Below are 908,674 nucleotides of genomic sequence, written 5' to 3'. Positions count from 1 at the left end.
CCAAACCAGATAATTCTGTGTGAACTTCGATTGCTTAATATACTTGAAAATATTCGTCACTATTCCCTCCAATTTTCATTACGCTGGTGACAGTTGGTATGGTTACTTTTAATGATGTCCTTAACATGGCGTGCAAGTAGTTCGGATTCAGGCTACATGCGAGCAAAAATCCTCTGTGTTGCTGCTTTTGCTTGGACAACACTTTTATAACTGAAGAGCATATGACAAAATATAAAAATTGGCACGCAGGCAAATGAGGGTTTTTCAAATTTGTTGAATATCGTGCAAAGAAATGCACGTCTACCGTTTAAGTCGACCAAATTTTAATCGTAAAAACTTTTAAATATCGAAACTTTTAGTGGCTTTGAAAGTAGCCGATTTATTAATAATTTCATATTTATTTATTTTTGTGAGTTGTTCATTTATATATTTGGTACTATATTATTGAAAAACCCTTGATTAAACCCCTAAACAAATTGTTAATATAGTAGCCAAATAGAAGGGTAATAAATCTAAAAGGACAAAAGAAACATTCAATAGAGGTAGAATTTGAAGAGAGAAAAACAAAAAAGGAACAAACCAGGAAAAACAAATAAATAGATAAAATGATACAAAACGAGAAAGCTAAAACATGACATATAAAATAATGGCAAAAGATTAATAACATGCAAATAGTCAAAAATCAACCAATATCCTAAAATAAAATAAAATTGAAGCGGAGAAACTACAGTATATAGACAAAATAAAGACAATAAAAAAGTTAAAATTTGAAAGAATGTAAACAATTTGAAGAAATGGCAAAATAGAACAGATTGAACAATTGAAACAATCAAATTAAGCGCAGGTAATGAAAAAAGAAATTATACAAAAAATTAAGAAATAGAAAATTAGTGAAAAACGCGTAAACATCAGAATGATAACAAATTTAAAACACACGACAAGAAAAATGATACAACAAAAAATATTAAAACGAGACTACAAAAAAGTAAACAAATAGGTAAAGGAACGAAATGGATCCACTGAGCTAGACGTAAAAATAACAATAATATAACATGTTTGAAATATAAAAATTAGCAACGAAATAAAAAAGGCATGGAAACAGGAGAATGGGAACATATTAAAAATATTTCCAAATAGATGAAATGATAAAGAGCAAGGATGGAATAAATATATATAAAAATAAAATAACTGAAAAATGAAAAAGTGGAAAATTTATTATTTTTAAATGAACTCGTTTAGAATTGAATATGTGCAATAGGATAATAGAAATAGAAAAAAATGGGAACAATTTGACGGAATAGATTAAGGAAAAATTAGACAACAGGAACAAGTGGAAATAGCCCAAAAACAGACAAAAGGTGAAATCACAGAAAACATGTAAAATCGATATAGTTTAAATTTGTAAAAAAGAAAATTGTAGAAGAAATGGAAAACAGTAGGAATGTTAGGTTACAGAAAAATAAGATAATATTTAAAAAATAAATGGGGTTAATAATAAACAAATCTATATAAAAATTAAAGTGTAAAAAATATAAAATTTGATGGAAAACAGCAAACATTACCAAGAGGCAAAAAGGTCAAAATAAAATAATAAAAATATTAGCTAAATAGAGAACATGGAATTCAATATTGTTTAAATGAGTAAAAAAGTAAAATGTTAAAGGTAATGGAACATAAAATAAAGAAAAATAGGAAAACATTGAAAAAATCCACACAAAAGAAGAGCATAAATTTCAAAATTGATAAATGAAGAACAGTAATTCACAACATGAAAAAAGTAAAACGAAGCAAAAAGAAAAATGATTTTTTTAAGCAAATGAGAAAAAAGGTGGTTAGAAAAATACTGAAAGAGGTTTATATAAAAATACAAAAAATAATAGAAAACAAAAGTTTAGTGAAATAAACTAAATAAATTCAATAAAATCAATTGAACGAATGCATGAAAAGTTAAAAAAACGAAAGATATGAAAAAACATGAAAATATGAACATAATTGAGAAAATGGCACTAACACAAATTTTAACAAGAAGCAAATATGGTAAATATAGAAAAAGAAAATATGAGGCAAAATATACCAAAAATGTAAAATAAGATTAAATGGAGAAGGTTGAACGTATGACAAATCTGGATGAAATGGAAAAAGGTACAAAAAAGTAACTATGAAACAATGAAAATAGAAAGATATTAAAAACAATAGAAATTAAAGTATTGTGAAAATTTGAATTAATTTGTTCCTTGTCGCTCCCATACGGCATTTGGAGTGTTAACATAATGCCCCCTCTTCTCCTGTGGCCTTATCAATTCTATTCCTCAAATCTAAAGCACACTGAGCAGGCAAGAATTAAAAGAATATGTTTGAATATTTAGCATTGTCCGGAACTATATTCAAATCTGTTATTAGTAAGTACTAAAAAACAAATATGGGTCATTCCACGCGAAGTGATCAAGGCACGTGTAATCGACCTTCTCGGATTTGAACCAAATGTGGAGGAATTGTTCATCTAGAGCCAATATATGAAAACCCAAATTTTTTTGTCAATTGAATCACCCCTCGGGCCATGGAAGCACCCCCCGTTTTGACGAAGTTCAAAAACCCTTGATTTTCTTTTGATAATATCTCCGGTACTATTTACACTAGAGTCAAGCCATAAGATGGTTTTTGAAGAAAATTGTTCAAGGAGTCTAGATACAATATTAATTTTTGGCGGCAGTGCGGCCAACTATGCGATTTTTTCAGTTAAATATTAAAAGTTAATTTTTTTTTCAAAGTACATATATTTTAATTTTAAAAGTTCTAATGCCATCGTGTTCCTTAGACATTTTTACTAAAAACACTCATAACCTCAATATAATTGGAACCTATCCAGAGATACTTTGTTTGAACCAAATAAATTAGGATTTCCCACATAAAATCGCAAGCGTGCAACAATGAAAAACCAATTTGAATATTCTAAGTTCACACCAGAGATGCCAGATTTGCAGACAAGTCTGCAAATTCGCAGACTTTTAATTTAAGCTGCAGATTTTTTCGATGACGCAGACATTTGCAGATTTTTTAGTTTGGTTGCAGATATTTACAGATTTTTGAATATAAAGGCTTTTGGTTACACTAGCTTTCCTGACATATTTTGTTCTTCCCAGACTTTTAAAATTATTATTGCAGACATTTGAAAAAAGTACCTGGCATCTCTGGTTCACACATACTTTATCGTGAAGTAGACGAGAAATGATGAAAAACTACGTTTTTGGTTTGCTTCTAGCAGATCAGGATCGATTTTTAGAACCGTTTGAAGATTTTCTCAATTTTGGCCAATAATAATGGATTTCTATATCGGAAAATGCGAGTTTTTCTCTTCAAAACGGTGTATCTTAGGATGAGCTCAAATTATATTGAGATTATTAGTGATTTTAATGTAAAAATGTCTGAGGAACACGATGGCATTAGAATTTTCAAATTTAAAATACATGTATTGAGAGAAAAATAAACTTTTAATATTTAACTGAGAAAATCGCATAGTTGGCAGCACTGCCGCCAAAAAATAATATTTTATCTAGCCTCCTTGAACAATTTTCTTAAAAAATCATTGTGTGGCTTGATTCTACAGTAAATAGAACTGGAGATATGACCAAAAGAAAATCAAGGGTTTTGGCAATTTGTTAAAACGGGGGTGCTTCCATGGCCAGAGGGGTGGTTCAATTGACACAAAAATTTGAATTTTTATATATTGGCCCTAGATGAACAATTTCTCTAAATTTGGTTCAATTCCGTGAAGGCCGATTTGAAGTTTGCATCTTTGTTTGATCACTTCGCGTGGAATGACCCATATTTAATTGCAATTACGTAAAAATACTGCATTCGAATGAACGGTCTGAAGCGTATTCTGCTTCTGTTCGATTATGCTTCTGGCATTACTACTTATTCTTTTAAGCAGCATCGATCGGAGTAGATATCCAAGTGTCCGTGCAATACATTTATCATCCCACTTCTTGGAGGTTCAAGTAAAAATCGAAATAATCGGGTTGGCATATGTTGTACTTGCGTAATTTCATTTGCACAAAACCAATTGTTAACCAAGCTTTAAAAATGCCTTTCAATAGCTCTTGAGAAGTATACAATTAAACACATATTGAATTAATTTAAAAATCAGTTAGTTTTATTTTATCCACTTTTTGTAGTCTGAAGCGACACTGTGCGGCTGCTTGGTTTACTTTCATTTCAGTAACGCTGCTTGGTGTATTGTTATTGCATAGGCAATAGGCGTTTCACCGATTTTGTGTAACGTTGTATACTTGGGCGTTTATTTTAATTTTGAGTTGATTCTACTAGAATTGAATAAGGAAATGCGGAATTAATCTCATAAATATTCTTTGGAATCGAAAGGCTAGATCATTGACGAACATAAAAATTTATTCAGTCTTATGCTGCATTACCGCGGATCGTTTTTTGAATGAATGTTATTCGCATTCTCAATAACGACAGCAAAATAAATCAGGAGTCCAATTCGATCGAAACAAATTCCTTCAGAAAATGCGATCTGTCGTAATGCAAAATGTGGCTGAATAACTAATCTGAGGTGACAAATGGGAAACACTTTGTTGAATCCAACCATCATCATCATCAGTATCATCTTTGTTGTCGAACAATGCACAATATGTCATGACCGAATATATTGTAGATTTCCAGGTTACTCGATAGAGGGTCGCCTTTCTCCAGTCTCCGTGAACGCCCACGTACATATGCACAAAATCGAACGCAGCCAGAGAGGGAGAGGTAGGCCCCGATGTCGACGGCCTATTCCAGATTTTCCGCTCAGCATAACTTATGTTAGTCTCTTTTCCGGCATTAACGCTACATGTCCACTGCAGTCTTCAACCATTTAAGCCCAGGACATTGTTCTCGCAATTTTTACACAAATACGTGGGATACCATAATGGTAGGTATATGCACCGATAGTACATATACCTACCATCAAACAATTTTTTCGTTTGATTTTGTAAACTTCCACAAAATAGGACAAATTTTTCGGAAGTTCTATGTGTTTCTGCATACTTTAGAGAACTACTCAGACTAGTTTTGTAAAGTCCAGCAAACTATTTCAAACTTTAAGTAAGTAATAAATTCATTATGGAAATCTAACAATTATAAAAAATTTCCGCAAGCTATAGGGACGCCCTGCAACTTTCAGGAAAGTCTTTTATATTTCAGGAGATTGCTAACTTACAAGGAGATCCTTAAGACTTCAGATGTTTTGTGCGACACTCAAGTTAGTTTCAATTTGTTTTTGTCAAACTTCCGCATATTTCAATGAACTTTAAGGATGATCTTCAAAGGTCGTATGGAATTTAGGAAATATTTTAGACTTTAGAGACTTTCTATACTAACAAATTCTATGGAAAGCAGAGAGTTCACGATTTTCACACATATTTTATCAACATCGGGTACTTCTGTGAATTGAACATTTAGAAATATTATTACAGTTCCGGTAGATTTTGTTAACGGCTATCGGTGGTTCAGTCAAGAACTTCAACAGTCAACTTCAAGAAAATCCTGCGATATTAAGTAAAATTGTAAGAATCTCTGGAAAGTTCGTGAAGTTTTAAGAATATTCTAAGGATTTATGGAAAATCTTTTAAACATGAGGGAGCGTCTTCAAATTTTATAAAATTCAATCAAACTTACAAAAAGATCAAATGCATTTCATGAAACTCACAATTAACTTTAACAAAGCATTTCGTGAAAAACTTACAAAATTATAAAAGTGACGCTTTAGGTACGGCATGTCCACAAGCTTCTGAGAAGTCTTACTAACTTTAAGGAAAATTGTAAAATTTTGAGACAATTTTCGAACATCAAAGAAGATTTTAGGCATTTTTGAAGGTTAACATCTAGAGCGATTATAAAACGATTTTTGATGAACGATCTTCAAATATTAAGTACATAAAATTTGAGGGCTCAGTCCCATACATTCTAGGAGATACAATGTTTGGAACGGAATGGGCGAGATTTGCACGACTAGCGACTTCGATGGAGGCTGCTTGTGTTCATAGAGCTAAAAAAACGCTTCTTAAGGGGATCCTCTTATATAATTGTGGCAAAAAGTACCTAATGTTTAATCATTTTTGTGAAGCAGTAAAATGATTTAGACATGTGCGTTATTCTGTAAAATGTTTATTAAGGTTTCATCTATAAAATAAAAATTTTCGAGTGTAAGGTATCAACAATGGCGTCCAAAATGGCGGTTTTCTCGAAACAAGATTTTTCGAATCTGCGGGCATTTGTCCGCCTAAAAGAAAACAACATTTTTGGGCGCTGTAACATACAAAATCGCAATATTTTTATTATTAACGATTTATTACAGCCGGGCAAAGTGGAAAAATCATGCAGAAAAACGATACTTTATTTTCAAGGCGCCATTTCCAAAAAATGTTATCGAGCGACTTGAACTCCGGACAGCCGGCCATTGGGAATGTTGCTTCTTATTTATACTTCAACGATGAATCTAACTAATCCGCATTCAAGGTTATTTTGCCAGTTCGGTTCGGTCCTCAGTCTTTTGTTCGCGTGTGAGGGTTAAACAATAGCCAGCTGTATAAGCTGAATCGGTTCGTCGTTGGACACCAGATTAAAGCTAACTGGTTTTTGTCTTTTGTGACACATTTATTGCTTTCTTCCGTCTGCGCGGGCGCTGATCCCGTGCGTTGACGTTTTCTATGGTTCCCTCTCCGGATGTTCAAATGGATGATGAATCGGGTTCAACTTCTAAGGCCCCCCTCCTCGGCCCAAATGCTATCCAGAACTCTCAACTGGTCCATTTGTGGTCTTAAAAACGCTACGCCACCATCCTCAACAAACATCTATGCTCACTTGCCTCCTGACGAGGGCGAGGCTGTAAACCCACAAGAGGGAACATCTACTAGGGTGCCTAAAGTTCCTTGTAAAGACCAGAAGGTGTCTCTTGACGGGGCTCCGAAAGTAACATCTATTGGAAGTGTTGAAACCAAGCCGAAGCAAGTATCTCCTGGTCTCGGATGATTAAGCTCAGAGAAGGAGTTCCCAGCACTTCCAGGAACATCGAAAATCCCAAGTGTTCCTTTGTTTCAGTTTGAGAATAATCACAGCACTGAAATTAAAAAACTCTCGGACATAGTGGACTGGATAATAAAAACTTTCAATATTACTGATCCTATTAAAAGTTTTATGTTAGCTTTTCTCCCTACAGTGAGAACATTTTTGTAGCAGTTGACTGCTAAATGCCCCTCCTCTCAGCGATTGTATCCTTCGATGGCTAACTCATCGAACGAGGTCACGGATTTGATCACTGTTCTACAGTGGAATTGCAGAAGTATCATCCCGAAAAACGATTCCTTCAAAATTTTAATAAATAATTTGAGTTGCGATGCATTTGCATTATGTGAAACTTGGTTAACTTCCGACATAGATCTCAACTTCCACGACTTTAATATTATTCGCCTGGATCGAGACACCCCCTATGGAGGAATGCTTTTGGGGATCAAAAAGTGCTATTCCTTCTGCAGAATTAACCTTCCCTCGATAACAGGTATTGAAGTTGTCGCTTGTCAAGTAACAACCAAAGGCAAAGGCCTTTGCATTGCTTCCATATATATTCCCCCCAACACCGCGGTTGGGCACCGACGGTTGCCTATATGATGATAACCGGTCTTCCTTAATTCAGGATCTTTGCGATAACTTCAATTTGACAACTTTAAACACGGGTGAAATGACACGGATTCCTGCTCCTCCAGCGCGCCCGAGCGCCTTAGACTTGTCCCTTTGCTCAACATCGCGACGGTTAAATTGCACGTGGAAGGTAATTTCTGATCCCCACGGCAGCGACCATCTGCCGATCGTAGTCTCAATCAATACCGGTTCAAGGCCACTGTAATCAATCAATATTTCGTATGACCTCACACGAAATATCGATTGGACGAGCTATGCTGCCGCGATATCCGTCAACATCGAATCTACCCAAGAACTTCCTCCGGAGGAAGAGTACAGCTTTTTGGCTGGCTTGATTCTCGACAGCGCGAATCAAGCTCAGACTAAATCAGTACCCGGCGCGAACATACAAAAACGCTCTCCTAATCCGTGGTGGGACAAAGAGTGCTCAGACGTGTACGCGGAGAAGGCCGCCGCGTATAAGACCTTCCGGGACGACGGGTTACCCGCTAGCTATCGACAATATGCGACGTTAGAAACGCGAGTTTGATGAAAGCCAAGCAACGTAGTTACTGGCGCCGGTTCGTTGACGGACTAACGAGAGAAACATCGATGAGCAATCTTTGGGGCACGGCCCGGCGTTTGCGAAACCGAAACAGTACTAACGAGAGTGCAGAATGTTCAAACCGTTGGATAATCGATTTCGCCAAGAAGGTTTGTCCGGATTCCGCCCCGGCACAGAAGATCTACCGCGCCGCGTCCCGTCGCGATAACGCGAACGAAACACCTTTTTCGATGGTGGAGTTCTCACTTGCTCTCTTGTCGTGTAACAATAAAGCTCCAGGGCCAGACAGAATCAAATTCAACTTGTTGAAGAATCTGCCAGACTCTGCCAAGAGACGCTTGTTGAACTTATTTAATAAGTTTCTTGAGGCTAACATTGTCCCACACGATTGGAGGCAAGTGAAGGTCATCGCCATCCAAAAACCAGGAAAACCAGCCTCCGACCACAATTCGTATCGTCCGATTGCAATGCTATCCTGTATCCGGAAGTTGTTCGAGAAAATGATCCTATTCCGCCTCGACAATTGGGTCGAAGCAAATGGCTTACTGTCAGATACACAATTTGGCTTTCGCAAAGGCAAAGGGACGAACGATTGTCTTGCGTTGCTCTCAACCGAAATTCAAATGGCCTATGCTAGCAAAGAGCAGATGACATCAGTGTTCCTAGATATAAAGGGGGCTTTTGATTCAGTTTCGATCAAAATTCTTTCAGAGAAGCTGCACCAGCATGGTCTTTCAGCGACTTTAAATAACTTTTTACTAAACTTGTTGTCGGAAAAGCACATGCATTTTTCGAATGGTGACTTATCGACATCACGATTTAGCTTCATGGGCCTTCCCCAGGGCTCATGTCTAAGCCCCCTGTTATACAATTTCTACGTCAATGACATTGATGTCTTGACAATTCCTGCACGTTAAGGCAACTTGCAGACGATGGCGTGGTGTCTGTTACGGGACCCAAAGCTGTCGATCTACAAGGACCATTACAGAATACCTTGGACAATTTGTCTGCTTGGGCTATTAAGCTGGGTATCGAATTCTCCACGGAGAAAACTGAGCTAGTTGTATTTTCAAGGAAGCGTGAACCAGCACAACTACAGCTTCTATTAATGGGTCAAACTATAGCTCAGGTCTTCACAGTAAAATATCTAGGGGTCTGGTTCGACTCGAAAGGTACTTGGGGATGCCATATTTGGTATCTGAAACAGAAATGCCAGCAAAGGATCAACTTTCTTCGTACAATAACCGGAACATGGTGGGGTGCCCACCCAGGAGACCTAATTAGGTTGTATCAAACAACGATACTGTCGGTAATGGAATACGGATGCTTCTGCTTTCGCTCCGCCGCGAACATACATTTCATCAAACTCGAAAGAATTCAGTATCGTTGTTTGCGTATCGCCTTAGGGTGCATGCAGTCGACCCATACGATGAGTCTCGAAGTGCTGCCGGGCGTTCTCCCGTTGAAAAATCGATTTTGGGAACTCTCATATCGATTGCTCATTCGATGCGATATCTTGAACCCGGTCGTGATTGAAAATTTCGAAAGGCTTGTTGAGCTCAATTCTCAGACCCGTTTCATGTCCCTGTACTTTGACTACATGGCGCAGAATATTAACCCTTCTTCTTACAATCCCAACCGTATGCATTTCATAAATACTTCTGAATCTACTGTTTTCTTCGACACATCCATGAAAGACGAGATTAGTGGAATTCCGGACCACAGACCACATACGCCCACAAGTGGTTCCAAACATTTTTTATAATAAATTCCGAGAAGTCGACTGTTCTAAGATGTTTTATACTGACGGATCAAACCTCGAAGGGTCCACTAGCTTCGGTATTTTCAATCAAAATCTCACCGCCTCCTACAAACTCAGTGACCCTGCTTCAGTTTACGCCGCAGAACTAGCTGCCATTCAGTATACCCTTGGAGTCATTGAAACATTACCCGCAGGCCATTACTTCATCGTTTCGGATAGCCTCAGTTCCATTGACGCTATTCGCTCGATGAAACATGGAAAAACACGCATTTTTTGGGGAAAATACGGGAGCTACTGAGTGCTTTATCTGATCACTGATCACCCCCCAAATATCTTCACGAAGCATTTAGCTCTTCCTGTCTCTTCTAGTTTTAACTATTATATTATATAATCTCGTTGAAAATCCCCAACTCTACTACCCACAAAAATAACTCTAATTACGAATCTTTACAAAATTCAATTATGCCCTCTAGTTATTCCTACTTTTAAGATAGTCGTAAAAAATTGTCCCCCTTAGTTAAACATTATTTGCTCCAATAATCTCACTGATAAAAATGTCAAACCATATTGCCATAAAAACTAAATGACCCTCCTAATCTTACGAAAATAATATTATCCCCTTGTGTAGATATATAAGATAGCTATAAAATCGCATTAGTTTCATTTAAAAAAATCAATATGTAATCCCCTAGTTTTAAGTAATTTAAAATGTAAAACAAAACAAAATTGCACCTTTAAGCTAACGCAACGTGCCTTATCAAATAAACGAATTGTATAAAAAAAAGTGTGTACATGGATATGACACTTCCAGCGACCCTCCTTCTAAGCTTAACGCCCTCGGCGAAGGCCAACCACACGCTACGAACCTGCTCGCAGGGAGAAAAATCTCTTTCGGGTGAATAGAGCTGAATAATTCCAAGAACAAGAACTTCACTGGAATCACTTTCCACAGATCGTTCAAAATAAATAACACACACAACATTGTACGATCGGACCATATCGAATTAAAAACACGAACAAGATCTATCGTTCCTGATGCAATTTTCGCAGAAAAATCATTTCCCTTCCGCCTGATACCGTGGCTTATTTCGATTTTTTCTTAATATATTCCTCTCGAGTTTTGATAAATTGAAAAATTTTATGTATATGTATAAGAAAGGCAAAACCCAGCCTTTCATAAAAGAGAAAAGTACACTAAAAAGTTCTATTTTTAAAGCACCAGAACATTCCATTTTTATGTTTCACATGGCCAATTTGTGATATTTATTGTAGGAGAATCCGAGAAAATATTTGATATCGCAATTAGCGAGAGAAATATTCAAGTTCAAGAAATGTGATTATGTTATGTATTCAAACTTTCCAGGATTATATTGGTTTTAAAGTAAATAAATGTTTTGCCCTCTAGTAATTCGATTAAATTCAATTGAGTCGTAATCGATTATAAGGAGTTGTAGATCCACGAAACAAGGTCAATTATTTCAACCAATACACTTGTTAATTAGGATCAACAAAACTAAACAACTACCCGATGCTCCGATCCTCCCTATTCGGGCAACCTTCGGAGCTTGCAAATAATCGGTATGATTTCCGTCAACAAACAATTATATCGATCACAAGTTTTAAGAGAAATCACTATCCCCGCGGAGAGAGGAATACCTGATCAACCACAGCAATGGATCGAATACCGAGAAAAAAAACAGGTTTGATATTTACGATGCTACAGCGTCGCTTCCAATAAGGAAAAGTGACAGACCGAATCACCTACATTTATATGTTTGTATACAGGAAAGTGTTGTCGGATGCTTCCTCACTCGGGGGAATGATGGCGCGGGAGGAGGCATACAGTTGTACGCCATTGCCATTGCCTTTCCACGGTCGGTCATTGACACAGTTTATGCTGCTCTCGGTGGCACGCGACAGGCAGGAGGTTGGTAACTCACGCGGACAGCTGGTTCATTCAGCCAGTCAGGTGAGAAACGATAACAGACTTTGGATAGTGGGTAGATGGCAGATGTCTGAGATGTCTAGCAAAGCTTGTAATCTTAATGTCATTTTAGTCACGGTCTATATCGTATATATTAAATTTGGGTGTAGATTATGGACAAAAATAGACCAGCAGAACATTTTTTCGCAAAATGTTATTCCTTTTGTTAAACAACGGATTTTATGAACATCATTTGACGAGAAGAAATTTGGCAGCTCTCGAAGAGATCTTCTTCGAACGCAGAACATTTATACAAAGCAGACTACGTATCTTCGGCACTGCAAACCTTGAGATTTTCGTTATTTGGAATCCCAAGTAGGTAATAAGTTCCATACGAACTGTAGCGAGACTATTGTTTATCTCTGCACCCACTCGTCAAATTAGAGATATATCATGGCATATACACCTAGATTGAAAAAAGAGGACAGCGCCATAGATTTACGACCATATTTTCAAATTATTAATATCACAATTTATGCGAAGAACTTACGAATAATTTAGCTCGATTTCCATAGCGCATGCGAAAAAATGAGTTAAAATCCATAATCAATTTTTTCCCTGGCATTTAAGCTTTCATAAAATTTAAATAAAAACTTCTCGATCGAACAGACACCGATTCACGCTGAGGCAACTTTCCACCAGAAGCCCCGCTCACTATCAGGTTAGAAAGTGGCTCTGATTCTCAACCAGTCGCTTCCCTCAGACAGCCTCCTTTCTCTAGGTCATGGACGTTTCTTTCAGATCAGTGACCCGTACAGTTTTGTCCATCCACGTACGGATACCGGCCGCACTAGTGATAGCATCTCTCGTTAACCCGCTGCTAGTTCGTTTCCTCTTCCCAATACACCCAATCGACGTGCGATGATTAATCAATCCAAGCCACTAGATCCTACTCCGTTAGGCACTCACTCTCTATTTCTCTCTCCCGATTACCAACTCTTCTGAAGATCACTCTTCAGCAGCGCCGATCGCGAACAGTACGTACAAGGTTGAGGTTGCGCTTCTCCATCAACTATAGCAGCTACTTCCGAAGATCGCACCATAAACGGCGCCGCGGTTGCCTCGAACCAACCGCTGCCAGTTCAGTCATCAACGAGACTCGAACGGAATCGCAAGTGTTTTTTCGTAATCGCCCGTCTGCCTCCGTCGCACCATGTGAACTTCCTCCCGCGGGGTTGAAGCAGTGAAAAAGAGTTGAACGCGTGCAAAGCGAGGAAATTGTGGCCTGAAGGTGAAATATCGTTCGGAACAAGTGATCGATTAATGACCGTTAATGTGAACTGCTTAATTTTGAGAAAGTGGCCGTGTGACGATTTTTTTTTCTGTTTCTCTCAACGAAATATTGGGACAAACATGCCGTTTCAGAAGAAAGCGCCCGTGTTCATATAAATATTTTATTGTTTTATCGTGGGATTTTGGATCCCAAGGCGAGACTCGGTGAGAAAGCTTGTGATGCAGTGGGTAGTGCGCAGGAAACGGAATGGAATCGAAACTATGCCAAAAAATAGTGTGGAGCCTTCCCCTCAGATTTTATCCATTTGAAATTCGGTGTCGAACCAGTAGTGAAAATGTGTCAATTGGAGGTGAAATGTTCGATCGCTGCTGGCAAGCTGGTTCGCGAATTAATTTGCCCTGGTTGAGCTGGCTGCCAAGTACAATTGATGGATGGTACAAAACTGCGGGCACTGCCTATCATAACTAATCTGTAATAATCTGCGAGGTACATCTCGATTTTTCTTTTGTTGCTGCTGCTGCTGCTGCACCGATGTGGATTTGTGTTACAACCATAACAATAATGAAGGTGCGCTACCCGTCGATTCGTGGCGGATGAGCTCGAACGTGGAGAAATGATTGGATACGTCTGCGCCTGCACCTTCACCGTTGCTTTCGTCGGCTAGCTGCGAAGGAAGGCGGATGATGGTGGTCCGGGTGTTGTTTATACATGTGCATACGCATCGGTTTATCGGAAAGAAAAAATCTACTTTCCACGATTGGACAGCTTACATTGAACTGTTTACGAGATATAGGCGAAAATGTTTTTCATTGTAGAAAATGATTTCATTTTCACTGGCGACGAACGTTTGGTTGATAAATGCGAAATGCATTTATCAACCTCTTCGAAATGAATTTTAAAGAGGATTTTGGAAAGCACAGGGGTGTTATTTAAGGTTAATTTGCTGACCTAGGAGCTCCATGGAATTTGTTATGGGCTCGATAGTCGAACCAGATTATGCCAACCTGCACAGTTGGCAGGTAGGCTACCGCCATAAGCACCCAAAGATAAAGGATAGGGCCTCCAGAGAAAAGTTATTCTTATCCACGATTTGCTTAATTATTTTTCGAATATTTGTCTTTCTTGAAATAGCTAGAGAGTCCGCAGTATTTGGTTAATGACTCAGTTTTAGAATTTTACTTTATTTGGTGCTAATTCATCGTATGAAACAGATCCGAGATGCCTACTATCTCTAAAAAACAAATCGAATGCTTTTCGGTTTTAAGTATATTTACAAAGATTTTACTACTGCTCCCCCCCAAGCCAAATTTTTTTTGGATGCCGAATAAAAATCGAAAAAACCGTAGACTTTGGGCTTCCCAAAACCAGTGGTGAAACGTAGTTTCACAGTTTTGAACCGATGTTTAGGTGGACGTGTTTCTTCACTACGGTTAATAACTAGAAACCCTAAACCCCTGGTAATTGTTTGTGTTCAACGCCGCTGTTTAGTTCATTTGGAAAATTCGATGGTTAAAGAAATCTTCAAAGATCTAAGGATGTTTTTTTCCACAAGAAAATTTTATTTTTCAAGACTTATTTATCACTAGCAATGTAACAAGATTTTTTTTCATTGTGATAAAATTGAAAACACTTTAGAATGCTGAAATTTTTTATTGATAATAAAATCAGTATTCATTTGACGTTTGCTGGAGAAAATCAAACAAAACAAATATCTTCTAAGAAACGCAACGAGTGTAATGATAGTTAAACGAGATCAGATTTCATTTTTTAAAATAAAACGTGAACTGAAACCAAAAAAAAAAAATTTATAATTGATGCTAAAATAAAAACATGATACCTTCTTGCTTTAATTTCAATTCGAATGCTCGGGTAACGGGATTCTATTCATCCAAAGGCGGTTACGAGGATTCTCATATATTTGTCAACTTTGTCAAATATTCAATTTTATTGCTTTTGTTCATTTAATCTATTTTATCAATTCATTTCATTTTATTAAACGTCTGCGTTTTTATTGTTATTATTCATATGACTTTTTCTCATTTTTTTCTTCTTATTATTTATTTTTTATTTATTTTTTTTTTTGTAAATTATTTATGGGATGGGATTTGCGTTTCGACTTCGTCTCATCAGAATCAGACACTAACTTACCTGACGGACTAATCTGGAATTCCATAACTAATTTAGTTATAGGTTTTGTGCTATGAAATCCCATGTATACTCTAAACTGAATACTCCAGCTGAATACGCTGTGCAGTAAATCCGTCTCCAAGAAGGTTATAAAAGTAAGCCAGTAAACCTGTCAGAACCCGAAATGAATCGACGATGAAACTTCGGCGAAAGCCGTTTTCAAATAAATTTCGGGGCTCTAATTTTACAAGGCTACGCGGTTTCTAAAAGATTAAAGTTTGTTTCCAAGAACAAATTCTCGAAAAAAAATGATTCGGCAATGGAATTGTTCTTGTGGCAAGAAAATCACAATTTTTGTAATGTATAAGACCAAGCATTCGGAAGTATATAAAAGGGTGTATAAAACGGATTTGACTTTTAATTAAGCCCCTTAGTGGTCAATTTGCGTTACGGTCAGATCTACCCAGCATCCATAACTGAAGGACTTGCTTCAATAATAGATTGAGAATGGAGTCCAATTCATCCAAAAAGAGCTGAATTCACAGAATTGTACCTAGTTCCGTCCACTAGACGCATATCGGACGAAAATAATAGAATCAGATAGCCAAGATCGTGACCGAAAGAGTTGTGTGCCAGCTTGATAGGCGGCAAATGCGAGAATTAATGCAAAAGAGCTATGAATTAAATATTAAAATTATTGTTTTTGACGAAGGACTACGTCTTTGTTTTCGATATGGGGGTGCACTTTGCAAATTCTACAAAAATGGTATGTCACAAAAAGTGGTCCAAATTTAAACGCTTATTATTCAGCCATCTCAGGATAAATTTTTGACTTTTTTTGCGCATATCGCCCCGAAATACTTCTAAGAATAGATCCCAATGGATAAACCCAAAGATTTTTAATATCATGGCATCAAAAATTTAAATAATGTACAACCTAGTCAAAATATTCACATGACAGATTTGTGTACCTAGCACGCTACGCTTCTATGAATGACGTCATTATCGACTATTTAAAGAACAGATTTGGCAGGACAAGATCAGTTGCTTGTTGAACGGCAGACGAAGCAGATCACTGCGCTGTGTGTTTTTACAGTCAGTGTAGCTAAGGTAGAATTCCGTTACACTGGCTGTGGAGGTACGCTACCCAGTGCCGTACAATACGCGACTGACTTTGTCCGTTCAAACACTATGCTTTCTTTCGTGTTGTGCTCGTTTCCAGCACACTTTTATGTACAATCTCTAACACAATTATTCGTACACAAAATCGCTTGTACATTCGAGCTCCATTTGCAAACACTGTTAACATAGTGTCGTGGTACTAGTTGTCTCTTTCGCTCTACCCATCATCTACAGCGTTGACTCATTTTGCTTTACGCGCTTGGGTTCAATGTTTGAGGCGAATGTGTAGGAAGGTATATCTAACTTGTTGGCAGGGTTACCATATTCACAGATTTTTCTGTAAAGTCTCAGATTTTTTTTCATAATTTTTGAAATTTATCACCGATTTTTTCCTGTTTCAGTAATCGCACATGGTAAAGAGATATTTTTGACCGAAACACAGATTTCAATGTGGCACCCCTTTTTGTTAGAGTTTTCAAAGCCTATTTATGAATGAATGTTACAATACATGATTAAGACCACTGCATTTACTACCTTTGTATGCGTACTTTAGGAAAGTTACAATAACGGTAAAATATAACTACACACCTAGAAAAAAATAGTGTAAATTTACGTCTTCTGACCCTGACATATACGAGCATCAAAAATGACTTAGTTTTACGTTTGATTTTAATTTTACATGACGTTTAATTTCGTAAATCATGTAATTTTACTCCATATACAGCGTTTGTTCTCAATGGTAGGAAGTGTAATTTTATGTCATCGCGCATGTAAAGTATATGTTTCATGTAAAATTAAATAGAACACGGTAATGTTCCATCATTTCGTAAATTACGGTTTGTTGAATTGTTTCATGTTTGCAATTACGTCAACGATAAAATTCAGATTTTTTTGGTGTGTAGAAAGCTTGGTCTATACATGAAATGGTATTATATTGTCTAATATTTGATTTATTGACTTCACCGGTCCGGGTTTTTTACCACACACAATCGAATTTTTTTTTACAATTTTTAAAAGCTGATCTTGTGCTATAAAGATTTAATTCCAGATATTAGTTCGGTCACGATTTTCTGTCTTCTTTCTTCAGATCTTCTCAAATAAGTTAAATCGGATTCGATCTTTTTCTACAAATCAAATGACCTGATAACCAAGAATGTTTGGTTCAATATGTAATATTCGATGTTGATTGGTTGTGCTTTAAATATACGTAAGAAATATATTTGTTTTATTATAACTCTAAATGTACTAAAAAATAAATATTTTACATAAAGTAATATAGTCCTACGTCTACAGTTCGTGTAACCCCATAGGGCTGCACCTTGTCGTTTTTTACGGCTACTTAGAATCGTTCTGAAACATCACTTGGGGATTGCGATAATATCCCTGACGTATGAGAACTTTTTAATAGAAAAACCCAACTTTTGCTATGGTTCCTGAAATTTTAATTTATGCTATTAATTTCGCACTCAATTGCAGAGGTTAAAATATTCGCTCATTCTCACGACAAGCAGTTTATCGCACAGCTTTTTCAACCTTAGTAGGCACGGACCCAACTTTTCACCTTTCAAGAAATTGTGATAATTTCGCAGCTTCGGACCTAGTGATAAATTAAGTTGAAGAAAAACCATTAATATATTATATTATAGAATTTATTTCCCCACATTATTGCGGTATTTTCATTCTAAGAATCTGTATCTACTCATTTTTGTGAATTTTTGCGAAACCATTAGTTATTCGGCAGTTTTACATTAGGCGCGAAAATATCATCGCATATTATACCGCGAAAAGATGAGATCCAACGCTGTCTTGTCGAGAAAAGTTGGAGAGCAAACAATGTTAGGGGAACTGTGGGTAAGACGGACAGGTGGGGTAAGACGGACACATGGTTATTTTAGGGATATAACATTAAAACTTCAATTGCATTGTATGTGTGTGTACCCTATCATTATGGGTAACCTTGAATTATGAAACACTTAGTAGGCCTTGAATACTGCTAAACGTGTATAATTTAAGCAAATATTGATAATCAGTAGTGCGGTTTCGTGCGGATGTAAATTTCATGTTTCCGATTTTAAGGTTTAGCGATGAAAAAATCAATTCTTTCGCGGATTTTTTCCTTTATTTCGATAAAGTAACTCTTAAGTGACACCTACGTGGAAAATAACAAGTAAGTTTATTTATGCGTGAATAAGTACAAACGTTTAAAAAATATGTGTGCTGGTGGGGCAAGACGGACAGTCTTGATTAATTCTATTGATTCATCCTTTTTATGAATGTCTCGCCCGTAGAAACGAAATTAAAGCAGTCAAACGTGAAGAACCATCAAGTTAGCTGAAGTCTCACATGCAGTAGACTGCAGGATGTACGTTAATGTGCCCGAGGCTCAATACGGAATTCCTAGATCCTGGTAGACGATTTTGTGCAGGTCCCATACTCTGGCTGTGTGTAATCGAGAAACTAATGTTACCAATTACGCGTTTAATATATAACTTTCCAGTTTTGTATAAGTGATTGTGACAGATCATTGGGACTGATTGTCTAGCTCTCTTTATGGCAACGGCAAAAACGATATTAGAAAATACATCATTTGCTTCAACTCTAAATCGAACCTCAAAACGTCATTTTTCACCTCGAATTGAACATATATATTAAGAAGAACCACAATCCATTCTAAACATCCGCAAGAAACAGTAAATTTTAATATTTTGCATTGTGATCATCCTTTCTGCAACATGTCCGTCTTACCCCCACCATATGTCCGTTTCACCCGCAGTCTGGAAAAAGTGCAGATATTTCTTGGTTTTCCTGTTCTTTAAAAAAATGCTATTTATTGATTTTTGTAATATAATTCCTCTGGGCACTCGAAAGCCAACATATGGAGCTACAACATAGAGTATTACATGTTGACAAAAACATGCTCTTACTATGTTATATTTCAGTATATGCTTAATATGTCCGTCTTACCCCCAGTTCCCCTACATCGTACGGTTGCTTTTTTATTGCTGAACAAAGTAGGTGAAATATCACCTTATTCTGACGAATGTCAAATGTCAATTGGAAATGATAATGAAATGGAGTGTTTCAGGAACTGTAACATGAACTACGAATTAAATTTAAGGATATAAAACAAAAGTTTGCGTCTAATAATTAAGCGTATAGTAGAATGTTGGTAAATTATTTAAGAAACTTCCACATAATTTCAAGTTATTTTGCCCAGAGTTTTTATAAAAATACGCAAATATTCTTAAAATTGCTCCTAGTTAAAAAGCTTTTCTATGTTCGATCAGTTTAGGATAATTATTAGTTTAGTACATAGAATCATCTAAATCACTGTTATTTTTCTAGACATTTGCCCCAAAATGAGTACTACAGCTGGTTGATTAGCACTCCATTGATTGCAACGAATCATGTTTCGTGAAATAGCTCTCTCGTTAAAATCAGTGATCCAGTCTGCTTTTACTCGGCAGGATACGGATACTAAAAGCGCGCAAAACAACAGATTTTAGATTTTTGATTACTTGTACATTAGAGTGACAAAAAAAAAATAACCCCTATCGGCCTACCTCTGAGTCGATTCATAGTCCCACCAGGAGTACTTGTTCCAAATTTGAAGCAAATCGGACAAGTCTAGCTACCGGACCAACGTGCATGAAGTTTGTATGGGTTTTTTTTGACAATTTACATGGAGGTAACCCATTAGCTCGCATTTTCGCCGCTAAGTGGCACTGTATGCATCGTATTATCACTGTAAGTGAAAATAACAAAAGATAATTTAACTGTCTAAAACATTGTCGAAGATTGCTAGTCAAACCGGCTTTGTTAAAAGACGTTATTAGTTATTATTATTATATTTTTTTAACATGTCGCACTAAAGAGAGGTGATTTGAGATTTGAAAGAACTTTTTCCCAGATGTTCAACCAATAATTTACTACCACACACTTGCCGAAATCAAAATATAACTTCTTGTTATTGCTCAGACCAAGCTACATACGCCAGATCACGAATCAGTACAGTAGACAGATGGCATATCAAGAGAACCCTGAGCATGTGGTTCTAAAAATCGGTATAAAATTTTTAACAACAATTGTTTCTCGACCAGTGTGCCCGTAGTACCTAAAAGACGGACTTTTGAGGAAATTAAAATAGCTTGAAAAGATCATCAATTCGATATTCATGTGCACTTTTTAGGATATCATAGCCCAGAGATGGCTTAGGAGTTTTTACGGTGAAAACCATAATTTTATTGATCAGATGCTGTATGGTTAGCAAGTATTCTGATAAACAAAGAATGTTTAATGTGTCACTTACTTTATAAAGATAGCTCACATTTTACCAGAAGATTTTTGTCTAGCGGCATTTTTTTAAACCGTGCATTTTGATTCAATTACTTTTAGCAGCTCTACTTTCTTCGAATTCGAAGCTGGTGGATACTAGAAACCTTATTTCCCACCTCAACATTCAAAGCGATTCGTGCGGATACCCTGTAAATAATTGCGTACTAAATATCGGTGTACGTTATTTTAAAGATTAAAATTAAACAGTAATCCAAAACCAGACGTGACGCCACAAACTAATTATGTCGGCACACAGCGAATAATGGAAGCCAATCAGAACCTTGCTTATGAAACATTGTCAAAACAGCATGTTTTCAATGCATTGTAAATACTTCGAAGTTTATTACAAGATCGTTGTAATTATTTTTGACCCATTAGTTGAAATATTCCGTTCAGTACGACGGAAGTTTCACAAACCATTAATTATAGAATACCATATTGCTGAACGATATTTTGCACTAGGTTCTTATGTTGAAAGGTTTGATCGGAGGTCAAATATGACCCCACCAAAAAGTAAAACTCCGGAGAAAAGTTAGTTTCTAGTTTGAAACGTACGAGTTTTCAATTACACTCTACGGAGCCATGTACACATATATATATATATATATATATATATATATATATATATATATATATATATATATATATATATATATATATATATATATATATATATATATATATATATATATATATATATATATATATATATATATATATATATATATATATATATATATATATATATATATATATATATATATATATATATATATATATATATATATATATATATATATATATAGTAGACCGGCAACAATTTGGACTTTTTTTCGAAACACTGCTAATTTAAATGGTAATTGCATACACAAATCATATGTAGAATATAAGCTTTGTCCGATAGCTCTAGTTCCCCCACAAGAGGTTTAAAGTTTCTATAGTAATATATATGGAAACTCGGAAATAATAACTTAAAATCCAATCAAAAATTCCACAGTAACTTTGTGCACCTCAAAACTTATGGTCACGTAGCTTATTTTATAACGTACAACTTTGTTGAAGATTGCAAATTAATGGGAGATTCCACGACAAAGTAATTTAACTTTGAAGACCAACCGATTTTTTTGAAATTTCCTATTCTAAGCATGAGCGAAAAAGAGAGGCAACACATAAATTTATATTACAATATCTTTTTACTGGAAAATCGGATCAATATGCAATTTTCGGCGATGTTTATTCTAACACTTTAAACTATATATCTGCAGATTTTGGAATGCACAAGATAATACTGGCATTTTGTACTGAATTTAGTGTTTCTCTTGCATATTTTTCATACATTTTACCATATAAACTTGTTTGTTTGTTTGTTTATTATTAGATTTAACCCTAAGGGTCATTCGCCTAACATATAAACTTGAAAACTCTTGTGAGTGAGCTAGAGTTTTCGGAAAAAGCTCATATTTGATAAAAGGTATGTGAAGCCAATTACCGTTTGATTTAACAGTGTTCCGAAAAAAAGCAAAATTGTTGCCGGTCTAATATATAGTCTTATAGCATACATAACTGAACAAACAATTCTCACTCCCTCTCTACTCAAATTATCACAGTTTCTCAAAGGTGAAGTACGTGAGTTTGTTATTCCTTCAAATCTGCGCTCTGATTGCCTAGTCTACAAATACTTTTGAGTGTTCAGTGTGGTTTGAAGACAAATAACAACTTCACTGTCACGATTTGTGTTTACTGATACTGCGTAATAATGCTGTTGAGCAGAGCTCAGAAAAATTGACATCCCAGCGTGAACTTGAAAGAAAACGAAATTCCATTCATGCCCGGCGCGATGAATGAAATGTTTGGTTCGTTTCCCTCGTCATTCGTTCTACCGACAAAGCGCATTCAGGTTCGGATATGGCCGGTTTCAGAAGCAAACCGAATTTTGTTTCTATGCCAGTTCTGAGGGGGATTATTGAGCAAAAGTGCACCAGATATAGATTAAGCAGTTCACATTTGCTCGAAAATGTAGAAGATGCAAACTTCAAACTGTCCACATAATAACAAATTAATGCTTCGGTTGATGGAGGAATTTATGTTTTCTCTGCACTCAAGCATTAGATTCTGCTTCAAATTTCAGTCAGTTGGAAAGTTAGAGAGGCAGTGAATCTGAACGTTGGTTTCGGTAAATACAAGCAGAAATATTTGAATTTTCACAGCACTGCAGTTGAGTGTGTCATTTGACTTCCGTTATTACCGGATAGATTTTTGGAGGCAATGGCATTTTGATTCTCGTCAAGTGCTAGCTCTATGTTAGTTATATCAAATAGATGTAAATTTATCAAATGATTTACATGGTACGGAAAATACCGGAACTCATGGGTCTTATGGGCCGATATTCCCTGGTTTTTCGATACAGGTATTATTGGAAACAATACGTTGCTTATTGTAAACATTCAAAATTGCTTTTGTTACAAAATCTAACTAATTACCTTAAATTGATTAAATAAAGTGTTACAAAAAACAAACTGATTACTTTGTTGATCACGTCTAAAATATTAGCTTATCGAAATAGGGAAATGTTAATATCGTTTAACCAAAACATATTCTGATCGAATAGGGAGGGGGGTGCACCAGTGGGTTGACGAAAACTTCGTCAACCCCCTGGACCCAAATATGTCGGCGCGAAGTTATAATTTGCCGTTCCACAGCATGCCCAAAAGAAGAAAACGTCGAAAATTTCCAAAAAAAAATCTGCTCTGGCAGGAGTTTGGTGGATGTGCTGAAACAAGCACTCCTTGAATAACTTCTAGATCAACAAATCGTCGCTGTTGTGCTATCTTATGACAAGCGCCATTTAGCACATTTCGAGAAAAACGATTTTTAAAGTTTGAGATTGAATATCTTGAAACTTATAAATGGTATAAACAATCCAAAGAAGACAATTGATGCTTCTATCTATTCTGCATTAATCTCTCAAATATTACGAAGATCGATTGACTATGTTGCGAGTTTTTACTATGAATGTAAACAAAAGTCGCACTCACACGTGTCATAGGCGTTGATGACAAAATTTGTATGGCGTGTCATAATCGTGCATGGAAAATTTTCCATAGAAAAAAATAATAAATTTTTAACTTTTATTCATATCTTTGCGTTCATATGGTCTAGAAAAATTGTCGGTGAAATGCATTTTGAAGGAAATGAGTCAGGGAATTTAGAAAAAATTGTTATTTTTGGTTACAGTGTTGCCAAATATCCTTTATTTTCAGTTTAAAACTAAAACTGTGTTTTTCTCACAACTCGTGTAATTTTCTTTTGAAAATATTTATGCCATTGTGTTCCTCAGACATTTTCACACATAAAAACATCTAAAACTTCAATATAAATTCAACAAATCCCTAGAAACAGTGATTTGAAGCAAAAAACTCACAATTTCTTATCATCTTTCTCGCTATATCTACGTAACCAAGTAGAATTTCAAAATTCTGAAAACGCCACTTTGTAGAGATTTTTCAAACCAGTAATGTGGCATATTTAACTCGGTTTATCCCAAAATGGCGTTTGTCATAAGATAGCACAACAGCAACGAAATGAGGTAATAAAGGGTGTATGGAATCAAATTGCATGCAAATTGCTGTAACTTTTTTTTCTTCGGAGGGGGGGGGGCAGTTTAATGTTTATTGTTTACATTGTGTAAGTAAATAAATTTTGCGCACGAACTACTCTCACTCTGCTATTAGCCAGAAGCTATGAAAGGTCCAGTCTACGATAAGTCGTGTCCTAAAACGGAACCACGAACGCTTGACCGTAGATAGAAAGGAAAAGATGGATCTCCTTGTACTGTGACGGATCACAAACGGGACGTCGAAGCTATCAAGAGAAATCCCAATAGTTCAGCGAGAGACGTGACGTGGTTCATTTAAATAAAGCTTTTGTGCAATATGAAAAAAAAACATAACAAGGACTACACACGTACATAGCCTAGAACGCGCCGAATCGCAATGAACGGGAGAATACTGTACTGTAACTTATGCACGAAAGCACTACACTCAGCATTTGATAAAAATGCATTTTCTCGCTATGAATGACGAGATTTATGAGAAAGTAGGTTCCCGGCAGCTTCCTGAGCTCCATTTCTTCACTGCTCGAAATAAGTTCGAAATCGCTGAGGAAGTACCCCGTTTGTGACAGCCGGAATGGTCAATGGATATGTGTACTTTTAGGAATATATAAAAAAGCGTGAGGTCTCTTGATGGGTCTACGCTTTTCTGGCCGAATATAGTCTCGTGCATTACTTGAAATACGTTCAGGAGTGGTACAAGGACGAGGAGTACTGAGAGAATATATTCGTAAAATTGTTACGAATAGGTTTCGTACAAATAACTGTCGTAAAATAAATGAATTGTTTGTATGTTTTGTTTTTCGTATATTGAAATGTTATGTCGCTCTGAAAATCGTTAACCTAATCTCGTGTGTACGACCAACAAATGCACATCGGTTACTCGGAGATGTCCCAACCGATTTTCTCCGACATAGTCTTCAATGAAAGGTACAATGAAAGGTACTGCTATAGAATTTCATTTAATTCCGACTTCTGGTTCCGGAGTTACCGTTTGAAGAGTGCGGACACACAGCAAATCCACATTTTTGCATTTCTCATATAGAAAGGGTATGCAATCACTCTAAACATCGTCAACCTAATCCCGGCCAATTTGTTTTGACTAATATAGGTTAGAAATTTCCTTAGCCATGAAATCGTAAGTTGAGCAAATGAGAAAGGCATAAATGCACCACTAGGTGGATTACAACAGGTTTCAAGTTGTTTGTTTAAACTAGTTGCTCACGAATTCAACTTTCATGAAATTATTTTTAATCTACTTCCTAAATCGTACAAAGTATTTGACGAAAAAAATGTAATTTTGCGTCGATTTTTCACACATTTTCAGTTTTCTTTCTATTAAAAACCTATTTTAATCCACCTAGCGGTGCAATTGTGCCTTTCTCAATCATGAGACACGAGAATGTGTGCGTTGTTTATATTCATTAAAAACTTTTAAATGCATATATTACATTTTATTATTATACATCACATGACAACTATATACAGGAAAATATCATTATTCGAGTTCTAAAATTTTGAAAAAGAAAAAAGAGCCACGGTAATATTGAACTGAAAAAAGGTGCGAAATCGGCCAAGTCCCAAAAAGTCGATTTTTATAAAAAAAATTTTTTTCGAGATAACATAAAATCTCGACGTTTCATGCATTTTAAAGATGTTTGGCATCAAAAATACGAATTCGATTTCTGAAATTTCATGAGGTCCCCCATTTGAAAAAAAATTTGAGTTCCGGCTTATATGGGAATTTCATATGTGACCGGACGATTTAGTCTATATTTCCGGACCCATATAAGCGATCCGTGCGAAATTTTATTGACATCTATGGGGATATTATAGCTATCATTTGGGACTAAGTTTGTGAAAATCGGCCCAACCATTTTCGGGAAACTGATGTGAGTTCGTAAATTTTGAAAGATGGCCGCTTTTCCCGGGCACTTCCGGAACCGTCTATAGTGGTCAATGTAGTCAACGAAAGTTTGGTTGGCCGTCGGTGACCTAGAACAGCAAATTTAAGTTGTTTGAGAGACATTTTAGCGAAATTTTTACCTTTTTTGCTTTCATCGGAGTATCGGTTTGAATCACAATTTGCTATGTGATCGCACGCCACAACCTGTAACTCCGGAACCGGAAGTCGGATCGGGATGAAATTAAATAGCCATTTACGGGGACGCTATACCTTTCATTTGAGGCCAAGTTTAGTCGAATTGGTCTAGCCATCTCCGAGAAACCGATGTGACTGTTATTCTGAATTTAGATACTTCCGCCGGGGCTTCCGGAACCGATGATGGTGGCCAATGTGGCCAAATAGACTTTGAATGGATGTTAGTGACCTAATACTACAAATCGAAGCAGTTGTGGTCATATTTTGGAAAATTTTTCACCTTTATACATTCATTGCAGAATTTATTAAAATCGACATTTTCTGCGTGTTCGTGCTTATCACCCTGTAATTCCGGAACCGGAAGTCGGATCCATTAGAAATTCAATAGCAGCCTATGGGAACGTTGCACCTTTCATTTGAGACTAAGTTTGTCAAAATCGGTTCAGCCATCTCTGAGAAAAATGAGTGACATTTTTGGTCACATACACACACACATACACACACACACATACACACATACATACACACACAGACATTTACCGAACTCGACGAACTGAATCGAATGGTATATGTCACTCGGCCCTCCGGGCCTCCGTTAAAAAGTCGGGTTTCAGAGCAATTGCAATACCTTTCTATTGAGAAAGGCAAAAATGTGCATTTCGCAAAAAAAAAAACAAAGTAACGCAAACATCCGTTTGTTATCATTCTAAAAAATCGAAAAAACTTTGGGTTTTGGCTCCAGATCAAAAATTGCCCTTTCAATAATTCAAAACATTACTTTTTGAACTTGTTAACTACACACTAAATAAATCTGAATATTAATAATGACTCAATTGTAAATATGATGTAATTGCATATGACGCAACTTTAAATGCGATCTATTTTTATGTCATAATCGACGCATTCATAATATTTTATTAATAAATTCAATACTCCGTCATTTTAAACAAAAACAATTGTCACACGCACTATTTTTAAGCGCAGGAAATAAAATTTGAACTCGATGACTAAGTTTTCAGTGTAAAATGCAATAAAATTACACGTCCTGAATCAAAAACGCATCAAACGAAGGTCCGTCGGCTGTGCAAAAATCGTTAAGATAACAATACAATTATATTGCAAGTTCTGCAGATTAGCCGCTGAAAACGTCGAGTTTTTTATCAAACATGTTCAGTTACCCAAAAAAGAAAAGAAGTTCGAGTGCCCTTTCAACCATTGTGGTGTCATTTTTAAATCGTTCAACTTGTTCAGCATATTCTTGACTTATAATTCCACGAAGCTTCGACCCAGTAAATGGTGAACCTATTCTGAATTTTGGTGAAAATATGCGTTATTGAATTTTATTTGTGTCTTCCGTTTTCACTATAATAGATAATGGGTAGATTATTTGTTGGTAAGAAGCGCGTGACGAACTGCAGTAAGGTTAATTTTATTTTAAGATTGAAAATGAATTTTTGCTTCAATTTTACTAGACAAATGTAATTTCACAGCGTTCTTGTAAATTTACATGTCGCCAGGGCCGTCGAGAGCCGCGTCGGGCCCCAAGGTTTGTATTACTGCTGGGCCCTTTTAAACCTAAGCCGTCTAGCTCAGCATGGGTTGGTACCTCTTCTGCCATGGGAAATTCGTGAGTCCGTGATTTCTATTAGTCTCCGGTTGACTCATATATCCACATCCACAGATAGCGTGCCAGACAGGTTGAATTTCGACAGTTTCTTATTCCGTGGTATCCAAATCGGGTAAAATTTCCATAGTAACGATTTTTTCAACTTGCGGGTACTCGGGTCTAAATAACGATTATCGACGTAATTAGAGGCGCACGGTGCTAATTCGTGTATTCGTACCTCGTTTGTGTCATCGCCTATATATACGGAGGTTCTGACTTCATGTTGCCACATTCAACGATATATTTCGTTTCGCAAAACAAACGCTTCTACTTGATTGATGTTCTGAAACATAATCAGCACGGTATGTCTAACATGGTGAAATTGTAGAGTGTAAACATTGGCCATCTTTAGCTCCATTTGTCCTTCTAACATAACATCTTAAGGAAGCCTCGAAAAGTAAACAGGAATACAGTTCGACCACAATAAACCTTATGATCTGCTTATAATCATCACTCATTTTTTCGACATACTGAATTGGAACACGATACATTACTTCTACTGTGCAGACAAAGCAGGAACACGGATTGCGTTATTTGCTGGTAACGATGGAGCAGTTTGTAGCTTTTGTTGTAAGCAAGATGAGAAGGTAGCAGATGCAGCTCGAAATTCTCGTTCAAAATTATTAAATCAAAAAGATTTTTAATTTACATAAGTTTAAACCGTTTCCAATTGTAGATATTATGCAGGTTTTGTAAATAAACAATGTGCTATGTCTCACGTAGGAGCCGGTTTTTATATGCTGTGAGAATATGCAGAACCCGACAACAATATAGAGTAATCATCGCAGTAATCAGACGCAAATTAAACAACTGCTAGTACAGCGGGCAACCGAGTACTGCTGCTGTTGGCTGAACTGAACTGTTTGATTGCTTTAGTTTGCACATTATAATTGGGTTCTTATAGACATCACATGCATCTTTGGCGAGGCCCAAAATTACCGTTCTATCTCAACACAATTCTTTGCTAGGGATATTTTGCTAGAGGGAACAATCCTTGAACGTGCAATTAAAAATACAAAAATTATCCTTTTTTATCACCGGTTAAATAAGGTCAGTCTACCTTCTCATCTCGCATAGAGTAGAAGCTAAAAATCGTTCCACTAAAGATACACGGCAAAAACGATTGCAGACGAATTGTCTTGCTATTGATTTTTGGAAATGTGTTGCAAGACTAGCTACTCGGGTAGTAAAACAATTACTAAACGTACAGATTGTGCTCAATCCGGTAAAAGTTAATGCCCTGTAAATGCACCATATCAAACATTAAGAAGCACAGTCGTGTGTTTCGCGGAACAATGTGCAGCACACCAACGAAATCTGCCACGTTAGCAACAATATCCTCGTATATAAAGGCCTCCCGAGATATGTGCTTACATGACTTATCTTCACACACCATCGTGATTAATAAAATCATGCCAAGAAACGGAGAAGTGGTTTCATAACAGCTGAATATTCCCATTTTCCCGGGTGCCCCTAGCATTGTTCTTATGGTGAGAATGCTTCCGTACAAACCAACTCCTTCATACGTAACTTTTTATGCTTATCAAGCGAAAATGGGACGTTTCACCAGAAAAACACTGGTTATGCACCCATGGTAGATTCCTATGCCTATTTCTGCAAAAATATCCACGAATTTGACAAGAACAAATCTTCACTCAACAACAATCGCGCACAGTATCTCCAAGCCAACAACCGGCACCACCATTAAGAATCGAACGTAGAAGAGAACGGATGCGTTTGTCCTCGCGCTCGCATTTCTGTTTGACGCTCTATTGCTTTCTTCGAACATGTTTTGAATTGGCTTCTCAATAATTTATAGTGTATACTCCTTCGTTTGTTTTTTAACATGTACACAAAGTGGAAAACTCGCTTAAGAACGTTTGTTTTAACAAAAGACAACTATCAAATAAAGTTTTCATTTTTTACACTTTCATCATATGACAATTTAATAAGGCGAATGATTATAAAGAAATTACTATTACCATTTTTATCGGAACGTGTTCGACCATCTTCCGGGTTAAAGCGCGGGCCCCTAAATGCGACCGGGCCCCAGGGTAATTGCCCTGGCTGACCCCCCCCCCTCTCATCGGGCCTGCATGTCGCACGTAATTTTACTGTTGGCATAATGTAAAATTACGTTTTTGAATAATTTGGTGTCCTGTAAAAATAAGAATGAACGCAATAATCGGTCATTTTGTTCGCTGGCATATGTCGGCGCAAAATGACGTAAAATTGCAAGAGTTTTTTCGACGTGTGTAGTATTATAAATGCCATTTTAGAGGATCTCGATTCCTATCTTCTTCTTGTCAAGAAAAATTTCCGAAATATGCCTATTTTTCGTGCTCTCTAACCCTTTAAAATGGCGTCAGGCATCGATTCCCGACATCTACTCGTAATGCCTGTAAAAACCAATTTTTGTCAAAAATCTTTTCGGGGTTACATTACTTCCAGAGTTACCGACATGAAAAAGTTTGTAATATCCTCCGCTACTATATGGATTGTGAGCCCTCAACTTTTAAATCTTATAGCTGACTTGTATTCAACCCATACGACTAAAAGCAGACTGTGTGGTTCATGAGCTTGCATCCATTAATATTTCGTTGATAAACAAGTTCATCGTTATCGCCATTCAGTTAGTGTTATTTAGCTGCATTTTATACCACCACAAGGGATCCATTTTTCCATTTCGTTCATGGCGTTATGCAGAAAGTTTTTTTTTTATCTACCAGCCTGAAGTCAAGCACCGAGCCGAGTGGAGCATTTAAATCGCACACAAATGGTGAAAAATCCCGCTTTTCACCTTATTTTCCTTGCCTCTCTCTTTAATTAAAGCTCGTTTGTGCGAGATCGCGATCGGTCATATGTATATTGCTGCCTTCCTGATTACACTTTTTTGCTCTCTATTTAACTACACTGTTCCTGCGTTGATCTTCTTTTGTTGCTACTACTTTTGCCATTCTTCGTTGATTAATTCCGCCTCGCTCGCTTCCTGACTAGGTTAAGGTTCCAAAGTACAATTATGAAGTGATCTTCAGCCTCTACTCCACTTTTTCCGATTTGCTGATTGCGTGTTATTTTTTTCTTTCAGTAAAATATTTGTATAACCATTCAAGTACTCTGTAGCTCTTTAGCCTTCGCACCGTTAAGGTCGTGCACAGCGTCATTTTGAAAAGGAAGAGATAAGTGCGGTAAATATTGAAGTAGGTATGCCCCGCCTCAGCTCGGCATCTTCAACCAGGCTAGTGAGATGTTGTGTTGGTTCAAAATTGCTGCTGTTCTGAAACCGAATGTTTGTTAACAAGGTGGGAGAGGGGTGCACTGCGCCACCCAAAATATTCGCATAGTCTGATGTAGAAACCTCTCGATTAAACCACATTGCAGATGCGATGTTGACACAGAAAGAAAGAAGAAGGGAGTGCACATCTAATTTCCAATAGACGGTTGCCTCCGACGACCGCTCAAAACCTGTTACCCCTACTTTTTACTGTCTAGCTTTCCTCCGGTTTTACAGGGAGCATTTACACTCAACTACAGCGTGTCAAGTGATGTTTGTACCGACAGGCTTATCCACTGCTGATCTTGGCTTGCCTATCCGGTGTGGGTCTCTCACCGACAGAGAAATGTTAGAAAGGCAAGTCCGCTGGGTGCAATGAACTGGACAATTTAAAACCTACGACATGGGTTGGGCTGTTAGGTGCAGCGACCGAGTCAAGCAGGAAGTATCAAGTGTATGCAATTGTTGTAACACGTTTTTTTGTTCAATGGTTAAAACTATTCAACGATCCAAAAAATCTAATTAAATTTTCTCCACCATACAATTATCGAATTGAACACGTGCGAAATTCGATTACCCCTTTATGATTGCCGCTATTAAACTCAACAAAAACATAACTAAGGCCGCCTAACGCACCGTCTTCGACCGGTGGATCGCTATCCTCAGGAATTCCCTTCAAGAATTCCGCTTCCACTTGCTGCAGTTTGTTAAACTGTTTTACACGATGCATTTTATGCTCGATTAAGTCGTAAAGTACCAACAATCACCTTCACCGATATCGATTTATGCGGGGTGCAATGTTGTTTAGCATGCGTACCTTGTTATTTGTTTATGTGGCGAAGAACTTTCTACTCGGTACGAGCCGACAAGTGAAGTGCATTTTTTCAGCCCTACCCAGTGTTTGCAGGTTGTTAGATTTCCTGGCGAAATGCGTGCCCGGGCATACAATTTCTCCACTTATCGATCGGATCGGATCGGATCGGAAGCAAAAACAGGCAAAAGATCGTTCACTTTCCATCCCCGGAGAGAGAGAGAGAGAGAGAGAGAGAGAGAGAGAGAGAGAGAGAGAGAGAGATGGCGTGGCGACCACCCACGGCAACAGCAGCAGCTGCCACCCGACACACTGAGCCACCCACTTGATTTGGCGGCCGCACCGTCCGCCAAGGAACGGATCGCCGAAATAGGAAAAACCCACCGTCGATATCGTTTGAACCGTCAGCTGCAGACGGATTCCACAACGGACACTAATTTTCCTAACCGATCTTTTTGTGTTCGGTCGGAGATCGCTTTCTGTGCCGTCTACTTCTATGCAGACATGCATGCATGTATGTATTCTCCTAGCGGGTTCAGCGCTGATATCGGGGGTGTTGATCTATCAATCTATCGGCGTGGCGGTAAACATTGACGATACTGATTCTAAGCTTTGTTCGTCTTGAAATGGTGTTTAACAGCGAATGAAAAAATCCAGTTTTCGTTGTTCTAGCGTTATGATGATATCAGAACGAAGTGTTCTAATATGCATTTTCATGTATCGTTGCAATATGCGCCTCATTTGCTATTTAATTTTAGGCAGTGCTGTAGTTCCGGTTAGTCACGGTTAGCCGGCGACTAACCAGTAGGGTGTCCCAAAATGACATCATGTTAAAAAAGTCATCGGGCTCACTTCTTAAATGAAAGGTTAGGGTATTGGGACCACTTTCTTCTTCGGAGTGAGTTTGCTAAAACGCTTCCTACTGGTGGCGACTTTTGATTTTTTGAAAATTGGCCGATTTTGGATAAAATTTCAAATTTATGCCTGTTGAAGTGGTCCTGAACTGCCTTAGATTTTTTTTTCAGCGTTTTTTATTTTTCTGGAGATCCAAACGGAGAAGTTTGGGTAGTTAGTTTGTACAAATTAAGAATTATAAGAGCGGCAGGGCCATTAAAACTTAGTAAAAAGTGAAATTTTTGGTGTTTTTCAGTATTTTTTCTTCAAAACTGGGTATCTACAAAATTTTAAAAGTACAGAAAACACTTTATATAGTTGAGCCGAATTCAGGGGCGTAATTTTGCTGAAGAAAGTGTATAGCTACGGCCAATGGGGTATAAGTTATTTACGTTTTTGTTAAATAACCTTTTGGCATTTTATGATATTCATAAAAAATAACACTGTTCTACAAAATAAAACAACTTAAGTGGGCTTAGTCCGCATATTATTTTTCGGAAAATAAAAGGAAAATGATGAAAAATGGAGTTTTTCGCTTGTCTCTAGTACATCAGAATCGGTTTTTATGAGCATTTGACGATTTTTTTTTAAATATTTTCTATACTAATAGCCACCTACGGGTTTGAAAATCACTAAAATTAAACAAATATGTCGAGTTAATGGCAAGTTATGGCGTATATTTGAAGGCTGAATTGATTAACGTACTTACATTTTATATATAAAGTCTTATTTTCATGTTAGGAACTTTGAAGTGGAGAAAAATGCAGAATAGTGAGGTGAGTGTTGAAAAACTGATATTTACTGTTTAGATCACATAATTCCGAAATAGTCAAATTTGGGGCAAATATCCTCGAAAAAGTTTTACAACAGAATACAGCGCATCTTCTGACACAATTGTTTTGTTGAAGATGCCTCCTAGAAGTAATTATGGAGAATTAACTCTTCAAAAAATAATTAGAGACTTGGCGTCATTAGCAAAGTTATTATTTTTATAATTTAAGTTACAAAAAAAATCATCAGATGCTCATTAAACCTCGTCCTGACATACTAAAGACGTACAGAAAACGAAACAATGTGTGGTCAAAGCACATTTGAACTGATTTACTTTTTGGAACAGCATTATTTTTGATAAATTGCTAAAAATGTCAAAGGTTATCTAACAAAAACTTAAATAACTCATACCGCATTAGCCATAGCTATACACTTTTTTCAGCAAAATTACGCCCCTGAATTCGGCTCAACTATATAAAGTGTTTTCTGTACTTTTAAAATTTTGTAGATACCCAGTTTTGAAGAAAAAATACTGAAAAACACCAAAAATTTCACTTTTTACTAAGTTTTAATGGCCCTGCCGCTCTTATAATTCTTAATTTGTACAAACTAACTACCCAAACTTCTCCGTTTGGATCTCCAGAAAAATAAAAAATGCTGAAAAAAAATCTAAGACAGTTCAGGACCACTTCAACAGGCATAAATTTGAAATTTTATCCAAAATCGGCCCATTTTTCAATAAAATCAAAAGTCGCCACCAGTAGGAAGCGTTTTAGCAAACTCACTCCGAAGAAGAAAGTGGTCCCAATACCCTAGCCTTTCATTTAAGAAGTGAGCCCGATGACTTTTTTAACATGATGTCATTTTGGGACACCCTACTAACCAGCTCCTGGAATCGAAAAAAAAAAATTCGAGCCAAAAAAAATCCATTGGCCTTATTATTCTGGAAGGTAAACTTAACCCTCTAGTGCCCAAATTTTTTTTTGGCTTGAAGAAACTTTTGGAGGTGGGCCTCGTGATGAGAAAAACGAAATTAATGTTGAAAATTCTTGGAAGTAATGGGTTTTTCATTAAGACCTTAAAATAAGTAGGCCGCCTAGAGGCGGTGTTGGGCACCTGGGCGAATAAAAAACAAAAACTTCTTTTTCTTCTAGTTTCTTCAACATAAGCGAATACAGATAGTTTCTTATATTTTGGACTCCATCAGAACGCAAAATACCTAAACTGTAAGGAGTATTTCTCTAGTGATTTGGTTGTTTAATTATTGGCTTCTAATTTATAGTAGGGGAGTCCAGGGTCTGCTGGCGATGGTTTCACTTATCATGTTTTATGTTTTTAATTTAAGAAGATCGTGTAAAAGTGAATGCGTTGCATAAATGAGCGGACTGTTGTCTGCATTACAGAATTTTAAATATGTGACGCGGAAATCTCGCCATTTTACGACTATACGCACAATGATGCCACCTGGCTACTTTTGATGATAAAGTATGGATCGCGTGAGATGTTTTTTGAATAAAACTGCAAATCAATGATACTTGTTATTATTTTTCAGCCTCAATGCTCGTGCATTTTAATTTCGGCGCACAATTTGTATTCAAAAGCTAAATTTTCGAAATTTTTCAGGTGAAATTCCGAAGTAAACAAACAAAAAAAAACAAATTTTACTTGTGGTTACGTATATTACATATACGACCGAGGAAAGTTCCTTTCGCGCGCTATCGAAAAATCTAGTCATTCGTGGAATAGCTTTGAACTCGCCCTAAATAACAAAAATGCTGAAATTTAAGAACGTTACTTAGGGTAATGAGTTAGAGCGGCGTTAGCCATCTTTGTTCAACGTATTGGTTCAAATGGCGATTTTTGATATCATAATGGTTCATAAGAAGAAAGCAAATATATTGATGCCAATTCATACGCATTACATCAATTGTATTCCGAGTAATTAATGAAATTGTGAGGCACCCTTCCTAATACGAGTAAAGTAGGCTCTTCACTCTAATACGCTCGAAAACTCAATATCGCTTACAACGTGTACGAAACAGAATTTAATGCAACATAAACACATTGGAGAATGGATCAAACAGTACTTGAAGTGCAGAACTAGAGACAGCGCCATATATCTAATACAAAAGGAGAAAAAAAGATTCTGTCAACTAGCCCCAGACTCCCCTAAATATTATTAAATGATAAGAATATCCATATTCTAACTGCAACATTCACCCAAAGTTTTCAAAACATGAGTTTTTTCAGCTAAAATTGCACATAAGACTGGTTTCGGTACGATAAGTAATCACTAAAGACTAAAAAAAATTTCGCTCGGATGCCCAACACCGCCTCTAGGTGGGCAAAGTATTTTACCAAAAAATCTAAACTTCCGAATTATTCCACTAAACCAATTCACATCTACAGTGAAATGCTAGTAACAGGCTACTCAAAAATATTTTTTTTAGTTATTGAAATTTCCAAAAACAGTTAAAATTTGTTTAATGAAGATTACCACTAAACACAAAATAGGTTTTTTCCACGTTTTCCTCGAATTTTCAACTTTGAGCTTCAAATGCCTTAGACAGAAAGCTACGAATATTAAAATAATGTGTGTGTATGAAGGGTGTGAGCGTTGGGAAAAAATGTTAGTGCGGATGAGACCGCCTAGAGGCGGTGTTGGGAACTAGAGGGTTAATGATCCCTATGCTCGTAAAAAACATCCAGATAATTGGAATTTTGTGAATCTATTCAAATTTGTAGGGTATTGTCAAATTCCCTGCCGCGCTTGTATGATATTTTCATAACCCACATGGCAATCCCATACTTTATGGGGCACTGGTATGCTATGCTCATAGCAGCATAGGATACTCTCAGATACTTAAAAGCGCTAGTATGATATTCCCATACCTCGCAGAGCGTTTCAACATTAGTTTGACACTTACAAGGCGCTCGCAGATTCTCTCAGACAATAGTCTGACGTTCCCATCGCTCGCAGGGCGCTTCCACACTCTCTGGGGCGCTAATATGATATTTGCAAAACTCGCATGACGCTAGTATGATATTCCTATAGCTCGCAGGGTGCTCTCAGACTCGCAGGGGCACCAGTTTGACATTTTCAAAGCTCGCAGGGCGCTCCGAGACCCTATGGGGTGCTAATGTGATATCCACACAGCTCGGAGAGCGCTTCCACACTCGCTGGGGTGCTATTATGATATTCTCATCGCTCGCAGGGCGCTCTCAGATTCTCTCTGGCGACAGTATGATATTCCCATAGCTCGCAGGGCACTCTCAAAACTCACTAGGGCTCTATCCTGATATTTTCATAGCTCGTAGGGCGCTCTCCAGCTCTCCTGGGCGCTAGTATGACTCTATGTGGCGCTAGTATGGCGTTCACATTACTCGTAGGGCGCTCTCAGATTCTCTCGACGGCCAGCACAATATTCCCTTAGCTCGAATGACGCTCCACAAACTCTTTAGGGCGCTAGTCAGATATTCCCTTTGTTTGCAAGGCGCTCGCAAATTTTCTGGAGCGATAGCATAATATTTCCATAGTTTGCATGGCACTCTCAGATTCTCTTGTGTACCGGTACGATATTCCCATAGCTCGCAGGGCATTCTAAAACTCACTAGGGCGCTAGATTGATATTCTCATATCTCGCAGTGCGCTCTCAAGCCCTCTAGGGCACTAATATGACTCTATGAGGTGCTAGTATGATATTTACATAGCTCGCAGCCAGCATATCATGCTGGGGCTCTCAGATTCTCTCTAGCGCCAGCGTGATATTCCCATGGCTCGCAGGTACTCTCGAACTCACTTGATATTCTCATTGTTCGTAGGATGCTTTTGGACTCTCTGGGGCGCTAGTATGATATACCCATAGCTCGGAGAGCACTTCCTTGCTCGCTGGGCGCTAGTATAATATTCACATAGCTCGCAGGGCGATCTCAAGCTTTCTAGGGCGCTAGTATGACTATGGGGCGCTAATATGATATTAACACAGCTTGCGAGGCGCTCTCAGATTCGCTCGAGCGCCAGCATGATATTCCCATTGCTCGCAGGACGCTGTCGAACTTTCTTGGGCGCTAGTTCGATATTCTCTTAGTTTGCAGGGCACTCACGAATTCGCTGGAGCGCTAGCATAATATTCCCATAATTTGCAGGGCACTGTCAGATTCTCTCGTGGGCCAGTACGATATTCCCATAGCTCGCAGGGTACTCTCAAACTCATTAGGGTGCTAGTTCATTATTCTCATAGCTCTCTAGGGCGCTAGTATAACTGTATGGGGTTCTAGTATGGTACTCCCATAGCTCGCAGGGCGCTGTCAGATTCTCTCGAGCGCCAGTATGATATTCCCATAGCTCGCAGGGTGCTCCCAAACTCTTTAGGCGGTAGTCCGATATTTTCATAGTTCGTAGGGCGCTCTCGGATTCTCTGGGGTGCCAGTATCATATTCCCATAGTTCGAAGAGTGCTTCCATACTCGCTAGGGCCCCAGTATGATATATAGTATCATAGCTCACAGGGCGCTCTCAAGCTCTTCAGGGCGCTAGTATGATATTCACAAAACTCTCTAGGTTACTAGTCTGATGTTCTCTTAGTTTACAGGGCGCTTACAAATTCTCTGGGGCGCTAGTCTAATATTCTCATAGTACGTAGGGCGCTCTAAGATTTTCTGGAGCGCTATTATGATATTCCCATAGCTCGGAGAGCGCTTCCGCACTCGCTGGGATGGTTCTCATAGCTCACAGGGCGCTCTCAAGCTCCCTATTGCGCTAATATGAGCCTATGGGGCGTCAGTATGATATTCACATTGCTCGCAGGGCGTTCTCAGAGTCTTTCGGGCACCAGTTCAATATTCGTATAGGTCGCAGGGCTCTCTTAAACTCCCTAGGGCGCAAGTGCGATATTCTCATAGTTCGCACGGCGTTCAGGGACTTTATGGAGCGCTAGAATGATATTCACATAGCTCGCAGCCAGCATATCATGGCGCTCTCAGATTCTCTCGAGCGCCAGCATGATATTCCTCGCAGGGCGCTCTCAAACTCTCGAGGATATTTTGAAACTATCATCGTTCGCAGGGCGCCATCAGATTCTCTCTGGCGCCAGTACGATATTCCCATAGCTCGCAAACTCTCTAGGACGCTAGTGTGATGTTCTCTTAGTTTTTAGGGCGCCAAAAAATTATCTGGAGTGCTAGCATAATATTTTCGTAGTTTGCAGGGCACCCTCAGATTCTCTCGTGCGCCAGTACCATATTCCCGTAACTCGCAGGGCACTCTAAAACTCACTAGGGCGCTAATTTGATATTCTCATAGCTCGTAGGGCGCTCTTAAGCTCTCTAGGGCGTTAGTATGGCTCTATGGGGCGCTAGTATGATATTCAAATTGCGCGCAGGGCGCTCTCACATTTTTTCTGGCGCAAGTATTTTGTTCCCATAGCTCGTAGGATGATCTCAAACTCTTGAGGGCGCTAGTCTGATATTCTCATTGTTCGTTGGGCGCTTTCGCTCTCCCTAGAACGCCAGTATGATATTCCCATAGCTCGGAGAGCGCTTCCACAGTCGCTGGTGCTCTAGTATGGTATTCTCATAGCTCGCAGGGCGCTAGTTTGGCTGTATGGGGCGTTATAATGATATTCACATGGTTCGCTGGGCGCTCTCAGACTTTCGAGCCATTGCTCACAGGGCAATCTGAAACTCTCTAGGGGACTAGTCTTATATTCTCATCGTTCGCAGGGCGCTCTTAGAATCTCTCAAACGCTTTCAACGATATTCACATTGCTCGCAGAGCGCTCTCATAGTCTCTCGGGCACCAGTTTAATATTCGCATAGGTCGCAGGGCTCTATTTAACTACCTAGGGCGCAAGTCCGATATTCTCATAGTTCGCACGGCACTCCTAGACTCTATGAGGCACCAGTTTAATATTCACATATCTCGCAGGGCGCTCTTCGATTCTATGGTACGCTAGTATGATATTCCCATAGCTCGCAGGGGGCTCTTAAACTCTATAGGTTACTACTCTAATGTTCTCTTAGTTTACAGGGTGCTTACAAATTCTTTGGGGCGATAGTCTTATATTCTCATAGATGGCAGGGCGCTCTTGGATTCTCTCGAGTGCTTTTACAATATTAACAGAGTTCGTAGGGCGCTCTGAAACTGGCTAGGGCGCTAGTCTAATATTCTTATAGTTCGTAGGGCGCTCTTAGATTCTCTGGAGCGATATTTACATTGCTCGCAGGGCACTCTCAGAGTCTCTCGAGCACCAGTTTAATATTCGTATAAGTCGCAGGGCTCTCTTAAACTCCCTAGGGCGCAAGTCCGATATTCTCATAGTTCGCACGGCGCTCCTAGACTCTATAGGGCGCTAGTATGATATTCTCTTATCTTGCAGAGCGCTTCCCCATTCGCTGGAGAGCTAATATGATATTCCCATAGCTCGCCTGGAAATTAGGTAGGTAGGCAATACACTTTCCTAACTTACAAGGCGCTTTTAGCCGGTTTTAGTATCTTTGGGGCGCATATAAATGAGTATTTGAGTTTATGAGGCGGTAATAGTCTAGCCTAACCCAAGTAACAATTGAAGTTTTATAGCACACTACAAGTGCAATATAAGTTTGTGAGTGGCTATAAAACTACCATAAAACCTCAATTGTTACTAGGGAAGTGCAGCGCGTTTTCAGGCTCTATGGGTCGGTAGTATGAGTATGTTGGGCTAACGGCTAGCTAGTATGCTCATGGGGCGTTATGCGAATAGTCTATCCTAACTTGCCGGGCGCTTTCAGATTTTCTGGGGCGCATATACTGTATCTCTCTGGGTCGTTGGTATAAGTATTTGAGCTCATGAGATGGTAGTGCATAGTCTATCCCAACTCGTAGGACGCTTCCAAGCTCTCTAAGGTGCATATGGCGTATTTCTGTGGGAAGCTAGTATATCTTCTAGCTCAGGCGCAATGGAAAATCAAACTGATTAAATAGAATTCTTGTTAGGTGCTTTTATGGTGTTCACAGTGAATAGTTTGAATGTGAATGTGGGGGCAGTAGATGATATGCTAGCCAAACTCGCAGGGTACAAATAAACTGATTCAATCATCATGTAGGTATGTCGTGCGTCATTTTTTCCTAACCTAAAAAACAAACGAAATCTCTAACGAAAACCTTGCGATTATTTTTATATTTTTGTGAATTATGCCTATCGTCCATTATGCTTAACGTTTACTATGCCAATCGTCCATTATGCCTAACGTACTTATGCCTAACGTATTTATGACAAACGTCGCGCACCCCCTTCCGGCAGTCGCGCTAGTGCACTGAGTGCACGCTGCTCTGAAAATCTAGCGAAATCGTCTTAGGGCACCAGCGGCTGCTCGTTCAATGAGCCATAAGTGCGACTTCCGGAGAGTTTGAACATCATTATTTTTCATATCAACATCCTGCTCGTATATTGTCCTGACAGGGTAAATAGTTTTGATGGGCTAAAATGCATTTGCTGGTAGAAGTTGCAGCATTCCCGTGGCCGAGATCTAATAGTTTTCAACGTGCGTCAGACGCGCTTTGAATAATATTCAATAAACGTTTTCAACTCTTTTGGTCAAACAAAAGCATTGTTTCCCGACAACTAAACATGTCGATCAGCTGTTCAAATTCCCGTAACCATATTACCGAACTCGGTGATGTTTCTGTTTAGGCATGTGTCTATAAATAGAAAACCAATCAAGCTTCCATTCACGAGCAGAAATTGAACCAATGCTAGATCATTAACACCGTTCAACAGTACCGAAGCAGTTACGGCAGAAATTGAAGTTTCATTGGCATGTACTTTCCATAAACGCTTCAATCTATCAACGTTGTGAAGAGCACTTCAGGGTTCCATTTACTCTGTGCACATCACATCGCAAACAAAAATCATACTCTGGATAATTGAGCAAACTCAAAACAGCAGCTGAGCAGGTTTGGTCCGCGCGCACCCGGCTTTGCCGCATCCGGACCGCGTCGATCATTTCGGAACAATTATAAAACAATTGCGAAGCGAACAAAACAAACGAACGTTTCCACCCAGTGACACATTTTCTAAACCCTCTGCCCCGAACAGAGGATGGCTCCACCGGGCCACAGACAGGCGAAAGTGATCGTGACACTGACTGAATGACAAGGTTACAGAGGTTCCTTCAAATATGAAATTTGTTTTCCACTGATCGTAGTGTTTACCTTCCAAAGGTTCATCTAGGTGCAGAATCTGGAGATTTAAACAACTGGCAACAGAAGAAGAAAGTGACGAAACTGGTTTTTCTTCGGAACAGTGAATGTGTGTGCGATAAAAAAGTGTTATAAAAAAGAGAGAATCAAGCTGAACGGAGCCACCGCCGCCGCCGCAGGAGTTTGGTGTGAATAGGGTTGGAAGAATAGAAGCAAAATGCGGCTGGGCGCTGTTTGGAGCGTCGTCACGCTGCTGGTCACGCTACTTGCCACCACCACCACCACCAGCTCCGTCGAGCTGGTGAAATCCGACTCGGACCTACCGGATTTCGATTTCGATAGCCCGAAGGGTGACACCGACGATGACTACTATTACGTGAGTGAGGGAGAAGATCAGCAGATGCAGCCATCGCACAAGATCCTCAACTATAACCGCACGGCGGATGCGGAAGACGCGAGCGGTGGAAGTAGCGCCGCCGGCTCGGATGGTTTCCTGATGGAAGACGACGATACCAGCTTCGAGCTGATGGACGATGTGGACTTTGTGGATGACATCGAGGTCAGTAATTTCCAGCGGAAGCAGGCGGCTATGCGGCAGATTATGACGCGGGCTTTCGCCAACCGCGAAATGCAGAGAAAGTTCGCCGAGGTGCTACCGCTGCTGAAGGTGATGACCAAGCAGCAGAAGACAACGCTGGCAGCGCTGATCTCGGCGCAGGTTAACTCCCGGGAGGGATACACGATGTCGCTGGAACAGGTGAGTCGAATATATAATATAAGGTAGATTGTTTTGGAATTGAATTTATTAAAATTGATGCGAACCTACTTCGACTCGGATCCTAAAGCGAAATTTGCATTGCAGAAACTCTGAGGATTTTAGGAAAAATTAAATTGTTGATTCAGGGTTCTGTTTTTTAAAATAACGGGAGACTGTCGGTTAACTAAGAAAAAGAAACGGAGAGCTGCAGCTTGGTAGCTACACTAAAGACACGAACGGGAAAATGAGAGACGAACCTAAGGCAATTGATACAAATGTTTCGGTTATCTCAACAGTCTGACACATTCCTTACCGTTATGACTGTTGAGTTGGATTGCATCATCAGATAATTGAATGGTCTCTAGACATGCCATACAGCTACGACGATGCATTTTCGAACCACAAGCATCATCCAGCTGACGATGAGGCAAACGGAACTGAAGATTTTCTCGTCATTTTTGGTTTTCATTGCCTCTTAAATCACTAAAACTATTGCGTACATGCATTACCGCTAGCGCTTTGAACGGTCAAGACCCTCCTAACTTTTTGCCTTTTGGATGCACGCTTAACTAGGAAAGCCATTAATTTGAGAGATACTTACGCCATCTATGGGTGGTCTTACGACGATACCTCAAAAATTCCAATTCGCTGCACCTCCTTCCACGAGATGCGAGCTGCAAAATTGCCATGCGGATTAATTAGTCAGCATGAACCGTATCGTGTCGCCAGTGACGAAAACGAACCGTGTGCTAGCCAGCTAGTAGTGAAATTGCGCTAAGTGGCGGCTAACGACCTGTCTACGTTAGTGAGGCGAAGCAGGAAATTGCGGATGCTGAAATGTAAGATTTTTATTGCACTGCATTTAGTTCCAAGGTATACAAACCTAGGTCATAAAGCGGGCACTGATGCGGGCCGTATGTGACCAATTTAATTGGATGCGAGAAAGATTTCAATGTGGATTATCATATTTATTCAATTAACGCAACCGTAGCTGTGGGAATTTGTACTAATATATGTCTACATGATCCGTTAGATACTACGCCTATCAATTCTGGCTGAAATGGAGATTTAATTATGTTTACTTCCCGATTCGTGCCAAATGAGACATACAATGTTTAAGCTCGATAAATTTAGTTTATATTCTGCGGATGATGTGTAGAAGGAATTAATATGCCTTATTTCATATTGTGAGCTGAATGGGCGTGCTCAATTCAAACACATGAAGAACGTGATCGGAATATATTTGACTGATGCTTTGCTGTTAGGTATAGGATAACTAATTTGAACGAAGTATTGATCATGTTCAGGAAACGAGATCACACGACGTGACTTGAATCTAGCATCGTGATTTGTTGTGACCGCAATTTGACATATTTTTGTTGAAGTGATTCATTTACTTTCTGTATGCCTGAACTTTTAATACGAATACTGAGAAAATACAAATTGCTATGAATAGGAATCGTAAAACTCACCTTTGAATATACGATGATTTGCCTACATTTATGTTTCATATTTATTTTTATTGTGAGTTCTTAAAAGTCTTTCGTGAGCTCTATTTCATTAATTGAAAATGGAATAATTTGTTTGATAAAACACGAAAAACTGCGTTAGGAAATATTTTGGATAATATTACTTTAACTTATGCATGTATGTTTTATTTTTATAGTAAGGTTCAAAAGCCTGGCCTGTAGTGTATTGGCCCTGTGTGGGACTCACGACTCACGTTCGTGCCTAACCACTAAAAACAATCCTTACTTTTTACGCCCTTCTTCCCCACGGAACTACGACAAGGTATTACTTCGTCGCACTTCTTGCTTCTGCTCTATCTGGGAGGCTCACTTGGTTTATGAAATGGCTCGATCTTTGAGCTTTGATTTAACTTGTGAACAGTTTAGCTACTCATTCCTTGAGCCATTTACGATCTACTTGGATAGTCCCCAATTCCCCCTTCTCCGACCGATAGTTCCCCGACGGAGGAATTTCCCACAAAACCGATACCCGCTTCCTTGAGCCATTTAGCTCCCAGCTTTAACGAGATCAACTCGGATATTATCGGGCAACGGGATTTCTCTCGGTACCGATGTTTGTTTCGTGAACCAATTAGTTCCCCTTTTCGTCACGATTCGGCCAATCTACCCTACCCTGTATACCCAGGCGGTAGATACCTCCCGATACCGATGTATTCCATTTGTGAGCCATTTAGCTTCCCGCTCCGTCTACTCGGGCTAGTCCCTGAAGGTGGACCTAGTCTACTCAACGGGCCAGCCAGTAGGTGCTGAGGTTCGTCCAGAGATTCCGAGTGGAGCGTAGCTTCCGGTTCGACCCATTGCTAGCTATTCGACATGGTCTACTCGGTCTAATCCCCGGCAGTGGATCTAGCCTACTCACGAGCTACCCGGTAGGGTGTCGAAGTCGATCCGACGATTCCGGTGAAGCCTAAAGTCCGGTTCACTGGCGCCCCGACGACCCAACCCCGGTGCTATGTCGCGTACTACTCAACTGGTTCCCGGCCATGGATCTAGTATACACCACCGGAGAGTTCCCCGGCGGCGGAATTTCTCCTGAAACCCGATTGGTGGTTTCCCAGCGTCGTGTTTACCAATGGTAGCGACTTTGTTGGTCCCTTCGCCACTTCCTCTGCAGCTCGGAGAATACACTTGTAACCACGCTGTTGACAGCTTCCCAGATATTCAGGGCCGGCGAAACACTTTTCTCCCGAGAGGGTAGTAAGATTCGGAGTTATTTCTACTCGTAGTGACGAAAGTTCAGACATGGTGTATATCAGTGAAAGTAAAAATTTGCGGATTATACCTTGCGGTTATTTGGAATATAGTGTTGACTATTGGGAAGGTATCTCCAACAACAGACAATCCCTCTGGCTCTGGCTGGAGGTCGGTTTACATATTTCTCCGATGGCAAAATATTGCCGATAAATTTCCTTTTCGATATAAATTATATTCATCTAATACAACAGGCCCTTGGAAGGACTACTTCCGGATACAAAGATAACCCATTTAACAGCATAGATATAACGCTTAAACTACCTACACATAAATCGGTCGTGAACGAAGAAGTATCATGTCTACGTACCAGCTTGGGAAGTAGAGATAGAAGGTGAAGTCTCCGACGGGGGCCCTAATTGCGAAATATGGAGTTGGCTCCTTCCAGAACCCTTTGCTTCAATCAGTGAAAATTTTGGTTTGCAAGCAATTGCTTTCAGCAAAAATCGAAGAGTATAAGAACTTATTTTCAATCAGTCTCATGTCGAGCCTTTCGCTGGATTCACTCTTCCAAACTTTGTTCTTTTGAACGGGATTCGTCTACCTGTTCACCTTTTTGTACTTCAGGACATGCCAGCATTGCGATCAATTGGGTCATACAGCTACCTAATGTAGGAACGTCCCTTGTCCACTAAAGAGCGAGAGTCTGAAAATCCCATCGAGGGAACATGTTCTAATGTGCATATAACTTTTCGAAAAAAGAAAATCATTTCCTCTCCTAAGCTCCCTTGTAAAGGCCTGAAAGTGCCCTTTGATGGGTGCTATTACAAAACGGAAGTAAGTGGATCCTCGTCTCGGAAATCTTAGAAACTAACAGGAATTTCCTCATGGGACACCAAAAACCCCGAGTGTCCCTATATTTCATTCCCATGAATTTCCTAGGTTTAACACAATGTATTTGGATTCCGATGTAAATCTTCCACAATTTTAACACTATTCGCCAGGGGGCGAGTTAATCCTCGGTACCAGATATTGAAGTTGTCGGTTGTCAAGTCCAAATCAAAGGCAGACATTGTTCCCCTATACATCGCACCTCAGCTGGTTCAAGAAGACTTCAAGACATGATCAAGACTACTCCACCACCGCGGCCAAGCGCGTTGAAATTATAATCAAAGTATTGATTGGAACAGCTACGCGTCCACTATATCCGAAAAAAACCGAAGCAAAACAAGAAAATTCTCTGGTAGAAGCACACAAGGTTTTAACAGGCTTGATTATCGACACTGCGATTAAAGGTCAGACGAAACGCGAGCCGGCGCGAACAGCAGTGAACGGTCTCCCACTTCGTGGTGGGTACACAGCACTCAGAATTGTACGCGAAAAGGTCCTATCAAAACTTTTTGAATGTCGGATCGCCCGATCCTTTCCGAATATACGCAACGTTAGAAACGCAAACGAAAAACTTAATGAATGCTGAAAACGCGGTTATTGGCACCGGTTTGTCGACGGATTAACGAGATAAATAATGTTTCATCTGGTGGCTAGGTCCTACGTTGTGTATTCTATTCAACCGTTGATCGGAATACATGAAACCAAGAATCTTTTTTCGGCGACAACTGTATTCCATATAGATCTAAAATTGATGTTTCGCGATGAAATGAGACTACTTTATTTAAACTTAATGATTGCTCTTTGATCACACAAATTTAGCTGACAGCAAAGATGCTCGCTAAGCATTGTAATGCGCATATTGCTGTAGCGTTTATTAGATGATGACAGCTATGCATCGCTTCTATGCTAATTATTATGACATGTAGTAATGAGTGCGATCATAAAAGTGGCTGTGCCTCATAAAACTGATGGTTTTTTTTTTATTAATTTTTCAACGACTATTTCCACATCGTTACTGTTTCAAGGATGCTCTCCATTCGATGGAGCACTCCTTGCATTTTCGGGGGCAAACATGGGAGTTCCTTAGTTCTTTATCTGAAAAAATCATACCAGATTATCTTAGTTTGAATTCTTTTGCATTAGTCCACTCCGGGTAATGAGAAGGCGGGCACTTAGATTAGAATGGTAATGAGAAAAGGCGTACAGTTAGGCATTAGTAAGTGATATTCATGAAAGATCGTTGAACTTCAACGAGTTTTTCAGTATTTCTTGTCGCTCGAAATTGGCAAATTTCGTTGAACAATGGAAGTTTAGGAATCCCAAAGGCACAAACAAGCCCTGGTTCAAGGGTACGGATAAAGTTCGTGACTTCATTCGGATGATATCTCGGATTATGCCCAGTCATTACACCTTGGATGAGCATCTCCGGTGTAGTGGGTTCGTGGAGAGCGATCTCTGCGCTTATGGTGACGATTATCGCGACATTAAACATGTTGTCTGGTCGTGCACCTACTGCCCTTGTGCCAGATTTCTGTTAAACGAATCCTTACGTTCGAGTTGGGCTAGCTATCCTCGATCAACCTATATATCTCCCATATACATATTTTAAACACGATAGATAGCCATATTTAGTTATCTCTTCTTTTTTTATTGATATGCTAACAGCTACCTGGAAATATGGTCCCAAAAGAGTTCCTAGGGGATCCAAGGAGGGCTGTTGGCGATCCGGTTCAGGGTGTTCTGCAGTATTCTTCCGTTTGCCAAAAAGCTGCAAGTTTAATTTTTTCTTTTCCCTATCATTGCTGCTCGCCCTCTTTTCACTTTCCCTGATACGGTCTCTGCTACTCAGATGTTGAAATCAATTCCTCTTGTGTATATCTTTTGCCTTCCTTATAATAAGCCTAATAGTGTCTCTTCTTGATTCAATTGTAAATCAAATAATAGTTCGAGTTTTTTTTAAATATCTGGTCTTTGAAAATATTTTTAACTGCATCCTTTAGTCTGAATAAAAATACACTAATTTTTTTCTACATATCGATCTGAATTCCTTGTTTTAAGATATAGATGTGTCAAAATATATTCCCCTTAGTATCACTAAAAAAATAAGTTTAAATTTTGAATAAATCCTAATTATTATACACTATTTTCAAGAAATTTTAATTGTAAGCCAAAAGAAATTTGCATCTGAATAAAAAAAAAATTAAAATTATTGTGCATCGAGAATTTCAGAAGCATGCATTTTGGGCGTAAGACAAATATGCGGTCAATGTCAGGTTTTAGTTTGTTCAAAACTTTCGAGTGGGTATTTCTTCTCTTGGTTATTTTCGAGTGTGTAGTACTACCCATACTACCCACGGTATCCGCCGGCCCTGCAGATATGCTCGTCGTGGCACCTCTCTTCGACGATATTGGCCAATATCACACCAGGCATACTCCTACGAACTTCTTCGAACCTAGGGCATTCAAATGCCACGTGTTCCAGTGTCTCTTGCACGTCCACACAGAAAGCGGTGAAGAACCATGCCCAAACCGATGCAGGTACTTCCGGAAGCATCCGTGCCCGGACAAAAACTGCGTCAAATAGAAGTTCACCTCTCCATGTTTCCTATGTACCCAAGCCGACACATTTGAGATGAGTCGATGGGTACACCTTCCTTTCTCCGCGTTGTCCCACTCTTGCTGCCACTTAACCAACGAGATCGGTCTGACCAGTCTTCTTACATTTCGTGTATTCCTCCGCTGGTAGCATTCCACGTCCTCAGCCAGAGTGATGCAGATGGGAATTATCTCGGCAATTACGCATACCGCCTCCGATGATATTGTTCTGTACGCGCACGCGACACGAACAGCCATTGGGTGAAGCATGCTTGTTAACTTCGTCCGGTTCCGCTTTGAGTAACAGTGCAACAGCCCAGCCCGGTACGCCATACCTCAGTATTGAGGATGAGACACCCGCTAAGAGACGTCTCGTGCTGCCTCTTGCTCCTCTGTGATTCGGCATGATCCTTGCCAGTTCCTCAACGGTCGTTATCTCCTTGCAGCCTTTTCACATACATAGTCGACATGGATCGTCGCCCATCACACCCAGATGCTTCAGCGCACGCATCGATGGGATGGATTGTCCCCCGACACTGATCTCGAAACGCTGGATTCCACGATGCAAAATGTCTCTGCCGTCGACATCTCCACCTCCTCAAAGGTCTCGCCGGTTATCGTTAGGACAACATCATCTACAAAGCCGTCGATCTCAACTCCCCTGGACTGTTCTAGTGTTAACACTCAGGTGTACATTATATTCCAGAGCGTTGGGCCGAGTATGGAGCCCTGAGGTACTCCCGTCGTGACCCTAATCGACCTCTGCCCCATGTTCGTTTTGTAGACCAGTACTCGGTTCTGGAAGTAACTTTTCAGAACCTTACATAGATAGTACGGAACCCGCATTCTGTGCAGCGCTACGGCGATGACCCTCAAGCTAGCACTGTTGAACGCGTTCTTCACGTCTATCGTTACCACGGCGCAGTAGCGATTACCCCTTCTCTTTTGCTTCAATGCTTTCACCGCGCTCGCGATGACTGTGTGGATGACGTACTCCGTTGATATAACTTTCCGGAACCAGAACTGCCTCTGCAATAGTTCGTTCTCACTTTCAACGTAGGTCGTCAGCCTGTTGAAGATGACCTTTTCCAAGAGCTTATCAAGGGCATCCAGCAGGCATATAGACCGATAAGATGCTGGATCTCCTGGTGGATTCTATGGTTTTGGCAGCAACACCAGCTTCTGGATCTTTCATCTATACGGGAAATAGCCATCGTCCAGGCATTCTGTAGGACCATCCTGAACATTTCCGGTAACGCCAGGATTGCTGACTTCAGTGCCACGTTGGGGATACCATCCGATCCGGGAGCTTTCTTCGCTTACAGCTCTTTTGCCGCAATAAGGAGCTCATCGTTGGAAACTCGATTGTCACCAGCATTCCACCATCTGCATCAACGTACGGTGTAGGTGGCGGCCTTGCGGTTGAGTCGTGCTTCGGTTTGTCGGCGCACATTTCGACTGGCGTTATTGGACCCTTGATACTGGCCATAACGACACGGTAAGCATAGCCTCAGAGGTCGGCGTCTACTTCTCCGCGCAGCTTTTTGTAGCAGATGGACTTGCTTAGCGCGTTTAAAATCGGCCCTGGCCGCCTGGAATGTCACCTTACACTCTTCTCTGACTGCCTCAGACCTTGCTCTCTGAACGCGTCTTCTGGGTTTTGGGCAGGCAGTCCGGAGGATGTTTAGCCTTTCGTACCACCAGTACGCCGGACGCCGGTAGTTCCTCGGTTCCATTTTTCTCGTCATTTTTACATCACATGCCCTCGCTACTGTTTCCGACAGCTCTTCAGTACTCGGAATTGGAGTGACGAAGTGCTTCCACAAAAAACCAAAGTAACAATTGAAGTTTTATAGCACGCTACAAGTGCAATCTAAGTTTTATGAGTGGCTATAAAACTACCTTAAAACCTCAATTGTTACTAGGGAAGTCCTTGTCGAAGTCTTTTATTTTCCACTGGTGGTCACTATGTGTGTACTGCTCACTAACTCGCCAATTCATGTTCTGGTGTCCATTTTGGGGGAATAGCTACAGACGAATACATCATTGATCCTGGCGATCACGAAACCTTCGTGTGTGTTATCAATCACCTTTTGGATAGTGAAACCGCCCATTACTTGTATTGCAGCCATCCCTGCACTATCCACCACCCAGTTACCGTTATCGGGAGGAACACGCTACGGCTCTGCAATAATTGCAACGTCGCACTTCTGTTGTCAACTGCCACAACAGTTACTGTGCAATGTCGCCATGTTTGAGATTAGGCTGGGTTATCTCCATCAGCCTTCACCTTTATGTACGCAGGGCATTTGAAGCCATTTGAGTTTCCAAATCCGGATAGCCGCCGGTACATCCAGTTTGCACTGCTCGATCAGTGCATTGTTCAGTTCCTCAACGGTCGTTATCTCATCTAGACCCTTGCACTCGACTACGGCTTCCTGCGACAGGACTCTCACGCTCGCTTCGCATCCCAACGATTTAGCAACGAGCTCGCGGTACGTTGAACTCTTGACCGAAGGATCCTTCATTAGGTCGAAGATCATCTCGCACTTCTGAGTGCGTCTCGTTCTAACAACGTTCTCTCCCAACTCCATTAGCTCTGGGTCCTCTCTCACTTTCTTGAGAAGAGCTGCGTAGGACGTCGTATCTTTCGCTTCGACGATCAGTGCATCTCCTTTTGGCGCCTTCTGACGAGCCGAAGATTTTGTTTCCTTCTTCTGCTCCCTTTTTCGCTCTTCCTTCTTCTTCTTCTGTTTGCCGTGTTTCTTCTTCCGACCTACAACGGTACTCCAGTTTTCTTCCTGTTGGGTGTCGTCTTTTTCTTCGGCATCAGACACAGCATCCTCGAGCGTCTGCTTTTTGGGTCCATCTGGTGCTCCGTCTCCTGGCGAGGATCTTGTCCTCGTTGGTGTCACCGGAACTGGCGTGTTCTCCACACTAATCTGCCTCTCTTTACCCTGCTTCGGAGGGGCTAGGAAGATAGTAGCCTTAGCTGACGCCAATGCCCGCTCAGCTATATCAGCCCTCCGCGTTGCCGTGTCGTACTCATTCACGGAAGGCAGTAGCGCCTTCTGGATTTTAATGACCATCTCCTTAATGTCCTTGTGGACATTGTTTCTCACGTCCACAAACTTGTGCAGCTCCTCCAGCAAGCCCTTCGCTACCACTACTTCTGACGTCTGTAGTCTGTAACTCATCCCGCTCTGCTGTAGCTGTTGTTGCCGCTGCTGCTTCTGTTGCTGTTGTTTCCCCTCCCTCTCCGGCTCTTGCTGAATGACTTCAGCTACTATTGGTGGTGGTGACCTCACCAAACCACCTCTGGCGAACGGATTCGCCGCGCCTGCTCCGTTTGGGTTGGTTGCTTTATTTTGCTCCATTTTATTTGGTCCCAACTCCGGACCGCTATCTCCACTCGTCGCACATAGTCGACTCTTGTGATCCCATGATTATTTATGCTAATAAAATTTTAGCAGCAGGGAGGTCATGTTAGGGTTGACACTATTCTTCATGGGGAGCAGCGTTCAGAGCCAAATCGGGAATGCTCCAACCGAACCTAGTACCACCAACTAAATGGTGACGAGTTTTGAACGTACCCGGAGACCTCACAGGGTTTTGTCGAGGTTTGAGCATTCCAATGTAGATTAATAAAATTCTGTCATGCCACCATTAAGATTATTTTCGATGCTCTACACGACAACACTGATATTTTCGATAACAGAGGGGCGTCGGGTTTACCCACACGGTTGGATTTTCCCCACCTCACCCTACGACCATTTCATTATATGTAGGTTTAGCACTGCCGGGTGTTTGTTTCAAGCTCTTACGGATTACGAAATTTTGTTCCTTTTCTTAGCTTTTTCGTTGGTGGTGCTGGCTGTTGATTTTGAGGTATTGGACGGAGTTCTCAGTCAATATATATTGGTTGGGCATCAGATGATCAAATGAGTTCAGTTTGTTCTTGAGTAGAAGAAATGCTGGGCTATTGGGGTTTTTCAGTCCTAAAATCTGCTGCTTTGTAAGAAATAAATATTGGAACTTTAATTTCAACCAAAACAATACCAACTTGCTCTATGTTTGTATTGCTCCGTTTCCCTTTTCTATATTTTTTTAAGTTTTCGGTTTTGAGCAAAAGTTTGACTAATCAATCTTTTGCGTATCTCTTAAAATAAGATGGTTTCAAATACTTTGAGTGTGGTGACTAAATTTTTGATATAGAAGTGTTTTGAAATTTGATGTTGAACATTGCTGTTCATTAGGGTGGTTCAATAATAAATAATTCATTGAAACGATCCAAATTTGATACTTTTGCAGTTCTGGTACGCTGAAGTAATTTTGGATACAAAAAAATAACAATAGATGTTTTATTTTTCACCTAGGATGGTTCGAAAATGATTACTTCAAATTAGATTTTTCTTTCTTTTTATGAAACCGAAGCTCTTAAGATATTCTTCGTTACTCCTTAGATATAGCCTCATATCACTTTCTGATTATTTAGTTTAAATTTCCCTTAAGCATTTACTCAAAATAAACTTGCTTCGTCTGCTAGAACTCATCAAACTACTAACTATCAATTTTCATATGAGGCTGACAAAACCGTGCCAAAAAGCTTACAATATCCGGGGGTGATAAAATCGGGTCTTCACTGTATTACTCTGTATGAATATGTATTTCGGGTTAAATTTTCACCTTCAAAAAATTCGCAAATTTTAGAACTTTCTAGTCCCAAAACCCTAGCAACAGTTATTTTGGTTAAAATAGACCAGAATCATTGGATTCCTTAGACTGTTTTCAATTTAGAAGAATTTGTTTAGGATTAATTTCTTCAGTGAGCATTAGTAAACAGACGATTGACACTGTATGCCCCGCAAACCATCAATCGTATAACAATGTACAAAAAGACTCGTAAAGATGTCTACAAAAGAGTCAGTTATGATAGTCCATTTTAGTCTGCAGAAATTGATTTGTAATCGCATATTACTAAAAACATGATTTAAATACGACCTTTCATTCAAAATCGCATTGATGTTCTAGTTAAATCGTGTTCGATCGGAGTTGGTCGTAGAGCACTGACAACTTATATTCATATAGCTATAAATATTGAAATCAGTGATTCTCAACCAGGGGTCCGCGGACTCCTAGGGGACCGCGAAGTCATTGCTGGGGGTCCGCGATGAAAAATATATTTTCCTAGTGCAGATTGGAATTTCAAATCTTGTTTCCTAACAAACTGAAAATATCATATTGATAGCATACAAAATCGATGTTTATCCGTGGGGGTCCGCACTTCATTTGTATTCTTCAGGATTTTTTATTTTGTATTGGGCCCATGTATGAATAAATTTTCCTTAAAAGATTCAGATGGTGGCAAAATTGATGTCGAACAAGATACGTCATCAGACTTCAATATAAAATCATGCACATTGAACTCGGTTGGACCATATTTGATCTTTGAGATCAATGCTAATTATTCTAAAGATTCTGAAAAAATTGGCGCAGAAATATTCAGCCGTGATAGATATCTTTACAGTTCGCCCAGATAAGCTCAGAATTGTGTTATTCTGACTAATGCCATCAACAAGTCGAATCCACCGCATTCTTACCACAAGAACACCGTTGAGAACAGAACAGTTCTATTTTTCCATCGTGTGTGCCCGGGGATATTGATCGAAACATTGACATATTCAGCGACGAGTAATTCAATAATGCACACGTATATTTCTAATTTTTAAACATGTCTTAAGGACATTATACATACGAGCCACAACATAGCTCCTACGCCGGACACACCCCTCTCCCCTGCCTAACCATGTATCTGACATGAGCAAATATAAAAATACGTTTTTCAACACACTAACCTTGCTGGTGTGCCACGAAACTGCTACTTAAGGAAGCTAGAACATTTTCCTATACAATCAATCCGAGTTTTTGACGGAATGCCATCTGTATCTCCTATTTTGTGCGAAAATATCACCCCTCTTCACTTGGGGTTTCTTTTCGAAACACTCTTATTTTTCTTCTTCTCGTTTTCATTGCACTTTTTCAAATGCACTTTATTCACACACCACTGCAAAAACACTCGCGAAACTTTAATCGTTTACTAACAAAACTTCAAATTTTCTGCCAATGTACAGATGACCAAAGGAAAATGTTTGGAAACTCTCATTTGTGCGTTTGAATTTTCACTTCAGATTTCAGTTTTCTCAATGTAAACAAGCGAGCCGGTGCCTAGAAACGTGGCTTCCACATATCTTCACCTTAATAAAATTCAATAAAGCGCTCTTGTAAACCGAACTGTATTTTGAAGTGTTAGAATTTGTTTTCCTCTTAATTTTAATATGAAAAATATTTTCAACGTGCAGACACCTAGTTTTATGTCGTTTCAAATGCAAAACAAACATACTGGCTTTGTTAAGCTAACGTACCGTGTTATACCAAATAAACGAACTGAATACAATACCATATGAGAACCAGTACATTTCAAGCAGGCGTATTTTTCAAAGAAGCTTCGTTTTGGTTGCTTTAAAAGTTACCATGGCAGAACCAAATGATCATCAGTTTGTGTGATTAACTGCAAAAAGATCCACTTAATTTAGGCCTAGCCTAGAAAAATAGGCAACTTGTGATCCAATTCGCAATCACCCCAAACCAACATTACTAAACAGATCATTAATCACTTTATTTCAAACGGTACGGGAACAATTGCTAGTTAAACCAAATTAGCGTGCATTATTTATAGCTCCATCATTCAAAAACCGTTTAAGAAAAAAAAATCACAACCCGACAATGATCTGCGGAAAAGAAGGCACGCAAATCGGGTTGGAAACTCCTCCATCGAATTAGGTTATTGAAGCAACAACCTTCAGCAAACCACCAAACACTCTAATCCATTCTTGCGGTTTTGTGCTCTTCTCATTCCAATTTTATCCCGAAGCCGGTTTAGACGTGAGGTGGAAAATTAAATTTACCACATCCCCCTCGTTCCCACTTTCCTCCGGTGCTGGCTGGATTAAATCACTCTATTCCCGACCTTCCCCAACAAGATCCCACCGCCGCCGGCTCCTCTATCTATCGTCACTCCTTCGTATGTACCTACATATGTAGGCAAGTGGGACCTGAGCTAAGCCACCGCACGCCATTCGCATTTTTTTTGTAGCAACTCTTTGAGTTAATGATCATTATTAGGCGCCTGTTTCTAATGCACGCTCGTGTGCTCCGTGCCGACGACGATAATGATCATGATCGATACATGCATGACCAACCACACCCAGTCTTACAGTTTTTCAATGGGAGGCGGAGGTAATCTAACGGGCTCTGAACGCCCCTCCATTTTACAGTTGTTTGTTTTCCAATTATTGGAACTCCACTTTTCTCATCGTGCGATCCCTAACACCCCTCCCGTCGTTTAGAAGCTATTATTAAAACGATTATATCTATATCTATTCTGCTTTCTTCTTCAGGTCAAACAGATGTTCGGCAACCGGCAAGAGTTAATCCTTCCGCTGGTCTATGATATAGCGAACATGATCCGGACGGTGGCCAAGAAGGAGAGTCTTTTGAACGAACGATACCCGACCAAGGAGGAGGAGCACATTCCGGCGAATCAATTGCTGCGGCGAAGCTTCTCCGTTCGTTCAGAACCATCTGGGTTCAAAGTAAATACGGTCGAGTCGGCCGATGCTAACCTCAAAGACGACCGGTTGGTTGTTGATATCAAAGAAATTGAACCGAAAGTGATTGACAGTTACAAACGTGAGGAGAAACCGGAAGGTCGATCGATGACAAGCAATTTGCCGATGTTTGAAGCGTTGGTCCAATCCTTCCCTCGATTCAACCAGCAACTGACGAGATCCAGAGACAAGGAAGAAAGCCGGATGTCCTACCACGAACGCAAGCTAAATATGACTGCCTTCAATTCCACCCGAACGCAAAAGGATCAACTTGCGATGCCTTCGGATGGTCCGATTCCTGTTACGCTGCCGAAAGCCTCAGCGGCGAATAGTAAAAAGAAGATGAGACTTTCGACGACACCGGAACCGGAAACAACCACCCTTACCATGGAGGAAATCGAAGACTTGGCTCTGTCCGGACTCAACGGTACGGAGCTGAGTGCGGTTGAGGCAAACCAGTCAAATGGAAATGGCTCCGGCCCTGTGGCGGAAATGTTAGTCGGAGGATTCCGGAATCGACCGTTCGATTTCAACAAGATTCATATGCTGCTGCCGGACGAAAAATGTGACCACTTTTCAACCGGTGTGTGCATCCGGGTGGAGAACTATCCGACGTAAGTAGTACTTTGGTTTGAAATTTGTATAATCATATGAAATATAACTCTTGTACTGCGTAAGTTGTAAGCCGAAGCGAGAAACATTTCACTCGATTTGAATTTCACACATCCGGGAGTGGAAACGGAGTATGCCGGAGGAAAGTGCGAAAAACACATGTTGCACCTTCTATTTCATCACCGTGCGAGGAAATGTAGCAGCCCTGGTCGAAACAAACAACCACTGACTGGTTTTGGAGCTTCGAGATACTGCTCTTTACTTACAATTTATACAGCAACCAGTAGATCAAACATCTTACGCACGTTCTACATGGTTTGCCTTGAATGCGGAAAAGTTTTTTGTTGTTCTCATCTTTTTACTTTGATTCGTTCCTATCTTAAATAAAGAGACGCTATGCAATCATCCTAACAAATATTCCAATACCTTCAATTAACCCATTATTGCCCAACCTACTATATATGGTAGGTGCTAAGAATAACTCCTATTACTTAAGGAATAACGCAGAACAGGCATTATCAATGAGTTAATATTGTTCATATACTCTTACAGAATACGTTTAGAGAAGTTAGAGTGGTTAAACCGGTGTTTATGTTTTGTTTTTATTCAATTTTCCCTTAAGGGGTTACACATTTTTGTGACGATGAAAAAAAATCGAATTTTTGTAAATTAGATATTCTCAAACTACATACGCTGAGGAAAATTTTCTCAAAATTTCATTAAGATCGGTATACTAAAACTTCAGTTACAGCGATTCATAGACCGCTACCCATTGACAACTCGTAGGCGGTGCGTAGTGTTTGATACGCTAGACCGTTGACTCGCTGCAGCGACAGTAAAACTCGATTATCTCGGAATTGTATTTTGTTGAAAAATTCATTCGCAGCGACCACAATATCTCAGGAATTAATTAATCGATCAATCTGAAATTTTCACTGGTTGTTCCTTATTATATCAGCTACTCTTAGTAGGAAATTAATTTCACTGGAATGACCACATCATTTTTTCCAATCGGAAAACTCAATTTGAGCTGCGTGTGAAAAATAAGTTGGGCAATAACGGGTTAAAAAAAAAAACAAAACTTTTTGAGCAACTTAGTCAACTGTCGCAATTAACCCTCTTAAGACATCCGTTTAATGTGATAGTCGAATTAAACGGAAGACATCTGTCTTATTGGGGTTAATTTCCAATACCATTTGACTCAGTCTGTCGAGATCGCAGAATTTCTATGTGTGTGTTTTTATAGATGTTGAAGAATCCTTATGGGCTAACCCACGTTTTGCTGTGTTGACTACGCTTGGGTTGTATAGACCTCCGTACCTAGAAGGATTCAGTAGCAGAGAACAGGAAGAAAAACGGGAGGAATCTAGGACCAGGTAGAGGATAAGGAAAAGGAGAGCCAAACGTAGTTGGAAATTTGTTTACCCAACCACAAAATATTTACATTGACGGAATACTTTCAAGTTCATTAAGCCGGACGGTGAGAAGGGATCAAACTAGGGTAAAACCACAAATCGTTAGTCAAGCGTACCGTTAAGTCGCTAGTCGCCGTGCGTGCTCCATTCACCGTGCAGTCTCAAAACCACGAAACCGACGGAGCTAATTCCCTGAAACCACAAGTCCTCTCATTCCATAGTTTTAATAAAGCATTCTAAATAGATTTGAATCAAAATTTTAAATATGCGGAAAAAGGACCCGTCATGTACAGTTAATGGTGTCATATAACGGTGACTGGCGACTATGGCATGTTCCAAACAAATGTCCTCAACCCCTTATTCTCGTTTTGTTGCTAATAGTTTTATATTATTTCTAAATTGTGACGTAATATGAGGATATTTTTGCGGTGACAATGAGAGCAGTTATCATTTTGATAAAAAAACACGGCTTGAAGTCGCACGGTGACTGGTGGCTTGACGGTATTTAAGTTAAAAATTTTTGTTGTCTTTTTTAAATTACATTCACAGTTTGAGCTGCTGACAATAAGCTACTACATAAAGGGTTTTAGTTCTATCCGAACAATCTCAAAAATTTGTGAGCTGGATTTGACGCTGACTCCGTGCGCTGACTGTAGGCAAACTTCCACCGAAAATGAAGTGATGGTAGGCTGCGACGGCTGCAATCGTTGGTTATACTACTGATGCGTCGGGGTGGCCTCAGAGGTGAAAAAGAAGAAGAGGTGGTACTACACTGATGGTCTTTGTCAAGCACTTGCTTACGAGTACCTGAAGAATAAAAACACTCTGTCGACGAAGGCATCGTAGTCGTCGGAAGCTTCCGTCTCATAGTCAGGTACGCTCACTCTAGGACAGAGACGGAAGGTTTTGAAGGAAAAGCAAAGGCGTCTTGAGCAGGAGCGCGAAGATGAGATGTTGCTGAAAGAGGAAGAGAGCAAGATGGAGCGTGCGTTGGAGAAAAAGCGAATGCTTTTCGAGCAGAAAACGCGCGAAAAAGAGCTGGAGGATAGGAGCATCCTTTATGCGGAAGCGTTGCAGAAGTATCAGAACCATATAATGCGAATGAAGTCCAATCAGAATGGCTGCTCTGGATGAAGAGCTGAAAGAACTCAAAGTTGAGAACGTTAAAGTGTTAGAAGTTTTCAACTTTGGAGTGAAGCCGAGCGAAATCCATCGAAGCAAACAGCAAACTCTTCTGTGGAACCCCGACGTTCTGAATCTTGCGAAGAACAACGTTGAGCAGTTGGAGAAAGCGGCCAGTGAAAGCGATTCTGCTTCGGAAAGCGACGAAGATGACGACGACCAAGAAGACAAAGAATACCAACCTCGTTGGGTAATTTCGGAGATTCAGTCAGCGAAAAGGGTCCAGCGTACTCGGAAACGACCGATAGTAGCCAATACGGGCTGGGGCAACATCGGACCGGACCGACGAAAGCTCAGTTTGCTGCTAGAAATGGGATCACCAAAAAGCTTCCCTGCTTTTCCAAGAAACCAGAAGAGTGTTTTTTTCGGTACGTATCAAGCCTCGAACGAAGCCTGTAGCTACACCATTGCAATGTAGAGAACCTTCTACGATTGCAGAAGTGCCTTAAAGGACCGGGCCTAGAATGGGTCTTCGGCCAAATAATGCTTCCGCAGACCGTTCCGAGAGTAATTATCAAGCTGTAACAGCTTTGCGGTCGCTCGGAACAATCGCTACCACCTGGAGAAACTCCGCAAACTAGAGTCTCCGAGAGCTGATAAGCAGGCCAGTTTAATTCCTTTCGGGAACGCTGTGGAGCAACTGTGCGAACATCTGAAAGCAGTAAATCTCAAGAAGCACCTCGTAAATCCGCTGCTTATCCAGCATCTCGCCGACAAGCTCTTTGACGGTAAGAAACGACAGTGGGTTTGCTTCAAGCGGTGCGCTAATGAAGTAACACTGAGATCGTTCACAGAGTTTCTGTCCGAAATAGTGGCAGACGCTTGCGAAGCGAATGTAAGCACGGAGTACAAGCTCGTGACTGGCGAGCGGTGGCCGGTCCGGGAGAGATCACGCAAAAGGGATAGGAGCAATGTACTACCCCAGTGAAGAACCAGGATGCTACCTCGAACGTCGAGCGAACAAGCTTTCGAGAAAAAGCTGTCAGATCGTCTTGGACTTATGGGGGTCCCGGAGAAGCTGCCCATGATGTGGACAGCAGATATCACGTGAGTGGAGAAGGATTCCAGTCGGATGAATATGTGGACATCGGCAGTCGGAAGCAAGGACAAGGTGCTGCTGCACACGGTTCGAACTGTAGATAAGCTGATGTTGCCGCATCAAAAATTGGACTCCAAGGAGATTGCTAACCCAATTCAAGCACATGCGGGGGTTACCGATCGTGTCGTGCTACGGACAATCCGGAATACTTATAGGGCTCAACAGTATGCATTCATCCGAGACCATTGCGAACTTGGGTGGACTGTGTACGGCCCGAGGCAGTCGAACATTGCTTTCGATGGTGGGTATATGGGTTACCACCACGAAGTAAGCAACGAGGACCTGCATGACCAGCTGACAAGATACTACGCTCTGAAGGAATGCGGGAGATAATGGGGCCACAAAAAGGGTGGGAAATTGCTTCGAAACCAGACTACTGTAGAGGACAGATGATCCACGATTTCTGGACAGTTTTCCGATGTCCCTGCGTTGGATGAAGCAGCAGGAGAAAAAACTTTGTCGGCAGATAGAAGAGTTTCAGCAGAAAGGATACGCACACCTGGCAACTGCAGAAGAATTGATCCGTATGGAAACAGATAAGGTGTGGTATTTACCGTTGAATGTGGGGACAAATCTCAGAAAGCCTGGTAAAATGCGCTTGGTATGGGACGCCGCAGGATCGGTGCAAGGCATATCACTCAACACGCAGCTGCTGATTCCACTAGTGCAAGTGATAGTAGGTTTCCGAGAGCGACGGATTGCATTCGGTGGTGACCTTCGAGAAATGTACCACCAGGTGAAGATCGTCGAACGCGAACGACAAGTTCAACGCTTCATGTTCCTGAAGAAGTTCAGGGAGTTCGGAACAGTGCGTCAAAAACAAGAACGCAGAAGAACACGCTGTTCAATATCCAGAGGCGGCTGCGGCCATAATCCATCTTTATTACGTCGAGATTATTTCGACAGTGTCGACACCGTCGAAGAGGCTGTTAACCGGGTGACCACAAAAATGGTCGGTTTTGATATCCGGAACTGGGTTTCCAATGTACTTGAAGTTCTCCGAAGGCTGGGGGAAGAAACGCAGGTTGCATCAGTACACTTTGGTCGGGACAAGCAGAGTTGCAGTGAACGAGTTCTTGGCATCATTTGGGATCCAAATATGGATGAGCTTGCCTTCTCTACGCTGCACCGTCCGGAGATGATGGCGTACCTATACAATGACCCACGAAGCAGATTGCATTAGGTTGCGTGATGGGTTTCTTTGACCCGATGGGACTGCTGTCTCCGTTCACAATCCACGGCAAAATAATCATCCAGAACCTCTGGTGATTGGGCTGTGATTGAAAGGAAGGGATCGATGACGAGAGCTGGCGCCTATTGCAGCGATGGACTGGCCTGCTGCCAGAGATGGAGGTAATTCGGATCACACGCTGCTACCTCAAAAATGCTGCGTCTTCAGCCGTTGAGTCGCTGGAACTTCGCATCTTTACTGACGTCAGTGAATACGCATACAGATGTGTAGCGCACTTGCGAGCGCTGATCAACGGAAACGGACAATGCAGTTTAGTGATGTGACGAGCGAAAGTGGCTCCGCTGAACCGTCAGTCAATTCCACGATTGGAATTAATGGCTGCAGTCCTCGGTGCTAGACTGAGTCGAACGGTTCTAGGGATACACTCTCTGGAAATTACACGTTGCATTTTATGGACGGATTCTCGTACGGTGTGTAGCTGGCTGCAATCGGATCAGTACACGTTTAAGCCGTTCATAGCCTTCAGGGTCGGCGAAATTTTTGAACTGGTAAAAGTAATCGGCGCTGGTTGCCGACGAAGCTGAATACAGGTATATCTCGATTTAACATATATTTTTCGATTCAATCATGTACGTTAAATCAAATTTTATGTAAAATCGAAACACAAAAGAAATATTTGTTTTCGAAAAGAATTATTTTTTTATTCGTCACACGAAATATTCACGAGGATATTACAGTGACATAGAAGCCACATATTCACAAGTAAACAATTAGATTGCTTTTCTGTATTCGCCAATTCTAACAGATATTCATTTCATAAAGCTCGTCGCAAAATTTTCTCAGAATTCAGGATAACTCATAAGAATAGTGTTATTAGCAGTACAGTATTAGTTAATTTTGTTCACGAGATTCTTTCTAACATCAACAAAGTTGGATTAACCATTGTGTGCATGAAGAGCAAGTAAGTAAGTAAGTAAGTAAGAAAATTTGTGGTTCTATTTTGTGTCATCTTTATCTTGGTTGACCAGACTGTCTGTCAGATTATCGCAGAATTCAAAAAGAAAACACTACTTGAGTTCACGAGCAAACAACTAGTCACGAAGTTTTGTAAGCACAGGAGTTCTACTTGCAGAAAAAACAACCAAATCGAGCCATTGTAGCGCTATAGTTCTCCTTAAGGAAAAAGTTGGATTAAATCATTTTGTGCACGACAAATACAATGCCTCATTTTAAAAGTAGAACTCATCAGAATGAATAAGACATTTTAATTACAAAACAAAAAATATTTTAAAAAATTTGTTTAATCCTTATGTACGACGAGGAGGTGGAATTCACTAGAATGTTGATGTCACTATTATCGATCTCCAAAGTAACCGCATTTTCATTTTTTGGATCTTTCTCCTATTTGCCTTTCTCATATAAAGAAAGGCTATGCAATCACTGTAAAAATCGACTTTTTAACAGAGGCCCGGAGGGCCGACTGTCATACACCATTCGATTCAGTTCGTCGAGATCGACAAATGTCTGTGTGTGTATGTATGTGTGTATGTGTGTGTGTCATTTAAACTCACACAATTTTCTCAGGGATGGCTGAACCGATTTTCGTAAACTTAGTTTCATCTGAAAGGTATAACGCTCCCATAAGCTACTATTGAATTTTTAGTTGATGCGACTTCCAGTTCCGGAGTTACGGGTTGAAGAGTGCGGTCACACAGCAAATTCCCATATAAACTGGTACCACCATGATGTTCAAATGATGTAAAACATATTAAAATTGATGTAACATTACTCTAGTTTGCGGGTCTGGATCACTAATGATCAATCAAAGCAGCTTTGACCACATTGGCCACCTATGACGGTTCATGACGCCCCCGGGGAACCCGCCAAGTTCCTAAGCTAATAACACACCCATTCCCCAACGAATTCTCTACCGATTTTTACAAACTTGATTTCAAATGAAAGATACAGTAATACCATTGACTGCTGCTGAATTTCATTCGGTTTTGACTCTTGCTTCCGGAGTTACGGCGGTGTTAGTAAGGATACACTGGAATTTCCCATATAAATCGGTACAATCGTAATACCTCAGAGGCTAAAAACTATTGAAATGGTCACCAAATTACTTCTAATCGCAGATCTAGATCACTGATTGCCAATCAAACATTCTTTGAATATATTGTCCACTATCGACGATTCCGGAAGTCCGGAATTCCGGGTATATTCCACAATTAAAGTCACATCGGTTCTTCGGTGATGACTGAACCGATTTTCTCAAACCAAGTCTCAAATGGAAGGCAAAATATGCAGTTGAGTATTGCGTCGCCGCACCTCAACATTCATCCCATATGACATATGACTCAGTTCACCGAGATCGCAAGATATCTGTGTGTATGTATGTGTGTATGTATGTTTTTTTTATAGTAAGGTTAAAAAAGCTTCAAAAGCCTGGCCTGTAGTGAATTGGCACTGTGTGGGACTCACGACTCACGTTCGTGCCTAACCACTAAAAACATTCCTTACTTTTTACGCCCTTCTTCCCCACGGAACTACGTCATCGTATTACTTGGGGGATGGGGGGTTCGTTGCGCTTTCGTCGTACCTCTTTCTGTTGCTCTATCTCGGAGCCTCGCTTGGTTCATGGAGTGACACGACCTACACCGAGCAAAATTTACATTGAATTTCCATAAAAACGTCTTATGACTTTCAGACATAAGGATTTTAAATGGATTTTATAAATCTGTCTTATGATTTGGAGGGGAAATTTTCCAAATCCATCTCTTATTATTTTCATAAGACAGTCTTATGAAATTTATGAAAATGTCCGAATGAACGCCATAGGTGCCCATTTATGAAAATTGCTGACATTTATAAGTAGAAAACATAGTAGAAATAACGATTTCCATAGAACAGTCTTATGAAATTCATTACAATGTTCGAATGAAGTTTTTTATTTATGGATATTATTGTGCATTTATATAAAAAAAGAACATGGCTGACATTTCTAGAGCATTTTTAGTAGACTAAAAATCAACAGTAAAAATCAACCTTGAGAGGATATTAGGTTTTACACCAACCGACATAACCCCACAGAATGAGCCGGATGAACTTCGTTTAACAATTCTCGGTGGTTTGTTTACATGGGAGTTACGTGAGTTTGAATGTAACAGATGGGCACCCGTTGCACTCCAACTCACGCAACTGACAAATTAAACAAATCGCTGAGAATTGTCAAACATGAACGTCATTCCTCATGAGTTCATTCGTGTGGTCATCTTGTGGAACTCAATTCGGGACAAATTAACCGCCAAGTATAGATCCCTTCAGAAGATTGAAGAGAAAACTCTCATTAAATATTAAAATTTGTACATAATGAGCAACGCTTCGTCAATATTTTTTGGGAAACTGGGCTTAGACAACTGGGAAACTGGACTTGGCAACTGAATGATAATGATTGTTACTTCTCAAATGATTTTGATAATTATAAAATATGCGCCAGACACTAATTATATGCACAACTTATTTCATTTCAAATAATCGGATATCTTCTGCAGAAATCATAACCATGTAAACAGATTTAATGCTCACAGTAATTTATTCAATAACATAAAAACAATTTAAAATTTTGTTGCAATTTGACTGAAAATCTCACTTCTTTTGTTTCAAACAGCGGTAATCAAAAAGTGCTGAAACTATTAACTCCTGGTTGGCCGTCCAGGCCAGTACTGAATTCATAAGAAACAATTATGAACTTTTCACAAAAGTGACGTTTATGAAAAACAAAATACAATTTTATAGAATCAATAACAGATCTCTTATGGGTTTCATGAGAAAAACTTATGAAATTCTTAAAGGCATATATTGGAGCGAAGTCATAAGACTATTTTATGAAATACATTATTTGTACGTCTATGGAGTGCATGAATAAAGATAAATGAATTCATAAGCCTGCCTATGACATTCTATAGCGTTCAATGACATCGTCAGAAGGTTGGTTCATATGCCGAGACTTATGAAATTCTCAGATGCTTTTTGCTCAGTGTATGAGCTTTGATTTAACTCTCGGTTCCTCTCCTGCTTCTTGTCTCCATCCATTACGTCGCCGTTTATTTCTCGTCCCTGTGGTGAGCCGTTTAGGTGCTGATTCCCTGAGCCATTCAGCTCATGTTTCCGTGAGTCATTCAGCTCCCGGCCTTATTACGATCCGCTTGGATAATGCTCAACGGTGAACTCATCCTACTCCGACCTATGGTTCCCCGACGGAGGAATTTCCCCCGACACCTATACCTGCTTTCTTGAGCCATTTAGCTCTACTAAAATCTTCCAGCTTTACCGCTTATCCTACTCCGATTGAGAGTTCCCCGACAACGGAATTTTTTTCGCTACCGGTGTTTGTTTCGTGAGCCAATTAGATCCCCTTTTCGTCACGATTCTGTCGGGTAGTCCACGGCGCCGAATCAGCCCTATCGTGAATTCCCCGGCGGCAGACCGCTCCCGATACCGATGTACGTTTCTGTGAGCCATTAAGCTCCCCGTCTCGTCTACTCGGTCTAGTCCCCGGCGGTGGACCTAGCCTACTCAACGGCCAGCCAGCAGATGCTGAGGTCCATCCAGTGATTCCGGGTAGAGCGTAGCTTCCGGTTCACTGGCGCCCCAACGACCCACTTCTGGCTATTCGACGCGGTCTACTCGGTATAATCCCCGACGGTGGATCTAGCCTACTCACGAGCTACCCGGTAGAGTGTCGAGGTCGGTCCGGCGATTCCGGTGGAGCCTGACGTCCGGTTCGCTGGCGCCCCGACGACCCGAGCCCGGTGCTACATCGCGTACTACTCAACTGGTCCCCGGCGGTGGACCCAGTCTACACCGTCGGTGAGTTTCCCGGCGGCGGAATTTCTCCCGAAACCCTATTTGTGGTTCTACTGCGGCGCGCCGTTCTAACCAATGTCGTTACTTTGTTGGTCCCTTCGCCACTTCCTTTGCAGCTCGGAGAGTATACTCGTAACAGCTATGTTGACAGCGTCCCAGATATGCTCGTCGCGGCACATCTCTTCGACGATATTATCCATGTATGTATGTATGTATGTATGTATGTATGTGTGTGTATGTGCGGATTTTCATTTTCAACCGACATCTTGTTCCGGATTACGAGATGAAGAGTATGGTTACAAAACAAAATTTGTTGATTTGTCCACATCGGTTTCTCGGAATTTTCCGAACCGATTTTGACAAACTTGATTTTAAATGAAAGGTCCATCAGCTGCTGTTGAATTCTGTGTGGATCCGAGTTCTGGTTCCTGAATTACAGGGTGATACGTACGATCAAGCAGCAAATCCCGATTCTAACGAATTCTGCGATGAATGTAAAAAGGTGAAATTTTTCCAAAATGTAAACACAACTGTTGAATTTGTAGATCTAGGTCACCAACAGTCATTCAAAGTCTCTTTGGCCACACTGGTCACCATCGACGGATCCGAAGCATCCAAATTCAGAATAACGGTTATATTGGTTTCTCGAAAATGGCTAGACCGATTTGGTCAACTTAGTCTCAAATAAAAGGTGTTGCGTCCCTGGAAACTGATATTAAATTCCATCTCCATCCGACTTCCGGCTCCGGAGTTACGGGTTGTGGAGTGCGATCACATAGAAAACTCCGATTCAAACCGATACCGCGATGAATGTAAAAAGGTGCTCTTATATATACTTACCAAGTGTAATAAGAATGAAAGACATTTCCATAATGTTATATTGTACGAACCAGCTATTAAATCATAGTTTGGAGAAATGAGAAAGGCACAATTGCACCTCTAGGTGGATTAAAACAGGTTTTTAAATTCATTTTTGAAAAATTTCGGGAGGGGCTTTAGCCCCCTAACCACCCCCCCCCCCCCCCTCTGGCTACGTGCCTACGTCAGACCTCTCCACAAGGCGAATGCACGATCTGATTCGAATAAGCGGCAAGGTTGTAAACGCCGATCGACTCCAATGTTGACGGATTCCCCAATAAAAGCAGCATTGGAGGAGGAGAAAAATGAATTCAAACGTACGCAGGTGGAGGAAAAACAGCATCGAGAGCTGGTAAAAAGTTCACTAATGCTGTCGAAACTAAGTTCAAAAAGGTTAAAAAGACTAAAAAGTGAAGAGTGGGTTTTATTTTCTTTACCTATAATGTTTTTTAATCAATAAAGGTTTTCCACAGCTACATTTGACGTGTTTAACTTATTTTACCAAACTCGGCCAACCTACCCCAGCCTTGGGGTTGGGATTTTTGCGAAAATTGACTATTTTAAACTTTGGCACATTTTTTGTCTTTCTAATATGAAAAGGTGAAGCAATCACTCTAAAAATCGTTGACCTAATCCCGGCCAAATACTGGTTTCAAGAGTTTCAGCGTCAAAACATAGCATCTTAAGTTCGTGGCTTTCGATCCATTGTATGTGTGTTCAAATCGTACTGAATATTTAAGAGGGTCTTCTACTCGCGGGGCCTAAAATTCAGCACTTTTTGGGAATAAATTGTAAAGCATCTACTCAATGGATTTAGAAACATTTTTTTATTTCCTGGATACAGGTTTTGACTTTTCAATTTTATTTTTGAAGACGAAAAGAAAAATCTCTCGCGGCCTTGATCTTTTATTGATGACATTGATGTTGAAACTGCATGGGTCCCGCTTAAGTAAAGTTGTGGTAAATTGGGCAATCTGTAATCAGAAAACTAATATTTTTTATAATCATAGTCACGTTGGTTATGTTTAGACGAGAGGGATTTCTTTCACTTTATAATTTGTGAAAGTTATGTGACGATTTGTGAAAATTTCCAATGTTTATGTTATTTTTTTGGCCTATTAGGGGCCATAAAAATGGAACAAATTGACACTTTGCAAATCCCTCTCGACCAAACATAGCGGTATTTTTTGTGTACAATTGGAGATTTTTTTTTTTTGAAATCGGACCAGTACTTCTAGGAAAAGTCTTACTTGAGCGCTTAAAAAACACTACTTTCGGGAAAACGGGCCTGTTTTGCCGCTACACCCACTTTGCGTTCAGAACAAGTTATACGTTCACTGTCGAGTCGAGTAGCACGTCTCGCAGCTTCAGTCCCCAAGGTAATTCCCATCACCTCCATAGCTTCTAAGATCGATGAAATCCTTGGTTGAAGACACTGACTGCCAATAAATTCACAACATTGACCACCAGCCTGCCAGAATTTGTGCATATGTTTTGGCGCTAAGGCACAGATTCCACCATTCAGAGACGCATTGATGTTTTGGGTGTGAGCTCCTAATAAATCATTAGCTGATAGACTTTCGTAGATCCTGACATGTTCGAAAGTTTCTAAAGTTCCTTTTACTTCAACCTGACGTCACTTGCACCAACTGTCCTCGTCGGGTAAACATTTTGAGTGTTGGGGATTTTTGTTTGATGACGAGCAGTGCTCGAGAGAAGCCCCGATTACATACAGAATTTGAGTTTCTCCAAATAGTCAGCCCAAAAAATTTTGTTAGCTGGCCGATCGATTTATCCCTTTCCTTTCCCACAGATACCTTTGTTTTCTTTCTTCAGTTTTCGTAATCTCGTTCCCATACGCTTCTCAACATGTCCGACGCATTCTTTCTTCCGTACGATAATCTCGTCCCAAAAAAACAAGAAACAATTCACAGACACTCATATATACATAAACCGTCAAGAATGGACCGATGAATTCTTTAAACAATGATTTTTCCATAAACAAGCGCAATCGTGGTGCGCCGCGCTTAGTATCTCAGAAATGGCCGGAGATGGGTATCTTTCAGTTCCGAGAAACATGCCAAGAAATATAATTTCCATCAAATCCTTTCTGTGGCGTATTCTCAGTTACATATAGATTGAAATTAAACAAAGAAAAAAATCAATTTTTTGAAACCATGAGAGTAGAAGTCCCCCTTGATATACATTTCCACTATTATATTGAACATGCCAGCCATGGAATCGTAGTTTGAGCAAATGAGAAAGGCACAATTCTCGCGTGTTTTTGGTTAACGGCCAATAAGCGTACTATCAAAATTCACTTTGAGAGAAAATTCCAGACAAACCGTAACTCGTCGAGACTGGATGTTAACGTTTTATGAAACAGAAAAGTTTTCTCTTTCGTGTACTGCTGTGATTTATGGTCGGTGATTATTCGTTTTTTCTAGAATTTCCTCCCAAACTGGATTTTGACAGCATGCTTATTGGTCCTTTTAAAAAAAAACAGGTTTTTGCTTTTTAAATCCAAGAGATCACAATTTTTCCTGCAGTATGCACTAACTAAACAAAAGTATAGTGACGCTAGAATATCTCTGAACAAAGTTATAGCTGTTCAAAGTTGGATGGTTCGAATTAAATGGCAAAAATACTTTATTTTAACGACATTGACGATATACTATTGGAAGTCATACTTCAAGCTGAAATAACTTCGTAGTTTTTTGTTTTACTGAATTCAGTGGCGTAGCCAGGGGGGGTTTTAGGGGTTAAACCCCCCCCCCCCCCAAACCAAAATTAATTGGATTGAAAAAAAATTGATGCTGACGAATTTAATTTAATATTCCACAAAATATTTTTGGAAAAATATTCTCTGATCACTACATTGAGAACTGTGTTTAAAGCGTCATGAGAACTTTTGGAAAATTGTGGGAAGGGTAACTTATCTCTTAGCCAAAATCCCATAGTTGTCAAATTACTTCAATGTAAAATAAAATAACTGTCTGAATTATTATGAGCTCATTTTTGGAAAGATGCTTCAAAATATGGATTAGAGACAATTTTTCGAATGGGAATCTAAATTTGAATAGGTTGATTGCATATAAAGCATAAGCTTGTTTACCGAAAACTTACATACATTTCAACATTTGCTGAAAATGTATTTTTTTAGATTGTGTAGAGTTAAGACAACAATTCAATATGGTTAACAACAAGAATAACATTTCAGAAACTAGTTGAAAGCTGATGTAATTTTGTCTCTAGCAGGTCAGGATCGGTTTTATGAGCATTGGATTTTTATTGTATTATCAACTATATGAATAGCCTCTTAGCAGGATGCAATGAATGGCGTACTAAAATTTTGTGTGCTAGGTACTAGTACTGCAAGTTGTGAAGTTGACTAATGAAGAAAAGTAAAATTAATGCTCGACAATTTTTTAACGGTCACGATCACATTCATTCGAAACTGCCAAATTTCGATGTTAAGTAACATTGAAGAATTTCTAAACGTAAAACTGTTGATCTGCTGATAGAATAATTTTGACGGTTAATCCTCCTAGAAGTAATTATAGACAAGAATTACTCTTCAACCAAATTTGGGTCGAGACTTAATGTCTCCAGCAAAGTTTTCGAAAGTGCTATTTCAAACAACTTTGTCAAAGACATAAATATCCCACATCTTCTGCGGTAATTGAATAATAAATTCACATTGCGTTCAAGGTGCCTTTGAAGCTTACAAAAAAATAAGGGAACTGGATTTAAAACAAATAATTCCCAGATATTAAAAGGACTCAAAAACACAAAGAGTGATTCCATTTTCTGGAGCAAGCATCAATTCGGCACTAGCTTAGTCCGCCCACCAAGTTAGTGTCAGATTCTGATGAGATGAAGTCGAAACGCAAGTTTCAGTTCCATCCATCCATCATTTAGTTATAGGTTTTGTGTTCTCAACTCGCAATGATTGTTTCAAACCATTTTATCCGTGGCGCAGAAAAAAATAGTTTTCACCTAAATTTTTCTTCACTAAGAAGAAATATAGCAGGCCCAGTCCATTTAAATCCCTATATGTTGAATTCATGTAGCCTTCATATTTTCAACAAAATTGTTTGAAATGACATTATCAAAAACTTTACTGAAGGCACCATGTCTCTTAATATTTTTGAAAAATTAATTCACCATAATCACCTCTATGAGAGTTAATCACTAAAATTTCTATATCAAAGCAGGCGCTGTTTTATGTTGATAACTTCCCGAAGTTGTCAAACCTTCAAAGTCAAGGATTATTATATTAGGTGATCTTGAACGTTGAAAATTTTTTAGATCATTTATCCCACTTTAAAAGATCGCAATTTTTGACTTCATTGACATATTATACAAGAAAATAATCTATAGAGGTTTGAAAACTGTTCCATGTTGATCCTTCTTGTTTGTAGACTGGAATGACATCTGTTAGACTACTTATGTTTTTGAGTTTTCAATAATTTATCAAACTCATATTAAATTTTAGCATTTCTTCAAAAAATTGCGATTTTCATCAAAACCCCCTCCAAACCAAATTTCTGGCTACGCCACTGTCTGAATTGGAATGTTTTGATAAATGGTTCAAAAGCATTTACCCAATTTAAAATACGTTGTTAGGTGATGAAAGGGGCGGAAGGAGAGTTGCTGGGATATTTTATTCATAAGCAGAAGTAGAGTTTTGAACTGCAATAACTGAAATAGTGTCGAGCTAGTTCGTTCAGGTGAATAATTCAAACACGTTTGCTCAATCTCATATGCGTGGTACAAAAGAAGAATAGCAGCATAATGTATATCATCTGATCTCACATAGATCAATGGTAGTAAAGTCAATAATGATGTCGAAGTCTAGGATGCTTCTTTAATTTGTTGTGGCTAAAAGAGGTGAGAAACTAAATTCCAACTTCAACAAGAAATACACAAAGAACCAAATCCTAAAAAAAATTGTTTCGGTTGTTCGAACAGCATAAAAAAGATCATCCTATCAAATCATAATAGCAAACGTTTTTGGATAATTCACCTGGACATACCAACTAGGCAATATTTCATAGGAAACTGTACCTTTCGCTATGTGTATGAACCCCGCACCCCTCCTCCCCCACCTACACTTTGGTCATCTACGTTCGTCTTTGAAATTGGGCAAATGCTTCAGAATAAATCATCTGAACGTACAAATTCAGTAAAACAAAATTAATAGCGTCAAATAGTCACGTTAGAATTTTGGTTTGAAATTAGTTTTGGTAGGATCGGTTCATCCTTTGCAGAGATAATTGCATGATATTAGTGTAGATACATATAGACGCCCACATACAGACATTCTACCATTTTATCGAGCTGAACCGATATAAGACTCGGCCCTCTGGGCATCGGAAAAAGTTTTCAAAGTTTAAACGAATCCTATACATATCTTTTGTAAGAAATGTTAAAAGTTTAGCAAAATTTTCGTGCGACCTTCCTGCCCGAGCTATCTATTACTTCAGCGAGTACCTTGTCGTAGTACTGTAAACCGGGGTGACATTGATCACTTTTCGAAGTAATCATTGCATATTTTTAGACGCAACACATTTTTTTCAAGTTAAATATTTTTAAACCATGTACTGATGTAAGGAGAACAAGATTGGATGGTTTTACCTAAAATTGTCCGCTTACAGCTATTTTTCCAAAAATGATTTCAAGTTGATGTCCGTTTTCGTATTCCGGGGTCACTTTGATAACCTGCATGTTCACCCACATTAAGTTATTGATGTCAATGTTTTTCATTCAAATGTTTGTTTAAACTAATTCTGGAAAGATACTCATTGTTAAATAGATGTTAATTGGTATTATACAAAGTATTCAATGTACTGTAAAATTCGAGTAACCAAAATTCGTATAATTTGTGTCCAATTAGAATAAAAGACTCTGAAAACCTTTAAAACTGCTAAAATTGTTTTATTTCAGTGCTTTATCAATGTACCAAATGTTTCATCCATTTTAACACGTTGGAATATTGAACAATAAAAAAAATTGCGAGTTTTAGCTTAAAAAATTTGAAATAATTGCCAACTAGTTTCACAAAAAATTATATTTAAAATAAACAAACTATTAAAAGTAAATTTGGTACATCCCACTCTGAAGGAAAATAAAATCTCGCTTGTAATTTATTACTCTTGCTCAAATCTGAGATTTATTTGTTTTATAAAAAATAGTTTTATAAAAAATAGCTTCGTAATAATAAGGTAAAGTCAAATTTCGGTTTTTTGTAGTTTGTGTACCCAAAAACCGAACAATATACACAAAAAGTATAACAAATCAGTATTTCATAAGTTTAGAGTCAAAATCATTTCAAACTAAAATGATTCGGTAGACTATTCTGGTTTAATAAGCGATCTACGAAAAAAGTTTCGTGTGATCAAAGTCACCCCGGTTTACGGTACCCACGTTGCTTACGCTGATAAAATTTTTGGTTTTGGATAACACACAGAATTTTTTTTAGTAGTATCCTAAAGTCTCGTGGAATGCAAGATATTGAAACACTTGCTAGGAACAATGCAGAAAAGTATCCTTGTCCATTTTGTAATCATCTGTTAACAGCCACCGCGCGAGTGAACGAATTCCCCCTACCGTTTCCAACTCATTAAAAAAACCAGGATACAATGTAAGTAACTTCTTCCAACATAACGCTTGTTTTCATTTTACATGTTTAGCTAATCGAAACAAAAAATGCGTGTTTTGACTAGCTCAGTCCAGTGCCCAAGTGGTGAAAGTATAGACGGACACCTTTTCTTCACTGTTTAATGCCACTTTTACCACCGCATTGATCATAGATTTGCTATTGTGCAAGAGTTACAACGAAAAAGCCGCAAGACGCGGACCCATCGAGACGAAGTAGTTGAAGTTTACTCATTTCCATTCAAGTTTTCAAAATTAAGGAACGAGCGTCGGGTGCAGTCTTTCGAACGATGTGCGGTGAGGATCGACAATCGATCCGATTGTCTGCTGACTTCGACAACCAACAGTGGCTGTGGTCGCTGCGGCGCAAAGGTCAACGATCCGACAATTGGATTTAAACTTTTTTTTGAGCAGCTTGCTTATGAGGTGAACGTAATTACGTACAAAATGAAAGTTTGGTTCAGTGTCAATAGCACAGATAGGTGAAAGTGAGAAGCTAGCGAACTTCACTAGATGACCTTCGACTTTTTTTTTTCTCAAGTTGAATTTTAGACGGTGCTTGACCAATCGGCAATGAACTGAGCATTGCGCAACTGTACCTAAGCCCTTTTCTAAGCCTTTCTCGAATAAATAAAGGAAATTATGCTGCGTGTTCTGATATTTATTCACTAATTTAACTATCGAAAATCAATCTTTTCCACTCCATATGCGCATCGATTAGCAGCGCATGTTGTTATGCAACTCGAACTGATTGCCTCTAATTCCAACTGCGAAGCTCTGAAAAGAAATGCTATGAAATTGGTGCTTCCAAGTTGCACTATTCCGCGCATTTGAAAACCCATTTGTGCGATGTGCCGTCACTGCTTTAAATACAATCATTCCGCAATTTTTCACGCTGCCGTTCGCAGTAATAACTGAAATTCGCGCACATCACACATATACCTGTCGAATAGATGGAGCTGCTTCCGTTTAATGATAGTGCGGTACAAATCAATTGGATTATCTCCGCAGTCCTATGATGATGAAGCCTCAGCTTGTTCCCCTCGCCGATCTCGGTATCTGAGGCATCTGTAATGACGGAAATCACTGGCTGTGAGTGCGTAATGAGGCGCTTCTAATAGCCACGTGAGGAAAACTTTTCGCTCTCGATAATTGCCGACTTGCTCATGGATACAAAGCGGGAATCACCGGCGAGATGAAAATCAGAATTTTGCATTTGCCCCAGTTTATCAATTTTCCGATTTTGTTGCTTCTAATAACGCAAACTGTGCCCTAAAATGGGGCTCTGAATCAATTGATAAGTAGACCGAAATAACAGTGTTTGTGTTTTTTTTTCTTTTCCCACCCCCCATCAGGTCCCAGATCATGAACAGCATCACCCGGCACAAGAACGCGATGGGAGCTCTGCTGGCGGAGTACATTGACAGAACAAACGAGCTGGATCGGAATGCCTTTGAGCCGGAGGAAATCGAAAGTGGCATCAACACAAAGCTGACGTAATTATGTTCACCATTGAATTGGGAAGATGCGATCTTCCCTCCCTCAGCTTGCGACCTTAAAACCGATTTCGTAATTTTTTCAAACTTTATTTTAGGAAACGCTCGGATGACCCTTCGAAATCGGGCGGCGGTATGTGTCCGAGCATAATCCGCTATGCGCGGCCCCAGAAGGCACGCTCGGCAACAGGCGAGTGGAAGTATATCGTGAACACGGGAGAACACACGCAAACATTGCGGTTGGAAAAGTGCACGTAAGTAGTGGGTTGCTGTGATGGGTGGTGCGCGGTGCACCGGTACTGGTATACATAGTAGGGTTCGTGGTGAAGTGAAACGTGTGAATGCATTATGATTTGACGAGGTTCGCTGTGCTGTTGCAATGCTTCGTTAGTAAGTTGCCTCATTAGTGTTGATAATATTTTAATCGACATTTAATTAATCATCAATGTCAAATGTGACAAGGAAGTGGTCTAGCCAAGGAAAGGTTTGTGGATATGACCATTCTAAAATGTGCATCTTAAAAATTACTGATATAATTGACTTTTTATAGTTTTATTAACTTTCGATAATTAGTTAAATAATGCTATAATTATTTACAGTGGTTTAGACAACTCTCCAAACAAATAATTTGATTTGGTTTATTATTTAAGGAAATTTTTTGTCCGTGGTTCAAAATGAGTAAATTCTGAAATTGTGCTTTATTGTTATATGTTCTGACATTGAACAAATTATCAGATACCATAGACAGGTGTGCAAGACTACGCATATAATCAACCCCCAAATGAGGGGCTCAGCTCAAGACCGGTCCAATTCAAGACATGCATGTGCTAAAGATTACACTGTTAAACACTAAATTGTGGAGCAAACCAAACCAAAAATCACCTGAAGGTTGGGTTTTCTAAAAACCCGCGGTGAAGGAATTTCTTAAAAATATAAGAACTGGGCATCGCAGTCCAACAACAAAGTATGTATGAAGAACTATAGCTGTTCAATAGAGAAGGTGCCAATGAGAATGCCCATCCTTGATTTTCCCACCAAACCAGTGCAACGTGTTTATAGCCTCGAAAAGGGAACATTTAGCTTAATCGGCGTCTATTAAGAAGCGCTGCTTTCGAAATTCGAATTTCCTTTATTTAAAAAAAAAATCGAAAACCTGACGTCAGGATTGGTGGATGATGTAGGTAGTATGGGTTATACTATCCACTTGAAAATATCCGAGTGTCCAAGTATTTTTGAACAAAATTATCATTTGAAAACTGCCATGCATGTATCTCGCGCACATTAAGGGTGAACGGAATCAAATAGCATCACTTTCAAATTGCTATAACTGTATTTTCTGTTAAAATTTTGGAAGAAATTAGTTAAATGTCGAACTCTGAGCGCGTCGTATCCTCCACTGCTGATTCCTTTGTCGCTATCGGAGAAGATTTCTTCATCCAAGAAAGTACCGTCTTTACAAATAGGGCTGCACTAGGGCAAGAAGCCCCGGAATCTAGTGAGTCCCACACTCATAATAGACAAAAAAAAACATCTAAAATGGATTCAGCCGTCTGTTAACGAAATTTACTGTTTATTGAGAAACAAAACATGACTAGAAGTCAATTTTTCCAGTTTCTTCACATCAGGAACATTACACTGCTTACGTTCGTATTCATAACACTCCAATAACACTTTTGTAAGTTTGGTGGCCTTAAAAATCTCGTATGATTCTTGTGAAATACAATTTAGGACGTTCAAAGGTTTACTTTTCCTTAACATAGTTTAACTTGATTTTGTGAGATTCTCACCCCAAATTTTGATATACAAGGTGGGAAAGAATATTTTTATGACAAAAACAAAGCTATCTTAACCCTTTCATGCCCAACTTTTTTCTAGTACATGTAGGGTTTCAAAACTATTTTTCCTTGAAAACGGTGAGGTCAAGAAACACGAAAAGTCTATTTTCATAAAGATAAGTGCATCCCGTACAGTGCTAGAAGCTGCTCAATTTTTACTTTCCAATGCTCAGTACAATTCTCCGAGAATATTTACCATAATCTAATTGCAGGGAAAACGTACCTGAAGACAGTCGAAATTGATAAGTTTTATCAGTTTTCAATAATATTGCACCATAACGGAGATATATGGGAAAGTCATTTTCCGATGTCAAAGTAAACTGTGCCTGGCAGCACTGCTCCATCGGAATCCAATCAGACTAATTGCAATAACTTCGCTTCTAGAGCTGATCCTTGTAACTGATATTACTCAAATGAAAGGCAATAGTCACATTCATTAGCCTTACTTATTTTTGTGAGCAAATCTTGCCTCCATCAAAAGTTATTCCTGTCTAAAAACGTTGTTGTCCACAAACAACATGGGCATGAATGGGTTAAAACTAGGAATACAGAATGCAAATGTGGTTGATTTCCATCATCGGTGTTGCAGCAGTTATATCAAGGACAGAAGAGAGTAGGCGGATATAGGGAAAGGTAAGAAGACCAAACTTGCCACTTTCAGGCAAACGAGAAATCAACGATATGATTTAGAGCCTCGGACTACCCAGACGTTAAGACCCGGATTGATGGGTGGGATTCATCGGACCTGCGGAGAATCGGGTCGCTCTCGCTTCAAATTGCGTGGTAAAGGCGACGGCGGTCACATAATGTCACTCTGGTGCTGATCGGCTCCACAAGGCTCTTCTAAAAACGGGAAATAAAAGCGGGGGGCTAAATTGGGATTTTTATCGTTTTTATGAAAATATAAATAAGGGACATATAGGGGAGATCGCGATTTGCCAGCATATCCCGAACTGGGACATTGGGTGGTGTAATCTTTTAACTGAGACCTGGCGTCACAATACGCGGCGCATACCCAGACAACGTGCTCGATGTCGTGATAGCTCTCGTCACAAGCGCACAGACTACTCTCCGCAAGTCTAATACGCCGCAAATGCGCATACAAGGTGTAGTGGTTGGACATAAGTCGGGACATTACACGAATAAAATCCCGACCCACATCCATCCCCCTGAACCAAGGCTTCGTTGATACCTTTGGGATAATCGAATGTAGCCATCGTCCAAGTTCACTATTGCTCCACGAGATTTGCCAACTGTTGAGTGTCCTCTGACGACAAATACTAAAAAATTCGTTGAAGCAGATTGGTCTTTCGTATATATCACCATCTAATGTGCCCACCTTTGCTAATGAGTCTGCCTGTTCATTGCCCGAGATAGAACAATGAGAGGGGACCCAAACAAAGGTAATCTGATAAGATTTTCGTACACAAGGACTCCCGTATCTTCCCCAGAAAATACGGGAATTGTTTTTTGGGCTTCATCGCACGAAAAGCCTCGATATACCTGAGGCTTTTCGAAATGATGAAGTAGTGATCTGTGGGCAGAGTGTCGATGATCCCAAAGGTGTACTGAATTGCAGCTAACTCTGTGACGTAAACTGAAGCGGGATCATTGAGCTTGAATGGAGCGGTGACAGTATTATTGAAGATACCGAAGCCAGTGTACTCGTTTGAACGTTTTGTCACAGTCGAGTTCTCGGAATTTATTATAAAATATATTGGGGATCACTTGCGGGCGTATATGGTCCGGGATTCCACGAATCTCTTCCTTCATGGATCTGTCGTAGAATACAGTAGAATCAGAAGTATCTAGGAGCCGGCCGCGGTTGGGATTATACGAAGAAGGATTGATGCTATGTGCCATATAGTCGAAGGACAAGGACATAAAACGGGTTTGAGAATTAAGCTCGACGAGCCGCTCGAAGTTTTGAATCACCAACGGGTGCAGAATGTCGCATCGGATGAGCAATCGATATGAGAGTTTCCAAAATCAATTTTTTGGCAGGAGAACGCCCGTCAGCACTTCGAGATCCTTTGTTGGCATTTCTGTTCCAGATACCTAATGTGATATCCCCAGGTACCTCTAGAGTCGAACCAGACCCCGAGATATTTAAATGTGAAGATCTGATTGATAGTTACACCCATTAATGGAAGCAGGAGCTGCGCCGGCTCACGCTTCCTAGAAAATAACAACCAACTCAGTTTTCTTCGTAGAGAACTCGATACCCAACTAAAGAGCCCAAGCAGACAAATTGTCCAAGGTATCTTGCAATGGTCCTTGCAAGTCGGCAGCTTTGGGCCCTGTAACAGAGACCACCCCGTCGTCTGCAAGTTGCCTTAGCGTGCATGAATTGGCAAGACAATCGTCAATGTCATTCACGTAGAAATTGTAAAGCAGAGGACTTGAACATGACCCATGTAGCTAAATCGCGATGTTGTTAAATCGCCATGCGAAAAGTTCATGTGCTTTTCAAACAACAGGTTTTACAAAAAGTTATTTAAAATCGGTGAAAGACCATGCTGGTGCAGCTTCTCTGAAAGAATGTTGATAGAAACTGAATCAAAAGTCCCCTTAATATCTAGGAAAACTGTTGCCATCTGCTCTTTGCTAGCATAGGCTATTAGAATTACGGTTCAGAGCAACGCAATACAATCGACGTCCCTTTGCCTTTGCGAAAGCCAAATTGTGTATCTGACAGTAAGCCATTTTCTTCAACCCAATTTTCCTGGCGAAACAAGATCATTTTCTCGAACATCTTCCGGATTCAGGGCAGCGCTGCGATCGGACGATACGAATTGTGGTCGGAGGCTGGTTTTCCTGGTTTTTGGATGGCGATGACCTTCACTTGTCTCCAATCGTGTGGGACAATGTTAGCCTCACGAAACTTGTTAAATAAGTTCAACAAGCGTCTCTTGGCAGAGTCTGGCAGCTTTTGCAACAAGTTGAATTTGATTCTGTCCGGCCCTGGACCTTTACTGTTACACGACAAGAGAGCAAGTGAGAACTCGACCATCGAAAAAGGTGTTTCGTTCGCGTTATCGTGAGGGGACGCAACGCGGTAGATCTTCTGTACCGGGGCGGAATCCGGAGAAACCTTCTTGGCAAAATCGAATTTCGCAAACGCCGGGCCGTGCCCCAAAGAGTGCTCATCGATGTTTCTCTCGTTAGTCCGTCAACGAACCGGCGCCAGTAACTACGTTTTTTGGCATTCATTTGCGTTTCTAACGTCGCATATTGTCGATAGCTAGCGGGTAACCCGTCGTCCCGGAAGGTCTTATACGCGGCGGCCTTCTTCGCGTACACGTCTGAGCATTCTTTGTCCCACCGCGGATTACGAGAACGTTTTTTTATGTTCGCGCCGGGTACTGGCTTAGGCTTAGCTTGATTCGCGCTGTCGAGAATCAAGCCAGCTAAAAGGCTGCACTCTTCCTCCGGATGAAGTTCTTGGGTAGATTCGATGTTGTCGGATATCGCGGCCGCATAGCTCGCATCGATATTTCGTGTGAGGAAATATTTATAGATTCCAATGGTTTTGAGCTGTTGGTGATCGAGACTACGATCGGCAGATGGTCGCTACCATGGGGATTAGTGATTACCTTCCACGCGCAATCCAACTGTAGCGAGGTTGAGCAAAGGGATAAATCTAATGTACTTGGGCGCGCTGGTGGGGGAGGAATCCGTGTTATTTCACCCGTGTTTAGAATTGTCATATTGAAGTTGTCGCAAATATTGTGAATTAAAGAGGAACGGTTATCATCATAAAGGCAACCCCCCGCGGTGCAGGCAGGGATTCTATGATGTCATGTAGCCGGCGGAGCCCAATCGCGGTGTCGGAGGGAATATAGATGGAAGCTATGCAAAGATCTTTGCCTTTGGTTGTTACTTGACAAGCGACAATTTCAATGCCTGGTATCAAAGGAAGGTTAATTCTGTAGAAGGAATAGCACTTTTTGTTCCTCAAAAATACTCCTCCGTATGGGGTATCACGATCCAAGCGAATAATATTAAAATCATGGAATTTTGTATTTATATCGGAAGTTAACAGAGTTTCATATAAAGCAAATGCATCGTATCGCAAGCTATTTATTTAAAATTTGAAAGTATATTTTTTACTGTATCGATTTTGTTGGCTATTTTCGGCAAATTTGAGACTAAGAGAAACGAAAGCAATGAAATTGAAAGACGGATAGGTATTCTAGAGCGAATCAGTTATAAACTTAGAACGGAAAACTAGAACTAGGCAGGCTCATATGGGCATGATCGAAAGGAAATGTGAAGAATTCTTTGCCTTATGCAGAGTAGGAGTTGGGCGTTGCACCCAAGTCTACCGCATGGTCTATGGTAGAACATAACTCATCATCATGTTTTACCGCCGACGCCGGCGATCATGCCCATATGAGCCTGCCTAGTTCTAGTTTTCCGTTCTAAGTTTATAACTGATTCGCTCTAGAATACCTATCCGTCTTTCAATTTCATTGCTTTCGTTTCTCTTAGTCTCAAATTTGCCGAAAATAACCAACAAAATCGATACAGTAGAATCTTGCGGCAATTAAAACATAGTAACAAGTATATTTTTTGGGATGATACTTCTGCAATTCCACTGTAGAACAGTGATCAAATCCGTAATCTCGTTCTATGAGTTAGCCATCGAAGGATACAATCGCTGAAAGGAGGGGCCATTTCGTAGTCAACTGACTAAAATAAAAATGTTCTTACTGTAGGTAGAACAACTAACAAGAGACTTTTAATAGGATCAGTTCTTATTATCCAGTCTACTATGTCCGAGAGTTTGATAATTCCAGGGCTGTGATTATTTTCGAACTGAAACAGAGGAACACTTGGGGTTTTTGATGTCCGAGAAGTGCTGTGAACTCCTTCTCAGAGTTTAATCCTCCGAAACCAAATACTTGCTTCGGTTTGGTTGCAACACTTCCAAGAGATGTGACTTTCGGAGCCCCATCAAGGGATACCTTCTGGCCTTTACAAGGAACTTTAGGAGAGGAAATGTTCATCCTCTTCCTATAACTTCTAGGCACCCTAGTAGATGTACCCTCTTGTGGGTCAACAGCCTCGCCCTCGTCAGGAGGAAAGTGAACAGAGATGTTTGTTGAGGATGGTGGCGTAGCTTTTTTAGTATTTCTGCGAAAGAAGGTTCAGATCGTCCCGCAAGGGAACGTTTTAGTTCATCCCCGCGTAGTTTGTACGCGGGACATGCCGAGATATCATGCAGAATCTCTGCACAGTAAGGACACTTCGCAGCATTCTTACTGCACGAATCATTCATATGATTGTCACCGCATTTTCCATAGCGGCCATTATTGCTACAATGTTTACATTTTGTGCAATTCATGACCCGCGGTACTAATATACGCACAGGCAGACGAACCTTGTGCAAGAGGATGTAGTTCGGCAAAGCGGTACCAGCGAAGACCACCCGATAAGAGTTTGATTGGGGGTACGTTTGGAATCATCCCCCGAAACTAGTAATGAGTGCAAATGCTTGCACTCAAGCATATTCACTGGATGAAGTAAGTGGTCTTTAAAACGGTCAATCCTGTACTGCAGCAGATACTCGCACGTCAAATTATCATCGTTGACCACGCCCTCCGTCTCTACCCTTACGGCTGGAATATACACGTTATAATCCCGCGTAAAATGCTTGAGGCAAGCAATATCGTTTGCCTGCTTTGAGTTGGCTAGCAACACCCTTATTTTGTCCGAGCGGACCTTTGAAATTTCGGTCACAGCCGAGAACCGTTCTGTCAGGTCTTTAGAAATCTGAAGAAGATGCAGCGATTTAGTCTTGGGCCGAAATAAGACCACGAATCGACCAGTTGAGAGTTCTGGGTAGCATTAGGGCGCCTTAAGAGTTGAACCCGATTTAACCTCCATTTGACCATCCGGAGAGGTGGGGTGGCCATATTAGGCGAGTAAAAAATCAGGACAGTCGAAAGGGGCTGCTTCTTCCCGTTACCGCTCAATCGACTGTGCCTTCTCCACAGGTTTTCGGCGGTTACAAAGTTCGTGGGACTGGCAGGCAGAGCTTCGGCAGTAACAAAGTTTTGTGGGTCTGGGGGGAAGAGCTCTACCAGAAAATTTTTCGTGGGAATTCGATCACTGTGCTTTTTCGGATTTACACACACACACGCAGTTCTTGCTACACCACCACCAGCGAAAGTTCCATGCTGTTGTCGGAGAAATCGGAAATCCTGAATTAAGCAAATGAGACGAAATATTATGAGATCGTCTGTGCAAGAACAAGCGAGAAGTTTTCAGTACTAAATACACGTCATTGAAGTAAAGTAGAAACATCAACGGTCCCAAGTAGCTTCCCTGCGCTATATCTGGTTATCTCCAATGACAACGATTTTCTCTCGATCTGAGAGCTATGATATCGAAAGAGTTGCAAAACCTACCGCTGCTTCCAAATTTCTCCATTTTATCGATTGCTATATCAAAACCAGCGGACAGGTTGGTGTTGGTAGTATCAGTATGAGCGCGACTTCCCATACTCCATGTTATTTATAATAATAATAATAATAATAATAATAATAATAATAATAATAATAATAATAATAATAATAATAATAATAATAATAATAATATTAATAATAATAATAATAATAATAATAATAATAATAATAATAATAATAATAATAATAATTATTATTATTATTATTATTATTATTTATTATTTATTATTTATTCTTATTTTTCATCTGACCTATGTTGGTCTACATGAAATGTAGTTGAATGGGAAAAGCCCATTTCAGGATATACTTCAGAAGCAATCCTCAAATGGGCGTAAAAGCCCATTATCTTTTCATATATTCACACCTGATTACAATGGATTCACACTACAATAAAATATAATAACATAGTACACAGCATTACATAAATAAAAAATACAAATATTACAAAAAAAAGATGGGTGGGTAATGTCTGCGACATAACCGGAGAGATGTAGAATACATAAGGAACACGTTCTTCAAATATGTTGATATTCATTGGAATTTTCGGACAAAAGGTGATTTGGGCGAGGAATATTTCAAATTATTCTTTACAAAAATGATGGTGGTCCTGACAAGGACCGTTTTTGTTGGCGTTGTTGGCCTTGGTGGGGAGATGCGCTGGCTTCGATTTTCGTTGGATGCTTCTGACTTCTTACTATTTCCGGGCTTAGCTGTTGTCCAGGAGGTGATTCTGACATGATTGGTGTAGGTGTAGGTCGTCAACCGGTTATAATTTTTCAAGCGTTGTTTACATTTGAAATTAAACCACTGGATCAATTAAAAAAAGTATTGGTCTGTGATATGAAAAGTACGAAATATATCTTCGGGTTTCTGCATTGACGTTTTTGACAAATACAAGATCAATGCATGTGCCTGCAAGTGTAGTTGCTTGTGATGGATCAGAGATCAAACGAAGCTTGAAACATTCATTCATAAAATAAACAAATTTCAAATTCTCTTGTTTTGAAACATCTATGTTGAAGTCGCCTGAAACGACCATTGGAACATTCTGATTTCTAGACTAAATATTCTACATTAAAAGATGGGTGGGTAATGTCTGCGACATAACTGGAGTGTCGTAACTACACTTGTGACGTTAATCCAAATCTAATGATATGCAACGAAATTACGTTTGCATGTGAAATTTTCAAATGATTCGTTATAATTATGGTTAAAAATTCTAATTGGGAATTCTTTTCTATCACCAACTATTTTTCTTTTTTTCGAATCTACAGCATTCTTTGAAAATATTGTTGAAATGTTATTGATGAAAAACTGAAAATGCGTTTGGCAACACTGCTCACTAAATGGATGGTGGGAAGACGCACATTCGTTTTGATTATGCTAGTATTAGTAGCAGGAAAGAATGAAAAGGAACATAGCCCGAAAACGAGCAAGCGAGAGAGCGATAGTAATTCGTATTCGCTCTACTAAACTAAAAAAAGATGGGTGGGTAATGTCTGTGACATAACCGGAGCATCGTGACTTCACTTCGAGACGTTAATTTAAATCTAATGATTTATGCAGTTAATCAAAGGAGGCTGCCAAAAAGTTCGAATAAAAGCACGCGACTAGTGTACTTTGCACGTTCTATATTTTATCAACACTAGAGAGAATCGAAAAAATAATTCAAAGTGTAATAGCAACATGCAATTGTGGCAACACTGGCCATGGGATGGTGGGGAACACGCACATTCGTTTAATTTATGATGTATTAGCGGCAGAAAGGAATGGAAAAGCAGTGCGCGAAAACGAGCGAGGATAATTTAAATTCTCTTTCTATCCACATATCGTATTTCTAACCTACTTGCTGAAAATTGTTAAACACCTCAAATGGATATTTCAGTTTAACTCTTATTAGAACACAATTAATTGGTCCTGAAAAGAACCGTTTATTGTTTTATTGCGGGAGCATAATTCAGACGCACTCCCCGCGACACGGTGAGCCAGTTTAATATATTTGGCCTGAAAGTTATGCGTTTGGTGCAGTATTTTGCATTCTCGAACAAACCAGGCGCACTATTTTGCATTCTCGAACCAGTAGGCATCGTTGGCTTCTCGGGGCATCATTACGACTGAGGTTTGTAAGCGTAGCTCGACTTTGCAGTCCTGTACAATCTCACGAACCAGACGCTGGAACGATAGCCTACAGATTAGTTGCCCTTTAGTTGGGGCGAAATTCTTGCAGGGCGACAGTTCCGATGAGTCACCAGTAGCTGGGGCACTGTTTCCGTCCATCGCCATTGCCAACTGCTTTCCTTCGGTGGACTGGCTGCTTGCTAGTGCTTGAATGAATACGAATGATGAGAAAAACCGACTGACCAATATTCATATATAAACACACGAGAAAGCACTACTATCGCTCTCTCGCTCGTTTTCGTTCCATTCCTGCGCCTTTCCTTTCCGTTCGGCTACCAATACTAGCATAACCAAAACGAATATTCTGTCTTTCCATCGCCTTCAATGTAGTGGCCAGTGCTAGCAAACTTGCATGTTCAGTTTTTCAATAACAACATTCAAACAATATTTTCAAAGAATGTTACAGATTTGAAAAGAAGGAAGGAAAATATTTTCACAAATTTAAATTCTTTTGTGTTATTTGTTAGCGCTGATAAAGGCTATTTAGTTTGCTACTAGCAAGGAGCTGCACAAACAAATCGATTTATGCAGTTAATCAACGGAGGCTGCCAAAAAGTTCGAATAAAAGCATGCGACTAGTGTACTTTGCACGTTCTATATTTTATCAATACTATAGAGGATCGATAAAATAATTCAAAGTGTAATAGCAACATGCAATTGTGGCAACACTGGCCATGAGATGGTGGGGGAACATGCACATTCGTTTAAGTTATGATGGTATTAGCAGCAGAAAGGAATGGAAAAGCAGTGCACGAAAACGAGCGAGAGAGGATAATTTAAATTCTCTTTCTTTCGTTCCACACATCGTATTTCTTATATAGACGCTGGAACGATAGCCTACAGATTAGTTGCCCTTTAGTTGGGGCGAAATTCTTGCAGGGCGACAGTTCCGATGAGTCACCAGTAGCTGGGGCACTTTTTCGGACCGTCGTCATTGCCAACTGCTTTACTTCGGTGGACTGGCTGCTTGCTAGTACTTGAACGAATACGAATGAGAAAAACCGACCGACAGATATTTATATAATCGCGCTAATATGCACTACTATCGCTTTCTCGCTCGTTCTCGTGCCGTGCGTGAGCCTTTCCTTTCCGTCCGGCTTCTAATGGCCTAACCAAAGGAGTATGCCGTCTTTCCCCCACTAACTGCTCTCGTCAAGCAACCAAATACGAATAATCATAAAACAAACATGTAGTGGACCTATATATAAACTTTTCATTATTTTATTGTTCGGTTGGTCCACCATTTTGACGGCTCTGTGCGGGATGGGCTGAAAATTTTCACTTTTCCGAGTCGTTTTCGAAAGATTTTTCAAAACACAATTTTTTGTTATTAGTGCATGTTATACATACTTAAAAATTTAATACAGCATAGAGGAACATATTTTCAACAAATTGGCCTAAAAATCAAATCATTCTGTTAAGTATGATAAAAGTTATTAACGTTCAAAATCTGACGCGGTGCCGCAGCCGATATTTTGAAACGGGACCCCTATATTGAAAGCTTAAATGTATTCTACATTAAAATGAATCTTAAAATCTAAGTCAACCTTCTTAGTCTATTTTTGAAAACATCACAAGATACAGAAAAGTCAAAATGGCCATAAACACTATTAAAAACATTACACATCGCCCTAATGGGTTCGATTTGACCGTACTCGGTGCGTTGAAACTCGAGTCTTAAAAAGTAATACGAGTTGAGACTTCTCGGGGGCACATTGACATTTATTTGTGAGAGAATATCTGGAGCATCTATTTGGCCAGTTAATATCTTCCCAACAAATACTGCTCTAAATGTGTTCCGCCTTTTGGCTAGGGTTTCCATATCGAGCAGACGACAGCGATCGATGTACGGTGGTAGCTCTGTTGGGTTACGCCACGGCAGAATTCTAAGAGCAAAACGGAGGAATCTTGCCTGCACTGCTTCTATTCGGTTGATCCAAATGCTTGTGTAAGGACACCAAATGGGTGCTGAAGCTTCCAAGACAGATCGCACAAGTGAAAAGTAGAGTGCCCGCAAACAATATGGATCAGTGAACTCTTTGGCGATTCTTATAATGAAACCGAGATTTCTACACAGAAGTACACCGAGGTCTCTGACAACTGTCATTCTCTCTAGCGATTCCCCGGAAATGGTGTAGTTCCACAGTATTGGATTTTTTCTACGTGTAAAAGATATTATGGAGCATTTGGACACGCTGAGAGCCAGCAAGTTGCGATTACACCAACTACAAAAAGCATCTAAGTGTTGCTGTAGTTCCTTGCAATCTTCTATTGACCTCACAATAGGTAGTATACTTGGCTTTGTTGGTCGCTCTTCACCGTTCATCCATGAATACATGCCCATGCGCGTTTGTGTTTGAGTTATTTGTGGGACCAACGGGACACGTGTATCTGTATTTTTTGCCATTTACTTTATTGTCGGGGGTGCTGGCAGTTGATTGGTTCAGTATTCGTTGGTGGCTTAGCTGCAACTCCGGTTGTTGGTGATTTAGTTGATATTGTTGGGTCTGCTCGCATTTGATGTTGTTTCATTAGAGGTTTTCGCACATGGTTTGGCACGTAGGGATCTGTCCTTCATATGTGCACAGCGTGATTTGAGATTTGCTTTACCCCCCTGTTTCATATCGAATGTTCAGGTATGAAGGAATAGGTTTCGTAACTCGCATTCTCACGGTACGAACACCATTGGATAAAGTTTCTCCAGGTTTCAAACTTTCACCGTTACGTACTCCGACATGATGGTTGTAGTGAATTTATTGGTAGTACGCGGGGATAGATCGTGCAGACGCCCATCATTCTTATCATCGTCAATCTAAACGGGTATTTTGATTCTAACATTATCATGCGCAACGACGTGTTGCGTGTTGTTTGTGATTAGGAACTGACATTGATCCTAAAGGGGTTCCATAATTACCAGCTCGAGAGAGCAGTCAATGAAGTTATTCCACGATAGTTATTGATGTTTCACCATTTTCCTTTTTATGAAATGGATTTCCAGTAAAACGAAAAACTGCCACTAACAAGAGAATTCTATAAGAAGCAGATAGCGATCGTGAAATCGCAGGGCCGGTGGATGACGCAGAACTACAGCGAGACGTCGTTCGTGATGGACGACGAAAGTTACTTTCTGCTCTCGAAGACCCACATTCTGGGAAATGAGAGCTACTATTCCAGCGACAAGTCGGCCACACCCCCAGAAGTAACATATGCGTGCACTGAGTGCACGCTGCTCTGAATAGTTAGCGAAATCGCCTTAGAGCATCAGCGGCTGCTCGTTCAGTGGGCCATATGCGCGACTTCCGGAGGGTTAAGCAAAAAAAGTTATGCTGCATATCGCCATATCGGACAGAGGGATTTCAAAGCCGAGGTTCAAGCCGAGCGGTCTAGCCATCAATCAACATATGTACCAGACAGGTTGTTATTTGCTCACACATGTACACAAAGAGCGAAATACATCGATGAAAAATAGAGCAGCGCAAAACACCGCGATGTGCAGAGCGACCGCACAAAGAGAAACTTGAAAAGGAGAAAGATCTGTGCACCAAGAGCTGCACAATTTCGTTCAAAGAGTCACCTTGAAGAGTCACGTTTTGTGCCTCCCCTCACTGGCAAGCAGGTAGGAAGGCGAATCAAACTACAATTCAGATAAAGTTTGATCGGAAGAACGTTTCACACTAAAGAGCCTCTTTATTTCTACTCTTTGAGGTGTGCAGTCATGTAGTAGAATGCACGTATGGGAGCAACACACATCGGAGTGAAGAGGTTTATTGTGAAAGAAAAGAGCGGTGGTTCGCATGAAAAGTGCAAATTGCGTTTTTTTATTTTTCTCTTTATTTGCTCTGATGTGCTTTACATCGCTGGAGATAAGTCGTAAGTTCAGTCAGACCTACAATCGAGCCAAGTGAGCAACAGGTCTCTCGATCTAGTGTGCATCGTCTCGAGAATTAAGGAACCATTGGATTATTATTGCCATCATGAGTAAAGTTGTCAAAAAAGCTCTACTTTACGACTTTACATTTTGTTCAATACGAAAGAGTTTTTGTGAAGTGAAGATAAAGATGAAAATGCAGCTAAGGCTTGCGGAAGTTGCATACCTTCAGTATCATCATCTTTGCAATGCAGTGTTTATATCATATAACACGTAAGCCCAAGCCGACCGTGTCGTTCTGCGGACCAACTTAAAACACGTGGTTCAAAGTTGAACGTTGGAATTATGATTCCCGTGTATATCGAAAATGACTATACAGATATAATGCTTCATAACCTATCACCTCGTACTCCTCCTGAGCCAATTCCAAAATGCATGTCGCAATATAGAGAAGTAGAATCCGTTACATCTGATACTTGAAGAAACTTTTTCCTGGGTACTCATAACGGCGTTTTCGTAGTGAGGATGCGGGTCCAAAGACCTATTCCCTCCTACATGACTATAAGCATAAGCATAAGCATAAGCATAAGCATAAGAGATCGCCCGTAGTTGCTACTCCGTTATTGACCAGAACCAAATTAGGTAGCAAAATGTTCATTGGAACAACATGCTTGGGAATAACATGATGAGCCACATAGTACAATCTATTCTGATCCCTGCATGCTGATCAATACCGACGCCGGCCACATCCGAATGCAGATCTTCTGGGAAAGGAAGGAATGTTAGTCCGATACATGTTGCTACTAGAGACCGAGGAATCCTCTGCATCTCCACATGTATCACGGGAATGGGAGAGTTGTTAGTAAGTGTGCCAATAGCGTTATCATGTAATAATTGCTACCCGGCGATCGCTTGAATAAAATGAGGAATCTTATACAGAAGGTTCATCAGACTCTTTCATAGGTGTCGCGAAGTTGGTGTTCTAGGATTCGCTCCATGCAAGCGATGCGACCTGTACATGGTTTATTAGGTAGCAGTTTAGTAAGTTTTCGAGAACACGATCGCTCGAAAAAGAAGATCTTGTATAGTTTTGGTTCTTTTTAAACTCTGGGTTGCCGGCTACCGAGAGTATCCTATGTTTCCTAAACAAAAGCAATTTGAACTCCACACAGCCGACCGTGGGAGTATTGCCTAGAAAAGCTAATCTTATCTGCGTAATGGGCCGGATCACTATTCATTGCGACATTATTTAGACTAATTTCGCTATACCTTCTCCACGATACATTTTTGGGTTGCAAACTACCGAGTGATAACACGTTATACAGACAAAGAGTTATGATAGCTCGAGATGTTATAAATCAACGAAAGTATTTCCTATTTCTAATATCGGATTGTTTGTGAAATACACGTATACGAACGATTATATCGAACATTAAAGGAAAATACAGAGGATCGTTAACCTGATGCACGGGCTTGTTACCAATAACGGAACTTGAAATTAGATTCATTAAAACAGACGATTTTCAGTACGTATTGACCCGCGATCATCGATACTAGTCAAATTAAAGTCTTATTGGAGCTGATTTCCCAACAACTATTCATTTTTACGGTATTGTTTTCTCCGCTAGATCTGTTCGCACCCTCTCATTCTGCTACTATTGGCAGAAGGCTGATAGCACCCAGTCGTCGCCAGTCTAAGGACCAAATGCCATCAATAGACTTAGACTCGCGTGGAGGCATGAGATAGAATTAAAAGCTAACCAAGGAACATGACAGCAAAACACTTATTCTTCGTGCTGACATAACTGAAAGTAATTGTTTACCGGTCCCCGATCCCTCTCGCGAATTGTCAATTCTCAAACCTTATACATGATTGAAGTCATCATTACACTCAAATAAGGCCATGTTTTTTCCGTAAGCACATTGAATGCTCTTTGGATCAGTTCCCCCGTTGGTAAAACAAAACCTAAACAAATATAGAAATTAGTTTTCTCAGTCCAAAGAAAAGTTTGCCGACCGGCAGATACGTGTTCCCTTACAGTGCCATCACATCAACGAACACCCAAAATTTACATGCGACAAAATATCTGCAATCCCGAATATTAAAGAATCAAAACCTCTACTCATTCGCAAAAAATAAGAATGTAAAAAACAGTTGAATATCCAAGGCGGCTCATTTCCAAAGATAGCACCGCCTATGAAACACCCAATAAAAAATAGGTGACAAGGGACGCGGACGAAATTAGCTGACCCCCCCCCCTGATGCAGGGCACCAGCAGGCAAATGTTTCTGCCCCGCGAAAGAAGGTCTCCGCTCGCAATAAAAAATTTGCGCGCGCGAGATCCAATAATTGTACAAGAATATTTCTATGTATTATAAACCGTTTCAAATAAACGAAAAATAAATAAAAATTATACATCGGAATAAAAAATCATTGCTTTGCTGGTTTTTTGTTAAAGTTGAAATTTTTTTTGCATTCTAAATTTCATTTAATCCTAGAAAATTGCTTGCCTCAAGCTTATTGAAATTTTGACAATTATTCAAATAAACCCTCCGCCTTGTTGATCTTTGATTTTGTATTAATTTGGCCATAATTTAATATCCATTATTCAATTGACTCAGGAGCCTTTCGGTTATAATGAGCAGGACAATATATTTATTTAAGTATTGAATGAAAACCAACAAAGTGGGTAGCTGGGGTGACTCGCGGTTTAAAACAGTGCTATAGTTGTGTTACAGTTGCTAAAAACTTGAATTCACCTCTACATGATTAGTTTTTTAATCACGAAAACTTTATTCGAGCAAATCATAAACACTTCTACTAAACCACTTTCTGACTACCCTCGTACCCCTGCCACGAGTGCTTCCATCATGCCGTTTTGTGCTGAGTCATTCAATGAATTAAAAATATTGGTAGAGGTGTTCATTTTATCGACGCACCAATCCATACGATAGTACCAACTAACAAATATAAAATGACCCAATAAGTCGTTAGCAACTAGATATTAATAAATGAAGTTTAATTTAGTGACACAAAAGTTGCATTTTGAGTACTACAATGTCGTTTGGATTTAAAAGGCTATTTGGAAACTTCTATCCATTGAAACACGAATACTTTTATGCGATTAAGTACGTACTAATTCAATATCTCTTCCAGGACCCCGCAAGACAGTTGCACCTACCTGACGGATAACTTCCGCTCGCGCTGCGTCCAGATCTACAACTATCACCGGCTGCTCAGTTGGGATACCGCCCGAGGTCTTCACGTGGACATTTTCAAGGTCCCGACATGCTGTTCGTGTCACATCGACGGATATCGAGAATCCTTCCCCCCACTGAGCAACTACAACGAGTACGATGCGAAGAGTGAATCGTTTGAAGATCCCTCACTGGCTGCCAGTAACTTCGTGAAAAATACACAATACAGTACCTTGAAATTCGATCACGATGAACCGGAGAATGTTCAGGAAAATATTGCCTACCATTTCGCCAACGGATTCCAACGGATGAAACCTCCAAAGTTCGAAAGTAACGCTGTGCTGATACCGCCGAGTCCACCACCACACTACCACAAAAATCGCTTCGAACGACCCCCCAAACTGCACCCAAAGAAGCAAATCCATCCACACTACATGCCGTCACAAATGTTGGACACCTATCTGAGTCCTCCGCCGAATGACGTCAGTTTTCATACCCCCTTCAAGAGGGGACCCCATTTCACCAACGACAATTCTCTCAAACGTACGGCCCAAGTGCAACCGAACAGAAACCGGCTTCCCTTGCGGAAACAAATCAACGTCAACGATCAGAACATCGCTGAAACGGACATGCGAATCAACCAGGTGCAAGTGATGGCTCCGACGAAAGCCGACCGTCTACCACCTACCCAGGCAACGGAACAAAAGCATCGGAAACGATATACAACCCAAACGCCACCCATCCACAAGAAGGAAAAACCACATCCCTTTCGAATATCGCATCAACAACCGACCGTCCACCCGACCTCGGTTACGCCATTCGTCCCGGTAACAACGACGACCACAACCACAACAACGACGGCCGCCACCACCAACGGCCACCAGCGCATCAACTACAACTATCATCCCATCATCGACTTTTTTGGGGAGGACGACATGCCCGAAATACCACAGGAGCAAATCGATCGAATCGGTCTAAATAGTGCTTCCTCATCCTCGTCTTCTTTGAATAGTTGGAAACCTGTTCTGCACGGTCCAATGTCACGACCGATGCGGATACCAGTGTGAACGATTCGAACCGGATGATGAATTAACTTCCACTAAGCAGCTTAAAAATTTGTTGTTCGCCACGTATCCTGTAGCTGCAACGAAAACCAGAACGGGACGGTGGCGATTTCAACGAATGCACAAGCGAGAAACGCTTTCTTTCTTTTCTTCTGCAAAGAAAAATGAAGCTTTTGTTTGAAATCTTTCTTGCTACGCTTTTCCAACAGGCAAGCTTTCTGTGCGAAACATTTCATGTTGGCTGGCTGATGTTGGCGTAGTTTTCCTCGGTCTACTCGTTACAAGGGGAGGCCGGAGAATAGCCTTAATTTATACTTTTTTCTGATGCTGTTTGCATGTGTTGTACATTATTTCTGTTATTTATATTTGACGCGTTGACGAAAGAAAATGGATTGTTGCTCAAACGAATGCTCAGAACATTCCTTTTCTCTCTCTTTCTAGCTGGTAAGTAAATAGGCGATTAGTGTAAATTTTTAATATTATTTATGGAATAAAACAAAAAACACCGTTGAGTGGAATCGAGTGTCGACATCTCTTTCGTTTTATGACAGATGAATAAAGATCGCTGTGATTCTACTTAGTTGCTTTTTAATTGCTTATTCGAACTCCCCTACGACTGTCGTAATGAAGCAGAATAATACGCGTTTCGACTTCGTCTGATCAGAAGCCGATACCAACTTAGTGACAGGACTAATCTAGTGCCGGATTGACGCTAGCTCGAATAAAAAAAGACAACACTATTTGTGTTTCTGAGCAAACCACTAGTCCTGTCACTAAGTTAATGTCGGATTCTGATGAGACAAAAATTCCACATCTGATTTAGGTTATAGGTGTGCTCTTCACGTGCAAAGATTTGTTTAAAACTAATTTTCTCCTTAGTGGAGGCGCGTTAACCTATTTTTTTCTTTTACCTAGAAGCTTTTACCTAAATTTTTATTCATTAATGAGAAATATAGCATAGTGCAGAATAATAAGATAAATAAAAATAAAAATAAGCGATTGACTGTATCACACCTCTTCTACGTATTCCTCCAATTGTACCATTATCACGTAGCTCAAACGACCATTGGCCACCCGCACCCACCCCCAGCAATTGGCAGACAGACATTCCGCGATGACATTTTCGCAGTTTGCTGTTTTGTATATAGCCGACCGAATTTCAACAGCCAAGTGCAATTTGGTTATAGATCAAAATACCGCGCCTCTTTAAATTGGCCCCAATTTATTTGCATAACATCATTTTCGAATCAAATTCAAAAGATCCCCCTCCCCAACAGCTCTTCCGACGCCGTTAGCTTAGCTCAGTGCGACTCGCGATCGAGTGTAGAAAAGCAAAACGAACTACCACTGTGCATTATGGGAGGAAATGGAGTGAAAAAAAGATTTGCTTTTGTACAATTAGCCCGTTTAAAAGGTCGATTCAAAGATCACTCGACTCGGATCTGTTGAGGTTAAAATTAGTCGTTAGTAGGCTCTTTGTTAATTTATAGCTTCCGACCGGCGTCGCTCGTGGTAATGCAACGCATCCCTGCAATTTGGGTTCGATTTAATTTAAGATTTAATTCGGCACGGATCGCGCATTCAGTCGCAAATTTGGGAGGCTGAAAAGGCGTTGAAAGCGCACGCCTCCTTTATTGATCGTATCGAAAACTTTTGTGCAATTTATTCGCCCGAAGAAAATATTTATTTGGAGCAAATCCGCTTTAGGCTTCAAAGTTGAATCTGTTCAAAAAATGGATATAATTTTAATAAAGCGGGCATGGCCCTATTTGAAATTGAAATAATTTTGGAATCGGTAAGTATTGTCCTATCCTATAATCATGTTGCGTAAGAAAATAAATAGGTAAGTTCTTGGATGATTTTATCTGTTTCTATCATATTTCAATTTTCCACGAAAAATTGCTCCAGTTCAACACTCAACCAAAGCAACAGTAGAGCCGAAAACAAACAAGCTCAATCAAATATATTATTCGGTCAATGCCGTTGATACAATGTGGAACTTCAAAATATATTAAAGTGATTCGACCATGCGCCAAAAGAATTGCCGTTTGTTAATTGAACCGAGCGTGGGAGAAAGCCAAATAAAAACTGCAGATCGATTTCATCGATCGTGGATTTTGTTTGCTTTGAAACGATACAGCGAGCGAGTTATATCGAGAACGTGTTATTAAAGTCAAATTAAAATGCAGAAAAAAATTGGAGGTCTTCAATGTACGTAACTGTTTACCCATTTATTGACCCATTCTTCGCATATTATGCCATTCGGCATCACCAGATATGATGCGTGCAGTATTACCATAATAGATAGATTCGGCTGTTTTTAATTCTTTCAACTGCCATGACGTTGATATGAAAATGCTCCAAAAGAAATACTCTTTTTTGATCGTCTCTCGTAATGAATAGGTTAAAAGAAACCGAAATTGAAAATATTTTCAGACAGCGATCGAGAATTGGTATACTAAAAAATCGAGACGAAAAAAGAGAATGAAACTAAAATTAAATGCGAAAATAAATGAATTTGTTTAAGACTTTTTGGTGGTGTCCAGCGGGGAAATCAGATCAAAATGGTGAGTTAAGCGAAAGCAATTGTGTGAAAACAAATCCTCCAGAAGCAGGATTCGAACCTGCAGCCCTTGAGACTCTGGGCCAATTCACGAACTCCTATGCTATCCCTGGAATACGATAATGTCCCAGAAAGAACACATGAATATCGCATTAACGACAGTGATCGTATTCTGCCTCTAAAGCGAGAACACACACACACAACCGCAGCTGCCTTCCAACACATTTGATCTATTTAATTTCCCCGCTAGATACCAAGGCCCGGGTTTATATTATCGTCTGGGGTCCTTCGATGAGTGACCGAGCTAATGAAGACTGTCACTTTCTGGTTCCTTGCCCAATTAACACAGGGAGCTTTTTTAATTTCGAATAATATGTAGTTACATTTTCTTTTCTACTTTTTAACGACATACAATTAGCTAGAGATTACTTAGTAGGGAAAGCTATGAAAAGCATTATTACAAAGCACTCAAGTCTACCAACATATCTCACGGCAAAGACGGACTTGTCCCTTTTTACCATGAAAACCGTTCTCATGGTAAAGGTACGAATAATTTGCCGACGCACGTGAATCATCCATTCCTAGACAGCACAGTAGGACAAATTCCTAATTGTATGCAATTGACTTTAAGGTTCAACTGAGAAAGCTTGGAAAAATGGCCATCTTGGAAAACGAAAAAAGTAGTATTTTCTCACACCGTTGCAAAGATCTTCACAAAAATCAATCAATAGTACTCTACTAATGCCCCGAATACAATGATTCATTTACATGAAAAAATTTCCAGCGGTTTGGGAAAAAACTGCTTTTTTTGTTTTGCAAAATGGCCGCTTTTTGAGGCGTTCTCAGTTCAACCTTAATGGTAAATAAATATGACTGGCAGGTATTCAGACGGGCTCAAGTAGTTCGATTGCATGTTCCATGCGTTTTTTTCTTCTACTTCATCTGTCTGCTTTTGGTGTACTTCTATTAGTTTGCTTTTCCACTACTCATGTATGCCAAAAATAATATTGATCAATTTATAATAAGCTTCTACTTAATCTCCTTGCATCTTTTCTATCTTTTTTTTGGCATGTTATTTTTCCTTTTTTACTGTATCTTAAATTAGATTCTTACTAACATTCACTAACACAATCAGTTGCATATTCTCTCATATAAACTCACAACCTCTCTCATTCCAAACGTACAAACGCTCGTGACCTTCACGATAACACAAACCTGCTCAAAAACGCGCCTGCATGCTCGCTAACATTAAAACACTCCGGTAGTTAAGTGAACGTTTTAGCACATTAATTTACAAACGCGGTCCCAAGAGCGAACCTATAAACGCCAGTGTTCGTGCGATCATGAATTGGTTATGTTTGGAAGTCCCTACTCTCGGTCCATGCAGCCTAATCTATACTTTCAGTTGGAAGAATAAGAAAAAAATACGCTTATATCCTCTAGACAACATGTTCCATGGCGATATGACCGGAAACTATGGTGATATGAGAAAACTCACTCTCTTCGAGCATCTGAACCGTACACTTAAAATTCAGTATCAGATTCTCGGCTCGCGCGAATATGCGAACGGTCACACGGCTATCAAATCGAATTTATACACGGGAAGTTACATGCAGGCTATCACACGCGACATTCAAACGCCCACGCGATCGAATACGTTAACTTACAAACGCCCTAGCACTACGCGATGACACACAAAGACGAACATGCAATCGCAATCATCCACGTACAACTACGCCCAAAATTTCACAAACGAAAGAACGCCTCTATGATTTAGTGAACGTTATAGGACTTATAATCTGATTAACGTGGTCGCCACCGCGTACCAATAAACACTCATTCTCACGCGATCGTAAAGTCCGTACGCCCATACATCTGAACTGATTACATCACAATCCCAATCAGAATCATGGCCCGCTGGCAGTTGACCTTAAGCAGTGTTTTAGTTGGTCGCATGTTCCGTCGCGTCTGCAATTGTAGTGAGTGATTCTGGCGGAGGATCTTTCCGAGAACCCAGCTCTACAGCTCCAGTAGGATAACTCTTGAAAAAAGCGTTCGATTTAATCGTAAAAATGTTCTCACCACATTCTTAACAAAAATGACCGGAGCGAACCCTCCGTTCAAACTAAACTAATAATTCACTTTTTTGGTTTCTGGTAATACCTTATTTAAGACTTTTTGTTGGCATCCAAATAAATAGATCAAATGTGGTTTTGTATGTGATCTCACTTTAGGGTAGGGTACGATCATTGTCGCGAATATTGTAATTATGCGTTCTTTCTGGGACGTCTTCATATCCCAGAGATAGCATAAGGGTTTGTGCATTGAACCGTAGTCCCACGGGTTGCAGGTTCGAATCCATACCCTTGGGGATTTTTTTCACTTAATTGCTTTCGCTGAACTCACCATTTCGGTGTGTTTTCCCTGTTGTATACCACCAAAATGTCTTAAATCAGGTATTGGCACTTACGCCAAAAAAAAAAAATTTTGGATCAATTTGTCGCAAAAATAAATAATAATAAATAGTAATATATAATTATAAATAATAATTAATAATAATTAATAATAAAATTAAGTAAAAAATGCAAAATGAAGAAAGTTTAGCTTATAAAGTGGATAGATAAAAAATTAAAAACGAATAAATTGAATAAAAATTATAATCGACAAACAAGAGCAAGTTGAGAGAAAAATAGAAACAAAATATTTGATCAGATCGGCCAAATGAAATCAGTAATTTTATGATAGTTTCAAGGAAAACACTAATTAAAAACAAATATCATTTATACAAAAGGGAAAAAATCATTTAACTGAAAATATAAAACAAGTTGAAAGGCAAACAATTGTTTGAACTGAAAAATGGGAATGACAAATGAAACAAGAACAACACACTTAAAAAGAAGAAAACAATAAGTTTCTTCTTTTTGCGCGGAAAAAATGGGGTCAAGGTAGAATATTAAACCCAGGTGCATGGCGTACAAGGTCGTGTTACTTGAGAAGAGGCAAAGAGCGTTGAACCGATCAGTCTAACCTTCTTCCTTTCCAAATCAGTGAAACGTTTATTATATCATCACATTCGGGATGTTAGCTTGAGCGAGCACATGCTGCATGCAATGCAACCTGCATATCAGCGGGGGAAGTCCACTACAACCCTGTTGCACAAAGCTGTCTACAGTATTGAAAAAGTTTTTTTTGCAAAATAAATCAAGCTTAAGGGTTTTTCTTCATATTGAAGGTGCTTTTGAAAACATAACGGAGCAAAGAACTGTGAACTGCATCTGGAAGATCCGCATTCGGACGTGGCTTGCGTCGGTATTGATCAGCATGCAAGAATGAAGGCAGATTGCACTATGTTGCTCAGTATGTTATTCCCAAGCATGTTGTTCTAATTGACATTTTGCAATCTCATTTGGGTCTGGTCAATAACGGAGTAGCAACACACGGGCGATCTCTTATGCTTATACTTATATCGAAGGTGCTTTTGAAAACGCGTCTTTCGAATTCTTTTTGGAAGCAGCACGAGGTTATAGAGTACCTTCATATATCACGAACGGGATACACGTAATGCTTAGCAACCGATATTTGTGCTCCTCGTTAAGACAAGTAGAGATAAGAAAACTGAGTGTCTGCGGATGTCCTCAAGGTGGTGTGCTGTCACCACTTCTATGGACCATTGTCGCCGATGGCTTGTTGAAGAAATTTGGTGAGCTTGGGTTTCCCGAAATATAGCTTCGCTTGGATTTGATGGAGCAAACTTTATGTGTTGTTGAGCAATGGTGTCTTCATGTTAGACTATCAGTTAAACAAAATATAACATAAAATTGTGCTTTTTACGCAACGAAGGAGCTCGTCAGTTGCAGTTTGTTGACTCTGTACTTATTGTCATAGATCACGTTAAGTACTTTAGGGTAATGCTTTACTCAAAACTTAATTGGTCTGCTCACATCAATTGCAATATCATCGGCCAATGTAGACAGGCTTTCGGCAAATCTTGGGGACTCAAACCCAAGTACATTTATTGGATTTACACAACAATTTTAGGTCAACTCTGACATACGAGTGCCATGTGGGGTAGCCAGACTTCCCATGAACATCGACAAGTTTGTACCTGTGTACAAAATTTCGCGCACGCGTTTAACCTCAAACATGTTTCGTCTCGATATACAGATTCGCCTCGAACATCGAACCCAAGCGAACGATGTGTAAACTCTAGTTCAAACATCCGTGTACGTACACCGGGTGCGTACACGAGAACGATTCGCACAAGGCAAAAAGAGTCAACGCTAGCGATGATGAGAGTGAGAAAGAAAAAACTAGTGCCTAGAACCTACGTGTACGCACACCGTGTACGTACCTGGGGTTCGGTTGTGCAGGCGAACATGTGCACGTGTTTAGGTACGAAATAGCGTGTTTCAGTTCGTACATGAAGTGTGGGTTCAATATGAGCACAGAATCAGAGTGAACCTTGCGTGTGATGTGCATATGGGAAGACTGGTGGTAGCAGAAGTGTGAAGTCACGGCAATTCAATCAAAGTTAAACCATCTTCAAAGGGGGCGTTGATGGAAATGACTGGTGCGTACTGCTCTAGAGGCACTCTTGAACATAAAACCACTATGTGTGGTAAAGTACAATACCCTTTATCAGTAGGGTTGATTATCCCGTCGAGCATGAATAATCCCGGCTATTTATTGCATTGTGTTGTAATTGTCCGTGTGTCTACCTTTTTCCTTCACCTCCCTTTCGCATCTTATAATGAAAGTGATGATACGACATGACAAAGCACTAATCTCCGAATAACATGGGAAACGTGCCAGTCGAATTAATATATTCTGATTCTTTATTACTGATACCAACCATACCGTGTCCGGCTCCAAACAAATAACAAATAGTTAAATGATATGGAAAACAAAAATAATAAAGATTTTAAAAAGAAATTTGAACGGATTAAAAAATAAATAAATGTAAAGGAAAAGAAAAACATCATCCATTAAAAGAACGTGCAACAGGTAAAATAATTCTCCAAAATAATATCAAAATTAATTATCGTGAGCAAAAATGAAATAAGTCGAAAAAAATGAAAAGAAAATTTTACATCATTTAAAAAAAATCAGATTAAAGAGCGAAAGAATCAAAATAAATAAAGGCACTATATAAATTTTGTACAGTCGAAAGTATAGCAAATATACAGAAGTAAAAAACCTTTACATAAAAAATGGCAAACGGTAAAAAGTACTTTGATTTTATCGTCATCCTTTTATAAACATATCATTGCCTTAACGATGAAATATTCGACACCGTGTTACACGTTGCATAGACTAAACTTTAAAATGTTTTCAGAACACAATTACGGACGTGATGTTGCTGTAGCTATATAGGTCACTTCCTTGGGAGTAAGCTCCACGTCTAGTAACTGTTCGACCTCGTGTACTATATGTCTAAAGCGAGTTTGTTTAAAGTTCATCAAAGTGACGTTTTCCCGTAGTGCCAGCACTTTTATTTAAAGGCGTTTCGGTGTATTAGATTTTTCCTTTCTTCTCCCTATAGCTAAGTTAGATTCATACTAATATTCATTAACACAATTAGCCCTTTTTTCTCTACTTGCGGTTTTGTGCCATCGAGATCATACGATGGCCTAAACGACCGAGCCAACGTGATGTAGACCTCCAGGCTACTCGATCTTGGGCCGTCCTCTGGTAATGGATGAGTATTGAGTAAGTCATGGTTGCAAAAAGAGTCTTAAAAACCTGACGGATTTTTTTTATTCATGTAGGTTGTTCATTTTAGAAATTTTTCTAGTCTAGTCTACACATACAATACATGTAGGGATCCTGGAAAATTGCAAACGTTCGTCCACAATTTTTCTTGTCATTATTAATGTTTGTGGCACATATTGAATATGACACAAGCATTAATGCGGCCAGGCCAACTGTGAAGCGTACAAAATAAAGATGATTCAAAATTATACGGCAATCAAATTATTCATTCAATGAATAATTTAATCATCGGATTATTTTGAACCTTGAATAAGGAAGAAACGTGGACAACCGTACACAACCGTTTCAATTTTATGGGGGTTTGATAAATCGTTGGGAGTGACTTTGCTAAGAGGGTTAATGTCACTTCTTTAGTCCTAGGTTCCTGGGATGGGACAGAAGTATTTAGCTCTGCTCTGGCTAATGATCCAGGGTTATAGCGCCCTTACTCGCTCTCTGAATCAATAGAGAAAATTGGCGAAATCGGTTAATTAGTAGTAATATAAACAAAAAGCGCATAAAAATACAAACCAACAGACAACTCACCTTCGACAAAAATCCATAGGGGACTTCTATGTCCTATTAGGCAGTACAGGATCATGAAAACAGAAACCTTCCGCGTTCGATGAGCGTTAACGGAAAACACAAATAACTGTACCGTATATTTCACAATAGGCCAAACCGATATTAAAAATCGACTGAGAAGTCATTGCTATTTCTATTTGGCTCAAAACAACAATAGTGATACCTCAAACAAACACACAAACACGAAAGATAAAAACGATAAGAAACCATAACTAGTAACATTAGGAAAATTCTCCGGAACTTCCCAAATCCGTGGCGAACGACTTGGGACTGTGTACCACATTGAATATCCATTCATAATTATCACTTATAAACTCTACGATATCCGATGTCTCGTCTTCACTATCCGATGTCTCATTCTTATCGAGTTGTAAACTTTATGTCATCACTAACAACAACGATGGACCCCTATTCGCCTAGAAATCATACGATACAGTTTTTTTGTTAGGGGAAACTTTACCACTGCGCCCACTATTCAGGTTATCTTTTGTGGCAATAGGATATAGTGCAATAAGTTTTTAGAACCCAAAAAATCTTAAAGTGTTTCGATTTTGTTTTCGTGAATTATTTCATCTTACAGCATTATTTTTTTGTGAAATTGCCATAATTTGTTTATTCATAGTGTTTGGGCGCATTTAGAAAATATTTTATGATAACATACCCTAAGAAAATTGCTTTTAATATCACATTTCTAATGTCGTCTTCGTTTTTGACTGTTCACTACACCGGTGTAGTCGGTGCTACACTCACTCAAACTTGGGTGTAATCAGTCTGTCTCTTTTTCTGCACTACACCGGCGTAGCACCAGGAAAAAAACGAAAACACCATAAGAAAAATTACATTTCGCGGCTACAGTACTAATGACTTAAAATTGGGCAGATATATTAGAAAATAAGTAATAAATTCGTAAGATCAGAACACCAACTCAATACAATAATAAAATCACAATTATAGGTCATCACAAAAGAGCTAGTAAATTAAGGCGAAATTACCGAATTAACCTTAGTTTTCATAAAGAAACTGGTTACTGATGAAACCTGCAATCGAGCAGGTAACCAATTAAGGGTTAAAAAAATAATATGAAAAGTTATTGTGACAACATCGCCTGTTTCGGTACGAAGATCAATTCATGGTTTAGTAGACTTTTAAACTCCTTGACACTCCATCAGACACACACTGACCAATGCGACACACAAACGTATGGTCATAAACTGACTTAAATAAACATCTGAATGGTGCGATAATAGTGAAACATTCAAACTTGTGATACTTAGCTGATTTCGTTAAACCTCATATGCCACGCTAGTAGAACACATCCAAGGGTGAGCCGAAATTCCGGTCGCTTCGTCTCATAGGTAATCTTGACGAAATATTCTGCTTTCAGTCTCAAATTCTCTTTCCAAATCTTCTATTTTCTCTTTTAATGTATCACAAAGAACTTCTTCCAGCGGTTTCGTTTCTGGTCTGAATACCGCAATGAGGCGTACACAAATTACCAATATCCGATAAAAGCAGGTACTAATTCCACACCAATCTGTACAACTTAAACGGTTGCTGGTTTAGAAAAAATTTAATTAATTTTAACTTTTAATTGTATTCATGAGAATTTGTTTAACGCAGATGGAAGCGTGTCAAAAAATTTCACGTCTTCCGTTGTTCACTGTCTACTTTGATCTCCGGTTGCTCATTTTAGAAATTTTTATAATAAAACACACGTACTATGCATCACACGCATACAAACGCATACTCTCTCATATACACACACACTCACTCTCACTACTCTCATACATACACACGTATACGAAAACGTTCAAAAGCCCACTCGAATATGCATGCAATTACACGTTGTTATGGACGAATTTATACACGCTAAGTTGCATACATATTGGCAACCGAATCATGAATCTGCCAAGCGATTAAACGCATTGCATACAAATGCTCATTCTCTTCACCATAATACAAACCGGATCACAAAGGCGAACATGCAATCGCGATTATCCAAGCACAATTACGTTCGAGATTGCGCAAAAACAAAAACGGCTCGATGGTTAAGTGAACGTTTAACGCTTATAAATTTATAAACCCGATCTCTAAATTAAGCATCGGATTCACCACACGGTTATGTATTCGGAATCATACATGCGAAGTTATACACATGCTAGCACACGAGACATACAGACGCTCACGTGATCGAAGATGTTAACATACAAACCCTCGAGTCTTTCGTGATGACATACAACGGTGAACATGCAATACAAATAAACACACCTTTCCACGCGACCGTGAAATTCCCACGGCCGCACATCAGAACAATTCACTCAATATCATAATTAGAATCACGGGCCGCTGCAACTGGCCTTAGGCACGGTTTTTAGTGGGTGACGTTTCCCATATCGTCTAATTGTAGTGAGTGGTTGGATGACCGGGAGCCCTTTCGGGATCTAAGCTCTACAGCTCCAGTATGATCACTCTTAAAACAAACCTGTTTTAATCCACCTAGTGGTGCAATTGTGCCTTTCTCATTTATCCAAACTATGATTTAATGGCTGGTTATGATCAATATAACATTGTGGAAATGTCTATTTCATTCTTATTAAACGACTGTTACGAACCTAATAAGCAACATGTCGCTACTGACTTGAAACTTGAAACAAACAAAGATATAACATTTATATAGCTTAATCAGCGTGAGTTAAATGTTGTCTTCATGTTAACTTCATGGTGGAGAAGGGACGGGTTATAATTAGTAGGAGGGGGAGGATGTGTCGGAAATCATCTAACTTATTTTCGATAATGGGGTGGATGAAGGGGATGCATGTGTGAGGTTGGTCTGAGAGGGTGGGGGGGTGACACAGAGGGGTCGGGTTGAGAGGTAAGAGGTGGAAGGGCAGATGGAGGGTTCAACACCGAACTTCATATTATACCTTCCATTTGAGACCAGGTTAGTGAAATTTGGTTCAGTCGTCACCGAAGTGGCTGTAGATGTGGAATTTGCCTGGAACCCCGGGACTACCGGAATTATCGATAGTGGACAATACATTCCAATAATTTTTGACTCTCCGTCAGTAATCTAGGCGATACGATTGTACCGGTTTATATAAGAAATTCCTATGAGACTGCAATAGCCAACCTGTAATTCCGGAACCAAAAGTCAGAAATGAATGAAATTCAATTGCATTCAATGAGAGTATTATATCTTTCATTTGAAATCAAGTTTGTAAACATCGGTTAGGGGTTTGCTGGAAAATAGGTGAGACATTATCTCGAGAACTTGGCGAGTTCCCAGGGGGCATCAAGAATCGTCACAGGATGTGGTCAAAACTGCTTTGATTGGTCATTAGTCATCTAGACCCGCAAATCCAGCAGCTTATGGAATCCATTTGTAACTAAGTTTGTCCAAATCGGTTCAGCCATCTTTGAGAAAATTGAGTGACATTATTGGACACTCACATATACACATACATACATTCTCTCATACACATAGTCATTTTGAGATCTCGACGATTTGAATCGAATTGTTTATGATACATCCGGGCCTCAATTGGAAAATCGATTTTTGAAATGATTGCATAGCCTTTCTTTATATGAGAAAGCCAAAAACAGTGATTTATAGTTTTTTGCAATCGTGCACAGAATTTTGAAAAACAGTGTTTTCATAAAAATAAAATTGAAAACAACAAAAAAACATTTTTTTGAAGCTAACACATGAGGACCATGAGGAGACGCCCTTAAGAGAATTTAGCAAAATTGACGAAAAAGAGAAGGAAAAGGAATCCAAAAAAATGCTCCGAAGCGCAAACGTGATCGTCGCACAGCTAAGCAACCACGTTTTTCGGAATGCACAACTTCAATTCTCACTCTGGCGACGACGAGGATGCCGAAGAAGTCATTTGCAAGTACATAACCTGACACAGCTGTTGAAATAACATGTTTTTTTCTACAATTCCTACCGCGGTTTTATGGGTTTTCATATCATTTGCCACTTCCTCATTTTCTTACTTGAATGACGTCAATGGGTTGCATTTATTATTTGTGTTATTTTTAAATAATCTGCAGTATTCATATCTCTTCAAATAAAAATTGAACTGCTGATTTTCTAGGTGTGTACATTGTATTACTTAACCTCGAATACAGTGACCTGTGGTAACCCCAGATTTAATTTATTTTAGCATCGAAAAAGTCCCTTCGCTTAATTGGATTTAGCTTAAAAAATCTTTAGCCATGCATAAAATCATAATTGCCAGTCATATAAGCTTTCCAACGAGTGCTTGTTTGTCAAAATCAGTGCTAAAATACCATCACAGGAGCTCGCCAAAAAAAACTGACCTACTGAGCCTACTCTACTCTACTAACTACTAGCCCGTTAAAAAGTTATATTTTTCATGCCACCAAAAAAGTCTAAAACGTCGAAATGGTAAAAAACATCTGAAAAATTGATTGAATATCGAAATTTAGCAAATTCAGCAATATTGTGAAACTCGAAAACTATTTGAAAATCGAGAAAAAATAGTACATTTTGAAGTATAGCGTTGAATTATTTGCAAGAATTGAGAAATAAGAATTAATTCAATTCAACAAACGGAAGCCTTTCTGACGTCAAACTCGTCATGAAAATTGACTTACTGCCAGAAATGTGAAAAAATACCTCACAAGCAGACAGGCAAAAATACTGTGAAGAATTTGAAAAAAGAATAATCGATTTTTTCTCGCATTCTCCCAAACGGGTCATAAAACTGCTCCGTAATTATAGGGCCCCAAGCGACTGATCGAAGAACTTGCGTTTTCGCAGTGCATTTAAGTCAAAATCACTTTAGATCAACGCCAAACGTAAGGCGTCTCAGCAGGTTCGGTCAAAGAAGTGAGCAGCGAAATCTTTTTTTTTTGTGTTTTGTGTACCGTTTATGCAAAATTGGTGATTGAAATTTTAATGACCGTTTTTAGGAGCAAATATTTGCGATGCCGTGGCTTGATTAGAATATTTCGCTCCGGGATGTAGTTGATCCTGGGAATTGTGTGGTTCTTTGAATTCAGAAAATTGGAAGATGAAGGTTCAAATGTGTCCATTTACCAAACACTGTTTCGTTAGAGGACTGAATCTAAAATGAGGCAAATTGTTTGAAAACTCGAAACACTATCTTCAGCACCTTTTAAAATGCAACATAATTTCATAAGGTGTTTACCTTATTTCCAAATTTTATTGGGCACTAAGCAGATGCTCATAAGCTTTCAGTAAACATATAATTATTTTATTCATCTCACCGGCCCCTGTACCTACCGATGGTTGGTGAAGAAAAGCAGCGATCGAAGATTTCGATATACCTTGTTACGCCTAGCCAAATCACAACATCTCTAATTAGAGAGACGACTATAATTAAAAATTACGTTCCCCGCGGTGGTAGCCACACCCTGCCACCAATACCCAATGCTCAACGAAGCCTATTGCTGCCCTATTCTTTGGAAATCGACGCCCGAAATTAAAATGCCACTGATGCCAATAGCGATAGACAGACGGGTCTTTACAGCTTCGTCCCCGATTATGCAAATAGGATTCGAACAGCGAATGTCATGTTCAACCCAGACTCTTGTGACGGTGACATAATTTTCGGGGGTAGGTTCTCCACCATCCGAGGTTGACGAATAAGTGTTCAACTTGATGGCAAATATTTACCACAGTCATCCGAATGGGACTGCTTTTGTGCATGTGTTGATGCTGATTCCATCCAGTCCAGTGCTTAGGTGTTTGGTGAATCGAAAAGAAATATGCGCTTACTCTTGAAGCTGCAAAAATCCATCCATTCACCGAAGGTTATGAATGAACCGGTTGGTGCTACTCTCAGCCTATCGATGTGCTACTTGTCGTCGTCGTCGTCGTCATCGTCGGTTGTTGGGCATTGAATAATAGTGTGGAAGTCACCTTCGGGTGTGAGAATAGCAGTTTTGATGTTTATATTGAAGAAAGTTATCGATAAATAGTTACCGGGGATGTTTAGGGGCAATTTCAAATAGTCTCTTCCTACGTTATTATTTTCTATCTAGAATAACAGATCAGAAAAGAAGCCGTCTCAAATCAAGTGACTTGACCAAATTTTTTAAAAATATTTCATTTTCCTGCAAGAACACAGAAATGGAAGGTAGCTCTTTTGAAATAGTTTTTTATTCGCTTAAAGCCTGGCTTAAATTATTTTAGGAAAAAATATACTAATAGGGGAACCCGGGGCTATTAAGACAGTGGGGGTAATTCGGACCCCCTCGATTTCTCAGAAAATAGCAAGACTTACTGACTATCGTATATATTCGTGGAACCGCTATTCTGAAACATTAATTTTGAAAGTTGAATTTGATTCTTTGTTCTTTGTAGAAAGGAGATACAACGTGTTTCGTTTTTTGTCATTCTCGAAACAAAAATCATTATAATGAAAAAACCGTGATTAAAGCAACAAATAAAAGTGAAAAAATATAAGGTAAGTATTTTGGAAAGCTTGAGGCTCCTATTTTATGGAATGATTTTTGTTTAGGTGAAAACACAAATATTTTCGAGACGCTCGCCACATTTGTGCGAAAAGAGCGAACGGGGCTATTCGGACCCCCTATTCCGTCAACCAACGTTCAGCGGCTTGCGGCAGCGCACACCATTGCACTCGCCACAGCAAAGAAAATACATGGGTTGCCAATCGACAGCTGTGACATACCAGATTAAGTTTTTGTAAAGGAATTTTTTTGTGCTTCTTCAGGAGTACCTCTTATAAATATTTTATAGGTAAACATAATTCCATTGTAAAAAAATTAATGAAAAATCACGATCTGAATTGCCCCATAGGGAGGTCGGAATTACCCCTACGTTGTAAAAGGATGGAAAAACGTAGAGGTTTGCAAATCGTCGCCTAGCGCTGCCATTGAGTGGTGAAAATGAACCTTTTACGGCATCAAAATGTGGCTGAGGTTTCAAACTAACAATTAGAACCTTTGACCGGTAAATTTTCTTACATCTATCCACCTAAAAGAGCGATTTGCTTAAGTAGGTCCCCTATACAAACAGAGGGGCTATACAAACAGGCTTCGAGAAACCCAAAAAATAGAAGCTAGAAGTTTGTCAGATCTACACGGAGTGTGACTACAATATTCCCACAAAGGCTCCTCTAAAGAATGTCTCTCATAGGGGGGCGTACTTGGTAAATCGATTGCCTTGTACGCAGCTCATCTGGGTTCGAGTCCCAACCCCGCTCATAGGGTTATATTTTTCCAAAAGAGATTTCTCTAACCCGAAAAGAGGCGAATGATCCTAAAGTTAAAGCCTCAATAATCAAAATAAAAAAATTAAAAAAATATCTCTCATGTATAAATTATTAAAAAATGTCTACTCTAGCTAGCTCAAGTTATTTTTAGTGAGTTGCTGCTAGCGAGCTAAGTCGGTCTGTTAGCTACTGTTGACAAGAATGCGAGCACACAAAATCAGACCTATTCAACAACTACTCGTCAATTCTATTCAGAAAATATATATGTTTTTGTGTTATATAGATTTCCTCTTGGCCAAATTGGTGGATTTAAAAATGGCGCCAGGCATCGAATTTCGTCATCTACTCATTAATTTTAACCCTTTATAAGGCCCAGAGTTTGGGGCTATTAATGAATGTTATATTAATAGAAACACGGTTCTCTCGTTTAGCTTAGAATATATCTACATTTATTTCGTAATAAAAACAGTTTTGAAAATATACTTGCTACCGCCCGTTAGAAAACGTCAGTCTATGTAATGCTTGATGTTTTTTTTCCGACGAGATTGCAAATATAAAGATTTATCGAGCTGGATCAGAAATTCAAAAAAAAAATAAAGTGGTTCACTGATTTTTACCTGATTAACAGTAAATAACCCCTGGATTCTGAGGATAAGTTCAAAAATGGGACCACAGATTACAGACGTTCATTTATTCATTTTATTTTTTTCTTTGCAATTTTTACCACCCATAAACAAAATTTTCGGGTTAAAAATAGTTGTTCTTACAAATTTGTATCACCAACTTATAGGTTCTAGAGTATCTTTTTCAAAGTTGAGCTAATTTTATTGTCCAAAAGGAATTCGCCGTATTTTTTTTTTTCAAAAAACTCTTCACCAATCTGACACTTTTCACTGCATCTCAATAAAAAATAATAAGAAGAGTAGAAGCAATATAGTTGCCACTGCCTTGCAAAGGGTCAAGGGCTTTACAAAAATGATTGATTTCCGCTTTTGAGCGTAACCGGTGATCTCTCCCAAAATCTTTAGAGGCGGTACACATTCAATGAAGTTTCGAGTAATCAATACCTCACGTATCTCAGTTCTTTAAGACATGATGGCGCATTTACAAACTTGAACTAACTCACAGGTTACTTATGTAGTTTTCCAGGCCTGCAATGAAGGACTTATTTGGTGAACTATAAAATCATATTAATACGAGGGTGGTTTAGAGTTCCTGGATAACGTAGAACCGCAGGTATATTCAATACTTCAATGCAATTCTCGAACTGTCTGCGCGATAATTTTAGCATCATTAACGGGGAGGCACGCAAAGGCGAAACTTGCAATCAAGCAGACCATGTCCTGGTAGACGGCCGACACTTCTCGGATGTTATAGATGTGAGGACCTTCAGAGGACCAAACATCGACTTTGACCACTATCTCGTTATCAGTAAGATTCAAGCACGTGGCGAACTCATGAACTCAGTGACCGTTGCGTTTCAATATACAGCGCTTCTCAGCAGAAGGTGTGACAGACGAGTACCGCCAGAAGCTTGATGAGCGGATAAGGGGAATCAACGTAGACGACAACCTCAACAATCTGTGGGAGTCGATCTACGGAGCGGTGAGCACAGCAGCGCTAGAAGTAATGGGTACTGCTTAGAGACGACCCAGAAACGATTGGGTGGATGAGGAGTACCAGAGAGTGACGGATGAGAAAAATGCTGCCAGAAAACAGCGTCGTCTCCCGTCATGTGCAATGACCGTGAAGGTAACTTGCTGACAGATAAAATTGTGGTAGCAGCCAGGTGGAGAGAGCACTTCGAGGCATTGTTGAATGGAGAGAATGTTAGCGCGTCAACGAACAGAATAAGGATAAGTGACGATGGACAAGCTGTGGAGCTAGAAGAGACGAAAAAGGCAATCAAAGAGCTGAAAACTGTAAGGCTGCTGGAAAGGACATGCTCCCGGCCGAACTTTTCAAACAAGGTAGTGAGCAGCTGCAAGAAATACTTCACCGTACTCTTTTGAAGGTATGGGAAGAAGAAGAACTACCTGCTGAGTGGCTTGAGGGCTTCATTTGTCCTTTATACAAAAAGAGACACAGACTGGAGTGCGCCAATTATCGAGGAATATCGCTCCTCAATTCGGCGTACGAAATTATGTCACGTATTCTGTTCAACAGATTGAGGCCGTTGGAGGAGTCTTTCGTCGACGAACACCAAGGTGGTTTTCGTGAAGGCCGATCAACAACGGATCAAATGTTTACCCTGCGACAGATCCTAGATAATTTCCGGGAATACAACTTGCAGACATACCATCTGTTTATTGATTTCAAAACGGGGTACGATTCAGTGAAAAGAAACGAGTTATGGCAGATAATGGTAGAACATGGTTTTCCGACGAAACTGATTAGGCTGATTCGTGCAACGCTGGATGGATCCAAATCAAGTGTTCGGGTTGCGGATGAAATTTCGACGTCCTTCGTAACCTTTAACGGATTGAAGCAGGGTGATGCGCTGTCAAACTTGCTGTTCAACATTGCTCTTGGAGGTGCCATGAGGAGAGCAAGCGTGCAAAGGAACAGCACCATCGTCACTCGGTCGCATATGCTCCTAGGATTTGCGGACGATATTGATATCATTGGAATCGACCGCCGAGCCGTGGAAGAGGCACTCGTGCCTTTTAAAAGGGAGACAGCAAGAATTGGTCTCACAATCAACACCAGCAAGACGAAGTACATGATAGCTGGAAGAATACGTGTGTCCAACAGTGATGTTGGTAGTGAAATTGTGTTAGGTGGTGACAAATTTGAAGTAGTGGAAGAATTTGTGTACCTTGGAACTCTAGTGACGTGCGATAATGATGTTACCCGCGAGGTGAAAAAGCGTCTTGCAGCTGAAAATAGGGCTTTTTACGGACTTCGTAGCCAGCTAAAGTCCCGTAGTTTGCAGACGAAGACAAAATTCGCGTTGTACAAGACATTGATAGTTCCGGTTGCCTTGCACGGCCAGGAAACGTGGACGTTAAAGGAAGTTGGTCGCAGAGCGTTCGGTGTCTTCGAACGTAAGGTGCTGCGAACAATACTCGGCGGTAAAGAATAAAATGATATCTGGCGGCGTCTCATGAATCACGAGTTATACCAAGTATATAAAGGAGTGGATATTGTCAAGCTAATAAAAAACGGCAGGCTGCGGTGGGCTGGTCATGTGGCACGAATGCCGGAAGAACGACAGGCGAAGATAATATTCAGTAGAGAACCGGGAAGAGGCCGACGACTCCGTGGCAGGCCGCGTACACGATGGCTGTTTGCAGTGGAAGAGGACCTAAAAGCACTCAATGTCCAGGGTGACTGGAAGAGATTGGCCCAGGACCGGGTCCAGTGGAGGAGAATTCTTCACTCGGTGTTGATTCACCGAAGCGAATTGTTGCCCATCAAGTATCAAGTAAGTAACGGGGAGGGAGGGTTACGTAAGGTGTTTTCTTTGAAAATTCATCATTTTCAGAAAAAATTCTGGCGATAAAGAAAGTTTTAGTCTCTTCAGTCAATTTCCATACAATTATTGAACATTGGAACAACATTTACTTGAATAAAAAATGCAAAATTTTGAGAATGGGTGAGTGACAGTGAATCATCAGAAGGCAGTTCGAAAAAAATACGGTGTACATTATAACTCAAAATCTCCTGGACCTATCGTTCTGAAATTTTGCCCAATTTTGCTTCAAATCATTGACCAGGTAACTACGGGAACCTTTTATAAATTCTTCAGAACAATTATATTTGCAACAGCATGTTAATCGATTTTTAGTAAAAATGGTCTTTTGACTTCAAATACTACGAAAAATTCAAAATCTGTGCAAAATATGAAATTATCTGTAGTTTTTTGGGGAATTATGTGAAAAAGCCCTGTGCAAAATTTTACATACAATGGTTAGTCTAGTACATTTTGAATTATGATGTACCCCGAAAAACATGTTTTCAAAGAGGCGCCACCGGAGATTCGCTGCCACCAGTCAGTATTCAAGTTTCGAAATAATATTGTTTAATTGTGGAATTTTAACATGGAAATTGAAAGAATGTACTAACGCTCTCTGCATCGCCTCAATAAATTTTTCAAAAAAAAATTTTAGTTGGAAATGAAAACATAATTAAAAGAATAATTAGTTTTCAATAAAGCGTTCATTTTAGAGATTTTTTTTAAAAACCACATCGCTTCGACTAGAGTGCTGTCCGACATCGCTTCACTCCATCGGACCTAAACCAGTCCATACCCCCTACGTTAGAATAATCTGGGCAAACCAATTGGCCACAGGTTAGCTTGTCAGAGGCCGCCACCCGTAAGATATTCGTCTAATTGAGCTACGTAAATTTATCTCAAGTCGAGAAGAGCTGGAAGCTTCACAGGATAAACTTCAACTTCTTTATTAAACGTCCGGTTTATTTGCCATCGGCCTAATATCTATTTAGCCTACTGTCCTAGTCACTTTCGGCTGGACACTGTCGATACCGTGTCTGACGCTAGCTGTGCATAAACCGGGCAAAGCCAGCAATCACCGTTAGGTGAAAATTGAAAAAAGATAGCTCATGATTTAAAGAAGGAAACATACTCAATAAAATTTTTCAGTCTCTCAATACACAATCTATTACAGTTTCGACCCGTTTTTATGTACCCCCGATTTTATTCACTTTTTGTACCCGATTTTATCAACCTCCCGTTGACTCATTCTTTTATACCAGCAATTCGGGCCTACAATCTTACCATTGTATTCAATCCAGGTAATGGGTTCTGCATTGTTAGGTAGCAGTCAAAATGTAGGTTACTTTACCCAATTTCGGTCCTACTTAAGGTAATTGATGAACTAGAATCACATTTCACTTGAATTCTCAAAAAAATCAAAAAAAAAATCATGGAAGAGATGCCGTATGTAGTAAGTATTGTATATTTAGTAATATTGTTTATGTTTATATTATGTTCAAGCTTATGCCAAACTTCAAACAAAAATTAACCAAAGACTATTTTGGCGGACTGTCTGTGAACACCGATCCGGAGGATACAATTTGGCGCATATTTGTCTCAGAGACTGTGATGTCTGTTCTCTCTAGTTTATCTACTTCTATAAAACGATCTTCCACCAGCGCACTTGAGTCATCGCTAAACTTCCTTCGAATTGAATCAGCTATTGTCTTGTTCCTGTTCTCTTTTGTTATCTCCTATGTCATCCAAACGGATTGATCTATTCACTTGTAAGTAGGAACACACCAACCAGTCCGAACCAACGAGAATGGGTCCCACCAGTCGAAAGCCACAGACCCAAGCTCAAATCGCCCATCTGCATAAAAAACGTGTGCCGGTTCCAAACACTTTGGTACCCGATACGGAATATTGTTTGATGACCCTAAAAAATATCAAAACGGTTTGTTCCCTTGTTGAAATTCTACGCATAACTGTCCCACTAATAAAATAATAAGTAAAGATTAAGTTTGTGGAAAGAGAAAGTTTTATTAACCAAGAGATGGGTACGATATTAATAACTACAATAGTGAGATTGATCCTGTAAAACTATTGATCACTGTCGTCGCTTCCGAAAACTTAAAATATAGCGAACTAAAACTTGAAGGCCGCTTAAAAAAAGTTCTCAGCGCACACTTTCGTAATCCAAATGAATAGACAACATCATTTGTGTGGATGGCGGCTGGACCAATATGCTCAGAGTTTTCCGATTTCTATCAGATTTTCCCACTGAGCATTTTCCATAAAAACTGGACCAATTACACTAGAAACGTTGAATATGAAGGTAATTTTAGACTGTAAAGCTTTATTTAATCCATCGTTTCTTTCCAGATTGCTAATTTAATTTTCATTTCAGATCGCGTTTTTTTAGTTGTCAGTTTTGTAACATGGGCAATGAATGGCAGTGAACTACCAACGTTCTGTGTCTAATTAAGCAAAAAATCGCGCTTTTAAGGAGATTAACTGTTAAATTTCGTTGCCAGAATACATTGTCATTCATAATGAGTCTATCTGTAAAATTTCAGATCGATCCTATGCTTGGAAGTTGAATTAGCCAACTGTCGGACGGCTCGGTTAAATACGAGTTTTTGCACTGATAGGGCATTACGTTTAATTTATCTGCAAACTAACGACTTGAGATAATTCAGAGGTTGCTGCTAATTTTGTAGGATGGAAAAGGGAAGTTAATAAAATTCCGCTTTCATCATTTTCCCCGTTTTATTAACCAAATTATTTCGGTTGGTTGATACTAACGGGTCATTGCTGTATGAGAAGCATTAAAATGCGTCAAGGCACGAAATGGGTTCTACTAATGTTGTTAACAGCTAAGGGCCGCTATATCGGAGGGCTAATTAAGTCAAATAATACTTTCGTTCTCGGAGTCTAACTAACTCATATGTATCAATTCTCAATTCTTTTCTACCTAATGACCCATTCTAGTAAAATACCCATTCGAGCTAATGACCCACTCGGCCTGAGGACTCATTCGGCCAAACGACCCATTCGGCCAAATGACCCAAGTGCCATGAATTTTATTTATTTCTCATTTTTCATCTGACCCCTGTTGGTCTACATGAAATTAAATGTTGTAGTATGGGAAAAGCCCATTTCAAGGTTCACTTCAGAAGCAAACCTAGAATGCGCGTAAAAATCCATAATCTTTTCGTACGATTTTTCAACAATTACAATGATCTCACTCAACAAAAATGATGTGTTTTTTTTAATTATGTTCCATGTTGTTAATTAGTGGAGATATTTGATTTTTCTTTGTGAACTTTAGTCACGGTTTTCGCCATACCATTGCCAAATCGATTTTCTGTACATGAATTAGTGCACAACTTAATGAATATTTCTCATAGAACCAAAGGTTGTATCGTGATTTTATTCATACCTTTTGGAGCATTATTCAGATTCCAATTAAGCGACATTAACTGATTCATGATTTGTTGCATCTTAAATATGGCTGGTTTTCGAGTATTAGTTCACAAAAACAAAACATATTTCCTCGTAAACTATTTCACGAAATCCGTGAGCCGGTTCATGATTAGTAGCAAATTAGTCACAACTCAGCATTCATGCTCGCTAAATAGTTCACAAAAACAATGAAATAATTTTCACGTATTCGTGAACTAATTCATGATCCCTAGTATAATAAGCACAACTAACCATTCGAATTCGTGAAATAGTGAAAGATCGAAAAATGTTACTCATGTACATGTGAACTGATCCATGATTCCTAGCTACTAATTATTCGTGGTCGTGAAATAGTTCACCAAATTATGATACCTTATTCATGGAAACGTGAACGTCTGAGCATGCGTGCCTGTTGAATAGTTCACAAAATAATGAAATCACGTGGGACCCTGGTTAGCCGTACGACGCAACTTAGTCGCGATGCTATCACAGGAGCGCTGGGCGGCACTGATGTCCATCTTCCGTATACAATTCCGGATCCTGGTGATCAACTGCTTCGTATCCTTGGCCCGCCAATTATTGTTGTACACTAGGGTACAGGGGGAGCCGAAAAAATCCTCAATGGGACGGCACTGGAGCAAGCTGGTCGGGGTCCTTTCTTTCGGCACGTACGGTATCTTTTTTCTGCTCAAGACACTCCAGCCGTCTTCATGGCGTAATGGGAAGACGCCTTTTCCGGCCAGAAGACGTACTTCCCATCCACATGATGCTCCTTTAAGAACGGCAGAAGAATTTTCTCAAGACACTCCTCCTAGTACACTTGTTGAGTGATGGACAGACCACTCGGTTTAAACCACGGCCGTGCACGGCTTTGAATTCCCTCTGCCCGATATGGCGATGTACAGCATAACTTTTTTTTTCAAATTTATGCTTAAACTTATATTTTACTTTGGGGGTGTGGCCGACTTGTCGCTGGAATAGTAGCTGTCATTTCCTGGAATGTGGGTCTTCGAAAGCGGAAAGTAACTTTCGTCGTCCAGCACGAACGACGTCCCGCGGTAGTTCTTCGTCATCCACTGGCACTGCGATTTCACGATCGCTATCTGCTCGTCCGTGTACTCGAGAGACCGAGTCTTCTTCCGGCAGATGCTGGTTCTTGAGGGTTCGGTGAATCATGGTATGGGAGCATTGATATTTTCAGCCAGCGTCACGTAAACTCGTGCCATCCTTGTTGTCGAACAGCTTTTTAACGCTTCCTTCTTCTTCTTCTTCTTCTTCTTCTTCTTCTTCTTCTTCTTCTTCTTCTTCTTCTTCTTCTTCTTCATCATCATCATCATTATCTTCGCCGGACGGCCGGTACCGGCCTTCCGCTCCACGCTCAGGGATGCCAGGATCCGGTAAACTGTACTCATGGGCACGTTTTCGTCTCTAAAGTGGTCTACCGTAAACTTTTTTCCACAATGACCACTAGGGCATTGCAAAAAAAAATTTTTTTTTGATTTCTCGAAGGCCCTCCCTCTCATATTGTGACAAATGTCAAAGTAAGCTCAGATGCCAAATTTCACATCATTTGGACAATTCTAGATCCCCGCCCACTTTGCTTGAAATTTTTGTAATTGGTGCTATGGGAAAAAGTAGAGGAAAAATATATTAAATGCTATAACTTTTGAAGTAGCAATCAGAATATATCTCTTTTTAAAGGAAATAACGTTAGTACTGGAATGGAGATATTCATTTTTCTATAAAAATACGGGAAAGTGGGGTACTGGGTCATTTTGACCCCAAAATCACCTATTTTTTGAATTTTTCTGCTCCGTTGTGCAAACCATACATATTTTGCAGTTTTTCTAATGTAACAAAATCTCAGATATCGAACGGAACCTTTTAGACCTTTGGCCGAATACGAGAAGTTTGGGTTATAGGGCCTTTAGTCATTTATATTAAATTTTATCATTTTCTCGTGCATATATCTCTATTATTCTTCATTCAATTTTAATAAATTGTACCTTGTTCAACGTGGAAAATCCTTAGGAACAAAATAAAAATAGATTCGTTAACGGTAAAATTCAGAAACATCAAATTATCTGACAAATAGCCTCGATTTCACATTTTTATCATAAAATCGCACATATTAGCTCCATTTAACAACAAAATTCTTATTTAATTTACTATTTATAGTGAAAAATGCGCTTAGAAATCACATGAGAAAAGTTTCATACCTGGAAAAATAGGTGAAGTTGAGGTATTAGGGCATTTAATGAAAAAAATGTGGTTTGTAGAGTTAATGTCAAAAAATTTGATGTTTTTGAATTTTAACGCAAACGAATCTATTTCTGTTGTATTCCTAAGAATTTTCCACGTTCAACAAGGTACAATTTATTAAAATTGAATGAAGAATAATAGAGATATATGATATACGATATACGAGAAAATGATAAAATTTAACATAAATGACAAAAGGTCCTATAACCCCAACTCTCGTATTCGGACAAAGGTCTAAAAGGTTCCGTTCGATTTCTGAGATTTGTTTCGCATTAGAAAAACTGCAAAATATGTATGGTTTGCACCACGGAGCAGAAAAATAAAAAAATAGGGGATTTTGGGGCCAATATGACCCAATATCCCACAATCCCGTATTTTTCTAGGAACAGGAATATCTTCATTCCAATACTATGGTTATTTCCTTTAAAAAGAGGTATAAATTGTAATTTTCTAATTGCTGTTTCAAAAGTTTCAAAAGTTTAATAGCATTTAATATATTTTTCCTCCACATTTTCCCATAGCACCAATTTCAAAAATTTCAAGCGCAGTGGGCGGGGGTCTAGAATTGTCCAAATGATGTGAAATTTGGCATCTGAGTTTACTTTGACATTTGTCACAATATGAGAGGAGGGGCCTTTGAGAATTAAAAAAAAAATTTTTTTGCAATGCCCTAATGACCACGCGTTTCGTAAAACCGTACAACACGCTCGCGGAGTGCTTGCTGTTTCGACGCCATCTTCGATTGAACTGACAGCACCTGAGCGAAAAGAAACATCCCTAGTAACAATTGAGGTTTTATTGTAGTTTTATAGCTACTGATAAAACCTAGATTGCACTTGTAGCGTGCTTTAAAACTGCAATTGTTACTTGGGATGCCACCCGTTTCTGGGCAGTATAGAGAGCAATTCATTAACATAAATTACACTACTTGTGACTAAAATATCATGACTATAATCCTGCAATCATATACACAAATAACTCTACTGTTGACTAAATTATCAGGATAACCTGAATAGAAATTATGAAAATCGTGACTAACACCCAAAAATAATGATTTTAGGTCACACTACTCTACCAGAAAAATCCAACACGAAACTTGTTATTAAAATATCACGAAAACGGGGATATAAATTACGAATATCTTGGATAAGGCCCTGAAATCATGAACATAAAGCGTGCTACTCTTTATTGACCATCCGGGGGTCGCGCTAGTGCACTAAGTGCACGCTGCTCGGAAAATCTAGCGAAATCGTCTTAGCGCACCAGCGGCTGCTCGTTCAGTGGGCCATTTGCGCAACTTTCGGAGGGTTAACCAGAAAAATCCGATAGTACATAAACTCATGAATAAAGTATCACGGTAACGAAATAAGAAATTACGAAAATTTCGACAAAGCTGCTGAGATCATGAACATCGTTTAAATGTCGGTTCTTTTCGTTAATATACTATACACAATTCCGTATATCCCCAATTAATGAACAAGAATCATAACAAAAGCATGCATGTCCAGGGATCGAACACAGTAGCAGGGTTACCATGGTCACAGATTTGTCTGTAATGTGACAGATTTTTTTTTCACAATTTTTCATCGCAGATTTTTTTATTTTAAGAAATACTAAATCAAATTCGACCATCTCCAATGATGACTATCCTGAATATGTTTAATGTAGTTCCCATGCTATAACATAATTTTTATTATTATAAAATTAATAATTGAATGATGAATATAACGAATATTATCCCCATGAAACATCTACAAATATTAAGTAATTATTCCACTCAGACGAAAAATGCGTGTTTCTTCGCATATTCAACGTCCCTTTACCTAGTTATCCAAATAAACACTGAATGAATAAAGCAGTATTAACTGATACTTACGACTTTGTCGTCGAACCCTCTTAAGGCAGATGACTTCCATTTAACCATTATGCGTCCGACGCGGTACCTGGGTAGCTTTCTAGGTTTCAATTATTGAAACTCCCATGTTTTATCCACAGCTGGAAATTGAAACTTTGTGAAATTCACTAAGTCAAACTTTTGGGTTAATAATATGTTTGATATGGTAAGGGGGAGTGAGGAGGGGCTCCTGATTTTTTTGCTACGTAACAGGCCGACGTGGGTACCCGGGTACCCACAAAACTTAAATGCCAATAACTAAGGTAATTTCCAACCGATTTTGATACTTTTTGGTGTTTTGGAAACTCATCCCCTTTTAGACTTGGTAAAAATGAATCGGGTTACTTCATTCGGTCTCCTGGAAATCCGGATTTCCGGAAGCATGTTCCAGTACTGGGATACTATTTGTGAATTTCAATGGAATACTAGCAATATGCGTATCAAAATTCTTGGAATTGCATCAGTAGGCTATATCTCGTGGTTTGGGAACCATTTGAGGGCAGGTTCCCGTGGGGCCGTGAGTGGCCGTTCCATTCCAATTCCATTTTTCAAACTGCCATAGGGTCCAGTAACAACAAATAACAGACTTCCAAGACAATTTGAAGAGAGAATTTGCACTATAATAATAATGAAAAGCAGTTGCTTTTATACAGAAAACAGGCAGGTACCTAGATGCGTAAGAAAATGTTTCTCATCCATAAATCTATCAAAACATGTCAACTCCCGTTCGCCCTAGTCAGTAGAAACTTTAGAAATCCTGACCAATCCAATACGCCTCAAAGGTCCATCAATCAAAAATACCACCTAGCCAGCCGCAAGTGATTGATCACTTTGCGCGGTCAGTTGGCAAAATCGTCATAATTCATGTCAGCAGCCGATAATAATCGTCAACAACCTGACCGGCCGCTAGTTGCTACTGTTAGCTTATCTTTCCCCCATCGCCAACCGTAAGCCAACCGTAACGGATCCTAACATTTCTATTACAATGCCAAATAAGAGGGCTCAAATTGTTTCCAGTTAGTCTGCGCCTATCTGAGAGAGTGAGCTCCCGCCACGCGGTTTCAACCAATTCATTCGAATCATCCTCCCGCTTCGCAGCCAACGAAGAAGTTCATTCCACAGTCGACTAAACTGAACGTTTGTCGATCAACCACGTGAACCGTTTTGACTAGGCCGGTTGTAGTACAGCACTGCGGCTGAGTGTACAATTGTTTTTTATTTAGAGTAGTAGTACAGTTGGTTGGTCGGTCCGTATAGTACAAGCCAAAGCCGAGAGTGAGAGTGAGAGGCGCCCAATGCTTTTGTGGCTTACCGCGGCATCGGCCCACCAGACTTTATTCCGCTGTCGAACGCGCGCGAAGTGTGCCGCGAGGTTAGTGTCGAGTAGAGCAAGTGCGCCTTTCTGTGTCTTCTTTTGTTCGGTGGTTTTGTTTCGTTCGTCGGGATACTAGCTGCCGTGTTCGGGCCGAATGGGATCTACTTCTGCTTGGTGGGTGGAAAGTGTTGTTCTTTGTGAAGTTCCTAGCAGATAGAAGTTGATGCTTCCGCTTCTTCTTTTCGGTACTTGTGTGATATATCGGCACACGGTAGTGGATCTGCTTCAGTGACCATTATCAGCTATTTCGAGTGTCAAGGTTGATCATTGCCGTGCAAGTCTGATTACTATCGGAAAGTTGAATCAGTTCAACAGGAAGGACGACGCGTTTTTTGTTCGCTGCGCTGCGGTGGTTGGTTGTTAACTAGTGTGAACACGAGCGTTTAAAAAAAGTGAAAAAGGAATGACCGATCATCGGTGGATCACCTGAAAGTCAAAGTGGAAAGGAGGAGTGCACTTCTTCGTTCTGCTCGGTGACGTTCGATTGAATCGAAAACCGGCTTTGAAAGGCGTTCGATGAATCATTTTAAAAAATAAAACTCTGCCATTAAACACGCGAAAACTTGATCGGGGTTGCTACTTTCGGGGGCAGCAATAAAAATTGGTGCTTCCTTGCGACGATTCGCCGTTTGGAAGGTGGCTTAATCGGGTCAAGGACAGCCGGTGAGACTGGTGAGGTCGAGTAGGAAGCGCAGTTTTATTGCAGCCAATCGAAACGATTCGTGTGAATTTTTGAGGTAAGGTTGAAGCTCTTTATTCTGTCGTTTTAGTATTACGTTTATAAAGCTATTGAAATAAATTTATGCTACGTTCAATTTAAACTCATCTTATTCATCCTACCCATAATAGCCGATTTGTTCAGCGATTGCATACTATTTTCCTTAGGGGCTATCCACATACCAAGTGAGCTGAGGGAAAGGACTACGAAAAAGTCAATAGGCTTGTCAATGGAGCGAGGATTGCCTAGCATGCGTAATGTGAATACTTTTTTATAAAATGATATTATCGTTGGTTACTGTCATGTCAAAATCAGTCTAAGTTAACTCCAATCAAAATTTTGTTCCCGGAACCACCAGATTTAATCGCCTGAATCGTCAGATCTTACTATTTTAGATTTTGAAAGCATGTTGATGCCACTGCACAGTGGGAAAAAGTATCAAAAAAGACGATTTTATTCAATAGCGTGATACACAGTGGTGTAGCTGAAGCAACAAGTCAGTGTAATTAACAATGACAATAATATTTTGGAAATCAGAAGGAAAATGATGACAAATGACGTTATATTAATATATATTAATATACCAGCTCTTCCACGCCACGGTATAACTTTCAAAGGTTTGGTTTATAAAAAGAAAACCATTAAGTTGGATTTTTTTTTCGAATTGGCCTAATATGAAGCTGTCCAATTGCATAACAAGATTTTTGCTTGGCAAGCGATCTGTAGAGGTGTCAAAATAAGCCAGTTTTTTTTTATTAAATCTGGTACCGTCTACTGACAAATTTACGAATACCTTCAAAGGTGACTTCTTGTGGTTTCATGAAGGTCTGACACTAGCTTTGTACTACTTTTGCTTTCCTAAACAGTGGTAAACATTTCAACACACCAGAACTCCACTAGGGCCATCGGAAGCTAAAACTTCGTAAAACCGCACTCCTGGTCCTTTCTTCAAAATCATCCAGTTCAGTACTCTGGGTTACTTTTTCGAGTTTGAACCGCTCATATGGTAGTCGGTCTTTGCCAGTATGTATTGCTCTTCTCCCATCCATTCTTCTTCTGGGACGCCGATGGATCAAAAGACCTTTTCGTTGTGCTTGTTATATTTGTAACGCATAATAATCATGTCGTTTGCAATTTGGCATTTAACCCAATTATGGAAACGTGTCTGATAGGAAGAGTGGAGATGCCAACTTGTCATTAACATTTCGCCGTGAATTTCTTCACATTCCTTTTGAATATCTTTAATGCTGTTTGTGCGCTTGCTTTGTACTGCGAACTTTGGAAATGATCATTGAAGTGTTAAAAAGAAGCAATACCTCCGATGGCCGGCTGATCGGAGGTCAAATTGCTTGTTTCGAATTATCGGAAATTGTTCGCGAGCGACTTTCTTACATATTGATGAATCAATAGATGAATTCCGAAGTAACAATTGAACTTGAAGGATTTACCATTGTCGATGCTCGTATTATGATTTTTTGCGTCGTAGTTACTCTATAAAACTTTGTTATGACTTCAATAATATAGCTTGAACTCTTAATTTTTACTTGTGGTTGCAAAAAGATTCTGTGCACTATTTTTAAACCTAGAATAAAACTAACATAAAACAAGCAATCAAGTCATAAGACAGTTTTATTTTAAACTATTGCAAACCTTGAGGTTGTACGATTTCTTTAATAAAACCCATTAAAACTATTGTTCTTGCCCAAGGTATAAGATGCTCTACAGAGTTATCATGATTGTCAAGATAAAATCAATAAATGGCGAGAGATTCTACACCGATGCGGTTGTCAAACTTGAGGAGCAAAATAGAATGGAATTTAGCAGGCATTGCGTTTATCGCTCATCTTGTAAATGCGTCCGGATAATGTGCTCACATTTTCACACGAAAAGTTATTGACACTCACACAACTTCTCCGGATAAATACAACGTGTTTTTTCTCCAGATAAATAAAACCGCTGGAGGATGAGTCAATGAGTTTATCACGTATCCTTTTTGCGCTCGCTGTCTTGCTGTCGCTATTCCAAAACATGGAAAAACAAGTCTATCGTACATCTTTGCCGCTTTTCTTTGAAATTAGGTGTATATTTTGACGCTTTCATTGATTTTCAATTTTTACGGTGATTGCACAGCCTTTCTTTATATGAGAGAGGCAAAAGTTTTGCTTTGTTATATATCTAGATTTTTAGGGTATATTCAATTGATCAAACGTGCTTTTATGCTGTATTTGACCAGAAGTACTGGAAACGCCTTGTTTAACCTCAAATTTCTAAGACCAGAAGCTGTTTTCTTCGGTTTTGTGTCAGAGCTTCCTCAAGCTGACATATTTGGCGGCTCCTCAAGAGCAAAATTTAAGCTTTTACAAGGAATTTCATCTGCCTATAATTTTTTAGAGTAGTAAAAGATATTGCTATAATCATTAGAAATCATTAGAGTCACACTCTTGCTGAGCTAAGAAAGCATATTGATTTTTTGTGAGTAGCGGGGCTCTTTTTAGAATATCCACAAAAGAGTACATAGAGCGCTGTTTGACAGAAGGCTGCAGATTCCTCGGGAGATGTTTGTATGCGGGGCATGGTAATAGACTCACCCTACAATATGCTCACTTTTCAGTATTCCCTATGCTTGCAGTCATCCTGATGATTCTCTGCGCAATTTTCATAAGCACCCTTTTTTCTACACTAGTCTACTGGTGCAAACAGCCGAACAGACAGACGATCCTTTTCGAAGAAGTTGTAATTAAACACAAAGCAGTGCCGCCAAAGATTAGCCAACACGAGTTTGAAGAAACACACTATTTTGTCCCGTCCAGTGCGATTGCCATTCGAAATCTTTGCTCGCTAGAAAAGCAAGTCGTCCTTGAAACAGCCAACTCAATGCTGCAGTGGCTCCCAGCATGATAAACCCGAATCGGTTAATACACCGTCGGTCTCAACATTATGAGCGGGTATGTAGACGTGGTAGTCCCAAATAGTAGGTTTGTCGCCAGTAACGTGATTTGCTTGCTTTCGATAGAATATCACAATTCTGAGCTCCTCGATGTTCTCACACTCCGGAAACAACGGTGACATTGCGTGCCCGATCCGATGAAGATACTTTCTGATACATTCGTGGCCCAACAGGAGCTGTGTCAGGTATAGGCTTTACCTATACTTGCCGTCTACTGAACTACGTCAACAGGTTTAGGATGAGTCACTAGGTCCACCTTTTTTTCCGTATTGTCCCATTCCTGCAGCCACCTCGCCATCAAATCGATTCTCAACATCTTCCACGCGTTTCTGATATTTCTCCGATCGTAGCACTCGATATCCTCCGCCAGGGTGATGCAGATGGGGATCATCCCGGCGATAACGCCTACTTTTCCAACGATATTGTTCTGTACGCGCCAGCGACTCGTACGGCTATTAGCCGTAACGTCTTCTATAGCTTTTCGCGGCTCCGCGTGGTTTTCAGCGCTGCACTCCAGGCCCACAGCATCGATGACGAAACACTAGCTAGAAGACGTCTCGTGCTGCTTCTCGGACGCCAATGTTTGGAATGATCCTCGCTATCCCGTTCGTTGCCTTTGCCGACCTTTCGCAGGCGTAGTCGGCGTGGTTGTTGAAGCTCAACCGGTCGCTGATTAGTTTCAGAGTTTTCTGAATGCATCCAGCGGGCATGTAAGCATGTACTAGGTGGATCACCCAGTAACTTCCCGAGCAAATTCTCATGGGTTCAAAGACCATAGAACCCCATATAAATACCATGAACATGGTCCACGCCAAATTTTACAACCATCAAAACACCATGAAATGGTCTCAAAAAACCATAATTGTACTAGAATATGGTTTTTAAATGGGATCATCCGGACCATGGTGATGGTGTTTTCATGGGTTGAACCCATTTCCAACACTATCAAAACACCATGCAGGGATGAATTTGGACCATGATCATGGGTGCATTATGGGCTTTTCGTTTGCTCGGGTTCTCTGGCTTCAGCAACATCACCAGCTTCTATATCTTCCACATTTTGTAGAAGTTGCCATCTGAGCATTGCAGCAGCACCATCATGTACATGTCCGGATATACCAGGATCACAGCTTTCAGGGCCACGTTTGGTATCCAATCCGGATCGGGGCTGGACGCTGTCTACTGCATGGCTCCAGTTTTTGCGGTATTGTGGCGTGACAGGCCAACCCAATCCTTTTTGCTAGCTCAGCCGCATCAACATTCTCGGTCTCGCTGTCCGGCCGAAGTGCCTCAACGAAGAGGTTTGCCACTTTCACTCGCTGGCAGAATGTGATGTCGATGATAAACTCTCTCCCGTCTTTCCGAAATATGCTAACGGAACCTTCATTGCACAATCGTAACTTTTCTAGAGCGTCCTGCAGGATACATCCTTTTATGTTGGTTACTCTACTGCCCACTCCACAACCCAGGCATTGAAGTCACCATCAATGACTACCGGATTTCGGTTGATCAACTGCTCGATTAACTGTTCCAAAATTAGGCTGAACTACAACAGTATCTGCTTTGCAGATGCCGTTGAGTCTTTTCTGGAGTTCTCACTAGATCCATTGCATGGCTCGACACTTCATCCATTAAATGCCTTGCTTTCCGTCATTTTTTCCATCTATTACGTTATATAGAACCTCTACGTACTTCACTCCACTCTCCACTAGGATATTACCCAACGGGAAGTTTAAGCATTTCTGTGAGCCTTATAGCTCCCATTTTTGTGATCTATATGGCTTTCATCTCAGTGATCCATTTAGCTCCTGATACCATGACCTATTTTGCTCCGGTTTCCTTGAGCCATTTAGTTCCTAACTTTATAGCGATCCAGTTGGATAGCAACCGGCATTAAACTCAGCTTAATCCGACTGAGAGTTCCCCGGTAGCGGAATTTCTCTCGAAACTTTTACCCGTTTCTTGAGCCCAGGCGATGATACTACCCTGCTCCGACTGAGAGTTTCCTGGCAGCGGAATTTCTCTCGGTACCGATATCCGTTTCGTGAACCATTTAGCTGCTAGTTTCGTAGCGATACAAATTAGCCATTTAACTCTTCGCTTCGTCGCGATCTACTCGATGTTGTCCTCGACGGTAGACCTAGTCTCCACAACGAGCCAAACAGTAGAAGCCGAAATCTGTCGCCAATTTTCACTACCAGAAAATATTTTTTATAAGATAACTGGCCAATGAAACTTAGAGAATTCCATTTAAAATATTAGGCACATTTTTGTATAACATATTCAATTTTTCATATTTAAATAAAATGTTTCCAGCATTTCCACGGTCTTCCAGGGAAGAGGTGTTAGATGTAATTTTTGCTCCGACAGTATTACGTATGGGCAAACTGGCTTACCACCACTACGAAGAGTGATTGACGGCTTGGTTTTACTGTTGAAACTCCAAGTGACTTGGATGGATAAAGCAAACTTATTGTAGCAGCATACCAAGAGGCTTGTGCGCTTCGAGTTATGGCTGCTTCTAGAGAAACCCTTTGGTAAAATACCGACATTACTACACTCAAAAAACTATGTTAATACTAGTTTAACGAAGATGAAGTACTCGACTATCTTGTTGATACACATTTTCCAGGCTGTTCGAAGCCACCATCGACGACTGCTCCTGAGTTCTTTTCAGATAGGTCAGTTTTCTTGGGCTTTTCTCATAGAGTTATGATAACCAAATCGTTTGAATGGGTGCTTGAAATTATTGCTGCGTATAAAGCTTCGGAAAATGTGGATAATGCACAAGATTTGCTCTTGGACTACCATCGAAATTGCCAATTATTAGCAGAGCTGCTAATTTTTATCTTGTTTGTTTGAACTTGAAGGAGGAACAAATCTCAAATCATGCCATACTGTTTTCAAAAGGGTGTTGTTCGACGCATCATTCATTCAAACAGCCCAATCACTCAATCATTTTCTATTCATTTTCCATTTCATTAACCCTGTCTATGCTGGGGTACTGACTAATAGAGATGGTCGGATTCGGGTTTTTGGACCGGAAGCCCGGACCGGACCCGAACCCGACGGGTTTCGGGTCGGATTCGGGTTTTGTAAATTTAAACTTCTCGGATTCAGGTCGGATTCCGGGTTTTCAAATTTCAATTTCTCGGGTTCGGGTCGGGTCCGGGTTTTTGAAATTTAAAACTTTCGGGTTCGGGTTGGGTTCGGGTTATTCGAATTTGAAATTTTCGAATTCGGGTTTTTGTACAGATCACACCCAACCATTTTTTGACACTGTTTGCGTCTACACACAACACCCAGTCTCTGTTTGTAGTATTAACTTTATTTACTTTACTTTACTTCGTGATACGAATAGATGACACATATAACCGTACTAAATTTTTCCAGCTTTAAATCGCTAGAATTCGTTATATTTTCTGATGCTCAACTATTGTATTTTTTATTCATGCACAGACAAAAATATTTTGTAATTTTAAATTTATTTTCATGCACATATTTGGAGCATGAATATAAATGTAAAATTAAATTCCACCACAAATACACACAACTTGTCGTGCTTTCTTCAACGAATTTTATTATTATTTTACACGTGGATTGAAAATTACAGTTTCTTTAAACGGAAAACCAATGCACTTCAATGTATTTTTACTCGAATACTACTGTAAAATGAATGACATGTAATATTACACGAATGGAAGTGTAAAATTGTATGCTGTTTGATGCTCCAATTGCTTTTAACGTAATTTTCAATGAAATTTTCGATTCAATCTTTGAATGTTTACATTCGTATTGATTTACATGTCGTTTAAATTTCATTATTTTTTGGTGTATGTATAAAGTTTCTTCTCTTCAAATTCGCAAACTGTCCGAATTATTTTCGAGTACCACAGTGTGCTAATGGTTTGGTCGTTGTTTCGTATAAGTAAGGTGTCAAGGAAGGGAAGTTTACTGTATGATTCAAGTTCAATTGTGAATTGAATGTTTTCGTTATAGCTGTTAAAGATGTGCAGTGTCTGTTGAACTTGGTTCTTTGGCACTGCCAGCACTAGATCGTCGACATATTTCCGCAGAACTGGTATCTTGAACGGAAGACTTCTTATAACTGTGCTTATCAGATTTTCAATTACAATGTCAGCTAAAATAGGTGATAGGGGACGGCCCATAGCAGTTCCGAACGTTTGCAGGTAAAATTTATCTCTGAATCGGAAATAGCTATTGTTCAAGCAAAACTCGACGATCTCTACGAGCAAATCCAGCTTGATGTTGGTAGCTGTTTGGATGTCGGGCCACTGCATGATTATTTGATGAATGACAAGGTCCTTCGGGATGTTTGTGAATAACGAGACAACATCAAAGGACACCAGTATGTAATCCTCCGGTAACGTTACCTTATTGATGTACTCGGCAAATTTGAAACTGTCCGCGATGTTGTACTTGCTGGTGAAGCTGTCTTTCAGAATGTTGGCTATGTATTTGGCAGTGTTGTACGTTGGTGCAGTCACGTTAAGGACGACTGGGCGGAGTGGGAGGATTGATTTATGGGCTTTGGGTTGACCGTAGATTGGTTGGTTATTAGTTTGTACGCTGTTCTTTGATCTATGAGTTTTAGGTTGAGAAGTCTTGTAACTATTTCGTTGTTTTTCCAATTAAAAATATTGTGTGATCTGTTCTAGCCATGAGCCGGATTTGTAGAAGTTTGGAGTCGTTCCGAGAACTCCATTGGAGATCTCTACTGGCGCGCATACTGTACTAGCTAATGATGTGACATTAAGAACGCGACAGAGAATCTTGATTGACACCTTTCGACACAAGTTTAAGTTTGACCGTACCAACCAGTAACGCGGGTGACGTCGTGTAAACTGTCGAATACGACTTGCCAAATACATGTAATAAATTATACAAAACTACTCTTGCAGGAATGGTTTTCGATAAAAAAAAACTAGAAATTTTGGTTAAGTACGACAGGTAAGGTTGTTTGAATCTGTCATCATTATGCCTCTTGTATCCCCATGCGTTAGCCGTTAACCGATTTATCCTACTTTCTGATTAAGATATCAACGATTTATAAGTGTCTCAGAACATTACAAATGCGACGTTTAATAATTCTAAATATAAATGCCAAATTCCCTCGCCAGTAATTCGTTTTGCCATAAGTAGATATTTCTGAACGCGTATGGTGCTACTTCAGGTTCAAGTGATTCTATAATTATTTTGGATGAGCTTTGGATGATACTTTTGGATGATCCTTGGATCCAGCTCGGATGCCTAAATTTTAAAATCTTCGGGATCTTTAGTTGATTGTCAGTATTAACAAGTCCGGTTCAGATCGGGTTTTTCGAATTATAAATTTACTGGTTCGGGTCGGGTTCGGGTTTTTAAATTTTGAAAAGATCGATTTCGGGTCGGGCTCGGGTTTTACAAAATTTTTATCTTTGGGTTCGGGTTTTTCAATTTTCAAGCTTTCGGGTTCGGGTCGGGTTCGGGTTCGAAAAAATTGAAACCCGACCATTTCTACGTGACTAGGTTTTTAAGCAAAACTACCTACAATATTCATTACATTTTTCATGTATGTTAACATTTAATCTAAACTGGTCACTACAGAGCAGATGACAGCATTAATTTGAAGTGAAGGTGCTCGATTTAATCATGAAAATGCCGCCAAAGTGAAGCTTGATTGCGGTAGATTGAACTGAAATTTGGCATTTGAAAATGAAAATTCGCAGGGCAATGACTGGACATTACAAACTCAATTATCGCATTGCTACTATTCAGCATGCTGAGTATAATTCCAGTGATCTTTCTGAAACCAGTTACGAAATATCACATTTTTTGCTATGTGACTATCCTGCAATAATGCAATTAAGTTTCTGTATTTTTAGTTCACCATTCATAGACGGACTTAGGTACAGGAAGCTAAAGCTCAATGATACCTAATTATTTCTGTGGTAAAGAGCTATTGGCTGTATCAGTAAGCTTCATTATTCCTTCGGGAGTTAAGGATCCAGACTGCTTAGCGAAAGAGTATTTTGTTTACAAAACAAGCAAAAAACAAACACGAAAACGAATTTTGTGTTGTGGTTGTATTATGTTGTAATGTTTCATTTTCCTACCTTATTCTGTCACCTCCCTTTCCCTTCCGATCAGAAAAATCATGAGATGTCAGGGCAAATCAAAAATTCTAATAATCGCATCATTCATCCCCATCTCAATCCTAATTCTAACATCTAACATTGATAAAGTTGAATTTTGGTGTTTCAAATTTATCTCGTCAATAATTGGCACCGAGAGTAACAGGTCCCAAGTTGTTACTAACGAGATGAATACGAAATCAATTTTATCTGTTTGATTTGCAAAAATATCAGTGATTTGACCTCCGCTGAAACATCTCAATTCACGTTTACTTGAAAAATGGCCATTTTTCATGATTGTACTGGTAACAACCTTGGCTTCAAATGTTTAAAGTTCAAAACTTGTCCTTGGGTCGACCCAACATTCTCGAGTTCCGAGCACGAAATGCAGTGCCCCTGCCGCAACTGCTTCAGTTGAAGTCTTCCGAATGGCACCCGTTAACCGGCCAGCATTTCGCTAATAAGTGGCCACGGTTCATTGCCAATATGTATCACACAATTTACAAACAAATTAAGTATAATTAAAAGAGCAACTCATTAGCCCGCCCCGCCAATAAGTCAACGCTGCACTGGTCCACATATGTCGACGATCGTCGGCGGCGGTGTACTGTGGTGCATTTTTTCCTTCTCCGCAGTTGATTGACCACCCCTGTCTCTCTCTCGCGCGTTAGTGTTTCGATATATGTATGTAGGTATTGCACAGCGAGCTCATTCAGAGCCCATCCGTTCAAACATATTTTGCATCAGAATAAATTAGAAGTCCAACAGTTTCTTCACCATTTTTTTTGTCGAACCGCTCTATCGACCGCACGCCAAATCGGAGCGGAATTCGACGGTAAGTGAGAGTTTCAATGGGGTTATTTACGGTTAAACCGTTCGAAGATAGGGCGTAGCCAACTAGCGCTGGCGGGTTTGCTATTACATGATGAGTTGGACCTCGGTTTAAAATTGTATTCGAGTATGGGCTGGAATGGAACAGCTGACAAAATCAAATAACAACCATTTTAATTGACTGAAAAATGGTGTGATTTTACCGCGCGCCGCAACTAAACGATCTGAAAAGTCCGACAAAAATCGATAATCACACTCAACTAAATTATTGAGAGATCTTGACTCGACCAAGGCGCGAGACGCGACTGCCAGCAGCAGTGGCTCGATCTGAGCCGAGCTTTGTCCTTCGAAAACGTACCCCGTATTAATGACCATCGTTCAAACGACGACGTTGACTGTTTGTGGCAGCGAGCCTCAACCAATTCGCTGCGGGCAATTATTTGTATCACATATTATCAAAGCACACTTTTTTCCTCTTCTCACGTCGCCATCAAAACGGACGTCTTAAGCTTTGGCTGGAAAGGAAAGAGGGGTGTTTCTGTTTCTGCTCCCGCCGCTCGCCCGCTGAGATGGTGTGTTGTATTTGAAAGCTCACTGCCCAAAGAAGCGCGCTCTGTTTACTGGCCTTAGGGAAAGGTCTTACCACGGGCGGTGGCTGCGGCTGGGAATGACGGTGCGGTTAGTAAAATTGCAAAACCAACAAGTTTTGTTTTTTTGTTGTTATTGCGATTTTTGTGGTGACTGATCGAAGCTGGTTCTGGGCAATTGAAAGCAGCAAACAAGCCAAGCCGGTCGTCGGTGGCCGATGATGGTCGACCACTTGTCGCTCCAGATGTTTTGCTAGGTGCAGAATAATGAGTGATTTGTACAAGGTTTCGAATGGTCGCTGCCTTGGTCCATGGTAGGTCGTGTAAAGTCCGGTGGAAGAAATGGTGATGAGGTGGGTGGCGTTTGCAAGAAATTAGGAAAGTGCTGCGACAAGACATTGTCTGTTCTTCTTAAGGCTTCCCTGCGACTGGAATTTTTTAATTTGTTGTTTGAAGTATCGTGAGGACTTCTGAGTAATTGCGAGAGCATATATTTCCTGATTATACATCATATTAACATAATTTAATCTGTTCCACAATATTCCGTCACGTCACTCGGTCAGTTGCTACTTGTCTCCAACCTCTCAGGTGCCCGATACTCACCAGGTTCTGTTCCACTTGGTCCAGCCATCGGGAACGCTGCGGTGCTCTCCGTCTTGTATCACCTGCCGGGTTGAAGGTGAAAATCAACTTGGTGAGGTTGTTGTCCGGCATCCTCACAACATGTCCCGCCCACCGTACCCTTCCAGCTTGAGCTGCTTTCCGGATACTTGGCTCACCATAGAGTCGCGCAAGTTGGTGGTTCATCCTTCTCTTCCACACGCCATCCTCCTACACACCACCGAAGATCGTTCTCAGCACTCTTCTTTCGAAGACTTCGAGTGCTTGCAGATCCTCCTCGAGCATTGTCCACGTTTCGTGTCCGTAGAGAACCATCGGTCTAATCAGTGTGTTGTACATGGCGCATTTTGTGCTGTGGTGAAGCTTCCTGGATCTCAAAGTTTTTTGGTGCCCATAGTAAGCACGACTTCCAGAGATAATACACCTTCTGATCTCCCGGCTGGTGTTATTGTCCGCAGTCACCAATGAGCCTAGATAGATGAACTCATCAACCACCTCGAACTCGACGCCGTCGATCGTAATGCTACTGCCCAAGCGTTCCCTATCGCGATCGGTTCCGCCAGCCAGCATGTACTTCGTCTTAGACACATTTATCTTCAGTCCTACTCGTGCTGCTTCGCGCTTCAGTCCGGTATACAGATCTGCTACCGTCTCCTTGTTTATACCGATTATGTCCACGTCCGGACCTCGTGAAAATCGTGCCCCGCATGTTGTACCCCGCTCTTCGCGTTACACCTTCCAGCGCTATATTGAACAGCAGGCAGGACAACCCATCACCTTGTCTTAGTCCCCTGCGTGTTTCAAATGGACCCGATTGGCCGCCCGAAATTTTGACTCAACACCTTACCTTACACCATCCATCGTAGCCTTAATCAGTCTTGTCAGCTTCCCGGAAAAGCTGTTCTCGTTCATCATTTTCCGTAGCTCTACACGGTCCACCGTGCCATATGCAGCTTTAAAGTCGATGAATAGGTGATGTGTCGGGACCTGGTATTCACGGCATTTTTGGAGGATTTGCCGGATAGTAAAGATTTTGCCGTTTGTTGATCTGCCGTTGATGAAACCGGCCTGATAACTGATTTGTCACTGTGATCGCTCTGTAGTTTTCACAGTCCAATTTGTCACCTTTCTTGTATATCGGGGTGATGACCCCTTCCTTCCACTCCTCCGGTAGCTGTTCTCTGTCTCAGATTCTTTCGATTATTCGGTGCATGCTTTCCGTCAGTTTCTCTGGACCTACCTTGAAGAGTTCCGCTCCTAGACCATCCTTACCAGCCTTGTTGTTCTTGAGCTGTTGAATAGCCTAGTTAACCTCATTCATTGTGTGCGCCGGTACACCCCCGTCGGCTGCGACACTGACATAATCGTCCTCCTTGAACGCCCGATTGTCCGCCTGCGCACCATTCAGATGTTCATTGTAGTACTGTCTCCACCTTTCGACCACCTTACGTTCGTCCGTCAAGATGCCACTTTCCTTGTCTCTGCACGTTTCGGCCCGCGGCACAAAACCGTTGCGAGAGTCATTCAGCTTCTTGAAGAACGCCCGTGTTTCTTGAGAGCGATACAACATCTCCATCTCCTCTCTCTCAAACTCTTCCAGACGGCGTTTTTTGTCCTGAAAAAGACGAGTCTGCTGTTTTTGCTTCCGTTAATATGACTCCACGTTCTGACGAGTGGCTTGAAGCAACATCGCTACGCGTGCTGCATTCTGCTCGTCCAATATCTCTTGGCACTCGCCATCGAACCAATCGTTCCGTCGACTTCTCCGTACGTATCCCAGGACGCTCTCCGCAGTGCTGCTTATGGCTGCTTTAGTCCTGGTCCAGCAGTCCTCAAAGGGAGCATCGATGAGCTCCTCCTCCGGTAGCAGCGCTGCCTCAAGATGCTGCGCGTACGTTGTCGCGACGTTGGTTTCCCTCAGTCGGTCCAGGTTACACCGCGGCGGGCGCCGGTATCTTACACTGTTCACTACGGATAGTTTTGGACGCAGTTTAACCATCACCAGATAGTGGTCAATCAGATCAGATCATTCAGAACATGATCAATTTGCGTCTCTGTTTGTCGCGGGGATCTCCAGGTGTATCGGTGCAAGAGGCGGTGCTGGAAGAAGGTGCTCCTTATGGCCATGTTCTTGGTGGTGGCGAAATCGATTAGTCTTAGGCTGTTCTCGTTTGTCTGCTGATGGGCGTTGAACCTTCCAATTATCGGTCTGTATTCCACCTCCTGGCCAACCTGAGCATTAAGGTCGCCGATGACGCTCCAGCTGCGCGTAGAATTCGTCCTTGTCGTCATCGTTACTTCCGAGGTGGGGACTATGCACGTTAATTATGCTGATGTTGAAGAACCGGCCCTTGATCCTTAACCTGCACATTCTGTCGCTGACCGGCCACCATCCGATCACACGCTTTTACATCTCCCCCACTACCATAAAAGCTGTTCCCAGCTCGTGTGTATTGCCGCAGCTCTGGTAGATGGTGTGGTTCCCGCGAAAGACCCGCACCGTAGACCCTTTCCAACACACCACCTGCACTGCCACTAGAAGCATAACTGTTCCATGTGCTATGGGAATCCCTATACACATGGGACAATTATGTTTCTAGCGGCAGTGCAGCGCCACGATGTTTAACTTGCGGTATTTCACTATATCGGCAAGTATGCGAGTGCTCCCGATAAAGTTAAGCGACCTGCAGTTCCATGTCCCAAGTTTCCAGTCTCTTGTCCGTTTCCGTTGCGTACGTCTGTGCCAATTTTGTCCATCCGAAATTTCTTGTTGAACTTCCTGAGCATGCTATTTTTATGGGCAGCTAGCTAGGCCTGCGCCAAACTTGCAGTAACGCTGAAGGATCACGGGAGGAGAGAGATTTGGGCTAAGCGCTTATTTAAAGGCGGCGCTGGCTTACCTTGTCAGGGTTGCTTTAGGGCATGTGGTATTTAGGCCTAGAACGTGTAGAGCCCGCTACCTCGCCTACCACAACCGCAGTCAGCCCCCGCTACTGGTTCGGGTCGCGAATCACAAGTCGTTGCTATCGCCACTAAGCATTATTCACCACCTATGACCCGCCGGTTGCTTGCAGCTCAGTTTCCCACATAGCGTTCCTCCACCACCACGGGGCCCGGGAATGCGAGAGCATATTGATCTAAAAATTAAAGTAAGGTAAGGTTTTTCGTATTTCGTATTCTCCTCATCAAAAGCTAACAGCTGACTGGGCCGCTAGCAGCTGGAACCATTTTTAGACGGGGAAATCTAAAACCAAGTCCTCTCCGCAAACCGAAGTTAGAGCCACGATAACACAATTTATTCTGTTCTATGAGTCGAAAGCGACTGATGCTAAAATGATTGTAATCGCCCATATTCATAGATTCGAATACTTTGGTGTTGTTGATCATTTAATCTGTTTTACGTAAATTACAAGATGTCAGCAATCACTTCTTGGCTGGTAAATGGCGGGTAACGCGATTACAGACCTCTCTAATGGTCCTTAGCCTCTGCCCTGCAACTCCTATCCCTACCTCTTCGTGGAGCCGGATGGGATATGAGCAGCCTTAGGGAAGATCGGGTAACCAACCTCGGTGGGAACTTTAGTCATACACTGACAGGGAAGGAGGGGTTTGCATCTGCATCTGGTTTGCAGGCTAGGAGCGGCCCACAACAGCGTCTGTTCCTGGATGCAAGGCGTCTTAGTGAAGGTACCCAAAAAGGGTGACCTGACTGTATGCGATAATTGGCGGGGCATCATGTTACTGTGCATTAAAGTTCTCTGCAAAGTGAACCTGAACCTGAACCGGATACAGGAGAAGATTGACGCAACTCTCCGACGGCAGCAGGCAGGATTCCGTGCCGGACGATTCTGTGCGGACCATATTGTCACGCTCCGTATCATCCTGGAGCAAGTCAATAAAGTCCAAGAGTCTCTCTACTTAGTGTTCATCGACTACGAAAAAGCTTTCGACCGTCTCAATCACGAAAATATGTGGGGAGCCCTGAGATGCAAGGGAGTCCCTGAGATAACCATCGGTCTAATTGAAACACAGTACGAGGCATTTCTGTGCAGAATATTGCACGATGGTGTCTTATCTGACCCCATCCGGGTCGTGGCTGGAGTTAGGCAAGGATGTATTCTATCACCGCTACTGCTCCTCATCGTAATCGACGAGATCCTGGTAGGAGCGATTGAACCAAATCGTGAGTGGCTGTGGCAACCTATTACTATGGAGCATCTGAATGACTTCGAATTGGCTGATGACGTTGCTCTCCTAGCACAATGGTGCTCTGACATGCAGAGTAAGCTTGATGATCTTACCGATCGCTCCTCAGCGGCAGGTCTTAAAATTAACGTCAACAAGACCAAAACGTTGGATATAAACAGGGTCAACTCTTCCAGATTTACGGTAGCTGGGCAAGCAGTAGAGAATGTCGAAAGCTTCCAATATCTTGGTAGCCAAATGGCGTCTGATGGAGGCACCAAGATCGACATAGGAGCACGGATCAAAAAGGCGAGGGCTGCTTTTGCGAGTTTAAGAAATATTTGGAAAAACAATCAGATTAGTCGTCGCACCAAAACCCAAATATTCAACTCGAACGTGAAATCTGTACTACCATATGCCAGTGAAACTGGAGAACACGCAACGGCTGCAGGATTTCATCAATAGATGCCTGGGGTACATAATTCGTGCATGGTGGCCTCACAACTGGATCTCTAATGCTGAGCTCCATCGTCGATGTCATCCGAAGCCGATAGCGACAGAAATTCGGGAACGAAAGTGGCGGTGGGTCGACCACACTCTGCGCAGGGGCGGAAACGAAATCTGCAAGCAAGCGTTAGACTGGAACCCAGCAAGACATCGCAGCAGAGGCAGACCCAGAGGCTCATGGCGGAAAAAAGAAGCCGACGAAAGTTTGACCTGGCAGCAGGTCAAGGCGATATGGCGGGCAATCGTCCAGGATGTCGATTTTTCACAACGGCCCTTTGCACCACCAGGTGTGCGCAGGAATAAAAGTAAGTAGTAAGTAGCAATCACTTCGTAAACAAAAAAATAGGTCAATTTTTTACCTGAACGTTAGTGAATCGCCAAGACCTGGGTAAACAGAAGGTTACAATTATACAAGTTAAACGTTTCACTATTCCTAATCCTTTGAAATGTATATTTTGCATTGTCCAAAACTTTCTGAATCCTGAAATATCATTTTTTGCCGTGAAATAATCCGCAGAGTTTGGAAGATTATTTTGTTTAGACTTACCTTACCTTACCGTTCAGACCAGAGCCTTGTTGTCTCTTGCTGTATGCAGAAGCAGTCTTCACTCCACTCGGTCCATTGCTGGTTGTCGTCAGCCTCGCAGTCTTCGAAGGGTCCGCAGGTCGTCCTCTAACTGGTCGATCCACCGTGCTCGCTGTGCGCCCCGTCTTCTTGTTCCTGTAGGGTTGCCCTCAAGAACCATCTTCACCGGGTCGTTGTCCGACATTCTTAAGACGTGTCCAGCCCACCGTAAATGTCCCATTTTTGCGACGGATGGTTCTTCCAGTAGCTGATGCAACTCGTGGTTCATTCGCCTGCGCCACGTTCCATCTTCCATCTGCACGCCACCATAGATGGTACGCAACACCTTTCGTTCGAAAACTCCAAGGGCACGTTGGTCCTCCACGAGCATAGTCCAGGTCTCGTGGCCGTCGAGGACCACCGGTCTAATCAGCGTCTTGTAGATAATCAACTTCATGCGGCGACGAATTTTGTTCGACCGGAACGTCCTCCGGTGTCCAAAGTAGGCACGATTTCCCGCCAAGATCCGACTTTGAATTTCTCTGCTGGTATCATTGTCGGCGGTTACCAGAGAGCCCAAATACACGAATTCATTGACCATCTCGATTTCGTCACCGTCAATCCGAACTCGGGATGGGAGGTCCACATTGTCGTCTGTAGAACCTCCTCCTCTCATGTATTTTGTCTTCGAAACGTTGATAGCAAGTCCAATCCTGCTGTATTCAGCCTTCAGTCTGATGTACGAAAACAAGATGTACGAAACCAAGAAGCTGGACGAACTTCCTGAAGATCGTGTCGCTCGTGTCTTTCCCCGCTCTTCTTATGACACCTTTTAACTCAACGTTGAGCAGCAGGCACGATAGACCATCACCTTGCCGTAACCCTCTTTCCAGATTCAAAGGGACTCGAGATTGTCCATGATACTCGAACAACGCACATCACCTGATCCATCGTCGCTTTGATTAATCATGTAGGCTTATCCGGGAAACCGTACACGTGCATTATCTGCCATAGCTGATCTCGATGGATTGTGTCATACGCCGATTTGAAATCGATGAACAAATGATTGTTGTATTCGCGGCACTTCTGCAGAACCTGCCGAATCGCGAATATTTGGTCCGTGGTGGCGCGGGAACCCATGAATCCCGCCTGGTAGTGCCCCACGAACTCCCTTGCAAATGGTGACAATCGGCGGCAAAGAATTTGGGAGAGGACCTTGTAGGCGGCGCTAAGTAGTGTGATCGCGCGGTAGTTTCAGCAATCCATCTTGTCACCCTTTTTGTAGATTGGGCAAACGACACCCTCCATCCACTCCTCCGGAAGAGTCTTCTCCTCCCAAATTTTGGCGATTACCCAGTGCAGCGCTCTAGCCAGTGTTTCACCACTGTATTTTAATAACTCGCTGGGTAGTTGATCTACACCTGACAGCTTTGTTGATTTTCAGCCGACCGATCTCCTCCTTGACTTCTTGGAGATCAGGAGCCGGCAGCCTATCGTCTTCTGCGCATGCTCCAAGATCCGTTGCCATACCGTCTTCGTCCTCTGCTGCTTCACCGTTGAGGTGCTCGTCATAGTACTGCTTTCACCTCTCAATCACCTCACACTCGTTCGTAAGAAGGTTGTCGTCTAAGTCTCTGCACATATCGGCTTGCGTAATGTATCCTTTTCGCGAACTGCTTCTCGTAGAACTTCCGTGTGTCGCTTACGCGGTACAGTTGTTCCATCGCTACGCTATCTCGTTCCTCCTGTTGACGCTTCTTTCTCCGGAGGACCAAGGTTTGCCTGTTCCGTGCTTGTTTGTATCGCTCCATATTATGTCTCGTTCCGTGCTGCAACATCCTCGCCCGTGCTGCATACTTCTCCTCTATTAACTGCTTACATTCGTCATCGAACCAGTCGTTTCCTCGATTCGAATTCGCTGTACCTAGTGTCGCTATAGCAGTACTTCCTATGGCGGAACGGATCTTTCTCCAGCCATCTTCAAGAGTAGCTGCGCCAAGCTGTTCTTCCATGGGTAGTGCTGCTTCCAGCCGCTGTGCGTAGTCTTGGGCAACCCCGGCGTCACGAAGTTGCGCGATTTTGGGCCTAGGCGTCCGACTACGACGAGTGTGGTACACCATCGAGAGTTTTGAGCGCATGCATACTGCAACTAGGCAATGGTCCGAATTTATATTCGCACAACGGTTGGTACGAATGTTGGTGATATCAGAGAAGAATCGCCGATCGATTTGGTTTTCGGTGCGTTGATCAGGTGATCTCCAGGTGGCTTTGTGGATATCTTTGCGGGGGAAGAAGGTACTTCGGACTACCATGCTTTGGGAGGCTGCGAAGTTCACGTATCGTTGGTCGTTGTTATTCGATACGGTGTGCAAGCTGTTTGGCTCGATTACCGGTCTAAACATGACCTCCCGTCCTACCTGAGCGTTCATATCACCGATGACAATTTTAACGTCCCGTTACGAACAGCCGTTCAGCTTCGCATAGAACGCTTATTTCTCGTCGTCGAGTCTCCTATTGTGTGGGCAGTGTACGTTGATGATGCTGTAGTTGAAGAAACGGCCTTTGATCCTCAACCTACACATCCTTGCGTTGATCGGAGTCCATCCAATCACGCGTTGACGCATCCTACTCAGCACTACAAAGCCAGTTCCCAGCTCGTTGGTGGTGCCACAGCTCTGGTAGAAAGTAGCCGCCCGATTCCCGCTTTTCCATACCATTTGTCCTGTCAAGCAAAGTTCCTGCAGTGCTACGACTTCAAAGCTGCGTGGTTGTAGTTCGTGGTAGATTATCCTGTCGAAAGCTGGAAAGCAGAGTGACCTGCAGTTCAATGTTCCGAATTTCTTTCCAAGCGTAATCCTTATTTCGTCGCGTAGGTCCCTACCGATTGTTCCGATTCGTATTTTCTTCTGCATACCACGTTCCATCTTTTGTTAATCTTTGCAAAAATACACATCACGCCGAGACAACGCTAGTAACATACCAAAACCGGATTGGTTCTTGAGCGTAATGGTGGATCACAGCCACTTATCTTAGATTATTTCAGAAACATTAGAGTTGCTATGTAAATAAGTAGTTCTAACAACATTTCAAGAATACTTTTAATTATACCCTTAAAGTCTGCTAACTAGATCGTTTTCTGCTCGTCAAGTGTAAACGCCTTCGAACGCTTGTCCGACAAAATGTACGCTGCATGCATCCATTCTTTACATGTTTTACAAAATAAAGCACCGTATTGGCAGCCTTGCTCACAGCGACGAATTGAGTTGTTCCAGTAAAGTAAAAACCTAGAGCGGATTATTACAAATCAAACCCAGCCGACACACATATCGAAAAAAAAAAATTATTAATGTTGTACCGCTGAAATCCGCTCCAGTCAACCGTGGCAACCGATGGATGGCGTCTGGGTGGTGTGGGCGTCTGCATTTTTTTCCATTGGCCCACACGCCGCCCGCCGGTCACATACACATATATTTATATTGTAATGTTCTGATGATAGATTTCACCGTTCGTTCACGCGTGCAAAATATATATGAAACAACCGGTCGGTCGGTCGGTCGGTCAGTCAGACGAGCGGATTTCGTCAATGGGGGTGCTGCATATTGCACCCGGCATACATCAATCCATTAGCTCAACATACCGAGAGAGCCATATTTGTTTGAGCGCGCAATACCTACCGAGGGAAGCCTACATACGTATGTGCATCAAATCGAATCGAATCGAATTGAATGATGAAGAAGGAAAGGATTTGAGCAGCAACCGGCAAGCGACGACGAACCTCGCCTTGTTTGGTTTTAGGAAATTGATCGAATTCGACTCGATTCGTTTGGTAGTTCTCGTGTTGTAATCGGCAGTGCAGAAGAAACAATAGGTGGAAAATTCATTTCACAGTTGCTTCGGTACAGAAGTACCGTTAGGGAGGGGCATAGCATTAGGCTCGTTTGTCAAATAACATCAACCGACGATGGTTGAAGAGTCAGCGTATCACACGAAAGATATAGATCTTATTTGTTTGTGACAGTTCAATGGTTTAAATTAACAATTTCGTATCATCAAAATTAGTGGTTGAGGGGGTTTTCCACATTATTCGAATCAGTTGCTGTAGTAGACAACTAAATTATTTTGAGCTTAGTGAGCAAATCTAGAAACGGAACTCCTGTTTTAATAAATAGAATCGATACTAGTTATGTTAATGTAAGTTTGTAAATATCGTTTCCAACATAATATCCATCGGCCACATTACGTTGGGTTTCATCAACAACAACTTTAAAAAATTTGAAACAACGTTAACAAATAAAAAGCCCGAAAATTCATCCATAGTCGATCCGCTCATTTACTCGACATCAGAACGCCTCGGGTCAAAGGTTTCCAATACTCCAACCGGTTGGCGCTAAATCATACTGGATCTGTAGCTTTGACGCGCTACCTGTCGCAATTTATGGCAAGTCGTTATGCAGCCGCCAGCCACAAACAACAAACTAAAAACAAGTCTCGGAATCCGGAGCGGAAGTATAAAGCTTGCGGGTCTCCGGACTCGAGTCGATAGCCGATGGGTATGACCTTGCGCGTGCCTTGGTGATAAAGGAAGAAGACAATAATTTACTGGTGGCTCTCATGAGCAGAGCATGCAGCTTTGGAACCGGTTGCTGACGCGGGGAAACATTTAATTTACGATCGAGGCTGTCGGAGTTAACCTTTGACAGACGGTATGTCAGCATGCATTTTTATTACGGACGGTGATGGTGCGAACAAGTTTTGATTGCCCTCCGGGTGTGTTCTGGTTTTAGCAATAGCTGTGTCAACAATTCCTATGACGAACCTAGATTGAAATTGTTTAATTTTAATTTATAAATGCAATATAAGCAAAATAAGACAAGTTTTGTGAATCTAGGATGTGAAAGTAAAATGCTTTGTAGATAAAAACTACTGGAAATGGTTCACGTTTTCAACCATGCGCACAAAACGTAACAGTAATGTCGAACTTCAACCTGCTTTTGGGGATCTTTTTCCTCCATTTGTTTGACATGGTACTTAACTGAGCCGTGAGTCTTTTAATACATTTACAAGATGAACAATACATATACTAACTAAATTTTCGACTATCCAAACTTTGTTCGCACTAAATGTTTGCTTTTTTGAGAATATTCATAAACATTTATTAGAACAACATGTCGATCCAAACACAAGATACGCAAAACAAATTTCCCAAAAAAACAACACAAAACTCCTTTTCTTCTCACCTCCTTTTCTAATCTCGCCTCCTTCCATGACTCCAATCATCGAGAGTACTACAGGAACTCCTTGTAACCTCAAGAAATTCTTCAACTCTACTGCCAGTTGGTGATATCTAGCAATTTGGCGCCCTGAGCATCTACCAAACCACTGTATAACGGCGAGGTCGGCAATGGTGACCGTCGATCTTAGTCATATACCGTAAACCGGGGTGACTTTGATCATCGGGGTGACTTTGATCACTCGAAACTTTTTTCGTAGATCACTTATTAAACCAGAATAGTCTACCGAATCATTTTAATTTGAAATGATTTTTACTCTAAACTTATAAAATACTGATTTGTTATACTTTTTGAGTATATTGTTCGGTTTTTGGGTACAAAAACTGCATAACACCGAAATTTGACTTTACCTTATTTTTACGAAGCTTCGTAATGTGTCTATTTTTTATAAAACAAATAAATCTCAGATTTGAGCGAGAGTAATAAATTACAAGCGAGTTTTTATTTTCCTTTAGATTGGGATGTGTCAAATTTAGAGTTTGTTTATTTTAAATACATTTTTGTGAAACTAGTTGAGAATTATTTCAAATTATTTTAAGCCAAAATTCGCAACATCTTTTTAGTATACAATATTCCAACGTGTTAAAATGGATGGAACTTTTTGTACATTGATAAAGCATTGAAATAAATCCAGCAGTTTTAAAGGTTTTCAGAATATTTTATTCTACTTAGACACAAATTATACGAATTTAGGTTACTCGAATTTTACAGTACATTGAAATACTTTGTAAAATACTAATTAACATCTATTTAACAAAGAGTATCTTTCCAAAATTAGTTTAAACAAACATTTGAATGAAAAACATTGACATCAATAACTTAATGTGGGTGAACATGCAGGTTATCAAAATCACCCCGGAATACGAAAACGGACATCAACTTGAAATTATTTTTGGAAAAATAGCTATAAGCGGACAATTTTAGGTAAAACCATCCAATCTTATTCTCCAAACATCAGTACATGGTTTAAAAATATTAAACTTGAAAAAATTGTTGCGTCTAAAAATATGTAATGATTACTTAGAAAAGTGATCAATGTCACCCCGGTTTACGGTACTAATATATCTGGACGATTATGGTGTAGAAATACAGAATTCTAATTTTCACTCCTGGATAACAAGTTGGTTACGTCTGATGATATAGATGATTCTATATCATATAATTATATATTATAATTCTATAATTAAATGTACCATTCATCTTAGTAATGACATATAACTAAAACAGTAAAAAAAGACTCTATATGGCATTTAATATGTGTGGGAAATATGCATGGTCTTGTCGGAGTGCAATGATGGCTGTTTAATCACCTAAGAGAGTTTGGCAATTCGTGAAAGGGGTCAAAAATAATTATATCGTAAAAACTTGAATTACATAGGTATTAGCACATCTATTTCAACAAAGGTCTCGAGACAGCAGAGGTACCGTCAAACGAGGTTACTTGCAACACTTTTCAACTTCAAAGCGGTATAACTAAAAATTCTGTAACATTAGAATAATTTTCAATATGTACAAGCGCTAATGGGAGTATAAAGACTACTAAAAGGTATTTATCAAATCAATGCATCATTCCTTATTTTCACCCCCTCCGAAATTTTTTCTGGATCCGCTCCTGAGTTGAGTATAAGAAGATAGAAAGTGAGCATTTTCTAGTATTGCTAGAGAAAAGTTCACGTAAAGACGACTTCCTGGTACTGTTCTGTATTTAAGGAGCATTTTCATATTCTAGTTGCAAGTCATACTTTTAAAATTTGATTCAAAATTCTATAAGACTGTTATTTGAAACGCTCAATCAGCCAGATGGCATAATAGTAATAAGACAAAATACTGTTGCATGTTACCCCACATGGGTAGTTAATATAGTTAAATCGTTATCTTGTACATATTTGAGAGGGTAAACAAACATGTATCAAACAGTAACGTTTGCTGTTCTGTACTCGATCTGTACGTAAGAGATACAAATGAAATGCTCTTATCATTGAAGTGGACCAAAGCACGACATTTCAGTTTCTTTTTGATTGAAATATCTCGAAATACAGAAGACTACCCTGTCGCGCTAAAGAAACCGAAAATAATGACTGGTAGTACATGATTATCTTTTAACATATGCTGGCTTTTGACAGCTATAGTGCTTAATTGCAAACACTATTATTAGCGTTGTTAAATTAATCTGAATAGAAACATGTTGAAGTGTTGCAAGTTACCCCGCTGTTGCAAGTTACCCCGTTTGACGGTAATTGCTTTTCGTTGACTTGTATTTTATGAAATGACATTGTTAACCGGAACAAAGAAATAATCACAACAATTGATTCAATTAAACATAAGTAACTATCCTGGCAGCCGGCTCTCCGGAGTTGAAGTTGCATTTTTTACATACAGAACATTTACAAATCAAATGTATCATATATTCTTGGCAGTCGGCTGCCTAGCACAATAAGCTGATGATAAAACTTCTGAAAGTTGCATAGTTCGTATTACTTATCAGGGTAAATCTAGATTTGTGTAACTCTTAACCTCATCCCACTAGCGAAAGTCCGTTAATTCCGTACGTATCAGAAATGAAATATTTTACGTGATATTGCAATTTTAACAAGCCTATTACATGGCATGTACTATAAAAATACCTTGCATTAGTTGTTATAATTTAAATATCTTGCAAAGTATTTCGAGATTTACTCGGAAATTGTTGCACTCTCACCAACATGTTTTATTACTATTGGTCCAAGTTTAAAAACAATCAATTTGATTATAACAATTGCAGAACCCATATTTTAAAGTACAAAAATAACTACCTCAAAAAAAAATTCGAGCGAGCTCATATGCAAAAAACTACCTTTATTTGGAAGAAGTTTTCATACATCGAATATGTCAATCATTCGTCGAGTTGTGAATTTGACATATTTTCACACCCATTCATATGGTCGAGAGGCGGAACATTTATGGAGGGTGAAAATTGAATTCAGACTTCCGGTTACCTTTATTCAGTTCCACCATACAATGAATGCAGTAATATGGTTGATACTTTTTGCCAAAAAACGAAAAGCTTCGCATTGTGTATTCTGGTTCGAGTATCATGACAACTACTGTAGAGAAGGGATCCGTTTCGTTTGGCTTGGCTAGGCTAGGAGGCACTTCTTTGAAGGTTATCTTTACAGTGTTGGAGCGATGAGAGTGTGTGACAAGTCTGACGAATAACCGTTCGACTTAATTCCACGACAGCACTCCTGTCATTGCTCAGACCACACTGCAAACGGATTAGGAGCCATATCGATTACAAACAGAGACATATCACGAGAACTGCCATTGGCAGAACTGCTCAAACTCATGGAGTATACTCAACACGAGTATATAATTTTAAACATCGTCTGCTAAACCACCAACGGTTTCCCAACTTGTGACCATGTTGAATAATACCGGGCAAAGCAGCAAATGATATCCACGATTAGCATCAGTGAAATGCTGCTGTTCATCTTCCAACAGAAGACAAAAGATTAGCCTTTAGAATTTTAAGCCTTTTTCTAATGAGCCTGCTACTTCTTGTTTTCCGATCCGTTTACTTCACATCTTCGCTCTCACTTGAGTACCATGGCTCTAAATTTAAATAACTTTCCCTAGCTAGTAATCTCTAGCTAATTGAAGGTAGTTAAAAATTAAAATAAATTAATTAATAGTTAAGCAATAGACGAATTTCGCGCTAAATCGCTAAATCGAGTTGGCATCGCCCTCTCAGATTTTAATAAAAACTTTCTGTACATGAAGACTTTGTCACAAAAACCCACTTTGCATACTTCGGTTTTCTAAAAATGATCTAGGCAGTCTTTTGGAAAGGGTCCAACTTTTTTACCAATTTTTTTTTCAAATGGCTATAGTCTAAAAATGACAAATCCTACAGAAAATTTAGTAGGAGTGATTTTCACAAAATTAGTTAAATTTTTGAATAAAAGTATTGAAAAAATTCTTCATCGACTTGTATACTGAAAAAATTCGATTTTAAAAATTTAAAGTCGATTTACAAAAAAATTGATATGGATGCAATTTTGTTCCAAGATAGGTAATTATATTCCCTACCTACCGTCAAAAATTCATGTTGGGCATTTTCAAGGAAAAAAAGTTATTTGAAGAAACTTTTCCTTACCCAAACTGAATTTTTGTTCAGTGTATTTCTATTCAGGGTCCATAGCCCAGAGACCAGAACCGAGAATCCCGAGGAGAGAACCCAGACTCCAGATTCCATAGCCCAGAAACAAGAGTCCCAAGGAGAGAATTCAAAATCCATAGTCGCGAGACCTTAACCCAAAACATTGAGCCGAGTCTAGAGTGCAGAATCGAGAGTTCCGAGTGCAGAGTTCAGAATTCAGATGCCAGAGTCCAGAGTCCAAAACCTAGAGTCCAGAGCCCAGAGACCAGAAAACAGAGTCTAGATTTCTTATTCCAAAATACTGAGCCCACAGTCCTTGTTATTTGCTCACACAAAGAGCGAAATACACCGATTAAAAATAGAGCAGGACCAAAACACTGCGATGTGCAGAACGACCGCACAAAGAGAAACTTGAAAACGAAAAAGAGTAAGATCTATGTACCAAGAGCTGCACAATTTCGTTCAAAGAGTCACCTTGAAGAGCCACTTTTTTGTGCCTCCCCTCACTGGAAAGCAGGTAGAAGGGCGAATCAAACTACAATCCAGATAAAGTTTGATCGGAAAAACGTTTAAAAAATGTTTTTGTGCCTTCTCTACTTACGTGCGCGTGGGACCAAGATGCACACTAAAGAGCCTCTTTGTTTCTACTCTTTGTGGTGTGCAGCCATGGAGTAGAATACACGTATGGGAGCAACACACCTCGGAGTGAAAAGGTTTATGGTGAAAGAGAAGAGCGGTGGTTCGCATGAAATGTGCAAAGAGCGTTTGTTATTCTTCTCTTTATTTGCTCTGAGATGCATAATATCCCTGCTCAGCACATAATCCAGTGCCCAGAGCCCCTAACCTAAAATAGTGAGACCAGAGTTTAGAGTCCAGATTCCAGAGCTCAGAGTCCAGAATCCAGAGTTAAGATACGATAATCCAGAGTTTAGATTCCATAGCCCATCGACCAGAGCCCAGAGTCACGAGAAGAGAGCCCAGAGTCAGGAGTCTAGAATCCAGAGTCCCGAGTGCATAGTCCAGAGTTTAGAGTCCAGAGTTCAATGTCCTGATTCAAGACCCAGAGCCCTTGGCTCAGAGACCACAGTCTACAGTCCAGGTTCCATAGCACAGAATCTCGAGGCGAGAGCTCAGAATCCAGAGTTCAGAGTGCAGAGAACAGAGTCGGGAGTCCTTGGTCCAGAGTCCAGAGCCCAGAGTCCTCAACCCAAATTACTGCAGTCAGAGTCCAGAGCTCTTAGACCAGAACCTAGAGCCGGAAGTACTTAACCCAAAATATTGAGGTAAGAGTTCAGACACCAGAGCACAGAGCCCAGAGCCCGGAGGCCAGAATCCAGAGTCCATAACAAAGCATCTCGAGGCGAGTGTCCAGAACCCAGCATGAAGAGTGCAGCATCCAGAGTTCAAAGTCCAGAATATAGAGCTCAGAGTACAGAGACGAGAATCCTGAGAACAAAGTTCAGAGTCCAGAGATCAGAGTCCTCAACCCAAAATACTGAGCCCAGTGTCCCGAGTTCAGAGCCCAGAGTCCAGAGCATAGAGCACAGCACAGAGCCCAGAGACCAGAATCCAGAGGAGAGAGCCCACAGTCCAGAATCCAGAGGTCCGAGTACAGAGTCTAATGTTTAGAGTTTCCGATTCCAGAGTGATGGATCAAGACCCCAGATACCAGAGCCCATGGTTCAGAGTCCAGAGTGCATAGTACACAAATTCTAGACCACCGTCAAGAGTCCATCATACAGCGGTGAGAGTGAAAAGTTCAGAATCGAAACTTCTGTGTTCATAGTCCTGAGACCAGATCCCAGAACCCAGAGTCCCGAGGGGAGATCCAAGAGTCCAGAATCCAGAGTCCCGAGTGCAGATTCCAGAGTTCAGAGTGCAGACTTCAGAGTCTACAGTCTAGAGTTCGGATTCCAGAGTCCAGAACCAAGACCCCAGAGACCATAGTTCAGAGTCCAGAGTCCATAGCACAGAATATCGAGGCCAGAACCCGTTGTCCAGAATCCAGCGTGAGGAGTGCAGAGTCCAGAGTTCACAGTCTAGACTCTAGACTGACTAGGTATTTTCGGAATGGTCTTGATGAGTAGGTGCCAGAGATTTATGTCTGACGCAATGTTGAAATCCAAGATGGCGACTTCCGGACATAAATTATGACGATTACAATTCGGATTGTTTATCTTGTTGCACTCTGTTCAACTTTGATTTATACAATTGATCTATAATGATAATTTTACTAGATTATTACTGCTCTTCACAACTGTTGTTACTAGACTGCTTTAAGGCCTTAGTTGTATAGTAAGTTGTTTGAATAAGTATTGATGAAGGTAACGTACAGGTAACTACAATAATATGCCAAACGAATTCCTAATTCGCTACTAAATATATATAAATACACTGAAAAAAAATTCAGTTTGGACAAGGAAAAGTTTTTTTCAAATAACTTTTTTTCCTTGAAAGTGCCCAACTTGAATTTTTGACGGTAGGTAGGGAACATAATTACCTATCTTGGAACAACAGATGCTTTTTTTGTAAATCGATTTTAAAATTTTAAAATCGATTTTCTTTAGTGTAGGAATCGACGAAGAATTTTTTCAATATTTTTAATCAAAAATTTGACTAATTTTGGGAAAATGACTCCTACAATTTTTTTTGTAGGATTTGTCATTTTTAGACAATAGCCATTCGAAAAAAATTGGTGAAAAAATTTGACCCTTTTCAAAAGACAGTCTAGATCATGTTTGGAAAAAAACAAAGTATGCATAGTGGATTTTTGTGACAAAGTTCTCGTGAACAGAAAGTTTCATTAAAATCTGATAGGGTGCTGCCAACATTTGTTCTAGTTGGCGCGAAATTCGTCAATATGTATTCTGGAAAGGGAAAATATTGGATTAAATCAATTTGTGCACTAACCCTCCAGAGGTCGTCACTGAACGAGCATCCGCTGGTACCCCAAGACGATTTCGATAGATTTACAGAGCAATATGCACTAAGTGCACTTGCGCGAGTGACGAAAGGTTAAGGGCACTTGGTTGTTGCTTTAGGCGTCATCTATGTCATGTGTCAGTTTCAATATAGTGTCTAAATAGTGCTAATTTGGGTATTAGTTTTAATATATCGTCTAACTTGGCCCCAAGTTGGTGCTAGTTACTGATTCTAAACACAAAACTTAATTTAATTATATAGTTACTATACACAATTATTGTGTATAATTGTTTGATGGTGACGTGGTCATCGGAGTAGATGAATTACGATGAATACTTTAATGATCATTCTAATATTTTTGCATTTTTTGGCTCTAAAATACCAACACCGTCATGAAAGCAATCCTACCTAAAACTTGCTTACTTAATAATATGTTTCTCTCTTTCTTTTTCAGACATTTAACATACTCCTCAATTTTACGATACTGAGACTACCACGTAATATCAATCAAGCATTTCTTCTCGGAACACAGCCATTTTACTTCAGAAACTTACCGCGAAATTCTACCACAGCGTACGCGGATGAAATATTTCCTCGACCGAAAAGTACCGCTAACCAGGCTACCAACGCATGGAACGTGTGGCAAAAATTTTCCCTACGCCCGTCAAATAGTTGGACTTTCCCTCGAGTTTCGAAACGTGTGCTGAACCAATTTTTTGAACACTTTTGAATAGTGAGTTTACCGCCAGCAAGTTACAAGTTCGTCACGAACGTTTGCTACAGTGCCCGATGGCGCAACGAGACGGATGATAGTGGCGCGCGCGAGGAAGAAAAATTAAAATTTCCACAAAATTGCCAACATATCACCGGTTGGCAGTACAGGTACTACTACTTCGGACGGCTCTTAGCCGGTGTGTGTGTGCATAACTAAGTACTGGGGGGTGGCGAAGAAAGAGCGAAAAAACTCACCCACCTGCGATAAATTGCACTTTCGTCGGTTGCTATCTTTAAGCTGACGGGCTGCATGCACGTAGATATTTGGAAGGAAATCACGTGGCTGCACGTGCCACAGTCGATTTGATAGGAGAGGAAAAAATGCTGGAAACGATGGCAATGAGTGCGATCGATGCGTGACGAAAATGAACAGCTATTAAGTGATTGTTCATGGTTAGAATAGATTTAAACTTTTATTCTTTTTTTTCAGTGAAAGTGAAAGTGTGATCGATTTTTTTTTCTGTGTGCAAAAGAAAGAAAGGAAATAATAATTGAGATTCAATAAATAGTGTTCTTGAAGGCAAAGTGAAATCCTCTCCAAGTGTGTTCCGGCCGGTCTTCAACTGTTGATCGCAGCGAAGCGAAAGATTGATTGAGGGGTGTAGCAGTTGGTTCTTCTTCTTCTTTCTACGGGAATCTTCTCTAACGACTTCAACCGACACCATGGTGATGTCACTGTACCGGACTATTAAAGGCCACACCGGGACCTACAAGCGCAGGAAGACTCGGGTGCTGGATCGAAGGTAAGTAGTGCCACACGATGAGTAGTGGTTAGTTGTTTTTTTGTTTCTTTTACGATATGTTCAGCTTTTGTGGCGTCGGAAACGGTACCGGTGTGGTACGGTTTATAATTGATTTTTGTCGATGACCCTGTTGGGATGGGAAAGCGATTGACGACTGGTGGCAATGGAGTGAAAGTAATGACGGTGCGGTGTTCCGTTAAAGGTTAGGTAGTTGGACTTTTTTGCATACTCTGACAGAAATTAAGTTAGGACTGATTTACGATAAATCCAAAAAAGAGATTGTTTTGAGGGGGTCGTCTGAAGCGATCTGTGTTAAAACATTTTGCTTTCTTGTAAAGGACTACACAGACATAATAGCTGAAAATACTGGATTCAGTGTAATAGAAGCAACTCCTCAAAGTCGGCTATCCAGAGATTAGGTTGCATATTTCATATTAAAACAAACAATAAATCTCAACTGTTCTCGGCAGTTTGCCATAGGCGGCTTCAGCCAACTGGCAAAATGGGTAAAAAAAGACTATTCAAAGCTTCAGGGAGTTGATTTCTCAATTGATTGTATTTACCACAAATACTGCGTGGTGAAAGCTTTTATTTCGTTTCAATTGGTCGATTTGGTGATTATAATATATCGCACGAATCTTAGTGCGATATCAGTCAACGAACTTAAACAGAAGCTACAGATATACAAATTATCAATGTAAAACAGTTTACTTGGTACTTTACCAGGCAGCAATGTAACACCTTGAAGTACAGTGTGAACAGCAATGTTCCCATATTACCTCCTTGCGGAACTGTTTATTTGTTGCTAAACTGTAGAGAAACGTGAAGACTAAGCTGCTTTCGTAGAACTCTAGCACACATATAAAAACTCAGTCAGTCCGTAAATTTTCTAACCACTAAGGGTTGTGTCATTGCATTTAACAGAGTTAGTGATTAAGTTCTTTGCTTAGATATTGCGCTCAGGGACGACAGCAACCAACACCCAGTCGTGGCGTGGCGGAGGATCCGCTGATTGATGGTGGTAGGTAGGTTGTTTGAGGCTCACACTGGCTTTTAAAAATTAGGAGTAGGTGCTCTACCGTGAGTGGTGTGTTGCAAATCGGGCACATTGGATGGTCGACGCGGCTGATGCACAGTGGTCGGAAACGCCAAAAACGTGAACTTAATTAACTAGAGGCCAAACCATCGAATATATTCACAGGGTGTCTTTGGAGGAATTGTTCGTATGAATATTCCCCACAATCTGATAACAATTGAAATTAGGCATGGCTTACTATGATCGAACTAAAAAAATTAACTTTTTATGCTGACGAGGTAAAAAGTTGGTGTCTTCGACAGGCTTTTATAAATGAAGAATTTTGTTGAAGAACTTGAGCTTGTAGGACTAAAAGATATCGATTTATAAGGCGTTTTCTATGGCAACCCCGTTAAGTCAAGTTTTTTTAATATAACTTTTTTCATTGTGACTTTTCGTGCAAACGATGAACCTGACAAATGTGTAGGTATTAAAACTACATAATATTGTCGAAAACTGCATGTAAAAATACTCATTCGTTTCAAAGATATTGAAGATCGATGACCATTAATATCATTTGGAATACAGAGCGCGTGAATGACGGCCGGTCACAGCCAAACGGTCCGCCTCCTCGTTACCGGGTGTTCCACTGCGACCGGGACAGTACCGTCTTTACGCATGGGCACACTGGGCCAGGGCCAGGGGCCCCGAGGTTTTAGGGGCCCGCGATGAGGATAGATATAAAATCATGCTAGCTATCTCTATTTCTGGCGCCATGAAATGTTCATACGAGAAGAGCTATCCAATCTTTATTTATTTTGCAGAATATTTTTTTTATAAGCTCTTTTGGATTATTTTGCGATCACAAGTAGAACTTTCTTGAGCTCATGATTTCAGCTTTGGGTAAATCCAAAACCTTAGTGTACGAATAAATGTCAAATGGAAAGACAAATTACGATTCACGGCCACTCGACCAACCAAAGAATCGTTATTCCTTATCCTGCAACAAGAGATGTGATGCTTGAAATTAAGTAAATCTGAAGGGGATTCACCAACGCAATATAGATTAAATGCAAAGCTCTCTGTTTGCGAAGTTGAATGTTCATTGAAAAATAAAATTTTCCAAATTGCTCAGTTTCTGATGTGACGAAACTGAACACAATTGACCGCACACGGCCAAAATTTTGAGAATTGCGAACCCCGCAGTTTAAAAGATGAAGGTTACGTTTATGAATGTTGATTGCTAACTGACGTTTCGGCCTTTGGTGTTGGACTTTTTCAAGGGAAATATGGTCGGTGTTAACTCAGACCGGACTAAGTCGCAAAATATTAAAAAGTGAGAAAATCATTTCCTCAGCTACATTGGACTTTTGCGAGTATTGAAATATGTTTTAATTAGCATGAGTTATGGCAAAAATGAATTTCGAATTATAATTTGAAGGATGCTGCGATTGAAACTGTGAACTCGTTTTTCTCGAAATTCAATCGATGTCACTTTGTTCGGTCTGACTTAACACCGACCATATGGTATTTCGTTTTTTTTCAGTTGTCACAATGTCGGGCAGCGACCATAAACTGTCACATAGTAGTATGTGTACACCGATAAAATAAATTCGTAAACAGAACGAAAATATTATACAATACACGAGTTAATTCGTCGTTTCACGAGCTAAAACCACGACGATTTGATGAACGAAAATTTTTGTGATGTTAAATATTTAGTGCACACTGCACAAAATTCATCGTAAAAAACGCTTTTAATCCACCTAACAGTGTGATGAGACATTTCTTATAGCTCTTATCACTCTCTTCGGATATTATATCGTTTGAGAACATTTAGAACTTGATGCTTCGCGATGTTTTTGATAACACATACTACATGGGATAGTGGCAGGACTCAGAGAATCGCTCAAATCAGCATAGGACAACATCAGTGCTAGAAATCTCAAACCAAATCAATGGGGAAGCGAAAAAATGGCCCATAAAATAGACACACCAACGAATTATTGTTAAAGCTCTGTTAATAAAAGTCAGTTGTGTGTATTCCCTCCGACCGGTTGTTTGTCAGCTGAGCTGCTTTCGCTTTTTCGTGGAAAATAGTCGCGTATTTTGCTGCCCGCTTTTATCAGTTATAGTGCACTGTTTTCGGATCGTACATTTTACATCGCTGGTGATATTATAGATAAAAAGCCGATTTTTCACCCGATTAAAGGAACTATCCGTTTGTTCTATCTTTCGGTGCTACCGCTTCTATACAGTCGAAAACAAAAGAACGTTATTCTTCATCATACCAGCTGTATCGAACAAGAGAAAGTCGTGCTGATTGAAGATGTTTTGCTGCGAATGTGCCTTGCCTATCATGCCTGGAGGGGTAACCATTTCTTGTGATGGATTTTGTCAGTATAATTATCATGCAGAATGTGCTGTGCTGTCTACTGCAGAGGTCACCTGCTGCAACAGGTACAAGAATATCTGGTGGATGTGTACCCCGTGTACGACGATCATGGACGGCGTTCGCAAGATGCAGGCTTTTCGAGATAAACGCGAGGCGATCACCGATGCTACTTCATTTACCCCTGCTCATGCGGCTACTGTTGCTGTCGATGTGAATACTGAGTGAATCAATTACCGAAATGGCTGTATCTCGTTTTTCTTTGGCGGAAACAAGTTCACCTCTAGCTCAATCAATCCCGCAAATGTCGTCCACTCGATTGAAACAAGGGTGTAGGGTTGCTGGTTCTTTGGAGTCAAGTAATTCTACAAATCTTTGTTGGCTATTCTTTACGCGTGTCAAGAACACAGTGAGTGAGAAAGATATTGCTACTCTGGTCGCAGAATCACTCGGAACTAATGCTGCAATTGTGAAGAAGCTCGTACCTGAATGGAAGGACGAGTCATTAATGCCGTTCATTTCATTCAAAGTAGGAATTGACGCAAGGCTAAGAAAAATAGCACTATCTCCATCAACATGGCCATTAGGACTCTGTTTCCGACAATTTCACGAAAAGTTTGACATTTGGGAGCCCCCACAGCGCTGAATTTGTAATTAAATTTTGTTTGGAATACTGTATTGTTACCTTTGCTTGTTGCTCGATTGTCTGTGTTGTTATATATTGTTACTGTACATGTTAAATAATTTTAAGTAACAGTCTGTATGGCAGAATTAGCCAAAGACGAAGGAATAAATATATAATATATCTAAATTGTGGTGGGAAAACTGAATTTTCCTTAAGGGGTTATATATTGTACTGAGCCAAAAAAAATCGAATTTTTTTTTTGAATCGATTTGAAGTTTATACTTTACTCAAATTTCCAACGCGACTGAGAACTAAGAAATCAACGCTTTTTCTTGAAAAAAGCGATACTAGTAGTGACACCATTCAAATAAAATCAATAGTGAATATTTCCAGTCTTGGTTTTATTTCCCATTTAAGAACTATTGTGTTTTTTACAACTTAGATTGCATGATGCAGTGATCGAAATCCAAAACTTCATGAAGTATTTGAAATTATTAAAATAAAATTTGTGTTTGCTATTGAAATTGACAAAATGATAGTATCGCCCCTTTGGCGATTGTTTACTTTTTCGGTCCCACCTATCAGCATTAAAGTATCGCCCTTACGTTTTTTTACAATACCAATTTTACAATTGGTGGGGGTTTGGTAAAAATCGATCTTACTGCCCAAACGGCATAATTCCGAAACCGTAATTTTTTAAGTTTTAAAATTATGCAGAATTAATTTTTCAGAAAATAGTAACAGAGTTCGTGTCTTTAGCGAATTTGTTGAGACTTTATTGTAGTCATGAATATTAACCTGAGAAAATTCACCATAAATACTTCTTGGACGATATACCGTCAAAATTATTTTGTCAAATGATGCGCTGTTTAACGTTTGTAAAACTCATTGAAGATACTAAACCTCTGAAATTGGCGGTTTCAAAATGATGCTATCTTGACCTTAAATTACTGTTTTTAAACATTTGACTTATACATATAATTGGTCATACAACAAAAATCAAATGCTCATCAAAATCGATCAGAACCTTTTTCATAAATTTCTCTCTACATTTGGAAAGTGTTATCCTCGTTATTAATCATATTACGTTTTCGTCTCAACTCGACGCATTCCCAAAATAAAAACCTGTTTTAATCCACCTAGTGGTGCAATTGAGCTTTTCTCATTTGTCCAGACTACGATTCCATGGCTGGTTATGTTCAATACAATGGTGGAAATGAATATTACATGTTCAGTACGATTTGCACATACATACAATGGATCGACAGCCACGATCTTGAGATACTATGTAATACTGAACCATCGCTTGAAACCAGCGGCGGATCATGGAGAAAGATCCGGGAGGTCCAGGTCCTGCCGAAAAATTTTCAACTAAGAAATTTTAAACTAGTTTTAATTTTAAAATAGCAACCCCTCACTGCATACTCCCTCCGGGCCAGTATGATTGACGATTTTTAGAGTGATTGCATAACCTTTCTATATGAGAAAGGCAAAAATGTACCAAAGTCCAAAAAAGTCAATTTTTGTCAAACATCTCAATGTTTCATGCATTTTAAAGTCATTTGGCATTAAAAATACAAATTTGATTTTGAAAATTTTTCATTTCAGTTTATATGGGAATTTGCTGTGTGATTGCACTCTTCAACTCGTAGCTCCGGAACCGGAAGTCCAATCAATAAAAAATTCAATAGCAGCCGATGGGAAGGTTGTACCTTTCATTTGAGACTAACTTTGTGCAAATCGGTCCAGCCATCTCTGAGAAACAGAGGTCACATTTTTTCCACATTCACACATACACACACAGACATTTTCCGATCACGACGAACTCAGTCGATTGGCATATGACACTCGGCCCTCCGGGTCGGGATTAGATTGACGAATTTTAGAGTGAATGAGAAAGGCAAAAACATTTTTAGCCAATGTTGAAAGTTATGCATTTTTTTGGTGAGCAGTTCTATGTTTCATAGACATTAAATCAATTTTAACTTCGCTTCCTATTAAATAAAGACCCTTATTACAGTATATCTCTACAAAAACGAGATCAATTTGAAAATAAATCTGAGGATTATGATTGATTACAGAACTCTGGAATTTTCTATTGGAATGTTTTCAGGCAGGAATTTGATATTGATGCAAATAGACAACTGTGAAATCAAGACCAATAGATCAGTTACATATCAGGAATTATTCCGACAATTTATCAAAAGTCCTCATGATCTGCATCAATAAATTTTCAACTTCAATCAATTTTTTTTGGGTGTGGTGGTGGGGGGGGGGGGGTTGTATTGTGTTAAACCCCAAAACCTTCTCTTAGCTACGCCGTTGCTCGGAATTATTTATTTCGCTTTTTATTTTCCGATATGTTTCAGATCGAATTGCAGTCAGAAGGTTCGCACAAATGAACATTTTTGTACTGATAAGTTAACAAGTTCCGTCCAGACAACTTGGAAGTGTTCGGTGATTATTTCTAGCGGTTGTAGATAGTAAAATGAAATACAAAATTCGTTTTATCGAAATAATGTTTAGCTTATTTCAATGGATTATTACTATATTGAACAATAAATAGGCGACAAAGAGTAATCAACAAACAACAAGCCATAACTTTTAAAGTATTCAAAATAGATATTTAAAGTCTTTAGTAAAGTTATTCGCAAAAGTAAGAGCTACAAATTTGCTGAAGACATCATTTCGATATAATCACTTCCAAGAAAATTTGTGAAAATATCTCACTCATAGGGGGATTAATCAGCAAAAGCGCAATACCAAAACAAAGGGCATATTACCTCCATTAAATTCTCCAAAGATACTATTGACCTAAAATAAGCCGTTTTGGCGTTAATAATAGATTACATGTTTTTGGTCATATTTCTGGCAATGGGAAATGATAAAAATCTTTCGTCCGAATTTAATGTTAAATATCTCTTATGATAATAGTCCGATTTCAACAATCTATAGCTTGTTCGAAAGGTATTCGTTAAAGCTGTCTAAAAACATATAAATTGTTAATCTATGTTGTCAATTTCGGCAGATAATCCAAAAAAACTGCAAAAAACGCCATTTTTACACATTCAAACATTCATATCTTGGAAACTAAACATCAGAATCAAAAACAAATTAATAGCGTTCATACTGTTTTTTAGTTCTTTCATTTAAAATTGGTTTGGATAAGATCGGTTCAGCCATTGCTGAGAAACACGAATGAGAATTTGTCCGTTACATACACACACAGACACACACACACAGACATTGTCCCAAATCGTCGAGCTGAGTCGATTGGTATATAAGACTCGGCCCTCCGGGCCTCGGAAAAAATCTTGAAAGTTTGAGCGAATTCTATACATTTCTTTTATAAGAAATGTAAAACGAAACTATTTTTCGTGATCCAAACATAATGTTCCGTCATTTTACAAAATGTTTGTATGGCAGGAATATTTCGTTAGTCGCAAGAATTCATTTTCGTTCACCGAACAAAATTTTCGCACATTTTTTCTTCCGATCTTTTAGGACCGATGTTTGACAACATTTATTTTTTATATGAAAGAGATCGATCTAGCAAAATCGATTTAATTTCAAAGTGCTCAGCGCTATTGAGTACTCGAATGATTGTTATTTTTTGTTTTTGACGGAAAATGTTCAGAAAAATTATATGCACTCTCGTAGCAATTTTTTTATTAATATTATGAAGGTTTTTAGCAAAAACTGTGATTAGTGTAAAATAAATTTCTTAGATTGATTACGAATCTAATTCGTTAGCAGCAAGAAGTTGTTATAAACATCTTTCGTAGTGATGAGCATTTTGAAAAAAAAAGAATCTCTTTTGCCATCCATCAATCCTAAAGGATCGGATGAAAAAATGTACGACAATTTTGTTCAGTGAACGAAAATAAAATCGTGCGAAAAAGTTCAACTATTTGCCATGCACGAAAATGTACGGATCCGCCGATGAACCTATTTTCAGCAATTGCACGAATAAATTCGTGCATAATTATTTTGGGGATTCTTCGGAAAAAATCGTTTATATTGCGGAAGATGCTCCTAAATATTAGAAAAAACTTTTGTGTATTTTTCTCAAACAATTCGTTTGATTATTGAAACAGTTTCGTAATAAGCCGTAGGCAACCTATTCGTAGCTAATTTACGAATATATTCTCTCAGTGTAATTTTTCTCCTAGATTTTTTTCTTTTTTAGCTGCTGCTTCAAAATTTCCATAAATTTAGCATATTATGGTCTTTGGGCACAAAACGCTGTAGAATCATAGTCTTGTCTAAAAAGACGTTTTTGAATGTACTTTTTGTGGTAAGTTTCCTTATTCATAATTCCGGTTGTGACATAAATCTGACTTCGTTTGCTGCAACTGCCGATTGCTTGACAGACCAAAAATTTCGTGGCCAATTTTGAATTGGTGCTAATGTTCACGATAGAATAATTTCGGATTCTTGTGATGTGTCTTCAGTTTTGGTCACTGTTCGGTTCAGTTTACAGGTTTAGGTTGACGTTGTTCAGTGAAAAAATATAATAAAAATATTTCTATTGTTTACGATTCAGGCTACTTATTCTTCAGCAATCCTCAGAAATTTAGACCCGTTGAGTAGGCTGAAATGTAAAGAACAGAAATAGTTTGATTATATTTTTTCACCGAACAACCTCAACCTAAACCTGTGAACCTTCTTGTAATGTTCGAACTGAGTTTTCGTACGTTTGCTTGGCTGATTTTTCTGGTTATGTTCAGATCAATACAAAATATTGTCAACAAATTTACAGCAAATGAACATTACAAGTTAAACTGTATTTCAACTAATGTAGTTATTCTGCGTCGTTCGGAGAAGAGCTTGTGGTGCATATTTGTCGTGGTAGGGATCAATAGTTAAAAACCTTAAAATATTGATGATATAATTAACTACTCAGAATCTAAATAAACAATTACGAATATTTACCGTATGTTATGCGTAGTTAGAGTAGCAAGAAGTGCGAAATTTCGGCATTGGACTATTAAACTAGTAAAGTTCGTTAATCTACCAATAAAGATTGGCATCTAATGTCAATAGACATATAATAGATGTTGTAATATTTAAGAAGTTATGCAATGCCGAGCGCATTGATTAGGATAACAGCCTTAAGTATGAAGAATTCATTGCTGTTCTGGACAAGGGAGTTCGAATATTAAATTTGCGCTAAATCTGCTCAATACCATCATTTCTTCTTCTTGGGCAACTTTTCAACCTTCAACAACGCAACATAACTACGGAGATCAAATTATTAGTGTCAATTGTGCCAGTATACTGGTAACTGAACATTCAATGCTGTTAAGGGAAACTCAACGCATATTTTTAAACTTCAAATATTCTCTTACCTTTTCTAGGATATCACGCTTCATCGAATGCTACCCTTGATTTGTTTGCGTCTGTTCAACTGTAGGGCCCCTTAGTTCAATTGTGCCCAGGGGCCCCGAGTGGTCTTAAGACGGCTCTGGTCCGGGAACCCAACATATAGTGCTCAACAGTCTACTTTCTACCTCTGCCGCTGTCAGACGTACAATCGAGCCAAGTGAACAACAGGCCTCTCGATCTAGTGTACATTGTCTCGAGAACAAAGGAAACATCGGATTATTCTTGTTACCATGAGTAAAGTTGACGAAAAACGTCTACCCAACGCCGAGTCGTTGACTCGAAATTTTGTTCAACTCGCCCGAGTTTTTGTGAAGTGGAATACCTTTTGCAGGTAAAAATGCACCTTAGACTTACGGAAGTGTTGTACCTTCAGTATCATCATCTTCGCAGTACAGTGTTAACATCATTCAACACGTTAGCACAAGCAGAGCGTTTCGTTTTGCAGAACAACTTAAAATACGTGGTTGAAAGTGACAACGTTGGAATTAAGTTTCCCGTTCATATTGAAAATTATTATATAGATGTAAAGATATATGACCCATCACCTCATACCCCTCCTGAGTCAATTGCAAAATGCATGTCGCAATACGGAGAAGTAGAATCCGTTACACCTGATACTTGGAGAAACTTCTTCCCAGGTACTCCTAACGGCGTTTTTGTAGGCCCGTACCCTCCTACTTGACAATAAAACTCAAAACTCACGGAGCTACAATTATGTAAACTACACTATGCACCCATGAGGAACAAACTCCTACGTGCAAGTATTGTAATCAGACAGCTCATCATGACCTTGCGCGGAAGATGCAGAGGAAGACTCATCTCAACCGATTGCCAACTCATTTACGGCAAACCAGCCTAAAACAGAGTTTTCAATACCAATGCTGAACCACAAACGGTGGCAAAATTTGTGGCAGCAGTTGCTCAGACCATAATGACAACCACAAAAGAAGCATCCAGCCCCGCAAAAATCAACTGTAAGCAACATCGGCAAGGAAGGAAATAACAATGACGGATTTACACTGGTCAACAATAAGTACAAGAAACATCTGATCGCGGACACCAAACCGGATTCGACCGGGGCGTTAAAAGCAAAAAAGGATTAAATGGCCCCCCAGATGCAGTATGCCAGCAGACCCCGCGAAAGAAGGTCTCCGCTCGCAATAAAAAGATGCGCGCATGAGATCCAATATTAGAATAATATTTGTTTATATTTTTATTTTTACATTTGTGAACATATAAAAGATCCACGGCTCCGTTAAGCCACCGCTATGAGCCGTGTCAAATAAACGAATCATAAAAAAATAAAGTGCTCAACGTGACGAAGGTTTGCTCTATGGCTTGAACGTAGGAGTGCTTGGACTCCCCTGATTCCTGTGCTTTGATGACCGAAAGCGAATCGGAAATCATCGACGGAGTATCTTCAGTTTTCTTGAGGATGGCAATAGTATCAGCGGCTGTTTTTGCGGAAAAAACTGAACAGAGGGTAGTCGACGACACTATCTAATTCCGCTCACACCTGCCTCCTCGCCTTTCGCTATGGTTCAAGCCGTTCGTGTAAATAAGCAGATGATTAGGCGTTCGACCATTTGGAGGAATTTAGCTCCGACAGTACTAGGATGGTTACCTGCTCTGGCGGATACAGCCACGCTGCTGTCTAAGTTTTGGGTCACACTCATGCCAGGCGCGATTGCGGACTCGATGCAGCTGTGCGATTGTAGGGAGATGCGTATTGGCAAATGTGGTACGGATGTCCAAGGCTATCCAGTCCTTACCAGATTTTTTTTATAAGAAGCCCACGGCTCGCTTCAAGACGGCTATCGGCAGGGAAGTACGCCGGTCTCAACCCAGGCGGCTTTAGAGAAGGTGCTGAGCAGTAGATTCGAAGACAGTCTGGCTGCTCCGTGATACAGCGGTGCCAGAATTCGCCTATTCCACTCCGGGTGTCACGAGCTGATGGTGCGGATAGTTCCTTTTCTACTTTCGCAGTCTCTTTTAACCTGTCGGAAGTGCGAAAGAAATGTCATCTTCTGGTCGACAGTGACGCCAAGGATTTTAGGCTCCTTCCGGAACGAAATTTGCGGTTCCAGCAAGTTTGACTGGCTTGCCAGTGACTACATGATGGATATTGCAACAGTGCACGATGACGCATTTTGGCGTTGGCCCACCGGCCGACAGGATTGACGGTTGGTCGGCTGTCGGTAGCTTCAGTCTTGTGCGACCAATCGGTTTTCCGAGATCTTTAAGTAGTATATCGATGACGTAGACAAACACGTAACACTCTCATATCTTTCAGTTAATTAGTTTTAATTTCCTTTTAGTTGTAAAGTAGTTAAAATTTAGTGTTCTTGATGAAGTTTTTGTAAATTTTCTCAAAATAATGAATTATGATTATAGCAATATCTATTATTCAAAAGTTGGGTTTGAGGACGATTCATAATTTGTTTTTCAACATAATATTCCTATCTCTTCTCGTTTCCTTGTAATTTCACTTCTAAACTTATCCTGTAATCGACTTGCAAGTTCTTAAAAGACTCAAATCTAAATAAATATGCTTTATATCGCTATTATCAGAGCTTCATTGGGATGCTGAGAAAATATCCTTTCGATGTATGTACAGATATCTTTTAGTTAAGTGTACTAAATGACTTTATACTAGTAAAATAACTCAAAATCAGCGCTTTTGGAGAGTTTTGTAATTATTCTAATTATTAATCAACTAAATTTATCGTCACTATTGTTGTTTAATATTCTCTACAACTTGTTATTTAACACTTTATCCCTATTTCATTTCGCTGCAATTTAATAGTAAACATAGCATGACCTCATCACAAATGTAATGAAACGAGGAGATAAAAATGATTTTGCTTCGAAACTAAAGGAGATAATTGAATGGAGTCAAAGAAAGAATTGTAGAACTTATGGCGATGTTTATTATTTACTATTTAAATAAAATAACGAAAATGCTAATAATTACATCAACTAATTAACTTCTAAAAGAACACTAAATTCACTTAACTGAAAGGTATTGTTACATTTTTCTCTGCAAAATTTTCCTGACTTTCGAATAAAAATAAGGAAATGTATATTAAGTGCAATACTTTATCAATAAGAGCTAGTATTAGTGAATGTGAGATAAAAATATCCAAGTTCAATAACCCAAACACATGAAAACAAGACAAGATAAGTGTATCCGTTACACCTGATACTTGGAGAAACTTCTTCCCAGGTACTCCTAACGGCGTTTTTGTAGGCCCGTACCCTCCTACTTGACAATAAAACTCAAAACTCACGGAGCTACAATTATGTAAACTACACTATGCACCCATGAGGAACAAACTCCTACGTGCAAGTATTGTAATCAGACAGCTCATCATGACCTTGCGCGGAAGATGCAGAGGAAGACTCATCTCAACCGATTGCCAACTCATTTACGGCAAACCAGCCTAAAACAGAGTTTTCAATACCAATGCTGAACCACAAACGGTGGCAAAATTTGTGGCAGCAGTTGCTCAGACCATAATGACAACCACAAAAGAAGCATCCAGCCCCGCAAAAATCAACTGTAAGCAACATCGGCAAGGAAGGAAATAACAATGACGGATTTACACTGGTCAACAATAAGTACAAGAAACATCTGATCGCGGACACCAAACCGGATTCGACCGGGGCGTTAAAAGCAAAAAAGGATTAAATGGCCCCCCAGATGCAGTATGCCAGCAGACCCCGCGAAAGAAGGTCTCCGCTCGCAATAAAAAGATGCGCGCATGAGATCCAATATTAGAATAATATTTGTTTATATTTTTATTTTTACATTTGTGAACATATAAAAGATCCACGGCTCCGTTAAGCCACCGCTATGAGCCGTGTCAAATAAACGAATCATAAAAAAATAAAGTGCTCAACGTGACGAAGGTTTGCTCTATGGCTTGAACGTAGGAGTGCTTGGACTCCCCTGATTCCTGTGCTTTGATGACCGAAAGCGAATCGGAAATCATCGACGGAGTATCTTCAGTTTTCTTGAGGATGGCAATAGTATCAGCGGCTGTTTTTGCGGAAAAAACTGAACAGAGGGTAGTCGACGACACTATCTAATTCCGCTCACACCTGCCTCCTCGCCTTTCGCTATGGTTCAAGCCGTTCGTGTAAATAAGCAGATGATTAGGCGTTCGACCATTTGGAGGAATTTAGCTCCGACAGTACTAGGATGGTTACCTGCTCTGGCGGATACAGCCACGCTGCTGTCTAAGTTTTGGGTCACACTCATGCCAGGCGCGATTGCGGACTCGATGCAGCTGTGCGATTGTAGGGAGATGCGTATTGGCAAATGTGGTACGGATGTCCAAGGCTATCCAGTCCTTACCAGATTTTTTTTATAAGAAGCCCACGGCTCGCTTCAAGACGGCTATCGGCAGGGAAGTACGCCGGTCTCAACCCAGGCGGCTTTAGAGAAGGTGCTGAGCAGTAGATTCGAAGACAGTCTGGCTGCTCCGTGATACAGCGGTGCCAGAATTCGCCTATTCCACTCCGGGTGTCACGAGCTGATGGTGCGGATAGTTCCTTTTCTACTTTCGCAGTCTCTTTTAACCTGTCGGAAGTGCGAAAGAAATGTCATCTTCTGGTCGACAGTGACGCCAAGGATTTTAGGCTCCTTCCGGAACGAAATTTGCGGTTCCAGCAAGTTTGACTGGCTTGCCAGTGACTACATGATGGATATTGCAACAGTGCACGATGACGCATTTTGGCGTTGGCCCACCGGCCGACAGGATTGACGGTTGGTCGGCTGTCGGTAGCTTCAGTCTTGTGCGACCAATCGGTTTTCCGAGATCTTTAAGTAGTATATCGATGACGTAGACAAACACGTAACACTCTCATATCTTTCAGTTAATTAGTTTTAATTTCCTTTTAGTTGTAAAGTAGTTAAAATTTAGTGTTCTTGATGAAGTTTTTGTAAATTTTCTCAAAATAATGAATTATGATTATAGCAATATCTATTATTCAAAAGTTGGGTTTGAGGACGATTCATAATTTGTTTTTCAACATAATATTCCTATCTCTTCTCGTTTCCTTGTAATTTCACTTCTAAACTTATCCTGTAATCGACTTGCAAGTTCTTAAAAGACTCAAATCTAAATAAATATGCTTTATATCGCTATTATCAGAGCTTCATTGGGATGCTGAGAAAATATCCTTTCGATGTATGTACAGATATCTTTTAGTTAAGTGTACTAAATGACTTTATACTAGTAAAATAACTCAAAATCAGCGCTTTTGGAGAGTTTTGTAATTATTCTAATTATTAATCAACTAAATTTATCGTCACTATTGTTGTTTAATATTCTCTACAACTTGTTATTTAACACTTTATCCCTATTTCATTTCGCTGCAATTTAATAGTAAACATAGCATGACCTCATCACAAATGTAATGAAACGAGGAGATAAAAATGATTTTGCTTCGAAACTAAAGGAGATAATTGAATGGAGTCAAAGAAAGAATTGTAGAACTTATGGCGATGTTTATTATTTACTATTTAAATAAAATAACGAAAATGCTAATAATTACATCAACTAATTAACTTCTAAAAGAACACTAAATTCACTTAACTGAAAGGTATTGTTACATTTTTCTCTGCAAAATTTTCCTGACTTTCGAATAAAAATAAGGAAATGTATATTAAGTGCAATACTTTATCAATAAGAGCTAGTATTAGTGAATGTGAGATAAAAATATCCAAGTTCAATAACCCAAACACATGAAAACAAGACAAGATAAGTGTATCATGTCAAACAACAAATTATGCAACTCTTCAAGACTAACAATTTGAATTATTAAAATGGTGATGTTAACTATTAAGATTTTCGCGAAATGAAGGAAAAATCGATTAAAATTGTTAAATTTTAATTGAATTACTGTGAAAAGGTTACTTAACCTCATTAGCTGAAACATTTGAGGACATTTTTCTATGAGAAATTTTCTCACCTATCCAATGGATATAAAAGATTTGAAATACAAAGTATATTTTTTGAGTTAGTGCTATTTTAAGACAACCAAGCTTTCAACACAAAAAGTTCAATAACTTAGTAACGGTTGAGATTTGATGGTATGTGTAGAACGATTTTATTCTCCAAATATGTCAGTCAATCATCCCTCGAGAGATTCTTAACCATGAACCAAACACCCTGTATATTCAATACATTATTTATTGTTTATTTGTATATTCAGTGTAAAATATTCATAAATAAACCTTTTTAAGAGTGACCACACAATACAATGCCTACCAGGTTTTTGGGTTAACGAGTTTCAGATCAATAACGTATAATTCTAGGCTTTCTGCAAGCGTACTGGAAACTTAATCTATGTCAAGACGCTGCTACGGTCTGTGGTGCTGTGCTAACATCTTATGATAATTGCAACCAGGGCCGGCGGATCACTTTTTTCCCGAGTGGGTAGTAAGATTCGAAATGATTTCTACCCGTACCCGTGAAAATGAAAATTCCCTGATAATCGCTGATGGCCATTTGAAAACACCATTTGTTAAGGAGCTGTGTGGCCGACTGCTCAGCGAAAACGTGTTTGTTGATTACTGATACTCCATGGATTATTTGTACAGTTAAGTCCCAACTACTTCTTGCTTTCAAATTTCGTTGCATTAATTTTCCATTTCCTGCATTAGATTTCTTTGGTGGGTACTGAAAGCCGCATGATAGTGTGTGGACTAATGCGAAAGTAGCCCCGACGATCAACATCCTTTCAAGCTTAATGGGCTTTAGATACCGATGGCAAAAAGAATCCTTTTCAATACAAACCGTATTAATTTAACACAACCGGCTTCTGGATGGTCTACTTCCGGAACAAAAATAAGCCATTTAGCATCGATATATCGCGTGATCTAACTAAACAACACTATACCGTCTACGTACCCACCCGGGAAGTAGATATTAATGGTGTAGTCTACAACAGGAGCCTTAATTGCGAAATATGGTGTTGGCTCCTTCCAGAAGCCTTCGCTTTAGTCAGTGAAAATTCTGTTATGCAAGCGATTGCGTTCAGTCTTTCGCCAGATCTGTTCTTCCAAACTTAGTTTTTTTTTTAACGGGGCTGGTCTACCTGTTCGCCCTTTTGTGCCGCGGATCATGAACTACCGGCGTTGCAAACGATGGGGCCATAAAGTTATCCATTGTAGAAACAAGGCAGAATAATGAAAAGTTTTGCTTCTGTGGAAACACTCCGTATGAGCTGTCGACATATCCCACATATAAATTATACGGGAAAAACTGAAGCATACTTCTGAGGAATGCTGCAAGAAGAAGTGCTAAAGATGGCTACACCACCAAACACAACTAAGAGCGAGATTCTGACAATCCCATTGAGGGAACATCTTCTAATGCACCTATAAATTTTCGAAAGAGGAGAATCATTTCTTCGTAAAGGCCTGAGAGTGTGCCTTGATGGGTGCTGTTACAAAACGGACGTAAGTGCGCCAGTTCTATCATTTTCCTAGGTCTTACGCATTATGTAAAACCTTTTAAAGTGCCGACGTAGATCTTCCACAATTTTAACATTATTTGCCAGGGTTCACAAAGCTTATGGTTTTATATTACCCTATCAGCGACCATGCCCACATCATTACAATTCCAAGGAGGGTCTCTATTTGATGGAGCATGGAAAGTATTTCTTGTTTTACTGGGGAATCGTGGAGTTCCTGAGTGCTTTTTCTGAACAATAGGACCAAATTACCAGATAAAATATTAGTTTGAGTTCTTTCACATTGCTCCATTCCGGGTAATGAGAAAGTCATCATTTAGATTAGAATGGTAATTCGAAGGCGGACACTTAAGCATTAGAAGGTGATATGTGTGAAAGATCACGAGCTTTTCAGTATTTCTTGTCAAAGGACGCTCGAAACTTGGCAAATTTCGTAGGGAAGTTTAGGAAACCCAAAGGTTGGTTTAAAGGGGATGGATGAAGGTCGTGACTTCCTTCGGGTAATCTCGAGTCATGTCCAATCATTGTACGTTGAATACGCTTATCCTGCACATTGGGGTCGAGAAGAGGGGTCTCTGCGCTTGTGGTGACGGTTATCGCAACATTAAACATGTTGTCTGGTCGTGCGCCTAGTATTTTAGCGCCAGATCTCCGTTAAACGAATCCCTGCAACAGGCCCGTGCACAAGGGGTAGGGTTTTAGGGGTTCCAACCCCTCCCATGAGGGTTTCGAATTACTTTTAAAAGTTTATTAACTTCCTATTCGGGAAAAAATTATACTGCGTGCCGTTTGGACACATAAAATGTCATGTGAGTTCGATCACTCTACAAACTAGACTCGATTGAAAAACCAAGGAAAAAAACCTTGTGAGGGTGGTTGTAAAAGAATGTAAGCCAAGTTTTTCCGCTTCTCTAGATCGGTTCACCTTTCGACATGTCTCGATATTGACAACAATTTTAGGTAGACTAGTAGACAGCAAAGATTCATCAGCGGGAACTAAGGAGTAATAACACAACGTCGGAGAACATCGGTATATCGTAGCCAGGAGACATTGCGCTATCGGCGATCTCTCCGTCGGAGTGACTGACAGCCAAGTGGCTCGCGAAAATTGCCATTGGTATCGGGAGAAATTCCGCCGTCGAGGAACTCTCAGCACCAGTTAGCAGATAAACAGGAACGTGAGGCGCCAAGAAGAAGAAGAAACTCTGCGAAGGTGGTTAAAAAGAGACGTACATCATTTTGGTCGAAACCTCCGGATTGGTTTGTGTCTCAACAGGTGATTACAGAAGATCTGAGTAGGTAAGGTATCGCGAAGGTTGGACAGAAGAAAAAAACTCTAACCATCAGACTCCTAGATTAAAGCCAACAAACATTTATTCGCTAAAAACTCCTCTTTACTAACCGTGCTATACCGATACACATTAGTTGAGTTGTAAAATGGTATATATAAGCTTCACACTCATGATTACTGCGATGAATTCGATTCTCTCGCCGCCGTCGGCATCGTCATTGACGCATTTTGGTTTGTGCCATTTTCATTCTCACTGTTATAAATATCTTGTTTACATGCATGTGAAAAAAAACTGCCAGATAGAATTAGTACTAAAACCGACAAACGTCTATTCGTTAAAAACGCCTTTTTGTACTCTAGGCCATAACGACACATGATTACCGAATGAGCTACATAAACTTGTCATCATTGCAGCAGCGATCACAAGTGAGACGCCATAGACACGTTAGTATGTCGTCGCTGTTGTGCTATCTTATGACAAACGCCATTTTGGGGTAAACTGAGTTAGATATGCAACATTACTAATCTGAAAATTCTCTACAAAATGGCGTTCTCAGAATTTTGAAATTTTGCTTGGTTACTGAGTTATAGCGAAAAAAGTGATGAGAAATTGTCAGTTTTTTGCTTTAAATCACTGTATCTTGGGATTAGCTTAAGTAATGTAGAAGTTTTAGATGTTTTTATAAGTAAAAATGTCTGAGGAACAGAATGGCATAATAATTTTTAAAATAAAAATACATGTATTGCGAGAAATATGCAGTTTTACTTTTAAATTGGCAATATTTCATGTTTGGCAACACTGTACTTAAAAATTACTATTTTTTCTAGATTGCTTGCTCAATTTCCTTCAAAATGCATCTCATCGATTGTTTCTAGGCCAAATAAAGCCGAAGATATTAATAAAAGTTAATAATTAATGCTTTTTTTCTATGGAAAATTTTCCATGCACAATTATGACACGCCATACAAATTTTGCCATCAATACACACCTACGACACGTGTGAGTGCGACTTTTGTTTACATTTATAGTGAAAACTCGCAACATAGTCAACCGAACTTCATGATATTTGAGAGTTTAATACAGAATAGATTGAAGCATTAATTGTCTTCTTTGAATTGTTTTTACCATTTATAAGTTTCAAGATATTCAATCTCAAACTTTAAAAATCGTTTTTCTCGAAATGTGCTAAATGGCGCTTGTCATAAGATAGCACAACAGCGACGATGTGTTATTCATGTTATCTCTGCACTGGATAGCCAAGGACGTATAGCAATGAGGTTCGATATTGAATTATGCAAGTATGAGGTCAGTTGAACACTAATAAACCATTTGGGAGTTTTTGCTCACAGTTCGAGAGTAGAAAAACAGACGCATTAACGCTCCCATGGATTTGGTTCGGTTCTCCAGGCCTTGGCAAAAATCTTCAAAGTTTGAAGGGTTCTATACCTTTCTCTTATAAGAAGTGTAAAAAATCAAAACCCTCCCTTTGAGAATTTTCTGCGCACGGGCCTGCCTTGCAGCCTTGTTCCAGTTTGAGATGTGCTGGCTATCCTCGATGTTAATCACATACATATTTTAAAATACGATATATACCAAAATTAATTATCAAGACATTAACCGAAACTTACAGGCCGCACCCTTTACTTCCTAAATGCCGCTGTAAGTTTTTGGTGTAACTACTACTTGTATTTGCTATTTGCGCTTGAAATTAAGTAATAAGCCTTCTATTTTGGTTTGAACGCAAGGACAATTTTTAAAACAGAATTTAACTCATTTTACCAATTTTATCAATTCTGTAATCTAAAAATAATTTTTGAATTTTACTGAACGTGATAAAGATGGCATCACTTGCACCTGGTCTATCCAATCTGCACAAAACGTTTTGAGACGCAAAGCTGATTTTTGGAACAACATGTGTTGTCATTCAGCCCTTCGTTATGCAAATTCGCGATACCATGACAGATGGGCTTAGCGCGGTGTTTTATGGAGCGCATTCGTTCGTTTCAATCGGGAAAGGTCACGTGGAATTTTGGGTAAATGCGCTAATATTTCTTCTCTTTTGGTTGACATGCTAACAGCTACCTGGAAGTATGATCCCACGAGTTCCCGACTGGCCTCCTTGGATCCACTTCCAAGGAGGCCAGTCGGCGATGCTGTTCTTGATGTCCTGAAAGTGATCCTCCGTTTGCCAAAAAACTGCAAGTTTAATTCTCGACAAACATATGATTACGGCCCAAAAGCCAACTGTCAAAATTCGCTTTTAATGGAAATTCTGGACAAATCGTTACTAGCTGAACACATTTCACAACATTATGAAAGAGAAAACTTTTCTCTTTCGTTTACTACCAACATCTGTGATTGGCATGTAACGGTTTGTCCGGTATTTCCATTCAAAGTGAATTTTGACAGGTGGCTTTTAGGCCGTAATCATATGTTTGTCGAGAATTTATTAGTTATTTATTTATTTGGGTTTTAACCTACTGGTCATTCGTCCATGAGATCAAAAAAAAAATAAATAAAGACGTAAGGATTCTTGGTGCGGACTGGTCGTGATTAGGCGCAGTGGGTTGCGGGGGACCTCCCCACAGCTCCTGGGAGTGTGGCGGGGCACCCGCGCTTGCTTGTTCGTGCTATGTTTATATTCGGTCGAACAGGCGTCCTTCAAGAATAGGATGAGTGCCTCTTCCCAAGCCAGGTCGTTGGACAGGATATCTCGTATTGACCCGGTTAGGTCGTGCTGTTGCCGTAGGTCATCCCGCTCACGGCAGTTGCAGAGCAGGTGCTCGACGGTGAGCCGGGTGTTACAGGAAGCGCATTCTGGTGGAGGTACGTTGGACACGATGTGGGCATGGGTTACACGGGTGTGCCCCACGCGAAGTCGGGAAAGTGTTTTCTGTTCTCTTTGGCTGTCTCGGTCGGTCCAGATGTCAGTTGAGTCCTTGACCTTTTGCGTATGGCCTCGGGATCTTCTCCAGTGGTTGGTGAATCCGTGCTTTAGACTAGTGTTAAATTCCCTTAATATGTCCACTGTTGGGGTATCGGCTGAGAGACGGGTTCGGGCTCGTCTGCCGGAGAGAGCTAAACGATCGGCGTCTGTGTTGCCCCTGATACCGCTGTGGCCCGGGACCCAGCAGATTGTGACCAGTGGGTCTCGATGAATCTCGTTGGCCTGAACGAACGGGTGCTTGGAGTTTCCGCTTTCGACGTCTCTCAGGACCGAGAGCGAGTATGACCGTCGGAGGTTCTTTTGGCCATAGCCACTGCAATGGCGGCCGCTTCCACTGAGAATATTGAGCAGGAGTCGGGTAAGCGGAAGGAGAGCCTGCTCCCCAAACCACTAATTCTCGCGCCTACTCCGTCGTCAGCCTTGGAGCCGTCGGTGAAGATTTGGTTGTGCTGTGCGTACCGTCGGTGTACTAGTTGTCGGTACTTTATCATTATACTGCCCGGGTGGTCGCCAACCTTTATTATACGAGCAAGGCTGTCGTCAACAGGGCCGCCGAGAGGGGGGGGGGGACCGGGGTGTTTCCCCCCGGGCCCGGAATTTTGAAGGGGGTCCGGATTTTTAATAGAAACTAAAATTTTGACAAATACTTTTTCGACAAAAATTTATTTGAGAATACAATTAAAAATTCAATATCTTGTGTATGAGATAACTAGAATAGCGAAAATTCTAAACTACTGCATATTTGATATCAACTATGTTTATACTAACCTAATTCTCGTATCGAAACAAGATCAGACTCGAGCGGGCATAGCGGAATTTGTACATTGAATGTCATGTACGCAGCTCACCTGGGTTCGAATCCCAACCCCGCACACAGGAATAGAGATTTGTTATAGGAAAATTCTTAACCTGAATGAAGAAGCGAATGACCTTAAGGTTAAAATGTCTATAATCGAAACAAAAATATGATCAGACTTGTAAGGGTTAAACAATTAAATGGTTTGAATAGAAGTCATGAGGTTGTCTTCAAATTTCGCCAATCTGAAATCGATTTTTTTGATTTATTAAATTTCCAATCTTCGAAAGCGCTAAATTAGTATCGAAGGTAATTATTGAAAGAAAAAAAACCCTGCTTAGGGTTGCCACGCCGGTTTTCGGAGGCGAATTCCTTCGTTCAGGTAAATCCGAATTCGTCCGGAAGAATCCATTGGATTATTTTGCAATTTTGCGTGTAGGCCCTAATTGTTAAGGAGGGCCCCTTTTGGCGTTGACAAATATTTTAAAAGAGCCATTTGGGTTTACTTTACCCCATTAAACTTTCGCTTCAATGGATTAATGTTCCTCACAAAGATTCTCGAAAGAAACTGAAGTGTGATTTCACACCCCGTGTTTGTTTATTGAGGAACAGAGCAAAGCTCGGGTTATCCTTCACAGCGAGAGTGGCTGGTGCTTTTGGATTCTTTGTGAATATCCGAGAAAACCAATCACTACATCCAACTAAATCAACAAAACTATAAACAAATGCAAAAACATGCAACTAAATGTGAACGGCACAGAAAGAGGGAGTGCTTTACCAAAACATTACACTCTACGGTGAATGTGAAGAAAATAAGATATTTTTCCTCCTAGTGCTACGAGCTACATAAGAAATAAAACAGTGCATATTTAATTGTTTTTAAGCGTTTCATACAATAAAAAGCAATAGAAGCGCTCCAAAATTCTGTCGAGTGATCACTTTAATTCGAAATTCTAATTGATTTCAACGCATACCCATGTGTCTCTTGAAGTCTATCCCCTGCTCAGTAAAATTCCGCTGGTCAAAGTACCGCTAGAGGCGGTAACCCTACCTCTATTTGAGAGCTCAATTGGTCAAATGAGTCATCGCAAACTCTTGATATACCAAAAGAATTCGAAATTAATCCAAAAATTTTAATTTAAAAATTTAATATATTTGGTTTGCCATTCATTGATACACAATCTATAAAAATCATATTCCGATACGAGATTATACCGAAACATTTTTGTAAAAGGGTCATACTCAAATGACGTAGCTTTTTTCGGCGTGTGCCGTTCATCAAGCACCATTCCTCTATATTGGCTATATCATGTTGGAGCACAGTAAAATCGAGTCCTGAGGAAATTGAACGAAAGATATTCAGATCATCAGCGTAGAGTAGTTTTCCGGATCTTTTGCGGATGCAGAGATCATTGATAAACAAGAGAAAGATAAGTTGCCCTAAGTGACTTCCTTGAGGTACACCGGTTGGCGTTTCGAAGGCGCTTGAGTATGTGGTACCAATTCTAAAGAAAGCGGATCGTTGTAAGAATGCAGAGAGCTGGATATCCATCCAGGAAAACCTAGTCCCTGCAGTTTCAAAACAGTAATGTTGTGGGAGAATGAAAGTAAAATATATTACCGCCACATATTGATGCTTCTCGACAGTTGGAATTAGAAGACTTATGCACGTCATCATGTTCGAAGTGGCGAAACGTTTCTTTGACAAATCCCTGCTGACATACGTCAATTATGTTAGAAGAAGCAACGTACAAACCTTTCCAGAACTTTAGCCAGGCAGTTTACTAGCGACTTTCATATGTAGTTTTCAACATTGTGAGTGTTTCCAGCACCAATTCCCCCTAGCAGAGGCCAGGGATGGAAAAAATAAATACGTTTTGCAATTCTTTCAAATACGGCCTTTTATCGACATTTTCATTATAACAGCAAATTGCGTACACAACAAGCCCCTTTCGTGACGAGTATAGTGTTAATAGTTTTGTTTTGAATTTTATATGTCATGGAGCATGAAGAGAAGATCTCTCAGTTCACAATCCTGCAGCTGCCAATGATTCTAAGAAGCATACGTTCAACTAAATAGCTAAATTGTGTTTGATTGATTTCGAAGAGATAATTTAACTCTGTTATTAAACTAAATCTACTACAGGATTAGCTAACTACTGTAGAAAGTTAAATCCGCATACAAATTCTTTTCGTTTTGGAGGAGTGAGCGTGAGATTTTGAACGTCGCTTCCTGAACGTAACGATTTTATTTTTATTTTTGAACTATTTCTAGAAAACATTCTTGTAAAATATTTTAAGGAGTGCTAACACACCAACACAAATAAAAGAATAATTCATGTTTTTGTAGGATTGTGAATGTTTTCGGAACCAGCATTGAGTAAAATCCAACCACAACCCTTATTTGAAATTTGATCCATGTTACTGATTTTTTTTCATTTTTTTCCTACATTTTCATTTTTATTTTGTTAAAATTTCATTGATCTATTTTTTCAAGTTGTGGATTGTATTTGTATTTCTACAATTGTAAGATTCTGCCTTTTTTATCTATTTACATACTTTTATTTTATCCATCTTTTAACGTTCCTTACTTTTGCTTTTTTTTCTATTGCTATCACTATCACTTACTTTAATTTATAGTTTTTTCTCTGTTATTTAACTTTATTCGCAATTTTCCGAGAAAATTCTGCATTCTTTATTTTTTTCTTATTGTTTCATATTTTAATATTCTGCTTTTTTAATTATTTCTCTTGTCACTTCATCTAATTTTTAGAATTTGTTTATTTACTATATTTATTGTTGCCATAGCCTTTTTCTATTTTCTATTTTCTCATATTTTTTGCATTTCCAAAAGCAATTTTACTTATTCAAATTTATTCCAATTTGTCTTATTGTTTAATTTTTTACATTTCTCCTATTTTCCTTCTCATTTTCTAATTTTTAGCTTTCCGTTTATCGTAGTTTTATTTTTTCCCATTGTTCATTTAATATAATTTTATTTATTTTTTATACCTTTTTCTTAAGATTTAATTCGTTATTGTTATTGTTTTCCATTTAACCTACTTGGAAAGTACTTCTTCTATTGACATCTTCCTATACGTTAACATTGGATTTTTCTTTATTTTCCTAAAAAACCATTTGATTTATTTTCTTATCACTATGCTCATTTTTTCTTAATTTTACATTTAGTTCGTTGTTTGAATTTATTTCAAATTTCATTTCTAATGGTTTTTCTATTCTTTAAATAATATCCATTTTATTAATTTTTTTCGTGTTAATATCTTCATTTTTGTGTTTCTATAGTATACCACGTTGGCTTTTTTCTACTATTTTTTGTTTTCCATTTTGTCTGTTTGCTCCGTTTTTGTTCAATACTTCCAATTTCCTTTACTTTTTCGTCTTTTTATCATTTCAATTTTCCAGTTTTTCAAAATTTTCTAGTTCGTCCATTTTTTTTTAAATTTCTCTATAGTTATTTTATTCTTGTCTTTTATTTATAGAGGGACCCGGGGTTATTAAGACAGTGGGGGTAATTCGGACCCCCTCGATTTCTCAGAAAATAGCAAGACTATCAGACTATCGTATATATTCGTGGCACCGCTGTTCTGAAACATTAATTTTGACAGTTGAAGTTGATTCTTTGCTCGTTGTAGAAAGGAGATGCAACGTGTTTCGTTGTTTTGTCATTCTCAAAACAAAAATCATTATAATGGAAGAACCGTGATTAAAGCTACAAATAAAAGTGAAAAAATAAAAAATAAAAATAAGTGTTTTGGAAAGCTTGAGGCTCCTATTTTATGGAATAATTTTTGTTTGGGTGAAAACACAGATATTTTCGAGACGCTCACCACTTTTGTGCGACATGAATGTACGGGGCTATTAGGACTCCCTATTCCGACAATCACCGTTCAGCGGCTTGCGGCTGCGCATACCATTGCACACGCCACAGCAAAGAAATACATGGGCTGCCAATAGACAGTTATGACATACCAGATTAAGTTTTTGTAAAGCAATTTTTTTTTGCTTCTTAAGGAGTGTCTCTTGTATCTAATTCACAGGTAAACTTAATTCCATTGTAAAAAAAATAAAGAAAAATGATGGTCTGAATTGCCCCGTAGGGAGGTCCGAATTACCCCTACATTGTAAAAGGATGAAAAAACGTAGAGGTTTGCAAATCGTCGACTAGCGCTGCCATTGAGTGGTGAAAATGAACCTTTTATGGCACCAAAATGTAGCTGAGGTTTCAAACTAACAATTAGAACTTTTGACCGGTAACTTTTTTCACATCTATCCACCGAAAAGGGCGATTTGCTTAAGTAGGTCCGAATAGCCCCGTGTTCCCCTACTCCTCTAGTTTTATGCATTCTTAGCGTTTTATTTATTTTTTCTATTGCTTTAAATATGTTTTGTTTTTAATGTTAAATAAATTTTATTATTCTTGATTTATCGAGTTTTTCAGTTTTATGCATTTTTTATATTAATGTTTTCTATATTATTATTCTTTTTAGTAGTTTTTATTCATTTTCATTGATTCTAAAAAAAATTCCAACATTCTTATCGATTTTTTTACTATTTTCACCATTTGGTCAATAATGTTCGACTTTTTTAATCTTCGCCATTTGTTTTTCTAGTTTCCTGCTTTCAATTGATAAAGCAAAGCAGGAAACTAGAAAAACAAATGGCGAAGATTAAAAAAGTCGAACATTATTGAACAAATGGTGAAATTTTATAGTTTGTTTTGGTTTTTCTCGATTAAACATTTTTTACAATTGACATTAATTTGTTTATTTGGTTGATTTTGTTGTTTTTAGCTCTTTTGTACATTCTTTTAATATTTAGTTTTCCTATTGTTTTTTACCTTTTGCCGTTGATCGCCGTTTAGATATTTTTAATTTTTGTGATAACTACATCTTTAATCTTGCCATTTCCTTACTTTTATAAATACTATTAACAAAAATAGCGCTTTTAAAAGTCACCAAAACTGTTGAAGAAGTATTAAAAACTCCCAAAGTATAAAAAACTCTACGTTTTTTTCCTTCATTGGCACTACAAACAACTAGAGCAAAAAAATGGTACATAAATATAAAATTTCAGTGTACTATACATAATATCAGTGAACTCCAATGGATTTCAAACATTGACTTTTTTGTACTCAGGCAATACACATTGGTGGGGGCCCGTACGTTGGACCCCCCGGGCCCGTATTTTCTCTCTGCGGCCCTGGTCGTCAACATTTGGTCCGAAATCGTACCAGGCCCGTGGTCTCACTTGGTGCAGCCGGGAGATGAGTGGGAGGGGGTTGCCGGTGAATTCATGGTGTATGTTGCTTGCGATGGTAAGCAAGAGGCATTCGTCGCCCGATGTCTTCTCCAGGAAAGTAAGTGCACGTTTGAGAGCCACCCGGGCTACTTCCCAGCGGCAGGGTAGTACTCCGGCCTGCACACAGGCTGCTTCGGCAGGGGTACTCGATAATAGCCCGAAGGCTAACCGCATCGCTCCGTGGTATAGGGGCCCAAGGATGTTGGAGAGTCCGTCCAGGTTTCGGCATATCATTTCGATCCCGTAAAATATTCTACTATGTATTAGGGATCTTGCGACGTTCAGTGCTGCTCGACGGTTGTTCTTAGGGTGGCGGGAGCAGATCGTGCGGACAAGCCGCTTTCTGCTCTCGCAGTCTTTTTTTAATCGTCGGAAATGTGGCATCATGGTTAGTTACCGATCGAGCGTGATCCCGAGAACTACTGGTTCCTTTCGGAACGGAACTACGATGTTGTTAAGGCGTATTGGTCGGGCGTTGGCTGGGTGATATGTGCTGCAGCAATGTTTTATGGCGCACTTTTCTGCTTCGATGTTGAAGCCGGTCGCGAGTGCCCATCGGCCAACCGCGTTGACGGCCGTCTGGAGGGATAATATTGCGGCACTCCGTTGGTCTCGCGGAACTCGACGGATTCATGGTTTAATTTCTTTTCTCCCTGTCATTCTTGTCCACCCTCTCTTCACTCTCTCTGATATGATCTGTGCTGCTGATGTTTCAATTCCTCGTGTATCTTTTCTCTTCCTTATAAAGAAAGTTTCTCCTTGTTTCGATTTTTAATCAAATAATTGTTGTTAAAATATGACAAATTGTATATCTAGTCTTTAAAAATATTTCTTACTACAAGCTTCAGTCTGAATAAAATTGCATTCATATTTTGGGTATATCGATATGAACTCCTTGTTTCATGATGAAGAAGGGTCAAACATAAATATAAAAAATATTTTAACATAACACCTTATATATGTATATATAAAAATATTTTCAAATTTCAAACAAATCCAAATTATTTTCCCATTTTTTCAAGAAAATTTCTAATTGTAGAGCAAGGAAATTTGTATCTGAATAAAAAAGTGAAATTATTGTACATCGAGAATTTCACACGCATCCATTTTGTGTGCGAGACACATTCGTGGTTAATCTCAGGTATTGGTTTGTTCCAAACTTTCCAGTGGATAATTCTACTACCCATACTAACCACGTGTTCCGCTGGCCCTGATTGCAACCGTAAGAACGACAAATAAATGAGAATTTTGAAAAGGTGTATATTTGGAAATACACCCAAATATAGAAGTACAGGAAACCCTTCGGAGATATCGTTTCGTATTTCATTTCTTTCCTATCTAAACCAATGCAATTTCTTAAGCTCATAGAGCTGATTTTGGAGCGAAAATACGGCCAGAGTGAAAACACAAATCACACGCCTACAGAGGGCGTCATCGTCCAACAACCGTCACGTCAGTCCCTACTCGCTCAACTTTCCGTCGACAACCGCAGGCAGCCGCAATCGTAATCGGTGAAATCGAGAAACGAAAGTGATGTAGGTAAATTGAAAACGAATTAAAATTGTTCATTTAAAACCAATTCCGTCCATTACCATTGGTCATGGTGGAAGTACAAACTATTGCCGCACCTATACCCATTTCAAAGTACACATTGACAGCAGAATTGGGTACTAACTATCAAAATACGATCAGCGTCCGAAGCCGATCATGTGAAACATGTGTCAATTCCCTTAGAAAAACCACGTTACTTCTGCACTTCCAGAACCCTCACTCCAAGTGAAACGGAAAGCTGATCTGAATTCTTCAACACGCTGGTGGCGCTTCCCTAATGAGGACTTCCACGCTCGAAGCCGTAGCGTCCGTCACGCATGTTGAACCTGTTATCAGCCCCTGCGGCCTGTCGGATCAGTCGCAGATTACTACTGCGCTGTACCTGGTGGCAAAGCGGCGAACCGCAAGCTCCATTGAAAATTAATTGCCGTGCGCGGCCCATGCGCCTTCTTTTTACACGCCGCACTTACTGCACGAAAGAGAAGCAAACTGGCAATGTTCTGACAGCCAGCCGTGAAGATAAGAACCGCTCTGCTACCGAACACATGCAACTGTCATAGCGTACTAATTGGATTAGTTAGTTCGAAACCGAACCGAACCGAACCCCTTCTGGCAGGCAGGACTTGTCGGAATGTTGATAATCCTGCTGATGGCTGCCAGAAGCTGTGCGCGGACTGTTTTCGGCTCGATTATGCTGTCAATCAATTGTCGATCGAAGCGAAATGGATGCCACCGGATCGGATTTGCTGATGGAGCTGCGACTTACCGGGGGGACTGGTTCGGAGGTTACTTTTTGAAACTTTACAAACTGGCGTTAGGACTTTTTCACAACGGCTCGAGTTTGATTGACATTCCGAGGTGTGAAGTCATTTAGATCTCGTAGAAATCCGAAATTGAGAACAGTTTATTGAACGTTGTGTTTGTTTGAACATTGAACTATTTGGGAAAATCTTAGTGAATTTTTTCATTGATATAGTTTCTATTAAACTCGAGCCTATCAGAGTGTCTTGAGTTATTTATGAATCATTTTTCAGAACTGTCAGGATTTCTTATCTTTTCAGGACGATATGGTTAGAAGAAAGTAGTAGAAAGAAAAAGTAAACTCAGCAACCTTCTTTTAGAGTGCTCAATTGGTCAAATAGGTCTTGAGAAATGATTTCTGAATAACTTCACAAATCAAGAAAGAACATAAAAATCCACGATGAAAATGTTCCATAATAATAATTCGTGTTCACTAGAAAAATGTTATTCACATACAAGAACAAGAAGGTCTTTAACAAAATTCTCAATTTAAATAAATTTTTCCTGTTTTTGACATTTCGTCGGAGAAATTCTATCCTCATCATATAATAATACAGTTGAACACAATTTTGTTAACATTTTTTTCTCTTTTACCTTTACTTCATATTTGCTTTTTTGGTTCCTTTTTCCATTTTATTCGGGTTTTCCATTCTTTCTATTTTCTCTATCTACTCTTAATTTCCTTTTTTGGTTTTGCTCTTTGTTTCCCTTTTTCTATTTCTACCATTATTGCTTCTTTTAAATTTGTCCCATTTTTTGCAATTCGTTTCATTTAGATTTTTTTTTAATTTTTTTTGTATTTTATCTATTGTTCTACTTGTTTCTTTTTCATCTGTTTGTTGAATTGATTTCATTAAATTTATTTAATTTATTTCACTAAACCTTTATTCCCTAATATTTTTAGTTTTTTCCTAGTTTCCAGTAAACCTATTGCAGTATTTCTGTATCCGCTCTTTTGCCATATTTTTCAATTTAGATTTCTCTCATTTGCTTTAAAAATCTCCTTTTTCTATTTTTTCGTTTTAAGTTTTTTCGTGTTGTGATTTATTCTGTTCTCCATCTATTAGCTTTGAAATTTATGCTTTTCTTTTGCATGGGCTTTTTTAGCTTTCTCTAGTTTCCTTTGTTGTTATCTTCTATTACCCTTAGAATTTTTCTTTTTTTTCCATTTAAACAATTTTGAATGCCTTCTGTTTTTCGTTTCAAATTTTTTTTTCTTCACTTTTGCTTTATATGGATTTATTTATTTAACACATTTATTTTTAAAATTTTCTGTTATTTTTCAATATGGTAATACTACTATTTTTTCCCATTTAATATTGCATTTTCATTTTTAACCATTTAAACCATTTTGATTTTACATGTTTTCAATGATATCAATTTTGTCTGTTTTTGGGCTATTTCCACTTATTTCTGTATTCTATTTTTTCTTCAATCTGTTTCGTCCAATTGTTCCCATTTATTTTTATTTCTATTACTCCATTGCACTTATTCAAATCTAAATGAGTTCATTTAAAAAATATAACTTGCCCACTTTTTGATTTTTCATATTTTTTTATTTTTATCTAATTATTCCATTCTTGATCTTGATCATTTCTACTACTTCGTTTTTTTTACATTTTCCTATTTTAATGCATCCCATTTTTATTTTGTTATATATATATTTTTATTTTTCAAACATTTCTCATAATTGAATTTTTTACGTCTAACTTAGTGAATCAATTTCGTTCATTTCTATATTTGTTTAGTTTTTTGTAGTGTTATTTTCATATTTTTGGTTGTATTCACTTTTATTTCTTTTGTCGTTTTTCCTGTTTTCTATGCTCTTGATATTTTTTTTGCATTTTGTTGTTCACCAGTTTTCACCATTTTTTTAACCATTTTGAAATATTTTTCTATTTCTTTAATTTTTGTCTAATTTCCTTTTAGATTTCATTCGTTTAGTTTGATTGTTTCGATTATTCAATCTGTTTTATTTTGTTATTTGTTCAATTTTTTTACATAGTTTCAAATTTAAATTTAATTGTCTCAATTTTGTCCATTTTCCACTGTTTCTCCACTTTGGATTTATTTTTCTATTTTTGATATTGGTAGATTTTTAAGAATTTTTTTCCATTGTTTTAAATGTTATTTTTGCAGTTTTCTCGTTCTGTTCCATTTTATCTATTTATAAATTTTTCCTAGTTTGTTCCTTTTGTTTTCCTCTCTTCAAGTTTTAGCTCCATTGGATGTGTTTTTGTATTTTTTTTTTTATTTATTCCGATTTTGCTACTATTTTCGCAATTTGTACATGTTTTTCAATAATGGATTTTTTAATAAATATTGTGCTAAATATATAAATGAAGAACTTGAGAAAATCACCTGAATCAGATTTCTCCGAAACCAACAACAGTCAATTACACTAGCGAACAAATGAAATGTAATATTTGACTTGATCCGAATCAATCCATGCAATACCGACATCTGGATAAATACGAAAATATTGCTAAATCTACTTTCAAAGCCACTAAAAATTTCGTAAAGATATTTGAAAAGTTTTACAATGGGCACGGTATTCAACACATCAGGAAAACCCTTACTTTTCTGCATGCAAAAAGATTCCTCTTTTTATTTTGATATTTGCTCTTCAAGTGTCGCCCAAGCAAAAGGAGCAACACATAGAAATTTTGTGAATCCAAACTAGTTGCAGGCCAACTTAGCGCAATAACCCGAGCATACTATTTTTTGGTATTCATACCAAAACTTGGTATTGATTGATTATTATACTTCATTGAGGTATTAAGCAGGTATTGAAGAAATATTGTTCAATACCAGCTTAATACCTTAATGGGGCATAATACTTTATTTTAGTATTATTTATGTATTCCAGCGATTTTTACAAATACCAAATCAATACCATATTGAGTGCCTCCATGGAGTAAATGTTGTTACTGGAAGGTTGAAAAATGTTTTATTGTTCTTCAGGTATTATAATAACTCGTTTCATTATCAAATAGTTAATTGTTGAACATGCCTGTGTTATTTTTTTGTATTTTACCACTTATGTAGAGCTCATTAATAGCATATTGTGGTAAACAGTCGTTGGAATTGATACCGAAATTTAGGGGACCTTCTCCTGAATTCGGCGGAAGATCAAAGTTACATTTGAGATTTTTTTGTGAAAAATGAAAAGACATACGAACTTCTTTCTTATTCGTTATTTATCGTTAATTTGAGAATGATTTTTTTTCGAAAATTCAAAATGGCGGCTTCAAAACGGTGTTTTTTTTCTCGAAACCAAGTTTTTTCTTCTAACGTCAAGAATACGTCTTTTATTGATCTGATTTCATTAATCCAAAAAATGTTTGGAATTATGTATTTTTTTCTTACTTATACCATTGGCATAAAAAATTAATTATTCATTTATTTATAATATAATACAATATATTTATTAAATTTAAACGAGATTGCATCAAAAAGAAAGAGACAAATTTCACTTTTTTCTTCCACGTCTATAAAATTGGATTTTTTTCATCAAAGTTTATTAAAATTAGACATAAATCATAGGAAAATTTATCTATTTCAATAAATTATATCAATTTCACATTTTGGTTAATTACGAGTGGCCCTACATTTGGCGAAGTAGAATCCCCCATTTTGAATTTCCGAAAAGAAAATCTTTTTCTTATTATTGATAAATAACGAATAAACGGTCAAAAGCAGAAGTTCGTATGTCTTATCATTTTTCCATAAAAAATTCTCAAATATTGCTTGATTCTCCGCCGAATCCGAGAGAAGGTCCCCTTAAGTAAGATGGCTGTCACGAAAAAAATGGACGAAGTGGCTACACAGAATTTGATGGCAGTAATTAAAAGACGCTTAACCGAAGCCTTAGCTGAATGTTTCTCTTTATTTTATACTAATTGAACTTATGAAAAAAAATATTATTTAAAAACAAAATCATCATTGATGTTTGATCAAATTTTGATCATAGACGCCTCCGGAGGTTGAGTAGTAAGCGTGACCGCCGCTCAGCCCAGTGAGTCTGGGTTCAATCCCAGCCGAGGTCGTTGAGATTATCTGAGGTGAAAACTCTGTCATGTCTTCCTTCATAAGGGAAGTAGAGTCGTTGGTCCCGGTCCATGTGTTGATGAATTGATATCTGTTTGTGGAGTCACCTCTAAGGCGTCGGTGATAGACACTCAGTGCGTACAGAGACCGATGGAAAATAAACGAAAAAATGACCGTAACCCTTTGACACCCTTTGAAATGAAAAAAGTCATTGAAATTAACAGCACCAAGTGTATTCTCATATGGTTCATATAGTTCTCCACAGTGGATTACGAGCTTAACCGTTTCTGTATTCGAAAAATTTACAATGATGGAGGGAACCCTGATGCTGGACCCCCCGGGCCCGTAATTTCTCTCTACATCCCTGTTTTTATATAATTATTATTGTCGTACTTAGTGTTATGATTTCACTGACGCTAAAACACTTTTGGACCGTTTCGCACTCATTTACACATGCACGAATATGCACATACACGCTGAATGCTGAGGAAGTTTCCTAGATTCTTTCTGCCTTGCTCAAACCAAATGGGACATATTTGCTGACATGGTGGACGTAAAGCCCTCTATCGACTTGTTATTTGAGTTTTTTTCTGTCAGTTTTTGTCTCCGCTTTGAAAGTAGCTGCACGAGCTTGGAAAATTCGATTTTTGATGCGAACAATAGATCTTCACGGTTTGTTATACTTTTATTGTGAGAATCAAATATGTGATGATTTTGAGACATCTCAACTGACCGGAAAAGGTTAATCGAAAAACGCTAGAAATCTTGAAACACATTGCAACATTTCAAAATCCGACGAATTTGATGAATTGCACAATCCATTAATCATTTAATTTTCCAATGATATAACCCGATCGATGATGAAGACGAAGAAGCCAAAGATCCATCGACCCGCATTCAAAGCGTTCATTAGGAAAACCATCCCCGCAGTAGATTTTCGCGCAGCATTTGAAGCGGATAATTACCGGTTGTTAGACATGGTTGCGGCCTTGCCTGTAAGAGCATTTCCCTTTATATCTGCCTCGCACAGACACACACGCACGCACGCACCACATCTGAACATCTTCATCGAAAAAGAAAAGAAAAACACACTGACAGCGCTGCTGGCTGACCTGATATTCTCTCCAGCCGGCAGGGAGCGAAGAAAAATGTTCGAAACACGGTGCTTTTTGTTTTGTCGAAGAAAGCGAAGACCGCAACCGGGCTCCGCGCTCGAAAGAAAACTGTTGCAGAACTTGACGAATCACGTGCACGTATCTAGGCTGCTCGAGGAAGGTGCAACCAACCGAAAAATGATCCCCCGTTGATTATCCACCACCGATCTCTATAGTTAGTCAGTTTGTTGGTAACTACTACAGTAATACTTCGATAGTTTTTAGCTCGATTTTGAATGGTCGGGAATCGATAGTTTTTTTTTTTCAAATCAGCGCTTAAGTTTCTTTTGCTCGATCGTTCACTCGCGAGTTTTTCTTCATTCGGATGATCTAAGTTGAACTGTATAGTATGTCTGCTCTGTACGATGATTCGCTAGTTGCTGGCCGGCATTCGGTTTCCGCAAACAATGTACGCAACTAGGCACACAGTGCAATTGCTGCAACTACTGCGGGCGATGAGTTCAGTGGCTCAATTGAACATCGGGGAAAGGGGGCATTGGCTTGGTAGAAAGGAAAACAAACTGTTTGGTTTGCTTTACTTTTAATTGATGATGCCATTCGGCTCGAGGGTCTCGTGGAGTATTTCAAATTAATTTTCTTTTCATAATAAATGAAAATATTCGACGTGTCCACGATATTAGGTAAAATTATTAGACTAGGACATTCCTTCACAGTCCCTATATGGACCATAACTTTTGGAGTAGATAAGAGAGTACGAGATTTGTTCAGCTTGTTCTCGTATCAGCAGATATCCCGGAATTGGAAAACCACAGGAATGGATCGCACTATTTAATGCAGTTCACGATGCCAAGGAAAGTATTTATCCAAGATCGATTAGTTATAAATATATAAAGATTAAAAAAAAACAAGCTAAAGCGCCTCAGAAAAGAATTATAGAAAACCTATGAGATATTGATTTTTTTATATAATTCTGCTGCGCTTAACAAAATCGTGATTCGTGCAGTTTAAACATACTGATAAGAATTTTTTTGGCGAAATCGAATATCCAACGACTTGAATATTCCATGCTCTCGTTAGTACTGGTTCGGTTTCCTAAGCGCCAGGCTGTGCACCAAAGAGTGCTCATCGATATTTCTCTTGTTAGTTTGTCAACTAATTGACGCCAGTAGTTACGTTTCTTGGCTTTCATCAAACTCTTCATTCGCGTGTCTATCGTCACGTATTATCGATAGCTAGCGGGTAGTCTATCAACCCGGAAGACCTTATACGCGGCGGCATTCTCCGCGTACACGTCTGAGCACTCTTTGTCCCACCATGCGTTAGCAGAACGGAAGAGTCTTCTCGATCCAAACGCATAATATTTAAATCGTGAAAGTGGAGATCTAATTCTGAAGTAAGCCATGTTTCGCATAATTTAAATGCATCGCTTTTCATGTTATTTAGTAATATTTTTAAAGAATCAAATTTCGGGATAATGCTTCTGCATTTCCACTGTAGAACAGTGATCGATTCCGTGACTTCGTTCAATGTATTAGCCATCGAAAGATACAATCGCTGAAAGGAGGGGCCATTTTGCAGTCAACCGCATCATTAATGTTTTTGGTGGGAAAATATTACTCCTTTTTCTATTGTTTCTAGGCACAGCAGAAGATGTTCCCTCCTGGGGTTCATCACAGTCGCCTTCGTCAGTAGAAAAGTTACTATAGATGTTCGTAGAGGCCGGTGGCATAGCTACTTTTAGCATTTCTGCAAAAGATCATTTAGAATGCCCTTAAGGGAACGCTTAAGATTCACTTCGTGCTGTTCATGACCCACGACAGAAAAGGCGAACAGGTAGGCGAACCTTGTCAAAGAGGAGATAGTTAGGTTGAGTAGATCCGGTGAAGGTCACCCGATTAGAGTTGTCCTCTTTCCGTCAGCTGCGACTGATGCTGTATGCAAACGTTCAGACTCGAGTCGGAAATGATCCCGCAGACTTCAACCCTGTTAGCTGGAATACAAACTATTTACCACCACCCGAAGCTTATCAGGGCGAATTTTCAATATTTCTGTCACGGTCGAACATTGCTCTATCAGAACTGGTGAAATATGCAATAGATTCAAACACTTTTTGTGTTTGGCCCGGAAGAAGATTAATGCACGTAAGGCCCAGTGGCCGAGCATGGGTATACCTTGAGCCGGGGAGTCGGTTTTGTTTCGATCTTCATCTCTCCTTGATGCGAACCATTGTTAGAAGAAGTAATTTTTGCATCGGCCAATTGCCAAGAACCAAGAAAGGGAAACGTAAAATGATAGCGATACTTATCTTGGATAACAGTATCCATGCAGCTCACGAAACGAAACACTGCTACTGCTCTGCTGGACTAACGGTTAACACACAAAAGAAGAAAACCAACGAAGAGGCGGAGAATGAGTAAGATAACCTTGAACGCGGATTTGCATTATACTTTGTTGCTATACACTGCACGGACTGGAAAGATCGACTGATCGCTTCGAGAGTGACCGTACGAATGATGTTTCAACATTTTTAAAATTATTTTAATTTCGAAAGTCTTGTTCATACAGCGGAACTATAAATTATCATATGTAGAAATATCAATTATCTATTAGATAAATCGTTCAGGGTATGATCATCATCATCAGAATCATAAATAGTAAACAGGAGATTCTGATAAATATGAAACTCGGTCAAAAACTAAATTAGCGCAAAACCCGCGCGTTGCGTCAAATTGAGAACATAGAACGCGCCAAATCCAAGAAATTCGCGAAATCGTGCGACTGTTACAAACCTGAAACTACCATCAATACGGGCGTCATATGAAAGGTGGCAATCCGCAGATGATGAAAATTTATGATTGCCGCCATTTTGAAAGAATTAGAATTTTAACGTTGCCGGTTGTCCTCATCAATGGGACCAAATCGTCAACGCTAAATCCACGTTTTACAATAATTGGCTGGTTTTGGGTGATGTCTCGGGTAGTCTCTGTGTGGCCGGCGTTTGTTGCTTGAACCAAAAAACATGTTTGAAACATGAACTTCTGTTCTTGGCTACCCAAGACATCTCTCGAAACCAGCTAGTCGTTTAGAAGTTAGACAATACGTATGGCCTTTGGATTTAGCTTCTATCTAGTCTAAATGTTAAAGAAACGAAAGCAATTATGTGAAAAAAATCCTCCCGAGGCACGATTCGAACCTGCAACCTTTGGGACTCTGGCCCAATGCCGTTTCGATTTGTTCCTTTTTTACATAACCGTTTTGAGAACCAAACTTCCGATTACTTTAAAACTCTGAAAACCTTCATCAATATGGATGACATTTGAAAAGAAGTTGTCAGTAGATGACGGAAATAGATGACTCCATTTTGAGATCCAAGATGGCTTCCATAAAAAATAAAATTATCATCAACGTTATTTGAAATATGGTAGTCAGTATATGGTGGAAATGCATGATATGCTCTACTTTGAAATTCAACAGGAGGGCTTACGATAATCAGATATTGGTAAGTAGATAAAGAAAATTGGAAATAAAGACTACTTTGAAATTCAATATGGTGGCTTCCGGTATGGTAACACCGCAATCTTGAAGAAAATCCTCAATAGCACTCTTTATTTAAAATTTATCGTACTTCATGGATGACCCACATAAAACCCAGAACTACTTTTTGGAATCCAAACAACAGTCATATTCCCACCAATTTTAAAAATTTGATGAATTTTGATGCTTTCTGAACATCAAATTTGGTCGAATTCAGTAGTATAATATAATCGGACTAAAAGTCTACCAAAATCAGGGTTAATCACTGTATTCATGTGGGTCATTGTGGGTGTTTTTTGAAAGGTGATATTAAGTAGATGTCGGGAAATTATGAGTCCGGCCATTATGAGCAAGTTTTTGTTTTATAGACAATCCCTCCATTCTTATGCTTATCTTCTCTTTCAAAAGTTGTCCCTAATCCATATTTTGGAACAGATCCCATTCTTACAGCTTTTCAAAGGCGCTCACGATTCTTAAAACAATAGTAACTCAATGTAGTGATCAGACTATATCCTTCGAAGATTATTTTGTACAATTTGTAATAAAATTAGTCAGTATATTTTTTTTCAATTAAATTAGTGTTCGTTTAGTGGTAGGTAGTGGTGACGGATCGCGGAGTCTTACCTCGATGAAATCATCATCCATATTTATGGGAATGCTGACTTTCGACGGCGTGCTACATGTTGTTACATTTAATGACGACTCTGCTTGAGTAATGGTTATGAGCATAATCAATACATCATGTTTGATACGGTTAAATTGCGTTTGGGCAGCTATTTGCTCAAGATCGACAGTCATCGCACCTTAATAGGTCCCTTGCAGACGCCCAAGATTATTTTTCCCGTACCCAATGTTCTCAAAGGGCAAAACAAATCCATGTAAAATTGAGCAGTATTAACACATTGGTCGGAGAAATTTTAATCAATTTTAATTTAATTTCAAAGTAGATATTAACAACAATTTTAAAAAGACGGAAACTAATTTTTCAGAAAATCTTTCGCAAGCTATTCGGAAAACTGAAATTTCCTATCTAGTTTCGGGTAAAACCATCAATATAGAGTACTAAGAGTACACAAAAGTCACAGTGCTCTGTATTTGTGATTTATTTGTGTATCATCATTGCGGTGTTTGAAAGCGACGGACGTAAAATTCTTCCGGAAGCTAGTAAGTGCAGATCGCAGACAATCGTTATCGAAGAGTCTGGCTTCTAGTGCAAAATAATATACATTGAACTCCATCGGATCAAACATCTTCCTCTGAGTAGCAGATATCTCGGAAGTACGTAGAAAAGTAGATATTCTCAGCTTTGTGATAGCCTATCTAATGAAAGAAATTCGCATTGCTGGTGACAAGTACTTTATGAAGGGTTATCGCGCCTCCATGCCTACCCACAAAGTTGAGCTCGACGGTGTTGTTACCGATTTTAATTTTTCATATGTGGATCTACTAATGCGCGGGATTGGCTGTTTCAAGGATCTCTTGCTTCAGTGAGCGAACATTTTGAATGGCAATCTCATAGGATGGAGTATGTTATTCTAAACTCGTATCGGGCGACCCTTAATGGGACTGCTTTGCCGATTTACGACGTCAATCTCCATTTGAAAGGCTTAGAGTTTTCCTACGCCGATGGTTTTAAATTATAGTTAAGAATTTGTAATCAAAATGATACCCACTTTCTGCAAAAGCAGCTCAATATCTTCGCTAATTGGTTTCAATTGAACAAAATGGTGCTGAACGCCTCAAAGTGCTCTACTTTCACCTTCAGTCGTAAATGGAACCCTATTATATTCCATTATTCACAGCTAGGATCCAACTTGAAACGGGAAACCTGCAGCAAAGATCTCTGATAGTCAATTGTCCCTCTGTGATCACTTATCATACATCGTTTCCAAGGCATCCAAACAGCTCGGCTTTATATTCCGGGTGACTAAATCCTCAAAAACCTCCATTACACAATGATGCAGAATGCAAATTTAGCAGAAATATTGAGATTTTACTAAAAATAAACAACTTAGCCTTATTGAGACTTTGGAGAATTTTTTCTTAAAACAACAGTTAGAATGGTTCTAATTTTATCTAGATCAAAAAATTTACATTTTAATCATTCTAGCCAGAGCCAAACGACCTTCAGCGACGTTATAAAACGACAAATTTTGGAAAAGTTTCCTGAAGACATGTAAACTCTATCATCATAATTTTCATTTTACAAATATTCGTCTTCAAGAATTTTTAAAAACATCTTAAGGATAGGTTGAAAAAAATGAAAACTGAAGTTATACTAAAATTTGATGTTTCATGAATTGACCCTTTGTAATATGTTTAAATTACTTTGACAGTGAACAATATAAAAAATTCAGTTTCGTTTCCACGATAAAATATTACACTTTACAATACTTTTCTATTATTTTAAATAGTGAGTAGAGTGGTTCTAATGTTTTTAAAATTAGAAAATTAACTTTTTAATGGTTCGTGATAGTGTTTCCAAAAAATTGAAGAAAATATAATTTGGAAAAACTTTGTCGAAGACAACGGAATGATGTTTTTTATATAACTTTTGCTGTTTTGATTTTTCATTAAGATCACTTTAAAAATACTTTGAAATATGTTGAAGAAGGACAATTTGTCTCAATATAGCGATCATTTAGCTTCTATTGTTAGAAAGTTATATATGCGTTTTACTAAAAATAAGAAAATTTTTGAATACATGTTGCTAGATATAAAAAATATCGTATTTGTCATTTTTTGGCGATCTATACTACAAAGCATTTCATATCACAGCAACGAACTTAATCTTAAGTGCCCTAATCAAAGATTATGCTATTTGAAAAAGTTGTAGTTTTTATATAAAAGTTCTCATAACTTTGAAACGAAAAAAGTTTAGTAGTTGGTGTTTTAAAGCATATGATGTCCCTTAAAATAATCTTCAAGTTGTCCAAAGGGTACTTTAGTGCAAAATGAAAACGTACAAAGGTTATGGAAATAAAACCGTTTTTAAAGAACACCTTAAGCTTATATTTACATTTCTCGTGCAATGGAAAGTATGAAAACTAGAGCTTGCATGTTTTCAGCAAATTTGACTAAAATATGTTGCTCTACAACTTCATTGAAGAGAGCCCAAGCAACACGGTATGTTGATAAGCTGTTTTTACAACACCAATGTCACACATTAATTTGTGAAAATATTACTGCAGCAAGCGTTATTCAACTGTTATGCAATTAAAAAAGAGCAAGAGGTGGAGCTTATAGGCAACATGTTTATTTGTTCCGAATGATGTACCAAGAATCATAATAACAACAAAGATTGTTGCAATAATGCTAGCGATTGCTTTGAAAACAACTTGTGTTTCATGAAATTGTTATGCAAACAAAGTATAAATATTATGTTCACATTCAAATATGACAATATCATTAATGTGGGTGAAAATGCTTAACCAACAAAATTGAATCGAGTAATTTTTGAAAATACTTTCATATTTTTAAAGGGTCTTAAAACAACATTGATATAAACTCAATAAATTTTGTACTTATTTTGTGAATTATTTATCGTACGCAAAGAACTGTGCTCAAATATGTTTTTTTCGAGAGTAATAAAAATTTGAAGCATATTAATGATGAAAATTTTAGGTTCCGATCAAAAAATCTATGCATATTAACTGTTCGTCAGCAACTTTTATCGAGAAAGAATTTATTCTATCAATAAATATGGCGGTTGTTTTTATTTGTACTATGTTACAAACTGAAGTTGAGTAAAAGTTTTATAAGTGTATCTGGAATCAAATTTGCTGACAAGTTGAATAATAATGTCATCTCCAGTTTACGTGATGATGCTTGCAACAAAACTGTTTTAGCTGTGCAGTAGAGTCGCAAACACGTTGCAAAAAACATCAATAATATGTGTCAAAGTTGATTGTTTCAGAAAACATAAGCACCACAAATAAATAACTAAGATGTAACGTGCAGCAGCTGTGTTTCACACATGCAACAGTCATGTTTTTTGCAATTCTGTTGTCATTGTAATGCAACATATAACTTTTGTTGTTTTTCTAGAACATGTGGCAAGTGCTGCTTGGGAGCCAAGCTCTATCTCGAACCGTTAAAAAGTTCAATTTTAAATATTGTTAAAATTAGAACCACGCTAGCTTCTGTTTAAACAAAAAGAAGAGCCTTGCACAGTACAACAACTTTGCCCAACATCTTGTAAGGCTAAGTCATTTAATCTTAGCAAAAAGTTAAAATTCCTGCCAAATTCACATTCTGGACCACTGTGCATTGCTTAAAGGCGTTCTTCGCTTTTTACTAGAGTATTCTTCAGTCGTTTGGTCGCCTGGTTACCACAACGAAGTGTAGCGCATTGAGGCAGTGCAACGTAATTTTTTTGCTTAGCTCTTGTCACGGGGATATTAAATTTTCATTCATTCTAATATTAGCCGATTTTCAACTTTGTGGCATCTAAACATATCTAAAAAACTTTGCGTCTACCATGAGTGATATAATTTTTAGGATCTGTTGCAGAGCAGTTTGATTTAAAGAAATTCAAATTAGCGTTACGCTTAATTTTAAGTCCTGGTGCTTCGCGTAACTTTTTTGGGCTTGATGCTAGGAGTGTTAAAATCTATATGTTCCAGAGCTATTTTCCCGTAGTAGCAAGATCTGACCTGAACAGCTCGGAACAACTGTACTTCTCCAAAAATAGGCAACAAGCATTCCTTGTCATAAATGTCTTGATTAACAGTGTCAGTTGTCAAAAAAATTTCGGTTTTCAGCACACATGTGAAAATCACCTGCCAAACTAAATATTTTTGCGGAAATTTTGACACCTTTTCTGCTCAAAATTTCATAGCCGTGTAAAACTTTTGATCTGGAAGATGATTGACATCCGCCTTGTCGTCTATTACGATGCAATTAAACTTGATCAATAAAGTTGTGTATAACTTACGTTGCTTTAGTCGTGATGTTTTGATCATCATATCGATTGGGTGTCACTGTGAATTTGAACATTGACAGCCCGGCTCGGAACTTGGTTGTTTGCGCTGTTGTGTGTAATATCTCTGATTTGTTGCCCGAACTCTAATGGAAAGGTTAGGATTCCTGTTTCTACTGAATTCTGATTCCAGTTCCAGTTTCGTCCTGATCGTGGTTTCCTTGCAAACCAAGGAACCGTAAGCATTAAGCCATTGCACTATATTGGCTATACATTTGCACTAATGTTGCATTGAAACTCCATTATTGCATTAACAATGCAATAAAGCTCTACATTAGCATCAATAATGCATAACTGCACAGCCGCATATAGCATTATCGCTTGCTCTATATGCTGATATAACGCGTACATGCTTCAAGGATCTTCAAAGCTTAAAAAGTGCATTTAATGCCATTATAGAGCAAATAAAAAGCCGATATAATGCTATTGTAATGCTGTGGGTTTATTTGTTATGTAACTCTTCTTGAAGATTATATTCGGCATATTTCATTTCAATCGAACATATGCAATATAGTCCAGGGAGCAAACGAGGCGCACTTACCGTGAAGGACGAGGCAAGGTACCTCAGTTCGAGACTTACTAGAGGTAATTTTCGTAAAACATTCATATCGGTCTTTTTTTTAGGGTTTATTTGTCACCGCAAAATTGTTATGTATTCTTTTTGTTGATTTTCTTCGGTGAAATTAAAAACGATACCAGTTTCCTTCGTCGTTACGTAACGTTTCGGCCTACTATGCTTCAGCCATCGTCGGACGCCTACAAACATTTATTTCGAAAAAATATTCACATTACATTACAATAATTCACAAATGATTACAAAGCTTTCACAACACATTACAAATTAACATTCAAACTTCACATTTGTCCTGTTCGGCTGTCTGCTTTCCTCGCTATTCACACACTGTCGAAGCTTGGTTACCAGCCCGTCGTACGTTGTACAGAACGACTTCACTAATACGCAGATACTTGAGCGAATAGAAAACCAGGAGAGCAGAATGACGGCCGAAATGTTCCATATCAAAATGCTGGGGGAAGACAAAACCGTAAACCTCCAGAGAGAATGTGGAACGTTCTGTTCAACGTACGACGGGCTGGTAACTAAGCTTCGACAGTTTGTGAATAGTGAGGAAAGCAGACAGCCGAACAGGACAAATCGTTCGTCAGTCGGCAGAAGATGTGTATGAATGGAGTGTGTTTGGAGTAAATTCATGTGAGTTTGAATGTTAATTTGTAATGTGTTGTGAAAGCTTTGTAATCATTAATGTATTAATGTAATTAATGTAATTTAATGTGAATAAATGTTTGTAGGCGTCCGACGATGGCTGAAGCATAGTAGGCCGAAACGTTACGCAACGACGAAGAAAACTGGTATCGTTTTTAATTTCACCGAGAAAAATCAACAAACAGAATACATAACATATTCATATCGGTCGTCAAACGGTGGGATAACAAAATTCTCACAAGTTTCCTATCTCATGCCTCCACGCGAGTCTAAGTCTATTGATGACATTTGGTCCTTAGACCGGTGACGACTGGGTACTATCAGACTTCTGCCGATAGTAGCAGAATGAGGGGGTGCGAACAGATCTAGCCGAGAAAACATTGCCGTAAAAATAAATAGTTGATCGGAAATTAGCCCCAATACGACTTATCTGACTAGTATCTATGATCACGGGTCAATACGTATTGAAAATTCGCCGCATCTGTTTTTATGAACCTAATTTCAAGCTCCGTTATTGCTAACAAGCCCGTGCATCAGGTTAACAGTCCTTTATATTTCCCTTCAGTGTTCGTTAGTGTCGCTCGTATACTCGTATTCTACAAACAATCCGATATGGAAAATAAGAAATACATTCCTTTCCATCTCGCGCTATTTTTGCCTGTATAATGTGTTATGACACGGTAGTTTTGCAAGCCACGGTAGTTTTCAATCGTTGAGAAGAACTAACGAATTCTGTCCAAATACTGTTGCAATGAATAGTGATCCGGCCCATTACGCAGATAAGATTAGCTTACCTAGGCAATACTCCCACGGTCGGCTGTGTGGAGTTCAAATTGCTTTTGTTTAGGGAACATAGTATACTCTCGGTAGCCGGCTGCCCAGAGTTTAAAAAAAAAACCAAAAACTAAACAAGATCTTCTCTTTTTCGAGTGATCGTGCACTCGAAGACTAATTAAACAACTACCTAATAAAATATGCTTCACAGGTCGCATCGCTTGCTTGGAGCGAATCCTTGACCTGATACCCTTCCAAACTACCAACTCCGCGACACCTATGGAAGAGTCTGATGAATCGTCGTCCTTCCGTTAAGTAGGTGGAGCATCAACACTTCCTGTCTACCTTATCCTTTATCCTTCTCCGTGAACGATGGAGATGGGGGCGGCCGGCAATGATGGCTATCATGTGTTGAGGTTTTAATATGGGTCGGATTGGTATGAATTCCTTCTTACCATTTCCTATGCAACTCTTATTAGATAATCAGCAGTCAAACATGATGAAGTCAGTGTGCAATCCGCCAAAATCATCGTCACAACGCAACGCAACGTAATTTTCGTAAAACATTCATATCATGTCACAACGAAAACCCATTAAGGATATTCATTACAATGCATTACAAGAGAGTCATTTACGGTTTTAAACAGAACATTTTATTTTAATTTTTTTCGTTTTTCCTCATCATACCGAAAGGAAACATAAGAAATGGTTTTAAAACCATGGCGGACAATGACAGCCAGCTGAAGCTTTTGATGTAGGACTACGTCTTTGTTTTCGATATGGGGGTGCACTCTGCAAATTCTACAAAAATGGTATGTAACGAAAAGTGGTTCAATTTTAAACGCATATAATTCAGCCATCTCACGATAAATTTTCAAACTTTTTGCACAAATCGCCCCGAAATATTTCTAAGAATAGATTCCAACAGATAAACCCAAAGATTTTTGATATCATAGCATTAAAAAATTAAATAATATACAACCTTGTCAAAATATCGCGCATTAACACACAGAAGATAGCGCCTCCCAAGCCCTGTACGACAGATTGGTGTACCTAGCGCGCTACGCTTCTATGAATGACGTCATCATCGACTATTTAAAGAACGGATTTGGCCAGACACGCTCAGTTCCCTGTTGAACGGCTGGCGAAGCAGATCACTGCGCTGTGTTTTTTACAGCCAGTGTAGCTGAGTTAGAAGTCCATTATACTGGCCGTGGAGGGACGCTACACTGTGTCGTCCAACAGGCGACCGCTCCAACTGCTTCCTAAATGCCGCTGTAATGTTGCCAGTAAATTTTTGGTTTAACTAGCACATGTATTTGCTATTTGCGCTTGAAATTAAGTAATGTAGTGGTAGTAATAAGCTTCCCATTTTGGTTTAAACGCAAGGACAGTTTTTAAAACAGGATTTGATTAATTAGTTTAGCTCATCCCAGTAATTTGGTTCCACTTGCAACTGGTATAATAAACCTGCACAAAGTGTTGCATAACGCAGGGCTGTTTTTGGAACAAAATGTGTTATCATTCAGCCCTTCGCTATGCAAAATCACGATATTATGACAGATGGTCTAAGCGCGGCCGTTCCTTTCAATCGGGAATGGCCGCGTTGAATTTTAGTGAAATGCGCTAATAGTGTCGTGGTGGTACTAGTTGTCTCTTTCGCTCTACCCATCATCATCAGCGTTGACTCATTGTGCGTTTGGGTTCAATGTTTGGGGCGAATGTGTTGGTAGGTAGGGGAACTGGCGGTAAAATGAACACGTTAAACAAAGTCATTATTTTCTAACTAATAAGTGAATGAGATATTACAATCACCTTATATGTTTCTTGTTAGACATGTTTTGTACATATCTGGTAAAAATACTTCGTCATAAATACATTTTTTCAAACATGATTCTTGATTTTTAACCATGTCCAAAAATGAGACATGTTTATAGCGAATGGGTAAATTGAACATGTGGCGGTGGTAAAATGAACATCTTCTGGTGACTTGCAAAATGTCCTGTATGTATGCAATGCGCAGCGTTGGAAAGCATTTTTTCGATCAATGCTAATATCCCAACAAATCATGAGCTTTGCATACACACAGGGCATTTTGCAGACAAAAAAAATGTCACGGAAGAATTGAATTTTCATGCCGTAATATTAACCATTTTACAATCCTGTGGCATCGAAACACATCTACAAACATAGGGTTATCCAAAGGTGTTTGAACTTTTAGGATCTGTTTGAGAGCAACTAGAAAGCTTGGTGTGATTATACTGTCTAAAATTTGATTTTTCTTTACCGGTCCGGGTGTTTTTCCCACACACTAAGTACTAAGAAAATAAATATTTTACATTAAGTAGTATAGTCCTACGTCTACAGTTCGTGCAACCCCATAGGGCTGCCCCTTGTAGTTTTTAATAGCATTATCAGTGCCAATATACGGCTTTCAAATTTGTCATTTGTGCGCTGGTGCTAAATAATAGCATTAGTACTGCAGAAACGAGCTGTCAATTTCTGCACAGTAATAGCACTATATTTCGCCTTTTCTGGCATAATACCAGCATTATATCAGTATTTAGGGCTTCACAGCTCTATAAGACTGCTTTATATATGGATCTAATGGCTACGTTATAATGTTTACTTGTTACTTGGGAATTGTGAGACATTTTTGGAACACTTTAACTTCGTTTACCACAATCGATAAGGTAACTTTCAGCGATTTTGTCAAATTCACGTCGGAGTACGTTAGATTTTTCTAATGAGCGGACAAAACTTCTAAACGCTTTTCCATACAATTCTATTTTGACAACTGAATGGAAAATGGTAAAAATAAAATAGAGCAACATTCCATACGTAAACTGCTACAAAATGAGGTGCGTTCAAGTTCACGATTTAAAAAAATGCGCAAAATTTAGCTAGTTTAATTTTTGATTGTTCCAATCTTTTTTTGGGCAGCTCGGAAAAAAGAAGCTAACATTGAAGTTCAGCTTCCATAGGCGGACAATAAAAAATGTTAGCATCCACTAAATACAACCATAATGGCTTATACTGAAGTGAGGTGTTTCTGAGAGCATTGACCACTTTCGAAGGAAACAAAACCACAAGCTTTTGTTTAATCCGCGACAACATCCATTATTCCATCGAAACCGTAATTGAAAATAATTTCTAATCCCAGGCAAAGATTAGTTTATCTTGTGAATGTTGCACTTACATTATATGTTGGATTTGGAATTGTAAGCTTGACCAAACATTTTTCACCGTCATTCCACACGCTTCCGACGGACCCTCGCTTTATCGTTTCTTGAACTGCTTTAATTTCGATCCCACGTGTAAAGCCTCAACCGGTCACGTCACATTGCAATATTTTGCTCAAAATGTAGAAAAACAACCGCGCATAGGAAAAAGCGGGCCTGCAAAAGTAAAAGTAATTATAACACGATAAAAATCAAATCAACCAACAAAAACTAACCACTTAACAAAAACCTACCCGGTCCGGGGCGAGCGAAACTCCGTCCAGCTTTCGGATAAGAAAACATTTTGTCTTTACATTAAATTTGCGCACAAATAAACGCAGATCGCTCGGTTGATAACACGCTTGACGGTGCGAAGGCACTTTTCGCCTCCGGCTGACTACCTAATTACCCGTTGGACGGCTGACTGACTGACGGTTGAACACCTGCCATTGGCTACCAAATGGGCTGGCAAGCGTTACCCGATCGAGTAGTTTCGAATTCGTGTCGAAAAAGCTGTGCTAATTGTGCAAAACTGTAGCCGCAGATTCGTGGGTAACTGGAAGGTGGTTTAGTTACAGTTTCTAGTTCGGAGTCAACTTTCAAACTGTGGTTCTCAGCCATAAAATGCTAATAGCTTCGGTGCATAAAATCACTGTCATGTTCATCTTCTAACCTACCGTCGCGACATAACCCACGTACCTCCAATCGTGGCCTCCCAGTATCCCATATCAGGCGGTAAATCAATCCGTAACGGAGATAATTCTATCCATGAATGGCCTCAATTCATCAACAGCTGCAATACTCGTCAGTGTAAAAATTCTGCAGGTTATCTTCAACAGCTCATTAGACATGCCTAAGCACTTCAGATCGACAGACAACGGGCAACACTTATGTATACTAAAGCAAATAAATAATCGCGACCAACATGGTTTGTGATTCATCAAAGCCGTATTTGTTTGTTCAACCGGCCCCACCGCGACTCGGGTGATGATGCACCGAAGACCCCACACGCGTCGTCAGCAGCAACTGCATCTTCACTTTTTCGAACCACCCAAGAACTGACCACATATTGTAATAGACCAGGTTGACCCTGCCTGCCACCAAAAGATCACGCTTCACATCTTGTAATCGACGGACGGACGGACGCAGATCGCGAAGCGCCAATTTGCATTCCTGATGGTGATGGTGCTCGGAGTGACGCTCTCCAGATCGTAATCTGAGATCGCATTCGTCGCTACAAGTAGGTAGGTATATATGATCCAAAGGTCGAGGGCCGAACATCGGAGCTATTAACACCGGCAGGCAGGTTGTCCACTCCACACAAACAAGAGAAGATTCACCGGGTGTTAATTGGAAGGACTTTGTAAATATAAATAGTTGCGGCACAGTGCAACGAGATCTCGCTGGAATTTGCCGCACTTGGAATCTGGGCTGAAAAATTCACATCATCAAACAGCCAATGTCACGATCGGCCGGCCAGCAGAGCAGGAACTTGCCACTAGCACGGATAGAACATGCAGAAGCATACTCCAAATTTTATTGCTTCCTAGTGCAGCTGGTGGTGGTAGTTGGTTCTAAGAGGGAGCTAAAGGGCACCAGTTTCGCTTTGTTCGCTGATGTTGGGATGTCACGATTAGGATCGAGGTTTACAGTTGAGAGAATGGCGTTGGCATGAAAGAACAAAGCAGCGAGAAGGGGATCGCAAAATATATGCAGGTTGTTAGTTTTGATGAGTTTGGAAATACCGATCAAAGTTTTACTTTATGGGTGTATGCATTTTATTAGTGAACTAGTGAGTTGGTCGCAGGCGGAGAGATAGACGACGAACTTTTCCATACTGCTGACGAATCATTGCAGCACTCATTTCTAAACGATTTATAATTCCGAAACCTTTTCAGCTTATGACACCGTAGGTTGTGATGAACTGAATTAACGTCGGTTATGAAAATCGAATGAGCTAGGACGTAAAGTATCAAATGTCAATAATCGAAACCCCGGTTTATGGACTGGTTTTATTTAATATTTCCAAAAATTTGAGTCAACAATGAGGCAACCTCAAACTTTCTGTGTATTTCAGTTTCATTAACCGAAGCGCTGTTTATTCTGAACCAATACGGAGACCGCATTGAAATTGTTATTTAAATAATTGAATGGAAGTGGAAATTTATAATGACCATTCTGCTACTGTTTTAAGTTCATCGACACGTGGCGGGCCAGTGCAAAGATGTTCCAGTGAAACTAACTTCTCTAATGACATAATGTGCATTTGTTAATAATCTTTACAACCTAGACAAGGCTGTACTGCACGCTTAAGCAGAGGTGCCAATTTAGTTACTTGGACATTAAAAAAAAACCCTGCGAGATTGGCCACAAAACTACGCTGAGTGTGGTCATACCGCCGAATCATTTGCATACGCTGTACGAAAGCAATCGACCAAATTCTTTCATTTTATGCTTAAAGAGCCTTTACATCACTCGATAATGACCATGCTATTCGAAGTGAATTTTAACTGCGTCGGACCTCAGCCATAGTCTGCTAATTCGATTCGAACAATAAAATTATTAATTTTGGTGGGTAAGCGTGTTAGTACGATCCATCATCGTAGCCGGGTGTTCGACAGCTGCAACCTGAAAAGGAATTTGACCACCATATTATGTAGTTAAACCAAGCTGTAGGTTGAGATTACGACAGGGTATCACTTGCATAGTACTCACAGATACGAACATGTGATGATGCGTGACAACACTTGCTTGCTGAATTTGCATTGCTTGGTGATGCAATGTTTGACCTGTTGTTGGGCAGAAACGAAATTGTCACATTAAAGAGTCAACGGCAGCAATCATTGATTTTTTGGCGAAATGTTCACTGTTTCTAAAAGAATAACAAAACTTTCCTCTACGACTTTTCTCCGTATCGATTGCAAATTACTGTTCGTAGAAAAAGTATTAGCGAAATGTAATTCAGGGGGTTATATATGCTTCTTATCGAGAAATTTTAGGAATGATTATCATTTTATAGTAACATTTCATTAATGCATATTCTGTCATATACACTCACAATCTCTCTGATTTCAAACGTACAAATGTGGCCTTTGCGATAACACAAACCAGGTCAGAAACGCGAACGCATCGTCAACATTAAAACACCCCGGTAATTATGTGGACGTTTTAGCACATAAATTTACAAACGCGTTTTCAAGCATCAACTCACCGCTCGTGCCATCACAAATCGGTCACGTCCGCAAGTCTCTTCCCTCGATCCTAGCAGCCCAAACATTAAGAATACGTGAACATGTGAATGGCCGCAGGATTATAAAAATGATGTATACACACTAGAGTGACAGAAAAAAATGACCCCCATCGGCCCACCCCTGAGTCGATTCCTAGTCCCACCAGAAGTGTCTGCTCCAAATTTGAGCCAAATCGAACAAGTCTAGCTAACGGACCAACGTGCTTGAAGTTTGTATGGGATTTTCGACAATTTACATGGAGAAAACCCACTTGCGAACATTTTCACCGCTAGTGGGCACTGTATACATCAGATTATCACCAAAAGTGAAACTTAAGAAGATAATTCTATTATCTACAACTTTGTTGAAGACTGCAAAGCGATCCGACTCGAACAAGAAAAGTTATTAAACTTATAACGAAGTGATGTCTGAGTCAGTTTTGCATGGGGCCTAGAAGTGCATGGTAGTGTATCAGTACTAGGTTCTAACAAACTAAACATTTTTATGGAATAATGGTTAGATTTAGCTCACTAGTGTGTTCGGAAGAATTGTAGTACATAATACGAGTTATGTTTTGGTTAGAAAATTTTAGTTCCATCTGTGACCGCATAGATGGCGCCAACACTAACTTTTCAACGGAGAGAGATAGAAATTAGATGTCTTCTACAAAGTTGTAGAACAAGATTTTTTCAGTAATTTTGCCAAACATCTTGATATTATATCTCTTTCCGTTGAAAAGTTAGTGTTGGCGCCATCTATGCGGTCACAGGTGGAACTAAAATTTTCTAACCAAAACATAACTCGTGTTATGTACTGCAATTCTTCCGAACATACCATTCAGCTAAATCTAACCATTATTCTACAGAAATGTTCAGTTTGTTAGAACCTAGTACTGCTATACTACCACGTACTGCTAGGCCCCATGCAAAACTGACTCAGACATCACTTCACTAAAAGTTTAATAACTTCTTTCAACGAAGCCGGATTCACTAGCAGTCTTCGACAAAGTTGTAGACAATTAAATTTTCTTTCTTATTTTCACTTACAGTGATAATACGATGCATACAGTGCCACCTAGCGGTGAAAATGCGAGCTAGTGGGTTTTCTCCATGTAAATCGTCGAAAAATCCCATACAAACTTCAGGCACCTTGGTCCGGTAGCTAGACTTGTCCGATTTGCTTCAAATTTGGAGCAAGTACTCCTGGTGGGACTAGGAATCGACTCAGGGGTGGGCCGAGTGAGTTTTCAAAAATTCATTATTTTTCTGGGTACTCTAATACACACTAGCAGACGCGACAAAAACGTTAACATACAAACGCATACCTGCACCAGCGATCTCGCAAACAGGATACCATCCCGTTGACTAATTGAACGGTTTAGCACTTGTATATTCTCAAATGTGGTCTCGGGAGTGAACCTCCAAATTCTCGTGTTCGCACGTCCGGGAGTCCATACCCTCGGCCCTAGCAACATAGGTCCAATACCATCAGGTACACTAAATAGAAAGATGACGTCCATATCCACTAAACAACACGTTCCTTGGTAACATAAAAATCAAATTTATACACGCAAAGTCACATTCACGTGACGTACACGTTAACATACAAATGCTTAAGCCCTTCGAAATCACGCGAATATGCGATAGGCACACGCTTATAAAATAGTATTTGTACACGCGAAGTTACATACACGTTAGCACAAGCGACATACAAACGCACACTCGATTGAACACACTAACATACAATTGCTCGAGCCCTTCGCGATGATACACGCGATCACGAAGTCTCTACGCCCGCACATATCTGAACCGTACAATGTATATCACACAGAATCACGGCCCGCTACAATTGACCGTAAGCAGTGTGGGCAATATTGCCTGTCTCGTCTGCAATGGTAGTGTGTGATTCTGACGGGGAGCCCATCCGAGAACCTAGCTATACAGCTCCAGTAGGACAATTCTCATAAAAAAAATTATGCGGTCACATGTAAAATCTCCATATAAATCAAAATAATTATTATATCTAAATTATGAAAACCAGTTGAAATGTGTTCTAAATTACTTGAAATTTCTGGTCCAGATCATTTATTGCATATAAATGTCTCTTTGACCACATTGACCACCGTAGAGGGTTCAGGAAGATGCGCGGACGTAACTAAGCTCCGAAAATAAATTCACACCTGCTTCTAGAATGATTATCACAATTTAGGTCTCAAATGAAAAATTATGAGTAAAACAATCCGATCAAACGTAAATTTCCTAATATATAATAGGATATGTAATCACTCTGAAAATTGTCAATCCAATCCCGTACCAATTTTTTTTCGACTGACATAGGGCTCTGGATTTTATACGGATGATGCACCGATATTCCATTGCAGCCGAAAACTAGACGGATGCTCCGGCGTAGTGACCCTTTCTCAACAGACGGTGGATTTGGCCGACAGAAAACTGGAGACCGGCACAAAGCGAGCGGGTTTTTGGTTTACCCTACACCTTTCCTCCTTTACCGCATCAAGACATAGCGAGCGTATGGGTGGTTAAATCACTACTGTAACACACGAACGATGCTGCACTCGCATGCTATCCTCGGTGTTGTACTTGGTTGAGTTTGTGTTCAAAATTAGTTTTTAGTGTTTCGCATTCTCCTCATCGCACCAGCACCAGCATTTGCGCTAGTTAGACGATAAAACTAAACTAGCACCAAAGCTGGCACTAGTTACATGCTCAATCCAATATACAGAAAGTCATACGTCTTGCATGAACTAATTAACTGGCATGTTCCGAATGATGTCTTGGAAGAGCAAGAGCTTCTGTGCATGTCTTCAGAGACATCATTCGGAACCCACTGCCAAAGTCTGGCGGCGACTGAGCTAGCTAAGCAGGCAAACAGTGATAAAAAATATCTCAAGCAGGGTTGCCAAAATTAAATCTGTATTTTTGTCCTAAAAAATCTTTTCATCTGTATTTACTCTTCGCAAAATCTGTGTCGATATCTGTATCGAATCTGTTGAGTCGTTTAACCTTTTGCTGGATAATCTATCGAAGATATTAATTCTTGTGGTTTAAATCAGTCAAGCAAGGACCTGTTTACATTTTTATAAAAAACACTACAAGTCGTTCTGATATTTTACATCCAGAAACTTGAACTTTAGCAATGTGCGCAATTGAAAAATAATTTTCTTCTTCATTTAATGACTTTTGTTGATATATAATGTTATATACATTAAGTCGACCAATGCAGCTGTCGAATTCTCGGAAAAATTGAGAATTAACAAAGACACAGAGCATTACAATTACGGCCAATTTCTTCACTGAATGAAAACCAGTTTTCAGGTTGCTGGTGACCAATTTTCCGAAAACCGTTTCATTCATTTGAAGAAATTGGCCGTTAACGTTTCTGGAAGTAGACTTCAGCCAGACGGTTGCTGGGTGCTAACCTGAGTGTATTACAAACTTTTGTCTTCAGAGTGAGCGACCAATCTTAAAAGTGAAGATATATTTTAATATAGTGGGCTAAGCTGAGAGAGACAGAGAGGAAGCATTACTGAAACTGAAAAAATATGTCTAAAAACAGTATTTGTAACATCACTTCTCAAAAATCTGTGTATCTGTACATACACGGAAAAATCTGTATATCTGTACATACAGATTCTTGGTCTGAAAATGGCTGAAAAATCTGTATAAATACAGATTATTCTGTATTTTTGGCAACCCTGATCTCAAGCCTGAGCGCATTCCACTGGACCTAAAAATAGATAACGAGAGAGATTTGGACCGATCGAGGAGAGGGAGAGGTGACTGCTTATTGCAGATTTTGGGGGTCGACAGGTCAATTAGTAGGTATTGGGGGCTGTGGCGGTGATCACGATACTATCGGGAATATGTGATAGCATCATCACAGTTCCTCAATGGCGGAGTCGTTAACGTACCTAACTAGAGACAGGGAGATCGCAGGTTCGATTGCTGCTTGAGGATATCTTTTCTCAGTGTTTTCAATGAAAAAGGTGAATTTTCACCGTTTCTTCATTCTCATCGTTCTATTCATTCTTTCGCTGTCTGTTTTCCAGTGGACACGTTTCTAAAAAACTATATTTTTTGCATTTTGTTCAAAGCCAAAAGGGCTGGCCATCGAGTGAAATCAGTTTACTTCCATCGTCAAAGATGAGTAACTTGGCGGACTGCGCACTGACTTCATCTTGTTTGACTGCTGATTATCTAACAAGTTTAGGTTAGTTAAAGTTGAATAGCTTAGGAAATGGTAAGTAGGAATTCATACCAATCCGACCCATATTGATAGCCATCATTGCTGGCCGCCCCCATCCCCATCGTTCACGATGAAGGATAAAGGATAAGGTAGACGGGAAGTGTTTGATGCTCCACCTACTTAAAGGAAGGACGACAGCTCATCAGACTCTTCCATAGGTGTCGCTGATTTGGAGGCTTGGAAAGGTATAAGGTCTAGGATTCGCTCCAAGCAAGCGATGCGACCTGTAAGGCATAGTTTGTTAGGTAGTTGTTTAATTAGTTTTGGAGTACACGATCACTAGAACAAGAAAAGATCTTGTTTAGTTTTTAGTTCTTTTTAAACTCTGGGTAGCCGGCTACTGAGAGTAGTTTACGCTTGCTAATCAAAAGCAATTTGAATTCTGCGTAATGGGTCGGATCGCTATTTATTGCAAGAGTATTTAGACAGATGTCGCTATTTCTCCTCTATGACATATTTATAAGTTTGAAAACTACCAAGTGATGATACGTTATACGGACAAAGTGTTATGTTAGCGCGAGATGCTATATATCAAAGAAAGTATTTCCTATTTTCCGTCTAGGATTGTTTGTAAAATACACGTATAAGAGCGATAGTAACGACTACTGAAGGGAAATACAGAAAGATTGTGAATTTGATACACGTTAGCAATAACGGAACTTGAAATTAGATTCATAAAAACAGACGCCGCGAATTCTCAGTACATATTAACCTATGATCATCGATACTAGTCAGATTAAAGTCTTATTGGGGCTGAATTCCGATCAACTATTTATTTTTACGGTAATGTTTTCTCGACTAGATCTGTTCGCACTCTCTCATTCTAATACTACCGGCAGAAGGCTGATAGCTCCTAGTCGTCGCCGATCTAAGGACCAAATGTCATCAATAGATTTAGACTCGCGTGGATGTATGAGATAGAAGACTTGTGCGGACTAAAGAGATATAAAAACGAAGAGACGACATGCTCGGTGTGGAATTCGAACTCAGCTATAAGCTTCTACAGCCGAAATAAAACACTAAACGGAACATGGCGTCCCTCTACTATTCTAGTCTCTTTAGTGAGAACTATGTTATCTCACCGTTTGACGATCCCATCGTCAAAGAGAAGGAGCTTCGAAAAAAAACTGTTCAAGGTTTGTGGCACGGTGCATGTAATTACCGGGAACGAATCAGGAATAAGCTTCAGTGAGATGATTTAAAATCGGGCTTTTCCGTGCGTGTATGCAAATTTTCACCCGTCGGAAACAAAAATAATAGTTGGCGAAGGAAAAACATTCAAATTTAATTCTTGGTTAACGGTTTGATAGCGCTGATAAGGGCTAAGTAGTTTTAAAAAAAAAAGTTCTCTGGGTGGGAGATTTTTGTTTCAATTGGCCCTCGCTGAATCCTTGGCAGATTCCTTCTCTCTCGATGACGTAATGTAGTCTCCTGTCATCCAACAAGGTTAACTAATAGAAACCAACTAAAATCACAATTCATTTTGTTCGAGATTTGCGGCTCGGTGCATGAAATTAGCGGTAACCAATCACGAACTAGCTTCAACATCTAGTTACATCAGAAATGTAAATAATTGCTTCTGCTAGTAGCAAGTAACGACACAAACTAATTCATCTGTATACAGCTCACAAATATTTACTTCTCAGTGTTGTACAGTGCTTTGAGGAGATGTTCCGTTCGCTTTAAACAGCACAACACGAATGATAATGAAACAGATCTGTAGCGGTCCTATATACTAAACTTTTAATTATCTATGTGTTAAAGCTTGTCCATCATATTGACAGCTGTGACTGAGATGAGCTGAAAATTTTCACCATTTCCGAGTAATTTTCATAACATTGCTGAACATATTTTTAAGCGAAAAATATAAGCATTCCCAACCATACACGATTTTTTTCCGAAATTTTAAAACGGGGCCCCTACCTTTCGATAGGTAAGTTGATAGTCACGTCAAAAAGGAGTGTCATCTATTATAATGCCTTAGTGTATCCTATGCCGTGCGAACGAATAATTGTTTTGAATAGGTTTTTTTATTTATCCGTATAACTTGAATATTTACAATAGACTACCGTAGAACTGTTTTATGACTTGATTGCAAGTTTTACATTTATTATTTGTTCGTCTATTTTTTGGTATAATTTCATCTGACATAGATTGTCGTAATGAAACCTAAAACTAAAAATTAAAACTTTTTAAAGATTTAAACATTACGAACAACACGCAAATGTTCAAGTACTCGTTGACGAAACACATTAGTCGACACCTTAACATCGAAGAAATCAGCAAGTTCGTTGAATCGCGAGCAAACGAATCGAAGCGGGTCGTGCTGTCCGTACTGTGTATTTCGTGACTCCAGGAACAGGAAGTTACGACGACGAAGTTGTCTCTCAGGAGCGTACTAATTCAGCCGAGTAAGCAGAGCAGAGCTATCAATATCGCCTGTGAGTAGCCGTGCAGCGAATAATCCCTGTGAGGTGATCCGTCTTACCTCCAGCGGCTTGATGTTTGACAGACAACAGCGTTCGTCGTATGGCGGAAAGTTAATTGGGTCTCGCCACACCAGAAACCGCAAAGCGTACTTTACGGATTTTCGTTGAACGCCTTCAATTCTGGCGATCCAGTTTGCATGGTAAGGGCTCCATTATCCAATGAGCGTACAAGCGAGCAGTACAATGATTTTAACCAAAACGGATCACGGATAAAGATGAAACCCAATTGTCGGTTGAATTTTGACAGGATATCGTCATAGTGGAGTCTGAAGGTCATTTCACGAACTAAAGAAAAGCGAAGATCCTTAACGCGTTCTGTCCTTGTGAGAGAGCAGCCACAGATTTGGTAATCATAAATAATGGCGGAGTTTTCCGATAAAAGGAAATTATGTTGCATTTTGCAATACTTAAGCACCATTCCTCAAACAGATGCAACATACTTTGTAACTCCAGGCAGTCGTGAAGGCATTTAATTATTTTGAAAATTTTCGTATCGTCTGCATAAAACAGACGACAGTCCGATGGTAGTAGCGATGCGACATCGTTTATAAAAATTGAGAACAGTAGCGGACCGAGGTTGCTGCCTTGTGGAACTCCGGACCGGTTTGTGAACGATTTCGAAGTTGTCGAGCCGATTTGGACCTGTACAGAACAGTTTGTCAGATATGATCTGTACCAAGCAACACCCAATGCTGAGACGCCGAGTCGTTGCAATTTTCCCAGGAGTATTCCATGATCCACTCGATCGAATGCTGCTTTTAGATCCATATATGCCGTATTAGGGCATTGCAAAAAAATTTTTTTTTATAATTCTCGAAGGCCCCCCCCTCCCATATTGTGACAAATGTCAAAGTAAGCTCAGATGCCAAATTTCACATCATTTGGACAATTTTAGACCCCCGCCCACTTCGCTTGAATTTTTTTGCTATAACTTTTGAAGTAGCAATCAGAAAAATGCAATTTATGCCTCATTTAAAAGGAAATAATCTTAGAATTTGAATAGAGATACCTTTGTTTCTAGGAAAATACGGGAAAGTGGGGTACAGGGTCAATTTGGCCCCAAAATCCCATATTTTTAATGATTTTTCTGCTCCGTGATGCAAATCATACATATTTTGTAGTTTTTCTAATGTGAAAAAATATCAAAAATCGATCGGAGCCTTTCTGACCTTTGTCCGAATACGAGAAGTTGGGGTTAAAAGGCCTTTTGTCATTCATATTAAACTTCATCATTTTCTCGTGCATATATCTCTATTATTCTTCACTCAATTTTCATAAACTATACCTTGTTGAACGTGGAAAATCCTTAGGATTGTAACAAAAATAGATTCATTACCAGTAAAATTCAGGAACATCAAATTATCCGACAGATAGTGTCGATTTCACATTTTTATCATAAAATCGCGCATATTAACTCCATTTATCAACAAAATTCTTGTTTAATTTACCACTTTTAGTGTAAAATGTGCTTAGGGATCACATGAGAAAAGTTTCATTCCTGGAAAAATAGGGGAAGTTGAGGTATTAGGACAAATATAAAAAAAAATGAGATTTGTAGAGTAGGGTAAGGTGGGGCAAATTCGACCTAGTAAATGCTTTTGGCTGTAAAATGCTCATTTTACATCGGATCAAGTCGTTTTATATACCAAATTAAAGATTAGACTCCTGAGCAACTTTCTGTATATATAATTTTGTTTGGATTTTGGGAATATCTTGAGTTATACGCGTTTTACAAAAATGTTCATTTTTGCTGTTTTCAAAAATGGTGGGGTAAACCCGACCCCCTATGTTTTTGGTTGATTTAGTGCAGATATTACTCAAATTTTATGATTGATCAATGATAAATCAATGAATGTTGTGCTATTGAATTGTAACATGAAGAAAATGGAGTTCAATGTCAATCTTGGAATGCTAAAATCACGAGCAGTAGCACGTAATGATATTCCCATGCGCATCGGATTACGCCATCTTCTGCAAGTTGCCTTAAAGTGCAGGAATAGTCTAGACATTCATCAATGTCGTTGATATGGAAATCGTATAACAGAGGGCTTAGACATGAGGCTCATGTAACTAAATCGTGATGTCGATAAGTCACCATGCGAAAAATGCATGTGCTTTTCCAACAACAAGTTTAGTAAAAAGTTGATTAAAGTCGCTGAAAGACCATGCGGGTGCAGCTTCTCTGAAAGAATGTTGATATAAACTGAACCAAACCCGATCAGAAACACATAACAAAAAGATTTCAAAACTATATCTCGCTTTGTAACTTGTTATAATTTTCTGTTATTTTAACTACTAACGAAACCAAATTTATAACACAGTATGTTACGACAATTACATTCTGTTATAATCTTGTTATTTCATTCTGATCGGGAAAGCCCCCTTAATATCTAGGAAAACTGATGTCATCTGCTCTTTGCTGGCATAGGCCATTTGAATTTCGGTTGAGAGCCACGCAAGACAATCGTGTGTCTCTTTGCTTTTGCGAAAGCCAAATTGTGTATCTGACAGTAAGTCATTTGCTTCGACCCAATTGTCGAGGCGGGATAGGATCATTTTCTTGAACAACTTCCGAATACAGGACAGCGTTGCAATCGGTCGATACGAATTGTGGTCGGAGGCTGGTTTTCCTGGTTTTTGGCTGGCGATGACCTTCACTTGTCTCCAATCGTGTGGGACAATGTTAGCCTCAAGAAACTTATGAAATAAGTTCAACAAGCGTCTCTTGGCAGAGTTTGGCAGATTCTTCAACAAGTTAAACTTGATTCTGTCTGACCTTGGAGCTTTATTGTTATATGATAAGAGAGCAAGTGAGAACTTCACCATCGAAAAAGGTGTTTCGTTCGCGCTATCGTGAGGGGACGCGGCGCGGTAGATCTTTTGGGCCGGGGCGGAATCCGGACAAACTTTCTTGGCGAAATCGAATATCCAACGGTTTGAATATTCCGTGCTCTCGTTAGTACTGTTTCGGTTTCGCAAACGCCGGACCGTGCCCCAAAGAGTGCTCATCGCTGTTTCTCTCGTTAGTCCGTCAACGAACCGGCGCCAGTAATTCTTGGCTTTCATCAAACTCTTCATTCGCGTCTCTGCCGTCTCGTATTGTCGATAGCTAGCGGGTAACCCGTCGTCCCGGAAGGTCTTATACGCGGCGGCTTTCTCCGCGTACACGCCTGATCACTCTTTGTCCCACCGCTAGGATTGCCACCTCTCCGGGTTTGACCTGGAGACTCCGGTTTTCGGCAACGATCTCCGGGTTTTACACCATTTTTCCGGGTTTGGTGTAAAGAAGGATAATTTCAACTTTTTTGAAATAAATTTATTTTTTTGCAAAATGCAGTGACGACCTGATTTTATTAGCTTTTTGACCCGATTTTATCAGCTTCATATGAAAATTGATAGTTCGTAGTTTAATGTTCTCTAGCAGACGAACCAAGTTGAATGCGAGTAAATCCTTTCTTGAGCATATTTTTCATTTCTTAGAGATACGAAATATGCAAAAAATATCATTTTTTTAAAGAAAGTTTTCGTCATTGTGCAATGAAAGCATAGATTGCTATCATGAAGGTTACGCATGCATCCGTTAACAAACAGGGATGCCACATTGAAATCTGTGTTTCGGTCAAAAATATCATTTTACCGTCTGTGATAACTGAAACAGGAAAAAAATCTGTGATAAATTTCCGAAAAATCTGTGAAAAATCACAATATTTCCAAAAATCTATAAAATTTTCATCAAAATGTCAAAAATCTAAACCATCTGTAAAAAAGAATCTGTGATCAAAAATTGTGAAAAAAAATCTCTGACATTACAGAAAAACTGTGAATATAATAACACTGCCAACAAATTAGATATACCTACATTCGCCTCAAACATTGAACCCAAGCGAACAAAGCAAAATGAGTCAACGCTGATGATGATGGGTAGAGCGAAAGAGACAACTAGTACCACGACACTATGTTAACCGTGTTTGCAAATGGAGCTTGAATGTACAAGCTATTTTGTGTACGAATAACTGTATTCGAGATTGTACATAAAAGTGTGCTGCAAACGAGCACAATACGAAAGAAAGCATAGTGTTTGAACGGACAAGCTCAGTCGCCTGTTGGACGGAACTGGGTAGCGTACCTCCACAGCCAGTGTAACGGACTTCTAACTCAGCTACACTGGCTGTGAAAACACACAGCGCAGTGATATGCTCCGCCTGCCGTTCAACAGGCAACTGAGCTTGGCCGGCCAAATCCGTTCTTTAAATAGTCGATGATGACGTCATTCATAGAAGCGTAGCGCGCTAGGTACACAAATCTGTCGTACCGGGCTTGGGAAGCGCTATCTTCTGTGCGTAATTGCACGATATTTTGACAAGGTTGAATATTATTTAAATTTTTAATGCCATGATATAAAAAATCTTTGGTTATATCTATTGGAATCTATTCTTAAAAGTATTTCGGGGCGATTTGCGCAAAAAAATTGAAAATTTATCATGAGATGGCTGAATTATATACGCTTAAAATTGGACCACTTTTTGTTACATACCATTTTTGTAGAATTTACAAAGTGCAACCCCATATCGAAAACAAAGACGTAGTCCTACGTCAAAATAAAATAATGTACTACAAATTGCAATATTTCGAATCCCACTAAATCGCTCAAAATGGTGTAAAAAATTATTTTGGTCCAATTTTATAAAATAGCTTTACTTTTGGTGGCGTTTATCTGCAGCTGCACCACGGTATGGCGGATTTGTTCTATTCCAATCCAAGGTCAACATCAAACGAATTCTTCCGGTGTTGTTGCTACTCCTGCTACGACCCTTAACTGTTGGCTATGGAGGTGAGTTCCGCCACCACATAGTGCTTTCCATGTGATGCCGTTCCCCTGCCTCCTTTGCTCCCATATTCCTGTTAGTTGTGGAGGAGAGCAATGCTCGTTCGATTTATCCTCCACAGCGAGAGTAGCTGGTGCTTTTGTATACACCCAGGTTTTTATGCGGTTTTTTACGCAGTTTTTTACAAGGTTTTTTACGCGGATTTTCCAATTAATGCGGTTTTTGCAAGAAATATTCTAAGTCCTTTTGAATGCAAAAGACTTGGAAGATTTTCGGAAAGATGGATGAGACGGGTATGGAAGACTCCTTATGGCCCGCACCCCTACAATATGGGTATTTTCGAAATGGACTTGAGGAGTAGCTGCCAGAAATTGATTTATACGCCATTTTTAAATCCAAGATGGCGACCTCCGGTTTAGCGAAATTCGCTATAACCCAATCAATATGGATATTTTCGGAATGGTCGTGAAGAGTAGGTGCCAGGAATAGAATTTTGGCGCCATTTTGAAAACCAAGATCGCGATACCCATATTGATTGGGTTAGTCTAAATTTTAAAATGGCGTCAAAATCAATTTCTGGCCGAGGGATTGCCCTTCCTATGATGATTCTTAGAGATAGACCGTTCCAACATCAAATTATGGTCTTGTCAAATTTTGGTCTTGTCAAACTGCAAATGACGTGAAAACCCAAGATGATACCAGATAAGGTATAAGCATACGTAAAGCGAGAGTTTTGTTTTTACAATTGGCAACATCTACATTGCGTAAATACTGATTTACTTCCCATAAAAAAGAGGTTATTAAAATCGAAATTAATTAAAACAATGTTTTGAATATAGAAACTATTTTCTGCTTTCAGCCTTTATGAGGTTCTCAAGGCGTTTGCCACCAATAATATTATTGTACATACACCTTCTGCAAATTCTCTGTTTTGCGTTTATCAAATCTGCCACTCTTCTTATTCTTATCCTGACACGCTCTTCTTCCCTTTGGGGTAGACCCTCGTTTCTGGCACCTACTCTTTTAGACCATTCCGAAAATACCCATATTGTTGAGATGCGGGCCATAAGGAGTCTTCCAGATCCGTCTCTTCCATCATTCCGAAAATCTTCGAAGTATTTTGCATTCAAAAGGACTTAGAATATTTTTTGCTAAATCCAAGTTAATTACAAAATCCGTGCAAAAAAACTTCCAAAAATATTCTAAGTCTTTTGCTGAGGGTTTTTACGCGGATTTTCGAATTAACGCGGTTTTGTTACACGGATTTTCGAATTAACGCGGTTTTGTACGCGGATTTTCCAATTAACGCGGTTTTTTACGCGTTTTTTACGCGGTACGTATCCCCCGCGTAAAAAAAAACCTGGGCGTAATTGGAACTTAGCCAGGGAAAAGAAACAGTACACCTGATTAAACCAACAAAGCTGTTCTCATATGTGAAAAATTTACAGCTTTATTTTAACACCACTGGTGCGCACTAAGCTTGGTAAAAAATATAGCACTCTATGGTGATTGTGAGATAATCTTGGTAATTTTCTAATCACCAGTGCTAAAAACCATGACGATTTACAGAAGAAATGAAAGAGCACATATTTGTCTCTTTTTTGCTCAATAGGCAATATAAAAGCGACTAAAGTGCTCTTAAATGTCGAACAATCGCTTTGATTCCAATTTCTGTCTAGTTTCACTAAAAATCCACTAACCCTCAGGTCAGTGAAAATCTTCGGGTCAAAGCATCTCCAGATGTAGCAAACCCTACTGGAAAACGTCTGCTCCTCCTCAAGCAACACAACTATTTCAAACTATTTTGGCCATTATGGTAAGGCGATCAATAAGTGATTTGTCACCAGCAATATTCAGATGGTGTTCAAGGAACCATGCCAAAGCCGTTCGTTAAGCGGAACCTGTAGAAGTCCCAAAAAATCTGTTGGAATCATGAAACAGTTTAAATTCCGGAAACTTCCCGGATAAATGAGAGATCTAGAAGCAGGAGACCCAATATCGTATCGGCCTCTACTCTTGATAAACTTTTGGAAAGGCTTTTAGTTTTTTTTTTTAGTTTTCGTTTAGCTATGCAACCGCGTCTCAGAATGCGATAAAATCTAAATTTGTCCAATAAAATAAAAACGGGTTACAACATAATGCACCTTTAAGAGTCTTCCATAGCGAATCAATCGAATGCAAAGGTTTCCACCTACACTTGTGAAACAAAGCTTCCCAAGGTTTGATTATCACGTTATGAGAATTACATTCCTTCAAGGGTGCTATGAAAGGGTAATAAAACCTGCAATAAGCCTGAGTCATTGGAACTCACACAATCTTTCCCCACTATAAAGAATATATTCTCCGATCAAAACGACGAACTCCAACAACAAATATCACCTCCACCGATCGGGCAGGCAGTAATCATAGGAATGTACATTATTTAATTACAGTTAATTAAATTATTCACACAAAGCACCAATTCGTTGCCTTGTTCGAGAGAAGCTTCCCATCTCCGCCCAACCCACGGCTCGATCGAGATGGATCCGAAGAAAACCGTTTTGAAACCCGTCGATAAATTAAAGCTATTTTGCTACTTGCAAAGAATTTACCTACGCGCGCGCCGTAACAAAAGTGAGTGGATGTTCCTTCGCCCCCAATCGGCACACGGAACGCATCCATTATCTGATCTTGCAGCAGTTTGCAGCAGTCAACTTCTCCGCCTTTTATAGCTTCCCTCAACCAATGAAAGGGGGGCGATAAAAATAGTTCGTCTGGGAGTCCGGGAGACGGTTTTTGTGTGGTGCGCGCATAGATCCGCGCAGATTTATCAGCTATTTTTTTGTTGTTCGCCCGACAGCGACAGTCCCTTGTTCGAACAAGCCTTTTGAATAGCGATCAGGTCTGTCTACACGCAGGACACCATTGCGCATCGGAGTAGAGTAGCTGTCTTTGTTATCCATCGCAGCGGGGTTGAGTTCTATAAATGAGCGCCTGGTTTATGTTGGCGAAATTCCCTTCGAACAATGCCACCCTCGAGGGGGGCGTGCCTGTCCGGGGTGACCTTGGCCGTGGACTTGAACGACTGCATTTAGATCTCCGATTAATGACTGCTCCCGGTGCTGGACGATCGCGATCGGTGGGGCCGATAAATGGACTTCATTTGAGTGAGACCATCATTGTGAGCGCTTATTGTTCGATTGATGCCACTACGACCGGGTGATGGATGTCTATGCTGAGTAGTTCACTCTGGGGAATAGCTGTACCCGCTGTTGATGATTCGCACAGGAGCCCCAATCAATCATGTAGCGCGGGAACAATCGTGAATGGTTTTGTTCGTACGACGTTGAAAGTATTAGGTCGCGAGGACCGAAAGATAGACACCTCATTAGGCGAACTTTGACGTTTAAATCATGATCAATAAAAGATCATTAGATTCGATGTTTTCAATGTTATTAATTCGATTAATCTGTTATGAAGAGTAGTGGGAAAAGTCGGCTCCGAGAACGACATTTTTGTTCTAATCACACGAGCTATTCCGTCTCGAAACATGTCACGATTTCTGTGAAAAGCCGCTTTTGAATCAATACGCTGCAACATTGTAGCAAAGCATTATCCATCTATGGTAAGCGCACCTCATGCCGCTTTGGAAATCAGCTAATTGACTTCCCACAGTGAAAAATCTGGATCTCCACGGCCGGCGCCGTCCGAGTGTCGATAGTGCCGTTGACGGTGTAAACGTCTTCACACATTCACCGGTTCCGCAGTGAGTCGACGAAGGGTATAGGTTACCTTCGCTAGAGCTACGGGCTATCCCCGCCGTGTTTAAACGTACCTGCAGTTATTTGAATGTCAGAATATTTTTTTTTTGCCTTCAAACAACAACAGTGGCAGCAGCGTTGGGATCGCATCGGAATGTTGCCTATCGTTTGTTTGAAAGGAGAATTCAGCCTGTATCGTAACTGCACCTTTCCAAGTCGTAGCCTGCGGAGGAGTGTCATCTAAGGTATGGTACTGTTTAGTAGTGCATACCTACATATAAATTATACCGGTGTTTGGTGTGATGTACTCTGTGATGGAGTGGTTTTACGTTTAATAGAATCTTTTTTGAAAAATTTAAGCGCATAAAATTTGCAAAACTGGAACTTAAGTACTAGCTGTAACATAGAACATTCACCAAATTTAACGAAATGTAAAGTGCGATATGATCATATTGTTATTAGAAAATAAAAATTGATATAATCCTAATAGTGGAACGTGACGTTTCTTACAGGGTAATTTCGGGAGAGATTCCACACTCTCTATACCTCGTATATAGAGTATCTTTAGTACAGTAATATGATATTTCGTGTTTGTTACATTAATATTTCGTTTATTTTAATTATTCAATTTTTTGGTAAATCTTGTACCAGTTGAATGGTTGGGGCCCTTTTGAGGGCATTCTAAGCATAAACACTGTCATCTATAATTTCAGAGGAAAACGTCGTCGTGCGGCATCTTTCCCCATACAATTGGGAGAGATGCCGTATCAAAATTGCAAATAAGATGCCACACTTCATGGCGGAGGAAGCGTAGCTAAAATCTATTTTTTTACCTCGGAATGTCATTAAATATACATTTGCGTCAGGTATAGGTTTCTAATAAGGTATATTCACAAACTAACGAACCTAATACCGTGACATTTAGGATTATGGGTATTGTTCATCACTCAACTTTGGACCGGATCTGGGAAACGAACACTTCTGGGTTTTCGGTGCAATAACTCAAATCGGTTCGATATCACTTATAAATTTAGCAGAAACTCTCCGTAATTTATTGCACTATTGAATATAAACGAACGGTGTACAAATTGACGCAACCGATGTGATTCAGAGTTTTTTTGAGACTGATCATTTACCTATTTCCAAACAAGCTTTCGACCGAGATACGATTTTTTACCCTCGATCTGTATTTGATTGTAGTGATAACATGGTTATATAATATTGACTATAGTTCATATGAGTAGCGACTGACGCACATGCTTGTAGTGAACGGATGCCTGGTAGCAGTGGCGGCGCTAAGGGGGAGGGGGGGGGGGCGAAGGGGGCAGCCGCCCCGAGCGGCAAAATTTGGGGGCGGCAAATGCTGCTCAACATAATTTAATTATTTATTAGTGATTATCATTGTTCATTAATGGCGATAAACATTAAGCGCGGGTGAAACGTTTGAATTCATTTTGTTTTGGCGCCTGTAGAAGATTAATTGTTGACGATCAGAAGTACGACAGATCTGACGGAACAAAACAATATATATCTGAACCTGAACCTCAAACGTAACGATCTTAGCAAATGCAAACGCAAATTATTTCAAGAAAATCCTTTCTTAACCCATTTGTGCCCATGTTGTTTGTGGACAACAACGTTTTTAAACAACTATAACATTTGATTGAGGCAAGATTTGCTCACAAAAACAAGTAAGACTAATGAATGTGACTATTGCCTTTCATTTGAGTAATAACAGTTACAAGGATCAGCTCTAGAAGCGAAGTTATTGCAATTAGTCTGGCTCAATTCCGATGGAGCAGTGCTGTCAGGGACAGCTTACGTTGACAACGTAATTGAATGTTATTGAAAGCTGATAAAATTTATCGTTTTAGACTGTCTTTGGCTACGTTTTCCATGCAATTGAACTATTGTAAATATTCTTGGAAAATTGTATTAAGCTTGGAATGTAAAAATTGAGCAGCTTCTAGCACTGCAATGGAAGCGCCTATCTTTTTGACAATAGACTTTTCGTGTTTCTTGGTCTCTCCGTTTTCAAGGAAAAATAGTTTTGAAACCCTACATGCACTAGAAAAAGTTGGTCATGAAAGAGTTAATAACTTAACTATTTTTGAGTAAAAAATCAGTAATGAAATTTATTTCACACAAATGAGGAACCAGAAAAAATGGGTTCTTACTGCTGTAATCGTAAGTAAATTAATGTTAATTTTTTTCTTATGTTTATATTAACGCTGTCTAATTGTGGCAAATATATCCCACACGTTATACGGCGTTTTATTTATTTTCAGTAACCTTTCCAAACCACCATGTCCTTTGCTGTATCAATATGTCGTCTCTAGCTCACTCCGTTCATTGTCGTTTGTCGCCAGCTTCACAGAGCACGAGGACTCCTCAGGTTTCCTTCTTAGTCTACCCACCTTGCTCGTTGTGACTACTTGTGCTAGTCGGATTAGCTTTGGGAACCATCCGCCACTTTAACGACGTGCCCAACTCACCACAGCCTCACATATTTTGTTGTGAGAACGATATATAGTTTTCCAAACAACTGTTGCAATTCGTGGTTCATACGCCATGCTGTCATGCTGACTTCCAACTGCATCGGTCCATGGATCGCTCGCAACATCTTACGTTCGAAAATACCCATGGTACGTTGAAACTTCGCTTGTATAGCCTCAGAGCCGTAACGTGGTCTTCTGGCGCCCTTGACGGAATCTTAGTTTTGTGCCCTGAACGCCACTTGACTATCTTTTTTTGTTCGATTTTCGACCAATAATTGAGTGTATAATTGAAAATGGCACACTTATCGTGACTTACTTTATGACCTATCCGCACATAGTTTATGAAGTAAATTAAGATATCGAAGTATGTGGACTTTTATAAAAAGCACGAAAACTAATTTTTAGGAAATTCTTCGAAAGTGACGCGGAAAATCGAAACCATTAATATAGAGTGCCAACAGGTTACTAAAGTTTGAAAATATTTTGAGAAATACTTCACTACAGATTTGTTTTCGAGGTTAGGTGCTTGATGCCAAGTTCCGGAACATTTTTTCAGGAGACTTTATGCCGGACTAACAACATCTAAATGTCGGTTCACATAGTTGAGATCGACGGTGTTGTTTCAAGGACCGCTTTCTCCAGTGATTGAAGATTTTAAATGGCAATTGCACAGAACGGGACAAAACTGTATGTCCCTTCAAACTCGTATCGGGTGACCATTTTCAGTATTGCTGTGTCGATCTTGTTCTATAACAAGGTTCGTACCGCACGTCATGTTTTGCACTAAATAAAGGTAAATAGGTTATTGTAGAATAAAACCGCAAGTGGCAAGTGCGCAGAGGATTAAAACCCATTCAAAGCCGCTCTAAGCACTTTTTAACAGAAATACTAAGGAGAGCTACGCCTCACCACGAAAAATGGCTATGCTCTCTTGGCACAGGAAAACTATGACTCTGACGATCCCCATCGTGAGACATCTGTTACTGCTCCTAAAAACTGTAATCGAACGAGATTTGTTGTGAAGGTAAACATTTTCCTCATGAGCGACCGAATACAACAGCTATAGGAAGCGATGACACAAAGCTGAAGCAAACAGTTCTTGGTCTTGGAAATTTGAGATAAAAAAAACGAGCTTCCAGCGTTTCAAGAAACACCAAAAATGGGGTATCTCCTTGCTGATAAACGATCTAACTTTTTTCATGATATTTGCTACAGTTTTGAGGAGCCACCTCCGGCTTTACTGTCCCATTTTTGTTGCTATGCAACTATGAAAGCGAGCGTTAAGTTTGCAACAATTTTCAATTGGAAGTCATTGCAGTTCGTTATTTAATTTTCTATCAACTTTAGATTTGAGATGGGACTGACAGGACCGTAGCGTACTCTTTTGATACTTTTGGTGGAATTTCAGTTTAGTGCTCCTTTTTCAATTTGACTCACGAACAATAATTTAGCGTGTATAGCGCATTGACCCTACTTATTTTAATATTTATCCTTACTTATTTTATACAGCAAATTTCAGCGTCCCTCTAAGCTTGGCAGGGAGTCAACCTGGCTAACCGCACACTACGGGTCTGCATAGCCCATTGGCCAACCGGTTCAATGAACATTTTGTAGCTGGTTTGCTTCGTACCGTATCGAACTTTGTTCGACTAAAACCCGAGCCCAAAGTACCTGCCAGAATACATCTCTGAATTTCTCTGCTGGTGTTCTCATCGCCGGTCACCATGTTCACCATACAATCATCCGGTAAAGTCTCTTCCTCTTAAATCTTCTAAATCACCCAGTGGAGTGCCCAGTGGAATACCGTTTTTTCTGATCCGTGCTTGCCTGCAGTGCGGTAAAATTTCAAGTCATTCATTTGAATACGAACAAATCATACTATTCATTCACATCTGCCAACCTTTCTTCTCACTGCTGGTTCGCATGTGAGATGGAATGAATTGACAGGTCAGAATGAATCATTCCAGCATTTACTATATTCGCTCACTCACTCACACCCATTTAAATAAACATGCGTTCATTCCATATGCAATTCATGTTCGGTTGAATACTCTTTGCCTGTCAATTGAGTCACCCATCATTTCATTTGAAGCAGTTGTTCACTTTCAATCGATTTCGTCTGCGATTCATCAAAGGTATATTTTCAAAATGGAAGGTTCAAAGCGTAAAAACGAGCACGGAAAAACCTTTTCCGAAATCGCTACTAAGTTTATTCGTCGAGACGGAGAGCGAGTATTCTGTCGGATTGAAGATGCGGAAGACAGTTGTACATACATCCAATCGAAATACGATATTGGAAACTTTATCCGCCATTTTAGAACTCGACATACCGCTTTGGCCATACAACACGGACTGGCTGTTGAAGGAGTTGTTAAAAAAACACGGAGTATCCCTAAAAAATCAGTTGCCATTGATAAACAATTGTTGGTTGATTCAGCCATAAAACTTGTTGCTTATCACAATCTTCCATTGTCATGCTTCGATTGGGAAGGACTTCGGCAGATTTTTGATCCATTGGGGGCAGCGGTTGGACTTACTCTGAATCGACCAAACGCAAAAGCTCATATCAATCAGATGGTTACGAAAATGGTACCATGGCGGCTGAGATGAAAACTCGTTTGCTTTGTATGATGATAGACTCAGCTAGCCGGTTGACTCATCATGTATTGGGAATTGGTGTTCAATATGTTGTGGGTAGCAAAATAGTTGTCAGAACTTTAGGTAAGTTTATTAAATATTGATCATAATGTTTCTAACAGCAATTATTATAAGGAATGATTGAGGTTAAGGAGAGGCAAACTGCCATTTATCTCAAAGATAAGGTGCTTGAGATATTGGCCCGCTACGACCTTAAAATTGAGCAAATATTTTCGATAACTGTCGACAACGGTGCGAATATGCTTGCCTGTATACGGCGATTGAAGGATGAGTTTGAATCGTCAATCATTACTCTGTATGAAGAGATGGACGAGGTCGACATCACAGGGGGGCGTGCTGATGAGGTGGCTGAGAAGCTTAGTAATGAGTTTCACGACCAAGCCCGGGACAATTTGAATATGATAAGGTGTGCAGTTCATACTCTGCAACTTGCCATCCTTGATGTAGTAAACAAAAGCAATGACATGATCAAGAATATTACGGAGGTTGCCAAGCGTTGCAAAAACGTAAAGTACAAAACATCTTTCGATTATCATCAAGCCAAATATCCTCCGGTGTGGTGCCAAACTAGATGGGGAGGCATTTACAAAATGTTGGAATGTTTTATGGATCAGAAAATGTTCTTCTCCCAACTTGCCGAAGAATTCTCTGAACTAGGTAAAATTTACCTGATATACAGTGCCCAGTGGTTAGTGAATTACTAAAAGGTTTGTTTTAATGTTTCCTAGATCTTTCGTTGAGCTGGGATTTTATCCAGAATTATTTGGAAGCCTTCAAGCCATGCTATATCTGCACGAAAAAGCTGCAGGAAACGCACACATCACTGAGCGACTTCTATATGGAATGGCTGATGACCATATGTTCTGTTGGAAAGTTGGAAAATAATCCGTTTGCTCGCGAATTAACAGAAGCTTTAACATCCCGACTTGAAAATCTCCGAGCTTCTATGGCTTTTAAAATGGCCATATACCTCGACCCCCGTTTCAATTATGTCAATTCGAACATATTTACTGGTGACGAGAAAGATCACATTCAGGTATTTAATTAACCATTCATTATTTAAAATTGTCATTTTATGTAGTTTTCCACTACCAGAGATTCGTTATACAAACGTGGGAGAGAATTGAGAAACTGGATCCTCACTATTCAGTTCAGCCGACATGTTCTAGAAACACGTCTGTAGTGTCCGATGAAAGCGATAATTTTATTACCGCGATGTTTGGTGGGTCGCTTACTACTGTTACTTCAAACACAACATTCCAACAGCAGTTACAAGCACTCCAAGCTGAGCAACGTCAATGTACCAAATACGACGTATGGGATCATTGGATGAAGCGAAAAACGAGCCATCCTGAACTATCCGCTGTAGCATCTGTGGTGATGTCCGTTCCCGCCACCCAATGTACAGTAGAGAGATCGTTTAGTGCCTTGGCGTTAATACTTTCACCCCAATGACAATTTAAAATTTCTTAAAAATTTGGAATAATAATTAGAATTTGTTTGAAATTTGAAACTACACACTTAATTCGGTTCGGTAAATTCCCAACAGCCGTGTTGTCAGCAAATTTAGAAACTGATACCACAGACTAACAGACATAATACTAGAAAACAATGCTTCGCCCGCTTTAACGGTCATTTCGAATATATTTGTATTTGGGACTGTGGCCACATTTGCAATTATGACACCACTGACATATGAAAGAGCATTTGGGGGATAGACCACTAGTGAAAAATTGCTTCCAAAGCTGAGGGATAACCCACTAGAAAACGAGTGTTTGGGATCGTGAATAAAAGGTGGAGCTAGTGTTCTGGGAAAATTGCCGGATCGATGTTTGTGAGGAAATGCCCCCATAGTGTTATGTCTGTTAGTCTGTGTCGATACCTCTGTAAAATGAAATTTGTTTGCTGAATTTCGGTGAAATAATTTCCGAGTATCAGCTATGAAACTTCACCTTTACGGAGATCCCAGCCAAAAAATTGTTTACTGTGATCTCAGCTGTTGAGATTTCGGCAAAAGATACGGAAAAGGCTGAGATTCGACAGAAAAAAATGTGTGTACTTTTTACATTTCTGTTAAGGGGAATACATTTTGACACATCCACATCTTAAAACAAGAAGTTCAGGTCGATGTACAAAAAATATTAAGAAATATTTTTAAATACTAGATCACAGAGTAGAGTCGTCCATTTTCAGCATTCAACTTGTGTAAAAATCCCTAACGTTTTCGAAGGTAGTTGGGATATCTCCACCTGGTGCGCTACAGTTGTGATGTGTTTTGTGACTGAGTTCGATTGAATTGACAAAGGTTATGCCTCTACACAGTCAAACAATTCCGGAAACGGTTCGGATTGCTGAGTGGATTCAGTATGAATTTCAGCTAAAATTCATCAACCGATTGAGTCGAAATCGGCTGTTTACTTTGAGCCAGACTAGACTAGATATACTGTGAAGAGATGGTGGACAAGAATAACAGGAAAAAAAAGAAATTAAGTTTGCAGGTTTTTTTGCAAACGGAATATCACTGTCACGACATCATGAACAAGATCGCTGACTGGCCTTCTTGGATCCATTATGAACTCTTGGAATCATATTTCCAAGCAGTTGTTAGCATTTCAAGAGATAACTAAATTTGGATATCTAACGTGTTTAAAAATATGTATACGAGAGAACACTTTCTACGACCCAAATACGTCGGAGATGCGCATTCAACGTACAATGATAGGACATGACTCGAGATATCACCCAAAGGAAGTCCTTCATCCATCCCCTTTAAACCTTTGAGATTCTTAAACTTCCCTACGAAAATTGCCAAGTTTCGATCGTCCTCTGACAAGTAATACTGAAAAACCCGTTGAAGCTACGCGATCTTTCATAAATATCACATTCTTATGCCTAAATGTCCGCCGTCAAGGTTTTCATTTGCGTTTCTAAAGTCTCGTATATTCGGTACAATTCGGGTGATCCGATGTTCAGAAAGTCCTTTTGCGCGTATAATTCTTTTCAGTCCACGGTTGTTCGCGCTGAATATTCGTTTCGTCTGACCTTTAATCGCAGTGTAGAGAAATCAAAACGTTGTACGCTTCCACTGGAGGAATTTCTTGTATTGATTTGATTTTTTCGGGTACACTGTAACCTCCATTTACGAACCAAACCGGGGGTTCGTAAATTGAATTAGTTCGTAAAAAAAAGTTTGGGGCTTAGTTTGCAAAAACAGTTTGCTTCACATTTATTTATACTTTTGTGGTGGTCAGAACTACCGATATTTTTAGAATTTCTAACTTCAGTTAATACCTAGCTAGTTACAAAAGAGGTTTACACTTTTCTGGTAAGCTTTTGATCAAAAAATAAAATATTCATCTTCATATCTCCAAAAGCGTTAGACATTATGTTTTACGTTTCTTTCCAGAGAGCGATCCAGGACAAGATGTAGAACGAGTAAAGGCGCTATAACCTAGGCTCCCTCGTCACTTCCAACGATTTATCAAATCCCCATGAAATTGAAACGGTCGGTACGGTTGTCCACGTTTCTTCCTTATTCAAGGTTTGAAATAGTTCTTCATTAAATGAATAACTTGATCGCCGTATAATTTTGAATCATCTTCACTTTGTTCGCTGTACAGTTGGCCTGGCCGCTTTAATGATTGTTTCACATGTCATATGTACCACAAACATTAATATTGACAAGAAAAATTGTAGGCGAACGTCTGTAATTTTCCAGGATCCCTACATGTATTGGCTGTGTATGTGTAGACTAGCCTAGACTAGAAAAAAAGTTTACTTCACATTTATATTTGTCGAAACCGGAAGTCGCCATTTTGGATTACAAAATGGTTCAGAATATCCATTTCCGTCATGTACTCGTCAATCCCATTCCAAAAATACTCATATTCTTAAGGTTATAGAGAATTTATCTGAGCCGGAAGTTTTGGATTTTAAAATGACTTCAGCCATCGATTTCCGTCACTAGTTGAGTATGTAAAATTATATACAACTTCTTACTCAAACTTTTTTTACAAAGAGTTCGTTATTTCGAATTTAGTTCGTATGAAAAGTTTTGTGAATCATAACACGTAAAAAAGAGTTCGTAAATGGAGGTTTCAGAGTATTTCGTACGCGTACTGTATTGAGGGAGTTGAAGTCTTCTAGAACCAGCTGATGTACGATGTATATAGAAACAATATCAATAAGGTTTTGCCTTTGATTCGGACTTAACAAGCGACAACTTCAATACCTAGTACCAAGCAAAGGCTAATACGATGGAATAATATCACCTTTTGATCCCCAAAATGCTCCCATATAGTGTTTTCTCAGCCTTGACGAATAATGTTAAAATTGTGGAAGATCTACGTCGGAAGTTTACAAGGTTTTATATAATGTAAATGCATTGTGTAAAATCTAGGAATAACTGACGCATTTAGGAACAATCTCAGGCCTTCACAAGCAAGCTTAGGAGAGGAAATGATTCTCCTTTTTCGAAAATTTATAGGTAGTTTAGATGTTCCCTCAGTTCTTGGAGAGTTCCTTAAAAGAATGCTTCAATTTTCCCCCGTATAATTTATATGTGGGATATACCGACAGTTCATACGGAGTCTATCCACAGAAGCAAAACTTTTCATAACTCTCTCCGCATTTTCCACACCGCGGCATAAAAAGGCGAACAGGTAGACTAACTCCGTTAAAAAAATAGTGTTTGGAAGAACAGAGCTGGCAAAAGACTAAACGCTTGCATACCAGAATTTTCACTGACTAAAGTGAAGGGCTTTGGAAGGAGCCAACCCCATATTACGCAAATAAAGCCACTCTCGGAGACTACACCAACGATCTCTACTTCACGGGCGGGTACGTATACAAAATACTTCTTCGTACACGCCCGAGTGCTGTTTAGTTAGTTCACGCGATATATTGATGATGCTAAATAGCTTATCTTTGGTCCAGAAGTATACCATACAAGGGCCGGTTATATTAAATGGATATGTTTTGTATTGAAAAGGTTTATTTTTGCCATCGGTATTCCAAGCCCAATAAGCCTGAAAGGATGTTGGTCGTCGGAGATACCTTCCCATTAGTCCAAACTATCATGCGGGCTTCAGTACCCACCAAAGAAGGTTCTATCGCAGGGAATGGAAAATTGCAACGAAATTTAAAAGAAAGTAGTAATTGGGACTTAGCTATACCAATGATCCATGTAGTATCAGTAATCAACAAACCCCTTTTTCGCTGAGCCGTCGGTCATACAACCCGTTAACAAAGGTTGTTTTCAAATGGCTATCAGCTATTATCAGGGAATTTTCTTTTTCACTTACACATGCCATGTCTGAACTTTCTTCAGTGCGGGTAGAAATCATTTCGAATCTTACTACCTACTCGGGAAAAAAGTGTTCCGCCGGCCCTGCAGTGGCGTAGCCAGAAATTTAGTTTGGAGAAGGGGGGAGGGGAGCTTGACGAAAATCGTTGATTTTTCGGAAATATTTCAATATAATAAACATTTGATAAAATATTGAAAGTTCAGAAACAAAAACAGTTCAGCAGTTACCATTCCATTCTTCAAATGAGAAATAAATAAAATTTTATGAAAAGTTATAAATCAAAGAATATACACTGTTAAAGAGGAATGTTCGACATCTTTTCTTACGGTCAATATCACATAATGTTCGTTCGCACTATTAGTTTTGGCCCCACTGCGTGAGATGTTTCGTTCTCACGCGAGGATCGGTGCTACCGGGCACCATTTATACCGGTTTTTCTAGCCCTTCTGGCAACCGGGCGATGATATGAAGTGGTGAGCCAACATTAACTCATACTGTGAGAATGACACAGAAAATTCAGTCTACAATAAACCAGCAACTAAAGTGGATCATCTTTTTTCGATCCTGAAAACTAAGTGTAATTTTATATTAAGTGCATGCAAAGTGCAAGTCGTATGTGCAGCAATAAAGAGTGTTCGGATCAGTGCAAAGTTATATACCGTGGTTAGTCAGCCCGAGAAAATCCCAGGCAAAGTTGTTCGCTACTGCTGGTTGTTCGGTGCATCTGGTGATTGCAGTCACCGGTAGTTTTTGCTCCTTATCCTCGCCTTCATTGCGAGCTGCCGTTCGTTAGTGGAAGACTTTGCTGACCTGTTGCTGCCTGACGGTGCGGTGATTTGCGCTACCTGCAACAGGTGATCGAGTTGCAGCCAGTAGGGTGCGTGAACCTATAGTTACCTTCGTCCCTTCGGAGAAGTTTTGGTCATATCGCAAAAAGGAAAGCACAACGTAGGGGTAAGCGACATCACATAATTTAGAATTACAAGAACCATCAACTTCGAAAGTTGGTCACCAAATGATGAATACTTCCCAGTGTTCACAAGCTCGTATCTCATGTTTCTCTGTGCGTCTATTGATGACATTCAATCTGTAATCGTCGACTAGGTACAACAGTCTTCTGCAGTAGAAGCGAAATGAGAAGGTGCGAGTGGACATGAGCACTATAACCCTACCGTGGACAGAACTGACCATATGAGGTGGCAAGTAAACCCCGTACGGCTGTCTTTCGACGAGACAGGAGATTGGGTCAAACCCAACAAGCCTCCTAGAAAACACCACGTTATGAACAATCAGGAAGAAAAAGCGAATGGGAAACATCGGTCAAAGCCCACGTAACGAAAAAAGGATTACGATTGTAAGCTTGGCACATCGAACTGAAAGTCACTTTGCTTCCTTGGGTTCGAACGAATCCTGCACGATGAGCTGAAAACTCGTAGCATTGTAGGAACTTTGCTTGGCGGGACAGAATCTGTGGAAAAGCGGGCATCGTGCGGTTACATTCTACTAGAGAGACGACACAACAAACGAGTTGGCAATCAGCTTTGTAGTGCTTGGCAAGATGTCCCAAAGCGTAATCAAGTAGTAGCAGACGTTCAGCGAAAAAAAGGTGGGTGGATCAAAGGCCATTTCTACAACTACAGTATCGTCAACGTGCATTGCCCTCACGAAGCGAGATGCGAGAACGAGAAAGATGCATTTTTCGCGCATTTGGAACCCGCGGCAGAATCTGAAGTTCCTCATCAGCGACATGAACGCCTCACTTGAGATCACCTGATTAACATGCTGAGAACCAAATAGACCACGTTCTAATGAACGGAAATGTCTTCTCCGACATCACAAATGTCCGCACCTTCCGCAGTATAGATTCGGAATCGCCTACAGGAAGATCGGAATACCGGGCAGATGAAGCATCTATACAGAGTTACGAAAATGCTACGAGTAGGTAAATCGCTCGAGCAAAGGCTATGTCCCACAGGCCGACATATGAAGAGATACTAATGGAGACCTTCTCATAACCGAGTGTGAGCTGATCGATAAGTATATTATGACGAACATCGAAATAGCAGTAGACGACGACGGTATCGCAAGAATCAACCTGCGCATATCTCCGCAGCCGACGACAGATTTCCAGCGCCGGAGCTATCTAAGATTCACAAAGAGATCGGAGGGATGAAGACTGATAAAGCCGATGGCAATGATCAGCTGCCATATGAACTGCTGAAACTCGGAAGAGAGGCGTTGGTTAGAGCACTCCACTTGGTGGTTTTGTGGATCTGGAGAAACAAATTTTACCGGAGGAATGGATGGAGGAGTAGTACGTCCTATCTATAAAAAGGGTGTTAAGCGGTATTGCTGCAACTGGATACCGAGCAATCCCATTGCTCGGTGTTCTCCCAAATTTTTTGTCGCCGCCAATCACCGTTAGCAAACGAGTTCATTGAGAAAAATGACATATAATGCCCAAGAACGGAAATCCGGACAAACGAGAATAGATCGAGTGATTTGTGATGAGTATTAGAAATACTTGCGAGTTCTTTTGAAATTCGGGAAGGGCTACGGCAAGGTGTGATTATAAGAGCGAGGATTGATACGAGTTTCCGGAAGTCTGTTCAGCTTTTTAGCTTCGCTGGAAACGTCAATATTGTGGCACAGAATCTTGAAACGATGGTAGGGTACATCCGATTGACCGTTAAAGCAAAGCGAATTGAACTAGTCACAAATGCGTCAGACATAGTACATGAGAGTTAAGAGGTTACGCCTTCCACCAAGTATATCGATTGCTGGCGACGACATCGAGTTGGTTGTTGAGTTCGTGTATTTGGGCTCACCAATGACCGCCAATAATGACACCAACAGAGAAATTTGGAAACGTGGTGAACGTTGATACTTTGGATTTCGAAAAACCTTTTGATGAAGTTAACCTTCTAGAAATCGCTCATTAGACCGGTTGTCCTCTACGGTCACGAAACCTGGAGTATGCTGGCGGGAGGCCAACGCGCTCTTAGTGTTTTCGAACGGAACGTGTAGAGAGCGATCTACGATGGGATGCATATAAGCAACGGAATGTGGAGACGGCGTATGAACAACGAATTGCAACAGTAACTTGACGAATTACCCATTGTTCGCCCAGCACAATTTGGGCGGTTGCGGTGGGCTAGGCATGTCGTCAGAATGGTGAACAACTAGGTAAGAATTGTTCTAGAAGCTAATCCAGCAGCTACAAGGAGGAGAGATCGGCCAAGATTAAAGAGACCTGAAGAGTCTTCGTGCCTTCCGATACGACAAACAGCCATGGGCAGAGTGAACTGAAGACGACATCTTGATACAGCAAAGGACAACATGGCCTTAGACTGATTGGTAAGCAAAGAATTTAAGTGAAAGTTTAGCAATACGTTTCCCAACATAAACAAAACATCTTCTGGTGTAATCATTTTAGTGATAAATCCTCCCAGAAATAATCATGGAAAATTCACTCTTCAAAAAAGTAGTAAGAGACTTAGTGTCTTCAGCAAAGTGGTTGGGAATTGCATTTAAAACATCTTTATTGAAGATATGAAAACTAAATTTGTTCGAATTTCGCGTTAAACCGTATTTAGAGTTGGCAGCACCCTCGCAGATTTTAACGAAACTTTCTGTACATGAAGACTCACAAAAAACCACTTTGCATACATTGTTTTTCCGAAAATGATCCAGCTTGTCTTTTGAAAAGTATCAAACTTTTTTTTACCATTTTTTCAAATGGCTATAGTCTAAAAATGACAAAACCTACAAAAAAAAATTTGTAGGAGTGATTTTCACAAAATTAGTCAAATTTTTTTAATAAATATATTTAAAAAATTCTTTATCAACTCCTACACTGCAAAAAACGATTCTAAAAATTTGAAGTCGAATTACAAAAAACCTTACCTTTGATTTGAATGAAACTTTGTTCCAAAATAGATAATTATATTCCCTACCTACCGTCAAAAATTCAAGTTGGTCACTTTCAAGGAAAAAAAGTCATTTGAAAAAAAACTTTTCCTTGTTCAAACACAATTTTTTTCATTGTATTTTTATCAGAAACTAAATCAATGAAAGTCAATCATCTCAGAATCCAATAAAGTCAGTTTGTGAGAAGATATTGTCTAATTTAGCGACTAAGTATATTTTTATTAATCAAGAATCCCACTGAAAAGAGTTTATGTCATTAAACAAATATTTCATTATTACTTCTTTATTTTCTTGGCTAGTTTTGAGGAAGGATCACGTGACAAACCCGCTAACGTACAAATGCTTGAGTCCTTCGCGGCCATCCACTGCACCTACAAGCGCGATCTCGCAAACATGATAACATCCCGGTGATAAGGTGAACGTCTCAGCGCTTATAAATTTTCAAACGCGGTCTCAAGCGTGAACCTAACAAATCCCGCGCTCGCACGGTCATGAATCGGTCACTTCCAGAAGTTTCTATCTTTGGTAGCAGCAGACAATTAAACCAGTTAAAAAAGAAAGCTCTAATATCCACAGGACAACGCGTTCCATGGCGACATGACCGGGAACTTCAGTGATATGGGATAACTTACTCCCTGTCAGAGTGTGAATTGTACACCGAACGCTAAATATCAGAAGAACGCACGCGAATATGTGAATGGCCACACGGTTACAAAATCGAGTTCTGTACACACAAAGTCCCATGCACGCGAGCAGGCGCGACAAACTCGTTAATATACGAACGCTTAAGCCCTTCGCGATCAAACACGCACACCTACTCCCGCGATTGCGCAAACTTGATAACACCCCTGTAATAAGGTGAATGTTTTAGTACTTACGAAGTTTCAAACGCGATCATGAATCGGTCACGCCCGGAAATCATTATCCTACCTCCTAGTAACTTAGTTCTATACATTCAGTTGGACCAATCAACAAACAAAACTCATATCCATCAGACAACACCTTCAATGGCGACATGACCAGCAACTCTAATTATATGGATGATCTCACACTTTTCTAGTATCTGAACCGTACGCCGAAAATTAAGTATTAGATTCACGGTATGCGCGCGATCATCAAAAAAACACACGCAATTATGCGAGAGGTACACGGTTATAAAATCAAAATTATACACGCGAAGTTACATACACGTTAGCACACGCGACATACAAACGCACACGCGATTAAACACGTTAACGTACAAATGCTCGAGCCCTTCGCGATGATACACGCGATCGCGAAGTCTCTACACCCGCACATATCTGAACCGTACAATGAATTTCACATTCAGAATCACGGTCCGCTGCAATTGGCCTTAAGTAGTGTTTTAGTGAGCGACGTTGCCTGTATCGTATGCAATTGTAGTATGTGATTCTGCGGGGAGCCCTTCCGTGAACCTAGCTCTACAGTTCCAGTAGGACAACTCTCGAAAAAAAAATTGGTCAAACTTTGTTAAAAGGATGGGCTCAAGACTAATACAATTAATAAGCTTTTAAACAAAAAATGAAACGAAAAAGCTTTAACGGTTCCTGAGCTATTCATGGTACCAACGACATGGTTTCGAGAAAAACGCACGTCAAATTTTGTATATGATGACTTGTAGATTGAAATCGGTGTAGTTCAATGTTTTTATCTCCTTGAAAATTCCAATTTGCTTGAAATTTTCTGCGAATTTTTTTTGAAAAATTTCGCATTTAAAAGTGTAGATATAATTTTTTTTTAAATTTTTACTTCGCATTCAAATTTCTGTTTAGCATACACGATTCTGTTAGCTGAAACTTTATCTATCGTTCGAATTTCGACAACGCCGGTGGTTGAGGGGTAGCGTGGCCGTTTCTCACCCCAGTGGGTCTGGGTTCAATCTTAGCTAAGGTCATTGACATTTTTTGAGGTGAAAAATCTTTAGTCACGAAGTAAAGCCGTTGAGCCAGGTCCATGTATTTATGGACCTATATCTAGGGTCCAGATGGTGAAGCCACCTCTTTGGTGTCGGTGATAGGCCAACGAAACATAAAATAGGGAAAAATAAGCAACATAATTTGAACCAATCCTGAGATGCAAAAAACTCACAATTTCTCGTAACGTGTTCCGCTATATCTCAGAAACCAAGTACGCCACTTTGTGGTAATGCAGAAGTAGAATTCCACAGACGAAGCCATTTTTGATGTGGAATTTGCTATATTCCCAATAGAGTTTCCGGCAATCCAGTGGAGTATGTCGCTCAGGCAAACCTTTGTGCGAATGATATACAATCCTTGATTGAACGATACCTATCACACATGAGGACGAAAAGTGTAAAGCTCCTCCGTTCAGACAAGGAAAAAAACCGCGCTCGATGAGTATCACAACGTAAATGATTTAAAATCGATATTAAAAACTTACGTTCCAATCCTACCGGACAACGACCCATTCCTTCGCAGCATGACATGACCCCATCGGAAGTCGGTGAACAATGTTGTTCAGCCCAGGGCAGCGCACCAACAGCGAAAGTTCGTAATGCAAATGAGGTCTTGTTCTCTCAGCGGGATATTTTGCTGCCGCTACCTCCGTTGGCGGTTGGTGTACGAAGAAATCCAACTTCGATACAATGGGATCAGTTTTGCTGCTTTGCTGGTCTACAATATGGGTTTACCCCGTATCTAAACGGAGGCAATGAATGTTCTGACGTGAGCTGCCTTTTAGCTTAGCCCCGCGCGGCGTCGTCGTTCGAAGAGGATTAGTTCAAGTTGCGCCGATAAGGTGAAGTATTTATTGTTTACTCGATGTTCTCATGGTAACATGACAGCAGCAGCTGGTGGAGGATTTCGTTTGTTGGAAGAAGACGCCGCCGCCAAGAGATTTGCGTGCGCCGCTGTTGGTTTGCACAATTATTCTTACTTCGATCGAAGTTATAGTCTCTAGTGACAGCGGTTGAACAACTTAGTTGACGGTGGATTAATTGCATTTGAAGGTGCGGCAAAACATCCTGTACCCCAAGTGGACATATGAAGTGATAATCTTAAATCCTTTTAAAATGTATGGGCTGATAGCGTCTTCAATATTGATTGATCCGGTTTGCGGCGTTATTGTGTTTAATGTGACTGATCAATTAATTTGTTTAGTTTGATGTAGAAGTTCGTATATGTTTATCTTTTGTTTTCCTATTCTGATCAACGAAACTATTAACTAGATACGAAGGTTTACATCCCCGAGTTCATTGACCCTTTCCATCGTTCTATGCAGTGAGTGTCCCCAACCCCGGACAGGCTAATTACAGCTGAACCAGCGACCAAACTAAGGTATCCATAAATTTGCTCCCTTCAATTGACGCACTTTGTTCTATCCTTCTAGGCAAGTCTGCCACCAAGAGTCGTGCTCCTGGAATTGCCTTTCAAGTTTTACAGGAAAATTACGCACCGCGCGCCGTTGACATCCGTTCGGCAGCGGATAGGCGAAATAATGGACCGATGTCCAAATCTGCCGGCGGCTGGCCATGCAAAAGGTGTAGCCTACAAAATTGTATGTGTACATAAAGACACGAACTTGCAAGCGTTTGTTCAAGCGGCCACGCGCGCCTCGGATCGACGACGGACGAAAAAAAAAACAACCATAAATTATTACTGAATGCATAACTCACTGCTGCAAACCGTGGCCAATTGAATGGTCCCCACGAACATTCAACGCTGCCTACCTCGGATATTGGGCATATCTCGGCGAAGCCAGAGAGGATCGTATTTTTCGAAGCTATCTCTTTCAGGATGCAGGCATTTATTTATAGACCCAACGAGGCGACGCGACGATCGACGTAAAACTTCTATATTATTTTACCCAAGCTCTATATAGATTTGTTGGCAAGTATCTACCTCTAGATGCAAACTAACAAAAGTTAGCAGCAGAAGCAGCAGACGACAGTCTTTTGCCACCCTTGCTGGCTGATCCTCTCCCAAAGTGGGCCTGTTGTTTTATTGTGTCAGCAGCGGCTACTCCCGCTGGCTGGCAGATGTCTTTTTATTTTCTACCGTAGAATGTTGTAGGTGAAAGAACTGCTGCAATTGGTCACGGGAAATCGATTTGCCTTCATGAGGTTAGTTGCGCATTACCAATTCTTGGTAAAAAAAATCTTTGGGGCATTTAGGGCTTTTCTGAGGTGGATTATTGTTGTAAGTTAATATCGCATTCACCTTTTGGCGCTTAAAATATCCTACTCCACTATCTCAGGCTAGACACCATTCTATAAATTGAAAAAAATGTTTAATGTAACAAAACTATGACAGGTTTGTCCGGTTATAGCTTAGCAATTTGTTGATGGATTTCAATCATTTATACACCTACCAATTCACAAGTACCTGACCTAAATATTGTGTTCAATTGAAAAATCCATGAAATTGAAAAATTCACAAAAAGGGAAATTTTGCATACATGAAGCTGCAATTCATTCGTTGCTCGCTGTTCAAGCGAGCAGCGTGTTGATTGTACGCCAATTTGGAACAGTAAGAAAATTTGACACTGCAAGGATATCACTGATAAGGCAGTCGCGGAGTGCATTGAGTGCGCAACGTTCTGAAACGCAGGAGATACGTTTGATCTTCGTTGTCCCAGTGGGATGCTTGATGGAACCTGGACGTGATGACATTGAAAATGTATCTTCTAGACACTAAAATCTTTCGCTTGCTGAACGTCATAAATTAAGTTTTTTATTATTTGTCTATGCCAAAAATTTTCTTAGTGGGAAAATTGTTATTATATCAGATTTGTGCACAAAGGGCATAATACCTGTAAGCTGTATTTTGCTCCTCAGTAACTGGTACCGTGTTAGTTAGGTATGAAATCCAAAACTTCACACGTCATATATGCACGACTGGCTGATGACCTGAACTCGAAAAGCAAACTCTAACGTTCTTTATAATTTAGATACTCTGCTTCTTCTAGCGAAAATCTATGCATAGCCGTTTGGTTCGCATGAGCATGAGCATGATGGCCGTAAAATTCATAGTTACTCCGTGATTGAAATTGCACAGAGAATCAACGCATGGGATCTGGAAGTAGCTATCCATTCTCAATGTGCACGTTTCGAGAGTTCTATACTTGGGAATGCCAATAACGGCACCGGCCACGTCCTTACAGCCATCGGGGAAGAAAAGGAATGTTAGTGTAACAAACGTTGTTATGGAGACCGTGTATACCTCTGCATCTCCACGTTTGTCACGGCAAGGATTTTTTGTTATTAAGATGGGGAAAAGAGTTCAACAAATCTGGATTCATATTGATAAATGAGACGATCTAAGCAACTCTCAGAAGTGTAATCATGCGCTGTGGGCAGCCGGCTGCCGAGAATTTATTATAGAATTATCGTTTGTTAAATTATTTTAGAAATGTTTGGTTTATAAAAAAAGCAACTTAACATAAGCAACAAGCTCCGTACAGCCGACAGTCAGGAGTGTTGCTCATGGTGGCAGGTGAACGATTTTATTGTTCCTTGTTTCATTATTCCGACTAAACACGACATTCCAAGAACAATTCATAATATTGTCATTTATCCAAAGAGATATGCTAATATCAATGTAATTGAAAATTTCGTAATAAAAGTATTATTTATCCCTTATTAACTTTACTATTATTATTATAAAAAATCAAATGACAATTATGTATTGGATTCTTTCTCCGCGAACGTTTGAATAAGGTGTAGATCCGTATATTATCATTATTCGCGCGCGTTTTTATGCAAACTGAAGCGCATTGTAACCGGTATAAAATAAGCACAACCGAAATGCCTGAGAGGACTAATTTTATAAGTCGACTATACAACCGATGACATGTGTGCTGGTTTTTTAAGCTAACTATTTGAATAAGATTGAAGACAATTAGATCGAAAAGAAACTAATTTAATTGAATGTAACAAAGTTTCCATAAAATGGAGCAAAGACAAGAAATGATGAAGGGACTACTGGTTTAGTCGACTTTCACGTCAATAACCAAGCTATAATATGCTACAATATTTTTATACTCATGAAGAAGTATGTTTAACACGACTATCAATAATATAGTACCTGTACTCCTCCTAAGTATATAAAAGTGCTTATTGCAATGAGAACAAGTATTATATTTGATTGATGATTTAATGGACTAAAATAAACCAATTAATATGACAAAAATGCATTTTTCTTCGTGCTGATATGACTGCCCGCAAATTGGTAGCTGGTTTTCGATTCTTCTCGCAAATTATCAATTCTCAATCCTTATACTGTTTAATCATACAGTTATTATTCCGCTCAGACAAGACCATGCTTCCTAGTTCGTCAAATAAACACCAAACAAGCGAAGAAATTAGTTCGCTCAGTCCAAAGAAATGTTAGCTTGATTGGCATCAACCGGCGGATAACGTATTACCTTTGTGCAATTTTGAATATAATAAATTGAAGACTACTTAGTTGTCTGCAATAAAATAAGATCGGAAAAAATTAGCTGCATCAAACCTTGCCAATAAAAATACTGGATAAAGGACACAGACGAAAATAGCTGTCTACCGCCTATGCATAACCGTTTGGTTCATGAGCCAAAAACTAGATTTCGATTTCACCATCTCACCAGCCAACCAGAGATTCTGTGCTTATTTCCAGATATATCACTCAGGATCACCGATACGTGTGACGCTTTGAGTTTAGTGTCTAACCCGTTACCAAGACAAAACCAGTTACTGATGTGATAAATTGTTAGGCGCCAAATCCAAGCATATTTATTTACCTTAGATTAAACATTATTGATATTTTTCATAACATTTAATTATTTCTTGTTTTTCTACTCTAATCGTTTTTTTTTTCATTTTTTATATTCCGAAACTCTATATTATTTATGTACTCTAATTTCATCCTTCCATAATTCATATTTTTAATTTATTTTATTTGTCCATTTGATTCAGCTTTACAACTTTTCTCTTTTTTCATTTCATTTAATTTTTTTTTGCTTCTTTTTTCACCTTATTGCCATTTTTCATCTTGTACTGATTTTAAATTTGTAGCACACTGATTATAATTTTTTCGTTTAATTTTTTTAAATACTTATAAATTGATTGAAACTTCAATTTGGTTATTAACAATTTACATCGCATTATATGCATTTACCAATCATAATTCTATTATATAGGTGTGGTTGCCGTGGATTTTTTCTAGAAGAAACGGCGTGGTTGATTTGTCAGAAAAGGTCGAACAGTCCCACATTATTTAGAACTGACAGTAGCACTGCCTCCCGGTCATGGTCGTTGCTGAGGATCTCTCTGATGGAGTTCGGTAAACTATAATACTGCCGGAGGGTGCCGTGCCCTGGACAGTTCACTAAAATATATTTCACCGTGGTTCGGGTTCCGCAGGTAACACATGTTGGTGGCACTAGATACGGTGTAAGAGACTTTTGTATGTCCAACTCTGAGCCGCCACAGTACTCGTCGTTTTTCTTTTCAGTTCGTCCATACTGTCCAGCGGTCCTGCGAGCCTTTGATGCGCTGAAGGTTTCCGGTGTTGCTACGCCAACGACACACGCAACTTTCGGCTATCTTTAACTTCCACTTGCCTAACATATCTGCGGCTGGGACATGTCTGGTGAGATTTCGGTGGGAGTGTCTCTTTCTGACCGCCAAGCGGTCAGTCCTTTCGTTGCCGTCGATGCTGTAGTGACCGGGGACCCAGCAGACTGGTGTGAGTTGGTCATACTCCGCCTCGATAGTCTGGATGCAGGGGTGGCGGGATTCTTCCGACTAAAGGGCGGAGATGACAGACCGAGAATCCGAAAGTAAGGCGACGGGTGTATCTTCCGGATTCTGGACCATGATGAGTGCGATAGCTTACGCCTCAGCTGAGAAAACCGAGCATGCGGCCAGTAAGCAGAAGGAGAACCCTTTCCTGATTCCACTTACTCCTCCTTGTTGGTGAAAATCCACGCCTGATTGCTATACCTGGTGGCCATCAGACGGTTGTATTTGACTCTGACTTCACTACCAGTTCTGCAGACAGACGTGTGCCCAGGTTGGGTCCGTGGGCGTGCCACGTCCGGTAACGAACTTGGTGTAAGCAAGAGATCCATGTCTGTGTATTCCCGATGGAACCCGTTAGCTCTTCTAACGATGGTGACTGCAGCCGTCCAACGAAAGGAAAGAATCCCGGCTTCCATGCCGCCTCAGCAGGCGTGCTGCGTAGCAGACCAGAGCAAATCGTTCCTTGGTTTAGCGAGCTTAAAATGTTGATGAACCCTTCCATATTGCGGGACGTCAGCTCAACCCCGTAGAATATTTTGCTATGGACTAGGGCCTGGCTAAAGTTCAACGCAGTGAGACGATTGCAATGCTTGTGCAGGGAGTTTATTGTTTTAATTAGTCGCAACCGGCTCCAGCAGTCGCCATTGATACGTTGGATATATTAGTGTGGATATTTTAGTGTGGCGCGAAAGTGAGCTGACGGTCCACGGTTATCCCCAAGATCTTCAGTTTCTAATAGTAGGGCACGACCGCCCGGTCCAGCAGGATCGGCCTCATTGTTGTAATGTGGTTTTTGTTGCAGCAATGTGTAATCGCGCTTTTAGCGAGTGCCATGTTAAAATCGACTGATTGCGCTCATCGGCTTACCGCGCTTACGGCGGCTTGAAGTTTACGACGGGTTCACCCAATGGTTCTTCCTACAGCAACCAACACGATGTCGTCGGCGTAGATGAAAACACATATCCCTGTCGGAAACCTGGCGAACAAGGAGTTCATGACCACCAGGAACAGTGATACAGTGAGAACAGATCCCTGGGGGGACGTTGTCCTTCGTGAAGGTGTAGATTGGGCACCCCCGATTCCTACGCGGAATGTGCGGTCGGACAGGTAGTCACTTAGGAAGCGGTCCATGTGTCCGGTGATCCACCAGTTGGCCAGCTGTTGTAGTACTCCGTGACTCCACACGATATTATATGCCTTCGCTACGTCGAGTATCGCGATGTCGGCGTGCATTCCGCCGGTTACGGATTGGCGTATCACCTCTCCGAAGTTGGTGAGGTAGCCACCGGTTACTGTCGCACGTCGGAGCGCGAACAGGCAATAATCCAAAAGTTTGCGCTCTTCCAGTGGATCCATCAGCCGTCTGTTGACCATCCGCTCCGCCGTCTTGGCAAAGCAAAGCAACTGATTAGGCTGAAATTGTCTGGTGTTCTGTTCCCCTGACATCGCTTTAGAATGGGGATTTCTAGGCATTCCATCCATGAAACGGGCATCGGTTCACCGCTCCAGATGCGGTTAATACTATCCAAAATGGCCCGCTTGGCTACCGACGGGAAATGTCGAAGTAGAGGATAACCAACGTCATTCAATCCGACAGACTTGCCGTGTACCGGTTCTAGTGCCGTATGTAGTTCGCTTCCGGTGAAACGCTGGTTCTATACTTGACCTGAATCAGGTCAGTATAGCTATACAAATTTAAATTATCAAAAATCGTATTTTTGCTCACATTTGATTGTATTTTACTTCGATCAATGTCGGACTAACAACTTAATAAAGTCATTATGGTCGTTCCTATGTGTGGGAATAGTCAGTAAGCAACATAACCATATCTACGACTTTGATATACATCACAATGGCTTCAAAAAGTTAGATTCGGCTTAATATATCACAACATATAAGAAACTCTACTTGAAGACAACATATGATCACGAAATATTGCCCCGCTTGTAATAATTAAAATAATTCCGAGTAGTCAGTCCTGCTATACAATCCAAACGTCGCAAATTCGAATCCGATCTTAATAACAAAGGAGGGGTACTATGGTTGGTTTGGCATTGGTTCGTTTTTCTTCCCAAAACCCGCTTTTTTATATATTTTTGTTATGCTGGAGATGATTGATGTTCCTAATTACTGTTTTTAACATTTGATCTTCTTTACCGACTAGTCAGAGTTAATCGTATATAGTGTTCCGGGATCGTATACTAGTTATGGATATCGTATATAATCTGAGATTGTTTCGCATATCCAATCGTCAATATATCCTCTACAATCACTTTTATACTTGAAATTATCGCGTTTAACGTGTATATTGTTTTCAGAAATCGTCAACTCTAATCGCTATGTACGTGCATTTAGTGCAACTTTTTTGGTATTATTCAGATGCAACTTTGATATACCATCAAAAAGGCTGGTTGGGCGGGTTGTCCGTTGTGTTTTCGGTGGTGCTGGTTCTGTTTTGTTTCTGATAGGGATTAAATTCTGTTCAATACGATTGAGTGTTCGTTAAGTGGAATATCTGATGAAGGTGAAGATGCAGTTTAGGCTCAAGGAGGTTATGTATCTCCAGTATCATCATCTTCGCAATGTAGTACTCATAACTTTCAACACGTTAGCCCTGGCCGAACGTTTCGTTTTGCAGAACAACTTGAAGCACATGGTTGAATGTGATAAAGTTGGAATTAAGATTCCCGTGTATATAGGAATAGACTATGTAGATGTAAAGCTACATGACCTATCACCACGAACCCCTTCTGATCTAATTGCAAAATACATGTCGCAATACGGAGAAGTAGAATCTGTTACACCTGATCTGTTACACCTGATACGTGGAGAAATTTCTTCCCGGGTACACCTAACGGTGGTCTTGTGGTGAGGATGTGAATCAAAAGACCTATCGCCTCCCACTTGACTATAAAACTCATAACCCACGAAGCCACTATTAATCAAACTCCGTTATGCACCCATGAGGGGCAAACTCATACGTGCAAGTATTGTAATCCGACAGTGCACCACGGACTACCGTGAGCGGAAGATACAACCCAATACATATACAAGATACAACCCAACCCAACCCAAAAAGAATTTTCTCTACCAATACCTGCACCACAAACGGTTGCCAAATTTGTGGCAGCTGTTCAGTCCATATTGATAACTGCTAAAGCAGCATCCAGAACCCCAAAAACCAATGTAAGCAACATAGGTGAAGAAGATAATAACAATCACGACGTTTTTACATTGGTCACCTGTAAGAACGCGAACACCAAGGCACTTTAAACGATGATGACCTTGCTGTGAATGACAGCAGAGAATTAAATGGTCCCCATGACGCAGTAGGTGAGTCGCGAAAGAAGGTCTCCGTTCGCAATAAAAAGTTGCGCGCACGAGATCTAACGAATAATCAATAATATTTGTTTTTTATTCTATTTTTTGCATATTGTAAACACATGAAAGATCCACGGCTCCGTTAAGCTACCGCTATGAGCCGTTCTAAATGAACGAAATAAAAAAAAAAAATGATTTAACTGCGTCACAAGTCTTGAAAACACATAAAAACAAATGCGGTCGTCTAATGAGCCTTTGAGCTTAGTTGTTTCGAAGTAATGATATTCCGAATATATGCATTTTGGCGAAAATTAGCCAAACTACCAATTTATTTATCCTCCGTAAACGCAAAATAAGAAAAAAAATATATTAGTTTGATGTTTTAAAAACAACCATGCCAGTTTTCATCAAAATTGGAGTATCTTTATAATTAATCTAATTTTTTTTTCCAGAGAATACAAAATTTTAAAATTCAGCGAATGTTTAAATGGTTAAAATCTGCCACAAAAACCATTATTTCCCAATCGATTCAAAAACATACCTCAAATATTCTCGTCCTGTCAAATCGCCGTCAACTTTTTTACTCTTCTAGAACAGTTTATGTTTCACGCTTTTATCCAGAATCGTGCATTCTTCCGAACGTTCACTTCCCACTTTTCCTAAAAATAAAAAAAATCTACCACCATGCCTGCCTTCACTCAGGCTGGATGGCCGGTTGGTTTGTTTGCTCATGGGCACTAGACTCGAAGTGAATTTATGATAATAAGCATAAAATTTATTAACTAAAAAGGCCACCACGCATCGCACCGTCGCTGGACGGTTCGCATTCGATCGCGAATTTTATATCCCCTCTTATTCCCCCCGCATTATCCCGGCTAGTATTCTTCGGACCATGGGACGGGGGTTCCCTTGCGCCTTCCGAGACCACAACGAGGGGATTGTTTATGGATCAAGCCCGGGATAGTGGTGGGCAAATAAGAGTGAAATAATAAAATCTGACATATCAATATTGGAGGCGTTTGGTTCGAGTTGCTCGAGAGCCTAGCGACCAACCGACGCAAGTCGGATCGGGAGTGGGGTGACGAAGGTAGTCTTGAAGGGTTAACAATGAGTCAGACAAAATGCTATTCACTAGTCGCTGGGCAGCGGATCGCAACGGTGGACAAAGGGATGAACTATTACGGGAAACAAAAAGGCGCGCATCTTCGGAAGTGTTCTACTACGTCAATCATTTTTCCCTAATAAAGAAGACATAGAAGAAGGTCATTTGCATAATAATCCGTAGCCGATGCGGTGTGTTGCGAAACGGCCTCTAGACCTACCAGGAGTCTATTTATTGTTTTATGGGCCGGTGTGATACGCCGATGGATGGGTGGAACATCACAAATCGGCCATTCGGTCGGGTTCGCTTTGGCGTCGAACGGCGGCGATCCGAATTCCTATGAATCCTTGATTCGAGCGGGGATTTGTGCTAAAAGGGCGTCTACGGCCTTCGGGTTGCTGATGTGTTGCTTCACTCTCCATCGAAGCGTATCTGTTTCGCTTTATTAATTTATTGTATGACGGTCATGTTTTACGGCAATTAGCATGTGTAGATTACTTCGCAGCCAAACGACGAACTCTCGGATAGTTAGCTATAAGTGGAAAACTGGCCAGATTTATGGATGCTTTTTATGTACTGATAGATAACGTGTACAGGGATTTGATGAGTGACCTCTGGCAGCGGGCGACCAATTCCATCACCTATCAGAAAATTTATTAACGCTGCATTCCTCCGAAGACATTAAAGTGAACACTTTCGGATCGTAACGGCCAACAATTTAGTCACTTTCTAGTAGATCCCAACAGATAAACCGCGGGAAACGAGCACCCTGTCCGGCAAATTATGATCGATTTTTATTGCTTTAATACATAATCCAATTTCAATTTTTTTTTTCTTGGTCCAAGACGCGCAAGTCATGCTACTTGTTTTCACTGCAGCATTACTTCAACGATCGATTCCCTTTCCCTACTGATACGAAGTACTGTCGGAATGTTGCTCCTGGGTTAATTTTGAAAGCGAATGGTGCCTTTCATTCATTCCTAAAAATAAACTCTTTGATTTTCTCGATGAAAATGATTGATGACTATCACTTTCCTAGGGGTCTTTGTTTGATTGAACAGTATACCCTTATCAAATGGGAATTTACAGAGAATTCCACAGAATTTCCAATTACGAAATTCGAATTTCCAATTTCGAATTTTAAATTTGGAAGTTCGATTTTCGAATTTTAAATTTCTAATGTCGAATTTCGAATTTCGATACTCGAAAATTTTACATTTTTTCGCTTTTCGATTTTCGATTTTCGTTTTTGATTTTCGATTTTCGTTTTTGATTTTCGATTTTCGATTTTCGATTTTCGATTTTCGATTTTCGATTTTCGATTTTCGATTTTCGATTTTCGATTTTCGATTTTCGATTTTCGATTTTCGATTTTCGATTTTCGATTTTCGATTTTCGATTTTCGATTTTCGATTTTCGATTTTCGATTTTCGATTTTCGATTTTCGATTTTCGATTTTCGATTTTCGATTTTCGATTTTCGATTTTCGATTTTCGATTTTCGATTTTCGATTTTCGATTTTCGATTTTCGATTTTCGATTTTCGATTTTCGATTTTCGATTTTCGATTTTCGATTTTCGATTTTCGATTTTCGATTTTCGATTTTCGATTTTCGATTTTCGATTTTCGATTTTCGATTTTCGATTTTCGATTTTCGATTTTCGATTTTCGATTTTCGATTTTCGATTTTCGATTTTCGATTTTCGATTTTCGATTTTCGATTTTCGATTTTCGATTTTCGATTTTCGATTTTCGATTTTCGATTTTCGATTTTCGATTTTCGATTTTCGATTTTCGATTTTCGATTTTCGATTTTCGATTTTCGATTTTCGATTTTCGATTTTCGATTTTCGATTTTCGATTTTCGATTTTCGATTTTCGATTTTCGATTTTCGATTTTCGATTTTCGATTTTCGATTTTCGATTTTCGATTTTCGATTTTCGATTTTCGATTTTCGATTTTCGATTTTCGATTTTCGATTTTCGATTTTCGATTTTCGATTTTCGATTTTCGATTTTCGATTTTCGATTTTCGATTTTCGATTTTCGATTTTCGATTTTCGATTTTCGATTTTCGATTTTCGATTTTCGATTTTCGATTTTCGATTTTCGATTTTCGATTTTCGATTTTCGATTTTCGATTTTCGATTTTCGATTTTCGATTTTCGATTTTCGATTTTCGATTTTCGATTTTCGATTTTCGATTTTCGATTTTCGATTTTCGATTTTCGATTTTCGATTTTCGATTTTCGATTTTCGATTTTCGATTTTCGATTTTCGATTTTCGATTTTCGATTTTCGATTTTCGATTTTCGATTTTCGATTTTCGATTTTCGATTTTCGATTTTCGATTTTCGATTTTCGATTTTCGATTTTCGATTTTCGATTTTCGATTTTCGATTTTCGATTTTCGATTTTCGATTTTCGATTTTCGATTTTCGATTTTCGATTTTCGATTTTCGATTTTCGATTTTCGATTTTCGATTTTCGATTTTCGATTTTCGATTTTCGATTTTCGATTTTCGATTTTCGATTTTCGATTTTCGATTTTCGATTTTCGATTTTCGATTTTCGATTTTCGATTTTCGATTTTCGATTTTCGATTTTCGATTTTCGATTTTCGATTTTCGATTTTCGATTTTCGATTTTCGATTTTCGATTTTCGATTTTCGATTTTCGATTTTCGATTTTCGATTTTCGATTTTCGATTTTCGATTTTCGATTTTCGATTTTCGATTTTCGATTTTCGATTTTCGATTTTCGATTTTCGATTTTCGATTTTCGATTTTCGATTTTCGATTTTCGATTTTCGATTTTCGATTTTCGATTTTCGATTTTCGATTTTCGATTTTCGATTTTCGATTTTCGATTTTCGATTTTCGATTTTCGATTTTCGATTTTCGATTTTCGATTTTCGATTTTCGATTTTCGATTTTCGATTTTCGATTTTCGATTTTCGATTTTCGATTTTCGATTTTCGATTTTCGATTTTCGATTTTCGATTTTCGATTTTCGATTTTCGATTTTCGATTTTCGATTTTCGATTTTCGATTTTCGATTTTCGATTTTCGATTTTCGATTTTCGATTTTCGATTTTCGATTTTCGATTTTCGATTTTCGATTTTCGATTTTCGATTTTCGATTTTCGATTTTCGATTTTCGATTTTCGATTTTCGATTTTCGATTTTCGATTTTCGATTTTCGATTTTCGATTTTCGATTTTCGATTTTCGATTTTCGATTTTCGATTTTCGATTTTCGATTTTCGATTTTCGATTTTCGATTTTCGATTTTCGATTTTCGATTTTCGATTTTCGATTTTCGATTTTCGATTTTCGATTTTCGATTTTCGATTTTCGATTTTCGATTTTCGATTTTCGATTTTCGATTTTCGATTTTCGATTTTCGATTTTCGATTTTCGATTTTCGATTTTCGATTTTCGATTTTCGATTTTCGATTTTCGATTTTCGATTTTCGATTTTCGATTTTCGATTTTCGATTTTCGATTTTCGATTTTCGATTTTCGATTTTCGATTTTCGATTTTCGATTTTCGATTTTCGATTTTCGATTTTCGATTTTCGATTTTCGATTTTCGATTTTCGATTTTCGATTTTCGATTTTCGATTTTCGATTTTCGATTTTCGATTTTCGATTTTCGATTTTCGATTTTCGATTTTCGATTTTCGATTTTCGATTTTCGATTTTCGATTTTCGATTTTCGATTTTCGATTTTCGATTTTCGATTTTCGATTTTCGATTTTCGATTTTCGATTTTCGATTTTCGATTTTCGATTTTCGATTTTCGATTTTCGATTTTCGATTTTCGATTTTCGATTTTCGATTTTCGATTTTCGATTTTCGATTTTCGATTTTCGATTTTCGATTTTCGATTTTCGATTTTCGATTTTCGATTTTCGATTTTCGATTTTCGATTTTCGATTTTCGATTTTCGATTTTCGATTTTCGATTCTCGATTTTCGATTTTCGATTTTCGATTTTCGATTTTCGATTTTCGATTTTCGATTTTCGATTTTCGATTTTCGATTTTCGATTTTCGATTTTCGATTTTCGATTTTCGATTTTCGATTTTCGATTTTCGATTTTCGATTTTCGATTTTCGATTTTCGATTTTCGATTTTCGATTTTCGATTTTCGATTTTCGATTTTCGATTTTCGATTTTCGATTTTCGATTTTCGATTTTCGATTTTCGATTTTCGATTTTCGATTTTCGATTTTCGATTTTCGATTTTCGATTTTCGATTTTCGATTTTCGATTTTCGATTTTCGATTTTCGATTTTCGATTTTCGATTTTCGATTTTCGATTTTCGATTTTCGATTTTCGATTTTCGATTTTCGATTTTCGATTTTCGATTTTCGATTTTCGATTTTCGATTTTCGATTTTCGATTTTCGATTTTCGATTTTCGATTTTCGATTTTCGATTTTCGATTTTCGATTTTCGATTTTCGATTTTCGATTTTCGATTTTCGATTTTCGATTTTCGATTTTCGATTTTCGATTTTCGATTTTCGATTTTCGATTTTCGATTTTCGATTTTCGATTTTCGATTTTCGATTTTCGATTTTCGATTTTCGATTTTCGATTTTCGATTTTCGATTTTCGATTTTCGATTTTCGATTTTCGATTTTCGATTTTCGATTTTCGATTTTCGATTTTCGATTTTCGATTTTCGATTTTCGATTTTCGATTTTCGATTTTCGATTTTCGATTTTCGATTTTCGATTTTCGATTTTCGATTTTCGATTTTCGATTTTCGATTTTCGATTTTCGATTTTCGATTTTCGATTTTCGATTTTCGATTTTCGATTTTCGATTTTCGATTTTCGATTTTCGATTTTCGATTTTCGATTTTCGATTTTCGATTTTCGATTTTCGATTTTCGATTTTCGATTTTCGATTTTCGATTTTCGATTTTCGATTTTCGATTTTCGATTTTCGATTTTCGATTTTCGATTTTCGATTTTCGATTTTCGATTTTCGATTTTCGATTTTCGATTTTCGATTTTCGATTTTCGATTTTCGATTTTCGATTTTCGATTTTCGATTTTCGATTTTCGATTTTCGATTTTCGATTTTCGATTTTCGATTTTCGATTTTCGATTTTCGATTTTCGATTTTCGATTTTCGATTTTCGATTTTCGATTTTCGATTTTCGATTTTCGATTTTCGATTTTCGATTTTCGATTTTCGATTTTCGATTTTCGATTTTCGATTTTCGATTTTCGATTTTCGATTTTCGATTTTCGATTTTCGATTTTCGATTTTCGATTTTCGATTTTCGATTTTCGATTTTCGATTTTCGATTTTCGATTTTCGATTTTCGATTTTCGATTTTCGATTTTCGATTTTCGATTTTCGATTTTCGATTTTCGATTTTCGATTTTCGATTTTCGATTTTCGATTTTCGATTTTCGATTTTCGATTTTCGATTTTCGATTTTCGATTTTCGATTTTCGATTTTCGATTTTCGATTTTCGATTTTCGATTTTCGATTTTCGATTTTCGATTTTCGATTTTCGATTTTCGATTTTCGATTTTCGATTTTCGATTTTCGATTTTCGATTTTCGATTTTCGATTTTCGATTTTCGATTTTCGATTTTCGATTTTCGATTTTCGATTTTCGATTTTCGATTTTCGATTTTCGATTTTCGATTTTCGATTTTCGATTTTCGATTTTCGATTTTCGATTTTCGATTTCCGATTTTCGATCGCTGTAGCTCTGGAACGTTGGGACTGGCTCTGGTTCTTGCTCTGGTTCATGCCCTGTCTATAGTTTTAGTTCTGGAACTGTACTTTGGCTGTTACTCTATCTCTGACTTTAGCTCTGACCCTGGTCCTGGCTTTATCTCTGGAACTGACTCTAGCTCCTGTTCTAATACAGCTTGGTTACATCTCTGGCTCTGAATCTATCCCAGGTTCTGGTCACAGCTCTGACTCTAGGCTGACTTTAGCTCTGACTTCGTGACTAACTCAAGCTCTGGCTCTGATTCTAACTCTGATTGTGGCTCTTTCTCTGGATTTAGCATTAGAACTGGTTCCGGCTTTGGTTCCATCTCGAGTTCTGGCTATGGCTCTGGCTGTAGCTTTAGCTTTAGCTCAGCAACTGGCTCTAGCTTCTGCTCTAACTCTGGCTCTGTCCCTGTCTCAAACTTTAACCCTGAAACTGGCTCTATTTCTTGCTCAAGCTGAGACGGTTTCTAGCTTTGATACTAACTCAGAATTTTGTTTTGACTCTGGAGCTGGCCCTTACTCTAGCCTGACTCTGGTTCCAGCTCCGACTTTGACTCAGGTTTTTATTCTGGTTCTAGTTCCGCCTGTTTATTGCTTTATCTCATGTTCCAGTTCTGGTTCTGGTTCTAGCTCTGGCTCCTATTTTTACTCAAACGTTAGCTGTGGAGCTCGTTCTAGTTTCTGCTCTTGCTTAAACTGCGGCCCAATCTACAGCTATAATTAGACCTTGCTTCTGTCTGACTATAGCTCTGATTCAAGATTTTGCTAGGGAATCTAGCTTCAGTTCTAGCTCAGCCTTTAATTCCTACCCTGGCTCTCACTCTAACTATAACCCTGGAACTGACGTTTGCTCCTGCTCGATTTCAGGCTCTGGCTCCAACTCTGACATTGTCTCTGGTTCTTGGTCAAGCTTTAGCGCTGAAACAAGCTGTTACTCCTGTTCTGGGTATAGTATTACCTCTTTCTATGGATTTGATATTCCGGTTCTGGTTCTAATTCTGGCGGTTGTTCTCATTCTAGCTCTGGTTCTTGCTCAAGCACTGGCGCTATTATGACTCTCATACTTGCTTCTGCTTTGGCTCTTACACAGGCTATACGTTTAGCTTTAGAACAAGACCTAGAAAATTTTGTAGCGCTGGCGTTTGGGCTGGCTGTAATCTCAACCTTTTTTCTTGCTGTGGTTTTAGCTCTTGTTCTGGGTCTGTTTTGGCTCAGACTCTAGCTCTGGTTCTTGCTCTGGATCTAGCTTTAGCTCTGGAACTGGTTCTTACTCCTGCTCTAGCTCATGCACTGATTCTGTATCTGGATTTGAATCCGTCTCCAACTTTAACCATGAAACTGGCTTTAGCTCAAGGCGTTCTATCTCAGAATTTTCTAGCTTTGGTTGTAACTCAGACTCCGGCTTAGTCTGTGGAACTGGCGCTGGCTTTAACTTTAGCGCTCTAGTCACAACTTCTGTTTTGGCTTGACTTTGGCTCTTGCTCTGGCTTTGGCACAGGCTGTGAGTCTTGCACTAGATCTGACTCTTGCTTAGGCTCTAGTTTAAGTAGTGTATCCTGTTGTTCTCTTTCTGGTTCTCATTCTCGTCGTAATTCTCTTTCGATTGTTGATTTTCTATCTCTAAACTTCTTTTTGTGGTCACGTTCTGGTCCTCCTTACTGTTAATCTTATTGTTGTTATGTTCTAGCTCAGACTTGCTCTGGCTCAGCGTTTGGCTCTAGCTTTAGCTCTAGAACCGGCTCTAGCTCTGATTCTGGCTATGGCACCACCTTTAGTCCTGGAACTGGCTCTACCTCTACCTGTTGTTGCTCTAACTAGCTCTGGAACCTGATCTGGATCTAGCTCTATCTTTAGCTCTCTTGTGCTGGCTTCAGTTTTAGCTTTAGCTCTATCTCTGCTTTTGTTTCTTGATCTAATTCTAGCTCTAAAACTTGCTCTAGCTTTGGTTCAAACTCAGAATCTGGTTTTCTCTCTGGAACTGGCTTTTACTCTGGCTCTAGCTCCGACTTTGACTCTGGTCATGATTTTGGCCTTTAACATTAGCTCATATTCTGACCCAGACTCAAGCTCTGGCCATAGCTTTAGCTCTAAAGTAGGCTGTAGCTTCTGTTCAACCTTGGCTTTTTCTCTTGCTCGGACTTTGACACCAGCTGTGATTCTTGCTCTAGCTCTAGCTCTGTCTTTTGTTCTGGCTCTGGTTGTGAATTGGCGTTGATTCTGACTCTAGCTTTATATCTGGAAATAAGTCTAGGTTATTTTCCGGTTTTGAATCTGAATGTGGCACTGGTACTAATTTTAGCTCTGGCTTCAGTTTCGGGTCCGGTTTCAGTTTTGAAATTAGCTCTACCTACTTATTGCAGCTCTGACTTTAGATTCTGTTATGCCTCGGGCTACGACTCTCGCTCCAACAAAAGCTCTGGCTCTAGCTTTTTCTTTAGCTGATTTGCTCTTGATCTGGAACTGTTTTTTGATCTGGCTCTTTCTCTGATTCTAGTTCCGACTCAGGCAATAACTCTTGCTTTAACTTTAAAAAAATAACTTTTGCTCTGGCGCTGATCCTAGCTCTGTCTCTGACACTGTCACTATCTCTAGCATTAACTTCGGAACTGGCCAATACTAAGGTTCTTCTTCGGCCCTAAGACCGACTCTGACTCTGGCTCTGGTTTTTGCTCTGGTTCCAGCTCTTGCTCTAATTCTAGCTCTAGCTATGTTTCTGGTGCTAGCTTTTACTAAGGTTTTTACCTTGATTCTGATTTTAACTATACTGGTTGCAGTTGAAAATCGAAGAATTGACTTGCGCCTTTTGTTTTTTCCCTATTGGAAGAGTGGGCAACTAAAGCGCATCTTATGTACATGTTAGAGAATCAACTTGCGCATCATCTACACCAGTTGCGCTACAGTTCCGCACGCTGAAAATAGGAGAAAATTCGAAAGGCGCAAGTTCACTATTTCGATTTTCAACTGCAACCAGAATACGACTCAGATTCTGGCTCTTGCTCTTGTTCTAGCTCTAGCTCAGAGATGATTGTATAGAGATGTGCGAAGACTGAAGCCGAAAGTTCCAATCGAACCGAAAACAACGATTCCAAACGAGCAATGTAAACAAATATGGCGGATTTAGGAAGTATCTCGTGGGGAGTATTGAGATTGAAATACAGTGGAGATTCAATTTTATCAGCACCCGATTTTATCTACCCCCGATTTTATCAGCTTTTTGACCTGATTTTATCAGCTTCATATGAAAATTGATAGTTTGATGGGCTCTAGCAGACAAACCAAGTTGAATTCGAGTAAATCCTTTCTTGGGCATATATTTCTTATCTTAGAGATCCGAAAAATACAAAAATAAACATTAATTTTCTTTTTAATTTGGACTCTCAGACCCTCCTAAGGGGTATTTAAATCAAATAATCAGAGAACGAGGTTGCGAGGCTATATCTAAGGACCAAAGAAGAATATTTTAAAAGCTTCGTTTTATTAAAAAAAAAAAACAGAAAAAAATATATGTCCCGATTTTATCAATGTCCCTGTTTAATCAGACTAAAATTCACCAAGGGGCTGATAAAAACGGGTCTTCACTGTATAAAGAAATGCATGTAATTATGTTTACATACGAAGAGTGTCAACTTTATATACATGCATACTACAGACTCTTTATATAACAGACTAGCGGAGAGAAAAACAGTAAAACTAGCAACCATGAATGTAAATTGGCATCACGGAAGTTCCCATAAGCTTTGCATGGACTTCCTCTTGCACTTCCCCTCTCAAAACCCTCATGCTCGTTTGGCTGCACTTTTTGATAGTCCGTTTGGCTGCAAATTTTGACACTTCGCTAGTCTGTGTATAAAGTGTCTGTAATGCATACTAAATATTTTTTGGGCTACAAATAAAGTACGAGTAAATTTAAACGCATTTTAAACATTATTTTCTGTGAATATTTACGGCTTTCTCAGTCAATTAAGCTTGAGCAAACGAATTGTTTTTAAAACTGCCCGACGTTTCGACCGTGTTTGGCGGCCTTTTTCAAGGGAAACTAAAATAATCGTTTATTAAGAGTGAACAGGTAAAGCATAGTATAAACATTACAAAACCATTGATTTGAAGCCATCCCCCATTTTATATAACTGGTAGATGCAAAGTCCGAACATTATAAACTTACCGACTAGTTTTCTTCTATTATCGTGATATTTGTCATAAATATTAATTTTGAATGGCATCAGCAAAGTGCCGACTAAGCGACAGTATCGCTATTACTCATCAACTATAATTTCAATATATCCTCTCTAGCGTAACGAAAAACATTTCCAGAGTCTCAGTTACGTGAATCCATTCGTTTTCGAGTTGCATGATTGAGTATTTTGCGAAATATTTCTCAACAGAAATTCGTCAAGCATTAGTTAAAATAACAAGTCACTCGCTGTTTACACAAAACTCCTGGTTGCCAAAACTAGCAGACAAAACAACTTGGTAAACCGTGCAGCCAAATTCACTGTTTGTTCTCTCCGCGTGTCTTTATATTTAAAGCATCGTCTCTGCTTTAGCTCTGGAAATAGATCTAGTTTTAGGTCTAGTTAACTTCCTTTCAATTCTGCCGTGGCGCGGGCGACTCGCAGTTGCGTTGTGACGATGATTTTGGCGGATTGCACACTGACTTCATCATGTTTGACTGCTGATTATCTAATAAGAGTTGCTTGGGAAATGCATGATATCCATCATTGCCGGCCGCCCCCATCTTCCTCGTTCACGGGGCGGGGACAAGGTAGACAGGAAGTGTTGATGCTCCACCTACTTAACGGAAGGACGACGATTCATCAGACTCTTCCATAGGTGTCGCGGATTTGGTAGTTTGGAAGGGTATCAGGTCTAGGATTCGCTCCAAGCAAGCGATGCGACCTATAAAGCATATTTCATTAAGTAGTTGTTTAGTTAGTCTTTGAGTGCACGATGACTCGAAAAAGAAAATATCTTGTTTAGTTTTTGGTTCTTTTTAAACTCTGGGCAGCCGGCTACCGAGAGTATCCTATGTTCCCTAAACAAAAGCAATTTGAACTCCACACAGCCGACCGTGGGAGTATTGCCTAGGTAAGCTAATCTTATCTACGTAATGGGCCGAATCACTATTTACTGAAACAGTATTTAGACGGAATGTGTTACTTCTTCTCTATGATTTATTTATTGGCTTGAAAACTACCGAGTGATAACACATTATACAGGCAAAGATAGCGCGAGATGTTATAAATCTTGGAAAGTATTTTTTATTTTCCATATCGGATTGTTTGTGGAGTATACGAGCGATAATAACGAACACTGAAGGGAAATATAAAGGATTGTTAACCAGATGCACGGGCTTGTTAGCAATAACGGAGCTTGAAATTAGGTTCATAAAAACAGACGCGGCGAATTTTCAATACGTATTGACCCGTGATCATCGATACTAGTCAGATTAGTCCTATTGGGGCTAATTTCCGATCAACTATTCATTTTTACGGCAATGTTTTCTCCACTAGATCTGTTCGCACCCTCTCATTCTGCTACTATCGGCAGAAGGCTGATAGCACCCAGTCGTCGCCGGTCTAAGGACCAAATGTCATCAATAGACTTAGACTCGCGTGGAGGCATGAGATAGGAAACTTGTGAGAATTTTGTTATCCCACCATTTGACGACCATTATATTCTTCAAAATGTCGTACACGTTCAGAAACTGCTGCGAAGTCAGAAAACGTCCTGCTCGTTTAAGGAGCACTAAACCCGACTTTCAGACGGTTAAAATTCGACACTGACTGGACAGCAGTCTGTGATATGACAGAAATATGCAATGACAGTATGTGCGTTGGTTTTTAATAAGACATATGCTTTTTCCGCGATTCAGCGCAGAAGTTTCTATTGTGCGCAGTTTGTACATCTAATAATGTAATCTTGATCAAAATCATTTGGATGGTTTTTTTGCATTGCAAAAATACTATAATTATCACAACTGTAGCCGAACAATAGGTGTACTCCAAATCATGTTAGCAAGTATTTTAGATTTTCAGGATACTCGATCTTAGATCGCCATTCTCCTGTCTTTCTCGATTACACACAACCAGGGCATGCGATATTTGCGCTTAAGTCGACGACCTCATCCAGGCTCTTTGGTTGATCTCTCTTCTGTCATCCTCGCGACATGTCCAACCAACTATAGTTTATCGTGTTTTATACATTTACCGATATCAGCATGTTTGAATAATTGGTATATTTTTTTATTGAGATTTGTCCTACTGAAGCTGTAGGGTTAGGTTCTCGGAAGCGCTCCCCGGCAGAATCACACACTACAATTTCAGACGAGACAGGCATGGCCCACTGCTTTAGGCCAATTGTAGCGGGTCGTGATTTTGAATGTGATATTTATTGTACGATTCAAATATGTGCGGGCGTAGGGACTCGCGATCGCGTGTATCATCGCGAAGAGCTCGAGCATTTGTACGTGAACGTGTTCGATCGCGTGTCCGTTAGTATGTCGCGTGTACTAAAGAGTATGTAACTTCGCGTGTATAAATTCTATATTAAAACCGAATGTCTAGAATAAACGCGCGCGGACCGTGAATCTGATACTTAATTTTTCGTGTACGGTTCCGATTCTAGAAGAAAGTGGGTTCTTTCATATTACTAGAGTTCCTAGTCATGTCGGTACGGAACGTGTCGTCTAGTGGATATGAGCTTCATTTTTTTATTGGTATAACTGTATGTGTGGACTTAAGTTGCTAGAATGGAGGGTATAGATTTCCGGACGTGACCGATTCATGATCGCGCGCGTTTGTGTTTTCGCGTTTGAGACCTCGTTTGTAACTTCGTAAGTACTAAAACGTTCACATTATTAGCGGAGTGTTATAAAGTTTGCGCGATCGCGAACGGAGGTGTGCGTAGATGATCGCGAAGAGCTTAAGCAGTCATGTGCTCGCGTGTATGTGACTTCGCGTGAATAAATTCGATTTCGTAACCCTGTGGCTATTCATATATTCGCGTGTGTTCTTGGATGGTCACGCGGACCGTCATTCTGATATTTAGCTTTCGGTGTACGGATCACATTCTGACAGGAAGTGAGTTACTCCATATCATTAGAGTTCTCGAGCATGTCACCATGGACCGTGTTGTTCAGCGGATACGAGAGCTTTCTTTTTAATTAATTCAATTGAATGCATGGACCCAGACTTCTGGAATCGAGGATAGACTTCCGGACGTGACCAATTCACGATCGCACGAGTGCGGGGGACTGTAGGTTTACGCTTGAGACCGCGTTTGAATGTTTATAAGTGCTGAGACGTTCATATTATCACCGGGATGTTATCATGTCTGCGAGACCGCGGGTGTAGGTTGCGGGGATGATCGCGAACGTCTCAAGCATTTGTATGTTTGTTTGTCGCGGGTATGTGACTTCGTGTGTATTCGATTTTTATGTCGTCATGGAAGGTGTAGTTTAGTGGATTTGAGCATCATCTGTTTGTTTGGTCCACCTGAAGGCATTGCTACTGGGGGTTTCCGGACGAAACCGATTCATGATCGCACGAACACGGGCATTTGGAGGTTCACTCTTGAGACCGCGTTTGTGAATTTATAAGTGCTAAACCGTTTACTTAGTCACCGGGGTGTTATCCTGTCTGCGAGATCGTGGGTGTGGTTATGCGTGGATGATCGCGAAGGACTCGATCGTTTCTATATCGCGTGTGCTAGTGTGTATGTGGCTTCGCGTGGATATATTATTTTTATAATCGTGTGGCCATTCGCATGTTGGCGTGTTCTGCAATGATCGCGCGTAGACGTCTTGTCTATTTTTTATTTCTATTGGTCCAACTGAAGGCATGAGTTTGGGCGGCTAGGATCGAGGGAAGAGACTTCCGGACGTGTTCGATTCATGATTGACCGATTCATGGATTGATGCTTGAGATCGCGTTAGTAAATTTTTAGGTGCAAATATGTTCATTTAATTACCGGGGTGTTTGAATGTTAAGTACTAAAACTACTAAAGTACTACTGTCACCAAGTTAAGTACTAAAATTGATCACAATGTAGTTTAACTAAAAAGAAAATAATCGTATCCCAAGTTTCTGTGATATAACTGCCGTGGCGCGGGCGACTCGAAGTTGGCAAAAAAATATCAAAAGAAAGCATCCTCGATTATCAGCCTTTTCTGTTTGACATTTCAAGGAACCTTCTAATACTACTATATATCAATCGGAGTGATATTACGTCTATAGACTTTTGCACGGCTCGTGTACGTACACGTCACATGAGACAAACACTACATCAAAACTTGGTGGAAAATAATAAACAAAAACGGCAAAAGCAGATGGGATTGTTTTCAACCTAGAAACTGCGCTAGTGTTCGTGAGACCGGTCGGCAAGGGCTCAATGCAGATTCTAAAAATGTGTATTTTGCTGTGTCAATTTTCAATGTTGTAGGTTGAAGGAACCAAGACCAAGGAGATGTCACTCCTGTTATCCGCTACGGCGATTTTACAGACATTGACAGTAGTCAACATATGATGGGCCTAGCCGCTTCTAAACCCATGTCACCCATGCAATAGCATTGGGTTGTTTTGATTTTAACAAAGGCGATATTGGCTAGGACAAAATGGTCGCCTAGCAGGCGCCTGACCAAGACGGATAGAGGTGGAGAGAATTTTTTGCCATTGTTATTTTCCTTCAACCGATAAAACAAGAGGATATGAAGAAGGAAAATATAAACAAATGAAGTTGTGGTTTTTTTTTCTCTTGTCATATTTTCCATTGATGGTACCATTTGGTGTCCGCGTGTGATTTAAAAGTTCGCCGAAAACCACGATCCTGTAAACGATGAATATTTCAGACACTAGCTGAATTTACTTATCTGAGTACATTAGTTTGTTTAGTTGTCCATTTTGAAAAAAATGACTATTTTAGTAAAGGAATACTCTTTTTCAAAATGGACTTTTTTCAAAATTATGAAACTGTGAATTAACCCCAGAATTATGAAACTGTGAATTAACCCCAGAGCGTTACCCTTACTTTTTTACCCCAGAACGTTTCACTGGGGTACAAATGTACCCCACGCGATTGATCGCAATTTTAGCAGGTAAAAATGGAAACAGAAGAAATTTATAATATATTATTTTCTTAGTTTTTTTTAATTGCAAAAATATCTGTGTAGGTGAGAGTACGGAATTTATTGAATAAATTATACATAAAATGCCTTGAACAAAAAAAGTGAAAAATCTCGGTTGTGAAAAACGTTTTCACACAAATTACTATAACTTTGCAAAATTTCAGCCGATTTGAAAAAAATTAAATTATTCTGAATATTGAAAGAATGGTCTAGAAACGGTATGGAATGAAATTTCAATGTTTTTAAAAGAGTGCAATTATCTGGAAGCGTGAAAGTTGAAAGGGTTTTGGAAAATACCACTAAATGAGACGGAAATTGAAATGAAAAAAATATTTCTAACCAGTAATAAATGAGAACGATTTTTTTTTCTATATCAAAATTGAATTAAATTAGTTGATTAAATGAATAGAAACGATTACATAATACTAATCGTTACTTACTCAGTAAAACAACTGGTAGGAATTGTCACGAGTCACATTTCCACTGATAGAGCGAAACGCTAACGGCAACGGTACACTGGGGTACAAATGCACCCCACGCCAACTTTGATTCCTGCTTCTACGAAGGCCAAAAGCAAACTGGGTTTACTACCTTTTCTAAATGTCAGGAGCGGATCCAGAAAAAAATTCCGGGGGAGTCCGAAATTTTGAACATTGTACAATACGTCATGCGTTGAAACCTCATTTAATGAAATTCAGTTTTGGTTGTCAAATTTGGTTTGTAAGGATTTTAAGTTTAAAACTGATATAAATTGAAACTAATTCAAAATTTCTCAACAAGTTTAAAAAATTTGGAGGGGGTCCGGACCCCCAGGACCCTCCCCCTGGATCCGCCACTGCTAAATGTTATTCTGGTTGCAGTTGAAAACTGAAAAATCCAACCAGCGACAATCGTATTTTCTCTGGTTCTAAACAATGGAATCATGTCGGAAGTACCAACATCATGGATTAGCACTAAACAGAAGAAAAACTGATTGTCGCTGGATTGATTTTTCAGTTTTCAACTGCAACCAGAATACTATGAACGCTAAATTGTATTACGATTAGGGTCGGTAAATGGCGCATTCTCGTTATCACACGACTCCAAAGATGGCATGGGGTACATTTGTACCCTAATGCAAAGTTCTAGGGATGCTCTTTTTCAACTTTTTTTTCAAAATTGTGAAACTTTTGGTGAATGAATATTAAGCGTGATCAAATTACGTTACGGACTTGCATTAGTAGGATCGGAATAGTTCAGGTAACTTTAATGTTCACCCTTTAGTTGTTCTAAAGCGTATTCCAAATCACATAAGTGATGTTTCCGACATTAACTATTCATCTTTTTCTGGTCCAGGCAGAATCGTAAATTTTGGGAAGAACAAAACGAAAATTCGCAAAATTATGGCTTCAAAACATGACCAGCATCAGACCGTCCCAGCAGGCAGAAAGCATCACCCTACGACGGGCTACGGCCAAAGGAATAATTTCAATTTGAAGATCGCACCAAAAATCCGGACCGACCAGAAACCCACCCACCCGGAGTTTTTTTTTAAATCTTCATTAATCGCATGACTTACGAGTCTAATCGCAATTGTTCGCGTTCTCGCCGGATTGTATCTTAATTTGACGTAATTTACGAATTATTCCACCACTGAGCCGAGAGCGAGCTGGTCCAGAAACAAATTCCCCGAAATCACGCACTGCTGCTCGTTGACGCTGTATCTACTGCGCCGCGTGGACGGATTTTTTTATTTCGATAGAATGCAGTCTTTCAGTTTGTGCAAATATTTATGGCTAATTGAAAGGATCTTCGCCCCGCGGGGTAAAAGAAAAAATACGAGCTCGGAAATGTGTTTTTTTTACTCGCGGTGGGCCTCGCGAGTTATGGGACAGTTTGGCGTTTATTCATAATATTTGGACTAACTCATAAAGCACCGAACAGTTTGTTTGCTGAATTTACAGCCGAGGTGGTCCATCGAAAATAAAAATTGGTTTGGAAAATCGATTTTCATCTTTTCATTTCTTTTGCTGATTGGTGTGTATATACTGGTTTGCCTTACGGCATTTGTTTACGGTTGTAAAATATGTCAAATTTAGTTTTAATGAGTTTTTCTTCTTTTAACCAGTATGCAATAACTAGCCGGGTGAACAGAGTTTTTTTGATAATATCCCATTGTAAAAAATCATAAATCGTTTAAAATACCTTAGCCTGAATATTTATTATCCTATTTGTCTCACGTTTTCGGTTTTCATCTTTTCGATACCCAGCAAGATGATAATCGCAGCAATATGCCACCGGAAAACGATACAAACGATATAAACGCCTCAGAGTAGCTAACATCTCGTTTTGAGCTACAACCCACTACCGTTGCTTACGCCACGCAGCCTACTAAGCACGGCGAAATTCGCTGCCACTTACAGTCTACCTTTAGGCTAATATCAAACCGAGACGTGAGGTAATTAAAAAAGCACTGAATTTTTCTCCCGTCTTTTCGTGTAGGTAAGACTGAGCTACTCCAAGCGGCCAAGCTGCTTACAGCCGCTGTTTCGAACAGGCATAGTAGTTGGAATTGGACCCCCTGGGGGAGCGTATCGTAAATGTACACTTGTTGTATCAGTTCCATTGCCCGATAGCCAGCAGCCTATTTTGACTCAGTAGCAACATTCGATCCAGCTGCGAGGTGCGAATCATTGGGCTCTCGGATTGACCTTGAACGATGCATTTCTGGCCGGTCGGCCCGTTGTTGGTCCTCATCACGCACTCCATGGTAGTAAACTTTACAGGTATGCCTTTCGATGGATCGGACGGTTAACCGGCGGCAGAAGTACGATGTTGAATGTGCTGGTCGCGCGGCGAAAAGCGGTGTGCTTTTATTATCATGCGAAGTTTTTCGTTCCGCTCACCGACCAACCACCATCCGACCAGCCACCAAAGGGAATCGACGGGACTCTCCGTGGTGATTGTGATTGTGTTTGCTTATAATAATTTATTTATTTCTAATTAAAACGTTGCCTTCTTGTCGACTCGGCAGCAGAGAACGTTTCCGCGGTGCGGATTATCCCGCATGGAACGGCAGGCCTCTGGCTGTCGAACACGAAGACGATTGCAACCGAGGGGGAAGAAGAGCGGATTTAATATATGATATCAGGTGCGTTGCATCTGTCGAGGACTCTGTTTTATTATTGTTTCACAAGAGGTTAATTCTTCTGCGGGATTGATTAATGGGAGTTCTCGCATTAGCCGAGGGATAGAGGGTAGGGGTGGAAAAAGAACAATTTGGCGACATGAATTTGGATATTGAAGGGTTTAATTATGAAGAGACCATACTTTTGTACAAAAAAAAATCAACGATTTCGATCCTGTTACAGTATTCGCACTCCACAGAACTTCATATTGCAAGTATATTAATATTATATCACTAAGTATTTTGCCCTAATAATAGGTTAAGAGTTTATTGAATGTTTTGCCGTTGCAAACAAATGGTTCATGTTTAAGACAAAGACTTACCCGGAGACTCATAGCCAAACTTAGTTGACGGATTCGCATTGTTTAGCCAGGATTCGCTGGCGGTATTATGTAGTTTTCTGATTTGTGTTTTGAGATTAGTTTCTTCCTTGGCTAGCTGGAGCATGTAGAAGAATGTTGATACATCAAACATTGCATTCATTAAGTGATTTGATTAGTCTTCGGGAGACTCCTTTTAAAGGAGTATGGCTCATAATTTTTCTGTATCGGCAACGTTGTGTTACAGTAAGAGGTATATTTTAAATGTTCAAGGGGAGTAATAAGAGATTAGCGTGCACTGCAAGACCGGAGTACACACCAAAAAATAATGAAATTTAAACGACATGTAAATCAATACGAATGTAAACATACAACGATTGAATCAAAAATTTGATTGAAAATTACGTTAAAATCAATTGGAGCATCAAACAGCATACAATTTTACACTTTCATTCGTGTAATATCACATGTCATTCATTTTACAGCAGTATTCGTGTAAAAATAAATAAGAAGCGCATTGTTTTTCCGTTTAAAGCAACTGTAATTTTCAATCCACGTGTAAAATTATAATAAAATTCGTTGAAGAAAGCACGACAACTCGTGTGTGTTTGTGGTGGAACTTAATTTTACATTTATATTCATGCTCCAAATATGTGCATGAAAATGAACTTAAAATTACAAAATATTTTGTTCTGTGTAGGTTAGATCCACCGCTGGGGACTAGACTGAGCGCACGCATCGTTGATGAGAGATCGTCGGGGCACATGAGAACCGGAAGTCATCCTCCCCTGAATTCGCAGGACTGACCTCGGCACCTTTCGATATAACTTTCGACGCACAGAGGAGTAACTGGGGTCGAATCCTGGCCAAAACTATTTACTGCTGCTATTGCTGTAATTATGCCTTAATATGACTAAAAATAGACAATAACTAGTTTTTGGAACAATTTGGCATCTATCCATCTACCAGTGCAGAGGTCAATTTTCGATATCCTTACGAATACCAGTAATCTCGAGAAGATATTTGTGAATACATTTAGTTTTCTAGTTGCATAAACAGATAATCAGTGGAAAAGGGAGAGGCGAAGAGACGCCTGTGCACGTATTCATAGAGAAATATTTTTCCAGACATAGTATTTGGCCCTACAGCATTTCGGTGTACCTCAAATTAATAAAAAAAATCAATATCTTCAAATCGCTTGGAATTTGTGGATCGGACAAGTCCGGTAGAGTTCTTATATTTTTTGGATAGCTGGTATCTTGTTTTATAATACTGTTTCAGCAACTTTGCAGGATCTCGCCGTTTAATATATATTTTTTGTCATTCAAGTTTGGCATAAAATGTTTAAAAAAGTATTTGTTATAGTTAGTGCAATGCACAGTAACACTAATATTTTCAGTTAGTTTTAGGATGAAGTTATACAAATGGTTGTGTTCAACTATGTTTGTAATAATATTTTCATATTTAATACAATCTTCATCACCAGAAAGCAAAATTGCTGGATATATAATGAAAATGATTAAACAACCCCTTAAAATATCACCATTTTGCATCCATGCAAAAATTTTTTGGCATGCTCCTAATTTTTCCACTTTATACAGTAGGTTTTTAGGCATGTAAAACAAACATACCGAAACAAAAAGTTGAAAAAAGTTATTTTGGTTATTGGCCAGGAATTTGTTCAAATTACTCCTCTGTGCGACGTCGGGATATTTTTCCGTCGGAATAGGCTAGGGCCTCCGCCGGGGATTAGCTCGGGAAGTAGCACCGGTTAAAGGTCGACGGGGTGTTTATGAACTGGAAGTCAACCCTCCACCAGAATCGCAGGACCGACCTCGGCATCTGGCCGGGTACCATCGGTTTCGGAAGATCTTCCATTGCCTGGGAACTCTTCGTCGGAGTAAGATCTATCGTCGCACAGTGGCGGGTCTTCGAACAAAAGTCGGACAAAACCAAAAATGTTGCTCAATCTGGCTGAAAATTGCATGCTAAAGTAATTTTTGGGTGCTAAGTTCAATTTTAATGTCAAAAGTTATAAAAGATGAGATATATTTTACAACACAGTGCTATCGGACCTTTTTTATAAGCGTAATACCTTTTTCATGCTAAGTATTTTTTTACGTTTTATTCAGTTGTTATTTTGCACTAATCATCATGATCCTCCATAACAGCAAACATTTAAAAATGTCGATTTAAAACCCCTCCGGGCAAAAAGCGGCAAAACGAGATCTAGAAATTCAAAAAGTAGAAATGATTTCCCATAGAATGTATAATAAGTGACCGTTCCGAACTATTTCACCTGATTATACAGAATACATCTGTGAAAAAAAAAATTCTATCAACCCACTCAAGATATATTTGTAAAAATAAAACAGGGTGAATCAAATTTGGCAAACATGTTGAATTGATAAATAAAGTTCTTTAAATGCCCTTTAAAATGAAACTAATTGTGCTCAAATCGGATTAAAATTGTAAGAGCAACATGTTTTTGAAGTGAAGATATGTACTGTGATTTCGAAAATAAATTTCATCATAATTGTCTGACACAGCGTCGTTTAAATTGCTATTAGAAATCTAATTTGCATTCGGTGGTCATAAACATTGAAGAATATGTCATTCAATACATAAGAAACCTAAAAAAATAAAAAATATCAATATTTGAAATATAGGTTTCGCCTGGCCACTGTGCGTCGGGAACTACTCCGAGTAGTCCGAAGCGAATCATCGGCATGAATCGTCGGGGCTTCAGTGAACCGGATGTTGCGGGAAACATTCTTGCGTCGGGGAACTCCGCCGAGGTAGGCTAGCTTCACCGTCGGGGACTATGCCGAGTAGCACCGTACGCGACAAACCACCAGTATAGCGTAGTCGGTGTACCAGTGAACTTGAAGCCATCCTCTAATCAGAATCGTTGGATCGACCACGGCATCCAACTGGTCAACGCTTTGTAGAGCGCATGAAGAATATCATGACGTGCAGGACTAATATTGCGGTTAAGATACCAGCGAACTAGCACGACCAGCCAGATCTGGAATCCAGTAAAGTCCATGAGCACAACCTCTCCCGAAGTAGTTATTATGATACCTAGATAATCGTGTTCCTTCTCAATTTAGCAACAAATCAGGAGTCACACAAGGAAGCAATATGGGCACATTACTATACACGCTGTTCTTCAATGATGCAGAATTTTTACATGATGTTGGGTCATAAAAATTGCCCCATGACATCAAACAGAATTTCTACTTGTGTAAGCAGCGGAAGTAGGGGAAAGAGGGTAACAGTGGATCAGCAGAAACCATGAAACATTCGCAATATAATCATAATGCATGATCAGAATCATCTCATTCCCTCATATTTCACGATTTCTAATTCTTTACACGTGTTGCTATATTTTGAAGAGATCTGATAACTCTATCTCTTGTAATGGATATTTGTTTGTTTTGTGATAGCCAGGCTTGTTATTTGCTCACACAATGAGCCACAAAGAACGAAATACACCGATTAAAAATAGAGCTGCGATGCGTAGAACGACCGCACAAAGAGAAACTTGAAAACGAAAAAGAGTAAGATCTGTGCACCAAGAGCTGCACAATTTCGTTCAAAGAGTCACTTTGAAGAGCTACTTTTTGTGCCTCCCCTCACTGGCAAGCAGGTAGGAAGGCGAATCAAACTACAATTCAGATAAAGTTAGATCGGAAGAACGTTTTAAAAATGTTTTATGGTTGCCTTCTCTACTTACGTGCGCGTGGGACCAAGATAACACACTAAAGAGCCTCTTTATTTCTACTCTTTGTGGTGTGCAGCCATGGAGTAGAATACACGTGTGGGAGCAACACGCATCGGAGTGAAGAGGTTTATTGTGAAAGAGAAGAGCGGTGTTTCGCATGAAAAGTGCAAAGAGCGTTTGTTATTCTTCTCTTTATTTGCTCTGAGGTGCATAACATCCCTGGTGGTAGCCAGAGTAAATTTGCAATGAAAAACATTATTCCATCTTTATGAGTTACCATTCATTGAATAAATGATTAGTCTATTGCTATTTATAGAAAATTTTATGCTCAACATTTGCCGCGAACAAAGTTTTTTGGTAACTTCTCATGGTTCTGTGTAATTTCACAATTTTCATGAATAGACTTCATGGGTAACTGTGAAACGGTGGCGTATGGGGAACAGTGATTTTTTTTGTTTTTGTGGTCTGTCTCAAAATGTGAATGGGTTCCGATTTTCCACAGTAAATACTTCTCATATAGTGCAAAATTAGTAAATTTGGACAAGTTTTGTAGAAATTGTCTCTGATTTCAGGATTGCAGCTAATATGCATATATGGTGGTTCGATGTTACGCGATGATATAGTGGATTCTTTCGTAAACAAACGATTTTCGCCTCAATATAACTTTAATTCATTGCGTTAGGATCATTCTTCGACAAAACAAAAGAATAAAATTTATAAGTAGAATATTTCACTATGGACGACATCGTGTTTCATAGTTCCTACCCATGGGGCACACTGATACATTTTACCACCGACTGTTTATTATCCAAAAAATGTTATTTCCCGTGAATTTTACCAGCTGGAAAAAATATATGTATTAGTTAACAACAGAGTTGCACTATGTATCATTTTTGGTTACACAGATAACAAGTATTATCATCAAAATTAAATTATAGAAAAAATGTGTTTCATTGTTACTCACTCTTTCCTAAATTGAAAATCCATTGAGATGTTGCAATTGTTTATTAATAACAAAGTAAGTATTCAATTTGATGTTTTGTCGAAGAAAAATATATAAATAAAAAAGCCCAACAAAATGAGAACAAACTATGATATTTTATTTGTCAATCACAACCTAAAATTAAATTAATATTTAAATTTGAAGCTAATATTAAATTATTACTTCTTTTTTCTGTACATGTTTTTTGAGTTTGTATCCCTAACAGGCCTGCTATACTGAAAACCTTCATATTCGATTGCGCAGAAATTAGCTTTACTATGTGGAAAACAAAAACATGCACCACGTGTTGTTTATATTTAAGAAATCAATGGAGGAATGGACTCCCCGATGAATAAAAAATAAAAATGGATAGCACTCAACGATGATGTGATTTGCCTAATTATTCGCATATCTCTAAATACCAACCGTGTTAAGCAATAAGTTTACAAAGTTCAAAACTATTTTGTCAGAAAGGTGTGCCCCCCCCCCTTTGCTAGCCGGCCGCAGCGGCCTATGTATACACAAAAGTTTCAAAAGAGCTATTTTGATGTAAGCTCCCACTTTTTCCAATAGCATTACAACCAATTAGAAACAGTCGGATTTGATAGAAATATGTCAAGTAACTTACTAGAATATTATTGTTACTCTGTTAGTTTTTAGCTTGCCTTAAAACTATGTGTGGGTGTAGAATTATTCATGCATTCACAACAGCTCATCACCGTCTAAAACGCCCCACCCATTGTTGTGGGGCATACTCACTGATTGCTGTGGGGCATACCATCCTCTTGTTGTGGGGCATAATCAATTTTAACCGGGACATATTGCCCTGGGTGAAAGAAAAAACTAGAATTTAGGCATCTTGGAAAAATGTTTAATAATACTTTTATCAGGATGTTTTTAATAAAAAATGAAACGGTCACTAATTTCTAACTATTATAACAATAAATTAGAGTAGTTGGTGCGGAGATAATAGTGACGAATGATGAAATATAGCTATGTTTGCTTAAGGGGGGGGGGGCGTATTAAACCTGTTTACCCTATCACCTTCTCTCATGAGCAGAGCTTAAAAAAATTGACATCCCTGCGTGAACTTGAAAGAAAACGAAATTCAAATCATGCCCGACGCGATGAGAAACGTTTGGTTCATTTCCCACGTCATTCGATCTCCTGACACAGTGCATTCAGGTTCGGACATGTTCGGTTTCAGAAGCAAACTGAATTTTTTTTTCTATGCCAGCTCTAAGAGGGATTATTGAGCAAAAGTGCACCAGATATAGATTACGCAGCTAACTGATACTCGAAAATGTAGAAGATGCCAACTTCTGCCTTGTGGACAATCATAATAATAAATAAATGTTTTGGTTGGGGAAGGAACTTATATTTCCTCTGCATTCGATTCTGCATGAAATTTCAGTCGGAAAGTCAATGAATGATGGAGGTGGTGAATCTGAATGTAGGTTTTGGTAAATGCAAGCAGAAATAGGTAACAGATTTTTAAATTTCGAAGCACTGCTCATGAGCCCTTGCCCTTAAATGTATCTTTGGGATTACATATTGAATATCTCTTTGGGTTAGAATAGCCAATTATTTTGCAACCAGGTCAAAAGCAGAAGTTCGTATGTCTTCATTTTTCCGCAAAAAAATTCAAATACTGCTTGATTTTCCGCCGAATCCAAGGATCTTAAACAAATTCACATCTAGTGACTCACTGAAGCGTCTTCAATTTCGCTTGGTATATAATTCATGGTTATCAGTGAGCACATGGTTTTCAAAAATGGCAGGTGTTCTTCAGTCTGACCTAATAATATGGCCAAAGTCTGAGCTAGTGTTTGGAATCTAAGATCTCAAGTGAGCACCCGGAAGTTTAAATTTTCTGAGTTGATAACGAAATATAGCGAAATCAAAAACTGGTTCGGCTAGCCAGCCAGAGCAATTCACGCTTTCGTCAATCTGATTACTAAAGCTGTGCCAAATACTGACGAGACTAAGTCGAAACGCAATTCATGACTTACACATAAATTGTTGAACACTTTGGAAAAGTTGCGCATTCAAGGGTCATACCTCTTTTTTCACAACGAAACTATCAACTTGCGTTCATTGTTTTAAAATAAAACATCCGTTACACGGTCTTTCCTCATTTATGTATGTTACCAAGTTTTCACTTACTACAGAGAACATAAACAGCAAACGCGCATGTTTAACGCATCATTCCGCCCTGATCAATGCCCGAAAGCGAAGGGGTCGCGGTGAAACACTCACCCCAAGCCAATCGATCCTAACCTAATATCCACTACCGGTTGACTGAGAGACTGACTCCAGCGTCTTTGTAGACCGTTCAAAAGCTCAACCGAAAAATACCTCAACTTTCTATCGAATTCGAATGTGATGTAAATGAGTGTGCGCATTGAAATTTTCCCTCTCCGACTCAGAAAACGTGAAAACAAGTACGAAGAGTATGGTACAATCCAACATATTTGCTAAGCTCCATTCAAACATTGCAGATGAATTCCTGATGTTATTCGGTTCGCGAGTTTTGCAAATCTTCGATTGCGACGTGCTGGATCGAGGCAAGGCCAATATACCGGCGAACACCCTAATGTTTATTGCTGGAACATGCGTACCAATTTTCCAAACACCAATCGATCGACTCGATCGTAGCTCCGGCGCCAGATTGCAGCATATATGTTATGTTGTTGGGAAAAATCGAAAGGAAAAAAAAGCGCCACCGGCTTGGTGAGGCAAACGATGTTCACAGGTGGAAGTCAATAAATGTGCTAAGTGGAGCGAGAAAATGAGAAAAAATAACTAGAAAATTTACCAAGAAGAATTTTGATACGATAAACTGAATATAAAAGCACGTTTCGAAATAATCGGACGAAAAACAAGCTTTGCCGGAACAAGGAATCTTTGCAATGTGTACGATTTGAAGTGTATCCCATAAGGACCCACTCTGATTACCATTTTAAATGGAAAATAACAAAAAGTTGACGAATCGTAAGTGACGTGAACAAGTTGGAAGTTACGCGACGGACCACAAATGGGACAACATCAGACCTTCATTAAGTCAACAGGTAGCCCTTTTGTCCGCGTGCACGCATCGACAAGAACGCTGGAATCGGCGAGCTTGTCGCCTACCGATCAACGATCGAGAGTTTCAAGGGCAATCTTCCTACCCAGCAGGGCGATCCGATTCCCGATCACTGCTAAATAATAGACATTGCGCGATGTTGGTAGTTTTTATTGTAATCACGAACGCACGCCTGGAACCCACAGGCGTACACTTTGTTGTTCTCGGTCTCCCGAACTAACCCCGGCAGAAGCTGAAAACAAACGACCAATTAGTAGCATCCGACACCTGAATTGGACTGGGTTCGTACAGCTCGTTGGGTGGGGGCAGAAGAGCGACTTGTTTTATAAATAAAGATAAGTTCTTCGGTTGGGGTCCGGGTTCGGGTCGGGGTTGATGTGCCATGTTGTTGAATTTGTAAGTGCTTGTGGGAATAGGGATCGGAAGAAGGGAAAGGACCTTCCATGAACGTCGAATGGTTTTCCTTTCATACTGCTCTGGAACCAGACTGGGGTTGGCGCGAGAGAATGATGTTGGTTCGTAGAATAGAAGTCGAACTTAAATTGTTTCCTTAATTTACAGCTTCATTGAAAATTCCTGTAGGTAGGGATTGTGATGTGGTTCAAAAATGTTGCTGCACTTTTTTCTGTAATACTATGCAGAATTAATGTCGATTCTGAGTAAGAAATCGGCTGAATAATACAATTAGTGCCAATCGTCAACTGATAATGTGTGTTTAATACTCCGGTAGTCGTGTCATTATCTACAATCAGACGACCACCTGAAGCACTGAGTCGATTCCGTTTACATTTCATAACGATATCCAATCAGTGCACTTCCGGAGGGGTAATGTGGAAGATAGACAGCGAACGTTGCATATGATATTATTATCTTAACCCATTCATGCCCAATTTTTTTCTAGTGCATGTAGAGTAGACAGGTTCAATTTTTGACTTTTAGCTCCACCAGGCTCATCAGACTGATTCCTTTTATGGTCCTTATTAATTGTTCAAATTTTGGTACCGATTGGTTGTGTTTACGGACCCTCGAAAAATTTCAAAGTTTATATGGAAGTTTGAATGGAAAATCGGATAACATTGAAAAAAAATTCTTAAAAAATCACCTCATCAATCAATTAATCAGAACACTATATATTTCTAAAGGTATTCTTCTACTGAACACATTCGGGGAACATTGCAAGTTTATGAAAATTTGTTGAGAAAAGTTAATAACTAAAGAAGCAGTAAGACTTCAAAACAAGTGGATTTTATTAGTAACCATAGCAACCCTGTTTTCATTGAAAATGGTGGGGTCTAGAAGCACGAAAAGCCTTTTTTCATAAAGATAGGTGCTTCCCTCGCAGTTCTAGAAGCTGCTTAATTTTTACCGTCCAATGCTCAATACAATTCTCCTAGAATATTTACAGTTGTCCAATTGCGTGAAAAACGTAGTCAAAGATAGTCTAAATTGATAAGTTTTATCAGTTTTCAATTATATTGCAACATAACGAGTATATATGAAAAAATCATTTTCCGTCGTCAACGCAAATTGTCCCTGGCAGCACTGTTCCATCGGGATCCAATCAGACGAATTGAAATGACTTCAGTTCTAGAGCTAATTTTTGTAACTGTTTATACTCAAATGAAAGGCAATAGTCGCATTTTTAGCCTTACTTTGTGAGCATATTTTGCCTTAAACAAAAGTTATAGCTGTTTAAAAACATTGTTGTCCACAAATCACATATGCATGAAGGGGTTAAAAATGCTCATAACAAGAATGATAAATATAACCTATTCTACACGTATTCAATAGCCCCAGCCATGGTCAAAGGAAGTGAAATCTGTTATATTTCATTCACAACCTTATTCAAGTTACATGAAGAACCAATTGCTATAAATATCTATATATCATATTCGCCGAATCCTCTAAGCGTACGTCCCAGTTTGTAGATTTTCTGCAAAAATATGCGACGACACCCAGGCGAACGATTAAATGATCAAAGCATATGTATTTGTGACCAGGAAAAGGAGGTTCGATCTCTTCATACGCGAGCACACTGATGCGTAATACTGTCGAAGCAGAATGTTAAACCTAACAGGCCTTTCTTCCTAGATCGTATAAATATAATTGACGTCCACGTCAGTAAATCGTTTGACACAGCATCTCTACACTTTAAAGATTAAGACCAGTGGGTTGTTCCACGGAGAAAATAGAGCTTCTTCTATAACATCCAGAGCGAGCATCCTGTCGATCTCGCGATTCACTTCTTCAAGCACATATCGGGACATTGGATAGTGTCGCTGCTTGCGTGGTGGTGCGTCTCCCACGTCTATTCGGTGCTCATATAATGTTGTCCTGCCCAGCCTTTTCTCCGCTGTTGGGAACTTCGCAAACATTTCTTTAACCCTTTCATGTCCAACTTTTTTCTAGTGCATGTAGAGTTTGAAAACTATTTTTCCTTGAAAACGGCGAGTTCAAGATACACGAAAAGTTTTTTCATAAAGTTCCCTTGCAGTGCTAGAAGCTACTCAATTTTTACCTTCCTGTGCTCAATACCTCCAAGAATATTTACAATAGTTCAATTGCATGGAAAACGTAGCCAAAGACAGTCAAAATTGATAGGTTTTATCGGTTTTCAAAAATATTGCACCATGACGAAGATATATGAAAAATTCATTTTCCGTTGTCGACGTAAACTGTTCCTGGCAGCACTGGTCGATCGGAATCCAATCAGAGTAATTGCAATAACTTCAGTTCTAAGGCCGATCATTGTAACTGTTAACGCTGAAATGAAACGCAATAGTCACATTTATTAGGCTTACTTGTTTTTGGGAGCAGATCTTGCCTTAATCAAAAGTTATAGATGTTTAAAAACGTTTTTGTCCACAAACAACATGGGCATGAATGGGTTAAGTTGTCTGTGCTGTTCCGCGCTCAGGACCAGTGCTGCGAAATTTCAAAATCATTTACCTGCTTGTATTTACCGAAACCAGCATTCAGATTCACCGCCTGCCTTATTTATTTACTTTCCGACTGACTGAATTTCATGCAGAATCGAATGCTTGAGTGGAGCGGAAATATAAACTCCTTCATCAACCAATGCATTCATTTGTTATAATGTAGAGAGTTTGAAGGCAGAAGTTGGAACATTCTACATTTTCGAGGTATTGAACTGCGTAATCTATATTTGGTGCACTTTTGCTCAATAATCCTTCTCATAGGTAGAATAAAAACAAAATTCAGTTTGCTTCTGAAACTGAACCTGAATGCGCTATGTCGGGAGAACAAATGACGAAGGAAACGAATCAAACATTTCATTCATCGAGGCGGGCATGAATTGAATTTGGTTTTCTTTCAAGTTCACGCAGGGATGCCAATTTTTTCAAGCTCAGCTCAGGACTTTCATCGGCTCATCTTCTTTCAACTGCGTCTCATCCATTGTCCCAAAAGTCCATGACCAGGATCACGCAATCCGGAATTGTGCAGCAGTGGAATGGTCTCGTCCCGGTTGATAAAAACTATCGGCACTCGAACGAAATGTGAAATTTTGTGCTGCGTGCCGTCCGCTGTTTTGATACCTCCAAACACGTTTCCTTTGCGCAGACTTAGCTGTTCGACGATCTTTACATTGTTATCACCTAGCAATAAGCAGTTAGTCCCGCTATCTAGCAGCGCTATCATTTCTATACCCAGTATGCTAATGATTGCATGCGGGCGGTTGTCTAATCCGGGATTGATGATAATTGTGTTCAGTAGTCCTAGTTCGGTGATATCGAAGGGGTTTTCTATTGGTAGCGGAGATTCACTACCCTCTATTAGAGATTCCCCGCGGTGGCGTTTCCCGCATCTGTCTGACACGTGATGCAGCTGCGTGGAGAATATCCCTTTCATCCACAACGATAGTGGGAAAGCTTTGCCTGTGGTTTTGCACAATCCATGAAACAATATCCTTCCTCATCGCAGTTTCAGCAGATCATCCCCGTCCGTCTCTGGTCTATCGGTTCTAGTCTGGGTCCCCAGCTCCGTCTGGCTCTCCTAGTGCTGAGTTCTGTGGAGCGTGCAACTCCTGAGAGTGGCGCTGCGCGGGCGGACGCTACTGTCTCTGTAGCTGGTTGCTGTACTGGCGCTATGTCTGCTGCGTAAGCGTAAATGTTGGCCTAGCGTTCCTTGTCCCCAACTGCATTTTCAGCGCGCTGACTTGCTCATTCAGTTGGTCTATCTTCAGCTGTCAGTATCCCTTGTAGTAAGTGTGCTCCTTCTTCATCGAGCGACGAATTTTGCCCGTCGACCAATACGCCTACCGAGTTCTCCTCCAGCTCTGTGTTCTTCCTGGGACGTCAATGGAGTCCAGGGATAGCATAGGCGTTAGTGCATTGGGTCGGAGTCCCAAGGGTTGCAGGTTCGAATCCTGCCTCTGGGAGGATATTTTCACATAATTGCTTTCGTTTAACTCACCATTTCGATCTGTTTTTCCTGTTGGATACCACCAAAAAACCTTAAATAAGCGGTTAGCGCTTACGTCAAAACCCAAAAAAAAAGAATTATTTGTTTAAATTATCAAAATAATTTAAATAATAATAATTGTAATAATTGAAAAACGGTTCAACATTTGGCAAGCACACAGGTTACCTTTTAGGATTAAAATTCGAAGGGAGCCTTGTTCCACATGAGGCACCGCTTTCCTGAATTTGTGGGGAACATTTGGTGGAGTCAATATTAGAGATGATACTTCTGCAATTCAACTGTAATTCATTCCGAATCCACTTATGGAATTTGAAGATTTATCATTTGTCTTATTTGAATCCTCCAGGAACGACACATGATGTATCCTCGCACGCTCCGTCACAATCACTTATAGAATTTTTTCTGGGACTATAGATTCAGGAATAGGCCGTTTTGACATTTATGAGTATCAAGACCTCTGCTTCAAGCATCGGTTAATTTTATCCTTGCGTAGTTTATATGTGAAACATGCTAAGAGCTCATGTGGATTTTCTCCACATGGTAAATGTTTTTCAATACCTATATTGTATTATCCAGATCCAGATTCCGTTTTTACCTCACTGTGTCTTTTAAAAATTCATCAAACAACGGACTAAAATTCGCTAAAAAGACATGGCATGGCTAGACAATGCAGGCACGACAGCAGTCATTCCAAATTAAACTGAAAACGATAAACCGTTTCCTCCCCTTCGAGTAATTCTAAAGGCAATTGCTTGCAATCAAGTATCTCGATTTTCTTGAATATGGCGTTCTCGAAACAACCATATTACATACTTCACTGGATATTCGATAGTGATAGTTGATTCGGTAATAACACAATCAATTTCAATGTCGCACGATGGAATGTAAACGCGATACTCAAGTATTCCACGCAAGCCCGTCCACAATCAATGCTATAACGGAGCGCACTTTTTTTGGCTTAGGGAATCTCATTAAAACCTCTTTCATGTGGTATTTGAGGAAGAGAACTCAGTAACATTTAGCAAAGATACTTATAAGCAGAACCGTAGTGTGCGGTTGGCCAGGTTGGCCCCGCCAAGCCTCAGAGGAACGCTGAAATCATTACCAGCTTTTTAATGTTTGTGTGGGAAAATCATTAAATAAGTCAAGATAATGTGGCATTTCCAAGTGACCTGCTCACTGAAAAAAAGAGAATGTAAACAGCAAAGGGTAGCAAAACTAATGCATTTTTTGCTCGAGGAGAAACTGAGATAGGTTCTAACTCCATTTGCCGTTTCAACTGACTGATCTCCACATGCCGATCATCAGAGTGATACGCTTCGTTACCACACCGTCGATTTCAACTTTCTAAGCGGACATTTAGACGTGTGATTCCTTCAAATAGGCCTTGTCGCCACTAACATCATTTGCTTGCTTTAGGCAGAATATCACAATTCTAGACTTATCTGGACGACTTTTCGGGATATCTGTCAAAGTTGAATATGTCTGCGTTAGTTCTTTTAAAATCTTTACAATACTTAGCGGATTATCTTTGGTCCGAAAGAAGAGTTCAATCAATGTTTTAAGCGGGAAGTCGGAATCTGGGTCTAATGAGGAGAATTTATTTATGCACGGACTTAAAGCCCAGCGCAAAGTGAAAACTTAAAAAATACGAAGACAGAGACAGAAATAACGGGTGATATAGTAATTTGAAAGCAAGCCAAACAGGTGGTAAGTCTGGGGTTCGCAAGGGATGACATTCTCAACGGTTTTTAACCTAAACTGTTTTGTCAAGTCAGCAAAAGTTTTTATGTGATTACCTATAAATGAGGAAACATCCGACTGCACTGCAACAATACTTTGATCCTCCCAATTCACGAAAGAAATTGGTGTTATCGAGCTGAAACACCTGCTCTTCGAGTTTGTGTCAGTGGAATGTTATGATCCTCTACATCTGTAGTCTTTCACCACAGTATATTCGCTGACAATACTGCTAGGATTGGCAAATGCCTTTGTGGCCACCGTCTCAGGAGAGCGGAGCCATTTCCATGTACACATGAAAACATTGTTCGAAAGTCGAACTAAAAACAATGACAACACCAAAGAGGCGAGACTTCACCAAGGGCACCAGAAGGTCATGCTAAGGCTCTGCTTATAAGTAATGGATCTGTTTGGAAACTGTTGTGCAAATTTGAAGCGAGGTTCCACACAGTTAGTTAAATTACACATGGATATTATTTTCGAATTAATTTAATTATAAAAATGTATTGTGTAGCAATTACAACAACACCTCAAATTCAGAAACGATAGATTTCGGTGTTTAAAATTCATATCGTCAGTAAATGACACCAACTTGTGGTCACGCGTTGAATCTAAACTAGCGCCAAAGTGGCGCCACTAAGTTTATACAGGTGCTAGATTATATTAAGGTCTAACTGGTCCCAAATTATTGGCAGTTACTGACGAGACAGGTTTGAATCTCAGAAATTTAACTTATCTAAGTTAAGCGTTAAACCCTTGCGCACAACTTTATCCACCCTTTTTCCCAATGAGGGAATAAATTATGCATAATTCTCAAACTTTTGTCTGATTTTAAAACTGTTTATATAGCAATTTTAATCATTTTTGATCTCCCAGTCGTAGAAATTTATATTCTTTGATGAATGAAAAATTATGTTGCGAATTCGACTATAGACTACGCACACTGAAATTAACTATGCATTTGAACACTCAACTCATGGTTGATTGAAATTGCCTAAATAAAACGCCACACTTAGACAACATTCACCGCCTCCTAGCATTAGGCAGTAACAAGTCGGAGTTTGTGTTGGGAGTTCATCTTACCAATAACTCGCACTTCCTTGGCAATCAGTTAGACAGAAATCCACAATGTCACACGTTGTGTATAAAAGTCTCTGTTGTGCGAAAAGCGGAATTGAAATCTTTTTAAAAATTAGTGTCTGACTAATAAACAAGTCAGTGCCAGGTACTGAAGAGATTAATTCGAAATATGGCTACTGAGCATTTCGAATTAAACTTATCAGTAACTGGCACTGTTTTGGCCATCATTGTAACATACCAATTCAATACCGCTATGTTCTAAACATGGTGGCGACCATAAACGCGCTTAAGACGAATTATTGCTAATGTTTATTTTGCCACAGTTCTTTAATTTTCACCCAAAATTTGTTGATGGGATGAAAATCTAGACAATTTGGTAGTTTAATATTATCTTCAATAGAATTTTATGCGTACTCCTTTCAGTAACATTCTGGCTGCAATTACAGCTAGTTGACTTCGCGTGATGAATTACAATGATCGTATTTAAAAATCATCTTCTGCAGACACTCCTTCACCTTTCCTTCCTAAACTACGTATGCCTGACCAAGTCACCAACTTGAGATCTAATATATCTAGGGAAAACAAATTCGAACCTACCTCGATCATCCCCCTACGTTTCGCAAACCAAATCACGCCAAGACATCCCAGGAACCTTACGGGAAGCTTCTTGAATATTCAGTATAATCTAAACTATATCAATAAATGCTATCCATATTTTTTATCTGGATCTGCTATGGAGTTCACGTAAAGGGTGCTATACATTGTGAATTACTAATTGCTTCATATTGACTGAGAAATGATGTTTTACTTTCGTTAAGAAGCCATACTTCGGTCGCATATTCCAAAACAACAAACATTTTCCATTGTACTAATAAGTAAACAAAACAAGCACGTTTCACAACAGATTATTCTGCCAGCTCCCATGAACCACCCGAGAGAAATTGATCAATCAACTGTTTCAAATCATGTCCAAAATTTCATAACCTTCCAAAGCTTTCTCTTCAAACAACAATCATCCGCACCGAGCAACAACACCCTAAATTTGTAACGCCTTGGCGGCACGGGAAGTACCTGTCTCGCCCTCCGTTTGATTGGCACTCCGCAATAGCCATAAATCACGGTAAGCTCAAAACAGCCACATTTGACCAGTTCGGTTACGAAATAATGCCGGCCAAAATTACCCTCAATTATGACCCTACGGAAAGCTGCCGCAGTTACGGTAGGGTGCGGCGATCCCTTAATCGAAGCAAGCAACCACGACGGCAAGGTCTTTCATCGCATGTTTCGATTATCACGATAACAATAAAAGTCAACCAGCCGTGAGGGACCCCTCGCCCCATTCTTGCTGCTTGAGTAAAAGTAATCAGAAGAACAAGATCTACGGACCGACTGGGTGATAATTGGGTATAATCAAACTATACCCAAAGCCATAGCGAAAAGCACCCATCGATCGCGGAAAGAGACCTACCTATGACGATGGCACAAAAAAAAACAGACTGAGAAAGAGAAAAGCAAACCCACAAACTTCACTCTCTCTAGCGCGGGTCCGAAAGCGAACGCCGCAAAAAGCAGTCCAAGCGAAAAGAAAATCGAAGAAACTCGCAGAAGAAAAATTGCATTGAGGCAGTAAAATTACTGACCTACAATAAACGACACGGGGAAGGCGTTCGGAGGCTCTGTTCGGTTTAATTTCTCTTTCAATCTTGACGTCACGGAGCCCGATTTTCTCCCGATCGCGCAGATCACTGAAAGAGAAAAAGAGAGAGAGAGAAATTTCAACGATGCGAAGAGCGGAAGCGTTCTTCTCGCAAAACTCGCTCGCATTTCAAATACCGGCTAGCACCAGCTACTTTCCGTGATCGGTGATTGCAGCCGTAATAAAAAATACAACACTATTCAGCGTGGAACGGTGAACGGGGGTGTTTTGCAAACGACCTTAACAAATTCCTTATGCACGATCAAGCTGAACAACATTCGCTGCATGTTGGTTCGCGTGTAAGCGCGTCGCCACGGCACCGTTCGATGCGGTATTGTTTTACACTTTTGAGAATTTGTATTCGTACAAATATTAATGAATGAATGCGTTCGGATCGGGCCGTAGAATTGCAGAATGAGGAACAGTGCGTAGGAAGACAAAAATCTAGCATCAAGGGGCAATAATAGAGTCGACTGTCGAACTGGTGACTGGTGCGGCCGACTGACTGGTGCGGCCTTGCCCTTGCGGAAATTGCCACCATTGTCAGGGTAACCAGGGGGGGTTAGTGTGTTACTCGGTTTGAGTTTGGTCGTAAACCTTGGATGAGTGCGATACCGGATATCTGGTTTTGATGGTGCTAAGAATTAACTGTCCAATTCGTTAAGATTTGATTCCTGTCCAAACGGTTGTTATGTCACAAAAATAATGAGTGTGTTTTAATAGAAGCCTACAGCTGTGTGAACAGCTCTGAGCATCTAATATTTTACTTTTAAATAGGTGATGTTGTTTTAAAACAACATTGCGAAAATCATCTCAAAATTATCGCAGTAACGTATAGAAATTGGGAAACAATTTTCACAAACTTTGAATAAAAATTGGTTTGCTCCTTCAAGGGTTAAAAGCACAGATATATTCCTAATTATGTTCCATAGAAACATATCATAGGGTGATGAGCCCATTTTCGCCATGTTTCTATTATCACCCTACCCATTTGAAGCCGTTGGTTAGAGCAGTGTCTGCCATCTTTGTTCAACGCATTGAGTCAAATGGTAGCGCAACAATAGGGGCACTCAATTCGAGTTTTCGTTGCGCTCAAACACGAGAATTTCACTGTTTTAAGCGCATTTGTGTTATAATATTGGTTCTTAACAACGAAGCAAAGCTGTTGATGTCATTATTAACGCATTCCATTGATTGTAGGTCGAGAAATTAATGAATGCATCACTAATTCTGCTTAGTATGGTGAAAATAGGCACTTTACCCTATCTAACTTTCTTAACGGTCCAAGATATCTTTATTGCTGATTTCTCAAAGTCATCGCGTGAAACATTACTTGGATTTGCATTTGAAGTCACTTTGACCACATTGGCCACCCATGACGGTTCTTAATGCCTACCGAGGAACTCGCCAAGTTCTTAAACTAATATCCCAGCGAATTTTCGATCGATTTTTACAAACCTAATTTCAAATGAATGATACAGTGATTCCATAAACTGCTATTGGATTTCATTCGGTTCTGACTTTTGGTTCAGAAGTTACAGATTGGTTAGTAAGGTCACACTGCAATCAAGACTCTGAAAGTTTTTTTGATCTTTAACTTTCTCAAGTCGAACAAATATTTCCATTTTTTTTGTGTTTCATCGGAGAAATTCTATATTCTTTATATAATCTAGAGTTTCTATTGACGAATTTCGCGCCAACTCGAACAGATGTTGGCAGCACCCTCTCAGATTTTAATGAAACTTTCTGTACATGAAGACTGTCTCAAAAAGCCACTTTGCATACTTTGTTTTTCCAAAAATGATCTAGACTGTCTTTTGAAAAGGGCCAAATTTTTTTACCAATTTTTTTTTCGAATGGCTCTAGTCTAAAAATGACAAGTCCTACAAAAAAAAATTTGTAGGAGTGATTTTCACAAAATTAGTCAAATTTTTTAATAAAAATATTGAAAAAATAATTCATTGACTCCTACACTGAAAAAAAAAAATCGATTTTAAAAATTTAAAGTCGATTTACAAAAAAACATTTTTTATTTGGATGAAATTTTGTTCCAAGATAGGTAATTATGTTTCCTACCTACCGTCAAAAATTCAAGTTGGGCACTAAAAAAAGTTTGGCCCTTTTTAAAAGACAGTCAGATCATTTTTGGAAAAACAAAGAATGCAAAGTGGCTTTTTGTGGAAAAGTGTTCATGTACAGAAAGTTTCATTAAAATCTGAGAGGGTGCTGCCAACTCTGAATACGATTTAGCGCGAAATTCGTCTATTGCTTCCAATTTTTTCTCTTTCCATTGTTTCATATTTTCTTTATTTTGTTTCTTTTTATGTTTCATCCAGGTATTTCATTCTTTCCATTTTCTCCATTTAATCTTATTTTACCCTTTTTGTATATTTTGCCCCATATTTTCATGTTCTATTTTTACCCTTTTTGCTTCATTTTTGTCATTGTTCCAATTTCTCAATTTGTTTTATGTTCTTCATATCTTTCATTTTATCTATCGTTTTATTTGTTTCTCTTTCATGCATTTTTTCACATTAGTTTCAATAAATTTATTTAGTTTATTCCATAAAACTTTTGTTTTTTATTATTTTTTTTGTATTTTTCAATAAACCTATTTTAGAATTTCTCTATCCGCCCTTATTCCATATTTTTCAATTTAGGTTTCTCTCATTTGCTTAAAAAATCATTTTGCTAGCTTTTTCATTTTTTTTCTAGTTGTGAATTTTAATGTTCTCCAATTATCAGTTTAGAAATTTATGATTTTCTGTTGCGTGGATTTTTTCAATATTTTCCTATATTTCTTTTTTTGATGTTCCATAACCCGAAGCTTTTACTTTTTGCCCATGTAAACAATTTTAAATTCCATGTTTTCTATTTTAGTAATTTTTTCGTTTGAACATTTTTCCCATTTTTTTACTGTATATAGATTTATTTATTACTTAACCCATTTGCTTTTTAAACATTCTCTAATTTTTCTGTTTGGTAATATTCATATTTTTTGCCAGACCTTCTAGCATTTTCTTTTTTATCCATTTAAAGCATTTTGATTTTAGATGTTTTTGATGATTCCACTTTTGTCTGTTTTTGGTCTATTTCCACTTCTTCTTGTTTTCCATTTATTCTTTAATCTATTCAGTTCAATTGTTCCCATTTATTTCTTTTTCTATTATTCCATAGCACTTATTTAATTCTAAACTAGATTTTTATCTATTTATTCCATTCTTGTTTTTTTTATCATTCAGTCTATTTTGAAATATTTCTAATATTTTTCCATTTCCATGTTTATTTTTTATTTCGTTTTTTATTTCGTTGCTAAGTTTTAAATTTCAAACAGATTGTAATAACCATGTTTTGATATTTTTTCGATATTTTCGTAACAAACCTGGTAATCTTAGTTATGCATAGTGAATAGAGATGGTCGGGTTCGGGTTTTTAGACCCGAAACCCGGATCCGACCCGAACACGACGGGTTTCGATTCGGGCTCGGGTCGGGTCCGGGTTTTCAAAATTTTGAACTTTCGGGCTCGGGTCGGGTTCGGGCTTTTCAAATTAGAAATTGTCGGAGTCCCGTTCGGGTTTTGAACAAAACAACCCAACCATTTCTTGACGCTCTCTATACACAAAACCCAGTCTCTTTTTATATTTCGTGATACCGTACCAAATGGTAGCACCTTTAAATCGCTAGAATTGGTCGTATTTTCTGGTTCTCAAATATAGTATTTTTTCATTCTTGTATAAAATTCTGTCTCTTTAGATTCGCAAACTGAATGAATTATTTTATGTTTTAAAAGAATATTCATGAGAGAGCATTCAACAATACGTGTCTCACATCTAAAATATGTGCGATTTATTTTTAATGATAATTAGTAATAAATCAAGTCAACAGGAATTTATCGGAAAATATTGGTTCAACTTTCTGTTTTAAAATATCAATTTCGACAGGTACTTTAAAACCGATACGCAGGCCGCGGTCAGAGCAAATGCGTAAAACTCAGCAAACGCGTACAGCAAATAGTGTCTAAAGCAAAGCGAATAGAAATTTACGGGAAGTAGGAACAATAAAAACCAATCTATTGATCCGCTCCTGATTGGTCGTTTTGACAGTCGCGAGAAATCGAACAGTGGGTGTTGCGAGTGCACTTTATGGTAGTACTTTTTGCTACATATTGAATAATAATTGTCCATTAACCCTACAACGGTTTCGTGACTTTTTCTCTAAGTAAACGGTTTTGTGGGATACATTCGTACCCCAGAACTAAAATCGCTCTAATATGCTTAATTTTTATTAAATTTATAATTAAATTGGATAGTTTCATTCAAAAACATACAATTTTACACAAGTTTTTCGCTTTCTATGTATCGATGTTTTGCTTTAAAAAAAGATATAATAATGTCTTCAGAATTATGACAAAACATGACAAAACATTAACGTAAACGGTTTTGTGGGGTACATTTGTACCTCAAACAAACTTTAAGCGGGCACTGTTAAGTTGGTCAAATGTAACAAATAGGTTGTACCTGCTTTAATGGAAGTTTAATAATTATCAAATTGATTTATGATAAAGATTGCTTGCAGTTAAAATAAACTTTGACCATTGACTAAAAAGGGCGTTGTAGCCCGGGGACGATTTCACAATTCCCATATATTGAAATCACAAATTTGTTGGGACTGCTGTGGCCAATTATCATAGCTAATTTAATACATGTGATAAACTACCTTGCAGGAATGGTTTTACATTTCTTAGAAAAGAAATGTATAGAATTCGCTTTTGATACAAAATTAGAAACGACGGGCAAAGTTGTTTGTTTTTTGTTTCCCCATGAGTTAGCGGCCGATTTATTCTACATTCCGGTTAATATATCGACAATTTGTAAGTTTCTCATAACATTACAAATTCGACGTACAATAATATCAAATAAAAATGCGAATTCTACTCGCCAGTGATTCGTTTTGCCATAGACAGATATAACTCAACGCGTATGGTGCTACTTCAGATTCGAATGATTCTACTATTCTAAGATGAGCCTAGGGTGCCTAAAATTAAAAATCTTCGAGATTTTTGGTGGATTCTCCATATTAGCAAGTTGGGTTCGGATCGGGTTTATCAAATTAAAAATTTTCGAGTTCGGGTCGGGTTCGGGTTTTCAAATTTTAAAATTCTCGGGGTCGGGTCGGGTTCGCGTTTTACATAATTTTCCTTCTCGGGTACGGGTCGGGTCCGGGGGTGGCATTACGCATCTCGATTCGATCAAAATTCTATCGACTCGACCTTGTTTCGCATTATGTATTTCGAACCAAGCTCGAAAGTAAATTTTCGTTCGAGTTCGCTCGAAAAAGTACTAGATTATCGAGAAGTGTTGGCATTATGGAACCATAACAATCGAACTCGAAAGCGACTCGAGTCGAACGTATTCGCTCGATAGTTGTATTGCTGTCGACTGTCGTTCGAGATTATGATTTGTGTTTTTATTTCGGAATACTTAGAGGATATAAAATTACCAAAATGTGTAAAAAGCTCCCACGTCCTTTGAACTACTTTATGTTATATCTATTTTCACCATCAGGAACAAACGTTTTTGAAAAAAGTAATACTAAACATTGATAATAAATTATCTTACACCAAGTAATTATAAAAAAGTGTTAAAACAAATCGATGGAGCAAATTGAAGACACCTTGATTTGTCTAATCGCTATTTGATAGATGTAAAGAATCATAATCATTCTTGATTTCAAAGTGGTGATTCAAACAATTTTATAATCTAATTGATGCATTTGCTCCCAACTATACCTCAATTGCTTTCTGGAAACACTTCATTTTGATTGTGTTCTCCCTATCTCTAATTGTGTGCTATAATAGAATAATTAACTAACAAGTACACGGAAAACCCCAAAAACACGAAAACAAATTTCTGTCTTGACTATTTGAACTAAAAATGGCTATTTTAACGAACTAGTATTTAAATTTTTGCGTCATTAATTGCTGAAAAAAATTGTTTCTTTTGGAAGCTATCAGTTTCCTAAAAAAACACTGAAAACCAAAATTTTAATGCAAAATTAGCCATTTTTATTGAAAAGGGCAGTACTTGCAATGATTATTTTCCAAAAGATTTGAGAAAAGCGGTTTTGAAGTTGTGTTGTTTTAAACAATTATTTAGATATTAAATATGTTATTTAATCTAAGAAAAATTGTGTATAACCCATTCTGCAGATAATACATTCCATCATGCGACTGAGGTCCGAATAATAGACTCTACCAGCTAGGCATTTCGATGTTTCGGTGCTTCAACTTAAACAGCGATTAAAATTTTGCGGTAAGAATTTCAAGAATATAGTTATATCAAACTAAAATAATGCCCAAGCGTTGAAAAAAGGTGGTGAGGGTGAGTGGCGTGAACACATTATGAACGTGTTTGGGTCAATTTATTTACCACTATGACTATTTTTATTCTGTGAATTTGACGCTCATCGGAAAAAAACAAAACAAACTGCAATTTTGTTTACACTGAAAAAAATTATTCGGTGGAATTAAAATTATCATACGAAGAACAAGATCATTACTCGTTTTCTGCAACGAAGCTTTTTCGTGCATTGTCGTCTAATTCACGGCATCTTGATGACCGAAAAGTTGAGTAGTTTTACTTTTTTAAAGAACGGGTTATTCCACGTCAAATTTACAACCACAATTTTAATTCCTACCAAAAAATTTTCTTGCATTCTTAGCACAAAATAATTGACATCTATTTTTTGTTTTGGCTGAATACGATAGATTTTTTTCAAGTTATGAGTTTTTGAATTTTATGAATTGAACCATTTTTCAACCACTGATAACGCTTAGTTGTGCGAAAAAATTTATTATTAATAAAAAGTGCGTTTTCGAATGAACTCACCAATAAAAATCTGATATAGTTTTTATTGTTATTTATGTTATGAATTCTGCAAATGTTAGAAACATATTGAAAAAACGAGCTTGGACTAATAAGTTTTTTATTCTATGAAAACATTTATAATTATATTGAGAACCTTATTACTTTACGAGATATTTCAGTTAAAGCTGACCCATAACATGGCGTTTAACGTAAAATTGCCCTTTTTAATGTTATCTCGCAAAACATTTTGAGATCCAGTGCAAAATTTTTACACTATTTCTAAAATGATTTTTATTATTTGAAGAAAAAATAAGCAAAAAAATGATCCAACTTTTAAAAAATTGCTCATGCGAAAATGCAACTTTTTATATTTATTTTTTTCCATGCATCAAATACTTTCCGAGCTATCAGCGATTCAACAATGTTCAATTTTTCTAACTTCAAAAGTTGAAAGCTCATACCTTGAAGTAAATATTATATTCAGCCATAACAAAAATACCTGTCAAATATTTTTAGCTAAAGAATGCAAGAAAAAATTTGGAATGAACTAAAATTTTATTTGTAAATTTGACGTTGATTGGCCTGTACGGTGCATGAAAGTTATCGTCGATGTCTAAACTATTGTTCGTCAATGAAACGAAATGATTCGTTCTTTTATCAATTGTTTTATATAGTATAAATATTTTTAGAAAGGGTAGTTTTTTTTTCGTACATAAAAGAAAAAAAATCGCATTTCCATATAACATCGGATCTTTTTGGATCGATGTTTGACAACATCGATTTTATTTCAAAGTGCTCGCCCCTATTGTGTACTACAAAAAATGTTATATTTGCGAAACTTATCCATATGTATTTCGACAATAAGCAACTAAAAACTAAATAAATTAAAACAATTCCTATATTTTACCAAAGTTGGTTTTATGAAACTTATTCGTAGCAGAATTAAAAATATTTTTGTCTCAGTGTATACTCTTATTTGACAGTTTGCGCTCGAACAGGCAGTCGAAATCTAGTACCGAAATCTAACAAGCTCGAACGCTTGGTCGAATGCGATACGTAATGCCACAATTTAGTCGAAACGACTTCAAAACGTTTCGAATCGAGTCACTCGAATCGAGATGCGGAATGCCACCCCGGGTTTTCTAATTTTAAAATTTTCGGGCTCGGGTCGGGTCCGGGTTTTTCAAATTTTGTAATTTCGGGCTCGGGTCGGGTTCGGGTTTTTCAATTTTCAAGCTCTCGGGTTCGGGTTCGAAAAAATTGAAACCCGACCATCTCTAATAGTGAATCAGTGATGATACAGAATACAATCCAACAGATAACTCGTTTTCGACAAAAATCCATATGAGACGCTTAGGCTTTTATGGGCAGTATAACCTGATCCCGTACTACTGAATTTTGTTAAAGTTTTATTTTTTGACAAATTAAAGATTTTATACGCTCCAGAAAATTGAAAAGGTAGTTGTGGATTACAAAAGTTTGTACGTGGACAAACCGAGTTCAAGCTATCCTGCAAGGCACAACGATAATCGGTGGTAAATTTTTGCTGATAAAGGAAGAATTTTTTCGTAAAGGCGACAAAGGCTACATGTAATCTAAACTATCGGTTATAGTCCTGTACTTTGAAGATTGGACATCACCAAGGCGAGTGGCATGAATAAGGTATCTGTTAACGCCATAGCAGCGTAACAGTGGCGATCCACGAAAGTGCAAATTCTCGAAAGCTTTCATTTTCCCGTGGATCTGTCATGTGTGACACTCAGTCAGAGATGTGGGGAGATCTCTGTATAGCGGAATGGCTGCATGCAGCGATCGAAAAGTTACCATAGGTTGCAAATGAGTCGGAACGTGGTGCTTCAAGCCTGAGCCTGTTGGAGAGCATCCAGAGAAATTTTGTGAGATCATCCCAATTTATTTATTTTATATATATATATATATATATATATATATATATATATATATATATATATATATATATATATATATATATATATATATATATATATATATATATATATATATATATATATATATATATATATATATATATATATATATATATATATATATATATATATATATATATATATATATATATATATATATATATATATATATATATTTGTTTTGCAACCTTCGTTAACAGGATGCAATCACTCTTATTATATATTATATAATTCATACCAAATCCATTTTCCATTTTCCTTCCCTACTAACAAACTTCCGTAATACCTAAGAAGATTGCGTGGGTTCCCCGTATCTTTTAAAGTAGGCATTCAACTAACATTCCCTTTCCTTTAGCGATCGTAAGGACATGGCCAGGTGTGCAGTGAACTATACTATTATATAGAAAGTTTTAACTGTATCAGCCACCCATGATGAGTGCGGTCGTTTTTCCCGTACTACTTGCATGCAAATCATTAAAAGTGATCAACTGTCACCAGCGTAATGGCAATCGGAAGAAATAGTGGAGGATATTTTCCATTTTCAATTTGAAGATCACAAGAATTATCTGATCTGGCAGGTTTTCTGTACATGTGGTATGAAAAGTGACATTTTCATTGTGACCGAGTCCGGCCACAAGAAAAAATTCGCGAAAGAGTCTGCTGCCTGCCGTTACGAAAAAAGGACATGTAGTGGTATGACGCCTACAAGGTTCAGGTGGCGCCCAAGAATCCTCCCAACACACTAGATGAAAAGAAGAAAAAAAAATTTAATAATAAAAATTAATCGTTGTTATTTGATCCAGCTTTAATTATAGACGGCACCGGTGGTTGAGTGGTAAGCGTGGCCGCCGCTCAGCCCATTGGGTCTAGGTTCAATTCCAGTCGAGGTCGTTTTGATTTTCTATGGTGAAAACTCTGTGTCACATCTTCTGTCGGCCGTTATGGTGAACCCCCCGGGCCCATAATTTCTCTCTACAGCTCTGCATATAACCCCATAGAAAATAGTCCATTGGTCTTATATCGCATGATCAAGGCGGTAATTGGTAGGTCCACGGCAAGAAATTTAACGTTCACCGAATTTCTCACGAAATAATTCCATTGTTTCATTACTTGTGTGGCAAGCTGTCCTGTTGGAACCAAATCTTGTGCTGGATGTGGTCGATTAGGTCGCTTATCATCCAATAACGTGAACTGTGACTCTAGTTTTTCGTGCGTTCCGACCATACTATGGTCGACATAATCTGCCAACTGAGTCAACTATTCGCCATTCAAGAATAGTTGACTCAGTTGGCAGATTATGTCGACCATAGTATGGTCGGAACGCACGAAACACATTCCTTATAGAGCGCTGATTTTCATAACCCCGTTGAACAATTTAAAGACAGTGAACCGGTGTAAATCGTCCATTATGAAATAGTAAACTAAACTATACAACAATAGCATGACAGTTTTCTATTAGCACCTGTTAACTACCAGAAAATGCACTGTTACCAATAAACCTCATGTTCAATCACCTTGTATAAAAGGAACCCACCCATTAATGAAGTTGTAGGAATTCGAACTTAAAAGTTATTAAAAGTTCATTCAAGCTCTACAGGTGTCAAAACAAGGTCCTCCACATTTTAAATAATATTATTTGGTAACCTAATGTTTTTGCCTTATTATTATGATCATGATAAAGTTTCACAAAATCAACATAAACTTTTTAGAACCCACCGTCATCACAATGCCTTCCTCCGAAGAGCCATTTTGTCAAAACCAATTCATTCCTGGCATACGAAAAGTGCAATCTGGCCCGATGTTTTTGCTTCGCGCGTGCATTTATCGGCCAATTTTGGCACCTAGGCTCTTACACAGACTTTCAGTTTTACTATTTGGGTTTTGGTCACGCTCTCGCGAGGCACACCGTTTGCCACCAATAATAATGGCTGCGGTACGTGACGCACGCGACGCGACGGCGTGAAAGCGATGCATGTTTGCTAATTTCCGAGTTGCGATTTGAATTAGCCGAAATTTGCGCACGCAGAAAACTGGAATAAGCTGTGAGCTGCTCTTCACTTTGCGAGCTATACCGTGCGTCGAAGATTGGCCGTGTGAACAAGTCGACGTATCGCGTACAGAACCGGTAATTATTTAGAGTTTTGTGTCATTGACGTATAAATATGTCTTCATTTCAACTGAATTTTCAATTAAAGCAATGATACACATGGCATTTAAATTTCACTATAATTTGCTGTGTAACACATCCTATCAAGTCACCAGCAAACTTTAATATTCATAATAGCAACATTCATAATTTGATTATCTATGGTTGAGAAGCCATCAAGCTTCAGCCAAAGGTCATTAGTAGTCTAGAGTCACTTAAAACTTACTAGCACTAGCTCAACCGAAACGAAAACTAAAGAATCTGAGGTCGAAACCCTTCCTACTGCGGAACTCAACGTCCTTCCGGGCTTCCTTTGTCAGTGCAAAATGCTATCAACGGTCCCACAAATGCGCGGGATTTCCAACCTCCCCTCAGAAGCCATTGTACGTTCACCCAACTAGAATAATGGCTCTGTGCTAAAGAACGACCACCCCCCATCGTCCGTCGACCATTCTTCATTGCAATTGTCTCCCTTGATTCATGCACTAAAATTCAAAACTGACAGTTGATGCGCCATGGCCCAACACCAGGGAAGCTGATGGACGATCGGTCGTTGATTGCGCATGACTTACCTACCAGCTAGCTGCATTGAAGAAGGTGATTTACATTTCGCTGCTGTCCCTCGCCATCAATCGTGGCGGGGCTATACGTGGCGGAATTCATGTCACTTTTCGATTCGAGCTGATATGAAATAACAACGGTAGGACCCTCTATGTAGTTAACGCGATAGTGATCAACTATTTCGTCACATTGTCATCGTCTCCGGCGTCGTTGTCGTCGTCGTCGTCGTCGTCGCCGGCGTTGCTGATGACCATTCGAATAACCAAGTCAAGGAGAGTGCGGGAGGAATTTTAATAAAAGACCTGCGAATGCGGACAGTAAGTTACGCAGTCGCTCCCCCCCTCTCACCGAACCACGACCGCGCTTTGCGGTGGTGAATTAAGTAGCCCCAAGGGTGTGGGAAAGCGTTTAAACGTTTTAGTTTTCGTGGAATTTGCGTGACTGCCGCTAGCAGCAGGCGATTTACTCGAAGGATGAACTTGATCGTGAATAATATAGGTGTACACCTAAACCGAAGTCGATTCTCGGTGGGCTACTGCTTTCGGTATTGCTGCTGCCGCACCGGGCAAGGACGTTGGACGTTGGTCACGTCACACACCGTGATCAAATCCGCCAGCTAGTGCAACGCATAAACGCATCAGGCTCGATTACTGTGCCCGGTATTGCCCCGTGCTCGTTAGCCGTTTGGTCATCAGATTTTGATTCATCATCGCGATATGGTTTTAACAAGGTGGAACTAATGATGGTTATTTCTCTTTTCTTGTTTTTAATTTCCAGGTAATTGCTCGAAGCAAATGAGCGTGTGGTGCATTCAGCGCTGACCGGAGGTGGCTGCGGTCGATCCGCGCAAGGCGACAGGATAAGTACAATTGGCCGAATGGCGGCGCAGTGCCCGGAAATGGTCAATGTTTTTGTGTACAAACAGCGTTTAGGCAGTTAAGTCGAGTGTTGATCGGTGGCTATACTTATTTGTTGTAGTATTTTAAAATCACTAATTGCATTTATGTTTGTCGAAATCATTCACAATTTTACAAATTACATTGTCACCGATAGATATGATATTATTATTAATTTTCAGGAATCTTGGGACCTTCGAATTTCTGTTTTCTGCCATTTTTAGGTTCACTCCTGAGATCGCGTTTCTGATATTATAAGTGCTAAAACGTTCTCTTATTCACGGAGGTTTAATCCTGTTTGCGAGATCGTTGACGTACGTGTGCGTGGATGATCGCAAGGACTCGAGCGTTTGTATGTTAACGTTTTTGTCGCGTGTGCTAGTGTGCATGTAATTTCGCGTCCATACATTATTTTTTATAACCGTATGGCTAGGTGCATATTTGCGTGTTTTTGAATGTAGCGTGCGGATTGTGAATCTGATACTTAATTTTAAGTGTATGTGTCATAGGCTAGAAGAGAGTTAGTTTCCCCCATTTCATTTATTAACTGGGGCGTTGCGGTGTTGGCGAGATCGCGGGCCTAAGTATGTAAGGCTGATTGAAATTGCATGTTTGCATTTGTGACCAGATTTGTGTAATCGCGAAGGCCACGAGCATTTGTACGTTTGGAATGGAAGATTGCGAATGTATATGAGGGAATATGCAATTTAGTGTGTTAATGAGTGTTAGTATGAATATAATTTAAGATATAGTAACAAAAGGAACATTAACATGCCGAATGAAAAAACGAAAACATTACGTAAAACTGTATAATTTGATAGATATTACTTTCGGCACACATGAGAAGTGGAAAAGCTAACTACTTGAAGTACAACAAAAACAGACTAATTAAGTAGAAAAAAGAACATATGCATCATGCAATCAAACTACTTGAACTCGTCTAAATGATTAAACCAATTTGTGGAATCAGCTTCAAATAGACATTTAATATATTGAATATCCTAAGCGATTCCATCGGGAGTATTTGGAATGGTTAAGAGAAAGGAATTAGTTGTAATTTCAATTTAATTTGGAATAAGATGAATGAAAGGAGGAGGAGAAGTTCTTACTCTACAAGTATTTTCATAAATAAATAAATAAATGCCATTCACTAGGGCATTGCAAAAATTTTCTTTTTGGGATTCTCAAAGGCCCCCCCTCTCATATTGTGACAAATGTCAAAGTAAGCTCAGATGCCAAATTTCACATCATTTGGAAAATTCTAGACCCCCGCCCACTTCGATTGAAATTTTTGAAATTTGTGCTATGGGAAAATATGGAGGAAAAATACATTAAATGCTGAAACTGTTGAAGTGGCTTAGTATTTGAATGGAGATATTTACGTTTTTTGGAAAAATACGGGAATGTGGGGTACTGGGTCATTTTGCCCCCAAAATCCCCTAAAATTTTTCTGCTTTGTGATGCAAATCATACATATTTTGCAGTTTTTCTGATGTGGAAAAATCTCAGAAATCGAACGGAAATCCCTAAAAGTATTTTACAGTAAAAGTAGAATATTATATAAGAATTTATTGTTAAATGGAGTTATTATGAGCGATTTAATGGTAAAAATGTGAAATTGAGACTAAATGTCAGAAAATTTTATGTTTATGAATTTTTCTGGTAACGAATATACTTTTATTGTGTTCCTGAGGATTTTCCGCGTTCAACATGGTACAGCTTATTAAATTGAAGTGAAGTGAAGAATAATTGAGAAATATGCTCGAGAACATGATAAAATTTAACATGAATGACAAAAAGCCCTATAACCCCAGTTTCTCGTATTCGGACAAAGGTTTCGTTCGCTTTATGAGATTTTTTCATATCAGAAAAACTGCAAAATATGTATGATTTGCATCACGGAGCAGAATTTTTTTTAAAAATAGGGGATTTTGGAGACAAAATGACCCAGTGCCCCATATTCCCGTATTTTTTGGAAAAACAGGAATATCTTTATTCAAATACTACTACTACTACTTCCTTTAAAAAGAGGTATGAATTGTAATTTTCTGAGTGCTACTTCAAAAGCTAAAGCCTTTAATATATTTTTCCGTCATATTTTCCTATAGTGCCAAACTCAAAAATTTCAATCGAAGTGGGCGGGGATCTAGAATTGTCCAAATGATGTGAAATTTGGCATCCGAGCTTACTTTGACATTTGCACAATATGAGATGGGGGGGGGCTTTGCGAAATCAAAAAAAAATTTTGCTATGCCCTATTGTTCACTATTACCGATAATTGCATTCTGTTGAAATTGTTTCATGCTATACTGACTGGGAATTGATGATTCAAGTGTGTCAGGAAATTATTCGTACCTTAATTTATCCAATCCGATCTTCCCGAATGAATAGAATCGACTGCACGAATTGAACACCGGTAAAAACGTGACCAACGAATCCCAAAAAAAATATCCACTATTCTATCATATACGCCAGTTTTGCATCCGTTCCCTGAACTAGCTGTCACAAATACTCAGACGAGCACATATACAGATAGACATACTACTCGCATATAACAATTGTACACTAGTACTAAACTACAATTATTACAACACAACCACTAATAGGCTTCTTTTTTTACATTTTTTATTAATTAATTAGTCTGTGCACGATGACGAAGTCGACCGATAAATTAACACACAATGACATGCACTGCGAACCGTGTCCACAAACACTGCCATTAAGCTGTTGAACAATGTTTGCAAAACCGACCCACAGCAAAAGCCAACCCACCAGCGTGCACAGATTAATAATTGATCGTTAGTCGGGGCAAGTGCAGAGTATGAAGAATCACAAAACACAAGAATGCCCAGCAGCCCACTCGGTATCCTCGATGCGCCACTATCGAGATAAATGCAATAACCATCTGAATGCAATTGTCTGTCAGAGGTTCTTTAAAACTGATGCAGGAAATATTCTTGATGATGTTTGCAATACCAAACTCATCAACCAAGTGCACCGCTTGCGAGCAATATACAAACAAAAAATAATACCCGCGCCTCGCCGCTATAACGTGTAAGCGTAGCTTATAGACACAGCAAAGTTCCGTTGGCCCCAACTGCAAGCGAAATGAATAAATTTCTCCCATTACGGGAGAACACAATCACGATTGACCTTTCGCAGACCCATACGGGTACAAGTTCCATTTTCACCTTGATTAACTGTTCCAACTCGCGCACTGTGCGTCTTAGACCGAGGTGGAACGGTTAATCAAGGTGGAAATGGAACTTGTTCTTCACGAAGTTTTACTCATACAGCTACACCATACGAGACAAGTAGTACTAATAATGTTCAACACTTTAACCGAGGTAGAAATCTTCGTAGCGAAAAATAACATGTAACGCGAAGTTGAATACGAAAGCGTCAAAACCAAGATTCCCATGAATATCGACTTTGATCTTACGGAAATTCGCCTACACGATTTGGCACCTCCTACTAGTACGGGTTATATTAAGAGACATGAAGTCGAAATGTGGGAAATCGGAATCCGTTTCAAACGACACTTTGAGAAACTTTTTCCCTGGCATTCTGGTGGCATGAATGTGGCTGATTTATTCGTATCCAGGGTCGTAGCGTGGTGTACTAGCACCCTTGGCGGAGTCTCAGTTTAGCGACGCTTGCGGCATTTGTCTACACCAGCGGCATTGCCAGCGAATACGCAGTTAAGCATCTGTAAGACAATCGAACCGAAAAGTAATGTGTATTCCAATCTATCCGAAAGATATTAGGTTTAAAAAACGAGCAATTTAAAATAAACATGTGAATATAACAAAGTGAGTAATATTGTCATATCACTGGCACAAACTGGGCGAGCAATTCTTTCATTTGAATAACACTGTACTCAGTTCCGAAGTAAGTATGACTTTTAAAAATATGTGTAGATTGAAAATATTTGAAAATATCATTCGATGTCAGGTGTGTGTAAGTCACGGATGGAGCATGTTTTCGGGAGACCTTGTGAAATTAGTTGACGCTAGGTATTTTAAGGTGTTCGGACGGAGGGTTGCCCCAGAAGACTGTCTTTTGGAGATCAGTTTACTGTCGATTTATTAGGGAATTCAATCGTTACATTTCTTTCGATGGTTGGAAATCCCAAAAAACCCTATTTCCAGAAGATTCGATCGAAGTTCGTTCATATTTGAATGTCGCTCATTTTATGTAAATTCCATAAAACATTTATGAAATCAGTTGACGCTTGGTGTTTGAAGGCGACGAAGGTAGCATCTTTTCGGGAGACTGTATATTAGGTATGGAAAAAGTAACCAGTGAATAGTGTAACCCGACACACTTCAAATGCATTAGAACCTCGAAAAAAGTTTCTATGTATACTTTCAACTCAATCAGGCATGATTAAAGGGTCGCGAAAATGGTCAATTGACCCGTGAAAAAAGACCAGGACCATTTCAATATTTAAACGTCGAATTCGTATTTCTTTTTAGCTAAATGCATGATACGTCTATCACTTCCAAAATTGGAAGATAGCCTTTACGGAACTCAAAAAAAATTGAATTTGAGATGAGACCAGAGTGTTTAGTTTCGATTTTAGAGTTTGTACTCTTTAGAAAAATTTCTAACCCTATGTGCGAGGTTGGGAATCGAACCCAGGTGAGCTGCGTAGAAGGAAATCGATCTACAGACTACCCTATTCCCGACCTCTAGACTAGGGTTTGTAAAAGGTCGTTTGTGTAGGGTCCTTTACAATCATACATATTGAACTCGGTCGACCCATATCTGATCTTCTTGTGTATCAAAAACAATTCGCCAAGTATTCTAAAGATTTGAAAGAAGTGACGCAGATACATTAATCCAGAACAGATATATCTTAAGTTCGCCCAAATAAGTTAAGAATTGCGACATTCTGCCTCAAGAAAGCAAATTACGATGCTGGCGACAAATCTTTTATGAAAGACTACCGCGTCTACATGCCCGTTCACAAAGCTGAGATCAATGGTGTAGTCACCGATTCGAGTTTGACATGCAAGGATTTACTGAAGCACAGGGTTGGTCTCTCTGGTGAGCAGAGCGCACTGCACGAGACAGAATGGTGTGTCCTTTCAAACTCTTTGTTCGCATACGAAGAAGAATTCAGCGCCTTCTAGCTCTCATCGTCACCAAAATTCGCCAATCATCGACATTTCATCGACATCTTTACCAATGCCCAAAATTAAACCAGGGAGAAGGGTTTCCGGGACAACATGTTTCTGACTGAGCCACTATAAAAGGAGCAATGACAGCTTTGGGCAACCTTCTTGCCCGACTGTTGAGTGAAACGTCAGTGTCATCCGATGTCATAGAGAATATTTTCATAAAGTTTATGTTAGAAGTTATTTTATTTTGAAGTTATATGAAGAACATTATGTAGTAAAGTGAAGAAAAGCTGAAATAAGAAAATTTAGTTTAAATTACCTGCTGTTTGAGCCGCCATTCCTGTCGAAAGTCCGTCACACCTGTACCAACATCACATACCTGCATCTGCCGTACCTAAAAAGGAAAAAGGATTAACTCACCTTTAAGTCCAACTCCGCTGCTTTCGCTGATCGCCGTCATTCTTTGATAAGAGAGTCCATATGACCATGCCCCACGCACAAACAGGGATCGAGTAATCTAAGCGTTCCCTAAAAACGCTTTTCGTACTATTTTTCACGAATTCTAAACGCCTACGCCAGTTACCAACACCACGGCTCTCTTCGCTCAGGAGTGTAACTCTGGTGATATACAGGTGGGGACATATTTAGCGCTCCCAAGAACTAAAAGCGGATATGATTCTTTGTGAAGGCCTAAATTTTTCTCCTGAGATACTGTCGTATATACTGGACGAGAAAGCTCCGACACAAAGCCGAAACAAGCAGATCTAAATTTGAGAAATTTGAAATAAAATATGCTGTTTTCAATTTAAAATCTTATTTTTGACATTTCAACCAGAGATTCGACTTAGTGAAGTTTTGCAGTTGAAATGTTCATGTCGTTTAACTAAAACACGCTTACGGTTATTATTTTATCTTTTTATCACAGCGAAGGTAGACCAAAACGCTTGGCGAGGACCCACTCGGCCAACCACAAGCTACGGGCCTGCCTATACTATCTTACTAGACTTTCGAGGGCAGATCATCTCAAGATGTTCACTACATCCGACGAACATTATGCACATACCATGGACAAACACTCACGTACCAGTTCTGTAACCAGACGGCATACTACGATAAGCCATGCGCCAAAAACTCTATAGAAAACTAATCTACTACAACCAACACCACCAAACAGCCTTCAACATCTTCTGATACACTACAGACAGCCGGTCAAAAAATAAATGCCGGAAATCAATACTCCGCGGTATCCCCAAGCCAATAGTTGACCTACCTAGGGAAGAAATAAACAAGAAAGAAGACGGCTATACCAGAGTCACTGGAAAACACAAAGAGCACCAAACATATGACAGCGAAAATCAAAGCTTTAGCGACGACGACATGGACACAAACACAAACAAAGGAAGAAGGCAGATGGAATGATCAGCAAGCGGCAGAGGGTAAACCTGACCGTTGCTCACCACCGAGAAAGAAAATTAACGCAAGAAGTGCGCCCAGAATAATCGACAGAAATAATATTCGATTATTTATTTATTTTGTGTCTACTTCGAATGGTAAATTGATTTGCATCTTTGAATTGTATATTATTTTCAAAAAGACGAATGACCCTCAAGGTTAAAGCCCAAACAAATAAATAACAGTGAAGAAATCATTCTTAATTATCATGAATCGGATCAAAAAACAAAATCTTTACGGTGCCATATGGTTTAAAATCTTTTCAGTTTGTAGGAATTGATAAATCCGCAAACATTTAGAAAAAAATAATAAATGTCTTCAGTAGGTAGGTAGGTCAGTTTTCTTTGGCGAGCTGGTGCGATAGTATTTTGGCACTGATTTTGACAAACAAGCATTTGTTGGAAAGGTTATACATCTGGTTTTGGCAATAATGATTTTATTTCTTGCGAAACATTTTTCAAGCTAAATCCAATGTGGCTTTAATTTTTTTACATTTTTCGATGTTTAGTTTTTAAATCTGGGGTACGTTAGGCTACTATATTCGAGGTTAAATGAAACAATGCACACGCCTTCAACCTCAGCGATTCAACTTTTAGTTGAAGAGTATGAATACCACAGTTTATTAAAAAATAATAATGCAAATAATAAATAATAAATCCATGGACAGGAGAGAAAATGAGAAGGTAGCAAATGATGTGAAAAATCATAAAACCGCTGAAGAAAATTTTGAAAAAAAACATGTTTTTTCAGCAGCTGCGTTTGATTTTGTACTTGCAAATGACTTCTTCGGTGTCCTCGTCGTCGCCAGAGTGAAGGAATTGAAGTTGTGCATTCCGACTCACGTGGTTGCTTAGCTGTGCGACGATTACGTTTGCGCTTCGAAACATTTTTTGAATTCCTTTTCTCTTTTTCGCTCATGTTTTTTCGATTAACTACTTCAGCAACACCTCAAATTATTATATTGTTAACTCACGCGAAATATCTGACGCGCTTTCACTCATGACGAGAACTTTCCTATCACACGAGCACGTACTGTTTCGAACGGAACCTTGAATTGTTCAGAGGCTGATCGAATACAGGCGTCATCTTGACCAGATGCAATTGTGCTTTTATGCCATCTTCACTTCGTTTTTGCGTTTTTCCACTGAAATTACGCACAATTTTCCTCTCAAAATAATTCTAATTTACATTACAGTAGTGATCTATAGTGCCCCCAAGCGTATGTTTCGTATATCGAAAAACCAACACAAAACTCGTGTTCAGCATTATTTTCAACAAAAAACTCGCTTGACACTACGAATCGAATTCTATGAAATAACAAAACAAAAATTTGTCTTCAAATCATTTCATCTGAAAGGGAAGCAGGGTCACTAATTTTTGCGACGCTTTAGATTGATTGGTTAAATGGCTATAGTTATCAGAATGAGACCATAGTTTTTCATGTCTTTCGGTACAAAATCCTTCGGATTAGTCGCTTGCACCTCCTGTACGGTTTTGGAATAGTTGCGTTTTTCCAAATAAGGCCAAAATCACTGTTTTTGAAACCAGTAACATCCGTTTTTTTAGAGACACTCGGTTTTGTAAATTTCATTGTTTATGATGCCTTTGGTAACGATTGTTTCACTACATTTACCGTAAGTGCATATCGCCTGCCAAATCCGGTACTTCGAAAGGAATTTCAACAGCTTCTTCCATTTGAAAATGGTTATCCACAGTAAATTTGTGCTGACTTTTTTCGCGTAAAATCCACTTGGATTTATGTCTCATCATCAATGACGCAGCAACAGTATTTTGTTAGCAGCATCGGGTGCGCGTTTTGACATCACTCAGCTGACGTTCGTCACGATTTGGGAAGCTCTGCTCCTTGTACTTTTTCGGTTCGGATCATTTTTTGGCCATCTGAGCGAAACCATAATTCCGCATGAGCAATCAGCGTTCTTTTGATTCCTGGCTTGTTGTCCACTGTCATTCGTTCCTGAAAGCTTCGGAGAACCTTTGAGATGATCGAATGAAGTTCAGTTTTGCCAAAGTGTGATGCAGCAACCCAGAATTTGGTATGGGGGTGAACGAAATCCTTTTTTTGCGAACGATATGCTGATTTTGTTCCATCTTAACCGGAAGCTCGCTGCCAACTGGAAAAAGGGGTTGCCACTATTTTTCAAAGAATATTTGGAAGATCAACCAAAAATGTCTGGTAAAATTTGACACTTAACAGCGACCTCAAAGTCATCGAAACTTATCAACCGACTTTTGTTAAATTTGGGAAAATATGCCAGAATTTCCCAAATTTGTGTGCAAACACTTCTACAATTTAAAAATCTGTCAGAATGAGAGGTTTGTCTTTTTGTCTGGAAGCGACAAAAAACATTGGCTGTGCCAGATAAATCTGGCATAATGGTATCCCTGACTGCAAAGCTTGGCAGATCTAAACAATACACTCGAAAGAGAAACTGCACAAAACATGGTTCATTTTGGTCAAGTATGAAAGTATCCAGTAAGTTCGCCCGGAAAATCAGTCGGAATTCTATCTGTATCTAGTTAGTGTACCGACTCCAGACACACCACCTATTCTAATTGGAATCGATTGTTTCACTGGAGCCGGAATACTAACTAGAAGCAGCCAGCATTGCGGCTCATTTTCCGGTTGAACTTTACTGAAAGTTTCGCAACAATTATTGACTCACCCTTTTGTACAAAATCTTTCTGGCGCACGGGATTGTTTCGCCGGTTATTTTGAGATCACATGTTAGGTCGTTGCATAAATTGTATCCGCGACATAAACAATTTATTTAATTATAGTTATGGGATTTGTGTTTCGATTTCGTCTCATCAGAATCCTTTTACGGCGAGATATCACGCTTGACTAGTGGTTTGCTCAGGAACACAAATCGTATCTCTGTCTATGGAGCCAACTTAGTCCGGCTCTAAGTTAGCATCTAATTCTGATGAGACGAAGTCGAAACGCAAATTCTGTGTGCAATTCGGGTAAATAATACCTAAATAATCAGATTATCACTTACAATTAGTTCATCTATTCAACAAATTATAAAGAAATGATTACCAACTGAAAATGAAGGATAATTTTAGATTTCCGAAAAAATAGACGAGGGCCAATATACCAAAAAATGTTATGATTCGATTGTTCGAGGTGAAATGTTTTGATATCCACGGATAACCGACTTAAACGTGTATTTCCCAACTATTACCCATCCACGCTACCTTCACTGTGATTCATTCAAATTTCATTTTCGGATTAGCAAACTATGCATATTCATAGCGCATCGCTATGACAAAGTTGCTCAACCGAACAAATTCAAGTTCAAACGCTGATTCAACCTACTGGTCGATAATTGAACGCATCCGCGAATTTCCAGTGCAAATTCAAATCAAGTCAAGTCAAGTCATGTGCACTCACAAACACACACCCAAGCAAAAAATTGTCCACTTTATCCGCTCCGGACGACGAAGATATACCAAGCTCCATCGAACCAGTGCATATTACTATATATGTATGCAGATACCCACTATAGTGCCTACAACCTTCACCCAAATTCATTTTCGAACGTGCAGCGATGGTCCGCCAACAATGCACCATTCAGCTACTGCAATATTTCGACACAAGGGCTTGATTAAAATGCAGTTGAAGCTGCAGTCCGACTGCACATCGCACATAAGCAATGTTTAGTCACTAGCAGCCGATTGATTGATGGCAATAAGAACAGACCCCGATCCGGTTCGTCTGGGTAAATCCGTTGGTTAAGAACATTCGCTGAAGAAAGATTTCAGTTACTCATCACCATCATCATCCTCGTATAGTATCGTATCGTATCGTAGGTGTTGACCTACTGTCAGCAATGTGTGATACTGTTTACCTTGAGGGTTCTTGACTTCTACGCTGATGACGAACTAATGAAAAAGGCGGAATCCACCCAACTTCAAAAGTGATATAATTTGCATGAATCACATCACACGGTAAATCAATTCATAGCCGGTGCTGACCAGCAGTGCTAAAAATCCGCACTCTCTCAGAGAGCACGACACTACACCAACACCAAATGATGACGTAGCGGGTCTCCGATCGACAACCGAACACGCGAGCCTCCTACGTCGTGGAGCTGGCTGTCTGTGGTGTGATGTGAGGTACGAGAGAATGCGGAAAGCCGAACCGAGTAGAGTAGAGCTTGCGTAAAAGTTTCGTTTGTTGAAATGTCTTATTACGGTGGTGCTGTTGCCTGCCTGCCTGCTGCTGCTGACTGTCTTTGGTGTTGGAACGATCGCAAGTGACTTCGCGCAACCCACCACTAACTGTACCAGACTTCGGCGGGTGTACAATCGCTCTAGCATGTCGCACACTAAAAGCGGTGCAAAAACGAACTTGGCTGTAGTTGGCTCATTTACTTATGAAACTAAGCGAATATGTAGACTAGAGGCCGGAGGAAAATATATGCTTCTAAGAATGATTTGTGAAATTATTTTTTGTTATTAATTTTTTTTAAATCAAACCTGTGTAGTTTTCTAAACGATAGATAAGTGAATTTCATTGCACAGAAAATTATTGGTCCGGTTTTACCGCCGTAGTATTGGGAATCCTGAGATGATTTAATGTTTTGGCGAGTTATTACTCCATAAGGAAAACTTGAGCCTGCCAGAAACAAAAATGAACGACACTGGAAGCAATTTTTGGTGACCTTTTTTACAAACGACCTGAATTTGGCGATCTCGAGGCGTTGATGAGTCTCGTTGATAATGATTTAGTTGGCGTGACTGAAACGGCGATGACACGAGTCTACAATGAGAGATGTGAATGGGAAACTCCTATTTATCCATCGGCAAAAATTCTGTTGTCATCTAGTCATGATCAGGTCTTAAAGATTGAACTAGACTTGTCGATGACACGGTGACTGTCTTTTGGGACTTGATCAGTACAGAAATTTCACTCTCGAGTTGCATCATCTTCCACAACGTGTATTCAGTTGGTTTAAGAATCAACGACACACTAAAAAGTTGAACGAAGCACAGCCCTAGTCGCCGAGTTACGCACTACTTTTATGCCATCACATAAAGGTCTAGATACGTAGAATCAAATGTACTAAAAACATCAGCTTATGGTCCATGAGTCTGCGGCATTCTTCAGTTTCTACTGTACCACCGACTATTGAAAGCAGAATTCTTCCCACAAACACATCAAGCACTAGATAGTCTGCGTCCTTCAACACTCTTGCTTCATGCCGGTACAGAGCAACAGAGAGTATCAGCGAATTGTATAGAGCAAGCTTTGTGCGTTTCTGTGGGCTGTAGCTGACTACGTAAACCATAGCAAATCTTATTCGCAGCATCGTTATCATATGTAATTAGTGTTCCAAGGTATATAGAAAGGACGACGACTTCGCACCCAACCTCATCTATTTGCGCCTAAGAACTAGCACCGTTAAGTCTGCCTCGTTCTCTTCCACTACCATGTACTTTGTCTTATCAGAGTTTATAACCATATTCAATACGATTTCTCGCAGCCTACCTTGTAAAAGGCAAAAAATTCTCTTCCACTGTTCTGCGATTAACGCCGATGAAGTTGATGTCGTACGCGAAGCCGGTAAGCGCGGTTGATTTCGCTGTGATGGTTCCGTTCCACTGCACTTCAGATCCTTCGAGCGCGCTGTTGAACAAGATATTATATATCCTGCTTCAAGCCATCTAACATCACAAACAACTCGAATGTCCCTCCAGCTATTTTAACGCTTGAGTTTGACCAATCCAGCGTCATAAGAATCAACTTAATCAGTTTGGAAACCATGTTACAGCATTATCTGCTACAGTTCGTTTAGTTCCACTGAATCGTACACCGCATCGAAATAAACAAACAGATGTGGGTCCGCAAGTTATATTTCCGGAATTTGTACAGAATCTGTTGTAGGATAAACATTTGGCATTGGCGAGCGTTATATCTTGATAGTCGTTACACTCGAGTTTCTGGCCCTTCTTAAGCATAGGGCATGTGAGGCCATCCAACCAATCCAAACCCATTCCTTCTTCCACCCAAATCATCCCGATCACGCAGTAGATTGCTTCGTACAGCTGGTCACTTCCGACTTTTACAAGTCCGTCCGGGGCTTCCGTCCCTCTTAACGGCGATACAGTTTTTCAGCTCTCGAATAATCTTTAGCACATCGTCTAACGTGGATGGATCCACAGCTTCTCCAACATCCCCGATTCTCATTCTGTTTGTGCATTCTTTACTCGTTTGTCCATTCAATACCTACTCAAAGTGTACAATCTGACCACTCCTGCACAATCTGTGAACAGATTTCCGCCCCGGCCGTTCGTCATGACCGGCGTCGGAGTGTTTTTGCTTCTTATATTGTTGATCGTTTTGTAACATTTCAACGCGTCATTCCTCGCAAAGTTTTCTTATGCCTCTGCAAGTACCAATTTCGTCGTGTCCGCACGGTATATCTGGTAGAAGAACTTCATAGAGCTTTTTTAGCTCTTTGTTCGGATCCGAAAAATCTCTTTAGAAAAATCTCTTACCGTATGTGCGGGATTGAAAATCGATCCCAGGTGATCTGCGTGCAAGGCAATAGATTTACCAAAGCCCGCCGCCAAAAGTGTGATTGCAACTACATAGCTTTGTTAAAATTTTAAACAACAACGATTTTATATCGAGTTTTAGCTGTCAATAATTAAATTGTCTATCACTTATAGTGTTTTTCGAATGCATAAAGCAGCTCTGGACCCCTCGACGGATTATTTTGATATTAGTCGGTAATTAAAGGGAAAAGTCCATTCTTTCAGATCCCAAAATTTCAGAGATTGATGATTTTTTAAATAAAATTGCTGTAAAAAGACATGTTCAAAGGTTTCTTACTCCCATGAAGTTCATTCTCGGCTGCCCTTAACTCACGATGTCGTTCGCAGTTCTGACGAGTAGCCGCTGCAATCATTCAGCTCCTGGCCTGATTTTTCTAGTCCTTCGTGCTTCGGCACTCAGCATCAACCAGCCGTTCCGCTGGTTTCTACAAGGGGTATTCAATACTTAGGTGACCGTTCGATTGACCGCCTCATGGACCTGTTCCCACGCAGCCTTCAAGTTGACTCTTTTTAGCTGATCTTCTATACGTTCGTCGAGCTTTTGAACACCCTCTCAGCCGATAGTTGCTGTATGTTCAGACGCATACTTCTCTCATACCTGAAACCTGGACTGCTGGACATACTTGCGCAAATCTTAAACGCCACCAAATAATAGTCAGAGTCGATGTGCTGTCCCCGGAAGCTCCTGACATCTCTATCATCGGAAAAATGTCGAACGTCCATCAAAACATGGTCGATTTGCTGGCAAATTTCGCCATGCGAGTGTTTTCAGGTGTGCTTCTGGATATATTTTTATGCAAAATAGGTGCTACAGAGAGTCATATCTCCTACTGCGGCGAAATTTATCAACCTTAGGCCATTGCCATTGATCGCTGAGAGGAAGTTCTTCGTGTCATTAACGAGACTGAATTTGTGTCCCCGCTGATGGGGGCTGAAGACGCTATACTTACCAGCGTAACCACGAGGAGTTATTGAATTATTCGACCGCTTGTAAATCGACATTTTTTTACTGAGATAAGATTTTTGGCTTTCAATAGCAAGGGGCCCAATTGCACCACTAGGGATATAGAACCGACCGGTATTGTGGTTCTGAACCCCTCAGATCTTGTAATACCATTAAAACACGGACATTCGAAGATTTTTTTTCTCGAAATAGTGAGAAACGCGTTTGTTTTGTAACTTTTTTGGTCGACAAATAGTGTTTAATATTATACTTGAAACCGATTCTGGTTAATAATTCATGTTGGATTACAAGATTCAGAGATTTTTCTTAGAATCAAGTGCCTTTATTTGCTCTCGAAGTGTACGGCATGTTTAATATCATTTTTTCTCAAGTAGGGTGACGTTCTCTGGCTTCGATAGCTTCCAGATGCAAGAAACTGTATTTTATACAGTAAAACAAAGCTAGCATTTCAGAAAAAAACGCGAGAAGATTGCTCTCAGCTTCTCTCGAGATAGGTTGCTTTGTTGTAAATTTGCCTTCTGGCTTCTACCACCCATCGAGTACAATCCAGCGCAATGCATTCCAAAGCGACCGAATGTAACAGAGCGACTTGTCTGCCCCTTTCCTTCGTGATTTTTCGAAGGAATGATTTCCAAAATATTCGTGTATTGCTTGACTCCTTGCTAGCAAATGCCTCCTCCGCTTATCCGAAAATGTGAATGAATCGACTTTTGAAGTAATTTTCGCCCATGTCAAATCCAAAATGGAGAGTTACCAAGTCGGTGTTCGTTCTCGTATAGATAAAGATATAACGGAAAATCAAATTGACCCTTTCATGCCCAGCTTTTTTAAAGTGCACATAGGGTTCCAAAACTATTTTTCCTTGATAATGGTAAGGCCAAATACCAACCATTTTTTCATAAAGGTAAAAGTCAATGTTTGTATGTATATGATTTATGGACTCCCAAACGGCTTCACCGATTGCCGTAAAAATTTATACACAATAGTCATTTGCCATGGAGCGTGTTTGTGTGCTATTGATTAGAGATTATCTGCCCGCCAGATGACGCTTCGGAACAAATTGTGTTTTCCTCCTATTTCGTTGAAAGTCGCAGCAACGCGCGATGGGTATTAGCTAGTTTTTAATAAAGATTGGTTCATCCCTCGCAGTGTTGAAAGCTGCTAAAATTGTACCTTCCAACGCTCAATACAGTTCTTCTAGAGTATTTACAACAGTCGAACTGCGTAGAAAACATAATCGAAGACAATTTTAATTCATTGCTGTCATCAGTTCGCAATAATATTCCAAAATAACCAATTATTTAATTTATAGTCGTCAACATAAATTGTTTCTTGCAGCACTGCTCCATCGGAATCCAATGAGATTATTTACTGTAACTTTTGAATTTTTTTGAACGGATTTGACAAGTAGATGATGATAAAAATGGATTTTAGGGCAATTCTGAAATCCAAGAAGGCGCCTTCCGGCTGGGCAATATTCTCGATATCTCTAACAATATAGGTATTATTGAAACGAGCTTGACGAGTAGCTGATAGAAATGGCAGACTAGTGCTCGAGGTAGTATCAAAGATTGCGACTTCCAGTTGATTAAAATGCTGTATAACCCCAACCATAGGGGTATTTCTGAACAGGCTTGACGTGGATGACGGAAGTCGACGAGTGACATCATTTTGGAGGCCAAGATAGCGTCTTTCGATTAAGAAAAATTAGTTATAACCATATTATCCTATACCTAATCGCTATATCTATAGCTTCTCTATAATTATCTCATTTCGAAAATGCTGATAGGTTTGAGGTTATAAAGATAAAATAGCTTCAAACATTGATTTTCGTCATCTTCTCATCTACTCCATTCCGAAAAGATCCACTGTGTTGAGGTTACAGAATTTGTTCAAACCGGAAGTCGCCATTTTGGATTTTAGAACAGCTTGAGAGATCGATTTTCGTCATCTACTATTCCGAAAATACCCAATTCGTTGAAGTTCTAGAAAATTTGTCTAAACCGGAATCTTGGTTTTCTAAATGGCTTCAGACGTCGATTTCCGTCGTGCACTCGTCAACTCCGTTCCGAAAATACCCAACTTTTATTAGTAACAGCTAGTAAACAATATTATAAATCGTACACCACTTCATACTGTACCCAAAACCGTAGCGTACTCTTCTGGTTCCTTTGGCGGATACTCAGTTTACCGCCCCTTTGGTGTTAACTTTGGCTTTCTTTTTTAAGTTATATATTCGAACAATGTTCTATTATGAAGAAATGTATAAATACATCGACCGGAGAAATTTCAATCGATTTTGTTCAATGTAGAGAAAGTAATTTTTTTTTTAAAATGCAGGAAACTGACATTTTCCAGCCGATTTCGGGTAAAGCCATTTATATGGAACACTAGCAGTCCACTAAAGTTTTATGAAATTTTAAATATAAGTTCACTGCAATTTTGTCAGCAATATCATTATTGCGGCGTTTAAAAGCAACGGACGGAGCATTTTCTCTCTTTTTCAGACTTTGTGGAATCAGTTGACACTAGCTGATTGAAGTGAACGGACGTAGTATTTTTCCGGGAGACAGTAAGTTCATATCGGTTTACTAAATAGACGATTTATTGGCGCGGGTTGTAATCCGCATCTTCCCGGATGGCGAACAAGATTCGTCATCGAAGACTCCTGATTTTCGTTCAAAATCATACGCATTGAACTCCATCGGACCATATCTGATCCCAAGTAGCATTTGTAACAAGTAACGACTGCGATTAGGTGCATAAGCATAAGCTTTTACACGTGCGCTGTTTTGGTTGCTAAACCAGCTCAATAATCGTCACCATATACCATTAGGTAACGAATTATGATACTGCTAGTCAACAACCGGTGTTACTCGGGATGTGCTTTCGGATCAAAAAGCTTCCGCTAAGTATCTCGAAAGTTCCTTTAGGTATTTTCAGATTTATGATAGCCTGCCTAAACCAAGCAATTGACGTTACTGGCGACAAGTATTTTATGAAGGACTACCGCGCCTGCATACCCGCCCACGAAGTTGAGCTTAACGGTGTGGTTATCGATTCGAGTTTTTCATGTATGGATCTACTGAAGCGCGGGATTGGATATTTTAAGGATTTCTTGCTACAGCGAGCGAAGATTTTGAATGGCAACTGCACAGGACGGAGCAAAATAGTATTCCAAATCGTATCGGGTGACCTGCTTAGCTTTGCCTGAAACTGCTATGCCTATTTACGTCATATTCGACATATTTTTGGGGGTCATCTCCAATCTCTACAACTTTTCAAATGACTTAAGCTCATTTTTGACGTAGGACTACGTCTTTGTTTTCGATATGGGGGTGCGCTTTGCAAATTCAACGAAAATGGTATGTAACGAAAAGTGGTCCAATTTTAAACACATATAGTTCAGCCATCTCACGATACATTTTCAAATTTTTTGCACATATCGAAATAATTCTAAGAATAGATTACAATAAATAAACTTAAAGATTTTTGATATCATGGCATTAATTTTTTTTTTATTTCGATTATAGAGGTTTTAACCTTAAGGTCATTCGCCTCTTCGGGTTAGAAAAATCTCTTATGAAAAATTTCTAACCCTATGTGCTAGGTCGGGACTCGAACCCAGGTGCACTGCGTACAAGGCAATCGATTTACCAATACGCTACGCCCACCCCCTATTAAAAATTAAAAATTTAAATAATGTACAACCTAGTCAAAATATCGCGTATTTACACACATAAGATAGCGCTTCCCAAGCCCGGCACGACAGATTTGTGTACCTAACGCGCTACGCTTCTATGAATGACGTCATCATCGACTATTTAAAGAACAGATTTGGGCGGACAAGCTCAGTTGCCTGTTGAACGCAGGCGGAGCAGATCACTGCGCAATATGTTTTCACAGCCAGTGTAGCTGAGTTAGAAGTCCGTTACACTGCCTGTGAAGGTACGCTACCCAGTGCTGTCCAACACGCGACTGAGCTAGTCTGTTCGAATACTATGCTTTATTTGTGTTGTGCTCATATCCAGTACACTTTTATGTATAATTCAATATCAATTCTTCAAAAGGGCTTGTTTACAAATCTTATTAGCCCTATTCTAATGTTGATATGAAATTATTCGTACACAAAATCGTTTGTACATGCGAGCTCCATTTACAAACACGGTTAACATAGTATCGTGGTATTAGTTGTCTCTTTCGCTCTACTCATCATCATCAGCGTTGATTCATTTTGCTGTGTGCGCTTGGGTTCAATGTTGAGGCGAATGAGGTAGGTAGATCTAATTTGTTACTAAATTGCACAACGAAAGTTTATTATTTACGTTCGATCAATTCATTGATTCATGTCCCTTTCACGTGATTCATTTCCACTCAGCCTATAGTATTTTGATCCTACTAATAGGTACATACTACAAAGCCTATGTATGAATGAATACGCTGCCACTTGAAAAACCGTTGCAAAAACGCATCTTAATCCATATATAAAATTATTTTATCCTTTTTTTATTTCGACTATGTTAGTCACATTTTCTTTTTTTACATTTTAACGACATTCAATTAGCTAGAGATTACTGGGTAGGGAAAGTTATGAAAATTAGATCCATAGTACTCAAGTGAGAGCAAGGATGTGAAGTGAACAGATCGGAAAACTAGAAGTGGCAGGGTCATTGGAACAGGCTTAATGTCGTACGGGCTTAATCTTTGTCTTCTGTTAATGAGGGTCGAGCTTAGGCAGTATAACTACGAATCATCCGAGTTCACTAACATGTGTCCTGGTAATGATAGACGTGTCCATCTTTACCGTGACAACCGACTTGAGTACTATCCCGATCAGAAACACATAACAGAAATATTTCAAAATTATATCTCGCATTATTACTTGTTATAAATTTTTGTTATTTTAACTACTAACGAGACCTAATTTATAACACAATATGATACAAAAATTGTGTTCTGTTATAATCTTGTTATTTCATTCTGATCGAGATGGCTCTAATTTTCATAACTTTCCCTAACCAGTAATCTCTAGCTAATTGAATGTCGTTAAAATGTAAAATTATTTTAGATTCTTGTTTCGATATATGATTAAGGCCACTGCATTCGCTACATTCGTATGCGTACTTTAGGAAAATTACGATAATGGCAAAATATAACTAGAAAGCTTGGTCTAAACATGAAATGTGGTTATATTGCCTAAAATTTGATTTTTCTTCACTGGTCCGGGTTTTTTACCACACACAATCGAAAAGTTTTTACAAGCTAATCTTATGCTATAAAGATTTAGCTCCAGATATTAGTTCGGTCACAGTTTTCTGTCATCTTTCTTCAGATCTTCTTAAATAAGTTTAATCGGATTCGATCACCTACTACAAATGAAGTGACCTGATAACCAAGAAGGTTTAGTTCAATACGTAACATTCGATGTTGATTGGTTGTGATTAAACCATACGTAAGAAATATGTTTTATATATTATTACTATAAATGAACTAAGAAAATAAATATTTTACATTAAGTAGTATAGTCCTACGTCTACAGCTCGTGCAACCCCATAGGGCTGCCCCTTGTAGTTTTTTTTTTTTTTTAATTTTGGGATTTTAGTTGATCTGTTGGTTTTCAATCGTGATCATCGCAAACCTCTTAAGTAAGAAATGGTTTTAGAGAAAAAGCCATAACTCCGCCAATTATCAATATATTTTTATAAACTTATGCTTGTTTATTTCACTGTTCTACCACAATACTGAAAGTTTGATGTGATGAAAGCATTACTTAATGCCTTTACATAAATTCAAACTTTCTTGATATTTTTCGCACAAAAAGGTATATAACCCCTTAAACTTTTTTTTATTTTGAAGACGTTGTTATAAATATGTAAAAAATCATTAAAATATTTTCGCTCATTTCGGAGAAATTGACGAGAAAATTCAACATATGTATCTTTTCAGTTGGCATCCCGGATTGCAAGTCTTGAAATTAAAATAAAAAAAAGTTTAATATTTTTTAACCACGGATAAAGATTCAGTATGATTTGAACCGTTTATATAACAAACCCTCTTAAGGACAAATTTATTTTGCCCTCCTCGTGCTATAAGGAACCAACTGCCTCTATAGATTCTTAGGTACCGCACAAAATATGGCCACAATGCAGCAAATTTAATAAAACTTCCGAATTCTTTGACTATTATACTACTAAATCCAATTGTAAGTCAGCGATTATATTTTTTTACACTATAACATACTCAATCTGTAAAGAATCTGCTGAAGATCAAATAAAGGAATAATACAAAATTGCTGAACATTTTTCTGACAATTAATAACAAATAAATGCATCAAGTATTACAAAAGATATAAACGTTCAAAACCTTACACTCATATTTTCTGAAATTTTAAAAAGAGGACCTATATTGAAAGGCATTTGTTATTGTTTAGGGCTGATCGTAGCTAGACCACAGTAAAGGGCCGCTCTCACAAAAAGCATCAAAAAGTACAAATACTTTACTTATTTAGTAACTAGCAGATCACTTTGCTGATTTACTACCTGAGGAGATAATTTGAATAAAATAATTTTGTGCCGAAAGGCTTTAGTGGGTCAATGATTTGCGTTCCAAATTTCACCTTCACCCTTTCATGCCCATGTTGTTTATGGAAAACAATGATTTTAAGCATCCAAAACTTTTGATTTAGACAAGATTTTTTCACAAAAATAAGTAAGACTAATAACTGTGACTATTATCTTTCATTTGAGCACCAACAGTTGTAAGTATTATCCGTATAGCAGAATTGATTGCAATTGATGTGATTGAATTCCTATGGAGCAGTGCTGCCAGAGACAACTTAAGGTAATGGTGAAAAATGAAATTCTGGCATATCTTTGTTGTCTTGAAATATTAATGAAAGCTGATAAAACCCATAAATTTCAACTACACGCAGGTTTTTTACACGTTTTTTTTTGCGAGGATTTTTAAGGCGCATTTTCGAAATAACGCGGATTTTATTAGGCAGACTTTACAATTAACGCGGTCCTTTTGCGTTGCGTTGCGTAAGCACGGTATACTTCGTAGTCTGCAGACTGATGACTCTCATTTTCAGCCAGACTACTTGAGGACCAATGGTTGGGAATAACAATTGATCCAGCCCAAGTGAGAGTTTTGCCTGAGAGCCACCATAGCGGGCCACGACCATCTTTACCGTAACTTGGGATGAGAAAGGAAGTGTTGATGTGGTACTTACTTAACGGAAGGCCCCGACTCAGTGACACTCCCATAAGTACCACGGATTGGGTAATGGGTGGGTTGTTAGTCAGGATTCGCTTCAAGCAAGCGATGCGACTGAGACTATATTTTCGTGCAGGTTTGAATAGTTTATTGACAGTAGGATACGTAAATCTTCCAAGCGTTTAAACTCTGGCTAATCGTTTATCGAGATTGTTTCATCGAAAACAACTTGAACTCCGGACAGCCGGCTGTCGCGGGTGTTGTCGACAATGTAAAATGGACCGTAGACAATGAGTTTAAAAGTGGTATGGTGGAACATTCATGCATTATGTCACGCAAAGATTACTAAATACTAACTACTAACTCTCTGTCATATTACCACGTTATTTTCCCCTTGGTCTAATACGAATTAAATTCTTTTAGTTTTTCCTTCATTTTGTAATGGCACTTTTATGCCGCTACTCGCAAAAGTGTTCATGTTATATGGAATTTCCTATATACATGGCGCAATCGTGTGTAAAACGGCCGATTGTGTCAAAGCATATGACGTGCTCCCCTCTCATTTATATCACAATTAGTCATATCTCTTCCTCCTAATAGCTTAGTTGAATTTATAAATGATGCTTATTGGTATAATCACAAGCATATTTAGATCCCGTAACTTGAAATTTTCCACCTCGTTCGAGTAAACGTTCCGATATTACAATGAAGACGCGAAACAGAAAAAATATAAATGCTGCGATCCTACACGATATTGACATCATGCACGAATAAAATACCCCCCGTTTCCAAATAGTACGTACATATTCTTAGCTCAGTATAATTGACTGATGAGCTAATGAACTAAAAGTAAAGCATTAAATATGACCATAAAACATTTGTTCCTCGTGCTGAAATGATTGCCGCAAATTGGTAATTGTATTTGAATTGATCTTGCGAATTGTCAATTCTCCACCTTCATACATAATTCAAAAGTCATTCACTCAGACAAGACCATGCGTATTTCCCACACGCATTAAAGACCCAGTGGATTCGTTTCCTGGTTGGTCAATTAAACACTAAACATATAGTTAGTTTGCTCAGTCTAAAGCAATGTCATCAACCGGCGGATACGTGTTCCCTTACAATGCCATCAAATGAAAGTACATTTAAAATTACATACGACAAAATGTGTGCAAATCAGAATATAACAAAATGAAGATTGCTTAATTATTTGCATTTAAAAAAAGATCGGAAAAATTAGTTTCATAACCAAGGTGATTCATTTTCAAAGATAGCACTGCTGATTAATCACTGTATAAAAACTGGGATAACAAGGGACGCGGACGAAAATAGCTGACCACCGTCACTTTACAATTAACGCGGTCCTTTTGTCGGTTAAATCCTTTTGAATGCAAAAGGCTTAGAATATTTTCGGAAAGATGGAAGAGAAGGGTCTGGAAGACTCCTAATGGCCCGCACTTCAACAATATGGGTATTTACGAAATGGGCTTGACCGGTAAATGCCAGAAATTTATATTTGACGCCACATTGAAATCCAAGATGGCGACTTCCGGTTTAACGAAATTCGCTAGAACCCAATCAATACAGGTATTTTCGGAAAAGTTTTGACGGGTAGGAGACAAAGGTCGATGTTTTGCCTTTCTCATATAGAAAGGTTATGCAATCACTCTGAAAAACGTCAACCTAATCCCGGCCCGGAGGGCCGAGTGTCATATCCCATTCGACTCAGTTCGTCGAGATCGGAAAAAGTCTGTATGTGTGTGTATGTATGTGTGTGTATGTGTGTGTGTATGTGTGTATGTATGTGTGTGTATGTGTGTGTATGTATGTGCGTATGTGTCAAATAATGTCACTCATTTTTCTCAGAGATGGCAGGACCGATTTGCCCAAACTTAGTCTCAAATGAAAGGTGCAACCTTCCCATCGGCTGCTATTGAATTTTGGATCGATCGGAATTCTGGTTCCGGAATTACGGGTTTCAGAGTGCGGCCACATAGAAATTTCTCATATAAACTATAGGAAAAATTGAAAACTGATTTTTTATTTTTGATGCTAAATGTGTTCAAGGTGCATGAAACGTCGAGATTTGATGCAAACTCGAAAAAAAAATTTGACTACGATTCACTTTTTTGGATTTTGGCACATTTTTGCCTTTCTCATATAGAAAGGTTATGCAATCACTCTGAAAAACGTCAACCTAATCCCGGCCAAATTTTTTTTTCGACTCGTTTAGGATTTCTGGATTTTAACAGGGGCGTAGTTGATGGTTTACGGAGAGGGGTTACACCCCCCCTCTACTGTTCGCGCCTCTCCTTTAAAAATCTACTTAAATCACCCCTCAGACCACCACCCCATCCAGCCCTCATACCCCTCCCTTTCAACCCTATCATATTTAAACCACCACTATATCACTAAGCATACCAATTTAAGCTGGGGAGTCGTTCGTTCATGGGACTTTCGCCCTCCTCACATACCCACCCCCGCATGACAAAATGAGTTAGCAAGCAGATAACATTGATCTAATGCTGATTAGGCTAATGAAGTATGATATTTTTTTGTTTCAAGTGTTTCACCGTCGACACGTAGCTCATCAAGTTCGTGGCTGGCATGCCATTGTGTATAAGTGCAAAGTGTACTAAGAATGGAATGGACATTTCCACGATTATGTTGAACATAAAAAGCCTCCGTGCCATAGTTTAGAGAAATGAGAAAGGCACAATTGCACCGCTAGGTGGATTAAAACAGGTTTACTGTTTTGTAGTTACAGAAAACCACCATCTTGGATTTTAAAATCGCCTCAATCATCAATTTTTGTCATCTACTGACCACCACTTTTCAAATATACATATGGCTGGTGTTTTAACACTGTTTTGTGGTTACCGGAAGCCGCCATATTGGTTTTCGAAATGGCCTCAATCACCAATTTTTGTCATCTACTAACCACTACCATTAAAATGATACCAATATTGACGTTTTCACTGTTGTAATTACTGGAAGCCGCCATCTTATATTTCAAAATGGCCTCAATCATCAATTTTCGTCATATACTACCACCTTTCAAATGATACCCATATTGATGGTTTTCACTGTTTTGTGATAACCAGAAGCAGCCAACGTGGATTTTGAACTGGTCTTAATCATCAATTTGCATCATCTACTAACCACCACTTTCAAATGATATACATATTGATGGTGTTTTTCCACTGTTTTGTGGCTACCAGTAGCCGCCATATTGGTTTTCAATATGGACTCAATCAATATTATCCGTCATATACTGACTTTTCAAATTATAGGGGGAACTGGGCCAATTCGGACCTAGTAAGGGCTTATGAGCTATAGCACTGGAACGCATCAACCGATTCAAAAATAAATATTTTTTCCTGAGAGTCCGATCCAGCGCGCACATTTTTTGCCTTTCTCATATAGAAAGGTTATGCAATCGCTCTAAAAATCATCAACCTAATCCCGGCCCGGAGGGCCGAATGTCATATACCATTCGACTCAGTTCGTCGAGATCGGAAAATGTCTATGTGTGTATGTATGTGTGTATGTGTGCATGTGGAAAAAATGTCACCTCTGTTTCTCAGAGATGGCTGGACCAATTTGCACAAACTTAGTCTCAAATGAAAGGTACAACCTTCCCATCGGCTGCTATTGAATTTTTATTGATTGGGCTTCCGGTTCCGGAGTTACGGGTTGAAGAGTGCGACCACACTTCAAATTCCCATATGAACTGAAACGAAAAATTTTCAAAGGGGGGAATAAGGGAAAATTTCAAAATCGAATTTGCATTTTTGATGCCAAATGACTTTAAAATGGATGAAACGATGAGATCTGATGAAAACTCGAAAAATTTTTTTTGGCGAAAATTGACTTTTTTGGACTTTGGCACATTTTTGCCCTTCTCATATAGAAAGGTTATGCAATCGCTGTAAAAATCGTCAACCTTTTTTTTGACCTATAAAGACTAAGGTAGAAGTATTCAATAATGGGTTGCTACTTTAAAATTAAAACTAGTTTAAAACTTCTTCACAAGTTGAAAATTTTCGGCGGGGTCCGGACCCCCCCGGATCTTTCTCCTTAATCTGCCGCTGGTTCCAAGCGACGTTTCAGTGTCGACACATAGTATCTCAAGATCTTGGCTATCGATTCATTGTATGTATGTGCAAGTCGTATTGAATATGTAATATACATTTCCATCATTGCATTGAACATAACCAGCCATGGAATTGTAGTTTGGACAAATGAGAAAGGCACAATTGCACACCACTAGGTGGATTAAAACAGGTTTTTTTCTTGCACCTACTCGTCAAGTCCATTCCGAAAATACCGATATTGTTGAGGTGCGGGCTATAAGGAATCTTCCAGAACCGTCTCTTCCATCTTTCCGAAAAAATTTTAAGTCCTTTTGAATGACTTAGAATATTTTTTGCAAAAACCGTTTAATTTCGAAATTCGCGCAAAAAAGGTGCCAAAATTCATCTAAGTTGTTTGCATTCAAAAGAACTTATTTTTGCATAATCCGTGCAAAAAAAAATCTTGTTTTTTTTTCGCGGATTTTCCAATCGACGCGTTTTTTTACGCGGTGTTTTTACGCGGTACGTACCCCCGCTTAAAAAGAACCAGGGTGTATTTTCGACTACCTTCTCAAAACAATTGGACTGTTGTAAAAATTCTTATAAAATGGTATTTAGCATCGGAAGGTAAAAGTTGAGCTGCTTCTATCACTGCAAGCATAGTACTTACCTTGATCAAAGCAAGTTTGTCGAATTTCTTGACCCCAAAGCGTTTTAACCCTTTCATACCCAACTTTTTTCTAGTGCAAGTAGGGATTCAAAACTATTTTGCCTTTAAAGCGGTGAGTTCAAGAAACTCGAAAAACCTTTTTTTCATAAAGGTAGGTGCTTTCCTTGCAGTGCTAGAAGCAGCTCAGTTTTTACCTTCCAATGCTCACTACAATTTTCCTAGAATATTTACAATAGTCCAACTGCGTGGAAAACGTAGCCAAAAATAGTCTAAATTGATAAGTTTTATCAGTTTTCACTAATATTGCAACAAAACGAAGATATATGAAAAATTCATTTTCTGTCGTCAACGTAAACGGACCCTGGCAGCACTGCTCCATCGGAGTTCAATCAGACTAATTGCAATAACTTCAGTTCTAGAGCTGATCCTTGTAACTGTTAATACTCAAATGAAAGCCAATAGTCACATTTATTAGCCTTACTTGTTTTTGTGAGCAAATCTTGCCTCGATCAAAAGTTATAGCTGTTTAAAAACGTTGTTGCCCACAAACAGCATGGGCATGAATGGGTTAAGGAAAAATAGTTTTGGAACTCTATATATACCAGATAAAAAGTTGAGCATGAAAGGGTTAAGGGGCAATGTAGCAAAATTGAACGAAACTAATTAGCTATCAGAGCTTATGTGCTTGCGGGACATCACCCGTGATTGGTTTGGATTTATCGTCCAACCAACCAAGTCGATCTGCCAGATACTGATGAGACGCTATTACTCCATATACTTAACATGTAAGTATCGTGTCCTTCAGAGTAATATAGCAACGTATTGTATGGTGGAATTTATTTTAATTTGAATGTCAGCTGTAACTGGCTCTGCCGATATTTTTTAGAATACTATGCAATAATTTGAAGTGATTATTTTTGTCTATGGACCCTCTAGATCAGGCACTCTCAACTTTGTTTGCACCGCGGACCCCTTCGAAGCCACCCTAGGTGGTTGAAAACCTTCACAGTTTAACATCGATTTCGTTTGCTGCCAATATATTATTTTCGTCTACCACGAAAAAAAACGAAATATTCGTCTTCGCGAATCCCCAGAAATGACTTCAAGGAACCCTAGGGGTCCGCGATCCCCAAGTGTCGCTGCCCTAGACTGATTAAAGTTTACATAGCAAATATCATGGAAAACCACGTTACGCTAAAAAATCCAAATACTTCGCACTTCAACGTATAGGTGAACATAATAATTGTGGAAAAGTATCTGTCTATTGAACAACTCGCTACCAAATAGTACACAGTTTTCTTACACTGAAAATATAAATTCGTAAATATAATGAAATGGGTCGTGCAATGGGAGTTTATCTGTGAAAAATTCAAATTTATTCATACAAAACCAACGAACAGTTCATCTGAATCCGATTGAATCCGAACTGCTCCGGATTCTGGATTTACTGGAACAGGTGGACACGGATATGGTTATTGACTATAGCAACAACGACACCATATTCTACCTCTCTATTGAAACTCTTTTGACGTTGATGATTTGACGAATGGTGCTCGTAAATATTTTAAAGACTTTCGTATATATTAGCGAACAATTTGTTTGCCAAATGAAGCCGATTCGTAATAAGCTAACGAAAGTCGTTTCGTGTTTTTTTTTTTCGAAAAACTCATAAAAAAATAAAAGTGTTTCAAATAGAATTACGAATGATTCGTCATATGTACGAAATATTCACATATTTTATGAACAGTGACTGTACAAAACTAACTTTTTTTATTCATTTCGTTTATTTGATAGGCACAAATGCGTTAGCTTGGCGGTGCCAAATGCTTTTGTTTTTACATTTTGGATATCTTAAAACTAGGAGGTTACAATGTTGAAATATTTTTTTTACAAAGGAAAAGAAAGTTTACAGCTATCTTAAGACTAGAAATAAGATTCAATATACAAGAGAGGGCCAAAAGATTTTTTATGAAAAAATTTAAAACAAGGAATTCACTTTGATATACAAGAAAGGGAGTAATAGTACAAAACTAATTCTCAGTGATTTACGAATACATTCTTTCTTTTTAGGACCCAGAAATCAATCAAGTTTGGTATTCAAATATTTAACCAGTCCAATGTAAATCTTCTATTTTGTCCCAATCCAAAATTTCATCAAAACAAGAACAGATTTTTTCAATTCACAACGCCTAATCCATCAACTCCCTCGAATTGCTCAAGTCTTCACAACCGACGCCTACAGCTGCTCGCGCGAAATCAACCTGAGCCGTGTGTAGGTATGAGTATGCCAACTTCGGCTGACTCGCGCTAATCCACCACGAACCGAACTCAACTTTAAGCCAATTCCATCGCCGCCAACGACAGCAGCAACAACAACAACGCGGACGTCGGCATCGGCGTCGGCAGCAGCAGCATCGAAGAGATACTGGTTGAAGAAAAAGGTAGTTTTTTCGTTTTGCGCGTACCTTCTTGACTCCGTTCGCGCAGCACAGCACAGCACAGGCGCAGCGCATGGAATCGACCGACCGACTGACTGCTCGCTGGCTCGGCAAGCTCCCGATCACCAGCAGGCCATTAGTCTACTCGCGAAAGCTATCGAAGGCGCACACGGTTCTCTCCGCGGTCCCGTTCCGAGTTTGGTAGCTTGCAGCAGCAAATCTTGAAGTTTTCACAGGTCACCCCATCCAGCAGACGGCAGCGTGTTGTTGCGTTCGGTTCGAGTCAACCAGTTCGTCAGTCAGTTAGCCAGCCAAGAGAGTGAAAACGTGCGTGCGAGTTTGTTGTGTAACTCGAATCGAAACTTCGGGTGGCTGTTAAGTTGCTTCATCGCCCGCGCGACTTGTTTTTTGACGGAGCGTGCGTGCGTTCGTGCGTGTCAGTGTTATTGGTTGTACCGTGCGGTGAAAAGCGGTGAAAAGTCACGAGCAAATCGGGACGACAAGCGGAAGATTTGCTGCTGTGTGTGCGGAAGACCGCGACGTTGTTAGGTGGTGAAAGAAAGCAGAAAATTGTAACCAAAACATATTAAGAGGGTTTATCTCTGCCACCGTCCGTGAAGGTGGATCGAGCGTGAAGGAAAATCCCGAGTGTGCGAGTCGTTGTGGTAGGTAGGTAGGTAACTGCTTAATCCGCGCTGAACCGTGTGGCAAAACACAATTGCACAGACCGAGAGGGGGCACATTGTGAAACCGAAACTGCGAATAGAACTGATCGTGTTATAATTTTCCAACAGTGGTGGAAAACTGGAGTGGCGCTAGTACCTATAGGCTCGAAAGGTGTGCGCAAGGTACAAAACAAACAAAAAAAATAAACAACATTTCGAACTACCTTGCGTGAATTTGTTTGCTTCTTTCCTGACGAAAGAAGTGGCGAGTGTCTGTAGATTTTTTTCTCTACTTTGCCGATCGTGGTTGTGTGTAGTGAAGAGAAAAAGCTCCGGCTGCACCGCTGCCTGCGATCGAAGAGGAACAAAAAATTGTGAAAGTTTTTCCTCCTTCAGCAAAACTAGCAGCTCTACGGATCGGATCACATGTGCCTCGTCTGGGGGTTGAAAACATTTCGCACGTGCTGCGTGCGTGTATCTGTGTGTAATTTTGTGTCAGTGCAAGAGTATCCGTGTTTTGAGTCGAAACCGAAAATCGAAAATTTGAAAGAAAAATAGTGATTGAGAAAAAAAATAATCAAAAATTTGTTTGTTCAATGAAGAAGAAATAAATCGGCACGCAGTGAAACTCCAGTGAAGCCTGACGTAAGGCCAGTTTGAAGAGAAAAAAAATAACAGAAAAATATTCATTTATGAAACTAATTGGCTGTTTAGACGGTGCGCGGCCTGGAAAAACAAAAATTGTGAAAATTCACTACCCAAGCAGACAAACCAACAGTGTAGGGAGGAAAACATAAACTCGCGCATGGCTCAGGGCGATTACGTGACAGCCGATATCGATGCTCTCATTGAGCGTAAAGTGAATGAATAGGGGGAAAACGATCGACCACTAAAAAGTGCCAAATTGATTTTTCTTCTTCTTAATTAGAAGAGTGAAAAATTAGAGTGTGAAGTCCGTACACACGGCCGGTGCCGGTGCCGGTTCGCTTCGTCGTTGGTGGCGGCCGTTGAGAGCAGTCCTCGAGTGCAATTTTTACGGTGCGCCGGATCGACCGCCAAATGCGTAAATTGAAATTGGGTTGAATAATTATGAAACTTTAGTGATGGATGAGCAGAAATTGTAAAATGGCTAAAAGGTGTCTGTCTGGTGCCGGCAAGTACTGGTTTCAGTTTTTCCCCTGTTGCCCCGTTCCATGGTATGGACTGAGTAGATCCTAACTTAATTTGTTGCTGCTCCTAGTTACTAGATCTGATCTGATGGTGCAATTTACCACTAAAAGGGTGATCTACTCATAGACTACGGTGACGAAGACGACGACGACGAAGGAAAGGAAATTGGTGACTTGCGAAAAAATCAACTGCGGTTTGGCCGAGCGCGGAGATTGTTTTAAAAAGGAATTTGAACGTATTTTACGACTAGTTAATTACTTTGTGGGATGTTTACCGATAGTGCCACTAATTGATTATAATTGGCACTTGAACCGTTAATTAGATAGTTGGAGTAGTGAGCGTTTCTCAAGCTCAGAACATTTTCAATTCTAAATGTTCTGATCAAGAGCAGGGGAATTACGAAATATTTCACAATCGCCTTTTCTAAGATCGATATATTTTTCTAAGGTAATTATTTGTTGCCAGAACACTACAAAGAGTTCGACAATGAGTATTGGACAGTTCAAATAAAACGAGTTGTTTCTAAGATCCGCACATATCACAACAAAAACATTCAAATGAAACATGATTAACGGCAGTGTCTACAGAATTTCAGAATATTACTGAGCATCCTGAAACGTTGCCAATAAAAATCAGAAGGGTATCCAGCTTTGTCAAATGCTTTTAATTTTATTGCAGTGAACAAGTCGACCAGGAATTTCGGGTGTCAAAGTAAAGTGTTTCTTATCGAAATCATTCCCCGTCAAAATCATTTACAGCATTTGCTCTTGAAAATTTTGTCAGGGATGGAGCATCCAACTTCAACGCCTTTTGAGCTGTGTGGACCCGTCTTAACCCAGTAGCAATTCTGGTTTTATAGCACACCATAGATGCATTCTAAGTTTTAAAAAGGGCTCCAAATGTGCCATAAAACTTCTCGCGACCTGAGCTCTATTGAACTTAACGGCTCCTCTAAACAGCACAGATGTATCAACATCACAACAATGATTAATTTCACCATACACATTCACAAACCTTATCATTTTAAATAACTCAATTGCGTTTTACTGACATATATACTGCCGTTCCAAGCATATCTGTCCCATGTCACTTTTTATCAATTTTGACTTTTCATCGCCAATCGTTATAAAATCAAGTATATTTTCATGTGAATATTTCAAATTGTAGGGTTTGTTCTGAAAATTTAAAAAAAAAATATCAAGTCTGTTTGTCCCATCGTGAAAATTTCACGCATATCTGTCCCAGTGAAATATAATCTACGAAACATATATAAGATGAATGTATATTTATTATTCTCTCTACAAATATAGATTAAAAGCGAAGCAAAACCATGGTACTGCAGTCCATTGCAGAACTTGGACCAGCCCGAATATTTAACCACTACTTTCTAGCACCAGGGGCGCTTCAGTCTATTGCCAATCGAGGCCGACAATTAAACAACTAAAGCTTGATCAAAAAATAAATATTATTCAATGAAACTTAAATAAAAAGGATAAAACGAATAAATCGTTTTAAATAAAATGGATGCCGTATTTTTTAACAAATGAATTTCTAATGTTTTCAAAATCAATTTATTATTTATTTATGCTACGCCAAGTTTCTTCGTAGGTAAGTTCTGATAGAATGATTTCTTTTCTGTCGGAATGACAGGCAGGACAACAGATAGCAATGCAGTTTTGCGATCTTCATCGATTCCTCTCGGATGTTTTAGTCGGTGAAGATATTTCTCCATAGAAAAATCCTCTCCGGCGATTAGTTTTAGCTGCTTTTCCGAGAATAGCGTACAGTATGTCAGCTATGTGTTTGTGACCATGTTCGTGTACCCGATGTCAAATCTTCACTTTTGAATCTCGATCTTTCGTATTTGGTCAATGTATGGTCGTGGGTGGATTTTGTTCAATGTGTACTGGGTTACACTCAGTTCGGTCTTAAAGAAACACTCTGGCTGCATTTCAATGACTTCCACGTTTTTCTTGGATTTTTCTACCGCTTCCTTAAAATCATCAAGCGTTACTACTCTTCGCTTTCGCATAGCAGCTTCAACGGCGGCATGAAAGCTGTCTGCCGACATGAATGTATGGCCACATTCAAAATATTTCAATACCACCTTCTTTAACCTCATAATACGACTATTCAGCAGCAGAATTAGATGCTGGAAGAAATTCCAGTTTTTATTCTAAGCGCTGCAGTTGTCCAACCATATTGTCAGTTTTTCAAGGTGTCCGTATTTTAAGTTTACTTCATGGAAACTGCTCAAAATATCATTTGCGCTACGATCACTAACGTATTCCGACCAAACGCAACAGGATACTGTCGTGCATATGCGTCGATAGGTGCAAATGTCTCGTTGAAAGCGACGATCCGTTGTGAAAACACAATAGTTTTCAGTCCATCTAGTCTTGGTAATTGTATGACCTTAAAGACAAATGCCATTTTTAATTCTAGTATATCTGTAATTAGTATCAATTTTTACCTTCTGCAAATCAACTGACAAAACCAACTGATCCGGTAGGACTGAATCTCCATCTGCCCAATATTCTGCTCGAGTGATTTCTGCATTTTTTATGTGTCCAGCATGATCAGAGCATTGAAGACAGTTGTGTTCTTCTTCGTGTCCAGAAATTTTTCGGTGTTCTATTGCGGAAACACAGACTTCGCATTCTTCATGGCCAAGTTTAACGAAAGAAATGTTCATTTCCTTGAGAGTTCGCGAGTAAAGCTGGTAACTGGCGCGTTCAGCGGTAAATTCCATAAAACGCCTGTACATGGCCCTTTGAGTTAAATCGGAAGGTAAATACCTGCGATTTGGCGCATGTTCCCGGCGGTAGTGAGAGATTGACGGCTGATACGTCAGGATGTGAGTCTTAATAGCTTCACGCGTATCGGCTTTTCTGCTGTACTTTCCTCGTCTGTCTTCGTCTTCTTTCACATATCGATAAATCATATTGCTATTCAACACAATATACAAATGACGATAACTTAAATATTGTTTGAACTTACCTACAATCTTCGGAATATCCTATACTATTTAGAAAAAATTTCCTACACACTTGAACTAAGTCACCACTTGGAATGTAGGACGTTTTTTTCGTAATATCACCGCTGACACGCCGCTTGCGACGGTTTTCCAGGAAATCGTTATTAATATTAACTCTATCATCTTGTGCAAAATGTTGATTACAATTTTTTCGACAGTTGCATTTTTCCAAAATGACTTCGTGAGCCAATCGACACTTTTTTAGCTGAATCTTCTCTCTTAATTTCCTTTTTAGTTTTTTACTTGTTAGTTTGCCCGGTCCCAAAACGCTTCCGTTGGAATCATCAGATGCGTGCGCAGAATTAAGCCCATCAACAGATCCTTCCGCTCTTCGTGATTCGCGCATGTGTCAAAAAACTTTTTTTTTCGAGTTAGAGTACACGTAGAATCCGAGTCTTTCCCTTGCATATGCTTTAAGGAGCTCTAAAGCATTCATTTTGGAGATTATACCGATACCGCAAGACAGCGGAGGACAAACTTTTCGCGAAAACACAATGACAAGTTTGCTGATGCGTGCATCGCACTGGGACAAGCATGCTTTGATTTGCTAGTTTTAGATCAATTTTCCAAGCATAATTGTCCCACTAACGAAAAACAACGTTAAAAAAAGAATTTCACGATGAAAATAAGTGGATTTCATGATGAGTCATCAGAAATAAGTCATACTTATTGAAATAAAATGAAAAACGTACAGCTGGTAGTATAGTTTTGTGTTGAACAGAGGAATAAGTTTTAAACTTGTATCGCATTTTTCTCGACTGGATGATTTCGAACATGGGACAGATAAGATTGGAACGGCAGTATAGCTCGTAGCTTAACGTGATGTGAACAAATTTGTCACAGTCGACTTCCCCAATGCAAATGCTCTAATTTCTCATTCAATAAATCACTTTGCCAACGGAAGGCCAAATTTCGCAACTTTTGAAATCAAGCGCTACTTAGTGAATTCTAAGCGCACGGATCAGCTCCAGATTAACACCCATTTTCGATCCACAAGCTCCTCGCTACAGGAAACCAAAAAAACGGGTTTTTAGCACGTAATCCTAAATAAAGGATACGACTTTCACTTCACTCGTATCGACAGTAACCATCGTAAGGGTCATTTTCAGAACGAAGAATAATGTAAAGCTACAAACATTTTATATGTACCATTGGTTCACTTAAAAATTTCACTTAAAAATAATGAGATCATTTAAACATTATCCATTTACTGTCGCGTTTGTATGAAGTAGTTTTTACACAATTTCGGAAAAAAAATCCCCAGCAATTCTTTTGAAATGATCAGTGATTGCGGTTAAGGTAGTGCGTGGTCGTTTAGAATGTCCCTGGTTGTGGGTCACCCGCCAATTTTGGTAACCTAAATTTATCTTATTTTTTAGTCAACTTCGAACCAAAAATGTCTATCCACATTTTGTATGCTGGACAGTGTTAAAAAATCTGCCGAAAAGTGATTTTTAAAATTTCCGACATTGATTGTTTTTCTGTAAAATCACTGAAAGAAGGTGAATAAAAATGCATAAACTAAGTGCCAAACATGTAGTTTATCACTCATAAAAGAATTATGTGAAATCATTGGTTGGTAGAAAAATGTGATGTCATTGACTAGTTGTCATTATTTCCGGGTATGGGACACCTCGAAAAATCACTACATGTGACATTTGTATCACTGAATATGGTCATATTTGTTACATTCGAGTTTATTTTAACTGTTTTTGTGGTTTTCACGTTGATTTTGATTCAAAGGCCACTTGGATGCGAAGCTTCTAACCCGGGAATGTTTTTCTCGGGAAGCTCGAGATTTTCGGATTTTCCGAATCCCAGGCATTTTTATTTACATTTTCCCGGGATTCGGGACTCCTGGGAAATAGAAATCTGATTGCGCGAATATTTGTTCTTGAACAGTGAGTTTTGCAAACGAACATAAGCAACGGAAAAATTCTGGTGCAGCTTCTCACATTCTTTTCTCGAAAAATTTTCGGATAAAGAACAGCATTGTAATCGACCGATACGAATTGTGATCGGAGGATAATTTTCCTGGTTTTTGTGAGATACTCCAAGAAACTTGTTAAATATATTTAGACATGTTTGAGCTTGGAAAAGTACAATTTTCATTCAAATTAAAATCCCTTCGTTCAAGAACTAGCATTTATAGTATAATCCTGAAAAAATCAGATCATTGCACTGGTTGTTAAGATATCGCTAGTAACAAAATGAAATTGGTACCAGCTGAGTTTTCTGTATTTATTTATACCTTAGGTTCATTCATATATGTAAACTTTGTTAGCACTGGCGACGGAAGATGTTAGTCCTACAGTACATTCAACGACCCATTTAAAGAATACCACGTACATTCAAAGATCACCTTCATATAAGCATGCATACATTCACGTATCGTGCAATGCTTTCACACTCTCATAATCTAAACTTTAACTTTTAATTTAATATTTAAATATGGGCAACTATTTTGAATTTTATTTTGATAATGGATTCATTTTTTCAGTTCTTGAAACTAAAATTATTGGATGTATGAAACGGTCGAACCGATATACAGGACGCTGAATATTAAGCGCTTCCGAACCGTTTTACTGCCACTTTTGAGACTGCAATATTTTTGGATGGCCTCAAGTGCACGCAATCTGAATACAACATAAACGGAAAATCAATGTTAGACTTCCTTGTCCCTGTACAGTTCGTGCATTAGTCACATGATTTCTCTTCAATCTTAATAAGGAGAGGTATCGATGCTACCGTAACGTTTTTCTTTTTTTTTAAAATACTCGCACGTAGTGCCCTGGAATAACACAATTATTACATCCAATATAGAAGGTGCTATGTAATAATTTGACCAAAAACATTTTTTTTAATAAAACGATTCATTTTTTAACTTTTCGGTCTTCTCGGGATCCCCAGATTTCCTGGAAAATAGCTTTTTTACTTCCCGAATCCCGGGAAGTAGAAAGTTTTCGGTTTGGATGTGGCGGATGAATATTTCTGGTTGTCAGAGGTTAAAAAACCTATTTAAATCCACCTAGTAGTCCAATTGGGCCTTTCTTATTTATTTGAACTTTGATTCAATAGCATAATTGTGGAAATTTCCATTATATTATTGGTACACTTTGCACCGACACACATTGGCTCGCCAACCACGTAGTTGATGAAAGACTTGAAACAAAAAATGCAATATTCAATTAGTTGAAACCGATTGTCTTCCCACTAACTTGGTCTGCAGGAGTGGGTGTGTGAGGAGGATGAAAAACCTGTCAACCGGCTTGTGTTGATATGTCTGGTGGGCGAAGGTAATGGGAGTGAGAGAGGGGTTTGATGAGAGAGGAGGAGCGGGGCGGCAGATGTGTGTGCCACCGCACACCCTTGGCTTCGCCCCTGTTAAAAACTATCTTAGTCAAAAAAGTTAGGCAGATTAGGTTGTCGGTTCACAGAGTAATTACATAACCTTTCTATTCGAATAAAGTAACAAATAATAAAGGCTCTTAAACTGTGAATCTAAATCGATTTTACTTTCTTACGTTTACTTTTGAATTTTTAGAGAATTATCTTTGGAGGCCCATAAACGAGGACAAAAACATCTCTTCAGAAAATTGTTCACAACTTTTTTGTTGCTAACTGAATCAATATACTTTTTTCGGTAGAGAGTTAGGTATTTGTCGCACCTTTCGAACTTAGCATATAAATCACAAAAACAATTATGCGTGAGAAACATAACCTGGCCCACAACCGGGGACACTCTCCTACCTGGATTAATTTCAATTGTTAACTGGATATTCATCTTTACTTAACCAGTGAGCCTAACGATTTTAACAAAGAATTTGTGTATCTTTCTTTACTGATTGGTCGTTATTCTATGGATCACACAATGAAAAGCAACTTTGTCATCTTTGATGGAATTGTTCAAAGATGTTCTTTATAAAACTTTAAATATTTTTAAATTTTCTACCCATTTCAAAAGTGAATAATATTGTCTTGATGCAAATTATCCAAAATTGAATTAGTTATGGTATTTGCGTTTGGCCTCCGTCTCATCAGAATCCGACGCTAACTTAGTGATTGGACTAAGCTAGCGCCGGATTGATACTAGTCCCAAAAACGATTGTATTCGCACCGGACTGGACCAGGTTTCCACAAATCGACGTCAACCCAAGAACAAATTTCTTTATTATTTACTCAAGGCAGTTTCCAATCGGACTCGAAAAAGTGCATATGATTAGTTTACTTCCACTTTTATTTGAATCTTCACCACATTTGGATTACTTAGGAAAATATTTCTATTGCGTACTACTACTATTTGTACCTCTTAGTGCTTCACACCTACAAGCGCAGGTGTGCCACGAACGATTCTAGTTCTAGTTTAGCACATTCTAGAATGTTCAATGTTTATGCTTGGAACATTCTTGAGCTTTCAACGTCTGTATTAGAAAGTTCCCGACCATTCGACGTGCACTGAGACTGAGAACCCTTCCTGGGTGGGGCTCGAACATACGGCGACTGGTTTATGACATTCGGGAATTTACTCGTACCATAGGAAAACTGAATTCTACACTGTTATTTTAACAATTTTGTTTCAGTAACATCAAACCCTTCTGGTTGAGTTAGGCAATATTTTTAATGCCCATAATCCAAGAATGATCGTTAAGATACTTGAATAAATTATAAAATGGGTTGCCACTACATACAACTATAGCATTGCATTTATCGCTCATATGAGTAAATGTGTCCGGATAATTTGCTACTGTGACAATAAAACTCACATTTTCACACGAAAAGTTATTGGCACTCACACAACTTCTCCGGATAAATACAACGTGTTATTTCTCCGGATAAATAAAACTTCCGGAGAATGAGCGAATGAGTTTATCGTGGTATCCTTTTTGCGCTCGCTGCCTTGCCTTCTTTGCCGCTTTTCTTAGAAACTAAGCATATATTTTGACGGTTTCATTGATTTCCACGAAATTAAAATATTCTCCGGTGAGACGGAAAATATCTAAAAAACTTTATCGGGAAAATTTATTCTCACGCTATTTGTGGAGATGGAGAATTTTGCGTCTCATCTTATCACGGAAAAGTTGGAATCATAAGAAAGGGGCCCCTAAAACTGTGGGGCGCTTGGCCCCAACTCACTGCGCTTATGTATCAAAGCGGTATTGGAACTGAGCTTTGAAATTGGATGGTCACAAACTTCTTCTACAATAACTTATTGAGAAGCTGAATAAATTTTATCCGAAGAATTTGAAGATGCGTAGACCGCGTAAGGTGGTCTTGAAAGGATGAATTCATACTCAAAGTTTGGATGAAATAACCAACGAATTAAACGTTTTACTTGAACAGTTACATATATCTTAATAGCACGCTACCCCTGGTGAGCATACGGTATCTCGGGTCTATCGATGCAAGGTGACTTTCGCTGGCAACACTACACTAAAAGCCTTGGGATGGAAAAAATTACTGTGTTGATTTTATCGTGAAATTTAAATTATATTGAATTTTGCTAATGCAGTATGTTCAATATTCTTCGTCTCTAAATATACCAAGCTAGATATGATATAAGTGTGAAGTATTTTTGTAGTGCTTGCAGATCAAATAAAATTAACCCTTTCATCCGAAATTGAATTTATCAATGAACTTCAAACAATCAGTATATATCATTTGACATTTTGTCTCTTTTGAGGTTGCGGATTAATAAAAAAGATAGTTTTTGTTCGAAAACTTGGATTTCACAATAGAATTAGTTCACATTTTTGCACCTTTGCAGTGATACAAAAGACATTCAAATATTGCTAAAAGTTAGAATCTGACGAAAAATTTCATTGTTTACTACTTTATCAAAAACCACAAATCGACATAAAATCATCGGATAAAGTTATTCAAATTTTATCCATGTTTTTAGATTCACACGAGGTTGACAAATAAACAGATTTACACGGGCTTACAAAAAAATATTAAGATAAGTTGAACAGTGTAGTCAGATGAACTATTTAAGCGATAAAAATATAATTTCAGATTTTACCTTTACTTCATCATGCGATATCAAGAACTTTTATGAACAAAGATATATAGAGAAGTGGTAATCAAACTTGTTTGATATTGTTAGGTTATTAAATTTGACTTTGATTGAAAAAAAATCTTTTTGAATCATCTCGGTTGGACAATTCGAGTCATCGCAATAAAAAACGAACTCTTCTAATTTTGAAAAGGACAACCTGGATTAGAAGGATGTTGAAATGAGAAAAAACTCTAAGGTTTAAGTCCTAAATTCGAGGACTTCGATTCGTCGGAATATATAGATACCTAGTTTCTCTTGTACTCAAATCGCATTTTTTTTCCATAAGGAACATAATTCATATAATCTTAGAAAAATGCGATGGAAACCAACAACGAAACCCAACAAGAAAACTACGTGTTGAACCATACATTCCTAGTTTTTCAAATTAATTTATAGGAGATTCCATACGCACAATATGGGATAAGAGCGAAGACCACATATCCAAGTAAACTGGCAACTCTGTCCGGACATTGGAAACATTAACAGCAACTCTTCTTCCAGGTTAAAGTGGCACTTTCTGTATATACTTTTATATTGAGCTCCATATCTTCGTACAACAGACAAAACAGTTATTTTTCACCGAGCAAAAAGCATCTGAGAATTTAATATGTCTCGGCATATGAACCAGCCTTCTGACGATGCCATTGAACGCTTTAGAATGTCATAGGCAGGCCTTTGAATTCATTTATCTTTATTCATGCACTCCATAGACGCACAAATAATGTATTTCATAAAACAGTCTTATGACTTCGCTCCAATCTATGCGTTTAAGAATTTCATAAGTTTTTCTCATGAAACCCAGAAGTGAGATTTTTAGTCAAATTACAACAAAATTTTAAATAATTGTTTTTTATGTTATTGAATAAATTACTATGAGCATTAAATCAGTTGACATGGTTATGATTTTTACAGAAGATATCCGGTTATATGAAATGAAATAAGTTTTGCATATAATTAGTGTCTGACGCGTATTTTATAATTATCAAAATCATTTGAGAAGTAACAATCATTATTATTCAGTTGCCAAGTCCAGTTTCCCAGGAAATATTGACGAAGCGTTGCTCATTATGCACAAATTTTAATATTTACTGAGAGTTTTCTCTTCAATCTTCTGAAGGGATCTACACTTGGTTATTCATTTGTCCCGAATTGATTTCTACAAGATGACCGACCCGAATGAACTTATGATGAATGACGTTCCTGTTTGACAATTCTCGGTGGTTTGTTTACTTTGTCAGTGCAACGGGTGCCCATCTGTTACATTCAATCCCACGTAACTCCCATGTAAACAAACCACCGAGAATTGTCAAACGAATTTCATTTTGTGAGGTTATGTCGGTTGGTGTAAAACCTAATATCCTCTTAAAGTTGATTTTTACTGATGATTTTTTGTCTACTCAAAATACTCGAGAAATTTGAGCCATGTTCTAGTTTTTATATAAATGCACAATAATATCCATAAATAAAAAACTTATGGCATTCATTCGAACATTGTGATGAATTTCATAAGATTGTTCAATGGAAATCGTTATTTCTGCTATGTTTTTTGCTTATAAATGTCAGAAGTTATCATAAATGGGCACTTATGGCGTTCATTCGGACATTTTCATAAATTTCAAAAGACTGTATTACAAAAATAATAAAGTATGGATGTGGAAAATTTCCCCTCCAAATCATAAGACAGACTTATAAAAACCATTTAAAATCTAAATGTCTAAAAGTCATAAGACGTTTTTATGGAAATTTAATGTAAATTTTGCTCGGTGTACTATCGCGATTCGTGTTCGGCGTATCCCAGGTCTGAATTTTTTTCTCAAAAATAAAGATGATAGTACACTTAGGCAAAATTCATATAAATTATCTTATGATGCATAGAAAAGCAACAAAATTATGTTTTCATAAGATTAGTATGAAAACATACATTTTTTATGGTTATCTCAACATTGTATAAACTGTATTACATATACCAGTCGTTCGAATTTCATACGATCATCTTACGATTCTCATAAACATAAGAGAAATGTACAATATTGGCTTATGAAAAATCAAATTAATGCCGTTTTATAAGATAATCTTATGTTTTACATACAGGTGCCACATGTGGCCAACAAATATACGATATTCTTATGAAATTAGATATATGTTTGTCTGAGTGTAGGCTTTGACTGGACTGCCCAGAAAAATAATGAATTTTTGAAAACTCAATCGGCCCACCCCTTGAGTTGTTTCCTAGTCCCACCAGGAGTGTTTGCTCCAAATCTGAACCAAATGGGACAAGTCTAGCTAGCGTCCATTAGTTCGTGTTTTCGTGGCTAGATGGCACTGTATGCATCGTATTATCACTATAAGTGAAAATAAGAAAGGCAATTTAATTGTCTACAACTTTGTCGAAGACTAGTAGTCGAAGTGATGTCTGAGTCACTTTTGCATGGGGCCTAGCAATACATGGCTGTGTATCAGGACTCGATTCCCACGAACTACACATTTTTGTGAAATAATGGTTAGATTTAGCTCAATAGTAGGGTTACTGTGCCCTAATTCATCTTAGCACCTCTATTCATCCCACCCATTTGATCACATTAGTTAGAGCAGTGTCTGCTATCTCTATTCAACGCATTAGCTCAAATGGTAGGATGAATAAGGGCGCGTTGTACTCGATTTTTCGCTTCGCTCTAACGCGAGTATTTTACATTTTACAAGCCAGATTTTTTATTGATTTGCTTCTTAAGAACGAAGCAGAGGTGTTGATACCTATTTAAGCGCAATCCAATCAGTGTAACCCGAGTTATCAGCGAAATATTGTGACATCGTGACTAATGAGATGAATAAGGGCACGTCTACCCTATGTTCAGAAGAATTATAATAATACAAGTTATGTTTGGGAAAGAAAATTTTAGTTCTACCTGTGGCCGCACAGAGGGCGCCAACACTAACTTTTCATAGAAGAGAGATAGAATATCGAGATGTTCGGGAGAATTATTGAAAAATGTCTGTTCTACAACTTTGTGGAAGACACCTAATTTATATCTCTAAAAGTTAGTGTTGGCGCCCTCTATGTGGTAACATGTGGAATTAAAAGGTTGAAACCAAAACACAACTCGTATTATGTACTACAATTCTTCTGAACATACTATTGAGCTAAATAGAACCATTATTTTACAAAAATGTGTGGTTCGTGGGAATCGAGTACTGATACACAGCCATGTATTGCTAGGCCCCATGCAAAACTGACTCAGACATCACTTCGTTAAAAATTTAATATTTTTTTAACCAAGCCGGATGCACTAGTAGTCTTCGACAAAGTTGTAGACAACTAAATTATCTGTCTTATTTTCACTTACAGTGATAATACGATGCATACAGTGCCATCTAGCCACGAAAACACCAGCTAGTGGGGTTTCTCCATGTAAATTGTCAAAAAATCCTATGCAAGTTTCCGGCTCGTTGGTCCGGTAGCTAGACTTGTCCGATTTGCTTCAAATTTAAAGCAAGTACTCCTGGTGGGACTAGGAATCGACTCAGAGGTGGGCCGATAGGGGTCATTTTTTCTTGTCACTCTAACTTTGACGCCTTTCTCTTAGAAAATCCTTACAGCTACATCTATTGAAAAACGAAAATCCTCCAATCTATCATGAAAGTTCACAAACTTGAACCTAAAACTCGTATAATGTTTTGACTGCCTAACATCTTTATATTAATTTTTAAATAGTCATACAGGATTCCTTGAATCGAAATCAAATCGAATGACTCCAAATATCAAATAGAATTTGTTCAATTAGAAAGGTTTGAATTGAAGTCAAATGTATTTCACAAGACACTGGTGGAAAAGAAAGTTGATTCAAACTGTGTAAGTTAATTTCCGACGACATTAGCCATCCTCCAGAATGAGCGAAGGAATGGAAAAGAAGAAACGAATATATTTGTGACAGAAGAAACTTTTCTTTGTTCCGTATTACCCAGCATCTTGGAAAGGAGTACCAATTTCGTATTTCTTCCGAAAACATTGTTCAATTAAGGTTGGACAGAGAATGGGCAAAATTCAAAAACGAAAAAAGCAGTTTTTTCCACACCGTGTGTTAGATCTTCATAAAAATCAATCAGCTGCGAATCTGAAAACTTTGATAAAATGTTTAATGTCTTCCACGGATGATTTTAGATCGATTCGAAGATTTCGACAAATTTCTAGACAATTGTCCATCAGTTTCTCACTTATAGTAGTAATATTTGAATGTTTATAGTACAACCTAGTGGTAAAAATGTGAACTAGATTCATTGTAGAATCTAAGTTTTCAAACAAAAGAATTTAAATTAAAAAGTTCTAGAGCCCCCTACCGATTATTTTACTTTTGACGTAGGACTACACCTTTGTTTTCGATATCGAGGTGCACTTTGCAATTTCTACAAAAATGGTATGTAACGAAAAATGGTCTAATTTTAAACGCCTATAATTCAGCCATCTCCGATAAATTTTCAAAATTTTTGCACAAATCGCCCCGAAATACTTCTAAGAATAGATTCCAATAGATAAACACAAAGATTTTTGATATCATGTCATTAAAAATTTAATTAATGTGCAACCTAGTCAAAATATCGCGCACTTACACACAGAAGATAGCATTTCCCTAGTCCAGTACGACAGATTTGACGTCATCATCGACTATTTAAGGAACGGATTTGGTCGGACAAGCTCAGTTGCCTATTGAACGGCAGGCGGAGCAGATCACTACGCTGTGTGTTTTCACAACCAGTTAGAAGTTGGAAGTCCGTTACACTGGCTGTGGAGGTACGCTACCCAGTTCCGTCCAACACGCGACCGAGCTTGTCCGTTTAAACACTATGCTTTCTTTTGTGTTGTGCTCGTTTCAAGCACACTTATAGGTACAATCTCGAACACAATTATTCTTACAAAAAATCGCTTGTACATTCGAGCTCCATTTGCAAACACGGTTAACACAGTGTTGTGATACTAGTTATCCCTTTCGCTCTACCCATCATCATCAGCGTTGACCCATTTTGCTTTGTACGCTAGGGTTCAATGTTTGAGGCGAATGTGTAGGTAGGTATATCTACTATGCTATATTTTGGTTCGGAACCAGTGTAACAAACAAGGATTTGTGCCCCTGAAGTGCAAAGACTGGTTTTACCAAACAATTTTCGCCCTGGTGAGAAATTTTGGTGTTTACCCAATTTTTCTCCTTAGGGTGAAATCCCGATCAGAAACACATAATAGAAATATTTCTAAACTGTATCTCGCATTGTTACTTGTTATAAATTTCTGTTATTTTAACTACTAACGAGACCTAATTTATAACACAATATATTACACAAATTCTGTTTTGTTATAATCTTGTTATTTCATTCTGATCGGGATATAGCATAGTGCTTTCGCATAGGCCTGCTAAGTCAAGACAAGTTTCGGCTTCACTGTGTCTCATCGGCATAAACAGAACTTCTGCTCGGACGGGACATCAAGTTTGATCAGTCGTTCGATTGAAACACAAAGTGCGTTTTAGTTTTAAGGGATTGGCGCCAAGCCGGCGCTAATTTATTCCGACATAAAGTTAGTGTCGGTTGCTGATGAGGCGAAGCCGAAACGCAACCAGTGTAACAGGTATATCTAATTTGTTAGCAGGGTTACCATATTCACAGATTTTATCACAGCTTTTTCCTGTTTCAGTTATCACGGATGGTAAAAGGATATTTTTTACCAAAATACAGATTTCAATGTGGCATCCCTGTTTATTAACGGTTGCATGCATAACCTGCATGATAGCAATCTGTGCTTTAGTTGCGCAAAGACGAAAACTTTCTTAGCAACAAATTTACGCGGATCGATGGAAAGCACAACGAAAGTTTATTCGATCAATTCATTGATTCATTTCCACTTCACGTGATTCATTTCCACTCAGCATATCCTATTTTGATTCTGCTAATAGGTACATACTACAAAGCCTATTTATGATTGAATACACTGCTACTTGAAAAACCGTTGCAAAAAAAGTCCATATATAAAATTGTTTTCGATTCTTCTATATTTATAGTTTCGATATATAACTAAGACCACTGCCTTCGCTATATTTGTATGCGTACTTTAGGAAAGTTACAATAATGGCAAAATATAACTAGAAAGCTTGGTCTATACATGAAATGTGATTATATTGTCTAAAATTTGATTTTTCTTCACCGGTCCGGGTTTTTTACCACACACAATCGAAACGTTTTTAAATTTTTTAAAAGCTGATCTTGTGCTATAAAGATTTAGTTCCAGATATTACTTCGGTCACGGTTTTCACGGATGTTAGATCTTCTCAAATAAGTTTAATCGGATTCGATCACCTACTACAAATGAAATGACCTGATAACCAAGAAGGTTTGGTTCAATATGTAACATTCGATGTTGATTGGTTGTGCTTAAACTATTCGTAAGACATATATTTAATTTATTAATCCTGTTAAGACAGATGTCTTCCGTTTAATTTTTATAGTGGAAACTAAGTAGTAGTTGAAATACTAGTATCTGATTTATAGTGAAAAGCAACAGTTACATTATTATTTATATAGTGGAATTAAACGGAAGACATCTGTCCTAAAAGGATTAGTTGTGACATTCCACTAAGTCGCTCAAAATGTTTTGAATTTTGTAAGAAACTATATTTGATTTATTATAACTCTAAATGTACTAAGAAAATAAATATTTTACGTTAAGTAGTATAGTCATACGTCTACAGTTCGTGCAACCCATAGGGCTGCAACTTGTAATTTGATTAGCTCATGAAAGGAAAGAGTTCATTCTTTCATATGCTTATGTTATAGAGAGTGAGACCGTGAGATATTTTCGGTTCTCTATGTACACTGAAAAACTAGCTTACGTTAGATATGACGCAGTGCAAAGTTTCACAGTGCTTGCAAAACGTACACCTTCAAAATTGTGGGTGGCCAACAACCCTGGAAAAATATCGGCTATATTACCATTTCCAAGGGAGAAACGCTTTAACCAACCACAACATTCGATCGCTTACTAAAAATATGTCGACTATAGAACCGACAATTATGATGTTCGTGATAATGGAAGGTTAGTCTGGATTCTTCTAACTTTTATGTATTTTGCATGATATTTTATTTATGAGTTCACAATCGTATTTCTCTGATAAAATAAAATTAGTCGCGATTGTCGTAATTTCTTCGTGCAATATCGGATATCACACTGAACCTGATCAAATGAATAACGATGTTCGAGGCCCTAATAGTTTTCATCTATCTGTAACTCGAATATTTGGCTGATCGCTATTTCATGAATCACTTTTCGAAATTATATATCTTACACATTTGTGAATCCATTCATGAATAATATTTTGAGATCTGAAAAATTGTTAACGTGAAGATACTAAGACCATGCACAAAATTGCATATTTCATGAAATGTATCATGAAAGTGAAAAAGTATTTTGCGATTTCGTGAACTATTTTAAAAGCTCGAAAATAAGATCGTGATCAATGTACTATAGATCAGCCACCAGTTTACGGATCAAAATTTTATCCAAGAATTTTTTTGTTTACTGAAATAGTTCGCATGAAAATATTTGCATAAAATGCGAACTACATCAAGAAATTGGAAACCTATTTCATGGTTTAAATTTTGTAAAATAGTAGTAGACAATACGATCGCGATGAAGATGTAATGAATCGTGAATCAGTTCCCGTCGTACAATCGAACCACAAATAATGTTCCTAAATCTATGAAAAAAAAACACGTGCAACCATCTTGTTTATGAATGATGTCCACAAATTTGTAAACTAGTTCACGGATAAGAAACCGATAGTGGAAACCGTGACTTATGTTAACAAAAAAAAACAAATATCCCCACAAATAAAAGCGTCATGCAGGGGCTACGGACGGAAACATTTAACACATTTATGAAATTCATAGCTGTCGTTCGAGATCCCATTTTCGTAACGTATAAAGGTGATTGTTCTAGAATATCCTTTGTTCGTGTAATGCATTCGAAAACTTATTTATTAAACATGCAAAATGTTTTAATTCCCAGTGAAAAACATCAAAACTACCAAAACCGGAGATGGTCGATACTTGTGCCTTGCTGTCTCGTCGTGGAACCTCTCCATTAAATAAAAGAAACCAAGTATTTATAAATGGAAAAACTTTTTCAGTGCAGTTGAAAAATTCAATTGAATTTCGGTTTAGTTGCTTTCCAGACGACTGAATACTGTTCACCTACTAGCGCATTTGACAGTGACAGTGACGATGATTCAAAGCACATTCAAAGTTTTCAATCATCTAGCTGAATGGCTCGAGGATTATCCTGCTTCTCTGTGCTAAACTCCCCGTTGTTTGAGATAGGCCGAAACGATCTACGGTACCTTTAGTATTTTTCAAACAAGTTTTCTGAAAGCTTTAATCAAAAACAGCCCACTTTCACACCACAATGCACATCCAATATCTTCAATCCACCGTCAACATAGTCACGGTATGTAAAAAGTGCACCATTAAATCATGTTGTCAACATAGGCAATCTATTGGAACCAGCGCGCAATTTCCTCGCCAGCCAACCGTGAGCTAATCCACTCGCGACTTTCGCCCAGTTTTTATTTGCTCTGAATTGTTCATGACAACGACGACAACGACCACGACGATGCCGACGATGCAACGCCATGCGTTTGTGGGACTTGCTTTCAAATGACATGTAATGAAATCGAAAGTGCCGCACAGCTGCACCCTTTTCTCTCCTCGCGCGCGACTCGACCTGAACCAAAATGCGCAACAAACAAATAAAAAGAAAACATCAAGCGAAAGATATGGAAATAATCACCCTAGCAGCAGCAGCAGCGCGATTGTGTTCGCTTTCGGAGCCCTCCCCAGTTCCGGTATGGGGCCCAAACCACAGCAAATCTCTGTGACAAGGGGAACCCACTTCGCAGCGAGTTTGTAATGGTAGTCGAAATTAGGAAAAGCCAGTTTTCTGCTGATTGATTGCCCACGAAGGTTCCGAAAACCGGACCCCGTGGCAGAAGACAGCCCCGGCCTTCCAGCGAATTCCGTTTGATTTATCTGCAGCCATTTAATGAAGGGTGTGCCCAGAAAAAAAAACCGAAATCACACGACGATGCCCCAAAAAGATGATATCAAAGAAGTTAGAACGTCAATTAGGCATGAAAAATACCTCCCATTTCGCAAAACGGAACGTCTGCGACCGGCTGCATTCTGCAAATGGGGACGAGGCCCCGAAGGTGCCCATTAGAATCAATTTGATTTTTCCCGAACGTGCACGTTTTTTTTTGCGGACATTCTGTTGTTGCAATTTTGTCTCCCTCAAATTAGGTGCCCGAGCTCATTTTTCTCCCATCACGCGTTGCTTTGTTCCAGCAGGGTCCTTATTAAATGGGTGCATCCATAATTAGACTGACCGACCTGGCCTGATGGCGGTCGTCGCCGGTCGTCGGTCAGTCAGCGACGCAATCACGTGCAAAGAGTTTTTTCTGTATGATTCTTCTCCTGCGTTCGGAATTAGGACTGTCTGGGGAGGTATTTCCGATTTGAATCGCACGGCTGCCGCAGCGCTAGGAAAATTATTAACACCTGAGAGTCCGCTGAAATGTATATAATTTTTGCTGCCTTCAAGCTCCGCTGATGGTTTTAATCAGAGTTATGAGACTTTTGCTTTCATCACCTGAACTGCTGCTGGAGCCGACGTGACGAGGTAGTTTCGGTTTTGGGTTGAAAATTGATTTTTGTTTTCCCGCTGGCTAATGGAATAAGGGTTCGTCGCTGCCAGTGGTGTTGATGTCTCTTAAAATGAACTGCATTTGGTGGGTCGGTAAAGAAGGTGTTCGTGATTTTAGAATTTTCGTATTTAGAACCAAAGTTACACGTTTTATTCGTCCAGCCAAAAATGTACCCCTGAAACATCAATTCCCTCCGATCATGCCGCTATTTCTCCAGACAATCGCATGTTTCATGGGTCATTGTCAAAACAATAAACAAATGATTAATTGACCGGTAAACATCCGTCGTGTGGTATCTGTAAACAAAATAGCCTCAAGCATCATTAACCCTGCGGCGCTAATCATCGTGCGTCTCCGCCAACCTTCGATGTTCCAAAAATGCGAAAACATCACACTAAACCGCAGCTCAATTTCTCAAGCACGGTTGCTGACATTTAAAAGTTCAGCCTCAACGCTGTGATGTGCATTCGATGCGAACGGACGAATCGTTAATGTTGTTGTGTCGTTGCTGATTTTGCCATTGATCTTCGACGATTGCAGCCTGATGGTGACAAAATCGACTCTCGCACATGGACCAAAAAGCCACCATCGAAGCAGCAAGTTTCCGAAATTTTAACGTTTCAAGGTATCTGCGGTCGTTTCTGCTGTGATGATGAGCAAATTTCATCAACCGAAAGGTGGGTAGTTTTCACACTTCCACAGCCAACTGATCCCCTCGCCGAAACAGCAGCCAGCCACGATGCAGCAGCAGCAGCACTCATTGGTGCGTGCGAAAGATCCGAAAGGAGAAAAACAAAGTAGACCTGTCTTGGCCCGATGAGATCGGCAAGGTCTTCAAGCTGGGACACCTGACTGATCGACCGACCGACCAACCGGAGCCTTTTCGGCTTCGCTCAGCTCGGAAAAATTCGTTCAAGCGACGAGTGAGCGACCTTGAGCAGTGGTTTCTGATGGCATGTCTAGCTCTTCGAACCGGTAGTTTGAAAGCACCACGAGCCTGTCAGAAGCAAAAAAAAAACTTTGTTCGAAATCCGAAACCAAACGGTGCCAGTTCTGGGTGTGCTATTGGAGCGAAACAATTCGGAATAAAAAACTGAATTAAAAATTAGCAAACAAAAACTAGTTCTGCCAGAAATCTATTCACGTCTCCCGACCGCCCGCCTTTAAGTCAGAGCAGTTTAATCGCTTTGACATTTCGAGTACTAATTTGGACGGGCTGGAAACCGGACAGGTTGGTCTGGTTTGGGGGCTGCCAGAAGAAAACGTTCGAACTGTAGAAGTTTTACTTTTCGTTAGATTTCGCTGAAGCGGTGCTGTGTTAGACCAGCCTCACAGTGCCATTCGATATTATAATAGAGGAAAGGGGATAATATGGTTAGACGAAGCAACATGCGAAGCCTTTGGACTTAGCTTTGTACACACAAAAAATTACGCTACATTTTTCTTAAACAACATCGCATCAAATTTTATAATATTATTACCAGGGTTACTATTAAAGGGTGACCCATACAAAATTTCATCACAAAAAAACGCTGTAGAAAATAACCCATTGGGTACTTTTTCTTAAATATTTGGGTAGAAGTAAATTAGAGTGTATTGTTTAGACTGTATTTTTATCGCTGCCAGTTTTTCGAAAATTCGAAAAATGGCGTCACCCTAAAAATATTGATGTTAAAGGATAAAGTGCCCCAGATGTTACCAGATATTTTGTTTGGAATTAACAAATTTTCCTTTAAAGATAATGGCAGCCCTGACGATAACAAAATTTTACATGTTTCACTCTGTAAAGAAAAATATTGGATCCTATGTGACTATTGCCTTTCATTTGAGTATTAACAGTTACAAGGATCACCTCTAGAACTGAAGTTATGGCAATTAGTCTGATTGGATTCCGATGGAGCAGTGCTGCCAAGGACAGATTTCGTTGACGACGGAAAATGATTTTTTATATATCTTCGTTATGTTGCAATATTATTGAAAACTGATAAAACTCATCAATTTATACTGACTTTGGCTACGTTTTCCACGCAATTGGACTATTGTAATTATTCTAGGAGAATTGTATTGAGCATTGGAAGGTAAAAATTGAGCAGCTTCTAGCACTGCGAGGGAAGCACCTGTCTTTATGGAAAAAAACTTTCGTGTTTCTTGATCTCACCGTTTTCAAGGAAAAGTGGTTTTGAAACTCTATACGCACTAGAAAAAAATGGGCATTAAAGGGTTAAATAAAATAAATCCTGATTTTCAGAAAATCTGTTGAAACGACATGAAAAAACAAAATGTCCTGCATATTTCAGACAGAGCCGTCAATATAGGGCATCCAAGAGAGCCAATCGAAGACAGCGAGCCTATAAATTTAGGTCCAGCGCGTTATTTTATTACCATTCGTTGCTTGGATTTTGCACGAGCAACACGAGCACACGTTTCCAAACAATGTGCAAAGTTTATTGAGCGAGCGCTTTTCACGCTGCTGTGCGAGGTTAAACTTTGCCCACATGAACGAGTGGCGTGGTATGGAAGGTAGTATTCTAGAAGTTCCTACCATTCGTTACTCGGATTTTGAACGAGCAACATATCGATTGGTAGGGCCCGTTTTCTAGTTATGTGCATAGTTAATCGGGTGCACTTCACTCTGCAGTGAAAGGTTACACTTTGCACACACGAATGACACTTTGATCTATTAGTTCTACTGCTAAATATCTACTGTTCGATCAGCAAGTACTGCTCAGCTGGTTACGACCGATTTTTACATTTTACCTTTCAATAAAGGAGTGAGAGTTTTTGAACGTTAATAACTATCATTGTACTGAACAGAATTACCCAATTTTTGCAGCAAACCATAGGACAAATCTTCACCAATTTTGTATTAAATTACGGAGTATGTCTGACTTCTATTAATAACGCAAAAACTGCCGATCAGCAACGGCAAAACCTCGAAATCTGCCAGTTTATTTTAGACAGAGCAATCAATTTGAAGCACACTGCAAGTTTATTAAATGTATGAAATAGCTTCATCTTCATTTTACATTATTCTTGGCCAATACTTTTTTTACTAAGACAAAATAACAAATGGGATAGTGGTAATGAAAAACCTGTGAATAAAAATTATCCGCACTACGAGTTTCATTCGAACTAAACATCCTAAGGCAATACGGTACTACGGCATAACCATATGCTATAACACACTTAGAAAAAATCTCGTAGCTCCACGTCTCGCCAGGAACACGTAAAAGAAGCATCGCTATTAACATGAATTTACATTCAGGTACATGTGGAAATACGCGTCGTTTACAATTTCACAGTTTTTTCAGCCGAGTTTAGAATAAATGAGACACAATATTTTGAATTACATATGAGAATGTGTAAACTTTTATTATCAAACAGAAAAATGCGTCACGATGTTATATACATCTTTATTGGATTTCGAATACTATTCCTTGCACCCAGTATGAAAAGTAAGTAGGAAGTGGATCGAAAGCCTTTGATACGGAGGATGACAAGGCCTGTCTGCAATTGGTTACTACTCCAGGTTTTTTTTATAATTAACTAGCTAATATCCGCCGCGCGTTCAGTCGACTTACAACCACCAAAGACACTGGTCACGAAACTCTGCTGCTGTCTGATCCAGCGCAAAACGAACCACAATACAGTACTTCTTTTCTAGTGTGCATTGTCTTAAGAACAAAGGAAACCGTTCGATCTACTTTTTTCCTCTGCTAAGTTAGAGCAACAAAGAGCAAGTGAATGACAGTTAGTGTATCTAGAACAAAGGAAACATTGCATCATGAGTGAATTTGATGAAAAAGCACTACTTCGACCCAACACAGCGGTTGTTGACTTAAGATTTTGTTCTACGCGACCGAGTCTTCGTGAGGTGGAACATTTTCTGAAGGTAAACATGAAGCTTAGGCTTAAGGATGTCATATATCTTCAGTATCATCACTTGCGCAGTGCGGTATTGATATCATTCAACACTCTAGACCAAGCAAAACGATTCACTTTACAGAACAACCTAAAACACGTGTTTGAAAGTGACAGTGTGAAGATACCGGTATACGTAGAAAACAATTATATAGATGTAAGGCTACATGATTTGTCACCGCGTACGCCCCATGAATCAATTAGAAAATACATGTCGCAATTCGGAGAAGTGGAATCAGTCACACCTGATACTTGGAGAAACTTTTTCCCGGGTATTCCCAACCACTTGACTATAGAATTCAAATATAAAGAAACTAACATCAAACAAACCACGCTATGTACCCACGAAGGACAGACTCCTACGTGCAAGTACTGCAACCAGACGGTACATCATGGAACACCTTGTGTGGAAAATGTTGTGGAGAATGCATCACAACAAATTGCCCACACATCTTCGGCAAACCAATCCGAAACACAGTCTTCAATAACATCACCAGAACCACAAACGGTTGCCAATTTTGTGGCAGCTGTTCAAGCCATAATAACAACTGTAAAATCAGCATACAATGCTTCAGAATCAACTGCTAGCACCATCGGCGAGGAAGCAAATAAGAACGACAACGGCTTTACGCTCGTGACCCGTAAGGGCCATAGGAAAGGAGGAACATCTGATCGTGAACATCAAGGCACTACAAACGATAATGACATTGACGGCAACGATGAGAACGCAATGGACCCACAAGATATTTTCCCACCGCGAAAGAAAGTCTCCCCCCGCAATAAAAAGTTGCGTGGACGAGATCCAAAGGACGCTCAATAACTTGTTTTTTATACATTTTTATATTGTAATTATTTAAGAGACCCATGGCTCCGTTAAGCTACCGCAATGAGCCGTGTCAAATAAACACATTAAAAAAAAAAATCCGCCGCGCGTTGTTGCGACTTTCAACGAAATAGGAGGAAAACATAATTTGTTAGGAACCGCTATTTTACGGGCTGATAATCCCTAACCAATAGCACACAAACACGCTCCATATCAAATGTCTACTACGTATAATTTTTACGGCAATCGGATAAGCCGTTTGGGAGTTCATAAATCGCATACATACAAAAATTGACTTTTATATATATAGATTAGCAAGGGATTGGAAGCAGTGAAATATTTTTCAATATTAAGATAGTATTCAAGGAAGAGCAAGGAGTTGAAGGAAAAAAATAGAAAAGCGTGGAAAAGGGTCATCGATCAATTAATCAGAACACTATATATTTGTAAAGGTATTCTGCTACTGAACATATTCGTGGAACATTGTAAGTTTATGAAAATTCGCTGAGAAAAGTTATTAACTAAAGAAGCAGCAATACTTCAAAACAAGTGGATATTATTATTAATCATAGCAACTCTGTTTGAATAGCTCCATCATAATACAAGTGTATACTAGACTTGCAACCCGCCGCTCGAGTATGGTAGATGCAGCTATTCAAACAGGGTTGCTATGATTAATAATATCCACTTGTTTTGAAGTCTTGCTGCTTCTTTAGTTAATAACTTTTCTCAGCGAATTTTCATAAACTTACAATGTTCCACGAATATGTTCAGTAGCAGAATACCTTTACAAATATATAGTGTTCTGATTAATTGATTTATGAGGTGATTTTTAAGAATTTATTTTCAATGTTCACCGATTTTCCATACAAACTTCCAAATAAACTTTGATATTTTTGGAGGGTCCGTAGACACAACCGATCGGTACCAAAATTTGTACAATTGCTAAGGACCATAAAAGGAATCAGTAGAGCATGGTGGAGCTAAGAGTCAAAAATTGAACCAGTATAATGAGCAAGCTTTCCCAGCGATATAACCTTTTGTCTTCTACACGCAGTGCTCACGATAAGAAAATTTAAAAAAAAATCGCATGATTTCATTTCCACTGTTCATTTTTCGACCTGTTTCCTTAATAGTACTACTATTTAAGCCGCACCTAATGACCCAAAAACCATCAATGAATCGAGCTAACTTCAACTCAACATTCAACAACATTCGATACATATATACCCAACAGCCGTGATTTAATTTTACTACTTTTAGCGTACCTAATCAATAACTCAAATCTTCCGCGCACACAGCAAGCGGGAGCGAAATCAGTCGCAAGTTTCATCGTGATTCCCAAAGCTGAAAACACTCAGCTTTAGGAATCAGGCACATTTGAGAACAGTCTGCCGCAATGGCTGACCAACTGTGAGTTCCATTTTCAATGCATACATATGGCTGCGATATTCAAAAACAGCGTGCATTGCACTGCTGCTGCTGTTGTTTCCGACTACAGTTTTCACCAAAATATTTGAAAGAAATCAAAAATCGTCAATAAACTCAACTGCATATTTAGTACCATAAATGATTTAAGTACTTAATTAAAAACTATTGACCATCTTATTTGTTGTGGTTATTGCAACCTAATTTTGTTGCTACATTAACCGAGTGGCATGGCATGCGGTATTGAAAACGTCGCTATTTTCTTTGACCAAGGACAGGAACATCACAAAAATGCTCGGGACGGAATCCATTCGAAGTTTTTTCCGTGATAGTAACATGTTTTCAATAAAGAATATATTACAAATACACGTAAGAGTACAGCGGATAGAGTTTGTGCAAGTTCACAGAGTGTACCACGTTCAGATGCTTTAGCGAAACCGCCTCTGAGCATCAGCCGCTGCTCGTTTAGGGAGCCATTAATACGGCTTCCGGGCGGGATATCATAAAAATTTCAAAACAAGATATCTCAAATACATCAAAATATTTATCCGGCTTATTTTTAAAATTTTGTTGGACATTTATGGCTGACTATGAAACGTTGATGATTGTTTCCGAAAACTTGCAACTTTTCGAGAAAATTAATTTTTAAAATGATGAAAATTTTCAATATTTTTTCTCATATTTTTATTTAAAACATGTCGAAAATTCACAAAGTCTTCTGCAATAGACGCAAATTATCAAATCTGATAGAATCCTAATGTTGTAAGTAATAAATTTAACGCATATGAAGTTAGCCTTCGAAATATATGGATTTCAGTAAAAATTTAACATATTAGAATTTTTACATTTTATTATAACTTTTAATTATCTTCGACAACTGGTAACAGTTTTGAACGTTCAAAAACTTTGCCGAAGACACCAATCCTCTAGGATGCGTAATAAAAAAGTTAACATCGCAGCGCCAGCTATTCAGTAAAAATCCAAACTAATTTATATCACCAAAATGATGAAACCAATATCATGCTGAACATAGCAATTAAAAATAATGCACTCCTAAAGTGCTAGAGATTAATTTTCACTTCTGCTCCACTGTGCCATGTTGGACCAAAGATGGACGAATGTTGGACGAAAGTTGGATTAATGCTGGACTATTGTTGGACTAATGTTGGACTAATGTTGGACGAAATTTTGGACGAATTTTGGGTGAATGTTGGACGAATTTTGGACGAAAGTTAGAAGAATGTTAGACGATTGTTGTTGGACGAAGGTTGGACGAATGTTGGACTAATCTTGAACGAAAGTTGGACGAATGTTGTTGGATGAATGTTGAACCAACGTTGGACGAATGTTGAACCAATGTTGAACTAATGTTGTTGGATGAATGTTGGACGAATGTTGGACGAATGTTGGACGAATGTAGGACTAATGTTGGACAAATGTTGAACTAATGTTGGACAAATGTTGGACGAATATTGGACGAATGTTGGACAAATTTTGGACGAATGTTGGACGAATTTTGGACGAATGTTGGTCGAATCTTGGACGAATTTTGGACGAAAGTTAGGAGAATGTTGGACGATGGTTGTTGGACGAATGTTGAGCCAATATTGGACGAATGTTGTTGGATGAATGTTGAAACAACGTTGGACGAATGTTGAACCAATGTTGGACGAATGTTGTTGGATAAATGTTGGATGAATGTTGGACGAATGTTGGACGAAAATTGGACTAATGCTGGACTAATGTTGGACTAATGTTGGACTAATGTTGGACTAATGTTGGACTAATGTTGGACTAATCTTGAACGAAAGTTGGAAGAATGTTGGACGAATGTTGTTGGATGAATGTTGAACCAACGTTGGACGAATGTTGAACCAATGTTGGACGAATGTTGTTGGATAAATGTTGGATGAATGTTGGACGAATGTTGGACGAAAATTGGACTAATGCTGGACTAATGTTGGACTAATGTTGGACTAATGTTGGACTAATGTTGGACTAATGTTGGACTAATCTTGAACGAAAGTTGGAAGAATGTTGGACGAATGTTGTTGGATGAATGTTGAACCAACGTTGGACAAATGTTGAACCAATGTTGGACGAATGTAGTTGGATGAATATTGGACGAATTTATCGATTGAAGAATTCGACTGTAACGTACTCAAACAGATCTTAATTTCGGCTAAGCAGTCTCTTATGAATTAAAACGAATTATGTTATGATTACTCCGACGTTTCGATGCAGGGTTTGCATCATCTTCAGGGGACAAATCTACTCATTCGTTCCTTGTTAAGTGGCTTTTCTAAGCATACTGTCTTTACAAAAAGGAGCGGTGGGTGGTACATGGGCTATAAAGGTTCAGAATGATGATTTTAACGATAATAACATTAATTTGAAATTCGACACAACTTCTAAATCATCGAATTTTTTAGAAGTTGTGTCGAATTTCAAATTAACGTTATTATCGTTAAAATCATCATTCTGAACCTTTATAGCCCATGTACCACCCACCGCTCCTTTTTGTAAAGACAGTATGCTTAGAAAAGCCACTTAACAAGGAACGAATGAGTAGATTTGTCCCCTGAAGATGATGCGAACCCTGCATCGAAACGTCGGAGTAATCATAACATAATTCGTTTTAATTCATAAGAGACTGCTTAGCCGAAATTAAGATCTATTGGACGAATGTTGGACAAATGTTGGACGAATGTTGGTCGAATCTTGGACGAATTTTGGACGAAAGTTAGGAGAATGTTGGACGATTGTTGTTGGACGAATGTTGAGCCAATATTGGACGAATATTGTTGGATGAATGTTGAAACAACGTTGGACGAATGTTGAACCAATGTTGGACTAATGTTGTTGGATGAATGTTGGTCGAATGTTGGACGAATGTTGGACGAAGGTTGGACAAATGTTGGACGAATGTTGGTCGAATCTTGGACGAATTTTGGACGAAAGTTAGGAGAATGTTGGACGATTGTTGTTGGACGAATGTTGAGCCAATATTGGACGAATATTGTTGGATGAATGTTGAAACAACGTTGGACGAATGTTGAACCAATGTTGGACTAATGTTGTTGGATGAATGTTGGTCGAATGTTGGACGAATGTTGGACGAAGGTTGGACTACTGTTGGACAAATGTTTAACGAATATTGGACGAATGTTGGACAAATTTTGGACGAATGTTGGATTAATGTTGGACTAATCTTGAACGAAAGTTGGAAGACTAGTTGGACGATTGTTGGTGGACGAACGTTAGACGAAGGTTGGATGAATGTTGAACGAATTTTGGTCGAATATTGGACGAATATTGGGCGAATGTTGGACAAATGTTGGACGAATTATGGACGAACCTATGCCTATGATAAACCATTGATTTTAATCACTCTTAGGCAAATGTTTGACATTAGGCCAGGGTTGGATAAATCTTGGACCAATCCCTCGGCCCAATAAAAATGTTTCACAAATGATAAAAGAATGTTAGACGAATGTTAGATCAATGTCACGCCAATATCGGACCAAAGACGGATCAATGCGAGCTTAATATTCGTCCAGTGTCGAACTAATGTCGGATCAATCTCGGACCAATAATAAACCAACGTCGGCAACTGAACATGTCGGTAAAATATAAACTCTGTGTCGGACCAATGTTGGCTAAATTTGGAACTAATATTGGACCATTCTGGAACCGACGTTGAATCAATGTCGGACAATTAACCAATGTCGGGACAATATCGGACCAACGTCGGATCAATATTGGACCAATGTTGCACCAATATCGGGCAAATGCCGCATCAGCTCTGGACCAATATCGGTCCACTTTTGGACCAATATCGGATCAACATCAACGTCGGCTCAATTAGGGGCTAACATTGGACCCATATTGCACCAATGTAAATCTAATGTTTGAACAATGTCGAACCATAATTGGTCGGTGTTAAGTCAGACCGGACTAAGTGACAAAATTTTGATTTCGAGAAAATCTAGTTTAAAGTTTGAATCGCCGCAATTTTTACATTATGATTGGAAATTTATTTTTGTCATATTTCTAGTTTATTGTTAAATATATCAAATCTGGTAAAAGTCGAATTTAGCTGACGAAATTCTTTATCCAGTGCTATCATTATTTTATTTTTTGATGTTTTACGACTTAGTCCGGTCTGACTTAACTCCGACCAATTGAACCAGTGTTGGAAAAATCTTGGACCAATCTCAGACCAATGACAAATTTTACAATATCGAACCAACATCAGCTCAATGTCGAATCAATGTGGGACAAATGTCGATATTGAGCCAATGTGGTACCAACGTTGGATTAAGGTCAGACTATTAATCAATGTCGCTCCATTATCGGACCAACGTTGGACCCAATCTGGATCAATGCCAGACCAATATCGGACTAATGTTAGAAATTTTTTTGACATATATTGGATAAATGTCCGACCTGATTTGAACCAATGTAACATCATCGTTGGACTAATAACAGATCAATTGGAATGGAATGTTTCGTGTTCCACTCATCAGTAACTGACACCGACTTACTGTCAGTTAGACTATGTATGTAAACTAACACCAAATTGGCACCAGTTAGACACTAAATGCAAACAGTCCACACAACATATGTGAACCAGGGATGCGTCATTAAAATCAGTGTTTCAGTCAAAAAAATCTTTTTACCATCTGTGATGACTAAAACAGGAAAACAATCTGTGAAAATCTGTGATAAATTTCCAAAAAATCTGTGAAAAATCACAATATTTCCAAAACTCTGTGAAAATCTGTGAAATTTTCATCAAAACGACAAAAATCTGTCACCTGTAAAAAAGAATCTGTGACCAAAAATTGTGAAAAAAAATCTGTGACATTACAGAAAAATCCGTGAATATGGTAACCCTGATGTGAAATTCTGAAACAACTGGCTGGTACCGAGTGATGTCTCGGTTAGCCAAGCACAGAAGCTCTGGTTTGCTGATGAGTAGAGGGAAACGAACTCTGTTTGGATACATAGTCCAACTAACAGCATGTTGGTGTCAGTTACTGACGAGTGGAAGACGAAACATTCAAAGCCAACTTTTCTAAGTAAGGTGTTGTGCCCTCATGCGCAAATTGGTTCTCCCAATTTTTTTCTGTTGGGAAAAAAATATATGTTGCATGTCGGCCCAATTGAGGACTAATGTTGGACCAATGCTGGATTAATGCTGAACTAATGTCTGGCGAATATAGGATCAATTCTGAACGAAATATTCTATAAAAGTCATTGATACTCTCAAATAATCAGTATATATCAAGACAACATGAAGGCAGTCTGTATTTGACACTGATACATTCAATTAAAAGTCCCGCTTTGGCCGAACAATCAAAATTGTTCTCTTATACTAAGCTTCAACGATTGGCTCTCATTATCACACAGCTGCAATTTGCAGTCCGAAAGGAAATGAAATTTTAATGAGGAAGAAATTAAAAATGAAAGATATGCCAAAAATAACGTGGAACCAGAAACTTAAATGAAATGAAAACGATTGTGAAATTATAAAATCGAATAATCGAGAAAAAAAGAAAAAATGAAAGTAAGCAATAGGAAAAAAATATTAGTAAATGAATAATATAAAAAGAATGAAATTGATTGAATGAAGAACTGTTGAGAATAAGAATGCAAAAAACCAAAATCATAGAAAATAAGCAAAATAGGAAGCAATGAAAAAATAGCAAATAGCTCAAAAAATAGATAAATGTAACAGTAGAAATACAATGAAACAATAAAAAATAAAAGAAATAAGACAATTACAAAAACAATTCAATATGATAACGGAAAAATGATTTCAATTGATAGTTTAAAAAATTGAAAAAAATATTTAATGACAGAAAATTTGAAAAACTACTTTATAGTTTGAAAAATGGTGAAACTAGAATCATTTTAACACCTCTTCTTCGAATGCGCACAGTCAGCGAGTGCGTCGACTGTTCCGAAGTCGGAAGCCTCCTTCAGATTCTAAACATAAGTTCAGCTGATCTCTGATCTGGTATTCGTGTAATATGCTCAACCCATTTAAGTGAGTGGTTTTATTTTAGCCTTACGATTAACATGTTTGAATTTTATTCTGAATACTTAGAGCATTCATGTTTTCAACAAACTTGTGTGTAATAGCATTAGCAACAACTTTCCTGAAGACAAGCCTCTAAGTAATTATTTTCGAAGAGTTTTTCTCCACAATTTCTTCTAGGAGGATTAATTATTCTATCAGAAAATGCGATGTAATAGGCTGTATAACTTTTTCCAAGATATTAAACTTCCGAAGTCGACGGTTTCAAAATATTGTAATTTTGACAGTAGAAAAAATCACTTTAAAAGTTCAAACTTGAGAATGAAACCTTCTATACAAAATATAATTACGCCATCTTTTTTTAATTTTGTGTCTCACGGTGCAAGGATTTTTAAAATTAATCGTTCAAAACCACACTTCAACAGTTCATAAAAACCGATCCTGACGTACTAGAGAAAAACGCAAACAGTAGGGCGGGCTTAGCATAGTTGGTAAATCGATTGCCTTGTACGTAGCTTACCTGAGTTCGATTCCCAATCCTGTACAAAGAGTTAGAGGTATTTCTGAAAGAGATTTTTCTAGCCCGAAAAAAGAGTTGAATGTCCCTAGGGTTAAAACCTCTGTAATTCAAATTTAAAAAAACCAAATGACCACAAGCCATCCATAATAACTAATATGGGGTTTTTTGTCGCACAGTGTATCTTTTGATTCCAATTTCGAAACTTCGTTTGGAAATTCAAAATACCTTAAAAGTATTTTGGTCGAAGATTATTTGACATAGTCAAAAGTACTATGTTATATGCAAATGCACATTGGACATTTAAATTCCTTATCATTATTTGAAATGATATATTAGAAGTCTTTTGATAAGTCAATGAAGAAAAGTAAAATTAATGCTCTATACATTTTTAACGGTCACGATCACATTCATTCGAAACTGCCAAATTTCGATGTTAAGTAACATTGAAGAATTTCAAAACGTAAAACTGTTCATCTGCTGATAGAATAATTTTGACGGTAATCCTCCTAGAAGTAATTATAGAGAAGAATTACTCTTCAAGCAAATTTGGGTCTAGTCAATGAAAGAACAAAGCACAACTCATGCTATGAAGAAGGAAAAATATCAAAAAGAATTCAAATTCAGCTGAATATTCTAGCATTCTAGACCATTATAACTAAAAACCACCAGCACTACCGTCAATGAACATTTTAACTCCTCCAAAACTAAACTCCTCAAGCTGCCACCAAAGGGTACAAGCTTAGGTGGCAGCGAGGGAAAGTTGTTGATTTTCTGTTTTCGCCATCACTACACACTCAAACTCGAGTGAAGTAAGTAAAAAAGTCGTCGTCGTCGTTGTTGATCGATGCGATCAGCAAGCTTCTGCAGCTGGCGGAAGAAAACGGAGTACGTTTGTTGTTTGTATCAGCTCAGTTTAGTTCGGTTGGTCGATTGGTGGATTGGTTGGTTGGCACGAGTATAGGCACACAAGTAGGTATGCCTACATCGCCAAGCCGGAGTACTTCTGTCAATGGACCTCACGTCAGAAGTGGTTGACATTGACAGGTGAGCCGAGCGGTTAGTGGTTTTGCCGCTCGGTGTTTGTAAATCCGATGGGGGTCGGGTTGGTGAGGAGAAAAGTGCCTGTGGCGTGAAATGGCAAGCTTTCCTCACTAGGACTGTTGGAGGGCATTAATGGCTGCTGACATGAGAAGATATGTCCGCTGAGCTCGGCTTGTTGAAATCAATTCTTCCTTCCTAGGAATTTTCTTTAGTTCGTTTTTATTAAAGCTATTGTCACCACCGTTTCCAAGTACGTGAGATGACGCGGTGAAAATACTCTCCCAAGTGACAGTGAAACATGGCTATAAAATCGAAAATGTCGCCCGTGGCAAGGTCGCACGTTAATACTTGCACTCGGGCGAGTTTTTGCTAAAGAAAAATGTGAAACACTTTCAATGAGCACTGCCCCTAAAAAAACCACCAGCTACCCTTCAACGAAAACACGACGGACGGAACCGATTCGTGGTTGATATAATTACCGCCGAATGTGTCGCTGCGGCCTAGCTCTGATTTCGAAACACGCTAACACACGTACCTACCTATGTATATTCCACGCAAATGGAAAGGAATGTTTTCGGCGAAAGGGGAAAAAGTCTAAGTGGCATTCGAACGATGCCGGACTGGTTAAATTGGGCTTAGCGATGTCAGAGCAGGTTTGGGCGCGCGAAAAGAATCGTGATGTGTCAACCATTTTTTTTTTCTACCGCTCGTGTTTACCAAAATGCGATCGAGGTGACAGGTTTCCCATTTTAAGAGGGTTTTTGAATGAGACTGAAATTGTTTTTAATGAGAGCAAGATCCAAAAGATGGACAGTTAGAGCATCGTTGAGGGATTTTCGACGGAAAAAGGTATTGTACAACGGACACCTCGAGCAATAACCATACAACTGTTCCGTTGACGAGGTTTCCTTCCATACTCAAACGTTTCAGTCGGTAAGTTGAAAGTAATTCCGTATGAGACAACTTGATTGAAGTAACCTTTTAAGAGAAAATCATCCAGGTGCCCCACGTAGTTTTTACCGTTCAAACGATTTATCACGCACAGCTTCGTAATTTATTTAAGTAGAAATTTTCATTTATTTGGACTGCATGTTTACACTAAATTCGTAAAAAAAAATCTTAGTTAAAAAAATTGAAATGACTAACTAATTATTCTTGGTTCTGATTCTGACACCGTCTGTTTTTGATTATTTTTTTTAATGTAAACACAAACGAAAAGTGCACAGAAACAACGATTTGAGTACTAAGTTACCGTTTTCAACCGTTGCAAGTGGACTAAACCTAGTTCAAGAAAATCTCTTTCGTACACATACGATTGATACATTTTAGAAGGATCATTCTTCGAACTAGATCTTAAATACAAAACAGCTAACACCCGTGAAGCCGCAAACAATACTGTCTCCGAGAAAGTAATCATAAAGAAACAGCCCAGTCATTTAACCAATCCATTGCTCCGCACCTCCACGAACATGTCACCGGAATAACAATTACCCCGACTGACGTGTCACCCACGACGCCCGATACAGGCAAATTGAAAATTACCTCCAATAATCATTACCATTAGGAAATTGTTTTTCAACACTTTTGCTTTCCCAGCTTTTCTCCGAGGGTCTTCGTTGTTTCGTCAAATCCCTCCGCCTGGCGACTGCAGCTAATGAACCGAACGAAAACACTCCGCCAACCAACCAGCGGCCAGAGACACCAATTTCGCGCCGCGCAACGTGATCGTTGCACTGTCCGTCCGTCTGGTGTCTTGCGCTTCACGAATGCCGTCTCCGAATGAAAGTGAAACAGTTCACCATTACAATAAGGTTTTCAACGGGCGGGCGCGGAAAACTCATGCATATATCCCCGAGTGAACCGGCTCAGTAGGTACTGTGCTGATGGAGCAATTCAACATGATGGGCAGCGAATCGTGAAAAGGAATCGTTTTCGCTTTCCGCACTCGATCTCCTGAAACCGTCCAAGTCAAGTGGGATAGATGAGATGCGAAAGAAAAGCATCTTTTCGCGAATCGGAAAGAGTCAGGTTTTTCCAACTTCCAACGTCGTCGTCACCTCCCCCACTGATTCCAGCCAAACGAAAATAAATTACCGAACCAATCAAGTGCGTGTCCGAGTCAGTGTTTGTGTGGTTTGTGCATCTTCGATTTTTGGTGTTCGACGAAAACGTGGTGAAATATGATTGAAATGTACCGCGATTAATTAACCATGTTTTATTCGTTTCTCCATTGCAGTTTTCCTGCGCGGCTGAAGCTCAATGTTGGCGTTGTTGTAGTGTTTGAAAACGAAAAACAGAAATCTGTAATTTCCGCCAACTAGCCCACAACAAGCAGCTCTCTAAGGCAATAACGCTAACGCAAAGAGTAACCCTTAACAGTGCAATTCGAAAAAAGAAGAAGAAGAAAAGTGACGGTGAGGAAATTGAGCTTAAGAAACTCGCCGCGACCGGTGAATCCATTGACCCGAGTTGTGATTTGATGGAAAACACGAGATAACATACCTCGACGAGAAAAAGAAAGAAAAACAGTGATTTAGTGAGTGAGTGTGTTAGTGTTTGTGTTTTGATAAGTACTAAATTGATTCGGTTTGACCTCTTCGAAAAGTCGGACATCGAACCGGCATCCCCCGCGAACGGATTTCGGATATTTACGGAGCAATACAATCGGTAAGTTTTGATTAAATAGTAATAATTAGTGCAAAACGGCGAAACATTAATTTTTGTGCAACTTTATTGATATCAAGTAGATGTTGTTGGGAGTGATTAAATTTTAATACAACAATAAACAATTTTTGTTACAACTTTAAAAACAAAAATGTTGTTGAAATATAATATCATTAAAATATAAAAATATGAAATATAATATCGTATCATTTGTTACAATTCGTCTGAACATACTATGAAGCTAAACATAACCTTCATTACACAAAAATGTATAGTTCGTGGGAATCCAGTACTGATACACAACCATGCACTGCTAGGCCCATGCAAAACTGACTCAGACATCACTTCGTTAAAAGTTTAATAACTTCTTTTAACAAAGCCGGATTTACTAGCAGTCTTCGAAAAAGTTGTAGACAATTGAATTATCTTTCTTATTTTCACTTATAGCGATAATACGATGCATACAGTGCCACCTAGCGGCGACAATGCGAGCTAGTGGGTTTTCTCCATGTAAATTGTCAAAAAATCCCATACAAACTTCAGGCACATTGGTCCGGTAGCTAGACTTGTCCGATTTGCTTCAAATTTGGTCCAAGTACTCCTGGTGGGACCCGGAATCGACTCAAGGGGCCGATAGGGGTCATTTTTTTCCTGTCACTCTAATGTGGGTGTTACTTCATTTTAAAAATCATTGGATTCAATACAAACTAAGCAAATTTCATATGATTATTCAACGATATCCAGTTTTACAGTACTACTAGAAGAACGGAATCTGCTGTTGATCTGGGTGTAGATTTCACACGATTTAGTGAACAGTTCGAATATCATGACTCCATTGGCGATGTCAGAAAATTTGCTTTGAGGAGTACATGATCGTGCATGAAAATTGAACTATTAAACGAAATGCTGTTTCAATTTCTTTTATGCAGCTGACGTTCAAAATGCAGTAATTTTTTATGTAAATATTTAATTTTTTTTCTCTGATATATTTTTATGAGATGTTCCCCTCCCCTAGGCTACATACAAACGTCAACACTACAAAAAGAACACGCACAAAACATACAAACGCTCGAGCGTTTTGCGATAGTACAAACCCGTTCGTAAACACGACCATTCATTCATACCTACACCAACGATATCTCAGTCATATAAACATCCCGACAGTCTATGTGCCAACATACTAACGTCAGTTCTCGCACGAACATTAATTTTACTCGTCCGGGAGTCCTACTCTAGACTACAGACCTTATATACACTAGACAACAAGTCTTAGGGCGCCATAATTGGACACTCCACAATGATATGTGGTAGCTCACTTTCTATATTCATCTGATCCTACCCTCAAAATTGAACATCAGAATGACGGTGTGTGCGACAACTCGAATATGCAAACAGCTACTCGGTTGTATATATGAACCCAAAGACGCGAAGTTGTACACACGTCCTGCATGCATATAACTGAGATCATTCGCATACATAAAACACTCCGGTGATCAAGTCAATGTCAGCACTTACTAATATGAAAACGAGGGGTTGTATACAAAACTGAGGGGGAGAAAGTAAGGTTAGTTCGTAATTTTTTGAGTATTTTGTGCAAATTTTACTTGAACAAGCGAAAGACAATTTGTTGGTAGTACTATCGAAGAAACAAGATAAGTTGAACTGAAACAATAATCTAAATTGGCAAGGTTAGGGCCCCTTTCCCGAAGCATGTTTTTGCAGAGACCAAGCTATGTTATACTTCTCCTTAGTGAAGAATAATTTAGGTGAAAACTATTTTTCTTCATTAAGGATAAAAATTTTAAAAGCCATTTTTGCGCGTAAAGAGCACAACACTCAAACAAAATTATTTAGGGAAATTGCGTTTCTACTTCGTCTCATCAGAATCCGACACAAACTTAGAGACAGGGCTAAGCTAGCGCCGGATTGACGCTAGATCCAAAAAACGCAGACATAATTTGCGTTTCTGAGCAAATTAGACTAGGGCAAGGATCATTTCCCGCAAGAGAAGCTCATTTTAAGTTGATGAGAACTAATGAAATCGAAACATTTGTTTTGGCTGAGTTAGTGTCGGATTCTGATGAGACGAAGTCGAAACGCAATTTCCACAACTGCGGTGAATATTCTCGAATCGCTCAACTGAAATCAAAAATGTGAAACAATTATTAATGAAAGCTTTACTGTTGGGTACTTGAACGGTTCGGATTTCCAAAAAACACTTTTTGTCGATAAAAAAATCATGTGGACGAAAAAACCGATTTTTTAGATGTTCAAAATTTTAAAATTCATTGCACAAAATCGAAAATTTGTGGCTATAAATAAACTATTCAAGCACAAGGGATTGTAAATACGAACAATAAAAAAATTGAAACAGCATGATTTTTTTTGAGATATCACCTTCACCGCAACGGTACTTTTCCAAACACTCCATTCCGAGATAATACCATTTAAAGTTTTGCTCGCCCAGCGCTTAGGGATGGAACCAGTGCACTGCAAACGGTTGTAATTTGAAATCTATTGCTCCGATCTGGGTGAAATTTCACATGGACATACTCAAAAGTGTGTACGTCAGTACATATACAACAAAAATATCGATTTTGTGAGCCCACACTTTGTATATATATATATATATATATATATATATATATATATATATATATATATATATATATATATATATATATATATATATATATATATATATATATATATATATATATATATATATATATATATATATATATATATATATATATATATATATATATATATATATATATATATATATATATATATATATATATATATATATCTCATTTAGGGTGATTATACTTCCCACACTGATATGCATCGGTCACGTGCGGAAACTCCTATTATTGTTCGTATGCTATAGCAGCCCAGGACTGGAGGTCCCCTTCAATCTTCGTCTAAAAAACTCATATATATATATATATATATATATATATATATATATATATATATATATATATATATATATATATATATATATATATATATATATATATATATATATATATATATATATATATATATATATATATATATATATATATATATATATATATATATATATTAGAATGGATGCAATGGCTGGATACTCCCGTGCTATGAAACTCACTCCTTTCCACATCTGTACCGAACAATAAAAAAAACGGATCGCGCGAACATTCAAAAGCCTACACAAAAATACAAATGGTGCTCCGGCTATACAAAAGAATTTATACAGGCAAATCCACATACACGGGATATATACAAGCCTACGCGATAATACTAATTAACATACAAACGCTCAAGTCCTGCGCGATAATACAACTCTGGTAACAAACGCAAACATGCAATTGTGATCATCTACGCAAACCTACGCCTGTTATCTTGCAAGCATAAGAATGCCCCTGTGATTAAGGGGTTATATATAAAGTTGTGGCAAAAAGGGAGCTAAGTTCGCTAAGTTTTAAAGCGTTTTATGCATTTTTTTTTGAAGAAGCAAAAGACAGCTCGTTGGTAGTGCTATCAAAGTTCGAAAACGTTGAACATCGTACTCTCGGTCCGCGTGAACATTCAAGGACCAATTTGAAAATATAATTGGCGACACGGTTATACAAGCGCATTTATGCACACAAAATTTCGTATAAACTAGCAACATACACGCGCCCACGCGTTCGAACACGGTAAAATACAAACGCTCGAACATTTCGCGATCATCCACACACACCTAATCAGTGATACCACAAGTACAGATTTATCTAGAAAGGTACCAATTTTTAAAGTATTTTTTGTATAGATTATGTACGGTACAGATTACGGATTTTTGTAAAAAGGTACAGAATGATAGACATTTTTACGTGACAGCAGCGTTCGCGTGTGAACACTGCAAACATCCCAGTAAATCTCGGGAAAATGTAGAGTTAGGACACTGCCAGAGTGACTGCAAGAATCTAAGCTAGAGCTGGCACTGACATTAGGAAGTGAGATATGAGAAACTGAGTTTCATCATCCCTTTGATTTGCTGCAAACAGGTTTCTTGCACTTCGCGTCATAATGTCAGTTTTAGCATATCGCCGGCCCGAATGAAAAATATGTAAACAACCCAGTTATTGGTGTGGTACACAGATGTTTCTATGGAAAAGTACAGATGGAAAGGATTTTTCTACTCCCGGTGCAGATTTAACTGCGGTAACACTGCAACTACGATCTCGTAAATATAAAACGCCCGGTGATTAAATGAAAGTTTATAACTCTATAAATGCGCTCACCAACGAAAACATATAAACGCTCATTTCCACGCGATTATGAAATCTCTACGTTCATCTGAACCGTTGTCTGAATATCACAATTAGAATCACAGCCCGGTCAATTACAAATCTTAAGCAGTGTTTAGGTGGGTGACATTTCCCGTCTTATCTGCAATTGAGGTGAGTGATTCTTATAGAGAGCTCTGCCGAGAACAAGCCCTACAGATCCAGCTGGACCGTTTTCCAAAAAAAGGAATATTGCATAAATTATTCATTTTTCTTTGTGAAAATGAATTTAAGTTGAATAAAAATGGTCAAACCTTTCATTCAACCCGATCCTTTTACTGGGTCAACTTTGACAGTAGCAAAGATTGGCAGGCTATGTCATATACGTAACCGGAGGAAAGTAGAATACTCTCTAGGCCTATTTATTCGAATGTAGCTAATTTAACATGATTCCAAAAGACAATAGTAAAACAATTTTACGGTATTTATGCCATATAGCTTTCAACAGTGGAAATGTTCGAACACATTCTCTAGATTCTCGTACGCTAGCGTTAGAAGGAATATTTTTCAATTGAATTCATAACAAGAGGGAGTTATGCATTCTTTTCTTTTGATGTGGGGTTCCAACTAAGATCGTTGGGTTTTTTGATACGAAAATCTGTTATCTCGAAAAGGATGTTAAGCCTCTGTTCCTGGTCTGTGATGTAGTCGCTTCTCAGGTCGCACAGTGGGAAACAATCTTTGTTTTGTTTAAGTCTGGAAAAGCGATACCAGGTATTTATAAAAAAACGTTTGATACGTTAGTGTGGTCATTTCCCCCGATTCAGCTATTTGTTTGAGTTTTTTTTTTTTTCAAATTATTATAAAATATTTTTTCCTGTGTGTATCATTTTCATCGACAATTGACTTTAAAACCATGACAATGCGCTTGCCCATGTGAGAAGTGTGGTGTTTTCCAAAAGATATAATGTGTATTGCTGATTACAGAGTTGCCTCTAGTTGCCTCAATTCCAACATATGCGGAATGTGATTCTGATAGAATTCTGCTGTAAACCCGAATCATATTATTTAATGTATTTGTACGCCAGGAAACACTTTTTTCGTTTAGCTTCGGTTAAAATTCGCTCACGATATAGCTCCGGGTACAACCGATAGCGTGATGCACAGATTCAAAAGTAATTGTTTTTGTAGTAGTGGAGTAATTCATTCTCTGACATTCGCAATGTTAATAATGCGATTATTCTTTTTCGTGGCCCTGGCACTCTTTATGCTCAGACAACGTGATTCAATATGACAATCAAACTTCCAAGTGTTAATTTTGTTACTATGTTTTAATTGCCGCAAGGTTCTACTGTATCGATTTTGTTGGCTATTTTCGGCAAATTTGAGACTAAGAGAAACGAAAGCAATGAAATTGAAAGACGAATAGGTATTCTAGAGCGAATCAGTTATAAACTTAGAACGGAAAACTAGAACTAGGCAGGCTCATATGGGCATGATTGAAAGGAAATGTGAAGAATTTTTTGCCTTCTGCAGAGTAGGAGTTGGGCGTTCCACCCAAGTCTACCGCATGGTCTATGGTAGAACATAACTCATCATCATGTTTTACCGCCGACGCCGGCAAAAAATTCTTCACAAATCCTCGCCTAGAACGACCATGCGATCATTCTTCTCCCTTTCTGCTAGCATCAAGCCGTGACGTATGCATTCAATCGACACCAAGCTATCGGTGTCGCACCGATCCTATTGTGATTGAACTACTTATTTATTTTTTCGTTCCGCACACACGGATGGCTGATAGCAATTAATGACACAGCTCAGCTAGCAAAAATCGAATTTTTATCTACTTTTTTACCAACTAGTTTATATGTTACTATGTTTTAATTGCCGCAAGATAAAAATTCGATTTCTGCTAGCTGAGCTGTGTCATTAATTGCTATCAGCCATCCGTGTGTGCGGAACGAAAAAATAAATAAGTAGTTCAATCACAATAGGATCGGTGCGACACCGATAGCTTGGTGTCGATTGAATGCATACGTCACGGCTTGATGCTAGCAGAAAGGGAGAAGAATGATCGCATGGTCGTTCTAGGCGAGGATTTGTGAAGAATTTTTTGCCGGCGTCGGCGGTAAAACATGATGATGAGTTATGTTCTACCATAGACCATGCGGTAGACTTGGGTGGAACGCCCAACTCCTACTCTGCAGAAGGCAAAAAATTCTTCACATTTCCTTTCAATCATGCCCATATGAGCCTGCCTAGTTCTAGTTTTCCGTTCTAAGTTTATAACTGATTCGCTCTAGAATACCTATTCGTCTTTCAATTTCATTGCTTTCGTTTCTCTTAGTCTCAAATTTGCCGAAAATAGCCAACAAAATCGATACAGAAGTGTTAATTTTGTAAGTAAATTGCTCTCTATGAAAAAAACGGATGTGCAGTAATATAAGTGTTAACTACTAGTTAGTCAAAAAAGTTTTAATGGTTTTCTCATACAAAACAAACACAAAATTTTCAATACTATGATAAACTTTATTCATCCCTAATACTCGCCGTCTGTTCGACTACCTTTTGTCATATTTCTGGAAAAAAATGTCACTAAAATTTAACAGCGATTTACTGATTTAAATCACTATGCAATATCTCTCCCTAAGTAGAAATGTTTGGTAAAAACCAATTTTTCTACATTAGGAGAAAATCGGATAAATATTTGCGCGTGATGGGCACAAAACCTATGACTAAATTAGTTATGGAGTTTGTGATTCGACTTCATCTCATCAGAATTCGACACAAACTTAGTGATAGGAATACCCAAGCAACCATAATAATAAGCATTATAACGTAGCCTAATATCTGTTTTAGATCCACATAAAAAGCTGTCCTAAAGAGCCGTGAAGCTCTAAATAATGATATAATGCTGGTATTATGCCAGAAAAGGCGAAATATAGTGCTATTACTGTGCAGAGATTGACAGCTCGTTTCTGCAGTACTAATGCTACTATATAGCACCAGCGCACAAATGTCAAATTTGAAAGCCTAATATTGGCACTACTAATGCTTTTAAAAAGCTTCAGTTGGCTGTCATTGTCCGCCATGGTTTTAAAACCATTTTTTGTTTTCTTTCGGTATGAAAAATGAAATGTTCTGTTTAAAACCGTAATTGACTCTCTTCTAATGCACTGTAATGAATATCCTTAATGGGTTTTCTTTCTCACATGATATGAATGTTTTACGAAAATTACCTTTAGTAAGTCTCGAACTGAAGTACTTTGCCTCGTCCTTCATCGTAAGTGCGCTGCGTTTGCTGCCTGGACTATATTGCATATGTTCAATGGAAATGAAATATGCCGAATATAATCTACAAGAAGAGTTACAAAACAAATAAACCCACAGCAATACAATAGCATTATATCGGCTTTCCGTTTGCTCTATAATGGCACTAAATGCGCATGTAAAGCTTACGTGCTTTAAAGATCCTTGAAGAATGTACGCGTTATATCAGCTTTATATACGCATATAGAGCAAGCGATAATGCTATATTTCAGCTCTGCATTTATGCATTATTGATGCTAATATAGAGCTTCATTGCACTGTTAATGCTTTAATGGAGTTTCAATGCAACATTAGTGCAAATGAATAGCCAATATATTGCAATGGCTTAGTGCTTATGATTACTTGGGTAAGCTAGCGTCGGATGGACGCTAGCTCCAATAGGGCATTGCAAAAAAAACTTTTTTTTTGAATTCTCTAAGGCCCCCCCTCTCATATTGTGACAAATGTCAAAGTAAGCTCAGATGCCAAATTTCACATCATTTGGACAATTTTAGACCCCCGCCCACTTCGCTTGAAATTTTTTGAAATTGGTACTATGGGAAAATATGGAGGAAAAATACATTAAATGCTCTAGCTTTTGAAGTAGCAATCAGAAAATTACAATTTATACCTCTTTTGAAAGGAAATAATCTAAGTATTTGAATGAAGATATATTTGTTTCTTGAAAAATACGGGAAAGTGGGGTACTGGGTCATTTTCACCCCAAAATCCCCTATCTTTAATGATTTTTCTGCTCCGTGATGCAAAACATACATATTTTGTAGTTTTTCTAATGTGAAAAATCTCAGAAATCGAACGGAACCCTTTTGACCTTAGTTCGAACACGAGAAGTTGGACTTATAGGGCTTTTTGTCAGTCATATTAAATTTTATCATTTTCTCATGCATATATCTCTATTATTCTTCAATCAATTTTCATAAAATGTAACTTATTGAACGTGTAAAATTCTGAGGAATAAAACAAAAATAAAAACGTTAAAGGTAAAATTCAAAAACATCAAACTTTTTGATATTTACTCTACAAATCTCATTTTTTTCATTATTTGTCCTAATACCTCAACTTCCCCTATTTTTCCAGGAATGGAACTTTTCTCATGTGATTCCTAAGCATATTTTACACTAAAAGTAGTAAATTAAATAAGAATTTTGTTGTTAAATGGAGTTAATATGTGCGATTTTATGATAAAAATGTGAAATCGACACTATATGTCAGATAATTTGATGTTCCTGAATTTTACCGGTAACGAATCTATATTTCGTCGCTGTTGTGCTATCTTATGACAAGCGCCATTTAGCACATTTCGAGAAAAACGATTTTTAAAGTTTGAGATTGAATATCTTGAAACTTATAAATGGTATAAACAATCCAAAGAAGACAATTGATGCGTCTATCTATTCTGCATTAATCTCTCAAACATTACGAAGATCGGTTGACTATGTTGCGAGTTTTTACTATGAATGTAAACAAAAGTCGCACTCACACGTGTCATAGGCGTGTATTGATGACAAAATTTATATGACGTGTCATAATCGTGCATGGAAAATTTTCCATAGAAAAAAATCATCACTTTTTAACTTTTATTCATATCTTTGGGTTCATATTGTCTATAAACATTCGGTGAAATGCATTTTAAAGGAAATGAAACAGGGAATATAGAAAAAATTGTTATTCATGATTACAGTGTTGCCAAATATCTTTTATTTCCAGTTCAAAACTAAAATTGTGTTTTTCTCACAACTCGTATAATTTTCTTTCGAAAATGTTTATGCCATTGTGTTCCTCAGACATTTTCACACATAAAACCGTCTAAAACTTCAATATAACTTGAGCCAATCCCTAGATATAGTAATTTGAAGCAAAAAACTCACAATTTCTCATCATGTTTCTAGCTATATCTAAGTAACCTAGTAGAATTTCTAAATTCTGAAAACGCCACTTTGTAGAGATTTTTCAAACAAGTAATGTGGCATATCTAACTCAGTTTACCCCAAAATGGCGTTTGTCATAAGATAGCACAACAGCGACGATTTGTTATAATCCTAAGGATTTTCCACGTTCAACAAGGTATAGTTTATGAAAATTGAATGAAGAATAATAGAGATATATTCACGAGAAAATGATGAAGGTTAATATTAATGTCAAAAGGCCATTTAACCCCAACTTCTCCTATTCGGACTTAGATCAAAAGGGTTCCATTCGATTTCTGAGATTTTTTTACATTAGAAAAACTACAAAATATGTATAATTTTCATCACGGAGCAGAAAGATCATTAAAAATTGGGGATTTTGGGGCCAAAATGATCCAGTACCCCACTTTCCCGTATTTTTCTAGAAACAAATATATCTCCATTCAAATACTTAGATTATTTCCTTCCAAAAGAGGTATAAATTTTAATTTTCTGATTGCTACTTCAAAAGTTATAGCATTTAATGTATTTTTCCTCCATATTTTCCCATAGTACCAATTTCAAAAAATTTCAAGCGAAGTGGGCGGGGGTCTAAAATTGTCCAAATGATGTGAAATTTGGCATCTGAGCTTACTTTGACATTTGTCACAATATGAGAGGGGAGGGCCTTTGAGAATTCAAAAAAAAATTTTTTTGCTATGCCCTAAGCTCCAAAGACGGAAACACGATTTATGCTCATGAGCAAATTCCTATTCAAGCGTGATGTCCCACAAGAAAAGGAGCTCATTTTAAGCAGATGAGAACAAATGAAGTCGAATGAACAAATGCTCAGGACCACAAATCGTGTCTCCGTCTTTGGATCAAGCGTCAATCCAGCGCAAGCTTTGTCCTGTTACTAAGTTAGTGTAGGATTCTGCTGAGACAAAATCGAAACGCAAACTCCTTAACTCATTAACTGATTTAAGTATTTTTTTACAATCGTCCATGGGCATCCATTTTTTCAATGGCTTCCCGAATCCAATTGAAGGACTTTAGTTGAAAAGAACTCTTGTATCTTGCATATAACCTGGATCTATTGCCATACAAAAAGAAAAGGGGAAACACACAAAACTGTAAATACTTGGTTGAATAAGGTTTTTCAGAGCATTGAAAAATCTTTGTTTTCTGTGAAAAACAACCCTTTAAACTTATTTGACCGCTTTTTAAGCTGGAATTATTTCGACTAAACGGTCTTTGCATTATTGAAACAACTAAAGTTACGATTATCCCGACGTTTCGATGCAGGATACGCATCATCTTCAGGGGACAAATGAACATTGGTATTCTGTCGCTCTGATCGTACTTACTTATTCTAGGGACAGAATGCCCATGTACCATCCACTACCTTCATGTTTAATGGCAAAAAAGCCCTACCAATGAAGAACGATCAAGTGGATTTGTAGAACGTCTGAATAATCACAACTTAAGTTGTTTCAATAACGCAAAGACTGCTTAGTCCGAATAATTCCATTTTAAAATACATTCAATAGAGTCAAAACATTATAATCAAATTCTTTGACTGTCTAATACATAAACCACTACCAAAAAAACAAGAAAGCACGAAGACCATAGCTATATAGCTATAACTCAACCATCAATATCTATTATGCCACAAGTAAATATTGAACCATCAACGACTATGACTAGTCGGTTTGTAGCAGTAACCAGCACCACCTAGCAAACCATCAATCGTATAACAATGTAGAAAAAGACTCGTAAAGATGTCTACAAAGAGTCCAAATCGTTATGACAGTCGATTTTAGTCTGCAGAAATTTATTAGTAATCGCATATTACTAAATACATGATTTGAATACGACCTTTTATTTGAAATCGCACGGATGTTCTAGTTAAATCGTGTTCGATCGGAGTTGGTCGTAGAGCACTGGCAAACTTATATTCATATAGCTACAAATATTTAAAGCAATAAAAATCGTATTTTTGCTCACATTTGATCGTATTTTACTTCGATCAATGTCGGATTAAAAACTTAACAAAGTCATTGTGGTCGTTCCTATGTGTAGGAATAGGCAATAAGCAACATAAACATATCTACGACTTCGAAATACACCACAATGACTTCAAAAAGTTATAAACGACTTAATATATCACAACATATAAGAAACCCGATTTCGCGAAATTACTTACGACTTTTCTCATATCTTCAAAATGAGATCGCTGCATGGCGAATGTTTATCGGAATAAGGTTTCTCTACTTGAAGATAAGATATGATTACGAAATATTGTCACGCTTATAACAATTAAAATAGTTCTGTGTAGTAAGTCCTGTCCTACAATTCAAATGTCGTAAGTTCGAATTCCACTTTAGCATGAGAGGGGTAGACCTCAATGGGTTGGGTTTTGGCTCCGATTCTCCGATTTTTGGAGATGATTTATGTGCCTGTTAACTGTTCCTGGTTTTTGATCTTCTTTACCGACGAATAAGAGTTAATCGTATATCGTGTTCCGGAATCGTATACTAGTTATGGATATCGCATATAATGTGAGATTGTTTCGCAAATCCCATCGTAAATACATTCTTTAGAATCGCTTTCATGCTAGAAATTATCGCGCCAAACGTGTATATTATTGTCATAAATCGTCAATTTCAATAGCTATGTACGTATATCGCCTATAGTTTGGTACGCATATGCAGATTTTCTGCATTTTATGCGACTTTTTTAGTGGGATATAAATACGTATGATTCAGTTGCAACTTGCATATACCATCAAAAAGGCTGGCTGGACACTAAGGATACAGCCGAAAAGGAGAATGGTTTCACGACCGTAGCCCGCAAATCAAAGAAGCAAAACAAAACAATCAATCATATCCATCAACACAACAGCTGCAATGTTATGTTAAGTATTGATGAAAGCAACAATCAAGAAATCACATTGTGTGATAATCAGGTTCTATCAGGAAACACTCAACCACCGAAAGTAACAATCTCCACTAACAGAGATAAATACTGCGTGAGAAGGATTCGATGGGAACAGATTGAATACGATAAAAGGCTGTGTCTTCAGTGTACAATTGCATATCACTTGCCAAATCATTATTTTCTGCTCAAATTTGTCAGCAAACACAAACCTACCAGTCTACCTGGGACATCGCCATAACCAGTCGCAATGAAGCAACTGAAAGTAATGTAGTCTACAATTGATTGACGAATAAATAAATAAATAAATTAAACGCTTTTCGGCCTCCAAAACGGTTTGAATGTTTACTGGCAATGTAGATTTCTTCATCGAGAGGATAATACGGAGAGTTTAAAATTGGGCTTCATACCTTCTGGTGATTCATAGTTTGACCATCTGATGCAGCTTGTAGAGTGAGCTTAACGGAGCCGTGGGTCTATTCCATGAAAAGATTTTGAATATTTGATTTAAAATAAAAATTTCCAGACAAGTTGTACATTCTGAGCTGGTTAATCCCATCCACCAACGACAGCTTCACGAGATGCACCTTGCCAGGTTACCTTGCAGCTGCAACTCCAGCAATAAAGTCAACCAGCCCCAGAGACTCACAGACCCAATAATGAATGCATGCAATAATCCAAGCGCTTCTTCGGATCAAAATGCTGACTGCTTGAATGACGGTTGAACACCAAGAAAAGTAGGAAGGGGAATATACACTAGTGGGTGTTCATCACTGTGTATATATTTTTTACCGAGGCGTCTCTCTGGTAGTTGATACACCTTTCGCAATCGGTTGATGAGCGAAAAATGTCAGTCGGACCAACTACTTTTTACATTGAATCAGATTTGTGTGTGTGTATCTATGTTCTGATAATGTTGATTTATTGATCAATAATATAACACACACACACAGGTCTGGAAACGAATTTACATATCTTTCGATTCAGAGAGATAGGTCTAGAATTAGACCCTAAAAAACCAGCAGATTTATAAGAAACCACAAACTATCATTTCAAACAGATTTGAAGGTTCGTTGAACTTTCTGCGTACCTTTTGTGTAATAACGTCGGTTGTTCACTCTTTCTATTAATTTCTCTGGGGGAACGCGATCCCAGTTATAACACGTCACTTATTATTCCAATCAGCATCCCGGTCCTGCAAAGAATGACACATCTAATCCCTCGGTGTCCGTCCGATGCGGGGGTTGGTAACACATGATTCAGTGCCAACTTTGCAAAATCCAAGACCAACAGAAAAACGATTTTTTTTTAACCGCGTACATACACATCCAGGGCTCATAAGATTAATATTTATGTTCCGCAGCGGGCTGATGACGGTGGTCAATTTATTTGGTGTGGATTTCAAATTCGACTCACGACCAACGACGACGCCTCCACCCGGACCCGGGAGAGTACATCGAACCACACACAGGATCATGGCATTACCGGGAACATTTGTTTGTACCAATTTCTCATGTTGAAATATTGTTTCAAATTTGCGAACTCGTGATGAGGCCCCCAAAAAACATCCGTGTACCATTAGCCTGTCCAATTTGTGCGACTGCTTCCAGTGAGAGGAAATTAATCTCGCATCCCATTATTCCCGCGTGGGAGGACCCGAATTTTATAATCGGTTGGGCAGAATGTTTAACCCGCACGATCCGGATGAAATGTAAATGACCTTGTTACGCGCGTTCTGTGTGCGGTAGAACGCGATCGCGTCTTCCGGAGGCGGTGATTCTGGTTTCGCGCTCAAGTGCGCGTCGCCCACACCATCATCGCCGCCGGGTGGGTACTTGAGCCCCGCCTGCCATCGATGCGCGTTGTCAGAGGTGACTTAATTACAGTCACAGGAAGAGCGATGACGACGACGACGACTCATCTCGAGATGCAACCTTTGAAGGCGGTGGCCGCGGCAGCGGGATGCTTCTTCGAATGATGATCAGCGAGCGCCACTTGGCGGGCGTTTTGTCTTTCCATCTGCATGATCTGAGGTGATTCTGACTTCACTGGAATTGGGCATGAATGATTATTTTATTAGTCCAACTAAGTTAAATAAAAATAGTGAGGTGAATGGATCCTCTACTTTCGGGTCATTGTTTGTGGAATATTAACATACGTTTAAGAAAAAGATAATTTGAATATTTTTTATGATCGGTCGCAGCCATTCTGTTTGAAACCTTCTGCCTTCTTACTTCGTCGTAATCCTGATCTTTTTCTTGTAAATCTTAAGATTATTCGTCGCGTTTTCCTGTAAGAAAAATTTCTAACCCCATTTGATTTGTTTGGAAACTACGTTGTTCCCGCCCCTCAAAAAATGACCACTTTTATCAGAAAACTATGTTCAAGTATTACCAGCCAAAATTTGTTTCGTTTCACTAAATCATACGCTGCCTTGAAATCAACAAATAGATGACGAATCTGCCTGTATTATTCCCAAAATGTGTCCAGGATTTGCCATGTATAGACTTCACTTGAATTCGTATATTGATATGATAGTCCACGTGCCATAAAATTCATATCGTATTTAAAATTGAACCTGTGATGTAATGCCTATTTCATTCCAGCCATGGTTATAGAGGAACATTGCTCTACATTTTCCTATTGAAAGTGTCTGGCTATAAACAAATTAACAGCTTAAAGATCAACAGATCATCGTATTCGTGTAGTGACAAAAACAATATGTCTACAGCTACATACTTTAGATAATCTCGTGCGACCGTGACTTCAGATTAAATAATACCGCAGCCTACAATCAGCTACTGCGGGAGGTGATAGCGAAGGGGGTTTCATAAAGATGATATGATCACAGCCGCTGCAGCCAGCACAATGATGAAGACGACGAGAATGTCCCAATCCTCCCATAGTCAAAAATGCAAAATAAAAACACACGACACGAACCGGCTTCGAAAACTCGAAATGACAAGTTTTTTTTGTGTTGGTCTGTTATGTTTCGATTACGTGATCTGCAGTGTCTGACTGAATCGATTCCTGCCTTTTTTGTTGTTTCGTGGCCAGTTTCGTCGAATATTTAGCCACCGCGCTGCGACCGGCGCGGTCGGTGTTGTGATTAGCATACCCCCGCGCCAAGTTTGGTGGGAGTCACGGAATAACGGGTAGGATCTTTGGCAGGCGTGATGTTATGGCGCACGGGTTTAATCGATGTTGTCGAATTTGATTGTTGGGTGAGAAAAAAAATCAGCCGTCAATTCGAACGCCAAATTGGTATTCCGATTTGGTTGCGATCGGTTGGTTTTTATGTCGATACACTGTTATGTGGTTTGTGTGAACCAAAAAATAATTGGTGTTGTGGTTTGATTTGAAATTTTTTGGAGTAGCTGGTATTTGAAAAAGGTTAGATTGTTGGAGCACTTTGTTCAAAATTTACGCAGTTTGTTAGCTTTGAAGAGTCATGTTTTGCTGCTATAATTTTTTTGACAGTATACAATTCGATAATATCTCAAAAATTCAGGATAATTAAAGGGTAATCTATACATAATTTTAGATTTTATTCGAAAAAAGACTGGATGTTCATACTATCATTTTACTAGGACGAATCAATAACATAAAGAGCTATATTTCATTATTTTAAAAGATATGGAGTCTTCTTTTCCTCTGAAGGCTTCTTTGCAATCTCAAAGATATACCATTGAATAACGACTGCACTCTTTCAATTACTCAGTTCCAAGGGCACCAGACAGACGAGTAATGATACACGTACACCTTCTCCTCAAGAAATCTTAGCAGAAAAAGCGAATACGGAAACGAAGAAATGGAACAAATTCACCGAACCGTGGAAGGTGTAATAAGGGCACTGCTGATTAAATCCAATTCTGCCGCATAATCCGAACAGTTCAGGGCAGTAGCATGCTATAACTCGGTACCAACTGTGACTTCCATCCAGTTACGCAGCCAGAAATTCGGATTGGAAGCGTGGGTGCATGTGTTTTAATTTCTGGACTAAAATTATATTTTTCGCTAAATGGCTTGCGTTAAGCCAAACCGAGCTAAGCGCCAATTTTTTTCGTGTATTTTTCGTACCAAAATTCATTTTTCGATAACTTACCATTTACGTAGAAAGTCAAAGAACACTTGCTTGCTTTCGTTTGCTATGTGAGCTCCCAAAACATAATAGATATTAGAGTTCCTGGTGTTACATTGGATGTTAAAGCGATTTTTGATAAAGTACCTCAAAATGGCGCTTGGCCCTCTTTGGCTTAACACAGGCCAAATAATTTTTGATTAAAAACCTAAAGTTACAAGAAACGTAGCAGAAGACAGTAAAGCTATATGTATTCGAATCAGGGATCGTTAGACAAATGATGGTACAAATAGTTTGCGTATTGTAGCTTGTTACAGCCATTGATATTGTAGATGTCATTAATGGATAATATTTATGTCAAGGTGTCAAGCTGCCTTCCTTGTGGGCCACCAAATGTAATCTAGAACAACGTAACAAATTTAAAAATTTTATCGTCAATTTAGATAAGAGTATATCGATTTAGTAATCTTCCCTATAAGCAGCTAATGGCGAGTTTTGTCAAAATCTGAGAGAAATACAACTACCTATTTTTTTAACTACATGGGGACTTTTGGTAAATGACGGCACCGATGGTTGAATAGTAAGCGTGACCACCACTCACTCCAGTTGTCCTGGGTTCAATTCCAGCCGAGGTCGTTGAATTTTTTCTGAGGTGAAAAAATCTGTGATCACGTCTTGCTTCGGAAGGAAAGTAAAGCCGTTGGTCCCCGGTCCATGAGTTGATGGATCGATATCTAGTCCAGATAGTAGAGTCACCTCTCTGGCGTCGGTAAAGAAGAAGTAGAATCTAACTTCTATACTCTTACTAACAACTATCCTCCTCCCGTGATACTTGTGGAGTGCGTAGTAGTATATACGGCCTCTAGCAAATGCAAGTGTCGGACTAACCATTCCTTCCCTTTCCTTCCGCGATCTACGTTCGGGCCAGGCCCGGCGCCGGTATTGATCAATAAACATTTTAGGATTACCAAGAATTGCACATTGAAAGCTGTTGCGCTACTCCCAAGCATAATCATCTACTTATTCGACAACGGAGTGGCAGCCAGGGGTGGACGCACAAGCTCAAGCTGCATGGGGACTTTTGGTAAATTGTGGGAATGGCATCTTGTAGCTGATCTCTTAGTGAAGATACTATAGTTGACAAATCACGTCAATATCCAATAAAATACCTGCATCATCATTCGTAACCGAGCGCTCGTTCGTTACACACGCGCGTTGTTTGGTGTAACACTACCTTGAGTTAGGCGATATCGGTGAAGGTGTTTATCCCAGCAAGGGCTGGAGTATAAACATTATAAACATTATGAACAACAAATTGTGTCAGGCAGTGCAGTGTAGTGCGGTGCTAAACAGTTTCTTATCTGAAGGGCGGCTTTGTTTAGACGAGCTATACCAGCTCTCTACTGTGCGAAGGTTATTTCGATTTAAGTTAAATAGTGCGGTCGAGCGTGTTACTCCCGCAACAAAATGGATCAAACAGAAGGATCTCCCTCTAAAGATGAATCTTTTGTGGAAGAGGAACGCCTATTTGTTTCGGAGACAGAAGATCCACCTTCCTCACTTCCCCCCAATGTCTCACAGCCCCCCCCCCCCGAGTCAAGCTTTACCAGGATGGATCCGCCGGTCTTTGGGCGGTATACTTTCGGCCCAAAAATAAACCGTTAAACAACATAACTGCTGCGCGGGAGCTGACAAAACGTTACTCGGCCGTAACCGAGATTAAAAAGGTTCAGTCAGATAAACTGCACGTAGTCGTTACTGACTTGAAACAAGCCAATAATATCGTTAGCAACAGCCTCTTTACGATGGAGTATCGCGTCTACATTCCTTCTCGTGATGTAGAGATTGACGGTGTGGTAAGTGATGCTGGTCTAACAGTTGATGATCTGATGAATGGCGAGGTTGGCCGTTTTAACCCATTCATGTCCATGTTGTTTGTGGACAACAACGTTTTTAAACAGCTATAACTTTTAATTGAGGCGAGATTTGCTCACAAAAACAAGTAAGGATCAATAATGTGATTATTGCCTTTCATTTGAGTATTAACAGTTACAAGTATCAGCTCTAGAACTGAAGTTATTGCAATTAGTCTAATTGGATTCCGATGGAGCAGTGCTGCCAGGGATAGTTTACGTTGACGACGGACAACGATTTTTTCATATATCTTCGTTATGGTGCAATATTATTGAAAACTGATAAAACTTATCAATTTAGACTGTCGTTCGCTACGTTTTCCACGTAATTGGACTATTGTAATTATTCTAGGAGAATTGTATTCAGCATTAGAAGGTAAAAATTGACCAGCTTCTAGCACTGCCATGGAAGCACCTATCTTTATGAAAACAGGCTTTTCGTGTTTCTTGACCCCACTGTCTTCAAGGAAAGTTTTGAAAACCCTACATGCACTAGAAAAAAGTTGGGCATGAAAGGGTTAAAAGAGCTGATCCACTTATCTCCGAAAACCCATACGCTCTCTTGCCAACTGACGATAACGCCTCTAACGACCCTTGCGCGGGGCATTCTTTGGCTCCACTTGGAAACACTAGGAAAGACCTAATCCAAACTCACCCGAACTTCCACGTAAGGGTTATAGATTGTCCCAAACAAAGGTACAAAATAAAAATAATCCATCAACTGGAAGTGCTGCTACAAATCCGAAGATAATACCTCCTGGTTTTGGGAAATTGAGATACAATCAGGAGTTCCCAGCACTCTCCGGGGCACCAAAAATCCCCAGTACTCCCATTTTACAGTCAGAAACTCAACCTAAAACGGGATTCCTTAAATTTTCTGACATTGTAGACTGGATATTCACATTCCAACATTACCGATCCTCTGAAAAGCTAACTGGTAGCTATTCTACCAACAGTAAGAACATTTTTAAAACAGTTGACTCAACAATGGCCCCTCCTTGCAGCGATCGTATCATTCGATGGCTAACTTATTGAACGGAATCATGGATCTGATCACTGTCTTACAGTGGATCTGCAGAAGTATTATCCCCAAAATTGATTCATTAAAACACTTACTAAATTACAATCATTGTGATGCCTTTTCCTTATGTGAAACATGGCTTACATCTAATATAAACCTCACCTTCCACGATTTTAACATTATCCGCTTGGATCGAGAAGACTCATATGGAGGGATACTTTTAGGGTTCAAAAAGTGCTACACCTTGGATCGAATCAATCTCTCTTTGACGCCAAGCATTAAAGTTGTCGCTTGTCAAACAATAATCAAAGGCAAAGATCTTTGCATTGCTTCCAGGAAAACCAGCCTCCGACCACAACTCGTATCGACCGATTGCAATGCCGTCTTGTATTCGGAAGTTGTTCGAGAAAATTATCTTGTCTAGCCACAACAATTGGGTCGAAGCAAATGGCTTACTGTCAGATACACAATTTGGTTTCCGCAAAGGCAAAGGGACGAACGATTGCCTTGCGTTGCTCTCAACAGAAATCCAAATGGCCTATGCTAGCAAAGAGCAGATGGCATCAGTCTTCTTGGATATTAAGGGGGCTTTCGATTCAGTTTCTATCAACATTCTGTCAGAGAAGCTGAACCAGCATGGTCTTTCACCAATTTTAAATAACTTTTTGTTAAACCTGTTGTCTGAAAAGCACATGCACTTTTCGCATGGCGATTTAACAACATCGTGCTTTAGCTACATGGGTCTTCCCTAGGGCTTATGTCTAAGTACTCTGCTCTGCAATTTTTACGTGAATGACATTGATGATTGTCTTGCCAATTCATGCACGCTAAGGCAACGACGGCAGACGACGGGGTGATCTCTGTTACGGGGCCCAAAGCTGCCGATTTGCAAGGACCATTACAAGATACCTTGGAGAATTTGTCTGCTTGGGCTTTTCAGCTGGGTATCGAGTTCTCCACGGAGAAAACTGAGTTGGTTGTTTTTTTCTAGGAAGCGTGAGCCAGCGCAACTCCAGCTTCTATTAATGGATGTAACGATCAATCAGTTCTTCACATTTAAATATCTCGGGGTCTGGTTCGATTCTAAAGGTACCTGGGGATGTGACATATCAATTGCTCATCCGATGCGACATTCTGAACCCGTTGGTGATTGAAAACTTCGAGAGGCTCGTCGAGCTTAATTCTCAAACCCGATTTATGTCCTTATACTTCGACTACATGGCACAGAGCATCAATCCTTCTTCGTATACTCCCAACCGTGTTCGTTTCCTAGATACTTCGGATTCTACTGTGTTCTTCGACACATCCATGAAGGAAGAGATTCGTGAAATTGTTACTTCGAGCTGCTCAGGGTGGGAAAAGTATGCTTACTTGTGGTGAATTTGGATGCCACACACGATCAGATACACTCATTTAGAGGGTGGCCCATTTGCATCCGGCAATGGCACACACAATGCAACCAGACGAAGACCAGCAAACGGGTGTACTTACGTGGGGGATGCTCAAAAGCTACGACCTGATAAATCTTTTCGACCGACAACCAAAGACGAGGGTTGGCGACTCCTTTCGAGTCCGAAATCCGAGCAAGAGGGAAACGTGGTGCAAATTTGCTAATTCAAGGCTCAGTGCTTATACAGTACAATTCTCACCGGTTTGAAAACATCTTAACACTATTTATTAACTAAATTACCCTTAGTGACGTCACTTGCTACTTGCGGTTTTTATCGGTTGTAGAAGGAAACTGGCAGGATCATCTGTCAACGTTGCTTGCAAGCCCGGTGGATCTTGACGGTAGCGATTGCTGTTTAGTGACGGCGATATACGGCGGTCTTATGCGGAACCGATGCTGTTGGACCAGGACACACGCCGTGAATTCAGGGCGTCCATAGATGACACCGGAATCGGAAAAGGGAACCGAGTGCTTCAGGACCCGATGTTAGGTGTAGTGATGGTCATTCCTATTACCGGGAGTCCATTCGACCGGTTGTTTGATTGCCGATTCGCAGGGTTGCCAGACGGCGGTAGATTGATTCTGGATGGTTGAAGACAAAGTCGAAATGGCACGGTGCTCCGGACCTCGGCCCGTTCTATCGTCCTACGAAGGATTAATCTCCAGATGGCAATCTAGAGCCAAAAATAAAAGGCCCTCTGGGGACCTTTTTTCGGTATTTCATTTGGTTTGTGAACCGTCTTTAAATGCTTCCGATTTCACTTTCGTACTACTTTTTTAATTTTATTCTTTAACTTCACTAACACGATATTTTCATTTATTTATTTTTTACTCTCGACTCTCTATTTACTATAATTTAATAAACTTAAACACTCCGCGCGCACTTCTAATTTCGTTAGAGGTCAGATACGACAAGAAGGACCAGTGTCTGGAGCAGGGATACCATATTGAAATCTGTGTTTCGGTCAAAAAATTCTTTTTACCATTTGTGATGACTGAAACAAGAAAAAAAAATCTATGAAAATTTGTGATAGATTTCCCAAAAATCTGTGAAAAATAACGATATTTCCAAAAATCTGTGGAAATCTGTGAAATTTTCATCAAAATGCCACAAATCTGTCATCTGTGAAAAAGAATCTGTGATCAAAAAAGGTGCAAAAAATCTGTGACATTACAGAAAAATCTGTGAATATGGTAACCCTGGTCTGGAGCTGAGCCTAGTACGGTATCCTGTTTGTAAGTCGGCACCGGAGATGAACCGAACACCTCCGAAGTTTGACAGCTCGGCTATATCCGCCTGCTAACTCTTTTTCTGGTTGCTCTTCCCCTTGGAGTGTAGCGGCGGCTAAATGAGACAGGTACCGCTGTAAACAAGTACTGTGAAATGATATGTGGGTACCATTTGGGTGGCAGTGGAGCTCGAAGCAGGAAAAGGCAGAGTTGGATTTGGATACAGGGAGGGCAAAATATTGAACCGCTCGAGGATTGTTATTTATTGTGGCGGAGCCATCATCGTAACCGGCGGTTACAGAATCCCGGACCATATACGCCCGCACCCCGATCAGAATGAAATAACAAGTTCATAACAGAATGCAATTTCCGTAACATATTGTGTTATAAATTAGGTCTCGTTAGCAGTTAAAATAACAGAAAATTATAACGAGTAACAACGCGAGATATAATTTGGAAATCTTTTTGTTGTGTTTCTGATCGGGAAGTGATCCCCAATATATTCAATAATAAATTCCGAGAAGTCGACTGTGACAAAATGTTCTACACTGACGGATCAAATCTCGATGGGTTCACTGGCTTCGGTATCTTTAACAATACTATCACCGCTTCATTCAAGTTCAATGATCCCGCTTCAGTTTACGTCGCAGAATTAGCAGCACTTCAGTACAGCCTTGGGATCATCGACACTCTGCCCACAGATCATCACTTCATCATTTCGGACAGCCTCAGCTCTATCGAGGCTCTTCGTGCGATGAAGCCTGAAAAGCAATTCCCATATTTCTTGGGCAAGATACGGGAGTCCTTGTGTACGTTATCTGAAAAATATTATCAGATTACCTTTGTTTGGGTCCCCTCTTATTGCTCTATGCTGGGCTATGAAACGGCGACTCATTAGCAAAGGTAAAGGGCGCATTAGATAATTACATATACGAAAAACCAATCTGCTTCAACGATTTTTTAGTATTTGTCGTCAACAGTTGGCAAACCTCGTGTAGCAATGGTGAACTTGGACGATGGCTACATTTTATTATCCCAAAGGTATCAACGAAACCTTGGTTCAGGGGGATAGATGTGGGTCGGGATTTTATTCGTGTAATGTCCCGACTTATGTCCAACCACCTTGGATGCGCATTTGCGGCGCAGTCCGTGCGCTTGTGACGAGGGCTTTCACGACATCGAGCATGTTGTCTGGGTATGCGCCAGGTATTTGGACGCCAGGTCTCAGTTGAAGGATTCCCTTCGGGCCCGAGGTAGACCATCCAATGTCCCAGTTCGAGATATGCTGGCAAATCGCGATCTCGCATATATGTCGCTTATTTATACTTTCACAAAAACGATAAATATCGCAATTTGGCCTCTCTCTTTTATTTCTCGTTTTTAGAAGTTTTCTCCTGCCTCGTGGAACCGATCAGCTCCAGAGTGCCACTATGTAACTGCCGTCGCCCTTACCACTACAGAAACTGAAGCGAGAGCGACTCGAGTTCCGGTAACTTCTAAAGGATTTCACGCGAGTCCAAAGAATACCATCCACCAATCCGGTACTCAACGACCTACTAGACTGAGGCGCTAATTTGTTTCGCTGATCTCTCGTTTGCCCGAAAGTTGCAAGTTCTGCTCTTCTTTCCCTGTTACCATATACGCCTTCTCTCCCTGTCCTTGATACAGCTGCTGCTACACCGATGTTGGAAATAAGCCATGTCAATGACATGGTGGAAACCGTGACTAAAGTTCAGAAAACAAAAACTAATATCTCTACTAATAAAAGCGTTATGCAGGCGTTACAGACAGGAAATTGAACACAGAGGCGGATCCAGAAAATAATCTTTTTCAATTTACAATATACACTAGTGTCGTGGGAGTGGCCAGATTGTTAGTACGAATGGGGATTCGTTTAAAAATTATGCTGTTATTTGCGAGCGATTCAAAAAATGTTGGGGCCTCAGGGCATCCGACGTGTGGAAAATGCATTATGTGCCTATACGTTTTAAAATTATAGTAACGGAAAATGTGAGGAAATTTCTAAAAACATACCTGTAAAAATAAATTAAGGGTAGTTAAAAACTGAGCATACCACTGAAAATCTCTCGATTCAGTAATCATGATTAGTATATGAAATAATTTTGAGCGGCCTAAAATAAGCATTAACTGTACCGAAAACCCCACTTTGTATGACAAACATACTAGAAAATTTCACACGCCTGTCATTTATTACTATTCTAACTACGATAAATGCAAACGTGTTTATTACGAAAAGATAAGAAAATTCAATGTACAAATTAATACAAATAGTAAGATTGTCTAAAATAAAATGTAGGAAATGAAAAAGACAGTCGCTCATTACGACATGGGCGCAGGAACCCAGTGGATCAATTCTTGGCTTCAGCCGCCGGATGCCACACGACCTTTAGGCTGACCCTTTCATTTCTTTTCTATGTATTAGGATAAAGTCAAACACTGTTTAGGAATAGAGAAGTATATATTTACAAGCCAAGCTATTTTAATATTACCGGCATGTAATTTTAATTTAATTTTATGAATAGAGGCTAATGTGGCTAGTTTTCATTTAAAGTGATTTTAAACGTATATGTACAATTTTCATTTTTCGTTTTTTTATTTCGACAATGTATCCACATTTTCTTTTCTACATTTTAACGACATTCAATTAGCTAGAGATTACTGGGTAGAGCAAAATATGAGAGAAAGGATGGGAAGTATACAGATCAGAAAACTAGAAGCGGCAGGGTCATTACAACAGACTTAATACCTTGCAGGCTTAACTATTGTCTTCTGCTGATGGGGGTCGAACTTAAGCAGCAAAAGTACGAATCACTCAAGTTCACCAGCATGTCTCCTGGTAAAGACAGACTTGTTCCTTCTTTATGTTCAATATATTCCAAACTTCTTTGTATTTTAAAATAGACCCTTTCTGTACATCATCCCAAATTGACGATCAGTTGCTTAGTTTGCAAAAAGCCTCCATTCTCCATACCTACTCCCTCGCACTCAGAAAAACCTCAACCAACCTCTACAGTCTATCCCCCCAAATCCGCTGGCCTTCCCGCTGCATACCAGCAATACTTCCATAATAAATGCCAACATAATATCACTGCAGCACCACAAGCTCCACAAGCCGTCAGCCAATCAGTCAGTCCGAAAACGTAACAATACCTCGGATAATAAACCAAACAACAAACTGACTCCGAATAAAAGGAAATTATAAATTTTCCCACCAACAAACCCAAACCCCAGCTGCCGCGCCGTCATACCATTACCGGTGCAAAATTTACGGCCCCGTCGGGGTCGGTCAGTCGTCCAGCCGATTGAAATCGAGAGCCCGACGACCCGAATACAAAACAGACGGAAAAGGTCTTCAGGGTTTGCCGGCAATTCGACCCTAGTCACATTGCCACAGCACTCTGGGACCCGAAAGCACTTTCCCTTTCGTCGTCGACAGTGCGCCAAAACCGAACCGGACCAACAACGCGGTCAGGAGTGGACCGCAGCAGCGGCGGCGGTGAAAAGCTTGCGTTGGAGTAAAGCACATAAAAACTGGTCCCGGTCGTAGAGTTACAGCAGCACCAATTGCAGCAGCAAATTATGAGTGGAAAACAAAACGGTTTTGCGCAAGACCTGTAAGATTACATCTCACGGAGAGATGTAGATTGGTCGGAAAGGTTGTCAACTGACCTGTAGCTTCTGGAAATCGGTAGTCACGCGGAAAGTGGAACTTTTTTTTGGAATGTCTACCATACCCTACCCTACCAATAGGGCTGGCAGCTGAGCGATCTTCAGCCTGAGTGATAGGGCTCAACAATATCACATCCTGAAATCGATTTGACTAATAATAGCAGCCAATCGCGACAAGTTGACCTCCTTGGGCCAAGTTGACGACCCTAAGAGTAACTAGGGCTGAAAGTTCCACTCATTTTTTTCGCTCTATCGTATCGCCAACAAACCTGTTGAAATGCTAAACATACCCTGCTCCAACTTCCTTTCACTTTTGTTTCGTGTAGATGTGTTGCTACGTCAATTGGCATACACATACAAATGAGACGTTTACGCACGAACACATCGACACTTGCCATTCAGATCGAAAAACTAGAGTAGGCCTACCAGCAGCCCGACGACCACTACACCACTCTCATTAGCTAGGTACTGCGCGGACCGGTTGATTCGAGGGACTTTGGCTAACGTGACAGCACTTTTCTTAACCGACTGCCGACTGCTACTGCTGCTGCTGTACAGACAGGTACCCTTCGAGATACCGCGTGTCTCAGGCATTCACTTTGCTTGCGCATGCATTGGTGGATCGAAGCACCTGAGTGGATTTTTTGCACTGGACTGGAACGAAAAGACCTGCAGGGGGAGGCAACGGACTGTGGAGCTCGAGTTTCAAGAATAACCACCTTAATAATTGGTGGTAACTAGTTTGGCTTCTTGATCGTTACTACCATTAGGGTATCCTAACCGGCCATAACTGCTGCTGCTGCTGGTGATGATGATGGTTCGGTGTGGTGTTGGATCGTAGGAGAAGGTTTCTCTTCGGGGCAGCCGTGAAACTGTTAGCAACTATGAGCAAACCAATCAGGGGAGGGGTTATTTGATCGGATCAAACTGTTATTATTGGGCAGGTAGATGCATCCAGCCACGTTCGCCTGAGTTGTATCCGATTGGCTGCAGGGCAGCAAGATCATGGGTTCGATTGCAGGTTTTGAGAGCTTCCTGGAAGTATGGATTGCAGTAGTTCTCGGATTATGACTTGAACGGATCGTACATGGGTGATTGATTTCATTTTTAAATGGCCATCGACAGCTAGCTTTCGGGTGTATTTACACTATTAAATAGTTGAATAGATAGAATTAAATATTATTGCATATTATGGGGTTACCTGTGAACTTGGTAAAATTAAGCGCTTTTTAAATTTGTAGTTAAAGTACAGAAAAGTTAATGTCGAAAAGAACATATGTTAAATTTTACAGAATTTTTGCCGTTACCGCGATACAACTCTTATCGAATAGTACATACGGTGGAAGGCGCCGTCTAGTAGTTGATGGTTACTTTTGTTTTCCTTTCGTACTAGTCAAGAGCAAAGATCTCAATGTATTGCCCGCCTTGAAACTGCTTTCCATCGAGACATCATTATTAAAGGTACAACCGAAGCGGAAATGATCCATTGTCATTTTTTCGCACAGCTTGTGTCTAGTTCTGTTGCATGTTGAGAGTTCATTTTGTATTATCTCTAACCTTTCCACAGTTAGGAATATCTAAGATTTACGGTTAAGATATGATTTAGTTTGACACTTTCAACGAGAAAGATATTGCAGATCTGTATAATTTTCTTTTACTAAAAATACCGTGGAAGCGTCCAATGTTTCTATTTCTCTTTTAATCCTCATTACAACACCATTCCGTGTATGGTCACAAAAAAATGAACTCACTTTCATTGTGAAAAAATAGATTGACTTCTTTCGACTTATGCGTAGACTTAACAACCGTCTCCATAAGTTATACTTGCTGGTAAATATTCTGACTGAAAAAAGTTCTGTACCGTTTTCTTTCAATATAAATACCGTGGAAGTGTCCCCTGTTATTTCCCAATTAACTTTTTTTTGCAGCATCGTTCAGTATAGAATCTTGGTAAAATATCCAAGCGTTTCTCTCACGTATTGGAAATGAAACAAAATTTCATTCGTCATCGTATTTAGGTTGTTATTTTTCTTCGAACAAAGATGCCAACGGTATTACGTTTCGGCTTACTTCAATTTTTAGTCACACAAAACTAGCTTTATTTTAATAGTTTTCGATTAATTACATCGCACAGACACATATGCTAATTCCTAACCTAAACTTACTTTAAAGCATATTTTGAGCCACTGTGCATCGTACGGTGTAGGGTTGTGGTACCGGTACCGAAAATCCCGGGTATACCGACCAATTCTTGATACTGCAATACCGGTACTGAATAAATATTTTTTTCTATTGATTATACAGGGTGTTTGGTTCATGATTAAGAATCTCTCGAGGGACGATAAAGGATCATATTTGAGGAGAAAATCGTTCTACACCTACCATCAAATCTTAACCGTTACAAAGTTATTGAACGTTTCTTATAACTATCTAGTTCGACTTTAAATACCCCTAATTCAAAAAGTTTACTTTGTATTTTAAATCGTTTATTTATTGGAAAGGGACCATTCATAAATTACGTAACGCAAAAATTACTCAAAATTGACTACCCCCTCCCCCATGTAACAAATTGTCACAGATTTCTTCACCCCCCCTCCCCTATTACGTAACGAATTCTTTGAAAAATAAAATTCTTTGGTGAAAACATGCTACGTAACGATCTAGCTTACTCCCCCTTCCCCCTATGTCACAATTATAACAACTTGTCGAACTCCCTCCCCCCTAAAAGCGTTACGTAATTTATGAATGGTCCCAAAGGTGAGCAAATTTCCTGTTGAATAGTGTTCTCGTTTGTTTCAGTAAATGAAGTTAAGTAGTCTTTTAGAACTAATTTATTCAAAAGTTAACATTTTTATCGATTCTTCGTTTATTTCTCGGCAATCTCAATAGTTAACATCACCAATTTTCATTAATTTTCATTGGAATGCCAAGAAAATTTCACAGTGAAAAAATATATCAATATCATTCAGTTAAACGAATTTAGTATTATTTTATATGTAAATTAGTTTAAAGTTAGTGTTATTATTAGCATTTTCGTTAATTTTCTAAAAACAGTTAATAGACATCACCATTATTATCACCGAAATATTACATCTCAGCAAATTCTATAATTCTTTCTTTGACTCCAGTAAATTATCTCTTTTCGTTTCGACGCAAAATTATTTGTTACGCATCATTTCATATGCATATGAAATATATCATATTCAAAAACGTTTGGCATAAATCCGTTAGGCATAAGTACATTCGGCATAATGAACGTAAGGCATAATGGACGATTGGCATAATGTACGTTAGGCATAGTGGACGATAGATATAAACCACCAAAAAAATATAAATATGCATAGAGATTTTAATCCGGGTTCGGGTTAGAAAAAAATACCAAGTTATTGGTACAAGTACATTTCAAGCCTATTATATGTATTACCAATGCAGTTGCATCGAAATATTTAAAAAAGCAAAATAATAAATAACCATTAAGTTTTGGAGCCTATGGAAACCTGCAGTGTTATGTACAGCATCAGTATTAGGCTACAGCAGTGTATTCAACCGAGAGTGAATTTGCTCCCAGGGGTACGGCAGATGGTGAATTATGCCGGGTAAATTTCGACTTGTCATCCTAATATTTCCATCGAATTATTGTCTCTATATTATAGAATCAATAATTCGATGGAAATATTAGGATAACTTTAGGATAATACTTTTTCGTTTCGGTTACTCGTCACAGTACACGAATAAACTCTCCCTCGTATGAAACAGTTTCCGTAGTACTATTTTTGATGGCCTCAAGAATATAATCATTGAATTTAATAATATAATATTGAAGCAGCAATATTCGTATATTCGTTGAATGAATAATAAAATGCATCATTCTTTCTTTCATGAGCTGTTCTTCAAGAGCCCATATTTTCTTCTTCAACAATTGCACCATTCATGTACATTAATCTAAGTTAATGTGCGTTATTCATGCCTTAATACAAATGAGACCGATGTTAAACAAGAGTTTTGAGGCTATTTTAGTCACGTGAAATGTATCGGTTGTACGTAGAGAAATTAGTGAGTTTCTATATGCCAAGAATCCGGTCTGCTTCTTTTATTTTAGTAATGATTTCTTCAAGTATTTATGGCAGTATAAAATGTTGATCGAGCTTGACCACCTTCCAGAGTAATTCTACAACATCTAAAAAGTTCAATCATTTACGCTCTTACAATTCGAGGCCATCACTGCCAAAAAATGATTTCTTTGAAGTGATACTTCAAGATGATAATTTATGCCTAACGTCCATTATGCCAAACGTCCGTATGCCTAACGTATTTATGCCTAATAGGGTACACCCTGCAAAAATAACGATTTCGAACCCACTACATTTACGGAGACGTCGTACTGTTAAATTTCATTAAATAAATAAAAAAATAAATGGCACCCATAAATTTTGTTGATTAACAATTAGAATTAATACAAAACACTTAAAAAAACTCTCATTTTGAGCTATTTTAAAAAAATATTTAGTACTCTTAACTAAAAGATATTTGTACATTAATCGGTAGGAAATTTCCTCAGCTTTGCAATGAAATCTTGGGAATAACGATATAAAGCATATTTTTTAGACTAGAGTCTTTTAAGCACTTGCAAGTCAACTACAAGAGAAGTTTAAGAATGAAATTACAGAGAAACGAGAAAAGATAGGATTATGTTGTTGAAGAACAAATTATGGATAGCTGGATATTTTAACATTTTTTTCGAAAATAACTACAACGATCTTTCATTAATGAATTTTGAACTAGTATGAATAAAAATAACAATTTATTTGTTGTTTGGATTCTCCTACAAGCGATATTCGAATTGTTTCCCATTATTCGCTGTATGCCGACAGAATAAGTTTCGGGCTTTAGTCACGTCTATATTCATTTTGCTGTTAAATACTAATCTATAAAAGAACGAACACCGACTTAGTACCTAACCGTAATCCAAATTGGACACGTAGGTTTCTGACCTTAGTTTGTGATCAGTGTTGTTTAATTATATGTGATTTGTACCCGAATCCAGGTAAGAAACAATATGTTTCGTCATCTGTTTTTGCACAACATGAACTGCTGAAAACACATGGAAAAAAGTTTCCTCAAGTAATTAATTGCAATTCTCCTAATTTCAATATGACTTCTTTAAGGAATTCCAAGTTAACGCGTGGTGTAAATCACCGTACCTTTCCGATCAGAATGAAATAACAAGTTTATAACAGAATGCAATTTTCGTAACAAATTGTGTTATAAATTAGGTCTAGTTAGTAGTTTAAATAACAGAAAATTATAATAAGTAACGCAAGATATATTTTTGAAATCTTTTTGTTATGTGTTTCTGATCGGGTTGATTTCTTCATTATCCATATACACGGGAATCTTGAATTAAACGTTATTGTATACGATGTTGTGTTGCATGAAGTACTTGAGTCAGTCGCAATGGTAATTCTCACAGTAAAGGCACCTGTCATTTCTGTGATTTTCTGATTTCACTGCTCAGCCAGAGGAACTATACTGTACTGTCGGTGCAGTGGATAAGCAACAAAGCGGTGGAAATCGATTTCTACGTTTATTGATAGCTATAACAGAATATTTTTTGTTTCTGCTCTGGACGGAATAAGAAGAAAGACTTAAGCATATGAAAACTTACCAATAAAAATATATTTGTTAACATTTTATTTCGCTCTGGTGTTTTTTCGTTTTTTAACAAAAATTTTCCAATACCGGTACTGGGGGCTTCAATACCGTAGAACCAAAAGGCGTCGGAACCCTTATACGGTGTCCATATTGGAGCAGCATTCTCCAAAATGCTGCAGACAACTGAGCAGGACGTAGTCAGGTAGTACAACACATCTCGGAATGAACGGGGGTTCCAACGTATAAATCCCTGCATCGAGAAAGCCTTGGCAGTTGTTAATGCTATTGTGCGTATACCTTCACTTAATTTGGTATACAATCGAATCGTACGTACTATCGGCTCACAATGTTTTTTTCAATGTATCACTTTTTTCCTAAAGCTCTAAAAATAATAGTTACCGGTAAATTAATCCACATTAGTGATAAACCGATCTACTACCGTATCTTCAAATAGAGTTGTCAAAATTATAAAAAACATCCGAATTCTATTAGGCAGAATATCATACATTTACCATTTGCTCCCGAAAAATAACTTGAACCCATTTGTGTATACATACATCAACACCTTATTTGGATAGAGGTATATTTTTATATTCGGAATTGATCTCATTTGAAAGTAGTAATAAGCAAATTTTGCAAGAGTTCGTTTGTGCTTTCTCATGAGCCAAGAACGCTGGCCGAGCCTTCACTCGGAACGAGCCCGTTGCTTTAGGAGTCTGACTGTCGGTACCATAGACAAAAGTATGTACAATGTTCGGCATATCTAGCGCATAACGAGTTATCTCCTTCTGATGATTTCAAAAGCGTTGCATGATATTGTGGCAGAAATGTGCTTCTGCTTATAATGGCCCAGTGATGCAAATGCTCATCACATTATTTGGTCCAGCTCAGACATCAATCTAAGGACTGATGAAGTATGTAAGTAGTACAAATCGCCATAATATAAATGTAGGAAACCTACCAACTTTTCGAGGTCTTGGAGAGAAGAGGTGTTAAACATAACGCTTTGCTTCAAGAGTTTCGTATGAGCTGGGAAATTGGCAGATTCCAAATGAAGCTGAACCGTCTCTATTCGACCATAAATATATATTTTTCGATGATCTTGATGTGGTAACATACCATAATCCAAAATCTACAAACTGGGACCTCTTTTTGGAAAACTTGACGACTAAATTTCATGGATATTTTCCAACGACTTGGATGACGTTAATCTGGATCTGGGAAGACCCTTTGTACTGTAAAATCGACTAGGGGAAACCCTTGGTGAAGGGCTGAGCTTGAAAGAATGAAGAAGGATATGAGAAGAGCTTGGAACCGGCGTCAGCGTGATGCCTCCACGGCTTCCAAAATATCCAAGGATTAGATATTTGACGTTGAATTTTAGATTCTTATAGAGTTAAGTTATGTTTTTCTGAAATAGCTTGTTCCGCTACCTTGAATATTAGACATAGCTGAAAGTTTGGAAATGTTCAAACATTCGTCTCCTTCCTTACTAAATCGAGACCAAGGTAACGGATGGATATTCATGGCTCCTCGAAATATTGGCTACACGCCAAAAACGGCCGGCTTCATGCATCTAGGTACCTACCGATCACAGTCTACCCGTTTTCCTAGATAAAAAGACTTAGCAATCCCGTAATTTCAAACAAACACTGAAGATGATTACAAGTAGTAGTCGAAATACCGGTATCTATTAAATAGTAAAGTGCAAGTGCATTTAACTATAAATAAACATAGGGGAATTAAATAGTAGAAAACCTGTGTAAAGTGTTACGTACATTCCACTACGACCTCCGTTCGCGTGTATCTTGTGAGTTCTTTGATTCTGCGCTACTGTGTGCAAGTCCAATTCGTTGGAATTTGTCTGCTCACATTGAGCTCAGAGTACAGAAAGCGCGCATGGCCTTCGGGCCAGGGTTACCACATATACAGATGATTCTGTATTTTACAGATTTTTCTCGATAATTTACGACCAAGATTCTGTATGTACAGATTACAGATTTTTGGCTAAAATACAGATTTTCAGTGTAGATATGTAATACCCAGCCTATCAGAATTTCGGATAACACTTAAAAGGCACCCTATATAGTTCAGATCTTAAGAAACTACTACGCCGTGGAACAAAAGCGCCAAATTTTGATATCATTTGTTCTTCAGACAAAGATTAACTAATTTTTCATTGTCAAAATATTATTTTTTGGGAAGCTTCAAAGCTACACCATCTGCAGAAAATGGCACACATGGCGTTGACTGGTGTTTTCACGACAACTCCGACTGCTGCCCCTAAGGCCCTTCTAAATATCAAACCATTACACATACACCTTAACGAAAACTATGATCTGCATACAGACTGCAGGTTACTGGGCTTAGGAACAGAAACCTTGTTGATCTTGCTACCAGTCATACCCGACTATGGTCGTAGATGATTACATGAGGTGCAGATATTCTTGCTCCCAGCGATATTACGCTCACATGTAGTTTTTTCATACAGGACATTCCATATAAAAATTCCCGCTCTAGAGGAGTGGTTGTCTGGCTATATGGAGAGACAACAACAAACGCAAATGGTTTGTTATACTGACGGTTCTTTGATGAAGGGACGTGCTAGTACTGCTGTCTACTGTGGTGAAATGAGATTGGAATAATGTGACTCGTTAGGTAGATACTGTACTGTATTCCAAGCAAAAATCTTCGCGATTATGCGCGGGGTACAATCGGACATTCCGGTATTTCTGGAAATGAATGGGCTGACGAATTGGCCAGAGCAAGTGCAACGATTTGCTTCGTTGGTTCTGAGCCCGCCCTGCCAATTTCGACAAGTTGGATAATAGAAGAAAACGGTGGTGGGATTCGTCCTACCATCGCAATTATTGGAAAATGTGCTTCTAGAACAATCATGCGGAGTGATTTCGAAAAATCTCCTACATTTTTCGATACTTCACTGCGGCATGTTCAGCAGTGCTTTAACGAGCCACTACAAACTCAATTTGCAGCTGGCTACTATTCAGCGTGTTGAGTCATTTTCATGTGATCTTTGTGAATCCGACTACAGAACCTTATATCATCCGATATGCAACTGACTAGCAATAGCGCAACTGCGATTTCGAATTTTCAGCAATCCATACATAGACGACACCGTGTTTGGACGACTGGAACTCAGAGACTTACTAAAGTTTCCTAACCAATGTGGTAAAGAGCTTTAGGCTTACTCGCAGACGATTTGAACTACTTGTGAGTTTAATTCACCTGCTGTTTGTTTTTGTGCTGTTATTTTTTCCACCCTTCCAATTGTACTTTCTCTCATCTCCCTCTCCTTTCCTTCCGCACAGGAAATAATGAGAAGACACGGCAAGACACAATACCCCGACTACATACGAGGAACGCGCTATTTGAGCCAATATATTCTGATTTGTTTTGTTTTTAATACGTAATTTAATCAGTTTTCTTTCTTGTTTGATCAAATTTTGATTGTAACATCCTTAATAACGAAATCTTTAACGTATTCTACGGTATTCTATAGTGTACGAAGATCACTAATTTATTTTTCCCTATTTTCTGCGTTTCAGGTATGCCAAGTTTCTGATAAGAACCGATTGTTGCTGCAAGCAGAGCTCTGCTAATTGACCTTTATCTGTAATAGTACTGGTAGGTACTGCCAATATTGATCAGGGTTTTTCAGATTCATGAAATAGTGTGGATGTGTTTAAAAATGTCGCTCCGTTAAAACAAAGTTCTACTGTATCGATTTTGTTGGCTTTTTTGTCGGCAAATTTAAGACTAAGAGAAACGAAAGCAATGAAATTGAAAGACGGATAGGTATCCTAGAGCGAATTAGTTAGAAACTTAGAACGGAAAACTAGGACTAGGTAGGCTCACATTGCACGATCGAAAGGAAATGTAAAGAATCCTATACCTTCTACTGGTAGGAGTTGGGAGTTCCACACAAGTCTACGGATGGTCGTTGATAGAACATAACTCATCGTCATATTTTACCGCCGATGCTCTAGAAAACCTATCCGTATTTCAATTTCATTGCTTTCGTTTCTCTTAGTCTTAAATTTGCCGAAAATAGCCAACAAAATCGATACAACCAAAAAAGCAATAGTTATTGAGAGTCTGTCACATTCCGTGTGCGCTACTTGCCATTGCGCCCGGAGACCTTTTTTGCGGTGGAAAAATATTTCATTTCTAGCCACCTGCATGCACCATGGGGGTAATTCAAGTCTCTCACGTTGTCTTACTCGTCTGTATCATCATCGTGGTTACTACCACGAGCAGGTGTTCTTCTTTGCTGCTTGTCCTTACGAGTGTGAACCCTCTGTCTTTGGTAGTAGCCAAGGATGCAAAATGCCTACCTTATTTTTTCTGGCTACATTCTTCTTTCTCATACGACGCTGCTGTCGTTCGCTAGTGCAGGACGCTCAGTGCTGTACGGCAGCCTGTAAGCAAAGCAGTAACATGACAAAAAATACTGCCCCAGTACAGCCACCAGACGCGAGCGGTACAGCTTTAATATTTTTAATCACAAACGACGACAATGAATGCGGTTCATTTACGCCACAACCGGCATCACCGCTTTCGTGTGCGGGCCTCTCCCTTTGACTATGCAGAGAAAAGTATACAAAGCGAGAGAACAAACTTTACTACGCCACACTCTCACCGAGCAGTCGGAGTACAGCAGCAAAACAAAAATGTATTTTACTGCTGTACGGAAAGTGTACTCGGTTTGGCTACCGTTCTGGCAAGAGCAGTAGTGATGCGTCGCTGTAGCGGGCTGTACGGCTTGTGCAAATGTAAACGTACCGGAAAAAATGTAGTTTACCGGTACCGTTCGCATCCCTGGTAGTAGCTTCCTTAGTAATGGTATTCTTCTTCTTCTCGTTCTGGTTGGCTCCGCTTGCTGCAGAGACCTGCGGATGGTAATGGTATTGGCTGTTGTATTTGAGGTATTTGACGTGGCGGTTGTCAATATTGCCTGAACAGCAGCCACACATTTGGCCACTATTTGTGGTATTGATAATGATATTGGGTACTGTGTATTTGAATTTATTTCTGTAGCTTTCCTCAGCGGTTTCTGAGCAGAGCTGCCGTGTGTGCACAGAACTAGCACTTATTAATTTGTGCTTGATTTGTGCAAAGACTTGTCTGTGTAATGGTACTTCCATTTTGTGATTTGTACTGCAATGAGAGGTTTGATGGAAGAGATCCGCATTCTCACCACAAAACACTATGTAAAATAACTGGAAAGCAGTGCCTCCCTGTGTCCTCCATAATTGATTCTACTTCCTCGAAATAGGACATGGATCTCCTAATGACCAGTAAATTAGTTCGATTTTACCATCATCCATAGAGGGACGATTGCGAAAATTTAAGATCTTTGGAACAGAAACTAACAATCTTAGTGCATTTGATGTAGCTTGAGTAGAACTAGATTCCGGATGGGCGACCTATTTTCTGCTAGAATTCGAATTAGAATTCCTAATGTTTTCAACCAGAATTTCAGCTCAAATGCAAAGAACTTCGCCCTAATCTGGTTGCGCTTAAATAGAGGCAAAGTACAGAAACCACGGCGAACTTCTATCTTGTTCCTGCTATTTCCCGGCAGGTGGCGCAAATGACACCCGGAATTTATTTCGGTTGCGGTCAGAATCGTTCGGTTAAACTTTTTCGAGATTATTTGCGATATAGATTTGTGACGGCGCCGGTGGTTGAGTGGTAAGCGTGACCGCCACTCATTCCAGTTGGCCTGGGTTCAATTCCAGCCGAGGTCGTTGAGATTTTTCTGAGGTGAAACAATCTGTGGTAACGTCTTCCTTCGGAAGGGAAGTAAAGCCGTTGGTCCCCGGTCCATGAAATTGGTGGATCGATATCTAGTCCAGGTAGTGGAATCACCTCTATGGCGTCGGTAAAGAAGAAGTATATCCAACTTCTATACTATACTAACAAAAATATCCTCCTCCCGTGATACTTGTTGAGTGCGCAGTAGTATATACGGCCTCTAGCAAAAGCAAGTATCGGACTAACAATTCCTTCCCGTTCCTTCCGCGATCTACGTTCCGAACACTTTAGGATTACCAGGAGTTGCACATTGAATGATGTTTCGCTAATCCCAAGCATGATTATCTACTGATTCCCTGTGCAACTTCAGCTAGTCCCGATCGATAACGAAGTATAAGCCAGGGGTGGTCGCATTACATAAGCTCAAGCTCAAGCTCAAGCTCTCATACAGAAAGGTTATGCAATCACTCTAAAATTCGTCAATCTAACAATGTCTGTGTGTATGTGGAAAAAATGTCACCTCTGTTTCTCAGAGATGGCTGGACCGATTTGCACAAACTTAGTCTCAAATGAAAGGTACAACCTTCCTATCGGCTGATATTGATTTTTTTTGTTGATTGGACTTCTGGCTCCGGAATTACGGGTTGAAGAGTGCGGCCACACAGCTAATTCCCATATAAACTGAACTGAAAAATGCTCAAAGGAGAGAGTAAAGGAAAATTTCCAAATCGAATTTGTATTTTTGATGCAACCTCAAAACAATTTTTTTGGCGAGAAATTGACTTTTTTGGACTTTGGTACCTTTTTGCAGGTTTTGAAAGGTTATGTAATTACTCTAAAAATCGTTAATCTAATCCCGGCCCGAAGAGCCGAGATTTTTTTTGACTTATTTAGGCGTAGGTACACACCTAGAAAAAATAGTGTAAATTTACGTCTCCTGACCCTGACATATACGAGCATCAAAAATGACTTAGTTTTACGTTTGATTTTAATTTTACATGACGTTTAATTTCGTAAATCATGTAATTTTACTCCACATACAGCGTTTGTTCTGAATGGTAGGAAGTGTAATTTTATGTTATTGAGCATGTAAAGTATACGTTTCATGTAAAATTAAACGGAACACGGTAATGTTCCGTCATTTCGTAAATTACGGTTTGTTGAATTGTGTCATGTTTGCAATTACGTCAACAATAAAATTCAGATTTTTTTGGTGTGTAAAAGTATGCAATGAGGGGTTGCTACTTTAAAGTTGAAACTAGTTTAAAATTTCTTAACAAGTTGAAAATTTTCGGCAGGGTCCGGACCCCCCGGCTCCTCTTCCTTGATTCGCAGCTGGTTTCAAGCGATGTTTTTTCGATCCATTGTATGTATGTGCAAATCGTACTGAATATGTAATATTCATGTCCACCGTTGTATTGAACATAACCAGCCATGGAATCGTAGTTTGGACAAATGAGAAAGGCACAATTGCACCACTAGGTGGATTAAAACCGGTTTTTAGATTTACTATCTAACTAGCGGCTATGATGGTCTGTCAGCTACTGATGAGACAAAGCCGAAGAAAAAAAGTTCAACTTTTTAAGAGTAGTATACACTATTCTAGAAAGTTCTCATTTGCTCGAAATTCGAAAACATCAGCAAAGTTTACTAAGAATGTCTAGCGCTACTATGTAGAAAAGTAGATGCCGAAGTAGGGCATGTGATATCGATAGAATGGGGTCATATTCAGGGTTACCACATATACAGATGATTCTGTATTTTACAGATTTTTCTCGATAATTTACGACCAAGATTCTGTATGTACAGATTACAGATTTTTGGCTAAAATACAGATTTTCAGTGTAGATATGTAATACCCAGCCTATCAGAATTTCGGATAACACTTAAAAGGCACCCTATATAGTTCAGATCTTAAGAAACTACTACGCCGTGGAACAAAAGCGCCAAATTTTGATATCATTTGTTCTTCAGACAAAGATTAACTAATTTTTCATTGTCAAAATATTATTTTTGGGAAGCTTCTAGTTAATTTTCGAATACAGATTTTCGATACAGAATTTTTCTCCCGCGATGCAGATTTCCAGATTTTTTCACGAAAAAATATAGATTTCAATGTGGCAACCCTGACTCATATTATCGAACGAGTACAATTCGATTTTTTATCGTCAAAACGGACTATAACCACAATTGGTTGAATATAAATTTTGGTTATCAGTACCGTGCAGCTTTCATTTTGCAGTAAATAGAGGCTTATGGTTTGGTGTATTGCGGTAATTGTCTCGGTTTTTAGACCCCGCAAGCATCTAATTCTAAAAAATCTGGTAATGCGGAGACTAGAAAGGTGCAAGCAAAATACTACATTGTTTCAAAGGGGGTGGGTCGAAATATGTTACCAAAAGCTAGCTAGGAGGGGCTTCCAAATTGGCTAAAAGCTTTGTCATTTATCCATGACCCCTATCGCTAATGGATTTTCCCACGAGTCTGTTTTCAGTCTTCAATCTTTAAATGCCTGTAATGAGATGACTTTAAGTGAAGGCTATGAAACATAATCACTTAAATGAATCGATTTTTTTCGCCCCAATCGTTTCCATAATTGTTTCGAAATGACTCAATATTATAACGACTCAGCACTGCACCGATCGGTACCTACATAAAGAGAAACAAAACCCGAACTCATTACATAACACGGTCAAATGAATTACAAACCGGAAAACAGTTTTCCTCGTATTTTTTTCCTCCGACTCCTCCTCCTCCACCTTCGCCGAACCAAGCAACTGATTGCAAAGGATTGAACCGTATACCCATTATCGCACAATAACAACAACAACAGCAGCAATTCCGATGCAGCACATAAAGCGGCAATACTCGCAATTTCCAATCAGACCGAAAACTGGTCAAAAGCGGGAAGTGGCTGCAATGTGGCCGTTAAATGAGTTACGCTATTTGGTATTTCAGAAAAAAAAAAAACACTAAACTGTCATAATTCAAGCGTCCTAGTCTCTGTGTGCGGCGGTGACTGTTTCGAAGTACTGGACGCCGACTCCGACTGATGGCCGATGGAGAACGAAACTAGTTTTTCCAATTCCATTCGATCACGAATAGTCCTAGCGGTTGTCTTCGGGTGGAAAACTGTTTCATCAGCCCCCGGACGGGTCCAGTTGGTCATTGCTTTCGTTTCGCTTTTCTTTGTCAGTTGAAATGGATGTCACCGTATACGGGTTTAGGTTTTCCCGGTGGCTGTGCGGCGTGCGGCATGTTGGACTCCGTGCGAACTGAATTAGGTAAATTATTCTAATATTGTATTGTGGAGGCAGTTGAAGACTATGAAGATTTAGAAAACAGGGTGTTACGATCATGAATTGGTCAACTTAAATCTGACGGAATTTTTTTTTCATCGCATATTGAACAAATATTTCATTTTGAAGATGTGTGCGTGTAGTATCATGCCTACTGTTTGATTTTGACATTTGCTCTTTAGTTGGGAAAGTTCGAAGCGAAGCAAGAGGTGCCAAATTTTGCTCACGAAAATCCGAACTTTTAGCACGCCAAGTTAGTTGTTGAATGCGGCCAAATCATCTGTCATAAACGCATTAAAACGTTTGTCGACGTCCAGGAAGACTAGAGAATCGAAAACCGGAGGCAGCAAAAACGACAAAAAGAATTGTCAACTGTTTCAAACGGAACCTCTACCTATCCGTCCGAAATGTCGCAAGCAAGCTGTCGTCTACAGACGTGCATCGAGCGCGAAAATGAGCTAGACTGTCGACTTATGAGAAGATGGTAACTCCAATTCGTGACAATAAGCAAAACAAGTCGGCCAGAGAACAATCGCGTCAGTTTCCAGGGGCAGTAAAATTACAAGGTCGACTGGAAGAGGTAAGATGGGAGAGATTTTAAAGCATATTAAGTTGTCTAAGCTCGCAAAGAAATATGTCGTGTGGCAGGCCATTTGTTCCTGTGACTTGAAGAGTGACATTTATACCGCAACCGGGCTGTCAACCTGGAAATTTATGTGTAGGGGTGCTTGGAAAAACGTCGGTTGTCTTTCCGCAAGCAACACAAATGCTCCGTTCTGTTTGGCTGTCACTTTGCCATTAAGGAAAATGCCATGGAGTTGGAATGTGACCAACAACGTTTAGTTGGTGTCCAGGGACATGCACCTACAATACAATAGAAAAATATGGAATCTCAAGAGGATGCGACAGACAGTTGTCAGCGAAATGCGGTTCAAGGCAAACTAGCGTTCTGCTGCGTGGAAAATGACCGCGGAGTCTGTGGAAAATTTAATGGAAGGATTCAAACTAAAGGCACGGCAATTTGCATTCGATAAAAAGGAAACTTGAACAAATGTTTCCACTTTATTTTGGATGAGTTGAGCTTGCAAAAGAAACATGATGTCATTTTCAATAAAAAGTTTGACTGATTTGCGCACATTCTTGTTTGGTCAATTTTTGATCGTACCATCTGGGAAATTTAATTAGATTAAATGACCTATTGAGAAGCTAAGAAGGCTTATGAGAAATGAAAGACATAAAATATTTACATGATTTGAGAGATTCAAAGGATTTAAGAAACGTAGAAGTTTGAGATTATTTTGACGGTTTTGGATATATACAAAATTTAGAAGGTCAAGGAGGTTTGGAAGAGTCAAAGTACTTCAAAGGTTTGTCATATCTAGAAATTTTAAACACTTAAATGTTATAAAGGGTGCAAAAGATTTAGAGGAAGTATAAAACTTTAGAAGGTTTTGAGTTTTATGGATCAAGAACTAAGAGATTTAGGAAGATTTATGAGATCAAGAAGATTTAGGATATCCAGAAGAATTAGAAGATTTAGACGATTTAGTAGATTTGAAAAATCTAGATTTACACATTTAAATGATTTGGAAGTTGAAGAAGATTTACAAGATTTGGAACTTTAAGCAGTTTTATAAGATGTTGAAGATTTTGGAAATTGAGAAGGTTCAAAAGATTCAGAGGATTTAAAATGTTGAAAAGATGTAAAAGATTTAGAAGATTTACAAGATTTAGAAGATTTAGAAGATTTAGAAGATTTAGAAGATTTAGAAGATTTAGAAGATTTAGAAGATTTAGAAGATTTAGAAGATTTAGAAGATTTAGAAGATTTAGAAGATTTAGAAGATTTAGAAGATTTAGAAGATTTAGAAGATTTAGAAGATTTAGAAGATTTAGAAGATTTAGAAGATTTAGAAGATTTAGAAGATTTAGAAGATTTAGAAGATTTAGAAGATATGGATGATTCGGCAAATTTGGATGATTAAGACGTTTTGGAAGATTCAGAGTATTGAGGGAACTTTGAAGTTTAAGAGTGATTTTAAAGGTTCACAAGATTCAGTACCATTGGAAGAGGTACAAGATTTAGAAGACTAAAGGCATTTGTAAGATTCAGAAGATTTATTTTCAAATATTTGGAACAATCGGCGAAATTAGAAGACTTCGAAGTTTGAAGTATTTATAAAGGTTTAGATGATAAAGGCGGTTTAGAAGATTTAGATTTAGAGATTTTTACATTTAGATGATGTAAAAGAAATTGAAGATTTTAAAGATTCAGAAGATTTGAAAACTTTAGAAGACGATGAAAATTTTGAGAATTTTGCAGTCTTGGAAGATTGTATTTTAGTTTAAGATTTACAAGATTTAAAAGAGTCGGAAGATTTAAAATATCTGGAAGGTATAGTATATCAAGAATATTTAGTAGATTTCGAAGATTCAAAATGTTTAAATGATTTTGGGGATTTAGAAGATGTAAAAGGTTCAAATGATTCAAAAGATTGAGAAAATATAGGAAAATCAGAAGATTTAGAACTTATAGAGGATTTATAGTACCAAGAAGATTTAGATGATTTAGAAGTTTTGGAAGATTCAGAAGATTTAGAGAACTTCGAAGATAATGGGTCGATTTCTTCACCCTCGCCTAACTTTTAAATCAAATTCACTAATACGTTTAAACCTGGCGAGGATGAAAAAACGGCCATAAGAAGATCAAAATGATTGTAAAGATTTACAAGATTTAGTACAGTTAGAAGATGCAGCAAATTTAGAAAACTTAGAAGCTTTAGAAATTTCAAAAGATTGAAATACAGAAGATTTAGAAGAGGTAGATGATTCAGAAATGTTCGGAATTTAAAATGATTTAAACGATTCAGAAGATGTGGAAGATATTTAAAAGATTGAGATGATTCAGAATATTTAGAAGATTAACATAAATGAATTGAAGAAATTCAGAAGAGTCTAAAGATATAAAAGATTTTGAAAGTCTATAATTTTTGGTAAATTTAGGATGTAAAGAATTTACAAAGTAATGGATATAAAAAAATAGAAGATCAAGAATGTCTGAAAGATGGTGAAGATGGAAAAAATTAAATCTTTAGAATCTTTAAAAAATATTAGAAGATTCAAAGATACAGATGATGTGAAACGGAATCACCTTTCAATCTTCTCCGAAACCGCTTCAGGACTCGCCTTCACAGGCGAAATTTGTTCAATGCTTCACTTCTGAGCTGCACATCCATCCTAGCCGGCCATTTGGCACCGTACCGTGCTATACCCTGTCTAATTACTGTCCATGATCATCAACTGGCTTCGCAAATGGTTCACCGTTTCACCTTGACGAGAACTGTGAACCGAACGCCCCTCATCGTTGTAGAAATTTCTTCTCATTTCAAGCACCGTTTTCACACCCGTTCAGGTCTCACCCGATCAACCCACCCAAAATAACACCTTTTCTGCGAGTATTTCCTTTTCGTGCGGTCTAAGTTCAATGCAAATTGAATTCTTTTTATTTTCCGGTACACCAATCCGAGTTCCGTTTCATTCGGATCTCTCCGAAACACATTCGATTGACGATGGCTGCGACCTATGTTCTGTTGAGATGAAACGAGGTCAAGGACTGTACCTCCGGCGGCCCGCGTCTTCGTCTTCGTCGCCGTCATCAGCTGAGTGGTAGAAGATGTCGATTGTGCAGAGTATTTAATTACACTGCTTCTTTCGGAGTGATCGCGATTGCGTCTTTGAAAGAGCATCAACATGTTTTGACTGGTTCGATGTTGGATTTGGGGAGCGTCACATCACCGCGCCGCCGTCCGCCACCTCCATGTTCATGAGATCGGATGTCTTTGATGTCACTCTGACAAACGGAACAGTGCAGTGGGTTGAGCTATGCGCATCGTGAAACATTAATCATATACACGCGCCGGTGTACCAATCCCCTGGATCTGGAGAGTCGCAATCGAAGAAAAGTGCAAGTTGTCATCTCGCCTAGCGGAGGATGGATGACGAAGTTCGATTCGGAGGAATGTTGCAAACGGGGTTTTGAAATAGTCTATGAGATCAGCACTCCTTCGGATTCGGATTCAGTGCCATTGCTGGAGTTGGAGCTACGGTGCTGGCTACGATTAATTAGGGGAGAGTATAGTGATTTGCGTCAGCTACGAGTTTTGAGTGGTTGATTTTAGTTATAGGTTAGGTGCAGCTGTTTTGCCTATAGTCAGTCATTAATGGTCAAGGAAATGAACGAACTTCACCTAGATTCGAGGCACGAATGAGAGCAATTGTGCGCGGAGTGCGGATGTAATTCCGGAAATGTATCGACAAGCAAATGGTCGGTAAGGTTGGTTAGTCTAATTATTATTGATTGGTTATGTTTGTTGAGGGGGTTGAGTATATTTGCGAGCAAACGCGCGTGATTAGGAACTGTCGAGTTGTTGTTAGCACACCGTTGTATTTGATCGCAAACCAATCGATGGTTATCTTTTAAAGTCGAGCTTTCAGTCCCTGATTTAGTGAGCAATAACAAATGTAGGTGGAACTGTTAATGAAATTAATTACCTATTGGAAGCATATAAACTGAATAAAAGTAAACGGCAGAATGTTATAGTCAGCATGGCAGATCATTGTGCTTCGGACAACTTTTGTTATTCTAGTGTAGTGTAAAAAGACGATAAAAGCACACGATTCAAGCACTGATAACTGACATTCAGATCAAGGTTCCAATATGTGTAAGAAATATAACTACCGGTTTTAAATGTTATCAGCAAGCAGAACTTGACGCTAGCCGGTGTTACGATCTACCAACAGATTTACAACAATCGGTATACGGACTTTGCGTGCAAACTTGAATCCAAAGGTTATCCACGAATGTAAAATTGAGAGCGATATTGATTTATAACATATTTTTATTCGAATGTTACTGGTCTTCCGGACAAAATGCTCTAGGTTACAGGAGCTGTGCTTCAAAAGCAAATCTCGAATCCCAGGGTCCTTCGGTCTTATAACACAGTACTACAGTGGATGTGTACTTTTCAACTGACCTAGTATAGGTTGTAGATCTCATCAAATGCAACACAAAATAATGTATGAAAAATGTTGTATACCCTCATAATCTTGATTTATAGCAAAAAAACGAATTTTCGGAACATTCATAATAATCATTATGGTATGCTATGTTATATTCTTTTGTCAAAAATATTTTGCGGTTTTGTGACAACAATATGAAAACTATCATAATTTAGCGATTTTTTACATGAAAATTATGAAAATTGCCCAACATTTTCTTCTGAAAACGAGTCACGCTTACAACTCAACCACCGGCACCGTCAACCTTTCTGTATGAGAAAGGCAAAAATATGAATTTTATCGATGACGTATTTGCGAGCATGACAGAATTTAACAAACAGTAATTCATGAAATGACGAAATATAACCGTGCTCCGTTTAATTTTACATGAAACATATGGGTCATTCCACGCGAAGTGATCGAAAAAAGATGCAAACTTGAAGTCGACCTTCACGGATTTGAACAAAATTTGGAGGAATTGTTCATCTAGGGCCAATATATAAAAACCCAAATTTTTGTGTCAATTGAACCACCCCTCGGGTCATGGGAGCACCCCCCGTTTTGGCAAATTGCCTAAACCCTTGATTTTCTTTTGATCATATCTCCGGTTCTATTTACTCTAGAATCAAACCACAAGATGGCTTTTGAAGAAAATTGTTCAAGGAGTCTATAAAAAATATTATTTTTTGCCGACAGTGTTGCCAACTATGCAATTTTTTCAGTTAAATATTAAAAGTTAATTTTTCTCTCAACACGTATATTTTAATTTTGAAAATTTTAATGCCATCGCGTTCCTCAGACATTTTTACATAAAAAACACTTATAATCTCAATATAATATGAGCGCATCCTGAGATATACCGTTTTGAAGGGAAAAACTCCGATTTTCTGATATAAATATCCATTTTATTGGCCAAAATTGAGAAAATCTTCAAACTGTCATAAAAATCGACCCTGATCTGCTAGAAGCAAACCAAATACGTAGTTTTTCATCATTTCTCGTCTACTTCACGAAAAATTATGTTTGAACTCAGAATACTCAACACTCAAGTGCGATTTTATATGGTAAATTGCGGTTTTTTCTCTTCAAAACGTGGTGTATCTCAGGATGCGCTCATATTATATTGGGATGATAAGTGTTTTTTATGTAAAAATGTCTGAGGAACGCGATGGCATTAAAATTTTCAAAATTAAAATATACGTATTGAGAGAAAAATTAACTTTTAATATTTAACTGAAAAAATTGCATAGTTGGCAACACTGTCGGCAAAAAATAATATTTTTAATAGACTCCTTGAACAATTTTCTTCAAAAGCCATCTTGTGGTTTGGTTCTAGAGTAAATAGAACCGGAGATATGATCAAAAGAAAATCAAGGGTTTTGGCAATTTGCCAAAACGGGGGGTCCTCCCATGACCCGAGGGGTTGTTCAATTGTCACAAAAATTTGGATTTTTATATATTGGCCCTAGATGAACAATTCCTCTAAATTTTGTTCAAATCCGTGGAGGTCGATTACACGTGCTTTGATCACTTCGCATGGAATGACCCATATACATTACATGCGCAATGACATAAAATTACACTTCCTGCCATTCAGAACAAACGCTATATGTGGAGTAAAATTACGTGATTTACGAAATTCAACGTCATGTAAAATTAAAATAAAACTTAAAAGTAAGTCCTTTTTGATGCTCATATATGTCAGGGTCAGGAACCGTCAATTTACATGATTTTTTCTAGGTGTATGGCCAAAGCAATTAGTGATCTAGACTGTTATAGTGGTATCAGTTTATATGTGTTGTCGCACTCTTAACCCTCAAAAAAGCAAGCTATAATTGTGACTTCAAGAAGCATAACTCCTAAGACCCAACGCAATCGTAATTTTTTTGTCGTTTTATCAGTAAGAGACTCGAAGCCCCGAAAACATTCGATGATTTGTATTTCAAATTACAAGTTCATTGAAACTAGAGAACAGTAACTAGCCTGGCCTCTGAGATTCCTTGCCTTTTTGAGGGCTAAAGCCGTAACTCCGGAAACGGATTCAGATCGAGATAAAATTCAATGGCAGCCGAACATTTTTTCTACGTAACATAAACTCTAGTCGATTCGTGCATTTTGGAGATATTTGGCATCGAAAGTACGAATTCGATCTCATGTGGGGACCACAAGAAGAAAAAAAAGAAAAAAAATTGTTTCGGCTTATATAGGAATTTCATATGTGACCGGAAGTTCGATCTATATCTACGGAACCATATAACCGATCCGGAGGAAATTTTATAGACATCTATGGCGATTATATGGCTTTCATTTGGGACTAAGTTTGTGAAGATCGTCCCAACCATCCCTGATGAACTGATGTGAGTTTGTTAATTTTTGTAGGTGCCGATTGGCTTTCATTTAAGTTTGGTCAAACGGTCTAGCTATCTCCGAGAAACCAATGTAATTGTTATTCTAAGTTTGGATACTTCCGTCTGGGCCGCCGGTCCGGCGATGGTGGTCAATTTGGCCAAAGAGACTTTGAATGACGGTTAGTGACCTAGAACCATAAATCCAAGCAGTTGCGGTCGCATTTTTGAAAAAAAAAAATCACCTTTATACATTCTTTGCAGTATCCGTTGACATCGGGATCTTCTGCGTGATCGTACTCATAATCCTGTAATTTCGGAACTAGAAGTCAATCCCACACAAAACTCAATAGCAGCCGATGAAAACGACTAAGTTTGTGATAATCGGTTCAGAAAATGTCGAGAAACTGATGTGGACAAATTATAACAAGATTTTCTATGTAACCGTACTCTTCAACTCGTATCTCCGGATCCAAATGTCGGATCAAAATAAAATTCAATAGCAGCTGGACATTTTGTTGACATGTCTGCACATACACACATATACATACATACACACATACATACACACACAGACATTTTCCGATCTTAACGAACTGAGTCGAATGGTATATGTCACTTGGCCCTCCGTGCCTCGGTTAGAAAATCGGTTTTTGGAGCAATTGCATAACCTTTCTATATGAGAAAGGCAAAAAGTCATTAAACTATTACCAAATATGCGCATGAGATCACTATACCCAACTTCAATAAGTTATACTTTTTTTGAACTTTCAGCTAAGTCTCACCATTTTTACCTAGCTATTTACCACGAATCACATCTACCAACAAAATGGGATGCCAAATTTCATCCAAATCAAAAATGGTTTTTTTTGCAAATCGACTTTAAATTATTAAAATCGATTTTTTTCAATGTAGGAATCAATGAAGAATTTTTTCAATATTTTTATTCGAAAATTTGACTAATTTTGTGAAAACCACTCCTACAACATTTTTGTGTGGGATTTGTCATTTTTGAACTATAGCCATTTGAAAAAATTGGTAAAAAAAAAGTTTGGCCCTTTTCAAATGACAGTCTAGATCATTTTTGGAAAAACAAAATATGCAAAGTGGCTTTTTGTGACAAAGTCTTTATGTACAGAAAGTTTCATTAGAATCTGAGAGGGTGCTGCTAACTCTGAATACGATTTGGCGCGAAATTCGTCCTTTACATTCTGTACTAGTCCACAACTTTATGAACACTATTCATGAAACCAAAGGTTTTACTCATGATGTTATTCATAGATTTAGGAACATTTGTTCACAAAATCAAAACATTCTGGATATTTCCTCGTGAACTATTTCACGAAACTCGAAATTTTATTCAGGAATCCATTCAACTCTCGTGATTTCATTCATGATTCCTAATTTATTAGTCACGATCCAATATCCGTGCTCGTGAAATAGTTCACAAAATTATAAAATATTATTCATGTTTTCGGGAACTGGTTCATGATTTCTAGTACATGATTCACGATCTCTTTTGCGTGTTGGTGATATTTAGAAGACATCCCTAATCATTTTCAAATTCATGCAACATTGTAAAGAAATTTTCACGAGAACTATTTCAGAAAATTTGGAATATTATTCGTGAAATTATTTTTGTTCCATGCACTTTTTCATGAAATATCCAGCTGCTAGCGACTAGCGTTCGCAGTACCGACCCATTTTGGCGAGAACCGGTACTGCGGTACTGAAGCCCCCAGTACTGGTAATATTGATAAAGTACTGGTACACGAATATTTTTTGTTCAAAAGATTCGAGAAGCGCTTCATAGTGAAATTGAATGCTCAGACTGATGTCTCATTGCAGCAAAAGGTATTTTTCGAATGCGGCACCTTCTTTTATTTCGAGATCTAGGCTACTGCTAAGCGGCGCGACTTTCGTTTCAACAGATGGTAAATGTAAGAAACCCCATTATCAACAGTAAATCGAAGCGAGAATGTATATCCGTGTATGTTGGTTGTATTTCCTCTCGGCATAATCGCCTTGTAAATCGGTTTCGACTTTTATGCATCTCAAGGCTCCTGTAAACTATGGAGTTCTGCTGACTTTGCAGATCACCAAAAATTACGAATCGCTCCATCCGAAGTAGTTCACTAACTCTACAATTGTAAGCTACTAAATCGCTGTTCGTTCTTTTATAGATAAAGTTTTAAGCGTAAACCAAATACAGACATGACTTAGGTCACAGCCTTATTTCGCGCCACCCAGTGAAGAATTAGAACCAATCAGAATGTCGCTAATAAAAAATGTTTACTCTTATGTTAGATGTGAATACTGAATAAATTTAGTAGAAGCTAGTTGAAATTTTATTTCAACCAAATAGTGCAGGAATTTGAATATATCGTTCAATACAACGGGAGTTAATAATATTTAACTTCCAGAACTATTATGATGATGGCCCCGTCTCAATTCCCCACAAAGGCATAAGCTGAACGATTGATCTAGATCTAATTAAAGCCACCTTGCAGACCGATATTTGGAAACGGGTCCCGCTGTAGAGTCAACATATTTTTTATAAAAAAAATTTTATTGTGCCGAAAAACCGGTACTGGCTTTTGTTCAGTGCCGGTATTATGGTACGAATAATGAGTCGGTATCCCCGGGATTTTCAGTACCGGTACTACCGGTACCACAACCCTACTAGAGGGATTCCATGAGAAACCGGCCGACCGCAAAATATGACCATCGTCGATTCGAACGAAACTTTGCAGGTGTGTTCGCTGTTTGAATCTCCATGATATTCTCTGGCAATTGGAATATTTTTATACAAGAGTAATTTTTCAAAAGGGCGTAAACGTTTCTACGTGCATGAATTTCAATTTTTTTTTTGTTCAATTACTGTATTTTATACAGCAAAACTATCTGAGAACAAGTTACAGGGAATGAATACTTCTGTCTGAAAAAAATATACACTGAAAAAAATGTTGTCATTTTTCAAAAAAACAAAAATTTATGATAAAAATTTAAATTGCGAAAAAACCCATTTCTTTAAATTTTTTATATTTTGTTACCAAAAACCTAAAGAGAAAAGAAACATTTTGAATGTGATTGCATGATGGAGAAAAAATCGGTAAAAAAGTTTTCCTAACAATAACTTCGTACATGTTTTTAAATTTCATACTAATTGACATACAAAATTGTAATTTTATTACAGAATATAATTCTAAGCACCATTTAAAATCAAAATGCATTTAACAAAAATCTTCCAAAATGCGATAGTTTTCGAAATATTTGAAATTTTGCTACTTCAAAAACAATTAATTCGTGTAATTATGCTCTTTTAAAAAGTTATTCGCGTTACCCCATCAAAAAATGTCAAAAATTTAATGTTTATCGTTTTAAAGACATAAAAGCAATCTTTTTAGTGTATTTGGATCATGGAGAAGCTTTCAATAAAAAAGTTTTCCTAACAACAAATTTTGACATTTTTTTTATAATTCTTACTACTTGCAGTCAAAAATACAATTTTTTCCTTTTTGAATATGATTCTAAACGCCATTTTAAATCGAAATGCTCTTAACAAAAATTTTCTAAAATGTAGTAGTTCTCGAGATATTTTAACTTTTGTTTTAACAACACAATTATTTTGTTTTATTACGACCTTTTCATAAGTTAGTCACATTTCTCCATCAACAATAATAGGTTTTTCAAAAGGCCCGTAAACTTTCGTGTAACTTTCTCTTTGACATCAAGGCGAAATCTCGTAGAATCATGATGACGTCATTCATACAAGCGTTGCGCGTTAGGTACATAAATCTTTCGTGCCAGACTAGGGAAGCGCAGCCTTCTGTGTGCAAATGCGTGGTATTTTAACTATGTTGAACATTATTTAAAATTTTAATGCCATGATATCAAAAATCTTTGGGTTTATCTATTGAAATCTATTCTTAGAAGTATTTCTGAACGATGTGCGCAAAAAAATTGAAAATTTACCGTAAGATGGCTGAATTATAAGCGTTTAAAATTGGACCACTTTTCGTTACATACCATTTTTATTGAATTTGCAACGTGCACCCCCATACCGAAAACAAAGACGTCCTACGTCAAAAAAAAATTTATGGTGAAGAAAAACCGGTACTGGCTTTTGTTCAGTGCCGGTATTATGGTACCAATAATGTGTCGGTATTCCCGGGATTTTCAGTAGCGGTACTACCGGTACCGCAACCCTACTAGCGACCAGTAATAAGTACGAGTAGTAGTAATAAGAAAACTAATTGGACCGAGAACATAAAGTTCGATAAGGTTCAATGTGATGTCTGGACATAAAACGAAAACAGCGCTTAGCACTCCAAATCGTGTTTGTGATATAGTTCACAAAACAAGATACCGCGAATCAGTCCCACTTTTATGATCCACTTCATATTGTCACATTACTCCTAGTAAAAAAAACCGATAGTAACCAAAAATAACAGATCACTATAAGGCGAAGATAATTTAAAAATACATGAGTCATATTACATATTACAAATTCGACAGTAAACAGAAATCCCTGCAATTATAAACGTAAATCAAATTACTCATAAACGTAAATCAAATTACTCGTAATTAAAATATAAAAATTTGTGACGAAGATCCTGAAATCGTGAACGTAAATCCCGCTAGTCTGACAGAAAAATCCGATGGTAAACTCATGAATAAAATAGCACGGTAACGTGATAAGATCACAAAAATCACGAATATGCTCCTGAAATCATGAACATCGTTTGACTATTGGCTGTGTACTCCCAAATCATGAACAAGAATCATAACAAAAATTAAACATATCCAAGGGACAACAACAGTAACCCAACCAAATACTCGAATGTAACGCCAATTATATAGTCGGGGCGAACTAGTTCTTTGAAAACACAAATAATTTCATGAATACGAAGTTAATTATTCATAATTTCTGGAACTTGTTCACGGGTTTCATAAATAGTTCAGTTCACGAATTCGTGATCATTTTTCCATGAATTTTTGAACGAATTTTTTCCCGTGTGGTTATAAAATGTTACATTTTTCTAAAAAAAATCGGTTATGCCGTTTTGAAAAATGATGTTCATAAAAACATCGATTCTTTAAAAGTAGCACGGTGGCCCAATAAATAGCGAAAGCTGAACAAGCCTTTGATCAGAGAGAATAAACTGAACAGAACTGTTTGAGCCATTATCCATTATCCATTACAAATAAAGGAAGCAGTGTTATTTCGGACAGAACTCATTACCAATTACAAGTGCAGTTACGGCTCTATTGTACTAGAAAAAGACGAACATAGTTTTGACACCATTTAAAAAACGACTAGCACTCAATACTGAAGCACAGCAAGAACTAGTCAATGCATTTCCAACCCAAACCAGAAGCTTTACCAATAATTGCAGTATGTCTAATTAGACACTCTATCGAGTGAACAATGTATTCCAGGAACCAGCCACTGACATCGCGTCAAAACAATCTTGACCCCGAAAGCGAAACCCATTCAATTTGTTATTTAGTAGTCCAAACAACCACTCGGAATATTTTACCGTACCGAGCCTCACTCATGCAGCAAAAACTCGCCTGCACTCGTACGCAGTCCGAGAGATGCATAGCTCATCCTCGTGAAGAGACGGAACCTCTTCAATCTAGAACGCCACAAGTGGCCAAATGCCTAAACATTACCATTCTCTTCAAAGCGAAACCTATGAAGCACTTTAGTTGCCACAAACCAACGTTTGCTGTGCGTCTTGAATTTACGAGCTACGGTGGACGCGTGAGAATTCGCACTGGAGAGTACCGTGCCAAGGTTTCCCAAAACGCAGACCCCGGCCGCAGAATCGTCATCAGGCCTCCGGGCCCCGCTAAGGTGCTGTGACTGAACTTGATTCTCACCATTCTTCGGTGCCCTCCCGAAGTTGGGGCCAACCCATCAGCAACAGATCTTCTCCGCCACATGCCACTGCACAACGAGGTTTGCTTGTGCAGTGGCCCCTCCCAAACCATGTCCCCCCGACCCGACCCCGAGAGACTAATTACGTATTCAAACAGTGATCTAATGCTAAGAATTGTTGCTACTTCTGCCTGCTTTGGAGAAAGATACCGATCGCGAGTACGTGACGCGTTTTTTTATGCGAGTAGCGGGCTCATTTTTCTTGAATTAACTGCCTCCGCACTGACTGCGGCCACAAGTGGTGGAGCAGAGCGGGCGCGCGCGCAATGAAGACGTGGGCGTTCGATGCACCCACACGTGTGTTTGTACCGGTGAGGATCTCTCCGCGTGCAGCCACCGTTACAGCGTGGCTTCCGTCGCCGAACAAATAACATCCGGACCGGAATCGATGACGTGAGACCGGACACTTCCGTTTGAGACCCCCCACCCTCCCCTCTGCCATCCTCAGCCGGTGGTTTCGTGCCGCGATCGTGATCTATGCGGCGGCGTGGCGAACAATTGAACGCTGATTTATGGCTTAATTCGGTTCGATCCTATGTGCACGCATTGCTTCTGCCCGGAGCGGAGGAAGGTGATCGTACTGTTGTATAACCGAAAGTCGAACGATCGGACGGATGGATGGATCACGGACCGATGGAAACCCCAAGAGGTTGCTGATCTGCTCTACTGGGGGACTCTGAACCGTGATGAATATATTATAGCCGTAGGAAGGGAAGCGGTAGAAGTGTTGGACGTTGGCTAGAATTCTTTGAAGGGACAGCTGTGTGGGCTTTGTGGACCTTGACATCGGTACAATGTAACGGTTCGAGTGTCGTGATTTGGCACGTGTTCTTTTGTCAGATGAATAAAGCCTTGGAGATCGATTGTTCTAATGAACAAACAGAAATCTATGCAATGTTCGACGTACCTTCATTTTCAGTAGATTCTGAGAGAAGATCGTTGAAAGTTTTAAGGCCATTTAAAAAAAAAAACCCTCAGGCTACGATTAGCACTGTGCTTTCCAATATATCGCGCCGAAAAATAGCATCTGAAATACTCTGAAACTCAATCCGCTTCAATTTCACTATAAACTGCAATGACCTTTAAGAGCTATACCGTACCCATTTCCACATTGATTTGTTGTCTTCATTAGTGTTCTAGATTGTTAAATGTACAATCAATTATATAAAACTCGAGAGAACAATGCATTGCATTTTAATGTTTTTATTAGCAATTTAATATGATTTTGTACATAACAAATCGAAGCTTTCTATCAACTGCCATCTGTCTATCTGGTGTTAAATTTGGGCCAGATACTGATGAGACGAAGTCGGTTCACAATAAACGACCTACTTAAAAATTGCCTAATATACAAGATTTATCATAAATTGATGTACTTAGTAGACGGAAAACATTTTCTTCATAAAAAAAACTCAAAAATAAAGTCCAATTTCAATTTTATTTTGATAATAGTTTTTATTCAAATCACCAATGTTTTCATTCAGGTTTAGCATAAACATAATTACACAGTTTGCTACTTTCAACACCGAACCCATCTATTTCCGCACACACCGGAACTAGCGTCCTCAAATGACGATGCGTGGCGTGTTTTCTCCAATCAAACCTCAACCCCTCCCAAGGGTGACTACATATATGTTTGGATTGTGTTACGTTAGGGAATACACTACCGCTAACCGTTTCACCTCGTTCGTTATATTGTATTCAAATCACCCCCAGCTCGATCGAAAGTTTCGCCAAGCTGCTGATTTCGGACCAACAACCATTCATTGCGGTGCCGCATCAGTTTCATAGATCACGGATCGCCACGGTTGCTGAACAGGTAGTTCGTAGAATACCTCACTATGAAGGTATGTATTTGAGGTGGTAGCGGGTACCGTAAGCAGGTTGGAATGCCGGCCCCGGGTACGTTCGTGTTTGCGATCGCGATGGATGATTGATTATTAGCAATGATTGAATGGAAAATAGTATCCGTTGTGGAGATTTATGCCAATCCATTAAGGCAGATAGTGAGAGTGGCCAGTTGTATGGCACAGCTCATCGCTGGGTGAGCGATAAATAACATTTGACCAGTTTGATCGCTGATCAAATGACGCTTGCTGGTTCGTTCAAACTTTCAGACATATTGAACAACAAACGTTTCAAGAAGACGTTAGATCTATCATCTCAATACTCAATCAAGGAATTCAATTCCTATCTAAGCCATAGGTCAATCTCAAACTAATTCATATTATCGATTGCGGATTATCCGCCGCTAACTGCTTATTGCGTTGGCATTTAGGTCTCCTCTTTGCCCCCATCAGCACGTAAACGGCGGCAATAAACACTCGAGTAGCGGTTGTAATCCGCGCAGGGCATTTCCCCAGCTAACCATAAAACACCTTTTCCAAACAATCATCGATTTGTTTCTGTGATGTTTCATCAGAAATTGAAACTTAAATTACGTTCGTATGGAAAAACTGAAAGGAAGAGTGTAGACCAGCAACAACCAATCAAATCACTATTTTCACTTTGGAAATTAAGTGTTTAGATTACCGGCGTGGCGTAATGTTCACGTATTACCTATGAAGTTTATTGGCCGACCCGCAGTCGGGGCCTGGCATCGGTAGACATCGATCATGGCCGGTTTCAAACCGCGCACAATTCGAACGAAAACATCGATTGGTGTAGGTGTAGGCAAATCTCATTACTTACGATGGACTGAAGGGAGTGGCGGGGGGATTAGTTTCACGTCTGGGTCAAACTTACAGCTTTGATGAACAACATGCATGCATGCAATCAGGCTATTTCCCGCGGCTCCCGCGAAACCTCACACGATCGATCGGTTGGAATGTGGAATGTGATTCGAGAGCCGGGTGTGAACGATTTCAGGGGATCCGTGTCCGGTTCATGTGTTGGGCATGGGGAAAAATCGATTGTCTAACCCGCGCGATAATCGGATTGTGGATTGTGGTTTGCTATGAACTTGGTATGAACCTGAACCGAAGATTAGATGCTAATTGGAGGTGTCTGAAGGGGTCAGAATTCAAGGTTTGGATTTACTGTTACTGGTGACTGATTCTGTCTTTGATGATAAATTACACATAAGTGTGGAAGTAATATTCACGAAGATCATCTGGAATTGGACAGCGAGAGGCAGCCAAAGACCACCAATGACTTGCTAATCCGGCACGGAAAAAGTGGTTTGCATTATTTTAAACTGATTATCTAGAATGAACGTTTATAATAGGTATTAACTTTCAATGCACTTACCGAACTTATTTAGTTTTATGCCAATTTTCTTCCACTTAAAATTGAATTTCGAAGTATGTATGACACAAATAAGTAATAAAAATGTTTTAAAAAGATCTATTGGGAGTGGCGCAGAAAAAGCGTCCCTAGTTATAGCACGTCGGATCTGCACATCAAACTATTGTGCTGCGAAACCGGTAATTAGGACTTCATCATGGCGGTATTGATTGCTACTATGGAGAAGTTCAATAATCAACTCAGGGTACCCAATGCGGTTTAATGTTGCAAAAATCTTGGGATTCGAGTACCGTCGGAACCGGTGATTGCAGTTTCAGATTTAGTTTGATCTTCATGGTTTGGGAGTACAAGAGATTCTCGCAATTCACGTAGCATGATGCGAATTCCATACAGCGGACGAAAAACTCCAGAATTAATCGAACCAGTGATAAATATATCGATTGCAAACAATGAATTTTCTGGTTGATCGATTGATGAATCCAATCGGCGCGATCGATGATATCCATCCAGTTAGCATTGAATGTTGGTTGATTGTCCTGATTTACACGTTTTATCGTAGAGCTTCCGATACAACAGCTTGCGAGTAGTGCTTCTGCGCATCGACAGAAACTAGTCACTATACTTTTCTAGAAACAAAAAACTTTTAATAGCTCTTGAAATTTTCCACAATCGGCTAGTTTTTCTACTGTCATAAATATTTTCAAATCATCAACCTAGAACCATCTGCAATCAACTTTACAGGAGTGCATCAACATCGTTGAAATAAGATCGAGTGACAATGGTCCAAGATGGCTACCTTGTGGAAAGCCGTGCTTGATTTCGAACCACTCTGACGTAAATGATCCGATCCACAAAGGTTTCTGTCACAGAAGTAGAACTATTGCAGGAGTATGTCCGATGAACCCAGCCTAGAAAGTTTGTACAGGTAGATGCGATGATTAGTTTTCTCAAATACAGTTTTTCGGGAGTGTATATAACCCCAACTTGCTTATCTATGTCTATGTTATTTAACTATGCTGATCGGAAGAAATGTAAGCCTTTGTATTAAATAGAAGATAAATCATAAATCGTAAATCATCAATTCGAGCAATTTCGACGCAGGTAACCGCTTAACAAGGGAATTTTATGAAATCCGATGTGATTTTTAGTGGGCTCTATCCACTTCAACCGGATTTCCAGTGCCGAGAGAAATTAACGATATGGTAGAATATCTAAACCTACGAATTCAAACAATGTGATGCGCATTTTAATGAAATCTTGAAGATATTTGAAGGTGTCGGTTTATTTTAAGAATTTCCTATGCGGTAGCACACTCATCAATCATCGAAATCGGATCCGATCCGATGAAAATGGATTGCCAGATTATGGTGATATTACATTTTTCATTTGAGCCTAAGTTTGTGTAGCTAAGTCCAGGTAGCTCCGAGAAACCCATATGAAATTCATGCTGGATTGTTAATTTTCAGAATCGACATTAACTATTGATGTAATAAATCCATTAGTAGTATTGAATGAAGGAATGGATGGAGAAAGCCTATTCTACCAAGATCGATTAATTTCTACACAGATGCATCAAAAATGAACGATAACACCGGAACGGGAGTGACTTGTCCTGAACTTGATGTCTCAATACCAGTGGAACACAGACAACTGTTTTTCTTGTAGAAATATATGCCATCTTAGAGTGTGCATCTATATGTTTAAAAAGGAACTATAGATACGCACGAATTTGGACATTTTCAGACAGGCAGGCAGGCCACTGTGGAATCAAAGGAAATGAAAAAGCCGATATACTAGTTAGACACGGTCTAAACTTACTTCAATTTTTCTTGAAAAATAACAATTCCATCATTTTACGAGTAAAAACTTCCTTAATAGAAAAATTATCTCGATTTTTTTACATAGAAAGTGTACGCAAAGTTTGAAATAAATGGGTTAATTAGTTTTTGAACAGCAGTTAACCCCTCAAATCGTGCTTTTTCCAGAGACGTTCTACATAAAGATTCGTCACCGAGTCGCTTGTCGATATTTTTGCATAGAAAAATTACAGAATATTATTGAAATGATACATGATAAGGTATTAAAGTTTTAATCAATTGGCTTCACCCAAATTTCTAAAAAAAAAACACAAAAAAGTGTTTGTTTTTCGCGCTGAAACCCTCACCCTCCCCTTAATGCCAATCGCAGCGGGCTGTCATTCTGTCAACAGTTTTTCGGCATTTAATTAGCAAGGGACTGGAAGGTGAAGTATATTTTTCAATATTTAGAGCCATAGTACTCAAGGGAGAGCAAGGTGTTGAAGGGAGAAAGTTTTAGAAAAGCGTGGAAGGATCATATATGCAAGCTTAGAGCTCACCGGAGACCTAACCCTTTGTCTGCTACCGTAAGAGTCAGGGTCTTTTGCCATTAGAAATGCGAATCACCTGAGTCTACGGCATGTCCGGACAAGCGTAAAGTAACTTGTTACTTCATGCTGTCGGAACCGGACAGCTCCCTTGAGTACTATGGATCTAAATATTGAAAAATATACTTCACCTTCCAGTCCCTTGCTAATTAAATGCCGAAAAAACTGTTGACAAATTGACTCAATAGGTCGTTAACAAAATGGTTAACAAAAAAAATGGTAAAAATAGAACTGTCATTCTGATTGTGTTATAGTGTTTATAAGTTCGCGCTTGAGTGATTTAAGGTTCACTTTATCACCAGAGCGTTTTTATATTTGCTAGACCGCTGGTGTGAGTGAGCATCGATGATCGCAAAGGTCTTGAGCGTTTGTATGTAAACGAGATCAGCTATGGCAGATAATGCACCAGTACGGTTTTCCGGATAAGCTAACACGATTAGTTAAAGCGATGATGGATTGGGTGATGTGCGTTGTTCGAGTATCAGGGACACTCTCGAGTCCCTTTGAATCTCGAAGAGGGTTACGACAAGGTGATGGTCTATCGTGCCTGCTATTCAACGTTGCGTTAGAAGGTGTAATAAGGAGAGCGGGGATAGACACGAGTGGCACGATCTTCAGGAAGTCCGTCCTGGTTCTTGGCTTCGCCGACGACATTAACATAATGGCACGAAACTTTGAGGCGATGTCGGAAACGTACATCAGACGGAAGGCTGAAGCCAGCAGGATTGGACTTGCCATCAACGTTTCAAAGACAAAATACATGACTGGAAGAGGTTCTAAAGACGACAATGTGAATCTTCCATCCAAAGTTCGGATTGGCGGTGACGAAATCGAGATGGTCGACGAATTCATGTATTTGGGCTCACTGGTAACCGCCGACAATGATACCAGCAGAGAAATTCAGAAACGGATCTTGGCGGGAAATCATGCCTACTTTGGATTCCGGAGGACGCTCCGGTCGAACGAAATTCGCCGCCGTACGAAGTTGACTATCTACAAGACGCTGATTAGACCGGTGGTCCTCTATGACCACGAGACCTGGACTATGCTCGTGGAGGACCAACGCGCCCTTGGAGTTTTCGAACGAAAAGTGTTGCGTACCATCTCCCAGTAACCAAATTTTATGGCAGAGACCGTTCTGCTAGATTTCCGCGCGTGGGTTAGTTGAACTAGGGCGAACTCGGTTTCGCTTGCGTTTTCTGGCAAATTTTGATAGGAACCGAGCAAAACCCTGGCATAACTCGGATATAAACCGTGCAAAGATCCTGGCAATTCCTACCTGGTAGAATTTAGCACGAATCGAGCAAAATATCTGACAGAAGCTCTGCCAGAATCAATTTCGCTTTGCTCAACTGTTGCTAAATTTCTGCTTGCCACGGTGATTGGGCTATGGTGGCGTACAGATGGAAGACGGAACGTGGCGCAGGCGAATGAACCATGAGTTGCATCAGCTGTTGGAAGAATCGCGCAAAAATAGGACGTTTGCGGTGGGCTGGACACTAGACTGCCCAGAAAAATAATAAAATTATGAAAACTCAATCGGCCCACCCCTGAGTAGATTTCTAGTCCGACCAGGAGTACTTGCTCTAAATTTGAAGCAAACCGGACAAGTCTAGCTACCGGACCAACGCTCCTAAAGTTTGTATGGGATTTTTCGACAATTTTCATAGAGAAAACCCACTATCTCGCATTTTCACCTCTAGGTGGCACTGTATGCATCGTATTATCACTATAAGTGAAAATAAGAAAGATAATTTAATTGTCTATAAATTTATCGAAGACTGTTAGTCAATTGAACGTTGTTAAAAAAAGTTATTGAACTTTTAACGAAGTGATGTCTGAGTCAGTTTTGCATGGGACCTAGCAGTACATGGTTGTGTATCAGTACTCGAATCCCGCGAACTAAATATTTTTGTGAAATAACGGTTAGTTTTCGCTCAATAGTGTGTTCAGAAGAATTATGGTAAATAGTGCGAGCCATATTTTAGTTAGAAAATTTTAGTTCAATCTGTGACCGCATAGAGGGCGCTAATACTAACTTTTCATAGAAGAGAGATAGAACATTGACATGTTTGGAAGAATTACTGAAAAATGCCCGTTTTACAACTTTGTAGAAGACACCTAGTTTCTATCTCTCTCCGTTGAAAAGTTAATGTTGGCGTCCTCTATGCGGTAATATGTGGAACTAAAATGTTCTAACCGAAACATGACTCGTATTATTTACTATAATTCTTCTGAACATACTATTGAGCTAAATCTAACCGTTATTTCACAAAAAATATATAGTTCGCGGGAATCGAGTACTGACACACAACTATGTACTAGGCTATGTAGCTAGGCCCCATGCAAAACTGACTCAGACATAATTTCGTTAAAAGTTCAATAACTTTTTTGACAACGCCGAATTGACTAGTAGTCTTCGACGAAGTTATAGACAATTAAATTATCTTTCTTATTTTCACTTACAGTGATGATACGATGCCTACAGTGCCACCTGGCGGTGAAAATGTGGGGTAGTGGTTTTTCTCCATGTAAATTGTCGAAAAATCCCATACAAAGTTTAGGAGCGTTGGTCCGGTAGCTAGACTTGTTCGATTTCCTTCAAATTTGCAGCAAGTACTGCTGGTGGGACTAGAAATCGAGTCAGGGGTGGGCCGATAGGGGTCATTTTTTTTTCTTGTCGCTCTACTGGACACGTCGTAAGAATGTTAGACGACGACCCGGTGAAGATGATTCTTGAGGGCGACCCAACAGAATCAGCGAGCACAGTGGATCGACCAGACAGAGGACGACCTGCGGACCCTTCGAAAAATGCGAGGCTGCCGACAAGCAGCAATAGACCGAGTGGAGTGGAAACGGCTTCTGAGTAAAACCATGTCAAGTGATCCTCGAAATTTTCGTAAAATCACCGATTTTCATGAGGTATATTTTATTGTATAGGGATTATGGTCAATAGCTTTTGGTATAAATATTTCGTTAAAATTCCTTTTTTTCCTTAAGATATTAACCCTTAAACTTTATTGCATGAGAAAATTGTAAATTTTGTATCTCAAAAACTACTGAAGATAATTCAATGAATTTTTGCACACTTATAGAATGATATTTGGACTATCATATAAAAATGTTTTTACTTTATAATTGTGTGAATAACGGTACTTTGCATCTATTTAAAATTTTGAATTGTTTTTTTTTTCTTGTGCTCTTCACGCTAAAAATTTTCAAAACGTATGTCAAATTATGCGGCAATCTTTCACCTTCAATAATCTGAATTGATAATTTTTCATTTTTGTTCCTATCAAGAGTTATAGAGGATTTTGTAACAGTGCACTCTTTCAACGCAGGCCCACTTTGATGCAACCCGCGAGAACGTACCGTACTACCCATCGCATAGGGTTGCGAACTCCTAGCTAAAAGTCGATCCACAAGACTAAATAGACTAGAATAACTTGTTATTGCATAGTCGTTACACAAGACGTTTACTTGAAAATTCAGCGATGGGTTTTTGTCAACAAGCTTGGTTCGCTCTACTCCAGCGAACAGAAAAACCGTCCAACGAACATCTTACGTCGATCCCGGTCCGATTAGTTTGATGTTGGATCGAATCGAAGATTTTGTCGGACGTTGTGCCGACCCGAGTAATGTTAAAGGAAATAAACAACACATAATCAGTTGATCAAAAAAACGTCTCACGGATTGCCTAGGGTGACCATACGTCCTGGTTTCCCAGGACATGTCCTGGTTTTACATTAACTGTCCTGGTGTCCTGGGAAGTCGAGGAAAATGCTTGATTTGTCCTAGTTTTTCTCCTGTAAGCCTAGAATATTTTTATTTATTCAGTCTTCGCTTTTCACTATGCTCCAGATCGCAGTTACGACCGAACGCAATCATAACTGCAACGTATACTCATCCTCAATCGAAATGCGACAAACAAAACTTAATTCAGTCGAATCTCTCAATTGTACCTTTCGATGTTTTTTTTAATCTCTCAAGAGTGCCTCGTCAATATCGATAAAACAATGTTTACCAGCGCTTCTTCGCGGCTCTTTGGTACCTCTGAAAAGACGCATCGGCATTTTGGTGCTTCTGCTTCAAGTTGAGTTCTCTTGCTAGTGGCTTTTTTCGTCTTACTGTAAATCCATTCCATAAAAAGAAAAATAGCAACTATCGTGGAATAATGTCATTGAGCGCTCTCTCGAGCTGGGGATCATGGAATTACTACAGGGTCGATACCGGTACCTAATCAGTCGCTCTGCTTGTTAACAGTGCAGTGAATCAAATGAACGTTTCTACCTAAAGTCTGCTGTCTTTATGTACCGTGCCAGTACTATAAAGAAGCAAAGCATTCGAATAATAAAATTCGCCCAAGCCAGTATGAACAATAAAGCAGCGTTACTTTCATCGGTGCGATATCGATCATTCATTTCAAGATGTTTTAAACTCAACAGCAAAATTCAACAGCAAATTTGCAAGTGCAGTTTAGACTAACGGAAGTCGTCGTTATACAAGCCCACCACACTCGTTACGGATAACGTTTAAAACTTTGGCCATAACGGAAAGCTACGCTACGGAAGACAACATGCAGCACGTCGTTGAGTTTGATAATGTTAGGACCAAGATACCCGTTTATATTGACAATGGTAAGATTCATATGCGTGTGCACGATCTACACCTGGGTACTACTAATATTTTTTTACAACCATCATGTCGGAATACGTAACAGTGGAATCCTTTAAGTTTGAAACCTGGAGAACCTGCTACGAAATTTCAAAATCAGTTACTTATTTCTGCTTGTATTTACCGAATTCAGATTCACCGCCTCCCTCATTCATAAACTTCCCAACTGACTGAAACTTCATGCAGAATGGAATGATTGAGTTCAGAGTAAATATAAACTCCTTCACCAACCAAAGCATTTATTTGTTTTTATGTGGACAGCTTGACGGCAGAAGCCGGCATATTTCTACATTTTCGAGCATAAATGAACTGCATAATCTATATCTGGTGCACTTTTGCTCAATAATCCCTCTCATAGGTAGAATGGAAACAAAATTCAGTTTGCTTCTGAAACCGAGCATGTCCAAACCTGAATGTCGGGAGACGAGGCAAACGAACCAAACGCAGGGATCTCAATTTTTTCAAGCTTAGGCTCAAACTGATATTTACACAAAGCTATCCGCCGGTTTTCATATAACAATCGATTAAGCGGAGAAATTTCTGGTAACAACGGTAGGTTTTGCAGATCTCAAATCGAGAGATAATGGTTGTCATTGGAGATTACCAGGCATAGCGCAGGGAAGCTAGTTGGGATCGCTGATGTTTCTGATTTACGTCAATGTCGTGTTTTAGTACTGAAAACTCGTCGCCGGTCGTGCACAGACCATCTCAGCATGAAACGTTTGTTGATGGTGGTGTAGCAAGAACTGCCTTTGTGTAAATCCGAAAAAGTTCTTGATGATCGAATTCCGATGAAAGACTTTCTGGCAGAGCTCTTCCTCCCAGACTCCCAGAACTTTTTTTACTGTCGAAGCTCTGCCTGCCAGACCCCAGAACTTTTTAACTGCCGGAAACATGCGGAAAAGGCAATGTCGATTGAGAGGTAACGGGAGGAAGCAGCACCCTTTAGACTGTCCTGGTTTTTTGCTCGTCTGATATGGTCACCCTAGGATTGCCTAATTGCATACTTTACGGTGACGTCACAAATGAAGCCGAATGTTTATTTTTTACAGTTCGCTAGTATTGTTTACATGGATTTGAAAAAGTTATTTGCGACTTGCTTAGAACGAATCGATTTGATCAAAAAATTGTTCGAAGTCCATGTAAATAGTACTAGTGAATAGGGTGTCCCAAAATGACATCATGTTAAAAAAGTCATCGGGCTCACTTCTTAAATGAAAGGTTAGGGTATCAGGACCACTTTCTTGTTCGGAGTGAATTTGTTAAAACGCTCCATACTGGTGGCAAATTTTGATTTTTCGTAAAATGGGCCGATTTTGGGTAAAATATCAAATTTATGCTTGTTGAAGTGCTCCTAAACTGTCTTAAATTTTTTTCAGCATTTTTTTATTTTTCTGGAGATCCAAATGGAGAAGTTTGGTTGGTTAGTATGTACAAATTGTGGATTATAAGAGCGACAGAGCCTTGAAAACTTAGCAAAAACTTCAAAACTGGGTATCTACAAAATTTTAAAAGTATAAGAAACACTTCAAGTAGTTGAGCCAATTATAGGGGCGTTTTTTTGCTGAAGAAAGTGTATAGCTACGGCTAGTGGGATATGAGTTATTTAAGTTTTTGCTAGATAACCTTTTGACATTTAATGCTATTCATAAAAAAATAACACTGTTCTACAAAATAAAACAATTTCAGTGTGCTTAGTCCATATTTTGTATTTCGTAAAATAGGGGGAAAATGATGAAAAATGGCGTTTTCTTCTTGTTTCTCTTACATCAGAATTGGTTTTTATGAGCATCTGACGATTTTTTAAAATTATTTAGTATATTAATAACCACCTAGTGGGGTTGAAAATCATGAAAATTAAACAAATATGTCGAGTTAGTGGCAAGTTATGGCGTATATTTGTATGCCGAATTGATTAACGTATTCAGATTTTGTATATGAAGTCTCATTCCCATATTAGGTACATTGGATTGAAGAAAATTGCAGAAGGGTGGGGTGAATGTTGAAAAACTTAGCTTTACGTTTTAGATCACACAATTCCAAAATAGTCAATTTTGAAGGCTTTGTATTTTCGAAAAAGTTTTACAACAGAATACAGCGTATCTTCTAGTACAATAATTTTGGTGAAAAAGCCAACAAGAAGTAATTATGGTGAATTAACTTTTCTAAAAATAATTAGAGACTTGGCATCATTAGTAAAGTTCTCATTATTTTTATAATTGATGGTACAAAAAATCATCAAATTCTCATTAAATCCGATCCTGACGCACTAAAGACAAACAGAAAACACCGTTTTGAAGCATTTTCCTTCTATTTTCCAATAAACAATATGTGGTTAAGCACATTTGAATTGTTTTATTTTTTGGACCATTATTATTGTTGATGAATTGCTAAAAATGTCGAAGATTATATAACAAAAACTTAAATAACTTAAACCCCTTTTACCGTGGCACTTTCTTCAACAAAATTACGCCCCTTTATTCGGATCAACTATTTGAAGTGTTCTCTATACTTTTAAAAATTTGTAGATACCCAGTTTTGAAGAAAAACTAATGAAAACAACAAAAATTACACTTTTTACTAAGTTTTAATGGCTCTGCCGCCCTTATGCTTCAACATTTGTACAAACTAACTAACCAAACTTCTCCATTTTGATCTCCAGAAAAATAAAAATATGCTGAAAAAAATCTAAGACAGTTCAGAAGCACTTCCACAACTATGAAATTGAAATTTTACCCAAAATCGGCCCATTTTTCAAAAAATCAAAAGTCGCCACTAGTAGGGAGCGTTTTAGCAAATTCACTCCGAAGAAGAAAGTGGTCCTGATACCCTAACCTTTCATTAAAGAAGTGAGCCCGATGACTTTTATAACATGATGTAATTTTGGGACACCCTACTAGTGAACCGTCGAAAGGGGGTGGGGGGCGGGGGGTAACTGTGACAGTAGCGAACCTAATACACTTATCCAACTGCGGTGGTATTGTGTATGCCGTCTTGACGGGAAGACAAACAAATCGCTTGCACGGCGAATTCGGAGGCACACAAAGCGCTTTTGTACGCCGAGTGGAGGGACCTCCGGATGTAACCTATTCGTGATCGTGCGAACAGAGGCGTTTGTGGGCCCACTCTTAATACCGCGTTTAGAATTATAGATAGAACATTAATTGGGAGAATTTAATTAATGATATCGTTTATTCAACATTTTCCTCAGTAATCATAATAATAACTCTTTGCAAAATATTCAAAAACATGACAAATATTCAATTCTTTAAAATCATTCAAAATTACCTTTTGAAAAATAAGCGGGGCAAAATGCACCTGTGCGGGGGTAAAATGCACCACAACATCGGGGCATAATGCACTAATATAAATAGAATTGGAACGCACTAATATAATAGTAAAACAGCATTTCTAAGAGCTGAAAATCCTTACTGCACGAGCTACAACAATTACATGAGAAGAGCACGTTATTGTTTATTGTTTATTTCTCGAGCTGATATTGATGTACGATTATCAAACTTTAGCAGTGTGCGGGGGGTGCGTTTTATCCCATCTTCCCCTAAGTTCTAAAACCTTCACTTAGTTATCGGGGCGTAATCCTGTTTGTGAGATCGCGGGCGCAGGTGTGCGTGTATGATCGCGAAGTTTGTATGTAAACGTGACTGTCGCGTGTGTTAGCGTGTATGCGTGCATGCATTCGATTTTATAACCGAGTGGCCATTCGAATATTCGCTTGTATTCTTTAATGATCGTGCGCGGACCGTGAGTCTGATAATTGAAGCTAGAAGAGAGTAAGTTTCCTCATATCACCAGGGTTCCCGGTCATGTCGCTATGGAACGTGTTGTCTAGTGAAAAATCGTTCTTTTTGGTCCAAAAAAAATCAATCAGTAGTACTCTTTCAATGCTCCGAATACATTGACTGATTTTTATGAAAATTGTCTGAAGGGAAGCAGAGAAAACTACTTTTTACGTTTTAAAAGATAATCGCTTTTTGAGGCATTCTCAGTTGAACCATGCACGCACATAACATGCACTCAAACTACCTGAACTCGTCTAAATACCAGCAAATGATATTGATTTATCATTAACAACAATTACCCTCCGTTAGAATTTTATCTTGCTATGCTGACCGGGAATGGATGATTCACATGCGTCGGTAAACCAATCGTACCTTAGTTTATCCAATCCGATCTTCCCGAATAAATCGAATCGAATGCTCGGATTGAACAGCGAAGAAAAGTGGACAACGAATCCTAGAAATGAAAACAATGTACGTGACGCAGTAAATTACCCACATTTCTGTCATATACGCCAGTTTCACAAATACTTAGACGAACACAAACACAGATAGGTATGCGACTAGCATATAACAGCTGTACACTAGTACTAAACATTACAACTATTACTACACTCGCACCAATAGGCTTCTACTTTTATATTTCTTTAATTAATTAGTCTGTGTACGGTGCCGAAGTCGACCGATAAATCGACACACAATGACCTCCACTGCACTGCGAGCCCTTCCCACAAACACTGCCATTAAGATGTTGAACAATGTTTGCAAACACAGCACACACCAAAAGTCAATCCATGTCGACCCGCCAGTCGGCCACGCCAGCGCACACAGGCTAGTGGCCCCATAAGCCCTCTCGGTCTCCTCGATGCACCACCATCGAGGCGTAATGCAGTAACCATCTTAAAGCAATTGTCTGTCAGAGGTTCTTTAAAACTGATGCACGGAATAAGCTTTATGATGTTTACAATACCGTCCAACCCGTCAACCTGAGGGAGAGGACCAATCAACGCGAAACAATCTATAATAATGAGAAAGCAAGTAGGGTTCATTTCTAAATATTCCTTTAAACTGTACTTGGACGATACGTACCTACTAAATAAGCAATAATACGAACGCGGGTCACTGCATAACCAATAATGCAACAGTTGACAGAGACATACAAAAACAAACCATTGGACAATTTGTTGTACTAGTCGAGTGATAATTTCCTCTTCGGGTGGACGATATATGTTGACACTTCGGAATAGTGAGGTTGTCCCCAACGAAGGAATGCAATAAATTCACCCGCGCTTGCAACAGATTTATGCAGACTTCGCATCAACCTTGAATCGGATCTAGTTTCAATAACACAACACCACTAGTGAGTGTTTGGATTTGACTACACACCTTAATTTATTTACGATCCCCCCAGAAAGTCTGCAACTAATTCAATGTTTCAACGACTTTCTTCAAATAGCCTGGTAGTAGACCCACAACAGTTTCACACTTAAGTCCCAGTGTCAACCTTTCAATTCCTATTGAACTTGCAAATAATATCTATTTACGTGCACTGTTTTTGTTTGTTAGCCTAGAACAACAAAAACTGATGCAGCGTGGCGCATGGTACACACAGGAAACGTGATAGAAAATAAATCCTTGAACTGGCAGTAACGAGTACCCCAGTACGCAAACAGAAACGGACAACAGAACGGCAGAAAATTAAAAGCTGCCACACGTTTGTCATCGGCAGGCAAATGTGTTGAACATTACCGATTACTTTTCCTGATGGGCCGCGTTCTCCGGGGGTAGCTGCCAGGCAGATAGGCAAGCAAAAAGGAAGGACCTGTCCTCTTGTGCTGCTCTGCACTTGGGTGTCGTGTTTGTTCTTGACGATTGAAGTTCTTTCTCCGCGCGTTCTGGTCACGAGTGAGTTAAGAATAGAGGAACTGCATCTAGGATGATGCGAAATGTGATACTCGAGTCAGTGTCAGGTATTTTTTTTGTGTTCTGCAGCTCTAGTTAGTCACCCAGGGCCAAACTAAGCTCCCAGTCCGGAGCCTTCGGCAAACTAGATCGTCAGCCAAAGTCCCGCCCTTTGTGGTGCGGGGTTCGCTCATAGGCGGAAGATGTTGATCAATACCACTCACCACCACAATGAGTCCGCGTGGACACCGTCCTCCCGGGGGCGTAGAGAAAAGGCATCGCATGTTCGATCAAGTGTCGCGGATATGTTGAACATGTCCACACAATTTAATTTACATTTAATGTTAAATTCCTTTCGATTTCTTCTTCATTTGTGTGGTACGACTTTGACTGGAGTTCTAGTTCTACTGCTGTTCTGCTATAGGTGTGATTGTATCGGGCGAACCTTCGACGGTTTGCTCCGCAGGGTTCAGTGCTCAGTGAACTTCTAATTGGTTGGTGGTGGTGGTGGCTTTTGGGGGCCGAGGTATGGGCGATGCTCTCGTTTCTCGGTTGGGTGCGCGTGAGCGATAGAAGATTCTAATGTTAACATATCCCTCAGTTCTCGGTGGGAGGAGGGGTGGGGGAGGGGTCTTCCATTGCATGGATCTTGTTTGCATGTTTGAAAAATTGTTTGTTTTGTCCGAGCGCCTATCGATGGCACCGGGATGATGACAGAAAGGTTGTTGGCACAGGGCGTCGATCGTCGGCCGTCGTCTTGGTTCTCGTCGTGCTAAATTTATGGCGTGATTTGAGCTCTCCTTCTGTCGTTCGATCCCAAAGTCGGAGCAATGAACCGTGATGAACTTGTGTTTCGATATCTCGGCTCCGATGATTCATGGTGGGAAGTTGGTGGGATTGCCAGCTTTTTCCCGTTAACGCGCAATGCGCCCGTTAGTCATATCGGTACAGATTGAGAATTTTTACGAATGAGATATGCAAATACGTGGTCACCGTTTGAGGTGCGGGTTTCAGCACTCATCATCCAGAAGCGATAGTTACACTTAGTTATGTGACACGGATGATGACGGTATCCGGCATTTGGATATACACTGAATTCTCCTTCACTGGCATTTTGGTTACTTTTATAAGTTTACCGTTAAAACTTTCTTTATAAATCACCGAGTTCCCTTCTAGCACAAAACCACATCGATATTTTTTACACGGACGCCTCTGTCGTGTAAAAATTTGATCAGTTAAAGTTAAGTAAAATAAAAGGTGTAGCAAGCGTACAGGCTCGGCGGAACACCATTTTCCCGAGTGGGTAGTAAGATTCGAAGTACTGACGAAAGTTCAGATATGGCGTGTGTAAGTGAAAATGAAAATTCCCTGATAATATCTGGTGGCTATTTGGAAACACTCTTTGTTAACAGGGTTGTTTGTCCGACGGCTCAGCGAAAATGTGAATACTACACCCAAAATCCAAGATTCTATTGCCTTTTTGGTAACAGAACACGCAATTCCGCAATGCGGTATTAAACTCATAATTCCGCAAAGGTTGTAAACGGTGAAATGATGGTGTAGGATAATTCGGTCGATTTCTATAATAGTATTAGTATCGAGTCAAACCAGCCGGAGTTCTGGCGGATTTCTACCCAAATTCAGGCCGGAATCTGCACCAATTTTGACAGAAATAGGCCGAATTACGGATTTTTATAGGGTGGATAGTGAAAGAAAAATTTTAGGCGTTTTTCGGATCCGGCCTAGTTTCCGGATCCGACACAGCTCCCGATCTGGACCAGTTCCCAAATTTGGTTTTTACCATTAATGTTAACCATTCTGTGTTAACGATCTATTGAGTCAATTTATCAACTGTTGTTACGGCATTTAATTAGTAAAAATATTAAAATAAAAATAAGAAAATATACTTCACCTTCCAATCCCTTGCTAATTAAATGCCGTAACAACAGTTCCTAAATTTGGACCCCCCGGATCTGGCTCAGTTTCGGGATCTGGACTAGTTCCCAATTCGGACCAGTTTCCGGATCCGGACAAGTTCTCGAATCTGGACCAATACCCGGTAATGGACCAGTCCCTGGATCTAGCCCATCCCCTTTTTCCCTTACCAGGCCAGGACTTGAACCAGGCCCAGATTTAGTGCTTAGATCCAGACAAGAGTCTGGATCCGGACTCTCGGATCGGATACGTTGATCCAAACTATATGTCTTGCTTTCCGTACATGACGGGAAGGACTGTTAATGTTTTGTGCAGTCGCTACCTTGCTGTTAACGTTCGTGATAAAAAAAATTCAATTTAACTACGACCGAAATACCCCACCACTATTCCGAGTCGACTTTTTTCTGACTGTGCTTTGAAGCTGAGTGTGAGTTACTCCGGCGACATCCTTTCAGGCTTAGTGGAGGTCGATTTGAATATTTCTCCGATGGCAATAATAATACCAATAAGTCTCATTTTCGATATAAATTATATCTAATGCAACCGGCCCCCGGATGGTCTACTTCCGGACCTAAGACGAGCCATTTAACGTCATCGATAAATTGCGTGATCTAACTAAACAACACTCGACCATGTACGAAAAAGTATTTTGTCTGCGTGCCCGCTCGGGAAGTAGAGTTTGATGGTGTAGTCTCCGAGGAGGGCCTTGATTGCGAAATAGGGGGTGGCTCCTTCTAGATCCTTGTGCTTCGGTCAGTGAAAATTCTGGTACGCTTGCAATTGTGTTCAGTGAAACTCTAGGAGTATTAGAAAACTTATTTTCCATCAGCCTCATTTTGAGCCTTTCGTAGGATTTGTTCTTCCAAAAATTGCTCTTCTGAACAGGGCTCGTCTACTTGTTCGCCTTTTTGTAACCCAGGACATGAACTGAAGAACCCATTGTAGAAATAAGGCACGGTGTGGAAAATGCGGAGAGGATCAAGACATTGGCTTCTGGTCTCGGAAAGTCCACATGGGACATCCAAAATTTCAAGTGTCTCTATATTTCAGTTATATTATTTTTCTAGGTTTACGTCCTACGTAGATCTTCCTCAATTTTAGCATTATTCGCCATGGCCGACAACAATATTGAGGAGCGTTTTGGGGATCAAAACGTGCTATTATTTCAATCGGATTATCCTTTGCTCGGTACCAGGTATCGAAGTTGTCACTTGTTAAATCCGAATCATAGGCAAAGATTTATTGATATTCTTTCCATATGCATCGCACCTCAACTGGTTCGAGAAGATTTCAACTCCCACGACACGTCATGGGGTTGTATTCATGCCGATAACCGATCTATCTTACTGCATGATATTCGCGACAATTTCAGTATGACCATCTTGAATTCAGTGGAAATGACACGAATGCCTACCAGCGCGACCAAGTGCGTTAGATTAATCGTTGCACTCTACCTCATTAGTGTGCCCATTGATTGAACGAGCTACGCGTCCACTATATCCGAATCAAATTAGAAATTCCTCCGGTGGCAGTGTGCAACGTTTTGACTAGCTTTTCTCTGCACTGAGATAAAAGGTCAGACGAAACGAATACCTGGCGCGAGCAATCGTGGACGGTTTCCCACTCCGTTGTTGGCAGAGAGTGCTCAGAACTGTATGCGAAAAGGTCCTATGAGGACTTTTTAAACGTCAGATTGCCCAAATTTTTCCAAATATACGTGACGTTAGAAACGCAAATAAAAAAAAATGATGCAAACTGAAAAACGCGGTTATTGGCACCGGTTCGTCAACGGATTAACGAGCAAAACAATATTTCGTCTAGCAGCTGGACCCTACGTCGTGTACTCGATTCGACCTTTGATCGGAATTAGAGTTTCCATTTCCCGACGGTTTTCAACTTCCCGGGATTCGGGAATTAAATAATAAATTTCCCGGGAAATCCCGGGATCCCGGGAATACAGAAGAAAAATAGAAAGGTGAATGATTCTCTTGAAAACAAAAGAATAAATTAAAAAGTTTTCAAACCCGTTTGATTGCATGTATATCTGCCCTAAAGCAGTTGTCAGAAGATGGCGATTTTTGATTTTTGATTTGATAGCTCGTCAATAAGTTTACGCAACATCAACTTCTACTTGGCTATATGTATAGTAGGGTGTCCCAAAATGACATCATGTTAAAAAAGTCATTGGGCTCACTTCTTAAATGAAAGGTTAGGGTATTAGGACCACTTTCTTCTTCGGAGTGAGTTTGCTAAAACGCTTCCTACTGGTGGCGACTTTTGATTTTTTGAAAAATGGGCCGATTTTGGATAAAATTTTAAATTTATGCCTGTTGAACTGGTCCTGAACTGTCTTAGATTTTTTTCAGCATTTTTTTATTTTTCTGGAGATCCAAACGGAGAAGTTTGGTTAGTTAGTTTGTACAAATTTGGAATTATAAGAGCGGCAGGGCCATTAAAACTTAGTAAAAAGTGAAATTTTTGGTGTTTTTCAGTATTTTTTCTTCAAAACTGGGTATCTACAAAATTTTAAAAGTACAGAAAACACTTTATATAGTTGAGCCGAATTCAGGGGTGTAATTTTGCTGAAGAAAGTGTATAGCTATGGCTAATGGGGTATGAGTTATTTAAGTTTTTGTTAGATAACCTTTGACATTTTTAGCAATTTATCAAAAATAATTCTGTTCCAAAAAGTAAATCAGTTCAAATGTGCTTTGACCACATATTGTTTTTCGAAAAATAGAAGGAATATTATGAATAATGACGTTTTCTGTACGTCTTTAGTATGTCAGGACGAGGTTTAATAAGCAACTGATGACTTTTTTGTAACTTAAATCATAAAAATAATAACTTTGCTAATGACGCCAAGTCTCTAATTATTTTTTGAAGAGTTGATTCTCCATAATTACTTCTAGGAGGCATCTTCAACAAAACGATTGTGTCAGAAGATGCGCTGTATTCTGTTGTAAAACTTTTTCGAGGATATTTGCCCCAAATTTGACTATTTCGGAATTATGTGATCTAAACAGTAAATATCAGTTTTTCAGCACTCACCTCACTCTTCTGCATTTTTCTCCACTTCAAAGTTCCTAACATGAAAATAAGTCTTTATATACAAAATGTAAGTACGTTAATCAATTCAGCCTTCAAATATACGCCATAACTTGCCATTAACTCGACATATTTGTTTAATTTTAGTGATTTTCAAACCCGCTAGGTGGCTATTAATATAGAAAATATTTGAAAAAAAAATCGTCAAATGCTCATAAAAACCGATTCTGATGTACTAGAGACAAGCGAAAAACGCCATTTTTCATCATTTTCCTTCTGTTTTCCGAAAAATAATATGCGGACTAAGCCCACTTAAGTTGTTTTATTTTGTAGAACAGTGTTATTTTTTATGAATATCATAAAATGTCAAAAGGTTATTTAACAAAAACGTAAATAACTTATACCCCATTGGCCGTAGCTATACACTTTCTTCAGCAAAATTACGCCCCTGAATTCGGCTCAACTACATAAAGTGTTTTCTGTACTTTTAAAATTTTGTAGATACCCAGTTTTGAAGAAAAAATACTGAAAAACACCAAAAATTTCACTTTTTACTAAGTTTTAATGGCCCTGCCGCACTTATAATTCCAAATTTGTACAAACTAACTAACCAAACTTCTCCGTTTGGATCTCCAAAAAAATAAAAAAATGCTGAAAAAAATCTAAGACAGTTCAGGACCACTTTAACAGGCATAAATTTAAAATTTTATCCAAAATCGGCCCATTTTTCAAAAAATCAAAAGTCGCCACCAGTAGGAAGCGTTTTAGCAAACTCACTCCGAAGAAGAAAGTGGTCCTAATACCCTAACCTTTCATTTAAGAAGTGAGCCCGATTACTTTTTTAACATGATGTCATTTTGGGACACCCTAATGTATAGTCTAAATTTTGGTAATTAAAATTACGATTGGGATGATATACTACACGCAGCTGCTGGAGGTACTGTCCAAAATTGGAATTCGTTGTTCTGATACGATGGAATGTGATCAATTTAATGCAAAGCACCTTCTTTGGTAATTTTGAATGAAAAGATTGAGCTGCTTCAGGGTAGTCTGCAGTTACTTCCGATCAAAAGAGAAAAGTTTATATATGGAATCCATTTCCGTCACAGTAGGATCAGCATCATTTCGAATTAAGTGTGAATCAAAATCAAGCAGATAATGACTGTGCAGCGATGGATGAAGCCTATTATCGATTTCCTGTTACGGGCAAGTAACAGGAAATCGATAATGCCTGCATCCTTGAAAGCATTCAAAGAGTTTGGATGCACATGATATTGGACAGATACAACGTTATGTATTTCTTCTCATACATCCAAAAATTTACAGATATTACTGTCACGGTATAACAAATAAGACTAAATATGTATTCGATGAACCGACCAAATATTTCTGCAGACGTTCTAGAAACATTCCTTATTTTAAATAGCGTTTGCGTTAAGCATGATATCACTACAAACAATCCCAAGTTTTGAAACAAACACACATCGATTTTTTAAGAAAGTAACGCAATTTCCATTACTAATTTGATTGCAAGCTTTTTCATTCAAGATCTAACTATTAAAATAAACTATTAAAAGAACTGTTAAAAATCTGATCAATCGGTTCATCGGTTGCAGAGATATCGTGCGCATCACTAACGCTACTGTAAGGAAATGGTTCGGTATAACGGCCGGCAAATTAATCCATTTTTGAATGAAAATTTGAATAAATGCAACATTCTTTAGCAGTGTTTTGAGTATGGCGTGGACTATATATCTAAAAAATAACGAAAACATATCAGTGAGCTTAAAGATATATAGTCCATCGATCTGCAAATCAGTTGGAAAAGCACAATCTGCATTCACTGCTCACTCCAAATGTTTGCCGATAAAGATATTTTGTACAGAATTTCTTTCGCAGAACCTAATCCTTTTGAAGTAAATTAAAAATATTTTTTCCCGGGATTCCAGAATCCCGGGAATGAGAAAACACAATTTCCCGGGAATCGGGAATCCCGGGATATCCAAAAATCCCGGGAATTCCGGGAAATAAATTCCCGAGATGGAAGCTCTAATCGGAATACACGGAACTAAGAATTCTTTATCGGCGACAACAGCATTCCACGTAAATTCATATTCAAATGATAGACGTTTCGCGATGAAATTATAATAATGTATATAAACGTAACAGTTGTTCTTCAAACACACAAGTAGATCTGACAGAAAAGATACTCGCGCTAAGCATTTTTCCCACAAAACTAATGGTTTTATATTTACCTACGACCATGTCTACATCCTAACAGTTCCGAGTAGGCGCTTCGATCGATGGAGCACGAAAAGCACTCATAATTTTCCTGGGGAGAATATGGGCGATCCAAGATTCTTTATATTGAAATCGTTCCGGATTGCCTGATACAAATATTTGTTTGAGTTCATTCGCATTGTTCTATCACGGGTAATAAGAAAAGCGACACTTAGATTAGAATGGCAATGAGAAGGCGGACACTTAGGCATTAGAAGGTAATATTTGTGAAAAATCGCGCAGCTTTAACGAATTTTGCAGTTTTTTTAATTCATTTTGGATATTTCAAAACTAGGAGGTTACAATGTTGAAATATTTTTTTTTTAAAAGAGAAAAAAATTACAGTTATCTTAAGACTAGAAATAAGATTCTATATACAAAAGAGGGGGCAAAAGATTTTTTTTATGAAAAATTTTAAAACAAGGAATTCAATAGTAATAGTTTTTTAGGAAATATTTACAGTTATCTTAAAACTAACAATATAGTTTGGTACACAAAAGGGGGAACAAATATTTGTGAAAAAATTCACAGGTGTTTTAAAACTAGGGATACAATTCTAATTACAAGAGGGGGGACAATAGTTTTAACAAAGAGGTAAAATTACAACTATCTTAAAACTAGGAATACGGATAAATTTTGCAGTTAGATTTAGAGTTAGAAAACGCTCGAACATTGGCAAATTTTGTGGGATAATGGAAGTTTAGGAATCCCAAAGGCATCAACCAACCTTTGTTAAAAAGGATGGATGAACGTCGTGACTTCCTTCGGGTGGCACCTCGGATCATGTCCAATCATTATACGCTGAATGCACATCTCCGGCGTATTGGAGTCGTAATGAGTGTTCTCTGCGCTTGCGGTGACGGCTATCGCGACATTAAACATGTTGTCTGGTCGTGCGCCTAGTATTCTACACACCAAAAAAAAACTAAATTTTACCGGTTAGGTATTTCGAAACATACCACAATCTAACAAACCGTAATTAACGCAATAACAAAATAAAATCGTGTTCTGCTTAATTTTACGTGAATGATGTACTTTCGAAGCGTAGTGCCATAAAAATACATATTTAAAAAAACGCCATATGTGGAGTAAAACTACGTGACTCGCAAAATTCAACGACAGGTTAAATTAAAACCAAATGTAAAACTATTTCATTTTAGATGCTCGTATAGTCATGGTCAAGAGACGTAAATGTCCACGATTTTTTCTAGCTGTGTAGTGCTATATCTGCGTTAAACGAATCCCTTCGGCCTGGTTCTAGTTCGAGATATGCTGGCTATCCTCCAATTTTATTTATATCTACTCTTTTGGTTGACTTACTAACAGGTACCTTCAAATGTTATCCCAAAACAAAACAAAAAACTTTTTCCTTCAATTTTACTGAGGCATCAATACTATTGGTGGATTGATAACAAGCGGATCCAAGGAGGCCAATTGGCGATCCGGTGCATGATGTCCTGATAGTGATCTTCCGTTTGCCACAAAGCTACAAGTTTAATTTTTTTTCCTTGCCATTTTTCTCTGATACGGTCTCTGCTACTGATGTTGGGATCAACAATCTCTTGCCTTCCTTATACAATGTCTACTGATTGTCTAGTGATTGTTTCTCCTTGCTTCAATTTTTAATCAAATGATTATTCATGTTAAAAAATTACAAATTGTTAATATTGTCCTTAAAAATGTTTCTAATTGCATCCCATAGTCTGAATAAAATTGTATATTAACCCATTATTACCCAACTTATTTTTCGCGCGCATCACAAATTGAGTTTTACGATCGGAAAAAAATAATGTGGTCATTCCAGTAAAATTATTTTTGTACTTAAAATAGATGATATAATAAAGAACAACCAGTGAAAATTTCAGTTTGATCGATAAATTGGTTCCCGAGATATCGTGATCGCCGCGAATGAACTTTTCAATAAAATACGACTCCGAAATAATCGAGTTTTTCTGTCGGTACAGCGAGTCAACAGTCTAGCGTATCAAACACTACGCACCGCCTACGAGTGGTCAATAGGTAGCGGTCTATGAATAGATGTCACTCAAGTTGTAGTATTCCGATCTTTAAAAAAATTTGAGAAAATTTTCCTCAGCGTATATAGTTTCAGAAAATCTAATTTTCAAAAATTCGATTTTTTAATCCTGACAAAAATGTGTAACCCCTTAAAGGAAAATTGAATAAAAACAAAACATAAACACCGGTTTAACCACTCTAACTTCTCTAAACGTATTCTGCAAGAGTATATGAACAATATTAACTCATTGATAATGCCTGTTCTGCGTTATTGACTGAGTAATAGGAGTTATTCTTAGCACCTACTATATATAGTAGGTAGGGCAATAATGGGATAATATTTTTTTTCTATCGATCTGCGTCAAAATGTATTTCCATGAGTATAAATATAATAAATAATTCCAAATTTCAAACAAACCCTAATTATTCTCAAGAAAGTTAAATTATAAAGCAAATAATTTTGCATCTGAATAAATATTTGCAATTGTTTTACATCGAGGATTTACAACGCAAGAATTTCTTTTTGTACTGGATAGGGTTTAAGCTTTTTCCACAAGCGACTGTCACATGAGGTAATCTCTAGAAACGAATGTTCTGATTCGCGTACTTGATACTCTTATTAGCACCCGAAAACCCGTTACTTGCTCACCCACACGTCCTTCGAGAGCATTGTCAATCAGAACAAAACGTACCCGAAGCTAATATTATATTTACTTTCCATCCACCGATTCGATCAGTGGGAAGAAAAGGTGATCCTACAAACCAAACTAGGACCGATCCGAAGCGAATCAACCACCACAACCTACCCGGTTAGAACTCACACCTTCCCGAAAAGGCAAGACTCCCAGATTCCGGTTACACGCGAAAGTGCAGATCAATGACCACCACACTCCGTGCAGCCGCAAAACAACCGACGTCACTAACTTCTTCCAGGAAGTCGATTAACTTGTCCGCGACGGTTGTCACCCTAGCCGTTGGCGACTTTCGAGGCCACTGTCTGTTCGCCAATTTGCTTATTATATTCAACCTTGCTTTTTGCGCGCCTAAATTAACAACCGAGAGCGCGCTATATTGGGCTGGTAATCGCGATGATTATCGGTCGAAAATACCGTTTAACGTTCGTCTCGCGTAAATGCAATTAAATCTTCGCTTCGAGGCAGAACAGAACAGTTCATCACCGACACGATCAGATTGACATTTCGGTTTCCAAGGCGTTTCCTGAATTCTTCTTCGTAAACCACCTTCAGTTACGCGCAACATAACGACAAATTTATCCAAACCTTGGTCGGGCCGATTTGAACTTTGCCCGCGAGGGGTACAGCTTGATGCATAATTAATAGCGCCGGGTTTGGTGTTGTTTTCCTTATGCTGTCAGCTATGTGCTCATCATATTTCGCACTGTCTGCCGCCATCAGTGTTGTTTATGTACCGGAGTACCAACCAACCAACCAACCAACCAAGCGACTGACTAACAGGTTAGCTAAATTCCCATGCATTACATCATGATCTCGTTGTGAGCTATGTGCCCTGCTGCCTCCGTGTTGCTTATTGCCACTGAAATGTGACGACAGCCGCATTGCGGAATATGAGTGTGTGTGTGTGTATGTGATGTATGTACAATGCAAATAAGTCTGTCAGTTTGGGTCGTAAATAAAGTTGTCTGCCTAGCTGGGTCGAGACAGCTGGGAAATGGGTTAAAATAAGCATCTCTGAGCAGGCTGAAGGTGCATGAAGTTCCTTATCATTAACAACTTTATATACGCGGAATGGTTATTGGCGGTTTGATTTGGTCTGATGGTGATAATGGCTCTTACTTAAATCCAGAAGAAATTCATTTATATTCTAGAATAAGAATCAGATCAGAATGTTTTTTTTTGAATGAAAGTTTTCGAGCTTCAAGTTACCATGGTCAGATGCAGCAAATAGCGACTCTTGAACTTTATTCAACTAATCGACAATGATCGGACCAGCTCATACCACGAGTCAGTCCGCCAACTCATGCGTTATACTGTCGGAGTAAAGTGTCATGCCTAACACCTCTTTCTACCACAGCGTGTGAATATAGGATGGACCCTTACCTTGGGTTTATGCAAATTCGTGTTACTCAACTCTTCCACAAATTTAGCGCTTCTCAAAAAAATATTTGAGCTCCATCAAATATGACGGACCTTTTAAATCTATCGGATGCAGATGCGGCAAATATGTCGAACAAGAGAAGCATTTGCTGTTTATGATATTAATAGTTAGATTGATTGTAATAGCAAAGCTGTGAGCTCAGCGAGGCATTTAAAGTGGATTTTACGCGCCAAGCTTTTCTTTTGAGGGAATCTTGTTCTTGAATCAGACATATGGAAACTTCTCTGCAAAAGGTTTTAGTTTTAGGGATTTAGCATCGGCGGTGGTCAGCTATTTTCGTCCGCGTCCCTTATCACCTATTTTATAGGGTGATTCATCAACAGTGCTATCTTTGAGAATGAGCCTCGGTAAACCAACTAATTTTTCCGATACTATTTTATTGCAAATAATTAAGTAGTTTTCATTTCGTTTTATTCTGAATTGCACATATTTTGTCGTATGTAAATTTAAATATTCTTTGATTTGATGGCATTGTAAGGGAACACGTATCCGCTGGCTGATGCTAATCGAACAGAACCTTTCTTTGGATTGATCAAACTAATTTCTTTGTTTGTTAAATGTTTATTTGACCAACTAGGAAACTAATCCACTGGACATTTCATGTGCGTGGGAAATACGCATGGTCTTGTCTGAGTGAAGTGATGACTGTTGAATCATGTATGAGGGTTAAGTATTGACAGTTCACAAGAAAAATTAGAAGCCAGTTACTACTTTTAGTAATTAGTGTAAAAATTAGCGTCCTCGATTGTATATTCGACATCCAAAGCTAGTCGTTTCAGGTATTTCGGTAGTGCTAATCTTATGCCGTTTAAAATACGCTTTAGTTAGCTTAAAAACGCGCGTGAATAGCAAAACAATCGGCCCCTTATTCAATTGTTCGCGCAGAAAGAAACCAATACATAACTTTCGTTTTATTTGCTTTAGAATACCAACGTTAATGCACGATAAATAATACTTATATTACGAAATCTTCAATTATTATAAATCTATCATAAATTCTCGGCAGCCGGCTGCCCAGAGCGCAATGAACACAATATAATACTTCTGAGAGTTGCATAGATCGAATCACTTATCAAGGTCAATCCAGATTTATGAAACAAATTTCCCCATCCTACTAATAAAAACTCCTTCCCGTGACAAACGTGGACATAACATTCCTTTCCTTCCCCGATGACTGTAAGGACGTGGCCGGCGCCATTATTGGCATTTCAAAGTATAGAACTCTCGAAACGTGCACATTGAGAATGGATAGCTACTCCCAGACCCCATTTGTTGATGCAATTTCGTTTGTTCTAGTCAATCACGGAGTAGCAACTACGAATTGTACGGTCATCATCCTCATGCTCATGCAATATGCTAGACATATGGAAACTTCTCTACAAAAGTTGGGTTGATTTGTTGCTGCTGCACGTTTATGCATCGTGATACTCTGACCATTTTTGATCAGAGCACTGTACATTTCACCACTAGTATTATTATTTTTTTCTTTTTTTTTATTTCTATTGTGGAGGTTTTAACCTTAAAGTCATTCGCCTTTTTGGGTTAGAAAAATCTCGTATAAAAAATTTCTAACCCTATGTGCGAGGTCGGGACTCGAACCCAGGTGCGCTTCGTACAAGGCAATCGATTTACCAACTACGCTACCCACCTCCCCCCACTAGTATTAAAGACTTTAAAACTTTCAAAGAATCAATTTTTCCTTTTAACATTGAAAATGTTTTACTTGACTATATGGAACTGGGGGTTGGGTATAGAACTAAAATTTGATATTCGATCCGCGTCACGTAAATGTGGCATTATTTTAAACTATTTTGTAGCTCTGTTAAATGTTAATGGTTTTTCGTCACCAATCGTTTCAATCCAACTTGAAGCTGGTTTAAAAGTTTATTTTTATATTTCAACTCTACACTACTCAAAAATCCGTATTATTGTAAAAACATTGTAAAAAATTGAAAAAAAACAGAGAAAGTTTTCACTTACGTTTTGTTAATTGTTGGTTAATTTTCATAACTCGCCAATCAATTCGGAGAATGACTGAGAAAAAAGTGCTGTCAAATTTATTTGTGTTTTAATAGTACTCTATTGACAAGTGTGTAATTCTGCAAAACAAATACTATTTTTGCAAACTCTCGCAAACTTTCCCTAACGCAGACTTTCCCTAACGCAGACTTCATCACCATACCCATAAGCGCCACACAAATCTCATTGCTTAACATAAAATATGTATATGTCTGAGCTACTTCCTTCATTCCATGGGGTGGGGCGGGGTTTGGCGCTCAAATGCTCGATAACTTGTTTGCTTAATTTTGGCGGTTAATCCTCCTAGCAGTAATAGAGAATTTACTCTTCAATCAAATTTTGCTCGTGACTTAATGTCTTCAGCAAAGTTTTCGAAAATACTATTTCAAACAACTTTGCTGAAGATATGTGTTTACGCCGGGATCTGGCCGATACTCAAGCCCGGGAACCAGTGAAACACGACACACAAAGCGGACGAACAGCTCCCAAACAGGGAAACTAAACAAACTCGGCAGGCCCCGCACAGGCCAGCAAAAGGGCGTTCTTTTCCGCCTTCTGCAATCACTTTTAGCCCGCGCAACACTAAAAGTCTCTTTTCTACAACATAATATTTATTTACAATATATACACAAATAGTTATATTTGAATTCCACTGATTCGAATTAATTCTAAGTCCCGGTCTGTGGGGATCCGGTCGTGCGACGTATGCACGGCGAGCGCGACGCACAGTCAGTTCTGCTGGACTGTCTTGATCGGCGATAAACTTTGTACTATATGCAGACTCTGAAGCGTCGCTGAACCCGTGAATCTCCAAGCGGTCGTAACCCGGACGTAACACATGGCGAGAAACTCGAAGGTGGGCAAGTGCTGAAAACTTCTGGTGAAATTCGTGCCATTCGTGAGCGAATCCGTTAGCCACGGGTGTGTCCCAGTCGAGATGGAGCTTCCAAAGACTCTGCAGCATGATTTTCACCAGACACACCCGTGGCTAACGGATTCGCTCACGAATGGCAGGAATTTCACCAGAAGTTTTCAGCTTTTGCCGAAAACTTCTGGTGAAATTCGTGCCATTCGTGAGCGAATCCGTTAGCCACGGGTGTGTCCCAGTCGAGATGGAGCTTCCAAAGACTCTGCAGCATGATTTTCGCCTTTGCAATGGTCGGTCCAATCAAACCTAAGGGGTCGAAAAGACTGCTGATCTGAGAGAGGACCGTTCGTTTGTTCAGAACCGTGCATTCCTTCCAATTCGGCGTCTTGAACGAAAGAAAATCGGTCGACGGTTCCCAGCGGAGGCCAAGTGCAGTCACGGAGGACTCGTGGTCCAAATCGAGTAGTGTTTTCGTCTCTCGGAGCTCCAACGGAATGGTATCAAGAATAGCTTGACAATTCGAAGACCATTGTCGGAGAGGAAGTCCTGCGCCTGCGAGCATTGCAATGAGCTGGTTGCAGGTAACAGCGAGAGATTTAGCATCGTCAGAACCGGACAGCAAATTGTCGACGTAGAAGTCGTGGCGGACAGCGGGTTCCGCCAGCGGAAAATGTTGCCCTTCATCATCGGCGAGCTTCTGCAGCACCCTAGTTGCCAAAAATGGAGCACTGCTTGTGCCGTATGTGACGGTGCGGAGCTGGTAGTTCTTCAGTGGAGCCTCGGGATCTTCGCGCCAGAGAATTCGCTGCAGCGGTTGGTCGGTGGGATGGACCAAAATCTGCCGGTACATTTTTTCAATGTCCGCAGATATCACGAACTGGTGGATTCGAAAACGGAGGACAATCGTCACGAGAGTGTCCTGGATTGTGGGACCAGGAAGCAGGACATCGTTCAGCGAGATACCGGACTTCGAGCGGCATGATGCGTCGAATACGGTACGAAGCTTTGTAGTGGTGCTGTCGAGTTTCATCACCGCGTGGTGTGGAAGGTAGTATTGCGGTTGCGCGTCGATTTCATCGGGGCCAATCTCCCGCATATGTCCCAATCTCACGTACTCGTGGATGAACTGCTGATACATCGCCTTCTTATCGGGACTCGCACCGAGTGAGCGTTCTAGAGAGAAGAAGCGGCGGTGGTCGTTGTATTTGTTGTCCTTTAACTGCCAAAGCAGCTCGTCACGCTTGGGCAGCTTGACGACGTAGCGGCCTTCGGAGTTGCGGGTGGTGTTCTTCAAGAAATGTTCCTCACAGTATCGTTCCGACGGAGACCATCCCTTTGCATCGTGGACTTCTTCGAGCTGCCAGAATCGGTTGACCAATTCATCGATTGTGCAGGGATTACTGAACTGGCACTTGCGTGGATCGCTGTGATCGTGGTTTTCCAATAAACACTCTCCGGAGACGACCCAACCGAACTCTGTGTTCTGCAGAAGCGGTAACTCTTCCCCGAGTGATATCCTGCCGTATCGAAGAATTTGGAAGAAATGGGCGGCACCCAGAATCATGTCGATGTCGCCAGTAACAGCGAATGTTGGATCTGCAAGCTCCACGTGCTTTGGAATCGGCCAGTGGCGGGCTTCTACCGTCGACTGGGGCAGCTTGACGGTAATGGAAGGCAGAACGAGCATGGAGCATTGTACGGAGAAGGGAGTGACTCGAGAGGAGATGGTTATCGTGGCCTGGTATTCAACCAGCGTTGTAGTGTTTCCGATTCCGCTTATCGGGATAGCATGCGGCAATCGGATGCGAGGAAGCTGCAGTCGTTCGCAAAGAGCCCCAGAAACAAAGTTGCGTTGGGAAGCACAGTCCAGCAAGCAACGAGCAGTGACGATGCGACCTCTACCGTTACGGATATTCACTAGCGCAGTCGGAAGGAAAACGGTTCCAGGAATCACTTCGCCAGTATGTGATACGAGGGCAGTCTGAGAACTCATGGAAGGCGCATGAATGTGGGATAAGTTTGCGATTGAGGTAGAGGTAGACGGTTGCTGGATGGGAGCTTGCGAAACAGACTGGGGTGACAGTGAGTTTGGAGCATGCAGCGCAGATGCTGCGGTGAGAGTCGGCTGGAGGGCAACACAGCAAGTTGATCCGGTGGCTTGACCAGAAGCGGGATTGTCGTCAGAGGGCTCAGTATGAAGAAGCGTGTGGTGCTTTTTGGTACATGTACGGCATCTTGACCCAGAACAGTTCCGGGCATAATGGGAACTCGATCTCAAACAGTTAATGCAAAGGTTTTTCTGTCTTACCAGATCGATCCGTTGGCGAAGGTTGAGTTTCCGAAATTCCGGACAGCTGTACAGGTAGTGACTCTCACCGCACTTGTCGCACGGCTTCGGCTTGCTGGCGCTGGAAGAGGGTGTACTGGATACTGCAGTTTGCTGTGTAGCTGCGACTGGAAAGGCTGCTAGCTTGGATGTCGGATTTGGCTTGCTGCGAGGAGGAGCGGTGTTCGAAGTGGCTGAAGAAACTGCTTGCAAAACTCGAGCGTAGTTCTGGAGGAAGTTTACCATCGTCACGTATGATGGCATTGAAGTTGACGCACCAGTGCTTGTGTCCTCTGATGTGCCGGCGGTTCCTCCCAGAACCGAAGCGATGTTGTCAGCATCGAGTTTGCTACAGTGGTTCTCCCATTCCCGGAGCGTACAAGGATCGAGGCGTATAGATAGCTGGTAAACCAGGATAGAGCTCCATCGGTCTGCTGGTTCACCCAAGCTCTTCAGAACGGAGATCTGCTGCTCGAAGCGATCGATCAGCGCAAGCAGATCTTCAGCTGATTCCTTGCGCATCGCTGGAGTGTCGAAAAGCGTCCGAATGTGACACTTGATTAACTGCCGGTTGTTCTCAAAACGCAGCCGCAACGTTCGCCAAGCGTCCTTGTAGCCCTGCTCGCTTATTTTGATAGGGTCGAGAATGCGAGCTGCCTCTCCTTGAACGAGGCCCTTCAGATAGTGCATCTTCTCGACCGCACTGATGTCGCTCCGGGAACCTACTGCGGATTCAAATGAATCGCGAAAAACACACCAGTCTTCCAACTTACCGCTAAACTTGGGTAGGTTAAGCTCCGGAAGCCTGATGTTCATTGGTCTCGATGGTGCGGGGTTGGCAGAAGGGGGAGAACGTGTTTTCTTCGCCAGTTTGGCCAAGTAGAAGGACCGAAGAGCATAATAGCGACCGTCGAACAACTGCCGTTCCTTTTTCAGGTCGATTGGCTCCTTATCGGTGGAAAACATCTCCAATTTCACCACCGTCCGGTGAAACTCGTCGTAAAATTTCTCCAACTTTTCCGCCCACGCTTCTACTTGGCCCGCAAACTTACTGTCCTTGTCGAACTCCTTCGCATAATACTCCAACAAAGCCATTGAATCGACAATATTCTGCTTCGTCAGCTCCAACTCACTGAATTTCCTCTCGTCGGCCATTTTCTTCTTCGGTAGCGCCGTATTCCCGTTCACTCACGCACTTTTCAACCTCCAAGAATCCAAAATGCACCCGAGCAGTCAATTTGCCAAATAAAAATTTCACCGCGAAACTTTAACACTTTTTCGAAAATCTCTCTTCAGAAATATTTACGTTCCAGCACGGCGCGCACCGTTCAGGCAGTAGGTAAACAATGCACACTACCTACGCTATCGTCAGCTGGCTGTGTCTCGCACGCACTACTCGTTGTGACGATGTAAATATTCTGCGATGGTGGATTCTTGGAGGGAACACTATGCGGTTTTGTTTGCACTACCGCGTAAAATGGCTAGTTTGCCGCTTGGGGACGCTACCGAAAATCACCTTTCGCGCACTTTTTCTGGCTCTACCCGTCTTCAGCGGGGCCGTTCTTTGCGATTTTTTCGCCTATTCTGGGCAATTTACAATCACTTTTTGCCTCTTCTGGGCACCTTTCGTTCACTTTTTGCCTATTCTGGGCAGTTTTCTGTTCACTCGCGGGCACTTTTTCTTCAAGATCCGGTTCGAAGGACCAAATTTATGTTCACGCACTTCACCACTCTTCTTACTTTCTGGATCTTTTAGAAATTTTTTCGCCTATTCTGGGCAATTTACAATCACTTTTTGCCTCTTCTGGGCACCTTTCGTTCACTTTTTGCCTATTCTGGGCAGTTTTCTGTTCACTCGCGGGCACTTTTTCTTCAAGATCCGGCTCGAAGGACCAAATTTATGTTCACGCACTTCACCACTCTTCTTACTTTCTGGATCTTTTAGAAAGTTTTTTGCCGTTTTCACCTGCTGAATCAGGACTTTTTCTGCATCCACTGCACTTTCAGCTGTCGCGCGCGAGTATAACGGGTTTGTAGGGAACTTTGGATATCGCGAAAATGAAAACTCGAAAAACTGTTTTTCTGCGACCGACACCAACGATTGCGTTTTACTATCTCTTAGGGCTAGGTGAGTATTTACAGGTATGTACAATGCATAAAATTTCATTTCAATTCAGGTTCATGTTGTGGTGGATTAAAGGTGAGTATTGAACAATATGAATACCACATTTATTCAGAGTATCAAAACATAATTATATTTAAAAAAAAACCTTTAAAGCGCGTTTATTCTCATATTACTGTATTTGATGAATCTCTTCTGCGGTTTATTAACAATAAAATTCACATTGCATACCTTGATGCTCTCTGAAACTTACAAAAAGTTATATCGAAGAGAACTGATTTTGAAATTTTTTCCTAAATGCTGTTTTATTTCTCGATGTGATGCATCCAGGTAGCCTGCATATGTCAACAACTCATTCTCCATAATTGTTTCTAGGAGACTTAATCACTAAAATTTTAATATCAAAAGATACGCTGTTTTATGTTGAAAAACTCTTTTAAACTTTTAAAATTGATTACTTCAAAATTATGTAATCTTGATCGTTGAAAAGGTTTTCGAAAATTGATTCCCCTTAAACAGTTGCATACTGTGACTTCATTGACATATTATACAAGAAAATAATCTGTAGAGGTTTGAAAACATTTCCATGTTGATTCTCCTTGTTTGTAGACTGAAATGGCATTTGTTAAACTACTTATGGTTCTAAATTTTCAATAATTTATCAACCTCTTATTAAATTTTAGCATTTTCAAAAAATAAACGATTTTCATTAAAACCTCCTATTAACCAAATATCTGGCTACGCCACTGGTCGGCAGCATGAGTAAAATTATTGATTCTGCTACTGGTAAGATTTCGCAGCAATGATTGCACAAAATATAGCGTGATGCCGAATTTTCCGTCCAAACTGCGGAAGTAAAACGTTCGTCGATGCTAGCTGGTAGGATTTCACCGGTGCTAGACAGAAGCGATAATAGCACAACAAACAGCGAGATGTCAAATTGCTGATTTATATCGTGCGTAAGAGCCATGATGACAAGGCTCAAATCGTTCCATGACATTCTTGCCCGACTTGACTTATTAGGACGAATACATAGCGGATACAGATTTGAATTTTAAAAATCCTTCTATTAACTTGATTTACCTTTGCGCTTGTTGAGGATCAATTCTTAACCTTTATCAATCAATAATAACAATAACATTAGAAGTAAACAACAATCTGCAAATATTCCAGAAATTATTTAAAATATTGATGAATCGGAAATTGTTGAAAAGATTACAGAAAATCGGTCAATGTGGCAACCCAGTCCTTTAAAGCGGCACCAGGCAGCTCTTGCAGCTGCATCGCAAAGTTGATAAAAGAGTTTGCCGTGTTTCAAACGTCCTTCTTTGACATAAGCTACAGAAGAGCAACACTGCGGTAACGAAGGACGATTCGGACTTCTCCTTTTAGCAAACTCGGGTTTATTGTTCGAGTATGCTTTAAGCTGAAATTTTAATTCATTGTGAATTCTTCTTTAGGTTTTAATTTTTAGTTTACTTACAGTAAAAGTCGCATTGTACTAATCATCTAAGGGGCTAATCGTGATTCTGCTGTACTGTAATGTCATCGCTGGACTGTGTTGCTAACAAGCAATGTTCATCGATGCGTGCTGGAATGATTGTGCCGTTCGTATACCCAAGCGAGGATAGAATGAACGATGTTCAGTCATTCATTTTATTCCTTCCATCCAAATTATTAATGTGACACAAATCAATTTATACTATAAATTTTATAGCTATTTTAATGTCGCTTAATTTTTCATTTTAATCATTGAATTCAATTTATTCTGTTTATTTTTTCTTCTCTTTATTCATTTTACCAGATCTATTTATATTGTTCTATTTATTCATTTCATGGATTTTATCCATTTTATTCATTTCATGTTTTATTTATTTTATTTTTTTTATATATTTTCTTTACTTTATTTTGTTTAATTTATTTATTTTGAGCCTGTAAGATCCCGCGCGCGCAACTTTCTATTGCGAGTGGAGATCTTTTTTCGCGTCGGGAAGATGTTCCTTCTCTCACCAACTTCAGGGTTATGTCTCTCTCGGTGTCGTTTACGTCATACTAGCGATCAGATGTTCTTCCTGGCTTCCTGCCTTTGCGGGTCACAATGCAATTTCAAATTGGGGTAAACCCCTGTATTTATGCATAGCTGCATATAACCTAACTCAAATTAAGTCATATTTTTCGTGTTTCATCTAACAGCTAACTGGGCCGCTAGCTAGACACTAGATCCAAAAAATGACACATAACTTATGTGTACAGTGAACGACTGATCGAGACTGATGTCCCGGTTTGCAAAGAGTTCTTTTTTTACCAACGAGGACCAAATTGAACCAAAACTTTGTGGCTTACACGCTAATGTGGCAAAATAATACAATTTTAAATTGGGGTAGTTATGTGTCATTTTTTGGATCTAGTGTCTAGCTAGTGGCCCAGTCAGCTGTTAGCTACTGACGAGAAGAATCCGAAACACAAAAAAATGACTTAATTTTTATTTATTTTATTTATTTTATTTATTTTATTTATTTTATTTATTTTATTTATTTTATTTATTTTATTTATTTTATTTATTTTATTTATTTTATTTATTTTATTTATTTTATTTATTTTATTTATTTTATTTATTTTATTTATTTTATTTATTTTATTTATTTTATTTATTTTATTTATTTTATTTATTTTATTTATTTTATTCTATTTTATCAAATATTCAATTTTATTAGTTTTATGCACCTAATTTGTTTTATCAATTCCTTCTTTTGATTTAACTAAATTTTATACATTTTAATTGTTATTAATTTTATGGATTTGAATATTGCCAAAACCTGAATGAAATGAACAGTTTGTCAGATTATTCATGCTATCGGTGTTATTCAATTTTATTTATTTTATGGACCCTTTAACATTGCATGAATGCTGCCTTAATCTTCATTTCTACCCATTGGTTGTATACTAGGCGAAAGTGAGAAAAAATTAGTGGCTTCAGCATTTTTGGTGTAAACTGTGCTCTATTTTCGTTGAACCATTGTAGCACGTCCTTGCTACAATGGTGACTAGCTAGATCTGGCCAAAATGTAACTAGAACACTATGAGATGCAATTAAGGGTGAATTCTATTTGTTATGGCACCCCATTCCCAACTCTTCCAAATTAGTAGTTTTATCCATTACAAAAACGTTTGTTTTCTTGCCACAGGAACAAATCCCTTGCCACACCATATTTTAATTTGTGAAAACAAACTTGAATCTGTTATGAAACTTGCCACCAGCCTTGCCAAATTTGCACTCCAGGATTTCTTTAAAATAGGCATCCTCGTTTGAGACACATCCAATGAGCTTCATCACCACCCGGCCATACATCACATGGAAACCGTTGAGAATCCGAGGGAAAAAAATTCTTCAAGTGGCGTTTGTGACAGATTCCACTTCTCTGTACTTTGACAAGAATCTTTTAATGTAATCTGTGCGAGTGCGCGGTACCCAATCGTGTAAGTGGATTTCCGTCATATCATTGTCCATACCCCATGAACTTTAACCCATATAGTCCAGCGATTCCACATATTGTTTGGATTATACCCTGAACAGGTCGTTAGGCTCTTGGATCATAAGATGTTTATTAGGGTACACCTTAGATCGTTTTCATATTCGGCGTCGTACTGCATGTTGTTCTTCGCTACAGAGCTTTCTACTTCGACTAAAGAGTTGAACGTTATCAGTGCTACGTTCCTTGTATGATGTAGTTGTATGTGTGACACTTTTGTAAACACAAGCTCTATTTTCACCTTTATCAACTGTTCCACCTCGCGCACTGTTGGTCTACGACGGGTCTGCGTGAAGTCAATCGCGGTTGAGTTCTTCGGTAATGGGCACAATTTATTTTGTGATTTTACTCATTTCACTCACAAAATGGAGGCAACCGGTCTTCGCTGTTTCTATAGCGTCACAAGCGTGCACGGAAAATAATTGTTCCCAAAATCGTTAATAAAGTGCCATGAGTTCTGGAACAATCACGTTTTTACGTTACGAAAACAGGACCATGAACAAAAATCATGGCTTTTATAATTGTGTTCAATTTCCCTTCAGTAACGTCCGTATAATGCTTTCATCTGTGGAAATATTTGTTTTTGTTTTGTGAACTTCTGTCACGGTTTCCGCCAAGTTATTTCTAATTCGATTCTCAGTACGCGAACTAATTCACAATTTTATGAACATTATTCATAAAACCAAAGGTTGCCTCATGATTTTTTCATAGATATAGGACATTAGTTCACAAAATCTAAATATTTTGGATTTTTTTTCGTGAACTGTTTCACGAAATTCAGAATTTTATTCATGAATTCATGAATCCATTCAATCCTCGTGAACTAAGTCATGATATCTAATATATTAATCACGATCCAATATCCGTGATGGTCGTGAAATGGTTCACAAAATTATCAAATATTATTCAAGTATTCGTGAACTGGTTCATGATTCCTAATAGATTAATTTCAATCCAATATCCGTGCTCGTGAAATAGTTAAAGAAATCATGAAATGTTTTTCATAGATTCGTGAACGGGTTCATGATACCTAGTATAATAGCCACAACTTATCATTCGTTTTCGTGAAAAAGTCCACGAAATCATAAAATATTGCTTATGTATTCGTGAACTGGTTCATGATTCCTTACATAATAGTCACGATCCAATATCCGTGCTCGTAAAATAGTTCACGAAATCATGATCCAGTTCATATTGTCACGTTATACCGAGTAAAAAAACCGTTAGTTACCAAAAAATAATAGTTCAAGATAAGGCGAAGAGAGTTTACGAATACCATGATAAAACTGCTGATATAATGAACATTAGTTACATTACTTTTTGAAAGTAAACCTAAAAAAAAAATATATGATAACATGAACAGAAATTACGAAAATCGTGACTAAGATCCTGAAATCATGAACATGAATCATTCTACTCATGACTAAAATATCACGATAACGTGAATAGAAATTACGAACATCGCGACTAAGATGTTGAAATCATGATGATCATTTGACTGTCGGCTGTGTATTCCCAAATCATGGACTAGAATCACAACAAAAACTAAACACCATGTACCGTAAACCGGGGTGACTTTGATCACTGGGGACTTTTTTCGTAGATCGCTTATTAAACCAGAATAGTCTACCGAAACCTTTTAATTTTAAATGATTTTTACTCTAAACTTAAAAAATATTGATTTTTTATACTTTTTGAGTATATTGTTCGGTTTTGGGTACAAAAACTACAAACAAACCGAAATTTGACTTAACCTTTTTTTTACGAAGCTTCGTAAAGTGTTTATTTTCTATAAAACAAATAAATCTCAGATTTGAGCAAGAGTAATAAATTACAAGCGAGTTTTAATTTTCCTTTAGAGTGGGATGTGCTAAATATATTTTTATGAGTTTGCTTATTTTAAATACATTTTTTGTGTAACTAGTTGGCAATTATTTCAAATTATTTCAAGCTAAAATTCGCAATATTTTTTATTGTTCAATAGTCCAACGTGTTAAAATGGATGAAACTTTTTGTACATTGATAAAGCACTGAAATAAAACAATTTTAGCAGTTTTAAAGGTTTTCAGAATCTTTTATTCTAGTTGGTTACAAATTATACGAATTTTGTTTATTCGGATTTTACAGTATATTGAAATACTTTGTACAATACCGATTAACATCTATTTAGCAATCAAGTATCATTCCAGAATTAGTTTAAACAAACATTTGAATGAAAAACATTGACATCAATAACTTAATGTGGGTGAACATGCAGGTTATCAAAGTTACCCCGGGATACGAAAACGGACTTCAATTTGAAATCATTTTTGGAAAAATAGCTGGAAGCGGAGAATTTTAGGTAAAACCATCCAATCTTATTCTTCATACACCAGTTCATGGTTTAAAAATATTAAACTTGAAAAAAATGTGTTGCGCCTAAAAATATGTAACGATTACTTCGAAAAAAGATCAATGTCACCCCGGTTTACGGTATGTAAACTGTAACACCATATTGAGGCGAGCTAGTTTTTTGGAAACACAAATAGTTTCATGAATACGAGGTTTATTATTATTAATTTTAGGAACTTGGTCACGGTTTTCGTAAATCGATCAGTTCACGAAATCGTGACCTTTTGTTCATGAATTTATGAACGGATTTTTTTCCGTGTATGATAAGGGGGAAAAATTGGGTAAAGGGAAGGCCAATATTCCTCTACTAATGAGAAAATTGGCTAGCTTAATCTTGTCACTAAGTTAGTGTCGGACTCTGATGAGACGAAGTCGAAAATTCCATAACTAATTTAAACTCAAATTTCATAACTAATTTAGTGCATTTTTTACTACAATAGATCTAAATACTGGTCGCAGTGGCTCGTTTTCAACATCAAAAATGTATTTTTAGTTATTTAACCTACAAAAATCTCGCAAATTTAATTTATACAAGTTCATCTTCAATTGAATAATGTATCCAACGATAACCATCGATAAAAGTATTCGACCTTTCTTCGGCAGCCAAAACCTCCAGCATAGCATCGACTCGTTCGCCAAACCACTATTGGAAGGTTACAAGCTCATCATCTTCTTTCGAGCGGACTGGTTGGTTAACCGATGGAGGAAACGTTCAGAGCATGTGTCCCTGTACTCTTAAACTGTACGATAGGAAAACTTTCACGAGTTTGTAGTTGAATCCATTCGTTTTAGTTCCGTGCTCAGATTCTACAATCTACACCCGATCTCTGCCATACGTTCTCCGACTTCAGTCAGTCTGCGTAGCGCCTTTCCATCAAGAGTTCGAATAGTATTAAATAAAGGAGAACGAAACAATTGGAGCAATGATTGCCGATTAGAGATTCGGTTTTCGGAATAGATCATAAATCCGTCAATATACTGATTAAACGAGGGATTGCTTTCGGGAATCGTTGTAGACGTTCCAAAACAACCTACTTCCTAGAAGCATATTCACCCAACCTCAAACTATAAAAGAAAACATGCACCCGATCCACCGAATTTGGCGCGTGGGCTTTTCTACCTTGCTTTCCCCGCTCAAGCTGTCGCTGAACCGAAATCGTTTGCGGTTACATAACAGCCACAAGACACTCTGACGGATAGGGGGCGCTCACTGCCAACTCGTTCCCCGGCAATCGGTGTCGCGTACGCCCGCCATCGATTCCATTCCTAGCTTGGGTCTAGAGCTCGCATTTGTAGTGCTACTATTTACTATTGCCTCACAATAACTGGCCATGCCGAGGCATGCCGTGGCATGCCAAACCCTACGATATGGTCACACACAACTCCGCCGGTTAGTCTCAGGATTTTGCGAAATGCGCGCTAAATGAATTTAAAGCAAGAGATTAATATTTTTTCGAATCGGACGGCAGCCGACTAACAGTCGCACTCAAAATTCAATTGGAGCACTCAACGCGCAACAATGGGCCGGTATGCTGCGTGGATTGCGCCAGTAGTGTGTTGGCATTGGGGTGGTCTCGCTCGCTTATATGGCGTCGAACTGAGAGGTTCCCACGTGGTCCCAGCACGCCACCACCATGAATCATTATTAATCGGATTGTTCTGTACCGTAAGCCGGATGGTAAAGAACTCGAACCCAGGCAGTAGTGGCAGCAGGGTGGCATTCTTGATGGGTGTGTCAATTAATGGTGCTCCGGTTTGCGAAACCCATCAAGGCCAAAACTCACGGGGTCTTTGATCCGATTACGCGTTTCTCGAGTACCATTTGTTTCCTAAGTTAATTCGTATAACGTGTAATAGAATGGGAACTGCCACACCGATTACCATAATTCTCAACAATACCTTGACTAGATTTGTTAATCAAAATTCTTGTTTATCTTCTATTTCAGCTTGGGATCCCTCGAGGCCACCCTACCGCGTGAGATGGTGTCACGGCGTAAAATTTTGTCCCGTTCGCGGGACGACCTAAATCTCGACTCGTCGTTCATCGCCCAGGAGGAAGAGGAAGACGTCTGGTACCAGAAGGAGAAGCTCTATAAGGTAAGTTGTTTTGCGATCGGCGGCCTATTGATTGGCATTGGTGGGGTGGCCGCTTTCGACCACCGGTCGGCAAGGCGGTGGCCTTTTTTCCCCTTACATATGTGTACGTACATACAAATACGAAGATCAAATGCTCCGTTGATGGTGATAATAGCGAAAAAAAAGTTTGCGGCTCAGTTTGGGGCTTCGATGTGTCAAGTGGTATGACGGTTATTTGTTTCTATCGTTTCTATCATGCGCCTAGATACGGCTGCGAATAGTATGCGAGTGTTATGAACTATTTGTATACAAGACGAAATGGCAATGAATGTGACATAATTTCAACAGGTACTTGTTAATATAGTGTCAAATATTGCCTGCAGCTCTAACGTAACACATTTCCCAGACTTTCAAATATTTGTATTAAATTAGAAAATTAATTTCCCTTTCATTTTCATCTATAACTTTAAATGATGGATGTTGATGAGAACCTCTTCTAACTCCCAGATCTTAGAAATATTCTCAACTTAATAACTGTATTCTCAGATTGAAAGATGTCTTTCACCAACAACCGGTATCTACACGACGCATCAATCTAGTAGCTAATATTCGAAGTGCCATCCCACTGTGCCGCTTGCTACCAGCTCACCACTACCCGATAGAGCAGATCTCCCATCCTGTGCCTGACCATACTACGTAGCAAGCCAGCCACTTTTTTACCCAACCAATACAAACCAATGATTTAAATATCATCCCCATAAAGAAGCGAGGAAAATGAATGGAGAGGAAAAACCGCGCAATTACGGCATAATTGAAAGCGAAATCAACCGGTCCGGTCACTGTCAGCGGAGCTAGTCGACACGGACGGCGGCTACGAGAGGAGGCACGGGCGCAGCATCAACTCGGAACGGATGATGGACGCTTTTTGCGTTTGTATGAAAGTGAAACTGGTGCCAGTACACCACAGCATCAACCATTACCATCTTCTGATGAGTTCTGCTTTCAGGGACAGCTAGGCAAAGTGACAGGCTGTCGTATGCCCCCGCTGGAGGCACTACATTGTTTCCGCCGGTGTACACGAAATCCTACGGTAAATGTCAATAACATCACTCTCGAGTGGATCTTCGATTGTATTTTTACGCCTCTCAATGGGCGATCGTTGCCCTGGAGATTGTTCAAATTACGTCAGTCTCCGTCGAATCTAGTTACAACGGAACGGATCAGTAAATTGAAAATCTGCACACCCGAGAATTGAAACTGCACTCATAATTAGACAATCTTTGTCCCTGGACCAGTGCCGTACAATATTTGCCAAATTTATGACCGTACAAAATTAGCAATCAACCGGCGAAACCATCTGGTCATCCTCACGTTCGCTGCAGCTAATGCGGTTGCATCGTGCGCCCCATCCCAGAGCCATCGCCATCGTCGTCGTCGTCATCCGCAGTGTAAGATTGAGATTAATGGACTTGCACAACTAGACCTAGCTGACCTATAGATAGCCTATCACCCTCATCACCCTCTCGGCAGCAGCGTGTATTTGCACCGCCATGCAATGCAATATTCTCACCCAGAAGGAGGCAGGCTGCGTGCCCAGTGTGTCTCCGTGACTCGGTAAGTTGCGAAAACAGCAACTGGGAGGCTACGCAATCTTGTCCGTAAGTGTTGATGAATTATGATCCAGGCCACACCGTTTTGAACTGGTGGGAAATTAGTGGTAGTAAAACTGGCGGCAGCGGTGGCGGCGGCGGTGACTACTGCAACCGGTAATCACCTAAATCAACCCGGTAAATGTTGTCAAATAATGATCGTTGGAAGAGGCGTTGATGGCGCGCTGGGTGCTGCTGCTACTAGATGTAGAACAAAGTAAATGTGTTGCTGTTAGTCATCCTTGAATGAGATGTTTTGAGCAGTTAAGCAATATTGATCCTGCAAGTATGAATACAGCATTAGAATCATGATCAATGGAAATCTAATCAAGGATCATAAATTATTCTAAGGTTTATTAATTATTCTCCTTAATAATTAGGACAAACCTTAAAATGTCTCGAATCAATTGCTGTATCACACTTTCAATACAGTATCACTAGCTTCCGATAGATGGAAGAGAATACGTTACAAAGCTATCAAACTTCGCATTCGTTGATTTCAACATGAATGACGAATGGTATGATTTGACCTTGAGACGTTTCGCGGATGCCTACTACTAGGGCAATTGATGCATGGCTAATATTCGATCTGATACCGATGTCCTTATCGATTTGACTGGTTATAAATATTGTCCGGTAAACTTATCGCATACGAAACTTTCACTTATTGACGGTAGTGATGCAATTCCAGCGTTAGGCAGTTTTCATGGTAACTCATCTATAAATTTAATAGACTCTAAATGTAATATTTAAAGTGTGCGTCATAAAATACGCGAAAAATACTCTCTCATGTATATAAATAGTTGCGTTGCGTAAGCACGGTATACTTCGTAGATTGCAGACTGATGACTCTCATTTCCAGCCAGACTAATTGAGGAGCATTGTTTGGGAATAACAATTGATCCAGTCCAAGCGAGAGTTTCGCCTGAGAGCCACCATTGCGGGCCACGACCATCTTTACCGTAACTTGGGATGAGAAAGGAAGTGTTGATGTGGTACTTACTTAACGGAAGGCCCCGACTCAGTGACACTCCCATAAGTACCACGGATTGGGTAGTGGGTGGGTTGTTAGTCAGGAGAATATATTTTCGTGCATGTTTGAATAGTTTATTGACTGTAGGATACGTAAATGTCCTAGGCGTTTAAACTCTGGCTAATCGTTTATCGAGATTGTTTGATCGAAAACAACTTGAACTCCGGACAGCCGGCTGTCGGGAGTGTTGTCGACAATGTAAAATGGACCGTAAACAATGAGTTTAAAAGTGGTATGGCGGAACATTTCTAAATTATGTCACGCAAAGATAACCCAATACCACTCTGTCATATTACCACGTTATTTTCCCCTTGGTCTAATACGAATCAAATTATTTTAGTTCTTCCTTCATTTTGTAGTAGCACATTAATGCCGCTACCCGCAAAAGTGTTCATGTTCTACGAAATTTTGCTATATAAAAGGCGCAATCGTGCGTAAAACGGCCGATTGCGTCGAAGCACATTACATGCTCCCCTCCTATTTATGTCACAGTTAGTCTTATCTCTTCCTCCTAATAGCGTGGCAGAATTTATAAATGGTTCTTATTGGTACAATCACAAGCATATTGAGATCCAGTAACTTGAAATTTTCCACCTCGTTCGAGTAAACGTTCCGATATTACAATGAAGACGCGAAACAGAAAAAATATAAATGCTGCGTTCCTAAACGATATTAACATTATGCACGAATCAAACACCCCCGTTTCCAAATAGTACGTACTTATTCTTAGCTCAGTATAATTCACTGATGAGTTAATGGACTAAAAGTAAAGCATTAAATATGACCATAAAACATTTGTTCCTCGTGCTGTAATGATTGCCGCAAATTGGTAATTGGATTTGAATTGATCTTTCGAATTGTCAATTCTCCACCCTCATACATAATTCAAAAGTCATTCACTCAGAAAAGACCATGCGTATTTCCCACCCGCAATAAAGACCCAGTGGATTCGTTTCCTAGTTGGTCAAATAAATACTAAACAAACAAATAAATTAGTTTGTTCAGTCTAAAGAAATGTCAGCTCGATTGGCATCAACCGGCGGATACGTGTTCCCTTACAATGCCATCAAATGAAAGTACATTTAAAATTACATACGACTAAATATGTGCAATTCAGAATATAACGAAATGAAGATTGCTTAATTATTTGCATTTAAAAAAAGATCAGAAAAAATTAGTACACAACCAAGGTGGTTCATTTTCAAAGATAGCACTGCTGATGAATCACTTTATAAAAATTGGTGATAAGGGACGCGGAAGAAAATAGCTGACCACCGCCATACTCTCATGTATACAAATAGTTTACACCAACACAGAAACACAGCATCTTCACCAAAAAAATCATTTATTTAGTAGTTTATAACCGATTTTTAGGGCTATTTTAAAGATTTATTTAGCCCATTTTACATATATTATTTCATGTTTCGAATGTTAAAGGTATATTGTCATTTAAGTACTGAAACATGCCTCCAGAATTCCGAATTCCTGGGTACCAGATTGTTTCATCCGATTCATTTCTACAAAGTCTAAAAGGATATGAGCTCCTGAATCCAAAACGTGCAAAAATGTTATAAACAATAAGAAATTGCATTAGTTGTGAGCATTTACAATTTTCGGGTACCCGAGTATTCTGTCGGCCTTATAAAAGTGTCTTTTTGTTGAACACAAAACGATTAAGATCTATTTACTACCAACAACGTGAAAAATTAGCCACCAAAGCCTTCAAAGGAACACTCCAATGTTTGAAATATATTGCGAGAATAGTTGGTAGATTTTTTAAACATTTCGGCTCAACATTTAACGTCTTTGCAATATTTTTGCAGAAATTCTAGATGTATTTAAGGTGAGCTTTGGCTATATTTTGAAAAAAATTCTGTTAAATTCCAGATAAATTTTAGACAAATATCATATGAATTTTTATTGTATTTTAACCCTCAAAAAGGCAAGCTAAATTTGTGACTTCAAAAAGCATCTCTCCTAAGACCCAATGAAATTAAAAGCCTCTTGTTTGTCGTTTTTTTCAGTGAGAGAATCGAAAGCCCGAAAACGCTCGATCATTTGTATTTCAAATTACAAGATCACTGAAACTAGAGAACTGTAATATCCGGGACTATTTCAGGGTTAATTAATTGCTGCTTATTTTGTAATATCCGGGACTATTTGAGGGTTAATTAATTGCTGCTTATTTTTAGATGTAAGAGACTTTTTAGATATAATATATTTCTAAAATAGATTGCATTAATCCCTCTCCTAGGTTGACGGGTTTGACGGTATTGCAAACATCTTCAAGCATATTTGAGCAGACACCTGCTTTAAGATGGTTATTGCATTACGCTTCGATAGTGGTGCATCGAGGTGACCGAGAGGGATTATGGGCCTTTTTTATGTTTTTTGTTATTTCATACTCTGCACCAGCCCAAACTAACAGTCAACTAAGAGCCTGTGCACATTGGCATGGCCGATTGGCGGGTCGCCGTTGATTGTTTTTCTCTGTGGGCTGTGTTTGCAGACATTGTTCAACAGCTTAACGGCTGTCTTTTTGAGCACGGCTCGCAGTGGGAGTCATTGTGTGTCGATTTATCGGTCGACCTCGTCAACGTGCACAGGCGCATTAAAAAAATAACAGTTGAACCCTATTAGTTGTGTTGTGTTGTAATAATTGTAGTTTTTAGTACTAGTGTAAAATTGTTATGTGCTAGTCGTATATCTATCTGGGTATGTGTTCGTCTGAGTATTTGTGACATATGGGTCAGGGAATGGATGCAGAACTGGCTTATATGATAGAATAGTGGGATCACTTTTTACCGGTGTTCAATTCGTGCATTCGATACGACTCATTCGGATTGTATAAATGAAGGTACGATTAATTTACCGACGCACATCAGTCATCCATTCCCGGTCTGCATAGCATGAGAAACTTTTAACGGAATTCAATTGTCGTTAATGGTAGATATATGTATATGTGTGTATATGTGTGTGTATGTGTGTATGTATATATATATATATATATGTATGTATATATGTATATATGTATCATTTTCTGGCATTTAGACGATTCCAAGTAGTTTTATTGCATGTTACATGTGTGTTGTTCAAATAATACTCAATAATAATACTAACTCTTCTCTTTACTTCATTTTGTTTTATTTATTTTCGGTCTCATGCGTCACATTCCTATGATGACCTCTCCGAGTTCATTCATCAAAAAAGGGTAACATTGCTGCCAACAATGACTATTCGCTACCATCAGACGCCGCCAGGATTTAGAAGAAATACTCTCATACTCAATTGAATCAGATAAGTTGGAACGACCAAAAACTGCAAGTAGCATATTACACATGTCTTATTTTAACACATTAAATATTATTTGCATTAACTTATTATTTACAGGTAACACACATATCTCAACACACAACGCTTCCCATACACACGTAAACATTCAAACTCGCAAATATACAAATGCTCGACAGGTGACTGGGCCAAGTGCATTCACTCGTAGGATCTATCATTTCGATGATCGCCTCGATTCTACGAAACCAGTGCACAATTAAGCTGACATACGCTAGTCTCATCTGGCAATGCGTGTAACCTGGAAGCCCCAGACACCACAGGACGAGACGGACAGATGACGGACTGGACTTAACGGGGCCTAGTTCAGAGTTTTAGGCATTCTTCAATGCACGGCTAGCGACATAAAAAAAGAAAGGATATGCTATGTGTGGTGGTTGGCTATTCAAGTATTGGTAGAGTTTGAAGTACTAATGTATGTCTTTCATGTGATGATCATGAATTCAGCTGTATCTTGTACCTATCTAATCTATTACGTCTCTCATATATTGTCCTTTATTTCTTCTTTTCGAGTCCTATACTGTCATTTTACACCCGCCTTTAGCTGGGTCAGCAAAGATGGTGATAGAGAACGTCTTAACACTCACACATTCTCAAACGCGGTCTCAAGCGGGAACCTACAAAAATGCCCTCACGCACGCGATTGCGAATCGATCACGTCCGGAAGTCTATTCTTGATCCTAGAAGCCTAGGACCATGCCTTCAGCTGGACCAATTAAGAAAATGCGCCCATACCTATTAGACAACACGTCTCATGGCGACATGACCGGGAACCCTATTGATATAAACGATCCCACTCTCTGCCAGAATTCTAACCGCGCACCGAAAATTTAATATCAGACTCACGGTTCGCGCAACCATTAAAGAACACACGTTACAAAATCACGTCAGCGCACAAACGTTAGAGCTCCTCGCGATTTTCCAAGCAACCTACGCCCACGAACTCGCAAACATGATTACACCCCGGTGATAAGGTGAAAATCTCACCACTCATAAACTTAGCAACACGATCTCAAGCGTCAACCTACAAACTTCCGCGCTCGCGCCATCATGAATCGGGATCGTCTGCAAGTCTCTACCCTCGGTACCAACAATCTAGGTGCTTGTTAATTAATAAAAAATAATAAAATTGAAAAAAAAACTCCCATATCCACTAGACAAAACGTTCCATGGCGACATGGCCGGAAACTCTAGTGATATGGGGTAACTCTCCCTGTCAGAATGTGATCCGTACACCGAAAGCTAAAGATCAGAATGATGGTCCGCGAATATATGAATGGCCGCAGGATTTCAAAATCGAATTTATACACGCGAAGTCACATACACGCGAGCACACGCGACAAACACGTCAGCATACGAACGCTTAAGCCCTTCGCGATCATCTACGCACACCTATGCCCGCGATCACGTAAACTTGATAACACTCCGGCAATTGTGTAAACGTTTTAGTACTTACGAAGTTACAAACGCGGTCTCAAACGCGAACCCGCAAAAGTGCGCGATCGTGAATCTTTAGCCTTCATTCTAGCAATTTAGGTCCATACATTCAGTTGGACCAATAAAAAAATAATGCTCATATCCACTAGACCACACGTTCTACGGCGACATGAATGGGAATTCTAATGATATGTAAGAACCCACTTTCTTCTGGAATCTGAACCGTACACAAAAAATTAAGTATCAGATTCACGGTCCGCGCGCGATCATTCTAGAACACACGCGAATATGCGAAAGGCACACGGTTATAAAATAGAATTTATACACGCGAAGTTCATACACGTTAGCACACGCGACATACAAACGCACACGCGATCGAGCACGTTAACGTACAAATGTTCGAGCCCTTCGTGATGATACACGCGATCGCGAGTCCCTACGCCCGCACATACCTGAACCGTACAATGAATATCACATTCAGAATCACAGCCCGCTACAATTGGCCTAATGTAGTGTTTTATTGGGCGACATTGCCTGTCTCGTCTGCAAATTGTAGTATGTGATTCTGACGGGGAGCCCTTCCGAGAACCTAGCTCTACAGCTCCAGTAGGACAACTCTCGAAAAAAAATATATTTCTAAAATAGATTGCATTAATACATTAAAATTTTGGATTAACTTTTGATAATTGAATTTATTTTGGACATTTTTTAACAATTTTAGAATACATTTTGGATGAAACTACATTTTGCACAATTTTTAAAGGGCGAATTTTTGATAAATTTTGAATAAAATTCAGTACAATTTTTAAAAAACATTTTTAATAAATTTTGGGTAATATTTTGGATAAACTTTAGATTCACCTGAATAAATATATTTGGGTTACTCTATTTTGAACTGTCATTATCGAGTCTCCTTCAAATCTCGCAGTACGCGAGTCTTCCTCCAACCAAGAGGAAAACCCCGCAACCTCTTCCAGATTCTCTGCTAAAACATAACATCAGCTGTCCAGACCACTATAGACTGCTGTGATCTATCAGCTTTCCAATGCCAGCGTGTTCGTAAACTTGGTACAGCCATTCTGTATTTTCTACTGTACCACCAAGTATAGCACTCATTTCTCTTAATACAGATCAAGCACTCGATAATCTGTTTCTTTCAACGCATATGCTTCGTTGCTGTACAGAGCAACAGGGGGTAGTAAGGGTTTGTCTTGTGTGAGCTTTAACTGATTAAGCAGTCCTATTCAGCACTGCAACACACCTTTTCACCACGTGATTTTTCTCTTGATCACATTTTACTAATGTTCAGAGGTATATAAACTCGTCGACAACTTCGTATCGTTCCGCATCGATTTCCACCACGGAACCAACTCCGTTGAGCTACCCCACACTTTGTTATGTCAAAATTTCTTTCAGTTCGGCTCTAGCAACCTTCCTTTTTCACTGATCTGCGATCAATGACAATAATGTCGACGTCATCCAGGCAACCAAGAAGCCCCTAAGAAGATCCATCCCGTGTGTATGAAGCAACTTATTCAGTATTGTGGGAAAGCGACGTCTGTCACAGTTCGTTTCGTTTCACTGGATCGTACGCTGCTTTGAAATTCACAAACAGACGAAGTTGTAGTACCGAAAGTTATCCATGATTTGTCGCTGAATAAACAGGCACAAATCTCCGATTACATACGGTGAAAGTGCTAATTGAACCAATTCATATTAGTTTCTGAGAGTGTACATCTTTATTGTTGTTAGTTGCGCAGCGTCGATCACCGCGCCGTGCACACCCCTGCTTCGAGCAGATCGCGAACGCCAGCCCTACCCAACGATTGACAGGAGGATCGACTACCATAAGGTCAGCCCTACCCAACCACCGACAAGAGGATCGACTATCAAAAGGTCACACCGGTGTGACGAAGCTTCATATATAAAAAATTCATTGCGCGAGGCGAATTCTTAAAATTTATTATTCTAACTTAAACCTAAAAATTTATTACTACATTCCGCTGTACAACTATTTCTACATTTACTCGGTAAGAATTAATTACGCTAAACTAAATACAGTCGAATTAAACATGAATTTGCCCTAAAATAGGACCTACGGTAAAGTTAAAAGGCTTTAGGAAAACGTAACCTAAATTTATTAAGTAAAACATCAGGACAGGTACAATTGAAATATCTACTTAGCCTAACTTAAACTAATTTTAAAACATATTTACAAAAGTTTCTACGAATAAGCACTTTATTTCGCTGATTGAATTGTTACGTGATAGCGAAGGGCTACTACAGTGAGTACAATAGTCCTTTATTCCAAGAACCCTAACCTACAATGTTTCTCTTCGTTGTAGAAATTTGTAATTCTTCAATAAAGTCTTCACAAACTCGGCAGTCTCGTTTCTATCACCAACAATTGTCGCCTTAATATTCGCCAACAAAGTATTTAGCAAACGGCTAAACAGAACACGGGAGAGTACGTCACAGGAGCCATTCAGGATTGTTATGCCTATATAGTTATTACATTCGAGTTTATGACCCTTCCTGCAGATGGAGCATACGAGGCCATCCAACCAATCCGAAGGTGTTTTTTCCTCCTCCCTGATCATCATGATTACGTAGTGGACTACTTAATGCTGCATTAGTTAACTGGAACTCATACCATAATTAAGCGGGATTTGCTGATGTAAAAATGGGTTATTGGAATATTGGTATAGCTAACACCTACTACGTTCCGAGACTAAATTGTTTACATGGGGTGACTACAACATATAAAAAAACTTTTTTTTATCTTACCCACATAGAAAGACCATACAATCGCTCTGAAAACCGACAACCTAATGCCAACTCAATTCGCCGAGATAGGAAAATATCCGTGTGTGTATTAGGGTGGTAGTTATTTTTGCGATGTTGGAATTTTATCCATCGCCGGTAAAAAGATGAATCAAGGTATCAAAACAAAAATTGGGCAAAATTTGATTGAAATCGGACCATTTAATTACTTGCTCCAAAGCGATTGAAATTTATATATGGGATATACATGAACGTTTTCGAATTCTTTAAAACTTTTTTTGTCTTTAAAATTATTGTTTCAAATTTTTTCATGCGCTTTGAATCAAAATATGAATTTTTGAATCAAAAATGAAAAAATACGTCAATCGATTTGGGGCTCGTGTTAAAATGGTCCAATTTCGCTCAAATTTTGCCTAAATTCATTTTTACCGGTGATGAACAAAATTCGAACATCGCAAAAATAACTGCCACCTGACTATGTGTATGTGCCATTCAAACTCATAATTTTTTTCAGCGATAGCTGAATCGACTTTGACAAACTCAAAGAAACGGTACAACATTCCCATGGGCTGCCAATGATCTTTTGTCGAGTACCTTCTTACCGTTCAGATTGTCATGCAAAATCTAGAATAACCAATCCAATCTCCTTCCTCTTTCTCTTTTTTTTCACTACTAACGAATAGTTTGATTTATCTGTGTGAAATCTATGCTTAACCCGCCGGAAGTCGCGCTTATGGCCCACTGAACAACCAACCGCTGGTGTGGTAAGGCGATTTCGCTAGATTTTCAAAGCAGCGTGAACTCAGTGCACTAGCGCGACTGCCGGAAGCTTAATCAGGCTCCGTTAAACTATCGCATTGATACATATCCACCATAGATTTAGAGTTAAAATTCTCTTAGAGTGTTTCAGTGATCTTTTGATGACCTCATATTTTTTATCAAGTTTAGTCTTTAAAATTGCTGAATATGATGAATATAACAATTTTCACTCTGACAAAGAAAAAGCACCAAGTAGAATTTACAAATCTATAGAGATTTTGAAGATTTTCGTGACGTTACAGTGCACAGTTGTCTAGAATGCAAATTTAACAGGAATTTCGACTTTTTACTAAAACTAAACAACTTAGCCTTATTTTGTTTTTGAGAGAGTTTTCGTAGTTTGAGAGCTTGTATTCAAACTATAGTTAGGGTGGTTCTAATTGTACCAAGATCAGAAAATTAACTTAACAATTATTCTAGGTAGAGCCCAAATCGCTTAAGTGAATTTGTAGAATTACCAATTTTGGAAAAGTTTGTTGAAGACATGTAAGCTCTATCTGTCATATTTTCCGCTTGACAAGAAATTTAAATTCAAGCACTATGCTATATTTTTGCTTAGTGGAGAAAATTTAGGTAGAAACTATTTTTTCGCCACTGAGGAGAAAATTGTTCAAAACGATCTTTGCGCGTGAAGAGCACAAAACCTATAACTTAATTAACTTAAAAACGGGTTTTTTTGGAATTCCAAAATCACTGATTGGGAAAATAAAAGACAATTCTATGCAATATTGATTCCCAAAATGGAAAAATGGCGTAAACTAATTGAGTTGATTGAGTTTGATTTTTGTGTTTCGAATTCTTCTCGTCAGTAACTAGCACCAACTGTCTAGTTAGACGATGTATCTAAGCTAGTACCCAAATTAGTACAAACTGCAGGATTATGTTAGATTGTTCGTTGAATTTATAAATAATATTGGCATCGCATTTTGTTCTCGATTATACCTCCAAAAATGGTGTTATATGTAGTTGAAATACAATTAAATTTGATTTTTGTATTTCAAATTCATCTCGTCAGTAACTAGCACCAACTGAATTTCTAGTTAGACGATGTATCTAAACTAGTACCCAAATTCGCACTAGTTAGACACAATCAAATCCCAAACAGTTCACACGACACAGTGCTAATTTGGGTACTATTTTAGATACATCGTCTAACTAGACATCCAGTTGGTGCTAGTTACTGACGAGATGAATTTGAAATACAAAAATCAAAGGTAGTTGTATTTCAACTACATATGGTCAAGGCTCCGAAAATGGCAACCACAGGCGAAATTTTTTTTATCAAATTTAGCGTTTGTTTCCCGTATGTATATAACCTCTAATATTAAAAAATATGAATGATGATCCCAGAAAAAATTTCATGTCTGTCATTCATAAAAGTTTGTTGATGCTACTTTCATGACCTGAAAATGACTAAAAGACAGCAATGAGATAAAAATGTGAACAAAATCCATATTTTCAACTTTTTGCCTGGAATCAAATTTTTCCATCGTAGTCTAATTTAAATTTGATGATATTGCTTGAAAAATTGAGATGAATATGGATTATTGCTTATTTTCAGTTGTGAAGTAATGGAAACGTAACGTGACAGATCAAAATTTCGAAAAAGTTTTGTGGACCACACCAACAGCATGCATACAATGTCCAACCTGCATTTTTTCTTACTATTTTGAGTCTCCTTTTTGAAACTGTATTGTGAAAACCTTAAAGTTTCATTCATTTTTAAGAAAACACAGTTGATCTTTTGTAACGTGACAGATGTTTTCTGCTGTAAAGCAATTCCAATAATTTCGATTCAATTACGTCAAGAGTGGTGACCATCTTTGATTCCGATTTGATTTGAACCTTTTACGTTTCATCTATAAGAGAGACTAAGTATTTTGCAATATTAAACAAACAATTTTTATCCAAGAGTAATATTTAAAAGGGGCGCAGGAGATCTTAAATGCACTATTTTCAAAATATATTGTTCGAAAATCGTCACTTGTGCTATAGGGAAGCGAGTTCTAGGGAATTAATTCTTCTGTGTGAATATTTTTTGGTGAAATTTTTCAAAAAAACAAAAAAGCTATTAAAAACAACTACAAAAATGTTAAAAATACAAATACATTGTTAAAATAACAGAAAAATGAAAATACAATTACAGTAAAACAATGTTTTTTGCCTTTCTCATATAAAGAAAGGCTATGCAATCACTGTAAAAATCGACTGTTTAACCGAGGCCCGGAGGGCCGAGTGTCATACACCATTCGATTCAGTTCGTCGAGATCGGCAAATGTCTGTGTGTGTGTGTGTATGTGTGTGTGTATGTGTGTGTGTGTATGTGTGTGTGTGTATGTGTGTGTGTCATTTAAACTCACACAATTTTCTTAGAGATGGCTGAACCGACTTAGTTTCATCTGAAAGGTATAACGCTCCCATAAGCTGCTATTGAATTTTTAGTTGATCCGACTTCCGGTTCCGGAGTTACGGGTTGAAGAGTGCGGTCACACAGCAAATTCCCATATAAACTGGTACCACCATGATGTTAAAATGATGTAAAACATATTAAAATTGATGTAACATTACTCTAGTTTGCGGGTCTGGATCACTAATGATCAATCAAAGCAGCTTTGACCACATTGGCCACCTATGACGGTTCATGACGCCCCCGGGGAACCCGCCAAGTTCCTAAGCTAATATCACACCCATTCCCCAACGAATTCTCTACCGATTTTTACAAACTTGATTTCAAATGAAAGATACAGTAATGCCATTGACTGCTGCTGAATTTCATTCTGTTCTGACTCTTGCTTCCGGAGTTACAGGGGTGTTAGTAAGGATACACTGGAATTTCCCATATAAATCGGTACAATCGTAATACCTCAGAAGCTAAAAACTATTGAAATGGTCACCAAATTACTTCTAATCGCAGATCTAGATCACTGATTGCCAATCAAACATTCTTTGAATATATTGTCCACTATCGACGATTCCGGAAGTCCGGAATTCCGGGCATATTCCACAATTAAAGTCACATCGGTTCTTCGGTGATGACTGAACCGATTTTCTCAAACCAAGTCTCAAATGGAAGGCAAAATATGCAGTTGAGTATTACGTCGCCGCCCCTCCTACCCCCGCCTTGCCCTTACACCTCCCTCCTTCATCACTCCCCTCCCCTTGGACCACCCTCACGCCCGCATTTCCTTCATCCGCCCCGTATACCGAAATAAGATGAAGGATTTCTGACGCATCCTCCACTCTCACTCTACTAACCCCCCATTCCCTCCACTTTCAAACCCATTCCACCAACATTTCAAAATATAATTACATGAAGATAACATTGAACTCATGCTGATTAAGGTAATTAAATACTATTCTTTTGCCTTTCTCATATAGAAAGGTTATGCAATTGCTCCAAAAACCGACTTCCTAACCGAAGCCCGGAGGGCCAAGTATCATATAACATTCGACTCAGTTCGCCGAGATCGCAAAATATCTGTGTGTATGTATGTGTGTTTGTATGTGCGTATGTATGTGTGCATGTATGTATGTATGTATGTATGTATGTATGTATGTATGTATGTATGTATGTATGTATGTATGTGCGTGTATGTGCGGATTTGTTAACAAAATGTCCACATCGGTTTCTCGGAGATGGTTGAACCGATTTTTAGAAACTAAGATTCAAATGAAAGGTATACTATTCTCATAGGTTGCTATTGAATTTCATTTTCAACCGACATCTTGATCCGGATTACGAGTTGAAGAGTATGGTTACAAAACAAAATTTGTTGATTTGTCCACATCGGTTTCTCGGAATTTTCTGAACCGATTTTGACAAACTTGATTTTAAATGAAAGGTCGATCAGCTGCTGTTGAATTTTATGTGGATCCGAGTTCTGGTTCCTGAATTACAGGGTGATACGTACGATCACGCAGCAAATCCCGATTCTAACGAATTCTGCGATGAATGTAAAAAGGTGAAGTTTTTTCCAAAATGTAAACAGAACTGTTGAATTTGTAGATCTAGGTCACCAACAGTCATTCAAAGTCTCTTTGGCCACACTGTCCACCATCGACGGATCCGGAAGCATCCAAATTCAGAATAACGGTTATATTGGTTTCTCGAAAATAGCTAGACCGATTTGATCAACTTAGTCTCAAATTAAAGGTGTTGCGTCCCCGGAAACTGATATTAAATTCCATCTCCATCCGACTTCCGGCTCCGGAGTTACGGGTTGTGAAGTGCGATCACATAGAAAACTCCGATTCAAACCGATACCGCGATGAATGCAAAAAGGTGCTCTTATATATACTTACCAAGTGTAATAAGAATGAAAGATATTTCCGTAATGTTATATTGTACGAACCAGCTATTAAATCATAGTTTGGAGAAATGAGAAAGGCACAATTGCACCTCTAGGTGGATTAAAACAGGTTTTTTTGTTAACGAAAGCCTAAAAATTGAAGAAACTGTAATTGCACTATTAGTAAGTTATTAGTAAGAAATCATTTTTAACTTCAAGTATTCTTCTAAATTTCTTAGTATTTGCCTGTTATAAATATAATTTTCTTATACAATATTGATACTTAATATCATTTCGAATCAAAATGTTCAAAATTTACCGAAATATTTTGATTTTTTTTTTCAACAAAAACATCTAGTAGTGCAAATAAGCCCTTTTAATAAATTAATCACAAATACCAATCGCAAAAAAACATTTAAATTTTTCAAAAATTCTTTTAATTTTTAATTATTTTTTTTTTCTTATATAATTTAGTTTTAGAATGTATTTCAAAATAGTTTTTCAATTCAAAATGGTCGTGAAAATTTTTTGAAGGAGGATTTTTCACGACCATTTTGAATTGAAAAACTATTTTGAAATACATTCTAAAACTAAATTATATTAGGAAAAAAAAATAAAAATAAAAGAATTTTTTAAATATGTGAAAACTTTTTATTGTCATTTTCTTTTCGATGCAATTATATTTTAAACTTTGCAATTAAATTTCAAACGTGTTATGTTTTTTGCGTTGAATGTTTGCAGATGTTTTCAAGTTATTTTGAATTTTCTTTCGACAATATGTTACTTCGTGAAATTATGACCTTTTCAAAAGTTATTCACATTTGTTCCTCAAAACCAATATGTTTTTCAAAATAAACATGAAATTTCCCGTTAATACTCAGTTCTTAGATCAAGGATGATTTGTGTACAACTGTCTTAAAATCCTTGCTTCAATAAAAATGCAGAACTGTAACGTGACAGATTCTGGTTGTAACGTGACAGATCATTGAGAATACTCCATAAAATCGAAAACAAAGTTTTTCTTCAGGAAAACTATATTTCAAACACTTCCTTATTTTCCAAGCTTCAACTTAAAACTGTGTTCATTCAAATTTGGGGGCCAACTGAACAGACTTTTTTAATTTAGTCGGGCAACCTCCAAACTAACTGCGAAAATTGTGTAACGTGACAGACGTATCAAAATGACAGTAAAGTGAAAACGGTTCATGATAAAAAAAACTTTCTGTGGAAAAAACGTGCGGTTTAGTAACCTTAATAATGTGCAGTTGTGATAGAATCTGGTTTTATCGTTTTTGCTGACTTATCTTATGAAATATGCGTAAAAATGTATCGTGACAGACAGAAGTCTTGACCATATAAGACCATTTTTCGAATTATAATCGAGAAAAAATTGCCATGCCAATATTATTTATAAATTCAACGAAGAATCTAACATAATCATGCAGTTAGTCAAACGTTACTTAAATGCAAAGATGAAACTACAAAAGTTATGTGACTGAAATCGTTTTTAAGGAACATCCTAAAGCAATGTACTGGATTTCTAGTGGAATGAATGGTAGAAAGGATAGAGCTTGCATGTTTTCAACAGATTTGTCTAGAATGTTTCGATCTACCGCTTCATTGGCAGTGAAACTTTATATCGAACCGATAAAAAGTTCAAAAAGTTGGAACTACACTAGATGTTAAACGAAAAGAAAGGTCATGCAAACTACCACAACTTTTCGCTAAATTTACATTCTGGACCTCTGTGCGCAACGTAACAAGATATCGCTTTTCGGAAAAGGGGGCGTTGTAACGTCACGAAAATTAAAACATGCCTAAAAAGAAATAAATAGAAAATTCGTTTTTGATGAAAACATATCATAGAGCAATCTTTTGGACTTCTATAGAAAAGCGTTCCAAAGTGCTAATTTATGATACGTTGCACTATCGATTATTAAATTTATTTTATCTGATTTGAAAATTCGTGGTTTTTTACTGAGGTAAGGTTTGATCTTGTTAAATTTCACCCGCTCATTTAATGGATATGTTTAAATCTGAGAAATGGCATCTTCTTCAGTGGATGCCAAACTTAAGAGCACCTCATTAAAACAATCATACCTAGTCCCATCAAGCACCGCTAAAGAGGCAATCTCAAAAATTACATAACCGATTTATAATACCTAATTCCCACACCTTAGCATCTCCCTATAGCATTTGATTCACTCGCACCCAAATCATCACACTACGTGTTCACAAACAAAGAAACGCTTTCACGTCTCAATTTACACCGTACGCCACCAATCCCTTCATCTTATTTCTACCCGACACACCTTCTCCCAAATCCACTATGGCTCATCTTAGTGGTTTGGCCCCCTTAGACCAGGTCGAAGAACTTTGACGATACTCGCGAACCAACAATACTATTAAAGTAACTCTGCTTAACATATTCGCGCCTCATCATTCTCATCATCCTCATCATCGCCTCATCCACGTGGCGCTGTTGATCTAGTGATGAACCTCCCTCACCACCACCACGCTGACTGACTGGGTCAGCCGGTTTACGTGCTAGGGTCCCATACGCACCTACCACGCGGTAGGCTGGACATCTTCATGCTCTCGGTCCTGCTGCTGGTCCAAGCTATCACCTCACCACAGACCGTAGGGTGGGTTTTGTTGCGGCATTCAGCGCTCGCTGACATGCTCACATGATTCAACGACAACAACAATAAAACAAGTGCATATAAATAGCCCCCGAGAAATGTGGTTAACTTTGGTTAACTTTTAAGCCGGTGCAGAATCGATTTGCATAATAACGAGTTTGTTTTGTTGCTGTTGTACTACTGGCTGGACTTGTTACTTGTTTACCTTGTTCGCGTTCGGATTCACATAATGGTGGCATTTTTAAGATGCACTGAGTGGTGTGCTGATTGAATCGGCTGCATGATTTTCGGCAATAAAAGTGGCATCGAGAGTGATACCCCATACGAACAGATTTGTCGCTTGTTGACAGGTGACGAATGCTAAATTGTTTGGCCGACCTTCAGGATTTAAATGCTCTGTATGGTGGGATAAGCGTCATTGGGATAGCACACAATTACTTGGCTTCCCGTAATTGTGCTTAAGTAGAAATTAGAGCGAAAAGTAAACTACTCGTGTTTAAGCACAGCGCGACATAAAATGTTTTCATAATAATTTTTAAGTAAAAGTGGTGGAAAGGTTGCCATAACTAAGACCAACTTTCGTACACTTGAATCAAAACCCAGCATATATCTATCACAGGCTTGCACAATTCTCGCAGCTGGTTTCGAATGCTAGCCAATGCTTTTTGACTCCTGTGTCTCGGGAGCACCAAAAACCACCTTTCCTTCGTACTGCCAACTAAAACCACCCAAAAACCCACTAATTAGTAGTTTAAACACATCAATCGTTCGACGGGGCAAGGTGCAAAAAACCCCTGTCCCTCCCAGCCGATTCACTCGCCGTCCTTCCAATCCTTGCCCATCCAGCGGCACTCGAGCTCAAATACGTGATCATGAATTCATGTCTACAAACCATTTCTACAAATACACTTGACTCGTGCGGTTGACTCCACAACGACAAAAGACGGCGCGGATCACACCACAAAAAACGATGAAAGTTCGCTGCTTTCGGCAAACCGTACTTTTGTTGGTATTGTTATTACTAAATACAGCCGGCCAGTTGGTTGGTCGGTTGGATTCGATCGTCGTTCATGGTCAACTAGAAGACGACCCCTTACAGACTGACCCCAGTATGCACACCGCGTGGCTGTCAGTGCCAAAACCGTCTGAACGAGGAGCTGCTGTCTAAAGGCGACCTAAATTTACCGAACATGCATCGCGCACAGAGTACGCGCATTTCGACAGTCGAAAAAATCATCCAGCACATAAATATATAATTTAAAATATGCTCGATGCGTAGCGCACGGTACATCCATCGACTGCGTCGCCATATTTTAGTCCCCCATCCAACGGCAAACGACGAGATGCAATGGCGATAATAATTGCCGGCAAACGATTCGATAGGATTTGCGTCGTACCGATGCGGTGGTGCGTTGTTGATCGGAGCGAGTGTTGTAATCGAATAAAATGCAACGAGTCAGACGATCCTCCTAATTGAGAGGTCTTTTGCATTGATTATGAGGACCAGTGCTGCGCTTGTTGCTGTGAGAGCTTGGTTCAATAAGACACCTGGGAATACTCGTTGACAGGTACTGGGTAGGTTGCAACAGCTCGATAGCGGACAGGGTCGAAGTTGACATTTTCCCAACATCAGCCAGCAATGGACCAGCCAGTGAGTGAGTGCCTGTTTGATCAGAGGATGCGGTGGAAACCAATCAGATTGTATCATACAACATGTAACGATTTGCATAGATTTAAAATTCAATTTATTCTGACAGATTTCTGCAACAAAGTGTGAGCAAGGATGGACGCGTTTGCAATTAGTTTGTACTACCGTGTAGCCGGTTGGCCTAAAATCGATTACAGCTGAAGTGGAATTATTCTGACATGTGGCTTCAGTGATATTTGCATCGTACTAGTCCATTGGACAATATTTCAAAGAAATCACTGATCAGAGAGGGGTTTCTGAAAATATCCCGTCGCGAACAGATGCACTTCTTTGCCTCTTGAACTTACGAGTCACCAGCGTAAGCCATTGATGTTCACTTCGACGCAGATGGTGCTGGCTGTAGATGCTGGTGTGCTAGATGCAGCTTTTACAGTTGCCATTTTGGGGCTGAACAGCTGCTACAAATGGGGCAACTGTTAGTGACTCAGGTAATGATATTAAAGGCTGTACTATGGTTTATTTGCTGTACTATGGTTTACAACCGGCTGTGATGCATTCTTCTCAGCATTTTTAGTGCAAACTTTTTCATTGTATGCTGTGATCACAGTACAGTAGGATTCCGTTTTTGGCAACAATTTTATTTTTTTTCAGTTGCCACAACCGGAATCGTGCCAAAAATGGAACCTTATTTTTAAAGTTTGGATTTTCAATTTACTTCAAAAATGTTTCAAGGATTTTTAATCATATGTGAAATGGAATGAGATGAAAGAAAAAATAAACCAATTCAATTTTATTCATGATTTATCAAACTCAGACGTCGTACAGTGGAGTAAGCTTTCGACGCTCCAAAACCTCTACCGCCCTGGGTATATTAGTAGATTACTGTCTATAGCAAAGTATCTTATTATTTTGACAACTTTGGTTTTGATCTAGATAAGTAGAAAATGATCTAGATCAGTTCTATCTTTTGATAAAGGTGTTCTATCAAAAGACTTTCTTCGCAAAGTTGTTTGTTTTGATATTTTTAACGTATGTACTGAAGACATTTATATTTTATGACCTATGTAGAATACTCGAGAAAATGAAATTTATCATTTGTTTATGAACAATATTTCTATTAATAAATGTTTTAAAGAATAAAACTCTTAAATCGAAGATATATACATATACAAGAATAAAAATGCTTCAAAGTGTGATAAATGTTATCATGACATGTAAAGGTTGTTTTCATCAAAAATATTAGAAAAGATCCACAAAATTTGTAATAACCCGCGAAGCGGCAGATGGCGGCAGCTGGAATTTTGTTTGTGACTAGTATAGACCTTTAACTTTATAACCAGAGAAAAAAGTGGTTCAAGGTGGGCCTTTTTTCTGCAGACAAATGAAATGAGAAAAAAAATATAATTTAAGTGAAATAGTTCCTAGTTCGCTAGAGAATTTTTGAGTAAACTAAAATATATGCAAATATTTTCTTGTTTTTGAATTCAAATATAATATTTCGGACTAAGAATAAATTTATTAAGTAATTTATAAAGTAATCTTATGAAAATGCCTTCTGTGTCTAGTCCTTTCTGTAGTTTTTCAAATTGTAGTTCAGTCATAAGGCTGTGCTTATTATTTGTGAGAAATATTTATCAATCAGTTTTCATAATGGTCATTTGAATCCAAGATACTTTTCCGACAAGACACAAATCCTTTACGATACATACCCAGGACGCTAGAAGATTTGAGCGTCGAAAGTAGCATTCTGTCCCACTGTGCGTCGTCCAGTAGAATTCTCACAATCTTAGCCCACTTCTCGAGTGCAATTCCCCTCATTACAAAAGTGTAAAATATCATTTAATTCGAATCGCTTTTCTTCGGTCCACTGAACGTTTAAACTCAAACAATTCACTGAATGGTAGTGTCGATTTCGCTCCTGGGGCTGTTATGTCTTCTTTCTGAAAGTTATTGAACAATTTTGTTTAAAAACACTGCTCTTTTGAGAAATAAATAAATTTATTAATTTTCCATAACTAACTAATCGTTAATCTTTCAAATGGAATCGATAGATAGAAAATCTAATCGCAATGCTTGGAAACATTTTGGTTTGAAGAAAACCATTTTTGTTGTAAAAATCACTTGCAACTTGTCCATATTATACATAAATATTACATCTCTATACTTATTGTAATCATTAAATACAACACGTATAGTGTAAAATATAGATAACCGTCAAATGCATAACGCTGTTTTAAAACAACATTGCGAAAAACATCTCAAAATTATCACAGTAATGTATCAAAACTAAAAAAAAAATTAAAAAAAATTTTCGGGTTTGAGGGTTAATGTTACTCCCATGTTTGGAAATGAAATCAAATGTGATATCAATTGATACAAAAATATCTATTGCACATTTTTTAAAGACTTATTATGTACAACAAAAATGTTGTCAAAAACGGAACGTGCCAAAAACGAACTTCTACTCTATTTGAACTATAAATCTGTCCTTTATGGATGCATAGCAAGCTTTGATTAATTTTAGTTCCGTGAGTTTATAATCGTACTGTGGAGAAGGATGGAATCTTTCGACCCGCATCCTAACTACAAAAACACCCTTAGAAATACCGTTTTAATCCGTTTTACCCCGATTCTCCCCAAATGTTGGCTTTTTATTTTAACTTTACTTTACCTTGGAAGCAGGTTTAATGCCGCTTATCAAAAGTAGTGTTTCTTTTGCAAAAAGATAGATAGTAGACTTCCAATGAACATCGACAATTTTGTTCCTGTGTACAAACTTTTCGTGCACGCGTTCAACCTTAAACATGCTTCGTCTCGATGTACAGGTTCGCCTCGAACATCGAACCCAAGCGAACAGTGTACCAACTCTAGTTCAAACATCCGTGTACGTACACCGGATGCGTACACGAGAACGATTTGCACAGATCAAAAAGAGTCAACGCTAGTGATGATGAGAGTGAGAAAGAGAAAACTAGTGACTAGAACCTACGTGTACGCACACCGTGTACGTACATGGGATTCGGTTGTGCACGCGAACATGTTAAGGTACGAAATAGCGTGTTTCATTTCGTACACGAAGTGTGGATTTATTATAAGCACAGAACCAAGGCGAACATTGTGTGCGATGTGCATATGAGAAGACTAATAGATAGAATGACCGTACGGAACAGGCGAACCCGTTTTACTCCAATTTTGCCAAATCTATAGAGAGAAATTAAAGATGGCAAAATATTTAGGAAAGAGTCTGAATGCAGTGGATCAATAGTTGAATTGCTTATGTGAAAAGATCCTGGGAATCGATTGCAGATTGTCAGAATGTCGGCATGAAATGTGTGAACACGTTTAACCCCGTATTTTTACTATAATTCAAAATTGAAGTTAAACCAGGTTTTACATTGAGGAAAGAGGTTGAATACAGCTCTTCTAAAGTAGTTATTTTTTCTATTCTATTATATTCTATTCTAACCCTTACACAGCCAGTATTGAAAAGCATTCTGGAAAACACTGCAGTTATACTTTAGTGTTTTTCTTGTCAACATTAATATTTGATGCATATTAAAATATGTCACAAATATTAAAACGGCCAGGCCTACTGTGCAGAGTTGGGTTTGAAGTTGTTTCAATATTATTCGGCAACTGAATTATTCATTTAATGAACAATTTAACCAACGAATCGTTTTGAAACTTGAGTGAGGATGAAACGAGGACAACCGTACCGACCGTTTCAGTTTGAGGGGGTTGGGTTAAAACGTTGGGAGTGACTGGACTAAAAAGGGTAATGTCACTCCTTTGGTCCTTTTGGATGGGACAGAGGTATTTACATCTTGCCCTGGCTAATGAGCCTAGGTTAAAGCGCCTTTGCTCGCTCTAGTAGTTATTTTTTTGTAAAAAAGTTTGGGGAACCAATTGAAGATAGTTAGAAGCACGGCACGTGACGTGTGTATCAGTTTTACCCCAATTCTTCTCAATACTCAAGGGTGAAGATAACCTGGTCCTTCATTTCAGAAAGAGGCTAAATGCGACTGATCAAATGTATTAATTCTTATATGAAAAAGTCCGGGCAATCGGTTGAAGATTGCTGAAAAAACCGCACAAATTATGTGTACCCATTTTATCCCAGTTCCCAAAGTTCAAGTTTGAAGTTAATACTTGCTCCACATTTACGGAAAGGGCTGAGTGTAGGATATTAAAAGTAATATTTATTATTTATGAACACACAAGAAATCGGTTACAGATAGTTAGAATGGCCGTACGAAACATGTGAACCCGTTTTGCCCCACTTCTTCTCATATCTCGTGTTTTCAGATAAACCTGACTACATTTCAGAAACAGGTTGACCGCGATTTTTTGTACATAAGAACTATTACTTTTTATCATCTTCATTCAGCCTCTTTCCGAGAAGTACAGGTTTAACTTCACATTTGAGTTTTGAAAGGGACTTAGGGTAAAAAGGGGTACATATCATTCGTGCGAGCATTCTAGTTACCTTCAATTTATTTCCTGGACTATTTAACATATAAAATTACTCATTACTGCCTCTTTCTAAAATGTGGGGTAAATTTAATTTTACATTTGTGTAAGGGAAAGAATTAGGGTAAAACGGATAACATTACGGGTGGTCATTTTAAGTTCAATCGATTCGTTGAACTATTTTACATGAGAAAAACTGCTTCCATGGGCCGCTTTCAGCATCTTTAAATGATGAGTAAGGTATAACTTCACACATAAATTATATGAAGAATTCGGTTAAAACGGGTATACACGTTTCATAGGTCATTCTAACTATCTTCAATTGAGTCCCGCATTTTTTTACAAAATAACTGCTACTTTTCATCAGCCACATTCAGCCTCTTTCGGAGAAGCACAACCAAATTTAACTTCCTACTTAAGTAATGGGAATAATTGGAGTAAAACGGGTGCACACGTTATTCTAACTATCTTCAACAGATTCCCCTGATTTTTTACATAAGAATTACTACTTTTTTGTTAGCCGTTTTCAGTCTCTTTCAGAAATATTGAGTACGGTAAAACTTCACACTTGTATTATTTAAAGAAATGGGGTAGACCGGACACAAACGTTTCGCACGGTCACTCTTTCTATCTTGGATCGATTCCCCGGATTTATTTATATAAGAATTACTACTTTTCATCAGTCGCAATCAGCCTCTTTCCAAGAAGTACAGCTAGGTTTAACTTCATATTTGAGTTATCGCGAGAATTTGTCTGGTCTTTCTAACTATCTTCAATTGATTCCCCGGACTATTTAGCACCAAAAAAAAATATTTTTGATCAGCTGCTTTCATTTTTTTTTTTGAAATGTTGAGTTAGGTATACCTCCACAATTGTATTATGTGCAGAATAAGGGTAAAACGGATACATTTCGAGCGGTCATTCCTACTATCTTCAATCGATGCCACGATAGATATTTCTTCTACCTTCCATCAGTTACATTCAGCCTCTTTTTGAGAAGCACAGCCAGGTTTAACTTCACACTTGAGATATGGGAAAAGACACACATTTCGTGCGGTCATTCTAACCATCTTCAATCGATTCCCCCGATTTTTGCTTAAGAAATACTACTTTTGATCAACCGCATTCAGCCTCTTTCTGAAATGTAGAACCAGAATTAACTCCAACCTTTAGTTATTTGAGAAATTGGGGTAAAACGGCTACACACGTTTTGGGCGCTCAGTCTAATTATATTCAAACGATGGACTGGACTTTCATACATAAAAATTACAACTATTGATCAGCCGCATATAGTCATTTACCGAAATATAAAGCCAAGATTAACTTCAAACTGTAGTAGTGCGAAGAATTGGGGTAAAATGGGTATATATGTTTCGAGACATTATTCTAATTTTAATCGATTCTCTGAACTTTTTTGCATAAGAAATACTAATTTTGGTCAGCCGTGTTCGCCTTTCTTTCGAGTTATATATTCATTCTTGAACATAAACTCAAACGAAAGGGGGAATTGGATCAAAACGGGCATGATAGCGTTCCGTGCGGTCGTTGTAAATACTAGCAATCAATTTTGCAGACCTTTTTACATAAAAAACACCTTTTCTGATAAACATCATCCAGCCTTTTCAAAAAAGTCGAGGTTTGGGTGCATTTTTCCCACTGTGCAATGGCTCACAAGTAGTACGCGGTGTGAGATTTTGTAGTCTTACCTCTATTTCGTCATTTTCTATATACGCCGGGATTATTAAATTCAACATTGTCACTTTCAACAACGTGCTTGTTCTCTTAAGTGCTGATACTGAGATATCGACAGTGCTGAACGATATCAGTACTGAATTGCGTAGGTGGTGAAACTGAATATAAGCGACTTCCATAAGTCTAAGCTCGATTTCACACAAAATAACACATCACGAATATTCGCAGCTATAGAACAAAACTTAAAGTTAACGACCGCAGTGTTGAGTCGGAGCAGCACTTTTTCTTTAACTTCCCACTTTTACTTTGACGGTGCACATTGGATCGAGTTGTCATTCACTTTACTCGTTTGTAGCTCTGTCTCGGATAGAGGTAGAAAGTAGATTAGTAATAATAAGTAATACGTTGATTAAATAGGACCTTCATACAGATAGGGACAGGGACACGTATTTTATTACATTATTATATCACGGCTTTTTGAATGGTGTTTTACACGATTTTGTTTACTCACTTTTTACACGGTTGCTTTGCAATTTTGCACATATTTCTGCACTTGGCACGGTTTCTGCCTTTATTCTAAGTTATTTTGAATGCAAAAGATCTGTTGAAGAAATGTTAAAGACGGACCTTGGAGATTCCTTATGGCCCGCAAACCAGTAATATGTGTATTTTCGGAATGGGTTGATAAGTAAACACCATAGGTCGATGTTTTATGCCATGTAGAAATCCAAAATGGCACTTTAAGGATTCGCTAAATTCTCCCTAACTCAATTTATTTTGGGTATTGTTAGATCCTGCTAGAGCCCAAATGTCGACGTATGACGCCATTTTGATTTGCGGTAGACATCAATAGTTGTCATCTACGTCTACGCCGTTTAAACAGCTCATCAGCATACTCTGTTACTTGAGAAAGATAATTCATTTTGCTATACCATGTTTAAGCCAAGGTTTGTAGAATAAAACTATTGTAATGATAATTGAACAGATAACAAAAAACCTGTTTTAATCCACCTAGCGGTGCAATTGTGCCTTTCTCATTTCTCTAAACTATGGCACGGAGGCTTTTTATGTTCAACATAATTGTGGAAATGTCCATTACATTCTTAGTACACTTTGCACTTATACACAATGGCATGGTGTATAAGTGCAAAGTGTACTAAGAACGAACGAACTTGATGAGCTACGTGTCGACGGTGAAACACTTGAAACAAAAAAATATCATACTCCATTAGCCTAATCAGCATTAGATCAATGTTATCTGCTTGCTAACTAATTTTGTCATGCGGGGATGGGTATGTGAGGAGGGCGAAAGTCCCATGAACGAATGACTCCCCAGCTTAAATTGGTATGCTTTGTAATATAGTGGCGGTTTAAAGATGATGGGGTTGAAAGGGAGGGGTATGAGGTGGTGGTCTGAGGGGTGATTTAAGGAGATTTTTAAAGGAGGGGAGTGAACAGTAGAGGGGGGGGTGTAACCCCTCTCCGTAAACCATCAACTACGCCCCTGTTAAAATCCAGAAACCTTATGCGAGTCGAAAAAAAAAATTTGGCCGGGATTAGGTTGACGTTTTTCAGAGTGATTGCATAACCTTTCTATATGAGAAAGGCAAAAATGTGCAAAATCCAAAAAAGTGAATCTTCGTCAAATTTTTTTTGTGTTTGCATCAAATCTCGACGTTTTATGCACCTTGAATACATTTAGCATAAAAAATAAAAATTCTATTTTTAATTTTTCCTATAGTTTTTATGAGAAATTTCTGTGTGGCCGCACTCTGAAACCCGTAATTCCGGAACGAGAATTCCGATCGATCCAAAATTCAATAGCAGCCGATGGGAAGGTTGCACCTTTCATTTGAGACTAAGTTTGGGCAAATCGGTCCAGCCATCTCTGAGAAAAATGAGTGACATTATTTGACACATACGCACATACACACACACATACACACACACATCCATACACACATACACACACACATACATACACACATACACACACACATACAGACTTTTTCCGATCTCGACGAACTGAGTCGAATGGGATATGACACTCGGCCCTCCGGGCCGGGATTAGGTTGACGTTTTTCAGAGTGATTGCATAACCTTTCTATATGAGAAAGGCAAAAATAATGACTTGAAATAGCTTTGCGTTGCATCATTAGCATGTCATAATCTAATCTCACACTTACATACCGTTGGTTGGAGGCTTAAATTAAGTGCTCTGCTATTTACGATCTGGCAGTAAACTGCATACGATAATCTGTTTCATAATTCATCTCCCAGACATTTTAGGCGCCGACCTGGTTCTTTATTGCGTTGAGAACACCACCACCAGACGTAGGTGACTGGTAGAATAGTTACGATCGCATCGGTAAATTTCGTAGTTCGTCGTTAGTTCGATATTAGCTATAACATCGCGTAGCCATCTTTCGATGAGAACAACAATGTCGTAGTCGCAGGAAGTTAGGTCAAAAAAGTACAATTTAAAAAGGTATCATTTAAATTGGGGTAAATATAAATAAGTATTACGATATATGCGATGTGTCGCCTGGTGCCGAAAGCTCACAAACGACCTGATATTTTTTTCGTGGGATTGTCTGCTCTCTATACGTCATCTAACAATATTCTGTAATGAACATCGCATTACATCGATAATTGTACCGTGAGTATAGGGCCAAGTTCTCCCTAGTTGCGGTAAACTGATAGGTAACTGAACAAATATAATTAATACTTTGTTTATTCAGTGTTGATATATTTAGAGCTAGGAACTGACATGTAAAGAAATACATTTTTTTGCCGAGTGTGTTCCGTGATTGAACGTCTGAAAATAATACTTAGTGATCCAGAAAGCGCTCGAGCACAATGTTTTCTAAACGAAATCCGGGCCTGGCCCCATCAATGTTAACCCTTACGTTAACGGTAACGGGTTAACGTTGGACAATGCGCTCAACACATCGACATCATGCGAAATTTTCACAAATGACCTGACAATTCTCTTTTTCGTGGGAATATCGGCTCCATAGACGTAGCCTAACAATATTCCGTAATGGTCATCATATTACATAGATGATTGAGCTGTGAGTATAGGGCCAAGTTCTCCCTAACGATGATAAACTGATTAGCATCTGAAGAAACCTTAGTTATAATTTGTATATTCAGTGATTATATATTAGAGCAGGGAACTGATATCTGGAGAAATGCACTTTTTTTTTTTGGCTGAGTCCTCATATTCTCAATCCATGGATATTTTTTTTTATAATTCGCTCACTTGGCAAGGCACATAGCTTTAACTCATAGAATTATACGTAAAAATAAATAAAATCAAATATTAGTGATTGTCCGTTAGATCTCGTGTACGCTACTTGGTATTAAGCGTGAAGATCTTCGTGCGCGGCGGGGAATAATTTGCACGTTTATGGTGATGCAAATGCCCATAACATAATTTGGGGCAGCTCAGATTTTAATTTCAAAGGCTCTGAATTGATGGAACACTTAAGCAGTACAAATCTACACTCACTTAAGGTAGAAAATCGTCCAACATTTGCACGAGCTGGCAGAAAAGAGGTGTTAGATGTAATTCTCTGCTCTGACAGTATTACGTATGAGTTGACAAACTGGCTCGTACCAAACTAGCTCCAACTATCGTTATCTGATCATGAGTAAACGAGAAGCACTTTCTTGCACATTCCGTCTTAAAGTTACTAGGCCTAGGAAATGTAACCCTATAGATCGAGCAACTAGCCACACAAGACTGTGGCCCCACATGGTTACTTGGGATGAGTTTAAACTTACTCCCAGTGACCTTACACTCACACGTTGTATTTCTTTTAAAACTTTCAATGTGAGGATTCCTCCACGCGAGAAATGTCTGTCTGGCTGGATGGAGCGACAACTTGATTATGTAGTTTGTTATACTGAGGGTTCTTTGTTGGAGGTCCGAGCCGGTGCTGGTGTCTATTGTAGTGAAATGAGATTAAACCAGTCCCATTTGCTTGGTAGATACTGTATCGTATTCCAACCAGATATCTTTGCGATTCTGTGTGGCGTACAAACAGCACTTCAGCCGGGAATTCGCGGTAAACTATCTTTGCTCTGACCGATTCGAAATCGAAATTAATAATCGCATGTTGAACTCTAGTCGATGAATTTATTATTACAAATGCTATCTACCTTCTATGAGTACCCGGTCATTCCGGTATTACTGGAAGTGAATGGGCGCACGAATTGGTCCAGAATCAGTTTTACCAACTTCGATAAGTTGGATAAAGCACAAAATTCGCGTTTGGGCTGCATCCGAACATTCCCACCACTGCACTGTGGTCCAGAATGCAAATTTAGCAGGAATTTAGACATTTTACTAAAACTAAACGACTTAGCCTTATCAAGTCTTTGGAAAAGTTTACTTAGCTTATGAGATCCCTCTTTTTATTAAAACAATAGTTAGGGTGGTTCTAATTTTACCAAGATCAAAAAAAATACTTTCTAATCATTCTAGCTAGACCCAAACGACCTTCAGCGAAGTTGTAGAACGACAAATTTTGGAAAAGTTTGCTGAAGACATGTAATCTCTATCTGTCATACTTTTTATTTTACAACAAATTTAAAGTCGGAGCTTAGGGTGTTTCGTCGAAATATAGTTTTATTCCAATAACTTTTGCTGTACTCATTTAAAACTGAAGTAGTCTTCAGACAACTTTAAGATTGTTTCAAGGCGAATAATTTGTTTCATGGCACCATATATCTAACTATTTCCGTTGAAAAGTTATGAGCACTTTTTCGCCAAAAATAAGGTTGTTTGGAATAACAATACCACTCATTTGGGGCAAATAAAAGATAATACTTTTTTAACTATAAATAAGGTCATGTCTAGAATTATAATTGAGCAAAAAATTGCGAACACGATATTTTTTAAAATTTCATAAAATTGGTTTAAATATATATATATATATATATATATATATATATATATATATATATATATATATATATATATATATATATATATATATATATATATATATATATATATATATATATATATATATATATATATATATATATATATATATATATATATATATATATATATATATATATATATATATATATATATATATATATATATATATATATATATATATATATATATATATATATATATATTAAGTGCTTATATCTTCTGAACAATAAAAGCTAAAGTTTTGATGTATTAGAAAATGTTCGTCATCAAAAACTCTGAAAAACATCTGAAGGAAATTTCAGGTAGGAACAAAAAATGAAAACTGATAAAGTTATATTAAAAATTTGGAATTGACTCTTTGTAATATGTTTAAATAATTTCACGGTGAACAATATAAAAAATGTAGTTTCGTTTTCATGATAAAATACTGAACTTTACAATACTTTTATATTATTTTAAATAGCGGTTCTAAATTTTTTAAAATCAGAAAATTAACTTTTCAATGGGTCGATATAGAGTTTCGCTGTCTTCCAGAAAATTGAAGAAAATGAAATTTTAAAAAACTTTGTCGAAGACACGGAAACTCTAAGTCGTGTACTTTTCATTTTACATGAAATTTACCAAAAAAAAATTAGGGTGTTTCTTAAAAAATGGTTTTCTTTGTATAACTTTTGCAGTTTTGATTTTTCATTAAGATCACTTTAGTAATACTTTCAGATATTTTGAAGGAGAACAATTTGTCTTAATGTATTGAACCTCTAGCTTTGCTCGTTAGAAAGTTATATATACATTTTACTAAAAATAAACTATTTTTTGAGTAAAAATTGCAAGATATAAAAAATATCGTATTTGCCATTTTTTGGTGATCTATACAAAGCATGCTATTTCATATGAAAGCAACAGTACTTAATGTTCAGTACCCGAATCGAAGATAATTCTATTTGAAAAAGTTATTTTTTATATGAAAGTTCTTATAACTTTAAAACGAGAAAAGTTAAGTTGGTTAGTTGGTGTTTTAAAGCAAATTATGCGCTCTAAAATAATCTTCAAGTTGCCAAAGGGTACTTTAGCGTAAAATAAAAAGTTCAAAAGTTATAGAAATTAAATCGTTTTTTGAGGAACACCCTAAAGCTTACAATAGAATTTCTCATGCAATGGAAAATTTAAAAGCTAGAGCTTGCATGTCTTCCGCAAATTTGTCTAAAATGTGTTGCGCTACAACTTCATCGAAGACAGTAAAGCTCTCTCTCAAACCGTTAAAAAGTTCTATTTTAAATATTGCTAAATTTAGAACCACCCTAACATCGGTTTAAACAAAAAGAAGGGCCTTGCAAAGTACAACAACTTTGCCAAACATGTTGTAAGGCTGAGTCATTTAATTTTAGCAAAAAGTTAAAATTCCTGCTAAATTCGCATTCTGGACCACTGTGCAGTGGCGTAGCTTGCAAACTTGCGTTCTGCCGGATGTGAATCCGAACATGTTGAAGAATTTGCTGCATTTTTCCAGGCACAGTTGTAGTATTGTAGTCAGGGCACTGACTGGACATTGTAAACACAATTATCACATGGCAACTTTTCAGCGCGCTGAGCATTATTCGTGTGATCTTTGTGTATCCGATCAGTGCTAGGAAAATTCAAAATCAGCTACCTATTTCTGCTTGCATTTACTGAAACCGACATTCAGATTCAACGCCTCCCTCATTCATTCACTTTCCAACTGACTGAAATTTCATGCAGAATCGAACGCTTGAGTGCAGAGGAAAAATAAATTCATTCACCAACCAAAGCATTCATTTGTTATTATGTCGACAGTTTGAAGGCAGAAGTTACCATCTTCTACATTTTCGAGCATAAGTGAACTGCGTAATCTATATCTGGTGCACTTTTGCTCAATAATCCCTCTCAGAGCTAGCGTAGAAATAAAATTCACTTTGCTTCTGAAATCGAACCTGTCCGTACCTGAAAGCGCTGCGTCGGGAGAACGAATGACGATGGAAACGAATAAAAAAATTCATTCATCGCAGCGGGCATGAATTGAATTTCGTTTTCTTTCAAGTTCATACAGCGATGTCAATTTTTTTGAGCTCTGTATCCGATTATGTCTCATATCATTTGAGACGTAACTGCCCAGCAGTAATGCAATTGCGTATCCGGATTTTTGGTTCTCGATATATAGATGAACCTATGTACAAAGAGCTACAACTCAAGGATATGTTACTGTTTATAACCGAATGTGGTAAAGAGCTATAGTTTAAGCCGTATTTGAATGACAAAATGGGGAAATGATGAAAAAACAGATCATGGCAAGGGATAAATTTCCGACCAACATGGGGAACGTGCCATTTGAGCCAGTTACTACTGATTTCTGATAATCAAATTATGCAAAATATGCAAAAAATACTTAAGTTATGACCTTCGAAAAGCTGCCAAAAATTCATATTAGTTCCCAATCACCTAAAATGTCGCAAAAATGTCTCTCTTAGCTCAGCTGATACGAGAAAAATTCTATATATAGTCTTAAGTCCGGACTCGTCCCACCGTGACGCGATGCTAGGTCATGTAGTCTCACCACTACTTTATCATTTTCCCTATACAGTAGAATAAGTTCCAACACTGTCATTTTATAGCCTGTGTTTTTTGTTGTTCTACAAAACAAAACTTTCGGCTTGGCCTTACTTGTTGAACGATAGCACACGGAAAAAAATCCGTTCATAAATTCATGAACAAAAGGTCACGATTTCATGAACTGGACGATTTACGAAAACCGTGACAAAGTTCCTGAAATTATGAATATTAAACCTCGTATCCATGAAACTTTATGTGTTTTCTAAAAACCAGTTCGCCCCGAATATATACATGGCGTTACATTAGAATGTTTGGTTGGGTTACTGGGTTACTGTGTTGTTTGTTTGTTGTGATTCTTGTTCATGATTTGAGAATACACAGTCGACAGTCAAACGTTGTTCATGATTTCAAGAGCTTATTCGCAATTCTTGTGAATTCTCATGACGTTAGCGGGATTAAAGTTCGTGATTTTAAGATCTTAGTCGCGATGTTCGTAATTTTCATTCACGTTATCGTGATATTTTAGTCATAAGTAGAGTGATTCATGTTCATGAGTTCATGATCTTCGTCACGATTTTAAACATTTTTGTCACGAGTTGTGTAATTTGTGTTCATGATTTCAGGATCTTAGTCACGATTTTTGTAATTTCTGTTCATGTTATCATGACATTTTATTTTAGAGCTTACTTTCAAAGAGTAATGTAACTAATGTTCATGATATCACCGGTTTTGTCATGGTATTCGTAAATTCTCTTCGCCTTATCGTGATCTATTATTTTTTGGTTACCAATGGTTTTTTTACTCGGAATAACGAGACAATATGAACTGGATCATTAAAATAAAACTCAAATTCTCAGTGCAGTCTTCGTTGTCTGTCCGGACATCACAATGAACCTTATCAAATGAATAACGATGTTCGAGGTTCTAATATTTTTTTTTAGATCTACTTCTCGTACCTATAACTGGTCGCTAGCAACTGGGTATTTCATTGAAAATTATATGGAACAACAATGATTGCACGAATAATACTCCAACTTTTGTGATAGAGTTCACGTAAAAATTTCATTACCATGTTGCATGAAATTGTAAATGATTTAGGAAATCTTCTAAATATCACAAGCACGCAAATAAATACTAGATAGTTTGTAAATCATGAACTAGGAATCATGAACTAGTTCACTAATGCATGAATAATATTTCATGATTTTGTGAACTATTTCACAAGCACGGATATTGGATCGTAACTAACATATTAGACATCATGAACCAATTCACGAATACATGAATAATATTTTATAATTTCGTGAACTATTTCACGAAAACGAATGGTAAGTTGTAACTATTATACTAAGTATCATGAACCGGTTCACGAATACATGAATAATATTTGATGATTTTGTGAACCATTTCACAAGCACGGATATTGGATTGGGACTAATATAATCGGGATCATGAATTAGTTCACAAGAATTGAAGGGGTTCATGAATAAAATTTCGAATTTCGTGAAATAGTTCAGGAAAAATAGCCAGAATATTTCGATGTTGTGAACTATTGTTCCTATAACTATGAAAAAAATCATGAGTCAACCTTTGGTTTTATGAATAATGTTCATAACGTTGTGGACTAGTTCGTGACGGAAACCGTGATTAAAGTTCACAAAACGGAATCAAATATTTCCACAAATGAAAGCGTTATGCGGGCGTTACTGAAGGGAAATTGAACATAATTATAAAAGCCATGATTTTTGGTCATGGTCCTGTTTTTGTAACGTAAAAACGTGATTGTTCCAGAATTCTTGGCACTTTATTCACGATTTTGGGAACAATTTTTTTCCGTGTAGAACTGAATTGTGCAGGTGATGGTACTGGATATAAAATATAACAGATAACTTTTTTCATGCTGACATTATTTGGTGTAACTTGAATCACAAAACTACAAAACCAGTCCAAATCGGATAAAGATTCAAGTTTCACTATTTAAACAACTCCTCTCGAGGCAAACGTGATTATCAGATGAACTGAACCTTGAGTTCCCCAAATTGCATTTAGATACATTTAGCATTTCGACGAAATTCATATGACAGGTATTAATGTCGTTTACTATACTTGTTAGCCGGATCTTGGATGACGTTATTTCGGACCAGAGTCACTTCCTTGAACCAAATAGAATTAACAGCTAGAACACATACTTGGTTGGAAGAGTTGCGACAAACAAAAAATATCATCTAATTCAACCATACATGTTTGCATCTGAATTCGCAATCTTCGTACCCAGATCAGAGTGGATCGCAAACAAAACCATCAATCACCGCTATAATCATAAATCTTCCCTGCCCGGTCGGAGATGAACCGGTTGAAGGCGCCGAAGCGAAGGAGAGTATCGTTTTCATTTTCATGCAGTTGAAAAGAGTTAGCGTGTGGTGTCTGGGAGCATGAACTGTGCAGTCTGATGGCGGTGATCACTCGAAGTTCTACGTAAGGTGTTAAAATGAGGAAACATTCCTTTTGTGAATTAATTCCAAACTAATCATGAGCCATTTTCCAGGCAATAAATCAAAAATAACCTGAACCATCATTCTAATTCATAAGCAGCCAGAACCATGACGACGCTCCTTTTCACTTTCCGATGTTGAAATCGTTTCGGTTAGTGTAGAATCTTCCGCCGTGACGTGCTGAATGACGATCGACGGCGGTTGATGTTTACAATCAGTGATCTTTATGCCCTTTTCACCACAGGCTGACTGTGCTGCTGACGGACGGTTGATGGTTGTAGTTAACTCACCAGCTGGCAGCGGCTTACACTAACTGCCGTTAGATAAATGTTCACTGCTGAGCGAATCCAAAGATCTCTCCGCCGGGGAATGCGCAAATCGGAAGAAACAACAATCAGCGCTTTTATGATAGATTAGCGCTTTAGCATCAGTTTGTTGTTTGTGGTTCTTTTTTTCTCTACTCTCCGCCGTAGTTACTCATTATTGTGTTCACGGTGCATCATCCAAGCGTATACTAGTAACTATTAACTAGCATAAGTGATGACCCAGAAGCCAACCGGTTGTAAAATTACCTCGTCCATGTGATACAGCGTGAAGTACTTTTTGTTACTTCTACGAACCGATGACGATCGGAAACGAGCGAAACGAAATTCTGAATGGGTGTGACAAAAAGGATAATCTACAACAGCGAAGTTCACGGTGTTGGAATACATGTAACAATCTCAGTGTCAGAGTCGCAGCGTACTAAGAACACTAAAATGTGCACGTCCGGGTCACGGATTTTATTGTGATGTCATCCTAACCTATCCAATCGTTTCGAACGTCGGTACCCGAAACAAACAACGGGTTAACGGAAAGCAAACTGATTTATGAGATTCCACACGCTCCAACGCGCGTTCGAGTCCGATGATTGTGAGAAAACTTTCATTCCGGAATTCCGGTATCCCTTCCCAGCTGTTTCACCCAATCGTACACTGCGAACACCATCGACTTTCTTCGCATTGTTTATCATTCACGCTCCGATCCTAACTGACTGATTCACGTCGGTTACGATGGTCGTAAAGTTTGGCCCTGAATCGATTAGGTTTCGTAACGATGTTTTGGTATCGCGTAAATCTCAAAAGCGAGGTCGCTCAAGTCACCGCCGACCGACCGACCGCAGTTAAATTCATCAAACCTTCCAAAGCCAAAATCCCACCACCGCCACATCCCCGGAACCAGCCACGGCTCTTCGTCGTCGACAACCTTCAGTTATATATGCAAATTCTGTGGTGCCACCACCACCAGTGAAACCGACCGACCAAGGATCCGACAACAAAAGACTCCACCTAGCAGAGACCCACTCCGGCACCGGGCCACAGCGTCGAACAAGCGACGAACCCCGTTTTTTTTTGTTGAACACATTTCGATTTCATTTTATTCTTCACGCTCACTTGGAATCAGTTGGTTGGTTGGATGGTTTGCTGGTAGGTAGGTAGGTAACCTTCTGCCGCAAGATTCTAAAAAGTCAGCGAATGGGTTCCATTTCGAGAGCATTCGCAAATGTCATCTCGGTGCGATCGGATAGAGCGAGGGGTAACATTCTAGCTTGGAAGTCGGTGGTTTGTCGATGAGACTTAGCAGACAGAAGGTCGTTGGTGGAATTGGTTGGTGTGTGGAGGGGGTGAAGAGGGATGCTCATAAGTCACAGTCATCAGAGCGCGTCAGAGGCCCGTTAAATGTCAGTGGGGCAAATTGAGCTAAACGCGCGGCGGTGGAGGCGATGGTGATGCTCTAGTGGGCACCGAGGAAGGGTAATTGGAGGCGAACAGGTTTGCGGTTTGGGATAATGGATTAGAATATAGTCGTCTGGGGATTGTAGGCTTAGGGGATTCGTTATTAGGCATTGAAATTGTGGTAGAGTTGAGGAATTTGTGTAAAAATGCGTTGAATACTAGATGCGGATGAGGAAGTCTTCTATCAATAAGCCATCGTTGGTACAATGATTGAATAGCCGATTAACAGATTCATTTTTTGTTCTCGAAGTTTAAAAAGATTTTATCAATTAGTTTCTAACAATTCGGATTCTCCTCATCAGTAACTAGCACCATCTTGATTCATTTGTGCCAATTAGATGATAAATCTAAACTAGCACCAAAATTGACACTAGTTAAACGCTAAATCCAAAATCCAAAAAGTTTTGCATGAATTAAGAACTGGTTGGTTCCGAGTAATGTCTGGGAAGCCAAGCACAGAAATTCTGGTTTGCTGATAAAAAAGTGGAATCGGAATCGGTTTGCCGATTTTGGTGCTATTTTAGATTTATCCTCTAACTGACGTCAAGACATCAAGATGGTGCTAGTTACTGATGAGGATAATTCGAAAACAAATTTGAATGAATTTTGGACAAATTTGAAGTAACTAATAAATCATTTGGCCTGTGTTAAGTCAAAGGGGACCAACTTGAAATACCTGTCTAAAAAATCCAGTGTAAATCTGGTACCACCCACATCAAATTATTTTTGAGAACTCAAATAGTAATTGAAAGCAAATTGACTACCTTGAACAGTCGAGCCGGGCTCAAATTTACTCCTACAATGCAAACTTGGCGACCGGAAACAAGGGTCCAAACTGCGCATCCGATGGTGATTAGCATTCTATCGCTCGAACGACATTCAGCCAGCTTCCAGAGGCCCAACGGCTGTAGCTAACAAATCTGAAGTGCCTTTGTAGCGGTTGCTTCGGACGAAATCATATCACGAGAGAATGCCTTTGCTCAAAGATTTATTTAAAATACAGTGAAGACCCGATTTTATCTACCCCCGATTTTATAAGCCTTTTGAACCGATTTTAACAGCCTATGAAAATTGATAGTTGGTAGTTTGATGAGCTCTAGCAGACGAACCAAGTTGAATTCGAGTAAATCCTTTCTTGAGCATAATTTTCTCATCTTTGAGATCCGAAAGAAGCAAAAAAAATTATATTTTTTGTTAAATTTTGCACTATCAGACCCTCTTAAGAGAAATTTAAGCTAAATAATCAAAAAAGGTTATGAGGCTATATCTAGAGACTAAAGAGGAATATTTTAAAAACTTCGGTTTCTTAAAAGAAAAAAAAATATTTGTCCCGATTTTGTCAATGACCCTGTTGTATCAGCCTAAAATTCACCAAGGGGCTGATAAAAACGGGTCTTCACTGTATCTCTAAAAATTGCTTCAAATTTATCTAACATTTATTCAAAATGTGTCTAAACTAAAGACACATTCAGACTCTAAAGTTTAGCTAGAATTTACCTAAAAAAATTCATTTTATCTAAAATTCAGATCGTATTGATTGGCTTAATCTTTTGCTCTGGCTCTGTGTTCGCCCGGACAACCAAATGCTCGGCATACGACACCCGGATTTTTCTCGAGATTTGCATTGGGCTGAATGTCATTTGGCCGTATGTTATTTGGCCGAATATCATTTGGCCAAATGGCTGATTTATCCGAATATAGTTTGACTAGAAGGATCATTTAGCCGAACGAGTAATTTGGCCGAAAGGGTAATTTGGCCGAAAGGGTAAATTGGCCGAAAGGGTAATTGGCCGAAAGGGTCATTTGGCCGAAAGCGTCATTTGGCCGAAAGGGTCATTTGGCCGAAAGGGTCATTTGGCCGAAAGGGTCATTTGGCCGAAAGGGTCATTTGGCCGAAAGGGTCATTTGGCCGAAAGGGTCATTTGGCCGAAAGGGTCATTTGGCCGAAAGGGTCATTTGGCCGAAAGGGTCATTTGGCCGAAAGGGTCATTTGGCCGAAAGGGTCATTTGGCCGAAAGGGTCATTTGGCCGAAAGGGTCATTTGGCCGAAAGGGTCATTTGGCCGAAAGGGTCATTTGGCCGAAAGGGTCATTTGGCCGAAAGGGTCATTTGGCCGAAAGGGTCATTTGGCCGAAAGGGTCATTTGGCCGAAAGGGTCATTTGGCCGAAAGGGTCATTTGGCCGAAAGGGTCATTTGGCCGAAAGGGTCATTTGGCCGAAAGGGTCATTTGGCCGAAAGGGTCATTTGGCCGAAAGGGTCATTTGGCCGAAAGGGTCATTTGGCCGAAAGGGTCATTTGGCCGAAAGGGTCATTTGGCCGAAAGGGTCATTTGGCCGAAAGGGTCATTTGGCCGAAAGGGTCATTTGGCCGAAAGGGTAATTTGGCTGAAAGGGTCATTTGGCCGAAATGGTCATTTGGCCGAAAGGGTAATTTGGCCGAAAGGGTAATTTGGCCGAAAGGGTAATTTGGCCGAAAGGGTAATTTGGTCGAAAGGGTAATTTGGCTGAAAGAGTAATTTAGCCGAAAGAGTAATTTAGCCGAAAGAGTAATTTAGCCGAAAGGGTAATTTGGCCGAAAGGGTCATTTGGCCGAAAGGGTAATTTGGCCGAAAGGGTAATTTGGCCGAAAGGGTAATTTGGCCGAAAGGGTAATTTGGCCGAAAGGGTAATTTGGCCGAAAGTGTAATTTGGCCGAAAGTGTAATTTGGCCGAAAGGGTCATTTGGCCGAAAGGGTAATTTGGTCGAAAGGGTTTTTTGGCTGAAAGAGTGATTTGGCCGAAAGGGTCATTTGGCCGAAAGGGCCATTTGGTCGAAAGGATCATTTAGTCGAAAGGATCATTTAGCCGAAAGGAACGTTAGGCCTACAGGGTCATTTGGCCGAAAGGGTCATTTGGCCGAAATGATCATTTAGCCGAAAGGATTATTTGGTCGAGCGGATCATTTTGCCGTAAATGGACATTTGGCCGAAAATAGGCATTTGGCCAAAAATAGACATTTGGCCGAAAATGGTCATTTGGTCAAAGATGTTCATTTGAACAAAAAATTTCGGCTAAGTGAAAACGCTCATTTGCCCAAAACGGTCATTTGGACGAAAATGGTCATTTGGCCGCAATTGGCCAATTGGCGGAAAATGGTCATTTAACCGAAAATTGTCATTTGGCCTAAATGGTAATTTGGCCGAAAGGGTCATTTGGCCGAAAGGGTAATTTGGTCGAAAGGATAATTTGGCCGAAAGGATAATTACTCCGAAAGGGTCATTTGGCCGAAAGGGTCATTTGGCCGAAAGGATCATTTGGCCGAAAGGGTCATTTTGCCGAAAGGGTCATTTTGCCGAAAAGGTCATTTGGCCGAAAGGGTCATTTGGCGAAAGGGTCATTTGGCGAAAGCGTCATTTGGCGAAAGGGTCATTTGACCGAAAGGGTCATTTGGCCGAAAGAGTCATTTGGCCGAAAGGGTCATTTGGCCGAAAGGGTCATTTGGCCGAAAGGGTCATTTGGTCGAAAGGGTCATTTGTCCGAAAGGGTCATTTGACCGAAAGGGTCATTTGGCCGAAAGAGTCATTTGGCCGAAAGGGTCATTCGGCCGAAAGGGTCATTTGGCCGAAAGGGTCATTTGGTCGAAAGGGTCATTTGTCCGAAAGGGTCATTTGACCGAAAGGGTCATTTGGCCGAAAGGGTCATTTGGCCGAAAATGGTAATTTGGCCGAAAATGGTCATTTGACCGAAAGGGTCATTTGGCCGAAAAGGCCTTTTGACCGAAAGGGCCATTTGGCCGAACAGCAGGAAAATAATCAACGATTGGTTGCAATCTTGTCTCAAAACAACAGTAATTGTTCGATTCGAGAAAAGCTTAAACTTTTACAGACCAACAAGAAAATACGTTCTAATGATGAAGTCGAATTATCATCATGAGAATATTCAATATCATCAATACATGCATCAATACAAAACAGAACGAAGATTTTTAAATGTGTTGCTGGAGTAGTTCCAGTGGAATGATATTTTTCAATTTTTTTAGAAAACTTCGCTAATTATTACTAATTACTGCTATTCGAATACAGTTCAAAAATTCGAAGTGCTATTCTTTCTAGTAACTTAGAGCTGTCAATTACTTGTGGATTAGTGAATATTTTAGTTTTACCCTGACATTTGAAATGATATAATTAAATTCCGCTTCCAGTGAATGCAATGACAGAAATTTCCTTAGCTAATAACATTCAATTCAAGAAACATATACAAGTCTAATAATGCATTTCTTATATTTTCAGGTGAGTTCAATCAGCATAATGATGAAATTTAATGCTAAAATCGTAAGTACTCATGACTACACAAACTAGCACCCCTTCATCGAGTATAAAAAAATATTTTAATCTTAAAAATCCGAATGAACTATAAAATCCAAAAACATGTAAAATCTATGAAATCTATGGGATATATAAAAGCCACAAAATTTCTAGAATCTCAAAAAAATGTTTTATTTTAGGGATTCGAATTCATCTCGTCAGTAACTAGTACCAACTTGCGGCCAAGCTGGACGATGTATCCAAACTAGCACATAAATTAGCACTAGTTCGACACAATAATCCAAACAGTCACACGACACGATACCTGTGAACGCCTTAACACTCGGACTTCCAAGGGGGTAAAAAGTTACGCGCACTACCAAGGGGGTCAAAAAATGAGAACGTTTACTTTGACTGGTTATATCTCAGCTGTTACTTAATCGATTTTAAATTTTAGATTTTCACCGTTGGAAAGGTATGTCTATTGTTAATACGTCGCAATAGATGAATAGAGTTTTCTACCGTAAGTAATAGCAAAAAGAGTAAAAGTCAGTCAGTGAAAAAATAAGACCGCTACTTTGAATTGCAGTATCTTAGCTGTTTGTTCACCGATTTCAAGTCTACACCATTGGATAGGCATATCTTTTACAAATAAAGTGATCATAAAATAATGAAAAACAAATTTGTATATCCGAAGTAATTGTAAAAACAATAATTGAAAGTCAGTACAGACAAAATTAGCTTTTCGGTTCAAACAACCGTATTGTGGCAGTTTGTGAACCAATTTCAATTTTCCTTGCACCAATGAAATCTTTAGAGCTTCTAGATTTGTAATGCATGAAACAGCAGGTATATTCTCAAAAATTACTACACTTTATGAGGTATTTGGTCGTATTAATTTCACATTGCACGTGGTACACGGTTGGTTAAATTTTTGTACGCCTTGTTTAGATTTACGGTTTGAAATGTTACATGTTTACTTAATAGTCCTACATATTATATATGGATATTAATTATTCATACAAACATGGAGAAACGCAATATTGTATGGTAGTTGCAAAATAATAGTATTTAATAGAGAAAATTCATTAAATACGAAGAAGTTTAGCATTTTAAAATATTCGACATATAACTTTAATTTTAAAACGATGACCTATACTTTTTGTATACTAATTGAGTGTAATTGATGAGGGTTACAATTTCTGAAAGAACAAATTCATATATTTTCTCAAAACATAGACAAAACTACGCAGAACTACAGAAATTTCATTTAGTTGGCAAATTACTTCAAATTCAAAGTGATGACCTATACCCACGCGTGCACAAGAACGCTGCTGCTCCGTATCCTATTCCTGTGCACTGGCTCATAATGTGTCAGAGCTAAATTCATTTAACTATTGCTTGTACTGGCTTGCGATGAGCTAGAGTTTGCAAGTAGCACGAGCACCGATGAGCGAGAGCTCTCGCTATCTTGGTGATAGCTAGCACGCTGCACGGAGCTATAGCTCAGCTAAAGCAAAGTAGAATAAAAAAATAATGCGTTAGTATGAGTAATGATTCCTGCATCGTTTTTTCAGCAACCTGTCGCACATTTACCAATGTATATTTCTTGCTTTGTCCTATTCTTTCATTCCATAGCTTATACTACTGCACCGTGTCAGCTCATTGAGTTAACTCGTGCTAGCTCACTGAGCTAGCTCATCGAGCTTGCTCGTGCCCGCGTACCGAGCTAGCTCATCGTGCCAACTCGTTGGGCTAACTCTTCGAATTCTGCAACTCGAGCATGAGGGTTACCTAGAACGAGCGGTGTCTGTGCTTATTGCTTTTGATTCGTTCAAAGCGGCCGCTCTACTCGTGTTAGGCTCTCGTTCTGTGCTTCATGCATCTCTGCCCATACCTCTTTATGTACCAATCGATTATAATTGATTTCAGCTACAATTTCTGAAAGATCAATTTTATTATTTCCTCTAAAAACAAATTTTATATTTTCTCAAAAAATAGCCAAAAATTCGTAGAACTACAGAAATTTCATTTTGTTGGTAAATATCTTCGAATTCAAAGCACTGTCCTACCAATCGATTGTAATTAATATCGGCTACAATTTCTGAAAGAACATTTTTTTATATTCTCGCAAGAAATAGACAAAAACACGTAGAACTACAGAAATTTCATATTTTGTAAATAACTTCGAATTCCAAATCGATTTTCTGTGCGTGAACTAGTTCACAACTTTATGAACATTATTCAAAAAACCAAAGGTTGACACATGATGTTATTCATATATTTAGGTACATCAGTTCACAAAATCAAAACATTTTGGATATTTTCTTGTGAACTATTTCACGAAACTCGGAATTTTATTCATACATCCATTCAGTCCTTGTGAACTAATTCATGATCCCTAATATATTAGTCACGATCCGATGTCCGTACTCGTGAAATAGTTCACAAAATCATGAAATATTATTCATAAATTCGTGAACTGGTTCATGATTCCTAGTACACTAGTCACGTCTGACCATTCGTGCTCGTCAATAGTTCATAAAATCATGAATTGTTCATAGATTCATGATTCCTACACACTAAAAAAATGTGAATTGAATGATTGAGGTAATTGCAAACATGATACAATTTAACCAACTGTAATTCACGAAACATATACTTTACATGCGCAATTGAGTTCTTGTCGCTCGGTCTCACGAACACTTCTGCAGCTTCCTGGTTGAAAACAATTCCATTTGATTTTTCCGTTTTTGTTTATTATTTTCCACCAGCTAGTGATGTAGTGTTTGTGTCATGCGACGTATACGTACATGAGCCGTAGAAAAGTCTATGACATAAAATTACACTCACTGCTGTTCAGAACGAACGTCACATGTGGAGTAAAATTACATGATTTACGAAATTCAATGTCATGTAAAATTAAAATCAAACTTAAAACTAAGTCATTTTTGATGCTCGTATATATCAGGGTCAGGAGACATAAATTTACACGATTTTTTCTATGTGTGTATATCGGCTCTTACAAGTTCAATATTTTCGTCCATACCAGTATTGACGATATTGCTACAATATTTCAGTCCCATTTGAAATCCACATCGTCAATACAACTTCTTCCATTACACGTACAATACTTTTGTCAATACTCTCTAGTATTGACAAAAATAATGAACGTGTAAGGGCCGCTTATCACATGATTTACAATCTATTTTGTGTGCTCAAAGGCATAACCTGGGCGGAGGAAAATCATACATTCATTTTGATAGTGTATTATTAGAAGAAATGAGGTAAAATTTTTGCTGGTTAAAATGATCTGATCAAATATCTCACCTGGGATCAGATTAATGACCTTTAAATGTGTGTGTTGGTATTATAAGGAAAAGTTTTTTGCACATGATCCAATCACCCCATGCAAATAACTTAATCTCGGGATGTAGTAGGTGTTAGCTATAACGATTTTCCAATGACCCATTTCAGAATGACAGAGACCTAGCGGTACATTCCGAGCTCATTTTCCCGTCGACAAGCCCCGCTCGTCTATAATACGTGTACCATAATTATACCAGTATTATAATCAAACTTTCGATTCCTTGCCACGAAAGCGTGTGCAAAGAATTGACGCGTATTTAGTGTGTCATATTAATTTATTTAGGGGGTGGGCGTAGCACATAGGGTTAGAAATTTTTCATAAGAGATTTTTCTAACCCGAAGAGGCGAATGACCTTAAGGTTAAAACCTCTATAATCGAAATAAAAAAAATATTTCCTTCGATTTAATGCATATATCTCCGCTTTTTACCTTATACATACCTTGATTTATTGGCAATGACAACGTTTTCAATTAGCTATTATTAAAAATCCTGAGAGAAGCCCATTTCAATTAGTATTGTTCGTTTATACATAAAACCAGTATAGAAATATGAGTTAATCCATTACTTTGTGGCAGTGGCTCTGTTATAATTTTCCATTGCCAACAGCATGTGCCGAGAACAGAGTTTGATAGCTGCCCTACAAAACGAGTCACTCTACTATCCGGCCATTAATCCCACGGAAAACCTGTGCTCACCGTCCATCCCACAGGCCTCTTCATCGTGGGCTCCGCGGTTTCTATATGTTTAGCCAATTCGGAGAGCCCTGCTTTTGGGATTAAATCTAGTATAGTAAGTTCGATCGCAATTTTTGAATATTGTTAATCGCCGCATAAAAAACGACGAATGCCGACCTATGTTCAATCTATCGTTACATTGAACATTAAAAAAACAAACTAGAACAAGACAAAATAGGTCGATCTCACCAAATTTCCGCGAATATCTCTACTACCGGGTATTCCGCTCGTACCATTGCCGCTGTTTTGCAGACCGGACGGCAACTCATTCCGCACTGCATTGGACTGTAGACTGTTGTCCGGCTTCCCTGTCGAACAATAGAACTGAAATACATTGAGAGCAATTTGACGTCTGTTTCTCCGGGCACCCGGAACTTCCTTGCTCGAGGAACCTTCCTGTCCGAGTCTCGCCACGCCTAGGTTATTGCCCCAGAATAGCTGGACTAGGTGCTCTTGCAGGTCCGTTCGTTTCATATATTAATTATAATTATAATTCGTCAGATTTTTTCATTAGATTAATGACCTTTAAGTTGTTCAAAATCAGAAAAATAATTTAAAAACTGTAAAACCCACGAAACGGAAAAACTATTTTCCCAAAAACCCGATGATAAATATTAACTTTCAATGCTCATAAAAAATTGCTCTCGCTGTTTTGAGGTAACCGTCGATCGATCGTAACCGTTTCGGAAAACTATCAAAAATGAGAAAGTGCCATTAAGCAATGTTTTACCGTGCTCTACTACCTCCCAGCCCAGCCCAGTCCAGCACTTCTTTTCTAATCAGTATGCAAACCCTGATTTCGGCTCGGATTGCAAACAGTAGCCCCGAAGCAATGTCGTTAGGTTCAACTTCATAAAGCCAAACCACGTAACCTGGCCTGGCCCCGGCTGCAGCAGTCGTCGGTAAATTATGTATTATCAATTCAGTTCACATACCGTTTCGAGCAACAATTTACCAGAAACGAAATAAAAACTATCCTCTACTGGAAGCTCGACTAGTGGAGCAGAAGCAGGAGCTGAACGACGACGTGACGTGGACTTGGGGATCAGTTCAGAACCATGACGGGCGGTTTTGTTGCAGTTAGCATTCTAAGCGACGACAAATCGTCGTGTCGACGGTGACCTACCGAGGTGGGATGGAACCGGGCGATTTCACGATAAGTTTTCTCTTCTGGCCACCGTCCTCGATCCCTCGATTGAATCACACTCACACCCAACAATGTGTTTCGTAATGTCACAGCAGCGTTATAAAAATAAATCGAATGAATATTAAATTGTAAATTATGGAAAACGTGGATTTTGGCTGGGGGCGGATGGTTGTTGAAGTGGGTAGCTGGGAGAGGAGTATGGTGGCTCACGACTAACGGTATTTGCTTCTGGAGAACGAGCGCGCGCTCCGTCCGCTTGCCAAGCGAGGTGACGACAACGGATCCTAAATATTTGCGCCGTATTTGTTTCACTGGTGATTACTTATGTAATCGGTTTGACACGGATTTTCAGCGCGAATGCCGTAGTAAGTGTGAATCATTCATTTTAATTTTAAGCAGAACCAAACTGATAAAATAATGTAATAAAAACATTCTTCAATCCATGGAAACAGGAGTTTTACCGTTACTGCCAATTTGACACATTTCCACGATCTCTTATAAATTGTAGGCTCAACTGTTCCTAATTTCGAAGTGTTCCTTTTACTTCCCACCGATACATTACTGGCTTATCGAAAGAATGATTAACTGTGAAATATTGCACATTGCAATCACGATTGCCGAAAGAAAGGCAGATTTTATCGTTTCTGCCGAGAACGCTCCTCATTCTTTTCCGGGGCCGGTTGTCCCTTTGACCTAGAGAAGATGAACCTCGTGCCACTGCAATTCGCCGTATAAATTCCGTTGCCAGAACCATTATTTGTTGCTTTGTTGCATTGTCGTTTATGAAAAATGAGGACAGAACGCCGACGATTCCAACCGATATGCAGTCGGAAGGTAAACACAAATAAGCGATTATAACGGTTAGAATATTGATGCTAATTTGGATTTATTTGCTGGGTCTGCTGCCTGTCGCCATTTGCTTTTGGTGTAGGGTACTCGTTATTTATTATTTTGGTACACACCGAGTCAAGCAAATGGGGGGAAGGGGGTGAGAGAATTGCTGTAGTGGTTACGAGCGTTGTGAATTACAAATCAGAAGACAAATGGTTCTACGAGGTTTCGAGCCTCTAAAAGGGAAAGAGAGCGGCGCTTCCGTCATGATTGACCCAAATTGTTGCGATTGGATTGGATTGGAATTCTGGTTGACGTGCCGTGATGTTGGTTTTTTTATTACCACGTAGTTTTCAAGTACCTAGTATTCGATCATTCCATATGCTCTTTCGGCAATAAATAACTTAGTTATTGTTATGCTTTTTAATGACATAACTTTTAATTTAAATATTGAAATGCTCTTACAAGTTGTGCAAATTTTGGTTAATCGATAATTGGTAAATCGCAATCACAGTTTTACAGATTTGACGCTTGGTATATTTCAAAGATTTTACTGATTTTTCAGATTTCATGGACTTCACAGATTTTACAACTTTTAAAGATTTCACAGATTTTGCCAATTCTACAGATTTTTCAAAGTCCTCCCGACTTTACAAGTGGTGCAGTTAGTACAAGCTTTTTAGGCTTTATAGTTTTTAGATATTTTTGCGATTTTAGAGATTTTAGAGCTTTTAGAGCTTTTTGAATTTTTAGAGGTTTTGGAGATTCGGGATATTTTAGAGATTCAACCGATTTGACAGATTCTACACATTTTTCAGAATTTATAGATTTTACAGATTTGACAGATTTCGCAATTTTTCAAGGATTTTACAGATTTTACAAAATTAATATATTTAACAAACTTTGAAATTTTTACAGATTTTGGTTATTTCTTAATATTACAAATTTTACAGATGTTACCAGTTTTACATATTTTGCGGATTCTATAAATTTTATAGACTTTGCAGTTTTTAAATATTCAGCTATCTCAAAATTTTTAAAGATTTCACAGATATTACAGATTCAACATATTTCACATTTTATTAAAATTTTAATGACACTAGCATTTATTAAAACGAAATGGGGGTATCCCAAATTACAAAAAAATCTTCCATAAAAACACAAGTAGTTTAGGTTTAGTGGAAAATAAAAAATCCCTCTGAACAACCACACTGAATAATAAATAATAAATAATAAATAATAAATAATAAATAATAAATAATAAATAATGAATAATAAATAATAAATAATAAATAATAAATAATAAATAATAAATAATAAATAATAAATAATAAATAATAAATAATAAATAATAAATAATAAATAATAAATAATAAATAATAAATAATAAATAATAAATAATAAATAATAAATAATAAATAATAAATAATAAATAATAAATAATAAATAATAAATAATAAATAATAAATAATAAATAATAAATAATAAATAATAAATAATAAATAATAAATAATAAATAATAAATAATAAATAATAGACAATAAATAGCAGATAAATTCCTTTAAATGAAGTACAAACTGTAATTTTCAGGATGCTACTTCATAACGTTTAGCATTTAATATAACTTTACATTTCTTTCAAAAGAAATGTATAGGATGCGTTTAAACATTGAAAAAAATTCGAGGCCCGCAAGGCCAAGTCTTATATAACAATCGACTAGACTCGGCGAATTTAGAAAATGTCTGTATGTGCGTAAGCGTTTTTTTAATAGTAAGGTTTAAAATGCTTCAAAAGCCTAACTTGTGGTGTATTGGAACTGCATGGGACTCACATTCGAATCTAACCACTAAAAACACTCCTTACTCTTTACGCCCATCTTCCCCACGGAACTACGTCAAGGTATTACTTCGTTGTGCTTTGGACGCACCTAATTGTTGTGCTCCATCTCGAAGCATCACTTTATTCATGAAATTGCTCGACCTTTGAGTTTTGATTCAACTTTCGACTCTTCTCTCGCTTCTTATCTTCATCTATTACGTCGCCATTTAGCTCTCGTCCCCGTGAGCCGCTTAGGTGCTGATTCCTTGATCCATTTATCTCTTGTTTCCGTGAGTCATTCAGCTCCCGGTCTTATCACGATCTACTTTGATAGTCCCCAGCGGTGAACTCACCCTACTCTGACCGATAGTTCCCCGACGAAGGAATTTCCCCCGACACCGATAGCCGCTTCCTTGAGCCATTTAGCTCCCTGCTTTAACGAGATCAACTCGGATATTATCCTACTCCTACTGAGAGTTCCTCGGTAGCGAAATTTCTCTCGATGCCGGTGTTTGTGTCGTGAGCCAATTAGCTCCCCGTTTCGTCACGATTCTGTCAGTGAATCTACTGTACCGTGGATTCCTCGGCGGTAGATTGCTCCCGATATCCAATGTCCGTTTCTATGAGCCATTTAGCTCCCCGCTTCGTCTACTCTACGAACCAGCCAGTAGGTGCCGAGGTCCATTTAGCGATCCGGTTCTCTGGCGCCCCAACGACCCACTGCTAGCTTTTTTACGCGGTCTACTAGGTCTAATCCCCGGCGGTGGAACTAGCCTACTCACGAGCTACCGAGTAGGGTTTCGAGGTCGATCCGGCGATTCCGGTGAAGCCTGACATCCGGTTCACTGGCGCCTCGACGAACCGAACTCGGTGCTACGTCGCGTACTGCTCAACTGGTCCCTAGCGGTAGACCTAGTCTACATCGTCGAAAAGATTCTCTGCAGCTCGGAGAGTATACTCGTAACCACTCTGTTAACAGCGTCCCAGATATGCTCGTCGCGGCACATCTCTTCGACGATATTGTCCATTGTTATATCAGGCATACCACTTCGGACCGCTTCGAACCTAGAGCATTCGAAGACCACGCGTTCTGGTGTCTCTTGAACTTTTACACATTCCGGAAAAAGGGGTGCCCGGACAACCCAAGCAACGTTGTCCCACTCCTGCTGCCATTTATCAACCAAGTCCGCTCGGGCCAGTCTCCTTCAATTACGTGCATTTCTCGGCTGGTGGCATTCCACGTCCTCAGTCAGAGTGATGTAGATGGGGATTATCCTGGCGATAACGCATACTGTCTTCGACGATATTGTTCTGTGAGCACACGCGACACGAACAGCCATTAGCCGAAACATGCTTGTCAACTTCATCTGGTTTCGCTTTGAGTTCAGCGCAGCAGCCCAGGCCGGTATGAGATACCCGCCAGGAGACATCTCGTGCTGCCTCTTGCTCCTTAGTGATTCGGCATGGCCTTCTCACATACATAGTCGACATGGCTGTTGTAATTTAACCGATCGTCGACCATCACACCCAGGTGCTTCAGCGCACGCATCGATGGGATGGATTGTTCCCCGATGCTGATCTCGACATGCTGGATTTTTTATGGTTGCTGACCAGCACTTCCTCGGTCTTGTGGCGAGCCAGCTGCAACTTGACATCAGCCATCCAGGTATCCACGATGCCTATTGTCTCTGCAGCCAACATCTCCACCTCCTCAAGGGCCTTGACAGTTATCGTCAGGACAACATCATCTGAAAAGCCGACGATCTCAACTCCCCTGGGCAGTTCCAGTGTAAACACTCCGTTGTACATTATATTCCAGAACGTTGCGCCGATTATGGGGCCCTAAGGTACTCCCGCCTCGACCCTAATTAACATGTTCCCCATGCCTCTGCGACAGTCCGTTCTCACTTTCAACATAGATCGTCAGCCTGTTGAGGATGACCCTTTCCAGAAGCTTCCCAAGAGTATCCAGCAGGCATATAGGCCGATACGATACTGGATCTCCTGGTGGTTTTGGCAGCAATACCAGCTTCTGGATCTTCCATCTATCCGAGAAGTAGCCATCGTCCAGGCATTGCTGTAGGACTATCCTGAAACGCCAGGATCGCGTCTTCAGTGCCACGTTGGGGATACCATCCGGTCCGGGAGTTTTTTTCATTTTCTGCCCCTTTGCCACTATAAGGAGGCAGTCGTTCGAGACTCGATTGTCATCAGCATTTCCACCGTCTGTATCTGTATGTCCCAGGGGTTAGCGTCTATTTCTCTGCTCAACCTTTGTAGCAGGTTGACTTACTTAGCACTATCTCACATTTAAAAGCGACCCTGGCCACCCGGAATGTTACCTTACACTCTTTTCTGTCTGCCTCAGATCTTGCTCTCTGAACGCGTCTTCTAGTTTTTAGGCAGGTAGCCTGGAGGATGCTGAGCCTTTCGTTCCACCTGTACGCCAGACGCTGGTAGTTCCTCGGCAATATTTTTGTTTATCTATAAATAGTTCATCCATTTTAGTGTAGAGCTGAGTCACTCACGGAAACAAGGTTAACATTACATTCTACTTGAAATAGAAAATCTTTGTAGTCCTGACAAAATTTGCAACATGATAAAGGGCGATTCCTGCGAAACGTCGCACTATGGAGAGTGGTGTGTCCAAAAATCGAAAACTACATCTACTTCAATTTAATTCAATTTTATGCTGAGCATTTATATCTATCTATCTATCTGTCTATATCTACACCTATAGCTATATCTATATCTATATCCATATCTATATCTATATCTATATCTATATCTATATCTATATCTATATCTATATCTATATCTATATCTATATCTATATCTATATCTATATCTATATCTATATCTATATCTATATCTATATCTATATCTATATCTATATCTATATCTATATCTATATCTATATCTATATCTATATCTATATCTATATCTATATCTATATCTATATCTATATCTATATCTATATCTATATCTATATCTATATCTATATCTATATCTATATCTATATCTATATCTATATCTATATCTATATCTATATCTATATCTATATCTATATCTATATCTATATCTATATCTATATCTATATCTATATCTATATCTATATCTATATCTATATCTATATCTATATCTATATCTATATCTATATCTATATCTATATCTATATCTATATCTATATCTATATCTATATCTATATCTATATCTATATCTATATCTATATCTATATCTATATCTATATCTATATCTATATCTATATCTATATCTATATCTATATCTATATCTATATCTATATCTATATCTATATCTATATCTATATCTATGTCTATATATACACGGTGTGTTTGGTAGAACAATTTTTTTCGAAAAAATCGGCATCGCTAAAACTTCAGCATGTGATAGAATGGGCTTTTCCCTTTCATTTGAAAGTAAAATTAAAATATTCTGTCGGGGGCTCCCGAAAAACTTATTATTTTAAATTTTGTTTAAAAACTTAGGATTTTTAATGAAACTAGTTCACATTTTTGCCCATAGGTAGTACTTTCGACATTCAAATATTACCAAAAGCGAGAATCTGATGGACAATATCATTGTGTATAACTTTGTAGAAAACTACATCGCGAACTAAAATCGCCAGAGAAAGCTATTCAATTTATCAAAGTTTCTAGATTCGAACGGGGCCTATTGGTTAAGAAGCTTTATTCCAAAAACATTTTCATTTGTAAAAAAAATGGTTTGCCTTATTGTAACAGTGTGCTCAGAAGAACCTGAATACTAGTAAAGTCCCACCTTTAAGCGGAAAAAACATAATTCCAGATTCGACCGTTTTATACGCACCAATGATATTTTAGGAACAAGGAGATATAGAGAAGAGTAGATAAAATTTGAACAAAATTAGTACTCTTTTGAAAGATGCTGGGTAATGCAGTAAAATGAAACAGTTTTTTTCTGTCACAGATATATTTGTTTCTTCTTTTTTTTCTTCACTCATTCTGGAGTATGCTTGATTTAATCTTGAATCAACCTTTTTGCTCGTTAGCATCTTGTGGGATATATTTTGCCTAAATTTTATCATCATATTTGATTAAATTCAATTAGATATTCAGTCATTTGATTGGATTTCGATTGAGAATCCTGATTGACAGCTTCATGAAGGATTGAAAAATAATTCGATGAGATTTATGTTCAAGTTTGTTAACTTTTGGGAATCGCTGTACATTGAACGGAAATCGCAATAGTAAATGAGAAATAAAGGTTTTGTCTATTGTACGAAGATAGCGATCTCAATATAAAAGTAGATATAGAAAGCATCACCTTTAACCGAAAGACGTGTTGCTGTTAATGTCTCCAGATTCTGAACTAAACTACAACTCTGTCTTCTTGATATGTGGTCTTTGCTCTTATTCCATATTATGAAGGAAATCTTCAATCAACAGACTTGTATTACTCTGAGAAAATGTATGGTCCAGCCTGATATTTTCTTGTTCGTTTTCTGTTGTGATCCGTGTTCAACGAGTAACGACTCCGGTATTTCTTCTTAAAGGAAATTATGAAACTTGGTTTTGTTCTATTTTCTAAGATTATCTGAAGTGTGTTCGATTTGGTAATAAAATTTGAGGGTAAGCAAAACTCTGCATCTATAAATTCTGATGAAATGAATCTACCCCAAAAGATAACAAACATGGATCTAAAACTCAAAAAGCTTTTTTCTCTTTCAAGAAAGATGATTTTTTTTAATGATGATAAGGACAAACAGGATTCTCAACCCAAAGTTGCAATAAAACCCGTCATTTATTACATTGACTCGAACTGTCTACTAGGGTGGGACAAAAATTAGATTCCAGCTCCGAGCAACTTTTTAGGTACCATTTGGGTCCTAGAACAACTGTGCAAAGTCTTAGCTCGATCGGTGAAACTATATTTTTGCGCCCACTGTTTAAAGTTTACATGGGATTTTGTATGGGAAAATTAACTTTTACAAAATAATTCCTCCAGAAGTCGCCCATTACTTCCTAAAAATTAATCGGCATGTGACTTTTATAGGAAATTTAACAAAGAAACAAAGTCTCTTAATTCACAAAACAATCTGACGCTTGAGTAAAAAGTTATTAAGTAGGAACCGATTGATGCTCTGACGATTGACAAAATATTCACCACTGCTGTTGGTTGTCCAATTATACGCAATTTTATTTCAATCCTCTATTAATGGTCTAAATCGTTTATCTACACTATTTGGCCACTTCGCAAGGTTTTGAGGGATAAATTGAGGTTTCTTTTGTACATAATAAGAGAAAGTTAAAAATTTTAGACCGTCAAAAGCAGTGAAAGTTTTAAAAAAGTGAAAAGTGAAATTTTCATCAATCTTCAGGGCATCAATCGATTTTTGCTTAATAACTTTTTCCTCAAGCATCAGATCGTTTTGCAATCTTCTAGACTTTGTTTCCATGAAAAATTTCCTATAAAAATCAGGCATCTATTTATTTTTAAGAGGTAATGGGAACTCTTGGAAGAATTAATTTGCGAAAGACAATTTCTCCATACGAAATCCCATGTAAACATGTAAACGCGGGCGCAAAAATATAGTTTCACCTATCGAGCTAAAAGTTTGCAGTGTTGTTCTGGGAGCTAAATGAGACCCAAAAAGTTACTCGGAGCCAAATTTTATTTTTTTTCGTATAACCATGTCCCACTTGTAACCGCTCGATTACAAATAATAAATATTTCTAAGTTAAGATGCAATTTTGTTTAATCTAGTGGAAGGTTTAATACCGATGTAAATAATATTATATAAAAAAATAAAACCAAACCCTATCAGCCTTGTGGGTACAAATTCAGTGGGTGGAATTTGGGAAATCTGGCAGGAGTCAGCTACGAGGGTGGTTGGCTGCATTGGGATGGGTTGGTACAAGAAGGAACAGAAGGAAATTGGAATGAGGAGGTTCGTTGCAGCTACACGACGGAAAGCCGGTCTCTTGGGTTTCAACCACGGAAGCGAGTGGATCAAAATCAAAAAAGTTATTCAAGTTATTATTGTTAACCAGAAGTGGTGCAACCGGCTAGTTTAGCCCTGGTCGCCGGCCTGACTGAAGTCGCCGGCTAAAATTATCAAGGACCAGCGAAGAGTCGTCGTCGCGGGTTTCATCGACCGTGTGTCGTTAATCGCTCCTCCCGCTAAACGTCAAGGACGACCGCGTGGCTCGAGGGCCCGCCGCAGCAGAAAGATTGACGCTAGAGACGATCTGCCCTATCGCCATCACCAGATATTACCGCCAGTGCACCACCACGCCCTACCCTGCCCATCCGCCCGCCGCCACAAATTTGGAAGCTGAACAAATTAATAGAGTAAGTTAAAAAATCTAGAAAAAATTAAATTCAATTCACACCCTTCGACCAGATCCGAAAACCCTCCCACAACAATATACGACCCTGGGAGCCGAGGACCAAAAAGAGGCCTTCCGTGCCCACACCGGAACGTCCATACCAGGCGTTGGGGTTTAGGCGGGTTCCCTTCAGGAACTGCATCGTCCATCCTCGGGGGCTGAGAGCAGCCGCGATCCCGTAAACGGTAACACACTCTACTGTCTACTTTAGTTCATCAAATATAAAGCTTTGAATTTAAGCCAATTGGTTTTTACCAGATAGGATAGGATCAGGAAGAAGGGTCATTCTAGTTTACATTAGCTATCTCCTAGAGAGAGAAAAGAAATGAAAAGGGCATTATAAAATCCGTTACTACATTAATCAACATCTTGAAAAGGTATAAGATTATCGAATAAATTTGGTCAACACCTTTCCACACCTCCTTGAGCTTGAGCTTGTGCGACCACCCCTGGCTGCTACTCCGTTATCGATCTGGACTAGCTGAAGTTGCACAGGGAATAAGTAGATAATTATGCTTGGGAGTAGCGAAAATATCTTTCAATGTGCAACTCCTGGTAATCCTAAAGTGTTTATTGATCAATACCGGCGCCGGCTAGGCCCGAACGTAGAACGCGGAAAGAAAAGGGAAGAAATGGTTAGTCCGATACTTGCTTTTGCTAGAGGCCGTATATACTACTGTGCGCTCCACAAGTATCACGGGAGGAGAATATTTGTTAGCAAGTATAGAAGTTGGATTCTACTTCTTCTTTACCGACGCCAGAGAGGTGATTCCACTATCTGGACGAGATATCGATCCAACAAACTCATAGACCGGGGACCAACGGCTTTACTTCCCTAGCGAAGGAAAACGTGACCACCGATTTTTTCACCTCAGAAAAATCTTAACGACCTCGGCTGGAATTGAACCCAGGCCAACTGGAATGAGTGGCGGTCACGCTTACCACTCAACCACCGGCGCCGTCAGTGGTCAACACCTTTCCACACCTTGTTCATAAAGTGTCAATGTCACCCAAGAACCGGAGAAATCTGAAAATATATTTTTTCTGCTGAGAATGGGACTTTGTAAACATTGAAATTTATCTGAATTTACTGTTCATTTAAACCCAACATTGTTTTGTAAGTCCTTGTTGATCGACTTCTTAATCCATAGACCTAAAAACTGATAGAATTTCAATAACTTTTTCGGGTGATTTTACATCGATTTACTTTCTACGAAGTTGTAGACAATGAGATTGTTCATTAAATTTTCATTTTTAGTATTTTTTGAATGTCTATAGTAGCAAAAAGGCGCATTAATTAAAAATCTTAAGTTTTCAATCAAAAAACTTTAAAATAAAAAGTTGTTCTAGACCCCCCGACAGAATATTTTAATTTTACTTTCAAATGAAAGGGAAAAGTCCATTCTTTCATATCCCAAAGTTTAACAGATGCCGAATATTTTTGAATAAAGTTGTTCGGCAAAGACACCGTGATATATATGAAAGTCAATGTTTGTATGTATATGATTCATGGACTCCCAAACGGCTTAACCGATTGCCGTCAAAATTTGTGCATAGTAGGCATTTGTTATAGAGCGTGTTTAGGTGCCACTGGTTGGGGGTTATCTGCCCGCCAGATGGCGCTTCGGAACAAATTGTGCTTTCCTCCTATTTCATTGAAAGTCACAGCAACGCGTGACAGTATTAGCTAGTATACTATAATTAAGCGAATCCTTAGGTATCTCGAACTGGGTAATATTGACATTTAAAGATAAAATTTTTTAAAAGAGACATTCCACGTTACCATATGTTCAAATATGCCATTTGAAAAACTGTTTAAGATGATCTTATTGAAAATGCATATTCAGTGTATTGGAATAACATTTTATGAGAAATAATGGATCAAAGTCCAAAAATATTCAAAAATTAAATCCGGCTGTCCAGCGACGATCCACAGTGATGATTCATCCTATAAACGTTTTCTGTTCGGATAACTTCAGAAGGATAGAAATTGAATACGATTCATTTAACAATTCCTTCGCCATATTTAAAACAGTGTATACGATTTCCCTCGCAATAAAGATCCTCTCTTACCTTTCAAAGCTCATTGCATAGAAGCCCGTTTCGCTCCGCTAATCCAATCGGTACATACACACACTAACTCCCAAACAAACCATGTGGTCTATCAATCGAAACGACCATTTTTTTACCGCCCGCATGTAACGAGGTGTGGCCGTATCGCTGTGTCTTGGCACCCCGAATCGCTACCATGTTAAGCTAAAACGGCACCCTAAACTAGCGAATAAATCAACCCACACTTTGCTGCCGCATGCAAACATGTGTTCCACATTCTCAGCTATTCGAGTTCTAAGAGCTCTCTGCTAACGACGATTCACGGGCCGTGGCATTTCTGCTCAATTTGCTTCTGCACCACCACTGCCTGTGCCGTCGAAACCGAAGGCTAAATACCACCAGAACAAATCACCAAACGAACTAACTAACAAACGAATGGGCCCCTTGAAGTCACAGCGCGGAAAGAACCAACTAAGCTGCTTATAAGACAAACAGAAAATAAATTAAAATTCAACCGAATAACTCGATTTCGCCCGATTATACAAATTGCAGTTTGAGAGTCTAGTTTGGTTGGTCTCGGCCTACATCTGTCAATATGTTCACGCCAGCTGTGGCCTGTACCTAACCGGGGCCCGGTCCGGAACGAAATGTACCGACTCAGTACAAGGGCCTTTTGAGTGTCCATCGAAACCGGCGCAGGGGAAGGTAAATTGGATTAAAAGTTTGTTTTGCATTGAAAAAAGTGGACTTCAACGCGAAGTAAATTAAATTATCCGAAGCTAAACTCTTTGTGTGGTGAGCTGGTTGGTTATTTTAGCTCGAATTTCCGACAACAACAGCCTTGCGATTGACACGGCACAAGGCGAACAATTAGATCGTTGGTAACGCGGATGATTTAGGTCTAATTAGCTACGGGATCGAGGAAATTGGTGCTGAAATTTGTCCATCGGGTGGAAAAACAAACAAGATTCACCTAACTCATATCGAAAATCTTAACTCAACTCAGTCAACGTAATTAACCCAATTCCCAAAGATAGTGAAACCACTTAATCAACGCTTGACGTTTGTCACCAAGTCACTGCAGGCGCTTGCGGTTTTCAACCGCTCGTAACTATCCGACGCTCCCGCCAAGTCACGCTCCATTAGTCCGCTGATAAGATAGCGCATTGTACAACCAGCACCTACCTGGTTTGTTACAACGAAAAAAAAATCATTCTCGGATGCAGTCTAGAAGTGCACCTAAACACGCAAGACTTGTCCTGCTTCTTACTACACTACACAGGCGATTAGGCGACGAACCCCAGCTTGAGTGCGTGTCGACGAGAATTTTCCCTCCTTCCTCTTTCGGAGTGGTTTCAGCGTGGAATGTGGAAATATTATACGAAATCGAGAGTGAAACACGACCGCAAACGGTGTCCGTCGCCGTCGTCGCCGATAGTGAGATGGATTGCCGCGGGGTGGAACTAGATCTAGTGCCACCACGAGATCCGCTCGTGGAATATTATTATTAGGCGTTCCAGACAGGTTGGTTGCATTCGAATGTGATCGGTAGTGGCGAAATGCAGTTTTAAACAGTACTAGACGAGCACCGACTGTTTTGATAGAATGGCACGCAACACCGTTCGCCACCATAGTTGGCGCTGATTTCGCAGGCGCACAGATGGTGGTAGATTGATTCAAATTCTAGGGCAATTTGCGTCACCCTTATTTCCTCTGTGTTCGCTAGGTTAGAATCCGCGCGGGACAGTTACACAACGAGAGATCTCGACACCACTCATATCGGAATGGACAGGACTTCAAATAACGGATGATTTATTTGATCTAGAATTGACGCATGTTTCAGAGTGAGAGATATCACTGCACAGATCAGTAATTACGATGCCATTAATATTTATTGCAGTGCAAAAAGCTGCGATCGTGTGTCGGAAATGTAGATCAACTGGTGATTAACGGGATAATATATTAGCTAACATTAGTGATCTGAATTAATGTGTTCTAAGATGAAGAGCTATAAATATTCGACGTGGAATTCGGCTCGAGGCGTAAGCTTGACGGTGCCGGTGGACATTTTTATTTATTATAAAGACATTCAAATAAATAATGCTTTTGTCGAGCTGTTAGCTTATGCGCGTTAAGTTTTGCAGTGCAACGTTGGAACTCGGGGGATAAAGCATATTCTGTGTCGCCCAACAACCTGTTCCCAGTTTTAAAAATTAATTTTTGGTAATGCTTCATCGCTATGGGTGTCTTGCTTTAGACGGTCGGTTGGTTTATTCGTCATCTGAGTTGTAAATCCGTCTTGTTAACAATACAATTTACAATTTTGTTGTGTTTTGGTTGGACAGTAATTTGTGAAATAGCCTTTCTTTTAGTGCAGTGTTACCTCCTGGTGAAATTAAACGATAATCTTTCTCATTTTATTTTTTATGTATCCTTATCGATTCGTTGATTTGAAACGGCTCTATATATCAATTTAAATTCTCCGCGAAATTTTATCAAAATCACAATACACACCAGCTAGTAAAAAAACAAAATGTGAGAAACTTTTCTTTATCGTCAGGCCACCATTTGCTACTATATCCACCGCATCTTAGGGATCAATCAGTCTGACCTTTCTCTCGCTTTCGAACACGTTCGTGTCGTCTTAGTTACAGTTGTTTTGAGCTCTACTATCCAATGTTACTTTTTGTGTTTCTAGGTGATTACAGAACTATCGTCCTTTTTGCTACTTACTACCACTCTGGTGGTGCTGGCTGTTGGATTCGAGATACTAGATGCAGCAATAATTTATTGGGCTTCTGATTGTGATTGCGATTTAGCAGCAGATGTGGGATACGATTGATTAAAAGAGGTTGATTTTTTACGACAGCTTCGGCGCATTGTTTTCCGTTGTTTGCCGTCTAGTTACAAAACTAGTAGCACACTGGGATTTAACATATATGTACAGTACACAGTGGTCCAGAATGCAAATTTAGCAAGAATTTTGAGATTTTACTAAAACTAAACAACTTAACCTTATTAAGTCCCGGGAAAAGTTTTCGTATATTGTGAACCCGATCTTTTAGTTAAAACAACAGTTGCACAGTGGGACGAGCCCGGACTTAAGTCCATATATGAATGTTATGCGACATTCTCGCTAGTATTTTTCTTCTATCAGCTGAGCCATCAGAGACATTTTTGCGAGATTTTTAGTGATTTGAACGTAAAATGAATTTTTGACAGCTTTTTTAAGGGCGTAATTCAAGTGTTTTTTGCATAATTTGACCATAGGAACTACATCTGGTTATTTTCGTTTTTCAAAGAAATGGTTGATTTTTATGCATTGCATTACTTCACCAAAATTATCGGTGTGATAAAATTACATCATAAAATCGCCAAAAATAAGTCACTAGTTACTTTTGTTAGTGTTTAGATAACAGTTTGTCATGATTTTTTATTGAATTCAAACTTCAAATGTGATAACAACAACGACGCCCGTGAATACCCGCGATCACACTATACTCATTCGAAAGCTTTTAATTTTCTCTTTTTAAATGAGTATATGCTAGTTTTGCGAAAACTTGCGATAAGTAGTCAAAATTTAAAAAAAAACTGTAAATGGAGACGCGTGGTTATTACTGATATTGAATTTGGATAATCACTTTATAGCTAGAATAATGACACGAATACATGCACAACTTTCAAATAGCATTGAGAGCATGATCTAAAGGGTTTTACTAGTGATCAAGACTAAGGAGCTGAGTGGGAAGTATGTTTTTAGATGGTAGAGGTATTAAGACTGATTGAAAATCAGCAAATATTTTCAACCATCTGAAATAGGGTATAAAATGTTTCTGGAACTATTTCTTGCTAACTTGCGCAATAACTGTCAAATTGAGTGAACACAGTTGAGTTTTAGTCACTTGGTGAGTCTATTTTGATCCGAATTTGCATAGCACTGATATAGTTTAAGGGTATGCGATATTATCCAAATAAAATATTACCATTTTTAAATGAACCATATACACGAAAAAAGGGTTTTGGAATTATTTTCATTTATGATATGAAATAAGCAATCTAAGTAACTTAAAACACACCTACGAAAAAAACGTTAATAATCTTGTTGATTAGTGAATGTAATTAAACATTCCACTAAGATGCTCAAAATGTTTGTTTTGAAAATGATAGAAAATGTAGCATTCATATCAAATAACCCACTAACGAAATAAATATTCCAAAATTAGTCGAACACATCTTATTTGATTCGTAAAAACAAAATAGTCATTTCTGAAGCCCCATAATGGGTTGTAAATTAATTCATTTCAATATGGAAAATAAATTCCAAAATTACTATTGAAAAAAATCATTATAAAAGACAAAATACTTACTTTTAAACCACTCTATAAGTAGTAAAGCTAATTTCTGATTTTATAATTAAAATAGAGATTTAGCGCACAAAAACTTTTTTAAAAAAAAATTCTTGTATCTTCGCTACAAAATAATTCTTTGAGCCACCCTAACGCATAATGAATTTTTTTTTACATGTGTTAATATCAAAAACGATTTAGTAGACGAAAATTAATATACACAAATTTTATGAACGACTTCGAAAAAAAATTTTTTTTGAGGCGCCCTAACGCTTATTTTTGAGATGTTTTAATATCAAAAACGAATTCAGCGTACCAAAATTACATAAAATCGTCATATTTAAACCAATACGGCAAAGTTTGGACTTTAGTCCACCTTTTGTTCAAAGTCGTCCCACTGTGAGTTGGGGTCCTTCTAAATTGACCAAGATCAAAATATTTACTTTTTAATCAATCTAGCCAAACGATCTTGAGCGAAATTGTAGAATGACACATTTTAAAAAAGTTTACTGAAAACATACTTTTAATTGTACAACCAATTTAAAATCTAACGTCGGGGTGTTTCTCAGTGTTTCTTAGAAAAACTGTTTTATTCAAATAACTTTTGCGTTATTTATTTAATACTGACGTAGTCTTCAGAAAACTTTAAGCTTTATTTAAAGCGAAAAAATGGCCAAAAATGGGGTTCTTTGGAATACTCATCGGGGCAAAGAAAAGATAATTCTTTTCAACTACATATAAGGCCATGGTTCTAGTAATAATTGAGCAAAAAATAGGGAAAACGATTTTTTTTTAAACTTCCAAATTCTAAATTTTAAATTTCCAAATTTCTAAAAATAAATTGTCGATATTGTAAGAATTTATACCTTTTGAATAATAAAAGCTAGAGTTTTGATGTATTAGAAGAAAATGTTCGTCTTCAAAATATCTGAAAATTTCTAAGGGATATGTACGAAAAAATGAAAACTGGAAAAGTTTATACTGGAACCTCCCTTCACGAACCAAACCGGAAGATCGTAAATTGTATTACTTTGTAAAAAAAGTTCGCTACCCTTTCGCATTAAAATTCGCTGGTTGAGCAATATTCTTGATGACTCTAACAATATGGTTATTTTTGGAACGGGCTTGACAAGTAGATGATGAAAATGTGTGTTTTGAGCCATTTGATCTTTTTGAACCATTTCAAGATGGCGACTTCCGGTTGAGCAATATTCTCTGGATATATTTTTTTATTTTTGTTAAATAAATCGAAACTGCTAATATTTTCTTCTTTGGTTCCTTGACATAATCTCAAAACCCTTTCTGATTTCTTTGTAAACATTTCAAAAATGGGTTTTCATATTGTTGCATTCTACGCAAATAATAAAAAAAATACTCAAAAAAGGTATTGCTCGTATTCGGCTTGGTTCGTTTGCCAAAGCCCATGGAGCGCATTTTATTTTGAGGCTGACAAAATCGAGTTAAAAGCCTGAGCATATCGGAAACAGACAAAATAGAGGATTGATAAAATCCGGTCTTCACTGTATAATGTACATTGTACATGTTGGAAATGGATGTTTGGCGTCATTTTGCAATTCAAGATGGCGACTTTCGGTTTGGCAATAGTCTCGACAACCTTAGCGATGGTATTTCTGGGTCGGGCTTAACGAGTATATAGTTCATACTTAGTTGCGTTTCGGCTTCGCCTCATCAGAAACCGACACTAACTTATTGTCGGAATAGATTAGCGCCGGCTTGACGCAAATCCCTTAAAACTAAAACACACTTTGTGTTTCAATCGAACGACTGATCAAACGTGATGTCCCGTACGAGCAGAAGTTCTGTTTATGCCGATGAGACACAGTGAAACCGAAACTTGTCTTGGCTTAGCAGGCCTATGCGAAAGCACTATGCTATATTTCACCCTAAGGAGGAAAGGCTTAGCCGGCGCTAATCCATTCCGACAATAAGTTAGTGTCGGTTTCTGATGAGGCGAAGCCGAAACGCAACTAAGTATGAAATAAGGATGTGTGCCCTCCTGTACAAAGACTGGTTTTACCAACAAATTTTCACCCTAGGGAGAAATTTTGGTTTTTACCAAATTTTTCTCCTTAGGGTGAAATATAGCATAATGGAGTAAATAGTTATTTTTAGAACGGGCTCGACAAGTAAATGACGGAAATCAACGGAGTGATGTTATTTTAAAGGCTGAGATCAACTTCTGGTTGGGCAAAATTTTATATAATTATATCATCGCTTATCATTATATTTATAGGTATCTATTCTATAATTATCCCATTTCGAAAATTCCCACTTATCTAAACCGGAAGTCGCCATCTTAGATTACAAAATGGCTCATGTAATCAATTTCCGTCATATACTCGTCCACCCCATTCCGAAAATACCCATATTGTACAGGTTATAGAGAATTTATCTAAACCTGGAGTCGCCATCTTGGATTTCCAAATGGCTTCAGACATCGATTTCTGTCATGCACTTGTCAAACCCATTCCGAAATTACCCAACTTTTATTAGTAACAGTTAGCTAAGAATATGTTAAAATGTATACAACTTCATACGGCACTGTACGCATTTAAACTTCGTTTCTTCGAAATTATTTCGTAAGAAAAGTGTATAAAAAATTTGGGTTATCATGAATCGACCCTTGTTAGTATGTTTATATTACTTTCATGGTGGACTAAAATAAGAGAATTAACTTTTTAATAGTTCGAGGTAAAGTTTAGCAGTTTTCCAGAAAATTGAAGAAAAAAAAATTTCAAAAAACTTTGTTTGAAGGAGAACAGTTTGTCTCAATATATCGAAAGCTTATTTCGTTAGAAAGTTAGATACACTTTTAACTAAAAATATATTTTTTTCAGTATTTTTTTATTTCTATTATAGAGGTTTTAACCATAAGGTCATTCGCCTCTTCGGGTTAGGAAAATCTCTTATGAAAAATGTCTAACCCTATGTGCGGGGTTGGGGCTCGAACCTAGGTGCGCTGCGTACAGGGTAATCGATTTACCAACTACGCTACGCCCACCCCCTGAGTAAATATTACAAGATATAAAAAAGATCGTGTTTGTCATTTTTTGGTAATATATACTGCAAAGAATTTCATATGCCAGCAACGGTATTTAATGTTAAGTGCCCTAATCGAAGATAGTTCCATTAAAAAAAGTTATATTTTTTATATAAAGGAGCTCATAACTTTGAAACGAAAAAAATGTAGTAGTTAGTATTTTAAAGCAAACTTTGCGCCCTAAAATAATCTTCTAGTTGTCCAAAGAGTACTTTGGTGTAAAATAAAACTACAAAAGTTATAGAAATAAAACCGTTTTTAAAGGGAAGATTACATTTGAATTTCTCGTGCGATGGAATGTATAAAAGGTAGAGCCTGCTTGTCTTCAGCAAATATGTCTAAAATGTGTTGTTCTACAACTTCATCGAAAGCAGTCAATAAAGTCTGGAATCATTAAAAGATTCCATTTTAAATATTGCTAAAATTAGAACTACCCCAGCTTCTGTTTAAAGGAAAAGAATGGCCTTGCAAAGTACAACAACTTTCCTAACCATATTGTAAGGCTGAGTCATGTTAGTTTTAGCAAAAAGTTAAAATTCCTGTTAATTTTTACATTCAGGACCACTGTGCAGTAGGATGTTATTTTTGCAAGGTTGGAATTTGTCCATTCCTGGTCAAAAATGAATCACGGTATCAATAACTAATTGGCCAAAATTTTAGCGAAATTTTAAAACTTGCGCCAAAACGATTGAAATTTTATATAGGAAATACATGTATTTTTAATTCGTTTTATATGAAAATTCATAATTCTTTTCAAAATAATCAAAACAAAAATTGAAACTTAGTAGAGATTGAGCTCACTACGAAAGCTTCCAAAATGAAAGTTTTCGGATTCTTTAAAACAAAGTTTTTAAAAATATTATGGTATGTACAGAATGCTCAAATTACGGGCATTCCTCGATTTTTTTTTATTTTTGTTCATTCAAATAATTCAATTTTTTTCTGAAACCTTTCGTAGTGTGCTCAAACTCTACTAAGTTTCAAAATTTTTTGATGATTTTGAAAAAAAAATCATATAAAACGTCTGAAAAAATATATGTATTTCCCATATAAAACTTCAATCGCTTTGGGGCACATATTAAAAGGGTGCAATATCGCTCAAATTTCACCCAACTTTTTTATACCCTTCATTTTTTTGACAAGGAGTAGATAAAATTCCGACATCGCAAAAATAACAGCCACCCCAATGTACAATGTTCTTGTATTACACAAACGCCGTTGGAAATGCATGGGAAAAAGTTTCTCCAAGTATGTATTATTTATATGGGATTCCACTTCTTGGTTCTAACGTTTCGCGTAGTGCACCGAGTGCAAAATATTCGGAAATTCAGGCGAAATCATCTTAGAGCTTTACGATGTCACCTAAATGCAGAAAACAACGCGACTGCCGAAGTCTAATTCTACGATGTGTTGCATGTTGATACTCTCAATTAAGCTTTCCATCTCGGCTGATCTATTCAACATTATCAGTACAGAATTGCCCGTATGATGAAACTGTATATGGGTCACTTTCGTAGGCGTGGGGGGACATATACACCAATATGTTTTCAATAAAAAAAATTAAAAAAATGCCAAAGTTGAAGTAGTTTCATCGAAACGACGTTAAAAATTTGTGCAATCGGCAACCACTGGCGTTTCTTCAGAAGTTACCTGAAACCAAAACCAACATGATTTTTGAATTATATACTGTTCTGTGCACTGAATAACATAGCCGGTTATAAACACATAGATTTTTTTAGAAAATAATGCACAGTAAGGTAATCTAATCATTACTTTTTCACCACTTTTCGAGAAATTTTGGTTGACGATGTGAATAACTGTTCCGAGCTTCGATCAGGGGCGGATCCTGAAAAAAATTCGGCCTATTCAACTCAAATTTATAATAATTTTCAATTTAAATGATGATACATTAAAGACTATTTTCAAGTGAGAACAACTAATTATTCATCTATTTAAGTATTCAGATTTTTCACAGATCCTATTCTTTTATGAAATTGATACTTTTTATATCATTAGACAGGCTTATTTTTCTAGGCAATTCTTCTACTAGATCTTTGAAACTATGGCCAAAGACAGACCAGTAATTTTGTTTGTTGACATGTAAACGGTGTACAAAAAATACTACTGATTTCTCTACAAAGCACTATAGCTGTATTTACCTAGATTAAGCAAATATTATATTTGAGCACACGAAGCTTACAGGTTTCATTTCGGAATTCATGGATTTTTGGACAATACAAAAGAGATGTTTCAATGAATTAATTTACTAAACTAGCCGGAATTTTAGCTACTATAGGACTGTTCACTAATCGAAAGGAAACCCCCTGATTACTGTTATCTTGCAATTTACATAAATTTTGTTAAATGTAACCAGAGCTTAAAAAAATTGACATCCCTGCGTGAACTTGAAAGAGAACCGAAATTCATTTCCTGCCCGCCGCTACGAATGAAATGTTGGGTTCGTTTCCCTCGTCATTCATTCGTATATGTTCGGTTTCAGAAGCAAACTGATTTTTTTTCTATGCTAGCTCTGAGAGGGATTATTGAGCGAAAATGCACTAGACATAGATTACGCAGCTCACTAATGCTCGAACTGTCCACATAATAACAAATTAATGCTTTGGTTGGTGAAGGAATTTATATTTCCTCTGCACTCAAACATTCGATTCTGCATGAAATTTCAGTCAGTTGGAAAGTTGAATGACCTAGGCGTTGAATCTGAATGTCAGTTTCGATATGCAGAAATAGTTAACTGATTTTGAAATTTCGAAGCACTGAATGTAACATTGATGACAGCACTAGAATTACTCGAAACTATAAATATGGGTGTGCTAAATAATTTTAGCATCACACTTGCTTCCGACTAATCAAAGAAAACACATCGCACTTGCTTCTCCTGTGCCGAAGAGAATTTCTTTAAGATTTCTATGTTTTTAAATTATTGTAATTTATCCGATTTCTGTGAATCTTTTTCAAATTTTTTGTCAGCGGCAGTTTTCGTGATGTGAAGATGCTTGCAGTTACACTTTCTAAGTCAATTCAAACAATCTGCTCAGTAATTAGTTCGTTTTTAATTAGCTCAAGTTTTTTTACAATCATCATCAATATTGGAAGAGATGCATGACTTCTTGAAGAAAGCTGTAATACTTTTTGATTACAGGTTACCAAAATTTAGCAAACAATTTCTATCAACGTTGTTCCACCTACCGTTGAATGTTGTGCGGATAACGAAGACGTAATGTGTTTTCGAAAATGCCGTTTTTTCAAACCGAATTGAGACGATCAGAGCGAAATTCCGAAAGCACTCGTTCTGAGTGCATAGAAAAGATAGAACAGGTGCTCTTGAGGCTTCTTAGATTAGCTGATTATTTTTTCCTCCTCCGTGATTTCTGATCATCTCTCATTTTAGCCCAAAACGAATAAAAAACAGATCGTGAGACTGCTATATAAATACTGAAGACATAAAATCGAAATTATTGGACTAATAGATTCAACCAGTCACAACATTTTAGTCGCAACAGTGTTGCGAACTCGCATGAAAGTGAAATTAAGTGCCAATGAAAATGATGATGCGTTAAAATGACGCGAAAGCAAAAACTGTCGATATAGCTGCGTTCTCAGTAAATTGAAATATTGTTTTGCCTAGTACGCTTGAATGTGATATCTAGTTGGGTGCAATTCAAAAACCTGTCATTTAAATTCAAAATAGAGTTGCCAATATCGAGTATTACATCTGAGTTTTGTTAAACGAGACAATCACTTGCGATGATGCGTTCACTTTTGGAGAGGTTTAGTACTCAGTCGTCCATTAAACTTCTTCTACTATTTTTTGAATAATTCCTAAGTGAACTCGGTTCAATGCTTTAGCCAATCGAAACAGTGATTTTGTTATCTAGTTATATCTATTTCCAACAATAAAAATAATAAAATGAGTTTTACTGGTTGTCTAACAGATCTCACGCAAGCTCTTAACCATTCCAACGTAGATACCTGTTTACGAAGCAGGGAAATATTTTTTCCTCACCAACTGCGTATAGGGGGTCGTTCATATCTGTCTCGCTATTGAACACTTCCGTGTCATAATCGTGGTTGCTGCCGTTATGTTCGCAAATATGCTTGCTTTTTGCCTTTATGATTGTGAATGATTGTGCTGGATGTAGATTTTGAGATATTGACGCAGCTTTTGCCGTTGTCAATATTACCTGAACATGTGCCACATATTTGGTAATTGTTTGTGTTCAGCGGTAAATAAATCGTAATGTGACGTTTTTTCACAGAACTGGAACGTACTAGTTTGCCTTTGATATGTGCAAAGAATACTATGTGTAATTGTACTATCGTACTACATATGTGATATGTATGTGCAAGTAAGCGGTATCCGATCTTGTAACCGAACATTGATTGTCTCACCGTCCATTTATGTGAAGATCTTAATTACACCATTGTCACACACAACCATTAAAATTTCATGGCTTTAAATCATTCGAAATCAATGATTTCGCCTGATCCAATTTGTTGAACGCTTTGAGCGCGGAATACCTGAGGTGGTAGAACTCAATAAAGTTGGCTATCGTAAGTATAGCCTCCATTTTCACCTTCAGAAAATGTTCCTCATCACAAATACTCGGTCTTATGCGAATCACCACTAATCACAGTATTTGGCCGGTGCACCACTTCTTGCTTCTGCGACTCACTCATCTCGACAAATTACTAGGGCATAGTATAGTAGAAGTTTCCTTTGTTCTTCAGACAAGGAATACAATATATAAGTAACTTTATTTGTCGTTCGCTTCACACTGGCTGAGACAGAAGCATAAACCACCCTTAATTTCGTGACCATTGATTTTGGTTGTTGAAAATAGCGATCTTCTAACTTTATCTTAAACCAAACGAGCTACAAGCTAAAGTCGCTGATAATAATGTTTTTGAAATTTATTTTCAAAGCATTTGGGGGGGGGGGTTTAGCACCCTAGCCCCCCTATGTAGAAAACACCTCACAATTCTCTAAATCACTGTAGCAAATCATCGTCGCTTGATCGAAAACTCATTAGAAAATACACGTCTTCAAACGAATGAAGATGCCTCCAGAAACAATTTCCCCGAAGGTATGCGATTTCTAATTTATATGATCTGAAGAATTTACAATCTTGCCTCAATTTGCCCCTCCCCGAAAGCAACCCGTATCACATCGATGGCTGTCTGAAAAGAAAGTTCTCCATGTTTCTTTTTTCGTTTTAATTCAAAAACCACTAAATCATCAAACAAAAGCCATCCCTCCGCTCGTCTCTTCCAAATGCCAAGTGATCCCCGAAGCTCCCAAGGATAATCATTTTTAACCAAATTTCCGTGCATACCCCAAGGGGCATCGAAATGCATCAATTTCCGCGCGGCAGCATTGTAAATAACTTTTACACCTCGCTCGTTCATAACCAATAATCATAATGGGTTTTTTCGGCCACAGAATTGCCACTCCGAACTGGCATCCGACTCGAAAGCCCCTTCAAACGGGATCGTTTGTTCGGTTGCTGGTTGTGGTTGTCCTATACGCATCGTATCGGAGGGAATATAATACGAATCCGCCGATCCCAACCCGCTGGCCCAGAAGGAGGCTATTGACCGTATCGAAGATCAACCCCGGCACAATGAGGTGTTGCTCAGCCGAATCGAACAAGTGATAAATATCGACATAAATTTCCCCCCGTGATATCATTATTAATGCTCACGAGCTGTGTTCAAGTTCAGGTTCACACCTCTGCCGCCACGGAACCGGCCTCGGCAGTTTGCGGTTGCATTGTAGAACAACACTTTAACGAATGTTATTCTGATGCGCGCGGTGAGATTATTCACGGACTGCCGCACGATTCTGCCAGTTTGATTCGCCGCTGAGGGACCTGATCGTTCGTTTTGGTACGATTGAAGCTAGACAGAGGCCGTGCATCACGCAGAACATATCAATTAAATGCTTCTGCTTCGTCTATTCCGCTTCTGATCGGTCCCGCGCACCCCCTGGCCCTGCTCCCTAAATGGACCTAGGAATGCTCTTCCGATTGGTGCGCGTAGTAGATCTTCACAGCAAAAATAAAAACGGACACCCTCTTAATTCAATCAATGCCTCCGAATCGGGGAATTGACAAGTTCACCGTTTGTTTTTATTTTTGCATCATCAGACATTCGAATCTTCAGAGACCGCGAGCCTTGTTAGGGACGCGCAATGTCGGTATTTGTGTAATCAAAGCGATCGATTGAATGAAATGTGCATTCCTCCTTAATGATGGTTATTTTTGGAGCATTTGTCCCGAGTGGATGTTTTGAAACGAGATCGGAGATAGCTTCCGTAGAAGTATCATTTTTACTAGTTGAAAGATTTTTTTAAGTGCTTGTGGAGAGTTGTGCAGCAGAAATCAGTTTGTTACTGTCAAAATAGGGTTGATCCTATTTTTATTTGACATGGTTCATTGCATGAGTTTAGCGGAGCCATGGGTCTTATATAAATTATAAATTACGTATTAAATACGTATTAAATATAACCAAACATATTTAAGGTGTTACCATCGAATTCTTTGCATGCAATTCAACTGTGAACCATTCAATCTGCTGCCTTAATCGTAGTTTTCGGTAAAATCATCATTTTTATTATTATTTTTGAAGAACATGGTGTATTATTTAATTTTGAATCCTCCGGTTGCTGATTACGATCATGAAACCACCTTCCCTGTTGCTTCCTTTTTGCTGGTAAAGTATCTGTTATAAAAGTACGTGGTTACTGACTTAATATTGTTTAGTGGTTCCATCCACTTAAATTTTCCTTTTATTACATCTCTTGTTATTATTTAGCTACGAAGGCAAAAAATAAAGCTCATATCCTCCATGGTGACATCACCGGGAACTCTAGTGATATGGAAGATTTCACTTTCTTCTAGCATCTGAGCCGTACATCAAAAATAAAGTATTAGATTTACGGTCCGAGCGCGATTATCCAAGAACACACGCGAATATGCGAAAGACACACGGTTATAAAATTGAATTTTTACATGCATACACGTTAACAAACGCGACATTCAAACGCACACGCGATCGAACACGTTAACGTACAAATGCTCGAGCCCTTCGCGATGATGCACGCGCGATCGCGAGTTCCTACGCCCGCACATAGTTGAACCGTACAATGTATAGCACATTCAGAATCACGGCCCGCTACAATTGGCCTAAAGCAGTGTTTTAGTGGGCGTCATTGCCTGTCTCGTCTGCAAATTGTAGTATGTGATTCTGACGGGGAGCCCTTCCGAGAACCTAGCTCTACAACTCCAGTAGGACAACTCTCGAAAAATAAACTCGATTGAAGCGCAGACTGCATATTGGGAAGACTGGTATCTCTTTTCTTCCCCCATATAAACGAGAAGCGATAGAGGTTACAGTGCCTCTAATGTAAAAGTGTATATGTGTGCGTGCATCACTTACGGGTAAAGGTGGGAAGTACTTGATCATGGCTTTCCTAATTCTGATTTTAATGACTCGGGTTTGGTCAAAATCAAGCGTCAACATAGCTGGAGAGACATTCGACTCGGTTGTGCCGTTGCGTTGTATTGAAGAAGGGCGATGCGCTTTCCAATCTTCTGAATCGGAGAAATTATAAATTGTGACAAACAATCAGCTGAGAATCGGAGAAACTATAAACTCTGACAAGACAAATTACTTGTTTGCTGGTAGATAATAAGTTCGTCTGATCGGTATAATTTTCAAGGTGAATTGGGTACAGTACGAGGCTGTTGACGAGTTGTTTTTGCTACCGATATCGTTTGTGATAGCGAGATTAACAGGCACGTGCGCCACCGCGCAGAAAAAAATTCTTCCCAGATTGTTGAATAAAGCGCCACGAATTCTGATTAATTTTTACGTAACGAAAACAGAGCCGTCAAAAAATAATAAAAAAGCGAATAATTCTTAACAAGCGATATAATTTTATGTATCGTAGATAGTCTAGATAGTCGAACAAATTGATATGAAAATGATGTAGAATAAATTTGATAGAAGACTGAACAATAATACTTACGGTGTTAAACGAATCTCTGACACAGTGGACGTTTGTTTCTTCGCAAATCGTGTGATGATGTCCTCAATACCCATTTCGGGGTTCGCTATAGGCGGTTATGAGCCAACGTGTTTGGTATCTTCTAGCTGCTGTACAATAAGTGCAGACGATGAAATGTTTAGTGCTGTGATCGAGCATGGCCTTCAGCATACACGTACACCAATTATGAATCTATCCCGCCTAGTACAGGAAGGAAAAGCTTCCATAACTTTGGTTCAAGAGCCGTATCTCCATAAAGTAAACTTCTTATTTGATAGCTACTTAACCTCGTCTTCGTAGCTCTCAACAAAATTGGCATGACAAATCCACGTGAAATGCCCCGAGCATGTATAGTGCTATTGATGCATATCTTATATCCAACCACACAACTCGCTTTATTTTTGCTGTTACCGTTACCGTTGATAACATAAACAAGAAATACGTCTATTGTTCGGCATCTTTGCCACATAATGATAATTTCAAAAAGGTTATATCATATTGTGCCAGAAATGGGTTTCCCCTCATAATTGACAGAAAGGCAAATGCCCACCACACAATTTGGGGCAGCTCGGATATCAATTTAAGAGGCACTGAATTGATGGAATCCCTAAGTGGTGCAAATCTGGGCAATGCCATATATTTTTGCGCCCACGGTTTAAAGTTTACATGGGATTTTATATGGGAAAATTGTCTTTTGCAAATTAATTCTTCCAAGACTCGCCCGTTATCTCCTAAAAATAAACAGATGTCTGATTTTTATAGAAAATTTGTCAAGGAAACAACGTTTAGAAGACTGCAAAACGATCTGATGCTAGTGGAAAAAGTTATTAAGCAAAAACCAATTAATGCCCTGAAGATTGATGAAAATTTCACTTTTCATAGCATCACTGCTTCTGATGGTTTTATTATATACAAAATTTTAACTTTCTCTTTTTATGTACAAAAGAGGCCTCAATTTATCCCTCAAAACCTTGTGAAGTGGCCAAATAGTATAGATAAACGATTTTGATGCGTTAAGAGAGGATTAAAACAAAATTGCGTGTAATTGGACAACCAACAGCAGTGGTGCTAGAAAAAATGAATATTTTATCAATCGTCAGAGCATCAATCGGTTTCAGCTTAATAACTTTTTTCTCAAGCATCAGATCGTTTCGTGGTTTTCGAGACTTTTTTTCTTTGTTAAATTTCCTATACAAACCACATAACGATTTATTTTTAGGAAGTAATGGGCGACTCCTGGAGGAATTATTTTGTAAAAGTTAACTCTCCCATTCAAAATCCCATGTAAACTTTAAACAGTGGGCGCAAAAATATAGTTTCACCGATCGAGCTAAGAATTTGCACAGTTGTTCTAGGACCCAAATGGTACCTAAAAAGTTGCTCGGAGATGGAATCTATTTTTTGTCCCACCCTACTGGGCATACTTAATGTAGGAAATCACCCATCTCATTTGCACGAGCTGGTAGAGAATAGGTGTTAGATGTAACTCTCTGCTCCGACAGTATTACGCATGAGTTCGTAAACTAGCTTGTACCGAACGAGCTCGAACCGTCGTTATCTGATCATAAGCACATTGTCTTTGATCATTTGAACTTCTCGCTGGATATCGTCACGTATCGTAATTCCAAATCTACGAACTGGGACCTCTACGATGAGGGCTTGGCGACTAGGTTTCAGGGGTATCTTCCAACGATTGAATCTCCGGGGGACTTGGATAAGGTCATGGATAAAACAAACTCACTCGTAGTAGCAGCATACCAAGAGGCTTGCCCGCTTCGAGTTATGCGTGCTTCTAGAGGAACACTTTGATGGAATACCGAACGTGTTCGGCTCGAGAAATAATGTTGAAGCGCTTGGAATCGCAGACGCAGGGACGGATGGGAAGCAATTAAGTTGGCTCGCAAAATGTACAGAAATGCCCTTCAATCCTCTGAGCGAAGTGGTTGGAAAAGGCTCTGCACAAATGTCTCAAGTCTCAACGAGACTAGCAGATTAAATAATTTAGGCTTTCATGTCAGTACGATTAGAACTGCTAATGGTGAATACTCGTCTGACGAAGAAGTATTCAAGTGTGTTTATCACACACACTGGCTGTACGGAGCCATCACTGACGACTGCCCCAGAGTTCTTTTCAGGTAGCTCTGATTCTTGGGCATTTGCTCGTAGAATTATGGCAACCGAATCGATCAAATGGGCGATTGAAAGTTTTGCTCCGTATAAGTCTCCGGGAAAGGATGGAATCATTCCAATTCTACTACAAAACGAATATGAACTCTTCAAGCATATTTTGAAAAAGGTTCTTACTTGTAATCTTGCAACAGGATACATTCCATTTGCGTAGCAGGAAATAACTGTAAAATTCATTCCCAAATGCGGCCGCGTCACTTATGTGGAGGCAAACAGCTTTAGACCAATCACTGTGACCTTCTTCCTTCTCAAATCAGTGGGACGTTTAATCGACCAAAACATTCGGGATGTTAGCTTGGGCAAGTACCCGCTGCATGCAATGCAACACGCATATCAGCGGGAGAAGTCTACAACCTCCCTGTTACAGAATGTTGTCTACAACATTCAAAAAGCTTTTGCACAAAAGCAATCACATTTAGGAGATTATCTCGATATTGAAGGTGCTTTTGACAATGTGTGTTTCGAATCAATCTTAGAAACACCACGAAGTCATATATTACGAACTGGATACACGCAATGCTTAGCAACCGACATCTATGCACATCGTTAAGACAAGTAGAAATAAGCAAACTGAGTGTCTGTGGATGTTCTCAAGGTGGTGTGCTGTCACCACTTCTATGGAACCTTGTCGCCGATGGCTTATTGAGGAAACTTATTGAGCTTGGGTTTCCGACGTATGGTTTCGCCGATGATTATCATATAATGATCATCGGTATTTGCATTAACACACTTTTTGATTTGATGCAAAAAGTCTTATCAGTTGACTTAAATAAAACATCAATGGTGCTTTTCACGCAACGAAGGATTACGACCGGAATTCGTTTATTGCAGTTTTTTGATTCTGAAATTATTATCGCAGATCACGTTAAGTACGATGGGGTAATTCTTTACTCGTAACTTAATTGGAGAGTTCACATCGATTTTAGGATCAAGAGAGCTTGCATGGCCTTCGGCCAATGTAGACGGCCTTTCGACAAATCTTGGGGACTCAAACCCAAGTACATTCAGTAGATCTACACAACAATTGTTAGACCAATACTGGCAAACGGGTGCCTTGTTTGGTGGCAGAAGGGAGAAGTCATGACAATCCAATCATAGTTGAACCATCTTCAGAGGATGGTGTTGATCGACAACTGCTCTAGAGGCACTCTTGAACATAAAACCACTACATGTGTTTCTGAAGCAAGAAGCACTTTCTTATGCATACCGTCATAAGGTAATTGGGCTCTGGAACAGTAACCCAATAGATCGTGCAACTAGCCATAAAAGACTGTGGCCCCAAATGGTTACGTGGGATGAGTATACACTTGCTCCCAATGACCTTACACTCACATGTAGTTTTCCTTTTAAAACTTTTAATGTGAAAATTCCTCTTCGCGAGGTATGGCGTTCTGGCTGGATGGAGCGACAACTTGAAGAATACGTAGTTTGCTATACTGACGGTTCTTTGTTGGAGAGCCGAGCCGGTGCTGGTGTCTACTGTAGTGAAATGGGATTAAACCAATCTCATTCGCTTGGTAGATGCTGTACCGTATTCCAAGCAGAAATCTTTGCGATTCTGTACGGCGTACAATCATTACTTCAATAGGGAATTTGCGGAAAGAATCTATTTTTGCTCTGACAGTCAGGCTGCCCTGGAAGCACTTAGTTCGGCGGATTCGAGATCGAAATTAGTAATCGCATATCGAACTCAAATCGAAGAACTTAGCCTTTCAAATGCCATCTTTCTTCTATGGGTCATTCTAAGGTTACTGGAAAAGTACGGGCGGACGAATTGGCTACCACTGTCGTTACGTTGGATAAAGCACAAGATTCACTCCTGGGCAGCATCCGAGCATGCCAACTAATGGCGTAGCTTGCAAACTTGCGTTCAAATAAAAACTTTTCTGCCGGATGTGAGTCCGAAAGTGTCAAAGAATTTGTTGCACAATTGCAGTATTCTAGTCAAGGCACTGACTGGATATTGCAAACTCAATTATCACATGGCTACTATTCAGCGCGCTGAGTATTATTCATGTGATCTTTGTGAATCCGATTACGGAACATCATATCATTTGATATGCAACTGCCCTGTAGTGAAACTTTTCTGAAACAGGTAGGTCCATAATATAAGTACCGTTACCGATTTTCTTTTAGATACTCACATTGAAAGAAGCATAACAATGCCTCTAATGACAAATAGCTGAGTTTGCCATGGATTTATATTAATTAGAAAATGTAGTAGTTTTATCAATGAAAACAAATATTCCAATATGCCTCTAAATTTGTTTTATTAACGTTTTGAGTCATAATGAAGACACATACAGGTAAACACGTGTCATCAACTGACACACAGGAAAAGTTTCAAGAAGAGTGGACAAAATAATCAGAAATGTTTGCAAAAAATTTGTACAAAACCTTTAGATCTGAGATGTCAGATGAAAAGTTTGCACACTGGCGTATGCATATTGAAGGAAACTTCAATATAATTGCTAAATAACAAAATTGAGAAGCCATTAAAGTTAGTTAGTTTTAAAATGACCAAGAATAAAATGATACAAATTATTATTGCTTTCAGTGGCAGTTTATATATGCAACCAGCTTCGAACGCGACCTGATTACAGACGCCCTTGATATCGCATTAAATTGCACCCGTGTCGCTTGGTTTGTCACTACATCAGCTACGTCGCCGTTCGGTTTACTTCACTTCAATATAGAGATAAAAAGCTGCTAACGACTCCCATGGTTCAGCGAATTCAGTAACTTCAACTCTTGGTTCTTTGGATCAAAACAACTTACGTTCGTTCGTTCGTCCGTTCTTTCGTCTGCGTTGCCTGACTGCCACTAGTAAGTAATCTTGGCACACGTTCATGCCGTGAATGATTACTCCAACGAGCAACAACAAAAACAACAGCTGCTGCAGCAGCAGCAGCAACAACACAAACAGCAGACAGGCGAAACAACATTCGATTTCATTCGGAGTCGTGCGCGACTGTTTCGCGAAATCGCGTTCACTTTCGTTTGTTTCAAAGACCTCCTCAAGGGGTGTACTCAGGTGGTGTCTGAAATCAGAACAGAACATCGCTAGCACATCCGCCCCCTTGTTTCACCCCTGCAGCCAATTGATCGTGACGGTTCGACATATGGCGCACTTAGACTTTAATATGAAATATGGAACAGATTTGTTGATTGCGCTAGCCTCCACCCCCTCTACCACTTTTCCAATTGCAAGAGTCAAACGATCGCTCGCACGCTCCAACAACAACTCACCTAGAAGTCGGTGTCGTTGATGGCGGACCGCAAGCCGGACTCTTTCGGCGGTGATGGTGGTGGTGGTGGTGATTCGAGCCTTTGTTGAAGCCCAGAACAGCTGAAACCGAGTTGGAGTCGATGACGATGATTGAGAGCACCAAGCACCGTTCCAAACCGCCAAAGTCACCCGAGTCCGAGAGACGACGAGTCCGAAGAATAAGACCTTACCGGCTGGTTGTTGGGGTTCGATTGGTTTGACGGGCGGACCACGGAGGTAGGTGGGTAGGTTCATACCACGTAAATCATACTCTAGCTAGAAGAACAGCAACAAGTAGTGCAATAGCGAAACAGAAAGCCAGCCCCATACGTGAGTTTCCAACGGGGATTGCAACAGTTTTGTTGTTCACCCCAGAGGGTATAAATTACACTTTTAGCCGGCGAGAAATCTGTAATACTCCACTATGCGAACCGTTTGAAAGGGAAACTCGCGCGCGCTCCGTTGCCCGACCGACAGCGCAAACAATGGGCTTGTTTTGGTTATTGGGTGGTGGAGAACCCAAACACAAACACATGGGCACAAGCGTATGAAGAGGCCGCACTGCTGACTGGGGGCGACCTTGTTGGGCATTTTGTTATGAAATCGAGGAAATGTTCTGTACAAAGCAGGCCGTTCAGTTCAGTTGTAAGTCGCTGGCAGCCAATGAGGAAACGGAGGAATTTTTGTTTTGCTGGCAAGGTTTTTGTCACAACGCGAAAACAATGGATTGGGGCGGATAGACTTGTCGAAGGGTGTTACGATTTGCTTCCTTGTTTCGCAATATAAGTGAGGTGAGGTGTTTAGTTGATTTTTGCCATACAACTGTTGCCATCCTACCCTATTGAGCCTATTAATTAGAGTAGTGTGTTCTGTTTTTTTTCGATTGAAATTTTTGCATTTCTTATTGGTCAAGCCAGTTTTATTATTATACGAGAAACACAAAGCATTAGTACCAATTTGCAATGCATCGCTTGTTGAATTTACAATTACTGAAATAGTGCGGCATGCAGCCTAATAGTTTTCAAATTCAATTATATCTAATGGCGTTTTCGTTTTTTCTTGGTGCTGCACCGGTGTAGTTTAAAGAAAGAGATAGACTGATTACACCCAAGTTTGAATGAGTGTAGCACCGACTACACCGGTGTAGTGCACTGTCAAAAACGAATATGCCATAAGTCATTTGTCATTTACACCGTGTTCAATATATTCGGATACACCTTCCCATACCTTTTTACATTTCTTATAATTACATTTCTTATAAAAGAAATGTATAGAATTCGCTCAAACTTTCAAGATTTTTTCCGAGGCCCGGAGGGCCGAGTCTTATATACCAATCGACTCAGCTCGACGATTTGGGACAATGTCTGTGTGTGTGTGTGTCTGTGTGTGTGTATGTAACGGACAAATTCTCATTCGTGTTTCTCAGCAATGGCTGAACCGATCTTTTCCAAACCAATTTTAAATGAAAGAACTAAAAAACAGTATGAACGCTATTAATTTGTTTTTGATTCTGATGTTTAGTTTCCAAGATATGAATGTTTGAATGCGTAAAAATGGCGTTTTTTGCAGTTTTTTTGAATTATCTGTCGAAATTGACAATATAGATTAACAATTTATATGTTTTTAGACAACTTTAACGAATACCTTTCGAACAAGCTATAGATTGTTGAAATCGGACTATTATCAAAAGAGATATTTAACATTAAATGCGGACGAAAGATTTTTATCATTTCCCATTGCCAGAAATATGACCAAAAACATGTAATCTATTATTAACGCCAAAACGGCTTATTTTAGGTCAATAGTATCTTCGGAGAATATAATGGAGGCAATATGCCCTTTCTTTTGGTGTTGTGCTTTTTCAGATTAATCCTCCTATGAGTGAGATATTTTCACAAATTTTCTTGGAAGTGATTATATCGAAATGATGCCTTCAGCAAATTTATAGCTCTTACTTTTGCGAATAACTTTAGTGAAGGCTTCAAATATCTATTTTGAATACTTTAAAAGTTATGGCTTGTTGTTTGTGGATTACTCTTTGTCGTCTATTTTTTTGTTCAATATAGTAATAATGCATTGAAATAAGCCAAACATTATTAAGATAAAACAAATTTTGTATTTCATTTTACTATCTACAACCGCTAGAAATAATCACCGAACACTTCCAAGTTGTCTGGAAGGAACTTGATAACTTATCAGTGCAAAAATGTTCATTTGTACGAACCTTCTGACTGCAATTTCTCAAACTTATAACCATCGGATCGATCTGAAACATATCGGAAAATGAAAGCGAAGTAAATAACTCCAAGAAACGGCGTAGCCAAGAGAAGGTTTTGGGGTTTAACACCATACAACCCCCCCCCCCCCCCCCCCCGCATCGCCCAAAAAAATATTGGATTGAAGTTGATAATTTATTGATGCTGACTGATTTAATTCAATATTACAATAACAATTATCTGATCCGTAGATTGATAACCAGTTGTTGTAAACATCATGAGGACTTTTGATAAATTGTCGGAATGGGGTCCTGATATGTAACTGATCTATTGGTCTTGATTTCACAGTTGTCTAATAGCATCAATATCAAATTCCTGCTTGAAAACATTCCAATAGAAAATTCCAGAGTTCTGTAATCAATGATAATCCTCAGATTTATTTTCAAATCGAGCTCGTTTTTGTAGAGATGTACTGTAATAAGGGTCTTTATTTAATAAGAAGCGAAGTTAAAATTGATTTAATGTCTATGAAACATAGAACTGCTCATCAAAAAAATGCATAACTTTCAACATTTGCTAAAAATGTTTTTACCTTTCTCATTCACTCTAAAATTCGTCAATCTAATCCCGACCGGGAGGGCCGAGTGTCATATGCCAATCGACTCAGTTCGTCGATATCGGAAAATGTCTGTTTGTGTATGTATGTGTGTATGTGTGTGTATGTGTGTATGTGAAAAAATGTGACCTCTGTTAATCAGAGATGGCAGGATCGATTTTCACAAATGAAATGAAAAATTTTCAGAATCAAATTTGTATTTTTGATGCCAAATGACTTTATAATGCATGAAACATTGAGATTTGATGTAAGCTCGAAAAAAATAATGTTTGACAAAAATTGACTTTTTTGGACTTTGGTACATTTTTGCCTTTCTCATATAGAAAGGTTATGCAATCACTCTAAAAATCGTCAATCATACCGGCCCGGAGGGAGTATGCAGTGAGGGGTTGCTACTTTAAAATTAAAAATAGTTTAAAATTTCTTAACAAGTTGAAAATTTTCGGCAGGACCTGGACCTCCCGGATCTTTCTCCATGATCCGCCGCTAGTTTTAAGCGATGTTTCAATATCACATAGTATCTCAAGATCGTGGCTGTCGATCCATTGTACGTATGTGCAAATCGTACTGAACATGTAATATTCATTTCCACCATTGTATTGAACATAACCAGCCATGGAATCGTAGTCTGGACAAATGAGAAAAGCACAATTGCACCCACCTAAAACAGGTTTTTTTGGAATGCGTCGAGTTGAGACGAAAACGTAATATGATTAATAACGAGGATAACACTTTCCGAATGTAGAGAGAAATTTATGAAAAATGACGATTTCCATTCGACTCTAGCAGGTCCTGATCGATTTTGATGAGCATTTGATTTTTGTTGTATGACCAATTATATGTATAGGTCAAATGTTCAAAAACAGTAATTTAAGATCAAGATAACATCATTTTGAAACCGCCAATTTCGGAGGTTTAGTATCTTCGATGGGTTTTACAAACGTTAAACAGCGCACCATTTGATAAACTAATTTTGACGGTATATCGTCCAAGAAGTATGTATGGTGAATTTTCTCAGGTTAATATTCATGACTACAATAAAGTCTCAACAAATTCGCTAAAGACACGAACTCTGTTACTATTTTCTGAAAAATAATTCTGCATAAATTTAAAACTTCAAAAATTACGGTTTCGGAATTATGCCGTTTGGACAGTAAGATCGATTTTCACCAAACCCCCACCAATTGTAAAATTGGTATTGTAAAAAAACGCAAGGGCGATACTTCAATGCTGATAGGTGGGACCGAAAATGTAAACAATCGCCAAAGGGGCGATACTATCATTTTATCAATTTCAACAGCAAACACAAATTTTAATTTAATAATTTCAAATACTTCATAAAGTTTTGGGTTTCGATCACTGAATCATGCAATCTAGGATGTAAAAACACAATAGTTCTTAAATAAGAAATAAAACCAAGTCTGGAAATATTCACTGTTGATTTTCTTTGAATGGTATTACTGCTAGTATCGCTTTTTTCCAAGAAAAAGCGTTGATTTCTTAGTTCTCAGTCGCGTTAGAAATTTGAGTAAAGCATAAATTTCAAATCGATTCAAAGAAAAATTCGATTTTTTTGGCTCAGTACAATATACATAACCCCTTTAGGAAAATGCAGTTTTCCCACCACAATGCATTGATTGAGGAATTTAGATATTTTATTTTTTATTAACAGAGCACTAGCAATAATTCGTTTGTATGTCTATTTTATGGGGCATTTTTTCGCTTTCACATTGATTTGGTTTGAGATTTCTAGCACTGATGCTGTCATATGCTGATTTGAACGATTCTCTGAGTCCTGCCACTATCCCATGTAGTATGTGTTATCAAAAACATCGCGAAGCATCATGTTCTAAATGTTCTCAAACGATATAATATCCGAAGAGTTATAAGAAATGTCTCATCACACTGTTAGGTGGATTAAAAGCGTTTTAACTGTCATATTTGGCGTAAATTCTGGGTTCTATTTTGGCCCTGGAACATCTGTGCAAAAACTTTATTTTTGCTCCCATGGTTAAAAACTTACATGTATGGGGAAATCGACTACAAAACAATTACTCCAGTGGTCGTCTATTTTCATCTGAAAATAAATCGATACATCCATTAAATAAGAAATTTAACAAGGAACTGCAGATCGGAGTATGATCACAGCAAAGCTATTTTTGCTTAGAATTAATGCATGCTCCTCCTTTGGATTCCGAAGTTGGACAGGAAGAGAAGTGTTTCGTCAGCCGCTTTTCAACACAAGGAAGCCATTTGGGAATACCAATGAAAAAGTTTTTCCAAGGATCTTTGGTAAAGGGCTCCGCTTCTTAGTATTTCGACATGAATAATTCAATGTGGTTTGAATTAGTGCATGATGCTAGATCGTGTAGACGAACTTCGATTTTATCATCATCCATTTAAACGGTAAAATTTATTCTAACGACGGTATTTGATGCCGTGTTACATGCTGATTTCCATACTGATGTTGTCTGTCTCGGTTGAACTTCGGGGCATATCCGTGAGGTTAACCTCCATTTGACCTTTAGTAACTGTCTCACCTCGTGCACTGCAAGTCTAATACAAGTTTGTCAATCTAAATTGTATTATCCCGTAGTACAAGCATTTTCATCTTCTGTGGATAACTCATTTCGCTACGCAGTCGGGGGCAACGTACCTGTTTTGTTTGTGTTCTAAAGAAGCAACAAAACAGCAGATAAATGACCTTAAAATGATGTCAAAAGGTACTGTAGCCAAAATGGATTTCCACTCATAATCGGCAGTGATGCAAATGCCCATCACATAATTTGGAATTGATGGAATACTTGAGCAGCGCAGGTCTTCATATACTTGTATGCATAAACATAGGTGTAAGATGTACTTCTCTGCTCCGACAGTATTACGCGTGGGTTGGCAAACTGGCTCAAACCGAGCGAGCTCTAGCCGTCGGATCATATATACATCTTCTTTCCAAAGTCTACGAACTCGAACCTCTACGAAGAGGGCTTGGGGATTAAGTTTTGCAAACATACGCAACGATTGAATCTTCAAACTTCAAACTTCAAACTTCAAACAAACTCACTCATAGTAGCAGCATACTAAGCCTGTACTTTACTTGTTTCCTTCGAGTTATTGCTAGACCCAAAAACGTCCGACGAAGATGAAGTACTCATCTGTCTTTTCGACACGCACCTTCCAAGCTGTACGGAACCATTCCCGACTTCTGTCTCTGCGTTCCTTTCGATGCTTATTATTTTTGGGCTTGATAACGGAGCCGATAAAATGGGCGCTTGAAAGTTTTGTTCCGTATAAATTTGCAGCTCTTGAGCTGCATCTGAACTTGCCAACCATTGGCGTAGCTTGTAACCTTGCGCTCATACAAAAACTTTGTTGCTAGATGTGAATGTCGAAGATTTTGTTGCATTTTTTTCAAGCATATTTGCAGTATTCAAGTCCCGACACTGATTGGACATTGCAAACTCAATTATAACATGGCTACTATTCAGATTGTGGAGTATTATGCGTGTGATCTTTGTGATCTAACATATAAATTGAATGTACTTGCGTATCCGGATTATTTATTCTCCATACATAGACGAACCTATCTACAGAGAGCCAAAACTCAATGATGTTATTGCTCCTAGTCTAATGGGGCTGTAGGATTTATCAGTAGGTTTTATCATTTCTTCGATTGATTGTTTATGTGGCCACATTCAACAATTTCACTGATGCTTATCTTAATTCGATGGCATTTACGAACTGCAAAGCAAAAGACAAAATCTATACACATACATCAGTTAGCAATTTTTTTTTCGCGCGATGAAAAAAGCGTTAAGTTAAAGTTGGTCAATTTTTGATCCTAACAGCCTTTACTGGCATTATCAAATTTTTGCACTATTTAGTCAGAAAAACGCTCCCCAATTAAGAACTGATTTTCATTAAATATTTCGCAAACGATGCGGAAAAGTTGAAAAACCCTGAATATCCTATCTCAGACAGAGTCATCAACAACAAGCACCAATCAAAAACCAAAACCTTGCGAATTTTTAATATAGGTTCGCTGAATATTTGCCGGTACTACCATTTGAAGCAAGTCGTGTGAATTCAACAAAGGTTCATTCCTTCAGGAGTGAATATTCCCGTCTGTTTTGTGTTGTGATTGCGTTGTGTTGTAATTTTCCATTTCCCTACAACTCCATGACCTCGTGCTGTTTCCAAAGTGGATTTGTAAGATACGTTGTCAAAATCATCTCCAATGTCAATAAAAACTTCTGCAATTGATTGCTTCTAATAAAACTCAATTCCATACCTATGTTAGTTATAGGTTTTGTGCTCTTAACGGAGAAAATTGGTTCTTAGCCAAAAAAATTTCTTATTGGGGAGTTAAAATTAGTTTTAAATTTGCGTTATTTAAAAATGCATTCTCTGTATAAAGAGAAAACAAAAAAATCGGATAAACTTTATATTAACAAAATAAATCATGTTTCCTTTTTTCACTGAAGCTTCCTTTTTAGCGAATGCGAATTACAGTGCCTTTCGTTCGACTTCTTTCATCAAACTTTGCACAGCCTTCTTGGTCACTTTCCTTACGGCTGAGCGCCAATTTACCGTGAAATGCATCCGCTGACAACTGTCATTCGCGTCTGCTTGTGGTTCCGCTTGACGATTGCCCTACATTTTCCTATTGGACGCAGCTCTCGCGAGTTGGGATGGTTCAGGTCCTTGGGCACGCCTTGGACGTTGCACTCGTCATACCTACTCCATAGCCTTTTTTCCGTAATAGTAAGATACCAAATCCAACCGAAACAGAACGTAACAATTGTGTTGCTCGAGGAAAACCAATAAATATTTCTCTAGGCACTCATGCAAACATTTTTCCCCGCTGATGGTCCCTGTTGCGGTGTAAATATCGCGCTTTAAGCCACAGGAACAGATGGCCTGCCACACGAGATATTTCTGTGCGACCTGCGGCAGCTTAAGGTGTTTGAAAATCTCTACCACCTTTCCTCTTCCAGTCCATGTATATTATTCCCGTCCAGGAAGCTATTTAAAGTCTGCCTTAACGTGGATTTCTGGCCGACTTGTGTTGCTTATCGTCACGATTTGGAGTCACCACATTCTTGTGAGTCGACAGCTCGGCTCATTTTTTTTAGCTCGATGCTCGATTGTAGAGGAAGGATACTCCCAACTTTCTTGCGGAATTTCGGACAGAGAGGTTGACATTCAGCCAGAAACAGATCCAGTCTCCCTGGCAGTCGACAAACGTTTTTGGAACACTTTTTTTTACGTTGGTGACAGTTGATTTGGTCACATGCAACAATTTCATGGATTTTAATGATGCGCGAGAAAATTTGGCTCCATTGTTCCTTTTGCTTCGATGCCTTTTTTCACAACTGAACAACAAATGTCAAAATCAAATTTATGCTACGTACATACACCTTTGATATGAGAAGTGAATAGATTTTTTAATGCTCTGTAAAAATGCGTCCAATTGAAGTTGGCCAACTTTTGATCGTACTGGATGACATTACTGAATTTTTGTACTATTTAATCAGAAAAATGTTCACCAATGTTATATTTGATTTCGAAGTCTGTATGATCAAAGAATAAACTAATTTTAATTAAATCTTTCGCAAACGGCGCGGAAAAAGTGAAAATTTTCTGCCTATCTCAGACAGAGCCATCAACAAGAAGTACCAAACAAAAACCAGAATCAGGTGAATTTTCAATATAGGTACGACCATTTGAAGCAAATCGTGTCAATTTAACCAAGCTGTTGTTTCAGGACCGTGGGTGATTAAATGGTTCCATTCTATGCCTATAGCAGAGCACATGCATTTTCTTCTGTGAAACGCTGAATAATGCATTTTCTTCTGTTGAGGAATTAATTCTTTTTCTAACATCGAAGGCCGTTTCTAGAGTCAGCATACGAGAATCTGAAGATTTTTTTAAAATAATTTGCCCACTATATGCATTTTTCATGTACGAAAATGTGCTCTATTACAATCATGTAACAGTTAACTTTCCTCCAACCCGGAGTTCTAACTACTCTGACTGTCTTAACCAGACTATGAATATTCATGCGCCGATTATGATAGCGCCCTAAGCGTTCGGATATTTTCATTTTCGCCAACGAATTTTTGGTAAATGTTTCCTTAGACCAGTCTGTTTTTAACCCGTAAGCCATACCCACATTCAATTCGTTGTTATCAAGGCATCTAAAATTCCTTGGCAAGTTTCGAATACTCATACTTAGAACGCTCATAAAACTCCAAAGAAAATCGTAAACACCTTTTTAGCACCGAATCGCACATGGGTGAGGCTTACGTGATAATTATCTCTATCGACATGTCGTAAAGTGCTCTAAACCGTCAGACTGGTTTTGGACCAGTACATCCTTTACTTGTATTATCACGCATTCACAGTGAAACGGAGCAGAATTTTACATCATGATATTTAAAACTCCGACAACGTTAGATTGTTCGTTGCTATAATTCCTTTCTGTGCTGGTAGTAGACGGTATTTGGAGTACAAAATCCGGCCACAGAATCTTTTCGCTGAAAATCTCATTCTGTGGCTAGTAAATCTAAAAAATATGTTTTGACATTTTTCAAGTCCACAGTTAAAATTCGATGTTTAAAGACTTGCATTGACACCGAATGGAGAGATGTTGCATTCGAATAAACAACCTTAAGTGTATTCTACTTAACTCTGATTGTAAATCTGACATAACCTACCTATTTTTTTTGTTCGAGGTAAAACCTTTTTCGTAGTTTACTTAGAACCGTCATTGCTGGTAGCAATTATAATTTTATACCTATCCCAAGAGCGCTCTTGGAGCCAGCTCAGCGTGTCCAAAATGACCCCGATCGGGTAACTTCTGGGTCAATTTCAAGTCCTACTAGGTGTGCCTGTTCCAAATTTGAGACAAATCGCGCAAGCCTAGCTACCGGACCAAGTTCGATGTTTATATGGGATTTTTCGACAATTTACAAGTAGAAATCCCACTAACTTGCATGTTCACCGCTAGGTGGTACAGTTTATCACAGCGAGTGAAAATAAGGAAAATAATTTTATTGCCAAAAACTTTGTCGAAGACTGCAAATCAATACAACTTCCTTGGAAGAAGTTATTAATTTTTTAATGAAGAGATGTTTAAGTCAGTTTTGCATGGGACCTAGCAGCACATAGTGGTGAATAAGTAATCGATTTCCACGAACTTTGCGGCATTATTAATTCGGGTTTGCTGAATAGTATGTTTGAAAGAGTTTTTATATATGATATGAGTCATCTTTCAGCTAGAAAATTTAAGTTCTACATTTTACCGCATAGGGAGTGCCAGTAACTCTTGAGAACGTGTCCATATTGGTCACCATTCATAAATAACGTAACGCAAAAATTGCCCTAAATTAAATCCCCGCCCCCGCCCAAAGAAACAAATTGTCACAAATTTCTCTATACCTCGCTCCCAAATTACGTAACAAATACGTCAAAAAACATTTTTTTTCTTCAGTAAGAACATGTAACGTAACGTTTTAGCTTACTTCCCTTCCCCACATGTCACAACATGTAACATTTTGTTGTACCCCCTCCCCTCCTAAGAGCGTTGCGTAATTTATGAAAGGTCCCTTGTATCTAAATTGTATATCTAATCTATTGGAAATTTTATAGACAAAAGATGTACACATATCATGCACTGGTAGTTTTGACCATACTATTCAGTTAAATCCAATAATTATTTCGCAAAACAATGAAGTTCGTGGGAATCGACTGCTGGATCACCACTATATGTTGTTAGGCCCTATGCAAAAATCACTCAGACATCAATTTATTAAAAGTTTAATAACTTCTCCAAAAGAACTTGGATTGATTTGTAGTCTTCGACAAAGATGTAGAAAATAAAATCGTCATTCTTATTTTCACTTTTAGTGATAAACTGATGCATGCAATGGCGCCTAGCGGTGAAAATGCATGTTAGTGGGTTTTCACCACGTGAATTGTTCAAAAGTTCCACGCAAACTTCGAACACGTTGCACAGTGGGACGGAATCAAAAAAAGCCGGACATTGATATTTGCGACGAACCTATTGGTTATGGCACTTTGATGTCTTCGGAAAGGTTTCTTTATTTTTTAAGTAGTTTAATATAAGGTTGGAAAAATTTTATTTAAGGGGGTATATACGCAGATAAAAAAAATAACTTTGCAAGTTAATGCCAAAATTGATGGAAAGTTTGTATGGAAATATATGGAATGAACTATAATATTTCAAATGTTTATTAATTTCGCATAATAGTTTATTTTTCATGCTTCATAATACAAATAATTTATTGCAACGCTAGTCTATTTTATGCCACATTATTGCAAGGATCCTATTAGATCCCGCTATGATTTGTATATGTTTCAATTGGGAATTTCTTGCTGAACATCAAAAAACTAAATTTAGCTGCTACTACCTGCTACTCTACAAACCATAGCCCCATAAAGTTAGCCCAAAGAAACCAAACAAACATACACTCTAAAAACGAAGAGATACCGAGTTGGCCTATTCCGCAAAAAGGTGTGTTTTGAAAGCATCTACAACTTTCTAGAACATCGAGAAACTGTAAAAAATCAATTAAAAAAGTTACAATGAAAAAACACTTTTTAAGGGGGTATTCTGATATGTACTTCAATTTCACCTAATAACTTTTTTCACTTAACAGATAGCCATTTCGCTACTTCAACAAAGTTTCATAAAATCATTTCGTCTACAAACTTTCCATACATGACTATCAATTTTGGAAACAACTTGCAAAGTTATTTTTTTTATCTGCGTATATACCCCCTTAAATAAAATTTTTCCAACCTTATATTAAACTACTTAAAAAATAAAGAAACCTTTCCGAAGACATCAAAGTGCCATAACCAATAGGTTCGTCGCAAATATCAATGTCCGGCTTTTTTCGATTCCGTCCCACTGTGCGTTGGTCCGGTAGCTAGATTTGTCTGACTCGTCTTAAATTTCGACCAGGCACTCCTGGTGGGACTAGGAACCGTTTCTGGGATGGGTTTGAGTTTTCAAAAAATAGTTGTTTTTCGTTTAGAGCACATGGGTAAAGACGGTACTGTGACGCGTACAGAACTGATCAGGCTATAAGCACAGCTGTAACTGCTCATATTTAATGCCTTCTGCTCCTTTGGCTTCAAAAATCAGCGTGGAAGATACACTGAAACCTCCATTTACGAACTCTTTTTTTACGTAATATTCGACTAACGTAATTTTTTACGAACTAAATTCGAAATAACGAACTCTTTTTGGAAAGTTTAAGTTCGTACATTACAGCATGAAGTTATATACTTATGTATTCTTAGTTAATTGTTACTAATATAAGTTGGGTATTTTCGGAATGGGGTCGACGAGTGCATGACGGAAATCGATGTCTTGAGCCATTTTGGAATCCAAGATGGCGTCTTCCGGTTTAGATAAAGTTTCTATAACCTCAACAATATGGGTATTTTTGGGATAGGGTTGACGAGTGCATGACGGAAATAGAACCCATATTGTTCGTTATCAAGAATAATGCTCAACCGGCAATCGTCATATTGAACTTGGAAAAGTTTCCAATTGTCCATTTTCAGCATCTACTTGGCAAGCCCATTCCAAAAATGCCCATATTGGTAGGGTTATCGAGAATATTGCTCAACCGGAAGTCGACATCATAGATTTCGAAGCGGTTCCAATTGTCCATTTCCAGCATCTACTTTTCAATCCCATTCCAAAAATACCCATATTGTTAGGGTTAGGGAATATGAAGCAAACTTTTTTTACGAATTAAATCCCAAATAACGTACACATTTTTTACGAACTAATTCAATTTACAAACCCCCGGTTTGGTTCGTAAATGGAGGTTTCAGTGTATAGATTTGGTCAGCCACTTTTTCACCATGTGGACGCTTTTGGGAATGCCTGAAAAAAGTTTTTCCTAATATCCTTAGTAATGATTCAGTTTTTCAGTATTTCGATATGAATATTGTAATGTGGTTTGATTTAGTGTGCTATGTTAAATCTTGCAGACGAACTTATATCATCCTCCTCTGCTAAGCTTCCGAACGTTATCAGAACACGATTACGCATGATATGAAAGGCGAGTCGCTAATTATTGCGAAACTTTGAAACTTCCGTTACTATTTTCCTACTCGACCGAAACCAATCGAATTAAAAGCCCCGTTTCTCGTTAGAGTTTACATCTGCTAAGTTTTGCAGTTGTCGGTACGATTCCGGTCGAGATGGAAAAAAAGCAGCAAACTACTCGCGGAATGATTTTGTTCACTTACGTGCAAAACTCCAAGCTCTCGCACCGCACCTTCGGAAAACTGATGCATGTACATCATTCAATCATCTCATGAGTCCCCCGATGGTTTCAGCAACGGATGATAGTGAAGCACAAATCAGGAGCTGACCTAAAAACCGGAAACCACGTGTAAAAACCGACAGTGCGCTGATTAGTCACTTCATGGAGAATCTGAAAATTTCGAAGCGGGATTTGACCAAAAAACTTGATGTTTAGCAAATTTTAAACCAGAAAGCCAAGATATAATCCGGATTGAAAACTTACAGTGTCATTGATGATGAGACTTACGTCAAATTGAATTTTGGGTATTTACAGAAATAATAATATTTCACGGGTAAGGGCAAGTTTGCTATGGGTTACCGTTTCAAATTATAGAAGCTGTCAAAATCCGCTTCGAAATACCTGATTTGACAGGGCATACTAACCTGTAGCAAACGTAGTGAATCATTCGGCACCATGAGTGGAGAGCCTTCAAAAACTGCTTTTGTCGTTTTTTGAGACAGCACGATCGAAAACCGCTGCTTTGGCCTAATTTGGCGTCATGTTACTATTCCAAAACCGCACAGAGGTGGTATGCGGTTAATTCGATGGATTTTGTGCCGAAAGACATAAACCCACCAAACTATCCTAAACTCCGTCCGATCAAATCCTACTGAGCCATAATGAAACGCGAACTTCGGAAGACCAAAAGAGTGGCAACGAACGAATAGGAAATGATGAGAAAGTAGAAAAAATTGAGAAACAGATTTCGGAAACTTCGGTAAAGGCTCTGATGGATGGCATCAATTGCAATTGTTGAGCATTAAACTCAAACTCATCCTAGACTGTTACCGACATATGTGAGCTGAATTAATACATATACTGAACTATTCTAAAACTTTGATTTCATTCCGCCCTTTAGCTGTACATATAACTTATCCGTGAGGTAAATCTCCTTTCCATCTTTAGTAACTATCCCACCTCGAACGTAACTGTTTTGTTTGTGAACTGGATAAGCAACAAAGCGGTAGCTAAAACTGACTGCTTGCTTTACTGATGGCAATTGTGGAGCCGTCTTCAGATTTCACTGTATGCGAGATTAGTCATTTTCAATCTTCGAGTTCCTTGAGCGCAGAAGTAAGTTCTTTGCTTATATATTGCATTATTTTGCACGAAATAAGTCTATCATAATTCTCGAACCGATGCGCATGATCTGCGGCGGGATTCAAATAGGGAACGGATTATGGCGACGGTGTATGAACCACGAACTTTTCTTGGATTTTAACACGAAAAACACTCAAGCTTCGCATTTGGTCAATTTGTTTTAAAATATTAAAATTAGCATATTTGTAATCGTTACGATATTTTTTTCTAAATCAGTTTACATTTTAGGAATGAATTAAGCTCGGAATAAATGAAAACTAACAAATGCCATTCCTCCGCTTCCAACAAGTAACAGCTCAATTGATGCAGCATTTTCCTCTAATGAAAGCAAGCAACACCCTGGTAAAAATGGTAGTACACACACTTTCCACCTAGCCCACGCTATACTCGTGTTACTACAGTGATTCGCTTCATTTCCTGAAACCAGATTAAAAAAAACAAAACACGGATCCACAACAATAGCTACTATTCATGTATATGTAGTACTCTGCTTTCGTTTGCCGGCCAGAGCTATTATCACTTTTAAAAGCCCCCTAAGCGCGGAAAAGCTCGATTACAGAGCCAATATTCGTTCGTGTGGAACACAAGTGTACCTAAACAAGTAAAAACCCACACCCTCACTTACACCTGAGCATGTATGGGAAACAATACCCAGTTGCAAGGGGAGCACTATTTCTTTTTTTATTATTAATCACTAATTAATCGCTTTCATGCTTTCTCTGTGCGATCGCCAATCTTCTCAGCACTTTAGGAAACTGCTCGTTTAGCCCCGCGGTGCGCTGGTGATAGGGAGTTTCAATTTCCGTCATCTACCGGAAGTGGGGTCCAAAATTAGCCCCAAATGGCTTGTCTTTTTTTCCGAGATGAGATCGCTGCTGATGTGCTTACGACGGTTTCCAACAAGCCGTTTTTCATCTCGATCAACAACCTTCAGAAACATGCATTTTGTTCACGTATGCTTTCCTCATCAACCGAACCGATTGCATAAGTCTAGCCCGAGCCTGCACGAATGTAACCGAGCGTGTAGCAATTTTCTCAGGTTCATGACCAATTATCGAAAATCCAAAAATGGAACTGCGTCCGTGTTTCCGCTTTGGGCTATCATCATTCGTTCGTGTTTCATTTTTTTTTTTCGAAATCTTCTCGGATCTTGAACTGATCCGCCGATTAAACGGTGGAAACTATTTCGCATTTCAAAATCACCGCTGTCAATTCATCAAAACAAAAACGCCACAGATTGCAGTTCGACTTGGACTGCGACCACCAAGCGTGGTATTAAGCTTATTTTGCCACCCCGAAGCTGTTTGCACTGACAGCTCATATTGCACGCGGACCGACTCCGGACTTCAAATCATCGCAATCATCGATACCACCACCACCCCTCCGACCACACCAAACCAACACCACGGAACACGCGATCGAGTGACAGCGCTCAAAGTATTGCATCAACAAGTTTATCACAGCTTGGTGTTTTCGGGGTGTTCGGGGCCAATGTTTAGTAATATACCTACCGAACGAAGTTACCCCCCCCCCCCCGTACGATTTGTGAACTTTGCACACTATCCATCCCATCCACCGACGCGATGCAAGCCGAGTCGCGACCGGTTGTGATCTTCTTGAATGTGCGGTGATTTGGTAATAAATAGCCTGTTACTGTGGCTTGAACCTATCACACCAACCAACCGACCGGCCGACCGATCGACGACACAGTTTTTCTTTTTGCCATCCGACAGGGGCAGATGTGCTGAAGAGCTGCCTGCTGGTTGGTTGGTGTCACGAAGTTTGGCTGCCATGATGATAAAAGGGGGTGAGGGTAATTGTCGATGATGAGAAGGGGGAATATGACTCTCGGATAATTGTATTGAAGTGGAAATTTTAGTAATTGATGGAGCATTTTATCATGCACAAATTATATGATTAAGGTAAACGATGGTTATGAAGTTATGAAAGACCTACTAAAATGTGTGATTCTTTGTGCCAACAACTGTTAGCCGCTGGCGAGATGAGTGAGAAACAGGACCTTACTTAAATTAGGTATGGTGGCACTTTTATGCAGAAATTCGGGGGTTAATCACAATATGGCGGTAAAATTGATTTGGTTTTCACAGATAGAGCTATGATTTGGTCATCTGCTACTAGCAGGCCCGTACCTAGGAATTTGTTTCATGAGAAGCTTGAAAAATGTATGCATAAATGTATTAATACAATTTCTCTTCAAGTCGTGTTCCACTGGGATGGATCACGAAGCTTACGTCAAGGCTATCTCCATGGACTGGAATATAGCAGCGTAAAATTCAAGTTTATTGCTCCAGAGAAGACTCGAGAAAAGATTATGCCCAAAATTATGCCCTAAAACTTCTGATCTGGACTGCGATTTGTAGTTGTAGAAAAATAGATAAACCTTTATTTTCTTGATCTGCCATCTTGCCACTATTTTGCACTAGCTCAATTTTATGACATTTCGGCAACGTTTTCAGACAAGTGAGATTTAAATATTTTGTTCCTTCCACAGTTCCTAGTTTTTCATGAAATTGATACTTATTATATCACTGCACAATGGTTTCTACCGCCAAAAACGTGCGAAAAATTATTTAGGCGAAAACGGTCCACCGTACAGCAATGATGTCTTCTAGGATGTTTTATGTAGCTCTAAGACCATCATTTTGATAATACAGCTATAGTGATTAATCCCCTTGAAGTGAGATATTTGCTACCATTTTTGTAAATATGGAAAACAAGATAAAGTCAAATGATAAACAACTTGTTTCTGCCAACATCTTTACTGAAGACCAAAATTATATATTTACAGTGACCGCTTAAAATCTTTTTTCCAACATAACTTCTTAAATATTGTAGATAAAGTTTCAGTATGTTCCAGAAAGTTGTTTGTCTAATCAAGATACACATCTTTCCAGAGAAGATCATGGGTCTATCTCTTGCGGCCTAGAAGTTATTGGGTATTGTTGGGTAAAATTGGCTAAAGTTTTAAAAGTAATAACTTTTGAACGGGCAAAAACCAGCAGCCAGCTCTGGTTGCAGTAAGAAACGCTACATCTACACTGCAAAACTCAATAAAGTTCGTTTGTTTTTCGTTGTATATAGTAGAGTTATAGATAATTTAAAAAAAAACTGTTGTTTTTTCTAAAAATGTCCAATTTCTTCGAAAATACTCTAGATAAGAAAAAGTATGTGTTAATAAAAATTGTGCATTATGAGGATCGAAATAACTTCGCTGAATATATGAAACCCGTAGGAATGGTAATTGAAAAGATATTCGAAAAAAATATTTCTGCGGCCATCCAAAGATAACAAGCTATAACTTCTTAGGAAGTTAGCGAAGAGAAGAGATAATTGGTTGAAAAATCTCACTTTTAGGTCAATTAATAACGAAAATCATGGCAGCAAATAATAGACATTTCAATTCTTGATAAGTATCTGGCATATTGACGTAAACATTCGCCGTAAACAACCAATCACTATTTGAAACGTCATATTTTTCAAAAATTGCCAAATTACTTCGAAATTTTACGAGATCAGCCAATGTTGTAACGCAGAAACATGGCCATTTTGATAATTCAAACCTTTTACGAAACATACCGAACTTGTCAGAATGATATATAAAAAGTGATAGAACTGATTTGGCTTCAAAGGGATCAGTTACAAAAAAACAGCAATACTGGAATTGAATATAAAATATAAAAGGGTTCACAAATTCCTCCTAAGACATCATTGACCCAAATGTAACGATTTTGGTAAAAAAACCCACTGTGCACTGTACTGACGAGTCATCGAGTAATCCTTTCAACCACCAACCAGAGTTGCTAATTTTCTACAGTTTTATTTTGAAACCGGAACTAATCTCAAATCATGCCCTACTACAGTCGGGTTTCCTACTACGCGGATTCCTATTGCGCGGTACCGGCTTAACAGGAATCCCTTAACTCATTGCATTTCGACTAATTGAGGCTGTGGCTGAATATTTCGTCAGCGCTAATATTTAGCGCCATACTTTGTTTGGCAAAGTTGTTGTGCTTACTTAGACCTACAACTACGAGCAACTGGATATCGAATTAGATGAGAACTGTGCGGCAAGGGGTGCTTTTAGAGATGACAATCTAATCGAATATCTCGTCGAGTATGTGACTATTATTGAATGGATTTAACATGAAATATGTGGAAACAATGACTATTTTCAAAAGTAATATCTCAGGAAAATTTGTCCAGAATATTAAGAGCTTCTGGATAGTGGAATTAATAACTCGGAATTGTCCCGCTAGGCGGCGCTAACACGCATGCAAATAGTTGAAGCAAATGTTAAAATCATTTATCTGCATGACGAGATTATTTAGAGGTGTACTGTCTTTAGCAAAGTTGCTAAAAAAATCGAAGACTACAGTTAACTCTCTCTATGTCGATATTTTCTATGTCGATATTTTTCTCTATCTCGATTATTTAATAGGTCCCTTCAGATCGCACGTATAAAAACTCCTCTATGTCGATATTTTCTCTATCTCGATATCTCCCTATCTCGATGTACCTAGCTTTATATTTGCCTGCATTATTCTCTCTCTCTCTATGTCGATGTGTTTTTTTTCGCTCAGGACATCACAAAGCATATACATAATGAAATGAAAATTGGCGATCAGGGCGCTAAGTCCTATATGAATATTTTGCATGTAGGGGCAATAAAGACATGACTTGGGGTAAAGTGGATATTCAATGTTTTCCTACGAGACTTTGTAAAACGAATTCATCTTAATCTGCATATATCGAGGTTTTCTATAAATTATGCATGTTTAGTTTAAAAATTTTAACTTTAACGTGCTATAAAAATATTTAAAATGCAGCCATCTGTAGCACTGAAATCATTCTTTCGTGGTCAAAACAATTTCAATTAGGGGAACATGAAGAGATATGACCAAGCGCAGAATTCTATTATTGGGTATTAGGTTCTTAAAAAAATTTTCAAGAATATTTTTATACTAGTTTCGATCCTTCAAGGTAATTTTAAAAGTTTGGAAATTTGCGTTAAATAATGTGATTTTGTATCATACTTTGTATGGACATATCTACTCGCCTAATAATAACTTCTGAAGTACTCATATATTATTTTATACTTTATGAACTAGTGAAATGATTTTACATGAATCGGAACATTGAAATAGTTATTACTAAAATTTGCACGAGATTGAACGCAATAACTAGACATGACCAAGTGGCAATAAGCCGAAGAAAGATAAAAATTTTCTGATATTTACTATGCTGTCGTACTGTTACTGTTAGTGTTAATCACGTCACAAAAAAATCCCACATCAAACATCATGTACTAGTAAATGAAGTTAGTAGTAATATGGGTGATTTCATGACGTGTCAATATGCAATGTAAGCAGTACAGTTAATCCTTAAAAGGAAATGCATTAAACACAGTCGAAATTTATGAAATGCAATCCTTTTATATTTTTACTGCTAGCTAATGACCTCGACAATATGGAACAAAAGGATTATAGTATTATTTATGTCATTTTTTTATCTGATTTTTTAAAATTCTCTTGGTCGTCTCCCCAGGCCTTGGTCAAGTCTCCCCGCAGATAAAAAAAAGTAAATTAAAAAATCCGCAAGAAATTATGAACACGAATAATACCTTTTTACATTATATCTCAATGACTTTGGAAGGATTTAAAACTTTTTTTAGAGATTTATGCAGGTTTACCAGAAAACCTAGTCAAGTCTCCCCATGTTCCCCTACATGTGGAACAGAATGATAAACTACAAATGAGGGTTTCCTTCTCAAACAGCAAACTTGATGTTTCGCAGTGCGAGTGCACTTTACCTCGTCGTCTACTACCCTACTCCCCCCAATACGTGCATCTATCTTCATTTCCTGGTATGCATTATGATGTCCTGAAGGAAAAGTTGTCTCAAAGAAAGTCATTGTGTTCTATATGTCGATCTCTCCCTATGTCGATGGTCCCTTCAATATCGACATAGAGAGAGTTAACTGTATCACATAATGATATTGATTTGAAGATTAATTTGGTATGCTCTCGCTATGTGGCGCTAGTAAGCGTACCAGCTTACAACACATTATAAAATATGATACATCTCAAAAGTCTAATAACTTAGAAAGATTATGTTTTCGGCAAAGTTCTAGGGGCAGTCAAAGGCGACGCGATTATGGATAAATCGAATTGAAATAGATCCGCCAGGCGGCGTTAGTGAGCAGGTACTGTTTTTCAAATTCTGTATATCGAGACCAAGATAATTTAGAAGTGTGGTGTCTTCGGCAATATACATTGTATCATTTATTCAAACATCCAAGCCCGTCAATCATGTTCCGTGCATTTTCAATTTCATTGAGCCTGCGAATATCTCCTTAACCCTACGCGACGCAATTTTTTTTTTCATTGTAAATACTGTTATTTTGGCGTTTTATAGGTTTTCGGTGTCGCTGATTCTGATTCTAACGTCGAAAATATAAACTTCAAAATGGCGACTGTGCTTGGCTAAATTTCATGTTTTTTTATGTTGGCCTAAAATATCTTACAAGGGGTTTTCGGGGTCACTGATTGTGATTCTGACGTCAAAAATGTAAAATTCAAAACGGCGGGTCCAATATGGCGACTGTGCTTGGCTATTGTGTGTCATTTTAGTTGCCCGGCTATGTCAGTAGCTGCTCGAGCCAACCCACTGATAATACCTTATTATCGCAGGATTGATTTTTCCGAACTGTGTGACTATTTGCTCCATCTGGATTGGTCAACGAATCTAGGAATCAGCTATGTGGATGCAATGACTGTTAACTTCTGCAGAAAAATTCAGGACTAGTTACAGAATAATCTCCCAATAAAACGACAATCTGTTTCACCGGCGCGGAGTGGAGTTCGTCGACTTTCACGTTGCCAGTGAGGCATACCGGAATGTCAACGCTGTTCTGTATAGGTCGTAAGCACACCGAGTTCAAGTAGGCTTACGAAGTATCCCCAAAGGAATCTGGAACTATGTAAATTCTAAAAGGAAAAATTCTGGTGTTCCTTCCAATGGTCACTTCAATGAAAAGGTAGCGTCATCCACTACAACAGCTTGTGATTGTTTTCCAATCATTTCGCTTCCTGTTCAGCATCTGACCAGGAAACACATATCCGCCAGATATCACTGATTGAAGTACCTTTTTGGTTTCACCCGACATAATAATTGAAGCTGCAAGAGAGCTCTTTCTTTTCTGAACCTGATGGCATTCCACCTGCTGTCTACTATCGCTGTCGTCGCGTTGCCTGAACCTTTGTTTCGCATCTTCAATCAATCATTTGACCAGGCTAAGGTCCCGGGCGTATGGAAGCAATTCTACATGTTCCCGGTATTCAAAGCCGTAGATAAGCTCAATATCAAGCAGTACCGTGGAATAACGAATCTTTCGGCTAGATCTAAGTTGTTTGAAATTGCTGTCAATCAATTCATTCTCAACCGTACAGCAAGTTATATCTCACCAGACTAACATAGCTTCATGCCTGGGCGATCCTTTTTTATCGAACCTGCTTGAATTTACGTCAACTTGCGTCAATCGCATGGGGAAGAAAACACAAGTGGACGTTAGATACCCGGATTTCAAAGCAACTTTTGACCGAATCGACCATGAGATTCTTCTCAAAAATTTGTCCAAGTCCGCTAAACTTACCTCGCGGTTACGGATAGATCAGGCCTACCGCAGGGTAGCAATCTGGGCCCACTGCTTTTCTAACTGTTTTAATGATGTAGTTGTAGCAATAAGGTGCGGGTGCAAACTCTTATTTGCCGACGAGCTTAATCTGTACTTAGTGATCCACTCAGTCGATGACTGGCGACGACTGCAAGCACTATTGGATCGTTTTGTGACGTGGAGTTAAATGAATCAGCTTACTGTAAACTTTGCCTATTGTACCGTGATGACGTTCCACAAGAAGAATGATCCATTAATCTTCAATTACAGTATCGACGAGGTTGCGCTACAAAGAGTCAAAAAGTCTGTGATCTGAGTGTAATTCTTGATTAAGTTTTAAGATTAAGTTTCATATGACTAACATCATTGCTAAAGCAAATCGACAGTTGGAAATAATTTCGAAGATTTCACGGGATCCGTATTGTCTAAAATCTCTGTACTGCGCATTGGTTAGACCAATTCTAGAGTTCGTCTCGCTGGTTTGGAATCCCCATCACCTAACTTGGTGTTTTAAATTGGAAAAAGCACAGAAAAAGTTCATACGCTTGGCTCTTAGGAACTTGCCTTGGCGCAAAATTCACCATCGTGTAGTGACCATTGACAGCTGCTCAATCTGGAGATCTTAGAATGTCGTTGTAGTATCCAGCAAGCTACTACATTGCTAAAAATTTCAAACGGTGAGCCCCAATTGCTGTGAATTTCCAAGTGATGGGAATTTCCATTCTCAAATGTCAACTTTCAGTTGAATCTACCGCAACCATGATTCAAATTCAAAGCCTCCCTCAATCATTCACCTTCAAGCTGGTGAAATTTCCACGACTAAACCTAGCGACTTCATTTCAAATTGATGCTTTTTCATTCACCAATCAAAACCGAGCTCTGTAGTGGCCAGTTGAAGTTAAATGTTGACATGTTTAACATTTCCAAGCATATAATAGGCTGCCCAGAAAAATAATGAATTTTTGAAAACTCAATCGACCCACCCCTGAGTCGATTCCTAGTCCCACCAGGAGTACTTGCTCGCAATTTGAAGCAAATCGGACAAGTTTAGCTACCGGACCAACGTGCCTAACCATTATTTCACAGAAATGTTTAGTTCGTGAGAATCGAGTACTGATACACAACCATGCACTGATGGGCCCCATCCAAACCTGACTCAGACATCACTTCGCTAAAAGTTTGATAACTTCTTTTAACAAAGTCGGATTAACTAGAAGTCTTCGGTAAAGTTGTAGACAATTAAATTATCTTTCTTATTTTTAGTTTCAAAGACTCAATCCGATCATCATAACCAGTTTTATAATAATGACGTCGAAGTTGCAATCGCGTACTACAAGAAAAACAGCATCAATTTTGGTTCGCAAGCCACGTACATTCTTGTAATAAAGCTAGATACCGTTGAGGTGATTTTGTGAAAAAGTGGAAGATTGTGTCTGCAAAGGGAATATGTGTGTGTGTGGCGTCGAATGTAGCTTCACTAAGACATATACGCCGTAGAGATCTGTTTACGAGACGGCGAAATACGTTTCTTTCTCACCAATTGAATCTTGAGGGTCGTTCTATCCTGCTATTATACACGTCCTTGTGATCAACGTTGCTCATGCCTTCACGATTAGATGTTCTTCCTTGCATTTTGCCTTTACGGGTCACGAGTTGTGAATTTCCTCACTAATGGTGCTGGCTGTTAATTGTGAGGTACTTGACGCAGCTTAGTTGGTAATACTCTCTGAACAACTGCCTAAAAATAGATAATCATTTCTGGCTGAGGTAATGGTATTGGAGACTGTGGATTGGAACTTATTTCTGTGCTCAGTCTTAACCCTCTACTGACCAAATTTTTGTTTTGCTTAAAACAGCTATTGTAGATTGTTTTTGTAATGAGAAAAGTGAAAAGACGAATTTCGCAGCAACTCGAACAAATGTTGGCCCTCTCAGATTTTATCGAAACTTTCTGTACATGAGAACTTTGTCACAAAAAGCCACTTTGCATACTTTGTTTTACCAAAGATGATGTAGACTGTCTTTTGAAAAGGGTCAAACTTTTTTACCAATTTTTTTCAAATGGCTATAGTCTAAAAATTACAAATCCTACAAAAAAATGTTGTAGGAGTTATTTTCACAAAATTAGTCAACTTTTCGAATAAAAATATTGAAAAAATTCTTCATCGACTCCTACACTGAAAAAAATCGCTTTAAAAAATTTAAAGTCGATTTACAAAAAAAACATCTTTGATTTGGATGAAATGTTGTTCCAAGATCGATAATTATGTTTCTACCTACCGTCAGAAATTCAAGTTGGGCACTTTCGAGGAAAAAAAATTATTTGAAAAAACTTTTCCTTGTCCAAACTGAATTTTTTTTCAGTGTATTTTTATCGAAAACTGAACTAATGAAAGTCATAATCATCTCAGAATCCAATTTCCCAACTGATATTTGCCCGATACATGCAAAAAGTATCAGTAACGAATTTGGTATAGACTGGACTGGAACGAGGCCGAAGGGATTCTGGTACTAGAATACTTAGCGCACGACCAGACAACATGTTTAATATCGCGCCAACCGCCACCACAAGTGCAGAGACCGCTCTCCACTATCTCAGTACGCTGGAGATGGGCCTTCTACGTATAATGGTTGTCACCCGAATGAAGTCATGACCCACATCGAATTCTCTTGGACCAAGGTTTTATGATACCTTTGCGATTCCTAAACTTCCATCGCTCCACGAAATTTACCAAATTTCGAGTGTCCTCTGAGAAGAAATATTTAAAAACTCGTTGAATCTTTCATAAATATCTCCTTCTGATGCCTGTCCACGTTCTCATTATCATTCTAATCCAAGCATCCGCCTTCTCATTACCCGGAATGGAGCACTGCGAAAGAATTCAAACTGAGGTAATCTGCTATGATTTTTCAGATAAAGTACTCGAAATACAGAGTGCTTTTCATGCTCCATCAAATGGAGAGCCTCCTGTAACTGTAACGATGTGGGCATGGTCGTTGATAGGTAAATATAAAACCACCAATTTTGTGGGGAGAATGTTAGCAGCACAGCCTCTTTTATGATTGCACTCAACAATAATGTCATAATAATTAAAAGCGATGCATAGCTGTCACCAGACGAAACATTGTTTCTCTGATAATCTGTCCGTTAATCCGTTGACGGACCGGTGCCAATAATCGCGTTTTTCAGCTTTCATCAAGTTTTTTATTTGCATTTGTAGCGGCGCGTATAATCGGGCGATACGACGTTCAAAAGTCGTTTCGTCTGACCTTTAATCGCAGTGCGAATGCATTGTGTAAAACCTTGGGGTTTTTGATGTACCATGCAGAAATTCCTGCATTTCTAAGAAAAACTAAGATGCTGAAATTCCTGCATTTCTAAGAAAGAAGAAATTTCTAAGATTACCGAGACCAGGAACCACTTACTTCGATTTTATAACAGCACCCTTCAAAGGACACTCTCAGGCCTTTACGAGGAACCTTAGCAGAGAAAACTGATTTTCCTCTTTCGGAAATGTATAGGATGGCAAACCAGAATTTTCACTGGCCGAAGCAAAGGGTTCTTGAAGAAGCGAACCCCATACTTCGCAATTAAGGCCCCTACACCATCAATCTCTACTTCCCAAGCGGGTACATAGACAAGATACTTCTTCGTACACGGCAATGGATTATCTTTGCCCTCATTCAAGTTTGTTATGAATATATACCAAATTCGTTACTGATACTTTTTGCATGTATCAGGCAACTAGCAGTTTAGAAACTGGATTCTGAGATGATTATGACTTTCATTAGTTTAGTTTTCGATAAAAATACACTAAAAAAATAAATTCAGTTTGGACAAGGAATTTTTTTTATTCATATAACTTTTTTCCTTAAAAGTGCCCAACTTGAATTTTTGACGGTAGGTAGGGAACATAATTACCTATCTTGGAACAAAATTTCATCCAAATCAAAGATAGAGTTTTTTTGTGAATCGACTTTAAATTTTTAAATCGATTTTTTTAGTGTAGGAGTCGATGAAGAATTTTTTCAATAGTATTATTCCAAAATTTATCTAATTTTGTGCAAATCACTCCTTCAACACTTTTTTGTAGGATTTGTCATTTTTAGACTTTGACCCTTTTCAAAAGACAGCCTAGATCATTTTTGGAAAAAAAAAAAACAATGTATGCAAAGTGGCTTTTTGTGACAAAGTTCCCATGTACAGAAAGTTTCATTAAAATCTGAGAGGGTGCTACCAACTCTGAATACGATTTAGCGCGAAATTCGTCATTATCAGTTTTTAATTAAATTTCACTACCATACACAAAATAGTTCATTTCTCATTTTTCTAAAATTTTCAAATTTCAACGTTGAATGTATCCAACAAAGTGATTTCAAAATGTGAACAATGTATTTGTATGAGGTTTTCATTGTGGTGGCAACACACAATCGTGTTTTGAGTATTCTATTGTGGATTTTCCATAACCCGTAAAAAAGAACGAGTTTGGGCAGCAAAGGGATGTTAAACAAAATTCTTTAAAATTATTTTGAAGCTTTTCCCAGGCACAGAGACACAATTTTTAGCAAAATCGATGGGAACATCTATTACAACGATTAGCCCTTTTCATAGAACGCCCCCTGTTTTAACTCCCTTTTATTTTATTGCTCCGCTTAACATGTAATAAGTTCCTATAACAAAAATCAAGTAAATTCGAAAACAAATAATATATCTCAATAGTTAATAACTAAATCGTATAGATTCTAGATACGAGAGGTCACCATCTGTGGTTAAAATATATTGAAATTAATGCAGGGAATGTAATGTTAACCAAAAATAATCTTATAAAATAATAAATAAATAATCTATTCGTAAAAAAAATTGACAAAATTTATTTAAAATAAAATTATTCGAATAGCATTGAAAACCAACTTGCAACCATCCGAAGCTTCACCGTTACTCTGTCAAGGGAAACAAACCGTAACGAATGAGTTGCATTCTGTCAAAAAATGAATCTTCCTCGTAATTCAATTAACCCCTGCCCGCAAAACAAACAAATCAAATTGATTTCACCTCGCGTGCTTCTCGAAATCTCCTGAAACAGCCTAACGGTATTTTACGTATGGCTCTGACATAAATTTTTCGGAATCTGCCGCCAACCGAAAGCATTTCCAGAGAAATTTGGCCCATCTCGTGTCCCCTCTGAAGCTAGAAGCTTCACTGGCTTGGGTCCTGCATCCGAGTAACCGTAAATATTGGGATTCCGATAAATCATAACTGCGCAGTGCGTTTCAAATATGGCAAATGCATCGGAAATCGTGTTACCCCGAAACCGACTCCATGCGCGTTCCCACAGCACGAGATTGCGTGTTTATGATCATTATCACACGTTTTTTTGCCGATGGAGAGAAAATTGGAATTTGTTACGAAAAAAAGTCCTGTGTCCCGTTGCCTTAATTTCAATTTCGCTCGGAACATGCTCGGTTAGTTGGTTGGTTGGTTAAGCGAGAAATTCCACCCGAACAGAAATTATTTAAATTATCGGTTCCATTTCTTCCGGAATTTGGTCCCGAACAAGAGAGCGTGCAAATTGAATTCTAATTTGAGACTCGCGCTGATTGCGGTTCGGCACCCCGTAATTCAACTGAATCGTATTCATTGGTCGAAAGGTTGTTGAAATGTTCAACAGCTCAAATGAAAATGCTTTCAAGTAGGTATAATGCATTGAAGTAGGTTCGATTCGGTATGCAATTTTGAGGGAAAGAATTGTTAAATTATGGACCGTGAGTTTTCATCACTATATTTTATTCAAGCTGTTTCGTTTGTGGTTTTGTACTGAGTCGGTGATTTTATTTTTTCGGGCAAGCTCGAACCATTTTAGGATGGAGTGATGGATCACCAGGCAAACCGCTAATATAGCGCAAAGCCTCTCATACACCCGTGAGGGATGCGGTCAACCGATCTTCCGTGGAATGATGAATTTGGCAATGATCTTGTGGGATTGCCGTAATTTCAGCATCATTTATCTTTCGTGGGAAGTACGGAGACTCGTGCAATACAATACGACCTTGAGTTTCGCTGAATCAGTAGGTTTTCGGTTTGTCCGATTTGTGACGATGATGCCATTCGGCATTAGGACAAGTGGGAGAAGGCATTGCAATCATTTCATTTTATCCGAATAGTCTAAGTTATGTCGACCATGTTATAAGATTGACAAATAAAGGAAGTAGAATAAAATCGACAACTATAGCAGGCCTACAAGCGAAAGCATTAAAATCCAGGTCAATACTACAATGCGATGTTACCCAAGTCGAGTGACACAGCATTCTTCTATTGACTTTTGTTAACCATCCGGAAGTCGCGCAAATGGCCCACTAATGAGCAGTCGCTGCTGCGATTTCGCTGGATTTTCAGATCAGCGTGCACTCAGAGCACTAGTGCGGCTTCCAGAAGGTTAAATATTCTTCATTGCAAGAAAGGCTGCATTGTACTACCAAAAACAGCGCAGGAAACGGTATTTCTAACGATCCAGTTGAGAATTACTAAGCAAGTTTAAACTGTGTATGAAAACGTTAAAACCAAGGTCCTGACTATATCGATGACGATAAAAATGAAATTCGCCTACACGACCTAGCTGCCGGGCAATATACCAGAACACATTTAAAGATTTATGCCAAAATACGGAGAAGTGGAATCCGTTACAAACGATACAGGAGGGAAAAAATTCAGTGGCATGCCCAACGGCATTCGTGTAGCTAAAATGCGATTGGCAAATAACGCTGTGCACCTACCCTTGTCAGATTCCGACGTGCCAGTTTTTTTAACCAGACGACACATTACGGACAACAATGCTCCGAAGTCACTAAGAAAAATCACCTTATCAAAGACTAGCAGAAGGGATGTTTGAATCGAAAGCTGTTGATCTGCGCTAATTTTAACAGATTCGGTAGACAATATGGCTTTCGATTTCCTTTCAAACTCCAAGCATTCAAAGTCTGCAATCTTCGAGATTAATATAAATAAAACTCACTGATAAATGAAAATCCCAATCGAATCATGACGCCCTTTTTTCATATTACTATTATCAAAATTCTAAAGTCACTAAGATATAAAATATGCAGCGAGCATGTTTTGGCATTAATTGAAAACATAACAAATATATCTGTTTCATTTAACCATAAAAGTAACTATTTGTTCTTTTCTATTTTCAGGTAAGTTTGCGATGCAACCTTCAACACATATATACAAGAATCGTAAGTATAAACATTTTATATTCTTCGGTCCAATAAGCATCAGTTGAACAGACCTGAAAAATGAAACGAAGAATTTTTTTTAGAGGCGAATTACCAAATCAGAATAAAAGCTTATTAAAACGACGTAATCCACCTTGCAGTGAGATGTGACATTTCTTACACATATAATGAGCTGTGATAGTTTGCAGACCTCATGCGGTTTGATGAACGCAGTTTCGAGTTCCTGTACGTATAAAATCTCGAATAAACTGAATTAATTTATAGAAAATCTTTAAAACAAATGAAATAAAAAAAACATTAACGCAAAAAATTAAAAAGCGGCCAAAATCACAAAATGAGTTTATATTAATCTAAATCAAATAAACAAAAATATAAAGCCAAATTAGTTCAGCTAATTAAATAAAAAAATTAGACGATGTTTAAAAAGTTGCACAATTAAAACAATAAATTGAGTTGTGTCAAATTGAAAATTGAATAAAATTTTTAAAAGTATTATAGTATTAATAGAATTTAAAAAATTAATAAATTGAAGAAACTGAATAAAACGCAAGTATGTATGGAAAAAAATAATGAACTGAATTAAATGAATAAAAATGAATAAGATGAATAATATGAACAAAATTAACAAAAGGAACAAAATCAATAGAACTAACAAAATCTATAAAACCATTATAATCAATAAAATGAAATCCATAAAATCACTGAAATCAATCAAATTGATATTATCAATAAATTCATTAAAATCCATAAAATCATTAAAATCAATTAAATCAATGATAGCCATAAAATCAATGGTATCAATGAAATTATAAATATCAATTATACCAATAAACAAAATCAGAAAAATTAATGAAATCAATAAAATCAATGAAATTATAATGTCAATAAAACCGATAAAATCAATCGAATAAATAAAATCAATAAAATCAACAAAATCATCAAATATCAATAAAATCAATAGGATCAATAAAATCAATAAAATCAACAAAATCAATAGAATCAATAAAATCAATAAAATAAGCAAAATCAAAAAAATTAATGAAATCAATAATATCAATGAAATTATAATGGCAATAAAACCGATAAAATCAATCGAATACATAAAATCAATAAAATCTACAAAATCATTAAATATCAATAAAATCGCTAGGATCAACAGAATCAATAAAATCAATGGAATCAATAAAATCAATGAAATCAACAAAATCAATAAAATCAATAAAATCAAGAAAATCAATAAAATCAATGAAATAAACAAAATCAAAAAAATTAATAAAGTCATTAAAATCAGAAAAATTATAATGTCAATAAAACCGATAAAAACAATCGAATAAATAAAATCAATAAAATCATCAAATATCAATAGAATCAATAGGATCAATAAAATCAATAAAATCAACAAAATCAATAGAATCAAAAAAATCAATAATATAAACAAAATAAAAAAAAATATGAAATCAATAATATCAATGAAATTATAATGGCAATAAAACCGATAAAATCAATCAAATAAATAAAATCAACAAAATCATCAAATATCAATAAAATCAATAGGATCAACAAAATCAATAAAGTCAATAGAATCAATAAAATCAATAAAATCAATGAAATCAAAAAAATCAATAGAATCAAAAAAATCAATGAAATCAATAAAATAAACAAAATCAAAAAAAAATAATGAAATCAATAATATCAATGAAATTATAATGGCAATAAAACCGATAAAATCAATTGAATACATAAAATCAATAAAATCTACAAAATCATTAAATATCAATAAAATCGCTGGGATCAACAGAATCAATAAAATCAATGGAATCAATAAAATCAATGAAATCAATTAAATCAATAAAATCAATAAAATCAATGAAATAAACGAAATCAAAAAAATTAATGAAGTCATTAAAATCAAAAAAATTATAATGTTAATAAAACCGATAAAACAATGGAATAAATAAAATCAATAAAATCATCAAACATCAATAAATTCAATAGGATCAATAAAATCAATAAAATCAACAAACTCAATAGAATCAAAAAAATCAATAAAATGAACAAAATCAAAAAAAAAAAATGAAATCAATAATATCAATGAAATTATAATGGCAATAAAACCGATAAAATCAATAAAATCAATAAAATCAATAAAATTAATAAAATCAATAAAATCAATAAAATCAATAAAATCAATAAAATCAATAAAATCAATAAAATCAATAAAATCAATAAAATCAATAAAATCAATAAAATCAATAAAATCAATAAAATCAATAAAATCAATAAAATCAATAATATTAATAAAATCAATAAAATTAATGAAATCAATAAAATCATAATGTCAATAAAACCATTAAAATCAATCGAATAAATAAAATCAACAAAATCAACATATCAATAAAATCAACAGAATCAATAAAAATTTATAAAATCAATAAAATAATCAAGTCAATCAAATTTATTAAATGAATACAATGAATAATATAAATGAAATTTAAAAAAATAAATAAAGTGAATGAAACGGATGAGCTGAAAAAAATTAATAAAATAAATTAAATGAGCGAAATTACTGGAATGAAATGGAAAAATATCAACAAAATAAATACAATTGATAATGTTAATGCATGGATTAAATATATAAAATAAATAAAATAAACAAAATGAATTGAATTGATAAAATGGAGAAAAAACAAACAATAAGATAAATTAAAAAATTCAAATGAAAAAATATATAATATTAAAAAGGTTTCAAATTAATACAATAAATTAAATTGTGAATTGATAATTTGGACGAAAAAAAAAATAACTAAACAAATAAGTAAGATTATATGAATGAAGCATTTGAATAAAATTTATGAACTTCGAATAATGAATAAAATAGATGAAATGAATAAAATTAACTCCTATTAACAAAATTAATGAAGCGAATACAGAATAAAATAAATGATCAAATAAAATGTACATGTATTTAAAATATTAGTCAACTACTCAAAATGAATAAAATAAACAAATCGAATAAAATCCTTGAAATTAATAAATGAATGGAATGAAATTTTAAACAAAAATTGCTAAAATAAAGTAAATGAATAAAGGAATTAGACGAAACTGAGAACCATTGTTTCAGAAAGTACTGAAATGTTCATTTCAAATTTCATTATTTGAAGAATAGCTAATTAAGGGGTTACATACCTTTTCGTGAGAAAAATTCGAACCGAGTTTAATTTATATAAAGGCATAAAGCAATGATTGCATTATATCAAAACTATAGAAGAATTTCGCGCCAACTCGAACAAATGTTGGCAGCACCCTCTCAGATTTTAATGAAACTTTCTGTACTTTCTGTACTTTGTCACAAAAAGTCATTTTGCATACTTTGTTTTTCCAAAAATGATCTAGACTATCTTTTGAAAAGGGTCAGACTTATTTTACCAATTCTTTTCAAATAGCTATAGTCTAAAAATGTTAAATCTTACAAAAAAAATGTTGTAGGAATGATTTTCACAAAATTAGACAATTTTTTTTAATAAAAAAATTGAAAAAATTCTTCATCGACTTCTACACTGAAAAAAATCGATTTTAAAAATTTAAAGTAGATTTACAAAAAAATCCCACCTTTGATTTGGACGAAATTATGTTCCAAGATAGGTAATTATGTTCCCTACTTATTGTTAAAAATTCAAATTGGGCACTTTCAAGGAAAAACAGTTTTTTTTTTAAACTTTTCCTTGTCCAAACTGAATTTTTTTCAGTGTATTTTAATTTAGGGTCCATAGCCTAGAGTCCAGAACCCAGAATCCCGAGAAGAGAACCCAGACTCCAGATTTCATAGCCCAGAGTCCAGAGTGCCAAGAAGAGAGACCAGAATCCAGAGTCACGACTCCTTAACCCAAAATACTGAGGCAAGTCTAGAGTCTAGAATCAAGAGTTCAGTGTCGAAAAGGCAGGGTCCACAGTCCATAGCGCAGCAATCAGAACCCAGAGGACCGAAGAAAGAGCTCAGAGACCAGAATCTAGAGTTCCGAGTGCAGAGTTCAGAGTCCAGAGCGCAGAGTTCAGAGCCCAGAGTACAGAGTTCAGATGCCAGAGCCCAGAGTCCAAAGCCTAGAGTCCAGAGACCAGAAATCAGAGTCTAGAGTTCTTATCCCAAAATACTGAGCCCAGAGTCCTCAGTACATAATCCAGAGCCCAGAGACCAAAGTCCAGAGCCCCCAACTCAAAATAGTGAGACCATTGGGAAATTGGATTCTGAGATGATTATGACATTCATTGGTTTAGTTTTCGATAAAAATATACTGAAAAGATTCAGTTTGGACAAGGAAAAGTTTTTTTTTTTCAAATAACTTTTTTTCCTTGAAAGTGTCCATCTTGACGGTAGATAGGGACCATACTTGCCTATCTTGGAACAAAATTTCATCCAAATCAAAGAAGGGTTTTTTTGCAAATCTACTTTAAATATTTAAAATCGATTTTTTTCAGTGTAGGAGTCAATGAAGAATTTTTTCAATATTTTTTTCAAAAATTTGACTAATTTTGTAAAGATCCGTCCTACAACATTTTTTGTAGGATTTGTCATTTTTAGATTATAGCCATTTGAAAAAAATGGTAAAAAAAATTGACCCTTTTCAAAAGACAGTCTAAATCCTGTTTCGAAAAATAAACTATGCAAAGTGGATTTTTGTGACAAAGTTCTCAAGTACAGAAAGTTTCATTAAAATCTGAGAGGATGCTGCCACCATTTGTTCGAGTTGACGCGAAATTCGTCTAATATACTACAAATTAAAAAAAAACATTTCATGATACAAAATTGAATTAATGATTAGATTCATGAGTGATGAGTAGATGACCGAAATCAATTCCTGAAACCATTTCAAACTCAATGAAGACGTCTTCCGATTCGGCAAAAGAAATCGACTTCTCAATAATGTAACTCAATCGCTCTCGTCAATTTCAAAATGGTGTCAAACATTAATTTTCATCATCTACTCTGTAAGTCCGTTTACAAAAAGTATTCATATTTTTAGGGATATCGACAGTGGATTTGAAAATCGCGCCAAACATCGGTTTTCATCATCTACTCGTCAAGTCTTTCGGGGAAATATCTGGTTTCACTTCGTTTTCCTTTATATTGATTCGTTTTATCTGCCATTATTTGTAGTGGTAACGCTTGTAATTCGTTAGACCTGTGTTAAAAGTGCTATTAAAAGTGCTAACACTTGAAAATCTTTTGACCTACAATCAAAACCATTCTGGGTTCTCCTGTAACATCCGTTGAACTCTCATATTCAAATCGATGCCATGAACCTCGAGGAAAAAAATCATCGATCTGTTATGCGTGTAGATCTTTGGTTTTGTGTTTCAGGAAGTACTTGAATGACCATAAACAGCACTTGGACTTAATATTTCATTCAATTTTGCATTATAACCACTCATAGGATGCGGCTGCGGTACATTCCTTGAACGACAGAAAGATAACCGGTTACATTTGTCGATCTTCAGACCTTCCCTCCAAGGAGTTCTTGGAATACCTTTCAACCTACTTGATACAGAATAGTTTTAGGTTATACAACCATTCAACTTGACGTTTTATAATCATTTGCCACAGCACGGAAGAAATTTGAATGAGTATGTGCGCTTTTGGATGCCGTTTTGATCGGTATATGAAAGCAGACAGATAAAAAAGTTGGGTCGGTAATGTTAGAGACATAATCGTACAGAAGTAGGATAAACTGTAGACTGTTTACTCGAATGCAGCAAACTGCACGTTCTTGCGAAAGATTTTACGAGCCCTTTGGCAATCATGTTATGATCTAAATTAAGGCCTGAGCGCTCAGACGAGTTTGCCTGAATTTCAGAACGATGCATACTCAGCGCTATGAGCGATTTCCAGAAGTTTAATTCCAGTTTTCGGTATTCATGCAAGTTGACAAATATCACAATAGTGGAAAATATTCGCTAGCCTGGACTTTCGAGGTCATTAAAAGAATTGATTTTTCGAACAATTTGTCTTATTTTGCCACGTTCATGTCTGCTATCAGCACGGAATAGAACGGAACCAATAAATTGTTTTCATGATAATTAGATCGCAGCTTCCAAATACTTTCTACTGAGTATATCAATCTTGATGCACAACATTGACAAATAAATGATTCAGTTTTAGGGATTTTCACGTAAATGCCAATATCTTATTTTAAGACTTTTTTGGCGGTATCCAAATCGTGATGGTGAGTTAAACGAAAGCAATTATGTAAAAAAATCCCACCCCAAAGAGAGGATTCGAACCTGCGACCTTTGGGAGTCTGGCCCAATGCACAAACCCATTTGTGTTGGGTGGCAGATGCGATTGTGTGTGATTTCTCTCTAGCTCAGGGATAGCATAAGGGATTTGCGCATTGAATCGGAGTCCCTAGGGTTGCAGGTTCAAATTCTGCCTCTGAGGTAAAACATAAAATATACCAATCAATACCTTTCGCTCTTGTTCGTTTCCGGAATATTAAAACGGTAACATTAAATTGAACCGTTGGAAATATTCCACTTTTACTCATTAGCCTGCCTCAATCCACAGCACCAACAAGCACGCGAGCAACTCTACAATGTAAACAATGTCAAACCATTACACAATAGTCTAACTAGTAAGACTTGTTTACATCGTGGTACATTACCGAAGTTCACGTCATCGCTTTACCGGGCAGATTATGATGGAACACCCCTCACCGGCGGCGGCGGCGGCAATCACCTACCCCACCATCCGAGAGCCACGCCGCTCCTGGGGGTCTATTGTGCATAAAATGCTCTGTGACTTTTCGTCAAGATTTTCACTCCCATTGTGACTTAATTTTTCAATTGAGCTACTACACCGCGGTTTCGGTCGAGCTCAGGTACGGGCGTAGCACAGTTTTGTTTTCTTTTTGCAATCAGCGAAGGTCTGCCAGAGCGGTGGCAGCGTGTGAATCGGACCGGTTACAATACCCGGTCGCTGAATTGCGTTACAATCGTTGAGCAAAATGAAACTAGAGTATGTAGGTAGGTATACCTATACAAAAAGCAAGACCGGTGGCGAAGTAAATTCACTTTCATTTCGAGTTGCCGCCCGCTTAAACCCACGGTGGAACTAATCCTAGAAAATCAACTTCTTCTGCTCGTTGAAGGGGGCCTTTCAAGTCGGCTTAGGCTAGTGTCGAAAGAACTTGCGCGGTTTTAACGTAAGCTGGAGCCCGATCAGAATCGACTGTAAGACAAAGGGCAATTCTAGTGGGGTGTCCGTGTAATGTAGGTCAAGCATCGAACGGTAGAAAAGGTAATTAGTTTCCTCCCGCTGGCTGGCTGGCTGGCAACCTTTAAATGCGTTGGGGTATGTGCGTGACCTTCTCCGCCTGAACGTCAAGTGCTGTTTCTGGTCGGACAGTCGACGTGCAGGCGAAGGCAATAGTTCGCCGGGGGTTGAATGTCAATGGGAACGTAAGGAGGTTTTTAGGCTCTCGGAAACTGGTTCCTTCGAACTGAACGGTTACGTAGCTTGACGCTGATTAGCATTGCAAAAATGTGACCCAACAAGCGGAGCCATTCACACGCTGAGTGGTCAAAGTTGAGCTCGCCAATTTGGAGGGTGCTTGGTTTGGGGTACTGACACCTGCGTGCGGCGTTAGCGAGGAAGATTAATTGCCGTTTTGTATTGGACTGCAAAAATTAGCACTTGACCGTTGCGTTGGGATCAAGTGCGGTCTTCATTGTAAATATCAGCGATTCAATGAGTAACTGTCCATTTTTCCGAGAAGTTCAAAACGACAAGACCAGCCGAGCTAGCGTTCATCAAGTCACGACCGATCGAACGACTTGTGCCTCACTGCCAAGGAAATCGACCAGACGCAGCTCGGTCTCGCCGTAGACATGTAAGAATGTCTGCCGCTCATCAGCCATTGGATCATCCTAATCCCCGGTCCGGTCAATAAAACCAGCACCGTGAAATGACGTTCTGATGCCGGTGTGCTGAACACGAATCGGTGAAATTCAATTAAAACGGTCCGTGGCTTGCTGCGACACTGCAACGCAATCGGCTGAAGTTATGAATGAAAGTCCGGAGTGACTTCAATGCAAATGACCAACAGTCAGCGACAAACCCGACTATGAAGGAGGAGCGGAGGATGGAAAGCACGCGCCGGAATATTGATAACGACGGTCATAAAAAAAAACAGTGGTTGGAGTTCGGAGAATCTACAACCACTGAACGGAAGATATTTGAAAGGTAAGCTACCGCTTTTCGTTGAGCCACCAGGTGCAACAGAAAAATAATTGCCGGATACTGCTATTGGGCGGCCGAACGACCGCCGCTGGGCGATTAGACGAAAAGTTATTCTTTTCACGGTTGTTAACAGCGTTGACACGGTTATTTTTGAGTGTTGGTTTTTGATTTTTATTTTTTTACAAGTCTGTAGAAATGAATGGTAAACTCGTAAAAATGCTAAAATTGTTTGAACTTGAATAGTTTAACCATATTTCACGAAATTTACTGCAGTAAATTTATTGAAAATTCTGAGCGAAAGGTCGATTATGGGTTTCAAATAACTGAAACTGAACCACAAAAGCATAACCAAATCACTAGCTTTACTAGCATCAATTCCTCAGTCGGTGGTATATATTTCACAGAAATTAACAAAATAACATCGAAACACCAATCACTCCATTACTCGACTGGCACGTAGTCCTGTCATTATAGTATTTTCGCTGGTAAGCGAAACCCGCTCGCTAGCGTTTTTTTAATTGATCGCTCATTAGATTTATGTAAATCGAACTGATTTTTAATGATCTCCCATTCACTACTCGCTCAACTGTCTGCCAGTGAATGCAGCAAGTGCGCGCCAAAAATCGAATGAATTCCAAGCGGTTTCGAAGCGTACCAAAGTCCACGGTGCATTCCACCGTGGTCCCGTCGGCACGCACTTTCTGCTTTTATCCGTATGCAACCGTGGCTGGTACCACCATTTGAAATCTTTAATGAGCGGTTTGATTTTCTCCACTCTGCCTCCTTCTCCTCCTCCAGCACGTAAAGGTTTCCATTGCCGAGCAGGTTTTGTTTTTCTATAATATTAACGGTTTTCGGTTTTAATGAACAATAGTACCGATTGCCATTGATTGCACACACTACACTAACTGCCACAGCCGATCGCGAGGTGAAATGAGATGAAGATCATTTATTTAAGCCGTCGAAACGGTTTCCTTCTTTCGCGCTGGTTTATGCTCAGTGCTGCCTTAGACCCGTATTCCGATGCTTGCAAAAGAGGAGGCTAATTTGAATGTTCGAAATCCGACTCCTGATTAGTGTTCGGCTTAGAGGGGTTCCTTTTTCTTTCTAATGTTGTAATGATTTCAAGCTCGGCCGAGCTGGGTTAGAGGAAGGGGGAGGCGAGAAATTGAATGCTTCCTTCTTTCTCATGTGTTGAGTCTTTGAGCAGTTGCATGCCGATTACCATTTCGGATTTGGATCTGGTAAGTGTTTACAGAGAAGGAAAAGAATTTGATACGTTCACAGCTGATAAAGTTACGCATTCCTCTAGGGCGTAGTGAATTTTACGACTTCCTAGTCGAATAATGTTGATTATCGCAACTTCAGCCGGTTACGTTTCCCACCGATTATGCAGCGTTACTGGATGGAGTTGTAGTTCGACTACAACGAACTAGTGTGGAAAAGGGGGCTCGAATTGGCACAGAATCGATTTTGCTGCAAAACGGAAAAAATCCGTTCTTAAATTCATAAAAAAAAGATCACGATTTCCTGAACTAAAGGATTTACGAAAACCGCGACGAAGTCATGAATAATAAACCTCGTATTCATTAAACTATTTTAGTTTCCAAAAAACTAGCTCGTCCCGAATATAAACATGGAGCTTGGTTGGGATCGCTGAACATGTATAGTTTTTGTCATGATTCTTGATCATAATTTTGGAATACACAACCGACAGTCAAACGATGTTCATGATTTCAGTAGCTTATTTGCGGTTTTTGTGATTTCTCATCACTTTACCGTACTATTTTATTCATGAGCTTACAATCGGATCTTTCTCTCAAACTGGTGGAGTTTATGTTCGTGATTCCAGGATCTCAGTCACGATTTTCGCAATATCTATTCACGTTATCTTGATATTTTAGTCATGAGTAGTGTGATTCCTATTCATGATTTCGGGACCACATTCACGATTTCTTATATTTTAATCTCGAGTAATGGAATTTATGTTCATGGTATCAGGATCTTAGTCATGTTTTTCGTAATTTCTGTTCATGTTGTCGTGATATTTTCTTCTAGAGTTTCTTTCGAAGTAGACACATGACACGTATTATGACCCATGTTCATGATATCAGCAGTTTCGTCATGGTATTCGTAATTTCTCTTCGTCTTATCGCGATCAGCTATTTTTTATAACTATCGGATTCTTTACTCGAAGAAACGTGACAATATGAAGTGGATTACAGAAGTGTGACTGATTAGCGGTATCATCTTCTGTGAATTAAATCACGAACACGATTTGTGGTGCTCAGCGCAGTTTTCATTTTCTGTTCAGACATCACACTGAAGCTTATCGAAATAATAACGATACTGCTCGTACCTATTACTGGTCGCTAGCATTCCAAATAGAAATGCATGGAACAAAAATGATCCCACGAATAATACTCCAAGTTTTGCGAAATAGTTAACGTGAAAATTTCATTACCATATTGCATGAAATTGAAAATGATTAAGGATTTCTTCTAAATATCTAAAGCACGCAAAATAGATCGTAAATCATGTACTAGGAATCATGAACCAGTTTACGAATCCACGAATAACATTTCATGATTTTGTGAACTATTTCACGAGCACGAATGGTTAGACGTAGCTATTACATTAGGTATCATGAACCAGCTCACAAATACTTGAAAAACATTTTATGATTTTGTTAACTATTTCGCGAGCACGGATATTGGATCGTTACTAATATACTAGCAACCATGAATCACTTCACGAATACATGAATAATACATTTTTATGATTTATTTCACGGGCACTCATAGTCAGTCGTGACTACTGTACTAGGAATCATGAACCAGTTCACGAATATATAAATAAAATTTTAGGATTTTGCGAACTATTTCAAGAGCACGAAAGGTCACAGGTGACTATTATATTAAGTATCACGAACCAGCTCACGAATACATGAATAATGTTTTATGATTTTGTGAACTATTTCTCGAGCACAGATATTGGATCGAGACTAATATATCAGGAATCATGAACCAGTCCACGAATACATTGAAAATATCTAATGATTTTGTAAATAATTTCACGGACACGCATGGTCAGTCGTGACTATGATACTACAAATAATGAACCAGTTCATTAATACATAAATATTTCATAATTTCGTAAACTAATTCACGAGCACGAGCGGTCAGTCGTGAGTATTGTACTAGAAATCATGAACCAGTTCTGGAATGCAAGAAAGATTTACGATTCGTTGAACTGTTTCACGAGTACTAATGGTAAGTCGTGACTATTACACTAGGAATCATGACCCTGCTCATGAATACATGAATAATATTTCACGATTTTGAGAACTATTTACCGAGCACGGATATTGGATCATAATTAATATATCAGAAATCATGAATCGGTTCACGAAAATTCAATGGATTCATGAATACAACTACGAGTTTCGTGAAATTGTTCACGAGAAAATATCTAGAACGTTTAAATTTAGGAAACTAAAGTTCCTAAATATATGAATAACATCATGAGTCAACCTTTAGTTTAATGAATAATGTACATAAATCTATAATCTAGCTCACGTAGAGCAAATTGATTTGGTAATGAAATGGCGGAAACCGTGACTGAAGTACACAGAACAAAAACAAATATTTCCACTAATAAAAGCATTATTATAGCGTTACTGAATGGAAATTGATCATAATTAAAACACATGATTTTGTACATTGTCCTGTTTTCGTAACGTAAAAACGTGATTATTCCAGGATTCATAGCACTTTATTCAAAATTTTAGGAACATTTTTTTCTGTGTAGGTAGAAAACGGCAGTCTGAATCGGATGTGAAATGCCAATAATCTTACCTGTCCAGAAAAAAAAATCGATTAGTTCAGCAAAAAGTAGTAGTGGTCTGTCAAAAACTGAATGAATTTTTAACGCCAAAAGGGCTAATCCTATGTCAGGGAATTCAATGAAAACAATATACCCTTTCTTTTGATACTGTGTTTTTTTTCAGATTAATTCCACTTCAAGTGAGATATTGTCATTATTTATCTTCAAATGTGTTCATAGTATGTGCTCTTAATTCTACGAACAAATTTGCTGTAGATACCAAGTATTTATCCTGAATGCTTAAAAAAAATTGCGCTTTATATAGCACTAATCCGTTGAAATAAACCACCCGAATTTTGTTTTGATAAAAATAAAAAAGGTATAAAGTCAGGACATTTTTTGCACTTATTCTACTATTCACCATCGCTTCACCAACAAACAATTCCAAGTTGTCAGGAAGCACGTTAATTTTCATTTGCCAGAACCCTTTGCCAGTTAATTTTCTAGCTAATAGCCATCGGATCGACGTGAAACACCTTTCGGAAAATGAGAAGCGAAATAGTTAACTTCAAGCACGTAGAAGTAAAGTCGTTGAAAACTCGTCCACATAAAACTCCTCCGAATACTATCTCTCTATTATTATAAAGGATGTCACAAATAAAAATTGGTCAACTTCAACGCATGTAATGTAACCAAATAACCAACGTAATCAAAATGTTCAGAAAACGTTTGTCTGGATCGGGGGAAATTGAAAATAAGCAACTTCCAGAACAGGAATATTATACGTCGACTGGACTAAAAAAAAGTTGATTGAGATTTGAAAACACATTAAGCTGTCAAAGTTTCCATAGAAATATCTTGTGTGGCAAGCCATCCTTTCCTGTGGCTTGAGGAGCAACATTTACATCGGAACCGGAATCAACAACCAGGAACTTTATGTGCAGAGGTGCCTGAAAAAAAACGTCTGTTGCTTTCCTTCATGCAACACAATTGTTCCGTTCTGTTTTGATCGGATTCGACATTTTTTATAGAGGCTCTGGAGTGGTATGCCGCGAACAACGTACAAGTGGTGCCAAAAGACAAGAAAAACCTAAAGGAGGCGCGAAAGACAGTTGACAGTGAAAAGCAGTTCAAAGCTAACTAGCATTCTGCAGTGACGAAAGCAACTAAAAAGGCTATGGAAATTTTGAAGCAAGGGGTCGAACGAAAGGCCCGGCAATTCGCATTTGCCAAAAAGTTTGCTCTAGGGAATATTATTTCTTTGTTCTGTATAAATTCAACTTTCAAAAGAAACATTCTTGTTTGTTCATACTTAGTTGTATAATTCTTGCTTGACCAATTTTCGATTGTTACATTCTAAATACTCAAAATGAATCGTCGGGAGCGTAAATGCTTCTGTTTTTTTTCTCTCACGAACTGTGAACGAAAAGCTTCCAAATGATGCGTTAGTGTTCAACCAACCTCATACTCGTGCAATACAATATCGAACCTCATAGTTACACGTTATTGGCTTCACAATGCAGAGATAACTTGAATAACGCATACCAACGTCTCCATGCAGTCAACCACAAAAGAATAGTGGTCGCAGTGGCAAAGTTTCTCCTAACAAAAATATGCTGTCACCCTTATGATAGCTGCTGCAACGATCAGAACTTTATACAGTTCATTCGAACAGCTGGTAATCATCTGTTGTTATGACTTAGAGTCTATGAAGACGTTTTAACAAGTAGATGTTTTTTCGGTTCTAGTCCTGATGATACCTGTTAGTCATTTTCTGCTAGCATGGCTTAGTTCCCAACACATACATACAACCGGGATGTTAATAACAGCCGGGAAAAGATATAAAGCAAAAGGCGTCAATGACGATGCATAAAGGCCGACGGGGGAGCGAAAACATCGCACTCGTCATAGGTGTGAAGCTTGTATATGCGATTTTACGACTCAACGAGTGAATATCGTCACAGCATGTGTAGTAAAGAGGTGATTTCAGCGAATAGATGTTCGTGAGCTTTAATCTGGGAATTTGATGACCGGATTTAGTTTTCTACCTGAGATAGTGAGTGCAAAAACAGAAAATGGTTTTATGTGGGATAGTTACTGCTGAACTCGGATATTTCCTGCCAAGTTCCTTTTCAACAAGTTTTAACCTTTAACACTTCAAAATAAGATAAAAATTAAAGACTTTTTTGGTGGTATCCAACGAGGAAAACAGATCTAAATTAAACGAAAGCAATTATGTGAAAAAAGACTCCCCAGTGGCAGAATTCGAACCCGCAACCCTTGTGACTCGGGCCCAATGCACAAACCCTTATGCTATCCCTTGATGCAGAAATCAATTCTTCTAATAGCCTCAAAAGCCTTATTTTGAGATAGCACATTGGAATCATGTTTGAACATTTTCCTTTATTATTATATTTGTCCATATGATTGACACTTCTGGTGAGAGTTTGACTCGGTGATTTTTACTGACCTGGGGGTAGCCTTCAATAGAAACAAGAGCAAAAGATAAAACCAAACAGAGCTTCGAATCCAAGCATTTGATCATCTCTTTTACTAAGTAATTAAAAAAAACAAGTATGTACTTTAACATTTCTTTCGTAACTCGTCAGAATTAGCACAGGTTGGAAAATAAGCATAATTATCAGAGTTGAAAATTAGCATTCACCGAAGAGTGCTGTGATTTGGCATAGCCTATTACGCATCACTGTTCTGTGCCGTTCACAAAAGGCTGTACATTTTACGTGTTTATCAAAAGTTATATCGGTTTAGTTAGAATTTCCCTTCTCCGGCTATCCTCAACCCGATCAGAAAATCATATCAAGAAAATATCAAAATTATTTCTTGATTTGATATTTATATCATATAACAATATAATTTTGATATATGTCGTTTGGAACGAATTAAGACTAAATTAAAATTATATCATGTTTTGATTCCTCAATAATTATATCAAATAATATATCACATTTATATCAACCATATCGTATCTTTTCAACTTAGTATGTACAACAAAATATTATCTTTCCAAGACAGTTTGGCAAAGCTATAACGATATCACTAGAGATGGATCCTCCCAAGAACTGGCTCCAAATCGCATTACTAGTGGTCTTGTCTTGTCTTATGTTGGAATGTAAATACATGAGATAATGTACGCTTTTTAAAGCTACTCGATGATTACAGATCACAACAGAGAAAATGTTCCGAGGTAGTGCCACGAAGCAGCAAGTAGTTTTAAAGATTTGATTAGTTGGGTTAGTTGGGTCGGCATATGACAAGCTGAAAGAGCAGGAATGGAAGCAAAACCTGTAACAAGTGCAGGTAAGCTACTAAAGAAGAGTCAAAGAGAGAAGAACATACGAAAGAATAGGAACATGCATTTTAAGGGATAATCCATAAATGACGTAGCATTATATGGGGGAGGGGGAGTTTTGTATTTTGTGATGTTGTGTGACGACAGGGAGGTAGGGGGTCATGTCATGCTACGTAGCTTTTTTAAAGGGGAATAGGGGTTGACCTGATATCACGACAATCTTACCCGTTTCATCTAACATCGTTTTTTTATTTTTTACGGGGTCCAGGGGGGAGAGTTACCGTCAAGCTACGTAATTACCAGGTGGGTATTTAGAGGTTTGTGACGAAATGCTACGATGGGGGAGGGGGATGTTAAAAATCACTCAAAAATGCTACATCATTTATGCATGGTCCCTTAAAACAATGAAGGATGTGAAGTGAAAAACAGGAACGCCTTCGAAAAAATAAATGAACAATTTTTAAAATTATATGCTGAACTAACTGCGAGTTCTAACAAGTAGCTGCGTCGGTAATAAAAATTATAAAATTAGTAACACAGGAAAATTAAATGCACATTTTTTGAGACACTTGCACTAAAGAGAATAATGAATTATCTTTCACAAGAAAATATTTGATTTATTAATTAAAAATAATAAAAAAAATTGATTTTCGTGATAAAATTATGATATTTTCAGAAATATTTACTGCGCTCAATTAGATATAAAATATCTTAAATATCCGTTTGTGTGATATAAATATTCTATCAAACCAAGATACAACCAAAATACATTATACTGAAAAAGACTGAGATATAATAAGATATAACCGATACATTTTCTTGGTATAAAAACTTGATATTTTAACAACTATCCAGCTATATTTTATATCAAACAGAGATATATATTTTGCAGTGATATAATATCTTATTTTGATATAATTTTGATGTGAATTTCTGATCGGGAAAGAATCCGAAGGCACCAACCACTCTCGCTGTGGAGGATAACCCGAACGAACACTTCTCTCATCCATAGCTAACAGGAGAGTGAGAGTACGGCAAATAGGATGGCGACGTCGTCTAGGAATCACACTGAGCTATCTTCGTCACCACAGTCGCTAGGGAATTTCCATCAAATGAGCAACGCTATTTTCCTATCCCACAGGTAAGGACCGTTTCCGGAGCTTTGAAAGTTTACACCGGATGAACTCGTTTGATGGTTACCCCACCAGTTCACAGTGGTCGGAAATGCCAAAAACGTGAGCTTAATTCACTAGAGGTCAAACCATCGAATAAATTCACAGGGTATCTTTGGAGGAATTGTTCGTATGAATATTCCCCTCAATCTGGTAACAATTGAAATTAGGCACGGCTTACTATGATTGAACTAAAAAAAATAACTTTTTATACTGATGAGGTAGAAAGTTGGTATCTTCGACAAAGTTTTAGAAATGCTCATAGTGAAGAATTTTGATGAAGAACTTGAGCTTGTAGGACTAAAGGTTATCGATTTATAAGGCGTTTTCTATGGCAACCCCCTTAAATCTAAATTTTTTAATATAACTTTTTTCATTGTGTCATATTTTCGTGCAAACTATGTTAAAAATTACACAGTTTTGTGCCTATTCCCGGGGGCAAACTAGAGACGAAAAGGTATTCTAATTCAGAACATGAACCAAAAATATTTTCATTGTATAGAAATAATACAAAATAGCATGCATGAAGATAGTTTTAAGACAAATGTAATATATAAAAATAAACAAAAAATTATGTAAAATTCAATACATAATATTAAATGCAATGTCCATGTAAATAAATGAATTTATATAAATAAACTATCCGATAAGTAACAAAGAATATAGTTTGTTGAAATTAAATGAACATTTTTTTCTGAGACAGCTTATAGCCAATCTGTTATCTACCAGATGTGAAAGTAAGACAATTGCTAATTTCCAGCATATTGACCCCCCACAATATTTTTCATACATAGTTCCACCGGCCGCTATCAGCATGTCGAGGTCAACTCGGCACCCGAATCACGATCGACACCCCTACCGGAGCCTCATTACATTCGACGGTGGTCATCAAACCGCCCGAAACCAAACATCAAACTTCCCAGCATCAGATTCCATCGTATCGATTCGATGGGAGCAAATAATTATGCTCCACTGCTGTAGCAGCTCGTGCTTTTGATGATCAGACTGATGGCAGGCTATTCGGGTTTTAGTGTTTGTTTTCTCTGCCGCCATCCACTAATGTTTACCGATCGTTCGTTCCACCTCTGATCTGCTGGTTGATGCTGCTGCTGCTGCTGCTGTGAAAGGTTTACCCACCACCATAAAACAGCCCATCAATCGGTTCGGAGTCATCTTCAAGCTTGGCAGGGCGCGCGAAAATAAAATTATCGATCAATGAGATATCCCTTCCGCTCCGTACGGGACGGCGGTCACCGTTTCACCAACAACTGCTGGTTGAAGGAACAAGTAACGGTCTGTAATTTTCGCATAAGTTTATGCATGTAGTCAGCGTTTTTTTTTTCTTTTTTGTTGTTGTTTCATGAAAACATTTTTCACCCTCTTTGAAGTCACCACCGGCGCAACTATTTGCCTGCCGCTGATGGGTGAAATAAGGAGCCTTTTAATTTTCGCTGGCTGTTCGTCATCGTCCAGATGGTAGCGGCTGTAGCAGCCGCACAGCCGAACAGACTCATCAGCCACTCGTCCACTCGAGCAGGCAGGGGAATAGTGAAAATAGTATGAAAATAGTTTGTTTCAAATCACAATTTTTCTACGATTTAGTTGAAATAAGCAATAGCGGAAAACGTTAACCAAATTATATAAAATTGAACCAACAACGGAGAAAGATGTGCCGATACGAATGAGTTTCACGATTGACTGTAATTGGTTGGTGATATCGAGCAAGTTGGTATCATAACCTAATCGGTTCTGAGAGCACGGATTTCCCGAAGAAATCATTGTTGATTGCAGTGGGTGATCCAATTGACCTGCGGAGCAGGCCCTTTCTCGTAATCTTGTAATCAGGAAAGTCATTACAAAATTCTGCTGCGCTATATTCATCCGATTAACCCGAAGTTTGAAGTCGTGTGAATTATAGTTCGCCGATGGGTTACGGATAAGCTGAACAACTCTGACGAAAAAATCCGTACACTGTGCGGACTGTTTGCCTGAGCGTGGTGAACGATTTCGCTTCGTTGCGGTATGGTGTATGGAATTTTTCGTCAGAGTTGGTCAGCTTAGTTATGGATAAACAAAATTGCAGAGAAAAAGGTACAATTCGTATGTCAATTTTACAAACAAAATCGTTATTTTGAGAGGTTTTTTTCTTCCATGTGCCCTTGTAAAACAATAATACATAATAATACTCAAATAAGCGAATCGCTCGTACAAGTACGCCTTCCGAAATATACAATACTCGCGGTGATCAAGTTTTAATGATCCAATGGAAAGTGCGTGCAAAATCTGGGTCATAGCAAAAAATAAAGCGGCAAACTTGTTACCTGTTCATGTTGAGTACTTATCGACCTCCGAGTTTTGAGTTTTGATTCGCTTATTATGGAACCGCAGCCTATGCTGCGTAGGATACGTATTTGTTTTTGCCGATCACGCAGCACAGACTTATGCAATTCATTAAGGCTGGTGAATTTGTCGAAGAAACGTCTAGGTTATGCGGCCTACGGAAGGTACTTGCATTATGCGTACCATTTGGTTTGTACAGTTTTTACTCTTTTTTCGATTGCGTTCAATTTTCAACTTTACTCGTCTATTGGAATTTAGGTTTTTCTCCGTCCGTGAAAGCACAAATTGCTACAGCCATTGAAAGTCTAGTAGAATTTCACAGTTTCTTATTGTCAGTTAGCATTGAAATTTTCAGTATTTTATGGAAAATTTAGATTATTATACCCACTGTTCACAATTCTATTGGATCCAGAGCTACTAAATGGTGACAAGTTTGTTTAAACTTGAAGAAGGAACAAATCCAAAAGCATGTCTTACTATGCACAAGTACACTCCAGACTCTCAATTATTTTCGATTTATTTTATATTTCATTGGCTAAGTGAGCGCTTGTCTATTAGGACATTTAACCTAAACTAGACGTCAAAGAGCTTTGGTTGGGCAATGAAGAGGTATCGGAATGTATTGAAGGCGTTTGCTTTTGCATGAAAATCCCTCCAACATGAAAGTGAATGATTGAAAGAGGCTTTCAATTTGAATCTTAGTTAAGGTAAATTAAACTGAGAGACGACATTTGAAAATGAAATTTCGCATCACTATCTGGATTATTTCCTCATGCGTTGTACTTGTTTCCTTGAATCCATAGTCCAGCTTGGTTATTGCAACATATATTGTGACGACATTAAGATACGGTAAGATATCTTACTCCTTCTGATCAGCAGTTTCCACTGGAAAGTAGGGCTGCCTAGAAAGAGTAAGTACATAGAGCGCGCTATAGTTGGGTCCTCCAACTCCGCTCGTCAGCTGTGGTAGATGAGCTTGACTCAATATAACCAAATAGTAGACTGCAAGTTTGAACACAATGAATTCTAGTGCAAAACTTTTTTTCATGACGACAGATTTCATAATCTTCAATTTAGATTAAAAAGGTGGATGGGAAACGTCAGCGGCATAATCGAAGTAATTTTATCGAATTTTCATATTAATCCAGATTTATGTTCAGTCCTTGATTGATTGGAGCTTGATTTTTGTCCACATCTGATACTACTCTGCGCCCAATAAAGCCTTCCTGCCAAACTACGAAATGTGTTACCTGGAATGGGCACAGCCTACCTATAGTAAATAGTAAATTACATTGACGGATCATCAATAACAAGGAATCCTCTGAAATCTTCTGAAATACTTTGAAATCCATTGAAGTCCTCTGAAATATTTCAAAATCGAGTAAATATTTTACAATCAGAGGAAATTTTTTAAAAAATCCATAGACATCCTAAGTCTTCTAAAAAAGCAAACGTCTTCAAAAACCATTTGAAAGCTTTTGATATCTTTTAAGCCATCTGAAGTCTTCTGCAATTTTCTGAAGATTTCTAAAATCTTCTCGCCGTTTTCATGTACATCATTTCGGATTTTTTTTTAGATCTTCTAACACCTTTAGCCATCTTTTGAAATGTTCTGAATTTATATTAAATCTTCTGAAATCTTCTGATCTTACAAAATCCGAGATGTTTAATGTGGAGAAAGAATGATTTTTATGTGCATTTAAAAATTGTTAAACCTAGCATCCTCAAATAGCCTTTACCTTATCCAAAAAAGAAGATTACACAAGTAAATAAATTGAAAAGTAAATAAATAAAATGATTAAACGAATATATTGATATATGCAGGCATGAGTGAATAAATAATTACACGAACTCAAAAATCTACTGGATTCGGTACGAGGATTTTGCTATCATCGTTCGAGCTGGCTAACGAATCCGGAGCACCGTGGCGTGGTGTAGCGTCCTGGAAGAGGTACCTAAAACACTCCAGTCGAAACTGCTTATGTCAAGGCGTCAAGTTTCGAAGCGCATATGCGAAAAAGTTGTGATAACATGGGATTTGCTATGCTCCGAAATTGTAAACAATTCAGTTGGCGGAAAATTTTCCACGAGCAAATATCGGGTCTGCTCTTGCACGGTGAAAAGTGTAGGCGATAATTGAAAATTAAACTTAGACAAGGTAGAAACTTGCATCACTTGGAAACAATAAGGTCTATAGTCTATAAAGAACATCATACGAATTTGGAGAATTTAAACAGCAACTTTATTTTCCTTACGTGCCATTTTTATGATGAAACTCTACTGCACGGAAAGTACCAGCAATCGAGGGAATTATCCATACGATGGTTGATGGTGCGTTATGATGGCTATGACAGTTATTTAATGTATATTACTTTGTGTCATAAGCGGAGAAGTGCGTGAAATGCAAAGCTTCAAATATATTGTTTTGTATTATGTGACAAGCAAATTTAGACTCCCTACAATTAAAACTTAATTCAAAATTGTTCCACAATTGATTCTAATCCAAAAGTTAGATTTCAAGTTTAAATTTCTCGGATTTCCAAAATTTTCTGCTATTCCTGGATTTTTCCATGATTTCGGGGATCCCTTAAATTTCAGATTTTTTCAATTTTTTCGGTGTTTTTCTTGGTTCACTTGAGATTTCTAGGATTTTTTTAATGTCTTGATTTGTTTTTTGTTTTTTATTCAATTTATTTAAATTGATGCATTTTCGTGCTTAGAGGTGCCACTTTTTCATTACTTTACATTTTGAATTTTTTCAAACTAGGGGGTTACCCATTTCAATATTATTTTGTTTTGCATATAATGAAACTAAAAAAAACTTTACATCTAAATTATACATATATAAAAGGAGATAATATAATATTCGTAAGATTAGGGGGACGGGTCATTTTGTGTGTTCTTTGTATAGTAATGAACTTTATGATTTTTAGAAGGGAGATTGTTGGAGCAATTAATTATTAACTAAGCGGAAAATTTTACAAGCTTTTTAACTAGAAATAACTAGAGGGAGTGGTTCAATTTTATTAAGATTAGGGGCATTAATTATGGCTATTTTTAAGTAGTGGTACTGTTGGGCATTTCTTAACGAGATTAAATATTGATCAACTAAAACTAGAAGATAGTGGGGCACATAAGTTTTGGGAAGTTATTCAATAGGAAGAAGGGGGGGGGGGTGAAGTCCTACATCTGTGTATCAGAGACATGGGAGAGAGGGTGGACAAGGGTGACAGGGGGGATATAAACTTTCAGTTTCCGGCATCGGTTGTTTTTGTTTTCTTGGATTTTCTAGACTTCCTGGTATTTTAAGATTCCTTGTATTGCTTATATTTGTTATATTTCTTGGACCACTTATTTTTTTAAATCTCTTGGAATTTTGGACTTCACAAATTTTTTGGTTGCTTTAGATTTCATGGATTTCGTGTTTGTTTTGTTGGCTTTTCATGGGTTTTTGATTTATTGTTTTGCTTTTTTAATTTCTTAGATTCTTCGGATTTTATGGTTTTTATTCCAAATTTCTTAGATTTCATTAATTTCTAAGAATATTAGTTGGTAGCTGCAATCTAAAAAATCCAAGAAATGCAAAAATTTAAAAAAAAAACAAGAAACTTAATAAATCACAGAACACTAACAAAAGTAAAGAAACCAAGGAATGTACGGTTTTATTAAATTTCTTCAAAACTCATGACTTCTTAAACTTTCTTTTTTTTTTTGTATTTTTAAACGATTCTTGGATTTATTCTAATTCTTGTATTTCTTATATTTCTAGGATTTCCTAGATTTTTAATCATTTTCTTTGGGCTTTTTGAATAATATGGTTTTCTTGGATTTTTTTAATTTTCTGGAACTCTTGAATTTGTTGGATTTCTCTAAGTTCCTGGTTTTCCTATATTTCTTGTATTTTTTAATTACTCAAATTTCTTGGAATTCTTGGATTTTTCAGATAACCTAGATTTCTTGGACAATTTGAATTTTCTGGATATTTTTATATCTCGGATTTTTTTTGATTTCTTGGATTGTTGAGTTTCTTGAATTCTTCGGATTTTTGGGATTTTTTTCAGTTTATTGGTAGGAATTTTTTATTTCTTGGATCTCTTGAATTTCGTGGACTTCTAGATTTTTTGGACCTCTTGAATTTTATTGATTTCTTAGATTGCTTGGATTTCTTGGATTCCGTTTATTTCTTTGATATTTTAGATTTTTTGGATTTCTTGGATTTCTTGGTTTTTTGGATTTGTTGGCTTTCTTGGATTTGTATTTCTTGGATTTCTTGAATTTCCCAGATTTCTTGGATTTCTTTGATTTCTAGGATTTTTGGAGTTCCTGGATTTTCTTAGACTTTTTAGATCTTTTTGAATTTCTGAATTTCTTGAATTTACAGAATTTCTTGGATTTTTTTTATTTTATAGGTTTTTTTGGAATACCTGAATTTCTTGGATACTTTGTATTTCGTAGATTTCTTGGATTTATTGGATTTATTGGAATTATTGGACTTTCTTGGAAATCCGAAAAATCTTGGATAGAATTTTCGGATTTCTTCGAGCTTTGTTTATATTTTTTGGATTTCGTGGATTTTTTGGTTTCCTTGAATTTTTGAAATTTCCCAGATTTCTTGGATTTCTTTGATTTCTTGAATTTCTCAGATTTGCTGTATTTCTTAGATTTCTTCGACATTTTAGATTTCTTGCAATGTTGGATTTGTTGGACATCTGGATTCTGAGATTTTCTGGATTCTTTTAAGACCTCGGATTTCTGGTATTTCTACCATCGCTTAGCTTTCTTGGATTTCTTGGATTTTTCGGATTTCTTGGATCTTTTGGATTTCTTGTATTTTTTGGATTTCTTAAATTTCTTGTCTTTCATAGATTTCTTGAACTCTTTACAGTTCTGGAATTTCATGGATTTCTTAAATTTCTTCAAATACAGGATATTTGGAACTTTGGCCCCTTAATTTTTTAAAGGTTTTAGATTTAACTGATTTGCTAGATTTCTTTAATTTCTAGATTTTTTCATAGAATGTATTTTTAAATTCTTAAATTTCAACGATTTCTTCGCATTCTTGGATTTTTTAGATATCTCAGATGCATTTTTAATAGTTCTAAGTAATTCACGTGGGCATTTGAGAAATTCTAAAATATGTTTAAGAACTTTCGCTACAAGTTAACCATGGAGGTAACCCCAGTACTAGCTGGCGTCCAAAAGAAGGTAACCCCACGTTGTGTCTTATGGAAATTAGAGTTTTCTCGTTCCTTTTTCGAGCTTTCAAGAAAAAGTAGTCTACCGATTCGGCATCAGTATGTTGTAGCTCCAATATCGGTGAACTCGATATAATACTGTTTTTAGTTGGAATGCATTGTGCGTTGACGTTTCGGCCCAAACAGTCATTCCTGAAGGTAAGTGCCGCTACTATACTTGCTATGTAAGGCTATTTTCTATCTAATATATATTTCTAGCACAAATGGATATTGTTGAGCGTATTTTTTCGAAAATTCCAATGAAAGTGTCATGTCTCTACATTGACCGAGCAATAAGAGATCAAGAGAAGAACGATACATTGTGGTCGGAAAATTACACAAACATTGAATCAACTATTATCTTTCGTTATAAAGTCACGGTGTCTTCGGAAAAGTTGATGTATGACCCCTAGCGCTTTATTTGGTTGGAGCATAGTAGTTCAGAATACTGTCTCTAGGGCGGCGCTTTTTAATAAAGCTAGACATAAATTTGATGTCTTCGTGAACGCTATAGGTCCTATCATTTTAAATATATCTTCTGAAGATGCAAACTTTGTAGGTTCTGTATGCTTTGAGATAGAGCATGTTTTGTTTAAAAATTGTACTTACAAAACTAAACTTAAAACTTACTTCTAAAAAAGCAACATATTTCAAAACTTGTAGAAACTAGTCGATAACAGCGCCGCCCTAGTGACTGAATTTCGAACTAACATGAAACGATCAAACAAAGCACTAGATAGCATATAACCACTTTGTGAAAGACACCATATCTCTAAAACGAAAGATAAGAAAAGCACATGTGAATTGTGGGTTAGCCTCTTTTGGATGCTAGGTACCCCCGGGGTTACCCCCTCGAACTAGGAAAATGCTCGTAAATTGAATCTTATTTTTTCTAGACATCAGATTTTCTGTTGAATGGTATTGGATTACATATTTTTATGTTAAGTTGTAGTAAATTTTTAATACACGTGTGCAATAGATTGATTTCATTCTGGAATAGTCATTTGTATTACTTATTTCCATAAACAGTTACACGTCGTCTTCATATACAAGCACTTATGCGTTTGAGTATAACAGAAATATCATTTATGTACAAGATAAAAATAAAAGGGACCAAGTGGAAGCCCTGGGGGACACCAGAATTCAATTGTTTTAAAAAGTACATTTTCGAAACAGTTAATGTATTCACCTTTCGCTAACTATGATTTCATAAACCGAAAATAGTTACCTCCAAGCAACAGCAGATGACGCAGCTAATGAATCTCCAATAAGAAAGAAGGTCTTTATGCAAAGTAACAAAGTAATGAATAAACTCGATTTTTTTATTTTTTATTTAAGCATTGTAAATATTAGAAGATTATTTGACATTTTCTAACATCTTCTGACACAATATACTAGCGAACGGAGGTCTTAATACAATGTACGTAACACTTTACGCAGGTTTTCTACCATTCAATCCCACTATGTTAATATATAGTTAAATGCACTTGCACTTTATTATTTAACAGATATTGGTATTTCGACTACTACTTGTAATCTAGACTGACTGATACAAACACTGAAGAACAATTTATTATTGAATTTTTGAAGATTTCTAAACATTTTAAAAGATTGCAAAAGATTTCAGGAGGTTTCAGAAGATTTCAGAAAATGTCTGAAGGTTTCAGTAGACTCAAAAAACCGGAAGATTGTAGATGATTTCCATTCAACTGATTTCAGATATCTTCAGAAGATTCAGGAAGGTTTCAGAAGACTTCAGAAGTCTTTGGAAGATTTCATAAAAAAAGATTTCATAGGATTTGGGATGATGAAATCTGCTGAAATCCTAAATCCAATGAAATCTATCACACTATGTTGATCGCTGTTGTTTGATCGATATGCATACGCTTACTAAACTTCGAGCTGGTGTGATAGGTGCACCAGACATACATTCACAGAATGATTGTGGCGTGCTCCCTAGATACACTAGGAGGTTAATATCACTATTATCTTGCTCCGAAAAAAATCCATTCTGGAGACCGTATGGCATCCGGTGACAGAAATCAAGAATTGATCCACTGGGTTCCTACACCTATGTCGTTAGAGATGATGAAACCAAACTCTTTTCTTCATATCCTGCATATTTTAGGATTTCTGCATTTATGTACTAAACTAGTAAGTTAATTCTAATAGTTAAGGTAGTAATAAACAACGTGTTCGTGCAATTACTACTTTGCTCATCATACAAAGTAAAGTTTTTAGTACTAATAGTATTTATTTTGAGCCGCCTAAAATTATTTCATATTCTCGTCGCGAGAACAATCATTGGTTTTTTGGTTATAACCTTTGTTTGTTTACTACCCTCCATTTTTTTCCTTGAAAAGTTTTGATGCTTTTCCTTTTGCTAGTTCGTCTTCTCAGAAAATAATATTTCAAAAAGCCCTTCCCAGCCAGCCTTTTTGATTGGATATCCCAGTTGCAACTGAATAATACGTGTTCATATACCACCAAAAAAGTCGCACTAAATGCACAAAATCGCCATATGCGTACCTAACTGGAGGCGATATACGTGCATAGCGATTAGAATTGACGATTTCTAACAATAATATTCACGTTAAGCGCGATAATTTCTAGTATAAAAGGGATTTAAGAGGATATATTTGAGATTGAATATGCGAAACAATATCGGATTAATTACGACATTCATAACTAGTATATGATTCCAGAACACTATATACGATTATCTCTGATTCGTGGGTACAGAAGATCAAATGTTAAAAGCAGTAATCAATCATGTCCAGCATAACTAAAATACGTAAAGAAGCGGGTTCTGGGGAAGAAAAAACGAACCGATGCCAAAACAAACCCGTAGAGTACAACCTCGATATTAAGATCGGATTCGAACTTGCAACGTTAGAATTGTAGAGTAGGACTGTTCCTTTCTTATAACCTTAGTTTGTTTACTACCATCCATTTCTTTTCCTTGAAAAGTTTTGATGCTTTTTCTTTTGCTAGTTCGTTTTCTGTGAAAGTAATATTTCAAAAAGCCGGTCTCCGGCTAACCGGACGCCCAGAGCTTCCTATAATCTTGAATCGTGCGCGAACTCCAGCAACCAATCTCAGTCTTGAATCGAATCCCTAGCCCTACTAAAAATTTTCCACCTCCCGAAAGAGTGGTTGAGTGAACTATAGGATATACAGCCTCTAGTAATAACAAGTTTCGGGCTAACATTCTAGTCGACGCCGATAATTTGGGATCAATACTAGGAGATACACATGAAGGATGTTACTCCCAGGCATTATCATCTAGAAAAAAATGCTAATCCCGATTAATAACGTACCCAAGGGTGGTCGCAGAAGTTCAATCTGAAGCTTGAAAGGTATTTTTTAAAAGCAGCGGTATGTTTAGTGGATAATTTAAAAAAATTGAAATAAGACCAATACCTACTTTTATTTAAAGTCTCACTCGGCAGTAGATTCAACAACAATGTAGTCATGTTTTTTTCTGGATTTGAAACTTCAGATGTCTTCAAAAACCTTCTAGAGACATTTACCGACATCTTCTCAAATCTTCCAACATATTCTGATATCTTTTGAAATCTTTGGATGTTGTTTAATATCTATTGCTATCATTGAAAATCTTCAGGAATCCTCTGAAATCTACTGATTTTTTTACAATCTTCTGCAATTTTCAGAAAACTTTCGAGCTCCTCTGAATTCTTATAACGACATCTGATGTCTTCTAAAATCTGCTCAAACCTTATGAAACCTTCTGAAGTTGTTTGGAATCTTCTTAAGCTACCCGAAATGATCTGAAATCTTTTACTAGCTTCCATACTGCAGTTATAAGCTTATTTGTCCCATGTTCTATGGAATCCCCTATATACGTTGAACAATTATACGTTGAACGGCAGCATAACTTTCAAAAATCTTTTGACAAATTCTGAAATCTTTGGAAGTTTTCAGAACTCTTCCAAATCCTTTTAAATATTTCAGATATTTTCTTAAATCTTCTGAAATCGCCTGAAGTCTTCTGAAGCCATTTGAAATCGGCTAATAACGTATGCGGAATGAAATTTGGACAACGCTTCCAGCATTAAAATAAAAATGCAACCCTGCGTAAGGCACCATATTAAATGTCATACTCTAGGTACACTTATTTTAAACATCCAGGGTTAATTACGACCCGCTAGGAGATATTATGTGAACAAAATGGCAGCGAACGCCCAATGTGGCACATAGCTATTATGCCAAAAAAGTTTTGACCCATTGGAGGATTATGGCATACCTTTGGTACAAAAGGCTGATAACCCTCCAAATGTACCACAACTGCGTCCAAATGAGGATTTCTGGGATAATTTGAAGCAGTGAGTATATGCCAATAATTTTCGACCTAAACTAACAAACATAATAATAAAAATTAAGAAAGAAATTAAGAACATTGCCAACATCAATTTTTTCGATTCCTTTGCCAAAAGTTCCTGCAAACTGTCGTAAAGCTTCTCGAATAGGCTCAATTTTTTTCTACATTAAGTTAATAAGCTGATAAATGTTTTCAAATGTTCTCTGATAAAGAGTTTCCTACAAAAAAAATGCCATTTGAAGTTTGTCCAAATTTTATTCCGCATACGTTATCTTCTAAATCGCCTGAAATCTTAAACCATCTTAAGGCTTCTGAAATGGCCCGAAACTTCAGTAATCTTTTGCAATAATCTGTTTCTTGTGATGTTTTCGGAAATCATCTAAAACTTTCTCTACTTTTTAGAATTCTTCTACAAATATTTTGAAGTTTCATCCAATTTTTTCAGCAATCCTCTGAAATCTTGTGACGTCTCCTGGAATCTTCGGAAATCTGAATACATTATAATACTTGAAATCAGGTGAAACATTCTGAAGCTCTCGAAAATCTTCTGCAGTCTTCTAAAATTCTCTGAAATCTTCTGAGAGCTGCTGAAATCTTCTGAAACATAATAATATCTTATTAAAACTTCTGATATTTTTTTTAAATCATCTGAAACCCTCCGAAATCCTACAAAACATTCTAAAATCTTCTTGAATCGTCCAATTTATTAAAATCTACTTAAATCTTTTGAAATCTTCTAAAGCTTTTCGAATTTTTCTAAAATTTTATGAAATCATTTGAAATCTTCTGAAGCCTCCTGAAATGATCTGATATCTTCTACAATCTTCCAAAGTTCTAATAGAGTCTTAAAAAGTTCTTCTATAAGCTTCAGAAATCTTTTCAAGTTGTAACACATCTTCTGAAGTTTTCTAAAATCCTTTAAAAATACAAAAATCTTCTGAAATCGCCTGAAAGCATCCGAAACGTTATACAATCTTTAGAAATATTCTGCAATCTTCTGACATATTTGGATTTTACATGAAATCTTCTTTAATCTTCTGAAATGTATGAAATTTTCGATAACTTATGAGTTCTTCTGGAATCTTCTACAATCTTTAACAATCTTCTGATATTTTCCGAAACCTTCAAAAAGTCTCAAAAATCTAATTAATTGTAATGAAATTATCTGAACTTGTCTGAAGTCTTCTAAAATCTTCAAAATACGTCAGAAGTCTTCTCCTGATTTTTTTTTTTTTGAGATCTTCTACAATCTTTTCAACTCTTCTCAAATCATCTGAAATCTTTTGAAATCTTCCTATTTCTTCCGAGCTCTTTGAAAATATTTTGATATCTTCATTTATGTTCCAAATCTACCATGGGATCGTCGATTCCTTGAATTTTTTCAAGCAGCTCATTTTTTTATATGTCCTGATTTTTTTTAATTCTATTTATAATTTGTATATCCCAATTTTACTCAAATTAGACTTTGGGGCGTCTTCATTATATTTCTGCGCACAGAATATGTAAAAATTGGCGAAAATCTGTGCTTGAGGAAATCTACAAACTTGTTCTTAGTTTGTTGTTGTAGCACGAGATCAAAAATTGAGAAATCTGCACTAGTCCGTACATTATAACCGATAATGGTGGAAATTTGTGCTGTTTTAAAAATCTATGCAGAACACTGCAAATATGTGTAACACAGATTAATATGTGCACTTGGCATCCCTGAAAGTCTTGCTTTGATTTTTGTGGATATCTGAGTATCTTGGATTTTTTTCGAATTCCTGTATTTTGTAGATTCCGTTTATAGATTTATCCGATTCATAGGATATGTTGCGTTGATTTGATCTATTGAAATTTTCAATTCATTGGATATATTAAATTTAATTTATGGACTTGTTGGAGTAAATTAATCTATTGTTTTAACCTTAGGATTCGTCTCTTTTGGGTATCTTGATTTTTCAGATAGTTATATTTGAAATTTCCAAATTTTCTAGGAAAATTTCCTGGAGTTCTTTTTATGTTTTCTTGGATTTTGATCTCCAAGAATTCATGAATTTCTTCGATTAATGGATTTTTTGTGCATCTTGGATTTTAAGGACTTCATTGATTTCTTGGATTTCATGTATTTCTTGGAGTCCTTACATTTCTGGAATTTCGTTTGTTTCCTTGGATTGTATGGATTATAGTTCTAATGCCAAGATTTCTTGAATTACTGGGATTTTTCTAGTTTCATCATTATCATGGAATACCTGGATTTCTTGATTTTTAGTATTTCTTGAACTTTCGTTATTTTCGAGGATTTCTCGAGTTTCTGCATCCTTGGACTCTCTTTGGAATTCTTCGGTCGTCTTGGAATTAATAAATTCTTATAAGATCTAAAAATTTTTTAATATCTAGCTCTTTTAAGATCTTAAAAATCTTCTGATATCTTCTGAAACCATCTGAAGCCTTCTGAAAAGGTCTAAAATCATCTAAAATTTTAAGAAGCTTTTCGATATCTTCTGAAATTTTCTGAAGTTTTCAGTTATCTTCAACGATCTACTGAAATATTGAAAATGTTTCCAATATCTTCTAAAATCTTTTAAAGTTTTAAGAAATCTTCAGAAAACATCTGGAATCTTTTAAGATCTCAAAACTCTGAAGATCTTCTGGAATCACCTGAAATCTTCTGAAGTCATCTAAAATATTCTGAAATCTTAAAAATTCTAAAATATTGTAAAATCGTATGATACCTTCTGAAATGTCTGTTCCGCTACAATCTATTGAAGTATTCCTGAAACTTCGATAACTTCTAGAATCTACTGCAATCTTATGAAGCCATTTGAAATTTCATACAACCTTCTAAAAATTTTCTGACACTTTCTAAAGTTTTCAGAAATTTCATGAATTCTATTTAAGTTTTCAGGAATCTCATGAAATCTTCTAAACTCTTCTGAACACGTCAGAAATCTTCTAAAATTCTCTAAGTACGTCAGTGGACTTCCAAATCCTTCTAGCACGTCAAAAGTTTTCTGAAATTTTCAGAGATTTTTTACAATCTTCTTAAATCTTCTAGAATCTTCTGAAACATTCATTGTTGTTCCGAGCTCTTTGGAAGTCTTTTTATTTTTTTCTGAAATCTACTAGAATCGTTAGAAATCTTCATACCATCTTCTACCATGAATTCATGGATTCCTACACTTCGTTTAGTGCATTTTTTTGTATTTCCTGATTTTTCAGTTATTTTCATAATTTGTACCTCTCGAACTTAGAAGTTAGATTCTTCTTGAGTAAATTATTGGATTCCTGAATATTTTTTTCGATTCCCTGAATTTTGTAAATTCCCTAAACAGATTTTCCCGATTAACATGATTTATTGGACTTTTAATGTATTGGGTTTATTGAATTTATTTGATTTATTGGAGTTGATGGAATAATTGAATTTAGTGGCTTTCTAACATATTTTGGATTCCCTAGAGTTTTATTCATTTCGTAAATTTCCATTATATTTGGTGATATTCAAATACTCATGTTGTTTTTAAACGTCTCATAATCCTTGATACATTGATTTCTTGGATATTGCATTAGAATGCATTTTTTTTAAATTTAATGCCAATTAGATTTCTCCGACGTACTGCACAACATTTTTTGACATCTATAATCTTCATAAATTTCGTGTTTCCCCTACAAGTTTCCCTAAATTTTGCAAACTTGAAGGAGTTCTCAGTTTCATGCGTTTTTTTGTTTATTTTGATTATTAGAACTTTGACGGCACCGATGATTGAGTGGTAAGCGTGACCGCCACTTACCCCAGTGGGCCTGGTTTCAATCCCAGTCGAGGTCGTTGAGATTTTCTGAGTTGGTTACGCCTTCCTTTGGAAGGAAAGTAAAGCCGTTGGACCCGGTCTATGTGTTGATGGGTCGATATCTAGGGTCTAGATGGTGAAGTTCACCTCTGTATTGGATCTTTTGTGGATTTCTTAGAGTTAATTATTTCAGCTTCGTAGAGCAGAGTAAATGTATTGCATAATAATTAAACGATCAATCTTTACTGGTCCAAAAATATAGTTTAAAGAGTTGACAGAAATTAGATAACAAATACAAAGACCATAATAATTAACTAAAGCGTTTCTTTTACTTCGGAAATCAATCAATCATACTCTGCATAATTCAATGACTGTTTTACTTAACCTTTCAAATATTTGCTGAAAATCGTAAAACTACAGCACGAATTCTCCAACGATTCAATCCCCTTTTTCCTGTTTCTGACGCAGAGTAAAGTCCCTCAAACATCAATTTCGGGGCAAACCACAATTATCGAAAGCAGACTCCATTCACGCTTCAATCAATCATTGCATGCACTCACATTCACACTCACACACACAAACATGCCAAATTCTGATTCCAATCTTTGCATTGTTGAAAACCACCAGCAGAGAGTTGCGCAAGCGACGGACGGTACACTAACGGTACTCTACTCGTCGCAGAGCATCCATCTCTGGTCGCTCACGGTCATCAATTCCATCTAATTATCACTGCAATCAGTCAAATTTAACAGTTCGAAAATTGAAACTCGAACTGGGTGTCCCGAAAGCGGGTCGATCGTTCGCTTGGTGGTGGTGACCAAAGGAATTCAATAGGTTTCAATGGGTCAATTCGACCAACGCACTCTCCTCTGTGAATTAACGACCGTGCAGCCTGCGGTCAGTTTCATCGATCATGTTCTGTTCTGATGAACTGCTGCTTCTCGGTCGGTTGTGAACCATCCTTCTCCACGCTAATTCGCTTGCATTGTTAATATTCATCAAACAGAGTGACGTATTTAAAGTGGTACAATGTGCTCACTAACCCACTGATTGATTACGGCTTTTTTTTGGTCATGATCGAACCTCTAACGGTTCCCCCGCCGGGCAGGTGGTCATTAGGTTTCTGGATTATTTGGGTAAATCGCCGATATTAACGAGTTCTTTTCTCTATTTCTCTTTCAGGTAAGCTCAATGAAGCATTCTCGGCGTGATTCGATGGCTTACGGGAATTATAGGTGTTTATCGGTAAGCTGATACTATAATTAGAAATGAAAAATTAAGCCGCTGATTATGAGTTGTACTTCAATACCATTACTTAGTGAACGAGCCAAAAAGTATCTTTTTGACTTACACTGGAATTCAACCGTCAGATTACCGTTATTTACGACATGTTTAAAAACTTACAAAATTTCAAATTCCACGCGGGACATTCTTTACGACACAGCCCAACGAACAAGTTATGACGAAGAATCCTGTTCCCAAAAATCACAACAAACCATAGTTTCTTCGCTTGACCAACTTCCTCCAGCCAATGCGTGACACGCAGAAGTTTCCCGCCAAAGCATCAGCACAATTTAGCACCGCTTTGCACTTGAAATATTGAGCCTCTGCTGGGTACTCACCGGGGGATTCCGAGGTCCCGTTTGACCAAGAATCTCAGCCATGGCAGTCTTCCGCGTTCCAGAACTTGCGTGTATAATGCGCAAAGATTCTCACAGAAGTCCGCCCTGCCCTAACCGATAAGATCACCCGATCAGGCAGTGGCAGCACCCAGTTCACGCAATTTATTCCCCGTTCACATGCAAAACAGTCACTCGCAATTACCGACCGACAATGTTTGCTATTAATTTGACCACTCCGAGCGACCGCAGCAGTAGAACCGAACGAGGATCTGCGCGTCGTACGGTCACGCTATATCAGCACCCACTGATCTTTGCCCCCCCGTAAAAGGCAGGGAATGATCTGATATCTGTTCCATGGGGGATGGTCCGCCGGCGAAACCGGTAGAGTAATTAAACTCCTGAAACATTGTTCGGAGTACTAGATAGAGCTATTAATTGCTATTTATTAGTGGGTTTATGTTTGCACCTTTGCGCGTGGAATTGGGTTCCCTTCTGGAGATGGAGCGGGCGTTTAACGCACGGCACGCAGTTGTAGATTTTAGGGATCGTATGCACTGTGTGAGTAATAGTGCGAGATCCGGATCCCTTTGATCAGATGACATTTTGAGGTATGTGTGTCAGGGTTACCATATTCACAGATTTTTCTGCAATGTAACAGAGTTTTTTTTCACACTTTTTGATCACAGATTCTTTTTCACAGATGATAGATTTTTGGCATTTTGATAAAAATTGCACAGATTTTCACAGATTTTTGGAAATACTGGTTTTTTACTTTTTAAAGATTTTTTGGAAATTTATCACAGATTTTCACAGATTTTTTTCCTGTTTTAGTCATCACACATGGTGAAAAGATTTTTTTGACCGAAACACAGATTTCAATGTGGCATCCCTGATGTGTGTCATCGGTTCTATCAGAAAAATTCATGCATGCAGTATATTTTAAGAGTTGAAAAAAACTTGTCATGGGAAAATTGAATTTTTATTTCGTAAGATTAATCGATACTCAATCTTGTGGCATCTAAATACTAAGAGTTAAATTAACGTTTCGATTTATGTTGAGGCTTTACTTTTTTGGGCTAGGTGCTAGGAGTGTTAAGTGATGCTAGAGTGGTATGTAACTAATCAGGTCGAACTTGTTATAAATCAGATGAACCCTCTAAGTTGTCCAGTTTTGCCCTATATAATACTGCTAGGCAATTTCCATGTAAATATTTGATGTCAGTATTCAAGATTTAATGAAAATCTGTGGCTTAGTCCACAACTGCAAATCCCTTGCCAAACCATATCCTTCTTTACAAAGTAATAAGCACATATGAATTTATATCTACCTGTACCTGTACCTGCTTTGCACACTTTTTAGCTAGAAGAACCGAATGTTGTAGCATTCTCTGGCGAAGGTATTCTACACGGTTTAACAGTTGACGTCGTACCTTTTAGTTACGTTCAGAATGAAAACATATCCTAGTACCTTTCTCGTAAGGCCAGCTCTTTGTTTGTGGGTTTTTATGAGTCACGAGTGTGACCCCATCGTGTTTCGTCATTGCATCCTCGCAGACGCCGCTGGCTGTTGATTTGAAGGTACTGGCCGCAGTTTTTCAGTTGTTGTTACTGCATAAACGGCAACCACTGTTTTAACCATGCGTGCTGCAGGTGAAGGACGTGTTATAGACTGTGCGTTGAATTTAATTTCCGTAGGTGAGTTTGCTATAGCGCGTTTTACAGGGTTCGGCAATTGAACTGCTATACACTTTTTATTATTACAACAATATTATACATGGAATACAATTGGGACACTTTTAATAACTTTGTTGATTATATTGATTTATATAACTTGAAATGATTTAGATAAAACGCGTTGGACACTAATTGGTTTATTTAAGTAGAGAACTGGTCATGGCCATCGATTTGATCGGTGTTAAGTAAGACCGGAAAAATGAGATAGTGATAGCACTGGATAAACAAATTCTTCAGCTACATTAGACTCTTGCCAGATTTGAAATATGTAACAATAAACAAAAATTAGGGCAAAAAATAATTTCCAACTATAACGGAAAGGATGCTACGATTCAAACTTTAAACTCGTTTTTCTCGAAATCAATATATTTATTAACACCGACCAATTTTGCCTCGTACTACTTTGGACTACTTATGTAGGACTTCGCATGATTAATTTCCAGCAAGGAGTGGCCGGTTGATTATATTTTAAATGTAATATTGGATGAAACATGAAAACGTACGAGTTCTGAAGATTTCTTGTGGCGGAATGGATTCAAATTGTAGTAGTTCACCGACGGGCAACCTTCGATATGTTCCTAGGGCATCTTAAGCATGTCATTCCAGTTAATGGATAGTATGATGTATTTGGTCAATAAAATGTCTCGACTCAAGTGAATTTGACTTAATTTGAAATGCAAAAAAATCAGCCATACTTTTGTGTTATTTTTTATGGATTGCGGAACACTATATACATACTTTTCTGTAATGTGTCGTGTAATCACAGAACTGACTAGTTTCTTGTGAAGTGTTGTCTGCGTAGCACACTCTGTTTTGTATTGTAGAGGCAGGTAGGAAAGAATAGATCAGACAGGCTTTATTCTTGCTAAAAATACTATTGGGATACCCGGAAGCTGTTTAATATCGCAAGTACATGGTGCTAGATCGTGTTGACGCACCTCGATTGTGTCGCCATGACACATATACGGGGACTCAAACTGAAAAAATAATCATTTTGCCTAGACCAATGTGTTGAACGGCATCAGTACTGTTACAGTACTGTTCCATCTTCCACAGCTGTTTTCATAATTTTACAACCTAGAAGAGTAAATCAGCTATTAAATTCGTAAGCCATATTCTCAAATGACAAACTGAGCAATTGAAATGGTTATCAAATAATAAATAGTTTACACAATTTTAATACCAAACTCATATCATCAATCAACGGTACATCGAAGATACTTCGAAATACTGCTTGAAGATATTTGGGTTAATTTAACGTGGTGCTTAGCAGAGCCGTGGGTCTTTTATATTTAGCGACATCATTATCGTGGCCGACCCCGGTGTTCCGAATCATATGCGAATATATTCCTGATTTCCAGGTTACTTGAGCTTGGGCCACATTCTCCAGTTTCCCTGAATATCCGCTGCCTACACATCTCCCTCAATTACATACAATCAACGAGTGTGGAGTCTTCGCCGAAATCGATGACCTCTCCCAAGTTCTCAACTGAGAATTAATTTAACTGCTCTCTCTCTCTATCTCTCTCTCTCTCTCTCTCTCTCTCTCTCTCTCTCTTCAGACAGTCGTGCTACATGTCCAGCCCATAGTAGTCTGTCTTGTTCATTCAACCTGACGATGTTAACATGTTTGTTTACTTGGTGCAGCTCATTATTTATGCTACTACGCAATTCTCCATTATCTACTGTGTCGTCAAATATTGAACGCAGAACTTTTCTTTCAAACACACCGATCATCCAATAGTCTGCTTCCTTCAACGTCTATGGCTCATGGCCGAACTAACAGGGTGTATCAGCGATCTGTCGAAAGTATGTTTTGAGCGCGTTCTTTGGCTATGGGACTTAAGCTAACTGCGCCATCCATAGAAAGTCTTATTCGCAGTCACAATCCTCCTGTTCACCTCACAGCTAACATCGTTATCACATGTCACTAGTGTCTCAAGGCATAAGAATTCGTTGATAACCTTATCTCCATAGATTTTCACCAAAGAACCCAAACCGTTCGGACTGCTTCCGGTATCCATGCACTTCATCTTGTCAGAGTCTATAGTATATCGCAGTCTCTTTCACTGCGATCAACGCCAATGATGTTGATGTAGTTCGCAAAGCCTAAAAGCAGATCACGGCGGTTCTGTTCCTTTGCACATCGTATCGCACCTCCGAGCACTGTATTGTACAATAGATTAGCGAGTGTATCGTCGTGCTTCAATCCATCTAATGTCACAAACGAGTTGTTTATGTGTTGTCGTAAAGTCACATTAAAGCATTATTTGCCACAGTTCGTTTCATTTCACTGAATCGTGCGTTGCCTTGAAATCCATAAACAGGTGCTGAGCTTCCAAGTTTTATTCCCGGAATTTGACACAGAATAAACATGTGGTCCGTCGATGATCATCCCTCTCGATAACTGCCTTGGGGTTCGCCGACAAAGAATTCAGCCAATGGGTGCAGTCTACTAAGCAGTACCCGGGAGAGTACCTTTTAGGATGCATTGAGGTTCGTTATGCCGCGATAATTATTACACTCGAGATTGTGGGTCGTCCTATAGTTAAGGCATGTGACCATCAAACCAACACGAAAGCAGTTTCATCCGTATCACACAGTGGATTGTTTTGTACAGACGGCCACTTCCCATTTTTAGTAGCTCGAGCGGCATTTCGTCCTTGTCAACAGCACTACCGTTGAACCCTCGAATAACCTTTCGAACTTTATCCAACTTGTCATAGAAGACCAGTGTCATACCGAAATAATCTACCATCATAATTCGCTATCGACAACTACCAGATAGCTGCATCGTAAAGGAAGAATACCGCGTACATGAAGCAATCGGTTGGCTTGTTCCACCACATTCTGAGCTGTAGATTCTTAGTCAAGGATTAGGTATCAAAAGCTGTAATGTACCAGCTTTTTTTAACAAATTTTGATCACAAATTCTTGGCATTTTTATGAATATTTAGCAGATCTCGACAGATTTCTGGAAATATTCCAATGTTTTACAGATATTTGAGAAATTTCTCACAGATATTTACAGATTTTCTTCTGTTGTAGGCATCACAGGTGGTAAAAAATGTTTTTTGACCAAAACACAGATTTCAATATGGCAACCCTGTCCTTAAAGACTATATAAGTTCATTGTTGCCAGAATGGTCTTCAATGGTGGAGAATTGAGTCTTCAATTGGAGTTCAAGATCACGTACTTAGTCAAGTTTTGTACTTCAGAGACTCTCAGGTTTACCTGCTAGGACTAACTTTCGACCTGTCGTTCTCCACCATACCACTTTAAGCTCAGCAACTTTTTAGGCCCCCTCGTCTGTGAGTTAACTCGGGCTCATCGTTAAGATATGCATGTGATGCTTATTGCATGATCGACATCGATGTTAGGCTCCGCTACAGTATATAGTAATGCACGAAAACCGGGTACATCCGATATGAGAATACTACAAGCCCAATCCCCACTCCTCGAGTTTCTTTATATTTGGCGTTGGAAGACCTCTGAATCTCTTAACGCCCAACCGAATAATCACCTCTGATCGCCCAAAAACTATCATTATTGGCGACAGGGTTTTTGGACACATTCGAAAGATGAACTCGCTCACATCTCATAGTCTCCAACGAACAGCACCACCAACGACTCGCCGTCGGCACTGGCGAAACGTCAGCGTGAAGTATATCCCCTACGATGAGGCATTCTCAGACGCTCCCGCACCAAACCGTGAATACATAACAGACCAAATTCGTCCAAAGCGCTGAGGTGGCAAGTCTTCACCTCGGAACACCCACTGGAGGAATCCGTAGATCAGTCAAACCACCACAAAGCACTTCGAGTTCAGACATTTAAAAAGACCCCCGCTGGCAACCTCATAAACGAAAAGAGTGCGGTAGAGCTTCGCAGATCACGAAACATGGTGTGGAGGCCCATTGATGACCAAAAGCTCGAAAGCGTTTATCCAAGACATATCTCCCGATGCGTCGAACGCCGTGATTTGAAAAAAGTGGCCAACATTACTTAGTACGCTGTAGAAGACTCGGAAAAACGCTGATATGTTTCCCATCGGGCTCCGGACAAGAATTCTACAGAGCATTCAGCTTTGCTCTCCCAAAGTCTAGAAGAGTGCTGTTGGGAAGGGTGATACACTCCGTACTGCAAGAGTCTACTGTGCTATAAGTCTGCTTCCTTGTGTAGGGAAAACTATGGAGCAAATGGTCAACAAACGGCTTGTGAATTTTCTCAAAGAAATCTCCCATCTTGACCAACGTCAATTCGTATATCGCAATGGTGGGGGAGCAGAACCCATCTCGAAGCTATGCTGGACATCACCATGGCCTACAACACGGTCTATCGTGAGATGGTTCTGTAGATAGTTGGGGAGGATACCTAGAGAACTACCTTAAGGGCTACCTCAACAACCATGTTTTCCGAGTGAAAGTTGGCGAAAATGGTGCCCCCAGGGAGAGAGCAGTCTCTCCGTCAATATGGTTCTTGTGAGCATAAACTCCCTCCTTGCATCGCTGTATTCGTCTATTTATTCATCCAGGCCGTCGAATCGTTGTGGTGGGCTGATAGATCGTTCGACTGAGGATAAAGCTTCGAGCCGCAGTGAATGTCGGAGGATGGTTGCCTACAGTTGCGTCTAACCTCTAATAAGCCGATAAAAATCGTAGGCACAACTATCACTTTTTGCCGGGAACCAAAAATTCCCCGTATTACGCTAGACTACCGTCTCACTTGCGTAGTGCACTTCCGGAAATGCAACTAGACTGCTCTGCCATAATATTAACGGAGTTATGAATATAGTTGCTCCCCTGTACAACGGAACGGCTCGGCTAGTCTCTAACCTATTGCTGAGCACCCCCACGGATAGAGCCTGTGTCTAGTCCGGAATCCTGCTCTTTCAGTGGGCAGCCGCTAACTTCATGTTCAGACTGCCCTTCTTAACCGTTATATGTCCAACAGGACAGGTCCAACATCACCAAGCATAGTTGTTGAGGGTATAAAATGGATGATACAGTAAGCGAGGATCTGAGGAAAGGCTTCTGGATTTTTCACCTCTTGACAGGCCTACAGAGATCCCTGGTACGCGCAAAACTAAAGTGCTCTTAAATGTGGAATTTTCAACCGATTTTGACTCTTGTTTTTGAAGTGAGTCAAGTTTTTTTTTTCTTTTTTCAAAGTTTTTAGAATCATAAAGAGAGTAACGTTCCTAAAAAAATGTAAAAACATGACTCACGTCAAAAACAAGGAATATGTGTGAATTCCATCAATAGATGGATTTTCCGTTAGCATCTACCGATGGGTTTTGAGGGCAGACTTCAATATGCTTCCCTATATCGGCGGTGGTCAGCTATTTTCGTCCGCGTCCCTTATCACCTATTTTGTAAGGTGATTCATCAACAGTGCTATCTTTGAAAATGAACTACCCTGGTTATTCAACTAATTTTTCCGATCTTATTTTATTGCAAATAATTATATTATTATAATTCATTATATTCAGAATTGCACATAGTGTGTCGTATGTAATTTTAAATGTGTGACATCTCTTTGGACAAAGCAAACTAATTTATTTGTTTGTTTAGTGTTTATTTGACCAAAAAGGGAACTAATCCACTGGGAATTTAATGTGCGTGAGGAATACGCATGGTATTGTCTGAGTGAAAAAATGGGAATTGATAGTTTCTCGAGAAGAATCCGAAGCCAGCTACCAATTTGCAGCAGTCATACCAACACGAAGAACATTCGTTTTATTGTCATATTCATTGGCTCACTTCTAGGCCAATAAATCAATTAAATTAAATCAATAATTTATGGTCCATTTTATATTGTCAACAACACTCCCGACAGCCGGCTGTCCGGAGTTCAAGTTGTTTTCGATGAAAAAACTCTGGATAAATGGTTATCCAGAGGTTAAACACCTTCGCATCGCGAACATTTACGTATCCTAGTCAATAAACTATTCAAACTTCTTATGCACGAAAATAAATTCTCAGTCGCATCGCTTTGCTTGAAGCGAATCCTGACTAACAACCCACCCACTACCCAATCCGTGGTACTTATGGGAGCGTCACTGAGTCGGGGCCTTCCGTTAAGTAAGTACCACATGAACACTTCCTTTCTCATATCTCAAGCTACGGTAGAGATGGTCGTGGCCAGCAATGGTGGTTCTCAGGCGAAATTCTCGCTTGGACTGGATCAATTGTTATTCCCAAACAATGCTCCTCAAGTAGTCTGGCTGGAAATGAGAGTCATCAGTCTGCAATCTACGAAGTATACCGTGCTTACGCAACGCAACGCAGACTTCAATATGCTTCCCTATATCTTTTTTCACCACCAAAGTCTGGCTGTGTCTAAGCTAACTAATGGGAAGCAAACAGTGATAATAATATCTCAAACCTTAACGCGATCCATCGGAGCTAAAAATAGATAACGACTGAATTCTGCCTGAGAAGACAGACGATTGGTTTATAAGAGACATTGGGGGTATTATGGGTCCATTGGTAGGAATTGGGGCTGTGGCGGCGATACTGTTGAGAATCTGTGATGACATCACAGTTTATCGAAGGCGAAGTGGTTAACGCACCCTACTAGAGACTGGGAGATTGCAGGTTCGATTCCTGCTTGAGGACATATATTTTCTCAGTATGTCCAATAAAAGGTGAATTGTCACCGTTTCGGTAATTCTCTCTCTGTCTATTTTCCATTGGACACGTTCCACTTCTGGATATTTCGGATTCATGAACTCATTAATATTTTGACTCTATGGAAATGAACTGGATGAATTTGTTTGGTTCCCGAGGATCCCGATTTCCGGAGGTATGTTCCAGTAGCGGGATACTATTTGCATTCAGTATTAACCCATTATTGCCCAACCTACTATATATAGTAGGTGCTAAGAATGACTCCTATTACACAATTAATAACGCAGAACAGGCATTATCAACGAGTTAATATTGTTCATATACTCTTGCAGAATATGTTTAGAGAAGTTAGAGTGATTAAACCGGTGTTTATGTTTTGTTTTTAATCAATTTTTACTTAAGGGGTTACACATTTTTGTTAGGTTGAAAAAAATCGAATTTTTGTAAATTAGATATTCTGAAACTACATACGCTGAGGAAAATTTTCTCAAAGTTTCATTAAGATCGGAATACTACAACTTAAGTTACAGCTATTCATAGACCGCTACCCATTCACCACTTGTAGGCGGTACGTAGTGTTTGATACGCTAGACCGTTGACTCGCTGCACCAACAGTAAAACTCGATTATCTCGGAGTTGTGTTTTGTTGAAAAGTTCATCCGCGGCGATCACGATATCTCAGCAACCGATTAACCGATCAATCTTAAATTTTCACTGGTTGTTCCTTATAATATCAGCTACATTGAGTACAAAAATAATTGTACTGGAATGACCACATCATTTTTCTTCGATCGGAAAACACAATTTGTGATGCGCGTGAAAAATAAGTTGGGCAATAATGGGTTAATTATTGGTATTAACCATTTAAGGTAATTTGCCCTTAAAGAAATTGGTAGGTTTCATTTCAATAAATTTACATTTGACATTGTTAACTTCAGGCTAGGTTGGTGGTTTTGCCGGGAGTTGGTTAGGAACGGGTTGGTACGGCGTGCCACTGCAAACCGCTTCGCAACTCCTAGGATTGCGGCGGAGTTTTTGTATGCTCTTTGTTAGGCCATTGGGAACCTCTCCGATACAATGCGGTGCGGTCGCGGACCCGGGGAAGTTGGACGGTACGGGTGGGCCGCAGGAGTCCTCCCCACAGCTCCGAAGAGTGTGGCGAAGGGTCCGCGCTTGTTTGGTGTCTCGGGGAAACTTGTGTTTCTTTTTGAGCCATGGGCGGCTTCTCCGACGTACGACAAAGGGCTCAGAGGTGATGAGTGCTGCTACGGATCCGACAAAATATCGCTGAAGGGCCCCGCATCCTTGATGAAGTTTAGTATTATTTCCTCTCTCGCTGGGTCGTTGGACAGGTTATTTCGGATGTCATGCGCGAAGTTGTTCCTCCTCCGGAGATCCTGGTACTCCCGGAAGTTGGACAGAACGTGTTCGACCGTTCGTCGGGTCCCGTATGTGGGACAGATTGCGGGTAGGGTGTTGGAGATGATGTGTGCGTGGGAGATTTTAGTTTGTCTGGTCCCTAGTCGAGAGGGCACCTTCCGCTTTTTCCAGTTCTCGTCTTCCCAGTTTTTAGGAAGTCCCTTGATTTTATTCCGGTGGCTTTGGGATGATTGCCAACGGGAGCTTAACTTATCTGTCAAACTCTGGTCGAATTGCCGGATTATATCTGCCGCGGAACTTCGCACGTCAGCGCTTTCCCCGCTATGGGGTCCAGTGCCGCGCAGCGGTCTGCGTTAACGTTACCCTGTATGTTGCTGGGTCCGGGGATCAAACATAGGGTTGGTGAGGGGGTCGTCTTGGACCTCGAGAGCCCAGATGGAAGAGTGCGGATACTATTTGTGTATTCCAAAGAAATTGCAGTAACATGGGTATAGTCTTGGAATTGCATCAGAACATGATATTTCTTCGTTATGGAACTATTTGTTGATTTGATTCCCGCAACGGTAATTCCGGAGCATGATCCTGTGACGCTGAGAGTGACCTTTCCGAAATCAAATCGTAATGAGGTTCCATACCAATAAAACAGACAATTTCAAGAATGTTGAAATCTATATTCCTAAGATTCTCAATACTGGAAGATTCCTCCGAAAATCTAGATTTCCAGGAACTGGATGAATTCTTCCGGTTTATTTTCCCAGAGTTATAAGTTATAAGTTATAAGCTTTTTCAATTTGCGTAATTCGGGCACCTTATTGGCCAGTTAAAAGGGTTTTTGTTGGATACATAACGGTAAAAAAAAGCTACTTGGAGAATGCACTGGCGCAAATCTTTCAGAAGAAACTCCACTCCACAAGACTCGGAACCGTTCCTGGTACATGAGAAGCCCGAGCACCAACACCATTTTATTCAGGGCCTCTACCCGAGATCGGTCAGGCTTTTTAAGAGCTGATGAACTAACGATTCCCGAACCCTTCCGAATCTATATTTAAGCATCCAAGCTGGAGGAACGAGTCTGAGTGGGGGGTTTCGAAATAGGAGCTATTCTGACCTTTAATATCCATATGTGGTCACGTCTTCCTTCGGAAGGGGAGTACAGCCGTTGCTCCCCGGTCCATGAGTTAATGGATCGATATCTTGGCCAGATAGTGGAGTCACCTCTCTGGCGTCGGTCGTGAAGTAGTAGAATTCAACTTCTATATTTACTAACAAATATCTTCCTCCCGTGATACTTGTGGAGTACGCAGTAGTATATACGGCCTCTAACAAAAGCAAGTTTCGAGCTAACATTCCTTCCCATTTCTTCCGCGATCTACGTTCGGACATATCCAGAGCCGGTATTGATCTATACATGGCACTTTTGATCAGCTCACCACGATCCCTTGGCGTCTGGTCATTGCGGGAACGAAGAAGCGTACTCATTGATAACTTGCAGGACGCTGACTAAATTGGTCCCATCGACGAATGTCAACTACCTTGCATAAATCAAGGAAGGACCTGCACAATGGACCGATCGAGGTAATGGGCTCGAGCAGAGTCCTCTCCAGTCTACGCACTGGACACATCAAGCATACGATTACTCGAATTGATCCACCTGTCTGCCTGGTATGCCAAACCAGGTTTGCCGTGAAACATCTTCTGGTTGATTGTTCCGAGTTTTTATATCTATGGAACCTCCATCACCTACCATCTTTAATTTATTCTTGCTTTGTCTTCATTCTTGCAAGCGAGTGAGAAGATACTTCTTTCATTCTTGAAATATGCCTCGCGAATATATAGAAACCTCCTCCCCGTTACAAAATGGCGTTCAATTTCCGTTATCTACTGACTGACTACCACATTTTCATAACACCCATATTGATGATGGTTCTCACAGTTTTGTGATATGCGGAAGCCGATATCTTAGATTGTTGCAAAAATGGCGTCAATCATCAATTTCCGTTATATCTTTACCAGTGACAATCCCTTATAAAGGACATCCATATTAAGGGTGGTTTTCACTGTTATGTGGTTACCGGAAGCCGTCTATTGACGAATTTCGCGCTAAATCGTATTCAGAGTTGGCAGCACCCTCTCAGAACTTAATGAAACTTTCGGTACATGAAGACTTTGTCACAAAAATCCACTTTGCATACTTTGTTCTTCCAAAAATAATCTAGATAGTAAAAAGGGTCGAACTTTTTTACCAATTTTTTTCAAGTGGCTTAAATGACAAATCCTACAAAAAAATGTTGTGGGAGTGATTTTCACAAAATTAGTCAAATTTTTGAATAAAAAAGTTTATGATAAAAATACACTGAAAAAAAATTCAGTTTGGACAAGGAAAAGTTTTTTTCAAGTAACTTTTTTTCCTTGAAAATGCCCAACTTGAATTTTTGACGGTAGGGAACATAAATTTCATTCAAATCAAAGATGTTTTTTTTTGCAAATCGACTTTTAATTTTTAAAATCAATTTTTTCATCAGTGTAGAAGTCGATGAAGAATTTTTTCAATTTTTTTTTCAAATGTTTGACTAATTTTGTGAAGATCACTCCTACAACATCTTTAGACTGTAGCCATTTAATAAAATGGTAAGAAATGTTTGACCCTTTTTAAAAGACAGTCTAGATCATTTTGGAAAAACAAAGTATGCAAAGTGGCTTTTTGTGACAAAGTTCTCATGTACAGAAAGTTTCACTAAAATCTGAGAAGGTGCTGCCAACATTCGTCTATTGCTTGTTATCAACCTACGAATTAAATTCTTACCATAAAAATTAGTCAATATTAAAATTAATCTCATAGCTACATTGATCACAATCTAGGGCCAAAGTCGGTCAAATAAGAATTAACGCAAAATGATTCGACCAAATATTCAGGACAAGAAAAGTATAGAATATTATTCTTTTTTGCGGGAAGAAAATTAATCGTAGGTTCATACCCAGTAAAATAAACGGCTTTCGATAACCACAAAACAGTGACAACATGAGTATCGCTTGAAAGGTCACTCGTCGGGAGACAACGGAAATGGATGACTGACGCCATTTTTAAATGGTGACTCAGTTACCACAAAATTCTGCAATTTTTTGAATAGGCGCAAACATTCATATTATCTGGCTTTCTTCAGGACATAATATCCGCTTACATCATAAAAATATTAAAAAAAAATACAACCTATTGCATGAGTTAATATTCAATTTAGTTAAAAGCTACATACATTCCACACAATTCAATTGTCTCATCTCAACCTGGTGCATATCATCCTGCGCGAACGAGCTCACCACTGCCGGCCTAAATGAGTCTCACTTCACTGTGATAACCCAACACAAATTGGCTGCTCTTGAACTCTCCTATTCCTCCAGACAGAACTCGGTTCTGTCATCTGGTGCTGGGTCTGGATAATTACTTGCCAGAGCAGAAAATTAAAATCAACAAATAGGAGTCAAAAGATCAACACTTCTCGCTTCTTATACTGCACTGCACTGCCTGGAAGGCGTAGGAAAGGATCTTCGATGTGTCGATCGGGGCTCGTCCCAATGTTATCTCTTCCAATCTTCGCCAAGCTGTAACGCAATAAATTCATGCATGCACTGTTGGGCGGAAAGGATTCTACGTTTATTTATTTTTCTACACACGATGATCGAGGTAATAGAATAATCACTGCAGGCCCGAAGGGCCCTGAAGAAGTGATATTCAATTGACGGTAATCGACCGTCCAGACAGAGGACTAATTAATTTATCAAACAATTAAAAATAATTGTTTGTTGGCGGAGGCTGGCATTCCGTCTATCTGATTTGACGCCGGCTGCCTTGGCTATTCGCGATCACGCAGACGCGTGCAGGAGAACGATCGAAACCTACGTACGTGTGTCGTGCACTTACTACCATTATTGCACCGCCCGGTCTAGAACTTCGGCGGCATCTCGACGAACAGGGATCCTCGGCTGCAAAACGATGCTTATTGTTTCGTGACTAGCGATGATTTGTGGAGTTTTGACCACGTTAAAATTAAGTGCCCATCATTAGAGTGGTCATTTGTCGGCGATGCTGCGCTAAAGAGATGCAGATGCGGTAACAAGTTTCTTGCGATGATGGTTGGAATTATTAGGTGTTGTGTACAGAATTTTGATTGGTGGATCATTCGGTTTGACTGCAGGGCGCAAAATGGTAATTGAGTCTAGAACTGCGTCAACAGTACGTTATTGTAGTGAGAAATGAATTTGCGTTTCAACTTCGTCTCATCAGTATTTGGTAGGTTGACTTGGTCACAAAATGATCTTAAATCAATTTTTTCTATAGGTGGCAATATAGCAAAGTACATTACAGCTAATCACAAGTTAAGGCTTCTTGAGAAACTGACATTGAACTTATTCCGTTTTTAGCTTTCCGAACCTTAAAATAATCCAAATTCGCATGACAAATCCCGCATTCAGTAGTTCCCCAAGCCATAAACTTCAATTCGTTCCATCTCTGTAAATAATTGTCCGAGTTGTTGACGCTTATTCACGGCTAAACCAGGTTAGATCATAGCGCACCGCTACAACCGACAAAGCGCAGAAGCCACTCGAAAGAAGTCATAACCATCTCTCATGCTCATCATCAATGTCTCGAAAACGGAGCTGAATAGCGTGCAATGACAACAACAACAACAACAACAACCGCCAGGGTCGTCACTGTGGCATCCTTACTCCACTGCTGTAGCCAGCCAGAAACAATATTTCACGGCGAATGCCATTAAAATTATTACGATTATTGCCATGACATGTGCGCGCACCCTTTCAAATGATCACGCTCATCATGTTCTTCCCAGAGTGCTACGATCGCCGCGCAGCCGGTCTACCTCTCTCGCGTACGGGTGTAATTCTAAAACATTCCTTCTTTGATTCTGATGCGCCCGCGCGCGCTCCACTCCGTCCTCTAGTTGAGCTATTTATAGCGGTACCAGCTGTACCAGGGCAAGCGCTTCTAAAACCCCTAAACACCGACTATAAAATAGAAGATCACAACATAACGAGTGACTCTCCTCTTTCGGCTTTCGGCATAAAAACCCCTGCCGATCCCAAGTTCTTAATCCGCTCGGCTAATGTTTGTCACAATAATTCATAATTATTACCGAGCGTAATGGCATTCGGTGCTGTTAACGCCGATCGAGCCGAGCAGTATTTTGCACGTTTACAAGTAGACCTTTGATCTTGCTTCGGAGTCGATCGGATTCCTAGATGGAAGATGCACCCAGTTCCGATGTGTGTATGTGATGTAACAAAGTCGAAAGCAGGCTAATGAAATCACATTCGCCAGGTTATGTATGCGGTTGTCAGGCTAAATGGAATCGTAAATCATTCCGCAGTGCAACAAGTTGTTAAACATCACCACAAACAAACCCTGTAGTGGCTACATAGCAGCCCATGCACAAAAGAAGTGCGCGACCAGTAGTAATTGGCTGTGAATGGAAGTTATGCAACAATGGAACATTACGAGCTTTTCTTCGGGGGTTTGTCGCCTTGTTTGCTTGGGTGAAGCATACAAACGGGTCAAGAACTGGAACGGGTACGGGCTGTGGCTTTAGAAATAACAACGGTTCATATCTGGAGCGAGTCATGGCATGCTGAATTTAATAACAATAAAAGTGGACGTTCAGGAATTACAGATTAGCGGGTGTTTTTAGGTATCAAACAACTCAATTTGACAGTTTCACTTTTATGTAGTGGTGTTCCGAAGTGGAATTTCTTCGGGTTTCGGTCGGTGGTAGCCATAAAAGGACTTATCCCTTTAACTTTGACATGAATGCCGGATATTTTAAGCCCTCTTATCAAATAGATGATCACATTTTTTTAAATGGAGGCAATAGCTACGTGAGACCGATTTACCTAATTAGGAAACATTTCTTGTTTTTATTAATGTCACATATCGTCGCTGTTGTGCTATCTTATGACAAGCGCCATTTTGCACATTTCGAGAAAAACGATTTTTAAAGTTTGAGATTGAATATCTCGAAACTTATAAATGGTATAAACAATTCAAGGAAGGCAATTGATGCTTCTGTCTATTCTGTGTTAAACACCCAAATATTACGAAGATCAGTTGACTATGTTGCGAGCATTTAGTATAAATGTAAACAAAAGTCGCACTCACACGTGTCATAGGTGTGTATTGATGACAAAATTTGTATAGCGTGTCATAATCGTGCATGAAAAATTTTCCATAGAAAAAAATCATCAACTATTAACTTTTATTCATATCTTTGGCTTCATTTGGTCTATAAACAATCAATGAGATGCATTTTGAAGGAAATAAGTCAGTGAATCTAGCAAAAATAGTTATTTTTAGTTACAGTGTTGCCAAATATGCTGTATTTCCAGTTTAAAACTTAAATTGCATTTTTCTCACAATTCGCGCATTTTTGTTTTGAAAATGATTATGCCATTGTGTTTCTGAGATAGTTTTACATATAAAAACATCTTATTCATCAAGATAATTTGAGCCAATCCCAATCCCAGTCATTTGAAGCAAAAAATTGAAAATTTCTCAGCACATTTCTCGTTATATCTCAGTAACCATGCAGAAAGTCAAAATTCTGTAAACGCCACTTTGTAGAGATTGTTTAGACAAGTAATGTGGCATATCTAACTCAGTTTACCCCAAAATGGCGTTTGTCATAAGATAGCACAACAGCGACGATATGTCCTAGAATAGTTCACCAGTAATTGGTAAAGGCGAGCTTTTAAGTCGTGTTTGAGGGCATTGGAGAGACGCGCCGACACCCAGCAACATTTTCGAAGATCGTGTAAACATTTAATTCAATGATCTAATATCATCACGATTTAACACCAGTCAATGAACAATTTTGTAAACTAAGTTTATAAATCATAAAACAATATTACAATGTGCAATACGTGCAAAAAGCTCTACTCGTGATGAGCAAGACAAAACGTACGCCATGCATGAAGCTACGTTTAAATGAATCTCAGATCTTTGAACTCAATTGACCTGCACACGGAAATAATTTTGTTCACGATTTCGTGAAATAAACATCAATTTTTCCTATAAATAAACATCAATTTTTCCTATCAAACTAGTTCACGCTAAAAATAAAAAAATGTGCCACAAATATGTTTTGTTTTTAGATTATTTTTTCATAATTGAAGATAAAGGGTTAAATTGCATTACGGAAAAAAACGCTGTGCAAAATAACCCATTCGGCATTTTTTTTTTTTGAAAATTTGGATAAAAGCAGTTTAGAGTGTGCTGTTTACACTGTATTTTTTGCGCTGTCAGTTTTTTTTTCAAAATTGGAAAAAATGACGTTAACCGAAAAGCAATGTCGCGAATTGATTTCCTACAAGCAACTGGAAAATTCTCAACTCTCTCATCGGGACATCGAAAAACAACTCGGAATCGTACTGTCAACGGTGAGTCGTATGATTAAACGTTAAATTCAACTCTGGAATCGAACGGATGAAGAAATGTGGTCAGAATGAATGTTCTATCTATGTGATCAGGATCACAAGCGTGTGGTGAAAGCGTTTTTAAGCGGAATCCCAATGCTTCGGTCAAAGCTGTGGCCAAAAAGTTGAATTTGTCTAAGCTTTCGTGCAGAGAACCAAGCCTCCAAATTCAAACGAACGGCAAAATACGGTGGGAAAGTCGCGGGCTCGGAAACTGTACACCCAGATGATGACGAAACCTCATTGTCTCATCACGGATGATGAGACTTATGTCAAGGCGAACTTCCGGCTGTATCCGGGGCTACTGTTCTTCACCGCCCAGCATAAGTTTGATGTTTCGGAGGAAGTAAGGAAGCAGAAACTTTCAACGTTTGCCAATAAATACATGATTTGGCAAGCGATCTGCTCATGTGGCAAACGGAGTACGCCGCTAACTTTCGTACCCAAGGACATGAACCCCCACAACGCACCGGAGCTAAGGTCCATCGAAAAATATTGGGCAATTATGAAGCAGGCACTACGAAAGCATCCCAATGAGGTCAAATCGGAGGAAGACATGAAGAAAAAGTGGGATTCCCTACAGAACAAGCTGCAGCTAGATGTTGTGTAGAATCTAATGAGTGGAGTTAAGCGTAAGGAGAATCGTACGGTTTTTCCGTGATGCAATTTGATGTGAGACACTCTTTTTTACACTCATTTTAATTCACTATATGTATCCCCTAATTAAGGCCATCACAAATATTTTTTAAAAATTATGTCACCCCCCCCCTTCAAAATCGCTGAAAAAAATCAGGGGGCAAATAATTTTTTTAAAATAACCAAAATTCAAAAAATTGTCACGTTTTATAGAACAACAATAGCTTCCAGATTTTGCTTTACGTAACTGAAAACTATTATGGTAGTTTTAGAAATTACCATCCCATGATAATTTTTATTTTGACCATTCTCGGGTAAATGTGAAGTTTAAATGAGATCATCGATCCAGTCCAACATCGAATGAAACGTTTGCTGGTCGCGGAAGGAAGGACCCATCTGTGTATTATCAAACAAACATCTCATGGAAAGGCTAATACAGACCGACTTCTGAATCGATTCCATTTTAAACGCAACAGTCGATAGAGACATAATCGATCGTTGCATTCGAAAATAATTTCGATAAGGAAACAATCTGAATTCAAATCAGACTCCTGGAGATTTATATGTGGTTCAATATTCAATATACATGAGTTTTACCGAAAGGTTTTTGACATTTAAAGATTTCATATGGGATCTTAGTATTCATACCGTATTTCCGCAGCCATATGTGCGATTCTTATGAATCTGCTACCAAACCTTCCATTTAAGGCTAAGCTTGTGAAAATTGAATAAGCCGTTTTCCAAGAAGCCGAAGAGACATTAATTCTGAAATATTCCAAGAACCAGAAACATGCGAAATTTTCGAGATAGACGCTGGAATCAAAAAAAACTTTGTCTGGCCATCAGCGATCATTAATGCTCTAGCAAAGCTAAATATAGATCTTACAAATAATGGTATCATCGGCACTTACCGCAGGAAGAACCGGGAATCCATTATCGATGTCAATTTTTGTAGCCTTGGAGTAACCGGAAAGATGGACTGAAAAGTGTGCGAGGATATATCCACAGCGACCACCAAGCGATTTGGTACAGCATTGATAACAGGACTATGAACTACACATGAATATGAATATGTAGGAGATAAATAAACGAGTGAAGATGGAAAACAGCGATTTATCACAGGAACGTGTCCGTCGAAGAACTTGAATTTCAGGGTATCCTCTTCAACCTAAATGCGAACGAGTTCACGGCACTACTAACAAAGGCGTGTAATGCGACCATACCAAGGGATGGGAAACTGAGAAACGGTCGCCGGGTGCAATACGACGATTATCGATCTACGTATAAGTTGCCTCCGAGCTTGAGAAGAAGTCGGAGATCACTTCGGTTTCTCATCTCGCTCAGTTCAGAAGCTAGAAATCGTTCCGCTGCAATAGCAGGGCAAGTAATCAAATTTACCCGCGCGACGCTTGGCAAAAATTGATTCCTTCTGCCTAGTGTGTGATACGTGAACAAACAATGAGTGACAATGCCAAGCAAAAGTATATCACGATGCGGGCAAACTGTGTTGCTGTTGACTACACGAAATATCCGGTAATACCATCAATTCATGAAGGGGAGCAAATGTTGAAGGTGAACTTGAAGTTCAACGTAGCTTGCGGTACTTTATGCGGTGCAATTCCACCATTTACGTCATGCGCTACTGAATATGTTAAAAAATATTAGTCAAGTAGAATCATTCGCTTCCCAGAACAACATGAAACACGTCATCGAATGTAATGACATTTTATACAGTATCCCAACATATATAAACGTTGACATGACCTGGCACCACGTACTAGTTCCTTCGCTATCAAACAAATCCTGTCAAAATACGGAGAGGTGAATAGTGTTAAGGAAGATAGTTGGAGGAACTTCTTCCCAAGACTCCGCAACGGAGTTCGTGTGGTGAGAATGCGTCCGACAAAACCTATTCCCTCTTACTTGACTTTCACATGCAAATCACCTCATGGTGTAGAATATTCTCAACGAACACTAGTCACGCACCCAGGACAGATTCCTACCTGTCAATATTGTGATCATCCGCTACACCACGGGAAACCTTGCGCAGAGACTGCTAAAGAAATTCCACCTGATACGACCAAAGCCGGTATACAATCATCGTATGTTAAACCACAACCAGTTGGTAAACCAACGACTGCAGACCGGACATTCACAAACACCAGCTCAACAACGATCGGCCCCAGTACCACTAAACCAACTGCCATTATCAACATCGAAGTAACAACGATTACAGCAAATGTTTCCAAACCAACAACCAACACCACCAATAAGGAATCTAATACCGATGAAGAAGAATTTACAATAGCGACCCGTAAGCACAAACAACAAATAAGAACATCCGACGATGAGCAAGATGAATGCAGTACCGATGATGACATGGACGTAAACTAAAACGCGAGAGAAGACGGACCAAATGACCCCCAAGGTGCGCTCCACGGCTCAGTTGTGCTAACGCATTGAGCCGTGTCAAATATATGTAAAATTAAAAAGAAGTCAGAAGGCTCGAGGTAAGCGAGCTGCAAGAACCGCTCTCAACAAAGCAGTCAAGCTGTACAAGAAAGCCTTACCACAAAGCCAACGCGAATTTCCTTAGGAGAGACCTACAAAGTTGGCATAACAAAGATAAAAGGCTCAGCTGCACCACCTGAAAGGTGCCCGGAATAGATGGAGGTCACCATCGAAAGGTTTTCCCCACAACATGAATCTATTATTAGGTATGATCACAAAGATGAAGATCGGTTTACCAACAAACAGGTTATCGAGATGGCGAAAGCCATAAAAGTGAAGCGATACATGAGAGCCCGGATATGTTCAAAACGATCCGATAATTGGAAGCGACAAAAGCTGATGTTGCTTCCGATACCGGGACAACATGGAAATCTTTCAGCGTAGTCAATATATCCCTTGGTAATGTTAGAGAGAAGGAGTAATCCTGAACAAGCTAACGAAGTACGCGGACCGTGAGAACGGCATCTCATGTAATTCGGCTTCCTTATAGGCAGGTCTACAGTGAAATCCATCCAAACGGTCGTGGGAGCTGTGGAGACAGCAGAGATACAACTGACGTTCTTAGACTCGACGCTGTGGAACGCAGTGTACGATGGAGTATTGAAGCTGAACCTTCCCAGAGATATACGATTTTCGGCTTCACGGATGATGTGGTGTTCCAAGTAATCGGACAATCACTAGAAAAGGAGACACTCGACACGGAGACGATTGCCCATCATAAAACAGAGTTGGTGATGACTAGCAGCCGAAAGACAGCGCGGTCGGAAAATATATCATCGACTTGAACTTTTTAAAGTCACGACGATTATGTTAAGGGGAAGGTTGTGAGAGCAACCACAGCTTTGCTTGAGGCGCCAGTGTACTGAGCACCACGAACCAGCGGAAATCGCTGGACCGAAGCATGTGAGCAGACTAGTTTCACCGTCAGGGACAAGATCGAGTAGGTCGAGTGAAGCACCAGCGGTGGGTCGTCGAGTTTTCAACGAACCGGAAGCAGCGAACCAGAAGCTACGCTCTATCCGGTATCGCCGAACCGTCCTCGCCAAGTACTGGTTGGCCCTTTGAGTAGGATTTATTGACTATGCGAGTAGATTGCGACAAAACTGGGAGCTAAATGATTCGCGCAACAGGCATCGGTATCGGGAGAACTTCCGACGGGGAATTGAGATGGCTCGCGAAAACAGGAACTAAATGGTTCACAGAAACTGGAGCCAAATGGCTAAAGGAAGTTCATCACTGCGATTAGCCGGATATGTGTTCGGAGCTAAACCGCTCTAATGTATCATTTTGTCTTGAGACTGAATCAACCTCCCCACGATATAACGCTTCGATGCAGTCTCGTGCTTTTGTTCCACGAGAACCTCACTTTTTTGAAAGAAGAAAAGTGAGGACTGTTAGTAGTGGTTAGGCATAAAAGTGAGTCCCACCTAGGGCCAATGCAGTTTTGAAGCTTTTTTAACCATACTATAAAACATACAGACATTTTCAGATATCCAGAATGTTTTCCAAAAGTCCATAAGTGAAATGTTGCAATCCTGTTTCTGTACATTGTTATCAAGCAGGTTCACCTTTGACCGATTTTCATGCCTTGTGTGTACAGTCGGTCCATGTGCCGCCACAACGGAATGAAAACTGTTCAAGCAACCAAAAGTTAATACCTTAATGTACTCTTAAATGTTTACATTAAGTTCTAGAGAACTTTCAAGCTTTTTTGGGAATTTAGAAATTGCACTGTTCGGAAAATTATTTAAAACGAAAACTTTAGCATCCCTTTCCTATGTAAACTTTTGATTGATTCAGTAATGTTTGCTTGAATTTTTCTAGTAAAACAAATAGCTCAACCCCGCTATACGAAATCACCCTGTGGAAACGTCCACCATTGTTCAATCGAAAGAAAATGTAAAAAGAAAAAAAATTGTGTTTATTAAAATAAATATTTATTTTTTGTTTGCCCCCCCCCTTCAGAAAAAAATTTGTACTTGGACATAATTTTTAAAAAAGATTTGTAATGGCCTAACTATATCGTGATATTTTTTATGAGTTTACTATCGGATTGTATACGCCATGTAACGTAACAATTTGAACTGGATCAGGTAAGTGCAACCGGTTCGAGAGGTCTTATGGAGCTATTTCACGTACACGATTTGTGACTCTGTAATTAAATTTCTGACTCTGTCATATTTTTAAAGCTTTTCCTGGTCTCGCAAATGAATAACGATGTTTGAGGTCCTAATAATTTTCTTATATCCACTACTCGTATCTATAACTGCTCCCTAGCAGTTGGACACAACTATGTTATATTTCATGAAACCGTTCACGAAACAAAACTAAATCCATGAATAATATTCGAAATTTTGTGAACCATTTCATGTGAAATTTAAGGACCATGTGCAGAGTTTTCATATTTCATGAGATTGTGAACGTTTCTACAACCACGAATGGTGAGTCATGAATAATAAATAGGAATCATGCACCAGTTCACAAAACAGTGAATTATTTTGGGAACTGCTTCACGAGCACGAAAAATAAATCGTGATTAATATACTAGGAACTATGAACCAATTCATGAGACATGCATGTATCCATGAATCATATTCCGAGTTTGGTGAAATAGCTCACGAGAAAATATAAAAACCTTTGATTTTGCGAACTAATTCACAACCACGAAATCAAGATGAAGAATAAAATGTGATAAATCATGAATCAGTTCTCTTCGTATAGACAGTAAACAATGTTCCTAAATTTATGGATTAAATCAGAAATACGATTTGGTAATGACATAGCGCAAACCGTAACTAAACTTCACAGAAAACAGGAGTCTCTACAAATAAAAGCGTTATGTAGGCGGTACGGCGGAAGAACTGAACAGCATAAAACACAAAATTTTTATTCATGGCCCTGATTTCGCTTCGTAAAAACTCGATTGTTCCAAAATTCACGGGGCTTTATTCACGATTTCGGGAACATTTCTGTTTTTACCATGATAAACATTCCAGGATAGACGGAAACACTTCAGGATTTTTGCTGCAATCAGGATTCGGAAATCGGAATTTATTGGCACAACACTTAGGGCATTTGCTGTCCCAGGAAGTGAGTTCAGGTTTCTAAGATCAGGAGCTACTTGCTTCGGTTTTGCGTCAGTACTTCCAGTTATTTTTGGATGACCTCTGGCATTTACAACAAATTTAGGAGAGGCAATATTCCTCTTTATATTGCTTCCAAGCGCAGCAGAAGATGTTCCCACCTGGGGTTCATTTCAGTCGCCTTCGTTAGTACAAGTTAGTATAAATGTTCGTAGAGACCGGTGGCATAGGTATCCTCGGCATTTCTGCAAAAGATCACTTAGAGCGTCCCTGAAGAGTAGAGTAAGAGTAAGATTCTTCTCGCACTATTTGTACGCGTGACGTGTTGGCAGATCGTATGGGTTCACCCACAGACACTTTTCAATATCCCTTGCACAGGAATCATCCACAAGATTCCCAACGCATTTCCCACAACGAGCTTTATTGCTACCATGCCTCAATTGTTTGCAATAAGTACAGTTCATGACCCACGGCGTAAAAAGGCGAACAAATAGACGAACTTCGTCAAAGCGGAGGTAGTTAGGTAGAGTTACCCGAAAAGAATCTGTGTGGACATATGTTATCTTCCCGTCAGCTGCAACTGATGTCGAATACAATCGTTTGGAGTCCAGTATCTCCACTAACATGCAATTCAAACTCGAATCGGAGACGACCCCACAGATTTCAACTCGATTAGCTGGTACATATACTCTGTACTCCCTTGCAAAGTGATAAAGTTGGAATTAAGATTCCCGTGTATATAGAAAAAGACTATATAGATGTGAAATTACATGACCTATCACCACGTACCCCTCCTGATCTAATCGCAAAATACATGTCGCAATACGGAGAAGTAGAATCTGTTACACGTGATACGTGGAGAAATTTCTTCCCGGGTACACCTAACGGTGTTCTTTTGGTGAGAATGCGGATCGAAAGATCTATCCCCTCCCACTTGACTATAAAACTTAAAACCCACGAAGCTACTATTCATCAAACTACGTTATGCATCCATGAGGGGCAAACTCCTACGTGCAAGTATTGTAATCAGACAGCACATCACGGACAACCTTGCGCGGAAGATACAGAGGAAAATGTATCGCTACCGATTGCCAACGAATCCACGGAAAACCAACCCAAAAAAGAATTTTCAATGCCTTCAATACCTGAACCACAAACGGTTGCCAAATTTGTGACAGCTGTTCAGTCCATATTGACAACTGCCAAAGCAGCATCCAGCACCCCTGAAACAACTGTAAGTAACATCGGTGATGAAGATAATAAGAATGACGACGGATTTACATTGGTCACCCGTAAGTGCAAGAAGCAGGAAAGAACATCTGTTCGCGAGCACCAAGGCACTTTTAACGATTATGACCTTGATACAGAGGACAGGAGAGAATTAAACGGTTCCCATGACGCAGTAGGCGAGCCGCGAAAGAAGGTCTCCGCTCGCAATAAAAAGTTGCGCGCACGAGCTCCAACGGACAAACAATAATATTGGTTATTTTTATTTTTTACATTTTGTAAATAAAAGATCCACGGCTCCGTTAAGCTACCGCTATGAGCCGTGTCAAATAAACGAAATAAAAAAAATTACCAGAACTTGGATGTGAGGAGGAAACAAAAAAAGGAAAGGTAATACGATAGCGGTATTTAACTCCAACAGCTCATAAAAACTGCCGTTGCCCTGCTGGTCGAATAATGGTTAACGCACACACAGAAGAGAAGGAAAAATCCATATCCTCGAAGAGGCGGAGAACGCTCAAGGTAACCTTGAAAGCGGATTTGTAAGCTTTGCTATTTAGCGTTACACTGCACAGACGGGAAAAACTTCTAGTCCGCTGTTTACCTGGGAATACAACTTCTGGACTCACTTTCTGTTTGCGGATTTCAAGGCGGCGTACAATTTAGTAAAACCGAACGATCTGTTCCAATAATGCTTGAACATGGCTTTCGGAAAGAAAATCTGATATAACTGATTCGTACGACGCTGACGGATGGGTCAATCTTCAAAATAGCTGAAAGGACGTCCGACTCGTTTGTGCTGTAAGATGGATTGAAGCAGGGTGATGCACTCTCTAATCTCTTGTTCAACAAAGCACTCAAAGATGCGATATGAAGATCTAACGTGCAAATTAACGGAACCATCATCACATGATCTCACATGTTTTTGGCTTTGCTAAAGTATATGATAACTGCAACAGAGCGAGACAGATCTCGAGTACTCGGTATATTTGACAGAACATCTTTGTTTAATGCTAGGCGGTACAAGAGAAAACGAACAATTGCTGACATTGGAAGGCTGATACAAAACTACGGTATGCTGGACATAATTGAGAATGCTGGAAAAGGTCAGTTAAAGAATTTTCTAGTATAGAGGTCGTCGACTTCGAGACATACCTCACACTCGTTCAAGGAGATTGGAGAATGGCGGCCCATGATCAATTAACCTGAAAAATTAAAATTCACTCCATCGTGATTCGGAGTATCCGGATTTTTTGGCCACGATGATTGTCATGATAAAAGCCGTAGTTGATGAAGCATATGTATAGGTGTAACTGAATAGTATTAACTTCAGATCCATCGACCCACATTTTATACTTCAATAAGCGCTCCACTTCTCGTTTAGGCGGTCTAATTTTGCAATCCCTAAAATCCACAATGGTCGACCAATGACGCCACAATGAAATCTCCTCACTATCACTGAAGGTATCTAGAGCGATGAATTCCTCACTGTTGGAACGAGAAGAACGATACATGATTTGTATAGCACAGAAACGAGAATAACGGTACCTGGATTGTCATAGTTCAATGCATGGATAGTTAACTGTATATTTTTATCTGTTTTCTTTGCGAGCCATTACTTTTGGTAGATGAAATCAGACTGATGAAAATTATCTGAAAATTGTTAAAAAAAACTACTCAAAAAGTGATCAATATTCCCCCTATTTAAGGTACCATACTAGTAACAAATGATGTTTTATAGCATTTTAGTGGACACCCATAAAATTTAGATTTCCCTTGTAACATGCTATAAAACTCCAACTGGTACTTGGGCTTACGATGAAGCTGCATGCTTGATACTCCCGTACCCTCGTTGTGTGTTTATTTGGACACTAGGTAGTTTGAAAAGTCGCAGGGATGTGCAGCTTCATAAGTCGAGTAGTTTGTGTTTCACAGCTGTTGGAATGACAGCCTCAGCGTTTCTTAAATCCATTATTTTAAATTAAATCTGTACCCTTATTGAAGAGTAGAATTTAGGAAAAAATCGGTGAAAAACCAAGGAGAACGCAACCATTATTTTTCCCTAAAAGATAAAATAAAAGGGTGATCCATTATGCGCATAAGGGCACAAAACCTAATTTTGAATGGTTGGCTTTGGCGTTTGGCTCCCATGCCAAAAGACAAGAGTTCGTTTCCATATACTCGTCAGCGACTCAGAGTTGTGTTTTGCTAACCGAGCCATCACTGTTCCACCAGTTGCTTTAGACGTTCACATATTTTGTGTGAATTGTTTGGATGCAGTCTAACTGACACCAATTTGGTGTTATTTTGGATATCGCGTCTAACGGCCAACACGTTGATGCCAGTTACTGAGGAGTCGAACGTGAAATATTTTAAAATGAAGCAGAAGTTTCAAAAGAATTACGGTAACTCTGCCCCATTGAAGCCAACAGTCAAAGATGAGCGTTAGGATTCAAATGTGGTCGAACGAGCACAAAAACCTAACCAAAGTTCCGTCTGTAATAATTAATTGATCTTCTCGAGACCAGTAAGCGAAAATTTGATTTCCATTTGATACGGCAAGCATCTCATAAGTTAACTGGTGCTCAAAAGCAAGCATTTTGATTCGACCGAATAATGTTACAAAATCTCCGTACTCCAAACTCGAAATTTGACTATTGGCTGCTACCAAATCTGAAGAAATGCAAGGGAAAAAGTGTTCCCAAATTTGTGCATAAAGTGCCATGAATTCGGGAACAATCACGTTTTTACGTTACGAAAATAGGACCATGATAAAAAAAAGATCACGTTTTTTGCATTCATGTTAAATTTTTCTTCCGTAACGCCTACATTTCTGAAGATTATTTCTCTTTCGTGAATATCAATCATGTTTTCTGCTTTGTTATCACCAAAAACGTGGTTTTGTTCATGAACTATTTCACGAAACTCGAAATATTATTAATGGACCCATTTCTGCCTTACGAACCAGTTCCCGATTCATAGTGTATTGGTTTTGATTCCTGTTTGTTGATAAAAATCTTTTGTCAGAAGTTGTAGAGTCGGCCGGGACCGGTGCGAAAGTTTAAGTAGTCAGTGCAGTCTTTAGTTGTGTCTCAGCCCAGTGAAACAATCAGTTGATAGATAGCAAGATAGATAGTTTCCTTGAGGAATCATTCCCGCAAAGTTCATTGTGTAACTGATAGTAAAAGTGATCGAATAAAACAATTCTGAAAATTCAACGGTGCATTTCTGGCGATCATAATAATTGCTGAAAGTTCTCGAAGAGCATTATAATCGAGATCAGTAGCCACCCTAGGTCGCTCTTCTTCATCTGGTAACAGCGGTGGGATTCGAACCCACGCCATTTCTGACTGGTGCCAAAACCAGAGATTACCGGGGAGCACCGTAGGCCGCGCGCTCCTTACATCGTGGTGATTGGTCGGTCTACACATGAACTTAGTCACGATTTTCGTAAATCGTTCAGTTGACGAAATCGTGATTTTTTATTCATGAATTTATGAACGGGTTTTTTTTGTGTAGCTGTTTAATAAGCGCTTTTCCTCAAACAATGAAGCCATAGCCGGAAAAATGCGCATTTTGTAGGTTTGACGCCTATCGAGTATCGAATTTATTAAAAACCCCTAAAATGTCTGTATCGTGGTAAAACACGATTATTTTGAAAAATAAAGAAAAAAATTTGTTAGACCTAGGACTTTTGAATTCATCTAAAACCAACTTTCCACTATGTTGTGCAACGGATGAAGTACATGATCATCTTAAATTTGCACGATTCAACCGATACTCGCAATAGAAATACGAATAACAGAACTTTCTTCCTCGATTCTTCTGCTCACACTAGCCACAATAGGAATAAGGATTCTTTGTTATGCGCGTTTTAAATTTACCAATGCGAGTAGAAAGCAAACAGAATAATTGTGGGTCAGGAAATATTCTGATTTCCAACATAAAAACAAATGCGACGATTTTTTTTCTATATTCTGAATTTGGTAATTGGGTAAAGGCAGAGGGTGCAAGATTCCTTTTTTATCTTTTCGGATTATAATAATGTTTTACTTGTCGAAGCAGTATTTAAAGCTGAAGACAACAAATGATAAGTAAAAAATTGTAACAGTGTTCTCCTAGTCTCCAGTTGGATGTACGAACTACTTCAACATACTGTACTGTAATGTACTAAAATTGCAAACAGTTGATTAGTTTGGTTGTATGAATGTTTGTAGCGAATTACGAAATTTATTTTGTGATCTTAGCCTTCCCATGGAGCAGCTATATCAGTTTTATAAATAATTAACGATTTCAAAATTCAAAAGATAATTTTCACGATATTAGTTTCAAAATAAATATTTTCCAAAATTTTATTAAAAGAACTTTTAAAGCATAAAATAGTAGGTATTATATTTAATTTACTTGAATGCTGCAACTATCGATTTTTAGACTATTTTTGTGGGGGTTTTGATAAGAGGATTACCCCAAGCTACCCCATCTCTCTTCTTCTTACTTTACCAGCGACTATTTTTTGTACGAAAACAAAACTAACAACAGTCCCCAAGCACCAGGCTGTGGCTCTTAATTAGCTACAATTCGGAGTTTTCTACCTCAAGTACCGACTCGTCTTCATCCGTAATGAGCGCCGTCTCTCTATCGCTAAAAAGCACACTTTCGCTAAGTTTGAGGTCCCCCGGGGTCAGAGATGACATAACCTCACATTTCTGCGACTAGAGTTGAAAGGTCCACCACCGGCAACGGCAGTAGAATGTCAGCAGCAAAAAGGTTAGTTGTGAGTTATGTTTTTGTGGGCCTCGCCGCACAGAAGACGCGTAACGCGTAATGTCAGCTGCCGCCGCATGGACCACGGCAACGAAGGAGATACAAACCAATTAGAGAATGGGTGCGGCACCGAAATTAACAAGCGATGACTCTGATGAAATTGGTGATAAGTAGTTACGTAACACCACCCGAAATCATAATTCAATCGGTCCCATGTCATGTCGAATGGAAACCAGAGGCCCGATCAGAAATCTGCAAAGGTTGAAAGCAAAAGTAACTCTTCCTTTCACTTGCGCTGCAATCAATCTTAATCGAACAAAGTGCAAGACGGCAAAGACGCGATAGATGAGGTCTAGAACCCTGTCGACATGCACCCCGCAGGGAGTGTAAATCTTCGAGTTCCGATTGCTGGCATCAGTTTGCAAAACGGTTGTTTGCTCTTCCAGCCTTGCAGCCTTGCCGATGCCCCTGCTGCCAGTTCGTAGTAAAACTGTTAGTCAAAGCACGCGGCGGCGACGGCGTCGGCGGCAGGCTTAAGATTGCTACATGGCTCAATGAAAATGTTCCCCTTATTTTCCTGTCGTAAAACAGACGAGCTGCTCAATCTCAAGTGGAAGAAGCAGGGAGAGATGAAACTGCAAGATGTTGCAACTAGCGACGAAGAAGCTCCCAGCTGGAAAGATGTGTCTACATTTTATTATGAAAGGTAACAACTTTATGTCACGATTGACATTATCATCTTTGCAGGTTCCCCGGCGATCCTCTGCTGGAATTAGAGACGAGACGAAGCTAAACGGAACCGTCAGTGTCTGATCCGGGTGGTCGATTGCCGGTCCTGAAAGGGGCTGTAATAGAACTTGAACAGCATCAGATTGGAGTGCCCGGAGCTAGTTCTGTCGTTTAGAATTGTTGCTTCGCGGTCAGGGGTGTGGCAAGAAGGACTAACAATGCCCGGTTAGGATAATAATGTCTAACTTCACCAGCGCTGCATTGAACGGAATCTACGTTCTGCGATCTGTGGAATGCCGCACAATCGCAATCGCAATAGCAGTAGCTTCCAGGAGTCTAACGCTAACTCGCTGACCAACCTCCTGCAAGCCAATGATAAGCTCTCAGTCGGTTGGTCGGTTGGCTAGCTATCCAACTCAACTAGCCAACTATGCACGAATGGAAGAAAAAAAACATAATAAAAGCAATACACTGATGAATGTGCATAGATTGTAAATTATAACTTTCATTGTTGAAGCAGACTTTCGCGAGTGCAGCCAGCAGCACGCGGTGGCGTTTCGAATCGATCAAGGGCATTGACTGTGCTGCCCATCATCGCCGCTTCCAGGTAGGTGCACACAGCATAAGTGTGTTCATAAATCACGTTTGCAGAAGCACGGACGATCAGTGAAAGTACAGCTGCGCCGTGGCTCGCTCAGCCATCAGAGGATCAAGTGATTTGAACGCCACCCGAGTGACGAACCTCCTAAGATGACGCCGCTTCGCCAAGCCGGTGCCGGTACGCGAGCGTATTTAATCCCATTAGCCGCAGCCTATTACTGTCGGAAGCGATGCGAGAGCTGCAACGGTTGCACATTCCACAAGGTGTAGCAACCATCAGCATCTTCAACGAGCGAAAACAATAAGCCATAATTCAAGGTATTTAAGAGACATCCAGCACTGCACTGCACTGGTGTCTAATCTGATGGAAATAATTTCGCGGCGGCGGGTGGAATGAACTGTCTCCTCTTCTCCGTCGTCATCCGTCCGTACAGGGCCAATTCAAGCGCAAGGTCACGTAGGATCTTCTCAACGAAACGGAGCGATATGGAGCTCTTAGCTGTTTCTTTTTTTTGCAGAATCGCGATAAATGACCGCGTGTGACCAGTGAACAACACAAATTATCTTCCTGTCTTATCCGAGATGAGTTATGAATGGAGGCAGTCCTGGGCGATGAAACTACATCGACACCGCAGACAACGAAAATTGTCGTGTATTTACGATTTGTACATTTTATTGGTACAAAGAACATAAATAAGAGGAATATGATTCGAGAGGCGATTTGCTTCTTTACTGGATACCAGTGTTGCCATATGTATGGATTATTCTGAAAAATGTTTAAAATCCACTACATGCTAGAAGGTAATGCGTTCTTATTTCGCTGCTGGAAAACGGTGAAAAGGGAATTAGAATTTTGCCTGAAATTTATGGGATGCAATTTAGTCAGTTCTGGAAATTATCGCATTATTTCTGAGTAAAATAAGACTCCCTCTTTTTCGTTTTTATTGGAGTAAATTGAATACAAAACCTTGTAGTGCTTACTTCACCGAAGGAAACTGACTCAATATCGTTACCGAGAGCACAACTAAGTTGAAAATAAAAATTAGACTAGTTACTTTGCATGAAAATTCCCTCTTATTTGCATATGTTTCTGCACTATCTTTGTAGGTAGTAGACATAGTCATGATTGATTGTGCATTTATTGCTGCTTGCCCACATCCATATCTAGGCCTTATTTTCTCATCCAAAATTTAAAAAATAAACCCTGATAATTCCCGCATTACATTTTACACGCTAAGACATTTGTATACTTGTACTTTGCAATTTTTTTCACATTTTTACAAAACATACAACACTTAAACCTCCTGAACCTAGTTAGCGAAAAAAAAGTAGAATGCTTACAGTACAGTATGCAGTTGTATACAAATTAACACATTTTCAATCTATCACCAACAAAAAAATGTTTGACATTTTCGGAATGGGCTCCACGAGTAGATGACGAAAATCGATGACTGTAGCCATTTCAAAATCCAGCATGGCTTCCTCCGGTTCAACAAAAGAAATCAAGAAGCAGAATTCTCCATCGTATTTGACGCCATTCTCGTCTTACCAAATGGCGTCAAATATCGATTTTCATCATCTACTCATCGAGCCCATTCCGAAAATGTCAATAATATTGGGGTAAAAATAAAATATTTCTCAACCGGAAGTCGAAATCTTTCAATCTTTCAAAAATCGACAAATATTGATTTCCATCATCTTCTTATGAATATCGTTCAAAAACTATTCTCTGTTAGAGGTATCAAAAGGTATAGTTAGGGTTATCAAAAAGCGGAAGTTGCAATATTGGATTTCAAATTGGTGTCAAACATTAAATCCCGTTGTCTATTCGTCAATCCTGTTTCAAAAATATTTATATTGTCAGGGTTGTCGGCTCTAAACATCGCTATTCATCATCTACTCGTCAAGTGTCAATCAGGCGCTCGTTTAGTCCGGCTCTATGTCACTGCCAGATTCAGATAGGGTGAAGTCGAAACGCAACTCCATAACTAATTTACGTTTGTTACGCAAACTATAGAAAGCCCTATTCGCAGTAGCAATACGCATTTTTTACTTCGCGGCTAAAAGTTTTTCTCACATGACACTAATTTTTCGAAATATACGAATTCGTTGCCAACCTCCTACCGTACTCCGTTCAGACTATTTCGTTTTCTACCAGTTCTACTGTTTTGTCAGAGGTTATAGCCAGCTTCCAGTGATTTGCGATCAACTCCAAAGATGTTACCATGAAGCCAAAAAGCAGACGTGAGATCACGTGATGACAGTTCCGTTCTTATTGTACCTGCGCTATGTTAAACAGTAGATAAGAGAGTGCATCGCCCTGCTTCAATCCATTTCAAGTCATAAACGTGTCTGATGTCGACCCGGCTCTTGAAGTTTGATTTCGACCTATCCAGCTTCACACAAATCATCTTAATCAGTTTTTCTAGAAACCCATGTTTAAGCATTATCTACCCCAGTTCGTTACGTTTCACTGGATCGTACGCCTGCTTGAAATCCACAAACAAATGGTGTTGAAAGTTGTAGTCCCAGAATTTGTTGTAGGGTAAAACGTTATTTGGTCTATCGTTGGTCGTCCTTCTCGAAACCCGCCTTGGCATTCACCGACAAAGGATTCAGCCGACGGGCGTAGTCCGCTAAACAGTACATAACTTCTAACGGGTGCTCAATAAAAATTCAAATGATTTCAATACCTTTCTGTAATTAAAGTAAAGATTTTTTTTCTTTATAAGAGAATTGCTCTCTGGACTCCCTAAAAAAGGGTGGCATGTTTCTTTTCGCTCGGGTGCTGTCAGTTCAATCGAAGATGGCGTCGAAAAAGCAGGCACTCCGCGAGCGTGTTGTACGGTTTTACGAAACGCATGGTCATCGTGGAAAAAAATGTCACTGCTCCCATACCTTGATTCACCGAACCCTCAAGATGGAGGACATCATCTGTCGAAAGAAGAGTCGGTCCCCCGAGTACACGGACGAGCAGATAGCGCTCGTGAAATCGTAGTGCCGGTGGATGACGAAGAACTACCGCGAAACGTCGTTCGAGCTGGACGACGTAAGTTACTTTCCGCTCTCGAAGACCCACATTCCAGGAAATGAAAGCTACTATTCCAGCGACAAGTCGGCCACGAGCCCAAGTAAAATATAAGATTAAGCATAAATTTGAAAAAAAGTTATGCTGTGCATCGCCATATCGGACAGAGAGATTTCAAAGCTGTGGTTCAAGCCGAGCGGTCTGCCCATCAATCAACAAGAGTACCAGGAGGAGTGGCTTGAGAAAATTCTTCTGCCGTTCTTAAAGGAGCATCATGCGGATGGGAAGTACGTCTTCTGGCCGGATAAGGCGTCTTCCTATTACGCCAAGAAGACGCTGGAGTATCTTGAGTATAAAAAGATACCGTACATGCCAAAAGAAAGGAACCCGACCAACTTACTTATTGTGGATTTTTTTCGGGTCCCTCAGTGCCCTTGTGTACAAAAATAATTGGCGGGTCAAGGATACGAAGCTGTTGCCCACCAGGATCTGGAATTGTATCCGGAAGATGTTGAAGTTATTGTCAGTATCTCGGTGTGTTGGAATGATTACACAATCGAGGTGCAACTACACGATCTGTCAGCGTATTGTATCAATATCTCAATTACAAAATACATGTGGCAATTCGAAGAATTAGATTTCGTTACGAATGAGGTTTGAAGAAATTTCAGGCATCCTAAAGGTGTTCATGCAACGAAAATGTGGTTAATCCACCGTCATTTTCTTCATGAGTTTATCTCTATACCCCAACCAGAAACGGTAGCTTTATTGCAAGCAGTACAATACGAGCTGCAAATTTTGAACAGGTTTGCTCGAACAAATCATGCCCTGCTATGTTCAAATCGCAGTTGTTAGCTGCACCATTCATTCAAATAACCCAACCGCTCAATTATTTTCCATTCATTTTCAATTTCTTTGATTATACATATTTCACCACTGGGGTACTGGCTAGGTTTTTCAAGCAAAACTATCATGAACATACTTCACACTGTTCATGTAAGCCTGGAAATGCTAAACATGTCAACACTTAATCTAAACTGACCACTAATGAACAGATACCGGTTTTATTTGGTGAATGAAAAACGCTCAATTTGAAATAAAGAAGTTCAGTTTAGTCATGACGATCTCGCCAACTTGAAAGCGAATGATTGAAGGAGGCTTTGAATTTGAATCTTGGTTGAGATAGATTCAACTGAAAGTTAGTATTTGAATATTAAATTTCTCATTGCTGATACGTGCTACCAAAGAGTAAACAACACATACGAATGATTCACAATCGTACCCCATACTACCAAAAAGCAAACAAGAACAATCGACCGTATGAAGCTATATCCCAGCAGCGATGACGTTGACAAAAATAACAAGCGTTACGGGCAGAGCTGTATAATTTTTCAGCCCCAATTAGTCTGCCAGTCGTCCGGCATTGTTTTCACATTGGTTCAATATTCATTCGACATTGGTTTGCTATCGGTTCGACATTGATCCGATAGTCGTTTGACATTGGCTTAACAGTGGTCCAACATTGTTCCAACATTTTGGTTCGAAATTAGTCCAACATTGGTCTGACATTGGTCTTTCATTGATTCAACATTAATCCGACATTAATCTACATAGGTCCACCATTGTTTCGACGTTTGTACGACATGGGTCCAAGATTGGTTCAACATTGGTCCGATAATGGTCCGACATTGATTTGACATTCATCCGAAATTGATTTCGATATTGGTCCGACATTGAACCGAAATTATCAGAAAATTGATTCGGCATTGATCCGATATTCATTTGACATTGATCCGATATTGGTCCTACATTGATCTGACATTGATCCTACATTGATCTGACAGTGATCCGACATTGTTCGGACGTTAGTTTAACATTGGTCTGACATTCATCTACATTGGTCCGACATTCATCTCTATTGGTCCGACATTGTTTCGACTTTTATTTATCCGAAATAGTTCCAAGATTTCTCTTACATTAGTTCCACATTGATCCAACATTGATTTGACATTCATCCGACATTGATTTAGACATATATCCGACATATTTTTTAGGGTTTTTGTTACGTCCTAGGAGAGGAGAGATACAAAAATTTGTGACAATTTTGTTACTGCAAGTGAATTGTGTACAATTTTTGCGTTACGTTATTTATGAAAGATCCCTTAGCGAAACGATTGATCGATAAATTGGTCCGAAAAAATCCCGATGTTGATCTGACATTGGTTCGTCATTGATTCGGTATTTGTTTGAAATTGGTTTTACATTGATCCGACATTGGTCCAAATTAAAACAAAATCAGTCTACGTTCGTTCGATATTACTCTGGCATCGGTTGGACATTGGTCGAACATTCGGTGGACATTGGCCGGACATGGAGCGGACGGAAAATCGGAAAATGGTCGGGCATTAGTCGGACATTGTTTTGATATAGGTGCTATATTGGTCGGGCATTGGTCCGACATTGGTTCAATAATGGTCCAACATAGGTACAATGGTTCGACATTGATCCGATATTAGTCCGATATTTGTTCAACATAGGTCGAATATTCGGCCGATGTTGCTCTGACTTTGACTCGATATGTGTACGATATTACGTTTGTCCAAAATTGGTCAAATATTGAATCGATGTTGGTTCGACATTGGTCCCAATCAGCCCATATGATGTCCACGTTTGTTCCATTGGTTGGACATTGATCGGGCATTGGCAGGACATTGATCGAACATTGATTCGATACCGGTCCGATATCGGTCGGACATTGACCCGACGGTCCGACATTAATACGACATTTGTGTAACATTAGTCAAATATTGGACCGATGTTAGTCTTACATTGATTCGACATTGGTCTTTCATTTTTCCGACAACGCTTGTCGACGTTGTTCCGATATTAGTCCGAAATTAGTTCGACATTGGCCCACTATTGAACTAGTATTGCTCCGATATTGGTCAAACATTTGTCCTACGTTGGTCTAACGTTGGTCCTTGTTTGGCCTGAAATTCCATTTTAATGTCGACTATCATCACCTTAATTTTTTTTTGTATTTCATGACTATCGAATCAACCAGTTCACTATCATTCAATAAGTGAAATGACAGCGTACTAGTTGATATTAGTATTCAATTGATTCTTGGTTTGAAAAAGTGATAGTGCATCGATCCCTATGGAGCAGGTCAAGTTATCAATCAACACTGCAGAAATTGTTCAACATTAGTCAAATCCGGCGCTATCTTAGTCCTGTCACTAAGTTAGTGTCGGATTGTGATGAGATGAAGTCGAAACGCAAATTCCATAATTAATTTAGTTATTTTTGTTGATTTGGCTCAATACGTCAGTTTTATTGAGCCATCAATCTATTAATATTTATAACGTGTAACAAAAAGATGAATGGATAACGTTGGGGATGCAACTGGTATGTTGTTGAATACAGTTATACCGTCGCAAAATATTCAATTAGTTCTTTGGAAATTTGGCTAGATCTGAAATCAGTTCAGATCAGATCAGTTTTTAATTAGTTTATTTGGCACGGCTCATAGCTTAACGGATCCGTGGAACTTTTACTATATATTTACAACATTTAAAAATAAAAATGCAATGTTTTGAGTTGGTTTCCGTAGATGAGAATCGGTTGAGATGCATTTTACTTTACATATTCCGCGCAAAGTTGTCCATGATGTGCTATCTGATTACAGTACTCGTACCCGTACGTAGGAATTTGCCCCTCATAGGTGCATAGCGCAGTTTGTTTTACTGTAGTTCCGTGAGTTTTAAGTTTTATAGTGAAGTAGGAGGGAACAGGGTTTTCGACACGCATCCTCACGACAAAAACACTGTACCCGGGAAGAAGTTCTTCCAAGTATCAGGAGTAACGGATTCAACTTCTCTGCATTGCGACATACATCTTGCAATTGGCTTAAGTGGGGTACAAGATTTCAACCACGTGTTAAAGATTGTTTTTCGAAATGAATCTTTCGGCTTGCGCTAACGTGTTAAATGATATTAATACTGCATTGCGAAGATGATGATACTGAAAATTTTTACCTTCAGAAGGTACTACACTTCACAAAAACTCGGTCATATTGAACAAAATTATAAGTCAACAACCGCGGCGTTATGTCGGAGTAGAGCCTTTTCGTCAACTTTACTCAATATGGCAAGAATAATCCGATTTTATCCTTTGCTCTCTAGACAATGCACACTAGATCGAGAGACTTGTTCACTTGCCTCGATTTTCGGTCTGACTCTAGCAGAATTAGTAAGTAGACTGAAAAGAACGGTATTGTTGCTTTAACCTGTTCACAACCACATTCCAGGCCTGCTTTTGTGTAATACAGTCAATTTCAGGGTCTGTGGAAATCCTGGAATCCACTATTTCCCAGTATCAAAATTTCATATATGATGAAACCGCATAAAGCAGACGGGGCGGGCATAGCGTAGTTGGTAAATCGATTGCCTTGTACGAAGCTCGCCCGGGTTTGATTCCAAACAAACCAGCATAGGGTTGGAGGTTTTTCTAACCCGAAAAAAAAACGTATCACCAAAATGTTCAAACCTAAAAGAACGTATAGAAGAGACTTCCGTAAGCTTGACTACATTTTCACCAACAATAAATGTTCCACCTCGTGAACAGAAAGACGGGTACGGTAGTATTTAAAATCAACGGCTACTGTTTTGAACTTTACTGCAGAGACTCTCTCATCACGACCAACCAAAAACAGACAAACGATCTCTAAAGCAACAAAAGTAACAGTGACTTATCTACCACATCAAATCGAGACGACTATTATTTTGTTTGTAGCACTGGCTTAGGCAGATGTTGAAAGCATATAAGAATGCAATATTGTTCGTACATATTGACGACTCGTATGCATAAATACTTTTTGAAAGGGATTAAATGTTATAAAAATGGCATATTGGGATGTTTTCCGTATCGAGGCACGGAGCTCTTCGTTGATTGGTGATTGCTATTTATCACGTTCCTATCAATAATCCAATTTTGACGAATAGCAAAAATATCGTTTTAATCATTCCAATGGTGATACGGTGCTTATCTCATGTAACGCCATCGACTCAGCAACACTTCCATCTAGGGTTCCCATCACTCTGGGTTTGACCCCGAGACGCCGGTTTTTGGGTGCGATCTCCGCGCCACCGGGTTGTACATCAGTTTCTTCAGGTCCAGTAAGACGATGGATTATTTGAACTTTTTAGTACTTAATGTATTTGTTTCCGAATATATTTTAAAGATGTAAGTAGTACTTTTATCACCAAATAAAACTTCATTATATCTCCGCTATTTGCTAAAATCGAAATTTTCCATTGCACCAAGTGGTTCAAAATGGTTTAAAAAGTTAAATTCCCACAATTTTAGCAATGCTCAATGTGCAGAACAGTGGTGCACATTTTGCTTTGCTAAAATATAGCTACTGTGAATGTGAACCGATTTCAGTATTTTACCAAACTGTGCTGAATCCATACTCTGGCGAGTTGTAAAAGAAATGAAACAATGCATAGTTGTCTTCTTTTAACTCAGCAGGTAATAAAAAACAATTAGAGTTTTCTCAAATGTCGAGCTATACGTTTGATTAGAATTTCTGTCGGGTTATAGCGTACGCTCGTGTTTCTTTGGAAACCTCAGCCATAGTCTACGGGTACGGGAAGGTCAGCTATAGTCTACCGGTCAAAGTTTTACCAGAGGTGGCAAGCTCGCTTCCATCAATATCATGAGTGATGGATCTAAGAATAGATATTGTTTTTTTTTTTAAATTCACTAATAAATAATTTGAATGATGTTAACAAAGGTAGATTTATTGAAAGAGAATATGCTTCCACCAGAAAAGCTATACAATCACAGAGAAGAAATATGTTTCTGATACTTGCATGAATATTTGACGATTATCCGTTAAAACACTAGCGCTGTTACACCAGCATATCCCTTCTAGTAGTATAACTACATTACCTTTGAGTAGACCGTTGATATTTGCTATCGTTTTTAGATTGATGTTTTTCGGTGATTATTATACCGTTGACATTTACACAACTTCAACGTTCGAAATGGATGTTAGATGTAGGACGTAATTTAACAGAAAAAAAACTTATAATTTTATTTTTCGAAATTGTTGTTGGAATACATCACACAAAAATAATATACCTGCATGACTCGAACTTCCGATTCCCACAACAAAAACCCACGCTCCGGCAACACTGCTCGAGAGGGCATGCTCGCGAAGGGCTTCAATCGGACACATAAGGGGGTGTACATCTTCGGAGATGTATTTCCTTTTTGAGCGAGATGCAATCGTGCTATACCGGGAAACTGTGGTCGAAAAGAATTGGATTTGTTCTGCGCTTGTCAAGATTAGTTTATTGTCCGGCGAGGGACATAAAAATAATAAGGATAGGAGCGTCGCGTAGCGTAGATTGTCAATGGTCAGCGTACAAGGACGCAAATATTTCTGCTACATCGGAAATATTTTGAAAATGCAAGTTTTGGGGGACTATATTCAATGTTTTGTTGGCGGGGGTGGGAATATAGCGTAGTTGGTGAAGTGGCTGGGCTCTTTTTTCAAGACCCGAATAGAGGATTAGAAATTATCTGTACCAGAAAACAACTAAATTTATTGTTGATATTTTTCTCATCAAATTTCTTAAACCCAAATCAAAACACCCGTCGTTTATCCTGTAAATCATCTACCTGACCCCGAGTAGCACGCGAAACAACCTGCACATTCCCCTCCCGGAAGAATTCTCTCGAAATTCATCAAACCCGAACAGACCCGGCAGCGGATCAACCACCACCGCCCATCGAGTCCCGTTCCACATCAGTCGAAAAGCATCTCCCGCTCGGCTAACGGTACACGCCCTGACTACAACACGGCTGCAACGCCGAACTGACGCGTCACCTCGTCAAAACAAGTCGACGGATCCGCACACATCAAACGCAGGCTGAAAAGTGAAGCCACTGTGATTGAGTGGCAATTAATCAGCGAAGCAAAGGAACGTGAGTCTCCCGCGAGGATGACCTCCACACAAGCACCATAACTGACCGCTCCGCAGCGCTGATGGACTGCGGCTTTCGGAATGCACTTCCTTCTTCAAGGTTGTTGGCCTTTACCCAGGCAGGCAGGCAGGCAGCGAGGCCGGTCAGCTCGGTGATTATATTTTCACCACAAAGGACTTCTTTTGAGCGCACGATCAGCTCGTCCCCGATGGTGATGGTGAAGGTTCGGAGCAGGACGAACCATGGGGACAATCAACCTCGCCGGACCTTCGGTAATAACAAATAATCATCGAGTGCATCATCGATTATTATTGGAAAAATATGAGGCATGTTCGTTTGCGCGAAAATAACTTATGAATAATGCTCAGCCGGCTGGTGCCCTTTTCAATGCTAACATTTAGGATGCTGGGACCTCTCACATTATTTTTTTTCGCAGGCGCAAAAAAGCGAGTTCAACGATTTCACTCTTGTTTGCGGACAGTTTGGCGCGAACTAAAAATGGGACCTCCTGTACCTGTGTGTCCATAATAATGGCGAGTGTGCACTTTTGATAATAAAAATCTCGTTTTCATAAAATTTCGGCTTCGGTTTGGTTGCGCGACCACCAAATCACTATGCACATACAGGGCTTTGGGCCCAGAGGCGAAAGGAATTTGCCGGATCCCCGGTCGAGCAGTGTGTGAAGAAGAGTTATGTGCGATGATGTAAAATTCTCGATAATAATGATAATAACGTCGGAAATTGAATATAAAATTAATATAAAAGCAGAAGGGGCACTTGTCGGTAGAGGGTTGATCGGAATGGAGCCGGGAGCAACGGAGAAGGATCACTCAAATTATGTCCTTTGTAATCGGACGATTTTGTTCGCTGCTTTTTCGGCTGAGGTGATCTTTTTCAATGAACGGAACCCCTGCCCCGAAGCGAATAAACGGACAGTGTGTTTGCGTGTGTATTGGCAGGTTTGGAAAGGAGAGCAACGTTGTTCGTTTGAATAATCGGTTTTTAAATATGCGGGTCGAAATTAATGTGCTTTTTCGCGTTTAAGCATCCATGCCCAACATGGTGTTATTGAACTTGGAAGAGTGAGAGAAAATGAGTTTTTTTCGTCTAACGTGCTTTAGTGACGAAGCAAAACTGCATCTGTTCTTACCTTATGTTGTGGAAGAGAGCTATCCCGGCGTACAGGACAATTTCAGCACTAGCACATTAAAAATTCAAAATATAATAATAAGTCATACTTTTGTGTTTCGACTTCGTCTCTTCAGTAGCTGGCTGACCAGCTAGACACTAATTTAAAAAAAATATGTCACAACTAGCGGCCATGGTCGAGATTGACGTGCCGTGAAGTACAGCAATAAAAAATTCACCCATGAAAAAACACCAAAAACCCTTCGAATATTCAAAAATCAAATTCGTATTTTGTGTGCTAAATATACTAGACTGTCATGAAACGTCAAGATCTAGTCTTGCAGCGAATTTTTTTGGGGATACCCTTTATGGGACTTGAAAAAATTTGGTGTTTGCGAGTGGAGTTTGCAAAAGTAGCTTTTAATTTATTTTATGACCCACTAATCTTTTTCACATGCAAGTAAAACAAAGATACTTGTCTAGATCTATTTCTGGTAATTATTTTTACATATACTTCGAAAAAAAATCAGTTGCATCCAGTCATGCTTCAATTGAAGACAGATTACCACATTTTTACTTTACTATCATCTGACTTATCTTTTAATTAATTATAATTCCCATAATTTCTGTCTCTTCTTGCGTAATCTCTAAATTCAGTTCCGCAAATGAACAAAAACCCAGCTATATACCGAACAAGATTAGACATCGAAGACTCTGGCTTCCTTCATACACATTGAATTGTGTCGAACCATCTCTCATCTTCTCTCGGATCACAATTAATGCGTAGTATTTTAAAAATTTCGGAAGAACTAACACAAACATATTCGGACGTGAAAGATATCTCGTGAATTCGTCCAGATAGATTCAGAATTGTGATATTCTCATATTACTCACAACAAGCCGTTTGTTAAGGATTACCGTGTCTACATACCTACTCACAAAGTTGAGATCGACGGTGTGGTCACCGATTCCAGTTTGTTATGCATAAATCTACTGAAGCTCGGGGTCGGTTGTTTCGAGGGCGCCTTACTCCGGCGAGCAAAGATTTGCAATGGCAATCACAATGGACGGGACAAAATGATGTGTCATTTCAAACTTATGTCAGATAACGTTTGATAGGATAGTCCACGTTACCATACCCCAAGTGCAAACAACTTCTGAGAAATCTGGAGCTTTTTCTTAAAAACGCTACTGGTACTATTTTGCAGGAGTAATAAAAGGAGCCACCCGACAAATCATTGTGTTCTCTTGGCTCAGGAGTGGGAATCGGATAATCACCATGTGGGGTCCCTAAAACTATAGCAGGTAAGATACCTTGCCAAGGCTGATATTTTTCTCTTGAGAGACCACCAAATAGCAAATAGCAAACAACTCTTGGTTTTAGAAATTTTAGATAAAACAACTCATTAGGTATTGATCTAGCACACTCCACGATCTCTACCACAGCTTAAGGAAGTGGGCTGCTTTACTGCTCATGGCCGCATATCTATGCTACTTGTATTTCTATGAAACTGAGTTAACGAGCTTGCAATAATTTTCGATTTTTTTTTATTTTGAAGACTTCGTAGTAGAAATTTTTGTATCGTGTTATTCTGTTATCTAATTCACATTTAAGAACAACACCATTTATTGTGACAATACCGTCTTTGGTGGAGACTCAATTGTGCGTTCAGTTCAATTTTAGAACAATAATTTAGTGTGTACATTCCTATCGTGACTTATATTATGATTTATCCTCGCTTATTTAATGATCAAGGGTTTGGCGCCCACCCTACTCTCTTCCCCGTCTAAGGTTGTTTATTTGTTCGCACTTGAAACCATGTTGATCAAATTATAAGGGCGAAATCTAGGGAGTAGTTGCACGTTCGAATTTGTGTATCATCGCGAAGTGCTCGAGCGTATGTATGTGACCGTTTTCGATCACGTAAGGGTATATATGTTGAGTGTTCTAGCGTGTAAGCAACTTCACACGTATAAATTCGATTTTATAACCGTGTGGTCACTCGCATATTCGCGTGTGTTGTAGAATGATCGCGTGAACCATGCAACTGCTACTTTATTTTGAGTGAACGGTTCAGTGAGTTCCCTCATATCACTAGGGTCACCGATCATGTCGCCATGGAAGGTGTAATCTATTGGGTGTGAGTGTCATTTTTTTTCTTTTCTCTGATTAGATCGAGTAAATTGAAGGCATGTACCTAGGCCGCTAGTACTTCCGAACGTGACCGAATCATGATCGCACGAACACAAGTTTCTGTAGATTTGCGCTTGAGACCGCATTTTAAGTATATAAGTGATAAAACGTTCAATTAATCACCGGGGTGTTTTCATATTAGCAAGATCAAATGCCTAGGTGAGCGAAAGTGATCACGAAGAATTTTAGTGATTGTATTTTAATGTGTTGACCGTGTGTGTGTTTGTATGTCGTGTGTGTATGAAATATCACGTATTGTAGTTTGCATATTCGCGTGGGTTTTTTGAATATTTGCGCGGACCTTGAGTCTGATGTTTAGTTTTGAGTGTCAGGTCTTGCAAGCACGAGTTTTTGATCAGGGCTGCACTATCTTGTGAGACTCCAGTGTTTGTATGTTAACGGGTTTCATCACGTGATCGCGTGTGTTACTTGTATGTAACTTTGCGTGTGAAAATACGATTTTATGCCGATGTAACGGCTTACATATCCGAATTGAATGCTCGCGCGAAGCGAGCTTGTTTTTTTAGATCAAGATTGAAGGCAAGGGCCAATGTTGCTAGGCTCAAAGGTGGAGGCTTCCAGACGTGACCGACTCATGTTCGCGTAGGAACGGGTTTCGGTATAATCGCAGTTAAGTCAGTGTTTATAAATCCCTAAGAGCTAACAAATCAACTTGAATACTGAGGCGTTTCTACGTACGCGGGACCGTAGGCGCGCGTAGATTATCGCATGCGTGACCAGATTTGTATTACCGCGAAAGACACAAGCGTTTATATGATAATATTTTTGATCGTGTGGTGGCTTTTATATCGCATATGCTAACATGTTTTTAACTTCATGGGTTTGAATTCGCTTATATAACCGTGTAGCCATATTCACGCGAAATGTTTGTATGTTGGCACATGATACCGCGTTTATAAATTCGTAAGCTTGACTTAATCGCCAGGACGTTTATATGATTGTAAGATCGTGAGTGTAGGTTTATGTATGCGACTGAGTTTGTATTATCGCGAAAGTCTCAAACGTTTGTATGTTACTGTGCGCGTTTTTGACGTAGGACTGCGCCTTTGTTTTCAATATGGGGGTACACTTTGCAAATTCTACAAAAATGGTATGTAATGAAAGGTGGTCCAATTTTAAACGCATATAATTCAGACTTCCCGCGATAAATTTTCAAATTTTTTGTGCATATCAACCCGAAATACTTCAAAGAATAGATTCCAATAGATAAACCCAAAGATTTTTGATATCATGGCATTAAAAATTTAAATAATGTGCAACCTAGTCAAAATATCGCTCATTTACACACAGAAGATAGCGCTTCCCATGTCCGGCACGACAGATTTGTGTACCTAGCGCGCTACGCTTCTATGAATGATGTCATCATTGACTATTTAAAGAACGGATTTGGCCGGACAAGCTCAGTTGTCTGTTGAACGGCAGGCGGTGCAGATCACTGCGCTGTGTGTTTTCACAGGCAGTGTAGCTGAGTTAGAAGTCCGTTACACTGGCTGTAGCATTTCTAATGCAAAAAGACAAAAGGTTAAGTCGCCGGTAAACTCTAAGCTTGCACATATGACCCTTCCACGCTTTTCTAAACTTTCTCCCTTCAACTCCTTGCTCTCCCTTGAGTACTATGGCTCTTAATATTGAAAAATATACTTCACCTTCCAGTCCCTTGCTAATTAAATGCCGTAACAACAGTTGACAAATTGACTCAATAGGTCGTTACCAAAAAATGGTTAACAAAAAATGGTAAAAATCGATTCGTCAGTTGGCAAAAAATACTGGAACAAGTGTAACAATGGTGCAAAGGATCAAAAGCGTCACAACATAAGGACATATAAGAACCAGAAAGTATCAAAACAAAGTGCTGAGCAATAATGTAGAGCAAAAACCACGGCCCAGGAGTTATACAACCGGATTCGTGTATTTCAATGGATAATAAAACAATTCCAGGACGCTTCCTGAGCCCTCAAATTTATACGAAGGTTACTTAGACCTCAGGTAGTCGATCCAGGTGAAAAAAATTTGGCAAAAAGTTCTTGTGTGGCAGGCAATTTGTTCGTGTGGCTTAAAGTCATCAATTTTCTACACCAAAGAACCACAAATACTGATGTTTATCGTACTATGCAAAAAAGGATGCTTCCGTTATACAAGAATATTCCACCAATTTTTTGTCAGATTTCGCATCAGCACATTTTGCTGAAACCATTATAAAATAGTTAAATAAGAATGAAGGTAGATTTTGTTAAGAAAGATATCAATCCGCCAAATTGTCCACAGCTTCGTCATATTGGTTGATACTCGGCCATAGTAAATCGTACCTTAAAAAGGAAGGTAAAGTAGCTAGGACGACGTCAAAGTTAAAAAAAATATTGGAATGCTGTGTTCAAAAAATTCGATGAATCAACTGTCCAAAATCTTATGAAAGCTATTAAATCTAAAGTCAGAGAATTCGCTAAATCATTTTTTTCTGTCTGAAACTTAAGTGAAAGACTTAAAATACATAATAAAACTGCAGTATGGACGGTCATCGATAGTTTTCGGTGAAAATCAAAACAAACTGCATTCTACAGCACGTTTCGACCTACTAATATGTTCAGTGGACTGCCCAGAAAAAAGACGAATTTTTGAAAACTCAATCGGCCCACCCCTGAGTCGATTCCTAGTCCCACCAGGAGTACTTGCACCAAATTTGAAACAAATCGGACAAGTCTAACTACCGGACCAACGTGCCTGAAGTTTGTATGGGATTTTTCAACAATTTACATGGAGAAAACCCACTAGTTCGTATTTTCGTCACTAGGTGGCACTATATGCATCGTATTATCACTGTAAGTGAAAATAAGAAAGATAATTTAATTGTCTACAACCTTGTCGAAGACTGCTAGTAAATCCGGCTTTGTTGAACGAAGTTATTAAACTTTTAACGAAGTGATGTCTGAGTCAGTTTTGCATGGGGCCTAGCAGTGCATGGTTGTGTATCAGTACTCGAGTCCCGCGAATTATACATTTTTGTGGAATAAGGGTTAGATTTAGCTGAATAGTATGCTTACAAGAATTGTAGTAAATAATACGAGTTATGTTTTGGTTAGAAAATTTTAGTTCCACCTGTGACCGCATAGAGGGCGCCACCACTAACTTTTCAACGAAGAGAGATAGAGTATCAAGATGTTCGGAAGAAATACTCAAAAATGCCTGTTCTACAACTTTGTAGAAGACACCAAGTTTCTATCTCTCTTCGTTGAAAAGTAAGTGTTGGCGCCCTCTATGCGGTAACATTTGGAACTAAAATTTTCTAATCAAAGCATGACTCGTATTATTTACTATAATTCTTCTGAACATACCATTGAGCTAAACCTGACGATTATTTCACAAAAATGTTTAGTTCGTGTGAATCGAGTACTGATAGACAACAATATACTGTTAGGCCCCATGCAAAACTGACTCAGACATCACTTCGTTAAAAGTTTAATAACTTCTTTTAGCAACGCCGGATTTACTAGCAGTCTTCGACAAAGTTGTAGACAATTAAATTATCTTTTTTATTTTCACTTACAGTGATAATACGATGCATATAGTACCACCTAGCGGCGAAAATGCGCGCTAGTGGGTTTTCTCCATGTAAATTGTTGAAAAATCCCATACAAACTTCAGGCATGTTGGTCCGGTAGTTAGACTTGTCCGATTTGCTTCAAATTTGGTGCAAGTACTCCTGGTGGGACTAGGAATCGACTCAGAGGTGGGCCGATAGGGGTCATTTTTTTCCTGTCACTCTAATGTTCAGTCATCCTCAGCGGCTTTTTAAATTGTTAAAATCAAACACTAAACACAAATTTAAACAAGTGCTAATTTTAACAAATATTATATTTTAGAGAGCCGCTGAGGATGACTGAACATATTAGTAGGTCGAAACGTCCGGTAAAATGCAGTTTGTTTTAATTTTCACCGAAAAAAATCGATGACCGTTCGTACCAAATTTTCTAGCGTTGATGAAAACAAAGCAATAATGAAACTGTTCCTAATTCCCAATTTTTAATTTGCTTTATGTAATACGAAGAAATATGTTTATCACTAATTTTCGATACAGTCCGTACGCACGATACGATGTTGGTTCACAAGAATTCTACCAGCAGTAAATGTACTTCTCAATATCCTCACTGCATGAAACATCTTCATGTTCCTCCCCCCCATTTGCTACGCCGTGGTTTATTGCTACAGTGGTCGGTCGTTTAGCCCAACTGTTTGCAGTTCATGACTTACGGTACAAACAAGCGGATATGTATACGAACCCTTATTCTGGTGAAGTGGGTAGAGCTGACCCAGCGAAGACTACGCGAAAAGAATTCGACTTGACGTAATCCGTTTTGCCGTCTTTTATTATGTCAGACAACGTGCAGTTGGCTAAAGCAAGAAATGCTTAACACGACCTACTCCATCCCTCAGCAGATCCCCGCAAGTCAGACTCGTCTCTACTTCGACGCCATTAACCTCTACGTCATGAGCTGGAACATAGACCTGATAATCCGACGTCAAGTGACCAACGCAAACACTCCTAGACCTTTTTGCTGATAGGAGGGGAGGGAGGATAAAGACGTTCACGATGATTCACGATCCCGATGAGTTATCTGGGTATAGCTTTGGACATAAGGGTCAAGTTTTACTACGAATTTCGCGATCCATGATGGAATTAGGGGCACACCGAGCTCGAAATACAAATTGAGGTAACACTTCACTTGTCAAATACGCGTATTGTGCTCACATCTTGTGAGTAGCAGTGTCTTTTGCAGAAGCAGAAATCGACACTGTAAATGAGAACAAGTCGTCATCGAATTAGGCATGTCTGTTGATACAAGTACTACGATAGTGATTAATTGGGTGTAAAAACTTCTTTGACCCTCCGGAAGTCGCGCTAAGCGCTTGCCGAACGTGTAGCCGCTGGTGCCCTAAGACGATTTCACTAGATTTTCAGTGCGGCGTGCACTAAGTGCACTGGCGCGAGTGACGAAGGGTTAATGGGGTTAAGTAAAATCATTAATTGAAAAAATAAATAAGCTCGTTCGAAGTGATGCAGCATTTTGCAGCAATATTTACCATTATTATGCCCTCTTTAGGGAGGGCCTAAAGTTGAGGGGTTTGACGGTATTGCAAACAACATCAGGCAAATTGCGTGCATCAGCGCTAAAGAACAACTGCTTTAAGATGGTTATTGCATTACGCCTCGATAGTGGTGCATCGAGGAAACCGATAGGGCTTATGCGCCTTTTTATGTTCTATGTTTCTTCATACTCTGCACCTGCGCATACAAACGCTCAACCACTGGTCTGTGCGCGGTGATGTGACCGACTGGCGGGTCGTCGTGCATTGACTTTTGCTGTTTGCCGTGTTTGCAAATATTGTTCCACAATTTTATGGCGGTATTCGTGGACGGGCTCACCGTCGGAGTCATTGTGTGTCCATTTATCGGTTGAATTCTTCATCGTGCATATACTAATTAAATTGATTTAATAATTAAATTAATTAAATAAATCGTAGTTTTTCGTACTAGTGTACAATTGTTATGTGCTAGTCGTATGTCTATCTATCTATGTGTTCGTCTGGGTATTTGTGACAGTTGGGCCAGGGAATGGATGCAGAACTGGCGTATACTTCTGGTGATCAATTTGTGCATTTGGTTCTATTCATTCAGGAAAGTCGAATTGAATAAATTAGGGTACAATGAATTTACAGACGCACGTGAGTCATCCATTCCCGGCCAGCATAGCATGATGGAAGTCTAACAGCATGCAATTGTCGTTAATGGTAAATATACAACATATGCTGCATTTAGACGAGTTTGATTGCATGTTACATGTGATTTTCTATTCTACTTTATTAGTCTGTACTTTTGCACATCCATTAGTTTGCTTTTCTATTACCGATGTATACCAAAATAGTATCGGTCAATTCATACACTTCTAATCAAGCTCTTTGCATCTTTTTTTCTTTATTCAGCATGTTATGATTCCTTTTATTGGTATATCTCTACTATACGCTATCTATACTCATACAGGTACAAACGCTCGTGGCCTTCGCGATAACACAAACCTGGACATAAACGCGACCATGCAATTGCAATAATCCATACATACTTACGCCCACGATTTCGCCTACACGAAGAAACCCCGGTAGTTAAGTAAACGTAGTATCTTTAAACTTCCAAACGCGATCTAAAACATTAACCCCCCACTCGCGCGATCATGCAACGGTCACGTTCGGAAGTCTTGTCTCGGTCCTAGCAGTCTGGACTAATGCCTTCAGTCACTTTTTTGATTGATTCAATCAAAAAAGTGACGCTCATATTCACTAAGCAACACGTTCCATGGTGGCATGACCTGGAACTCTAGTGATATGGGAAACGGACTCTCTTCTACCATCTGTACCATACACTAAAAATTAAGCATCAGATTCACGGTTTGCGCGCGATTAAACAAGCATACACGCTACATTATTATAAAATCGAAATTATACACGCGAAGTCGAACACGTCAATATACAAATGCTTGAGCCCTTCGCGACCATCCACGGCACTTACACCCGCGATCTCGTAAACATGATAACATCCCGGTGATAAAGTGAATGTCTCAGCTCTCAATTTTCAAACGCAGTCTCAAGCGAGAACCTAAAAACTCCCACGGTCGCACGATCATAAATCGGCCACTTTCGGATGTTTCTATCCTTGATATCAGCAGACTAGGCCCATGCCTTTAATTTGACCAATTAAAAAAAGAAAGTTCTCATATCCACTGGACACCTCGTTACATGACGACATGACCGAGGACTCTAGTGATATGGGGTAACTTACTCCATGTCAGAATGTGAATTGTACATCGAAAACTAACTATCAGATTGAAGGTCCGCGTGACCATATAAGAACGCACGCGTATATAGGAATTGCCACACGGTTACAAAATCCAATCTTGTTACGAAGTCACATGAACGCGAGCACACGTGACAAACGCGTTAACATACGAACGCTTAGGCCCTTCGCGATTAACAACGCACTCCTACGTTCGCGAACGCGCAAACTTAATAACACCCCGGTAATAAGGAGAACATTTTAGAACTTACGAAGTTTCAAACGCTGTCTCAAACGCGAACCTACAAACGTCCGTTTTCGCGCGCCCATGAATCGGTCACGTCCGGAAACCATTACTATCTGTCCTAATAACTTAGGTCCATACATTCAGTAGGACCAATCAAAAAATAAAGCTCATATCCACTTGACAACACCGGGAACTCTAGTGACATGGAAGATCTCACTTTCTTTTAGCATCTGAGCCATACACCAAAAATAAAGTATTAGATTCACGGTCCGCGCACGATTATCCAAAGAACTGGCTGCGAGCGACGGGCAATATGAGAGGTAGTCCGAACTTATAAAAAATAATTTCAATCTCGATGCCAAGAACGCGAATATGCGAAAGGCACACGGTTATTAAATAGAAGTTATACACGCGAAGTTACATACACGTTAGCACACGCGACATACAAACGCTCACGCGATCGAACATACAAATGCTCGAGCCCTTCGAGATGATACACGCGATTGCGAGTGCCTACACCCGCACATACCTGAACCGTACAATGCATATCACATTCACAACCACGGCCCGCTACAATTGGCCTAAAGCAGTGTTTTAGTGGGCGCCATGTCTCGTCTGCAAATTGTAATATGTGATTCTGACGGGGAGCCCTTCCGAGAACCTAGCTCTACAGCTCCAGTAGGACCACTCTCGAAAAAAAAATATTTACCATTATTATTGTTTTGCAGAAACATTTACCAACTCCACGAGTATTTCATCCCAAAGGTTTGTTCCAAAGAATGTTTGCAAAAAGAAAATATTGAAATGCATTTTGCGATCTGGCAGGCGATTTGTGGATATGGTGAATTGAACTCCCTACATCTCTGTTGATACAAAAAATGATGCAACCAAGTGACTTCAACCATTTCTGGTGGAGGTCAGCCTTATTGGGAAAATGCTTAATTATCATGATACCAGAACTTTTCGTAAAACTTTCAAAAATCATCAAAAATTAAAAATAGATTAAATAAAAGTATATTTAAGCAAAGCTGCCGTAGAATTTTTTTTGAGCTATAATAAATAGAAAGGTGCGAAATAAGACAAGAAATCGAGTGAAATAAATGCCAGAATTTAATTAAATAATCCAACATAAGACAAACATTTTGGGAACATTTTTAAGTTTAACAATTTCCGTGATTAAACTCCGATTGTTTTATGTCCCAGCTTCAGGCCCCGTAATAACAATATGAATTGCCGCCAACTGCAAAATGATTACCATGCGCAGTACACAAAGCGCCCTCGGTGGCCTCCCGGTTGCTCAGATCAACTACCAGCAAAAAAAAGTAATTTAATGCCTTACTTTACCTGCCTTTATTATGCTCGCACACGTGCACCCTGCTCGTGGCTAAGTGATTTATGGCCCAATTTCGAACACTCCCTTGCACCCATTTGTGACGTTTTCATATGGCCTACTAAGCACAAACATCACATAGAAATCGATCACTCTGTCTCCTTTACGATTGCTGCGGTTCCGAGTTAGCGTCGGTGGCGGCTAATAGGTGTAGACGCCAAAAGCGAGCGCGGCCGCCACCGCCTGCAACATCGTTGCAGCAGCAGCAGCAGATCCCTATCATTAGCGTGGAAAACCGCGTGCACAATTTCGCGCGCCACACGACTGCCTGAGGGCGACCTTTTGCCTGCAACTCTATTATACCGGCAGCAACAAAGCCACGAGCATAATTCTACAAAACTATAAGTTTTATGATGTAACAAAGCTATGACGAAGCGTTCGATTCACCCCGGTCTGAGGTGCCCCAATTTACAAACCACAAGATCACCGAATCCAGTGAGAGGGTGTTAGAATGGGTACACTCGAGTAAACAACAATTGCGGTCATTATTCTGAACCATGCCGTCTTGACCTTGCCGGTTGGTGATCCGAACCGTGAACAGTTAAATTTGGCTCCATCAGCGGCGGTGATGGTGGCTGCGTCGGCGACGACCGTCGGTGCGATAGCGACCTTGTCGTGATTGATTGGCCGAAGGCTGTGGTTTTTCGGGTTTCGGTTTTCACATCAGTTCCTTTTGTTGTCATCTGATGTTGAAGCTGTGCTCGAATTAGATCATGTGATTCTGTGCTGACTTGTCATCGCCGTCACCACCTCACCGTCTGTAATGGCACGCGGATTTGATTGTGTCGATCAACGCGTGGAGGCTCTGGTTTTTGTCAGGTAGTACCCGCACTATACAGTCTCGATGGAAAGTCGGCCTTTTTACGATTTCATTGTTAACCCTAAGCACTACTTAACGGGTGCGCAAGCTAGGTATGGTCTATTCAGCGTGCGGGGTGTAATTTTATCCAGTCGCCGCGAATGATTGTTTGCGATTGGATAACAGGGGGGAATTTTTTTTTGGGAGCGGCTCAGGGTTGATTAAGATTCCATACGAAGATAGAGTTGGTATTCAATCAGTTGACCGAAACTATTGAAGGGTGCTTGTGGATGCAAGGCGAAACTCATTGTCATCTGATCGTGACCTAATTTTAAATGAAAATAACTCCGTTACGCCGAAAGAAAAGGAAAAATATTGAACGCATGATACCGCATTTAAGATTTTGTCCGATTACCTTGCCCAAGCCATTGTGAATCGATAGGTTAGCGGGCAATTCGTTCCGAGCTCGATAAATTAGCGCAGCTATCTAGTGCAAAACAATCACGACAATGCTCTCGAAACCCATGTTCCCGGCACAATAGCTCAATAACTCAAGGTGAACTAAAATATTTTCTCCAACTACAAAACACAAATGCCACAATAAAAAAAATGCACCCTTCCATTTTGATACAGTTTGACTACAATCTCGCTAAGCTAATGGTCATAGTTTAACGCGGTTCTGTCCGAACAAAGTTTCCACTAATTTTTATCTTCCCCTCCGATACCCGCGAAACGATTTCAGCTGCCCCCAATCCTAGCCCGGGAGACGCTATATCTCGAACTCCGGATCGCACTTCTCGCTCAAGTTGTTACAATTTATTGTTATAGTTATTGCACTCTCCCACCATCGATGGTTAGTTGTACAGTTTGGTGTACTGCCAACCGTTCCTTGGCCACGATCTCTGAATTGGACCATTGCTTGGAGAATGCTTGGACAGACACTATTCCGCATGTTCCACACAGAGCAACAAAAAAAAAACAAACTAAAACTGTACCGACTTCACCAAGGTTTCAACACTCACCCATCGGATGGGGTCAGGGTGCGCAGGGCACCTCTGATGGGCGGTCGGTAAGTCTAAACAAGATTCGGTATCACTGCGACCGTGTTCCAGTGCCGAGAGCAGCGAGATACGACAGCCTGATACTGTTCTTTTCCATCGTAAACGCGTTCAGGTATAGCGGAACCATGCATTCTATACTCGCACCCAGTGCATATGTTTGTTCTACGAGCCCCCCTTAGACTGTGACTTAGAAGATTTGAACACAAACAACAGCAACAACAAAAAAACTGGCACGGATAAGCGAGAAACGAAACTCGTGTCGAAGCTGTTCGGCATATTACAACACAACCTAGCGGCGCGGCGCGGCAGCGGCATGCAAAATGCAAATTCGTGCACCGGTGCTCGCAAATGTCTGACAGTTTGGGTACACGAGGCTGTGCCTGCAGGCTACAAGTTGTCACTGGTAGAACCAAATCCATAACGTTTTCGTAATTCGTCAACCTTTCATCATCCGCAGCGATTCGGTCTTTGAAGTGACATTTCTCATCGGTGCCGACTTGGTGCTGATGGCAAATGACCATTCCGCAAAATAGGGTGTATTTTATTTTCACACCCACCGCCTCTTCTGCAGCATTCATGATTTACGTGATCCTCCAGTAAATCACCAACCTCGATAGTCGTGCCGTGCCTTCTGCTGGAGAAGAACAAATATATGCTCAGTCTGCTCATTCGATTGGAAGAAGGCGCGAAGAGCTGCTGCATAGCTGAAATGTTTGCTTCTTCGGTAGTCGGCGCATTGCGACCGATGAGCACCTGTTCAAGCATCGTTCATTTATCTCCCATGATGTATCGAGGGTTTTTGTACCTACACAGTGGAATAGCATTGCAACAATGTTGCATGACCTGTTCGAATGCGCTACTGTTTTGCGATTTTCGAGATGGCGTCAAGTGAAGGCTTGTCGTGGATCTGGAAAGGTTTTGCATTGCTTGGTAAGGCAAAGGGGCTGCGCCAGTGGCTCCGATTTTGTTCAATATTTTACGAGTTTTTTGTTCTTTTTTATATTGTAACGACATTTAATTAGCAAGGGACTGGAAGGTGTGAAATATTTTTCAATATCAAGAACCAGTCTTCCCAAATGAACATCGAACACCATGTTCGCTCTAGTTCTGTGCTCATCCTACACCATCATTTCGTGTACAAACTCGAACGCGCTGATGCGTACCAAAACACGAGCACATGTTCGTCTGCAACAACCGAACCTCATATACGTACGCGGTATTCGTACACACAGGTTCTTGATACTAGTTTTCTCTTACTCTTATCCATCATCACTAGCATTGACTCATTCTGTTTTGTGTGTGTCTTTCTTATGTACGCACACGGTGTACGTACACGATGTTTAAACCTAAGTTTGCACATCGTTCGCTTGGGTTCGGTGTTCGATGCGAACCTGTACACAAAGGCAAAGTATGTTTAAGGTTGAACGCGTGCACGAAATTTTGTACACGGGTGCAAACTTGTCGATGTTCATGGCAAGACTGTCAAGACCATAGTATTCAAGAAAGAGCAAGGAGTTGAAGGAAGAAAGTTTAGAAAAGTGTAGAATAGGGTCATATGAGCAAACTAAGAGTTTACCGGCGACTTAACCTTTTGTCTTCTACACGCAGGAGTCATGATATTTTGGCATTAGAAATGCGACAAAAAGTGAAGTCACGAAAACTTCCACACCAAGCCTTTGCGACGGTCAAGCTTTTGATTGAGCTAGTTTTTGTGCTCACAAAATTTTATATTATTTAATTAGTGGACACGGCTAAATATGTTACCTAAACGGTGTCTTGGGTCTTCCATATATTTACATGACGCAAAAAAACAATAAAACTAGTATTGCGCGTGGAGATCTTTTTATGCAGCGGATAAATATTTGTTCTCTCGCCCACTGCGTCCTAGAGTCCTTGGTAGTAACTTCCTCACTGATGGTACTGGCTTTTGCTTTTGAGGTACTTGATGCAGCTCTTGCAGTTGTGATTATTGCCTGAACAGCAACCACAAAGTTGGAAATTTGGTATTGGAAACTATGTATTGGAATTTATTTTCATAGATTAGCATTCCTCAGTGAACAGGATTGTCCGTAATGTGCCGTCTATCTACAGAATTGGCACGTATTAATTTGTCCTTGATATATGCAACGAGCTCTCGACGTAATGGCACCCAGGCCCGGCGAATCACGTGGGTAGTATCGGTAAATAATCGTGGAAGAATTACCCACTCGAAAGTTAGGAACAAACCAAAACCTGAGGTTAACCTCTCGCGCATAAAATGCCTGCGTCTGAAATTCTCGATGTACAACTATTTCATTTTTTTAAGTAGAATACTTCTAACTTTTCAATATTGGGGTCCCATTTCAAATATTCGTATATTTGCTTTCGTTCTACTGAACGAAATTGCAATATTGTTGCACTGTCTTATCGGAAATATGTGCACGTGTTTTGTATTCAATGTCACACACTCTACGACTTCTTTACTGCCGATGATCGCAAATCGGTCCCATAAACATAGAAAATGTCATAGAAAACGAGACAAATATGCGATCAAGAGCAGTATAAATAAAGCAAAAATGAAGAAAATCCTTCGAAAATGACGGGGAAATTGTAAAATTTTTTCTAACCTATTTTAGACAGAGCCGTCAAAAAGGAACATTTAAGCGTTTCGTCACATAGGGTTATTTATTCAAGTTACACGTGCTCGTTTCGTATTAGTCGATGCTGACTTGTCAAATGAGCAACATGTTGACTATATTGTCCAGACGATACAATAAGCGGATGCTATGGATTTTCGGCAACGTGGGACTATATGCACTAGAGTGGAACACGGCTTAATAAAAAAAATGCTCCGAGTAACTTTCTGGGTTCCATTTGAGTCCTAGAATAACTGGGCAAATTCTAAGCTCGTTCGGTGAAACTATATTTAAAGTTTACATGAAATTTCGTATGGGGAAAACAACTTTTACAAAATAATTCATCCAAGAGTCGCCTAGTGTCTCCTAAAAAAATTGATGCATAATTTTTATAGGAAATTTATCAAGGAAACGAAGTCTCGTAGACTGCAAAACGATTTGACAATTCCATATCAACATTTGAATAGGGCTAATAAAATTCGCAAACAAACTTTTGTTTTGCTGATTTCTCTTAATTTGTTATAATTTCAACACAGAACACATTTGAAATTGATTCTACCAAGGGTAAAGATGTTGATTCATGTGCATCTTTCATGAAATTCAACTCGACAGCGGAATAGTGAGCGAAATAAGTTTGTTTAAAAAAGTCTCATTGGCTCTTTTGATTAATTGATATTGAATTGTCGAAAAACATATTAAGCAAAAACCGACTGATGTTCTGAAGCTTGATGAAAATTATGATTTTCATGGGATCACTGCTGCTGATGGTCTAATTATTTGCAGAATTTTCAACATTCTCTAATTGTGTGCAAAAGAAACCTTAATTTATACCTCAAATCTCTAGGGAAGTGACCAGACAGTTCAGATCATTGATTTAGCCACAATAAGAAAAAGTCAAAACAAAATTGCATATAATTGGAAAACCAAACCAACCAATATTTTATCATTCGTCAGCGCGTCAATCGGTTTCTGCTTAATAACTTTTTCCCCAAATGTTAGATCGCTTCGTGGTCTTCGAGACATTGTATCTTTGTTAAATATCCTATAAAAATCATAGTGATTTATTTTTAAGAGGGCATGGAGGAATTATTTTGTGAAAGTCGATTTTTCCATACGAAATCCCATGTAAACTTGAAACAGAGGGTGCAAAAGTATAGTTTCACTGCTCGAGCTAAGAATTTACACAGTTGTTCTATCACCAAAATGGTACCTAAAAAGTTGGCCGGACTAGGAATCTAATAAGCACACCCTCTCACCTAAGGGACTCAATCAAACACATGTAGTTTATAAATAGATGTGTCGCGTGTCCGTTTTACTCATTCATCGCTCAAATATTAAACGAGCAACACCATGGCTATATCGTCCGGACGGTACAATCGTTCGTGTACATGCATGGTTTCGGTTCGCATGGTGGGGTGGGGAGCGCAGGATGGACTGCACACAACAGGGAAACGGTAACAAGTATTACACGGTTTAACTGTGTGCGAGTAATACCGCTACTGCTGAAAATACAAAACGTATACCTTTACTATGGGGTTTCGGCAGTGGTGGCATTTTTCGAATATGCGGGATGTATTTTTATTTTATCACTGAGGCACCTGACAATATGTTTCTGTAGGTAGATTTTGGTTGGTGAGAAGACTGAGCTATATTAGAGCAGTTTTAGTTTGTTTCAAAAAGTTGCGAAGCTAGTCTGTAGCGATTATTAGTAGTCAACCCAAGAGTAATGCCATCTGACCAAGAGAAAGCACTGATTGATTTTTATTGTTATCGCAGGTTTGCAAGCATTAGTATTTTATATCGATCAGGTTCCTTAGGACGTATTCAGCAGCGTGTTTAACATAGAAGTTTAGAAGTGGGCTTGGACCGAAAACAATCACATCTCCAGCAGAGGGTTTTGTTTGTTTATTTCTAACATACTAACAATTTTTTTTCGAACTGGTGTACACTGCCATTCTCTTTGTTGCTTCATTATTTGAAACACGTTAAGAACTCTCTTTTGAGTAAGAGTACTCAGCACATAAATTCAGGTTCGATAGATTGGAGAAGATGATTTCGAGTCAGACTACGACCCAATGATACGCTCTGATGTGAATCAGTTTTAGATTCATAATTTAAGATTCATTCACGAAACGTGTTGCACGCTCTTGAAAGGGGATATAAGTTTAATGTTGCCGTGGTAATGTCATGTACACAACCCTTCATTTTTTTACTAATTGCCAATCCAAAAATTCTATGATATCACAACGATATTACGTATCGACAATCTTTAATATCGCAGAAACTCAAAAGAGTCAAGAAAGTGTGCATCAACCTTAATTGTCTATTTACGGAAAAAAAAATAAAAACAAAATTAGGATGAACTTGTGCTTTGTGCCTATTTCATTTCGGTGTTCACAACTGCTCATGGTTCACAACTCCCCATCGTCCCCTATTATATTTTCATCAGTCTATTCATTGAATGAGGATATACGTGAAATGGTGCTACCTACGAAAAAGCATTATTTTATTCCGATCAAAGCATGAATCGAATACACAACCAGACGAAACATTGTTTCTCTCGTTAATCCGTCGACGAACCGGTGCCAATGACCACGTTTTTCAGCTTTCGTCAAGTGCTGTGGTGTGCTTAAATGAGTGCTTAAATTTTTCCCCACAAAATTTATATTCGGGATATGTCAAGAGTTAATGCGGATTCTCTCCGCAATAGAAAAACCTTCCATGATTCTCTCCGCATTTTAAACATCGTTTCTACAATAAGCACCTGTAGGCCCAATTGTTTCCAACGACGGCAGTTCATGCCCCGCGGCACAAAACGAAGAACAGTTAGACGAGCCCTGTTCAAAAGAACAAAGTTTGGCAGAGCACATCTGGTGAAAAGCTCGAAATGAGGTTGATAAAAAATAAGTCGTTTTCTTATACTCTTCGATTTTTGCTGAACGCAATTGATTGCACACCAGAATTTTCACTGACCGAAGCACAGGGTTCTTGATGGAGCCAAGTTCGCAATTAAGGCCCCTATCAAAGACTACACCATCAATCTCTACTTCCCAGGCGGGTACGTAGCCAAAATACTTCTTCTTACACGATCGAGTTTTATTTAGTTAGATCACGCGTATATAGACGATGTTACATGGCTTATCCTTGGTCCGGAAGTAGGAACGGTTGTATTAGAGGGATACAATTTGTATCTAATAGGATACATAGGCATCGGAAAAATATCCAAATCGATCTCCATTGAGCCTGAGCGGAGGTCGGTCGTCGGAGATACCATAGATCATTTAAGAGCCACTTTATAAATTAATGGTGCCAGATCATGTTTTCGAACTTCGATTTTTCCATCGTCCATATACATGGGGATCTTGTTTTTAGCGTTGACACCCACAACGACGGGTCCGGGAGTTCCAACATAAGGGCCTCCACCAATGTAAAATGATTCTCTGTTATGTATAGAAACTTTATAGCTGTGCTCCAGCTTTTTATTGCTAATGTTTGTAATCAGTGAATGAACCAGATTTGAATAAAATTAAGATTGTTAATTTATTCTTCCACTACCTCTTCATAAGCATGAGCTTGATGACCGTACAATTCGAAGATGCAACAACGTGATTGGTCAGAATAAGCGAAATTGCACAGTGGATCATCCAATGGGGTTTTTCCAATGCCTCTTCAAAACTGAAAACACATTCGGTCTGGTCGGTCAATGAAAGGATATGAACTAAATTAGCTATGGAATTTGCGTTTCGACTTCGTCTCATGAGAATCCGATACTAACTTAGTGACAGGACTATGCTAGTACCGAATTGACGCTAGCTCCAAAAACTTATTGTGGTCCTGACCCTGACCCTTTGTTAACTTGTAAAATCGATACGGCTTAGCTAACCAATGCAATAGTGGAGAAAAATTTGGGTAAAATTTAATTTAATAAGAAGAAAATTGTTCAAACCCACATTTAGAAAGCCTTGCCTAAGCTTAGAATAATAGAAAACCAATAACTTTACAATAATAAAACAATTTGAAAATTTAAAGAATGAACAAAATAAAAAAGAGCCAAACCAGAAAATGAATAATAGAGAAAAACCATATCAAGAAGAAAAAAAAATTAAAAACGAACAGAAAACTAGAAAAACTAATAGCGGGCATATCGTACTTTGCAAATCGTTTGCCTTGCGTGCAGCTCGCCTGGGCTAGATTCCAACTCTGCACATAGGAAGATTTTTCTAAAGAGATCTTGCTATCCCAAACAAGAGGCGAATTACCCTAAGGTTAAAACCTCACTAATGGAATCAAAAAAATGTTTGAAATGAAGTAAATAGATTTTTCTAAATTTTGAAATTTAAATGAAAACTTTGAAAAAGTGAGATAGTAAATGTGTGTAAAATTAAGGAAATGAATACAAAGTAATACAAAAAAGGAAAAAGAATGAAGCTAAAAAATAAACAAGATGACCACTTTTGAAAAATTAGAATAAAATGCGCGGAAAAAAATGCTAAAACAGTATAGTTTGGAAAAAATAAAAAGAAGAAAATGGAAAAAAAAATTGTAATGAAAATAGGAAAAAATAAAAAAACTAGAGGAAACCTAAATAATTAAAAAAAATAAAAAAACTAGAGAAAAGGAAAGTAAAATAATTTCAACGACGAAGAAAAATTAACAAAACAAAATGCAACTTGACGATGGAACGAAAAAATGGACAAATTGAAATTACTGAATATGTTTAAAGATCAAACAAAGAAATTAAAAAAATTTAAAGCGAAAAATATAGGAAATGACCAACAGAAATATTAATTCCAAGGTGTATGAACATTTAAGAAAACAAAAAAAAATATTTTAAAAAAATAAAAATTAACAAAAAACGACGAAAAACGAACAAAAAACATCAGAAATTAATTAACAAAACGAAAAATTGCGACAGAATAAAACAAGGGAACATAAAAAGGAATGCATTCCAAATATTATAAAACTTTTATGCATGCAAAAATAAAAGTATATAAACTTTAAATATAACACAAAGAAATATAGAAAACATGAAACGGTACAATTGAAAAAAATGGTAGAAACAGACAAATGTGCAAAAATTTGGAATGAGCAGTAAAACAAATGGAACAATCAAAATGGAAAAAGATTAAATAGTAGAATAAAATAAATACATGGTAACAATAAAATTAGATGAAAAGGTAAAATGAAAATATGGAAAAAATGAAATGTGAAGAGCGTGGAAAACAAACTTAAAAATGGAAAAATTGACCAAAATAAAAAGTAGGAAATAAAAAAAGAAAAACTAGACAAATTTCTAAAAGGTTTGTGATTGAGTAACGATTTCGAAGATTTTGAAACATGCATTTATTTTTATCTCGCCATGATTTTCTGATGAATTTTGGACCACCAAACACGAAAATCATTGCTATTTGTGTTTTCAAGTTAAAGTGGATTTTTTACTATGTTTTAATTGCCACAAGTTTTTTTCTGTATCGATTTTGAAACGGAAGCGATTAAATTGAAAAACGGATTGGCATTTTAGGTTGAATTAATTGGAAACTTAAAACGAAATACTAGGACTGGGTAGGCTCACATGGACATGATCGAAGCGAAATGTGAAGAATCCTTTGCCTTCTGCTGGTAGGAGATGTGCGTTCCTCCCAGGTGTACTGCATGGTCATTGATAGAACATAATTCATCATCATGTTTTACCGCCGATGTCGACCAAATGGCATTCGGCCAAATGAAATTCGGTCAAATGACCCGTTCGGCATAATGGAATTCGGTCAAATAACATTCGACCTAATGGCATGCGGCCAAATGGAATTCGGTCAATTGACCTGTTCGGCCAAATGGAATTCATTCAAATAACATTCGACCAATGTCAATTGATCCGTCCGGTCAATTGGCATCCGATTCATGGAACAATTTGGCCAAACTATCCTTCGATTAAGCGATAAAAAGAAAAGTCCCAATCAGCATAAATTAAGAATCTTGTAGATGAATCGAGAGCGGATATAGCATAATTAGTAAATCGAATACCTTGTACGCAACTCACCTGGGTTCGAGACCAATCCCCACACATCTGGTAAGAGATTTTTCTAACCTTCGCGCTAGTGCACTGAGTACACGCTGCTCTGAAAATCTAGCGAAACCGTCTTAGGGCACCAGCGGCTACTGGTTCAGTGGGACTGGGACTTTTCTACCCCGAAAAAGCGGCAAATGACGTTCGGTCAAATGACCGAGTATCCATTTATTGTAGGTAGAGCTGCACCGGTGATCTCCCGCATACTGTGCCGCTAATAGCTCTAAAGGTAGAGTGCTCTCTTCGGCCATGATCGAGCGGATTGGGCTCGTAACGAAGGCGCCAGAAGTAAGCCGAACCATTTGGTTGTACGTTTGATCTCCTATGCAAAAAAGCGCTGTGAATTGATTTGGTACGAACAAAAATAAAGTATCAAATCAGCCGTTCGTAAGCTATGAAACAAAATTTCCCAAAATCCATGTAAAATTGGAGACGGATTGTACACACAGGCTTTTCGAAACAGTTTCTTAATAGTACCGCATATGAAAAACAAAATAAAAATAAAAAGAAAATTGAAACACATAAAATTTTAGCAAGCAATTTGTAGTAGCTACAGAACATGGTGGTTTTCATTGTATGAAGGGAAGGTAAAGCATGTTAGACGTCTATTCAAAGTAGCACTAAAGTTTATCTGTATGTTAAACCTAAGACTCGGCATCAAATTTGTAGCTTTGATCAGCCGCTCTAGAAGTGTAGGACTAGAAAATTGTTTAACGAAAGATTATGGATAAAACGAGGAAAAAGTGAAACCATGTGCGCAGACTTAAATTTGAACCTTTCGTGAATTACCCAAGTAACCAATAAGCACTATACCGTAGCCTAATATTTGCTTCAAATCCACATATAAAGTAGTCTTATAGAGCCGTGAAACCCTAAATACGGATATAATGCTGGTATTATGCCAGATAAGGCGAAATATAGTGATATTACTGTGCAGAGATTGGCAGCTCGTTTTTGCAGCACTAATGCTATTATATAGCACCAGCGTACAAATGTCAAATTTGAAAGCCTAGTATTGGCACTACTATTAGAAAACTTCAGTTGGCTGTCATTGTCCGCCATGGTTTTAAAACCATTTCTTATGTTTCCTTTCGGTATGGTGAGCAAAAAGGAAAAAAATTAAAATAAAATGTTTTGTTTAAAACCGTAATTGACTCTCTTCTAATGCATTATAATGAATATCCTTAATGAGTTTACTTTCTCACATGATATGAATGTTTTACGAAAATTACCTTTAGTAAGTCTCGAACTGAGGTACCTTGGCTCGTCCTTCACCGTAAGTGCGCTGCGTTTGCTGCCTGGACTATATTGCATCTGTTCGATTAAAATGAAATATGCCGAATATAATTTTCAAGAAGAGTTGCATAACAAATAAGCGCACCGCATTACAATAGCATTATATCGGCTTTTTATTTGTTTATAATGGCACTAAATGCACTTGTAAAGCTTACATGCTTTAAAGATCCTTGAAGCATGTACGCGTTATATCAGCTTTATGTACGCATATAAAGCAAACGATAATACTATAAATCGGCTGGGCAGTTATGCATTATTGATGCTAATATAGAGCTTTATTGCATTATGCTGTTAATGCTGTAAAAGAGCTACAATGCTGTGGAGATGCTTGTAAAGGAGTTTCAATGCAACATTAGTGCATAAGTATAGCCAATATAGTGTAATGGCTTCATGCCTATGGTTCTTGGGTATAGCATAGACAAACACCGATTTCCGAAACTTGTTTTATTATTATTAAAAATATATTTTCAAATAACACTCAATGCAAATATGAACAAATAATGAAACTAAAATTTTACGCATCTTACCCACATTCTCACAACGAAAGGAACACCTCTATAAAACCCTTGCATACTTCGAGCCACTAATCATCGTACTTTGGGCAATCTTCCGATTGCCATTAGCGAAATACCGAAACCTCAAAAGTATTCTCCGACGTCATGAATCACGATTCATCAGGAAGTCACTCGATTACCATAAAACATATACAGCATGATCATCTTATTAACACATTATCCTTTCGTCTTCCTCTCACAATTCAGGAACACATCCAGGAAGTGTTGGACAAATGGACACAGATCGACGACGAAATCTGGGCAAAGGTGATCGTTTTCGAGCGGAATCGCCGCGTGGCCAAAGCCTACGCCCGTGCCCCAGTTCTGACCATCAACGGGTCGGACGATGGTTTCGACGGTATGCGGTAAGTATCCCAGTCTTCTTCTGCAGCGCAACCAAATTCGTCCCTTATTCGGTTGATTTATCGACCAATTAAAGTACGATTAATGTTCGGTGGTACTTAAGTGCGAAAGGCTGATGGATAAATGATTTCCCTGGATTTTGAGCGGAACGATTAATCTTTACGCTTCGGACGACCTTAAACACCTAATGTGCACTTTTCATAGGGGAACTGCAATTTAAAGGATTCCTACGAGAGAAAAAAAACATCGATGAAGATGTTTACCGACTAATGGTTTTAGTCCAAAAGTCAAGATCAGCAGCCACGCTACGAGCGTGGAACATAAATTCAGTCAATTTCAAAATGCAATGATTATTAAACGCTGACTCGTTTGGTTGGTTCTCCGCATTATCCGAGGCACAAAAGGCCTGTCTGATTATGTTGTTATTAGTTCGCGTTTGGAGACCATTAGAAGGTCGCGCCGCTGCCATTCCCTTTCGATTCAACCTCACGGCGCGGCGCGGTGGCTACGCGGCTGATATTAACGAACGAAACTATTTGCTCCATTCACCAGCTCGGGTTCCACTCACCGAAACCCTCGGTACAGCTCGGTATTCTGGTTCCACGCTCGTACAGTTTATCGACAGAGTAAGTGGCTATGTGTAAGATTGGTTTACACGAGCAGATCGAGCGGCTGTGGCATTAAATTTTGGCTTAGGCTTATTAAAAATAGACTTCGCGGCTGTTAATAATGGGATTGGCTTACTAAACGAGCCTGATCCGCGGAGACGGAGGAGAAACTGCAATCTGTCCGAACGACTTATTCATGATGAATTGACCAATCGGAGATTTATGGTCTGGCTTATGATTTGAATAGGTCTCCACCGCGAGCCAGAAGGCTGATCCGATCGTTCCAAATGTAGACTTTCCAATTTATCGATGACAAGCTACGGGTGTAGTGGTTGAGCATTTCTGGAAGGTAATCCATTAAAATATATTCGATACTCAAAGCACTTATTTCAGTTTTGCTTCCAATGTTTTTCTATCAACGAAAGAGTCCTCGAATGAATTTAACTCTAAAGTGAAACTACAATTTTCACATCAGCTTCGGTCGATAATTGATTTTGATTCATTGAATTCGATCCAATCCAACTAATGCCGCAATTCAATCAGTATTTAATTCAATTAGCGTTCATAGAAAATAAAAACTTCGCTGCCGGCTAATCCTTCCATCATTGCTTTAATTTCTTCGGGAGCTGCTGTGAACCGCTTCAATTTGGAACAGAGCGATCCGAAAAGAGAAACGCTTGAATCCACCTAGTAAGTCAAAGTTAAATGGAAAGGTAAGTTGGTATGTGTTTAGAAACCAACTAGTCGTGAAAACTAAATACTAAATTCAATTGATAGACATTAATAAAACAAAAAATCCTATTTATGATGTTGAGAGCCTTTGGACGAGATTTAGTGTTTACGTCAGAAAAAAAACAAAGAATTATTTTTATATATGTGAACAAGCTCTCAAAATTATATTACTAATCAGCATCAATTATATAAACCTGCTACTAAAAACTCGCCCCTAAAGACATCACCAGAAGTTTCATACTGGTATGCGATTTCGCAGCCTTTCATGGAGAAAGAAAAAATAAAACAAGCAATCGCAAGACAAGTAGCAAAAAATGAACGCAAATGTAGATCAATAAGTGAGTACATTTTTCATCCATTTACCGGCATGACTTGCCAGTTGATCACTGCACTTCTCGAAGTCCGTGGATGATGGAGACGGTACGTTACAATTCAGGTTCACTGCGAATATACATTATTCTGTCAGTTGCAGAGGTGTAGCTGGAAATTTTAATACGGAGTAGGTTGTTTAAAAAATCAAAGTATCAAATAAAATCAAAATACTAACAGAGTAGACGTACGTTTTAGTTAGGGGAAGCTTTGCCACTGCGACCATTATTCAGGTTTGTGACTACCCCTGTTTGTTATACATATTGCAAATTGCACGAAACTAGCTTTTTGGCTCAGAAAATATATCGTTTTAACTCGTCGAAAGCCTACTGCGTTAAGCCAATTGAACAGTAGTTGACCTCTTGTCATTGCTGTCAGTTTTAGTTTGTTGGCTCAGGAGGATACGCCTAGAAATGGTTTTTGTTCAAGAAACATCTTTGATAAAGCATGTCTGACTAATCATCCATTTCATTACCAACTCACAGTGCACAGTGGTCGGAAATTCCATGGCTGGCTATGTTCAATATAATAGTGGAAATGTATATTACATAGTCAGTATGATTTGCACAAACATGCATCGACAGCCACGAACTTGAGATGCTATGTGTTGACGCTGAAACACTTGAAACCAGCGGCGGATTCAAGAGGAGAGTCCGAGGGGAGATGAATAACCCACAACCGAACAATACCCCCTAGTCTATCTTGGTATGCCTACTAGGTGAAGGTGATTGGAATGAGAGAGAGGGGTGGGTCTGGAGAGGGTGCATGAGGTGAATGCTTGAGGGCGATCTGTTGGGGGGCTTTGAGGGGAGGTGACTCAGTACCGTTTTTACGCATGGACACATTGCGCCAGGGCCGGGGGCCCCGGGTTTTTAGGGGCCCTCAACTTAGGATGAATATAGAATCATTCAGAAGGCTATGTTCCAAATAATAGTAGCACCTAATAGTTTAGTCTTTAGCGTGTGGGTAACCATGGGTCAAATTCGCACATCGCACCTTAACCAATGTGACGTTTTAAGACCATCAGATAATCAAGCGGAGTGATGGTAGGAAACGAGGTACTGCATGACCAGGATGGTATTGGACCAATTCAAACGTCAATCCAACATTTCGATTGAAGTTTCAATTCATTTTGAGCAAAAACATGAAATGTTTTCCAAGCAGGAGCGGCAACCGACAAGGTGGCAAAATTTTCACAAGGAAGCTGTACAGAAAATGGAAGATGTCGAAATTCGGTATACAATCCTTGTTTAGCAAGCGATCCGCGCATGCGGCAAATTTTCATTTCTTCATTACATCAGGGATTGTGATTGAACAAATCTACTTGAAAACCTCTAAAAAAGACTCCTGGATTTCTTGAGTTCTCGCGATACTTTCACGGCTAGATTGGGCATTTTCCGCTATGCCGTCGTCTGGTATAGAACCAATTACGTTATTTTTGTATGACACTCCTCGTTATTAAAAATATTTTAGGCCGTCAGAATTAGGAATCAGAATATGCTGGGTCAAATTGAACGTGTTCGATATGTTTTCTATTTCGACTGTTACATGACTAGTAGAGAAATGAATTTTTTAACTCAAATTTTTATTCATTTATGTTTGGGTTTACATTTTGTATAATATTGCAATCTAAGTGATATAGCATTTGCTTTTCATCTTTGATGAGCTTCGTTGGTAGATGGTTGCATGTTGATTATGAATTAACTCCTAATAGTTGTGGTAGTGAATTATTGAAATGAATTCTTGGGCCTTTTTAAAAAAGATATATCTACAATTAGAGACTCTCATTGATTACTTTCTCTTCTGTTTATAATTCGATCGCTTTAACATTTATTCTTCAACTCTTTGCATACTATGCTAGTAAAAACCACCGTCTTGCAATCTGTACTGCAAAATAAGTGAGAAGTGCTATAGTGACGCCGTAAATATCAAAAGAGAAAAGTAAACAAAAACTTACTCATTGTAGACATGAAGTTTTGAAAAAAAAACTCTAGAATTGTGTTTCTCATATTAATAGGTTCGAGTAATTTCGACGTTTCGCTGTAGTTATTTGATTACGTAACAATGAACGTACTTTGTACTTTCGAAAGGTGATAATGCTAATTATTGTTATTATTTTTTTCCTTCGGTATCTTTGTGTATTGAGTGCCTATCACTCACACCAGAGAGACGTCTCTACCATCAAAACCCTAGACATGCCACTTAACTACCGGCGTCATCTTTGAGATACTAATTCGTTGAATATAAAACTATTAATATTACTTTAGTGGATTTTCGGCTTTTACGGTCTCTTCCACATTCCAAATTAATATTACTTAGGGACCATTCATAAATTATGTTTAAGGATGGGGAATCGACAATTTGCGACATATTGTGACAAATAGGGGGAGTGGGAGTAAGCTATAGCGTCCCGTAACATGTTTTTACTGAAGAATAAAAAAATTTCAAAAGAAATTTGTTACGTAATAGAGGAGAGGGGATATAAAAAATTTGTGACAATTTGGTACATGGGGGGAAGGCGAGTCAATTTTGGGCAATTTTTGCGTTACGTAATTTATGAATGGCCTCTTATAATATATTTGTTTGATTTCTTCACCTCTCCGAACCGTTCACTATGTAAGAAAGCACAAAGCTTCTGTCAGAATATATAACAATAATCTACAACCACCAACAATTTGTGCATGAAGAGACACTATTTCAAGAAATAGTTCTATTCCTGCAACGAAAAATACGAAAAATTTAAAATGCATGAACCTCGAATCGTTCACTTAGTTTCGACATAATATTGATTGATTTCAATGGCTGCAACATTCAACTGTAAATGTAGTTGAATTGTGATTGAAAAAAATGTGGCTTATTTTTAAGCTGACAATTGACTTTTTCCAGTTGCATCATATCAGGAACAGTAAGAAATTGATAACAACATTATTGTACTAATTAATGTAACTTTTTTAAATCACGTAGTCGTCATTTATTAACAAGTCGAATTTAATTGGCATATTGCTAAATATTTTTCCTAGATTGTCATAGTGCAATGACAATAATTGAATGAATCGTCGACATTGTAGTGTTGATGTTTAACCCGCCTTACTGCATAATTTCTCATTATTGACGGAGGCACTCTTCCGCCCCAAACAACGTCTTACAACTATGAAGGTCAGATTATATCATATGGGGAGGCAACTTCCACTTCTCTTGTTTCGACGGAAGAGCTACCTACCGAAGAATAAGAATTTCTAGCGGGTTTGATTATTGAAGCAGCAGAACAAACCCAAACGAAATGCAATCCTGGCATGACAATGAATAGCCGGCCTCCTAATCCCTGGTGGGACAAAGAGTGCTCGGATGCATGTGAAGCTAAACAAGTTACCTACAAAGAAATTGTGAAACGGAAAGGGTGTACACATGCGAACTTTGAAAATTATTCGATTTTGCAAAAAAAAATTGACAGTCTCCGTCGTGCCAAAAAGTCTAGTTATTGGAGACGCTTTGTTGATGGCTTGTCAAGAGAAACATCAATGAGTACTCTTTGGAACACAGTCAGAAGAATGAGGAATCGAAACGTAACTAATGAAAACGAAGATTTTTCGAATCGCTGGATATTTAATTTTGCCAAGAAAGCTTGTCCAGATTCTGCTCCTGCGCAGAAAATCATTCGCGATGCTCCCACAAGTAACGATTCCATAGATTCGCCTTTGACAATGATGGAATTTTCAATTACACTCCTCTCATGCAACAATAATGCTCCGGGTCCAGACAGAATTAAATTCAACTTGGTGAAGAAACTGCCTGACCGAGCAAAATGACGCTTGTTGAATTTATTCAATAAGCTTCTTGAGCAGAACATTGTCCCGCACGACAGGAGGCAAGTGAGAGTTATCGCCATTCCAAAATTGGGAAAACCAGCCTCCGACCATAACTCGTATCGACCGATTGCAATGCTATCCTGCATCAGGAAATTGTTGGAAAAAATTATCCCACGACGTCTCGACGATCGGGTTGAGGCGCACGGCTTGCTATCAGATACCCAGTTTGGTTTTCGGAGGGGAAAGGGAACGAATGATTGTCTGGCGCTACTTTCGTCAGAAATCCAACTAGCTTACGCAAAAAAGAACAAATGGCGTCTGTGTTCTTAGACATAAAAGGAGCATTCGACTCTGTTTCCATTGATGTTCTCTCAGAGAAACTCCAATATTAAATAATTATTTATACAACTTATTGTCAGAAAAGCACATGCATTTTTCATATGGCGATTTGGCAACATTCAGAATAAGTTACATGGGCCTCCCACAAGGTTCTTGTTTAAGCCCCCTTCTCTACAATTTTTACGTGAATGACATTGATAATTGTATTGTCAGCCCATGCACTCTAAGGCAACTTGCAGATGATGGTGTGGTTTCTGTTACAGGACCAAAAGCCATAAATTACCACTGCAAGATAGTTTGGATAATTTATCAAGTTGGGCTTTGAAGCTAGGCATCGATTTCTCTACGGAGAAAACAGAGTTGGTTGTTTTTTCAAGAAAGCGTGATCCAGCTCAGCTTCAGCTTCAGTTGGTTGGTAGGACGATAGCCCAAGTCATGACCTTTAAATATCTCGGAATTTGGTTATTAAATTGGAACGAATACAGTATCGTTGTTTTCGAATCGCCTTAGGTTCCATGCAATCGACACATACGATGAGTCTTGAAGTACTAGCGGGAGTTCTTCCCTTAAAAGATTGATTCTGGGATCTACCTCGGCACAAATCCCCGACTATGTACGGGGAACGTGCCATTTGAGCCAATATATTCTGATTCCTGATTCCCTTAAAAGATTGATTCTGGGATCTACCTCGTTTACTTATACGATGTGAGGTTATGAATCCACTGGTAATTGAAAATTTTGAAAGACTTGTCGAGCTGCAATCCCAAACCAGATTCATGACAGTGTACTTCAATCACATGTCACAAGAAATAACGCCTTCTAGTTATGTTATGACATGTGTTAATATACTAGATACTCCCGATTCCACTTTATTTTTCGACACATCCATGCAAGAAGAAATTCGTGGAATCCCGGATCACCTGCGCTCTCTGGAGATCCCTAAAATATTCATAAGTTAATACCAACACATTGACTGCCATAAAATGTTCTACACTGATGAGTCACGAATCAATGAGGCCACTGGCTTCGGTATTTTCAACAATAACACCTCGATCTCTTTCAAGCTTGCAGAATCTGCATCTGTTTATACAGCCGAACTAGCAGCAGTTCACTATAGTCTGGAAATCATTGATACTTTACTTCCGAGCCATTATTTCATCCTCACAGATAGCCTCAGCACAATTAAGGCGCTACGCTCATTAAAGCTTGATAATCACGCTCCGTTCTTTTTGACGAAGATACGAGAATACTTAACTAAATTAACAAATAAATCTTATCAAATTACCTTAGTGTGGATTCCCGCTCATTGCTCCATAGCGGGTAATGAGAGAGCGGATAATTTAGTCAAAATAGGGGCACTGGACGGTGACATCTATGAAAGACCTATTGCCTTCAATGAATTTTTTGGCGTTTCTCGTCATAGGGCGCTTAATAGTTGGCATACATCATGAGACAATGGAGATCTGGGACGGTGGTTGCACTCAATTATCCCTAAAGTATCAATGAAGGCATGGTTCAAAGGGTTGGAGGTAAGTCGAAACTTCATTCGTGTGATGTCTAAGCTCATGTCCAACCATTATACGTTGAATGCGCATCTCCGCCGTATTGGGATCGCAGAAGATAATCAATGTGCTTGCGGAGAGGGTTACGAAGACATTGAACATGTTGTTTGGTCTTGCACTGAATATCGTGAAGCTAGATCCCAATTAATAGACTCCTTACGAGCCAGAAGAAAACCACCCTATGTTCCTGTTCGTGATATCCTCGCTTTACGAGATCTTACATACATGGGCCATATTTATCATTTCCTGAAAACAATAAATATTCAAATATAATTATCCCCACAATGTTCCTAGTTTTTTTCCCTTGCTACCCACAAACAATTTGGATTTTTTCGCAGTTAGTTAAGTTAGATAATACGATATAAATAAAGAAAAGAAAATAAACAAAGATTACAGAAAAACTATCAATAGGTTTACAATGAAATTCAAGAAAATAGAATATAAATAAAAATATTCAAAATGATGATTATTCTCAGTGTTAGCATTAGAAAATGATTTGTTATTATAACGTGATAATCTTAAGAACTTTTCATTAGGGTGGCTCAAAAATATTTCTTTTATTTAAACTGTTTCTAAAACCTCTGTATAGTAATTTTAATGTGCTGAATCGTTCTGGATTTTAAAACCTATTAGAAACATTTAGTATCCATTAGGGTGGCTCAAAAAATTTAGTCCGTCGTAAGGGTTGTGCACTGAATTACTTTTTGGGGTGTTTAAATATGTTAGAAATAACCTTCATTAGGGTGGCTTATAAATAGGTATTTTGTCTTTACGTCATTGATTTTCTCAACGGTAATTATGGTACTCGGAATTTAATATTGAGTAATCGAATGAAAGAGAGGTTTTCAATCAAATGACCAACAAGTAAGCAAAATTTGGAATGTTTTTGTGAGGCAATGAAAAAGGTGAAAAAGTTATATTCTTCATTTATATTTTTTTTCAAGACAAAAAAACAAGATGGCGCCCGTGGTGATTTTTTGTCTTAGGTTAGGTGCGCATGAAATTCCAAAACAGCGTACAGCCTACTGCCTCAGGGTCGATAATTAAGCTCCAAAATGAACTAAATTTATTGGAGGAATGACCAAAGAACGGGTAAAAAAACTTCAAATTTGACGTAATGGTGCGATCTCAAACTGAGATCGACTTTTTAACCTATTTTTTCCTCTTTACGGCTTCACTAAAAATAGTGAATACAAAAACTTTGTAGATTTTATAGGTCATTCCTCCAATGAAAAATGTTTTCTTTCGAGAGGTCAAAATATAAAGTATTTATATTGAACCGTTTTCAAATGATTCACGCAGTTTTGAAAAATGTTGTGAGATAAACGAGTTTAAAATTTTGAGAACACTTTTGATGAATTATTCGTGGCAGATTGTCAATATTTTGTAACAATTACATGGAATTAGGGGTTTTGAACATCACTGATTACGAATCTGAAGTCAGTTTTTCGAAAGTCAAAATAGCCGATCCAATATGGCCCCACTTCAAAAATTAAGCGGTATTTCAGCCACGAATTTGATTTGATATGCATCAAAATCAAAAAATCATAATGACGATTCCAATATGGCGGATTAAAATGTTTCATTTTTCTTCGTTTTCTGTGGTTGTTTGAAATCTGTATACATGCAACGCGAAGCATTCTGGGAACGTGCGTAATGCCCTGAAACGGTTCCTACGCGAGGCGTGCGTCTCGAGTCGAGAGCGTACCATGGCGGCCAGGACGCCGCTTCGAACAATGGCCTGTAGAAACTTTGTTGATGCTCGGATCGAAAAACCCGACACTTATTATAAGTGTTGTTATTTGTTCTTCGCATTTTTTGAAAGGTATAATACCTTTCAAAAAATGCGAAGAACAAAATCATTTTTTTAAATTTTGAATGAGAACCTCGCCTTAAATATATCACCTGAAGATGCAAACTTTGGAGATAGAGCATGTTTTTGGGTAAAAATTAAACTATGTTGTATATTGCATGCCGCATGCGCCATATTTAAAAATTTGTAGGACCTACAAAAAAAAATAAAAAAATAAAAAAATATTTCGACATTTGCGATAAACTAAATATGGCCATAGATTCTGCACTAGCGGATTATAACTCAAAAACGGAACAGCAGATCAAATCTTGTCCAAAGATTTTTTTCAACTACGTCAAAACTAAATTAAAATTAGACAATTTCCCATCAACAATGCACTTGGATGACAACGTGCGTGATAGCTCGGAAGAAATCTGCAACCTATTTGCAACATTCTTCCAAGAAATATATACGACTTTTTCTGAACAAGACCGTGATCGCGATTATTTTTTCCCGATTTTCCTATGGATATTAGTGTCAATCATGTCATAGTGGAAAACATTTTCAATGCTCTAAAACATTTAGATGCATCAAAAGGTTCTGACCCTGATGGAATTCCACCATCTATATCTATCTATCTATCTATCTATATATATATATAAAAGTCAATGTTTGTATGTATATGATTTATAGACTCCCAAACGGCTTAACCGATTTCCGTAAAAATTTGCACACAGTAGGTATTTGGTATGGGGCGTGTTTGTGTGCTATTAGTTGGAGATTATCTGCCCGCCAGATGGCGCTTTGGAAGAAATTATGTTTTACTCCTATTTCATTGAAAGTCGCAGCAACGCGCGACGGGTTGATACTAGTTATTTATGAAAAACCTAGCAACCGAGTTAACTGCCCCATTGTTCTGGCTGTTTAACATGTCTTTGCAATCTGGACAGTTCCCTAAAATATGGAAAAAATCTTTTTTAGTGCCTATATATAAATCTGGCAAAAAATCTGACGCGCGTAATTATCGTGGAATAGCCGTAATCTCCTGTATTCCGAATCTTTTCGAATCAATCATTAACGAAAAAATATTTCTTCAAATAAAAAACAGAATTTCCAAGATGGCTTCTTCAAAGGTCGTTCGACCTCAACAAACTTACTAGAATTTATTAATTATTCACTGATTGCAATGGATAATGGAAACTACGTGGAGGCACTTTATACAGACTTTAGTAAAGCATTTGATCGCATTGACATCCCAATGTTACTTTATAAATTGACAAAGATCGGCATTGAGCCTGGGCTACTTACATGGTTAGAATCATATCTCTCCGAACGTCAGCAAATAATTAAATTTAAAGGAAAGCAATCTAATCCAATTAAAGTCACCTCAGGAGTTCCACAAGGCTCTCATTTAAGCCCTCTGTTATTTATTTTATACGTGAACGATATCTCCTTTATTCTCAAAAAAAACTGAAAATACTAATTTATGCGGACGATATGAAACTTTATTTGGAGACAAGAAATGCCGAGGATATTAATACATTTCAAAACGAAATACAAATTTTCCACATGTGGTGTCAAAAAAGCCTCTTACAACTGAACGTGAAAAAATGTAATTCAATAACATTTAGTCGAAAACGACAAACAACGAATGTTGAGATTGCCTTAGGAAATCAGACTGTAGTAAAATGTGAAAGAATTAGGGATTTAGGTGTTATATTAGATTCAAAGTTAAATTTTATTGATCATTATAACACAATTATACACAAATCTAACAACATGCTCAGTTTTATAAAACGCTTTAGCTATCATTTTGAACATCCTTATACAATAAAAACATTATATGTTGCATACGTTAGGTCGATATTGGAATATTGCAGTATTATTTGGTTACCCTTTTCAAGTAGACATGAAGAACGAATAGAATCGGTACAAAAACAGTTCGTAAATTAGGATGGACAGCATTCCCTCTGCCATCTTATGAAGCACGCTGCTTGCTTATCAATATTCAAACATTAAAGAAGCGTCGCGAATTTGCAATGCACTCATTCATTAACCCTTTCATGCCCAACTTTTTTCTAGTGCATGTAGGGTTTCAAAACTATTTTTCCTTGAAAACGGTGAGATCAAGGAACATAAAAAGTCTTTTTTCATAAAGGTAGGTGCTTCTCTTGCAGTGCTAGAAGCTACCCAATTTTTACCTTCCAATGCTCAATACAATTCTCCTAGAATATTTACAATAGTCCAATTGCATGGAAAACGTAGCCAAAGGCAGACTAAATTGATAAGTTTTATCAGTTTTCAAAAATATTGCACCATTACGAAGATATATGAAAAATTAATTATCCGTCGTCAACGTAAACTGTCCCTGGCAGCACTGCTCCAGCGAAATCCAATCTAATTGCAATAACTTCAGTTCTAGAGCTGATACTTGTAACTGTTAATGCTCAAATGAAAGGCAATAGTCACAATTATTAGCCTTACTTATTTTTGCGAGCAAATCTTGCCTCAATCAAAAGTTATAGCTGTTTACAAACGTTGTTGTCCACAAACAACATGGGCATGAATGGGTTAATAATATCGTTTCGCATCGTATCGATTCAGCTGAAATTTTATCCAAATTGAACTTTTATGCAGCTTCACGACAGCTACGAAATCGAAGTATATTTTCAATAACTCCTTTTCGCACAAACTATGCAAAATATAGCCCCATAAATCGAATGATGTCTATTTATAATTACTATTACGACTCAATTGATTTTACAATGTCTAAACAAAAACTAAAACAATATTTTACACACAAAAGAAAATTCTAACGCGTAAAAGGATGATTCTGTAAAAGCCGAAATTGCTTCATTTGTACTAAATTCACAAAATATACACATTAGTAATTAAGAAAATCTGTAGTCTACATCGATTGACGAAATAAATAAATAAATACATTAAGCTTACGTATCGTGTCAAACAAACGAATCAAAAATCGAGTCTCAACTGAACTGTTTGTTCATGAAAAGGAAAGCAAAAATGAGTTCAGTGTCATTTTCACGAGTCCCGAATATCAGGAAAATTGACTACTAAAGGTCTCAAACATCAACGTAAATTTTTTTTTGATGCGCCAATAGTCCTCTTATTGAAAATATTATGCCGACAAACCTCTTCTATTCTAAAATTCGAAATCATTCTTGATGCTCTAGAAATCCAGCAATCTGCTCCAATAACACTCGTTTTTGATAATAAATACCAGAAATTACTTCGTTTTTCGATTCACAGCAACAAATTGCTTGCTGAACAAGACATGTGTTTTGAATATTCGACTATCATTTTGTTTTTTCGACTTTTTGAGGCGCTCTCCCATCATACAATTCTTTAAACAATGCACAGTGGTCCAGATCGCTAATTTAGGAGGAATTTTTACTTTCTGACAAACCTGTATAATTTAGCCGTATCATGTCTTAGGATGAATTTGTGTACTTTAGAAGATGCTTCTTTTTATTGGAATAGTTATTAGGGTGGTTCTAATTTATCTAAAATACGAAAATAAACTTTTTACTGATGAAAGATAGAGCTCCACAGTCTTCCACAAAGTTGTAAAGTAACTTATTTTGAATAAATTTGTTGAACATATTAAAGCTCTATCTCTTTTAGTTTTTGTTATACAAGAAATTTAAAAAAAAAGATTAGGGTGTTCCTGAAAAAAACGTTTTTTTAGTATAACTTTCATATCTTTTACTTTTTGTTAACACAACCTTTGAACAGCTTATTGAAAACTTCAAGCCGAGTATTTTTCTCCAAGACACCGAAGGTCTAACTTTTTTCTTTAAAAAGTTATGGACACTTTTCGTTAAAAAAATAGCCTATTTCAAGGCTCAATATCGCTGATGCGGGCACCTAAAATTGAATTCTGTTTCCACCACATGAAAGACCATACTTATTAGTATATTTGAGCAAAAATTGGCGAATACGATATTTTTTTAAAATTTGCAATTTAGATTTAAAGTTTGTAGTTTTGCAGGTTCAACGCATTAAAGCATTTACACACATATCGTTGTATTATGAAAAAAGCCACTTTCAAATATCATTCTCTCATCGCAGCAAGCTTTGCATAAGTGAAACGACTGTCAAAAAAGGTTTCTGATTTTATTCGTTTTAAATAAAACTAGTAAATATCGATATTAGTCGAAGAGAGTTGGCGAATTTGCTTATTGCTGGTAAAAAGACAGATGAACTGCTTAAGTTCATTACAAGTAGTAATCCAAATGTAAAATTGAGACTTGTTAATGTTCGAAAGAAATTTTATATTTTGTTAAAACAACCTTTGAACAGCTTTTAGAAAACTTCAATCCACGTTTTTTCATAACTCTGAAAGTCTAACTTTATACTTTCAAAAGTTATGGAAACTTTTCGCTCATAAATAGCCCTTTTTCAAATGTCATTATCTCTGATTGGGGCAAATAAAAGTAAGTTCGGATTGAACCATAGAAAAGAACATACTTTTAAGTATATTTGAGCAAAAATTGGAAAATATTATTTTTTTTAAGCATGTAATTTTAAATTTACTAACCAAAGTTTTAAATTTTATCGCATAGCGACATAAAAGAAATTGCCTAAAGCCTTTGTATTTCCTTTTCTGTTTTGCTTACATATCAACAATACAGAATGTGTTCATTAAAAATAATTTGGCTATGACAACAATTTATGATTTATATAAGGAGAATTTATTCAATGCCAATTAATTCAAAAGTAGATGCATTGCATTCTCAGGTATATCCAGCGGTGCTCGTTGAATTCGACGTTTACATTTAAGAGAAATTATAGGATCTGATGAAACAAGAAGTCTCTTGAAAACGTCATCAAGATTGACGAGTCGATCGAATTTGCGTGCGTGGAATTCTCGGAATCTGCGAATACTTTTATTCCTGGTTTCTTGAACTTCTTCACTGCACATACCTACTGGCAGCATGTTATGTTGAATAATGCTTCCTCCATGGACCAGGAGTTTATGCACGGTTGGTGAGAGAGCGTACCAACCATACAGGCGTACATAAAGCAATCGTGTATCTTCGGCGTAACTCCGGTAAGCATCCGCGTTAATTCCCAATTTGCTGTTGATGATTGTTAATAGCACATACATACGTTCTAGCAACATTTCGTCCAACCCGGTTTCTTCTGCAACGACATCTCGGTTTCTGAAAAATTTACGAGCTGTGTTACCATCGTTAGAATTTCCGCCTCCTGGCAAAGGTTCGCTAATACGAAGACCTAAACGGTCACGTAACGCTTGTCGAATTTTTATTTGTCGTTCCTTAAGCTCGCTGGTATTTTTGCCTACGCGCCAACGCGGTTTTGCTAGAGCTAAACGGTAAGCAATATTCAATAGTAACTCCATTGCTCGTATTAATGCATGTAAAGGTGAAAAAACATATAAACTATCCGGTGGATCGCTGGCTTCCAGTAAAGGATCATTCAATCGCTTTCCGGAGCGTTTGCATATATAACACGCTTGAGACGGTGTGCCTGTTACGTCATTCACTACCTTCGTATCAACCATGGAAAATATGAAGCTTGAACTAATCGGAATCTTGCGCATATTAACATTTACTATAGTCGGGACTAATTCATCGATTTGCTTGTTCATCGCGGCAACTTCATCCTTTGTTAGTTCAGGATTTTCCTTCTTGAAAATTAATTTTACTGGTCGGCACAGGGATACTGAAAATGGAAAATCATTATTCCAAAGAATGCAATCTCTTGACTCATCTTTCCGGCGACTAACTACACGTAAAGGTACTATAGATAGAGCAAATATATGCGAATCGTTATACTCGAATAGTTCTCCATTTTCATCTTCGTCAACGCACATTTGCTTGTATCTATGTTCAAGTGGAAAAGAGACTGTCAGTCAAAGTTTAGAAGAAAAATAATGTTGCCTACCGGGAATGGTTGCTGCTTCCATCGCAGCCCCACTTAAAGATAACAAACGTATTATCCTCAGGATGCAGTGGTAGAACTCCAATATTCAGAAACGAGATGAGTCGTTCCACGGTATGGTTAACAAAAGCTTGAAGGGGAACATACGCACAAGAAGGCTGAACAGAAATTCCTGAAAAAAATTGTTGATTCAGGGACGAATCTTTGAGAATAGTACATACCGATCGGATAGCATAGTTTCTTTTCTTCTACTATTTTATTATACGCGGGATAAATGTCCAAACCCTTCTGCATAACTGAGCTGCGTATGTTTTGGTACTGCGCCTTAGAAAAATCATTTTCACAAATAAATCTAAGTGCCTCCTCCGCAGTAAACGCTTCTGCAATCGGGACAGCCATAGATCCTAAATTCTCTACGGTAGATCTGACGGGACTTTTTGACAATCGTTCGATTTGTCTGCCAACTAAACGGAAACCAGTAGAATTAGCGTTGACGGCTGACGCTAAACCAAGTTCTTCCGTGGAATACTTATCGCGCAACTTTCCTAATCTTTTTATTTTGGCTCTGCGACATATTTCGGAAAATGGTTTCCTCTTTCGGCCTTTACCTTTACCTTCGACTTCGAATCTTAGCTTTCCTTCAAGCCACACAAAATTTTCCAGCTCAAACCGAATTTGCGTGCGCTTACTCCGAATCCACAACCTTCTAAATTCCAACATGAAGATTTTTATTTTCTTCCGAGCACTAACAAGTCTCAATTTTACATTTGGATTACTACTTGTAATGAACTTAAGCAGTTCATCTGTCTTTTTACCAGCAATAAGCAAATTCGCCAACTCTGTTCGACTAATATCCATATTTACTAGTTTTATTTAAAACGAATAAAATCAGAAACCTTTTTTGACAGTCGTTTCACTTATGCAAAGCTTGCTGCGATGAGAGAATGATATTTGAAAGTGGCTTTTTTCATAATACAACGATATGTGTGTAAATGCTTTAATGCGTTGAACCTGCAAAACTACAAACTTTAAATCTAAATTGCAAATTTTAAAAAAATATCGTATTCGCCAATTTTTGCTCAAATATACTAATAAGTATGGTCTTTCATGTGGTGGAAACAGAATTCAATTTTAGGTGCCCGCATCAGCGATATTGAGCCTTGAAATAGGCTATTTTTTTTAACGAAAAGTGTCCATAACTTTTTAAAGAAAAAAGTTAGACCTTCGGTGTCTTGGAGAAAAATACTCGGCTTGAAGTTTTCAATAAGCTGTTCAAAGGTTGTGTTAACAAAAAGTAAAAGATATGAAAGTTATACTAAAAAAACGTTTTTTTCAGGAACACCCTAATCTTTTTTTTTAAATTTCTTGTATAACAAAAACTAAAAGAGATAGAGCTTTAATATGTTCAACAAATTTATTCAAAATAAGTTACTTTACAACTTTGTGGAAGACTGTGGAGCTCTATCTTTCATCAGTAAAAAGTTTATTTTCGTATTTTAGATAAATTAGAACCACCCTAATAACTATTCCAATAAAAAGAAGCATCTTCTAAAGTACACAAATTCATCCTAAGACATGATACGGCTAAATTATACAGGTTTGTCAGAAAGTAAAAATTCCTCCTAAATTAGCGATCTGGACCACTGTGCAATGTAAAGACCAACGCTATTATTTGAACAAAACCTCAGATCTTACGAGTTTTAGATTTGAAAGCCTTAAAACTGATTGTAGCCATCACAAGAACTCCATCGCTACGTCAATGACTGGTTCAAATTAAACGATACAGAAGACGGCGATGACGACTATGACGACAATGACCCAACAAGGTTCAATCATTGAGTTTATTTTCTTTTGGAATCTATACGATTTTCTTGTACCCACAAGACCCTAGCGAAGATTGTTTTGGTTCCGATGGTGCGCAAGTCAGGAGCAAGCTACATAGTAGAAGGCCCGTTGTGCAAAAAAAAATGAGCCATAATTAAATCTAGCACAAAGCATTGTTGCTATTCCATTGATTAATTGTACACTTCATGCAAGAAATGATATTCGATTATTTTATTTCATCAGCCCCCGTCTTGGAGGCGTTCCAGAAGTCTTATTGTGTGTCGAAATAGTCTCAATCAATCCTCAGACGGACGGAGGTACTTGAACGCTATAGTGATTGCAATGATTTGCCATTCTTTTGATTGTTGGACTTTACTAAAAAGTGAAAGCTAATGGCGATAAGAAATAGAAACAACAAAGTTAGATAATGTGACTGTACGAGTACGGTCGAATCCATGCCAAATAAGACCACTTTAAATAGAAGGGAAAAATAGTACAATCACCTACCTGTATATCATAGCAATATGCTGTAACCAAACTGACTTGTGAACTTGCTAATCGAAAATTTCAACCTACCTTAACAACACAAAAATCCTGCTTGGCTAGTTTTTTTTGTTTCGTTCAACATCGCCCAGTCGGATGACATAATTTTCATCGGTCAATAAATTGGATTCCTCGAAGCGATAGTGGCATATTTGAATTTCAAATATTTTCTACCACCGTATTGTTTGTTTTTAATATATAAGAATCATGTGTGCGAGGTTGGTTAGGTGAGATTAGGTAAATTTTTGGAATGGAATCCGTTTGGGGGACTTTTGAGTGGCCAAATTAGATAGCAATTTTCAAACGTACATAGATATGTCATAATGTTACTCCAATACCCATAATCTAAAAGAAAAAAAATAGATTTGCTGGAAAATATTATCGAGCACAAATTAAAATAAATTACATTTCAATCATATGTTTATCGGAGTGGCAGGTGTCGTGGATCGGTCTCGAAGATGTAGATCAAAATCAATCATTTGAAAAACAAGTTTTCAAAAATGGCAATGCTAACCATTTAGTAACGTTGATTTTCTCGATGTTTCTAGTTATAAAACACGTGCCAAGGTTGTCTTGTATCTTTTAAATATAATCTATGAAATTCGCCATCCGCCATCACAACATTCTTACGATTTCGTTTGTTTTTTCTTCGAACACCTGTCTGATGGGCACATGTTCGCCGGGACGTTCTTTCGAACACGGACGTACACAAAACTAGTAGCGGCTGGAGCTTCACAAAGCATCCTATCTGATGGCAAACCAGTTCCTCACGCCGATCAATTTTGCTTGATACCATCAGACAATGCATTGCACAAGCTATAACGAACACCAAGATGGCAGTAACAGCAGATTCATACCGAAATCACATGAAAATTGCAATTTACCGGCGACACAAACCGGACCGAGCAACTGGGTGTTTGATTAATAGCCATCGATTAGAACACCGCACAGCAGGAAACTAATTTAATTTCGTGATCTGGAGGTCCTGTCAGAGTGCGTCTCTCGAAGCAGAAGCAGCTTGAGTAGCAGCATCAGTACATTTCGTCAAGACAAAAAAAATTCCAGTTTTGCCTGAGCCCATCGCGATGACAGGAGCTGGCTGGCGACGAAATCAATTTCGAAACTGTTTATACACGCACGGTAGGTGAACCATAGAACCAGGATGCTGAACGGGGGGATAATAAATTATCAAGCGCCACACCCCTTATCGGCTGCTGTTACTAACTTTACTCCTGTTTACTTGCGAGAGGAGTGCTTTTAATATTATCGATCACACGTCGGGTAATTCTAGCTGGACTGATTGGTTGAAGTCAATTCTCAAGGTTTTCCGGCAAGTATGGCGGGTCGCACCGTTAGAGGCGGTCAACTAGTCCATTAACATCTTCACGAGCCGGCGGTTCACGTAACACACACACAGTAACATTACGCGAACCCGGAACCATAATATTTTGGCGAATGAGTTCATTACTTTTTCAAATCGAATCCTGGCTTCGGCTTAGTCAGTCACTGATGTACTAAGTGTGAAACGAATTTAATGGAGTGCGTTGACGTCATGTACCGTACCGTTGATGGCGAGATTGACATTGACATTTCGGGGCTTGGTCGATGGCATATGTGCAGTCAGTCAGCGGCGTAAGCTGCTTGGGCGATCGCTGTGAGTTTTGGGTGCAGAAGAAGAAAAAAAATGCGAAACCAGGGTCATGCTTTTAGGAAGAACAGTTACACCGGGCGGAATCAATCACCGTTAATTACGGATAGGGAATGAGATGGCAGAAAAAATTGACGGAATTTGCTGAAAGGATTTGGTGGATGCAGACAATACTCGGGCGCGGAGCATATGGCTTGATTTTGGTATACACGGGACCTTCGTTGCGAAAGTTCGTATAGAAGCTTCGATAGTATATCACGTTTTTTAACAGGGGAGGGTAACTTGATGGACGGACCGATATTAAACAATTGAACTGTGCTCGTTTGTAAAGTAAAATGAATATAATTAACCCGGTTCTATTCAGAATAGAAGGGGTTTGGAGTTTTCCGTCTTGTAAATACGTAAAAGTAGAGGAGTGTTCCCGGTTGTGGGCCGAGTCTTGATTTTTGTCAATAAAATTTATTTCGATCATTTGGTCGGTGTTAAGCCAGGCCTGACTAAGTCGCAAATCATCAAAAAATGACATAATGATATCACTTGATAAAGAATTTCGTCGTCTACATTCGACATTTGCCAGATTTGAAATATGTAACAATAAACAAGACTTATAGCAAAAATTAATTTTCAATTATTATGTAAATGATGCTGCGATTCATACTTCAAACTCATTTTTCTCGAAATCAGTATTTTGTCACTTAGTCCAGTCTGACTTAACACCGACCATTTGTATACCGTTTGTAAGGAGTGACAATTACCTAAGTTTCCCTCGAGAAAAAAATTGATCCAGCTTGAAACAAAAATGAAGATGTTTTTAGCCAAACAAATGTTTGTCCCAGGTTACGGGCCACCTAGGAAAGTGTACTAAAAATGCAAAAGTATGAAGTAAAGTCACTATAGATTGCCAGTATGTCCAAGTCAGAATGACTATAGACACATGTAAAATGTTGAGTATACAGGGTGTCACAGAATAAATGTCATCAAAACAAAAACGAATAGTAGCAAAACTATTGAACCGAATTTAACCAATTATTTACTATTCGAAAGGTAACATGTTATAGCAACGAATCGCAATGAATTCAGTCTTTTGTCTTTTTCTACCATAACTTTACGCAATCTATTTTCAAAACCGTCGGAGCCGGCATGTACGATTTTCTGCCATACTCATTTAATCGTCATCTTTGTCTTTACTGTCCGTTTAACACCACAATTGTGAATAATTTTAACTCTTCAGTAGCTTAGAACAGTTTCAGAGTGCCGAAGCCAATGCACTAACTGACTCCCAAGTGGTTTAAAATTCGCCAAATACTGGCAGTTGCAACGTTGCACCCGTTTCGAATTGACAGATTCAAAAAATTAGTTGTCATGCTGACAGATGAAGAAGTGCATCGCAAAGGTAAAAAGAGAACGATAAAAGGACTGAAACATAAGTAAACAAACAGCATAAGAAGGAAAACAGAATAAAAACCATTTTGAAAGTGATAGTAGTAGATAGTAAAATACGTTGGAGTAGGAAAATAGAATTTGCGAGCAAATAGAAAAATTAATCGGATAGTGAATAGATTGCAGATTTAGGTGTAAATAAGATCCAGAATACGCAAGTTTGTAAAACAATATATAACAAATTTATAACTAGATACGCGTAGACAAACACTGGATAAATACGAACGGTACAATTTTGAGATTGGCAATTCCGAGATAAAACGAAGTAAGTGAACAATGCAAATTAATTAAACAGCTAAAATGAAAAATGTGCATAATTTAGTATGATCAATTGCGATAGACAGCGATAGAGGAAGGAAAAAAGGAAGCTGTAAAGTAAGGAGAACAAACAATTGTGAGCAAGACAAGTAATCGATTATTTACAGTAAAGTAAGTTTAGTTTGATCTGCACAGTAAAAAAGGCGGTTTTTAAAAAAAAACTTGTTTTCGTCTGCCGTCTGAACAGCTGCTGATTAATAAATACAAATGTAATTGCTCTGCATCGGGTTAAAAAATCACTGGGAGGTTGGTAATAGAACCCAGATGAGCTGCGTGCATGGCAATTAAGTAAGACGACCTTCTCTGTGATTTTTGTTAGCTCGGTGATGTTTTGGTGATTTCTTCGGTACATTTTTTGGTCGTTTTTATTTGGCTTTCATTATCGGATTCAAATCGGAAATGTTCTTGGGAAAAGTCATAATACTGCTGCTGGATATGGCCTAAATTATAAATTTCAGGACCGATACAATCACAACAATTCAAATACACTTAAATGCACATGAATGCAATAACTACGAACCTATTCCGCGGGCCGCGGGTATAGCGTAATTGGTAAATTGATTGCCTTGTGCGCAGCTCACCTGGGTTCGATTCCCAACCCCACACATAGGATTAGATTTTTTTCCAAAGAGATTTTTGTAACCCGAAAAAAGAGACCGACCCTACCCGATCAGAATGAAATAACAAGATTATAACAGAACACAATTTTTGTAACATATTGTGGTATAAACTAGGTCTCGTTAGTAGTTAAAATAACAGAAATTTATAACAAGTAACAATGCGAGATATAGTTTTGGAATATTCCCGTTATGTATTTCTGATCGGGTAAGGTTAAAATCTCTATAACCGAAATTTTAAGAAATCCTGTGATTCAAATGTCATGTAGAATGATTTTTCAGGGTGGACCACAGCCGGATACAAAAAGTGGCCCACAACCAGGAGTAATGATACTTTGGCAATGACAGCACATTTTTCTTCCAATCATTGATGCCACGAAAATCTTTTTGGTACGCTAAACTACTCATCTAACACTTGAATTAAGCATTTTTACACACCATGTTTCAATGATTTTACGGGAAAAAATCAAGCTCTTTAGAATATCACTTTTCGGCTGATTTTTCATCACGGTCAGTTTTTGGTTCAGAATCTCTTTGAAAATTATTTTATGTTGAGATAACGTGCAATACAAAGTTTGACAGCGCTAGAAAAACGCACACCTCAAAAATGTAGGAAGGCCCAAAACCGGGGACACACATATATTATATTTGAAATTGGATTTAACAATGGTTATCTCATGAGCATAATTATAAAATCACAGCCCAAAAGGCAGTGATTTCATTGCAATTAAAAGCAATGCAACTGCATTGCAACTATTAAAATTAAAATTTATTATTGGATGTTTGCATATAATAAAATTTTTCCGCATGCTTTCTAGTTAGAGAAACTCGCTGGCCAGTTCAGAAAATAAATTACTCTTACGCAGTTTCAGAACAGCCAATATCAATTCCAGTCATTCATTTTCATAGTTATAGTATTTATGATTCAAGAAGTGACGGACAAATCGTGGTTTAATTCGCAACGCCAAATAGCTTGCCAAACAAGATTTTTTTAATTACTTTTATAGCTTAGTGCTATTATAATTATACGATATAACCTATAAATTTCATAGAACTATAAATTTGCACAATTCCATCATGTTTCATAATTTATTCAAAATTATGATAGTTATGTAAGTTTTACAATTTTTTATACAACGTTTTATCACAAGCTATTACCTAGCATTGTAATCTTGTATATCCTGCAACTTCAAGCTTTTTTTTTTATTTCGAAGAGGTGAATGACCTTAAGATTTGAACCTTAAGGTCATTCGCCTCTTCGGGCTAGAAAAATCTCTGAAAAAAAATTCTAACCCTATGTGCGGGGTCGGGACTCGAACCCAGGTGCGCTGCGTACAAGACAATTGATATACCAACTACGCTATGACCACCCCCAACTTCAAGCTATTATAAATCCAGTCAGGTCAATCTTCTAGCCACTGGTTGAATGAAACTTACAACACTTCAAAGTTTGGGTGTAGAATACAGTTCTCCGTCCCTTCTTGACAGTTTTTTTGTTTATTTGCTAGAAAACAGCTTCGAGGGATGCACGACTAACACAAATAACGGAAGAATTGAGATATTTGTATTAGCTCGTGAGTTAGCACTGTGTATTAGACCGGGACTAAAATTTACTTTTTATTTCGGAACACCGCACAATCGAAATGTGATTGGGTCCATACGTCGCATGCCAAATGTGTAAATATATGTAAAATAAGCAATGCAAACAAAAAAATCAGTTAAAAATCACAGATTTATTTTATGCATCCCAAAATCCACAGATATATAGTTTTGGATGTAAGAATCAACATTGCCGAAGACTGCAAATTAATCCATATTTTCAGTAAAAAAGACATTCTCATATGAATATGTGTTGCCTCTCTTTCTCGCACATGTTTAGAATTAGGGGATTTGTGAAAATTCTGTTGAACTTTAAAGTTGACTAGCTTTGTCCAGGGACCTCCAACCAATAAGCACCCTTCAACAAAAGTGATTGTTATAGAATAAGCTAAGCTGCTTTAAAATTTTAGGTACACAAAGTTACTGTGTGTTTTTGAATTGAATTTTGAGTTTTCATTTCCGATTTTTCATACTTGAAAACTCTTGTGAGTGAACTAGAGTTGTCGGAATAAGCTCATAACTGGCACATGATTTGTGGAGCCAATTACCTTTAGATTTAGGTCAAAATTGTTGCCGATCTGTTGTATATGTATATTCCAGAAACGTACCGTTTTGAAATTTCCAGTTTCTCCACTCTTGAATTGCCCATCTCTCTATTTTTTCCATGTTCATGTTTTTCTAATTTTTGTTAGTGTTCTAGATTTTGTTAATTTAGTTTTTTTTTTTTGCATTATTTACATTTGACTCTTTTGCCTTTCTCATACATTTTCTGCTATATTATTCTTTTTTCCTATTATCCAAAGGTTTACTATTTTATTTTTTCTTGTTCTTTTTTTCCTGAAATTATCCTTTATTTCTACTATTTTTTTATTTCGATTATAGAGGTTTTAACCTTAAGGTTATTCGCCTCTTCGGGCTAGAAAAATCTCTTATGAAAAATTTCTAACCCTATGTGCGGGGTCGGGACTCGAACACAGGTGCGCTGCATATAAGGCAATCGATTTACCAATACGCTACGCCTACCCCTTCTACTATTTTTCTTTCTTTATTGTAACATTTTTCTTTCTTTGTTGCAACATTTTTCTTTGGGATTTTTCTGAGAATTCTTTTCATATTGTTATATTTCAAACGCATCAATTATCTCTCTCAACCATTTAGGCAATGCTCTTTTTTTAATTTTACCATTTGTTATTTTTTTTCAGATTTTCATGTTCATTGCTCATTTGATTGATTTGATTGATTGATTTTATTGAAGGCGGGTTTTAACCTTATAGGTCATTCACCCGTTCTTTGATCATTTCTTCATTTATTGCAATACATCTCTTATTTTAATTTCCTTTTATTCGTTATTTGCCGTTTTCAGACATTTTTTCCATTTCTTATTCATTGTGTCCCTTTTTTCAATCTGTTCCATAAATGCATGTAAAATTTATTTCCTCAAGGGGAAAATATGGTATTGAACCAATGTGTGTGTCAGGGTACAACACCTAACTTAGATAAGGTCGGATTCGGTGTTTCTAGTTCATCTCGTCAACAACAGCCAACTAGTTAAACGATAAATCCAAACTAGCACAAAAATTTGCACCAGCTAGACGCTAAATCTAAACAGTCACAGAACTTATGTGAACGCCTAAAGCAAATAGTTACTTGTGCAAAGTGCCAGGCGTTTGCTTACCAAGCCAAAAACAAAAGCTCTTTTTCGCTTTCTCGTTAGCAAACCATTGGTCAAGTGTCGTTGTTATGAAGAGATAGAGTCGAAACGAAATCACCTGGACCTTAGGTTTTGTGCCATTCATGCACAAAGACGGTTTCAAACCAACTTTCTCCTTAGGGGATAATATATAAATAAATATAAATCCTCTGTACATGGTTTCTGAGACATCACTCGGGATCATTTTGTTAATTTAACCATTTCTTTACTTCTTCTGCATAATTTATTTATTCACTATTTATTATTTCATTTCTCCCAATTTCTCTATTAATTTCTTTTCACATTTCTCGTTTCCATCGTTTTGTTATTTTATTCCAATTTATTTAACCAAACTTTTTTCCATCAATGCTATTTTTTCCGTTTTTATATTGTCCATTCCCTAGCTATAATTGTGGTTTCATAGTACCCTTGAAGCCGCTTTAATACTTTGATTGCACTTTCAGTGTAATACAGCACATAGATTGTTAACTGGGGTGTTTTAACACTTCTCCCCTTTTATACCCAGCTTTTTGTATATTTCTAGTCCTTTCAATATTTCTCATTTTTCCTTTATGTTGTTTTCATTGTTGTTTTATTTTATTTCTAACTATATTTTTGTCATTTTGCTTCATTTAAAAAGTATTAACTTGCCACGATCATAATCATAGATAAAATGAAATACTTATTCAATTGTTTAATAAGAAATAAACGGTATGCGACTTTATTGACCACGGCATATAATCATCCTAATATGAATTGAATACGTATGCAGCAGTATGAAACAAAATGTTCCGATTCAGCTAGGTGATTTTGTCCGTTCTAACGGTCTCATGACCTATGGGTCATTAAATCACATAAGTGTGAATCATTATTTAGTTCCATTTTTCGCTCTCAAACAATATGGTCGCGAGAAACTCAATGTTGCAACCAGTAGCAACATTTTAGTCGCTTTACATGATTGCTTGTGCACATGATGTACTCTGTTCATTAAGGACAAGATTCAGTTCGAATATATTCAAGCAAGCTATTACGATAAAATTGCATAAGTCAAGTCTGGTGATGCCACCACGCACGGGAAATGGGTTAAGCGGCAAAATTAATTTGTTTTTTTTTACTAATGTGATGTGATTTTTTGAAAAGAGCCGTCAATATAAAGCATCAAAGCGATTCCACCAATATGCTGTATAGTTATAAGTATAAAACATAGATGTCGCTTCTGCGGCCGTTCTGTGATGCTTACTGTTTGAATAATCTGTACGGCGAAGTTATGAAGTATATACAAGAGAAAGCTTTCACTCGAAACGGGTTGAATTTTTCTTCAACTCCACCTCACTTCCAATTATTTTGAGAAGCTTACCAAGTGCAATCTTAATAACAGTTTTAAATTTTCCAATTGATATATACTTCGACGAAATTATTGAGTTCATCTCTTTCAGTAAAATCCACAATGTTTCTAGCGTCATTGCAATATGCCAATTCAGGTAGAAAATTTCGAATGCTGGGGAGCTGTACACTATTTAAACTTTGTTCTAGGCTACCCGCCCTAATTTGCCGTTAACTGGAAAACACACTTCAAAATTAATCTCTTGAAACTTCCAGGAAACGACGTTTTTAATTGGCATAATTTATTCATTGTTTTTCAATTACGTAATTTTGTTTTCACTCCTCCCATCGAAATTAGAGATTTCCCATTTTTTATCACAATCATCTCAATTTTCTTCAACTCCAGCTCACCTATAATAGTATTGGTAACAAAATAATTCATTTTGTTTCTGTTTTTGACGTAATTACAACAACCTTATTTAAAACATTTGTAGTGGCATCCAACGAGGAAAACAGATCAAAATGGATAGTTAAGCGAAAACAGTGATGTGAAAAAACCCCAGAGGCATGATTTGAACCTGCAAGCCTTGGGACTCCGGCCCAAGACACAAACCCTTATGATGACGTTCCAGAAATACACATGATTATCTCATTTACGATAGTGATCGTACCCTGTGAGATCAGACACAACCGTAGCTGCCACCCAACACATTTGATCTGTTAAATTTCCCCGCTAGAAAGATCCGGATTTGTAATAGTTCATTACATATCATACTACGGTGGGTGACAGAACTAATGAAGACTGTCGATTTCTGTTCGCTTGCCCAGTTAACAGAGGTATGGCAGGAACGCCATTCGAATTAAAGAAATATTTCATTTTTTTTTTAGTTTTAGGTGTAACTGGCAACGCCAATTTAAAACTTTTGGGTGGTATCCAATAGGGAAATTAAATCGATCAAATGTGTTGGGTGGCAGCTGCGGTTGTTGTGATCTTGCTTTAAATGCAGGGTACTGTAGCCAATGCTATAATCATGTGTTATTCTGGGACGTCTTCATATCCCAGGGATAGCATAAGGGTTTGTACATTGGGTTGCAGTCCCAAGGGTTGCTGGTTCGAATCCTTCCGTTAGATATCACCAAAAAGTCCTAATTTTGGCAAGCTGACCAAGATCTATTTTCACAACAGGGTTCATACTCGACCTCGTATCATTCCAATATGCTTCGAGCGTTGATGCAGGATGCCAGACCACTTCATCGTATACCAGTTACGCATAGTAATATTTATTCTGTGAAATTGATAGCCCATACAACATAATTTTATGGCAAAAAATCAGTCATTATCAGGCATGATCAGATTTATTTTCGGACGTTAGATAAATATCACATTTCTCTCCCGTAAGCCGACCTCACAAATAACATTTGAATAACAAACTTTCATACGATAAGCCGGAAAAAATCGGCGATAATCAGACTATTGAAAACAAACTCAAGTATGTAGTTGCCATATTGCTTAATTGGGACGTAATTACGTACAAGAAATCGTGGGCACCCCACACAAGGTAGCAAGTGTAACAAGAGTGCTAAGCCACCCGCGCCTAGTCTAGTCAAATTTGGTAGCACCTTTCACTCTGGCCTGACCGAGTAGCCCCGCGCGACGCGAAGTTGCACAACCGCCACATCGTGACGGTCAGCCTTACGTACACGCTATACATACTATACACACTTGTCGATTACTTTTGGCATAATTAGAGTGCACCTTGGCAGACCAAAGTTGCTTCTGGGACATGTCTGGAAGCATGGTGGTTGGATATCTACCCTGTGTACCATAGTTGCGAATCTATTCGACAATAATGGCTTCGGCGATTGATACAGTTGATCGCTGCCGATCTTTGGCTAGAGTTAATTACATATCCCTTTGGCAGTGTAGTCGCGATCGAATTTCGCCCCCGAAGCACAAGTTGCGGTTTCACGATATTCAATACTGGACTAAACAACGAGCTCACATTTATGTAATCGGGTAAACCTTTCTGTGGTAACAAAGTTTAGTTCTGCTTCGAGCCAAGAAGGGCAATTTGATTCATTGAATTTTATCGCGGTGTGGTCAGCGCTGGTTACTCTATCGGTCCGATGCCAGCAGTGATATTCAACCCGCGCTGACTGAATAGGAAAGCGATTTTCAATGTTCAAACTAACCCCCCCTAATCGAACCGGGAAACGTTAAGGCTGCATTAATTATGTATGCATACCTAATCGGAAAGGAGTTCGCTCGGTCTTAGAATGCAAAAAAACGACACCATTAGAATCTGTGGGAGACGAATGGTTGTCGATTGGCATGTGAACAATATCGGCTTAATTGGCATTTCCAAGGAGCTTGAAATGTTGCTGTCCAGCTTCAAGATCACACATAACAGCAAAGCGATATGCTAAAGTCTGATCAGCCTCCACACAACACCGTCGAGATTCACCTTTGGTAATGTACCGTAGCAGCAGCGTCATTATGCAGGCAGATGCTAACCTCAATGGGCTTTGATTGCACGAGCAGTAAAAAGGCGCATCGCCGTCGTCGTCGTCGTTTTGGACATAATGGAGGTCAAACATCACGCGCCAATGCACGCCTCTGCCGGACGCCTTCCGAACACAATAAATAGCTAACCCAACCCTCACTACCCCTTCCCTTTCTATCGTCAGTCCTGGGTGAAAAGAATTGTTTATGCAATAACATATGTAGCTGCCAGTTATACTCTTGTTACATAGCTCTGCCGCCGCCGTCGTCGTCGCCGTCGTCAGGTTGCATACGAGATGCACCTCTCGAGAAAAAAAAGATCGAGATCGCTATCGGGTCCGGTTGCGTTTCACCTTCGGCACATTACCGGTACCTGGATGCGCATAAGTTACGTGTGTCGTCCGTCGTCGTAGCAGCATCAGATGCCGCTAGACCCCGGGAAAACAATAGATCGTACGCGCAGTGTAGGTACGGTAGGTTGGCGGCATCTTCGCGCTGCATGATCATTAGCCGGTGTCAGCTCTATTCCAGGGGTTCTGTGTGCGGTTTGAAGCCGTTTTAGTTTTAACTGGGAAACTGTTCCCTGGTTGGTTCTAGGGATTTAACTAATTTTATAAAAAATGCTATAAAACCGCTCAAATTGAGAATTTTTGTGGGGCTCGAAAAAAAAATTCTCGTGCCAATCTAAGCTGATAAACCACTTGAGACAATGTGGTTTTGTTCTTTGACCGGGGATCTTTACAAAATTTCACAGCCTACTTATTAGTTGTCGAGCCAGACTCTTACTGACTAGGCCAAAACCTAGTTTTTCTCTTTAACCTCATTTTCACGAGGCTACTGTAGGTTTGATCTACTGATCCTGTCAATCAATGCCGGTCAAATTGATCAATCTTCCATCACACGATTTTCTATACGCTGAACAGAAAGGTGCCATGTCCTCACTAGTCACGAGTGTGAATCCACCGTCCTTAACCCATTCATGCCCATGTTGTTTGTGGACAACAACGTTTTTAAACAGCTATAACTTTTGATTGAGGCAAGATTTACTCACAAAAACAAGTAAGGCTAATGAATGTTACTATTGGCTTTCATTTGAGTAAATATTAACAGTTACAAGGTTCAGCTCTAGAACTGAAGTTATTACAATTAGTCTGATTGAACTCCGATAGAGCAGTGCTGCCAGGGACAGTTTACGATGACGACGGAAAATGAATGTTTCATATAACTTGGTTATGTTGCAATATTAGTGAAAACTGATAAAACTTATCAATTTAGACTTTTTTCGGCTACGTTTTCCACGGAGTTGGACTATTGTAAATATTCTAGAAGAATTATAGTGAGCATTGGAAGGTAAAAATTGAGCAGCTTCCAGCAGTGCAAGGTAAGCACCGACCTTTAAGAAAAAAGGTTTTTCGAGTTTCTTGATACCATCGTTTTCAAGAAAACATAGTTTTGAAACCCTTCACGCGCTAGAAAAAAGTTGGGCATGAAAGGGTTAAGTGAAGCGTCTGGTGTAAAGTTCTCAAACCGAAGGTTATTTTGATTGACTATTTTGAAGGCAGAGTAGCAATGGATCTTTTTTGTAATGTTAAGATTTATTTATACATTCATTGTGCATGAAAAAATATTTTCAGTCACGTGGAACAACACATACGAGCGTTCCACGAGTAGACGATCAACCACGCGGCGAACACGAAAACTCTCGATAAAATTGTCCGATACGGGAAATTCAAAATTTTTTTGTGAAGTTTTGACTTATAGATTGTCGATGAACTACAAAAAATAGAAAAAAATTCGCGTTTCGGAAAATGGCTTCATGAAAACCGTAAACACCTCATATTTTATTGTAATTTTTTTTTTCAGTTTTCTGTGGTTCATCAACAGGCTACACATATTGTGCATTCTCATAAAAAAAATCAAGTCAATTCGTTGATTAGTTTTTGAGTCATCGTGTTCGCCAACTTGACCAATTTGAAAAACACGGTTTTGGGTATTTGGGTAGAAGTAGTTTGGAGTGTATTGTTTACACTGTTTTTTGAACGCTGTCAGTTTTTCGAAAATTGTTGCCAATAGATTGAAATCTGCTCGTGTTATAGCAAATATGCATGAAGAATACATGTCCATTTAAAACAAAAGAAGTTCAACGTGGCCACAGAGATCGCGAGAGACTATTCTAGGGGTCAATACTAAAAAAATAGGCGGATGTAAGAGAAGCCGATTTTTTTGTGCACTACACCAGACGCCGCCCTTAATAGTAGCTGTCTCAACGCAAGTGCTGGCTGTTGATTTTGGTATTTGACGCTGATTTGGTAGTTATTATTGCCCGAAATGCAGCCACAATTTTGGCAACTTTTTGTTTTTCAGATTATGGTATCAGGTAATATGTGTTGGATTTTTTCTTCCGTAGATGAACTATCATCAGCAGTCTCTGAGCAGGGTTGTCCGTAAAGTGCAGTCTATTTACAGAGCTGGTACGTATTAACTGGTCCCTAATATGTGCAATGTCTGTAATTGTTCCATGGACGTTTTGGCTCAACCAAACCGGCAATTTGGCCGAGCAGGCTATTTTGGCCGAACAGGCAATTTTGGCCGAACAGGCTATTTTGGCAGAACAGGCTATTTTGGCGAAACAGGCCATTTTGACGGAAAATGCCATTTTAACGGAAAAGGCCACTTTGACGGAAAAGGCCATTTTGACGGAAAAGGCCATTTTGACGGAAAAGGCCATTTTGACGGAAAAGGCCATTCAGACGGAAAAGGCCATTTTGACAGAAAAGGCCATTTTGACAGAAAAGGCTATTTTGACAGAAAAGGCCATTTTGACGGAAAAGGCTATTTTGACCGAACAGACCATTTTGACGGAAAAGGCCATTTTGACGGAAAAGGCCATTTTGACGGAAAAGGCCATTTTGACGGAAAAGGTCATTTTGACGGAAAAGGCCATTTTACGGGAAGAGGCCATTTTGACGGAAAAGGCCATTTAGACGAAAAAGGCCATTCAGACGGAAAAGGCCATTTTGACAGAAAAGGCTATTTTGACGGAAAAGGCCATTTTGACGGAAAAGGCCATTTTGACGGAGAAGGCCATTTTGACGGAAAAGGCCATTTTGACGGAAAAGGCCATTTTGACGTAAAAGGCCATTTTGACGAAAAATGCCATTTTGACGGAAAATGCCATTTTGGCCGAACAGGCTATTTTGCCCGAACAGGCTATTTTGACCGAACAGGCCATTTTGACGGAAAAGGCCATTTTACGGGAAAAGGCCATTTTGACGGAAAAGGCCATTTTGACGGAAAAGGCCATTTTGGCCGAACAGGCCATTTTGGCCGAACAGGCCATTTTGGTCGAACAGGCCATTTTGGACGAACAGGCTATTTTGGCCGAACAGGCTATTTTGGACGAACAGGCCGTTTTGGACGAACAGGCCGTTTTGGCCGAACAGGCCGTTTTGGCCGAACAGGCTATTTTGGCCGAACAGGCTACTTTGGCCGAACAGGCTACTTTGGCCGAACAGGCTACTTTGGCCGAACAGGCTATTTTGGTCGAACAGGCTATTTTGGTCGAACAGGCTATTTTTGCCGAACAGGCTATTTTGGCCGAACAGGATATTTTGGCCGAACAGGATATTTTGGCCGAACAAGTCATTTTGGCCGAACAGGCTATTTTGGCCGAACAGGCTATTTTGCCCGAACAGGCTATTTTGGCCGAACTAGCTATTTTGGCCGACAAGGTATTTTGGCCGAACAGGCTATTTTGGTCGAACATGCTATTTGTTGGCCGAACAAGGTATTTTGGCCGAAATTGGATCATATTAATGCCCTATCCCAAAGCTATTAAAGTTTTATATGAGAAATACAGGTATTATTTCTTTCATTTTTATTTTGAAAATTCATAATAATTTTCAAAGCGACCGCAAAAAAATTTAGGTATTTGTCCCGTGCTTTTTAAAAAATTCATTTCCGACTGCTTCGTCGATTATGTAAGCTGTCGCGTACCACCGCAACGCTTCCATCGTTGCGGATATAAGCTTTTGTGTTTTCAGTTCATAAGAAAGGGGACAAGAAGAACGCAGAAAATGATCGCGAAATGGGCTGTATCGAAGCTTTTCGAATTATTTGTAATGAAGCCAATGTTCTTTCACTGCAAGCAATATATCTCACAAGACAAACACGAATTCATGCCGATCGACTACGACGAATTTATTGTCGTTCACATCTTGCAAATGGATGCTATCTACACCGATCTATCCGCCGCTTTTGACAGAATCAATCACGATATCGCCATCGCCAAATTAGCAAAACTTGAAGTCAATTGATCAATCCTCCGTTGGCTTCAGTCACGTCTTGTAGGTTGTTAACTCAGCGTGAATATAGGCAACATCCACTCCGAAATGTTTGCAGCTATGTCTAACCTCCCACAGGGAAGCCATCTCGGACCACTCATCTTGCATCTGTACTTCAACGATGTGAATTTCAGACTCAAATGATCACGCTTGTCGTACGCTGATGACCTCAAGATGTTCAACCGTATCAAGAAATGATTCTAAATTCCGCAAAATGATCTGCAATCACCCTTTCGAAGACAAGATAATCTATTAATGTCGACTATAATCTCTCAGGACTGCCTATTTCGCGAGAATGTTCCGTAATGGATTTTGGAGTGGTGTTAAATTCTTCACTCACTTTCTAGCTACACGTCTCATATGTTATTGGCCGGGCATCACGAAACCTGTGGTTCATCATCCATGCTGTCAAATCATTCACTGCATGAAGAGTATGTACACCTAGTCCGGGCAACTCTAGAGCATTGTTCGACGATTTGGAGCCTACACTCTATGAACGATTGGTATCCAGCGAAAATTTACCCGAATCGTTCTGAGACTGCTACCCTGGTAGGATTGCTTTCGGCTTCCTAGCTACAAGAGGCGTTCTCAACTAATTCAGATCGACACCTTCCAGCAGCGCAATGACACAGCAAGAGCTCTAATTATCGCCTAAAAAATCGTGAAAGTAACCTAAGCAACTTTGCTGCCATGTCGTCTATCAATAATTCTTTTTTTTCTCATCGAGCTACACACAAGGTTAAGAAAATTCTGCAAACTTTGTACATATAAAGAAAGAATATATAGAAAGAACTGCTCATGTTTAAAAAAGAAAAAAACACAGAACAATCAATAACTTTAAATATTATAAATATAACAAAAAATAACCAGTATTCAATTCGTATTCGTCTTCAATCGCATTCGTTATTAATTAGAATCAGAAAAATAGGAAAGCAATCGGCCTAATTACTTATTCAGCCAAATGACGTTCGACCAAACGACATTTACCCAGACTGCAGTCGTCCAGACGGCATTCGGCCAAATAATCAGCAGTCGTTATTTATTGATTGGGCTTTATTGAACTTGGCTGCTTTTTCGTTGTGTCATGATCTAATAAACTTTGCCAACCGACGAGACAGTACCACACTACTACGATAGTTATTGAAGTCTGTGTTTCAACTCAACTAATGAAACGAATTGGCTAGTTGAATAGAAGCACAATGGTCCAACCACTGAATCATAATAAATATAGGTCATTCGGCATGATGTGATCAAGGCACATGTATTCGACCTTCGCGGATTTATATCAATTTTGGAGGAATAATTAATCTGTAGTCTATAGAGAAAAATTCAAATTTTTGTTCATGGGACCCCCCGTTTTGACATATTGACAAAAACCTTGTTTTTTCATTGTATCTACGATACTGTTTACTCTTGAATCAATTGTTCAAGGAAGCTAGCCTTGAGCGGCAGTGCTGCCAAATATGAGATTTTATTCAGAAAAAAAAATAAAAATACTTATTTTTTCGCAATGTATTTTAAATTTGGATTTTTCTAAAGCAATCGTGTTCTTCAGACACTTTTTCATAAACAAAATTCTTAAAACCTCAACATACCAGGTGTATAAGCTTAAATCCGCTGTTTGCATAGAGCATATTTAGCTACCATAGAAACGTCATACTTTTGTTTGTGTGAGTTCGACACCTGTTTACATTAATCATTGCACATCATCAGTGATTTCATATGACAACTTACATTTTCTCTTACGTAATCAGGTGTAAGTTTGTGTCACAAAAAGAACATATGCGGGAAGTAGCACAACGACAATGGAATACCAAAAGAGCCCATTCCTTCAAATTCAGTAGAGAAGCATTGGACGATACTGAATCGGAAACTGAAGATGAAAGCAGCAGTCATCAGCGAAATTGGACAGATGAAAAATTAATAAAATCAGCTGGCCATGACCATGACTGAAGAAGGTGTGCCCCGGCTGATGAGCGTCATAAACCGAAAAGTGCAAGAACTGGGGTGACATTACGCATCTCGAAACAGAAGGGTCTTTGTAAGCAAACTTGTATGAAAAAATCGTTTCGATTTGGTTGCATAATGTGGCCCATGCTTCGAAATAACGATGAATTATTTGTTCCAGTTATGTTCATGAAATAAGATGTCACTGCTTTTGTTTCATCCTTGAAAGAACGCATTTTAAATCACTCCATTTCAAAATGATGCGAGGCATGCCGATCCCTAAAAAAAAATTTTGGCACCGATTGTAAGTAAAGATTGTATCCAACAAATTCGACAAGTCCACGAAAAATAATTAGTCTTTCCGTGTTCATCAATTGAACTGCAAAACTAAGCAAATTGAAGATAGAATAAATTGAAATGTTCTTCTAGAAACACAGTCTCCCGCAAAAACCACAATCACGCTCGGATGGCGCCAATCCTAACTTCCTTGAAAATACCTAACAAATGCCGAAAAGTGTTCACCTCTCTGCCACCAATTCTCCAATTCAGCTCTTAATTCGTATACATGCTGAAGTTAACGATTTATGAATTTAGCGCAAGCTTCCGGACCACATTCCTACCATCCATGAGTATCATAGCGCATGCAACGTAATAGCCCAAATGTCCTCAGAGAATAAATCATATTCATTACAGCAATCTGCAGGCGCAAAATTGTTTCGTTGAATTTTATGAACAGTGTAAAACCAATTGTGGTTTCTTCGCGCGCGCACAGGCAAAAACGCCTAATTTTTCTTCGGCACCTAATGATTTACTTGCAGCCGAGAACGGCTCATAATTATGCAATTATCGTCTCCGGATCGAAGGGACCCACGGAAATATAACTCTCATTATTTCGCTGTCCACTATAGGAAACAATCGCACACAAAAATAGTGTTAATTTGAACTGTCAGTCGCTCCTCGCGGTAGAAATAATCGCCGACAGTTCGCTGACGACGGATTACACTCGGAATGGCATTGAGCTCGCCTGGCGACTGTAAAATTCTGACCGGGGCTCAGCGAGATTCGGTATAGCGTATAAGTTATGAGTCAGCACATTTTCCCGTCGATCGGAAGCCATCGAATCCTTAGCTCCTTGTGTGATGCTGGACCGACTACGAACCTCATGCCAGTTCATGCATGAATAATGGTTTCACATAGTTTCATGGTCGGTCGGGCACAGATAAAGCCAACAAAACAAGGGCCGCTCCCACCGAATGAGATCAACCTCGATTGGCGCAAGCAGGGCTAGGGAAATCGAGATCGAAAACGACATAAATCACACTGCACCGTCGTCGCTGTAACGTAGTCACCCGCGAAACCAGGGGTGGCGTTTATAAATATAAGCTCAGGGTTGAAACAAACACTGCTCCGCGGTGTTACGGCTGACAGAAAAAGGTGAAGATCCTCCGCGACCAAAGATGCAACTTTCAAAAACTATCCGATTGATGCTTTGAATCGATCGGATGTTAGAGGGAGAGGAAAAAGCGGGTTTGTGTTTCCCTTTCGATTCATACCGATAGGATCACGAGTCAAGATTTCAACAGAGCCCCCCGGTTGACTGACAGCTGTCACAGTTTGCAACCGATAAACTTGCACAAGAAAAAAAGTGTCGCAAATTGGCGATGTTCTAGATTTGGTGCGATAGCGTTCCATCGCTGCCTTGGTAGCTTTTCGACGGTTCAACGCCATTTTGCCACAGAAAACTGCGAAAATCGAGAGCAAGCAATAGTACACATGGAGGTGGTAGGTATGCACGGTAACGGAGTCATGTCAGGGCGTCGTCATTTAAAAACTCGTTACTATAGGTACCAGCAACTCTGTTTGACAGTAGCAGTCGGCCGTTCCTGACCATGTCACAGCCTGCTTGCATACGGTGCGCGTGGTCAGGCGCGGCAAGCAAAACATAATAAAAATCTGCGCGTAAAACTAGGCGACCTTGCGCGTAACAGGTAATGTGTTGAGATCGCGAGCACGAGCTCTGACAGCTCGCGTTGATGGTGATGGTGGAGAGACGGATGGGAACTGGCTGTACAACGGAAAACATGGACTTTGGAGGAGCTGACGGAATAAAACGAAAACATTTGGTCCCTGGCAAGATTACTTTTTTTCGGGGCCGCTGTAGAACAGGGTAGTTTTTTTTGGAAGTTTTGAAGGATTAATTAGGTCGTATCCAACGATCTTGTGTTTTTGTCTTGTACGTCCTGCTGTTAACTACATTGTGCAAACCCTTTTGTGTATAATGTATCTGTTGAAAGCTTTTTTCACACGCTCAATCGCCTTTATTTATAACTTCTACGAATGACAGCGAAATTAAAGCTGATTAGATCTGATTGAAAACTGGAAGTGTACATAATTTGACTATGTTTGTAAAGATTGAGTTTCTTGAATAATCCCATACTTTTGTCTTCTTGTTCAAGAATAGTGGTTATTATATTTTGGAAGAGTTATAATACTTGATAATATTGTGAATACTTTGACTTTGTATATCTTATTATTTTTTACCCTAATGCTTCAAAGAGTAGGTACTAATCGAAGTTACTTATTAGTAGTAATCAGCTGATGTTTATATTTTTTGCCTACTTTTCTTGGAAGGTATTTGACTTAGTTCTATTTTTCTCCTGGAGCCAGTAAATAAGTAGATGGTGTGAAGCTATTCAGTATTCATCACTTTTTCACTAAGTTAGTGTCGGCTTCTGATGAGACGAAGTCGAAACGCAAATTCCATAACTAATATAATTATAGGTTTTGTACTCTTCACGCGATGGTTTTAAATACTTTTCTCCTTAAGAGAGAAAAAATAGTTTATTCCTAATTTTGTCTCCACCAAGGATGCAAAATGCCTACCTTTTCTACTACTGTAATATTTCTGCCTACATTCTCCTTTCTCATACGACGCTGCTGTCGTTCGCTAGTGCAGGATGCCCAACGCTGTACGGCAGCCTGTGTGCAAAGCAGTAACATGATAAAAAATACTGCCCCCAGTACAGCCACCAGACTCGAGCGTTACAGCTATTTAATATTTTTAATCACAAACGACAACAATGAATGCGGTTCATTTACACCACGACCGGCATTAACGCTTTCGTGTGCGGGCTTCTCCCTTTGACTATGCAGCGAAAAGTGTACAAAGCGAGAGGGCAAACTTTACTACGCCACACTCTAACCGAGCAGTCGGAGTACAGCAGCAAAACAAAAATGTATTTTACTGCTGTACGGAAAAATGTACTCGGTTTGGCTACGGTTCTGGCAGGAGCAGTAGTGATGCGTCGCTGTAGCGGGCTGCACGGCTTGTGCAAAGGTAAATATACCGGAAAAAATTAGTTTACCGGTACCGTTCGCATCCCTGGTCTCCACTATGGATAAAAATTATATCCTTTTTAGAGCAACATCAGATGTTCTTCAAGCTGTTCTCAATCCCTATTCGGCAGTTTTCAGGCCGCCACCCGCGTTACGGCGTAGTAAGGCCAACCTGGTGTCGAATGGGTCAGTTAGGGTATTCTTGATGGTCCCATCACTAGCATTTCTGTATTAGAAACGATGGACAGCCTTTGTTGATTATAAGATTAGGAAATATGTATAAAGTTATATATAAAGTATTTTCCGCTTCAGATAGTTGATATTCGCGCCAGTAAAACTCCTGGAGTGTCTCATATACGAGTTCCAAAGGAAATTGAGTATTCTATGAAAGAGATCTCTTCTATGAGATAGTCGAACGACGGCGTAGAAATGCCGGAAGAGATGAGCAGCGATAAGCTAGTTGTACAAGAGGGAATCAGACACTTACTATCACTGAAATTAAATCTGTAAGTAGCACTAACACGTATCTAATTTCAGGAACTGTACGGGATTTCGCTGGTCTTGTGCCCTTCGACTGGCATGTTCCATTCTTAATGGTTCGGAAGTCTTCTTGGCTGGTTGGTAGATGTGTGCTCTTACATGCGAATGGATAGATCAATTCGCTTTGGCGGGGGACATGTAGATCCTACTAGTTGTCGACTCTTTTGACCTTGGGTATGACGCTAGTTTAGGAAAGGAGTGTAGGCCTGGCACCTAAGAGATAGATCAGCATTCAGGACTTGTTTTTATGATTATTTAACTCGACCAAGCACATCAGCTCCTACAAATGCTGAGTAGCCTTTTCGGTCGGTGTGATCTGTTCGAGTCGAACTAGATGGACATTCGGTTCGAGAAAACCTTGTGGGGAATCGCGGATAAATATTTCCCAAATTCTCTGTGGGGAGAGATTCTTTTTGTGAAACTTTCAAATGCCTTCACCCGTACCCGCAGTAACTCAGAATAATGATAATAGAAAAAAAATCCATATCCTAATTACAACCAAAGTTGACTAGAACAGAGATAATCGAATTCTGTTTTAAGATGAAGGTGAAACAACACTGTTGTAGGAAAAAGTGTTCGCAAGTAAGGACTAATACTGCTAGTATTTTTACCGTATCCATTAATAGTCAATTGATCCGCTTCGGGCCTATGACACAAAAAGAATATAAGGAAAAGACAGAAGCGGATTGAATGCGAAATTCTCCACTATGACGTAAACTTCAACTTCAATACTATCGTTAGGATATGATTTTCTATAGAATTTGAAAGATTAGATGACAACCACATTACACGCTCTCTGCAACAAACTTGTTTCAAACAGTAGATATGTATGAATGTATGTCTGTATGTATGGATGTGTATAGAAACAATGTATCTCTGAGCCTCTGAGCCGCCGAAACGCTCATGGTAAGCCGATGCGTGGTCACAGGTGTAACCATAAATCACTACACACACTGACAAGTAAAACGGTGAGACGGTAGGTGTACAGTTAATGCATATAGGTTGCAGAAATAGGTTGTTGAGACAGCCCGATTGCACAATGATAAATAACAATAACAACATCCACGGCTCCGTGAAGCTAACGCCTTGAGCCATGCCAAATAAACGAATTATATATTAAAAAAATAACAATAACATGAACGAATGTTTGATTAAAAATTAAAATAAATAAGAAACACTATTAGACTTTTTATAAGGTATTGATTTCCACATCAGAGCAACAGAAACCGTATCAGGAAAATAAAGAGAGTGCGAACAACAATGACATGAAAAAGAAGAAATCAAACTTGTTGTTGCAGTTTTGTGGGAAACAGGAGATCACTGCCACTCTCCACGACCCCAACACTACAGGGTTGCGTATACAACGTTTAATCACAGAGAATAGACGTCCAGCTTCAGCTTTAAAGTTTTGTAAAAATCGAAACCATTTTTGAATGTAGTTGGGTTCTCATCACCAGGTGCGCTACTGTCGTCATTTAGTTTGGAAGCTGCGTTGTTTCCTTTGAGCTGGAATCCATACTGAATCCATTCAGGATTCCGAATCGCTTCCTGAATAGGTTTGACGGGTAAATGGGATAAACTGGTGTGGCGGCGTTAGTGTTTTAACGTATATCAATTCAAATGTTTGCACAAGTTTCATTAATATATTTGTTCGACAATGGATGTCTTTTCTCTGTGGTTTAATGATTGTCACAGTCACGACCTTCACAGTCACGACTCTCATTTATCCCCTCGATCCAAGGTTCGTTGATACCTTCGGGATTCCTAAACTGCCATTGTTCCACGATCTATCATAAATATCACTTTCTAATGTCAAAGTAGGCGCCGAACAGTAACTATGTTGGCATAGTTGTTGGTGGGTAAATATAAAAATGTAGGGAGGATGTTCCAGTACAGCCTTTGTTGTTTGGTCGCCCTTACTACTACTCTCTTAATAATCTAACGAACACTCCAGTCAGCGCTTATATAGAGAGAGAGAGAGAGAGAGAGAGAGAGAGACGAATAGTGTGAAGCCAAAAATACCTTATTGAGCACACCAAACGAGCAAAGTGAATAAACATCACCCCAGTAGCCTTTCTAGTTTTATAGCACACTACAAGTGCAATCTAAGTTTTAAGGAGGGTTTCAAGAGTGCCTTCATTCTGGGACCGTACATAAATGACGTAGCTTTTTCGCGATTTTTGACCCCTCCCTCCCTCTTATAGCATTTGGTCACAAAATTCTAAAATTCGATTTTTTCAGAGGCCTGGACCTAATCTTGTGAAGCAGACAACTCTGCTCAACAAATTGGGTAAATGTTTGTTATCGGGAAGGAGTCATCAAAAGACACCGCTGCATGGTGGTCGGATACCCCAAAAACGTGAACTTAATTCACTAGAGGCCAAACCATCGAATATATTCATAAGGTATCTTTGGACGAATTAGTCGTAAGAATATTCCCCACAATCTGATAAAAATTAAAATTAGGTATGGCTTACTACGATCAAATTGAAAAAAAAATAACTTTTTATGCTGACGAGGTAGAAAGTTGGTGTCTTCGACAAAGTTTTAGAAATGCTCGTAATAAAGAATTTTCTTAAACTAGTTGAACTTGTAGGATTTAATGTTATCGTTTTGTAAAGCGTTTTCAATGGTAAACCCTCAAATTTAGTTTTTTTTTTAATATAACTTTTTTCACCGTGACTTTTCGTGCAAACCGTGCTCCAGACAAATGTGGAGGCATTAAAACCACATAATATTGTTGAAGACTGTAAGTAAAAATACCCAAGTAAAAACATTACAAAATGAGCTTAAAACCTTCTTACCTTTATTATGCGTAGTCCGGACATTGAAAATAGTGCCTGCTAGTCCATCTTGGTTTGCACCTTTCTCTCTTATACGCAGTTGAACTTGGTGTAAAAAAATTTAAAATTCTTCAATAACTCTAAAACGAATGAGTATTTTTACAAAAGGTGTGCGCCGCGCCGCCGATTTCAGGTGAAATTTTTATATGCAGTGTTCAACAATATTTTTACATTAATTTACATTTACATTAACAATAATTTAATTTTTACATGCAGTCTTCAACAATATTATGTGGTTTTAATACCTCAACATTTGTCTGGAACATCGTTTGCACGAAAAGTTACAGCGAAGAATGTTATATTAAAAAGCTAAATTTAAGGGGTTTGCGTTAGAAAACGCTTTATAAATCGATAACATTAAGTCCTACAAGCTGAAGTTGTTCAACAAATTTCTTCATTATGAGCATTCCTAAAACTTTGTCGAAGATACCAACTTTCTACCTCGTCAGCATAAAAAGTTAATTTTTCTAGTTCAATCATAGTAAGCCATGACTCAATTTAATTTTTATCAGATTGTGGGGAATATTCATACGAACAATTCCTTTAAAGATACCCTATGAATATATTCATTGCTTTGGCCTCTAGTGACGTTTTTGGCATTTCCGATCACTGTGCGTTCCCTGCTGGCTCGTGGTGGATTCGGATTGGTTTGTAGTAGTTGTTAAGCCATCCGACTAAACTTAAACCTCTTGTATCTCGTAATCCTCATCCATCCGGGGCAACCGTTAAGTACTGCTTTAGTAAGGATTGTGTTCTTGCTTATTTTGTTTTGTGTTAATCGTCATGTTTTTATCCATAGCTACTTTTCCTTACTTGCTGTCAAACTTTCTTTTCTCAGGTCTGCTGCAAATATCGTACCCTGTTGAGACATGAACCGATCCGGGGGTGTCGACCATAAAAATTTACATCTGTTTACAACCACCTTTGCCGGGTTTCTTTTCCTTCTTGGTGCTAGTCGTTCCTATTTATCTGCTAGCTGGTGCTGAGAACTTCTTGGCGGCAGTATTTCACCCTATACCGATTTCCATTTTCGCGATCCATTTCGCTGCCACTCTAACGGAATAATCATCGGCGGTAAAATTTCTCTAGACAAGATATCCCGATTTTCTCCAGCTTCGTGTTTTTCCTCCTTGACTGCCGTTGCTAGCCCGCTGACCGACATCTACTGTCTACTCAGTACTTGTGCCAATATCGAAGCTTGTCGAAACGTTAACCAATTCTTCAGAGAAGCCGTCCAACTTGACATACATACCTTTCCAGCCACCCTCGCAAAGTTTCGTCCTTGGTTTCTTCATTGACTTGTTTCTAGAGTGACCGAACTCAAATGACATTTTATGTGTCCAAACGGTTTGCAGTATATTTTTTTCCTGGACAGGAAGATAATAAATTTTAAAGGTAATTCAAAACGCTAATACCCCCCTCCCGTGCGCACGGGCCTGCAGTCGCACATGGAGTGTAGTGAGTCTTAGCCTTCTTGTGTTAAGCGAATCTATGACACAGTGGACTTTTTTTTTCTTCGCAAATCGTGGGATTCAATTGATGATCACGTCCCTAATACCTATTTCGGGGTTCCCTATAGGCCAATGTGTTTGGTATCTACTGGCTGCTGTACAACAAGTGCTGATGATGAAATGTGTAGTGCTGTTATCGAGTAATGGTTAGCGTAGCACAAATTATTCTTCAGCATAAACGTACACCAACTATGAATTTATCCCGCCTTGAGCAGGAAGGAAAATCTTCTACAGCTTTGGTTCAAGAACCGTATTTCCATAAAGGAAACTTCCATGTTGGAAAGCTACTTATCCCCGTCTTCGTAGCTTTCAACAAAAATGGCATGCAAATCCACGTGAAATGACCCGTGCATGCATTCTTGCGAATAGTACTATTGACGCATGCCTTATGTCAGACCTCACAACTCGCGATATTTGTGCTGTGCAGTCAATATGATTGTTGGTAACATTAACAAGAAATACGTTTATTGCTCAGCATATTTGCCGCATAATTAACCATCACCTTCTGTGATTTCAAAACGGTTGTATCATACTGTGGCAGACATAATCGGTGGCGATGCAGCTCAGATATCAATTTGAGAGGCACCGAATTGATGCAATACTTAAGCAGTACAAATCTGCATATACGTAATGTAGGAAATCGCACAACATTTGCACGAGCTGACAGAGAAGAGGTGTAAGATGTAACTCTCTGCTCTAACAGTATTACGCATGAGTTGGCAGCTGGCTCGTACTAAACGAGCTCGAACCGTTATTATCTGATCATAAGTAAATCGTCTTTGATCATTTAAACGTCTCGGTAGATATCGTCGCACATCGTAATCCCAAATCTAAGAACTGGGACCTCTACGAAGACGGCTTGGCGACTAGGTTTCAGAAGTATTTTCCGACGATTGAATCTCCAAGTGACTTGGATGAGGTTGTGGATGAAACGAACTCACTAATAGTAGCAGCATACCAAGAGGCTTGCCCGCTTCGAGTTATGCGTGTTTCTAGAGGAACACCATGGTGGAAAACCGAACTTGTTCGACTCAAAAAGTTAGGTAGAAGAGCTTGGAATCGCATCGCAAGTTTAGGAGCTTTTCTCGATATTGAAGGTGCTTTTGACAACATGTCTTTCGAATCAATTTTGGAAGCAGAATGCGGTCATGGAGTACTTTCATATATCACGAATAGGATACACGCAATACTTAGCAATCGACATCTCTGTTCATCGTTACGACAAGCAGAGATAAGGAAACTGAGTGTCTGCAGATGTCCTCAAGATGGTGTGCTGGCACCACTTTTATGGAACCTTGTTGAGCTTGGGCTTCCGACATATGGTTTCGCCGACGATTATCATATAATGATCACCGGTATTTGCTTTAACACACTTTTTGATATGATGCAACAAGCCTTATGTACTGTTGAGCAATGGTGTCTTCATGTTGGACTATCAGTTAATTCAAATAAAACATCAATGGTGCTTTTCAGGCAACGAAGGATTACAGCCGGAGCTCGTCCTTTGCAGTTCTTTGACTCTGAAATTATTGTCGCAAATCAAGTTAAGTACGTTGGAGTAATTCCTGACTCAAAATCATAATTGGACAGCTAACATCGATTTCAGAATCAAGGAAGCATGCATGGCCTTTGGCCAATGTAGACGAAGTCTCGGCAAATCTTGGGGACTCAAACCCAAGTACATTCAGTTGATCTACACACCAATTGTTAGACCAATACTGGCATACGGGTGCCTTGTTTGGTGTCAGAAAGGAGAAGTTATGACAATCCAAGCAATGTTAAACCATCTTCAGAGGATAGTCGTGATAGCAATGACTGGTTCGTTCTCGACAACACCTACTGCTCTAGAGGCACTCTTGAACATAAAATCACTATATGTGTTTGTGAAACAAATAGCACTTTCTTGTGCATTTCGTCTTAAAGTTACTGGGCCTTGGAACAGTAACCCAATAGATCGTGCAACCTTAAGATTGTGACCCAAATGGGTCAAATCGAGGAACTACCTTCTATGGGTACCCGGTCATTTTGGTATTACTGGAAATGAATGGGAGAACGAATTGGCTAGAGCGAGCGCTGCGTCCAGAACCAGTTCTACCACTTTCGATTAGTTGGATAAAGTCCAAGATGCACTATCTCTCGTTCAAACAAAGACATTTTTGCCGGATGTGAGTCCGAAAATGTCAAAGAATTTGCTGCATTTTCTCAAGAAAAATTGCAGTATTCTACTCAGGGCACTGACTGAACATTACAAGCTCAATTATCACATGGCTGCTATTCAGCGTGCTGAGTATTATACGTGTGATCTTTGTGAATCCGATTAAGGAACTTCATATCATTTGATATGTAACTACCCTGTAGTAATGCAATTGCGTATATGGACTTTTGGTTCTCCATACACAGATGAACCTATGTACAGAGAGCTGAAACTCAAGGATATGCTTTTGTTCCTAACCCAGTGCTATAAATAACTATAGTTTAAGCCGTATTTGAATGAAAATATTTCTTCCGGGGTGTTGTCGTTCTGCTATTTCAATATCCCTTCGGGTGTATTGATATATCCGATCACTGTTTAAATAAAATTTCTTAATCCCTCCATGGGTTAAAAGTTTTATTCCTGCTATTGTAGCACCTGCAGATCGTTCAGCATCCTTCCAGCAGGTGCAAAATGCTCTTTTTTAATTGTTCTGTGTCGTTACTTTCCTTACCCCAAACCGTACCACTTCCCCAATCCTTCCCATCAGGGAAACGACGAAAAGGCAAACTTGACAAAGCACAAATCTCCGATCAACATGGGGAACATGCCATTTGAGCCAGTCGCTACTGATTCTTGATTCCACCCAAATTGTGTGAACGCCTATAGCAACTGGCTAGTCCTGTGTGATGTCTCGGGAAGCAAACACAGAAGTTCTTGTTGTTAGGATTATGTGGCTGTTTTGGTTTAGCGTTTAACAAGTGCCAATTTGGTGCTGGATACTGATGCGATGAATACGAAACATATCAAAGTTAGGTATTGTGCCCTATATGCCATCCAATCCAGTTGTTGATTATAACTTACTGTTGGTTTCTAAAATTCAAGCTAAGCCTTTTTTTTCTTCGCACCCTGGTTCACCCGTTGAGCTGCTTCACAAATCGTCACTCACATTAAAAACAAAAAAAGTCTGAATCACTCCAATTTCGATCACATCACGTACCCTAATCGACTCGACAAATGAGACCATAATTGCTTTGCAAACAACGTCGGCTTGGCCCTTGCGGCGTAACCAGAGCAATCCATCTTTTGACTCATTCGAGGGGTGTAACATTTTCCTCTTAAATACCTCGGTGCTCGCGCTAATGGCCGCCCTGATCTGGTTCCATCGAAAATTCGTTGAATGAGTGCGAAAAAATGATGAACCGGTATCTGTGTTTCATATTTTTTCAACATTTCCTACTCTGTCTGGGTCAAATCATTTCTGGGTGCAATTTCTGTTTGTGTGAGGGGTACTTAGTGCCAAGTGGATAACTGTTCATAAAATTGAGCTGGCTTTTAGCAAGAAGGTTTGCACACTGCGACTGTGACGCCTACGGGCCCCAACCCATGGTTGAAGTTACCGCAATGTGTTCTACGTACGGGGCGCTTGCCACAATTGCAGCCGGTTTGCGCTAATGTTTCGTTCTAGTTGAGTGACGGTGACTTGCGGCTGGTCTCGGCTCATATTAAATTTTAATAGGCTAATGTGTCCTTATACGAGAGCTCTAACAGCCGTTTCGCGTATTTGCGTAGTAAATTGGCTAAGCCGCAACGAAGCGGCCCAACCCTTGGCCCGCTTGGCTTATTTTAATTCAGTTACTTTTTTGTGAAAGTGAAATACCGCACTCATGTTTATTATTGGACATGAATATTAATTTGTTTGGCTACACGGAGTTTGGGTCTCGCGCGCGGGGAGGTCCACTCCGGTTGATCTGACCGCGCGCGGTGTCGAAACCAAACCGCACCGAAAACGGCCAACCCTTAAGAACGCAGGGTTTTCAAGCGCATTTCAGTTGTCGTATTACCGCGCGAAGTACTGACTCGGACACAAGCCGTGGGTTCATGATTCATTCGGAAATTATTTCCCCTCGTCACAGGAATGGGTGGCGGGCCAAACGATTACGAAATATTTTTTTCTGTTCCATAATGAGCTTGCACGCGGCCAAAAGTGACTGCAGTGAGGGTAAAGATTGCAAAAACGACAGGCGTTTTTGCGCGAACATCGCGAGATTCGCCCTCATAATTGTGAATTGTGTTACTGGAGTGCCCCGTTAGAGCGGGAAAATATGATTTGTCATTGTTCTGACGGGGTTAACCTTTGCTGGTTTGCTTGGATTAACTTTTTAAAGTGCTGGCGGCATCGGTAACCAGTTTGTTTCGTCCACGAGATTATATATAGACAGAGTTTCAAAACTGCCTGCTTCGATCGGAACCGATTCGATTTAGCTGTGAATATTTATTTTTTAATCAATCGGTTCTAGCAACTTCCTACAAGACACATCCTGGTTGCAAATCATAACAACTAACCGTGCTACTTCCTTTCGATCAAACTCGTTCAAATCTAGTAGAACGAATCTATATTGATACACATATTCCTAATTTAAATCGGATAACCTTTAACCGGATCAGTCGTGGTATGCGTGGACAGGCAGGTCTTGTCATATGATTTGCATAGAGGCCAAGAAAAAAAAACTTGTTTCTCCACCCGAACACCCGATATCCGGTTGTTGTACTACTTTAAGGAGAAGCTATTGGTGGGGCGTTAACAAATGCCACCAACCCCCGTGAGTTGTCGCCATGTAAATATGTATTCATATCAACTACCCCTCGTCGTGTCACCCGGCGTCCGGTTTCTTTTTTTTTTTTTTTGTTTCAGGGAAAACAACTAAATCAAGCCACCAACACAAACCAAGCGACTATCAGCGATCGGCGAACACACAAGGCCATCCCCACGGCACGGCACGGTTTGAACTTGGGTGTCGGTGCTCTTAAAAAAGCTTCTTTTCCTCCGGTCCTAATAATGACATTGTCACGTATTTTGTTTGTTTGTTTGTTTATATGCTTGGCTTCGGTGTGCCGGGCTCCCTTTGGAGGCTCTTTGGAGGCTCTTTCTTTCTATGAAGTGGTGCTTTTAATCAGCTTCGATCACACGACTCCAAGTGGAAGCAAAACAATTCACTTGCAATTATGCGCAACCGAGAGCGCGATGGAAGAAAGGGCTTTCGGATTGTGGTGGTATGTCGATGGAGGAGGGAAAAAAACGAGGAATTTGTTCCATGGATGGTGTTAACTGCTAATGGCTATATTCCGCTTTCAGTCAAGATGCAAATGTCCGCTGGCATGGCTGGGGCAACAAGAGAGCCATATAAACAATAACCTTCTTCGCTTGATCGTGTGGATTAAGATTTATGGAAATTGTACGGTTTAGGATTTGCTTTGCGGGGACGACCATGCAAATTTACTGGCCAGCAGTAAAGTGGTTCTTTGAAGTTATATTGAGACATCCACTGAAACGTACATGCCGCACCATTCCCATCAGATTGAATACCGCTGTAAGGTTGCCAGCAAAATAAAATGAAAATGAATAAAATACTCAAAATGACAAATCGACTCAGTGCGTTTTCATGTATACGAGCCCGTTCCTTCCAGTTGACACAGACCGCTTGGAATTTAGTGGAAACACGATAGTAAATTAATTTGGAAGGATATCAAACATAACATTTACGTTTATATCAGTCCTAGAAATTCAATGTTGACCCCTCACCACAACTGTATTCAGATAGTTAAAAAGCAAAAAATAAGTGAAAACAAATCCGCACAAAAATCCGTGAGTAGCGATTTTCCATTTCTACCTCATTCTTTGGCGGGTTTCTCGCTTTCTTGCATTGCAGTCGTCCACTGTGGCTTGACACGAGTACCAACCGGTCAACCAATCAAGCAGCCAACCAGATATACCGGTCCGTAAGCGAGTCTGTGCGCTTCTCTTTCTTTTTTTTTTTTGGTTTATGTAACAACGTGCCCAATTTCAGACACTCTGACCATTATGCAAATGGACTTGCGTCGGTGGAAACTGACCGGTTTCTTACTATTTTTGGGTGCTTGGTGGGATTTCGAGGTTTGTGCATCATAAACCATTAACAACTTGACTGGCTGGGGAGATTTAATTTGCATCAATTTGTCAGCTGGAACTTGAACTACTTTGACTTGAAACTGAGAATGAGTGTTGTTAGTGAACAAACATCCGGATCAATCTTATGGATTTAACAGATCATTTTTCAATAAGTCGATCATAATTGTTTTTAAAGTTACATTTTTCGTTTCCGATAATAACAAAAGCATTTATGGGGTGAGAATTCTATTGCAATTCCATCCTGTGCAACTTTGTATCAAGGCCTTCAGTATGCTCAGCTGTGTATGTATGACTATCAGATTGCGGCGTGCCAGTTCTGTAAATATATTACTCAATATAGCAAATATATAAATAAACCATCAACAACGTGCATGGGCGGAGAGATTTAATTTGCAACAATTTGCTAATTGTAACATGTACCAATTTAACTAAAGACTTGGAATATCAAAAATTACGATAATTACAAGAATTACAAGCATTACAAGAATTACAAGAATTACAAGAATTACAAGAATTACAAGAATTACAAGAATTACAAGAATTACAAGAATTACAAGAATTACAAGAATTACAAGAATTACAAAAATTACAAGAAGTACAAGAATTACAAAAAATGCAAGAAATACAAGAATTACAAGAATTACAAAATATACAAAAATTACAAGAATTACAAGAATTACACGAATTACAAGAATAACAAGAATTACAAGTATTACAAGAATTACAAGAATCACAAGAATTACAAGAATAACAAGAATTACAAGAATTACAAGAATTACAAGAATTACAAGAATTACAAGAATTACAAGAATTACAAGAATTACAAGAATTACAAGAATTACAAGAATTACAAGAATTACAAGAATTACAAGAATTACAAGAATTACAAGAATTACAAGAATTACAAGAATTACAAGAATTACAAGAATTACAAGAATTACAAGAATTACAAGAATTACAAGAATTACAAGAATTACAAGAATTACAAGAATCACAAGAATTACAAGAATTACAAGAATTACAAGAATTACAAGAATTACAAGAATTACAAGAATTACAAGAATTACAAGAATTACAAGAATTTCAAGAATTACAAGAATTACAAGAATTACAAGAATTACAAGAATTACAAGAATTACAAGAATTACAAGAATTACAAGAATTACAAGAATTACAAGAATTACAAGAATTACAAGAATTACAAGAATTACAAGAATTACAAGAATTACAAGAATTACAAGAATTACAAGAATTACAAGAATTACAAGAATTACAAGAATTACAAGAATTACAAGAATTACAAGAATCACAAGAATTACAAGAATTACAAGAATTACAAGAATTACAAAAATTACAAGAATTACAAGAATTACAAGAATTACAAGAATTACAAGAATTACAAGAATTACAAGAATTATAAGAATTACAAGAATTACAAGAATTACAAGAATTACAAGAATTACAAGAATTACAAGAATTACAAGAATTACAAGAATTACAAGAATTACAAGAATTACAAGAATTACAAGAATTACAAGAATTACAAGAATTACAAGAATTACAAGAATTACAAGAATTACAAGAATTACAAGAATTACAAGAATTACAAGAATTACAAGAATTACAAGAATTACAAGAAATACAAGAAATACAAGAAATACAAGAATTACAAGTGCATTACAAGAATTACAAGAATTACAAGAATTACAAGAATAACAAGAATTGCAAGAATTACAAGAATTACAAGAATTACAAGAATTACAAGAATTACAAGAATTACAAGAATTACAAGAATTACAAGAATTACAAGAATTACAAGAATTACAAGAATTACAAGAATTACAAGAATTACAAGAATTACAAGAATTACAAGAATTACAAGAATTACAAGAATTACAAGAATTACAAGAATTACAAGAATTACAAGAATTACGAGAATTACAAGAATCACAAGAATTACAAGAATTACAAGAATTACAAGAACTACAAGAATTACAAGAATTACAAGAATTACAAGAATTACAAGAATTACAAGAATTACAAGAATTACAAGAATTACAAGAATTACAAAAAAAACAAGAATTACAAGAATCACAAGAATTTCAAGAATTTCAAGAATTTCAAGAATTTCAAGAATTTCAAGAATTACAAGAATTACAAGAATTACAAGAGTTACAAAAATTACCAAGATCACAAAAATTATAAAAATTACACAAATTACATGTAGTACAAAAAACAAAAACTACAAAAATAACAAGAATTACAAAAATTACAAATATTACAAAACTCACAAAAAACAAGAATTACAAGAATTGCAAATATAAAACTTACGAAAGTACCATAATTACAAAAAATACAAACCTCCTGGACCTTTGGACCTCATGAACCTCCAGTACCCTCTGGGCTTCTAGGACTTCCTCGTCTTCCTTAATCTCTATGAGGTATGACCAACTGGAACTTCTGGACCTCCTGGATCTCCTGAACCACAGTATGACACACTTGAACGTTCTGGATTTTCGGGACCTCCTGGATTACCCGCATCTTCTGGACATTCTGGTCCTCCTCAAACTTGTGAACCTTCTAGACCACCTGGACCTCCACCTCTTCCTTAACTTTATGCCCCATAATCCTCCTGGACTCGTGAAAATTCTGTAATTTTTTGAGCAAGTGGTTCTCTCGCATCCTTTGGTCCACCTTATCCTCATAAACCCCATAGACCTCCTGGACAGTCTGAACATCCTCGCCATCCTTAGCCTATTACCTCATAGATCTTCTGGGACTTCGTGACTTCCTTGATCCCCAAGACCTCCTGGACTTCTGATTGCTCTGGATTCTTTGGACTTGGATCTCCCGCATCTTGTGGTTCTCCTGAACCTTCTAGACCTTCTGGTCTTCCTGGAACATTCTTAACCTTTTTCACCACCTAGACATTCTCGTCTTTGTTAACCTCATACCGTATAGTCCTCCTGGACTCCTGAGCATTCTGGACTTTTTGGAGCGCCTGGATGTCCCGCATCCTCTAGTCCTGAACCATTTCAACCTCCTGGACCACTTGGCCTTCATAGACCACCTGGACCTCCTGAACTTTCTAGACTGCCCGAAACTCCTTAACCCCGTAGATCTCTGGAGCTCTTGGACCTTTTATGTTTCTGGAAGCTCTGGAACCTTCTGTAACTCCTGGTTCTTCTGCACTTCTGAACTCGTGAACTGTTAACTCCTTTACTACTGGATCTTTTGATACCAAGACTTTTGGGTTCTTGATTTCCGAGGTTATTTGATTCAGGTTCTTTGTGTTCTTGGACTCCGAGAGTTCCGAAAGTTGCATCTCTTGGACACCGGATTCCTGGAGTCTGATACTCCAGAATTCTTGTAATTATTATATTCTAGTCTCTTATTCTCTTAAAACCTTGATTTTCTGAACTCCTAAACCCGTTGAATTGCTCTTGGGCCCTCGATCTTTTTGACTTTTTAATTCTAGAATGCTCTTGAACTTATGATAAATGTTTCATTTTCTGGACTCCCAAAAACAGGAAAAACTAAATTACTGGATATCCTGGACATCCCTGGACTTCCGTGAACCTTCTGGACCTCCTAGATGTCCTAGACATCCCAGACTTCAAAACATAAGACTCTAAATAAGAGTTCCGAAATTTGTATCTCTAGGCCTCCTGGTCTAGTGAGCTTCTGGATTTCTTGACTCTGGAACTCCTGGATTTTAGTTATTATGATCTTTGATCTCTTGATCTTAAATCTTTTAAAACACTCTCGGGCTCTCGACCTCTTCGACTTTTTTAATCAGGAATGCCCATGCACTATTGAAATCTTAAATCAATGATAAATGTTTTGTGTCATGGACTCCTAAAAAGAGGAGAAATAAAAGCCCTTCTAGGCCTCCTGGACCCTCAGGAACTCTTGGGTCCCCTTGATCTCCTGGACGTTCTTGTCCTCCTAGACTTTTTGGAGCGTTTGGATATTCCTTGACCTCCTAGACCTCTAAGACATCGCAGACAACTGAAGCTCTGACTATTAAACTCCTGTATTTCTGGTTCCAAAAATTCTAAATTCCTTAACTACTGGACCTGATGACTACTGGACTCTTGGAATCCTGATTTCCGGTATTTCTAGATTCTGGTTCTTATATTCCTGTTCTCCAAAAGTTCCGAGAGTCGCATCTTTTGACTCCCGGACTAATGGGTTTTCGGCTTTCTAAACTCTGGGTCTTATTGAGTATAATCTTTTAATCTCTTAGTCTCTTAAAATCCTGAATTCCTAACCTCTAGAACTTTTTGAACTTTGAAATTACTGGACCTCCTTAACCTACTGGACTTCCTCGATCTCCTGAACCTCTTGGATCTGCTAGACAATTCTGGACTACCTGAACCTACAAATTCTCCTAGACATCCTGGACCTGCTAGATTCCTGAACCTTTGACTTTCGGACATCTAATCTTTTCAATTCCTTTACTCGACATTTTGACTTCTAAACTTTTACACTCATAATTTCTGAGATTAATATAGACTGTTTTTTATTCTTTTTCGTGGGCTCCAATAGTTCCGTAATTTGTACCTCTTGATTCCCTGGACAAATAGGTTTCTGGCCTTCCGAACTGTGGGACTTCCGAATACTTGCAATTATGATCTCTTAGTCTATTGGCCTACTAAAATCTTGGATTTCTGAACTCTTGAACCCTTTTAAAATACTATTGAGCCATAGACCTCTTTGATTTTTTAACTTTGGGATGCCTTGCATCTGGACTCCTAGAAAGAGGAGACAGAACTCCTGAATCTCCTAGGCTTCCAGGACCTCCTGGATCTCCTGAACCTCCTTGACCACTTGCACTACCTTGACCATCTGAACCACCTGGACAATCTGAACTTCCTAAACTTTTTGGATCTCCTGGACTTTCTGAACCTCCTAGATCTCCTGAACCCTCTGGAACTTCTACACCTAGTGAACTTCTCAGGCCACCTGGAACCGTAGATTTTCTTGATCTCCTGAACCTCATGGGCTCTCTCGACCCTTTGGAACGCTTGGACATTCCTAGACATCCTGGACCTCTCAGACTACAGAATTTCTGACTTCTGGACTCATACATTTCTGATTCCCAAAGTTATGAATTCTTTAACTACTGGACCTTATGACTAGTAAACATTTGGACTCCTGATTTCCGGGATTTCTAGATTATTTTGCATTTCCGTGCTCCAAGGGTTCCGAAATCTTTTGAACTCCCGGACTAATGGGTTTTCAGATTTTTGAACTCTTGGTCTTATGAAATATGATCTTTTAGTCTCTTGATCTCTTAAAATCATGAACCCTAAAATATTTGAACTACTATTGGGCTCTTAACCTTTTAGGGTTTCTAACTATATGATGCCCTTTAACTACTGCAATCTTGAACCCATGATAAAAGTTCTTCCTGGACCACCTAGACCATTTGGAGCTTCTAGACCTTTTGGACCTCCTGGACATTCTAGATCTAGATCTCTTGAAAATCCAAACTTTCTTGAGTTTCCCGGACATGGTGAACCTTGTGGATCTTCAGGACTTCCTTGACTTGCTGTAATCGTGGATCTACTGAATTTCTGAACTGCTGGACTTCTGACATTTGACTCATCGATTACTCTGATCCTGGACACTGGATCTTTTTACTTCGGGACTCTTGAACTCCTGATTATCGGGACTTTTAGATTTTTGTCTGAAGATACCCGATCAGAATCATATATCAAAATTAAAACAGAATGCAATTTTCATCATCATTTTATTATTAATCCGGTCTTGTTAGTAGTTAAAATAAAAAAAAATCAAAGAATTTTTTTTGTTATGATCTTCTGATCGGATGGGAGTTGCAATGAAACTACACCATTATCAGAGGGAGACATTCGCGTGTTCGCGTTATTGATAGATCGGTGAAATTCAAGATCCCATCAAACAAATCTGATACCGCAAGACATGCCAACATCCAAGTGAAAAGCCAAAGGAGACCATTGAATACTATTCCATCTCATCATATACAACACAGGACTCCATTAGTGCTTCATTCGAAGCAACGATGAATCAGCAAACCATTCGATTGTCACTACTTTAGAATGTTCAATCCTCGCTCTAGAAATGCAGCCGATATATTCGCTGATTCATCGCCATCAGTAATTGAATAAATCCTCCGCAAAAGGGATCAGTATAATGCCTTATTTCGCACAGTGAATATACCTTATCCATCAGAATCTGCTGTGTCATCTTCCATGGAGATTCCCACTAATTCGTTACATTTTCTTTTTCGTTATTTTGCAGGATCGGCCTATGCGGCTTCGACAATCCGATGCGGGATCACAAGACAGAGGAGGTGAAGAGACACGTCGGACAGGTAAGCTATTTTCCCGTGCACACCGAAGAACTGCAACATCAATTAGCCGTCCCGAGCGACATCTTATATCTATAGTACCTACATTTCCATCGATCAGCTCGACAATAGCGGCATTGTAGAGTGCACTGCGCGCATCCGATTAAGATCAAGGACGATCGCCACGGTCTCGATCAGTGGTGTGCGACAGTATGATCCACTCTCGACCCCCATTGAAGGAGGGGGGAGGGGAGATCTAACAAATGTCAGTCTCATCCGGTAGATCGATCGGGCCACGCGCGTGCATGGAAATTAATTCATTTCGACTGGGGGTACACAGAACTCATCACGAACATGTACATAGAACACCAGCAAAGTGGGCATCGCTTTGCGATCGGTGCGAGTCGTACTAATAAAGCTATTCACTTGCGAACTAACTTCCCCATCCTCCACTTCCTCATTCGTCGAAGGGAAGGGGAAAAATAACAGACGGCATCCACTGAATGAACCGGCGATCACGATCACGACGTCCGTTGCACTCTAAATAGGTGCAGAAGAAGATCCATCAACACAAATCGTCCGCTCTCGCTCCTTTTTTCTCTTTCTAAGTATATTTGCAAGATCTTTTGCATACAGCGTGGATGATCTTTAAATATCAAGGCTTAACTCAAATGTTCGTCATGCTGATCTATCGTCGAAACGATTTAGCAAACCAAGCGTTGTCTTATGCAGAGTGCATTAATATGACTTTTTTCTCGCTATGTACATTTTGTCAAACCTGTTTTCATACACGCATCAGAATGTCAATTCGGTAGCAAATTATTTACCTCCCTGCCGCAATCAATTTGCACCAATCCTAAGCCCAGTTGTCTTCATTTGTATTGATTAGCGATGTCACCGTTTCGACGAGCAAACGACATCCGCATTGAATGTTTGTTATTCGATTATCACCATCGTCGTCTACCAACAGCTGTCTATTATAATAGAGTGTAATCTGTGACGTCATGATGCTTACTCACCACACAGCGCGGTCCGGTGGAATCAGCTACTGTGGTTGATCGAAGCGCATTAGAATTGATGTCAGATCTTACAAATCAATTACACCTCATTAATTCCTTCCTGTCCGCTGTTCGAAAGATTTTTATTGACTTTTGATTGGTCTGACATTTACACGCAGCGAATCGCTTCCGCTCCGCTGGTACGGTGTGCACCCCAATGTGCGTGATCCATTGGCTCTAGGCACGGAGGCACGTTGGGAACCAAGCTTAAAAACTTTCGGTTTCAATGGAACGGTGAAGAAACTGCCAGCTGTTATTGCGATTTACATGCAATATCAGCCTCGGCGGAAAGGGGGAAAAAGATAAACTGGATCTTTTTCGGTCGATTCACCCAGCCTACTTCGCTTCGCATGACTAGCAGCTGTTGTTTCGCATCACTAATGAATCCGATACATATTGCGAATATAGTATGCCATGCCACGGCACAGACCTAGTCCTCCTTGAAAGATCGTCGCCTTCGATCCAGGAAATTGCTGTCTCTCCACATTTTTTATGCCCATCTCCCTCGTGGATGGTTTCCTGTGAACTGATTTATGTGACGGCGGTCTTTGTCGGGTCGATTGTGGTTTTTGAGACGAATCCGAAAGTGTCCTTGAAACCTATTTTCAACCGTTTTTGCTGTCGTTGGTATTTTTTGTTGCACCTGATGTAGTTTGAAAACCACAACATAAGTTAGGAAGTTACGTAGCTGCAAAAAATAACGACAGAAGATAGACCCATGCGAGGAGGTAACGTGTCGTAACTGAGCTCTTTTTACGAGTAGGTCTCAATACTGAACCACTGAACCGGTAGTCGCTATTGATAGCGAAATTTCCTTCCTGCATGCAGCTGTCAATCAACGGCTGCTCCGGTCGGTTTTTTGTTGTTCGTTTTCATTGTAAGATGCAACCTCCGCACTTCACAGCTGAATTCTATTAGTAGTACCACATCCCACTAATGGAGCTCGGTTGAAGCATTTAGTTTTAAGGCCACAAATGTGAAACATGTTACTAGTTGAGTTTGCCACAATTAATGGATTCAGAGCATGCATCTTCGTACCTACTCGTATAGTTTTTTTAGATCCTCAGTTAAAGATGGTAATCTTCGTCTGCTGCAAGCAACATACAGAAAAAGTCGTCGGAACTGGTGTCAGAAAGACTGTCTGCCGTGACTGCACTTAGGACTACTTATGGAAATCTAATGATATCACTATTCAACACAAAAACGCGGAGCAGAACGAAAAAAAATGGCAAAAGTTTGGGGTTCCAGGAAACCAGTTGAAGAAATTTTTGAAGAATTAGAATTGGAACCCTAAATCCTTGCCATCATTTGAATTTGTTCTGCTCCCAAGCCTTTGGGAAAATTCGATAAAAATTCTCATTTTCATTTTCATGAATTGATCGAACGTAAATAATAAACTTTCGTTGTGCTTTCCATCGATTCGCGTAAATTTGTTGCTAAGAAAGTTTTCGTCTTTGCGCAACAAAAGCACAGATTGCTATCAAGCAGGTTGCGCATGCATGAGCTAACAAACAGGGATGCCACATTAAAATCTATGTTTCAGTCAAAAATATATTTTTACCATCTGTGATAACTGAAACAAGAAAAAAAAAATCTGTGATAAATTTCCGAAAAATCTGTGAAAAATCACAATATATCCAAAAATCTGTGAAATTTTCATCAAAATGTCATAAATCTCCCATCTGTAAAAAAGAATCTGTGATCAAAAATTGCGAAAAAAAAAATCTGTGGCATTACAGAAAAATCTGTAAATATGGCAACCCTGCTAACAAATTAGACATACCTACCCACACATTCGCCCCAAACATTGAACCCAAGTGCACAAAACAAAATGAGTAAATGCTGATAATGATGACTAGAGCGAAAGAGACAACTAGTATCACGTGTTTGCAAATGGAGCTCGAATGCACAAGCGATTTCGTGTACGAATAATTGTGTTCGAGATTGTACATAAAAATTGTGCTGGAAAAGAGCACAACACAACAGAAAGCATAGTGTTTGAACGGACAAGCTTAGTCGCGTGTTGGACGACACTGGGTAGCGTACCTCCACAGCCAGTGTAACGGACTTCTAGCTCAGCGACACTGGCTGTGAAAATACACAGCGCAGCGATCTGCTCCGCCTGCCGTTCAACAGGCAACTGAGCTTGCCAGGCCAAATCCGTTCTTTAAATAGTCGATGATGACGTCACTCAAAGAAGCGTAGCACGCTAGGTACAGAAATCTGCCGTGCAGAACTTGGGGAGCACTATCTTCTGTGTGTAAATGCGTGATATTTTGACTAGGTTGCACATTATTTAAATTTTTAATGTCATGATATCAAAAATATTTGGGTTTATCTATTGGAATCAATTCTTAGAAGTATTTCAGGGCGATTTGTGCAAAAAATTTGAAAGTTTATCGTGAGATGGCTGAATTATATGCGTTTAAAATTGGACCACTTTTCGTTACATACCATTTTTTTAGAATTTGCAAAGCGCAACCCCATATCGAAAACAAAGACGTAGTCCTACGTCAAAATTGCATAGATTCCATTTTCGATATAATAAGTATTTTATATCAGACTTTATGCGAATCACCCCTAGTTCTCCATACAAACTTTGGTTTTAAACTGTGAAACCCCGCTCGATTTTTTTTTGAAAAATTTCTTCACCCCCCTTTCCTGGGACCCTAAACTTTCGCCATTTTTATCTTTCTGCTCCCATTTTTTTATTTTGTTTCGCAGTGTATATAACGGAATCAATAGTCCAGGCTGGATCTCCCAACGGTTGTCTTCTTAGCATGTTCGTCACTTCCAAACACCTAGCTACAAATGACGTACTTTTTCTTCAACTAAACATAAATCTGCAACAAATCTGTATAACTCCAAAATTTTGGAGTCAGTTTTTGCTCCATATTGATGGCCCTACCTGTTAAGAACAAGCAATTTTTACTAATACCGCGCAAGTTTTGAAAAAATTTCTTTCCGATAATCAGTTTTTGAGATATTCAAATATCTTATTGCCGAACAAATCAAAGTCTTGGCACTAAACGCTTTAGTGGCAATCCTGTTCAAACTTTTAGACAATGATTAAGCTTTTGGCATATTTATTTCTTTCAGCTTCAATACCATAACCTTACGATCGCACCTTACGTTTAACTCCGCTCATTACATTCTCTACAACATCTGGCTGCAGCTTCTTCTATACGGAAACCCACTTTTTCTTCATGTCTTCCTCAGATTTGACCTCCTTGGGATGCTTCCTTAGTGCCTGCTTCATAATTGCCATTTTCAGATAGGCCTTAATTCCGGTACGTTGGAGGTTTCATGTCCTTGGGTACGAAAGTGACACCGTACAACATTTAAATAGTTGCACGAAGCTAGATCCGGCCAGAAGATTGTTGGGCCCCCAAGTTGCTTTAACAAAGGAAGTAGACGCCTCTGTAGACACTCCTTGAGGAAGATCTCCCTCGTTTACAGTTCCGGTAGTTACGAACGGCGCACTCCGTTTGCTACATGAGCAGATCGCTTGCCAAATCATGTATTCACTGGCAAATTTTGAAAGTGCTTTACTACTTCCTGCGGAACATCAAACTTGTGCTAAGCGACGAAACACAGTAGCCCCGGAAGCTGCCGAATGTCCGCTTTGACGTAAGTCATCCAATGATGAGACAATGAAGCTTCGTCAGCAACTGGGTGTACAGTTACCGGGCCCGTGACTTTCCCACCGTATTTTGCCGTTCATCAATTCTGAACTTTGTACGTATGCAGTCCCTCGCGGTCCTTGGCTCTCTGAACGAAAGACAGATTCAACTTTTTGGTTACATCCAAAGCATTGGGATCCCACTTGAACGCTTTTACTGCACGCTTGTTTTTATCAACACATATTTAGGAATTTGGTAAAATTTATGTGTGGACGAGAAGGAGCATAAACATATACAATTATTTTTTGGTTTTAACGCAAGTGCCGGTACATTATTTAAGATTTTTTGGTGCTTTCCAATGGGAACAAACAGATCGAAAATGGTGAGTTTAACGGAAGCAATTATGCAATAAATCACCCCAGAGGCAGTATGCGAACCCGAAACCTGCGGGACTCCGGACCAATGCACAAGACTATGACAACGTCCCAGGAAGAACACATCATAGCCCAGGGATAGCATAAGGGCTAAGACATTGGGCCGGGTTCTCAAAGGTTGCTGATTTGATTCCTACCTCTGGGGTGATTTGTTCACATGATTGCTTCCATTTAGCTCGCCATTTTGGATCTGTTCGTCCCTGTCATAAACATATACTTTTGACCAGACTTCCCATGAACATCGACAAGTTTGTACCTGTGTGCAAAATTTCGTGCACGCGTTCAACCTCAAACATGCTTCGTCTCGATGTGCAGGTTCGACTCGAACGTCGAACCCAAGCGAACAATGTACAAACGCTAGGTCAAACATCCGTGTACGTACACCGGGTGCGTACACGAGAACGATTTGCACAGAGCAGAAAGAGTCAACGCTAGTGATGATGAGCGTGAGAAAGAGAAAACTGGTACCACGAACCTATGTGTACGCACACCGTGTACGTACATGGAGTTCGGTTGCGCAGGCGAACATGTGCGCGTGTTCTGGTACGAAATAGCGTGTTCGAGTTCGTACACGAAGTGTGGGTTTAATATGAGCACAGAACCGGAGCGAACATTGTGTACGATGTTCATTTGGTAAGTCTGCTTTTGACACAAGTTCTGCGGAGTCAATTTGTTGCGAGACGACATCGTTTACAAAAGAAAATATGGCAAAGTTTTAATCCTCTGCTGCCCAACCCCGTTTTTTGGCGGGTTACGGTTGATTCCCTAGAGAATATTCAAAACATTTCCCACTGTTCCAATCTTGTAGAGTAACATTGGAATGTCAAATCTATCAACTAGAGATGAGCAAACCGAATCAGTTTGGAGAGTCAATCGTGCCCGATTCACTCACTAAACTGAATCGACTCTTTTGATCGATTCAGTGATTGGTTTCAGTACTTTGAAAAATGTTTGAGATGAAACGGGAAAAATATATTTAATAAATTAAATATATTTTTCCCGTTTGAGTTTAAAATAAATTGTCATTCCTTCAGTGAATCTCAGCTCTTTAAAAAAGAATCGCGATTCATTTACTCTTTTTGAAGAGTCGATTCTTTTGATCGATTTGCGATTAATTCGCTCATCTCTAATTCGCACTACAATGCTTAGGGTGAGCATCTTTACTGTCAGATAAATTTGTTTGACTAAAGAACAACCATGACGTTTATATACAGTATTACCATTTCATCGCGAACGTCTAACGTTTGAATGTGGATCTGTTGTAGCCGAAAAAGGATTTCTGGTTCCGTGTACTCCGATCAAAGGTTGAATCATGTTCGCAATATAGGACCGCCACCAGACGAAATATTGTTTCTCTCGTTACGTCGACAAACCGGTGCCAATAACCGCGTTTTTCAGCTGTCATCAAGTTTTTCTTTTGCGTTTCTAACATAGCGTATGTATATGAATTGCTTATAGGATCTTTTCGCATACAATTCTGAGCACTCTTTGCCCACCATGGAGTGGGAGACTGTCCACAGTTGTTCGCGCCAGGTACTCGTTTCATCGGATCTTTAATCGCAGTGTAGAGCATCAAGGCTGTCAAAACGTTGTGCGCTTCCGCCGGAGAATTTTCTTCTTTTGATTCATTTGTTTCGGATGTAGTGGAGGCATAGCTCTTTCAATCAATAGGCACACTAATTGTAGCGAGGTCGAGTATAACGATAAATCTAACGTACTTGACCGCACTAATGGAGGAGGCATTTGTGTCATTTCCATCGTATTACGGATGAAATTGTATCATACAGAAAGATAGGTCGGTTATCATCGGTAAGACAACCCGACGGCATGCCGTGGGAATTGAAGTCTTCTAGAGCCAGCTGAGGTGCGATGTATATCGGAACAATATCAATAAGCCTTTGCCTTTGATTCGGATTTGACAAGCGTCAACTTCCATACCTGGTACCGAGCAAAGGCTTTTTTGAAGGCTGATCCGATTGAAATAATAGCACGTTTTGTTACCCAAAACGCTTCTCCATAGTGTTTTCTCGGCCCCGGCGAATGATGTTAAAATTGTGGAAGATCTACGAATTTATATCTAGGACTGCAATATAAAGACACTTGTGGTTTTGGATATCCCATGTTGACTTTCCGAAACAAGAAGACACTTATTTCGGCTTAGCAAAGGCATCCATCAAAGAACACTCTCGAACCTTTACGAGGAAGCTTTGGAAAGGAAATGATTCTCCTCATTCGAAAATTTATAGGCACATTAGGTGGCGTAACCTTTTTCAGTATTTCTTCTCGGAAGTCACCTCAAAAGAATGCTTAAGTTTTACTCGTTAAATATATAAATTTTTCGACAGTTCATTAGGAGTCTCTCCACAGAAGGTGAACTTTTCATGGTTTTCTCCGTATTTTCCGCACCGTGCCTTGTTTCTTCAATGGGTAATTCTATAGCGCATTGATTGCAATGACGACAGTTCATGCCCTGAGGTACAAAAAGACAAACAGGTAAACAAGCCCCGTTCAAAAGAATAAAATTTGGAAGAAAAGATTTTTAGAAAGGCTCGAAATGAGGTTGATGAAAAATAAATTGTCTTATACTCCTTGATTTTTGCTTAACGTAATTGTTTGCATACCAGAATTTTCACTTGCTGAAGCAAAGGGTTCTGGAAGTAGCCAATCCCATATTTCGTAGTTAAGGCCTCTCTTGGAGAATACACCATCAATCTCTACTTCCCGGGCGGGTACGTAAACAAAGTACTTCTTTGTACACAGTTGAGTGTTGTTTAGTTAGATCATGCGATATATCAATGATGTTAAATGGCTTATCTTTGATTCGGAAGTAGACCATCCAGTAGCCGGTTATATTAGATGGATATAATTAGCATCAAAAAGGAGACTTATCGGTGTTATTTTTGCCTTCGGAGAAATATTCAAATCGATCCAACACTATCATGCAGACTTCAGTACCCGCGAATAGAAGATATTATCGCAAGAAACGGAAAATTAATGCAACGAAATTTAAAATAATGGTTCAATTTATACTTAGCTGTGTAACATTTGTAGTATCAGTAATCAACAAACATTTTTTCGCTGCGCCGTTGGTCATACAACCCGTTAACAAAGGGTGTTTTCATATAGCCACCAGCTATTATCAGGGAATTTTCATTTTAACTTACACACGCCATGTATGAACTGTCGTCAGTACGGGTAGGAATACCTCCGAATCTTACTCAGTGTCAGCCGGCCCTGTCTGTGTGAAAGCTCTGTAACCTGTGCCTGATGAAAAGGTTAATGAACCACGGCAGACTACAGTGAACTGTTCAATATTACAGCAGACATGATGAACAATTACCAGAATGTCCTACGACAATTCCACGCCGACTCCAAAGCTTGTTTGTAATACAATACTCATTCTGAAGTAATAATGGTACCGCAATATCTACGAATCTTCTATAAAGATCTTTCGGCTGGATAGACTTGACTTTGGTACCTCCGTTCTCTGTTGGATACAATCATATCTCAGTAATCGTCTGTGATTGTGTATCCAAAGAGCTATTCGTTTCATCTGGTATTTCGCAAGGTAGCCATCGCCGTCCTTTGATTTTTCTTCTGTATTTCAACAACGTCAAGTTTTGCTTAGGGAGTCCAGGGTTGACGTACGCTGATGACCTCAAGATATACAACAGAATCCGAATTCAAGTTCTAAAAATTACACCAATCCGACTAGAATACTGTCTTGCAGGCTCCGCCATTGACAGAGCGAATTGTGTCAAAGATCCCCCCCCCCCCCCCCCTCTCTGTCTCTCTCTCTCTTTCTCTACTGCTCTCCCATTCGATCTACACTGGAATATTGCTCAGTTCTGTGGAACACTCCTTTTCTCAACGGTGTCGATTGAATTAAGTGAGCACAGCGCAAATTTGTTCCGTTTGCCCTCCGTTGATTGCCTTGGAACAACCCACACTAGCTGCCAAGGAACGAAAGTCTTGTATTGCTTATCCGAATGGATATATTGCAAATGTGACGAGATAGATATCCCGTGTTAGGATGATTTCAGATATTTTCAACGATCGAATTGATTGCCCCTAGCCTCTGCGATAAACGTGAACATTCTCTCTCGAGCTTTCCGCAAGAATACATTCCTAGGATTGCCTCTTCGCCGGACTAACTATGGAACGGTGTCGTCACTGGTTAGTTGCCGTTTGTTCTGAGCGCAGTTCTTGCCGCTACGTTTGTGAATCAATAAACTAGTGTTTCCCATAGTAATTTCCATACAACCTTGCCCCCGAAATTTGCGGTCATTGGAGACCACAGAAGTAACTCAAAAAGTTTTGTGCTGAAAAATGGCATATATCGATCAATTCCAATGGAGCATAACGCGAATGACTATATACTGGAGCGCGGGCTTCAAGAAGAAACGAGTTCCAAGAGCTACTGCTAACAACGGACGGAGATAGCACACGCTGCACCTATACCTATGAGAATTGCTGTGATTATGAAAGCAAGGAGATGAAAAAATTCGTAATCCACACGTAATACATTTATACAATACTCGAGAAAGCGTGAAAGGACTCAAATAACTACTCGAGATTAGTAATATTATTGTTGGATATTTATAAAAGATTTGATATTTTGCCTTTTTCAGAAATAATCAGCATTTCAAAATTAATACACTTCAAAGACAAAAAAAAAATGAAAATCACTTTACCGTCTGCTGCTCGTTCAGTCTGCCCTCTCCATCGCTCTCGCATACGTCCATATCGTTGCCGCTAGAGCAATTTTGGTTTTCACCGTTGGATGTTTTCTTATGCTTCTTGTGTTTCTGGAGGGACTCTGGTGCATTTGTCTTCTTTTTATAGTTATTTGCTCGCTAGGTATAATGGATGTTGGTTAGGGAAGATCATTGTTTGACTAACTATCTGTGTTTAGTGGTCGAAGTTTGTATGTTAGTATGTGTTGTAGTAGATCCGTTTTTTTAGCAGTTTTAGCACATGGTTTACCGTAGTGTACCGTGTGATTGCAGATCTGACACGTGAGCGTCTGCCCAGGGTATGTACGTAGCATTCGTTGAATATCTTGAGATGATTTGTATTCGAAGCAGTGTTCTGAAATTTTAAAATCAGTTATCTATTTCTGCTTGCATTTACCGAAACCGACATTCAAATTCAACGCCTCCTGCATTCATTAACTTTCCAACCGACTGAAATTTCATGCAGAATCGAATGCTTCACTGCAGAGGAAATATAAATTCATTCACCAACCAAAGCATTCATTTGTTATTATGTGGACAATTTAAAGGCAGAAGTTAGCATCTTCTACATTTTCAAGCATAAGTGAACTGCGTAATCTATATCTGAGGCACTTTTACTCAATAATTCCCCTCAGACTTAGCATAGAAACAAAATTCAGTTTGCTTCTTAAACCGAACATGTCCGTACCTGAATGCGCTGCGTCGGGAGAACGAATGACGAGGGAAACGAACCAAAAATTTCATTCATCGCAGCGGGCATGAATTGAATTTCATTTTCTTTCAAGTTCACGCAAAGATATCAATTTTTTTAAGCTCTGATTCGAAGACCACGGAAGAAGGAATAGACCGCTTCAGGCCCGTGCGCAAGGGGAGGGTTTTGGCGATTCAAAGCTCTCCCATGGGGGTCTGAAAATCTTTTAAAAAATTTAGCTTCCTGTTCACGAACAAAATTATACTACGAGTCGTTTGAACACATAACATGTCATTTGAGTTTGGTCACACTAGAAACAAGTCGTTGAAGATCCCTTGCGAGAGTGGCTGGAAATGGATGTATGTAGAGTTTGTAGGCTTCGCTGGATTGGTTCACGTTTCAACAAGTTCCAATATTAGCAACAGCTGCGAGTTAAACAGTTACACAGCAACGATCGGTCAGCAGACTAGCAACAGGAGCTAAGGAACACGAAGTCTGAGAAACTCGGGATATCGTTCTGTGGAGCCGTTTATCTCTCCGTCGGAATGGCGGGCAGCTAAATGGCTTGCGAAAATTTGCATCGGGAGAAATACCGTCGCCAATGAGCCCTCAGCACCAGCTAACAGATAAATAGGACCGAGTAGCGCCAAGAACGATAAGAAATCCTGCGAAGGTGGTTGTAAAGATATGTAAATCATTATGGTCGACCCCTCTGGATCGGTTCGTGTCTTAACAGGGGACAATATGTGAAGCAGAACTGAGCGGGTCAGATAAACCGCGAAGGTTGGACAGCAGGAAATAACAAGCAGCAATGGAAACAATAAGAACAATTAACACAAAATCAAAAGAGCAAGAGCTCAATCCCTACTGCAGAAACACCTAACGATTACCCTGCCTGGATGAAGGTTGCAAGATACAAGAGATTTAGATTTAATGACAGATATTTACCCAATTTGTTGATCTGAGTCAATCTTCAAAGTTTGAGAATTTCTATACCTTTCTTTTATGAGAAAGATAAAAAGCAAAACCCTTTAAAATTTTCTGCGCACGGGCCTGGATCCCTTCAACTGGGCCTGGATTCCCTTCCCTCTAATAAATCGACTAAAGAATATCAGTCGATTTGTTAGATCATCACGATTCAATTCATGCAAAATACCTGCTGGAAAAACCATCGGGTTAGCTGAATGGTGCTTTTGAAAAAGTGGCTGTGATTTTTTCATTGCGCAGTTGTGTTGCGTATCCCAGCACGGTGTGGTAGTGTGACAAAAAATCACAGCCATTTTTTCAAAAGCACCATTTAGCAAAACCGATAGTTTTCCAGCAGCTATTTTGTATGATTTGAATCGTTGTGATCTAATAAATTGGCTGATATTCTTATTTTAGAGTTTTGAAAAAGTTAAAATGGATAATCTGGCGGCAAAGCTGAACACAATTTTTCCTACCCATACTACCCAGCGCACAAATCTAACACATGCTCAAAAAGGTAACTTAAACCTTAACTTTGTCATATTCGACGTCATATTGCATGTTGTTCATCACTTTGAAGCTTTCTGTCGCGGCTAAACTATTGAGCGCCCTCCGTACCACATTGCGAGTATGGTGAAGTTGGATATGGGACACTTCCTGAAGTTGAAGTTCCATTCACTTTTATTAATTGTTTCACCTCGCGCACAGTAGGCCTAAAACAATTTTGCGTTAGGTCAATCGCGATTGTATTTCCCCTTAGTGATCGCATTTCATTTTGTGATTCATTCGTCGCACTCACCGTAGAGGGAGCAACGTTATTTGCTCTCTAGCATGTATATGTAACGAAGCGACGCTGTTAAATTTTATTCGGTTTGCTTTGATGTGATTCGTTGACTTCTGATATATACAAGATCAGAGGGTGGACAGGAAAAAAATACAGTTACTAAAATTTGGCAGCTATTGTTGTTGATTACAGGGCGTTTTTCAGATGCCAGTATCAAACGAGGGATGTCAAAGATGGACTGTGATGGAAGTAAGTGAAGTGCCGCTTTCATATCAATCACAGTCCATCTTCGACATCCCTCGTTTGATACTGGCATCTGAAAAACGTCCTTTTTCATTGGTCAAGTGAATAAGCTTCAGATTAACATTTGGTCGATGTTAAATCAGACCGGACTAAGCCACATTGTGTTGATTTAAAAAAAAAACGAGTTTAAAGTGTCAATCCCAACGTCCTTCACATTATAATTCGAAATTTATTTTGCTCTCATTCATGCAAATTGTAACATACTACCATTTTTACAAAAGTCGAATGTAGCTGAAGAAATTCTTTATCCAGTGATATCATTATCTCATTTTTTATGGTTTTGCGACTTAGTCCGGTCTGACTTAACAGTGATCATTCGACGTTAACTATAAAATTAGATAGATGGTATTGCATTGAAGCAAATTGATATTATAATTTAAATCGAGCTTCAAAGATGCATAGTCGAACTTTTTACTTTTTAGAACGCAAAATAATATGTAAAAAATGATGACCCAATTACCACGATGATGATCCGAATATTAATATAATGTCGTAAAATCAACTAATTCCGACCGGTCACGGTCGCCATCTAAATATCTTTCGTACACAATTCTAAAATGGAATGTAAATGCATTCGCGCAAATAAGTGGCTATCTGTTTGAAATATTGGTATGCATTTAAAACATATTTTTGTTTCTTTCCTAATACCAATTGACGTCCTTGAAAAAAAAAACCAACGACTTGTTCTGCTTTGCTCGAAATATCGTCTCGTCACCAGCGTGCACCCGACTATACTCATTTGGGCTCATCACATATGAAAACTGCCGCGTCTCTCTTCCGTTTCGTCGCGGCTATTTGTCTTACACTGACTGTCACGCGGTGTCGGAATAATGAAAACCGGCAGTCAACAAAACGACACAACAAGCAAACCAGACAACCGTCAAAATTGGCACCATGGCAGTGATGGACGAGTTCCACCGTTTCGCTTGAGATGACTTTGAAAGAGCTGATGCTGTCGGATCCGGTACATGTCAAAAATTGGTGTAGAAATTTTAACCAAATTATTCCGGTTCAATGAGTTGAATTCACCGGAACAGAAAGATCAAAATACACCAAATGTACTGCATTGAACTCATTCGCAGATTTTAGCTCCACCCCCCGATCAGAAGACCGTAACAAAATACTGTAAAAAATAATTTGAAGCTTGAAACTTGTTGCCTTCTGTTTTCATTTTGCTGCTCCTTTTTTGATCGGATATGCACTAGTCAAATTGTGAAGTTTATTGGTTACTATGACAATGACTGTTGTTATAAGTCAGGAAGTCGCGTCAATGGCTCTGCTGATTTCGTTTTTAGAATCGAGTCGCTTTAAGTTCGCTCTGAGCTGTCACTTTTGTATGGATTTTGTAAATATTATAGCGAACCTAGGGCGACTCGATTCTAAAACCGAAAACAGCATGAATGAACTGCCGCGGGTGCTTAAAGACGATTTCGCTAGATTTTTTGATGGACATGCGCTCAGTGCACTGTCGACAGGTTACGATATACGTGAGCACCTGGGCACTACTGAAATCATGGCACCCTTAAATTGAACCCATTTCAACAGCATGCTCTGTTTGAAATAATGAATGAAATTTAAACTTTTTTTCATTTTTTTCCATTTCCAGGGTGTCAAAATCAAAATGGACGACGCCGGAAACATTCTCATCAGACGCTACTCCAAGAGCAACGTGTACGTCAAAAGCACAGCCAGTCAGCCAAATGAGGAAACTGCCATCGGAGCGGATATCCTAAAACTTCCCGGACAGGCCATCGAGAGTGAGAAAATTGTTAAGGTAGGGAGGAACCCCATTGCACAATGCACGGTTACATTTCAACAATATTAATCATGTTTTTGGCCTTTTCTCCCCGCAGTTATTTGATATGAAAAAGTTCCAGTCAAATGTAAACCGAGAGCTGCGGCGTGCCTATCCGGACCGCCGCCGGCTCGAGACCCAGTGCCTGTCGGCGATCGCATTCGGCAAATCGGAAAACGACGTCCTGGACTGCCCGATCTGGGTGCTGATCATCAACGTAGTCGCGATGGATATGCTGAAGAGTAAACTACCTCCAGGTGAGTCGGAAGCGGGGTCAGATTTCGCGATAGGATAATAATCGGCGGATAGATAGATTTTCCGTTGTTTGGTCGAAAGAGTCATTTGTCTGAATGAGCATTTATTGTTAGGTTTCTAATGCCACTTTCAACCGGAAGATAATACTCAGCGTCAAAGCTAAACCATGAAAATTGTAATTCCGGTGCAGTTAAAAAAGGGAAATCCAATATCGACGAGTTTTAACAAACGAAACTGAGCTTTCAACCACAAAATTCCGTCGGTTAAACGACCAAAAGCCAAGCCAAGAACCGTTGCTTTCATACCGCACGGAAACCCACCCAACGCCGCCTGTCAACGGGATATCAATTTTCCTAATGGGCTTTTCATGACGATCGGCAGCAATGATTATCAATCCGGCCCATTCTCAAGATCAGCTCGAAGGCGCTGACCTTCCGTGCCTTTGCTCACGGATTCTTCGGCTAGATACAAAATACCACCGCGGAGTAGCTTTTCGGAGGCATCTGAAATATGGATCCATTATCAGAGTGCCCTCAGAACAACAATACCGGGCGAGGTGGGAAGAACAAAGTCGCAAACTTCATTTTTTTCTATATCATCTATGTGTTCCATTCGTCCTGCTGCTGTTGCTGCTGCTACTGATGATGCTGCTATCTGGCGGTTCTGATCGCCCATTCCATACGGTTCCCCACCAGTCGACCAGTCAACGCGTGACCGGGATCTCGGCTGCACCTCACAGTAGACTATTATGAAATTTGTTGCAGCTGCCTGACAGCATCCTTATCGGCATGTTTCCATCTCGACATGCTGTCATAACGACTCCAGGGAGTCTGACCGGAACGGGGACACATCGGGCGAATCCGTAAACACTCGTTAGATCATTGTTTTACCTTCAACTGCCTGTGCCCTTCGTATAGATACATATAGATAGCTGGCCAAAGGGGCAATTAATTGTTTTTGTCGCTTGCTGACCGTTTCCACCCTCACGCTGAGCTGCACTAGAACAAAGAGAGTTCCTTTCTATTTCCAGGTGACAGCCACACGCTGAGATTGGGTACCGTTAGAGTAACCACTTAGTATAATAATAGAAAATGTTGGTTTCAGTTTTCAAGTTTGTCCTCACAGCCCGTGAATCTTGGGAATTTATGATAAACGTGCTCGTTGGAGCGATCATTTTTCGCCATGCGCCAACTGCAGGGTTTGTTTCATCAAGCAGATAGGGTTCAGGTTTACTTAGAACGGTACTTTTACTGACAAATTATTCTTCTCAAGCGACTCGTGAAGCAAACAACACCTAATATGAATATATCCTGAACCAGCCATTCCATTTTCGCAACGAATGACATTTCCATTTATCGTCACCTGGCACCATGTTTACGCTACACGGACGGTGCAAATCCGGAACCTTTGTCTGGGGTTTAGCACTGCAACGTGAACGTGGTGAGCGCTTTTTAAAAGCTTATTTATGCTTCTCCCATTAGGGGGTTTTATATATCGGCTGTGATTGAACAATAAAATGTCACTTACCATTTTGATGTTACGATGACGGCGGAGGATAGAGTTAAATTTAGGACCTCACATAACGATGAATGGATTTTCTGGCGGAACCACGTTGTTTAAGTACTGATATGACCGATACTGAACATTCTTGAGCTTGAGCTTGTGGGACTACCCCTGGCTGCTACTCCGTTATCGATCTGGGCTAGCTGAGATAATGACGATTGGGAGTAGTAAAACAACTTTGAAGTCTCCGGAAAAAGATGAAATCATCCCAGTTCTACTTCAGCGAGGATATGAAGCATATTTTTACTTGCAGTCTTGTAACAGGATAGATTCCATTAGCGTTGTGGGAAATAATTGTAAAATTCATTCCTAGAGGTGACCGTGTTACCTATGAGGAGGTAAAGTTCTAGACCAATCAATCTGACTTCTTTTCTTCTCAAATCAGTGGAATGCTTAATCCATTACTACATTCGAGATTTGGGCGAGCATCATATCAGCAAGAATCAGGAATCAGAATATATTGACTTAAATGGCACATTCCCCGGGTGTAGTCGGAGATTTGTGCCTTGCCGTGTGTTTTCACCATGAGCGGAAGGAAAGTTGAAGAAGGTGTGGGAATTGGAAAGGTGGGAAAAAACAGCACAAAAACAAAAACAAATAGCAAGTAAGTTAATCTCACAAGTAGTTCAACTCACGTGCAAGTAAGCCTAAAGCTCTTCACCACATTGGATAAGAAAATTTAGTATGTCTCTGAGTTTCAGTCGTCCAAACATGATGTCGTCTATGTAAGGACGGCCAAAAACTCGAAATCGCAATTACACTACTGCTGGATAGTTGCATATCAGATTATGTGAGGATCCGTAGTCGGGTTCACAAAGATCACATGAAAAAGACTCAGCGCGCTGAATAGTTGCCATGTGATAATTGAGTTCGCTGTGACCGGTTAAAGCCCTGGTTAGCATGCCACAGTGGAGTTTCAAAAAATGTAGAAGATTTTTCGAAATCACTGAGCACGGTTGTTCTAGAAACGCCTTTGTTTGGCGACACGTTTGTAGATTTCTCCAATAATTGCGGTGCTCGGACGGTATTTTTTCCCTTATCCAACTTGTCGAAATTGGCAGGGCGGGCTCAGAACTAACGAAGTCAATCGCTGAACCTGCTCTGGCCAATTCGTCGGCCCATTCATTTTCAGTAATACCAGAAAGTCCGGGCACCCAGACAAGGTAGATAGTGTTGACAATGCTTAGTTCTTCGATTTGGGTTCTTCGTTCCGCAAGCCGATATGTGCAGGGACTTATACGGCAACCTTCTTACGAACGAGTGTGAGGTGATTGAGAGGTGTAAGCAGTACTATGACGAGCACCTCAACGGTGAAGCCGCAGAGCACGAAGGCGGTATGGCAACGGATCTTGGAGCACGCGCAGAATACGATAGGCTGCCGGCCTCTGATCTCCAAGAAGTCAAAGAGGAGATCGGTCGGCTGAAAAACAGAAAAGCTGCCGGTGTAGATAAGCTATTAAGTGAGCTATTAAAATACGGTGGTGAAACACTGGCTACAGCGCGGCACTGGGTGATCGCCAAAATTTGGGAGGAGGAGATTCTTCCAAAGGAGTGGATGAAGGGTGTCGTTTGCCCAATTTACAAAAAGGGTGACAAGTTGGATTGCTGCAATCACACTACTTAGCGCCGTCTACAAGGTTCTCTCCCAAATTCTTTGCCGCCGATTGTCACCATTTGCAAGGGATTTCGTGGGGCACTACCAAGCGGGATTCATGGGTTCCTGCGCCACCACGGACCAAATATTCGCGATTCGGCAGGTTCTGCAGAAGTGCCGCGAATGCAACGTGCCCACACATAATTTGTTCATCGAATTCAAATCGGCATATGACACAATCGATCGAGATCAGCTATGGCAGATAATGCATGAGTACGGTTTTCCAGATAAGCTAACACGATTAGTCAAAGCGACGATGGATCGGGTGATGTGCGTTGTTCGAATATCAGGGACACTCTCGAGTCCCTTTGAATCTCGAAGAGGGTTACGGCAAGGTGATGGTCTATCGTGCCTGCTGTTCAACGTTGCGTTGGAAGGTGTAATAAGGAGAACGGGGATGGACACGAGTGGCACGATCTTCAGGAAGTCCGTCCAGCTTCTTGGCTTCGCCGACGACATTGACATAATGGCACGGAATTTTGAGGCGATGTCGGAAACGTACATCAGACTGAAGGGTGAAGCCAGCAGGATTGGCGGTTCTAGAGACGACAATGGGGACCTCCCATCCCGAGTTCGGATTGACGAAATCGAAATGGTCGACGGATTCTTGTATTTGGGCTCTCTGGTAACCGCCGAGAATGATACCAGTAGAGAAATTCAGAGACGGATTTTGACGGGAAATCGTGCCTACTTTGGACTTCGGACTTCGGATTCGCCACCGTACGAAGTTGATTATCTACAAGACGCCGATTAGACCGGTGGTCCTCTACGGCCACGAGACCTGGACTATGCTCGTGGAGGACCAACGCGCCCTTGTAGTTTTCGAACGAAAGGTGTTGCCTACCATCTATGGTGGTGTGCAGATGGAAGACGGAACGTGGCACAGGCGAATGAACCATGAGTTGCATCAGCTGCTGGAAGAACAATCCATCGAGCATACCGCAAAAACAGGACGTTTGCGATGGACTGAACATGCCGTAAGAATGTTGGACGACGACCCGGTGAAGATGGTTCTAGAGGGTGACACTACAGGAACAAAAAGACACTGCAGGCACTGTGGATCGACCAGATAGAAGACAACCTACGGACCCTTCGAAGACTGCGAGGCTGGCGACAAGCAGCAATGGACCGAGTGGAGTGGAGACGGCTTCTGCATACAGCAAGAGACAACAAGGCTCTAGCCTGAACGGTAAGCTAAGTAAGGGTTCGGCACGCGATCACTAGCTTGGACCGTGATTTGTCTGAGCTAAGGGTCTTGATTGCAGCCTCACTATCGGAGCAAAAGTTTATAACTTTGCCGGACAAACTCAGTTGAAGGGCCGGTTGAACCCCGCACATAATCGCAAAGATTTCTGCTTGGAATATAGTACAGTATCTACCTAGCGAGTGAGATTGTTCCAATCTCATTTCACCACAGTAGACACCGGCACCAGCACGTCCCTCCATCAGAGAATCGTCAGTGTAGCAAACCACTTGCGTTTGTTGTTGTCTTTCCATATAGCCAGACACCACTCCTCTCGAGTGGGAATCTTCACATGGAATCTCCTGTAAGGAAAACCACATGTGAGTGTAATATCGCTGGGAGCAAGAATATCTTCACCCCATGTAACCATTTGTGACCATAATCGTGTATGACTGGTAGCTAGATCAACATGATTACTGTTCCAAAGCCAGTTTGGAATCCAATATAACTCCAACGTATTTGACTTGATCTGCACACAGTAGCTCAGAATCAAAGAACTGCAAGGGACGAACCCCGGTTGTTATTCGCCTCTTCGTGAAAAGAACAATTGAAGTTTTGCTTGGGTTAACTAACAATTTAACTTGTCGACATCACTGTTTGACAGCCCTTAATGCTTGTTGCATTAAGTCAAAGATTGTTCCGATGCAAAGTCCAGTAATTAGTATTTTGTAATCGCCAGCAAAGCCATAGGTTGGAAATCCAAGCACATTGAGTTTCTTCAACAAGCCCAAGCCGTCGGCAACCAAGTTCCATAACAAAGATGACAGAATGCTACCCTGAGGACAACCGCAAATACTCAACCTCCGTATCTCAGCCTGTCGCAGTGACGAGCAAAGAATGCAGTTACTAAGCATTGCGTTTATCCAACCCGAGATACATGCAGGTACCCCGTGACCGCGCGTAGCTTCCAGAATGTACTTGAAGTACCCATTGTCAAAAGCACCCTCAATATCTAGGAATACACCCAAGCTAGATTGCTTGAGCGAGAAGGCTTTCTCAATGTTGTAAACAACATCGTGAAGCAGAGTGATCATGGATTTCCCACACTGATAAGCATGTTACCTTTGGTGCACTGGATATTCAACTAAACTAACGTTCCTGGTGTGATAATCGATTATCCGTTCCAAAGCTTTCAGAAGAAAACAACTCCAGCTAATAGGCCTAAAATTCTTGGCTTCTTCATAGCTTGAGTAAATAAATCTAACAGTTATTTCTCACCATGCTTTCGGGGTAGCAAGACTGGAAAGCATAATCTTTTTCAAGACATGTTTAAGAATACAAATCCATTTTGCAGTAGCACGGGAAGTATTCCATCTTTTCCGGGTGATTTGTATGGAGCAATGCTTTCAATTGCCCACTTGACCGATTCAGTGGTAAACAATGTGGGTGATAACGCCAACGAGTCCGAACCACCAGATCACAGATGAGATCTGTGAACATTGTTCAGATCCGGATCGATACAAGCTGGAAAATAAATTTCAGTCTTTTAGTACACAATTCCATGTTTAAGAACCTCTCGAGGCGTGAGAGAAGACTATGTTTGGGGTAAAATCGGTATACGTAGCATCAAATCTCATCCGTTAGAGAGTTTCTAAACTTTTTCTGTACATAACGTGATTGTCTTTAAATACCTCTAACTCAAAACGTATACTTTGTATTTTAAGTTATTAAGTTATTAGTTATTTAAGAATTTTTATTGACATATGTCATCATACCTTTCTGTTAAATGGATTAAGTACCAGTGGTGGTGGTGAAGTAGTCAAAAGCTAGTGTTTTCAAGGAGGTTTTTGTAAATTTTCTTAAATTAATGAACAATATCTATTATCCGAAAGTTGAGTTTCAAGACAATTCAAAATTTATTTTTCTTATCTCGATTATGGAGCTTTGATGAACCTAAGGGTCATTCACCTCTTTTTCGGCTTAGAAAAAATATCTTTATACAAATCTCTAACCCTATGTGCGGGGTTGGGAATCGAACCCAGGTGAGCTGCGTACAAGATAATCAATTTTCCAACTACGCTATGCCCGCCCTCTTTGTTGAGTAAGAAAGATCACTTTAGCACTCTTTAGAACTCTAACCCTACGTTCGGGGTTGGGAATTGAACTCACGGCAGCTGCGAAGAAGGCTATCGATTTACTAGCTAGGCTATGCTCGCCATTGTACACTATTTTTGTGTATCGCGTAAAGAGCTTCTTTCTTGTTGGTGATTCATTAACTACGTCACCTGCTGGTGCTTGGGGGTTACTTAATTCGTTCTCTTTCGCTTTATCGTTTCGTCCACGCTGTCCAGAGCAAAGGAAAAGCATAGAATTCCCCCATGATCGGGGTGCACATTCACCCCCAGTGCGTGATGTTTGGATAGTATTTGGAATGGAAATGAAAACACCAGGTTTGGAAGATTCCGTACAAAAGCAGATTCTGGTGTGTTTATGGGTTTTTGAGACCATTTCATGGCGTGTTGAAAGGTGTGAAAATTTCACGCGATTTCAAATTCATAGTCTTTTTGTGAGGTTGTATGGCGTTTGAATCCATGAGAATTAGCTGGAAGCCCTTGCTATTGATGTTATATAAGTTTTCATGTGGATTCGTGGTTTTGTTATTTACTTTATCGTAAGTGGAACTGGCTGTTGATTTGGAGATAATAAGCACATGTGTGTTGGGTTTGCTTACAGTTGATGTTGGTTCATTTTATACAAGGATTTCCGTAGGGTGTATTCTTGTTACTGGACTGGCGCATAGGGGTCTGCCTTTCATATGTGCATAGCATGATTTGAGAATTTGTAACACCTTCTATTTCGTATTTAATATTCAGGAAAGAAGGAAGATGGGGTTTACATTTACATTCTCACGACACGTGCACCATTAGAAATACCGGGAAAAAATCTCACATTGAGTCTTATGGAAATTTAAGTTTTCTCGTTCGTTTTCCAAGTTTGTAAGAAAACGTAGTCATTCGATTCGTAATCAGTAAATTTTGTGTTGTAGTTGACATAACGGTGAACTCGATATAATACTGTTTTAGTTGGATTGCATTGTACGTTGAAGTTTCGGCCCAAACAGTCGTTCCTGAAGGTGAGAGCCGCTCACCCACTTGCTATGTATGGCTATTTTCTATCTAATATAAATTTATTGCACAAATATACTATTATTGAGCATATTTTTACGAAAATTCCAGTGAATCATGTCTCTATATTGAGATAAGGAATTAAGAGAATAACGGTACATTGTGGTCGGAAACTTAAAAAACGTGGAATCAATTATTATTATTGTTATAGAGTTATGGTGTCTTCGAAAGAGTTGCTGTATGGCACTTAGCGCTTCATTTGGTTAAATCACACTAGTTCGTAATTCAGTCGCTAGGGCGGCGCTGCTATCAACTTTTTAATAAAGCTAGAAAGAAATGTGGTGTCTTCGAGAATGTTGTAGGTCCTATCATTTTAAACATATCTTCTGAAGATGCAAACTTTGTAGGGTCTGTATTTTTCGAGATGGAGAAGGTTTTAGTTAACACATTTACTTACAGATTATGGTTTAAAAAATGCGCCATATTTCAAAACCTGTAGGACCTACAAAGTTGGTATCTTCAAAAGATATATTTATAATTACCTGACATACAACTTTGCCGTAGACACCATCTTTCTATCTCGTTCCATTGAAAAGTTGATAACAGCGCCACCCTAGCGACTAAAATCCGAACTTATATGAAATGCTCAAATAAAGCATCAGATGTCACAAAACAACTTTGTCAAAGACACCATAGCTTTAAAACGAATGATAAGGAAAGGACGTGTGAATTGTGGGTTAGCCCCTTTTGGCCGCTAGGTACCCCCGCAGTTAGCCCCCCCGAATTAAGAAAATGCTCGTGAATTGTAAAGTAGTACATGTAACGTTCTAATTTTTTCTGGACAACGTGGGTCAATGACCTACTAATAAAATAATGCATTTTTACAGTTAAATCAATGTTAATTTGGAAATGCAGTAGTTTTTTTCCATTTCCTGTAAAAATGCAAAATGTGGGTTAGCCTCTTTTGGACGCCAGCCATTCATATTTTACCTATTTTAATTACTTGTATATTGTCCAAAAGCAAAGAACCACCATTCCCATCACAGACTCACTTTAGAGCAACTTCGTGGCGGTTGACTTTAAGTATTGCCATGCCCACTTACCTATTTCGCGAAAAGGAACTTTTATTTATGGTGACAATGGAGCTCGGGCTTACGGTCACCTACATCCAGTTCCATCCTATAAGGAATTTAGTACTGAACTGTCTCTACATCGCTTCGTTAAAAGTTCAACAATGTTGTAGGCTATCAAATTATCTCTCTTTTTTCACTTGCAGTGATAAACTGATGCATACAGTGCCATCTAGCGGTGAAAATGTAAATTGTTAAAAATCTCATACAAACTTCAGGCACGATTTGATTCAAATTTGGAGCAGACCCTCCTGGAAGAACTGGGAATAGACTCAGGGGCGAGCCAATTGCGGTTTCATTGTGTAACCATGATGTAAGAATCAGGAATAGAAGTAAGAAATCGATGTATGACATTGCATTACACAATGAAGGAAGGTTTGAATTCGCTTCGTTTGGAATTTGAAGAAATGATCTCAACACTGTTCTTGTGGTGAGAATGCGACAGGCCCAACCAAACTCTTCCTACCTGGCCATACGAACACCTAAGTACATGCCCCTATTATTTCTCAGACTACGCCATATGCGTATCAAAAGCAGATCACGGCGTACCAATACCCAGAACAGACGACACACTACGAACATCTCTGCGCAGATACTGCTAAATACTGAAACAGGAAAACAACTCAACACATGATCAAGTGATATAGCAAGAGAGAAAAAAATTCGAATCTACTGATAATTGTAATCCACGGGCATTACTTTTTTTTCTAATATATAATACGATTCCCTTTCAATTTCTGCAGACTAAAATGGACTATTTGAAATATGTTAACTTCGTATCGACATTTGTGTGTGCATTTTTCTCAATTTGTGGTTTGTTGGAATGCTTAACTAGTTTTTTTTTAAATCTAGTTGATTTTCATTCAGTGGTCATACAGTTCCTTCAAACTTCGAAAGTAATCGAAAACCCAACCAAAAATGCAGCGAATTCGCTAAAGAAGCTGTTATGCTCAAACGAAACGATTCAAAAACAAATACAAACCACAAGAAAGTTCTGGTAGAATTCCGTTTCGGCAACGGCGAATTCCTCCGAATACGCCATCATCATCGACAAGTGGATCAAAACTCTGTACATTTTCACATACTACCAGAAATTCCCCTGCTGGCTGGCATACCTACACAGCAACTAACCAATTTACAATCCGCTAAGCCCGAACACACGAACCAATATCGGTCCCGAAATTTCAATAGGATAAAAAACCAGTTCCAATTCCAATGCAATTCACCGACTCCGAAACTCATCAATTCTCGCGCGTTCCTTCTCAAATTAAGTACCATCGGAGCTATTCCACTTGACAAATTGCAGAACGAACAAAAAAATGTACTGGATACTTTCGTCCGCTTCACTGCACCACTGCCGGCTGATGCGTGGTGCATGGGGCCGGTGACGACGACGACGACAACGGAGAGTAGTTAACATTTCAACACAAGACTGGCATTTTTCGACAACTGATTGTTCTGGGCTCCAAAGAGCAGGAAAGTGATGAAACATTAGTTTAGCCGGGCAGCATCCCAATCTTTCTGCGGGCACTCTTCTAGCCAATGGTTGTGGTTTTCGCGGGTAGTTAATATTCCTGTCGGGTCCTTCCCGGTCGACAAGATTCGTTTTCGGACGGTGACTAAAAAACGTTCAATGAACCCGGTCGCTTTAGATTTTTCCCTGGTAATTTATAGACTCGTTTGGTCGGTACATCACTCATACTTTTTCAGCTAAGGTGACTCGCCGCCAGAAGAACCGTATAAGATAAAAATCGCACTTTTGAGTGATCGCGTACTTACTGGATGACTGATTTTAGGTCACGTTCTTGGGCTTTTTGTTTATCTTCCCACTTTTTACTGGCACCGTGCCGGGAAACAGAGACAGAAAAACAGGCGTTCCACAAGATAAAGTGCATGCCAGATTGGTTCCCTCTCGGGTTCCATTGTTTGGATGTTTTAATTACACGGTTTATTTGTCCTCTTATATGCCGCCATTAACAGTTAGATTTTTTGTTTGTCCCCTCGAGGCTCGTTTCATTCTGGGTGACGCATTAAGGTGTGCTTTTGCGTTCACCTACATTTGCGGGTCAATTAACCGGAGGCGTTGCAACGAACAAAGGTGGCGTTGAAGTACCGTTACTGTCAGGTGTTATGATCTAATTTTAACTGTGCTATTCTAACCTAGAAGACAAAAGAAAGGTTGTTACTTCTTTGAGAACTAATGACTAGATGACCAAACAACTCACATTTTCGATGTGTCTCCACACGCTATCTAATCTCCGCAGCGCTGACTTTCAGACGGCTTCAAACTGGCGAACGAGCCGTCTGACATTTATCCGCCAATTCACATTCCTTCGCGGTATCAAAACGATTAGAACCAGTTTTGCGAAAAGCTTGAAATTCTAACTATAAAATTTTTACTTACACCCGTTTCTGTCACTTCTTTCTCTTCTCCCCAACCCGTCCTCACGCACACGCAGTTCATCGCCCGGTCGACATCAAAAATCGCCCCCGGATCCCGATTCCGGACGAGGACCCGTACAGTGTCGCCGGCAACGGTGGCGGCAGCTCGGGAAGCTCCGGCTTCGGGGCCAGCGGTAGTGGCCTGGTCGGTTCGTCGCGGGACCATCTGATGCAGGGACCGGCAATGCAGGGCCAGCGGCGCAGCGAGAAACCACCGAAGCTACCTCCGCGGGATAATCTGTACGCGTCGCACGATATTGTGAAGGTGAGTGTGTGTTATCGTTTTGGGTTTTACTTTTTTTTTGAAGCGGGGGTTCGTTGTGCGTATCAGCGTTGAAGTCACTTTTGATTAAGTTGTGTGACGAGGCATTACGTGAGTGGAAGCGAATCGGCTTGAAAGTGCTTCTCTACCTGCCTGTGTTTGAAATTATTATTTGACTCCATATGAGTTATCGTTTGATGCTAATTTTATTATTGGTCGTCTTATCTTTTAAATTTTCGTTTTGTCATTTTTCAGAATAATGAATTCTCTTTTGATTAATCACCTACCTTCAAGTTCATGATCAATAATTTTGACTCTACTGTTCAGTTTTTCTGTAGTTGACACTGTAGTAATTTGACGAAATGTTAGTTTGCTTCTTCTTCTTATAGACACTTCCATTCAATATCTTTTTTATTTTAAAACCTTGCATTCAGTTTTCTCAGCCGTTCAGTTCTCTTTTATTTGTTTTTTTATCCTTTACTACTATTTAACTACTTCCCTCTTAAGTTTGTCTTCTGTTTAATTTTTTTTTTTGTTAATTTTGCTTCACTTCGGCATATTTTTTTTATATTTCTCCCCTTTTTTAATATTTATTTTTTATCTATCATTTGTTTATTTTCTCTCAAATGAGCCACATTTATTCTGTTTTATACTCTATTTAAGTGAATCCTTCAGTGTCTTTATTTGTTGACTAGTTTACCTTGTCTTATGATTCCAAATGTCCTTTCGAATCGCCAACTATTTTTCATCTCGTCCTTTTTTTGTTTTTTTAGATTGTTTGTTGCTGAAGCGGCTTTCAAAAGTTCCTAAATGAACTCGTACAATTATCACGTTCTAGCAATCACTATATTTAATAATAGGTTATTCATACTCTTCGATCCATACAACCATGAATGAATGCTTATTACTTTGTCTATTGTTGCAAATTTTCGTCCTTTCTATTCTTCCCTTCAAACTTATTTCAACATGTTAAACAAATTTTACAGTCTATTCAAACATTGTATAGTTTTTTAGGTTTTGTTTACATCTAATCAGCTCTTTTCTTAAACCTTTTTTATATTTTATACTATCAAAACTTTTCACATTTTCCAAATTTCTTTACACTTTTTATTATTTTTTTACATTCTCCCACTCCTGTAGATTCATTCTTCTCATTTCTCCCATTTTACATATTTCTTAAAATATAAAAATTGTTCACTCACGGAGCATTCATACATTTTGCACATTTTCAGTTTTCTCTCTATTTGCAATTTACATACCCGGCTATTTTCATTTTCTATCTCTTTCTTTTTTTACCCTTCCAACCATTTTTTTTTTTATTTTTATGATGTTTGCCTGTTTTCTTTTTGCTCTTCATATGTTCACACATTTCTCCCGCTTGAATTCTAATTATTTTTTTTACACTTTCTTCTCTCGTGCATTTTAAACCTAGCCTTTTTACTATTTTCATTATTTTTTCATTTTTGCACTTTTCTTGCTTCTACACTTTTCATTCTTTTTTTAACATTTTTTGCTATTCATCTCTCTTTAACCATTTTTAGTATTTTTGCTTTTTTTCTCATTTTCATTTTTTCATCATTCTTTTTTTTCCTTTATTTTTCACTTATTCGCCTTTGTCACCTATTTCCTTTTCTATTTTTGTAGTTATTACTTTTACCAAAGTAATTCACTTTTCTCAAATTTTAAAAACAAATTGCTGATTTTTTTCCATTTAAACTTTTATCACGTATTTTACTTTTACTCTTCTTCGCTGAATTCGCTGTTCTAAATTTTATCACTTTTTTCACATTTTCGCTTATTTTTAAATATCACATATTTTTCATTTTTTTTTTATTTCTATCATGTTTGCCTGTTTTCTTTTTGCTCTTCAAACGTTCACACTTTTCTCCTTGAAGGCTTGAATTCTAATTATTTTTCCACTTTCTTCTCTCGTCCATTTTAAATCTTTTCCCTTGTTTTCGTTTCTGAACTTTTTTACTATTTTCATAATTTTTTCATTTCATTCTTTCACTCTTCTTGCCTCTACATTTTTTCATTATTTTTTTTTAACATTTTTCGCTGTTCGCAATTCTGTGCCTTTTCAACAATTTTTAGTTGTTTGCATTTTTTTTTCTTATTTTCGCTTCATTAATCTTTTTTTACTTCTTGTTTCACTTATTCGCCTTTGTCACCTGTTTCCTTTTCTATTTTTGTAGTTATTGTATTTACCAAAGTAATTTACTTTTTTCACATTTAAAAAAATCTTGCCTTTTCCATTTTTACTTTAATCACGTATTTTACTTTTACTCTTTTTCACTGATTTAGCTGTTCTCACTTTTATCGCTCTTTTCAAATTTTCACTTATTTTTAATTTGTATGCATTTTTAACTGTTTTCATCATTTTCCCAAAAAAATTTCTTGTCTTACATTTTTTCCTTTTTCCATTTCGAATTTCACATTATTCGTTTTTCACTTTTATCCGCTTTTGTCATAATCTTCACTAATTTTAAATTTATTCACATTTTACACCTAATCACATTTTTTAAACTTTATCTCTTCTGTCGCTTCTCCACACTTTTCCACCTTTATCACTTACATTACATTCAGTTTGGTGATTCATTCGTGCTTCTTACACTCTCTTCATTATTTTTCACATTTTTCACTGTTTACTTGTTTCTGTTTTTATTACAGTATCATTTTCTTCTCTTATTTCGTCTTTTCAACTTATTTTTTTTCACTTTTTTCCTCATTTCCTTTTTTTACATACTCACTTCATAATCGTTTTCTTCTACTTTTCTCTTTATTCACTGTTTGTCCTAACTACGGGACCTGCTTTCAATGTTTTTTAAAGACAAGAGAAATATTTTAAGTTTTCATTGTACTGAACGAAATTACACAATATTGGACCAAATTAGGATCAAGGTGTGATGTTATCACCCCGAAAAACCTTGAAATCGTCATCGTACATAAGTTTAGAACACCTAAGTAGCTTGCAGAGTTCGTTGATGAATAACATGAATTTCAATACGCCTAAATGATTCCCTTGTGCACCTAAAGAAGCCAATCAAATACTGCGAGTTTACATAAATAAGTTCGCTTTGTATCATTCGTTGTTCGCTGAGCGAATGAGCAACATGTGGACGCTAACATGCAGACAGCGGAATAAGAAGAAGACAATCTGACAATTGTCATCACACATATATTGATGCGCATGTATTTTTGTGCTTTATTCATCGTTAGCTAGTCGAATGAGAAGCATGCGGCTGCACGGTAAGAAGAAGGTACTCTGGATTTTCATCGCCCCTATATTGTTGCGCATGTTATATTTCATTTGTTCTATTTTGTCCACTTCGTCTCTCTTTTATTTTTTTTTGTTCTTAATTTTGTCGTTTCCTTTGTTACACTTGTTTCTTATTTTCACCTATGTCGTATCTTTAATTTCGTTATTCAACATTTGCCACTATTATCAATTTGTTCTTTTTTAACATTCTTGATTTGTCACACGTTTCGTAACTTTTCCAATTTGTAAATTTCTTCTTAAAAAATACGCTTAATTTAATTTTTCACTAATATATTTTTTTAATGTAGTGGATTTTACATTTTTCACATTTTTAACGGTTATCACTTTTTATATATTTTCACTTTTTCACTTCATCCGTTCATTTCTCTTTATTTTCCCTTTTTTCACATTTTTCACTAATTTCATTTTTTCACCTTTTGCACTATTCTTGACATTTACATTATTTTCACTTTTTTACAGTTTGCACTAATTTTCACTTTTTCTTCATTCTTCATTCCACCGATTTTGCCATTTACTTTTTAATTTTTTCACTCTCTCTCTCTCTCTCTCTTATTTTTTCACTATTTTGCACTCTTTAACACTTATTCCAAACCCAGATTCTTAATTTGTTCGCGCTCTTTTATTTATTCATTTTTTGCTATTTTTAGTTATTCTATTTTTACTATTCTTTTTTTACTTTCTTTTTTCCTTAGCTCTTATTTTCACTTACAAAATTTTTGTCACTTACCAATTTTATTTTATTTATAATTTTCATAGTTTCATTATACAACCTTTTTCATTTTTCACATTGACCCATTCTTGTACATTGTTCAGATTTCTATTTCTCACATTTACTGTAACTTTCACACTTTACCCATTCATTTTCCAACACATTTCAGGTTTTGCATTTGATGCATTTTCACTACACTTTACACATTTCAATCATCCTTTATTTTTAGAACCCCTCGTTTTTCATTTATTCCCCTTTCTCTTTTTTCACATTTAGCAGTTTTGCTCTACTTTTCACCCGTTTTTAACTCCAATCAATATTTTTCACTTACTTTACATTTTTTTACATTCTATCTTTTCTTGTTTATCACAATTTTCATTTCTTTTCTTGTTTCATTTTGGTCCCTTTACACTTTTTTCACATTCTTACATTTTTCACTATTGAACTCTCCGATTTTTTACCGCACTATTTATTCGCCTTTCGACTTTTTACGATTTTTTCACTGTTGTTACGTTTATCGTTTTCCTATTATTTTTTCACGTCAATTTTTGTCACTTATTACATGTTGTTTTCAATTGCCATTTTTTTCACTTTTCCCATTACACATGTTTATACGCCCTATGTTAGTCTTTTTTCATATCTGCAATTCCATTTTGAAGTAGAATACTTCTAACGTTCCAATACAGGGGCCCCGTTTCAAAATGTTTGGCCGAAATTTTACCCGATTTTTAAACGATATCTGATTGCGAAAAAATAAATTTTTGCGCTATCTGATTAAAAATATGCACGACAATTTGTACAATTAGTGCAAATCACAGAAATAATAGATTTTATGAAAGCATCATTTGCACCATGATTGGTCCATATCGTACAATTCAATCGAGCGAGCTAGCGTTGTTAACACGACTTCGTCTTTGTCGTCAAATCAACTGCGCCGCACATTTAAGGCAGTTTCCAGGTGAAAAAATCATCTGTTTGGGTTTTGACGCCGTAGCAGCTGCGACATGATTGTAGTTGCCTATCAAACGCAGATCGCAACGTTGGTCAGCTAGAGCCGTCAATATGGGGCATCTAAATAGAGGTATCGTGTGCCCGTTTGAATCATTCGTCGCTCACATGCCAAACGAGCAACATCATGACTGTATCGTCCGAACAGTACAATAAGTAGTTAAACACCGTTAATCATGTACGAATTTGCGTCCGTTTCCTGTGGGGTGGTGATTATACTGTTGCCGCTCTACAGGTGGCTAGGGTAATGAGCCTGTTGGCACACAACGTTTCATATTTCTGATATACGTGATGCGTTTTTATCACTAAGGCATCTGACAGCAAGCTGCTGTAGGTATTTCTAAAACACGGATGAACTCAACTGGGTTTAGGCTTACTATAAGGCGGGGGTTAGTTGAGGATTTTGGTGGGTGAGGAGATAACGTTATGTTAGAGCAATGACTAAGGGAACGCTCTGAACGGTTTTTTTTATTTCTATCACAGGTTTGCAATCATTTTTAATCGATCAAATTCCTTAGGGTACATTCAGCAGCATGGAATTTTATATAGGAGCTTCAAAATATAGGAATTGGAATGAACACGATCACATTCCTGGCAAAGCATTTCGATTTGTAACTTCAAACAGTTTTGTTTTGAATTTTAAAACTGATATATGTTGCCGTTCTCTTTGTTACTTCATTTGAAACACGTTTAGAACTGTGTTTTGAATAGAGTTTTCAGCAGGTTTGATCGACCAGTCTATTAGTCTATTTCAATCACTATTCTTACATTTTTTATTAGACTATTATGTGCTCCTTACTATTTTGATATCCTACTTACTTATAATTTGATCATTTTTCTGTTTGAAATAGTTTAATTTTTCCAGTTAAATTAGTTTGACTTCCGGATGACTGAGCATATATCAGGATTGACATTTTTCTCATTTTGTGGTTGTTCACTTGTTTTGCTTTCTACACATTTTCAATTTTTTTTCCTTGACTTTTTTCATTATTTTGTTACTATTTTTTGTTTTATTTGCTTCATTGTGTTCTTTTTTTCTGCTATTGTAAATCATTTATTTCACCCTTTTCAAATTTTTGACGCGTCATTATGTTTGACCCATTCTTGTACTTTTGCTTCATTGTGTTCTTTTTTTCTACTATTGTAAATCACTTATTTCACCCTTTTCAATTTTTTTGACTCGTTCATTTGTTTTACTTGTTGTTCTTTTTCAATTATTATCAATTTATTAGTGGACATTTTTTATTTGTTATGCTTGTGTCACTTATTACCCTATTTCACTATTTTCACTCATTCATTTCACTTTCTTTTCTTCATTCTTTTTCTTACCATTTTCTAACGTTTCTCATTTTTCCATTTCCATTTTTAGTTTATGTTCATATTTTGCACTTGTTTCTCATGTTTTTCTGTTGTCATTGTTTGTTTCTTTTGTTGTGCTTGTTACAACTTTTTACTTTATCTTTTTTACTTTTTTTTCTCTATTTACATAATATTACTTTTGGCGGCAGTGCTGCCAACTATACGATTTTTTCAGTAAAGTTTTAAAAATTAATTTTTCTCTGCCGCCAAAAATTTATATTTTTTCTAGACTCCTTTTCTTCAAAAACCATCTTGCGGTTTGGTTCTAGACTAAATAGAACCAGAGATATGATCAAAAGAAAATCAAGAGTTTTGGCAATTTGTCAAAACGGGGAGTTCAATTGACACCAAAATTCGGATTTTTATATGTTGGCCCTAGATGAACAATTCCACCAAATTTGGTTCAAATCCGTGAAGGTCGATTTCAAGTTTGCATCTTTTTTTGATCACTTCGCGTGGAATGACCCATATATTGTTCTTTTTTCGCCTCATTGACAAAACTACACCGAGGTTTTTTTACGCGGTTTTTTACGAGGTTTTTTATGCGGATTTTCCAATTAACGCGGTTTTTTTTGCGCGGATTTTCCAATTAACGCGGTTTTTTTGCGCGGATTTTCCAATTAACGCGGTTTTTGCAAAAATATTCTAAGTCCTTTTGAATGTAAGACTTAGAAGATTTTCGGAAAGATGGATGAGACGGGTCTGGAAGATTCCTTATGGCCCGCACCCCAACAATATGGGTATTTTCGGAATGGTCTTGAAGAGTAAGTTCCAGAAATTGATTTTTGATTTTTGATTTTTGATTTTTGATTTTTGAAAATCAATTTCTGGCACCTACTCTTCAAGACCATTCCGAAAATACCCATACTGATTGGGTTATAGCGAATTTCACTAAACCGGAAGTCACCATCTTTGATTTCAAAATGGCGTCAAAAATCAATTTGTGGCACCTACTCTTCAAGTCCATTCCGAAAATACTCATATTGATTGGGTTATAGCGAATTTCGCTAAACCGGAAGTCGCCATCTTTGATTTCAATATGGCGTACAAAAATCAATTTCTGGCACCTACTCTTCAAGACCATTCCAAAAATACCCATATTGTTGGGGTGCGGGCCATAAGGAATCTTCCAGACCCGTCTGTCGCGACTCTCATGCGCCGAACCTCCATCTATCACCTTGGCTCGAGAAGCAGACCATGATTTGGTTCAGTGCCAACATGCTAACAATAAATTACCTAATTATAAGAAGCCTAACTTTACCATGCAAATGAATTGTCACAGAATAGAAGTGAGACACTAAAGGTGAGATTTGATCTGATAGGCCTACAGTAATTAAAATTACATGCTAAATTTCTTCCTTAAAATAGCTTAACCTAAATTGTACTTAGATCTAGCAATCTAATACTACTTAAAGCTAATTGATTAAAACTAAAACAAAAGGTAAATGAATTAAATGTCGTTGAAATATTGTAAACTAAATATAACCTAATTATAGAATTTTCCACGTGCGGCAAAGAAAATTGCCCATGCTACTATAGTTGCTTATACTACAAGCTAAATCAGACACTAAACGTAAGTAACTTATATTAACTAAAACTACAATGAACTATTATGTATACCTAATGAAAATTATATACAAACGCAGGAAATTTTTAACCATCTGCGACAGGAATAAAGTGAGGTTATAAATTCGGAAACCGTCGATTTAGTTGTAATTGCAACAAATTAAAAATTTCGTTTATACGCGATCGGATTGTGCAATAAGTCGCTAGAATGTCGAAAGGCAAGGGTCTCTCTCAGGTGGTCGATCCCCCTTCCGGCACGAGTTGTAGAATATGCCAATCTCCGGACAACAGCCGTATGGTGTGCTGTGATGAATGCAGTCAATGGCACCATTTCAAGTGCGTGGGCGTCGACGAGAAAATAGCGTATGTTGACTGGAGCTGTACGAAATGCATTGAAGCAAAGACAGCTCAGGGCGCATTCGGATTCTCTACGCCTCTAGCACCAGGAGCAACGGATCAGCAGGAGTCACTAGTCAGCCAGGCACGTCTAGCGGAGATCAATGACTTACGGGGGAAGCTAAATCAGCTACAGCGAAGATTCGATGAGCAGCAAAACTCCTACGAGCAGCGTATACGAGAGAAGGAATTGGAAGTAGAAAGGTCTTTATTGAGACAGCAACATGAGTTCGACCAACGTTTACAAGCCCTGGAAACGCGTCGAATCACACCAAATGCCAACTCTACAGTAATCCCACATGTGAACAATGTGCCGGCGCCAACCATCCCGAATATTACGGAGCAAATTGAGCAACAGCTAACAGTATTGGCGGAGAAGCAGGCGCTGAGAGGAAGCATCTCGAGGAACGTCTACAACTGCACTTCGGTGTGAGAAATTCTGTACCAGGTCCCGGAAGTCAGACAGCGTCGCAGAACGGAAATGTGCCTGAATATATTCCATCGACCTATAACGCAGCATTTCCTTCGTTCGACGAACCGTTTGAGCTGAGCCGAAGTCAGCTTGCTGCCCGCCAAGCGATTGCTAAAGATTTACCGTTTTTCACAGGGGACCCGGAAGAATGGCCCCTGTTTATTGCAAGCTACGAGAACTCTACAAGAATGTGTGGTTTTAGCGAGGAAGAGAATTTGCTTCGATTGCAACGCAGCCTAAAGGGGAAGGCATTGGAGGCTGTTCGTAGCCGGCTTCTATATCCATCTGGATTGGGAGGTGTCATAAATACATTGCGTACGTTATTTGGCCGTCCGGAAATTATAGTGCACTCCTTGATATGTCGCATCCGGGATATGCCCCCTCCAAAAGCCGAAAAACTCAACACGCTTATTGACTTCGGTGTTGCTGTTCAGAACATGTGCGCTACAATAAAGGCTTGTGGGTTACAAGAGCATCTGTGTAACGTAGCCCTTCTGCAAGAGTTGGTTGAAAGGTTACCGCCCACTGTTAAGCTCACTTGGGCGATGCATCGGCAGCAGATGAGTGCTGCGACACTCTCAGACTTCAGCGACTGGCTTGGAACGTTAGTAGAAGCAGCGTGCATCGTAACCATACCACCTACTGTCCCTACTTATGGAATGAAGACGGAAAAACGTATTTGCAGAGAGGATGTGCACGTGCATGTCGATGGCGATAGCGTACCAACATCATCTAACACGATGGTCTCTGAACCAGCCATCAAGGAATGCGTCGTTTGTCGTGGAGTATGTAGCAGTCCTGCCACTTGCAAGAAATTTCTGGCTCTTACGACGGACGATCGATGGATGATATTGAAGCAACAAAAGCTTTGTCGAAAATGTTTGAAAAAGCATTTCGGAACGTGTGAGGTGAAAAAATCGTGTGGCAGAAACGGGTGCTCCTATATGCACAACGAATTACTGCATGACGATACCAGATATCAACCTAAGATAGCGCAGACACAATATTCCGAGAGACAGGCAACTATTACTCAGAATACACATATTGGTAGCGTTGGAAGAGTCTTATTCCGTTATGTTCCTGTAATTATTCACGGTCGTGGCACGTCGGTGAGAACGTATGCCTTCTTGGATGACGGGTCCTCAGCAACGTTGATGGAGCATAGCCTCTTGAAAGAGCTACGTATGGATGGTGAACCACAATCTTTATGTCTCAACTGGACATCGAACCAGCATCGCGAGGAGAAGGATTCAGTGAAACTTTCGTTGGAAATCTCAGGAATCAATAGCGAGAGCAAAACATATTTACTACCTAAAGTACATACTGTTGGCCATCTCGCATTACCACGCCAATCTGTGTCGTTTGATGACATGGCTCGTAGGTATAGTCATTTGCAAGGGCTGAAGATTGAGTCATATAGCAACGTTTCTCCCAGGATCCTGATAGGGATCGATAATTGCCGCTTGGGCCATGCCATTGATAGTCACGAAGGAGATGTAGACGAACCCACTGCGACTAAAACACGTCTTGGTTGGCTTGTGTATGGGCCATGCTCATTTACACCTAGTTTGTCGGCACCGGAAAATGCGGCACACCATAGCTTCCACATATGTCCATGTAGTAAAGAAGTGGACGCGAATCTACAAATGTCCCTCAAGGAATACTTTTCGCTTGACAGTATGGGTGTGGCAGATACGACTAAGCTAATGCTATCCAAGGATGGAGAAAGAGCTAACAAATTGCTGACATCACTCACTCAGGTAAAAGGCGACAGATACGAGACAGGGCTTTTATGGAAATACGACAACGTGAAACTACCGGAGAGCAGAACGATGGCGCTCAAGCGACTGGTTTGTCTAGAGAAACGAATGCAGAAAGACCCAAATCTCCTTGAATCATTGAAGAGGCACATCCACGAATATGAGCAAAAGGGCTATATCAGGCGGCTTACTCCTGTGGAAGCTGCAGCAAAGCCTCAACGATGCTGGTACCTACCGATATTTCCTGTTCAGAATCCAAACAAGCCACACAAACTCCGGATAGTTTGGGACGCGGCTGCCTCCGTCGCTGGAATATCACTGAACTCTCTTCTTTTGACCGGTCCAGACCAGTTAGCCTCCTTACTGTCAGTCCTGCATAAGTTCCGAGAATTCCGTGTTGCCATAACAGGGGACATCAGAGAAATGTTCCATCAAGTGATGGTCAACGAAACAGACCAACAATGTCAAAGGTTTCTTTGGCGCGACGGTGATTCAAGCCGCGATCCCGACGTATTTATCATGAAAGTAATGACCTTTGGCGCTACTTGTTCGCCCAGTTGTGCTCAGTTTGTGAAAAACCACAACGCACAACAGTTTGAAAATCAGTTCCCCAGAGCGGTCGAAGCCATTGTTGACGAGCACTACGTGGACGACATGCTGTCCAGTGTGGAATCAGAGGAGGAAGCAATCAAACTAGCTAAGGACGTACGCTTCATCCACGCTCAGGCTGGGTTTGAGATTCGACACTGGCTGTCGAACTCACAGCATGTAATCGAAGCACTGAATGCCGGACTAAACACGGAGAAGAGTTTGAATATCGGCAACGAACTAGCGACGGAGAAAATCTTAGGCATGTGGTGGTGCACAACTACGGATTCGTTTACGTTCAAGGTATCTCCGAGGATTGACAGAGAACTACTCTCGGGAAAGGCAATTCCAACGAAAAGGCAGGTACTAAGAACGCTTATGATGGTTTATGATCCGCTAGGGTTGATCGGAAATTTTCTGATGTATCTAAAAACCCTACTCCAGGAAATATGGCGTTCAGGTATAGCCTGGGACGAACCCATAAGAGAGGAGCAATGGAAGAAGTGGCAGACGTGGCTTGATGTGTTACCGCTGGTCGAGCGTGTCAATGTTCCAAGATGCTATCGAACGATTACATCAGCCAGCGACACGACGGTAATTCAACTCCATGTATTCGTCGATGCATCGGAAAACGGTTTCGCTGCTGTTGCATATTTCAGATTCAAAGAAGGTGATCGCGTTGAATGTGCCCTGATCGGATCGAAAACTCGTGTGGCCCCATTACGTTTCGTCTCAATACCGAAGCTCGAATTGCAGGCTGCAGTGCTAGGTGCTCGTCTGGCTAACAGTATCGTTGAGTCGCATAAGCTAAAACCGTCCCAGAGATTTTTCTGGACAGACTCACGGGATGTGATTTGCTGGCTCAATTCTGACCATCGTCGGTATAGTCAGTTCGTGGCGTTCAGGGTCAGTGAATTGCTGGACTCAACGGATGTCTCGGAATGGAACTGGATATCGACTAATCAAAATGTCGCCGACGAGGCCACGAAATAGCGGAAGGTGCCAAGCCTTGAGCCGTCCAGCCGTTGGTTTCATGCTCCAGATTTTCTGTGGAAATTGACACAAGAGTTTCCATTGTCAAACCAAAACTTCGGCACGACATCGGAAGAACTTCGTGCGCACTCGCTTCATCATCTCACTCGAGAACCGTCGATTAAGTTTGAAGACTTTTCGAGCTGGATTCGTTTGGTACGGCGCATAGCATTCGTCTGTCGCTTTCCGCGAAACATCCGTTCCAGGTTACTAAAACAAGCACCGGTGTGTGGTCCGTTGACTAAGGATGAATTTATAACTGCTGAGATTGTGATCTATAAACTCGTCCAATCTACGAGTTTCGCCGAGGAACTACAGATATTAGGAGGAGCTAAAACGCAAAGCGGAAAAAAACGACGTACACTACCAAAATGTAGCTCACTGTATAAACTCAATCCAGTTCTCGATACGAATGGTATTCTTCGGATGCTCGGTCGCATAGACGCGTGCGAATATGTAGACGAAACAACAAAGCACCCAATCTTGCTCCCAAAAAAGCATCACGTTACCGATCTTATAATTGCAAGTATCCACGAACGCTATCTGCACCAAAATCACCAAACTGCTCTGAACGAGGTTCGCACTAAATATTACGTGCCAAGTCTTCGATCCGTATATCGCCGAGTCCGTCGTAGCTGCCAGCACTGTAAAATAAAAGATGCTCTGCCTCAGCCTCCAATAATGGGCAACCTTCCGCCCATGCGTCTTAAGGCCTTCTCTCGGCCTTTCTCGTATATCGGAATAGATTATTTCGGGCCTATGCAAGTCGTCCTTGGCCGTAGGGTCGAAAAACGTTGGGGGGTTCTGATAACCTGCATGACCACGCGAGCCATACATTTAGAGTTAGCTCACTCGCTTACGACAGACTCATGCATTCTTGCACTGCGAAATTTCATCGCCAGGAGAGGTATGCCAATTGAAATTATAAGCGACCGGGGAACAAATTTCATTGGCGCGAGTCGGGTTCTGAAAGAAGCCTTGAAAAATATCGACCAAGAGAAACTGATGAAGCATTTCGTTAGCGTAGATACGAAGTGGTCGTTTAATCCACCTGCATCGCCGCATTTCGGAGGCTGCTGGGAGAGACTAATTCAGTCAGTTAAAAAGGCTCTAGATGAAATTAAGCAGAAGCGCCTGCCAACCGACGAACTGCTTCGAAATATGCTCGCTGAAATTGAAATGATAATTAACTCTAGACCGCTTACTGAGTTGCCGCTGGAAGAGGAAATATCAGACCCGCTGACACCTAACCACTTACTATTAGGCTCATCTAACGGCTCAAAGCCACCGATCGCGTTTGACGATAGCGGTGCCGCACTAAACCGAACGTGGAAGATGTCACAAGTCTATGCCAATGAATTTTGGAAACGTTGGGTTGCAGAATACCTTCCGACGCTTACTCGAAGAACCAAATGGTTTCAACCAGTAAAACCAATAGCTGTGGGGGACATCGTAGTGATCGTTGATAACGATTTTCCCAGGAACTGCTGGCCGAAAGGGCGCGTCATTGATGTCAGCATGTCCAAGGATGGACAAGTTCGTCGAGCTACCGTGCAGACTTCGACTGGGGTATTCGAGAGACCTGCGGTCAAACTCGCTGTACTAGATGTCGGTTCAATCAATAGCACGTCGGATTAATAATCGCGACGCACTGAGGGGGAGTGTCGCGACTCTCATGCGCCGAACCTCCATCTATCACCTTGGCTCGAGAAGCAGACCATGATTTGGTTCAGTGCCAACATGCTAACAATAAATTACCTAATTATAAGAAGCCTACCTTTACCATGCAAATGAATTGTCACAGAATAGAAGTGAGACACTAAAGGTGAGATTTGATCTGATAGGCCTACAGTAATTAAAATTACATGCTAAATTTCTTCCTTAAAATAGCTTAACCTAAATTGTACTTAGATCTAGCAATCTAATACTACTTAAAGCTAATTGATTGAAACTAAAACAAAAGGTAAATGAATTAAATGTCGTTGAAATATTGTAAACTAAATATAACCTAATTATAGAATTTTCCACGTGCGGCAAAGAAAATTGCCCATGCTACTATAGTTGCTTATACTACAAGCTAAATCAGACACTAAACGTAAGTAACTTATATTAACTAAAACTACAATGAACTATTATGTATACCTAATGAAAATTATATACAAACGCAGGAAATTTTTAACCATCTGCGACAGGAATAAAGTGAGGTTATAAATTCGGAAACCGTCGATTTAGTTGTAATTGCAACACCGTCTCTTCCATCTTTCCGAAAAGTCTTTTGCATTCAAAAGGACTTAGAATATTTTTTGCAAATCCCGTGTTAATTGCGAAATCCGCGCAAAAAAAAACTTCCAAAAATATTCTAAGTCTTTTGCTGAGTTTTTTTTTTTGCGCGGATTTTCGAATTAACGCGGTTTTTTTACGCGGATTTTCCAATCAACACGGTTTTTTTTACGCGGGTTTTCCAATAAACGCGGTTTTTACGCGGTTTTTTTTACACGGTACGTATCCTCCGCGTAAAAAAAAACCTGGGTGTATCAACTTTGTTTCGCTGATCTTTTATCATTTTAAATATTGTTTTATTGACTTGCTTTTATCGACAGTATTCTCTTTCAATACTTTTTTATTGTCCAAATAATACTTTTTTGGATTGTTTGACTCTTTTCATTTGATCGAAAAAACACATCCCACTTCGTTCGTTGTCTAAAATCCGTTCTGTAGCGCGTGGCACTGGAAGTATAAACTCCAATTGTCTCATTCATCATAAACTAGCAGACCTTTTGTAGACCAGGCAATCAAATGTCCTAATAAAAACTGTTCACACATGAATTTGACGCCTTGCACCCCTGCCTCGCTCACAATCGGCTTCGCCAAATTTGTCAAGCACAACTAAAATGCACAAATTTATTCTAACCTTCCGCGTTAAATGTTCTTTTTTTTCTACTTCCACAGCCGGACTACGATGACATCGAGGACGAGAATCGCGTCAAGCTGCCACGAGGAAAATCAGACAAAGGCAAAGATAATAAGAAGTATGGTAAGTTTCTATGCTTGCTTCCCCTCCATTATTATGCTATTATTATTATTATTATTATTATTAGTGTAGTACTAGGTTAGTCGAATAAAAGCTATTAATTATGTACGCACCTAATGGCCAGCCACCAACGAGGCAGATTCTTTTGTCCGCGAGACTGTAGAGCACACTTTCGAGCCAACTGCGGCTGCGTGCTACTGCGGTTATGCTTTACCAGCCGCCCTCCACCCTAGACTCGTCGAAGGTCATCCCATCCGGCCCGATGCCGTCGTAACTTTTGCGTTGCTTGAACGGATAGCTAGCCTCTCATTGTTCATAGTCTAATCCGGATTCCTCCCCGAAAAAGGGCACCGATGGGTCAAAACGAAACGAAATCGCAAACCGTAGGCGCTTCTTCTCCGTGCTTACAAGGCTGCATATTTGTTCGGTTTATCAACGGCCCCGTCGCCATAGCGTCGAGTCGATCGGAGGTTCGAAAATTGAATGGGGTTAAAGAATTTGTTTCGCCACCAACAACAAACGCATTCTTCAATAAAATCGGGCGCAATGCGAATAGAGAAGGGAATAAAAATGTGACCATCGCAGCGGGAGGCCTTCCATCTTCCAGGTTCCCATTTAATTAAATTTAGATTACAACTCGATTTTTTTTTCATTCGCCGGCAATTGTTTTCCCATTCGCCTTCGTATCCTAGCTCGTAGCAGCAGACGACATGCTGAAAGTTGTGTGATATCAGCGATTTTAGTTTTTTTTTGCTTCTTTGGCCGCTTCCCACACGGCTACAACATAGTCAACAGTCAGTAGTACACTTCAACGACCGATGATAGGGAACGTAACAATAATCCAGATAAGTTTGGTCCATTCTGAGCCAGGGCGGAATTCTACTGTTCCCTTCCGAAGGTTATCAGTTCAATGGGTTTGGAGAGGCTGTTGGCGGAAAATGGGAAAATATTTGTTTCGATGGCAATTTTTGATAAATAATTTTCACAGAATTCCTTGTAGCTGCTGCGGGGGAACTCGAAATAGATAAACTCCTTTATTTTATTGGTCTCCTCTTTCTGGTGAAGTGAATTGAGCGAGTCGGCGATTACTAATCGATTGATCTGGTTGCTTTTCGACCCTTAAAAGGCGAATGAGAGCGGCGTGATCAAAATAATCTATTGTAGTTTCGTGTTCTCTTAGCGTACAATGTGAACCAATCAGATGATCTGAAAATGTTTGAGAATTGTTTGCTTGAAAATAAAAAATAAGGTTGATGACAAAGAAATATAACAACAGAAACGAAAAAACCAAATGTTTTGATTTTCTAAACAACTTTGAGTGACACCGAAAGCGTTACCTGGTTACGCACGAGTGTGCAAATGCCCTTACAGCTTGTTGAACTTGTCGAAACTGATTACAATGACAAACGTCATTTGGTAATATCTCGAGTACTTTTTCAAATGGACGTAAGTAACAATGAGAGATTCTCTTTGAGGTCTTTCTCTTCTGTTCATTACTCGGCCATTTCAACATTTACTACTCTACTCTTTGTATAATATTGTAGTAAAAACCGTCGGCTTTCGATATGTACTGGAAAATTAGTACAAAGTGTTGTAATGACGTCGTAATAAACGAAAGAGAAAGTAAACAAAGAGAGGCTCTCAATGTTACTTACGTCCATTTGAAAAAGTACTCGAGATATCACTGAGAACTGACATACAAGAACAGAGAAGAGAGTAATACAAGTAAAGTTTTGAACTTGTGTAAGAAATAAAACTGTCGCTTTGAAATGACAACAGCAAGTAGCAACCTGCCACTGGTTGGCGCTTCGATCGGCCAGCAATTGCTATATGGGACTTGTGTGAAAACTTGGATACAATGGTGATTCACGCATGCGAACCTGTATGCGATAGTGATTTTCAACGTATTTTCATTTAAATGTTTACACAGGTTTTTCCGGAAAATTTGTTCTAGCTTAGTCTGTTCTCTGTGGTAATACGTTCCTCTCTATTTCAATTTTTTAGCAAATTTCATTTTTATTTTTTTTATAAGCCGGTGGTTGGATTGCTAGACGATTGTGACACAGAGGGAGAAGATGAAGCATCCGATGATCCCACAAATCCAGGCAATGGTGATCGAAGTGAGTGCGAGCAATTCTTCGAGTCGAGTTCCACTCCCTTTCTGGTTGATCCTCTTGATATTAAGCAAGAGCTCAAGGCAAAACCACGACGAGCCAAGTAACCGTGCTACCCGTAAAACCCGCAACAAATTGCCTGCTAAATTTGACGACTTTACGGCTGAGGATCCGTCGGGCGAGGTGGCCACCGACCCGTCGTCGGAAGCAAGCCTACCTGTGATCCACTCGTTTGCCCGGCTTACTCAAACATAGGGGCTATCCCTAGTTTAAGTCCGACTGAGCGGTAGCGAAGTCGGACAGCACGCGCAAAAGCGATGTGGCGTAGCCACATTGGGTGGTGGACACAAAATAAAATTGGCAACGCTAGCAAAATGTAAAGACAAATGAACATTCTGGATGAACGGGCCCATATTATTGGCTCGAATCAAAACTCGTCGAAATGTCAATTGACGATAGGTTCATCCGGAGTGTTCATTTGTGTTTACCTTTTGCTAGCGTTGCCAATTTTATTTTGTGTCCAGCACCCAATGTGGCTACGCCACATCGCTTTTGCGCGTGCTGTCCGACTTCGCTACCGCTCAGTCGGACTTAAACTAGGGATAGCCCCTATGTTTGAGTAAGCCGGGCAAACGAGTGGATCACAGGTTCGCTTGCTTCCGACGGCGGATCGGTGGCCACCTCGCCCGGGCCTCGGTTATGCGGCTAAGCCGCATCGAAATGGTACCCCTTAAACATTCTAACTTGAATCGGTTGTGTCACCGGAGCCGGAATCCGAATTAGATCCAGCCAGCATTCCGGCTGAGTTAAACTGGGAAGTTTGTAAAATTTAATCTGGAAATAAATTTTTTTTGGCAACGCTCCAGCACCCCGTTGATTTCACCACCTGGGCGCCAGGTTGACGATATGAAATGAACTTTGTTTACTTTCGACAAGTTTTGATTCGAGCAAACAACATCCAGCCGGATGAACCTAGCCAGAAATACTCGAATCCGTCATCAAAAATTGGACCAGTCGAATGGATTACCTCAAGTGCCAACATGGTCAACATTTAAAATAAATTGTTTTCAAACAATAAATGGCAAAAAATGTTCTTTCGATTGACAAATAAACATTTAGCGATTTACTCCATTTTTCAAATCGTCATGATGAATCACCCTGTATTAAATTATTCAGATCAACTTTATTCCAAGAGAATCAATTTCAATTGTCAATTTCAAATACTTCCAATGATTGTTTTTGTTAATGCATATTCTCTGCGACTCATTCCAACCAAAATTTCTTTTACTCAGAAGCAACCAAAATTTGTTTAATAGCACGATATATGGTTTGGCCAAAGTGATTATCTTCGCTCAATATTGACACTACACCATTCCAATTTGTCTCGATCAAGATTCAACGTTCCAGTTCAACTGCTGGAAGATAAGCCAGAATCCCGACTTTTTCAGACTTCTGGCTCAAGTGACAACTGATTCAGGCACCAATTCCGAATAGATTTGGCAGGGCTGTCCTCAGGGGCGGCGAAACACTTTACGCTCGAGTGGGTAGAAAGCATAGGGTGAGGGGTCCATTAGTAAGGATTTTTTCCCTTTTCGCAATGCACACGCTGACATTACATTCACAATAAATCACGTTCGTTTGAGCAAATGGAATTGTGGTACATCGATGTTTTCAAATGTGTGTAGTGCGAGATACATGCGTTGCACATCTAAATTTTTTGAAATGGTTAAAAATTTCGAGTGGGTAATTACCCACTCGGTTATTTTCGAGTGGTTAGTACTACCCATACTACCCACGCTTTCCGCCGGCCCTGGCTGTCCTTAATTTTCTCTCAGTCCATTTGGTAACCCTAGACATGAAAGATACCAAAGGAGCATGAACACCAATGGACCACGGCTATCTTAAGGACACGAGCAAGAATGAAACGATGAATGACATCACTATGTATCGTAGTCTCGGCGGTGCCGTCATGTACATATCTGTTTGCTCAAGGCCCGATATTTCTGCCAGTGCCGCGATTTTGGGACGAAAGTTTAGTGGCCCAACGGAGAGAGAGTGGACAGCAGCGAAGCGGGTGCTCCGTTATTTGAAATGTACAGCTAATTGGAAATTAAGACTAGGCGGATCAAAAAAAGGAAATCTGGAAGCATTTGCTGACTCGGACTGGGCAGGAGATCCAGGAACGCGAAAGTCGACCACTGGGTTTGTTGTCTTCTTCTGAGGAGCTGTCTCGTGGGCAAGCAGGCTCCAGGACTGTGTGAGCGTCTCGTCCACGAATACGTGGCACTTGGGGAGACGTGTCAAGAAGTGCTGTGGATGCGGCATTTGCTATAGGATTTGGGCGAGAAGCAGGAACAGGCCACCGTTATACACGAAGACAATCAAGGTTGTCTAGCCTTCGTACAATCTGAAAAGACCACCAGACGGTCCAAGCACATCAACACGAAGGGAATGCCTCATACGTGACCTTTGCGAACGAGAAGTAATCAAGCTTCAGTACTGTCCGACCGATGTGATGCGAGCGGAGGTTTTCACCAAACCTTTGGGGAATGTGAAGCACAAGGGTTTTGTAACATTAATCGGTCTTCATGGGATCAGAGGGGACACCGCTGAGGAGGAGTGATAGAGAATTACAGCGCTGCACCCCTCGTCACTATATACATCTTGGTAACTACACATGTTTCTCAGTACTACCGGCAACCCTGGCGCGCATCGGAAGAGTAATCTTATCCTACCTTCTAAGAACGGTTGGTTTCAAAACCGTCCAATTGTTTGTTTTGTTTTTTTTATTTACGTGACTTTAAAATTTTTTTCATTCGTCACGATGAAAAAAACCGTCCAATAAAGGACGTCCGTTGGACCAATTTGGACTACGTCCAAATAACCGTTCAATAAACGTCCATCGTTGGACCCGTGTTGAACGATATTGAGACAATTTTTTGGACGTCTCAGTGGGTACCTACGTATGTTCGATATACCTTAATAAAACGTGTCTATTCTTTTCGCGGATAGTTTTTCGTGTCCGTTCGTTTTTATTCCTCGCAGCCGACGTAGATCCACTGTTGAACCTGTCCGCCTTGACCCACAAATTCCACTTGCGTCGCCGATCCCAAAAAAGCTGTAAATAAACTTGGTCATTTTAAGTCTCTCGAGCTACAATAAGACATATCTCCGGTCTAAATCGGGTATTTTAGTTCAGAGGGTGCTTCCGAGTAAAACCGTTTGTTGACTAGTAGTTTCTGCAACATAACTCATTGAAAAGATGCGTTGCGTCGTCGCTGCTGCTTCTGGCTTGCAATTATCACTAGATCCAGACTGCCTAGTTATCTACAAACGTTCCCTGAACACTTTTATTACGATGGTGACAGTTAATTTTATTACTTTTAACGTACGGATTTTTGCGATCTTGTTTGGATGCCATTTTGAAGAGCGAATGTCGAAAGCAAAATAGAATTCATTCTGACCACACACCTGCAAAATTGGCAGATTCGAGTATTTAATGAAAGGTTAAAAGAAAAGTTAAAAGCATTGGCAGCACTGTGTTCGTCCAATATTTTTCAAAGTTTTGCAGGGAAATACAGTACACGGAAAAAAATCCGTTCATAAATTCATGAACATGATTTCATGAACTGAACGATTTACGAAAAACGTGACAAAGTTCCTGAAATTATGAATAATAAACTTCGTATTCATAAAACTATTTGTATTTTCTAAAAACCAGTTCGTCCCGAATATATACATGGCGTTACATTAGAATGTTTGGTTGGGTTAATGTTGTTGTTTAGTTTTTGTTGTGATTCTTGTTCATGATTTGTGAATACACAGTCGACAGTCAAACGTTATTCATGATTTCAAGAGCTTATTCGCGATTCTTGTGAATTCTCATGACGTTGGCGGGATTGAAGTTCATTATTTCAAGATTTTAGTCGCGATGTTCGTAATTTTCATTCACGTTATCGTGATATTTTAGTCATAAGTAGAGTGATTCATGTTCATGAGTTCATGATCTTTGTCACGATTTTGAATATTTTTGTCACGAGTTGTGTAATTTGTGCTCATAATTTCAGGATCTTAGTCGCGATTTTTTTAACTTCTGTTCCTGTTATCGTGATATTTTAGTCATGAATAGAGAAATTCATGTTCATGATTTCAGGATCATGGTCACGATTTTAGATATTTTTGTCACTAGTTGTGTGATTTGTGTTCATGATTTCGGGATCTTAGTCACGATTTTCGTAATTTCTGTTCATGTTATAATGATATTTTATTTTAGAGCTTACTTTCAAAGAGTAATGTAACGAATGTTCATGATATCAGTGGTTTTATCATAGTATTCGTAAATTCTCTTCGCCTTATCGTGATCTATTATTTTTTGTTACTAATGGTTTTTTTACTCGGAATAACGTGACAATATGAACTGGATCATTAAAATAAGACTTATTCGCGATATCTGGTTTTGTGAACTATATCACGCACATTATTTGAGGTTCTCAGTGCAGTTTTCGTTTTCTGTCCGCACATCACAATGAATCTTATCAAATGAATAACGATGTACGAGGTTCTAATATTTTTTTATATCTACTGCTCGTACCTATTACTGGTCGCTAGCAACTGGGTATTTCATTAAAAAGTGCATGGAACAGAAATGATTGCACGAATAATACTCCAACTTTTGTGATAGAGTTCATGTAAAGATTTCATTGTCATGTTGCATGAAATTGTAAATTATTGTGGATATCTTCTAAATATCACATGCACGCAAATAGATACTATATAGTTCGTAAATCATGTACTAGGAACCATGAACCAGTTCACGAATACATGAATATTTTAGGATTTCGTGAACTTTTTCACGAAAACGAATGATAAGTTGTGACTATTAAACTAGGTGTCATGAACCGGTTCACGAATACTTGAATAATATTTCATGATGTCGTGAACTATTTTACGAGCACGGATATTGAATCGTAACTAATATATTAGGAATCATGAACCAGTTCACGAATGCATGAATAATATTTGATGATTTTGTGAACCATTTCACGAGCACGGATATTGGATTGGGACTAATATATTAGGGATCATGAATTAGTTCACGAGAATTGAATGGGCTCATGAATAAAATTCCGATTTCGTGAAATAGTTCACAAAAAATAACCAGAGTATTTCGATGTTGTGAACTATTGTTCCTATATGAATAATGTTCATAAAGTTGTGAACTAGTTCTTGACGGAAACCGTGACTGAAGTTCACAAAACGAAATCAAATATTTCCACAAATGAAAGCGTTATGCGGGTGTTACTGAAGGGAAATTGAACATAATTATAAAAGCCATGATTTTTGGTCATGGTCCTGTTTTCGTAACGTAAAACCGTGATTGTTCCAGAATTCATGGCACTTTATTCACGATTTTGGGAACAATTTTTTATATCTAACAGAAAATCGAAGTTAATCACTTAGTAGGTCGTTTGACGGCGCCGATGGTTGGGTGGTAATCGTGACCGCCACTCACCCCAGTTGGACTCGATTGACTCCCAGTCGAGGTCGTTGAGATTTTTCTGAGGTGAGAAAAATCTGAGGTCACGCCTTCCCTCGGAAGGGAAGTAAAGCCGTTGGTCCCCGGCCCATGAGTTTATGGGTCAATATCTAGTCCAGATAGTGGGAGACGTCACCTCTCTGGCGTCGGTGTTTGCCCTCGTAGCGGAAATGGGCCGACGAAAAATAACCAGAACTAGAAAAAGAAGAAGAAGTAGGTAATTTCTCCTGTTGTGTTATGTGTTAGTAGCAAAACTATCGTGAGAGTAGTGTGATTTGACGTAGTGATTTTATAGTAAAATACTACATATTTTGTTATGTGTATATGCATGAATCAAACCACCCACAATCCCAGCTGAACTTGACTAAACTTCACTGTTTGTGGATGGAGGCGAATTGACGACTTTTTTTGAAGTAGAATACTTCCAGCGTTTCAATATAGGAGTCCCGTTTCAAAGCTTCTGCTCAGATATTTTCCCAGTTTTCAAATGCGAATAACTACTGTTGTACTGATCGAAATCGCTATATTTTTTTACTATCTGAACGGAAATATGTGCACGTATATTGTAATTGATTCCGTACAATTTACGATTACCATAAATAACAAAAAATGTATTTTGTGAAAGTGGTAATTATCAGCGCTGATTGGTCCGAACAATACAACCAAACAGCGAGCCAACTATCAGTGAAATGAGACATTTCTTACACATATCACTGTTGCATCATTCATTTGTTTGCCGAACTCACGCGAAGTTGACAAGCAACTAGATGTGAGATCAGCACAGTTCCGAGTCCTGCACGAATAACACTTCGATCAAACTGAATTAATCATAGAGTAATAATAAATCAAATAAATTTAACAAAAAGTTATTCATAAAATGGGTAGAATGATTTATATAAATCAAATGAATAAAGTAAATAAATCAAATTAGCTTAAATGTAAATTAGACAATATTTAAAAAAAATATAAAATTAAGAGAGTAAATTAAATTGTTTCAAGCTAAAAAACTGCCATCCAATAACAAACAAAACTGACTAAACCGAATTAATAAAATGATGAAATTGAATAAAATATATGAACTTGAAAATATAAACAATTTAATAAAATGATTAAAATAAATGAAACAAATAATATGAATAAAACCAAAATAAATATTAATTGCATTAATAAGACAAATAATATGAATAATATGGATAAAATTAACCCTTTAACACCTCATTTCTAGCACATATAGGGTTCCAAAACCGTTTTTCTTAAAAATGTTAGAGTAAAGAAATATGAAAACCTGTTTTGATCAAGATAGGTGCTTCTCTAGCAGTGTTAGAAGCTGCTCAATTTTTACATACCGATCCATAATACACATCTCCTGCAAAGTTTTTAATTGTTCAATTGGGGCTACCTTTTTAGCCCAAAGCAGTCTAAATTGATAAGATTTATCAGTTTTCATAAATATTTGAAGACAACGTCAAAATATAATTTTTCATCGATAACTGAAAATGTCTTCGGCAGCACTGCTCCAGTGGAATCCAGTCAGAACAATTGCAATAACTTCAGTTCTACGGATATTTCTTGAAACTATTAGCGCTCAAATAGACGGTAATAGTCACAGTTATTACTTGTACTTGTTTTGTGAGAAAATCTTGTCTAACCCCAAAGTTATAGCTCTATGAAAACGTTAACAAAATGAATAAAAGGAATGTTATATAAAAAACCATTAAAATGAAATGATCATATATTTAAAATTAGTCAAATATTTAAAATTTAAAAAAATCAACAAAACGAATATAATTCATGAAATGAATGAACTGGAAAAAATGAGAATATAGAATAAATTTTAAAGAAAGTTATTTAAATGAAGTAAATAAATGAATCGAATTGTACGAATTCCAGAAGCATTGTTTCAGAATATTCTGAAATGTTTGTGAAAATCACATTATTCTTTGCACGTTTTCGTTTTTCTTTTCTTTGTGGCGCTTTTAAGATTAGCTGGTGTATCTACTTTATTGATGGGCCTTTATTAGTCATCAGGAAATCTAGAAATCAAGAAATTGTTTTGGAATTAAAGGATGTCTTTTTGCTTACGGATTTTTGTACAGAATAGAACTTTCAGGCAGAGTTAAAAATACTCAAATTCATTGAATGAAAATTGATCATATTCAGGCGCATTCATTTTCAATATTCAGTGACGCAGCTGAAAACGTCAAACGAACAAACCACCCATTCATCCACGCATATTTTCATTCGTCTCTGATTATTACACGAAGCGACCGTTCAGCAACGAATCAAACGCTTCAAAGTAGGCCCTGGCACAATGTAAGCGATGATGATTGTTGTTTCATATGCTTTATTGGCATTTGAAAACATTTTCCTAGTTAATTAGTGTAATGAATATATTGTACGACATTCAACTGAATGAATAAGATGGATAGTTGAATGAATATTTTTTCTATTCACCGCGAGTCGCAACAGGTTCATTTTCAGCCGTCAAAAAAAAACTTCGATTATTTTTAACTCTGCTTTCAGGTCCTGAATTTTAACGCGTAATTGAAAATAGTAAACTGAGATAAGATCACATGTGCTTTCAAGCTCACTAAACAGAGAGCGACAGAGAGAATGCGTTTCATGTATAGCAATACCTGTAAATAGTATTCACTTGCATTGAAGTATATAGAAAAGAGTGCCAAGTGTCTAGTCTATGTTGGCAATTATATTATTGTCGATGGCATAAAAGCCGCACATTCAGTCGATTACAATGCAGTCTTTTTCCACCCATCCATATCACTTGCGAATTGTTTCATTTCGGAATTCTCGTTCTGGAGATATGGGTTTATGAGTCCTGTACAAAACAATACCATGACAAAGGAATGGTTCAAACTACCAGTATAAGCATATAAATTCATCGAATAGCAAGTGGCCATTGAAAGTGTCCCTGGACTTCTTTTGAGACACAAACGTTCATGAAATTACAAGTTGTATATGTTTTAGTCACATTGATCATGAAAAATGTATATTGGGGTTTTCAGTACAACTCAGTGTCAGTTGTAGTTACACCGTAATATATATATATGGCAAAAATTCAGTGAGACCAACACAACAATCTGTCCAATGCATAAACTCTGATTGTAATTCTCGGATCTTGGGGCGCCATTTTTCCCGGATCTAATTAGTACATATTTTTGATCCGTTATTTTTTTGCCGGCGTCGGCGGTAAAACATGATGAGTTATGTTCTACCATAGACCATGCGGTAGACTTGGGTGAAACGCCCAACTCCTACTCTGCAGAAGGCAAACAAATTCTGCACATTTCCTTTCGATCATGCCCATATGAGCCTGCCTAGTTCTAGTTTTCCGTTCTAAGTTTATAACCGATTCGCTCTAGAATACCTATCCGTCTTTCAATTTCATTGCTTTCGTTTCTCTTAGTCTCAAATTTGCCGAAAATAGCCAACAAAACCGATACAGTAGAACCTTGCGGCAATTAAAACATAGTAACACAATGAATATACATTTTCAATAATATCACACAGGTATGCTTAATTTTCAGATGACATATTTGAACATATGTTTAATTCACAGTTCAGTAGAGATGCGAAAAGTTAAAAAAAAATACACGTGGGATGTTCGTCAAAATTCAAAATTTTCGTCTTCAAACAACCATATTACCCAAGGATTTCCTTAATTATAGCATATACAAACGCACAGTATAGAATTGAATTAAATTGGAGTTGATGGAGTTTTCGGCTTTGCTCACATAACATTTCGAAGGAATAGCGCCTCATTTTCTGAGGAATGCAGGGTTCGAACATAATTTAGTGATAGTTTTCTCATAATACAAATATTTTGCAAATTTTGTCAGGACTACAAATATTCTCTTTTTCAAGTAGAATGTAATATTAAGTTTGTTTCCGCAAGTGGTTCTGTTCAACACTAAAATAAAAACAACTATACGGAAACAGAAGACAAAAATAGGTTTGTCTTCTTAAACCTGCACAAATAGATCGCAACATTAAATTAGCTTGGACACTAACGTATACTTCAGATTAGTTGAAGATGACACATCTTAGAAATTGATATGGAAGTAGCGGGATAGATATGATTCGTGACTGTTACCACGAGAGAGAGAGAGAGAGAGAGAGAGAGAGAGAGAGAGGGAGAGAGAGAGAGAGGGAGAGCGAGATAGGGGGGGGGGGACAAGTGAGGAATGGTAAATGATGGTTAGTGCTGTGATATTATTTTTGTATATATGGCGCAATTTTGAATCCTTACATCTTTATTATCGCTAATGCAACTGGTAATTGTTATGCCATAACAAGTATAACATAAATTTTGCAAAGGAAGATAAATTTTCACTAGAATATTGTTATTTAAAAATACAGTTACTCTGGGTGATGCTACGAGCATAATATGAATATGAATTATATTAGAAATCTATTTTCTCACTACTAGGTGGATTACTTAATGATCTGTGTATTCATATACCATCCAACGTCTATCTCACTACTGAACGCATTGCCCAATCCAACGGGAAAATATATCAACTCTGGACTAATTTTCACTTTGAAGTGAATTTACACAAGTCTTTGAAGTGAACTTGCGTATTAAATTTTGAGGAATTAATTATTGAGTAAATTCACAAAATGTTTTTGGAATCCAATTCCTTGAATCACACAGATGTGTTTTAACCCGATGTGCAAAATCGGTTTAGTTTTGCCCCGAACACCAGTAAAGCAATACGCTGTGCATAACGGTCTCATTCTTAGTTAGTAAAAATCGGTAAGTGAAGAACAACACTACAAAATGTTTAATATCTCCGCCGATCGTGAACGGATTTTGACAGTCTATAGCTTGTTCGAAAGGTATTTTTATTCTTTTTCTAATTATGTGCACATTATACGACATCATTGCTTTATTCTAAAGTTATTTGCTTGAATCCTTTTGTGTTGTAACAAAGTCGTCCATATCTCAGAAAGTAAACAACATATCGAAAAACAAAAATAATAGTGTCGAATGGGAGCGTTAGGCCAACTAATTTCGTTAAGGTCGGTTAAGCCGTTACTGAGATAATTACATGACATTAGTGCACATAGATACATACCCAAACACACACACATACACACACAGAGACATTGTCCCAATTTGTCGAGCTGAGTCGATTGGTATATGAAACTCGGGCCTCGGAAAAAGTTTGAGTTTGAGCGAATCCTATACATTTCTTTTGTAAGAAATGTAAAAAAAGTCAATTTGCTTTCTGACCTCGTAGTAGTTGCTACGTTCCGTCAGTCCGAAGCAATATATTCCATGACTGCCGCCAGGCATCACTTCAACGATGTACAGCCGCGCCAGTTTTATGCATACAATGATGACAGACCACAGAAAAAACAAAACGCTCTTTGTTTCGGAGCTAAATGAACGAATTTTAAGGCGATGGGGTGGTTGGGTGCGAGAAACAGCGCTCTCTTGCTCTTTCAATTATGTGTGGAGTTCTCAAATAAATTCACCACGGCGCGCTTCATAGACGTAGTGCACTGCGAAGGAGTGTTCTCTTTTATTAGTTTTCTTCTAGCAAACGGTAGTGTCGCTGCAATTGACGATTTAAAGGAGATTATGTTGATTTCTTGAATACTGATATAAGTTCCTGTTAATGGTTTGATACTGGGGGCAAACTAGGAAACGTGAAACGGGATTTTCATTTTACTTATTTTGTTTGCGAATTTCACTGCACTACAAGTGAAATGCTCCGTTAAAAGTAATGTCCTGGTACTACATTTGTTGTCGGTTATTATCATACGTGATAATTGCAGAGTTATTGCGAAGAAACCTGGTTGGTTAAGGTTTGAATATATTATTTTTATACGACATTCGCTTGAACTCTCTAATGCTGATATTCCACGCTCAAATGCTCTTCTACTGGCTTTTAGCTGTGGAGTGAGTTTAACTTCCAGTGAGTCCAAATAGTATTTGTTTTCCGATTTGACCTTTAATTTATTTCATTTCTGCGTGCCATGCTTTAAAGTTGCCTATTTCTAAAATAAAGCAGCTAGACGAATGCCTTTTGATGCCACTATACATATATGTAATGAAATATTTAATAATGTGAGTAGTAAAGTTAGTACTATCCACTTGAAAAATAATTACCCACTGGAAACTTGGGAACAAACCTAGCAGTTGAATTTTGCCACACATGTGTTTCGGGCGGACGTTTGCAAGTTTCGAGGTGGGACCAATATTTCATTTGCATAAACGCATCGCAAGTGATGCCTGAATAAATAAATACCATTCCAGAAATCTTCGAAACCATTTCCAAACTATTCATATAATGCTCACTATATTGAGAATACTACTGATATATTTCACCATTATAATCCAACTATTATACTACCATACTACCATACTACCATTTTAGTTACCATTTTCAATACCTTCCGTGTATTCTATATTGAAGATTTGTTTTCTACATTTTACTTTTGTGCCAGAGTTTAATATTGCTCTGGTGGTCTTTGTTATTCGTATATCTGTTTACCCTGCTCCAAAAATCTTTAGTTTAACAAGCTAAAAAATCCTACAATATTACGGCGATAGCTCGATTGGATAAAGCGTCAGTCTACTTATAGTGTCAACGAAGCTTTCTTCGGAAGAATAACGAAATAAAACTTCATCAATCGATAGAATTGAAAGGTGGAAGGGAAGAAATTTTTTTTCTCCCCCTAATATTTTATACATCACTAAATCTAAAATATACATGCCACCATAAGGTATGGTTCTTGAATGGTATGTTGACAAAATGTATATGGAAAAAAGCATATTTTGGAATGGTGACTGTTCTTAACAACCTATTGTTTATATGGTCGAGGTAATGGTTGATCTATTGTTGAACTAAACATATAGAAAATGGTTTTTAAACGTTTGATGCAATGGTTGGCATGTAGTACACATTTATACGGGTGTACGTGTAGATAATGCATATATTTAAATAACAGAAATACTTTATAGCTGAATTTAGTGCAACCATGCAGAAAATAGTAAACATTACAGCAATCGAATAACCATCCTAAGTGTATTCTACTTTACTTCGGTTATGTCTCTGACATTACCTACCCATCTTTTTTCATTAGGTTCAATCTGCAAATGAGAGCCCTCTTTTAAAAACTTTTAAACATTTATCATAAAACTTTTTAAACATTTATCAGTATATTTCGAAAGACCAAGATTTTTTTCTAGCTTTTTAATGCAAACTGTTGAAGCGAGAACGGAAAGGTGACCGAGTAATTCGAGGAAGAGGAAGTAAACAAAGAGAGGCTCTCTTTTATAGTTTGGACCTATTGTAAAAAGTCTTAGATTCTTCGCAGAAATACCATCAAAACCAATTCAGAGCAACATACTAGTGAGATCGGTTTGTGTTTTTCAGCAATGTTTATATATTTTACCTTATATTTATGAACAGACATTCTTAAAATGGATTGTTGGATGTACAGTGGAGCTATCGCCTTTCATCTCCAGAGCTAAACATGTGTATATATATGGATAATACAAAATGTATCATACACACACGATTCAAAGACAAGTTAAAGTCGACCAAGTTTTGATCGTAACATCGTTCAAACGAAAGTCGAAACATCTGTAAATTTTTATTCTTTTAATTCCAATGTTTGATAAACTAACCTTCCATATAATATTTGTACCGAATTAACAACTGAAACACAAATAGAAATCATGTTGCGTTCCAAAGAATTACTGAAGTTGTCTAGGCAAAATCTTTTACAATAGCATATTTTTACGCACGATTGTAACGAATCCCCATCAGTTAAAATTGTCCGCCCACTAATCGTTGCAGTGTATTAAAGTTGAAAGCAAGAATCAATGACCAGATACATTTAACCTCCTACTTGCTCTCACATTAATCGCAAGAACGCTTTTGTAGCCCATAATTGAATCCACCCAAACCTGATCGTATATGGTTAGACTGCTCGACTCCTCCACCTCCATATACGATTGGCCTCATTCAATTTTATTACCGTGAAATTTAGATTGAAAACACAAACTCGGCCGCGCAACGTAACGGTTAACGTTCAGTTCATTCTCGAAGAATTTAACATCTAATTCATTTAATAATCAGAAGCGCTCGATGTGAGGCGAGCAAAACATACCGATTAGTATTCATCAACCGCCACCAGACCGACTGTGTAAGGGTCGTCATAAAACAGTCAAGTTCTACCTCCATGTCCACCCGATCACACCATGCATATCAATGAAGCTTCCGACCGGGTTCAACATACTACTGGACGGGCTTGCTTTCAAATGTATGCTAACTTCTATTTCACCTCTTCTGTTCTCCAGACGATCCCTACTACTGCGGACTGCGCGCTCGAGTGCCAAACTTTGTCAAATCATCCAAATCGAAGGAGAACAACAACAACAGTAACGTGGCCAACAACAACAGCAACAGCAAGGAGAGTGCTGCCATCTCCAAGCGTCTATCGGTGGCCCATCTGCAGCATCCGTCGTCGCTGCAATCCTTGCACCAGCTGCACCAGATGCATCCCCATCACAGCCTGATGGCCGCCCATCAGCACCATCAGCAACTCATGTGGCATGCCAGAAGCTATGAGAGTGGAATAGGTGAGTTACGATGGTCCGATGTTTATTTCAACGCAATACCTTAACTTTTCTTTCGCTTTACTGGTCTTCCAGATACCGACGTCGTCGAATCGCCCTATAGTCACATGTACGGCCGGGTTCCGTTGCCGACGCGGGGCTACATTCCGGCACCACGTGCCATGTATATCGGCGAATGGGATTAGAATGGAAACAAAAACGCTTACTCCACACGCGTTCAAGACTTAACAGAATAGGACCCGGAACAACCAACCAGTCGCCAACGAGCCAGCCAGCCAATCCGAGTCGAGCCTACCGATCCAAAAACCCAAGAATGGCAGTTCCGTTCCGGTTTACTTTGCTAATTAATTCTTACTCCCGGTTTAAAATTTCGTACTTTCTCCTAACCTCCCTCTAACCTCGATCCATTCTGCTTGCTCGTAAGTGAATGATTAGTTCTGTTATTAGTGTACATAGTTATGAATGATGAATTAGGTTCTGGTTTGTGGTGTGAGTTGGAGTTTTTCTCCACACAACGGGCCACACATGTCCCAGAATTAGACTTTGACAACTTGAAAGCAAGCAAATTTTGAACTTGGACAACGTTGACACGATACTGCCATGAATCCCTTTAAATATTTGTTTATTGTTAACCGCTCGTTCGGAATTGAAATTTAGGACAAATGTGCGCACTGCAGACTATAGTGCGCGTGTAAATACAACAAAATTATTTAACAAAACAAAATATGACGACACATCTTTCGGAAATAGGAAACGAAAACAAAATAGTTCTGCTGTACATATCCCTATTATCATACAACAGTTCAATGATAAGAGATGAAAGATCACGTTGGATCGTATTTTAAGAGAAACAATTTATTTTACTGTCATTTATATTATTAAAGCTGTAATCAATGTACTGTACTTGTATGACTAAGTTTTAACTCTCGCTGCAAGTGTTTATTTCTTTAGTGGTAAGTCAGAGGAACTACTAACAATGAACGACAGTGAAACTGCTTCCAAAAATGGTGTAAAGAAACGAAAATTTTTGGAACGGTGAGACCAATCACGATGGCATAATACTCAGAAAAAATCATGTACGCGTCTGTTTTTTAAAAGCTGTAATCTAAGAGAAGCAACCGATGCTTTTTTGACATTTTGTGTGTCTCCAAACGGCCCAACTTTTCCGCACTGTCTTAACAACACTTGCATGGAGACTTTCCACATTATTCTCGTTTTAAACATGCACGTCAATCTCAGCAATCCAAATATTATTGCTTGCGATACTAAAAACTGGATTCTAACCGCACTGCGCACTTACTATTCTTCTATTAAATTCTTCTCATAGACTGGTTAGTTCGACTGGTCTGTCTATGAACTACTCTCTATCACTTGAAATACATGTGTTTTGACAGCTCGCAGTTTTCAGTAGGAGTTTGATCACTCGTACTTTGATAGTGCGGAGTCCAGGTTGGTGGGAAGTGCGCACTAAAGTGGGCAAGGTCGCTGGAACCACTTCCAAAACAACCCAACCTTACGAGTTTGTAAGTCTTTGATCTACAAATCTTTACTCATTAGGAACATCAAATTTGTACTCTAATCTCTGTATGCTTTCTGATTGCTAATACCTCCATTACCTTGCTAGGTACCTGGTCCTCCAGAACTGAACTTACCGTAAGAAAAATCACGCTCACTGCCTTACTCGAGGAGCTGAAAACAACAAATGTCAAAAAAGCATTGGTGGAAAATATACTTTTAACTATTACGACTATACCTATGTAAATATAATAGAAGTCTGCAGGCATGAGATTGCAATAGCCTCAATTAATTTCTAGTTAAGCTGAGATCTAGCTACTACAACAAACAACGGCAAGCCATCGAAGCCTACTGAGGCCCCCTCTGGTCGAGATCGGCTACAAGGCTTGTCACTTTTGTAAATTTGCTCCTGAACACAGACGTATAGGTACATGCGTTTACCATCTACCGGCAATCTAGCCCTCTACGGTAATTGTAAACGATAGTTTTAAACCTTATAGAGTAAGCTGCACTCTGAACAGAGTAATCAGAAGCATAGAACTTGAATTTTAAGGTTACTGAGCGCAGAAACGTACGATAACACGAGAGAAGAAGATATTTATAAGTAAAAAACACTAGTTTTTCATATATTGTTTGTTATCTAGATACTGGTGAAAGGATCCAAAATTGAAATGAAGCAATCACTCAAACCGTCTTATTAGAGTGAGAGAAAGAAAGCAGTAAAAACTGATTCCACTGCCCGAACAATTAAGCAATATAGGATAAGCTCTTTCGAAGAGCAACATGCGTTGATAGCGAGACGAGTTAATATGCCTTCTTGAACAGAGCAAAATATCGTTATAATGCCCCCACTCTTTAACTAAAAAAAAAGTGCACTGTTAAACGAGACCAGCAAAATCTATTCATATAATACGAGTAATTGTATGTAATCGAAGCAAACGAATAAGAAAACTACTCTTTTGTATAGGCCCTAAATTTTCCCGTTCGACTATGCTTTATGGATGAACTACGAACAAATCCCAAGCGAAAAAAAACCATACGCAGGCAAATATTATTCAGTCGGCGGTCGAATGAAGAAAAAATATACCCACACACACATTACAATTATTACTACATATTAGTGATTGATTGACGATTGTAACTTAGTGAAAAAGTGAAACTTATCGAATGAATTGAATATGAAAAGTATTTTAAAAATAAAATTTAAAGACAACCCACACTCGTATCCACACGGGTCTGTGCCGATGACAGTCCACACTTTGTCTGCTTGTCCGGCGTGATCAGGAATATCCGCGGAAAATGACTTCGCTGTCGAACTCTTCCAGCATTCGCGCTAAATGCCCAGCCCACTAAAGTCTGCCTCGCGTTTCAGTCCAGCGATATCAGAATATGTTGTACTTAATACAGCTTATAGTTCGTGCGTTTGTGTCTTTCTCCCATCGAGCTCAGATTTTTTTCTCAATCACACCGAGCACTCAATAGTGTCACAGAGAACGGACGTCCATCTTCAGCATTCAACTTGTGTGAAAATCCCTTAAGGCATGTTCAGGAGTGTTTCAATTCTAGATTCAAAATTTTGACAGCTCTTACAATATAAAACTGAAAATTTAAAACTAGAACTTGCTGTCCCCAGCAGCAGTTTTAGTGGGTGTTCTATTCAGTTTAAAATTCATGTCTCACCATTCCTTCAGTGTTACTGCATTCAAATTTATTTTTCCCCAGTCTATCGGGTCTAAGTGTTTGTGCTGAAAACTTTGCATGTATTTAAAACACAGTTCTAAACGTGTTTTAAAATCAGCAATAAATAGAACGGAGTCGTATAACAGTTTTAAATTTTGAAACAAAACTGTTCGAAATTATAAAACAAAACGCTCTGCTAGGGATGTGAATGTTTCAGTTCCTGTTCTACTTTGAAACTCCTATACAAAATAAAACGCTCCTGAACATGCCCTAACGTTTTCGAAGGTACCCTTTAAGGCATGTTCAAGAGTGTTTCATTTCTAGATACATAATTTTGACAGTTCTATAATATAAAACTGAAAATTTTAAAACTAGAACTTGCTGTCCCCAGCAGCAGTTTTCGCGGGTGTTCTATTCAGTTTAAAATTTATGTCTCGCGATGCCTTTAGCGTTGCTGCATTCAAATTTATTTTTCCCCGGTTTATCGGGTCTAAGCGTCTGTGCTGAGTACTCTCCATTCATTTAAAACGCAGTTCTAAATGTGTTTTAAAATCAGCAATAGAACGCCGTCGTATAACAGTTTTAAATTTTAAAACAAAACTGTTCGAAATTATTAAACAAAACGCTCTGCTGGGGATGTGAATGTTTCAGTTCCAGTTCTATTTTGAAACTCCTATACAAAAAAAAGCTCCTGAACATGCCCTAAGAAAGGCTGGTTCAAAATCGTCCAATGAAGGATGGTCGTTGGACCAATTTGGACAACGTCCAAATAACCGTTCAACAACCGTCGATCGTTGAACGATTTTGAAACAATTTTTTGGACGCCTCAGTGGGTAGTTGGGATATCTCCACCAGGTGCGAACTGTCGTCATGATTTTTAGTGGCTGAGTTCGACTGAATTGACAGCGCCCACTGTGAAGCAGTGTTGAGAAATTATCAAAAAATTAAAAATCGGTGACGCATAAAATTACTACTGATATTCTTACTCGATATTTTTATTCTCTGCAAAATCACGGATGAGTTTAGAAAAACAATGAAAATATGAAATCCATTACGCCTTCTTCGATCTCATCATCGTGATTAGTTTTCTTTCACACGTACTCATAAAATCATATAAAGAGAAAATCAATCTCATCAATTATTAGCAATGTGCGATATTGATTACTTTATTATGTGCTTAACTGCTCAATCAGTTTCGTCTGCCAACTAGAGGTGAATATAACGGAAGATGCAGAAAGTTATTTAGGACCCAAAAATTTGTTTATGGGAAAAATGTTCTCGTATGCAGCGAAACAAAATAATAGTTAAACGTTACAACACAGACTAACAGACATAACACTACGAGGGAATTCCCTCAAAAACATCGATCCGGTAATTTTCCCAGAACACTAGCTCCACCTTTTATTCACAGTCCCAATCACTCATTTACTGGTGGGTTACCCCTCAGGTTTGGGAACAATTTTTCACTATCCCCCATATACTTGTTCATATGTCAGTGGCGCCATAATTTAAACCCAACTACAAATATATTTAAAATGACCGTTAAAGCGGGCGAAGCTTTGTTTTTGAGTGTTATGTCTGTTAGTCTGTGGTTACAATATTAGGAATGTCCCTACACTATTAAACATGTTTGAGTTTTAGGATTCTAGTTGACCAGTTGGACTTCCATCGTGATCGCCGAATCCTCTTTCAAAAGGAGGGTTTCGAGAAAAGGGCCATAACTCTGATAATTATCAATACTTTTTGTAAACTATTGCTTGTTTTTCCACTAAAAACCTGTTTTAATGCACCTAGTGATGCGATTGTGACTTTCTCATTTAATCCAAACTGTGATAGACTTTGAACCAAAAAGTATATTATTTATTTGGCTTAATCAACATGAGTTCAATGTTATCTTCGTGTGATCATATTTTGAAGTAGTGGGGGAATGGGTTTGATAAAGATTTTAACGGTTTATAAATCCCAGTATAACCTTACTAACCAACCTGAAACTTGACGAGTTTCCCGGGGGCATTAAAAATAATCATAGGTGGCCAATGTGGTCAAAGCTACTTTTACCCATTTTAATTGGTATTACATCTTTCGGCCATCATGGTATTACCAGTTTATATGGGGATTTGCTGTGTGACCGCACTCTTCAACCCGTAAGTCCGGAACAGGAAGTCGGATCAACTAAAATTCAATAGCAGCTTATGCCCAGTTAAACTCATTCCGGAACCGGTTCGGATTTCTGAATGGAGTCATTATGGATTCCAAATCAAATGCAACAACCGATTCCGACTCAGAATCGGTTGTTGCATTTGATTTGGAATCCATACTGACTCCATTCAGGATTCCGAATCAAATTCCGAATGATTTGACCGGGTGGGAGCGTCATACCTTTCATTTGGCACTAAGAGTGCTTACCAGCCCTCCGCTAGGCAGCCATTTTGTCCTAGCCAACATCTGCCTTTGTTAAAATCAAAACAACCCAATGCTATTGCACGGGCGACGTGGGCCTAGATGCAGCTAGGCCCATCATATGTTGACTACTGTCAAAGTCCGTATATCTACATAGCGAATGACAGGAGTGACACCCTCCTGGTGCTTACAGAGTGGTGGCGAGAAGCGGAGCTGGCGCTGGAACTGACATTAGAATACGAGATGCGAGAAACCTGATTGCTGCAAATTAAAGGGATGATGTCAGAGTGAAAGCCGAGCGGATCTGCGCCGACTGTCTGCTTTTACTCTGACATGCTCCAATTACTACGCTGCAAGCAGGTTTGTCGCATCTCGCTTTCTAATGTCAGTTCCAGCCCAGCTCAGCTTCTCGCCGCCACTCTGTAAGCACCCTAAGTTTGTGTAAATCGGTTCAGTCATCTCTATTAAACATTACAAAACACTTCATGGAAATGGGCATGGAGAATTAACACCAAATAATGCAATTTCTAACCCTTTAGCTTTATTAAAATTTAATTTTTTAAGTTAGGTTCACAGTAGGTTTATATGCCGTCAAAGATTAAAGGCATCTAGTTCTTCTGCTATTTGTGGTTACAAATCTGGGTTGAGTTTCAGTACCATCAGATCCTGTATCCGTTTGTCTCCTAAGCGCTGGCAATGAACGAACTACTGTCACCTATGTGGAAGGGGCGGAAAGAACTACCATCGCCAAACGTAACATTTCCGGTCTTTTGATCTTGTCACCAACCCAGTAATAAAATACATCGAATGCTTCTTTATATTGTGATACAGGCGAGCTCTTGTTCTCGTCTGTCGTAGACGATTGTATTGTACACTGAAATTTAAACGAGTTTGGGCTAGTTATCGAACGAAATTCTACTTCCTTGATCAATTGGTAAATTGAATCGTGTGAAGCCCTGAGCTCAAGAACTTCCAAGTTGGAAGAATCTTTATGAAAGTAATCATTCAAATATTCTTCAAGAAAGCTGCTTTCGTAAGGCGAATCTACGGGATCACAGTTTTCCGTTAAGTTCTTGAAGACGCTCCCATAGTTCTAGCACAGACTAACAGACATAACACTATGTAAAAATTATCGTTCTTCCAATTTTGTCAGTACACTAACTCCACCTATAACACACAGTCCCAACCACTCAGATGCAAGCGGTGCATCCCTCGCATAAAGCAAAATTTTTACTAGTGGGTTCTCCCCCGCTCAACTGCATATCAGCTTTCTGTCAAAATCTGAACAAAAGCAACTCATGAGAAAAGTGTAAACAAACTTCTTCGATGCAGATTCTGGTTCCAACGTCGATTGAGCCTGATTGCATTCTGTACAATGGTAAATATAAATTATTATTTTTTCCCGAAAACCAATCACCACTGCCATCGTCTTCCTTCCATCCAAAACAGATACACTTCACGGATTTATTGAGGAATGCAAGGAGCTTACCAGCGGATGCATGCAGAATGAAGAGTAGAACAGTCTCATTCTGCATTACAACAATTTTCCAAACAAATGATAGGATTCGACTATCGCTTAATATGCAGAATATGGTACGCCACCGTGAAGTGAAGACAATTTCGTCCCCCGGCGTAATACAAAAATTAGCCAGGCATAGCATAAACAAACATTTGTGGAATGATGTTATGCAACCGAATTTGCAGTGCATGTGCAATATGTGTGAAGGATGGAATAAACGGACACAAACTATTGTAATTGTTTTTTTTTAAATTGAATTTTTATTTTTTCATTTTATAATGAATGAAGGAATGTACGTTTTTGGATCAACTGCTAAATATCTAACTTTTCAGGAAGGTTCATTCTTTTTGCCTTACGGTTACGTTTACCATATCCAACTTTTTTCTTCGAAGCAGTGTGTCTTTGTGTTCTAAGCTCTTTCAAGTAACCGGATATAAGAGTGTTAAAAATTTTATCCACGGTAGTTTTGAAACAAGAGGGACAAACAAATGCTTCGAACCTGTCATACTCAACGTGTTCAGATAATCTTGCTTTGACGTATTTGCGATTCTGGTACAAATATTTAGAGAACCGGTGCCTGTATGCAGTGAAAGCAAGCAGTCCAATATCAAACAATATGGTTCCTGGATAATATTTAGCATTCTTCAATAAGCAGAATGTATAAGCCGTGTTGGAATTCTGTACTGCCTCTGTACGACTGAAAAGCAGTTGTTTTCTACAACGATTGTGATGAAGTTTTGATACTGATGCACCTAAAATATACATTAGTGCATTTATTTCCTTAGAGGTGTATTTACTCTGATCCACCGGTGCAAGTGGTTTAAATCTATACGTGAACCGCTCTGAATTATCGTGAACTCCATCATTGGAGAAGTCATTATCCTCAAGAACAGGTAATGCATTATCGTTCTCACAATTGGTACCCTCAGTCAATTTTGCATTCGCAGCTATTGCAGCGTACTTATACGCTGTACCGAACTGGTATGCAGTTGGGATATCATTATGTCCACATCTCCTACGAATTTCAGAAAAATTGTTTTCTTGGGGATCTTGGTTAAGATGATTTGTGCATAAATGCTCACAATCGAAGTTATTTTGTAGATAACTCCAAAGCCAACGCAGAGCATATATATTGTTAATAAGACCACTCACGAAGGCTGGCTTGCGTTGTCGCATTAAAAGCGTTTTGGCTTCATATTTGGCCTTGAAGCGAGAAATTATAATTGTAGATCATTTATGCTTATTTTATTGTTTCATTAATACCTTAACTAAATCAAAACAGCTTTGAGGTATAAAGTATAATTTGTGCAAGGTTTCTTCTGCATCCTTTAGGAAGTCCCAATGAAATGACTCACTCCTGATTGCTGTTCGATAGGGCTATAAGAAAACATGATAAACAAACAAGTGCATGAACTACAAACTACTGTAACTGTATACCTTTGAAATCGTTTCTTGGGAGCTCCTAGAATTAAATACATCAAATAAGGTATCAAAGAATTCGGCGTAACTTGCGGTTCCTTCTGCGCTTTTAGGCATTTCTCCTGATTTGACGTAATATAGCAAACTTTTAGATACTGAGGCACTCAATGTACGCGCTGCTTGGGCCACATTCATTGATGTAAATGGTTTTTGGTAAACATAGCGTTCTATTAGTTTCGGAGCCAATCTTGGTACTGAAGAATTATCAATATGGTACAGCTTTCTTATATCTTCGAAGCTAGCAATCTTCCCATCAAATACCGCGTTATGTTTATATAAATTGTTTCTAGCATTTTTCATGAGATGGGGACTATCATAGAGTAAGGCGAGAATAGTGTTATCGACTGGTATCAACGGGATTTTTTCCGTAGCATCAGCTTCTCTGGCCATTTTTACGTTCGTTGAGCATTGGTCCATTATTAACGCTACTGGTTCCAAGCCTCGTCGCTTCAAGGATTTAACCGTTTGTCTAACTATTTGTAGTTGCGCTTCACTACCAAGAGTATGATGAGCTAGGACGTAGCCGATGGCCTGAAATTAGATCTGTCTGTGTCTAAACAATTTAAAAATGAAAATATTTGCAGTGAACTCTTTTCATTTTGATTTTAAGGTACTATATTGTAGATGAAGATACCATGTTTATGTAGCACTGATATTAAAGCCGGTTGCCAACGTGCTACCAGCGCATAATGTAAACGCTGCAAGCGCCAAGCTGTTTGTACCAGCAGCTGACATGCATTTATATTATTCTAAAATCGTGCTAGTACCAGCATATTGGCAAACTAACTGCAATACATTACGGTAAATAATAGCTAGTTAGAGCTTTTGAATAGAGAAACTGTTCATGGTAGCTAGAATTAGGAAAATAACGAGTTAGGACGATATCGAATTAATGAAATGTAACCTGCTTGAAACGACGATGTTCATTTGAACGTTTTCCAACTTTCTTGTTCCTGTCCCACCGTTTAGGATCCAGTGTACTAACGCCAGATATCATTACAGCAACTGCCTCGGTCGCTAAAATTTTTGGATTGTTTTTTTCCAGTCTCTTCAGTTTACCATCACATGGGAAACCCATAAAAGTATCGGCGCGAGCGTTATATGTTAGTTCGGCTTTAATTGACATCCCATCAATGGCAATGACAACTGCCTTTTCATGCTTTGAAAAATTTCTTGTTTTTTGCTTCAATTTATCTAGAATTTTGTAGTTGATTCCTGGTGTTAGCTGGATATCTGCGTTCCATCTACCTAACGTCATTTTATGAGGTAGGGTCAGTACATCTGACTGCTGAATCGATCTGTATGCTGATGGCCCCGCAAGATATGTACCCATAGCAAATTTTTTAGTTTCCTTGTTGAATCTACGACCTTGTGGCTTTTGCACTGCATTGATTAGAGAATTGTGTAACACTTTATTAGATTTCAGCAGGTCAGCTAGTCGTTTAGATTCAATACCAGATTGTCTTTCGAGTCGCAAGGCTTTTCTTAATGCAGTGATCTTCTTCTTTTTAGAAATATTCGACTGCAATCTCCAATTATTTTTGCGTTTCTCTGCTTTCAACTTTAATTTAAGTGTTAAATTTTCCGCTTCATAACGCCTTTTCTCGTCCTTTTCTGCTTCGTACATATGTTTATAGCTTATTTCATTGTTATTGTAGTCATCATATGAATCTAAATCGGCACACTCTACGAATTCTAAATTGTTCAAAATTTCAGGAAAAGCTGTTGAAATTTCTTTGTTTTCAGTACCCGATTGTTCAAGCTGCTCAGTTGTATTGTTGATCTCGTCATTTGACTGCGAATAACTTGTATCTATTTCACTTTCGAGAACCATGATATCGAAAAATTCATCGCCAACCGTCGGAACGGCATTTGGACGGAGTCTACGCGTTAGGAGAAAGAAGAAAAATAAACTATAATTCCACAGACTTTCTACTCTGAGTCTTCTTACTTTTTCTCCGGCAGATTCACGTATGCATCTGGTAAAAAGTGGGCAGAACAAATCAGTCGTTGCCGAACAGCAGCAACACCGCCTGCAGAAAATTCATTTGCAAGTTCTTGAGAGCTGCAAAGCTGCACCCATATAGTGCACCTTTGGATACATTAATGAAGAAATTTGTTTGGTTTGAGTGCCAAATAGGAACTACTTACAGTTCATGCTTTTTTGGAAAGAAGTGAAATGTTTTTCCTGGAGTATAGCCTTTTTTGTTGCTGCACCAACCAAATTCACACTTTCTGCCCATTTTCGAATTGCACTGCTATACGAAAACTAACCTGATGACAGTTCAAATATTTGAACGGTACAATGCGTTCAGTGGCGCCATCATAATGCATACGGCCACAGTCCCAACTAAACATATATTTGAAATGACCGTTAAGGCGAACGAAGAATGGGTCAACGAGTGTTATGTCTGTTAGTCTGTGGTTCTAGTTAGAAACGCTAAATATATGTGATAATCAATTACCAAATGTACTTAGACAAATTCATGAAATACTATAATACCCGAACCACAGAGAACAGACATCCATAATCGAACAAAAATATTTAAAAAACGTGTGTAAACATTTGAATTAATATACGATAAACACTAGCGCCGCCACACCAACCTATCCCAACTATCCGTCAAATCCATTCCGGAACCGGTTCGAAATCCTGAATGGATTCAGTATAGAATCCCACTGAGACGTCCAAAAAATTGTTTCAAATTCGTTCAAGACGGGTCCAACGATGGACGTTCGTTGAACGGTTATTTGGACGTTGTCCAAATCGGTCCAACGAACGTCCTTCATTGGGCGATTTTGAAACCAACCGTTCTTAGAGCCCTCTAAGAACGGTTGGTTTCAAAATCGTCCAATGAAGGACGTTCGTTGGACCAATTTGGACAACGTCCAAATAACCGTTCAACGAACGTCCAGCGTTGGACCCGTGTTGAACGATTTTGAAACAATTTTTTGGACGTCTCAGTGGGAGGGATCTTGCTCAAAGAAAACAACCGATTCCGACTATATCGGTTCATGCATTTGAGCTGGAATTCATGCTGGAAGTCCGAATCGGTTCAGGACTAATTTGACTGGGTAGAGGAATAACCGTTGTCAATTCTGTAGAACTCAGCCACAAAAAAACATGACGACAGTAGCGCACCTGGTTTAGATATCCAAACTACCTTCGAAACCGTTAGAGATTCTACACAAGTTGAATGCTGAAGGTGGACGTCTGTTCTCTGTGCCTGAACTATCGCTCAGAAAAATTGTTCACGAAGTTTCAATAAAATTTCTTCTATGCGAATGTGTAGCAATCATATGACGGTTTCCGTTTATTTTGGTTACCGTCAGCGATGCCACATGTTTTTGTGAAATGTCTGTAGAAGAATAATTAAAATGTCTGTAAAAGTCTGTAGAGGGTTGTGTAAATCCTATTTACACTACACTGAAACGAAGACCATGGTATAAAATACTATATTAGGGGTTTAAATTAAAAAGGCTGTACCAGTGAATTTTGGTAGACAATATATCATACTTGTCTTGAGTATGATTCCTGTCATTTGTACCATGTCCATTCCGACATAGATACATGGTATATCTTACCATTTCATGGTGATATAAACGTATTATTAACTATGCTTCTATTTCCGTACAACGGTTAGATTTACCATAAATATGGTTATTTTGAAAACTGTTAGTTGGTTAAAAATACTATTGGTGTTTACTATGTTATAGTAATACTATAGTATATGCGATATACGATCAATATTTCTTTGAATAAATTTGGATAGGTTTTGTTTATTAATTCGTTTATTGATTCGCGCATAAAAAATATGTGTAAAAAATCGCACATAAATATTAATTGTAAAGCTCCACGTCGCAATTTCCTTAGGTAGATGCTATTATAATTTTGAGCGCCTTACACCGTTGGTTCAGTGCGGAACTGTAATATCGTGACCTAAAAACCAAAATCCATATTACAGAGTTTATAACAAGCATACTATAAGATCTTACCGACAAAATTCGCGTGCGCCTATTGTTTCTAGGACTCAAAATCGAGGTAATGAAGTTTGGCTTTTTTGTGGTTTGTAATACATGAAAAATGAAATCATGTTAAATTATAGAAATAATTTTTGTTATTATTATACTCACCGATGATAAAATGCGTGTTAGAAACGCAATCTTTTATTATTGATTTCGATTCATTCACTTTCATTTCTAAAAAAACTAATTTGTGAAACAAACAAATGCTCTTGGACAAACAAATCCTATTTTTTTCAACAACGTGGCGGATACCATTTTCACTACTCGAAACATTACCATATTTATAGTAATTTTAAAAATAAGCCGTGTTCAGTTGAAAAACACTGGTAATTCCTTTTATTATTACCATGCTCGTGGTAAAACAGATAGAAGTCTGAAGATCCATTCCAAGTTGAAACCAGAATCATAGTAAAATTGACAATTTTAGTGGTTATTTCAATCATGAAATAAAACATAAATCAAATACACAAAATAGTAAAAAACACAATTAGTGTTTTCCGACCTGTAAGGTAGCTTTAAGCATTTTATGGTAGACTAAACATTATTCATGGTAAATTTAACTTTTTAGTGCAAATGGTTTTTTCTACCATGACTCTGTAGTTAGAACTACCATATCGTTCTTTTCAGTGTAGGTTATTACCACAGACTAACAGACATAACACTATGAAGGAATTCCTTAAAAAAACATTGATCCGACAATTTTTCCAGAACACTAACTCCACCTTTTATTCACGGTCCCAAACACTCATTTACTGGTGGGTTACCCCTCAGGTTTGGGAGCAATTTTTCACTAGTTGTCTATCCCCCATATGCTTGTTCATATGCCAGTGGCGCCATAATTTCAAATGTGGCCACAGTCCCAATTACAAATATATTTAAGATGAACGTTAAAGCGGGCGAAGCTTTGTTTTTAAGTGTTATGTCTGTTAGTCTGTGTTATTACTTTAAAAGTTGCTTGAAATTAGTAAACTATTGTGAAGGAATCACTCGTATTCGAATCAAATTATTCTAGTATAATTTTGTTAAACACTGTTACTTTTTTAAAAGTCTGTAGATGTCTGATTACGTCTGTAGGAAACCATCAAAAGTCTGTAAAATACAGATATGTCTGTAAATCTGGCATCCCTGGTTACCGTTGCGTGCACAGCAATGGGTGACAACTGGTACACAAAATCCAAAACGAGAATACTAGATCAACATCACTCGGTATATCAAGTTATGATATCCGTGATGTCAGGTGGTAATAATGGAAACGATTATCATCGACGATTTTTTTCGACGGTGATCATTGATTTTTAATTTTTTTGCTTATGATTATGACAACACTGCTGAGAAGTCCAAAAAATTATTGTTTCAAAATCGTTCGACACGGGTCCAACGAGTTTGTTGAACGGTTATTTGAACGTCGTCCAACATTGGTCCAACGAACATTCTTCATTGGTCCACGATTTTGAAACTAACCGTTCTTAGAGGGGGCCCACTGAGACCTAAGAGAAGAGAAGACCATCGCGTAGCTAAATTGATCCAGTCCTAACCTCAATATTGAACCAGCTTCTGATTGGTCATTTTGCCAGTCATGAGCGTTCATTATATTTACAATTGAGTTCTACAAGATGACGACACGAATGAACTCATAATGAATGAAGTTCATGTTTGACAATTCTCGGTGGTTTGTTTACTTTGTCAGTTGCTTGAGTTCGAGTGCAACGGGTGCTCATCTGTTACATTCGAACTCACGTAACTTCCATGTAAACAAACCACCGAGAATTGTCAAACGAAGTTCATCCGGCTTATTTTGTGGGGTTATGTCGGTTAGTGTAAAACCTAATCGGAATGGAAACCAGTGTTGCTGAATCTATTCTGGCTATTTTTCATACACATCAACATTTCGTGCAAATTGAATAAAAGACCTGAATGACGATATAGTTACGTGTATTGTTAAGAGAGACATGAATAAAAATTTAATTTAATTTTTAAATGCTGCTAGCATTGTAAATTCTTGGTAGAGGTGCGATCTTTTAGGTACAATTATTTTCGGCAATTGTAAAGAGCATTTAAAGGGAATCTGGCAACGATGAACGCTTGTTGTCTTCAGATTTACGGCAGGGCCAAGTCGAGAAAATTAAGAAGAGCAAGAAGCCTCCCGGTCAAACCATTCGGAATTTGATTCGGAATCCTGAATGGAGTCAGTATGGATTCCAAATCAAATGCAACAACCGATTCTGAGTCGGAATCGGTTGTTGCATTTGATTTGGAATCCATAATGACTCCATTAAGAAATCCGAACCGGTTCCGGAATGAGTTTAAGTGGGCTGTTGTCGTCTCTTCTCTTAGACTGAGACGTCCAAAAATTGTTTCAAAATCGTTCAACACGGGTCCAACGATGGACGTTCGTTGAACGGTTATTTGGACGTTGTCCAAATTGGTCCAACGAACGTCCTTCATTGGACGATTTTGAAACCAACCGTTCTTAGCGGGCGGTTATACTTCTACCCAGTCAAACCATTCCGGAACCGGTTCGGACTTCTGAGTGGATACATAGTATGAATTCCAGCTCAAATGCATCAACCGATTGAGTCGGAATCGGATGTTTTCTTGGAGCCAGATTCCATACAGGATTTTGAACCGGTTCCGGCATGGATTTAACGAACGAGGGGCGATTCACTTCGGTATTTTTGATTCAGACCAGGTCCGTAGGCAGGATTTTGTTTCGGGAGCGGCTTTAAAATTATTGCATAAATCTTTAATTCTGATCTGATGAAATTTTGAGAAGTTCCTTCCCGGTGAGCAAATTTTCTGGCAGAGACCGCTCTGCTAGATTTCTGTGTCTTGGTTTGGCAGCCCTGTCAGATTTCTGCGCGTATCCTCCCACTGAGACGTCCAAAAAATTGTTTCAAAATCGTTCAACACGGGTCCAACGATGGACATTTGTTGAACGGTTATTTGGACGTTGTCCAAATTGGTCCAACAAACGTCCTTCATTGAACGATTTTGAAACCAACCGTTCTTAGAGGACTGTCGGGTTAGTTGAGCTAGGGCGAAATCGGTTTCGCTCGCGTTTTCTGGCAAATTTTGACAGGAACCGAGCTAAACCCTGGCATAACTCGAACATAAACTGTGCAAAGATCCTGGCAATTCCTACCTGGTAGAATTTAGCACGAATCGAGCAAAACATCTGACAAAGATGTGGCAGGAAGCGTGCAGAGACCGTACATTTCTGACTGGATTCTGGATAAAAGTGAGCAGCATCGGTTGGTGTAACCGCTTCTGTCAGAAACGGTTGTTGCATTTGAGCGAATTCCTTGCCAGAATTCTCGCACAAATCGCGCAAAATGCTTGCTCAACTTTTGCTAACTTTCTGCTTGCCACGCTGACCGGGGAAAGGCCATGTGGAATTTCGGGGAAATGCGCTAATACAATCCCTCTAAGAACGGTTAGTTTTAAAATCGTCCAATGAAGGACGTTCGTTGGACCAATTTGGACAATGTCCAAATAACCGTTCAACAAACGTCCATCGTTGGACCTGTGTTGAACGATTTTGAAACAATTTTTTGGACGTCTCAGTGGGAAATAACCGTTCAACAAACGTCCATCGTTGGACCCGTGTTGAACGATTTTGAAACAATTGAGTTCTACAAGATGACGACACGAATGAACTTATCGACGTCAACATTTCATAAGGCATTATATACAATATGCTCATGTTGAGAAAATGGCGTCTGAAAAATTACCTCGTACTTTATATTCCCATTTATGAACAGGAGCTTGATTTAAGTACCAAACAACTCAATGCCGTGTTAAATTAACCATTTTTTCCGAATAACATGACAGATTTATTAAAACAATTGTATTTTGAACGTTTTTTATAGATAAATGTTTTGGTCCCTTTTGAAACATCGCACTGGTTTTGTGGCCTCTCCCATAATCCCTTTTCGCCGAGACGTTAGCTTATACCCAGTTAAGCTCAGCCGGAAATGAACTGGAATTCCGACTGGTTCCAGTTCGCATTCCGGCTCCAGTGACACAACCGATTCTAGTTAGAATCGGTTGTGTCACTGGAGCCGGAATACGAACTGGAACTAGCCAGAATTCCAGTTCAGTTCCGGCTGAACTTTACTGGGTAGTGCGTGCGGGTGAGCCCTTTTGTTTACAGCAAATGATTATGTGACGTTTATTTTGATCCCTTTCTTGGTGTTGCGATGTTTTTGTTCCCTTTTCAAGTATAGTCTTTTTCATTAAGAAAAGGGCCCATAAACAAATTTTTCCGTTTTGTTGTTTGGTGTTTCTGAGCCGTTAATTTTTGAGGGGAAGTGAAAGGGAACATAAGCAAAACAAGTTATTTTGCTTATGTGCCTTTTCGATAATCCATTATTTCCCCAACAGCCAGGTTTCAGAATCGGCTTATTTAAGGTATGTATAAAGCTTTGTTAGTGTCCATTTGAAGTAAGTATTAACCGGAATTGTTTACGTTTTGTTTATCGGCCCATTTGAAATGTTCTCGTCGTTATGATGAATGAAGTTCATGTTTGACAATTCTCGGTGGTTTGTTTACTTTGTCAACTGCGTGAGTCCGAGTACAACGGGTGCTCATCTATTACATTCGAACTCACGTAACTCCCATGTAAACAAACCATCGAGAATTGTCAAACAAAGTTCATCCGGCTCATTTTGTGGGGTTATGTCGGTTGGTGTAAAACCTAATTTTTTGGACGTCTCAGTGGGTACAGCAGAGATGCCAGATTTGAAGATTTGTCTTCATTTTGAAGACATTTGAAATGTTGTGAAGACGTGTTTTTCATTTTGAAGACAAATTTATTCGGGTGTCTGTCTGATTTCTAGCAGAATTCTGGCTCGAAATCAATAACCGATTCATAATCCTGGCCGTTGAAGACAAATGAAGACATTTTTTATATAATGTGAACAAAGAGAATAGTGAAAGAGACGCAGAGTGAAAATCAGTCAAAACGGCAACACTCCCTTTACGATGATTTCAACACTAGAATTTGGCAACCGTTTCCAAAGGCAGCACTTTAAATGACTCCTATTATATTTTGAAAACAAACCTTTTGTCAATCGTTGGATTTGTTTATCAAACGATGTGCATTTTGAAACAAAGAGATGAAATAATTCTATAGCTTGTTTTTACTTATACATAGACTCTAGAATGCACCTTACAATCACGATTGCACTAAATTCTGACGAAAATTCAAATTTCTTTTTTGATAGATTTACAATACTTATCTCCTCCAACTCAGGCATGAGTAATGTTTATTTACATTGCACGATTGGTCTGCTCAATAAGGTATTTTTGGCTTCACACTATTCGTCTCTTTCCCTATTCTCTTTGAATGTGAAGACATTTGAAAAAGATATCTGGTATCCCTGGGGTACAGAATGAACCAGAGATACCAGATTTGCAGACATGTCTGCAAATTCGCAGGCTTAATTTAAGCTGCAGATTTTTTCGATGACGCAGATATTTGCAGATATTTTAGTTTAATTCTCGACAAACATACACACAGAAAAAAAATGGCTTTTAGGCCGTAATCATATGTTCGTCGAGACTTTTCTCTTTTGTTTACTTTTAACATCTGTGATTCGCCAGTAACGGTTTGTCCAGAATTTCCTTTCAAAGAGAAATTTGACAGTTGGCTTTTAAGCCGTAATCATATGTATGTGGAGAATTGCAGATATTTACAGATTTTTTAGTTTAGTTGCAGATATTTACAGATTTTTGAAAATAAAGGCTTTTGGTTGCACTAATTTCAAATTACAACTTTATCTACTTAAGGTTTTTCCCGTTTTTCCTCCATAAGCTATTTTTCTCTACTTATCTTGGGTTATAAATGCACTATTTTCATTCAATAGAACACATCAATAATAAGTCATTTTTGGCCAAGAAGCGTTTTCCTGACATTTTTGGTACTTCCCAGGCTTTTAAAATTATTATTTCAGATATTAAAAAAGAATCTGGCATCTCTGGAATGAACTTTGTTTACATTCGACGAGTTTTGATTCGAGCCAACAACATCCTTGCATTTTTCTCCAAAACTTTAAACAATAATTTCTTATCAGTTCTTATCAAGGGTTTCTCTTGAAAATGCGAGTTTCCTTTGTGTGATATATATGACTGTAGTCTTTTGTGTTATTAAGCAGATCGGGCTGTATCGCTCGTCTCCGAGAAGGAATGAGTTCCCATATTAATATCGACGACAAGCGATTGTTGCTGAAAGAAGTTTTGAGTCGAGATCTAAAGGCGGCAGATCTTCGACTATCGTTGTTCGTAGCCGCTGCCAGGTCTTTCAAGTACGATTCTTGTCTGCAACCCTTTCCGCCAGATTACCTCATCAACGGCGAAAAGAATATTGATGAGCTGGTAAGTTATGTGCTAGCAAGCCAAAAGGACACGTAATCCTAACCATATACAATTTTCGGTCTTACAGAAACAAATTTTAGATGAATTACCCAAATTGGATACCCTAAATCTGATTGAGTTAAAGGACAAAACCGTATCCTTGCTACATTGGATTTTGTGCAAACACTCGGGACCTCGGTTGCGAACTGTTCCAAAATCTGAGTATGATTCGGTGTTTGCTAATGCTCCTTGCCTGACCGCGTTTCAAAGGCCTCAGTGGATATTTCATGTACAGTACCAAGATGACTCACATTCGGAGAGGATGTTTCGCGAGAATCTGGATTGCTTTCAGACTCACCATGCATACCACGGTAGTAAGGTGTTCAATTTTTACTCTATACTGAACTATGGCCTACAGCAGCACCTAAACAAGACTGCCTTATTCGGTGAAGGAATCTACCTGTCGGCAGAGCTGAACGTTAGTCAAATGTTTGCTCCGACTGGTGCCGGTTGGTCCAGATCGGTACTAGGAAGTCACCTCGCCTGTACTGCACTTTGTGAGTACATCGATAATCCTGCCTATGTCAAATGTCAGGAGGAAAACCAAAGCACATCAAATATACCGGAGAGATATATTCTAGTTAAGAATAATGACCTTATTCAGGTGAGGTATTTGCTGGTGTATGGTAGTAAGCGGATAGTTGGTCCCGTTGGCACAGCGATCGGTCTGAACAGCGGAGGACTACGGGGATCGACGTTGGAGCAACGGGCAAAACAGGTTGCTCCAAATCGCTGTCTGAGGTGGATGGCAGCCAACCAAAGTTGGCTGCTTGCAGGTGGGTATTTTCTTATGCTACTGGGCATTGGGATGATGAACAGCAGGAATGCACATTATATGAAGCAGATGTTCTGGCAGAAGATTAATCATATGTGCAATGCGTTGTTTGGCGGCGTTGCCGAGGGAGATACGTGAGCGATGGATATCTTGGACAACAAACGGATCATGGGCAATGTAGTACAAGCGGTGAGGCGCAAGGGGTTAGATTGAATAAAAATGTTCAACTGATCGTTTCGTATATTTTTCTTATCCATGACAATCTGCACCTGCATTTATAGAAAAACTAATCAGCAATCATTCTGATGGACATGCTTCCGTCATTAGCTTGATGTGCCGCCCTCTTACATATTTTTGACTAACCAAACTAGATCTGTTACGTAGGGACATATGGAAGCAGGCATAGACAAGACGAGAACTATAAACAGAGGAAAGCCGAGCCATGGTATGGAAAGATAAAGAAAGGCAGGGCCATAGTCTTGGTAAACATGATAAGACAATCAGCCGTATTCTGCATTAGGGACCATTCATAAATTACGTAACGCGTTTAGGGGGAAAGGGGGTACGACAAGTTGTGACATATGGGGAAGGGAGAGTAAGCTAGATCTTTACGTAACATGTTTTCACTGAACAAAGAAATTTTTTCGAAGAATTTGTTACGTAATGGGGGAGAGATAGAGAAATTTGTGACAATTTATTACATAGGGGGAGGGGGGAGTCAATTTTAGGCAATTTTCGCGTTACGTAATTTATTAATGGTCCCTTACAACGCATCGCCTATTCGAACGAATGTGGTTCGTATTCTCATGGGGTTTCGAGAGATTGACACCGGTATGGTGGAGTGCACTGGCTTTGCACCATTTTTGCACTTTCTAGCAGAAGTGCAAAAAACTGGGTATGTTCCATTGACACTTCTGCTAGAAAGTGCAAAACCAGTGCATTACACTACACCGGTATCAATCAATCGAAAATCCTATTAATCATTTGTAGTGTTCTTTGAATCATATTTGCAGAAAAATAAGAAGAAATCGTTAACTTTTTTCTTTACCTGATGCCACATGATCATCTTGCTCTCTAGGGTCATGTCGAGGTAATCAGACACATTGGCGGCCTTATTCTGCGCGGCGCGTGACTAAACTCACCTCATTTTACGTGACTTTTTAATCCTAATGCGAGAAATTCCTTCACAATAGTTTACTAATTTCAAGCTACTTTTAAAATAACAACCTATGGGATTTTCGATTGATTGACACCGGTGTAGTGGAGTTCACTGGAACTGCACTATTTTTGCACTTTCTAGCAGAAGTGCAGAAAACTGGGTGTTCCATTGACACTTCTGTTAGAAAGTGCACTCCACTACACCGGTGCACATCAATCGAAAATCCCACTAGTGTAAATAGGATTTACACAACCATCTACAGACTTTTACAGACATCACGGTTAAATAAAAAAACCTACAGAATAAGTTCTTTTAACTTACTTTTGAATTGTGCGTCGCTTTCGGACTTATTAGTGTGTGTGTGTTTTTTTATTTTATAGTAAGGTCAAAAAAGCTTCAAAAGCCTGGCCTGTAGTGTATTGGCACTGTGTGGGACTCACGACTCACGTTCGTGCCTAACCACTAAAAACATTTCTTACTTTTTACGCCCTTCTTCCCCACGGAACTACGTCATCGTATTACTTCGTGGAGGGGGGGGGGGGGGGGGGGTTCGTTGCGCTTTCGTCGCACCTCTTTCTGCTGCTCTATCACGGAGCCTCGCTTGGTTCATGGAGTGGCACGACCTATGAGCTTTGATTTAACTCTCGATTCCTCTCCTGCTTCTTGTCTCCATCCATTACGTCGCCGTTTATTTCTCGTCCCTGTGGTGAGCCGTTTAGGTGCTGATTCCCTGAGCCATTCAGCTCATGTTTCCGTGAGTCATTCAGCTCCCGGCCTTATAACGATCCGCTTGTATAGTGCTCAACGGTGAACTCATCCTACTCCAACCGATAGTTCCCCGACGGAGGAATTTCGCCCGACACCGATACCCGCTTTCTTGAGCCATTTAGCTCTACTATAATCTTCCAGCTTTACCGCTTATCCTACTCCGATTGAGAGTTCCCCGACAACGGAATTTCTTTCGTTATCGGTGTTTGTTTCGTGAGCCAATTAGCTCCCCTTTTCGTCACGATTCTGTCGGGTAGTCCACGGCGCCGAATCAGCCCTATCGTGAATTCCCCGCTCCCGATACCGATGCACGTTTCTGTGAGCCATTAAGCTCCCCGCCTCGTCTACTCGGTCTAGTCCCCGGCGGTGGACCTAGCCTACTCAACGGCCAGCCAGCAGATGCTGAGGTCCATCCAGCGATTCCGGGTAGAGCGTAGCTTCCGGTTCACTGGCGCCCCAACGACCCACTTCTGGTTATTCGACGCGGTCTACTCGGTCTAATACCGAACGGTGGATCTAGCCTACTCACGAGCTACCCGGTAGAGTGTCGTCGTCGGACCGGCGATTCCGGTGAAGCCTGACGTCCGGTTCGCTGGCGCCCCGACGACCCGAGCCCGGTGCTACATCGCGTACTACTCAACTGGTCCCCGGCGGTGGACCCAGTCTACACCGTCGGTGAGTTTCCCGGCGGCGGTATTTCTCCCGAAACCCTATTTGTGGTTCCACTGCGGCGTTCTAACCAATGTCATTACTTTGTTGGTCCCTTCGCCACATCCTTTGCAGCTCGGAGAGTATACTTGTAACAACTCTGTTGACAGCGTCCCAGATATGCTCGTCGCGGCACATCTCTTCGACGATATTGTCCACTGTTATATCAGGCATACCCCTTCGGACTTCTTCGAATCTGAGGCATTCGAAAACCACGTGTTCCGGTGTCTCTTGCACGTTCACACACTCCGGGCAAAGGGGTGACGAAGCGTGTCCAAACCGATGTAGGTATTTCCGGAAGCATCCATGCCCGGACAAAAACGGCGTTAGATGGAAGTTCACCTCTCCATGCTTCTTATGTACCCAAGTAGACACATTTGGGATGAGTCGATGGGTCCACCTTCCTTTCTCCGCGTAATTCCACTCTTGCTACCACTTAGCCAACGAGTCCGCTCGAACCAGTCTCCTTGCATTACGTTCATTTCTCCGCTGGTAGCATTCTACGCCCTCAGCCAGAGTGATGCAGATGGGAACCATCCCGGCAATTACGCATACCGCCACCGACGATATCGTTTTGTACGCACTCGCGACACGAACAGCCATTAGGCGAAAAGTGCTTGTCAACTTCATCCGGTTCCGCTTTGAGTTCAGCAGCCCAGGCCGGTACGCCATATCTCAGGATTGAGGATGAGACATTCGCCAGGAGACGTCTCGTGCTGCCTCTTGCCCCTCCGTGATTCGGCATGATCCTGCGCTAGTTGTCCTCGCAGCCTTCTCACATACATAGTCGACATGGCAGTTGTAATTCAACCGATCGTCAACCATCACACCCAGGTGCTTCAGCGCGCGCATCGATGGAATGGATTGTCCCCCGACGTTGATCTCGAGACGCTGGATTTGCTTACGGTTGCTAATCAGCACTACCTCAGTCTTGTGGTGAGCCAGCTGCAACTTGACGTTAACCATCCAGGTTTCCACGATGCCTATTGTCTCTGCCGTCAGCATCTCCACCTCCTCAATGGTCTCGCCCGTTATCGGCAGGACAACATCATCTGCAAAGCCGACGATCTCCGCTCCCCTGGGCAGTTCCAGTGTTAACACTCCGTTGTACATAATATTCCATAGCGTTGGGCCGAGTATGGAGCCCTGAGGTACTCCCGCCGTTACCCTAATCGACCTCTGCCCCGTGTTCGTTTCGTAGACCAGAACTCGGTTCTGAAAGCAACTTTTCAGAACCTTGCACAGATAGTCCGGAACCCGCATTCTATGCAGCGCTACGGCGATGGCTCCCCAGCTAGCACTGTTGAACGCGTTCTTCACGTCTATCGTTACCACGGCGCAGTAGCGATTACCCCTTCTCTTTTGCTTCAATGCTTTCTCCGCGTTCGCGATGACGATGCGGATGGCGTCCACCGTCGATATTCCTTTTCGGAACCCGAACTGTCTCTGCGATAGTCCGTTCTCACTTTCAGCGTAGGTCGTCAGCCTGATGAGGATGACTCTTTCCAGGAGTTTACCGAGAGTATCCAGCAGGCATATAGGCCGATACGATGCTGGATCTCCTGGTGGTTTCCCTGGTTTTGGCAGTAACACCAGCTTCTGGATCTTCCATCTATCCGGGAAGTAGCCATCGTCCAGCCATTTCTGTAGGACTATCCTAAACATGTCCGAAAACGCCAGGATCACAGTCTTCAGTGCCACGTTGGGGATACCATGCGGTCCAGGAGCTTTCTTCGCTTTCAGCCCTTTTGTCACTATAAGGAGTGCTGGTTTTTTAATCCGTCCGATAACAAAACGCAGGTTTATCATGAAGAAGTTTTATTTAAACATCGCGATTTTTTAGATAAAATTATTACATGTGCTTTTATGTAGTAGAGACAATGAATGAAAAAAAAATGAATTGAGTCACGTCAAGTCTTCAGAGACAAACAGATGATCGGTGTAGCGAACCACAGACAATTGGAAAGCGCATGCATACCTACAAGGAGCTCGTCGTTGGAAACCCGATTGTCACCTGCATTTCCACCATCTACATTAGCGTACGGTGTAGGCCCTCCACGATAATTTTCAGCTTGTCTCCGCACATTTCGACTGGCGTCATTGGACCCTTGATCCTGGCCATAACGACGCGGTAAGCATTGCCCCAGGGGTTAGCGTGCACTTCTCTGCACAGCTCCTTGTAGCAGGTGGACTTGCTTAGCACTATCTCACGTTTAAAAGCGGCCCTGGCCGCCCGGAATGTTCCCTTACACTCTTCTCTGACTGCCTCAGATCTTGCTCTCTGAACGCGTCTTCTGGCTTTTAGGCAAGTAGCCCGGAGGATGCTTAGCCTTTCGTTCCACCAGTACGCCGGTAGTTCCTCGGCTCCATTTTCCTCGGCATTGTTATATCGCATACCCTAGCTATTGTTTCCGACAGCTCATCGACACTCGGAATTGGAGTGACGCTGTCAGCACGAAGTGCTTCCACAAAAAGGTCCTTGTCGAATTCCTTTATTTTCCACTTCCGCTCGCCAGTCACCGTACGATTTTGCCGACCAATGGTGTAGTGGATGGCTTGGTGATAACTATATGTGTCCTGCTCACGAACTCGCCAATTCATGTCATCCGACAGCGACGCGCTGCAGAATGTTACGTCGATGATGGATTCCCGACCGTCTTTACGGAATGTGCTAGCGGAACCTTCATTGCACAGCTTTACGTCCAGCTTCGCCAGTGTTTCCAATAGGCTGTAACCTCGTGCGTTGGTCAGTCTGCTACCCCACTCCACGGCCCAAGCGTTGAAATCTCCTCCTATAACAACCGGCGTTCGCCCGACTAACAAGTCGGTTAATGCGTCCAGCACCCGGTTGTATTGCTCTGGTGTCCACCGTGGAGGAGCATAACAGCTACACACGAATACGCCGTTTATCCTGGCGATCACGAAACCTTCGTTTGTGCTATCCACCACTTCGTGAACAGGGAAACCGCCCATCACTTGGATTGCCGCCATCCCTGCACTATCCTCCACCCAGTTACCGTTATCGGGAGAGACACGATTCTGCTCTGCAATAATTGCAACATCGCACTTCATTTCTGTTGTTGACTGCCACAACAGTTGCTGTGCAATGTCACAATGATTTAGATTGAGCTGGGTAACCTCCATCATGTGTGTGTGTGTGTTAACCATCGTAACTCCCACCAGCTGGTAGTGATTTACAGAAAAAAAGATGTTTGCATGTATTTAAACATATCCATGCTGAATGTTATGAATTAACTTCAGTCCCGCTTCCGCAAGGACCGTTGAGCAAAAATGAAAGCTAAACTGTGGAATAGGCCCGCACCCTATTCCACTAACTGGGCGTAATATAATTGACTTATCACGTCGACCACAGAACAAGAACTGATCTTTATTTTATTCACATAATCTTACAGAGTTACGTTTATGATTGGTGCCGTGTGCACCGCTTCATGGCTAGTCCCTCTTGGTGCCGGGTGCACCAGGATCGGTGACTAAGCGGGCGTCGGATGACGCCGCTCACCATTTAGACTGCTACACAACGTTTGGATTTAGGCGAGCTCGCCTCGTCGCGTCCTCCAATTTCTGGATTCTTCTGGCGTTTTGCATCCATCGCCAAATGATGATGGCAATAATCACTGCCAGCACCAGCAGGCCGTCTATGGTGTATCCTGCCGCTTCGTGTGTGGATATTTCGTTCTCCACAGTGATATCGGAGCTCGACTCGAATGGCCATATTATTGTTGGTTGAGGTTGCTATGAATAGCACCGCATTGCCGCGGTACAATCGAAGTAGACTCTGGGGTCGGGTTCAAATCGTTGAGTGCGCATTTCTCACCGACAATGCGCTCGAATCGTTGCTGGGTGGTGCCTGCTTGCTGACAATGCTCGGGAGGGCACATTTTCCGCTGAGCTAGGCCTTCTTGTCCAGCATTTCGTCGTTGGGTTCGATTATAGCGAAGTTGGGTTGCTGACTTCTATTCGTGTCATGCAGCAACTAATGGGTTTTGCATTTGGCTACTTCCACATGCAAATAACTTGGTTCAAGGATTTAGGTAGGTGTTAGCTCAATTGACTTTCCGATGACCCATTTCGTATATAGCGCCAGACATGTTCCGCGGTCATCGTTCCATCAACCAGCCCCGCCTTACTGTAATGTTTTTATCAAATAGATTATAACATTACAATAAGACTTTCGATTCCTTACATGAGGTAAGAGGTCGAAGCATATTTAGTGTATTTTTTTGATTTTTGAATATATATAATAAGTATATGTCTGTAGAAAAATATACCTACGTTGGGATACTGTATAAAATATGATTACATTCGACGACGTGTTTCATGTTGTTCTGGGAAGCGAATGATTCTGCTTAACTAATGTTCTTGAGCATAATCAGTACCGCATAACGTAAATGGTGGAATTGCACCGCATTAACTTCTGCTGCGTTGAGCTTCAAGTTCACTTTCAACATTTGCTCCTCTTCACAATTTGATGGTCTTACCGGACATTTCGAGAAGTCAACAGCAACACAGTTTGCCCGCAACGGGACATACTCTTGCTTTGTGTTGTCACTCATTGTTTGTTCACGTTTCACACACTAGGTAGAAGCAAATACAAATTATTTGTATTTGGTAGAAGAAATCAATTTTTGCCTTTGAAGATAGACCAAGAGGCGCGCGGGTAAATTCAATTACTTGCCCTGTAGCGTCTGAACTGAGCGAGATGAGAAACTGAACTGCTAAAGACATTCTTAAGAGTCAAATGGAATCGATGTACGGTTAGTTCATATGCAATGACATGAAATTCTCAGATGCTTTTTCCTCGGTGTATAGAATTTTGAGTTCGGCTAAACTTTATTCGGCTTAATAGTAAGTGCCCCTGGTTTTGGAAGCAAATGAATTCTCCAGGATGAATCAGAAAAATGACATTACACTTTTTGGGCGATTCATTTAAAAGTTTGTTTATATTCGATTCCCGTAGTCAAGAAAAATTTGGGAGAAAATTAGTATAATAAATCTGCTGCGAAAAGTACAGGCAAAAGCGAACCGTAATGGCTGAATCCGATTACTTCGGTTTGGAGCTGCTTTACAAAACGGTGGAAGGTATTGTTCAAACCAAGTCGGATGTTTTGATTGCCGTCGTCCATTGGTATCTGATCAAAAACTCATTTCGCAACGTCGGAATCGGTGACGATGTAAGTAATGTGCTTCTATGATACATACGGTATATTGGAAACATTGTGTTTTTTGTCACAGAAAACCCTTTCCGACTCGGAGGAATCGAACGAACTTTTGCCAGACGGATGGAACAGCAACCCGCTCTCGTACGCATTGCGATACGTCAACAACGGCCAGTTATATATCCTGCATGGGATCGACAGTGAAGGAACCATGATTGTCAATCTGCTGCAGGTTAAAACGTTGAACGTATCAAATACCACTTTTCAAATCGATGACACTGTTAAAGCCGTTAAGGGGTCGGTTACAACTCTGATTTCCGAGCTGTCCACTGTTTTGGACCGAATCCGAACGCAGCTATTGGTTCCGGTGTTCGAAAGTAACAAAAAAGATGGTGGAACGCAAACTGCACAGACTAGCAAGGAACCGGACAGAACTGAACGGGAACCATCTTCATTATTAATAGGGCCAAGACTGCCGGGAAGGCTCCCAGGGTCGGGCACGCTGGGAGTAGGTAGCGTAGGCCGTGGCGATCTGGATCCATTCGGTCGAGGTGGAGGAGGCATGCTTTTTGAACCTCCCGGTGGATTCAATCCGCTGGGAAATCTACGATTCCCTGGGCCTCCCGGTAATATCCCAGGAGCACGGTTCGATCCCTTCGGACCAGCAGTGGGAAACAATCCGCGGCTGTTCCGCAATCCGGACCCTAATCCGGATCATATGCCGCCTCCCGGTTACGATGATATGTTTATGTGAATGAAGCAAAAATGGACATTTTCACAACGATAGGACTTGTGCGTGCTGTTGTTTTTGATTTGAATTTTATTTCCGCATCTATGATTGAAATAAAGGAATGCATTAAAACGTGAGTTTTACAAAACAATGCCGTCATCGTCATCCTCATCGTTCAGCTTGAACAACTGTTCCAAATTTTCAATCGTAACTTGCTGCGAGCTCCACCTACCACTCTGATCATTCTGAATAGTTTGATAAATCGTTTCTTCGATCGTATGTTGAACAATGAACCGATGTACGAAAGTTGGCCTAGTCTGACCGATTCGATGTACCCGACCGACCGCCTGCAGTTCCTCGCCCGGGTTCAAAATGGGTTCCACCAGAAATACGTGAGTAGCTTCGATTAAATTAAGTCCTTTGGAGCCGGCCTTCAACGGAAGTAACATACAGGTGATATCGTTCTTGTAGTCTTTAAACTCTTCGATACTCTTGTAGAACTTGATTGATTTTGTCCGGAATGTGACTGCGTTTTCTTCGAGGGCTCTTGCTAACATCATCAGAATTGGATCCCAATGAGAGAAAATTATAATTTTTACGTCCGGTTCTTTGTGCTTTAGCTCGAGTATTGTTTCAACCATTTTGAGAATTTTATTGGAGTAATTACCGCGCACGTTGATCTGCTCCGATCTGTCGGATTGGGAACGAGTGACGTAATATATGCTGAAATGAAGGAAGGAAGTTTTACGATCAATTCGTTTTCGAGATTTGAACAATCAACTTACTCCGCGACTCGCTGTCGGTGACGGCAAACTACACAGCTAACCTGATTTCCCTGGTTACGGGCAATCCGTATAATCTGTGGAGCACAAACGATACAAAAGTGGTGTCCGCACTGCAGCACTGCATATTTCAACGGTGCATTCCGACATATCGGACAGGGATCTATTTCTTCAGTACTACCTAAATGCTGTAGGTATTTCAGTGTACCTTTCAGTCGAACGAATTCCTGTTCCGAATTCATCTTCTGAAACTGCAGATCCTCAAACGTTTCATCTACCTCACAATCCAGCACTTGCTGGATGGTCTTGCGGGTGTTGTTCTGTTCGAGTTCCTCTACGGTGACCACTTGTAACCGAGACCGGCACATGTTTAATTCGTCATAGGCCGCAGCCGTGTAGTTGATTTCAACCCAGTATTTGGAGTATTCTTTGAATTCAGCTTTTATGCGATCCAGATAGGACAGATACAGGTCCCCAACTTCGATAATGGCCTCATCGAAACGTTCCTTCTTGGAGAATGAGTGGATTTCTGTAAGGCAAGAGTCATAAATCTCAAAATAGACACAAAAATGTATCACTTACGCCTGATGATCATTTCCTGGGACGTCATCTGCCAGGATCCTTCCGTCGTATTGGTACTCTCCATAAACTGCTTCTGGAAGATTACACACTCGTAGTGGTTGAGAACAGTCTTCACCTCACACAATACACACGTCGGTCGCTTCCGCCTTTCCTTCTCCGGTAGATCGGGCAACTCGGGATCCAGGTGACAAAGAAAAGCTGTCCTCACCAGCTCCTCGATACGAACCTTAACGTGTTCCGGCCAGAGATGGCTTGGTTTGAGATTTGCACTAAAGTAATCAATCATATCGAAGGCTTTTTTCAACAGACCCCGCTGTTTTTTAACCTTCTCCAACCAAATGGTAAGCACGTAATCTAACCCTCGCACGGTATGTATTTCCTCTGCCATCGTGTTCTGATTTCGTACCTCGACGTTCAGTTTCAGTAGAAAGTTGGCCGTTTTCACAGCGTCATGATCGATACGATAGATCACACTTCGCCACCAGTGACCGTCGATCTTGTTGTCCAGTTTATTCGAAATTTCCCGCACCTTTTCCGACGCTGGAATCAACTCTCTTTCAACGTTTTTGACGGTGTTCGAGTAGGTCTCCACGTACTTCCACTCCAATTTGGCACATTGTTCCTCGAAAGCGGCTACCTCTTCCACGGCTGTCGCAACACCGGCCTCCTTCTTCAGATTTATAACATCCAACAAATTCCAGAGAGCATGAATCTGTAGCAGTGTATCGACACTAATCGTTCCTTGGTAATCATTCGCCCAACGCAGAACCGATTTGTACATCTTGATGGCTTGATCGTACTCCTTCCTAATCACATGAACTGCTGCCATCCCGTTGATACTAGAGACAACGGAACGCAGTTGAGATTTGCATTCCATCTCGTTGTTGGTAATCAAATGTTCTCGCAACTCATTCGGTGTCAGTAGCTTTTTGGTGGTAAGTTGATCTGAGCGATGAATTATCGAAGGAATGGTACAATCCTGGCGCAGTTTTCGTAGTGGTTCCATTAACTAAAAACAAAAAAAAAGTATTTATCTACTTTCTATCCCCAAGCCCCGAAAACAACTAATCCAAGCTGCTATCACCTACCAAGTTAAACGTTTGTATATTCATCCGCGAAACACAAATTTCACTACCCAGCTTTTCGGCCTTCTCGTGAAACGAAACCGCACACTTGGCGTGCTCCATGCGGTAGAAAAATTTCTGTAAATCGGACATTGTGATGTAGTGAACGACGTCCGTCTGCGGCGGAATTCCCAGCTGATCAAGAACGGCAGCCTTACACGTTCGCCACATGATCCGATTCATTGCCGTTAGCAGGGGCAGTGGATTACCGAACTGGTACCGATGTGTCAATTCCCGCCAGATGTGATAGTTGTTGTACGGTGCATAGTCCAAGAAATGAACTAATCCGTACAAGTTGTCCATACTTTTCTCGATCGGCGTCCCAGTGACGGTCCAACGATGCACAGCAGGCAATGTTTTAACCATTTTGGTGGTCTGATTGTGAACACCTTCGACCATTTGAGCCTCATCAAGACAAACGCGCCACCAACGCACCAGCGGAAGTGGCGATACAGGGCTGAGAAAACGTTTTTCGTGACGAGATGTCCGCGCGACAGCGTTTGTAAAGTATATCTCAGTTTTCAGTACATTATAATCCGTCAAAACAGCATCGTATTCCGCCAAATCCGCTGGACTGATCCAACCGCTCTGAGCGACACCGTCGTAAACAAAAAATTTAAAACTTTTATCGCTGATATGCTTGGAGATTTCCGAAGCCCACTGCATTTTGATGGATACTGGCGAAACAATTATTGTGGTGCCAGCCTCGGTTAATGGCTCCGATCGCCAACATTCCGGACATATGTACCGGCCCGGTTCATTTGCAACATGTTTTAGAACGCACTTCCTGTGCTGCTGCAGGCCACATTTTTGGCATGCGATTAAGTTCCTCAACGATACTTTATTGCAGACGCATTTCAGTTCTCCTTCAGGTACTTTCAAAAACGTCTGCTCTGTCTCTAGTTCCTGCAATTTACGTTTTTTCTTTCTGTTATATAACATCAAACCCAACATTTCAACAGTTTTCCCCATTCCCATCTCGTCGGCTAGAATGCCACCTGCAGGAATACAAACATCCACAGGTTCCTCATCTACCACCTCATAGCTGTCTAGATACAAGTAAAAATCAACTCCAGCTACATTGGGACTCCTCAAAGTTGCATATTGTGCTGGCAGCCGTTTCGGAACTGTCTCCCGATCTAGCATCCACCGAATCGCGTTAATTTGATACGGCCTCAATGTTGGTCGCAAACTTTCGTGACTTATGTTCTCCGGAATCGACTGGTCCAAAACGTCTTCCAAGTGGGTCTCCCTTAGTCGGTTGTAAAATTGACCAACAGTTAGGGTGCTGCCATCGGTTTCCTCTGGGCTGAGTTCCAATTCTTGCAAACGAAAAAAATCCTTTCGTTCGACTTCGTTGAACAGCAGCTCTACTAGGCGTTTTCTTTGCACAATACAACCAACATCCTCAAACTCCTCGGGACGAAGCCGTCTCAAGAAGACACCCAAATATACGGTATCACTAGCAGAAGCATCGGTGCGATGTTTCAACTCATATTCTGGAACTCGTTTTACATCTGTAAATTAAAAGAAACTGTACTACGTAAAGCAAGCGGGACAATCTAAATTCAGTAACCTCGCAGAAAAGATTTTATATCCAATGATCCATCCAACTGTTGGTAGAATTCCCGTTCGTATGAAAATAGTCGCTTCTCATCACAGTCCTTATTGGTGAATCGTTTATCTCGAAGAATTCCAATGTCTGTGAGGCAATACTCCATTGTCAGTGGTCAAATTGGTGCAGACCCAATAAATTTATTACGCTTAGTAGTAAAAATGAGCACAGGCAAAGAATTAATATTGGATTAATATACCCCACAAACCATCTTAGCACTAACCTTCCACAAACAGCATAAATTTTGTTTGTAAACACACATAAATGACGAAAATTTGTAAAGTTCATTCAACCTTGAATGAATTCGTTTTACACTGACGAAAAAAGATTCGAATAAATTTAAAGCTTCCGCTTTGAATAGGACTTATACGTATAAGAAATCGGCGAAATTTTTTAATGAAATTCTATTGCCCAGCAAAGCACTATCATGCATTAAATGTGTACCATAAATCAACCATTTTATTAAACGTTTAAAAATCATTTCTAATATAATTGGTTAAATATAGACCACACGGAAACGAAAAACTACCTAAAATTGAGTTCCTTTGACTCAATGTCTTGGTATCGTGGGGGAACTTAAAATTAGGTAAACCGTGTTGAAGGTAGTTTCCATTTAACAACGGCAAAAATTACAACTCATTGATAGGTTTTTTATACTTAAATTTAATTTGAATTTACCTAATTTTTAGTATACCCCAAACAACTCAAAAGTACGTTCCTCCACAGAAGACCTCGACTGAGTCGAATCTCTCGTTTTGTTTTTGACAACACTAATAAGTGCGAAAGCGACGCACAACTTAAAAATAAGTTAAAAGAACTTATGCTGCAGGTTGTTTTATTTAACCGTGCAACCATTGCCTGGTATAATATCGGTATAAGTTACAACTGAATTATACGTGTTTACTTCCCATTGAAAAAGTCGCTCAAAATGCACAAAATACCCCAGTGAGCAAATTTTCTGGCGGAGACCATTCTGCTAGATTTCTGTAGGGATTGGTTTGGCAGCCCTGTCATATTTCTGCGCGTATCCTGTCGGGTTAGTTGGGCTAGGGCGAACTCAGTTTCGCTCGCGTTTTCTGGTAAATTTTGACAGGAACCGAGCAAAACGTTGCCATAACTCGGACATAAACTGTGCAAAGATCCTGGCAATTCCTACCTGGTAGAATTTAGCACGAATCGAGCAAAACATCGGACAAAGATGTGGTAGGAAGCGTGCAGAGATCTTGGCCGTACATTTCTGACTGGATTCTGAATAAAAGTGAGCAGCATCGGTTGGTTTAACCGCTTTTGTCAGAAACGGTTGTTGCATTTGAGCGAATTCGTTGCCAGAATTCCCGCACAAATCGCGCAAAATGCTCGCAGAAACTCTGCCAGCATCAATTTCGCTTTGCTCAACTTTTGCTAACTTTCTGCTTGCCACGCTGACCGGGACATTGATACTCGATCAAACCATTCGGAATTTGATTCAGAATCCTGAATGGAATCAGAATGATTTCCAGCTCAAATGCAACAACCGATTCTGAAACCGTTTGAGTCGGAATCGGTTGTTGCATTTGAGTTGGAAATCATACTGACTCCATACAGAAATCCGCACCGGCTCCGAAATGAGTTTAACCAGCCCTCTAAGAACGGTTTGTTTCAAAATCTTCCAATGAAGGACGTTCGTTGGACCAATTTGGACAACGTCCAAATAACCGTTTAACAAACGTCCATCGTTGGACCCGTGTTGAACGATTTTGAAACAATTTTTTGGACGTCTCAGTGGGAGGTATATGAGCACCAACCCGGTCAAACCATTCGGAATTTGATTCGGAATCTTGAATGGAGTCAGTATGGGTTCCAGCTCAAATGCAACAACCGATTGAGTCGGAATCGATTGTTGCATTTGAGCTGGAATCCAGACTGACTCCATTCAGAACTCTGAGCCGGTTTCGGAATGGGTTTAACTGGGAAACTGGAGGCGATATATGCCCGAATAGAAATGTACAGTATCAAAATTTACAGTAAATTCTAATACTATGATATAACACAAAAACAATTAACTTTAACGTTTTTACAGTAAATTTTAATGTAAAATTGATTTTTACCGTGAAAAAGGGGGTTGGTTATGTGTCTTAACATTAACAAATCGATTTCTTTCTATACATTTTTGACGTAGGACTACGTCTTTGTTTTCGATATGGGGGTGCACTCTGCAAATTCTACAAAAATGGTATGTAACGAAAAGTGGTCCAATTTTAAACGCATATAATTCAGCCATCTCACGATAAATTTTCAAATTTTTTGCACAAATCGCCCCGAAATACTTCTAAGAATAGATTCCAATAGATAAACCCAAGGATTTTTGATATCATAGCATTAAAAAATTAAATAATATACAACCTTGTCAAAATATCGCGCATTAACACACAGAAGATAGCGGTTCCCAAGCCCTGTACGACAGAATGGTGTACCTAGCGCGCTACGCTTCTATGAATGACGTCATCATCGACTATTTAAAGAACGGACTTGGCCAGACACGCTCAGTTCCCTGTTGAACGGCTGGCGAAGTAGATCACTGCGCTGTGTTTTTTACAGCCAGTGTAGCTGAGCTAGAAGTCCGTTACACTGGCTGTGGAGGGACGCTACCCTGTGTCGTCCAACAGGCGACCGCTCCAACTGTTTCCTAAATGCCGCTGTAATGTTGCCAGTAAATTTTTGGTTTAACTAGCACATGTATTTGCTATTTTCGCTTGAAATTAAGTAATGTAGTGGTAGTAATAAGCTTCCCATTTTGGTTTAAACGCAAGGACAGTTTTTAAAACAGGATTTGATTAATTAGTTTAGCTCATCTAAGCAATTTTATCAATTCTGTAATTTAAAAGGAATTTTACGGAACTTGGTGAATTTGGCCCCACTTGCAACTGGTATAATCAACCTGCACAAAGTGTTGCATAACGCAGGGCTGTTTTTTGGAACAAAATCATTCAGCCCTTCGCTATGCAAAATCACGATATTATGACAGATGGGCTAAGCGCGGCGGTTCCTTTCAATCGGGAAAGGCCGCGTGGAATTTTGGTGAAACGCGCTAATAGTGTCGTGGTGGTACTAGTTGTCTCTTTCGCTCTACCCATCATCATCAGCGTTGACTCATTTTGCATTGTACGCTTGGGTTCAATGTTTGGGGCGAATGTGTTGGTAGGTAGGGGAACTGGCGGTAAAATGAACAGCAAAGTCATTATTTTCTAACTAATAAGTGACTGAGATATTACAATCACCTTATGTTTCTTGTTAGACATGTTTTGTACATATCTGGTAAAAATACTTCGTCATAAACACATTTTTTCAAACGTGATTCTTGATTTCTAAACATGTCCAAAAATGAGACATGTTTATAGCGAGTGGGTAAAATGAACAGATTCTGGTGACCTGCAAAATGTCCTGTATGTATGCAATGTGCAGCGTTGGAAAGCACTTTCCGATCAATGCTAATATCTCAACAAATCATGAGCTTTGCATATACACAGGGCATTTCGCAGGCAAAAAAAATTGTCACGGAAGAATTGAATTTTCATGACGTAATATTTACCATTTTACAATCCTGTGGCATCGAAACACATCTACAAACTTGGGGTTATCCATGGGTGTTTGAACTTTTAGGATCTGTTTGAGAGCAACTAGAAAGCTTGTTCTATACATGAGATGTGATTATATTGTCTAAAATTTGATTTTTCTTCGCCGGTCCGGGTGTTTTTTCCCGCACACTAGGTACTAAGAAAATAAATATTTTACATTAAGTAGTATAGTCCTACGTCTACAGTTCGTGCAACCCCATAGGGCTGCCCCTTGTAGTTTTTCTCTAAAACAGTAAAATTCAATGTGAATTTACTGTATCAGTTTTTTTTTTCTGGACAGTAAAGTTTATAGTTACACAGTAATAACTACAATATCTATTGTTTTATGGCTGTTTGTAGTGTAAATTCTATTGTAAACTTCTATCCGTACGTGCATAGCTATTGAAATTGACAATTTACAAGTTGAACGCGATAATTTATAGTGTGAAAGCAATTCTAGAGAGTATATTTACGATTGAATATGCGAAACAATCTCAGATTATATACGATATCCATAACTAGTATACACACAAAAAAAAAATATTGGTAAAAGTAAGAGTGTTCCGCTCTTAGCAAAAAACAACCAACGCCAACTATTAGGTTGAAAGTAAAACTTTTAAATTAATCAAGAATAATAATCAAAGTAAAAGTTTTCCTTTTAAACGAATGAAGAATAGTACTCAAAACAAAAGTTTTATTTTTAAACTAAGAGTATACGTTGGTTGTTTTTTTGGTTAAGAGTGAAAAACTCTATTTTTACCAACATTTTTTTCTGTGTGTACGGATCTGCAACACTATATACGATTAACTTTTATTCGTCGGTAAATTTTATTATATTTTATTTCTAAATCTTCGGTAATTACCGTTCAGATGTATTTTGACTTCAATGTTTCAAATTTCATATCAACTTTGGAATAGGGCTAGAAAGATTTGTAAACAAACTTTTGTTTTGCTGATTTCTCTTAATTTGTTATAATTATAAACCAGAAAATGTTTGAAATTGGTACTGCTAAGGGTAAAGATGTTGATTCATGTGTATTTTTCATGAAATTCAACTCGATAGCGGAATAATGTGCGAAATAAGGGGCCCATATTATTGGCTCGAATCAAAACTCGTCGAAATGTCAATTGACGATAGGTTCATCCGGAGTGTTCATTTGTGTTTACATTTTGCTTGCGTTGCCAATTTTATTTTGTCTCCACCAACCATTGTCGCTCAGTCGGTCTTAAACTAGGGATAGCCCCTATGTTTGAATAGGCCGGGCAAACGAGTGGATCACAGGTTCGCTTGCTTCCGAAGGCAGGTCGGTGGCCACCTCGCCCGGCGGATCCTCAGCGGCTTTGCGCCGCTTCGGTACCTAGGCCTCGGTTATGCGGCTAAGCTGCATCGAAATGGTAGCCCTTAAACATTTAAACTAGAATGGCTGGATGTTGTTGGCTCGAATCAAAACTTGTCGAAAGTAAACAAAGTTCATTTCATATCGTCAAACTGGCGCCCAGGTGGTGAAATCGCTGCCAGAAAATTTTAATTTCCAGATTTAATTTTTCTAAACTTCCCAGTTAAGCTCAGCCGGAATGCTGGCTGGTTCTAATTCGTATTCCGGCTCCGGTGACTCAACCGATTCCAGTTAGAATGTTTAAGGGGTACCATTTCGAAGCGGCTTAGCCGACCCGCCGTCAGAAGTAAGCGAACCTGTGATCCACTCGTTTGCCCGGCTTACTCAAACATAGGGGCTATCCCTAGTTTAAGTCCGACTGAGCGGTAGCGAAGTCGGACAGCACGCGCAAAAGCGATGTGGCGTAGCCACATTGGGTGATGGCCACAAAATAAAATTGGCAACGCTAGCGGGCCCATATTATTGGCTCGAATCAAAACTCGTCGAAATGTCAATTGACGATAGGTTCATCCGGAGTGTTCATTTGTGTTTACATTTTGCTAGCGTTGCCAATTTTATTTTGTGTCCACCACCCAATGTGGCTACGCCACATCGCTTTTGCGCGTGCTGTCCGACTTCGCTACCGCTCAGTCGGACGTAAACTAGGGATCGCCCCTACGTTTGAGTAAGCCGGGCAAACGAATGGATCACAGGTTCGCTTGCTTCCGACGGCGGGTCGGTGGCCACCTCGCCCGGCGGATCTACAGCGGCTTTGCGCCGCTTCGGTTCCTAGGCCTCGGTTATGCGGCTAAGCCGCGTCGAAATGGTACCCCTTAAACATTCTAACTAGAATCGGTTGTGTCACCAGAGCCGGAATACGAATTAGAACCAGCCAGCATTCAGGCTGAGCTTAACTGGGGTTTAGTAAAATTTAATCTGGAAATAAAAATTTTCTGGTAACGCTCCAGCACCCCGTAGAATTCTAACGATTTCACCACCTGGGCGCCAGGTTGACGATATGAAATGAATTTTGTTTACTTTCGACAAGTTTTGCTTCGAGCCAACAACATTCAGCCCGAAATAAGTTTGTTTATACAAAAATCTATTTAGCCCTTTTGTGACGGCGTCGGTTGTTGAATGGTAAGCGTGACCCCCAATCATTCCAGTTGGTCTGGGTTCAATCCCAACAGAAGTCGTTCAGATTTTTCTGAGGTGAGAAAATCTGTGGTCACGTCTTCCTTCGGAACGGAAGTAAAGCCGTTGGTCCCCGGTCCATGAGTTGATGGATCGATATTTAGTTCAGATGGAGTCACCTCCCTGTCGTCGGTAATGAAAAAAGTAGGATCCAACTTCTATACTTACTACACCCAAAACGCGAACCGTATGAATTACATGCGAATAAGCATGATTCTAATGAGAATTTTGCATTGTAAATGGTATAATGCATATAAAGCGATATTGGTCCGGGACAAAAATGCATTAAGGCGATTACACCACAGAAACTTACACAATCCCACAGTTGGGAATGTATTAGTGAATTCATCGATATCGGAGTATTAGTATTAAAATGACTCCGCACTAATACACATGTAAAGGACATATCCACTCGGATACATGTGCGCTCTGAAAATACTAATACACGCTCAAGGAACAGTTTCCATTCCGCCTTTCTACTGATCACATGCTGCATATTGGAGAGAACAATTTATAGCATCATCAAATTGGTGGGGTGTGGGTGATGATTTTGTTTTGATAATATGTTGAGCTTTCGGCGTTCTCTAAACCCTAAATTTACCAACGATATGCGACTTCTAGCCACTAGATAGGTTCATAAATAATGATTAATGATTATTTAAGCGCACTATACGCAGGAGAAAGTTACCTATATGGAAACATTGGGTTAACAAGTTAATTCAACATTTGTCGGATAGAAGCCGTCCGCCAATCATTTCTGGCATTCCTCATATTAACAGTACTTTCAGGTGATATCATATCAGTATTTCGCAGTAAAAGTATCTAAGTTTAAAGTATCATAAACTATAAGGGCAGTGATGACATGGTTTTGCACTTTTGAGCTGCAGTGGCAGTTACTCATTTCAGTTTGTATTATTTCCCGAACATGCGAATCCAGCGCACATCATCGCCCTGGGCAACGATCATCGCAAATCAATCTGAGCACAAATCATTTTCTTCCACTCTTCTCTAAAGCACAGAATGAGAGAGCGATGATTTTACTGCAAATACCATTCGTTATGGGAAAATAACGCGTATATCACACACTCTCGTGAACGTAAACTGTTCACGCGTTTAGTGTGGTTGGAATTGAGCTATTCGCAGACAAAAAAGCGTAACTGTGTATGAAGAACCTTACAAACACCTCAGAGGTATTCATGTATAGAATACACCACCTTTTTGGCAGACTCAGCAAGCAAAACCAACTAATACTTTTACATGCGGGCAGATAATATGGTAGCGTGTATTCTCAATCAATTTATTTCATCATGAATCAAGCTGTGTTGGTGTAATGCAGTAACTATGATTGGTCTACAATGCGAAGAAGGCATGATTCTAATTCGGAATATGCACGAAAGGATGTAATGCCTTTTTTGCATTGGGAAATTGTTTTGGGTGTAACAAATATCCTTCTACCGTGATACTTGTAGAGTGCGCTGTAGCATGTACGGCTTCTAGCAAAAGCATCGGACTAACATTCCTTCCCTTTCCTTCCGCGATCTACGTTCGGGCCTGGCCGGCGCCGGTATTGATCAATAAAACAGTTTAGGATTACCAGGAGTTGTACATTTAAAGATGTTTCGCTACTCCCAAGCATAATTATCTACTGATTCCCTGTGCAACTTCAGCTAGTCTAGATCGATAACGGATTAGCAGCTAAAGCTCAAACAAAAATCTATTTAGCCCTTTTGAAGAATAAATATTGAATTAATGACTTATATCTATTCTTTAACACGTTAACATCAAACACATGACAAATGTCGTTAAATTTGCGGCATCATCTGTCGATTGGGTTATTTTCAGCATACACAGTTCGGTGAATCATGACATCTCTTTGATTGTAAGCTGAGTTTTTTCCGAACATATCACTGCAACAACCGCCTAAACATTTGGCATGCTGGGCTTTCTAAAACGGAACACTGCAAACTTCGGCGATTTCTGCGCACTAAAGTTACTTTAATGTGCCCTGATTAGAAGTGTTTTGGAGTACGCGGTGCAAGTGTGGACGCCATATCATGCCGTTCAAAGTGACCGATTAGAGCGTGTACAAAGATATTTCGTGTGATTCGCTCTCAAGAAGCTTCCATGGAACAATCCGTGACCACCCAGCAACGTTTTGGTCCTTCGTGAATAGCAGAAAACGTTATGGCAGTTCACCAACTGACGTTTTTCTAGGGAACAGCTCATCCTCCTCCCCAGCTCAGGCCGTGAATCTATTCGCTGATTACTTTTCGTGATGTGTTCAACAGCGACTTCATTGCCCCTTCGGAAGAGTATTTAGCAACGCTGCCATCGTACAACTTAAATCTACCTCGCCTGGTTAGTAGCGAGGCCGACGTCTTGAAAGCTCTGGCTGTAGTTGATACGTCGAAAGGATCTAGTCCAGATCGCCTAGCGCCCCTCTTGATAAAAAGCTGCACCCAAGCGCCAACTCTTCCGGTGTGCTTCATCTTCAATCGTTCGCTAACTGAAAAAATTATTCCTGCCGCATGAAAAGAAGCAGCCATCGTTTCTATTCATAAAGCTGGAAACATTCACAACGTCGCGAACTATAGATGTATTTAACTACTAAACTGTCATGATAAAGTCCTACAGTTATTGAAAATTTAATTGAAAAATGAAATTTAATATTTCGTGGAAGTACTGAATATTTCTTTTGGCGAGCGTGGACTTTCTCATCTCATTCCTCAACTCGTTTTGAATATATTTCCTGGATAGACTATTTTTGCTAGACAAATCAGTTGCCGATCAGCTAGTGAGATAATTGAATAAATGAAATAATAATAATGACCTTCAATAAATTATTTTTTAATGGGGAGGGTGTTTTACAAATTATAACATATAGGAGCAGGAGAGTAAGATAGAACCTAAGTAGATAGTTGTGATAGATTAAAATTCAGTCGCGAATTATATTGCATGCTCTTGAAAAAGCTACATTCTTAAGGTCGCCGTGGTCGTGTCCTGTAATTTTTTTTCCTTAGGTAGTTTGTTTTCTTTTTCCTTGGGTACATTTCTTCGACAGAAAATTAGTGCTCGTATTTTCGATCAGTAAAATGTCTTGCTTGAGTTTGACATTTCGGGGGATAGAGATTTCAACGAGAAAGAGAGGAGAATTTTTCGACGAAGTTTTCGGACAATATACAACATGTTTTGAATACTCTATAATGAATTTTCCGTAACCCACCAAAAAGCCTAAAAGATTATAAAAAAATGTGTGCAAACCTCCACCAAGGATTTACTTTTCCTCCACTAACGATTTGCTCGTAAATGGCACAATCCTACAACTAAATTGGTTATGATATTCATAATTTTTTAGCTGTAATTTTTTAATAAGTGTCCTTGTAAGTATCTCTTCTAGAAAATGAATAAAAAAGCACTATTTTATAATATACGATACTTCCAGCGCAAGTGCAGATACATTCGAAAAATCTTTCATGGAGAGCTCCGTTTGTGCAATGACGTCACCGAGTAATTTCCTCTCTCGCCATCAGTTGCTCTTTTATTGCTATAGCGCAGCGAGCATGAGTGTTGGAGCTTTTTATGTGTGTTCTGAAAGTTCTCTCTGCCTTGATAACATAAACGGGCTTTCGTCTGTATGCTGATGCAGGGGTGCCAACCATTCATATTTCTCTGGGTTTTCCAGGATTATCAGATCAAGATCGTTGATTATAAAACTCCTTTCTGGGAATAGCTCAAAAACAGTACACTAAATTTGTTTCGCTAAAAATCTGCAAAAAATTGTCTAATTATTATCAGTTAGAAGTTTAAGCAGTTCCGGAAATAAAAAAATTGTTTCAGCCATCCAAACAATTACAAACTTTTTCAAAACATGCTTGAGATTTTTTCGGAGAAACACTTGGCACCCCTGCGCCAATGTATAGCATAAAATAGAAGTAGCTGGAGCTGGCCTGAGTGCTACGGGGGCTAAAGGCCATACATAACCAGTCAGATAACTTGCGTACTTAGCACGAACAAGACACAATACGAACGACAGAGAAGCTCAATTTTACGGTCCCGCGAAATCAAGAAAAGTGAGTGTTTTTAGTTAATTTGTGCTGGAAAAAATCTATTTCGACGCAATCTGAGCTTTGCTATGTTGACAACTGTGTAAACAGAAGACGTGGGCACTTTTCAAGATGAAAACCACATAAAGTACATGAGTTTCCTCACGTACGGTGGTAGTGTTACTGGTGGATTGGTGTTACATTTTCATTCATCGTGAAAAATTGGGTACGAATGCTGTGAAGTGGAACGAGCTGTCATTGTGCTAAACGAATAAGTCAATAACAAGGAAATAGCTGTAAATTTCATAGTGCTTTGCGTCTAGAGTCTCTCGTTGGCTAGTGCATTCTTCCCCGGATAAAACGCCAAGATGCTGCCGAAGCTGGAAAACTTCCATATGGCAGCTTTGGTTCTAACCATCCTATCTGTTGCGCTGCTGTCGAGGCTGGTCAGTGGGCTGGTGGAGAACAACAGCACGGACACAACAGCGTACTCGGTGGGACGGTTTCCGTTTCTGATGCCGAAGGTGATACCGTACAGGGTAAGTGAACATTTTTCAATGAAGCCCTTCTGATATGCCGAAGGCTCTGAATGATTTTGCATTGACCTTTACATGAGATACTAGTACATATATATGTTGGGTGAGCTCCGATTCAGGTACTGGTGGTGGGTTGAAGGGAACGCCAGCAGCTGGTTGCCCTAATTTGTCTCTGCTGGTACGTGTGACACGTGTAAAGTGTGACTAGAATGAAACTGGTTAAAGCAAACTTTTACAATTATTGTAATTGCCAAGATTTTTTAAATCTGGTTTTACACTAACTTAGGGTTCTGGAACATGGTTTTTCATTATGAAGACGTTTTCTGAAAAGTATACCTTAGACCGACCGAAAATATTCCTCAGCCCGGGCCGCGACTGCCCTTGAAAGCTTCGATGGGATAATGGAGAAGATTTTCCTTGCAGCCTCGTGTCGTATCGAGAGTGAGGATTATAGATCTGACAGTAGGGTTCAGAAACTGAATGAATTTATTACTGTAATCTCCTAGTGAAAGGAAACGATGGCTAAAAATGGAAGATATAAAGCTGCGATGACGCTCTTCCGTTTGATACTTATCCCCGATTAGAGATTCCAATGAAATGAAGCGCGCAATCGATTCTTTGCGTACTATAGACAATTTTGGAACTAGTTGATACAACTGATCTCACCGACATTAAGAATAGATTTTGTGTTCGAGCATATTTAGAGATACATTATTTTCAATATGTTTACGAAACATTTCTATTTCACCCCTAATGCCTTGGAATTTTAGTCAGTTGTGTACTGCTTATAATTGTTATCTATTCTGATAAATTTTGATAGCAAGCCTTCCTTTTCTACGGTGTCATCAATATCTGTACCCTTATCGGAACAAGGCTATGCTTAAAATAAACTACAAAATTCACGTAAGTTGTCTCGATTTGTGGTATACAAAATCGAGATCTTTTAACGTACGATAAAACTAAATGATTAAAATAAAGGCTTGTTTCTTTCGCGTGCGTGCATGTCACTTTTGCTTGAAAATTGGTTTAACTTCCTAATCTTTGCTTCCATCTGATTGGGGGCTGTACTGTCCCAATGTGTAAAATGCGAATACAGACTTCTTTAATCAATAATTAAAAAATGCAGATTATATGCAAGTAAATTCACATTACCAGCGTAAGTACTTCCCCGTCTCATTGTTTGACAACATAGCTTTATTTTCGAATGCTTCATAACCGCACATTTCAGCGAAGTTTCCCCTAAGTTGATTATTTTAAAGCGAAACTTTCACAATTAAATAGTAATATGCAGGAATGAATACATACTTTAATAAATAATTCAAATTTTAAAATTGAACGTAAATCATTTGCAATGAATGTTTGTAGTATATTAGAAAATATAAAAACCATTGAGGGACCTAATCAAATTCGGCTCTATCATTAGTAAGGGTATATGAGCTATAGAAGTGAAACATGCCAACCGATTTGCACGTACATATCTATTTTTTCCTAAAAGTTTGATTAGTTGCACACGTGGATTTTCTGATGCGGCTTTCTTAATCTCTTACCTCTTACGTATTACGTACAAACGTTTCCGTGTAGAGGTACACCAAAGGTCCAAGGTACCAGTACCACAACCCTAGCCCAATTCTAACCGTCCAGTTCTAATCGATCTTTTACAATCAAAGTGAACACGAAGTCAATCCTGTTTTTTGTACTGTATTTTTGCAGAACCACAATGTATTTGATTTCATATTTTTTGTCGCTAACAACAACAAGGCGCTTTGAATCAATATGCGCCCCTAGCAAACATTCACACGAAAACGGAGAAATCATAAAAATTATTACAGAGCTATACTTCTTACAATCGCTAGTCAGTCCCACGTAGATAGGTCGAATGAGAACAGTGGGCTGAACTGATTTGCGATTATGGGCAGTTACCATATAAGATATATGAAATATTATCATGGTTGATAAACAGGGTGGAGGTCCGAATTGAATTATGTTCCCCTACCTTAATAACTAATTGCGTAAGTGTAGTTACAAAATATTTTAGGTTCTTCAAATTATTCTGAAATTCAGACTTTATGCTTTTAAATCTAAAATAAGTCTTGTACGAACTGCTAGATGTTCTAGGAAGGAAATTAAATTATTAGTTTTACAATACTTGACGTATGTAGTGGTATGTAGTATCACATATATATACGGGTTCGTAAAGTTTGTATTAACATTGCACAAAACATAGTTGAGCAGCTAGAGTTTCAAGATACGTACTGACGGACGGGGGTTTAGTTTACAACTAATTTTGCATCATAAGATTGTTATTTTCTGTATAACACGTGTAAATATTACAAGCAGTATTGCATACCAATTATTGCAATTATTACCAGAAGTCTTGAATCATTTAGATAAAGGAGGTCGAATACAATCCCAGCTCTCTCTCTCTCTCTCTCTCTCTCTCTCTCTCTCTCTCTCTCTCTCAAAATTCTTCATTTTATTTGTTTCACAGAGTTCTAACAGAAAATCCCTCATATTTATGAAAGGAGCCCTAGAAAAAATTGAGGTTGAGAAGGTTCAATAAGTTGACCCATAAAAACTAAAAAAATACCCATTTTACAAAAAAAGTAATAGCTTTCGAAATTTTCATCTGATTCAAACAAAAAAGTGCTTATTTTCATTGGTTATTAGCAAACTTTTAGTTTCTCTAAAAATAATTTTTTGACTAGTTCATAATTTTGACCAAACGTTATTTTTTCTTTAAAAGACGAGCAAAACATAAGAAAAAGTTCAACAAACTCGTGAATAACGTCAGAACCATTTGTCGCACTAAAACAGAATGTTCAGACGACCAAAAGTACAATCACACACCTTTATTTTTTTTCGAGAGCTGTAGAGCTAGGTTCTCGGAAGGGCTCCCCATCAGAATCACTTAGTACAACTGCAGACGAGACAGGGAATATTGCCGACTAAAACACTGCTTAAGGCCAATTGCAGCGGGCTGTGATTCTGAATGTGATATTCATTGTACGGTTCATATATGTGCGGGAATAGTGACTTCGCGATCGCGTGTATCATCGCGAGGGGCTCGAGCATGTACGTTAACGCGTTCGATCACGAGTGCGTTTGTATGTCGCGTATGCTAACGTGTATGTAACTTCGGGTGTATGAATTCAAGTCTATAATCGTGTGCCTTTCACCTATTCGCGTGTGTTCTGGAATGAACGCACCCGGATCGTGAACCTGATACTTAATTTTTGGTGTACGGTTCAGATTCTAGAAGAAAGTGGGTTCTTCCGTATGACTAGAGTTCCTAGTCATGTTGCCATGGAAAGTGTTGTCTACTGAGCTTTATTTTTTGATTGCTAGAATGGAAGGTAAATATTTCCCGACGTGACCGATTCATGATTTGTTGCGTGTGCAAATTCGATTTTGTAACCCTGTGGCAATTCACATATTTGCGTGTGTTCTTAGATGGTCACGCGGACCGTCATTCTGATATTTAGTTTTCGGTGTACGGATCACATTCTGACAGGGAGTGAGTTACCCCATATTACTAGAGTTCCCGGTCATGTCGCCATGGAACGTGTTGTCCAGTGGATATGAGAGCTTTCTTTTTTTTAATTGGTCCAATTGAAGGCATGAAGCTAGACTGCTAGTACCGAGAATAGAGACTTACGGAAGTGAGCGATTCATGATCGCGCAAGCGCAGGAGTTTGTAGGTTCACGCTTTAGACTACGTTTATGAGTGCTGAGACGTTCATCTTATTACCGGCATGCTATCATGTTTGCGAGATCGCGGGTATAGGTTGCGTGGATGATCTCGAAGGGCTGAAGCATTTGTATGTTAACGTGTTTGTCGCGTGTTTGTGACTTCGCGGGTATAAATTCGATTTTATAACTGTATGCCCATTCGCATATCCGCGTGCTTTTATATGATTGCGCGGACCGTGTATATGATACTTAATTTTCAGTGTACGGATTCAAATGCTAGAAGCGAGTGAGTTCTCTCATATGACTAGAGTTCCCGATCATGTCGCCATGGAACGTGTTTCTTAGTTGATAAGTGCGTCATTTTTTGTTTGGTTCATCTGAATGCATTGGACCTATGCTACTAGGGCCGAGGATAGGGACTTCCGGACGTAACCGGTTCATGATCGAACGAATACGGGTGTTTGTAGGTTCACTTCTGAGACCTGTTGGCGTAAGTATGTGTATATGATGTTAATTGCATGTTCGCGTTTGTGACCAGGTTTGTGTTATCGCGAAAGTCACGAACGTTTGTACGTTTAGAATGGGAGAGATTGTGAGTGATGATGATGGTCCCACCTCATACCCCCACAAAGGTGAAAGTCTTGCGCAAGTTTTCTAAAATTGTATTTGTTTTGCGTAATTTTCACAGATGCGATATCAATAATGTACTATTAAAACACACGAATAAATTTAACAACAATTTTTAATTGGTAATTTTCTAAATCGATTGCTGGTCGCATTATGAAAACCCTAAAACGTAAGCGAAAACTTTGTTTTTTAACATTTTCTTAATATTTTCACAATATTATGGATTTTTGAAAGTGTATAGTTGAAAAATAAGGATGCAAGTGATTTTTAAGTTGGGCTTCTCTGAATCGATTGGTGATTAAATTATGCAAGTCCATCAACAATTAACAGCACTACAATAGTTTTGACCCGTTAATGCGCAATGCTGGTTTAAAGCAACATTGTGAAAATCATATCAAAATAAACACGTATTGAAACTATGAGACAATTTTCACAAAATTTGAAAAAAAAATTGGTTTAAATTATGTCGCATTTTTGTTACGCAGGTCGAATTTCAATTTTAAGTTTTACACCTAGCCCCAGCCCTATAAAGTCCAGTAAAGCATTTTCAATGTAAAAAGTCGTGAAAACACCATGCAAAAGACCTTTGTAAAAAGAGACCTTAGTAATATAGGCATTCGGGAAGGGTTCTTCAAGTATCAAGCTATTAAACAAGCTGACTATCTGGCAGAAAATCTGTAGCTCCTGCTGAAAAACTCGTATACCTGTGGACATGTATTGCTATTCAGACACGTAACTAGTGTGCCAGAAAAAAGTGATTGCCGCAAGACAAAATTAACTGGCACCCGCGTATGGAAGTTGACTGAAAAAATTTAAATTTTTCTGAAAAAATGAATAATTGATAAACTTTTGAAAAAGCATCGGGTGTCTGCGGTTGTAATTCTGTCCATCAGTAGCGCATCTCTTCGATTTCGCCGCTGGAGTGTTACAAAGTGCTAGTGGTGATTGTTGTCCGTGTGACATTCCTTTCACTTCCGTCTTCACGAACTGATGGTGAAAACATACAGTTTATGCTGTTATACTCGACTACAATGCAACGAAACACCGTCCCTATTTTCGTAGTAGCTCTATCCTTCATCACCCCCCCCCCACTCCCCAACACCTAATAATCCGACGGACTCGAAACATTGACACAAACAGTGTTGCCACAAACACAGATTTATGTAGAAAGGTACATTTTCCAAATTTTAGTCGCGCGGAGATTTTTTTTTTTTTGGGGTTGTGCTAATATAAGGGATCATCCATAAATGATTTAGCATTTTTTCAGTGACTTTTAACACGCCCTTCCCCCATCGTAGCATTTCGTCACAAACCCCTAAATACCCCCCCCCCCCTGGTAATTACGTAGCCTGACGGTAAACCTCTCCCCCTTTGACCCCGTAAAAAAATTGAAAAATAAAAAAACGATGTTAGATGAAACGGGTAAAGCTACGTAGCATGTTATGACCCCCTACCCCCTGTCGTCACACATCATCACAAAATACAAAACTTCCCCCTCCCCCATATAATGCTACGTCATTTATGGATGATCCCTAAGGGCTTGATTCACACTGCCAAAAACGCGACCCAGACAGGACATAACATATATTGTCCTTACTAACGATGCACACTATTGCCTACAATCACACAAGTCTGGGACAGCACAAAAATTGTGAAAAATGTGGGGGCATTTCATAAACCACGTAGACTCATGTGGGGTATAAGGAGGTCTAACAAAAGTCTATGTTTCTCTGCGAAAGGGGAAGGGGGAGACGGGTAGCAAAAGTTTACGTAGACTTCGATGTTTTGTTCTTCCCGTATTACTAATTATAAATGGGAGTTAAAGAGAGTTCTGTTCAACATACTAGTCGATTCAGCTAGATCTGCGGACATATCCGAAATATTGAGGTATCTACTCATTGGGCGACCACTCTGGATTGCCACGGTGATTTTTTGGACAAAACAAGACACATTGTTGTCTACTTTCCAGCAAACCATAAATCAAATGCGAATGTTCAAGATAAATTGTAAATGGTGACAGTATAAATCGAAATTATAAATAGTTCAAACTAAAATCATGTTATGTTGCTAAAAGTTTAAAATAGCATGAAAATCTGTAATCGAAATATAATGGTTACTTTAAGTTATTTATAAATCTACTCTAACTCGAAATTAAATTGTAAGTAGAGCTTTATTAATATCAGCTTTAAAACGTTGTATATACATTGATTTTGAATCGGATTTAACTGCAAAATTGTTCACCATAATAATCACACACACTCTATTTCACGGATTTTTGCTGGTACTCATAAGCATTAACAAATCGCATACAATTTGCAAAAAAAATCTTTTTTTTATTTTGATTATATATTAAAAAATAAACTTTTTACGTCTAATGCGTAACGGGACCCATTACGTTATAGGATTCATAAATCGTGTGGGCATATAAATACGATTATATAACTGATTAAATGCAAAATCAAAGCATAGATGATTGTATAATGTTTCTGCCGAGCAGAAAATATATCGTATATTGTATAGTACCGAAATATCGATTTGTACGTATATGGCCTCCACTTTTGTTCGCATAGACGGAATCTGCGCATTTTATACAACTAATTAACATCGTATAAGAATACGGTAAATGCAATTTAATTAAGCGAATAAAAATGTTGGCTGGGATTAAATCTACGAGGAGGGAGTTGGGGTTCAAAAAGTGCCACATTTCGGTCTACGTGGTTTGTTGGACACCTGAACGCGTGGGAATTCATGTACAGTGCCAATGCTGAACGCTTATGAACGACGACTTTGCGCCAATATTGTCGCCCGTTTTCCACCTGACAAAACTGAAAATTCAGGGAAATTTTTTCAACGTTTCTGGAATGAAAATTATTTATCCGGGAAAGACCGTGTGCCGTCTCGCGTGTGTGGAATTTGTGTGGAAAAAATAATAGTTACGAAGAAAAATATTTTCAAATTTGAATTCTTCTGACTGGTTTGTTAGTGCTAATTAGGGGTGCTTTGTTTGGTAAAAAACAACAAGGGGCAGTCCTATGGGGTTGCACGAGCTGTAGACGTAGGACTATACTACTTAATATAAAATATTTATTTTCTTAGTACATTTATAGTAATAATAAATCAAACATATATCTTACGTATGGTTTAATCACAACCAATCAACATCGAATACATATTACATATTGAACCAAACCTTCTTGGTTATCAGGTCATTTCATTTGTAGTAGGTGATCGAATCCGATTAAACTTATTTAAGAAGATCTGAAGAAAGAAGAAATAAAACTGTGACCGAACTAATATCTGGAGCTAAATCTTTATAGCATAAGATTAGCTTGTAAAAACTTTTCGATTGTGTGTGGTAAAAAACCCGGATCAAATTTTAGTCAATTTAATCACATTTCATGTATAGACCAAGCATTCTAGTTATATTTTGCCATTATTGTAAGTTTCCTAAAGTACGCATACAAATATAGCGAATGCAGTGGTCTTAATCATATATCGAAACTATAAATATACAAGAATCGAAAACAATTTTATGTATGGCCAAGATGCGTTTTTGCAACGGTTTTTCAAGTGGCAGTGTATTCATTCATAAATAGGCTTTGTAGTATGTACCTATTAGTAGAATCAAAATACTATAGGCTGAGTGGAAATGAATCACGTGATGGGGAAATGAATCAATGAATTGATCGAACGTAAATAATAAACTTTCGTTGTGCAATTTAGTAACAAATCTACCTACCTACACGGCTCACAGAAAGGAGGCTTGCTATTCCGCGAATTGACAGTTTTCGGTGACGTCAGAGAAATCGTTGAGATAAAGAAACGGATTTCTCGAAAGTTGTTAATTGACAATATTTGAGCTCTTACGGTGGAAAAAATAGTGTGCAATGGATTTTTGACGTAAATTACGCCATAATTACACTAGACACAGTGGATAATCAGTGCATCTATGTGATTATTAGCGTAAATCGGAAATTTGGATGCATGCCATAGAAAACATATCCCACCGTAATTTTTTGATCATAGCAAAGGTTTTGGACATCCGCATAGCTTCCTTGTGATTTACCAGATGCCGATCATTCGTTAGCAGCAAACAATATATAAATTTCATGTAATTGTTTTCGCCGACGATTCCTATGACGCGCTCTCGTCAAATGTTAACACTCTAACGAGCTAGCCTAGTATATGTAAGCCGTGCCCACCTACACATTCGCCTCAAACATTAAACTCAAGCGCACAAAGCAAAATGAATGAACGCCGATGATGGGTAGAGCGAAAGAGACAACTAATACCACGACAAATCAACCTACCTACATATTCGCCTCAAACATTAAACCAGCAACGAGCACAACACAAAAGATAGCATAGTGTTTGAACGGAGTGGCATTCACTGGTTGGCGTACCTCCACAAGCAGTGTAACGGACTTCTAACTCAGCTACACTGGCTGTGAAAACACACAGCGCAGTGAACTGCTTCGCCTGCCGCTCAACAGGTTACTGAGCATGTTCGGCGAAATCCGTCCGTTTAAATAGTCGATGATGACGTCATTCATAGAAGCGTAGCGCGCTAGGTACACAAATCTGTCGTGCTGGACTAGGGAAGCGCTATCTTCTGTGTGTAAATGCGCGATATTTTGACTAGGTTGTTCATTTTTTAAATTTTTAGTGCCATGATATCAAAAATCTTTGGGTTTATCTATTGGAATCTATCTTAGAAGTATTTCGGGGCGATATGCGCAAAAATTTTGAAAATTTATCGTGAGATGGCTGAATTATATGCGTTTAAAAATGGACCACTTTTCGTTACACACCATTTTTGTAGAATTTGCAACGTGCACCTCTATATCGAAAACAAAGACGTAGTCCTACGTCAAAAAACTCCGGGTTGGGGGATATTTTTTATAAACTAATAATTGCAGTTAGTCCACGGAGGCGGCCGCATCCTAACAATCCTTCTCACTGACGGGTTTAAACAAGAATCTTTGACTGTTTTCACAATTATTCAGGTAGCTGGAGGAATGTCCAATCACGAACGAGCTTCACTCGGATGTTTTTTCGTTGTGTAATACACAATGTGTATGTTTTTTCCAACTATCGGAAATCAAAAGTAATGGCATCCGCTGGTAGTACGGAACGACACAAACTTATTGAATCGTGATCCACCAGTCACAAATATTTGATTCTCGGTATTGTACAATTCTTTGGAGAGATGCTCCGTTCGTTTCAAACAGCTCAATCTGGATGATGATAGAAACAAAGCTGTAGCGGAGCAATATTTAAAACTTTTCATCATTTTAGTATTGGGTTGGTGCATCATATTGGCTGGTCTGACCGAGATGGGCTGGAAATTTTAACTTTCATCGAAAAAAATTTCCAAAAAACTTTTTTCGTTATTAATGCATGCCAAACAAACTCCAAAATTTAATACAACCTTAATACTTTCAACAAAATGGCGAAGATATTGATTAATTACATTCAGTAAACCAAAGTTATAAACGTTCTAAAGCTTACACGACGATTCTTCCGAAATTTTGAAAAGGGTGTGATAAGTCGTTAGTCACGACAAAAAAACTGTGGTTTATTACCCAAAAAAAGCACAAAAAAGAAATATCGGGAAAGGCGGGAATTCCACACATTCATCCATTGACCACTTGTTAATACCATATGTAGCAAATCCTCCTAACAACCAAAACTTCGTTAGTAGAAGTATGCTTTGGAAATTTGAGTTCCCTTCTGAATACAAAGAATCAAACAGCTTTAAATTAGACCTAAAAGATATATGTAATATGTATGTTTGGAGATTATCCAACGCTCATGTTCCCATATCATGACAAAACTTCACAGAATCACTGGTGGCGGTCAATAGTCAATTTATTTTCATAAAAAGTTATGATATTTCTTCTAGACCAATCTTTTTTTATGTTCACATTTAGTTTGTTATGCTTCACAAAAAAATTGTCATTACCCGTTATATTTTTAAACACAGTAAATAATCAGAAACGGACAAAAGCCAGGAGTTTGATTATCTATTGTAAAGTATTTAAATTTCTATGAAAACCCGTTTTAACTCAACGGTCAGCATCCCCTATTCTAACACTTTCACTTCTCGGGTTGTAATTCGAAAAGAATATCGTTGGAAAAATCCCATTCCTGAAATAAGAAATCTAAATCCCTCTCGCAGGTTGATGGGATTGACGGTATTGTAAACATCATCAAGCCACAATAGATTCAATAGAGTTATCTAAATATAAGGACCTTCGCTCTTTTTAGTTTTTATTTGCACCAAGTTCTACTACTAGAGGTTAATTAGTTCTCATGTTAATAATCCACCAAACATTATGACTACTGAGGATTTGATTTATATAAGAAGCCCGCTTCAAGATGTTGATTACAATACGCCTCGATAGTGGTGTGTCGAGGAGGCCGGGAGGGCTGATATGAGCCTTTTATCTGTTCTATACCTTTCCTCTATTTACCAGCTCATAACCAACAATCAACCAGTAACAAATAGATAATTGAGATAGGATGTGCTATGTGTGGTGATTGGCTATTCAAGTATTAGTAGTGTTTGAAGTACTAATGTATGTCTCATGTGATGATCATAACTTCAGCTGTATCTTGTACCTATCTAATCTATTACGTCTCTCATATATTGTCTTTTATTTCTTCTTTTCGAGTCCTATACTGCCATTCTACACCCGCCTTCAGCTGGGTCAACAAAGATGGTGATAGTGAACGTCTTAACACTCACACATTCTCAAACGCGGGCTCAGCGGGAACCTACAAAATGCCTTTGCGCACGCGATTGCGAATCGATCTCGCCCGGAAGTCTGTTCTTTATCCTAGAAGCCTAGGTCCATGCCTTCAGCTGGACCAATTAAGAAAATACGCCCATACCTATTAGACAACACGTCTCATGGCGACATGACCGGGAACCCTATCGATATAAACGATCCCACTCTCTGCCAGAATTCTAACCGCGCACCGAAAATTTAATATCAGACTCACGGTTCGCGCGACTATTCAAGAACACACGTTACAAAATCACGTCAGCGCACAAACCTTAGAGTCCCTCGCGATTTTCCAAGCAACCTACGAACTCGCAAACATGATTACACCCCGGTGATAAGGTGAAAATCTCAGCACTCATAAATTTAGCAACACGATCTCAAGCGTCAACCTACAAACTCCCGCGCTCGCGCCATCATGAATCGGGATCGTCCGGAAGACTCTATCCTCGGTACCAACAATCTAGGTCCTTGTTAATTAATAAAAAAATAATAAAATTGAAAAATAACTCCCATATCCACTAGACAAAACGTTCCATGGCGACATGACCGGAAACTCTAGTGATATGGGGTAACTCTCTCCCTGTCAGAATGTGATCCGTACACCGAAAGATAAAGATCAGAATGACGGTCCGCGAATATATGAATGGCCGCAGGGTTTCAAAATCGAATTTATACACGTGAAGTCACATACACGCGAGCACACGCGACAAACACGTCAACATACGAACGCTTTAGCCCTTCGCGATCATCTACGCACACTAGAGTGACAGAAAAAAAATGACCCCCATCGGCCCACCCCTGAGTCGATTCCTAGTTCCACCAGGAGTGTCCGCTTCAAATTTGAGCCAAATCGAACAAGTCTAGCTACCGGACCAACGTGCTTGAAGTTTGTATGGGATTTTTCGACAATTTACATGGAGAAAACCCACTTTCGCACATTTCCCCCGCGAGGTGGCACTGCATACATCAGATTATCACCAAAAGTGAAACTTAAGAAGATAATTCTATTATCTACAACTTTGTTGAAGACTGCAAAGCGATCCGACTCCAATAGAAAAAGTTATTAAACTTTTAACGAATTGATGTCTGAGTCAGTTTTGCATGGGGCCTAGCAGTGCATGGTAGTGTATCAGTACTAGGTTCTAACAGACTAAACATTGTTATGGAATAATTGTTAGATTTAGCTGAATAGTATGTTCGTAAGAATTGTAGTACATAATACGAGTTACGTTTTGGTTAGAAAATTGTAGTTCCACATCTGACCGCATAGATGGCGCCAACACTAACTTTTTAACGAAGAGAGATAGAAATTAGGTGTCTTCTACAAAGTTGTAGAACAAGAATATTGCAGTAATTCTTCCAAACATCTCGATATTCTATCTTTCTCCGTTGAAAAGTTAGTGTTGGCGCCATCTATGCGGTCACAGATTGAACTAAAATTTTCAAACCAAAACATAACTCGTATTATGTACTGCAATTCTTCCGAACATACTATTCAGCTAAATCTAACCATTAATCCACAAAAATGTTTGGTTTGTTAGGACCTAGTACTGATACACTATCATGCTCTGCTAGGCCCCATGCAAAACTGACTCAGACATCACTTCGTTAAAAGTTTAATAACTTTTCCTATTGGAGTCGGATCGCTTTGCAGTCTTCAACAAAGTTGTAGATAATAAAATTATCTTCTTAAATTTCACTTTTGGTGATAATCTGATGTATACAGTGCTACCTAGCGGCGAAAATGTGAGCAGGAGGGTTTTCTCCATGTAAATTGTCGAAAAATCCCATACAAACTTGCGGCACGTTGGTCCGGTAGCTAGACTTGTCCGATTTGCTTCAAATTTGGAGCAAGTACTCCTGGTGGGACTAGGAATCGACTCAGGGGTGGGCCGATTGAGTTTTCAAAAATTCATTATTTTTCTGGGCAGTCTAACGCACACCTATGCCCGCGATCGCGTAAACTTGATAACACTCCGGCAATTGTGTGAACGTTTTAGTACTTGCGAAGTTACAAACGCGGTCTCAAACGCGAACCCGCAAACGCGCGCGATCATGAATCGGTCACGTCCGGAAATCTTTAGCCTTCATTCTAGCAATTTAGGTCCATACATTCAGTTGGACCAATCCAAAAAAAATAAAGCTCATATCCACTAGGCCACGCGTTCTACGGCGACATGAATGGGAATTCTAATGATATGTAAGAACCCACTTTCTTCTGGAATCTGAACCGTACACAAAAAATTAAGTATCAGATTCACGGTCCGCGCGCGATCATTCTAGAACACACGCGAATACGCGAAAGGCACACGGTTATGAAATAGAATTTATACACGCGAAGTTCATACACGTTAGCACACGCGACATACAAACGCGATCGAGCACGTTAACGTACAAATGTTCGAGCCCTTCGCGATGATACACGCGATCGCGTGTCCCTACGCCCGCACATGCCTCAACCGTACAATGAATATCACATTCAGAATCACGGCCCGCTACAATTGGCCTATTGCAGTGTTTTTTTGGGCGACATTGCCTGTCTCGTCTGCAAATTGTAGTATGTGATTCTGACGGGGAGCCCTTCCGAGAACCTAGCTCTACAGCTCCAGTAGGACAACTCTCGAAAAAAAAGAAGAAAAAAATCCCATTCCTGAAATAAGAAATCTAAACAGTCACATAAATTTAAAAGGTTCTGTTGCTATGTCAGAATAAACCGTATTCACACCTGCCACGTTCCCGCTAACTTCCCGGCATAATACGGATCCCACAAGTATAGGAGCAGCGATTGCGGACACATATTAATTATATTGGATTTCGGATACGAGCTACAGCAAACGGTATACAAATAGCAATAGCTCGAAGGGTGCCAATATATTGTTAGTATGTATATGAAATCGATTCTTTGCCTTAAATGAGCCTGGTTCCTCTTGTGACCGGTCTCGAACAGTCGCAAAGAAACCCTAGCGTCTTTGGGTGGTTTCTGGTGGGCGGCCGGCTTGCGTGTAGAAGAGTTTTCTATTCGAAAGTAATGAACCAAAGCTTTACCATTGGAACAGAGCAAGGACGTTGTGGGCGTCTTGGTATTTTCATCTTGTTTGGTAATGTTTCTGAAAATACGATTACAGGAAGAGGTAGACTCTTATAACAAAATGTTTCACAGATAAAGGACTTATTTTGATCATAATGCCACAGCCACGAACGTAACTTGTTTCGATTGTTTTTAATTAGCACCCGGTGACTATCTTCAGTTAAAATCGCATTCAATGTCTTCAGTTGCCCAATTTTTCGAAGGTTGTTTACAATCAGTAACAACAGTTTCATATCGGCCAACATATTTGACTTTGAAACATATTGTTCAAAATTGCTCGTCCGATTATCTGTGACCGGTATCTTGTCCCGATCGTTTTGCTAAACAGCGCGTGTCAACAGCACATTCGAGTGAAATCTGTACCTTCGTAGCGTGAAGTCGATCAGAGTTCAAGGCATCGCCCCTATGTTATCCTCAAGAGGGTGATCCTCAACCCACTTTCGTTGTCGACCCAGCAGATTGCATCGATTTTTTTCGATTTATAAAGAAAACACTAATAATAATTGTTCATCCAGATATGAATTTTATACATATTTTAAAACAAAATTTACTCAAAATAATATTCTTTCAACATGGTCGACGTTTCAGATGATTCCACGAAACGAATCGAACGATAGTCTGTTGTTTGTTGAAATGAGTTTAATCAACTATGTGTCATTGTTACTGAAATATTGACGACGCGTTTCTGTTTTTTTTGCGTCATTTTAATTGGTTATCGTAGAAACTAATGTCAATAGAAAAGGTTCCTACAACCACTTCTGAGTGCGGTTCGAGGTGTGGCAAGGAGCTTGTATCTTGTTGAAATATTACATCCGGCTTCGCTACGTAGGCATTGCATTGTCTTCTGGGCTTCGGTGAGGACTAGCGTTCCGGATAGAAACGGAATTCAGCGTTTCAAGTGTAAGCTGGGAATGGCAAACCAGCAGAAAGTTGGAGAATCTGAAGAATGGAAAATGAAATACGCATGATTTTCAAAATTCGAGACGCATCACAGCAAAACGGAGTAAGTTTGAACAAATCATCAATGAAAAAGGTCAGACTATGTCTTCATGACAGTGGACCAGGAAAAGGTATGTGTTTAGAAGCATTATGTGCAGCAGCATAGATTAATAGATCTCCAACAACCTACTATGAAAAATGAATGCAAAAACGACGCAACATGAATCATTGAAGAGTTTTTAAGTGTAAAGCATTTGAACCTAAAACCGCCAAAAAATAGATTGATATTTCTGAGATACATAAATAATGGTTTTCGATTATGCAACAAGGAAACGTGTTCAAAAGAAGCCGACAGAAATGAAATATTTGATAAATCTACTATCGCTAATCCAGATATTTATAACACAAACTTGGACTTCGTAGAATCATCTGGTCATGTTTTGATCCTATGTACACGCTTTGACCAAGGAGAACAGAAAGAAGATGAGGATGGTGCCATATATCCATTTGAAGGATAACAGAATGAAGACTGCACACTCATGGAAGCAGAGCAAGATCTCTAGATTCACTTCACTTGAAGAATCGATTGGTGAAACTGATTATGAAAGCACAATCGAAAATACCATAGACGAAAGAGATAACAACGTTGATGACAATCATTGCATTGCAATGATTTTCGACGAAGAAATTCCGCAATACATTAAGGGGGTTATTCCGAACAGTCACTTTAGGTAAGGTGACACTCTTTCTCACTCGCGCGATCACCGAAGTCACCTAAGGTGAGACGAGTCACTCACATGACTCTCTGTCACGATATTCTCGTGTGTCACCGCATTCTGTTATTCGTTTCAGGTGACAGCAAAGTGATGAAAAAAAATGAAGGATGACGATGGTAAAAATAAACATTCAATACGGAATCACAGAGAACAGACGTCCATCTTCAGCATTCAACTTGTGTAAAATCTCTAACGGTTTCGAAGGTAGTTTGGATATCTAAACCAGGTGCGCTACTGTCGTCATGTTTTTTGTGGCTGAGTGCGACAGAATTGACAGCGGTTATTCCTCTACCCAGTCAAACTTGTCCGGAACCGATTCGGACTTCCAGCATGAATTCCAGCTCAAATACGTCAACCGATAGAGTCGGAATCGGTTGTTTTCTTTGAGCTAGATTCCATGCAGAATCCATCCAGGATTTCGAACCGGTTCCGGAATCGAGTTGACGGATAGTTGGGATAAGTTGGTGTGGCGGCGCTAGTGTTTTTAGTATATTAATTCAAATGTTTACACACGTTTTTTAAATATTTTTGTTCGATCATGGATGTCTGTTTACTGTGACGGAATCGTACGTTTAATTTTTGATTAACTGGTATTCGTTGAGTTGAATTTGTTACTTTTTCAAGCAATTGCACAATATATATATATATATATATATATATATATATATATATATATATATATATATATATATATATATATATATATATATATATATATATATATATATATATATATATATATATATATATATATATATATATATATATATATATATATATATATATATATATATATATATATATATATATATATATATATATATATATATATATCAACTATAGTAGTGTTGTTAATTTAAAAAATTAATACGGACAAGCTGACTAATAAGTTTGTATTTGTAAAAACCACTGGCAGCATTATCAATACGCGGCATGAAATTTTAAAAGGTATAAAGTTAATCAAGCTTATTGTGTATTACGACTGTTTGATTTTTCAAACGAATGTGGTTCGATGTCGTTATATTGAGAATGCAAGTCACATTCGTTCGAAAAGAGATCCGTCGTAATGCAGAATAAGCTTAATAGTAATGTTATGACTAATCTACTCTACCATGAAGTTCTTTTTCGGATGGTAGGTTTTGTAGGGACTGTTTCATTGGACACAGAAACTCGAAATTAGATTTTCCTGCATTCTTAGGTATATTTAAATCTTATTTCATTCACAGTTCCATGTACACTAGGTAAATATGTAATAACTACACATTAAAAGGTAGCATTCAACACCGTACTTTTTTACTTTGATGTTACTAATTCGTTAGCCTGACATCCCGGATGATTTCTTCGACGATAGTTTGATTTCATCTAGCTTAAATTCTATTTGGTAGAGTGATTGAACACGTGGTGCCATTGAATGGGTGCAACGCAGTGCTGCATTCGGTAACCGTAAATAGAAAACCTTTCTACACGGTCGCAAGCACTCATATTTGACTCTCTTTCCGTGTAAGTTCTTACACTGAGACAGCAACATGTACTGTTAGTCATACTACGTGAGCGCCTTTGCGGAAAAAATTCTGTCTTTTTGCTCACTTGGTTTGGGTTCAGCTTGACTGAAAGCTCTCGATGACAGTTTCGAAAATTATTGTCATTATGTCTGCTAAGGGAGGTTTGAAATTCTGCACGATGCAAGTCTTGAATTTAATGTTACAGTTACCGGAGATTTGTTGAGATGAATTGTATTTCAATTTCCGTCGCCGATTGGATAAAAGTTGTAATAGAATTATGCGCATTCATGAAATCATTCGATTTATGATGATTGAACATGATCAAGCCGCATAAAATGCTCATGTAATGTAATATTTAATAATATTATATTCGCGCTGAATTCTATGGGATTTCCTAATAATACAAAACTGACTTTTGTTTGTTCGCAGCCTAGAGCATAGAGAAGACAGAAAACCTAAGCTATTCCCAATCGCAGTAGGCAGAGTTAAAATGCAAGTAAATCATAACAAATAGATTTTCAGCCTTTTAGTCATGTTGATGTGTTCGGTTAGTTAAAAAGCGTGCTCTATCTGGTGATAAGTATTTTTACAGTTAACCAGGTCAATAAGCATATACAGGAATCTTTCATATTATTAAGTTCGATCGAATTTAAGCAAGTGGGAACAGTCGATAAATAATGGCTAGTGATTGAATTATACGGTGATAATTCAGTAAATAAAACTACGCGTGTTGAATTTGCGAGATATTGTTATTGTTATTTATTTGTTATTTATCAGTGTGCAATCGGGCTGTCTCAACAACCTATTTCTGCAACCTATGTGCATTAACTGTACACCTATCGTCTATCCGTTGCACTTGACAGTGTGTGCAGTGCTTTATGGTCACACCTACGACCGCGCACCCGGCTTCCCATGAGCGTTTTGGCGGCTCAGAGGTGTCCTTCCATGTTGCTCAGGGATACATTGGTCCTATTCACATTCATGCATACAGGCATACATACGGGCTTACATTCATACATACATACAAACTATTTGGCGCAGGTTTAGAGTGTGTAACGTTGTGTCATCTAGTCTGTCATCCTATGGAAAATCACCCTAATCGCCTTGAGGTCAACGTCATATTGGCAAATTTCGCATTGAATCCGCTTCTGTCTCTTCCTAATCTCCTTTTTGTCTCCTAGGTCCGAAGCGGATCAATCGACTATTAATTGAAACGGTAAACATACTATCTGTATTATTGGTCCTTACTCGCGAATACTTTTCCTACAACTGTGCTGCTTCTTCTCTATCTTATAACAACTCGATTATCCCTGTTCTAGTCAATATACATATTCATTACATTATGGACCAGGCAAACCCTTAATTTTTCTATTATTATTATCCTGAGTAGCTATACCAGTAACGGTATTTTAGGATTTCGTTAAAAAGAATCTCTGTCAATAAAGGCGTAAGCAATATTTATCCACATAAAGTTTGCTCGAAACGAATGTCCGCCTGGTTCGACTCGAACAGACCACACCGACCCGAAAGGGTTGCTTATCATTTCTGAGAGCCGGTGTGCTTGATCGAGTTTAATAATCATAAGAACAAGTTCTGAATAATTAACTATCTCTTAGGTGCCAGTCCTGCACTCCTTTCCTGAACTAGCCTCATACTCACGATCAAAAGAGTCGACAACTAGTAGGATCCAAATGTCCCCCACCCAAGCGAATTGATCAACTTGCAAGTAGGAGCACATATCTACCAACCAGCCAAGAAGACTTCCGAATCAATGAGAATGGACCATGCCAGTCGAAGGCCACAGGCCCAGCGCCCTCTCGTACAGTGTCATTATCATTTCTCAGCCCACCCCCTGGCAGACGTTCATCCGCCCATCTAGACTATGTCAAGATGAGAACCTACAAAGCCTAACTGTTCGTATGTGCTAGTTCGTATAGATTTTGGTTTGCTGAAACGAAACAAGAAAAGCAAAATAATTGTGATTAGTATCGTAGTTATAATAAATAAGTAAACGAATTCTCCTCTGTTGTCCGTTCCCTTGTTCGTAATCCTCCCTCCTGTTCCTGGTCTGTTTGGGCCACTGGCTTTCCGTTTCCTTGGCCGTCACGCTCGATCGACACACATCATAGCAGGAAAAGAAATGAAAAGACAAAACAAAACAAAATGAAAATAAATGGACGTCTGCTATCTGTGCCTCAAAAATCTCAGTTTTGCACGACCCAGGGGGGACTTGGCCTTGATCCCAATGCTCTGTCACCGATGTTACGTGATATTCGTTATGGAATATTCATTGTGTGGGGGCCATTCATAAGCAATGTTGTTCGTTTTTTTATCCCTGATCCGCTGATACGTCTAAAATTCATTTTTAGTTTTTATCTCGTTACGTGACGCTCTTCTCCTATTGTCAATATCCAACATCATTTATGAATGGTCCCCTGGTGATATATTTAGAGCAGACAATCCAATGAAAAATAGGATTGACAGGATTTTAGTGCGCTGTTGGCGCCTTGTGTCACATCTTCATGTTTGTCATTCATACTAAGAATACCAAAGCATGCGATGTGATGACCGGAAGATTAGAGAAGCAACTCCTCCCCTTCCCCCCCAACTACGCGTGTTGAATTTGCGAGATATGTAGACAAAACAGCGAGAGGTAAACAAAACAAAAAGAGACGATTTGGCACTATGTTCTCACTTGACTCTGCTGTGTGCACTGCGTCCGTCAATTTTTTTTTCACACTCTCCCTCGTCACTGCTGTTGGCACTCACTATGCTCAGTTTTGGTTGGTCAAGTTCTCTCAACTGAAAAAGACGATCATTTTGTTTTGTGATCGAAGTTTTACTTATATTTTGATGAAAAAGTGATAGTCATGATTTCGTGCAACCCTGGGTGCAAGGTTTTTCTACGTGAGAATTCTTTTGATTGTGAATCTGTTATTTCGTCGGGAAAACACCGTCTGGTCTGTTATGGTGAACGACAGGCTAGATTTTTTTTGCGACACCGAAAACAGTTTCTCTAGATCCGTATAATAATGCCCTATTTTCAATTGTGAACAAAGAATCGCTCTACTCTAGGTCGTGATCTGTGATTGTGGGCGATTGTTAATATAAAGCAATTGGTTTTGAATTTGACCATGCATTAAAATTTAGATCAACATTAAATTTTGGGATCATTATATTAGCCATTATTTAACTTTTTCCTATTGAAAACAAATTTTAAATTTAGTAGAAATAGAAATTATTTTTATTAGATAAGGTAAATGCTCCTAAGTCATATTTTATGCTGATAATTATGTGATACTACTACCTACCATAATCCTTATACAATGGACAGTGGTTCAGAACGACAATTTAAAGGGAATATGCATTTTCCGCAAACAAATTTCATTAAAATTTTTCATCTTCAGAAGAATGTTTATACACCATTTGAATTTTATGTTATTGTTCCATTTCAGCAAACACCGAACTCGATACATTTTGCATGCGTGCCTGCAAACTTAAACATTTTTTTTTTATTAAATGATGGCTGCTAACCTGTTTTCGTGAGTGAATGGAGAACAGTGAGTCTTATGTAAGCTATGAAAGTTAGGCTCAATGGAACTATCCAAGGCAGTTTTGGATCACATATATTTGGAGGAACATCAGATGTTGCTTCAAGCTGTCTTCAACCCGTATTCGGCAATTTTCACTTCGTTGTCTGACGTATTCTTGATGGTCACATCATTAGCATTTCTACATTAGAATTGGCAGACAGCCTTTGTTGATTATAAGAATAGGGAATGTGGGGAATAAAGTGATATATAATGTCTTTTTCGCGCCAGTAAAGCTCCTTGAGAGTCTCATGTACGAGTTCCGAAGAAAATTGAGGTTTCGATGAAATGCCGGAAGAGATGAGGAGCAGTAAACGAGATTTACAAGAGGGATTGAGGCACTTACTACCACTGAAATGAAATCTGTAAGTAGCACTAATACATATATAATTTCAGGAACTGTACGGGATGACGCTGGACCTGTGGTGTTCGACTGGCATAGTCTATTCTCATTGGTTCGGAAGTCTTCTTGGCTGGTTTTGGTAGATGTGTGCAAGTGGATAGATCAATTCACTTGGGTGGGGGACATGTGGATCCTGCTAGTTTTCGACTCTTTTGACCTTTGGTGTGAAGCTAAATCAGGAAAGGTTATTTAGCTCGACCAAGTACAGCAGCTTCTAGAAATGCTGAGTAGCCTTTTCGGGTCGGTGTCGGTGTGATCTGCTCGAGCCGAATCAGATGGACATTCGGTTCGATAAAATTTTATGGGGAATCGCGAATAAATTTTACCCAAATTCTTTATGGACAAGAATCTCTGGTGAAACTTTGAAATGTCTTCACCCGTCCAGTTAGTCTGAATAATGATAATAGAAAAAATGAGAATTTGCCTGATCTATATCCTGACAATCACCACTATTGACTAGAACAGGGACAATCGAATTTTGGTTTAAGATGAAGGTGAAACAGCACAGTTGTGGGAAAAAGTATTCGCGAATAAGGACTAACACTGCTAGTATTTTTACCGCATCCATAAATAGTCGATTGATCCGCTTCGAACCAAGGAAACAAAAAGAAAATTAAGAAGAGACGTAAGCGGATTCAATGCGAAATTCTCACTATTGGTTTTTTTGTTGTATTGGCCATCGTCAAAATCAAAACATTGCATTGGCGCGCAAGACAAAATCGTTTGAAACTTGAATGTCTTAGCTCAGATTGCTTAGAGATTGTATCACTGTATGTACGCATGTTAGCATAAGCAGATAAATAGATTCTTTTTACGGAATTTTGATTCGTTTGGGAAATTTGTACCTTTTTGTTTTTCAAAACAAATGAAACACACGATAAAAAATCAGCCAGCTGATTACTGAACGATACACTTGTGTGCATCCCATCTCCTACCGGTCTAGTGCGCTCTAGCTGCACACAAATATTGTAACATAAGCCGAACATACCCGAGCATAACCGAAGCTTTGTTGTGATTTTGGCATCGCTTCATATATGATACATGATATATGTCAACAGAGATATACTTACAGTACAGATATTTGCGTTCCCACTAAGCGATTACATGTACTTTCTATATCTGGCAAGCACAGAAATAGCAAGGAACCTAACTAACCATAAGCATTGAACCAACGATCATTGGTGATTGAACCATTGCACAATATTGTCTATACATTTGCACTAATTTTGTTATTTAGCAGTGTGCAATCGGGCTGTCTCAATAGCCTATTTTTGCAACCTATGTGTATTAAATGTACACCTATCGGCTCACCGTTGCACATATCAGTATGTGCAGTGGTCTGTGCATCTATAACTGTGCACTCGCCTTCCCATGAGCGTGATGGCGGCTCAGAGTTTGTGTTGCTCAGGGATACCTTGCTCCTATGCACATCCACACATAGGCACACACGCATACAGAATTTGATCATCCCTGTTCCAGTCAATATTCATATTTGTTACGATCCTCAATTTTTTCTATCATCATTATGCTAAGTTCTTTTAGGGTTTCACAAAAAGAATCTCTGCCCATAAAGGACATGAGAAATATTTATCCACGATTCCATATAAATTTTTCTCGAAACGAATGTCGATCTGGTTCGATTTAAACAGACCGCATCGACCAGAAAGGGTTGCTTACCATTTCTATGAACCGCTGTGCTTGGTCAAGCTAAATGATCAATAAAAAAGTCCTGAATAATTGACTATTTCTTAGGTACCACTCCTGTACTCCTTTCCCGAACTAACCCGTATCCAAGGTCAAAGTCGATAACCATCAGGATCCACATATCCTTCCATCCAAGGGAAAAGATATATCCATTTGTAAGTAGAAGCACACGTCTACCAACCAGCCATGAAGACATTCGAACCAATGAGAATGGACCATGCCAGTCGAAGGTCACAGGCCCAGCGCCATCCCGTACAATCCCTGAACTGTTTGAACTGGAATAAAAATGTATGTTCCTTGCAGATTACTTTGAAGGGGTAGTGTCTCACTTCCTCTTTTAAAATTTACATACTAAGTTGCAGCTTACCGCTGCTCATCTCTTCTGCTATTTTGACACCGTCAATCGATCGTCCCATAGAATCGATATCTCTGTCATCGAATCCGCCATTTTCTTTGGAACTCTGGTGGCGTAAATATCAACTATCTGAAGCAAAAAAGACATTATATGTCAATTCATACATATTCCCTAATTTTAAAATCAACAAAGGCCGGTCTGCCTATTTTAATGCAGAAACGGTAATGATGTGACCATCTAGAATACGTCAGACGGCCTTAATTGACTCCTTTCGGCACCAGTTTAGCCTTACCAAGCCGTAACGTGGGTAGCGGCGTGAAAGCTGCCAAATCGGGGTTGAGAACATCTTGAAGCAATATCTGATGTTGCTCCAAATGTATGTGATCCGAGACTGATTTGAATAGTTCCATTGAGCATAGTTTTCATACCTTACATCATTAGACTCACTGTTCTCCATTCACCCACGATTATACATTTGCACTAATCTGCCCCTTATTATAGCATTTATAATGCAATGAAGCTCAATCGGGATTACAATTCTGATTCTGAAAATGCGTGCATGCGTTGAAAAGTTCTAACGCGGCCACCACGAAATCTCAGAAACCAATTTATCCACCATTCTAAAAACTTTCCTACCAGAATATCCTATTTGTCAAGAAATATAATGAGTGCATGAAATTGTTTTCAGTAAAGGTACGCTAGCAGAGGTTAAAATATTCGCTCATTCTCACGACAAGCAGTTTATCGCACAGCTTTTTCATCCTTAGTAGGCATGGATCCAACTTTTCACCTTTCAAGAAATTGCGAGAATTTGCTGACAATGCAGTATAGAACCGTGATAATTGCGCAGCTTCGAACCTCGTGATAAATTAAGTTCAAGAAAAACCATTAATATATTACATTATAAAAATTATTTCCCCACATTATTGCAGTATTTTCATTCTAAGTATCTGTATCTACTCATTTTTGTGAATTTTTGCGAAACCATTAGTTATTCGGCAGTTTTACATTTGGCTCGAAAATATCATCTCATATTATACCGCGAAAAGATGAGACTCAATGCTGTCTTGTCGAGAAAAGTTGGAGAGCAAACAATGTTACATCGTATGTTTGCCTTTTTATTGCTGGTCAAAGTAGGTGAAATATCGCCTTATTCTGTTCACGAATGCGAAAATTATAAACTCTGCACGCTAGAGTTCGCTGCACCCAATTATGCGAAAAGATGATTCGAAAACGACATAAACCTAGAAGCACCAGATTTAACGGAAAACGTAATTTCCTCAATTATCGTACTGGGCCACTGTAATTGATCGCAATGGTAGTAAAATGGAATCCCAATGGGTGAGGAGAGCCCACCATATATTTACCAAATTCAAATCGTTTCAATAGTCCCTCCCAAACTCAATATTTAAATTATGAGCGTAAAATATTCAGTCAGTCAACATAGAATGTCTGAAATAAAGTATCTATTTACTTAATCGGTCGTAAATCTTCATAAAACACTTTCTCCACACTCGACTTTTTTACTACAATTCCATAGGATCCCCTGCAACAATTTATGTTCATGATACTTCTGAAAAAAGCGGCAAAGACTATATAGAGCAATTACACCAATTATGGATATACTATGTCCGTCATAATAATGTTTTCAATTTGTTAGTAGTTATAACTTTTTCATTATTTTCAATAGGAACATAATTTCCGAAAAACATATGGTGGGATATGCTTCAATTTTTGAACTTCTGAATCAATAGTAGAATATGAAAAATATATTTCATGCATGCTTATGTAACACAATCATTTCATAGACTAGCTAGTATAGACTTAAGTTGCCGGTGAACTATATAAGGAGCAACATAGAATTTGTTTGGCTCGTCCTAATCAGTCCTAGTTCGGAACCTTGAAAGAGACAACAGGCCGTCGTCGCGGGCTACATAGGCCGTGTGTCGGGCAATCTTAGCTTAACACTCTAAACATAAAAGACAATCGCGCGCCTCGATGGCCCGCCGCAGCAGAATACGTAACGTCAATCTACTTCTATCACTACATAACACCGCGTGAAAACAACCACTCATTAACAGAAGTAAGCGGATAAATCTTTTGATACGAACCTGAACTTTAAACCAGATCCGAAAATCTACTAACAACAAATTACGTGCCCGATACCCGAAGACCAAAAAGAGACTTTCCATTCCCACCCCAGAACGTCAATACCAAGCGATGGGAATTAAGCAGTAACGAATAAGAACTTACATGTAACGATGAGTTTATTTTCCTCTGGAGCTAGATGCTCTTAAAAGATGATCTATGCCGTAATGGAACATGCTTTTAGATCCCATCAAAACATCTCTTCAATTGACTTTCAATACCAAGTAGAGGAGCATTCCCAATCATCTATATTGATTGATGGCCTAAATAAAATATATGTTACAAAATGAAAAAGCTTCTATGTTTATTTGGTCTTATCCAGTCACATTGTGAAAATTGAAATCAGAAGTTTCATTTTTAACTGGAAAATACTATCCACAGACGAACAGGAGTGCAAACAAAGCTTATTATCTCCAACAACCATTTAATTGTAATGAACTGTTTCAAGCGTATCCTGAAACTGTCACTTTCCTTATTTCCCCTTGTTTGTACCTTCTTCCACATCCCAAAATGATTTCCAAAAACAAATCTGTCACACAAGTCGGGTCTAATAAAAATAACTTTGTTTGACAATTATTACTTCTAAAAACCAACAGCTATGTAATTGTCATCTTTTATTTCATCAGTGCTTTTGTGGGCATTATCGTAGCTCAGAATAATATAGCGGAGGAGGATAACTCCAAACCTTTAACACATTCACTCTGATGCAAATATTAATCAAAAAATCGCTGTGCAGCGGATAGTTCCATTAGTCGCTCCAATCTCAAAAAAAAAATTAAAGGGATGTGTACAGGACACGACCACGGTGACATTAAAAATGTAGCTTTTTTCAAGAGCGTGCAAATGAATTTTATCTATCACACATATCGACTCACGTTCTTGTTCACTCGCCTGTTTTCATATGTTACAATTTGCTCAAAATCATCAAAACATAATTTATTGAAGGTCTTTTAACGGTAATCTATTAATTAATCAAGTATCTCACTAGGTGATTGGCATTATTTGGCTGATCCATCTAGTAAAAATAGGCTGGTCTGTCCAGAAAATATATTCAAAAGAAAAGTTCCATATTGAGAGCTGTGATGAGGAAGCCCACGCCCGCCAACGGAAATATACAGATTCTCCATGAAATATGAAATTTCATTTTCCATTTAAATTTTCAATAATATACTAATAAACTTAAGTAAAAAAATCTTAAGTTTAAGTATTTCTTGATCGATTAGTGGTGGAAAAAATGAAATTATTTGATAAATTACATTGTTATGCAACGTTCGCACTACCAGTTAAAACGGGTTTTTATGCTATCTTGGTGACATTTTTCTTGTTGCTAATTATTAAAACGTGTTATAACTCTGTAGTGTAAACATTGTCTTATTAAACCAATTCTGCAGCGTTTTATGTTATATAGGTGTTTTATGTGGTAATAGGACTGACATAATTATATCTTCAGTACAGCGGTTTGTTTCATAATTTAAAACAGATTTTTTTTTAAATTTAAATTAGTATACCCAACCGTTCTATTTGTTGTATACTTTAAAACGCAATTAGAACTGTGTTTTAAATACATAGGGTAGGACAGATATTCTGACTGTATAAACTTGGAAAACAATTTTAAGTCCAGTAACGCTTAAGACATGGCTTGAATTTGAATCGAAAAAGAACACCCGCTTCAACTGCTGCTGGGACGGTAAGTTCTGTTTTAAAATTTTCCTTTGTGTGCAGTACGAAACAAAAGTGTTTGAAATTATAAAACAAAAAGTTCTGCTGGGAATGTGATTGTTTCCGATGCAATTACACTCAGATTTTTCACGCAGGGGATACAGGCCGTGTAAATGAAAACCGCGTAAATTAAAAAAAAAACGCGTTGATGAAAACCGCGTAAATTTCAAAATCCGCGTAAAGAAACCTATATAAAATACTACGCTGCTGAACAGTGCAATAACTACAGAAGCACGTTGTCAGATGCCTTACTGATAAAAAACATATAACCGAAATATGAAACATGAAAACCAATAGGCTCTTTACCCTACGCAGCTACAAAGCGCCGTAAACATGGATTAACAAGTTACAACGCACACGCATGCATAAAAATAAAAATAATTTTTTCAAACGCAACACTCTTAAGCAGCACACACCGTATTGAATTAAATCCAAACCACCCCGCCCACCCACTTTGCAAATCATTCTGTGACACCATGCTGGTACCCGACAAATCTGCACACGGCCACCGCTGCCGAAAATGCATAGCGTCTACCGCTTATTGTAGTGCCCAGACGCTGCAGCCATGATCTTACCCGTTCGACATAAGAACAAAAACTGATTCAAACGGGTACGCGTCACCTCTATTTATAAACTAACAGTATATGGTTTAGTCACTTAGGTGCGAGTGTGTGCAAATGCCAACGTTACCGAAAATCGATAGCGCTTATTGCATCGCCCGGAGACGATGTTGCTCGTATGGGATAAGAGCAACAACTGATTTAAACGGACATGCGTTGCTTCTATTTATGACTTTTCGTGTTTCATTGAGCAACTAAGCTGCCCTCTCTTGACGGCTGTGTCTGAGTAATCGGCCTCACGAATGGTAATTTTCCCGTTTTGACGTAGGACTTACGTCTTTCTTTACTATACCGGGTGTCATTTCAAAATTTTCAAAACGGATGCGTTACGTACACTTTGAACCTTAATAACTTTTCTCCTACTAAAGGAATTACTAATATTGTTTCATAAATCGAAAGGAAAACGTTCAACGCTTGCTATTGATACCTTGTTTGCTATGTAAAACTTGTTTAAAAAGTTCAAAAACTACTTTTAATGCGAATCAACATTAATGCTAGAGCCTATAAATATGGGTGTCACAGTTTTACTTAAGGTTGCACAGAGAATGCGTAAAATTCGCAAACGAAAAAAGCAGTTTTTTTCCACACCATATGTCAGATGTTCATAAAAATCAATCAGCGTATGTAGAATGTTGTTACTGTACTGCTGATTGATTTTTATGAAGATCTGACATACGGTGTGGAAAAAAACTGCTTTTTTCGTTTGCGAATTTTACGCATTCTCTGTGCAACCTTAAAGCCAGACGTGTGTAAGCCACAGAGCAGAACGCACGTACGTGTGCTGCTCAACGAGAAGCTGCATTTTGACCACCAACCAAATCATAGCTACTGCCTTATCGCTGCCAACCAAAAACTGTCGTCGCCCTGCGTGAAATTCATCGCTCTCAGAAGTGGACAGAGTTACTAATTCGCAAACTGCTCTTCCAGTGCCTGGTCCGTGAGATTGCACAGCATTTCAAAACCCATCTACTCTTCCGGAGCTCAGCCGTAATGGCCCTCTAAGAAGCCAGCGAGGCCTGCCTGGTTAGTTTGTTGGAAGATACCAATCTGTGCGCTATCCATACCAAGCGAATAATCATTAGAGTGGGACATGGTTATATGAAAAAAATAAAATTTCGCTCCGAGTAACTTTTTGGGTTCCATTTAGCTCCCAGAACAACTCTGCAAATTTTTAGTTCGATCGGTGAAACTATATTTTTGCGCCCACTGTTTAAAGTTTACATGGGATTTCGTATAGGGAAAACGTCTTTTGCAAATTAATTCTTCCAAGAGTCACCCGTTACCTCCTAAAAATAAATAGATGTATGATTTTTATAGGAAATTTGTCAAGGAAACAAAGTCTAGAAGACCACGAAACGATCTGATGCTTGTGGAAAAAGTTATTAAGCAAAAACCGATTCATGCCCTGAAGATTAATGAAAATTTTACTTTTCATAGCATCACTGCTGCTGACGGTCGAATTATATACAAAATCTTTAATTTTCTCTTATTATGTACAAAAAAAAGACTCAATTTATCCCTGAAAACTCTTGCGAAGTGGCCAGACAGTATAGAAAAATTAATTGGAGACATTAAGAGAAGATCAAAACAAAATTGCATATAATTGGACAACCAACAACAGTGGTGCTAGAAACAATGAATATTTTATCGATCGTCAGAGCATCAATTGGTTTCAGCTTAATAACTTTTTTCTCAAGCGTCAAATCGTTTCGTAGTTTTCGAGACTTTGTTTCTGTGTTAAATTTCCTACAAAAGCCACATAACGGTTTATTTTTAAGAAGCAATGGGCGACTCCTGGAGGAATTATTTTGTGAAAGTTAATTTTCCCATATAAAATCCCATGTAAACTTTAAATGGTGGGCGCAAAAATATAGTTTCAGGGATCAAGCTAAGAATTTGCACAGATGTTCTAGGACCCAAATGGTACCCAAAAAATTGCTCGGAGCTGGAATCTATTTTTTGTCCCACCCTAATAATCATCATGCCGAGCGGGAAACGGCGAAATAATATTCACAACAAACGGTTCTTATTAGGACCACAAAATCGTTCTCAGAAGAATTACAATTGAAATTTCCATTTCGCGCTTTGGAAAATAACTTCCCTCTTATCGGGTTAGTTATTTTCTATAATAATATCCGAAAAATGTACGATAAAACTAATAAACTTACCAATTGGACGGAAGCAAGAAAATACCTACAAAAATTTGAGTCAGAAAAGTGACATTGACGGAAAAATGCTTCGATCGTGTCTAAGTGTTTGGCAGCTGAAGTTGCCGATTTGTTTTCCAACGTCAATTATATGCGCTGTGCTGTACGGAACAAACAGATATTTGCGCGATTCGTTGGGAAATAATCAAAACAATTGTGTAGTAGATTCCGTAGATTTTGCCGTAAATTTTGATAGATTTTGTAAAAGCATTAATTAGCCTGCTTTGATTGGTGTTTTTTGCAAATTTTTCAAGAACATTAGTGAATGTGGCAACCCTGCTACTAAGCGAAAGCCACACCAAAAAGAATGATGAAAATATTTCCATTTGTCGCACAAAAGGATGGACTAAGCACTAAGAAGTTTATAAAAGAGATCGCATTGCGATATACAATGCTCATTCGATGTGAGCTGCGAAAAGGGAATGTTCGTGTATGTACGCAGCAGAAACGAATTCGGGCAAGGTTCGAATCGTTAGAAAGGATTCTCGTCTGGTATCACCAAAAATAGTTATTTGCAAACCGTTCTTTTTAGGATGAAAACATAATGGAGAAAGAATTGAATTAGAAAGTTCCATTTAATAACTTGGATTGAGTTTGCGCCTGTCAAGTCTGCTGTACTTTATCAGTGACACATATAAACCAATGTTTATCGAATTAATCTACAAACCCGTAGGTTTTTGCAAATCTTTCAAGAACATTAGTGAATGTGGCAACCCTGCTACTAAGCGAAAGCCACACCAAAAAGAATGATGAAAATATTTCGATTTGTCGCACAAAAGGATGGACTTCCATCTGCACTAAGAAGTTTATAAAAGAGATCGCATTGCGATATACAATGCTCATTCGATGTGAGCTGCAAAAGGGGAGTGTTCGTGTATGTACGCAGCAGAAGCGAATTCGGGCGAGTTGTTAGAAAGGATTCTCGTCTGGTATCACCAAAAATAGTTATCTGAAAACCGTTCTTATTAGGATGAAAACATAATAGAGAAAGAATTGAATTAGAAAGTTCCATTTAATAACTTGGATTGAGTTTGCCCCTGTTAATTCTTCTGTACATGTACCAGTGATTCATATAAGCAAATGTTTATTAAATTAATCTACAAACCCGAAGGTTTTTGCAAGTCCTAGAAAATCAGTGAATGTGGCAATCTCATTCGACATGAAATTTCCAGTAAACATTCATTCAAAATTGGCATTGGCTCAAATTATCCATGAATGTCATATGATATGCCCAAGTTTAGTCCTACGTCAACACCGCGGTTATGTCCCGGACATTACCCACTCCTAGTTTTTCGTGAACTTTTTAATTTAACCAATTTCCAAAAGTCTACTTTTATTGGGGAGATATTAAATTATTACCAATATTTAAGTTAGGTGTTTCTGAATCGGTTGGTGTATGAATGATCAAAATCCATCTAGTAATATCGGAGTTATAAGCGTGCAAACCTTACATAGTTTCGTTACATGGGAGATAGTTTAGATTTTAGAATGACACCTAGCCCCAGATAGTGGAGTAAGACATTTTTAATGTCAAAAATTTCATATACCAGAGTCACAAAAAACAGGTTAAATTAATTTCAATGGTTGATAAAATTATAGAAACTCATACTTCATTACAAATTTCCAACAGATTTACAGAGTTGCTAAAATGTAAAAAATAAAATCACAATCAAAATTCAAATTATCAACCGCCTCACCTCAGTTGCATCGTTTTTTCTTATTCCAAAAGTCACCCCCATAAGTCACTTTCCATGTTTCCTTAGTCACCTAATGTGACAAAATTTGTCACCATGGTGACATCTTTCACTTTAAGTGAGAGAAAATTTCCGATCACCTTAGTCACGTGAGATTTGTGTCACCTCACCGAAAGTGACCGTCAGAATAACCCCCTAAGGAATCGAAGAAAGTTACTGATTGGTAATCATCAGTCTTCCCAAATGAACATCGTAGACAATGTTCGCTCTGGTTTTGTGTTCATATTAAACCCACATTTGGTGTACGAAATCGAACGCGCTATTTCGTACCAAAACACGTGCACATGTACACCTGCATATTCGAACTCCGGTGTGCGTACACCTCTCGTACACACAGGTTCGTGGCCCCAGTTTTCTCCTTCTCACTTTCATCATTACTCGCGTTGACTCTGTTTGCCTTGTATGAATCGTTCTCGTGTACGCATCCGATGTACGTACTAGAGTTTGAACATCGTTCATTTGGGTTCGACGTTCGAGGCAAACATATACATCGAGACGAAGCATGTTTGAGGTTGTGCCCGTTCAAACGTGCCGTACGTCAAAACGTTCCGTGCCGTTGATGTTGTGTGTGAATGTTTCCATTTAACTGCATGTAACTAGTCTTGACGTTCCGTGAACGTTGGCGGAAACTGATATATCGTCTGAATCGTCCTTAAGGCACGTAAAAATAGATTGTATGATGGCTACTTTGATACTGTTAAATATCGCTCGTCTAAATTTTGTCTATTCGCCCCATCTCTTCACTAGAACTCACTCCCTCACTCTAGCGACAATTTCACAGAGTTACCTAAATGATGCTTGATAGGTGGTCTCAACATTGCGTCTCAACTAGAGAACAACACTAATTTGCTGGTTAATCATCTCTCATCATATCATGTCGTAAAACTCCTCGACAGGCAAGCGTAGGAGGATGCCTTTATTCCTTCTAGTTCTAACAGCAAGCAAACCAGTAGCACCTCTCTGCAGACGTACGCCCCCGGTATGCACTAGATGTATAGAAATTAAACTGTCATTGTACGTGAGAGGCAACGTCGACAGGGATTCCAACTGCGAAGCAGAGGCAATTTTGCGAAAGCTTTCACGTCACCAAGCGCGAACCAACACAAGTTAAAACAATGTTGCAAAACTGACAGTGTAGACGAACCATCAGAGATTCATTATTCATCACATTTCTACGGAAGTCATCCCACCCACGCTTGACGAATTTGAACAGAGCAGATTTAACTTTGTCCTTTCGCAGTTCTGTTTTATTTATTATGTTTCATCCGAGAAAATGATGGCATATTATATTGAAGTGGGAGATCACCCATCACACGGCATCTATCCCATTGACAATGTCCTTTATTCTACGGAATAGGTGTACATAATAAAATGAATGTTTTCGTATCGTTATCGAGTGCGTAACAATTCGAAGAAATAAAGACCGGCTGCAAGGTTTACGTAAACAGAGTTATACTGCCTGTAATCTGTAATCGACGTAATTCGCGTTGGATACTGACAGCTCATCTATTTTTATCAACCTGGACCCCGAAAATAAAGCTTCGTTCGTTGTTTTTCCTATCAAAACAGGAGTATTATCATATACTCAACATAGAACAGTAACATAGTAGCCCGTTCGTCTAACAATTCCCAATCGACCCATCTCGATGAAAATTGTCTAATGAAGTTATGAAACAAACTTTTCGAGCTTTTTGTAAGTCTGATGATCTTATTTCTGTGAGATTGCTAAAACCATTGCTTGAAATGAAATAATAACGTATTCTTTAATAGGATCATGGTTTATGCACAAAACTTACTTCTGCGTGGGTATCAGTGAGTGTTTTTCTATATCTATCCTGTTTGTAATGATTTGGCTGTTTTCCCACGCCTACGTTCTACATAATCCCACCCGGGGCTTACCGAATACTCATGGCTGTCTTCAAATAACCGAACTGAATTTTTCGCACTGAAACCATAGCGAAAAAGAATGGTTTTCCAGTACTCAACAATAACAGCATAATCATTTTCCATACCGCGTCTGTGTCAAACCAGTCAGCGGGGGCTGTGAGTCGATTTAGAAAGGTGAGCTATTTATAGCATCTCGTCAGCTTAAAAAAGGACCAAAACAGTCGATGTCAATTGAAATGGCTTTTCTAATAATAATTGATAATTCATTTTTTTCTATTGTTATACTTTCAGCCCGAGCTTTACCTTTGCACGCCCGTCAAGGTGGACTACAGCAAAAGTTATTACATAGGTAAGTATCCCGACAAAAATCACCGCTACCGTTACCTTTGGAGGGTTCATCAAAGCATTCTAGTTTGGTATTAGATTAATCTAATCGAACTTTCCCTCCATACCATTTCAGTGGGTTTCGAGCCCAATGCAACGATGGCCACAGCACATCATATGTTGCTGTACGGTTGTGGTGAGCCCGGGTCGGAATCTGCCGTTTGGTAAGTAATAACAGCACACCTGCTTTTAAATCGTACCCCTGTTGAACGTATCAAACGAAAATCCATTCATTCACAGGAACTGCGGCGAAATGGTCAAAAGCGACGACGTCAAGGAGGAATCGGGCAGCCCGTGTGCCTCGGGGTCCCCCTCCCAGATCATCTATGCTTGGGCTCGTGACGCACCGAAGCTCGAGCTGCCGGACGGCGTGGGCTTCAAAGTTGGCAAGGATTCCCCCATCAAGTACATCGTGCTGCAGGTTCACTATGCTCACATCGACAAGTTTAAAGGTACCTACGATCGGTGAAAGCGAATTCGGTGGTTTGAGTGGTTTTATGCTCGGTGCGTGTGCTTGATGGATTGTTCGTTTTGAGATTGTTTTTCCTACTGGTTCTATAAATATAACCACTTGAATGCGCCTCGAAATTCAATGGCATTGTGTGGGCGCTATGGTAAGCCCAATAACCGTCAGCGGTGTCGGTTGTGATGGCATTATTTTGCAATGCTATTTTGGACTGTTTGCTGTACCCGTTCGAATAAAACGCCCAAACATGGTTTCAAGCTCGTTTTTACTCATTTCTTGCATAAAGGCTGGTTTATCTTTTCAAAGCCTTTGAGCGTCGCCTAGTCTTTTGAGTAAATCAAAACTTTTCTAACCAAAATTTAATTCAATGATTAACTTGCAATATTTGTAAATAAACATGAGCAAATCTTCTGTATGAAGCATCATTTAGAATATAATATTTTTAGCTTACGAATACTCTCCCAGCACAGCGAAATTTTGCATTCAAATGATAATATTTGATTTTTCTATTATATTCTATTCTAACCCTTACACAGCCAGTATTGAAAAGTATATTGGAAAACACTGCAGTTATACTTCAGGATTTTTCTTGACAGCATTAATACTTGATGCATATTGTAATATGTCGCAAACAATAAAACGCTCAGGCTTATTGTGCAGAGTTAGGTTTGAAGATGTTTCAAAATTATACGGCAACAACTTTATTCATTTAATGAATAATTTAAATAACAAATCGTTTTGAATCTTGAATGAGGAAAAAACGAGGACAACCGTATCGACCGTTTCAGTTTATAGGGTTTTCGGATATAGCGTTGGGAGTGACCTGGCTAAAAAGGTTAATGACACTCCTTTGGTTCTTGGGGATGGAACAAAGGTATTTACACTTTGCCCTGGCTCATAAGTCTAGGTTAAAGCGCCTTTACTCGATCTTGCATTCGGACGATACTATTTTAACACATTTTAAGTATATTAGTTATGGAATTTTTGTTCGACTTCGTCTTATCAGAATACGACACTAACTTAAGTTAGTATCGGATTTTGATGAGACGAAATCGAAGCGCAAATTCCGTAACTACTATAGTTATAGGTTTTGTGCCCTTCACGCGCAAAGATGGTTTTAAACAATTTTCTCCTTAGTTTTTACCAAAATTGTTCTCCACTAAGGATAAATATAGCATAGTACATTTTACGGCTTCAAAAGAACCGCAAACTTTAATGATAGTGGAATAATCTGAAGATTGAAATAATAATATTTTATACACTGATTGGAATCCTTAGTGAAAATCTTATTGCTTCATATAAATGTATCGGTAGAACGCGCGTTATTGCTTTTACCACTTTCTCATGCCAAGAACACCTTCAAAGAGCATATCGAACATAAGGAAGCAGTATAAATTTGTCGATTCGGGATGTTGCTAGAATATTAAAGGTGTGAATCTGTTTGGCTCTTAAAAGATGAAACGTACTGAACTACGTATCTGAAAAGTGCACGGAATAGGTATAAGAAGCCAAACTTGTGCTAGAAAGTTATACACTCGTAGTTGTTCGTCAAACCGCATTGCATCATGATGGATGCAATTTACGTTAAGGTCGACTTCAGTCGACTATTCGAACATAATTTTTTTTTTCGCTGGGTACAAATACTGCTCAAGATTTTGTTCTCAAGAAGAAAATATTAAAATTGATTACGAGATACTTTATTTAAAGCATTGCATCGTGGAATTTCATTAAATGGCTGGGTTTTTTACTTGTTTGATAAAGCACCCATATTCCATTACTGAAACTATTGTTGTTTAATGCAATCTTATCAAGTCACTTGGATGAGCACCCGTTCAAAAGCAATAACAAGATTATAACTGAATATAATTCTCGTAGTGAACTATGTTATAAATCTAGTCTCGTTGGTAGTAAATATAACAAGTAACAGCGTGAGATATAGTTTGGCCTCCCTGTGAAGTTTTAAAATCAAATCAAATCCTGAGATATTTGAAAGTCAGAGCTTGGGCTGTCGTTCTATTAATCAACTGAAGCTGAGCTGGATTATGCTTCCTTGAAAAAACGACTAACTCTGTTTTCTCCGAGGAGAAATCAGTACCCAGTTTTAAAGCCCAAGGCGATAAATTATCCAAGGTATCTTGCAATACTCGTTGTAAATTTATAACCCTTGGTCCTGTAACATAAACCACGCCATCATCGGTAAGTGGCTTTAGAGTATATGAACTGACGATACAATTATCAATGTCATTCACGCAAAATTTGTAGAGAAGAGGGCTTAAACAAGAGCCTTGTGCAAGTTTATTCTGAAAGTAGCCAAACCGCCATACGAAAAATGCATGTACTTTTATGACAAGAAATTGTACAAATAATCATTCAATATTGGTGAAATCCCACATTGATGAAGTTTCTCCAAGAGCAGGTATGGGAAAATTCGTTCACTCGCGCGACTGTTTGCCAACTGTGGACCACAAAGTAGCCAACATGTTGTTCTAATTAATTAACAAATTAACTACAGTAGGTCACTAGATGGGGAAACTGCGAATGAACAGTGAAGCTTAAAATTTTTGAGAGCAGCGTTGAATCTTCACTCGTGAATGTTTGTAACATAGCTTTGCGAAGCTTACAAAGGTTTTTTGAAGCATGAATAAAACATGTGACCTATTTTTTCATTGTATTTTTTACTGACCTGCGTTATGGATAGTTTTGTGATACACTACAAGGAATTTGTTCTACTGAAGTTCTTTGCGACTTTAAATTATATTGTCGGAATATGAAAATGAAATAAAACTGTGTAATGGAAATCCTACGTAAACCGTGAACCGCTCGATAAGAGCTTTACGAACAAAGCCATCCGCGTTGGGGAAGGATAGAATAAAGAAGCACCTGATGCGCTTCTTCGTTGGTTGTTATAGCTTTGGCCCGCATATGTACGCAGCAACAGGTTGTTATGTATCATTTTCCAAGATAACAGAATGCATCACAACTGGAGAAAGCTTGCTTGCTTGTGAAGTAGGGGATTACAAAAAATCACTAATTTTTGAATTGTCAAAGTCCTCCCTCCTTACATATTGTGACAAATATCAAAATTAGCTCAGATGCCAAATTTCACATCATTTGGACAATTTTAGACCCCCGTCCACTTCTCTTGAAGTTTATGTAATTGGTACTATGGGAAAATATGGAGGAAACATATATCAAAGCCTATAAATTTTAAAGTGGCGCTCAGGAAATTACAATTTTTTAAAGGAAATAATTTTAGTATTTGGACATTTTATCACCTTTATAGGGTCTTCTGTCAGTCATATAAAATTTTATAATTTCCTCGTGTATATATCTATTATTCATCAATCAATTTTAATAAAATGTACTTTATTGAACGTGGAAAATCCTTAGAAACAGAATAAAAGTAGATTTGTTACCGGTAAAATTCAGAAACATCAGATTTTTTGATATTAACTCTACTAACCACATTTGTTTAATGAAATGTCCTAACTCCCCGACGTCTCGTATTTTCCCAGAAATGAAACTTTTCTTATGTGGTCCCTAAGCTTATTTTACACTAGAAATAGTCAGTTAAATGATAATTTATTGTTAAATAGAGTTTATATGTGCAATTTATAAAAATGTGGAATAAAGACTTAATGACACATACCGCGGGCTTGTACACCAGAAGGATGTTTTTGTTTTGTCTTATTTTGGTATCACAAACATTTTTTCTCGTTTCGGTAGTGCTTAAACCATTGAAAAATCATGTAATCAAATTTTTGACATTTCTACAAATAGTTGTAAAATATATAGAGAAGTAAGTTGAATTTCTTGGAAAAATGGTTTCTGAATTATTGACTTCTAAAAAAAGTTTTATTTCATGAACCTATTATTGAAATTTTAATCTGTTTAAAGGAATTTGTTCGTTATTGAGTGTAAAATAATAAAACTAGAAAGATTTTCGCTCATGTTTTACTACTAAATTTTTTTGAACTAATAGATGTTTTTATTGTTTCTGTGTTGTAACGTCACGAAAAATGCATATTTATTCAGTTTATCAAAAAATTACAATTTTGTTCAAATTTATATTCTGGATTCTCTTTGTATTGAAAAATACTTTTCCAAAAAGCCTCCAACTTCTTTTATTGGATGTGCGGAACTAAAGTTACAAAAGGATACACTTTGCGTTGTAACGTCACGTAAATCAACTTTTATCAGATATAGTGTTAAAGCTTACTTCGAATGGTTTATTAAAACGCTTTTAAGTTGTTTCATAAACAGAAATTATACTATATTTAATATTGATAAATTCAGAATGTATACCCTCAAGTGTTTAAGGGGTTATATACCATCAACACACGCGACGTTACAACGATTTGACCTTCATTCTATAAATCTGTTATAACTTTTTCAAATGAAATCTTTCATCAAACCTAATTATAGATTCAGAAAATAAACAATTTTTTATACAAAATTCGATCTACAAAACTCGAATACACTGGGTGAGGTATTTTCAATAAACGATTGTACAACGTCACATTATATTTCATTAACCCGCCGGCACTCGCGCGAATGGCTCCCCGAATGAGCAACCGCTGGCTCTGGAAGAAGGTTTCGCTAGAGTTTCGGAAGGTGTTGCACAAAATACAACGGCGCGAATGCCGGATGGTTAAAGTTCACCTCCGCTGTATTCTCCTCGACGCTGGCTGGTCATATGATAGGTTTCGATGCAATCGCGCTAACAGCAACGTAGTCCAGTACATGCGTTGGAAGGTTGTGAGGGAATTTCCGAGTTTTGTACTTGGGGTAGTATTTAGGCATGAATATTAATTCGTTCCCTGAATACTTTTTTCCTCCCAGCAATCAACCATTTCACACTTCGCTATCTTCGACGAGCCGCCTGTTATAAGGTTGTCCGCAACCACCGTTGTAGTCGCATGTGCTGTCAATCAGGTACCAACCAATTCTTCGGTTACAAACCGAAATATATCGTTGAAGTAGCTACATCATCGAATTGCCTGTGGTATTAAATCCGTTATGGACGATTATCTATTCGAATTTACAGAAGACTGCAACGCAATAGTTGGGGCTACAGAGACCTTTCTGGTTGACCACACTAAATCGTCTCAATTGCTTAGAGTCTGATAAAAAGCCGTGTGGTGTCCGGCGGGCTGAAATCTTTTTGCACTATTTCAACCAAGAATAGAACCTCTGGGAACTGCTCCCATGTCGTAAGAGGCGACTAACAACATGCTAGGAGTTCCTAGGCCGAGGTTTTGTTCCGTACCGAAGACTTAATCTGGGCGGACCTTAAGGTTTTCCATATTACCCTCTTTCCAGTCTGTATTTAGTGAATCACTGACATATACCTTTTCTGATTCGCCTTTCTTGATTGTGTACCAACGTTTTAAGTTTCTTCTGGCGGTTGTATATTAGCCGTAAATGACGAAATCTAATTCTACACTAAGTAACAGAATATATTAATATACCGGCACTTCCACGCCAAGGTTTAACTTCCAAAGCTTTGGCTTAAAAACCGTTTTTAAAAAATGGAAACTTTCATGCAGGAAATTTATTGAATTTGCCTAAGATGGAGCTGTCGAATTTCACAAAAAGCTTTTTATGTTGCAAGTGATCTGTAGTTGTGTTAAATTAGGTATTTTTCTATTATATTTGGAACCGTCTACCGACAAATCTACATTTACGAATACCTCCAAAAGTGACTTCTTGAGGTCTCATGAAGGCCTGACACTAGCTTTATGATACTTTTGCTTTTCTAAACAGTAATAAAAATCTCAACATTCAAGAACTTCACTTTGTCAGAAAATGTAGGGCCATCGGAAGCTAAAACTTCGTAAAATCGCACTCCTGGTCCTTTTTTCAGTGCAGTACTCTACGTCACTCGTTCAAATTTGCACCGCTCTTATGGTAGTCGGTATTTGCTAGTATTACTGTTCTCCCATCCATTCTGGTAGTCAAACGGTGGGATAGCAAAATTCTTACAAGTTTCCTATCTCATGCCTCCACGCGATTCTAAGTCTATTGATGACATTTGGTCCTTAGACCGCAGAATGAGAGGGTGCGAACAGAATGAGAGGGTGCGAACAGATCTAGTCGAGAAAACATTGCCGTAAAAATGAATAGTTGATCGGAAATTAGCCCCAATACGACTAATCTGACTAGTATCTATGAACACGGCTCAATACGTATTGAAAATTCGCCGCGTCTGTTTTTATGAACCTAATTTAAAGCTCCGTTATTGCTAACAAGCCCGTGCATCAGATTAACAATCCTTTATATTTCCCTTCAGTGTTCGGTATTATCGCTCGTATACTTGTATTCCACAAACAATCCGATATGGAAAATAAGAAATACTTTCCTTGATTTATAACATCTCGCGCTATTTTTGCCAGTATAATATGCTGTCACTTGGTAGTTTTCAAGCCAATAAATATATCGTAGAGAAGAAGTAGCGAGTTCTGTCCAAATACTGTTGCAATAAATAGTGATCCGGCCCATTACGCAGATAAGATTAGCTTTTCCAGGCAATACTCCCACGATCGGCTGTGTGGAGTTCAAATTGTTTTTGTTTAGGGAACATAGTATACTCTCGGTAGCCGGCTGCCCAGAGTTTAAAAATAACCAAAAACTAAACAAGATCATCTCTTTTTCGAGTGATCGTGCACTCGAAGACTAACTAAACAACTACCTAATAAAATATGCTTTACAGGTCGCATCGTTTGCTTGGAGCGAATCCTAGACCTGATACCCTTCCAAACCACCAACTCCGCGACACCTATGGAAGAGTCTGATGAATCGTCGTCCTTCCGTTAAGTAGGTGGAGCATCAACACTTCCTGTCTACCTTATCCTTTATCCTTCCCCGTGAACGATGGAGATGGGGGCGGCCGGCAATGATGGCTATCATGCTGTTGAGGTTTTAATATGGGTCGGATTGGTATGAATTCCTACTTACCACTTCCTAAGCAACTCTTATTAGATAATCAGCAGTCAAACATGATGAAGTCAGTGTGCAATCCGCCAAAATCATCGTCACAACGCAACGCAACGCAACGCAACGCAATTGCTTAGAGTCTGATAAAAAGGCTTTAGCTGTGGTCATGGTCTCAAATGAGCACGAAAAAGATAGATGGAGAGTGTTTGTTGGAGTTGGCCGACATTTTAAATCCCGTCGAATCAACGACTGGATGTAACACATCCTTTCGTAAGATCACGGTGATGTGACGTGTTCTTTTTTCCTGAATATTTGTAACTATAACATTTTTTTATAAGATCTTCACCCGGTCGTCTCCCCAATTAAAAACTAACTCTAACATATACAATATTTCAGTGTACCGAGCCCTATCGATTGTCTGGTGCTTAAATTGTGCTCGCTTTTCCATATGAATCCACTTGTTTAAGCCTAACAATACAAATATCATACTATAAACTCGGATCGGGAACCTGATTCCAAATTAAACAAAGCAATACTGCCAGTTTATTTTCTTTTGTGAAATATGTTATAAAACCTACTTTTCTGGCTCCGTTAAACTACCATATTGAGCCGTATCAAATAAATAAATGTGTCAAATGGTTCAAATCTATCTATAACAGATATGAAAGAAAAAATTCTTGGTTTGATCGATTATTTCTACCACAATTTAAAAAATAAAAAATAAAATGTATCGTGATTTTTGGACAACCCCATATGTTTATTTGAGTAAAATATCATTAATTTCGTTGCGTTGTGACGATGATTTTGGCGGATTGCACACTGACTTCATCGTGTTTGACTGCTGATTATCTAATAAGAGTTGCTTAGGAAATGGTAAGTAGGAATTCATACCAATCCGACCCATATTAAAACCTGAACAGCATGATAGCCATCATTGCCGGTCGCCCCCATCTCCATCGTTCACGGGGAAGGATAAAGGATAAGGTAGACGGGAAGTGTTGATGCTCCACCTACTTAACGGAAGGACGACGATTCATCAGACTCTTCCATAGGTGTCGCGGAGTTGGTAGTTTGGAAGGGTATCAGGTCTAGGATTCGCTCCAAGCAAGCGATGCGACCTGTAAAGCATATTTTATTAGGTAGTTGTTTAGTTAGTCTTCGAGTGCACGATCACTAGAAAAAGAGATCTTGTTTAGTTTTTGATTCTTTTTAAACTCTGGGCAGCAGGCTACCGAGAGTATACTATGTTCCCTAAACAAAAGCAATTTGAACTCCACACAGCCGACCGTGGGAGTATTGCCTAGAAAAGCTAATCTTATCTGCGTAATGGGCCGGATCACTATTCATTGCAACTGTATTTGGACAGAATTTGCTACTTCTTCTCAACGATATATTTATTGGCTTGAAAACTACCGTGTGATAACACATTATAAGGCAAAAATAGCGCGAGATGTTATAAATCAAGGAAAGTATTTCTTATTTTCCATATCGGATTGTTTGTGGAATACAAGTATACGAGCGATAATAACGAACACTGAAGGGAAATATAAAGGACTGTTAACCTGATGCACGGGCTTGTTAGCAATAACGGAGCTTTAAATTAGGTTCATAAAAACAAACGCGGCGAATTTTCAATACATATTGACCCGTGATCATAGATACTAGTCAGATTAGTCGTATTGGGGCTAATTTCCGATCAACTATTCATTTTTACGGCAATGTTTTCTCGGCTAGATCTGTTCGCACCCTCTCATTATGCTACTATCGGCAGAAGGCTGATAGCACCCAGTCGTCGCCGGTCTAAGGACCAAATGTCATCAATAGACTTAGACTCGCGTGGAGGCATGAGATAGGAAACTTGTGAGAATTTTGTTATCCCACCGTTTGACGACCTTTTTTGAGTAAAATATCATTAATATGGCTAAATGTAATAAATATTTAAAGTTTCACTCAAAACAATAGCACCAGCGTGATTTACATAGTTATAGAAAAGTTGAAGATGTTCGTGACGTTACAACGCAATAAGATATCGCTTTACCTGAGAAAAAAGCGTTGTAACGTCACGAAAGTAAAAGATGCTTAAAAAGAAACACAACAATAAACTTTATATTTAATGACACCTAATTATTCGTAAGTTGTTTAGAAATACTTCATAGAAAAAAATAATAAAAAATCTAATAGAGCAGATATTTTGACTTTTAATGAAATACGCTGGAGGTTCTAATTTGTGACGCGTTGTAACGTCACGTTACATTATTGGTCATAAAACAACCCTCTTCCAGTATATTCAGTTTATGTTGATTGAATCTTTCGTGAAATTTTGTCTACTTTCTGAATATGTTATATGTTTTGATGTAGACGTTCATTAGATAAAGTTATAACATATTTATGAAATGAAGATTCGTCAAATCGTTTTAACGTCACGAAAGAATGTGTCTAATATCAAAAAATCTGATGGTTCTCATTTTTTCCGGTAACGAATCTATTTTTATTTTGTTTCTAAGGATTTTCCTCGTTCAACAAAGTACATTTTATTAAAATTGATTGAAGAATAATAGATATATACACGAGGGAATTATAAAATTTAATATGAATGACAGAAGGCCCTATAACCCCAAGGGGATAAAATGTACCCCCTTTCCCGTATTTTTCGAGAAACGGAAATATCCAAATACTAAAATCATTTCCTTTACAAAGAGGTATAAATTGTAATTTCCTGAGCGCCACTTTAAAGCTTATAGCCTTATAGCATTGCGATCGGTCGACACGAGTTATGATCAGAGACAGGGTTTTCCGGTTTTGGAATGACGATAACTCTCACTTGTTTCCAGTTACGCGGTACAAAGTTAAGTAAAATAACTTGTTAAATAAAATACTTTATGTTAGGGTTTGTGTCCTTATGCACAAAATTTGGTCTTGTCCAAAAATTTTGTCATTTGGGAAGTTTGCATAGTACCAGGCGTTTGGTTCTTATACCTAAAGACAGTTTCGGTTCACAATCCTCGTCCGCAAACAGAATCTCTGTGCTCATTATCGGTATGAGCCAGTTGTTTAACATTCACGCAAGACGTGTGACGAATTCTCGTCGATTAGTGCTGCCTGTTGGCAAGAACGCTACAGCGCAATCACTCGAATTCTACCACCGTGGTTTGTAAATGTGTCTGCCCGTGGTTTGCTGTCGAAACACAACTTGTCGAGCTCGTACTGCTGTGTACAGCCTGCTGCCTTAAGAACAATTTGAAATAGAAAACTAATAATAAGGCTCTAAGGTAAACTAAATTTATTGGAGAATTGACCTAAGATCGGGTAAAAACGAAAAAATTACCTAATGGTGCGATCTTTAACCTTTTTGCCTTTCTCCTATAGAAAGGTTATGCAATCACTCTGAACATCGCCAACTTATTCCCGGCCCGGAGGACCGTCTGTCATATATCATTCGACTCAGTTCGTCGAATTCGGCAAATGTCTGTGCGTGTGTGCGTATGTGTGTGTGCGTGCGTGTGTATGTATGTATGTGACCAAAAATAAGCACATCGGTTACTCAGGAATGGCTGAACCGATTTTTTTTTTCAAACTTAGTCTCAAATGAAAGGTACAACGTTCCGGCTGCTATTAAATTTCATAAAATTCCGACTTCCGGTTCCGGAGTTACGGGTTGAAGAGTGAGGACACACAGCAAATTCACATTTTTTCCTATAAAAAGGTTATGCAATCACTCTGAACATCGTCAACTTAATCCCGGCTTTTGACTTGTATAGGTTTTCTGTATTTTAACAGGAGCATAATTAGGGGAATACGGTGAGGGGTACCCTCTCTCCTCCACATCACTCACCACCTTTGCCTAAACCGCCCTTCGCTCATCATGTACCTCCCTATCCGAATTAAATTTTCTTGTTCCTCCAGAATAAATTTTCCTAGTGGGTCTGAAAAACCAGTGAAAAATTTGGTTTGAAATGATTTTGAGTTGAGAAACTAATTTAAAATTTCTTAACAAGATGAAATTTTTTGGTGGGGTCCAAACTCCCGAACCCTCCTCCTGGATCCGCCGCTGATTTCAAGTGTTTCAGCGTCGACACATAGCAACTCAAGTTCAAGCTGTCGATTCATTGTAGGTATTCGTAAATCGCACTGAATATGTAATAGACATTTCCACCATTATATTAAACATACCCAGCCATGGAATCGTAGTTTGGATAAATGAGAAAGGCACAGTTGCACCACCAGATGGATTAAAACGGGTTTTCCACTTTAGTCGGTTTTTCGAAATTCAAAATGGCCCATCCAATATGGTGGACCCCCACTATAAAAATAAGTATTTCTGCCTTTCATATGTATCAAAATAAAAAAAATGAAAATGGCCATTCCAATATGGCAGACTAAAATGTGACTAACAATTATGACCAATTTTTTTTCGTTTTTCACCGTTTTCTGTGGTTGTTTGATAAGTCACGATTAGTCTGCGATGCCTCTACAGATCAAGCTATGAAATACGTTCTCGAGACCTATATTCATGTACAGTGCAACGCGAAGCATTCTGGGAACATGCATAATGCCATGAAAAGGTTTCTACCTGAGGCGCGTCTCGAGCCGAGAGCGTCCCCTGGCGGCCAGGACGCCGCTTCGATTTATTTTTGATGCGTGGATCGAAAAACCCCTTTAAGGGGACCTTCTCCTGAATTTGGAGGAATATCAAAGCAATATTTGAGAAGTTTTCTTGTGGAAAAATTAAAAGACTTCTGACGAACTTTGCTTTTATTCTTTTACTCGTTATTTATCGATAATTATAAAATGATTTTTTTTCTTCGAAATTTCAAAATGGCGTTTTTTCGAAACCTTGTTCTTGCTTCTAACGGCCAGAACAGGGTTAGTTCTATTGATCTTATTTTCTTCATCCAAAAAATGTTTGGAAGCATATGCTTTTTTGTATGGCTTTTATCTAACATTGGCACAAAAAATGATTTATTTATGATTTTTAAAAGAGATTACATTAAAAAAGAGACAAATTCCACTTCTTTCTTTATCGTCTATACAATTGTTTTTTTTTTTAATATAAATGTATTGAAATTAGGTATAAGTCATAGGAAATAAGTTCTTTTTTTAATTTTTCGCTAAAAATCTCAAATATTGCTTGATTTTCCGCCGAATCCAGGAAATGGTCCCCTTAACACAATATTGTGGACACTTACACACTTAATTTTATTCTACCGAGTCCCAGCTTTTTTCGCAACTTTTACCGAGTTTTACACAGCCGAGCACTCAGCTAACAAAGTTTTTACCGAGATCTTGGTAGAAGTGACGTTTGTTTTGATGAAATTCAGAAAATATATAGCAGAAAATCAGTAAATTAAAGCCACTTTGCCGAGCTATCAGTTTAAAAATGTTACTGGCTGTTCAGCTGTGCTGAAATTACCGAATTACCGGTGGTTGTGCATCTAAAAAGGTAGTCTTTTTAATAAATTTATCAGGATAGGTGGTTAGCTGAGCTTTCGTGTCTATAGGTCATAGTATGCTTTGTTTCTTTAGCCCTAGTAGGCGGAGGATCAAGTTACCACACGTTTTTACAAAAACCTCCTTTTGGCATGATTCTCAAAATTTTATTACTGACAGAACATAGTATTCGGATTTACACATTATTCATAGCTCTTACAATTCGAATTGACTACAAGATGACGAATTTTTCAATAATTTTTTTAATTTCATTGAAAAGTTATAAGAAAAAAAAAACAAAAGTGGGATCAAGCGTACCCACTCTCCCCTATATAGTGTAAAGTAGCAGCAATGCAGTATTTTGCCAAAAGCGGCTTTTGAATAGCATTCTTAACGACACTAATGTTAATATATATATATATATATCTGTTAAGAGGTTTTTTACCGGGATGCGACTCGATGAAAGCATGAAAGAATAATTTATGTTGTATGGAAATAATCTTACAGTTGATTTACACATCATTAAATAATATATCTTCTCTCTATCAAAACAGATGGTACAACGTCCGATGACTCTGGCATATTCCTACACTACACCTTAAAACCGTAAGTTATTCCTGAAAAAACCAATCCCGCTATCATCGGTTATAACACCGTTTATCACCCTTAGGATGCATAAACAGGCTGGAGTCCTACTGCTTGGCACCGGTGGCTATATTCCACCGATGAAGGTTGAGCATATGGAAACGATTTGCGACATCCGCGAGAACAAAACCATTTACCCCTTCGCATACCGAACGCACACGCATAGTCTGGGCAAGGTCGTATCAGGCTATCGGGTCCGAGTTGATGACAATGGCGAAGACCACTGGACGTTGCTAGGAAAACGTGACCCATTGACGCCGCAAATGTTCTACCCAGTGGAAAACTCTGAACCGATTCGGTATAAGGACCGTATGGCTGCTCGGTGTACGATGGAGAGCAACAAAAAAACAGTTACCAACATAGGGTGAGTTAGCTAACTGGTTTTTCCAACATAAACTACAATTGGTCTCCTCTTCCCTCAACAGTGCAACCAACAATGATGAAATGTGCAATTTCTACCTGATGTATTACGTGGAAAATGATGAACCACTACAGATGAAATACTGCTTCAGCAATGGGCCTCCGTACTTCTACTGGCGCAACAAAGAAGCTGAGCTCAACAACATTCCCGACTACGAGGCAAGTCATCTGTAGAACGGTTCGAAAATAGATCCCCAATCAAAACTCCTACCCACACTGACAGCAACTGACACACAAAGCATCACAACACAATTGATACCTGTAGGAAAGCAGCTCTAATCTGTAATAATTTTCTTATCACACGGATGAATTGTATTCAAATTTTAGTCTTGTTCTAACAACAAAATCAATCTTTCGAACCATATCAGCTAGAAGGTTTTAAAACGAAAACGAAGGCTCGAATTACTCTACAAACTGATCTGAGGGTTTTAATGACACACATACAAATATTTTCTAGCAGTTAGTCTAGTCAAGAAACAGCCCTCCTGGCAAATAAAAACTTACTAAAAAATTATTTATTACCGAGGCTTACAATCTCACCTGAATCAATTAATTTTCGACTGAACGCTCAATTTTTTCTGTCGGACGCGAGCACGAAAAAGTGAAGCAACAAGTGGAACAGATGGTACAATCATAAGTAAACTGCGTGGTGAAATCGAGCAGCCAAGTTTTTAAGGGAGTCATCGGGTTGGTATTCGGCCAAGGGAACAAAGTCTGTCCACTTTACGGAAGGCCTTCCTGTGAGAGTGTTATATTTTAGAATATATTTATGACTGATTAAGTTTGCGGTTGATTTTACTTACTAAAACCAACGGTGCTGTGAAACAGAATACATTGTCAGGAATTGTTGAGTACTTAACAGACTATTTTTGTTGGCTTTGACACAGAAACATTTCCCTCTTTGTAGATATCTCATACAGATTTTAAGATGACTGGTTCAAGTATACAAACATGATTTTATTACGTGAGAAGTGTGAATGGTAGACCTTATCTTTTTGATGTAAAAAAACATTTCACCAAAAAGAGAAACAAGAAGAGTAATATTCCTTGAAACATTCAACCTGTCAGTTGGCAAAGAACTTAATAATTGGCCCAGAGAATATCGCCAGACATGATTAATCATCACACGAGGGCATATTATGTACTAAAGAACTAGAGAATTTAATTCAAATTTGTAAGCAGATTGTGTACTTCTCCTCCGCAAAGCAGTCTAGCATAATGGATAAATTAGCATCACAAAATCATATGATAGAGAGTAAATCTAAAGTAGCAAAGTATCTTCTAATGGAAAAGAAAATGTGCGGGGGTTTTCCTGGAAGTTAGTCTAACAATAACGGCAGCAAAAGTCCCTCGTTCCTCTATACATATTATATGTAAAAAAATTGATTGTCGTGCAAAGCAAAAGACATTATCATACACAAATGAAAGCGCTAGTAAGTTGCAAGCTAAAGAATGTGAATAGTGAATACAAAGTGAAGACGGAGAGACCAAGGCAAAATAGTTACTTCGAGGCTGGTCACAAGCTATGATTGAAAGGATCAGATAAATGTAAATGGGAGTATATATATGATTCTATATACTGATATCTATGAATACCATATATTAAAGCACAATAAATCAACTAGTATTCATATTCATAAACTGAAGTGTTTATCGTAAATAGACACTGAAAGAAATTTATAGCGTACTAGATCTACGAGACTCGATTTTGTCGGCATCTATTTCAGCCTTTCGACTTGTCGAACGGCTTCCACTTTATACCAGCTCACCCGAATAAAGGAGTAGAATGTTTTGTACATATTCCCTTCCCGGATGTTGATCCCAAACGGAGAACTTTCGATGTAACCAAAGCTTTGAATGTTTTGGTTCACATGAGAACTGCTAGTAGCATGCTTAGCAGGCTCTGCTTGGTGTTTCATGTGCAGAAATCGAAGACTACCTTGATATGAAGTCATCACTAAAATACTTCTTAGAGGGTGTCAATTGCGTTTGACGATGGGGTCATTTCCGACAGTTCCGGAAGTCCAAGCCAATAGTTTTTATGAATCATAAAAAAATCGGTTCATATGGTGAAACAAAACGTGTCGACTAGTGGTATACTTGTTATACAGCGGCTAGCAGAAAACTGCAATTATCTAATTATTTAAAAAAGCCATACATGTACAACACTTATATTATTTCCAAAAAAGAGTACAAAATCTAAGATCTATCAGAAATGATTTAGAAATTTATATTTTTAGATGGCGGAAACATAATTCATTGAAAGAAAGTAGGAGGGTAAAACGTATTTTGTATAAAATGATGTTTTAAAATTATTATGAAGCAGATGGGTTTTAAAGTATTAAAACTGTTAGTGCCCGGAATTCGAACCTGAACGGTACATTCATGAAATAGGTAATACAAAACAACACGGCTTAATTCAATGCGATAACAGAGCCAGCATAGTAACGCACACTTGTACGATACGCAAACAGAGCAAAAGCAAACCAAATAAAAATGCGATTTGTCTTTGATTACGACTGCGAACAGCTGACAAAAATAACACAGAACCCACTTTAGACTGGAAGAAGCTCAAAACCTATAATACGTTTGCCACTTCCAGCATTTACAGCATTCTCACATCAGTCTATGCCGGTAACATCTGCGATGGCTCACTCGGTGCAAACGGATAAGTGTTTAAATATCACCACCGTGGAAGCAAAGGATATACGTTGGCCGACGTCGTTGGGAGCCCATGGATCGGACGCTATGGTATGTACCACGACCCAAATGAATCGGCGAAATGGCACCTAAACTTCATTTTTAAACAATGCTTCAAGCACACCGATCCGGATTACTCGTGCGTTTACGTTACAATTAACACTGCGGAAGGGTTGTACGGCAATGGATTAACATTCACCTTAGGTAAAGGCAAAATCAAACAGTTCAACAAAAGTATACTGATTTTTTTTTATTGCAAGGTCGTGGAACGGACATCGTCCTGTTAGCCGTAAAATCGATGAAAGGTTTAGTTGAAAAACGGACCACCGCTAGTATATACGGGGACTTTGCTAAATTTTGGCGCGAGCTAACCAGTGAGTCGCAACTTAGATGGGTATGGATTATTCTCTTTAATTATACGGTTTGTTATTGTATAGTTTCTCTACCACTTACAGATTGGACCAGAAAAAGGAGTCACCCATCTCGCAGCGGCTGCTATTATCAATGCCCTGTGGGATTTGTGGGGCAAAATTAGGGGTTTGCCAGTGTGGAGGTTGTTGTCCGAAATGGAACCTGAGGTAAGTGATGCAGGGGTTTGAAGTGGGCCCATTGTTTAAGTTGGGCTTTGAATGTCAGAGGTCTTATCTACTTTCTACAGACGTGGTCGAACAATACGGGTGTTGTTTCGATTCATTGTCGATGCAAATCTCTGCTCCAGCAGGCACAGACCCCTTTCATCTTTTTAAATGTCAACATGCATTAGGAGCGCTGTGAAAATCATTATTAAATATTTAAGGGATTATGCACTAGGCACAGAAATTGTCTGTACAGCAATCGTTTTTTTTAAAAACGCGTCGAGAAACGATCGATTACTCCCAATATCGAGTGATTTATAATTTTATATCCACACTTTGGACCGAGTATGAAGCACTGAGGTACTCCCGTGGCCCTAATCGACCTCCCATGTTCGTCTCGTAGGCCAATACTCGGTTCTGAAGGTAACTTTTTAAAACATTGTACAGATAGTCGGAACCCACATTCTGTGCGGCGATAGCCACCCAGCTGGTACTGTTGAACGCGTTCTTCACATTGATCGTTACTACGGCGCAGTAGCGATCACCCACTCCCCTTTTGCATCGATGCTTTCTCCGAGCTCGCAATGACTGTGGGGGTTGTATCCACCGTTGAAATTCCTTTCCGGAATCCGAACTGCCTCTGCAATCCCGTTCTTGCTTCCAGCGCAGTTCGCCAGCCTCTTGAGGTAGACCCTTTCCAGAAGTTTACCAAAAGTATCCAGCAAGTACATACGATGCGATGGTGGAATACCTTATGGCTTTCCTGGTTTTGGCAGTAACACCAGTTTCTGGATCTTCCATCCAACCAGAAAGTAGGCTTCGTCCAGGCATTTCTGTAGCACTGTCCAGAACATGTCCAGAACCGCGGTCTTCAGTGCCATGTTGGGGATACCGTCCGGACCAGGAGCTTTCTTCGCTTTTAGTCCTTTTGCCACTGCAAGGAGCTCGTTTTTGGAAACCAGATTGTCACGAATATTTCCACCGTTTGCTTCGAAGTACGGTGTTGGCGGCCATACGGTCAGGTCGTGCTTCGGGAAGAGACCCTCCACGATAGTCTTCAGTTTGTCGGCGCACATTTCAGCTGGCGTATTGGACCCTTAATCTTGGTCAACACAACACGGTTAGCGTTGTCCCAGGGGTTAGAGTCTACATCTCCGCGCAGATCATTGTTGAGGTTTTACGGTAGTTTTATAGCCACTCATAAAACTTAGATTGCACTTGTAGCGTTCTATAAAACTTGGATTGTTACTTGGGAGGTTCGATTCCAGCTTGAGGACATATCTTTTCTCGGTGTTTCCAATAAAAAGGTGAATTTTCACCATTTCTTCATTCTCACCGTTCCGGTCATTCTTTCTCTGTCTGTTTTCCAGTGGACGGGCTCAAAATAGTTTTTTGTCGAAATGGATCATAAATTATTTTAAAAGTAGCTCTTGTGCACTAGATTCGTTTTTGTTATTGGCACATGCAAAAAAAGAAATTTTCAATCATTGGGGTGGCTCAAAAATAATTATTTCGATGTAATCGTTCATAAAATTGTTGAATTGTAATGATCTTGCGCTGAATTTGTTTTTAATATTAAAACATATTAGATAAAATTCCTTCTCATTAGGGTGGTTCAAAAATTAATCTTTTGTCGTCGCATTTTTAGTAGTTATATTTGTACACTGCATTTCTTTTTGTTATTAAAACATATTAGAAAAAAGCACTTGTTAGGGTGGCTAAACATAATTATCTTATCGTTAAGGTACTTAATTTTTATGTTAATTTTGGTACGCCGCAAATATGTTTGATATTCAAAAGAATTAATTTCCATCTCATTAGGGTGCTTTAAAACGATTGTTATATCTTAATGATTCAAATAAGATGCTTTGAATAACTTTGGAACAGAATTTATTTTTGACGTGAATTGATAAGCAAAAATAACTTCACTAATCAATAGTTTGGTTCACGCATAATTTTGTTTCCGTATTGGTTCGAATTTTTGCCCATGTAAATGCTTCAAACAGATTTTTTGGCTATAGGAATCGAGTAAATGTTTCATAACAAAGTATTTCGGGGCTACCGTAAATCTACTCGCATCCACTAGAAAAGTATTGAAATGATTATGGCTTAATGTCACATCACATGTGATTTATTCAAACAGATTTTATTTTACTTGGGTTATTTTGGGATACTGAATCGATTTATCTATAAAAGTTTGAGCAAACGATAATTTAAACAGATAAACTTTGATCTAATGCCGATAAAAAATGTTATGTTTATTCATATATTTAAAAATTTAAGCATAATTTATTTTAATCTCCGTCCGATTCTGATGATGGTTCATCCAATAATTTCTGCTTCCTGGAATGGATACTATCGACATCACCCCTCAATTAGGCACTTGTATAAGCTGATCATCCAATCAATATTATTTGAAAGCTATGCATGCCTTCGTGTCATTATTCTAGCTTTAAAATAATTATTGAAATTTGATATCAATAATTACCACGCGTCTCCATTTGCAGCTCTTCTAATTTTTAATTGCTTATCGCAAGTTTTCGCTAAATTACCAAGGGGTCATGTCAAAGAGAAAATTGAAAGCTTTCGAATGAGTATAGGGCGATAGCGGGCATCGTAGTTGTTATGGCTTTAGAAGTTCGTACTTTGTTAATTATCACGACAAACAGCTATTTACACAATGAATAAACAAACTAGTAACTCATTTGTGGTAATTTGAAAATATAATATTCGACACATAAGCCAATACAAAAAAATATTGATTAATATATCGCGTAACCTTCATATCTGGACATAAGTCCGGGCTCGTCCCACTGTTCGCCGAGGAATAATTGGCTCATTGAGATGGCTCGCGTAAACAGAAACTGAATGGATCAGAGCAACGGGAGCCAAATGGCTAACGGGAGTTCACCACTGCGATTAGCCGAATAGATGTTCGGAGCTAAACGGCTCTAATGTATCATTTTGTCTCAAGACCGAATCAGCCTTTTCCACGATATAACGCTTCGATGGAAGCAAAGTAAGGACTGTTAGCAATGGTTAGGCACTAAGTCCCACCTCGTGCCAATGCACTTTTGAAGCTATTTAACCATACTATAAAACATACAGACAATTTCGAACTGAATCTAGTGGTATATGACACTCGACACTCCGGGTCTAGCTTGAAAAGTCGAGTTTCAGAGTGATTGCATAGCCTTCCTTATATGAAAAAGGCAAAAATGAACTGATGATGCCTATACGTTTCATGAATCCGTACGACTATCAAATGAATTTCTCTGATATGGCTACCTACTGCCCAACAAGATGGGGAAAAATGCAAGGATTTTGAAGATGTATACGTAACAAAGCCGATTTACTATCATGTACCAAACAAACAAATCTACAAGTCTTCAAAGATAAGCGGTAAACCACAGCTGATGTTTCCACTAGAGCTCGAAAAATTATAGTATGCACAGAATGTACGTATACGAAATACGCAATAGAAAATAAATGCCAGAGAAAGCCATACCTGAGATAGATAAAGATAAATCCATTTTTCTTTTTTTCTAGCTTAGGCAGCATAACTACGAATCACTCGAGTTCACCAGCATGTCTCTTGGCATAGACAGACTTGTCCATCTTTAACGTGGGAACCGACAGTAAAGATGGACAAGTCTGTCTATGCCAAGGGACATGCTGGTGAACTCGAGTGATTCGTAGTTATGCTGCCTAAGCTCGACCCTCATCAGCAGAAGACAAAAGTTAAGCCCGTAAGATATTAAACCTGTTCCAATGACCCTGCCACTTCTAGTTTTCCGATCTGTATGCTTCAGACCCAGTCAAAAAGGGCAAGTTGCTGGCTAACGGGGGGCTATTTGCCAACTCGGATGCGCTAATTGCCCTTTAATTTGCCAGCAAATTGCTGGCAATTAGGGGGCTATTTCAAATGCTACATTTGGCGATTTGCCGCCGTCATTTTTTTGCCGCCCAACCCGCCCTTAAATCGCCCCCAAAACGCCCAAGGAACGCGCCATTTAATCGCCCTTAATTGCTTAATATGAAAATTAAAAATAATGCTTATTTTCGGATTCATTATCTACTAACAAATACTTACCAGTATACTAGGTAATCACCACCAACTTATAGGAAGAATCAAAGGTGAAATTGGTATTGCATACCAAAACTTATCACAATCTGACGTTCATTATGACTTTAGGTCAGAGATCTTGTTCTACTATACATACACATGATTCCACAATTTCCCACATTCGTTGGCTAAATGAAGTGCACTAGACTAAAAAAAAATACACGCGAGAACACACCAATTGTTCAAAAAACAATTTTAAGCTTAAGCCAACATGAACCGCCATGTGTGAAAAACGCAAAAAAGAACCAAGTCCATTTCAGCCGCCAGAAAATTTGTCTAAGTATTGAAATTGCCTTTAAATCGCATTCGCAAATTGCATTTGTTCCTAGGGGCAATTAGTTGAGTCAAACGTCAAACTTTTTAAATCGCCTGACTATGTTCGCCCGCATTTTTTTTTTGACAGGGAAGCTACGACTCACTTGCGAGTGAAAAAATACAAACTATCACTTTGCCAGTTCATGGGCTGAATCATAGGTGTCGCATGACTAATTTTGGTTTTGCCGCAAATCGAAATACGAAATCACACTACGGAAACGAAAACGTAAAATGAAAAAAAAAACATTTTTTTTTGTTTTAATCAAAATAAATATTTATTTTATGTTTGCACCCCCCCCCCCCCTTCAGAAAAAAATTGGCCTTGGCCATAATTTTTAAAAAAGATTTGTAATGGCCATTGTAAAAACATTGGGAAAATGTGAACAAACAGACAAAAGTTTTCGCTTACGTTTTGTTAATTGTTGATGGATTTTCATAATTCGAACACCAATCGATTCAGTAAATTGCCAGTAAAAAATTATTTTGAAATTTATTTGTGTGTTTTAATAGTATACTATGTGTGTACTATGAAAAATCCGCAAATCTGCAAAAAACAGGCAAGGCAAATACAATTTTCAAAAACTTCCCCAAGACCACACTCATACGCGCCATACAAATTACATCGTTTGTTGTAAAGGGAAAGTTATTGCGCCATGCTTACTCTGTTGGCAGAATTGCTCCTGCTAGCAGGATTTTCGTTTCATCTTTCATCCGTTGGTCCACGCAATGCACAGTGGTCCAGAATGAAAATTTAGCAGGAATTTTAACTTTTTGGTAAAATTAAATGACTTAACCTTACAATATGTTTGGCAAAGTTGTTGTACTTTACAAGGCCCTTCTTTTTGTTTAAACCGATGCTAGGGTGGTTCTAAATTTAGCAATATTTAAAATAGAACTTTTTAACGGTTTAAGATAGAGCTTTACTGTCTTCGATGAAGTTGTAGAGCAACACATTTTAGACAAATGTGCTGAAGACATGCAAGCTCTAGCTTTTATATTTTCCATTGCACGAGAAATTCAAATGTAAGCTTTAGGGTGTTCCTTAAAAACGGTTTTATTTCTATAACTTTTGAAGTTTTTATTTTACGCTAAAGTACTATTTGGACAACTTGAATATTATTTTAGGGCGCATAATTTGCTTTAAAACACCAACTACTTAACTTTTTTCGTTTTAAAGTTATAAGAACTTTTATATAAAAAATATAATTTTTTCAAATAGAATTATCTTCAATTCGGGCACCGAACATTAAATACTGTTGCTTTCATATGAAATAGTATGCTTTGTAGTATAGATCACCAAAAAATGGCAAATACGATATTTTTTTATATCTTGCAATATTTACTCAAAAATTGTTTATTTTTAGTAAAAAGTTTATATAACTTCCTAACGAGTGAAGCTAGAGGTTCAATATATTAAGACAAATTGTTCTCCTTCAAAATATCTGAAAGTATTTCCCAGCAAACCATCAATCGTATATCAATGTAGAAAAAGACTCATAAAGATGTCTACAAAGAGTCAAAATCGTTATGACAGTCGATTTTAGTCTGCAGAAATTGATTTGTAATCGCATATTACTAAAAACTTGATTTGAATACGACCTTTCATTCAAAATCGTATTGATGGTCTAGTTAAATCGTGTTTGATCGGAGCTGGTCGTAGAGCGCTGGCAAACTTATATTCGTACAGCTACAAATATTTAAAGCATTAAAAATCGTATTTTTGCTTACATTTGATCGTATTTTACTTCGATCAATGTCGGATTAACAACATAATAAAGTCATTGTGGTGGTTCCTATGTGTAGGAATAGTCAAAAAGCAACATAAACATATCTACGACTTCGATGTACATTACAATGACTTCCAAAAGTTAGATACGACTTAATATATCACAACATATAAGAAACCCGATTTCGCGCAATTACTTACGACTTTTCTCATATCTTTAAAATGAGATTGCTGCATATATGGCTAATGTTTATCGGAATAGAGTTTCTCTACATGAAGATATGATTACGAAATATTGTGACGCTCATATCAATTAAAATAGTTCTGTGTAGTAAGTCCTTTCCTAAAATCCAAATGTCGTAAGTTCGAATCCCACCTTAACATGAGAGGGGGAGACCTCTATGGGTTGGGGTTTTGGCTCCGGTTCACAACCGACATTAGTTTTTTTGGAGATGATTTATGTGCCTGTTAACTGGTTACCTTTATGCTAGGAAGTTTTGATCTTCTTTACCGACGAATGAGAGTAAATCGTATATCGTATTCCGGAATCGCTTACTAGTTATGGATATCGCATATAATGCGAGATTGTTTCGCATATCCTATTGTAAATACATTCTCTAGAATCGCATTCATACTAGAAATTATCGCGCCTAACGTGTATATTATTGTCATAAATCGTCAATTTCAATTGCTATGTACGTATATTGCCTCCAGTTTGGTACGCATATGCCGATTTTCTGCATTTTGTGCAACTTTTTTAGTGGGATATAAATACGTATTATTCAGTTGCAACTTGGATATACCACCAAAAAGGCTGGCTGGGTTCTAAAGTGATCCAAATAAAAAATCAAAACTGCAAAAGTTATACAAAGAAAACCATTTTTTAAGACAATAGCAATATTTACACCCTAAATTTTTTTGGTAAATTTCTTGTAAAATGAAAAATACACGACATAGAGTTTCAGTGTCTTCGACAAAGTTGGAAGAGAGCGAAACTCTATCTCGAACCATTAAAAAGTTAATTTTCATTTTTTTCCAACCTGTCCTTCAGATGTTTTTCAGAGTTTTTGAAGACGAACATTTTCGTCTAATACATCAAAATTCTATCTTTTATTGTTCAGAAGATATAAGCACTTAATATTTCAAAAATAGATTTTTTAAATCAATTTTATGAAATTTTAAAAAAATATCGCATTCGCTATTTTTTGCTCAATTATAACTCTAATCATGACCTTATTTATAGTTAAAAAAGAATTATCTTTTATTTGCCCCAAATGAGTGATATTGTTATTCCAAACAAACCCATTTTTGGCGAAAAAGTGCTCACAACTTTTCAACGGAACTAGCTTGATATATGGTGCCATGAAACAAATTATTTGCCTTGAAACAATCTTAAAGTTATCTGAAGACTATTTCAGTTTTAAATGAATACAGCAAAAGTTATTGGAATAAAACTGTATTTCGAAGAAACACCTTAAGCTCCGACTTTAAATTTGTTGTAAAATAAAAAGTATGACAGATAGAGCTTACATGTCTTCAGCAAACTTTTCCAAAATTTGTCGTTCTACAACTTCGCTGAAGGTCGTTTAGCTCTAAGTAGAGTGATTAAAAAGTTAATTTTTTGATCTTGGTAAAATTAGAACCACCCTAACTGTTGTTTAAACAAAAAGAAGGGGCTCATAAACTACGAAAACTTCTCCAAAGACTTAATTAGGCTAAGTTGTTTAGTTTTAGTAAAATCTCAAAATTCCTGCAAAATTTGCATTCTGGACCACTGTGCAATGGTGGCGCAATAGAAGTGAGATGGCAAATTGCTGGTTTATTCCGTGTGTATGAGCCGTGCCGGCAAGGCTCGAACCATTTCATAGATTTCTAGCCCCAATCACGAAACATAGGTATCAGCACACCGCCCTTATTAGGACAAATACAGAATGAAAAAAACTAACTAGTTTTACCTTCGCGCTTGGAAAAGATCAATTGTGTACCTTTACTAGAGAATAATAATATTAAAAGCATTTCTAATAATCTACATTCATTAAATTTCTAATAATCTACAATCCCGAAATTTTCGAAAACCTCCAAGAAAACAGTAAATGTGGCAACCATGCTACTAAATGAAAGCTTCACCGAAAAGAATGATGAAAGTATTTTGGTTTATTGTACAAAAGCTGGGTTTTCTATCTGCATCGCAAAATTGATAAAATAGGTTGTTTTGTTTCAAAAATGTTCATTTGACATGAGCTGCAAAGGTAGAATGTAGGGCTGTGTGTACTGGAAGGATGTTGACATTCGTAGATCCTAGACGGCGCAACAGAAACGAGATGGCGAATTACCGGTTTATACTGCGCACAGTACGCACACCTTCAGGAACGACTGTTTGGGTCGAAACGTCAATGTACAACGCAATACAACTGAAACATTGATATGGGAGCTACAACATAAGATTTACAGATGGCGAATCGATAGACTACTTTTTCTTAAAACCTCGGAAAACGAACGAGAAAATTCGAATTTCCATAAGACACAACGTAAGATTACCCCCTTTTGGACGCCAGCCATTTATTTTTGCGATGAGTTACGAACGTAGTAGGAGGCCTTGCCAAGGTTTTAACATCGTCAGCCTTAGCGTGTTTCGCATCCGTCTTACCTTTCCATTTCCAGTATTCCACAATTAGGGTCTTATTGGTATCGATCCAAATGTGCCGCATGGCCCTCCATTGTTGTGGGAGACCATGAGAAAAATTTAGAGTTAAGCGTTTATTTAAAGGCAACGCTAACTCTCCTTGTCGGTCCTGTAATTTGTAGGCATAGAGACGTGTAGAGCCCATTACAACAACACACCACACACAGAAAAAAGATTCCAACAGAATCCGTGGTAGGATTATATCCGACTTCTAAACAAGATTCCCTTCCGATTTCGGTTAAATAACATTTTATGTGTCAGCACGGCTCGCAGTAATCAAATTTTCTCTGATCAGGGAGTTAAGGAACTCTTCTAAAAACCTACCTAGTTCTAAACGGACTTCATAGTTCTTGGTGGTAACCAGAACCTGTCATAACATTATGGTTTCAATTATCAAATTTCACCATTTTGATTATCTCTACAGCTTACTAATTTATGGTAACTGGTAGTAGTCATCTTTTGGATTAAATAATAACAACAATTATCAATTTCTTTTTTACGTTTTAACGACATTCAATTAGCTAGAGATTACTGGGTAGGGAAAGTTATGAAACTTAGAGCCATAGTACTCAAGTGAGAGCAAGGATGTTGTCCGGTTGTCACGGTAAAGATAGATACGTCTACCTTTATCAGGACACATGTTAGGCAAAAATTAAGCCCGTACGATATTAAGCCTGTTCTAATGACTCTGCCACTTCTAGTTTTCCGATCTGTTTACTTCACATCCTTGCTCTCACTTGAGTACTATGGCTCTAAGTTTCATAACTTTCCCTACCCAGTAATCTCTAGCTAATTGAATGTCGTTAAAACGTAAAAAAGAAAATGTGACTAACATAGTTATTTGTTTGTTATTTATCAGTGTGCAATCGGGCTGTCTCAACAACCTATTTCTGCAACCTATGTGCATTAACTGTACACCTATCGTCTATCCGTTGCACTTGACAGTGTGTGCAGTGCTTTATGGTCACACCTACGACCGCGCACCCGGCTTCCCATGAGCGTTTTGGCGGCTCAGAGGTGTCCTTCCATGTTGCTCAGGGATACACTGGTCCTATACACATCCATGCATACAGGCATACATACGGGCTTACATTCATACATACACACAAACTATTTGGCGCAAGTTTGGAGCGTGTAATGTCGTGTCATCTAGTCTGTCAGCCTATGGAAAATCATCCTACCATCGCCTTGAGGTCAACGTCATATTGGCAAATTTCGCATTGAATCCGCTTCTGTCTCTTCCTAATCTCCTTTTGGTCTCCTAGGTCCGAAGCGGATCAATCGACTATTAATTGAAACGGTAAACATACTAGCAGTATTAATAGTCCTTACTCGTGAATACCTTTCCTACAACTGTGCTGTTTCTTCTCTATCTTATAACATAACTCGATTATCCCTGTTCTAGTCAATATACATATTCATTACATTATGGACCAGGCAAACCCTTAATTTTTCTATTATTATTATCCTGAGTAGCTATACCAGTGAAGGTATTTAGGATTTCGTTAAAAAGAATCTCTGCCAATAAAGGCGTAAGCAATATTTATCCACTTAAAGTTTGCACGAAACGAATGTCCGCCTGGTTCGACTCGAACAGACCACACCGACTCGAAAGGGTTGCTTATCATTTCTGAGAGCCGGTGTGCTTAATCGAGTTTAATAATCATAAGAACAAGTCCTGAATAATTAACTATCTCTTAGGTGCCAGTCCTTCACTCCTTTCCTGAACTAGCATCATACTCACGATCAAAAGAGTCGACAGCTAGTAGGATCCACATGTCCCCCACCCAAGCGAATTGATCAACTTGCAAGTAGGAGCACATATCTACCAACCAGCCAAGAAGACCTCCGAATCAATGAGAATGGACCATGCCAGTCGAAGGCCACAGGCCCAGCGCCATCTCGTACAGTGTCATTGTCATTTCTCAGCCCACCCCCTGGCAGACGTTCATCCGCCCATCTAAACTCTGTCAAGATGAGAACCTACAAAGCCTAACTGTTCGTATGTGCTAGTCCGTATAGATTTTGGTTGGCTGAAACGAAACAAGAAAAGCAAAATAATTGTGATTAGTATCGTAGCTATAATAAATAAGTAAACGATTTCTCCTCTGTTGTCCGTTTCCTTGTTCGTAGTCCTCCCTCCTGTTCCTGATCTGTTTGGGCCACTGGCTTTCCGTTTCCTTGGCCGTCACGCTCGATCCGCATACATCATAGCAGGAGAAACAAATAAAAAGACAAAACAAAACAAAATGAAAATAAATGGACGTCTGCTATCTGTGCCTAAATTGATGTTGCTTCTCAGTTTTGCACGACCCAGGGGGGACTTGGCCTTGATCCCAATGCTCTGTCACCGATGTTACGTGATATTCGTTATGGAATATTCTTTGTTTGGGGGCCCTTCATAAACAATGTTGTACTTTTTTTTATCCCTGATCCGCTGATACGTCTAAAATTCATTTTTAGTTTTTATTTCGTTACGTGACGCTCTTCCCCTATTGTCAATATCCAACATCATTTATAAATGGTCCCCTGGTGATATATTTAGAGCAGACAATCCAATGCAAAATAGGATTGACAGGATTTTAGTGCGCTCTTGGCGTGTCACATCTTCATGTTTGGTATACATACTAAGAATACCAAAGCATGCGATGTGATGACCGGAAGATTAGAGAAGCAACTCCTCCCCTTACCCCCCCAAGAAAATGTGACTAACATAGTCGAAATAAAAAAAATATATCAATTTCCTTCATCTAATTATAGCGTCTTAAAATTAAGGCTTTTCATGGCACCGTATGTACAGCGTATCGAAGCCAGAACCAATGGAAAATTTAGTAATAAAAATCGTTTTACTAAAGATGTACCATTTATTTCTAAATCGATTATATTTTACAATATTTACTTACGCTAACAACTTTCAGATTTTTAGTCAGATACCGTTTTTTTCGTAACCAGCTAATATTAATGATAACGCATTCCAATTTCATGTGTCTTCGCCCGTCGTGTCTACTGAGTTTGTGTTTGATTTGTTGATAAAGATGGCAACCAAGATTATGGCTCACTGTCTTGAACTTTTTATCAGTACAGAATGAAATGGATGCAAAACATTGTGATTTTCAGCACAATCATCTTAGGCGCCTCACTGATTAGCGGTGTCCATCATCCTACATGATTCCTTCGCCACTTAAAATGATAAGAATTCGATTTTGTTTCAATTTAACATTAACAGTACAGTAAACCAACAAAGTTTATTTCATTAGCTCTGGTTCATAACTTTAACGATATTTTTGTTTTACCACCTCTGCAGTTTTTCTTTTAGTTTGTTAATTTTATAAGAATTTCTTATTTTAAACGATGATTAAAATAGATTTATCTTTCGAAGGACCTCACAAATTGTAAAACAATGTAAGCAGCTGCGTTAAATTACAACTAATGAAATTAAAGTTAAAAAAATAACTAAAATTAAATTATTAGCACTCTGGCTCATGCTCGGGTTCAGTATCGTCTTCTTCCTCCTCATCCTCCTCGTCTTCGTCTCGCTGTACCTGGTTCGTTGGCCGATCCCCGAGCGGCGGCTGCTGAGACATTGAGCTATTGTTACGATTCGAAGGTTTTAGACAAACCGGACCAGCAGACGACCGAGGAAATCGTGCCAGATAGCGCTCCAGTCGCAGGAATTTAATAGAGACCAACCGATTATCGAACCACCAGCCGTTGATTTCGTCATGCACGATTCCAGCATCCTTGGCCGAAGCACAACGCACATAGACGCAGCAAGTGTTCCGATCCATCTGGATATCGTAGATTTTACATCGCAGCCCCACCTTCTCCAAAATGGCATCCTGGACGATGGTTCTTAGGTTGGGATCGTTCACTTCGTACTTGTCAAACATTTGCCGGATTTTGAGACAGGGCGTTGGCGGATCAGGTATTTTGTTGGTGTTATCAAAAGCAGGACTTTGCCACTTCTTTACTCCTCCGGGAACTGAACGTGTGACAGCGGTTGCCGTGATTGGAGCCGTATCGATCCAACGCATCATTTTGAAGTCTTCGCCGCCACGATTTCCCACCTCAAACTGTATTCGGCTTTCGTTCCGCTCTAAAAACTGAAGTGCTTCGATCCAAGCCCACTCGAGGTTTTTACGATTGTCGTGAGTTATCAGTCTATCTCGAAGATGGTTAACCACCACCAAACCACCCTCCTCGGATGGTTCGTTGCCTCCAACAGATGACGAGGCTTGACTGACCGCTTGAATAATCTCAGTAATCAACAAATTCACTTGATCCTTGCGTTTCTGCTTAACTTGCAGTACGAATTTCAGAAAACAGTTACCCAGATATGTCGACATTCCAATCATTCCCAGCACGCCAACAATAATAAAGAATGTGTGGAATTTATTGTAAAGCATACACGTGAACGGCAGTTTCGGTTTCAGTATAGCAAAATAATTACTCTTGGTTTGTCGTCGCCGCAGAACTTCTTCAAATTTCAGCTCATTGCCATCCTGATCGCAGTGATTTATTCTCCACTGTGGGTTTTGGTCGATCAAATATTCCATCGTGTGCAAATGTTTCGTCAGCTGCGGAATCAACGTAGACGGGTTGTGTTCTTTTGCCAACTTTAACACCTCATCGGCATTCATCAAATATGACACACTGGAGTCCACGCACTTACTGCGCTCCACGCGACTTTTCAATTCGGTTCCAACAAGTTTCAACATCTCCAATGCCGGTTCTAGCTCTGATTGTGGTATACATCTACTGCCATCTGTCGTCGTGGTTTCACATAATTCATACCTGAAGGAAACAAGATATTTCATAGCTGGACTATTAAACAAAACCATCGACAAAATTTACCTGGTATCAATCGAATTCAGCGTGCTTGCAATATCAGTGGTGATAGTCATGTACATAAATGCCACAAACACCAGAAAAGCAATAAATAGACACAGCAGCGCACATGGAATGAACGTCTGCTTGAAACCGTAGTGCTCGTCTAGCTTTGTAATCAGATTTCCTAACGCGACCCTCAGCGGGATTTGTGGTGGTTCCGGACTAGGCTGAGCATGTGTCACAATATCGTTCTCGCTAAAGCCGTTTCCGCCACTGGCATCATTGTGATTGGTCGAGTATCTACCTGAAAGGGTATACCGACTGCGGAAGTGGTTCCCACTAATCGGAGCCCCGCTGTGATTTAAGCTGAGATTGCTTCCGCTACTTGCACCACTGATGGCACTGCCAATGGCACTGTTGTAGTTCTCGTGGGACACTGTTTCACCTCGTAACTGCAGCAGCCGTTTGGTGTACTCACTCACGAAGGGAGAGTCCGACGCACTGCCGTTAGTGTTTGACGAATCATTCAGCCTGGTTGATGCGTTGCTGGATGGTACCGTTGGATTGTTGTTTCCGGTTATTCGATAGCTTGACGAAGGAAGTTGTGCCGTGGGTACTGAGGCAGCGCTTGTCGGAAGTCTTGTGGGAGTGGCGTAGGTACTGTTGGAGGTGGTACGACGAAAAAGAGCACTGGGTGAAGATGAGTTTCCTGGAAAATAAATAATTGTTGAATTCATGTGAAATCAGTCGAAGAAACATTCTTTTAAGATTTCTTGACCTGCTGTAATGTATGAAAATGCAGCCAACAGGCCTATAAATTACAATTGCAAATTTTTCTTGTTCTGAAATCAGGTCTAAACTGACATTAAATTACCATTACAATAGCAAAAAAAAAGAGTTTCAACTCACCAAAGCCCCGGCTTGTCGTTCGCAAACCACCGGTATAATCCTCCTCTTCGCTGTCATTAATGATCACCGGTGAAATGAACACGGCACTTTTTCCTGAACCGGGCGATACCGATTTGTTGTGATTGTTATTATTGTTGTTGTTGAAAAGTAAACTACTGTTTGATATGGGTGAATTGCTGATTCTCTTGCTGACCGATCTCGGAGCTGGTGGTGGCATTGCCTTTCGTGCACTGCTAGTACCAGTGGTTGTTGCTCTACGTCCGGATCTTTTTTCTCCGTCGGATTCCTCACCGGAAGAGTAACGCGTCGCATAGCTCGTCTCCCGTCGCAACTTTCCTTTCTCGTTTTCCATGTGATTGCGGAGCTTTTTGATCAACAGCTTCCGGGTGGTATTGGTGACGGGGAGATTCTGAAAGCCGTACTGCACCAATCTGAGCCGGAGCTCGTCGTCCGACAACAGGTCCAGATTATCCATTCGTCCGCTCATTTTGCCCTCTGCGCGGTATACCGTTCAAGGTGCTTCGCTTTCAAAACAAGAAATCTTTTTCGGTCGATGATTCAAAGGGAAAACTTCACCAAACACAACCACAAGCCCGAATCGAATTCCTACTGGTGGCGCCTCGTGCTAGTAGATATGTAACCGGGTTGTATTTACTTGCGACTCGTTCCCACGCACACGGTGCTTCTGTTTTTGAACTGCTGATGGTGATGCCGCCGGTCAGTGTTAGCAGATCTGTAAAGTACGAAGAATGAATCTTAATTCCGCCCAAAACAGTATCATTCATTCCACGTATTTTCTAAATCAGTCTGCTTTATATCTTGTCAAATTTTTTAATAAAATTATTCAGTTATTCCTTCTGTTTATGTTATAATCTGATTTTCGGCTTGCTTGGCCAATTACCAAACAAGTAACGAAAGCAACACTAGCAGAAAGCTGTCTTCGTCTGGCTTATTTCATCGAGCACACCACCACGCACATACAAGGCAAACCATGATCGGTCGGGTTCCCCTCTCCTTATACCCTTTCAAAATATTCATACACACGAAGGAAGGCGCTTCATGCCGCGCATTTACCCACAAGCAACAATTTTGTCCTACTGGAAAGGGGTCAACTTACGGGAAAACACAACAATTACGCCGATGTTTCGATGAATTCATGGCGCATTTTAACCGCAGACGATGCTTTATGAATCCGTTCAGCAAAATACACTTCACTTTCACTCCGTAGGACCGGTTTTGGCCCGTAAATTTACAAAAATAAATGCCACCGAAATTCGACCGAACAATACACTTGCACGATTTGACGAAGTGAAAAATTTTCTGAGCTTCCCTAGCTGTCAAATCGCGTGGTGCGTACTGCGCAAAGGGCGATTCTAATGATTTTGTTCATAAAAATCACGCATTGCATGCATGAAATATTTCATCCCAGTACGCTTGCACTGAAAAAAAGATATGTTCACATCATGTGTAAAACATTACTATTTAGATTTGTTCCATACTTTTGACAATAATATCCGAAGCTAAACCAAACTGATATTCTTGTGGGATTCATTGAGAAAACTAGGCCTAGGTAGGTAATTTTCTTGTTATTGGGGCTCACCCGTATAAATATGTACCATATGCCCACCAACGTTGGCCAACGATATTATCAAACGTTTAACCAAATCAACGCTTTTTCTTGAAAAGGGCGATACTAGCAGTGATACCATTCAGAGAAAAACAACAGTGAATATTTCCAGACTTGGTTTTATTTCATATTTAAGAACTATTGTGTTTTTACATCCTAGACTACATGATTCAGTGATCGAAACCCAAAACTTCATAAAGTATTTGAAATTATTAAATTAAAATTTGTTTTTGCTATTGAAATTGACAAAATGATAGTATCGCCCCTTTGGCGATTATTTACTTTTTCGGTCCCACCTATCAGCATTGAAGTATCGCCCTTACGGTTTTTTACAATAACTACCGTTCTACACCACCGATTTCGTCCGTATTTTTTCAATAGCGATCATTGTTACTATTTACAGCTGGTATCAGCTTGATAATCCTAAAAAATACGAAAATAACAGTTTCGCCTCTAAACTGCTAGCAAAAAAAGTATCGCCCTGTTTATTTGCATGGAGCGTGGGGGTGAAACTTTAAATAAACGAACAAAAATACAGTTTCGCCCGTTATATTTTTTCTTTAGTTTAAGAAAGCAATATCGTAGAATCAAAATTTTTGGTTAATTTGGTGCGTTTCAAAGCGCTCATTCGCATGTATGAAAAAAGCCATATGTTTACATTTGTAAGTATCGCCCTTTTCACAAAAAAGCGTTGAAATAAATGCCGTAATATTGTAAGACGAGATTTTGTGATCATATCAACGCTTTTTTGTGAAAAGGGCGATACTTACAAATGTAAACATAAGGCTTTTTTCATACATGCGAATGAGGGCTTTGAAACGCAACAAATTAACCTAAAAATCTGGATTCTACGACATTGCTTTCTTAAACTACAGAAAAAAAATACAACGGGCGAAACCGTATTTTTGTTTGTTTATTTAATGTTTCGCCCTCCACGCTCCATGCAAACAAACAGGGCGATACTTTTTTTGCTAGCAGTTTAGAGGCGAAACTGTTTTTTCGTATTTTTTTTAGGATTATCAAGCTGATATCAGCTGTAAATAGTAACAATGATCGCTATTGAAAAAATCCGGACGAAATCGGTGGTGTAAAACGGTAGTTGTTGTAAAAAAAAACGTAAGGGCGATACTTGAATGCTGATAAGTGGAACCGAAAAAGTAAACAAGCGCCAAAGGGGCGATACTATCATTTTGTCAATTTCAATAGCAAAAACAAATTTTAATTTAATAATTTCAAATACTTTATGAAGTTTTGGGTTTCGATCACTGAATCATGCAATCTAGGATGTAAAAAACACAATAGTTCTTAAATAGGAAATAAAACCAAGTCTGGAAATATTCACTGTTGATTTTCTTTTAATGGTGTCCTGCTAGTATCGCCCTTTTCAAGAAAAAGCGTTGATATTATTCTACAGGTTGTTGAAGCAGGGTAAACAGATATACAAATCACAGAGGCCACAGAGTCCTCTTGCACAAAAGTGCATTGTGGTATACAATTCTTCAAAATATGATACACCGAAGATATTTAATAAGATCAAGATACCAGGGATTGTGATAGAGTATAAAATGAACCTGTCTCGTCCGTAGTCCCTAAACGAATGAAAGTGTATTCTCTATGTCAACGTATACAACCTTTACATTAGAGTGCTCTCTGAGAGCCAAAACTATATTGTCGCAGTGGTGTGCGGTACTATATATACAATTATCTTAACTATTTGAAAAGGCCTAGGCCACTACAACTCTTTTCACCATTCGAAGATTGTACACAATCTAATACATATGATCAACTGCTCGATTCTAATTTATCAATATGTTTGATACATATACTTTTTATATATTCGATAGGAAACATACTTCCATGAAATTTCATCATTTTTTGTACTAATAATAATTTTTTGTCCTAATAATAATCAAAATTCTCTTTTGTTTTCTTCTTAACTTGTCTCGTCGATCTTCGAACCGGTGGTCGTACTTCTATCTCAGCTTCTTGCTGTAATGGTTCCGGGATCGATGGTGATGGCTATTCAAATATCGAGGATTCTGAAGCGAATCCGTGCAAATCAGACTCCGAGTCTGAATCGTAAAATTCACGCTCTCGACAATCCTCTTGGAGTGCCGCAAGGTGGTGTCTTAGGTCCTATTTTATTTATTATGTATATAAATGACATTAGGCGAGTTTTACGATTTTGTGACTTAAATTTGTTTGCTGACGACACTGTTCTATTCATTGCAGCTAAGGATGTAGATGAAGCCGTGGCGCATTTGAACGAAGATTTGCTCGTTGGTTAAAATTTAAACAATTAAAGTTAAATGTTGCTAAAACTAAATACATGATTATCTCTTCGGCTAATACTAGGTCTGACGTTAACGTTGAAATAAACGGTGAGACTATAGATCGCGTTAGTGAAATTAAATATCTTGGAATAATCATTGATGAAAAGTTAACCTTTAAGTCTCACATCGACAATGTCATCAAAAAGATTACTAAAAAGTATGATATATTGTGTCATCTGAAAAATGATTTAATAATTAGTAGTAAAATTTTATTATATAAATCTATTATTTCACCACATATTGACTTCTGCCCGTCTATTTTGTTTCTTGCCAATCAAACACAAATATTGAGGTTACAGCGATTGCAAAATGGAATCATGCGATTAATTTTAAAATGTACCAGATACACTTCGTCTAGTTTCATGTTAGATGCATTACAATGGCTCTCTGTGAAGCAAAGAATTTATTACTTGACTATGGTGTTCATTTTTAAAATTATTAATGGAATGTTGTCTCGATATTTGTGTGATCGAATTGAAAGAGGAAGTGATGTGCATAGGTACAACACTAGAAACGCGTCTGATGCAAGAACACTTAACTTGTTATTTAGTAGATCACAGAACTCCTTGTTGTACAAAGGAATAAGTTTTTTCAATTCGATGCCTAGTATCGTTCCGCCGAACGATCTTTCGCCGCAGAAGGGGGTGCTGGGTCTAGTTAGAAGCGTCCTGCGGTACAAGCCACTTCTAATTCTAGACTAAGTATAGTTTGTGGCACCTGCGTTACAAATACCACACGCTATAGCTTAATAAGCCGGGAATTCCTCGTCCAGTTAGTATCGTTCTGCGTAACAAACCAATACTAATTCTGGTCGTAAGACAATTTGCTTCCCCGCTTGCGTTACAAACAAGGAAGTAATTTGACTTTGGATTTAACAAGGTGGAAAACCAACGAAGAACTCCAGGGTCTGGACACGAAGTAAAGGATTTTCGACTGAGTGAAGTGGTACTTTCGACTGCTCGATTTCAACTTGATTTTATTATACAATTTTTTGGTTTATATACCTACTTTCCTAAGCTAGCTATTTACAAATAATCGATTTTTGAATCGATTTTATTTAGATTTGTTTTGGTACAGAATGTTAACAATGAATATTGTTGTCAACTCTGCACAAATGTTTTATTATCCAAGCCACCGCGCGAAGTCAAATATCGATATAATTATCGTCTTCGAATGCGCTGTGACCGGCAGTGGCACCGAAAATGCCGATGAAGCATATATGACCCTTGCGTGAGCGCGCATTGACTCATCGTTGGGCGCACTTGAATGTAATTCGATTTTCCTTCTGCCTCTTTAGGTCAGAACGAACTGTTCTATGTTACGGTGGTTTGTTTTGATTCTGCCGCTGCTCGCTGCGAACAGCTGTTTGTGATTTTGCGTCGGCGACATATTGCCCCCCGTAAGTCTATCCCATAGACCTTACGAAAAACTAGCCGACGCGCCGATGGTCATCTTGCTTGTCGAGATTTTCGATGCCTATCTGATTATAAAGGTTCATATAATATTTACTTTTGTTACCTACTAATGATTTATGTTTTTGGAGCCTAGTTTAATATTTGATAAATGATAACGTTCCTATCTTTTAAGTTATTTTTAATATTTGTTTAAGTTATTAATGCACTTGCTTTAAATTTGTGTCACACTATTTGCAGCTGTTGTTCGTGGAATTATTCTCGGTGGTCGTCTTGGAAGTGGAGTTGGTCTGCTCGATGTTCTAATGGTGTAACGTCGACTGCCTTTCTTATAGTAAAGGGCGCTGATTATCGTGGCCACAATAAGTACTGATGATACCGCTGCTACTATGACCGGAACATGATGATTTATCGCCTTTGTTTCAGGATCGTTGTGATAGGATGAATGGGTTGTAGCTATCGGATCAAGTTCTGTTGTTTCCCAAGCGTCTTCTGACGCATTGAAATTGTCGTTTTTCCATTGAGGTATTTGATCGTGGCGTTTGAAGTATATTTTTTGTTGCTTTGAAGTTCCGCCGATGCTAGCGTACGTTACGCTGTGCTTGGTTCGTATTTCACAACCAGGATCTAATTTTACAACCGCTATGTTGTATGAGGTGAAATTCAATTCCTTATTGCAGAGTATCGTGATTGTATTTGAATCTTTTGCGTAGTATAGTAGTGTGTTTGGTTGTGATAATATGATTACTTCCGCGTAATCGGTGGGCAGGTTATCGAAAGTTGTAATATTGCAGTTTCTTACGGGACGCTTGTGAAATATTGCTGCTGGCACGCATGACATTTCCATCTGTATTGTTGGCTTGAAGCAGAGGAAGTGTGTTTCGTTTAGTTTCCTTGCCTCATTAGAGGGATAGAAATACTGGTTGTGCTGATTGATGGCGATTCTTGGTTGATCAACATGAATTTTTGTTCTGTTTTCAAAGTCTGGTATAGCTATAACCTTGAAATTTTCGAATGATTCTCTTAGTATCACAATAGATCTCATCGTGATTTGATACGAATCATTCTTTATTTTGAGTTTATAATGGGTTGCAAACTCATCCTCGGGTATGTAGTGATTTGCCGGAAGTCGCAGGTTCGCTTGTTGGATGAATTCGTTTCTTTCTTCTATGGTGACGGGTATACGTTTCAATTTTCTGTGACGTGTGAGAATACTCTCGATCAGTTGTTTAGCCACCATTATTGTGTCCATCAGATGGTTGGCTAGAGTTTCTGCATAGTTCATCGCGAACTGTTTGTTCAAAAGTTTGATTCCATCTAATGCGTGGTGAATCCGTTGTTCAAATTGATTGTTTTGTTGCAGGGTTCTTTCCCTTAGCTGATTCATGCTATGTGTGACGTCATGAATTTTTTGTTCTTCGTTCATTCGGATAGCCTCGATTTGCTCTGTCAGGTCATCGCCTCCGAATAGTATGTCTTTAAGGAATCCAAAAATTCCCTTTCCTCTTTTTACTCGAGCTGGTTCCAAAATTTCCTGCTTCGCGGCGTAACACTGTTGTTCAATCGAGGTAGCCAAGTCGATGAGTGTTGGATTTTTTATTTTCTGCTTTAGTCCATTTATAGCGTCTTCGATGTTTCTGTGTATCGTGTCAATGAGTTTTACATCGCCGGTGGGAGATATGTTTGTAGTAATTTGTGTGTCCCAAATTCCGGTTTGTATTAAATAGGTAGCTTCGTGATCGAATAAAAGTCCCGCATTTGGTACGGGTTTGATGGTCATACTAGACGTTGTATTTAAAGATAGTACTGCTGCTGTAGTGACGAGCATTTTTGCCCACATGTTTGGCCTAGCTCGAATAGTTTTCTTTTTCGGTTTGGTTGGATGAGCGGCTTTGTGCTTTTCTGCTAGTTGTTTTACTAGCTCTATGTCGATTTTTTGTCGCTTACCCCAATCTGTCATATTTGCCTTTGCATTTGAGCTACTATTTTGCGGGAAGACGTCTTTTCGTTTTGGTGATATTTCCTGTATGTGACCGGTGAATACCGTATCTGCCTTTACGTCTAATTTGGCCAATTTTACAGTTGGCCTAACTAATTTAGAGTTTTCAGTGCGAACGACCGCAGACCTTGTTTGGCCATCCTGCGCCTTCCTTACTTCGGTTATAATTCCTTTATGAAACTTCCCTTTCCGTTGTTCGTCTGGAAAAACAACGACATCATCAGGCTGGAGTGGTTCTGTGTTCTGTTTCCATTTTTCTCGTTTGTTCAGTTTAGGAAGGTATTCTGTACTCCACCGATCCCAAAATTTAGTAGTTGCCATTTGAGCCTTTTTCCAGTGTTCTCTTGTTGCCTCGGCTCGCGACGTGTCGTCGAGTGAAGGATACGTTCCTCCTGCGCATCCAATCAAAAAATGATTTGGTGTCAGGGGTTCATCATCGTTGGAGCTTAATGGTATATGTGTTAACGGGCGACTGTTCAGGAGATGCTCTATCTCGATTAGAGCATTCCTAAGTACGCTCTCCTTGGGTTTTGATACTGGCCATAACTTTTCATTTAGTAATTTTTTAACCTCTTGTATCATACGTTCCCATGCTCCTCCAAAGTGTGGAGCTGATGGTGGAATAAAATTCCATTTTATTCCTTCGATCGCTGTTCTGATTTCTAATTCCTTCATCTGATTACTTGCGCCAACCATATTGGTGCCGTTATCGTTGTACATTTCACAGACCTTGCCGCGCCTGTTTTGTAAGTTTTTTATGCAGATGAGAAGCGCGTCTGTACTTAAGTCGTCTGCTAGTTCCAGGTGTATAGCTCGAGTAGCCATACAGGTGAAGAGTGCACCCCAGCGTTTTTCACATCTTCTTCCTACAGTAACTTCCATTGGTCCAAAGAAGTCTATACCGGTGTGTGTAAATGGTTTTAAATTTGGAGTGGTGCGGCAGCTTGGCAATGTGCCCATTTTTGGAGGGTGAGGGCTTGCCTTCTTGTTTCTGCAGAGTTGACATCTTGCATTCACTCTTTTTACTGCCGCCCTAATCTTGATTATCCAGAAATGCTGTCGTATTTGAGCTATAACTGCTTCTGTTTCACGGTGTAGAAATTTCTCGTGGTATTGTTTTATGATCAAATTCGTTATATGTCCCTTGTTTGGTAATAGTACTGGAGTCATGTTTTGTATTCGTCCGCTGATTCGGATGAGACGGTTTTCATCTAATGCAAGCTCGTGATCTGCTACAGAGCTGTTCTGGTAAATACCTTCGCCGTTGATCAGAGCCACTAGCTCGGATGGAAAAGCTTCTTGCTGTGCTTGTTGTAACAATAGGATTTCTGCTCGCTTATAATGATCAGAAGTAATTGTCTCATCATATCTGGAGTTTGATACTTTCGTCCTCAATTTTTCCATGTATTTGAGCCAGTAACAAACTGCCTTCTTTAGTCGTCCCCAATCCGAGCACCAAGTTGTGTGCATAATAATGTTCGCAGGTTGTATTTCTTGAACGCTGCAAACCCTTTTTTCTTCTGAAGTTTCAATGACTGCACCTTTCTCCTTTGGCCATGATTCCACTTTTGTATTTAGGTACGTCGCTCCTGTATACCATATAGATTCCGTAGGTTGGATGTTCCGTGTTGCTTCGTCTGCCGGATTCATTCCTGATGGTACCCACCTCCATTGGGAGATCGTTGTGTCGTCGAGTATTTCGCTTACTCGGTTGGCTACAAATGTTTTATACCTGCGATGGTCACTTCGTATCCAGGAGAGTACAGTGGTGCTATCTGTCCACATGGTTACGTTTGTAATATTCAATCGAAGTTCCTTTAAAACGGTTGTTTTCAATCGTGTGCCTAACACCGCGGCTTGAAGTTCTAGCCTTGGAATTGACATGGCTTTATTTGGTGCAACTCTTGTTTTTGCTGCTATTAGGCTTACGTCGTATCCATGTAAGGTTTCTGCTCGTATATATGCTGCCGCGGCGAACGCTGATTCTGATGCATCAACAAAGATATGCAATTCCAATGATTTTGCGTCCGGTATGTTGGGAGAGAAACACCTAGAAATTCTCAGATATGATATTGTGGATAGTCTATTTGTCCAAATCGTCCAATCTTCCATTAATTTCGTAGATATTTTCTCATCCCAGTCTATACCTTCTTTCCAGGCTTGTTGCATTAGTAATTTACCTCCAATCGTAATATGCGCTATTAATCCAAGAGGGTCGAAGATTCTGGCAATTGTTGAGAGGACCTCTCTTTTGGTCGGTATGGCGTTGGACTTGAAGTCTGCTATTCTATACCCAATTGTGTCTTGGGTCGTGTCCCAGTATACTCCGAGGACTTTCTCTGATGTTGCAGTTTTTTCAATAAATTCCTTTTGGGTGGATTGTCTCGCGACGTTGCGTTCAGGTAGAACGTCTAGCATTTCGGCATCGTTTGAAATGATGTTTCTTAGTGTGAAGTGTGCAGCTTCATGAATTTTTATAACTCCGAAAGTGACTGCACTGGCTTCCTCCGCTGTCGAGAAACTGTCCAGATAATCGTCAACATAGTGTTGTTTTATAATGGCGTTGGCTGCCACCGGATCGCAATCTCGGTAGTTCTCTGCGTTTGCATTCTTTACTGCTTGGGCACATGCAGGTGAGCAGGTTGCTCCAAACGTCATTACCTGCATTACGTAGTGTCCCATGGTATTTGAAGCCTTACCGTCCCTCCATAAGAATCGTTGAGCCTCCTGGTCCTCTTTGCGTATTTTAATTTGTGAGAACATCTCTTGGATGTCTCCTGCTACTGCGTACTTTCCTTCTCGGAATCTCAGTAAAATTCCAAAGAGCGATGTCAAGTTATCGGGACCAGAGAGTAATTCAGTGTTGAGCGATAATCCTTGTACCTTGGCAGCTGCGTCAAATACAAGTCGCGGTTTTAAAGGTGTTTTATTAGGATTTACGACAGCGAAATGAGGCAAATAGTATGTTTTATCGGTTGTTAGTGTTATCTCGTTTGCTGTTAATTTTCGTGCGTATCCCTTTTCAACGTATTCCTTAATTTTGTCCGTGTACCATTGGGCAAACTCAGGGTTTTTCCTCATCTTAGTTTCAGTGTATTCTAACCTCTTTAATGCTCCCTTGAAGCTTTCTGATTTTGGCATTATGGGCCTGGCTTGTTTCCATAAAAGGCCAATTTCGTATTGACTCCCGTCATACTTCATTGTTTCTTTTATCAATTTTTCAGCTCGTCTATCCTCCTCGCTCTGTTGGTTAGTGGTGCTAACCTTAACGCCAAACTCTTCCGTTGAGAAGTATTTCCTCATTTCTTCTCGTAGTGAGTCTTGCTCCTCTACTACACAGGAATATATTTCTCCTTGATGTCGGGAGTTGGTCCTTCCGTAAATGACCCATCCTATTGGTGTTTTAGCGGCAACTGGACCGACTTTGCTTGCTCTCTGTTTTGTTGCTGTTAATAGTCGGGGATGATCAAGTCCAATAAGTAATGTCGGCTCAGCATTCTCGTATCCTTGAATAGGAAGGTTTTTAAGATGGTTGTAGTTTTCATGAAGATCCTTGTAGTCAAGTGTCTGTCGTGGCAAGGATAATTTTTTTACTGTACGTACACTTTCCATTTGGTATCGAATTTTGTTGTCGCCTGATATTTTGAAACATACGCTTTGGCTTTCGTTATCTTCGTGTACGGAGTCATTTGTCCATTTTATGCATAATGGTGATACTGGCCCTTGCAAACCTAAATCTTTGGCCAAGTCGTCGAGGATTAGACTGTTCGATGAGCCGTGATCCAAAAATGCGAAGGTTTCTAATTGTCTTCCTTGCGCATAAAGTGTAACCGGCAGTATTTGGTAGTAGACCTTATTTCTTTTGGTAGCGTGTATGTTAGTGCGCACATCTTCTTGTTCCTTCGAGGTGGACGATGTTGGAGCTTGCGCATCTGTTTCTTTCACTTCCTTCTTATCTTGGTTCTTCTTGTTGTCTTTTGATTGTCCTGAAGGTTCCTTGATTTTTTGTTTTGTTTCCTCCTTTTGGGAGGCTCGTTTTTCATCATTTGTTTTTGGTCTGACGTGAAGAAATGTGTGATGATATGCTGTACATCCTTCTGTTCTGCAGTTTGGCCTCATTTGACAGTTTCTAAAGGAGTGTCCTTGGCGTAAACAGTTAAAGCACATGCGTTTCTCTAGTGCCAGTTCTCGTCTTTTTTCCACACTCATCTTTTTAAAGACCGGGCATGCTACTATCCAGTGTTGTTGACTACAACAGGAACATTTGGCTTGGGATCTGGATGTTGTTTCAGCGTGCATATTGACTCTTGATTGGCGCTCATTTTTCGGGTTTTCCTTCTCAGATTGACACACCTTTTGTGCAATAAGAAGTGTTGCTCTTTGCTGTTGCGGTTTCAAAAACTCGTGTAATTCCTTTAGTGTGAGTTTTTGCCGTGGTCGTCCTTCTTGCGGAATCATTGCTTCTGCTTCCTTGTCCGCCCATTGTTCTCTTAAGTTCAGTGGTAAGCGGCAAACAAGTTCAGCCATCTGCAACGGATTAGTTAAATAATCCTCACACTGTATCATGGACATGTTGGACACCAAATTTCCGAGAGTCACTACGAAGTCCACCATGCTTTGAGGGTATTCCATGCGTGGGTTCCGTAACTTTGCCAAATCCTTCCATAGTTCGTTGTATATAGCCAACGGTTGTCCGTAAATACTATCCAGAGTTTCTACTACATGTTTCTCGTTTCCTGGATCCATCAGCAAGGCACTTACGTGTACCTTTGCTGCCTTGCCTAGACTTGCCATAAGTCTGTTTATGTTGTCGGTATCGCTGAATTGACCTTCTCGTTTGCTTTGTTCGTAAAGCCGTTTGAAATTTGGCCAATCCTTGTAATTTCCGTTGAAAACTGGGAGGGGTGTTGCTGTTTGCCTCCTCAGTAAGTTTGTAATTTCATCCGGCAATTTGATTGTCGGAGCCATTTGTTGTCCCGCTTCGGGGTCCATTTTTACTTGGTGCATTTTGGTTGCCATCTCAATCATGGCTTTTTGAAATGCCTCATCACGCAATTTTTGGCTTTCCATTTGTGCCTCAAATTGGCGTCTTAGCAGCTCTACAGTGTCTGCTGGTCCGCGTTCCTTGGACACACTCCTGGTAGTCTTCTTCTTTTGATCCTCCAGCTCCTTTCTTAGTTGCTGGAGCTCCATTATTTCCTCTTTGCACTTTGGGCAGTGCCAGAGGTCCTTAGTGGAGGGTCTTTTCTCAAGTTTGGTGCAGGTCATGTGGAACCAGTTCCAACACTTTGAGCACTCGACCATCCATTCGTCCGCGCTGTCCTTATCCTTGCACAGGCGGCAATTCCCATTCGGGTTGTGCGCGTATCCTCCAGATGCCATCCTTTAGATCCGCTTTCTCTTTCGGCTTGTTTTAGGTTCACTAGTGATATATCGCACGGTGTGATATATATTGTGATATCTTATTCAAGCACTGTTTGTTTTCACCGAATCCGCTATTGGCTGCGGATACGCCTTATTAGCGATTTTGTAAGTGACGCGTATTGCAATGCGTATTACTGTCCGTTATAAGCTACGGACACGCTGTGTTTCTAGCGTTTTTCCACCACAGTTTGTAGGTGTTCGCTTTAATGTTTATGCCTTTTTCCACTACCGTAGCTTGGTCAGTGTAGGACTTAGTAGTTTTTCTTTACTTCGTGCCTTCTGTGGCGAGAATTGTGAGGATAAATCCTCTCTGGAGCCACCATATATCGTTCCGCCGAACGATCTTTCGCCGCAGAAGGGGGTGCTGGGTCTAGTTAGAAGCGTCCTGCGGTACAAGCCACTTCTAATTCTAGACTAAGTATAGTTTGTGGCACCTGCGTTACAAATACCACACGCTATAGCTTAATAAGCCGGGAATTCCTCGTCCAGTTAGTATCGTTCTGCGTAACAAACCAATACTAATTCTGGTCGTAAGACAATTTGCTTCCCCGCTTGCGTTACAAACAAGGAAGTAATTTGACTTTGGATTTAACAAGGTGGAAAACCAACGAAGAACTCCAGGGTCTGGACACGAAGTAAAGGATTTTCGACTGAGTGAAGTGGTACTTTCGACTGCTCGATTTCAACTTGATTTTATTATACAATTTTTTGGTTTATATACCTACTTTCCTAAGCTAGCTATTTACAAATAATCGATTTTTGAATCGATTTTATTTAGATTTGTTTTGGTACAGAATGTTAACAATGAATATTGTTGTCAACTCTGCACAAATGTTTTATTATCCAAGCCACCGCGCGAAGTCAAATATCGATATAATTATCGTCTTCGAATGCGCTGTGACCGGCAGTGGCACCGAAAATGCCGATGAAGCATATATGACCCTTGCGTGAGCGCGCATTGACTCATCGTTGGGCGCACTTGAATGTAATTCGATTTTCCTTCTGCCTCTTTAGGTCAGAACGAACTGTTCTATGTTACGGTGGTTTGTTTTGATTCTGCCGCTGCTCGCTGCGAACAGCTGTTTGTGATTTTGCGTCGGCGACACCTAGACATATTAAACGTGCGGCAACATTAGCGGAATTCAAAACACTATGTATTTCACACGTAAAATCTACTTTGTAGACAGATTTTTTGAATTTTTATATTTTGGAGTTATTTGAATAACTATGTAATACCACGAAGATTGTATTTTTTTCTCTTCTATTATTTGCATTTAGGCACACTAAGTTATTATATTCGCTATGATGATGATGGATTTTTGTTAATTGTTTATTATAGTTTTTAAAAATAATGAGATGTCTACAGAATCTGAGCCACGCACGCGATAAGTAGATAGAGACTAACTTGAAATCGAACATAGTGACCAGTACTAAGAGCTCATCGGGTTGAATCGAAGCTTTTAGACTTTTGCTGTGTTCATTTGATGATGGAGTTGCTTTGCTGGCTTTGCTCGACAATAGAGTTAATCTCGGTTATTGCTGCCATAGCGGCAATAACGGAGTTGGTTCGTTGAGTGGGGGGCTTGGTGACCTCTTCTGATATAACAAGATATCGGGTTCAATTCCTGATCAATCCAGGGTATTCCCGGAAAGGAATATACCTGGATTGCCTTGGGTTAGTGGTACGCAACTTTCAATAAAGAGGCCTGATGTGGATGATATAACTCGACTAGACTCTGCACTGCCACTAGGCTCGTCACTTCTCACCTTAGCAGGTGGTAGTACCGATGTCTTGGTCAGGCGGGAGGAGTCTTACAGAGAATTATCAGAAATGGAAGCTATTGGGTTCAATTCCCGATTCTATCAAGTATCTTCCCAGAATGGAAATTTACTTGATGGACCCTGGTTGTTGATGGAATATTCGAAATATATCTGGTTACGTTCTTTTGAAGGAAAGGCTATGTCTGCAAATTGAACCAGTCCGTTTTTTTTCGTCAACTGGTCTTGTCATGAGTTAAAATATTAATTATCTTCTGGATAAATCGTACAGCTCACACCTTTGTGGGGGTATGAGGTGGGACCATCATCATCATCATCATCATTGTTCATGCTAGAGCCTTGTTGTCTCTTGCTGTATGCAGAAGCCATCTCCACTCCGCTCGGTCCATTGTTGCTTGTCACCAGCCTCGCAGTCTTCGAAGAGTCCGCAGGCCGTCATCTATCTGGGCGATCCACCGTACTCGCTGTGCGCCCCCTCTTCTTGTTCCTGTAGGGCCGCCTTCAAGAACCATTCTCACCGGGTCGTCTTCCGATATTCTTACAACGTGTCCAGCCCACCGCAAACGTCCTATTTTTGCAGTATGCGCGATGGATGGTTCTTCCAGCAGCTGATACAACTCATGGTTCATTCGCCTGCGCCACGTTCCGTCTTCCATCTGCACGCCACCATAGAAAGCTCCAAGGGCGCATTGGTCCTCCACGAGCATAGTCCAGGTCTCGTGGCCGTGGAGGACCACCGGTCTAATCAGCGTCTTGTAGATAATCAACTTCGTGCGGCAGCGAATTTTGTTCGACCGGAGCGTCCTCCGGAGTCCAAAGTAGGCACGATTTCCCGCCAAGATCCGTCTCTGAATTTCTCTGCTGGTATCATTGTCGGCGGTTACCAGAGAACCCAAATACGCGAATCCGTCGATCGTCTCGATTTCGTCACCGTCAATCTGAACTCGGGGTGGGAGGTCCATATTGTTGTCTCTAGAACCTGTTCCTTTCATATATTTTGTCTTCGCAACGTTGATGGCACGTCCAATCCTGCTGGCTTCAGTCTGATGTACGTTTCCGACATCGACATCAAAGTTCCGTGCCATTATGTCAATGTCGTCGGCTAAGAAGCTGGACGGATTTCCTGAAGATCGTGCCACAGTGGGGATAGGCTCTTCTTATTACACCTCCTAACGCAACGTTGAACAGCAGGCACGATAGACCATCACCTTGCCGTAACCCTCTTCGAGATTCAAAGGGACTCGAGAGTGTCCCTGAAACTCGAACAACGCACATCACCCGATCCATCGTCGCTTTGACTAATCGTGTTAGCTTATCCGAAAAACCGCACTCGTGCATTATCTGCCATAGCTGATCTTGATCGATTGTGCCATATGCCGATTTGAAATCGATAAACAAATGATGTGTGAGCACGTTGTATTTGTGGCACTTCTGCAGAACCTGCCGAATCGCGAATATTTGGTCCGTGGTGGCGCGGGAACCCAATCGGCAGCAAAGAATTTGGGTGAGGACCTTGTAGGCGGCGCTAAGTAGTGTGATCGCGCGGTAGTTGCAGCAATCCAATTTGTCACCCTTTTTGTAGATTGGGCAAACGACACCCTGCATCCACTCCTCCGGAAGAGTCTTCTTCTTCCAAATTTTGGCGATTACCCAGTGCAGCGTTCTAGCCAGTGTTTCACCACCGTATTTTAATAACTCGCTGGGTAGGTGATCTACACCGACAGCTTTGTTATTTTACAGCCGACCGATATCCTCCTTGACTGCTTGGAGATTAGGGGCCGGCAGCCTATCGTCTTCTGCGCGTGCTCCAAGATCCGTTGCCACACCGCCTTCGTCCTCTGCTGCTTCACCGTTGAGGTGCTCGTCATAGTACTGCTTCGACCTCTCAATCACCTCACACTCGTTCGTAAGAAAGTTGCCGTCTAAGTAGCTGCACATATCGGCTAACGGAACGTAGCCTTTGTGCGAACTGTTCAGCTTCTCGTAGAACTTCCATGTGTCGTTTACGCTGTACAGTTGTTCCATTGTTTCACGATCTCGTTCCTCCTGTTGGCGCTTCTTTCTCCGTAGGACCGAGGTTTGCCTGTTCCGTGCTTGTTTGTATCGCTCAACATTCTGTCTCCTTCCGTGATGCAGCATCCTCGCCCATGCTGCATTCTTCTCCTCGATTAACTGCTTACATTCGTCATCGGACCAGTAAATTCCTCGATTCGGAATCGCTGTACCGTTGCTCTCCGTGTTATAAAGCGAACTTTTCATGTGCCTTGCTTTTCAAAAAACTACAAATACCTCAGAATTGAACGGTGGGCCTCCATCGGTTACCGTTACATCCAGTCAACCAAATCTAGCAAATACACTTAGAAACACCATTATAACTTTCCTGTAATCAGTACCATTCCTCATGTGCTCCAATTCAATCAATTTAGTGAAACTATCAATTATTACCAGAAACGTCATTTTTTAAATAGAAGAAATCTGCGTGAACTCTACAGAATGGCCTGGTTTGGAGTCCACTGTTAATGTGGAGTTTTTCGGTCGTTGTTTCTTGACAAATCCTACATGCTTTTATGAAATTTTCGATGTATCCATTCATACCTTACCAGTAGACAGTCCTTCTTGCAAACTGTTTGATTTTGTTGATGCCAGAGTGGCTTTTGTGCAATAGTTTCAAAATTGTTCTTTTATGGCATCAGGGATGATCACCCTATCCTGAAACAGTACACAGCCGTTGATTTCTTTCAGATCCTAATGCAAAGAGTAGATATCTCTGAAACATTTTTTCCATGCGATCTGGCCAACCTTCTCGCAAAATCATAGCCAAAATTTGAGCTGTTAAGGTAATCAAAAGATAGCTCTATAGATACTTGTTGGGCTAAAGGGAATCGGGAGCAAAAATCAGCATTTCCCATGAATGTACCGCTGCAAACGAGTTGCTGTTATTGAATTCCTTCCATCTTTCCCTAAAATACCTATCAGAGGCTTATGATCGGTAAAAATTTTAAATTCTTCGCCATAAAGGTACTGAAATTTTACTGTGCTAACCACTGCTAAAACCTCCAAGTGTAAAATTGTAAATTTCTTTTGCGTGTCGTTCAATGAGAAAGATATGAAGCTTATAGGTCTCTCTTCCCCGTTCACTTCGTGAGCTATGGCACCTTTAATTCCATACGAGCAATAATAATGAGGACAATAATGGACTTCTCAGGGTCAAAATATTCCAAAACGTTAGGTTTTACTAAAAATTGTTTAGTCATTAAAAACTTTATCACAATTCTAGAACCAAACTAGTTGAACGTTCTTTTTCAAAAGATTAAACAGTGTGTGTAGCCTGGGAGCTATGTTTGGGAATAACTTTAGAATAAAAAGTTTACCATCATTATTATTATTATAGTGGAATTAAATGGAAGACATCGGTCTTAACAGGATTAATAAAAAGTAACCAAACCCAAAAAAAGCCTAAAGTTCGGAAACATTTCGATGAGCTTTCGCTTCCCGAATAGCTTCGACATTATTTATGTAAGGAATAAGACCTTTGTCTGTCAAAATATGATCCAAATATTGCAAACTGTTCGCAAAAAATGCATTTCTTTAAATTAACCTTTATATTAGCCTTAGCTAATCTCTAAGACTAAATAAAGTTTCATTTTACAATCTTCATAATTATCTCATGCTATTAAATCGTCATCCAGGTAACAAAAAACTCCATCTAACCCGGTAAAGTCGTATCCATAACCATTTGGAATATAGATGCGCTCGACGAAGCTCCCTGTGGCAACCTGTTATACGAGTAAATGTATTAATATTACCATAATTTTCCTGGATCTTTGAGGCAGAGGAAGTTGCGTATATGCGCCGGCCGACTCAAAAAATTTTTGAACCAGAAAGTGCAGCAAATAGATCTTGTGCCAAAGGAAGTGGATAAACGGAAAGGAGCAGTACAGGCTTTTTTGAAAATAGGTATGATATGTTTCCAAACCAAATCTCTTGTAAAATCATTTATTGGATTTAAAAAATCCTTGTCAAAAACGGTAGGAAACTTCCTTTTCAAATCAACAACTGTAGCGTCATTTTCTACTGCATTGTATCGTTGTGCAGTTAAAGATGGTTTAGTGAATATTGATCTCCAGTCTCCATGGAAAATATCCAACCAAGTGCGTCCCATCAGCGAAATGAAATCAACCTCACAACGCAGAATGACCAAATCCAGTTGTCGCGGAAATCCTTCAAGACTCACTCTAACCGTTACTTTTCCCATAACCGTCAGCCTTTTTCCGTCTATTACTACTAATTGTTTGTGGTAGACCTTGTAGGTTTCATAACGAGATGACGAAAGCTCCTGTTGAATAACTGATCAGAAATTACGCTTTCAGCCTATTTTCAACTGATTCCTCCACTTAGCACGGCTTGTTAATTTTGTTCATAGATGATATCATTAAACATGGCATATCATCACCATCATCACTTGTATTCAAATCCTTCTTTATAAAGCAGAATCCCGACGAAACGAATGATTAACTTGACAATATTTCTCTGGCTCAAAGTAATCGTACTAGTTACATTTTGATTAGCATTTATAATCAACAACAATATGTTTTTGGCAAAACTAGGAACTTGTATCCACAATCGACTTTCGCTACATCACCGATGCAATAACGCCAGAAGAAGCAATCCGCATTTTGACTGATAGTAAAATAAACCGTCAAGCCAGAATCAATGAGATCATCCATAAGGGATATCCCGCTTACACAACACAAGTTGGTATGTTTGATATTTTGGAAATTTCACTGTCATACAAATATATTGTACCCTTGTCCGTTGCACAGGTTGGCTTGGATATAGCGACGTTCAGATTCAAACCCTTTGTCGCAAGTATCTGGAGGCAGGATTTACGGCTTTTAAAATAAAGGTTGGCCAAAATTTGGATAATGATATCAAAAGATGTAAGCTGGTGAGAGAGGAAATTGGATGGAATAATAAATTGGTGAGTAGCTCTCGAATCTTTTACTGTCAAGAACGTTCAGTGAGTTTCCTGGTAGATGGTAGACGCCAATCAAATCTGGGATGTTAATACAGCCATCGAGTGGATGAAACATTTAAAGGATTACAAATTGCTCTGGGTTGAAGAACCGACATCACCCGACGACGTTCTGGGTCATAAGAAAATTTCCGAGGCTCTGAGGTTTTGTTATTCACACCATTTCAATTATTAGTATAATTTAGTTTTCTTTCAGGGAATATCAAATAGGTGTAGCCACAGGAGAGATGTGCTGCAATCGCGTTTTATTCAAACAATTTATGCAAGCAAAAGCTCTGCAATTTTGTCAAATCGACTCAGCAAGGATTGGCGGAGTTAACGAAATTCTTTCTGTATACTTAATGGCTAAAAAATTCAACAGTAAATTCGCTACTTTTCCTGTTTTATTCGTGCCCCTACAACTCTCTATTTTCTTCCAGTAAAAGTATGTCCCCATGCCGGAGGTGTTGGACTTTGCGAAATGGTTCAGCATTTGCAGATGTGGGACTATACATCCGTTTCGTGCACAATGGACGAGAGAATGATCGAATTTGTCGATCAACAGCACGAACAGTTTGTCAATCCCGCATTGATCAATGCGGCCGCATGTTATGAAGCTCCGAATTCGTCAGGATACTCAACCGAACTGAAACAGGAAGCAATCGTGATGTTCGAGTATCCGAATGGGTCAGAATGGCAGCGTATGTTTGCTGATGGAACATTCAAAAAGCAAGATTATTAAGATAGGAACCCGTATAAATATATACCATTTCAGAAACGTTATGAACCATTTCCAAACTATGCATATGATACTCACCATATTGCGACATATTCCATCATATGCAACATATTTCATCACTGCTTTTATTTATTTTTTGATTTTGATACAAATTAACTCAAATTCGTATTTATAAATCACAAAACCTTTTTTTCTCAATTTTGGTTGAAATACCACTTATTTTTTCCAAAATCCATAATTCCATGCAATTGTTAGAAAATTTTTAACATTCTAACACGAATAATTCTCAAAACTTATAACACGTTTATTTAAAAACATGATTTTTCAAAACTGCGTGCAATTTCATTTGAAAACCTATAAAATCTGCAAATTCCCATTTTTTCACTCTAAGGCTTCGCTAAAAATAAGTAATATTATTACTTATTTTTAGCGAAGCCTTAGAGTGCAAAAATGGGCTAAAAATCGATCTTAAAGTTGGAAATTACACCATTACGTCAAAGTTTTTTACCCGTTTTTAGGTTCATTACTCCTATAAATTTATCATGTTAGAAATGGTTTTTAAACGTTTTATAAATTGGTTGGTATACGGTATATATTTATGCGGGTAATCTTAAAACGGTTTAAAAAAAATCAATTTTTTTAACGTTTTAACGAAATAAATGATTAAATTCAATAACAAATATCGCATATCATATTGATTTTTCTGCGGGACGTAGAGCACTGTATAGGTAGATATCGAAGACTACATATCAAGAAGACCGACATTTCTTTCCTTCCCCCATACAAATCAGAAACGACAGAAGTTACAGCGGCTCTATTG

At 38.9% G+C, this 908,674-nt stretch overlaps 8 protein-coding genes across 9 annotated transcripts; 6 read left to right on the top strand and 2 right to left on the bottom strand.

The window, feature by feature from the left end:
* Positions 1-41,963: 41,963 nt before the first annotated feature.
* Positions 41,964-95,257, top strand: LOC131691305 (neurotrophin 1). Its single transcript, XM_058977590.1, has 6 exons — positions 41,964-42,068; positions 42,133-42,868; positions 56,532-57,355; positions 75,981-76,121; positions 76,220-76,375; positions 93,633-95,257. Exons 2-6 carry the CDS (start codon positions 42,329-42,331, stop codon positions 94,738-94,740), a joined length of 2,769 nt encoding a protein of 922 aa, XP_058833573.1. The 5' UTR covers positions 41,964-42,068; positions 42,133-42,328; the 3' UTR covers positions 94,741-95,257.
* Positions 95,258-123,312: 28,055 nt separating this feature from the next.
* Positions 123,313-781,121, top strand: LOC131693716 (uncharacterized). Its single transcript, XM_058981797.1, has 11 exons — positions 123,313-123,420; positions 153,957-154,269; positions 457,591-457,741; positions 665,127-665,284; positions 720,872-720,944; positions 735,122-735,289; positions 735,369-735,567; positions 746,680-746,927; positions 762,044-762,128; positions 778,111-778,392; positions 778,465-781,121. The coding sequence occupies exons 2-11, from the start codon at positions 154,190-154,192 to the stop codon at positions 778,572-778,574; spliced, it is 1,554 nt and encodes a 517-aa protein (XP_058837780.1). The 5' UTR covers positions 123,313-123,420; positions 153,957-154,189; the 3' UTR covers positions 778,575-781,121.
* Positions 781,122-797,023: 15,902 nt separating this feature from the next.
* LOC131692401 (protein mono-ADP-ribosyltransferase PARP16-like) lies at positions 797,024-798,430 on the top strand. The gene is made up of 2 exons (XM_058979420.1): positions 797,024-797,384; positions 797,452-798,430. Exons 1-2 carry the CDS (start codon positions 797,196-797,198, stop codon positions 798,334-798,336), a joined length of 1,074 nt encoding a protein of 357 aa, XP_058835403.1. The 5' UTR covers positions 797,024-797,195; the 3' UTR covers positions 798,337-798,430.
* Positions 798,431-805,748: 7,318 nt separating this feature from the next.
* On the top strand, positions 805,749-806,872 carry LOC131690046 (proteasome inhibitor PI31 subunit). The gene is made up of 2 exons (XM_058975505.1): positions 805,749-806,025; positions 806,087-806,872. The coding sequence occupies exons 1-2, from the start codon at positions 805,882-805,884 to the stop codon at positions 806,762-806,764; spliced, it is 822 nt and encodes a 273-aa protein (XP_058831488.1). The 5' UTR covers positions 805,749-805,881; the 3' UTR covers positions 806,765-806,872.
* An 8-nt stretch (positions 806,873-806,880) lies between these two features.
* Positions 806,881-811,131, bottom strand: LOC131690045 (E3 ubiquitin-protein ligase SHPRH). 2 transcript variants are annotated; one of them, XM_058975503.1, is made up of 6 exons: positions 811,067-811,131; positions 810,805-810,991; positions 809,193-810,745; positions 808,105-809,113; positions 807,526-808,051; positions 806,881-807,463 (listed from the first exon to the last, which is right to left on the bottom strand). In XM_058975503.1, the coding sequence occupies exons 2-6, from the start codon at positions 810,947-810,949 to the stop codon at positions 806,881-806,883; spliced, it is 3,816 nt and encodes a 1,271-aa protein (XP_058831486.1). In that variant the 5' UTR covers positions 810,950-810,991; positions 811,067-811,131. The 2 variants fall into 2 exon arrangements, with proteins under 2 accessions (XP_058831486.1, XP_058831485.1); XM_058975502.1 differs by lacking the exon at positions 811,067-811,131 and having other exon boundaries at positions 810,805-811,060.
* A 9,805-nt stretch (positions 811,132-820,936) lies between these two features.
* On the top strand, positions 820,937-871,304 carry LOC131688560 (peptidylglycine alpha-hydroxylating monooxygenase). The gene is made up of 7 exons (XM_058972889.1): positions 820,937-821,588; positions 855,677-855,734; positions 855,846-855,933; positions 856,010-856,221; positions 869,153-869,204; positions 869,269-869,607; positions 869,669-871,304. The coding sequence occupies exons 1-7, from the start codon at positions 821,418-821,420 to the stop codon at positions 869,835-869,837; spliced, it is 1,089 nt and encodes a 362-aa protein (XP_058828872.1). The 5' UTR covers positions 820,937-821,417; the 3' UTR covers positions 869,838-871,304.
* An 854-nt stretch (positions 871,305-872,158) lies between these two features.
* On the top strand, positions 872,159-908,241 carry LOC131694220 (mitochondrial enolase superfamily member 1-like). Its single transcript, XM_058982735.1, has 9 exons — positions 872,159-872,414; positions 872,483-872,567; positions 872,624-872,757; positions 872,819-872,941; positions 906,709-906,859; positions 906,925-907,082; positions 907,138-907,280; positions 907,333-907,496; positions 907,556-908,241. Exons 1-9 carry the CDS (start codon positions 872,292-872,294, stop codon positions 907,855-907,857), a joined length of 1,383 nt encoding a protein of 460 aa, XP_058838718.1. The 5' UTR covers positions 872,159-872,291; the 3' UTR covers positions 907,858-908,241.
* LOC131694219 (inner nuclear membrane protein Man1) lies at positions 884,652-888,846 on the bottom strand. The gene is made up of 4 exons (XM_058982734.1): positions 888,645-888,846; positions 887,528-888,260; positions 886,643-887,327; positions 884,652-886,582 (listed from the first exon to the last, which is right to left on the bottom strand). The coding sequence occupies exons 2-4, from the start codon at positions 888,012-888,014 to the stop codon at positions 885,256-885,258; spliced, it is 2,499 nt and encodes an 832-aa protein (XP_058838717.1). The 5' UTR covers positions 888,015-888,260; positions 888,645-888,846; the 3' UTR covers positions 884,652-885,255.
* Positions 908,242-908,674: the final 433 nt, after the last annotated feature.

This window comes from Topomyia yanbarensis, chromosome 3, assembly GCF_030247195.1.
Source record: "Topomyia yanbarensis strain Yona2022 chromosome 3, ASM3024719v1, whole genome shotgun sequence".
Classification (NCBI taxonomy): domain Eukaryota; kingdom Metazoa; phylum Arthropoda; class Insecta; order Diptera; family Culicidae; genus Topomyia; species Topomyia yanbarensis.
The sequence above is the reverse complement of the archived record's forward strand: the minus strand, read 5'-3'. Positions and strand labels throughout refer to the sequence as shown.

Excerpts from the sequence above, each read along its gene's own strand:
- LOC131691305 (XM_058977590.1), top strand. The coding sequence starts at position 42,329 with ATGCGGCTGGGCGCTGTTTGGAGCGTCGTCACGCTGCTGGTCACGCTA. Across the intron at positions 42,869-56,531 it reads ACACGATGTCGCTGGAACAG|GTCAAACAGATGTTCGGCAA; the intron begins GTGAGTCGAATA and ends TTTCTTCTTCAG. Across the intron at positions 76,376-93,632 it reads TTGCGGTTGGAAAAGTGCAC|GACCCCGCAAGACAGTTGCA; the intron begins GTAAGTAGTGGG and ends TATCTCTTCCAG.
- LOC131693716 (XM_058981797.1), top strand. The coding sequence starts at position 154,190 with ATGGTGATGTCACTGTACCGGACTATTAAAGGCCACACCGGGACCTAC. Across the intron at positions 720,945-735,121 it reads TGAAGAGACACGTCGGACAG|GGTGTCAAAATCAAAATGGA; the intron begins GTAAGCTATTTT and ends TTCCATTTCCAG. Across the intron at positions 746,928-762,043 it reads CGTCGCACGATATTGTGAAG|CCGGACTACGATGACATCGA; the intron begins GTGAGTGTGTGT and ends CTACTTCCACAG.
- LOC131692401 (XM_058979420.1), top strand. The coding sequence starts at position 797,196 with ATGAGTTCCCATATTAATATCGACGACAAGCGATTGTTGCTGAAAGAA. Across the intron at positions 797,385-797,451 it reads AAAAGAATATTGATGAGCTG|AAACAAATTTTAGATGAATT; the intron begins GTAAGTTATGTG and ends TCGGTCTTACAG.
- LOC131690046 (XM_058975505.1), top strand. The coding sequence starts at position 805,882 with ATGGCTGAATCCGATTACTTCGGTTTGGAGCTGCTTTACAAAACGGTG. Across the intron at positions 806,026-806,086 it reads ACGTCGGAATCGGTGACGAT|AAAACCCTTTCCGACTCGGA; the intron begins GTAAGTAATGTG and ends TTTTTGTCACAG.
- LOC131690045 (XM_058975503.1), bottom strand. The coding sequence starts at position 810,949 with ATGGAGTATTGCCTCACAGACATTGGAATTCTTCGAGATAAACGATTC. Across the intron at positions 810,746-810,804 it reads TATAAAATCTTTTCTGCGAG|ATGTAAAACGAGTTCCAGAA; the intron begins GTTACTGAATTT and ends TTTAATTTACAG. Across the intron at positions 809,114-809,192 it reads ATATACAAACGTTTAACTTG|TTAATGGAACCACTACGAAA; the intron begins GTAGGTGATAGC and ends TTTTGTTTTTAG.
- LOC131688560 (XM_058972889.1), top strand. The coding sequence starts at position 821,418 with ATGCTGCCGAAGCTGGAAAACTTCCATATGGCAGCTTTGGTTCTAACC. Across the intron at positions 855,934-856,009 it reads GGGTCGGAATCTGCCGTTTG|GAACTGCGGCGAAATGGTCA; the intron begins GTAAGTAATAAC and ends ATTCATTCACAG. Across the intron at positions 869,205-869,268 it reads CTACACTACACCTTAAAACC|GATGCATAAACAGGCTGGAG; the intron begins GTAAGTTATTCC and ends TATCACCCTTAG.
- LOC131694220 (XM_058982735.1), top strand. The coding sequence starts at position 872,292 with ATGCCGGTAACATCTGCGATGGCTCACTCGGTGCAAACGGATAAGTGT. Across the intron at positions 872,942-906,708 it reads TGTCCGAAATGGAACCTGAG|GAACTTGTATCCACAATCGA; the intron begins GTAAGTGATGCA and ends TGGCAAAACTAG. Across the intron at positions 907,281-907,332 it reads AAAATTTCCGAGGCTCTGAG|GGAATATCAAATAGGTGTAG; the intron begins GTTTTGTTATTC and ends GTTTTCTTTCAG.
- LOC131694219 (XM_058982734.1), bottom strand. The coding sequence starts at position 888,014 with ATGAGCGGACGAATGGATAATCTGGACCTGTTGTCGGACGACGAGCTC. Across the intron at positions 887,328-887,527 it reads AACGACAAGCCGGGGCTTTG|GAAACTCATCTTCACCCAGT; the intron begins GTGAGTTGAAAC and ends TTTATTTTCCAG. Across the intron at positions 886,583-886,642 it reads CTGAATTCGATTGATACCAG|GTATGAATTATGTGAAACCA; the intron begins GTAAATTTTGTC and ends TGTTTCCTTCAG.